General features: G+C 38.3%; 1 protein-coding gene, 1 long non-coding RNA gene, 1 other non-coding gene and 1 pseudogene across 3 annotated transcripts; 1 reads left to right on the top strand and 3 right to left on the bottom strand.

Annotated features, from left to right (window-relative positions):
* On the bottom strand, positions 205097-205168 carry TRNAC-ACA. Its single transcript has one exon. It is a non-coding gene; the product is annotated as a tRNA-Cys (tRNA).
* LOC102173995 lies at positions 347454-348354 on the bottom strand (annotated as a pseudogene).
* On the top strand, positions 369296-851069 carry THSD7A (thrombospondin type 1 domain containing 7A). The gene is made up of 28 exons (XM_013963159.2): positions 369296-369571; positions 573531-574362; positions 639631-639879; positions 642570-642751; positions 682290-682445; positions 684216-684428; positions 746656-746850; positions 758390-758624; positions 763256-763371; positions 775751-775883; positions 777288-777391; positions 789332-789526; positions 790956-791219; positions 806827-807005; positions 809272-809277; positions 811469-811602; positions 816381-816534; positions 819545-819689; positions 821253-821368; positions 824791-824908; positions 825156-825301; positions 825721-825895; positions 839345-839518; positions 843059-843154; positions 845992-846074; positions 846413-846623; positions 849034-849121; positions 849801-851069. Exons 1-28 carry the CDS (start codon positions 369412-369414, stop codon positions 849883-849885), a joined length of 4944 nt encoding a protein of 1647 aa, XP_013818613.2. The 5' UTR covers positions 369296-369411; the 3' UTR covers positions 849886-851069.
* On the bottom strand, positions 968140-993642 carry LOC108635920. Its single transcript, XR_001918015.1, has 4 exons — positions 993585-993642; positions 974541-974615; positions 969339-969423; positions 968140-968254 (listed from the first exon to the last, which is right to left on the bottom strand). It is a non-coding gene; the product is annotated as an uncharacterized LOC108635920 (long non-coding RNA).

The following is a 1094922-nucleotide window of genomic DNA, read 5'->3' on the forward strand; positions in this document are numbered from 1 at the left end:
ACCATGAACCCTCTTTCCTAGAGGCATGTGTTGCTGTTGTTGTGTGTTGTTGTTGTATTCGACTCTTTGCAACCCCATGGACTGCAGTATGCCAGGCTTCCCTGTCCTTCACCATCTCCTGGAGTTTTCTCAAGCTCATGTTCATTGAGTCAGTGATGCCATCCAGCCATCTAATCCTCTGGCCCCTTCTCCTCCTGCCTGGGGCATGTGCTCCCCAGTTTTTCTAAAAATATCTGCAAAGGAAGGCTTACAACATTTTGCTGAAAGTTGACTGTCATTATTTTCCATGCTCTGCTCCTGGCTGAAGTCTTGATCACTTTGTGGTGTCTTGTCACTACTTCTGGATTCTTCATTGCACTCTCTGAATCCTTTTGCCATGCATTTAAACATGGTTCCTTTCTGTCAGACCACGAGTCCTCATAAACAGAAAGCTGTATGTATAATAGCTAAAGTGTTTTAAGCATACAAAAAGCAAACAACTTAAAACTGTATCCAACACTGGTTTTTATTAAAGTTCAAAGTTCATTTTCTGCCACGAGTCATATTGTAGTGATCCTCCTTGCGTCTGAGCCCAGTCCATCAGTTACCCAGGAGCCCATTCTGATTCTCCAGCAAGATTTTTCCCAAATGCTTTCCTGTCAGTCCAGGGGCCCAGCCTCTCCTTTTCTCAAGATACTGCAGTGAAAATAGAAAATTCCTCTTATAGAGGCCAGTTTGGCTATACCTTTACCTTAATGTCCCAATTCATCCCACCTCCATTTACCTCTCATCTTAATGCCTATTTAGACTTGTGCTAACTTCAAACTTTCTTTTAATTTTCATTATATTTGTTCTCTCTTCCTGTTGACTAGAAAATATATCTTCAAGAATTTTACATTAATGAAATCAAACATTATGTACTCTTCTTTGTCTGGCTTTTTTCATTCAGCCTACTTGATTCATCCATCTTGTAAGTATTCACAGTCCATCCCTTTTTCCTGTTGAGGAGTTTTCTCTTATAAGGAAAGAGCACATGGATGTGGGTCATGGTCCTGTAGCACAATCTATATTGTCTCTATGGTTTTAATCCTGAACGTATAAATGGAACCACATGGGGGAAAAAGCTTGGTATGGTCATTCTTTTTCATTTTAGCCACTAAATAGATGAGTAGTGGCCTATTCCTGTGGTTTCAATTGGCATTTCCCTAATAGTTACTGATGTTGAACATTTTTTCAAATCCATATTAGCCATTCTCATAGACTGTTGGGTGAAGTGTCTGTTCAAAACTTTGCCCAGTTTTTCTTATTATTTTGTTTTCTTTTTATTGAATTTTGGGAGGGTTTTAAAAATATATTCGGGATACAAGCATTTATCAGATATATGATGTGCAGAATTTTTTCCCTTCAATCCCATTCTTTTAACTTTGTCTTTCAAAGAGCAGAAGTTCTTAATTTCGATAAATTTGAATCTATCAACATTACCTAAAGCCAAGTAGGTAAGAGAGTTAAGTAAATCAACAATTACAATATAATATGATAAGTCCTATGATAAGGATTTGCACAGGATGCATGAAGAGATGGTGTTTGACTCAGACTTAAGATTAATAAGGGATTCCCTGGTGGTTCAGATGATAAAGCATCTGCCTGCAATGCTGGAGACCCGGGTTCGATCCCTGGGTCAGGAAAATCCAAAGACTTTGTGAAGGAGGAGATACCTGAGGAGGAGCTAATTGAGTACAGCTGGAAATGGAGTTCCAGGCAAGATAAGAACACGGGCACAGAAAATTATATATATATTTTTAAATGTTTTATTTTTTATTTATTTATTTTTAATCTGTAAAAGTGGAGCATAGTATATATATGAGGGCAAAATAGAAAATGAAATTAGGCTGAAAACTGATAAAATAGTCATGAAGGATCGTGTGCATTAAGGGGTTATGACTTTATGCTAATAATTATGGTCATATGTGCATTTTTAAAAGATCTTTCAGTAGTTGTTGCTGAAAATGCACAGGGAATGGATGGGATGAATATTGGGGGCTGAGAGATCAAATAAAGTGTGAGAAGGACCTAGGACAAAAGTAATGATTCCTGGGGGACAGAGAAGGTTCAGTTCAGTCATTCAGTCATGTCCAACTCTTTGTGATCCCATGGACTGCAGCACATCAGGCCTCCCTGTCCATCACCAACTCCAGGAGTTTATTCAAACTCGTGTCCATTGAGTTGGTGATGGCATCCAACTATCTCATACTCTGTTGTCTCCTTTTCCTCCTGCCTTCAATCTTTCCTAGCACTAGGGTCTTTTCAAAAGTGTCAATTCTTTGCATCAGGTGGCTGAAGTATTGGAGGTTCAGCTTCCAAATCAGTCCTTCCAATGAATATTCAGGGCTGATCTCCTTTAGGATAGACTGGTTGGATCTCCTTGCAGTTCAAGGGCCTCTCAGGAGTCTTCTCCAACACCACAGTTCAAAAACATCAATTCTTCAGTGCTCAGCTTTCTTTATAGTCCAACGCTCACATCCATACATGACTACTGGAAAAACCACAGCTTTGACTAGACAGACCCTTGTTGGCAAAGGAATGTCTTTGCTTTTTAATATGCTGTCTAGGTTGGTCATAACTTTTCTTCCAAGGAGCAAGTGTATTTTAATTTCATGGCTGCAGTCACTATCTATAGTGATTTTGGAGCCCCCCCAAAAGAAGTGTGTCACTGTTTCCACTATTTCCCCATCTATTTGCCATGAAGTGATGGGACCAGATGCCATGATCTTAGTTTCTGAACGTTGAGTTTTAAGCCAGAGAAGATGGACAACTATAAATAATTGGAAGATAGACTAAGAAAGATTTGACTATCGCTGAATATTTCCTATGAGACTGTGGAAGGAGCTAAATGTGAAATTTGAAAAGAACATTTTTAAGCATAAATGACCTAAATGGTGTAGCCAAGAAACAGAGATGCATAATTTGAAATTTCATTATTTGTTTTATATATTTTGTTCTCTGAGAAACTAGTGGAATGGGATTGATGAGATGGCTGGTAGATCAACACGGTCATTAGCTTAGTAATGGACACTAGTAGTCAAGTAATAGGTGGAGCCACATACTCAAGGGCTTCCCTGGTGACTCAGAGATAAAAAGAATCTGCCTGTAGTGCAATAGCCTCAGAAGACATGGGTTCAATCCCTGGGTGGGGAACATCCCTTGGAGGAAGGCATGGCAACCCACTCTGGTATTCTTGCCTGGAGAATCCCATTGACAGAGGAGACTGGCAGGCTTCAATTTGTAGGGTTGCAAAGAGTTGGACATGACTGAAGTGACTTAGCACACAAACATTATATTCAAAATACATCCCCATATGTTTTGCAAATTGAAGATTATTTGGGATTCAAATCTTTATAGGAGAATAATCAAATCTTTCCAGGGGAATAATATAATTAATACCCCCATGTTTGTATTTTAAGATTAATTATTAAATAATCAGAAAATCTCAGATGAGACAACAAATTTGCTAAGTGACTTGAGAGACAATTAGACTATTCAGGTTGGAGTTCAAGTGAACGGCAGGAAGTGGAACTGACAGATTTTTTTTTTTTTTCTGTTCAGAGTTCATAACTATAGAGATCAGTGAAGTCAGAGAATGATAGGCAAGTTTTATGTGTTTGGTTGGGCAACTGACCAAATCCAAAAGGTCAGCCCAGATTGGAAGTAGTACTTTCCTGTTCCAGGCTAAGACAAGTTGGTTAGTATTAAAGAAACAAGAGCTTTCGGGACAAGGCTATCCTTATACAGTGGAAGAATCCTGAGCAAAGAGCCAACCAATGCAAATTAATGATTCAGGCAAAATGTCTGAGCAGTGATACATCTGTGGTGGAAACCAAGCTAAGAATATAGCTTAATAGTAAACCAAGGCCTGTAGCTTCCCTGGTGGCTCAGTTGTAAAGGATCAGCCTGCCAATCCTGATCTGAGAAGATCCCACATGCCATGGAACAACTAAGTCTGAGTGCCACAACTATTGAGTCTGTGCTTTAGAGCCCAGGAGCACAACTACTGAGCCCGTATGCCTCAACTACTGAAGCCCATACTCCCTAGAGCCCGTGCTCTGCAACAGAAGAAACCACTTCAATGAGAAGCCCACACACTGCAATGAAGAATAACCCCCTCTTGCTGCAACTAGAGAAAAGCCCACACAGCAATGAAGACCCAGTACAGCCAAAAAAAAAAAAAAAAAAACTAGAAAACCGAGGTCTGAATTGTTCTCAACATATTGGAAGGTCCAACCATGCACAGGTAGAGAAGGAAATGTGGCCAGAGTCAGAGACTCAGGGAATGAGAAACATGGTCAGATAATAACAGTCACAAGGGGATCGAATCAAGTACTTTTAAACTACATGAACAAGTACAGTTAAGTGGTTAGGAGAGGAAGAAGGAAGCATGTCACTTTTGCTAGTGATCATCACTGCTGCTGAAAGAAGAACTCTTGAGGCAGTGTTTTGAAAGTGTTGTAAAATAGAATTACAGAATCCACTCAAATTACAAAGTAGGACTTCCCTGGTTGAGACTCTGCTTGCAGATGCAGGGCACATAGATTTAAACCCTGGTTCAGGAGGATCCCACATGCCTCAGGGCAACTGAGCCCATGTGCCACAACTCCCAACTTGTGCTCTGGAGCCCACGAGCTGCAATTACTCAAGTCCAAGCTCCTAGAGTCCATGCTTCACAACAAGAGAAGCCACCACGAGAAGTCTGAGCGCTGCATTGAAGAGTAGCCCCTGCTCACTAAAGCTAGAGAAAAGCCTGTGCAGCAGCAAAGACCTTGTGCTGCCAAAAAAAAAAAAAAAAAAAAGCCAGTGTATTTTAAAATATTACAAAGTACTAAAAGATTTATACCACTTCACAAAAATTCAGTTATGTACCATAAACTTATGCTTCCCCCCACCCCCCGCAAAGAAAAGCACAAGCCAGAGAAGGTTAAAAACAAACAAAAAAGTTAAAAAAACAACAACAACAACTTAGAGAGCTGAGGACACAGGTAAACTTTAATAAACTGAAATCCAAAAGGTAATGACTTCTGAGAGGGAATGACAACTGCTTTCCTTTCTTACAGAACAGTTAATGGTGTTTATGTGCCTCAAGTAGCTTTTACTACATGAGTGCACTAAAAACAGGAGTAAAGGGAGGCCAGCCAAATGTTTAATGGCTGTGTGTGGGCTGCAATTATATAATAGATCATAATCTCATAGCACTTCAATCATCAGGGGCGTCTGTGCCCACCCTCTAACTCTTTCCCAAGGCCTGAACTAAATACTCAAAAGTAATATGTGAAAGGCCATGAGTAAGGCAGGATTACTGGGAAAAATCCCTTTAAGGCTGCTAAGCTGTCTTCAAATGCACTGCAGCAATGCTCTGAAGACTAGGGGCAGGCAGCAAGATGGAGGAAGTTCAGCTCAGGCAGCAAAAGGCAGGCAAGACTGGGGTAGTAAAGAGAACAACCCACAGACATACTGGAAGCTAAGCTTCTGAGCCAAGAGTTAATTCAGTGGATGGGCTGTCAGGTACAAAGTCATCTCTAGAGTTTTGCCAGTGCTTAACACCCAAGCACTTTTAAAGGACATAGTGAGCTGAATCGAATTAATTTCAAAAAGCCCAGACTCAGCAAATTTAAAGATTCAGTTTATGCAGGCTTCCAAACAAGAAGCCTAATAAAAATAAATGTGGTAAGATACTTTTTAGGGTAAATATTACTTATTGTTCTGTTTTATATAATATCTAGCACATAATAAAAATTGTGAAATAAGTGAAGGCACAAGAAAATGTGAGCCATAGTCAAAAGAGAAAATAGTTAAGAGAGGCACAAACAGAAATGGCCCACATATCCGAAAGGGAAAGGAACTTTAAAATCACTATAATAAATGTTAGAATCTGTAAGAAAAGTGAACAACATGAATTAATAGGATATTATGATGAAGCAAAGGGAACTGTTTAAAAAAGCAAATGAAAATGATAGAAATAAAATAGATAAAATATCAAGCATAAAAAGTCCACTTGGTAGGATTATTAGCAAACTGGATACAGCAGAAAAAGAATTCATAAATTTGAGACAGTTCAATAGAAATTATACAAATATAAAAAGCAAAAAAAAAAAAATGGGGTGGAGGGGGACAGATGGAAGTGTCTGACGTTTGCAAGACAGTATCAAATGGTCTAGCATACATGTAGCTTAGAATTCAAGGAGAAGAAAAAAGAGGCCAGAAGAAGTATTTGAAGAGCGAAAAACTAAGAAATCTCCAAAACAAATGAAGATATCAATCCAGAAATCTCGTTGTAATCCTAAAAAGCATAAAATTGAAAGAAAAGCAAACTTAAGAGATCATAGCAAAAAAAATCTTAAAACCAGTCACAGAAAAATGATATGCCATACATGCAGGGAAAAAAATGTTTTTAAAAATCATTAGTGATTTTTTAATGTCAAAAACAACAGGTGCCATAGAAAATGAAATGGAATTTTTGAAGTGTCTTAAGACTCTAAAAAACATACATCAATTTAAATTTTATGTCTAGCAAAAAAAAAAAGCCCCAAATATTTCAGCCAAAGCAAAGCTTTTTTCAGACAGATAAAAGCTGAGCAAATTCATCTCCAGAACATTTCCAGCAGAAATTCCAGAAGTTCTTCAGGCTAATGTGAAATGATATCAGATGAAAGTTTTGATATATAACAAATATATAGAGAAATTTACTTTTTCTAAAGCTACGCATACCTTTAAAAGATTATTGACTAAAATAGAACAAAGTGGTGGAGGAGTACGTGACGTGGAGTACGTCCCTCTCCATGGATACATCAGGAATACACCTTCAGACTCAGAAAACCAGCTGAGAGCAGACAAGAATACCTGATCTGAACCATGCAAAACTCAGTAGGAGGAAGGAACTAGGAGGGAAAACAGGAGTGTTAGTAGGACTGGACCTGCTTTTGGCAGGTGGGGGAACTGAAACAGGGGTCCGAGCTCCACACTGTGGCAATTGTCTGAATCAGAGGAGAAATGTTTAAGGCTGAGAGTGAAACAGCTGATCTGTGGCAGCCTAAATGGAATGAGAATCAGACAGTCCTTGCTGCAGCCATACCTACCTGGCACAGGGACATGGATCAGCTAGAAGGCGCAGCAGCTGCGAGCTGGAGTTTGGGGACTGTGGAGCGATCCCAGGGTGAGGGCTGCTGTTGACGGTGGAGAGACAGATCGAGAGGAGGTGAGGAGGGAGATTGTGATGGGAAATGCCTGTGGAGGAAAGCTGAGCAGCCATGGAAGCAAGGTGATACTTCTGGGTCATGCATAGGGGGTTGAGCCGGTACCATAGCCCCTCTCTCCCCACATGCCAGCATCAGCAGCTGAACAGTAGAGAGGCTGGTCCACCAAATGCCTGATGCACTGAACTACAGAGCAGGACCCCACCCAGGGTGCCCCTTTAAATGCCTTGATGTGCCAATACACAGAGTAGGACCCCAGCCAAGGGGGCCCCTCTATGTGCCTGACTCGCTGAACAACAGAGAAGAACCCCAGGTAAGGGAGCGCTCTAAGTGCCTTATATCAACTACAAGGAAAAAAACTAAGAGATGCAAACACATGGAGATTAAATAACAGGTTTATAAATAATCAACAGGATACTGAATAAATCAAAAAGGAAAACAAAAAAATTCTAGAAATAGATGACAGTGAAAACACTGTTTTGAAAACTCAAAACTTTGGGGATGCAACAAAAGGAGTCCTAAGAGGGACGTTTATAGCAATACAATCCTACCTCAAGAAAGAAGAAAAACATCGAATAGACAACCTAAATTTACTCCTAAAACAACTGGAAAAAGAAGAACAAAACACCCCCAAAATTAGTAGAAGGAAAGAAATCATAAAGATCTGAGCAAAAATAAATGAAAAGGAAATGAAAGAAACAATAGTAAAGATAAATAAAACTGACAAGCCTTTAGCCAGACTCATCAAGAAAAAAAGAGAAGAATCAAATCAACAAAATTAGAAATGAAAGGAGAGGTTACAACAGACAGTGCAGAAATACAAAGGATTATGAGACTATTGTGAACAACTGCTGCTGCTGCTGCTGCTGCTGCTAAGTCGCTTCAGTCGTGTCCGACTCTGTGCGACCCCATAGACGGCAGCTCACCAGGCTCCCCCGTCCCTGGGATTCTCCAGGCAAGAACACTGGAGTGGGTTGCCATTGCCTTCTCCATTATGAACAACTGTATGGCAATAAAATGGATAACCTGGAAGAAATGGACAGATTCTTAGAAAAATGCAATCTTTCCAAGCCTGCCAGGCTCCTCAGTCCCTGGGATTCTCCAGGCAAGAACACTGGAGTGGGTTGCCATTGCCTTCCCCAGTGCATGAAAGTGAAAAGTGAAAGGGAAGTAGCCCAGTCGTGTTGGACTCTTAGCGACCCCATGGACTGCAGCCCACCGCGCTCCTCCGACCATAAGCTGTTACTATTGTGTAAACTGTTGTACATAGGACTCTGTCCTGTGGTGAACATGTGAAGCAACTAAAATGCTCATAAATTGCTAATGAAAATTGAAAAGTAAATTCTTTGGAGAACCATCTGGCAGCTTCTTATTAAGTTAAACATACATCTATACTATGACCCACATATCTGAAGGAATGTCAAACATGCCCATAAAAAGGCTTATACAGGAATATTCATGTCAGTCTTATTCTTCCTACATCAACCAACAAATATCCATCAACAGGGTAAAGCAAATGATATACATTTGTACATTCAGATAATAGATTACTACTCAGTAATTTTTAAAAAATAAAATTACTGATAAAAACAGCGTGAAAGACTCCCAAGAATATTTTGATGTGCAAAATAATCTAGATTTTTTTTTTTGAGTCTGTCATAAATGGCTTTTATTAGGTTGAGGAGGGTCTCCTCTACACTGACTCTGTTAAAAGGTTCTATCATAAATAGATGTTGAATTTTGCCAAAAGTTATTCTTTTGTCCTCTTAACTTGTGATTTATTATTTTTACTGTTATGTTTGGAATTTTTAAAAGTTTATTTATTTTTAACTGAAGGATAATTGCTTTACAGAATTTAGTTGTTTTCTGTCAAACCTCAATATGTGTGTATATATATATATATATCCCCTCCCTTTGGAAACTCCCTTCCATTTCCCTCCTCATCCCACCCTTCTTGGTTGTCACAGAGCCCCTGTTTGAGTTTCCTGAGCCATACAGCAAATCCTCATTGGCTACCTATTTTACATATGGTAATGTAAGTTTCCATGTTACTCTTTCCATACATCTCACCCTCTTCTCCTTCACCCCATGTCCATAAGCATGTTCTGTATATCTGTTTCTCGATTGCTGCCCTTTAAATAAATTCTTCAGTACCATTTTTCTAGATTCCATATATATGTTAGAATATGACATTTATCTTTCTCTTTCTGACTTACTTCACTCCGTATAATAGGTTCTAGGTTCATCCACATCATTAGAACTGACTCAAATCCATTCCTTTTTATGGCTGAGTAATATTCCATTGAGTATATGTACCACAACTTCTTTAGCCAGTCATCTGTTGATGGACATCTAGGTTGCTTCCATGTTCTAGTTATTGAAAATAGTGCAGCAATTAACAGTTGGATACATGCGTCTTTTTCAGTTTTGGTTTCCTCAGGGTATATGCTTTGGAGTGGAATTGTGGGGTCATATGGTGGTTTTATTCCTAAGTTTTTAAGGACTCTCCATACTGTCCTCCATAGTGGCTGCATCAATTTACATTCCCACCAACAGCGCAAGAGGGTTCCCTTTTCTCCACACCCTCTCCAGCATGTATTGTTTGTAGTTTTTGATGATGGCCATTCTGACCCGTGTGAGGTGATACCTCATTGTAGTTTTAACTTGCATTTCTCTAATAATGAGTGATGTTGAGCATCTTTTCATGTGTTTGTTCATCATCTATATGTCTTCTTTGGATAAATGTGTGTTTAGGTCGTTTCCCACTTTTTGATTGGGTTGTTTGTTTTTCTGGCATTGAGTTGTATGAGCTGCTTATATATTTTGGACATTAATCCTTTGTCAGTTGTTTCGCTTGCTATTATTTTCTCCCATTCTGAAGGTTTTCTTGTCGCATTGCTTATGGTGTCCTTTGCTGTGCAAAAGCTTTGAAGTTTAATCAGGTCCCACTTGTTTACTTTTGTTTTTATTTCCATTACTCTAGGAGGTGGGTCATAGAGGATCTTGCTTTGATTTATGCCATTGAGTGTTCTGCCTATGTTTTCCTCTAAGAGTTTTATAGTTTCTGGTCTTACATTTAGGTCTTTAATCCATTTTGAGTTTATCTTTGTGTGTGGTGTTAGGAAGTGTTCTAATTTCATTCTTTTACATGTAGCTGTCCAGCTTCCCCAGCATCATCTATTAAAGAGGCTGTCTTTGCCCCCATTGTATATTCTTGCCTCCTTTGTCAAAAAATAAGCTACCCATAGGTGCATGGGTTTATTTCTGGGCTTTCTATCTTGTTCCATTGGTCTATATTTCTGTTTTTGTGCCAGTACCATACTGTCTTGATGACTGTAGCTTTATAGCATAATCTGAAGTCGGGAAGGTTGATTCCTCCAGCTCCATTCTTCTTTCTCAAGACTGCTTTGGCTATTTGGGGTCTTTTGTGTTTCCAAATGAATTATGAAATATTTTGTTCTAGTTCTGTGAAAAATGCCATTAGTAATTTAATAGGGATCGCATTGAACCTGTAGATTGTGTTTGGTAGTACAGTCATTTTCACAATCAATAATTCTTCCTACCCAGGGACATGGACTATCTCTCCATCTGTTTATGTCATCTTTGATTTCTTTCATCAGTGTCTTATAATTTTCTGTGTACAGTTCTTTTGTCTCCTTCAGTTCAGTTCAGTTCAGTTCAGTCGCTCAGTCGTGTCCAACTCTTTGCGACCTCATGAATCGCAGCACGCCAGGCCTCCCTGTCCATCACCAACTCCCAGAGTTCACTCAGACTCACGTCCATTGAATCAGTGAGGCCATCCAGCCATCTCATCTTCTGTCATCCCCTTCTCCTCCTGCCCCCAATCCCTCCCAGCATCAAAGTCCTTTCCAATGAGTCAACTCTTCTCATGAGGTGGCCAAAGTACTGGAGTTTCAGCTTTAGCATCATTCCTTCCAAAGAAATCCCAGGACTGATCTCTTTCAGAATGGACTGGTTGGATATCCTTGCATGCAGTCCAAGGGACTCTCAAGAGTCTTCTCCAACACCACAGTTCAAAAGCATCAATTCTTCGGCACTCAGCCTTCTTCACAGTCCAACTCTCACATCCATACATGACCACTGGAAAAACCATAGCCTTGACTAGATGGACCTTAATTGACAAAGTAATGTCTCTGCTTTTGAATATGCTATCTAGGTTTGTCTCCTTAGGTAAGTTAATTCCTAGATATTTAATTCTTTTTGTTACAGTGGTGAATGGGATTGGTTCCTTAATTCCTATTTCTGATTTTTCAGTTAGTATGTAGAAATGCAAGTGATTTCTGTGTATTAATTTTGTATCCTGCAACTTTGCTAAATTCACTGATTAGCTCTAGTAATTTTCTGATGCTATCTTAGGGTTTTCTATGTACAGTTTCATGTCATCTGCAAACAGTGAGCACTTTACTTCTTATTTTCTGATCTGGATGCCTTTTATTTCTTTTTTTTTCTCTGATTGCTGTAGCTAAGACTTCCAGAACTATGTTGAATAATAGTGGTGAAAGTGGACACCCCTGTCTTGTTCCTGATCTTAGGGAGAACGCTTTCAGTTTTTCGCCGTTGAGAATGATGTTTGCTGTAGGCTTATCATATATGGCCATTACTTTGTTGGTAGGTTCTTTCTATGGCCACTTTCTGAAGAGTTTTAATCATAAATGGGTGCTGAATTTTGTCAAAGGCTTTTTCTGCATCTATTGAGATGATCAAATAGTTTTTATCTTTCAATTTGTTAATATGTTGTATCACATTGATTGATTTGCATATATTGAAGAATCCTTTCATTCCTGGAATAAACCCAACTTGATTATGGTGTATGAGCTTTCTGATGTGTTGCTGAATTCTGTTTGCTAAAATTCTGTTGAGGATTTTTGCATCTATGTTCATCAGTGATATTGGCCTGTAGTTTACTTTTATTGTGTTGTTTTTTCTGGTTTTGGTATCAGGGTGATGGTGGTCTCATAAAATGAGTTTGGAAGTGTTCCTCCCTCTTCAATTTTTTGAAGGAGTTTTAGAAGGATAGGCATTTGCTATTCTCTACATGTTTGATAGAATTCTCCCATGAAGCCATCTAGTCCTGGGCTTTTGCTTTTGGGGGGATTTTTGATCACAGCTTCGATTTCAGTGCTTGTAATTGGGTTGTTCATAATTTCTGTTCTTCCTGGTTCAGACTTGACAGATTGACTTTTTCTAAGAATCTGTCCATTTCTTCCAGGTTATCCATTTTATTGCCGTATAGTTGTTCATAATAGTCTCTTATAATCCTTTGTATTTCTGCATTGTCTGTTGTAACCTCTCCCTTTTGATTTCTAAATTTGTTGATTTGATTCTTCTCTTTTTTCTTGATGAGTCTAGCTAAAGGCTTGTCAATATTGTTTATCTTTTCAAAGAACTAGGTTTTAGTTTTATTTATTTTTACTATTGTTTCTTTCATTTTTTTTCCATTTATTTCTGCTTGGATCTTTATGGTTTATTTCCTTCTACTGATTTTGGGTTTGTTTTTTTTGTTGTTGTTGTTGTTCTTTTTCCAGTTGTTTTAGAAGTAAAGTTAGGTTGTCTATTCGATGTTTTTCTTATTTCTTGAGGTAGGATTGTATTGCTATAAACTTCCCTCTTAGAATCTCTTTTGCTGCATCACATAGGTCTTGAGTTGTGTGTGTTCATTGTCATCTGTTTCCAGAAATTTTTTGATTTCCCTTTTGATTTCTTTAGTAAGCTGTTAGTTATTTTGAAACATGTTTAATCTCTATATCCTTGTGTTTCTTACCTTTTTTTTCTTGTAGTTGATATCTAGTCTCATAGTGTTGTGGTCACAGAAGATGGTTGATGTGATTTCAGTTTTCTTAAATTTACTGAGGTTTGATTTGTGACCGAAGATGTGGTCTATTCTGGACAGTGTTCCATGTGCACTTGAGGATAAGGTGTATTCTTTTGCGTTTGGATGGAATGTCCTGAAGATATCAATGAAATCCATCTTATCTAATGTATCATTTAAGACTTGTGTTTCCTTATGCATTTTCTGCTTTGATGATCTGTCCAATGGTGTAAGTGGGGTGTTATCATCTTCTACTATTATTGTGTTATTGTCAATTTCTCCTTTTATGTCTGTTAGTGTTTGGCTTATGTATTGAGGTGCTCCTGTATTGGGTGCATAGATACTTACAATTGTTATATCTTCCTCTTGGATTGATCATTATGTAATGTCCTTCCTTATCTCTTGAAATTTCCTTTATTTTAAGGTCTCTTTGGTTTAATATGAGGATTGCTACCCCAGATTTCTTTTGCTTCCCATTTGCATGGAATATATTTTCCCATCCTCTCACTTTCAGTCTATATGTGTTTTTAGGTCTAAAGTGGGTTTCTTGTAGACAGCATGTATATGGATCTTGGTTTTGTATCCATTCAGCCAGTCTTTGTCTTTTGTTGGATAATTTAATCCATTTACATTTAAAGTAATTATTGATATATATGTTCCTATTGCCATTTTCTTAATTGTTTGGGGTTGATTTTTCTTAATTGTTTGGGGTAGATCTTCTTCTCTTGTATTTCTTGGCTACGTAAGTCCCTATAACATTTGTTGTAAAGCTGGGTTGATGGTTCTGAGTTGTCTTAATTTTTGCTTGTCTGAAAAGCTTTTTATTTCTCCATCAATTTTGAATGAGATCCTTGCCGGGTACTGTAATCTTAGTTGCAGATTTTTTCCTTTCAATACTTTAAGTGTATGCTGCCATTCCCTTCTGGTCTGCTGAAAGATCAGCTGTTAAGCATATGGGGTTTCCCTTGTATGTTACTTGTTGCTTCTCCCTTGCTACTTTTAGTATTCTTTCTTTGCGTTTAGTCTTTGTTAGTTTGATTAGTATGTGTCTTGCTGTGTTTCTCCTTGGGTTTATCCTGTATGGGACTCTTTGTGCCTCTGGATTTGATTGACTTATTTCCTTTTCCATGTTGGGGAAGTTTTCAACTATAATCTCTTTAAAAATTTTCTCATACCCTTTCTTTTTCTCTTCTTCTTCTGTGACCCCTATAGTTCAAATGTTTGTGCATTTGATATTGTCCCAGTGGTCTCTGAGACTATCCTCAGGTCTATTCATTCTTTTTACTTTATTCTACTCTTCAGATGTTATTTCCCCCATTTTTTCTTCCAGCTCACTGTTTCGTTCTTTTGCTTCAGATATTCTGCTATTGATTCCTTCTAGAGTATTTTTAATTTCAGTAATTGTGTTGTTTGTCTCTGTATGTTTATTCCTTAATTCTTCTAGGTCTTTGTTAATTGCTACTTGCATTTTCTCCATTTTATTTTCAAGGTTTTTGATCATCTTTACTATCATTATTCTGAATTCTTTTTCAGGTAGTTTTCCTATTTCCTCTTTGTTTATTTGGACTTCTGTGTTTCTAGTTTGTCCCTTCATTTGTATGGTATTTTTCTGCCTTTTCATTATTTTTTGTAACTTAGTTTTGTTTGAGGTCTCCTTTTCCCAGTCTTCAAGGTTGAATCTTTCTTCCTTTTGATTTCTGCCCTCCTAAGGTTGGTCCAATGGTTTCCTTAACCTTCGTATAGGGTGAGATTTGTGCTGAGTTTTTGTTTGTTTGTTTGTTTTTCTTCTGATGGGCAAGGCTGAGTGAGGTGGTAATTCTGTCTGTTGATATTTGGGCTTGTATTTTTGTTTTTCGTTTAGATGAGGCTTCCTGCACAGGGTACTACTGGTGGTTGGGTGATGCCAGGTCTTGTATTCAGTAAGCTTCCTTTGTGTGAGTTCTCAATTTTTAATACTCCCTAGGGTTAGTTCTCCTGCAGTCTAGGGTCTTGGGGTCAGTGCTCCCACTCCAAAGGCTCAGAACCTGATCTCTGCACCACCATGCACCAGCCCGGCTCCCAGATCCTAGTCCCGGCCAAAATAATCTAGATTTTAAAAAATGTATACAGTGTACTTCTGTTTACATGCATCTCAAGAAAAGGCAAAGCTAATATATGATTATAGAGGTTAGAAAGTGATTGTCTCGGGTAGAGGTAGAAATGGATAAAAGTGGCATAAGGAAACTTTCTGGGATTATATAAATGTTCTTTTATTTTAATTTTGAGAAAAAAGTGTTGCATGCAATTACACAAACTCTTTGAACTGAACACTGTAGATCTTTCTTGTATTATATGAAAATTATACTTCAATTAAAAAATTTTTAATTTATACCTTAGGTGTACTTTTCTTTATCTTACTTCGTCTTCCATCCTGGAGGTTTCTGTTTGTCTTGACGTTTCATTGTAGAGGCTTAATATTGCATACTTTTTCCCCATAAGACAATAAGGTCATATTCATTAGTTTGGAGCTCTATTTGATGTTTATATCTTGTTACTCTCATTAATATTTAGTTGGGCTCTAAATTCCTGTTGTATAGAGGGTGTGCCTTTGTCTGGCCTGTGTTGCCCAGTCTTTTTGCTGCTTTATTTCCTTACCTTGAATTTTTCTTGAATTTTGAACTTATTACCAATTCTGACCTTCAATACCTGTATAAACTTTAAAGTTCCTCCTTGTGTCTGTGTTTTGTTTTCATTCATTGCACTATCTCTATAATGCTGTTCCATGAATTGGAGGAATTAAATACTTTTTTTGAAATAAATGTTAACATTGCATACAGTACATTTGAAATTACTTTTAAGAAAAGTAAATTAAAATAATGAAACTGAGCAATAAATGAGTTGATGCTTTGATTGTATTTGAATAGATGTATTTTCTTCTGTATATCTAGCCTGATTTGATCATAAATAATTTGGATAAAATTTTAAAATTCAATACATGTATTGTGTCATGGAAATCACTGTGTATTATATATCTTAAATTATTTTTTAATATTTGCTATTAAATAATTGTTTTGTGCTTTATTTTTAAGGCTTTTCTGGTCAAAAACTAGGAAGAAAGTGAAGATAGGCACAATTAATTATATGTATTGATTATTAATAATAAATCTTGTTAAATAATTAATTAAGTAATGAATACTATTCAGAATTTTGAAATGGACAATAGATACAGACTGAATACTCTAAACCAAAGAGGCAAAGTTGACAGTAGCTTTGAAGAGCTGTTATCAGATAATAATAGTGAAATGCTATTTGCATTTTAATCTAGAGAAAGAGGGAAGGTTGTCAGATACTGGAAAAAAGAAATGAAAATTGTGTCCTGCAGAACTGGCTCATTAATTCCACTCAAGTGTGCCCTTTTGTACATCTAGTCACATTTGAGCAGCTTAGCCCCTCCATGTCTGACCCCAGACGTGGGCTTGAGTATTTGATAGGATGGCTGTTGAACAGGATACTGGTGCCTTCTGCAAGGGAATTCAAGTGTAAACACTGCCAGGAGTCTGCAGTCAGTCCTTGGTCTTCTGCCTTTCCTGTCGTGTTCTTTCGGTCACCTTGATTTCATTCCTGCTCTGCTTCTAATGTACTCATCACCTTGCAATCGAAATTTTATATGTTTTTACGGCTTAATCATTATTTCCCAGCTAATGTTAAATGCTTAGTATATCATCAGTGCCTTACTTTTATTATTCTCATTATATTAAGAATTAATGATCTACATGGAAGTACTTCCCCCTACCCCAACTCCCCAACAGATGTATTTAACCTTTTCCCCTAATATAATCATTCCTATGACATTTGCCAACCTATTTTCATTGAATTATTTTGGAGAGTTCATATAATACTTGGCAGCAATACTTTGAGTCACAAATACAAAACTAAACAGCAAACAGGGAACATTTGAACAGGCTTTGGCACCAGCTAAATAAACCAGTTGGAAGACACAATCTGTTGCTTGAATCTAGTACCTGATGACTAATGGAAAATTACAGAGCCTCACTTCTAACCTTGACATTGTTATAGGATGTGTTTCACAAGAGATCAGGCATGTATATGCAATAAGTAGAACACCCAAAGACAAGCTCTGTTAAAGACAGCATCTATGAGAACATTCTACTTATTTTGCTTCTCCTATCATGGCACTAGAACTTGACTAGTATAATTACGTAGAGGTCACTGTCGCAAATATGCCTGCAATAATTCTTTTATTAGGACTCTAAATTATTATGTGCTTGTCTAGAATCACTGAACTCACTATGGAGTGAGAACTATATGAACTTTACTATTCAGTCAACTGGAAACATAATTATGTGTAACAAACAGTGGATTTCCATATTCCTTTTTCACTGAGAAATTGCCATAAAATTTATCCTGAAGTATGAAACGACATCACCTTCTTTTAAATCAAGCTTTGGTTCATTTCTTCTGTTCTCTAATTATGGTAGGTATGCTGTTGTGTCTCTATGCTTATGTTTCCTGTTTGTTTTGTAAATTTTTCTAATTCTTACTCCAAGTCTTCAAAGTTTAATTGTCTTTAATAGTTATATTTTTTAAAGGTTGACATCTTTCTTATCTTTTTCATAAAATACGTAATGCCAGTTTTATATTTCCAGGTACAGTGTGTTTTTCTTTTTAGAGAGAATGTGAGAATGTGTTGCACCTCTTTTTTTTTTTTTTTTTTTTTTAGGGATGTCCATGTTCTTTGGGTAGCTGACTAAGTGGTTTCTTCAAAAGAGAGGAGTGGGGTGGGATACAGAATTCTGATTTTGAAGAGAAGAATCCAAGTTGGAAAGAGCAGAAATATGCATATGTTTTTGTGTAATGCCAAAGAATAGCTTCTTAAATATTCACTGTAAACTATTTTATACTGATAATGTAAATTTTATACAAGTAATTTTAAGCATAGTAATACAGATTGTTGAACCTCAGCATTTTTGTCTACAGTGTCTGAAAACAGGGGGTCTTAAAAAAACAGGTCTTAAAAAACAAACCAAAACTGCTGAGGGATTTCTTCTTAACTATTAAGACCCATGTGCCAACAGATGATATGGTTGATGATAATTGTTGGCATACTTAATTATATAATTTTTGCAGTGAAAGTGACCTTTTCTTCTTGATACAAATCATTGTAAACTTCCACTGATCCTTTTTCCACATGGGAACCTCACATAGAACATAGACGAGAAATTACAATACATACACAACAACTTTCCAATTGATATTTTTTTCACAAAAAAGTAAAAATTAATTTCATTTTCACAAATTACCTCAGGAAAGAATTTTTGATCACCGTGGTGGTTATCAGTTCAGTCCCTCAGTCGTGTCCGACTCTTTGCAACCCCATGAACCAGGGCACGCCAGGCCTCCCTGTCCATCACCAACTCCTGGAGTTCACCCAAACTCATGTTATTGAGTCAGTGATGCCACCCAACCATCTCATCTTCTATCGTCCCCTTCTCCTCCTGCCCTCAATCTTTCCCAGCATCAGAGTCTTTTCCAATGAGTCAGCTCTTCACATCAGGTGGCCAAAGTATTGGAGCTTCAGCTTCAACATCAGTCCTTCCAATGAACACCCAGGACTGATCTCCTTTAGGGTGGACTGGTTGGGTCTCCTTGCAGTCCAAGGGACTCTCAAGAGTCTTCTCCAACACCACAGTTCAAAAGCATCAATTCTCCAGCACTCAGCTTTCTTTATAGTCCAACTCTCACATCTATACATGACCACTGGAAAAATCATAGCCTTGACTAGACGGACCTTTCTTGACAAAGTAATGTCTCTGCTTTTCAATATGCTGTCTATGTTGGTCAAAACTTGCCTTCCAAGAAGTAAACGTCTTTTAATTTCATGGCTGCAGTCGTCATCTGCAGTGATTTTGGAGCCCCCAAAAATAAAGTCAGCCACTTTTTCCACTGTTTCCCCATCTATTTGTCGTGAAGTGATTTATAGACCTATGAAATTGCTAACAACAACATAGCCTAGACCTCTCTTGGGTGTGGCAAATGGGTCAACAAACAATGTGTTTTTCCAAAGTGAAAAATGTAACCTTGTAAGCATAAATCTGCTTTCAAAATTAATGTTTTAATTAAGATTTTATTCATATATTTTAAGGGATATGAATGTTCTTTTGTTAGAGTTGTAAACTTAAAAAAATGCACAGTGTGAGAGTTGCAAGTTAAGTTTTATTTGGGGCAAAATGAGGACTGCAGCCTGCAAAACAGCACCTCAGATGGCTCTGAGAGACTGCACCAAAGAGGTAGGGGTGGGAGAAAAGTCAATATATATGTGATTTTGGTGTAGGGGGATGCAATCAAGCATTTATCTTTGCAAGGTTTTCTGCTAGTCACAAGGAGCTGATGTCACCATGAAGGGATTCAGTACTTTTCTCGATATGAGAAGATTCAAGGATTGGGTTAATAAAATCAGTTCCTGAAAATATCTAACTATCTGAACATCTGTTCTGCCAGTTTTCCCAGAGCATGGAGTGCCTCCTTCTTGATACTCACCATGAACTCTCTTCTTGGGGAGTTGAAGGTCAGCTCCTGCAGCAGTATTTGTCATTGGCACAGTGTTTTATTCACCTTTCAAAAGTTTTTCACAAGTTGAAGTCAGAAGGTACTTATCTTGTATAAGTTCAAAAGGCAAGGACCTAAAATTCATTTTTATCATGACATTTAAAAAAATTATTTTATCTCCAGACACCATTGCCAGAAATATCACAAGTAGACAGTAAATAGTTGTTGAGTGCATAAAGGAATATCAAGGGAGGAACAATACTTTACTGTAATTTGAACCATATATATTTTATCCAGTTAAATGGTGCTAAAGCCTGAGATACAGAAAACAAGCCAGCTTCACTCATCATTATTATTTAGCCTTTCGTTATTACTAGTTATCCCCATTTGTGTTGGCTCCTATATTGTGTACTCCCTCCCCACCAGTATCAATTCTTTGCCTCCCACAAAACATTTTACTGCCCTGAGCTCTTGTAAGCATTTGAACTTCTTAAGACTTGAAAGATACTCTGAAAAAAATGAAGAAACTAAGGAACCAATTATAAACTATAGAATGATAATAAGACATTATATAGTAACATGCTAATTAATAGGCACTCAGGAGGACTCATTAAAGTGGACCACCTGGTCTGACTGTAGCACTTTATTGATTGCATGTGTACTATAGAGGCAGGAAAACAAGGATCTATCTGACCCTCCTTATTTGGAACACACAACATCTGGCAAACATTTTCCTCCTCTGTTTCCTCCACCTCCCAGAGGAAAAGGGACTATTTATTTCAGAGATTGATTTTAAGATTGAAAACTCATGTGATTGCAATTTAGATTTCTTACTATTCTCCTGCTCTCCGCCTCTGTGTCCTGCGGCCCCACAAGCCTCTTCTTTCTAAAGCCTCATCTTCTTGTTCTAAAGCTCACTGACTATAAATCTATCTCTGTCTATGTAGATTGAACTGAAATACTCTCTCAAAACATACACATTTACATTCACAATTTTATTTACATCAAAAAATTTAAAATTTGCACTAGCAAAACTCAGACCATTTTGGTGCAGTTAGAAATGCCTTGAAAGTGCCCTCCCTGCACTCACCTTGGAAATTTACAAACACTATGTTCAGTAGTGATGATAGTATAGCAAGATAACATTTCCTTACTCATATTAACATCAGTATGAAGTAAAATTTATATCAGTGGTAGGCAAAAAGTATACAAAGTCAGAGATAAAAAATTTTTTAAGGACAATGCAAAATATAAACATGAAACATCATGGCATATGTTTTTTAAAATTTATTTTTAGAGTATAGTTGCTTTACACTGTTTCTATGTTTCAATTTTGAGGAGAGAAATGTAAAAATATCAGTCTTTTAACGTGACATTGTGTACTTGAAACATTGCTCTTTCCATGTTTGTCTCACAGAATAGGTATTCTAGTGTGAACAAATGTAGGTTTATTGATGACAGTTCTAGAAAGAAATCTCCTTTAACAGGATCATAATTCTTCTGAGAAGCCCAATTCATGCTGTTTCACTGTTCTGTCTGAGCTTCCCCTATGGATTTAATTTACCTATCATATTTGGTTTTCTAAACATCTTCAGAAGGGAAGAGAGTATTTTGTTTTACTACAGCTGTTGTATTGCTTAGGTGTATGATACTTTTGTAATATAATATAATAAGATGTATTACAGTTTAATGAGTGTTGTTTTTTTGAGTTAGGAGATCACATGTAATTGAATCAGGCTGAATTGAACCAGGTTGGTTTAATTCCTGGAATCAGTAGTGCTAGATCTGCTGGGAAAGCCCACCGAAATTATTTTATCAATTATAGAATTGCACATGAAATAATGGAGACCATAATAGACTCCAGATTCAGAGGATGTTATAACTTAATGACCAAGCAGTACAGTTAAATGTCATTTTCAAATAAATAATACTATTGATCCAATGTCAGCAGCATGTATACTTATAGCTTTTCTTCCTGATATCCAGATCATTTACATTAATCTGTATTCCCTCTCTCTCTCTCACTCTTTCTGTCTTTCATATACAAACACATACACAGTCTTCACAGGCTTAGCATTTAAGAGGTACGAAAGATCCTGAAATTAACTAATGTTATAGAGGAACCAAAGTCTCATTATCACACCGCTCTTATCAACTGGTTAGTCCATCACTTATATCCTAAAATCTTTCCAACAATTGTTTAAAAGCCTAAATAATTTTCAGTCAGAATGTTTCATATTCCAAGTATCATCCATATTTTATATGGATATTAAGTAGTTTATGTATTTTAAAGTAAATGGTAAATATATTTTCATTGTAACCTTCAGATTAAATGTGCCATGTCTCATTTAAAGTGTCATGCAGAAAAAGAATTTCTTTATCACTTATGAGAGACTACATCAGCCTACAAGTGTTGTCACTTTAGGTTTACTTCAGAATATTGTGGGTTTTCTTACAATGACATATTTGCACACAGGTACAGACTATAACTTGGTCATTACTTTCATTAATGAGGATTTTGAATAATTAATTATTGCCTCTTAGATGTAGTATATATAATAGTTTGAAAACAAGAAAAATAAAAAGTGATTATTTTCATGCTTTAGCCATTCCATATGCAGAGAAAACAGAGTGGCTGGAAAACACAGGGCTGAAGATTCAGACAAATGAGTCTGAATCCAGATTTGTGGATTTATGTATGTATGTGTGCAGGAATATATTAGCATAAACATTATAATATTTTACTTTTTCAAAAATATTGTTTTTGTGTTTTGATTTTTTTTTTAAGTTTTTAATTATTTTTCACTGTGCTGGGTCTTAATTGGTTTGTGGGCTTTTCTCTAATTGTGGCAAGGGGGGTTGCTACTCTCTAGTTGCTGTGTGCGGCCTTCTTATTGCAGTGGATTTTCTTGTTGCAGAGCACAGACTCTAGAGTGTTCGGGTTTCAATAGTTGTGGCTCCCAGGCTCTAGAGCCCAACCTCAAAAGTTGTGGCTCATGGGCTTAGTTGCTCCATAGCGTGTGGGATCTTCCCAGACCCCACCCCAGATCCCCACTGGGATCAAACAATGTCTCTTGCATTGGCAGGCAGATTCTCTATCACTGACCCACCAGGGAAACCCTAATTCCCATTTTAAATTTAATTTTTAGCCTGTTAATGAAAATTTATTTTGTCAAATAATAATTATGTTGTTTACTAATGATTAGAAGGTTTGGATTAGCACACTGGTCGAAGAGACATAGAAATCATTTCAAGAGTGTCATAGCATTCCTAGAAAAATGGATAGTTTCTTTCTGAAAACAGGAATTAGAACCTAGAGGCGTAATTTATAAATTTGTCCTCAGTACAGTGGCCAGTGGAAGAATTTTTTACCATGTTGGAGTAGCCTTTTCCAAAACTTTGCTATACCCACAGACCCAGTTAATGTATCAGAAGCCCAGTTTCTAGACAGTGCTTTCCCATAGAACTTTCTGCAGTGATGAAAATGTCCTTTATCTGTACCATCAAATAGGACAGTCATTAGTAGCCACATTTGGGTACTTAAAAGGAGATGAATTTTACATTTTCTGTAATTTTTTTTAAATTTAAATAATCACGTGTGCCCAGTGAGTATTCTGTTGGACAGCACCCTAACACTTAATCTTTATTGTGGTGTTCATTTTAGGAGACATTTTTAATAATTGCATTTTGACCCTTACTCTGATAAGCTGTGTTACTGTGGTTCATTGTGTCACAAGCAACAGAAGTCAACTTTAAATAAATTAAGAGGGGAATTTATTAGAAACATATTAAGTTAACTCATGAATTAAAATATGAATTGATCAACTAAGCTTCAAAAAGACAGACAGAAAGCCAGCTCCAAGGACCTGAGTATCAGGAGCCTGAGACTTCTAGAGGGGCTACTACTAAAGTGACTTTAGTTTTAATAATCATCCAGAAAGAATCTTACTGTCTTAATGGATCAGGTGTCTAATTGGATCAATTTATCCTTGATCTGAGCTCAACTGGTAAAGAATCCTCCTGCAGTGAAGGAGACACAGGAGGCGCAGTTTACATCCCTATGTCATGAAGATCCCTTGGAGAAGGAAATGGCAATCCACTCCAGTATTCTTGACCAGGAAATCCCATGGACAGAGGAGTCTGGTGGGCTACAGTCCATGGGGTCGCAAAGAGTCAAATACAACTGAGTGACTAAGCACAGCACAGGGGTGGAGGTAGATAGGAAATTATCTTGGTACTAAAGTCAGTCAAAAGATCAGTGTAAGCTGGGTAGTCACTCCAACTTGTGCCTAGCATAAGTACTAATTTAGATCAATATTCAGGAGGTTGGGATGACCTATAGGAAAAGACTATATACAATAGTTAAACTATAGTGTGTGAAGTATTTCCTAAAATCTTCCCTTGCTACTCAGGGTGTTGCATATAGGTCTCTAAGCACTGGCATCGCTGGACATTATTAGAAATGCACAATCTCAGAGTGCAACCTAGGGCTACTGAATCAGCATGTGCATTTATTAATAAGACATTCTAAGTGATTCGTATGCACATTAGGTTGGAGGAGACCACATAAAATGTTTGTCAGGTCAGCTTAATGAAAGCTTTCATGTGATAATTTTTAATAAGATAGTACATATTTATTCTATAAGTATATATGGATATGGATAAGGGCCACATGGCAGGCCACTGAAGGTACCTCTGGGGCCCGAGAGTGGCCTCCGTCTGACAGCAGCTAGAAGCTGGGCCCTAAGTCAGCTGCAAGGAAATTAACTCTGCCGAAAACCTGGAGGAGTTCGAGAAGAAAAGTGTTTCTTACCTGAGTTACAGGTCAAGAGCTCAGCTGTGAACAGAGTGAGCCTAGGTGACATGGTGATTGCCGTCTTTTGAGAAATCAGGAGACCCAGCTAAGCTATGTCTGAATTGCTGGCACACAGAAACTGCTAAGCTACTAGGTTTGTGGTAACTTATTATGTAGTAGTAGATAACTGATAAAATTCTCATGAACCATAGATGCTGTTTGGTATGTAGAATTGGATGAAATCACTTAAAATATAATGCCCAACAACTGTCAAACCAATACTGTTTTATAGGTCACTTTTTAGTCAACTTTTAAAAGCATCTAAGTGCTGTGCTAAGTCCCTTCAGTCGTGTCCAACTCTTTGCAACCTCATCGACTGTAGCCTGCCAGGCTCCTCTCGCCATGGGATTCTCCAGGCAAGAATACTGGAGTGGGTTGCCATGCCCTTCTCCAGGGGATCTTCCTGAACCAAAGATTGAACCCTGTCTCTTAAGTCTCCTGCATTGGCGGGCAGGTTCTTTACTGCCAGTGCCACCTGGGAAGCTGTCTAAGTGCTATGTCTAAGCCTAAATCCAAGTTTTCAGGAAAGAAACTGTTATTTGGCATGCTTAGATGAAGTGTCTAATCCATGAACTAAATCACACTATCTAGGAAGAAATCAGGGCACCTAGAAAGAATACTGGCCAAGGCCTCCATCTCTGTGAGTAGGGGGAAGGAAAGTGCAGTTGTCAGAGAAGAAAGCCACAGGCTTGGCAAACACTTTCACATTTGTCTGCAAATCTGTCCCCTTGAAAGACTGTAGAATGGTACATTTTAATTTTCATTTCTTGGCTACTGCATTTAGGGTCTGTACCAATCAGAATTCTGCATAACAGTTTTGCTGTTTCAAGACCTATTTGTTAAGGAGCTTAGATTCATTTCTAAAAACCACATTTGTCTTAGTATTATGTATCAAGGGAGACTTTGTACTGATGTTTTTAAAAGCATGTCTGACATTCTCTGACATGTAGTGTTTTTATTTTACTTAATTTTAAAAACAAACGACTGAGCACACACAAGCACACACACACAAAGTGCATATACCAGATTGGGAGCTGGCCATGCTTCTTTCTCCTTGACCTATAAACAAAATGATCAGGCTGCCTTCATAAGATGCACTTGATCTTCCAAATTCATAGAATGCAGTAATACTGAATTTCTAAAGAGGTCAAAGAAAGGATAATCTATTTAGCAGGAGGACTGGCTGATACCACAGCCCATCCTTTAGAAGATTACTGTCACTCTATATAAGGTTTACTAGAGATGTTATTGGCTCTCTGCTCTCATCTTCTATGAGACTTTTCGCTTTGTCTTCAGTCTAGGAAGGGGCAGGTGTATATGACTAAGAAATCCTTGCCTCCTGATGTCAGTGATATGTTCCTGAGGTATGTTTGTTACTCTGGCTAGATCATTCCAGTTTTCTCTTGTGCCAGTGAGTGGGGGAAAGTTTTGGAATTGTAATATGCAGGAACTATTGGTTTAGTTAACTGTGGATATCAGAGAGGGACACTCTAAAGAACTGGTGCTGAGGTTATTCTTTTGACATGGCCTCACAGAATTTTATGATGAAGGAGATGATACTGGTTTTTGGAGAAGGCTGATGTACTGGTTAAATGGAGGTGTTGGTGGTAAAGCATAGATCAAAATTACTTTTGTTTCAGAGAAAGGGAACAGCTCTTGGCCAAAGAGAAATATCCCCGGAGGATACAAGGGTTGATGGTCTAATCATTCTTCATCTTATGAAACAGAAACATCTAAAAAATTAAACTGTCATATACCTTAAAGAATGGAGTAGGGAATGGCAACCCACTTCAGTATTCTTGCCTGGAAAACCTCATGGACTGAGGAGCCTGGGAGGCTACAGTCCATGGGGTCACAAAGAGTCGGACATGGCTGAGCATGCACACACGTACCTTAAAGAATAGGTCAAAAATTATTTTAGTGTCTTTAGAATAAAGGAGGATTGCCTCAAATTTTGTCCACCTGCAAATTATTCAAAATAAAAGCAGTACATTAACTATTTTTACAAATAGTTTTCTTTCGTGTGTGTGAAATTCTCATCAATTAATTTAAATGTTCCTTTGAAAATGCTTATGAAGTATGTGGTAATTAATCCTAAAGTTGAATATTCTTAGCTTTTCTTTCTAAGTAATGAGATGTTTTGTGTCTATAGAATTCTTCATTTTATTTTGTTATAGTTTAGAAATCTCAGAAATAATGAAGTCATAACCAGAAATATAGAATAATCTTTAGTTTGAAATATTCCTAAACAAGGAAGAGACATAAGCAAAATGGCCATATAGGAATTCCTAGGAACTGTTTTTATCCAGAAACTTCAGTTTGTGTAACTATCCACACAGGAAAGTGTAACTATCCCCACTTCATAAGTGCTAAGGATTCCAGGTAAGGGATTTCAGGCCTCTGACTTATTCTAGCAGCTGCTCTTTCCAGGAAATCAAAGAGATATCTGCACTCCCACATTCATGGTAGATTGTACTCACAGTAGCCAAGACACAGAAACAGCCTTAGTGTGTGTTCATGATGACTTCATATCTATGATGAATGGGTAAAGCAAACGTGGTTTATATACCACATATGAAATATTATTCAGCCATTTTTTTAAAAAGTAAACCTTAACTTTTGTTGACAATATGGATGGACCTTGAGGGCATTACAGTAAGTGAAATAAGCCAGAAAAAGAAAGGCAAATAACCATATGTTGTCACTTAACACATGGAATCTGAAAAAGCTGAACTTGCAGAGATGGAGAGTAGAATGGTATTTGTTAAAGACTGAAGCGGCTGGGAGGGGATGGGAGATGTTGGTTAGAGTATATATTGAATACTGCCAGCTGGATACTGCCAATACTGGAGAATGAAATGGCAACGCACTCCAGTATTCTTGCCTGGAGAATCCTGTGGATGGAAGACCCTTGTGGGCTGCCGTCTATGGGGTTGCACAGAGTCGGACATGACTGAAGCGACTTAGCATGCATGCATGCCAGCTATAAGATGAATAAATTGTGAGGATTTAAAGTACATCACAGTGGCTATAATTACCAATGTGTATTATGTGGCAACCGAAATGTGATAGTACTGGGAAAAGCAATAAACCACTGAATCATTTTCTCAACCAAAATTACCAGGCGATTCTGCCCTTTAGAGGAATACTCAAAATTCAATGCTCAGAAAGAGTGGTCAATGATGTTTGTGTTGAATAATACCTTACACCCTACATTGAGGGCTTTGAATTCTTTTCAGTTTTGCACTATGTCCTAACAGTGTTATTGCCAAAGTGCCTGATTACACTCACTTGGTTTGGATATTATGCCAGCTTTATAAGTTATCACACTGAAGCTGAGATGAATGATATTTTCATCCTTGTACTTCTCAAGTTAGTGCTAATATCCGAAATGATCTTAGATAATTGCCTTTTATATCCTTCAAAATATATCTATTATATGGGTAATTCACAACCTAGAATTCATTATAGATGTTCATTTTCTTAATAAGGGCTTTGCTGGTAGCTCAGACGATGAATCCACCTTCAATGCAGAAGATGTGAGTTTGATCCCTGGGTCAGGAAGATCCTCTGGAGAAGGGAATGGCAACCCACTCCAGTGTTCTTGCCTGGAGAATTTCATGGACAGAGGAACCTGGTGGGCTACAGTCCATGGGGTCGCAAAGAGCTGGACATGACTGAGCGACTAACACTTTCACTTTCAGTTTCTTAATAAACCTATGCCAGATCACTCCCTAGGCTTCAGCTAGAATAGATTCAGGTGTAAGATATCACAGATGATCTTAGTCCCTACAGTATACTTTTGAAATCAACATCATAAAAGGGTGATACTATCCTGTCATTTGCAACTTTTAAAGAAAAATAAAGGATTTCTTCTTTTGCAAATGCATTATTAACTTTTGTAAATTATAATCAGAATTATGCATTCACTGTGCTTAACTATGCAGTGTTGAGTAGAATATTTCAATTAATTATTATTTAAAAATTTATTTTACAGAAGTAAGCACATTGATTTACATTGTTGTGCTAATTTCTACGTTATAGCAAAGTAATTTAGTTATACATGACTTCTCTTTCATATTCTTTTCCATTATGGCTTATCACAGAATGTTGAGTATAGTTCCCTGTGCTATACAGTAGGACCTTATTGTTTACCCAATCTGTATAAAATACTTTGCATCTGCTAATGCCAGATTCCCAATCCATCCCTTCTCCATACCCTTACCCCTTGGCAACCACATGACTGTTCTTTATGTCTGAGCGTCTGTTTCTGTTTCATGGAAAAGTTCATTTGTATCATAGTTTAGATTCTACGTGTAAGCGATAATCATGTATTATTTGTCTTTCTCTTTCTGATTTACTTCACTTAATATAATCTCTAGGTCCATCCATGTTGCTGCAAATGGCATTATTTCATTGTTTTTTTATGACTGAGTAGCGTATCATTGTACATTTGTACTACATCTTCTTTAGCCATTCCTCTGTTGATAGGCATTTAGGTTTTATCCATGTCTTGGCTATTGTAAGTAGTGCCACAGTGAACACTGGGATGCATGTATCCTTTGAATTTTAGTTTTTTCTTGATATGAATGTTTTATTAATCTCTTATTCATTAGATGACTATTTATGACACCAAGTTAAAGTGTAAAATTCACAAGTCACATGTGAATTGATTGTGTAAACCTGATAATGCTTTCTTTATATGTAAATTTAAAAAAATGAAAGACCTATCTGGATGTTAATTTTTTATTCTATTATTCCTAAGTTGTTTTGTTGAATATAACACATTAAAGAGCACTGTCTACCTTTACTAAGCCAGTATTCTTTATATTTTCTTTCCTTTCCTTATTTCAGTTTTTTAGTTTTCTTGCTCATACAATTAGGTTGAACCGTATGAAATTACAATTTCTGCCTTTTCTTTTATTTGGCTCAACATAAGAGAAATTGCAATAGAAAATGAATAAATTTTTATGATGCCAAGAGCATTTGGCTTTGAAGATTCAATGAATAATACCATAAGTCATAATTTTTTCTTGGGAAAAAAGATAACCTGGAATTTCCAGACAAAAATTACATTTAACTGCATCAAAATAAACATTATACTTAGTTCCATTATGATTCTAAGAACAATTCATCTGGGGTTAATCATGTTGTAGACATTATTGTCTATGAAATAACATTTATCTTACAGAGACGATGAATATTTCTACCTGAAAGCACACAGAGCATATTCCTTCTTGATTAATTATCTTGTCTTCAAAACTTGATATATGACCAGTCATTCAAACTACTGAATTGTGGATTTTGCGTAAATTCTATTTATTATTACAAGTAACCTACCTTAGTAGGAGGAGCAGTTTTCTCAGAACTACAGAGATGCGTCTCCCATTATTAAATCCTAGAGTGCTTTCATTGTAAACAAATGTTTTGTTGGTACCTATAAAACAAAAGTCAAATTAACCTAAGAACTTCTTTGAACAAGAAAAAGCAGTTTTGGAAGCTTCATTGAGGCCTTCTCAATGGGCCTTACCAATGCTAATAAGAGCAATTAAGAATATAAACAAAAAACTTGGAAAAAAACCCAAAAAACTTCTAGCTATTATTTCAGTGAGATAAAATTCTTTTTTAAAAAAAGGAGTTGCCACTAAAGAATTTAAAAATATTCTGTGGATGGTTATTTAGCATGGGATAACAAAAATAGACATGTATGTAATTAAAATAAGATTTGATACTACACACCTAAAGCTGGCTTCCCTGTTGGGTCAGACTGTAAAGAATCTGCCTGCCAATGCAGGAGACCCAGGTTTGATCCTTGGGTTGGAAAGATCCCCTGGAGGAGAGAATGGCAACTCACTCCAGTATTATTGCCTGGAGAATTCCATGGGCAGAGGAACCTGGCAGGCTGCAGTCCATGGGGTCACAAAGAGTCGGACACAACTGACTAACACTTTCACTTTCACCTTGGCAGGATGATTCTGCAATGTCTTTTTCTTGTTTTACAGTGAAGCTGTAAAACTGGTAGCCTTGTAAATAAATAAATAATGATAATAATATGCTACAGTTATATTCTGTCTTAATATAAAATAATAAACAACTAGGTACCTCACTGTTTGCTCATGTTTTGTTCTAACATGATGGACTATTATACAGCGATGATGCAAACAAAATAGAGTCAGTATTAAAAACAGTATCTACTGTTAATATTATTTTGTACTCTAGTCACATTAAGATCAAGTGAAATCTTTTTTAACTGAAAATGACTTTAGTTCTGTTTTTAAGTATTGGAACTGTTGGTAGATGTATCAAGCTGTTTGGGATTTGGTGGCAAATCCTTAGATATCAGGACAGATAAGAAAAAGCAATATAAATATAGAATAAAAGAAATATAAATTTTTGGTTTTTTAAGAATATTGTTTGAAGTTAGAAGGACAACAGAAGGTTTGTCTATAGTGATCCTTTATAATACTTTAAAAAAATTATGGACATTGACTGAATATAATTATTAATATCTAACTAAGTGTCTTAAGTATTTTTCAAAATGGGCCTTTCAGATATTGGCTAAATTGTGTTTTGGTGAAATTAAAGGAAAAGAAGGTACAAGATTGGCCAGTAGTTTAGTTTTTATCTTGTAGACTAGAGGTCAATGTGAATATTATTCTATCACGGAAAAATTATGTTCCATTCCTCCTCTGCTAACCTTTTTCCTTTCTTGCCTCCCTTCCTTCCAGCCTCCCACCTTCCTTCATTTTTTATTTTCTGTCTTCTTCTCTCAGTGAAATTAAGACAAGGGGGAAAAATGAGTTGAGAGGAGAGATGGGAAATGCTCTTAATACCACAAAGAATTTCATTGACAAAACAACAATCTTAAAGACAAGGAATGATCTGTTAATTCCTTTGTCCATGTGCTTTGGAGGCCTTTTCTCCCCAGTAATGCTGTTTGTGAGATGATGATCTATTTTAGATATCCTTAGTGTTACTCTGGCCATCATGCCCACTGTAAGGCTCTTTATCCAATTTCACAGAAGCTAATTTCTAGTTTGTAAACCATTGGTTATCAGTTAAAAGAAATCATGCAGAACTAATGCTTTGGCTACTGTAATTAATCTTTATACAGTTTAATCCCTGTTTGATGAATTGATCTGAATCAAAGGATGGAGTATTTATTCCAAATCATATCCTTGGTGTACTGATAATCAATTTTTACTATCATCATAGTCATCTAGAAGAAAGGAGGAAGAAAATGATATATCTTGCATATAGACCATTAGTCATCATGTTGCATATCATAATGTTTTACTAAATGAGGAATTCTGAATTCTTTGCCTTCCTACACAAGGTCAACTCTGGATATGAAATAACAAGGAACAATTAAGAATAATAAATGAGTAATGACAGAAGTTGAGCTTCCCAGGTGACTCAGAATCTGCCTGCCAATGCAGGAGACAGTTTGGGTTCTATCTCTGGGTCAGGAAGATCCTCTGGAGTAGGAAATGGCTATCCACTTCAATATTCTTGCCTGGTAAATCTCATAGACAGAGGAGACAGGTGAGTTACAGTCTGTGGGGTTGCAAAAGAGTCAGACACGACTCCACGATTAAACGACAACAATGACAAACGTATTAAAGATTTAGCTCTTGTTTAGTTTACAATCTATCACATATTACATTCTAACTCTTAATTCACTTATTTGGCCAAATTTTTATATGTAGTAAAAAATATAATTAGTAAATCTTGCTTTGAAATCTTTTAAAATTCTGTAGCTACTCCAGGATTGGATATGTTATTGTTTTAACCCAGTGGCTCTCAAATGGGGATGATTCATTCTCTTGGGGGGACATTTGGCAATGTTTAGAGATATTTTGTTTGTCATGATTTAGCGTTTACTCTTGGCATCTAGTAGGAGGCCAAAGTTACTGCTAAATATCCTGCAATGCACAGAAAAGCCCCCTTTAACAAAAAATTATCTGGTCCAAAATATCAGTAGTGCTGAGGTTATGAAATCCTGAGTTAAATATACATTGAACACTTCCTGAGTCCTTGATATTGTGCTTAGGAATATCTGGGATACAAAATAGGCTAAGTAATTGATACACTCAAGATGCTTGAAATTGCAGAGAAGAATTGAGTTGAAAGTGCAAATAATTATAACAATGATAAATTGATTAATATATCACAAAAAGACAAAATAAAGTCATAACGACTCAGTAGAGTCAACTCACACTTATTTGGGAACTTATTTTTACAAAGAGTGCATATCTGGAAGATTGGCTAGAAGTTAAACTTTGGTTCCAGAATTTCTATGAAATTGTTATTTTTAAAAGTATTTTCCAAGTTTTCCCCCTTGTTGTAGCCAGTCTCCAAGATGATCCCCAGTTATCCTTTTGTCCTGAATGATGTGCTTCTGTGTAGCCCCCTCCCACACTGAATGGTGCTGACCTATGTGACCAATAAGATATGGAGAAGGTGATATGTAAACTCCAGGGTCCAGTCATAAAAGGTATCGCAGCTCCTACCTTGCTTTCTTTTGGATCTCTAACTGTAGAGGAATCCAGGTGCCGTGTCATGAGGACATGCAAGCAGCCTTGGGAGAGGCATATATGCAGAAGAACTGAGGATTCCGACCAACAATCAGCACCAAATTGCTAGCCAGGTATGTGAGTGGATCACTCAGCTATCATCAGGCCTCAAAATGACCGCAGTCCTGACAAACATCCTGGTTGCAGCCTCCTAAGGGACACTGAACCAGGACTGCCCAATATAAGCAGCTCCCAAATTTCTAATGCAGAGAAACTCAGAGAAAATAAATGTTTATTGTCATTTTTAAGCCTCCACGTTTTGGGGTAGTTTGTTATGTAGCAATATATACCTAATATATTCTTAATGAAAGTTGTCTCATTTTATGCTTCTAATAACAGTGTATGAGAGCGCCTGATGTCCTCTGTCTACACTTTCTAACACAGTGTGGTGTCATTTTTTTTTTCTTTACAATGAAATAGGTGAGTTGGATTGCATTTTCTTGGTGTGGTTAAACATATTTTCACATATTTAAGAATTATTTAATTCAATATGGTATCTATTCACATACTTTACTCATTTTCTACCAGGTATCTTGTTTTCCTATTTATGTTTAGGGACTTGTCATATATTGAGAAAATTTGCAATTTGTGTTTGATACAAGTTGCAGATTTTTTCCTCTGGGTTTTTAAAAATGATTTTTCAATAAAAACATTTAAATATTTTGTGGTAAAAATTTTCAACATTAAAAAAATTACTTTTAGACTTTGTCCTACAATTATAAAACTCATCCCATTTCTGAGGTGACTCAAAATCCTACCATGGATTTTTTAGCATTGCTTGGTATCCTTTTTATATTTAAATATTTAATTCATCTGGAGTTTATTTTATATTTAGGTATAAAGTAAAGATTCAGCTTCGTTGATTTTCTTGTTCCAAATAGTTACTCAAGTCAAAACAACAATCATTCTGAACCAATCTTTCTCCTAATTTCAAATATTTTCTTTCTTTTATACTAAATTGTGTTTATATGTGGGTAAATTTCAGGTTTTAAATCTATCTAGTATATTCTATTGGTTGAGCTCTCTGCCTATGTTATGTTACTATAGAGTTACATTATTTTTATGATATACTACTTTGCAGAATGATTCTATGTACTAACTCAATTCAATATTTTTTGAGCACTTGCTGTATGTCAGATATTGTTTTACGTGTTCAGGAAAAAGAGTGAAAATATCTTTCCGAAAATATACTTCTCAGTGGAGGAAATAGACAATCCTAAACCAAATAAGTTTATGATATGAAAAAAGCAAATTGGTATAAATACTATATTTTATATAGGATTTTCACTGGCAGTTTCTCTGAGAAGGTGACATTTCATGTGGAAGTAAAATGAAAATGATTTAATAGAGTAAAAGCACTGCTGGCAGAAGGAAGAATGAGTGCAAAGCTGATAGGCAGTAGAAATGCACATTTGAGGATTATTACTGGAGCAAAGTAGGCTTCCCAGGTGGTGCTAATAGTAAAGAACTTGCCTGCCAGTGCAGGGGACAAAAGAGATGCAGATTCGATCCCTGGGTGGGGAAGATCCCATGAAAGGGCATGGCAACCCACTCCAGTATTCTTGCCTAGAGAATCCTGTGGACAGAGGAGCCTGGTGGGCTGCTGCCCATAGGGTCGCTAAGAGTCGGACGCGACTGAAGCTACTTAGCATGCATACATGCACTGGAGAAGGCAGTGGCAACCCACTCCAGTATTCTTGCCTGGAGAATCCCAGGGATGGATCCCAGAGTTGGACACGACTGAAGAGGCTTAGCAGCACCAGCAGCACCAGAAACAACTGAGGTGCTCATCAATGGATGAATGGATAAAGATGTAATACTAAGTCAACCATAATAAAGAAGAAAATTTTGCAATTTTTTACTATATGGGTGGATTTTGAAGGCACAATGCTAAGTGAAATTAGACAGAAAAAAGACACACTGCTTGGTATCATTTATATATGCAATCCAAAAACAACACAAAGAGTACATATAAACAGAGAGTAGAAAAGTGGTTCCAGGGGCTGGGGAGTGGGGGAAATATCGAGAGGTTGGTAGAGGGGTACAAACTTTCAGCTCTAAGATGAATAAGGTCTGCTAGTGCTTCTGCTAAGTCACTTCAGTTGTGTCCAACTCTGTGCAACCCCACAGACGGCAGCCCACCAGGCTCCCCCATCCCTGGGATACTCCAGGCAAGAACACTGGAGTGGGTTGCCATTTCCTTCTCCAGTGCATGAAAGTGAAAAGTGAAAGTGAAGTCTCTCAGTTGTATCCGACTCTTAGCGACCCCATGAACTGCAGCCTACCAGGCTCCTCCATCCATGGGATTTTCCAGACCTAATATAAAACATGTGGGTTGCAGTTGATAATACTATACTATACAATTGAAATTTTCTAAGAGAGTAGGACTTTAGTGGTCTCATATTTTAAAAAGAAAGAACAAAGAAAGGAATTGCCAGGCACCTGGAGTGGAGGACTCCTATACTGAACTATCCTGTTCTCAAGAAGGTCACAGTATGCAGAGAGCAGTAGTCACTAGGATTTGATGAAGTCATGAGTGATCATGAGGCTCAATTTAGCAGTTTTATGTTTATTTGCTTACTATTCATATTTTTTCTTTTGGTGAAATATATGTTCCAATATTTCATTCATTTTCAATGAGATTGATTTATTTTTATAGCATTTTAAGTATTATGTATTCACGAAATATTCATTTATAAAAAACATATTTCTCCTCTAGTGTCCTCTTTTTATTTCTGGATGTAATCCAAGATTTTGCAATGTATTTAAGCATCGCATCTCCTAGTTTCCTCTAGTTTGTGGAATTTTCTCTGTACTTTCTTGAAAGTTTTAAAGATTACTGGTTAAATGTTTTATAGAATATTGCTCAGTTTGGGTATAGACGATATTTTCTCATGATTTCCCTGAGATTGTGGGTCTTGAGGAAAAATATCACATAGATGAAATGCCCTTCTCATTGCATCCTATCAGAGGCACAGAATAGAAACATGTATTCACTGGTGAGCTTAACCTTAATCACTTGTTTGACAGTGTATCTGCAAAGCTTCTCCCCTGTAAAGTCATTATTTTTCCCTTTACATAGTCTATTCTTTACAAGTGAGTCATTAAGTCTAGCCCAGAGAAGGAGAACTGAGCTCAGTTTTCTGGAGTGAAGAGTATGAAGATGTTTGTGTAGGTGTTTAAATGACTGTAATAATACATATCTTTTGAGGGGATACTTTGACACTATGCAACTATCCTGTTTCTCCTCAAAGTTTTGTCCACTAATTTTAACATCAGCATATCTTGTCTGCAGCAGTTGTTACTGTTGTGTTGTAGTGGTGATTTTCTGTTTCTCACACTTGTATATTTAATCTTTGGGATTCTTCTGTAAGAAGGATTTGTTCTTTCTCTCCTATTTGTTTCTTTAATTCTAGGGTTTGAAAGATTTTTCCTGATAAGGTCCAGATAGTAAATGTTTTAGACTCTGAAGGCTGGATTTTGAAGGCAAAATCCAAAATATCTATTACTCTAATAGTTGCTCTAAGACATTGTTCCAAACTTTGCAGTCACTTTTAACTAAGTTGTGTCTGAACCCATGGACTGTAGCCACCAGGCTCCTCTGTCCATAGGATTTCCCAGGCAAGAATACTGGAGCGAGTTGCCATTTCCTTCTCCAGGGGATCTGTAGTCTACTGTTAATTGTGTATGTGTAAAAGAGTGTTTCATAATGAGACAAATATTTTAAAAAACTGAGACATTTGGACATTGTCTTCTGGATACATTTTAATTAATGGAACATAAAATATGCTCTTGAGAGAACTTGGAGCTGTTTAAAGATTTGACAATTGGAAGATACTTTTTCTTAGTGGAAATACACTCTCTTAAAACTTCAGCCAACTTCAGACATAGGTTGCTATATTTTATAGATGATAAAACTGATGCTTAGAGGACTTAAATTTTGTGAGGTCCTATATAGGGCTGAGACCAGAGTCTAGACTCTAATACTAGTGAGTGGTTTTTTCCCATTATCCTTTGCTGCCATGTACAAGGAGATATGAATATGTCAGATAAAAAAAATGTAGAGTTAAACTAGTCTTTTAAAAAGTTTTACAACTATAATGATTTAAGAGTGACCATTACCTGTAATATTGGAAAAAGAAAATCCTTGTCTATTTGGTGTTTATGACTGCTCACTGCCGGGGAAGGTGGCAAGCAATAAAAGAAGTGCACAAACATAAAACAAGTGCTCTGGCTACCATTTGTTTCAGCAATTGTCAGGGAAGATAAATTAGTCAGCACAAATTCCCCAGAGGTGGCATGATGTGTAAGACTAATAAAACCATACCTGATGATTCCCTCGGAGAACGAAAGAATAACCTCAAAGAAGAATCAGAATTAACAAGAAATGAGACCAATCTTTCACAGCACCATGAAGGTTAGAAAGATAAAGCTATAGTACTCCAAAAGCCATGAAATTACTTCTAAAGGCAATAATCGATTTAGTGGGAAACATTAGAAAACTACAAGTCAAAAGCAACATCAACAAGAATGGTAAGCCCTGGAGGTCACAACCATCCAACAAAATGCCAGCTAAGCCCTGTTTCCCTCCGCCTGCTACTCAGTTAAGATAGATTCTGTCCTGAATCCTGAGCCTGAAACAACTGTTTCCTGGGGAGAATTCTTTTCACTTACTAAGGATTACATTTCCTTCACTGCTTTTACAAAAGGGAAGTAAGGAGGGAAGATGGAAGGAATGGAGGGAAAGGGGAAAAAGAAGAGCAGAAAAAGTCTTGCATTTGTCCATTTTCTTCCTTGATTATTTGCTTTACTTGACTGGTTGATCAGAAGACTTCAAGGAGATAGATTAGTTCACCATTTTTTATGTTTCTCACAATAATATGAGTTTATTATAATTAAGTAATGATTTTCTTGATCATTTCAAGTCTTTTCTGAGTAATATGCATTGCTCTGTGCTCTGATAGGGCTTCCCAGGTGGTACCTGTCAATGCAGGAGACACAGGTTCAATCCCTGAGTCAGGAAGATCCCCTGGAGAAGGGAATGGCAACCTGCTCCAGTATTCTTGCCTGGGACATCCCAGTGACAGAGGAGCCTGGCAGTCCATGGAGTCACAAAAGAGTCGAACATGACTTAGCAACTAACAACAACAATAATTTTACTTATACATTTAGTTTTTGTCAAATAGCTATACTTTCTTGAAGAAACAATTGATGCTTTCACATATTTTTCCTGTTTACTCTCAAGTGCCATTACCTAGAGACAAGCACTTCCAATCACTTAATTCATTGTTCTAGTCTTTAGCTCATACTTCTAAATAACAGGCACATGCTGATACTCCCTGATTTTCAGTTACGGATATCTGTTGAATTCCTTGGATGAGGTTTTACTTCTCTTTGCCTCCTCCCTTCCCATCACAAATACTTTCCCTCTTCCTGTATTTCCATTGTACATATTCATAACTGTTGGCTAAATCAACATTTAGCATCTGTAATATTTATACATACCTAAATATTAATCACAACAAAGGCTGTATATTTTTCTAGCCACATAAAATATACTTTTGATTTTCTGGGAAAAGTTATGTTGACTGTCTCCCATCGGTAGCTTCTGGTTTCTCTCTATAATAACATGGAATTTTTTTTCCAGTCTCCCAAAGAAAATACACTCTACAGTGAAGCAGTTAGTGAAAAAGATTTTTCTAAGACCTGTTAAAAGAGGAGACTTCAGAAGAACATGGATCATATATTGTATGCCACATAATATTTTTACATCTTTAAAAATCTCCCTGAAGAATCATTCCCATGTCTTTTTTTCTCAGTTGCCTGATAGTGAAGGGCAACTTTTCTCCGTTGCCCTCCCTCCTAATAATTTATGTAATTCCCTATGCATAGAGCTCTCTCTAACTCCCATCTTTCGATTTGCCTGAATCTTTCTTTTTTTTCTTTTTACTTTATGGCTGTGCTGCAGGACATGCAGCATTGCTCTGCAACCAGGGATCAAATCCACATCTTCCGCATTGGAAGGCAGAGTCTCAACCACTGGACTTCTGGAAAAGTCCTGCCTGAATCCTTTCTGATGCCATGTATTGTAGTCCTCCTCAGGCTCTTCATCCTCAAAAACAACATATGACATCAGTGGTATGTCTGTGAAAGACCTTTGTGTCAGACAGATTAGTCGGTTATTTCCTGGTGATGTTGTTGTTAGTCACTAAGCTGTGCCTGATTCTTTGTGACCACATGGACTGCAGCATGCCAGTCTTTCCTGTGCTTCACTGTCTCCTGGAGTTTGCTCAAACTCATGTCCATTGAATTGGCTGGATAGAGTTTGCTCAAACTCTATCCAACCAGCTCATCCTCTGTTGCCCCCTTCTCCTCCTGCCCTCAATCTTTCCCAGCATCCGGGTCTTTTCTAATGAGTGGGCTCTTTCCATCAGGTGGCCAAAGTATTGGAGATTCAATAGCAAACGAAGCAACTGACAAACAACTAATCTCAAAAATATACAAGCAAATCCTGCAGCTCAATTCCAGAAAAATAAACGACCCAATCAAAAAATGGGCCAAAGAACTAAACAGACATTTCTCCAAAGAAGACATATAGATGGCTAACAAACAGATGAAAAGATGCTCAACATCACTCATTATCAGAGAAATGCAAATCAAAACCACAATGAGGTACCATTTCACGCCAGTCAGAATGGCTGTGATCCAAAAGTCTATAAGCAATACATGCTGGAGAGGGTGTAGAGAAAAGGGAACCCTCTTACACTCTTGGTGGGAATACAAACTAGTACAGCCACTATGGAGAACAGTGTGCAGATTCCTTAAAAAACTGGAAATAGAACTGCCATACAACCTGGCAATCCCACTCTGGGCATACACGCCGAGGAAACCAGAATTGAAAGAGACACGTGTACCCCAGTGTTCATCACAGCACTGTTTATAATAGCCAGGACATGGAAGCAACCTAGATGTCCATCAGCAGATGAATGGATAAGAAAGCTGTGGTACATATACACAATGGAGTATTACTCAGGCATTAAAGAGAATACTTTTGAATCAGTTCTAATGAGGTGGATGAAACTGGAGCCGATTATACAGAGTGAAGTAAGCCAGAAAGAAAAACACCAATACAGTATACTAATGCATGTATATGGAATTTAGAAAGATGGTAATGTTAACCCTGTATGCAAGATAGCAAAAGAGACACAGATGTATTGAACAGTCTTTTGGACTCTGTGGGAGAGGGAGAGGGTGGGATGATTTGAGAGAATGGCATTGGAACATATATATTATCACATCTGAAACGAATTGCCAATTCAGGTTTGATGCATGAGACTGGGTGCTCGGGGATGACCCAGAGGGATGGGATGGGGAGGGTGGTGGAAGGGGGGTTCAGGATGGGGAACACATGTACACCCATGGCAGATTCATGTCAATGTGTGGCAAAACTACTACAATATTGTAAAGCAATTAGCCTTCGATTAAATAAATTTATATTAAAAACCCAAAGTATTGGAGATTCAGCATCAGTCCTTCCAATGAATATTCAGGATTGATTTCCTTTAGGATTAGCTAGTTTGATCTCCTTGCTGTACACAGGACTCTCATAAGTCTTTTCCAGCACCACAATTCGAAAGCATCCGTAGCTCCTAAACATAAAGTGGTGGTGGTGCTGGTTTAGTCACTAAGTCACTGACTCTTTGCAACCCCATGGACTATAGCCTACCAGGATTCTCTGTCCATGGGATTTCCCGGGCAAGAATACTAGAATGGGTTGCTACTTCCTTCTGCAGGGTATCTTTTGAACCCAGGGGTTGAACTTGCATCTCCTGCATTGCAGGTGGGTTCTTTACTGCTGAGCCACCAGGGAAGACCAAACATCAGGTACTTAATATAAAAAGATTTCTTGTTTACAACACATGCCCAGTGCAAGTTGGTGGGAGGGGGTCTGCACCAGGTTGATTTATGCTTCCATAATCATGGTCATAACACATTATTTTCACTTACAATTTTAGGAAAAGCAAGTCACATGTATATACTTAACTGTAATGGTTACCCTACTGTGTGCCAGGAAGGACAAACAGTATTTTAAAATAGCTCTAATGATAATTTTAACCATTATAGTAACTATGTGTACATGCATGCTAAGTCACTTCAGTCATGTCTGACTCTTTGAGACCCTATGGACTTGAGCCTGCCAGACCCCTCTGTCCATAGGACTCTCCAGGCAAGAATACTGGAGTGGGTTGCTGTGCCCTCCTCTAGGGGATCTTCCTGACCCAGGAATTGAACCCACATCTCTTACATCTCCTACCTTGGCGGGCAGGTTCATTAATATTAGCGCCACCTGAGAAGCCCTTAGTAAGTATGAGTGAGTGATAGTCACTAAGTCTTGTCCAATTCTTTGTGACCCCATGGACTGTAGCCTGCCAGGACCTCTGTCCATGGGATTCTCCAGGCAAGAATACTGGAGTGCATTGCCATTTCATTCTCTAGGGTATGGTAAGTATAGGGACTCCCTATACTGCAAACAAAGGAGACTCTTACAAATAACATATATATATCTATATCTATCTATCTATCTATCTATCTATCTATCTATCTATCTATCTATAGTTACTGTTATATGTACTTATCCTAGAAAAATCTTGACAAAATGCAACAGAAGTCCATGGTTTCTCTTATGTTTACATTTCCTAGGTGTTGTTGATCTTCTTAAATCATTAAGCTTATGTTCTCCTAAAAACTTATGAAATGTTTGCCATTTGCTGCAAATATTTTACTGCACAAGTTTCCTTCCACTTTGCTTCAGAGAGTCCAGTTATTATATTTGATATTGTCCCACAGGTCACTGCAACTCTGTTCATTATTTTTCAGTTTCTTTTACTCTTCCTTTTGCATAATTTCTATTAATCAGTCTTCACATTCTTCAAGAATTTCTTCCATTATCTCCAGCAACTTTTCATTTAAGTTATTGACCTTTCAGTTCAACTTTAGCATTTTTTTAAATTGTTTTCACTTCCCTGCTGTATTCGCTTTCTACTTACTCGTTATTGTTGTCGTCCTTGTTGTTGTTCAGTCGCTAAGTCGTGTGCAGCTCTTTGCGGCTCCATGGACTACAGCACAGCAGCCCTCCTTGTCCCTCACTATCTCCTGGAGTTTGACCAAATTCACATCCATTATTTACTTATTATTACAATGAAATAAACATTTTATTTTTCTGCTTTAAACATATTTATTATTTTATTTTATTATTATTATTTATTTATTTTACTTTACAATATTGTATTGGTTTTGCCATACTTCAACATGAATCTGCCATGGGTGTACACGTGTTCCCAATCCTGAACCCCCCTTCCACCTCCCTCCTTGTACCATCCCTCTGGGTCATCCCAATGCACCAGCCCCGAGCATCCTGTATCCTGCATCGAACCTAGACTGGCGATTCGTTTCTTATATGATATTATACATGTTTCAATGCCATTCTCCCAAATCATCCCACCCTCTCCTTCTCCCACAGAGTCCAAAAGACTGTTCGATACATCTGTGTCTCTTTAGCTGTCTCACATACAGGGTTATCATTACCATCTTTCTAAATTCCATATATAGGCGTTAATATACTGTATTGGTGTTTTTCTTTCTGGCTTACTTCACTCTGTATAATCGGCTCCAGTTTCATCCACCTCATTAGAACTGATTCAAATGTATTCTTTTTAATGCCTGGGTAATACTCCATTGTGTATATGTACCACAGCTTTCTTATCCATTCATCTGCTGATGGACATCTAGGTTGCTTCCATGTCCTGGCTATTATAAACAGTGCTGCGATGAACATTGGGGTACACGTGTCTCTTTCAATTCTGGTTTCCTCAGTGTGTATGCCCAGCAGTGGGATTGCCGGGTCATAAGGCAGTTCTATTTCCAGTTTTTCCACACTGATCTCCATAGTGGCTGTACTAGTTTGTATTCCCACCAACAGTGTAAGAGGGTTCCCTTTTCTCTACACTCTCTCCAGCATTTTTGCTTGTAGACTTTTGGATCGCAGCCATTCTGACTGGCGTGAAATGGTACCTCATTGTGGTGTTGATGTGCATTTCTCTGATAATGAGTGATGTTGAGCATCTTTTCATGTGTTTGTTAGCCATCTATATGTCTTCTTTGGAGAAATGTCTATTTAGTTCTTTGGCCCATTTTTTGATTGGGTCGTTTATTTTTCTGGAATTGAGCTGCAGGATTTGCTTGTATATTTTTCAGATTAGTTGTTTGTCAGTTTCTTCATTAGCTATTATTTTCTCCCATTCCAAAGGTTGTCTTTTCACCTTGCTTATAGTTTCCTTTGTTGTGCAGAAGCTTTTAATTTTAATTAGATCCCATTTGTTTATTTTTACTTTTATTTCCAGTATTCTGGGAGGTGGGTCATAGAGGATCCTGTTGTGATTTATGTCGGAGAGTGTTTAGCCTATGTTCTCCTCTAGGAGTTTTATAGTTTCTGGTCTTACTTTTAGATCTTTAATCCATTTTGAGTTTGTTTTTGTCTGTGGTGTTAGAAAGCGATCTAGTTTCATTCTTTTACAAGTGGTTGGCTAGTTTTCCCAGAAACACTTGTTAAAGAGATTGTCTTTAATCCATTGTATATTCTTGCCTCCTTTGTCGAAGATAAGGTGTCCATAGGTGTGTGGATTTATCTCTGGGCTTTCTATTTTGTTCCATTGATCTATATTTCTGTCTTTGTGCCGGTACCATACTGTCTTGATGACTATGGCTTTGTAATAGAGCCTGAAGTCAGGCAGGTTGATTCCTCCAGTTCCATTCTTCTTTCTCAAGATTGCTTTGGCTATGCAAGGTTTTTTGTATTTCCATACAAATTGTGAAATTATTTGTTCTAGCTCTGTGAAAAATACCGCTGGTAGCTTGATAGGGATTGCATTAATCTATAGATTGCTTTGGGTAGTATACTCATTTTCACTATATTGATTCTTCCAATCCATGAACATGGTATATTTCTCCATCTATGTGTCCTGTTTGATTAAAATAGCTTCCTTAACGTCTTTGTTAAATCCAACATAGGTACCTGGTCATCACTGATGTGTTTTAGGGATTGGCGCTCATCCCTCAATACCCAGGCACCTTTAATACTGATAATTCCACTTGGACCTCAAATGTCTGATCACTCACAGCAATGGTGGAACCACAGATTTAACCCTGGCAGAAGACAGCCCTTAATGGACGACCACCCCAGGAAAAGTCTAAAGCACCATGATCTGTACTCAGCCTGAAGTACTGTTGCTTTTTCTGGGGCCTACTAATACATCTGCCCAAATTGTACTGCCAAGAAATGACTATTAGGACTTGGAGGAAACGAACTTACGGTTCTCAGGGGGAAAGGGTTGTGGGGAAAGAAGACATACTTAGGGAGTCTGGGATAACATGTACACACTGGTATATTTAAAATGGATCACCAGCAAGGACCTGCTGTGTAGCTCAAGGAATTCTACTTAATGTTATGCATCAGTCTGGGGGAGAATGGATACATGCATATGTATGACTGAATCCCTTTGCTGTTCACTTGAAACTATCACAACATTGTTAATTGTCTATATCCCAATACAAAATAAAATGTTTAAAATGAAAAATGAAAGAAAGAGATGACTGTTAGGGCACTGGTGACTCCTTTTACATGCCATCAGATTGAGCTAGTCTCTTTCTGGAGTGCCAGCCTGTTACTCTAAAGTCTCCTCTTTAGTCAGGGATCTTAGTTGGATTATGGGGCCAGGAGAGGACTCTGCAACTTCCCTTATGTAGTTAAATATTAACTGTGAGGCCTAAGAACCAAAGTAAAGTACCACTCATTTGGGAAGTATTTACATAATGTGCTAAAAAAGTTTCATCTTTCGTGTAGATAATTCATCAAATATTTTATCACCCCTTAGTGTCTAGGGTCTGTCTCCATGTTACCAGTTTTATAGCATATATTTTAAAATTATCTTTTAAAAAAGATATGTATATTTTTAAAAGTAAAAATAACATTTCCCATTTTATATATTTTGATAGCTTCTAGGAAAAAGGAGGGCCCAATTAGCCTGACTCAGTTCTAACTCATCCATTCTGACTCACTTCTAACTCATCCATTATGGAATGGAGTTAGATCCATTCCATCTCATAGAGGAAAATGTAACCTCCCTTATCTTAAAATGTCTAAAGAAAAACATTCTTCTGTGAGTTTGCTTCTAAATTCATTCATTATTACATTAATTTAAAATATTGTAAAAGCTATTTAAATTTTCCAAAAGGTGACATACGAACTTATGAGAAGTGAAAATAAACCTAAGGCAAAACCTTAATTATTACATGCATATTTGATTTGTTATTTTAATACATTTTAGTTTTAATTATTAAAGTCTAAAATAAAAATTATTTAATGCTGAGCACATTGAAAACACTAATGTAAATTTATCTCAAAGAATAAAATTCTAGTGAGAAACTGAATATCAACGATTAAATATTAACTTATAGTGTCTTGAGAAAAGGATATTAGCATAATGACAATCTAGGCATTTACTTACAGCAGAATATATTTCTGATTAAGAGTATTATTTCAGGCCCAGTAAGCCAACTGAGAGCACCCATTCATTTCATGCAAACCTCTGACTAGCTGCCTATGGAAACAAATGTTTCTTGTTGCTCCACTAGGCTGGGTTCAAACTGGTGACATGGAGGTGAAAGGTTGTGGATTCTGTTATCAATCATCTAAGTGACCCATTCCTCTAACAGCAAAGCACTGGCTCAGACAAGGGAGGGGAGAATTATTTGATTCAACTCATCAACACATTATGCCAGTCTGTTAGCAAATATCATCTTGTATAAAATATGAACAGCATAAAAAGTAGCTTCCTTTTATTGGAACATATGGAACATATGTGAGGAAAATGTGCCAAATCCAATATTCTGCAGATTGCTATGAATTGTTAGTGAGAAGATTCATTTGCAGTTCCAAGGTATTTCTTGCCTGTGACTGTCAAACAATGCCAGTATGATGGATTGAGTTACCCCAAGCAGATCTCCTGTGAATAGTCTCTGGCCTCTGTCAAATAACATTACAGACATGACTTTTACACTCACTGTTAACATATGTGGGGAATAAGTTATTTCACTTTTCTATCACACTATTTTTTATTTCTTTGTATTAGATAACACAATAGAGAGTTAAAAAATGATTGTGGATATATAGCTAGCAGAGAAGTCAAGAACTACAGTCTGGAATACCCATTGCTTCATAAAGATCACTCACATACATAATTTCTGAAAACAGAATATAAAAAAGTGGAGACAGAATGTTGTCTTATGATTACTTAGCGATAAATAGTCAATGCAAATATGAAATGTACTCTTGTGCTTTTGTCTGAGATAACCTGACTCCTAAAACACTGTAGCAGAATGTCTTTTCTGAAAGGATTCCAAAATGGTTTCAGCTGTAATTTTATGGCCAATTCATCAACGGCTTACTTTGTGCCACATAGTGTTCTAGAATACAGAAATGGACAAAGCCAACAAGTTACCTAGCATTGTGTGAGCATAACGGATGCCCTACTGAGAAGAGATAATACACAGAGAGAAACAAATGATAATGGCAGTTTTAGTAAGTAATAGTTTAAAGAACCCAAAGCAAGGTAAGTGAAATGGGAGTCATGTAGTTTTATATCATTAGATAAGTTATTCATAAAAGGTCTGTGTGAGCAGATAACATGTGGGAAGAAGTATGAATAAAAAAGAAAGCAAGTTTAAGGTAAAATTCATTTCAGGCAGAAAGGACAATTAAAGGGCCATGGTAAGGAATTTGCATGGAATGCTCAAGAACTGACAAGAAGATCAGTGTGTCTGGAGAAAATTGGATGAAGGAAGGAAAGGCAGACTAGGGGATGAGAGTTATCCATGGGCTAGATCATTTGGGACCAGAAGTTATATAAATGCTTTGGGATTTTTTCCAAGTGTCATAAGTATGTTCGGAGGGCTTAAATGCAGGGATAGGTTATTTACCTGTTAAAGAACTTCTCTGGCTGGGTATGGAAATAGACTCTAGAGGGTTAAGAAGTGAAGAAAACAGTTCATTGCAGTAGCCCAGGCAAGAATTCCTGATGGATGGAACCAAACGATTATAAGTAGTACTCCTACTCTGGACATAATTAATGCTAATAGGATTTTGAGTCTGAGAGAACCAAAGCCATGAAGAGTACTTACAAGAGGTTTACCTGATAAGCTGAGTGAATGGCTGGGCCATTACCTTAGATATGGAACATTAGAAGAGATGCCATTTTGAATGGCAAAGGGATCAACACTCTATTTTGGACAGGATAAATGTATGAGAAAATTCCTGTTGGATAGCTGTATTTATTTTCTATGCTGCCTCACAAATCATCACAAACTTAGTGATTTAAAACAACACAAGTTTATTATTTCACAGTTTCTGTGGGGTTGGAGTCTGGCTGTGGCTTAGCTGGATTCTCTACAAGCCTGGAAGCAAGCTACCAGCCATCTGGGTTCTCATCTGGCAGTTTGATTGGGGAAGGATCAGCTTCCAAGCTCATTCAGATTGTTGGCAGACTTCTTTTCCTTGGAGCCATTGGATTTACGTAGTCTTGCTTCTTTAACATCAGCAAGGAAAGCAAATGCAAGGAAAGCAAGACTCTAGAATAATCAGCTAGCAGGATGGAGACTTATATAATACCAGAGTTGGAGAGATAAGTTTTAGAGTTGTCAAAACATTGATATTTCACAGTCTTGGGTCTGGAGGAAAATATAGTCAATGGTGACATGGAAATGGTAGTTTATTTCAGTGGACATATAGAGGGAATATTCCAGTCAACTAGAGTTTATTAAAAGGTGCAGAAAATAATCCTAAGATCAATTTTGCTACTTAATGGGTCAGTTCTTGTCTGCCTTCACATGGCTATTACTCTTAACTAATTGTTGGCTGCGATAAGAGTTGTGTGCTTAGTTGCTCAGTCATGTCCAACTCTTTGTGACCCATGGACTGTAGCCCGTCAGGTCCCCTGTCCATGGGGGTTCTCCAGGTGAGAATACTGGAGTTGGTTGCCATACCCTCCTCCAGGGAATCTTCCCAACCCAGGGACTGAACCCATGTCTCCTGCATTGCAGGCAGATTCGTCACCATTTGAACAAGCCCATCAAAGATTTAGGATGTACTTCCCAGGTGGCTCAGTGGTATGAATCTGCCTGTCAGTGCAGGAGACATAAACAACACAGATTTGATCCCTGCATCAAGAAGACCCCCTGGAGTAGGAAATGGCAACCTGCTCCAGCATTCTTGCCTGGAAAATTCCATGGATAGAGGAGCCTGACAGGAGCAAAGGGGAGCTCCTCCTTTGCTCCCCATGGGGTTGCAAAGAGTTGGACATGACTGAGTAACTGAGCATGCACACATACACACACACGACAAATCCCAACACAAATACTGTTCTAAGAGCTTTTAAAAGGTCATCTAATTTTATCCTTATAATAAACTAATGAGATAGACAATATTGCTATTTTAATTGATGAGAAAGCTAATGCTCAAGATCATACAGTTACTAAGTTCAGTTCAGTTCAGTCGCTCAGTTGTGTCCGACTCTTTGCGACCTCATGAATTGCAGCACACCAGGCCTCCCTGTCTATCACCAACTCCCAGAGTTCACTCAAACTCATGTCCATCAAGTCGGTGATGCCATCCAGCCAGGAGGTATAACTAATGGATGTATTGTGACTTCATAATCTACACATTTAGCCACATCCTTCATAGTGTCTCCCATTGTGTCCAAATTGCCTGGGTCCCAATTCCAATTCTCCACTTCTGATCACTGACTGGTATTCTTTATGCCTGCATAAATTTTTTTGATTTGTTTTCTCTCATCCTCCATCCAGATAGTGTCTAGTTACTTCCTCCTTCCCTTAAGAGCTCTCTACATATACTTTGTAGACTGCAGTTGATTCAATATTGTGTAATAGAGGTTATCTTTCACAAACTTTAGTCTCATCACTAAAGACTGTTATCTAACGAATTCAAATCTGAATTAAAGTAGTGCACAAGAACAAATTAGTTAAATCTGTTAGTTTGAACCTAAAGAAAGAGGAAATCCAAGAGAAAGGAGGAAGATGATTTTGAGTAGGAGAGAAAGAAGTAAACACATTCATCATTCTTACAATTATTATGCAAGTCGGCTATATGCATTATACATAAGAATAAACCAGGAATTATGACTTGAGAAATAACTTAAATATTTTAAAAGAGATGGTGCAAAACATGTCTCTCAATCATAATGGAATACATTATAGTAGAAATTTTAGTTGATTCCTTTTTGTCTTACTGTACTTAGCTCCTGGTGAATGATTATAGCTAATACATCTTATACAGCACATTCACTTATTTTTGTTCAAATTATATAGAGGATATGGTTTAGTATATCTTTTTCACTCTAAGCATTTTTATCCTTGATCCAGTATTAGCATTAATGTATATTTCTATTGCATATTCAAATCGAGGGGTGCAACAATATAGAAGATCCTTTTTCTTACTGAAAAACAGTCCAAGATAAATTATTACTTTAAAAGATCTGATATTTATAATAGTTTTTACTATGGAAAACCCCAATCTAATTTTCCTGGATAGATGTTTTAAAGAATACAACTTAAATGATTCTCAGTTCAGTTCAGTCACTCAATCGTGTCCGATTCTTTGTGACCCCATGAATCGCAGCATGCCAGGCCTCCTTGTCCATCACCATATCCTGGAGTTCACTCAAACTCACATCCATCAAGTCACTGATGCCATCCAACCAGCTCATCCTCTGTCATCCCCTTCTCCTCCTGTCTTCAATCTTTCCTGTCATCAGAGTCTTTTCCAATGAGTCAGCTCTTCGCATGAGGTGGCCTAAGTATTGGAGTTTCAGCTTTAGCATCATTCTTTCCAAAGAAATCCCAGGGCTGATCTCCTTCAGAATGGACTGGTTGGATCTCCTTGCAGTCCAAGAGACTCTCAAGAGTCTTCTCCAACACCACAGTTCAAAAGCATCAATTCTTCGGCGCTCAGTTTTCTTCACAGTCCAACTCTCACATTCGTATATGACCACTGGAAAAACCATAGCCTTGACTAGACGGACCTTTGTTGGCAAAGTAATGTCTCTGCTTTTGAATATGCTATCTAGGTTGGTCATAACTTTTCTTCCAAAGAGTAAGCATCTTTTAATTTCATGGCTGCAGTCACCATCTGCAGTGATTTTGGAGCCCCCCAAAATAAAATCTGACACTGTTTCCACTGTTTCCCTGTCTATTTCCCATGAAGTGATGGGACCAGATGCCATGATCTTCGTTTTCTGAATGTTGAGCTTTAAGCCAACTTTTTCACTCTCCTCTTTCACTTTCATCAAGAGGCTTTTAGTTCCTCTTCACTTTCTGCCATAAGGGTGATATCATCTGCATATCTGAGGTTATTGATATTTCTCCCAGCAATCTTGATTCCAGCTTGTGTTTCTTCCAGCCCAGCGTTTCACATGATATACTCTGCATATAAGTTAAATAAACAAGGTGACAATATACAGCTTTGATGTTTTCCTTTTCCTATTTGGAACCAGTCTGTTGGTCCATGTCCAGTTGTAACTGTTGCTTCCTGACCTGCATATAGGTTTCTCAAGAGGCAGGTCAGGTGGTTTGGTATTCCCATCTCTTTTAGAATTTTCCACAGTTGATTGTGATCCACACAGTCAAAGGCTTTGGCATAGTCAATAAAGCAGAAATAGATGTTTTTCTGGAACTCTCTTGCTTTTTCCATGATCCAGCGGATGTTGGCAATTTGATCTCTGGTTCCTCTGCCTTTTCTAAAACCAGCTTGAAGATCAGGAAGTTCACGGTTCACATATTGCTGAAGCCTGGCTTGGAGAATTTTGAGCATTACTTTACTAGCATGTGAGATGAGTGCAATTGTGTGGTAGTTTGAGCATTCTTTGGCATTGCCTTTCTTTGGGATTGGAATGAAAACTGACCCTTTCTAGTCCTGTGGCCACTACTGAGTTTTCCAAATGATTCTAGATATAAACAAATCACTTTTCATATCAGAAGTATAGAGTATGTGCCTATATAAAATTGCATGTTCATAAAGTCATTGTTGATCCTCTTAAACTTGTTCATCATAGTAATCTGATCTAAAGACTTAGGTATAATGTGTAAGGTTGACTGTTCCTGAGAGGGCTTCTGAATAGCAAGCCTAGTTCCAATAATAAGTATTATTGATAGAATATATTCCCAACAAAACTACGTCTTTATTTTACTCATTCTTTATATAATAGAATCTGCTGTCATTAAGGGGAGAAAAATTATAGTCTCTAAATGCAAGTTATCTCAGTTTGTATGATATCTACCTATGCTAATTAATTCTAATATTTTACAGTGTTTACTTGGAGTTTCTTTTACATTTTATTATGAAAAAAACAAAGTTGAATATCTAGCCTTATTTTTAAAAAATTAGAGTCATCTTTTCCTCATTATTTCTACTTATAGTACTTATATAGAATTTTTAAAAATGTTAACTCAGAACTATGCATTTGCGAGCTGACCCCTCAAAATACATAGGGAATAATCCTCCATAAGTTCGCACTGCACTGGGCAAGGATGTGGTTGGCTGTTACTCACTTTGCTCACCTTCCAGTTCCCTGAAAGAGCAGAATGAAGCCAAATACTACTTGCTCACACTTTCATGTTTCCTGTGAATCAAATTGTAGGTACTTTCTAACAGTTTATTGAGAACATAGAAGCAATAACAAATCTATCAATAGTGAATGAAACAATGACCAGTCGTCTCATATTTTTGTGTTCTGTAGGAAAACATCAGTGCAAGGAACCCAGGCTTGCTTCTCTGGACTCATGATTTTTTTTTTTTTCCCCCTGAAAGGAATTATAATTTGTGCTTTGAAAAGAAAATGTCAGTGGCTTGAAGAGATTTCACCTTTCTTGGACTTAGTTATGCAGCCTGAAGGAAAATTGAATTTAGACTGCAGGTAAAACTTGATCTAAACTGTTTGGCCGGCCAGATGGGCTTCCTACTGTTTATACTTCACTTCATATTGAAGACAGCCTACATTTAGTAACAGTATTCTACAGAGTTTTCCTTAATCTTCCTGCTCGCGTGCTAAGTTGCTTCAGTTGTGTCCAACTCTGCGCGACCCTACGGACTGTAGCCCTCCAGGTTCCTCTGTCCGTGGGATTCTCCAGGCAGCGGGTTGTCAGGCCCCATGTGTCTTTTTGTGGGAACTTTGAAGATTCTTTGTATTCATTTCTAGTACCTATGGAAACATAAACAACCTCAAAAGTGTTAACCAAACTGACATTAAATTAATGCACTATATTATCTATGTGAAATTAAAATATGTGATGTATTCTGATTTCATTCTGGATTTACTGCTTAGACAGTGATGATGATGTTTAACCATTATGACTAAAGAAGTTGTTTCAGTCTGTTCTGGCATATCTCCTTTGAATCTCCTTTTCGCTTGATCTATGTATCTATCCTGAGTCCTTGGTCACTAAAATGACTTCACGCTATAACTACTAAGTTTTTGTACACAAGATTTCAATGTTAATTTTTTTATTAATACACTTTACTTTGTGAAATAGTTTATTTCTGGAAAACAATTTGACATTTTATGAAGTTAAATATACAGTTGCTGTATGACCTGCCAGTTCTACTCCTGGGCCACTCTTGAGAAATAAAAATTTAAGTTCACACAAAAACCCATACATGAATATTTATAGCAGCTCTGTCCAGTGAATGGATAAGCAGATCGCTGCACAATCACTCTGTGAAAGACTACTCAGTACCAAAAGGAATGAACTTCATACATGCATCAACTTGGATGAATCTCCAAAACATTATGCCAAATGAGAAAAAGCCAAGAGTTTAAACATTGTGTGGTTCCTTTGATGTGGCACTCTAAACAAAGACAAAGCTATATTGACAGATCAGTGGTGGCCAAGGGGAGAGGAGGGGGTATGACTGTGAAGGGAGAGCACAAGGGAGATATTCTGGGGGTGATGAAGCTGTTCCATGGGGTTTCCAGGATGGCTCAATGGGTAAAGTGTCTGCCTGCAATGTAGGAGATGCAGGTTTAATTCCTGGATTGGGAAGACCCCCCTGGAGAAGAAGATGGCTACCCACTCCAGTATTCTCTCCAAGAGAATCCTATGGACAGAGAAGCCTGGCAGACTACAGCCCATGGGGTTCCAAAGAGTTGGACATGACTGAGCACGTACCCACACAGAAGCTGTTCCTTATTCTGATTGTGATGGTGGTTATACAAATCTGTCTCTATATGTATAAACATCATTGAATTGTATACTGTCTGCTGTGTGCTTAATCACTCTGATGTGTCCAACTCTTTGCAACCCCATGCACTATAGCCCACCAGGTTCCTCTGTCCATTGGGATTCTCCAGGCAAGGATACTGGAATGGGTTGCCATGCCCTCCTCAAGGGGATTTTCCCAACCCAGGGACTGACTCCCGGTCTCCCACATTGCAGGCAGATTCTTCACCGTCTGAGTCACCAGGGAAGCCCAAGAATACTGGGGTGGGATCTTCCCAACCCAGGAATCAAACTGGGGTCTCCTGCATTGCAGGCGAATTCTTTACCAGCTGAGCTACCAGGGAAGCCATGAATTGTACACTAATAACAGTTAATTTACTGCATGTTAATTTGAAAATGCAATAAAAACAACGTCATCACACACTCACTAGAATGGCTAAAATTTAAAAACCTATTTGGAGTCAGGTATTTGGATAATTGTTCTTCAATTTAGGTTCGTCTGCCTGGAGAGCTGCAGTCCGTGGAGTCGGAAAGAGTCAGACATGACTGAAGCAACTGAGCGAGCGAGTTTTTCTCATGCTTAGACTGAGATTACAGGTTTTGGGGATGAATGTCCAGAGGTGAAATGTACTTTTCATCACATTTTATCAGGGATTACATCAGATCAACATGATTTGTCACTAGTGATGTTAACCTTGATCACGTGGCCAAGGTAGTGTTGGCTTTTCCCATACAGGGCTTGGAATTTATACACAGGTTGGCTAGGCAGGTGGAAGGAGTGGTCCAGAGCTTAGCCTTGACACAGTTATAAAGCAAGCAGACCAGATTCAGTCCCGCCTCATCTCAGAGAATACTACTGCAAAGGTCAGAGCTGGGGTCACCCCTCTGACATCTGCTCCGCTCACCCCTACCCTGGACTTCTACTTTAGGAGGGTTTGAGATTCATGGCAAATCAAGAACCTGCTGCCTGCTGCTCTCCGTTCTGCTCAGGGCAGCCAGAGCTTCTCCACAATCAAAATCACTGGACAACTCTCTCAAATTCATATCCTTCAGCATGTTCCCATGGTTTTTGAGATGAAATCCATATCTCTCACTCAGATGTCTGATCTGCTTCTGCTCCCCTCACACCCTCCCCTCATGCCTCCCTGACTCCAGCCACAGTACCCTCATTTCTGCGCCAGGAGTACACAGACCCCACTCCCAACTCGGGGCCTTTGCACTTACTCATCCCCTTCCTGGAACTCTCATTTTCCTTAGATTTCCTGATGGCTAACTCATCCTGCACATCTCAGCTGAAGTGGCCCCTCTGCAGAGAGCTTTCTCTTTCTCCACTTCTCCTGGGTGACTCTCTTTCCTTCTAGTACCCTGCTTCATAGTCATTGGTCCACTCTGAAATAACCTAGTTTATTTGGTTGTTGATGCCCATCTCCCCTGTGAACTGTGAACTCCAAGAGACCAACAGCCTCATCTGCCTTGGTCACCACTGTTCCCTGGGGGCTAAACACAGGGCCTGGCACGCAGTAAGTTCATAAACTCACAAATGTTCTATGAATTAATAAATCTTGTCTTTTTCTGAATTCTTGAAATCAATCAGAGGTTTAAACAGGAATATACTTGTGACTTAACATCATATATTCTATATGTTGAACCAATCAGGAGTTCAAACTGGAGGATAAATGCCAGTAACTGAAACCCCACCCAGTTCATTCAGAAGAAATTTCCTAGGTGACAGAGCCCTATATTCCTCAAATGGAGCAGAAATCTCAATGAAACATTTGGGACTCTGCCCTTTATATACACGCAAGAATATTGGAGTGGATTGCCATGCCCTCCTCCAGGGGATCTTCCTGACCCAAGGATCAAACCCACGTCTCTTTATATCTCCTGTACTGGCAGGTGGGTTCTTTACCACTACCGTCACCTAGGAAGCCCATATACATATATATGGTGGCTCAGTGGAGTTCAAACCGGAGGATAAATAACTGGGAAACCCCCAGTTATTTACTGGGTGGGTTTCAGGGTGTAGGGAGGGGGAATGGGGGAATATGCATGTGTGTGCTAAGTCGCTTCAGCTGTGTTCAACTCTTTGTGACCCCATGGACTGTTGCTTGCCAGGCTTCTCTGTCCATGGGGATTCTCCAGGCACAAATACTGGAGTGGGTTTCTGTGCCCCACTCCAGGGGATCTTCCCGACCCATATATCCATATATATAAATATTTTTATTGTGGTAAAAGTCACATAATATAAACATACTATTTTAACCACATCTACTATATGGTTATAGTGGCATTAAGTACATTCACGTTGTTGTGTAACTCTCAACACCATCCAATCTCCCAAGTTTTTCACCTTCCTAAACTGAAATTCTATCCTCATTAGACACTAACTTGTCATTTCCTCTCCTCCGGCCACCTACCCCACAGCCCCTGGCGTCTACCAGTATACTTTCTAACCCTATGAATTTGACTATTCTAGGTTCCTCGTATAAGTAGACTCAGTATTTATCTGCACCTACTGTATATTGGAATGCATTTTTAAGTTTAACTTAATATGTCCTATAAACAGATTGCACCTTATTTTTTTCTACCTGTGCTATACAGTAGGTTCTCAAAAGTTATCTATTTTATACACACTCTATATATGTCAGCCTCAATCTCCCAATTTATCCCACTCTCCCTTTCCCCGCTTGGTCACCATACATTTGTTCTCTATGTTTCTGTCTCTATTTCTGCTTTACAAATAGGTTAATCTATACTATTTTTCTAGATTCCACATATATGCATTAGTTTACAATATATTTTTTCTCTTTCTGACTTAATTCACCCTGTATGACAGTCTCTAGATCCATCCACACCTCTGCAAATGGCATAATTTTGTTCCTTTTTTATGGCTGAGTTATTCCACTACATACACGGACCACATCTCAATCCATTCCTCTGTTGATAGACATTTAGGTTGCTTCCAAGTCCTAACCATTGTAAACAGTGCAGCAGTAAACATTGCAATACATGTGTCTTCTGGCATTACGGTTTTCTCCAGATATATGCCCAGGAGTGGGACTACTGGGTCATACGGTAAGTTTTTTTTATTTTTTTATTTTTTTAAGGAACCTCCATACTGTTCTTTATAGTGGCTATATGAATTTACATTCCAACCAATAATGTAAGAAGTTTCCCTTTTCTTCACACCTTTTCCAGCATTTATTGTTGTAGGTGTTTTGATGATGACCATTCTAATCACTGTGAGGTGGTACTTCATTGTAGTTTGATTTGCTTTTCTCTAATAATTAGTGATGTTGAGCATGTTTTTCATGTGCCTCTTGGCCATCTGTATGTCTCCTTAGGGGAAGTGAATATTTAGGTATTCCACCTATTTTTGATTGTGTTGTTTATTTATTTTGGTGTTGAGCTGCAAGAGCTTTTTGTATATTTTGGTGATTAATCCCTTGTCAGTTGCTTCATTGCAAATATTTTCTCCCATTCAGAGAGCTCTTTACATCTTATTTATGGTTTTTTTTTTTTTTTGTCTGTGCAAAAGCCTTTAAGTTGAACTATGGTCCCATTTGTTTACTTTTGTTTTTATTTTCATTACTCTAGAGATGGTCAAATATTTTAGATTTGTTAAAATGTTAAAAAGAATGTACAGAGAGTTCCTGAATGCCCTTCACCTATTTCCCCTTTATATTGACATTGTACATAACCAAGGCACATTTGTCAAAATGAACAATTAGCAGTATGGCATCACCGACTCGATGGACATGAGTTTGGGTAAACTCCGGGAACTGATGATGGACAGGGAGGCCAGGCATGCTGCGATTCATGGGGCCACAAAGAGTCGGACACGACTGAGCGACTGAACTGAACCTCACTATTACAAAACAAAACCAAAAACAAACTATAGACTTTATTCAGATTCTTCAGTTTGTTTTCTAGGATCAAATTTCCATTTCAGGATACACAGTGGTGATAGTCAATGTTTGCAAGCACCAGGCTTTTATCCATTGTCTTCCTCCGTCATACTCTAGTCGGCTTGCTTAATGGTCCTGAGAATGTCTTCCTCTTCTTGATGTTCCAGTTAACAGTATACTCATTTGAATTTGCTGACCTTAGTGACTCCTGTGTCCATTTTGTTGAATTTCTCTTCATGGTGGAATCCATAGCCATCAATGACTATAATAATGCTAGGAGGAAGATGATGATGGCATAAGGAATATAGAGAAAGAGGTTTAGTTTAACTGTTTTTGGTAGAAAGACCATTTTTATTTGTGAAATCTCAGCTTACAATGTAGCTTCATTACTACAGTGACATGAAAAGACCTAGGACATGTTAAACATTCAAAGGCAACAAGAATCAGGACAACTAATAGCACACACATTAAGCCTTTGAAACTGAATGTATCAGTTTAGTTTTCCTAACCGATCAAAAGAAGAGGTCATTATTATACAAAATTTGTTGTTTAAAGTTATTAGATTAAAAATCTTAAGAATTATACTTTAATATATATTTTAACTTTTATTTTATATTGCAGTATTAACAATGGTTAACAATGTTGTGTTAGTTTCAGGTATACAGCGAAGTGATTCAATTATACATATACATGTATCTATTCTTTTTCAAATTCTTTTCCCAGTTAGATTGTTATGTAATGTTGAGCAGAGTTCCCTGTGCTATGCAATAGATCCTTATTGGTTAGCAGTGTATACATGTCAATCTCAGACTCCCTAAGTATCCCACCTCTCCTTTTTGCCCTGATAACCATAGATTCTTTCTCTATATCTGTGAGTCTATTTCTGTTTTGTAAATAAATTCATTTGTAACATTTTTGGAATCTGCATATAAGGGATATCATACTAAATATTTTTAAAATATATCTAATTTATGTATTATATATAGATGTCTACATAATACCTATACATATGTACACATAATACATGGCCATATATACATTATATATATATATATATAATTTAGATGCACTTTAAAATATTTTAAAGTGTGATACTTAAGATCTTTAATCTGCTAAATTTCTAAACAATTATATATGTGACATACACACACACAAATACATACACATTCAGTGTCAGGAATTTTATTCTCGGCACTACTTTAGCTGTCTTCTTAAAATTTTGATGTTTTATTTGCATTTTTAGAGTACCATTTATAATAGATTTTTCTGTGCTGTTTTGAGTGTATTCTATATAACTCTTTTATGATTGCTCTATTATATTATACATACATATTTTGTATGTGCATATTTGTGGTAAATCTATATTGTTGTTGTAGAATCATATGTTTCTGTGTTGTTGTAGAAGCAGAAAAACATCTACTTCTGCTTTATTGACTATGCCAGAGCCTTTGACTATGTGGATCACAACAAACTGGAAAATTCTTAAAGAGATGGGAATACCAGACTGCCTTAACTGCCTCCTGAGAAATCTGTATGCAGGTCAAGAAGCAACAGTTAGAACCAGACATGGAAAAACAGACTGGTTCCAAATTGGGAAAGGAGTATGTCAAGGGAAAGGAGTACATCAAGGCTGCATATGGTCACCCTACTTACTTAACTAATATACAGAGTATATCATGCAAGATGCCAGGCTAGATGAAGCACAAGTTGGAATCAAGAGAAATATCAGGATGCCAGGAGAAATATCAATAACCTCAGATATACAGATGACACCACCCTTACAGCAGAAAGCAAAGAAAAAATAAAGAGCCTCTTGATGAAAGTGAAAGAGGAGAGTGAAAAAGTTGGCTTAAAACTCAACATTCAGAAAACTAAGATCATGTAATTTGGTCCCATCAGTTCATGGCAAATAGATGGGGAAATAGTGGAAACAGTGATAGACTTTATTTTTGGGGGTTCCAAAATCACTGCAGATGGTGACTGCAGCCATGAAATTAAAAGACACTTACTCCTTGGAAGGAAAGTTATGACCAACCTAGACAGCATATTAAAAACAGAGACATTACTTTGCCAACAAAGGTCCATCTAGTCAAAGCTATGGTTTTTGCAGTAGTCATGTATGGATGTGAAAGTTGAGCTATAAAGAAAGCTGAGCACTGAAGAATCGAGGCTTTTGAACTGTGGTCTTGGAGAAGACTCTTGAGAGTCCCTTGGACTGCAAGGAGATCCAACCACCAATGGTAAAGGAAATCAGTCCTGAATATTCATTGGAAGGACTGATGTTGAAGCTGAAGCTCCCATACTTTGGCCACTTGATGCGAAGAACTGACTCACTGGAAAAGACTCTGATGCTGGGAAAGATTGAAGGTGGGAGGAGAAGGGAATGACAGACGATGAGATGGTTGGATGGCATCATCCACTCAATGGACATGAGTTTGAGCAAGCTCCAGGAGGTGGTGATGGACAGGGAAGCCTGGTGTGTCACAGTCCATGGGGCTGCAAAGAGTGAGACAGGACTGAGTGACTGAACTGATAGTTAACTATGTTGTTTTTGTTGTTTAGTCACTTGGTCCTGTCTGATTCTTTGCAACGCTATGGACTGCAGCCTACCATGCTCCTCTGTCCATAGCATTTTCCAGGCAAAAATGCTGGAGTGGGTTGCCATTTCATCCTCCAGGGGATCTTCCCCACTCAAAGATCGAACCGTGTCTCTTGCTTGGCAGATGTATTCTTTACTACTGAATCACCAGGGAAGCCTGTGATATATCTACATATTTGTATTATACCTATATATCAATATCTGTGTCTATACTATGATATTTCTTTTTTTCATTGTTAATCTTTTTATTTTTTTAATTAAATTTTATTTTTACTTTATTTTACTTTGCAATTTCTAACCCCAACATTTTTGTCTTTTCCTGGGACCCTGATGACAAGAAAGTGAATCTTCTGTTACAGTCCTGCAAATCTACAAGGGTGTGTTTGTCTGTTCATCTGTCTGTCTATTTATTTATGGATATGTAGCTTTCTCTTTGTTGTTTGAACTGGTTAAAGAGTTAGATATGAAAGTCTTTTGAATGTTCTCTCTATGAAGTGCAAATAGAAAAGGATATAATAATAGAATATAATATGTCTATGTAATGAACAAATATTTATATAGTTATAATGAGATAAATGCTGTTATGGGCTATAAACTTTATAATTAACCAATATTCCAAAGACAGGAAATTTTATTATTATTATTGAATGGGACATAAATATTACCAATCTTGCAGTAAAAATACAATGTATGGGTGGCAAAAATTGGATGATAGGCTGAGGAGAGGTGGGAGAATTATAATACTGTCATCGTCCAAAGTAGGCCATCAAAAAATCATATATGTAAATAATGGAGTAAAAAATAAGATTTTAAACTGTTACTATTCCACAGTGACTGTGTAATATATAAACTAGATGCTCGTCAAACTTTTAAAATACAACTAATCTAAATTTCTGGTTATTACTACAGCTTCCTAAAACTGAATTATGGCCAGTAAATTGGAAAAAGAACTAATATACACTGATTACTGATTTCTGAAAATCAGAACATGTTTTGTTTTTCTACATTCTCCCCCATATGTTTCTTATGCAGCTTTATTTTCTCCGGAAAATGTATTGTCTTTCATTTTTCTTTATGGAAGAAAAAGTGTTTCCCTTCCTCACTATATTTTTATTATTTCTTTATGGAAGAAAAAGTGTTTCCCTTCCTCACTATATTTTTATTATTTTCAGCATCTCATTCATTCATTCAATTTCTTGGTATCCAATCTGTTATTCTTCCTCAGTCTTGCTGACTTCTTATTTTGGTTTGAACACTCACTTCATACTTGGACTACAAACTTTCCTATATAGCTTTTTAATTTTTTTCCACAAGATTCTGGTTTAGTTTGTTCTGACATTCTATGCTTTTCTAAAATCTACAAGATGTTCTAACTTATGAGTAAGAAGAGGTATTACTGTGCCAAATTTTTCATCTTAAACCAGAAGTTCATGATAGCATTATAAATTAGTCATGATTCAAATTCATAGCAAACACCAGGACAGGAAATAAATCATAGAAGCAATAGGTATATATGATCCATGAATGCATCTAAAGATTCTGCCCCATTTTTATGTTTGAAAAGGTAACAGTTTTAAAATAATATTTATGTAGATTTAGTATAATTTTCCTAAAATCTGAACAGAATTGAATAATCACTGGAAAACAACTTTCAAATTTGAGCAAGACAGAGAGATATTTTCATTTAGAATTGTTAATATTTTTCTTTCTCACAGTTTCTAGCTTAACTCTAATGCATTTTAATTGCATCTTAACTCTACTGATCACTCAAGGCTAGTAAGAAGTGAATGTGATGATGGTGAGGAGACATTTTAATGTAACTGATAGATTAATTAACATTTAAGTATTTGAGTGTACATAAATCTTGTGATCAGGTTCTGTATCAAATTAGTTAAAATTTTCAATGTTATTACTAAATTAAGATGCTGAAGTCTCTTAGGCTTTATTTTATCATTTGCTCCTTTATTACTGGAAAAGGCAATTGTGATAGCCTGTAAATTTTTGTAAGCTAATATTAGAAATGTTTAATAATAGCATATCATTTAGTTAATTTAAAACTTGGTGCTAATAATTTTATACTTGTCAAGTCTTCCCAAAACTATATGAAGTGTTCTGCTATCAATTTAGCAAAATTTAAATCATTGTGAGATATAACAAGCTAATATTTGTATGTTGCAGTTCAGTACTTAGCAGACTGCTTTGCTCAAAATAGGTGTTACACTAAGCTTGAATGAATGAGTAATTTTGGGATTACTGAACCAAAACCTGTGGTTGCAGAATGAAAATATCTTGAGATAATAGAACTGGCTTTGTTTTATAGAAAGAATACTCAAAGCAGCTTTGGATAATCATTTGACAGCTTTGGAGTTTGTGTGTCTGGGAAAGAGATAAATCGCGGCCTGTTACGTAGAGAACATAGAACTATAAGCCCAAATTGAAATGTTCAGTGGCAGAGGGATAGATGAGAAAAAAATGGTTTAAAGTTCTTACTCCTTCCTGATGGTATTACTTCAACCACTAGAAATTCCTCTTATAATTTTGAGTACAGCAAGAAGTGAGACATAGTTTTCAACCCTTCCTTTAAGCATGGCTTCTTTTCCTTCATGAGAAATAAGTTACTGGGCACACCCATACTTGAAAATAATTGTGATATTTATTTTAAGTACCTAGATTTTCATGGAAAATTGGAAATGTTTTAGTAAGAAATGGACTATTCAAATCATATACCCAGAACCCTTATAATCCCTAATAAGGGCAATTATTAATACAATTATTGATAATTAAATATTTAATATTCACTTAGCAGTTAAGTTTTAGGTCAGCTTTGTGATCCAAAGCTATATTCATATAGCCCATCTAAGAAATGTTTTCCTAACTTCATTTTCCCCAGTTAAGTAAAACTCTCTACTATCTGTCATCGGTTCAGTTCACTCACTCAGTCGTGTCCGACTCTTTGCGACCGCATGAACCACAGAACGCCAGGCCTCCCTGTCCATCACCAACTCCCAGAGTTTATCCAAACTCATGTCCACTGAGTCAGTGATGCCTTCCAACCATCTCATCCTCTGTCATACTCTTCTCCTCCTGCCCTCAGTCTTTCCCAGCATCAGGGTCTTTTCAAATGAGTCAGCTCTTCACATCAGGTGGCCAAAGTACTGGCGTTTCAGCTTCAACATCAGTCCTTCCAATGAACACTCAGGACTGATCTCCTTCAGAATGGACTGGTTGGATCTCCTTGCAGTCCAGGGGACTCTCAAGAGTCTTCTCCAACACCACAGTTCAAAAGCATCCATTCTTCAGTGCTCAGCTTTCTTTATAGTCTAACTCTCACATCCATACATGACTACTGGAAAAACCATAGCCTTGACTAGACGGGCCTCTGTTGGCAAAGTAATGTCTCTGCTTTTTAATATGCTGTCTAGTTTGGTCATAACTTTCCTTCCAAGGAGTAAGCGTCTTTTAATTTCATGGCTGCAGTTACCATCTGCAGTGATTTTGGAGCCCCCTCAAATATATGACTATCTGTCATACATTTAATTTTAAAAAAGTAATGTCAGATTCTTTTCTCCTACTCCCCAGTTTAATCCATTGTACCACCTAAGTAACTCTCCTAATTAGTTTGCGTCTCTCTATGCTTATTGTCAGAATCCTCAACTGGGCTGTAGTCGCTACAGCCAGATTCCCTCTGCTCTTCCTCTCCGTTCTCCAAACAGCAGCCAGGATATGTTCTTTTTAAACCGTCTCCTTCCCACTGCTTATTTCCACCCTTCCCTGGGATCCTTAGGAACTCTTGGAACACAGTAGTCAAATGAGTATTTTTAGGAATAGATAAGCTAAAATATATAAACACCAACTTTCCTAGCTCTTCGAATAAGGTTGGTTTAATTAACTTTTTGTTGTTGTTTAGTTGCTAAGTTGTGTCTGACTCTTTGAGATGCCACGAACTGTAGCTGACCGGGCTCCTCTGTCTATGGAATTCTCCAGGCAAGAATACTGGAGTGGGTTGCCATTTCTTTCTGCAGGGGATCTTCCCAACCCAGGGGTTGAACCCTAGTCTCCCTCATTGCAGGTGGATTCTTTACTGAGCCACAAGGGAAGCCCCTCCAAGCTCATATGTATGCACAGTTCTACTGTGTGCTCACTTCATGTATGCCACTCTGATTTTCTATTTCAGCATACAATGGTTTCTCCTGCCACACAGATTTTACATATATTGTCCCCTCTTCCTGGAATGTTCTACCCCTTCTCTTTGCCTTATCTAAATGGTGATCCTCTTTCAAATCACAATATGGATATTGCCATGCAGGTAAACATTTTTTAACTCAAATAAGCCCCATCCCCAAATTATGTATTTCCTTAGCACTAGATAGTGAAAGACAGGGAAGCCTGACCTGCTGTGTTCCATGGGGTCTCAAAGAGTCAGACACAACTTAGCAACTGAACAATAGCAAAAACCTAGGCTCATAGTTTACTGTGAAAAGCTAGGTTCTAACGCACAACCTCAATTTTGCACATAAGAGCTTCTTGATAGTTAGTAAATATTGGTTTAATACTTTCTTCTCAATTAATTACTGAATGTGAACTCTACAAAAAAAGAAACTATTTTGTTAATTGTGTCCAACATCTGAATGTATGATATTGTCTGGTAGGTAGTAGGCATACAAAAAATATTTGTTAGCTGACTGACAAATAAAATGATTTAGAATTTACTATATAGTTTCGTATACCTAAAATATTTTTTTCTAAATCTATTTGCACCTCTTATTATGTTGAACTTTGTCAGGCTAGTAGGTAAGGTGAAGAGAGGAGAAAGTGGGAAAAAAGATTGTCTGAAGAACTAGAGGGGAAATTGAAGAGAAGGTAAAAGGCAAACACGGACAGTAGAGAATAACATCAAATCTTAGAACATAACAGAGCATATCCAGAAGTCTTTCCTGTTTTTTTTTTTCTTTTTCTTTCAACACAAGTTTTGCTATTTAGAGGCTAATTAACTAGAATGGTGTCTCTGTATCTTTACCACTGTTAACTTTTGACAATTATACAGGCCATTAACGCTTCCTCTAAAGTGACCATGTGAAGGGAGTGGGGTGAAATTTAAGCCAGGCAATTTGCTTCCTGTTGACAGAGTTTGTAATATGATTGATGGGGGCAGAAGGTGAAACTATCTGGTAAAATGAGTTTTTTTGCATTATCTGTGTATTTCATATATCAATGCCAGTATTTCTCAAACTGTAGGTCAAGACTCTAGAGAGAAGGGTTACAATATAATTTAAGGGGTTTCATGTATGGGAACTATTTGGAGGTGGAAATTGTGGCTTATATTGAGAGTAAGAGTCATCTTTTTATTCCTCAGTGCTCCACAATTCCTCCTTCCTAACCTGTTAAAATTTAACAATATTCTGCCAATTAGAGGATATAAATCTTTAAGTTGCGTTATTCATAGTGTAAGCACTTTAAAAGAAAACATTAGAGAGTGCTGAAATCACCTGTCTGTGCAATTCTGCCTGCAGCGCCTTGCATAGTGCCTTAAAACCAATTTATGTCTATAAGTTGATTTGCTTTCCATTTACTCAGAGGAAGAAAAAAATGATTATTATTAGAGAAAATAACCAAAATATGGAATCGATAGGTACCACCCATCATATTGAATATCATAGAGAAGAAAAAATAGAATGTGCAGAAAATGTTTGTTCTTTATAAATTTGTTTTGAGCTCCTGATACATTAATAATATTAAACCCTGCTTAACTATATTTCCCAAGGCCTCTTTTATATATTTCATGTTTGATTTCAGGCCTTGGTTACGCTTTTGTGTCCCATCTGTCCATTTTCTTTTACATCGCCTTTCTCTATTTTACCCAAGAAAAGGGTCCTTTTACTTGTGGACCATGAAGATTTCTATTAGTACCTAAAATTTTACTGCCAAATTACATTCATATTGATTCAAACAATTTTGGTTGAATATTCAGTTCAGTTCAGTTCAGTTCAGTCGCTCAGTCGTGTCTGACTCTTTGCGACCCCATGAATTGCAGCACCCTGTCCATCACCAACTCCCAGAGTTCACTCAGACTCACGTCCATCGAGTCAGTGATGCCATCCAGCCATCTCATCCTCGGTCGTCCCCTTCTCCTCCTGCCCCCAATCCCGCCCAGCGTCAGAGTCTTTTCCAATGAGTCAACTCTTCTCACAAGGTGGCCAAAGTACTGGAGTTTCAGCTTTAGCATCATTCCTTCCAAAGAAATCCCAGGGCTGATCTTCAGAATGGACTGGTTGGATCTCCTTGCAGTCCAAGGGACTCTCAAGAGTCTTCTCCAACACCACAGTTCAAACGCATCAATTCTTTGGCGCTCAGCCTTCTTCACAGTCCAACTCTCACATCCATACATGCCCACAGGAAAAACCATAGCCTTGACTAGACTGACCTTTGCTGGCAAAATAATGTCTCTGCTTTTGAATATGCCATCTAGGTTGGTCATAACTTTTCTTCCAAGGATTAAGCGTCTTTTAATTTCATGGCTGCAGTCACCATCTGCAGTGATTTTGGAGCCCCCCAAAATAAAGTCTGACACTGTTTCCACTGTTTCCCCATCTATTTCCCATGAAATAGATTGAATATTAATATTAATAATGAATAGGTTGAATATTAAGCCCCTGTAAACATTTTTTTTTAATTTTCAGTATATGAACATGGAAAATAATGAAAGTAAATTGTGTACCTTATCTAAACAATTGCCAGAAGAAATAAGGATTACAATGATAACACTTTATATTAGAGTTGCTTGTTATAGATGATTTTATTGTAACTGACCATCCAACTTAGAGTCATAAATAAGTAAACTGATATCTGCAGTCTTATATTTTATTTTTCTATTTGTTGTTGTTGTTTAGTTACTAAGTCATGTCCAGCTCTTTGAGACCCATGGACTGTAGCCCACCAGGCTCCTCTGTTCATGCGATTTCCCAGTCAAGAATACTGGAGTTGGTTGCCGTTTCTTTTTTCAGGGAATCTTCCCAACCCAGGAATCAAACCCACATCTCCTGAATTGAAGGCAGATTCTTTACCACTGTGCCACTGAAGAAGCCCTGTTTTTTTATTAGTTATCATTAAAATTAAATAAAAGAATTCTTCATTTTCCAGTAAGATATTCCTCTAAAAATACATTGCAATACTTTAATGTCAATATTTAAGAACAGTTTTTGACTGCAAGTAACAGACACAAATTATCTTAAGCATAGCGGGCATTCATTAGTTAATATAATTTCTAAGGGCCTGGGTGTATCTGAAGATGACTGACAGTTGGAAGCTGTGAGGAGCACCAAGGCATTTTTTCAGTTTACCTTCTAGTATCATTTTACTTATCAGATATTGCTTTCTTCATAAAACCAAAGCCATGATATACGATATCACTTCTCTTACAGTTTTGCAAGAAAGAAAAGCAAGAACCCTCTTTTTCCACACCTTGGGAGAGATTCTCGCTAACATGAAAGAATTAATATCCATAGCTTGACATGTAAGGAAGTGGTTGCATTATACTGGCCCTGTTTGCATTTCCTGCCCATCTAAAATAACTGAAGATGACAATGTAGCATACAATGGAGATATTATTGTGAACCCAGCATGTCACCCAAATGTGCATAGGCAAAGTATTAATATGCACTTAAGCCAAGTTATATAATATGCACACACATGCAAACACATACAATATAACTGTGCATACTAAAATCTTAAAATAGATTATCTGAAGTTATTTAATTGTATATTTGATAACTGTTCATTTAATTGAGATTAATTTAAAAAAAAAGAAAGGCTTCTTATGATTGCCAAGAGTGGAGGTTGTGGGAGAGATGAACATGAACTGGGAATTTGGATTGGGTAGATGCAAACTATTACAGTTACAAAGGGTAAAAAACAAGGTCCTACTGTGCAGCTCGTGGAACTATATTGACTATTTTGTGATAAGCCATAAAGGAAAAGAATATAAAAAGAATGTATATATGAGTATAACTGAGTCACTTTGCTGTACAACAGAAATTGGCACATTAGAAATCACCTATCAGTTCAGATCAGTCGCTCAGTTGTGTCCAACACTTTGTAACCCCATGGACTGCAGCACACGAGTCCTCCCTGTCCATAACCAACTCCCGGAGTTGATTCAAACTCATGTCCATTGAGTCGGCGATGCCATCCAACCATCTCATCCTCTGTCATCCCCTTCTCTCCTGTGTTCAATCTTTCCCATCATCAGAGTCTTTTCCAATGAGTCAGTTCTTCGCATCAGGTGGCCAAAGTATTGGAGTTTTAGCTTCAACATCAGTCCTTCCAATGAACATTCAGGACTGATTTCCTTTAGGATGGACTGGTTGGATCTCCTTGCAATCCAAGGGACTCTCAAGAGTCTTCTCCAACACCACAGTTCAAAAGCATCATTCTTCAGTGCTCAGCTTTCTTTATAGTCCAACTCTCACATCCATAAATGACTACTGGAAAAACCATAGCCTTAACTAGATGGACCTTTGTTGGCAAAGTAATGTGTCTGCTTTATAATATGCTCTCTAGATTGGTCGTAACTTTTCTTCCAAGGAATAAGCATCTTTTAATTGCATGGCTGCAATCACCATCTGCAGACTTGGGAGCCCAAAAAAATAGAATCTGTCACTGTGTCCACTGTTTCCCCATCTATTTGCCATGAAGTGATGGGACCAGATGCCACGATCTTTGTTTTCTGAATGTTGAGTTTTAAGCAAAATTTTTCACTCTCAAAGCTCTTTCACTTTCATTAAGAGGCTCTTTAGTTCTTCACTTTCTGCCATAAGGATGGTGGCATCTGCATATCTGTGGTCATTGATATTTCTCCCAGCAATCTTGATTCCAGCTTGTGCTTATCCAGCCCAGCGTTTCTCATGATGTACTCTGCATATAAGTTAAATAAGCAGGGTGACAATATACAGCCTTGACGTACTCCTTTTCCTATTTGGAACCAGCCAACATCTGCCGGATCATTGAAAATGCAAGAGAGTTCCAGAAAAACATCTATTTATACTTTATTGAGTATACCAAAGCCTTTGACTGTGTGGATCACAATAAACTGTGGAAAATCTTGGAAGAGATGGGAATACCAGACCACCTGACCTGCCTCTTGAAAAATCTGTATGCAGGTCAGGAAGCAACAGTTAGAACTGGACATGGAACAACAGACTGGTTCCAAATAGAAAAAGGAGTGCATAAAAAAAATCAACTATACTTCAATAAAAAAAGAAAGCCTACTACTAGCTTGTAAATTTGGTCATTAATTTTTCACATGTAAGTAAATATACTTTTAATCAAAAGAAGAGTCGGAAAATATAATTTATTTTTATAAAATATTTTTAAGATCCTTATGTAAGACTAAACACTTAGAAAGTGTTAAGACAACATCTAAACAACATGTGAGTCAAAGAAAAAGATCAAAGGAGGACTTAGAAGTTATTTTCATTTGAACAAAAAATGAAAATTCAGTGTATTAGAATTTGTGTGATGCTACATGCTACTAAAGCAGTAGTAAAGGGGAAATTTGTAACAGTAAATGCCTAAATTAGGAAAGGAAAAAAAGGTCTTAAATCAGTGACTTTAGTGTCCACCATAAGAGACAAGAAAAAGAAGAACAAAATAAAACCAAGTGGGAAAATGAAATAAGATCAGAGCAGAAATCAGTGAGAATAAGAGCAAGATGGCAGAATAAGTAGACCCAGCCCTTGTCCCCAAAGACATTGACTTAACAATCAGTTCAGTTCAGCTCAGTTCCGTCCAGTCCAGTCGCTCAATTGTGTCCAGCTCTTTGTGACCCCATGAACCGCAGCACGCCAGGCCTCCCTGTCCATCACCAACTCCCGGAGTTTATGCAAACTCATGTCCATCGAGTCAGTGATGCCATCCAACCATCTCATCCTCTGTCGTCGCCTTCTTCTCCTGCCCTCAGTCTTTCCCAGCATCAGGGAAAGATTTCAAATGAGTCAGCTCTTCACATCGGGTTGCCAAAGTATTGGAGTTTCAGCTTCAACATCAGTCCTTCCAATGGACTTAACAATATATGGGCCAAAATATGGGTACTCCAGAAATCAAGAAGTTGTGGAACCCTATGCAGGTGAAAAGTTGAGAACAGCCACACTGAAATTAATGATAAGAACTAGTTCACTTTATTCCCAGTTGCCTCACCCTTAAGTCAGCAGAACTCATTGCTGTTAAAGAGAACTTCAACTGGTGGCTTCTTGGTGGTAAAGAGAAAACTGGAATAAGTGTCCAACATGCAAGATTTTCAGAGGACTGCCTGGAGAACTTTATTTCCTTCTTATATGACTTGGAACATTGCCATGGTTGGAAACAGCAGAGTTTGGATTCCTCGGGCCACTGAAAGTAAGAGAGAATAGGAATACCTTGCTTTTATACGGAGGATCTGCAATGCGATAGACAGGGGCCAGTGTGAGTTGGCACTATCAGAATGTACCCAATTTATGGCTTCTTGGGTGGGAGAGATAAGAGTAGGGCATTCATCCAGGTATATCAGGGATTGCCAGAGGGAGTGGTTTCTGACTGGCCTGACTTCTAGCACTGACAGAGAACCAGGATACTTTGGATGCCTGCAGGCCACAGAATAAAAAGGAGCTGGACAACTTCATGGTGTAGTACCACAGAACCTGCGGTATTGCAGATAGACACTAGAGGGAGTAAGAGATTATGAGCTACTGAAAGAGAAACTATTAATAGCAAATCTCTCCAGTCGGGAAATTACAGGTACAAGAACAGAGAAATTGCATCCCCCCGAAAAAGGTTTCAGGGGGCCCCAGAATCTCTAGCTGTGTTAATTGGTGAAAATCTTCCCCTGTAAAAAGCCAGCCTAAAAGTACTGAGGGAAATGCTATTTTTTTCAAATGAAAAATAGCACACACATACACAAAATCATGGACACACAGAGACAGGAAACTGTACAATCAAAGGAACAAAATAAATCTAAACAAACAAAGATCTATGAATTAGCTGGCATATAATTCAAGGTAATTGTCTTAAAGAAGATCAGTGGTCTATAAGAGAACACAGATAGACAACTAAACAAAATCATGAAAATACATGAGCAAAAAGAGACTATCAATGAAGAGACAAAAACTACAAAAAAGAACCAAATAGGAGTTCTGGAGCTGAACAATACAATAACTAAATTGAAAAGCTCACATGAAGGGTTTAACAATAGATTTGATCAAGCAGAAGAGAAAAATCAGCAAACTCAATAATAGTTCATTTGAAATTACTGAATCAAAGGAGCAAAGAAAGAAGAATATAGAAAACTGAAGAAAGCTTAAGGGGCTTAGGGATATGATTAAGCAGCCATTACATACATTATAGGAGTTCTAGAAGGGGGGAGATTTAAAAAAAAGGGCGGGGAGAAAGAAAGGGATAGAGAATGTATATGGAGACATAAAACTGAGAATTTCCCAAGCCTGAGAAAGCCTCTTGATAAAAGTGAGAAGGGAGAGGAAAATGTTGGCTTAAAGCTCAACATTCAAAAAACGAAGATCATGGCATCTGGTCCCATCACATCATGGAAAATAGATGGGGAAACAGTGGAAACAGTGGCAGACTTTATTTTGGGGGGCTCCCAAATCACTGCAGATGGTGACTGCAGCCATGAAATTAAAAGACGCTTACTCCTTGGCAGGAAAGTTATGACCAACCTAGACAACACATTGAAAAGCAGAGACATTACTTTGCCAACAAAGGTCCGTCTAGTCTAGGCTATGGTTTTTCCAGTAGTCACATATGAATGTGAGAGTTGGCCTATAAAGAAAGCTGAGCACCGAAGTATTGATGCTTTTGAACTGTGGTGTTGGAGAAGACTCTTGAGAGTCCCTTGGACTGCAAGGAGATCCAACCAGTACATCCTAAAGGGGATCAGTCCTGGGTGTTCATTGGAAGGACTGATGTTGAAGCTGAAACTCCAATACTTGGCCACCTGATGTGAAGAGCTGACTCATTGGAAAAGACCCTGATGCTGGGAAAGATTGAAGGCACGAGAAGAAGGGGATGACAGAGGATGAGCTGGTTGGATGGCATCACTGACTCAATGGACATGAGTCAGGGTAAACTCCAGGAGTTGGTGATGGACAGGGAGGCCTGGCATGCTGCAGTCCATGGGGTTGCAAAGAGTCGGATATGACTGAACGACTGAACTGAACTGAACTGAGAAAGGAAATGGGCACACAAGTCCGGAAAGCTTAAGGAACTCCAGGTAAAATAAGTCAAAAGAGGTCCACACTAAGAGACACAGTATTAAACCATCAAAAGAGAAAATCTTGAAATCAGTAAGAAAAGCAGCTTGTCATGTGCCAGGGAACTCGCGTAAGCTTATCAGTAGATTTTCTGGCAGAAACCTTTCAGTCTGTAAAAGAGTGGGATGACATATTCAAAGTGCTAATAGGAAAAGAAAACTACAAACTAAGAATAGTGTATCCAGCAAAACTGTCCTGAAAAGATGAAGGATAAATAAAGACTTTCCCAGATAAACAACAGCTGAGAGAATTTATCACCATTAGACCTACCCTACAAGAAATTTTATAGGGAGTCCTTCAAGTTGAAATGAAAGGATACTATACAGCAATGTAAAAGTATATGAAAATATAGCTTGCTGGTAAAGGCAAATGTATAGCTTAATACAGAATGCTGTAACACTGTATTCGTAGATTAGAAAGCTTTTAATTTTGATACAAAATTTAAATGATAAAAAGCATAAAAATTAACTATAACTACAAAATTATGTTAATGCATCCACAATATATAAAGATTAATTTGTGACTTTAATAATAAAAGTGGGGGTGTGGATATGTTAAAGAGTAGTTTTACATATGATTGAAGTTGTTATCAATATAAAATAGATTTTTATAGCTATAAGATGTTTTCTATACACCTCATGGTAGCCACAAAGAAAATATCTATAGAGGATATATAAAAGAAAATGAGAAAGAAATCAAAGCATGTCAGTACAAAAAAAAAAAATAGCGAAAGCTTCAGATCTTTCACAGCAAGTACTGCCAAAAAACTGTGGAAAAGTGAAATGGAGAGGTACATCTACTCTTTATTCCATCATAAATAGGAATTTTATCAAATCATAAATTTTTGGAATTTTGAATCAATCATAAATTGTTTTAAGACTTTAAGAGGAGTTTTAGGTTCACAGCGAAACTGAGAGGATGGTATAACAATTTCCCATATACCATTTGTACACATGCATAACCTCCTCTTATCACCATCCCCCAAGGGGATGCTGCAATTGTTACAATTGATGAACCATCATATCATTATCACCCACAGTGCATAGTTTACATAGGGTTCACTCTTGGTGCTGTGCAATCTAGAAATACCATACACAAATATATTCATGTATATAATACAAATGTTTAATAATATGTATCCATAACTATATCATCATTAATCATCAGAGGATTTTCACTACACTAAGGCAATGGCACCCCACTCCAGTACTCTTGCCTGGCAAATCCCATGGACGGAGGAGCCTGGTGGGCTGCCATCCGTGGGGTCGCACAGAGTCGGACACGACTGAAGCGACTTAGCAGCAGCAGCAGCAAGAACTTTTTACTTATTCGTCACTGTCCTTCCAGCTCTAGCAACCACTGTTTCTCCTGTCTCTATTTCTTTGTCTTTTTCAGAACGTCACTGTTGAAATCATACAATGTGGCCATTTCAAATCGGCTCATTTCACACATTTAAGTTTCCTCCATGTCTTTTGTGATAGATCATTTGTTTTAGTATTGAAAAATGTTCCCTTGTCTGGATGTCCCACACTTTATTTATCTTTCCACCTACTGTTGGACATCTTGGTTGCTTTCAAATTTTGGCAATAATGAATAAAGCTGTCTACATATAGCTTTATTATAAACAATTATAAACATTTGTGTGGAAGTTTTTGTGTGAACATGCTTCCAGCTCCTTTGGGTCAATATCAAGGAGCTTGATTGCTATATCATATGGTATGAGTGTGTTTAGTTTTGTAAGAAACTGTGGAAATAAGTGGCTGTAGCATTTTGCACTTCTGCCAGCAATGTATGAGAGTTCCTGTTGCTCCATGTTCTCTTTGGCGTTGTCAGTGTTTTGAATTTTAGCCATTCTAATAGTGTGCAGTTGTATCTCATTGTTATTTGAATTTGAATTTTTAATGGCATACGATGTCGAACATCTTTTTGTATAGCTTATTTGGCATCTTTATACCTTTTCTGGCGAAATGTCTTTAAGGGTACGGGCCCACACAAATTGATTTTAAGAGATGGTTAGATAGCATCATTGACTCAGTAGACATGGATTTGAGCGAACTCCAGGAGATAGTAAAGGACAGGCAAGCCTGGAGTCCTGCAGTCTATGGGGTTGCAAAGAGTTGGACACAACTTAGCAACTGAACAACAGCAACTTTTTTATTTAAAAAAATTTAGTCTAAACTTAAAGTCCTCAAAATATGTGCTTTTTACCATTAAATATAATGTTAGTCAGTTGAATATACTTTCTAGCCATTCAAAATGCTTTCTAAGATATATCGCTCAGTCGTGTCTGACTCTTTGCCATCCCATGGACTCTATAGTCTGTGGAATTCTCCAGGCCAGAATACTGGAGTGGGTAGCCTTTCCCTTTTCCAGGAGATCTTCCCAACCCTGGTATCGAACCCAGGTCTCCCGCATTGCAGGTGGATTCTTTACCAGCTGAGTCACTAGGAAAGCCCAAGAATACTGGAGTGGGTAGCCTAGCCCTTCTCCAGGAATCTTCCCGACCCAGGAATCAAGCCGGGGTCTCCTGCATTGCAGGCGGATTCTTTATCAGCTGAGCCACAAGGGAAGCCCTCTATGTATAAAAAAATACATTTAAGTAAATATTTTAATAATTATTAACTTTGAAAATTTATACTTTCAGTTATAAAAATTATCATGGTTCACAATTAATATAGTTTTCGGTGCAAAAAAATCTGAATGGTGTATATAAGCCTAAGGCTTTTGAAATTGTATGCACTTTAACATATGAGGTGCTGCTTGCTGCTGCTGCTGCTGCTGCTAAGTCGCTTCAGCTGTGTCTGACTCTATGTGACCCCGGAGATGGCAGGCCCCTCTCTCCCTGGGATTCTCTGCCATTTCCTTCTCCAATGCATGCATGCATGCATGCTAAGTTGCTTCAGTCGTGTCCGACTCTGTGTGACCCTATGGACAGCAGTCCACCAGACTCCACCGTTCACAGGATTCTCTAGGCAAGAATACTGGAGTGGGTTGCCATTTCCTTAATTATATGATGGTAAATTATCCCAGGAAAATAAAAGACAATTATTAGGAAAAAATAGGGTAAAGAGTAAAAATAGATTTCATACCTCTGTTGCAAAGATATAAGGAACTCACCACTGTTTTATGAAAGTACATCAATAATAGGATCTCTATATGCATTGTGCTTATTATAGATTGTCTACAAAAGAGAGTAGCATCTTAGTGATTGAAAATATAATCTTTAAATATGTCACAATAAAGTTTTTAATAGGCAATAATCATTTTTCTAAGTTGTTAACTTACTATATGGAATTAGTAATTTTAGTTTTCAATAAACATAACATTTGATATCCAATCAATATTTAACTTTATTTTAATGAAAATTATAAACTTGGTGACCTAAATTAATCTTGCATTGCCTGTATTTGAAAAACACTGTGGAAATTGTATAATTAGGAGAGACAAATTTGTTTTCCTGTTAGTAGTGATACATCCATTGCCGGGGTCCAGCCGCGGTGGATCCAGGGTGATTCGAAGGTGGGGAGATGGCGTCGGCGTCTTTGGAAAATACATATTTAATTACAGATATAGAGGGAGATTAGAAACGGATGGAGTAGTAGGAGATAGTGTAGTGGAGAAAAGGAGGCTGAATCCAGATGGGAATTCAGCCAGAGAAACGGGAGCAAGAAAGAAGCGACATGGGGGAATCAGTCTTTCCAGAAACTGATCTGATTTCTTTATTTTGGGGTTTGCTTATATACCTTTTGTTACACATAGGGATGAATACAGAGTCACGGGGGGGTCAGAAGTCCTGACCTTTATCAAAATCAGGTGCTTCACATAAAAAGGTCTTAGGGATTTTATGATCCTTTCTTTCTGATAACCAAAAAACTTATTTCTTCCAAAGGTGTTTTTTCTTAAACCAGGCACCACCCTCCAAATAATGTTACATTCCTATAGGGTGAGGGTGTAGTGAGTTACAATCAAGAAAGGAATTTATTTAACCCAAGGTTAACATGATTAATCTTAAAGGTTAATACTTATTTCTCCTATATGCTTAAAGGTTAATACTTACTTCTTCCTATATGCTAGTTATATTCATTATAAGGGTAGGGAACATGGAGATTTAGCAGCAAACATCAGCCCAACAAATGAAAATCCTTTCACCAATGTTTCCCTTAAGATCTATTTAGTCTTAAAATAGTGATAAAGTTACATTTTTACATAACAAGGACACAGTGATTTATAACAAAGCACAGTGATCTATTACAAAAGAAAAAATCCATTAACTCAAAAAGTCTAGTATTGCTAACATAAAAAACGACTATATTTCCTTTTTCTATATTCCAAATACATTGATTAATATATTCCCAGGTGCCTAAGGATATGGAGGCCTGGCGGCAATCATTGACTCAACGAGAAGAAAAAGCCCTATGCTAATTAAGACTCTCAAAATACTCCAAAGCTCTCTGTGCTGTTCATGGTGGAGAGGTAGTGAACAATCATGTGGCAGGAGTATGGATAATCCTGTCACACAAGCTAGTCTGTCAGCAGAGAGGTTTGACCTGAGACATCCTTGTCCCACCCAGGGGAGGGAATTAGCAGCAATTATTGACACAACAAATGAAAATCCCTTCACCAACATAATTCCTAACCAACCCAGTATACTAATAATTTCTAACTCCCCAAAAGAATTTGCCTTTAGTAAGTCGAAAACATCTCGTGCCTCTCAGGTTGGGAGGCTGTAAACAATCACATGTGGCCGGATGAACCTATACAGGCGGGCTAGATAACCTTCAGAGGGGTCCGTAAGCTGAAACACTCTTGTCACGCCCAGGAATTTTTATTGCCTTGAAGCTGCACGTTTACTCCTTCTCCGAGAGAAACGGTTATGGGGGAGAGCCCCCGGTAAAGTCAGAGGTGTAGGTGAGAGCATAAAACAGACTCTGGTTTTGGGGTTAGATGCTCGGGAACAGGCGGTTTCCTGAGGCTTGGTCACGCCTTGGCGTATGCCAAGCCTCCTTCCTCATGACCTTTGCCATGGGCGGAGTTCCTCACGCTGGCCCCCGACAATCCATATTTTCCAGAAAGCGAAAGAACTGTAAAACTATTTGAAGGGTTCGGGTCCAGGTTCAAGGAAAAAAAAAAAATTTCCTAGATGTTAGAAAGTTCATATGTCCCTCATAGTGAAATCTGGAGAAGGAAATGGCAACCCACTCCAGTATTCTTGCATGGAGAATCCCAGGGACAGAGGAGCCTGGTGGGCTGCTGTCTATGGGGTCTCACAGGGTCGGACATGACTGAAGCGACTTAGTAGCAGCAGCAGCGTAGTGAAATCTTGCATATGAGAATAAGCCAGTTACTGCAGGCTATTATTACCTATGACATGGGAGAACTGGTACTACCCGTTATGTATCCCAACACTGTAGAAAGGTCTTCCGCCTTCCTGCTTCCTCTCTTGTCTGAGCACTCATATCCCTGGATCTCCTTATTCTGTATTACAGAATCAGTGGTGCATGGGTGTCATTATTGCCAAATATGGGTCCTTTATGACATGACAATGCAGTCAAGCCTTGAACAACATGGGCTTGAACTGCACAAGTCCACAAATACCCAGAATCTTTCCCAATATATACATGCAGTAGTATACAGTCTGGAGGCTGTTTGAATCTGTGAATGCAGAAAGGCAGTTGTGGAGAGCTGACTCAGTGACTTGAGCATCCACAGAGTTTGACGTATGTGGTAGTTCCTGAAACCAATCCTCTGCATATACCGAGGGACAACTGTATCACTGTTGAATATCCAGAAAAAATACGTTGGTGGTCACCACTAATGTACAACCCACAATTTTCCAAATGTGTTTCATTTTTTTTACATGAAGTTTGCTCTTCTACAGGCAATATCTTAAAGCTCTACTCATGTGATATGTAAATACATATAGGCATACCTCGGAGAGCTTATGGTTCTGTTCCAGATGACTGCAGTAAGGCAGATAAAGCAAATCTCACACAGGTTTAGGTTTTAGAGTGCATTTAAAGGTATGTCTATATGATACTGTAATCTACTAAGTGTAGGATAGCATTATGTCTAATAAAAAGCAATGTACATACCTTAATTTAAAAATTGTTTACTAATTTAGAAAATGCTACCATCATCTGAGCTTTCAGTGACTTGTAATTTTTTTGCTACTGAAGGGTCTTACCTCAGTGCTGATGGCTGCTGACTGATCATGGTGGTGGTTGCTGAAGACTGGGGTGGCTATGGTAATTTTTAAAAATAATACAGCTATGGAGTTTGCCACATCGATTGACTCTTCCTTTCATCAATGGTTTCTCTTTAACATGCAACTGTTTGATAGTATTTTATCCACAGATCTTATTTCACAGTCAGAGTCAGTCTTTCAAATCCTGCCACTGTTTTATCAACTAAGTTTATGTAATATTTTAATTATTTGCTGTCATTTTGTCAGTCTTCACGACATCTTCACCAGGAGTAGTTTCCATCTTAAGAAACCATTTTCTTTGTTCATTCATAAGAAATGACTCTGTGTCTGTGGAAGTTTTATCATGAGATTGTAGCAATTAGTTACATCTTCAGGTTCCATTTCTAATTCAAGTTCTCTTGTTAATTCTACCGCATCTGCGGTTACCCCCTCCATTAGAAATCTTGAAACCCTCAAAGTCATCCATGAGGGTTGGATCAACTTCCAAGCTCCTGTTAATGTTGATATTTTGACCTCTTTCATGAATTTCCTTAATGTCATCTAAAATGGTAAATCCTTTCAAGAAGCATTTCAATTTACTTTGCCCAGATCCATCAGAGGAGTTAGTATCTATAGCAGTGATAGTCTTAAGAAATGTATTTATTAAAGAATGAGACTTGACAGTTGAAATTACTCATTGGTCCATGAGTTACAGAATGGATGCTGTGTTAGTAGGCATGAAACAATATTAATCTCATTGTACATCGCCATCAGAGCCCTTGGTGATTAGGTGCATTGCCAATGAGCAGTAATGTTCCGAAAGAAGTCTTTTTTTCTGAGTATAGATCTCAACAGTGGACTTAAAATATTCAATAAATTATGTTCAAAGTAGATGTGCTGTCTTGCAGGCTTTATTGTTTCATTTACAGAGCACAGGCAGAGTAGATTTAGCATAATTCTTAGGGGCCTTAGGATTTTGGGAATGGTAAATGAGCACTGACTTCAACTGAAAGTCACCTGCTGCATTAACCCTTAACAAGAGAGTCAGCTTATTTTTTGAAACCAGATGCCATGCACTAACTATGACTATCTAGCTTATGAAAGTCCTAGATGGCATCACCTTCCAAGATAGGCTGTTCTACCTATCGAATAAGCTGTCCCATCTACATTGAAAATCTGTTGTTTAGTATAACCACCTTCATGAATTATTTTAGGTAGATCTTCTGGATAACTCATTGCAGCTTCTACATCAGCAGGGGCAGATTCACTTTGCACTTTTTTTTTCATGGAGATGGCTTCTTTGCTTCAACATCATGAATCAACCTCAGTTCAAAATTTCCTTTTGCAGCTTCTTCACCTCTCAGACTTCATAAAATTAAAGAGAGTTATGGCCTTGCTCTGGATTAGGCTTTGGCTTAAGGGAACATTGTGCTTAGTTTGATCTTCTACCCAGACCACTAAAACTTTCTCCATATCAGCAATAAGTTTGTTTTGCTTTCTTATCATTTGTGTGTTCATTGGAGTAGCATTTTCAAATTCCTTCGACAACTTTACACTCACAGTTTGGCTAACTGGTGCCAGAGGCTTAGCTCTTGACCTGTTTTGGTTTTCAGCATGCCTTCTTCACTAAACTTAATCATTTATAGTTTTTGATGCAAAGTGAAAAGTGTATAACTCTTTCATTCACTTGAACATTTTGAAGTCATTCTGGTTGTTAAGTGGCCTAATTTCAATATTGTTGTATCTCAGGGAATAGGGAGGTGTGAGGAGATGAAAACATTTGAAACACTGTGAGAATTACCAAAATGTGACACGGAGACATGAAGTTGAAAAATACTTTTGGAAGAATGGTGCGAATGGACTTGCTCAATTGTGAAAAATGTAATAGCTACAAAGTGAAGCAGAATAAAGCTAGGTATGCCTATACCTGGGGCTTCCCTGGTGGCTCACATGGTAAAGAGTTTGCCTGCAATGTGGGAGACCCAGGTTTGCTCCCTGGGTTGGGGAGATCCCCTGGAGAAGGAAATGGTAACCCATTCTGGTACTTTTGCCTGGAGAATCCCATGTACAGAGGAGCCTGGCGGGCTACCAGTCCATGGGGTCACAGAGAGTTGGACACGACTGAGCAACTAACACTTTCACTTTATGCCTATACTTGTCTTCTTTCCTCTTTGAAAATGTTATATTAAAGTATATTAGATAACATACAGTTACAGGTACTAGTTATAGTTCTAGGTAACTGTACAGTTCAGTGACTTTTTCACAAGATGAATACACTGATGGTACAACATGTGCGTGTGTGCTCAGGCATGTCCAGCTCTATGGACGGTCATCCACCAGGCTCCTTTGTCCATGGAATTCTCCAGGCAAGACTACTGGAGCAGATTGCCATTCCCTCCTCCAGAGGAACTTCCTGACCCAAGGATCAAACCAGTGTCTCTTACATCTGGCAGTACAGATACTAGCAGGCAGATTCTTTACCACTGAGCCACCTGGGAAACCCGTGCTTATGGTAACCATCACCGAAATCCAAATATAGAACACTGTCCATCAGCCAAGAGGACTTTTTCACCTTCCTATCAGTCATTAACTCTGTCTATTAAAAAGTCACTGGTATGCTAGCTTCTACTATCACCGTTTGGCCATTTTAAGTTTATGTAAGTAAAATCACACAGAGTGCACACTTTTCTCTGGCTTATTTCCCTCTAGACATTATGTCTGAGAAATCTGTCCATGTTGCTACATATAGCAGTAATTTGTTATTTATATTGCTGTATAGTATTCTATTGCATGGACATGTGACTGTGTAATTACTATACAGTGGAAGGATATTTTTACCATTTTGCCTATTTTGAATAATGCTATATTTACTAGTTGTGTGTGTGTGTGTGTGTGTGTGAGCATCATTTTGGGGATGGTACCTAAGGGTAAAATTGCCAACAGCTCATAAGAATGTATACATTCAGTTATGCTCAGCTTTTTTAGAAACTGAAGTAGTTTTCCAAAGTGTTTTTGTGTAAGTATGAGCAGTGTAAGAGAATGTTAGTTCTGAATTTGCTTGCCACCACTTTTTGTGGTCACACTGTCAATCTTCTCAATGTGTAGTAGTGTCTTATTGTTGTGCATATTTGCATGCCCTTATAACTCATGATATTGCCTATCCCTTGATTTTATCATTGGTCATTTAGGTAAGTGAACTATCATTAATGAAATGCTTGTTCAAGTCCTTTGCACATTAAGAAAAAAATTCTTCCACTTTCTTGCTAATTGGTAGGAGTTTTGTTACATCATAGACGAGTACTTTGCCAAGTATATATGTTTAAAATATCTTCTTCCAATTTTGTCTTTTGATGAACATTAGTTCTTCATTTAAATCCAGTCTAAATTGAACACATGTTTTCATTTATAGCTATTGCTTTTTGTGTCCTATTTAAAAACTACCTTTCATTTGGTTACAAAATTATTCTATGTTATCTTCTGAGTTGGGGCTAAAAGTAAAGATGATTAAAATGGAGAAAGAAGAGAGGGATTAGAGTATTAGACAGATTATCTGCATCATTAGTTTTCCAACTTTGCTGTACACTGAGACAGGTGGAAAGTTTTCAAGCCCCCGATGCCCCTGCTGTGCCCCAAATCGACTAATAAAGAATCTCTTGGTTTGGTACCTAGGCACTGGTATATTTTAACTGGATTAGAGAGCATTTAGGTGGGGAAAAATTGAGCAAAGAAAGAACTGCATGGGAGCAAGTACTGTGAATGTCAATCTGAGCTAGACTGTGGGTGCCACAGAGTGAAGTAATGGTGACTATCATGGGAATTAAAGCCATGGCTTGTAGAATTTTGAGTCCAGAATAAAGATTCATATTGAATTCAGCAAATAGCAGGGCTGAACAAGTTATTTGAGGAAATTAATATGATTCACTAATCCATTAAGAGATTAAAGTGGCATGGGATAGAGGTGGATTGTAAGTGAGGGAAACAAGAAAATTTTCAAATTAGTACCTGTGTTCTGGCTCTTATAACTCTGGTAATTATCAGAAACTGTGTGGTGAATTTCACATGTATGGGATTTTTCTGACAAGAGGATCTAAACTACCATCAGATTTTCGAAGGAACCTGAAATTCCCAAAGGCTAACAGCAAGTAAGTTAGGGAAGGAAATCAGTTAGTAGTTATCATGTTTTGCCACTTAAAAAGTTATTGAACACCCAAACCATGAAAAGGGAAGACTGATGGCAGAGATGTTTATGGGTGGACTAAGAGGTGTCAGAGGCTGAGTGTGTGTGAGAGAGAGAGAGAGAAAAGGGAACAGGCAGAGGGGAGGGGAAAAGAACAGTGAAAACACAACATGAATTAAAAGATAAGACAACAGGAAGAGTAGATACATGATTAAGAGGAAAATAATGAGTAATGGAAGAGGTATTAAGATTTTATAATGTTATTTATTTTTTAAATTTATTATTATTATTGTTTACTTTACAATGTTGCATCAGTTTTGTCACACATCAACATGAGTCTGCCACGGGTGTGCACGTGTTCCCAATCCCGAAACCCCCTCCCACCCCCACCCCCCCCTCCCCCCCCGCCACCAACAAACCATCCCTCGGGGTCATCCCAGTGCAACAGCCCCAAGCATCCTGCACGCTGCATCCAATGGCTGTGCCAGGTCTCTGTTGCTGTGGCGGGCTTTTCTCTAGTTGCAGCGAGGGATGCCTACTCTCTAGTTGGCGGAGCACAGGCTCTTCGTTGCGGTGGCTTCTCTTGCTGTTGAGCATGGGTTCTAGGGCATGCGGGCTTCAGTAGTTGAAGTTCCCAGGCTCTAGAGCACAGGCTCAATAGTTGTGGCACACAGGCTTAGTTGCTCCACAACAAGTGGGATCTTCCCAGACCAGGGATTGAGCCCATGTCTCCTGCACTGGCAGGCAGATTCCTTACCATTGAGCCCCAGGGAAGCCCCCTGAGGTTAAGATTTTAAACCTTGAGTTTGACAGACAATTAGATATATAGACTTGAACTTCTAAATAAATTGTATTGAAATGATCAGAAAGAAAAATCAATAATCAGTTCATGAACGTGAAAGTGAAAGTTGCTCAGTTGTTTCTGACTCTTTGCGACCCCATGGACTATACAGTCCATGGAATTCTCCAGGCCAGAATACTAGAGTGGGTAGCCTTTCCCTTCTGCAGGGGATATTCCCAACCCAGGGATTGAACCCAGGTCTCCCGCATTGCAGATAAAGACCAGCTGAACCACAAGGGAAGCCCAATCAATCTATGGTCCTTATATTTTTACTGTAACTATTCAATGGGTATAATTTTCATTTTAGCCGTTTGTTCTTTCTATCAAAAACTTGTTCTTTTATTTTCTGCTTGGTGATCTACACATTAAATAAATTTAAAAATAGGTATTGAAAACAGAATAAGATCCTTTAACAGATTTTTAAAAGTAATTATTTTAAGTGATAAAATTCTGTGCTAAAAAGTTTAGATTTAGATGCAACTGTCAAAAGAGCTTAGGAATTCATTATAATTATGAAGGAATACATTTTTAAAACTCATTTTCTCACATAGAGGTAGGAAAGAATTATTGCACAAAGAGCTGATAGATGAGCTGAATCATATCACTACTTCACAGGTAAGGCTAGTGTGAATGAAATAATGTGTTTGATGGGAAAAAGTTGACAGGTTCCTAACTTTAAACATATTACATACGTGTAGAGACAGAATAATGGCATTTGGTACCCTTGGGTTAAATAAAAAAATCCATGAGAAAAATCATAGACTTGGTTTTTGGCAGGTTGTGTTTGTAAGGTAAAACCACATTCATTTTATAGTAATAAAATAAGCTGAGCATTGCTTGAGTGTAGTCTTTGCAAATAGCCATCATTTCAGAGACTGGGTCATCGTAAAGTCCAGCAGTGTTTATCATTATCTTACCACTGATAGCTTGATAGCTACAGCTCCAATAAGTCTTTTGTGATAAAATTAAATTTTTATTTTCTAAGACTTGACAAACTTCCATAGGGCTAAATATACTAGGTGATAAAAGCTTAGTTTTCTATATCCTCTGTCCTCCTAAGTTTTTGATGTTATGCCTTCAGATTATCTACTGGGCATTCTTGAAATTATTGAAATTGGAAAACTTTAATTTGCTTCCTGCCAGGGGCCAGCGTGAGGAACTCCGCCCATGGCAAAGGTCATGAGGAAGGAGGCTTGGCATACGCAAAGGTGTGATCAAGCCTCAGGAAACCCCCTGTTCCCGAGCATCTAACCCCAAAACCAGAGTCTGTTTTATGCTCTCACCTACACCTCTGACTTTACGGGGGGCTCTCCCCCATAACCGTTTCTCTCGGAGAAGGAGTAAACGTGCAGCTCCAAGGCAATAAAAATTCCTGGGCGTGACAAGAGTGTTTCAGCTTACGGACCCCTCTGAAGGTTATCTAGGCCACCTGCATAGGTTCATCCGGCCACATGTGATTGTTTACAGCCTCCCAATCTGAGAGGCACGAGATGTTTTAGACTTACTAAAGGCAAATTCTTTTGGGGAGTTAGAAATTATTAGTATAGTGTGTTGGTTAGGAATTATATTGGTGAAGGGGTTTTTCATTTGTTGTGTCAATAATTGCTGCTAATTCCCTCCCCTGGGTGGGACAAGGATGTCTCAGGTCAAACCTCTCTGCTGACAGACTAGCTTGTGTGACAGGATTATCCATACTCCTGCCACATGATTGTTTACTACCTCTCAAGCATAAACAGCACAGAGAGTTTTGGAGTATTTTGAGAGTCTTAATTAGCATAGGGCTTTTTCTTCTCGTTGAGTCAATGATTGCCGCCAGGCCTCCATATCCTTAGGCACCTGGGAATATATTACTCAATGCATCTGGAATATAGAAAAGGAAATATAGTAGTTTTTGATGTTAGCAATACTAGACTTTTTGAGTTAATGGATTTTTTCTTTTGTAATAGATCACTGTGCTTTGTTATAAATCACTGTGTCCTTGTTATGTAAATATGTAACTTTATCACTATCTTAAGACTAAATAGATCTTAAGGGGAGCATTGGTGAAAGGATTTTCACTTGTTAGGCTGATGTTTGCTGCTAAACCTCCATATTCCCTGCCCTTATAACGAATATAACTAACATATAGGAGAAATAAGCATTAACCTTTAAGCATATAGGAGAAATAAGGATTCACCTTTAAGATTAATCATGTTAACCTTGGGTTAAATAAATTCCTTTCTTGATTGTAACTCACTACACCCTCACCCTATAGGAATGTAACTTTATTTGGAGGGTGGTGCCTGGTTTAAGAAAAAACACCCTTGGAAAAAATTTGGTTATCAGAAAGAAAGGATCATAAAATCCCTAAGACATTTTTATGTGAAGCACTTCATTTTGATAAATGTCAGGACTGCTGACCCCCCTGTGACTCTGTATTCATCCCTATATGTAACAAAAGGTATATAAGCAAACCCAAAAATAAAGAAATCGGATCAGTTTCCGGAAAGACTGATTCCCCCATGTCGCTTCTTTCTTGCTCCCATTTCTCTGGCTGAATTCCCATCTGGATTCAGCCTCCTTTTCTCCACTACACTATCTCCTACTACACTATCTGTTTCTAATCTCTCTCTTTATCTGTAATTAAATATGTATTTTTCCAAAGACGGAGCCGTCCCCACCTTCGAATTCCCTGGATCCACCGGGGCTGGACCCCGGCAGCATCCCTATTGTTGGCTATTTTTCCTAGCAGATTTCCGCAACCGGGAAGCAAGCTCAGAAATGGTAGATAATTGTTAGGATTTTCGTAGATGAGTGCGTGGGAAAACCAAAGAGGAAGGCAGGGAAAGATATTGAGTGTATTTGAATTGATAGGTAATGGGATCTGAGCTGAATAAGAAAGTTAGTAAACATAGGATGAGGTCACCAAGCAGCAAAGAGGTAAAGAAAGACCTGCCCATCTCAGATGTGTTGTAGAACCTTGAGAGTGGGAATAATTAAACAGGATAATAAAAATATAGTATTTATATTTAGAGTATATGGATTTTTATACAGTTGATAGTCAATAAGTACTCTTTCTAGTGCCCACTATCTCCTCCTTACTCTGAGGATAAAGGGAATTTTATGTGTGATATTATTTAACTTTGTTGATTTATAAAAATAAAAAAATACATTGTGCTTTAAAGTAATTCTTAATGATAAAAATAGATACACAATGGCTATATCATGTTAGGAAATGAATGTAATAGAAGATAGTGACTTTTAAATGATGAAGAAATATTATTTTTACTTTAGTATTCATATTTAGAGTCTTTGTAATGATTCACTGTATTTATAGTGTTCATATTTTTGCAATGTACTGGCTAAGCCCAGTTGAAATTAGAGGATATGAAGTACTAAACCACTGTAAAAGAAATAATATCACATTAATAAGTTTGGTATTCCATGTAGATTAAGCAAGCTAAGGTGTTAAATTATAGATATCCAAATTATCTTTATTATCATTTTATAAGAAAACCTACTTAAAGGTAGTGTACAAATATACCTACAAATGTAAATACAATGTGCTATAGTAAATTAGCTTATGATACCAAACCTTCTTATATAATGTATTCTATTATTTTTAATAATATTCTATTATTAATATAAAAGTAATAATAAAGAACTAATATATCATGATGGCTTTTGTAAACATAACTACAACTGCTTTTGTAAAATGCAGGATGATAGGATAAAAACATTAAAATGCACATCATTAATTTATGATGAATTATAATGCCTGGTATGTTCCAATTAATCCTTGGTAAAATCTATTTTTAGCTTTGTTAAAAATTACTTAAACTTTGTCAATTTTGATATCTTTATTTCCCCTTACCCACCCATAGTGTGGTTGCCTACCTTTTAATGAAGAAGAGAGAAGGGCAAATATTGAACAAATAGACGTGAAGAGAGGTTTGCTCTATCATTTACTTCTACCATTGACAAGAGTGTCAGAATTTGTGCATGGATTTTGTGTCAGAATTTGTACATGGATTTTGGTCAATAAGAATAGACTGAAATTTGTGGCAAAGTAAAATGTGCTGAAACTCAGATGGAGTGTCTGCATGAAACTGATGCCCATGCGTGTGTAGGACTCTTGAAATTACTAAGCTTTTTAATCTTCATCTTTACTCAGAAAAGAAATTGATAGTTCCTACCCTCAAGGACCTTATTATCTAGAAGAATAAGGCAAGGCAAATGTGTGTTCAATAAGTAAAATGATATTCAGGTTGTATGAAGCTGAGAATGTTTTCCTCAGACTAGGGAATTCAAGGGAGCTTCGTAAGAAAGATAATACTTCAATGGAAGCTAGGTGGGCAAGTTGGACTGAATTCATTTGGGGAGGGTGTGTGGACCAGTGTGAATAGAGACAAGAGTTGTAGGTGGGGCCAGGATAGTCCAGATAGATCAGATCCTGCAAAGGTCTGGAGGTGTGAGGGAATATATCACATATTCAATATTAAATATTATTAAGTATGGCCGGGAGTGTAAGAGAATTATGAGAGATGATGCTAGAAGGTTGGGTAGGGGCATATTGTGCAGGGATTTTTATGCGAAGGCAAAGAGTTAGATTTTATTGTTCCACTGGAGAAGAGCCATTGAAGAAAAAACAGTGGAAAGATTTTTAAAAAGGCTCCTCTGGTGGCAAAGTGAAAATGGATAGGGCAGTGTATGTGGATGAAAAAGAAAAATTTAGAGACTTAATAACCACGTGCAAACTGAAAGGGCCAGTGTAATAGAAAATGATGTTTTCAAATACCTTATTGCAACAGAGGAAAGAATCTTTTTCCTCTCATCTTGTCCTCATGATCTTTCTTATTTTTTTTTAATGGTAAGCTTTTATTTATTTTTTTAAAATATAAATTTATTTATTTTATTTTATTATTTTTTCTCTCTTAGTAGAGCAGTTTATTTTATTTTATTTTTTTAATTTAAATTTTTATTTTTACTTTATTTTACTTTACAATAATTGGAGGTTAATTACTTTATACTATTGTATTGGTTTTGACATACATCAACATGAATCCGCCACAGGTATACACGTGTTCCCCATTCTGAAACCCCCTCCATGCTCCCTCCCCATACCATCCCTCTGGGTTGTCCCAGTGAACCAGCCCTAAGCATCCAGTATCATGCATTGAACCTGGACTGGCGATTCGTTTCATATATAATTTTATACATGTTTCAATGCCATTCTCCCAAATCATCCCACCCTCTCCCTCTCCCACAGAGTCCAAAAGACTGTTCTATATATCTGTGTCTCTTTTGTTGTCTCACATGCAAATGATGTATGTGAATTTGTATATGTGAAATCCGTGTTTCCTCTAGAGACTCCACCAGGAAGGAATCCACTTAGAGGGTCTTTCAGGTTGTAGGCAGGATCCATTTCCTTGGGCAAGAAGGATTTGCATGGCTGCTAAGTTGCTTTAGTCGTGTCCAACTCTTTGTGACCCCATGGACTGTAGCATGCCAGGCTCCTCTATTGATGGGATTCTCCAGGCAAGAATACTAGAGTGGGTTGCCATGCCCTCCTCCAGGGTATCTCCCACACCCAGATATCGAACCCATGTCTCTTATATCTTCTGCATTGGCAGGCCAGTTCTTTACCACTAGCGCCTCTACTGAGGACATCAGGTTCTTACTGGCTGTAGGCTAAAAGTTGTTCTCAAATCCCAGTGGCTGCCTGTAGTTCCCTGCGCTGTGCTGGGTACATGACAGTTTGCATATTGAAGTCCAGCAAGAGAGCCTCTCTCCCATCTGTGGACTAATGTAATCCAACTGTATATAATTTAAGGTAATTATGAGAGCCTTTGACTGCGTGGATCACAACAAACTGTGGAAAATTCTTAAAGAGATGGGAATACCAGACCACCTTACCTACCTCCTGAGAAATCTGTATGCAGGTCAAGAAGCAACAGTTAGAATTGGACATGCAATAAAAGACTGGTTCCAAATCAGGAAAGGAGTATGTCAAGGCTGTATATTGTCACCCTGCTTATTTAACTTATATGTAGAATATATCATGCAAAACGTCCAGCTGGATGAAGCACAAGCTGGAATCAAGATTGCCAGGAGAAATATCAATAATCTCAGATATGCATATGACACCACCCTTATGGCAGAAAGTGAAGAAGAACTAAAGAGCCTCTTGATGAAAATGAAAGAAGAGAGTGAAAAAGTTGGCTTGAAACTCAACATTCAGAAAACTAAGATCATGGCATCTGGTCCCGTCACTTCATGGCAAATAGATGGGGAAACAGTGACAGACTTTATTTTGGGGGGCTCCAAAATCACTGCAGATGCTGACTGCAGCCATGAAATTAGAACATGCTTACTCCTTGGTAGGAAAGTTGTGACCAAACTAGATAGCATATTCAAAAGCAGAGACATTACTTTGCCAACAAAGGTTCATCTAGCCAAAGCTATGATTTTTCCAGTAGTCATGTATGGATGTGAGAGTTGAACTATAAAGAAAGCTGAGTGCCAAAGAATTGATGTTTTTGAAATATAGTGTTGGAGAAGACCGTTGAGAGTCCCTCGGACTGCAAGGAGATCCAACCAGTCAATGGTAAAGAAAATCAGTCCTGAATATTCATTGGAAGGACTGATGCTGAAGCTGAAACTCCAGTACTTTGGCCACCTGATGCAGAGAACCGACTCCTTGGAAAAGACCCTGATGGGGATGACAGAGGATGAGATGGTTGGATGGCATCACCGACTCCATGGACATGAGTTTGAGCAAGCTCCAGGAATTGGTGATGGATAGGGAAGCCTGGCGTGCTGCAGTCCATGGGGTCGAAAAGAGTAGGACCTAATTGAGTAACTGAACTGAACTGAATCATGAGAAGGATATCCTATCATCTTTGCCACTTTTCTATTGGTTTTTATTAGTTGGGAGGAAGCCACAAATTCTGCTTGTATCCAAAAGAATGGGATTATAGAAGGATATGCCTCAAGAGGCCATCTTATACTGTATCCTCCATACATACATTCATGAAACTTTCAATCAAAAGTGAGAATCTAATAAGTAATCCTGTTAAAATGGAACAATCTGTTATGCTTCGGGGGCTTTCCTAGTGGCTCAGATCATAAAAAAATCTGTCTGCAGTGGAGGAGACCTGGTTTCAATCCCTGGGTTGGGAAACTCCCTGGAGAAGAAAATAACTACCCACTCCAGTATTCTTGCCTGGAGAGTTCCATGGACAGTGGAGCCTGGCAGGCTACAGTCCATGGGGTCACAGAGTCAGACACAGCTGAATGAGACACATGCACATACAGACACATATACACACACACATACACACACATACACACACACATACACACACACATATCTTATGTTTCAGAGAGTGAACTTTTAAAAATACAATTGGAATCATCGTCTGTAACTGTACACTAATTTCCTCCTGCTTATAACATTCTGTAATTTTCTAACACACTTGGAGTAAAGGCCAAAGTTCTCATCAAGGTTTATAGACAAACTTGAATTGGCCCCTATTAAATCATTTCCTGTGATTTCCCCCTTTGCCCTTGTGCTCTAGTCATATTCCGAATTTTCCTAGATGTGTGCTTTTGAAATAATTAGTCCCTTTCTCTCCTTACCTTCTCCTTGTCAGTGAGAACTCAAAGTCAATGTAACTTTTCCAGAAAAGCTATAATCTAGAATTTTACCAGTCATCGTTGAGTATAACCTGGTTTCTGTTGTCTTTTGGAATCAATAATTTATGGTATTTTCTTCTGGTCTATACTGGTTTTGCTGGTTAGCCTCCACCTACTCAACATACAAGAACAAAGTCTTAATGTGTGCAGTTCATCTTATTATTGCTGGCACCCAGAGAAGTTTGTCTCATTGGTGGGGATCAATATTTATTTGTTGAATGAATGAAAATCCCCCATAAATCTTCTCTGGAAACAGCTTTTGTCATTAGATTTGAATTATAAAAAATGCTTATTTTACTTCATGTGTTTTTGGTTTGACTCTCTACATAAATTGTCAAAATCTTAGCAAATATTGTAACTTGCATTTATTTAGTAATCACCATAAAAACTGCATGTTCTGAGAATATCATTTTTAATGCTGAATATATGTTGGATGTTTGTCTGGACATAACCATTCTTTTCATTGTGTTGTAATTGTGAATTAACTATTTGCCTTATTTACTGATTAGCAAGTCATATTGTTGCTAACTAAATGTATTTCAACCATGTACATGATTTCTTATTCCAATAAAAAATAAGGAAGAAACTGATTGCAGCTATGATTCACTTGCATTCTTAAAGAAATCCGTTAATGGTAATGCTATAAGATTTAGTTAGTCAGTTCAGTCGCTCAGTCGTGTCTGACTCTTTGCGACCCCATGAATCAAAGCACGCCAGGCCTCCCTGTCCATCACAAACTTCCGGAGTTCACTCAGACTCACGTCCATCGAGTCAGTGATGCCATCTAGCCATCTCATCCTCTGTCGTCCCCTTCTCCTCCTGCCCCCAATCCCTCTCAGCATCAGAGTCTTTTCCAATGAGTCAACTCTTCGCATGAGGTGGCCAAAGTACTGGAGTTTCAGCTTTAGCATCATTCCTTCCAAAGAAATCCCAGGGCTGATCTCCTTCAGAGTGGACTAGTTGGATCTCCTTGCAGTCCAGGGGACTCTCAAGAGTCTTCTCCACCACCACAGTTCAAAAGCATCAATTCTTCGGCGCTCAGCCTTCTTCACAGTCCAACTCCCACATCCATACATGACCACTGGAAACACCATAGCCTTGACTAGACAGACCTTTGTTGGCAAAGCAATGTCTCTGCTTTTGAATATACTATCTAGGTTGCTCATAACTTTTCTTCCAAGGAGTAAGCGTCTTTTAATTTCATGGCTGCAGTGGTTTTGGAGCCCCAAAAAATAGTCTGACCCTGTTTCCACTGTTTTCTCATCTATTTCCCATGAAGTGATGGGACCGGATGCCATGATCTTCGTTTTCTGAATGTTGAGCTTTAAGCCAACTTTTTCACTCTCCACTTTCACTTTCATCAAGAGGCTTTTTAGTACCTCTTTACTTTCTGCCATAAGGGTGGTATCATCTGCATATCTGAGGTTATTGATGTTTCTCCCAGCAATCTTGATTCCAGCTTGTATTTCTTCCAGTCCAGCATTTCTCATGATGTACTCTGCATAGAAGTTAAATAAGCAGGGTGACAATATACAGCCTTGATGTACTCCTTTTCCTATTTGAAACCAGTCTGTTGTTCCATGTCCAGTTCTAACTGTTGCTTCCTGACCTGCATACAGAATTCTCAAGAGGCAGGTCAGGTGGTCTGGTATTTCCATCTCTTTCAGAATTTTCTTAGCTATAAGACTAAGACTATCCAAATGTACTTTACTACAAATACCCCAGAAATTTTAGTGATTTTAGGAGTATACTACTACCTTTGAAAGGGATGTGATAATGCCATTACCAATAAAAAGAAAAACTCTTGATCAAGTAAATATATTCTGGGACTGCTTCTAGCTTGTGCAGTGCTGCCTGGTGATGAGCTTGATTAAGAGGTTGGTTTGTGTTTGGAGTGTAATCTATACTACTGATGATGTGGACTGGAGAATGTAGAAATCTGGAGAGGAACTGGATGAATAATGAATTGCACAAAGCTTTTATCAGGGAAGCTATCCAACACTGAAAAATGTGGTTAAATTTTTTTAATATCAAGAAATTAGCTTTAATCAATTCCTCTAAGATTAAGAATAAAACAAGGCATGTTTTCTTTTCAGGAGACAAGACTGAAGCTTGAACTTACAAAGCATACTTAAATATGCAGAGATTCACAGGCACACTCGTTTTAATACCTTGTAACACAGTAGCTTGAAAAAAAGTATCCAAAAATTTATATATAATTAAGATCAAGGTATAAAAATGCTGGCAGTGGACTCTCCAGTAAATGCCTATTATCAGGAACTCACCTGAAGGAGCAAAGCTAGAGGCAGGTAATTAATCTTCAAGATTGAAAGTGTTATAATAGCAATTGTCCTTTTTGAGATATATAATTGAATTTTCAAGAACATAGAATCATCTACTTTTAAAGGTGAAAACAAAGAATGTGTATGGATTTATGACATTTCCTAAGCATCATTTTTATTTTTTAATGAAGAGATTCAAACTATTAATCTAGGTGAGATGTGTATAATGACCGATCAAATTGTATCTTGGAACAGGCTGTCTAAATAGCTTATGATCACACACAGTGACAAAGAGTTTTAATAGGTTTCGTCAGCAAGGACTTCATGAATGAAAGGAAGGATAATTTCTCTTCCTATATGAGATAGGTTCTTTTCTTTCTGATGCTACCACCTCAAAAAATCTTTTCATGAATTATACAAAGCTTACAGTACTACTTGCAGTCAGATAGTACTTGCATGCCCTTCAGTGATAAAGTTTCAAAGAAAGTCCTTCTTCTTGGTGAAAAAGGAGGGAGGGGAAAGACAGCTTCATTCAGTGTTCAGCACAGTATACAGGGCCGAGCATTGTGATGCATTGTAGGTTTTGTGTGCGTGCTCAGCCACTCAGTCGTGTCTGACTCTTTGAGACTCCATGGACTGCAGCCCACCAGGCTCCTCTGTCCATGGGATTTTCCGAAAAAAGAATACTGGAGTGGGTTGCCATTTCCTATTCCAGGGGATCCTCCTTACCCAGGAATTGAACTTGAGCCTCTTTCATCTCCTGCATTGGCAGGTAGAGTCTTTACCACTGAGCCACCTAGGTAGGAAGCCCACTATAGGTTTATATGGATAATAAAATACAAAGTTTTCTTGCACTTTGGTGTTTTCCATCTGTTGAATAAACAAACAGGTTTTTTGTTTTTGTCATTTTAAAACAACTTGTGCCAAGTCTCTAAATGAACAGTGTTCTCGATGTAAAGCAATGGAAAACTTGTTTAGAGAGAATGTTTTGAGAGGGCTTCTTTTGAGGGTGGGTGGGTTGGCTTTTAAGCTAAGATTTAAAAGACATGGCAGAGAAATCACTGGGTGAAAACAAGTGAATATGTCTTTATATGACACAAGAGAAAAAAGAAGGAAGGTCACTAGAGGGATGAGTCACCCCCTGCAGATGAGTCAGTTAAGAACAATGACACATAGTCATTAGATTAGGAACAGGAAGGGTTATAAGTTGCTTTGGCAAGAGCAGTTTCAGTTGAGGGTAGAGAATGAAATGCAAATTGCTCAGAATTGAGGAATGAATTAGGGCAAGGCTGGTGGTAGTAAAAGGAAAGCCATGAATACAACCAATGCCAAAAGCAACTTATATAGCCAATTTCATGTTGTTGTATGATCTCAACACTTGACAACACAAGTTGTAAGTTAGTAGCATTATTCCATGGTAGGTTATCATAAGAGAGTATTGCATAACCATTAGATGTAATGTGAGAGGATATTTAACAATATATGAAAAAGCTCACTCATTTATAAACTGAAAAGTGGAATGCAATATTGGCTATGCAGAAATCTTTTAAATATATGACTCTAACACATCTGCCTATGAATATGTAGATATAAAAATAGATGGAACTTTCATGGTGGTCCAGTGGTTAAGACTGATGATGGTGGTGGCTCAGTTGCTAAGTGGTGTCCGACTCTTGTGACCTCATGAACTATAGCCCACCAGGCTCCTCTGTCCATGGGATTTCCCAGGGAAGAATATGAATGGGTTGCCATGCCCTCCTCCGGGGGATCTTCCCCACCAGGGATTGAACCTAATTGTCTTGCATTGCAGGTGAATTCTTTACCCACCAGCCACCAGGAACTCCCCATGGTTAAGACTGCTGCTGCTGCTGCTAAGTCGCTTGGGGTGTCTGACTCTGTGTGACCCCAGGGACGGCAGCCCACCAGGTTCCCCCGTCCCTGGGATTCTCCAGGCAAGAACACTGGAGTGGGTTGCCATTTCCTTCTCCAATGCATGAAAGTGAAAAGTGAAAGAGAAGTCTCTCAGTCGTGTCTGACTCTTCGCGACCCCATGGACTGCAGCCTACCCGGCTCCTCCGTCCATGGGAGTTTCCAGGCAAGAGTGCTGGAGTGGGGTGCCATCGCCTTCTCTGATGGTTAAGACTATGCACTGCTAATGCCAAGGGGAACTTGGATTTGATTTCTGATCAGGAAACTAAGATCCCACATGCCATACAGTGCAGCCAAAATGTAAAATAAAAGAAATAGAGAAAGATGTCAATATTGGATACCATTACTTTATATTATGTTCTATATGTGTGTGTGTATAAATGTAACTATAAGAGTTCATATTCATTGACTATAAACAGGTGTTATATAAGTATAAACAGTTGTCATCTCTGTGTGATTGTTTTATTGACAATTTTTAACAATGAATGTATCTTATAATCACAAATTAAAGATTAAGCATCATTAAAAAAATGTAACAAGCTCTAAACTCACATAGACTTGCTTCAAATCTATGCTCTGGTAGTCACTAATTTATCTTCCCCAAGTTACTCTTTAATCCTCTGTGAAAGCAGAATTAAAGTAGATGCCTTGTAAGATTTGCAAGATCATATTTACAATATATTAAAAGTTCTAGCACTTTAAAAATGATTATGCTGTCAATAATTTACTGCTACAGGCTGAATGTTTGTGTTCCTTCCAAATTCATATGTTGAAATTTAATCTTCAATGTGATGGTAATTGGAAGAGGGACTTTTGGGAGGTGATTAAATTTTGAGTGTTGAGCTCTCAAGAATGGGATTAGTGCCTCCAGAGAGCTTCCTGCCCACTCTGCCATGCGAAGACATAACAAAAATATATCTGCCCATGAATTAGGAAGCGGGCTGTCACTAGATGCCAGATCTTCCAGCATGGTGATTTTGGACTTTACAGCCTCTAGAACTATGAGTAATAATTGTTTTTAAATGACCTGATTTGTGCTGTTTTTGTTGTAGCAGTCCCAACAAACTAGGGCACTTCCACAGATTTTTTTTAAAGTTATATATTCTTATATGTATATATGGGCTTCCCTGGAAGCTCAGTTGGTAAAGAATTCCCCTGCAGTGCAGAAGACCTTGGTTTGATTCCTGGGTCAGGACGATTCTCTGGAGAGGGATGGGTTACCCACTCCTGTATTCTTGGGCTTCCCTGATGGCTTAGATGGTAAAGAATTTGCCTGCAATGGGGGAGACCTTCATTCGATCCCTGGGTTGGGAAAATCCCCTGGAGGAGAGCATGGCAACCCACTCCAGTATTCTTGCCTGGAGAATCCCCATGGACAGAGGGAGCCTGCAGGCTACAGTCCATGGGGTTGCAAAGAGTCGGACATGACTAAGCAACTAAACACAGAACAGCACATATGTATTTATACTACAATATGTATATATAATTTTAATATGTATGGAAAAGTGAAATTGAAAGTGTTAGTCACTCAGTCTTCTCTGACTGTTTTTGACCCCATGGACTGTAGCCCACCAGGGTCCTATATCCATGGAATTCCCCAGGCAAGAATACTGGGGAGGGTAGCTATTCCCTTCTCCAGGGGATCTTCCCAACCCAGGGATTGAACCTGGGCCTCCTGCATTGCAGGCAGATTCTTTACCACCTGAGTCACTAGGGAAGCATGTATCATATATATCATATACCTTCAGTAGGATATATTAAAAAGAACAGTGGTGCAATAAACTAGGGAAAGAAGAGAATTTTAAGTAAACTAATGGAATTATTAGGTAAGCTAGTTGGTACAATTCTATATGGTCTTATACTTTTAGAATAAAAATAGTAATTTTTACTTTTTAATAGGAGAAAGGTTTTATCACCCATAATATATATCCTTCAAGGATTTTTGTATTTTTAGGTATATTCAGGAAGTATCCTGTCATCATTGACTATGTGCATACATAGTCTACAAAACCCAAATGTGATTCATTGAGGTGTTAAAGGTATAATTATGCTTCTGGAAGTTGGAGTGTAGAAGGATCTAAAAGTGAAATGAAAAGACCCATTATAAATTGGGCCCACAAAAATGAAAAGCAGTGATTTTTCTGCACTACTTTATAAAAATCGGAATCAGGTCATTCGGTTATTTTTACTCTAAGGTTAGGTTAAAAGATTAACTCCTTTTCTTCTTGTGATTAAGTTTGTGCAGGTTTTATAGTAAAATTTATGTCTTCTTTAAAAGTTATAGCAAAAGAGAATAAAGTTTTCCTCACCTAAGGCTACTATGAAATTGCAACTCAGAGGGAATTTCTCTTTCATATACCTTCTGTCATCAATGCAGGTTCATAAATTTCAGCTCTTTGTTTGAGTGTTCTATAAAAATGGAAATCTAAGTTGAGTTTGGTAGATGCCTATTTATTTATATAAAAAGCTCTGTATACCACATATGTCCATTAATGATCTTTTCCTCTGTTTATTACTGCTAAGCAAGTCTGATATTTTGGCACATAGATGAATGTGTTGGCAGACACATTCCCTTCCATTAAGGTAGTTGTAATCTGTGATAACATGGATGAAAACAGCCACATAAAGTGTATTCAGACAAAAATATGATACCAACTTTGAATAAGAAAAAAAAGTAATGAACTGAGGGTTTATTTGGTTTATTGGTGCATTTTGGAAGAAATCAGCAAAGTAGTAATAGATGCGTATATAAATAAGCTCAGAAAAAGATTGTTATCTTCTCCTGTGTTCCTGGGAAGAAATTCAGGGAAATTATGGGACTTCAATGATTGTTTGAACAGTAAAAGGAAATACATCAGAGAGAGCTTTGGGGTAGATACTGTTGATATCACATAGATTTCCCACTGTACAGTGATGAGTTTCATTCACTGAGGATAAAATTGGATTATATATCAACTCTCAAAGTACAGTTATATGATGGAGTTATTATCACCAACAATTAAGAGTCCCATTGCTGGATTTGCTAAGACAGCAGGGAGCAATATGGACAAAACATCTGGTATTATTTAAAAGCACATCCTTTGCTGTCAGGAGATTCCATTACTGGCTTGGCCACTCCATCATAACAATCTCTAAGCCTTCTTTTTCTTATCTGCAAAACAGATAGAGTAAATAGTCCTCGCAAACTCTCCTGTACTGGTTTATGGTTTATGGTAATGGTTTATGGTTTATGGTAATGGTTTATGGTTCAGATTCACCATCAAACCCATGAGACACAGTATCTTTTAACCAGTGCCAATTTTTTTTTTTTTTTTGGTTTGTTTGTTTAGCTTTATGGAAACTTCACACATAGCAACAATATGGCAGAGGCTATGGATTCCGCATGACTACTTTTTTTTTTTTTTGCATGTACTACATATATTTATACATATATTTCCTTGTACCAGGTCTTAGTTGCAGCACATGGGGTCTTTGATCTTCTTTGATGCATGCAGGGTTTTTTTTTTTCTTTCTATTTTGGCATGTAGTATTTTTAGTTGCAGCATGCAAACTCTTAGTTCCGGCATGTGAGGTCTAGTTCCCTCTCCAGGGATCACACTCAGACCTCCTGAATTGGGAGTGCAGACTCTTAGCCACTGGACCACCAGGGAAGTCCATAACATATACTGCTTTTGATGTCCCAGTCATTTCACACTTGGGACAGTGTGATCATAAGATGCTGGTCAACCTAGGCTTAGAGAGTAATCAGTGCTGCAACCCCTGTAGCTTTTTCCTTGGTCACAGTCACCTCAGGTGCTCATAATTAGCTCAATCTTCGGAAAACTTGCTTCTTATCAATAGAGATTATTCATTACTTGCTGTGGAAAACAAAGCAAGTGTTTGGTTCAATACGTACTTCTTGACTGGATTCTCACTTGTTTTCTATGTGGCATCCAATTTTTCTCTAAATCTTATGAAATATATTGCTAGGAGAATTGACTCAGTCAAATTCTCAGGCATCCCTGATAAGTATCAGTCAACAATTACCCTTATTAATAAGATTCAAGATATGAGATTGATATTTGGTTTTCAGGTGTTTTCTGACCAGATTCTATTTAGGAAATGATATCTATAACTGTACTGCTGCTACTACTAGACACACACACCTTTAAAGCTTTTCTTAGTATCACACCTGGAAGCAATTTTTATATTGCTTTCTAATCAAGAGTTGAAGGTAAATAAACATTTAGACATATACTTAAGAAGCTATTATAGAGAAGTGATCCCGTTTTGGTATCAAAACTGTTTTTTCCACAGCATTGGATTTAATTCTAAGTCTCTACTCAAGCAAAGTTGCTAAAGATCTCTTGCTATTTTGAGCATATTACTGGAATTGTAAATTTTAGTGAAATTTACAAATATAAATGAATGTTCCATAATGTTTATTTATATACTCATGAACATGTGCTCAATTGTATCTGACTCTTTGTGAGTCCACCAGGCTACTGTCCATCGGATTTCTCAAGCAAGAATACTAGAGCAGTTTGCTATTTCCTTCTCCCAGGGGATCTTCCTGATGCAGGGATTGAACCCGGGTTTTCTGCATTGCAGGTGGATTCTTTACTGCTGAGCCATTAGGGAAACCCGATTTATGTACATTCTTATCCTTCAGTGTTACAGCTCAGAGGTGAAGCAGATGGACAGATGACTGTATTTTGCACTGTTAGTCTTCAGAGGACCATATAAGTAGAGCAAGGAAGGGAAGCGAATCACGTTGCTTTGTCTGCTTTTTTCAGGGCTGCTTTTCTTCCATTACTTTTTGAAATCCATTAAATAGAGAAATATCTTATTTTTAGTATCTTGGGGTCCTTTGGTCCACGGTTCTCTTAGTTTTCAGATTTTAAAGTTTTCAGATTTTAAACCTTTTGGAGAAAGTTGTGAAGAAAAAACGTACTTTTTATTATGACATTGTTTCTTGTCTCTCTTCCATTTCTGCCACTTCTCTTCTCTCCTCTTGTTTCCAACTTAGTCTGATAGTATGACAGCTTGAACCAACCAGTTCAATTTTGAAAAAAAAAAAAATACAAGGAAGGTATAATATTAAAAAGTACAAAATAACACTAACCAACCAAAATCAAGCAAAAACAGAACAACTTCCCTTGCATTGTCCATCAGTTCCTAAATGTGTCTCTTCTTAGAAAGGCTGTTTCTTTCCCTACAAGGAGAATCTCTTCTCTGTGCTTTATTTGTTTTGGTAAATGGTGTAAGAGTTTCTGTGTTAGGAGAATAAATATTTTTTAATGTACAGGCAAAAACTACCTTTCAAAGGAAATGTGCCAGGAGATCAACAGGGGCATCTCTTCTGTCTTCAGTGATTTGGGGCTTAAATGATGTGACTGTTTATTTCCCAGCAAGAGTTAGGACTTTCAGACTCTCAGTAACAGACAATGCATTAGTTTCCCAGTTAGCTCATGACTTAGTCAGGACTTATTTCCATCCTAGCTCATGCAGACATGATAGTAACGTATGCTGAGGCCCTTGCATCCTAGTTTGATAAAAAGAGGAGGAAGTTATGATCCAGCTTTATGGGAGCAAGAACATGAATACAGCTACAGAGCTGTATCTTGCAATGAATAATTATCTGTATATTATCTGAATGGTTTAGAGAGAAAAGTCATGGATATGTCAGTGGTGGCTAAATGATAGAGCTGTATGCTTCACTTGGGTACAGCAACAGGAGAAGTCTAACTGACACAATATAAAATTCAGTGGCATTCTGGTCCAGGTAATCTGCCCACCATGAAAGAATCCTGGCCAATGATTGATATTGGGAAAGGGGTTACAGATAGTACTGTTCCCATCATAATGTGACAGCAAGATTTAAGACAAGACAGGATATCAGAACCCCGGCAAAGAAGGTGTGATTCAGAGACACGTTCCTTCCCTATTTGAAAGTTGGTACTCAAGTTCTGAGATGGAGTTAGAGTCACAGATTTAATATATTAGGCGATGCCTGCTGAGAAGTTGATATAAACTGTGGCTGTACAGGGCTGGACATCACATACTGTGTGTATGACTGAGAAATCAGTTATCATCCCTATAGAACTGTAGGCAGAGGAGATTGGCGATAAGCCAGTTCAACATCTCATTTATAAGCTCATTCCCACCCTTCCCTGGGATCTTTAAAATATCTTGGAACACAGTCTCAAAAGGAGTAATTTTAGGATTAGATAAGCTAAAATATATAAACACCAACTTTCCTAGCTCTTCAAATAAGCTTGGTTTAATTAATTTTTTTTGTTGTTTAGTTGCTAAATTGTGTCCGACTCTTTGCGACCCCAGGAATTGCAGCACGCCAGGCCTCCCTGTCCATCACCAACTCCCAGAGTTCACCCAGACTCACGTCCATTGAGTCAGTGATGCCATCTAGCCATCTCATCCTTGGTCGTCCCCTTCTCCTCCTGCCCCCAATCCCTCCCAGCATCAGTCTTTTCCAGTGAGTCAACTCTTCTCATGAGGTGGCCAAAGTACTGGAGTTTCAGCTTTAGCATCATTCCTTCCAAAGAAATCCCAGGGTTAATCTCCTTCAGAATGGACTGGTTGGATCTCCTTGCAGTCCAAGGGACTCTCAAGAGTCTTCTCCAACACCACAGTTCAAAAACATCAATTCTTCGGTGCTCAGCCTTCCTCACAGTCCAACTCTCACATCCATACATGACCACTGGAAAAACCATAGCCTTGACTAGACGGACCTTAGTTGGCAAAGTAATGTCTCTGCTTTTGAATATGCTATCCAGGTTGGTCATAACTTTCTTTCCAAGGAGTAAGCGTCTTTTAATTTCATGGCTGCAATCACCATCTGCAGTGATTTTGGAGCCCCCCCAAAAATAAAGTCTGACACTGTTTCCACTGTTTCCCCATCTATTTTCCATGAAGTGATGGGACAAGATGCCATGATCTTCATTTTCTGAATGCTGAGCTTTAAGCCAACATTTTCACTCTCCTCTTTCACTTTCATCAAGAGGCTTTTTAGTTCCTCGTCACTTTCTGCCATAAGGGTGGTGTCATCTGCATATCTGAGGTTATTGATATTTCTCCCGGCAATCTTGATTCCAGCTTGTGTTTCTTCCAGTCCAGCATTTTTCATGATGTACTCTGCATGTAAGTTAAATAAGTAGGGTGGCAATATACAGCCTTGACGCACTCCTTTTCCTATTTGGAACCAGTCTGTTGTTCCATGTCCAGTTCTAACTGTTGCTTCCTAGCCTGTATACAGATTTCTCAAGAGGCAGGTTAGGTGGTCTGGTATTCCCATCTCTTTCAGAATTTTCCGCAGTTTATTGTGATTCACATAGTCAAAGGCTTTGGCTTAGTCAATAAAGCAGAAAGAGATGTTTTTCTTAAACTCTCTTGCTTTTTCCATGATCCAGGAGATGTTGGCAATTTGATCTCTGGTTCTTCTGCTTTTTCTAAAACCAGCTTGAACATCAGGAAGTTCACGGTTCATATATTGTTGAAGCCTGGCTTGGAGAATTTTGAGCATTACTTTACTAGTGTGTGAGATGAGTACAATTGTTTGGTAGTTTGAGCATTTTTTTGGCATTGCCTTTCTTTGGGATTGGCACGAAAACTGACCTTTTCCAGTCCTGTGGCCACTGCTGAGTTTCCCAAATTTGCTGGCATATTGATTAGATAAGCTAAAATATATAAACACCAACTTTCCTAGCTCTTCAAATAAGCTTGGTTTAATTAATTTTTTGTTGTTGTTTAGTTGCTAAGTTGGAGAAGGCAATGGCCCCCCACTCCAGTACTCTTGCCTGGAAAATCCCATGGACGGAGGAGCCTGGTAGTCTACAGTCCATGGGGTTGCTAAGAGTCGGACATGGCTGAGCAACTTCACTTTCACGCATTGGAGGAGGAAATGGCAGCCCACTCCAGTGTTCTTGCCTGGAGAATCCCAGGGACGGCGGAGCCTGGTGGGCTGCCATCTATGGGGTCACACAGAATCAGACACGACTGAAGCAACTTAGCAGCAGCAGTTGCTAAGTTGTGTCCTACTCTTTGCGACCCCATGGACTGTACCCTGCCAGGCTCCTCTGTCCGTGGGATTTCCCAAGCAAGAATACTGCAGCGGTTTGCCATTTCCTCCTCCATGGATCTTCTGGACCCAGGGATTGAACCCACATCTCCTGCATTGGTAGGTAGATTCTTTACCACTGAAGCACTAGAAAAACCCTGGTTTAATTAATTTTTTCAAAATTTGAAATATCACCAATAATTCTGCCAGGGTTTATTTCTCAAGCAGCAAAGACTTTAGTCCATGATAGAAGCACTACAGCAGTTTTCAATATCTGACACTCAGACAGTAAACACTTCTACCTGATTTCTTTCAAAACATAGAATTCTAGGGTTCTCACTACAGGAATTCTAGGGTTCCTTGGCCTGACAGGTTTGGATGCTATAAGGATATTATGGATACTCTTATGACTTTAAGAAAATGGATCATGCTATTTAATTGAGATTTTAAGTTTATAACTTGGTCAGTTAGCATCACTGACTCATTGGATATGAATTTGAGAAAACTCTGGGATATTGTGGAGGATAGAGGAGCCTGGTGTGCTGGTCTATGGAGTTGCAAAGAGTTGGACATGGTTTAGCGACTGAACAATAACAACTTGCTCCCCCACATGTTACAAATACCATTAAAACTGTAGATGTTACATTTTAAACTTGATGGTAAGCTTTTATACTTTATTTTGCTGTATTTACATAAAGTTAATTATATATAAGTTATTTTGTGGAAAATATATCCAGTTTTATATTATTCCTCTACTTGCCCACTTTTTTTTCCTATTAGAAACTCTTCGGTAGTCTGTCTCAGTTCCCAAACTTTGCTGTCAAAATCATCTTCAATACTTACTTAAAAAGCTGGTATCTTTGTCCAACTTCAGACCTACTTCACTAGATGACTTTAATCTAATGCAAAATTTAAGAAGCAGTTAATTGTAGATCCGTTTCTCACCCTGCCACTTCTTCACTCTATAATTGAAGAAGTTCATTCAAAATTCAGCAAACATTTGTTGATTGCCGTCAAAGTGCTGGAGACTGTGCTAGGTACCAGTGGTCCAAAATAAGCAAGAGATATTTCTGTCTTCAAGAAGTAATCATACACCAGAGAGTTCTAAAGCACAACACAATGTCATACATAGCACAATAGTTAAGTGAAAAGTGCAATAGTAGCAAAGAAAAAGAGCTACCTCCCTTTGTACAGAAAAGGAGCTACCTCCCTTTGTACAGAAAAGGAGGGTACATTATTTCACAAAAGATATGACTTGTGAGCTGGGTTGAAGTAAGTTTCTGAAGAAGTAGACAGACACCCTAGGGAAAGAAAAAATAAATATCCCTAAATGCTCAGAGAGAATGAAAATTTCTGGTGGTTGGGGCCTACCATGCATAGGAAGAAATCTAGGGGCTTGAGAAGGGCCCTGTGAATTACAGTAAGCACACTCTTTTAGTCTACAGGTGATGAGAAATACTGAAAGATTTTAAGGAAAATGATATGACCAGGTGAAGGTCTGCAGCTGCTTCTGTATTACAAGGCAAATCATCTCTTAAAAGGAAGATTGTACCTTAATATCTCCACTGCACCAAAACAGCAAAATAGCATTGGTTATTATGAATGAATGTACAATGTAAAATAATCAGCTTTGATTTTTAAAATGGAATTGATTGGATTACTTTCATCCAGGGCACATAATAATCAAAGATTCTAGTGATCTTGCTATGGGCAATGTTCCAAAGGAAAAAAATCTCTGTATTTTTATATAAAGTTTAAAAAGCAGTTATTAAGTTTGTAAACATCTGAAATGAAATGGTGTTATTTTTTAATTCCCCTCTTTCCTATTGAAACTTTTTGCTTGTGTAAAGAATTCTTAAATGCAGTAAAGCTGTGACAGTCACAAGTACTGTCACAAACCAGAGTCCTTCATCAGCTCAGAAAGTTCTTATTCAATCTTCAGGGACAAAGGAGAAATGAAAAAAAGTCTCAGGACAGGCCAAGGAGATTCACTTACTATTTATAGAATAACCTTATGTTGGAGAGGATCAGCTTTTCAAAGAGAGGGAACTAAAGCTTTCAGTGTATGTTTAATAGGAATGACATCATTGTGAAATATAAAGAAATAACTCCAAGATGAAAGGAATCATTTGTAATTCTAAAAGAAGAATGTAAAGAATAAATATAAAATTATCAATGAGCTAAACTTAATGATTCTGTCATCTATTGTTTCATTTATTATTCTCTCTGGATGTTTATCTTGAGAATATTTTCTTAGGCAAGTTTTGCTATCCCCTCAAGACGTGTCCTAACAGTAAGATATTACGAAGTTAGCATCACCTTTGCACCCTGAATATCAGCTCTACACCCATGTTGAGTTTTTGCAACTGTAAAAATTGATGTGTTAATGTGTAGTGGCTTTAAAGTAATTATTCTAAGTAATATTTAAAATAATTTTTAAAAATTCTACTCTTGTGGATCATTAATCCTGCCTAGTTTAAACTCTAGAAGTGTGAGAGATACCCTGTTCCTTTTTTGTTTGAAACCAATTTCATGGAGCTGTAGTTTTTTGCAGCGCTTTTATTATATAACTGGGCCCAGAAGATCCCCATCCCCCATCTGTTCACTATAATGTTTTCTTCCCATTTTATTCCAGAAGATGCCAAGACAGCCTCCTGGTGGGTTACCTTGGCAACCTCATGTGTCATGTTTTAGAATGTCCTGGGGCTGCAGTTTTATTTCCATTTGCATGCACTTCAGTCAGCTAACTGTAAATTATAAAGGTCTTTTGTAGTATCAACCTCTTTTATTCTTACAGAGTAGAAAACAGATAATTAAGATTACTGTTCAGTAAAATCTATTTATATTTAGGACTATATATAGGAACACTTAGGTTACTCTTACCTAAAGTCATGGTATTTTTCACAAGCATGTCATAAACTGATGCTGTAACGGCATATAATATAATACGCACTGTATTATACACATAATATAATACCCAGTGTGACTGCTTGATCTCATCTTTGAAAAGCATGTCACTTTACAATCTTTTGATGACAACCTAGTTTTATTATATCAAGCTACAGATTTCCAATCAAGCAAATATTGAAAGTGTATCATTTAGTGTTTCTCATCTGAATAGTCCCATCTCTTTAGCTATATCTTTTTAAGTGTCATAATTTTTTTCTGTAAGCTTAAAATACTTTTAAGATATTTTTGCAGAAAATAGCATACAATTTTTGTTAATCTTTCAAAGGTAGACTTTTGCATTTTTATAAAAAGCAAGAGACATAGGTCTATAATTTGAGCAAAGTTATATATAAAATTGATAACAAAGCTAAAATGAAAAGTAGTTCTCTTTGAAACTCCAGCATTTGTTAGGTATCAAAGTGAGGGCAATGAATCAATGTTTTCAGTTCAGGAAGAAAGCTACAGTCCTGCATGCTCCACCGTCTGCAAAATAGTTTTTGCTTCCTTGTGAAGAGTTTAGGCATTCCATGACTGATAACATTCCAAGAAAACATTATGCTATGAAATTGTTACATTTATTGTTTGACTCAGCCTCAATGTTACTTTGAAATTAGTTACCATCTCTTTCAAAGAAAGGACCTCTGAAGAGCTTTTCTAGGTAATTTGGAGGACCATCATAAACTGGGCTAGCTATATTTTCTCCTTTCCTTTGTTAGGGGGATATACTGAATATGCATCAACATGTGCAGGGTGATTCAGTTTGTATTCTCTTTTATAGTGCTTCCTTTTAGGCTTCATTATTCTTAGTACGTCATATATTAGCTTTGAATTTGATGAAGATGGTCGAAATAGATCGATTATCTTTGTTCATAAACTTTTCATTTTCCAAAATCCTCCCCATCCTAAAAGTATTAGGAGAATCTTCTAATATGGTGCATCCATTAAGTATGTCTGTATCTGAATATCATTTTTTTGGTCAATATCCTTAAAGCAATATGGTTTCTTTAAATATGAATTTGTATTGGACAATTCAATACCTAATAAGGGCCTGGAGTAAAAGATGATTTTTTTTAACTCCAAAGAGGAATAAAATTAGCTTGATATTTTATTTATTGGTTTGGAAATCCTTTGGAGATAAGAAGGAGACAGAAGGACTGGTGCCCAGACTAACTTTGACAGTGTCATTCAGCTTGTTCATTTTAGATCAACTACCAATAAACAAGTCTTGTTCTTGTAACACTATTAAAATCTTCTCCAGACTTTAGCTGTTTGTGATACCAATGATTGCTTCCAATATTTTTTTAGGTGAATAGTTTTAATGTTTGCATATCAAAGGCAGATTGTTTCTCCTATAGCCACAGTAAGGTTGCATGAGGGTGTATATATGCTCAGTTGTGTCTGACTCTTTGTGACTCCATGAACTGCAGCCCATCAGGCTCCTCTGTCCATGGGATTTCCCAGGCAAGACTACTGGAGTGGGTTGCCATTTCCATCTCCAGAGGACTCTTCCTGACCCAAGGATTGAACCTGCATCTCCTGCATTGTAGGTAGATTTCTTACAACTGATCTTCCTGGGAACCCCACAGTAAGGTTCAGTTCAGTTCAGTTCAGTCGCTCAGTCATGTCCGACTCTTTGTGACCCCATGTTAACTAGCACTAAATGACAGGTCCAATAATTATCTCTGGTTCTAAGCAGCCATGATTGAGATCATTGAGCAGATCTTCTAGTCAATGAAATGGTTTTTCATTTTAAATATTTTCAGATGAATTTATGTGCCGATGGATGAGGTAAACATCTTTTTCAGTTCATGGCATATTGTCAGTCAACACTGTTCCATGCAAAGCTTCTTTCTTGTTTTCATTCTTTCTCTTAATTTTTTATAATTTCATTGTGGTATAATTTACATATGAGAAACTGAACCCATTTAGATTGTATGATTTATAAGTTTTGACATGTGGAAACATCTATGAAATTACCATAGATGTAGTTTTAAAGTTCATAACAGAAGAGCCTCTTCGTGCATTTTGATCCTCAAAGTTTTTTTTTTTTTTGACAATAAAGACTCCTGAGGTGCCCAGAGTCACACAGTGAATTGTCTCTAGCCTGAATCTTAAATTCAAGTTTATCAATTTCTGGTCTTCAGGTCTCAACATGGAATATAGAGTTTCTTTATTAAGTGTCTTGAGTCTAACTGTGTATTCTAGAGAGGTCATAAACCATCATCAGCTCTGATCCAGGTGAGTGAAGTAGAGAAAGGCATACCAATTATGAGTCAAGTTGGATGGCTGGAAAGAATATAAGCCTCCAAACAAACAAGTCTTTACTCTTGTTTATTTGTGGCTGTTGAGGAAGGACTTTATGTTTTCAGAGCTTCAGCATCCCTTTCTTTAAGCTGGAAGGTCAATTCTTTGCCACGTATTTCAGACACCTATGAGTAATAAATAAGGTGATAGATATGAAAATTCTTTGAAATTTGCAAAGTGTAAGACACATGAAGAATTTATGGACGGTAAAGTGAAGTCTCTGGGAGGAAAGTAAGTGTTTTTGTGGGGTGCCTATAGAAGTAAGTCAGAACTAGGGCTCTTACATAGTCTAGTTAATAATGATAATCCACGATCTTCATTGAATATTTTTGTTTTAGTTACTTAGTAACTTTGTCTCATGACAACATTGCTTCGCATTGCTACAGATAGCATTAATCTCTGAAGTAACATGAATACATTTAACATAATTGTTTTAGTGTAGTTTTTCCTCCATGGTCAGGAAACTAAAGGCTGGAATTAGAACTTTTATCAGAAAATAAGATATATGCATGCTAATTCAGTATATAACATCTTTTCATTAAATTGATTTTGTAAACAAAAATTTGTCTAACAGTTATGTCATATTTGTTTTCCATTTTTGTCAGATTCAATCTATAAATTTTTCATACATTTACATTTCAGGCAATTTATAATTCTCTTGATTAGTGTATCTATCCATTTCCCCATGTACAGGACAACTAATTTTATTTTTTCCCTGGGGTCTATTTTTAATATTTGTTCGAGAAAAGAAGTAGAACATGAAATGCCAGTAAAGAAATTAACATGTGTGTCATTTGCTTTCAGTTTTATATAATATAGGTGAAGTATGTTAGCCCCAGGAAAACCATAAATGTCTTCTTACTACTTAAAGCATATGAGGACTAACTTATAATGTAAAGAAGTAGATTTTTTTTCCAAGTTACTTTTATAATAAAACTCACTTCTTGAATAATTCAGAGCAGTAGTTCTTCAGGGGGAAGAGAGATGGTTTTGCTCCAAAGGAAGTGAAAGTATTAGCCCCTCAGTCCTGTCTGACTCTTTGTGACCCCCATGGACTGTAGCTGGCTAGCCTCCTCTGTCCATGGGATTCTCCAGTCCAGAACCCTGGAGTAGGTTGCCATTCTCTTCTCCAGGTGATCTTCCCAACCCAGGGTTGGAACCCTGGCCTCCTGCATTGCAGGTAGATTCTTTACCATATGAGCCACCCAGAAGCCCTTTGCTCCAAAGGAACCTTTGGTAATATCTGGAGATGTTTTGGTTTTAACAAGTGAAGGGGTGCCGCTAGTATCTAGTCAGTAGAGGCCAAGGATTAGGCTAAACATCCTACAATGCACAGGACTGCCCCCAAAACAAAGAATTGTCCTGCCCCAAATGTCAATAGAGCTGATATTGAGAATCCTGGCTTAGATTCAGTGGGTGACAAAATCTCATAATTGGTTGAAAGACTCACTGAGGGTTGGGAAAGGGAGAAATTTTACAGAGGCGGATTGAATAGGCATAAAAGAAAGTCATGATTTCAGCATCCAGTGCTATGGTTTTCACATTAGTTTAAAAAATTAGAGACTTTCAAACGTTAGAGAAACAACCCACATAGACTTAAAAATAAATCACACCTGAAAGCTGTTCTAGCAAGGGTGTTGGGAGATAAGCTTGGTTGGTCGTTTTGCCCTTCATAGATCACTAGGGTGGCCAGGAAGAAGGAGAAAAAAATGGAAGGGAAAATGTAGTAAGAGCAAAATCCAAAAAGGTAAGCCTGTGAAGGGAATAGCAATACTGTGGTGTTCTTTGTTATTGATTTTTTGTGTGTAGTTTATTGGGTGGGTGGGGGGAAAGAGCGAGTGAGTGGGAAAGTATTCGCCAGTCTCTCAACTTTAGACGGTGCGGTGGACCCCGTCACAGGATCGGTAAGGGGGCTGGGACCCAGGGTTTGGGTTCTGAGCATGGCCACTGGTTGCAGGATGTATACCTCCGGGCTCCGGCGGACGGGCCAGGAGCTGTGGCTGCGGCCGGGTGCGCACCAGCCCTCTCTGAAGGCAGGGATGTGTTGGGCGCACGGAGAGAGGAGCGCAGCCCCAGTCTCACTCCTGGGGAGCGCGGGTCTTGAGCGCGTCCTCTGCCAGACTCCGGCCTCCACGCCGCGCCCTCCCGGGGTCTGCCTGTTCCCAGCCGCTGCGCCCGCAGGCTGAATGAGTATCTGTTGCTCCTGTCCGTCGCGTCTTTCAGGACCCCACGGGAAGCTCCCTGTGCCGGCTCCGGATAGTTCACGGAGAGGGCGGCCCGCAAGGCCTTCGCCCTGTGAGTTTTCCGCCAAGAAGCATGCAACAGTGTTGCTTCGAAGTTTTTTCCTGTTTAGACAACATCCCAAGAACTGAAAGTTCCAAAATAGTTCTCCTTACACCTTATTATGGCACTCCGCTACAGTACTCTTGCCTGGAACATCCGGAGGAGCCTGGTGGGCTGCAGTCCATGGGGTCGCTAAGAGTCGGGCACGACGACTTCACTTTCACTTTTCACCTTCATGCATTGGAGAAGGAAATGGCAACCCACTCCTGTGTTCTTGCCTGGAGAGTCCCAGGGATGGGGGAGCCTGGTGGGCTGCCATCTATGGGGTCGCACAGAGTCGGACATGACTAAAGCGACTTAGCAGCAGCAGCAGCAGCAGCACACCTTATTACTATTATTATTATTTTTTGGAGGAGAGGTGGGGAAAGGTGGACTAGGACATGGAGAAACTGGGGGAAATTTGACCCAATGAAAACAGTAAATATTTTAACTAGCGTATTTATCCTTTACTTTCCTCATTCCAAGCTGTTATCTTTTATTCCTTTGAACAAATATGACCTAAAGTTAGACTCAGTGAAAACTCGGGCAATCTTGATTCCAGCTTGAGCTTCATTCACCCGTTTCTCATGAGATACACTGCATATAAGTTAAATAGGCAGGGTGACAATATACAGCCTTGACATACTCCCTTCCCAGTTTGGAACCAGTCTATTGTTCCATGTCCAGTTCTAACTGTTGCTTCCTGACCTGCATACAGATTTCTCAAGAGGCAGGTCAGGTGGTCTGGTATTCCCATCTCTTTCAGAATTTTCCACAGTTTGTTGTCATCCACACAGTCAAAGGCTTTGGCGTAGTCAATAAAGCAGAAATAGATGTTTTTCTGGAACTCTCTTGCTTTTTCCATGATCCAGCGGATGTTGGCAATTTGATCTCTGGTTCCTCTGCCTTTTCTAAATCCAGCTTGGACATCTGGAAGTTCACCGTTCACGTACTGTTGAAGCCTGGCTTGGAGAATTTTTAGCATTACTTTAACTAACATGTGAGACGAGTGCAACTGAGCATTTTTTGGCATTGCCTTTCTTTGGGATCGGAATGAAAACTGACCTTTTCCAGTCCTGTGGCCACTGCTGAGTTTTCCAAATTTGCTGGCATATTGAGTGCAGCACATTCACAGCATCATCTTTCAGGATTTGAAATAACTCAACTGGAATTCCATCACCTCCACTAGCTTTGTTCATAGTGATGCTTTCTAAGGCCCACTTGACTTTGCATTCCAGGACATCTGGCTCTAGGTGATTATCTGGGTCATGAAAATATTTTTTTGTCTCCTTCTTGTGTGTATTCTGGGTTTCCCTGGTGACTCATATGGTAAAGCGTCTGCTTGCAGTGTGGGAGACCTGGATTTGATTCCTGCATTGGGAAGATCCCCTGGAGAAGGAAATAGCAACCCACTCCAATACTCTTGCCTGGAAAAATCTCATGGACTGAAGAGTCTGGTAGGCTACAGTCCATGGGGTTGCAAAGAGTCAGACACAACTGAGCAACTTTACTTTCACTTTCTGTGTAATCTTACCACGTCTTCTTAATATCTTATGCTTCTGTTAGGTCCATGCCATTTCTGTCCTTTATTGTGCCCATCTTTGCATGAATTGTTCCCTGGGTATCTCTAATTTTCTGGAAGAGATCTCTAGTCTTTCCCATTCTATGGTTTTCCTCTATTTATTTGCACTGATCACTGAGGAAGGCTTTCTTATCTCTCCTTGCTATTCTTTGACTCTGCATTCAAATGGATATATCTTTCCTTTTCTCTTTTGCTTTTGGCTTCTCTTCTTTTCACAGCTATTTGTAAGGCCTCCTCAGACAGCCATTGTGCTTTTTTTGCATTTCTTGGAGATGGTCTTGATCCCTGTCTCCTGTACAATGTCAAGAACCTCCATCCATAGTTAATCAGGCACTCTGTCTATCAGATCTAATCCCTTGATCTAATCCCTTGAATTACTGTCAAATTCAGACTTGAGTTGAAGAAAGTAGGGAAACTCACTAGAGCATTCAGATATGACAAAGACCTTATAGAGGGTAAAATACAGAGGAGTCTAATTAGACAAGTGAACCTAGTTTAATGGAATAATCCTGTTAGCTGAAACTAGGACTTGGTAACAAAATGGTAAAGTTGTTTCAAAAAATTTAAAAATGAATTCCCATTGTCTCTTACCTGCATCTAGAGTTACTGTTGATGTTATATGAAAATAAAGTTTAAGGTTAATTTTGCTAATTGTTTTTAAACCCTCCCTGGCACTGTGCTTATCTTACTGAGAGATACTTAGGAAGAGTTCTGTGAATGTAACTTATTTGAAAGAGGAGAATTTGTAGGGTGGGGGGAGCAGAGTGGGGAGCATAAGGCCACTTATTATTTCATTATTGAAATAAACTAATGCCAAATCTGTAAGCTAAGCTACTTTGAAAAAAACTTCAGTTTCATGTATGGTAGGGTAAAAGGAGGCTGAAAATTTTTGTTGGAGTTTTGCTAACTAATTGTGTAGTCTAAGACCAGTAACTTAACAGTTTGGGGGCAGTTTCTTCAACCTTAAAAGATTGTCAGTGGTTTGATTAGTGGGAATATATAACTGTTTTTCAGGCTATAACATGAATAATCATCTTCCTCACTCCTAACAGCCTTAGATGGACCCGAGGAAGGTGGGATGATGTTTCCCAGGTGCTTCTCATCATGATCTTTTCCCCCACCCACCCTATCAGGAGATTCTTGAATCCTCATAGACTAAAGACTGGGTAAGTTGTCTAACTTTACAAACTGCTGAGTATTTGACTATTCTGCCAAATATTTTCTTTAGTCATAATTTTTTCTTAAGCAAAAGTAGTAACAACATAGGTTTAAATTGGGTTGAGTGGTGAATGATTTACCTTAGAGTTGTATATGAAATGTTGTTGTTAAGTTGAAATATGTCTAAACATGAGTGTGGCACATACGTGTTTTAAAGGTACTGTGTGTAGGCCTAGACATTCAAGAATGAATACTGTTGAGGTCTTTCTGGGCTACATAAAAATACCTTTATAAGTTAATTAAACCTTTAATTTCTAATTTGGTTCACTTGTATCTCCGACCTCCTGGATAAGGTCCTGTTTAAATTGGGCTCATTTGAGCCCCTTCTTGGCCTTAAGATGTGCACTGTTTTCACTAAAATTTACCTTGAATCATTATTTGCAATGAATTTTTATTTTGAGTACATGAGATTTTTTATGATTGATATGCCATGCAAAGAAATTAATCTAATTTATTTGTATGGATTGCTATAGTATTGAATGTAGACATGTTAATATATGTGAAGGTGAGTATAATATTAAATTTGCTGTCTGATTAGATCATGAATATATATATGTGTGTGTATGTATATATATAATTTTGAAGGTTTGGGGATTTGGTGCTGCATTTCCTGGTAGATATTAATAATTTGAGTCAAAAAAGACCTCAGCCATTGATGAGGTGTTACTCGGAATTCCTTAGGTGGGACGAATAATCTACACAGATGAGATTCTATAAACCTGTTCATCAGATATTTCCAAGGTTATATTTGGGTAAATTCTCCTTAATGTCTTTAATCTCTAAGATATAACAAGTGTTAACATTGGGGAATTTGAACTAAGGAATACAAGAATTGTGCCAGTGTGTTGGGCACATTTCAAGTCAGATCTGTACCATTCACATAAGACTTGGAAACAAGATAATTAAAGTGTAGTTTTCAACCGAGTTTATCAGTTACTAGGAAGATAAATTAGGGGTAGCTAGAGGTTTGATGAAAATGTTAAGATCTATGGAGAGGCTTGTTTGGGTCAAATTAACAGTGCTTCACCCATTTTCTATGGAGGAATGGAATGAAAGCGTTTTTGAAGAAGGGAATGTTTTCCCATCACCTGAAATTAAGTTGGGGAAAGTTCACAGTATCCGTTCATAGGGTTTGGTAATGTTTGTTGGCATTTGGAGGTTCATAATTGCATGTATTTAAAAAGATGACACGAATGTCCCTGCCTGAGCAGAGTTAGGAAGCTGTGTTAGGAGTAAACTGCAGTGACATCTTTCCTGGTAGCTCAGACGGTAAAGCATTTGCCTGCAATGTGGGAGACCTGGGTTCAATCCCCAGGTTGGGAAGATCCCCTGTAGAAGGAAATGGCAACCCACTCCAGTACTCTTGCCTGGAAAATTCCATGAATGGAGGAGCCTGGTAGAGCAAAGCCTGGTAGATTGCAAAGAGTCAGACATGATGGAGCAACGTCGCTGGCAGTGACATCTGTCGTGGGAGAAGGCTGTGTACATTTGACTGATTCTTGGGAAGAAGTTGGCCTGAAAACATTTAGAAAGTTTTTCTAACCAGAAACCCCAAAGGTGGACCTCTGGAAGTGAATAGAAGCCACCAGCAGCGAGGAATATTTAATGTCAGAACAAGTTGAGTGTTCTGTTGGGTGTCCTTGGAGAAATGGACAGATGTGTTCCTTCTCACCCCAGTCAGGATTTGTCCTCTGTTGCCCAGAAGACTCAGCCTCCATATGACATTGGTGCCTGCCCCTTCCTCCATGTGACCCCTAAGGGTGACTGTCTAGTGAAGGGGGAAGGACTCAGAGAAGAAAGCACCTAACCTGGTCACTGCTACAGGCTTATTAGCCTGAAATGGGCTCAAGATGGGAAAAGCAGAGGTTTCACCTTTATGAAGTTTGAAATTTGATTATTACATTAGGTGGACATTTTAGCTAGTGAAATGGGATGATCCCTTTGATTAAAGGGAATTGGAAAACTGTGGATACATCTTAAGGTTTTATCTAGGAACAGGAAAAGAATTATCCCAGAGAAGAAGGTTGAAAGACAGTGGGAGAAAGCTTTTTATGTTTACTAGGGAGTCTAACTTCTTTAAAGAAATGATTATTCTGTGATTCCTTTGTCTTTGGCTCAGCTGTGGGATCTTGGCCAATGTGCTTAATTTGTCCAAAGCTTTGGTTTCTATAGCAGTACACGGGCATAATATTCATACCTATCTCAAATCTTATTGTGAGAAGCAAATGTTACTAACACAGTGCCTGACACAATGCAGAAAGTGAAGGTGAAAATCTCTCAGTCGTGTCTGACTCTTTGCAACCCCATGAACTGTACTGTCTATGGAATTCTCCAGGCCAGAATACTAGAGTGGGTAACCTATCCCATTACCAGGGGATCTTCCTGTCCCAGGAATTGAACTGTGGTCTCCTGCATTACAGGTGGATTCTTTACCAACTGAGCTATCAGGGAAGCCTGATGGTTCAGTTTAGGCTCAGTTAGGTGCTAATTTATCTGTTTAGGTGAATTATTAGAATGACTTGGCTGAGGCAATAGAAATCAACAGATTTCGAGCCTGGGCTGAAGAAAGTAGTGACCAAAGGCACAAACTTGTCTGATGCCTTGCTTCTGGCTACTACTCCCAGATGTGAGGAAGGAAGCATCAACTTGCCTAACCAGGTTTCTCCACCACCTTAAAAAGTGAACACAGTAGAACAGCTTCTTAAAGATGCAACTGAATATATATCTGTCAAAACAGGGGCACAAACCAGGGCTTCTCTGGGCCATTTATATAAAATAGTTTTAGGGGAAAAATAAAGATTCAGGTGAAGTTGAAAATGGAGTCCAGTTGTTGAAGGCAAAGGTAATACTTGATAGATCACGTAGAAGTCTAAATCCAAATGCCAGTGAATTATTTTCAGATAATACCACATTAAAGGCACTTGTGGCTGTGGATAATATGTAAACATTTGAAATCTCAGAACCACTACTTTGGCTTCAAACACCAGGAAGGTGTTTAAATGGTGACCAAGGAGTAGCATCACTTTTGCTTTCTTTGAGTTTATATGTTCCAGTTGTTTGTGAAAAATAAACCAATGTATTATGAAATTAAAGACATACACTAAACTCCAGAGGAGTGACATGGGGTTAGGAAGGCACTAAAAATATGCAGATGGATTTTGCTATTCTCATAAACATAAAGGCTCGATTTGGTTTTGGCCTTTTTGTTAACTTTTAGTAAAATTACACAAGTAAGTATCTGCCTACCAGGGAAAAGAATCTCAATTAAAACATCCAAAAGAGAAGGCGTCCACTCACTGTGACTTGTTCAACCACACAAATTGAGGTATAATATGTATAGATGTATAAAAGAATACCTATGGTGCATTTTTCTGTTCTTTAAAAGAAGTAGAAGTACCTGGCTCTTTGATCGTGTGTCTAGTCTCTTGCCTTTTTAAACATGGTTCCAAGGACACTTATTTCTCCATAAATATGTAATCAGTAGGAGCTGACAAAATAACTTTGTGCAACTCCTTGTTCATTTTCCCTCCACAGCTTCGTAGCTCTTAAATTAGAGATTAAAAATATTCGAAGTGTGGGAGGCAGAGGATCAGTGCAAATCCATCTGAGCTTGAAAGAATCTTTTGATATTTTTAACAAAGTGTCCATATTGGGATGAACAGTATCATTATCTTCTCATGGAATAAACTACTGTTTTTAGAAACGAACCCAAGTTATGAAGATCAGTAAATATTATAGTTTTAGTGACAATGTTGTTATAAATATAGAGTTGTGTATTTTAAAACTTATTTCATTTCTATCTTGTCTTCTGAAAGCAAGGGTTTAAAACAAGCTTGGAGTGTAATTTTGAGTCAACACTGTGCTCGCAGGTCCTTCTCCCTCATTTTATAACTGAATCTTAGATTGAGATTCTACATCGATTAGTAGGACTTGGACTGGAACATAAACCTTGCTGTACATCTTTATGATAAAAAGAAGTCCAGGAGAATTAAGATTCTGTGACAGTGACTTGTTTTTTTTTTAAAGGTTTGGATTTTGGGGGACAGGTTTAGGTAAGTGAGAATAGCTTAATTTGATATATTAGTCTTATTTAATAAAGGAATAGGAAATAATAGTTTTAAATCATTTATCTAAATTATTTTAGTTTAGAGATGTAAACCATAGTTTGAAAATGTCAAAGAATATTTGAGAGAACATTTACCTGGATAAAGCCACAGGAATTACTGTTTATCATTCTTTCCTTCTTTAGTAGGATATGGCAATGTTTCTTAAAATTCTCAATATTTTTCAACATTTTCTAGATTGTAACTTTTGTTGAATTAAAGCACAATTCTTAAGGAATTTGAACCAGCTTTTTCATTTCAGTTATTTAGTTATTTTTAATAGTACTCATTTTATAACATTAATTTCAGTGCTTGATGTGTTGAATATTTTATTATGTACTGCTGTATGTACTTGAATGTTCAAATTCTGGTAAACTCTAGTAGTTCTGAGCAACATCATGTTTGTCAAGTTTACTAACTGCTTGGCATACCATTTTTCTTAAATAGCCTTATAGGCATTTACTGAACTGCGCACTAAAAATAGTTTATTCATTTGTAATCCGTATGATACTATATTGGAAAAGGGAATGGCAACCCACTCCAGTATTCTTGCCTGGAAAGTTCTATGGACAGAGGAGCCGGGCAGGCTACAGTCCATGGGGTCACAAAGAGTTGGACACAACTGAAGCGATTTAGCATGCACACACACGTAACACTATATATGTATAGAAATTTATTTGCCAATAAAAATCCCACCTATCTGATAATTTTTATAGATAGAATAATAATTGTTTAATAAATAACATAATTGGCACTCTGAAAGGAATCAAACTGTGGATGAATTAAATCATTTGTTATTTTTAGTCTAGGCTATCTTTAAACTTTAATTAAAGAGGATGTTAAACTTGTTAACTTAAATGATTTGTAAGGCAAATGATTGTGTTGCCACTTGTTATGAAATCAGTAGATTTTGATATAAAGCAATGAATTAAATAACCACTCCATTTTCTTTAAAAGCACTTGACTTTCTATAAGTTTTTGAATTGCGTCTACTCTTCAAACTCCTTTTCATTAAATTTCTCTTCAACCACCATGATTGAAGGTAGAATACCTTTTGTAGTGGGTAAGAAGTGATGCCCTTAATTTAACCAACCATGTGACAGACGTGATGTGAAAATAGTTAAGTAACAGTGAAAGCTATTCCTAGAGACAAGTCAAACACACTGCATAGTTTCACAGGAATTTTCATCTGTTTAATGTATAGTGACGTTTGAATCATTGGGAGTATTTGAAGAAAGGTTTGGGTCATTAAATAAAGGGTAGATGGTAGTTCATCCATGTTGGTTTCTGAAATTGGCTATAAAATGTATCATGAAATAAATTCCTCCCACTTGCTATTTTGTCCCCCGTATGTTTGATACTGTGCATATGAATATCAGGCTGAAATAGTGGGACTTAAGTACTTAATTAGGTGACTCAGAATTTGATATTAAGCATAGGAGTATGGGTCATCTCTAAATATTTTAAACCTTGTGGCTAATATATCATAATATATTTAAGGCATGGTTGAAACTGGATTGTCTTCTAGTAAAAGTTCAAGAATCCAGAGTTGGATTTGACTGTTTTAAAATTACATGCTCCTTAACTTGTAATCAGTGCTGTTGGTTTATCACAAAACAGTATTCTTGTTAGCAGAAATCATTGTCACCGTGAGAGTACTTTCAATCACAAGCACTAGAGATTTGATACTGACACATGTTGAGAGGATGTCGCATTCAATTAAAACAAAACTAGCCCATTAATGGTGAAAAATGTGTTTTCTGGAGCCAGACTGACTCTGTGCAGATCTTGGCTTCACCATTTCCTAGCCATGTGATTTTTGAACAAATGGCTGGCTATCCTTAGCTGTCCTCCCATGAGGCTGAGTTTGTGAAATGACATATTTATACATTCTTCAAAGTCTTGCTCTAAGGGTTGAATGACTTAGTATATATCAAGTGCTTAGAATGTTGCCTAGCACATTTGAATTATCAACAAATATTAGCTATTAGTTAGTTCTCCCCTGCCCACCCTCCCACATTTTTTGTCCAGCTGCAGTGCGTTTCAGACTACTTTGTGCTAAATTCTCACCTCTTGCTTTCTCCTGCTAGATTCGTATCTTTTTGGTTTATGGAAGAAAGTAACTTCTCTAAAGTGCCCATTATCATATACATTGAAAGGATCCCCCCTAGTTAATTATCACACATTTGCCTCAGAGATTTATCGTTTGGTGTGTGACAACATTTCAGTTTTCCTCTTAGCAAATTTCAGTTAATAGTATCACACAGTAGTGTTATCAGCTGTAGTTGCCATGCTGTTTGTTAGACCCTCAGATCTTGTAACTGAAAGTTTATACCCTTTTGCCAACATTGTCTTATTTCCCCCAACCCTTAGCAGCCACTTTTCTACTGTTTCTGTGAGTTTGATGTTTTATTTATTCCACATAAGTAATGCCATGTAGTCTTTGCCTTTCTGGCTCTGATTTGCTTCACTTAGCATAATGTTTTAAGGTTCCGTGCAAATTGCTGCGAATTTCAAGATTTCCTTCTTTCTCATGGCTGAATGATATTTCACTGTCTATATACACCACATCTTGTTATCCCTTCCTCTGTTGATGGGCACTTAGGTTGTTTCCATAGTTTTCTGGCCATTTAAAACGTCTCTAAGTGAAGTGAGTTGCTCAGTTGTGTCTGACTCTTTGCGACCCCATGGACTATTCAGTCCATGGCATTCTCCAGGCCAGAATACTGCAGTGGGTAGCCTTTCCCTTCTCCAGGGAATCTTCCCAACCCAGGAGAAGGGAACCCAGGACTCCTGCATTGCAGGTGGATTCTTTACCAGCTGCGCCACAAGGGAAGCCCTAGAATACTGGAGTGGGTAGCCTGTCCCTTCTCCAGGGGATTGTCCTGACCCAGGAATAGAACCAGGGCCTCCTGCATTGCAGGCAGATTGTTTACCAACTTAGCTATCAGGGAATATTAAGTTTCTGCCTCTTCGATGATGTCCTTTAAATTTTTTTCTTCTGCAGCCCTCACCCATTTCACTAATTAAATTATGGATAATTAAAGTTAAAGAATGAAATGATTATTCTCTATGAGTACATTTTGTGATTTATTATCATAAAAGAACTCCAACGAGAATGCATGTCTCAGGCATGGACGCTGTTTTCCACTCTTTTTTCAGTGCCCATAATAGTGACAGACACAGCATTGGAAATAGAGATGAGGATCAAACAGTGAGAAATTATGCTAAAATACTACACTGTAGTTGTTGTTAAGCTGCCCCGTCATGTCCAACTCTGTGATCCCATGGACTACAGCATGCCAGGCCTCCCTGTCCCTCACCATCACCTGGAGTTTGCCCAAGTTCATGTTCATTGCATCGGTGATGTTGTCCAGCTATCTCATCCTCTGATGCCCTCTTCTCCTTCTGCCATCAATCTATCCCAGCACGAGGGACTTTCCCAATGAGTCATCTGACCAAAATACTGGAGTTTCAGCATCAGTCCTTCCAGTGAACATTCAGGGTTGATCTCAATTAAGATTGACTGGTTTGATCTCCTTGCTGTCCAAGGGACTTGCAGGAGTCTTCTCCAACACCACAGTTCAAAGGCATCAATTCTTTGGCATTCTGCCTTCTTTAAGGTACAGCTGTCATAATCATATGTGACTACTGGGAAGACCATAGCCTTGACCAAACAGACCTTTGTTGGCAGAGTAATGTCTCTGCTTTTCAACACACTGTCTAGGTTTGTCGTTGCTTTCCTGCCAGGAAGCAGTCATCTTCTGATCTCATAGCTGCAGTCTCTGTTTGCAATGGCTTACTAATTAACTGTTTTTAAATATGAAGGTACTCAAGACTTAAAGGTAGGGAGAAACCAGTGGAAGGTGATTATTAATAGGTTTCCTTGAAATATTTCCTTGAAATTTATGAATATGACAGGTGTTCACAAGAATAGGGGTGATTATGGGAATCTTATCAAACTATAATAATAATCAGAAAAAGTTCATTGTGCATACATTAAAAGAATCAAAATGTCATGGTAGGTAGTGGAGAGGTGGACATAGGACGTTATCTTAAAAATGAAAGAAGAACTTACGGAGGTATTTTCCTCTTACTTTTTTAGGGTATTTTCTTATGATTTTCCAAACAAAATGACAGGATGTTATGATGTGATCCTTTAACTTTGAATCCTACATTGCAGTCAGTACAAGAATATCTTTTAGAAATAGGCACTACCCATTTTCCCAAAGATTTTTTAAATTTATGCTTTGATATTAAAATTAATCTTTTCTGAAACTTACCATGGTGGATTCTTTCTTCAGCTTTTAATTTGTTTAACTCTGGTATATCACCATTTGTCTATGGCTTTCCGATTTATTGTAAACAATAGACTACTTTTAACATTTTACTTTGTAAATGATTTAAATATTGTTATCACAGTATTTTCAAATATTATAAATATTTGAAATATTCACAGTATTTCACAGTATTTCTTTCAAATATTTCACAGTATTTTTAAATATTGTTATCACACTCTAATTGACAGTGAGGGACTGAACAGTAAGACTGAGCAATGAAGATGTTAAACAAATAGTAAATTGGGGGAGCTATGACTGCTAACCTGCTTCACAGGTCATCAGTTCACTTATAAATTAGTTTGGGCAGTGATATTTTGCTTTTCTATCCTATTTTATAAGTTCACAGTGTTTTGGAAAATGAATGTTAGAGTAATGGGAAATCCTGATAAATATTTGAAGCTAGAGGTATATCAGTTCAGTTGCTCAGTCATGTCCGACTCCTTGTGACCCCATGAATCGCAGCACGCCAGGCGTCCCTGTCCATCACCAACTCCCGGAGTTCACTCAAACTCACGTCCATTGAGTCAGTGATGCCATCCAGCCATCTTATCCTCTGTCATCCCCTTCTCCTCCTGCCCCCAATCCCTCCCAGCATCAGAGTCTTTTCCAATGAGTCAACTCTTCGCATGAGGTGGCCAAAGTACTGGAGTTTCAGCTTTAGCATCATTCCTTCCAAAGAAATCCCAGGGCTGATCTCCTTCAGAATGGACTGGTTGGATCTCCTTGTAGTCCAAGGGACTCTCAAGAGTCTTCTCCAACACCACAGTTCAAAAGCATCAATTCTTTGGCAATCAGCTTTCTTCACAGTCCAACTCTCACATCCATACATGACCACTGGAAAAACCATAGCCTTGACTAGATGGATCTTTGTTGGCAAAGTAATGTCTCTGCTTTTGAATATGCTATCTAGGTTGCTCATAACTTTTCTTCCAAGGAGTAAGCGTCTTTTAATTTCATGGCTGCAATCACCATCTGCAGTGATTTTGGAGCCCCCCAAAATAAAGTCAGCCACTGTTTCCCCATCTATTTCCCATGAAGTGATGGGACCGGATGCCATGATCTTCGTTTTCTGAATGTTGAGCTTTAAGCCAACTTTTTCACTCTCCTCTTTCACTTTCATCAAGAGGTGTATAGAAAGTATTCTTAAGGGCAAATTGTGACTTGACTAAGGATCAGGTGTGTCGTTCGTGGAAGCTTTCTATCCACCAGTGTCAGACTTCTCTGCCATTGGCAAGGTGGACGATCAGGTCTCTGAAGGTATTCGTCTGTGGGTGCATACCAATCATGTTTCATATAATTTCACCCTGTTTCACACGTCACACACTATTCATTCCCTCTTCTTTTCTCCCATTCTCTTCCCTCTCCCCCTTTCATGATTGGTGCTGTCTTTTAAAACAGTTTCTAGCTGCTTTCTTTTTGAGATATCTTTATTTTTATTTCAAGATAGACTTTTTCCCTTAACTTTTAATTTTGTATTGAGGTGTAGCTGTGATAGTTTCAGGTAAACAGGAAAGGGACTGAACCACGCACACACATGTATCCATTCTCCCAGTCTGCCACATAATATTGAGAAGAGTTGGATGTGCTATATAGCAGGTCCTTGTTGGTTATCCTTTTTGAATACAGCACTGTGTGTACATGTGTACATGTCCATCCCAAACTCCCTTTCCCCTTTCTTCCACCCAGAAACCATAAGATCTTTCTCTAAATCTGTGAGTTTCCTTCTGTTCTGTAAGATCATTTGTATCATTTCTTTAGATTTCCCATATAAGGGATGTCATATGGTATTTCCTCTTCTCTGACTTACTTCACTCAGTAGGACAATTTCTAGCTCCCTCCATGTTGCTGCAAATGGCATTATCTCATTCTTTCTAATGACTGAGGAATATTCCACTATATGTATGTACCACGTCTTCTTTACCTGCTCCTCGATTGATGGACATTAAGCTGCTTCCATGTCTTGGCTCTTGTAAACAGTGCTGCAGTGAACTTTGGGGTGCATGTATCCTTTGGATTCTGTTTTTTCTCTGGATGTATGCCCAGGAGTGGGATTGCAGAGTTAGACAAACAATTTTGAGTAACTTATGCTTATAGAAAAATCAATTAGAATGTACGAGATTTCCATATATCCCGACCTCCACCTTCCTGCAGTTTTCCCTATTAACATCTTGCATTGGTATAGTACATTTGTTAAAACTGATAAATGAATGTTAATACACTAACTTTATTCCACTGTTTATGTTAGGATTTGCTCTTTTGGACCTTCTGTGGGTTTCACAAATGTATAATCATGTATTGGCAATGAGACTGTTGTGCAGAGTAGTTTTATGCCCTAGGAGTTGGCTGTGCTCTAGTCATCCCTCCCTATCTTCCAATCCCTGGAAACCACTAATCCTTTTGCTGTTTTCATACTTATTTCTTTTCTAGAATGTCGATAGGTGGCATTATAAAGTATATAGCCTTTTTACTTGGGCTTACTCATCAGTTTTTTTGGTGAATCTCCATTCTGATTGTTTGGCTGAGGTCTTCACACCTCTTCCAGTGTTCTTCATGGAAAGGATCTTAAATGATCCCATACATGCTCTCTCATTTATGTGGCCTTGATCGTGTCTATGGAAAATTCTGATAAATACATTTTCTTTACAGCTGAGTACCAGCTGGCCAGTGGGGATTAGTTCTTCACTGTGCTTTTTATCAAAAAGGTAGCTGTTGTTTGACCTTAGCCTGGAAGATGGAAAGATGACAGGCACTCATTCAGGGATCTCCTTCCCTTACAGAAGCTCCTCTTTGCTGATATGGAGTTGGCAGATAGTGCTTCCCATCCTTCCATTCTTCAAAAAGACTCTACTGTAAACCCTCATTAGTGTAACTGAGGGGTTTAAGAGTCGTTTTACTGACTGTTGATCCCCATAAAAAATTCTTGTCTGGAACTTTACTTTGAAAGCTCAGTTTAACATCATACAGCAGAAGCAACTCAGAATATATTTTTTTCTTCAAATATTCAGAAATTTATCACGAATCCTATTTTTTCCTTTGTATGCCGAAATGACACTCAAGGAGTGACTTTCCCAGACCCCTTAATGTCATTTTTCCTGTTTTCACCTGGATACCATCTAATTGATAGTTCTAAAATATGTGGAATAAAGCAAAACTACCAGATCAGCAAATACTACAAGAGAAGGTACATGTTTGTGACATATATACATCAAATGAAAATAATATAAACTTAACAATTTTAACATTTTACCTATGAGAAGAATGGATCATGGGATTCTTGAATAAAAATAGTTATGAACCAAGAATTCTTTGACTCCCCCAAGGAAGTAGTCTTCTATAAAATATCAGAAGAAAATAATTTACAAATTATTATATATATATAAACAACTTTTTAGGTTTCTATACTGTTTTCCTCTTGCTAAATATGAGAGCATGACCTACTTTTCTCCAACTTGTGCCTCATTGGGTATTTGGTCTATTTTATACACAGCTATTTTCTCTTTGAGTTACTCTTCTACAGAAAGCACTTCCCAAAATGACTCATTAAAAACAGTTCTGTGAATCTTAATCAGAGATTCGTAGTTTGTATTCATCTAGTTCACAGCTCTGTGAATTGCCAATTTTTGTTGAATTATTTACATAGAAATGAGTACACTTTAACTGTTCATTAATTGGCAGTATCTAATATTATCTTCTATTTGCTACTTGTCTTGTGGACATTAGGAAAATGATTTTGAAATTCAGTTGGCATTTTGGGAGTTTGGCCTAGATAATCCTATTTCTGGAAAATCACTGATTTATTGCAGAACATATCTAAAAAAAAAAATCTCTTCTTAAAGGTATATCACTCTTTTCTTTAATATCCTTAATACAGTCAGTGGACTCTTTTTGTTTTAAATTGTTTCCCTTCTAACAACTGACTATCTGGAGAAACAGGCTAACATTAGCCAACAGAAGGAAGTGAAATAAAGTCGCTCAGTTATATCCAACTCTTTGCGACCCCATGGGCTGCAGCCTACCAGGCTCCTCCGTCCGTGGGATTTTCCAGGCAAGAGTACTGGAGTGGGGTGCCATTGCCTTCTCCAGAGGATCTTCCCCACCCAGGGATCGAATCCAGGTCTCGCGCATTGTAGGCAGACGCTTACTGTCTGAACCACCAGCGAAGTAAACGTGACATGACATAGCAGATAAGAACGTGGAACTGGGAAGCCAAACTGAGGGGATGTGAGTCCTTCTTTGTCATCTCCTGAGTTACTTTGAGTATGTTTCTTGACCTGTCTGTAACTTAGTTTTTTAATGTATGAAAACCAAACAAAAGTGAAAGTGAAGTCGCTCAGTCGTGTCTGACTCTTTGCAACCCCAAGGACTGTAGCTTACTAGGCTCCTCGGTCCCTGGGATTTTCCAGGCAAGGCTACTGGAGAGGGTTGCTATTTCCTTCTCCAGGGGATCTTCCCAACCCAGGTATCTAAGCCGGGTCTCCTGCATTGCAGGCAGATGCTTTACCATATGAGCCACCAGGGAAGCCATGAAAACCAAATAATAGCACACATCTCATAGGGTAAAAATGAAGATTAAATGAATTAATACATGGAAAGGGCTTCTCAGTGTCTGGGACGTTTAAAACACTCAGTGAATGTATGCATTTTAGTATTTGTAAAGTCATGAGGGGAAAAAAAGCCAAATCCTATTCTTTGTCTAACAGTATGAGGAAATGTCATATTTTCAGTTTTTTCCCCTACATAAAGAACAGAGGAAAGTTAATCAACTCAAATTCTGTGATTACCCTTCCCACCAACCTGGCTTGAGAAACTATTGGCTTAAGAAAGCTAAAAATATTAAAAATCCAACACAGGACACTAGAATTTGAATTGACAAGGTCTTTTAAGAGGTATTGGCCATGGTTTAAACCATGCGGAAAGGGGTTCAGAAATCTCCTTTGCTCATCAGAATGTTTAATCTTCTACCTTAGGGAAAGAAACAATAGTCCTCAGTAAGTGTACATTCTATTCTGAAAAGAACTTTTTCCAGGAGGAAATAGTGTGTCAGCTTCTGATGGGTTTCTGGAGTTTGCCTCCTTCACTTGCCTCTCCAGAGGGGCCTCTGTTTGAACCCCTAACAATGAGGAGGTTCTTTGCAGTCCCAGAATCTATAGCTAAGAACTGGTGCCCTTGATCTTCTGTTAGCTTAAATTACCGTCTTTGATTTTATAACAAGTTAATCTGAAGGATTACTCACATTCTGGCATTCTATCTACTCTTCTTTTACATGTTTTCTTTTCCCTGGTTTGCACTTCTTACAAACCTAGAGATGGAAAGCACAGGGAGCATGGGTTCCCCAGAGCATTGCAGTGAGGGAGAAGCTGAAGTGTTTTCCAAGCTCTCTACAACCAACCCCTGCAGGCCTCCTGCCGATACTCATGCTATATAGAAAGGTTTCAGGATAAAAATTCAAAGTGATATCCAGAAATTGTTTAAAATCTCAAGTGACTAAGTCGATAGTTACTTGTTCTATATCAGTGTAACTTTAAAATGGCGAATGGTTTCTCCTCATAGGTATCTTTTTCTAACAATATATATTTAATAAACAATATCCTATAAGGTCAATAATATTACACATTTAGAAACTAACTGACCCTCAGATTTCAATACTGGTCATAGTTCTACATGAATCAATACTACATCTCAAGTTAGTCTTTACATTGACCAGAACAGTCGCCATATGCATAGTAGTTAGGTGTCACAAAATAAATCAAATTAAGGAGTGAGTGAAGAATGTACAGCTTTTTATATAACGTGATATGTGATACTTCCAGTCTTAGTTCTCTATCACGTTTTGACTTTTATCAAATTATTCCAATAGCTAAACCATTAGCCACCTGCTTGTTAGGTGAAATAAAACAAATAAAATGCCTTGTACAGTGTCTGGTATATAAAGGCATTCATTAAATATTATAATCTTACCTTCTTCAATTTCTGTCTTTCAGAATAGAGGTATTAAGAATTTAATCAGTTCCTTTATGTATGTATAATACTAGCAAATTTGATGTTGGAACCAAGTACTAAAAAGCTATTTTATGATGTAGCTGGTTTATTCATTGAGTGGGGAGTTGAATGGAGGTTACAAATTGGGAAAGTCCTGAAATATTCTACAAGAGCATTTTATTAAAAAAAAAAAAAAGTCCCTCCCTCTTCTGCCCTCCTCTAGGGCACTGCCCATATAATTCTGGAGGTGTGAATGTGGGAAGTTTCCTTTCCCAAGTTTCCAAGTTTACCTTAAGACTTAATCACAAAAGGGATCCTGGTGACTCAGATGGTAAAGAATCTACCTGTAGTGTGGGAGAACTGGGTTCAATCCCTAGGTCAGGAAGATCCCCTGGAAAAAGAAATGGCAACCCACTGTAGTATTCTTGCCTGGGAAATCCCATGGACAGAGGAGCCTGGTGGGCTACAGTCCATGGAGTTGCAAAGAGTTGGACACAACTGAGCAACTAACATTTGCAGTCACAAAAGGAAAAGTACAAGTGAAAGTTGCTCAGTCATGTCTCACTCTTTGCGACCCCATGGACTATACAGTCCATGGAATTCTCCAGGCCACAAAAGGAGATCTCACTTTATTTTTCAGGACGTCCAATATCCTTGAAAAAGGTTTGGGATTAGCTGGGAAAGTAGACAAGTTTGGACAGGGTAGTGCCAAGAATGATGATGCATCTGTAGTTTTTGAACTCAAATCCCTTACTTCTCCTTCTCTCTGTCCTTGCTTCATTATTCTTAGAAAAACTTCCTTTTTAGCTGAAATTGTCAGAAATTGCCCTTCAATGATTTTGTCATTGCTTTAAGGCCTAAAGCTATTATCCTCCAAAAGAACTCATAATTATATCATGCATATGTTCTCAGTTGCTGAGCCAACTCTTTGTGACCCCGTGGACTGTAACCTGTCCATGGAGTTTTCCAGGCAAGAAAACTAGTGTGTGCGTGTTCAGTCACTTCAGTCGTGTCCGACTCTTTACGACACCATGTACTGTAGCCCTCCAGGGTCCTCTGTCCATGGGATTCTCTAGGCAAGAATACTAGAGTGGGTTGCTATTTCCTCCTCCAGGTGGTCTTCCTGATCCAGGGATCAAACTTGCATCTTCTTTTCTCCTCCATTAGCAGGCAGATTCTTTACCACTGAGCCACCTGGGAAGCCCTTATAATTATATATAAGGGTTGATTATAACTTCATGAACTTTAATATAAGGGACCCAACATCTATTCCTGCTTTATTGATTATGCCAAAGCCTTTGACTGTGAGGATCACAATAAACTGTGGAAAGTTCTGAAAGAGATGGGAATACCAGACCACCTGACCAGCCTCTTGAGAAACCTGTATGCAGGTCAGGAAGCAACAGTTAGAACTGGACATGGAACAACATATTGGTTCCAAATCGGAAAAGGAGTACGTCAAGGCTGTATATTGTCACCCTGCTTATTTAACTTCTATGCAGAGTACATCATGAGAAACACTGGGCTTGAGGAAGCACAAGCTGGAATCAAGATTGCTGGGAGAAATATCAATAACCTCAGATATGCAGATGACACCACCCTTATGGCAGAAAGTGAAGAACTAAAGAGCTTCTTGATGAAAGTGAAAGAGGAGAGTGAAAAAGCTGGCTTAAAGCTCAACATTCAGAACATGAAGATCATGGCATCTGGTCCCATCACTTCATGGCAAATAGATGGGGAAACAGTGGAAAAAGTGGCTGACTTTATTTTTCTGGGCTCCGAAATCACTGCAGATGGTGATAGCAGCCATGAAATTAAAAGACGCTTACTCGTTGGAAGGAAAGTTATGACCAACCTAGACAACATATTAAAAAGCAGACACATTACTTTGCCAACAAAGGTCCATGTAGTCAAGGCTATGGTTTTTCCAGTGGTCATGTATGGATGTGAGAGTTGGACTGTGAAGAAAGCTGAGTGCCGAAGAATTGATGCTTTTGAAATGTGGTTTTGGAGAAGACTCTTGAGAGTCCCTTGAACTGCAAGGAGATCCAACCAGTCCATCTTAAAGGAGATCAGTCCTGGGTGTTCATTGGAAGGACTGATGTTGAAGCTGAAACTGCAATATTTTGGCCACCTGATGCGAAGAGCTGACTCAATTGAGAAGACCCTGATGCTGGGAAAGATTGAGGACAGGAGGAGAAGGGGACGCCAGAGGATGAGATGATTGGATGGCATCACCGACTCAATGGACATGGATTTGGGTGAACTCTGGGAGCTGGTGATGGACAGGGAGGCCTGGCGTGCTGTGGTTCACAGGGTTGTAGAGTCGGACACAACTGAGTGACTGAACTGAACCGAACTGAAGAGTTAAGAATTCTTTTTTTTTCTAATATTTGAATTTATGGGTTCTCTTTCTGAAAAGCCTCATCATTTTTTTTGGGGGGGGGACTAGATTTGCTTTAAAATTAATCATCTGCAATAAGTACTAAGCTGCTTCAATCATGTCTGACTCTTTGTGACTCTGTGGACTGAGACCCACCAGGCTCCTCTGTCCATGGGGATTCTCCAGGCAAGAATACTGATGTGGATAGTCTTTCCCTTCTCCAGGGGAGATTGGGATCTTCCCAACTGAGGGATCAAACCCAGCTCTTGCGCACTGCAGGCAAATTCATTACCATCTGCGCCACCAGGGAAACCCAGGAAAACTGGAGTGAGTAGCGTGCCTCTTCTCCAGGGGAGCTTCCTGACCCAGGAATTAAAACCTGGGCCTTCTGCATTGCAGGTGTTTCTTTATCAGCTGAGGAACCAGGCATACTTGCTAGTCTGGGATTTTGCGCTAGGTTTCTCGGAAGTCGTGTTACTGTCTGGTTTTATCCTCACCTACCTCAGTTTCCTTTCCCTACCACTGCCAATGTGATTATAGTCATACCATTATCCTGGTTCAAAATTCTAGAAACCAGCTGGGTATTTTAGTCATTAAGGAATTCTTTTTTTTTTTTTTTTAGTTTGCCATTGGTATTGTGATCATATTATAAAAAAAGGAATTCTTATTTTGTATTTATCATAAAAATGAAATAAAAATTAATGTTGATCTTCTTAAGAAAGATATGTGATTTTTATTTGCTTTGGCTTTTTTTTTTTTTTTTAGTATTAGATGTATTTTAAAAATATTCATTACTTTATGAAAATCCTTCATGGTACCCCAGTTTTGTTTATAATATTTTGTAACTTTTTACCAATGTTAAAAACTCTACTTACTTTTCAGATTCATTGTTTTATGTTTGCTCACAGCTCTGTTTCCAGATGTATTGAGGTATTTGCTATTCAGGTTTTTGATTCATATTCCTTTTTTGCCTCTGCATATTTGTACTGTTCTAAATTGAATACCTTTTTCCTTCTTTGATGCTAACTCCTGTTCTTCCTTAACGGCCAGTGCATGTATATGTTACTGAACTTTGTATCATACCTCATGATACATTTTCTGGCCTGCCCCACCCCCCCTTTTAGATAGTGAGCTACTTGACAGCAGATACTGGAAACTAGCTTCATCTGGAACTAGTAGGTGCTAGTCAATGAATGAATAAATTTGTAGCCCCAGAGCATTTTTTCCTGCAAAGTGGGCCTCCTTTACCATATTTTACTCTTCGAAGACCAAAGTTTCTAACTAGGAACAAAATCTCCATACTTGAAACTGAGGCAGGTGCTTTCCTCTATTCCTTTTCCTCCTTCCTTGCCAAGATGTTCCTTCCCCACTTCCTCTGAAAAAATTCAAAGCTGGAGGTTGGGACGAATAAACATGAATGTATTTATAGATGCTCGGTTAAGAAAACAAAACAAAAAACCCCAATGCCCTCCGAGACTTTTCGGCGCTAATGATGTTCCTTCTGTCATTTCTTATTGTAGGCTAGAGTAGAGTGTAATGTGAAATCTGTAATTTAAACAGATTTCCCTATTCAGAGGAATAGCTGGAATATTGTTTTAGATGAAGTTAATATCATGTATTGTGCCTATCAGTTTTGACATAATCTAAGAAATATTAAAAAGGTATAACTTGTCTGTGTTTAATGTAGATTATAATCTTACAACACAGAATAGTAACATAGTCTCACAAGGGGGCTCTTAACTGTATGCATTGCTGCATTGGAAGTTTATTAGAAGAAATGGGAGAATTTGATCACTCTTTGGAAAGCAGTTCAACTGTTTTGCATGACCAGGTTTCCCTTACTTAGAAAGAAAGCCCTTATTTTCCTTCAAAACAATGCCATTTTGTCTCCTATTTTATCTAACTAAGGAACATTTTATTTGTGAACCAAAAAATAATTCCCTATACAACAAGTGCAGATTCATTAGTGTGAATTTAGTTAATTCTTGTCAACTATGAGTTTGAAATATGAAAATAAGTGGCTATAGAATAATGAAAAGGCATGTTTTTCCTCAGGTGGTTTTTTTCTGCTACACTTAGAAAATGGGGAAGAGGAAAGAGAGAAAAATGAGAATGAGGGGGAGAATGAGAGGGGGTGGAGAGGAAAGGGGGGCGGGAAGTACCTCATTCAGTTGTGACACATCAGAAGGTGAGAAGGCAAACATGCGTTTCTGAGCTCTAAATAATATCAGCATCTGATGGGAATTCTGATATGGCAGTAATAGCTTCACTAAGTCATTGTGATAACATAGTGCTTGGGATTTGATTTCAAGGACTTCAAGATGTTTCATGTTCTTGTATCTGAATTTTTATATAGTTTATTTTCCTTCATAATACCAACCATTATACGAAATGAAGCCAATTTTGGTAACAAGTGTTTTAGTCATAAAACAAAAACCCCACAAATGTTAGTAGTAAGCTACTTGAATGACCTGTGTTGGTTGACCAAGCAAGGAGACAGTTTTCTTTCACTGATTCATTTCATGTTCTGTTGACTTGGGCACTTATATTTTTCCATCATAGTACAATATTATAAAAAATTAGCATAAATATTATGTAGGGGTGGAAAATGTTTCCCTTCTAGTTTCTTTGATTGATCTAATAATTAAATTGATATAAGACAGACTAAGAGAAGAAACAAATTTAGTTATATACATATGAGAATCTCGTAAAGACATGAGACTTGAAGGCAGTCAGACAGTTTAGGCTGACATGCTGGCCTGAGCTAAGGGCAGAGGTAGGGGCTTGGGGCTTCAAAGGAGAGGGCTGATTCATAGAAGGAGGATGAAAGCAGATGTTTGGTAACCAGGTATTTATGCCGCTGTGTAGGTAAGTCTTTCAGATAAAGTTTTCTTTGGTAACATATCTCTTCCTGGCCATTTTCTCTATTGTTGATGTTTGCTCGCTAAGTCGTGGTCGACTCTTTGTGACCCCATGATTTGCAGCACGCCAGGCTTCCCTGTCCTTCACTATCTCCCAGAGTTTGCTCAACTCCTGTCCATTGAGTTGGTGATGCCATCCAACCCTCTTATCCTCTGTTGCCCCCTTCTCCTCCTGCCCATGGTTGAGCTACCTATTATACCTTGGAAAGAAACAACAAAAAAAAATGTGTCATGTCACAAGAATGGAGATACTCAAAGTCCTGATATTTGAGCCCGATGTCTTCTAGTGTTAGTCGCTCAGTCGTGTCCAGCTGTTAGTGACCCCATGGACTGTACCCACCAGGCTCCTCTGTCCATGGGATTCTCCAGGGAAGAATACTGGAGTGAGTAGCTATTCCCTTCTCCAGAGGATCTTCCCAACCCAGGAATTGAACCCAGGTCTCTTGAATTGCAGTTGGATTCTTTACCATCTGAGCCACCAGAGAACCCAATGTCTTCTAGAATTAAGCTAACTAATCCCTAGGATTTTTCATTTACTTGAGCCAGTCCATTATCTCTTCTGTTAAAATATTATTCATTTATTATTTGGCTGTGTTAGGTCTTCGTTGCGTCATGGGAGATCTTTTGTTGTAGCACAGGAACTCTCTACTTGTGGTGTAGGCTTCAGTAGTCATATGTGGGATCTTAGTTCCTAACTCGGGACTGAAACCACCAGGGAAGTCCCTTATTACCTTTTCCTTTAATCACTTTTGTTTTCGTACTTACATCATCCATTCCTAATGGATGGTATCTGTAATCTTGATTTTAAATCTCATTGTCAGACCATAACTTTATCTTTCCAGTTTTCTGCCACATTACTTCACTTCTTCAACTTCTCTGAAATTGCTGTTTCCTTGACTCTTTGATGCCTAACTAGATATTTGCACATAGTAGGTCTTGATAGCTATCTCAAGTGAATGAGTGAATTGAAGAAGTTAGTGATGTGACTTCTGTTTAGCTCTCTCTTCTCTTTAGATTTATTTAATTTCATTTATATATGTCATAACCATTTTCCTGGCAGTACCCTCTACTTCATTATCTACCATTTTCATCTCGTGTCCTTGGTAAAACATTAGTGTTTCATCAGTCTAACTGTCCCGTCTTCATGATTCCACATAGGACCATGCTGCCTGCTATTGTAGGAAATGAACTCTATCACAAAGGAGCTCTCTTAATTCTCACCTACACACCTAAAATTTAACTTCACACAATACTTTCTTTTTACCTTCTGATACAATGAAAAGACCCATGTGGGCTCTGGGTTCCTTGTCTTCCCAGCTGGTTTGAGATCTTTTATTTATCAGTTATTCCTTTGTCATACTATATCTTTAACCTCAGCCTTCCTATTTTTAGTTTTTGATACATATTTGTTTTCTTATTGTTCCTCCTTCAAACTCATATTCCCTTCTAGTTATTTCTCCCCTCTCCCTCCTCATATACAGACTTCTTGGAAGAGTTGTCAGCATATCTTACCTGAATTTTTTTTCACCTGCCATTTTATTCAGTTCAGTGAATTCTAGTTTATTCCTGTGTTCTTACCTGATAATCCCTTTGACAAGAAAACCTAATAACTTTTCTCCACCACTTAATAGATCTTACAGATGAAATACTGGACAGTTTTCATTTTACTTTTTTATTCTCAGTTTGATATTATAGGCCTTAGTTGATCTTCCTCTGTTAAACTGTACAAGTTTTCTGCACTTTAAATTCAGTTTCTTGATCTGGATAATAAGTTTCCTATTATACTTATGCAAATAATTGCATATTTGCTCGATTGACTAATGTCATTCTCTTCTACCAGCTTGTGTGTACTATTTTGTTCATCCTTATAGCTACAGCATCTCGTGTTTTTCTTGCTGTATAGAATGGATTAAAATAGATATTTTTAAATGAGAGTAGAGTGATTATCTAACTCAATATGGTAGGCAGAATAGTGGCCTCCATAGATATTGGTGTCCTCATCCTTAGAACTTGTGAGCATGGCATTTTTCATGGCAAAAGGAATTTTGCAGGTGCAGTTAAATTAAGGATGTTCAGATGGGGAAATTAATCCTGGATGATCTGGGTGGGGAAAATGTAACAAGAAATAATCCTTCTAAGGGAAAGAGCAAAGCAGGAGAATCTGAAAACATGACAAAGATGGTGGAGTGATATAGCTACAAGCCAGGTAATGCAGGTAGCCTCTAGAAGTTAGAAAGTCAAGGAATGATTTTTCCCTTACAGCCTTCAGACAAAAATGCACTGGACACCTTGATTTTAGCTTTCTGAGACTCATTTCAGACCTCTGCCTCCAGAGTTGTAGGATAATAGATTTGTATTTTTACCACTAAATCTGTGGTAATTTGTCATGATGGCAGTGAGAAACTAATACATGGACCAATTTGATCTGCCTAATACTGTCAGAGACTTGTGTTCTCCTAAAGATAATGACCAGATTCTTTACATGAATGACATATAGCATCTAAAATTGGCTTTTAAAAATTGCATCAGCTTTATTTTGATCATATACTAATAACCTTAATAGAATTTTACAATTCTAAAAAACTTCCAGTTCCCTAAATAATTACATTCTCCTTTGCTTTGCCCATTCTGATCCTTGGCCTCAAAATTCCTCCCATCAGACCATTTCCTCTAAAATCAAGTATATATGTATAGTATAACTATAGGAAATATTACATGGTCATTTCACGTATTATTTACAAGATGCATATAATTTAAAATAATTTTTATATCTGTATATCTGTTGAATATCCATCTTATTGTTGTTCAGTCAATAAGTTGTGTCTGACTCTTTGCAACCCCATGGACTACAGCATGCCCAGCTTCCCTGTCCTCTACTATCTCTCAGAATTGTTTGAACTCATGTTCATTGAATTGGTGATGTCATCCAAACATCTCATCCTCTGTCGCCCGCTTCTTCCGCTGCCCTCAGTCTTTCCCAGCATCAGGGTCTTTTCCAGTGAATTGGCTTTTTGCATCAGATGGCCAAAGTATTGGAGCTTCAGCTTCAGCATCAGTCCTTCCAGTGAATATTCAGGGTTGATTTCCTTTAGGATTGACTGGTTTGATCTCCCTGCAGTCCAAGGGACTCCCAAGAATCTTCTCTAGCACCACAGTTCGAAAGCATTATTTCTTTGGTACTCAGCCTTCTTTACGGCCAGCTCTCACATCTGTACGTAACTACTGGAAAAACCATAGCTTTAACTATACAGGCCTTAGTTGGCAAAGTGATGTCTGATTTTTAGCATTCTGTCTAGGTTTGTTGTAGCTTTTCTTCCAAGGAGCAAGCATCTTTTAATTTCACGGTTGCAGTCATTGTCCGTAGTGATTTTGGAGTTCAAGGAAATAAAATCTGTCACTGTTCCCACTGAATATCCTAAACTGGTTAATATGAGGTTTAACCATAGTAAGTAAACGCCAGAAGGACTTGGAGTTTATCCATTCCTACCTTATTCATATAAGACAGCTGAAGCTGAGGAGTCATCAATAATGTGACCAATATATTTTATCTGATTGAGGATAGTAAAGTGAGGGAGATGATAAACCAGCTATTGTAACCTCCTTCATTACTTTTGAAAGAACAGACAGAGAGGCATAAACTTTCCTATGAAATACACATATTCCAATAATTCTGACAGCTCAAATATTATGATAGATGTTAAAAGGGATAGAAAAAAAATGGGGATTGGAGTTTTTTCAATGGTCTTTCTTTCTTAATTCTGCCTTGACTGTATTGGAGACGGTGATGATACAGATGATGAATGATGATGGTGGAGGTCTTGATTCTGGGATGGATCTAAATTTTGTGTGACCTAAATTAACTCTGGAGCAATTTGGGGAGTTCTCTATAAAAAATGTCTGTGTCTGTAATCACAAATGCAGGTTTACTTGTAAGATGATTATTTAGACTGAGAAAAGATATCAGAGTTATGTCTTCAGAAGCTGATAGATACCATGATCATTGCAGTATCCTAAAAATAATGTAATGTTATCAATTAACTGTCTAAAATACTTTTAGAATATATTTTTCTATGTTTTGAGTACATATTCTGACCACTTATTCATATGACAATAATTTCATATCTTTTTCTATAAAAAGAACAAAACACCAAAGTATTTTCTCTACTATGATTGTCTGAATTTTTATTTAAAATTGACTGTATAGAAGAGTTTCTTTCAGCCCCACAACTTTTTATTGATGTCATGTAAAATTTTAGGATTGTCAGAGTTGAAAGAACCTCTTTATGAGTAATTTTCCAACAGCCGTTTTGTGACTACATTTAAACATGCTTCTCTTCTAATACCCACATAATTTTAGTCCTGGGCTCTGCAGGGAACATTTGAAATAACTGTGATCTCTGTCCGTGTACATCCATGAGAGAATCATTCACCGAGTGGTCACTAGGAACATGCTTGAAAGTCATTCCTAGGGCTAGATGGTTAGCAGTTACATAATGTATGAATGACTGAAACTCACGTATGCTTGTCATATTTGTTCCCAAATCAATTGTCCCTTAGCTGAATATCAAAACAATGCTTGTAGCCAGTTCAGTGGCACCCAAACTATGGGAAGAATCATGGAGCAGAAGCAAAATGAAAGAAACAGTGGTCTTAATGAAAGTGGGTAAAATCTAATTTGTAAAATATTTTGCACACCACACGACCATGTGAACATACTTTTTGACATCTGCAGAATTTGGGGAGAGTTTGATGTCACAGAGAGCCTAGACTGTTTATCTCATTAGCCCTGTTGCACATTTACCTTCGATAATATTTTCAGTAGTGTTTTAGAATTTGCATGGGTCATGGCCAAAGATAACAAAATTACTTTCTTGGGAGGAAACATTTCAGAATTCTCAAGAGTGGAAGCTACTTTTGAATTTTGAGGAAATAAGGTAGGTGATAGAGTTAAAAATGGAATAAGTCGCAGATGTTGGCTTCCAAATTATTGCTGAATAATTAAACACATGATGCTTGCTTCTTTTTACACTTTGTCTATGCTCTTTTTCATCATGAGTTTGAGTACTACTTTTATATTAGTTTAGATAAAAATGTGGAAAAACACTAAACAGAATGCAGTGCTGTGATTTCCCACTAGGCAGCTCTTCCAATCTAACACCATGTAAAAATATTATTTGAATATCTGATTCTTAAAAGCTATTCTGCTCTAATGAGATTTTAATAGTGTTTTCTTTGATTGTGTATGCTTGATAACCTAATACAATACTGCTGAGTTTGCTGTAAAATAAACAAAAAACTATGTATATTTCCATTACATACCTAGACCTAGAGTGCTATATTAGAACTCAAGATACTTCACAGAGATGGAGTCCAGTCATCATTCAATAAGAAATAGGGAAATGCAAGTTTAAGTATCTTGTAGTAGGAAAACTTAAAGATATCTTTAAAGCTTGGAGAACAGCTACCTCTGAGCTTATGAACGGTAGGAGTTTCATAAGTGTTGATTGATTGTATCAGTGTACTGAGCGTAATTATGAGTCGCGTATGCCGAAAGTAGTCTCATTTCAAACTATTTGATTTAGGAAAACTATAATTAAAAGAAATAATTTAAAAAGTAATGTCTTTTTGGTATGAGATCTTTTTCCTGACATTTTCAACTAAATAATAATTTTACAATAATCTTTTGGGAGAAGAAAATAAGAAATTGAAGATGAAAGACTTTGAGGAATAGTTTTGATGATATATATTCTTAAATTGAAAAACTATACTTCTGTGTCTATAGCATGGATGCCTGCAGTAACTACTGCCATGCTTGGCATGTATTTGACCATTATTTTGATGATTAGTGCTGTTCACCGAATGTTGTCGACTCCCTGCTTTCTGGGCATTTCATAGGACTGATGTTCTCCATAAGCTGAAGCAGTCAGATGTCATGCTGTTTGCTTTGGCCAATGGAAAGTGAGCAGAAGGAGAAACCTGAGAGCTGGCAAGTGGTACAGAACTGTCTGCTCTCCTTCCTTCTCCCCTCTCTCCTCTGTCTTGGCAATTGTCATAACATGGAATTGAAGCCTTCCTCAGCCTGAGTCCCTGAAACAATGGGGAATTGTTTGTAACTGAAGCATAACCTAGCCTATTCAGACTACTGTAACTATAGAAACAGATAAAGATTCTGTTTTACTTTGTATCATATTCCTGTTAGTTCACATCATCAATGTTGTTTGGTTTTAAAACGTACATAGACCATTCAGGCCTTGGGGTTGAATTTGAGCAGTCTTCTCTGAATTAATAAATTACCCAATAATGTAAACCATATTACCCAAATAGTCTATATTGTATAAATATTAGTAGCTAAGATAAACTTTGTATGTCTGTTTTCTCCCCTATGCCAAGCATGAATAGAAATATTTAAAATAATTATAAAAGTTATGCACATATGTACATACAATTTTAATCTGTAAAGTTAGGCAGAAGTTCAGTTAAATAGCATAGCAGAACCTTTACTGTATTAATGATGCACCGACTACCCTGATAGCTTTATGACTGATTTAATAGAAATTTTTATCAACTGATTGATAAATCTTAGGCTACACATGGAGATACTGTGATGTCATTTAAGATAAAATATATTTAAGCTATGAGCTTTGCAAATTCAGTGGTTAAGAATCCACCTGCCAATCCAGTAGAGGTGGGTTCAGTCCCTGGTTGGAAGATCCCGTGGAGAAGGAAATGGCAACCCCCTGCAGTATCCTTCCCTGGGAAATCCCATGGACAGAGGACCCTGGTGGCCTGTTGGACATGACTTAGTGACCGAACAACAGTATTTAAGCTAGTGGTTAGTACTTTTGGAGATAGAATTTTTAGGAGATGACCTTTTAAAAAATTCTGTGCTTTTAATAATGCATAACAGTAAAACAAAACTGCTAGTTATGAGTGGTCATTTATTCATATATTTTCTTCATGTTTATACAAATTTGTCTCTTTCATATGGATACTGAATTCAGTCATGTTTTTGTAAGAAAGTGAAAGTGAAAGTCGCTCAGTCGTGTCTGACTCTGGGATCCCATGGACTGTCCATGGAATTCTCCAGGCCAGAATACTGGAGTGGGTAGCCTTTCCCTTCTCCAGGGAATCTTCCCAACCCAGGGATTGAACTGAGGTCTCCTGCATTGCAGGTGGATTCTTTACCAACTGAGCTAATAGGGAAGCCCTTTGTAAGAAAGGTGTTATTCAAAACTTAGCTGTAATTTCAGATGATCTACAGCTGTTGCTGCTGCTGCTGCTAAGTCGCTTCAGTCCTGTCCGACTCTATGAGACCCCCTAGACGGCAGCCCACCAGGCTCCCCTGTCCCTGGGATTCTCCAAGGCAAGAACACTGGAGTGGGTTGCCATTTCCTTCTCCAATGCATAAAAGTGAAAAGTGAAAGTGAAGTGGCTCAGTTGTGTCCAACTCTTAGCAACCCCATGGACTGCAGCCCACCAGGCTCCTCCGTCCATGGGATTTTCCAGGTAAGAGTACTGGGGTGGGGTGCCATTGCCTTCTCTGGATCTACAGCTAATCAAGAATAATTTTCTACATTCTGATTTTCTTTATCCCAATATTTAATACTTTCAAAGAAGACAAACTTCAAAGAGCTCAATTTTATATAAAGCCTTGTAAGAGTGGGAGTGTGCAAGTTATTAAATCATTTATGATTGTCAGAGTTACTCAATATTTCCTAGTAAGTTAATTGGACCAGGATAAGAAGATATATTTTACTAAATCCATACAGATAAGCTTATCGCTTCTTTCAAAAACAATTATTTATTTGCGTTTCTCAGTGCTGTCTTTCAAATATAGTGAACTGTATTCTTTTGGAACTTGGAATAATTCCTTCTCAGTTCCCCAGTGCTTCCAGATTACTATCTGGGGCCCAGATTCTTCAAGTCATCTCTTTAGATGGACTGCAGACCTCTAGTTCAGTGAATCCTAATTTGCTTTGAAAGTAGACTCCAGTGGAAATCTGTTGGAAGCTGTGCATCTTCTCTCTCCCCCTTCCTGCCTAACCTCCTTTAAAATCCCTGCTCCCACCTAGGCTCCCAGTCAGCTGTCTTACTTTGTGGTGGGCTCAGGGTAAGGCTTCAGTCCCACTGTTGGTAATGAGGTTGGCCCACAGGCCAAACCCAGCTTTCATATTTGATTCCAACTCATAGGTTTCTATCCTGGTTTCAGGATTTGATTTGTATACTTGCTTCCCTCCTGCCCCCTCCAGAAAGGTGTATCTCCCTTAATTTCTGAAAACCAAGAAAAAACAAAGCTTGCTTTCTATCTAATTCAGTTGTTTCGTAGCAGTAAGACTCTTTATGAGCTTCCCTGGTGGCTCATCGGTAAAGAATCTGTCTGCAATGGAGATGCGGGTTCAATCCCTGGGTTGTTGATCTTCAGTTGCTTAGTCATGTCCGACTCTTTGTCACTCCATGGACTGCGTTTTTGCCAGACTTCCTTGTTCTTCACTATCACACTGAGTTTGCGCAAACTCATGTCCATTGAGTCAGTGATGCTATTAAACCATCTCATCCTCTGTTGCCCACTTCTCCTCCTGCCCCCAATCATTTCCCAGCATTGGGTCTTTCCCAGTGAGTTGGCTTTTCTCAACAGGTGGCCAAAGTATTAGAGTTTCAGCTTTGGCATCTGTCTTTCCAATGAGTATTCAGGACTGATTTCCTTTAGGATGGACTGGTTGGATCTCCTTGCAGTCCAAGGGACTCTCAAGAGTCTTCTCCAGCATCACAGTTTGAAAGCATCATTTCTTCAGTGCTTAGCCTTCTTTATGGTCCAGCTCTCACATCTATACATGACTACTGGAATAACCATAGCTTTGACTTGATGAACCTTTGTTGGCAAAGTGATATCTCAGCTTTTTAGTACGCTGTCTAGGTTTGCCATAGCTTTTCTTCTAAGGAGCAAGCATCTTTTAATTTCATGGCTGCAGTCACCATCCACAGTGACTTTGGAGCCAAGAAAATGAATCTCTCAAGCTTTCACCTTTTCCCCATCTATTGCCATGAAGTGATGGAACTGGATTCAATAATCTTAGTTTTTTGAATGTTGAGATTTAAGCCAACTGTTCCACGCTTCTCTTTCCCTTCATCACAAGGCTCTTTAAATTCCTCTTCGCTTGGTGCCATCTGCATATCTGAGGTTATTGATATTTCTCCCAACAATCTTGACTCCAGCTTGTGCTTCATCCAGCCCAGCATTTCTCATGATGGACTCTGCAGTAAAGTTAAATAAGCAGGGAGACAGTATACAGCCTTGACATACTCCTTTCCCAATTTTGAACCAGTCCATTGTTCCATGTCTGGTTCTGTTGCTTCTTGACCTGCATACAGATGTCTCAGAAGGCAGGTAAGGTGGTCTGGTATTCCCGTCCCTTTAATAATTTTCTACAGTTGTTGTGACACACAGTCAAAGGCTTCAGCATAGTCAATGAAGCAGAAGGAGATGTTTTTCTGGAATTTTCTTGCTTTTTCTATGATCCAACAGATGTTGACAATTTGATCTCTTGTTCCTCAGCCTTTTCTAAATCCAGGTTGTACATCTGGATTTTCTTGGTTCATGTACTGTTGAAGCCTAGCTTGAAGGATTTTGAGCATTACTTTGCTAGTAGGTGAAATGAGTGCAATTTTGCAGTAATTTGAACATTCTTTGGCAATGCCCTTCTCTGGGATTGGAATGAAAATTGACCCTTTCTAGTCCTGTGCGCACTGCAGAGTTTCCCAAATTTGTTGGCATACTGAATGAAGCACTTTAACAGCATCATCCTTTAGGATTTGAAATAGCTCAGCTGAAATTCTATCACTACCACTAGCTTTGATGGTACTAATGCTTCCTAAGGCCCACTTGACTTCACACTCCAGGATGTCTGGCTCTAGGTGAGTGACCACACCTTCGTGGTTCTCCAGGTCATTAAGACCTTTATTTCTGTACAGTTCTTCTATGTATTCTTGCTACGTCTTCTTAATATCTTCTCCTTCTTTTAGGCCCATACTATTTCTGTCCTTCATTGTGCCCATCTTTGCGTGAGATTATCCCTGGGTGGGGAATACTTTTCAGAATATGTTAACTAACATACTGTCCAAAGCTGAACCACAAATGTAATTTTGGACATTGGTTGACACTTTATGAAATGTATTTTAATTGAAACAATTATTTGATTCCTGAGAATATTGAAATATTTAATTACATAAAATTGATTTTTATTCCTGTCAGTATTGCTATAATTGTATGTGTATATATATACTGTGTACAGCTAGTTCTACATATTTCTTTATACGGCTGACTTTCATACCTGATTTCATCCATTTGATACCAGTGTATCTTGAAGACCTAGTACAATACATATTGCAGTGTATATAGAAAAATGCTTAAGATGAATGTGTTCATTGTTAGCTGGTATTATGGTTGCATTATAAGTTATGAGATTTGACCAGTTGGGTTTATTTTGCTGTTAACATTGTTTCATTGGGTAGCTTAATTCAGTCCAGGTTACACAAATAGTTACTGATTAAATTTTATGTGTTAGGCTCTTGGGCAGGAAAAAAAAGTCTTTCTTGCAAGACTGGACCTTGACTGACATTTGGGGACTTAATTATAAAATAGTTCCTTACAGTGATATGAAACTTTAGCTAAATGAGAAAAGGGGCTCACTTTGCCTAGACTGTATAAACAGTGTGATTTATGTGGAATATCTGTTTTTCTTTTGTGAGTCTGGGATTTTGCTATTAGTCCCGTGGACAGAGGAGCCTGGTAGACTGCAGTGCATGGGGTCACTAAGAGTCTGACACAACTGAGCGACTTCACTTTCACTTTTCAGTTTCATGCATTGGAGAAGGAAATGGCAACCCACTCCAGTGTTCTTGCCTGGAGAATCCCAAGGATGGAGCCTGGTGGGCTGCCGTCTATGGGGTCGCACAGAGTTGGACACGACTGAAGTGACTTAGCAGCAGCAGCAGCAGGCAGAGAGTACCTTATGTGATGAACCCCCTGTATAGACTATTCAGCCCTGAAGTTCTAATGAGCTGCCCTGGTAGACAGTATTTTGCCTGTGTTATCACAATTTCATGCTCGAGGGAAAAAAAAAAGCATGTCCTGTGACTCCAAAGGAAGAGTACTCTTTTTTTTTTTTTCCTTGCCACCCTGCACACTGTGTGGCATGTGGGATCTTAGTTCTCCATCCAGGGATCAAGCTCATGCCCCTGCACTGGAAGCGAGGAGTCTTGACCACCGCGCTGCCAGGGCAGCCTGAGCAGAGTCAACATCTTAACTTGGTTTCCTCTGGCCTTTGCCCCATACACCTTTTCCCTTTGCTATTCTGCTTTGTCTGTTTTCTCTGTGATAAATCAAAGCCATGACTCAACTGTATGCTGAGTCCTGCGAGTCCTCTAGTGAACTACTGACCACGAGGGTGTCCTTGGGGATCCGTGATACATAAGTTGTGCATCAGTTCTAGGGAACAAATAGCGAAGGGACACTTGTTCTTCAGGAACTTAGTGGGAGGAAGGAGGCAAGTTTGTATGGGTATATGACATTCAGATAGATAATATCAGTATAATTTTGTTAATAAGTATAGATATCAATATTGTTATGGTAGCATTGAAAAAGGACATTGTTTTAAAGGTTCAGGATAGGTTTTTTTGAGTTAGATTTTGAAAAATGAGAAGTATTTTGCCAAAGAAGGAAGAAAGAAAATAATCCTGAGCAGAGGGATTAGAATATGTAAATAGCAATGGTAGAATAATGGTCACAAAAATAACAGTAAACACACAGTGCTTACCAAAACCTGTTTTAAACCCTTTATGTATGTTATTTAATCGTAACAGTAATCATGTGAAGCAGGTGATAACTGCTTTATAGAGGAGGAAACTTTAGCACAGAGGTATTAAGCACATTGTACAGACTCATAGCTGGTGTGGGAGAAGGCAATGGCACCCCACTCCAGTACTCTTGCCTGGAAAATCCCCTGGATGGAGGAGCCTGGAAGGCTGCAGTCCAGGGGTTGCTAAGAGTCGAACACGACTGAGTAACTTCACTTTCACTTTCATGCATTGGAGAAGGAAATGGCAACCCACTCCAGTGTTCTTGCCTGGAGAATCCCAGGGACGGGGAAGCCTGGTGGGCTGCTGTCTATGGGGTCACACAGAGTCGGACACGACTGAAGCGATTTAGCAGTAGCAGCATAGCTGGTGTACAGTACTCTAGAATTTAATCTCAAGCAGTCTGCCTCTTACTCCATGCTATTGTTCTAAGGAAGGAAAGCAAGTGGCTATATTTAATACATTTTTTTTTTCAGTTCCAAGCTTTAGACATAGAAAAGGCTTTCTGAATTATAACACTTCTTTGAATTGAGAGTTTCGCAGCATAAACTTCTAATTTCAATAGAGAAGTACAATTGGAATCGTAAAATAATAGAAAATAATATAGAAAAGCATGTTTAAATACGTAATGCAATCTGAAAGAGGCAATGTAGATATTTAGCATTACTTCCTTTGTGCATGTGTGGCCCAGTGATATCCTCATGTTGTCTAGATCAATGATAAAAGCCTGTTTGTGGCTCAGTAATTGCTTTAGTAAATAACGTCTATCCTCCCTTTGGATAATCTTTAGGACATTCTTTATTGTTATAGCTGACAATATTTTCAATGGTGAATGACTTATTTTTTTATCTTTGTTTTTATCTGTGTGTGCATACATATATATGCCTTCAGACTTGTTAAATAAAAAGTGGTGAATATAGCATTTTATCCAATTTTTTCCCAATTGATGAATAATTTCTTGAAGTTTTAGAAAAAAATGAAGAGAATTAACATTGCTACTTTTGGTGTAAGCAGTATCTTTTTTTATATTCGAAATTTGTTTATTACACTTCCTTTTTAGTTTTAGTTTTAATTGGAGGATAGTTGCTTTACAATGTTGTGTTGGTTTCTAGAACATATCAACATGTAGACAATATGTCTCCTAAGTAGGTGACAGCTCTCAGGAATCTCTCCATGTAGATGAGAAATATTTTAAAGCAGTAGACAAAAATGGAGAACAGAGAATAAGGGAAAAAGCAATATGACTGACACTTAAGTTTGGGGGAAAACTGTTCTTAATTTAAAAGAATAGAAGTTTTTCATAAAATCATTCTCTGAAAGCTTTAGAAAATAAAGTGCTACCTTTTAACTTATTCTCTCTCAAAACCGTAACAAGGCTTAGAGATACATATCAAAAAGATAGGCATATTGCATGCCAAAGACCTAAATATCTCTAGATACATTTTGTATTTCAGCATTCTTTGCTTAATTTGACTGCAGTATAATCCTGACTCGTTTAAAATTGCATTTCATTTTATCTATTATTGAATTATATTTAATCTACATATATTTCTTGTGTACAGCATAGTTATCCAACTCTTATATATGTTAAGATCACCATGATGAGTTGTTATACTCTGTCACTGTTTAAGCTTATTACAGTATCATTTACTGTATTTTCTATGATGCATATTGCATCTCTATGACTTATTTTATTACTGACAGTTTGTGTCTCAATCCTCTTCACCTCTCTGGCAACCGGCAGTTTGTTCTCTGTCTCCATGAGTCTGTTTTTCTTTATTCTCTTTTGTTTTGTTGGTTCATTGTTTTGATTTTAGATTCCAAATATAAGTAAAATCACAGAGTAATTGCCTTGGACTTATTTCACTAAGCATAATAGCCTCTAGACCCATTTATGTTATGGCAAATGGCATATTTCATTCTTATGGCTGAGTAACATTTCACTGTATAATATATACCACATCTTCATTCATTTATCATTGGACACTTCAGTTGCCTCCATTATCATTGGATGCTTACAGTTGCTGCTATAAATAATAATGCTGACAAAGGAGTGCATATATATTTTTAACTTAGTGTTTTCATTTCTTTGGATATATAGCCATGGATGGAATTTCTGGATCATATTGTAGTTCTATTTTTAATTTTTTGAGGTGCTTCCATACTGTTTTCCATAGTAACTGCACCAATTTGCACTCCCAGCAACAAGGAGTTTTTTCCTCCACATACTGACACTTGTTACTTTTGTCTTTTTAAAATGGCCTTTTTGACATCGTGCTTTAAATTTGCATTTCCTTTTTTTTCAATGACTTTATCATTTTTGACTGTGCTGGGTCTTGGTTGGTGCACAGGCTTTTCTGTAGTTGTGGCGAGTGGTGCACAGACTTCTCCTTCCGGTGGCTTTTCTGGTTGTGGGCTGTAGGGCATGCGGGCTTCCATAGTTGTGGCACATGGACTCAGAAGTTGTGGCTTCTGGGCTCTAGGGCAGAAGCTCATAGTTGTGGCATGCAGGCCTAGTTGCTCTGCAGCACGGGGCATCTTCCCAGATCAGGGATTGAACCCACGTATCCTGCATTGGCAGGTGGATTCTTTATCACTGATCCACTGGGGAAAGTCCTGCATTTCCTTTAAACATTTTTTAAAAATTATTTTTGGCTGCACTGGGCCTTCCTTGCTGCCATTTTTCTCTAGTTGCGGCAAGTGGGGGCTGCTCTTTGTTGCAGTGCAAGGGCTTCTCATTACAATGGTTTCTCTTGTTGCAGAGCACAGGCTCTAGGTCAAGTGAGCTTCAGTAGTGGCAGCACACAGGCTCAGCAGTTGCAGCACGTGGGCTTAGTTGCTCCACAGCATGTGGAATCTTCCTGGACCCATGTCCCCTGCATTGGCAGGCAAATTCTTATCCACGGTGCCACCAGGGAAATTCCCTGCATTTCCCTTTTGATTAGTGATGTTGAGCATCTTTTCATGTACCTGTTGGCCATCTATGTCTTTTTTTGGAAAAATATCTGTTCAGGTTCTCCACTTATTTTTTCAGTTGGATTGTTTGTTTGATATTAAGTTATGTTATTTAAGTGTTCTGGGTATTACCCCTTAGTGGATGTAGGATTTGCAAACATTTTCTCCCGCTTTGTTTTTTGCCTTTTCAGTTCTCTGCTGCTTTTCTTTGCTGTGCAAAAGATTTTAAATTTGTAGTCTTGCTTGTTTTTGCTTTTGTTGTACTTACCTGAGGATATATATCTAAAAATATATTGCCAACACTGGTGTCAAGTAGCTGACTGCCTGTGCTTTCTTCTGCAGGTTTTATGGTTTCAGGGTTTGCATTCAGGTATTAATACATTTGCGTCCATCTTTGTTTATGGTATAAAAAAAGCGGTTTAGACTTATTTTTGCACATGTTCAGTTCAGTTGCGCAGTCATGTCCAATTCTTTGTGACCCCATGGACTGCTGCACGCCAGGCTCCCCTGTCCATCACCAACTCCCAGAGCTCGCTTAAACTCACGTCCATTGAGTCGGTGATGCCATCCAACCATCTCATCCTCTGTCGTCCCCTTCTCCTCCTGCCCTCAGTCTTTCCCAGCATCAGGGTCTTTTCCAAGGAGTCAGTTCGTCGCATCAGGTGGTCAGAGTATTGGAGTTTCAGCTTCAGCATCAGTCCTTCCAGTGAATATTCAGGACTGATCCCCTGAACTGAGCACTGAGCTAGATAGGTAGAGGGAGAGTTTGAAAAATGGCACCCTCTACTGCTTCAGTCCCTGGAGAAAGTTCCAGCAGATCATCATCTCTTTGGCACTTTGCCTACAGTTCGTTTGTCAGTCCTTTTCTTGTGTGGCCCTAGTACTTTTTAAACTCCTGCCTTCTGTGCCAGGTCTCAGAGCAAGTGGGTTTGTGCACAAGCCCTTTAAGAGTGATGTCTGTTTTCCCCCAGCACTTAGGCTCTCCTGAAAGTAGGTCCTTCTGGTTGTCAAAGGCAAATGTTAACAGGGCTCATCTTCCTGATGCTGGTCCCCAGAGCTGGGGTGCATGATGTGGGGCTTGAACTCCTGCTCCTTTAGAGGGGACTCTGCCCTTATACCTCCCTTTTGCTTGTGGGTTGCTACACTGGGGATATGGGTCCTGACTTGACTTCATCTCTGTTCCTTCCACCCATCTTGATTATTTTCTTTTTTCATTATGTCCTTAGTTGTAGAAGAGCTTTTCTGCTAATCTTAAGGTCATTCTCAGAGTTTCTCTAGAAGTAGTAGTAGTTTTGGTGTGTGTCTGTGGGAAGAGGTGGCGTCAGAATCTTCCTGCTTCACCATCTTGATCCTGCCTCAGAATTCATTTTTAATATACCTGGGAAAATGAAATTTTCAAGTGACCTGACACATATGTATGAAAAATGACACTTTCATAGATAGAGAATGAAAACCACCACCTACATTTGAGCATAAGGATGAAATTCATTTACCAGTAGAGTAATTTTTAGGAAAATGTGCTTAATTTATAGTTATTAAAAATTTATACTTATGTATAAAAAGGATGGTATTAGTTTCATTTGGTCTAATTATTGAGTCTAATACTCAATATAATTATATGCCTGGAGTCACAGTGTATTTTTTAAATTTCAGTCACTGTTAAATTTTTATTCCTAGAATGATCATTTGGTTAATTTTTATAGATTACACCTCTCAACTGAAGACCTCCAGCTCGTTGTGTAATCACATGACAATACTCAAAATATTTATTTTAATAGTTATATCTTTTTCTACCATGGGTTTGTTTCCGTTGTCTTTTTCCCATTTGGCCTTGAGTAATTTGTTCTTTTTTCTTGATGTGCCTGAAAAATGTCATGAAATGTTCTCTTTCCATAATGTATGAAAAATTTAGGGGTAATTTTCGTCTCTGAATATTTCTTTTTTTGAGTGAATTCACTTTTGCTTCAGGTAGAGAGAACGGATTAATTATATTAATTCAATTCAACACAATTGTAGAATTTCAGTTCAGTCTTAGAGGTACTGATCTGTGTCAGCTCTGAAGTAAGTACATTGCTTATGTGTGTGCATGTACACACAAATATCAATTTAAGTGTTTGATATATAGTCTTGTTTGGTTGTGTGATTGATATCAGCATTCATGGGTCCTAACTGGGGTGTTTATCAGGACCACTTCTCCTTGATGTCTTTGACTCCAATTTGTTGCCCCAGTCCCAGTAGAAGCTCTGTTCAAGTTTTCAGCCCCTACCCTTTGCTTCCCAGGTGGCTCAGTGATAAAGAATCCACCTGCCAGTGTAGGAGACACAAGAGAAATGGGTTATATCCTGGATCTGGATGATCCCCTTGGAGAAGGAAATGGCAACCCACTCCAATATTTCATGGACAGAGGAGCCTGGCAGGCTACAATCCACGGTGTCGCAAACAATCAGACACTACTGTACACAACACCACCACGCTTTGCTTACAAATTGGCAAATGATTTTAAAGGGAAAAGCAGTAATGAGTGGTGGGCTCTGTCCTTTGTACTTCATTCTCTCTGAGACTAGGACCTCTCAAGCCCACAGCCTTGGTAATTCTTAAGTGCTTTCGAAATGATGTCATTTGGATTTTAGACAGTTCTCCCAAAATCCGTGCTCAGGAACTTTGTTCGGCAAGCTTTTCTGCAGAGAGAGCGCTATACGTTAGAGAAAAGGAAAAATATAAAGCATGCTTAAGTGTGTTATTTTTTGTAGAATTAGTGATAATTTGAAACACTTGACTATTAAACATACTGTGCAGTAATACCATATTAATCTGTGAGTGAATAAGCTATTGTGCTTAACAGATACTTAACATAGAATGGATAATTTCATTCAGTAATTGCTTTAATCTGGATTTCCTAGCCTAGATTATAGTTTATATTTTAAAGTACAGTATCATTCCATTCAGAGAGTTAAATGCATAACCTGTGCTTCAAGCTCCCTGCTATAGCTAGAATCAGATGTCAACAGGATTTCTATTGTGAGTCATGCCTGAAATTAATCTTTTTCTCTTTTCATTATTGCATTGTTTGTTTCTTTCTTGTAATGAAGTGGTAATAAGTAAAATGCTTGGGGTTGAGTGATAGTGAATGTAATGATGACAAATATAAAAAAACCCCGAAAATATATATGTGTATTCCTTGCACTTGACTGTTAGTCTCAGTGCAAGTTCACATTTTTTATGAGAATGTCATTTATTTCAGTTCCTAATGAGTCCTCTGTCCTTCAGTGAATTAGAGAAAATGCTGTTTTATTATTTCACTTAACTCAGCACAGTGAATTACCATAAATGCACATTAGTGTACCGTTTCCCTGCAAGCCTATTTCACATAGCTTGGCAAACAAATGAGAAAGACACATGAAAGGAATTACATAGTATTTTAATCATTCAGGAGCACTTTTGACTTACAACTCTGACATAACATTTTAGCGAAACAATGAGGTAATGATTGAAGAAAAATAAACTACAAATTACTCTTTGAAATATTTGATTCCAGAATTTCAGATGTGGTTATTTTTACCATAATCTGTAGGCCTTGATGCTTTTTATAGATGGTGTGTGTGTGTCAGTTTAAAAGGAAATACATTCCTCCTCATGACCACCTGCAAACCACAACCATCAGGGTTCAGGGACCATTCACAGCAGGAAGGGCTGGAAGGCCAGTTAACACCAGTAGCATGTATGCATACTAGAATAACAGAACATTGCTTAAGCCTGAACAGTCAGTAGTGGCCCAGCTTTCACTTGTAACATATATAACGACTAGTGCCGTCTATGGGGTCGCACAGAGTCGAACACGACTGAAGCAACTTAGCAGTAGCAGCAGCAGCAGCAGCAGCAGCAGCATTCTACATGAATAATTTGTTGAGGCTATTTGTCTTTGACAGGTAGCCCTTTTTTAATAAATAAATTAATATTACCATTCTTTATTTCCCCATACTGATCATCATCCCCCAGAGCTGAAGAATTAAAACATGCAGTTCTGTATAAATCTCCTTGTTTTATTATTTGCTTTTGCATTTATTCATATACTGAGTAAATTCTAAAAAATGCAGCACATTCTTATTAAAATGGATTTTTGGTTTTCATCTTTTAGTACTAAGTAGCTTTCAGTTATATAGAATTTCTTACAGGCATGTGAACACATTTGGTGCTTTGAATACACTGATTACTTTAACCATGCTTTGCGTTCTGTTCTTTACACATGTTCATAGTTACATGCATACAGTATGCATCAATTGTTGAATTAAGATTTATAGAAATAGATGCAAGCCACCAAGAAGCTCTGCATCCAGAAAAGAAAGATAAACATTTTAAACAGGATAATTATGATCATCACTGTTGTAATTAACTAAGACATATTGAATATACAGAAATATGTTGAATACACTGAGATATATCAAATACCCTGAGATACACTGAATACACTGAGATATATTTGTATGCAATAAAGTGCTTAGAGTTCCTGCCATCTTAGCTTTACAAGATGAAGGTCGTAAAGAACAGGGGTGAAAAAAAGTTCTTTACAGTGTTGGTCCAAGAGTATTTTATAATATGTGACCCCCAAGTCCTTACATTTAAGCAATTTGTATTCATAGCTTTTTAAAATGATTTTATTTATAAGATTAATTATCTATTGGGAATTAAGGTACTTTGACCTTATATATGTCAAAATATATGGGCTTCCCTCATAGCTCAGTTGGTAAAGAATCTGCCTGCAATGCAGGAGACCCCGGTTCAATTCCTGGGTCAGGAAGATCCCCTGGAGAAGGGATAGGCTACCCACTCCAGTATTCTTGGGCTTCCCTTGTGGCTCAGCTGGTAAAGAATCCACCTATAATGTGGGAGACCTGGGTTTGAACCCTGGGTTAGGAAGATCCCTTGGAGAAGGGAGAGGCTACCCACTTCAGTATTCTGGCCTGGAGAATTCCTGGGGCTATACAATCCATGGAGTTGCAAAGAGATGGACATGACTGAGTGACATTCACTTTCACTTCAAAATATATTTATAATATACTTGGTTCTTATTTCCACATGCCAAATGCGGGAGGCGACACCTGCTGGCAAAGGAGCTTCCATTCATCTCTTCCACTTTGAGATGTTCTGAGTAAATTTTTCAAATATCTTAATTACCTACCCTGAACGAAGCAACTAACGAACAGATGGAAACATACTGAGAGTTAGGCACCATAAGGCTGTACTAATCAATAATATGTGATTTCTGTCTTCTGAAACCTTACAACATGAAACTAAATAACTTTGCTAAATTGCAGTTAGAGAGAATAGAAAGGGTAGAGGTGAGGTTTCCCTCAGAGAGCTTTTGCTCCTAGAACAGAGAAGGTACTGAATTTCAAGGACATCCAAGAATTAATCTGTCCTCAAGGAGACCCTCGAGAGAATGAACTTCTGTCTTCTTTCACATTTCAGAATCATCCAGTGATCTCTTATCTTTCACCCTAGACTGGACACACACCAGACCCAGACTTTAACATTGCTTTCTCCCTGTGAGCTCCAATATGTTATCTGCTCCTTTTTTCTTCCCCTGTTGCGCAGAATTGACCTCTTCAAGTTACATATTTAAGGTAAGAAAATAGTTTATTTACCAAGTAAACGTTGTCTTTTCCAGACTTAATCGATGTTTCAAAAATAAACCCTTCTTTGGCTTTAAGTTTTTCAGCTTCCTCTGACAGGAAAAAAGTGGGGGCAGGTGGGGAGCTGCACCAGTGTATCCACATTTGGGGAAAGGGCTTCGTGCTTACTCTGAAGTCGACTTGTATGCTGATGTATGCCAATCAGTACAGTAGAATTCTCTAATAACAGAATTATTATGCTGACTCAGGTTAAATTGTTAGCTCCTGTGGTATGTTTATCTTGTCCTCCAGCACCGGTGGTATAAAGGGGTTGATTTCACCATACCGCTAGTGAATATGATCAATGTTAAAAACCAGTTTATTGTTTTGGTCCAAGCCCAAATATCTTTATAAAAAAGGAAAACATTGCTAAAAGTGGGCTTGAGGTTGAATTCCCATAGGGTTTACATAAATAACATGAGTAGACCAATAATTAAAATATGAGGACGTAAATGCCCTCAAGCACTGTTTTAATGATAGACACATTCCAAGAGGGCTCTTACCTCCTCAGGGTAAAGACTGGAAGCCCCTTTTCTGACTCTCAGACAGAGGAGGGCATGGCATCTCATTTCAGTTGTCAAGTGCACATTTTAGGAGGAAAAACATCTAGAAATACACAGAAGCCTACTACTTTTCAGGGTGGAAAAATAGTGCAGCCATAAGGATCAGCTGCTTAGATTTTTTGGTTTTACTTTGTTTTTGCATGAAATGAACTTGTGAACATTTTGGCCAGTAGTGGCTTTTAGAAATTAAATGCTTTTGATGAATTTTAGGCAGAAGGCCTATATTATGCCTTGGATTGAAGCTGTAAAGAATTTAGGGCATATCTCATTGTTTGCTTTTCATAGGCACTTATATGTGCTATTAAGTCACAACCGTTTTGTGATAATTCGTTTTGGGATATACTTCATTGTAGCCATCAAGTTATGAACAAGTTGATGCCGTCTTTTTCTGCTATGCAGTGCTAAGCCTCTCCTCTGAACTGGCTTAGTGCCTAGGCAGCTCCCTCCTGACATGGCTGCTGGTGACCTTACCAGCTTTGTGCACATGCCCCTGGGAAGGTTTGGTTGCAGGGAATTCCTTGTAAGAACCTACATTTCACCATCAGCATTTCCCTGAGTTAGATAATTCTTGCTAGTAAAATTAGTAGTTCTAAATGCTTGTGTTTCTTGAACCCCTAGCATGCATGCATGCTCAGTTGCTTGCTGCTGCTGAGTCACTTCAGTCGTGTCCAACTCTGTGCGACCCCATAGACGGCAGCCCACCAGGCTCCCCCGTCCCTGGGATTCTCCAGGCAAGAACACTGAGTGGGTTGCCATTTCCTTCTCCAATGCATGAAAGTGAAAAGTGAAAGTGAAGCTTAGTCATGTCCAGCTCTTTGTGACCCTGTGCACTGTAGCCCACCAGGCTTCTCTGTCTATGGCATTCTCCAGGCAGGAACACTTGAGTGGGTTGCCATTTCCTCCTTCAGGGGGTCTGTCCAAGCCAGGGATCAAACCCATGTCTCCTGTCTCTCATGCATTGCAGATGGATCCTTTACTGCTTGAGCCATTGGGGAAGCCCCCTTTGAACCCCTAGAGATTCTGACTAAATTGGTCTCGAGTGAATTGAATGTATTAGTATTTTTTTTTTCAAAGTTCCTGAGGTGGGGAACCCAGCATTAGGTGATTTAGGGAGAAACCCCAAATCAGTTCCCTCAGAGGAGGGAAGCATGGTGCCCTCTAACTTTTCCGTGGACTTGGCCATTCCACTTACTGCTTTCTGTCCAGAGGTATTTGCCAAGTTCCGCCTTTTGACTAAGCCTTGCTTAATTTTGGGTATTGAATCTTGCTTTTGCGTGTTTTGTAGTTGTTCAGATTTCTTCTGGTTTCCTAGGCTGTGGCAGTGCAAGCTTTAAGACAATTCACTTGGGCTTCACATCCTGCAACTGGAGGCCAGCCTGATCTTGGGTGAAGTCAGCCTGCAGTGGCCTGAAGCTCAATTTCAGTTTCGCAACCAGAGACTGAAGTCAGGCCACAGCAGTGAGAGTGCTGAATCCTAGCCGCAAGACCACAAGGGCCTGTGACAACACCTTGATCCATCGCTTCTACAAAGAGATGGAAAGTAGTGAAACAAGTTAAGTGTTTATCATGAGGGAAGAGTATGTGTCAATAGACTCACAGGGGCTGGCTCAGAGACAGTGAGTTGCACCCTCAGGGTAGTATGAATCACTTTTGTGGGGCACTTTCCCAGGCTTCTTCTGGCCAGTCATCTGGCTTTGCCTGTGGGTGGGTTGACATCACCTTCTATAGGTGGCACCCCCCACCCCCCACCTTTTTGGTCCCTGAGGAGCCTTTCTGTTCATGTGTAGTTGGTAAGGTTTCCTTGACCTTGAGAATGAGAAATATGTGATCTCTTTATCTTTTATGTGGACAAGTCTTAGCTCCTCCTGGCTCCTGCTATTATCTTCATCTTGGAGTATCAGTCCACAGGGTCCAAAATCCAGCTGCTCAACCTGGGGCCCACCTATCCCCTGCCTCAAGCCTACTCTCTCAGCCAAGAGACAAGGCTGGACTGTAATCCATACTGTTGCTAGATAGACAGGCTCATGAAAGCAGTGTGTGCATTCTACCCCCCAATTCAAAGTGTTTGAATCCCCTCTGCCCACCATCCTCTTCACTAATCCAGTGAATGTATATTAGCATTTTAGTGTACGTGCTCTGCTGTGCTGAGTCACTTCAGTCGTGTGTGGTCATTAAAACAATAAAAATGTATATTGTGGCATTAACCTTCCTTTTGGATTTTTTCAATTATTCTCATCGAAACAAACCAACAACTAAAATATAAGGATTAAAAAAAATTAATGCATTGCTTACTTGGCAAACAATGTAAAAAAATATGTGTGTATGTATTTACAAGTTTCCAATAATCTGGACTTTAACACTGCATGGTGTGACTCCCAATGATACTAAGATTGCTCAGGATATTTTAGTGGATTTTCAGATGGCTCAAGTTATTTGAAATCAGAGTTGTGATACTGTTATCTCTATAAAGTAGTACTGACGCACATATAAACCTTTAATGACTTAAGTTAACACTCTTGTAGTTATAATACTTTCTGCCCATTACTCACTATTCAAGAGGAAGTTTTGGTAATATTTTCAAAATGAGCTAGAGTGTAATCATCGAGGCAAAAATCCACGATTCAGTAGCAGAGGTTACGTGATTAAGCTGTTTGAATTATTTGATTTGAAGTAAGGAAAACCAACTTGAGATCCTTCTAATAGTGAGGGCGTGGGGCCATAGCCATTACTTTACATAAACAGGAAAAACCATTGTGACTTTCCATCCTTCCTTTTTATTCCTCCATGGATGTCTTATTTCACTGTGTATTTTTGCAAACAAGGTCTCTCTTCTGCTACATCCACTTGGTGGGATATGGTTACTCCTCTTTACTTATGTCACATGTGGTAGATTGAACCATATTCGAAGTGTAAGTGGCTCTGGAGAAGATAATCTGTTTCAGTTTTGCTCGAGTCCACTAGTCACCAGTGACGACTTGGTTTTAGTGTACTGAGCACTGACTTCTGGGGGCTTGGACTATCACGAGAAAGGGGTGTGAACTAGGACACACAACCAGCTAGTGTCAATTCCCATTTTGGGAATGTACAAAACGGTCAGATTTTATTTGTGTGTGAGGTTTAGCATTATTATTTGCAGCTAGATTTTCCTTGGCCTAGGGATCAAGACCCTTGTCATCCAGCTCACCAATTATACACAGGGACCCCGTTCACCTTCTTTTCCTGTATTTACATAGCTGAAAACCAGTCTGCTACTTCCTATTTTGTCCCACAAGAACATGACTTGGTATCTTCCATAACCCAGGTCTGGGCCAGCTCGTGATGTACCTTGGTTTAAAAAAAAAAAAAACACGACAGAATAAGATAGCATAGGTTGTTCCTTTTCCCTCTGCCTTTCCCTCAACTATGACCTATGTTACTTTAGCATCAGGTCCAGCATAGTCATCAGTCATCATTGTAACTTTGATAATATTTAATGTTACTGAATGTTCATTACATGTGCAAGACTAGGCAGGTACTTTGTCCCATTTAATACTGATGACAGCTATATAGTGAGACACACATCTCCATCCTCCAGACTGGTAAACTGGATCTTTGAGAAATTCTAGACAAAGTATGAGGTGATCGTTCTGTATTCCAACCCTGGACAGTCTGACTTCCAGTCCAGTTTTCTTTACATAAGGATTGTGAAATCCTGCAGTGTACAGGCCAGTATCCCTTGCCTCCACATTCTTTATCCCAGATACATGTCTCAAGACCCTGTTGGCCTGCATAATGTTCCTCGAGGATAGTCCACTTGGTCCCAGAGTTAAAAGATTCATTTCATGAAACACTGACTTTGCTAAGGAGGGTATAATGATTGAGTATTTATCCTCTGCTATGGGCTGAATGTTTGTGTAATACCCCATTTATATGTTGAAATCATAAGCCCCAGTGTGATGTTACTTGGAGGTAGGGCCCTTGGGAGGTAATTAAGTCATGAAGGTGGCGCCCTCTTGAATAGAATCAGTGCCCCTATGAAAAAGACATGGGAGCTTTCTCTCTCTGCTCTCTACCACGGGAGGTTACAGTGAGAAGTTCACCATCTGTAAGCATCTCAGAAATACTTCTCTCTAGTTTGTAAAGAAACTGCTTAAACCTCTTTGTAATCCCATATTTTGCCCAGTTCATGTTCCTGTTTGTACTTGAAATATTTCCATTACAAATCTTGAAAATAAAAAAGATCCTGGTTGTTTGCAGTCCTAGCAAAACACAGTATCAATATAATATATTTCAATTTCTTTTCGAAACTATTAGGATCTATTTCCACTGGTAAAGCAATTGGGTGCATTTTTTTTTTTTTTAATCAAGAAGCTCATGGTTCATTCCTTACATATTTTCTTACAATGTAGGCAAACACGAACGAGGCAAACACAAATCCTCCAGGCACTTTCAAAAAACTCATTGTTCCACTATGCTAATTTCTGATTTCTCCCTAGGGGAACATAATGGTAAGTATAGCTCTGTATTTTGGTGGCTAGGGCAGCTAAGACTCTGTATTCAACTTTTGCAAAAGACAGAGAAGAAACATTCTTCTCAAAAGCAAAGTGGAAAGTTCAAAGGCCCAGGTTCATTCCCAAATGGTGATTTGACTGTTTTCTTAAGATGAGTTACTCTCTGATTCAGTGAAAGGAGGGTACATAATGCTTACCTCTAGTAACTACCTTGCCAATGTTTTTTAAATGATGCTTCTGGAATGCAGCTGGATGTCAGTGGTCCTTTTATGCTTATACGTGGGGCGCACCCTGGTTTTACATCTTAAAGTAGCTTAAGAGAGAATAAATATAGGAATATTAGTTTCCCACTACTGCCATAGAAAAGTAATAACTTTAGTGGCTTAAAATAACACAAATTTATTATCTTACATTTCTGAAGGTACAAAGTACAACCTGAGTGTCACTGGTATAAAATCAAGTTGTGAATGGGGCTGTAGTCTTTTTAGGAGGCTTTAGGGAAATATTTATTTTGTTGCCTTTTCTAGCCTCTAGAGGCTGCCTTTATTCTCTGACTCATGACCCTCTTCCTTCATTTGCTCTGTCCGTCTCAAAGTCCTTAAGCATATCTGCCAAGTCGCTTCTGCAGTGTCAGGTAATGCATCACAAATCTGGGTGTTACCATGTGGATAATTTTACGGAAGGGTGGACATTCTTCTTGCCACAGAATAGTTTAAGACAGCAGTGAAAGTGAAAGTCAATCAGTTGTGTCCAACTTTTTGCAATCCTTTGGACTATACAGTCCATGGAATTCTCCAGGCCAGAATGCTGGAGTGGGTAGCCTTTCCCTTTGCCAGGGAATCTTCCCAACCCAGGGACTGAACCCAGGTCTCCCGCATTGCAGGCGGATTCTTTACCAGCTGAGCCACAGGGGAAGCCCAAGAATACTGGAGTGGGTAGCCTATCCGTTCTCCAGTGGATCTTCCTGACCCAGGAATTGAACCAGGGTCTCCTGCATTGCAGGCAGATTCTTTACCAACTGAGCTATCAGGGAAGCCCTGAGACAGCCAACCACAGAACTGTTAGGTTAAATGTGCAGATTAATTTTGGGTAGGATTTTTCTCCCTCACATAAATGGTCTTTCAGTTATCACCATGTGAAGTATTTTTATTTCATTTTACTTTATTATTTCTACTTTATGTGAAAATTGAGACTCATAAAATTGTCATATCTTGCTTCTAGTTATAGGAGAAGCCAAAAACTTAGTTGAGCCCTCTAATTTAAGATTTCTTCCTCTTATGGCTATTCTAGGTTGTTCATAAGGTAACAGAAAATGGATGTCCTGGAAAATTATAGGTTCATTTTTGGTTCAGAACACCTCTGGGAATGTGGACTGTCTACACAAGTACTTCAGATTCCTTTTAATGAGACTGATAACAAATGTTCCCTCTAACTTTTAAAACTATGAGTAAAATATGCAGTCAGGCCAAGGCAGAATGTATTTGAATAAATACTCAGGACAAAGACAATTGAATCTGAAAATCTTAATGGTATACCGATCATAGGACTACCCACCAGTTCAGGAAAAAATGAGTGAATAGGTCACATCATCCAGTGCTTCTCAAACTTTGAGCTATATGTCAAAATCATCTGGAGGGTTTGTTAGAATGATGATGGGCAAGCTCGACACTCAGGGTTTCCGATTCAGTAGCTCTGGAGTTAATTTGCATTTCTGAAATATTCTCGGTTGATCTTAAAGATGCTGGTCTGGGACCACACTTTCAGAACCTGCAGTGGTGACTTTTAATTTAAGAGAGAAGTTTGTATTTCAAGAATGAAATCAAGATGCTTCTGAAGGGCTCCTTTGCAATCTGCTAATCTTCTTGGCTTCTTGAGTTAGGAACTCTCTTTTTTTATGCTGGATGTAAGTCCGGACCTGAAGTGGGAAGGGAAAGAAACATTTATGCCTGCCAGTTCCTGAAAGGGAAAAGGAATGGGGCTTTGATATAAACAGATATAAACTGCCAATCTTTTTGAAAAACTTACCTCCCTATCTTAAAGGAAACTGCTTAACATCCGTTCCTCAAATAATTTTCCCATCAGTGATTCAAGGACACAGCAATATTTGAAAACCAAGGGACTAAGGAATTCTTTTGTGGTATATGATTTTATACCTTTATTATCATATTTATCTTTAAATCTTAGGTTTGATTCTCATCTTTACTTCTCTGGAGTTATACCGTGAACTATGATCATTATCTTCATAAGTTGAGCCTCCAGACTGACTCCAGCCATATGTCTGCAGGTCTCTGGTGTTGACCTTTTGCTCCCTAAATTGACTGTGATTAGAGGGCATTGGGCTTAGGCACTATCAGCTACCCTGGGCTAGTTCCTTCCTGGCTTTCTGGACCACAGTCTCAGGCAAGCTATTGTCAGGCAAGCTAAAGCGTACTCTGTTCTCTCTCCAAAATACTTTTAATTGTGCCGTTCAGAATAGCATCTGGAAAATAATGCCTGATCATCTAGGCAAGATTTACTTAAGTGATTTAGTATAAATTTTGTTATTTTAGCCAAGGTGTCCAGTACTGAGAGTTGCTACTAATACTAATGTTTAAAGAAGTACTGATGGCATTTGCAATAGGGTGAGTTCAGATGAAATAGTAATAGTTACAGAAAAGAAATGGAATTAGTCATATAATTTGAGTGGTTCTGACTTCCACTAGAAGTGGATGTCAGGATGTCATGAAACAAGGCAACATGATGGACAATTCACAAAGTTGTGCAGATCAGACTAAACTGCACACACAGTGCGCTTAATTCCAGAGCCATGTTTTTAGAGACCTTCTTGAATTCCTATTGTTATCAAGAAAATAATCACATGGTTGATCCACATCTGCATTTCTGACCACCAGTCTAGCTAATCAGTACACTTGGCACCACGCAGCTATTTTATGACAGTTTCAAAGCTTCTTTCTTAAAGACATAAATGAAAACTCAAATGTTGGAAACCTGGTGGCCATTTTGAAAACTTAGCACTGACTATTTATTTTCACTACAAAAATGGGAAAAATGCAGTCCTAATGGAAAAACTTACATATATTATTAATTCTTATAAAACTGACCTGGATATGAAATAGGATTTTGCTTTTTCTGATGTGATCTTTAATAAGAGCAGAGTAGCAGAAGGTCTGAGCATAATTCTAGAGCACCATATGATCCAACAAGTAAAATGTCATAAAATTTTCAGTACTGGGTAGAATTCTCACCACTCATTAAACTGAAAAATGAGAGAAGCAAGACTTCTGTTGCCACACACTTTGATAATGAGCCTAGTTTTCTTGATACAGAAATAAAATACCCATTCTATTCTCTTTTGAGCAATATCTTTGAAATATTACTAACCTCCATGGCAGAGGTTGCTTAATCTGCAAATATATCAGCTAGCAAACCATTATTATTGCTAATAACCTTTATTCACATTACTCAGAGAACTGCTACTTATACCATTCTTTAACAAATGGAGTTACAGCATAGTAGCCGTAGTGAAGCTTATAAAATTTTTATACATCACTAGTCCCACCTCCCTTAAGGTTTAGCTTGTATTTTTTCTCTTGTCTTTTTATCCATGAAGGCATTTTCTTTCTACTAATGACAAATATTAAGTGAAAATTTGATGTTGTTTAGTAATTCTTATCTGTCATTTTATTTAGAAAGTCATTAAAGCATGAATTCAAAGTGGATATGTGAAAATATGGTGACTCTGTTAACAATATTTTAAAAGTGCAAATTGTTTTGGTTGTATGAAAGTTGCCAAACTCACTATATAGTATATAACTTAAAAATAGCAACCCTCCCCCAATCCTTTAGCTTGACCTGCATGGTTCTTCATAACTATATCACAACAAATTCTTTTCAACATGGTTATTTTTCAAAGTTGAGTTTAGAAAACATTGATTTTTTAATCCTCTTCCATTCATTAGTTTTTCAAGGTCATTTCTTTAGCTTTTGCTATGCAGTGTTTTGGGCTTCCCTGAGGGCTCAGTGGTAAAGAATTTGCCTGCCAATGTACGAGATGCAGATTCAATCCCTGGGCCAGGAAGTTCCCCTGGAGAAGTAAGTGGCGACCCACTCCAGTATTCTTACCTGGGAAATCCCGTGGACAGAGGAGCCTCTTAGGCTACAGTCCCGGGGTCACAAAAAAGTTGGAAACCACTTAGTGACTAAATAGCAGCAACAATGCAGTGTTTTGGTATTTTCTACCAAAATTTCTGCCAAATAGTATAAAAGTACTTTCAGGGAATGACATATAAGTAAAACAGAACTACTTTCAACTTCTAATAATTTGCCATTTCTTTCATAAATTTCTAGAGGGAAAGCAACCTTTCAGTTAGCAGTAACTATTTGGCCTTTGGCCAAATATGGTAAAAGAGACTTGCTAATCACATTCATAGTAAAATAATTTACTTATAATTCATATGCTAGTGAAGATCAGGTGTGTCTCAAGTCACAGATAGACCTTTTAGGATCAAGGCTTGAATCAGAAGTCAGGATGTATATTGTGAAGATCAGGAGAACCAGTTCTGTTTTCCAGCAGGTCAGGAAAATAAAGTCTTCATGTTTTCACAGTAGCTGAAATAACTGGTGACTGATGGGCAGGAAAAAGCAAAAGAGTTCCAGAAAAACATCTATTTCTGCTTTATTGACTATGCCAAAGCCTTTGACTGTGTGGATCACAATAAACTGTGGAAAATTCTGAAAGAGATGGGAATACCAGACCACCTGACCTGCCTCTTGAGAAATCTGTATGCAGGTCAGGAAGCAACAGTTAGAACTGGACATGGAACAACAGACTGGTTCCAAATAGGAAAAGGAGTATGTCCAGGCTGTATATTGTCACCCTGTTTATTTAACTTCTATGCAGAGTACATCGTGAGAAACGCTGGACTGGAAGAAACACAAGCTGGAATCAAGATTGCCGGGAGAAATATCAATAACCTCAGATATACCGATGACACCACCCTTATGGCAGAAAGTGAAGAGGAACTAAAAAGCCTCTTGATGAAAGTGAAAGAGGAGAGTGAAAAAGTTGGCTTAAAGCTCAACATTCAGAAAATGAAGGTCATGGCATCTGATCCCATCACTTCATGGGAAATAGATGGGGACACAGTGGAAACAGTGTCAGACTTTATTTTTTGGAGCTCCAAAATCACTGCAGATGGTGATTGCAGCCATGAAATTAAAAGACACTTACTCCTTGGAAGAAAGCATATTCAAAAGCAGAGACGTTACTTTGCCGACTAAGGTCCGTCTAGTCAAGGCTATGGTTTGTCCTGTGGTCATGTATGGATGTGAGAGTTGGACTGTGATGAAGGCTGAGCGCCAAAGAATTGATGCTTTTGAGCTGTAGTGTTGGAGAAGACTCTTGAGAGTCCCTTGGACTGCAAGGAGATCCAACCAGTCCATTCTGAAGGAGATCAGCCCTGGGATTTCTTTGGAAGGAATAATGCTAAAGCTGAAACTCCAGTACTTTGGCCACCTCATGTGAAGAGTTCACTCATTGGAAAAGACTCTGATGCTGGGAGGGATTGGGGGCAGGAGGAGAAGGAGATGACAGAGGATGAGATGGCTGGATGGCATCATGGACTCGATGGATGTGAGTCTGAGTGAACTGCGGGAGTTGGTGATGGACAGGGAGGCCTGGCGTGCTGCGATTCATGGGGTTGCAAAGAGTCGGACACGACTGAGCAACTGAAACTGAAACTGATAGGCTTATGTCCCTGAATAGTCAGATTTTTAATGATTAAAGAATATTAAGTACTTAAAAGCAAATGAGGATGAATAATTTGGTAAAGTAGCATTTATAAAGCCAGGTTCAACATGTAAAGAGCTTTGAGGTTGTAACTCCCATCCCTTTAACAAAAGCTGAACAAATTGAAAGTTAATAACTCTATAGATTCATCAAAGCATTGGAACCACAGGGCAAACTGCTGCTCCCAAACTATAAACACGTATGGGAAGCAGAATCTCTTTCTGTACCTTGGTTGGAACACTTAAAGTGTAATTAATTATGGGAGACTAGCTTGACAGAGAGAACATTTTGTGAGCTTAACCTTAGGAAAGCCTCCACACTTCCCCAAGTTTTATCACCAGGAGCCCACCAGTTTCTCAGGTAGAAATTAAAGTAAAATTCCCTCCATGCTTTCAAAAAGGAGAAGGGGGAACTAACCATTTTGAAATAAACTGAGGCTTCTACTCATTGAAAACTATTTTACCAGAGTCTAATTCACTTGAGTTTTACCAGAACTAAGTTCCTGGAGGAAGGGAAATATCTACATCTGGCCCCCTCTAGCCTTCCTGTCACCTAAAGGGATAGGAAAAGATAAAAACTGACAAGCACTTGTGAAGGTCATTGACCAGGGACACAACCTCAATTAAAAAGACTGAAGCTTAATCAGAGGAATATAGAATGCCTGTCCCTATCTGCCACATACCTAACCACCACATCAATAGGGCTTCTGTAAAACAGTGAAAGAACTGTAAGCATCAGGCCCTATTTAAGAAGGAATCTCTAGGGAAACCAGTAGACAACAAGGGATACAAGAACAAGGACACCAGAGGAAATTTTTGCCTCTGCAATTGCACGCAGCAGAGAATAAAGAAAACTCTTAGCCACACACTGAAGAATTATTTACCTCCTTTTACCTGATACATCATATCTGGCTTTCAACAGAAAATTGAAATTTATGCTAAAAAGCAAAACATAGTCTGAACAGACAAAGCAAGAGTCAGAACCAGACTGAAGGATAACAGATTTGGAAATTATCAGACTGGGAATTTAACTTTCATTAATATGCTAAGGGCCCAAATAGAAACAGTGGGCAGTATACAAGAACAGCTAAAATAATCAGATTAAAACTTAGAGATTCAAAAGGAAGGGCTAGAAATCACAGACGTTTAGTCAAGGAAAAAATTACGTTTAGTAGGCTGATCAGCAAGCTGGAAAGAATCAGTGAACTTAAAGGCATGTCAGTAGAAAGTTGAACTAAAAGGCAAACAGAAAAAATGGAACTGAGGGAGAGTAAATGTTTCTTAAGCTACAAAAATAATGTCCATTGAAATTGTGTGATTGGTGGCAGGGTATATGTGTATACTTGTGTGAGTTAATTTTTAAAAAAAAACAATCATGATGTCCATACAGTTTTGGAGCTTCATTTATCCAGAATGGTGTTTTGTGGGAAATTTTGCATGCCACTATATAATACATTATTTTATTAAAGTCTGCTATTTCCTACCTCCAGCCTCCTATGCCTTCTTAGTCTCTCAACTGTATTTGTTTATATTTTTTTCTTTCATATAGAGAATGCATTATCATCTAGTATGGAAATGTGTCTATGAGTTTGGTAGGGGGAAATTGTGAATCTCACCAAAATGTTTAATACGAATGTGCATCTCCTAAGACAATCTGCTTTACATATGTAGGGTTTTTTGTCTGATGATTTCCTCAAGACAACTAAAAAGGGACTTTGGAGGAAGTTTAGAGGTTACTTTTTAAGGAAAGAAGAAAAACAAAAGAAGAAAAGTGGAAAGGGATATATTAGGGTAACGGAAGTAAAAGAAAGTTCCAGGATGAGTGTTTTAGGGAGAAAAGGACAGAAAAAATAAGGAAATAATAAGGAAAATGATACTTTCAAAGGCATAAACCCAGGTTCTCATGACTTTTTGTCTCTTTCCTAATTGTATGGTATTGTCACTGGATTCTTAATAGGCCAGGAAAAACTTAACTTGGGAAAAAATGGAGGGAACATGTTAGGACATGTTCTCAGTTCCTTTTTTACTTTCATTGGTATTAATTTTCCTATCTTGTTCCACTTGGCCTTTGCAAGACAGAGGGGATACAGACATAGCTCTGAAGTTAGTATGTATGACAATGCTGAAATTAATCACATTTTCTGAGGCAGTAAAAATTTATTTTGAAATAGTGGACTGCAGTGTGCAGTATATCATAGTGGACTGCTTCCTTATTTTTTACATTACCTGGGTTTTAAGTTGTTCTTTTTGTTAGTTTCTGTTTACTTTCAAATTATGTTTCTATGACAACAACTTATAGATATAAAATTAAACTTGATTTTTTAAACTGGTATGCCTTAAAAATAAAACCTTTCAACTTTTCATCTTCTTCATCTCTTTTATTCAGTAGAAAGAACATTCCAACACTATCATAGCCCGAGGCATATTATTCATGAATTCCAACGGCTTGAGCTCATGATTAACAAAGAGAAACCTTAACACTGAGTTTTTGCTATGATTTCTTTTTGCTGAGATGTTAAAATATAGATCTAAATTAAATTTGATTACATACATACATGTGTGTGCATTCTATGTAAATGTTTTATATAGTCTACACATGACATGAAGAGTGAGTCTATAGATGGTAATTGTCAAAAAATTTAAAAACTTATATTGCTATCTTCTCCAGTATGCACTTGCATCCCTACTAACTTGAGTGGAGTTCTATGAAATTGGTTCAAATTTAAAAAAATTTGCTAGTCTCTCATTTATTTCATACTCCATTCATTCTAGGTTCTTCTTCTTTTTTTTTTTTTTTTCAGTTCAGTTCAGTTGCTCAGTTGTGTCCAACTCTTTGCGACCGCATGGACTACTGCATGCCAGGCACCCTGTCCATCACCAATTATTGGAGTTTACTCAAACTCATGTCCATTGAGTCGGTGATTCCATCCAACCACCTCATCCTCTGTTGTCCCCTTCTCCTCCCGACTTCAATCTTTCCCAGTCTCAGGGTCTTTTCAAATGTCAGTTCTTCGCATCAGGTGGCCAAAGTATTGGAGTTTCAGCTTCAGCATCAGTCTTTCCAATGAATATTCAGGACTAATTTCCTATAGGATGGTCTGGTTGGATCTCCTTTCAGTCTAAGGGACTCTCAAGAGTGTCCTCCAACACCACAGTTCAAAAACATCAATTCTTTGGTGCTCAGCTTTCGTTATAGTCCAACTCTCACATCCATGCATGACTACTGGAAAAACCATAGCCTTAACTAGACAGACCTTTGTTGGTAAAGTAATGTCTCTGCTTTTTAATATGCTATCTTGGTTGGTCATAACTTTTCTTTCAAGAAGCAAGAGTCTTTTAATTTCATGGCTGCAGTCACCATCTACAGTGATTTTGGAGCCCCCCAAAATAAAAATCTGTCACTATTTCCCCATCTATTTGCCATGAAGTGATGGGACCAGGTGCCATGATCTTAGTTTTCTGAAAGTTGAGTTTTAAGCCAACTTTTTCACTCTCCTCTTTCACTTTCATCAAGAAGCTTTTTAGTTCTTCTTTGCTTTCTGCCATAAGGGTGGTGTCATCTGTGTATTTGAGGTCATTGATATTTCTCCTGGCAATGTTGATTCCAGCTTGTGCTTCATCCAGCCCAGCATTTCTCATGATGTACTCTGCATATAGGTTAAATAAGCAGGGTGACAATATATAGCCTTGACGTACTCCTTTTCCTATTTGGAACCAGTCTGTTGTTCCACGTCCAGTTCTAACTCTAGCTTCTTTACCTGCATACAGATTTCTCAAGAGGCAGGTCAGGTGGTCTGGTATTCCCATCTCTTGAAGAATTTTGCACAGTTTGTTGTGATCCACACAGTCAAAGGCTTTGGCATAGTCAATAAAGCAGAAGTAGACGTTTTTCTGGAACTCTCTTGCTTTTTCGATGATCCAGCGGATGTTGGCAATTTGATCTCTGGTTCTTCTGCCTTTTTTAAATCCAACTTGAACATCTGGATGTTCACAGTTCATGGCCTGGCTTGGAGAATTTTTAGCATTACTTTACTAGCATGTGAGATGAGTGCAATTGTGTGGTAGTTTGAGCATTCTTTGGTATTGCCTTTCTTTTGGATTGGAATGAAAACTGACCTTTTCCAGTCCTGTGGCCACTGCTGAGTTTTCCAAATTTGCTGGCATGTTGAGTGTAGCACTTTCACAGCATCATCTTTTAGGATTTGAAATAGCTCAACTGGAATTTCATCACATCCACTAGCTTTTTTTTTTTTTTTTTAATTGATTGGATGTAAAAAATACACACTGTGCTAAAATATGTCACCTAAAGTCTTTGCCTTGGAGCAACTGACTCTGGGTATAACCTCTCATGGAATATTAACAGCATATAAGAATACACTGAAAAAGTGTTAAACTTCCTGAAAACCTAGAGAGTGTTATAGTTTTCAGTTTTGATCTTGTATTTTTCTTATTATATACATTTATATTTCTTCTATTTGCTCTTAATCCTGAGGAATCTTTCCTACTTAAGGTTTTATGGTAATTTTATCGATTTTAATCTCTCAATGTAGATTCCACTTGCAACATTGTAATTGTGATATTTTGAAAGCCATAGACAGAGAAGAAATCTTTCTGGTGATTCCCATTTTACATTTTAGGAATCTAATATTGTTGAGAGCCATATTTCAAGAGAAATAAAATGGTTTGTAATCCATGAGGTGCTCTGTGCTTTACTTGCCCATCTACATACCTCTGTCACCTCAAGTCAATTTTGAGGAAAAATATGAAACTAGGGAGGCCTGACCCTTGTGACTTGGCCTTGTGGGTATTTCCCACTCATTTTTAGTACATCACATTTAGAATGCTGTTGAAATTTGCCATTGACTGTGGCATGGGGGTGGGACTATACCTTCTCTTGGCTAGATTCTATTATAATATTTTGTTCCCAAAGTGAGTATATAGACTATTAAGGGAAATTTAATGAATTTACTGTAGGCTTCAGGTAGCTGACCCAACGTTCCCATTGCTTGGTTTGATAGATTGAAGTTGAGGTGGCTTAGCTAGCTGACTGCTGCTTGTCACATCCTCATTGGTAACTTGAGGTAGGTGTGTGTTGTGGGGAGATGTCATAACTGAACATTTTAAACTTCAGTCTTCATTTCTGCACCTTTCTCTAGTGCTCTCAGTCTAACCCCTTTGGGAGGCCCTCCTCGCAACCACACACATGCACAAATACACAGAATTTCCCAACCCCTCTTTCCAGTTTTCCCATGTGTCTTTCAAATTTTGTAGCCTAAAGCACATACTAAAGTCTTTTCTCATCTTGTTTTTAATCTGCTGGCCTTGAATAAGTGGATGCTTTGTACTAGTGTTTGTCTTCTGACTGTTAGAGGAGAATAATGAAGACTTTTGTCTCCCATTTAGAGGAAATAGATGTTGTTGTGGGTAAAGGGTTTTAATTCCAGGCTGAAGCTCATTCTCACCCAAAGTATTTGAAATCAACACACTCCCCACTGTGACGACTCATTTATTTCTAAAGGTCCCCATCTGGTCTCTGTGAGAAATTCATATTCTTCCTATTAACATAACTTTGACCTTACTTGTAACAAACAAATAGCTAATAACTCTGGACTTACCAGAATGCAAGAGCACCCGCCTTTCCCTGCCCTGGGCTATGTTAAAAAATTGTCTTATATTAATAGGCGGTGAAAGGTGGTATGCATATTTGCCTGTCTTCAGTTTCTATATTTCTTCATGAATATTAGGGATGAGAAATAAATTCAATCCAGCAAGTCAGTTCTTAAGAAATAATTGGTCCAGTGTTGTTCTAAAATTAGTAAGCTAGGAAACATAACCTCTAAGACTCATTTTCTTCATTCCCACTGTCATCAGTATAGATTTTATATCCTCTGTCCAATATAGGAATATTTCCAGATGGCTTTATGGAACTTTCATTTTATTTTATTCAAAATTTCATGATAAACTAGAATAAAATTATAAATGCTTTTGTTTATGCAGGAAGAATAACAGGATAATCTAAGAAATCTAATTTAAGCATCTATGCTATGTGTTTTTCTGAGGATAATTAAGATTATCATTTCAGTTACTTAGATCTCTGTATCTTTTGGGAACTGTTTTTGGTTAATGTTGAAAAAAATACAAAAGCATTCATGACAGTCATCCTCAAAGAATCAATATTTTCACAAATACTATGTTTTGTAAATAGCCACCAGATACTGGAGTTTCTTAAGAAAATGAACTTCATGTAAAACTTTCAGACTTTTATATTATTTGTAATATTTTGATAAGTAATGTATATGAGAACTTTAATTTTTCCAAATGTTCTCATATCTTGTCTTTTACCTGTGCTGTGATATCTGCTTCTTTCTCTGGTTAGCTGAAGCTTTTTATTTCAGTCCTAATCTTTCACTAATGTGTTACTGTGAGATGTAGCAGGTAGAACCTACTCCTCACCCTGGTATCTACAATTTGTTTCGCTCCCTTTCACTTCATCTGTGTATTTCTAGATAGCTTTTTTCTTTTCTTCTTTGCCTTTTGTCTTGACTCTGTCATTACCAAATATCTTCCTCTTTCTTTCTATTTTTCTAAAATTATCTACTCTAGCTATATTTTCATCATTTTATTGCTGAACTTTACCTCTTTTCCAAGGGTCTTATAATAGGAAGGAGAATGATCTACTGATACTATGTAGAGTAAGAAGAATCACATCTTGTCCCTTCCCTGTTCAAGTGAAATACCTATATCCATTTTATGAGTTTATTGATTACCTACAATGTCATGTGCCAGACACTGCCAGGGGCCCTAGGACACAAAGATAAGCACGCTGTTGTTCTTAAAGTCAAGAACCTTTTAAAATAAATGCCAGAGAAATGTCTGGTTCAGGTATTGCTTGTTTTTTGATGACAGATAATTCAAAGCCTTCAGACAATTATGATGGCAAATTATTGTAGATCTCCATATCCAGATTTAAATCATATATGCTAACCAGTTCTTTTGCATTACTGCAGTGTGAATGTAGTCTGAACTACTGTTTCTAAATAATTGAAAATTTTCCAGATTTTTGACCTGTCTTATTTTGGAGTAGGAAAATATCTTAAGTAAATCACATTTTCTCTTCTTAGTCTTTTATGATTGATTTGATTTAGGATATCGGAAACAGTGGGGAATATGATTATCATGTTACAGCAGTTGGAGGGTAACATTACAAAATAGTGGCCAAAGTTAAAAGTCATTTTTATATGAAATAATAGAGTGAATATTATGGTCACATTTTTTCAAATTGTGTTTATTTGGGAAATGCAATTAATGATGACTTAAGAGACACAGATTCGATCCCTGAGTCAGGAAGATCCCCTGGAGTAGGCAGTGGCAACTCACTCCAGTATTCTTGCCTGGAAAATTCCATGGACAGAGGAGCCTAGCGGGCTGCCATCCATGAGGTCTCAAAAAGTTGGATCTGACTGAGTAACTGAGCACACAATTAATGACATTTTTATATTATCAGGGAAAAACTTAGTTGACATTAATTTTTTACTACATGACAGTTGCTCTGCCTCACATGTGTTACCCTATTTAATATTCTAGCTGAGCTACTACTTTGATATCAAATACCTCACCATTTTATTCTACTATGTTCCATATGATGTCAGTAACTTGTGTTAAAAATAGTTCAGTTCAGTTCAGTTCAGTCGCTTAGTCGTGTCCGACTCTTTGCGACCCCATGAATTGCAGCACACCAGGCCTCCCTGTCCATCACCAACTCCCGGAGTTCACTCAGACTCACGGCCATCGACTCAGTGATGCCATCCAGCTATCTCATCCTCTGTCGTCCCCTTCTCCTCCTGCCCCTAATCCCTCCCAGCATCAGAGTCCTTTCCAATGAGTCAACTCTTCACGTGAGGTGGCCAAAGTACTGCAGTTTCAGCTTCAGCATCATTCCCTTCAAAGAAATCCCAGGGCTGATCTCCTTCAGAATGGACTGGTTGGATCTCCTTGCAGTCCAAGGGACTCTCAGGAGTCTTCTCCAACACCACACTTCAAAAGCATCAATTCTTCAGTGCTCAGCCTTCTTCACAGTCCAACTCTCACATCCATACATGACCACAGGAAAAACCATAGCCTTGACTAGACGGACCTTTGCTGGCAAAATAATGTCTCTGCTTTTGAATATGCTATCTAGGTTGGTCATAACTTTCCTTCCAAGGAGTAAGCGTCTTTTAATTTCATGGCTGCAGTCACCATCTGCAGTGATTTTGGAGCCAAAAAAAATAAAGTCTAACACTGTTTCCACTGTTTCCCTATTTCCCATGAAGTGATGGGACCAGATGCCATGATCTTCGTTTTCTGAATATTGAGCTTTAAGCCAACTTTTTCACTCTCCTCTTTCACTTTCATCAAGAGGCTTTTTAGTTCCTCTTCACTTTCTGCCATAAGGGTTGTGTCATCTGCATATCTGAGCTTATTGATATTTCTCCTGGCAATCTTGATTCCAGCTTGTGCTTCTTCCAGCCCAGCGTTTCTCATGAAATAGTTAACACCAATAAAATTTTGTATTATCTAAGTAATTTTGTGCATAGATAGTCTTTTCTTTGTGATTAATTTATGTGCATATCTTAAAATAAAATTTCTTTAGAAGTAATTGATTCAGCCAAGTGTCTTCTCAAATTCTTCCCATCTTCTAGATGCTGCAATTTATAATATGCTTTCCTATTCCTTTTCTGTTATTGCAAGTCTTTGTTCAAACTGTGGTCCTCATGTTAACATTTTTTTTCCCACAATATCAATACCTGCTTAAGAATATAATATTAGGACTGGAAATCATAAGAGTTCATGGAGAGTAGTAAGAGAATACTGCCGTTTCCCACTCTGCTGTTCTCTGGTATATTTTACTTGGACCTTATCCTTCTGTCCTGCTCCTGTGATTCTCAAAGTCCTTGTTTTTCTCTCAGTTTGCTTGAGAGCCTGCTGAGATGACAGGTTCTAAAATAAGGTTTAAATTTACTTCCATCTCTTATGTTTTCAAGAACTCTTCATTATATCCTCTATGTTTTCCTTGTAAGTGGAGATGAGATGGAATGTGAAGTGAGTGACATAGCTGTTGGTAGTAACCAATCTTAGAAAACACCCAGAAAAGGTTTTCATTTAGGGAAAGGATTATACAGGAAAAAAAAATATGTAAAAATATACAGATGCAGTAGACCAAGAAGGAAATTCTAAGTAAAAAATAATCCAGTATCTAGGCCAAGGGGGAATAAAACTGATAACCTAATTGCTTGGATACATAGAAGAGGGTGGTAGATAATCAGTAAATTCAGACATGTTCCACACGTCTTTATAAATTATTTTCCTCTAAACTCCCCAAAATGTACTCCTTGTCCTTTACTCTGTCCACTTGTTACAGCTGCCTTGCTGGATCCCTTGCCTTAAGACTTGGAATCCATCAACATGAAATTGGCTTGGTTTTCCTTTCAGGAGTATCAGGAAGGGGTCAGATTATTTCCAGCTTTAAAAGTATATCAGGAGCTAGCTGGCTTTGTTGCCCTGTTTGTTACCAGATTCTTTTTCTGAAACATAGTCTATTACATAACACCATGCCAATGTGTTCACAACTAGAAAATTATTTCTTAGAGGTTTTCTGGGTTTCTTTCACATTTCATTAGAAGGAAAATTTCCCCAGGCTTATTAGCATATACGAGTGATTGTGACATACCTAAAAACAGATTCCCAAGCCGTATTATAAGATGTGTGACCAGAGAATTCATGTCAACTCCCAGCTCTAACAACTTGACTGATTTTAGTAAATTTATCTTTTTTACACAATTTGTAACAAGTTTATTTGTTATAAGTATAAACTATGTCCTGACTACTAATACTGGTGTCTGTTTAAACATAAAAATAGAACAGTATTTAGGCATGACCTTAATTCCCTGAGGGCTTCCCTGGTTGTTCAGATGGTAAAGCGTCTGCCTGCAATGCAGGAGGCCCAGGTTTGATCCCTGGGTCAGGAAGATCCCTGGAGAAGGAAACGGCAACCCACTCCAGTATCCTTGCCTGGAGAATCCCATGGACAGAGGAGCCTGGTAGGCTACAGTCCACAGGGTTGCAAAGAGTTGGACATGACTGATTGACTTCACTCACTTTAATTCCCTGAAAAAATTTCAAATATTACCTAATACTTTATACAGCTCAGTTTTCCTTAATGAATTAACTGTGGTCTATTTCTAGTGTGATCTGTTATCAATTGTTTTTCTTTTATCATGAGAATTTGTAACCATTCATTCACTTACTTGATAAAAATTGGATACTTACTTTGTTGCAGGTAATCTGTTATAACATAGCTTTGAACAATACATATCCAGGCTCTGCCTTCCACAAAACCAGGGAGTTAGAGATTCTTTTTTTTTTTTTTTAATTTTTGACTACTTGTTAATAACTACATCCTTATCCTGATAATTTTTCTTTGTAGCTAGATAAAATTGCTGCAATAATTTTTATTAAAATGTCTCTTGTTTAGGGAATGTACCACAGTATAATAAAGGCTGTATATGATAAGCCCACATTGAACATCATACTCCCTGGTAAAAAGCTGAAAGCTTTTCCTCTATGATCAAAAACAAGATAAAAATGCCCACACTTGCCATTTTTATTCAACATGGCATTGCAAGTCCTAGCCAGAGCAGTTAGTCAGGGAAAATAAATTAAAGGTATCCACATTGGAAAGGAAGAACTAAAACTCACTGTTTATAGATGACATGACAGTACATATAGAAAACTCAAAATTTTACCAAAATTGGAACTAAAAAAAGGGCTCAGTGAAGTTGCAGGATGCAAAAGAGCATACTGAAATCTGTTGCATTTATATACTCCAATAATGAACGAACAGAGAAATTAAGAAAACAGTTGTGTTTACAATTGCATCAGAAAAAATAAAATACTTAGGAGTAAGCTTAGCAGAGGAAATGAAAGCCCTGTACGCTGAAAGGTATAAGACACTGATGAAAACAATTGAAGTCACAAATAGAAAGGTATTCTGTGCTCATGGATTAGAAGAATTAGTATCCGTACCACCTAAGGAAATCAACAGATTCAGTGCAATTCCTATCAAAATTTCAATATCATTTCTCACAGAAATAGAACAATCCTATTATAGAGCAATCCTAAAATTTTTACAGATCCACAAAAGACCCTAAATAGTCTTAAATAAATAAAAACAGACACATAGATCATTGTAACAGAACAGAGAGCCCAGAAATAACCTCACGTGTAAATAGTCAATAATTTACAGCAAAGGAGACAAGAATATACAATGGGGAGAGGTGAATGTGGATTAAAGGCTTGGGCCTCAGTCTGAAGCCACAAGATTCCTAAAAGAAAACATAGCCAATAAACTCCTTGACATTGTTTTTGGCAATGTTTTCTTTTGATCTGACAACAAAAACAAAGGAAACAAAAGTAAAGATAAAAATGTGAGAATACATCACACTAAAAATTCTGCACAGGAAATCAATAAAATGAAAAGGCAATTATCTGAGTGGGAGAAAATGTTTGCAAATCATATTTCTAATAAGACACTGATAGCCAAAACAGGGGGCTTCCCAGGTGGTACCAGTGGTAAAGAATCCACCTGCCAGTACAGGAGATGTGAGAGTTGCAGGTTTGATCCCTGGGTTAAGAAGATCCCTTGGAGTAGGAAATGGCAACCCACTCCAGGACTCTTGCTTGGAAAATTCCATGGATAAAGGTGGGCTACAGTCCATGGGGCTGCAAAGATTCAGATGCAAGTGAGCATACATCCAAAATATGCAGAAAGCACACATAGCTCATAGGGCCCACCTGCAAAAAAAAATCTAATTTAAAAAATGGAGAAGGAGGATCTGCAGAGATATTTTTCCAAAGAAGACATAGAGATGTATCCACCAGGTACATGAAGAGATGCTCAGTGTCACTAATCGTCAGAGAAATGTTGATCAAAGCCTCCATAAGATATCACCTCACTCCTGTTAGAATGGCTATTTACAAAGAGAGAAAAGACAGCAAGTGTATGGAAGGATGTGGAAAAGAGAACCTTTGTGTGCTGTTTTGGGGAATGTAGATTAGTGCAACCACTATGGAAAATAGTATGAAAGTTCCTAAAAAAATTAAAAATATAACTACTGTATGATCTAGTGATTTTACTTGTGGGTATTTATCCAAAGAAAATTAAAATACTATCTTGAAAAGATATCTGCACCACATGTTTATTGCAACATTATTTACAACAGCCAAGTTATGGAAACAACCTGTGTCCCTCAGTGGATATATGAAGACAATATGGTATGTATGTATAAAATGGAATGCTATTTGACTGTAAGAATAAAATTTTTCTGTTTAAAACATCATGGATGTATTTTGAGAGCATTGTTGTTGTGCAGTTGCTAAGTTGTGTCCAACTTTTTTGCTATCTCACTGACTGTATAACCAGCCAGGCTCCTTTGTCCATGGAATTTCCCAGGCAAGAATACTAGAGTGGCTTGCCATTTTCTACTTCAGGGGATCTTCCCAACCGAGGGATCAAACCTGCATTGGCAGATGGATTCTTTACCACTGAGCTGCCAGGGAAGCTCTCTTGAGGACATTAGGCTAAGTAAGTCAGAGGAAGACAAATGTGTTATCTCACTTGTATGTGGAATAAAAAGAAAACCAAAACAACAAAAATGAACCTCATGGATACAGAGGACATATTGGTGGTTGCCAGAAGCATGGGTGTGGGGCTTGGGTGAAATGGGTGAAAGGAGTTAAAAGGTATAAGCTTCTAATTATAAAATAAGGTATGCAGATGTGATTTTTATCATGGCAACTATATGTTGCAACAATATATTGCATATTTGAAAGGTACTGAGAGAATAGATCTTAAAAGTTCTCACCACAAGAGAAAAAAGTCTATAAATATGTATGGTGATGGATCTTAACAGACCTTATTGTGGTGGTCATTTCACAGTGTGTAGAAATGTTGAATTATTTTGTTGTAAACCTGAAACTTGTATGATATATGCCAATTATACCTAAATAGAAAATGTAATAATATCTCTTTATATTATAAAAATATATATTAATAAATAAGTCATACCAACTCAATGGTATACATATATCCTTCTAAGTTTCCTATGCATTAAAGTTATATTTTACATACAAGTGATCATACTGGCTTTCCTGTTCTACAGTTTTTCTCTCAAAAGTATGTTAGATATTTTAAAAATTTCAATCTACTTCATTTCTTTCAATTACAGTATTTTCATTTTCATTGGTTGGCTAATGTCCCATTGATTGGATTAATCATGCTCCAGGAGGTGAATATTTGCATTTTTTCTCAATTTTCACTGTTTTAGACAATAATGAAAAACAACACCAAATTTCATTGCTATTTTAAATCTTTGTCAACAAAGGTCCATCTAGTCAAGGCTATGGTTTTTCCAGTGGTCATGTATGGATGTGAGAGTTGGACTGTGAAAAAAGCTGAGCACTGAAGAATTGATGCTTTTGAACTGTTGTGTTGGAGAATCTTAAGAGTCCCTTGGACTGCAACAAGATCCAACCAGTCCATCCTAAAGGAGATCAGTCCTGGGTGTTCACTGGTATAACTTATTTGTCTTCCTCTGACTTACTTAGCCTAATGTCCTCAAGAGAGCTGAAACTCCAATACTTTGGCTACCTTATGCAAAGAGTTGACTCATTGGAAAAGACCCTGATGCTGGGAGGGATTGGGGGCAGGAGGAGAAGGGGACGACAGAGGATGAGATGGTTGGATGGCATCACCAACTCAATGGACATGAGTTTGGGTAAACTCCGAGAGCTGGTGATGGACAGGGAGGCCTGGTGTGCTGCGATTCATGGGGTCACAAAGAGTCGGACATGAGTGAGTGAGTGAACTGAACTGAACTGAACATTTGATATTCTTTGATTATGAATAAAGCAGAGCAATTTTTCTCGTAGATCAAATGCTTTATTTTCCCATATGTAGACTAGCACTTCATCTGATAGGTTTCTGTTATAAATTTGGAATCCTTCATACTCACTTCTACATTTTCCCTGTATTCTCCAAAAGAATTATAATAACAAATTGCCCAGGATCCTTTTTCCCTAACTGTTCTCAATTGTATCAACGAGAGACACTGAGAAGATATTAGTTTTTAGAGAACTAAAATCAGAATTGAAAGCTGGACCATTTTCGATTGACTTGTGCTAAACTCTGAGAGTTGGTGATGGACAGGGAGGCCTGGTGTGCTGCAGTCTGTTGGGTCACAAAGAGTCAGACATGAAAGAGACTGAACTGGACTGAACTGAAACTAATCTGTTGTACAGATTTGGTTTTGGTGAACTAACTGACTTGATTTGGTTGGTTTAGGTCAATGGATTACCACTAAATATTTGCAACTGTTCTACTGAACTCAGTCCATATGAACGTTATGCAAATAATTTTCAAGCAGCAAGCAGCTGCCATAAACATGAGAAGAAGTGATTCAAATGTATAAGTGACTCAGTATCATTCAGGAACAAAACAGCAGTTTCTGTAGTTTCTCTTTGGTGGTCACATTTCTGCTGGTGCCTGTACGAGTTGTGCTTTATCAGTTGATAGAGTAACTGAGCATGGAGCCCGGATGCATGCTGCCTTTTAATATTGATCTCCTGTTTTGAAGTGTAGTGAATTTGATCATTCTGAACTTCAGACAGCAAAGACCAATAACAGAAGAGTTGATGGAAACCAGTCTGGGTGATATTATCAAAAAGGCAAAGGATTTCATCAGAGATGGTAACTAGGTCTTTAAACTAGCCAAGAGAACAGTTTAGAAATGTGAATCCTAGAAATGTATTGGTTTAGGACAATTGATATATAGATTTTTAGTATATTAAAGTTTTATGAAGATGATTCTTTATCTTCTTGATAAATATAACCCCCTTGCTAAGAGGACACTGTCATAATGATAGAAGAGTTTGCATAAGGGTATGTAGAAGAATTCATGCTGCATATATCAACATATTCAGTCCTAGGTGGATATCTTGATCATTTAAACACATGGTAAAAAATGAAATGTCTATGTAAATATGACTTGAGTGATTTTCAGGATACGTATTAACCAGAAATCTCATCTGGAATGGTATATGTGTGTGTGTGACATGGGGTTTTCAGAATTTTTGAGAAACTTCTTTGGTGAATGTTTCTTAAGATGATGAATATATTATAGTTGGGATTTTGTATCTGACTTACATAGTCTTCACCTGCTTATCTGTGAAGCAGAGTGAATAATCAAAGTCTGTCTTAGAAGTGTCAATCCTTTTTGCATCAGGGATCAAAAAGTCTAGAGGTAAGCAAAATACCAGGATAGTGATTGTTTCTAAAGATTGCTTAGCCAGTCTAAAGAGAGTCATGGATGGAGAAACACAGAATAATGTAAATATAATTCTTTTTCCAATTTCAGATTCCATTTTTGTGCTATTTCTGTTTTATTCTGGATATTTCAGGATAGCCTGTGCAGTCAGATATTGTATTTAAGAATTGAAGAAGCATTAGCTATCTTTAAGTGAATAGAACACTTTTCATAAATAGAAGTATATTTTATTTTTTTTTCTTCTAATGAAAATAATTCAGATCATAGCTGACTCTAAATACCAGAATATTATGACATTTTAAAAGAATCACTTCATTGAGTATTAGAAGCAATTAAGTATAGTCTTGGTTTTGGTCAAGTCAGATGAATTATCTTTTTATCTTGGTATTCTTGGTGAGCGGAATTTTAAAGTGAAATTAAAAGTGATCATTCTATGAACTCTACCGAGTCTTCATATTTTATTAACCTTATCATAGATAACTAGTCCTTATATTAACCCTTCAAATAAGAATTATTAGCAGTGTTCCATATGTAGGAAAATTCAAGCTTTGAAAGACACAGTTTGTATGAGCTACTAGGTGTCTGAGAGTTTCAGGATTTGAACCCAGTCCTTAAACCATCCAAAGCTTATGCTCAGGAATAATAGTCATTACCATTACCCATTTTGTAAGAGTATTCATAATTTTGGGACTCTCTTTTCTTAGCATTGTTTTTTCCTACCATCCACGTAGATGTTTGTTAGAATAAAAGAAATAAATGTTATCAATTGAGTTTTTTGTTACTTTTGATTTTAAAAATACTATTTTTGATTTTTCTTACAGTAATGTGAAATCCAAGAACCAGTAGTGATTGGACTGAAAAGTGTCCCCCATCGTTCCTTCCTCATTTCAAATAACCAACAAATATCATTCTTTGAAAATTTACCTTAGTTCCATTGATAGCACTTGGAAGCAAAGGTGGAAATCACTAAATAGGACTTTTATTTGAATAGCACATTGACTAAAAGATGGAGTCGAGATGTTAAGTAACTTATCCTTGATTAACACTAAAATTTAACATTTAAATGTTTCTTGTGAGGGCAGCATTGGGGGACAGCAGAAGTTTTTATCTACTTCCGTGGTATTAAATACCACCGCCACGCTTGAATCTCACCACTTATGCTCTAATATAGCCCAGACTAATCGATCCAGTTGCCTAATTGATGTTTCCACTGAGATTTATCAATATTTTAAAACTTCTTAACGTGAGTAAATACACGTATGGAAGAGTGTGCTCCACCCCAGTAACTATTATCTTAATGTTTAACTGCTGCCCTAACACTTTATAGTAGTCATCAAGATTTTAAATACACATTTATATATTAGTGATGGATTATTAGCTTAATGCCTGTTGGCATAAGCTCTGTGTTCCATCACTACAAGGTTTTATTCAGCATATGTATCAATCACCTAGCAGACTGCCTGATACTTAGTCTAAATAATACATTGAGTAATGAAGGGACTATGTAAAATACAGCCAATTTGTATTATGTACACAGACCAGTTTGCTGATACATATAGAATTTTCTGATTAATTCAAGGGATAAGGAGAAAGGGAGAGTTAATTCTTACTGGTTATTGTACCCACTTTTTTTGAATGTGGGGCTGTTAGCTCCCCAAGCAGGGATCGAACCCATGCCGCCAGCATTGGAAGCATGTAGTCTTAACCACTGGATCTCTGGGGAAGTCCCTCTGCCCACATTTTCTAATAACAGGGTTTAGTTAAATGTCTACATTTTCTTCTGGTCTTTCTGCTATTATTCAGCAAAATGAAAAATAGTATTTTATTTATGTGTAACAGATAAAAAGTCCATGTACAAAGCCTACAGTATTTTTATTTACTTTCTCTTGAATAAAGGATGGAGAGATTTGTAGTTTTAATTTATGTAACAGCCAGCCAGGCGTGAGCATTTTTATAAAAACGCCATCAGGCTGGCATCGGAAAATCATTCTTTCAGCATGTGTCATTAGTTGGATCTCTCATCCTTTCCAGTTTATTTTTCTTTCCTGCTTAACACTTTTGTTCCCTCTCTCCTTTCTACCTGCCCTTCTTTCTTTCTTTTTGATGTCTACCAAGTCTCTAGGTCTTTCGGGAGTACCCTTGGGGCTTGCTCAGCACTGGTGGCCCTTGGGGCTGATGAGAAATAGAGCAGCATATAGTTGATCAAGACCATGCTGTAACTACTGGCAGATATCCTATGTGTATAATTACTGTTTAGGGCTTTTTTGGTTTTTCTGTTGAATGGTCCCTGTTGTGCCTGATTTATTAGTTACTGGTTTGAACACTTACACAGTAAGCTGCAGTTCTGTAATTTAGAGGAAATAACCCTCATGTGCCTATTTGCAAGTTTTTGTAGTTGAAGACTTCCCTTCAAAAAGGATACTGTAGATAAGTCTTTGAAAAAACACACAAAGTATTCTATGATACTATTACCCAGGCTAAATGTCACTAAAGCAAATTAACAATAAAACAGCAAAAGCAAGCCATACCTTCTGTTCTTTCTGCCTATAGAATCTCTTTACTGAAGAGTGAATCATTATGACATACTCTATAGTAACATGACTTTGTGTGTTTGATTCTGTTCTGTGAATGACCCACAATTGTATGTGAAACCATAGAGAGTAAAATGATTTTTGATATTAATGCTTGAATCTAATAATTCATCAAGAAAATGTACTATAAACTATATTTTATAAACAAATGCTTAAATTTCATCCTTCAGTTTAGTTCAGTTCAGTCGCTCAGTCGTGTCTGACTCTTTGCAACCCCATGAATTGCAGCACGCAAGGCCTCCCTGTCCATCACCATCTCCCGGAGTTCATTCAAACTCATGTCCATCGAGTCCGTGATGCCATCCAGCCGTCTCATCCTCTGTCGTCCCGTTCTCCTCCTGCCCCCAATCCCTCCCAGCATCAGAGTCTTTTCCAATGAGTCAGCTCTTTGCATGAGGTAGCCAAAGTACTGGAGTTTCAGCTTTAGCATCATTCCTTCCAAAGAAATCCCAGGGCTGATCTCCTTCAGAATGGACTGGTTGGATGTCCTTGCAGTCCAAGGGACTCTCAAGAGTCTTCTCCAACACCACAGTTCAAAAGCATCAATTCTTCAGCGCTCAGCCTTCATCACAGTCCAACTCTCACATCCATACATGACCACAGGAAAAACCATAGCCTTGACTAGATGGACCTTGTTGGCAAAATAATGTCTCTACTTTTCAATATGCTATCTAGGTTGGTCATAACTTTCCTTCCAAGGAGTAAGCATCTTTTAATTTCATGGCTGCAGTCACCATCTGCAGTGATTTTGTAGCCCCCCCAAATAATGTCTGACACTGTTTCCACTGTTTCCCCATCTATTTCCCATGAAGTGATGGCACTCATCTCACATGCTAGCAAAGTAATGCTCAAAATTCTCCAAGCCAGGCTTCAGCAATACGTGAACCGTGAACTTCCAGACGTTTAAGCTGGTTTTAGGAAAGGCAGAGGAACCAGAGATCAAATTGCCAACATCCGCTGGATCATGGAAAAAGCAAGAGAGTTCCAGAAAAACATCTATTTCTGCTTTATTGACTATGCCAAAGCCTTTGACTATGTGGATCACAATAAACTGTGGAAAATTCTGAAAGAGATGGGAATACCAGACCACCTGACCTGCCTCTTGAGAAACCTATATGCAGGTCAGGAAGCAACAGTTAGAACTGGACATGGAACAACAGACTGGTTCCAAATAGGAAAAGGAGTCCATCAAGGCTGTATATTGTCACCCTGCTTATTTAACTTGTATACAGATTACATCATGAGAAATGCTGGGCTGAAAGAAGCACAAGCTGAAATCAAGATTGCCGGGAGAAATATCAATTACCTCAGATATGCAGATGACACCACCCTTATGGCAGAAGTGAAGACAAACTAAGAAGCCTCTTGATGAAAGTGAAAGAGGAGAGTGAAAAAGTTGGCTTAAAGCTCAACATTCATAAATTCATCCTTAGTCATCCATTATTTTAAAAATAAATGCTAAGTGAACGACAGTAGCTATTTTGATGATCCATGTGTCTTCTGATTGCACACATTAATTTTTTTAAAGAATCAGTAACATTATTGAAGTATCTTTTCTGTAACCTTCAAATTTAACAGTCAGATTGATAGTCTACTGTAAGTTAATATAACTACAAAGTACTTATTTAATATTATTGCTCTAGTTTAAATGTATGCATGTGTACAAGTGCCTGTGTATGCTTATACTATATAACCTGAAGTTCTTAGGTTTTGATTATGACTCTTCTAATTTAAATAGCAAAGATGGTAAAAGCAGAGCATCATAAATCTGTCAATGGCTTTACTTGAGATTATTTTTACTTGAAGCTTCAGCAATGTTTTTTCGAAATGAACATTTAAAGAAGATGGCCTTCCATACACTTTGTACCTGACCCAGTGTAATTTCTGCACCTGTTGCCCAGGGATAACTTTGGTTGTGGATGCTGTGGGAGTGATGGACAGCGACATGATGAGTTCAGGACATGCTGAATAGCTATCTCTGTAATACAGTGTCAGTGTGAATGAGAGAACAGTTCCCTGACTTCTATGTGACTGCTCTTTTTAAATAAGTTTGACTTTAATTTAAAAAAAAATGAAAGTGGGAATGTAGGGAAAGTATGGTCTACTACTCAGGGGGGTAAAGCATTTTCTCTTTTGCATTATTTATTTTCTAAACTGTTTAATGCTAGGTACTAAGTGGTGTGGGAAAGTTACTAAGGGGAAATCCTGAGGCTTGGCAGTACAACTCAGTTTAGAGGGAAAAAATTTTAGTTCCTTAAAAATATTTTTTGGTAAATAGTAATTGGTAAGTTAATGTTTTTAAAGCACTCACAACTGCTAAACTGACATTTTTTTTACAGTCCATCATATGACTCCCAGGATTAGTACATGCCAAACATTTATGCAACTGATTATAGGAAGAGAGCTATGTTGGCATCAGAGAAAGATTATTGGGGAAAGAATGGCTAGGTTAGTTACATAACTGATTAATGTCCTGTAGGGTGTACATGCTCATTTGTCCAGTCATGTCCAACTCTGTGCAACCCCATGGACTGTAACTGCCAGTCTCCTCTGTCCAAGGAATTTTCCAGGCAACAATCCTGAAGAGGGTTGCCATTCCCTTCTCCAGGGGATCTTCCTGACCCTGGGATCAAATGCATTTCCTGCACCAGCAGGCAGATTCTTTACTAAGCCACCTGGGCAGTGGCCCATAATCTTGGGAATTCCTTTTTCTACCAGGCAAGTCATTGGCATCACTATCAGATGAAAATCTACCAGTTACCTGGTAACTTTACCTCCTCTGGGCTTTTAATTAATGAATATGTCAAATACATATTCTCCTTAGGCTGGTTAAAGAATGCTGTAGTGTGATGCTCAAAAACCCCTTGACTGTTTTCCCTTTGCCTTATTTCCAAGTGTGAATATTTTTTTCTCAGTGGCAGTCATTGATGTATAAAAAGCAACCTATGAATGTTTAAAAACAAGGGAAAATGTATTATGTTTAGGGTGAAATTTAGAGACTAAAACTCCTCTGCATAAAATAGAAATTTATTTTATTCCCAAGAGTTGGGTGTGGGGAGGAGATGAAATAACAGAGAAGGGACCAGAAATTTAAAAAAAAAAAACATAAAGAAAAAAGGAGATTGAGCACTGCATAAGGGAAGGCTAAGGAAAACCTATAGTTGTGGCACTACCAAAAGGGATTTTGAGAATGAAGATAGCTAGGATTTGAAGTTACTTGTACTGTTCAGTGGATGATATAATTTACCTCTTTGTCTTCCATTCTTTAGTAAATTCTGTGCTCATGAATGTTGTGTGTAAGCTTTAATTTGTAAATTGGTGAATGATTTTCTGTATTGTATTAAGTTGCTTCTTTGGTGTCTGACTCTTTGGGACCCTGTGGACTGTAGCTCACCAGGCTCCTCTGCCCATGTAATTTTCCAAGCAAGAATACTGGAGTGGGTTGCCATTTCCTACTCCACGGGATCTTCCTGACCCAGGAATCAAACCAGCATCTCTCATATCTCTTGCATTGGCAGGATTCTTTACCACTAGTGCCACCTGGGAAGCCTGAATGATTTTATAAAGAGATTATTTATAAATAATATTTATGATAATAGATTATTTATAAATAAACAAATTTATGAATATATTTGTGTATTCAACAACGGCTTTTGAACCCAACTATGTGCTGGCCATGTATGAGTTGCTGGACATACTGAATGTAATTGAACAAAGAAAATAAAAATGAGCCTTTATAGAATTTATAGTTTAGTGTGAAAGTCAGACAGTAGTAGATGAACACATCAGTATGTAATTGTAAATTTTGGTGAAGGCTATAAAAATAGGATACAGTGATAGAGATTGATAGGTTTAGAGATCTATTTGAATGGTTTGGCCTAAGAAAGCTCTTCCTCTGAGGAGGCCTTCAGGCAGACCTGAAGTACGGATCATTGATGAGGAGGGAAGACATGTCCCTGGGTGTTAGTTGCTTAGGGCTGCCATAACAACCACAGACTTGGCTTAAAACTACAGTATTTACTCTCTCCCAGTTCTGGAGGCTCTAAGTCCAGAACTGAGGTGTCAGCAGGGATGCTTCCTTCTGCAGGCTCTAACAAAGATCCAGTCCCTGCCTGTTTCCTGGCTCCCCATAGCACCTGATCAGCCTTGATGTTGCTTTGCTGGTAAACGCAGTCCTCCAGTTTCCACCTCTGTCTTCACAGTGCCTTCTTGAGAGTGGCTGTGTTAAATCTCCCTCAGCCTTTTTCTTAGAAAGAGACAGTCACTGCATTTAGGGATACCCTAAATCCAGGATGAACCCATTTGAGATTCTTAATTGCCTCTGTTCAGCACGAGGCAGAGTCTAGTTTCTCCTGTGCCGAGACAAGCATGTGCTAAAGAGTTCAAGGAAAGAGGATGTTTTGGGGGAGAGGGAGAATGGGTCATTATCCAGTTGACGTGGTGGGTGATGCTGTCATGTTGCCAGCTATGAAAGTAAGTAGAGCTGGAGAATAAGCCTCATGTGAATTTTCAAAAGCATGAGGAATAATTTGGGCTTTACAGGGCCTAAACAGGGATTGAAGTTGTCTGTGAAATCCATCTGATGTTCAGCTCATTGTTAACTTTTCTCACAGTATTGTCAAAAGTCTTGTGACTTGATGAGCTTATTCTAAGTGGGTATGCTCTTCTGCCTTATGTATAAATTGTCTGCATAATTACTGCTTGTGATTTTCTTGTCTCTTCCAAAAGGGTCATTTTTCATGGTCCTTTCCTCTCTTGTTTTGTTACCACATTCCATTTCTGAAATCATCAATGCCTCATGATCTATTTTCCATATCACATCTTTGACAGAGTGAATCAAAGCCATAGTGCAGTGGTATTATACAGGTTGTCCAGACCGGCTGAGTCTTCTCCTATGATGTCTAAGTGTACAATATGCATATATCACCACTTTGAAAAGCAGTTTTAGGTTCCTTCCCTAAGATATGCCAATAGAATTCAGCTTGGAGTATAAGATAACTGGTTTTGAAATACTGAATCTGAAGAAATCTTGTTCAAGTAGACCGGTTCCACTAGTGTCGATTTTGTCTCATGTTAAGGGAATGGGTTTAAACTCTACTCCATGAGCATCATTTTATATAATTGAAGACAACTTATAAAAAGGTTGCACTGTGAAACCTTAGATTACAGCTGCTGGCTTCCTTAGATACAAATAATAAAGAGACTTCCTTTAACCTCTCTTTTTTTTTACTGGTCATTTTGTAAAACTTATTTTTGGTTGCGCTGGGTCTTCATTGCTGCATGTGGGCTTTCTCTAGTTGTGGTAAGTGGGGGCTACTCTTCGTTGCGGTGCAGGGACTTCTCACTTTGCTGGCTTCTCTCGTTGTGGAGCCTCGGCTCTGGATGCGCAGGCTGCAGGGGTTGCAGCACACAGGCACAGTGATTGCAGCTCCCGGGCTGCATGGGCTCAGCAGCTGTGGCGCATGGGCTTCCCTGAGGGGTGACGAGTCTTCCCAGACCAGGGATTGAACTTGTGTCCCCTGCATTGGCAGGAGGATTCTTGTCCACTGCACCACCAGAAAAGTTCCTTTCTTTAACCTCTTACATGTGACTTTCCAACTTCCTTTCCAAATAATGTGAATGTCCCAGTAGCATACTGGCCAGTAGGTAGGGTTATATAATCATTGTTAATCATTCTTCAGCATCTTAAGGTGGATGCCTTTAACATTGTCAGCCACTAACCTGAATGCTGAAATAGTAACATTAATAAGACCCCGTTTAGGAAAACTTTTGATCAAATGAATTTTTTGCATTTCTGATTAGTTTCTCCTGCTTATAGTTTCCTCAAAGTAATTTAACAGCTGCATCCCTGTAAAGGAAACCAATTGATTACTGGTGTAAGTGTGGGGACTGTAACACTGAGAAAATAATTGAGAAGGACAGAACAAAGTCAATTCACTCATACATATCCTGCGTACCTTCCTTCTGCAAGGCAAAAGGAAATAAACATTAGAAAGGTTTAAGTTGGTCTTTCTGTCAAGCAATTGAAGGACATACTTATATAAAAAAAAATGTGAAATAGCAATTTGTGCTTTGAGAATGTTCCCCAAATGTGTGCTTGGATCCAATGTGGAATATACACTGAAGGACTTTGGGGAGCATACAATAATTTTCAGTAGTTTAACTGGAAAACTATGTTAGATAGCAACTTAAAATTTAAAAGCAAAGCAGATGAATTAGGGTTATAGATAAATGAAGAGAGCAAAAATACAGCTTTTCATGCGGGACCAAATGAGATGTGCCTCACTGCTAAAATGAAATGTGACCCAAAAAAGCAGTTTGGAAAATAAGATTGTTTGTTGGGATTGCATTTAAATATGCTTAAGAAAATAGCTATGCCTTGTGACAAATGTGAGGTGGTGTAGAATAATTTACTGAATACTGTTTTGTGGGAACATTTTGTAAATCATCATGTTAGATTTATTTTTCCCATTAAAATATAAAAAGCTCCTCACAATTTATATCCCTTAAGAGAATTATAAGTTATTGGTTTATTGCATTTCTTATATTTAACTTGAAGTTTGTTTGGTTGTTGTATTTGACCTTGAATAATGAGAAAATAAACCTAAGATTAGAGTACTATTTTCTTTGTTTTATTGCTTTTATTTTTTTCCCCCTTTTGGGTAAATTAATGTATGTTTCTAGTGTGGGGACAAAATTTAGAGCAGGGGAATAAATCAACAGAAGGGAGACTGTCTTTTTTTTTTCTGTAAATAAGGGTGTTTTTAGATAAATTCTAGCAGTATGAGGACTAAATGACTAATTTTTGATAAGAGAAAAAAAAATCAAGACCAGAAGTCTTTATTTTTTATTAATTAATATCCTTCGTATAAAAGTTTTAAAGATGTTTCTTTTTCAGATAATTATATATTAAAATTCATCTAATGTTAAAATTAGGACAGTAGGTATTATTCGATTTTAAATAATAGACGATATAAAGTGTATTCTTATAGAGTTTCCTTCTAAGCCCTAAGTAAAGTTATCTGGTCCACCTTTCTGGCAGAATTGGTTGCTTAGCTTAGCCTGTTCCTCAGAGTGAGGGAGAAAACCTCAGCTCAGACTTTCATCAGCTCCGCTCTCATTTTTGTAGCCTCACTTTCCTCTTGGTAAAAATGTATGAGTTTTCATACTTCTGATGATAGCTATAAAATGTGCTCTCAGTAAGATAAGACTGTAGGATTTACCATAATTTGTATATCTTATGGATTTTGTCCATACTTTTGTTCAGAACAGTGAAGGAAAATTGGACTGAACGATTTGACAGGGAAGATTTAGTTGAAGACTCTTGCAGTGGCCAGGGGAGGGAGATGGAACTCAACTCTGCTCAAACAAAAGTCTGGAGGAAATTGTAAGCCGTGTAGTGAGCTAGTGAAAAACGAGTGAGAGATGTATAGAGTAGTTGGAGGAGGTTGGTCAGAGTGACTAGGCCAATTATTTGCAATTTGGTGATTATGGCTTCTAACTGGATCACTGTCTTTCTGGCTGAAAATAGTTCAAAGGGATGGCTTCCACGTCTTCCAGAGAGGCATTCTGGGTCATCAGAATGGCAAGAGGCTGGGAGAAGATTTATATCTCAAAGGGGCAGAGAAAGAATACAAAATAGCAAGAAAGAGAACTCATGTCACTTTTCTAAAGTGAAAAGAGAAGTCAGAGGCTTGTGAAAATGAGTGTAAGTCACTCAGTCATGTCCAACTCTTTGCCACTCCATTGACTGTAGACCCTAGGTGACTCTATCCATGAAATTCTCCAGGCAAGAATACTGGAGTAGGGTGCCATTCCCTTCTCTAGGGGATCTTCCCGACCCAGGGATTGACCGCGTCTCCTGCATTGCCAGCAGATTCTTTACTGTCTGAGGCACCTTATAGTCAGAAGGAAACCTGTCTCAAGTTGAGTCAAATTTGGAAAACTCAGCAGTGGCCACAGGACTGGAAAAGGTCAGTTTTCATTCCAATCCCAAAGAAAGGCAATGCCAAAGAATACTCAAACTACCGCACAATTGCACTCATCTCACACGCTAGTAAAGTAATGCTCAAAATTATCCAAGCCAGGCTTCGGCAATATGTGAACTGTGAAATTCCAGATGTTCAAGCTGGTTTTAGAAAAGGCAGAGGAACCAGAGATCAAATTGCCAACATCTGCTGGATCATGGAAAAAGCAAGAGAGTTCCAGAAAAACATCTATTTCTGCTTTATTGACTATACCAAAGCCTTTGACTATGTGGATCACAATAAACTGCAGAAAATTCTGAAAGAGATGGGAATACCAGACCACCTGACCTGCCTCTTGGGAAACCTATATGCAGGTCAGGAAGCAACAGTGAGAACTGGACATGGAACAACAGATTGTTCCAAATAGGAAAAGGAATACATCAAGGCTGTATATTGTCACCCTGCTTATTTAACTTCTATGCAGAGTACATCATGAGAAATGCTGGACTGGAAGAAGCACAAGCTGGAATCAAGATTGCCAGGAGAAATATCAATAACCTCAGATATGCAGATGACACCACCCCTATGGCAGAAAGTGAAGAGGAGCTAAAGAGCTTCTTGATGAAAGTGAAAGAGGAGAGTGAAAAAGTTGGCTTAAAGCTCAACATTCAGAAAACAAAGATCATGGCATCTGATCCCATCACTTCATGGGAAATAGATGGGGACACAGTGGAAACAGTGTCAGACTTTATTTTTTTGGGCTCCAAAATCACTTCAGATGGTGATTACAGCCATGAAATTAAAAGAAACTTACTCCTTGGAAGAAAAGTTATGACCAATCTAGATAGCATATTGAAAAGTAGAAACATTCTTTTGCCAACAAAGATCTGTCTAGTTAAGGCTATGGTTTTTCCAGTGGTCATGTATGGATGTGAGAGTTGGACTGTGAAGAAAGCTGAGCGCTGAAGAATTGATGCTTTTGAACTGTGGTGTTGGAGAAGACTCTTGTGAGTCCCTTGGACTACAAGAAGTTCCAACCATTCCATTCTAAAGGAGATCAGCCCTTGGGGTTCTTTGGAAGGAATGACGCTAAAGCTGAAACTCCAGTACTTTGGCCACCTCATGCGAAGAGGTGACTCATTGGAAAAGACTCTGATGCTGGGAGGGATTGGGGGCAGGAGGAGAAGGGGACGACAGAGGATGAGATGGCTGGATGGCGTCACCGACTCGATGGACATGAGTTTGAGTGAACTCCGGGAGTTGGTGATGGACAGGGAGGCCTGGCGTGCTGCGATTCATCAGGACGCAGAGTCAGACAAGACTAAGCGACTGAACTGAACTGAACTGAGGGATGCTTAAACCAAAACTAAAGTCAAGATCAGTTCATTGGCTATGCCTCCAGAGGTCATCAAAGAAAGTATTCTTTTTATGAAGACTGTTTCATTTCCAAGTACAGTTAGCCCTCGAACAACACAGGTTTGAGCTGTTCAGGGCCACTTCTATGCAGATATTTTTCAATAAACTAAAGTACTACACAGTTCATGGTCGAATCTGTGGATGTAAAAGTGTGAGTACAGAAGACTGTGTGCTAATCCCCTAACACTTAGGCCTATTAGCATCTTAAAACATGAAAATAGCCATATTGCTGCCATCACGGGTTCCTGGGCTTTTTCTGTATATTCTAAACATATAAAATAAAAGTCCTGTGGATGGAACTGTGCACTGCTCCCAACCCCAATTCATATATTGAAGTTCTAACTCATATTGTGTCTAATGCTAATAATACTGTATGTGGAGAAAGGGCTTGTAGAAGGTAATTAAAGTTAAATGAGGTCATGATGGTGCAATCTTAAACCTGTATACTTGGTGTCCTTAATAAGAGAGATTTCTCTCTCTCTGTGTACTAAAGTACTACACAGTCCATGTGGGGACATAGTGGGCAGCCATTTGCAAGCCAGGAAGAGAAGGACGTGTAGAATCTGACCATGCTGGCACTCTGATGTTGGACTGCCAGCCTCCAGAATTGTGAGAAAATAAGTGTCTATTGTTTAAGCCACCCAGATCCTGATACTTTGTTACAACATGCTGAATGACTAGTACAACAATGACTATAATGAGGTAGAGATAGTTAGACATATTCTGAAGCTTGGTCTTAGGGGAAATTTACCTAATACCTTCAGGTTCAAAATAACTTTTCTTTGCAGGAGGATTGATAGGGATTTTCAGTGACTGAGGGCTATAACCCACCTGCTAATTTTTCAGTTTTCTGCATGTATTTGTTAGACAGTGCATCATTTTTTTGGCACCACACATCACACCTGGGAATTAATTTAAAGTAAGGATAAAGGCAGCTAACAGTGGCTTTTGAATCAGGACCTACAAGAGAATCATTGGAATCCAGTCCTGCTTCTCGAATACCTCCATGTGGTAGAACTGGGATATTTCATACAAGTTCTGAATAACTTTGACTACCTTGGCTACCTTGTAACAGCTTCTCTCCCTTCTTAAATTTACCATGTTTAACACATGTATTAGTTAGAATCAGTTTCAGCTGCATATAGCATAACAAAAGCATCTTCTAAATTTTTTCCACTAGCCATGAGTAAGTGGTGGTGGGGCTAGGGTTGAGAGATGAGAATGTAGACCCCATGTATTTAGTTTCTTCTTATTATCAATAAATTTCCATTAGATTGTGATCCCACTGGATGAAGGGACTGTGCCTCTCATTTACCTCTGTAGAGATTAACTTCTAAAATGTTGCCTGGGACATAATCTCAATATGCGAATGAATGAAATCATGAGTAAAAAGATTTGAATTTTGAAAGACAAATGAAGTTCCATTTTGTGTACAATTTTTTAAAAGTCACAAAAAAGAAAAAGCCCACAAGCCTTCCCATCTAGGTAATAGAGAACTATTGAATGTTTTCAAGATAAAACATGATAAACATTTTTCATACTTATCACATATCTTGTTATAAATGCTGAAAGATATAATTAGTAGAGAATGATTACTTAAAATTTTTTGATTTTAGAAACTTTTAAACTTTCATAGATTTTAAAACTTAGTTTTATTAAGAAAAAATAGATTATTTTTATAGAAATGGCTAAGAATAAGGTAAAAATACTTAGGTTAATAATAAAAGATATACAGCTATATGCATTGTTATTTTATTTTTTGGTTTTGAACAAAACTGAAGCCCCTTTCATGCATCAGTAACCATATTCTTACTTCTAACACATAAATTAGTTTAGCCTTGTGTGCCTGCATGCTAAGTCACTTCAGTCGTGTCCTACTTTTTGCGATCTGATGGACTGTAGCCCTCCAGGCTCCTCTGTCCATGGGATTCTCCAGGCAAGAGTACTGGAGTGAGTTGCCATGCCCTCCTGCAAGAGATCTTCCCCATCCAGAGATCGAACCAGTATCTCCTGCATTGATAGGTGGCTTCTTTACCATTAGTGCCACCTGGGAAGCCTCATATAGGCACGATCAGTTATTTTTAAATTTGCAGCCCCTGCCCCTCTCTGGAGGCTGATGGGTGGGACTCAAAAATCCCAAGCTTTTAATCAGAGCTTGGTCTTTCTGGTGACCGCCATCCATTCAGGAGTCATCCAGGACCCTATTCAGAGTTGTGTCAATAGAACAAAGGATACTCTGAATACTCTTATCACGTAAAATTTTTACAAGGGTTTTAGAGCCCTGTGTGAAGAATGGATTCAAAGACAATATTAGAACAAGAGATTGTCCTAGTATTCTTTTCACTTAAGATGTTACAAGGGTTTCAGGGATTCTGTGCCAGGAACCAAAGGCGAAAATCAATACATATATATTTTCTATTACCTCATAACCTGGAAAATATTTATTATGTATAAGACAGGTTCACTACCACCCCCCACCCATGTCCTTTCAAATCTTACCTTAGAGAAATAAGGGAAAGCATTTTATTGGAATGCTCTCACCTTCTCCAACCCGTATACACTTGCTTTGGGCCCGTATCTCCCATGTTTCCTCTTTATAGGAGGGAAAGGAGAGGCTCTCTTTATGGAGTCAGTTCCTTCTCCTGTGCTCCAAATCCCAACACATCATTCAGTGTCTGAGACCTTAAGCATGGATTTTTCCTTTTCTATAATCGTACCTTCAGTTTTTCCCTTTCTGCCGGATTCTTGCTCATCAGCATGTGTACGTATGTTAAAATCTCTCTCATCTTTAAAAACTCTTCACAGATCCATATCCTCATCAGGTTAGCACTGCTAACAAACTCAAGAAACAAGGTTCTTCTTTTAGTCTCAATTACCCACTTATTTATACTGTTTCTGATGTAATATCAGTAGCTCTCAAACTTTGCTGACTGTTAGAATCATCTTAGGAGCTTTAGAAGAATTACTAATGACCAAATATCTCCCTCAGAGATTCTGATTTAATACATGTGTAAGGAGTCTGATTCTACAGTTTTTTAAAGTCATAAAGTGATTCTGATGTTCAGCCAGGTCTGAGATTCAATACTTTAAATTCCATCTTCAGTTAATTTTCATCCACAGCTGTAGCTTTATTTTCTTTGTAACTAATATACGTCTATATTTTAGACTTGGGGAACTTTTGGCATATAGTTATTGGAGTTTTTAGGAAATCTGAAATCTTGAACTTGACCGTGAAACACTTGGCATGGTTCAGTGTAGATAAATGAGGAGTGTTTTAGCTGGAGAGATGGGTCTAGCTGTTTTCTTCATGGATCATGTCCCAAGAGGCCAAACTTGGGCAGTGTTTGGAGTTCTACAATATGGAATACAGCTTGAAAAATTGTGACCTTAGAAGGAAGGAGCCTAAGAGGAAGGGAGAGCTCTAAGAAAGGAAAGAAACAAGATTTCAAGAGAGGAAATTACAGAGAAGAAAAAATTTTAAATATTTTTTCCTCTAAAAGCTTGTTGCCTTTCTCCCTCAGTCCCTTAATGTTTCTTAGGCTACCACATTATGAAAGGTTGGCAACCACAGAAGTAAAATGAGGCTGGTATAAACCTTTCTTGGAGCTTTAATCTGATTTCAGCAAGAAATCTGACGGGTTTATAGAGGGAAAATGAATTAAGTGAATGTGTCTGATACAGTGCTCGACAGAAAGTATGGGTTTGCCTTTCTTGAAGAAATATCTATGGGCAACTTCTTCTGATGCTCTGGACAGTAAATTTTAAAATTCATAACATGTATGTCTTCTATACATACCATAGAACAATATACTTTCCTTTTCCTTTTCCGTATTCTTGTGAAGGATTCTTTGTCTTAAAGATTTTCACAGAATAAATAATGGAAGACAGGTAAAGGATTTTCAAAAATATGCATTAGATAACTTCTTTTACTTTAATGCAGTTTAATTACTATATTATGTTTGCAACATTGTTTTTCATAAGGCTGACCTTAGTGTCTTGAGAATGCCAGCTAATTAAATATGTTTACCCTAGTCACATGTTCTCCCTTAAACAGTATGAAACAAAGTCTTCCATGCTGTCTTGTCATTATGACACAAAATAATTCTGTTTTTTCAAAATCCAAAATCCTTTTTATTTTAAGAAGTATAGTTACTAAAAAAACAAAAATCAGAATTTTTTTTAGGTAAATGTTCTTCCACTAAAAGTTTTTTCTGGAGAATTATTTTAGACTAAGGACAATGTTTTACTTAAACAGTAAGAGAGATTTTTAACAGTTTTAATTTCTTTTTTAATGGTGTCAACTTCATTCTATAAATGGTAATGTAACATGATGTTTACCTGTGATACAAAGTTTAATGTATAGATTATTTGACCTTAAATTCAATTGTAGTTAAAATTAATGATTATATATCTTAAAAATTGTGTTCAATTTGAACTTTTCATGTATTCATTTACATTAAAATGCACTTCAAATGTTAAAGTAAATGATTTAGAGTGAATCTCAATAGTCTTAGGAACAGTAAGTGCTCTTCCTTGAAAATACTCCTGAAAAATTTCATGTCATTCTAGTGTTTAATTTTAGTTTGCTTGTCTAACCCCATCTTAACTAAACAAGGAGTCTAATTTGCTTATTTAATTGTTTAATTATGACTTTGCTGGCAGTTTCTGTGTTGACATGTCTTATAAAATTCTGACTACCAACTGAATTGAAATACATGCCCCCATATATTTTAATGTTCTCATATATTTCTCTGTATTAATGTTTTCTTCAGTTCTTAGCATTTAACTATAAAACATTTAATAAGATTTAGAGGAGAGACCATAATCCTGAGAACACAGTTTTCTCTGTTATTACTCTTGAGTAGGCAGCTGCATGTCAACACTCCTGACCTCAGAAGGCCTCAGCCGTCCTCCTCCTGCTCTATTTCCCTTCTCTTGCTACCCCCCACCCCCACATTTTCTTCTAAATTAAACTGTCATGAGTATTATTACAACCTTTGAGTCCTTCATGGCTTTTTCCACAACACTTTTAATAATATGAATTCCTCCTTTGTCAGCAAAATTTTCACAATTAAGACACAGATATTTTGAAAGCTCTCTAAGCAAAATTCTAAAACAAAGCCTGACTTTAAAGCAGTTTATGTTTGCACACACTGGATATAAATATATTTGTTGTAAGCCAGATTTGCCCAAATGCTGTTCTCATTTCTCAGTATGTAACTCCATTTTGCACAGAATAGACAATTTCTAGTAATTTAGGGATCATTAATATGATTTTGAATATAATATGTAGCTATGACTGTTTTTCAAATCTGTTGTTTTAGTTTATGATGGTTGCCTATCAACTAATTGAATAAGTGCCTGAGGGCATCCTTCTCCAACAAACACAAGGGAGAAAAAAAAGATGAAATAAAAAAGAGGATGTTGACGTTTTATGAACAAGTTATGAATACATGATTTCAGTACAACTGTGTATAGTAAAACTTGAATAGATGCTAAGAATAATTTTATTGTTGTTTTTTATGTTACTGTGTTTTTAAAAGAAATCTGCAGGAACAAGCTAAGGTTATTGTGTGTCTAGTTATAGATCTTTTCTAGTTGTCCTGTTTGCTGATTTTAGGAAGACAAAACCTCTCTAAGCTTTATCTTCATAACATTTTTGTGACCTATGTGCACCAAACTGAATACTTTCTGCTTATTTTCTAGCTCTCAAGTCACTCTGGTTTCAATAATAAAATCAAAACTTGAAGCAGAAAACTTATTGGTAGCTTCTTACAAATCTTGGTTGTAAGTTTGACTCAGGTTGTTGTTGCCTTTATTGCTCATGATCCATGGAAAATCTTTTAAAATGATATATAATATACTTTATTATTGTATATTTGAGTCAATCTCTTCTTTCATGCTAATAGTTTACCATTTTGTTTTATCATATGTTAATCCAGAGTATGTTAATAATTTTAATAAAAATTAAAGTGATGGAAAAATTAGATGAAAAGTCACTGATAGCATTCATACTAAATTTCATCTTAAGTTTATTTTTTAAACTGGAAATTTACATCAAGCATTTAAAACTTTGGTTACATTATACTGAGAAATATTTTGTCCCATACTGAAATGAGAAAGAATGAGAATATTTAACTTCAAAAATAAAGTGTTTTACTTCTTTTATTTCAGTATTTCTTGTGTTCCACCTCAAAAATATATTTTTACTATTTATTTAGAAGATCAGAAAAAGCATCTTAGACAAATATTTACAAGTGTTTTGCATTTAAATTAGTAAAAATTAAATTTCACGATTTTTAAAAAGGAAATTCTAGTTATATTCATTTGGGAAAAAAATGCATGAAGACTAATGATTTTAAGGTATATCTAATTATAATCTGGGCAGGGAATTAGAATTCTTTTTGTGATGTAATAAATCACTTATTTTTATAATCTTCAATATAAAGGAGAATTTTTCTCCTGATATTTATTGTGGGCCTAAAAATACCAGTTCTTAGAATGTGACATCACTTGGCTAATTAAAAATGTCAACCATACTTAGCTGTGAGAGTACTATATTTATAATTTGTTTTAATTGAGTATAGTTGATTTATTGTATTAGTTGTGTCCAGTTCTATGCAACCCCATGGACTATGGTCTGCCAGGCTCATCTGTCTATGAAATTCTCCAGGCAAGAATACTGTAGTGGGTTGCCATTCCCTTCTCAAGGGATCTTCCCAATCCAAGGATAGAACCCAGGTCTCCTGCATTGTAGACAGATTCTTTACTGTCTGAGACACAAGTTTCAGGCGTACAACATTATGCTACCTTATAGAAACTTATTATAAAATATTGACTATATTCCCTGTGCTGTAATATATCTTTTAGCTTATTTTATACTCGTTTGTTCAGCTTAATCCTCTACCCCTATCTTGCTCCCATCCTTCCTCTCCCCCTGGTAACTGCTAGCTCATTTTCTGTATCTGTGAGTCAGTTTTATTATATTCATTCATTTTATTTTTCAGATTCCATATATAAGTGTTCAGTTCAGTTCAGTTCAGTTCAGTCGCTCAGTCGTGTCTGACTCTTTGTGACCCCATGAATCGCAGCATGCCAGGTCTCCCTGTCCATCACCATCTCCCGGAGTTTACTCAGACTCACGTCCATCGAGTCAGTGATGCCATCCAGCCATCTCATCCTCTGTCGTCCCCTTCTCCTCCTGCCCCCAATCCCTCCCAGCATCAGAGTATTTTCCAATGAGTCAACTCTTTGCATGAGGTGGCCAAAGTACTGGAATTCAGCTTTAGCATCATTCCTTCCAAAGAAATCCCAGGATTGATCTCCTTCAGAATGGATTGGTTGATCTCCTTGCAGTGTTAATGTATAGTATTTATCTTTGTCTGATTTATTTCACTAAGCATAGTACCTTCTAGGTCCACTCATGCCGTCACCAACGGCAAAATGCAATTTCTTTTTTATGACTGAGTAGTATTCCATTGTGTGTGTGTATACCACATCATCTTTGTCCATTCATCTGTTGATGAACACTTAGGTTGTTTCCATATCTTGGCTATTGAAAATAATGTTGCTATGAACATCAGGGTGCATGTGTCTTTCCAAATTAGTGTTTTTTGTTTTCTTCAGATATATGCCCAGGAGTGGAATTGCTGGATCAGATGGTAGTTCTATTTTTAGTTTTTGAGGAGCTCCTATACTATTTTCCACAGTGGCTGCACACACCAATTTACATTCCCACCAACTATATTTATAAAATCATATGCAAAGAAATATAACTGTACTCTTCTTTTTGGATCTCCCAGAGGAAAACATGAGGCCAGAAACCATACTACACTTGACTGTAAATGACTGGGTGTAAGACCAACTTTCCTTAATAACTGTAAGAATTCAGATTTGCATTTGATGACACAGAAGAATCTCTATGTTAGAAGGTACTGTACTTCTGCTACAGCAGAAATTCATACTCTGTGATAGGCAGTTGTCTTATTGCATTGTTCCCATAAGAATTCTACTGTGTGTCATTTAGTAACAAGAAAGATAAATTAAGAGTTGTGTTTTTTTTTTTAAATGGAATGGTGGGACATGTGAGAAAGTATATGGAAACTTTGATATCATTTCCTGTAGCTTTATTCCTAAGATGTTTTGCAGTTTTTTACTTGTAGCCTTAGGAGAGTCCCGTCTTTAAGCATTCCTGCCTTATCACTGAGGGAGAAAAGCATATATTAAGCAACCTTGTTCCCACTCTTTAGACATTTTTGTTGATTATCAGATGTTTTATTTCACGTTAATATACGAATGCATACAGCTCTGTGGTTCACAGTATTCTCAAGAGGAGCAAAGATGAAGTTAAAAAAACAAAAAAACAGCAACAAGCATGGCTTCTTCCTGAGATACTTATAGGTAAGATGTTCAGTTTTGCAGTTCCTTTCTGTCCCCAAATGCCTTTTTCTTTACTCCATAAAAATATGGACATTCTAACTGAAACACAGTGTATCAAGTGATATCATCAGTCTCAGACAGAAAACAATTAGCCTGGCATAACTTTTGAAGAAGGAAATGGCAACCCACTCCAGTATTCTTGCCTAGAGAATCCCAGGGACGGGGGAGCCTGGTGGGCTGCCGTCTATAGGGTCGCACAGAGTTGGACACGACTGAAGCGACTTAGCAGCAGTAACAGCAACTTTTGAAGAAGAGAAAGCATTTGAAGTCCACAGTAGTACTTTGTACTCACAAGCAGCATTCGAATTATAAAAGCCTGGGGTGAGCATGGCTGCATGTTACTGATGAGCTCAGCATCACTTTTTTAAGATTCACTGTAATCAGGTAGATTTGACCGTTTTGCAATTACAGATTAAATGCTCATCTCACTCCTTCCCCATCCTCACCAACAGAGAAATCTAGAGAGTGAAATATATCAGCTCAAGTCCAGCAACCCTGCTGAGAGAAATATCTTGCAGTTCTCACTGTGAATTAGTAGCATATTTGTACAGAGAAGACAGCATGCTTTATCACACAAGATGGGTACTCATTCTATTTCTGATTAACTTGAGTGTTTCTGCGTTATTAGGTACAAATCATCAGTAATTTAAATTGTCCCACAAACTAACAAGGAAATGAGATCTCTGTGCCTGTAGAAACATCACAATGGCTTATGAAGTTAGATAAGTAAGATTTTAGCAGAGATTCCTGAATATTTTAAACTCTGAGTGCTGCATTTGCTGTTTTTTATGTGGTGAATGCGTAAGTACAGACTGTGCATTTACTTAAACATTCAGAATTTATAGAATCTCTTACAGGCAGTCAGGGTTGTGTTAGGTATTAAGGATATAGCTCTTTGTCACGATAAGATCAGTTTCTTCAACAAAAAAGTAAAATACAGTTGAATGAAAATTAAAAACAAGTAAAAATATTTACTTTTTATTTAATGGAAAAGAAAGAACTTAGGACTGACAAAATAGCCAAGAAAAGCAGCTGCAAAAACATTGTCATCAGGGAGAAGGAAAAGTATTACTCACTCTCCCACTTCAGGAAAAAACAGCACTCGGCAGGTGTCAGGGTATTCAATCTGGCCAGACAGTGAGTGCAAAGAGAAAATAAATGGGAACTGTTTAAGTCAAGTTTAAAAAAACTCCAAGAGAATATTTAATTGGAGGCCAAAAGCCTACAGTTCTACATGCTTGTAAACAGTGTGTTCAAGCAAACTCCTTCTAATTAACGTATATTTTGAAGACTCACCACTCTTTTGATTTATAGAGAGAGTAGCTTAATGTATTTCTCTCTGATGGTTGAAATAGCTAACTTTACTTTAGCTATGACATACTTTATTTCTGTATCTTAACTGAATACCAGAAGGTACTTATAAAGTAATCATCTAGCAATCATCAGTAATGAGGTAGTAAGTATGCTTGTGTGAATGGTGTAACTGGAAGTTCTTTGTCTTTTCCATTATGTCTGTTAACATTCATAGAGATTATTTTTTTATTACTGAAAAATTAATTGGTCATTTATTATTGGCAGTTTATTTCAAAATGAACGTTTTGCAGCCAAGTAAGGCAGATACAGCAGTTAGAAGTTATAATTTTAAAAATTAACCGTTAATGTAGTTTTATATACTGTACATTTGTTTTATTTCTCCTGTGAAATAAAAATCTGCACAATTGTTTAAGTGTGATAAAATATAGAGACATACAAAAGTGAAATTAAAGGCCAATTTGGATTCTAGGACGTAGGGTCATTGCGAATTTTTTGGAGAGCTTCCTTGCAGATTTAATCCAACACATACAAGCACTAAAATACTTAAAAACATACTTGGCATCCATTAGCATATGTAAGATTCATCTGTGAACAGCTTATCCTGGAAGTCTTAGCTCTCTTTACTTTTCTATTTCCCCATTACCACTGGCAATATTGTGATAGCCCAGGCAAGCATTTTTGAAATAGTGTTTTCATATTGTTTTTGTTTTACCTTGTGTGTGTAACACACTATTGTTTGTCACTTTTTCTTTACACTTAGAAATTTTCAAGCATCTAAATAATGGAGGAATGGAATACCTTTGTGTATGTATGTGTGAATATTGTAAAGAACACCTTAGATGTTTTTGTACCCATAAACACTGATACCTCATATAAATATCTCTACCAGAGGATTTTGAAAATATAACCCTTATATATAACAATAAAATAATTTCTTAAAGTTAAATCCATACTTTTCCCTAGTCATCTCAGAAATGGCTCTTTATTGTTGGTTTGTTCCAATTTAGGTCCAGAGTCCAAACAATACATTCAGTTGGTGTGACCTTCCCTTTTTTCTTGCCATTTATTTGCGCGTAAACTGTGAGAGAGAGTTCCAACAGTGACTTGTCCCACTTCTGAATGGGAATCATAGCTGGAAGTGCCATAAACTTCAGTCATTCACCAAGTTGAGAACACTGTGTGACTGACTATATAGTTAAAACCCATGCACTGCAACTACTTAGAGCTCTGGAGCCCAGGAGCCACAACTGCTGAGCCCACACGCTGCAACTACTGACGGCCGTGTAGCTAGAGCCCATGCTCTGCGACAAGAGGGACCACCATGAGAAGCCCACACACTGCAGCGAAGAGCAGCCCCACTCACTGCACTGAGAGAAAGCCCGCGCAGCAGTGAAGACCCAGTGCAACCAAGTAAATGAACAGAAATTCTGAAAAAGACATAGAAGATTGTGACTTTGCAGTGGGGAAAGACTTCCTAATAGAACCATAGAAGCACAAACTATAATGAGGAAAAATACTAACACATTTGATTGCATCAGTCATGGTTTTATTCAAGCCCAAAAAAGTTAAATTGGGAGAAGATACCTGCAGCATCCAAGCCAATAAGAGATTGTTATGGAATGTTCTCTCCAATTTATTTTGAAATTGACATTCCCAGTGTGATAGCATTTGGAAGGCAATGGTGGTTAGATTAGGTCTTGAAGCAGGGGGCGCTGCTGATGGGGTTAGTGTTCTCATAAGAAGAGGAAGAGAAGCCAGAAGTGCTCTTGCTACCATGTGAGGACTGAGGGAGAAGGGCTTCACCAGAACTGGGTCTTACTGGCACCCTGATCTTGGACTTGAAAACCTCTAGCGCTATGAGACATGTCTGTTGCTTAAGACACCCAGTCTATGGTATATTGTAATAGTAGTCCATACTGAGTAAGACATGGATAAATCTGAAAAAGTTTTGAGGGCACTAATTTACATTAGCAAGAGAAAACAGGTAACACAGAAGAAAGCGAGGTATATAAATAGGTAGTACACAGAAAATGGCTAACAAATATGTAATGGTTGGTGAATGTAAGCTAATCAGTAATGAAAAAATTACAAATTAAAGTAACGGATATACTACTCTATATGGAATATATTTTTAAACATTAGAAAATTGAATTATTAGACTGTTTAGGAAATAGGGGATACAAGTTTTCGTGTAGTTTCGATTGATATATAAACTAACAATAGGCTCTCTGGAAGGTAATTTGAAGGTTTTGTGAAATTAAGCATGCTAAAATTCCAGAATATCGCAATTGTATTCTTAGTGCTTAGAGGGTGGAGAATTTCTCAATAGATCTATAGGGGAGCTAGTATAAATACATTTAGAGCATTGTTTGTGCTGTCAGTTCAGCCGCTCAGACATGCCTGACTTGTTGCGACATCATGAACCGCAGCACACCAGGCATCCTTGTCTGTCACCTCCCGGAGACCACCCAAACCCATCTCCATTGAGTCGGTGATGCCATCCAACCATCTCATCCTCTGTCATCCCCTTCTCCTCCTGCCCTCAATCTTTCCCAGCATCAGGCTCTTTTCCAATGAGTCAGCTCTTTGCATCAGGTGGCCAAAGTACTGGAGTTTCAGCGTCAACATCAGTCCTTCCAATGAACACCCAGGACTGATCTCCTTTAGGATGGACTGGTTGGATCTCCTTGCAGTCCAAGGGACTCTCAAGAGTCTTCTCCAACACCACAGTTCAAAAGCATCAATTCTTCTGTGCTCAGCTTTCTTTACAGTCCAACTCTCACATCCATACATGACACTGGAAAAACCATAGCCTTGACTAGATGGACCTTTGTGGCAATGTAATGTCTCTGCTTTTCAATATGCTGTCTAGATTGTTCATAACTTTCCTTCCAAGGAGTAAGTGTCTTTTAATTTCATGGCTGCAATCACCATCTGCAGTGATTTTGGAGCCCAGAAAAATAAAGTCAGCCATTGTTTCCACTGTTTCCCCATCTATTTGCCATGAAGTGTTGGGACTAGATGCCATGATATTAGTTTTCTGAATGTTGAGCTTTAAGCCAACTTTTTCACTTTCCTCTTTCACTTTCATCAAGAGGCTCTTTAGTTCTTCTTCACTTTCTGCCTTAACAGTGACAGTGTCAGTGAAGTCGCTTAGTCGTGCCCGACTCTTTGCGACCCCATAGACTGTAGCTTACCAGGCTCCTCTGTCCATGGGATTTTCCAGGCAGTAGTACTGGAGTGGGCTGCAATTTTTGTCTCCAGGGGATCTTCCCAAGCCAGGGCTCGAACCCGGGTCTCCTGCATTGTAGACAGACGCTTTACCGTCTGAGCCACTAGGGAAGTCCACAAGCTCCTTAGACATTGCTAAGTCTGGTCTTGGACCATATTTTCTACCACATTCAGCCAAGGTGAATTCATGTGATAAGGTGCACACAGCTCATCAAGAAATGGCTAGAAAAAGGTGAAACTTTTCATGTTCCCATCAGTAAAAAGCTCTGTAACACAACAAGCACTGTACTTAAAAGTTTTGACTCAGTCGAAAACTAATACACAATTTTGATGCTGTAGAAAAATTAACCTGGGATGTAATCATTGATTCAGTTTTCTTTTTATTCTGAAAAAATTAAAAGAAGAAAAAAAAATCACTGCTTTTCCTTAATTAAGCAGATACTTTGCGGATAAGGGTAGTGTCATCTGCATATCTGAGGTTATTGATATTTCTCCCGGCAATCCTGATTCCCACTTGTGCCTCCTCCAGCCCAGTGTTTCTAATGATTTACTCTGCATAGAAGTTAAATAAGCAGGGTGACTAAATACAGCCTTGACGTACTCCTTTTCCTTTTTGGAACCACTGTGCTGTTCCACGTCCAGTTCTAACTGTTGCTTCCTGACCTGCATATAGGTTTCTCAAGAGGCAGGTCAGGTGGTCTAGTATTCCCATCTCTTTCAGAATATTCCACAATTTGTCGTGATCCACACAGTCAAAGGCTTTGGCATAGTCAATAAAGCAGAAATAGATGTTTTTCTGGAACTCTCTTGCTTTTTTGATGATCCAGTGGATGTTGGCAATTTGATCTCTGGTTCCCCTGCCTTTTCTAAAACCAGCTTGAACATCTGGAAGTTCATGGTTCATGTATTGCTGAAGTCTGGCTTGGAGAATTTTAAGCATTACTTTACTAGTGTGTGAGATGAGTGCAATTGTGCAGTAGTTTGAGCATTCTTTGGCATTGCCTTTCTTTGGGATTGGAATGAAAACTGACCTTTTCCAGTCCTGTGGCCACTGCTGAATTTCCATATTTGCTGGCATATTGAGTGCAGCACTTTGACAGCATCATCTTTCAGGATTTGAAACAGCTCAACTGCAATTCCATCACCTCCACTAGCTTTGTTCGTAGTGATGCTTCCTAAGGCCCACTTGACTTCACATTCCAGGATGTCTGGCTCTAGGTGAGTGATCACACCATCATGATTATCTGGGTCATGAAGATCTTTTTTGTACAGTTCTTCTGTGTGTTCTTGCCACCTCTTTGTGATATCTTCTGCTTCTGTTAAGTCCGTATCATTTCTGTCCTTTATTGAGCCCATTTTTGCATAAAATATTCCCTTTGTATCTCTAATTTTCATGAAGAGATCTCTAGGCTTTCCCATTCTATTGTTTTCTTCTATTTGTTTGCACTGATAGCTGAGGAAGGCTTTCTTATCTCTGCTTGCTCTTCTTTCGAACTCTGCATTCAGATGCTTATATCCTTCCTTTCCCGCTTTGCTTTTTGCTTCCCTTCTTTTCACAGCTATTTGTTAGGCCTCCTCAGACAGCCATTTTGCTTTTTTATGTTTCTTATTCTTGGGGATGGTCTTGATTCCTGTCTCCTGTACAATGTCATGAACCTCCATCCATAGATCATCAGGTACTCTGTCTATCAGATCTAGTCCCTTAAATCTATTTCTCACTTCCACTGTGTAATCATAAGGGATTTGATTTAGGTCATACCTGAATGGTCTAGTGGTTTTCTCCACCTTCTTCAATTTAAGTCTGAATTTGACAATAAGGAGTTCATGATCTGAGCCACAGTCAGCTCCTGGTCTTGTTTTTGCTGACTGTATAGAGCTTCTCTATCTTTGGCTGCAAAGAATATAATAAATCTGATTTCAGTGTTGACCATCTGGCGATGTCCATGTGTAGAGTCTTCTCTTGTGTTGTTGGAAGAGGGTGTTTGCTATGACCAGTGCGTTCTCTTGGCAGAGCTCTATAAGCCTTTGCCCTGCTTCATTGTGTACTCCAAGGCCAAATTTGCCTATTACTCCAGGTGTTTCTTGGCTTCCTACTTTTGCATTCTAGTCCACTATAATGAAAAGGACATCTTTTGGGGGTGCTAGTTCTAGAAGGTCTTGTTCAACCTCAGCTTCTTCAGCATTACTGGTGGGGTATAGACTTGGATGACTGTGATATTGAATGGTTTGCCCTGGAAATGAACAGAGATCATTCTGTTGTTTTTAAGATTGCATCCAAGTACTGCATTTCGGACTCTTTTGTTGACCATGATGGCTACTCCATTTCTTCTAAGGGATTCCTGCCCACAATAGTAGATATAATGGTCATCTGAGTTAAATTCACCCATTCCAGGCCATCTTAGTTCGCTGATTCCTAGAATGTCAATGTTCACTCTTGCCATCTCCTGTTTGACCATTTCCAATTTGCCTTGATTCATGGACTTAACATTCCAGGTTTCTATGCAATATTGCTCTTTACGGCATTGAACCTTGCTTCTATCATCAGTCCCATCCACAACTGGGTGTTGTTTTTGCTTTGGTCCATCCTTTCATTCTTTCTGGAGTGATTTCTCCACTGATCTCCAGTAGCATATTGGGTACCTACCACCTGGGGAGTTCATCTTTCAGTGTCCTATCTTTTTGCCTTTTCGTACTGTTCATGGGGTTCTCAAGGCAAGAATACTGAAGTGGTTTGCCATTCCCTTCTCCAGTGGACCACATTCTGTCAGACTTCTCTACCATGACCCATCCATCTTTGGTGGCCCCACATGGCATGGCTTAGTTTCATTGAGTTAGACAAGGCTGTGGTCCATGTGATCAGATTGGCTAGTTATCTGTGATTGTGGTTTCAGTCTGTCTGCCCTCTAATGCTGGAGAAGGAAATGGCAACCCACTCCATTACTCTTGCCTGGAAAATCCCATGGATGGAGGAGCCTGGTGGGTTACAGTCCATGGGGTCACGAAGAGTCAGACATGACTGAGCGACTTCACTTTCTCTTTTCACTTTCATGCATTGGAAAAGGAAATGGCAAGCCACTCCAGTGTTCTTGCCTGGAGAGTCCTGGGGACGGGGAGCCTTGTGGGCTGTCATCTATGGGGTCGCACAGAGTTGGACACAACCGAAGTGACTTAGCAGCAGCAGCACCTCTCTGATGCCCTCTCTCAGTGCCTACTGTCTTACTTGGGTTTCTCTTACCTTGGATGTGGGGTATCTCTTCATGGCTGTTTCAGCAAAGCATAGCCATTGCTCCTTTGGACGTGGGGTAGCTCCTCTCAGCGGTGCTTGTGTGCCGTCTCAGCCGCGCTTGTGCGCCATCGCAGCTGCCTGCACTTGTGTGCTGTCAGGAAGAGACAAAATAGGTATCATCACTACGAGAATAGATAAGAAGTGACAGAAGTAACTGTGCAGAAGAGAGTTGTAAAGAACTAGATGCATCCTGATTTTATGAGTTGATTTTTAAACATCAGTCTTGAATGGAGCAGAGGGAAGAGCGGAACCATCCCTTATATATATATATATAAATGCTTACATGCACCAAATAATATATGTTTTTTAAAAGACAAATACTTCTCAAAATACGCATAATAAATATTAAAGTGACTGCTTATGGTAGATAGTGAGATAAGAAAAAGAACTAGAACTGGAAATTTAAATGGGAAGGACCTTGGGTTGCAAAGAGTCGGACACGACTGAGCAACTTCACTTTTCCCTTACTTTCATACCAACTGATGATTAACATAACATGACACGACATAAAGAGTATGAGTCATTCATTTATATGCTTCTGAAATTCAAAGAAAAGTCACAGCATCTCAGAGGCAATAACATAGGACCCTGGAAGGGGAGAAATTTGAGTGCTAATTATTTAGCCCAAAAGAGCCTCTCACATTCCAATAAATTAGTGACATCAAAGCAATAAAAAGAAATACAAACCTGGATCTATCTTGTCAAGATTGTTTTTAAGTTAAAAGAAAGTGTGGGGGAGATTAATAGTTTTATTGGGTGGGGGGTGGTATTTATGTGTGTATAAAGATGCTTAATATTATGTACAGTGTCAAAAGTGTGTTATAATCTGTTTCTGTTGGAAAAGGGAATGGGAGTTGGAATTGGAGATAAAAACACAAAATCTTTCATTTCAAGTACATTTAAGGAGGTGTACTAAAATGCAGCCAGGCATCATTTCTAAGAGGTTGAAATAGTTCAGTTCAGTCACTCAGCCATGTCCAACTACTTTGCCATCCCATGGACTGCAGCACACCAGCCTTCCCTGTCTATCACCAGTTCCAGGAGATTGCTCAAACTCTTGTCCATCGAGTCGGTGATGTCATTCAACCATCTCATCCTCTGTCATCACCTTCTCCTCCTGCCTTCAGTCTTTCCCAGCATCAGGATCTTTTCCAGTGAGTTCATTCTTCACAGGAGGTGGCCAAAGTACTGGAGTTTCAGCTTCAGCATCAGTCTTTCCAGTGAATATTCAGGACTGATTTCCTTTAGGATGTCCTGGTTGGATCTCCTTGCAGTCCAAGGGACTCTCAACAGTCTTCTCCAACACCACAGTTCAAAAGCGTCAACTCTTTGGTGCTCAGCTTTCTTTGGAGCTCAGCTTTCTTTGGAGAAGGTGATGGCAGCCCACTCCAGTACTCTTGCCTGGCAAATCCCATGGACGGAAGAGCCTGGTAGGCTGCAGTCCATGGGGTTGCGAAGAGTCAGACACAACTGAGTGACTTCCCTTTCACTTTTCACTTTCATGCATTGGAAAAGGAAATGGCAACCCACTCCAGTGTTCTTGCCTGGAGAATCCCAGGGACGGGGGAGCCTGGTGGGCTGCTGTCTGTGGGGTCACACAGAGTCGGACACGACTGAAGTGACTTAGCAGGCAGGCAGGCAGCTTTCTTTACAGTCCAACTCTCACATCCATACATAACTACTGGAAAAACCATAGCTTTGACTAGACGGACCTTTGTTGGCAAAGTAATGTCTCTGCTTTTTAATATGCTATCTAAATTGGCCATAGCTTTTCTTCCAAGGAACAAGAGTCTTTTAATTTCATGGCTGCAGTCACCATCTGCAGTGATTTTAGAGCCCCCCCCCCCCAAAAATAAAGTCTCTCACTGTTTCCCCATCCATTTGCCATGGAGTGATGGGACTAGATGCCTTGATCTTAGTTCTCTGAATGTTGAATTTTAAGCCAACTTTATCACTCTCCTCTTTCACTTTCATCAAGAGGCTCTTTAGTTCTTCTTCACTTTCTGCCATAAGGGTGCTATCATCTGCATATCTGAGGTTATTGATATTTCTCCTAGCAGTTTTGATTCCAGCTAGTCTTCATCCAGCCTGGCATATTACATGATGTACTGTGCGTATAAGGTAAATAAGCAGGTTGGCAATATACAGCCTTGAAGTACTCCTTTCCCAGTTTGGAACCAGTCTCTTGTTCCATATCCAGTTCTAACTGTTGCTTCCTGACCTGCATACAAATTTCTCAGAAGGCAGGTTAGGTGGTCTGGTATTCCCATCTCTTTACGAATTTTCCACAGTTTTTTGTGATCCACACAGTCAAAGGCTTTGGCATAGTCAATAAACCAGAAATACATGTTTTTCTGGAACTCTCTTGCTTTTTCGATGATGCAGTTTGATCTCTGGTTCCTCTGCCTTTTCTAAATCCAGCTTGAACATGTGGAAGTTCATAGTTCATGTACTGTTGAAGCCTGGCTTGGAGAATTTTGAGAATTACTTTGCTAGCAAGGGAGAGTGCAATTGTGCAGTAGTTTGAACATTCTTTGACATTGCCTTTCTTTGGGATTGGAATGAAAACTGACCTTTTCCAGTCCTGTGGCCACTGCTGAGTTTTCAAAATATGCTGGCATATTGAATGCAGCACTTTCACAGCATCATCTTTTAGAATTTGAAATAGCTCTACTGGAATTCCATACCTTTACTAGCTTTGTTCGTAGTGATGCTTTCTAAGGCTTACTTGAGTTTGCATTCCAGGATGTCTGGCTCTAGGTGAGTGACCACACCATCCTGGTTATCTGGATCATGAAGATCTTTTTTGTCTAGTTCTTCTGTGTATTCCTACCAACTCTTCTTAATACCTTCTGCTTCTGTTAGGTCCCTACCATTTTTGTCCTTTATTGCACTCATCTTTGCATGAAAAATTCCCTTAGTATATCTGTTTTTCTTGAAGAGATCTCTAGTCTTCCCCATTCTTTTGTTTTCCTCTATTTCTTTGCATTGATTACTGAGGAAGACTTTCTTGTCTCTGCTTGCTATACTTTGGTACTCTGCATTCAAATGGGTATCTTTCCTTTTCTCCTTTGCTTTTTGCTTCCCTTCTTTTCACAGTGACTTGTAAGGCCTCCTCAGATAACCATTTAGCCTTTTTACATTTCTTTTTCTTGGGGATGGTCTTGATCACTGCCTCCTATACAATGTCATGAACTTCCATCCATATTTCTTCAGGCACTTTGTCTATCATATCTAATCCCTTGAATCTATTTATCACTTCCACTGTATAATCATAAGGGATTTGATTTAGGTTATACCTGAATGGTCTAGTGGATTTCCATACTTTCTTCAGCTTATGCCTGAATTTTGCAGTAAGGAGTTCATGACTGAGCCACAGTCAGGTCCTGATCTTATTTTTGCTGATTGTATAGAGCTTCTCCATCTTTGGCTGCAAGGAATATAATCAGTCTGATTTTGATATTCACCATCTGGTGATGTTCATGTGTAGATTGTTCTCTTGGGTTGTTAGAAGAGAGTGTTTGCTATGATCAGTGCGTTCTCTTGGCAAAATTCTATTAGCCATTGCCCTGCTTATTTCATTTATTTTTATATAGATATTTTCATCTTCCAAATTTCTCACAATGTGTACATACTTCTTTTAAAACTAGAAGAAATACCTAATTTATAATATTAATTTCTTCTTTGTTTAATGACTCAGTCATGTCCAATTCTTGCCACCCCATGGACTGTATACAGCCATGCTTCTCTGTCCATGCAATTTCCCAGGCAAGAATACTGGAGTGGGTTGCCATTTCCTTCTCAATTAAATACTTAGTCATAACCTAAATAACAGTTTGTGAGATTCCTTGCTCAGGTAGGTAAAGCTAGTACAGTTAGAAAAATGACAGAAGAAATATGAAAATTACCCTAAGTATAGAACTGATGCTGCTGCTGCTAAGTCTCTTCAGTTGTGTCCGACTCTGTGTGACCCCATAGACGGCAGCCCACCAGGCTCCCCCATCCCTGGGATTCTCCAGGCAAGAATACTGGAGTGGGTTGCCATTCCCTTCTCCAAAGCATGAAAGTGAAAAGTCAAAGTGAAGTCACTCAATCGTGTCCGACTCTTCGCGACCCCATGCACTGCAGCCCACCAGGCTCCTCCATCCGTGGGATTTTCCAGGCAAGAGTACTGGAGTGGGGTGCCATTGCCTTCTGATATTGAGAGCCAATTCTTGCTAATTATATGGCCCAAGTGTATACAGATATCACCAGACCAAGTGAAAGGAACTTAGGACAGTGGTTTCTCTTGGAGATTTAGATTTATGAAGGGTTATTTTTCCTGTTACGGCACATAGTAGTTCTGACACACAGATTATTTTTAACATACTAAAGCTTGTGTTTCAATACCATGAGTGAACGGAACATCAAATTATACATTCTCGGCACCAGATCTCTTAAGGAATTTTCTTGAGTTCTGCTTTCTAAAACTGCTTTTAGAAGTTTTTATCTTATTAATTGCTCTTTTGAAGAGAGTACAATGCCATATTAATTAATATGAAATTAATCATTTGAGCCTCAACATATACATCACTACTCCTGGGTTTTGTATTCTCTCTCCATTAATATCCACCGTACCTTTTGTGGTTATACTCCAATTCAGTTCAGTTCAGTCACTCAGTTGTGTCCAACTCTTGGTGACTCCATGAACTGCAGCACACCAGGCCTTCCTGTCGATCACCAACTCCCACAGTTTACTCAAACTCATGTCCACTGAGTTGGTGATGCCATCCAACCATCTTATCCTCTTTCGTCCCCCTTCTCCTTCTGCCCTCAATCTTTCCCAGTCAGAGTCTTTTCAAATGAGTCATTTCTTCACATCAGGTGGCCAAAGTATTGGAATTTCAGCTTCAGCATCAGTCTAATTAGATGGGAAAATTCTTTATTTGTGTTACTGTTGTTGCTGGGGCAGCTGACATTACCAGAAACCTCTGAAGCCTAGGATTTTTCTTTCTTTCCTGGAGGTGCCTCAGGTCTGTGATGAACTGAGGTGATTCTGAGGGACTTAATATCAATGAATACATCTATATGGACAAACTATTTAATATCTCTTTTTGGAAACACTTTTTCTCCATTCCAAAGAGTCCTTCCATGTTTGGTTCTACTTCACATTTATAACTTTAAGAGAATCAGAGGTATCAGAAGAAAACTGTGACAGTAATGGTTAAGTATACACATGAATTCTGGTTTCAAAAAACAAGAAGTAAAAAAGGATTGAATTCAGTGTGGTCAAGTGGTCTACTGAATTTTTGAGGATTATCGATTGTTGAAATTGAGGATGTTACTATTAACCACATAGGTATCTAGTATTTCTCAGAATTGAAGCAAACTATAAAAGCAGGGTGATCTCTTAAAATGACCTCTCCTACCCTGGGGCTTGACATTCTTTTAAAAAGCTTAATTGCTAGAGTTTCACAATGACTTTTTCTGTCTCCAGATGTTTCTTTAGAATATTTTCTTCTACATTCTGCATTATTATTCAGCTCCTTTGCTGTTGGCTTTGTCTGCCTTAGCTAACAAATGAACCCAAGAATGAAACTGATACTGTGAGCAAGAGCCTACTAATTAAATGGCCCAAGCATTTGCAGACCAAGAGAGAACTTAGGATAATGGTTTTTCTAAGAGGATTAGATTTACAAAGTGCTGTTTTCTTAGCACATTTGAGAATTAGGGCATTAGTGATTCTAATGCACAAATTATTTTTAAAATACTAGAGTTTGTATTTCAATACCATGAAAAATATCTTGCAAAAGATTTTTGTTGCATAAATGCTGCATACTGGGAAGGGTATACTAAAAAAAATTGTATGGTCCATGGACTCTTACTTGTTAACACTGAAACAGTGTTCTTTGAGTGTGTAAAACTGTTAATTGAGAGTAAATGTTCAGACATTTTCATGGCAATTTGACATTGTCATGATGTCTGATCATGTGGTCAGTGATGGTCATGTTGAACAAGGTATAAACCATTTAGGGCACTGTTGAGCTTGAATGTTTAGTCACAGAGAACAGAAATTATATTCCAGTCACATTAGGGCATGTAATAGTTTAAGATTATTGACAAATACCACCTAGTAAAGTACAAAATTTGGAATCCAGTCACAACTGTTATTTAAAGATGTAAATTTAATTAAAATGCAAGCTAAACTGTTGAAACTGGCTTCTGATGAAATTTTGAAGATTAATTTGGAAAATAAACAGTATTATTTTAGATAGAAGTTAATAACCTAAGCTTGCTGAACTTGCTTTAAATGTTGTTCACTCCTTGCTATCAGCATGCCTGTGTGAGAATGCTTTCAAATGCAAATGATATTTAACACTTAAAAGTATTTTATATATACATTACTGCACACAAATAGCTTTTTGGCAATTCAATGCAGATTAGAAAAATAAGCAAAAAGCAAGGTTGTCACATAAAATATTTAAATATTTTTATATATGCTGTTTATTCAAATTGTGTGTATAGGTATTTAGTATGGGGAATTACTGTTTCCTGTTAACTTCTAAATGCCAAAAAATGTTTTAAGAGTCAGATGATTTTTTACATTAATGACCCATATGTATTAATATGTTTTATTTCTATTTTTTAAAATTGGAGTATAGTTCCTTTACTCCAGTTTATAGCCAAGGCTGTGTATTGTCACCCTGCTTATTTAACTTACATACAGAATATGTCATGAGAAATGCTAGGCTAGATGAAGCACAAGCTGAAATCAAGATTGCTGGGAGAAATATCAATAACCTCAGACACGCAGATGACACCACCCTTATGGCAGAAAGCAAAGAAGAACTAAAGAGCCTCTTGATGAAAGAAGAGAGTGAAAAAGTTGGCTTAAAACTCAACATTCAAAAAACTAAGATCATGGCATCCAGTCCCATCACTTCATGGCAAATAGATGGGGAAACAGTGGAAACAGTGACAGACTTTACTTTGGGGGGCTCCAAAATCACTGCAGATGGTGACTGCAGCCATGATATTAAACGACTCTTCCTCCTTGAAAGAAAAGCTATGATCAACCTAGACAGCATATTGAAAAGCAGAGACATGTTACCTGAGATCTTCTAACCTGGAGTGGACGCCACTGGGACCCTAAGCTGTTTGGAATCTGGGAACCATCTTATCACTACGTCTGGGGAAACTGTCCATGAGCCAGGCAGAAGGGTAGTTGAAGATGTTTAACATCAAATTCAAGGCAACCAAAGCCTAGTTTTACCATCCTACTTCATCTCTCTCCATCATCTCCAGAGGAATGAAGCAATCTGTCAGTTGTAGTCTTTATCATCATATCGACTCTCCTTATCATTGATTCACTTTGTGTTTTTCTTCAGGTCACTGTCCTAGTGAACCTCTCTGGGTATCCCCTCAGTGTAGAGAAACTTTTCACCTTTAACCTAGATGTTTTATCATCGGTGCTGTATAGATGGAGAAGTCTTGAGGCTACTGTAAAAGTAAAACTGAAAACAAGAAGCAGGAGGCTTAGGTCCAAATCCTGAGAACATCAGAGAACTCCTGAATCCAGGGAACATTAATCAATAGGAGCTCATCAAACACCTCCATACCTACACTGAAACCAAGCACCACCCAAAGACCAACAAGTTCCAGAGCAAGACACACCACGCAAATTCTTCAGCAACACAGGAACACACCCCTGAGCTTCAATATACAGGCAGCTCAAAGTTACTCCAAAACCATTGATGTCTCATAACCCAGTACTGGTCACTCCTTTGCACTCCAGAGAGAAGAAATCCAGCTCCACCCACCAGAACTCCAACACAAGCCTCCCTAACCAAGAAACATTGACAAGCCACTGATACAACCCCACCCACAGTGAGGAAGCTCCATAATAAAGAGAACTCCACAAATTCTCAGAATATAGAAAGGCTACCCTAAATGCAGCAATATAACCAAGATGAAGAGACAGAGGAATACCCAGCAGGTAAAGGAACAGGAGAAATGCCCACCAAACCAAACAAAAGAGGAAGAGATAGGGAATCTACCTGAGAAAGAATTCCAAATATTGATAGTGAAAATGATCCAAAATCTTGAAATAAAAATGGAATCGCAGATAAATAGCCTGGAGACAAGGATTGAGAAGATGCGAGAAAGGTTTAACAAGGACCTAGAAGAAATAAAAAAGAGTCAATATATAATGAATAACGCAGTAAATGAGATCAGAAACACTCTGGAGGCAACAAACAGTAGAATAACGGAGGCAGAAGATAGGATTAGTGAAATAGAAGATAGAATGGTAGACATAAATGAATCAGAGAGGAAAAAAAGAAAAACGAATTAAAAGAAATGAGGACAATCTCAGAGACCTCCAGGACAATATGAAATGCTCCAACATTCGAATTATAGGAGTCCCAGAAGAAGAAGACAGAAAGAAAGACCATGAGAAAATCCTTGAGGAGATAATAGTTGAAAACTTCCCTAAAATGGGGAAGGAAATAATCACCCAAGTCCAAGAAACCCAGAGAGTTCCAAATAGGATAAACCCAAGGTGAAACACCCCAAGACACATATTAATCAAATTAACAAAGATCAAACACAAAGAACAAATATTAAAAGCAGCAAGGGAAAAACAACAAATAACACACAAGGGGATTCCCATAAGGATAACCGCTGATCTTTCAATAGAAACTCTTCAGGCCAGGAGGGAATGTCAAGACATACTTAAAGTAATGAAAGAAAATAACCTACAGCCCAGATTATTGTACCCAGCAAGGATCTCATTCAAATACGAAGGAGAAATCAAAAGCTTTACAGACAAGCAAAAGCTGAGAGAATTCAGCACCACCAAACCAGCTCTCCAACAAATGCTAAAGGATATTCTCTAGACAGGAAACACAAAAAGGGTGTATAAACCTGAACCCAAAACAATAAAGTAAATGGCAACGGGATCATACTTATCAATAATTACCTTAAACGTAAGTGGGTTGAATGCCCCAACCAAAAGGCAAAGACTGGCTGAATGGATAAAAAAACAAGACCCCTATATATGCTGCCTACAAGAGACCCACCTCAAAATAAGGGACACATACAGACTGAAAGTGAAGGGCTGGAAAAAGATATATCACACAAATAGAGACCAAAAGAAAGCAGGAGTAGCAATACTCATATCCGATAAAATAGACTTTAAAACAAAGGCTGTGAAAAGACACAAAGAAGGCCACTACATAATGATCAAAGGATCAATCCAAGAAGAAGACATAACAACTATAAATATATATGCACCCAACATAGGAGCACCGCAATAAGTAAGACAAATGCTAACAAGTATGAAAGGGGAAATTAACAATAACACAATAATAGCGGAAGACTTTAATACCCCACTCACACCTATGGACAGATCAACTAAACAGAAAATTAACAAAGAAACGCAAACTTTAAATGATACAATAGACCAGTTAGACCTAATTGATATCTATAAGACATTTCACCCCAAAACAATGAATTTCACCTATTTCTCAAGTGCTCATGGAACCTTCTCTAGGATAGATCACATCCTGGGCCATAAATCTAATCTTGATAAATTTAAAAAAATCAAAATCATTCCAAGCATCTTTTCTGACCATAATGCAGTAAGATTAGATCTCAATTACAGGAGAAAAACTATTAAAAATTCCAAGATATGGAGGCTGAACAACACACTTCTATATAACCAACAAATCACAGAAGAAATCAAAAAAGAAATCAAAATATGCATAGAAACAAATGAAAATGAAAACACAACAACCCAAAACCTGTGGGACACTATAAAAGCAGTGCTAAGAGGAAAGTTCATAGCAATACAGGCATACCTCAAGAAACAAGAAAAAAGTCAAATAAATAACCTAACTCTACACCTAAAGCAACTAGAAAAGGAAGAAATGGAGAACCCCAGAGTTAGTAGAAGGAAAGAAATCTTAAAAATTAGGGTAGAAATAAATATAAAAGAAACAAGAGACCATAGCAAAAATCAACAAAGCCAAAAGCTGGTTCTTTGAAAGGATAAATAAAATTGACAAACCATTAGCCAGACTCATCAAGAAACAAAGAGAGAAAAATCAAATCAATAAAATTAGAAATGAAAATGGAGAGATCACAACAGAAAGCACAGAAATACAAAGGATCATAAGAGACTACTATCAGCAATTATATGCCAATAAAATGGACAACGTGGAAGAAATGGACAAATTCTTAGAAAAGTACAACTTTCCAAAACAGAACCAGGAAGAAATAGAAAATCTCAACAGACCGTCCATCACAAGCACGGAAATTGAAGCTGTAATCAGAAATCTTCCAGCAAACAAAAGCCCAGGTCCAGATGGCTTCACAGCTGAATTCTACCAAAAATTTAGAGAAGAGCTAACACTTATCCTCCTCAAACTCTTCCAGAAAATTGCAGAGAAAGGTAAACTTCCAAACTCATTCTATGAGGCCACCATCACCCTAATACCAAAACCTGACAAAGATGCTGCAAAAAAACAAAACTACAGGCCAATATCATTGACGAACATAGATGCAAAAATCCTCAACAAAATTCTAGCAATCAGAATCCAACAACACATTAAAAAGATCATACACCATGACCAAGTGGGCTTTATCCCAGGGATGTGAGGATTCTTCAATATCTGCAAATCAATCAATGTAATTCACCACATTAACAAAGTGAAAAATAAAAGCCATATGATTATCTCAATAGATGCAGAGAAGGCCTTTGACAAAATTCAACATCCATTCATGATAAAAACTCTCCAGAAAGCAGGAATAGAAGGAACATACCTCAACATAATAAAAGCTATATACGACAAACCCACAGCAAACATTATCCTCAATGGTGAAAAATTGAAAGCATTTCCCCTAAAGTCAGGAACAAGACAAGGGTGCCCACTTTCACCGCTACTATTCAACATAGTTCTAGAAGTTTTGGCCACAGCTATCAGAGCAGAAAAAGAAATAAAAGGAATCCAAACTGGAAAAGAAGAAGTAAAACTCTCACTGTTTGCGGATGACATGATCTTCTACATAGAAAACCCTAAAGACTCCACCAGAAAATTACTAGAGCTAATCAATAAATATAGTAAAGTTGCAGGATATAAAATCAACACACAGAAATCCCTTGCATTCCTATACACTAATAATGAGAAAGTAGAAAAAGAAATTAAGGAAACAATTCCATTCACCATTGCAACGAAAAGAATAAAATACTTAGGAATATATCTACCTAAAGAAACTAAAGACCTATATATAGAAAACTATAAAACACTGATGAAAGAAATCAAAGAGGACACTAATAGATGGAGAAATATACCATGTTCATGGATTGAAAGAATCAATATAGTGAAATGAGTATACTACCCAAAGCAATCTACAGATTCAATGCAATCCCTATCAAGCTACCAGCCACATTTTTTACAGAACTAGAACAAATAATTTCAAGATTTGTATGGAAATACAAAAAACCTCGAATAGCCAAAGCAATCTTGAGAAAGAAGAATGGAACTGGAGGAATCAACTTGCCTGACTTCAGGCTCTACTACAAAGCCACAGTCATCAAGACAGTATGGTACTGGCACAAAGACAGAAATATAGATCAATGGAACAAAATAGAAAGCCCAGAGATAAATCCACACACATATGGACACCTTATCTTTGACAAAGGAGACAAGAATATACAATGGAGTAAAGACAATCTCTTTAACAAGTGGTGCTGGGCAAACTGGTCAACCACTTGTAAAAGAATGAAACTAGATCATTTTCTAACACCACACACAAAAATAAACTCAAAATTGATTAAAGATCTAAACGTAAGACCAGAAACTATAAAACTCCTAGAGGAGTACATAGGCAAAACACTCTCTGACATAAATCACAGCAGGATCCTCTATGATCCACCTCCCAGAATTCTGGAAATAAAAGTAAAAATAAACAAATGGGATCTAATTAAAGTTAAAAGCTTCTGCACAACAAAGGAAACTATAAGCAAGGTGAAAAGACAGCCTTCTGAATGGGAGAAAATAATAGCAAATGAAGCAACTGACAAACAACTAATCTCAAAAATATACAAGCAACTTATGCAACTCAATTCCAGAAAAATAAACAACCCAATCAAAAAACGGGCCAAAGAACTAAATAGACATTTCTCCAAAGAAGACATACTAATGGCTAACAAACACATGAAAAGATGCTCAACATCACTCATTATTAGAGAAATGCAAATCAAGACCACAATGAGGTACCACTTCACACCGGTCAGAATGTCTGCAATCCAAAAATCTGCAAGCAATAAATGCTGGAGAGGGTGTGGAGAAAAGGGAACCCTCTTACACTGTTGGTGGGAATACAAACTAGTACAGCCACTATGGAGAACAGTGTGGAGATTCCTTAAAAAATTGCAAATAGAACTGCCTTATGACCCCCAATCCCACTGCTGGGCATACACACTGAGGAAACCAGAACTGAAAGAGACACGTGTACCCCAATGTTCATCACAGCACTGTTTATAATAGCCAGGACATGGAAGCAACCTAGATGTCCATCATCAGATGAATGGATAAGAAAGCTGTGTTACATACACACAATGGAGTATTACTCAGGCATTGAAAAGAATACATTTGAATCAGTTGTAATAAGATGGATGAAACTGGAGCCGATTATACAGAGTGAAGTAAGTCAGAAAGAAAAACACCAATACAGTATACTAACACATATATATGGAATTTAGAAAGATGGTAATGATAACCCTGTATGCGAGACAGGAAAAGAGACACAGATGTGTAGAGTGGACTTTTGGACTCTGAAGGAGAGGGAGAGGGAGAGGGTGGGATGATTTGGGAGAATGGCATTGAAACATGTATACTATCATGTAAGAAACGAATCACCAGTCTATGTTCAATGCAGGATACAGGATGCTTGGGGCTGGTGCACGGGGATGATCCAGAGAGATGATATGGGGTGGGAGGTGGGAGGGGGGTTCATGTTTGGGAACTCATGTACACCCGTGGTGGATTCATGTCAATGTATGGCAAAACCAATATAGTATTGTAAAGTAAAATAAAGTAAAAATAAAAATTAAAAAAAAAAAGGCAGAGACATTACTTTGCCAACAAAGGTCCATCTAGTCACAGCTATGGTTTTTCTAGTACTCATGTATGGATGTGAGAGTCGGACTGTAAAGTAAGCTGAGCGCTGAAGAATTGATGCTTTTGAACTGTGGAGTTGGAAAAGACTCTTGAGAGTCCCTTGGACAGCAAGGAGGTTCAACCAGAATATCCTAAAAGAAAATCAATCTTGAGTATTCATTGGAAGGACTGATGCTGAAGTTGGAACTCCCATACTTTGGCCACCTGATGTGAACGGACTTATTGGAAAAGACCCTGATGCTGGGGAAGATTGAAGGCGGCGGAGAAGGGGACAACAGAGGATGAGAAGGTTGGATGGCATCACCGACTCAATGGACTTGAGTTTGAGTAAACTCAGGAAGTTGGTGATGGACAGGGAACCCTGGGGTGCTGCAGTCCATAGGGTCACAAAGACTGATGACTGAACTGAATTAAACTGAGTATTACAAAAATGATCAGTTTCTAAAATTTCCCAGAAAACTAGTTTTCATTTGCTGCTTGTGTTCTTTTTGAAAGTGTAAATTTTAGGATTAAATTTTAAGTTTGGCTAAGGTAAAATGAAACTTTAAGTCACCTTGTGATTTTTCTTTTAAAAGAGTTCAGTGAGTAAACTTTATTTTAGCCCCAGACTGGTTATTTTAATTGTAACAGAAATGACTGTGATGCTGTAAAGGATTTGGCTTTTTAAATAAAGATGACAACAATCAACAAATGGCATCTTGAATGCTCTTCTGGGCTGAGTGTGCTGAATTTCAATGATGTAAAGTAAAGGCATAACTCCACTCCCAGATTAGTGGGATTTCAGCCTTAGATGAAGCACAGAGAGAACTGTGGATAAAATGTCATGGTCAGAGGATAATTAGGGAAATCTGGGATGGAAATACCCAAGGTGAAGTGGAAAAGCACAGTTGTGCTAAGAATCCAGTGTTGAAGGCAGGAAAGGTATAACTTGCATAGATATAATGGGTAAGTCAAGAACAGGAATGGTTCAAAAGGAAATAACATAGCACTGTAAATTTGAAATATGATGTAAGCCTCAAGTGTGAGCTACACACATACTTTTATTTTTATTTTTTTTTTTTCTCAGTATTTTTTTTTATAGTTTTTTATTTTTTAAATTTTAAAATCTTTAATTCTTACATGCGTTCCCAAACATGAACCCCCCTCCCACCTCCCTCCCCATAACATCTCCCTGGGTCATCCCCATGCACCAGCCCTAAGTATGCTGTATCCTGCGTCAAACATAGACTGGTGATTCAATTCTTACATGATAGTATACATGTTAGAATGCCATTCTCCCAAATCATCCCACCCTCTCCCTCTCCCTCTGAGTCCAAAAGTCCGTTATACACATCTGTGTCTTTTTTCCTGTCTTGCATACAGGGTCGTCATTGCCATCTTCCTAAATTCCATATATATGTGTTAGTATACTGTATTGGTGTTTTTCTTTCTGGCTTACTTCACTCTGTATAATCGGCTCCAGTTTCGTCCATCTCATCAGAACTGATTCAAATGAATTCTTTTTAACGGCTGAGTAATACTCCATTGTGTATATGTACCACAGCTTTCTTATCCATTCATCTGCTGATGGACATCTAGGTTGTTTTCATGTCCTGGCTATTATAAACAGTGCTGCGATGAACATTGGGGTACATGTGTCTCTTTCAATTCTGGTTTCCTTGGTGTGTATGCCCAGCAGTGGGATTGCTGGGTCATAAGGTAGTTCTATTTGCAATTTTTTAAGGAATCTCCACACTGTTCTCCATAGTGGCTGTACTAGTTTGCATTCCCACCAAGAGTGTAGGAGGGTTCCCTTTAAATTTTCTAGTATCTATTTTAAAGAGTAAAAAAAGGTGAAATTCATTAAACATTTTTACCAATATATCCCGAATGTTATTATTTTGTAATTATACAAAAATTACAAGTGAGATACTTTATATTTTTCACCAGTCTAAGTCTTCAAAATTTGGTGTGTATTTTTTTAATCAGTGTGTATTTTTGACTTTGTATCTCATTTCATAGTAGCTGCATTTCATGTGTCTACTGACCATTGTATTAGGTTGTTTCTTTGGAAGTGAACAATGAAATTATTTAACTTGTAATTTTAACAAACTAGAAATTTTGAAGTAGAATGATTTTGGTGTATCAAATATGCCACATCACAAAATTTAAATTTTGCCTATATTGACCTGTTAGGGTAAAGATGGGAATTTCTAGCGCTCATTAAATTCTGAGTAGTCCGTGTTTATAGGTGTGTTTATGTTTGTCTGTATAAATAATGGTGTAGAATGATATATGAAAACCAATTTCCTCAATGAAGTAAGGTTTTTAGTGTGACAGGGAATAGAAGCTATTTTTCTTCATACATTTTTGGATTATTTAATTTGTTATAATTATTGTGTTTTGAGTGCTTACAAGGATTGGTCACATAAGCTAAATTCTTTACTAGTTTTCATTAGTTTCGATCTGAAAACAAGACAGGAATTTAAATACAAAAATTAGGGACTTCACAAAAGTCGCACAATACTTGGCTGACTGGGCTTTAAAATAGCTTGTTTTGTTTGATCTTTATTCCAGTCATTTAAAAAAGGATTGAATGAACAATATTATTGTAATAGAATCAACTTGCTTAATTTAGTCACTGTAACTCATTATATATTTTTGCAATGGGTTTCAATTCCGTTGTAGAATGAAGTGAATTTTGTTCCTAGCTCACATTAAATGCCAGTGAGAATAAAACCAACCAAAAATTTCCGTGAAACTCTTCTTTGAACAATAGGTAAAGAACCAAGGGAAATCAGTGCATTGGTTTTTTGGGACTTGAGAATACCTTTCAGTGTATTCTCTCATTTGATAAATAGTTAATGTGACTTTTTACCTACTGCGTGGGACTGACAGACACTAAGGAGTTATAAACCCCACCCTACTCCTACGTTTTTTCCTGAAACATCCTTTATGGTCCTTGAATAAAAGATAATCTGCAAAATGCTGAAAGCTTTTGTTTACGAATTGACTATACTCTGGAGATAAATGTCTATAGTAAGTTCTACCATCTGGTACACCTGTTTAAAACAAGAAAGCGTCTTATATACAATGGTTTGGACAGACACTCATTTTTTAATGGGCAAGTCAGGTTATCCTCAAAGGTACTGAATAGGGAAAGCAGTCATGTATTCAAGGACTTGAATTTTCCTTCTTTTAATTTCCCATTTCTCCATAACTGCTTACAATTAGCATTCATCTCTTTCCTAATGCTTTGGAAATTAGACTGTTCGTTATACTCTACAGTTATTAGATTGCCTAAGACAGAGTGAATTTTAACTTTAAATAATTTCAATAAAATTATCACTAAAATGCTAGCATTTATAGTTCTTTGTGCATTTTTACTTGGTAGAATCTATATTCCTTGAAGGAGATTCTGATATACTTAGAATATAATGGAAACTCTTGTCTCAACTTAGCTCTTAATTATATTAATTTTTATGATTTTTTAATGTATGCTCTACTCTAGACCTTTTGGAAATAGTGTACATTGTAGATTAAAAATTGATTATGGAAATTTTCTACAGTAAGGACAGTAAAGAAACACATATTTAAGAAAAATTAGGAGACAGGAAGATCTGAGTTTCAATTTGTATTAATCCCACAAAGTAATACTGAGCTTGTGAAATTTTATTACCATCATGTGATAAATATGCAGAAGGTATAAAATAACTTGATTGAAACTTTCTTTTTACATATTTGCCACAGGGCTCAGGTTGGTATTTAAAAACATTAAAATCTCTGTGTGACCATTTCAGGCATGTTCACAAGTATTCTTCTGAAAATAAACCTCACTTCTGGACAAAAGAGAAAAACTGAAAGGTATCATAGAATATTATTACCTGAATTGATTGATTTTCAAATCATGTATTAAAATATTAATGGCTCTATTGACCTAACAAATTTACACTTACAGATTCAGATGACTTTAAAAATAGAGTTTTAAAGGTAGATTCTCTCATTTTTGCTTTATTTTACTCAACCACAATATCATATTTTTGCCATATAAATCTTTGAATACATTAAAGAAAGAATTTTGTCTTAACACAGATTTTTAAAAAATACTTGAAATATTTCATCATTTTAACTAAATAGAATAAAATTCTGAAACACTTTAAGTGAATTGAAAGTTGCTCAGTCGTGTCCAACTCGTTGTTACCCCACGGACTATAGCCTGCCAGCTCCTCTGTCCATGGAATTCTCCAGGTCAGAATACTGGAGTGGGTTGCCATTCCCTTCTCCAGGAGATCTTCCCAACCCAGGAATCAAACCCAGGTCTCCCACATTACAGATTCTTTTACCATCTGAGTCACCAGGGAAGCCCCACAATGCATTAAAATATATTCTAAGTTAATAATTTTATGTAACTTTTTATTAATAAATAATTTGATCTCTAGAACAATGCTCTGAACTAAGGAAAATAAGTGCATGGTTATTTTCATTTTGTAAATGAAGAAATTTAGGCCCAGGCAGATTAAGTGAATTTTTTAAGGTCTGAATGGGTCCTCAACTGTTCTGAATATTATATATTATAAAACATTGGTCAAAAATAAATATAAAATTATAGAATGAATAATCCTATACTTAAAGCATGCGATTAGAGTTTTATATGTGTAGGCATTTTTTCCTAGCAGTGTAAGATTTTTTAGACTGCACACAATGAAAGAGATATATGATACCAGGAAGATATACATTTGAACAAATGTAACAAAGTTTCATAAGTTAAAATGGTAATAAAAAGCCTTCTAAAATAAAAGCAAAATAATTATGTTCTAACTAATACATAGCATAAAATTGCATGTAGATGATTGACTGGTTTAATCATTCTTTCATGGCAAAGATATTTATTGAGTGCCTACTGTACATTAAAGACCTGTAGTAAAAGCTTGGAACACTAGAGTGAATGTCTTCTAGAAAGTCTTAGAAAGTTGTCTTGTATAGTTATATACAAGTTGTATAGTCAACTTGTATAGTCTCATAGATCCTGTCAATATATAATGAGGATACGTACTGACCATTTAAGGGCTTCTCTGGTGGCTCAGACAGAAATGAATCTGCCTGCAATGCAGCTGAGACCCAGGTTTGATCATAGGGTGGGGAAGAATCCCTGGAGAAGAGAATGGAAACCTACTCCTGTATTCTTACCTGGAGAATACCATAGACAGAGGAGCCTGGTGGGCTACAGTCCATGGTGTTGCAAAGAGTCAGCCACGACTGAGTGACCAACACACACCCACCATTTAAATGCTATGTAGTTCCTTCATAATAAAATTTTTTCAACATAATATAAATGTGAATTATGAACAGGGGCATAGTAATGATTACAACTGCTATAGTTTAATGTAAAACAAATTGAGTATGTTTGGTGACATGAAAGAAAAAACCCTGCCACAACATCAACAAAATATAAACTGGCAAATAATCTACAGAATGATGAGAAAGAGAAGTTGGAATGAAGATACTTTGTCAGTTCTAATTATCCTAATTTGAAGAACCAAATAGGCTCACCAGATGTTACTACATGAGTTAATTCTGTCTTCAACATTAAAAGTAATTAACTTACATGCTTACACTTGTGCAATTTCTTAGACTGGAATTAAATTCACATGTTATGACTTTGTATAATGCTGTCTTAAAACAAAGCTCTTATTAGAATAATGTAAATTCCTTGTAAATGAGAAAATTCTGGTTATCTGCTCATAGGCTGCCCTCTGAGGAGACGGTCCAGGGCAGAGTTCACCTCTCCCAACGTTTGTAGCAGAGGGTGGGGCTTAAACCTTGCCATCCTGCTTCTGTTTGTGGCAAAGTGGCTGCTGCTCATTGGTTCCCTTTGACATGCTTTCTTTGTCTTATCAATGCCTCCAGAACCTCATAAAGAGAAAGCACCATAAACTGAGGTGGTGATGTTGTAGCTGTATCTTCTACCCGCTGGTCATCTTATTGACTGTAATAATAGCAGCTAACCCTTATTGAAAGTCAGGAAATTGCCTTAGTGCTACACATGTTTACCCAGCTTTTTAATCCTTACTTCAAGACTTTTTGTGAAGTTTATTCAAGACCTGTATTTTACAGATAAGCATCCTGAGGCCCAGGGTGGTCAATGGGCCAGTAAACACCCAGTGATCTGAGATTTGCACCCAGGCTATCCAGATCAGAAGCTATGCTTATAACAAGTCATGACTGTGGGGCAAAAATATTTTATGATATCAGGTTTCCTATACTCATGTTCATGTTTTTGACCTAATCTTCCTTAACCCGGACTTTTTAATTCATAAAATATGAAAATGAGTCTGTGTCCTGCTTCTGTTAGGTAGTTAGAGTAGGAAAAAGGAGTCCAAAGTAAATAGAACTGAGCTGTAACTGAGCTGTAACACTGGTCCACCATTTCAAATTTTTGCTGTGGTAAGACAGAACTGAGGAAATCACACACTCCCCCGACATATCTGGTGCCGTTTCTCAGATTTAACCTGGCTGAAACAACCTTGTCTTGGCTCCTGTGAGGCAGAGGCCAGGCACAGCAGAAGCCCAAATCGGCGAAAGCCCCTGTGGTGGAAGCTGAATGAGAATGAGAAGAAAACCCAGCACAGTGGAAGTGACAAGAAGCCCAGAGTGCCGGAAACCCGGGCAGCAAAAACAAACTTGGCAGAAAGCTCATGCGGCTCTGTCTCAGATTCCAGGAGACCTCCGGGTAAGGTAGGAGGTCCTCACTCCTATGGCTGGAAGGACACATGGCTAACAAAATCTTAATTCCTTTACAGTCTCTTGTTTCTTGTTTCAACTTCAAATTGGCATTTACCGAGAGCATTGCCAATGCCTGAACAACAAAGGCATTTGCCATCTGCCTCTATAGAGACTGAACCCCATGCTGCTGTAGCTATTGACCTTCCACAAACCCTGAGGGAATTCAGGGTGGAGTGAGGCACTCTTGCTCCAAGGAATCTGGTGGGAGAGGTCTTTAGGTAGTTGGATGTTTTTAGGAACAGATTTTATTATCTCAGTCCTTACATCTCCTCATTTCTAGAGAAACACTAAATCCCTTCCTGATGACATCAGATCCTCAAAACTAACAAAAAACTTTTGTAAAATGAGTGCTTCATGGTATTGAACTGCCCCTTCACCAAAACTTCATATATTAACTTTCCCCCACTGCCACTTTGGAGCAGTCTCTCAGAGCTATCTGAGATGCTGCCTCCTGGGCTGCAGTCCTCGTTTTGCCCCAGATAAAACTGAACTCGCAACTCTCAAGATGTACATCTTTTTTTTAGTTGACACTTGTTTCCTCAGACTCCCTGCAAACAGTTGTGCAGCAGTGGGCACAATTGAGAAACTCTGGCAGGGGCTACTTGCTAGCTGTTTCCCAAGGGGGTGGGGGTTGTTTTGTCCTTAATTTCCTTTGTGCCAAGGATCAGGCCAAAGGAAACTGAGCACAGGCCAGGTATTCAGCAGATTTTCCAGAAGGTTATGAAGGGGATTCCTTGGCATGTTTTTCCCACTGCTTTTTCCTCCCATCCTCCAGCTCCTCTCTCAATCTATGCCACTGCTTACAAAGTATTAGGCAGGTCATCATCTTTTCATTTCTGAATGTTGTACTTGAGATAATTTACCCAAGATTGTGACTCAAACCCACGTGGCAGGGAGTCTGCGCTATGCTTACTCAGTCATATCTGACTGAGATTTGAGCCCAGCTACAATCCACAGTGCCTGGTTTTAGGATCTAATGAAGCTCAGGTTCTTGATGTCTCATTGCAGAAAATTCAGTGAGAGACACAGCGATATGTAAGAGGTGGATTTGTTCCAGTTCAGAGAGAAGCACATTCTACAGGGTGTGGCCATCTCAGAGGGCAAGTGCAGTGGCCATGGAATGTGGTGTGGTTAGTTTGGGCAAGCTGGGTGATTTCCTATGCTAATGAGTGGGAGGATCATTCCAACAATTGGCGAAGCACCCACTCCTTGGTCTTTTGACAATGCCTTGGAACTATCCTGCCACCTCAGGGTGTGTCATGTAGCTTGCAGATTGAGGATCAGGGTTTAGTTGAATTTGACTTGTCATCTTGGACCCATTTGATTTTAATCTGTTTATCTTGTGCCCTTGGACTATGTCATTCTTTCAAAAGTTGTGCCCTGCCCCCTTCCTTCCTGTTTCATGCTCTTTTCCTGAGCCCCTTTCAGTCCCACAGTGTTGCCTCTACAATCTACTGGAGGGACAACCAGAAAATAGTTGGCCTTTGGGAGGGAAATACTGTATAATATCCAAACCCTCTAGATATTCAGGGCTTCATCTTCTATGTTTCCTATAACATGTGCAACAACAGCATCGCTCAGTGGACCCACTAGGGCAGGTGACAGGCACACAGTGCCTGCTAGAAGTCCATCTGTTGGTGGCATCCCTTCTAGGGCAGTTGGGCTTCCAGGGATAATGTTTGCCACTTTGGAAGTTAGCTCTGAAGGCCACTTGGGCCCCAAACCTTGTCACCCTTCTCCTAAAGTTACAAACATAACCCCAGATCAAATCTACACTCCACTTTTATGAAACATCTGGTCTGTTGCCTCTAATCAGTTTGTTCTTAGTTCAGTTCAGTCACTCAGTCATGTCCTAATCTTTGTGACCCCATGATCACATGCCAGGCCTCCCTGTCCATCACCGACTCCCAGAGTTTACTCAAACTCATGTCTATTGACTCACTGATGCCATCCAACCATCTCATCCTCTGTCTTCCCCTTCTCCTTCCACCTTCAATCTTTCCCAGAATCAGGGACTTTTCCAATGAATCTGTTTTTCCCATCAGGTGGCCAAAGTATTGGAGTTTCAGCTTTAGCATCAGTCCTTGCAATGAATATTCAGGACTGATTTCCTTTAGGCTTGACTGGTTTGATCTCAGTCCAAGGGACATTTAAGAGTCTTTTCCAACACCACAGTTTGAAAGCATCAATTCTTCAATGCTCAGCTTTCTTTATAGTCCTACTCTCACACCCGTACATGACTACTGGAAAAACAATAGCTTTAACTAGATGGACCTTTGTTGGCAAAGTAATGTCTCTGCTTTTGAATGTGCCATCTAGGTTGGTCATAATTTTTCTTCCAAGGAGCAAGAGTCTTTTAATTTCATGGCTGCAGTTACAATCTGCAGTGATTTTGGAGCCCCCCAAAATAAAGTCTTTCAATGTTTCCATTGTTTCCCCATCTATTTGCCATGAAGTGATGGGACTGGATGCCATGATCTTAGTTTTCTGAATGTTGAGTTTTAAGCCAAGATTTTCACTCTCCTCTTTTACTTTCATCAGGAGATTCTTTAGTTCTTCTTCGCTTTCTGCCATAAGGGAGGTGTCATCTGCATATCTGAGGTTATTTATATTTTTCCTGGCAATCTTGATTCAAGCTTGTGCTTCATCCAGGCCAGTATTTTGCATGATGTACTCTGCATGTAAGTTAAATAAGCAGGGTGACAATAAACAACCTTGACGTACTCCTTTCCCTATTTGGAACCAGTCTATTGCTCCATGTCTGGTTTTAACTTTTGCTTCTTGACTTGCATATAGATTTCTCAGGAGGCAGGTCAGGTGGTCTGGTATTACCATCTCTTTATGGATTTTCCACAATTTGTTATGATCCACACAGTCAAAGGCTTTGGCATAGTCAATAAAGCAGAAGTAGATGTTTTTCTGGAACTCTCTTGCTTTTTCAGTGATCCAAGGATGTTGGCAATTTGATTTCTGGTTTCTCTGCCTTGTCTGCATCCAGCTTGAACATCTGGAAGTTTCTCTTTATGTACCATTGAAGCCTGGCTTGGAGGATTTTGAGCATTACTTTGCTAACATGTGAGATGAGTGCAATTGTGCGGTAGTTTGAGCATTCTTTGGCATTGCCCTTCTTTGGGATTGGAATGAAAACTGATCTTTTCCAGTCCTGTGGCCACTGCTGAGTTTTCCAAATTTGCTGGCATATCGAGTGTAGCACTTTCACAGTATCATCTTTTAGGATTTGAAATAGCTCAACCGGAATTCCATCACCTCCACTAGCTTTGTTCTTAGTGATGCTTCCTAAGGTCCACTTGACTTCGCATTCCAGGATCTCTGGCTCTAGGTGAGTGATCATACCATTGTGATTATCTGGGTCGTGAAGATCTTTTTTGTACAGTTCTTCTGTGTATTCTTGCCACCTCTTCTTAATATCTTTTACTTCTCTTAGGTCCCTACCATTTCTGTCTTTATTTTGCCCATATTTGCATGAAATGGCCCATGAAGATCTTTTTTGTACTTACTAACTCCTACAACCAATGTTGTTCCCTTGTAGGCAACATTGTTCCACCCCTCTTGTTATTAAAATACTCTTAATGCTCCTAACAGGACCAGATAACCCATTTTCTTTTTCATTACTTCTGTTACTATCTGAAGTTGTTCTATGACAATGAAATGTTTACCATTGGAAACACTCTATACTGCTCTTATTGAGGACTAGGGGAAGAAATCAGTGACTTACATTCCCTCTGAGTGAGAAGAAAATAAGGCTTATGGCTGTTTCACCAGGTTCCCAGTCTCAGGGCACAAGCTTGGATTGGTTTACATCATGATATCTATTCCCATCCGTGGTGGGCAACCCAGCAATGAGTTGATTACAACCCCTTAATCCTACCCAGCACTGGTTATGCTTCAGACCTTAGAGACACGCAACTCCAGCCTGGGGGTCCCAGGAGATCGACCTGCCTTGACCTACCTAGGGATCTGGTCCACGGAAGGTTGTCACGCCTCAACCTGCTCAGGGATCTTCTAGTCCAGGGGTCCCAGGAGGTCAACATATCTCGACCTGCCCAGAGACCCAATTCACAGGAGGCTGACCTGCTTCGACCTGCCCAGGGATTCGATCTACAAGAGGCTGTCATGCCTTAACCTTCCTGGAGATCTGCACCCTGACCCAGGGATGCCTGACTCTCAGGTTGCAGCAATACTGGGTAGGTTAAGCTTCAGAAAGACTCACGTCCAAGGAAGTCCACCCATAAAAATGGAAGGAGGCGTATTGGTTTGTTTTTTGTTTTCATTTTTTCCCCTCCCTTTCATCACTGTCTTTCAGGTGGGAAATAACCAATCCATTTCCTGACAGATGCCCTTGAGATGCATCCTTGATAACTGGAGGATGTTTGATCCTCCAACTCTAAGGAGAAGTCACTTAAAATTCTTTTGTGCCACTGCATGGCCATGGTTGGATGGGAGTTTAAAGTACAATACCAGCTATACTTATTCTTCAAAACACAAGGGAAATGGACAGAGATCCCCTATGTCCAAATTTTCTTCCAACTAAGAGATATAAAGGAACTCTCTCTTAAGTATGGGATTGGAGTATGCCCTAAAAGTGAGCCTACTATACAAATAGTGTTAGACACAGACAACCAAGAGAAGGAAGCCCCCTGAGAAGGCTCACTTCCCATGGCTCCAAGTCGCCTGGTGCTCCTTCCTTGTACCCAAGTGTACCCCCATATCTGGAGCACCCCCTCCACAAGTGCCAACTCAGGTATGTCCCTTAGTTGGAACTGGAGGAGAAATCGGACAAACTTGGATCCATAAGCCCTTCTCCCTCTTAGAACTAAGATCAAACAAGACCTAGGAAGCTATTCAGGTGACCCAGGCAAATATACAGATGCATTTCAACACATTGCCTTGGCCTTTGACTTGACGTGGAAGGACATCATGGTCATATTTAGTCAAACTTAATCTGACCCTTAGTATGCTAGGGTCTTAAAGGAAGCTCAAAGGTATGCTATGGGGCTTCAAATGTCAAGTGATAAATACCTAGTGGTGGAAACTGCGGTCCCCTCCTCAGATCCTAATTGGAATTATAATGACCCTGAGCACATCTGGGAAAGGGATCATTTTCTGATCTGTGTAAAGGAAGGACTAAAAGCAGCCCAGCAAAAAGTAATCAGCTGTGCCCAGGTCTCAGCAATAACTCAGCAGCTCAGTGAGAACCCCATTGCCTTTCTGGAAAGGCTACAAGGGGCCTCCAAAAGTTTACCAATGTGGACTTAGACTCTTATGAGGGGACAGGTGATTTTAAAGGACAAGTTCCTGTCCCAGTGTGCATCAGACATCAGGATAAAGTTACAACAGCTATAGCAACAGGGCCCTGCTGCCTCTTAAGGTGGTCCAGACAGCCACCAATACCTTTTATAACAGAACAGGAGAGGGAGGCCAAGGCCCAGGAAAGAGAGAAAAGGAAATAGACAAGTATGCCCAGATGCTGGGTGCTCTCCAGGGAAGCCCTATGGCAAACCCTGAGTCCTTGAAGGACAAGGCACGAGGCAGATGCCTAATCTGTAGATGGGCGGGACATTGGGCCAAAGAGTGTCCAAACCATGACAAGTCTCCTGAAACTGCTTGCTACAAATGCCATCAATTTGGACATTGGGTGGCACTCTGCCTAGGGACCCAAGAGCCTCAGGGTCAAGCACCAAGCCTTCCCTCACGATTGTTCAACAAGTGGTCATCTCTTGTCTCACTTGCCAATTAAATAGCCAGATGACACCACCCTTATGGCAGAAAGTGAAGAGGAACTAAAAAGTCTCTTGATGAAAGTGAAAGAGGAGAGTGAAAAAGTTGGCTTAAAGCTCAACATTCAGAAAATGAAGATCACACATCTAGTCCCAACACTTCATGGGAAATAGATGGGGAAACAGTGAAAACAGTGTCAGACTTTATTTTGGTTGGTGGGGGCGGGGGGCCTCCAAAATCACTGCAGATGGTGATTGCAGCCATGAAATTAAAAGATGCTTACTCCTTGGAAGGAAAGTTATGACCAACCTAGATAGCATATTCAAAAGCAGAGACATTACTTTGCCAACTAAGGTCTATCTAGTCAAGGCTATGGTTTTTCCAGTGGTCATGTATGGATGTGAGAGTTGGACTGTGAAGAAAGCTGAGCACCAAAGAATTGATGCTTTTGAACTGTGGTGTTGGGGGACTCTTGAGAGTCCCTTGGACTGCAAGGAGATCCAACCAGTCCATTCTAAAGGAGATCTGGGTGTTTTTTGGAAGGACTGAAGCTAAAGCTGAAACTCCAATACTTTGGCCACCTCATGTGAAGAGCTGACGCATTGGAAAAGACTCTGATGCTGGGAGGGATTGGGGGAAGGAGAAGGGGACGACAGAGGATGAGATGGCTGGATGGCATCACCAACTTGATGAACGTTAGTTTGAATGAACTCCAGGAGTTGGGGATGGACAGGGAGGCCTGGCGTGCTGCAATTCATGGGGTCAGAGAGTCGGACACGACTGAGCAACTGAATTGAACTGAACTAAACTGAACTGAAGGAGCTCAAAGATCCCACCTGGCCCAGCCCACCCAAAATGGTGGGAACTACCCAGTAGAGGACTGGCAGATGGATTTTATCCAGATGCCAGTTTCTCAAGGGTATAAATACGTATTGGCCATGATAGTTACATTCACAGGATGGACTGAAGGCTTTCCCACCTGGACTGAGAAGGCTGAGAAGGTAGTAAAAAAACTGCTCCATAAAATCATTCCGAGATTTGCTCTGCTCAGGTCATTACAAAGTGACAATGGGACATCATTTACTTCTAAGGTCACCCAAGGGGTCTCTAAAGCATTGGTCTTAACTTATTATCTCCATTGTGCCTGGAGGCCTGTCTTCAGGAAAAGTAGAAAAGCCAACCAATTCTTAAAACCAGTGATAGAAAAGATAACCCAAGAGACCTTCCTGGGATGGAAGGAGGCTTTACCAATAGCTCTCCTCTGCACCCGCATTGCCCCTAAGGAACAGGTTGGTCTTAGTCCTTATGAGATGCTACATGGGAGGCCTTTTGTTCATGTCAATGACCTCTTCCTAGATCCAGAGGCTCAGACTGTCTGGTCTTATACCATGGCCACTGAGCAATTCCAGCAAGATTCCACACTTGTGGGGTGTCAACCAGGACCCAGAAGATTCTAAAGAGCCACCACTGTATGCTCCAGGGACTCAAGTTCTAACTCAAGTCTGGAAAGATGGGTCCCCTAAAGCTCAACTCCAGCCCACATGGAAGGACCCCTACCCTATAATACTTTCTACCCCCACAGCAGTCAAGGTACCAGGACATGACTCCTGGATTCACTACTCACGGGTCAAGCTGTGTAAGAAAACAGAAGAGGACACTCAATACCCCTGTGAGCCCCTGGAAGAACTCAGATACCTATTTAGGACTACAAATAAGTGCCATTCTAGTGAACACCCCCAAAATTAAGTTTCTGGGGATAAGATTTCTCAGAATAGCTCTAAAGATCCAACACAGCTTGGCAGGGGTTGTACTCCAAAATAGACAGAAGGTAGAGATCCTCATCCCTGAACACGGAGGGACCTGAGGCATTTAAATTAGACATGTTGTTTCTGGGTAAATACCTACAGCTAAGTTAAAGAAAGTCTCACAGTCCTAAACATTCAGATCCTTTGTGATCTCAAACAACAATCTGGAGAGTCCTCAGGGTGGCTACAATCTCTCTTTGGGGGAATCCTTCTCCTGGTAAGGGAATTTGGAGTTGCCTAATGCCCCTCCTAATCCCTGTTATCACCATATTGATGCTGCTTATACATGTATTGCTGCTGCTGCTGCTGCTAAGTCACTTCAGTCATGTCCGACTCTGTGTAACCCCACAGACGGCAGCCCAGCAGGCTCCCCTGTCCTCTTATCCATGTATAATCCATGCATTATCAATTGTTTAACTGGTTTTTTCTCTGCCCATGTCAACAAGCTACAACATGCAGTGCCAGTTCAACAAGGATTTATAAAACTACCACCAACCATGGAAAATGTCTCTCACCCTTAGTTTGATCCCACTGTAGGGACTCTGAGTCTTGAGACTAGCCAGACAGGGAGGCCCAGTGCCCCACGCCATCCCAGTTCAGCCAGGAAGTAGCCAAAGAGAACTTGACGCCCATATTCCCAAAGAATTGGGCCTCCTGTCTCTTTAGGGAGGAATGTTAGGTAGTTAGAATAGGAAAAAGGAGTCCAAAATAGTGGTGGCCAAAAGACAAAGAAGGGAAAAGCCCATGAAAATAGAAAAAGGAATGTCCAAGGATCAGAGTGAGAATCTTGGGAGAAACAAACAGCCCTCCTGGCTAGCCCAGTTTACGTAGGTCAGGCTCAGGGGGAGGAGGAAAAACATATAAAAAGAGGAGCCAAAATTGAGCTGCTGACTTCTCTTCACTTTTTTGGGGTCAGCCCACCCTCATGCCTCAAGGATGTATTTTCCTTTGCTTGCCAAATAAAACTGAGCTGTAACACTGGTCTGTCCGTTGCTTCAAATTTTTGCTGTGGCAAGACAGAACTGAAAAAATTACACACTCTCCCAACACTTCCATCAGAGTTTTCATTGGTGACAAATTTTAATGTATGAAAAAATACTTGGAATACTTGGATACTATACTAGTGTAAAGATTATTACCATTTGGACTGTTGAAAACCTTCTTTATTCAGCTGTTTTCTTTTTGGCCTTGTGACAGTGATCTTTTTCAGCTTTTCTAACTGTTCCTTTTCTTTGTCTTTTTCTGGCACCATTTTAAAACCCACAGGAAGGTGTAAAAGCCAGGGTCTTATCCTTGACTCTGAGAAATTGAGATGTCACCTACTCTGACTTCTATTTCTTTTTTTTAAATTACTAATGAGGTGTATCCAATTAACAATGTGATAACTTCAGGTGAACAGCAAAGGGACTCAGCCATACTTATAATTGTATCCATTCTCCCCCCAAACTACTCCATCTTCTAGGCTGCCACATAACACTGAGCAGGGTTCCAGGTGCTATGCAGTAGGTCCTTATTGGTTATGCAGATTAAATGTAGCAGTGAGTACATGTCCATCCCAACTTCCCTAACTATCCCTTCCCCTTATTCTTCCTCCTGGCAACCATAAGTTCTTTCTTGAATGAGTCTTTTTCTGTTTTGTAAGTAAGTTCATTTGTATCATTTCTTTTTAGATTCCATATATAAGGGATATCAAGATATTTCTCTTTTTCTGACTTACTTCACTCAGTATGAGAATCTCCTGGGTCCACCCATGTTGCTGCATATGGCATTATTTCATTCTTTTTAATGGCTGAGTAATAGTCCACTTGCTCTGACTTCTTAATCTTGCAGATAAAGAAACAAGTTTTCAGAGTAGTTATCTGATGCCACAGGTTAATTTTATCAGAAATGGCATTTATTCCTGTATTTTATTATCTTATCCAAAGTCCTTCCAGAACAACGCTGGGCTGATTCTGTGGCAGGGGTGGGGCCACATCTTGCTTTCACATCAAAGGATACTAAGTTTGAAAGTTTGTAGTTAAAACATAATTTCAAGTTTAAATGTTTTAAAACTAGTTCTGTATAAGATTGCAAGTAGTAGTATCAGTTAAGAGCAGAAAATGGAAATCGAATTGATTCCATAATAAAAAGATATGTAGTATCAGGGGAGAATAACAGGAACATCTGTTTTTACATCTTTTGGGAAAGGGGGGAAAACAAACTGATTAGTTTGGGACTGATCCAGATAGATGTCATTTTAAATTGCTTTCTTCTGTTTACCAAAATAATGCAATTAGTTGGAGTAACTAGAATAAAGATAGATTCAGAACAGATGTCTGGCAATAGACATTCACACTATTAAAAACTGTATATGAAACTTCCTGCTAGGCACATTCATGCAGAAGTAAACGCTGGGTCATTCTCAAGAAAAATGAGCCTTGATTGAAGTGCACAGATCTAGCCACACATTTCATTTTTAATCAATAGAGAACATCACTTGCTTCAGCTAGGCAGAATAATGTGGTTTGGACTTGGAGGGAGAATAGGCAGAATTACTCTAGAGATTGACACAAATCTTTCTTTTTTCAGTTTTAAAGATTTTGTTGTTGTTGTTATTTGCTTTATCTTCCTTTCAGTTTGGATTGTGAATATACATCTCTCGACTTCTGTATATGTATTTACACACAGATATACATCCCCTCATAGAGTTAAGCTATAATATATATAGTAGGTCTAATTTAGAGATATTTTCACTAAAAACTTAATCCATTTTTTTTGTCTAGATTTTTTGAGTAAGGAAAGGAGAGTGGTTGTTTTTATCAAGTCCAAGCTGTGTTCATTGCACTACAGGCCATTAAATTGGAGACTAGGTGTTGAGACAAGGATTAATGACTTTATTTGGAAAGCTGGCAGACCGAGAAGATGACAGACTAATGTCTCAAAATAACCATCTTGTCAGAATCTGGATGCCAGGTTCTTTCATAAAACACAGAGTAGGAGGAAGTAGTAAAGTAAAAAGGTCTTGAGTCTTGCAGAGGTCTCCTGGAATGGCCAGCCTCAGAGAGGGAATGTGTTAATTTCATCCTCCAGTAGCCATTCACAGTGGACAGGATCAGACTATTTCTCTGAACAAAGGCACTTTGATTTAACATTCAGGCAGATGGGCACAGTTCCCTGAGGCAGGCCATTATGTATAGACAGTATCCTTTTAGTAAACAAAAGTAACTGGAAGCAGAGGTTAAAATAAAAGAAACAGATTCAACAAAGAGTCAGATTTTGTAACAGTTACTAGTTAGTCTGAAATGGCAGCAACGGATTCTAACCAAAACATAAAGGGATTTTTATTTGAATTAACAGAGTAATATAAAAGCAAAGTGCTAGATTTAAACTCAGTTAACTATCTGAGGACCTTTGGGCATTTTCTTAGTAATATGACTTCATTCATAACCTGCAAAGAATAAATATTATAGAAATTATATTCTGTAACTAAGTACTAGTTTTTCTTTCCCTGAAGACTATAAGTACTCCTTAAATATTCATTCATTCTTTTAAAATATTTCCTGTATGTCTCTACAGTGTATGGGTCAAGCATTGTAAAGAATGAATATAATCTCATCTTGCAGAATTTGAGTTTTAAAGGATGCAGATTTATAACTTAAAAATCCAGGTGATTTGGGCCTGTGGGCAGGAAACTTTTAGTTTGCTCTATGAAGACAGAATCTATTCAGTGAATCCACTCTAGTGTGGGTGAGGATCTGGGCAATATATAGGGGTTAAGGGAGGTATTATGTGGCTACAATTTGAAAAGCTTGGAAGGTCAGCAGAACCAAGTTATGAATTGTCTAATGAATTATGCTAAGAATTTTGAAACTCATCTCATTGACAGTGGCAAGCTGTAAAATGGTTTTGATATGGAAATGAATGAACAGATTTGCATTTTAGAACATTGTTTGAATTGATTTGTCAATTAGGATTCTTTTAAGACAGGATTTATTCCCTTTAAATCTTGATAAAGCTCCATGTCAATAAAGTCTAATTAGATACTGCAAAAAAAAAAAAAAGGGGGGGGGTGGGATTCGGTCTTGTTCATTTCTGTTTGAGAGTTATTTATTTTGTACCTAATTAGCTATATTGCAGCTTGCTAGTTTCTGTGAAATGTAAGACTCCTTGAGACCACACTGAAGATTTCTGAGTTTTTAAAGTGATAACACTTTGAAGAAGAATAATTAAAGAGTAACCCCAGGGTTAGCACAAGTTTGCCCGATATACAGTGAGGCCAAACAACCAAAATGTCAGAGTTTGGGGCAGAGGAAGGTTTTATTGCAGGGCCATGCAAGGAGATGGGCAACTCATGCTCTGAAAATCCCAAGCTCCCTAAAGGGTTTCAGGCAAAGCATTTTTGAAAGCCAGGTCAGGGAGTGGAAGGTTGCAAGGTACTGTTATGCTCAAGGTCCCAATCCCCAGAACTGAGAGAACAAGACATCCACAGCAATGCAAACGCAAAAAGGGAATTTATTGCTAGCTCGAGCCAGGGCCCAAGTTACATCCAACGCAGTGGAGTGGAACAAGGGCCCCAAGCCCTGAATTACAGCAGTATTTATAGGCTTAAGACAAAGACAGGGAGTTGGCAGGGGCAGATTGGTTGCAAGGGTTCCTTAGCATCTACTAATTGCCTAGATTTTTGCACATGCGGGCTTTCTCAGGGGGTTTTCATCCTTGTCCTGATAAGCTTGAACCAGGCTACAGGGAGTATACTGATTGGTCGAGTCCTGGTGCCGGCGGAGGATGATCTCAGCTCCTCCGTGGCAATAACTTAGCCCCTCTGTAAAGGAGACTTAGGCCTACCTTGGCCCCCTGAAGCCTGTCATGGCACCTGTTTGGTCCTAACAGGTACATGATCAAATCTTGCACAGTTCTTTTGTTGGCTGATGGTGAGGTAACAGGGTGGTGTCACAGGGTTTAACTTTATCAGTCCTTAGGCTCCAGGAGGCCTGGGGCTCTGTGCTCACAGTCATTAAATAGTTAACATCTTCCATCTGGGGTGTGTGTGTGTGTGTGTGTGTGTGCGCGCGAAAGAGAATGAGAGAGAGAGAATCTGTAAAACAACTCAAGAAAAATCTGCATCAAAACTATCCTTTAGGTACTTCAGAAAAGAGCTTAAGCAGAGGATATCGGGAAAAACCCCTATGGGCCTGCTTGATTAAAACCATATTCTCTTGATTTATAGGATTTTTGATCATTTGTTGATTTATAGGATTGTATGATCATTGGTTGACTGTTTTCTTCCATTTCCTTTTTAACCAATGCAAATCTTCTTACAAAAGTGCCTTGAAACCATCCTCTTGATCTCTCTTTCTCCTATGGAGTTTAATCTCCTGACAACCTTGGGTTTCTCCAAAAAAATTCTGTTTTGTGCAGCTGTCTTTTGAATTTATGTCTACAACACCCAGTTGCCTTGGATCTTCAGTCTAAATAGCATCTAGAAGACAAATATATTTCTTTCTAGAAATCAAAGATGACATAAACAGATGGAGAGATATTCCATGTTCCTGGGTAGGAAGAATCAATATTGTGAAAATGACTATACTACCAAATGCAGTCTACAGATTAAATGCAATCCCTATCAAATTACCAATGGCATTTTTCACAGAATGAGAACAAAAAAATTAACAATTCATATGGAAACACAAAAGACCCTGAATAGCCAAAGCACTCTTGAAAAAGAAGAATGGAGCTGGAAGAATCAAACTTCCTGACTTCAGGTCATACTACAGAGCTATAGTCATCAAAACAGTATGGTACTGGCACAAAAACAGAAATATAGATCAATGCAACAAGATAGGAAGCCCAGAAATAAACCCATGCACCTATGGGTACCTTATTTTTGACAAAGGAGGCAAGAATATACAATGGGGCAAAGACAGCCTCTTTAATAAATGATGCTGGGAAAACTGGATAGCTACATGTAAAAGAATAAAATTAGAATACTTTGTAACACCATACACAAAGATAAACTCAAAATGGATTAAAGACCTAAATGTAAGACTGGAAGCTATAAATCTCTTAGAGGAAAACATAGGCAGAACACTCAATGACAGAAATCAAAGCAAGATCCTCTATGACCCACCTCCTAGAGTAATGGAAATGAAAACAAAAGTAAACAAGTGGGACCTGATTAACCTTAAAAGCTTTTGCACAGCAAAGGAAACTATAAACAGGTGAAAAGAGAACCCTCAGAATGGGAGAAAATAATAGCAAATGAAACAACTGACAAAGGATTAATTTCCAAAATATACAAGCATCTTATACAACTCAATGCCAGAAAAACAAACAACCCAATCAAAAAGTGGGAAAAAGACATAAATAGACATTTCTTCAAAGAAGACATAGAGATGGCTAACATATGAAAAGATGCTCAACATTGCTCATTACTAGAGAAATGCAAATCAAAACTACCATAATATATCACCTCACACTGGTCAGAATGGGCCTCATCAAAAAGTCTACAAACAGTTAATGCTGGAGAGTGTGGAGAAAAGGGAACACTCTTGCACTGTTGGTGGGAATGTAAATTGATACAGCCACTATGGAAGATGGTATGGAGATTCCTTTAAAAAACTAGGATTAAAACCACCGTATGACCCAGCAATCCCACTCCTAGGGATATACACGAAGGAAACAGGAATTGAAAGAGACACATGTATCCCATTGTTAATTGCTGCACTATTTTCATTGGCTAGAGCATGGAAGCAACCTAGAGCATGGAAGCATGTCCATCAACAGATGAATGGATAAAGAAGTTGTGGTATATATACACAATTTTAGTCATTAAAATGAATGGATTTGAGTCAGTTCTAATGAGGTGGATGAACCTAGAACCTATTATACAGAGTGAAGTGAATCAGTAAAAGAAAGATGAATACCATATTCTAACACATATATACGGAATCTAGAAAAATGGTATTGAAGAATTTATTTACAGGGCAACAATGGAGAAACAGACATAGAGAATAGACTTATGGGCATGAGGAGAGAGTGAGATGTGTGGAAAGAGTAACATGGAAACTTACATAACCATTTGTTAAATAGATAGCCAACAGGAATTTGCTGTATGGCTCAGGAAACTCACACAGGGGCTCTGTGTCAAGCTAGAGGGGGTGGGATAGGGATGGAATGGGAGGGAGGTTCAAAACGGAGGGGATATATGCATACCTATGGCTTACTCATGTTGAGGTTTGACAGAAAACAGCAAAATTCTGTAAAGCAACTATCCTTCAATAAAAAATAAATTTTAAAAATGTATTTCTAAATATTACTGATTGGTTTTCATTGCATTACTTTGATATATCATCACACTAAAACTGGCTGTACTGATAAATGTTTAACAACTGACTCTTAAGAGGGAAAGCATGCCTTGATTTGTAGCTCCTGTCCCTGGTGCAAATAATTCCATCATTGCAGATTCCACACTTCCAACTTGACATCACTGTGAAGTGATGTTCAGAAAGAGATATTCACAGTGGATGGTTTTAAGTTGGTATGAGCCAGCTCTGGCAGATTGCTGAAACATTTCCTTCCCGCAACACAAGGTGATTGAGTGGGACAAAAAACGTAGAGGGCAGAGAACTCTGAAACCCCATCATGCCTCAGATGCATTAAACAAGAATAAAATGACCCAAGAGAAAATGAATTCGAAAAAATTGTTCCAATTTTAAAATATTAACAATGTTCCTTCACTTCTGGGCTTAGAAGCTAAGAATATAGTAGTAGTTATCTCTTAGTCTATTAACTTGCTTTCAGTTTTGAAATCTAGTCCATAAATCTAGCCATTAGAGAGCTATTTCTAAAATACTAGTGTGGAGAGAAAAAATAATCTTCCCTCTATCCATCTAAGTTCTTGGCTGGGACCCACCTCTTCACTCCACCTTATAAAAAACGGATTAACAGTACAAGAACAGAAGTTTAATAAAATGTATATGTCCTGTATATGTGGGAGTTACCCAGAAAAAGTAGCTCCTTCTATGGCCCAAGCCTTTATCTTGAATACTATTGCAAGGAGAAGGAAGTGTTGAGATTGGGGTGAGGGGAGATTCAGTTATGGGAGATGAGTATGCAAACCAGGATAAGCACAGGTATGATTGTCATGAAGACTTAAGTCCCTGCCCTCTTTATTGATAAAAGAGTTTCTACAGTTTTGCTAATCCCCTTCTTCCTGAGATAATGAGGAAGACATTCTCTTTCTTTGGAAGACATTCTTACAAAGGGAAATTTCCCTCATAAATGTAAATTTTTCTTACAAAAGGGTAATGTCTCAGTTTTCAGAGTTTTTGCCAGATCCGCTGTTGATTAAAAATAATTTCATGCCAGAGAAGCATATTTTGGAGTGACAAATTCTGCTTCCCTTCACTATCATAATGTGTTCTGCTCTTCTGCCCACTTTTTAAATTGGTCTGTTTAATTGGTATTGTGTTTATTTTACTTTTTCTTGACGTGCTTACGTTATATTTGAAAATTAGAAATACATAAAAATAAATATAGAAGTGTCACAGTTCTCTAACGAGTAGGTCAATACTGCAAATATTTTTGAGTTTCCTTCAAATCTATCTGGTCTCTGATTCTGTGTGTCCATTTGTATATGCATGAAATGTATTTGCAGATCAGATTATACTGTGTACAATGTTCGTTTTTTCGTAAAAACAAATGGGTATTTTCTATATGAAAAATTTCTAGCAAACCATCTTGGTAGTAGTTAGATCATATTTTGTGGTAAGTATCATGTTAGATAGAATAGGATAAAGGAGTCCAAAATGGCAGTGGCTAAAAGAAGGAGAAAGGGAGAAGCTTGAGAAAACAGAACAAAAGAAAATCCAGGGACCAGAGTGAGAACTTCAGGTGAGACAAACACGCCCCCTTCTTGACCAGCCCAGTTGGCTTAGGGCAGGCTCAAGTAGGGGAGGAGACAAACATATAAAAAGAGGAAACCAAGACGGATTGAGGCCTCTCCTTTGGGGTCAGCCTGCCCTCACACCTCGAGGGTATACTAACCTTTGTTTTTTGAATAAAATTGAGCTATAACCGAGCTGTAACAATGGTCTACTGTTTCAAATCTTTGCTGCAGTGAGACAGAATTGAGGAAATGAAAAGTTATGACCAACCTAGATAGTATATTCAAAAGCAGAGATGTTACTTTGCCGAGTAAGGTCCACCTAGTCAAGGCTATGGTTTTTCCTGTGGTCATGTATGGATGTGAGAGTTGGACTATGAAGAAGGCTGAGCGCCAAAGAATTGATGCTTTTGAACTGTGGTGTTGGAGAAGCCTCTTGAGAGTTCCTTGGACTGCAAGGAGATCCAACCAGTCCATTCTAAAGGAGATCAACCCCGGGATTTCTTTGGAAGGAATGATACTAAAGCTGAAGCTCCAGTACTTTGGCCACCTCATGTGAAGAGTTGACTCATTGGAAAAGACTCTGATGCAGGGAGGGATTGGAGGCAGGAGGAGAAGGGGACAACCGAGGAAGAGATGGCTGGATGGCATCACGGACTCGATGGACGTGGGTCTGAGTGAACTCCAGGAGTTGGTGATGGACAGGGAGGCCTGGCGTGCCATAATTCGCAAAGAGTTGGACACGACTGAGCGACTGAACTGAACTGAACTGAGACACTCTCCTGACAATCAGAATAAATTATTTGTGTATTTTTGAAATTTAAGAAAGGAGTCTGCAGTTATTCAGTATTATGAATAATGCTTCTGAAACTATATACCTCAGATCGGGACTAAACCCACACAGCCCAGACTCACACCTGGCCAAAACCCGTGTTTTCCAACTGAGATCACATACTTTGTTTTAGGACTTAATGAAGCTCAAGTTCTTGATGTCTCATTGCAGAAAGAATTCAGTGACAGATAAAGTTGTTAGGGGAAGCACACTGACTGAAACTGCCCACCCTGGTCAGGCACCATAGTAACCATTTGCATGAGTTGTTTTATAGCAGGAGGTCCTAGTAAGGAACATAGAACTAATAAGCCTCCACCAACAGGGAGAGTTTCGGAAAGGTCAAAAATGACACTACGTGTCCAACCATGTGACAGAATCCTCACTGCCATCCGTCTTGGCTGAACAAGGCATGCACCACCAGGAAGGACTCCAAGTCAGAACAATTGGCTAAAAGACAACTGGAAAATTTAATCCCATCACCATAAAAGCCAGGGTTGGGAGACGAGGTGGCAGAGCAGTTCTCCTGGGTTCCATTACCCTACTGCTGTCTGCCCAGGCAACCCTTCCCAATAAATCCCTTGCTTTGTCAGCATATGTGTCTTCTTGGACAATTTATTTCCGAGTGTTAGACAAGAGCCCACTTTTGGGCCCTGGTAGATTTATTTGCAGAGAAGCATATGCCACAGTAGATTGTGGGCCATCTCAGAAGGTGAGAGCAGGCTCAAATATGGGGTGGTTAAGCTTTATGGGCTGGCTAATTTTATAGGCTAAAGAATGGGAGGATTATTTCAACTATTTCAGTGAAGGGGCAGGGAATTCCAGGAATTGGTCCACCACCCACTTCTTGGTCTTTGAAGATTGGCCTCAGAACTGTCATGGTGCTGGTGAGTGTGTCATTTCGGTTGCTGATGTGTTAAGAGTGTGTTCTCGGGCTCAAGGTCTAGTAGAATTTGTCTTGTCTGCCATCTTGGACCTCATTGGTTCTAATCAGTTTATGTCATGTCTTTGGGCAATGTTGTTCTTTTAAAGTTTATGTCCTGACCCCTTCTCTCCTGTTTCACCTTGAAAATACAATTCTTTATATGCTTTTAAATTATTCCCCCCCTGGCATAGCATTTCACAAGTTAAATGAATGTTTCAAAAGAAATCAGTTGACAAGAACTTAGATACAGCTTTCAAAATGCTCAGAAGAAAGTAAAGTAACCCCCCACCACCACTCCCCACTAAGCTGGGCTTTACCTTTTCCTCAGACTCCTTAAACTGTAGACAGTCTTCTTCCTGACCCTGGATCCTTGAATTACCTTTTCTTAGAGTGTTTACTATAGAAAATTTGTAATTGTTCGTTCTTTCTTTTCGCATTGAGATGTAAATCTTCTTAAAGATCTTTGCCAGTTTTTTCTTTCAGGGCTGTGTTTCTCAAAGGCTTGGGGGCTATCCCTCTAAAATATAATCATCATGGAAAATAGGTGCTCTGTCTCCTGTCATAAAAATAACTGAAGATATTTTTCCTTTGGGTGAAGCCAGTTAGTAGACAAAGGTGGCCTAAGATCCTCTTGCTCCAGCTCTTAAAATTCTCTAGCACTTCCTTTCGGAGGAGTTGAGTTCAGACTAAACTGTGGCCTCTATTCTGTTATGAAAGCCTTGATCACAGTTTTCCTTGGCCAGTGTAATTTTTACTTTGACACAACATATAAGCTGAATTGTGCCTCCATCCCCTAATTCATACACTGAAATCTTAACCCCAAGTATCTCAGAATGTGATTATATTTGGAGATTGGACATGTAAACTGGTCAATAGGAAAGATGAGGTCATATGAGTGGCCCATGTTAAGATACAGACATATAGCAGGAAGACCATTTGAAAGCACATAGAAATGATGGCCATTATAAGCCAAACCTGCTAATACCTTGATTTCTGATGTTCACTTTTCAAAACTGAGAGATTATAAACATCTGTAGTTTAAGTCATTCATGCTTGGTAACCATAATAAAATAATAATACCTCACTAGTTGAATATGAGAGGAACTGTCTTGTTACATCATCAGTGTTTAGTGCTAAATATTTTAAGTGAAAGTTGCTCAGTCATGTCTGACTCTTTGAGACCCCATAGACAAAACAGTCCATGGAGTTCTTTAGGCCAGAATACTGGAGTGGGTAGCCTTTCCCTTCTCCAGGGATCTTCCCAACGCAAGGATCGAATCCAGGTCTCGTGCATTGCAGGTGGGTTCTTTATCAGCTGAGCCACAAGGGAAGTCCAAGAATACAAGAGTGGGCAGCCTATCCCTTCAACAGAGGATCTCCCTCACCCAAGAATCAAACCAGGGTCAGATGCATTACAGGCAGATTCTTAACCAACTAAGCTATCAGTTCAGTTCATTTCAGTCGTTCAGTTGTGCCCGACTCCCTGCAACCCCATGAATCGCAGCATGCCAGGCCTCCCTGTCCATCACCATCTCCCGGAGTTCACTCAAACTCACGTCCATCGAGTTGGTGATGCCATCCAGCCATCTCATCCTCTGTCGTTCCCTTTTCCTCCTGTCCCCAATCCCTCCCAGCATCAGAGTCTTTTCCAATGAGTCAACTCTTCACATGAGGTGGCCAAAGTACTGGAGTTTCAGCTTTAGCATCATTCCTTCCAAAGAACACACAGGGTTGATCTCCTTCAGAATGGACTGGTTGGATCTCCTTGCAGTCCAAGGGACTCTCAGGAGTCTTCTCCAACACCACAGTTCAAAAGCATCAATCCTTCGGCATTCAGCTTTCTTCATAGTCCAACTCTCACATCCATACATGACCACTGGAAAAACCATAGTCTTGACTAGACGGACCTTTGTTGGCAAAGTAATGTCTCTGCTTTTGAATATGCTATCTAGGTTGGTCATAACTTTTCTTCCAAGGAGTAAGCATATTTTAATTTCATGGCTGCAATTACCATCTGCAGGAAGCTATCAGGGAAGCCCAAACATTTTAAACTATTTACTAAATTAGTAAATTCAAAATTTTTTTTGATCGACTTTCTTTGTATTTGCATTAGTTAGCAGTAAGGTTTTCTTTTTCCTGTGTTTATTATTATATTTATCCTTGTATACATTAATTTTTAAACATTATACATTTTATACATTAATCAGTATAATTAATGACTGACCCATTTTTCTTTTGTGCTTCTAAAGTTATTGTCCCTAAAAATCTTTCTGAATGATTGTTTGTATTTGAGTGTCAAATGATTCCTCAGTTTGTCATTTTTGCTATTTTCTTTAAACATAGATTTCTGTGATTTACTGGTTCCAAATAGGAAAAAGAGTACATCAAGGCTGTATATTGTCACCCTGCTTATTTAACTTATACCCAGAGTACATCATGAGAAATGCTGGGCTGGAGGAAGCACAAGCTGGAATCAGGATTGCTGGGAGAAATAGCAATAACCTCAGATATGCAGATGACACCACCCTTGTGGCAGAAAGTGAAGAGGAACTAAAAAGCCTCTTGATGAAAGTGAAAGAGAAGAGTGAAAAAGTTGGCTGAAAGCTCAACATTTAGAAAACTAAGATCACACATCTAGTCCCAACACTTCATGGGAAATAGATGGGGAAACAGTGGAAACAGTGTCAGACTTCATTTTTTTGGGCTCCAAAATCACTGCAGATGATGACTGCAGCCATGAAATTAAAAGACGCTTACTCCTTGGAAGAAAAGTTATGACCAACCTAGATAGCATATTCAAAAGCAGAGATATTACTTTGCCAACAAAGGTCCGTCTAGTCAAGGCTATGGTTTTTCCAGTGGTCATGTATGGTTGCGAGATTTGGACTGTGAAGAAGGCTGAGCAGTGAAGAATTGATGCTTTTGAACTGTGGTGTTGGAGAAGACTCTTGAGGGTCCCTTGGACTGTAAGGAGATCCAACCAGTCCATTCTGAAGGAGATCAGCCCTGGGATTTCTTTGGAAGGACTGATGCTAAAGCTGAAACTCCAGTACTTTGGCCACCTCATGCGAAGAGTTGACTCATTGGAAGACTCTGATGCTGGGAGGGATTGGGGGCAGGAGGAGAAGGGGACAACAGAGGATGAGATGGCTGGATGGCATCACCGAGTTGATGGACGTGAGTTTGGGTGAACTCCGGGAGTTGGTGATGGACAAGGAGGCCCGGCGTGCTGGCTTCATGGGGTCACAAACAGTCGGACACAGCTGAGTGATTGAACTGAACTGAACTGAAGCAATACACTCTGTTTATTGACTTGGTGGTTTATCAACTAGCAAATGTTATATAGTGTGTGTTCAGATGTTTCTGACTCCTGTGACCCCATGGACTGTAGCCTGCCAGAGTCCTCTGTCCATGGAATTTCCCAGGCAAGAATACTGGAGTGAGTTGCTATTTCCTACTCCAGAGGATCTTCCCAACCCATGGATTGAACCCACATCTCCTGAATCTTTTGTATTGACAGGTAGATTCTTTACCACTAGCGCCACCTGGGAAGTCCAAATTTATATTAAAAACATATCTCTAATTTATGTCTTGCTCTCTATGTTTATATAAATAGCATGCATATAGCATGCATGCTGCTATACTATAATAAAGCTTTTTTATTACTTAAATATGATAATGCAAATACTTTCTCAAGACTTTTTATAAAAATTCTTGGCTCATTGTTAATTTTCTACTTGAACTTCTTTATCATTTCATTAAATTTATTTTCAATTCCCAGCCCCATTGGAGTCTTATTTTGGGAAGAATACAACCTTTTAATAAATAATTTTTTTCCCTTTCAATTAACAAGGTATTTTTTTTTGTCTCTGATAATTTAGTTATTTTGCATGTATTTCTATAAAAATGTAGTTTATTTAAAAGCATATTGCAAGTTAGTCATTCTTTTCTTTCTTTACTGTTGTTAATGATTTGGTTAATGGTTCCCATATCCATTAAATAATCCATTCATTTGGTGCCTGAGAACAGTCATTTAACAAACAATAATGTAAATATTTTTCAGTTGGTTGTTCTCTTCTACTTTTGTTTTTTTAAGTGAATATTTTTGAAATGTGAATTTCTAAAAAATGATAGTTTTTTTTTTTGCTTCATCACTTCTCTGCTTTAGGACTTGAAGAATGAAATTATTACTGATGCTATGAAACATAGTGTTCCCACCTTTAGCAATGAATTTCTAATGTTTTGTTTTTCAGTATACAGCTGAACAGTAATTATCTCTGCAAGTTTTTTTTTTAACTAAGGAATGGTATTGAATTTTATCAAGATTATTTGAGAATGGTATTGAATTTTATTAAAATCATTTGAATTAGATCACATTGGTACTCTTCCTTTGTTCACAGTTATACCTATGACATGATACTGACACCTACTGCTAAGATATTAATCTATTCCTCTAATCAATAACTGTTCTACTATACACTTGAATTCCATTGATTTGCTAGTAGCTTGTTTAGCATTATGACATTCAGGTTAGATCATTGGTTGTATTATTTTATGTGGCTTTATTACTTTATTAACAGGCACTAGAAGTTTGACTCTTTTGAACAACTCAAGTTGTATACATTTATTACAAGTTAATAATGAGGTTCTTAAAAATCTCAACTTGACCTTATAGGAAAAAACTGAAAAACTTTTAAAGCTGTATAGAGAAAAACTAGGCTTAAAATACGTTTGTTTTTTTCCAAAAAGAAATATCTGAGTAAAAATAACTCTGTGTTGCATAAATAATTTTTGTATCAAAATCCTATTGGCTAGTCATATTGATAGTATTGTCTACATTAAATGATTTTCTGACTTTCCATATTTCTTACCTGCTGCTGCTGCTGCTGCTGCTGCTAAGTCGCTTCAGTCGTATCTGACTCTGTGCGACCCCATAGATGGCAGCCCACCAGGCTCCCCCGTCCCTGGGATTCTCCAGGCAAGAACCCTGGAGTGGCTTGCCATTTCCTTCTCCAGGGCGTGAAAGTAAAAAGTGAAAGTCAGGTCGGTCAGTTCTGTCCGACACTTAGCGACCCCGTGGACTGCAGACTACCAGGTTCCTCCATCCATGGATTTTCCAGGCAAGAGTACTTATGGATGAGTGAATATTTCTTGAATGTTTTATATAGCATTGTAATTATACCTTTTTTCAGTACTGTCAGTTTATAATGTGACACATATTCTTAAAAATCACCTACTATGAAAAATGATTCAATAAAACACTGTAAAGATTATGGGGAAAAGTTGAAACTTCATAAAAATGGAAGCATAGTTTTATATAAAATATATGAATACTGCAATAAATATTGCATTTACACATTTGAAGAAAAGACTTGAGGCTTTGCTTATGGCATGGAAGTTAGAAGGACTGCACAAAATTCCGGATATGCTAAATTTTTCTCCTTAGTATTTCAATCATGTTGGAACAAATTCACTGTTTAAAACAAGTGTTACAGCAAAACTGACTTTATGTGGTAAACTCAAGTACCTAGTCTGGTAATTCTTTTGGAACAAATCCTTTTGTGTAATTTTTTTTTCCCTTTTTTGGATCTGTTCAGGTTATCTGCTTTTGGAATTATTTTTGGTCATCTCATTGATTTTTATCTGCAGTCTGAGTGTGCTTCTGCTTCTGCGGTCTGATTTTAGTCTTTGCCTTGGCCCGATGCCCAGCTCAAATCTTTGTATATGAGTCAATTGGGAAAAATAGGATGAAACCAACAGTTCCCAAAGGAAATTTTTATAACACCTTCTTCCTCATTTCTCTGCTGTGCTCGAAGTCATGCCTGCTTTGAAGCAATTTTTTTTTTTTGTTTTTTTTGCCAAAACATGCAGTGTAGAGTTTGTATAGCTACTGTTTTCTGTGAAGCATGACCATGATAGTCTATAAAATGAGGATTCTTCTCTTGCTGCCATTAGGAGTGTATTCTGTAATAGGACAAAAGTTTTTACAAGAGCTTCAAGTAAAACAAATCATTTAGTATTGTTATTTTACCAAATGTCTCAAAAATGAAATGTAAATATAGGGAGTTACTTTACAGCCTCAAAAATTTTATTTGCATGTTGAACAATTAGATCCATCAGTTATTCAAAATCATGTTAAAATGTGAAACATGCTTGCTTGAAAATGCTGAAAGTACCTTTCAAAATAACCACAATTGCTGGACCGAGAAATACAAGCAACTCGCTGAGGTATATAATTCCTTGAAAAGACTAGAAAAAAGATTTGAGTGCACTTCACAGCTAAATAGTATTGCTTGTGTATTGCTTATTCTTATTCAACCACGGACTTTGGTAAATGGTTGCTCACTTCTCATGGTAATGATAAGAGTTATTAATAATGTTATTAATTCCTATTGACAGTTGTATCAATGGTAATAATTCAAACTAGTATAATATAGTAAATTGTAATTTACAAAATATTCTCACTTATTTATTTTAAGAAGCAGGCTTATTGATGACAAATTCTTCCATATAACCATCCTTCCTACAGAACCAGTGTCTATTTCTCAATTAATATGGTAGAAAATGAAAGGGAAGTCGCTCAGTTGTGTCTGACTCTGAAACCATGTTAATTTGTTCAACTGTAGTAGTTGACAGTGGTTATACAACATAATTCCTTAGAAAATCAGATTCCTTGGTTATTTGTCAAAATATCTGGGGTTGCAAAGCAATTTTAAAACTATAAAGTTAGTAGATTTTCAAGAAAAGAAAGCTTAACTTAATAATATAGGCAACTTGAATCTTAATCCATAGCAGCTGGATGTGATGTTAGCAAGGTAATGAAATAAGAGGTCCCCTACTTGTATTCCGCCATACGAACAGTAACTTGGTAGTCATCTGTGGACAAAAGTGCCTTTCTGGGAACTTTGGGATCCACTGGGAGGTAGGAGGCTGTGAAAGCCTAGCAGAACTGAAGACTGAAAACGGTCATTTTGAGAGGCCAAGTCTGCATCCAGGTGGCAGGCTTGCTGACCATGGTCCCAGTTACTAGCCTGATGTAGTCTTGTCACCTTGTAGACTCAACTATAGCCCCATTTGGGCTGGATACTCCCACCAGCACCATCTCCCAAATTTTTGTTTCAATATACTTTTTAAATTTCACTTTTGATTTCTTTTTGACTCATGGTTGTTCAGGAGTATGTTATTTAATTTGCACATATTTCTGAATTTTCCATTTTCCCTTTGGCTGTTGATTTTGTTTCATACCAGTGTGTTTGGAAAGGAAACTTGGTACGATATTTTAATTGTCTTATTTACTAAGACTTGTTTTGTGATCTTACATATGATCTATCCTGGAGAATATTTTGTGTGTGTTTGAAAATAATGTGTGTTCAGGTCCTGTTGTGTGGAATGTCACAGACATGTCTGTTAGGAATATTTGGTTTAAAGTATAGCTCAAGTCCAAAGTTTGCTTAGGCATATTGTTTTGAAATTATCTATCTGTTGTTGAAAGTAGGGTATTAAACTTGTCTACTACTGTTGTATTATTTATTTCTCCTTTCACATGTGTTAGTATTTGCTTACTAAATTTAGGTGTGCTGATGTGGTACATGTCTATTTATAGTTGTTATATGCTCTGGGTGAATGAATCCCTTTATTATTATACTGCTTTGAGTAATTGAAATTTGGCAAGAGACTCTATCTTGGGAGTTCCCCAGTGGTCTTATGGTTAGGATTCAATGCTTTCACTCTGTAGTCTGGATTTGATTCCTGGTTGGGGAACTGGGATCCTGGGAGCGGCAGAGCATGGGCAAACAAAGAAAAAGAATAGATCTTAGCAAACACACACAGTCGTTATGTGAGCTGATGGTTGTGTTAATTAGCTTGATTGTGGTACTCTTTATAAATATATGCATATATTAAATCATGTTCTACATCTGATATATAATATATACATCTTTAATTTGTCAGTTATACTTTAATAAAACTGAGAAAAATCATTATCACCTAATTTAAGAGTTCTAAATTTGGAAAACTTAGCAGTGGCCACAGGACTAGAAAAGGTCAGTTTTCATTCCAATCCCAAAGAAAGGCAATGCCAAAGAATGCTCAAACTACTGCACAAATGCACTCATCTCACATGCTAGTAAAGTAATGCTCAAAATTCTCCAAGCCAGGCTTCAGCAATACATGAACCGTGAACTTCCAGATGTTCAAGCTGGTTTTAGAAAAGGCAGAGGAACCAGATATCAAATTGTCAACATCCGCTGGATCATTGAAAAAGCAAGAGAGTTCCAGAAAAACATCTATTTCTGCTTTATTGACTATGCCAAAGCCTTTGACTGTGTGGATCACAAGAAACTGTGCAAAATTCTGAAAGAGATGGGAATACCAGATCACTTGACCTGCTTCTTGAGAAACCTATATGCAGGTCAGAAAGCAACAGTTAGAACTGGACATGGAACAGCAGACTGGTTCCAAATAGGAAAAGGAGTGCGTCAAGGCTGTATATTGTCACCCTGCTTATTTAATTTATATGCAGAGTACATCATGAGAAACGCTAGACTGGATGAAGCACAAGCTGGAATCAAGTTTGCCAGGAGAAATATCAATAACCTCAGATATGCAGATGACACCACCCTCGTGGCAGAAAGTGAAGAGGAACTAAAAAGCCTCTTGATGAAAGTGAAAGAGGAGAGTGAAAAAGTTGGCTTAAAGCTCAACATTCAGAAAATGAAGATCATGGCATCTGGTCCCATCCCTTCATGGGAAGTAGATGGGGAAACAGTGGAAACAGTGTCAGACTTTATTTTTTTGGTCTCCAAAATCACTGCAGATGGTGACGGCAGCCATGAAATTAAAAGACGCTTACTCCTTGGAAGAAAAGTTATGACCAACCTAGATAGCATATTCAATAGCAGAGATATTACTTTGCCAACAAAGGTCTGTTTAGTCAATGCTATGGTTTTTCCAGTGGTCCTGTATAGTTGCGAGAGTTGAACTGTGAAGAAAGCTGAGTGCCGAAGAATTGCTGCTTTTGAACTGTGGAGAAGTATGTTGGAGAAGACTCCTGAAAGTCCCTTGGACTGCAAGGAGATCCAACCAGTCCATTCTAAAGGAGATCAGTCCTCGGATTTCTTTGGAAGGACTGATGCTAAAGCTGAAACTCCAGTACTTTGGCCACCTCATGCAAAGAGTTGACTCATTGGAAAAGACTCTGATGGTGGGAGGGGTTAGGGGCAGGAGGAGAAGGGGACGACAGAGGATGAGATGCTGGATGGCATCACCGACTCGATGGATGTGAGTCTGAGTGAACTCCGGGAGTTGGTGATGGACAGGGAGGCCTGGTGTGCTGCGATTCATGAGGTCGCAAAGCGTCGGACACGACTGAGCGACTGAACTGAACTGAAAGGAATAAAAACCACAGCAATGACCGTAGCTTTCTCTCGACTATAACAAAAGTGATCTATAGGAGCAATAAGTACAGTATCAAGTTGATTTTGTCTTCATTTGCAGATGGTCATGTAGTTTTTTTAAAAAAAAAAAAAAGCTTTTTATTTTGTATTGGGGCATAACTGTTATGATTTTCAGGTGAACAGCAAAGGAACTGAGCCATATATGTACATGTATCCATTTTCCCCCAAACTCCCTGCCCATCCTTGCTGCCAGGTAAAATTGAGCAGTTTCCTGTGCTAAACAGTAGGTCCTTGTAACCAACAGGGTTATGTAGTTTTTATGCCATGCTTTCTCTCTGGTGGCTGAAGAGTGTATGTATAGAAAGACATGCCTTTTGACAATTCATTTTAGCTAAAGAGAAGGCTAGGGAAATAATACATTGTCTAAAATAGCTATTTTTTTTCCTGAAGTTAGTTAAGTTTCAGTCGTTGAACATGTGATGTTTAAAAATATTTTAGACAATAAATTTTAGGAGTACTTTATTGTGGTACACTTACCAGTTTATGATGTCTCTCTTTCTCTCTCTAGTCCCTCATTCATGTCTGACTCTTTGCAACCCCATGGACTATAGCCTGACAGGCTCCTTTGTCCATGGAATTCTCCAGGCAAGAGTATTGGAATGGCTTGCCATTCCCTCCTCCAGAGGATCTTCCTAACCCAGGGATCAAACCCTGGTCTCCTTCATTGCAGGTGGATTCTTTACTGTTTGAGCCACCAGGGAAGCTCTTAATGATGTCTACTCTTACGATGTACCAGAAAAAGTATATTATAACCTTGACACTGACATAGATGTCTCATGGAAAGAGTTCTGATGCCCTCATGCCAGAAGGAGAGGGAGGAGTCAGTCTGGAGGGGAGAAGAAATACATTGAGCCAAAACAGCTTGCTTGATCCCAGAAGCCAGAGTGTACTTAACTGATGAGATCAAGACTTGAACGTGTTCCAAGTGTACCTGTATGGTACTCACATGTAATGACTTCAAGGTCATTTGAGCTTATGGTTGTAACTAGTCCTGAATAGTCATCTTAATATCTGAGTTTCCATAGTTGATAAACATAATTTTTTCAGAATATATTTTTAATGTTTATATGGCTTGAAATTGTGAAACTGGATAGAATTAAAAGCAGCTTGCAGAATAGTGTCACTAAATATTATTGCCTAATGTTATTAACAGATCTTTCCACTAGTCCCTAGGCATATGAAGTGAGGGGGAATTAAACCTATTTATTTTATTTTCAATGTGTGATATCGTTATTTGTGTAAGTTAGTCATTGTGATTATTGTGATTACTGAGATTAATGTATCACTTTAGTGCCTAACTGAAGGGAGTTAGACACTGCTGTGATTTAAAGCCCATAGTGGGTTCAGTACCTATTCTCAATTCTAAAGAAGCTAAATTTAGATGAAGGTGAAGAGGTCTGCCTGGCTTTCCCAGTGGGTAGAGCAGAGGAAACCTTGGAGAAGATTAACTGAAAGAAAATTGAAAGGCATTTTTCTTCTTATTTTATATGTACCATCAGTTCAGTTCAGTTCAGTTGCTCAGTCGTGTCCAGCACTTCACGACCCCATGGACGTAGCATGCCAGGCTTCCCTGTCCATCACCATCTCCTGGAGCTCACTCAAACTCATGTCCATTGAGTCAGTGATACCATCCAACCATCTCATCCTCTGTCGTCCCCTTCTCCTCCTGCCTTCAGTCTTTCCCAGCAGCAGGGTCTTTCTCAGTGAGTCAGTTCTTTGCATCAGGTGGCCAAAGTATTGGAGTTTCAGCTTCAGCATCAGTCCTTCTAATGAATATTCAGGACTGATTTCCTTTAGGATAGACTGGTTTGATCTCCTTGCAGTCCAAGGGACTGCCAAGAGTCTTCCAACACCACAGTTCATTTCCAAATTTTGGTGAGTTTTACTGCTAGTGATTAATATGTATATACTTGCATGTGTTTTGATTAAAAAGTCAAGATTCCTTTTATTAGTATCTTGAAAGTGAAAATGGCATTTGCTCTGTTGTGTCTGACACTTTAGGTGACCCCATGGACTATAGCCCTCTAGGGTCCTCTGTCTATGGGATTCTCCAGGCAAGAATACTGGAGTGGGTTGCCATGCCCTCCTCCAGGGGATTTTCCCAACCCAGGGCTTGAACCCAGGTCTCCTGCATTGCAGGCAAATTTTTTACCATCTAAGCCACCAGGGAACTGTGGTCAAAGCACTTTGGGCTTTTAAGGTTTCATTGTTTCATATGTTAAATAAGGATTAAAATATTTTTGTGTACTATGAAAGATTGTGAGAATAAAATGAAATAATGTAATAAAAGTATTTTGTAAGCTGATAGGCATCAATAATGTGTTAAGTAATAGTACTGTGTGTCCATGTGTCCATATAATGCTGAAAGAACTTAAGCATACTATACTTTTTCCCACTTATTTACTTATTTTTTTCAAGACTTTTTCTTTTCAGAGCACTTTTATTTCACAGGAAATTGAGGGGAAAGTACAGAGATTTCCGATATGCTCCCTGCCCGCCATGCACATGTACCTGTTAGTCGCTCAGTCATGTCTGACTCTTTGCGACTCTATGGACTGTAGCCCTCTGGTCTTCTCTGTCCATGGGATTCTCCATGCAAGACTACTGGTGTGGGTAGCCATTCCCTTCTCCAGGGGGTCTTCCTGACCCAGGGATCAGTCCTGGATCTCTCACATTGCAGGCAGATTCTTTACTGTCTGAGCCACTGGGAAGCCATGCATTCATAGCCTCCTCCATTTTTGACATCCTCCACAAGGGTGGTGCATTTGTTATAACTGATGAACTTGCAGTGAGATATTATTGACAGCCAAGATACACATATTACCAGAGGGGTCGCACTTTATGTTGTACATTCTATAGGTTTGGACAAATACATAAGGATATGTGTCTGTCGTTACGGTATCACACACAGTATATTCACTGCCCTAAAAAATTATCTCCACTCTGTCTATTCATCCTTCCCTACCTCCTAACCCCTTGCAACTTCTGTTTCCTTACTTTTGTGTATTCCAGAATGTCATACATAAGGAATGAAACAGTACATTGCCTTTTTGAATTGGCTTCTTTCACTTAGTTATATTCCTTAAATTTTCTCCATGTCTTTTCATGGTTTGATAGCTCATTTCTTTACTATGTTCAATATGTTTTAATAACCTATAAGGGAAAAGAATCTGAAAAAATATATATGTATGTTCAACTGAATCACTTTTCTATATACATGAAACTAACACAGCTTTGTAAATCAACTCCTTTCCTCACTGGAAAGGAGTCATGAGATGGTAGATAATGTAATAATAGCTTTATGAAAAATAACAACAACAAAAACTGTATGCCAACATATTGAGTGGTCCCACCTAATTCAGGTATAGGGGCAAGGCTTGAGTGGTAGAATGCTCAGAAAAATCCGGTAAAGAACAAGACTTCAGAGATAATAAAGAGGATTATTCCATAGCAAAGGCCTTTTTGAACGGTTGGGGTATAATGTCCTTGAAAGGTACTCTCTCTGACAATGTCTCATCATCATTGGTATATTGTGAATATATTTGTTGTTAGGCCGAGCATTAGTAAGTTTGTTGAATTGAAGTGAAATCATATGATTAAGCCGGATGTTATTAAGAGGGCAGATAAGGCCCCTGTAAGGGGTCAGGGGCGTTTACTATGTGATAAGCATGGGTTTGGTGTGTCATTATGTGTTGTCATGCAAGTATAGGCTAACTAGAAGGGTAAATACGTAGGCTTGAATATAGCTACTGCAAATTCAAGAACTGTTAGTAGAACTGGAATAATAAATGTAATAAGAGCTGTTGTAGTGCTATTTATTAGTGTGAGTGTGGCTCCTCCAATTAAGTGAATCAATAAGTGTCCTGCAGTAATGTTAGCTGTTAATCGTATGGCAAGGGCAACTGGTTGAACGAAGAGACTAATGGTTTCAATAATAACTAGCATTGGAATTAGTGGGGTTGGTGTTCCTTGTGGTAAGAAATGGGCAAGTGATGCTTTAGTTTTGTTGCGAAAGCCTGTAGTTACAGCTCCTGCTCAGAGAGGGATGGTCATGCCTAAATTTATTGATAGTTGTGTGGCTGGTGTAAATGAGTGAGGTGGTAGACCTAGTAGATTTGCTGATCCAATAAATAGGATTAAGGATATTAGCATTAATGTCCATGTTTGTCCTTTGGAATTGTGGATACCCACCATTTGTTTTGATACAAGTTGAAGCATTCATTGTTGAAGGGAGACGAGGCGGTTATTTACTAGTCAATTTGATGTTGGAAATAATAGACTAGGAAACAGGACAATAAGAGTGACAAGGGGGAGGCCTAGGATTATAGGGGTAATGAAAGAGGCAAATAGATTTTCATTCATTTTGTTTCTCAGGGAGTGTTTTGTTTTGGCATTTTAATTGATGTTAATTCTGGGTTATAGTAAAAATTATGTTTTGAAATTTTTAGTTGAAAGATAATGAAAAGGACTAGGAACATTGATAGAATTATTGTAAGTCATGTTGATGTATCTAGTTGGGGCATATCACCAAGGAGATATTATGCTCTCAGTCTCTAACTTAAAAGGTTAGTGCTGTTATAGCTTCTTGGTGATTTTATAGTATTGACGCAGATCATTTTTCAAAGTATTTTAGTGGGACTAGTTCAAGAACAATGGGCATGAAGCTATGATTTGACCCGCAGATCTCTGAGCATTGGCCGTAATATAAGCCTGGTCGGGTTGATATAAGGGTTGTTTGATTTAGACGACCTGGGATTGCATCTGTTTTTAGTCCCTAAGAGGGATTGCCAGGTGGGTCAATGGTAAAGAATCTTCCTGCCAATGCAGGAGATGCGGGTTCAATCCCTGGGTTGGGAAGATCCCTGCAGAAAGAAATGGCAACCCACACCAGTGTTCTTGCCTGGAAAATTCCATGGTCAGAGGAGCCTGGCAAGCTATGGTCCATGGGGTCGCAAAAGAGTTAGGCACGACTGAGCAGCTGAACATGCATAGCATAAACAAGGTGCACAACCCAAGTGTTGGAAGAAAGCGATAAAGGAGAAAAGAAGAAAGAAGGGAAGGAGCAAAAAAGAAAAGGGTGGTTAGATTTTGGTTATACAGGTTGGTCATTGTTTGCTACTGTTCGCTATTAATAGTAAGCTAATGTATTGCTTGAATATTTGGAACTGATTTTCAAAGCATCTAAGGCTTTACTGAATGCTTTGTGATTTCTGAGACTGTCTTATGTATTCCATGTATTTAAATGGATATGGATATATATTTCTAATATATCTAATTACCTATATTTTTTCTGTTATTCAGGGGCTTTCCTGGTAACTCAGCTGATAAAGAAACCACCTGCAATGCAAAAGACCCCAGTTTGATTCTTGGGTCAGGAAGATCCACTGGAGAAGGGATAGGGTACCCACTCCAGTATTCTTGGGCTTCTCTGGTGGTTCAGCTGGTAAAGAATCTGCCTGTGATGTGGGAGACTTGGGTTAGATCCCTGGGTTGGGAAGATCTGCTGGAGAAGGGAAAGGCTACCCACTCTAGTATTTTGGTCTGGAGAATTCCATGGACTGTATAGTCCATGGGGTCCCAATAAGTTGGACGTGTTGAATGACTTTCACTTTCTGTTATGCATGCCTTCCTGTGTGTGGGTTGTCTTTCATTTCACTACATTAAAACTGAGCAAATTGCTGCTGTATATTTTCCTTGTATATCAAAAAAGAATAAAAAGTTGTCAACAGTGCAACAAAAAGTTTTACTGTGGTAGGCATTTCTCCTTTAATAAATATGAGTGAAAGGTGATTTTTATTGTTGGTGTTGTCGCTAGTTTACTTATGCTTCAGAGAGACTAGCAGGCAGCATTATTATTATAGCTGTCCACAAAAGCTGATTGTGGTATTGATGGTAATATGTACCGTAGTAAAATAATGGAATTCAATATGCATAAAATTTACTGGCTATATATTCTATTGTAGATATATTTTCATAGTTAATGACTTGACAGTTAATAGATAGATCATAAACATTGCTATTTAGGTTTATAATAATTACCGTGGAGACCACATTGGTAATTATTGCCATCCAATGCTCTTATAGCTCTGTTCTTCTCTAGAGATACAGACTTCATTGTGAGAATCAATCACGAGGTTTCCCTACTGTGGTCTAATGCAATAGATATTAAATCATTATATTTCTCCATTCACTAAGGTTGAGGGTGAGTTTGGACTTGAAAATAGTTCCTATTCTGTAATAAGCTATTGGTCTCAATTATAGGTAGATTTAGAATCTCATCATCCCTCTACTGCAGAGAGGGAACCACTTCTGAGCGTTTACTCTGCGTTTTATATGGCATATGTTAACAAGCTATACATGTTGTTTTGTGTATCATGATTCTTCCCTCTTAATATTCCTTTGAATCACATTGTTAGAGAAGAAAAAACCTCTTTTCTAGATATTTTGCCAATATAAAAAATGCTTGTTAATCAGTTTTAAAACTTGAAAACAAATATAATCAGTCTCAGATTGTTAGCTCTTTACTGTTAAAAGACAATTCCGAGAGCTTTACATGGTAATGAATATTTTATTGAGTGAGAAACAAACTTTTCAAGAGTAGGGTTCCTTCAAGTCTTAACCTGACATGTTGCTCATAATGTTACAAGATGACTTATAAAGTGAAAATCAAAGTTTTTTAAATTTTACAAGGATTAGTTATTACTGTGGGGGTTTCCTCCAGAGAGCAGGGGGTTGGAAAAAATGATTAACTTGGAAGATGTCTTAAGTTTCTTTTATGATTATCAGAGGCATTTATAAGAAATGAGCTAAAGTAACTTTCCATTATATCTATGAAATTAGATAGACTTAGTTTTCCTTATGTGGCTTAAGTGATCTTTTGTCTGCTTGTGAGTTTTTAAGCTTGATCTCTATTTTATTTTAATACTACTATATATCATATAGTTTTAAAAAAATTTAATTTTTTAATTGAGGGATAATTGCTTTATAGAAATTTGTTGTTTTCTGTTAAATCTCAGCATGAATCAGCCATAGGTATACATATATCCCCTCCCTTTTGAAACTCCCTCCCACCTTCCTCCCCATCCCACCCCTCTAGGTTGATACAGAGCACCTGTTTGGGTTTCCTGAGACATACAGCTAATTCCCATTGGCTATCTATCTTACATATGATAATGTAAGTTTCCATGTTATGCTCTCCATACATCTCACCCTCTCCTCCCCTCTTCCCATGTCTGTAAGCCTATTTTCTATGTCTGTTTTTCCATTCAGTTCAGTTCATTTCAGTCGCTCAGTCATGTCCGACTCTTTGTGACCCCATGAATCACAGCACGCCAGGCCTCCCTGTCCACCACCAACTCCCGGAGTTCACTCAGACTCACGTCCATCGAGTCAGTGATGCCATCACTTCCCTGCAAATAAATTCTTCAGTACCATTTTTATAGATTCCATATAAATGTGTTAGTATACCGTACTTATCTTTCTCTTTCTGACTTACTTCATATCACGTACATTTTGTTGCCTCACTTAAACCTGTAAGATCTAAATTAAAACAATTTTCAGTAAATTAAATGAGATAGCCTTTCCTAATTATATTGTTTAAAAGATCAAAACAATACTCAGAATTACTATGCAAACTAATTTTTGTTAGATATAAAATTTTAAGCATTAAATTGCATAGTTCATTAAAGGATCTATTTTTATTGAATGCTAAGATGTTGATACTTCTCTGTGTTTTTTTTCCAGGAAAATAATTTCTTATGGATATTTCCTAACACTAGCGATAACATTTTATCTGCAAACTTTCAAATTTACCAAGAAGCATTTGAAGTACTAGTTAGTATTTTTATTTTGTGCCATAGTAGTATAGTATGATCCACATGTGAAGATATTTAAAAGTTTTCTCAACTTTTAAATTAGAGCCTAAACTTATTATGCTGTCTTCCACAGAAATATTACTGAAGTAAATCTATAGAATTATATAATATTGAAATATGGATAACTGACAGAAAGCAACAATATTTTTACCTGAAACTCCATTTCAATTTATGAGAACGGGCCATTTTAATATTCTTTCTACTTCTCCTTAAATGTGCTTTCTGTTTCATCCCAGTATAACATTTGCTGAGAGCAAAGGCAATGAATTCCACCTATACTGGAGGAAATTTATGTGCCCATGGATTTCATCAGCCTTGTGAAGAATATCATGACTCCACAAAATGTAAAAGCTAGTACTCTAGATGGTATACAGAATTTTGTGTATGATTTAGGGGTTCACTGATTTACCAGAGCCCATTTATATTTAAGTATATTTTTATTTTGTCACATGAAATATTCCAGCATTCAGTAGTCCATATAAAACCCAAGATTATAACATTTTTCTTGCAGACTCAAAAGAAGGCTGCGCTTAACCTTCAGTTTAGAATCCTACCTTCAGTCTTGACAGCTATTGCTTATACACAGCTCATCACTCCTCCAAAGACAGCAGGGCCACTACTGGACAGTGAGAAACTTCTTGTATTTCTGAGGTCATCAGCTGTGGGTGTTTTTCTAGAATACCTGAAAATAGTATAGTAAAATGTGAGTTGTCAACAAGATGATCATATTAACAGAATATTAATAGTCAAACACTTCAGTATGAAGGTTTTTAAAAGCATGTTCCCTTGATATCAGGCCTCTACTCTGGGAGAAATTAATTTTAACTAACTTCTGTATATTTTAATTTTGCTAAGCTATGGTACATAAATATTTTTGATTCCTCTGTCCTTATGGTCTCAGTGGAAGAGAAACTCTTGTCTACCCTTAAAAATTTACTCTATCCCCAGTACTCTGACTTTTGCTCAGAGACTTTGTTTCCATGATTATTCCTACAAATCTCTATATGATATCCCTCTCATTTTCCTTCAGATTATAAAATGTTTTTCTTATATTGTAAAAACTTATATTTAGTTTCTAATCCTGCAGGCTTTCTAGTTCCAGTGTCTTTATCCTTTCAAACCTGAGCTCCTTGAAGAGGTAATTTATTATCTTTGTCTCCAACTTATCTCAATTTACTCTTCAAATTAGTTGATCAAGTCAACTTTAAAAATCTCCTCATCTTGACTAAACTTTAGAAAGGCTTCTTCTTAATTCTAGGCCCTTAACTTACCTTTTCTTAGAGTATTTACTTTAGAAAAAATGGAACTTTCTGTTCTTCCTCTCCCCTTTGAAATATAAATCTTTTGAGACCTCTCGACAGTTCGGGCTTCCCAGGTGCACTAGTGTTAAAGCACCTGCCTGCCAATGCAGGAGACATGAGAGGCAGGTTCAATTCCTGGGTCGGGAATATCCCCTGGATAAGGAAATGGCAACCCACTCCAGGATTCTTGCCTGTAGAATCCCATGGACGGAAGAGGCTGGCAGACTGCAGTCCATAGAGTCACACAGAGTCAGACGGTTTTACTGATAAAACAAGAAATGTCTTTTTCAAAACCTGGGAGCCATGCTTCAATCATTAAGGAAGATAGGGCCCCTGACTGCCAGTTTCTAGGTAAGAGTAGAAAACCTACATTGGGGAGGCACTTGGCTCCAGATTGCAAAACTATCACCTGTCATGAAGATGGGAGAAAATTTATCTGTAAGGCCAGGTAGCAAACACAGATGACCCAAGATGCCTCCACTCCATCTCTTAAAACTCTCCAGTCCTTTGTCTCAGTGGAATTGATCTCAGGCTGAGTCTGGCCTTTCTTCCCTCTGGTAATAGCCATGAATAAAGTATTCCTTGTCTTTTTAACTTTGTCCAGTACAATTTTTGCTTCGGCGCAGTACAATCTCTTCTTCCCTAGACACTCCTCTTTATCTTCTTCCACTAAGATCACAACAATTCTCTTAAATTAACTCACTTTTGAAAAACATTTCATTAATTGACAACCTCTAAGACTATTCCATAGTGATAACTATGACTTTTTTCTTAAAATTAGATTAGAGCTCTTTGACTTTTTCTGATATTGTTCCTGATCTCACAATTCTTTAGCCATAACTGTTGGTAATCCCTATGTAGTCTTCCTTCATTCTTTACCTATATATCTCTACTTGGTTAATTTCAAATATATTTGAATTCCCAAGTACATATTTATGGCTTTGAAATATTCTTCAGGCCATACTTCTCTTGAGTTGCTAGGCCATGTTTCCAGCTTCTTCCATGTATCTTTACCTTATGCCTCATAAGCATTTCAGAACTTCTATTTATTTAGAAGCTCACCTTGCAGCTTTTTCAATATCCTTTTACTGCATGAGTGCACATCTATCCACACAGCTGGCCAAGCCAATAACTTGGGCCTTGAGCTAGAGCAGATTCATTAATTTACTTTTTCTGATACAAACGAAGTGCCTAATAAATTTTGTTGAGTAAAACAATATACGGATAATATTTTACAGAATCTTATTTTTTAACCTGACTTTTTATCTTCTCTCTGGATGATGGCCAGGGATTGCGATGTAATCAGAATGAGTAACAGCTTACAAAACTTAATCTGAGGGCAGGGAGGCTGATAACGTGGTGATGATTGGTTGCATTTTGAGATGATAAAAGCCTAGCTCAAAGCATGACAATAATTAGTTTATAACAACATTTCTGCATATGAGTGCTGCTGCTGCTGCTCCTAAGTCGCTTCAGTCGTGTCCGACTCTGTGTGACCCCATAGATGGCAGCCCACCAGGCTCCTCTGTCCACAGGATTCTCCAGGCAACAATACCGGAGTGGGTTGCCATTTCCTTCTCCAATGCATGCATGCATGCTAAGCTGCTTCAGTCATGTCCGACTCTGTGCGACCCCATGGACAGCAGCACACTAGGTTCCTCTGTCCACAGGACGCTCCAGGCAAGAATACTGGAGAGGGTGTATATGAGTGCGGTATAATCAATACCAGGACAAACTTTCTGTAAATTGTCATGTAAAGACAGTTTAAACTTTGTGTGCCAAGAAGGAAAACTAACTGTTATGTAGGTCCTTATATCATCTATTAAAATGTGATCATATAAAATTGTGAAAAAAACATTCTAATCTCTCCACTGATTTAAAACCAGTTAGAAGGCAGATTTAGCCCACAGGCCATAGTTTGTCGATTGATACTCAGTAACATATTATAAATGATAGTATCAAATTCATGATGCAATGAGCCTGACTAAAGCTTTTTAAAAAATTAATTCCAAATCCGCCAGCAGTTATACTGTGTGGTGTGGATGCATGTGTGTGTGTGTGCGTGTGCATATGTAGTTTTTGCTGTGTTCAGGGTTTTTTATCGGGACACAGCCTTTCACACCTTGGGCTTAATTTTTATTCCTCTGTGTTATAGTTTCTTGGTAGATATAATTGCTAAAGAACTAAATAAATTATTTAATTAAATTTTTATTGTGGTTGTATGTGAACAACTAATCTGTGGCTCAGCTGGTATAGAAGCTACCTGCTATGCAGGAGACCCAGGTTCTATCCGTGGGTCTGAAAGATCCCCTGAGAAGGGAATGGCAACCCACTCCAGTACCCTTGCCTAGAAAATTCCATGGACAGAGGAACCTGGAGTGCTCCAGTCTGTGGGATCGCAAAGAGCTGGACATGACTGTGCAATTAACACTTCCACTTCCAATCATTAGATGGAAATGAGATGAATTATAGTCATTTCTTGTCATAAAGTGTGAAACTAGTATTAATCTAATTGGCAAGTGCTAGGAGAAATGGTAATATTTGTATTTTTCACAAGATTAACTTATTCATGATGTTAATTTCATTGAGAAGAGGTATTTGTAAGTTAGTTTCTTTCTAGTTTTATGAGACTCAGACATGCTGGTTGTTGTTTTCTTTCACTTAAGGGGAGCTGATTGTGAGCATACCTTGCAGACCCAGGGAGCTCAGAGGCTCTTACATCTGTCAGCACTTCTGGTAACCCAGTGGGAGTCTTGAGTTCTGTCTTGGTTTGGCTCCCTCCTGTCTGCTTGCCTCCTGTGCTACCGACTTCCTCCTGCATTGCCTTCCTCTCTAAACTCTCCGATCAGTGTTGTGACTTCTATTCCGTGTAGATTTTGCTTACTTTCTTCTTAATGCATGTGTGTGTTTGGCTTTTTTATTGTTGTTTTTTAATTAGTAACATTGGCAGCTTCTAAAGGAATCCCTAATCAAGAAGGTAAGCATATTTCCCTGGTTTCATAAAACTGAGGTTTACTTTGAGGGTGTGATCCATTTCTTCTCCCCCAAAATGTGTATTGTGTGGGATTTTCCTTTTTATTTATTAAAATTGTTTTAATTAAAAAAATTTTTGGCTCTTCATTTTTAAAGGTGTTCAAAATCAAAGTTTTCAGTCTAAAACACTGTCATTTAAACAAGAGGCTAGTCAATACTTCAAATAAAAGGACACATTGTGATTTGAATGCTGTTTCCACAAAGGGAAAACGAAATCTGATTTATGAGCTTGACAGATGATAATAAATTTTTTTAGAAAGGCTGTTTTTCTTTTACTGCTTTTTGGCTGTTCTGTGCCTGCCATGTAGTTAAAGGGAAATAAGGCTTGTAGTTCCTAAATCTATGAATTCAACCAGTTTATTTAGATCCATCTTATTATTTTGAATAGTTGCTCTAAGTGGCTTTGACCGCTTAATAGTCCAGTCTGCACGTATCACATGCTTGATCCAATAATCACTTATACATAAAAGAAAGATGGCTGAGCTCAAGGCAGCCGTGAAAGACTAGTTTTAACTACTGCCATTCAGTGGAGGCACCAGGGCTTCCCTGGTCTCTCAGACAGCAAAGAATCTGCCTGCGATGCAAGAGGCCTGGGTTCAATCCCTGGGTTGGGAAGATCCCCGGGAGGAGGAAAAGACAACCCACTCTGGTATTCTTGCCTGGAGAATTCCATGGACTGAGAAGCCTGGCTGGCTGCAGTGCATAGGGTCACAAAGAGGTGGACACAACTGAGTGACCTACACTTTCACACTTTTGACACTAGTGGTACAGGAAGGTAACTGTTCTCATATTACTCAAAGAACAGAAAATCCTCAAATAGTCATTGATATTCATAAATTTACAGTTGACAAGTAGTAACCAGAGATTAAGAAATTAAGAGACGAAGACAACAGATAGAAGAGAGCAGAGCATGCAGGAGAGAGCAGTTACAGTTTAACTCGTGCTGACGGAGGCTTTGTAGGAATGCAAGCTCACGGCTGTCAATTCCTAGGATGTCCTTCTTTCAATTAAAGCTAAAAATCTGGAATTTATTATTAGAGTGTTTTGGGTTGAGTAGTGTTTCCCCACTGCCAACTTAAAATTCATATGTTGAGTCCTCACACCCAGTACCTCAGAACGTGACTTATTTAGAGTTAGGATCATTACAGAGAAAATCAAGTTAAAATGACTTTGTTAGTTTGGGTCATAATGGAATGTGACAGGTGTCCTTATGAAAATCTAGGCATAGACACACACAGAGAAAATGATGTGAAAAGACCTAGGACAAGGAGGCCATCTGTAAGACACAAGAGAGAGGCCTGGAACAAAACCTTCCCTCACAGGTCTCAGATAAAACCAACTCTGCCAACTCCTTGATTTTGGATTTCTAGTCTTTTTGTGACATAGTAAATTTCTATCGTTTAAGTCATCCAGTTTGTGATACTTTATTGTGGCAGTCATAGTACGCTAACACATAAAGTCTTCCTGGGTTTCAGATATTGGTAACCTACTGAATTCAAGTTGAAACTAAAACATTATCTTCATCCTTTTCCCTTTTGACTCAGAATTATAGCTGATTTCAACAATTTTATCATCAGAGGCAAAGGCAAGTGTACCTGCCTATCTAAGGCTGTTGAGTGATGATTGAACATTTAGTAGTATATTTGGGATTTGTTTCAGTCATTGTCGTTGGGTAATAATTTGGTTATTAGGTTATGTTATTAGGAAATAGGGCTTCCCAGGTGGCAGCAGTGGTAAAGAACTCACCTCCCGGTGCAGGAGACGTAAGAGACGTGGGTTTGATCCCTGGGTAGGGAAGATCCCCTGGAGAAGGACATAGCAATCCACTTCAATATTTTTGCCTTAAAAAATCCCATGGACAGAGGAGCCTGGTGGGTTATAGTCCATAGGGTCACAAAGAATCAGACATGACTGAAGCGACTTAACACACACAACAATAATTGCTTGCTAATTATTACTTATTTTTCCTTTATAAAGGCCTCAAATTCAATTTATCCAAGAGAGAGGATTCAGTTGGTTGAAATCACATTGGATCAAATACTTTTATTTAGCAATGTTCAGTTACTTTTATTTTTCTTAAAGCAGATTGTCTAAATGGTTGAATACCATTTAGGCTAGCATTTATAGATGAGGGAGCAGGTCATGAGCACTCACCTATGGTTGTAGGTATAGAAGGTAATCAGTCTTTCATAGACTGCTTTCCACAATAGTTCAGTTCATTGACAAATGCATGTAAGGTTTTGATCACATAAAATTTGTCCAGAAATTTATAATATTCACTCACTGAGTTATTGAAGAGAGAAAAGTTAAGCTCAAATATCTTTATGGTTGGTTAAGTCTTATGGCATCTGTGTTCATCAAACATTTATCCAAATCCAGAACAATATATAGTCATAGTTGCAGGCAGAGAATAGGATGCTTTAAAAGATAATTTAGCTTTCAAACATAGTATCATTCTCAGCTATATTTAAATCCCATATTATAACAGTATAGTCTTGTTGGTTCTGCTAGTTAAATGACAGTTGAAATCAACTGATACACATTGCTAGCAGTTCTAAATAGTTCATAATCACAAACAAGTCTATTGTTAAACTATTTTCTTTCACTATTTTATACTAAACCAGATCTTAAATCAGTGTCAGTCAGTCAGTTTAGTCGCTCAGTCACTCTTTGTGATCCCATGAATCGCAACATGCCAGGCCTCCCTGTCCGTCACCAACTCCTGGAGTTCACTCAGAGTCACGTCCATAGAGTCGGTGATGCCATCCAGCCATCTTATCCTCTGTCGTTCCCTTTTCCTCCTGCCCCCAATCCCTCCCAGCACCAGTCTTTTCCAGTGAGTCAACTCTTCAATCAGTGTATGCTATGATAATAAAATTCAAGAAAGAGATAAATATGTATTTCAATAAGCTAAGACTTTTTTGCATAGTAAACATTAAAGAGATATGACTAAGTCAGTTAGATACAACATTACTTTATGTGTCTCATTTTCTCAATCTTTGAAATTAAGTTAAAAGAAATGAATTATAAGGGCCATTTTAGGACCAAGAGATAAAAGCAGAAGGGTAGGTAGTTTTGTCTCCGTTAGTTGTGGAAAATGCGTTTTTTTGATGGTTAGAAGAATATTATGAAAAAGTAATATTCATGTAAATATTAAGTTCTTTGGTATAATTTTTTTCTTTACATCCATTTGTAATGGCCCAAATGGGCTAGAGCATACATTCGAAGAAGTTACAGCCTGTTTCTTCCCCTATTTTAAATTAATGAGCATTTATCGAAGAAAATTTTTTTTAAAGAGAGAACTGCCCACAGACTTTAGCATATACCTTAGAAGGCACTGGTGTCAGAACAAGGCCATGTCACTTGCAAAAGAAAGTCTGCTAACTGTAACTACTATTTTTACCTGCTTAATGAGCAGCAGACCTCCTGAGTGCATATAAGTAAGCTCATTGTTTAGGCATTAAGAGAACTTAGGAGGGGAACTGTGAGGACCAGTGAATAATACAGACTCTATTCTCCTTTGAAGATTCTATAACTCAAAAAATGCACGAGGGAAATATGATTTTGGGAAGACAAACATAGATTTTTAGTAACATTTAGCTACACTGGAAAAGCTGATATTTGAAGAGTAGAGCCCTATACTTTCTCTGGAGAGCTTGTGCAACTGTCTGCCAAATCATGGCATCCTACGGAGCGTTTATGCTCTGTTTGGTAAAACCCCTGGTGACGGACTTGTTGTTTCTCTCCCAGTGCTGTGTGCTGATGACCCTAAATAATATATAACCCCAAATTCTAAACTGTGTATTTGCCATTAACTTTATAGGAGGGACATATATCAGAGTAAGGAAAAAGAGCAGGGTTTAGACAGCATGATTTGTTTTTGAGTTATAGGACTCAATTGTGATTGATATATGTGTAGCAGCTGGCTTTTGATATGAAATACAATTTAAACCTTAGGGATCTGTTAACCAAAGGGTCATCGTTGACATTAAACAAAGTTACTCCATACAGGGAAGTAAACTCACAGAATATGGCATCATTTCTGAAAGTATATTGTAAACATCTGGGCAACATATTAAAATGTTATGCCCCATTTTAATAGGCTGATGTGATACACAGTGCATGGTACTTTTTTCTTTAGGTGATATGAAGATATATAGAAACTCTTGCATAATTGCTTTCTTTCATTTACCAAGTACCCTTAACTCAGTTTTTAAAAACCCAAGCTATTCTCACTGTAGGGCAGGTTAAAAGCCTGGTAGCATCCTGAGTCATGGCAGCATTCTGTTCAGTTCAGTTGCTCAGTCGTGTACGACTCTTTGCAACCCCATGGACTGCAGCACGCCAGGCCTCCCTGTCCATCACCAGCTCCTGGAGTTTACTAAAGCTCATGTCCATTGAGTCAGGGATGCCATCCAACCATCTCATCCTCTGTCATCGCCTTCTCCCTCCTTCAATCTTTCCCAGCATCAGGGTCTTTTCAAGTGAGTCAGCTCTTCACATCAGGTAGCCAAATTATTGGAGTTTCAGCTTCAACATCAACCCTTCCAATGAATATTCAGGACTGATTTCCTTTAGGATGGACTAGTTGGATCTCCTTGCAGTCCAAGAGACTCTCAAGAGTCTTCTCCAGCACCATATTCAAAAACATCAATTCTTTGGTGCTCAGCTTGCTTTAAAGTCCAACTCTCACATCCATACATGACTATTGGAAAAACCATAGCCTTGTCTATATGGACCTTTGTTAGCATAATATGTAGTCTAGATGAAAATATATAAGTGGAAAGTGTGCAACTGTTAGTCACTCAGTCGTGTCCAACTCTTAGCAACCCTTTGGATTGTAGCCTGCGAGGCTTTTCTGTCCACGGAATTTTCCAGGCAAGAATGGGTTGCCATTCCCTTCTCCAGGGGATCTTTCTGACCCAGGGATCAAACCCAAGTCTCCTGCATTGCGGGCAGATGTTTCACCGTCTGATTCACCTTTGCTTTCAGATAAATGATGAGTGAGTTTGATTGTAATTTATAATACATATTGATATTGTAAAGTCAGTTTTATCATATTAACATTTGTTAACCTATTTCATTTTCTTTTATGTGTTACTAAAGATGATGTCAACTATGCTATTTTTTCTTTGAAATACACAGATAAACACAACAAAAATTAGCAGGAGACTGCAGGAAAAGTAATTTATTACTGTGCTTTTTAAAAAACTGGACTGCCAAATGTCCATCTCATTTATGAGACCTTTTGCTTCTATGGCTCAGACAGTAAAATGTGGTGAGAAAGGAAATTTTCTGGAATTAGTATATTTTTTATCTTCCCAGGTGCCTGGGCTTCCCAGGAGGCACTAGTGGTAAAGAACCCACCTGCCAATGCAGGAGACATAAGAGACACAGGTTTGATCCCTGAGTTGGGAAGATCCCCTGGAGAAGGAAATAGCAACCTACTCCAGTTGCCTGGAGAATTCCATGGACAAGGGAGCCTGAGGGACTACCGTCTACAGGGTCACAGATAGTTGGACACAACTGAAGGGACTTAGAATGCACTCAATAAATCTTAAGTACAGAAATCTCATATGTTTTCAAATTAGAGTATTCTCAGAAGCTTTTAAAATGACAGACTTGGAAACCCCATCTGCAGCTCCTCTGCTAGATCTTGCTGAAGTCAAACCCAAGTTGCTGACTAGTTAACAGCCCCTGTCTCATAGTGGTTTTAATGAAATGCTCCTGAGAGAGGAAGATACTAAAGCAGCAATAGTTGATCTAATCACATGAATCAATTATTATTTTTTCTTACATCATTAATTGATATTTATTCAATATGTATGATTAGTGGTTCAGTATAAGTTTATATAATATTTCTATTGGAAGAGAGCAAACAGTTCAGTCTACTTATTTATTGATTTTGTTGTCATTGAGGTCATTTGTTTAGGACACTAACATTTTTCAAAAAACATTAAAGTGAAAGCCACTTAGTTGTGTCCAACTCTTTGCAACCCCAGGGACTGTACAGTCCATGGAATTCTCCAGGTAAGAATACTGGTGTGGGTAGCCATTCCCTTTTCCAGGGAATCTTCCCAACCCAGGAATTGAATCCAGGTCTCCCGAATTGCAGGTGGATTCTTTACCAGTGGAGCTATAGGGAAGCCCAGTTAGGTTTTCCACTAATACATTTGAATTTTGTTCGAAAAGGAAACATCAGGACTGTAGAGGAGTGCTATAGTTGATTTCACTTTTTTGGTGTCAGATTGTTTGAAATCTGATATTTATCCCTAAAACCTATGTCACAGAGCTTATCAGCTGTTTTCTTCTAGAAGTGTTGTGGCTTCAGAGCTTAATCCATTTCGATTTGATTTTTGTGTGCATTGTAATATAGTGGCTGAGTCTTATTCTTTATCAAGTGTTTGTCCAGTTTTCTCAGCACCATTTGTTGAAGACATTGTCCTTACTCTGTCGAAGAGATTACTAAGGACAATCTTCTTTGTCATAAGTTAATTGATATATATGTGTGGATTTGTTTCTGGACTTATTTTTTCTGTTCCATTTATCTGTGTATCTGTTTTATTTCTAACAATATTTTGTTTCAATACTATAGCATTGTAAGATAGAGGGAGCACAGTGCCTCCAGCTTTGTTTTTTCTTTGGATTTCTTTGGCTATTCAGAGTCTTTTGTGTTTCTGCACAAACTGTAGGATTGTCTTTTCTAGTTTTGTGAAAAATGCATTGAAATCTTGATAGAGATTGCATTAAATCTGGAATTTCCTTGGGTAGTATGAACATTTTAAAAAATTTGTTTTTTCCCATCTTGTCTTTCTGTGTATTTGTGTCTTGTTCAGTTTCTCCAATGTTTTATCATTTAAAATGTACAGATCTTTCACCTCCCTGGTTAAGTTTATTCTCAGGTATTTTATTTTTTCTGATAGGATTGTTTTCTTGAATTTTCTTTCTGATACTTCATTATTAATGTATAGAAATACAGCAGAGTTTGACATAATGATTTTGTATCCTGTAACTTTTTTTTTTTTTTGGTAGAAACTTTATGGTTTTCTTTATATAACGTCCTCTGAAAATAGTGACAGTCTTACTTCTCCCTTTTTAATTTGGCTACCTTTTATTTCTTTTTCTTGCCTAACTGCTCTTTAGCTAGAATGTCCAACACTATGTGGAATAAAGATGCTGATCGTGGACATACTTACTGTATTCCTGATGTTAGAGGAATAGCTTCTAGCTTTTCACCATGGAGTATAGGATTAAATGTTGGCTTGTCATATGTAGCCTTTTTTATATTGAGGAACATTCCCTCTATACCCACTTTGTTGAGAGTTTTTATCACAAATGAATGTTAACTTTTGCCTCTCTGTGTCTGTTGAAATCATCATAAAATATTTATTTTTCATTTTGTTAATATTGAGGGTCATATTGAATGATTTGTGGATGTTAAATAATCTTTTCATCCTTGGAATAAATTCCAGTTGATCATGGTGGGAATTTTTACATTTTTTCTTATATATTGTTGAATTTTCTTTGCTAATATTTTATTAAGAATTTTGAGTTATTGACTTGTAATTTTCTTACAGTGTCTTTGTTTGAAATCAAACATCAGGGTAATAATAGCCTCTTAAAATGAGTTTGAGTTTTTTTCTGTTTTTTTTTTTTTTTTTTTTTGCATTTGAGAGGATCAGCATTAACTCTGTTTTGAATGTTTGGTAGAGTTCACTAGTGAAGCCGTTTGGTCCTGGATGTTTGTTTGTTGGGAGGTTTTTGCCTAGTGAATCTGTCTCCTTACTATTAATTGATATGCTAATACTTTCTATTTCTTCCTAGTTAAGTCTTAGAAGGTTGGGTTTCCAGGAGTTCATTCATTCTTTTTCCTAGGTTGTCCAGTTTGTTGGCTTGTAATTGTTCATAGTAATTGCTTATAATCCATTATATGTCTGTGGTGTCACCTGTAACATCTCCTTTTTTATTTCTGATTTTGTGTATTTGCAGTCCCTCTTACCTTTCAGTTTAGTTAGAGGCTTGTCAATTTTATTTATCTTTTCAGAGAACTGTTAGTTTTATTGATAATTTCTATTGTCTTTTTATTCTTTATTTCTGCTCTAATCTTTATTTCTTTCCTTCTACTAATGTTGGGATTTGTTTGTTCTGCTTTTTCTAGTTCCTTGAGGTGTAAAGTTAGGTTGTTTGTGTGAGACTTGTTCTGTGAGATAGGTATTTATTGTTATGAACTTCCCTCTTAAAACTGCTTTTTTTATTGCATCACCCAAATTTTGGTATGTTATATTTTCATTTTTGTCACAAGGTATTTTCTAATATCTCTTTATTTCTTCTTTGATCCGATTGGTCATTCATTGTCATGTTTTCAATCTCCACATTTTGTGAATTTTGCAGTTATTTTAATTATTTTATAGTTTCATACTATTGTGGTTAGAAAAGATGCTTGACATGATTTCAGTGCTTTAAATTTATTAAGGATTTGATTTATTCCTTGACTAAAACTTAGAGGTGAGATGAACTTACCAAAAATAATACTGCTGCTGCTGCTGCTGCTGCTGCTGCTAAGTCACTTCAATCATGTCTGACCCTGTGCAACCCCATAGCCTGTGCAGCCCACAGGCTCCTCTGTCCCTGGGATTCTCCAGGCAAGAATACTGGAGTGGGTTGCCATTTCCTTCCCCAATGCATGCATGCATGCAAAGTTGCCTCAGTCGTGTTCGACTCTGTGTGACCCTATGGACAGCAGGCCACCAGGCTCTTCCGTCCACAGGACTCTCCAGGCAAGAATACTGGAGTGGGTTGCCATTTCCTTCTCCAAAATAATTCTAGTTGTCTCTAAACCCCTCAATTATAATATATTGCTTTCACCTCAGACTTAATTAAAATAGTTTTCTTTCTTCTGTATCCATAGATATAAATTAAGGCTTAGAATATTAAATGAAGTACAGGCTCAATAAATCTTGAAGATCCTTACTTGGCATCGGCATGAGACATAGTTCTCTTTATTTAAAAAAACCTTCCATCAGTCAAGAAAACAGACAGGAACCATCAGAGATTTGCTATTATAGTTGACTCTTCAGTGTTTTGTGTGTGTGTGTGTGTGTTTTTAAACAAACTAAATTTTCATAGATTAGAACATTTAATATAATTTTCTAGGGATGAGCAGAATAATACCTTATAGAACTAAGGAGAAGCATTTTAGTACTACTTTTGCAGGTAAGCAAGCAAACAATTAAAAAAATTACATAAAGTCGAAAGAACAGAAACTTACTAAATTTTTATATCTTTTTCCAGCTATTTTTAAAGAAAAAGACCAAGGAAATGTATTAATATTTTAATAAAATTCTGCTTTATAATTCTAGTCACAAAAGCATATGCAAATACTCATTTAACTGTCATTTTAAGTGAGCGTAGTTTTCTCTCACCTGGTAACATTCAGCAAACTATTTGGACATATATACCAAGGAGCTATCTCTGGTAAGTTGTATTTTTTGTTCCTGTTACCATAAGAACTTTCTGGTCTCAAGCTGGCTGATTTTGTTTTTTAAGTAACAAAGTTAACACATTATCTTGTCAGAGGATTAGGAAAAATATATCTCTGCAGATATAGGAAATCATCTAAATTATGGTGTTTATCAAGGATATGGAAACATTGGTGGGAGCTAGTTGAGTCCATTCTGAGTAATTGTCAGTAGAAATGAGTGTGGCCATTTTCTTTTTGCACTAGGAAAGTTAACTAATATTGGTGAGTAAATATTGATACTGCATTTCTGCATTCATTAAAATGGAAAAGCTTCTCATTTTGAATTCCATGGGTGTGGATTAGAAGAAGGAAAGGATTAGATGGAATACCCTGCAGTGTAAACATATTCATGGGATACATAATTTCGATCTAAGTAGAGCTGGATTTGCACAGGAATCCCCATATACTCCTAGTGGACTTTGAGATGATACACCATTTGGGGAGAAGAGAATTCCTGGTTGACCATGATTAGAAACATCAGCGAATACTTTTTTCATAAACAATTGTTTCATGCCATAATTTATATGATAACTTGTTAATTGATTATTTGCCCTTTCAGTTCAGTTCAGTTCAGTTGCTCAGTTGTGTCCGACTCTTTGCGACCCCATGAATCACAGCATGCCAGGCCTCCCTGTCCATCACCAACTCCCGGAGTTCACTCAGATTCAGGTCCATCGAGTCGGTGATGCCATCCAGCCATCTCATCCTCGATCGTCCCCTTCTCCTCCTGCCCCCAATCCCTCCCAACAACAGTCTTTTCCAATGAGTCAACTCTTCGCATGAGGTGGCCAAAGTACTGGAGTTTCAGCTTTAGCATCATTCCTTCCAAAGAAATCCCAGGGCTGATCTCCTTCAGAATGGACTGGTTGGATCTCCTTGCAGTCCAAGGGACTCTCAAGAGTCTTCTCCCACACCACAGTTCAAAAGCATCAATTCTTTAGATAGCTGTAATAATGAATGACCCATCCTTATTTTAACAGCCTTCATGAGTTTTCCTCTGGGTCTTAAAAATGATTTCTTTTCACATTAAAAACCATAGCATTAAAGTTACTTTTTCAAATGTTGCTGTCTACCAGCACCAAATTTTATAATATGTTGTTAATATTGTATAGACATAGCTTCATTTATTTTAAGGTATGTTTAGAGATATAATGTACACTATGCATTTCTTTTTAGACAAAAATGTACAGGTACCACCAAAAAATTGTCAAATACCACTTATTCAGAAATTGCCTTGGATTACATGAAAAAGAAAATGTGTAATTAGGAAAGCTATGTGTTTAGAATAATATATTCTAAACCTAATGCTACCTTCAGAAGGGGTGGGACTGCAGAGGTGGCAGTGTCTTTCTCTGTCAATAGGGCCCAAAGGAGATATTTTAATATTTTTGTGCTGAACTCAGGTGCCATGAGAGTAATAGCGTGGCTACTGTGTATGTGCTTGCTTGCTTACTTAACAGTCGTGCACTAGCTTGGGCCCTGGTAACAGCCATGCTTCTCCATGCTAGATTTTGTCTCTGCCTGTGCTATATGGATAAACAAGGCAACTGTTCAGAGTTTCCTCAGTTAAATTCACCAAACATTTATTGAAACTGTACCATGTGGAAGATATTGTTCTAGGCATTATAAGGGATAAAACTGAAGTGATCTGAAAGGCATCAAAGAAGAGCTGTAATTTACTGCTGAATAAGGATGCCTTTAGGAGACACATGAGTGCAGAACGCTTGGTTTCATTTTGGAACACTGATCCAGTGTACTGATATGGAGTTGGTAGGGGAATATAGTCAGGATAGGTTAAAAGTTAAAATGAAGATTGGTTCAAATTTACGGGAAACTTAATTCTCTTACCAAGAGTTTGGGTCTTAGGTCAGTAAGGAAGCATACTTTGGTTCTAATAGGTGACCTCCATTCTCACTGCGTAAATTCAGAGTATCATCTTTTCTTATGTGATGGCTTCAGTGTTTTTCCATCTACACCTCCTGTGTATGAACCCTCGATTTCACTCTGCTGCTGCTACTGCTAAGTCGCTTCAGTCGTGTCCGACTCAGTGCGATCCCATAGACGGCCACCCACCAGGCTCCGCAGTCCCTGCTATTCTCCAGGCAAGAACACTGGAGTGATTGCCATTTCCTTCTCCAATGCATGAAAGTGGAAAGTGAAAGTGAAGTCACTGAGTCATGTCCAACTCTCAGCGACCCCATGGACTGCAGCCCACCAGGCTCCTCCATCCATGGGAGTTCCCGGGCAAGAGTACTGGAGTGGGGTGCCATTGCCTTCTCCGCGATTTCAGTCTAAGTACAGTGAAATGAGGGCTTCCTAGGTGGCGCAGTGACAAAGAATCTGTCCGCCAGTGCCGGAGATGCAGGAGGCATGGATTCTATCCCTGCTTCGGGAAGACTGCCCCTGGAGAAGGGAATGGCAACCCACCCTAGTGTTCTTGTCTGGAAAAATCCATGGAAAGAGGAGTCTGGCAGGCTACAGTGCATGGAGTTGCAAAGAGTCAGACATGACAGAGTAACTGAGTGTGCGCATCCACGTACACAGACACACACTCTGAAATGAAGGAACTTTCCCTTCGTATTGTGAAAAATCCAATACATGTTGTTTTACCTCTCAAGATAATTTAAGTCGATTTCCATTGCTTATAGGATAAATTCTAATCTCTGAGTATAAGTTGATTTCCATTGCTTATAGGATAAATTCTAATCTCTGAGTATAGCCTACAGTATCATTTATGACTTCTCCTTTTTTCCTTCCTTGGTTGTTGCTTTTGCTTTCTACTTTGTCTTTCCAAACCTGTTTACTATGCTAATTCAGATACACCTGATCTTACACAAATTATTCCTTTTGCCTAGAATACTTTCCCTTTCATTATGTTGCTTACTCAGGGAGTGTCTATACAGACTTCAAATCAACTTAGTAATCATCTTCTCTATGAGAACCTCTGTGGCCTCCTCTCTTGCTCATCGTGGCATTGCTCATGATGAGTATGGCATCACGGCATTACTGGGCTACTGTTGTTTCATGTGCCCCCTCCACTTGTTGGACCTGAAATACTGTTATTTGTTCAAATCTCTTTTCCCCATTATGTGGTCATTCTTGAGAACAGGAATTTTATTGTATTTTAACATTTTTCATTTTTTGGTTTGAGATTTTTCATCTTGATATTACTTTTTGAGCAGTTCTGGGCTCAAAGAGGTCCTCTATAAATAAGTGACAAAGTATCACTGTAGACAGATCCATGTTAATTGTCTCAATTACTGTCACTCTAGGTTCTAAACACATTTCTAAATGGAAAAAAACACATTAACTTGCATAGCTTAGGGGGGAAAGAACTTATCTAAAACAAACAAAAAATCAGCGTAAAGATTAGTTCACTCTTTTGGAGGCTTTAGAATATTTTTATATCTTTTAGTTAAAAAGCATTTTACTCTGTTTATAGGAATTTTTAGAAACTATATATTGAATCATTTTTATAGTCAGATGCACACTTGTAGGTTTGCATCACCGTTTGTTTCCATCACAATTTAGGACCTTCTTCTACTAGCTCATTTATAGAACTGGGACATCTGCTACTCTTGGACATTCAAGCTCATGTAAGAGCCAGCTGCAGCATACATTATTTATTTGAACAGCTGGTTGATTTGTAAGTTTGTAAAAATTCTTCCTCTAAAAGCATCAATGTATGATTTATTTATTTGGTATTTTCCTTTTTTGCTCAGTGATTTTCAATATCTACAAGATTCTATGAACAGGATCTGGGTAATTAAATTAATAACAGTAAGAAATCTCTGAAACAGTGGCATCCATCCCTTAAATAAGGGAAAAGGATACATTGGATAAATGAAAGAGATGGCATTATTTTATGTCCTGGGAGGTACTTATTAATGTATCCAACTTATATATTGAAAAACTATTTTTGTTTATATAAGTACTTATGAGTGGATCAGTCAGTAAAATTTATGCATATATATGCAAAAGTTTAACAGGTGAGCTTTAAAGATTTATTTTCTAGTTGGTTGCTGCAAACTTTATCAAATTATTGAATTAAGTAGTGACTGAATTACTTGTAAATCCTAAGATTTCAATAATTAAAATTACAGAAAAATATTTTTGAAACTTACTATATACTTTTCTTCCTAAAATGATAATGTCATTTGTGTTTGTTGTTGTTATAAAAGTATAAGGCTGATACTGTCAAAAACAAACTGATGTTACAGTGGACTATATACATATTTATCCTGTGTATTTTTTTGGAATGTTCACTGAAGCACAGAGGATGAAAAAAGACTTAAATACCACACAAAGAACACTTGAGAAGAAGTGTGTTGTATGAATGCTTACTTATTTGTGACACATTCACTTGTATTCTTAATTAGCTGAAGCTTAGATCCTAAAACAGTAACTTTGATGGCTAATTCATGTTGATCACAACACTACATTATGGGTTATTTCATTACAATGAGTACCATATTATGTGAGTTTTGATGTTTTTAAACCACGGATTTTTGATTGTATGTGAAAATTAGCATTAGTATTTTTTGTGCAGTGAATATGATGTTATATAGTCAAATTATAGATTCGTTTGTCATTATCTCATTACATAGTTACAATACATAACTATTATAGAAGATTTGGAAAGTAGAAAATTCTTAAGAACATATAAAGAGTCACTTTTTGCCTTGTGTCACTGGTGGTGTATCATGTAGTATACATACTCTTAGGAAATTTTCATTTAATGTGTATTAAACATTTCCCATGCAATTGAAAATCTTCTATGATACATTATTTTTAAAACATTTATTGTATTCATTCATTAAGAAAATCTATAGTTTATTTGACCAGTTCCTGTATTTGAACATCCCTATATGTTGAAGAAACCACCTCTTGTGTTGTGTTCTGATTGTTAGAAGGGGGCCAGCAGAATAGAGTGTGTAATGAGGAATATTGTTAAAAGATATTTGCTATTTGTAAGTCAGGAACCATTTAAAAAGTGAATCTTTTGTGCTGTATGATAAAATTATAATTAAACATTGCTGTAAAGAACAAGGGGAACCTCCATTTTGAGTGATATTGATACTGTTGATGTACTCACCAGAAATTTTACACCTGTTAATCCTCTTAGCTATAGCTACAAAACAATTTGTTGTATATTTTTATAATTTCTTGAGTAAACAAGTGTGTTAAATGTATGAAAAATTTTAAAGTATCTCAAAGAGTAGAAATTCACCCAAACATAATATAAAAATCAGAGCTTTCCCAGTCTCATTTCTTGGGTATACAAAGTTCAAAACAATTAATGGACACACCAGAGGTGTAAGATGATACTTTGTCCCAACCTCACTGGATATCTTGGAGGGTTTTTGTGTGTGTGTATCTTACACAGTTGTGGTTTTTATCTATTGAATATATTTTCCCATCCATTCCAGTTTATTTCCTTAACTAACTTTGAAGGTGCACACTTTTTTTTTTTTCCATTTTTTTCAGTTCAGTTCAGTTCAGTTGCTCAGTCATGTCCGACTCTTTGCGACCCCATGAATCGCAGCATGCCAGGCCTCCCTGTCCATCACCAACTCCTGGAGTTCACGCAAACTCACGACCATCGAGTCAGTGATGCCATCCAGCCATCTCATCCTCTGTCATCCCCTTCTCCTCCTGCCCCCAATCCCTCCCAGCATCAGAGTCTTTTCCAATGAGTAAACTCTTCACATGAGGTGGCCAAAGTACTGGAGTTTCAGCTTTAGCATCATTCCTTCCAAAGAAATCCCAGGACTGATCTTCAGAATGGACTGGTTGGATCTCCTTGCAGTCCAAAGGACTCTCAAGAGTCTTCTCCCACACCACAATTCAAAAGCATCAATTCTTCAGCGCTCGACTTTCTTCACAGTCCAACTCTCACATCCATACATGACCACTGGAAAAACCATAGCCTTGACTAGGCGGACCTTTATTGGCAAAGTAATGTCTCTGCTTTTGAATATGCTATCTAGGTTGGTCATAACTTTCCTTCCAAGGAGTAAGCATCTTTTAATTTCATGGCTGCAGTCACCATCTGCAGCGATTTTAGATTTTCATTCTTTTAGAAGTTAGTATTAAAACAGGTGTTACTAGCTAGGTTTACATTCAGTCAGTATGTTTCCTGTTTCTCAAAGAATCCAAGTGCTACAGTGTGCCAACACTGGTCTCTCTTCTGATACAAATGCTCTTGTTCAGTATAATCATTGTCCCATAAAACAATCATTGATTTAGATTTACATATATACTTACCACTTTCTCAGCTTAATATTTTTCTTGCATCTCCAACATTTCTTTTCCTCATTCCTGAAATGTCCATGTCAAATATGTGCGTATACTGTATCTTCCATGTACTAGTCTTGAGGCCTTTTATTCTGCAAGTATTTCAGGGTTTCCATTTGGATTTTTTTGATAGCTGTATCATCATTTATAAGGTAAGAACTGTACAGACACAGTGTTTCTCAGAAAGTGTGGTTAATTAATTGTCATTGTTTTCCAATTTCAGCCTTCTTTTGTGCAGGTCACTATACAGTGGAGATCAGCTTCATTTACATAGCTGCCAGTGATATTCTGGCTTTAAATAGGATTCTCCTTGGTCTGTACCCTCTCAATCAAAATCACATTTCTTAATTCTTTGCTCTTCAACCTCAGTCTTGTTTGGGGGAGTAGGTTAGGTAATGGAATACATGCAAAATGAAAATATCTAGAGTTTAATTCTATCAAAATTCTTCATTTATATGAAGAATTCATTTATTCTTCATTTGTAATTCTTCATTTATTTTCTTCATTTATATATCAACCTATTTTAGGCAATAAATAGCATCCTTCATTTGTTTTAAAATCATAAAACCAGATTCAGAATGTAACAGTATGAAATATCTTTGTACATTTTCCAGTTTGAAAAATTTTTTTTCATTGAATATTCTCATTATTTTGCGATGGTATGTAGCAGCGGAGGGGGAAAGTCGCTTACTTTACCATGTTCCTTGAAAGTCTCCAGACTTGAGAATTTGTGAATAACCTCTGAGGCATCATAGTAGCATAGCTTCCAAGATAAACTGCATTTTAATGTTTATCTCTGTGCTCTGTCTCTTCCTATCTTCTAATCGTGGAGACTTTTGCATGTGAAATTCTTCATGGTTCTACTGGATTTTTCCCTTCAGCGTCTTATCTCTCATTTGTCTCATCAACTTTCATAATTCTAACATCTCCTGTTAACTGTACAATTGTCAGTTCTGTGGTCTAGTCATGATATTAATGTTCTGAAATATACTATTGAAGGTCACATCCACTTATTTTTCTGTTTCTCAATTTAATCTGAACTCTTTTTCTCTTATGCATGTCTTATTTCATTATTTTTTTTCATTAAATTTCTTTCAGAAATTTGCCATTTCTGACTTTTTTGGTGACCTTATTTTCCTGACTTTACAGGTTGATATATCAGAATCACTTTGGTAGTAAACTTTTGCTTGGACTCCAAGGACCTGCTATTCTGTAGGTTCAACACTGGTCCCCCGCACCCCCACCCCGTACACACTTTTTTTTTGCCCAGACACCAGTGCTGCTATTCAGTTCACTTATTAAGGAATTAGAGCCTTCAAGCTAGCTTCTATAGACTTGACTATCCTAAAGTCACCTCCAGGGACACCAGAAATACCCTTTTAGCCCCTAACAAATCCAGCTTCTTACATAATTTGCTGTTAAAACTGTGGCTAGATAGATACTAGTCACGGCAGAGCAACTTTAATCATCAAGAACTATCCTTGGTAGTCCAGATGGAAACTTTCTACCTTTTCTGAGTTCCAGGAGCACCTTAGAGATATTGGCATATTAATGATATGTTTTTGTACATGTCTGGCTTTCTCTGTAGTCTAGTGTGGTGTGATTCCTGTAGTGGCAGTTAGTCAAGTGTGGCTGCTGAACACTTGAAATATGCTTAGTCTGAATTGATGTGCTGTATGTATAAAATGCATGCCAGATTTTCATGACACAGTATGAATAAAAAATGTAAAATATCTTATTATTTTATCATGAACCGTAACAGCTACAGGCATGTTGTGACTTGTAGCACACATACACAAATGTTTGCAGAAATCTTTACTATGTTAATATGAAATCAGTTCTGAAATCACGTAGTTTCCAGAAAAATATCCTGGTTAAAAGGAAACCTGGATCATCTGGCCTGTAGACTTACCATTTTTCCTTTCAGTTCTGTGTATTAAAAGGAAATACACAGAACAAGAAGCCTACTGAATCATCTTCCCAAGCTAGAGCTCACTTCTAGTTTTTCACACCCCTCTGTGGCCTTGAGGTAGAGCAGTAATAAAGAGCAATAACTAGTTAAATCATGCCTTTGAGGGCTGAACTGTGCAGCTTCCTGTGTGATAGGGATTAACGGAAAGCCTGAGATTACTTAGGTAAATACGTGTTATCTGATAATGATCCATTCTGGTTGCTTTGTGTCACTTGAAGTCATGACTTTGGCTTATGGTGCAAAGACTGCTGATGATCTGACATAGACTTGCTTTTAAATTGGCCTTGTGTCTTTCCAGTATAAAATGACCTTGCAGCACTTGATGGACTTCCCCCATCCCACCTCTAAAGCTGGGAGCACAGCAGTGTCCACTTGAATGGCAAATTGTGATAAAGTAGCAGGAGCGAAATTGCATAGCATAATCACTGCAATTTTTTATTGAATTGAGCCCTTTGCTCTTTTTCTTGACAGAACAGTTTATTGAATGTGCGTGTGGAAAACAAAGAAAGGCAGTAAAGAAACGTATCTTTTTTTTTTTTTTTTTTTTTTTCTGCCTGAGAATAGAGCAGAGAGAAAATGTCTGCTTTCAGAGTGCACTTCTTAAGTGGAAGAACATTTTCAGGTGCAAACAGACTCTTTAGAAATATTATAAAACTGTGCCGCTCAAGGGCAATTCAGTGACTGATGAGGTTTGTCTGGCAGCCCTATCAACTTGAACAATGGAAGTTTCTTATGTCCTTTATTCCTGGGAAATAGAGAAATTCTACCGACTAATAAAAATTTTTCATTAAAAGGTAGAAAGAAAATTTTAACAAATGGCTAATGTTTTATTTTGTACATTCAGTAATCGAAGGTCTGTCAGCTGCAGGTTGAAGTTTTATAATGAGCATGATTTAATGGAAAATCGTTTCTTCAGAATTTCAGGTGGAAATTCACAATGGAAATTTCTAGTTTGACTCATAGGGTGAGCGTGGGTCCATTTGACATATTTCAGAAGCTTCCCAGCTTTCCTTAGCACTCTTGAACTTAATAACCTTTGAAAATAAAATACTGAAATTGTTTAATTTCACAGATTCTTCAGTTCAAAATGGATACAATGGTGTTGTCACAAAATGTTTTGGTGAAACATTAATAAACTTAAAGGCTCAAATTCAGATACTGGATTTTATTATTTTTTTACTGCACGTACCAATGGGCTTCCCAGGTGCCTCAGTGATCAAGAATACCCCTGCCAGTATAAGAGATGCCGGAGATGAGGGTTCTATCCCTGGGTCACAAAGCTCTCTTGGAGGAGGAGATGGCAACCTGCTCCAGTATTCTCGCCTGAAAAGCTCCATGGACAGAGGAGCCTGGCAAGTTACAGTCCATAGGACCACAAGGGATTGAACGCGGCTGAGTGTGCGCGCGCACACACACACAAACACATACAGCGATAGATGACTTTGCTAGAATATTTTCATTGATACTGTAATCTCAGCACATTATAGTTATGAAGTGTAGGCTTTTGTCATATATTTTAAATATTCTTGAAAAAAGTAAAAAATTGAAGTGAATATCAAGGGTCTTGGGACTTTCACCCTTTTGTTAAGTTTTATTTACTCTTAATAGGATTTTTTGTTAAGAAAATTAGAAACATTTTTTGCAGTTAAAAAAACCTCTCATTTAATACTAAATGGGAGTTTCCCTGGTGGCTTATATGATAAAGAATCCACTGCAATGCAGGACACCTGGGTTTATTCCCTGGGTCAAGAAGATCCCCTGGAGAAGAAAATGGCAGCTCACTCCAATATTCTTGCCTGGAGAATCCCATAGAAAGAGGAGCCTGGTGGTCTCAGTCCATGGGGTCACAGAGTCAGACATGACTGAGTGACTAACATTTAATACTAAATACCATGATCATGATATTGTTTTTCTAAAAGTTACTTAGCATGAATACCATGTTATTAAGTGTTTTGCTTTGGAATTCTTCCAAGGCAAGGAATATTATACTTAAAACTTGGAAAAGTTTTAGTAAATATACTGTAGAGAAAAGGTCCTTATTTAGCAGAATGGCTGAAAAAAGCTGGCAGATATTTTTTTGTTCTCTGGAAATTCCCTACTATCCATATGAACTTCCATTATTACTGATAAATCTTAAATGCAAAATTGATGATGGACAGGGAGGCCTGGCATGCTGTGATTCATGGGGTTGCAAAGAGTCAGACACAACTGAGCAACTGAACTGAACTGAACTGAATAAGGTCTTACTTCAAAAAGAGTTGTACTTACAGCAATAGTAGTGGCTAAAACACCGAAGTTTTGTCGCTCTTGAAAACCCCTCAGCTGGTTTTCCCATTTCTTTTACATTGGCTTTCCAGTGTACATATTTGCTAACTGAATGAAACAGATTATTATTAAGCATTAGTGTAAAATTAAGAATTTAAATGAATTTAAAATTTAAGAATTTTAAACAGCAGAAGATAAGAATTTCATCCCCCTCCCACCCCGCCATCAAAGGCCTTCCCTTATGGCTCAGCTGGTAAAGAATCCACCTGCAATGCAAGAGACCTGGTTTTGATCCCTGGGTTGGGAAGATCCCCTGGAGAAGGGAAAGGCTACCCACTTTGGAATTCTGGCCTGGAGAATTCCATAATCCAGGGCTTTGCAAAGAGTCGGACACAGCTGAGCGACTGTCATTTTCACTTTCCCCATCAAAGTCTTTGGTTTTAGACATTTATATGATTTTGACAATTTTATTTTTCAGTCTTCAGAACTATTCTTACTTGAAGGTAGGAATGCTATAATGAATTACACTCTTCGAGATGATCTCTTTTAGCACTCTGGGTCTTCAGTTAAGTAACACGTATGTAGAAAAGAATTGAATGGTGTTCAAAAAGGAGTTGTGATAAAAAATAATGTTATATTTGTCTAACTGTTGATATAATGATTCACAATGTATAAAGAAAACAAGATACTAAAGTATATTTTATTTGATTTAGCAATTCATATATTATATCAGCTTTATTAGAAATTACAGTTTGTTTTCTGGACCCAGGTTTTATTAAGATACGTATTACACAAATAAAATGGAAAACACTTCCTCACGCAGTGTAAAAATGACCTAAATCTCTGAATGGCTTATTAAACAACAAAAATGTGAAATTAATTTTATCATTTTAGTTAGTACATGTAGCAATCATCTTGTACCTGACTTTATACCATCTGCTTGGTATTTTAAAACTCCATACTGGTTTACAAGTTCTAATTTGAAGAATAAGTAGTACTAGATAATTTTCTTATCATTCCTTTTCTCTTGTAAATCAGTGTGAATGAACAGAAAACCATGATTTATTGCCACTCCTGTGGCTTTTATATCAGAGGTGCTGGTTCCTGGTGGCCCAGATTGTGTAGGATGCTTCTTCTGGCGCAATGTTCCTCAGATCGTGTCCTTAGGCTGGCTTCCTCTCTGAAGTGAGTTTCTTTCCCTGGTAGCTCAGTTCCCTTCTCAGCCTGGAAGCCTACAGTTGCTGTGGTGCCCCTGCAGCTACTGTTTTGGCACTGATGGGCTCCTGCTGTTTTGGCATAAATGTTGCATTTACACACTGAGAATAGTTTTCTTGGCATTTGGGATCATGAACATGATGAATTCATGAACCAGAGTGTTTTTGCACTCTCTATTCTATTTTTCATATATTTAGTATCACTTGTTATGGTGCTTCAAATAAGCATTCATGATTTATTTTCACAGTTTTACTAGGAACACAGTGTACAGTCAGATATGCATCCCAACAGATTTTGTTTTCCTATGAGGTTATGATTTATCTAATTTATATTTTTCACTTAAAAACCATTTTCATATACGTTTAGATTTTTTTTTAGAAGATATATATGTAGTTGAAAAGTTCACACTTTGGGAGAAGACATAGTTGAGTTTTACACTGAGCTCCATTTCTTACTCTGTGATTTTGGAAAAGTTATTCTATACCTAAAGACCTAGTTTCACTTTCTGTAAATGAGAATAGTACCTTCTTTATAAAGTTGTTATGATTAAATTTAATAACGCATCTAAAATATACAGCACAAGGAAGATGTTGAGCAAATTATACCATCTCTATACCAGAAGGAAATAAATCTGCAAATTACATTTCTGACAAGGAATTTGTATTCAGGTGTATAAAGAAACTCTCAAACCCAGCAAAAAACTAATATTAACTTAGTTTCAAAATAAGCAAAATGATTTATGCTTCTGGAAAGGCAAAGTTGATAATACATTCCCTTATTCTTCTTATGCAGCAAAGCAAAAAACCCTGGACATTATGAATGATGTGCATGTGTGTATATATCATATGTGTGTGTGTTTGTGTGTGTGTGTGTATATATATATATATCTCATATGATAACTTTTAATGGTGGAGAGAACATAGACCCTCTAGGGGCCTTGGGACCCAAGAAGCATGATGGTGAATTTCTTGAGTTTTTATTTTGCTGTGTATTCCAGACTAGGCCCTAAATTTGGAAACCTAGAAACACCACTAGGCACAGACAAAAAAAAAAAAGAAAGTCCTAACAGAAAGCTTGCCCTCTGCAGCCCAAGGACTAGACAAGCAAAGATAATCTATCAAGATAGACAGTAATCACTCTACAGAAGCCAGACACTAAAGAAGACAACCTTGATCCCCTCTCTCCCACTTTCCACTCTGACCAAGGTATAACAGAATGCCTCAATCCTCCCACAGGATAGGTGTCAAGCAAGGCCCAATAGGGAGCCAGGACTTCTCATCTCCAACAGCCAGCTATCTCTAAAACCCCCATTATGTCAGTGGAGATCACCTAAAGAGCTTGGACTTTCATCCTTACCAAGAAGTAATGAAGAGTCCCTCCCCACCTTCCTGGGACCTTTTCAGAGAAGGCACAGTGGAGAAGGAAATAGAGTTGTGCGATTAGAGGAATACACAATTATCTCCATAAGATAGGTCCATGGATAGATGTTAGGACTAGTAGGTATCAAACAGACAGGCGCAAATTATCTACATCATCTCCAGTGTCCTCCTCCTCCAAATGTATTTGGTTATCAAATAAGGACAATAGTTGCTATAGAGTGCAGAGTCCTGGCAAACACCACTTTAACCAGGTCTTTGAGTTTAACATCTCAGTAATACTGATACCTACCGACCTCATATATTCCCTGATACAATGCACTGTGAAGGACATGGCGTCTCTGTATGACTTTTCCCAGTAATGTAAAGTCTGAGCCTAATTATAAGAGAATATCAAACACTCTAAATTGGAAGAGGACATTCTAAAAAAGTAACCAATCAGTAATCTTCAAAAGTGTCAAGAAAGACAAGGGAGGGCTGAAGAAATCACAGATAGGTGGAGACTAATGAACCCTGCTCATAAAATGCTGTGTGAAATCCTGAATTGGATCCTGAAACATAAACAAAACATTAGAGGAAAAGTTAATAAAGTGTGAGCAAGTTTAATATATTAGTTAAAATAGCAAAATACCACACCAAGATGAATTTCTTACTTTTGATAAATACCCTGTGGTTAAAACGTTAACATAAGGAGAAGCTGAGTGAAAGGCTCTTCTTGGGGTGTAAGCTGTACTGTTTTCAAAACCTTTAAATATGAGTCTGAAATTACCACAGAATAAATTTTAAAAATTTGGATGTTTGCATCTGAAGTGAGTGAAGCAGAACATATTGATTGTGGTCAATAAATTACTTTCTGTAACCATGTCACAATTCACTGTTTAGTCCCCTTTTCACACTGTTTTTCCAGCCTGCTTAACTGACATTTCCTAGAAATAGCTTTGCTTCGCAGTGCAAGTGTTATCAGTGTAGACTGGCCTCCTGAAGTTTACAGAGAAATATTTGAGTAACATGATTCCCAAGGACGATATGGTTTTTCTGTGTGTTTAAGAAATATAAAAGATATATCATATAATTTTAAGGTTATTCAAAAGCATTTATTTTTAAGGAAAATTAAAATGATAAAAAAGAGTGCTTGTCTGAAAGATGGTATTTTGAGTGTCAATTTGAATTTTTTTAGTTTTTGCTTCGAAGAAATATTTATGTCTTGTATTTGTGTGACTCTGAGGTAATGTTGTATAGACATTTAGGATAAAATTTAAAAACCATTAAGGGCTGGATTACATTATATTAACATAGAAAGTGAGAAGATAGCATTTTCCATGTTCTGTAAGAAGTTGTGTTTGTAATATCTGATAGATTATTTTTTTAATTTTAAGCAGATCCAGAAATTTGTCAGAGCTCTTCTTGCACAGTAAGAAATGCTGGAGGTACATCTAATGGTGAGTGATAATCCTGCAGTAACATTTGGTGGTTTACCTAATGCTTTCATATACATCTCATTTAATTCTCATTAACAATTTCTGAGTAGCTTAAAAGTATGAAAAATCAACCCCACTATCATATTGGAGTAAAGGAGTTGGGGAAGATGCTACCTTTTTGCTAGAAAAAGAGCTCTTCTGACCAGTCAGTATCAAAATGAGTAAAGTGAATCATGTGCAAGGAGCTAAGGTGATTTTCCTTTGAACTGTTTCTTTGTAATAAAGACAAAGAGTTTAGTATGGATAGAACCTAACTTTTTATGGCTTATACATGTTTGTTGGTTTACCTCTTTTTTTCCTCAGCATTGTGTCTGTCATTTTGTATTTTTGTCTGAGCTTTCTACTATGTTGCGTAGAACAACCAGTACAATAATATAAGCCTCAAAAAATATACGTCAGTTTTGAGTTTTGTTAAATTAGCTTAAGAAGTTTGTTTCATTTTATCACGGTCCAGCTGAGATAAAAATTTACAAGGAATTTTAGAGTCTTTCTGCTGCTGCTGCTGCTGCTAAGTCGCTTCAGTCGTGTCTGACTCTGTGTGACCCTGTAGACGGCAGGCCACCAGGCTCCCCCGTCCCTGGGATTTTCCAGGCAAGAACACTGGAGTGTGTTGCCATTTCCTTCTCCAGTGCATGAAAATAAAAAGTGAAAGGGAAGTCGCTCAGTCGTGTCCAACTCTTAGTGACCCCATGGACTACAGCCCACCAGGCTCCTCCGTCCATGGGATTTTCCAGGCAAGAGCACTGGAGTGGGGTGCCATTGCCTTCTCCTAGAGTCTTTCTATGTAATGGATCTCATTTGGGGTTTAATTTGCATTTCTCTGATGACCAGTGATATTGAACTAATTTTCATGTGCTTATTTGTCATTTTTGTCTCTTGTATAAGGTCTGGTCCAATCGTTTGTCTCTTTTAATTTGGGTGTATTATTATTATTGAGTTCTGAGTTATTATTCTATCTACTTGTTCTTTGGCAGAAAGTGCATTAAGAATATTTTCTGTTATGTGTGATTTGCCATATTTTCTAAATAGCCTTTCAAAGAGCAGAGTTTTAAATTTTAACATCCAGCTTATCACTTTTCTTGTCTTTAGTTTGTATTTCTTATAAACTCTCTTAGAAGTCTTTGCCTGCTCCTGGGGGGCAAATGCATCTGTTGAACTTAGGAATGTGCATAATTTTAGTTTTTACATTTAGTTCTATAATTCATACTGAGTGAATTTGTGGACATGGTAAAATTAAGATTCAATATTTACATTTTCCTATGGATAATTAGTTCTTGCACTACTTGTTGAAAAGGGTATCTGCCACTGAATTGCTTTGGTACTTCTTTTGGAAATCAAATGGCCATGCATATGTGTGTTCATTCTTTTACCAGCTGAGGTACAAGGGAAACCATTTTTTTTAACCCCATGGACTATACAATTCATGGAATTCTCCAGGCCAGAATACTGGAGTGGGTAGCCTTTCCCTTCTCCAGGGAATCTTTCCAACCCAGGGAATGAACCCAGGTCTCCCACATTGCAGGCAGATTCTTGGGTTCATTTTTGAACTCTCTGTTTGGTATCACTGAACTTCAGCCTTTTTTCAGTCCCAGGCAATGGAGATTACTGTAGATTTATAGAAATTTTTTTCAATCAAGTATTATTAATATAAGATTTCTTTTTTTAATGAACTGGTTTATCTTTTCCAGATTCTTTATTTCCTTATGTATTTTAGAATAAGCTTGACAATTAAAAGAATAAAAGCCTGCTGCATTTTGGATAGGATTTTCTTAAACTTACAAATCCATTTGGGGAGATTTTGCAATTTAACAATATTAAGCCTTTCTATTAGTAAATATTATGTGTGTTTGTATGTGCGTATAATATAGTATATAACTATATAAGAGGATCTAATGTATATAATCGCTATTTAGAACTTCTTAAAATGTGTTTTTGAGAAAATATCTGAGTAGATTTGAGAGAAATTCAATATAAAGCAAATTGGTAAGCTGTGTTCCCCGGAGGAGGCAATGGCACCCCATTCCAGTGTTCTTGCCTGGAAAATCCCAGGGACGGGGGAGCCTGGTGGGCTGCCGTCTATGGGGTCGCACAGAGTCGGACACGACTGAAGCGACTTAGCAGCAGCAGCAGCAGCAGCAAGCTGGGTTCCCATGTCTTCAGCTTTTCATATCTGAAAAAAGTTGCATTGAGGTGTCTAATCTCAGTGAGTAAATGTTTCAAAAATAGGACAAAATGGGTAAAATTGGCTCCTTATGGGGAGTTAAAGAACTAGGGCACAAGAAAGATCATATTCTCAGAACCTGATCCTAAACTATTACTACATTTTGACTTTTCACCCCAAGAACTTTCCTATTTAAATCTTTTTCCACACACTGGTTTGCTCAGTCTCTCTGAAATTTTTTTTTGTTTTCCTCCCTTCATATATTTTTATTGCTTTGTGACATATATGGAATACCCGACTTTTTTCAATCTATTTAAACAGGGCCTCCAGGTCCATCCTGTGCTTACTCTTCCCTGCCCTTTCTAGTCTCCAGTTGATATTTATGTATTCATAATCACAATTCTGTGTCATTACAGTAGAATATGATTTGTTTGGCTGAGACCTACGTGTTCATTCATATTAGCTTGACTATTCCATTATACCTTTTCACTTAAGCGAGTTTGTTATATGCTGTCATGTACATGTGTTTAATTGTAAAGACAGGAAAAAATAAGACTTGAATAGGTCTTTTTATTCTTTTCATAGTTTTTCATTTCTCTGTGTGGCAGACTGGTTTTAATGTCAACACTGATCAATTACAAGTGATTGTCTGCCGTGCTGCATGGCAAAAAGACTGAAGCTACACCTCTACTTACTGGTTAAAAAGTAGCATAATCAATTAGCAATGTCTACCAGTGTTTTGGGTGGGAGCTGCCAGTGGGTCAAACCTGCATTGTATTAGTCGCCCTGAATGTGGGCCTATCCCTTTGCTAGTCCTCACATCATAAGTGTGGTTTGGAAAGCAATTGTACTGTTATTATCTCATTTTAGGTGTAGATTTCTAATATTCTTAGAGCATATGATGATGTTGTAGTCATTTATTTTGTATTTTTTTAATCACTGCATTTCCATTTCAAACCAAGCTTATTGTTTCTCTTTCCTCTGTTTGTCTGTCAGTCTATCTCCTATTTATATTTCTTTCTGTAATCGATAGAAAAAAAATCAGTCCTTCATCACAGATAGCTTGTGAAGACCTGGGCCAAAGAGCATTGATTAACTTAAATGGCACCCTGCATTTGGAAAAGGATTATAATCCAAGTATGAAATCTTTGAAAAGTGCTTTGTAGTTAACCTCAATTATTTCATGTTAAAAATTTGATGTTATGTGGAAGTAATTGTTAGGGACTGTTTTTCCCCTTACCTTCTTGGTACCCACATTGTTTCAAGTCTATAGACTGCGTGCTTTGGCTTTGGTTTGCTGTTTATGTGCATGGATACCCCAGTAAGTTTAAGGCTTGACTACAGATTTTAAGTGTGTTGTTAAAAGAAAATACTGGAGCAAAGACTTTAATCATCAATATTCACACATAAGTTTTTACTGAATTGCTTGGTTCTAGGGATAAGAGTAAACAATAATGGCACTCTTTAATGGCCAGTTTACTTTATACTTAATACTTGTCTAATTAAAAACATTTTATCTATCTGAATGATTTTTCTGACAAGTAAATTATGTGACAGAGGTCTATGGACAATTATTTATTTCTTTGCCTTATCTTATAATTAATGATTACTTGCTTCAAATCTTATATATTTATTTATTATTAAGACAAAAATTAAATATATTTAAGCAACCTTGGGAAGTATATTTTTTCATTATTATTATTCAATACAGTTTTGTATTAAACATTTGATTTTAAGTTAAATCATTGCTCTGATTTCCTGTTCAAATAAGTGAGAAAAAAGGATATTCTGTGTAGGCCTTTCTTACTGTCACTTCCATATTAAATTCAGCAAACTGCTGTACAGAAACTGCCTTTCCTTATGAACTAAATTTATTAGGAGCAATGTTCTTTTTAATTGTGAAGTGCTTAGATAGAAGTTAGCTTCATTAAAATTTCAATTTTCTGTATTTCTCACTAAGAGAGTAAAAACATGTTGTCAAATAATTTAGTTCATTTTAAATCTCAGCTGGAAGAAAGCTGGGCAGATTGGTCCCAATGTTATTATTCCTTCTTTAAATCGTTATTTAGTGTGATTTAGCTCGTCCTAGTATGATTTCTTTTTCTCTTTAGTAAATCTGGTATTTCAGTCACATTTTCTCATGTAGTATACAGAACTGACATGTTTATTGGTCTCTTTTTGTATCTATTATGATACTTCTATTGAATTTTTAGGTAACATGAAGTTCATGTATCACTTGACTATATATTGATCTACTTTTAAAATCCATTACATATAATATTTTAAATTATATAAATACTTTTAAATATCTGAATCATTTACAGTTGTTACCATATATTATAAAGTTTTAGTTTTTTTAGGATTTATGATGGGAAAATTCTTTCTCATATTTACTTGTGTGTATCCTTTCCCTTATATTCTATTTTATTTTATGTATATTGTTAAAGGAGATGAGGGTAATCATTGATAGCTATAGTTTGTTTTTTATTTTTATTGAACAGTAATTAAGATCAATTATCAGCATCATTACCCATGGGATGAACTCTGGAGAGACATGGGTGGGGGAGAGGTAGACCTGAGTGTTATCAGCCGACAGGTGCTAAAAGAAAACTTGAAAATGAACATATTCTTCCACAGATAAAAGGCAGAATAAGTTGAGGGCTGAGGTATTCTCTCTACCACTCAAAGGGCAGATTGCTTCTTGAATAGCAGATCTAATTCTTATATTGACTGTAGGGTAAATCTAATCAGACTTTTGCAGAATAACTATAAAGCAGTTTGCTAATTTAACCTACTATCTGTGTTGAACAGTCCAGCCCAATTTTTAACTGATGTCCAGAGGCCAGAGAATAAGATTTCATAATAGAAAGATTTCAATTTTCAAAATAATTACTTGTTAGACCCTTCTGAGAAAGACATCTATTCTTTCAAATTTTATATGTACTTGACTGAACATGATTGCTATTTTCTTTTTTCTCAGATTTCAAATAGCTTATTGTAAACTTTGGAACCCATAATAAACTTGTATTGGCACTACCTCTTTTATTACTTGTATTTTATGTATGTAAAATATTGTTCATTCACTCAGTCATGTCCGACTCTTAGCAACCCTATGGATTGCAGCAGGCTAGGCTTCCTTGTCCATCTCTATCTCCTGGAGTTTGCTCAAACTCATGTCCATTGAGTCGGTGATACCATCCCACTATCTCATCCTCTGCCATCCCTTTCTCCCCTTGTCCTCAATCTTTCTGAGCATCAGGGTCTTTTCCAATAAGTTGACTCTTCACATCAGGTGGCCAAAGTACTGGAGCTTCAGCTTCAGCATCAGTCCTTTAAATGAATATTCAGGACTGATTTTCTTTAGGATTGACTGTCTTTATCTCCTTGCAGTACAAGGGACTCTCAAGAGTCTTCTCCAGCAACACAGTTTGAAAGCATCTGTTCTTTAGTGATCAGCCTTCTTTATGGTCCAACTCTCACATCTGTACATAACAGTGGAAAAACCACAGCTTTGACTATACAGACCTTTGTAGACAAAATAATATCTCTGATTTTTTAATATGCTGTCTAGGTTTGTTATAAGTTTTCTTCCAAGGAGCAAGTGTCTTTTAATTTCATGGCTGCAGTCACTATCCACAGTGATTTTGGAGCCCAAGAAAATAATCTGTCACTGTTTCCATTGTTTCCCCATCTATTTGCCATGAAGTGATGGGACCAGATTCCATGATCTTTATTTTTTGAATGTTGAGTTTTCAGCTAGCTTCTTCATTCTCTCCCTTCACTCTCATCAAGAGGCTCTTTAGTTCCTCATTGCTGTCTGCCATTACAGAGGTATCCTCTGTATATCTGAGGTTATTGATATCTCTCCTGGCAGTCTTGATTCCAGCTGTGCTTCATCCAGCCTGGAATTTCGCATGCTGTTTAGCATATTAGTTGAATAAATAGGGTGACAATATACAGCCTTGATGTACTCCTTTCCCAGTTTAGAACCAGTCCCTTGTTCCATGTCCAGTTATAACTTACTTCTTGACCTGCATACAGGTTTCTCAAGAGGAAGGTCAGGTGGTCTGGTATTCCCGTCTCTTTAAGAATTTTCCAGTTTTTTGTGATCCACATAGTCAAAGGCTTTCAAGTAGTCAATGAAGCAGAAGTAGATGTTTTTCTGGAACTCTCTTGCTTTTTTTATGACCCAACAGATGTTGGCAATTTGATCTCTGTCTTTTCTAAATCCAGCTTGTACATCTGGAAGTTCTCTTATTATGAAGTCTAGCTTAAAGGATTTTGAACATTACCTTGGTAGCATGTGAAAAGAGTGCAATTGTGTAGTAGTTTGAACATTCTTTGGCATTCCCCTTCTTGGAATGAAAACTGACCTTTTCCAGTCCTGTGGCCACTGCTGAGTTTTACAAATTTGGTAGCATATTGAGTGCAGCTCTCTAATCAGCATCATCTTTCAGGATTTGAAATGTTTCAGCTGGAATTCCATCACTGCCACTAGCTTTGTTCATAATAATACTTTCTATGGCCCACTTGACTTCACACTCCAGGATATCTGGCTCTAGGTGAGTGACCACACCTTCGTGGTTATCTGGGTGATTAAGACCTTTTATTTGGTACAATTATTTTGTGTATTCTTGCCACTTCTTAGTATCTTTTGCTTCTGTTAGGTGCATACTGTTTCTTTCCTTTATTGTGCATGAAATATTCCCTTCAGTTCAGTTCAGTTCAGTTCAGTCGCTCAGTCATGTCCGACTCATTGCGACCTCATGAATTGCAGCACTCCAAGCCTCCCTGTCCATCACCAACTCCCGGAGTTCACTCAGACTCACGTCCATCGAGTCAGTGATGCCATCTAGCCATCTCATCCTCTGTCATCCCCTGTTATCTCTAATTTTCTTGAAGATATCTCTAGTCTTTCCCATTGTGTTGCTTTTTGCTGTTTCTTTGCATTGTTCACATGAGAAGGCTTTTTTAAATCTGTCCTCACTATTTGGAACTCTGCACTCAGATGGGATAGCTCTCATTTTCTTCTCTGCCTTTTGCTTGTCTTCTTTTTCAGCTGGTTGTAAGGCCTTCTCAGATGGCTGTTTTGCCTTGTAATTGACCATTCCAATTTATTTCTATTAAATCTTCCTCCCATAATGTACTCTTATTCAGAAAGCCAGTGACACTAGTCAAAGAAGTGAAAGACAGGTGCAAAGTGTAATCCAAAACACTCATTCGTCAGTCACCCTATTGATTTCCATCTAAGGGTATGTTACCTACCAGAGCCCACTTCTTGAAGTAATGGACTTTATGTCCCGAATTTGGTGATTAAAATTTCTAAGTACATAGGAACTTCAGGCCATGTGTTTGTCCCTTTGTTTCCCTTTACCTCTGCTCAGTGTGTGTGAGAAAATATTGTAGAATTCAAAAAGCTGTCCAAATTGCCGCTGGGGGCCCGTTTCCAAAGATTTTTCCTGGAGCGAAGGAAGACTTTGCACATGCCCTTCACTCCAGGGATCTATGCCTTGGCGAATGAAGTGTCAAAAGTGAAACTAGGTGAGAGGATATAGTGTGGTGAACTTCAGTAGTGCCAGGTAAATAGAAATCACAGCACGCTTTTGGGTAAATTTCTTTTTTTTTTCCAAATTTTGTGTAGTCTAAAGTTAGTTTCAGAAATCCTAAATTTAAAAACAGAATTTTTTTCTTGAAGCTATTATACTATTTTCACTTGCACTCCACTTATTTCACATTTGCAAAGTTGATACATCCCACAGTAATATTGCATTATAGCACTAACTGCTTACTCTTTAGATATTTGTAGCCATTACAGTGATTGCTTTAAATACAAACTTAGGAAAAGTAAATTTTTTGATATTGAATAAACTCAAATTTTATCAAATTGTTTAAAATAATTTATTTGTAATAACCAAATTTATTATGCAAATCTAAAAAATCATCATTTCAGTGCTGCCAACATCCAGTTTCTTTTTACCTTATTAGCTGGCTTTATGGCATTTTTCTGTTTTTTTTTTTGTTGTTGTTGTTTTGTTTTTGTTTTTCTGCAGACCTCATTATTGCAACTTTTAAAATGCAACTTTTATATAAAAATTATATAAAATATTTAATCTAGATTAAAAGTCAACATGACTGATACTATAGAAGTAAAATATACGGCAATAACTGACTGGTTTCAGCAGTGAATTATTGAAGACTGTTATTGTTCTAGGATTTCACCTCTGGGTACTTGGTCATAGTTCTATCCAGACAGCAGTGTTTTCAAGCTTTCTAGGCCAGATGGTAAAACAAATAATTTTAGGGAGGAGAAAGAAACAATTAACAACAAACACAGAAACTTTTATTTAAAAATTTTCTTATTTGTTCATTTAATTAGAATAACTATTAAGTCCTGATTAGATTTATGTAATCACAGATTGCCAGTTTCTTTTTTTTATTTCAGTATAGTGGTTCAATTAGGTTGAAAGATCCCAGAAAAATGAAAGAACTCATGATTATCTTTAAATTAAATTGTTTTTTATTTATAGGTATGGAAATTAACAACATTTAAATGACTTTTAGGAATATATATAGTATTTTGAAAGAAATGAAATCTAGGTATACATGATAGCTGAGTAAATTGAATCTTGTTTTTTTGAGATTTCACTTGTCTTCTAGTCTAGTATAAAGAGTGTCCTAAACTGAGCTTCAGATAACCACAGTTTTACTCCTAATTCTGCTTCCAAATAAAATCCCTCCTTTACCAAGTATATTATCAAGTTATTCAACACAAAGATATTGTCTCGCCCAAATTTTGTAAAGTTGATACAATATAATGCAAAGGATAGGAAGCCAAGGCTCTATCTAACATCTTAATTTTGAATATTTAGTACTGGAATATACGACAGGTACTTTGTTTAAATAAAACCAGTGTAGTTTGTTTTACTTTTAATAATAAATAATATTTTAAGCATATTAGTGATAAAATGATTTTTGGAAGGCAAGATATAAGAAATGTATTTAATCACAGTAGGCTTTTATTTTAAATTTCTTTAGTAAATTTAATTGTGCTTTTATCTAACCTTTATATTTTGAGTAAATACAAATGCAAAAGCAAATTGGTTACTTTTATTAAAATTTTGAGATCCTGAAGATGAAGTAATATGAAAATAGAAGCTGACACTACTGGCATAAATTTTCAGTGCTAATTAAGTTGTGGTCTACTGGTTCCTATATGTTTTGCTTGGTTGCTATGATCAGTGTTTTGAGCCATGAAAATAAGTGGAGGTCCATGTGCCCATGGCCTAAGGAGGGCAGTTAGCTAAAGTGAAAATTTAGCACTTTTTCTATTTTCCTTTGTCATTATTTTTATTCTGCCTTGGTATTACATCAAACTTTCTCCTTTAAGCAAATGTCTTTGCCTATTGATAAAAATAAACTCAAGAAATATTAATAACAATCTGTTATACATAATGTGGTATGCAAGGTTGTGGGGAAACCACTAAAATGGTCCTTGTTCTCAAGGATGTTCTAGTAATATAGAAAGTATAGGTATGTAAACAATCATTTTATATACTAGATCATTGTTTTCAAAGTGAGTGTAATCATGTTTGCCTTGGCGAGTCAAGTAATAAATGGAATGATATTAATACACATTTAAATTCACATCCACATCTCTTATAAATTACTAGTTCATTGCTGATATACTGTCAATATTTTGCACTTGTGAAAATGCCTTAGAAAATGGTTGGAAAATGCATAAAAATGGGGAAACTGAATTTTGCATGAGAGTCAAATAGGAATGTTATACCTTCCTTATTTTAATACTATTTTCCTAAACCCATTATATCAAAGATAGTTATTTTAGAAATGCAGCATAAAGACAATATCACACAACTCAGACAAAAAATAATAATCACTCATATTTAAATTTTAAGTTATAAAACCTATGAGGTATTTGCTTCATATTGCTTATTTTTTAAAAGATGCTACATTCCTATAGAGAATATTCTATATTCATAATTATTTTATTCAATCTGCATGTTAATGAGAGGTATGAATTAGTTGTATGTTACTGATTTTTAAATATGTATTTTGTCTTATATCACTTACTGCTTTTGATTTATGAATGTTAGTATCATAATGTCACATTCATACAGATATTTGTCTGTTATATTAATTTATACTAGGAAGTCAAAATAAATTATAAATGCTGTTTTCTTTGTAGAATATTCAAATGCTCTACTATATAGGTCTAATGATAAAGTATGCTCTTTCTACTTCACTTCCTTTGGCATATATCTCCCTTTAATCAATTATATTTTTTATTAGAATTTACTTATATACTATTTAATAAGCTACTGAGTTCTTGAGTTCTAGGCTTTAAAATATGCTTATTGATATAATATGCACATAAGAGATAAAACTACTACATTTGCATTCTCTTCATCTTTTTACATTCTTCCCTTTTTAGGTGTTTGTATGTGATACACCCTGTTTCGCTCTTTGCGTGTGTCATCATAGTGCATTCCCTTCAGGTGTGTTATGGGAACACGATGTTGGTATAAAGATTTAGACTTTATTGCTGCACCAGTTAGTTGACTCGATTGTTAAGGAAGAGTTTATGGGACCATTATTCCCAATACTTTTACATGTTTAAAACTTTTACATATTACTTGGGTATGCATTTTTGGGTTATACTAGGTTTCACTTAGGAATTTGTGGAAATTGTCCAGTGTCTTTGGATATTAAAATTTGATATGAAGAATTCTAAGACCGTTCCAGAAATTTCTCCATGTACTTCTCCATTTATATTTTGGTCTTTAATCTAGCTGGACAAATGACAGTTTCTTTGATTTCAGTTACTGGTAACTTTAGTAGGGTATGTTCACATGTTGTCTAATTTGGCCATTTTTTTCCAGTTGTATTACATGTTTCTACCAAAGTTTAGATTCAAATATACTTGTATTTTAATGCTTTACTTATTTGTATATCTGTAACTATTAATTTTGTTCCACTGTTTACTTTCTTCTTTAATAATATTCTATTTTCATGTTCTTTAGTTTGTTTCTGTCAGGCTCATTTTATTTTTGCTTTAATTTTTGTGATATTTAATTTTAATGTCATATCTTCCCTGAACTCTTTACCTTTCCATTACATCTATTTCTGTTTTCTCGCCATCTCATCTCTAAATTCTTATATTTTTGTTTGCTATGCTTGATCACAAAAGCAGCAACTTTATTCATTTTGTAAATTCATAAGAGAAGTTTTTGGACTAAATGTTCATGTATTCCATGGTATACCAGGTTGAATAGTGTCCCTTCAAAATTTATGTTCCTTCATAAGGTGGATATTTGGAAATAGGGTCTTTGCATACATAAGTTGGTAAAAAGAGGTTTTGGGATTTAGGGTGGTCCTTAAATCCTGCAACTGATGTCCTTGTAAGAAGGCCATGTGGAGACATAGACAATCTGGGAAAATCCATGTGACAGTGGAGGCAAAAGTTGCAGTAATGCCGCTGAAAGCAAGGGAATGCAAAAGAAAGCTAGCAACCATCGTAAGTAAGGAAGAGACAAGGAAAGATTCAAAGAGCATGGCTTTAGAGAGAGCATGGCTTCAGAGAGAGCATGGCTCTGCTCACACCTTGATTTTGGACTTCAAGCTTTTAGATCTAGGAGAGAATATATTTCTTCTGTATTAAGCCAACCGCTTTCTGGTAATTTGTTATTAGGAAGCTAATATAATTGGTAAACTTGCTCTAATGAGTTTTCTTCATCTGCCACTTTTCTTTTTGTGTCTTACAGTGTTTTTGTGTGCTTGTTATATGCTCTATACTAATCAGTCCCTTAAAGAGGTGGTGTTTCTGTTTCTTTCATTTTTTTAATCGTGGAGGACCAGGGGTGTTTTCTAGCCAAACGGATTCTTGCTAACGACCTAGGGATTTGTGTTTATGTTTATTTATCTATATTCTAAGCCAGTGGAGATGTGTAATTGTAATTTTGCACACAGTAAAAGATGTCTCTTCTGCCAGAATAATTTTTTTTTTATGGTTTGTATATGTGCTCTCATCTTTAGCATATGCATCTCATTAGTGCCACTGAAGACTTGAATTTTTGATTTTACATCATGGTTTGTTTCCTTTGATCTATTCTGTGGTTTCCAGTTATAAAGCTAGTATCTACTTTTCTGTATAATCTTTCATTGACTTTAAGGTATTTGTCGAAAGACAAAAGGTGATGCCAATATCCTACTACCATTTTCATGCAGAAAGTTCTTTAACTAATTATATAAATCGCAGTCCAAATTTAATTTGCTTTAAATTATCCTAGTAGGAGACAGTTTAATATTTTGAGTTGAGTATATGGGATCCAGAACCCAGTAGCTCAGATGCAAGTCCCAGCTCTGCCATTTTTTATATCTTTGGGGAAATTACTTTTATCTATTTCAGTTTGCTTGTCTATAAAATATAGTAATAAATAGGTGTCTTTTAAAGTTTCTGAGAACACAAAGTTATCTCTGTAAAGTGTCACATATGTAAAATTTTTAGTACTTGTTAGTATAATTTCCTGTTCTATTTCATTCTTGTTCACAGATAGGTTTGCCCAGATAAGCAAAAGATCTTATTCTTGAAACCATCCAGATATTTGCAAGTAATTTTTATAGTTTAATTCTGTCTTAGTCTTTACTCAGTAAAAAATACCTATTTTGATATCATTGAGATTACTTTATCAATCCCTAATTTATTCTTAGTGTTCATTTCTGAACTTCCATAATTATCTTAATCTTTCCTTTAAGGATTGTGAAATGGCTGATTTCTGTCAGAATCATGAACCATCCTAGCAATATGTAATTAACTGGAAAAAAAATCTTGGAAAATATTTCGTTTTTCTGAAATTTGCTGGAAGAATAGCTAACAGTGTAACTCAATTTTTTACTAAAAGTAAAGGGGGCTTTTAGGTTTGAATACTTTCTATAATATTTAAAAATCCATTGTCCTCCTGGTAAAATTGTCTCATCTCATCATCTGAGATCATCTTTTCTGATCCTTTTAACATTCTTTTAGCATAAAATTCTAGCTTTTAAGCATCAGATATTCTTGGTACTAGGTGGGAAAAAACTACTACTGAATGTCTTTGAAGGAAAAGTGAATTCCCAACATGAAATAAACTGAGTAGAACTGGGAATTTTTCTCTGTTAATTTCTATGGCTGATGTTATGGTGAATGTGAAATCAGGGCAGGTCATCCTTCCAAATCAGAATCTGAGAAACATGGGCTGCATTACAGACTAAGAACTTTTCTGCTTCTTAGGTATTCATTTTCCTTTCAAGTAAATGAAGGGATAATGTCAGTCTTGAGTCCTTTCACTAAATCCATTTACTTTTGACTCGATGAAGACTAGTTTAATTATGGTTAGTTTAATGTGAGTGAAGAATGTGTTATGATGATTGAGTAATATGCTCTATATGATGCTAATATTGTAGAAATGTGAGCACTCTGACATTATGGCCTACTTCTTGTAAATCAGCGTATATGAAATAAGGAGAAAATTAGCTAGCTTATTGATTTTCTTCAACTTGTATGTAATTCCTAAACAATACATATCCATGTTTAAATGCTTCTGCAGTAGTAAGATTTAAATCTTCTTTTTAATTGATTAGATTTCAGATATTTAGGAGAATGCCTTCAAACTTTGCATTTAATTGAAATGTCTTCTTGAAAAGTCACATTTGTAGATGTCCAAAATGTAAGACCTTAAGTGAAAAACTTGGATTTTTTTTAAACTTGAATTTTTATTTTCTGTTTCAAGAATATATTTTTGAAAAATATATTAAAGAAGATTAATAGAATAAATGACATACTTGTCTCTTTGTCTTAGCTGGCAAGAAAATCTAGAGATAAACTCAGGACCTAGTTTTAACACTGTCCTTAAATAAATATCTTGTGGTCCTTTTACTCACTTAGGTGGCCTGTGATTTAATACATCCATATATCCATTCATTTTACATTGCTTTTGAGCTTCTAACCTTCTTAAATTTCCTTGAAAGGAGACTGAATATTTGTTAAGGATAAAGGATACTCTCCATAACCATGTGTATTTAAAATATCTCATTTAAATTTTCCTTTAGAAGTATTCTCAATACTTCTTATGTACTTACCATTCTTAAACTTATGATGATGCAGTGTTTGTTTATACATGTAAATGTAACTGGTAACAGAGCTTTTATGTTGACATATTTGAATTGAATTTTAGTCTCAAAATGAAACTCACCCAGGAAGCTATTTGAAGAAACATGATTAATCTTTGAGTAAATGAGAGTGGACCAGGTAGCTACTATCAAAGACGTCACAAATATGGTAGCTTACAAAGAAAGAAGCCTCTTTCTATTTCACATATAGCCCTAGGTAGGTAAGTTCTACTCCACTGAGTTACCCAAGGGCCCAAGCTAGAATGGGGGCTCTGACATCTCACTATACACAGGGCTTCCTACCTAGGTCATAAGGTGGCTGCTTGGTGGTCAGTCTGCACTGCCTAAGGAGGTGGACCAGAATGTCCACTGAAAATGTGCTGTACTTTTATAGCCAGGCTGGTGAGCCAGGTTGGTAATGCAGTTTCAGTCTTCATTGTACCTTTTGATGTTACCTGTATCCACACTCCCATCTCCAGCTCATTTATCCAGCCTTCTCAGTTGCTACTTCAATCAAATCACATTCTACCCACAAGAAGCAAATCATGGTTCCCAAATGCACAATGCCATGTTCATAATATTTATACATCATTTTCCATGTTTTTTTCCTGTACCTCTGACACCTTTTCTTTTTCTCAGAATGCTTTATCAGTCTTCAGTACACAAATCTCTGTGCCCTTTGTTCAAAATACATTATATATCCCAGTTGTATTGTAAACTCTTTGTAGGCAGCTACCATGACTCGCAATCATAGTTATGCCATTTCTGAGCTGTGTGACCATGGGCAAGTTATTTAAAGCTTCCATACCTCATTTTCCTTATATGAAGTTGTGATATGTCCTTGGACAGAGAAGCCTGGTGGGCTACAGCCCATGAGATCACAGAGTTGAACATGACTGAGCCACTAATACCTAGGGGTTAGGTAAAGATTGAATGAAATAGGCTAGGCAGAGCTCTTTAAAGAATAGCTCTTTCATCAAAAATAGTATAAGCACTCAACAGATGTTAGTTATTCATAGTTATCACTGTCTTTTGTGCCTCTAAGATACATAACTTCCCCATAGGTTTCAAGGACATTTGTTACTTGATTTTATTTGAAAATCGCAACTTACGTAGTTTATTTCATAAGTTCACAAAAGACACACAAGTTGGTTTGTGACTGAGGCTATAATGAGAATTAGAAAGTGAAGTGACTATGATGGCCTGGAAGGAAGGATAAACCAGGACCAGTGCAATAAAACATAACGGCTTATATTCATCAAGAGTATTTTTCAGCTGATTCATGTCAATGTATGGCAAAAACCGCTACAGTATTGTAAAGTCATTAGCCTCCAACTAAAATAAATAAATTAATTTAAAGAAAAGAGTATTTCTCTCTTAGGCAGGCAAAAATACCATTCTAATTGCATTTTGTGTGCATGGCTTAAGAATGGAATTTATTTCTGTAATGAATGTCACCACAAATTGTATTTTCTGTGTTTTGTACTATTCCACCAATAGCTTAGACAACTTGAGTTAAGAATTCATTGTTCAGTGCATTCATACATGTACAACTGTGCAAATGGGTACATACAAAGATGTCTACTAAGTATTATTTGTAATTTTAAAATAAAAGAAATAACATAAGTGCCTAAAAATAGAATATTGAGTAAATCACCCCTGTTTAATGAAATATTACATAGCTATTAAAAAGAATAGAAAAATCCATATTTATAAGCATAGAACAATATGTTGAACTGTTACATGACAATATAATATAATCATGCTGCTGCTGCTGTTGCTAATTCGCTTCAGTCGTGTCCGACTCTGCAACCCCATAGATGGCAACCCATAACATAATATTAATAATATTCAATATAATAATTTATGATTTCCATGTCATTTCCTAAATGTTTTTAAAAATTATATATATTTTAAAATTTATATGTACATTTTTACATCTAGAGGGATACCTATTTGAGCTGTAAATAGTTCTGGACAACAGTTTCAAATTTGTATGTTTTTTTTACTATTTGAACTGTTTAAGTGGCATATATTGTTTTCTAATAAAACAGTAATTTCCACCTAGGAATATTTTCCTCTCAAGTATCAGGAATGCAACTTACAGTTCATCTTTGAAAAAGGAAAGGATGAAAAAGAAAAGGTATAGGTTTATGGGACCATCCACAGATTTGCAGCTTGGCTAGACACACATACCAAAGGAACATTATCTTCTTATCCATTGCTTAATTTACTGGTTATCTTCTGGGTTGACCTTATTCTTAATTCTGAGTCACTTGTCAGCTCAAGAGTTCTCTGATCCTTTAATTGGCAATGCTGTTAAGAAGAAAATGCTTTTGTTTTTTACAGTTTTAATAGTGATCTTAGAGCTGAGTTTTACTCTTCTGGCTTTCTTTGTGAGCCCATCCCTGAATCAATCATTGTGATTTATTGGAAGAGTACTTCATCTATGTCAGGCCAGACATGCTATATTAGAAAATTTGCAACATAATTAAAATCTTCTATTATATAAGGTAGTTTTATATTTTACCTTAATACTTTCCTTTTGTATTATATGTAGAAACAAATGCCCATTTTACAAAAAAGATTTTCATAAATGTTTGTTTATATTTTGTTTCAGTATGCTGATGGTCTCTTGGTGTTTAGCTCTTCACCTATTTGGTATTATATTGCGAGAAAATAATAAACAGTTATTCCAGAATGATTACTTTCCTTCTTTCCCCATCAATTTAAGTTGGCATTTTTATACCTCTCTCACTCACTTGCATGCAAGTATTTCTAGACATGCACACATAATCTAGAAATACTTTTGTTTTTGAGAGTTTTGCCATTTGTTATAGAACGTTGGCTCTCTCGCATATTTTTTCTGGTCATAACAATATAACTTATTTTACATTCGATTTCTATTTGTATATGTGTTTTGCTGTGTATATGTGTTGCACTGTGCTAAGATGCTTCTGTCATGTCCAGCTTTTTGCAACCCTGTGGACTATAGCCCACCAGGCTCCCCTGTCCATGGGATTCTCCAATAAAGAATTCTAAAGTGGCCATGCCCTCTTACAGGGGGTCTTCCTGACCCAGGGATCAAACCTGTGTTTCTTATCAAACATTGCACTGGCAGGTAGGTTCTTTATCAATATCATCACCTCGGTAGCTCTTTGTCTTTTTCTCTCTTGTGGTCTCCTTTTGTAGCCTTTGTTATTGTTAGATGACATTATTCCTTTATATTTTGTATCTATGTTAAAAGATTTTTTTTGTTATTCTGAGGCTTACATGAAATAACATGTATTTATAATAGCATTTTAAACTGATAATGTTGCATTTAATTTCAAACAAACACTCTACACTTTTATTTCTCTTCCCTCCACTTTTTGTCAATTGATATCATACTTTTATTGGCTTCTCAGGTGTAGGAGGGTCCTGTGATGGTAAATTCCTGAGCTTTAATTTTTGTCGTGCAGTGCCTTTCTTTCATTTCTGGAAAACACTTTTTCTGGGTATAGTATTCTTGGCTGGCAAGTTATTTTTTTTTTTTTTTCTTTCAGCACTTTAATGTATAAAACCACTGCTTTGCCTTGGTGTTGCCGTGTTTTCTTTTTTTTTGTCATCCACGTAGCCTTTTGTTGGTATCTGTGCATCTGAATGAGCAGACCTTTCCTCTACTCTTTACAGACTGGTTTCAGCAAGGAATGACATTCTTCTGTTGGTTCCCCAGGCTGATGGAATTATCTCCGAACTTGCAATCAGCCTAGGTTGGAGCTGGGTCATATGACTCTTGCTGAGTCTGCAGTGGGTTCCACAATTGGTGAACCTGTTACCAGGGGTTTGGGCAGACTGATCACTCGGTGAAGGAGACTGACTCCAACACCTTGTTCAGTAGGGTTTGACACTGAGTACAAGGCTGCTTTAGGGCTCATTCATATTTGGATACAGAGAAACTGGGTCACAGATATATAAGCAAGGTATACAGATGGCCTTGACTCCCACCAAGTCCTTGAGAGAGCTCCTTTCAGATCATTTGGGGAGTCGGTGGTCAGTCAGGACTGTCCTCTGACTAGCTGAGAGAGGAAGGAACCATTGCTGTTTAAGTGTCCACAACCAGGACGAAGTCCTCCAGACCTCTTCTCTGAGTTATGTATAGATAGGACTCCTCCTGGGTCACTTACTATATATGATGCCAGTGGTAGACTCAAAGGCCACTGGGGCTGTAGCCAAGTCCATAGGGGTCAGGGTTTTACTAAGTCTGTAGCTAGGAGTCATCCATTTTGGCATTGGGTTGTTTTCCCAAAACACTCCTCCTCAGTTTTAGACTCCACTGGGGTTTCATAGTTTTCCATCTGGATCCCAAAGTTCCCACAAAAATCACTGTTGTCTAGATAGATAGCTGCAAAATTATTATGTTGAGGAGGGATATAAGCAGGGGACCTTCTAGTCTATCATTTTGTGGCTCATTGTTTTGTTTTTCTTAATCAATGTCTTTCTTATTTTGTGAACTTTGCAAAAAGTCCTCTGTATTTTCTTTCTTTTTCTTGGTTATTGTTTTCTTCCTTTCCTCTCTTGTGCCTCTGAAATTTCTACTGCAGATGGAAGGAACTTTTTTGAAATAATTGACATAACTTGTATGATTTCACATCTTTCTATTTTAATTTTAATATGAGGGAGAATTGCTTAAACTTCATTTAACTTCATATATTAGGGTTTATAAAAGTTGATTTAATGCAGTCTGATGTTCATTCTCTCTCCTGCAGCTTTTTATTCAACTGTATTTAAATCCCCATTTCTTGATCTCAGATTTGTTCCTTTCACTGAGTTCCAATTCTGTTTGAATAGAGGCAGAATATTTTTGAATCCTATCATGATAATAAGTTAGACGTGTTTGAAAAATTCCTTTTTTTCCCCAGTAGTTTTATTTCCTTGACAACACATATGCTCTAACTTCCACTCCACACTTCTTTAAATATTGTAGCACATTTTCACATGTTTTGTAATGGTGCTCCTTTTTGTTGGTATTTACGGGTAAAGCCATGTACTATTGAAGCCTGGCTTGGGGAAGTTTGAGCATTACTTTGCTAGCATGTGAGATGAGTGCATTTGTGCAGTAGTTTGAACATTCTTTGGCATTGCCTTTCTTTGGGATTGGAATGAAAACTGGCCTTTTCCAATCCGGTGGCCACTGCTGAGTTTTCCAAATTTGCTGTCATATTGAGTGCAGCACTTTCACAGCATCATCTTTTAGGATTTGAAATAGCTCAATTGGATTCCATCCAACAGAACATGAACCATGAATTTCCACATGTTCAAGCTGGACTTAGAAAAGGCAGAAGAACCAGAGATCAAATTGCCAATATCCATTGGATCATTGAAAAAGCAAGAGAGCTCCTAAAAATATCTACTTCTGCTTTGTTGACTACATCAAAGCCTTTGACTCTGTGGATCACATCAAACTGTGAAAAATTCTTAAAAAGATGGAATATCAGACCACTTTACCTGCTTCCTTAGAAATTTGTATGCAGGTCAAGAAGCAATTAGAACTGGACATGGAACAACAGACTGGTTCTAAATCAGGAAAAGAGTACGTCAAGGCTGTATATTGTCACACTGCTTATTTAACTTATATGCAGAGTACATCATGTGAAACGCTTGGCTGGATAAACACAAGCTGGGATCAAGATTGCCAGGAGAAATATCAATTACTTCAGATATATGGATGACACCACCATTTCGGCAGAAAGCAAAGAAGAACTAAAAAGCCTCTTGATGAAAGTGAAAGAGGAGAGTGAAAAAGCTGCTTAAAACTTAACATACAGAAAACTAAGATCATGGCATCCAGTCCTATCACTTCATGGCAAATAGATGGGGAAATAGTGGAAACAGTGAGAGACTTTCTTTTCTTGGGCTCCAAAATCACTGCAGATGGTGACTACAACCATGAAATTAAAGATACTTGCTCCTTGGAAGAAAAGTTATGACCAACCTAGAGAGCATATTAAAAAGAAGAGACATGACTTTGCCAACAAAGGTTCATCTAGACAAAGCTATGGTTTTTCCATAACATCTCTCTGGGTCATCCCCATGCACCAGCCCCAAGCATGCTGTATCCTGCATCAGACATAGACTGGCGATTCAATTCTTACATGACAGTATACATGTTAGAATGTTCAGTAGTCATGTATGGATTTGAGTGTTGGACTACAAAGAAAACTGAGCACCAAAGAATTGATGCTTTTGAACTGTGGTGTTGGAGAAGACTCTTGAGAGTCCCTTGGACTGCAAGGAGATCCTACCAGTCCATCCTAAAGGAAACCAGTCCTGAATATTCATTGGAAGGACTGATGCTGAATCTGAAACTCCAATACTTTGGCCACCTGATGCAAAGGATGGACTCACTGGAAAATATCCTGATACTGGGAAAGATTTAAGGAGAGAGGAGAAGGGAAAGACAGAGGGTGAGATGGTTGAATGGTATCACCAACTTGACATGAATTTGACCAAGCTCCAGGAGCTGGTAATGGATAGGGAAGCCTTGCATGCTGCAGTCCGTGGGGGTGCAAAGAGTTGAACACGACTGAGTGACTGAACTGAACTGATGGGTAAAACCACAAGTTTTAATCATACCTGGTAACTTAGATGAATCCTATTAATATCTCATTTGCATGTTCTTCAAAGTTTAGTTCCAGATGAGAGAACACACATAATTTTTTCTATGTTGGATTTACTTTGTCAGATTAGTGGTCCAGCAACCTGGACAAAGTAGGAAGGTAGGACTCATCCAAAACGACTATGGCAGGAGAGAGCACCACTTCCTATGTGACAAGTAGAACAAGAGGCCCCATGCATTTTCCGTGCAGTGTGTTAGTAGAAAGTAAGCACAGTTCAGTGGTACTTCCATTTGTGGTGACTTCTGACAATACATCTGTTCCTCAGGGCTTTGAAAAAGATATAAGGGTGTTTCCCCAGGGCCTTATCTCCCCTGGGTTAGGGAATATCAATGTGGTTCAGCAGTGATTTCTTTTTTATTTTTCTTTCTCTCCTTCCTTCCTTCTTTTTCTTCCTTCCGCTCTCTCTTTTTTTCTTTCTACCTAGTAGCATCTTTAAGTCTGGCCTTCCTTCAGTTTCTATCATAACTCCTTTTTGTGGAGGATACATTCCTTAAACTTTCAAGTACGTCCCTATCAGCCCTCTCTAGTTTCCAGGCCTCATGCCAAAAATTAAGTTCATTTATCCCTTCAGGTAAAATTTAGGGAAAGGGGAAGAGTTGGAAATGTTTAATAAAATTTGCTTTCTCATTCAGAAGTAGATTTGATTTTTCAATCTATCAAAAAACCTCACTTTTCTCCATTAATTATATCTTATTACACACAACATATCATTTAAGTCTTTCCATATAAAGTGCTTAGATATATTTTTGTCTGCAGTCTGATGTATTTGATATCTCTGCAGTTTAATTAATGTGATGAACATCTATCCCATGTATTCATCCAGATTTTTAATGAAAGAATGAAAAGGAATTAGTGTGTTGTTTGTCTCGAGAACTTACTTGCAGTTGTCAGCTCTCATATTATGATCACTAATATCCTTAATTGTCACTGTTCTCAATTTAATATTTTACCATATTGTTCTTAAGAACAGGTTGTGTTGTGTTAGTTGCTCAGTCATGTCATACTGTTTGTGACCCCATGGACTGTAGCCTGCCAGCCTCCTCTGTCCATGGGAATCTCCAGGCAAGAATACTGGAGTGACTTGTCATTCCTTTCTGCAGGGAATCTTCCCAACCCAGAGATTAAAGCCAGGCCTCCTGTATTGCAGGCAGATTCTTTACCATCAGAGCTACTAGGGAAGCCCAGGTTCAGTCAGTCAGTCAGTTCAGTCTCTTAGTCATGTCTGAATCTTTGCGACCCCATGGACTACAGCACCCCAGGCCTCCCTGTCCATCACCAACTCGGAGTTTACTCAAACTCATTTCAGGTCATGATTAAGTATGACCTAAATCAAATCCCATACGATTATACATGGAAGTGAGAAACAGATTTAAGGAACCAGATCTTATAGACAGAGTGCCGGATGAACTATGAACGGAGATTCATGACATTGTACAGGAGACAGGGATCAAGACCATCCCCAAGAAAAAGAAATGCAAACAAGCAAAACGGCTGTCTTAGAAGACCTTACAAATAGCTGTGAAAAGAAGAGAAGCGAAAGCAAAGGAGAAAAGGAAAGATATACCCATTTGAATGCAGAGTTCCAAAGAATAGCAAGGAAAAATAGGAAGGCCTTTCTCAGTGATCCATGCAAATAAATAGAAGAAAACAACAGAATTGGAAAGACTAGAGATCTCTTCAAGAAAATTAGAGATACCAAGGGAACATTTCATGCAAAGATGGGCTCAATAAAGGACAGAAATGGTATGGACCTAACAGAAGCAGAAGATATTAAGAGATGACAAGATTACACCAAACTGTACAAAAAAGATCTTCGTGACCCAGATAATCATGATGGTGTGATCACTCTCCTAGAACAAGACATCCTGGAATATGAAGTCAAGTGAGCCTTTGGAAGCATCACTACAAACAAAGCTAGTGGAGACGACAGGATTCCAATTGAGCTATTGCAAATCCTGAAAGATGATGCTATGAAAGTGCTGCACTCAATATGCCAACAAATTTGAAAACACAGCAGTGGCTACAGGACTGGAAAAGGTCAGTTTTCATTCCAATCTCAAAGAAAGGCAATGCCAAGGAACGCTCAGACTACCTCACAATTGCACACATTTCACATGCTAGCAACGTAAATCTCAAAATTCTCCAAGCCAGGCTTGAACAGTACGTGAACTGTGAACTTTCAGATGTTCAAGCTGGTTTTAGAAAAGGCAGAGGAACCAGGGATCAAATTGCCTACATCCACTGAATCATCAAAAAAAGCAAGAGAGTTCCAGAAAAATATCAATTTATGCCTTATTGACTATGCCAAAGTCTTTGACTGTGTGGATCACATCAAACTGTGGAACATTCTGAAAGAGATGGGAATACCAGACTACCTGACCTGCCTCTTGAGAAACCTGTATGCAGGTCAGGAAGCAACAGTTAGAACTGGACATGGAACAACAGACTGGATCCAAATAGGAAAAGGAGCATGTCAAGGCTGTATATTGTCACCATGCTTATTTAACTTCTATGCATCATGAGGAACGCTGGGCTGGAGAAAGCACAATCTGGAATAAAGATTGCTGGGAGAAATATCAATAACCTCAGATATGCAGATGACACCACCCTATGACAGAAAGTGAAGAAGAACTAAGGAGCCTCTTGATGAAGGTAAAAGAGGAGAGTGAAAAAGTTGGCTTAAACTCAACATTCAGAAAGCTAAGATCATGGCATCTGGTCCCATCACTTCATGGGAAATATGTGGGGAAACAGTGGAAACAGTGATAGATTTTATTTTTGGAGGGCTTCAAAATCACTGCAGATAGTGACTGCAGACATGAAAGCCCAGGTTGAGAGATAGTACTCAAAAAACCTAATTTGCTTAAGATTTAATACATTTTATTAATATATTCCACCTTTTCTAAATTTATAAGATTAAAAGTTTTACAAAGAAAATGAGGATAGTCTATGTTATTATTTGCTAATGAATTTTGCTGTCTGTAGTTATCATTGCTTGCTTTTTAAGAAAGTGCTCACAAACCATGCCCTTATGTCAGGCAGACCTCAGAAATATTGTAGGTTTTGTTCCAGACCACTGGAATAAAGTAAGTTACATAAATTGTTTTGTTACCCAGCTCATATTAAGGTTATGTTTATACTATAGTTTGTTAAGTATTTAATAATGTTTTGCCTTAAACAATGTGCATACCTTAATTTAAAAATACCTTATGGCTAAAACTGTCTAAGCATCATCTGAACCTTCAACAAGTTTTAACTTTTTGCAGTAGTGACACGAAAGATCACAGATCACCATGACAAATGCAATAATAATTAAAAAGTTTGAAATTTAGCCTCATATTACCAAAATATGACACAGAGACATGAAGTGAGGTGTTGGAAAAAGTGGCGCTGATAGGCTAGCTCCAAGCAGGGCTGGCACAAACCTTCATTTTGTAAGAAATGCTGAATCTGTAAGGTGCAATAAAAGGAAGTATGCCTATAATTTATTTTAGGTTCTCAAGTAAAATTGACGTTAGGTTCTCTTTCTAGACTGTTCAGTATCAAATTATCTCCCTTATGAAAATGCACCCAATTGCTTACACTAAATTGAAAATGGAAAAAGTCTGAGACGCAAATGATCTGTAAAATGTAAATAATTTTAGCCCCATCTGCTTCAGATATTCTTGGAAAATGGGATTTTGAAGCACTAAAAGTGAAATACCATTTTCATATTTTCAGAACGTATTACTGTAATGTTGCAGACACTGTAAAATCTTATACCTATTTTTGTGTTAGGATTCTGAGACCACTTTACTAAGAGTTTCCTTGTATGTAGAAAAAGCCATGTGAAGATACAAGTACCTACATGCCAATAACTTGGAAAGAGGCATTAGAATGAAAGAGGACAAATAATTTGGTAACATAATTTTTAGGATGTATGAAATTGAATTTGATTTAGCCATTCATTCTTTTGTCTTTAACAGTCAAGTCACTCAAACAGTGAAATGGATAAGTAGAATTAATAGTCAATAAATTCCTAATATGCTTCAACTCTGAAAATTCTTCAGGTTTCTGTTTCTACCTTTGTGGTGATAGCTGTCCGGATGTTTTGTTACTCAGGAGCCATTTTGTTTGTTTACATTTCAAATGCTCTGCTTAGGATTATCTTGCTAAATAATTAAGCCTGAATACCATTTGGAGCCTCCATGAAGATCCTCAGTCAAATGACTGTCACATGATTATTGCTCTGCTTGAACAAATCAGTGTCTAAAAAAGAGATCTATGACTAATCTGGGGAAGTAACACTGTTCCCTTTAACTGCTTGCTTTGCTGTTTGCTGTTGTTTTCTGTTGTGACTGTCTGATGCTACAAAGATGTAACCTTATAGGTTCTAGTGTCACTATATATGTGAATTAGTTTTTTTTTGTAAAAACATTTTAAAATTATGGAACTCAGGAGTTACAGAAAATAAATCCATTGAAAATTTAAAATCTCAGTTTACTTGAATTATTTAAATAAAAAGTCATACAAAAATATTGGAGACTTTGGAAATAACTGAAGAATAGATGGGTTTTCTGGGCAATTTGGGTTTAGTGATTAAAAAGCCCATCTCTCTCACTTTAGGGAAAAATGCTAACCACCCTCCCCTCCCCCAATAGTGCATACTAATGCATGTTTTGTTGGCCCTTGATGCCTGGAAGAATCATTTTATTCAGTAACTGAAGTCTCATACACCCTTGCGCCTGTTTACCCCGCCTTGTAACACAGATGGACTAAATGGGCCTGCAATTCCTCAGGGTTTTAAAAAATTCACTGTCGTGGTTTAGAAATTGGGGCTGCACCATTGACTTCCTACTAAAACAGCCTATCTCAGTATGACATTCTAGATGTAAAGCCTGCATAAGATGAAACCATATCCTTAACATCTCTTTATGGACTGTTAATCACCAAAGCAGATAATATAATGGATTACAAATATTTACTAGATTTTCACTTCTATATTTAGCTGAGACTAGATAATGTAGTTAAGGTTTGCAAGACAGTTTCTTCTGAAGAGTGTTGTAATTCTGAATTTAATAAGGAACAATTCCAAGAAAAATACTATGCATTATAGTGATTTTGATTGTTGGCCATGAAATAAAAATATGCTTTCATTTCTGACATATTATGTAAAAACAATAAAACAGACATAGTATTATCTATTAACGATATACAATTGCATCCTTAGGTTTAAAAAAATATGGCTCCATAAAAGCTCATTGAGATTTTCCCCATGGGAAAGCAGAAAACAGACAATTCTGTTCGAAGGGCAGAAAAACAGAATAAAATTAATATAAATCTTAGGGAAAAGGATATCAGTTTCATTGATGCTTTACTGATGAACAGTATTCATTTCAAATGCTTAAATAAAAACCTGTCTCACAGATAATCTCCTTCTCCCCAAATGGACATTGCTTTATTCTATATTTTAAAATTTCCTGGTGAGAATCTTTACAGGGGAATATTCAGGCCCTGATTTATTTGTCATTTTATTAAGTTTGCTTCCTTCTTTAGCCCATATCTGTTTTGAAAATGCATAGCCTCAAACACAAGCCAGCTGTGTAAGCAAATCATATAGGAAAACCCATATGAGGAAACAAAAGGCAGTAACAATAAGTCATATGTAAAAACATTTATCAGTGATGATGAAAATGAATTCTGCAAGGAGATATTTCATTGAAACTCATTAAGATAAAAATCAGTGTTGGGATATATTTGTTAGAATAGACTCTAAAATCATCACAAAGAAAAAGAAACTTTGTACTTGAAAAGATAATAAAGCCCTGTGATTTTCAGACTGAAAACCACACTGTTTAGGAACTAAGCAGTGTAAGTGAAAGATTCAAAGATTAAGTGAGAATAAATTTAAAACTGTGCAAACTGCTCTAGGAGGCCTGTGAGACACAGGCTAAATATTTAATGATCCTGTTTCTATACTATAGAGAGATCTAAAATGCCAAGTTGAAAGTCTTTATAATGGGCATATCTTGAATAAAATGTAAGAATCAATTACCACAACTTTGTGGCACATTCAGCAATAAATGTGCTAAATCAAGAAGAACAAGTCAGGTTAATTTGTGTTAATCTGTTCTTACACTCTGGCCATTTATTTAAAGTATGCTGCAGAATAATATAGGAATTATAACTATTTTACAAAGATTCTTCATATGGAAATAAAAAAGAGACTGTGTAATTAAGGCCTAGGGACACTCTATTAGGGCCTTGAGGGATGAGATAATCATGGGAGCAGGGAGGCTTTTATGCCACTTCCAAGGGAAACAGCACGTGGTGTGGTAAACCCCTGAGGTGGCTGATGATGACTACAGAATTAAGCCTCTGGGACATTTTGAGGGAAGGGTAGGAAATTGTATGGGGGCTGTTGGAGGCTTGTCTAATACTGCACATCCTTAACCCTAGCTTAATTTTATCATCTCTAACCTCTAAAGCTGTAACACCAGGTGTGCGTAAAACCAATTTGCTTTAAAGTTCGGTCTATGGAAAACAAAAGCTTCAAAATGCGAACAAACAAAGCTTAGGGATGGATGGAATATTTTTAAATGTAGTATAACGTGATTGAAACACTATTGGATTGACTCTTTCTGATGGGAGTGAATGGGGCAAACTATAGTCTAACACTGAAAGGATTAAGGATCATATTTACTCTCGAATGGCTCTATTTAAGTTTGTGAGTACTTTCCATTTTTCATACAATCTATTGATTTCTCTTTGAATTAACTCATATCTTAGTTTTTACCTTGTTTTTAAGGCTGAAGAAACTGTTGAAGATGGAACTAAAATAATCTTGGCGAAAACATACTGTTGTTCTCTGGAAAAAAATAACACAGTAATTTGAAAAGATGAACACAACCCAGTGTTCATAACAGCATGGTTTACAATATCCAAGATATGGAAGCAATCAAAGTGCCCATAAGCAGAGGACTGAATTAAGAAGATGAGGTATATATTTTAAAATGGAATATTACTCAGCCATGTAAAAGAACAAAATGCTGGCGACGGAATGAAACACCAGCACTGCAGAGTGGTTTGAATCTTTGTATTTTAACACTTGCTTCTTACAGCTGCTTTATTTTATATCCCTTGCACAACAACCTACAGGGCAAGTTGCCAAGCACTATGATTCAGAGACTATACAGTGCGCAGGGCGAGATAACCTTTACCTTGACTTATTTACTGCAGCTAAGACTTTGTTTTGGGGAACTTCCTTATCAACTTAGAATCCATTTTGTCCCTGGGTCTGTTCCTTTTGAGGAATCAGAGAAACATCCTTGTGTGCAAGAAATGTTCTTTTCCCACGGGAACAAACAGAGGATTCTTAGCTGAACATCTCGTTTGCAAGAATGTTCAGCCCTGGTTGAGAGTCTCGTTTGCAAGCACTTCTCAACCTTCCTTATACCTAGTTCCCTACACTGGGCAGAACATCTCATTTGCAAGAATGTTCAGCCCTGGTTGAGAGTCTCGTTTGCAAGCACTTCTCAACCTTCCTTATACCTAGTTCCCTACACTGGGCAGAACATCTCATTTGCAAGAATGTTCAGCCCTGGTTGAGAGTCTCGTTTGCAAGCACTTCTCAACCTTCCTTATACCTTGTTCCCTACAACAAAATACTGCCATATTCAGGAATATGGAAGAACTTAGAGAATATTATGCTTAGTGAAATAAGTCTGAGGAAAACAAATAGTTTGATATCACTTACATGTGTAATCTAAAAAATAATACCATATGAATGTGTAGAGAGAACAGAAACAGAGATACAGAAAAGCACACTTCTGGTTATCAAAAGAGAGACGGAAGTGGAGATGGTATGGGATTAACAGATACAAACTACTGTATAGAACAAAGTTACAAAGATGTATTGTATAGCACAGGGAATTATACCCATTATTTTACAGTAGTCTACAATGGAAAATAACCTACAAATATACTGAATCACTATATTGTATACTTGAAACTAATACAATTTGTAAATCAATTATGCCTCATTAAAAACAAAATAATAGCGAAATAAAGTCAGGAGTACAAGCACAGACATGCTAATATACTGTATCTGTATTCTCAGAAAAATAAAAAGTAAGAAATGTTGGCTTTTTTCCAGGATTGGGAAGTTGGGAGGGATTGTTGTAGAGGCTAAAGAGGCATGATGAGCCTTGACTGGCTCCAACTTAAAAAAAAAAACAAACAAAACAAAATGAAACAAAAGCCACTAAAGTTGCTGCTGCTGCTGCTAAGTTACTTCAGTCGTGTCTGACTCTGTGCGACCCCATAGACGGCAGCCCACCAGGCTCCTCTGTCCCCGGGATTCTCCAGGCAAGAATACTGGAGTGGGTTGCCATTCCCTTCTCCAATGCATGAAAGTGAAAAGTAAAACTGAAGTCACTCAGTCGTGCCCCTTAGCGACCCCATGGACTGGAGCCTACCAGGCTCCTCCATCCATGGGATTTTCCAGGCAAGAGTACTGGAGTGGGATACCATTAGTTAGTTATTGCTAAAGTTATTAGGATAGTTATTATTGTTGTTGTTGAGTTGCTAAGTCATGTCCAACTCTTTGTGAACCCATGGACTATAGCCTGCCAGCCTCCTCTCCATGGGATTTTCCAGGAAGAATACTGGAGTGGGTTGCCATTTCTGTCTCCAAGAGATCTTCCTGACCCAGGAATTGAACTCATGTCTCTTGCATTAGCAGGTGGATTCTTTACCACTGAGCCACCAGCAAAGCCTTTGAGTAACAGACCTTACATTTAATTGCCCATTTAAATTGTTTCCCCACATGTTTACATATTATACTTGTCAAAATGGAACTCTTGGTCATTGTTTTCATACCACATTATCCATCTTGGATAGCATGAAAAATGAGTATGATTGTGGATCAACAGGAAAAATAATACCAGTTTTAGAATAGAAATTTCATCGCATCTTATTGACTGAATGGAACATAGTCTTTTAAAAATTCTTTCCATGTAGACATGATATTAATAGAGATATTAGTAGACCTGATATAGAAGCATTAATGTGAGGGGATTTATACAATTTATTTCTCCTACTTAGAAGTTAGTATCTATGAAAATCGCAAAAAATCATTAATGTGATGTGGCTATTGACTTACCTGATGATGAGAGAAATGTTTCTCTAAAAATATGACTTACAGATAGATCTTAACCCAATAGTCTCTTTTTAAAATGATTTTTCAGAGCTAATTATCCAAATTGATAAAACTTTAGTTGAGTATGTAACATCTTTTTGTAAAGATATATTGTTAATTGAAAACCTTGGCTCTCATTCCAAAATTTAGCTTTCCATCAGACTCATCAATAAAAATATATTTGACATAAAATAATGTAATTCTTTCTTTTCTTCCAAGGACTCTTTTTGTCTGTTCCTCTAAATTATGTCATATGTTAGCAGTTAATTACCACTTGATATTTCCCCCCTTTTGTATAGAGAATGACTTCCATAATATATTTGTCTTTTCTTAATAAACTAATTTGAGAGTTCGACATATAAAGTGTAGTTTAAAAGTGAAAGCGAACAATGGGTAGGCTAAAATGTGGTGAGTGTTAAAGTGGACTATAGAGGGATGTTTTTATTAGATTTGAAATACTATATCTTACAACTGAAAATGCAAATTAGGCTGTACCATAATGTTCCTTTCAAGCACGCAAGATAAAATTTGCATATCTAAATTGAATCAGGCTGAATGGGTTTCCCTAGTCTCTTTCCCTTTAGCAGCAGTCAGCCTGGAAACCCTTGCAAGTGGTCCCAATAGTGAGTTTTTAAAGTCCACATTCCAGAGTCTTCTTGTGTGTGTATGTCTTTTGAGGTGTATCTACATTATCTGTGATGTATAAATATCAATACATTCGTACTCTATTTTTATTTTAATTTCTTAGGGATTTACAGCAAAACTTTTCTACCTTCTGATAATTAAATGCTTTACATTTTATGTTATTTTGGTATATTTTTCAAAATCTTTCTGCCCAGTGTCCATATTGCATTTTTATTTTACTGATATTATTGTTAGTTGATGTTTTAGAGCGTGATAAATACCTGAAACTTTGAGTTTTAAATGAAATTAATAAAGTATGTTCTCTGCTCCATTCATCTTTAAGGAAATACCTTAAATATTTAATGAAAAAGAATAAAGTTTTATGGGGCTATTTGTTATCTGAATATGTCCTACATTTTATTTTTTAAGTACAAAGTCTCATTCAAATTACTTTTTTCAGTCTCTTTTATTTATAGGTATATACTGTAACTAAATTTTGCACACAGTCAACTGTTCAACAGATAAAAAGTTCACTCAACAATAGAAGTTACTTAAATTTTAATATTTACATATTTGCTAGTTTATTTTAACTTTCTTCAGTGGAATTAAAAATGTGGTTCAAGTACTTTGAAATATTGTTATGGTTAATTACCTTAATACTTTTATGTGTGTATGTGTGTTTACATGTTGAGTCATCCATGGACTGTCCACATGGACTGTAGCCTGCCATGGAATTTTCCAGACAAGAATACTGGAGTGGGTTGCCATTTCCTCCTCCCGAGGATTTTCCCAATCCAGGGACTGAACCTTTGTCTCTTGTATCACCAGCATCTCCTGCAGGTGGATTCTTCACCACTGGACCGATAAGTTTAGATAAAATGAATATAATGTGGAAATTTTGGATGTAATGGACAACTACATCATTGTCAAGACTTCAGCATTCCAGATCAAACCCCCTGGCTCTAGATGCTATTAATAAAAATCAACTTTCAGTCAGTTCAGTTGCTTAGTCGTCGCGACTCTTTGTGACCCCATGAATTGCAGCACTCCAGGCCTCCCTGTTCATCACCATCTCCCGGAGTTCACTCAGACTCACGTCCATCGAGTCTGTGATGCCATCCAGCCATCTCATCCTCTGTTGTCCCCTTCTCCTCCTGCCCCCAATCCCTCCCAGCATCAGAGTCTTTTCCAATGAGTCAACTCTTCGTATGAGGTGGCCAGAGTACTGGAGTTTCAGCTTTAGCATCATTCCTTCCAAAGAAATCCCAGGGTTGATCTCCTTCAGAATGGACTGGTTGGATCTCCTTGCAGTCCAAGGGACTCGCAAGAGTCTTCAACACCACAGTTCAAAAGCATCGATTCTTCGGTGCGCAGCCTTCTTCTCAGTCCAACTCTTATATCCAAACATGACCACAGGAAAAACCATAGCCTTGACTAGACGGACCTTAGTCGGCAAAGTAATGTCTCTGCTTTTGAATATGCTATCTAGGTTGGTCATAACTTTTCTTCCAAGGAGTAAGCATCTTTTAATTTCATGGCTGCAGTCACCATCTGCAGTGATTTTGGAGCCCAAAAAAATAAAGTCTGACGCTGTTTCCACTGTTTCCCCATTTATTTCCCATGAAGTGATGGGACCGGATGCCATGATCTTGATTTTCTGAATGTTGAGCTTTAAGCCAACTTTTTCGCTCTCTTCTTTCACTTTCATCAAGAGGCTTTTTAGCTCCTCTTCACTTTCTGCCATAAGGGTGGTGTCATCTGCATATCTGGAGAAATCTGTATGCAGATCAGGAAGCAACAGTTAGAACTGGATATGGAACAACAGACTGGTTCCAAATCGGAAAAGGAGTACGTCAAGGCTGTATATTGTCACCCTGCTTATTTAACTTCTATGCAGAATACATCATGAGAAATGCTGGGCTGGATGAAGCACAAGCTGGAATCAAGATTGCTGGGAGAAATATCAGTAACCTCAGATATGCAGATGACACCACCTTTATGGCAGAAAATAAAGAGAAACTAAAAAGCCTCTTGATGAAAGTGAAAGAGGAGAGTGAAAAAGTTGGCTTAAAGCTCAACATTCAGAAAACGAAGATCATGGCATCCAGTCCCATCACTTCATGGCAAATAGATGGGGAAACAGTGGAAACAGTGTCAGACTTTATTTTGGGGGGCCCCAAAGTCACTGCAGATGGTGATTGCAGCCATGAAATTAAAAGACGCTTACTCCTTGGAAGGAAAGTTATGACCAACCTAGATAGCATATTCATAAGCAGAGACATTACTTTGCCAACAAAGGTTCATCTAGTCAAGGCTATGGTCTTTCCAGTTGTTATGTATGGATGTGAGAGTTGGACTATAAAGAAAGCTGAGTGCCAAAGAATTGATGCTTTTGAACTGTGGTGTTGGAGAAGACTCTTGAGAGTCCCTTGGACTGCAAGGAGATCCAACCAGTCCATCCTAAAGGAAATTAGTCCTGAATATTCATTGGAAGCACTGATGCTGAAGCTGAAATTCCAATACTTTGGTCACCTGATGCAAAGAGTTGACTCTGGAAAAGACCCTAATGCTGAGAAGGATTGGCAGCAGGAGGAGAAGGGGACGATAGAGGATGAGATGGCTGGCTGGTGTCACCGACTCGATGGACATGGATTTGGGTGGACTCTGGGAGTTGTGAGACAGGGAGGCCTGGCGTGCTGTGATTTATGGGGTCACAAAGAGTTGGACACCACTGAGCAACTCAACTGATGTCTGTCAATCTCTAACTTATCCTCCCCACTTCCCCTTATGTAACCATATGTTTGTTTTCCATATCTGTGAGTCTGTTTCTGGTTTTTTGAGCTGTATGACCTGTTTGTGTTTTTCAGAAATTAGCACTTGCTGCTTGGACCCTTTGCAAGTATTTTCTGCCAATCAGTAGGATTTTTTTCTTTTGTTTATAGTTTCCTTTGCTGTACACAAGCTTATAAGTTTAATTATGTCCCATTTGTTTATTTTTGCCTTTGTTTCCAGTACTCTAGGAGATAGATCCAAAAAAATATTACCACAATTTATGTCAAAGGGTGTTCTGCCTGTATTTTTTCCTTTATGATTTCTACAGTATACTGTCTTATATTTTAGTCTTTAAACTGTTTTATTTTTGTATATGGTATTAGAGAATATTCTCATTTCACACATGGACTTGTAGCTGTCCAGTTTCCCTAGCATCATATTTTGAAGAGAAGGTTTTCTGACTTGTCTATTATTGCCTCTTTTGTCATAGATTAATTGACTAAAAGTGTGGATTTATCTCTGGATTTCTATCCTGTTCTGTTGATACATGTGTCTATTTTTGTACCAGTACTCATACTGAGTTGACTACTCTAGCTTTGGAGAAGGAAATGGCAACCCACTCCAGTGTTCTTGCCTGGAGAATCCCAGGGACGGAGGAGCCTGGTGGGCTGCCATCTATGGCATCACACAGAGTCAGACACAACTGAAGCAACTTAGCTGCAGCAGCAGCTTTGTAGTATAGTCTGAAATCAGGGTGTGTAATACCTCCAGGTCCATTCTTCTTTATCCAGATTGCTTTGGCTATTCAGAATCTTTATTTTTTCCATACAAAATAAAAAAAAATTTCTTCTATTTCTGTGAAATATGCCATTGGAAATTTGATAAGAGATTACATTGAGTCTATAAATTGTCTTGGGTAATGATTCTTCTAGTTCAAAAACATTTCTCTTTTCCATGTGTTTTCATCAACTTCAGTTTTTGTTTTTTTTAATCAGCATCTTCTAATAATAATTGTTCAGAGTACAGGTCTTTATCCTCTTCAGGTAGGTTTATTGCTGGGTGTTTTATTCTTTTTGATGGATAGTAAATAGGATTGTTTCCTTGATTTCTCTTATATGTCATTATTAGTGTTTTGAATTGCATTCAATTTCTTTATATAAATTTTGTATCCTGCAACTTTTCCGAATTCACTGATGGGCTCTAGTGGCTTTCTTGTGATGTTTTTAGTATTTTTTATGCATAGTATCATTTCATCTGTAAACAGTGACAGTTTTACTTCTTCCTTTCTAATTTGGGTTCCTTTTATTTCTTTATTTTCCTCTGCTGTAGTAGCAAGAAACAGTTAACAAAATGGCAGCAATAACATACATATTAATAATTACCTTAAATATAAGTGTACTAAATGCTCCAACAAACAGGATAGACTAGCTGATTTGATGAAAAAAAAAAAAAAAAGACCTGTATAAATGCTGCCTACAAGATACTCACATACTGACAGTGAAGGAATGAAATAGGTATTCCATACAAATGGAAATCAGAAAAAAGCCAGAGTAAAAATACTTATATCAGACAAAATAGCCTTTAAAGACTGTTGCAAGAGACAAAGACAAAGACAAATTACTACATAATTATAAAGGGATTAATCCAAGAGCTATAACAATTGTTCATATATATGCACCCAACATAGGATCATCTCAATATATAAGGCAGGTATCAACAGACGTAAAAGGAGAAATTGACAGTAATAGAATAGTAGTAGGGAAATTTAACACCTCATATCAATTGGCAGATCATCTGGACAGACAATTAATAAGGAAACACAGGCCTTAAATAACACACTAAACCAAATCAACTTAATTCATATTTATAGAGCATTCCATCTAAAAGTAGCATAATACACATTCTTTTCAAATACACTTGGAACATTCTCCAGGATAGATCACATCAGTTCAGTTCAGTCATTCAGTCATGTCTGACTGTTTGCAACCCCATGAATTGCAGCACGCCAGGCCTACCTATCCATCACCAATTCCTGGAGTTCACTCAAACTCATATCCATCAAGTCGGTGTTGCCATCCAGCCATCTCATCCTCTGTTGCCCCCTTCTCCTCTTCCCTCAATCCCTCCCAGCATCAGAGTCTTTTCCAATGAGTCAACTCTTCTCATGAGGTGGCCAAAGTACTGGAGTTTCAGCTTTAGCATCATTCCTTCCAAAGAAATCCCAGGGCTGATCTTCTTCAGAATGGACTGGTTGGATCTCCTTGCAGTCCAAGGGACTCTCAAGAGTCTTCTCCAACACCACAGTTCAAAACCATCGATTCTTCAGCATTCAGCCTTCTTCACAGTCCAACTCTCACATCCATACATGACCACTGGTAGAGTTTTCTCTTGTGTTGTTGGGAGAGGGTGTTTGCTATGATAGATCACATGTTAGGCCACAAAATGAGCCTCAGTACATTTAGGAAAGTTGAAATATCTTTTCAGTCATTCTTTTCTCAGATTCAGTTTTATCTAGAATTTCACTGGAGTATATGAATGTTAAGACAGTTTAATAGTTTGAAAAAACATCCTAGAAAATAAAAAGATGAAATGCAAGAATACACCACCAGTACTAGTTTTATGCCAGTAAAGTCATGCTCAAAATTCTGCAAGCCAGGCTTCAGCAATACGTGAACTGTGAACTTGCAGGTGTTCAAGCTGCTTTTAGAAAAGGCAGAGGAACCAGAGGTCAAATTGCCATAATCTGCTGGATCATCGAAAAACCAAGAGTGTTCCAGCAAAACATCTATTTCTGCTTTATTGACTATGCCAAAGCCTTTACTGTGTGGATCACAATAAACTATGGAAAATTCTTAAAGAGATGGGAATACCAGACCACCTGACCTGCCTCTTGAGAAACCTATATGCAGGTCAGGAAGCAACAGTTAGAACTGGACATGGAACAACAGCCTGGTTCCAAATAGGAAAAGGAGTACGTCAAGGCTGTATATTGTCACCCTGCTTATTTAACTTCTATGCAGAGCACATCATGAGAAACGTTGGGCTGGATGAAGCACAAGCTGGAATCAAGATTGTCAGGAGAAATATCAAAAACCTCAGATATGCAGATGTCACCACCCTTATGGCAGAAATGAAGAGGAGCTAAAAAGCCTCTTGATGAAAGTGAAAGAGGAAAGTGAAAAAGTTGGCTTAAAGCTCAACATTCAGAAAACTAAGATCATGGCATCTGATCCCATCACTTCATGGCAAATAGATGGGGAAATAGTGGAAACAGTGTCAGACTTTATTTTGGGGGGCTCCAAAGTCACAGATGGTGATTTCAGCCACGAAATTAAAAGACGCTTACTACTTGGAAGGAAAGTTATGACCAACCTAGCTAACATATTCAAAAGCAGAGACATTACTTTGCCAACAAGGTCCATCTAGTCAAGACTATGGTTTTTCCAGTAGTCATGTATGGATGTGAGAGTTGCACTGTGCAGAAAGCTGAGCGCCGAAGAATTTATGGTTTTGAACTGTGGTGTTGGAGAAGACTCTTGCAAGTCCCTTGGACTGCAAGGAGATCCAACCAGTCCATTCTAAAGGAGATCAGTCCTGGGTGTTCTTTGGAAGGAATGATGCTAAAACTGAAACTCCAGTACTTTGGCCACCTCATGCGAAGAGTTGACTCATTGGAAAAGACTCTGATGCTGGGAGGGATTGGGGGCAGGAGGAGAAGGGGACGACAGAGGATGAGATGGCTGGATGGCATCACGGACTCGATGGACGTGAGTCTGAGTGAACTCTGGGAGTTGGTGATGGACAGGGAGACTTGGCGTGCTACGATTCATGGGGTCGCAAAATTCGGACATGACTGACCAACTGAACTGACTGACTGACTGACTAGTTTTACGATGGAATTGACCATGACAAAGTTGCACATTTTATTGCATTTACCGCTATGTTGTAACCATGACTTCTAAAATTTTGGCTTTTAGTGATTCCTACTATGATCTCTCTCTCTCATGTTCCCTAGTTTTAGTTCGTCTCTATTTGCACTTCTTTTCTTCTAGGTAATGAGAGGTCTTAACAGAGTAAGCAATCACTATTTGAAGATATTTGGGCCATTAAGAGGGAACTATTTTATGAATATGGCAATTTTCCATGATATCCTATAATTTTAGATTCTGTGTAAGGGCTATATACTTGATGTATATTATTCATGATAAAGATATATATATAGGTATGTATATATATTTGTACAGTGTATTGATTTATAGATATGTGCACATATTCATACATTTATATTGCCTAGTTGGAGAACATATACTAGTACTTGTATGGTGGTGATGGTTTAAGTCACTAAGTCATATCTGGCTCTTGTATAGTTGTATCCGACTCTTTTTTAGTATGCTGCTGGGGCTACTAAGTCGCTTCAGTCATGTCCAACTCTGTGCGACTCCACAGACAGCAGCCCACCAGGCTTTCCCATCCCTGGGATTCTCCAGGCAAGATTATTGGAGTGGGTTGCCATTTCCTTCTCCAATGCATGAAAGTAAAACGTGAAGTCCTTCAGTTGTGTCCAACTCTTAGCAACCCCATGGACTACAGCCTACTAGGATCCTCCGTCCATGGATTTTCCAGGCAAGAGTACTGGAGTGGGATGCCATTGCCTTCTCCGCTTTTTTAGTATAAGCAAATGTATTTTTATATATAAACATTTTCCTCACATGTATTTATATCTGTTGAGTTGCTTCTAATTCATGTGAGTACTAACTTTTAGCTTGGTTGTAGTTTCTTGGACACATAGAATTCTCTCTTTTTTTCCCACTTTCTCCATTGGAATAAATGGTTAATTCTATTTGTTGATTCTTTGAAGAAATATGTAGGAAAAAAATGAGATTGATAAAATTTTTTAAACTTATGAAATCAGTTTTTGCTCTAATAAAATTTTATTAAATATTTTGAAGTATAATTTGGTAGTATCTGAGTAAGTGAAGACATATATGCTTATGATGAAGCAATAGTATCACATGGGGTGTTTAAAGGAGAGAAACTTGCCTGTGTGCCCAAAGATGGTATACAAAGATGTTCATGGCAGCCTAATTTTTAATAGCAAAATAGTGAAATCAATCTAAATGATCACCAAAAGAGGAATACATAAATAAAATAAAATATGGTATGTTTATTCATTAGATTTTAAAGTGAACAAGCAGTATTTGTCATCTGTGTTAACACAGATTGGGAGATACAATAGTTTGAGTTGCACTGAAGCATATCCTGAGACAAGACTTTAAGTGCAGATAGTTTATTTGGGACAGCGTGCATGCTAAGTCACTTTAGTAATGTCTGTCTCTTTGCGGCCCCATGGAGAGTAGCCTGCAGGATTCCTCTGTCCATGAGATTCTCCAGGCAAGAATACTGGAGTGGGCTCTCATGTCCTTCTCCAGGGGATCTTCCCGACCCGTGGATCAAACCTGAGTCTCTTAAGTCTCCTTTATTGGGAAACAGGTTCTTTACTGCTAGCACCATCTTGGAAGCCCTATTTTGGAGATAATCACAAAGGAAACCAATAGGTGGTGGAGAAATGAAACAGAAAAGAGAAGGAATCCAATAAAGGATGTGTTATCAAGTGATTCACAACTGTGAATAACTGGGACAAGTACAGTCCTGCTGGAGAACTCTGGAAGGCTGAATAGGCTCACTTCAGGGATGAGGGGTATCAGCATCCATCAGTTGCTTGTTAAGGGCTGCTGTGAAGGAGGAGAGGAGCTTGTTTTGATCCTTCTGGCCTGATGTGCTGGGATGGGTGGACTTTAGTGGTCAAAAATAGGGATAGGCAAAGAGATGCAGGTGCTTAGCTGTATCTGAGTGAGTGAAGACATATATGCTTCTGATGAAGCAACAGTCACATGGACTATTGTGATACTAGTGCACTGTATTAGTACCAGTCTATTGTACTAGTCTGTACTAGTCTACTCTACTAGTCTGTTGTGAAAGTCAGGACTATTGGTAAGTGCCTGGGGAAGACCTTGGTCCCTACCAGAATGATGACTGTGCTTGTTGGTGAGGATTAGTAGGAGGGTAAGGAATAAAGTTGAGGATGCAGGACAAATTCCATTTACATGATTTCCTTTCTGCCTCTACTAAGTAAAAATATTTCATGTAAATATTATAATATATTAATGTCTTTCAGTTCTGATATGAGTGCAAAGATGTTTGGGATGGCATTTTTATAGTTTCCTAAAATTAAAAACAAACTAAAAATAATGTATAATGAAAAAGCCAATTAGCCTTTTATTAGCACACACTGATTCAGTTCTGAGAGTAAAGATACATATTATGAACTCCTTGAGATCAGGTATCATAAAATTTCATTTACCAGAAGATATACAAAGAATCTTGGAGGAAATTTGTAAAACAAATGCCAGAATTAATTAATTCTGGATTTTAGTTTACGAAGTCGTATCTCTACAGGTATTCTAGGCCAGTTGTGAGTTAGCCTGTTTGGCTTTAACCATTATAAACATAATTGTCTCATACTTCTCTGATGTACTTTGGTGTTGGCTAGGCAAGAAATTTAATGTCCATCTTACCTGATCTTAGTTTATGATGTAAGCGCTCAGCCGTGTTTGACTCTTGTGACCCCGTGGACTGTAGCCTGCCAGGCTCCTCTGTCCATAGAATTTTCTAGGCAAGAATACTGGAGTTGGTTGCCATTTCCTCCTCCGGGGGATCATCCCTTTCCAGGGATTGAACCCACACCTCTTGAGTCTCCTGTATTGATCAATAAGTGTATTCTTTACCAACTGTACCACCTGGCAAGCCCCTTGTATAGAATACTGGCATCAAGAGAGGTAAGGCCCTGGGTATTAAAGGCATCTTCCAGTGGATGTGAATAACCAAGACAACAGAAAATTTAAGAAGCTGGTCATTTGAGAGTCTTGATACTCCTCTATGTAGATCATAGTAAGCCTGTGTAGATGGGTTTTCCATTTTTTTAGTATCTTGAGAAAATCGTCTTAGATGCAGTTGTGAAGACAGTAAATCTCAATCCTTGTGTAGAATCAACAAAGAACAGTAAGATATGAGTTTTCTTCCCTTTATTATGATTACAAAGGTACTGATACCACCAGACGTTCCCTGTGGATGTTAAGAAACATGTTGGGAAATAAGTGAAGTGTGTATAACCCCGTTCCAAAATATATCAGCTCATGAGGCAAAAACTTACTTGTGATGAGCCAGTTAAAGGCTGTGTTGTCTAAACATCATGAAATGAATTTTATCAGCCTTACAAATAGCTGCTTTCTTAGTAACCAAAGGCTGTTAACAGTGTTTGGTGAGTAAGAAAGTGTGTGCCTAATTTGTTCTTTTGCCGGTTGTAAGAACTAATAAAACTAAAATGAAAAGGCAGAAGATGGAAATGGTTAAAGTCATACAGATAACTATACTTCACAGAAAATATCACTTGAACTAAAATTATGAAATATTGATTGAAAAAGAAACTTGCCTTCTGTTCCTAACATAATTATAATGTGAAAAAAATAGAACTCTTCTTTGAAAATGAAAAGTCCTTTGTGATACCAACACTGAGTAATTTTATTTTATTTTTTTAACATTTATTTATTTTTTTTTAATTTTTTAGTTTTTTTTTTTTTTAATTTTAAAATCTTTAATTCTTACATGCGTTCCCAAACATGAACCCCCCTCCCACCTCCCTCCCCATAACATCTCTCTGGGTCATCCCCATGCACCAGCCCCAAGCATGCTGTATCCTGCGTCAGACATAGACTGGCGATTCAATTCTTACATGATAGTATACATGTTAGAATGCCATTCTCCCAAATCATCCCACGCTCTCCTTCTCCCTCTGAGTCCAAAGTCTGTTATACACATCTGTGTCTTTTTTCCTGTCTTGCATACAGGGTCGTCACTGCCATCTTTCTAAATTCCATATATATGTGTTAGTATACTGTATTGGTGTTTTTCTTTCTGGCTTACTTCGCTCTGTATAATTGGCTCCAGTTTCATCCATCTCATCAGAATTGATTCAAATGAATTCTTTTTAACGGCTGAGTAATACTCCATTGTGTATATGTACCACAGCTTTCTTATCCATTCATCTGCTGATGGACATCTAGGTTGTTTCCTGTCCTGGCTATTATAAACAGTGCTGCGATGAACATTGGGGTACATGTGTCTCTTTCAATTCTGGTTTCCTTGGTGTGTATGCCCAGCAGTGGGATTGCTGGGTCATAAGGTAGTTCTATTTGCAATTTTTTAAGGAATCTCCACACTGTTCTCCATAGTGGCTGTACTAGTTTGCATTCCCACCAACAGTGTAGGAGGGTTCCCTTTTCTCCACACCCTCTCCAGCATTTATTGCCACTTCACACCAGTCAGAACGGCTGTGATCCAGATATCTGAGTAATTTTAAGAGTTGTAAGGATGTAGTACTTTTCAAGCTACTGTCCAAAAAATAAAGTATGGCAAAATAAAATCTCTAAAGTCCACAAGGCATATAGCATTTTGTTGTTGTATATAATTTATAGGTCTGAAAGTCACTGCTTGGTTTGCTTAAATCCTAGACAAGATAATCTTGCAAAAGTATAGGACCAAATACTAACCCCAGATTTAATACTGATTCTGCTTCTGCCTTAGGCAGTATGTATTGCCAGTATGTTTCAGGTTTTGTTTCTGAAGCTTGATGTCTAAGTACCAGCATTTTTCAATTGCTTGTTTTGTGAGCTCTAACCAGATAGAGCCTGCTAAGCATCCTGAAACAAACTGCTGTGTTTGTGTATCATGCACTCCTTTGCCTTCATGTTTGTCAACTGGAAAGGCTTAGTTTCTCCTACTTTCTGGTAGGGTCGCAGCATATGGTTTAAAGTTGCCAAAGTATTAGAATTGAAAGTGTGGATAGATAATCTTTTAAAAGTAGATACTCATGGTTCACATTCTGTTTGTGTTTTCACCTTGGTTTTAAGTGAAATTACCTGTTATGAAAGGCTTCCCAGATGAAGCTAGTGGTAAAGAACTCGCCTGCTGGTACAGATAGATGTAAGAGACGCGGGTTCGATCCCTGGGTCAGAAGATATCCTAGAGGGGAGGGCACAGCAGCCCACTGCAGTGTTCTTGTCTGGGGAATCCTGTGGACAGAGGAGCCTAGTGGGCTGTAGCCCAGAGGGTCACACAGAGTGGGACACAACTGAAGCGACTTAGCACACACGCCCCTATTATAAAGTGTGAATTTTATCTTGTGAAAAAAATTTTAACCTAATAACACCCACCCATTCCTTGAAGAAAGAAGTTTAGAGAAGACAGCTTTGACTGCTATGAATGAACTACAAAGCATGCAGACGAAGAGTCCGAGAAGCTTGTCAAAGCAAAATCTAAATTTTCTTTAAAAGATTATTGAGGAGAATCTGTATGATCCTTCATTAAAATTTTTCATCAAAAGTAAAGTTCAATTTTCACAATATTTATCAGTATTATTATTTTTCTTCTTAATCTTACAGTGTATTATTTCTTTGAATGGATCATCATTTCACTAACTATACGAAAAAATTCGAATAAGACTTTCAAAATGCAGACTCCTTATTTGAATTGTAGGAGATTCCCTTTTTCTTTCTAAGGTTAATTAGTTATTTTGTTCCAGTTATCTGTTTTCTCCTCAAGAGAGCTGTGCTGGTACTGTATCACTGAGATACCATACTTACCATGACTTTGGTTATTATATTTCAGGATCTTTCTTGTGATATTCTTTGTATGTTAGACTGTTAATTTTGTTCTGCACATTTATATTTCTGCTTACTGCTCCAATATGAATTTTTAATTCTCTTGTTATTGATTTAATCTTATATGTTTTTAAATAGATTAAAAAGAATTCATACAAACAGTACTTACTTATTTTGAAACAAAAGTCAACTATCCCTGGAGGACAAAAACCAAAGGGAAATGTCTCCTGTATCTTATATCTTTTATATCTTATATATTGAAGATGAATTTCTAAAAAGTTCAACAGTTCAAAGGATATATTACCCTTTAAATTTTAATGAATATTGCCAAACTGCTAAGCGGTTGTACCTAAAATCTCACTGTACAGTGTGAGAGAGCAGGCTTATCCACAGTATCATTTAGAGCAGCCTAGAACTGGGGGATGACGGGGCTGTTAACCATCTTGTGGGAAATAAATAAGTGCATCACTGTATGGTGGTTTTCCTTCACTAGAAGAACTGCTGGATGCATAAAATGTAGGTGTCTACTAAATGCTGTTAAACATACTTTAATCTTACTAATACTAATATAACAGGTAAAAAATTGGCTTCTCATTGCTATTTTGAATTTAATTTTTTAAATTATAAGATTGAATACTTTTTTCTTGTTTCCTGGCCAGTTGTATATCGCTTTCATGAACTGCCTATTGATAAACTTCATCTGCTTTCTTATAGTATTGTTAAATATTTGTCATGCTAGGGATTTTATATGTTAAAAAAAAACTGAAGGAAAGTATAGAAAAATCTTCTTTCCAGTTTTTCTTGGTCTTGGGATCTTACTCTTGATGTGTTATTTTAATTAACTATTTTAGTTAAAGTATTAGTAATTTAATAATTTTTGAATTATAATTACTAATTTAGTAAGTAATTATTAAATTATTTTAATTAATTATGATGAAGCCACAAGTCAACTTTCGGCTGCTGAGTTTTTGACCATGTTCAGTTCAGTTCAGTCGTTCAGTTGTGTGCGACTCTTTGCGACCCCATGAATCGCAGCATGCCAGGCCTCCCTGTCCATCACCAACTCCCGGAGTTCACTCAGACTCACGTCCATCAAGTCAGTGATGCCATCCAGCCATCTCATCCTCTGTCGTCCCCTTCTCCTCCTGCCCCCAATCCCTCCCAGCATCAGGGTCTTTTCCAGTGAGTCAACTCTTCGCATGAGGTGGCCAAAGTACTGGAGTTTTAGCTTTAGCATCATTCCTTCCAAAGAAACCCCAAGGCTGATCTCCTTTAGAATGGACTGGTTGGATCTCCTTGCAGTCTAAGGGACTCTCAAGAGTCTTCTCCAACACCACAGTTCAAAAGCATCAATTCTTTGGCGCTCAGCCTTCTTCACAGTCCAACTCTCACATCCATACATGACCACAGGAAAAACCATAGTCTTGACTAGATGGACCTTAGTCAGCAAAGTAATGTCTCTGCTTTTGAATATGCTATCTAGGTTGGTCATAACTTTTCTTCCAAGTAGTAAGCATCTTTTAATTTCATGGCTGCAGTCACCATCTGCAGTGATTTGGGAGCTCCAAAAAATAAAGTCTGACACTGTTTCCACTCTGTCCCCATCTATTTCCCATGAAGTGATGGGACCAGATGCCATGATCTTCATTTTCTGAATGTTGAGCTTTAAGCCCACTTTTTCACTCTCCTCTTTCACTTTCATCAAGAGGCTTTTTAGTTCCTCTTCACTTTCTGCCATAAGGGTGGTGTCATCTGCATATCTGAGGTTATTGATATTTCTCCTGGTAATCTTGATTCCAGCTTGTGTTTCTTCCAGTCCAGCATTTCTCATGATGTACTCTGCATAGAAGTTAAATAAGCAGGGTGACAATATACAGCCTTGACGTACTCCTTTTCCTGTTTGGAACCAGTCTGTTGTTCCATGTCCAGTTCTAACTGTTGCTTCCTGACCTGCATACAGATTTCTCAAGAGGCAGGTCAGGTAGTCTAGTATTTCCATCTCTCTCAGAATTTTCCACAATTTATTGTGATCCACACAGTCAAAGGCTTTGGCATAGTCAATGAAGCAGAAGTAGATGTTTTTCTGGAACTCTCTTGCTTTTTCCATGATCCAGCCATGTTGGCAATTTGGTCTCTGGTTCCTCTGCCTTTTCTAAAACCAGCTTGAACATCTAGAAGTTCACTTATTGCTGAAGCCTGGCTTGGAGAATTTTGAGCATTACTTTACTAGCCTGTGAGATGAGTGCAATTGTGTGGTAGTTTGAGCATTCTCTGGCATTGCCTTTCTTTGGGATTGGAATGAAAACTGACTTTTTCCAGTCCTGTGGCCACTGCTGAGTTTTCCAAATGTTCTGGCATATTGAGTGCAGCACTTTCACAGCATCACCTTTCAGGATTTGAAATAGCTCAACTGGAATTCCATCACCTCCACTAGCTTTGTTCTTAGTGTTGCTTACTAACACCCACTTGACTTCACATTCCAGATTGTCTGGCTCTAGATTGACTATGTTAGCCCTCAGAGAAGGCAATGGAAACCCACTCCAGTACTCTTGCCTGGAAAATCCCATGGACAGAGGAGCCGGGTAGGCTGCCATCCCCGGGGTCACTGCAAGTTGGACACGACTGAGCGGCTTCACTTTCCCTTTTCACTTTCATGCATTGGAGAAGGAAATGGCAACCCACTCCAGTGTTCTTGCCTGGGGAATCCCAGGGACAGGGGAGCCTGGTGGGCTGCCATCTATGGGGTTGCACAAAATCAGATACAACTGAAGCGACTTAGCAGCACCAGTAGCAGCAGCAGCCCTCCTCACTCCAAATTTATCAAAATATTCTCCCACATTTTGTATTAGTACTTGTACAGTTTTGTTTTTATTCATGATTCATTCATCTGTAATTTATTTTAAATTTTGAGGAGAGATGCATTATTCCTGACTTCCAAATGGCTGGCAGTTTGTCCAAACAACATTTTTTCTTCATTTTTCTTTGCTGATTTGAAATGTCACTTTTGATCTGTTCTAAACTGTCACAGACACTTTTTTTTTGTTTGGAAACGTCTATTTATTGATTGGCGGGTGGGTGCACGGTTGTGCACACCTCCAGTTGTGCGACTCTCATGTTGTTTTTAACATGGTGAGTTTATCTTGTAGAATGAGAGGCCAAGGCTGTTTCCATAGCTGTATATTTCCACTTAAGTACTAGAATCCATTTATCTGATTTAATATTTTATTATCACTTATTCATATGGAATAATGTGAGGAAAATATGTATGAAGTAGATTGCATGAAATCCAGTTGAGCTATTTCAGATCCTGAAAGATGATGCTATGACAGTGCTGCTCTCAATATGCCAGCAAATTTGGAAAACTCACCAGTGGCCGCAGGACTGGACAAGGTCAGTTTTCATTCCAATCCCAAAGAAAGGCAATGCCAGAGAATGCTCAAACTACCACACAATTGCACTCATCTCACACACTAGTAAAGTAATGCTCAAAATTCTCCAAGCCAGGCTTCAACAATACGTGAACTGTGAAATTCCAGGAGTTCAAGCTGCTTTTAGGAAAGGAAGAGGAACCAGAGATCAAATTGCCAACACCCACTGGATCATTGAAAATGCAAGAGAGTTCCAGAAAAAACTTCTATTTCTGCTTTATTGACTATGCCAGAGCCTTTGACTGTGTGGATCACAATAAACTGTGGAAAATTCTGAAAGAGATGGGAATACCAGACCACCTGACTGGCCTCTTGAGAAACCTGTATGCAGGTCAGGAAGCAACAGTTCAAAGTGAACATGGAACAACAGACTGGTTCCAAATAGGAGAACAAGTATGTCAAGGCTGCATATTGTCACCCTGCTTATTTAACTTATATGCAGTGCACATCATGAGAAACACTGGGCTGGATGAAGCACAAGCAGGAATCAAGATTGCTGGGAGAAATATCAATAACCTCAGATACTTGGATGACACCACCCTTATAGCAGAAAGTGAAGAAGAACTAAAGAGCCTCTTGATGACAGTGAAAGAGGAGAGTGAGAAAGTTATCTTCAAATTCAACATTCTGAAAACGAAGATCATGGTATCCGCCCCATAGCTTCATGGCAAATAGATGGGGAAACAGAGGCTCACTTTATTTTTTGGGGCTCCAAAATCGCTGCAGAAGGTTATTGCAGCCATGAAATTAAAAGACACTTATTTGTTGGAAGGAAAGTTATGAGAAACCTAGACAGCATATTAAAAAGCAGACACATTACTTTGTCAACAAAGGTCCATCTAGTCAAGGCTATGGTTTTTCCAGTAGTCATGTAAAGATATGAGAGTTGGACTATAAAGCTGAACACAGAAGAACTGATGTTTTTGAACGGTGGTGTTGGAGAAGTCTCTTGAGAATCCCTTGGGCTGCAAGGAGATCCAACCAGTTCAACCTAAAGGAGATCAGTCCTTGGTGTTCATTGGAAGGAATGACGTTGAAGCTGAAACTCCAATACTTTGGCCACCTGATGCGAAGAGCTGACTCATTTGAAAAGACCCTGATGCTGGGAAAGATTGAGGGCAGGAGAAGTGGATAACAGAGAATAAGATAGTTGGATAGCATCACCGACTCAATGGGCATGAGTTTGGGTGAACTCCGGGAGTTGGTGATGGATGGGGAGGCCTGGCATGCTGTGGTTCATGCGGTCGCAGAGTCGGACACAGCTGAGCGACTGAACTGAACTGAAAGTCACTTAGGGAAAAACTTGCCCTTTATATTTAAATTTAAACATAGTTTTTTCCTTATTTTGGAAAATCCCCTGAGAAAAATTTAAATTTTCTTTTCCTGTCTTATACAACTCTTGTTAATTCCGAACTTCTTTAGCTTAGTTTATTTATACATAGGAATTCCGTTTACCATGTTTTCCAACTGATTATTCTTAGTTTAGGAAATTAATGATCATTTTACATACTAAAAATTTAATTTTTTGACTTCTCAGTCATTTAAAAGGCTTTTCTGTTGATATCTTTGGTTTTCTTGCTATTGCTATTGCTAAGTCACTTCAGTTGTGTCCGACTCTGTGCAACCCCATAGACAGCAGCCCACCAGGCTCTCCCATCCCTGGGATTCTCCAGGAAAATACACTGGAGTGGGTTGCCATTTCCTTCTCCAATGCATGAAAGCGAAAGGTGAAAGTGAAGTCACTCAGTCATGTCCGACTTAGCGACCCCATGGACTGCAGCCTACCAGACTCCTCCATCCATGGGATTTTCCAGGCAAGAGTACTGGAGTGGAGTGCCATTGCCTTCTCTGTTGGTTTTCTTAGATATATGATATTATAAATTTAGTTACTGATGGTTTTCACTCCAATAGTTGTTTATTCTTTCTTTTTTCCAATTATATTTTTGTACTATTAGAATAACTGAAAACGTAATTAGCAACATTTGTATTTGTATCTTGTTCACTAATTTAGTGAGAATATATTGAAATGTTTTGTGGAGATTGCAATTACTTTGTGGTAAGGGACATATATCTTTTATCATTATGAAAATATCAGTGTATCTTTTATTAAGAAACTTTATCTAATTTCTCTTTGGTGTATTATAATGATCACGGAATGTGTCTCTCTCTCCCTAGGGAATATGAGGAAATGTATAAGTCCTGATATTTAACTATTTGTATTCTGGGCATAACTCTAAATAATGTTTTGTAGTATTTTATTTTTCTACCAAGTAACTCAGTTCAGTTCAGTTGCTCAGTTGTGTCCAACTCTTTGTGACCCCATGAATTGCAGCACGCCAGGCCTCCCTGTCCATCACCACCTCCCGGAGTTCACTCAGACTCACGTCCGTTGAGTCAGTGTTGCCATCCAGCCATCTCATCCTCTGTCGTCCCCTTCTCCTCCTGCCCCCAATCCCTCCCAGCATCAGAGTCTTTTCCAATGAGTCAACTCTTTGCATGAGGTGGCCAAAGTACTGGAGTTTCAGCTTTAGCATTATTCCTTCCAAAGAAACCCCAAGGCTGATCTCCTTTAGAATGGACTGGTTGGATCTCCTTGCAGTCCAAGGGACTCTCAAGAATCTTCTCCAACACCACAGTTCAAAAGCATCAATTCTTCGGTGCTCAGCCTTCTTCACAGTCCAACTCTCACATCCATACATGACCACAGGAAAAACCATAGCCTTGACTAGATGGACCTTAGTTGGCCAAGTAATGTCTCTGCTTTTGAATATGCTATCTAGGTTGGTCATAACTTTTCTTCCAAGGAGTAAGCGTCTTTTAATTTCATGGCTGCAGTCACCGTCTGCAGTGATTTTGGAGCCCCCCAAAATAAAGTCTGACACTGTTTCCACGGTTTCCCCATCTATTTCCCATGAAATGATGGGACCGGATGCCATGATCTTCTTTTTCTGAATGTTGAGCTTTCAGCCAACTTTTTCACTCTCCTCTTTCACTTTCATCAAGAGACTTTTTAGTTCCTCTTCACTTTCTGCCATAAGGGTGGTGTCATCCAAGTATCTGAGGTTATTGATATTTCTCCCTGCAGTTTTGATTCCAGCTTGTGTTTCTTCCAGTCCAGCGTTTCTCATGATGTACTCTGCATAGAAGTTAAATAAGCAGGGTGACAATATACAGCCTTGACATACTCCTTTTCCTATTTGGAACCAGTCTGTTGTTCCATGTCCAGTTCTAACTGTTGCTTCCTGACCTGCATACAGATTTCTCAAGAGGCAGGTCAGGTGGTCTGGTATTCCCATCTCTTTCAGGATTTTCCACAGTTTGTTGTGATCCACACAGTCAAAGGCTTTGGCATAGTCAATAAAGCAGAAATAGATGTTTTTCTGGAATTCTCTTGCTTTTCCATGATCCAGCGGATGTTGGCAATTTGATCTCTGGTTCCTCTGCCTTCTCTAAAACCAACTTGAACATCAGGAAGTTCATGGTTCATGTATTGCTGAAGCCTGGCTTGGAGAATTTTGAGCATTACTTTACTACCAAGTAACTCAATTTGCCGATATTTTATTTCAAAATTTTGCATCCATATTTCTAATGAAATCTTCTTTAACATTGAAGTATAGTTGATTTACAACATTGTGTTAGCTTCTGGTGTGCAACAAAATGACCCAGTTTTATATATATGTATACTTTTGCAGATTCTTTTCTATTATAGGTTATTAGGTTATTGCACAGTATTAGCTATAATTTAGGACCTTGTTGTTTGTATGTTTCTTATCTAGTAGTGCATATTTATTAATCTCAAGCTTCTACTTTCGCCCCCTCCCGCCCCACTTTCCTCTGTGTGACTGTTTCTGTTTTATAAATACATTTATTTGTATCTTTTTTTTTTTAGATTCCACATGTAAGTGATATACTGAATTTGTTTTTCTCTGACTTATTTTACTTAGTATGGTAATGTCTAGGTCCATCCAAGTTGCTGCAAAAAGAATTATTTCATTCTTTTTTGTGACTAAGTATAAGATCCTCTAGAGTGGGAAATGGCAACCCACTTCAGTATTCTTGCTTGGAAAGTTCCATGGACACAGGAGCTTTGTGGGCTACAGTCCATGGGGCCATAGAGAGTCAGACACAGCTGAGCAACTAAGCACATGCATACACTGGATATACACCAGAGCTTCTTTATCATTTATCTGTCGATGGCCATTTAGGTTGTTCCCATAGCTTAGCTGTTATAAATAGTGCTGCTCTGAACATTAGGGTGCATATATGTTTTAAATTAGTTTTCTTTGAATATCTGCCCAGGAGTAGAATTAATGGATCATATAATATCTCTATTCTTAGTTTTCTAAGGAACTTCTATCACATTCTCCATAGTGACTGCATCAATTTATATTTCCACCAACAGTGTAGAAGTGTTCCCTTTATCCACACCTTCTCCAGCATTTATTATTTGTAAACTTGTTGATGATGACCATTCTGACAAGTGTGAGATCATACCTTGTAGTTTTGATTTGCGTGTCTCTACTATTTAGTGATGTTAAGCATCTTCTCATGTATATACATGCCATCTGTAGGTCTTCTTTGGATAATTATATCTATTTAGATCTTCTACCCATTTTCTGATTGGGCCGAAAATTTGTTGTTTGTTTGTTTGTTTGTTTGTTTATGTATATGAAGTGCTATATGTGATATTTGTATGGGGCTTGTATATTTTGAAAATTAATTCCATGTCGGTGACACCTTTTGCAAATATTCTCTCCCACTTATCTTTACATTTTGTTTATGGTTTCTTTTGCGGTGCAAAAACTTAAAAATTTAATAAGTCCAGTTTGCTTGTTGTTGCTTTTATTTCTTTTGCCTTGAGAGACTGACTTAAGAAAACAGTGCTTAGATTTATGTCAGAGAATGTTTTGCATATATTCTCTTCTAGGAGTTTGGCATCATGGCTTATATTTAAGTCTTAAATGATTTTGAGTTTATTTTTGTGTATGGTTGAGGGAGTGTTCTAACTTCATTGATTTACATGTGACTGTCCAGTTTTCCCAACACCACTTGCAGAAGAGCTTATCCTTTCTCTATTATGTATTCTTGCCTCCTTTGTCAAAGATTAATTGACCATAGGATGTAGATTTACTTCTGGACATTCCATTCTTTTCTATTTATCTATATGTCTGCTTTTGTGCCAATATCATGCTTTTAAAATTACTGTAGCTCTGTAGCATATTGTCTGAAATCTGGGAGGATAATGCCACCAGTGTTGTCTGGCATAAGAAGAACTTATACGGACCTTTCTGAAATTCTTCCAAAAGACTGCAGAGAAAGGAACACTGCCAAAGTTATTCCATGAAGCCATCATCACTCTGATATCAAAACCAGATAAAGACATTACCAAAAAAGAAAGTTAAAAGGCAGTATCACTGATAAATATAGATGCAGAACTCCTCAACAAAATATTCACAAAATGAATCTAGCAATATGTAAAAAGGATCATTCATCATGATCAAGTTGGATTTATTCTGGGTTCACAAGGATGGTTTCTGCATACTCAATCAGTGTGACACACCATATCAGCAGCAGAAAAGACATAAATCACATGATCACCTCAGTAGATATGGAGAAAGCTTTTGATATAATATTCAGTATCCATTCATGATAAAACTCTTACCAAAGTGGGTATACAGGGAGCATATCTCAGCAAATAAAAGCTGTTTATGACAAACCTACAGCCAGCATAATACTCAACAGTGGAAAACTGAGTGCCTTCCTGCCAAAATCTGGAACAAGATAAGGATGCCCACTTTTACCACTTCTATTCAACATAGTGTTATAAATCCTAGCCACTGCAATCAGACAGAAAAAGGAAATTAAAAGGTATCCAAATTAGAAGAGATGTGGTAAAATTGATGACAGGATACTCTGTATGGAAAACGCTAAAGACTCCACACAAAAACTATCAGCTCTAATAAACTAATTCATCAAGGTAGCAGGATACAAGATTAACATACAGAAATCGATCGCATTTCTTTGTAAATATAGACCATCAAGTTTAAAATGTTTAAGAGGATGGATCTGTTTGTAGTGAGTTTGGAGTGGTTGAAGGAGTCTTGCATGCAATTAGATGTGTCAAGCCAGTGATATATGGAACTATAAGATGTTCAGTGTCTCTATGTAATTCAATGGCAACTTAAGTTTCCTGCAATTGTGTAGGGAAATTAAAGTCAAGTTTAATTTCAGAGCAGTATGTATTCATGACCTTTCTGCTGTGCAGTGAACTCTGTTTAATGTTTCCGCTCAAGGTGCTGCAGTAATTGTTAACTCAACAAGAATCTTAACTAAAATATAAACAGTTGAATGAAGCCTTCATGCAGATTTTACTGGTTTAAAGATTAGCCTCTTAATTGTAAGAAATTATAATGATTTTTCTGTTGCTATTACTCAATGACTTCTCTTTCATATAAATTGACTTGTGGGATTTAATTACCACATTTATATTTTCTCACCAAAATTAAGTAGAAAATTCGATGAATCTTTCTGTTTTTAAGTGCTTTGCTATTAGATTAATAAAAGATTTTTAGACTATCAGGGTGAATTGGGCAGGAGAGATAGCCTATTACCATTCCAATAGCCACAGCCAATAATGAACTTTGGCATGAATTATGACTAGATCTAAATAATATTAATAAATGATATTTTATATAAATATTTTAATGAAAACTGACAAATCAAATGAACTATATCAGTGTCTCCTCACCTCCAGATTTCAAAAGCAACACTTTATGATAATCTCTGGGTCACATAGTTATTAGGGAATTAAGATTATAAAAAATATTAATTAAACTCAAAGTAACCAGTATCCTGGAAATGCCAAGATAGCTTGGCGCTCTGAAGTTATCTTTGTTGAAACACAAACTTGGTGTTTTGCAAAGAAATCATTTGTTCTGCCTTAGTGAAGCCAATTATTCTCAGCATGCAACCACTGTTTCAAAAAGGCACATCAGCCTTTGCTATATGTTGCAGGAATTAAAATGCAATCAAATGAGATAATGAAGTGCATACAAAGAATATGATCTCACTTTTGCAATGCAATAAAAATGAAACCCATTAAAAATCTTGCAAAAATCATAATTTAGAGAGGAAAAACATGCTATAAAGCAAATGTTTACTGTTTATTTTAATTACCTATTGCTTAGAGGTAGGCATTAGGTTTATTTATGGTGTGGTTAAGACTCTTCTTTTCAATGACTTAGGAATATGGTGGCTAACAGTCCAATATGAAGCAGCATAATGCAGGAGCTTTTTAAATTTCATGGAAAACTAAAAGGATATAGTGCATATTATTCAAGGATAAAGCTATATACTTGTAGGAATTTCATGATAAAATACTAAGAAAGTGGTTATAGTAGATAGTAATAGGCCAATATTGGTGCTCCTTTGTACCTGTTTGACCTGAAAGAACAAAATATATTAGTGCTCCTATTCATTAAAAAAATTATAATAACATCTATGTTAATATCAGCAACATATTACCTATTTAAAAATCTATATTTCCTCTCTTTTTCCTGTGAAACTTACCTTTTTCCTAAGAATATATAAATCATTAGTATCAGTTCAGTCAGTTCAGTCGCTCAGTCGTGTCCGACTCTTTGCGACCCCATGAATCGCAGCACGCCAGGCCTCCCTGTCCATCACCAACTCCCGGAGTTCACTTAGACTCACGTCCATCAAGTCAGTGATGCCATCCAGCCATCTCATCCTCGGTCGTCCCCTTCTCCTCCTGCCCCCAATCCCTCCCAGCATCAGAGTCTTTTCCAATGAGTCAACACTTCTCATGAGGTGGCCAAGTACTGGAGTTTCAGCTTTAGCATCATTCCTTCCAAAGAAATCCCAGGGCTGATCTCCTTCAGAATGGACTGGTTGGATCTCCTTGCAGTCCAAGGGACTCGCAAGAGTCTTCTCCAACACCACAGTTCAAAAGCATCAATTCTTCAGCATTCAGCCTTCTTCACAGTCCAACTCTCACATCCATACATGCCCACAGGAAAAACCATAGCCTTGACTAGACAGACCTTAGTCAGCAAAGTAATGTCTCTGCTTTTGAATATGCTATCTAGGTTGGTCATAACTTCTCTTCCAAGGAGTAAGCATTTTTTTAATTTCATGGCTACAATCACCATCTGCAGTGATTTTGGAGCCCAGAAAAATAAAGTCTGCCACCGTTTCCACTGTTTCCCCATCTATTTCCCATGAAGTGATGGGACTGGATGCCATGATCTTCATTTTCTGAATGTTGAGCTTTAAGCCCACTTTTTCACTCTCCTCTTTCACTTTCATCAAGAGGCTTTTTAGTTCCTCTTCACTTTCTGCCATAAGGGTGGTGTCATCTGCATATTGATATTGAGGTTATTGATATTTCTCCAGGCAGTTTTGATTCCAGCTTGTGTTTCTTCCAGTCCAGCATTTCTTTCTTTCTTTCTTTTTTTTTTTTTTTTTGCTTGTTCAATAAGTTTATTATTGTCTTATCTGAAAAATCTTGGTAGAAAATTGTGGTTTGGTTTAACTCTCAGCAGCTCGTTTCTGAGCTCTAAGGAAGCTTGCCTTCTTCTGAGCTACCTGATCTTTCTTCTGGCCAAGTGACATTTTGGGACAGTTCCACCTCTTCTTTTTAACTTCTTTCTTAGGCTTCTTCTCATGCACTGGATTCTCTCGTATTACAGCATGAGCTGTCTTATACATCTCCTCCATCATGTCTGGAGTTACGTTGTTCTTTATGTACTGAGAGAATTGTTTCTTGTAAGCATCTTCATCTTCTTCAATCAGGTAACCCATGTAATCTGCAACGTTTTGCCCCATGATGTGCTTTCGGTGTACCTCAGCACTGAATTCTTTGCTTTCTGAATCATAACCAGGGAACCGTTTGGTACTGTGAGGGATAGACAAGCCTCCATCGACAGCTCCCTTTAGGGCCCCAAAATTTTATTCCCGGTGGTAGTTCTGGCAAGTCCTGCATCCAAGTAACAGGTGAAGGCACCAGGTTGACCATCAATGCTTTCCACATTGTATTCATCGCCAGTCACCTCGACTTGGCCTTCATAAATTTTGTCCATACCAAACCTATTAAGAAGCCTGCGGGCCAGCAGCAGGCCAGTACAATATGCGGCAGCATAATGTGTCAGGCCAACCTTCACACCATATTTTGGGAGTTCGTGAGCATAAGCAACGAACCTTCTATACGGGCATAAGCAATCTGACAAATGATATCTCTGTTCATTACACGAACAATCATTCTGTATTTAGGTGTGTTGTACTTATTTTTATCTTGGATTACCAATCATTTCCAAGCATAGTAGTCAGTTTTGCCCTCTCGCCGCCTTCTGAATTTCACTTGGTATCTCTTGAAGTAGGCCTTGTTCTTGACAACTTTAACAAACCCCATCCTGCGGAACAGAACTCCGACTCCGCAGCTTGCCACAGAGCTCCAGTCCAGCATTTCTCATGATGTACTCTGCATATAAGTTAAATAAGCAGGGTGACAATATACAGCCTTGACGTACTCCTTTTCCTATTTGGAACCAGTCTCTTGTTCCATGTCCAGTTCTAACTGCTGCTTCCTGACCTGCATATAGGTTTCTCAAGAGGCAGGTCAGGTGGTCTGGTATTCCCATCTCTTTAAGAATTTTCCACAGTTTATTGTGATCGACACAGTCAAAGGCTTTAGCATAGTCAATAAAGCAGAAATAGACATTTTTCTGGAACTCTCTTGCTTTTTCCATGATCCAGTGGATGTTGACAATTTGATCTCTGGTTCCTCTGCCTTTTCTAAAACCAGCTTGAACATCAGGGAGTTCACGGTTCATGTATTGCTGAAGCCTGGCTTGGAGAATTTTGAGCATTGCTTTACTAGCCTGTGAGATGAGTGCAATTGTGTGGTAGTTTGAGCATTCTTTGGCATTGCCTTTCTTTGGGATTGGAATGAAAACTGACCTTTTCCAGTCCTGTGGCCACTGGTGAGTTTTCCAAATGTGCTGGCATATTGAGTGCAGCACTTTCACAGCATCATCTTTCAGGATTTGAAATAGCTCAACTGGAATTCCATCACCTCCACTAGCTTTGTTCGTAGTGATGCTTTCCAAGGCCCACTTGACTTCACATTCCAGGATGTCTGGCTCTAGGTTAGTGATCACACTATCATGATTACCTGGGTCATGAAGATCTTTTTTGTACAGTTCTTCTGTGTATTCTTGCCACCTCTTCTTAATATCTTCTGCTTCTGTTAGGTCCATACCATTTCTGTCCTTTATCGAGCCCATCTTTGCATGAAATGTTCCCTTGGTATCTCTAATTTTCTTGAAGAGATCTCTAGTCTTTCCCATTCTGTTGTTTTCCTCTATTTCTTTGGATTGATCGCTGAAGAAGGCTTTCTTATCTCTCCTTGCTATTCTTTGGAACTCTGCATTCAGATGCTTATATCTTTCCTTTTCTCCTTTGCTTTTCACTTCTCTTCTTTTCACAGCTCTTTGTAAGGCCTCCCCAGACAGCCATTTTGCTTTTTGCATTTCTTTTCCATGGGGATGGTCTTGATCCCTGTCTCCTGTACAATGTCACGAACCTCATTCCATTGTTCATCAGGCACTCTATCTATCAGATCTAGGCCCTTAAATCTATTTCTCACTTCCATTGTATAATCATAAGGGATTTGATTTAGCCCCCCCATAATTGCATAATGAGAGCAGAACACGATAGGGTGTGGGTCTGTCATTTGATTTTACTGATGAGAAATCTCTTGTGATTTATACCCATTGAGTTAGTACTTTTTTCAATTGATTGTTTTGATGTTTGTTTTCTTCCACACTCACCATTGTCAGTGATTCTTCCTGCTCCCACCAACACTACCTTTTTAGTTACCGAAGGCAATGGCACCCCACTCCAGTACTCTTGACTGGAAAACCCCATGGACGGAGGAGCCTGGTAGGCTGCAGTCCATGGAGTCACTAAGAGTCGGGCACGACTTGAGCGACTTCACTTTCACTTTTCACTTTCATGCATTGGAGAAGGAAATGGCAACCCAATCCAGTGTTCTTGCCTGGAGAATCCCAGGGACAGAGGAGCCTGGTGGGCTGCCGCTCATGGGGTCGCACAGAGTCGGATACGACTGAAGCAACTTAGCAGCAGCAGCAACAGGGGTGAAATTAGAATGAATTCTAGGTTTTGTCCCTCGCTTATTATGGGAGAGACCAGAGTAAGCTTTCCTTTCAGCTGCCAACACGGTACAGTCATTGCAGCAGCCCAGAATGTGAAAGCAGCAGGATCCAGACATCAGCAATGACAACACTGGGAGCCTGAAGTTTCTGCTCATTACACACTATGGGGGCTACCTGTCTCGAGCAGTTTACCCTGCAGAGTATTGATTGAGGATAATGCCCACTGTTAGTTATTTACATGTCTAACAATACCTGGGGTATCAATATGTTCGCGGACTTTTCTCTTGATTCTGCGTTCTGTCTTCATTTTACACTTTATCTTGGTTTACATGATGCTGCCTTATGTATTATTTTGTCCTAGGGTTGAGGAACATGGCAGTTTGGTAGCAGGTACACTTCCAAGCTCATTAACATGCACACAGGAAGACTCTGAATGATATGTGGCGTATATGTGCGTCACTCTATCTCCAGAGCTTCACAGTGCTTGGCACGTAGTAGGCACTTAGTAAATATTTTCCCATTGGTTGAATGAATGGGTCAGTTTTCATCAGAGGTTTGATTTGGCAGACATAGTGGAGATCACATTAGAACTGTGATGAAATTAACTTTCCACAGGCACATCTGGGTTACAATTTAGCAAGCCCTGGGAAGAGCCTTGGTCTAGGTGCTTGGCTTGTGTGATGTTGACAGTGTTGTACTTGTCAGTATTTATATTCTTATTTTGGGCTAAAAATGGAACGATTTCAGAATATTCAAACAGCTTCAAAATGTGGTTTCTGTCACTTTTAAGTTAAAGACACATGTGTTTATAAGGGCATTTTGTCCACACTCTCAAAAAGCCTTAAAACACCTGGAAATGAGATATGTTGTAGATTAAATAGTCATGTTTGCTAAGACACTTTTGCAGTACTGCATTTGTTCACATCCCAGTTTAGATGCTTATGTGCATTTCTTTTCAGTTGAGGAAAGTAAAATTGGATAGTGAGCTGTTGTTCAGCCACAACTTGGCTGTTCTTAGCCCGTTATTCAACTTAGAAAGGAAAACAGGTTTTGAGTACCTTTTTGTCCCCTTTATCATCTGCTGGGATCTGCAACATTTTTTTGTGTCACAGATTAGCAAATGAAAGAAAAATTATTTTCATTGTAAATTGCAGAAGGATGCTATTGTCATAAACTGAGACAGGTTAGCATCTGCATCTCAAGGGAAAAACTTTTGGAAGTAGCAGGTCTGCCAGTAGCAATTAATTAGAAAGCTTTTCATACTGTTTTCAGCTACAGACGTGTACTAGCAGCTAGAGAAAATTGATAGTGATGTCCGCTGTCACCACAGGATAGTACAAAGGATGGAGCTCATTTACTGACATTTGCTTTTTTTCTTAAAGTATCCTGTCTTCATCTTTTGTTGAGCTTGATTTTCATTTTCAAATGCTGAATTCAACCTAACTATAGATTTTTTAATTGCTATGTAATGTACAGTGTGTAAGATGTAAGCATATCTGTCTCCATAAGAATGAATACATCTTACATTTGTGAATGCCAAGAATCGGTATTGAACAGTTGATCTCTATCACCACCTACTAAGCTGAAGTATAAAGAAAGGCCACCCTTTTAGTAAACAAAGATATATCAGCTTAAAATACCAATAGCAAGATTGTCAAAAATTGTCATTAAAAAAATAGACATGACTTTTATATAACAAATTGTTTTATCTCAAGGACAAGCTTGAGTTTTTAAGTTCCTTTATGGATAATCATGTATACCAAGATTCATTTTCCTTAGGCAAATATTGTCATTGAATTCATTCTGTACATCTGGTCCTAGGACATTTGAGTACAGTTGTTTATCTCCAAGTCTAATTAATAAAAAAAAAAGTTAATTTGAAATTTTAAGCACGTGAATTATTTAAATTATTTTCCTTTTTTTCATAAGCACTTTTCATGCATTTATTTCATGGACCTTGTACTACTTAAATAAATTCAAGTCATACAAAAAGGGGCTTCCCCAGTGACTCAGCAGGTAAAGCATCTGCCTGCGATGCAGGAGACACAGGAAATGCAGGTTCGATCCCTGGGTCGGGAAGATCCCCTGGAGGAAGAAATGGCAACCTACTCCAATATTCGTGTCTGAAAAATCTCACGGACAGAGGAGCCTTGTGGGCTACAGTCCATGGGGTCCTGAAGAGTCAGACATGACTGAACGACTAACACTTTCACTTTGTGTTTGTTGTATTTTTAGTGGAGATATTCTCTACAAAATCATTGATTTTCAGAAAGTTGTCTCTAATTCGGCAAGATAATGTATAGGGAGATCATGGTATCTTACTACTGTTTTTTTGGCCATACTGCATTCATGGGGAACTTCCCCGATGAAGTTCCACAACTCTTGACATGGAAACTAGCAGTTTTAGCATTGGACCACCAGGGAAGCCTGATATGCTACTACTTTCAAAACCATCACTAAGCTCATGGGCAATTGTTAAAAATCTGTGTTTCTTTTCTTTTTCTTTTTTTTTTCTGTTGTCACATAATGATGCGATTTCCATTTCTGATGTGAAAGGTTTAATGGACATTTAACGTATGAAAGTAATGAACATCAATTAGTCTTCATAGTTGATTCAAAATATAAAAGAAAAATGAAACTAGAAAATGAAATTATTGACTCCCAGTTAAACATTATGGGTTGAACATAAGAGATCTCTGTGCTTCATCTTCAAACGCTGCTAAAACAACAGTAGCAGAATTTTAAATGTATTAAGACAGGGCTGTCTGGTGATGAAAGTAAAATCCAATGCTGCAAAGAACAATATTGCATAGGAGCCTGGAATGTTAGGTCCATGAGTCAAGGCAAATTGGATATGGTCAAACAGGAGATGGTAAAGAATAAACATTGACATCTTAGGAATCAGTGAACTAAAATGGATGGGAATGGGTAAATTTAATTCAGATGACCATTGTATCTACTATCGAGGGCAAGAATCCCATAGAAGAAATGGAGTAGCCCTCATAATCAACAGAAGAGTCTGAAATGCAGTACTTGGGTACAGTCTCAAAAATGACAGAATGATCTTGGTTTGTTGCCAAGGAAAGCCATTCAACATCACAATTATCTAAGTCTATGCCCCTGCCACTGATGCCAAAGAAACTGAAGTTGATCAGTTCTATGAAGACCTAGAACACCCCCTAAAACTAACAACAACAACAAAAAAAGAGATGTTCCATTCATCATTGGGGATTGGCATGCAAAAGTAGGAAGTCAAGAGATACCTGGACTAACAGGCAAGATTGGCCTTGGAAAAACAAATTGAAGCAGGGCAAAGGCTAACTAAATTCTGCCAAGAGAGTACATTCATCATAACAAATACTCTTTTTCAACAACACGAGAGACGACTTTACACATCAGTTCAGTTCAGTTCAATTCAGTTGCTCAGTCATGTCCGACTCTTTGAGACCCCATGGACTGCAGCACGCCAGGCCTCCCTGTCCATCACCAATTCCTGGAGTTTACTCAGACTCATGTCCATTGAGTTGGTGATGCCATCCAACCATTTCATCCTCTGTTGTCCCCTTCTCCTTCCGCCTTCAATCTTTCCCCACATCAGGGTCTTTTCAAATAAGTCAGTTTTTCACATCAGGTGGCCAAAGTATTGGAGTATCAGCTTCAGCATCAGTCCTTCCAATGAATATTCAGGACTGATTTCCTTTAGGATGGACTGGTTGTATCCCTTGCAGTCCAAAGGACTCTCAAGAGTCTTCTCCAACACCACAGTTCAAAAGCATCATTCTTTGGTGCTCAGTATTCTTTATAGTCCAGCTTTCACATCCATACATGACTACTAGAAAAACCTTATCTTTGACTAGATGGACCTTTGTTGGCAAAGTAATGTCTCTGCTTTTTAATATGCTTTCTGGGTTGGTCATAATTTTTCTTCCAAGGAGCAGGGCCTTTTAGTTTCACGGGTGCAGTCACCATCTGCAGTGATTTTGGAGCCCAGAAAAATAAAGTCTGTCACTGTTTCCACTGTTTCTCCATCTATTTCCCATGAAGTGATGGGCCTAGATGCCTTGATCTTAGTTTTCTGAATGTTGAGTTTTAAGCCAATTTTTTCACTCTCCTCTTTCACTTTCATCAAGAGACTCTTTAATTCTTCTTCGCTTCTGCCATAAGGGTGGTGTCATCTGTATATCTGAGATTATTGATATTTTTTCTGGCAATCTTGATTCCAGCTTGTGCTTCATCCAGCCCAATGTTTCTCATGATGTACTCTGCATATAAGTTAAATAAGCATGGTGACAATATACAGCCTTGGTGTACTCCTTTCCCTATTTGGAACCAGTCAGTTGTTCCATGTCCAGTTCTAACTGTTGCTTCCTGACCTGCATACATATTTCTCAAGAGGCAAGCCAGGTGGTCTGGTATTCCTGTCCCTTTACAAATTTTTCACAGTTTATTGTGATCGACACAGTCAGAGTCTTTGGCATAGTCAACAAAACAGAGGTAAATGTTTTTCTGGAACTCTGTTGTTTTTTCAGTGATCCAAGGATATTGGCAATTTGCTCTCTGGTTCCTCTACATTTTCTAAATCCAGCTTGAACATCTGGAAGTTCATGGTTCATGTACTGTTGAAGCTTGACTTGGAGAGTTTTGAGCATTACCTTACTAGCATGTGAGATGAGTGCAATTGTGCGGTAGTTTGAACATTCTTTGGCATTGCCTTTCTTTGGCATTGGAATAAAAACTGACCTTTTCCAGTCCTGTGGCCACTGCTGAGTTTTCCAAATTTGCTGGCATATTGAGTGCAGCACTTTCACAGCATCATCTTTCAAGATTTGAAATAGCTCCACTGGAATCCCGTCACCTCCACTAGCTTTTGTTTGTAGTGATGCTGAGGCCCATTTGACTTCACATTCCATGATGTCTGGCTCTAGGTGAGTGATCACACCATTGTGGTTATCTGGGTAATGAAGATCTTTTTTGTACAGTTCTTCTGTGTATTCTTGCCACCTCTTCTTAATATCTTTTGCTTCTGTTAAGTCCATATCATTTCTGTTCTTTATTGTGCCCATCTTTGCATGGAATGTTCCCTTGGGATCTCTAATTTTCTTGAAGAGATCTCTAGTCATTCCAATGCTATTGTTTCCCTCTATTTCTTTGCACTGATCACTGAGGAAAGCCTTCTTATCTCTCCTGGCTATTCTTTGGAACTCTGCATTCAAATGGGTATGTCTTTCCTTTTCTCCTTTGCCTTTCGCTTCTCTTCTTTTCACAGCTTTACACATGGACATCACCAAATGGCCAATACCAAAATCAAAGTAATTACATTCTTTGTAGATGATATGAATAAGCTGTGTACTGTCAGCAAAAACAAGACCTGAAGCTGACTATCGCTCAGATCATCAGCTTCTCACAGTAAAATTCAGGCTTAAACTAAAGAAAGTGGGAAAGACCACTAGGCCAGCCAGCTACAACTTAAAATCTCCTATGAAAATGCAGTGGAGAAAACGAGTAGATTTAAGGAATTGGAACTTGTAAACAGTGTGTCTGAAGAACTGTGGATGGACATCCATAATATTGTACAGCAGGCAGCGAACAGAACTATCCCAAAGAAAAAGAAAAGCAAATGTACAAAGTTCTTATCTGAGGGGGGTTTACAAAGAGCTAAAAAAGAAAAGTGTAAAACAAGGGAGAAAGGGAAAGGCATATCCAACTAAGCACAGATTTCCAAAGAACAACACGGTGAACAATGTATAAAACTAGAAGAAAACACCAGAAGGGTAAAAACTAGATATCTCTTCAGGAAAATTGGAGATATCAAGGGAACATTTTGCCCAAAGACGGGCACAATAAAGGACACAAAAGGTAGGTACTAGCCACCTAGTCGGAGAAGGCAATGGCACCCCACTCCAGTACTCTTGCCTGGAAAATCCCATGGATGGAGGAGCCTGGTAGGCTGCAGTCCATGGGGTCGCTAAGAGTTGGATATGACTGAATGACTTCACTTTCACTTTTCACTTTCATGCATTGGAGAAGGAAATGGCAACCCACTCCAGTGTTCTTGCCTGGAGAATCCCAGGCATGGGGGAGCCTGGAGAATCCCAGGGACGGAGGAGCCTGGTGGGCTGCCGTCTATGGGGTTGCACAGAGTCGGACATGACTGAAGTGACTTAGCAGTAGCAGCAGCCACCTAGTAGATGGCTGAACAGATCAAGAAGAGATGGAAAAAATACATGAAAGAACTATATAAAAAAGATACAGATGAACCAGATGACTATGATGGTGTGGTGGGCCACCCAGAGCCAGACATTCTGGAGAGCAAAGTCAAGTGGGCCTGAAGAAGCACTGCTGTTAACAAAGCTGGTGGATGTGAAGGAATTCCAGCAGAGGCATTCGGAACCCTAGAGGATGATGCCATCAAGGTGTTGCATTCATTATGGTCAGCAAATCTAGAAGACTTAGCAGTGGCAACAGGACTGGAAAAGGTGAGTCCTCATCCCAGTTCCTAAGAAGGGTAGTCCTAAAGAATGTGCTAACCATCAGACAATCGCACTTATCTTCCTTGCTAGTAAGGTCATGCTTAAAACCGTGCATGCTAGGCTTCAGTACTATGCAAACCAAGAACTTCCAGATGTCCAAGCTGGATTTAGACAAGGAAGAGGAACCATAGATCAAACTGCAGATATTTGCTGGATCATGGAGAAAGCTAGGGAATTCCAAAAGAAACATCTACATCTGTTTCATTGACTATGCAAAAGCCTTTGACTGTGTGGATCATAATAAACTGTGGAAAGCTCTTAAAGAGACGGGAATACCAGATCATCTTACCTGTCTGTTGAGAAATCTGTATGTGGGTCAAGAAGCAGCGATTAGAACCATATATGGAACAAGTGATTGGTTCAAGATTGAGAAAGGAGTAAGACAGGGCTGTCTGTTATCATCATGTTTGTTTAATCTATATGCTGAATGCTGGGCTGGATGAGTTACAAGCAGTAATCAAGATAGGCAGGAGAAACATCAGAAACCTCAGATGTGAGGATGATACTACTCTAGTGGCAAAGTGAAGAGAAACTAAAGAGCCTCTTGATGACGGTGAAGGAGAAGCGTGGAAGAGCCAACTTAAAACTAAACATTAAAAAACTTAGATCATGGCATCTGGTCCCATTCAGTTCAGTTCAGTCACTCAGTCATGTCCGACTCTTTGCAACCCCATGAATCACAGCATGCCAGGCCTCCCTGTCCATCACCAACTCCCGGAGTTCACTCAGATTCACGTCCATCAAATCAGTGATGCTGTCCAGCCATCTCATCCTCGGTCGTCCCCTTCTCCTCCTGCCCCCAATCCCTCTCAGCATCAGAGTCTTTTCCAATGAGTCAACTCTTCCCATGAGGTGGCCAAAGTACTGGAGTTTCAGCTTTAGCATCATTCCTTCCAAAGAACACCCAGGGCTGATCTCCTTCAGAATGGACTAGTTGGATCTCCTTGCAGTCCAAGGGACTCTCAAGAGTCTTCTCCAACACCGCAGTTCAAAAGCATCAATTCTTCGGTGCTCAGCCTTCTTCACAGTCCAACTCTCACATCCATACATGACCACAGGAAAAACCATAGCCTTGACTAGATGGACCTTAGTCAGCAAAGTAATGTCTCTGCTTTTGAATATGCTATCTAGGTTGGTCATAACTTTCCTTCCAAGGAGTAAGCATCTTTTAATTTCATGGCTGCAATCACCATCTGCAGTGGTTTTGGAGCCCAAAAAAATAGTCTGACACTGTTTCCACTGTTTCCTCATCTATTTCCCATGGAGTGATGGGACCGGATGCCATGATCTTTGTTTTCTAAATGTTGAGCTTTAAGCCAACTTTTTCACTCTCCTCTTTCACTTTCATCAAGAGGCTTTTTAGTTCCTCTTCACTTTCTGCCATAAGGGTGGTGTCATCTGCATATCTGAAGTTATTGATATTTCTCCCGGCAATCTTGATTCCAGCTTGTGTTTCTTCCAGTCCAGCACTTCTCATAATGTACTCTGCATATAAGTTAAATAAGCAGGGTGACAATATACAGCCTTGACATATTCCTTTTCCTATTTGGATCCAGTCTGTTGTTCCATGTCCAGTTCTAACAGTTCTAACTGTTGCTTCCTGACCTGCATGGAAAAGGCAGAAGTAGTGACAGATTTCCTCTTCTTGGGCTCGAAATCACTAATAGTGACTGCAGCCATGATATCAGAAGATGTTTGCTTCTTGACAGGAAAGCTATGACAAACCTAGACAGCATGCTGAGAAGCAGAGACATTACTCTGCTGACAAAATTCTGTATAGTCAAGGCTATGGTCTCAGTGGTCAAGTATGGTTGTGAGAGCTGGACCATAAGGAAGGTGGAGCGTGAAAGAGCTGATGCCTTCAAACTATGATGCTGGAGAAAACTGCTGAGAGTCCCTTGGACAGCAAGATCAAATCAGTCAATCTGAAGGGAAATCAACCCTGAATACTCATTGGCAGAACTGATGCTAAAGTTTAAACTCCAGTATTTTGGTCATCTGATGCAAACAACTGACTCACTGGAACAGTTCCTGATGCTGGCAAAGATTGATGGCAGAAGGAGAAGAGAGAGCATCAGAGGATGGGATGGCTGGATGGCATCACCAGTGCAGTGGACAGGAGCTTGGGCAAACTTCGTGAGATGGTGAAGGACAGAGAGGCTTGACGTGCTGCAGTCCATGCGGTTGCAGAGTCAGACACGACCGGGTGACCAAACAACAGCAATACAGGGCTTCCCTGGTGGTTCAGTGTTAAAGAATCCACCTGCCAATGTAGGAGACATGGGTTCAGTCCCTGGTACAGGAAGATCCCACATGCTGTGGATCACCTAATCCCATGCACCACACTACTGAGCCTATGTTCTAGAGCCTGGGAGCCTCAACTGCTAGACCCCATGTTCGGCAGCAAAAGAAGCCTCCACAATGAGAAGTCCAAGCTTGGCAACCAGAGAGTATCCCCTGCTTGCCACAACTAGAGCAAAGCCTGTGCAGTAACAAAGACCCAGCACAGCCAAAAGTAAATAAATAAAAATGTTTAAAAATGTATAAATGCGTGAGAGGAAAAGAGGAGTTAGTACAAATAGTGTTGCATCTCCAAACTTGCATCTCCTGCTTGTTGTTTTAAATTTTTTCCCACCAATGAGAGCTACCTGGGAAGCCCATAGCTCCCTAGAGAGCTGAAAACATGTAAGAGGGTTATATCATCTAGGTAATCAGACAAAGAAAAATCATAAGGCTTTTGGGTGACACAGTTGTCTGAATGCAGTAATTTATGGTTGAGATATTACTATTTATTTATTAAATCTATTCCATTTTCTTCATCTTGAGCCTACAGGGAGATAAATTTCCCAGCTTCCCTTGCAATCAGATTGTGATTATATAATATATTTTTGTACGATGGTATACAGAGATAACTAATGTAGACATCTCATAGAACTGCAGCACTCTCTTGCCCTCTCCTTTCTTTCAGAGGCAACCATGTAGAACACATGTTGAAATACTGAGTCAAAAGATGGAAGCACTCTAGGTCCCTGGAAAGTAGAAGAGTTGAATCAGTAAACTTGAATATAGATCAATTGAAGTGATCTAATATGATGAATATTGAGGGGAAAAAAAGATAACATGAGCAGTGCCTCAAAGATCTGTGAGACAGCATTAAACATGCCAACAAATAGGTCATGGAAATTCCAGAAGTAAAGGAAGTAGAAGGGAACCCGAAAAAAAATGTATGAAGAACTGGCCCTCAAATTTGACAATAAACATTAACCAAATACCTAAGGAACTCAACAAAGCCTGAATAGAGTGAGAAATCTACATCAAATACAAAAAGAATTTATTATAAAACAAGAGAAAAAAAGATTCATCAAGTCCAAGGGAACCACAATTAAAACATGGGTTAAATCCATCTCATCTTTCTTCACTAATCAGAGACATTTTAAGATTTACATGTCCTCCAAGCAGCATGTAACCTGGACAGTAAGCCATTTGACTGAGTTATTTTCTAGGAACTTGGAGTAAGCTGCTTCTAGTTCCAGCTGAGCTGGTTGAGATGGGATAGACCCACTGATCCTTTTACTAGACAAGTCTGAGTATCCTCTCCATGACATTTTGAACATGCATAGTCCTGTAGCTTAGCTATGTATTTCCAGAATAACAATTACCACAACTTTTTTTCCAGTCAGCTTTTCCTATGCTCCCCATGCCTCAAACTGCCCTGCTCCATTATTCATTATCCCATAAATACCTGGAGCTCCTTGCCTTTAGGGAGGCAGATTTGAGATTTGGAAATTAACAAATATATGTAAAAATGACTCACAGAACAAGGAATTCATCCTAAGGGAAATTAAAAATATATTTTGAACTGAATGAAGATGAAACAACATGTCAGACTGTATGTAATGCAGAAGAGCAGTACTTAAGGAAATGTTTTGGTTTTAAGGCCTGTGTCAAAAAATAAGAAAGGCCTATGTCAAAAAACAAGAAAGGCTCACATAACTTCAGTAAGTAAGTAACCTAAGTACCTAAGTAACTTAAGGCCTCAGTAACCTAAGTTTCCACCTTAAGAAGCCAGAAAAAAAAAAAAAAAAAAAAGGCAATTAAGCCTTTGGCAAAAGAAAAGAAATTATAGAGTATAAACCAATGAATTTAAAGAAAGAAAATCAATATTGAAAAATTGGAGAAATCAGAAGTTCTACAGAAAGACTGAAGAAAAGGACAAACTTTTAACTAGGATGATTAAGAAAAAAGAAAGCAGATGAATAACCAAAATCAGGAATGAGAGAGGAGAACTCAGTATCAACTTTATATAATACTTTTTGGCTTAGAAAACAGAAAGTATTTTAATTAAGATATGTATGCTTTTTTTTTTTCTTAAGACATGCTGTTTCATACTTAATACACATTATAGTATGAAAATAACTCTTATGCCCTGGGAAAGCAGAACATTCCATGACCCCCTTTATGGTGACATTTGTTTTATTACGATAGTCTGAAACCGAACCACAGTCTCTCTGAGATAGACTTCAGAGTGGAACAAAAGTAAACCATCTGATATATGGTCAGTTGATTCTTGATTACAAAATGCTGAGACTTTTCAGTGAGAAAAATGACAACCTTTTACAATTGAGTGTCCACATGCCACGTAATGAGTTTAGAACTTTACTATCATACCATGCATAAAAATTAGCTCAAATGGATCAGACTTAAACCTATGTGACCACTGCACCTGTTGGTGGTGTGCAAAGACCCACCATGGAACTCAATGATGCTGGTGTCTTTTTAGCCTGTACATATCTGAAGGCCTTGGTGATTCGTGTGGTCTCTGTGTGTTCACTTGGACATAATCTTTTCTTTCGTCTTCCTTTCCCTTACACAATGTATCTAATCCAGCAGTGTCTCTTCCTCCCCTGTCTTCCTTCCCTGTCATTTCAGTTTTCATAAGTGTTTGTTCAGGCATCTAGGAACCATCAGTTTGCACCACCCGTTTCAGTCTTTGGCAGAGTATTAAAATTTGTAACCTTGGTATGTTTCTCCAAGTTAATAAATCTCTTATCCCCATGGGTTCTGAACCCTAATCAAATATGCTCAAAAGCAAGCCTCTTGAATCATCTTCAGGCTCCTACCAGTAGTTGCTAGCTAATTCTCATAGCTACTTTGCTATTTCAGATTTTTATTCTCTTAACAAACTCAGCATGCCTAGGCTGAATTAATGCTGCAATTGGGTTTCCCTGGTAGCTCAGCTGGTAAAGAATCCATCTGCAGTGCAGGAGACCCAGTTCAATTCCTGGGTTGGGAAGCTCCCCTGGAGAAGGGATAGGCTGCCTATTCTGGCATTCTGGCCTGAAGAATTCCATGGAGTCCCAAAGAGTTGGACATGACTGAGTGACTTTCACTTTCACTTTCTGGATTTTGAGCATTACCTTGATAGCATGTGAAATGAGTGCAGTTGTGAGGTAGTTTGAACATTCTTTGGCATTGCCTTCTTTGGGATTGGAGTGAAAACTGACCTTTGCCAGTCCTGTGGCCACTGCTGAAATTTCAAATTTTGCTGACATACTGAGTGCAACACTTTTACAGCATCATCTTTTAGGATTTGAAGTAGCTCTGCTGGAATTCCATCACCTGCACAAGCTTTGTTTGTGGTAATTCTTCCTAAGGCCTACTTGACTCCAGGATGTCTTGCTTTAGGTGAGTGACCACACCATCCTGACTATCCAGGTCATTAAGACCTTTTTCATATAGTTCTTTTGTATATTCTTGCCACCTTTTCTTAATATCTTCTGCTTCTTGTTAGGTCCATACCATTTCTGTCCTTTATTGTGCCTATCTTTACCTGAATTGTTCCCTTAATATCTCCAATTTTATTGAAGAGATCTCTAGTCTTTCCCATTCTATTGTTTTCCTCTATTTCTTTGCATTGTTCACTTACAAAGGCTTTCTTTTCTCTCCTTGCTATTCTCTGGAACTCTGCATTCAGTTGGGTATTTCTTTTCTTTCCTTTTTGCCTCTTGCTTCTCTTCTTTTCTCAGCTATTTGTCGGTCATCCTTAGCCAACCACTTTTCCTCGTTTCATTTATTTTTCTTTGGGATGGTTTTGGTCACCACCTCCTGTACAATGTTACAAATCTCTGTCCATAGTTCTTCAGGCACTCTACCACATCTAATCCCTTGCATCTATTTGTCACTTCCACTGTATAATCATAAGGGATTTGATTCAGGTCATACCTGAATGCCCTGGTGGTTTTCCCTACTTTATTCAATGTAAGCCTGAATTTTGCAATAAGAAGCTGATGGTCTGAGCTACAGTCAGCTCCAGGTCTTGTTTTGGCTGACTGTATAGAGCTTTTCCATCTTCAGCTGCAGAGAATATAATCAGTCTGATTTTGGTATTGACCATCTGATGATGTCCATGTGTAGAGTCATCTCTTGGGTTGTTGGAGGAGGGTGTTTGCTATGACCAGAGCATCGTTCCCTTGGCAAAAGTCTTAAACACTGCCCTGCTTCATTTTGTACTCCAAGGCCTAACTTACTTGTTACTCCAGGTATCCCTTGACTTCCTGTTTTTGCATTCTAATCTTCTATGATGAAAAGGACATCTTTTTTTGGTGTTCTAGAAGATCTTGGAGGTCTTCATGGAACCGTTCAACTTCAGCTTCTTCAGCGTCAGTGGTTGGGGCATGTACTTGGATTACTGTGATGTTGAATAGTTTGCCTTAGAAACGAACCGAGATCATGCTGTTGTTTTTGAAATTGCACCCAAGTACTGCTCTTTGGACTCTCTTGTTGTCTATGAGGCCTACTCCATTTTGTGAAGGGATTCTTGTCCACAGTAGTACATATAATGGTCATCAGAATTAAATTTCCCCATACCTGTCTCCATTTTAATTCACTGATTCCTAAAATGTTGATATTCACTCTTGCTGTCTCCTGCTTGACCACGTCCAGCTTACCTCAATTCATGGACCTAACATTCCAGGTTTGTATGCAGTATTGTTCCTTACAGCATTGGCTTCCAGATTTAGATTCACTACCAGACACATCCACAACTGAGCATCTTTTGCACTTGGGCTCAGCCTCTTCATTTTTTCCAGAGCTATTTCCCTGCTCTTCCCCAGTAGCATATTGGACACCACTTGACCTGGGAGGCTCCATATTCTGACATCATATCTTTTTATCTTTTCATACTGTTCATGGGTTTTTTGAGGCAAGAATACTGGAGCAGTTTGCCATTCCCTTCTCTAGTAGACCACGGTTTGTCAACTAGGCTGACTTAGTGCTTACTCCTAGCTATCAAACCAAACACTAGGAGTGGTGGTATATGGCATCTCTTAACAGGGAGAGGTGGGCTGCCTCTCAGCGCTTTAAGAGGAGTCTGGGGAACCAGACATGGGGGCATTGACTCATATATCAGGTTCCAGGTTTTTCCAACCAGATCCTAATGTTAGATTAACACATGGGTCTCAGTTGACCATTCAGTTATCTTTGAAGCTGTCAGCTCTTAATGATTAAGTTTTCAGTTTGATCTTCAGCTTTGTTTCCACTCTGCCACTGTAGGAGATAAAGAGTCTCTTTCTCAGGGCTCCTGGCTTTCATATTTAGTTTTCAATTGTTTGTTAAAGTGCAGTACATTTTCATTATCCACCTGTAGGCCACCAGCATGCTAGTGATAACTAATCAATTCTGTTGCCTCTGTATACATTATTCTTATGTACTTTTGAACATCTGAATCATTGCATTGGCCTGAGTGTTGTGTATGGAAGCATTCTCCCAAGTTAGGTGAGGTGAAGTCGCTCAGTCGTGTCCGACTCTTTGCGACCCCGTGGACTGTAACCTACTAGACTTCTCCGTCCGTGGGATTCTCTAGGCACGAATACTGGAGTGGATTGCCATTTCCTTCTCCAGGGGATCTTCCCGACCCAGGGATCGAACCCAGGTCTCCCGCATTGGAGGCAGACGCTTTAACCTCTGAGCCATCAGGGAAGCCCTCTCCCAAGTTAACCCCTGGTGAAATGTTTTAATGATTGGGGTACTAAGTTGTATTAGGACTATTGATGCCTCACATACTACCCAGTTTAGGGTCCTTATTGTAAGGTTTACAGTGAGTGATCCATTCTCCAAACCTGGAAGGATCTGAACCAAAATACTGTACATTTTTACCTGATACTCAAAACAAGGAGCCTGAAATATCATAGCAGATCTTTATTGTTTCCAGAGTTCGTTTTGAGTAAAATGGAGAAATTCTGATGTTTATTTTCTTTGTGTAAAACTGTTTAAAATTTAGAATCTCCTCTCCTTTCAGCATATATACTGACAAGCCAGCAAACTAATCAACTAACCAACCAACCAACAGACAAAGTAGTTATAAAGAAAAAGGAATTAGAAAGAAAATAGATGGTGAAGGAAAATAGATGATTAATATTAGAGACAGAATTGGGGAAGTAAAATTCATTGTTACTTATTGCAAAGATAAAAAGTGAAATATTTCATTTTTTAATAGCTTGGTGGGTGTGGCAAGAAGGCGGAAATAGAAAGAAGCCCAAAATTATTTTTTTCTACCCCAAATGTTAGTCAAGTATGACACCTAGAGGCCACACAAACAGAATTCTTTTGGGTAACTTTTTTTTATAAGGCAAGATGTGTTTATGTAGAGAATTTCTTTAAAGTTATTTCAAAATGGATATTCTTAGATAGTTTGCCTTGTAGTCCTGAATAACAGGTATATTCCTTCATTTACTCATTATTTTTCTTCATAAAAACTCATGATATTAAAAGTTATTTCCCTTTCTGTCAAGTAAATGAATTTTTGATTGATTTTAAGTGCTGATCCTAATCACTGAAAGTCATTGTCTGTATGTCTTTTGGGTCATCAAGTATGGCTATATACTTATTTATGTTCTACTGAAAGAGAAAACACATGTATACATCTGTACACACCCACCCTCCTGGAATTTGGAAATAAGAGCAAAAATAATAAAGACAGATACAAGAGTAACACATGAGAAGTGATAGGGTCAGAACTGTCTTCTTTCTAAAAACTAAAAACACCATAAATTCTTTGCATATTTTCATCCATAGCTTTGAATACTTTTATTGCCTGGCTCATTAATACTTGAATAGTTCTTCGTGAAAAATGAGGAGTGATTGACTTCAAGGCAGGCTGTGCAGATGGTCAGTTTGATCTGCATCTTTGAGACTTCTCATGACTAAATTTTGACATCATGTCATTAAAACATTTGTGTGTTATTTATGTCATTTGCTAGAAAACAAAGATTCCCATGTCTTGCTATCTCTTGCTGTTTATCAGTTTTATTGATAGGATTTATCTAACTGGATACTAGAGCTTTCACAAAGGAACATGTATCTGAATATATATATCCTTTATCTGTCCTCAGAGACCCATACATTTTTGTCTTCAAGTGCAATAATGACATTGTTATAGAACACATATGTGACAGTGGTGGAGACAAATGTTTCTACGACTTAGTTTCTGTAACCTTGTCCAGAGGTATCTATTACTAATTGTGCATGTGCATGTATCTGAAGTAATTTTTTAAAACCCTTTAAAATTAAAAAAAAAACTTAATTGAAATATAGTTGATTTACAAACATTTCTGGTGTCCAGAAAAGTGATTCAGTCATACACATACATATATATCTATTCTTTTTCAAATTCTTTTCCGGTATAGGTTATTACATAATAGTGAATATAGTCCCCTGTGCTATACAACTGGCCCTTGTTATTTATCTATTTTATGGATAGTAGGGCTTCCCTGCTGGCTCGGACGGTAAAGAATACGCCTGTGATGTGGGAGACTTGGGTTCAATCCCTGGATTGGAAAGATCCCCTGGATCAGGGCATGGCAACCATTCCAGTATTCTTGTCTGGAGACTCCCCATCGGCAGAGGAGCTTGGCAGGTTATAGTCCATAGGGTCATAAAGATTCAGACACGACTGAGCAACTAAGTACAGTGTATATCTGTTAATCCCAAATTCCTAATTTATCCCCCCTTTCCTCTTTGATAACCATAAGTTTGTTTTCTATCTATGATTCTATTTCTGTTTTGTAAATAACTTCATTTGTGTAATTTCTGTGGATTCCACATATAAATGGTATCATGTGATGCTTGTCTTTGTCTGACTTACTTAATATGATAATCTCTAGGTCCATCCATGTTGCTGTAAATGGTATTATTTCATTCATTTTTATGGCTGAATAATATTATTTGAAGTAATCTTTAAGCTTTGTGTAAATGGAAATTAAAAGAAGGAAACCAATTGTTGGCTGGTTTCAAACATTACAGCAGAATATGAGCTCTAGTCATGTATTTTAAGTGGCAGCAAATTTGGAATTGGCACCAATCCCTTGTTCTTCTGTATAATGCTTGAAATTGTAGCCATGATGTTTTAACTCTCGACCAGTTGAGGAATTATTATACAACTATGGATAAATATAAAAACCCTTAAATTTTCTTTTGACATTAAGCTATTAAGTATAGCATCTGATGGCTTTTCAAAGGGTTAGGTCATTAGCCTGTACATCAAATTGTCCTAGCTTGAATCCTTAGATTCTCTGTCTTCTGTTATTTAATGACTTTCTACTTGGTGGATTGGTTTGGGAATTCCCAAGATTGCTTAGAATGGGCTGATTAACTGAGTACTTTGTTTTAAAGGCTGTTTGTGCCAGAAGTAAAGGATTTTAGGGTTTATCACCCCAACATCTGAGAAATGAAAACAGGATAGGAAAACACTGCCTTTGTAGAATGGTATTAGAGGGTGTTCTCTAAGAAGACAGACCCAAGGAAGCTATAGCAAATCCTATTCTCTTCTTTGGTCTAACTGTTGAAACAAGTGCTCTTCCAGGCAGCCACACACAAGTTGGAATCAGGCTTTTTAGAATCCTTTATCAATCTCTAATCTCTTGATGGTTGCCTACTATTTTTCACCAGTGAAGAAATAGTAATCCACACTAGCTTATCTCTCCTAATCACAGACTCACAGAGCGAAGGCTCTCTGAGCTTTTAATTCCCTCTTAGAGGCCTAACAGAGTGGAAAGTAAACAAAGACCAAATTTGCAACCTTCAACATTGCTAATTTCCTCTGATGTCAGAATGCTTAAATAGGCAGGACCTAGAAATTATTTGATCAAACCTGCTTTTAATCTAATGCATGCAGCAGGGCTGTGTCTGGAATGATCTGCAAAACGACAGGCGTCCCAAGAGAGCTTTATGGAAGGTTTCCTCTTTCAGGAACAGTAGCTTCCTCATTTTAAACTCTGCTTGGCTATGCTGATGGAGTAAATTCATGAAGAGTAGTTTTCCTGCTCTTTAGATTTTGTTTTATTTGGCCAAATATTGCTGACTGGATGTTAATAGTTTTCTTTGGCTTTCTTTTTAGCCTGGTTTTTAATTGGCTAAATGCCTTGATATTATTTTAGCTTTACTAGGAAATGAATTAGTAGAGGTTATTATTGTGGAGAAGAGAGAAAGGGCAAAGCATTATCAGACTTCACACACATTTCTTTATTACTACTGGTTTAAGAAAGAGAAAACAAAGAACAAAAGGTCCAAACCCATTAAATTATATAAAGACACTTTTCCTACAGTGTTATGAGAAATCAGTGTCAAATATTTTTAAGCAAAGAATTTACTAATTTGGAGATACACAAATAAGGAAAACTCAATTTGTCCTTTAATTTTACTCAGAACTGTGTGAATCCTTAAAAGTAACATAATTTTGACAGAGAATAAAGGGATAGCACTTTTATATTTATTGTTATATAAATATATACTATTTTATAAAATATAATTTTATATGTGAAATATAATTTTACAATTAGTTTTTGTAAAATGTTATCCATATAATTAGGTATCACTGTGGATACTTATTAAAACTAATTCAGTTTTAAAGGCTGTTAGAAGACAATGTACTTTGATTTCTAACAGATCAGTACTGCTCATATTTTTACTGAGGATAGAATTAAGTTAAAAAAGAAAGATTTTTAAAAGTTTAAGGGCCTTTCAACAGCAAGTAAATATTTCTGCTTTTTTTCTATGTTTTTCACTTCTGATGATAAATACTGCTCCCCACATAAAGTAATTCAGAGGCACTGATGCTTTGTGTAAATAAATATATAATAAGAACATGCCACTGGATCTAGCATTTGACTCCTTGGGTGACGATGAATTTCAATGCCTGTTATTTGTCATGCCGAAGCCTGTCGGGTGATGATTCTTTTTATTGGTGTATCCCTCCAAACATATTTCATCACGCCATGTGCACTGGAGTTCCTTGGGTGTGTTGGATCCGGGTGTCCCCTCTCCGGCGCACTCGCCTCCTTTCTCGCCCTGGCGCTCTAGCCGCCCCCTGCCTCCTGCGCCCCCGGTGCCGGGTCGGCTCACGCCCCCTCCTCTCTCTCCAGCTGGCTGAGGCGGGGGCGCGCTGCCTCCCGGACTGCAGGACCTGCTCAGTCAGCTGGGGCCCCCTGCGGACGGCTGCCTCCCTCGCCGCCGGGACCTGCCACTCTGCGCGCAATGGCAGCGGCAGCAGCATCCCCGCCAGCGGCGGCGGCGGCGGCAGCCACGGCCACCGCAGACGCTATTGTTCCCCGGTGTTAAACGCGCTTTCCCTCCTCTTCATCTGACACGAAAACGAACAATAGCGGGAAAGAGCTTTGCGTTGTGTACTTGGGAAGACATTCCGAGGGCGAAGGAAAATTCCCTGCCCGCCGCGTCCCCTTCAGGGAGCTGGACCCTGGAGCGGCTGCGGGCGGCATGGGGCTGCCAGCGGGGCGCTCGGCGTCCCGGAGCCGGGGCACTGCGGGCCGGCGCCCGGCCGTCCTGCCGCTCCTGCTGCTGCTGCTGTGCCCGGGCGCCTACGGGGCTGCGGCGCCTGGCGAGGCGGAGGCACCCATCCTCTATCTGTGGAAGACTGGTAAGTGGAAGGGAGTCCCCCAGTGCTTCCCATCTTCACATCTGGGTCCACATCACGAAACTGCTGGGCTTCAGGAGGGACCCCTGTGCTTCTTGATGACCTGGGTGTGCTGGGATCCTAAGGTAAAAAGTATGATTCCTAGGAGGCAAATTAGGTCGTGTCCGAGGCTGTTAGGAAAGGAGAACCTAATAACTAAAAGGCATCAGTGAGTCACTGGAATGATATTTCCCTCACAGCTTCATAGTTAATGAGGGCAACCAACGCTGCACTTTCATAATTAAGTGCATTATTTTTAACCTCTGTGTTCTCATTCTTTTCGGACTTTCTTAAATATATTTCTGGCAAAGAGCAAGCAAACATTTAGCCCCGGTTTTTATTCTGTGTTAAGGCGAACAGTTCACTCCATGCCATGATGTATACGGATACAGACTTAAATTTGTTAAGTGTAGCTTATGTGGGACACGTGGAAACAAGCCAAGTGAGGGCATGTCTAACAGTTAAAGGCAAATGGGGCGCCAATGAGCTGGCTGAGACCTTGTAAAGCTCAATTCTTAATGAGTGAATTGCGGGGTTCTTAAAGTGTGTTATTGTTAGGATGTTTAGGTTTAAACTTTTCCTGTCCTGAAAAAAATTTTTTGCTTTGTTTTCAACCAGCCAACAAAAGCAAGCAGCTAATTGCCCCTTGGAATCTCCCAGCAAAGTGCTGACTAGAGGTCCTGGTGGGGCAGTGACAGGCAGGAAAACAATACCAAATGAGGAATTACCACTCCTCTCCTGGGGCTCCTCTCTCCTCTAAAGGACGCTGAGAATTCTTCAGCTGACCTGAAACTTCTTGTTTATAGGAAGAAAGTGGGAAGCATTATGCTTAGTGCTTCTGGCTAGGGATGAATTAAGAGTTTCTTGGCAGTGCCTAAACATTAAGAGAAGGATGCACTAGATATGAGGAGGGAAGGTATATTATTGGTCATGGGATCACAAATGAGTTGCGGAGAGTGTCTCTGACCTGACTTCAGCTGTTTTTAGAGCTCTAAGGCAGAGACAAATTAGTCTGTGCTACAATAACATTGATATCCTGATTTTTTATTAAAAAATTGTTGCATCTGTGTAGCAACTTAGTGAAGAGATTGAATAGAAACTTATCTGAAGCCAAAGTACATAATTTGCCTCAGAATGTTGCATGAAATAACACACATGTACACATGTTTGTTTAGAAAAGCCTTTTGGATATTAGTGTGAGTCATTCTTGTTACCACTTGAAGTTTAAAGATCAACAGATTAGTTGATAAAGATGAAATCAAATTAATTTTTTTCCATTTAAAGAGTTGAAGATCTCTGATTTAGCTAAAGCCAGGGTTCAAATTTATACTTTTAAAGTGCCAAGAGCCGAGCAGTAATTCAGATCAAAGATGAGTCTAAGAAGCATTCACTGTACAGAATCTGAGGTGCCAATATGTGTCAATATCAATGTCATGATGGAAATATAAGCCAATAAACTAGTGGAAAGCTCAGAAGAGCAAGGATATGGAGACCTTGATTCCAGTGTCTGTTCCAGCTCTTGCTCCCTTCAGGAACGTTGGAATGTCACTTAACTTTTGATCTCCAGCTTACCCATCTGCCTGTAAATATGACCTTCTCCTGACTATTCCTCGTATTATGAAGATGAAATGAGTGAGTGATGAGAATGTGATCTTTAAACTTTAGAGTTATATGCATGGGAAAATATAAGCTAGTATAATGAGGATAATGTAATCTCTTTTATGGTGAGCCTTGGTTTGGTGAAAAAAAAATGGTGAATTAAATAGGAGAGCAAGATAAGAACCTTTTAATTTTTTTTCTGGAGGGAAAGTAGACTTTACTATATCTGTGAAGGAACTGAGAGTAGTTATCAGAGGAAATAGGGAATATTTAAAGAAGAGGGATACACTGTAAATGAAAATATAGAGATGATAGAATCATAATTGTTCTTCATTTGATGGCAGTAAGGAGACAGGCAGGGATTTGGGAGAGAAAATGAGGTGAGATAGTCTTAAGATTCTGGTGGGATAAGCTTGATCTTGATAGAACAGATTGTTTAGAATCACATTATTGGTGAGATCATTGAATTAAAGTGATTTAGTGAAAAGTACACTGGATGAAGAGGTGAGAGAGGAACTCAACACTGTGTTTGTCACTATCAAGTTTTAGAATGTTGGCAAGGTCATTCAATGACTTTGGTTCTTGGTTTCCTATTTTGTGATATTTACTGATTAGGAAAGATGATACTGAAAGGCTTTTTCAACCCTAAAGTATGTGCACATGCTGCTGCTGCTGCAGCTGCCAAGTCGCTTCAGTCGTGTCCGACTCTGTGCAACCTCAGAGACAGCAGCCATACATACACCATAAACACAGCTATATGCATATATATACACATATATTAATGAATCTATACATATAGGGTATATATATACATAATGTGTAAGGTTTAGGATACATAGTATATATATATAAAGTTTTATCTATAAGGCATTTTTAATTAATTTTTTAAAGTCAGTTCACAACAAAGAGTGGTTGAGGACTCACTGTGTGACTTACATGAAGTCATTATGGTGGAAGATTAAGATCCTGTTTTCCCTGCCCTCAACAAAGTCCAGTTGAATAATATGCAACAGCTGCAACAGGGCATACCATACTCATGAACGGAACACTATGAGAGCAAAGAAGTTGTGCAGCTGATAGAAGGAAACAACAAAAATATAAGGCATGAGATACAATATTCATAGGTCTTAAAAGTATTGGAGCTCAAGTCTGGAATATTTGGTGGGAATGAATGGATTTAGTGCTAATGAGAAGAGTTGGGCCAGATTGTAACAAAACTTTCAACCTATGATAAAGACGTTAGAATCTAACCTATAAGCTGGTGGAATCCATTATAACTTAGAGCAGAGTAGCTGTTCCCGGTAAATTTTAAGTTCTTGCCTCATGGCCACAGAATTTAATGAGATACAGTTGATAGGTAAGAAGTGGATTTGTTTAGAGAAAAACACGCTCCACAGACCAGAGTGTGGGCCATCTCAGAAGGCAAGAGGCCCTAAAACATGACTTGGTTAGTTTTTATGGACTGTGCAATTTTATAGGCTAATGGGTGGGAGGGGGTTTCCCTGGTGACTTCAGCAATAAAGAATCATCCTGCCAGTACAGGAGACTCTGGTTTAGCGCCTGGGTTGGGAATATCCTCTGGAAAAGGAAATGGCAACCCACTCCAGTATTCTTGCCTGGGAAATCCCATGGATACAGGATGCCTGGTGGGCTATTGTCTATGGGGTCGAAAAAAAGGAGGACATGACTTAACTACAACAACATCAATGAGAGAGAAACTGTTGAAAGAGCCTGACAAAGTGTGGTCAGAACAGGTCCAAAGAAAATGCCAGTAGGTGCTAAATGAAGAAGATATCTTCGGAAGGGGATGGGGGCACAAAGTATAAGACATTTCTGAGAGTCTGAAAAGGGATTATGAAATATTTCAGAAAAGATTAGTGGAAGGAGGAACTAATAAGATAATTCTTTTGGGAAAATACATTTTAAGTAGAATAGTGGAGATAGAATCTTGGTTGAATAATAAACCAGATAGTGGGAAAGTTATATTGATACAGTGAGTAACCAACTGGTATTTAAGTCTCTCTACAACGTTGTTGCTTTTCAACAGAGAAAAAACCCGAAATATAAGATATTAAATTATAAAAGTAAATGTTTCAACAGTTTTATGTACAGTTAAAAGGTAACTTTTAATACTTGAAAAACATATTTCATACATGCAGAGTTAGAGAACTTACATTATTCAGTTGAGCTCAGTTCAGTCACTCAGTTGTGTCTGACAATTTGCGACCCCATGAATCACAGCACACCAGGCCTCCCTGTCCATCACCAACTCCTGGAGTTCATTCAGACTCACGTTCATCGAGTCAGTGATGCCATCCAGCCATCTCATCCTCTGTCGTCCCCTTCACCTCCTGCCCCCAATCCCTCCCAGCATCAGAGTCTTTTCCAATGAATCAACTCTTCGCATGAGGTGGCCAAAGTATTGGAGTTTCAGCTTTAGCATCATTCCTTCCAAAGAAATCCCAGGGCTGATCTCCTTCAGAATGGACTGGTTGGATCTCCTTGCAGTCCAAGGGACTCTCAAGAGTCTTCTCCAACACCACAGTTCAAAAGCATCAGTTCTTCGGTGCTCAGCCTTCTTCACAGTCCATCTCTCACATCCATACACGACCACAGGAAAAACCATAGCTTTGACTAGCCGGACCTTAGTCGGCAAAGTAATGTCTCTGCTTTTGAATATGCTATCTAGGTTGGTCATAAATTTTCTTCCAAGGAGTAAGCATCTTGGAAGGTGAATAATTTACTGTTATTTATAAGTGTTAGACAGTTTTTCTTTTTAATATTCTTGAGTATGGAATTGTTTCAGTAATAATTATGGCTAATTATATTTACCTAGCAATTCCAAATGAAATGCATTAAACAAAGTATGATTGACTTAACATGAGTCAGACAAAAAATGGTAAATACATCCAACTTTAATCAATTCAGGCTGCAGATATATATTTTCAAAAAAGTTTTAATGAAATAATTGAATTTATTTTTTATTTTTTTTCTTTTTGAAATATATATTTATTTTTTTAATTTTTTTATTTTTTTAATTTTAAAACCTTTAATTCTTACATGCATTCCCAAACATGAACCCCCCTCCCACCTCCCTCCCCATAACATCTCTCTGGGTCATCCCCATGCAGTAAAATCCAAGAAATAGATACACACTTCAGTTCAGCTGTTCAGTCATGTCTGACTCTTTGTGACCCCATGGACTGCAGCATGCCAGGCTTCCCTGTCCGTTACCAACTCCCAGAGATTATTCAAACTCATTTCCATTGAGTCAGTGATGCCACCCAGACATCTCATCCTCTGTCGTCTGCTGCCTTCAATCTTTCCCAGCATCAGGGTCTTTTACAGTGAGTCACTTCTTTGCATCAGGTGGCCAAAGTATTGCAGCTTCAGCTACACCCTAGCTACCCAGCTTCAGATACACACTAGCCATTTTTCAGAATCAGGTGATGAAGATGTATATATAACTAGTTCTGAGTTTTTCTTCAAGGAAATTCTCACATTAAGCACTTTTGACCTGGGTTCATCCAATGCAAGACAGTGCTATTAATGACTCACTATGTGCTTTATACAGTTAATTGCACATAAAAAAACTGTTTCATCAGTTTAAAATAAAAAAAAGGTATTATCTTTTTTTCTTTCTGTGCTAATGTAAAATATTCTGCAATGTATATGAAAAAATAGGCATCTTAGTCTTAGAAAGAAAGAAAGAGAAGTTGCTCAGTCACGTCCAACTCTTTGCGACCCCATGAACTGTAGCCCACCAGGCTCCTCCATGCATGGAATTTTCTAGGCAAGAGTACTGGAGTGGGTTGCCATTTCCTTCTCCAGGGGATCTTCCCAACCCAGGGGATCGAACCTGGGTCTCCTGCATTATGGGCAGACGCTTTACTGTCTGAGCCACCAGGGAATAACATAGGCGAGAGGAATGTTATTCCAGGTAGTGGGAACATAACGTTGATATTATCTTTAAAAAAAAAGTTTTGCGTTTCAGTTGTGATTATAATTTGTCTTAATTTGGAATGTGACACAGTTTGCTTATTAAATGAAGAATAGAGAAGGAGCAGAGGGAGGGATGGACACAGTGTCCAGGGATGGACAGGATGGACAGATGATCAACACCAATTAATTTGGAATAATATAGATCAACACGTTTTTTTCATGGTACCTATGGAATTATTTCATCACCCTGAATATTTTTTTTCATCCCCAGTATGAATAAACACCTTGTATTCTGTAGGAGTTTTCTGAGGATTAAGTATAATAACAAATGTATATACTTGTAGAATACTTCATACATATTGAGACTTCAATAAATGTTAAGGTATATTATTGCTATTGTTCTATTATAAAATAGAATGGTTACTTAATTTTATGACCTGTAGTAAGTCTAATAAAGTGCCATAGCTTTCTGTAAAGGATCTGTTTTTTGTAAATGCACTAGAAATTGCACATTGATACAATTATAGTGCTAGATATTCCAGCAAATTATAAGAGAAGCATCATTGTGGAATGGAAAGATCATGGATTTTGAAATCCAACAAATCATTTTAAATCTTGCCTCTTCCTTCTTGTTGAAATTACTTAAACCCTGACTTTTTTTCTTACCTTGGACTGGTGACAGAGGTTCTGAAATTAGAGGGCATTTGTAGAGTTTTAAAAGGTAGTAACTAGTGTTTAGCACAGTACCTAAAATATAGTGACTATACTTAAAAAAAGGTTAGTTCTTTTCCCATTCTTTACCTTTTTCTCTCCTAAAAATGTCATAACTTGAAGGAGTATTACTGATCCAACACATTCATCCATTTTCTCCAACTAAGAAACACCAGGACAAACAAACCAAATCTAGAAAGAAATGTTTTATTGTAGACTTGTCTTTTTTTGTTGTTATTTAATTACTTTGGCTTTTACATGTAGACAGCGTGGACCAAAGACCATCAAAATATTCTGAGCTGCAAATTCAGGGTGAATTATATAAATATAATTTCTATACTTTATTTTGTATAGTGTCTTAAGATTTCTACAGAATCTGAACTTTCACATTCTTGCAGTTATCATTGTCACCAGTGCTTTCCAAATTATTCACAGTAGAATTGCTTGTGGTTTATGATTTGTTTAACATCCTAGGTGATTATTTAAATAAAAAAAAATCTACAGTTTGTGTCCTATTTTCCTGCTCGTCTTTCTCAGCATACATAGCACAGTTAGTGTTCCAATTTTATTACGAGCTTATTGATTATCTGGTCCAAAAATCATATGCTCAGGATGTGTGAAGGTTTAATAGCTCAATGGACTGTGGTAACACTGATCACTCCTAAAAACACATACTAGTAAAGTAATGCTCAAAATTCTCCAAGCCAGGATTCAGCAATACGTGAACCGTGAACTTCCTGATGTTCAAGCTGGTTTTAGAAAAGGCAGAGGAACCAGAGATTAAACTGCTAATATCTTCTGGATCATCGAAAAAGCAAGAGAGTTCCAGAAAAACATCTATTTCTGCTTTATCGACTATGACAAAGCCTTTGACTGTGTGGATCACAATAAACTGTGGAAAATTCTTAAAGAGATGGGAATACCAGACCACCTAACCTGCCTCTTGAGAAATCTGTATGCAGGTCAGGAAGCAACAGTTAGAACTGGAAATGGAACAACAGACTGGTTTCAAATAGGAAAAGTAGTACATCAAGGCTGTATATTGTCACCCTGCTTATTTATCTTATATGCAGAGTATATTATGAGAAACGCTGGACTGGAAGAAACACAAGCTGGAATCAAGATCGGAGAAATATCAATCACCTCAGATATGCAGATGACACCACCCTTATGGCAGAAAGTGAAGAGGAACCAAAAAGCCTCTTGGTGAAAGTAAAAGAGGAGAATGAAACAGTTGGCTTGAAGCTCAACATTCAGAAAGCTAAGATCATGGCATCCGGTCCCATCACTCCATGGGAAATAGGTGGAGAAACAGTGGAAACAGTGTCAGACTTTATTTTTTGGGGCTCCAAAATCACTGCAGATGGTGATTGCAGCCATGAAATTAAAAGACGCTTACTCCTTGGAAGAAAAATTATGACCAACCTAGATAGCATATTCAAAAGCAGAGACATTACTTGGCCAACTAAGGTCCATCTAGTCAAGGCTATGGTTTTTCCAGTAGTCATGTATGGATGTGAGAGTTGGACTGTGAAGAAGGCTGAGCGCCAAAGAATTGATACTTTTGAACTGTGGTGTTGGAGAAGACTCTTGAGAGTCCCTTGGACTGCAGTGAGATCCAACCAGTCCATTCTGAAGGAGATCAGCCCTGGGATTTCTTTGGAAGGAATGATGCTAAAGCTGAAACTCCAGTACTTTGGCCACCTCATGCGAAGAGTTGATTCATTGGAAAAGACTCTGATGCTGGGAGGGATTGGGGGCAGGAGGAGAAGGGGACAACGGAGGATGAGATGGCTGGATGGCATCACTGACTTGATGGACACAAGTCTGAGTGAACTCCGGGAGATGGTGATGAACAGGGAGGCCTGGCGTGCTGCGATTCATGGGGTCGCAAGGAGTCGTACAGGACTGAGCGACTGAACTGAACTGAACCCTGGAGAAGGAAATGGGAACCTACTCCACTATTCTTGCCTGGATAATCCCATGAACTAGAGGAGCCTGGAGGGCTACACTCCATAGGGTCACAAAGAATTGGACACAAATGAGCGACTGAACATGCATCTGGTTTGCAAAATAATAAAAGACCCAGTGCGAACTGAGGTTAAGAGTTCTGTGGAGCAGCACATACTGAGGTCTTTTTCTGCTTTTTGTTGTTATATAAGAAAAGGTGGGAAGAGACGGATAGGGTGAGGTGCTGGTGTTCTGATTAGGTTATTGGGGAAGTGTGATATGCTTTGAATCCTTTTAGGAGGAAATGAAGCCTCTCAATCTCTGATTTAAGTTTGAATGAGGACACTGGACAGTGGGTCCTTCTGGAATGGGAGAGTGGAAGCCTTCAGGCTTCCTAATATAAAGGCACATTAGCGAGTTCTTTAATAACAGAAGCGCTGGGGAAGTGGCATCCAGGAAAATACATCTTTCCTATCACAAGCGTATCATGGGGTGTGAGTTAGAGGTGCCAGTGAGTCATAACGTAGGGATTTTTTTCTACTTTTCTTCATTGGAACTTTACACTTGACACTTTAGAATGAATTAAAATGATGAAAAATAAAGGAATTTGCATTTAATCCCCAAATACCTAAGCAATAAGAAAAGTACTTTATTTAAAGGAAGAGATATTCCCTGGTAGCTCAGCTGGTAAAGAATCCACCTGCAATGCAGGAGACCCCAGTTCGATTCCTGGGTCAGGAAGATCCCCTGAAGAAGGGATATTCTTGGCCTTCTCTGGTGGCACAGACAATAAAGAATACGCCTGCAATGCAGGAGATTCGGATTCTGTCCCTGGGTTGAGAAGATCCCCTGAAAAAGGGAACAGCTACCTATTCCAGTCTTCTTGCCTGGAGAATTCCATGGACAGAGGAGCCTGGCAGGCTACAGTCCATGGAGTCGCAAAGAGTTGGATATGACCAAGCCACTTTCACTTCCCTTTGCTTATAACAATTAAAAATAACTCAGTAAGGAGAGCGGAGAAAACATGAATACTTAAAACAGTGATACCAAAAGTAATGTCTGTTGCTTCTGATATGTCCTTGCACCTAACCAAATGGATGTCTTCTCATCTTCTAGAAGAACTGTTGAGCTAATTGGTATTTTGCATAATTTAACGTGTGAAATCATCATCTTTGGGAAATCATTTTTATTGGCTCTATATTATTGAATCAGCTGTACTATGAGAAAAGAAATAAGGGCAGATGGAGAAAATCATAAATGAAAACAATATAAAGATAACCATTTTCAAATGGCACATATAATCGAGTAGTGTTCAGATGGGCTCTTGTTCCAGGAGCCATCAGAGAGAGAGATGGTTCACATAGCAGGTGTGACATCCATTAATTCAGGAGAAGCTATGAATGACTGCTAAAACTTGGAAAGAAAATTAGATGCAAGCGAGGACAACAAAACAAGGAGAGAAAAAACAGGCAAATCATTTGCATTCTTTTAAAAGCTATTTTTAATAGGCTTTATTTTTGAGCAGTTGAGATTTATAAAAAATTAAGTGGAAGTTCAGAGTTCTCATATACCCGCCTCATCCTCTCTCCAATTCTCCCTATTACTAACATCTTACATTAGTGTGGTACATTTGTTACAATTGATAAGCCAATATTGATGCATTATTATTAATTAAAGTCCAGAGTTTGTATTATAGTTCATTTTATATGAGGATTCACTCTAATTTACTTTGGGTGATTTTAAACAAATACATAATGACATGTATTCTCTAAAGTAGGTATGGACTATTACAGTGTCATCCAAAGTAGTTTCACTGCCCTAAAATATCCTTTGTGCTTCACATGTTCATCTCTACATCTGTCCGTCTCTCCTCCCAAATTGCTGGTAACCAATGATCTTTTTGCTGTATCCATACATAGGCATTTTCAAGACTGTCATGCAGTTGGAAGCTTACAGTATGTGGCCCTTTCAGATTCTGTCTCACTCAATAATGTGATCTAAGTTCCTCCTTTCTTTTCATGGTTTGATAACTCATTTATTTTTTAAATTTGTATTTAATTGAATGATCATTGTTTTCTAATGTGGTGCTGGCTCCTGCCATACAACAGCGTGAATCATCCATAAGTATACATAGGTCCCCTCTCTCTTGAACCTCCCCCCACCAACCATCCCCACTTCTAGGTTGTCACCGAGCACCAGGTTGAGCTCCCTGTATTTTACAACAGTTTTCATTAGCAATCTATTTGACGTATGGGAATATACATGTTTCAATGCTATTCTCTCAATTCATCCCATCCTCTCCTTACCCCTTTGTGTCCCAAGTATGTTCTTTATGCCTGAATCTCTATTCCTGCCCTACAAATTCATTCATCAGTACCATTTTTCTAGATTCCATGTATATGTATTAATATACAATACTTTTTTCAATATTCCATTGTGTGGATATAGCACGGTTTATCCGTTTACCTATTGAATGACATCTTGATTGCTTCCAAGTTTTAGAAATTATGAATAAAGCTGCTTTATCCATCTATATCCATATGCAGATTTTGTGTGGACCTGATTTTTTAGCTCTTTTGGGTAAATACCAGGGAGTGTGATTGCTGGATCATATGTTAAGAGTATGTTTAGTTTTCTAAGGAACTGCCAAACTGTCTTCCAAATGGTATCATTTTGCATTCTTGCCAGCAGTGAATGAAAATCCCTCTTGCTCTGCATCCTAGCCCTGTTGTCAATGTTTTGAGTTTTAGCTATTTAAACAGGCATGCAGTTGTACCTTCTTGTTATTTAAATAGGCGTGCAGTTGTCTTTTCTTCTTATTTTCACTTGCCATTCCTTAATGAGAGATGTGATGTTGAGCATTATCTTTTCATCTTGTCATCCGCATGTCTTCTCTGGTAAGGGATCTGCAGTCTTTTCATCACATAAATGAAAATAGTACAAGTTGGTAGAACTCTTATTTAATGGAGTTCAAAGCCTCAATCCAGCCTGTGCTGCACGTACTCCATTCTTCTTGTTGCTCTGATGATGTGTCTCACAGGGAAACACAGTTGTTCATATAAACAGAAAACATATATAGGAATTAAATAAAGAATTAATGGAGATGTGTGTACACTTGGTCGAGTTCTGCCTTGAATGGGAAACTTTGGGAGAGAGGTTGACAGCGACGGACAATACCTTGAAAGAGAAGCAAATGGCCTGATATAGCAGCCTGCAAGCTTGTGAGATTTTTAAGTGTACTGTGAATGTCTTATATCTCTAGCTCACTCTGGTCTGGTTCATAAATTACATACATAGCTACCTATCCACTCGTTCTTGTGTGGAGGAAGCCAGGAGCTGGCAGAAAGTCGAGGTGTAATATCCTTCTGAACTTCTGGGGAACAGTGGAGGTCCACTGTCCTGAAGCCCTGGGGAAGCTGACCTGAAAACCAGGTTGTCAAGGTTGGTCTGCCAGTCAGATTACTCCCACAGACCTTCCCATGAGCACAAAGTGCTGAGCACCACCAGAATGGGGGTAGCAGGGTGATGACTCAGAAGTGGGTAGTTTGTGTGCACAAGGGTAGAAATATAGCCACCAAATTGCTCTGGTGAGACAGCCTGATAGAAAATTAGCTTTTCCAAACAAATGTATCAGGCACAGGTGTGGATTATGTAGTTGGAATGATTTAATCTATGGTATATGGCCAATGCGGGGCTATCTAATTGTGGCACAGCCTGGATAAGAAGTTACCCCTTAGATTATTACAGCAGTAGCAATAGCTGGTGACTGCAGCTGTGAAATTAAAAGACACTTACTCCTTGGAAGGAAAATTATGACCAACCTAGACAGCATATTAAAAAGCAGAGACATTACTTTGCCAGTAAAGGTCTGTCTCATCAAGGCTATGGTTTTTCCAGTAGTCATGTATGGTTGCAAGATTCAGACTATAAAGAAAGCTGAGTGTCAAAGAATTAATGCTTTTGAACTGTGGTGTTGGAGAATACTCTTGAGAGTTCCTTGGACGGCAAGGAGATCCAACCAGTCCATCCTGAAGGAGATCAGTCCTGGGTGTTCATCGGAAGGACTGATGCTAAAGCTGAAACTCCAATAGTCTGGCCATTTGATGCAAAGAGCTGACTCATTTGAAAAGACCCTGATTCTGGGAAAGATTGAAGCCAGGAGGAGAAGGGGATGACAAACGATGAGATGGTTGGATGGCATCACCGGCTCAATGGACATGAGTTTGAGTAAATTCTGGGAGTTGGTGATGGACAGGGAGGCTTGGCGTGCTGTGGTCCATGGGGTCATGAAGAGCTGGACACAACTGAGTGAACTGAACTGAGCCATAGCTGGGCATTCTGAGTATTGCAGATGGATAGGTTTGCAAGTATGTTCTATAGCATGCCTGCTAAAAAATGGCATCAGAGCACAAATGGTGCCTGTTTGGGTTCCACTATGTAAAAATTATTTTTAGTTTTCTCTACCAAAATCAAAGAGTGTGCCTATAAATGTCAAAGGGACCCTCTGTATTCAGTACTTCCCTTTGACAATGAACGAGAGTGGTTGCAGAGAATTGAACCTATATCTTTTTATTTTAATTGGTTCATTTTGTTTCTTTGTATTTATATATTTTTAATCGAGTTAGAGTTGATGTGCAATATTATGAAGTTCAGGGATACAGCATAGTGATTCACAATTTTAAAAATTATACTCCATTTATAGTTATGAAATATTGCTATATTCCATGTGCTGCACGATATGTCCTTGAAGCTTATTTATTTCATATATAGTAGTTTGTTACCTATCAATCCATTACTCCGATCTTGTTCTTCCCCACTTTGTCTCCCCACTGGTAATCACTAGTTTGTTCTCTATATTGGTGAGTTTAGTTTCTTTCTTTGGGTCATATTCACAAGCTTGTTTTATTTTTTAGGTTCCACATACAAGTGATATCATACAGTGTTTGTCTTTCTCTGACTTATTTCACCAAATATAATACTCTCCAAGTCCATCCATGTTGTTGTAAATGACCAGATTTCCTTCATTTTATAGCTGAGTAGTATTCCATTGTGTGTCTATATATATATATATTTCATCTCGAAATGAAATAAACACTGATTGCTCAGCAGTTAAATAAATATATGTGTGTGCGTTTGCATGTGTATGTAATACATAGAAGGAGATGTTCCTGAGGAGACTTTTGAGCTGGATAGACGTGAATCTTGACCTAATTTTGTTGTTTATTAAGAATGTGATCTCTGATCTCTCTGTCTCTTGTTCCTCAGACATACCATATGTATGAGGTTGGTATCTTCCCCTCCAGGTTATTTTAAGGGTAACTTGAGAGAAACCTGTAGTGCACTTAGGTGATGCCTGGCACACATCACTGCTCATACACGTTCTCTCTTACTTGGCATGATCCTGCTGTGAGCTATGAATGCCTCCTCTCTGGGACGGAGTTTGTTTCCTGGATCTCTCTGCATTCTTTCCTTCATTTTGATTCTTCTTTCTTCTTGCATCTGCCTTTCAAGATTCTCTGCAACCGATGTTGCTCCCCTTTCTCCCTGCTGTCAGAGCCACACACGTAGTTGCAAAAGCCTCTGTTTTGCTCTTTGCAGAGTTTTCAAAGTAGTTTTAAAACAGAGTCATTCTACCTTAGTGTTTTATTTTTACTGTGATGGTGCATATCTTTGCCATGCAAAGAGTGCTGGAGGTGTGACTCTTTAACTGGGGTGGTGTGTTCCAAAATTCCATTGTGTGAAAACACCTAAGAATATTCTTGGCAAGACTTTCCTGGTCTGTGATGCTGTGAGTGAAAGGGTGTAGGAAATGCACAGTCAATGCTGAGGCTTCCTTTCTCAAGGTTCTCTTTCCTCTCCTATAGTACGTTGTCTCTTTCGTTCCCTCCTTTTGTCCCTCCCTCTGTATGTAAATGGAAGTGTCGTGTATATGCTCTGTGTATCTTGTGTATATATAAATATCCTACTTACACACCTCAGTGTATGTGGTTCAAAATCTTCTTAAGGAAATTAAATGGTTTCTCAGTTTGGAGGAGAGATGGTTATTCTACAGTTTTATGCCAATTACAGCCTGTTTAGCTGTATATTCCCTAAATTTTTATAGCATTTATAAAATTATGATAGAATTACAATAAAAATTTAATGTACCATTACAAGCATACATATGCATGCACGCACATACCTAGATACATAAATGCATGCAACATAACATACACATCCTAATAGCACAATCATTTATGGTTAAATGCACAGAACTTCACCTGTTATCTGATATCACGGAAATTATTATACCTCCTCACATGTGTTTTATATCTAGTATTTATAGAGGTGAGTTTTTAAAATGTATGCAAAGAGAAATACTTTTCACTAAAATATTAATTACAAAATTTATATTAAAACTTTATTTTAGAAAATTTTGCCAATTTAATATTCGTCGAGAGCCAACTCATGTATAAGATCTCATTACATGAGTCCTTGCATTACTTCCCACTAACTTATAGCTTTTATTTTAAGATTCTTTTATGTCTCACCATCTTCCTGTGTTTGCCTCTCTGGTGCCTGAGCAGGCTTCAAACTGCAATCCCTGTGCAGATTTCCAAGAAGTACTTTTCTTCTAATAGCACTGCTGTTCAGAATGTCCAGTCACATTGTTTATATGAAGTATTTCTTATAGATAGTTTACACTGATTGGGCTATCATTAAGGCAGTACACGTCACAACCTCAGGTGGAATGATGCAGATTAATTATTGTTTTATTCTACATGTGTATATGTAAAATGTGTATATCCAATGTATTTTTTCTATGGGAAATATAGTTTACTCACAGCCACTATATTACACAACTCCAGGTGACTCTTTTCTTCATCAATTTGTGTTGATCAGGTTCAATTAAGTAAAACTGGCAACTGCCTAGAGCCTGTCTTATGCCAAGCTCTGTGCTAGGTGCTGGAGCTCAAACATACACAGCACATAAACCCATTTCTTCTGAAGTCCCCTATCATGGATGTGCTTGTGCTGAGTTGCTCAGTCATGTCAAACTCTTTGCGACCCCATGGTCTGTAGCCCACCAGACTCCTGTGTCCATGGGGACTCTCCAGGCAAGAATACTGGAGTGGGTTGCTATGCCCTTCTCTAGGAGATCTTCCCCACCCAGGGATCAAACCCAGGTTCCTGCATTGCAGGCTATTTCTTTACCATCTGAGCCACCAGGTAAGCCCCCTTATTGTGGATAAATAAGTAATTAATTCTTAGTGAACTTATTGTAAAAACAGAAGCATATAAAAATATAGAATGAGAAAGGGGTGATTATCTTAGAGGAGACAGGGAAAGGAAGATTCACATAATATACAAATTGAAAAATAAACAATTTACAAAGTGAACAAGGCTATAGAGGGAAGTCCAGGTCAAGAGGAACAATTGTGAAGAAAGTATATGACGCACATGTCCAGGGGCAGCAGGAAGTTCGGAGGCATGAGGAGAAAGAAGGGAGTGCGGGGACCACAGCAAACAGCCTGTCATATGGGGCTTAGCTGCCGTTTTTAATTCTTTGGAATCTAGAAGCCCAGCTCAATTTGGATGGATAAAATATTGCTAAGAATAAAGATATATTTGCAAATATGTCATATGTGAATTTATGGAGTTTGGAAGATTGTTGATCGTATGACTTAACTGTTCTAGTTCTTATTGCAAACTTGCTATGAGCGTTGCTGTCTTTACTAAGTAATGTTGATTAAACACAGTTACTTCAAGAGTGGAGTATCCTTTCAGGTTCATATATTAGGGTGATTTAATATTTTATCTTTTCCTCTAAAGTTTTGATTCAGTTCAATTCAGTTCAGTCGCTCAGTCATGTCCGACTCTTTGTGACCCCATGAATCGCAGCACGCCAGGCCTCCCTGTCCATCACGAACTCCCGGAGTTCACTCAGACTCATGTCCATTGAGTCGGTGATGCCATCCAGCCATCTCATCCTCTGTCGTCCCTTTCCCCTCCTGCCCCCAATCCCTCCCAGCATCAGAGTCTTTTCCAATGAGTCAACTCTTCACATGAGGTGGCCAAAGTACTGGAGTTTCAGCTTTGCATCATTCCTTCCAAAGAACACCCAGGGCTGATCGCCTTTAGAATGGACTGGTTGGATCTCCTTGCAGTTTTGATTAGACCAATGTTGAAATGAATAAACCTGAAATCTATGTATTTTTGTCTGAGAAGTCAGTAACAGAGAATATAAATGACTGAAGTGGACCAGCCATGGTGTAAAGGCTGGTTAAGCTCACTCTTCTCTATGGAGACTTGGTTAATTAAAGAAGCTACACAGCTTCTCACTCTGCTGTGGGTCTATCTGTTGAGGTCCATCATTTAGAGATGGGGTTCAGCTGAAAAAGTTCTCGTAAGGGACAATTTCCAATTAAGTCATGTCCAACTCTTTATTGACCCTATGGACTATAACCTGTAGACTCCTGTCCATGAGATTTCCCAGGCAAGAATGCTAGAGTGGGTTGCCATTTCCTTCTCCAGGGAATCCTCTTGACCCTGGGATTGAACCCATGTCTCCCGCATTGGCAGGCAGATTCTTAACTACTGACCCACCAGGGAAGCCCATAACAGACAATACTGTATGCCAGATACAGTGTCTAGTGAGCCAGAATTGGATTATGGGGCACTAGTTCACAGTCTTTGTTTGACCATCATATCAAGTCTTTAAACATGTGAGGTTTAACCATAGGATGGAAAAGATATTAAACAAAATTGTTTTTGAGTTTGAGAATGACTAAGATGAGAATATACGAAACTCCAAAATCAGAGTATCTGAACAGTCCTGTTTCCAGTGAGCATCAACATTTCCCTCCACTCAACATGCTGTGCGTCATTCATTCTTATTAATGAACATGCCTCATGGAATGAAAGAGACTAGTAGGAGCAAGGCATTTGCTGCCTTGCGCTGGTGTGTATAATCACAAAAATGCAGCGGAGATCATAGAGTTCAATCTCACTATAAAACAGCTTCTTCTGACAGCTTGCAGTGGTGACTGTACACCTCTAATTGGTGCGCCATCAGACTGCATTTGGATTTATGGAATCACATAATTTATAGGGAAAGCTTTGAGTGCTGCTAAGATACATTTCTCTCCCTGTCTCGTACTGCAAGATTTAATATAACTTCCTTAGTTCTGTTGGCTTGTTTTGTACAAGCACTGGCTTTAGACTGCTTGAGCTGTGGAAAGTCCACTGTAAGAGAATAAATATTAAAGAGCAGATAACGTGGTCTTTCAAACATGGTGATCAAGCTCTCCACACCGTGGGCATCATGATGTCCCAAATCATGTCCGAAATCTCAGAGCTCTCAAGATCATTCTTCTCAAAGTAATTTTGTCTCTTAATAGAATCATGTACAAGCTGAATCAATTTGATGACTTAATGAAAAATGTGAATATTAGAGGAAAGAATGATTCTTGTACTCGTCACTGTAGATAAGACGAATCACTTTTATTGGCCATATGCTGAGTATTAGAATTGCTGTCACAGAGCCATTTTTAACAGTTGTTTTTGGACATAATTCAGATGCCATACAGTTCACCCATTTAATGTGTGCAATTCAATAGCTTTTGGTATATTCACAGAGTTGTGTATCCTTCACCACAAACAGCTATAGAATATTTTCATTTCTCCCAGAAGAAATCCTGTACCCCTCAGCCCTTGCTCCCAAACTCCCATTCTATTCTGTCACACCCAGCCCCAGGCAAGTACTAATATAGTTTCCATCTCTTTCTGTTTACCTCCTCTGGACATTTTATATAAGTAGTCATACTTGATGTGATCTTTTGTGACTGGATTCTCTCACTTAACATATTTTAAGGGTTCGTCCGTGTTGTAGTATGCAGTAGTACTTCATTTTTAATATTCCATTTATATGGATATACCACATTTTTAAAATCCATTCGTCAGTTGATGGATATTTGAGTTGCATCCACTTTTGGTCTATAGTGCTGCTATGAACATTCATGTACAGGTTTTGGTGTGGCATGTATTTCTGTTTCTCTTGAATATATACTCAGGAGTGAAATTGTTGGGTTTTATGATAAATATATTTAATCATTTGAGGAACTGCCGCTGCTGCTACTGCTGCTAAGTCGCTTCAGTTGTGTCCGACTCTGTGCGACCCCAGAGACGGCAGCCCACCAGGCTCCCCCGTCCCTGGGATTCTCCAGGCAAGAACACTGGAGTGGGTTGCCATTTCCTTCTCCAATGCATGAAAGTGAAAAGTGAAAGGGAAGTTGCTCAGTCATGTCCGACTCTTTGCGACCCCATGGACTGCAGCCCACCAGGCTCCTCCGTCCATGGGATTTTCCAGGCAAGAGTACTGGAGTGGGGTGCCATTGCCTTCTCTGTGAGGAACTGCTAGACTGAGCCATATTATTTGTAAAATTATTTTTAACTGTTTGTTTTATATTGGAGTATAGTTGAGCAGTGTTGTGATGAACAGTCCAAGTGTACATACACATGCATCTATTCCTTTTCAAATTCTTTTCCCATTTAAGTTACTACCCAATATTGAGTAGAGTCCCCTGTTCTATACAGTAGGTGCTTGTTAATTATCCATTTTAAATATAGCAGTGTGTATATGTTAATCCCATACTCCCAAACTCTCCCTTCCCCAACCTTTCCTCACTGGTAACCATAAGTTCATTCTCTATGAGTCCGTTTTTATTTTGTACATAAGTTCATTTATATCATTCTTTTCAGATTCCATATATAAGCAATATCATATGATATTTCTCTTTCTCTGAATTTCTTCACTCAGTATGACAGTCTCCAGGTCCATCCATGTTGCTGCAAATGGCATTATTTCATTTTTTTAATGACTGGTATTCCACTGTATGTATGTACCATGTCTTCTTTATCCACCCCTCTGTTGATGGACATTGAGGTTGCTTCCGTGTCTTACCTATTGTAAACAGTGCTGCAGTGAACGCTGGGATGCATATATTCTTTTGGACCATGTTTTTCTCTGGATATATGCCCAAGAGTGGGATTTCTGGAACATATGATAGCTCTATTTTTAGTTCTTTAAGGACCCTCCAAACTGTTCTCCATAGTGGGCTGTACCAATGTACATTCCCACCACAGTGTAGGAGGGTTTCCTTGTCTCCACATCCTCTCCAGCATTTGTTGTCTGTGGATTTTTCAATGATAGCCACTTTGACTGGTGTGAGGTGATATCTCATTGTAGTTTTGATTTGCATTTCTCTAATGATTAATGATGTTGAACATCTTTTCATGTGCTTCTTGGCTATTTATATGTCTTCTTTGGAGAAATGGCTATTTGGGTCTAATGCCCATTTTCTGATTAGGTGTTTGTTTTGATATTAATCCACATAAGCTGTAAATTTTGGAGACTAATCCCTTGTCAGTCACATCATTTGCAAATATTGTCTTCCATTGTTTGTGTTGTCTTTTTCTTTTTATTTTTTTTTTTTTTGAAAATTTAAAGTTATATTTCTATCTCTTTCAATTTTCTTCTCTTTCAATGATCTTTCTTTTTTTTTAATTTTTTATTTTTTTTTAATTTTAAAATCTTTAATTTTTACATGCGTTCCCAAACATGAACCCCCCTCCCACCTCCCTCCCCACAACATCTCTCTGGGTCATCCCCATGCACCAGCCCCAAGCAAGCTGCACCCTACGTCAGACATGGACTGGCGATTCAATTCTTACATGACAATATACATGTTAGAATTCCCATTCTCCCAAATCATCCCACCCTCTCCCTCTCCCTCTGAGTCCAAAAGTCCATTATACACATCTGTGTCTCTTTCCCTGTCTTGCATACAGGGTCGTCATTGCCATCTTCCTAAATTCCATATATATGTGTTAGTATACTGTATTGGTGTTTTTCTTTCTGGCTTACTTCACTCTGTATAATTGGCTCCAGTTTCACCCATCTCATCAGAACTGATTCAAATGAATTCTTTTTAATGGCTGAGTAATACTCCATTGTGTATATGTACCACAGCTTTCTTATCCATTCATCTGCTGATGGACATCTAGGTTGTTTCCATGTCCTGGCTATTATAAACAGTGCTGCGATGAACATTGGGGTACATGTGTCTCTTTCAATTCTGGTTTCCTCGGTGTGTATGCCCAGAAGTGGGATTGCTGGGTCATAAGGTAGTTCTATTTGCAATTTTTTAAGGAATCTCCACACTGTTCTCCATAGTGGCTGTACTAGTTTGCATTCCCACCAACAGTGTAGGAGGGTTCCCTTTTCTCCACACCCTCTCCAGCATTTATTGCTTGCAGATTTTTGGATCGCAGCCATTCTGACTGGTGTGAAGTGGTACCTCATTGTGGTTTTGATTTGCATTTCTCTAATAATGAGTGATGTTGAGCATCTTTTCATGTGTTTGTTAGCCATCCGTATGTCTTCTTTGGAGAAATGTCTATTTAGTTCTTTGGCCCATTTTTTGATTGGGTCGTTTATTTTTCTGGAATTGAGCTGCAGAAGTTGCTTGTATATTTTTGAGATTAGTTGTTTGTCAGTTGTTTCATTTGCTATTATTTTCTCCCATTCAGAAGGCTGTCTTTTCACCTTGCTTATATTTTCCTTTGTTGTACAGAAGCTTTTAATTTTAATTAGATCCCATTTGTTTATTTTTGCTTTTATTTCCAGAATTCTGGGAGGTGGATCATAGAGGATCCTGCTGTGATTTATGTCTGAGAGTGTTTTGCCTATGTTCTCCTCTAGGAGTTTTATAGTTTCTGATCTTACATTTAGATCTTTAATCCATTTTGAGTTTATTTTTGTGTGCGGTGATAGAAAGTGATCTAGTTTCATTCTTTTACAAGTGGTTGACCAGTTTTCCCAGCACCACTTGTTAAAGAGATTGTCTTTACTCCATTGTATATTCTTGCCTCCTTTGTCAAAGATAAGGTGTCCATATGTGTGTGGATTTATCTCTGGGCTTTCTATTTTGTTCCATTGATCTATATGTCTGTCTTTGTGCCAGTACCATACTGTCTTGATGACTGTGGCTTTGTAGTAGAGCCTGAAGTCAGGCAAGTTGATTCCTCCAGTTCCATTCTTCTTTCTCAAGATTGCTTTGGCAATTCGAGGTTTTTTGTATTTCCATACAAATCTTGAAATTATTTGTTCTAGTTCTGTGAAAAATGTGGCTGGTAGCTTGATAGGGATTGCATTGAATTTGTAAATTGCTTTGGGTAGTATACTCATTTTCACTATATTGATTCTTCCGATCCATGAACATGGTATATTTCTCCATCTATTAGTGTCCTCTTTGATTTCTTTCATCAGTGTTTTATAGTTTTCTATATATAGGTCTTCAGTTTCTTTAGGTAGATATATTTCTAAGTATTTTATTCTTTTCGTTGCAATGGTGAATGGAATTGTTTCCTTAATTTCTTTTTCTACTTTCTCATTATTCGTGTATAGGAATGCAAGGGATTTCTGTGTGTTGATTTTATATCCTGCAACTTTACTATATTCATTGATTAGCTCTAGTAATTTTCTGGTGGAGTCTTTAGGGTTTTCCATGTAGAGGATCATGTCATCTGCAAACAGTGAGAGTTTTACTTCTTCTTTTCCAATTTGGATTCCTTTTATTTCTTTTTCTGCTCTGATTGCTGTGGCCAAAACTTCCAGAACTATGTTGAATAGTAGCGGTGAAAGTGGACACCCTTGTCTTGTTCCTGACTTTAGGGGAAATGCTTTCAATTTTTCACCATTGAGGATAATGTTTGCTGTGGGTTTGTCATATATAGCTTTTATTATGTTGAGGTATGTTCCTTCTATTCCTGCTTTCTGGAGAGTTTTTATCATAAATGGATGTTGAATTTTGTCAAAGGCCTTCTCTGCATCTATTGAGATAATCATATGGTTTTTATTTTTCAATTTGTTAATGTGGTGAATTACATTGATTGATTTGCGGATATTGAGGAATCCTTGCATCCCTGGGATAAAGCCCACTTGGTCATGGTGTATGATCTTTTTAATGTGTTGTTGGATTCTGATTGCTAGAATTTTGTTGAGGATTTTTGCATCTATGTTCATCAGTGATATTGGCCTGTAGTTTTCCTTTTTTGTGACATCTTTGTCAGGTTTTGGTATTAGGGTGATGGTGGCCTCATAGAATGAGTTTGGAAGTTTACCTTCCTCTGCAATTTTCTGGAAGAGTTTGAGGAGAATAGGTGTTAGCTCTTCTCGAAATTTTTGGTAGAATTCAGCTGTGAAGCCGTCTGGACCTGGGCTTTTGTTTGCTGGAAGATTTCTGATTACCATTTCAATTTCCGTGCTGGTGATGGGTCTGTTAAGATTTTCTATTTCTTCCTGGTTCAGTTTTGGAAAATTGTACTTTTCTAAGAATTTGTCCATTTCTTCCACGTTGTCCATTTTATTGGCATACAACTGCTGATAGTAGTCTCTTATGATCCTTTGTATTTCTTTGTTGTCTGTTGTGATCTCTCCATTTTCATTTCTAATTTTATTGATTTGATTTTTCTCTCTTTGCTTCTTGATGAGTCTGGCTAATGGTTTGTCAATTTTATTTATCCTTTCAAAGAACCAGCTTTTGGCTTTGTTGATTTTTGCTATGGTCTCTTTTGTTTCTTTTGCATTTATTTCTGCCCTAATTTTTAAGATTTCTTTCCTTCTACTAACTCTGGGGTTCTCCAACTCTTCCTTTTCTAGTTGCTTTAGGTGTAGAGTTAGGTTATTTATTTGACTTTTTTCTTGTTTCTTGAGGTATGCCTGTATTGCTATGAACTTTCCTCTTAGCACTACTTTTATAGTGTCCCACAGGTTTTGGGTTGTTGTGTTTTCATTTTCATTAGTTTCTATGCATATTTTGATTTCTTTTTTGATTTCTTCTGTGATTTGTTGGTTATTCAGAAGTGTGTTGTTCAACCTCCATATGTTGGAATTTTTAATAGTTTTTCTCCTGTAATTGAGATCTAATCTTAATGCATTATGGTCAGAAAAGATGCTTGGAATGATTTCGATTTTTTTGAATTTATCAAGTTTAGATTTATGGCCCAGGATGTGATCTATCCTGGAGAAGGTTCCATGAGCACTTGAAAAAAAAGTGAAATTCATTGTTTTGGGGTGAAATGTCCTATAGATATCAATTAGGTCTAACTGATCTAATGTATCATTTAAAGTTTGCGTTTCTTTGTTAATTTTCTGTTTAGTTGATCTGTCCATAGGTGTGAGTGGGGTATTAAAGTCCAAACTTCACTATCCCAGTTTACCTGAGAGCGAGATTACTGGCTTGACCACTCTCTCCTCCTCTGGACTCTCCTTTTTCTCAGGTGGCCTCTGTCTCTTTTCTCCCCCATCTCTCCTCTATCCAATAGAGGAGAATCTCTGTGTGTTCCAGACGGTGGAGAACACCTAAGGAACAGGTTACTGGCAGGATTTGTCTCTCTCCTACTCATTCCTCTCTCTGATCCTCCTGGTCACCTCTGTCTACTTCCTCCCTCTCCTCTTCCCCGTATAACTCTGTAAATACCTCTGAGCGGTCCAGACTATAGAGCGCACATAAGGAAGTGACTACTGGCTAGCTTGCTCTCTTCTCTTTTGATCTCACCGCATCTCATTCCAGTTACCTCTAACTACCCCCTCCATCTTCTCTTCTCCTTATAACTCAGTGAACCTCTCTGAGTGTCCCTCAATGTGGAGAAACTTTTCATCTTTAACCTAGATGTTTTATCATTGGTGCTGTATAGATGGAGAAGTCTAGAGGCTACTGTAATAATAAAACTGAAAACCAGAAGCAGGAGGCTTAAATCCAAAGCCTGAAAACATTAGAGAACTCTTGAATTCAGGGAACATTAAGCAATAGGAGCCCATCTAATGCCTTCATACCTACACCGAAACCAAGTTCCACCCAAGGGCCAACAAATTCCAAAACAAGACATACCACGCAAATTCTCCAGCAACACAGGAACACTCCCCTGAGCTTCAATATACAGGCAGCTCAAAATTATCCCAAAACATTTGATGTCTCATAACCCATTACGGGTCACTCCATTGCACTCCAGAGAGAAGAAACCCAGCTCCACCCACCAAAACTCCAACACAAGCCTCCCTAACCAGGAAACCTTGACAAGCCACTGATAGAACCCCACCCAAAGTGAGGAAGCTCCATAATAAAGAGAACTCCACAAATTCCCAGAATATAAAAAGGCCACCCCAAACACAGCAATATAACCAAGATGAAGAGACAGAAGAATACACAGCAGGTAAAGGAACAGGAGAGTTGCCCACCAAACCAAACAAAAGTGGAAGAAGTAGGGAATCTACCGGAGAAGGAATTCCGAATATTGATAGTGAAAATGATCCAAAATCTTGAAATCAAAATGGAATCACAGATAAATAGGCTAGAGACAAGGTTTGAGAAGATGCAAGAAAGGTTTAACAAGGACCTAGAAGAAATAAAAAAGAGTCAAAATATAATGAATAATGCAATAAATGAGATCAGAAACACTCTGGAGGCAACAATTAGTAGAATAATGGAGGCAGAAGATAGGATTAGTGAAATAGAAGATAGAATGGTAGAAATAAATGAATCAGAGAGGAAACAAGAACAACGAATTAAAAGAAATGAGGACAATCTCAGAGACCTCCAGGACAATATGAAACGCTTCAACATTCGAATTATAAGAGTCCCAGAAGAAGAAGACAGAAAGAAAGATCATGAGAAAATCCTTGAGGAGATAATAGTTGAAAACTTCCCTAAAATGGGGAAGGAAATAATCACCCAAGTCCAAGAAACACAGAGAGTTCCAAATAGGATAAACCCAAGGCGAAACACCCCAAGACACATATTAATCAAATTAACAAAGATCAAACACAAAGAACAAATATTAAAAGCAGCAAGGGAAAAACAACAAATAACACACAAGGGGATTCCCATTAGGATAACAGCTGATCTTTCAATAGAAACTCTTCAGGCCAGGAGGGAATGGCAGGACATACTTAAAGTGATGAAAGACAATAACCTACAGCCCAGAATACTGTACCCAGCAAGGATCTCATTCAAATATGAAGGAGAAATCAAAAGCTTTACAGACAAGCAAAAGCTGAGAGAATTCAGCACCACCAAACCAGCTCTCCAACAAATTCTAAAGGATATTCTCTAGACAGGAAACACGAAAAGGGTGTATAAACTCGAACCCAAAACAATAAAGTAAATGGTAACGGGATCACACTTATCAATAATTACCTTAAACGTAAATGGGTTGAACGCCCCAACCAAAAGACAAAGACTGGCCGAATGGATACAAAAACAAGACCCCTCTATATGCTGCTTACAAGAGACCCACCTCAAAACAAGGGACACATACAGACTGAAAGTGAAGGGCTGGAAAAAGATATACCACGCAAATAGAGACCAAAAGAAAGCAGGAGTGGCAATACTCATATCCGATAAAATAGACTTTAAAACAAAGGCTGTGAAAAGAGACAAAGAAGGCCACTACATAATGATCAAAGGAACAATCCAAGAAGAAGATATAACAATTATAAACATATATGCCCCCAATATAGGAGCCCCGCAATATGTAAGACAAATGCTAACAAGTATGAAAGGGGAAATCAACAATAACACAATAATAGTGGGAGTCTTTTTCTTTTGTTTATGGTTTTCTTTTCTCTGAAAGAGCTTTTGAGTTTAATTAGGTCCCATTTGTTTGTTTTAGTTATTTTCATTATTTTCATAGACGGATCAAAAAAATATTGCTGCAATTTATGTCAGAGAGTGTTTTGCCTATGTTCCCCTCTGAGAGTTTTGTAGTGTTTAGCCTCACATTTAGGTGTTAAATCCATTTTGAATTTATTTTTGTGAATGGTGTTAAAACATATTCTGATTTCACTTTTTTACATGTAGCTGTTCAGTTTTCCCAGCATCGTTTATTAAAGAGACTGTCCTTCCTCCCTTATATAGTGTTGCCTCCTTTGTCATAGATTAATTGACCCTAGGTATGTGGGTTTATTTCTAGACTTTCTATCCTGTTGCACTGATGTATGTTTCTGTTTTTTGCCTTTACTATACTGTTTTAATGACTGTAGCTCTGAAGTATATAGTCTGACATCAGGGAGCCTCATTTTACTAGCTCCATTTTTCTTTTTCATGCTTGCTTTGACTGTTTGGGGTCTTCTGCGTTTCCATACACATTTTAAGATTTTTTTGTTCTAGTTATATGAAAAATACCATTGGTAATTTGATAGGGATTGCATTGAATCTGTATCTGTAGATTTCCTTGGGTAGTACAGTCTTTGACAATATTGATTCTTCCAATCCATGAACATGGTATATGTCTTTTCATCTGTGTTGTAAAACTTTAATCCAGTTGTCTTCTGATTGGTGAGGCCGTGTTCCCTCACTGTTGACTGTTTGACCTGAGGTGACGCAGCACTGGAATCTGTGGGCTGTTTGGTAGGGCTTATGGTGGCTTCCAGAAGGCCTCTCTCCAGTGAGTGCGTCCCAGACCTGCTCTTGGCAGGCTTCTGTCCCCACCTTGTGTCGCAGCTACCCCAGCAGCTCTGCAAGAGACCCACCAGTGCCAGCAGGCAGATCTGGCCCAGTCACTGATGGCATGACTACTCTTTTCTCCTGTGTCCTGTTGCACACAAGATCCCGTGTGTGTCCTCAAAGAGTGGAGTTTCTTTTTCCCCAGGCCTGTGAAAGCCCTGCAGTCAGATCTCTCTGACCGTCAAAATCAGATTCTTTGCAGACTCCTCTTGTTGCCCAACCTGCAGGCTGGGAAGGCTGCTGTGAGGCTCAGCACTTTCTCTCCAGTGGGAGAACTTATGTGTGCAGTTGTTTCCCATTCTGTGTGTCACCCAGTCAGTGGGCGTGGGACTCGATTGTATCATGGTTGCACTTCTCTTACCATCTTGCCCTGGCTTCCCCGTTGTCCTTGGACGTAGAATATCTTTTTTGGTAGGTTCCAGCATTTCTTTGTCAGTGGTTGTTCAGCAGATAATTGTGATTCCAGTGTGCTCCAGTGAGCACAAGTCCTTCTTCTCTGCAATCTTGAGCTAATCTCCTGAGCTATATTATCTTTAACTTAGCACAGCACAATATGTATTATGTTTTCCAGGAGCTTAAATTATGATATAATTATCATTTGAGAAAATACATTAAAATTCCAATAAAAATGTATTATGTAATTAGAATGTAAGTAGTTGAGAAATACAAGAAAGTGCTTTAGGGAACCGATTTCATGAAAATAAAATCACATTTAGGAGAAAAATCTTGAGTACACTTGATAGGATGCCTTGGAAGAAGCTTCTCTTGGGGTTTTAATCTGATCATATAGTGAATCTTCAGTAAAGGAAAAGTACTTGGGATGGGAAAGCTGCGATGAGTTAAAGAATGAGTGGATAACTTAATCATATGTATTTAAAATGCACAGGAAAACCTAAGTGATGCTAATGAAAAATTTTAATGTTAATGAATTTTAGAAGTTGCCCCTTTGGTGGTTTTTGCAACTTAGTGGGTGTAATAACAATCCCTGCTTGTATTCTCATGGTACTCTACAGTTCTCTAAGCACTCATACTCAACATGTCCTTTTGCTAAATTCTTATGATTTCTTCATTAGTGTTGGGCAGGACATAATGTTCTTCTGTTTTAATGAAAGAATAAACCCATGTTCCTAAGGTCAAGTGATTTTCCCCAAACTGTACTCTTAGTATAATACTAGCAGTCAGGATAAATATCTTACTCTTTGATATTATGACATAAACAAAAATAAAAATTTTATACAAAATACTTTAAATTATATGCCCTAATATTTTAATTGAATAAGAGATAGGGAAAATATTCTTGAGTATGTTAAGAGTAAGCTTTAAATATTTAAAGTAGCATTATGTAGGATAACATGTAGCATTAGGTAGAAGGAAGTGGCAACCTGCTCCTTTATTCTTGCCTAGAAAATCCCACGGACAGAGGAGCCTGGCGGGCTGTAGTTCATGGTGTCGCAGAGAGTCAGACACGACTGAGCAACTGAGAACACATGTAGTATAAATATGAGACAATAACAGACGTTTAGTTTGAATACTTTCAGACAAGCATAGGGAGATGCAGTAAATGATTACAGACTTGGATATTAATAACTATTTTGTCTATTTTGTATCTTGATTGAGCATTTGACAGTTTCCTTGAGATTTTAACATTTACTCTTAATAATTTTCTTCCATTTTGTAACAGAAAATAATGACAAGTTTTTTTCTAAATAATTCATTATCCTGTAATCAAATGGAAACATATTGTCATATTGTTCCACAATGCAAAGAATCTTAACATTGTAAAGTTTAACTACTGCTTCAAGTCATAACTCAATATTTAATTTCAGTGTATTGGTGGTATCCTTTTTTATTCCTCTTTTTTTAGAGTCTTATATGGATTTTGACTGTAGGTTTCCTTGACAGTGTAACACAGGAGTTTATACTGAATACCATTAAACAAAATATCCCAAATCTTCCTTGCTGCTGCTGCTAAGTCGCTCCAGTTGTGTCCGACTCTGTGCGACCCCATAGACGGAAGCCCACCACTCCTCTGTCCCTGGGATTCTCCAGGCAAGAACACTGGAGTGGGTTGTTATTTCCTTCTCCAATGCATGAAAGTGAAAAGTGAAAGTGAAGTTGCTCAGTCGTCTCCGATTCTTCGCGACCCCATGGACTGCAGCCTACCAGGCTCCTCCATCCATGGGATTTTCCAGGCAAGAGTACTGGAGTGGGGTGCCATTGCCTTACATCTCCCCAAATGTCCCACAGAACTTCTCTCTCTGTGTTGTAGTCTCTCACAAACATACGCACACACATGCAGGCACTTGCTGACACAGTCTCCTTTCCCTCTCCTAAGTAGTCTCAGGTTGCTTTCATTCTCTTTTTAAGCTTTTCTTTACTGCTGGACTCTTTGTAGCCCTTCTCTTCTATTAATTTCCACCCATTCTGTGGTTCCTTATAGCTTAAGGAACAAAATATATAGATATATTAGTGATTTGATTTATAATATGTGAAATATAATGATGTATTATAGAAGTATCACAGTTTGTAGTCTTCCTTAAGGAGTGAAGATTTGCCTTTAAATTTAACTGGATTTTTTTTTTTTTTTTTTTTTTTTTTTGGCCATAGTTTAATACAATAGAAAACAGTAAAAGTAGTCAGACCATCTGTGTTGTGTTTTGGTACAATATTACACTCTACCTTTAATTTCAGGGAATGGTTTTCCAAATATATAAACTGATGCAATTTCTTGAATAGGCTTATTATTGACAATAGAACTGCTGACTTGCAGTGTCCTGTACAGGGAGACTGTCTTTCCAGCTGTAGAGTTCCTTTCCTTTTCTTCCCATAAAGAGACAAAGTGAAAACCTGCCAGCATCATTATATTTGCCTGCAGGCTGTGAAACTATGATACATTCATTGTGGACTACTGTAAGGGATACAGCTGTGAAATGAGCTATAATTTAATACTGAAAGTAAAAGAACTAGTGTAAATTTATTCAAATGAAATTCGTTGCAAACATTACAGTAAATAGACTTGGAAACATTCTCATTCTGTCTCTTGTACTTCAAAAATAACTTTTCTGAAGATACTATATTTTATGACGTGATGAAAGAGATGAAAATTAGGGCTGTAAGTGTTCATTAATTTATGTGGTAGGTTTCTCCTACTAGTATAGTAGGTTTTAAAATTCAAATTTAGATCTATGCTTCAGTTCAGTTCAGTCACTCAGGTATGTCTGACTCTTTGTGACACCATAGACTGCAGCACGCCAGGCTTCCTTGTCCATCACCAACTTGCGGAGCTTACTCAAACTCATGTCCATCGAGTCAGTGATGCCATTCAACCATCTCACCCTCTGTTGTCCCCTTCTCCTTCCGCCTTCAATCTTCTCCAGCATCAGAGTCTTTTCCAATGAGTCAGTTCTTCGCATCATATGGCCAAAGTATTGGAGTTTCAGCTTCAGCATCATTCCTTCCAATGAATATTCAGGACTGATCTCCTTTAGGATGGACTGGTTGGATCTCCTTGCAGTCCAAGGGACTCTCAAGAGTCTTCTCCAACACCACAGTTCAAAAGCATCAGTTCTTCGGTGCTCATTTTTCTTTACAGTCCAGCTCTCACACCCATACATGACTACTGGAGAAACAATAGCTTTGACTAGACAGGTCTTTGTTGGCAAAGTAATGTCTCTGCTTTTTAGGTTAGTCATAGCTTTTCTTCCAAGGAGCAAGCATCTTTTGATTTCCTAAATATAGAACCAATGTCAAAAGTCTCTCTTGACAGAGTGGATGGTTAACTCCTAAATGGATCATGAGCACATTGAAGGATCGTTTTAATCCTCAAGTATGCAGCCAGATAGAAGTTTTTCTTGGAGGAAAATGTGGAATATTCTAGAATGTTCTATTTTGAAGGTCTATACTAACTTCTGTACAGTACATGTCCTTATTTTAAGTTGTGTTGTGTGTGTGAGTGTGTGTGTATTTGATAATTCTCTTGGTTAATGTGCACAGGAAATTTGGTATCTTAATCAAAATCTGCTTAATGGATAGAAGAGACATTATACACAAATCACCAAGTTTTAAAATATTATAATCCAATAAGATGTACTTAACAATAACATCATAGTGCACATAATTTAATCTGCAGTTTATCGTGATGCATAAATGTCTTCAGAAGGTTGAAGTGCACCAGAGTCTTCATTATGAAAAAAACTTTATTGCTGAATAGAACTATGAGGAAGTTCTATGAGAAATGTTTCATTGGTAGAATGCTGATATTTTAGTAGTCTTTTAGTCTTTCTGATTTAGTGGTTTTTTACATTCAAATATTTACAGAGACTTATATCATTCTACTCACATCGAAAACTTTGAGAGTTGAAGTCATTCTAGGTCTGTGCTAATACTGTCAACGAGTATGCCTACATGTACATGTGTATGTTTCTGTTATTATATGTTGCATCATATTAATGCATCTAGAATGGACAGATGAATTCAAGTGGTAGACAGACTGTTGTTATTTCATCTTCTAAACAAAGCTATTCTCCCCTGTTCCATTTTAATCTATTACAAACATGTTAGTGATATCAGCATGAGCTATGGTGCCCTCTGAGCCCCAATATTTACTGCACAAACATTTTCCTCTACTCCTGTCTAGATCCTTGTCTAACAGTGGGGAAGTATAGACTCATAGGACTGATCCTTTGGTCACAGAGCTCATGAGAGGCAGACACAGGGCAACCATAAATCAGTGTAACTGGGGCTACGGAGAAGGCGTGTTTGAAGTGCTCTAAGAACACTGAAGAGGCAGTGATCAATTTGTCTGGGCTGGAGAAGGGCGAGGACGAAGAGGGAAAGGCTTGACAGAAGCGGATGACTAAAAAGCTGAGAGTTGAGATGATGGGAGAGCATGCATACTAAAGGCAGAAAGATATGAATTAACAATCTAAATGGATTTTATATTGTGAGTAGCTTTCTCTCTGCCTGTGAAACTTGTAACAACTCCCTGTTGGTATCTTCAGCAACCTCAGTGATTCCCTTCAATTTTATTTCTTCTTTCATAAACCTGCCAGCTTTATGCAATAGCTATGACTTCTACCTTGTTTCTGATTCCTTGTTTGGTCTCTTATAATGTCTACTTGAAGTCCAAATTTTGACCCTAATCCTAGCTAGTTACTTTTTCACATTCTTCGCTTCACAGTTTAACCAAACATTCAGTTTAGATCAGCTTCTTTGTCAAGCCCACTGTTCCATAAACCCCAACTTCAAAATGAACCCAGAAATATCAAATGAATGTAATTGGTTGTTATATCCAACTTCCAGCCGTATTTACCTTGAACCATGTGTTATAGCATTTACGCTTTGGTACAAATAAACTTTCTTTGGGGCTTTAGTGGGAAAGCCAATGAAAATTTGTGTATAAGAGTGTGTTGCATATCCATTAGATCCAGGAATTAAGCAAGTGAGCAAGTTCAAGATTTACATTAAGTAGTTCATTTGTATTTAAAAGTGTCCTAGCTCTATCTTACTTGATGATATAGACTGGTGCTTACTTTAAATATTCAGTTGGTTAAGTCTTAGGGCTCCTTTTCATGTAAAATACAATTTGATACATTTGTAACTCTATAGTGATAAGGTTGTGAAAATCCTGCTATAGTAAGTGAGCTACTCTTAAGCAACCACTCAGAAAGAGAAGGATAGTGCTATGTAGTAAAATGTAATATTTGAAGTTCTTGGTATATAAGCAACAGATAGCCGTAACTCTAAGCGTAAAAGATTATGGGATCCAAAATTTGGTCTCCTGTGAAGACCCAGCTCAAATACCACTTCCTTGTGAAGCTTCTGTGATTTTTTCTTCCTGATGGGTGGTAGTACTTTAAAAGACAATATTTCCTCTTCTTTGCACCCTGCTGAGGAGGTGCCTTCCTCAAATACCTATAACTTTCTTTTTGATACTTTATGTGTCTCTTACTCTTGAAATGTGAACTTCTTTGCTGCTGCTGCTAAGTCACTTCAGTCCTGTCCAACTCTGTGTGACCCCATAGACGGCAGCCCACCAGGCTCCCCCGTCCCTGGGATTCTCCAGGCAAGAACACTGGAGTGGGCTGCCATTTCCTTCTGCAATGCATGAAAGTGAAAAGTGAAAGTGAAGTCGCTCAGTCATGTCCGACTCTTCGCGACCCCATGGGCTGCAGCCCACCAGGCTCCTCCATCCATGGGATTTTCCAGGCAAGAGTACTGGAGTGGGGTGCCATTGCCTTAGTCAGGGGTTATTTTAATCACCTTTGTTACTCAGTATCTATTACATTCGTGATATCAGTATATGGCTGATGAATGAATAAATTACCTTATTTTAGATCACATAATTTTTATATCACTTTTGTTTTACTTCATAACATTCATGAACAATTTTCTTATTTTATTAAATAACTTTAGAAAAGTTGAAATTTTTAGTGGAGTATTTTTCTATTATGTTGGCCATTTAGGGTGTTTTATTATGGAAAAGATGCTGAGAATTAAATTCTTGTAGGTATGTCTCTTTTGCACACTCTGAGTACTTCTTCATGATGCAGTCTTGGAAAGAAAGTCATTCGGTTAGAAGGATGAATTCTTTTAAGAGTCTTGGTACAGATTGTCAGATTATTCTAACTACTAGTAGAGAAAGGATGGTGCCTCTGTCACGTAACAAACTGGGCATAAAAGTTTTACAAACTTTTGCCAGTATAACAAATCTCTTCTTCTATCTCAATATTATCGTTATTTGAATCAATAAATTTAAAATATGTTAAAATCTATTTTTCCATTTTAATATATAATTGTTTTTGTTAGTTTTGGTTTCTTTTGAAACTGCCCTGAAGATGCTGGAGCTGGCTGGAGGTGTTTCAGCCTGGCATAATCAGAACATCTCACAAGAGGGAAGGAAGGTTCTGTGGAGCTGTGCATGGATAGACAGGTAGATAGATAGCGGAGGGTCAGTGAGAGGCCCTCCAGGGTGCTTCGGCAGGAGAACAATGAGGCATATAGGAGATGCATATGGGGGTGGGAATCAGTATTGTTCTGACAATTTATTGTTTGTCAGTTTTTTAATTTGGAATTATTGATCTTAGCTGAGATTTGGGAAAATAGGCTTAAAAAGTTAGCTTTATAAGGGGCAACTCTTTTTTTCGTTAAAAAAAATTATAAAGAATACAGGCTTGTGTATTATAGTTGTAGTGAAATATTCATTGATTTAAAAGTCATGTCAGGTGAATTTTTACAAGATCATGTCAACATGATCATAACTATGTCTTTTACTATTCATGTCATGAATTTTTAAAATCTATTCTTTTTCAGATTCTCTTCCCATATAGTTATTACAGAATATTATGTAGAATTCTCTGTGCTATACAATATGTCCTTGTTGATAACCTATTTTTAAGATAATCATTCATAAATGGTTTTGAATGTAACATTTTATCACCACTTCTGAATAAAATTATTGTGGTTTTTAATATTTCAAATGTTTAAAATTGCATATGATTATGAATTATCTTAAAGCTGAAATCACTATGATTTATTTTACATTATGTTAACTAGCTGACATTTCCAAGCCATAAAAACAGATGTGGATCAATAAAATTTATCATCAAATCTTTGCATCTGTTCATGATGCAAGGGAATTATGTTCTCTAAAGAAGTTTTAGAGTAGTGTTAACGATTTCCATGATTATTATTAGGGATAATTAGAAATCTGTGGTGGAAAACGCAATGGCAACCCATCCTGGACTCTTGCCTGGAAAATCCCATGGACAAAGGAGCCTGGTAGGCTGCAGTCCATGGGGTCACGAAGAGTCAGACACGACTGAGCAACTTCACTTTCACTTTTCACTTTCGTGCTCTGGAGAAGGAAATGGCAACCCTCTCCAGTGTTCTTGCCTGGAGAATCCCAGGGACAGCGGAGCCTGGGGGACTGCCATCTATGGGGTCACACAGAGTCGGACATGACTGAAGCAACTTAGCAGCAGCAGCAGAGGTCTGTGGAGATTTTTGTTTATATATATATGATATTTATATATGTCTGAATGCATTGCATTAATAAGCTAAAAAACCATAGCCACAAGTGAAATAGCAACTATATATACTTTTATTTAGTAAGCAAAAGTAATATTATATAATCACATTATTGTGCTTCTTCTTTAAGTACTAACAATAATAAATACAATGTAGTATTTCAGTTAATATTTTGATGACTATAAGATCAATCATTGGAGTGTAGAAAAGAGACAGTCTCCAATTCCTCCAAATTCCTTTGGGAATGAGAAAAAATATTGCAGAGGAAGCATGAACCAGAATGAATGGAGGAAGTCTGGATGTCTGAACTAAAAGTTTAGAGACTTGCTGTGAATAGAAGTGTAGGTAGGTAATAGGCTGAGATGGAGTGGCTATGAGGTAGGTGCTGGCTTAATGACAGTCCCTGGAAGGAAACCAGCGCAAGGATTCAACTTGTTACTCAATTCCCATAACTGGGAGGGATCCTGAGGGTTTGAGGATAGTGAATAAGAGAAAATATTTATTATCAGGCTTAATTATCAAAATTAACAAAATTAATGTTGTTTCCTTATGGAGTCACCAAATTTGTGTAAAATCTCTCTGACTTTTCCACCGTCTCAGTCAAATGATCCTAGAACCAGGGTGGGTGGGCTCAGCCTGCAGATGGGGCCTCTCAGGCCCCAGGTGTGGGGACTGAGCACCACCAGGCAGTCCATTAAACAAACAATGGAAGTGTTCAAAATGAAGTCACAATAGTTAAAGCATTAAAGGTGGTATCAGCCAGGTTTCCATTTCCTCTGTGAAAGGAAGGAGAAATTAGCCTTAACCATTAGCTAGGAATTGACAGTCACGTGATAGTATAAACTTATAATTTATCAGCCATAAGCACTGTCTTGGCCAGTGTAATTCATGTACATTGAAAAACTGTGAATAGCATTTTGTGTAGCACACTGAACACATCTCCAAAAGCCTCCTAAGTAACTGTCAGTGTTGAGTTGGAAGTTGATATGTATCTCTGGAATTTTCTGTTTATTTTTACATCATGTATGTCAGGAAATCTGTTCTTCATGTCAGTGTTTATCAGTTCAGTTCAGTCGCTCAGTCATGTCCGACTCTTTGCGACCCGATGAATCGCAGCACGCCAGGCCTCCCTGTCCATCACCAACTCCCGGAGTTCACTCAGACTCACGTCCATCGAGTCAGTGATGCCATCCAGCCATCTCATCCTCTGTCGTCCCCTTCTCCTCCTGCCCCCAATCCCTCCCAGCATCAGAGTCTTTTCCAATGAGTCAACTCTTCGCATGAAGTGGCCAAAGTACTGGAGTTTCAGCTTTAGCATCATTCCTTCCAAAGAAATCCCAGGGCTGATCTCCTTCAGAATGGACTGGTTGGATCTCCTTGCAGTCCAAAGGACTCTCAAGAGTCTTCTCCAACACCACAGTTCAAAAGCATCAATTCTTCAGCACTCAGCTTTCTTCACAGTCCAACTCTCACATCCATACATGACCACAGGAAAAACCATAGCCTTGACTAGACGGACCTTTGTTGGCAAAGTAATGTCAGTGTTTATAGGAAACTAATAATTTTGAAACATCTTCACAAATCTAGCTGAGCATATGTTTTCTGGATAATAGTCAAGAAATCTGCTATTTTTCTTTTCATATATAGAATAAATCCAAGAACCCACAAAAAGAGAACTTTAATCATGTAACCAATACTGTACATAAATATCTTGCTTAGAAGGAAAGAATACCTAAATGTATATTTCTAAAATCTAATTTTACTAATTTGGAATAAAAATGAATGATAATTACAAATAAGTTCTATTTAATAACAGAATAGTCTTCAGTAGCAGAGAAGGAGATAGGTTGGAAAAATGATTGAATATTTATTTAAATTTCTGAAATAGAAATTGTAAACCAAAATAATTTTAATAACATTCCAATTGCCTTCTGAACAAGAAAATTTAATAATGACACATTTACTATCCACGCAGTGTCTCTAAACTGAATCTGTTGTCTTCTAGCAATGATACTTATGAGACAAATTCCTCTTTACCATTTCTCCTCCTTGTCTCCTCACTCCTGCTGTTAGAGACCTAGTTGCTTCCTGATATCTAACTCATATTCTGGAGAAGCTTTTAGTTTTACACTTTGAAACACATTCGTACTCAAATGGAGTAAGAAATCATAGACTTTGAACTGACTGAAATTTCTACTTTTAGGTCTCTTTTTACACTTTATGTGACTTGCTTAACTTTTTCTAAGTTTTCCACTCAACTAAAAGTATATTGATTGTAGCTCCTAGTGTAAAAAACTACAATGACTTAAGATAAAACCCCCAGCCAAGTATGGTCACTCAAACTGAGGCATTTATAGTAGCCACAAGGCCCAGCACTTGCTGTTCTCTGTCCCAAAGATACCATTTGTCCCTGCTGTCTTCATGCCTGCTCTTCCTTCAGATTTTTCAGGAAAACATTTACGTTATCTTATCATATTATATGGAGAAGGGAATGGCAACCCACTCCAGTGTTCTTGCCTGGAGAATCCCAGGGACGGGGAAGCCCGGTGGGCTGCCATCTATGGGGTCGCACAGAGTCGGACACAACTGAAGCGACTTAGCAGCAGCAGCGGTAGCATCATATTATATAGCCTGTAAGCTCCATCTGTCTTTTTTTAGATACAGGCACATTTTTTAAATATCTGAGCAGTTATTTGATTAATATATGTCTTCTCACAATATTTTAAGCTTTCTGAATGGAAAGGTGCTATGTCTAGATTTTCTCATCTTTGTATTTTGATAACATAGCACAGAGCTTGGCACATTTTATGAGGCAGGTGCTAGTTAAATGGATCGATGCATGGGTGAAAGAATGAATAAATATATGGCAGTGGAAATTAATGAACATTTAATATGTCAGATATTGCACATCAGACAACACATGCATACATAAAAATCTACTAGGTACTTTTATATCCTCAATTTAACCACAGAAAGTGTGACTAACTTAACAATGATACACAGATGGGAAAGAGCAGAACTGGAAAAATAATTTATTTCCCATCCGGCTTGAAACTCAGCCTCTCTCCATCCTTCCCTTTTATTTTTTCCATTTACTTCCTAATGCATATAAGGTGTCCCAGTATTAGTACACACACAGGATCCAGAGATTTTTTCACTCTGTCCTTCCCTGGCTTCTCCCACCATGTGGTGATCACACATTTACAATTTCAGATTCAACAGTCTCAGGCCTTTAACACAAAGTCGATGTTTCTTAAACTTTGTTCTGGATCAGAAGCATGGGAGGAGATGTTCATAACGCACATACCGTTTCCCCACTCCCGGACTGTTAATTGAATAATGCAGTCTCCAGGTGATGATATGGCAGTTGCCAAGCTACATCAATGTTGAGGAACTTAAGCCTGAGGAAGTCTGATTTGGGAACAGAAACAGATTGTGTGGGTTAGGTATAGTGCAAGAGAGTAATACAGTCAAAAAGATTCCTCTGCTCTAAAAACAAAAAGTTTCACCTTGGGAACATGCACTCCGTATTGGAGACTAAAAAGTTTTGTAAAGAACATAGATGTGTCTTTATGGTTAAGAGATAGTGATATTATACATAATAGGCAGAAAACCCATCAATATTAAATGGCTTTAAAAACCAGATGGAAATACTGCCTGTGAGATGAGAAATTTTCATTTTGTAAAAATAATAGTGGAACAGTAGAAGCACTTACATGAACTGATTTAAATGTGTTCCTAATAACCATGCCATGTGAGATTGCATATATATATTCTTAAATATGTATCGCTATAATTTTATAGAAAGTTTGCTTAATTAGAATAATACACTATGTACTACAGACTTAAAAAATTTTTGCTCTTAAACAAGTCAGAAAAACATGATCATAACTTAGAGATTTATTGTGTTTGTTTTTGTCACTGTTCTGTATTTTTGTATTTTTATTATTGGTTTTATTGTTGTTCAGCTTTTTTTCCTCCCCCTCTTGCACAAAAGAAAACGCATGTAGCCACTCACTTCTCCAAATATGAACAGAGCTTACTTATTTTTCTGATTCTTTAGAAAAATATTTTACAAATTGGAAGTAATATGTGTTAAAAGTTTATAAGGTTAGGTTTGAGTAGTTAAAATTAAAACTCACATAGATTACATTAATTTGGAATTCATAATATTTTGAGGAGTGATGAAAGTTCTAAACTCAGACGTACCTGCTTTTTTGTTTTAATTGAAATACAGCTGATTTACAATGTTATGTTAGTTTCAGGTGTACCACACAGTAATTTATTTGTATACATTGTGAAATGATCACTGTATCAGTCTGTCTGCATACTATTAAAATATTATTGATGACATTCCTTATTTTATGTACTACATTTCATGACTTGTTTACTCAGTTCAGTTCAGTTGCTCAGTTGTGTCTGACTCTTTGCGACCCCATCGACTGCAGCATACCAGTCTTCCTGTCCATCACCAACTTCCGGAGCTTACTCGAACTCATGTCCATTGAGTCGGTGATGCCATCCAACCATCTCATCCTCTGTCATCCGCTTCTCCTCCCGCCTTCAATCTTTCCCAGCATCAGGGTCTTCTCCAAAGAGTCTGTTCTTCGCATCAGGTGGCCAAAGTATTGGAGTTTCGGCTTCAGCCTCAGTCCTTCCAATGGATATTCAGGACTGATTTCCTTTAGGATGGACTGGTTGGATCTCCTTGCAGTCCAAGGGACTCTCAAGAGTCTTCTCCAACACCACAGTTCAAAAGCATCAATTCTTCAGTGCTCTGTTTTCTTTATAGTCCAGCTCTCACATCCATACATGCCTACTGGAAAAACCATAATCTTGACAAGATAGACCTTTGTTGGCAAAGTAATGTCTCTGCTTTTTAATACACTCTCTAGGTTGGTCATATCTTTTCTCCTAAGGAGCAAGTGTCTTTGAATTTCATGGCTTCAGTCACTATCTGCAGTGATTTTGGAGCCCCCCAAAATAAAGTCTCTCACTGTTTCCATTGTTTCCCCACCTATTTGCCAATAAGTGTTATGTAACTGTAATTTTGTATCTCTTAGTCCTTTTCAGCTCTTTCACAACTGCCCCCGCACCCACCCCCAGCCTTTCGGCAACCATCCATTTGTTTTCTTTGTCTTTGTTTTCATTTTATTATTTAAATTTTACATATGTGTAAGATTATATGGTATTTGTGTTTCTCTTTGACTTACTTCACTTAGTATAAAGCCCTCTAGATCTGTCTGTGTTGTCACAAGTGGCAATTTTTTTTTATGGCTAGTGCTGGGGGTCGCAAAGAGTCGGACACGACTGAGGACACGACTGAGCGACTGAACTGAACTGAACTGAATGTTCCATTGTCTGTATCTTGTTTATTCACTCGTGTATCAGTGGATACTTAGATTTCTTGCATATCTTGGCTACTGTGAATATGCTGCAGTGAATGTTGGAGTGCACATATCTTTTCAAATTAGGGATTTTGTTTTCTAATGTACCTGGTGTAAAATACTGTTTCTGGCACTTTGTATTATTATTTTGGACATGTTGCTTAAGCACTTTATCCTCAATTCAGCCATCTGCACATCACAAATTTTCTATCAGCATTAGTAATTGGTATACATTAGTGATGTATGTTAAAGACTTAGCATGGTACTTCCTGTACTTAAAATAATGCAGTGAGTCAGTGTTGACTCTCAGTACCACATCCAGCAACTGAACTTTCTGAGCTGCTGTAGGAGCCTCTTGAGAATCCTGCAGTCCTTACCTTTAGACCACTCATACATACTCCTCATTGTGCTCTACCTGGGATCCTGGATCTACTGCATGAGTTCTAGACACATATAGTGGAGCCAATGGCTAATATGCCTGTTGAGTCAGTGTACCATCTTCACGGGTTTTCATACGTCAAAGTCAGCACAACTGTTTCATTCTATATAATTTTATATATGTCTACTGTAGTATCAAATTCTGTAATTTTGCTGCTAAATAATCTTCAGCTTCAACAATGGTAGCACGTGGATTGGATTTTTCTTTATACTCACTTTTAGCTGTTAAAATCTCTGGCATAATCCCTCAAGTAACACTCTTCCTATCCCATAACAATTTGGGTCTGGTTTTGCTTATTAAACAATTATTAAATAAAAGACAATTTTTTCAATATTCATAGGAACTTTCCGTATGAGAGATAAAACCCTAAATAATTCTTTTTTCTTTTGCTACCAATAAATAATACAGATAAATGTTTTAGAATGACAACCAGAAATACTGTCTAAGGTGTGAGTGCATTTACACTGTGGGTGTGCCTGTGTGCTAAGTCACTTTAGTTGTGTCCAACTTGTTGCAACACCATGGACTGCAGCACACCAGTCCTATAGGCATACTTTTATTTAAGAAGATTGATGAAGCTTCTTAGAATAAAAAAAGTCTTTATTTTCTAATGAAATATGTTCTTAGTTCCTCTTGTTATACAAAATGGAATAGTTTTATTAACTATTAATGTTTTCCTGATGCAATTATGAAGTAATTTAACTTGGGGTATGATGTAGTCTAAAAATTAGTATAATTGAAAACAGTGTATCATATTAAGTCCATAAAAATAAAAAGGTCCTAAGTGCTGAAGATTTCTTCACTGGACACTTAAGAATTTATTTGTCAAACATTTCCCTATTTTAACCATTCTGATAACAAAAACAAAGTAGGAGACAATGTACGGGACATAACTAGATGCAAGTTCAATTCCTGAGTGGGGAAGATCCCCTGGAGGAGGGCATGGCAGCCCACTCCAGTATTCTTTCCTGGAGAATCCGCATGGACAGAGGAACCTGGTGGGCTACAATCCATAGGGTGGCAAAGACTCGGATGTGACTGAAGCAACTTAGCACACATGCGTGCAAAGTGCTTTTTATATTATTTGCTAATATGTTTCATATTATTTCTTTACTACATCACTATTTTACCAAAATTATGAATGTTACTGCTAATATATATGCATGTGTAATTCTTGATTTTTCAAAATGAGCAAAATGATTTAAAGAGGATTGTCTGATTTATCAGTTATATATTGACTTCATGCATTAATAACATATGTTCATATTTTTATTTCCATCTTTGTGGATACTTAAAAAACATGAAAATGTTACTCCAATCACCTAAATAATGGTTACACAAAATGCTCAATTTATGAATACTCATCAAGAATACATGATTTATATATGAGTGCATTTTTGTGTGTTTTATTTTTTTAAAAAGTAAGAAAAAAGAACATAATTCTATTATAGAAGTAAGAAGATAGTATGAATAGTTATACCTTTACCTGTTCATCTTAATAGAGCATAGATGGTTAGATGAATCCTATACAAACTTTTTGTCTTAACTGTGCATTAATTCAGATTGATGCTTTGGCCTTTGCCTCTGCCTGTGTGTTGCTCACACTATTTGTATGTCATATATTTTATTTTAAGATGAAGGTCTAGGTGACTGAGTTAAGTTTCTCTTATCAATTATTAAAAATATTATCAGTTTCTCAAGCAATAATTTAAATTGAATGCAAGTAACTTTAATAACTATTTTGAGGTCATTCAGAGTAATGCATCATTGATTATCTATTGAAGTGATGTCTTAACATGTGAAAGTGACATTCAATGAGCCTTTACACTTAGAGTAAAGCAGAAAGCAAATGAGTGATGTAGGAATTTAAATTGCCACAAAGAACACTGACTTAAATGTGTTATTTCAGTGTTATGAAATATAAATCGTTAATCAGTTAAATATAAAAGCAAATTTTTACATTTTTACTAGAGGTAAAAGGTAAGAAAATAAGCATAAAAGCATAGAAAGTATAAATATTTATTCAGAGTCACTTTGATTTACACAGTTTCCGACTGACAAGTTTTCTATATTGTGGAGTCTAGCTAGAATTTACCTCAAATAATATTATCTATTAGTGACTTCCTTTAGAGAGCTTTCATCAGGCTTAGAAGTGAAAGCAAAATTTTTTTTAAAAGACTCTGTGTCATATTCAATTTGTTATTCACATTTGAGCAGTATCTTAGATGGTGGCTCAAATGGTAAAGCATCTGCCTACAGTGTAGGAGACCTGGGTTTTTTCCCTGGGTTGGGAAGATCCTCTGGAGAAGGAAATGGCAACCCACTTCAGTACTCTTGCCTGGAAAATTCCATGAACAGAGAACATGGTAAGCTACAGTCCGTGGGGTTGCAAAGAGTTGGACAGGACTGAGCCACTTCACTTCACTTTTGGATGAAATGTTATTTTAGTATGCATACATTTGAACCATATTACACATGCTGTGACTGTATACCTACGGTCACATAGTATAGCAAACATAATATAGCAAACTATTACCATTAATGGGAAAGTTTGCTAAGTGACTGGATGCAAGAAAAATATACCCAAATTAGTAGTTATATTTAAAGTAACTAACCAAACCACTGGACATGGAACAACTTCCAGATCAGAAGAGGAGTACATCAAGGTTATGTATTTCACCCTGCTTATTTAACTTATATGCAGAGTGCATCATGAGAAATGCTGGACTAGATGAAGCACAAGCTGGAATCAAGATTGCTGGGAGAAATGTCAATAACCTCAGATATGCAGATGACACCACCCTTATGGCAGAAAGCGAAGAACTGAACAGCCTTTTGATGAAAGTGAAAGAGAGTGAAAAAGTTGGCGTACAGCTCAACATTAAGAATACTAAGATGGCATCCAGTCCCATCACTTCATGGCAAATAGATGGGGAAACAATGGAAATAGTGACAGATTTAATTTTGGGAGGCTCCAAAATCACTGCAGATGGTGACTGCAGCCATGAAATTAAAAGACGCTTGCTCCTGAGAAGAAAAGCTATGACCAATTTAGACAGCATATTAAAAAGCAGAGACATTACTTGGCCAACAAAGGTCCATCTAGTCAAAGCTATGGTTTTTCCAGTAGTCATGTATAAATGTGAGAGTGGGACTATAAAGAAAGCTGAGCACCGAAGAATTGATGCTGTTGCACTGTGGTGTTGGAGAAGACTCTTAAGAGTCCCTTGGACGGCAAGGAGATCCAACCAGTCAATCCTAAAGGAAATAAGTCCTGAATATACATTGGAAGGACTGATGCTGAAGCTGAAACTCCAATACTTTGGCCACCTGATTCAAAGAACTGACTCCTTGGAAAAGACCCTGATGGTGGAAAAGATTGAAGCCAGGAGGAGAAGGGGACGACAGAGGATGAGATGGTTGGATGGCATCACTGACTCGATGGACGTGAGTTTGAGCAAGTTTCAGGAGTTGGTGATGGACAGGGAAGCCTGGTGTGCTGCAGTCCATGAGGTCGCAAAGAGTTGGACATGACTGAGTGACTGAATTGAGGCATATTCTAAATGGGAAAAGTATCATAAAAATTATAACAACTTCCAGTTTAATATATGTGTGACATAACAACATTACCAATGGATTTCTGTAGAATTCTATGCAAAATTATCTTAAAGATGATCATAAAAGCTAATGAATGCATGCTAAATGTTGACTTCTAGGTGTCATTCCATTTTAAGAAAACATGAAAGTTGCTCAGTCCTGTCCACCTCTTTGTGACCCCATGGACTGTAGCCCTCCAGGTTCCTCTGTCCTTGGAATTCTCCAGGCAGGAATACTGGAATGGGTTGTCATTCCCTTCTCCAGGGGATCTTCCTGACCCAAGGATCAAACTCAGGTCTCCTGAGTTGCAGGCAGATTCTTTACATCAGGGAAACTTGCTTAAAAAAAAAAAAAAAAGGTATCCTGTATTTAAATCCAAAAAAATACCCGACACATATTTTAGCACAGTTCTAGGAAACAGTCAAGGTATAATTATGAGTATTATAATTTATAATGATCAAAAATATTTTGAAAATAGTTGATGGGATTGACCTTATAAAAAATGTTGAACTAGGTGAAGTTTTATTTACTTGTGTTCTGACTCTTCTTTTGTGTTTCTTGAGCCCATATTTTTACTCCTCTCTACTCAAATATCTTTCATGTTTCGTAGGGCTTTTCATTCCAGCAATTCTTTACACACTAAGATTCATTGGTTCCAAAATTTTTGGTCTCTATCCTGGTCAGGAAGCAGAAAAAAAGGGGTTCAAAGAACAATTCAACAAATGTGTATTTATTTATAAATTAGTACAAGTCTTCTGTAGTAGTATATATTTATTGATATGTATTTGAAATATAAGTAAGTATTCTGTTTCAATCATATAAAAACTTAAATCTATGGGCTAGTGAAGTGAATTATAATGATTGAGACTACAAATTGTATTCGATTTTAACAGTCTTTGTTTTTTTTTTTTTCTTTTTTAATCAAGCCATTATCAGAAAAGTAATTGAAGGCCATCTGCTATTTGTAAAGCCTGGTTTCCTGTATGTAGAGGGCATCATTTTCTGATAAATCATAAATGGCTTGTAAATGCTACTAGGGATCGAGTTTAGGATTATTAGGATATCATGTGACTCTTGAGTTTCTAAAATCATTTTTCTTTCCTCTCCAAAAAGACAAAAAAGTTTTATTTGTGCTTGTATGTGTGCTTGTGTGTGCATTTGTGTGTGTATATTCACATATATTTTTAAAATTTAGAATATAGCTAATTCTCGAATGCTGTAATTCATTAAAATGATTATCCATCTAATTTTGTGCAAAATCCAAAGTTGGGTATTGCTGTAGTAAAAATAGAAACAAAAACCCCTTACAAGTGTTCATTAGATATAATCTGTTTAAAAAAACAGCAGCTACTAAATTCTCTAACTTCTAGGTGTAACAGCATTCAGAATTAACATGTATAACAACATTATACATATTAGAAACTGTTCTAGAGGACAAAAAACCTTCAAGGCCAATGCTAGTATTTATGTGGCGGATACTTTGTTTTGTTGCTCTTGATACTTCGAAAATGAAAGGCCTATTTCTACTCTGTTGCTGTATCGGCCCTAAATATGGCACAGGTTAAATAAGTTACCTTCTGGGGCCTAGTGCTCTGCCATACATAATTTGCTTCTGTTTTGAAGAAGACAAAGATGGCATGAGTGCTTTTGTATGATAGACGAGTGGGTGGGAGGGATGTTGAAAAATGTTTCACTGTCAAAGAGACTTATATTTTAAGTGACCTTATGAAGTTGAGCTTATCATTATTGATTCTTAGGTCTTAGGTGACGATATTAAAGCTTCCTGGAAAATTAAGCAAGCTTAATGCTGGTACAGACCCCTTAGCTATGCTGCTTTCTCATTCACGCTGTGGATTAGCAAGAGATTGACCTGAATTAAATCCTTATATCATATTGCTTGTTAGAAAAGAAGCAGAGGGGGAGAGAAGGAATTCGATGTATAGAAGAGAAGAGATTTCCATTTTCTTTTATATTTGGTCTGAAGGACATCACTAATGAACATTAATTCCTGAGCATAAGCTTGGTATGGATATAATTCTAGACCAGAGGGATGCTATTCAGTTTGACTTAATAAGAAATTCTCAATTGAATTATGCAGAGAAACAGTAATGAGTGACTGGATAAGCTCTGAAGTACTGACTATAATTTTTCAAGTTATGAGTAAAAATGTTTTTTATGTTTTTGTTCTTTCTAAAAGTCATGTGGAAATGCTATACTTTTCAAGTAAAAATAAATAAAATGTTATAAGCAGCCAATTTCAAACTTTAAAAAATAGCTGAATAAAACAAAATGAAAATACTCATGCTTAATGTTAACTAGGCTGCCTTGGACTTCTAGTATAATACTTTTCTGTCTATGTATTCCTTGCCTTTTCCAAAAATTTTTAGGAAGAACACGTAAAAAAACAAATAAAAACTAAATGTGCAGATGTTTTTTCTTCAATCTGGTGATCAGATTATTCAACATAAAAACATACAAAATTGTGGAAAGTTTAGGAAGAAAAACAGAATGAATCTTAGATGATGTTTTCAAAAATAAATGTGATATAGTGAGGAAAAAGGTAGAGAAGAATCAGGAAAGCGGGAATTTTTAAGGGCATAAAGATTTTCTAAATTATATTTTCATTTATGTAATTATATTCTAATATATTTCACTTACATTAGAGCCAGTAAAACACAGAGGGTATAAGATAAGTAAGTTTGTGAGATCAAGATACATGAGCTTTACCTCCTATCACATCTTTCTTCAGTAGTAAAATAAAGAATATGCTACACAGATATGTCCCATTTTGATGACCTGAAACACTTACGACCTCCTCAGTCTCTCCTTTTACCCTTATTACTGTCTTACCATTTCAGCCTGTTAGCTTCATTTCTCCTGTGGTTGTCCCTTTCTCTTGCATAGAGACTATACGATTCTTTCATTCTTTCAGTAATACCAAACGGTTTAATGTAACTTTTTTCCTTTCCAGTAATAACTCATTAAACACACAACAACAAAATTTTAATTGATGCATACGTACCTAATTTAGAAATTATGGTGCTCTGGTACAATGCGGAGATTGAGAAACTGCAGCCCACAGGCCAGATCTTGCTGCAAACCTTTGGAAAGTAAAATTTTATTGGCACAGAGACTTGTCCATCCGTTTACACGTTGTCTATGGCTGCCTCGGTACTGCAATGCAGAGGTGAGTAGTCACGGTAAAGACTATGTGAATCAAAAGCTCTCAACTGTTTACTAGCTCGCCCTTTATAGAAGATGTTGCTCATTTATAACATAGCAGATTTTTTAAAAAAAGTTTTGTTATGTTTGCTTTAGGCTACCCATGTATTTCCCCTCTCTATCTTTCATTGAAATCACAGAAACTTTATTAGATACAATTTGGAGCTATTATATTTACTCGATGCAGAACATATAACCTTGGCTAGTTTATTCACATGTACTTCTCCTGGAATTTGTATTTGAATAGATTGCATTTTGTGGTGAAGTTCTGATTAAACTGTCCCCACTACAGGACTGCTGCAGATACACTGTGGGAGAGGAGAGTTGATAATAAACTCACGAAGACAAGAGTTTGGGGTTAGGAGTCAGGTTGTTAAGGATACATATACCATGAAGAGTAGTTTGCAATGGGCAGCAGCCATTAAGGACTTTTCATCAGGAGAATGACATTCTGATTTATGCTTTAGAACAAGCAGATTGCCCTGCTCCTGCAGAAAAGCTTTACTGTAAAGTAGAAGAGCTTTTCCATTATCAGCAGAATGATCCAAGCCAGAAAGGGTAAGAAACTTCAGTCAAGCAGTGATGATGAAGAGGTAATGGAGTGATGTTTAGAGAGTAAAAGCAATGACACATAAGATGGAAAGAGTGAAATGGGGGAAGTGGGAAAGACAGTTCCAAGGGTTCTAGTCTGCATTACTGCTAATGGCAGGAAATGCACAGAGAAGAGAGGTACAGACTAATGGTTTACTTTTCAGACATATGAAGGTGAAGGTGTTTCTGGGAAATTTAGGTGAACTTATAAGGTGAATTGGAGAAGGCAGTGGCACCCCACTCCAGTAGTCTTGCCTGGAAAATTCCATGGGCGGAGGAGCCTGGTAGGCTGCAGTCCATGGGGTCGCTGAGGGTTGGACACAACTGAGCGACTTCACTTTCACTTTTCACTTTCATGCATTGGAGAAGGCAATGGCAACCCACTGCAGTGTTCTTGCCTGGAGAATCCCAGGGACGGGGGAGCCTGGTGGGCTGCCGTCTCTGGGGTTGCACAGAGTCGGACATGACTGAAGCAACTTAGCAGCAGCAGCAGCAACATAAGGTGAATAGACTACCAATAAACAAGAATAAAATTAGGAAAAAGCTTCCAGGGATAGCACCAGAAAATGTCCCAAAGCAAGGGATAGGCAAGGAAGAGGAGGAAGCAAACAGGAGGAAGCATGAAGCATCCACAGAAAGGAAATGGTGCTATGCATCATTCATTTACACACTTTACTCATTTTATGCAATTCCTCTGTGGCTTTACAATGTAGAATTTATTTTTCATTTGCTCATATGAAAGAACAAATAACCATCAGTACCAAAATTTGAGATTTAAAGAACTAGACTATATAGGTTTTGTGTCCTTTGTGCTTGATCAGTCACTCAGTAGTGTTTGATTCTCTGTGACCCCATGGCAAAGAGCACCAGGCTTCTCTGTCCATGGAATTCCCCAGGCAAGAATACTGGAATGGGTTGTCATTTCCTCCTTCAAGGGATTTTCCCCGCCCAGGGCTTGAACCCTTATCTTCTGCGTCTCCCGCATCACAGGCAGATTCTTCACCGCTAAGTCGCTGAGCCCTGTGTTCTCTTTATGACTAAATATTTTCTTAAAAGGGAGACAACAGTAAATACCTAGGCTGCCATAATTTGCTAAGGAATTTTCTTTATGAAACTTTTGTTCATGTTTGCAGACAAAGGTTCACCATGAAATATACTTTACAAAATTTACTCAACTGTCAAAATCAATTCAGCTTTGAGAAACTACAGTTGTTCCCCAGTTCTTAATAGAAGGTAAATATATCTGATCTAACTGCTTATATTCCACAATTTCCTAAGAAAAGGAGATAATGATGTGGGGGGAATAATGTGTTTACTGGTAGGAGAGCAATCCCAATGAAGTTGCCAGAACTATCTAAATAAGAGATAACAAAAGCCAGTTGCCAAGTGAATTGGATGGAGGACACTTGGTGGTAATCAGAACAAACTGCTTGAGACATACAAACCGAAAGGTTTTAGGCTGTTAATGTCAAACTATACTTGTTTATATACTAGTTATTATAGTTATGATTACTTTGAATTGTATGTTACTATATATTTTTTTATCCAGGGTATCTTCCCAACCCAGGGATCGAACCCAGGTCTCCTGCATTGTGGGCAGATTCTTTACCAGCTGAGCCACAAGGGAAGCCCATATATTTATTTATACTATATTAATTAGTATTGACTAGCCTGTGTCCCACCAGGATAAGTACTAATTGTTAAAGTTGTCTGCAGAAGTAAAAGTTTCAAATATAGTTTTATTTTGATCTTGTAAATTTATAGTAGACCAGAAAATTATGCATGGTTAAATTTTCAGCCCTCCTAACTATTTTTTATTCTTTACAATACTAAAAACTTCATAGCATATTACAATAGAATACAGGGGGATATCTAGAATGGGTTTTTTCCTTTAAAAACATTGTAAAGGCAGTAAGATTTGTGAGTAGTCAACCTGGTGGAAAAAAACATGTCGATTTAAAACTTTATCTCTTGAAGAAAATTGATAGAAATTAAAATAAAATCATCTAATGTCTCACTGATTTGAGGGAATGACTATGGTCTTTCAGTCTTCATATTTTATTTTTATAAGTTTGTAATAATAGATATTTTTGGCATTTATATGTATCTACATATATGTGTGTACTTGAATCTAAAAAATCTTAAAAATCATTTGGGAAAAGCTTTTCTAGGCATTAGATAACCATATTTTTATCAGTGTTGATCAGCATAGTATTCTTCAAAATTTTTACAGTATTAGGAAATTTCAAGTGAAAAAAATTCCTTGTTTTTAATGTAATTTTAAATTTCATCAGGCAGAAATGCTCCTACTATCTCCTGCTAGGAAGATCTTACTTCACAAATTTAAATTTTTTGTTGTTGTTATTGTACCAAAGCAGACAACGAACCAACATAGAGGAATTTGAAGGACTGTGTATGAAGTCATTCTATTGCAAAGTAGGGAACTGATTGTTCTTTACTTAATCACCCCCAGATCTCTGTATAGTTGCTCTTATTGTTCCTTCTGTGTAAATGTTGCCAATCTGAAGATATGTTACAGCTTAGCTCCCTAATATCAGTTCAATTCAGTCGCTCAGTCGTGTCCAACTCTTTGCAACCCCACGGACTGCAGCACGCCAGGTTTCCCTGTCCATCATCAACTCCCAAAACTTGCTCAAACTCATGTCCATCAAGTCACTGATGTCATCCAACCATCTCATCTTCTGTAGTACCCGTCTTCTCCCACCTTCGATCTTTCCCAGCATCAGGATCTTTTCCAAGGAGTCAGTTCTTTGAATCAGGTGGCCAAAGTATTAGAGTTTCAGCTTCAGCATCAGTCCTTCCAATGAATATTCAGGACTGATTTCCTTTAGGATGGACTGATTGAATCTCCTTGCAGTCCAAGGGACTCTCAAGAGTCTTCTCCAACACCACAGTTCAAAAGCATCGATTCTTTAGCACTCAGCTTTCTCTATAGTTCAGCTCTCACATCCATACATGACTGCTAGAAAAACCATAGTTTGACAGACAGACCTTTGTCGGCCAAGTAATGTCTCTGCTTTTTAATATGCTGTCTAAATTGGTCAGAGCTTTTCTTCCAAGAAGTAAGCATCTTTGAATTTCATGGCTTCAGTCACTATCTGCAGTGATTTTGGAGCCCCAAAAAATAAAGTCTGACACTGTTTCCACTGTTTCCCCATCTATTTGCCATGAAGTGATAGGACCGGATGCCATGATCTTAACTTTCTTAATGTTGAATTTCAAACCATCTTTTTCACTCTCCTCTTTCACTTTCATCAAGAGGCGTTTTAGTTCCTCTTTGCTTTCTACCATAAGTGTGGTGTCATCTGCATATCTGAGGTTATTGATATTTCTCCTGGCAATCTTGATTCCAGTTTGTGCTTCATCCAGCCCACCATTTTGCATGATGTACCACCGGGGTCAGTATGTACTCTGCATATAAGATAAATAAGCAGGGTGGCAATATACAGCCTTCATGTACTCTTTTCCCAATTTTTGAACCAGTCTGTTGTTCCATGCCTGGTTCTAACTGCTACCTGTTGACCCGCATACAGATTTCTCAGGAGGCAGGTGAAGTGGCCTGGTATTCCTATCTCTTTAAGAATTTTCCACAATTTGTTGTGATCCACACAGTCAAAGGCTTTGATGTAGTCAATAAAGCAGAAGTAGATGTTTTCTGGAATTCTCTTGCTTTTTCTATGATCCAGTGGATGCTGGCAATTTGATCTCTGGTTCCTCTGCCTTTTCTAAATCCAGCTTGAACATCTGGAAATTTACTCAGCAGTATTGGTTGTCATACAGTTAGCACTGTTTTAATACAGTCAGCACCATTCCTTTTCTATTTATTTATTTTTAATTTCTGTATAGTTTAGCAGTATTTGAGGTGCTTAATTTGGTTTTCAACCACAATAATTTGGTTGCCCTCATTATAGAACACTGAGAAGTTTTAGCCTAGTCATGTAGGCTTTTATTTTCACTTTGATTGAGAAGTCCATGAATACTTAATTTGCCCATTCTAGACTTCAAAAAGTATCTTTATTTCACTTAAAATCTCTATTTCAGTACACTTCTTGTATCTCCTTGCCTCCAATCTTATCTCCATGGATTTAGTTTTAAATAAATATTGGAAGTAAAGTATCAGTGCAGAACAAAGATTTTGTTATTCATATTCTATAAAATTTTAATACTGATTCTAGATATGCTAAATTGCATGTGCAAATTTACTTTCTCCAACAAATAATTATGACAACAAATTGGACTCCCAAAAGTCTGTATCACATAAATCGCCCATAAGGAGCTTAGAAGATGCTTAGGAAGAAGTGCACCCTATGAGTAATTATTCACGAACTGCCATTAGGGAAGTACAGATAAATTGCAATTTAACAGACGATCAAGAGAGTTTGTAAAACAAAAGTATTTTTTGTGTTGGGTTTTAAAAGACAAGGATTTATCTACTTGGAAAAGACAGTTGTTGGGTCCACAATTTGCCTGTAGACTAGAATGGCCTCCTAACCGGTCTTCTCACTTCCATTCTTGTCCTCCATACAGCAGTCCAGGTGATCATGCCTTCTCTTAAAAATACCCCTAGGGCTTCCCTTTCCCCTTGAAATAAATCATAGCCGTTTATAGTGACCTGCAGTCCCCTACATGATTGGTTAATCCATCTTTCTGATCTAATCATTTGTGTCTTTCTACTTTGCTTAACAAAGTTCCAGGCACCAAAGACATCACTTCAGGCTCTGTACTTTGTTATTCCCCTTCCTTAGAAAGCCTCTCTGCATCTGTAGGGACTGGGTGCATTGGAGGATTCCAGGCAATGCTGCAACATCACCTCTTCATTGAGCCTTTCCCTGACCATGCACTCTGTCTCCTCGCCCTGAAATGCTATTTGACAAACCACTCAGTTAATATTCCTCATAGCGCTTATTGATATAAAGCTTCTTAATTCTTGTAGATTTTACTCACTAGACTGTAGTAACAGCAGCTAACATTAAAGTGACAACTTATTTTCTGGTACTTAGTCTGTTACTACTCAGTGATAAGTATTAACTCATTTAGTCTTAGAACAATGCTAGTGGTTCGTTAGTGGTTTGTTATCAGAGAAGGTGATGGCACCCCACTCCAGTACTCTTGCCTGGAAAATCCCATGGATGGAGGGGCCTGTTAAGCTGCAGTCCATGGGGTCTTGAAGAGTTAGACGCAACTGAGTGACTTCACTTTCACTTTTCACTTTCCTGCATTGGAGAAGGAAATGGCAACCCACTCCAGTGTTCTTGCCTGGAGAATCCCAGGGACGGGGAAGCCTGGTGGGCTGCTGTCTATGGGGTCGCACAGAGTCGGACACGACTGAAGTGACTTAGCAGCAGCAGTGGTTCGTTTTAGTGTTATCTGAATTCTATGAATAATGAAATTCAGTCACAAAAGACATAAAAACTCCAGGTGAATAATAGAATTGAGATATGAATAAAGGAGTCTTAACTCCAGAGATGTGAGTTTACCTACATTTCTGTGTTACCCTCCTGCCTCCACACTAAGTGTTCTTTGTTAGTATCTAAGAAAAAGCATTATTTGTACTCAAAGAGTTGTTGAAAATTTAAAAAGACAGGCTATAACTTGAATAGTATATATATATGGACCTACATGGCTTGTATAGAAGCTGAAGGGAAAACAGTTCCCCAGCAGTGAATAATGCCAAGAGTCTCTCAGTTAAAAAAAAAAAAAAAAAAAGAAAAGAAAACAACAGAGGGCTACACAGGGACTATTGAATACCTTAGAAATATAATTCCGGTCAGTAGATTTGGACCAGACTACAGAAGATCACATGCCAGATAAAATTAAGCAGTTGAAAAGCAGTTGACTTATTTCAGTAGGAGAGTAAGTATCAAATTTGTGTTTTTAAAAGTAGCAGAATCATCGAGAAAGAACAGTAGAATGGCTATACAATGACTGCAGTAACAGAGGCAAAAGATACTGACATCAATAAGGTGGGCTTATAGAAATGATCGGGATGGATTAGAGGCAAAAGATTGCTCAGAGGCTGAATGAAAACTTGTAAGATGGTGGTGTCATTCAAAAAGAGAAGAAACAGAGAGAAAAACCTGCGCCATAGAGAAGATGATGAGTTTGGATTTGGATGTGTGGACTTCGCGGTGACTGTGGGACATTCAGCTGGACATTTCAGCAGGCACTGGCAACCTGGAACTGGTGCTTCAAAGTGGTCATGAGTAGTGAGAATGGAAATTATGTGTGTGGAAACACCGTTCCACGCGGAGTCATTCTCTAGTACAGCAAATTGAGAATGAGTAGAGAAAAGACAGATGAAAGATCCTAGGGCAGCATCTTTGGAGGAAAGGCAGAAACAGAAATCAGAGAAGATCCCGAAGGATACAGCCTTAGGGAAGACTGAGGAGGAGAGCGCATGCAACAGAAGATAGGGGTGCTCAGGAGTGACATTGTTCCTAAAGAAACCAATAAGATTAAGAGCTAAGAACAGTCTATTAAGATTGGTTGATCAGTGAGGACAGTATCCAGACTGTAAGTGGTAAATGCCCAAGGAGGGCAGGCATGTGATTTAAGTGGACAAAGCTGACTCGACAAGCACGGTAACGACCTGGAGAAAACTGCTCACTTTAATATTTTTTTCACAGATTTGTCTTTTTTTTTCCCCCCCAAAGACGTGTCTTTTGCTAGGTTCACAGCAAAATAGAGTGGAAAATACAAAGAGTTCCCAAGTACCCCCTGACTCTCAGGGATACATAGCCTCTCCCATATCAACATCTCCCTGCGGGAGTGGTTACATTTGTTACAGTTGATGAACTGACATTGGCCCATCATAATCACTTGAAGTGCATAATTCATGTAGGATTATGTTAGAGTTTACTCTTTTTGTAAAGTCTATGTATTTTGATAAATGTATAATGACGTGTGTATAGTATTATATAGAGTATTTTCACTGCCCTAAATATCCTGTGCTCCACCTGTTTACCTAACCTGTGGCAACCACTGATCTTTTTACTGTCTCCGTAGTTTTGCCTTTCCCAGAATGGCATATAATTGGAATCATACAGATGGTCCTTTTTCAGACTGGCTTCGTTACATTAATGAACATTTAAATTTCCTCCATGGCTTAATAGGTCATTTCTTTTTAACACCGAGTAATATTCCATCATCTGGATGTACCACATGCTATTTATGTATCCACCTACTGAAAGAAATCTGGGCTGCCTCCAAGTTTTGGCAATTATACATTAAGATGCCATAAACATTCACCTGTGGGTTTTTGTGTGGGCCTAAGTTTTCAACTGCTTTGGGTGAAAGTACCAAGGGGTATGATTAACGGATCATATGCTAAGAGTGTGTTTAGTTTTGTAAGAAACTGCCAGACTATCTTACAAAATGAGTGAATCGTTTTTCATTCCCATCAGCAATGAGAGTTACTCTTGTTCCACATTCTCACTAGAAATTGGCATTGTCTTTGTCAGTGTTTTGGATTTCAGCCATTCAAATAGGTGTGTAGTGGTATTTGGTTGGAATTTCAATTTGCCGTTTTCCTAAGGACATATGATGTGGAGCATCTTTTCATATGCTTATTTGCCATCTGTACATTTTTGGTGAGGTATTTGGCTCATTTTTTAATCAGGTTTTTAATTCTTAATGCTGAGTGTTAAGAGTTATTTGCATATTTTGGATAATAGTTCTTTATCAGCAGTGTCTTTTGAAAATTTTCTCCCTGTCTGTGGCTTGTATTCTTTTCCCTTGTCATTGTCTTTCACAAAGCAGACATTTTAAATTTTAATTAAGTTCAGCTTATCAATTATTTCTTTCATGGATTGTGCCTCTGATGTTTTATCTAAGAAATCATCACTGTACGCAGGGTTGTCTACACTTTCTCCTATGTTATCGTCTAGGAATTTTATAGTTTTGTGTTTTGCATTTATTTCTGTGATCCATTTTCTGTTCATTTTGGGGAAGGGTATAAGGTCTGTATCTAGATTCATTTTTTTTTCCCCTGTCAATATCCCAGCAACATTTGTTGAAAAGACTGTCTTTTCTCCATTGTATCGCTTGCTTCAGTTTCAAAAGCAGCTGTTATACAACTGCATGTGTTTTGCCCTCAGGAAGTCCTGGTCAGTCCAGTGTTCCCTAATCATTTTATGGCTCAATAAATCCAGAAATCCCGAAAGTTAACATTTTCTAATACTTAAGTGTTGGTGATTAATTTAAAATTTATGTAAACTATTGGGAGCCATGCAGGTTTAGTGGCAACTCTCGCCACTAATGTGCCCTGAGGGCCACTAGTTTGTAGCCACTGTGTTATGTGAATGGTTGGTTATAAAAGAGAGATTAGCAAGCATAATTAGTTGTTTCATGTTTTAATTTTTGTCAGCTGGGTGTGGAGGGAGATATCAAAAGTCAAACTACATTTTTTGTTTGTATGTTTTTAATGAGCATTTTTTGAGAACTCTGGCAACAGAGTTCTGTGGTTAAAAAATAAATCAAGGTCTCAGGTGCCTTTTGCTGTTTTTTGCTTTACCTTTCTTAGCATTTTTTGTAAGGTCACAGCAATTGCAAGACAGCTAGCTGATGTACCTCTAGACTTAACCACACTCCAGGCAGAAAGTGGGGGAGGCAAAGAAAAGTTACTTCTTGGAAGGGTTACCCTTTTTAATAAGAGAAGCTCTCCTCCAGGGTTTTCTAGCTATATTTGTTGTTTGGCCACAGCCCTGTAGCTTGGCTTTTCATGACTGCAAGGGAAAATGCACAGTTGGTAATTTCGCTTGCTTCTCTCTATTATAGAGGAAGGTAAGACAGAAGAGGGTTAATGATGGCTCTTGTATGATTGGTCCAGTGTCTATCACAGTGTAGAGGAGGGAAAGAGTGAATATAAGTAGAAAACAAAACATTCTAGAATGTGATAAAGGATCTGCTGGAGAAGGAACAATTGAGCATTCAAAATAACAGGAAATAATAAGTAAAGCAGATTTTTTTTTGAGAAGAGAGAAAGAAATTAACTAATATGCAGGGCTACCCCATAATGGATAAACTGGGTTAAAGGAAATTATTTCAGGTTGAAATTGGAAATGAGATTGAGGGGAAAGCATAAAAATGTCTCCAGGATTTAGTGAAAGGTGAATTAAAGATTGCAAGTTAACTCATTTGAGTTTTGAGAATGGGTTTTTGGTGTTATTTTTGGCTATTTTCTTCATTAAGTATTACTTTCTTCACTAAGTACTACTTTTTTCATTAAGGCTTAGCAAACTGCAACTGTATGTTGAGGGCAGGATATATTAAATGTTTGGGATATGATATAAAATATTAAAACTAGGTGAATGAATTTAAAGTATTTGAATTTAAAGTATTTATTAGAACATGATTTTAATAATCACAAAAGTGGAAGAAATAAAAGCATAGTGGGACAAATACTGTGCCAAAAGAAACATGAGATGTTTTAGGGACAGGATTAAAACAGTACAGATAAAGAGTCGGTAAAAATGGGAATGAACAGATGAATCAGAGATAATATTTCACACACTGTGAAATACTGCATATCGTGAAAGACCTCCTTATACCGAATGTTAATGCTCAATAAAATGTACTTTCCAATACTGAAAGTAGGAGTGAGCTTACAATAATAGAAAGGAAATTTGAAGGATCAAATATAGTAATATTAAATCCAGAGTCATAAACCCCACAGTGAAGCCAAGGCTGACCTGGAATGTGTACAAATTATCAGGGAGCTGGGATTTTTCTAAGCTGAAGACAGGAAAAAAGATTGTGGAACTAGAAGAGAGAGAGAGGTAGGCAGTTGGAATTGAGATTCCCACATAAAGTTCAGACATGTGAAGAGCCATGCACCCTTGCAAAAAAAAAAAAAAAAAAGAAAGAGGACTATAATCATAGGTCTCCATTTGTTTAAAGTTTAAAAGTGTCCTATCTAAATAAGGGACCATAGTGGTCCCTTTTGGTTTCCTTGAAGTACTTGGCAAAAATTACCACAAACCCACAATTTACAATATTCCTAGAGTCTGAATATTTGCTCACAATATCCTATTTGTAATACACACACACACACACACATTGACTAAGGCTCAAGAGAAACTATAGACCTTATTTTACTACATGAAATTATTGCCCCCAGTCTGTATAAGTATGTTTAGAATGACTGAAAAATTCAATATGGAGTGGAAACTTCTGAGAACAGAAAAAGTTACTATCTAAGAAAAGGAGGAATATTTGAAAGGGAAAAAAGTAAGCTAGAAACAATAATAATTGATCTTAAGAATTCAGTGGATTAGGTATGGATGAATAAAGAATTAGTTACCTGGAAGATGAAGAAATTAAATTTAATGGAACAAAAAATTGCAAATTATGGAAGAAGTTAAGGGGCATTGGAAAGAAAAATGATATTATTTAACTGATGTCCCGTTGGAATTTCAAATGATAATATTTGAAGAAATGTTCGTTAGGAATTTTTCAAAAATGGTGAAAATATCTCCTAAAATTATCTCTAAAAATTCTCCTAAAATTCAGGAAGCATTAAAAAAACTCATTCAGAATCATATATATATATATATCTATTGATTTCTAGAAAGAATAACAAGCAAGTATTAACTATAGCAAGATTAGGGAGAGAGCCCGGTTTCAGAGGAGAAGGTATTAACTTTTATTTTGTAACTTTCTGTGCAATTTGAATTTGTTAATGCTGTAGTTTTCAGTCAACAGGGATTTTTTAAACTTTATCTTAAGAATAATTAAATTTTATAAACAGATAATAAGTGAGTAGTTATGATTTATATCAATTAATTGATCAACCAAAGGGGAATTGTTTTTCATTTTTTAAATTTCATTTGGATTCTCCTAAAAGGACATTTTTATCACATCTTTAATATGGAGAGACAGATATTTCCTGTTTGCTAATATGCAAGAATATCTAATTAGGAAGGCAGTGTTGCTTTGACATTTCTGTACTATGATATTTATATTGTAATACAGACATTGTGAATACAGATTCAGACAGTACCCTACCTCTTTCTTCTCTACTTTATTAGCTATTTGACTTCTAACTGCTCAACTTTGTGTTTATTTGTTTGAGGGCCTTCTATGGCCATTAAAGCCTGCTTTCTCTGCCTGGGAAATTAAAATGTTGTTGCAGTAGCCCCCAAGAAAATAGCAGGTGAGAGTTTGAGTATAAATGCCCCAGCTCCCTTGCCCCTCAGCACTGTGATAATGAATTGTCAACTGCATATTGGCTCTCAGAGTTTAAGCTTCTGTTGCTTTCTGTGACAGCTTTTAACCATGTGCCCTTTATTGACTCCCCCCTTCTTCTGGGTCTCACTTTCTTATCCCTCTGGCAATGTTTCCTTTCAAGGAAGTAAACTATACACACTCAAAGCATTGTGTTAGACTTTGCTTCTGCAGGAATTTTAACTAAAACAAAAGTAGTTATCTTTGTTTATTTTCATAATTGAGATTTCAATAAAATAGATGTTCCTCAGTCATTAAAGTGGAAAAATTTACGTAATTTGATCATTCCTTATGGAAGAGTATTTCAGAAACCTAACAAAGAAGTCCCTGTTACTGCAGAAATAATTCCATCTCCTTTTTAGAATAGCCACATGTGCCACAGCAAAGCATTTCATGGCAGAAAGGTCTATAAATCCAAAAAGTAGGAGAGAATCACAAACACAGTTTTACATATTACATGTGTATTTTATTTTGCATGTGTACTCCTTTTTCAAGGCCATTATTAAAGTTTCTCGCCTCAAATTTATTTAAGACCTTTGACTTGTTTAGGTGATGAATATTGCTTACTCAACTCTGAAAGTTTCAACAAAAGAGACCTGAATTGTGATTTCTGTCATCCCTATTGCCTAAAGGTCGTTACTTTTCTTTTTTCCTAAATAATGGTTAAAATTCATTTGGGAAACTACTAAAAGTACAAGGAATGAAAGATTACTTTTTTGCTGAGTACATGTGTGTATGTGTGTGTGCGCTTAGTTAAAAGCTGTCTTTGTCTCCTGCAATAAAGACATCATAGCCCCATCTCTAAAAATATATTTCTCATGTTGATTCCTAACATCGGGCTGATCATTTGTGACAGTCTGGCAGATTATTATAACCATGGCAGATGGCCTTAAACTTTAATCAGAAAATCCAAACTGAAGGTCCTGGATTTCCTTTATATTTTGTCCTAAAGTAGGAAGTGCTACAGAACAGATGGGAACATTCCTACTTGTTGAAAAAAATTTTACAGTAAATGGTTATAAATTACCTTCCATCCTAGAGACTAAAACTATGGTCATTAGCCAAGGGTGATTTTGCCCTCTTGGAAACACTTGTCGATATGTCTGCAAACATTTTTTATTATCTTGATTTGAAGCAGTGGAGAGAATGGTGCTACTGGCATTTGGTGGACTGAGGCCAAGGGGGTGCTGAGCATCCTACAGCGCAGAGGAAAGCCCTCTTAACAAACCATGTAGAGCCTGGGAAATCCTGGTCTGTATGTTGGAAGAATTTGCACATGTTTCTTTTAATTTACAGCTTCTTGAGACACTCAGGTATTATTTTCTCCTTAAAGTTTTGAAGATAGAACTCTTTAACAACTGGATTTCAAAATAGAGAAGAGGGATTGTTTTGTTATCAATATAGAGCCAAATCATTTTTGTTAGTATCTCAAACAGATGTTCAATAAATATACAAGAGGAACATGTGACTTGCAGATCTTACTTATTTAAGATCCACCCAGATTTTGATAATAGCTCTTTCACTTGTAGCAAACACATTAACCATGTGTGGAATAAAACAGACTCTGAGAAATTGTTAAAGTGGGTTTGTACATGGAAATGCAGGTTGCAGAAGGGTCATCTCTATCTCCTGACCTCGTAGAGTACTTGCTGCAGCATATGCTTCTATTCTCTCATACCTAGCACCCATGTTTTATTTCTCTATCCAGGATATCTTTTTACTACCTAGTGCTCCCTATGAAATTAAAGCTCTTATTGTATTAATTATCCATTGCTGTGTAAAAAAAAAAAATTCTAGAAAACCTAGTGGCTTAAAATAGGCATTTATTATTTCACACAGTTGTTGTCAGATCAGAAATTTGGGGAGTAAATTACCTGGCTGATTCTGGGATAGGATCTCTCATAAGATTGAAGTCAAGATGTTTGTAGAACTACAACCATCTGAAGGCTTGACTGATGCAAGAGAATCCACTTCTGAGATGGCTCATTTGCATTCCGAGCCTGGTAGACCTGGCTCTTGACTGGAGACCTCAATTTCTTACCATGTAGACCTCTGTGTAGGGCTGCTTGAATATCCTCAAAACATGGCAGCCAGCTTCCACTGGAACTAGTAATCTCGGGGAAAGCAAGGCAGAAACCAGAATATTTTTATGACCTCATACCTAAAGTCATTTGCTATCATTTCCACAATATCTGGTTGGTTACAAAGATCAGCCTTATTCACTGTGGGAGGAACCTGTATAAGACACAGAACCCAGGGGGTGCAAACTGTTGGGGGGCACCTGTGATTCTGGTTCCCACACCTTTGATATATTCAATCAAGTATTCTACTAAGATTAGCCAAAGTTTTTTCTTCCTTCTGCATGTTATAGAGTATGTTCATAAATGATTTAGCTGTATTTTATATTAATTCTGCAGCCCATTGATTGACTTGAAAAAGAAAGAGACTAGAAGGAGAGAAATCAATAAGCAAGTTAATATAATGGTTCATTCAAAGTAGGATGAGGACTAGCCTTGTGAAAGCATAAGTGAAGAATGGTGGGAAAAGAATGGGGAGATGTCAGGTTGGGTACATAAACATTAGATGTCAGAGACCTAGACTGCAGATGATTCGGAGAAATTTTACCTCCGCTTGTAGATAGAACATGACCTTAAGTAAGATAGCAAAACAAACAGGTAAAGAGTACTTTTAGATAATGAATCTAGTTTTGATCTTTTGGGCCTTGATATGTCAGACAAAGAAATTCACATACAAATATCCAGGAAGGAGTTGGAAACTTGGATTTGTTTTATGGGAGAGGGTACCTAATTAGAGCTGTTGTCAGGGAATTAACTGCTAAAAGGTATAGTTAACATGGATGAAGTTGAGATGGGTGTGTGGGGGGCTGGAAGATTAACATTGAATGGAAGTGGATCGTCCTTAAAGATCGATGAAATACTTCTTGATGCCTGCATGCTAAGTTGCTTCAGTCATATCTGACTCTTTGCTACCTTATGAACTGTAGCCTGCCAGGCTCCTCTGTTCATGGGATTCTCCAGACAAGAGTACTAGAGTGGGTTGCCATGCTCTCCTCCAGGGGATCTTCCTGACCAGGGATTGAATCCACCTCTCACTTCTCCTGTATTGGCAGTCAGGTTCTCTGCCCACCAGCACTGCCTGCTGCTGCTGCTAAGTCGCTTCAGTCATGTCTGACTCTGTGCGACCCCAGAGACGGCAGCCCACCAGGCTCCCCCGTCCCTGGGATTCTCCAGGCAAGAACACTGGAGTGGATTGCCATTCCTAGGAAGCTCCAAATACTATTTTCTAATTTAACTAACTTGGTATAATGAAAAGAACATCACATTGTGTTGAATCTCTCTCTGGCACTAACTAGTAAATTGATCTTTGACAAATCATTTAAAATCCTTACTTTTCACATCTATTTAAGACTTAACTTTATAGTACATATATATACATATAGTACATATATAGTACTATATAGGTATCTCTATAGTACTCTATAGTACTATATCTCTATAGTCCTATATAGAAATCTATATAGTACATATATAGTACATCTCGGTCAAAAACTTAATGACGCATATATTCACATTTGTTTTATGTGAATATTAATATTCTTATTCATAGGACTGGAATAGGAACAAAATAAGATGATGTATGTAAAAGTACTTTAAATTATTGTTCATGTAGAATCTGCATGATGTTTAAAAATAATGATATTATAATTTTGTTTGTGCATATAGTTGGTAGAATCATTGGGTATATTTCTTAGTATATGATTTCAGTGGTGACAGTTTCTGTTCTCAGGAGAGTAGTTTCTAAAAAAATCAGTGTGCAGTTACTCTCTTTTAATTGTCCATCTAGGTATAAAGCTTGAATTGTGATCTCTGAATATAAATATCATTCTTCATAATTAAAAGTATTTATTTAGTTTCTAAAAGTACTTTCCATTTATTTTGATCTCTTCAAAAATAAGAACTTGGTTACATTGAGCTTTATTTTTGTTGACACAATTAACTACATTCAAATCTTTAAAAATGGAGAGATTAACATGGAAACATATACACTATCATATGTAAAATCAATAGCCAGTGGGAATTTGCTGTATGACTTAGGGAATTCAGAGTTTGAGTTTGTTACTCAAACTCTGTAACAACCCAGGGAGGTGGGATGATGTGGAATGGGGTGGGAAGTGGGAGGGAATTTCAAGAGGGAGGGGACATACTTATACCTATGGCTGATTCATGTTGATGTAAGGCAGAAACCAACAGAGTATTGAAAAGCAATTATCTTTCAAATAAAAATAAAGAAATAGGTGTGGAACCCCAGCTACCCATTAAATAAGTGTTACAACTTGGCTAGTCATAGTTAAAGCATTATCTAGAGAGGAATAATGAATGGCTTTATCTTTGAATCAAGTGTTAAAATGTGTGACAAAGATGTTTTTATCTTTTAGGAACTCCTAGGAATCTGTTTAGTGGTTTATCATTTCCAAAGCCCTATGTAGAAAATAATACCCAAACTCTGTTAATGTGTTTACTGCATAGAGAAGGGTTTTGTTATTGTTGGAGAAGATACAATTTTAATAGTTTTCATCATGGGATATGTTAAAGATTATCATAGAAAAAAAACTACCAGACTTAAAAGGAAACCAAGCCATAATTCCCATATCGGCTGTTTCATTCCTATTCAGTTTAGTTTAGTTCAGTTCAGTCACTCAGTCATGTCCAACTCTTTGCGACCCCATGAACCACAGCACACCAGGCCTCCCTGTCCATCACCAACTCCCAGAGCCTATCCAAACTCATGTCCATTGAGTCGGTGATGCCATCCAACCATCTCATCCTCTCTTCTCCCCTTCTCCTCCTGCCCTCAATCTTTCCCAGCATCAGGGTCTTTTCCAGTGAGTCACCTCTTCGCATCAGGTGGCCAAAGTATTGGAGTTTCAGCTTCAACATCAGTCCTTCCAATGAACATCCAGGGCTGATCTCTTTTAGGATGGACTGGCTGGATCTCCTTGCCATCCAAGGACTCTCAAGAGTCTTCTCCAACACCACAGTTCAAAAGCATCAATTCTTCAGCACTCAGCTTTCTTTATAGTCCAACTCTCACATCCATACATGACTATTGGAAAACCATAGCCTTTACTCGAGGGACCTTTGTTGGCAAAGTGATGTTTCTGCCTTTTAATATTCTGTCTAGGTTGGTCATAACTTTCCTTCCAAGGAGTAAGCGTCTTTTAGTTTCATGGCTGCAATCACCATCTGCAGTGATTTTGGAGCCCAAAAAATAAAGTCAGCCACTTTTCATTGTTTCCCAGTCTAGACCAGATGCCATGATCTTAGTTTGCTGAATGTTGAGCTTTAAGCTAGCTTTTTCACTCTCCTCTTTCACTTTCATCAAGAGGCTCTTTAGTTCTTCTTCACTTTCTGCCTTAAGGGTGGTGTCATCTGCATATCTGAGGTTATTGATATTTCTCCAGGCAATCTTGATTCCAGCTTGTGCTTCCTCCAGCCCAGCGTTTCTCATGATGTACTCTGCATAGAAGTTAAATAAGCAGGGTGACAATATACAGCCTTGATGTACTCCTTTTCCTATTTGGAACCAGTCTGTTGTTCCATGTCCAGTTCTAACTGTTGCTTCCTGACCTGCATATAAGTTTCTCAAGAGGCAGGTCAGGTGGTCTGGTATTCCCATCTCTCTCAGAATTTTCCACAGTTATTGTGATCCACATAGTCAAAGGCTTTGACATAGTCAATAAAGCAAATAGGTTTTTTTTCTGGAACTCCCTTGCTTTCTTGATGATCCAGTGGATGTTGGCAATTTGATCTCTGGTTCCTCTGCCTTTTCTAAAACTAGCTTGAACATCTGGAAGTTCATGGTTCATGTTGCTGAAGTCTGGTTTGGAGAATTTTGAGCACTACTTTACTAGCATGTGAGATGAATGCAATTATGCGGTAGTTTGAGCATTCTTTGGCATTGCCTTTCTTTGGGATTGGAATGAAAACTGACCTTTTCCAGCCCTGTGCCCACTGCTGAGTTTTCCAAATTTGCTGACATTTTGAGTGCAGCACTTTCACAGCATCATCTTTCAGGATTTGAAAGAGCTCAACTGGGATTCCATCACCTCCACTAACTTTTTCATAGTGAAACTTCCTGAGGCCCACTTGACTTTACATTCACATTCCTGTTAAAAGTTGTTAATTTAATATGGATCTGCTGAATTTGACTTCATTAATGCCTTCCTTTACATCTGTGGACTTCAAGTGCTAGGGAATTCTATAGGATTGTTACTGCAGAGGGACATTGGAAATTTGGAAGACACAGAAATAGGTAAGATCTAGGAGCCATCTTCATTCTCTACTCTAGGTCCTCAGTAATGGGGATGATCTACCCACATAGGTAGACTTTGAATCATATTAGAGCACACTGTATGGTGGTTAATAGCCACAGCTGGCTTAAGTCTACAAGTTAGTGTGTGTGTGGGGTGGGGGGGGGGAGTGAAATTAATTTACATTTGTAACTGGTTTTGTTGCACCATTATGGCAAAATGATGGCCTTATGAGTTTTATTGGGTCTACCGGCTTTAACATTCTCTCTGTTGTTGAACCTGTTATCATTACTGAATTTTGGCCCTCTTGTGGAGTGAAAAGTGTAATAAATCTTTTGAAAATGTTATCAAATGCCACAAAGTGTCCCCTTCTGCTGAGAAGAGACAGCTGTAACTTTGCATTCTCTCAAGGAAATGGGCTTTTCAGAAACTGAGCTGAGCCATTTATATTGCTCTTTGTGTTTTTCCCATTGCACATTATCTCTGGTGATGTGCTGTCATGCAAAATAAGCATCGCTCTCCATTCTGTTCTCAAAAATGAGAAGTTATATCTTGTAATGCTTTTATAACATCTAGGAAGATCCACATAATGAATGCCTAGATGAACAAATGTAGTATGGTTAGACTTCTTCATATTAAATCAACTGGAATATCTATAGCAGTGTTTTAAAAGTGATAGCCGTTGCAACACTGATGGCTGAAATACCTTAAATTTCAATTGGGCCTGATGAGAGATGACCACTAATAGTGGAATTTCACTTTTTTCTTTAAGCTACGGAATACTTTCAAGCTCTCCAATGTTAGGACTTTTAAATGAAAACAATTTTATTAATTTATTAATTTGGCTCCTTTAGAACACTTCTATAATGTTTCATCAGTTCATTCAGTAGATATAATGCCCACATTTTCAGAGGCTGATTTTTTAAAAAACTTTTACAAATTGGGTATGACGAATGGAATAATATAATCCCATGTCTTATGAAACGTCACAGACATTAAAACAGAAGAATCCAAAAGGGACAATCATGATATAATTCTTCACCTACCATAATATGCATTCAAAGTAAATTCTGTATAAAGTCGTGAAACAGAAAATGAGATCTGATCATAGTGGACCACCCACTCTATTAAGGTTGTGAATAGTGACCAGATAATAAAGGGAAGGTTTTTTATTTTTATTTTTTAATTTTCTTTTTCTCTCTAGGGACTTCTGAAAAAATATAAAGCCTTCAACATTTTCCTTCCAGGCATTGTAGTCTCAGAAGCTTGATGTGTTTCATTATTGGAACTGATTTTTCATATGCAGATTCAGTCTCTGGGGCAGAATTTCATATGTGAGCTTAGAACAGCTTCTTCTACAAATTTGTTAGCTGCCCTGGGGGAGAAGATGAAACATATGCCCTAACGGTCATGTTTCTGATCATTGGTGGTCTGGAAAGATGCAATTTCCCCCCCAGGAGAACCTATCCAGAGAATCATTTTCAGTTTGCTTCACTGAAATTGCAATTCCCTTGGGCCAATTGCGCCTTAGGGAACATCTGCTTCACCATCAAAAGAGGTCTACAGAGGGAAACTACTCTCCTTAACTTACCTTTTGAAAGAATACCAGATCTCATTTATTTTACTTGCCAAATGTGCCCAACAGTGGGGACATTTGGGGAGAATATTAGAGAATATGTAAATATTTCATTATATGAATGTTCATGGTTATTAATTTATAGAAAGTAATTTTATCCTTTTTTGTTTTTTAAAATTGTTACATACATAACAAAATTTACCATTTTCACCATTTTTAAGTGTACATTTCTGTGGCGTAAGTACGTTCACATTATTGTGTAGCTAGTACCATCATCCATCTCTGGAATATTTTTCATCTTGTTACCCTGAAACACTGTACTCACCGAATAACTCCTCATTACCTCTTCCCCCCAGGCCCTGAAAACTACCATTCTACTTTCTGTCTCTATGAACTTCCTACTCTAGGTACTTCATATAAGCTGAATCATACAGTATTTGTCCTTTTGTAGCTAAACTTGTTTCACTTAGCGTGTCTTCAACATTGTATCAGGTGTCAACATTGCCTTCTTTTTTGAGATTGAATGACATTCTGTTCTATGTCTATACCATATTTTATTTATTCACTCATCCATCAATAAACACTTAGGTTACTTCTACTTTTTTGTTTGTTATGAATAATGCTGCTATGAACCTGAGCATACAACTATCTCTTCAAAACTCTACTTTCATTTCTTTTTAAAAAAATTTTTATTGGAGTGTAGTTCAGGTGTAAGGCAAAGTGAATTAGTTAGACACATACATATTCCATTCTTTATTAGATTATTTTTCCATATAGGCCATTACAGATCATTGATTAGAGTGTTCTGTGTACTATCAGCTCAGTCGCTCAGTCATGTCCAACTCTTTGCAACCCCATGAATTGCAGCACGCCAGGCCTCCCTGTCCATCACCAACTCCCAGAGTTCACTCAGACTCACGTGCATCGAGTCCGTGATGCCATCCAGCCATCTTATCCTCGGTCGTCTCCTTCTCCTCCTGCCCCCAATTCCTCCCAGCATCAAAGTCTTTTCCAATGAGTCAACTCTTCGCATGAGGTGGCCAAAGTATTGGAGTTTCAGCTTTAGCATCATTCCCTCCAAAGAAAACCCAGGGCTGATCTCCTTCAGAATGGACTGGTTGGATCTCCTTGCAGTCCAAGGGACTCACAAGAGTCTTCTCCAACACCACAGTTCAAAAGCATCACTTCTTCAGCGCTCAGCCTTCTTCACAGTCCAATTCTCACATCCATACATGACCACAGGAAAAACCATAGCCTTGACTAGATGGACCTTAGTCGGCAAAGTAATGTCTCTGCTTTTGAGTATGCTATCTAGGTTGGTTATAACTTTTCTTCCAAGGAGTAAGCGTCTTTTAATTTCATGGCTGCATTCACCATCTGCAGTGATTTTGGAGCCCAGAAAAATAAAGTCTGCCACTGTTTCCACTGTTTCCCCATCTATTTCCCATGAAGTGATGGGACTGGATGCCATGATCTTCATTAGGTCCTTATTAGTTATATATTTTATATATAGTTGTGTGTAAACAAATGGACTTAGTTACTTTCACTTCTTTGATGTATATACCCACTTGGAATTGCTGCTCATATGGTAATTCTATTTTTAGATTTTTGAGGAACCACCATACTATTTTTCACAGCAACTGTACCATTTTACATTCCCATCAAGACCCAGAGAGATGTTGGGGGGAGGGAGGTGGGAGGGGGGTTCATGTTTGGGAACGCATGTAAGAATTAAAGATTTTAAAATTTAAAAAAGATAAAAAATTTAAAAAAAAAAAAAAGACTACACAAGGGTTCCATGGATGGACCTGGAGATTATAATACCAAGTGAAGTAATTCAGACAGAAAAAGACAAATATAATAATGTGATATCGCTTATATGTGGAATCTAAAAAATTATACAGTTGGACTTATTTACAAAAATAGAAACGGGCTCACAGACTTAGAGAAGGAATTTACGGTTACCAGAGGGGAAGCGTGAAGGTGAGGAATAGATTGGGAGCTGGGGATTGACATATACATACCACTGTAGTATTTAAAATTGAAAACTGACAAGGATCTACTTTATAGCCCAGGAAAATGCTCAATATTCCATAATAACATAAATGGGAAAATAATTTGAAAAAGAATAAATGCATGTATGTGTATAACTGAATCTTTTTGCTGTACATCTGGAACTTATACAAGATTGTTAATCAACCATACTCCAATATAAATTTTTTTTTAATGCCAAAATTTTTGAAAAGTGAAAGGTTGGCAAACACATACACACACATATATACATATACTTATAATGAGTGATCCAAAAGTTTTGTATAATATTTGGTGGTGATGTTTTATGTAATATTTCTGTGTTTCCAAATATTAAATGGAAATATAAAAAATAATCCTAGTACCACAGGTTATCATTCCTAAAAAGATTCTAAATCTAGAGTACTAGAAAAGTATATGTGTGTATGTTTCAAGTTAAAAAAAAATAGAACAGCACACAAAGGGTTCAATTTTTCCACATACTCATGAATACTTGCCATTTTCTGTTTCTATTTTAAGTTAATAGTCATCCTAATGGATGTGTTGACTTCACTTTTTATTACAAGTAATAGTGTATTAAACAGTCTTTTTATTTCCTTAGACTACATTTCTAGATAAAGATTTATTGGCATAGAGGCAAGGCTAATTGTATGATTCTTGTAAATTGCCTTGCAAATTATTATTCTCATTTATATTTCAGCTATTGGTATTGTGCCACTTTCAACAGAGACTTACCACTACTGGTTATTATTATTATTTAAGATTGAATAATTTCTTATTGAAACTTTTTTTAAAAATAGTGAAGTTTCATAACACTATATTCATTAAAATATTGTTTATTTACAATATTTCAGGTATATAACAAACAGGGTCTTTATACATTATATATTCTTTTCAAATTCTTTTCCCTTATAGGTTGTTACAAGATATTGGATATTGTTTCCTGTGCTACCTAGTAGGCCCTCATTGTTTTATTTTATACATGATAGCGTGTGTCTGTTCATCCCAAATCCCTAATTTATTCCTCCGTTGCTCCTTCCTCTTTGCTAACCAAGTTTGTTTTCTATACCTGTGGATCTGTTTCTGTTATGTAAATAAGTTCGTTTGTATCACTTTGTAAGATTCCACATATAAGCGATAAATATTTGTCTTACTCTGACTTGCTTATTAGCATTATTTTTCTTTTAAGATGCTTGAGTTAATAATTGCTATATGCGTGCCAGCACGCTCAGTCATTTCAGTCTCGTCCCACTCTTTGTGACCCTGTGGACTGCAGCCGCCAGGCTCCTCTGTCCGTGGGATTCTCCAGGCAAGAATACTGGAGTGGGTTGCCATGCCCTCCTCCAGGGGATCCTCCCCACCCAAGGGTGGAACCGTCATCTCCTGTGTCTCCTGCATTGCACGTGGATTCTTTACCCCTGAGCCACCAGGGAAATCCAATGATTGCTATATACTGCAAGTAGTCATAAAACTGTTTTTAGGTTAAAGTTAGAAAGACTCATTGAAATATTTCTCATTTAGAATTAAACTACTGGTGAACAAAATTAAATTTATAACTATTTCTTGGATATAAGTAAGTGAACTGGCTATAAATAAATAAACAGAAATGTTCATTTGCTATGTGTATATTGAAAAACTACATGTAGTACTTTATAAGTAGTACAAACTCAAGAACTATTTGCCAAAACTAATAAGTAAGTTATTTAGAATTACATGGGGAATGGTAAAGACCTTAGATATAATTACCAGAAGTGTTTCTAACTAAACATACTAAAAAAAATTTTGCTTAGAAAAGTGTTTCCCTAATGGCTATATTTTTGGAGAATAGATCCTGCAAAAGAAAGATAATGTCCAGTTAAACTGATTTACATCACACACTAATGTTAAATGGCAACCCAGTGATAACCTTACAAACTCTCTTAAGTCCCAATCAAGGGACCACCTGAACAGATTCTTTAATAATTAATGCTTGTTTGGTTACAGATATCTTAAAAGTGAATTTTATGGAATAACTTGCTCTGCAAGTGATTATTTTAAAGTCCATTAAATGTACTATAGTAGGTCATGTGGTTGAGAGCGTAAAGGATTGTGATGCTTGTGATGTTGAGGTTGATTGTGTTCTAGAAAACTTGTAAGCCAAGTGATTATAAGTCAAAATATATTTTTTCATTTAAACATTATGTTTTTAGATAAAGCTTCAAAGATGAAGTGTTCTGTATTGTAATTTAAGAATGGCTCATAAGTTGTCAATCTTTTCTTTTAAAGAACTGAGATGTATATTAAACACTTGGAAAATCTCCCAGCACTTTTGAAATAAAATCGTGGTCTCACTGTTGTTGTTCAAGAAGTCTATTCCTGTGCTCAGAATTTCTAAGGTAGAGTTGGAGATCACTTTTGATCATATGCATCACTAATTTCCTAAATAATACCACTTAAATACCCAGGAATAGAAGAGTGACTAGGTAATGCATATCCTGAAAAGAAGTTTGAGTGCCATGCCCTGCAACCTGAAGATTCCTATTCACCTCTCCACTCTCAGAGAGCGGATTCCATAATTCCATGTTGCCACAGTATGAATTACATGCCATTGGTTGTTTGTTTTCTTTGGTATTAAGGTAGTTTGTGATTACATTGCTGATGTTAGAATTTGAAATATGAAAACCTTACCAGGTGGTTTTGCCTCCTGACAGGCATATGCTTTCATTCGCTATTGTCCTTAAAGTAGTAGGGGCTTCTCAGGTGGCTCAGCAGTGAAAAATCTACCTGACAATACAGGAGACCCAGGTTTGATTCCTGGGTCGGGAAGATCCACTGGATAAGGAAATGGCAACTTACCCCCGTATTCTTGCCTGAGAAATCCCATGAACTGAGGATCCTGGTGGCTACCGTGTGTTGAGGTCTCAAAGAGTCAGGCATGACTGAACATGCATGCATGCCTTTAAATGTATTATAGGACAACAACCACCATTGGTAGTAACCCAGTCAGGTCATAGTCTCAGCATGTCGTCGTTAGGATACTATATAGTTTGACAAGTATAGTGTTCTTACTCCAATTCTGATTAAATACTTCTTGTACGTTACTAATCAAATACTTCATGAGCATCTGACTGGATTATATTTATTCTGAATCATTTGATTGTAAATGAGCTTTCTCATATTACAAGGTATCTAGAGGGTAGTCAATATATTTATTTTATTTTCCTTTCAGTTCCTTGTTCAATTTGTAAAAGTGAGCAAATATCTCAGTTGCCTTGAGGTCCTTTCTCATTCTACCTCTTTATCGCTTTGTTCTCCTCCCAGATTTCTGTGTCTCTATGCAGAATTGTTTCTTCCTTGCAGTTTTATTTTCCACAACCCATTGTGTTCTACCACAAAACTGCACTAAAATCTTTCATTTTCAAAGTAAAAAGAATGCCATAAAGTGTTTTTTTCTTTCATTAAACTTTCAACAGGGTTAGTTAGGAATCTTTTATATGCTTTTATATGCTATGAACTCTCCCAGGTCCTTCAGTGAACATAAAACCCTACAGTCCAATCATCTTGGAGCTTACTTTGGGGTAATGCATGCAATAAAAGTGAAAATACTATGTAATCAGATATGTAACAATTTGAGAAGTGATTTAAAAAGAAAATGTACACATTAACAATGTGTTGCAGCCAAGTTACAATTTAAATAAGGGGGTTACACTAGATCTCCTTGAAGTGCCTTTAGATAAGGAATTAATACATCTAGAGGAATGGCGTTTCAGGCTGAGGCAACAGGCCAGTACAAAGGCGTGCCTGGTATGTTTGAGAAGCATCAAAATTTCCAGAGTGGCTGAAATGAATTAACAAAACAGGGAGAATTATAGGCAAAGAGATCAGAGAGATTATGAAGAATTAAATCATGTTGGGCTTTGTAGGTCACTCTGAAGAATGGCCTAATTCTGAATAAAATGGCATACCAGTACAGATTTTTAAGCAGATGAATAACGTGATCTGATTTTTTTAAAAAAACTAAAATGTCTTAAATCCACATAAAAGTTGCAATAATATGCAATGTATCTATGTACACTTTTTTCCTGAATTCATGAACTCCTTACCTCTTCCCACAGTTGCTCAGTATACACACACAGACGCACACTCTTCCACTTTGGGAGTCATCACATGTTGTCTCCAGACATCATGACACTTCCCCCTAAACATTTGGTTTGCCTTTCCCAGAAGCAAAGACCTTCTCCTACAGAGCTCCATGACCATTATCATACTGAGTGCAATAAGCAGTAGTTGCGAATTTCCCCAGTTTCTCTCAAATATCCTTTCCACTACCTGGCTATTCTGTAATCCTGGACAAGCTAATAAGGCTCACTCATTGCATTTGCTGAGCTCATTATTATTCCCTGTTTCTGAGTTCTCCTTCCTGTCTTCTTCATGGCAGCTAATTTCTGGTTAGCTTTGTTTTTTTTTTTTAAATTTTTATTTTTACTCTATTTTACTTTACAATACTGTATTGGTTTTGCCATACATTGACATGAATCCACCACGGGTGTACATGCGTTCCCAAACATGAACCCCTCTCCCACCTCCCTCCCCACAACATCCCTCTGGGTCATCCCCGTGCACCAGCCCCAAGCATGCTGTATCCTGCATCGGACATAGACTGGTGATTCGATTCTTACATGATAGTATACAAGTTTCAATGCCATTCTCCCAAATCATCCCACCCTCTCCCTCTCCCTCTGAGTCCAAAAGTCTGCTATACACATCTGTGTCTTTTTTGCTGTCTTGCATACAGGGTCATCATTGCCATCTTTCTAAATTCCATATATATGTGTTAGTATACTGTATTGGTGTTTTTCTTTCTGGCTTACTTCACTCTGTATAATTGGCTCCAGTTTCATCCATCTCATCAGAACTGATTCAAATGTATTCTTTTTAACAGCTGAGTAATACTCCATTGTGTATATGTACCACAGCTTTCTTATCCATTCATCTGCTGATGGACATCTAGGCTGCTTCCATGTCCTGGCTATTATAAACAGTGCTGCGATGAACATTGGGGTACATGTGTCTCTTTCAATTCTGGTTTCCTCGGTGTGTGTGCCCAGCAGTGGGATTGCTGGGTCATATGGCAGTTCTATTTGCAATTTTTTAAGGAATCTCCACACTGTTCTCCATAGTGGTTGTACTAGTTTGCATTCCCACCAACAGTGAGCAAAAATAAACAAATGGGATCTAATTAAAATTAAAAGCTTCTGCACAACAAAGGAAAATATAAGCAAGGTGAAAAGACAGCCTTCTGAATGGGAGAAAATAATAGCAAATGAAACAACTGACAAACAACTAATCTCAAAAATATACAAGCAACTTATGCAACTCAATTCCAGAAAAATAAATGACCCAATCAAAAAATGGGCCAAAGAACTAAATAGACATGTCTCCAAAGAAGACATATGGATGGCTAACAAACACATGAAAATATGCTCAACATCACTCATTATTAGAGAAATACAAATCAAAACCACAATGAGGTACCACTTCACACCAGTCAGAATGTCTGCGATCCAAAAATCTGCAAGCAATAAATGCTGGAGAGGGTATGGAGAAAAGGCAGCTAATTTCTGAAAGAATTCAGCTCTCTTATCCTGCAGATCACCCCTCATTCTGTATCTGTGTGACAGGCTCCTGATTATATTAGATTTCGGTTATAGTATCATACTATACTTTGCTTCTTTCTATATTCATTGGCTAGTTTGGCAGAGTAAGTCAGTCTTATATTTACAAAGTTCACATGACATTCACTTGTGTAATCTCTAGAAGGACAAACATTGAACCAGTAGCGTTATTTCTGTAAGTCATATTCATTTTAAATGATAAATGAGACTCCTGGTGAGATAAATGATCTTGGGATCAATACCTTTGAGTTTGCCTTGAAAAGTTGTGTCTTATTTACCTACTTTGTTTTTTTCTCATAGGGCAGACAGTTGATTTCTAAAATTTGGGAATTTCTGGTTAGATGTGTTATTGATGAAATTGCTGTTCAGGTCTGATGACATTTTAATATAGAACAAAACTGGATTAAATGACCTTTGCTGCAGTCGATGTTGGCCTTTCTTCTTGTTAAGTGACTGGGCAATTTATCTGAGTTAAGGGAAATGTTGTGATTGCTAAATCAACTGTCATAGATAAAGATATACACCATTCATCTTAAAAAGGTTCGCCAGGCAATAGTAATAAGAGAAGGTCAAGGGGCATGGCACTTCATAAACCTTCTTTTAAAATTCATTGTCCTTCCACACTTAAGTAGTCGTATTTTTTTTCACTCTTAATTCTGTATTCAGGGTTTAGTATCACTGAATAGACACTGTACACACCCAGTAGTTAGACCAGATTTTGCTGGATCATTGCAAAGTCAAACTGTTAGATTTTGGTCCAGGATAAAAAGTAATCTGTTTATTTTTCTTGATGGGAAAGCAAGCCCGAATAATTTTGACTTTAAGTTGCTTAGGTTCTGGCCTATTTCTAAGAAAAGTGGGATTTATTTCCTTATAGTGTTGTACATGTTCATGGTATATAGATTAGAAAGGACAGAACCATAGATTCATAACCAACTTGGGTATAAAATGGAAGACTGCTGCTGTGTACTCGGCACGAAACTATTCAAGAGAATTAGACCTTCTTCAGGAGAACTGGAGCAGGTGAAGTGTTTAATATTCTCACTTCGTGACAGAATGTGTGACTAAAATAAACCAAGAAAATGTGGTTGAAAAACAAAATTTCAGTTGGCAATAGCTGAAGTTCTTTCTCTAGAAATGACTATACTAACCATGTATATTTTAATCACTCATTGGCCTAAGCAACTTTTAAGTAGTGAAAGCATTTATTAGTTCTGATATTATTTGCAGATCTTCATAGGTAGCTGGTTACCTGTAGGACTAATGACAAGTGATATTCATATTGTTGTTCACTGGTATATCTAACTAACACATGCCAAGGCTGGGCAAGTTTATATATGGTTATGCATTTTCAAATAATTTCTCCCTGTGTTACAATGTGACTTATTAGCCTCTTGAAATCCTTGTCTTACATTTTTATGGCTTTTCCTACCTTAACATTTAACTATATAAGCAGAGAAACTGACTTAAATTTTCTGAAATTTAGTTGCTTCATTAGAAATACCATATTTGCCAAAAGGCTGGAATTGAATAAATTAAATTCCTAAAGTCCCTTCGAAGTACTATGATCTATTAGTTTACTATATTTGTTTACCCATAATTACTCAAAATTATGAAATCAATATTTAGATTTTAATAACATTTCAGGATATTGATCTGACTCTCTTTGTGATCTTTACATGACAATCTACATAAGATCATTATAATTTCATTCCCTTCCTTTTATTTTCTTATTTATCTATTTATAGTAGAGATAATTTATAAATATTGTTTAATTTCAATTTCTCTTTAATATCAGAGGCATCTGTGCTGTCAAACACTGATATAACCTTTTTACTGTCGTGTGAATCATTCAGCTTTTGAGATTTAAGTTGAGATAGAATAATCGTGTTGGACTGAATTAAATCTTTTGGAACAATAGATTAGTACTAATATATTTTCAATGAAGGATTGCAGGATTTATTTCTGTTCTTTCTCTGATTCTTAATTGGAAAGAAGAAATTAAAAATGGTAAAGGGAGGAAAATATTCAACAATATAATGAATAACTAACGGATCGTAAAGTTTAAATTCTTTTAAGAATTTTGCAAAATCTGACTGATCTCCTTTTTATACTAATCATAGTCTATGGTAACTATTCCACAAAGCAAATTTTACATTATCTTTCCAACTGACATTAAAAAAAAAATCTTTAAATTCTGATAAAATGAGCAGTAGAGAAGAGCTTTGAAGAAGAACTAAAGCAATTACTGAAATATGTTTTCTTCTGAAAAGTCAGAAACAATATTTAATGACCAGGCAAAATAGTGCTATAATCATTAAGGGAAATTATGTTCCAAGGATAAGGTGATAAAAACTGATTTTTCTTTGATAAACTAAATTAGAAGAGCTGACAAGCTTTATTAGTACATCTATTTGACTTTTTTTAGTAAGACTATTTTCAGATACCATGCTCTATGTTAGGTGTATTTATATAAAAAGTATTCATATGCATATATTAATATAGATATCTGTGTTTATATGTGTATATACAGGTACATATATATCTGTCCAAATATCTGTCCAGGTACAGGTATATCTGTGCATATATGTATATGTATACATACATATGCATATACACATTACAAATAAAACAATATATAGTAAAAATAGTTTTAATTTCTGTGAGCACAAAAGGAGAAAGCATCTCACTCAACCTAATGGAGATCTAGGCAACCAAAAATTAACCCAAAGAATAATGTTCTAGCTGAGGCCTGAAAGTCAAATAGAGTTGCTAAGGTGGAGGAGGACAGGATGGGAGAAGGCATCTGAGACAGAGAGAACAGCATGACTGTGTTTCTGGCTGTGAGATGAAGTGGGCACCAGTAGGGTCCATGGGGTCGCTAAGTCGCTCACAGCTGAGCGGCTTCGCTTTCACTTTTCACTTTCATGCATTGGAGAAGGAAAATGCAACCCACTCCAGTGTTCTTGCCTGGAGAATCCCAGGGATGGGGGAGCCTGGTGGGCTGCCGTCTATGGGGTCACACAGAGTCAGACACGACTGAAGCGACTTAGCAGCAGCAGCAGCAGCAGCAGCAGCAGCAGCAGCAGCAGCAGCAGGGTGTGTGTGTATGCTGAGTTGCTCAGTTGTGTCTGACTCTTTGCAACTCTAAGGACTGTAGCTCACCAAGCTCCTCTGTCCATGGGATTCTCCAGGCAAGAATAGGAAAAGGTGACTGGAGTCACCTGAGTTGGCTGGCAGATTCTTTATCACTGAGCCACCTGGAAAGCGAGTAGGAGCATAGTTTGTTTGGGGAAAAAAAAAGATAGTTGTAAAGGGAAGTATTAAAACAATTCAGAATGGCTTTATCTGTCATAAAAAAACTGTTATTTTCATTTTATTCTGTGATCAGTGCTAGGGACACAAGTATTTCGAACAAGTATTTGGGATGACTTTAGTTAGAAGACTATTATGATATCAAAGGGGGAAATGGTTTGAAGGCTGTTTGTAAAAAAAGTTTTTGTTGTTGTTTATAGTTGCTCAGTCATGAACTGCATCCTTCCAGGCTCCTCTGTTCATGGAATTTTCCAGGCAAGAATACTGGATTGGGTTGCCATTTTCTTATCCAGTAGATCTTCCTGACCCAGGGATCGATCTCGTGTTCCCTGCACAGGTGGATTCTTTATCACTGAGCCACCAGAGAAACCGCCTGTAAAAACAGCAACAACAAAATAATACAGGATTTTAAACTTTGTCAACTTTCAGCTCTTTCATAGTATATTGGACTTCCCACGTGGCACAGTGATAATCTGCCTGCCAATGCAGGAAACTTAAGACTCTAGTTCAGTTCAATACCTGGATCGGGAAGATCCCCTGGAGTAGAAAATGGCAACTGCTGCAGTATTCTTGCCTGGAAAATTCCATGGACGGAGGAGCCTGGCAGGCTGCAGTCCATGGAATCACAGAGAACTGGACAAGACTGAGCAAACATAATGAATTACTGCTCATTCACATGTTAATACAGTCTTTTCAATGGTGTACTTTTATATACAAGGAGATAATGCCCCCTCTTCTAAAAAACATTCATTCTAAAAGCATCTTTGGGAAATAAGCTCTAAGAAAGTGTTTCTAATAAGTCATTCTATCTGCAAATGTGTGATATATTGACCAAAATTGTGATGGTCAAAAGTATTATTTCTTTTTCAACAGATTTTTAAAACAGATTTTAGATTTCCCTTTTCCATGAAAAAAAAAATACTGATTGTTAAATATCTTGTTTAACCAATAATTAAATATGTTTTATTAATGAACACCAAAGACAATTTTTGGATTTAGAAATACTTTTTTAAAACTGAGTATAAAACTCTTACATAGTGTTTGATGTGATTGAAGTCTTCCTCTGGTTTCACAAACAGCAATTAAACTTTCAAGGTCTGCCAGCAGAGTTTTTGTTTGTTTGACATGTTTGTAATTTTGCATTACACATTTGTATTTTATCACAATCTTAACAGCATGACAAGTTTGTATTAGAATAATAAGTTAGGATAGTATAGTTGAGTAGTTTTTGTTTTCCAAAATATGTGAAGTCAGTGGATAATTAGTTTTTGAATACATAAAAAATGATTAGTATCACATTAAAACAAGTTGAATGTCATAAATTGTTTCCAGTTGAAAGTATTAATTTTGATTATCTGGTTTTTAATTGGTTATTTGCTGATATTATTAGCACAGTATGTGCTAAACCTTCTGGTACAACGTGAAAGCAGTAATAAAATCTGTAAGCCATCTATGAAGGGGACTCTTGCAAATGTTGAGATTATGTGAGCCTGCAGGCTACATGGCTGTAATTGACCTTCTGTGAGGCTAGAATTCTGCAATCCTTCCTGTATGCTCAGCAAACAAGATTGGATTTCTCAATGTTTATATTTGTTGACTGATACTTTTAAGTTAGCAATGTTCCTGCTTGTATCATTGTTCTTTGGATATGAAATGCAAAATTACATCTTAGTTTCTATCTTTTTTTTTTTTCTGCTAGGGATTTAGCTACAAAGATATTTTTGAAATGACTACCCAGTAAATATTGCTGAATGTTCTTAGTTTCAACACGTTTATTCCTTCCTCTGTGAAAATATACTTAACTCTACTTGTGGTCCTGTGAATGCAAATTTAATTCAGTTAATTTTTTTCACCTTCTAGTTTGGTAGTTTTACACTTCTTAGCTAGTTAATGGTTATAATAGATATCTTATCAGAAATATTTAAATTTATAAATCCTGAATTTAATTGCTGTCTCTTCCTTCTGTAAAATACAAGTGCCTTAGACTGTTTTGATTTGGGAGAATGGCATTCTAACATGTATACTATCATGTAAGAATCGAATCGCCACTCTATGTCTGACGCAGGATACAGCATGCTTGGGGCTGGTTCATGGGGATGACCCAGAGAGATGTTATGGGGAGGGAAGTGGGAGGGGGGTTCATGTTTGGGAACGCATGTAAGAATTAAAGATTTTAAAATTTAAAAAAATAAATAAATTAAATCACATATTGATTTCTAACCTAATTCCACAGTGAAAAGTGAACAGACTCTGGTATGATTTCAACAATATTAGACTATGAACATTTTGCACCTTGTTTTATGTTCCTAGATATGTTCCAGCTCCAGTGTTCCCTGGTTCATAGTCTATGGGAACTTGAATAGAATTTGTATCCTATTGTGTGAAAATTCCGGAGAAGGCAATGGCACCCCACTCCAGTACTCTTGCCTGGAAAATCCCATGGGCGGAGGAGCCTGGTAGGCTGCAGTCCATGGGGTCGCGAAGAGTCAGACATGACTGAGTGACTTCACTTTCACTTTTCACTTTCATGCATTGGAGAAGGAAATGGCAACCCACTCCAGTGTTCTTGCCTGGAGAATCCCAGGGACGGGGGAGCCTGGTGGGCTGCTGTCTCGAGGACTGCACAGAGTCAGACACTACTGAAGCGACTTAGCAGCAGCAGCAGCAGTGTGAAAATTGCGTAAATCTTTATTATGTTGAATTGGTTGAATTGGTTCATGGTGCTTTTCAGATCTACTATATCATTCTACTTTTCTGTCTGTTCATTCTGTTAATTTTGGGGAGTGTGATATTGAAACTCCAGCTAAAATTCTTTATTTATCCACTTAAAAACATTGTGATATACACACACACATAGTGGAACTATAATCAACTATGTTCTGTATTTTCCAAGTCTCCTGTAAATGGGTTATCATAGTTTTGTAATTTAAAAAATAAAAAAGAAGAAAAAATCGAGTCATACCTTTCCAACTTATCTAAAAAGGTGTGATTTGATTTATCATATTTAATTTTTGCATTTTTATTTCCTAAATATTAGATATTCTTACTAATTCTTTATACACGCATATGCTGTTTTGATATTACAAGTTCAGTTCTGGATTGCCAAAGTAAGGCAAACATTGAAATAAAGCTAGTCACAGAATTTTTTGGCTTCCCAGGACATATAAAAGTTATGTTTATACTATACTGTAGTTTTAAGTGCAGTAGCGTTATATCTATAAAATAATGTACACAACTTAATTAAAAAGTAACACTATTGGAAAAAATGGTACCAGTGGACTTGCTCACTGCAAGGTTGCAACAAATCTTCGTTTTGTAAAAAATGCAGTGCCTGTGAAGTGTGGCAAAGCAAAGCACAATAAACTGAGAGGTATGCTTATACAGTTAATTATACCTTAAATCCATCCACATCTATGGATGTTTTCTCAGATTTTGAAGCTCAATAACTTCTTTATGAAGTATGTTCTTAAATTTTACTTGTGAGACTATGTAGTTGGTCAGCTGTCTCAAATTTTGAGTATCTGAAAATGTTCTTAATTCATCATTGTTATGAAAAATAATGCTTTTCCTAGTGTATGGTTGGTTGGAAGATGCCAAATACTTCATCTTAGCACTTTGAGAAAATTTAATATATTCCTTTGTTTTATGTTATGCTTCTAGATGTGAGTTTTGAAAAAATTCTACTTCTAAAAATTCGCTAGAATCCTAAATCTGAGAACTGATATTTTTGATCAATTGTGAAAAAAATTTAGCCATTCCTCTTCTGAAACTACTTTCTCTAATTCTCAGAATACTAATTGAAGATATTAGAACTTGCTATTTGTTTTCTCCTTGTCTTGATGTCTGTGTCACACTATGAATGATTTCTACAGACCAGTATTTCAATTCATTAATGTTCTTGTGTGCTGTATCAAATCAGCTGTTTAACATCCTCACTGAATTTATATCCATAATTTGAATTTTATCTTTTATCTGTTATTATTTTAATCTTTTTCAAACTATTACTTAGTTCTTTTATAGCCTGTTTTTATTTCAGCATACTTTTATTACATGCATATTCTTTTCAGTAAGTGAACATTCTTACATTATAATTCTGTTATCTGCTCTTTTTACACATATTAGTTGCAGTGTGATAGTTATTGTTGACTTTTGCTCCTGGTTGTTCCTTTCCTAGTCATTGACATGGCTCAGACAGTAAAGACTCTCTCTGCAATGCAGGAGATCTGGGTTTGATCCCTGGGTCAGGAAGATCCCCTTGAAAAGGGAATGGCCACCCACACCAGTATTCCTGCCTGGAGAATTCCATGGACAGAGGAGACTGGCAGGCTACAGTCCATGGGGTCGCAAAGAGTTGGACACAACTGAGCGACTAACACTTTCTTTTTCTATTGAACTCGTGTTCCTCAGAACATTACTGATGGGAATTCTTTGAAGTTTGGGTTTGAAGTATTTTCTTCAAAAATGATTTGTGTTTTTTTCCTGCCAAGTCCCTGTATCATAACCAGCATGGTGTCTCTTAAAGCTGATACTTTCCCTTGAGGTACTTTTGGCCAAGAATCAGCACACTACAGCCTTAAGAACAAATTCAGCCTGCCTGCTGCCTGCTTTTATGATTAAAGTTTTATTGGAAATACAACCACAGTTATATTTTGTTCTTGGCTGCTTTTACTACTGTAATGGCAGAATTGAGTGGCTCCACAAAAACCATATGATTCACAAACTCTCAAATATTTACTGTCAGGCCATTTGCAAGAAAACTTTGTCAACTATGATTTTAGGGCATAGAGGTAGTATGAATTCCAGCCCCAACCCTAGAGGAAGATTTGTGGTTATGAATTATCACAGTATTTAGAGTACTGACTAATGAGCACTGACAGTATTTAGAGTACTGACCTGGTGGCAGTCTTAACATCCTGCACTGGTCTTTCAAAAAAAAAATCTTGATTTATTTTTTAGTAGGAGGAAAATTGCTTTACAATGTTGTATTGGTTTCGGCCACTGTACAATAGCACAATGTGTACTGGTCTTTAATTTGACTTCTCATTTTGAGCTGGTTTAAGACTTTGTCATATGTCCAGTATATCTTTAACCATTAAATCTAAACCCTGTACCATCAAAGATGAATGAAAAGATACCTCTGGCAAATACAGATTTTAACATCTTGTCTCACTGAATTAATGTGAGAATAAGAGAATAAGAATGTTAATATTCTGGAGAATCAACAGTCAGCTTCTATTTGGTCAGTAACAAAAAAGTACCTCTAATCTCAGCCCATCAGTCTACTCACTCTGGCAAGTTTTATTTAATGCAAAAGACAAGGAAGTGAGAGTTTAGATTCCTGTGACACCACTCTTACTCTTCCCCAAAGTGTATTATCAACAAAGAAACAAGGGTGTTTTTTTAAGAAAAAAGTGTAATTAAATTATCCTTTAGAACTTCCAGTGGCTTCCTATCTCTCATGGAATAAAATCCATATTCTTTATCATGATTATCTAAGCCCTGCATCACTTTACCTGCATGACTTAACTCTCTGATCTCATCTGCCATTTTCTTATCTATTTTATAGTCTACAGTCACACCTGCTCTTTTGATATTCCTTGGTATAAGAAGGATATGTCCATCTCAGTGGGTTTACAACTCCTGTGCCTAAGTATTTTGGTCACTTAATGTTACCCTTTCAGAAAGGATACTGCATATCCTACTCAAAATAGTACCTTCACCCATCACTTGCTGCACAATGAGCCTGCTTTATATTTCTTCCTCTTCCCTACAGATGTTACTATATTATTTATTTGATACTGGTTTCAATTATCTACTAAATTATCTACTATCTTTCTCTCGCTACTAAAGTATGTTTCATGAGATTTGTTGTTGTTCAGTCGCTCAGTCGTGTCCGACTCTTTGTGACCCTAGGCTCTTTGCAGCACTCCAGGCTCCCTTGTCCTCCACTATCTCCCAGAGTTTGCTAAAGCTCATGTCCACTGAGCAGATGATGCCATCCAAACATCTCATCCTCTGTCTCCCCCTTCTCCTCCTGGTCTTAGTCTTTCCTAGCATCAGGGTCTTTTCCATTGAGTTGGCTCTTCACTTCAGGTGGTCAAAGAATTGGAGCTTCAGCATCAGTTCTTCCAATGAATATTCAGGGTTGATTTCCTTTTAGGATTGACTGGTTTAATCTCCTTGCTGTCCAAGGGACTCTCAGGAGTCTTCTCCAGCACCACACTTTGAAAGAATCTGTTCTTCAGCTCTCAGCCTTCTTTATGGTCCAACTCTCACATCTCTACATGACTACTGAAAAAACCATAGCTTTGGCTATAAGGACCTTTGTTGGTAAAGTGATGTCTCTGCTTTGAAATATGCTGTGTAGGTTTGTCATAGTTTTTCTTCCAAGGAGCAAGTGTCTTTTAATTTCATGGTGGCAGTCACCATTCCCAGTGATTTTGGAGCCCAAGAAAATAAAGTCTGTCACTGTTTCCATTGTTTTCCCATCTATTTGCTGTGAAGTGATGGGACCGGATGCCGTGATCTTCGTTTTATGAATGTTAAGTTTTAAGCCAGCTTTTCACTCTCCTCTTTCACATTCATCAAGAAGCTCTTTAGTTCTTCTTTGTTTTCTGCCATAAGGGTGGTGTCATGTGCATATCTGAGGTTATTGATATTTCTCCCATCAATCTTGATTCCACCTTGTTTCATCCAGTCAGGCATTTCACATGATGTATTCTGCATATAAGTTAAATAAGCAGGGTGACAATATACAGCCTTGACATACTCCTTTCCCAATTTTGATCCAGTCCATTGCTCCATGTCCAGTTCTAGATATTGTCCAGTTCTTCTTGACCTGCATACAAGTTTCTCAGGAGGCAGATAAAGTGGTGTGATATTCACCATCACTTTAAGAATTGTCCACAGTTTGTTGTGATCCACACAGTCAAAAGTTTCATTGTGGTCAATGAAGCAGAAATAGATGTTCTTCTGAAATGTCTTTGCTTTTTCTATGATCCAACCTCTATGATTCCTGAGGTTAGGGACATTGTACTTGTTCATTATTGTATACAAGTACATGGTCAAGTTCTTGGCATACAAAGGGGGTTCAGTTAATGTTATTTGAATAAGAAGATGCATTCAAACTCAAACTTACACAGACTGCAAAATAAAAGTTTACCCTTTCCACTGTACCACACTCTTCTTATTCCTAACTTCTGCTTAAAGCCTTTCCTCACTTTTCAACTGATGCTTGATATTCATATTATTTATGTTCTTTTCTCCACTGACATGATTTTGGATTTCATCATTGACTATTACTCAACAACACAGCCTAATAGCACCCTTCCTCTACCCCTCATAGCTTTTTTTCTGGATTCATGAGTGAGATCTAGATACTCAGTGTGTATCAGAATTAGTCTAAACTTCTGAAACTTCCGTGAGCACTCCATAGGCTTCAGCCTCTAGTACTAAGGTGGTGAAATCTGGGAGCTGGGTGTCATAGACTGGGATGGAGGTTGGCAAGTTAGGGGAGAAGCTGACAGCAAGTTGACAAGTAGGAAATAACCTGCCTAGTTTGAAGGACAATAAATACTTTAAAAGTTGTGTTTACATTGTTTTCTCTATGGACTTTTCCTCAGACTCTAATATAAGCTGCAGAAGGACATGGACCTTTGACTCTGTGTCCGATACACGTAAAATGATATCTGCTACATAGTGAGGGCTTAATACATATTTTTGAGTGTATAAAGTTGATATTTTTTCAAGGTAAATTCAATAGCATTAGCTTATGGACTAGATGTGATAAAATGAGAAGAAAGAGAAGTCAGTAATTTAAAGAATGAAGTTTTCATTTATGAAGGAGAGGGAGGACTATGGGAACAGATTTGTGGGTGATAGGAAGGGTTTATTTAGGATATATGAAGTTAGGGATGTATATTATGTATCAAAGTGGAGATGCCAAGTAGGTAGTTAACGTGTGATTCAGAAATTCAGGGAAAAGACTACAGTTGGAGATATCAATTTGGAATTTGTCCATGTTGGGCTGTCAAATGGCTGTACTGGACAGCAAAGGATTCTCTGAAGGGTACTTATAAGGGATGGCTTATGCATTCAAAAGATTATTTTGGCAACAGTGCAAAGAATGAAGGAGAAATGTAGAAGAAACTGTTAATATTTGAAGTGGGAAATTAATATTTTATGCAATATAAATGAAAAAGATAAATCCTTAACAAGAATAGAAACAAGAGGAAAAGGAAGGCAGTAATGGCTTTATGTGCATTTAAGGAGGTGGGATGTTTAGGTTTCATTAACATGGTGAATATGGAGGGAAGAAAAAGAAAGGAATCACAGGGGCCTGAATGAATAACTGAGTGCTTTGACTATGTAAGAAACTGGAATATAGGGACATTCAGAATCATATGCAACTATAATGAGTTTGAGATAGGTTGAGTGAAGTAGACCATTCAGGTATGGCCTCAATCAAATCCCTTATGATTATACAGTGGAAGTGACAAACAGATTCAAGGGATGAGATCTGATAGACAGAGTGCCTGAAGAACTATGGATGGAGGTTCATGACCTTTTACCGGAGGCAGTAATTAAGACCATCCCCAAGAAAAAGAAATGCAAAAAGGCAAAGTTGTTGTCAGAGGAGGCCTTACAAGTAGCTGAGAAAAGAAGAGAAGCTAAAGGCAAAGGAGAATAGGAAAGATATACCCATTTGAATGCAGAGTTCCAAAGAATTGCAAGGAGAGATAAGAAAGCCTTCCTCAGTGGTCAGTGCAAAGAAACAGAGGAAAACAATAGAATAGGAAAGACTAGAAATCTCTTCAAGAAAATTAGAAGTACCAAGGGAAATTTTCATGCAAAGATGGACACAATAAAGGACAGAAATGGTATGGACCTAACAGAAGCAGAATATATTAAGAAGAGGTGGAAAAAATAAACAGAACTATACCAAAAAGATCTTCATGACCCAGATAATCATGATGGTGTGATCACTCACCTAGAGCCAGACATCCTGGAATGAAAAGTCAAGTGGGCCTTAAGAAGCATCACTACGAGCAAAGCTAGTGGAGCTGAGGGAATTCCTGTTGAGCTATTTCAAATTCTAACAGATGATGCTGTGAAAGTGCTACACTCAATATGCCAGCAAATTTGGAAAATTCAGCCGTGGCCACAGGACTGGAAAAGTTTAGATTTCATTCCAATCACAAATAAATGCAATTCCAAAGAATGATCACACTACCCCACAATAGCACTTATCTCACATGCTAGTAAAGTAATGCTCAAAATTCTCCAAGCCAGGCTTCAATAGTATGTGAACCACAAACTTCCAGATGTTCAAGCTGGATTTAGAAAAGACAGAGGAACCAAAGATCAAATTACAAACATCCGATGGATCATTGAAAAAGAAAGTTCTAGAAAATCATCTATTTCTGCTTTGTTGACTAAGCCAAAGCCTTTGACTATGTAGATCACAAAAAAACTAGAAAATTCTGAAAGAGATGGGAATACCAGACCACCTGACCTGCCTCCTGAGAAACCTGTATGAAGGTCATGAAGCAACAGTTAGAACTGGATATGGAACAACAGACTGGTTCCAAATCAGGAAAAGAGAATGTCAAGGCTGTATATTGTCACACTGCTTATTTAACTTATATACAGAGTACATTGTGCGAAATGTCAGGTTGGATGAAGCACAAGCTGAAATCAAGATTGCCAAGAGAAATATCAATAACCTCAGATACTCAGATGACACCACCCTTATGGCAGAAAGTGAACAAGAACGAAAGAACCTCTTGATGAAAGCAAAAAAGGAAAGTGAAAAAGTTGGCCTAAAACTCAGCATTCAGAAAAAAAAAAGATCATGGCATCTGTCCCATCACTTCATGGCCAATAGATGGAGAAACAATGGAAACAATGAGAGACTTTATATTTTTGGGCTCCAAAATCACTGCAGATGGTAACTGCAGCCATGAAATGAAAAGACGCTTTTTCCTTGGAAGAAAAGCGATGACCAACCTAGGCAGCATACTAAAAGCAGACATTTCTTTGCTGACAAAGGTCCATCTAGTCAAAGCTCTGGTTTTTCCAGTAGTCATGTATAGATGTGAGAGTTGAACCATAAAGAAAGCTGAGCGCTGAAGAACTGGTGCTTTTGAAATGTGGTGTTGGAGAAGACTCTTGAGAATCCCTTCGACTGCATGCGATCCAAGCAGTCAGTCTTAAAGGAAATCAGTCCTGAATATTCATTGGAAGGACTGATGCTGAAGCTGAAACTCCATGACTTTGGTCCCCTGATGTGAAGAACTGACTCATTGGTTAAGACCCTTATGCTGGTAAAGCTTGAACGCAGGAGGAAAAGGGGACAACAGAGGATGAGATGGTTGGATGGCATCACCGACTCGATGGACTTGAGTTTGAGTAAACTCTGGGAGTTGGTGATGGACAGGGAAGCCTGGCTTGCTTCAGTCCATGGGGTCACAAAGAGTTGGACCTGACTGAGTGACTGAATGGACTGAACTGAGTGAAGTATCTTTTAATCATCATTAAGTCATTTTTTAGGTGAAACATGAAAATGTAGGTGTATATCCAGATTTTTGAATGTCATTTTTTTCAGACTTGTTTAAAAATGTATCTGTGGCCTATTTTTATCTTTATTTGCCTAAAGAAAGTGAAAGTGCAATTTGCTCAGTTGCCTCTAACTGTTTACGACCCCATGGAGTGTACCCTGCTAGGCTCCTCTGTCCACGGAATTCTCCAGGCCAGAATACTGGGGTGGGTAGCCGTTTCCTTCTCCAAGGGATGTTTTGACCCCTGGTCTCCTGCATTGCAGGCAGATTCTTTACAATCTCAGCCATTAGGGAAGCTCAAGAATACTAGAGTGGGTAGCCTGTCCCTTCCAAAGCACATGTTCCCAACCCAGGAATCGAACCAAGGTCTCCTATATTGCAGACGGATTCTTTACCAGCTGACATAAGAGGGAAGCCCTTCTATTTATCTAAAGGTTGTTATAAATATATAATTACACAGCATTTTTTTCCCTTTATTTCAAGTTATTTAACTGAAAACACCTATATGTTTTAAAGGAGTATTTCTTTGAAACTTAAACATACTGATGCAGGATACAGCATGCTTGGAGCTGGTGCATGGGGATGACCCAGAGAGATGTTATGGGGAGGGAGGTGGGAGGGGGGTTCATGTTTGGGAATGCATGTAAGAATTAAAGATTTTAAAATTTAAAAAAATTTAAAAAAAAATTGCATATGTAACTCCCATTTAAAAAAAAATAAAAAAAAATAAAAAGTTTAACTTCTTTTTATAACAAGTGAACTGCACAATTCGTATGCCTGTAATAGATGCATTTGTTAACTCAGATATGTGATTACATTGAAATCTCAATCCCAAAAGTGAATGACACAGATGGTTTCCTTAATATAACATCCTCTTTTTATCTAGCCTATAGATAATATTCCCTTAACTGTGTTATTTAAGCGAGTAGACAAGTCAAAAGAAAAGGATTTCATATTAAATTGTTTCAAATAACTTTGGTGGTGCTCATGAGCTATATTGCTCAGTTATCTGAGAAAACCTAGTATTAGAAGCATACTTCCCTGACGGTCTCCAGGAGCCACACCTTTAGCCCCACTAGTAGTGGGTAGTGGTGGTGCTGATGCCAGGACCGTGCTTTCCCTGGGCTGTTCCCAGCCGTTGGCTGCCCCACAGCAGGGGTACCAGAGCTAAGACAGTCTGCTCAACAAGAGATCTCATTTGTATTTTTGGTCCAATCACTTCCCATCAGCCTGAGACTTCCCAGAATTGTACCGCCATCGGAGGCTTTGTCCTCCCCATCCTTTCTTCCCTATCTCTGTCATAGGCAAGACACCGCATAAGGGGCTGAAAGGCTCCGCGTTACTTCTGCCCCTTCCCTTTCAGTCATTAAAAAAAAATGTTTATTTCTTTCTGGCTGTGCTCAGTCTTCATTGCTGAACCGGCTTTCTCTAGTTGCTGTGAGTGGGGTCTCCTGGTGTGAGGGTTTCTCATTGCAGTGGCTTCTCTTGTTGCAAAGTATGGGCTCCAGTTATTGTGTGTGGGCTCAGCAGTAGTGGCTCAGAGGTTCCAAAGATCAATCTCATTTGTTGTGGCCCATGGACTCAGTTACCCCACAGCATGTAGGATCTTCCCAGACCAGGGATCGAACCAGTGTCCCCTGCATTGCAAGGTTGATTCTAGCCACTGGACCACCAGGGAAGCCCCCCTTCCCACCCCTGCTTCCACCCCCCCTCCGCCTACACATACACACACTTTTAGTCTTAATTAGCATTTTCTCCATAAATATCTTACATGTCCAATCCCATTGTGGCATCTGCTTCATGGAGGACATAAGCTGTCATTCGTATATTATGGTGTTCTTGGGTTTAAGATTTTTCATATGACCTTATTATTTTCATATTCATACTTTTAGTTGGAATTACAATAATTCAGTGTGGACACTTGCTATTTGGAGAAATGCTTTATTGAAGATTTCTGTGAAGTGTTCACCTGTTTTATAGCATGTACCTAAACCAGAGTTTGTCAGCGTTGCCACTAATGAAATTTTTGGATGTCTCTTTGTTTTGACAGCTGTCTTATTCATTGTATGAAGTTCAGCAGCATCTGTGGCCCCTCTACCCACAAGCTGTCAGTAGTGCCATCTTCCATGCTGCAGACATTGTCAGATGTCTCCACTCTTTGCCAGTGGCCTTTCATAGGCAAAATCATTCCCAGATGTAGAAATACAATATCTGATGGAATCAATTATACCCTAGGAAACAAGCGAAGATTTGATCATTACAGCTGAAACAGTAGGAAAGGTTTTTAGGAGATGGCACTGAGACAGATTTTGAAGAAGGGCTAGGATTTCCTTACCTTCTAGGCAATTTTAATTGCATGACTTAAAACATAATAGCAGAAATAAAAGCACATAAAAGAAAACCCTTTCCAAGGAGACTGTCTTGATATAATCAGAAGAAATGTCCTTTACTGGCAGTGGCACAGTAATAGATATGTAACTTCTCCAGTAGTAATATTCCATAAGGTAAAAGCTATATTTCTTGTTTCATTCCCTTTATTCTATCAGTTGGTAGCTAAATGCTGCGTGTGGCCTCATCATGTGACTTCAGTGTATCTTTTCTCCATTGTAGTGCAGGCTCCTAAACCCACGAACTTTGTGCCACCATAACGTTTCCTTACGTGAAGCTCCTACTCCCAGCTCTTTCTTACATTTTATTATTTCAGTCTCTTTATTGCTGTTCTGTATTTTGTGTGACATTATTCTCATATTTTCCTTTAGTTCTTTAGACATGTTTTTTTTTCATTTCTTTGAACATATCTATAATATTTGATTGAAATCTTTGTCTACTAAGTCCAGTATTAGGGCTTGAGGTAGCTGCTGCTGACTTCTTTTGTCTATAAATGGGTCAAAGTTTAAAGTTTCTTTTATGCCTTACAATTATTTTTGTTAAAAAGTAGAAATTTAATATAATGTGATAGCTCTGAAAATTATACTCCTCCCCCTGTTTGTTGCTGTTGTTATAGTTGTTTATATCATTCTATATCTGTTCAGTGACATTCATGAACCAAGTCTGTAAAGTTAAGATCTAATTCTCTTAAAATCTGTACTAATGCCCCTTCTTTATTCTAGATATTGATAATTTATGTTCTCTCTCCCTCTCATCCTTCTCTCTCATCAGTTTTGCTGGAAGTTTATAAGCATATGAGTGTTTTCAAAGAGAACTTTCTTGAGTGTTTTTCCCACTTGTGATCTCAAACCTCAGAACAGTTTTAAGGAGGGATCCAGTTCTAAGGTGGGTTCTAAGTTTTAAAATGGGTCCATCCTTAATCTGGAAACTGGGCCCGGATGACCCATGGTGATAGTGGCAGCTACAGCTGAAACAGTGATGGTGACAATGACTGCAGCCATGAGAGGGAGAAATGTTGTTACATTTTTAATTTCCCGAACTCCACTTTTCCATTATTGTTACATTGGAAAGTAATTGATTTTTATATATTGCAACTTTGTATCCTGCAACTTTGCTATAATTGCTCATTAATTTCAGGATATTATTGCTCATTCTTTCAGATTGCCTTCATAGATGATCGTGTCATTTGCCGACAAAGACAGTTTTAAGTCTTACTTCCTGATCTGCATACCTTTTCTTTCCTTACTGCATTAGCAAGGACTTCTGATGCAGTGTTGAAAAGAAGTGGTGATAGGGAACATCCTTGCCTGGTGTCTGATCTCAGAGGGAGCACTTAGTTTCTCACCATTAAGTGTGACCCTAACTGTAGGTTTGTTGTAATGTTCCTTAAGAATGTTCCCCCATATACCTAGGTTACAGAGAGTTTTTACTATGAATGAGTATTGGATTTTGTCAGACACTTTTTTATCTCTATTGATTTGATCATGCAGTTTTTTTAATAGTGGTTATTTTAATTGATTTACCAGTGTTGAACCAGCCTTGAATACTTGGGATAAATCCTGCTTGGCTGTGGTATATCTTTTAAAATATTTTTTAGATCTGATTTGCTAACATTTGTTGAACAATTTTGTGTCTATGATCATAAGCAATACTGATTAGTAGTTTTCTTATAATGCCTTTTATCTGGTATTTAGGTTAATTTCCTATAATGAGTTATGACTACTTCTGCTTCTGTCTCCTGAAAGAGATGGTAGGAAATTGACATAACCCCTTTCTTAAATGTTTGGTAGCATTCACCAGTCAACTCATGACTCACTTGGGCCTGGTAATTTCTGTTGTGGAAGTTATTAACTATTGACTCATTTTCTTTTGTAGATATAGGCCTATTCACATTGTTTGTTTCTTCTTGTGTGTGTTTCAAAAGATTGTGTTTTTCAGAGAACTGGTCCATTTCATCTAAGTTATAAAATATGCGGACACAAGGGTTGTTCATAGTACTCCCTTATTGTCCTTTTAATTTTTGTGGGATATATGGTCATGTTCCCACTTTCATTTATTATGTTAGTACTTAATCCTTGGTTTTTTAAAAGGGGCCCTGAATTTTTATTTTTCAAATTATGTGTTAATCCTTAACTCTTAAGGGTGTACATAGTTTGGAAATTTATACTTTAATAATCTAGTATATCATTTGCTTACCTTTAGATGATTACTTTTGGCTTTGTGCTGAGTTTTATTTTGGACAGGGAGAGAATTAAAGATTAAATTACAGAAATATCAAGAATATGTGTTTGCTTTTCTGTTCAACTATTTGCATGTTAACAATTTATATGGCAAATGCTTTTAAAAATTTCTTCTGACATTTTGTCCTAGAAATGTTTTCAAGAGAAAATGACCTTTCACAAATTAGGAAACAGCTTCATTTCCAATAACCTGCTAAGTCATATTATCTGAAAGCTCCATTATCTGAAACAACCTTGATCTCATTCTCCTCCTATTGATGCTTTTCCCAGAAAGAAAACTGTTCTTCACTCCTGAGATTTAGTCAGTTCACCAAGTCTTACCAGTTTTGTCTTCTAAACAATTTAGCTCACTTCCCTCCATTTCCACTTCTATAATCAGATCCTGTGTACTTCAGTTCCATTCTACCAGACCTTTCTGTCTTGACACTGTGCCAGGCTGCTCTTAAAATTAGTAATCATATTGTATCAGTTCAGTTCAGTTCAGTCACTCAGTCATGTCCTATTCTTTGCGACCCTATGAACCACAGCATGCCAGGCCTCCCTGTCCATCACCAACTCCTGGAGTTCACCCAAACCCATGTCCATCGAGGCAATGATGCCATCCAACCATCTCATCCTCTGTCGTCCCCTTCTTCTCCTGCCCTCAATCTTTCCCAGCATCAGGGTCTTTTCCAATGAATCAGCTCTTCACATCAGGTGGCCAAAGTATGGAGTATCAGCTTCAGCATCAGTCCTTCCAATGAACACCCAGGACTGATCTCCTTTAGGATGGACTGGTTGGATCTCCTTTCAGTCCAAGGGACTCTAAAGAGCCTTCTCCAACATCACAAAGAATCAATTCTTCGGCGCTCAGCTTTCTTCACTGTCCAACTCTCACATCCATACATGACCACTGGAAAAACCATAGCCTTGACTAGACGGACCTCTGTTGGCAAAGTAATGTCTCTGCTTTTTAATATGCTGTCTAGGTTGGTCATAACTTTCCTTCCAAGGAGTAAGCATCTTTTAATTTCATTGCTGCAATCACCATCTAAACATATTAGGTAATCATTTTCTTACAGATAGAGGCTGTCTTCTCTATATGCATCTCCAGCACCTAGAACAGGGCTTGACATAAGCTAGACTTAAAACTTATGGAAAGAAAGAATTAATGAATGAACTCAAGAAGCTAAATTGATAAAACTAGTTTAGATTATGTTATAAGTGTGTTTGTAGCCATTCAGTAACTTAGTATGGACTAGGAAAGATAGTCACTTTCTGATGGAGAATCCTGGTAAACACTACCTTAGCCAAATGATTAGGGTTAACATCCCTAATGAAGATCAAGATTAACAAGCCTGATGATGTCAAATTGAAACAATGTATACCTTACATATTAGGATGAGAAAGCACTCCATCTCTGAGGAATTTTTTCATAAAACCAATAACTACAAGCTTATCATGAGAAAAACATCGGATAAACCCCAATGAAGGAACATTTTATAAAATATGTGACTAGTCCTCCTCAAAACTGTCAAAGTTATTAAAAAAATGAAAATCTGAAAAATGTCATAGTATAGAAAATCCTAAAAAGACATGACAACTACATGCAAGGAATCTTCAATTAGATCTTGAAACAGTAAAAGATATTAGGGAAAAAATACTGATGAAATACAAAGTCTGGGATTCAGGTAGAAGTAGTTTACCAAAGTCTGTTTCTTGGTTTTGACAAATGTACTTTCTTTCATTTCTTTGAGTATAAGATGTTAACATTAGGGAAGGTTGTAAAGGCTATATTTAAACTCTTTATACTATCTGCAGCTTTTCTGTAATTTTGTAGGTATACCAATATAAATGTTCATACACAAAATATAAGGATGAATGCCACGATCGAAAATACTAACAAGTGAATAGAGTTTCCAGTTAATGGTTAGTTAAACACGGTATGAAAATTTATATCAACACTATTAATCTACATATTTTAATTGAAAACAAATGTACATTCATTAGTCAGTCTTTTGATGTCAGGAAAAGGCTTGCCCTACAAGTTTATTGCCCCATGTGTTGGTACATTAGTCAGTATGAATATAGGGCTTAATTTTAATTCAATAAGTGAGTTATATTAAGGTCAAAAAAGATATCTCCTTCTAAGAACTTTTTTTTAACCATAAGAGATTATTAATAATAGGACAGTGATTGTATTAAAGACCTTTATCTGCAGTACCCAACCTACTATGTGAGAAATCATGAGATGTTAAATTTCTGTGAAAGCTGTGGATTCGTTTTGTGTTCTTCAACAATAAGGGGATCTCTAGAAGGAAGGTGCAAGACCCTTCAAAGAGCTATGTAGTGTCAGGCCATGTCAGCTTTGTCCGTATTAAATGTCTGACAACATTCTGAGTGGTTGTGCTGAGAACAAGTGGTAGGAGCCTTCAAAAGTTAACAAAGTGAAAGTCACACAGTCGTGTCCAACTCTTGTGACCCCATGGATTGTACAGTCCATGGAATTCTCCAGCCCAGAATACTGGAGTGGGTAGCCTTTCCCTTCTCCAAGGGATCGTCCCAACCCAGGGATTGAACCCAGGTCTCCTGCATTGCAGGCAGATTCTTTACCAGCTGAGCCACAGGGAAGCCCCCAAAGTTAACAAGATTATAGTTTATTTTTGTTGTTGTTTAGTCCCTAAGTTGTGTCCGACTTTTTGAGACCCCATGGAATATAGCCTGCCAGGCTCCTCTGACCATGGGATTTCTAAGGCAAGAATGCTAGAGTGGGTTGTCATTTCCTTCTCCAGAAGTTTATTTAATGATTGGATATTCAACTATTCATTACTTTTACCTAAAACTTGAATTTTTAAAAATCAAGATCTTTGTAATTCTTTATAGACCATTTGAATATCACATAAAATAGGCAAGAAGTGCTTTTTGGAAAGATGTCTAAGTGCACTATAGAATTATTGGTTGGTGACCATACCGTGGGATTGGGCAGTCAGATCTCTATTAATTCAGCTCTGAGTGTTTTATAGACGATAATAAAAATTAGTGAGTTTTCACACTATTTTGTACTTAATCTTCATGTGACTGTGGTGTAGTCTTTCTCGGGAGTGAAAAAGCAGTTTTCAAGAGGAACTATATCACTGAGAAAATACATTATATACTAAGAGGAACTAAAATTCAGTAACTGAAAATAATATCTGAAACTAGAATGGATAGGTTTAGATTACAAAAGAGAGTGCAGTGTTTATTCTTAATTATTTAATATTCTCACAGAAATACTGCTCTCCATTGAACTCATCACCAAATTGATGAGACATTTGAACATGCAGAATATAAATTTGATCTCTCAGACTTAGATGAGTATCCCCAGTGGATGATAAATTTATTTCCAGTTGCCATAAATTTCAGGTCTAAGAAATAAGGAAATAGAATACCATAAAAGTAGGTTCAGTGTTACATTCTAAACACCTTCACTGTGTATTATTGAGCTGATTTGTAAAGATAACCAAAGTCAATAAAGCATTGCTTTGTATCTTATCTATTAGGGCTATAAAATATTTGTGTGCTTTCATAAATGTTAATGAAAGAGACTAGGTAAGCAAATGTCACTGACTGCAAATTAGAGTTTGGAAAGACAGTAATATGTAGCACAGTAGTTTAAATCATAAATTTTCTTGATCTTTACCCTTTGAATAAAGGAGAAGACCACCTTGATGTAGCTGAAGTCTTCAGTAAGGAAAAGGAGTCAGGTCTCTTGATTGCAGGCACACTTCTAACCTTAATGGTAATATTTTTGAAGAATTGTATCAGAAAGTAGCAGATGGTATTGCGAACCTCAATGAACAAAACCATAATGACACAAAAGACAGCCATTAATTAGGTATGAATTACTGTGTTTTAAAGTGCTGGCTGTGGAAGGAGAAATGCCACCTTTGAATGAATAGCTTCCTCTGTCTGACCTGACCTCCTCCCACTTAGATGGGAAGGTGATAAATCACAAAGTGCAGCAACAGCAGGGATCCTCATTAATAGCCACATCCCAGTCATCTGGCAATCACTGCGAGTGCCAGTGACATGCACAGAGGTTTTCCTTCCTGGCTGAAAAGATGTGAATTTTCTGTGAGAATCTGTTAGGAGTGAATGGGATGTGGAATTCTCTGGGTTGTGCATCTGAGCACTTCATCTACTAGACAAGGTAGAAATTCTTAGATCGTGCTGTATCAACACACGAAGGCATTATCACAGTGATTTGAATTGAAAATTTTATATTATTAAAGTAGGTATGTTCTTGAAACAAAAAAATGACTATTCAGTTTCTCTTTAATGAAAATAAAATTGAAGCAATGAGCAAAGTATTTGATTTTTTACCAATCATCTGAAAGAGGAATCAAGTTTTTAAATGACAACTTAAAACAGCAACCGGATTTAGTTGTTTCCCCTCTCCCAGCCTAATTGTTACAGAAACAATTGAATCTGATCATTTCTTTTTAAAATATGTTTTTCAAGTTTTCTTAAATTCAGTCATTCTGGTACTGCCTCTGAGTTTGACAGTTTTTACTGAAAACCATAACCAGATGACAAGTAAGAAGCAGTGAGGTTTAATTTTGATTTTACAAGTTTTCAGTACTCCCAAAGTTAAAAGTTAAAGACTTGCTTGAAGGACTAGAAGGAGTTTGAATTTAAGAAGCCTGAATGTAAGCCCCAAATTAACCCTTGTGTGACTTTGGACACATTACTTATCCTTGAGACTTAGCACTCATATCTATAAAGTAAAAATTAGCATGCCAGCATTATCTAGCAAAAGGATTTTGGGGTGAGTACCATATTAAAAAATGTATACATGTGAGCTTTAGAAATAGTAAACTTATATATAATTTAGAAGTAATATGAGAACTTTCTTCAACTATATTCTTTGTTTCTATCATCAATATAGTTATTAAAAATTGATTTATATAGACACTGTATACCTTTGCCTTTCATTTTCCTTTTGCCTTCCTAGAAGTGTTAGGTTTATAATTTAAAAATATTTATTATCTCAGATTTACTTTAACCAGTGAATACTCAAGTTTTCATTTATCTATCCAGTATTTTATCTGTTATAAAGATAATAATACAACATTAGATGAGATCAAGTACATTCAGGGTGGTGTGGCCATAGACAAAGATAATATAATATTAGACAATTTGACTGAACAATTGCTCATGAGTTTATTTCCAGTGTTCATTATATATATATATATATATATATATATATATACATACACATATATACCCACTCCAGTGTTCTTGCCTGGAGAATCCTAGGGATGGGGGAGCCTGGTGGGATTGCGTCCATGTGGTCGCACAGAGTGGGACGTGCTTGAAGCATCTTAGCAGCAGCAGCAGCACACACATATACACACACACACACGCACAAATATATATGTACAAAATATATAGCATATCTATCCCTGCAAAATTTATCATTAAGTGTTTTAATACTTTAGATACAGAGATTGGGCACAGGACAAAGAATAAACATTCACTCAGAAGTTGGTATCACATGAATGCTTTAGATGAAGAGACATTTGGGTTCCCTTTGTATCTGTTAAGCAGGGACTAACTTTCCTGCTAGAGATTAATTGAAATAGTCTTTCTTATAAAAATATTGAATCCCTATATTGTATACCTGAATAAGTCAACTATACTTTAATTTTAGGTCTTCCCAGGGGGCACTAATGGTAAAGAATCTGCCTGCCAGTCAGTATATATAAGAGTCATGGGTTTGATTCCTGGATCGGAAAGATTCCCCTGAAGCAGGAAATGACAGCCCACTCTAGTATTCTTGGTGGCAGAATCCCCGGACAGAAGAACCTGGAGGGCTACAGTCTATGGGGTTGCAAAGAGTTAGACATGACTGAGCTTGAGTACATACTTCAATTAGAAAAAAAAATCTTTCCTATGTCATGAGTGCAAAGCAGGGTGATGTTATAGAGAGTCAGACATTTTATATATCAGAGGGGAAAGCCATAATACATTTAAACACCTAGCAGATTTCCTTGGACACAAAGGCAACCATGCCTGCTATTCTGGTGTAATTATTAATAGCATCTGTCTGTTTGGACAAAGGATTATATAATCATTTACATAATAGGTACTCAGAAAATGTTAATATTCTCTTCAGTATCCTAATTTGAATAATAATGTGTATGCGCTCATGCATGCTCAGTCATGTCTGATTCTGTGCGACCCCATGGACTGTAGCCCACCAGTCTCCTCTCTCCATGGAATTCTCCAGACAAGAATACTGGAGTGGGTTGCCATTCCTTTCTCAAGAGGATCTTCCAACCCAGGGATCGAACCTGGATCTCCTGCATTGCAGGCCGATTCTTTACCGTCTGAGCCACCAGGGAAGCCTGATAATGTATATGGTCACCATTTAATAAATGGTAATTTCTTTTTTTTAACAGAAACAGTATTATGGTAAAACTAAATTCATCTATTTATTTATTCATTCATTCAGTTATTTGAGTGCTTGCTGTGTTCTGGGTACTGGTAACATTATAGGGAACAAGATAAGTAAACTTCATGACCTCAGGGAATGTGTATTTTAGTGAAAAAGCAGACTCTAGAGTAGTAAATAAATATACAGTATACTTTTAGGTACTGACACGTACTTAACATAAGCTAAAGATAGGTAATTGAAAATAAAATGTTGTGGGAGAATGTAGGTACATTGAGATAGAGAAGACATCTTTCAGAGGATGCCACTTAGGAAAACATCAAATGACCTGAGGGAGAGTGCCATGTAGATATCTTAAAGAAGAGTTTTTCCAGGAGAGAAAACACCTTCCTTAAGTGTTCAGCCACAGACTTCCCTGGTGGTCCAGGGGCGAAGACTCTGTGCTCCTAATGCAGGGGGCCCAGGTTTCCTACACGCTGCAACTAGAACCTGCTGCAGTCATAGTGTTCAGCCATTGAGTTGGAAAAGATACTTGGCATATTTGACTAGCAACAAGACCAGCATAGCTGGTACAAGAGAATGGATGGGGTTGGAGGGAGGTTGAGCGTCATGGTAAAGGGTCTGAATTGTCTTCAAAATGCACTGGGAAGTTACTGGAGGTGGACACAATCTCAATTTAGCTTCTAAAATGATCATCCTGTGTGCTCTGTGAAGAAAAGTCTGCAGAGAAGTGTATCACATTCCTCAAATGCACATCATCAGGTGTTGTCAGCTGCACACCTATCTCTGAGCTCATTGATCCTCATTTCACCCACTCACCATGGTTTCCAATTAGTGTGAGCATGACCTGAGATTACACTTTCTCATGCCCCTCTCCTTCCATCATAGGGCCTCACTAAGGTGTGAGATGCATGAGGTCTTGCTAGTCAGTGTCCACGCAAGTACAATCTGGAATTATAAGGGAATTAACTCTAGAAGAGAGAATGTGGACAGATTTTTTTCTCTCTTCCTCAGAATTGCCTTGAGTTAGAGTAGCTCTTGTGGTCTGTTAAACATTTGTCTTGAAAGAGTGAGCAATGCGTTATTCTTGGTGCCAATCCATGGGCAGCATTGTAGTGTACTCTGCTATTGGCTCAGTTCTCTATCTCACCTATCATTTCCATTATTCTGTATCCTTTGGGAGTACACTTCCTAACACAAGAGAAACATAAATTCTTTCCCTTCCTCTACTATCTGGGGAGAGCAGGCTAAGATATGAAGAAGAGGACAAGTATAAAGACCAGCTGACAATATATTGAAGCCATCTAGGCAGGAGATGCTGGTGGACTTGGAATCCAGTGTTTGCTACTTGTCTGGTAATCAAGAATGTGATTTAATTATATTTTTTCGATTTCTTCTTTCTTCATCACCATATTAGCTACCTGATATTTTATCCTTGCAAGAAAGAAATGCTGTTGAAGATGGTTTTATTTTTATCTTTATCCTCCTCCAGCAACTTTTTTCATTTTTATGTCATTCTAGTACTTGAAGGCCTTTGTCCTTCAGTTTATCACCATATTAAATTTTAATTCTTTTGTTTATGTTTCATGCTCTTCCATTAGTTGCCTCATTAAAACTATCCAAATTTATGTTCAGTTCAGTTCAGTTCAGTCACTCAGTCGGGTCCGACTCTTTGCGACCCCATGAATCGCAGCACGCCAGGCCTCCCTGTCCATCACCACCTCCCGGAGTTCACTCAGACTCACGTGCATCGAGTCAGTGATGCCATCCAGCCATCTCATCCTCTGTCATCCCCTTCTCCTCCTGCCCCCAATCCCTCCCAGCATCAGAGTCTTTTCCAATGAGTCAACTCTCCGCATGAGGTGGCCAAAGTAATGGAGTTTGAGCTTTAGCATCATTCCTTCCAAAGAAATCCCAGGGCTGATCTCCTTCTACTTCTTAAAATATAGTAATCTCCTTACTGCTCAAAGTGTGTTCCTATTCCTAGGATTTTCTATATGTTACCTTCTCCATAGCCAAACAATATCAAATAATGACAGTTTTACTTCCTCCCCTTCAAGTTGGATACTTTTTCTCTTTCTTTCTTGTCGTTTTTTTTTTTTTTTTTTCCTTTTGGTCTGATTGCTATGGCTAGGCCTTCCAATACTGTGTTAAATAGAAGTGGCAAGAGTGGGCAGTCATGTCTTGTTCCTGAAAACTAGAAGAAAACTTCTTAGATTTCCACTGCTGAGTGTGGTGTTAGTTGTGGATTTGTCATCATCATGTGTGTGTGTAGTCGATCAGGCATGTCAGACTCTTTGCGACCCCAGGGACTGTAGCCTGCCAGGCTCCTCTGTCCATGAGGATTCTCCAGGCAAGAATCCTGGAGTGGGTTTCCATGTCCTCCTCCAGGGGAATCTTCCCAACCCAGAGATTGAACCCAGGTCTCCCACACTGCAGGTGGATTCTTCACCATCTCCACAAGGCAAGCCCATGTGGGTTTGTCATACTACTACTACTACTACTACTACTAAGTCGCTTCAGTCGTGTCCGACTCTGTGCGACCCCATAGACGGCAGCCCACCAGGCTCCCCAGTCCCAGGGATTCTCCAGGCAAGAACACTGGAGTGGGTTGCCATTTCCTTCTCCAGTTTTCCTTTAAAATTGGAGGAAGTTACAGTTCAGTACACACAGGCAAAGTCGTATCCGACTCTTTGTGACCCCATGGACTGTAGCCCACCAGGCTCCTCTGTCCATGGAATTCTCTAGGCAAGAATACTGGAGTAGGTTGCCATTCCCTTCTCCAGGATTTGTCATAAATGTCCCTTATTATGTTAAGATATTTACTTTCTATATCCAGTATGTGAAAGTTTTTATCATGGATGAATGTTGAATTATTGAATGCTTTTCTGTATCTCTTGAAATGATAGTGTGATCTTTATCCTTTTGTTAATGTGATATATCACATTGATTAATTTGCAAATATTGAACTATTTTTACATCCTTGATATAAATCTCACTTGATCATATAGTTATTCCTCTTTATATATTGCTGGATATAAGTTACTGATCTTTGTTGAGGACTTCTGAATGTATACTCACCAAAGATATTGCCCTGTTATTTACTTTCTGCCCTGTTGTATCTTTGTCTAGTGTCAATACCAAGGTAGTGATGGCCTTGTAGAATGAATTGGGGAAATGTTCCATATTCTTCAATATTTTGAGTAGTTTGGGAAGAATAACTCTTCTTTATATGTTTGACAGAATTATCCTGTGATGTTATGTGGCCCTAGACTTTTGTTTTCTGAGATTTTTTAAACTACAAATTCAGTTTCACTACTAGTGATCAGTCTGTTCAAACTGCCGATTTCTTCTTGATTCAGTTTTGGCAGGTTGTATGTTTTTAGAAATTTCTTCATTTTTTTCTTAGTTGTACAGTTTGTTGGCATGTAACCATTTATAGCATTTCCTTATGATTATTTTATATCTTTGAGGTTTTCAGTTGTTATTTCTCCTCTTTCATATCTTATTTTGTTTAGTTGGGTCCTCTCTTTGGGTGAGCCTGGCTAAAGTTTTATCAATTTTGTTTTTATCTTTTCAAAAAAACTCGCTCTTGGTTTCATTGATCTTTTCTCTTGTTTCCATGGTCTATGTTTTATTTATCGCCTCTCTGATCTTTATTATATCTTTCTTTCTGCTGACTTTGGGCTTTTTATTTCTTTTCCTAATTCTTTCAGCTGGTATGTTAGGTTGTTTGAGACCTTTCTTGTTTCACAAGGAAGGCCTTTATCACTGCAAACTTTCCTCCTAGAACTGCTCTTACTGCATACCATTGGTTTTAGAAAGTTTCATCTGCATTTTCTGATTGCATCTTTGGTTTCATCATTGACTCACTGGTCTTTCCATATGTTGTTCCAGTTGCTATATACATTTAGGTACTCCCTGTATTGGGTGAGTCTATATTAATGGGTGCAATGCCCTCTTATTGTATTGGTCCCTTAATCACTATGCAATAACCTTCTTTGTCCTTTTTTGTAGTCTTTGCTTTGAAGTCTGTTTTGTCTGATATGAGTATGGCTACCCCTGGTTTTTTGTTGTTACTGTTTGCATGAAATATCTTTTTCCATCCCCTCACTTTGTCTATGTGTGTCTTTAGTCCTGAAATGAGTCTCTTGTAGGCGGTATATTGAAGAGTTTTGTTTTGTTTTTCTCATTCAGCCACCCTATGTCTTTTGATCGGGGCATTTAATCCACTGACATTTAAATAATTATTGATAGCTATGTACTTATACAGACTTCCTTGGTGACTCGGTGGTTAAAACAAAACAAAACAAAACAAAACACCTGCCAGTGCGGGAGATTCTATCCTGGGCCAGGAAGATTCCCTGCAGAAAGAAATGGCAACCCGCTCCAGTATTCTTGTCTGGAGAATTCCATGGAATTCTTCTGACTGGCTACCAAAGAATCAAATGCAATTTAGCAACTAAACAACAATAGCAATGTACTTGCATGTCATTTTATTACTTGTTTTCCAGTTATTCTATAGTTCTTTTACATTTATTTCTAATTCTTTTTTTTTTCTTATGGTTTGATACTTTTCTTTAGTAGTGTGTTTAAATTATTTTCTTTTTGGTTTTTGCTTATCTATTGTAGGTTTTTTTTTTTAATTTATTTATTTTTTAAAATTTTAAAATCTTTAATTCTTACATGCATTCCCAAACATGAGTTTATGGTTACCATAGGGTTCATATGTTGACCTGTAATTATATCCACTTGCTCTCAATGGTAGTCTTTTAAGTTAGGATACATTCTAAAAGAGCTACATTTTTAAATCTTCTCCCTAGGAGAGGATTTTTGTATTTTTGTTGACATGTTTTATGTCTTTGTGCTTATCCCTTAGCAGTTTATTATGGTACTTATAGTGATTTTTACAGTATTTTGTCTTTTAATCTATATACTGGCCTATTTAAGTAATCATCAATCCTTACTACATATTTGTCTGTCTTTCCTAGTGGGATTTTCTCTTTCCTGTAGATTCTATTTTTCCATTTAGAGAAGACCCTTCAACATTTATTTTAGGGTAGGTTTAGTATTGATGAAGTCTTTTAGTTTTGCTAATCTAAGTTCTTCATCTTTCCTTCTGTTCTAAATTATAGCCTTTCTTGGTAGAGTATCCTAGGTTGCAATTTTTTTCCCTTTCAGCACTTTGCATATATCATGCAACTCCCTTCTGACCTTCAAAGTTTATGCAGAGAAATCAGCTGATAGCCTTATGGGGATTCCCTTGTTTAAGACTCCCTGTTTTACTCTTGCTGCCTTTAGAATTCTCTGTATAATTTTGACTTTTACCATTTTGATTATGATGTTTTGGTTTGGGTCTTTTGGGGTTCATTTTGTCTGAGTCCCTCTGTGTTTTCCATACCTGAGTACTGTGTCTGTTTCCTTCTTCAGGCCTGGAAAGTTTTCAAGCATAGTTTTCTCAAACACATTTTCAATCCCCGTCCTCTCTTCTCCCTCTGAGACACTTACAAGGTGAACGTTGGTGTACCCAATTTACCTCAGATATCTTTTTGAAAATCAGTTTATTATTTTGACTACGCTGGGTCTTTGTTGCTCTGCAGGCTTTTCTCCAGTTGTGGTGAGTAGAAGCTACTCTCTAGTGGTGCATCGTCTTCTCATTGTGATGGTTTCTCCCGTGGAGCGCGGGTGCAGCATGTCCAGCCTATGCGGCATGTGGGCTCAGTAGTTGCGGTTCCCAGGCTCTGGAGCACAGGCTCCATAGTTCTGGCACGTGGGCTTAGTTGCTCTGCAACAGGCGGGATCTTCCTGGATCAGAGATCAAACCAGTGTCTCCTGCATTGGCAGCCAGATTCTTTACCACTGAGCCACCAGGAAAGCCTCCCAGAGATCTCTTAAAGTATATTAATTTTTAAAAGTTTGTTTTTCTTTTTGCTTTTATGAGTGGATTGGTTCAATTATCTAATCTTCCAAATAACTTATATATTCTCCAGTATCAGTCTGTTAGTCCCTCTAATGTATTTTTTATTTCCTTCTAATATGAAAAGACTCTGATGCTGGGAAGGATTGGGGGCAGGAGGCAAAGGGGACGACAGAGGATGAGATGGCTGGATGGCAGCACTGACTGGATGCACGTGAGTCTGAGTGAACTCCGGGAGTTGTGATGGACAGGGAGGCCTGGCGTGCTGCGATTCATGGGGTCGCAAAGAGTCGGACATGACTGAGCAACTGAACTGAACTGAACTGAATGTGTTTTTTCATTTGAAACTTCATTTCTGATTGAGTCTTTTTTACATTTCCTAGTTCCTTGTTAAATTTTTCACTGTGCTAATTTATTCATTTCCCTAATTTAGTTAGCATTTTTATCTTCAAAGCTTTGAATTCTTTATCTGATAAGTTATTTCTGAGGATTTTTAGGGACTTTTTTTTGCTCTTTCCATTGAGAGCACTTCCTCTGCCTCTTCATTTTGCTTAACTTTCTCTCCCTCTCTGAATTTAGGTTAAACAGTTACCCACTGAGATCTCAAAGGGGTGTTCTTACATGGGAGCATCATTATACAAATTGTGTGTGCCCAGTGCATTTGGTGGAAAAGCTGGATTTGACATGGATGCAAAGTGCATCTTTCCTCGGGGTGTACTGGCGGTTACCGCTTTGGTACAGGGTGTGACTGGAGATGGAGGGAGACAGGTTTGAGCTGGGACTTTCCCTCTGCTCAGTGGCCTCTGTCAGGTGTGGGATCTGCTCCCAAGCTGTTGTAGCAGAAGCCCTGGGGGTTGAGCGCAAGCTGGCTCTGTTCCCTTGATGTGTGTGTTTTCTTCTGTCCCCACACTGGGACCCTTGCGCTGGAGTCAGGGGAGTACTAAAGCAGAAGGGGGCTCGTGTAGGCTCTCGGCTCGTGTTAGCCACAGAGAATTGTCCAGGCTGTCTGCAGCGCACTGCCTGTTTAGACGCTCACAACTGTTCTCTCATTTTGCACAGGTGCAGCTTTGTGTGCAAGTTCCCTTTGTCACTTACAGCGGGTCACTCACCCCAGCTGTTGCCGCCCCTGCCCTCTTGTGGATCCACACTGCAGGACGGGCAGGGCCCACATGGGCTTTTTGCCTGTATTGGGGCAGAAGCAGCTGCTGCCAGGGCTGCAGGCTGCTTCCAATGTTCTACTCCAGAAAGTGCCAATGATCGCCACCCTGCCCCACCCGAACTCCGCCTGAGATATGGGCACCTCTCCATCTATCGGCTGATCTTCACATTCTGGCATATAAAATATTCTTCTCATTATGTCAGCAAAATGAAATAAATGTCAGTATCCTTTTTTGAAGGTCAAAACTGTCTTTTAAAGTCATTTAGTTCTTAGTTTTCCATTTGCGTATATAAGTATCATAGGTGTACTTAGCCCGTTCCTGTAAGTATCAAGAAAAATGATGGCTTTCTTTTACGATTTTGGTTCCAGAAGAATAAAAGCAATATTGAGGTTTCTGATGGCAGCTTTAAAATAGCTTTGAACAGCCCTAGGTATTAGAAAAGAAGGAGAAATTTGTTCTGTTATCATGTAGACCTAGTTTAGTGTTATTATTCAGAACACCTTAGATGCATCTATGATATTAGCCAAGTGATATCTGTATTTCCTCTATGTGCTCACCATTAGAAAATAATTCATTCAGTGTCTATAAACACTGTATTTGCTGCTTCTTTGCCTTGATATTAATATGAAAATTTAGTTATAAATTAGATATATTAGAAAAAGGATTATTGAACTTTAAGTACTGTGTATTTACCATGTGTATGTTTAGAACGTAATAAATTTAATTATGTTTAACACTTGAAGTAATATGCTGCCATTTGAGTATAAGAAACCAGGTCATATTGGTTCCATTTTTCTGGTCATAAATTTTTCACTTTAATATAGAATATTTTATATATACATCCATTTTACATCCATAGTTAAGAATATAAAAACTAGATATTTATAGTTATAAACAAAGTACTTGGTTTTGCTTTCCCATGATTCAAAAGTGTTTTTATCCATCCAGGAATGAATACTTAACAATTTTAGCATCATGTTACACTATGGCAACATGAATACCAGCATCAACATGGAGATGCATTAGTCACTGTATGTAAATCAATATATAATTTCTGACTTTTGGAACTATCAGTCAAAATTCAGCAATGGAGGTAACATGGCTGATACTGACATAGTGTGAATGAAGTACCTCATATCTATAGTGCATGGATATCTCATTTATGTTTTTCTGTTACTCCTGTGTTCATTATTCCCATAGAAAATACAATTCTCCAAGGGATTTTTTTTTTTTAGAGGACAAAACGTGGCATGGAAAGCTCTTGTCGAGAAGTTGAGATGGGATTGGTTTGTTCGGTTGGTGACAATAGAACTGTCATCAGAAATTGTCAGTAATTTTTCTCATACAAGTATATTTAATTACAATTCTGGATAATCAACAGTAGCCTATGCTTTTTGAATATTTATGTTCCAAGGGTTATGTTTACTAAAAGTTCATAGTTATAAAAGGTAGCTCAGTGTCACTAAATATGTTCAAGGTCATCCCAACGTACATGTGGTCTTTGAAATTACATTCTTTGAAGGCATTTAGAAAAAATCTGTGTGAGGTAAATAGGTTACAAACTTTGAAAAGGATTCATCTGAAGAAATAGGCCTTCAATCATGGTTCATATGCCCTCACCTCCATTTGATAATCTTACAGTAAGGTCACTGCCATGGGCCTCTTACATGTACTTTCAAAGCTATAAAGATAATTAACTCTGGATCAAGGTTAGGCAGAGTTGAATAGATGGAGTTGAAACCACATTTACTGTTGTTGTTTTTTTGTTGTTGCCTTGTAAATAACTGAAAGGTCTTCATGCATGAGTAAATGTGTTGTTTTGTGTAAACTATATACTCTAGGTACAGGGTAAAATATATTTGACTTTATAATGTGCTGAAAACATTTTGAAAGATGAAAGGACATTGATACTTAAGGTTGGAAGAGTAATCCCTTAGGATTAAGCTCATGAATAAGAATTAATTTCATGTTTAACGTGGTTTCACTCACTTTGCTCTCTGTGTTCTGCAGTATGCCACATGGCTGACTGCACTTGGTTTTCAAAATTTTATTTTATGTTTCTGAATTGTGGCTTATCTATTTAATGATTGCGTATTATCATACTTGAAGCAGTACATGGTCAATTTTTCAAAATCTTACTGTCAGGGTATTACCAAAGGGTGTTATGTGAATCTCTATCAAAGTAAAAATGTGTTCATGTTTTGAATGATCAAATATGTGCCCATGTATTTGATGCTTACTTAAAAAAAAAAAAAAACACCCTCTCGTGCAGATAAAATCATACCTCTGCTGTGAGGATTTTTCTAGAGAAATACTTTTTAAAATCCTTAAGTAATGAATGGTATTGGTCTTAACATATGTGTGATTGTGTGAATATTCACTTACTACTTTTGCTGAAATGCGTGAAATGCATAATAACATACAGAAACATTAGTATATTCATTTAAATTTTAGTGTCACACTAAAATAAGCTGGACTTAGGGCACCATTATTCATGGTAATGATTAGGATGATCAAATATATAAGGCTTTTTAATAGCATTTTTAAAGGAGAGGACTGGAAGGCCATGTGTCAAAATACTTCTTATATCAACAAGATTTCTCTGTTTCCATGGCACAAATTAGATTCTTTTGTAAAAGTTATCTGAGATTTAGTCTATACTTTGATTTCCTTTGTCATTTCAACCACATTACATTTCTGTTTTACATGTGGATTGATTTCTGTCTGGCTTCTTGCTTTTATTATTTATTTAGATCAGGCAGTTGAACTTTAACTCCACAAATGAAATAAAGGAGATAATAATGAAATAATAAAAGAAAAAATGATCTTGAGATAACAGAACTAGACCAGTTTTGACCCAATAATTGACCTTAAGAATTCACCATAAACATGTAATTTCTATTCATCTCTCCAGGGCATAATGAAAGTACTTAGGACTCTTAATTTAATGAGTCAAACATCTGCATTATACATGGTTGATGAATCTTTCCTGTCAGGCTTCCCTGGTAGCTCAGCTGGTAAAATCCACCTGTGATACAGGAGACCCGGTTTGGTTCCTGGGTTGGGAAGATCTCCTGGAAAAGGGACAGGTTACCCACCCCAGTATTCTTGGGCTTCCCTGGTAGCTCAGCTGTTGTATTAAGAAGCACTTATTCTCTGTTAGCAACAGGGTAGGCACTCTTACACGGTAATCAGAGGTTATCTTCCCTCCAGGGTTTTCAGAATTCATAGATACAAAGCTTATTTTTATGAAAGGTAGCTAAATAATTAAATAGAAAAATACTTCATTGTATATAATGGAACATCAATACAATATTATGTGACATTGTATATAGTACAAGACAAATAATCAGCATAGTTAATAAGATTACAGGATTTCAAGAAGAAAAATAGATTCAGTTTATTGAAAAGGGACAAAGTTAAATATGAACTGTCTTGAAGGGAGTTAATTAGCTTGCAGAGAGGCCCCAAAGAGCATTTTTAAGCATATAGTAATCAAAGCAAATTGCAAAGTGAGAGCATGTATGTGTGGTATGTCCCGGGGAAGGTGGAGAAGCTGTTTTAACTGTAGTAGAGAGTTGGTGACGGAGAAGGCAATGGCACCCGCTCTAGTACTCTTGCCTAGAAAATGCCATGGATGGAGGAGCCTGGTGGGCTGCAGTCCATGGGGTTGCAAAGACTCGGACACAACTGAGTGACTTCACTTTCACTTTTCACTTTCATGCCTTGGAGAAGGAAATGGCAACCCACTCCAGTGTTCTTGTCTGGAGAATCCCAGGAACAGGGGAGCCTGGTGGGCTGCCATCTATGGGATGGCACAGAGTTGGACACGACTGAAGTGACTTAGTAGCAGAGAGTTGGCGTAGGAGAAAGAAATATGAATGAAAAGATCAGCCAAGATTGCCTTGTGGAGGGTGAATGAGTGCACTACCAGATAAACATCTGAGGAGCTATCAGTGGATTGAGAGAGACCAGGAGACAGAAAAGAAAATATAAAAGGGAAATTCAGTGAAAGAGATGACTTAGAAATGGGTGGGCAGCAGACTACAATAAATGAATAGTATTGCTCCAAAGATAAAAGAACTGGACATAGAGTTATAACTACTGACCAGTGTTCAGGAGGATAAACATTTACTTAGCTGAAATGTTTGGGTGAAGAAGAGAAGTTGTGGACAAAAATAACCTGTATTTAGTTGTTTTTGAAAAAGGTGAGGAAGATAAAAACATGGTAGTCAAGAAGTAACTTTAAAATATTTATTTTATAATAATATACTATAATGTATGATATAGATGAAGAGTTTGTGCTTTAAAACATTATATTTGTATAAGACAAAAATATAAATTGAAAAGAAGGGAAAGTAAGATTAAAGAATTTAGAGTACCTTTAATGTCCTCCAGAAGCTCCATTTGTTTTTATTTTATATATTTTAAGATAAACACAAAAATGTAGAAAATATTTCTCAGTTTAATTAATCACTAACATAATTATTATCCACTAGTATTGTTTTTAAAAATGCTTATTAATGTTTTAAATATCCTTATTTAAAAGCATATTAAATATATAATTCCAAGTTCTGATTCTAAGCTCAGTAAGATTTAATTATGCAACAAAAATAGGTGAATCAAAAAAAAGAGACTGTATTAATATTCGTGCTTACTAAGTCATAAGTCATTTCAAATCTGCTTACTAATGAGAGAAATTAGGCTACTGTTGTTGAATACTTCAACATTAATTATTGACTGGTTATATCTGTGTCTTCACTAATGTCAATCAGTTGTTTGGCAGACTAATTGAAAGTCTTTTTTCCCTATGCCATCAATAAATAGGTCTAAAACCTACTGAAGTTCTTTATTTCAAATATTTGAATAAGTGAGCAAATTTTGAGTCCAAATATAAATGTGCATCGTGCCCATGGGTAATTCATTTGCTTAAAATACTACCTTGAAAAGACAGACAAATGTATTTATGTTTTCCAAACCATCTACTTGGCAGAATTCTTCTCAGTTCAGTTCAGTTGCTCAGTTGTGTCCAACTCTTTGCAACTCCATGGACTGTAGCACGCCAGGTTTCCCTGTCCATCACCAACTCCTGGAGCTTGATCAAACTCATGCCTATCGAGTCGGTGATGCCATCCAACCATCTCATCCTCTGTCGTCCCCTTCTCCTCCTGCCTTCAATCTTTTCCAGCATCAGGGTCTTTCCCAATGAGTCAGTTCTTCGCATCAGGTGGCCAAAGTATTGGAACTTCAGCTTTAGCATCAGTCCTTCCAATGAATATTCAGGACTGATTTCCTTTAGGATTGACTGGTTTGATCTCCTTGCAGTCCAAAGAGAATTCTTGTAGAATTCTTCTAGAAGGCAGTAAATTTGGATTTCATTTTTTAATAAAAGAAAACTGTTCAAGTACTTTAAATCTGATTCTTCTTGGAAGTGTTTTACCTGAGCAAACCAGCACAACATTTGGTAGTATAAATGATATTCAAGATACGTGTCCATATATCATTACAGAGTATTGTTAAGAATTTACTGTAGATCTTGGTCTTGTATTTGCTTATGTGCTTGCCTGCTTGCTTCTAAAACTAGTATAGAATATGTGGTCCTTCATGCTTCTACTTCTTTCTTGCATTGCACTAGGAAGAATGCAGTGAAAGAAATTCACATGACATATTATCTGTTCATAACCTTACTCTAGAATCTGCTTGATCAGTTATTACTCTTACAGAGCGTGGTTCCTCCTCACAAAACACCACTTTTGCTAAATGTCATCTAACCATGCACAACATATTTTTATCCATACATATTCTTATATACTGTCTCAAACTAAACTTTTCATGAGCTATGACAGAATACTTCCATGTTTGTATCTGTCTATGAGCAACATCACCAAATTACAGAATTTGACATCCCTCTTCTATCAAGTCATTAGCCGTTTTCTCTGTGTGATTCTTCCTGAAGGTTTGCTGATGAAGCAGTTCATTTCAGTTGTCACCTTTTTTGTTTAACATGTATTATTTCAGTCATTTTCTTTGACCAGGGCAGAAGAAAGCTATAGTCTTCTAATAGTACAGTTTCATTTCATTATCAAGTTAGAAATTTCAAGATACTTCAAAATGCTGTTTAATTGAGAACATTTCTATTAAGTGATAATTCATAACTCAATATTGCTGGAAAAGAGAAGTTTGTCATTATTAACAGAATCTTTCGTTTTAAAATATCTTATTCACCATGAAGCCTGAAGGTACTGGAAAATAAACACATTGTACTGGTATTTAGTGTACATATTGATACGGGCAATCTTTGATACTGATACTGAGTACCTGTAATATTTTGAGGGAAGTTTAGGATTTGATCAATGCAAATCTCAAAATATAGAGTGCAGTTATGCTAGTTAGTAAGTGCTTTGTGAATTATAATTCAAATAATATTCTCAGTCATTCCATAGGCCAGTTTCTTATCAGATATGACTATATTGTCATTCTACCCTGAATAATGCAGTGGGTATTCAGGGTAATATCTTCTCCAGCAGATTTTTCCAACCCAGGAATTGAACCAGGGTCTCCTGCATTGCAGGTGGATTTTTTTTACCAGCTGAGCTACCAGGGAAGGCCATACCCCCTGCAAACTCCCAAATGACTGAAAAAGAGTCTGTAACAGGAAAAGGAAAATCATCATTGTCAGTTTCTTGTTCATTCATGTTTGCATACTTTGTCCTATCTTTAATTCATGTTCACACTTTCATGCCGTATATTTATTTTGGGAAAATTGATTTATGCTACTCTGGATTGTGTAATGGACTTCCCTGGGGACTCAGTGGTAAAGAATCTGCCTACCAAAGCAGGAGACACGGGTTCAGTTCCTGGGTCAGAAAGATCCTTTGGAGAAGGAGATAGCAACCCACTCCAGTATTCCCTGCCTGAGAAATCCCATGGACAGAGGAGCCTCTTCTTTTATAGTTCATGGGGTTGCAAAAGAATCAGAAATGACTTGGCGACTAAGCAGCAAGATTATATAATACTTCAATCAATGTATTAATGTACTAGGAAACTCCAATATGTTAAACAAGTGAAAATGTAAGAGAAAAATTAAATATGCCTTTGCTTGATCTAATTCTGACTTTCAGAATAGCATAGGTAGCTAGTGAAGTAAGTAAGGCACCAGTATTGATTGGTACATGAAATATTAGCAATTCTTAATGTGTTCTTTATTTTATAGATAAAATATAATTTGACTAAAAATTAATAAAGTACCTGGAGAACTTTTTGTAGATTCAGATAAAGCAAGTCTGGAGTAGAATCTGAGAGTTTGCATTTTTAACAGGCTTCTGGTAACTCAAGCTTCTGGTCCTGGACCGCACTTGGAATAACAAGATTCTACAACATTTTAATGCATCTTCTCACAAACACCTTTAGGACAATAGGGTGTCATTTAAGGGTTTTGTAAGAGAAAATAAGATCAGGTTTATTTTAAGAACAGAATAGCGAATCAGGTTAGTAAGTTATTACAGCTGTTCAGTCACTCAGTCGTGTCTGACTCATTGCAACCCCATGGACTGCAGCACACCAGGCTTCCCTGTCCTTCATCTCCCAGAGCTTACTCAGACGTGTCCAATGAGTTGGTGATGCCATCCAACCATCTTGTCCTCTGTTGTCGCCTTTTCCTCTTGCCTTCAGTCTTTCCCAGCATCGCAGGTATCAAATTATTGCAGTAATCAGGTAAGAAGGGCTAGCATTGTTAATGGAAATGAAAAATACTGGCTGTATCCTAAGGGGAAAGAAAATCTCAGTCATATGAATGACCAAACCCTATTGATATTGGAATAACTTAAAATGTTGAGATGCTTTTCTGTCATCAGTATAAAACAGGAATAGCAAATCTCCTTCTAGGTAAACAGGAAAATATAAAGAACGCAATGTTATCTTTCATTTTTTAAAAGCATGAAACCCTCATTGGTGTTCCACATCTATTCATTGTGCTTGATTTGGTAACTGTGTATTTCAGTTCTTTCAATATTTTGATCTCAAAATAAATTTAGAGAAATGTAGTATATAAAGTATATACTATATAAAATGTAGTATATAAATGCAGTATATAAAGTAAAAACACCTTGTCATAGGAGTTTGTAGAGATGATATATTTATTGACTTACTGCACCACTGGATCACTGTTTTAAATTGCTCCTTCCCCTTATTTAGGGTATTAACCATTTCGGATTTTACACTTTCTTTGTAGGGAGTAACAGAACAGGAAGGGAATCGCTGCAATTAGAGAATGAAAATATGATAGCCTAGAAAAAAATGTCAGTGAAAGGAAAGACTAAGAGATGGTAGGGGAGAAATGAATGAGGAGTTCAAGAGAGTTGAAAATGAGTATCTGATGATATTGGTAAGAACCTCGAGGTAAGAGCTTCACAAATATGTATCCATTGCCTGCTGCATTCCTGGTAAAATGGCAGAATATGGTCAACTGCAGCCTACATTTTCATTAGCAAGACAGTACCTATCATGTAATAGAATATCACACTGGGGTTCAAGATTAAAATAAAAAATAGTTTGGTGCCTTTAACAGGAATCTCAGAACCAGCTCCTGGTGGGTGTATCATGCAGCTCTCATCCGAATTACAACAACCTTGTCAAGAAGTATTCCCCAAACCTCTGGTTTTCATTATAAGACAGGCAAGATAGATATGAGAAATTACTCTTCGGTGACTGAAAAGTAATTTAGAAAACATGCAACCAACTAGGTATGATGTATTTATGTTTTATGATTCCCAAGTCAGTGTTCTTTCTTCAGACTATGGGAAACGGTGTAAAGAGAAAATAAGTTAATTTCGGCATTACTCACACACTGGTCAGAATTCATGTGGTACTCACAGATGAAATAGCCAATGTGAAAAAAATATTGGTCCAAACTGTATTTCTCCTTGATTCAGGTATCTCATGGGGGAGTCACAATCTGTTTAGGATATCAGCACAGTCATTGTCCACCTCAATCAATTTAATGCAAAGAGGGGAAGGTGAGTCATTAGGATGCAAAAAAAAAAAAAAAAAAGAAAAAAGAAAATCAATTCTAAGCATCTGTCTGCATGCAGACCTCAGGCCAAAACAGATTGAGTACCAAAAAGTAGACAAAGGGAAATCCCAGATTTCACTGTGCAGTTCTTTGGTGCTGCTCCTGTTATGTGACTAATAGACCTTTCGTTTTGAATCACTGTATTTTACAGCTGCGTGCAATCATTACTCCTAAGACTAAAACTATGATGTGTGGCAGAAGCTTTAGATGAGGTGAGGCATGATGTATTGTCATGGTCAAATTATTCATAGAAAGGTTCATTTTCTAATAGAAGTATAAAATATGGCATTTTATTTACATCTCTCTTTTGAGCTCTGGTTCTAGCTGCCAAAATGAACTGTATCACTCAAGACTACACAACTTTGCCAAAAGATCCAGGGCATTTGGCAGAACATCTATCAAATTTTATTTTACTCTGAAAGTGAAAAGTGAAGTCGCTCAGTCGTGTCTGACTCTTTGTGACCCCATGGACTGTAGTCTACCAGGCTCCTCCCTCCATGGGATTCTCCAGGCAAGAGTACTGGAGTGGGTTGCCATTTCCTTCTCCAGGGGATCTTCCCAACCCAGGGATCGAACCCTGGTCTCCTGCATTCCAGGCAGACACTTTAACCTCTGAGCCACCAGGGAAGTCTATTTTTTTTTTTTTTAATTTGACTCTAGTTCTTATGAAGACTGTTTCACATCACCTTGTTTCTCTATAAAGCAGTTTTTTCTAAATACTGTTAAATCATGATCAGACCACAGTGTGATAACCGCAATGAAAGAACAGTGCAAATTAGTGTGCTAATTGAATTATTTCTGTTGAAACATTAAGATTTTATGTCACTTTCAATATATTTATACTATAAATGTAAATTTTCATATTGAAACACTATTCAATTATTGTCTCTTTTTTATAGATTAAAAAAAAGAGAGAGACATACAGGATAAAGTCATTCAGGAAGGACACCTAGCAAATAATTATTGAACATACTGTTTGAACCAAATTATGAATCTAATTGGGCTTCCCTGGTGGCTCAGTTGGTAAAGAATCTGCCTGTGATGAAGGAGACCCAGATTCAATCCCTGGGTCAGGAAGATCCCCTGGAGAAGGAAACGGCCGATTACTCTAGTATTCTTGCCTGGAGAATCCCATGGACAGAGATGCCTGGCAGGCTACAATCCATGGGGTCAGACACGACTGAGCAGCTACACCACTACATGAATCTAGACCTAGCACTCTTGATAATTAAGGTTCAGAAGAAGTGAGATAGGTTTACAGTAGAAGTCATGCAAATATTTTCAGATGTTCAAGTAAATGTAATATGGATGTCCACATCTATTTCATGCACATATATAAACATGGAAAAATAAAATGAACATCACCACATGTACAAATAAAAGTCTATATCAAATGCATACATAGATTATTTTAAAAAACTCATTAACCACATAATAGTCAGTCATTAAAAAGACAAATAATTTTCCATTTTTATGGCCCTATTGACGTTTTGCTTTCCAATCTGGGTTCTAAACTAATGGACAATAGTAGAATAATACAGTATGCATCTTAGTAAATCTAGTACCATTCAAAGCCAAACAAGCTAAACCTTTCATAACTTTAATAACAAAAATGTTTTAAAGAACAATATATCTGAAAATGTTTGATACAAGTTTTTAATCATAGAAAATGTGTGTGATGCTTAAGCAACCTCAGTTCTTATATACAGCTTCTGTTAAGAACATCTCAAATTTAAGAATACAACTATAATCTTGTTAATCCTGTTTCATTACATATGTAGTCAAGTTAACAAGTGTTACCAAGGCATCCTGGGAATTAGAAAGTAGGATTTATTTTAAATTAATGCTTCTACTGGTTAAAACTTCAGCATTTTTTCAAATAAAAGTAAGAAAGATTGAAATTAAAGCTTAAAGCATGTTTTGCATTGAATCATGTTTGAGTAGGATTTTAAATTTTACCAAGAAAGTATTGATGAGTTAAATGGCTTTTCTGCTGTTCTTTGTTCTTAATGTTGAGACGTTTCTTTAATTTATTCATTGTTCTTATCCTAGGCCCTATAGTGAACGGTTGTATTTAGGAGTTTTTAAAAATTCTATTTCCCTGATTTGGTCTGGGAGGAACATCTCAACATTTCCTTTTTTGATTACTGCACTTACAGCTTACACAGCAGGCTTGATCAGTAGTTTTTAGCTGTTATGTGTACCTATGCATATGTATATCCTTATGTTCATGCACTGATTTGGGTATTCAGATATATATATACACACACACACACACATATATATAGGTATATAAGAAAGGAGAGAACTGTTTTTCTGTAACTTTTTTTTCCTTTTTAAAAATTTAGCTTCCTTAAATGTTCACAATAAATTGAAAACTGCATTTAATATACCAAGTATCAAAATATCAAAACAGACTTAAATAATGCATTGCTGGAATTCCCCGGTGGTTCAGTGGTAAGGAATCCACCTGCAATGCAGGACACTCAGGTTCAGTTCCTGGGTCAGGAAGATCCCTGGAGAAGGAAATGGCAACCCACACCAGTATTCTTTCATGGAAAATCCCATGGACAGAGGAGCCTGCTGGGCTACAGTCCATGAGGTCACAAAGAGTTAAACATGATTAAGTGACTAAACAATAGCAATACATTGCTATGGTGGGGAAAAATACATACACACATATATGTATATATTGTTACACATTTTTTTCATTAAATTTTGCCTAGATTTTGATCCATACTAATATTCCATGTGACCTGTTGTAAACAGTCAAATTAGTATAGAGGGAAGCTGTCTATGCCAGAGAATAAGATCAGGGGAGTGTTACTTGAAAATGTTTAATAAAAATGTATCTGTTGCAAATACCAAAAATAGAGCCATCCTGGCTTGATTTCAGGGATACTTTGCACTCTATAGAATTCTTTACTAAAAATTATTATAGTTTGGCTCTAGAACTTTCAAATTGTGGTGCTAGAAAAAACCGTTATGAGTCCCTTGGACTGAAAGGATATCAAACCAGTCAATCCTAAATGAAATCAACCCTGGATATTCATTACAAGGACTGATGCTGAAGCTCCAATACTTAGGCGACGTAATGCAAAGGGCCCAATCATTGGAAAAGACCCTGATGCTGGGAAAAATTGAGGGGAAATGGAGAAGGGGGCCGCAGAGGATGAGATGGTTAGATAGCATCACCAACTCAATGGACATGAGCTTGAGCAAACTCTGGGAGATAGTGAGGGATAGGGAAGCCTGGCTTGCTGAAGTTCATGCAGTTGCAAAGAGTCAGACAAAAGTTAGTGACTGAACAACAACAAATTATCCAGTGTATCATTTCATTTACTTATTTATTGGTTTATTTTTCTATCTCCTCAACAGAACCAAGCTCTAAAATGCCAGGGCCTTTTTTCTTTCCTTCATTGCCCTGTACAGCATACTTTGAACAGTGCCTAAAACCTAGTAGGTAATCAGTAAATATTTGTTGAAAGAATGAATGAATTTATTTCAAAAAGATAATTCTTGGGGATGGAAAATACACAGGTTTTATTTCTGCATTTATTTTTGTACACAATCAAAACTCTTACCATGATGTTTCAGAGAAGTGATAAAAATAACAATTGCATGGATATTAGAAGAAAAGTTTGGCATATGTAAGACATTTTAAAGACATATGTTTGTTTCTCCAGACCAGTATTTTAAATTCAGATTATCTGTATATCCAAATATCAAATGAATAGCAACTTCATGTTTTCAAAGTCTTAAGAAAAAAAGCACATCAACATGATTAACATAAAAAAAATGAAGCAAAGAGAGAGCAATGTACTACCTAGAAATGTAAACTGGCAAGAAAGCAAATTAATTCTATTACCTCAGGTAAATTACAGACTTTGCATCAAGTCTTTCACATTTTAAAAGTGAGAATGATAAAATAGATTACTGCTTGGATCCCTTATAGCTCAAAGATCTTTCATTAATGTATATGGCATATAAATGTGTTCTTATTTAAGGCATATAAAGTTTTTACCACTTCACACAGTTTTATCAAAAAATGTTTATTGATACAAACTGAGAACAGAGAAGGCGATGGCACTCCACTCCAGTACTCTTGCCTGGAAAATCCCATGGATGGAGGAGCCTGGTAGGCTGCAGTTCATGGGGTCGCGAAGAGTCAGATATGACTGAGTGACTTCACTTTCGCTTTTCAGTTTCATGCATTGGAGAAGGAAATGGCAACCCACTCCAGTGTTCTTGCCTGGAGAATCCCAGAGATGAGGAACCTGGTGGGCTGTCGTCTATGGGGTTGCACAGTCGGACATGACTGAGGCGACTTAGCAGCAGCAGCATGAACTGAGAATCATGAACAAAATCTATGAAGACAGGCATATTATATGACCCCAATGAGTTTACAATTTGATTAAGAAGACAAAGTAGTATGGAGAAAAAAATGCAAATGAACCTGATCAGTGGTATGATGAGAGTATATGGTGCCATGGTGTGTGCCCTCTGGGGGAGGACCTAACTGGGTTGTGAGAGACAAATAGGACTTTTTTGGAACAAAATGTAGATTAAGCCATTAGTGTAAATAAGAGGACAAACTAACCAGGCAAAGAAGATGGGAAACTGTTTGAAGCTGGGAAGAATTAAAGAATAATATTAAGGAATCTTAGGGGTAAAAAATAATAAGAGTTCAGTATATTCGGAGCACAGAGAACAAAAGAGAGACTCCAAATGAAATTGAAATGGTAGAGTGGGGCAGGGTAATAGAAAGTCTGAAACAGCACATGAATTTTGCATTTTGACCAAAGGCTATTGTGGAATGATTGAAGAATTTAAAATAAAAATGTAAAAATCAGTTTTCCAGTTAAAGATCACTAGGGCAGTAACTTGGAGAATGAATTAAAGAGGAAGAAGACTCAGGGTAAAAAAGGTTTCACTGACTCTCAGTAATCAACATGAGAGATGCCCATGGCTGCTTTAGGACAGGAAGTATAAATGGAGTTTGTTGTTCAGTAGCTCAGTTGTATCCAATTCTTTGCGACCCCATGGACTGCAGCACACCAGGCTTCCCTGTCCTTCACCATCTCCCAGAGTTTGCTCACACTCGTGTCCATTGATTCGGTGATGCCATCCAACCATCTCATCCTCTGTCATCCGCCTCTCCTCCTGCCTTCAGTCTTTCCCAGCATCAGGGTCTTTACTAAGGAGTCAGCTCTTCACACCAGGTGGCCCAAGTATTGGAGCTTCAGCTTCAGCATCAGCATCAATGAATATTCAAGGTTGATTTCCTTCAGGATTGACTGATTTGATCTCCTTGCTGTCCAAGGAACTCTCAATAATCTTCTCCAGCACCACAGTTCGAAGGCATCAATTCTTTGACACACAGCCTTTTTTATTGTCCAGCTCTCACATCCATACATGACTACTGGTAAAACCACAGCTTTGACTATATGGACCCGTAAGGTTCTTTAGGGTTATTTAAGGAAAAATGTATTTGGGGCATGAGGTTTGTTTTGTTTTGTACATGTGGATTATAGAAGTAGAAAGTGGAGTGAGGTGCCGTTTCCTTCTCCAGTGGATGTTCCCGACCCAGGGATCTAACCCGGGTCTCTTGTATTGCAGGCAAATTCTTTACTAATGAGCCATCTGGGAGCGAATCCTGCTAATTTAGGTTTTATATAGGTAACCAAAAGGTTTACCTTTTCTTGAAAATGAAAGATGTGACACTTGGCTGTGTATGAACTTTAGAAAGAACGTATTGGCACTCACACAAAGATAATATGTTTGTACAGGAAAAAATAAAGTCCAGCTCTTCTTTGTGCAGTAACAGTTACAAATTCCTCAATGACTGTAAAGTGATAAATTCGTCGACCCTTCTTTGATATCCTTTTTGCTTTCAATCATTTCCCCATTTCAACATTGGTGTCTATGTTTAAAGCCTATTGAGACAAAAAAGAAAATTTACAATCAAATCCAAAGTTTTACATGTCCAAACTTACTTTGTCTTAAATTATTTGAACAAAAATAGGACCAAACTATGCCTCTGAATATGTTGTTTTGCTTTCTGTGTTTTTAAGTTTGCTTTAGAGCTTTATAAATTACTCTTTAAGAAGATTCTAATTGTGTGAAGATTTCTTAAGTTTTCTGGATATTTTTAATTTTAATTTTTATTTCATATTGGAGTATAGTTGATTTACAGTGTTTTGTTAGTTTCAGGTGAATAGCAAAGTGACTCAGTAGTATATATACATATATCCATTCTTCTCAGATTTTTTCCCCTATACGATATTACAGAATATTGAGTAGAGTTCTTATGCTAAAAGTGGGTCCTTGTTGATTATTTTATATGTAATAATGTGTGAATGTTAATCTCAAACTCCCAATTTATCCCTCCTTCCCACCTTTTTCCTTGGGTAACCATTAATTTGTTTCTGAAGTCTGTGAGTGTATTTCTGTTGTGTAAATAAGTTCATTTGCATCATCATTTTTAGATTCCACATAGAAGTGATATCGTGATATTTGTCTCTCTGTGACTTATTTCACTTGGTGAGATAATCTATGGGTTCATTCACATTGCTGCTAATTATGTCATTTCTTACTTTTTTGTGACTAATACTCTGTTGTATGCCAGTTCTCTGTTGATAGACATTTAGGTTCCTTCCATTTCTTGGCTATTGTAAATAGTGCTGCACTGAACATTGGGGTGCATGCATCTTTTTGAATTGCAGGTTTTCTCAGGATATATGCCAAGGAGTGGCATATATCTGGATCGTACGGTAGCTCTATTTTTAGTGTTTTAAGGAACCTCTATTCTGTTCTTCACAGTGGCTGTACCAATTTACATTCCACCAACACTGTAAAGGGTTCCCTTTTCTCCATACCCTCTCTAGCATTTATTGTTTGTAGACTTTAGGATGATGGCCATTCATCCTAATGAATGTGTGATGATGTGTTAGGTGATATCTCATTGTAGTTTGATTTGCATTTCTGTAATAATTAGCAAAGTTGGGCTTATTTTCATGGATTCTTTGGCCATCAATTTGTCTTCTGCAGAGAAATGACTATTCAGATCTTCTATCCATTTTTTGATTTTTTTTTATACTGAGCTACATGAGCCATTTGTGTATTTTGTAAAGTAATCGCTTGTCAGTTGCTTCCTTTGCAAATATTTTCTAGCATTCTGTGGGCTGTCTTTTCATTTTCTTTATGGTTTTCTTTGCTATGTGAGAACTTTTAATTAGATCCCATTTATTTTTGTTTTTATTTTCATTACCCTATGAATTGGATATTACTGCAATTTATGTCAGTGTTCTGTCAATGTTTCAGGTGAAGATTTCTTACTAGCTAATTCTTTAGTCAATTTCTTATCCTCGATAGGGTTGGCTGATGCTGTATTAGGACCTACTGATTAGAGCAATTTAGGCACAGATTGATGATTCACTTAAAGGAAAAAATGTGAATACTTATCACAGTTGTACTCATTGTTTCATAGTAGACCCTAGCTTGAATGTACTAGCCACTAGTTCCACACAACATGATCTTTTAATTATCTGTAAAAACTGTAGAATGTGCCAGTGTTCAAACTGAAGATATTTTAATAGGTCAATATGAATGTGAAAATATTCTTAATAATTTATCAGAATAGACATAGTAAACAAAACAACCATTGTTCAAATTGTATATACGTATATACTTAGGTTGGAGAAGGCAATGGCACCCCACTCCAGTACTCTTGCCTGGAAAATCCCATGGACAGAGGAGCCTGGTAGGCCGCAGTCCATGGGGTCGCTAAGAGTGGGACACAACTGAGCGACTTCACTTTCACTTTTCACTTTCATGCATTGGAGAAGGAAATGGCAACCCACTCTAGTGTTCTTGCCTGGAGAATCCCAGGGATGGGGAAGCCTGGTGGACTGCTGTCTATGGGGTCGCACAGAGTTGGACATGACAGCAGCATATACTTAGGTATGGTAAGCAGTTTGGTAGAAAGAATGAAGTCTAAATATATAAAGTTGTTGAGAGCATCTCTTTCCAGGTGGCACTAGTGGTAAAGAACTGGTCTACCAATGTAGGAGACACAAGAGATGAGAGTTCGATCCCTGGGTTAAGAAGATCCCCTGGAAGAGGGCACAGCAATCCACTCCAGTATTCTTGCCTGGAGAATCCCATAGACAGAGGAGCCTGGAGGCTATAGTTCATGAGGTCACAAAGAGTTGGACACAACTGAAGTGACTTAGCATGCACACACACATGATCAAAAAAGCCCCCATATAGAGAGACATACAAACAGTATGGCAAAATACAAGCTTGCAAATCCTTGTGTAATTTTACATCTCTTGTGCTATAAATATATATCAGAGAAAATTAAAGTACTCTCATGAGGATGCAGAGTGTTCTTCACAAACTTGTGTTTAGGCTCTGGTCCAAAAAAAGTGTGTATATCCTCTTATGTTGATTACTTTAGTAACAATTGCAGATATATTGTTGACTCTGTTTTACAGTACATACGGTTTTTTGTTTTAAAACTTATTTTTAAGTAGAGGATAATTGCTTTACTATATTGTGTTGGTTTCTGCCGTAGAGGATAAAGTTTTGAGAACATGGTTGTCTTAAATTTCATAGAGTCAATTTTGGATTTTGGAAGGTGCAGATGGGTAAAGATCTTGGAAGAGATTATATAGAAGGCACTCTGAAGGCTCTACATGAAATAAATATCATAGGGCCCACATGAAGATATGTATGTGGGACTATAGGCACAAAAGTACTGGTTATAGACCAGCCAGGAGACCAACAAGTAACACTTGATATCCACATAGTTAGTTTGAAATCAAATAAGAGACAGATTGAATAATGCCCGTCCACATTGGAGAGGGCAGTCTTTGCTAAGTTCTCCAGTTCAGAGGCTAACCTCATCAAGATAGCCCTTTACATTCACTCCCGGAAATAATGTTTAACCTGGGAGCTCCATGGCCCAGTTAAGCTGGTGCATAACATTGACCACCAGATTTAAAAGCCAATTTGGGTAATACTGTAGGCAATAGTGATGTAAACATAAATATGATTCATGACAATAAGAGCAAGATACATTGAATAATACAAGGCATATATTGAGTTAGAATATCCCTACTGAATAATCTATTGAGTTTTGTGATTTTTGTTGTTGTTTTCATTGTTGAAGAACTTAGTGATAGAAAGTTTACAGGGTCACTGTTAAGTTTCAAGATTTCAAAGCCTATAATCTGAGCAAGGAAAGCAGGAATCTGTGGCTTAAGGGAGAGCATGGGTGTCTGTGGGAGGGGTCAGGCAGCTTTAGTCACCTTTGTGCTCTTCCCATAGGATTCTGTGTTTCTGTATCCTCCTCCTTGAATTCTTAATCTCTTAATTTTGTAATTTCTCTTAATGTTGTAATTCTCTTAATCTCTGCTTGTTGTAATTTCTCTTGATTGTAATTTGTAATTTTTCTTAATCTCTGCTTCATTATTATTGTCTGCTGTGTGCTGGCTGCTGAGATGAATTAGATGTGTCTATTCAGAACTGAAGAGTCACAAAGGATTGAAGAGGACCAGGGTTCAATCCCTGGGTTGGGGAGATCCCCTGGAGAAGGCAGTGGCTACCTGCTCCCATATTCTTGCCTGGAGAATCCCATGGACAGAGGAGCCTGGTGGACTACAGTCCATAGCATCGCAAGAGTCAGTCACACTGAGCGATTAACACTTTCACATGAGGAAAAATAAGAATAGCGTGCTTGCCTGGGTCCCCTTCTTAACGTGATTGTTCTTGGGTTTGTTCAGCTAACTTGCATACTCCTCTTTCAGTGGTCATGCTAAACAATCTGTTGTAGTTTGCAAGCTTAGAATTCTTTGAACCTGACTGAGGAGATCCATGTAGGCACAGGGGCATCAAAGAGAAAGAATAATGATGCAGAGTACTCTGCGTACACTGTTTGCTGACAAATTTAGTCAAATGGTATCTGTTGGCTCCAAATATTCCTATAGTTAAACTGTTATTCTGGAAAAGCTCCTTCCTCATCCCCAGCACCCCACCCCACCCCCACCTGTGGCATATATAAGAAAATACTTTCATGTATTTGCTAAAAAACTAAAAATAATGTAGGGTAAAAAAGATGTCTTTAATGGTACCATCAGTGTGTTCTGATAGATGAAGAGTCACAACCATTTATTCACTTATGAAAAAATGCATTACTTAATGCTAATTCAATCAAAATGTTATTGCGAGAGTCTCGAATAAATGTCCCAATAGCTCAGTTTATACAATGTGGAAGATAAAAATGTCCACCTTGCAGGGTTAATGCAAGGACTAATATTAAAAATGCACATACACCACTATGAATGTCATCTGGCGCAGAGCACACACTTTAAAATATTGTTATACAATTATTTTTTAACACATTTGGATATGTCAGTACTGCAGGATTTATTAAATCTATGCTTTCTGAAATTTTTTTTACTGTGACCTTCATTTAAAAATATTTTAAAAATTGAAACTCAGTATACACACACATATTGGTAAAGAATCTGCCACCTGGTTCGATCCCTAGGTTGGGAAGATCCCCTGGACCAGGGCATGACAACCCATTCCAGGATTCTTGTCTGGAGAATCCCCGTGGACAGAGGAGCCTGGCAGGCTACAGTCCATGGGGTCACAAAGAGTTGGACATGACTGAGCAACTAATCACACACACACATATATACACAACTTTAAAATTTTGAGAAATAATACCTTTGTCATATGTGATGCACTCTGATATTTTTCCTCTTTTCCTTTTCTAATCTATTATCTTCTACTCTATTCTGTTCTATTTACTTTTTTTAAAAGGATTGATACTGATTCATCTATTGGTTGTCACCATTTGGGAAAAAAACTGTGTGGCCATTTTTTTCCATTTAATAAAATCTGAATCATGTTAAATACTCAGGACCTGTTAGTAAGAGTCACAGAGTTTAAGTAACATAGAAATGTTCGTCATCAGCATACCTGTTGCACTTGTAGAGATTTGCCACTAGACTGAGAAATAATGATCATCTGACCTCTCTAATATAGGTTGAGGGATGGGTGTGTGTTTTTCTTACTCCTTAGAAAAAGAATTTCACACATAAGACATGTTTAAAATTGCTTCCTGATGTGTGTATAAAGAGCTTCTGTCAATTACTCTGTCTAGGAAGTTTCCCTGTTTAGTACATGAGTAATCTGCTAAAGGGGCAGAATGACAGTAAATTCATACCTTATGGTTAGGGCTTAAATGAGCAGAGAGTCTTATTTATGACAAAGAGATGAGCAATCAGTTCATTTATTTTTAAGCTGTTGGCCACCACTGTAACATGGCATGTTTTATAAGCCAAGCTGAAAGAGGCATTTAGAGAGGAAAGGATTATAAGAATAAACTTGAACCCTGTAATGTAGGTTCATCTTTCTTTTCTTTCTTTGGCCAATTTTGTAGTTTCTTCTAGTCCTTCCTTGATTTGAGGAAGAGAAGTGAAATGTAAAATACCAGTCTCAAGAGTTGAGTTTTGCATAACTTCACCTGGCTATTAACTGGTTCAGCAGCAGTGTGCTATGCAGAACTGCTAATTGATGAGCCATAGCATTGGAGCTATAGGTAGATTACCACATCTGTGTTTGGAAGAGTTAAGAGAGATTATCTGTCCTATCAATCACTCTTTACATGGACACACAAAGATGGGCAAATAGAGATGGAATACTTTGGAAGTTCAAAGGAAGGGGAAATTTGACACTTATTCCTGGACTTAGAATGTTCACATTGGAAGGAATTTAAGTTTATCTGGTTCTCGGATTACTGTCTGCTCTGTGTTCTGAAGTATGCCCTTTTAAGAAGCCTTTTTAGAAAATTGATGATTTCTGAGTGGGAAACAGAACAGCTTGACTCCTATAATAGCTTACAACCAGCCACTTATTACCTGATACTTGGACATGAGGCTTGATGTTAGGATTAAAGAGAAGACTCTTGTAAGTAAATAAATGCAGCCTGAATTTGTGGCAGCAAATTTGACATTCTGCCTAGGTTACTAGGGCATGAGGTTCATCTGGATCATGGATACCTAAGATCTGGCCAGTAACTGTGCCCATTGGAAGGGAAAATGACTTCTAATATTTGAAGGTGAGGGGGATACTTAAAACCTAGCACCTAGATTAGTAATTATATTTGTGCTATATCAAAGTGTTGACTATTTCCAAAAAGCAAATGACTATAGTAGAGGTTAGGTGATATCTGTATGATCTGCATACTCCAAAGCTAAATGGCATTTTATATGATAAGAGGAAAAAAGTTATCTGTTCCTTTCACTGGTTTATTATTACTTATTTATGACTTAGAAGCCCAAGCACAAACCAGTAATGAATAATATTTAGCTACTGTAGTAGACTGTGACAGGGATATTAGAGTTTAATATATAGGGTCAGCCCTTCACCCAGGAGGTCATTTTGTATGATGCTGTCATCATTCTCTTGGAGTAAATTCACTCTTTATAGCAACCCCAGTAAATAGCTGCAATATAATCTGGAAACATGAGGTCTTCCCTGGTGGCTCAGTGAGAAAAGAAACTGCCTGCCAGTGCAGGAAACACAGGTTCAATCCCTGGATTGGGAAGATCCCTGGAGAAGGAAATGGCAACCCACTCCAGTATGCTTGCCTGGGAAATCCTGTGGGCAGGGGAGGCTGGCGGGCTATCGTCCAAGGGGTCAGACATGACTCAGCAACTAAATAACAGCAGTCTGGAAACAGACACCATAAACACAAATTCTGTGGTTTTTTCCCTTCATATTATGTGGTTTCTTGCAAGAAGGTTGCTTTTCAGCATTTCTCTTCATGTGTTACTTGTAAGAAGATTTCAGCTGAGCATTTTTATTTGTTTGTGGGGACAAAAAGAGAAATCCAAATAAGTGAGCCCCTGAAAGATAGTCTTAAGGTTTTTGTTGATAAGAAGACAAAGATGGTAAGTATTTTTTTTATCTCAACTGGGATATTGCCATATTAATTGGAATTTGACCACATCTCTCTTGTTCAGAATGGTTACCCTAACAATGAAATTAGAGCACAGGTGAATTGTCTGTTATTGGGATCACAGACTTATATCAATTCTCACTGAGGTCCAACCAGTTAGCCTTTTTTTTTTTCCTTAAAAAGATTACTACATTTAGTACCTACATTGTTCCATGTCTTATAGCTTCACATTTATTATTTCACATAATCCTTATAGTCTTATCTGGTAGCTAATTAAAATGCCACTTGCCTGATGAGGAAATTGAGGATATTAAAGCATGAAAGTACAAGTGTGAATTTATATGTAGAGGAGGAGAAACATAGGAATGAAGATATTAATTGGTTTTATAAGAAATAATTGTCTGATTGAAGATTGAAGTTATATTTCAAAACCTTCATTTGGATCTGAGAATGTCACGTTCACCTGGAGGAATTGACACAACTCATCAGTAGGACAGAGATTTGAACTCTGGGCTGTGTGGCTCAGGAGTAGGCAGTTTCTGCTCTTCTGTAAAATCTTTCATGTATATAACATGGAGTGGAGGACAGAACCATGGGTGCAAATTCTGGAGGCACAAAATCATCAAAGCTTTCTTGTCTGTGTGTTCAATTAAATACTTTGATTTATTTGTATTCCTTCAACTTTCTAAGACTTTTTAGCAGTCCTTGGAAAGTAAATAAGACAGCATTAGAAATATTCCTGAAGCTTTTTCTTCAAGAAAAGTAAGCCAAAGATTTTTTGCTGAATTAAAACTCTAGACATTTCTCCAAAGAAGACATACAGATGGCTAACAAACACATGAAAAGATGCTCAACATCACTCATTATTAGAGAAATGCAAATCAAAACCACAATGAGGTACCACTTCACACCAGTCAGAATGGCTGCGATCCAAAAATCTGCAAGCAATAAATGCTGGAGAGGGTGTGGAGAAAAGGGAACCCTCCTACACTGTTGGTGGGAATGCAAACTAGTACAGCCACTATGGAGAACAGTGTGGAGATTCCTTAAAAAATTGCAAATAGAACTACCTTATGACCCAGCAATCCCACTTCTGGGCATACACACCGAGGAAACCAGAATTGAAAGAGACACATGTACCCCAATGTTCATCGCAGCACTGTTTATAATAGCTAGGACATGGAAACAACCTAGATGTCCATCAGCAGATGAATGGATAAGAAAGCTTTGGTACATATACACAATGGAGTATTACTCAGCCGTTAAAAAGAATTCATTTGAATCAGTTCTGATGAGATGGATGAAACTGGAGCCGATTATACAGAGTGAAGTAAGCCAGAAAGAAAAACACCAATACAGTATACTAACACATATATATGGAATTTAGGAAGATGGCAATGACGACCCTGTATGCAAGACAGGGAAAGAGACACAGATGTGTATAATGGACTTTTGGACTCAGAGGGAGAGGGAGAGGGTGGGATGATTTGGGAGAATGACATTCTAACATGTATACTATCATGTAAGAATTGAATTGCCAGTCTATGTCTGATGCAGGATACAGCATGCTTGGAGCTGGTGCATGGGGATGACCCAGAGAGATGTTATGGGGAGGGAGGTGGGAGGGGGGTTCATGTTTGGGAACACATGTAAGAATTAAAGATTTTAAAATTTAAAAAAATTAAAAAAAAAAAGTAGTATATATATAGATGAACCTTGAAAATATTATGCTAAGTGAAATAAACCAGGCACAAAAAGATAAATACTGTCTGGCTCCACTTACATAAGGTAATTAGAATAGTTAAATTCATAGAGACAGGAAGTGGAAGGGGTGAGGGGGAGTGGGGAATGACTGTTTAGTGGGGTATGGAGTTTCACTGGGGGGGTGATAAAAATTCTGGAAATGAAGAGTGGTGATGATTGTACAACATTGCAAATGTACTTAATGTCACTGAACTGTACACTTAAACATGGTTAAAATGATCAACTTTATGCTATGTCTATTTTGCTACAATAAAACTCTCACCAAACTGAAAAAAAGAAAAAAACAAAAACACTCTTTTATACACATGTTATTTAGAAACATCTTAAGGTCATTTAATACATAAGTCTTTTTTGCTCTCTTCAAACAATCTGAGCTATACGTTATATTATCATATTAGGTAATAATCACAATCATCACTTGAATAGCAAAAATATGAGGTAATTAGATCCTAGAACTTACTTATTTCAGCTGTCTATTGTTCTGTTCTCACTTTTTATATAACCTGCATAATACTGTGATCATCTAAAGCAGATGATAGTCTTTAAATAGGGACTTGTAATGTAGACCTTTTTTAAAATCAATTTATTTATTTTAGTTGGAGGATAATTGCTTTACAATATTGTGGTGGTTTTTGCCGTACATCAACATGAATCAGCCACGGGTACACACTGTGTTGTTGTTTTTTTTTTTTAAATCTTAGGTCAAATAATAAAGCACTTATCCTCCTCAGAGCATTATGCAAACTTGATCAATCATGCTTTCTTGAGAAGTAGGTCAGCACACAGATTCTCTCTGCCTTAGAACTAAAGAAGAGCTTTTTAATTCTGCAGGCAAGAATTTAGCAGGGGCTATCCACTCTGGATTTTATGGCTACCCTCAAATGATTCTAGCCTCCACTCACTTGGGACTTCATGGTTAAAGTTTTCTTGTATATTATTTTAGGTGAAAACTTATACTACCTGTTGTTGAATTTCATATCTGAGACTTAGCCTTGATGAGTCGATGGAACAAAATCAAAGTTACTGAGAAGCTAATTCCTGTTCCCCAAGTGATCTGAAAGAAATATGTGTTTTAGGAAGTACATGTATTTGCAATTAGAAAAGTCACTGAGCAATAACTGGCAAAGTTTTTTTTTTTTTTCCTCTGTGTGTGCATGCATATAAAACATATTTAACTGATCCTTGGTACACTGGTTCTAGAGGCTTTTTCCATGGTCCACCAGCATCAGTGTGAACTGGGAATTTGTAAGAAATGCAAACTCTTGGGCCTCACCCCAGACCTACTGTGGCAGAAACTCTTGGGGTATGGCTGTACGATCTTTGTTTTAATAAGCTTCCATGGGATTCTGATGCTTGTTAAGGCTTTGAAACTACCACTTTAATGCATACAACAGATCCCTCAATTTTCTTGAATAATTGAATAAGTGTTTTCAGTAAAGTGACACTGTAAAGCAGTTGTACTGGATATTCACAAGCTTTTTAACTACAGTGGCATTAAAGAAGTTATAGATAGCATGTATAGTTTACTTGCCCTTCTGAGAATTCGCAGTCAGTCAGATGAGTATTTGCATCGATCCTGTACAGAATTCAGAGTACCTTCAGCTTTTCTCCCAGGGGAAGGCTTTAACTGGCAGGAAATGCTACATTTCTTGTCAAACTTGCTATGTGGCTTCCTAGTCATGTTACCTTCTAAAAAATCTTTCATTTTTCTGTTTATAAAGGACTATTTTTTTTTTTTTTGCAGTGTCCAAGTACTGGTTCCTTCCGGAAATTTGATGTAACATTATCAAAGTTAAGTTAAACTACTTGTTATATGTCTGTAAAAAGCCTTACTATATTAAAAACATATATATCAGGTGCAGACTGAAATATAGACCAAAGGAAACAGCAGCTGAAGATGGGTAGAGAAGAGATTCCTTCAGGTTCCTTCCATCCTAGCTATGAGTTATGGCCATAAAATCAAATCTGAGTCACAAGGGATTCAACTGCCCGTAACTCATTTACCAGGCCAAATCATGAGACTGATAAGTCAGAAAGCACAGCAGCCGTGACACTCAGGTGGTATGTAAATCACATCAGCAGATTTTTATTATCTCAGGCTGATCTGGCTGTTGTAGGGTATTTGTGAGCATAAATTCATGTGGTTAAGAGAATCAATCATTTATGAGGTTTCATTGGGTGTGCCTACTGTGCACAAGACACTCCGGGGACTATAAAGATGCATGTCACATTGAACTTGTCCTGCTTGAGCAGAGAGCCTACATAAAGTAGGAAATTAAATATTCTGAGTAAATGATTCAGAAACCCTCCAGCTTTGTCTTCTTCATAGACTAGCTTGGGTTTTACTAGTGATTTTCACGAAAGCAGGGGTCTTATCTTACTCATTTTTACTTTCCCAGGGCTTAATACAGAGTTTAGTGCACAATCATTTCCAAGTAAATCAAGGTTATTAAATTTCTTTCTTTTCTGAATTTTCCTTGTAATAATTTTCTCAACCACTCATGCAGTATCTGGCAAATATTGCTTAGATTTCCATTATGTTTCCTATGTTGATCTACTTCGTTTGCCCACATATTATACAATGTCTAGACATGCATCAGTCACATTAAATGAAATTCCATATACCTAAATACCTAAAGATTATGCTTAGTTGATCCACAGTGACTATTTGTTAATGATTGTGGACATAGCATATTGAGGTACAGCATATTAGACCACAATACAAGAGATGACAATATAATACTGCCAACTGAGTGAGTGGTCCAAAACTTGAATTCAGAGGAAACATAAATCCCTGGACTAGAGTAAAAGGAGAAAATGTTAATGGTACAACAGTTTGGAGCTAAGGTGGGATTTAAAGGTATTCTACTCAAAAGTCTCCATGTTACAGCTGAGAGAATCTAGCTACTGAAAGAGTAAATGATTCATTTTAAAGGTCCTATGGTTTTATGTTTATATGGACTTTGTTATCTTGAGTTGTTGATAAGATCTTATTAGTTATCGATTTTATTATAAATTTTGTGCACCCTCAGTAGAATGTAATACAGTTGTACCAAATATATTAGAAAGCAAACAGTAAGCATTTATAATTTCTGTCTATGATTGCTTATTTTATTTTTAGACCTATGGAAACACTTTCAAACCTGTGAGAAGCATGAGCAAAATCCATTGAATTTTTCTAAATTAAATATGTTTTAATAGCATCTATAATTATGAAATATTGCTAATTTATGACAAGTATTTCAACATGACTTGAAGGAATAAGTATAAATGTTTAACACTGAACACTAACTTATGACATTGTCCCTGTATTATCTCTATAATATGTAAAGTATCAGTTTAACTAGTTTTAATTCTAGGCTTTGAGCCAGGCATTTTGAAAATTAATAAGTTGTGATTAGGCAAAGAAATTGGAATTCACTTCCAGGTTAAAAGGAATGAGGAGAAAAAGAATTTAAAGTGGGGGAAATTGCTAGAAATGTTTGAGGAACCTCTTGACATCCCTCAGCCTGATTCAGCTATGTGCTGTTTTCATAGGTTTAAGAAATCATGAAGGAAAAAGATAAAATGTGCATATTCAAACTTATGACAGTCTGTTAGAAAACAAACGAGAAAACAGAAAGTGATCCTTGAATAAAATATTTTATTTGTATGAGCATCTTTCACTTTCAAGAGTTATTTTGGCCCAAGCCAAATGTATTTCAAAGGAATATCAAATAAGCATTGAAAAATGCAGACATGGAAATGAGAATATACTAGAGAATGCTGAAGGCTTTAGAACAGATTCCTTTGGGTCTCTCAGCCCCTGGTTTCTGTGTGCATTTTATATTAATTAAAAATAAAAATAAGATTTCTCTACTGCAGGGGAAGATCTTAGTCTCTCTGATGGTTTTGCCTGCCAGGCATACACATCTGTGGTTTTGCAGAGATTATAATGATAGAATGTATTGATTCTAGCTAACAAATAGCAAAACAAAAAATCATTTGGGGCTCCCCTTAATAATAAATGCCCAGACTTTTCTGTGACTTCTGAACCCAACAGAATTATATGAACTGGGTCAGGAAGCAACCAAAGTACTTGGTGTATGAGACAGGGTGTGGTGGTAAACAGAAGGTCTGTAAAAAATTAATAGCTCCATAACAGAGAAGCAAAACCAGGAGGCCAAAGAACTTTTGCAAAGACAAACACTGTGCTTACCTTCCCACTGTGCTTCACTGAGATTTAAAGCTGCTTGGGCATGAATTCAAAGAAAAGCAGTGGAAGGAATCAGAAATATTCATGGTGTCATGGCTAGAGACGGGAATTCAGAGGTCTGTTTTAAAGTGGTTGTTCTGCCTCATGGACAGAGAGGATGATCTCATTTCCTAAACTCAGTGTGACCCCGTTAGTTCTAATGGCTAAATCATTTTGAAAATTCATTCCATTTTATATTTAAGCCAGTTGCATGTTCTATGGAGAAAGTTTTCTCAGCTTCACCTTTGTCTTCCTCTTCAGTTTGTTTTAAAAAATAAAGAATATAACATCAAGGAGACTCTCTTCTTGATTCTGCAAAGAATCAAGCAAAGAACAAGAACAGGCTGAGAAACCCTCAATCAGAGTTGAGTGGATTCCTTAGTATCTGTTCTGTTCAGATAATGACAAGAAGATGACTGATCACTCATTTACCAATAACTCATTGGTTCTTTAGGCTCTGATAAATGGATCTTAATGATTTTCTGTTAAGCTTAGGCCTAATCTTTGAAAGTGATTAGAACATATTTCTTCTGTTTTGTATTATTTAACCTGGTTTATAGATAGAGCTTGTTTTAAGAAGCAAATGTGTTCCGGCCAAGTAGTTGATATGTTTGTTTTTAAATAATATCCTTTTAAGATCTTTAGACAATTTTCAAAACTCAAGTGATGGAAACTTTTAAAAAGAAAGATAAATCTAAATTTATAGGATTTAAATGGATGTTAGTATACTACTGAACACAAGTGAAACACATGTCCTGTCTTAATAGATGTGTCTTATGATTAAAAGTACATTGTATAGCTGCTAAAATATAAAGGATATTTTTGCAGACTAACGGCATTTTCTTTATGTTGCGAGGAATTTTAGCCTCTGAAATTCCATTGTGTTCTTTCCCACTTGCAAGTGTAACGTGCAGTCCCTGCTTGAAAAGTCATTTGCATCTCAATGAAAGTAACAGTTTGATAAATATTTAGTGTGCATTCATACTCAAGACTATAGCCTTTAGATTGACGCTGGAGCATTATACATGTAGCTAACTATTACGAAGAGAGAGATGTGTACAACTCGCAGTGTGGTACCTTTTTAGTAGCACATTTTAATATATATAAGGTGGATGACAATATTGCATTTATGTATGATGTACATGGAATAACAAACCTTATATAAATTTTCAAGTGTAAAATTACAGTAATTCTGAGAATTGTGTATGAAACAGATCAATGTGGCTTCAAAGTATATTAAGAAGTATAAGAAGTATAACCTGGATTATTTATATAGCATGGAGACTGTATAATAGAAATGTTATTCTTGATAACTGTGTGCATTTATATGTTATACGATATTATGTGCTCACTCATTTTATTCAAACAGTTTATATTATAGACTATCGAGAAGCCTTATTATGTGATAGGTATTCTTAGAGACACTGAATAATGATAAAATTGGAATACAGAAGATGAGGTTTTTGAACCATGAAAGACAATGAGTTATTTTGGTAACCCCTAATATGTTCAGATAAATTTATAGAAACTAATATGTGATGGGTTCTGTTATTCCAAAAACATTTTCCCATAAAAAGGGAATCCTTTGCCCACTGAACCAACTTAGTTTAAATGTGCTTAAAATATAGTGCAAATCTTATTGTAAAACCTGATTTAAAAAAAACACGTAAAGGTTAAAAATCCTCCTGTATCCCTCAATTCCCTGTTTGAGGGCATATCTCCTTCTGTCCTTTTTTTGTAAAAGGAATTTTTTAAAAAGTGGGAGTACAGTGTAAACCCAAGTGCAATAGTCTGATTGAAAGGGAAATGAGGAGGAAATGAAAGTCCCAAGTGCCTGTGAAAAGAACCCAGGCCTCCTGGAATCACTGTAACACTGAATCAAATCCAATGTCCCTGGGTCATCATCTTCTGGAAGCAGACCTTGTAGCTAGGCCTGGCTCATTTAAATTTGGAAACACTTTTATATCAGATTACCAAAATGTATAATGGGTACTTTAAAGCTTTGTATATATTTCCTCACCTCAGTAGCTTAAACATGTTTTTAGAATGTTAAATTATTTCTCTTAATTCTGTTAGGCAAATATAATCATGATGAGGCTTTATATTTTACTTAGGATGCCATCCCTATAGGTTTGAGTCAATTTCCCATTATTTGATAATATTATCTCAAATTGTCAGTGTAACAATGACAAATACTTTTAAATTGCATACAGTAACCCAACAGTGCCTTTATTCTTCCCCTCTGCATGGGGAATTAATCACTTCCTTAAATCAGTCATAGTACTTTGAATGTATTTTTTAAAGTCACTTAGTTGTGAAGTGTCAATTAATGATTAGCATTTCAAATATGGTGCAGCCATTAAACTTATCTTGGGTGAAGCACCCACTGACAGTGTTTTCTCTTTGGAGAGCCATTTCAAATGAGGCATGTTAAATGATTTTATTTTCTTTATGGTGCCCCATAATATAGTTCCCAAGCCACCACTTAATATGGCAAATTATGCCTCCAAATGTCTCAAAAGCTATAGAGCAATTGTTTCTTAACCTTTTCTTGGTCATGAACCATGACTAGACTATAAGCTAGGCATATTCTCCTCAGGAAGTGAGTGAGAGGAGAAGCAGCACGTCCGTGAATTCACATATAATTCCTGGACCCCTGGCTAGCCTCAGGTTAGAAATCCCACTCTGGGGAACAGGATTGGTGTAAATGTTTCCCAAGGGTTGTAAGAACTGCGCTTTATGAAGCCCTTCCACAGCTTCTGTTTGACCCCGAGCACTGTTGACAAATGGGGGAGGAAGCGCAGAAGGATTCAAAAGCTGTGTGAAAGTGCTGGCCTTTGGGAGGAGAAAATTTTGTCTGTTGAAACAGAAGGGAAGGTAAGAGAGAGAAAGCAGTTCCATAAAGTAATAGTAATAACAATAACAAAAATAATAATGATACAGTAATAGTTATTATTTATTTAAGCCTATCATGTGGCAGACTCCATTATAAAGCACTTTACATGCATAATTTAATTTGATCCTTGCAACAACTCAATAAAATAGAGACTATTAAAATTTCAATTTTGCAGATGAAGGAACTGATGAACTATTTTTCAGAGGATAACTAGCAGGTCAATGCCACCATTAGCAAAGTGTTGTAGATGACCCCGGTTCCAAAGCTCAGTATCTTAATCACTATGCAATATTTATTTTTTTTTAATTTTTACTTTATTTTACTTTACAATACTGTATTGGTTTTGCCATACATTGACATGAATCCACCACCGGTGTATACAAGCTCCCAATCCTGAATCCCCCTCCCACTTCCCCCCCCATATCATACTATGCAATGTTTAAAACAATGGCAGCTTTGTTGGTTTGGTAGCAGAAAGTTGAAACTCGTGCTGATGTTCTTTCTGATCTGAAGTGTGAGATAAGTTTATATCTGGGAACTAAGGGGTAAGTTTGGTTTGGGAATATTTAAAATGCTTTTATTTTTTGATAGAATATGTGTTTCAGAATTGACTAGGGAAAGTGATATGATTTGCAGAATTTATATGAAGATAAGGATCATGGATTTATAATGAAAATCATGTGGCTGATGAATAGATTTTTTTTCCGGTAATTCTGGGAAACTTCGGTGTAGGTATGGAGAAAGTGAAAGTCACTCTGTCATGTCCAACTCTTTGCGACCCCTGTGTAGCCTGCCAGGCTCCTTGTGCATGGAATTATCCAGGCAAGAATACTGAAGTGAGTAGCCATTAGCTTTTTCAAGGGATATTCCCAACCTAGAGATCGAGTCCAGGTCTCCTGTATTGCAGGCAGATTCATCTTCTGAGCCACCTGGGAAGAGAAAGCGTGCAACAAAAAGATGTTAGGGTACTGGTAGGACCACTAATGAAATTATAGGGTACCGTGTCAAAGACAAATAAGGGAAAATGTGACAAAATCAAAGAAGTAATATACTCATGATGCCAGTGAAATTGAAAAAAAAAAATGTAGTGGGAATAGTTGAATAATCTAGTTGTTCAGAAAGCACAATCTCACAATAGAATTGATGATTTTATATGAGGATTGCTTTCTTACTACAGTGTGACTTTGGGGTGATTGGATGAAGGAGATGAAATTCTTTTAGGTGCAGGTGACAGAAAGTATACCTCAACTGATTTAAGCAAAATTAGCACAGATGTGGAGGGTGACAAACTATACATAGTAGGCTAGAGGTCGAACCAGCCATGTGTAACCTTTTGAGGCTCCAAATACCACTGACATGCCCAAGGATCCCTATCTCCTCCCTGCTTTGCCATCAAAGAAATTCAGTCAGAAAGAAACTATACCAAAACAGATATTATATTGATTGCCTGTAATCCATAGTCCCTACGAGGTTAAGTCATTTAAATCATATCTTGTGCATGAATGAGAAGAAAATCTTGTAATTCTGTTAGCAGCAAGACATATTTAGGTATACTAAGGTATGCTGTTATCTGCTCACTATTAACTTACTATGTCTTTAAAATACTGTATTTCTTATATATCCTTATGTTCAGTTTGAAAATGCTGAGGATTTTGTATTTCAGGCAGCCTAGTGTTATTAAGAGTTTGATTAAATCAAACTTATTTAAAGTTTGATTAAAAGTTCAAATAACTTGTTGTAGGTAGAAACTATCTTTTCCCCACTTGTATTAGGGGATCCTAATGAAGATTTCCAGTGCTTTGTTCCTCTCAATTAAATACTTGTTCTGTATGTAGAATTAGTGTAAAGATTGGTTTATGGTTCAAAGATGCCACTAATTAAGTGATAATCTAATGTATTCTGAAACCTGTTGTGTTTCCAGCTCAAGTCTATGTTTGTTGCCAATTATACTTCCAATTAATTCCAGCTTCAGTGTGTGAAATGTTTTTTGCTTCACTGCACTGAGTAGAGGGGATGCCTTTAACTGAATCTTCTCTGATCTTCCAACTTTGCTCTTCTTTCAGAAAAGATAGGCTTTATGAAGCATGTTAACTTGTTCAGTGCATTTCAGTAGGTCCTTTTGTCCATCAGTGTCCATTCAGTTACGGCATTAGGAAGATAGAATAGGTATATGTGAGGTCAAAGGTAAACAGAAGGTCAAAGCATAGTCAGACACCACTATATTTAATTTTAATATTCTCTGAACAAAAATCATTTTAATGAACAATTCATATAAGATATCATGCCTGGCACTTTGCTGGCACAGAGTAGTTAATTTTTGTAAACATTTAAGACTACAGATACCTTCAGATAATGGCAAGTATTAATTCCAGAAGAATAGCAAGTTTTCAACCGTGATTAATGAGGGAGGCAGTACAATAGCTGAAAAAACTATGGACATTGGATATGCACTGGCACAGTTTTAATCCTGGTGCTGTCACTTATTAGGTGTGGTGAAATTAATTTTATTTAGTAAAATAAATTATATTTATTTTGAAATGAGATTTATCTGATCCTGTTATTTCTGATTTACAAAGCAGGAATAATAACTAATAAGCGCAGGTGTGTGTGTGTGTGTGTGTGTGCGAGAACTTGAAGCTATTTCTCATAGTTTACAGATGGGCTCCTTTGTCTGTAATTAGCAATTTAACCAGAGAAGGCAATGGCACCCCACTCCAGCACTCTTGCCTGGAAAATCCCATGGACGGAGGAGCCTGGTGGGCTGCAGTCCATGGGGTCGCTAAGAGTCGGACGCGACCGAGCGACTTCACTTTCACTTTTCCCTTTCATGAATTGGAGAGGAAATGGCAACCCACTCCAGTGTTCTTGCCTGGAGAATCCCAGGGACGGGGGAGCCTGCTGGGTTGCCATCTATGGGGTCGCACAGAGTCAGACACGACTGAAGCGACTTAGCAGCAGAAGCAGCAGCAGCAGCAGCAGCAGCAGCAGCAGCAATTTAATACAATTTGGGGAAGGGTTTTCTAACTTTTTTGACATGCAAGCTTTGAACACTGCCAGTAAATTTGAATATGTGCAATAGATGGGGAAAAAATGGAAACAGTGTCAGACTTTATTTTGCAGGGCTCCAAAGTCACTGCAGATGGTGACTGTAACCATGAAACTAAAAGACGCTTACTCCTTGGAAGGAAAGTTATGACCAACCTAGATAGCATATTAAAAAGCAGAGACATTACTTTGCCAGCAAAGGTCCGTCTAGTCAAGGCTATGGTTTTTCCAGTGGTCATGTATGGATGTGAGAGTTGGACTGTGAAGAAGGCTGAGCGCCAAAGAATGGATGCTTTTGAACTGTGGTGTTGGAGAAAACTCTTGAGAGTCCCTTGGACTGCAAGGAGATCCAACCAGTCCATTCTGAAGGAGATCAGTGCTGGGTGTTCATTGGAAGGACTGATGCTAAAGCTTAAACTCCAATACTTTGGCTACCTCATGTGAAGAATTGACTCATTGGAAAAGACCCTGATGCTGGGAGGGATTGGGCGCAGAAGAAGAAGGGGACGACAGAGGATGAGATGGCTGGATGGCATCACCGACTCAATGGACATGAGTTTGAGTGAACTCCGGGAGTTGGTGATGGACAGGGAGGCCTGGCGTGCTGCAATTCATGGGGTCACAAAGAGTTGGACACAACTGAGCGACTGAACTGAACTGAACAGTATACATTAGGTTACTAGGGAGGAGTGAAACCAATGAGACAACCATTCAGAGTTTACCTAGAGAAAGGCGATAGCTGAGAGTGCTGTGCATGTCTTCCCTGAGCAGGAATTCTCAGCTTTGAGTATGTCCACTCAAAGAGTTGTTTGCTTGTTTGGATTATTTTTTGTTTAAATGTAGTTGATTTACAATGTTGTATTAGGTTCAGGTGTACAGCAAAGTGATTCAGTTATACACACACACACACACACACACACACATATACACTTATGCTATATGGTCTTTTTTTCAGATTTCATTGTAGGTTATTGCAAGATATTGAATAGACTTCCCCATGCTATATAATAGGTCCTTATTTATCTATTATATATAGGACTGTATATATGTTAATTTCACATGTCTAATTTATCTCTCCCCTCACCTTCCCCTTTGGTAACTTTAAGCTTGTTTTCTATGTCTAAGAGTCTATTTATGTTTTGTAAAGTTCATTTGTATCTTTTTTAGATGTAAAAAAATGTAGGTATTATCCTATATTGTCTTGATTTATTTCATTTAGTATAATAGTCTCTAGGTCCATCCATGTTGCTGCAAATGGCATTTTGGTTTCTTTTTTTATGACTGATATTCCATTGTAGGTATATACTGCATCTTCTTTATCCATTCCCCTGTCAGTGGACATTTAGGTTGCTTCCATGTCTTGGCTATTGTAAATAGGCTGCTGTGAACACTGCGGTGCATGTATCTTTTTAAATTATGATTTTCTCCAGATAAATGCCCAGAAGTGGGATTTCTGGATCACATGGTAGGTCTATCTTTAGTTTTTTAAGGAACCTCCATACTGTTCTCCTGTATATAACTGTATGTTACAGGAGTTACATATATAACTTCTATATGTAAGAGGATGTAACTATTTACATTCCCACCAAAAGTCCAGGAAGATTTCCTTTCTTCCACACCCTTCTCCAGCATGTATTATCTATAGACTTTGCGATGGTGACCATTCTCACTGGCATGAGATGATACCTCATTATAGTTTTGATTCACATTTCTTTCCTAGTTAGTGACACTGAGCATCTTTTAATGTGCCCGTTGCCTATCTGTATGTTCAAAGAGTTGTTTAATGGAGTGTCTTCTTTGGAGAGTTTCTAGAGGGCTGAGCAGACATGACTGTATTTTTCTGTCTAGAGAAACTAAGAAGAATTACACTGAGCTAGCCTAGTCCCAGAGCAGAAATAAGTTTGAAGGGAAAAAAAAGATGTCACTGACCATAATATTGATAGTAATAATTGTAGCTAATAGGTTCTGAATGCCTAGCCTGAGACAGATGGTGTTCCAAATGCTTCACATATACTGTAATATTTAAGTGCCAAAAAGATCTTATGAGATAGATATTTACATCATACTCATTTACAAATGAAGGAGCTGAAACATAAAGAATTATTTAATTTGCTCGGGCACAATTTTAAGATGACTCCCCATGATTCTCAGCTCCTAGTTATTCAATCAAACACTAATCTAGACATTGCTATGAAGATATTTTGCAGATGTGATTAAAATTCAAATTCAATTGACATTAAGATATGGAGATTTATCCAGGTGGGCCTGACTGACTGAATCACATGAGCCATTTAAAACAGAGAGTTTTCTTAAACTGATGGCAGAAGTCAGAGATTCAAGACACAAAAAGGTCTTGAGGTGCCATCACTCCGTTAGTGATGGAGGAAAAGATGGGAAAAGACCTGAGAATGACCCCTACCTATAGCTGGCAAGAAAACAGGGACCACAGTTTTGCTCTCTAACTCTAAATGTGACATGAAGAGCAACATCACCTGAGAGCTTGTTCAGTTCAGTTCAGTTCAGTCGCTCAGTTGTGTCCAACTCTTTGCGACCCCATGAATCGCAGCATGCCAGGCCTCCCTGTTCATCACCAACTCCCAGAGTTCACTCAGACTCACGTCCATCGAGCCAGTGATGCCATCCAGCCATCTCATCCTCTGGTGTCCCCTTCTCCTCCTGCCCCCAATCCCTTCCAGCATCAGAGTCTTTTCCAATGAGTCAACTCTTTGCATGAGGTGGCCAAAGTCCTGGAGTTTCAGCTCTAGCATCAGTCCTTCCAAAGAAATCCCAGGACCGATCTCCTTTAGAATGGACTGGTTGGATCTCCTTGCAGTCCAAGGGACTCTCAAGAGTCTTCTCCAACACCACAGTTCAAAAGCATCAATTCTTTGGCACTCAGCCTTCTTCACAGTCCAAGTCTCACATCTGTACATGACCCCAGGAAAAACCATAGTCTTGACTAGACGGACCTTAGTCGGCAAAGTAATGTCTCTGCTTTTGAATATGCTTTCTTGTTAGAAATGCTGAATATTGTTCCTACCCAAAACCTGGCAAGTCAGAATCTGCATTTTGATGAAGTAGCTTATTTACACAGTCATGTTTTTGAAACACTGCACTAGGGAAAAAGAAAAACACAATAGTTTCTGTATTTCAGTTCCTGTCATTTTCCAAGTAGAGAGTAGCTGAGAAAGATATTAAGGGAATTTGAAATACTTTTCTTCATTTTCTAGTTTTTAGTATCCTTCTAGTGAAGGCTTCCCAGGTGGCTCAGTGGTAAAAAGAAATCTGCCTGCCAATGCAGGAGACGCAGGAGACATGAGTTCAATCCCTGGGATGGGAAAATGCCCTGGAGGAGGAAATGGCAACCCATTCTAGTATTCTTGCCTGGAGAATCCTATGAACAGAGGAACCTGGCAGGCTACAATCCATGGGGTTGTGAAAGAATCAGACACGATTGAGTGACAGAGCACGCATAACACACACACACACACACATAGAGTGAACTGTAGTGATCTGTATGGCTTAGAAAACACTGTTCAGAATATTCAACGGATGAAACAGATTGCTAAACTAAGAAGGAAAATAAAAACTCACATCCGTGAGTCTTCAGATGGTTTACATACATCTTCAAAGAAAGATCTGCGGTATTAGCAATCTGTGTGCATTGTTTATGAAATCCTGATAAGATATTTACTACCTGCTGCTTGCCTTGTCTGATTCATCTGGATATGCAGCATCCTTCATGAAGAAAAGAACCCAAACATTGCATTTATTACCAGTTTGAGTGGTGTGCACGTATTGAAACATACAAGTGGAGTCCTAAAATATTTTACTGAATGTTCAAATTTTAAAGCAAGCATCACTGTTTTAAATCACGCATGCCCCCTTTTTAAGTAGTAAGAATAACAAAAATAATTTTTAAATACCACTATATGAAAGCTATGTTGCTTTTTGTGTTCTTGTAGAATAAAATTAATAATCAAACTAAAGATTGCATCACTAGAGAGGACAGTGCAAACAACCTTGGCATATGGAGTGGATAGCCTAGCCCTCTCCAGCGGATCTTCCCGACCCAGAAATCGACCTGGGGTCTCCTGCATTGCAGGCAGATTCTTTACCAACTGAGCTATCAGGGAAGCCCATAAATTTACATAGAGTTGTTTTAATGTTGCCATTTTTTTTTCCAGTGTGAAGCTGGAATTACTTGTAGATGAAGTCTGTTCTTTTTCCCTGGGTTATGAAGCAATCATGAATACAGAGATACTTTATTAGGTAGATAAGGTCGTGAGAGCAAACAGGCATGAAATCCAGGGCACTATAGTCTCAACGGGAGATTGCCATTAAGATCAAAGTAAATTATTACATTTCCTAGAAATGTTTGTGAGAGATAATTTAGTCTCTCACCTGCTTTCAGGAAGAACCACATGTAAACAGGCAAAACATAAAAACACTCCAACTACAGTTTTAGCAATAAGATGATTTTTAGTAGAGGCTTTATATGTGAAATTCTTGCCACTTGGTTATACATCGAACTGTTGATTTTTTCTACTGAAGCCAATATATGTACTGTTAATTTGCATTAGTAATCTATGTTAGACTTGAATTTTTTTCCTTTTAAGTGGATTTGTTTTTTCAGTTGAGAAAAATAGAATTACATAAAACCCAACTACTTTCCAAAAGTCGTGAGAAATTTCCAATAACGTATGGTTGGTTGGTATTTGAAGTGAGTGCCCTTTACTATGTTTTGCACTACTGTTGTAGAAAAGGAGACTACATTATTGAATCAGTTTCCCTTTAATTATCCCATGAGTTGAAAAGTCTGCCAGAAATTGATCCAGCAAGTACTACCCGTTTAACATGATCTACAATCAGGAGAACGTCTGTAAAAGAGTTCACATCTTTTAGCACAGTGTATTCCTTGTGGTTTTCAGAAAATAATAATTAAAATAGTGAACCTCCGATAATTATAATTTTAATATGGACTTCTCAGTATGGCTCTACTAGTAAAGAATCCACCTGGCAGTGCAGGTGCCTCCAAAGATGCAGGTCAATTCCTGGGTCAGGAAGATCACCAGGAGAAGGAAATGGCAACCCACTCCAGTGTTCTTGCTTGGAGAATCCCATGGACAGAGGAGCCTGGCAGGCTGCAGTCCCTGGGGTCACAAACGTCAGACACGACTGAGCAAGTAAGTACAGCACAGCAAAATACTTAGAACCTTATAAAATTTTAAAGAAATAAATACTATTTCCATATACTTTTAAGAATATTCTTCTTACACAGTGTTCTAACTCAGCTTCTAAGTAAGTGAGCAGATTTTGTTTAAGATTTTGTTTAGAGCCACCAGAGACGTATTGGGACAAAGTAACTGTCTGGGTGTACATTTTCGGTGCCCTTTTTTGATATTTCCGTCAATACAAACTATAATCACTTTTATAACACATTTTGTTTACGTGAGATCCAACAAATCATTTATGTGAGACTGTCACACTTAAATTACACAGGTGGAGAAGTGCTGTCATCAAGCAGCAAACCTAGCTTGTTCGGAAATTAAGTGTGAGTTTGAAGGAAAATAACAATTTTTAACAATTTTAACAATTTTTAAAATGTTATATGCAACATTTATTTATTTGGGATACTTTTTTATCACCATAACTAACTTTGAAGGTAACACACTTGCTCAAATTTACAGAATTCTGTCTGCACTGTGCCTAATTTACTTATAATTCATATATTATTTTTATGCATAATTTAAGTGTGCTGAACTCAGTAATTGTAGTCATAAAATCAGAGAATTTGCAAACTGATGAGAAAATTAAGGCCCAGTGATAATAAATAGCTAGACATCTGAAATATACAGTTTACATTATTACTTTTTACTAGGAAGACATTTCTAGTGGGATTTCTCTTTTCTCTTTCCCAGGGAAAAGGCATTAAAAGGATCATCTAAGTAGAGCAGTATTATTACAGTATGGGTTTAATTTTACTTAAAGTATATTCAAGTACTTCATTTTCTCTATGGCAAAAGGACATTAAAAAAAAAGATGTGTTTTAAAGAGTGAGACTGCATAAAAGTAATTAAATAATTACATCTTCAGCTACATGGACAGACCTAGAGATTATCAAACTAAGTGAAAGTCAGAGAAAGAAAAATATATGATAGCTCTTATATGTGGAATCTAAAAAATGTTACAAATAAACTTATTTACAAAACAGAAACAGACTTAGATAATAAACTTATGGTTGCCAAAGGGGAAAGGTGAGAGGAAGTATAAATTAGGAGTTTGGCATTAACATATACATTCACTACTATGTATATAATAACATATAGATACAGTAAAATAGGTAATTGACAAAGACCTTCTGTAAAGCACAGGGAACTATGCTCAATATTCTATAATAACCTATATGGGAAAACAGCTTGAAAAAGAATGGATACGTATGTGTGTGTGTATATATATATAACTCAATCACTTTGCTATGCACCTGAAATCAACATGGTGTTATAAATAATGTAAAATAAAACTTAAATGAAAAAAAAAAGAGGCTGCAGTGCTTAGATAGAATATGAAATTCCATCCCTCAAGGTCAGCCTCAAACTAACCTGAAGTCACACTGTCTTATCAGTATGACAGAAGTTCATTTATTTTCTTGCTGCAAATTTGCTGTATTGGGCTTTTCTGTCTCTTAATTAGTTATCTGCCTCTTAGCAATGTTAAGGAACCTTGACATTGTAAATGCAAAAGCAAAACAATCAGTAACATTTCAAGGCACCTATGTATAGATATGTTTATTTTTTAATCCCTTTATATAAGAAATAAACTTGAGTTACATAGCTGACTCAAAACCTGGTCTGATTCTCTAATTTTAGGTACCTATTTAAAATGATTACAGCTGTTAGTTTCTATAATTAATGTTTCTCTCTCTTGACATTACTATTTCTGAAACTAGCGAATTCCTTAATCTTTGTACTTCCTTTCAATGTTGGATGATTTCCAAGCTGAAGTGTTGTTTTGAACCTAAATAAAATCAGTTCAGAACAGCTCAATGATACATTGAGAAATAAAGGCGTCTTTGGAGAGAGAACTTCAAGTGCAAATTAACTTGAAATGATTTAAACTGAGTGTGGAATAATTTGCAGTCTTTCTTCTGTGCAGCTATGGGAACTGCTTGTATAGTCCTGGTTGGGGGAGTTACCCAACTACTTGGAATTTTATCACATCTGTCAGCTGTAGCTAAATGGAAAATATAGTAAAAGCTAACATTACATAGATTTGGAAGGTTCCCTAGAGGGTCTTGTCTCCTTGCAGTGGTGAATAAATTATGTGAGAGCTGAAATGAAATACAATGTTGTTGATTTGCAATTTGAAAGATTGAAAGAGAAATCATTTCTTGGATTCACTGTGTAAATTCTTCACAGTCAGAAGCTCCTGTCTATTACGATCACATCTAATCCCCAAATCAGCCCAGGATTATCTAGGAAGGTTTTGGTTTTCTTCTGGTTTGTAAATTTTTTATGAAAATATTTTACAGAGAAATAATCATTAGATCATATTTGGATATATACAGTCAGCAAATTTCCATTTTTTGAAAAAAAATTTACATGAAATCAGACATGCCGGCAGACCTTACAATATTAAGTGTCAGATACCATCAAAGCTAATTTAATATGATTATGCAGTTAAGAAAAACAGTAGCTTTCCAGATCAAGTGGTGGCACTCGTACAATGAATATATTAGTTGAAACCCCAGGTTTCAGCAGTAGTCTATTAGAAATTGGCACTGTGAAGTGATTATTTACATGCATTTAATTGGTATTAATTTTAGTGGAGAAACTTTGTGATTTTCAATTCCTAGGAAGGCTCTTAAGTATAGAAACTAGATGACCTTCAGTTTGGTCTTCTTACTATACATGTTACTACATTCCTACACAGAGATCTTTAACTAGATAGGAAATTGATAACAAAAACTTTCTGCATCATCTTGAAGAGTTCTTGTGAAGGTTAATGAGAAGACATTTGAAAGCTAGTTATAAACTGTAAAGGATCAATAATGATTATTATTATCTTTTGGGGTTCAATAAGCAGCTGAAGAAAAAGAATTGTGCACTTCTCTTACCTGTGTATTCACATAAAATGTTTAACTCATTACATAATCTCAAGATTTGCCTTGATCATGCAGAAATATTTACTACACATTAAATTTATACCGAATACCACATGAGCTATAAAACTGTGAATCATAAGCATCCTGAAGGGGGTTGTTGTCCAAAAATATGACAACATGTAACAAACATAAAGAGAAAACTGTTAGCTGAATTACGGAAAAATAATATTTTGTTTATATTATATTATATAATATTTTGGACAGGGATGCCTGGCGTGCTGCAATTCATGGGATCACAAAGAGTCGGACATGACTGAGCAACTGAACTGAACTGAACTGAATATTTTGTTCTTCCTGAAGGAACCTGTGAGGACTTTTGCACTTAAGTTAGACCTTAAAGAATTAATGAGCAGTCAATGGTCTGAGTAAAGTGGGGATGTTATTGTAGGTATAGGGATGTCCTGGAATGCAGGATGCAGAAAGGTTTTGGAAGAGTCAAGGCAAAAGATAGATTGGTCAGTGACAATACAGTTAGACCCAAGAATAGGAAAACATTAAACTATTATATTTTAGAACACTGGAAATTGCAATATTTATTTGGAGTTGTTGTTTAGGTGCTGTTGTGTCCAACTCTTGCAACCTCATGTCAGCAGCCCCTGGTGGGCTACAATAACAACTCCAAATAAATATTGCAGTTTCCAGTGTTTTAATGTATAATAGTATATTGGACTTTAAAGTTATAAATCTTTCATCATAGAATTGTTTTCCTGTTCATCTCTTACTGATCATAATATACTTTAAAGGAGATACTAGCAAAACAGAGCAGTCAGGATAATGAATCATCTTAGAAAATATGACAACGTAAAGATGATTAACGTAGAAGTAGTCATTGATTCATTTATTCAATTAACATTTACTGAGTGCCAAGTGTGTGACTCTCTGCTAGATGTTACAGTTCTAGGAAATTATGAAGATATTGTCTGTATCCTCAGTAGACTACTTAGTATTAGAGAGAGAAAAAAAAAGAGAAAATACTGATTACCATATAGTGCTAACTACATGCATTAAGGTACTATGGAAATATAAAACTAAGTACCCAATTTGTCTCAAACATGATAGAGCAGAATGGCCTAACCAGGGAGATTTTAACTGAACTCATATTACAGGACCCAAGAGAGTCAGGCTGTCAAATGAGATGGGAAAGGAGGAGTTATTTGATAGATAATATGGGAAACTAACTGTTGGTGTGACAGTATGTTAGAACATAGTAGTAAATAATACTGGAAAGTAAATGGAAACAGATTCAGAAAAGCAAGCTAATAGTTTGAACTTCATTTGAATATGGTGGTACTCCAAGGCATTTCTTTTTTTAATTAGAGGAATAACCACACAAATCCATGTTTTGGAGACACTTTGTGACATCACTGCAAAGAATACACTGAAGGTGAGCATAACTGCGAACAACGGGACTAGAAGGCTATCGGATGGTCCGCAGTCTTGACAAAAGGCTGAACTAAGTTTCAGTGCAGTTTGGTACATGTTGAACAGATATAGACGTGAAGTAATGCAAGGAGTTTAGGAAGACTATAGTTTCTAGCCTGTGTCATTGATGAATACTGGGGTCTGTTACTAAACTAGAGAATATAAAGAAGTAGAACCTGGTTTGGTAGGGAAGATGATAAATTCAGCCTCAGTTCAGCCATGTTTTGAACTTCTGTGTGAGACAAAGATGATATTCCATGCTCAAGAAATTGGAATAATTAATGTTAAATTATCCGTACTACCCAAAGCAAGATACAGAAGTCCCTATAAAATTTCCAGTGGTATTTTTCACAGAAATAGAACAATTCAAAAATTTGTATGGAATCGCAAAAGACCCCATATAACCAAAGCAATATTGAGAAAGAATAATGGAAATATCACATTCCTTGATTTCAAACTGTATTGCAGTTTTATAATAACCTAAGTAGTATGATATTGGCATGAAAGCAAACACATAGAATACAGAGCCCAGAAATAAACCTACGAATATATGGTCAATTAATTTACAACATAGGAATCAAGAATGTAAGAAGGGGAAAAGACAGTCTCTCCAATAAATGTTGCTGAGAACTGACCAGCCACAGGTGAAATAATGAAACTGGACAACTATCTTATACCATACACAAAAGTTAATTCAAAAGGGATTAAAGATGTGAACATAAGGCCCAATACTGTAAAACTCTGAGAAAAGACTATAGACAGCAAGCTCCTTGAGAGGTATTGGTGATGATTTTTTTAAATCTGACACCAAAAGTAAAAGCAACAAAAGAAAAAATTAAAAAATGGGGCTGTATTAAACTAAAAAGCTTCTGTGCAGCAAGAAAAATCATCAACAAAATGACACAATCTATGGAAAGTGGGAGAAAATTTACAAATCGTATATCTAATAAGGGGTTAATATATAAAACATAGAAACTCATATAACTCAATAGTAAAACAGCAATCTCAGTTAAAAATTGGCAGAAAATCTAAGTACAGTTTTTTCAGAGAAGACATAAAGAATGCCAGCAGGTACATGAAAAGCTGTTCAACACCATTAATCATCAGGGAAGCCAAATCGTAATAAAGTATATCACCTCACACTTGTTAGAATGGCTATTATCAATAAAACAAAGGATGACAAGTGTTAGTGAGGATGTGAAGGAAAGGAAGCCCTTGTACCCTGTTGATGGGAACCTAAACTGATGTAGCCGCTATGGAAAACAACCAGGAAGCTCCTCAAAGTTTAAAAATATAACTACCATGTGATCCAGTAATCCCACTACTGGGTAAATAGCTAAAGGAAATGAAAACAAGATACTTGAGATATCCATATCCCCCATATTCATTGCAGCATTATCTGCAATAGGTTACACATTGAAACAACCTAAGTATCCACTGATGGATGGATAGATAATAATATTGTAGTGTGTAAATATACACAATAAAATATTATTCAGCCAAAAATGAGTGAAATCTTGCTATTTGCAGCATCATTCAGGTTCCTTCAGGGCATTAAACTTGTAAGTCAGAGAAAGACAAATATGATATGATCTCTCTTACATGTGGAATATAAGATAAAAAAGGTTAAAGATACAAAGAACAGATTGGTAGCTGTCAGAGGCAGGATATGGGGGTTAGGAAAAAAGAGTGAAGGAAGGCAAAAGTAAAATATGCGGTTTAACATTTTTAGAATAGTCACAGTTTTCAACTTACGGCAAAAGCTGTTTAACAAAATAGAATGAGTCTAGTGAGCTGTCATGAAACATGGCCAAAAGCATTAACTAAATGTAGTGTGACTTCACTTTCACTTTTCACTTTCATGCATTGGAGAAGGAAATGGCAACCCACTCCAGTGTTCTTGCCTGGAGAATCCCGGGGACGGGGGAGCCTGGTGGGCGGCCATCTATGGGGTCGCACAGAGTCAGACACAACTGAAGCGACTCAGCAGCAGCAGCAGCAGTGTGAACTCATTAATACATATATACTTGTTCCCATGCAAATAAATAGCTTTAAAAGATACATATCATTGTTAACTATGGTCACCTCTTAGAACAAGTAGATACATTTTTAAAACAAAAAAAAATCATTTCTCTACATTAGGTTTATATTCCAGAATACATCACATCACCACAATATATCAGTTCAGTTCACTTCCGTTCAGTCGCTCAGTCGTGTCCTACTCTTTGAGACCCCATGAGCCGCAGCACGCCAGGCCTCCCGGTCCATCACCAACTCCCGGAGTCCACTCAAACTCATGTCCATTGAGGCGGTGATGACATCCAACCATCTCATCCTCTGTCGTCCCCTTCTCCTCCTGCCCTCAATCTTTCCCAGCATCAGGGTCTTTTCCAATGAGTCAGCTCTTCGCATCAGGTGGCCAAAGTATTGGAATTTCAGCTTCAACATCAGTCCTTCCAATGAACACCCAGGACTGATCTCCTTTAGGCAAACTAAAATTTTTGCCAAATAATCCCCTAGAAGTAGACTTTGAACTCCCATTCGTACTCCATTATTGATAGGACATTCTCTCCATATTATATTACTGCTGACTCTTCAATTATTGTGCTTCTTATCAAGTTCCTTTAGGTATGTGAGTTTGCAAACCCTTATCTACTAGATCAGGAAATCCCTGTTTGACATTCAGAGCAGTTATACTTATGGAGCCACAAAGATAGCAGTTTAATCTTCTTTCCTGTGGTAAATATTTAAAACAATATGTTATATCTTGATAATTTCATCCTTATTTATGGATTTAATTACCAACCATGTTGCCAACTCATTATTTTCAGCTGCCTACGAAACACTTCTCAATCTTTGTCTCTTTTGCTAGATAAATAAATGAATTTATATTTCTAAGAAATGAAATACAACAGTTTAATGCATTTAGGTTGAAAAATTGGAGTAGAAAGCCTATTGCATATTTCAGTTCAAATATTGTGGCTATGTTCAGAGTAACACTGCTTAAATAGAAACCACTTGGGCCTTTTCTGGTTACTATAGACTGTGTTTAACAAACTTCCTGAGCAGTGAGATGAACAAGCCCCACACTTGTGAAAGCTTTACCACCTCATATTCAGTAGTTGGGCTCACAGTCAGCTGCTCTGTCTGCAAACCAGCATCTGTCATTTCAGCTCTTTCATTGGTATTCTGCCCTGTATCTGAAAATGCTCAGTATTCAGCGTAACTAGAAAACTCCACAATGGTAATGTAGTAGAGCTTGAAATTTTGATTTGGAATAGACATAAAAATGCAGGATATTATCTCTGAATCTAATTCTTTGCCAGTGAATATTGGTCCAACTCTGGTTTCTGGTGGCCTGGGAAGAGCCTAGAGTTGGTCTAGTTTTCGCCTTTATTTAAAATGTATGGAAGTACATGTGAATCCCAAACTCCCTAACTATCCCTCTCCTGTCCCCACAGGTAACCATAAGTTCCTTTTGTAAGTCTGCGAGTCTGTTTCATAAATAAGTTTATTTGTGTTATTTCTTTTTAGATTCTACCTATAAGTGATATCATGTACACAGTGCTATATTTAAAATGGATAGCCAACAGGGACCTACTGTACAATGCAGGGAACTGTGTTCAATGTTATGTGGCAGTCTGGATGGGAGAGGAGTTTGAGGGAGAGTGGATACATGTATATGGATGGCTGGGTCTCGTCGCTGTGCACCTGAAACTGTCACAGCACTGTTAATAAGCTGTACTCCAATATCAAATAAAAAGTTTTTAAAAAGTTTGGAGGTAATTGCAGTAACTGAAAATGACATATCTAGAGTGACATTGTAAGAATTCCAAAATGAAGTCACTAATCGTATATAGAGTCAGGCTTAGAAAGATAGCCAAGAGGTTCAGCCAAATGAGATTCTGGGAATCAATGAGAAATGAAGTAAGCACTTTAGAGTGGCGAAACTTAGCTATGCTAACTTACATCTTTATCAGTTCAGTTCAGTTCAGTCGCTCAGTTGTGTCTGACTCTTTGAGAACCCGTGAATCACAGCACGCCAGGCCTGCCTGTCCATCACCAACTCCGGGAGTTCACCCAAACTCATGTCCATCGAGTCGTCTTATCCTCTGTCGTCCCCTTCTCCTCCTGCCTCCAGTCCCTCCCAGCATCAGCGTCTTTTCCAGAGAGTCAACTCTTTGCATGAGATGGCCAAAGTATTGGAGTTTCAGCTTTAGCATCATTCCTTCCAATGAACACCCAGGACTGATCTCCTTTAGAATGGACTGGTTGGATCTCCTTGCAGTCCAAGGGACTCTCAAGAGTCTTCTCCAACACCACAGTTCAAAAACATCAATTCTTTGGCACTCAGCTTTCTTCACAATCCAACTCTCACATCCATACATGCCCACAGGAAAAACCATAGCCTTGACTAGACGGACCTTGGTTGGCAAAGTAATGTCTCTGCTTTTGAATATGCTATCTAGGTTGGTCATAACTTTTCTTCCAAGGAGTAAGCGTCTTTTAATTTCATGGCTGCAGTCACCATCTGCAGTGATTTTGGAGCCCCCCAAAAATATAAAGTCTGACACTGTTTCCACTGTTTCCCCATCTATTTCCCATGAAGTGATGGGACCAGATTCCATGATCTTTGTTTTCTGAATGTTGAGCTTTAAGCCAAATTTTTAACTCTCCTCTTTCACTTTCATCAAGAGGCTCTTTAGTTCCTCTTCACTTTCTGCCATAAGGGTGGTGTCATCCAAGTATCTGAGGTTATTGATATTTCTCCCGGCAATCTTGATTCCGGCTTCTGCTTCTTCCAGTCCAGCGTTTCTCATGATGTACTCTGCGTATAAGTTAAGTAAGCAGGGTGACAATATACAGCCTTGATGTACCCCTTTTCCTATTTGGAACCAGTCTGTTGTTCCATGTCCAGTTCTAACTGTTGCTTCCTGACCTTCATATAGGTTTCTCAAGAGGCAGGTCAGGTGGTCTGATATTCCCATCTTTTTCAGAATTTTCCACAGTTTATTATGATCCACACAGTCAAAGGCTTTGGCATAGTCAATAAAGCAGAAATAGATGTTTTTCTGGAACTCTCCTGCTTTTTCGATGATCCAGCGAATGTTGGCAATTTGATCTCTGGTTCCTCTGCCTTTTCTAAAACCAGCTTAAACATCTGGAATTTCATGGTTCACATATTGCTGAAGCCTGGCTTGGAGAATTTTGAGCATTACTTTACTAGTGTGTGAGATGAGTGCATAAACCTGCATATTTAAAATATCAAACACAAAACTTATTTGAGTGCTCTTGTAAACCTAATTACTGAGATGTTTGGGAAAAATAAGGGAAATTTTTCCTCTGAGTTTTATGAAATAAATTACTCCAAAAATAGATATATTGAGCTTTCATGAGATAAGCAAAATCTAGAGGCCTTAATGAGTTGCAAATCTGATGTATTTCAGACTGTTTTTTCAAAAATATGCATGTAATAAAAATAATGTGAGCTATATATAAGCAGCTACCATTTATCATGGTACCTGAATGAGTACATAGAGTTTCCGTGCACAGGAAGTGAAGTTGCTCAGTTGTGTCCCACTCTTTGTGACCCCATGGACTGTTGCCTTCCAGGCTCCTCCATCTGTGGGATTTTCCAGGCAAGAGCACTGGAGTGGGTTACCATTTCCTTCTACAGGGTATCTTCCCATCTCAGGGATCGAACCTAGGTCTCCTGCATTGTAGGCAGATGCTTTACCTTCTGAGCCACCAGGGAAGATCTTCTATGCACATATATTTTCTAATTTGTTCCCCTGGAAATATTATTTTCCTTATTTTCAAGATAAGGAAGACAGAAAATAAAGCTAGCCAGTAGCAAAGGTATTCCTCTTCGTGGATCACAGCCTCGTCATGGCACAGGGGGTTGCATAACTCAATAAAGCTATGAGCCATGCTGTGCAGGGCCACCGAAGATGAACGGGTCATAGTGAAGAGTTCTGATAAAACATGGTCTACTGGAGGGGGCAGGGAATGGCAAACCACTCTCTTGCATCGACAACCCTGTGGACAGTAAGAAAGCACAAAAAGATGTGACACCAAAAGATGAGCCCCCCAGGTTGGAAGGTGTTCACTATACTACTGGAGAAGAGAGGAGGGCAATTACTAATGGCTCCAGAAAGAATGAAGTGGCTGGTGCAAAGTGGAAATGATGTGCAGTTGTGAATGTTTCTGATGGTGACAGTAAAGTCTGTTGCTGTAAAGAACAGTACTGCATAGGAACCTGCAATGTTAGGTCCATGAATCAAGGTAAGCTGGGTGTGGTCAAGCAGGAGATGGCAAGACTGAATGTCGACATCCGTCTTAGGAATCAGTGAATTAAAGTGGACAGTAATGGGAGAATTTAATACAAATGATCAATATAATACAAATGATCATTATGTATATTTTTTCCCTAAGGGATATAATGATCCCTTAGAAGAAATGGCGTAGTCTTCATAGTCAACAAAAGAATCTGAAATATAATACTTGAATGCACCTTCAAAAATGACAGAATGACCTCAGTTTGTTTCCAAAACCAACCATTCAACATCATAGTAATCCATGTCTGTGCCCAACCACTGACACTGAAGAAGCTGAAGTTGAATGGTTCTATGAAGACCTATAAGACCTTCTAGAACTGACACCAAAAAAAAAAAAAATGTCCTTTTTCATCAGAGGAGATTGGAATATAAAATTAAAAAGTCAAGAGATACCTGGCATAACAGGCAAGTCTGGCCGTGGAGTACAAAATGAAGCAGGGCAAAGGCTAACAGAGTTTTTTTATGAGAACACACTGATCATTACACATATGCTTTTCCAACAACCCAAGAGGTGACTCTACACATGGAAATCACCATATGGTCAATACTGAAATCAGATTGATTATATTATTTACAGCCAAAGATGGAGAAGCTCTGTAGAGTCAGCAAAAAACAAGAACTGGAGCTGAGCTGACTGTGGCTCAGATCATGAGCTCCTTATTGCAAAATTCAGGCTTACATTGAAGAAAGTAGGGAAAACCACTGGACCATTCAGATATGACCTAATCAGATCCCTTATGATTACATAGTAGAAGTGATGAATAGATCCAAGAGATTAAAACTGGTCAACAGAGTGCATGAAAAACTATGGAAGGAAGTTCCTAACACTATACAGGAGGCAATAATCTGTATAGAAAATGTGAGAAGGCAAAGTGGATTTCTGAGGAAGCTTTACAAATAGCTGAGGAAATAAGAGACGCAAAAGGAAAGGGGAAAGGGAAAGATAAACCCTACTGAATGCAGAGTTTCAGAGAATAGCAAAGAGAGATAAAAAAGCCTTCTTAAGTGAGCAATGCAAAGAAATAGAAGGAAACAGTAGAAAGGGAAAGCCAGAGTACTCTTCAAGAATATTGGAGATATCAAGGGAACATTTTATGCAATGATGGGCACAATAAAGGGCAGAAATGGTAAGGACTAGAAGAGAATAAGAAGAGGTGGCAAGAATACACAGAAGAACTATGTAAAAAAGATCTTAATGACTGGATAAACAAATGGTGTGGTCACTCACTTAGAGCCAGATGCTGGGGATATAAAGTCAATTGAGTCTTACTAAGTTGGCCTAAAGCTCAACATTCAGAAAACGAAGATCCTGGCATCTGGTCCCATCACCTCATGGAAAATAGATGGAGAAACAGTGGAAACAGTGTCAGACTTTATTTTTTTGGGCTCCAAAATCACTGCAGAAGGTGATTGCAGCCATGAAATTAAAAGACGCTTACTCCTTGGAAGGAAAGTTATGACCAACCTAGATAGTATATTCAAAAGCAGAGACATTACTTTGCCGACTAAGGTCTGTCTAGTCAAGGCTATGGTTTGTCCTGTGGTCATGTATGGATGTGAGAGTTGGACTGTGAAGACGGCTGAGTGCCGAAGAATTGATGCTTTTGAACTGTGGTGTTGGAGAAGACTCTTGAGAGTCCCTTGGACTACAAGGAGATCCAACCAGTCCATTCTGAAGGAGATCAGTCCTCGGATTTCTTTGGAAGGAATGATGCTAAAGCTGAAACTCCAGTACTTTGGCCACCTCATGCAAAGAGTTGACTCATTGGAAAAGACTGTGATGCTGGGGGGGATTGGGGGCAGGACGAGAAGGGGACGACAGAGGATGAGATGGCTAGATGGCATCACTGACTCGATGGACATGAGTCTGAGTGAACTCCGGGAGATGGTGATGGACAGGGAGGCCTGGCGTGCTGTGATTCATGGGGTTGCAAAGAGTCAGACATGACTGAGCGACTGAACTGAACTGAACTGAAGCATTATTATGAACAAACCTAGTGGAGGTGATGAAATTCCAGCTAAGCTATTTAAAATCCTAAAAGATTATGCTGTTAAAGTGCTGCACTCAGTATGTCAGCAAATTTGGGAAACTCAACAGTGGCCACAAGACTGGAAAATGTCCGTTTTTATTCCAATCCCAGTGAAGTACAATGCCAAAGAATGTTCACTACCCTACCATTGAGCTCATTTCACATGCTAGCAAGGTAATGCTCAAAATTCTTCAAGCTAGGCTTCAGCAGTGTGTGAACTGACAATTTCCAGATGTACAAGCTGGGTTTAGAAAAGGCAGAGGAACCAGAGGTCAAATTGCTAATTTTCATCAGATCAGAGAGAAAACAAGTGAGTTCCAGAGTTTCAGAAAAACATCTACTTCTGCTTCATTGACTATGCTAAGACTTTTGGCTGTATGGCTCACAAGAATGTATGGAAATTTTGAAAGAGATGGGAATATCAGACCACCTTGCCTGTCTCCTAAGAAACCTGTATTCGGATCAAGAAACAGTTAGAATCAGCCATGGACCAACTGACTAGTTCAAAATTAGGGAAGGAGTATGCAAAGGCTGTACATAGTTACCCTGGCTATTCAAAGTACATCGGCAAAATGCCGGGCTAGGTGAATCACAAGCTGAAATCAAGGTTTCAGGGAGAAATGTCAGTAACCTCAGATATGCAGATGATCCCCCTGTAATAGCAAAAAGTGAAGAGAAACTAAAGAGCTTCTTAATGAGTGTGAAAGAGGAGAGTGAAATAGCTGGATTGAAACTCAACATTCAAAAGACTAAGATCATGACATTCGGTCCCATCACTTCATGGCAAATAGAGAGTAAAGTGTGGAAGCAGTAACAGATGTTATTTCATGCACTCCAAAGTCACTGCAGACAGTGACTGTGGGCATGAAATTAAAAGATTCTTTCTCCTTGGAAGGAAAGCTGTGAGAAACCTAGATAGTGTGTTAAAAAGCAGAGACATCACTTTGTTGACAAAGGTCCATCTAGTCAAAGCTATCATTTTTCCAGTAGTCATGTACAGATGTAAGAGCTGGACTATAAAGAAGGCTGGGTGCCAAATAATTGATGCCTTCTAACTGTGGTGTTGGAGAAGACTCTTGAGAGTCTCTTGGACAGCAAGGAGATGAAACCAGTCAGTCCAAAATAAAATCAATTCTGAATACTCACTGGAAGGACTGATGCTGAAAATGAAACTCCAGTACTGTGGCCACATGATGGGAAGAGCTGACTCACTGGAAAAGACCCTGATGCTGGGGAAAATGGAAAGCAATAGGAGAAGAGGGTGGAAGAAGATGATATGGTTAGATGGCATCCCTGACCCAATGGACTTGAATTTGAGCAAATGCTAGGAGATAGTCAAGGACAGGGGAGCCTGTCATGCTGCAGTCCATGGGGTTGCAAAGAACTGAACATGACTTAATGAATTAACAACACCAGCAGCATCATTAGAAAAGGTACTTTTTAATTATGGAAACATTGCATCTAACTCATTAATCTTCTCTTATGAAAATGAAATAATATTGTATCTAAATATGGTTGACCTTTTCATTAATATTCTGACCAGACAGCTCAATGATGCTAATCTTGAACTCAAGATTAAATGTTAGTCTCATTTGATCACCTTCTAACTAACTTGGAGCAATCATTTTAAACTCTCTGAGTTTACTTGAAAATTACAATATGTAATGATTACATGTTACTACTAACTATCCTAGGTTATGAGACTCTGTCTAGTTAGTACATCAATTACTCTGAGAGTTGTCAAATGGTATACTTACTTCTGATAGTGTTCTAGATCAGAAAGTTTACTAGATTATAATATTCATCTAGTTTACTAGATTATAAAATTCATCTAGATTTCACATTTCACAAGGCTCTATATATCCTTTGTTAGAAATGTTTCTTATATGGAAAATTTAAATGTACGACTAAAATAGTTAAAGTCCATTCTCTTTTTCCTACTCTAAATTTTCATGAATATGTTTCCTACAAATTTTGATTTGTTTATAGTCTCAAAAGTTCACTAGTTTACAGTTGGCTTAAGGACAGAGGCCAAAATCATGAGGAATACATTTAATATTTTAACAGCATACTCTCAGAAAAATTGTGATAGCGTGAGATTCCATTTAGTTAGCAAGATATAAGTTAGTACTTGAGAACATGACTCAAATAAAAGCTTAAGGGCTAATCTGGGAGCCATAGACATGATCATAGCTTCTTTTCCTGAAGGAGTAAATGATTAGGCTTAAATCATTGTTTACAGTATAATATTATTTTTAGTAAAATATTATATAGTACGTGAACTGTGAACTTCCAGGTGTTCAAGCTGGATTTAGAAAAGGCAGAGGAACCAAATAACAGATTGGTGACATCCTCTGGATCATTGAAAAAGCAAGACAATTTAAGAAAAACATATATTTTTGCTTTATTGACTATGCCAAAGCCTTTGACTGTGTGGATCACAAACTGTGGAAAATTCTGAAAGAGATGGGAGTACCAGACCACGTGACCTGCCTCCTGAGAAATCTGTATCCAGGTCAGGAAGCAGCAGTTAGAACTGGACACGGAACAAAAGAGTGGTTCCAAATCGGGAAAGGAGTACATCAAGATTGTATATTGTCACCCTACTTATTTAACTTATATGCAGAGTACAACATCTGAAAAGCTGGGCTGGATTAAGCACAAGCTGGAATCAAGATTGCAGGGAGAAATATCAATAACCTCAGATATGCAGATAACACCACCATTATGGCAGAAATCAAAGAACTTAAAAAGCCTCTTGATGAAAGTGAAAGAGGAGAGTGAAAAAGTTGCTTTAAAGCTCAATATTCAGAAAACTAAGATCATGGCATCTGGTCCCATCACTTCATGGCAAATAGATGGGGAAACAGTGACAAACTTTATTTTTGGGGGCTCCAAAATCATTGCAAATGGTGACTGCAGCCATGAAATTCAAAGATGCCTGCTCCTTGGAAGAAAAGCTATGACCAACCTAGACAGCATGTTAAAAAGCAGAGACATTACTTTACCAACAAAGGTTCCTGTAGTCAAGGCTATGGTTTTTCCAGTAGTTATGTATGGATGTGAGACTTTGGACTATAAGGAAAGCTGAGTGCTGAAGAATTGATGTTTTTGAACTGTGGTGTTGGAGAAGACTCGAGAGTCCCTTGGACTACAAGGAGATCCAACCAGTCCATCCTAAAGGAGATCAGTCCTGAATACTCATTGGAAGGACTGATGTTGAAGCTGAAACTCCAATACTTTGGCCACCTCATGCAAAGAGCTGACTCATTGGAAAAGACCCTGATGCTGGGAAAGTTTGAAGGCAGGAGGAGAATGGGATGACAGAGGATGAGATGCTTGGATGGCATCACCGATGCAATGGACATGAGTTTGAGTAGGCTCTGGGAGTTGGTGACGGACCGAGAAGCCTGGGATGCTGTAGTCCATGGGGTTGCAAAGAGTCAGACACGACTGAGTGACTGAACTGAGAGTGACTGATACATCTTACAAGATCCTTTGTTTTCAGAGTTCACCTAGACCTAAATATGTCTAGAAATTCATATTGAAAAATTAATTCCAGGGTTCACATTTCACATGTTCAAAGGTTTACCTCAAGACTATTTCCTAAAATGTTCTTGTAATTTTAAGGGAAGTTGTTTCCCTTAAACTGATTTAAAGCCATCTTGTTTAAACTGTTTTGCAAGGATAGCTGAGATACTTGCGTGGAATGGAAGGATAGAGAGGCAGGCAAGAGAGTTTGAGCTAACTGAACTCCAGCATCTTTTTCAAGCTAGTTCAGCTTTATCCTTATTTTTTATGTACATGGTGTGGGTGTGTGCTCTGTTGTTCAGTTGTGTCCAACTCTTTGCGACCCTACGGACTGTAACCTGCAAGCTCCTCTCCCCACGGGATTTCCCAGGCACGAATACTCAAGTAGGTGGCCATTCCCTTCTCCAGGGGATCTTCCCATATCAGGGATTGAACTCGTGACAATGCATCTCTTGCACTGGCATGTGGATTCTTTACCACTGAGCCATTTGCTAAGCCTTTATGTACACTGAGCATCTGCCTAATATTTTAGCCATTTTAAAAAAGAAATACTCAGCTACTAAATCTGAAGAGCCGAATTTCAAAACCAATGGCCTAAAGTTGTCCTGTTTTCCCATGGTAGGTAGAGAATTACTTTTGAAATAATGCACCCATCATATAGTTATGGGGATTGATCACCTTATTCATTTTATTTATGTAAATTATGATCTTCTTATTTACATATATCAGAACCACTGTAAGCACACACTTCAGTAGGAACTACATGAAAGGTATTGCACAATAGATAGGATTATGCCCAATCCAAGTACGCATTATTTTCAGATTTCAAATTTTGTAATTATCATTTCTACTCCTACCTTACTGCCACATATTTTGGTTGTTATTCCAAATATCATCATATTTTATTAAGCTAGAATCTTTGGATCCATTTTTCTCAACTCAAGCCTCTCACATGCTACTCCCCTTGACATTGGTAACTCCATCATCAACACAGGCGTTTCTGTGAATTGGGTTTTGTTAACAGAATTTGTTTTTAGTTTCTCTGCCTGCTGAATGACAGAATATTTCTCTAATGCTACGTGTGATTTTTAAATATTCAGTTTCAGTTAAATTATTCTTTTATGTCTGAATATCATATATTTTGAGAATAGCCTTTAAGCTTAGGAGAAATGTAAACGTTTTCTAATATCATTTATATGTTTATATAATATCCCACAGGAAACTATATATAGGAAATTATATCATTTATGGATCACTCTTGCAAAAGGACCTAAAGAGTATGAATTTTGGAAGAGTTTCAAAGGCAGCTGTAACCTAATGGGAAGGGAGATCTCTTTCTGCCAAATTATCCTCTCTTCAGACTTTCTGGCAGCTTGTCCTCTCATTCCATTACGAAGCCTCCACTGACCACCTGGGTCAGATTAAAGACCTCTGTTTTACTCTCTTATTATCATGTACTTTGCTGGTATTTATTACACATGCAATTTCCATGCATTTTTCTATGAACATGTGATTAATGTCTGTTTCCCCATTGGACTGTGAGTTGCTTGAGGGCCAAGGGAATCAATCTTTTTGTTCATCATTGTACCTTCAGTGCCCACCCTACTATTGGACCTAGCAGGCTCAAAAAATAAGTGCTGAATAAATTTAAATAAATTCATCCATGTGAATCATTTCCTTCATATGGAACTAGTTTCACCCTAAACTTTAAAGGATATGAAAGTTTAACACATGCACATTTTGTTCATATGTAAATCATTTCTCCCCAACATATAAAAATTTTCTTTTTTCCCACTTTTTTAAAGTGAAGAATTGCCTAAATTTTATGACTCTATGACTTCAATATTCCACTTAAATTTATCACTGATACCTATCTACCTTAGGTAACATTTTATTACTTAGAAAATACCACTAAGAATGTAAAGGAAAACTGAAGACTGATTGAGTAAATATCATCTAGATATCCCAATATTTGAACACTTGTGTTCAACCCAGCTTGCATTTTAAAAGGGAATATTTCAGCTAAGGAAGGAGGTTTGGTGTATCAGTACGAAAATGCGTATAGCTTTAGTCTCCCCCATACATATATATATATATATGAATATATATATACACATACACACACACACACACACACACACATATAAAGGATTCTTATAGGGAAATTGTTGCCTTGTTTTTCCCCTGGGGAAAATTTGAGAAAGCATGAGTTGCTTGGGGAGTGGCATGAATTTGCCTTCAGGGAGCTAATATCTCCCCAAAGGGCACTCAGGGTGGATCAGCCTATCTATCATGGAGCAGGAACCTCAGAAAAACAAATATGTCTCAAACTCCCATCTTCTGAAATACTGGGGAAACTTCCTTAAATAATATAGCTAAAGGGAAAATACAAACACCAGCCTCAGCACAAATTTCATGATAGATCACTAAGAATTTCAGGAGGATATGGAATGCTGTTTGTTTTCTCCATTCTTAGAAGAATATGTGGTAATATTGACAATTTAGGTTCATATTTGGTATTTAATATGAATTCTTTATTTGCTAGAAGCTAAACAAGTCTCATAATATTCTCCTTGAAATAAAATGAAATGTATAATTGGCAGTATTTTATTAACAGCTGAAGCTTTAAATTTAATGCAGGCAGGTAGAAAACTCTGGAGCCTGGCTTGGCAGCAATGCTCAGTGGTCTTTGTACAAAGCTAAACTTTTTTCTTATTCATTCCAAATGGGTGAGAGATTTCTTAGTTGGAGTAGGTTCCATACATGAAAAGCTATCTTTACTCCATTTGCTACTGATTTCTAAAGGTTTGACCTCTTATATTTTTTGAAATTGTGGGTTAACCTTCTTGCTTCAAGGAAAATGGCACCTGGGAATGACATTTCCATTTTCTAAAGTAATATGAACATAGAGGCAGGACTAAAATGGCTCATGAAATTAACCTGTGACTCTTAAGGGGATAGCATCATTTACCTGGTTTGGTAAAAGAAAAAAGAAAACCATGATTTCGTGTTCAATTGACCAAAAGAAAGAAATGAGCATAGACACTGCTTTTCAAAAAGATCCTCAAAACGTTTTCTCAGTAGGATGTGTCAAGGTCAAGGTTACAGAAGTCATGTCTACTCTCTGCACTGTCAGTTACTCAAGTCATAAGCCTATTCCAGTAAAAGTTACTTCTTTATTCCTATCAAATTAGGGAAAATAACAGTTAAGATAGAAGTATTTTATTGCATACTGAGATATAGAAAGCAGTCATTGAACCGGCAAGTACTTTGACCTGACATAATAGTTTTCATTTTAGCAGCTTTAACCTATTTGGCCATAATTATTGGCCAATAGCTTGTCAAATAAAGAATTTCACAGCTCAGACTCTGTAGCTTAATCTTTTACGACATAGCCCTACCATGGCCAGAGCTTACGTTGTTGTATCTTGAATGATTTCTCCATATTGTATAGAAATTCTTATCCATATTTTAATCTTAGAAAGAAGGAAAGCCTACAAAAACTGATTTCTACTTGAGGGAACAAATAGAGGAGAAAGAGACAAAGATCATGGAGGGGTGGGTACTACTTTTAAAAATACTTCTCCTTTCTATGTACATGGCTTCAGTGAATTCTGTCTTTCCTAAATTTCTCTTTGTAGTGGAGCCATTACATATTACTTACTATAGACCTCAAAGTGCTGTTATGTGAATTAACTGGGGTAATGCAAACCAAGCGTGGAGTGGTCAACTTGATGAAGCGTAGGCACCCGAAACTATTGTCTCCTGGCCACTTTCCTTCTCCAGCACCCCCATTTCATACCCGCCTGACTTCCCATCTTGTCCGTCTCCCATCACTGCTCTGTAATCCTACACAGGCGCTCCTCCTTTCCCGTGAAGGGTATTTGCTCATGTTTCTGGCTGCCTGAAACGTCCTCTCCTTGCCTGCTTACATGGCTGCCGCCTCATCATCTGTCTGTGTTTAGGTTTTACCTCTCAGGGAGGTCTGTCTGTTGCATCCCGTGCAGTAGTCCCTCTGCTTTGCTAAAGCAGGATCCCTTTGTTCTCTAATGGCATCTTGTCATTTTCAATGTACGGGTGAGTGATCGTGTGCAATGCTTGTATTCTCGCCATTAGACTGTGTGCCAGTGAGTTTCAATTCAGTTGCCCGTTAACGTGTCTGGGGAGCAATGGAAACAGTGTTGGTGCTTGGGCTTCATCTTCTTGAAATTTCCAGTAATTGATCTTGAGTAAGACCCAAGTATCAGTATTGTTTAGACGTTCCCCAGATGATTCTAACCCACAGCAGAGGTAAGGAGATCTGCCCTGCACTGCAGAAAAGCACTGGTTAACGTCACTGGTCACTAGATGAGACCCGTTCTGACCAACTATAGAAAGACATCTTAGAATTAATGTCTGGCTATCACTGGCATTCTAGTTCTCTTTGTCTGTCAGAATATTCTTTGGAGATGATAAAAATATTCTCAAGCAGTGATATTCTAAAAGTTGAAAAGAAAAAGATATCTGCAAGTATAAGAAACTCTTCTGAACTTCAGAATAATAATTAATCCTGTTTTCCCTTCCAGTGATGAAAAGGAAATGTTTTCCTTCAGTTTTTTTTTCACACTGAGAAGAATGTTTTAAGAAAGTCTGCTATAAAATGTGACGATAAGCTGTGTGTATGTATATTTAATTTTTCTTTCTTTTGAGAATCTATCCATAGATCTCTAAAGCCATAAACCAGTATCTTTATCACAGGACAGTCATTCTGACTTATTTTGATAAAAATGATTAAATTTTAAATGTATAGACTTCTTTGAATTACTGCTTATTAGGAAAATTCATTTTGTTTTTAAACTATTATCTGTATTTTACTGCACATTTTATTCACAGATGATGATTTCCTTATATAATCAAAGCCAGAAATGGAGTGAGGCAAGTGAGGCATTTTTCTCAGTGCAAAATTTAAGTGAGGGAGTCCCACTCAGTAATCAAAATAGTAACATTTTAATGTAATACATTTAGAAATGCAAATTAATGCAAAAAATTTATCATGAAGAAAATATCAAAATTGTAAACGAAGATTACTGCCATATTGAGCCATAACACAATTTGAGGCAAAAGGAAAAATGTGCAGCTCTAGATATATAGTTTGATGTATTTTTAAATAGATAATTTTTTCAGAACATTATAATTGAAAAATGTTTAAATGATATTTATGCTAAATATTTGATATAAAATTATTATAATTTTAATTCAGCTGAAGCTAAAATCATTTTAGGTTGTCTTTTGGTCAAGAGAAATTGTCAAATGTGACAATGTTATCGATTCAGTAAAAGCTAGAGTTGACATATTTCCTTTTGCTTCCTATATGTCTCCTCCACCCTGCATAGTGACTCATATAATAACTTTTCATTTATAAAATAATTTAACTGTCCACCAAAGGTAAATATGTGGCACTATTAAACCAAATTAAAATTGTTACAAAAGTTAAAAGTCAAACGAAGATGATTGTTTTGTATTAATAATGAAGATTTAACATTTATGCCCTTTGAAATGTAACAATATGGTACAAGCATAAATATGCAATATTGGTTCAAAATGGAAGGGTAATAGAACCATTTATAATTTTAGCATTAACACTTAATTTAATCTAAGATAGTACAAAATACAGAGAGAGAATTTTAATAATAGAGTATAAGGTACGTTTACTGGCTAGATATCAGCTTGACCATTTTATTTAAAACAGGGCATCTTAAATAACAGTTGTACTTGCTATCAGTTCAGTTCAGTTCAGTCGGTCAGTCGTGTCCAGTTCTTTGCAACCCCATGGACTGCAGCATGCCAGGCATCCCTGTCCATCACCAACTCCCAGAGCCTACCCAAACTCATGTCCATCGAGTCGGTGATGCCATCCAACCATCTCATCCTCTGTCGTCCCCTTCTCCTCCTGCCTTCCATCTTTCTCAGCATCAGGGTCTTTTCAAATGAGTCAGCTCTTCGCATCAAGTGGCCAGAGTATGGGAGTTTCAGCTTCAGCATCAGTCCTGCCAATGAACACTCAGGTCTGATGGACGGTTGGATCTCCTTGCAGTCCAAGGGACTCTCAAGAGTCTTCTCCAACACCACAGTTCAAAAGCACCAATTCTTCAGCACTCAGCTTTCTTTATGGTCCAACTGTCACATCCATACATGACTACTGGAAAAACCATAGCCTTGACTAGACGGACCTTTGTTGGTAAAGTAATGTCTCTGCTTTTTAGCATGCTGTCTAGGTTGGTCATAGCTTTTCTTCCAAGGAGTAAGCGTCTTTTAATTTCATGGCTGCAGTCACCATCTGCAGTGATTTTGGAGCCCCAAAATAAAGTTTGTCACTGTTTCCATTGTTTCCCCATCTATTTGCCGTGAAGTGATGGGAATGGATGCCATGATCTTAGTTTTCTCAATGTTGAGCTTTCAGCCAACTTTTTCACTCTCCTCTTTTACTTTCATCAAGAGGCTTTTTAGTTCTTCTTCTCTTTCTGCCATAAGGGTGGTGTCATTTGCAAACCTGAGGTTATTGATATTTCTCCCGGCAATCTTGATTCCAGCTTGTGTTTCTTCTAGCCCAGTGTTTCTCATGATGTACTCTGCATAGAAGTTAAATAAGCAGGGTGACAATATACAGCTTTGATGTACTCCTTTTCCTATTTGGAACCAGTCTGTTGGTCCATGTCCAGTTCTAACTGTTGCTTCCTGACCTGGATACAGATTTATCAAGAGGCAGGTCAGGTGGTCTGGTATTCCCATCTCTTTCAGAATTTTCCACAGTTTACTGTGATCCACGCAGTCAAAGGTTTTGGCATGTTCCCTTTAGGAATCTGTTAAATATACAACCACAGAATGAAAAAGATTAAATTGCTATAGAAATTTCTGATCAGCCTTACTTGGATTACATGTGTTAAGATGAAATGAGTATTTTGTGTTTCATTGACCCAGTAAGATTTCATGATAATCCAAAATACGTTCTTAATTGAACCTTTTCCTTGTTTGTTTTTTAATGTTATATGCATTATATATATCTGGTCATTTCCCTGCAAAGCTAAGCATCGCAATTTAGAAAATTTAAAGCAACAACAACAAAAAAGATTTTATGTGATCATCTTTTGAAAGGTTGTTTAAAACTGTAAATGGGTTTTGCAGCTATTCAGCACATTGGAAATTACAGTGAATAATAAATGAACGTAAGGTGGCTCTATGGGATTATTTCTAAACATGAGAGATGTTTTCTAAGCTTCAAAAACTCATGCCTATAAAATCATTTTACTGTTGTTTTTACAGTTTAAATAGTCAGGTATTTGATTATTACTAATAAACTGTTTATAGCTCAGAATTGCATCTGGAACCAAAAAGTAAACTGTTTTATCCTATGAGTTTGTAATGTCTTGTAAATAAAAGCATTTCGTGCTACGGGCACAACCAGAGGCTATCAGTGGAGCTGGTTTCCTTCTCACTTTGAAAACTGATTTCACTAGTACTGGAGGCATCAGAAAAGCAACTAAAAGCATTTGCTACTTTCCCTTCCCACTGTTTACCACTGAAGGTCCATTAATGTTCCTTTGTAGCCTTTAGATATTCCATAGACAGGACAGAAGAACTCTTCATTATCTGCTGCTGCTGCTAAGTTGCTTCATGTGACCCCATAGACGGCAACCCACCAGACTCCTCTGTCCCTGGGATTCTCCAGGCAAGAATACTGGAGTAGGTTGCCATTTCCTTCTCCATTCATTAATCTGCTGTTAACCTATATAGCTGCACACATGAAAATCACCTATCAAACATCTTAGGAAACTTGTTAAATCTTATGAAAAGTAGCATTATTTTTATAGAAGTCAGGGAGTCTTACCATCTAAGACCAGTTGTGTGCAGTGTGTTGGACTATTAGGAAAATGTGAGCATTTAAGAAGAGATATCAGTTTAACATCATTGCAGTAAACAGGGAGAATTATTGAAGAGGGGGTAATTTTGAGTATTAGGACCCAGTTTTCTTAAGATATTCTGAAAGCATCATGTTCTTCAAAAAGATAGGATTGAATCCCTGTGAAAAATAAATTTCTACAAAGGCCTTTGAAATATATGAGTCCTGTGCTTTTTCTGAATAAGTTAAGGCTTCCCTGGTCGCTCAGATGGTAAAGAATCTGACAGCAGTCCAAGGGATTCTCAAGAGTCTTCTCCAACACCACAGTTCAAAAGCATCAATTCTTTGGCACTCTTTATAGTCCAACTCTCACATCCATACATGACTACTGGAAAACACATAGCCTTGACTAGATGGACCTTTGTTGACAAAGTAATGTCTCTGCTTTTTAATATGCTGTCTAAGTTGGTCATAACTTTCCTTCCAAGGAGTAAGCATCTTTTAATTTCATGACTGCAATCACCATCTGCAGTGATTTGGGAGCCCAATAAAATAAAGTCAGACACTGTTTCCACTGTTTCCCCATCTATTTCCCATGAAGTGATGGGACCAGATGCCATGATCTTCATTTTCTGACTGTTGAGCTTTAAGCCAACTTTTTCACTCTCCTCTTTCACTTGCATCAAGAGGCTCTTTAGTTCACAGTCAAAGGCTTTGGCATAGTCAATAAAGCAATGTCTGTTTACTAATTTCTGGGAAACTGTACTGATAATAGATAAGTTTAGAGGTAGTGTATCTCTGAAGGGAGATCATAGATTCTGGTTATGACTTGTTTACTTATATTAATTTATATTCATAAATCTTCAGCTATAATAAGCCTTTTTAAAAGTCAAACGTTTTACTTCTTTTTAAAGAACCAATAGTTTATCTAGAATAATGACAATTACAACCAACAATAAAGTGGTCTGATCATTAATTTCCTGAAGAATTTTGACTATTCATTTATTTGGGGATCGTGTAACACTTTGTATATTTAAGTTACAGTATTCCAGTTTCAAAGTGTCTGTTTGAAAGAGTTCTCTCACATTGGTTATTGTATTACTCAAGGAAAGGCCAAGCATCTTATTATTTTGTGTCTCTACACATGGTATAGCTAAAAGAAAAAGAAATCTTTAATTACTTAAAATACGGATTTTTGAAAACCACCTTTTAAGTGTTATATTTTTATCACACAAGTATTTCTAGTTGGTCAGAGGAAAAGAGGTATTTCTTCTCTAGTGAGATAGGTTGGGTGTGCATATTAACGATAATTAATTATTTATGTTATAAATCAATGAATTGATATTTTATTCTGTTCTTTCATATTCCATGTGGGATTTCTACAGCAGAGACCCTCTATGTACATAATGGCTTGTGGATTAGTGAAATGGAAATATTAATTGATAAATAGCTTGAACTGGGAAAAATGTTAAACGCTGACTCTAGGGGAAATGCTGGGGCGTCCCAGGTGGCACTAGTGGTAAAGAACCTGCTGCTAATGCGGGAGGTGTGAGAGATGTGGGTTTGATCCCTGAGTTGGGAAGATTCCCTGGACTCACGCACATGCCATAGACATAGAGGAGAACTACTCATCTAAATTACTGCTTTTGAACTGTGTTGGAGAAGACTTCTGAGAGTCCCTTGGACTGCAAGGAAGTCTAACCAGTCCATCCTAAAGGAGATCAGTCCTGAATATTCACTGGAAGGACTGATGTTGAAGCTGAAACTCCAGTACTTTGGCCACCTGATGTGAAGAACTGACTCATTTGAAAAGACCCTGATGTTGGGAAAGATTCAAGACAGGAGGAAAAGGGGACAACAGAGGGTTAGGTGGTTGGATGACATCACTGACTCAAAGGACATGAGTTTGAATAAACTCCAGGAGCTCATGGTGGACAGGGAGGCCTGGCGTGCTTTAGTCCATGATGTTGCAAAGAGTCGGCCACAACTGAGTGACTGAACTGAACTGATGTCATCTAAAAATACTATCCCAGCCCACTTTTCTTAAAACTTGGATTTAATTAGATGGAGAATTCAGAACAGTGGGGAAAATATGCATACTTACACCATATATATAATAACCAGTCATACCCAGGCTCTGATTTAACTTGAGATATAAATGTTTATCTTAATGAAATAATTGGACCATTCAGGACAGAAGGCTGAATTACATGTGCCTTGCTCTGTGTTCCACTTTCCTCCATCTGTGCCTCTGTTTTAAGACTTGACATTTATAGACATCATAAAATTGTGGGGCTTCCTGATAGCTCAGTTGGTAAAGAATCTACCTGCAATGCAGGAGACTGTGGTTTGATTCCTGGGTCAGGAAGATCCGCTGGAGTAGGGATAGGCCACCTACTCCAGAATTCTTGGGCTTTCCTTGTGGCTCAGCTGGTAAAGAATCTGCCCACAATGCGGGAAACCTGGGTTTGATCCCTGGGTTGGGAAGATCCCCTGGAGAAGGGAAAGGCTACCCACTCCAGTATTCTGGCCTGGAGAATTCCATGGACTGTATAGTCCATGGGGTCACAAAGAGTTGGACATGACTGAGTGACTTTCACTTTCTTGGGCAGCTCTTTAACTCTTAGTTGTGTCTTCTAAAGATATACTGTTTGTTTGATTCATTTATTCTTGTTTAATTATGCTGGTGTATTGTGAGGTTAAAAGCAATACTTCCATTTCTTATGGGGAAGAATGGACTTCACATCCAGAATAGAACACTGCACTGAATTCAAAGACCTATACTTCTTGGTCCAATTTGCTATCATGACTTCCACCTTAATCTTGGAAATACCACTTCAGCATTCTAATTTTACTATACTCAAAGTGAAGCATTTGAGTTCAGTGGTCTCTGAAGCCTCTTTTAACTTTAAAAGAATATGCATTTATTTAGCTCTTAATATTAAAATTATACATATTGTTTTCTCTTAATTCACATACTTTTATTTAATGTATGTCTTGAAAAGTTTTTCTGAATGCTTTTAATAAAGCAAATGAACAATTCCTTTCATATTTTTTTCAAGGTTGTTTTATGTAATTCTGTTAAAGTAATTCATAGAGAATTATTTTTAAAAATCAGAGTAGATTACTCTGTGTCATACATTGATTTATGAATGAGTTACTGGTAACAAAATATTTGTTTAATCATTTATATTTTTTGGCATTTACACTTTGCCCTGCTTTTAGTATTAATTTAAAACATTAGTATATAACTGGTCCTATTTGGAAGCTAAGTTTTTGATAAAAAATGGTCCATGATTAATAATGACTATTAAGAAGAAAGGGGAAGCATAAGAAACACTACAAATGTTCATGTTTGTCGGTTAAAACAATATTGATTTCATAGCAAAATGTAAACAGAATTGTTAGCAAAGCTGAGAATACCTCCTATATTGTTCAATCACTAGACCTATATCAATTCAGACAATTAACACTTAATATAAAACCTGCTTTTTAAAGTAAGAGTACCATTTAGATTCTATAGTATATTAGTATTTTAGTTTTTCTGACTTATTATGCTTGTATTAAAGTAGATACCATTTTTAAATGAAGCAACCAGTAATGAAATTTCAAATGTTTTAATTCCTCCTTTTCCTGAATTGTTAGCTAATTCCTCCTATAAAATAGTGTAATTTTTCATAGTTTTGAAAAGAAAACTTTATTTTATATTCTTTTTGATATACTTTGTAAGACATAACTTTAAGTATTTTTAGCAGAACGTTGCACTATAGATTAGCGTGATATTTAAAGGAATAAAGTTTCATCACTACTGGACAGCCAAATGTACTATGTGTTCCTTGATAATAACTTCATAAAAATAATATTCAATAAAATTGTTTGATCTCTAATATATACTAGTTGTTGTGATAGGCAGTATGTAATAGGCAGAATATAAATTATAATAATATTAATTATTTCCTGCTATCCATTTGAACACCCACAAGAACTACCCAGGATAATTTATAAGTGTGTGTGTGTGTGTGTGTGTGTGTTTTACCCATTCCTTGCAGCCTTTTGAGGTCCAAATAATTAATTAAGAATCAATGAGGTAAATAACCTGGTCATCTTAGCTGGTTAATTAGAGGAGGGTTTACTTTGAAGAGAATAAAGCCTTTCAGTTGCAAAAGACCTCCTAAAGCCCTAGATAGTCAAGTAATTTTTAACATTTGTTGTCTGCTTTCTCATTCTGTATAAAAATTTACTCTTGGGGCTAATTTTGTGCCTGTAATTTTGTATTCTTTTTCTTTAGCAAGGGTTCCCAAATTGTACAAGCTTCATATCCCACAAAACCTGGATCTGTTCCTGCAGCTATAAGTGTCTGAAGTGGGTTGCTTGTCTTTAAGACTCTCGAGACTGCTTTTTTAAATTGGACCCCATTATCCAATTTACTGGACCTTACCCCTCTAGTAAAGTAAAATTCCCTTTACACAGGGAGTTTTATCTGCAAACAGCTAGAGATTACAAAAGGAGGTGAGGTCTCCAAACCCCTACATCCCAATATTTTGAGGAGGGGGATTGTAATGGCACATTACAGAAAGTTTTGTTGAAAAGAGATGAGAACAGCTTTTAAATGTGGGATATGTGTAGCTGACCAAGAAAGGTTCAATTGAGGACACAATAGAAACCCAACTCACATTTGCCTTATTTTCCTCTGAGGTTTTAGGTCTCAACCTTAGCACTTACTGGTTCTCGTCATACCATATTTATTGAATTTATATGCCTGCAAAGCTGTTCTAGCTGGCAGGGTCTGAAAATTATTGGTAATTAACATTAATGGGCAGGAACAATTTCAGTGGAAATTGGCATCATAGCATAATAACTAGTTCAGAGGGTTGGCCCTTCCACTATTCACATTTCCTCCTTAGAAATAAGCTTTGTTGCATCATCTTATATATGCAGAGACAACTGGGGATTTTTCCTTCCTTTTATTTGAAATCTAAACGTGCTTATGCATCAACGAGCAGTCAAGTAAACTCTGCTTGACATCACAGACAAAGCCTTTGATGCTACTTTACCTGTGGATCAGTATTGATGGCTCCTGAATTGTGAAATTCTGCTACAAGTAATAGACCCGTCAATTTGATGCCTAAGTCACCCTTTTCCTTTTCTTTGATTTGCATCCATCTTATTAGAAAGTGACACTCTTATTGATTCTATTCAACCCTTGAGAGAGGAGATAAGAAAAACGAAAATGTGACAGAGATAAGAGGCCGTCAAGGTGATCCATGGGTAGAGTCTAAAGGGAAGAATTGTTCCTGAGGAAAATTGGGATCTTAGTAAATGCTATTAAGGGTACAATATTTAGAAGTTAGAAAAAGCCCTTTAAAGGTTACCATCATGTACTAAAGAGTCAGTTCTGCTCTTCTATCCTTGGTTGTAATGTAAGTACATCAGAAAGTGTGTATCTCTTTTATGTTTCTACATGCAAAGGTGTTTAAAAGGTACATTGATAGCCATATGCAACCAGGCATCAGGTTCAGTGGCTATTTGCTACTCATTGCTGAGTAACCAAAATGTCAAAATATGTCTCTGAAACTTAGACAAATATAATTTCTGATCTCTAGGTTTATACTTCTCAGTAATAATAATGCTAAGTGATCAATTTAATACTCATAGCATCCCAGTGAGTTGTATCTTCTTACTGTCCTCTGTATAAAAATGAGGAAACAGATGCTGACAGATTAAGTAATACAAAAGAAATATAAGACAAGCATCTACACAAACACAAATTAAACTGAAACCATGTGTACTATTAGCACTCAGTTCTTCTGATTGTCACAGATTGTATTTGGTTATAAATAGGGATAATATATGCTTTGAGGTACTTCAAACTACTACGACTCCAAAACTCTATTGTCTTAGCTAATTTCTTTACCTTAAATTAGAAAAAAATTTGAGTCTCTTCTCAAATTTTCTTATCATTTGAATTCTCTTGAATTCAATGTTAATTATTTATTTTTATTCATTTATTTTTGTTATATATATATATCTTAATGTCAGTTGTGATACATTTTGTGTTTTTCTAGGAATTCAGTTCAGTTCAGTCGCTTAGTAGTGTCCAACTCTTTGAGACCCCATGAACCACAGCACGCCAGGTCTCCCTGTCCATCACCAACTCCCGGAACCTACCCAAACTCATGTCCATCAAGTCGGTGATACCATCCAACCATCTCATTCTCTGTCGCCCCCTTCTCCTCCTGTCTTCAATCTTTCCCAGCATCAGAGTCTTTTCAAAAGAGTCAGCTCTTCTCATCAGGTGCCCAAAGTATTGGAGTTTCAGCTTCAACATCAGTCCTTCCAATGAACACCCAGGACTGATCTCCTTTAGGATGGACTATTTGGATCTCCTTGAAGTCCAAGGGACTCTCAAGAGTCTTCTCCAACACCACAGTTCAAAAGCAGCAATTCTTCAGTGCTCAGCTTTCTTTATAGTCCAACTCTCACATCCATACATGATTACTGGAAAAACCATAGGTTTTACTAGATAGACCTTTGCTACTTTATTCTTTTCTGATTTCTACAGATTAGTACTTAGATCATACTTTCTACAGTTGTTTTCTTTAAGTACTTTTAATTTAAACATTTAAAATTATAAAAATTTCTCTAAGAATTAGTTTAGCTTTATCTCACAAATTTTGACATCACATTTTTATTCTCATCTGCCATGAAATAGTTTTTAATATATGTTGTGATTCCTTATTTGATTCATATTTAAATGCATATCGCTAATTTTCAAGCACTCAAGGAAATTCTCTTCGTCTTTTTGTTACTGATTTATAGCTTAATTCCACTGTGGTCAGAGAATATACACTATTTGATATTAATCCTTTGAAATTTGTTGAGATTTGCTTTGAAATCTGCATGTGGTCAATCTTAGCTCTCATTTTGTGTATATTCAAAAGAATGTATTTATTGTACAACTCTGGATGCAAGGTTATGTATATATATAAATTATGTTGTGTTTTCTTAATCATGTTGTTCAAATACGAATTGCTAGTGGTGTTGTCTATAATTCTTCTACTATCAGTTAAATAAGAGATGTTTGTTAATGTCTTGACATTTGTCTGTTTCTCCTAATTTTATCAATTTTAGCTTTATATTTTTTGAGCCTGGATATTACTTAGGTACATGGAAATATTTTATTATTCTGGTAGATCAGTATCTTATTATTGTTAACTATCTTTGTGTCTTTTCTTAAAACACTTTCTCTGGCATTAATATATCTGTTCCAGCTTTCTTTTTGTTAGTGTTTACACTGGCTTCATCTTTTGACTATAACTCAATCTGCTTATATCTTAGGTATTACTCTTAAAAGCAAGAGTTGGACTTCAGTTTTATATACAGTCCGACCACCTTTGTTTTTTGCTGAGAATATTTATTTAATTTACATATACTATCTTATTGTTTTTCCATTTTTCAATTTCTTCTGCATATATTTTTCTCTCCTTTATTTCAGTAATTATTTTTACTATCGCTATTTCTTTTCTGACAGCTCATTAAGTATATGTTGTTTGGATATTCTTTCAGTGGCTTAACTTTATATTCATTAAAACTCAACTCTAAATTAGTAGTTCTATCTAATCCCAGAAAATTTAATGACCTTAAAACTCTTTGCCTCTGTTTACCCCATGTTCTATTGTAAACACTCACCTGGATCTAGCTTTTCAGTCTTTATTACTTCCTGAAGGATTTCTTCTTGGATGTTTTTTTCTCCTGTTAACTTGTTTGAATTTTAAAGATTTTTTCATGTCCCATATGTTCTTACTTTTTTTTTCAATCTTTGCATCACTTTAGACATTTTAATTGAATATCTTCTATCTCATCAATCCTCTTGCTGCTAAATCTGTTAAGTTTTAATTGCTGCTGCTGCTAAATCACTTCAGTTGTGCCTGACTCTATGCGACCCCATAGATGGCAGCCCACCAGGAGACCCTGTCCCTGGGATTCTCCAGGCAACAACACTGGAGTGGGTTGCCATTTCCTTCTCCAATGCATGAAAGTGAAAAGGCAAAGTGAAGTCGCTCGGTTGCGTCCCATTCTTCGCGATCCCATGGACTGCAGCCTACCAGGCTCTTCCATCCATGGGATTTTCCAGTCAAGAGTACTGGAGTGGGGTGCCATTGCCTTCTCCATTTTAATTAGATTGTTATATTTTTCACTTCTACATTTTGTATTTGATTGTTTTAAAAATAGATTTCTGCTCTCTGCAGATATTGTTCGTCATGTTTTCCACATTCTGAAAAACATTTATCGTAGTTAAACATGAAGGCTTGATAACCTTGATAATACAGATCTCCTATATTTTGATATCCAAAGAAATTTTTGGCTGAACCCCTGCCATTGCAAATCTTTAAATTTGTGTGTGGGGGGGGGGCGGGGGGGATGGTGACTCTGTATATTTGATGCAGTCTTCCAGATAGGATCTTTGTGTGTCTCTGGTGTTAGGCTATGAAAATATCACCTTAATCTAGCCTGAAATTCAGCTGGTTAGAAGCTGAATTTCAGCCTTCTTAAGAGCTTATTTTTCCCCTTTATCCACAAGTATACCCTTTAGAAATTATAACTGACAGCTGAGGTTTTGTTGTTTCTTTTTTCTTCCTGGTCAGTCCTGGATATAGTATTTTTTTCCCAGGTCCATAAAACTACTAAAAGTTCTAATCTGCTTCACCTTTGGGCCATAGTTTAAGAAATGGAAACTGCCTCAAGCTGAGACAAATCTCCAACTACCTATTCTGCGCTTCATTTTTGTCTGGGATATTAGTCCTTTAGGCTCTTGCTGCATTCATATTTTTTGATGACATCAAACAGATTTGTTTTTTAAATTAGCTTTTTTAATTGTTCTCATTGGAAAGATTGGTCAGACAGAAGCAAATATGTAAGGGTCAGTGACAGAAGATGTATTTCTTTGTTTCAACAATTTGCACATATTTTTCTCAATTCTGTTTATAACGGTTTTCTTATTTTTATACTGAACTCTGAGATTTAGCTTCTTTTGTCAAGAGTTCAATGTTACTTATTATTTATTTTTATTCATGTTTTTATTATGTACTATTAATGTAAAATGCCCCTTCATTATATTTTATTTGCATATATTTGCTTCTGAATATTATACTATGTTCGGCTGAACTATTCTTCAGTTCTCACTTGTCTGTCATTTATTTGTTTTTACATCATGTTGTGACAGTATAAAAGCAGACAAGTCCCAGTAGCATTGCTTGTATTCATGTGTATTTTACACAGAGTTGATTATTTACAACAATATGAAGTTTGGAATCATTTTCTCTTTCAAAATTGTTTCGTTAGTGTTTTTATTTGACATATGTTAACCTGAATATCCTGTTAGCCTTTGCTCTACTTGTAAATGCATGATAGTTTCTGTGTGCTTTGTATAAGCTGATCTTCTGAGTAGATGCAGTGCTACATGAGGGCAGGAAATGCATTACTTGGAAGCATCATGGTATATCCAGATCTGGCACGCAACTTAGCAGATGGTTGCTACTCATTATCTCTTCATTGAAAGCATGAGTGAATTTATGAATTATTCTTGGAAAAAAACCTGACTTTTTTCCATATTAATTCTTCATACCTAGGAGCACATGCCTCTCTGCCTTGACTAATATAAAGTTCTCTTTTATAAATTGGTATAAAATAATTAGTGATCTGTACCTTCCAAATCTTAATATACATACAAATTATCTAAGCATCTCCTAAAAATGTAGATTCTGAGTAAGTAGGTTTTGGTTTGGGTTTGCCCATTTTGAATTTAGATGGGTAAACAGTGGAAACAATGGCTGATTTTATTTTTGGGCGCTCCAAAATCACTGCAGATGGTGACTGCAGCCATGAAATTAAAAGATGCTTACTCCTTGGAAGGAAAGTTATGACCAACCTAGACAGCATATTCAAAAGCAGAGACATTACTTTGTCAACAAAGGTCCGTGTAGTCAAGGCTATGGTTTTTGCAGTGGTCATGTATGGATGTGAGAGTTGGACTATAAAGAAAGCTGAGTGCTGAAGAATTGTTCCTTTTGAACTATGGTGTTGGAGAAGACTCTTGAGAGTCCCCTGGACTACAAGGAGATCCAACCAGTCCATCCTAAAGGAGATAAGTCCTGGGGTGTTCATTGGAAGGACTGATGTTGAAGCTGAAACTCCAATACTTGAGCCACCTCATGCGAAGAGTTGACTCATTGGAAAAGACCCTGAAGCTAGGAAAGATTGAGGGCAGGAGGAGAAGGGGACAACAGAGGATGAGATGGTTGGATGGCATCACCGACTCAATGGACATGGGTTTGGGTGGACTCTGGGAGTTGGTGATGGAAAGGGAGGCCTGGCGTGCAGGGGTCACAGAGTCGGACATGATTGAGTGACTGAACTAAACCCAGGCATTACTGATATTCCCGTATCCTAGGTCACATACTCTAAGTAGAAAGGGTCTAAACTCTTAAATATGACTTATGTGAAAATTTGTATTTTAACTGAATTAAGGTGTTGTGCTCATTAGGATAAGTTTCTCCTCACTAAAGTATAAATAGTAATAAATCTTTCTAATTAGGCAGCTGAAATTTTATTCATTAGTACGTATTCATTATACAAGTATTCATATAGTAGCAATTAATGTGATATGCATTATCTGAAGCATCGGGGATAAAAGAATAAAAAAGAGAACAGTTAGAAGTGTTCCAAGTAGACTTTTAGAATTCCAGGTGTGACTGTAGGTTGCTTCAGTGTCTTTAAGTACACTATAAGCCCCTCTAATGTAATGGACGTATGCAAATTGTGACTACAGCCATGAAATTAAAAGACGCTTACTCCTTGGAAGAAAAGTTATGACCAGCCTAGATAGCATATTCAAAAGCAGAGACGTTATTTTGCCAACTAAGATCCGTCTAGTCAAGGCTATGGTTTTTCCAGTGGGCATGTATGGATGTGAGAGTTGGACTGTGAAGAAGGCTGTGTGCCGAAGAATTGATGCTTTTGAACTGTGGTGTTGGAGAAGACTCTTGAGAGTCCCTTGGACTGCAAGGAGATCCAACCAGTCCATTCTGAAGGAGATCGGTCCTGGGTGTTCTTTGGAAGGAATGATGCTGAAGCTGAAACTCCAATACTTTGGCCACCTCATGGGAAGAGTTGACTCATTGGAAAAGACTCTGATGCTGGGAGGGATTGGGGGCAGTTGGAGAAGGGGACGACCGAGGATGAGACGGCTGGATGGCATCACAGACTCGATGGACGTGAGTCTGAGTGAACTCCGGGAATTGGTGATGGACAGGGAGGCCTGGCGTGCTGCGATTCATGGGGTCACAAAGAGTAGGACACAACTGAGCGACTGAACTGAACTGAATGTAATGGATAGCTACTGTAATAAGTGGGATCTAAGTTACTCATATCCAGTCATTTACACAGTAAGGGAATCAACAACAAATGACCAGAAGAAAAGTCAAAGTGTTAGTCACTGAGTCATGTTGAACTCTTTGCCGGCCATATGGACTGTAGCCTGCCAGGCTCCCCTGCCCATGGAATTCTCCAGGAAAGAATCTGGAGTGGGTAGCCATTCCCTTCTCCAGGGGATCTTCCCGACTCAGGGATTGAACTCAGGTCTCTCACATTGCAGGCAGATTCTATACTGTCTGAGCCACCAGGGAAACCAAACCAGAAGAGCTAGAGGTAAATGAAAGACACGTTTTCTGTTGTTATTGTTTTTCAATTTGAGTAAATTCAAAACCCCAAATATGTCAAATATTTTTCCTTTGGAATACTTTCAAAAAGTGCAGTTGAAGTCCTAAGAAATATACCTTTTCTTGATCAAATTCCCATTTTTTTTTTCCCCACTCATCCTCTTAGGCAGCTAACATTCTATGGAACTCTGCCGAGAATCTTAAAATATTTTCCAGCGCATCTTACATGCGTTCATTTTCTTTTCAAAACAAGCAAAAATTATCATGTTTTTCAAGAGCTACCAAGAAGTCAGAGATAAAGGAATTCCCTCACCGGTATAATTCCTTATGTCATGGAAACTGCAAGATATCAAATAACAATTCAATTTTTATGGCATAAAATTCTGAAAACTGCTTACGTACAGTTAAAAAAATTCAGCCATTGGCAAATGAGTTTAAAAAAACCTCTACAAGATGGATATTTCTTGTGAGAACTGTGACTCTCAAATCTAAGGGGTAGTGTTTGTCACATTGAGAAATCAGAATGCTTGGGGAAGACAGCAATTATGAAAATGTAACAGATCCTCAGAGAGACTTCTGACATTGAAGAAAATGCCATTGAAATAATGAGTCAACTATTAACACCATCAGGGTGGAAGCAAGCCTATATGAAGAAAATAATTTGAATTCCATCACTTCTTGTCCTTATTTTCACAAGCATATTAGCAAGTGACAAATAAGACTAAAATAAAATACACGTGATACACATGCATCTTTCTGATGGCAGTCTCAGGGGAAAAAAATAGAAAAGAAGGCAGAAGGTTAATAATGGTCAAGTTTACTGAGTAAAATCTCATTTTCAACAATCCTGGGTGGCTCTTTCTTAAAAAGAAATAGTCATGCTTTACAATTTAACTGTCTAATGTTCTTGAGGCTTGAGTCAGCTTTTAGGCACAAATTTTCTTAAGCTATGTTTATTTTACTCACCTATTAGGCCTGCAATTAATGAATTTTTGATGTTGAAATGACAGACTGCAGGTCCCCTGTTGATGCCGGCAGGGTGGCTATCCCATCTAGTGCTTGACTTTCATTACTGTCACTTTCTGAGGGTAAGATAACCTTGACCTCCATAGTCAGGGTAGTCTATTTTCTAGCCTCTTGATAATTCACACAGGATGTCAAACTATTTATTTTAATTCAGAATCTTTTCCTTTGAGGATTTCTAGAAACAGCCATCCTCTGCTAGCTCTTACAGCTCACCAAGCATATATTTAGGAGGAAACCCAGTTATGTCTTAAGTAAATGTGTGCTGAAAAAAACTTTCGTATCAATTTTTATTGCCATTCTTGCATTATAGTGGGAACTACAAAATGAGTGGGCTTCCTAGGTGGGGAAAAAAAAAAAATTCACCTACCAATGCAGGAGACGCAAGTTTGATCCCTGGATCGGGAAGATCCTTAGGGGAGGAAATGGCAACCCATTTCAATATTTCTTTCCCGGAACATTCCATGGACAGAGGAGCCTGGCAGGCTGAACTCCATAGAGTCGCAGAGTCAAACACGACTGAGCACACTCACAAAAGTAACATGACGAAGCTCCTGTCCTTGAGTAGTTTAAAATCTTATTGGAGAAGTAGTTGTACATAGGCAAAATGCTTTGTAAGTAAAATAGGACAGAATGTAACAATAGGTCAGGACATGTGAGACAGATAATGTAAGAAATTCATGCAATTAAAGCATATTTTTGAAAGGAAGTTGAGATTCATTAATACCTTTAGTAAAGTTTTGTAAGCTATATTAAGCTAGGATACACTTATGCAAAAGTTGCCCGTGACTCCCCAACCTGGCCCCAAGCTCCCCTTCCTTTTCAGACCTATGTCCCATGTGCTTATTTATTTATACAGTCTTCATTTCCTGGTTTTGTTCATGCTGTCCCCTATTCCTGGCACTCGCTTCTCCCACACTAGTATCTGTCCAACCTTATGTCCTGTGATTGCCATTTCTATCTCTCCAACTGAAATATCACTGTTTCCGTCAAACTTCGTGTTCCCCAATAGGAGTAGAATATCCTTCTTTAGGCCCCCGGTGAACTCATTTTCCTCTCGATTGTAATAATAAAATTCACTCTACTATTTAAAAGAATTCAGTGTTAACTTATGATATATGACAAGGAACTGTGATTTAAAGCCTGTCATTAAGGCTATTTTGCTAACGTGTGTGTCTCCACAACCCCACTCTTTGAAATAATACCAGCAGATTACATAAATTTATTGCATGGTGGTTTTAACAATTGTGTCATATTGAACTTCAGAATTTGTTACAAAAAGTCAATAGTTGACTCTTTTTTCTCCATCATATTTTAAAAAGAAGATAATAATGTTCATTTATGTTTTTCTACATTAAAAACTATTTTGAATTTTCCAATAATGACTTTCCAATAATGTGAAAGAAAATTCCTGAATATCCATCAATATGTGAATTAATAAACAAAATGTGATTCACAATGGACTTGTCTAAAATATTTAAACTCATAGAAGCAGGCTGTAAAAATGCTGGTTTCCAGAGGCTGGGAGGGGGGAAAATATTAATCCAAGGGCATGTTTTAAAAAGTTCTAAATGTAAGATCAGAAACTATAAAACTCCTAGAGGAGAACATAGGCAAAACACTCTCAGACATAAATCACAGCAGGATCCTCTATGATCCACCTCCCAGAATTCTGGAAATAAAAGCAAAAATAAACAAATGGGATCTAATTAAAATTAAAAGCTTCTGCACAACAAAGGAAAATATAAGCAAGGTGAAAAGACAGCCTTCTGAATGGGAGAAAATAATAGCAAATGAAGCAACTGACAAACAACTAATCTCAAAAATATACAAGCAACTTCTGCAGCTCAATTCCAGAAAAATAAATGACCCAATCAAAAAATGGGCCAAAGAACTAAATAGACATTTCTCCAAAGAAGACATACGGATGGCTAACAAACACATGAAAAGATGCTCAACATCACTCATTATTAGAGAAATGCAAATCAAAACCACAATGAGGTACCACTTCACACCAGTCAGAATGGCTGCGATCCAAAAATCTGCAAGCAATAAATACTGGAGAGGGTGTGGAGAAAAGGGAACCCTCCTACACTGTTGGTGGGAATGCAAACTAGTACAGCCGCTATGGAGAACAGTGTGGAGATTCCTTAAAAAATTGCAAATAGAACTACCTTATGACCCAGCAATCCCACTGCTGGGCATACACACTGAGGAAACCAGAATTGAAAGAGGCACATGTACCCCAATGTTCATCGCAGCACTGTTTATAATAGCTAGGACATGGAAACAACCTAGATGTCCATCAGCAGATGAATGGATAAGAAAGCTGTGGTACATATACACAATGGAGTATTACTCAGCCGTTAAAAAGAATTCATTTGAATCAGTTCTGATGAGATGGATGAAACTGGAGCCGATTATACAGAGTGAAGTAAGCCAGAAAGAAAAACACCAATACAGTATATTAACACATATATATGGAATTTAGGAAGATGGCAATGACGACCCTGTATGCAAGACAGGAAAAAAGACACAGATGTGTATAACGGACTTTTGGACTCAGAGGAAGAGGGAGAGGGTGGGATGATTTGGGAGAATGGGAATTCTAACATGTATACTGTCATGTAAGAATTGAATCGCCAGTCCATGTCTGACGTAGGGTGCAGCTTGCTTGGGGCTGGTGCATGGGGATGACCCAGAGAGATGTTGTGGGGAGGGAGGTGGGAGGGGGGTTCATGTTTGGGAACGCATGTAAGAATTAAAGATTTTAAAATTTAAAAAATAAAAATAAAGAAAAAAAAAATAAAGAAAAAAAAAAAGTTCTAATGATCTCCTATACAACATTATACCTATAGTCAATAACGTACGCTTAAAACTTTGAGTGTATATCTCATGATAAGTGCCCCTACCACAGAAAACCGAAATTTAAAAAATTAAAGATTAAACCCTGCTAAGGAGGAACACAGTCTAAGTAATCTGAAAGCAAGTTTCCTCTATCCTGCTGGTGTGTCCTATTTAGCCTGGAGACCATCTGTGATCTGTGAGCCCCTGTGACCTTTGTACTCTAGCAAATAATGAGCATTCAGTATAGAATGCTCAGAACATTTTTAGCACTGGAATTGCTTCCTATAATGAGAATTTCATTTATGAGTGTAATTTCTATTTAAATAAACCTTATTTTTTCCACCAAAAGAATACTAAATTGATGCAGATAGATGTGTGAAGTGTTTGCCTGGTAATTAGTCTTTATTTCTTTGTAGCATTATATGTACACCATATCAAAGCATGCAGACATATATTATGAACACTAACCTTCAAATGTAAACTAAAAGGTTACCAGTTCTGGGTAATGCAGGGGAATTACAGCCTTCTGAGGGTAACCTCTCATGCATAACTGCATGCATGGCACCTCAAGAACCTGGATCAGAGTTGCTGATCAAGGAATCTGGAAGAGCTCAGAGGTAAAACGTACCTCTAGTTCCTTGAGTCAGCCTCTGGGTAAGTCTTCACTGAATAAATAGGTGTTCAGGGACAGGAGTTTCAATGTGCATCTGTCTTAATGGGGCTGAGTTAGCCAAGCAATTACCAAAGGAATAGCCATAGTGAGTAAATTCATTACATAGCATGGTATAAACTGAAAAAGTCTAAATGTTGACAGACCGTGTGTGAGATGAGTTAGCAGAGTTAAGAGGCTTGGTAAAGACTCATCATGTTGAAATGGATATGAGGTTATTATTTTTCATCTCAATTAAAATAAAAGATATGTGGATGTTGTCAGATATTTTATTTGTCTAGTCTGTTTTGTTTTCTTTACTAGTTTCCAGATTGCTCTATTGTATTATGGCACAATCTAACAATGCCACCAAAAAGCTACAAGCCTAGTGACCAGACCAAATGTCTTATTAGGAATAAGGAGGGGAAAGCAAGCAGATTAATATTTAGTTTGGAGTCTTAGAATATTTGGAAAGTCATCAGGGAGAGTTTAGCTTAGAATTCTTAGATTATTTTATAGAAATATTGGGAAGAAATCTCTAATAAGTAAAGCTCTCTACCAGCAGAATGGGTGGCATTGCTAAACGATGAGCTCTTGTCACCAGAAGTATTCCACCTGAGGCTAAAAGAACCAAAAAAAGATTATATTACAGGATCTCCATGGATCCTTCCAAGCCACAGATTCCAAGATAATGATACTTTTTGTTTGTAAATTAATGAATTATTTCTGAAGCCTGAAGTCACTTTGATAATTTACTAAATAGAGTTTAAGAAATAGAGTCCCACTGTGAGCTGTTCATCTGAGATGCAGTCTCCCATGGTAGAGTGTGAGAGTAGAAAGTCAGGGAATGTGAGCTGGGAAGTCAGGACACCTGGGTTCTGACCCAGGCTTGGATGATAGCTGTGTAAGCTACACTTAACTACTGATGGTTTGAAGATCCCTGGTTACAAAATGCTGCGCTGTTTATCACCGCGGTGTCCTCAGTTTGAAATTTTACGATTTCCATGAATGCGCAGCTGTCAGCTCTCGTATTCCTCATCTAATCATCTGCCTTAGTTGATTCACTATCATCCTCTTGGAACCAATTAATCAGGGAAGCCATGTGAAATTATGCCCTGAGTTAATTTCAATTGATACATATATTTTTAAATGCATCCTTACTGTGATTTTTAATCAAGCAAAAGAAGTATCACATCTACATGTGTCTTCAAGAAGACTAATGATGTGTCTTAAAGTATAGATTGGCCTGATAACACTGGTATTAATGTAATAGATTTTTAAATTATAGTTATTTAATACTTATGGAATTTGTCAGCCATGGAAATTTAATAATCAAAGAGAAATGTATACCCAAACACAAAAATGTGCATAGAAACAAAAATCAGAAAATGGATGTTTATTTCTGACTCCCTAATTCTGAATAAGATCTTAATGTTTTAGGGTAAAATTAACACTTCCTAAAGATGTAATGTTCACAGTTATTAAAAAACAATTAATGGAACTATATGCATCTTCAACACTGCCTTATTGGTCATATTTCTTTGAAGATAAAACTGAATATCTGATTTTTTTAGGAAATGACATGAATTGTGTGTGTGTGTGAATCGCTCAGTAGTGTCCAACTCTTTGTGACCCCATGGACTGGAGCCTGCCAGGCTCCTCTTTCCTTGGAATTCTCCAGGCAAGAATACTGGAGTGGGTTGCCACTTCCTTCTCCAGGGGATCTTCCCGGCCCAGGGTTTGACCCTGGCTCTCCTGCATTGCAGACGGATGCTTTACTGTCTGAGCTATTAGATAATTAGAAATACTCAACATTGATCAAATCCTGTTATGGCTCTGCTTTATAGCTTAATTTGGGGCTGTCTTACATGTGCTGTATTTTACAAAATGAAATTATTATGTGAAAGATACTGATCAACTCTAATTTTTGAGAAATTTGTGCATGTTTATGGATAATGTTTTATTGTCAGAGTTGGGAAGATCCTTCTAAAAAATCAAGATATTCTTCATTTCTTTTTTGGGAAACTTAAGCTTTTACATTCAAATCTTTAATTACATACTGATTATTTTTCACTGCATCTTATAATTTTGGACTCGTGCTTAACTTGATAAATTCACTTGACTTTATCCATTATGGAAATAATAATAGGTCTCCTAGACATTTCCAAGTCACTGATATTGCAAATTACTGCCCTAAACTATAAACTCAAGTTCATTGTTTATATAGGGTTTGGAAAGATTAACTTGGCTTCAGAGGAAATATTCTGGTAGCAAAAATTTGATGTTTCAGGTACTTGAATTGCTTACTTTTCTTAATTACAACATTTAGTGCAATGGCAATTATGTGGAAATTATGAAAATATACAGCAATGCATATGGACATTGATTAAAAGGTAACCATGAAGGAAAGCTTCAAGTCTCTTTTAAAAAGTCATACTTCCCAGTTTCCTAAATGTATAACATTTTAAGTAAGAAGATAAAAACTGAATTTATTGTTATCCTTAATAATTGCTTGTAATTAGTCCTGCCCCAGTGAGCAAGAGAAAGAAATTAATACTTATTGTGTGTGAGCCTTATTAATTGCTATATTATATTGAAGGGAAAATCTACTTTGGTCTTGTTTTCCTAGAGTGGTTTATTATATGCAGAAGAATAGTAAACTGTAAAGTAAACCTAAAATATGCTTTACAAGAAAGTAACAGACATGCCGTCTAAGGGGTCGCACAGAGTCGGACACAACTGACGCAACTTAGCAGCAGCAGCAGCAGCAACAGACATGCATATATTTGTTAATCAAAGTAGGGGCAAAACATATCCTAAATAATCAAAGAATAAAATGTTTCTAGATGAATAATGAAAACAGCTCTGATGCCAAAAGGTTATTACTTCCATTCATTTTGATCTTTACATTTTGTGAAGATCATATCCATAATCTCACATGAATGGCTAAAACTGTATTGTAATTATTGTATGTAGTTAATAGTGTAACATCATCAGAAGAATGTGAAATATATTTTAATGATAGCTATGTATTTAATATGCTAGGCACTAGACCTAAGATAATAATGGTGGCGTTTGTGAGCTACTGTCTTTTTTTGGTGTTTAATAAAACAAGGAAAAGTCAAAAAAAAAAAAAAAAAACAAGGAAAAGTCTATTCAATCTAAAATTACCTCTTCCCTTTTTGCTTGACGGTTTCAAATAAATTGCCTCTAGGCCCAAGGAATTTAAGAATTCCCCAGTGCTTTGAACTGGACAGTAACTTCCTAGAAACTTGACACTATGCTGCTATATCCAGAAGTGTCTTGAAGTTTCATAAGATTATAGATTAAATATAAAAAGTGTGGGCTGAAGTTTGCTGTAACATTTTATCTTTTTGAGGCAAAATGTACATAATATAAAATTTGCCATTTTGCCATTTTCAATTAACAGTTCAGTGACCCTAAGTATATTCATATTGTTATGCAATTATTACCAGTGACCATCCCCACATTTTCCTTATCCCAAAGAGAATGCACGCATCTCTGCATGCATCAAACAATAATTCCCCATTCGCTCCTCCCTTTAGTCTCTGGTAACATAATTTGGCTACCCCAGTGCCTCATATAAGTGAAGGCATACAACATTTGTCTTTTGTGTCTGACCTACCTCACTTAGCCTATTTTCAAGGCTCATATATCTTGTAGCACATATCACAATTCCATTCTTTTTTAAAGATGAATACTATTCCATTCTATTTATATGCCATATTTTCTTTACTCTTCCATTTCTGATGTTTCCACCTTTTGTAGTGCTTTCTTAATGAATGTCTACTTTCTCGCCTATCACAGCACCTAGCACATTGTAGGCCCACTAAACACTAAATATTTATTGAATGAATAAACATGATAAAAGTTCAGGTATCTTCAGACTTCAGCAATTTTGTCCTGAAGGTATACTGTTCTTAGACAGATGTTTTTCATTTGCCATCTTTAGAAGAAAAACAACACAGCCAAAAAAATCCCCATCAGTTGCTAAGCATGAGATGCCACTTATATGCCATCTGAAATCCCCGTGGCTCCACCTCCACCTCTAGTTACTCCTGTGACTTCAAATGATGCACAACTTTAACTAGATTTGTGTGACTTCAGCTCCCCAACATCTGAGCAGCCTGATTTCCCAGAGCTTCTCTGAGAATGCGTGTAGAAACCCACTTGGCACTCACTCATGAACAACTTGACACTGGGAGAGAGTTACCAATCATGGGGTCATTCTTGACCAGTTGGGAAAAGGGGCAAGAGAATATTTATTTTGTGATATCAAAATATCACCTGCTTTGTGATATCATCTGCTAGGCTGACATACAGTAGCTTACTACTGAGAGTTACTAAGACTCTGACTATCTGAAAGATTGAGATGAACTGTAGATAGGAAGCGAAGCATTTTATGTTATCTAACATCCTTGGAGAAATTAGGACCACATTAAACATTCAAAAGACACTGGAGACATGGCTCACATCATATTCCTGTCTAATTGGTCGGTTGTGTTTCTAAAAAAAGGTGGAACTTAATGGATTGTAGAAGATGACAGCAAGTTGCTCTAAACTAAACCACGTTAGACCCATTTGCAGATGGTATGAGATATGTGGTATTTAAACTACAACAAATCAACAGGATCTTGGTAGTCAGATACTGATCTAAAAAAGGTGTTTTCCTCAATTCTTATTAGTAAAATGAATCAAAAGATCTTTGCTTTTACCTGAGTCTATATAACAGACACAATCACTCCCTCATCCTGGAGACAACATTTATGCCTTTAAGAAAATCCCACTCAGTTTAGTTCAGTCGCTCAGTCATGTCCGACTCTTTGTGACACCAGGCTTCCCTGTCCATCACCAACTCCTGGACCTTACTAAAACTCATGTCCATTGAGTTGGTGATGCCATCCAACCATCTCATTCTCTGTCATCCCCTTCTCCTCCTTCCTTCAATCTTTCCCATCATCAGGGTCTTTTCCAATGAGTCAGTTCTTTGTATCAGATGGCCAAAGTATTGGAATTTCAGTTTCAGTATCAGTCCTTCCAATGAATATTCAGGACTGATTTCCTTTAGGATAGACTGGTTGGATCTCCTTGCTGTCCAAGGGACTCTCAAGGGTCTTCTCCAACACCACAGTTCAAAAGCAGCAATTCTTCAGTGCTCAACTTTCATTATAGTCCAACTCTCACATCCATATATGACTGCTGGAAAAACCATAGCTTTGACTAAATGGACTTTTGTTGGCAAAATAATGTCTCTGCTTTTTAATATGCTGTCTAGTTTGGTCATAGCTTTTCTTCCAAGGAGCAAGTATCTTTTAATTTCATGGCTGCAGTCGCCATCTGCAGTGACTTTGGAGCCCCCAAAAATAAAGTCTCTCACTGTTTCCATTATTTCCCCATTTGTTTCCCATGAAGTGAATACCACTGTATTCATGACATTGCTAGTTGGATTTGGTGACTAGGAAGTGACAATTAGATATATCCTAATTTAAAAAAAAACAAAAACAAAAACAGGTGGCATCCTCAAAACTCTGACTGGGAATCGTAGATTACCGAGTTCATAAGGTGTATTTTCTACTTTACATTACTGCAGGTGACAGTATTGCTTAAACTCTCTGTCATGATATAAGAATCCCCTTTCGTCAATCTCCATAAGATTCTCACTTCTTTTTTTTTTTTTTTAATCTTTACTGGAGTATAGTTGCTTTATAACGTTGTTGGTTTCTCCTGTAGAGCAAAGTAAATCCATTATACATACACGTGTATCCACTCTTTATAGATTCTTGTCCTATTATAGGCCATTCCAGAATATTGAGCAGAGTACAGAGTTGGACACGACTGAAGTGACTTAGCAGCAGCAGCAGCAGTGTGCATATGTCTAACCCAATCTCCCAATTTATCCCTTCCTCCACTTTCTCCCTTGGTAAACGTTAAGTTTTCTATATCTGTGATTCTATTTTGTAAATAAGTTCATTTGAACCATTTTTTTAGATCCCACATTTAAGTGATACCATATGATATTCTTCTTTCCTCTTTCTGACCTACTTCACTCAGCATGGCAGTCTCTAAGTCCATCATGTTGTTGCCTTAGTTCATTTTTTTATAGTTGAATAGTATTCCATTGCATATATTACCACATCTTTACTGTTCCTCTGTTGATGAACATTTAGATTGCTTCCAGGTTCTGGCTATTATAAAGAGTACTGCAATGAACATCAGTTCAGTTCAGTTCAGTTGCTCAGTCGTGTCCGACTCTTTGCGACGCCATGAATCGCAGCATGCCAGGCCTCCCTGTCTGTCACCAACTCCTAGAGTTGGTACTTATATCTGTTTAAAATTATAGTTTTCTCCAGGTATATGCCTGGTAGTGGAATTGCTAGGTCATATGGGATTTCTGCTTTATTGACTATGCCAAAGCCTTTGACTGTGTGCATCACAATAAACTGTGGAAAATTCTGAAAGAGATGGGAATACCAGACCATCTGACCTGCCTCTTGAGAAACCTATATGCAGGTCAGGAAGCAACAGTTAGAACTGGACATGGAACAACAGACTGGTTCCAAACAGGAAAAGGAGTACGTCAAGGCTGTGTATTGTCACCCTGCTTATTTAACTTATATGCAGAGTACATCATGAGAAATGCTGGGCTGGAAGAAACACAAGCTGGAATCAAGATTTCCGTGAGAAATTTCAATAACCTCAGATATGCAGATGACACCACCCTTATGGCAGAAAGTGAAGAGGAACTAAAAAGCTTCTTGATGAAAGTGAAAGAGGAGAGTGAAAAAGTTGGCTTAAAGCTTAACATTCAGAAAACGAAGATCATGGCATCTGGTCCCATCAGTTCATAGGAAATAGATGGGGAAACAGTGTCAGACTTTATTTTTTGGGGGCTCCCAAATCACTGCAGATGGTGACTGCAGCCATGAAATTCAAAGACACTTACTCCTTGGAAGGAAAGTTATGACCAACCTAGATAGCATATTCAAAAGCTGAGACATTCCTTTGCCAACAAAGGTCTGTCTAGTGAAGGTGATGGTTTTTCCAGTGATCATGTATGGATGTGAGAGCTGGACTGTGAAGAAAGCTGAGTGCTGAAGAATTGATGCTTTTGAACTGTGGTGTTGGAGAAGACTCTTGAAAGTCCCTTGGACTGCAAGGAGATCCAACCAGTCCATCCTAAAGATCAGTCCTGGGTGTTCATTGGAAGGACTGATGCTAAAGCTGAAATTCCGATACTTTGGCCACCTGATGCGAAGAGTTGACTCATTGGAAAAGACTCTGATGCTGGGAGGGATTGGGGGCAGGAGGAAAGGGGATGACAGAGGATGAGATGGCTGGATGGCATCACCGACTTGATGGACATGAGTTTGAGTGAACTCCTGGAGTTGGTTATGGACAGGGAGGCCTGGCATTCTGAGATTCATGGGATCACAAATAGTCGGACACGACTAAGCGACTGAACTGAACTGAGCTGATGGTAGTTCTATTTTTAGCTTTTTAAGGAGGGTCCACACTATTCTCCATAGTAACAGAACAAGTTTACATTCAGTTGTAGGAGGGTTCCCTTTTCTCCACACTCTCTCCCGCATTTATTGTTTGCGGATATTTTTGGTGATGGCTGTTCCTATTGCTGTGAGATGCTATCTCATTATAGTTTTGATTTGCATTACTCTAATAATTAGTATGTTGCACATTTCTCCATGTGCATCTTGGCCATCTGTATATTCTTTTAAGATCTTCTCACTTCTTTTTCTTACTGGCAGCTGCCATTAGGCTTCTTCCAACAGCCTTTTTTAAAAAGCACCTTTGGCTTTTACTAACACTTTCCTCATTGCCCTTTTAACTCTGGCCACTGCCTGGTCCCAGCATTCCATTCCCATGTTTTGGCTTTTTGGTTTTGGAGCATACGACTTTCAGGACCATAGTCTGTGTTAGATATCTATTACTACATAACTAATTGCCTCAAAATTTAGCTGATTATAATCAATAAAATTATCTTAGTTTCCATGTTTCAAATTCCAGTTTCAAATTTCCATGAAATCTGGAAGCAGCTTAGCTGGGTAGCTCTGACTGAGTCTCTTATGTGGCTGTGGTCAACACTGGCCAGGCCTGCAATTTTCTAAATATTGACTGGTGCTGAAGAGACTGCTTCCAGGGAGATCATGGGTCAATGGCCTTTCAAGGAGTCTAGCCTAAAGAAATCATCTCTGATGCATGCAGAATTTAAAAGATTGTCACACAAAAATGAAATCTTTCTGTGTGAGAAAAAAGCATTTCACAACTTTATTACAAATTTTCCTCATAATGTTGGTTCTTAGCTTATTATTTCCAATAGTGATATGAGATGATGGAAGTTAATGACATGGTACATATTATATTATGTTTTACAAAGGGAAGAAATCAAGATTCAAAGAGGTTAAGTAATTTTCATAAGAGAGATCAAATTGATAGGGCCTGAAAATAGATTGCTATATTTGGTAACTGTGAAATCAGCTTTCCTAGTCACTGATTCATCATTCATTGTCTCATCAGATTTAAAGAGCTTGTTCTAATTTTTGTACACTTAATTTGATACTCTTATATAACTTCTTATTAAAGTTTAATTACTTATTGAAGATGAAAGCTCAGCTTGACTTCACAGTGATCTTTCCTTATCCACCAAACTGATTTGTCATTAGAGAGTTATATTTTAAATTACAATGAAATTAAAACTCAAATCAAAAAAGTTATGAGCGCTCCTATTTTTTTCCTTTAAAAGGGAAATTTAATCAGTTTTAGGTCAATAAATATTCAAAATTTAATTGTTTATGCTCATAAATGCACACAAAGGGGTCCTCTTGACAGAGTGCATACTTATAATTAAGTCAATTAATATAATATAGAGTGGCACGATATGCCAGGCATTTGAATTACCAATCTATGAGATTATTTCAAGACAGACATTTAAGATCACATGTTGGCTTCTATCCACGGAAAAAAAAATCCCTTGAAATGACCAAATCAATACAAAATAAGCAAAATTATTTTTCAGTGTTGGAAAAAAGGAAAGACACTAGAATTCTTCAAAAGCTTTGAGGTCTTTCATTGACCACAGTACACAAAGGATTGGATTTAAGGGAATAAAGACTATCTGCATGTTAAAATAGTCAAAGGATGGACTCTGAGGAAATAAGCACATAACATTCCCCTAGTAGGAGCCCAGATTTAAAAACAATAGCAGTCTGTAAATTATCAGGAAAGTGTGTATATTCGTAAATGGCTGTCTGGAGGACAAACTGGTATATTTGGATGGACACATCTGCAATACTGATGTATCAAAAGCTTGAAATTTTGAAAAGCTTTTGACTAAATTACCTGACCAATATAAAACAGTGAGTAGGATCAGTCTTTGTATTTCTGTGTGTGTGTATGTGTATGTGTGTGTGTGCCTGAGCCTGCCCACCATCAATTGAAATGGAGTGACTTTTATAGCAGATTGTAAAGTAAAAATAGCAGATTATAAAACAACTTATAGCATGACCTTAAATTTATTTAAATATATTTTTAATTGCCTAATAGAATGATAGCAAAATACGAACACTAGTTACCTTTAGTTTATGGGAGTTATAAAGAATTTTCTGATAGTTGGCAGTCATTTCTAGTTATTTTTTCCCTATGTATTTACTCAAGTATAAACAAATAGAATTTTTTTAAATTCTGTGACTTGTATATTTCAAAAATAAAATATAGTGCAGCAATCACGAGACAGAATACAGTGTATTACAAAGCTGTGCACTCCTTGATCTTGATAAACGAGGACACGCTGTTCCATAACCAAATCCAGGAGGGAAAATGCACCATCTCATCTGAAGGATACAAACATATTTAGTCAAACAAGAAACTGGCTCATTTGAGAGTTTTATAGCAAACAAGGACAGAAAGTAGTTTGCATAATTTTCTTATGCTCCTTTTATAGTGTTTATCTTTTATAAGACTCTTTGGAACAGTTGCTAGCCACCTGTCAATAATGTGGCCTTTTATAGACTCAACCTTTTATTGTTCTCATGCCCTTGACATATTAAAAAAAAAACAACCTTAGAAGGAATCCGTGTTGAATATGGTGGGCAACATACTAATTTTAAATTTAAAAGACTGTCTTTTGTAGACTGAAATAAAGAGAGAGTTTTGAATGGCATGAAGAGAATAGGCATGCTATGAAATCCTCTTTAGCAGGAATAAAAATAAATTCATTATTTTATAAACATTTTTTGAAAGTTAGTTAAGAATCATATTTAAAGCACTAGCCAGTGGAAAACTAAGCCACATAGAATTCATTTAAAGTTGTTGTAACAAATTTTGCATAATTTTGCATCAGTTCCAAGTGAAAATATTTGGATTGTGAATCCAACAATTACATAAATATTTTGTATATGTAAACAGTTGTTGAAACTTCTTTTTGCTGGAATAAGACATCCAGTGTTTTTTCTCAATTTACATAAAATCTGTCAAGCTAAATTTTCTACATATATTTATTGACTTGCATCCTAAAAGCACTTTGCATGATACTGAATGAACACAGTCCTATAAATCTGTATGCAGGAATACATTTCCATTCATAAAGGAATATTATCCAAGCCCTTAAGTAAAAAGCTACCTACTTTTTATTTTGTACAATTAGATTCCTAGTTCTCTGATTATAATCATGAACAAGAGCAATAAATGAAGCAAGTTTCAAACCAATGTAAATTCTTTCTACTCTTGTTAAAAAATAAAAAACCAAACATCCTGATACACAAACACAACATTTCCAATACCACCATTTCCCACTCTTAGTAATATAAGATGTGGGGCTACAATTTAATACTTATGCAGAGACATATGAATTAAAAATATCACATTCTCATATTGTATTTGGGAGACAACTTCATGTTCTCCTGGATAGAATTTGAATGTCGTGCTTTCAAATTGCACTTCAAAATATTTGTAGTTCTTAAAACAGGATAGCTAACTGGGCTGACAGTTCTTAGCTGCCAAGAACAATTTTAGATGTGGTCCCCTTTCTGTTCAATGTGTGATTATTTTAATAGTACATGGAGGACAGAGGTAGATAGCTCTTTATCAGGTATACATTGGTGAAGATCTGGTTTTTCAATTGGACTCAAGTGTAATACCCAAGGTGCAATGAGAAGATAAGAAAACAGGTAAGATAGCCTGCAAAGTGAATGAGCTTTATTTAAGTTCAATTGTGATTACATCACCACCTCTACTTTCACTGGTACCCTCATGCATTTATTTTCCTTTAACCTAGTGAGTATTTTTATAGATCTTTAGAATTTTCTTTGGGTACCTCCTGGTTCTCAGTGTAAATATACGTGGAATAAAAGAAACCCAACAATGTTATCTATAACTAAATGATTAATAGGAATCTATGATACTATTTTTGAAATAAAAATTGAATTTATATATAGAATATATGCTTTTTCTAGTTATCTAAGTAAACTTTAGAAATACTTGAGCATGTCCGACCCTTAGCATGGACTGCAGCCTACCAGGCTTCTCCATCCATGGGATTTTCCAGGCAAGAGTACTGGAGTGGGGTGCCATCGCCTTCTCCTTATAGTTAACTAGTAGTGTATATTTCTGCTTCCTAAGTTCAGATGGTTTGTTTTTTAGTATGTGTGTTTGCTTACTCAATAATCACATACAAACTTAAAGCTGGTTAACATTTTGTATAACAGATGTCTGTAATAAAATATTTTCATCAATTAGTTGAAGCATACCTATTACTAGTAGTGCAACCTACCTAAGGAGTACAATTAAATATTCCTAAGTGGCAAATCTGAAACTTCTACATTTACTTGGAGGATAAAAGACTAACTTCTTAATAGTCTTAATCTGATTTGGTCTATTCAGTCTAATTTCATATTTATATCAAGAATTAGAAAACAATGACTTATTAAGAAGTTCTCCTGAATTATACCTGGGTTTTATACTTTGAGTTAGTTCAAGACTCTTACATTTTGAAATTTAGATTTAATGAATGGTATATAACTCATTTTGACTGTGCGGATCACAATAAACTGTGGAAAATTCTGAAAAAGATTGGAATACCAGACCACCTGACCTGCCTCTTGAGAAACCTATATGAAGGTCAGGAAGCAACAGTTAGAAATGGACATGGAACAACAGACTAGTTCCAAATAGGAAAAGGAGTACGTCAAGGCTGTATATTGTCATCCTGCTTATTTAACTTCTATGCAGAGTACATCATGAGAAACACTGGGCTGGAAGAAGCACAAGCTGGAATCAAGATTGCAGGGAGAAATATCAATAACCTCAGATATGCAGATGACACCACCCTTATGGCAGAAAGTGAAGAGGAACTAAAAAGCCTCTTGATGAAAGTGAAAGAGGAGATTGAAAAAGTTGGCTTAAAGCTCAACATTCAGAAAACAAAGATCACGGTATCTAGTCCCATCACTTCATGGCAAATAGATGGGAAAACAGTGTCAGACTTTATTTTTTTGGGCTCCCAAATCACTGCAGATGGTGACTGTAGCCATGAAATTAAAAGATGCTTACTCCTTGGAAGGAAAGTTATGACCAACCTAGATAGCATATTCAAAAGCAGAGACATTACTTTGCCAACCAAGGTCCGTCTAGTCAAGGTTATGGTTTTTCCAGTGGTCATATAAGGATGTAAGAGTTGGACTGTGAAGAAAGCTGAGTGCCAAAGAATTGATGCTTTTGAACTGTGGTGCTGGAGAAGACTCTTGAGAGTCCTTTGGACTGCAAGGAGGTCCAACCAGTCTATCCTAAAGGAGATCAGTCCTGGGTGTTCATTGGAAGGACTGATGCTAAAGCTGAAACTCCAAAACTTTGGCCACCTCATGCGAAGAGTTGACTCATTGGAAAAGACCCTGTTTCTGGGAGGGATTGGGGGCAGGAGAAGAAGGGGATGACAGAGCATGAGATGGCTGGATGGCATCACTGACTCGATAGACATGAGTTTGAGTAGACTTCGGGAGTTGGTAATGGACAGGGAAGCCTGGCGTGCTGCGATTCATGGGGTCGCAAAGAGTCAGACATGACTGAGCGACTGAACTGAATTGGAATGAACTCATAACCTGATGGTCCAACATAAATGTGTCTTTATGTGCTGTGTTTAGGTTGAGAAATAAAGATTACTGTTGTTCAGCTATAATAAGGACTTCCCTGGTGGCTCAGACAGTAAAGCGTCTGTCTACCATGCAGGAGACCCGGGGTCAGGAAGATCCCCTGGAGAAGGAAATGGCAATCCACTCCAGTACTATTGCCTGGTAAATCCCATGGACAGAGGAGCCTGGTAGGCTACAGTCCATAGGGTCACAAAGAGTTGGACATGACTGAGTGACTTCACTTCTACTTCAGGTACAATAAAGAAAATGAGTAGATAGCAAAGATGTATGTAAGTAACTAAAATTATATATATATACACACACACATATATATATATCACTATGTCCCCTTGAGAGAGTCTCAGATTCTGATTCTCAAACTGGTTATTTAGAAAATCTCTAAGTGAGCATCAACAGGTTTCTAAATACATATTTTCCTTTGATAAGTTGAAAGTAATATTAAAACACTATCAGGTAGTCTGTGTTTAAAAATGTAATAAATTCATTGACCTTCTTGGCTCATAAAGTTTTGACATCAGTGCTGTGGAAGGACTGTTTCCATAAATGCATTTTAAGCCCCTTATGACTTATTACATATGCATATAAAGTTCATAAAGTAATGAATGGGTATGCCACAGATCAAATTCTTATTTTCATGCCACTGTGATTAGTTAGCATAATATTTTCAGTCAATCTCTTCTCTATTTACAACTCCACTATTCCATTTGTAATGAAGTTAACGTCTTCCCAAGTTGTAAACATCTTCCTTGTTAAAAAAATTAAACATTTAAATAGAAGCACATTCTTCATATCTCATTCTTTGTAGATTGATTTTGTACAGGAGTATTTAAGTCTCAAGCTCTAAAATCTAGGATGAATCATAAAAATAAAAGTCAGAACTGGAATCTGAAATCCAAGATGGTTTACTCATTCATTTAAGATGTGAACTTGGCAAGTGACTTCTCCTTGGCACTGTTTTCTTCATCCATAGAGTGAACCTGCTGGCCTAGCTTAGTGGTCTTTCACTTTTCAGACAGAAGTCTCTTTTCAAACAATATATATATATATAACTTCAACATGCATAAAAATGAATGATAATAGTGGAGCTTTTCTTAGGGAAGAAGCCATGAGGAAGGAGGACAGTGGGGTGGGGCTGAGTGACCCGAGTCCAGCCCTGTATGCTGCCTGTCCCCTTCCCATATAACCTATTGAAGATGCTCTCAGTTCAGTTCAGTTCAGTTGCTCAGTCATGTCCAACTCTTTCTGACCCCATGAATCACAGCACGCCAGGCCTCTCTGTCCATCACTAACTCCCAGAGTCCACCCAAACCCATATCCATTGAGGCGGTGATGCCATCCAACCATCTCATGCTCTGTCGTCCCCTTCTCCTCCTGCCCTCAATCTTTCCCAGCATCAGAGTCTTTTCAAATAAGTCAGCTCTCTGCATCAGGTGGCCAAAGTACTGGAGTTTCAGCTTTAGCATCATTCCTTCCAAAGAAATCCCAGGGCTGATCTCCTTCAGAATGGACTGGTTGGATCTCCTTGCAGTCCAAGGGACTCTCAAGAGTCTTCTCCAACACCACAGTTCAAAAGCATCAATTCTTTGGCACTCAGCTTTCTTTATAGTCTAACTCTCACATCCATACATGACCACTGGAAAAACCATAGCCTTGACTAGACGGACTTTGGTGGCAAAGTAATGTCTCTCCTTCTTAATATGCTGTCCTGGTTGGTTATAACTTTCCTCCAAGAAGCAAGTGTCTTTTAATTTCATGGCTGCAATCACCATCTGCAGTGATTTTGGAGTCCCCCCAAAATAAAGTCAGCCACTGTTTCCACTGTCTCCCCATCTATTTGCCAAGAAGTGATGGGACCGGATGCCATGATCTTAGTTTTTTGAATGTTGAGCTTTAAGCCAACTTTTTCAATCCCCTCTTTCACTTTCATCAAGAGGCTCTTTAGTTCTTCTCTTTCTGCCATAAGGGTGGTATCATCTGCATATCTGAGGTTATTGATACTTCTCCCTGCAATCTTGATTCCAGCTTGTGTTTCTTCCAGCCCAGTGTTTCTCATAATGTACTCTGCATAGAAGTTAAATAAGCAGGGTGACAATACACAGCCTTGATGTAGACCTTTTGCTATTTGGAACCAGTCTGTTGTTCCATGTCCAGTTCTAACTGTTGCTTCCTGACCTGCATATAGGTTTCTCAAAAGGCAGGTCAGGTGGTCTGGTATTCCCATCTCTCTCAGAATTTTCCACAATTTATTGTGATCCACACAAGCTTTGGCATAGTCAATAAAGCAGAAATAGATGTTTTTTCTGGAACTCTCTTCCTTTTTCGATGACCAGCAGGTGTTGGCAATTTGATCTCTGGTTCCTCTGCCTTTTCAAAAACCAGCTTGAACATCAGGAAGTTCACAATTGATGTATTGCTGAAGCCTGGCTTGTAGAATTTTGAGCATTACTTTACTAGTGTATGAGATGAGTGCAACTGTGTGGTAGTTTGAGCATTCTTTGGCATTGCCTTTCTTTGGGATTGGAATGAAAACTGACCTTTTCCAGTCCTGTGACCACTGCTGAGTTTTCCAAATGTGCTGGCATATTGAGTGCAGCACTTTGACAGCATCATCTTTCAGGATTTGAAATAGCTCCACTGGAATGCCATCACCTCCACTAGCTTTGTTCGTAGTGATGCTTCCTAAGGCCCACCTGACTTCACATTCCAGGATGTCTGGCTCTAGGTTAGTGTGAGTGATCATACCTTTGTAATTATCTGGGTCATGAAGATCTTTTTTGTACAGTTCTTCTGTGAATTCTTGCCACCTCTTCTTAATATCTTCCGCTTCTGTTAGGTCCGTACAATTTCTGTCCTTTATTGAGCCCATCTTTGCATGAAATGTTCCCTTGGTATCTCTGATTTTCTTGAAGAGATCTCTAGTCTTTCCCATTTTGTTGTTTTCCTGTATTTATTTGCATTGATCACTGAGGAAGGCTTTCTTATCTCTCCTTGCTATTCTTTGGAACTCTGCATTCAAATGGGTATATCTTTCCTTTTCTCCTTTGCTTTCGCTTCTCTACTTTTCACAGCTATTTGTAAGGCATCTTCAGACAGCCATTTTGCTTTTTTGCATTTCTTTTCCATGGGGATAATCTTGGTCCCTTTCTCCTGTACAATGTCATGAACCTCCGTCCATAGTTCATCAGTCATTCTCTCTATCAGATCTAGTCCCTTAAATCTATTCTCACTTCCACTGTATAGTCATAAGGAATTTGATTTAGGTCATATATGAATGGTCTAGTCTACATCAAATAGTTCCTCAGATGCCATGGATGGATTTTGAAAATAATGTGATTGTATGATTTTTACATTTCTTTAAAATTCCTAAATAATATAATCTCAATTACATAAATTGATATTTGTCTGTTAAAGCCCTGAGAATCCTGTCTTTAAAAAACAAATGATATATGCAAATATAAGTTGGTTTTAATCTATGATAAGAAGGATTTTAAGGTTAAGAGCCCACATTTCTTATTAAATCCTCTGACTTATATATTCCATAAAATTGCTCCATAATGTCACCACATAGTTCATATTTAAGAAATGAATACATTGATAAAATGCAAAGTAACCCTTTAAGATGCAGAAAATTACAAAAGTCTTTTAGTTAAATTTTTATTTTTTTGTCCATCTGTACATTTTACTGTGAAGATGAGAAAGAAAATTTTTTTTGGTAAACTTAAGGGCAGATTGTGCTATAAAATGAAGAAGATTCTTCACTCCCCAGCTTTGGTCACCAGAAAGAGAACACTTCTGTCAACACATGTGTACAACTAATAGATTCTTGAGGTCATAGGAGGCAGAGCAATGAATGAGGGAGAAGAGAGCACATTGTACAAAATAGTTACTTGCTCAGGAAAAAAAAAGCCTGCAGGGACAGAGTTCTTCACAAGATGTCATTTTCTTTGCCAGTTTGTGAAATGAATGTGATGGATGTAAGGCAAGGGGAACAGGTTTTCACTGTGACTAATTTCTGGTGACCTTTATGAGCAAGGGTTCTCTTCTACCTCACATTAAGACAATTCATAAAATTAAGTTTTCAGTAATCCCAAAAGGACTCAAAGTTAACCTGTCCCAGCAGTTACCTTACATAAATTCTGTGGCACAGTTCACCTTCCGCAAGAATAGAGTTTAGATCATTACTTTCCATCAGCCCTGTAAGGAGACCTACTTTACCACACTTCAGGGAAGTTAACATTCTAGATCTTGAAGTGTCTTTCTGAAACATGAAATAATTTGTGGTTTTCTTCTAGCAGCGCTGTTAACTCTTGTATTTTTTTTAGGTCCGTGGGGCCGATGCATGGGAGACGGATGTGGCCCAGGAGGCATTCAGACCCGAGCTGTGTGGTGTGCACATGTGGAAGGATGGACAACGTTGCATACAAACTGCAAGCCGGCCGAGAGACCCAGTAACCAGCAGAATTGTTTCAAAGTCTGTGACTGGCACAAAGAGTTGTACGACTGGAGGCTGGGGCCGTGGAATCAGTGTCAGCCGGTGATTTCAAAAAGCCTGGAGAAACCCCTGGAGTGCGTTAAGGGAGAGGAAGGCATTCAGGTGCGGGAGATAACGTGCATCGAAAAAGAGAAAGATGTCCCTGCGGAGGATATCATCTGTGAGTACTTCGAGCCCAAGCCGCTCCTGGAGCAGGCCTGCCTCATCCCCTGCCGGCAGGACTGCATCGTGTCCGAGTTTTCCGCCTGGTCTGAATGCTCCAAGACGTGCGGCAGCGGGCTCCAGCACCGGACGCGTCACGTGGTGGCGCCCCCCCAGTTCGGTGGCTCGGGGTGCCCGAACCTGACGGAGTTTCAGGTGTGCCAGTCCGGCCCCTGCGAGGCCGAGGAGCGCATGTACAGCTTGCAGGTGGGGCCCTGGAGCACGTGCTCGATGCCCCACTCGAGACAAGTGAGACAGGCCAGGAGACGGGGGAAGAGTAAAGAGCGGGACAAGGAGCGAGGGAAAGGGGTAAAGGATCCAGAGGCCCGTGAACTGATCAAGAAGAAGAGAAACAGAAACAGGCAGAACCGCCAAGAGAACAAATACTGGGACATCCAGATTGGATACCAGACCAGAGAGGTTATGTGCGTGAACAAGACGGGGAAAGCTGCTGATTTGAGGTAAGGTATCTCTCTGTCAAGACCACGCGTTAGAGAGTATTTAAGACCTGTGGTTGGAAGTCCTGAAATTCATATATGTGTCCATCCAGGGTGAGCCACCCCCAAGGGGGGCATTTTTCATTTTAAAGCACTTAAATGTTTGTGGGTTTCCTGAAGTTATTTTTGGTTTGTTCATACTTAGGCACTCTACCACTAGAGTTCATTTAAATTTTCCTGTCAAAATCTAAAGCTTAAGAGATTCTCTATGAGATGATACTGCTGCTTTAAGTCAGCAATGCTGTTTTCCACCTATAAGAAGGGTGGAAAAAAAAGACTTACATAAAGGGCTGGAATTTAGGAATGTTCAATTCAGGTACTTATTTTAGTGAGACTAAGGCACACTTGCAATTTCTAAGTTCATAGCATTTTCAGAGTTACCCTATAAACAAAATCTAAACCACCACCCAGGGAGCTATTTGTAAGAATAATTCCTTTCACATTTTATAAAATGGAATAACTTTCCCCAGAGAAGAAAAGGGGGAACCAGCAGAAAATAAGGTAAGTAAAAGTTATTTAATCCTGAGTAGCTTAGTTTAGAAAACATGTAATTAATTGGCTGCATTGTCTAGACAGAAATTATTTGTCAAATTATCTCTGGGTAAACAAGTACTGTATTATGAAATACTTTCTCATGTGTGATTTATTTCTTGTGAAAATATTCATTGAGGATTATCTGAAGGATATGAGGTTCTCTGGATATTCTAAATTTTACTCTTGGATAAGCCAGACCATCTGGGAGTGGCTTATCTGAATCATTTGCATAATTGCTTCTTCTGAAATATTTACGAAGCTATGATTTGGAGTGAACTGAAAGAAATTACGGTAACATCACTCAGAATTTTATATCATATTTATTGTAGAAATGACATTGAAAGTGTCATCTCCATCACACAGTCTGTTCTCTTGATTAAAAACACATAAGATAAATTTCACAGAAGTCTCAATCCATGTGCTTCTGGTGAGCATCTGGATCATTTTCCTTATGGCCCCTGGAAATCTTGTAATAGATCACGTTTTCCTGTTTACTTTGGCTCTTGAGAATATAAATAGAACTGTGTGCATGCCTATTATTTACTAACCGCTGCCCCCGCCCCCGCCACTGGCTTCTTTTTCTTCTCATCCTGATTATTTTCCTTCATTCATTCCTGTCTAATGATTTTACTGTCTATGGATTTTGAAAGCTGACTGAAAGCCTTTTTGAAGCAGGATACAATTGCAATAAGTGAGAAAACAGACAACTGATATATCTGCCTAAGACAATTTCTTTCATCATGGTGTTGCTCTGGTTGCTATTTTTAGCATATTGGTACTCCCTTTTTTTACTTACACAGCACAGTTGTATTTTCTTTCAGCCATATAGTAATTTGCTCTTTCTGTCTATTCAGAAGTTGTTTGTCCAACTATTTTTCTGGTCTTGCTAAAGTATACTTCTCTTGCCTTCATAACTCAGGTTCCCTATACCCCCGTGTGTGTGTGTGTGTGTGTGTTCACCTCTGATGCTGTGTCATGTACATTTTCAGTTCAGCCTCTGTTTTTTCTTTTCTGACTGACCTTTTCCTGGTGATTTCCTGATCGCTTTTCCTAAAGTATTAGTTATATTAGTTATTTGGCTCCCACCATTTAACTGAATGAGCCTCCAAGGCAACTTGAGTTTTCACCTGCTGTCACTGGGCTAATATACTATAGACATTTGATTTCATGTTGACTACTGAGTTAAAAGTATAATTAGAATAGTAGCTAGCACTGCATGGAACCTGATATTCCCAACCAGTTATTTGGAAGTAAATAGATTAAAAATCTGTAGATCTGTCAGGTTCTTATTTCATTAGACATATCATATCTATTCCAATAAAATGACAGCTGCATGTATGCTACAACTTACTTAGTTTATACTAGGGTATAAATTAAACTTTATGTTAAAATAAATTGCTTCATAATGTTTCTCTTTTGAAGACATATACAGACCATATGAATATCTCTGGTTAAGAGAGTTAGTTTTAGTAAAGAACAGACAACAATTAGACATTTTGCCTCCATTTTTCTCAAGTATTACACAATATCAGTGAAGCTAATAAAGTGTAAAGAGTAGATAGATAACCAACAAAGAACAAGGCCACAGGTGCAAGACTTGATGATTAAAGTGATTCATTTTATATCAAATTCAGAAACAGTTTTATTATGTAAGAGAATAAAAAGTTATTTAGTAAAGCTAAAAAGACCTATTATAAAACCTAAATAAACTTAGCTAAGTAAATCTAAGAATCTTGGGTAAGCAGTTGATAGTGCAAATAAAAATTTTAGTAGAATTGCTGCTAGAAATTCAAAGCTAAAGAAGATAGATTTGCTTTCTGCTTCAAACAGATTAAAATTAATAAGGATGAAAAAAGGAATGAAAGTACATTTTTTATGACAATAGGAAATAATCACAGTCCCAAACGATAATTGATAGAGAAGATTTGGCCAATGCAGAGAAATTAGATCTAATTGACAGAGGACTTTCCAGGCCCCTATCATGAAAAGGACATCTTTTTTGGGTATTAGTTCTAAAACATCTTGTAGATCTTCATAGAACCGTTCAACTTCAGCTTCTTCAGCATGATTAGTTGTGGCGTAGGCTTGGATTACCATGATATTGCAAAAGTAGGAAGTCAAGAAACACCTGGAGTAACAGGCAAATTTGGCCTTGGAGTATGGAATGAAGCAGGGCAAAGGCTAATAGAGCTTTGCCAAGAGAATGCACTGGTCATAGCAAACACCCTCTTCCAACAACACAAGAGGAGACTCAACAGATGGACATCACAAGATGGTCAACACCATATCAGATTGATTATATTCTTTACAACCAAAGATGGAGAAGCTCTATACAGTCAGCAAAAACAGGACCAGGGGCTGACAGTGGCTCAGATCATGAACTCCTTATTGCCAAATTAAGACCTAAATTGAAAAAAGTAGGGAAAACCACTAGACCATTCAGGTATGACCTAAATCAAATCCCTTGTGATTTTACACTGGAAGTGAGAAATAGATTTAAGGGACTAGATCTGATAGACAGAGTGCCTGATGAAGTATGGATGGAAGTTCGTGACATTGTACAGGAGACAGGGATCAAGACCATCCCCATGAAAAAGAAATGCAAAAAAGCAAAATGGCTGTCTGAGGAGGCATTACAAATAGCTGTGAAAAGAAGAGAAGTGAAAGCAAAGGAGAAAAGGAAAGATATACCCATTTGAATGCAGAGTTCCAAAGAATAGCAAGGAGAGATAAGAAAGCCATCTTCAGCGATCAATGCAAAGAAATAGAGGAAAACAATAGAATGGGAAAGACTAGAGATCTCTTCAAGAAAATTAGAGATACCAAGGGAACATTTCATGCAAAGATGGGCTCGATAAAGGACAGAAATGGTATGGACCAAACAGAAGCGGAAGATATTAAGAAGAGGTGGCAAGAATACACAGAAGTACTGTCCAGAAAAGATCTTCATGACCCAGATAATCACAATGGTGTGATCACTCACCTAGAGCCAGACACCCTGGAATGTGAAGTCCAGCGGGCCTCAGAAAGCATCACTATGAGCAAAGCTAGTGGAGGTGATGGCATTCCAGTGGAGCTATTTGAAATCCTGAAAGATGATGCTGTCAAAGTGCTGCACTCAATATGCCAGCACATTTGGAAAACTCAGCAGTGGCCACAGGACTGGAAAAGGTCCGTTTTCATTCCAATCCCAAAGAAAGGCAATGCCAAAGAATGCTCAAACTACCATGCAGTTGCACTCATCTCACAGGCTAGTAAAGTAATGCTCAAAATTCTCCAAGCCAGGCTTCAGCAGTACGTGAACCGTGAACTTCCTGATGTTCAAGGTGGTTTTAGAAAAGGCAGAGGAACTAGAAATCAAATTGCCAACATCTGCTGGATCATCGAAAAAGGAAGAGAGTTCCAGAAAAACATCTATTTCTGCTTTATTGACTATGCCAAAGCCTTTGACTGTGTGGATCACAATAAACTGTGGAAAATTCTGAGAGAGATGGGAATACCAGACCACCTGACCTGCCTCTTGAGAAATTTGTATGCAGGTCAGGAAGCAACAGTTAGAACTGGACATGGAACAACAGACTGGTTCCAAATAGGAAAAGGAGTACTTCAAGGCTGTATATTGTCACCCTGCTCATTTAACTTCTATGCAGAGTACATCATGAGAAATGCTGGGCTGGAAGAAGCAGAAGCTGGAATCAAGATTGCCGAGAGAAATATCAATAACCTCAGATATGCAGATGACACCACCCTTATGCCAGAAAGTGAAGAGGAACTAGAGAGCCTCTTGATGAAAGTGAAAAAGGAGATTGAAAAAGTTGGCTTAAAGCTCAACATTCAAAAAACTAAGATCATGGCATCTGGTCCCACCACTTCATGGGAAATAGATGGGGAAACAGTGGAAACAATGTCAGACTTTAACTTTTTGGGCTCCAAAATCACTGCAGATGGTGATTGCAGCCATGAAATTAAAAGACGCTTACTCCTTGGAAGGAAAGTTATGACCAACCTAGATAGCATATTGAAAAGCAGAGACATTACTTTGCCACCAAACTCCGTCCAGTCAAGACTATGGCTTTTCCAGTAGTCATGTATGGATGTGAGAGTTGGACTGTGAAGAAAGCTGAGTGCCAAAGAATTGATGCTTTTGAACTGTGGTGTTGGAGAAGACTCTTGAGAGTCCCTTGGACTTCAAGGAGATCCAGTCAGTCCATCCTAAAGGAGATCAATCCTGGGTGTTCGTTGGAAGGACTGATGCTGCAGCTGAAACTCCAGTACTTTGGCCACCTCATGCAAAGAGTTGACTCACTGGAAAAGATCCTGATTCTTGGAGGGATTGGGGACAAGAGGAGAAGGGGATGACAGAGGATGAGATGGCTGGATGGGATCACCAACTCGATGGACATGAGTTTGGGTGGACTGCGGGAGTTGGTGATGGACAGAGAGGCCTAGCATGCTGTGATTCATGGGGTTGGAAAGAGTCAGACACAACTGTGCAACTGAACTGAACTGAACTGGGAGAGGACAATAAGAGGGACGTCATGTTTTTTACATCTTGCATATGCACTTGAAATCTCCAAGAGTAGCTTGAAATTTCTGAGGTGCCAAGTCAATGGCACATCTTACAATGGCATGAACTGTGTTGGTGAAAGGGCTGCTGGGACATCCTTGGGTTCTGCTTGAAAACAGAATGACATAATAGAAGAACTGGAGGAAACTCAGTATGCTATTAGTTTGATGGACTAGGGGATTAAAATTTTGATGACCAGTAGGCAATGGCACCCCCCTCCAGTACTCTTGCCTGGAAAATCCCATGGACGGAGGAGCCTGGTGGGCTGCAGTCCATGGGGTCGCGAAGAGTCGCACACGACTGAGCAACTTCACTTTCCCTTTTCACTTTCAGGCATTGGAGAAGGAAATGGTGACCCACCCCAGTGTTCTTGCCTGCAGAATCCCAGGGATGGCAGAGCCTGGTGGTCTACCATCTATGGGGTCGCACAGAGTCAGACATGACTGAAGCAACTTAGCAGCAGCAGCAGAAGGGAGTTATAAAGCATTACACACACTATGACATAAGGGGCTTTCCTTGTGAACCTGTGATTTCCAGCCAGACTTGAATAGAGTCTTAACCTAGGTAAAGAATTGTTAGGAAAGTATTGACAAACAGCTCTTCAAGAAACCAAACATATTAAAGGAAATACGGTCTTCTGAATCAAAACCAGAGTTTAGTGATCAAAGAAGAGTCAAGAAAATAGAATTTTAAAACTGATTTGTCAGAGCTCAGAAAAGAATTATAAAACAAGAAAGTCAAGTTTATATTGCATACATCAGTAAGTAGAAGATATTCCATGGTACAAGGTGTCAGTGAGATGGGAAACAGTTTTAAGACCATCAAGTAAGCTGCAATTAAAAAAAAAAAAAATGATGGATCTGGAAACAAAAGAGATCCCTATATGAAATACTTGGATTCCTCAAGATAAAACCAGAAAAAAAAATAGATCAGAAAAAAGGGCAGCAAAAGAAGATAAAACCCCCAAAATATAATCGAAGACTTTCCTGAGCTTGAAAGGCTTTAATCCATAGATTGAAATTGCAAAGGGTCAATATTCTGCTAGAGGAGACTGAAATAATGTTCTTGTGGAAGAAGTAATACAGAACTATTTTATGAAGAGAGATAGATAACGAGAAACTAAACCAAAGAGAATAAAACCCAATTCTGAAAGACTAGAAGCATTTCCTTTGTAGTGAAAAATAAGATAAGGCAGCACATTATCTCCACTGCTAACATTGATCTGTTGGTACTAGTCAATGTAGTTGAAAGAGCAAGAAGTGAAAACTGGAAAGCAGGTGGAAATATTAAGATTTTTTTCTAGATGTTTCAGAAAACTCAAAATATTCAACTGAAAAAACAGTATAAACAAAAAAAAATACCTCAATAGGTTGGATGGACACAAAGATAATATCCCCAAATCAATATCTCTCATAGATGCAAACTGCAATTAGCTAAATATGATAGAAACAAAGTACTAGAATATCCCATTTACAATAGTAAGTTCAGTTCTGTAAATAAACCTACTTATAAAATTTCTGCACAGAGTACCAGACTTGGAAAGGTACAAAAGTAGATGTGTGCCTGTCCAGAACATCTAGTAAATATATCAACTATTCCTACAGTGTTACTGTAAAACAAACAAGAGAAAAGTAGAAGCCAGGAAAATTCTGAAAAATCAAAGTAGAGAGCAAAGACTAATGTCACAAGATAATTAAATGCATTTTATTCATTGAATAATAATAACAATTTTATGTTAGTGCATGAACAGTCAGGTCAGAAAACAGTCTAGAAAAAAAGATCCTCAAAACCCTACAACATGGTGAAGGAGCATTTCCAAGCTGGAGGAAAAGATACAATGTAATGTTTGTTTTGTTTGTGGGCAATTGCCGCCCCATGTAAAGAAGAAGTGGAACAGGGCAGAAAAATCCTATCCCCTTTTCAGTTGTATACCAAACAAAGTCCAGATTCATTTAATACTTAAAATGTTGTCTTTTTAAATACTTGAAGAAAGGATGGAATTTTAAAATCTTAAAATAAGGAAGGATGCCTTAGGCCACAGAATCCAGAGGGCGTACAGGAAAAGATTGATCTATTCTTTTTATTAGAATAAAGAAAACTTTGCTTAGGAAAAATTGTTATCAATTAATATCCAAATAGATAAACCAAAAAAAAAATATTTGTGATATGTAAAACTGACACAGAACTAGTTTTCTTAATGGTAAAGAACTCCTACAAATCATTAGGGGAAAAGTCCAAAATCTAGTGTGGAAATCGACAAAAGTTCAAGAGAACAAAAAGACAAACCACACTGAGGACAACATCTGCAAGACACATTTGATAAAGGGCTGCTATCCAAAGTATATGAAGAACTCTTAACACTCAGCAGTAAGAAAACAAATTACTGCATTAAAAAATGCACTGGAAACCTTTAAGAAACACCTCACCAAAGAAGATATACAAATGGCAGATAAGCGTATGAAAGATGCTGTATGTCATGTGTCATCCAGGAGATGCAAGTGAAAGCAGTAATGTGATACCACCACAGACGGATTAGAATGGCCAAAGCCCAACACATGGACACAACCAAAAGCCGGTGAAGATGTGCGGCAACAGGAACTTTCCTACATTGCTGGCAGGAATACAGAGTGGCACAGCCATGTTGGAAGACAGATTGGCAGTTTCTTACAAAACTAAGTCTACTCTTACCAAATGATTATGCTTCTTGGTATTTACCCAAAGGAACTGAAAACATATGTCTACACAGAAATCTACACATGGATGTGTATAACAGCTTTATTCATAATTAGCAAAATCTGCAGGCATCCAAGATGTCCTTCAGTAGGTGAATGGCTAAAGAAACTGTGTTACAGTCAGACGACAGAGTATTTTTCAGTGCTTAAAAAGAAATACACTATCAAGCCTTGAAAACACATGGAGGAAACTTAAATGCATATATTACTTTGTGAAAGAAGCCAATCTGAAGAGGCTGCATAGTGTATGTTTCCAACCATGTGGCATCCTGGAAATAGCAAAACTACAGAGACAATAAAGAGATCAGTGTTGCAGGGGTTAGATGGAAGGGTAGGGTATATAGGCAGGTCACAGAGAATTTTTAGGGCAATAAAACTACTCATTGGTATCATGTAATCCTGTGATGACTGACAAATGTCCAAACCCATCGAATGTACAACACCAAGAGTGAGCCATAATATAAACTACAGGTTGTGGGTGATAATGATGTCTCAAGTAGGTTCATCAGTACCACTGTGATGGGGGATGATGATAATGGGTGAGGGTATGCATGTGTCGAGGCAGAGGGTATATGGCAACCCTTTGTGTTTTTCACTCAGTTTTACTGTGAACTTAAAACTGCTCTTAAAATCATGTCTATTAAATTCAGCAGAGGACAGGATCAGGTCAGAGAAAATATGCTAATCCTCAATCATAATTAAGAAGTATAAAACATTGTTCCATCTCATTTTCACCTGTCAGATTAGCAAATAAAAATGTTTGGTAGTGTATCAGGAATTATAGCCTCCAGGTTTGGTGATTCATTAAAAGGACTCACAGGAATCAGCATATAACTGCATTCGTGGGTAAGATTTATTACAGTGAAAGGATACAGAGCAAAATTAGCCAAGGAAAATGTGCATGCAGAGAAGGTGAGAGGAAACCAGAGGCAAGCTTCCAGGGTCCACTCTCTGAGGAGTTTCAGCCTGTGCCCCTCCAGCACAGAACTGCAACAACACGGGCAAGGTGGTGTCCCCTGGGGACGCTCACTAGAGACTCAGGGCCCCCAAGTTTTAATTGGAGTTGATCACATAGGCGCTCTCTACCTAGCATGTACAAAACTTGCAAACTCCCAGAGGGAAAACAGTGTTCTCCATAAATCAAATTGTAGACAAACAAATTAGTCACTGAGAGCCACTTTATAATTTAGAGCAGTTTTATCATTTAGAGGAAATTTGATATCAGTGTAGGGAACTGCTTACAAGTTAAGTTACCAGATGCCCGCTAATGGCCAGTCCTGCAAACAAGGCCTTTGTTTGGATAGAAGCCTGAGACTTGCTGTTGTATCACCAGTAGTATTTAATTAGGGAAAGAAACCCTCTTATACACTGTTGGTGGGGGAAAAAATTGGTAAAAAGTATCTGAAAATAATTTATAAAATGTGTCAAAATTTAAAATACATGTTCCCTTTGGCAGCGATTTTATTTCTAGAATTTAAAAAAAAAATGCGTCTGTGTGTAAATATATGTATAACTCATTATACCATGATTTGTTACAGAAAAACAATCTAAAACCCACCAGTAAAGGGCTACTTAAATCATGGTGCTTCCACATGTAGAGGGTTTCCAAGGTGGCATCTGTGGTAAAGAACCCGCTTGCAAATGCAAGAGACACAGGAGATACGGGTTCGATCTGCTGGGTTGGAAAGGTCCCTTGGAGGAGGGCACCACAATCTACTCCAGTCCTCTTGCCTGGAGAATCCCCTGGACAGAGGAGCCTGGTGGGCTATACCCCGTAGGGTCTCAAAGAGTCAAACATGGCTAAAGCAACTTAGCAGGAATGCCTCATACGGAATGCCATTGCCGTTATTACCAAGTGAGGTTATGTATCTCAACGCAGACTGCTATAACAAAGTATCATAGACTAGGTGCCTTATGAATAACAGAAAAGATTTTTTTCTCACAGTTCTGGAGGCTGAGAAGTCCAGGATCAAAGCATCAGCAAATCTGGTGTATGATGAGTCCTCTTCCTGTGTGCAGGTTCCTGACTTCTCACTGTATCTCCTCATGGCAGAATCGGGGAGAGAGCTCTCTCTAGGGTTCCTTTATGAGGGCACTAATGCCATTCATGAGAGCTCCATCTTCATGATTATCTCCCAAGGTGCCAACTCATACAATCACATGGAGGGTTAAGGTTTTCATCATCTGAATTTTAGGGGGACACAAGCATTCGGTCCATTGCAGTATGTGACTTCTCTTTAAACTTAAATAAGAGAGTAAGGGGTTAGGGTTTTAATTTCCTGCCTTGAAATTAGCCAGAAACACCAATAAAAGAAATAATCACTTTTATTTATAATATTAAATAAAAGGAAGTTGAAAAAATATCCGCATGAAAATTCTAGATGTAAAGGAAGGAGGAATCTAGGACTTAGAGGTGGGTAGGAGATTCCTTTAATTAGAACCCCATCCAGGAAGATCCGCTCAAGAATATTTTCCTCTGGAGTATCTCAGTCCTGCTAGGTGGGCATGGCCCGTCCACAGAGGAGAGGGGGAAAGTCCTTTAGGAGCCAATTCCACATCCATGTACCACAGGCGAAGAGTAACCCTAACCCCTCATCTCCTGGCTGAGTTAAGTTGTCAAAAGTTAAGTGGAGAAGAAGGGGGTATAGGAGGCAGACATTTCTAGATTGTTGCAAGCATAGTGTTAAAGCTCTTAAGATTTAAGCCTTGGCTGTAGGTCACGCTCACCTCTGGAAATCTTTTAGCTGTCCCAGTTCACCAGTTCCTGGGTCTGCATTTCAAAGGCATATATTTCGGGAAGAACTATGAAATCTTCTATGTGTAATACAAAGCATTTAGTCAAAGTGGGACCTACTTTTGAAAATATCTTCCATCTGAGCATGGCTTGTTTCATTGTGTTGTCCAACAAAGGCGATTGGTTGCAAGTATAAATCCAATAGAAGCAATGCGAAGAAGTGTGGGAAATTCAGCCCAGTAAATTCCTGAGGAAATAAGATTTAGGGTTTAAAACAAATTTCTGTTGGCTAAGCCAAGAAAAAGTAGATTTATCAAGCTTCTAGATAACTCCATATATCAGACATTTTAGGCACAAATATAGAGGATTTAAAAAAAAAAAACTCAATCCATAAATATAGTCAACTCATTTCTGACAAAGCAGCAGCAGCAAAAGCAATACACTGGAGTAAGGATAGTCTCTTCAACAAATGGTGCTGGAACAACTGAATATCCAAGTGAAAAAAAAAAATTCTAGACATAGACTTTACACTCTTCACAAAAATTAACTCAGCCTCCAACAAACAAGATTCCCTTTCATAGGTGAATGGATGAGCAAATTTGTTTACATTCAGACAATGGAACATTATTCAGTGCTAAAAAGAAATGAGCTATCAAGTCATGAAAATACGTGGAGGAAACTTAAATGCATATTACTAAGTGAAGGAAGCCCATCTGAAAAGGCTACATACTATGTGATTTTAACTGCATATGTCATATTCTGGAAAAGGCAAAACTGGAGACAAGGAAAAGATCAGTGTTGCCAGGAGTTAGATGGGAGAAAGAGATGAAAAGGGAAGGCTTTTAGGGCAGTGAAAATACTGTGCGTAATATTATAGTGATGAACAGATGCCATTATGCTTTCATTCAGACCCATAGAATGTACACCACCATGAGTGAACCGTAATGTAAACTATGGACTTTGAGTGATAATGATGTGTCAAAGTAGGTTCATCCTTGGTTAAAAAATAATGTACCTTTCTAGTGAGTGATTTGATAATGGGAGAGGCCTTGCATGTGTGGGGGCAGGGAGTACATAAGAAATTTCTGTGACTTCCTCTCAATTTGTGGTAAATTTAAAACTGCTCTAAAATAAGTAATCTTTTTTAAAAAGAAAAACTGCCTAATACATGAAGAAGAAAATAGTAACTCCCAGAAATACTGACACATTGGAGTATTTTTCTCTGAGTTTGTTACCAATTTTCTTTTTTTTAGTCTCTGTATAAATGCATCTTAGCATTTCAGTAGTGATGAATCATGCTCAAATGACTGATTTTTTTTCTAAACTCATGCTTTTTTTTACATACCCTCTCAACTTCAAAATTAAATCTTATTGAGGAGGAAATTGTATTTCTTCTCAACACAGTCTCTTTCTGCGTTGTTTCCTGTTTTACGTTAGAATATTTGTTAACTACTCCATCCTTCTCTTTTAGGCTTGCTGTCTAGAATGGTCATATAAAAGCTACTGGCTTTACAACAGTCTGAACATTGCAAAATTTAAGTAATGGATAATTAAGAGAAATATGTACTTAATAAGAATAGGGAAAACTATGCCCTCATGGCTACACACCATTGCACAAGTCATTTAAACTTTGTGGGACTTAAATTTTTTCCCCCATAAACCATATGTGTGGACATTGTTAGGCAGTGATGAGTGAAAGAAGGAGGGATATTAAAAATTCTCCAATAGCCTTCCAAGTTTTGTGATGGCAATGAACCTTGAACCAAAATCATGCCTAAATTGTGGGTGTAAAACCGTATATATTTTTCTTAGCAGAAAGTTAATTTTCAACATGTTCCACAAATCACTTGATCGTGAAACATGGAAATGAGTATCTATGCAGGGCTTGTGGAATAAGACAGCTGTCCTGGTCTTGAAAGTATCTGTGTGGCTTTTACTTGGTTGGTGTGCTATATGGTTCCTGAGGCCTGTTCCCAAGCTGTGAATCAGTGAAATTGAAAATCTTATCCTAAGCTTACCAAAAAGGAGGTAGTAAATTGCCCACTTTTAAAAAGTAATACTGACTATTTTTAGGTTACTCAGAATCCATTTATAAAATTACTACTTTTCATGCATAAATATCAGGCTTTTAGATTAAAAAACTTTCTGTAATATCCCATGTTGATTTGCCTGCCAGATACTCACCAGTATTTCTCTCCATCTTGCCTCAGCTGCATTCTGGCCACATCTTACTAAAGAAATAGTTGATGTGTCCACATTCTTTTGTAGATAATATATGGCTAACCAGAAAACCTTGACTTTTCTCAAGCCGACCGGGTATAGATTATATTTACTCTCAGAGAGTCACTCTTAACCCTTGCAGATCCCACTTAGGTGCCTGGAGATTCATCTCTGAGCAGCATATTAATAAGACTTCCCAGTTTTCTTCTTCCTGGTTGAACTCGACCCACAGGAGTAAGTGAGGTCTATCAGAAAGTGGGAAGAGAGGACGATTGGGGTATTCATTCGGCCTTCTTGGGTCAGCAGTGGCTGAGTTTTTCTAAAAAAATACTTCAGCCTTTGCCTAGCAGCCCTTTCCTATGGCTCTCCATCTGTCTCAGTGCTGCTAAAATCCTTTTCTTGGTCTCTTGATAAACCTTGGGATGATAAATTTCTTCGTTGTTTAAGCCCCAGGGTGCTTCACCATGCCTTGACAATATAACACTGCCATGCTGTTGTTAATAATCCTTGTATTGAACTCTTATTAACTCCTTTAAGTCTGCAGTTTGCTTTCTTGCTACCCCTGAATACACTGAAATATAGTATCAGAGCCAGAGAACTACTTCTGTGTCTTTGCTGATTTACTTGTTAATTAACTTGGTCTTTATTTACTCCCATTCAACTAAGTGCCTGGCCAATAATCAGCCTCCAATACATGTTTGTCAAATATTAAAATTTAAGTAAGTATTCAGTCTTAGAACATGAGCCTTTTAGTGAATAGTAGGGAGTCAAGTAAGGCCAATAGGAAAATGGAAACCTCTGCAGATTGTTGAAGAAAATAACCAAAATATTCAACTAAGAGAATATAGAATATATATAATGTAGAATATAGATATTAGGCCATTCAGGTGACATCCTTTAGGATATATTTCAATATCATAGTGCCTGTTTAACAGCAAAGAATTACTGTTGCATAGTTAGATAAAATATATTTCTTTAAAAGTTTTAAAATGGACCATTCTTAATACTGTAAATGTATTCCTATAGGTTATAGGCATTAGTATATTTAGCTTAATCTTTAGTCCACTTATTAGCATCTTTACTTATACTATAAGCATATTATTTCTGTTTACATCTTGAAGCCACTAAGCTATTTAAACTTATTCTTACCTATCAATTAGTTGGTGTTGATATTAACTATAGTCAATATCTGCATATATCAGATTCAAAAATAGCAATGTGGCCCTTAGGGTCACTTCTCATATCCTAAGGTACCACTGTCTCATCGTGCCTGGGTATCTTCACCTCTTGTACACCTATCTTTGTTGCCTCCCAGGAGTGTTTTTTGATTTAAATGATGATCCTATCATGGGAAAAAAAAAAATTTTTTTAAGGCAACTCTTAGGTAGCTTTTGAAATATGTTTAACTTAAAGGAAAGCATTTAACGCCAGGGGCTAACCTTAAGCCACATTGTAGACATCACTGCCTCATGCTCCTTCATATAAACTTTACATAAAGTTCATTCCAAATGCCTTTCCTCAGAGCTTTGTTAATATCTCTCATTTGATTGTTCTAAGTTTAGCTTTCTCCCTTGAGCTGGTGTGAGAGCTTGTTTCCTTGTGAAACTTCCTGGAGCGGGCACTTCCTAAGCAGCATGGCCACGGATTGGCAGTGACCTTGTGTCTCCTTGGCAGCAATTTTGATTTCAACCATTGTTCTCTTTTATTTGCTGGAATTCTACCAGCTTTATATGGGTAGTACTGAATCTCTCTCTGACTGGAATATAACAAGAATTTCAATGGGAGGAAATAACTTTCAAAGGAAAAAAAATCCTGTGGGATGAAGATTTTAGCAAACCATTAACGCCATTATTTGAATAACCTAATTAAGAATATGCTCACTCTTAGAATCTACTAACACATTGTGTTAGTAACTTCATGTTTATATCTTATTTCCTCCTTAAAATTGTTGCTTACATACTGGGCATTATTTTAGGCCTCTTATCACACTTTCACCTTGCTATGTTCTTTATTGTTCTAATTTTATATTATTTTATTATAGTGCAGCTATCCAATTTTACCCCAAAGATTTTTTGACAACTGTTTTTTTCTCTATGTAGTATAAGTATCTGGTTATTGATATTACATTTTGAAAGAATGTCATCATGGAAAATTTGTTTGGGTACTGTTTACCAGCATAGCGATTGAATTGTAAATGAACAAAATCACTGCACTGTGCTTAATACAAATAGCCATTGTAGTCTGAAGATCTTGAAATGTTGGTACAATTATATTCAGTATAAAGAGCTGGAACAAAGAAACATGTTTTTGATTTTAAAAAATCAATCTTGACCACTGATAGACAAGAATGCATTAAATTTTGCTTTGATATTACCAAAAAAAGTAATAAATAAAGCTTTAAAAAGGCCTCTAATATCTTAAAGTCAGATTACTAATTGACGTATATCATATATGTGGTGTTGTTCAATTGCTAAGTCATGTCCAACTCTTTGCTGTGCCATGAACTGCAGCTTCCCTGTCCTTCGCTATCTCCCTAAGTTTGCTCAGACTCATGTCCATTGAGTCAGTGATGCCATCCAACCATCTCATCCTCTGCAACCCCCTTCTCCTCTTGCCCTCAGTCTTTCCCAGCATCAAGGTCTTTTCCAGTGAGTCAGCTCTTTGCATCAGATGGCCAAATGTGTGTGTGTATATAGACAGATAGATAGATAGCACTCCTCTTGACAGATGGATATAGAGATCAAGAATAATTATTAATTTATCAGAAATTTTTTCAGTAGTACAAAATTTGTATACTTTCAGATTTCATACAAGAAATGATATACTGATACATTTTGGATTTTACATAGAATTTTAGAAAGCTCATCTCTAGCAATTTTAGAAAGCTGTTCTCTAGCAAGTTCACATCAATCAAGGATCCTATAGAGTAAAAATTTAAAAAGAAATAGGTGAACTAAAATATGGTAGACACTATATAGTTCCAACTCTACGTAAAGCATTGTCCCTTTACTTGATATCTGGACTTCACGCATGAGAAACAAGAAAAAAGTAAAAAACTAAGCAAAATTATTTTAAGTTACTATAACTCAATAAAGACTCGAGACATTTCTGTCCTTTATGAGTTGTATAATATATAGATCATAGTGGCTAAAAAAAACACCTGATGAAAAGATAAATCTGAGATAAAATGACTATAGTTTTCAAGAGAAAGCTGCATCTATATTGACTAGAATAATTTGATAAGACAACAAAATTTAACAAAGTTCCCCAAAATGAATTGTGTTTATCTAGGTTTGGTGTGATGAGAAAAGTGAGCATTCTAAGTAAAGCATAGTTTTTTGAAAAAAAAAAATCTCAGAACTGGGAAGGAACAGATCATCTCTAGAGGGTGGTGAAGATAGTAAGACAAAAAATTTGAAGGGCTTTTTTAGTAAGCAGGAGCAGAATTATATTCACAGACATAAGTGGCATGCAGAATGGATTGGAGGGCCCAGGTGTTAGTCTATAGGAGGCCTTGACTAGGTCATATTAATAATCCAAGAAGGGGTGAGGAATGTCTGAATCATGGTATCAGTGCGGGTGATACGGAGGTCAAACAGATAGCACAGAATCGATTTAGGAGGAATTCAGTCCTGGCAGTTTCAACTGAAAAGTCTGATTGTATCTTCGACCTCTGCCTTCTATGAGCCTCTGATTTCCACAACTCTGAACAATAAATAACAACATGCTAGAATAGCTAGGTTAGCTAAAATGAAACACTGGCAAGTAGTAGAAACAGGAAGAAAAGAAATTGCCTTTACTGTTTTGGTGGTCAGCCATTTCATGCTCCTCAAATAATATATGGAGAAGGCAATGGCACCCCATTCCAGTTCTCTTGCCTGGAAAATCCCATAGACGGAGGAGCCTGGTAGGCTCCATGCAGTCCATGGAGTCAATAAGAGATGGACATGACTGAGCGACTTCACTTTCACTTTTCATTTTCCTGCATTGGAGCAGAAAATGGCAACCCACTCCACTGTTCTTGCCTGGAGAATTCCAGGGATGGGGGAGCCTGGTGGGCTGCCGTCTATGGGGGTCTCACAGAGTCAGACACGACTGCAGCGACTTAGCAGCAGCAGCAGCAAATAATATATAGGCTTTAAACTGGCCATAGTATTTGGGGTACCACCTACAAAATAGATCATAGCCAAGAATGCTATGGTTGATGCCAAACCACTGAAGCTGATCCCTAACTATCCCTGTGCATAAATTTTCATGATGATGATAAGTAAGGTTTTCCTCCACTTAACTTTGTTCAATATGTCCATGTCAACATGTCACTTTGATCCTTATAATTATGTATGCTAGCCAAATTCTACCTTCTGCAGGCTCAGTCCTTTCAGAAAGGAAGAGAAAGGGATGCAAAGAGATTCCTTTTAAATAATTACTTCATTCTACTTATTCAGTTCAGTTCAGTCACTCAGTTCGACTCTTTGCAACCCTGTGGACTGCAGCACACCAGGCTTCACTGTCATTCACCAACTCCTGGAGCTTGCTCAAACTCATGTCCATCGAGTCAGTGATGCCATCCAACTATCTTATCCTCTGTCGTCCCCTTCTCCTGCCTTCAGTCTTTCCCAGCATCAGGGTCTTGTCAAATGAGTCAGTTCTTTGTATCAGGTGGCCAAAGTATCGGAGTTTCAGTTTTAGCATCAGTCCTTCCAATGAATTTTCAGGACTGATTTCCTTTAGGATGAACTGGTTGGATCTCCTTGCAGTCCAAGGGACTCTCAAGAGTTTTCTCCAACACCACAGTTCAAAAGCATCAATTCTTCGGTGCTTAGCTTTCTTTATACTCCAGCTCTCACATCCATACATGACCACTGGAAAAACCATAACTTTGACTAGACAGACTTTTGTTGGCAAAGTAATGTCTCTGCTTTTAATGTGCTGTCTAATTTGGTCACAGCTTTTCTTCCAAGGAGCAAGCGTCTTTTAATTTCATGGCTGCAGTCACCATCTACAGTGATTTTGGAACCCAAGAAAATCAAGTCTGTCACTGTTTCCATTGTTTCTCCAATTATTTGCCATGGAGTGATGGTACCAGATGCCATGATCTTAGTTTTCTGAATGTTGTTTTAAGCCAGCTTTTCCACTCTCTTCTTTCACTTTCATCAAGAGGCTTTTTAGTTCTTCTTTGCTTTCTGCCATAAAGATGGTGTCATCTGCATATGTGAGGTTATTGATATTTCTTCCGGCAATCCTGATTCGAGCTTGTGCTTCATCTAGCCTGGCATTTCCCATGATATACTCTGCATATAAGTTAAATAAGCAGGGTGACAAACACAGCCTTGACTTATTCTTTTCTCAGTTTGGAACCAGTCTGTTGTTCCGTGTCTGACTCTAATTGTTGCTTCTTGGCCTGCGCACAGGTTTCTCAGGAGGCAGCTAAAGTGGTCTCGTATTCCCATGTTTTTACAAATTTTCTGCAGTTTGTTGTGATCCACATAGTCAAAGGCTTTGGTGTAATCAATAAAACAGAAGTAGATGTTTTTCTGGAATTCTCTTGCTTTTTCTATGATCCAACGGATGTTGCTAATTTGATCTCTGGTTCTTCTGCCTTTTCTAATTCCAGCTTGAACATCTGGAAGTTCATGGTTCACATACTGTTGAAGATAGTTTGGAGAATTTTGAGCATTACTTTACTAGCATGTGAGATGAGTGCAATTGTGCGGTAGTTTGAGCATTCTTTGGCATTGCCTTTCTTTTGGATTGGAATGAAAGCTGACCTTTTCCAGTCCTGTGACCACTGCTGAGTTTTCCAAATTTGCTGGCATATTGAGTGCAGCACTTTCACAGTATCATCCTTTAGGATTTGAAATAGCTGAACCGAAATTCCATCACCTCCACTAGCTTTTTCATAGTGAGTCTTCCTAAGGCCCACCTGACTTCACATTCCAGGATGTCTGGCTCTAGATGAGTGATCACACCATCGTGGTTATCTGAGTCATAAAGATCTTTTTTATATAGTTCTTTTGTGTATTCTTGCCACCTTTCCTTAATATTTTCTGCTTCTGTTAGGTCCATACAGAAGGACCATTTCCTTTATTGTGCCCATCTTTGCATGAAATGTTCCCTGGGTATCTCTAATTTTCTTGAGGAGATCTCGAGTCTTTTCCATTCTATTGTTTTCCTCTATTTTTTTGCACTGATTGCTGAGGAAGGCTTTCTTATCTCTCCTTGCTATTCTTTGGAACTCTGCATTCAGATGGGTATATCTTTCCTTTTCTCCTTTCCCTTTATCTTCAACTGATTCCCCATGCTAAGTCTGCCAAAGAGTGTGACTTGGCTATTTTTATGAGTAAGAATGAAGGGCTTCAATCAAGGCATAATAGACTAGTGGGAATGGAGACAGGACCAAGCCAGCAGGAGGCAAGAGAGACTCCTGAGGCACAAAATTTGAGGATACCCTCACTGCCAGAGTCCTGCCAGTGTCCTTCAGTTTTGCTCCATAGGTCCTCAGCCTGACCTTGCCTCACCCTTCATGAGTCGGGGATGAATTGACTAATGGACCAACTGCTCTCTTCCAAAGGCTGATCATCATCTGTATCTGTATATTTATTCAGCACATGAGTCCCTATTATGGGCTTGGTTTTCCCTGGTGGCTCAGCAGTAAAGAATCTGCCTGCCGATGCAGGAGATGTGGGTTCGATCCTTGGGTTGGAAAGATCCCCTGGAGAAGGAAATGGCAACCTACTCCAGTGTTCTTGCCTGGAGAATCCCATGGACAGAGGAACCTGGCGGTTTAGATTCCATAGGGTTGCAATAGCCTATAAGGTCACAAAAGAGTTGGGCACAACTTAGTGGCTAAACAACAATTATGTGCTTAATCTTTTTATTTGAAAAGTAGTTTTACTAGCTTTGACCTTGGGTATCCCTCCCTTATATCTTAGCTGTTGTAGAAATCTAGCAGAATTTTAGGAAGGTGCAAGACACTGTGGAATAAAGTTTGAACTGATGCAAAATTATGAATTACTTTTTATTTGAGCCAAAGGGTCTTCCTTTGTGAGAGGCCTTTTTGAGTCTATTTTTCATTTGTGTCTTTCTTCTCTTCTGTAATTAAGTGCATATATCTAAAGCCTTTCTAAACAGATCCATGTGACGGCATTTTGGAGACTTTCTCTACTCAGTCTCATTTCATCTGGCTTTGATTTTGTTCCTCTACAGATACTGATTATTTAACGTAACATACAACTCATATAAGCTGTTCATAATAACACATGGCTCTTCACTCTGTTATTAGAAAAGAATAGTGAGGGGAAAAATTTTAGGTATTCAGACAGGTTATTAAGAGAGAGAAGTTAAGGTAGATAAGTCTTTGGTAGACCTTTTAAAGGAAACACCTTTCTCTTTTGGTTAGTTTGAAAAAAGGAGGTAGTGTCACCATCTGCTAGGAGCGTACAAACTAACTAGTGTTATACAGTCAATGAATAGTTTAATGGGGGAAAAAGAAATCATTTTATGCAACTGATGTAACTGACAGAACACCAGCATCAAACTTAGACTGCCTGGATATAAGTCAGAATTCTATCATTTATTTTCTGATTCCGAAATGGGGATAATATTCCTGCATTATATATGTATAAGGATTTTTGTGAATATATTAAAAGCTATCTGTCTAAAGTTGCAGTGTAAATTGAAGTGGCTGAGCAAAATCTGAATTTTTATGAATAGTTAAGTATGGCTTAAAAATAATCAGATGGCAAAGATCACTGAAAACAAAACAAAAAAAAAAAAATGAAAAGAACCACAGCTCTTTCCTTCTTAGATTCTTAAAATCCCTTTCAAAAGGGCAGAGTTATATTACATATGAAGAAAGAAATCAATAAACAATGATTTACAAAATAAACACCTTTTAACGTTTATTTGTCTTTAGTATGGTAGGATAAGACCAATATTCATGGTAATATTTACTTTGTAAATTACACACATTTTACTGTGAATATGTTTTTCTGATAAACTCACGGAATCTTGGGTTCTACTTACATAAGACGAAAAAACTAATTTAAAATCTAGAAGGATCCAAAATATAGTTAGTAAGATATTACCTTTAGCTATATCCTGCTAAGCATGAAATAAAACTATTTTTGTAAAAATTATAAGATTATGGATAGCCATACTACAAAGGATATTTAAAGATAATTTTTGTATGATTTGTGATATTTAACAAATGTTTTATATATATATATATGATAGCTAATGTCATTGACTATTTTGGTCTTCAAATAAATCCATGATTTCTGGATTTACTGCATCACAGATTTCCACTGAAAAATATTTTAGTGACCCACCATTTCTTAATTATTTTGTCTTTGTTTCCTAAGACACTGCATTCAACATAAAGCTAGATATAAAAAAGATACTACATTTATGTATTGTATTGCTAAATGTCAGGGGTTAATGTCTTCAGCAACCTGTCCATAGAGACAAAGTCTGGGTATTAGTTCAGAACGCTGTGGGATTTTTCTACATAATACAGATAAATCAAGGAAAGCAAATTAAAATAAATCTGCAATTAAAAATTAAAATATGAAAGTAAGGATTGTGTTAGAAAATTGTGAAGAAACAGTTACTAAAGCAATGTCATAATTAGAATCATATAAAGTTTATATCTTAGCAGGAGGAAAGGAAGGGGTAGTAAAGAACTGAAAGAAATAGAAGCATTAAAGTGAATCAAAACTAGTTTTAACTGAATTTGTCATGATTTGGATGAGACAGTATTGAGTGAAACACATAATAGATCATGTCATGTAATGTTAATTTTGACAACTGTAAATCAAACTGAGAAATACTGTGAAATCATCATGAATGATGCATATACTCTGCTGTGGCATCTCAGTTTTAGACTTGCAAATTTGATTTCTGGAACTGTTTGCATTTGAACAACCAAAGCAGAGTGTTGTGAAATAAATCCATTTGAAAAGAAAACATTTCCTAATGTGATTTGCGGAGTTTCTTGGTAAGAGTACACTGCTGACATATTTTGCATAGCTTCATTCTCTCTTTCTTTCATTATGAAGCTGACAGCCTGGAGTCCAGGGGAGCCAGAGGAACAGGAGAAGCTGAGAATGAGTTGGGAGTAGGATCAGGGTTGGGGAGTAGGTCCTATTTTGTTGCTAGGGTCAGGGCTGTATAATCCACAGTGAGCATTTATTGCTTGTCAGGGACATTTGTGGAGAATGGAAAGATGGAAAGGTGTAGGTTGTATGAACAGTAATGACGAAAAAGGTCTGGTTCTCTCTTCTTGAGTCTAAATGAAGTGCCTCAGTTGTGCTGTACGTTAATTTGCCTTTGATGATAAGAGCGTGTTTTGTATCATTCACGTGCTGTGTTTTGTCAGCTGTAATGTGGACTACTTGAGAGTGTCACTCTGATTGTTGTCCCCTATCCCTCTACTGTGAGAGAGCTTTGAGGAGGTGCTTAGCACTTGACAGCTTCCAAAAGATGAGGGAGTGTAATCATTAACCTAGTAAATGCAGCCCCTGAAACTGCGTCCATTGTTCTGCATGGATCCTCTCTATTAGAAATGACCACGTTGGCAACATCAGTTTTAAAAGTTGAAATTTAAGATATGTTTTATGCCTGTAATCGCTTTATATGCATTATATTTATTGTATTAGTATGCAAATGCATGATAATACTTATGTAAATTAAATACATTAATCTAGGACAGTAACCGTAATACCATAGGTATACCATTGATTTAAAAAATGTTTCTGGTGAATAAAGTCCAGAAACTTTTTAAAAGGGAAGATGAAATTTTAAAAATTTTAGACATCTTAAAAACACAATATTATAACTATCCTACAATTAAAAATAAAATAGTAGAAAAACTTTTAAAAAGTACCATTAATAATTTTATAACATACTTCAATAAAAGAAAATGTTGAGCACTTATTGGAATTACGATTTTAAGGTATGCATGGAATAAGAAAGGCATGAAGTACAAATAGAATCGTTTTGCTTAGATAACTAGTTTTCATTGAGAAAAATCATCACATAATTGATCAGAGGTTTCTCATCCCCATGGTTTGCTGTTACCAACTTATTCTCTTATTGCAGTCCATGGGGTAGCAAAGAGTCGGACATGACTGAGCGCCTTCACAACTTCACACACCTTCATTACCTAATTGGGATGTGCTGTGTCAGTAACTCTAGCTTATACAAAGGTGCAAATAATGTGAGATCAGCACAAATAGAGTATTATAAAATTGTCACATTATTCTAGGCAGACAACAGAGATAAATATTATATAATCAGAAATTCATAAATATTTAAACTGGACAAATTAGGATCACTTGATACTCCTATTTCCCTGTGCCATTCTCCGTATCCCCTATGTCCTTGAGAATACAAAGACTGTAAAATAAAGAAACAAAATTCTTCTTTATTCACATGGCTATTTTAATTTAAAAATCTAGATATTCTGTATTATATAAATATTCAATATTATATAAATCATATCAAAATTTATCTTTGAAACTTAGTTGTTAATGCCTAGATATGGCATTCAGTTCAGTTCAGTCGCTCAGTCGTGTCCGACTCTTTGCGACCCCATGGATCGCAGCACGCCAGGCCTCCCTGTCCATCACCAACTCCCGGAGTTCACTCAGACTCACATCCATCGAGTCAGTGATGCCATCCAGCCATCTCATCCTCTGTCATCCCCTTCTCCTTCTGCCCCCAATCCCTCCCAGCATCATGGTCTTTTCCAATGAGTCAGCTCTTTGCATGAGGTGGCCAAAGTACTGGAGTTTCAGCTTTAGCACATTCCTTCCAAAGAAATCCCAGGGCTGATCTCCTTCAGAATGGACTGGCTGGATCTCCTTGCAGTCCAAGGGACTCTCAAGAATCTTCTCCAACACCACAGTTTAAAAGCATCAATTCTTCGGCGCTCAGCTTTCTTCACAGTCCAACTCTCACATCCATACATGACCACAGGAAAAACCACAGCCTTGACTAGATGGACCTTAGTCGGCAAAGTAACGTCTCTGCTTTTGAATATGCTATCTAGGTTGGTCATAACTTTCCTTCCAAGGAGTAAGCGTCTTTTAATTTCATGGCTGCAATCACCATCTGCAGTGATTTTGGAGCCCCCCAAAATAAAGTCTGACACTGTTTCCACTGTTTCCCCATCTATTTCCCATGAAGTGATGGGACCGGATGCCATGATCTTCGTTTTCTGAATGTTGAGCTTTAAGCCAACTTTCTCACTCTCCTCTTTCACTTTCATCAAGAGGCTTTTTAGCTCCTCTTCACTTTCTGCCATAAGGGTGGTGTCATCTGCATATCTGAGGTTATTGATACTTCTCCCTGCAGTCTTGATTCCAGCTTGTGCTTCTTCCAGCCCAGCGTTTCTCATGATGTACTCTACATAGAAGTTAAGTAAGCAGGGTGACAGTATACACCCTTGACGTACTCCTTTTCCTGTTTAGAACCAGTCTGTTGTTCCATGTCCAGTTCTAACTGTTGCTTCCTGACCTGCATACAGATTTCTCAAGAGGCAGGTCAGGTGGTCTGGTATTCCCATCTCCTTCAAAATTTTCCACAGTTTATTGTGATCCACCCAGTCAAAGGCTTTGACGTGGTCAATAAAGCAGAAATAGATGTTTTTCTGGAACTCTCTTGCTTTTTCCATGATCCAGCAGATATTGGCAATTTGATCTCTGGTTCCTCTGCCTTTTCTAAAACCAGCTTGAACATCTGGAAGTACATGGTTCACCTATTGCTGAAGCCTGGCTTGTAGAATTTTGAGCATTACTTTGCTAGCGTGTGAGATGAGTGCAATTGTGCGGTAGGTAATTGGCATTGCCTTTCTTTGGGATTGAAATGAAAACTGACCTTTTCCAGTCCTGTGGCCACTGCTGAGTTTTCCAAATTTGCTGGCAAATTGAGTGCAGCACTTTCACAGCATCATCCTTCAGGATTTTAAATAGCTCCACTGGAATTCCTTCACCTCCACTAGCTTTGTTCGTAGTGATGCTTTCTAAGGCCCACTTGACTTCACATTCCACATGTCTGGCTCTAGGTAAGTGATCACACCATCATGATTTTCTGGGTCATGAAGATCTTTTTTGTACAGTTCTTCTGTGTATTCTTGCCACCTCTTCTTAATATCTTTTGCTTCTGTTAGTGAACTAAAATTGAGTGGAATGGGTGAATTTAACTCAGATGACCATTATATCTACTACTGCGAGCAGCAATCCCTCAGAAGAAATGGAGTAACCATCATGGTCAAAGAAAGAGTCTGAAATGCAGTACCTGGATGCAATATCAAAAATGACAGAATGATCTCTGTTCATTTCCAAGACAAACCATTCAATATCACAGTAATCCAAGTCTATGCCCCAACCAGTAACACTGAAGAAACTGAAGCTGAATATGAAGACCTACAAGACCTTTTAGAACTAACTCCCAAAAAAGATGTCCTTTTCATTATAGGGGACTGGAATGCAAAAGTAGGAAGTCAAGAAACACCTGGAGTAACAGGCAAATTTGGCCTTGGAATGTGGAATGAAGCAGGGCAAAGACTAATAGAGTTTTGCCAAGAAAATGCACTGGTCATAGCAAACACCCTCTTCCAACAACACAAAAGAAGACTCTACACACGGACATCACCAGATGGTCAACACCAAAATCAGATTGATTATATTCTTTGCAGCCAAAGATGGAGAAGCTCTATACAGTCAACAGAAACAAGACCAGGAGCTGACTGTGGCTCAGACCATGAACTCCTTATTACCAAATTCAGACTCAAATTGAAGAAAGTAGGGAAAACTGCTAGACCATTCAGGTATGACCTAAATCAAATCCCTTATGATTATACAGTGGAAGTGAGAAATAGATTTAAGGGCCTAGATCTGATAGATAGAGTGCCTGCTGAACTATGGAATAAGGTTCGTGACATTGTACAGGAGACAAGGATCAAGACCATCTCTATGGAAAAGAAATGCGAAAAAGCAAAATGACTGTCTGGGGAGGCCTTACAAATAGCTGTGAAAAGAAGAGAGGTGAAAAACAAAGGAGAAAAGGAAAGATATAAGCATCTGAATGCAGATACAGCATTAACAACTGGTCAAAAAAACATAGTTTAATGGCAAAAATCATAGTTTATGGCAAAAAAAAAAACCATAGTTTAATCACTTGTAAGCATGTTTTTCAGATGTCAGAATTATAAAATTACATTGAAGTTTATATCTCAAAGTTTTCAAAATCTAATATATTTCAGTAACAGTAAATAGAACCATCTTTTTGTTTCTTATTTGCTGATCATGTTCCCTTGCTTAGTGTCCTCTTACTTACATATTAATATTGCATAATGTGATTACTTTAAAAAAATTATTTTTATTACTCTTCATACACAATTCAGTTCAGTTCAGTCATTCAATCGTGTCTGACTTTTTGCGACCCCATGGACTGCAGCTTGCCAGGCTTCCCTGTCCATCACCAATTCCTGGAGCTTGCTAAACTCATGTCCTTTGAGTTGCTGATGCCATCCAACCATCTCATCTTCTGTCATCCCCTTCTCCTCCTGCCTTCAGTATTTCCCAGCATCAGGGTCTTTTCTAATGTCAGTTCTTCACGTCAGATGGCCAAAGTATTGGATGTTCAGCTTTACCATCAGTCCTTCCAATGAATATTCAGGACTGATTTCCTTCAGGATGGACTATTTGAATCTCCTTGCAGTCCAAGGGACTCTCAAGAGTTTTCTCCGATACCACAGTTCAAAAGCATCAGTTCTTCAGTGGTCACCTTTCATTATGGTCCAACTCTCACATCCATAGCTGACTACTGGAAAAACCATAGCTTTGACTAGACGGACTTTAGTCAGCAAAATAATATCTCTTGTTTTTAATATGCTGTCTAGGTTGGTCATAGCTTTTCTTCCAAGGAGCAAACAGCTTTTGATTTCATGGCTGCAGTCACCATCTGCAGTGATTTTGCAACCCAAGAAAATCAAGTCTGTCACTATTTCCGTTGTTTCCCATCTACTTGCCATAAAATGGAACCAGATGCCATGAAATTCATTTTTTGAATGTTGAGTTTTAAGCCAGCTTTTTCACTCTCTTCTTTCACTTTCATCAAGAGGCTCTTTAGTTCCTTTTTGCTTTCTGCCATAAGGATGGTGTCATCTGCATATCTACTGCTGCTGCTGAGTCGCTTCAGTCGTGTCCGACTCTGTGCGACCCCAGAGACGGCAGCCCACCAGGCTCCCCCGTCCATGGGATTTTCCAGGCAGGAGTACTGGAGTGGGGTGCTACATATCTAAGGTTATTGGTATTTCTCCTGGCAATCTTGATTCCAGCTTGTGCTTCATCCTGCCTGGCATTTCTCATGATGTACTCTGCATATAAGTTAAGTAAGCAGGGTGACAATATACAGCCTTGACGTACTCCTTTCCCAATTTGGAACCAGTCCATCGTTTCATGTCCAGTTCTAACTGTTGCCCCTTGACCTGCATACAGATTTCTCAGGAGGTAGGGAAGGTGGTCTGGTATTCCCATTTCTAAGAATTTTCCATCATACACAATGGAAACAGACTTATTTTTCTGTTAATGTAAACAATAATACCTTTAAACGGAGAACAATATATTAAAATATAAAGAAAAAGTAAAAGCCACCTAGAATCTAACCACCCTGAAATAATCACCATTAATATTCTGGTGTCTCTGCATGACATTATGTATGTATTGTGTATCCTGTAATTGTGCTTACACTGTATTGTATCATACATATTAAATGTATTGTTATTTCCATCCTTGCTCCCTATTAAAACATCATGCACATCCCCATTCCTCCATGGAGTGTTGTTTTAACAAGCTATATTCATATGCACCTACACGTATTGGTCTTACATATGCATACAGATGCACAATTAACTTATTTTCACATTTAAAAAAATACATCATATTGTATACATTTTTCCATTTCCAATTTTTTGCTAAATAAAATCCCATAGAAACCCTTCCTACATATATATAGAAGAGCTCTAAACCATTCTAAGCTCTTAAATTCCCTGTTGATACTACTAACTTTATTTCTGGTTTATGACTACCAGGAACCAACATGCAATAAATATCCTCATATATATGTCCTTTTAAATTAGTGTTTTTATTTCTATAGGGCATATTCCCAGGTGGAAAATTTCTGGGTCAATTTTTACTTGAAACTATTTATAGATGATTTCTGAAAAGATGGTAACATCTAACATTTCCATTACAAGTGTTTAAGATTACTCTTTTCCTCACATTCCTCTAAATAAAAGCCCTGAATTATTGACTGTTCCGTGCATATGGATAGTATTATTATTTGAATTTTCAATTCCCTGGCTACCAAACCTGAGCATTTTATCATTCGTTTCCTCTTCTCTGCATTTGTGTATATAATAAACAAAAGATATGTATTTCTTCTCTTTTATGTGTGTTGTTCTTAGTAGTTTATAGTAACTCTTGTTATTTTATGGTAACTAAGTCTTCATAACATTCATTAATTTTTTTTTCAAATTTGTTATCTACTGACTAGCACAAGGTTTAAATTTTGAAAACATCAGGTTTTTTTTTTTTTTCTTTTAAAAGTTCCCCATTTTCAGTTGAGGTTAAGATGGCTTTTCTAGTTAAAAGTTACATATTTAGTCTCCAAGATTTTCTCATAAGACTTGTATTAATTTTCCCTTTACATCTTTTCTATAAGCTTTCATTTATAAATTTTCCTTCCTTTGGACATCTATCTTTGTTGGCACCATTTTAAAAGGTCTTATTTTTCTCATTTCCTTGGGCTTTCAATACCTCAGATTTTTCAGATTCTAAATCTGGATTCTCCACTCTATACGACTAACCTGTTTATCTTCTCCTGTTCAGCACCCTGTACGTTTTTCTAAAGGGAATATATAGTGTATTTTTCCATATTTGGAATGAAAAGTGTGCTCCTTCCTACTTTTAAAATGATTTTCTAGCTATTTTAACACTGAGATCTTTAATTATAGGACAAACTGTGTTGTGATTTTAACTGGAATAATTTATATCTGAATATAATTATAAACTATCAGCAAGGCTGTATTATAGTTTTCTGTTTCTTGTGCTCTTCTGTTGTGTATCATCCTTTGAAATAATACATTATAATTTGTATACCAATTCTGAATATTTCTAGCTGTCTTTAGTCCTAAATATTTTATAGGTGATTTTTTTCTTACTGATATAAATAGAATTTTTAATATTTCCATTTCTAGGTGGATAAAGCTGGTGATATTTATGTCTTTAATTTATATTCATCCACAATGCCAATTGTCTTTTAATTCTAAAAATGTTATATTAGAATCTCTTGATTTTTCATAATATACAACGGAACCATTAACAGAAGAAATATTTCTCTAATCTCTTCCAGTGTTTATGTCAGTTATTTCACTTGAATGGTATTTTTACTTTGGTAAAAAAAGAGTTTCAACTATAATAGTGATCAGTAAAATTTTTCCCTGGGGAATTTATTTATGTTCACTGAAATAATTATTTTTAATTATTAGTACAGAAGAAGAAAATGTGATTTAGAGGCATTAACTAGTAATGTGGTATTTGAGTTCTCTTTTATCTTCAGAAGTCTTGCAAATAGAAAACCTCAAATTTATTCTGTACTTTAGATTGGAATTAATATATGGTAAAAATAATTAGAGATGATTGGCCTTATAACCCTGATCGTGCTATACAGTCCATGCACATTGAATAGTGTCTAAGGAAGTGCACAGTTTTATTAGTTAAGAGCTCTTGTTCCAGTAATTCCCGCTGGAGCTGGAGCAGGTAGTGAGACCTGTGGTCTTCAAATACAGTAATATGTGTTCTACCTCAATAATTGAAGAGAGACTCTTGATAATGGTAATTTTCAATTAACTGTATGTCTTAAGTTGCCTCTTACTTAAGGAAGAGTAGTTAAGTATTGAAACAAAGCATTGTGGTTAATTTACCTTTATCCTAGTTCACTCTCTAATTAGACCAGAGATTAACATCTAAGGTAAATTTAATATAACAACAAAGGAATTGGTGATTGTTGATATTTGTGATAAATAAAATACTAAATAGTGTGAGCTATCAATGTCATTTGCCAACCATGAAAGCATTAGAAATTCATTTCATGTCTCTTTTAGCATTCATATAATGTAGTTATAATGTATCTACTTCCAATAAGAATTTGAGGGTGGTTTACAATAATAAAGCAAAGTGAATTAAAAAGTGAATGAATTATATGTATATAATGTATATCAGAGAATATATATATGTCAGAGAATCAAAACCCATCTTTGAGAATTTGCAACCATCTACTCATTTCATTATTTAATACTTTCCTCTTTGCCTGTTGTTGTTGAGTTGCTAAGTTGTGTCCGACTCTTTTGCAGCCCCATTGACTATCAACTGCCAGGTTCCTCTGTCCATGGGATTTCCTAGGCAAGAATGCTGGAATGGGCTGCCATTATCTTCCCAATGCAGGGATCGAACCCGTATTTCCTGCATTGACAGATGGGTTCTTCCCCACAGAGCCACCACAGAAACCCTCCCCTTTGCTTATTTTCCCTTAAAATAAAAAGGGAAAGAAGCTGCAGAGTTGTATTCTCTCGAGAAAAGTAATTACAGCAACAGAGGAGCGAGATTTTCCAGAGCCCTGTGGGCTACGGTGAAGCAGACCTTGGGGAGAGCTAAGAAGGGAATGGCTCAAGTGAGAATGAGAGAGAGGAAGCAAGAGGGAAGGGCTAAAGCAATTTAACAGTGAGCCACTTCCTAGGATTTAAGTGAGTAAAAGACAACAAGCAATTTAATCACTGCTGCTGGGAAACAGCAGTTTTACAGACTCCTTTTAATGCGTGAGAGAAATTAAGGAAAGACTGAATTTCAACTTTGATTTTTAAACATCATATTTGGATGAGATGAGGCAGTGCCCTCCAGAAATTTATTTCTGCCTCTCCTGATAGCCTTGGATCAAAATTGTCAGACCATATGGCTGTTTACGGGACCTATGCCTTAATCTGTTACTGGCATTTTCACATATGTCATCTTGACTTATAATAAAATTTATATGTCCAATTTAGTGGGAAGATTTGAGACAGAAATCTGAACACCACTCTGAACAAATTCCAGGTGCATTTTGTAATGATGCATTTTTCCTCTTAAAAGTAGAGAAAGTGAGAACTAGGGCAACTTCATGAAGGTGGGAGCAGTGAATGTGTCAAAATTTATAGTGAGTAGTAACTATGTTAAAAGTGTGCTTGCACTGGCTCAGGGATATACATATAAAAAGTAAACTGTTAAGAGGTTTTAATCCAGATTTACTGTGTAGCACAGGGAATTATATTTGATATCTTATAATAACCTATAATGGAATATAATCTGAAAAAAAGGTTTTGTCTATTAAAAATTTTTGTATATAATGATGGAAGTATCACAAGTAAGGAAAATTTATTCAATAAATGGTACATTGACATTAGTTATAGATAATAATTTAGTAACAAAAGATCATTTAAAAAAATAGATTTAAAACCTACTGTATGCCATACAGAAAAATGAATACTAATGAGATATTTTTAAAATGTTAAATAATGGAGGAAAGTAGAAGAAAACAAATATTATCTAATTTATGGATGGTTTCCTCCATTAAAGTAATTAAAATAATGGAGGAAATCACAGAGGTCAAAATTATATAATGTGGTAGATAAAGTACACTGTGTGAGACCAGACAAATCTGGATTAAATCAATGTTCTTCTACTTACTTCAGACAGACTACATTGACCATAATTGCACATTACAATTAGAAACTGGCAACTGAAAGATAGCTAAAAGAAAAATATATACTCTCCAGCTAAAGAGGGGATGAAGTTAAAAAATTGAAAGCCACTTATAAATAATAGAAATTGAGTACATTATAAATGAAAATATATAATTTGGTATTTGGCCAAAAGTGTAATTACAGACCTAAGTGAATTTATTAGAAAGCTAGTACTGTATACTGGCCAGTTATCTTATCTGCAAATAATTGAGTCCATAATAGCTAGTTTAAAAGCAGAAAGAGGTTTATTATTGACAATGGACAGAGCACAGATTTCCAGGGAGAGCCAGGGAAATAAGGTTTGATGCCACATGGCCAGAAGTACCCAGGCCCACAAGGGAGAGCACCAGCAGAGATCAGTGCCTTATTCGTTACTCCCTACTCAGCATCCCAGAAGCCAGAGTCTGCATTGTAGCTGGTGAAGAATAACCAGACATCTCTGTGACTACTTGCCTTTCTCTCAGGATGATCTCGTTTCTTATGCTGCCTGTGTGGGGGGGGGGGGGGGAGGGGGGAGGAGGGGTGAGCGTGCACTCACGTGTGTGTGCACACTCAGTTGTGTCCAACTCTTTGAGACCTCATGGACTATAGTCCACCAGGCTCCTCTGTCCATGGGATTTTTCTGGCAAGAGTACAGGAGTGGTTGCCATTTCCTACTCCAGGGGAATCTTCCCAATCCAGGGATCGAACCCACATCTCTTGCATCTCCTGCATTGGCAGGAGGATTCTTTACCACTGTACCACCTAACTTGCCTACAGTTGTGTTCATAATCCTACCACGCTGCACACAGTTTTTTTTTTTTGTGAACTCTAGTTCATATGTGTTAAGACAAGCTGCAAGGGAACCAGAGATATGTGGTCTTTATCCTTCCAGTCTCTGATGTACATGAGATATGCTCCAAGGAGACTGGAATCAAGTGAAGTAAGACAGTCTGTGCTATTTGCCTTAGTAAGTCATCCTCTTTTTCGGATGCTAAATATTTATAATAATTTTATTCCATTCTGATGTTTCATATATCAGTATGGCAACAACATGCTACTGAAATTGAACTAGCCCTCTGACAAAGGAAAATAGATTTGCCTTTTCTCCAAATTCTAAAAAGTACTTAATTCTATCCCTTGTAATATTTATTTCTCTAAATCAACTATAGTCCAAAATTTAGGTAAATGTGTATTGTGATATTATCCACCACCAACATGCCATATATAAAATGGAAAGGACAATAGGTAGGGAAAATTAATATGATTACTATAAATGAATACACATATAAATAATAAAACAAGAAAGAAAAGTGAGCCCAAAGTTTCTGTAATTGTTACAAGGCTCTAGTTGTGATATGTAAGTTAATTCTTTCAGTGTGTATTCAGTTTTCCTTGCACTTTCACCTAGAATTGCAGCTGTTGGGGATCCTTTGCTTGGAGAAATGACACTAACCTTGGATGCCCTGTTGGTTTGAGATTAGTAGATCTGCCTATAGAACACTAGACATTTCAGTACCAAGTGTCCAACTCTTTGCGACCCTATGGACTGTAGCCCACCAGGCTCCTCTGTCCATGGGATTCTCCAGACAAGAATACTGGAATGGGTTGCCATGCCCTTCTCCAGGGGATCTTCCCAACCCAGGGACTGAACCCAGCTCTCCTGCATTGCAGGCAGATTCTTTAATGTCTGAGCCACCATAAGCACCTCCATTCTGAAGCTGCTTTTCCAGCTGTCTGTGTTGAATACAGGATCAATTATCACAACCAATTAAGTAAGCCTTCCTTTTTATGCTGATTGATTTAGTGGCACAAAGAACCAAAACAGCCTATTGTTTACTCAGTTTCCAAACCACTAAGAATAACCTCCTAGTGGAAGAATTCATGATTTGTAAGCTAAAACCTCTTTAGCAGGATGTCCAAAGTCCTGCAAATGAAAATTTTTTCAAGTGGATCACTAAGTGTAGCTCCTTATTCTACCCTTTGGTTCACAGAAACATATACATTGCCGCTGGGGAAAATAGCACCATATATTTGCTGCTGGTTCAGGTAAAATATCCCAACTTCACCAACCGTTATTTCCCAGGTGGTACCTTAACTGAAACATCCTTTGACCATTTTGTCTTTCCATAGGGCGAGTTACTTCTGAATGGTGGGGCTACATGTTAAGACCAGTGGATTCCACTATGTTCATTTCATTACTTTCATTCATTTGCTATAAAATAGGTTCCCTGTTCAGAAGCAATAGGGTGCCATGACTGAATAAGGCATTTAAATAAGTCCTAGAGGGCAGTGCTGGCAGAAGCATGGTGAACAATGAAGGCAGATTCACAGACCAAGGACTTGTCTGTTCCCTTGAGATCAAACTGCACCCTGCTTCTAAGATCGAAGACTTTATCTGCAGCCAATCACAGAATTGTTTTTGCAGAATATGATGCTGTACCAGAGTCCAGGGTTGTCCACTGCTGCTGGCAGAATAAACATTCAGAACAGTGGTGTCATTTATCTTTGATGAAGCGAAGTACGTATTTTGAGCTTATGCAAAACCTTCATCCTCACCAGCCTGTCCACCTCTTCCATGAATAAGCACTGAGGTAACTGAAGAAACTGCCTGACATCATGGAGCTTAGGTTCAGATAAAAAGAGCAAGCATGACTTTGTGCAAAACTGAGATTCTCTTTTTTATTAACTTATTTTTAATAGGAGGATTAATAAGTATTTAATAGGTATTACTAGGATTTAATAGATAAATTTGTTCCTAAGTATATTATGCTTTTTGTTGCAGCAGTGAATGGGATTTTTTTCCCTAGTTGTCTATATAAAGTATTATGTTATGAGATCCTCTTTGGCTCCACCACTATTCTTTCTACTGAACCATAACAGCCAGGTTCAGAGTACTTGGGGCAAAAGTCTGAATGAGCTGGAAGAGCTTAATTTCTTTGTTTGCTTATGTGCTCACTTGTTTTGCTCTTGGCCTCACTCGCAACTATGCATTAACTTACTTTACTTCATAAATGGATCAGATTAAAAGCACTGCATGTTGTGTATATTTCCTCTATTATCCAGAGGTTTGCTTTGCACTTTGGGTGCCATATGCCCAAGACTATTGAACACCTAGAAACCTCTCTATGGTGGGAGTCCTTGAATTTTTTATCATATTCGTTTGCCACTTCTAATGGCTATATATTTCACAAGAGAATCTCGAGTACTTGTCACTGTCTGATGACAAGATTTTATGGGCATAGTCATCCGAATAGCTGTCCTGTGGGATGATATGGGAAAAATTCCTGCAGATTAAACTATGACTTGGAGAGTGATGCAGCCCTAAGTTGTAAGATACTGAAAATGCCCTGTTGCCCTTACCACGTGACGGCAGAGAGGACAAGCAAACGGTCAACTGCTTTATAAACAGATATTCATCCTCACTAAAAATTGGAGAAATACAAAGTAAGACAACAAAGAGTTAACTACTATCATCTTTCAGACTTAAAAAACTACTGAAAACTTTGATAATACCAAGTTTTGGTTCAGATATGATGAAACAGGACTCATCCACTGCAGATCAGACTATGAATTAGGATTTTGACCTTGGAAGATGATGATCTTGGAATACCGTCAAAATGTGCAATTAAAATGTACGACCCATAAAGTCACTTTTGATGCTTTTCCAACTGCTACACTGCATACATGTATTTAAGTACATGTAAATGTCCATTGAAGGATATTTGTGTTTGCAGATATGCAGTGTATCTTTAGGCACGTATATGATTAAAAAGTAAATATCTGGATACTTGTTTGACAGATTTTGACCCTGACACCCACTTCAAGAATATAAAAAGAAATTAAAGTACTGAGCAAGAAGGATTTATCAACTGATTTCTTGGGAAAAAAAAAAAAAAACAAACTACTGCTGTTCTTTACCTCATACCTAATGAGGGGCCTTTCCTCAGGACGTTTCAATTACCTGTGTTGTAGCCACGTGTTCCCGGGAAACAAACTCACTCAGAAGGATAATGCAGATAGTGGAGTGCAGTTTATTACACCGGCAGGCCCAGGGCAGAGTCTCCTCTTAAGGACCCGGACCAATTTTTGTGAAAACCTTATATACCCTAAGTGTACTTGCTCAAACCCACCTCCCCAAATTCCTTCAGACTAGTCTGGACAAGGTAAAAGAGGGATACGATCAAAGTTAACCCATGATTCATGTGTCACAAGCCTAGATAAACAGTGGACATTTATCAATAGGACTGTGGTCATATCCCTATAAACATAATGGAATTTACAGCTTTGTTCTGTTACAGAGATAATTAGCATATTCTTTTAGGCAACGGAGAGTCCAAGTCCTGAGGCTCTTTTATCCGGGGGGTCTGGTTTCCCAGTGGTATGCCACTTCTACAGACACCGGGCACAAAGTTCAGAGTCCACTGGGAGGGTGACCATGTGTGTAGCCTAATGTTCGCAGCCTGGCCTAAGACGGAGTCCAGCTCTGTCTGTTTCCTCCTTCATTCCCCCCTCTTGATGCTCTTAACTCATATTATGAGATCATTTATAGGGCTATATCGCATCCTGGCTCTCCAACCACCAATTTGGGAGAATGACATCAACCTTCGGGTTACAAAGTTAGTAATACATTGTAAAATTCAGGGTCCACAAAGCAGAACTATCAAGGCAACTATAACAGTGGTGAATATAGTTTTCCACCATTCGCCTTTCACCCAAGATAGGACCGAAGTCCAGAAAGGAATGTTTTCATTTGACATTGCTTTTACCTGGTTTTTCATGTCATCTAAAGCATTCGATATATTGCCAGATAAGTCAGGAATGTATACACAACATTCAACCTTAATTATAGCACAGGTCCCTCCTTGAGCAGCTGTGAGTATGTCCAAAGCCATTCTATTATGAATTACTGCTTTTCTCATTTGGATTTGCTCTTCATTTAAGGCTTGGATGGCTTTTGTTCTATCTAGGAGGGCCTGTTGTGTGAAATTAGTCAAGGCCTCTACTTTAATCATGATATCTGTTATTCCTATAGAGGGTACGAATAAGGCAGCAATATACTCATACCATTGAAACACAGATCTTGTCCATCTAGCGTGTAAATAAGGTAGATTTACCAGGGCTTGTTGTAGGTTTGGCTTTTGTTACACTGGCATTTATATCAAATGTAACCCCATGCCCCGAGTCTATTGACTGCAGGTCTTACACCAAGAGAGCAAGGGGAGGTTATGATTGACAAGAGAGAGGAAAGTCTCTTTTTGTCATCCCAGAAAAGAGCAGAGTGGTTTAAAATCTCCTTGGCAGAGTGGTGACACCCACCGAGGAAATCTATCCATCACTGACAGAGGCATAGCCCCACATACACAGCTATTGGAAGTGCTGTGGAAGTCTGCGTAGGAATGTGCCCATGAGATGAAAACATTGTCCTGAGTTGAAACAGATGTTAAATTCAAAATCAAGTCGATGAGGCCAAGCAGCAGGAGTTGATTGTGCGGCTTCATCCTGAAGGGGCTCATCCGGGATCTTCTTTTCCTTCTTCTTAAGGATGGTCTTAGTCTCTTGAGGGTCAGCGGGGTCCCTCTGTGCAGTCCACTGAGTGTTTTGGGGGTCTGTGTGGTATGTTCTCTTCACCCTCATATGATGGATCCAAGGGACAATACCTGCAACTTTAACTGCAGTAGGGGTAGTTAGAATAACATAAGGGCGCTTTCACCAAGGGGCTAGCAAATCATGTTTCTGATCGTTGACCCATATTTGGTCACCAAGCGTAAACTCATGAATCTGTTCCCCAAGGGGGAACGGCACCCTTTCTTGTACAAACTTAGTTACCCGATTTATTACCTTACCCCGTTCCATCTGCTGTGAAATCCTACCCCCCCTTACCTGAGGCAAATTTGTTGACACCTGTTTTATTATGGGAGGCGGTCTCCCATTCACAATTTCGTATGGAGAATAGCCTTGGGACTGTGGGGTCATCCTGAGTCTGAGCAGAGCTGTTGGAAGCAAGTCCACCCAGGAGCAGTCAGTCTCCATGATCCACTTGGAGAGTCTCTTTAATGTCCGGTTGGTTCATTCCACCATCTCAGAACCCTGGGCCTATATGCAGTGTGCAGTTTCCATTTGATGTTTAAAGTTTTGCTTACTTGTTGTACTAAATCAGCTACAAAAGCCAGGCCGTTGTCTGAACAAATGTTGGTAGGAAGTCCACATCTGGGAACTATTTCCCTAAGCAGGCACCGGGCTACTTCTGATGCTCTCTCAGTCCAGGTAGGAAAAGCTTCTACCCATCTCGAGAACGTACATACCATGACCAGCAGGTAACAGTAGTGTCGGTGAGGTTTCATTTCAGTGAAGTCCACTCCCAGGTGTTCAAAGGGCAGCGTGCCTTTCTGCTAAATACCCGGAGGTTTTTTTCTGAATACCCGAGAGGCAGCATTAACCTGTGAGCGGGCAGCATGGCCTAGGTGGGTCGCTTGATGTGTTTGGCTTACCAGATTGTGTGCCAGCTCCTCTGGCACCAATAATTTGCCCCTTGGCAATTCCCACCATCCCCTTTCAGTCTTGATGGCCCCTTCCGCTTTGGCTAACCTGACAGCTGTTGTCCTTGTTTTATCAGGTTAGTGCCATCAGTACACAGGACCCAACTAGGGTCTGAACCTTGTGTCCTTCTTTAAAACAAACCCCAGATACCTTACCTCCTCCTTGCAGATCTGTGCCTTCTTCTTCGACCCCCAGTAACCTGCTTCCATCAGCAGCTGGAGCAGTGCTTTTGTCCCTTCCCAACATTTTTCCTTGGTCTCAGAAACCAGCAGCAGATAATCCACGTATTGTAGGAGCCAACATCCATACTCTTTCAGATGGAATGAGTCCAGGTCAGAAGCCAAGGCTTCCCCAAAGATGGTTGGGGAATTCTTAAACCCTTGTGGGGGAGTCCAGGTGAGCTGTTGCTTGGTGCCCCCAACTGAATCTTCCCATTCAAAGACAAAGATGGGCTGTGACGCTGGGGCGAGGCATACGCAGAAGAAGGCATCCTTGAGATCTAGGCAAGTATAAACTTTAGTCCTCAGCAGGAGGAGTTTAAGTAAGGTATAGGGGCTTGGAACAGTGGGGTGTAAAGTTACAGTAGCCTAGTTGACTAGCCTGAGATCTTGTACAGGCCTATAGTCCTGTCCTTCTTCCTTTTTGACTGGCAAGATCGGCATATTTCAAGCTGAATGGCACTCTACTAGAATGCCCGCTTGTTTCAATCTATTGATGTGGGGCAGTATGCTGGCCCAGGCCTCTTTTGGTAGTGGGTACTGGTGCTTTCTAACCGGGATGGTGCCTTGTTTGGGTTCTATTATCACTGGGGCTTGATGTTTAGCCAGCCTGAGGGGAAGGGGAGGTTGTCTTCTACCCAGACCTCAGGGAATAATTGAGTTAGCTCTCTCTCATGCTCTTCTGGCCCACCCATTTCTTCCTTCGGAGGCCTTCTGACCGCCACTCATCTTGGGGTGGTATTGAGAGAGAGAGCTAATAAGTCATAGTGTCCATCCGGAAGGTGGGCCTCTCCTCGGGGGGGAAAGTCACTTGTGCTCCGAGTTTGGAGAGCAGGTCTCTTCCCAGCAGGGGTACTGGGTGCTCAGGAATGTAGAGGCATTCATGAGTCACTTGGTGCCCCCCCATCTGACATTTTCTGGGCTGGCAAAACAATTTAATCATCTTTTCTCCCAATACCCCAGTTACAGCAGTAGTCTTTTTGAACAGTGGTGGAACAGGTTTTGTTGCTACCGACAGTTCCGCTCCTGTATCCACCATGAAGTCAATGGTTTGGTCCCCCACTTTTAAGGTTACTATGGGCTCTCGGGGACCTGATATCTCTGAGCCCCAGCAGCCCTATTTAATTTCCAAGTCAGCAAGCCCCACAACTGCGGGAGCTTCCTCTTCCTTCCTTGCTTTAGGGCATTCATTCTTCCAGTGGCCAAAAGCTTGGCACCAGCCACACTGGTTTGGCTGTAATGGGGCCCTGGGACCAGTTGAAGGACCGTTCTGTCCCTGGGGCAGAGGAGCTTTTCCGGAGGCCCCGAGATAGACTTTCCCAGAGCAGCAGCTAGCATTGCAAGTGTCTTATCTGTTCTCTTTCATTCATTCCGGCTCTCTGGAAGAGCATAGTCTCTGCTTAATTCCAGCGTCTCCCTCCCCTTCTTGTCAGTACTCACCAGGAAAGGCAGGTATAGCTTGGGCGGTTCGGCTAGAGCCGGATCCTGGAAGTGTTGGCCAGAGGCTTCTGTGACCGGGATCATAGCCTACCAAAACGCGGCTCTACGAACTCTGGGAGAGCTGGCAGAGGAGCAGCGGCTGCTGCAGGAACTTCACCTGGCCCTGGATTGGGCATTAAGGCGGCCTCCAGTCCTGGTGGAGCACTGGGAGGCAAGCACTTCATTATACAGTATGAGGGAGGGGTCAGGTCATCCCCATCCAAATCCTGTAGAATTCCTCTTTTATCATCAGTCAATTTTTGTGCCATTAATATTTTCCCCTTTCCCTTCCGGATACAGAACCTTGCCCAAGTAGGAGGCTCTTGAGCTAACCCTAGCCATGAGTCAATATATGGCTATTGAGCCAGGTGTCCTGGCTCTCCTGTGACTACTGTATAGACTGCTTCCTCTATTTTTAAGTTCATGGTGTTCTCTGGTGGCCATCCTACTCCCAAAGGGGGCCATTCGACCTCACAGAGTATGTGGAGGCGGTTAGGCTTCATCTTCACCCCATAGTCCCCTCCATATCCCTTCTTTAAATTTTTAATCATGCACTCCAATACGCTTGCCTTAGATTCACTTCCCCTCATCTTGCTTACCTTCTCGGACCTTCTACTTTTCCTTTTCGTTCTGTCTACGAAGTTTTCAGTACCCTATGTACTTCTGATATTTCCACTCAATGACACTTAAATTGCCATTCTGCCTCCTTCCTAATTGGGGTGAGAGGAGCCTTACCTGCCAGATCCCAGAGGGAGAAGGGGGATCGGCATGTCTTCACCTGCTGGTCAGCACAGCTGAACCAGAAACCACATGGTCCAAGACTGTTTCTCCCTTAAAGTCCATTCTTCCTTGGTGGGCTTGATCAGGTGCGGATGAAAACACAGATGGGTTAAATATCCCATGTCCCAGGCTATCTCTGGAAAAGCCAGTTCATACTCACTTATGTATCCCCTTCCTTCTAGCCTAACAATTCCAAAGGGGTCAAGAATTTCACAGCAGACAGGACACCTCCTGGGAGAGGGCAGAATACAAACATACAAGGACCAGTTTCCTATCCTAAAAATCCCCTGGCGATCGCTGGTAATAATATTCCCTGAGACTGCATGGACATACCTCCTAAATGACCTTCACAAATTCCCTTCCTAAGCCCTAGCATGCTTGTCAACCTGTGTACCAAGCAATCACTGCTGCCTGCCTATTCCAGGCTCCTGTGGGTCGGTGCCCCTTGTAGTCCCTCCCAGGGGGGTGATCAGGCCCCCTCTCTTCCACCCTGCTGGGTGGGTTCCTCCTCACCTGAGTGCTCAGTTCCCCTGCTGCCGTCCACTTCCTGCTAATGTGAAAGGTCCAGGTGTTGAGAAGCAGAATCCGTCCAGAAGGGTGAGGCGCCTTCCCCCCCTAGAAGATTCAAGCTGCAAGGCCTCGGAGTAGTCCCAAATGGAACTTGTCTCCTCAAAATGAGGAGTTTCCCAGCCAGTGCACCAAATGTTGTAGCCACGCATTCCGGGAAACAAACTCACTCAGAAGGACAGAGCAGGTAGTAGAGTGTAGTTTATTACACCGGCGGGCCCAAGGCAGAGTCTCCTCTTAGCCAAGGATCCTGACCAGTTTTTGTGAAAACCTTATATAGGGTGTACTTGCTCAAGCCCACCTCCTTAAATTCCTTGAAACTAGTCTGGACAAGGTAAAAGAGAGATACGATCAAAGTTAACCCATGATTCATGTGTTACAAGACTAGATAAACAGTGGACATTTATCAATAGGACTGTGGTCATATCCCGATAAGCATAATGGAATTTACGGCTTTGTTCTGTTACAGAGATAATTAGCCTATTCTTTTAGGCAATGGAGAGTCCAAGTACAAGTCCTGAGGCTCTTTTATCTGGGGGGTCTGGTTTCCCAGTGGTATGCCACTTCTATAGACCCTGGGCACAAAGTTCAGAGTCCATTGGGAGGGTAACCATGTGTGTAGCCTAATGTTCACAGCCTGGCCTAAGAAGGAGTCCAGCTGTGTCTGTTTTCTCCTTCACCTGGGGTTTGGGAATCTAGTTAGACCGGGTTGATTGATGACTCGGGGCTGTGCCCTGGGAGCCTGCAGTGTGGGCATGCACTCTGAGATGATTATGGCAGAGGTTGCCTCCTGCAGACTCCATGAAGACCATGCTATGATGGGGGAAGACTGCATGGGGTCATCTTGGGTGCTGGAGGGGCATGGAACCCCAGCAGCAAGAGTGTGCTACCTTTCCCTTAGGCAATTCAGATGTGAGAGCTTGGGGCTGGAGAGCTAGCATGAAGCTTTTGGGCTTCCCAGTAGAAACGCTGATAGCAGCATTTAACAGAACTAGAAAGCCAATGGCGGCAACTCTATGTATTTGAAAAATTGTCTAAAATTTCAGGGTTGCAGTTACCTTATCTATAAATGGAAGAGTTAGTTGGGGGTGTATTATCTTGGGTTCCTGTCAAAGAAAAAAAAATGCCTTATGGTATTTTTATGATACTTATGGCTAATTGTAGCACTGCATTCTGGATTATCCTATCACCTTCATCACCCTCCTGTGTTTTTATATATTGCTTTGATTCAGGAAGTGTAAAGCTCAGTAAATAATGTTATAATATTATTAAATCTACCCATGTATTATGTTTGATTAAAAAATACAGTCTGTATAGTAGCTTTTCTGAACTAATAAGGAGACTCAATGCCTAGCAAACCATTAAATAGATGTTATGGTTAGTATTAATGAAATTATCATTAATATTTATTACTGTGTAAACATTTAATATACAGTTATTTTCAGAAGTAATATAATAGATCTCCCCTGACTGAGTACACAGTTATACATTTATGTTAGAATTGCTTTACTCTAAAGAATAGTCTTAGTAATTAGTTATCATAGAATATATGTGTGATAAAATAACATATTGTAGTCAACTCACCCTGCTAAAATTAAAATCTATATATTTAAAAGTGCCATCTGCATATATTTAAATCGTTTCCTTCATCCTATAAAATAAAAATTGGATTCATTTCTTTTTATTGCTCATTAGATGTTGTTTTAGATAGATCTTCCCTAACACTTGAGTTGCAGTAAAACAAAACTGTATTTTCACTGAAAAAAAAAAAATCTTTCCAAATTCTGGTAGTTTTGGCAAATATATGCAAGTTATTGTTGTCCTGATCAGATTTCCATTTATAACTCAAAGCCCTGTATGTCATAATATGCAGATAGGTATATAAACAGAGGCTCTACCCTCTTCCTTTTCTTAATCTTCCTTAAACAGCCTCATCCATGTAACTCTGTAATTCAACAAAAGAACTTTCTAGCATTAAAGAGAAATAACTTTGAGATTACGAGTACATCTTTTGCAATATAGTGAAGAAGTGATGCAATGAAAATACAGTCAATAACAGGTACTTTTCCATTAAGTTTAACAAATACTCTAGCAGGAATCCCCATATAGTCAGAGTGACTTTTCATTTTTCACTTTTATTTCATTTTATCTAAAGATGTTGATTTTAAAGTCTGTTTCTGAATGTCTTGATTTCTTCCCTGAGTCTTGTGAAGAATGCATTATGGAAAAGCAAATAGAATTATCTTCTTTTAAAAGACTTAGCTTTCCCATTTTTCTCAGTGTAGAAATAACTAGGCAAACTGTTTTTCATTCCACAGAGTGCACATTTCAAGACTTTATTAAAGAGTTTTTGAGTAGTGGTTGTGAGATTTTATTATAAAGTAACTGTGTCTCAAGAAGTTTTTATATCTTCTGATTAAAAGTCCCTTCTCCAGTTTTATCACATATAGAACACCCTTTACTACTTGTATGCTATGTTGACAGTGATTTTTATCGTGCTGTGTTGTCTGCATCATATTGTTTATTAATTGAGTATAGTTATCTATTTCTTGCCCAATACTGAGACATAAATAAACAAATGAATAAATAAGATAACATTACAGTATTTGAGAAAGAATAAAGTCCAGTAGGGGAGAAAATAGCATCACACATACAGAAACTATGGGCTTCCTGGGTAGCTCAGCTGGTAAAGAATCCACCTGCAATGCAGGAGACCCTGGTTCGATTCCTGAATCAGAAAGATTCCCTGGAGAAGGGATAGGCTACCCACACCAGCCTCTTGGGCTTCCATCGTAGCTCAGATGGTAAAGAATCCACCTGCAATGCAGGAGAGCTGGGTTTGATCCCTGGGTTGGGAAGATCCCCTGGAGGAGGGCATGGCAACCCACTCCAGTATTCTTGCCTGGAGAATCCCCATAGACAGAAGAGACCCCTTAAAATCCATGGGGTCGCAAAGAGTCTGACACAACTGAACAACTGAACACACACAAACTTTAACCCTTGATATAAAAAAAAAAAACTAATAAGCTTCTCTGCATAAGCTGTAAGTGAGAACCTAGGATTCCCTTTCACTAAAGTCCCTTTGGCCCCCCTTCCTAAGGCCACACCACCCTGTCCTCATGAATGTTCCGCTAGAGCCTGCTTCAGCACTGCCATACTTGGTCTCCTTTCAGGCAGCTCTTTCTGAATGAGTAGCAATAATATTTAGGAAATGTCCCTCTCAGGAGGCAGAATTTCTGCCCCCATTTAAGCTTTACCTGATCTGAACCAGCTTACCACTCTTTGTCGATCCTGGTGATTCTTAGAGACCAGCTCTGCCACTTTGTCAGAGTGGCTATTTAAAGCAAGGTTCCTCGAATCTGGGTATGTCATTTGCTAATCTAAATTGATATTTTAAATTCCCCACTCTTAAATTCAGTATTGAATAAGAATGTCACAAGCTTGAGCAGGTCTTTGAAGTAGTAAACTAGCCAGAGAGAACCAGAGGCTGAAAAGCAGTGCAAGAGTGCCGTTGGTTTTCTGTGTTTCCACATTCGTGAGACTGGGGATCGCATGGAAAACTTAACAGTCAGGAGAAAGGAGCAACTGGACTCCAAGGCAACCATTGCATGCTTTTGAGCAGATGATAAATTGAATGAATAAAAATGTATCAGGTCATTCTGACAGGGGAGTACAGGACTCTGGATACAGGGGCAGGTTAAAGAAAAATGGTGGTTTAGCCTTTTACTCCTGTCATGGGGCAGGGAATACTTGCCTCAGAATGATAAGAATGGAAATGGAGATCAAAGGATGATCTGAAAAGATGTCCTGTTTAAGGATTTGTGTTAGCTTGTTGCTAATTAGCATAAGAGAGAGTGGACAGTGAAGAATCAGGAGGCTTGGAGAAGACAACGCAGCAAGCCAGTTAGAGGGGAAGATGGTGAGCTCTGTTTGAGAGCTCTTATATTTGAGGTAGATAGAAATAGGTCCATAGTTATTTTAGTTGAACATGGTTATGGATGCTCACCTAAGAGAATGAAAGTTCAGAGAAAATAGAAAAAGACCAGAGACATATCAAATAAATGGTCATCAAAAGCAGGAAAGTGATATTATTTTAGAATAACTGCATTATTTTTCTTATAGTTTTATGAATTAGATTCCATCATCATGTTCTATACTACTTTAAATAGTCACTAGGAACTTTGGATTGTCCAGGCACTGGGGTGTTGACCAGGTCAGGCAAATGTTAATTAATCCAGTGTCTATATAGAAAAGAATTTCCAATCATTATTACTGCCCCAAAGCTTTCTTGCCTTTAACTTCTATTCCTTACCTGAGATATATTAGATTAATTTTCTCACTCTCTTTCATATGTTATAAAAGTTATGACAGTCAGTGTTTGATTTGATGCTTAGTAAGTCTCCTTTTAAATAATTGATATGTTCTTGTGATTTATAAAAGAATATATATTTGGTTATTCAGATGACAGAATATATTTCTCAAGTATATTTGGTCTTCATCATCCATAGTTTCTGGCTCAGTCGTGTCCTACTTTTTGCCACCTCATGAATCGCAGCACACCAGGCCTCCCTGTCCATCACCAACTCCCGGAGTTCACTCAGACTCACGTGCATCGAGTCAGTGATGCCATCCAGCCATGTTATCCTCTGTCGTCCCCTTCTCCTCCTGCCCCCAATCCCTCCCAGCATCAGAGTCTTTTCCAATGAGTCAACTCTTCGCATGAGGTGGCCAAAGTATTGGAGTTTCAGCTTCAGCATCATTCCTTCCAAAGAACACCCAGGACTGATCTCCTTCAGAATGGACTGGTTGGATGTCTTTGCAGTCCAAGGGACTCTCAAGAGTCTTCTCCAACACCACAGTTCAAAAGCATCAATTCTTCGGCGCTCAGCCTTCTTCACAGTCCAACTCTCACATCCATGCATGACTACTGGAAAAGCATGGCTTGACTAGATGGACCTTTGCTGGCAAAGTAATGTCTCTGCTTTTGAATATGCTATCTAGGTTGGTCATAACTTTCCTTCCAAGGAGTAAGCATCTTTTAATTTCATGGCTGCAATCACCATCTACAGTGATTTTGGAGCCCAAAAAATAAAGTCTGCCACTGTTTCCCCATCTATTTCCTATGAAGTGATGGGACCAGATGCCATCTGGCTCAGAGTTCCCCAAACCATAGAAATTCTTCAGGGTAGATAGTGATAAAAGTGTCTTTGTTATGTCAATAGGTGATTTTTGAAAAGCACCGAAGGGTAGGGGCTAGTTGTTGGTGGAGCCAGCTTGTGATGGAAGGGTTGGAACTTTCAATCCCATCTTCCCTCTCTCCACCTTCCAGCAGAGGAGAGGGGCTTGAGGTTGAAGCAGTTGCCAGTGGCTAATGATTTAGCCAGTCTTGCTTCCTTAAAAACCCCCATAAAGATGGGTTTGGAGTGTTTCCAGACTGGTGAAGAAGTGCAGGTGCGGATGGAATGACAGGCCTGGAGAGAGCCTGGAAGCTTCGCCCCCTCTCCATACCTTGTCCTGTGCATCTCCTCTGTCTCTCTCTTCCTGAGTTATATCCTTTTATCAAAACCACTATTCTGGTAAGGAAAATGCTTTTAACTCTGGGTTCTGCAAGCTGTTCTAGCAAATTATTCAAACTCGAGAAGCAGAGTCTTGGGAATCTGTGGCTACAGTCAGTCAGTACAGGAAGCAACCTGGCATCTGAAGTGAGAGGGTGGGGACAGTCTTGTAGGACTGAACCTGTCGCCTTTGAAATCTGACACTGTCTCTGGGTAGATACTGTCAGAAGTAAGTTGACCTCCTGAACATCCAGCGAGTGTCCAAGAATTGCTTATTGATGCTGCACACCCCCTCCCCTGCCACACACACACATTAGAAATTAGATGCAGAATTCAAAATAATAGCTAAAATATTTCTGTGGCTAGGTTTCCCTTCTCTTTTCCTTTAGTCTGAGTTTTGAAAAAAGAGGCAAACATTCCTTAATGCTGAAAAGGGCTCTTTAATGAAAGGAATTGCCCAAATCAGTCATGCCAGGTAACACCATTTGAGAAGGCTGGTAGGTAGTTCTCACCCCGGCTCAGAAAGCTATCCACAGAGTTTACACTGGGGGCGGCTTTGGGACTGTGCCATGAAACTCCACTGTGGTTCTCCTGTTGGAACAGCGTGGGTGATAAGGAAGCAGCTGCGCACAAGCATTCGCTGTTTGAAAGGATAGAAAATGTATGTACTGGCCCTTCCAGGGAGGCCTCACTGCTGTAGCAGTTTAGCCCACTACTCAGTACATGCAGTGCTGGTAGTCCCACATTCAGCTGCTGACCAGCAGCATGGCCCTCGGCTCTAATAGGGAGCATATGATCCCTCCAGCTGGCAGGTGACACCATTTGGCAGCGTTCCCAGCAGCTCAACAAAAGGTTTTCAAATATCGAAGCAAGGGGAAAGACCCCTGCCTTTATAAGGAAAGTAATTTGACTGTGCATGCATTTTGCTTCCATAAGAATTATTGCTTCTAACTCACTGAATTCTGTGAAGGAAAGGGCACACTTAGAGAATGAAATTAGAAAATATGCAAACTTCATTCAAATGGGTAAATAGGTGTATGATTAGAGGAAATCGAAGTTTGTACTTAGAAAAGGAATGCTATTTGAACATAATTAAAGGCGGGAAAAGTATTTTTTAAATTCTAGATTCTTAATTTATGATTGTCACATTTAAAATAAATGGCTTGAAAACCATTTTAGAGCATAATTAAGAAATATTTTCTGAATATATATGTGTGCTCTGATTTTTTACTAATTTTTTCCAGTTCCCAGTTCTGAAAAATTCAAGTCAGAAATAAGACAGTCTTGCAGATAGGGTCTTGAATAATGTTCTGTGTTATGAGTGCAGCCATAATTTATGTATTTAACCTTCCCATTATTTATAGCCATTTATGTTGTTTCCATATGTTTATAAATGTGATAAATGTCCTTATATTAATACTGTATCATTGTGAGAAAAAAGGAAATACCATTTGAACGTAGTTAGAGGTGGGAAAGGTATTCTTTTTAAAAATTCAATATGAAAATGCAAGCCAGTAAGAATTTAGATTGGTTAGATTATGAAGACTTACAGTTTTTATTGAAGAAAGGGACTTTAGAGGTCTTTTCAGAAAATGTAATTTCATCATATTGAAAAGTTATGTGGTAGAAGAGTCACCTGATCAGAGTCATGCAACCCCAGAGTGGCAGTTTAGAATGACTTGGATCTCGACTGTGAATACAGCATTCATCAACTTCTATCTTGATACAAACTGGAGACTCAGAAAACTAGGCAGTCCTATCGGTCAACTCATTTATTCAGTTGAAAAAAAGGAAACAGTAGATCAGTAGGGAAAATACACACATATTTGAGTACTATATTCTTATATTAATCTCTGAATATGATTTTAAAATTAAATCATTTGTGTGTAAGCATAAGAAATGGAACTGCAGACATAACTGTCAGTTGGTTGATGGCTATCTTGTATATGTGAAAAATACATCTGCCTCCAAAAGTGTGTAATTTTTTTTCTCAAATAGTCAGTAGAGTTATAGTAAAACTCTGTATATGTTTTAAGTTCCACACCCTTATATTTTCTTTGTCATTTTTTAAAAATTGAAGTATAGTTAATTTACAATGTGGTTTCAGGTGTACATAAAACTGATCAAGTTTATATATATATACACATATATATACACATATATATATACACATACATATATATAATTTTTCAGATTCTTTTACATTAAAGGTTGTTAGAAGATAATATAGTTCGATACTCTATACAGTAAGACAGTGCAGATTATATATTTTATATATAATTGTGTGTATATGTTAATCCCAAACTCCTAGTTTCTCTCTCACCCCACTCCCTGCTGTCCCCTTTGGTAAACATAAGTTTGTTCTTGAAGTCTGAATCTGTTCCTGTCTTATAAATAAATTCTTTTTTTTTTTTACATTTCACATTTAAGTGATATCATATGATATTTGTCTTTCTGTGTATGACTTAGTATGATAATCTCTAGGGCCATTCATGTTGCTGCAAATGGCATTACCTATTCTTTTTAAGGCTGACTAATACTCTTTTGTGTGTGTGTGTGTGTGTGTGTGTGTGTGTGTGTGTACCACATCCTCTTTATCCATTCACCTGTCAGTGGACATTTAGATTGCTCCTAGAAGGCAATGGCACCCCACTCCAGTACTCTTGCCTGGAAAATCCCATGGATGGAGGAGCCTGGTGGGCTGCAGTCCATGGGGCGCTAAGAGTCAGACATGACTGAGCGACTTCACTTTCACTTTTCACTTTCATGCATTGGAGAAGGAAATGGCAACCCACTCCAGTGTTCTTGCCTGGAGAATCCCAGGGATGGTGGAGCTTGGTGGGCTGCCGTCTATGGGTTCACACAGAGTCGGACACGACTGAAGTGACTTAGCAGTATGTCTTGACTATTGTAAATAGAGCTGCTGTGAACATTGTGCATAACCTTGTATTTTGCAGGTCAGGATAAGGACACCCACTTTCATTAACAGCACAATTTATGTAATCCAATAAAACATGGGACGATGATGCCTAACAGAGTATACAAGCTACAAATGTATTTTGCTTTTTACCAACAAAATGAATTTTTAATCTACTCTGAACATGAAATTGTGTTTGTTCTCTTTGCAGAACTTGGAGATGCTTATTAATATTATGAAAAGATTTATGGCATTACCCTTTATATAGAAAATTCTCCTGTAATGTTAATAATGTTACTGAATTTATTTGCATCTTTGCAGGATGAAAACATGCCTTTTAAACAACCTAATATTTGATAATAAATCCCATTTTGTGTGATCCACTCAGTTTCTGTTTTCTGTAGGAAGAAAGGCTATACTGTTAAAGATTCCTTTGCTGACTGTAAATAGTGAACGATTCTATTTTAGGGATAGTTGAGAGAGTTAGCTGTAGATCAGTGTTCTCAAACTTCAGCATGCTTATGGATCACTTTGGAATGTAGTTACAATACTGATTCTGACTCAGTAGTGAAGCCTGAGAATTTAAGATCCTGCATGTCTAACTAGCTTTCAGTTAATTGTCAAGGTATTTGTCTGCAGACCACCTTTAATACCAAAATTCTAGATTATATGAAACCTTCAGGAATAACTTCTGCCTCCAGAGCCCCTAACTGCAGGTGTTAGACTTCAGTAAGACAATGAAAAACTATTCTGATCCATTTCATTACTGTCCCTGGATTAGAAACAGTATGTCTAGGGTGATTTCCAAACATAACTACTATGATATCATTTTCTTTTTTGCCTTGTTAGGAACAAAAAAATTTTTTTCATATATTGATACCTATCTATCTATTGATTGATCAAGAGGAGAGGTGAGAGAGAAAGGATTAAACAAGTGATTCTAAGCAAGAAAGTGAAGTCGCTCAGTCGTGTCTGACTCTTTGCGACCCCGTGGACTGTAGCCCACCAGGCTCCTCTATCCATGGGATTCTCCAGGCAAGAATACTGGAGTGGGTTGCCATTTCCTTCTCCAGGGGATCTTCCCAACCCAGGGATCGAACCCAGGTCTCCTGCATTGCAGGCAGACGCTTTAACCTCTGAGCTACCAGATTCTAAGCAAAGAAACGTTAAATAGGGGATTTACAGATGTCACATTTTCACCACCTCAGTGCAAATGTTCAGCCTACCTATCTTTAAGGGACACACATTTCTTGCTTATAGCTTATGACATTTTGTTTTCATTCTGTTATTTCATATTTTCCCTGTGAGAAGGAAAAATTGTCACATGGTGCTACTTGGGGAGGGATGTTTCAGGCCACATTTCAAGACTTTTCTTGAGCATGGGCTATAACACCTAGGTCCTGAGAGATACAGAAGATACAGAGAGATACAGAAGACAGATGAGACTCCAAACGACAAGCGGTGTAGACAAAAGTGGGTAGATAGAAGCGGGCTAGTGTTATATGGAGACAGTAAGGAGACTGAACAGAATTGCAGGATACCAGGGAGGAAGACTGAACATTAATTTTGCTTAAGTGATGACCAGAGTGTGTGGGGTAGTGACAGATTACAGAGAGCTTTGATTACGAGAAATGAAAGTTTGGACTTGGTCTTGAAAAAAATGAGAGATGTGGAAAGTTTCTTTTGAAGAACCTAAAGAATGATCATAGCATTTTGGGAGGTTAATTAGGCTACCTTCAGAAAGAAGGTATATTTTGACAGATATTATGATTATTAAATGGGCTACAGAAATAATTTGCATACAAAATATTTGAAATTGCATTTTATTTTGTGTAGTACAATTTGAAATATCAAAAATGAAATAAAAAGTGACCTACAGTTTATCCATTTTAACCTTGCCCTGAAATAAAAAGTGTTAAATATACTGGATGATCAAGTTTAAAAGTAACTGTCGGAAATATCTGTGCTCTTTCATTTTTTAATGAAGTCTCTTTGAAGGCAAAAATTAAACTTTGCCTTCTCGACTTTTTCTTTTTTTCAATCTGATTCTTCTCTATGTGCTACAAGGTGATTAAGCAATACCTGTTTTTGTCTCAAAACCAAACTTTTGTTCTGTTCAGCCTTAGCCATCAGGGCTATCCTGAATATACCGCATAAACAAAAAGGAAACTTTCATAGTTTCTACATACATATCTTCTACCATGCTACTCTACAGAGGCATAGCCTTTGTCTTTGATGCCCAGAGGTGTATGTTCTCATGACAACCATAATGAACCAAAATATGTGGTTCCCCTAAGCTCTCTCATGTCATCTTTTGCATGACCAGAACAAAGGAGAGAATGGTAAACGATGGTAGCTGAACAATTTAGTGTCAATTTGGTGACTCTATTTAGTCTCAATAGCAATTGCAAAGTGAAATTAATAAGCACCACAGTGCTCACACACCTATCAAGGTCCAAGGTAAGATCATGTGTGAATTATTCAGGCCTAAAATGAGCCCCAGATTTTATTTTCCTGTGCTCCAAAATCACTATGGATGGTGACTGCAGCTGTGAAATTAAAAGATGATTGCTCCTTGGAAGGAAGGCTATGACAAACCTGGATAGTGTATTAAAAAGCAGAGATATCTCTGTGCTGAGAAAGATCTGCAGAGTTGAAGCCATGGTTTTGCCCGTGGTCATGTATGGATGTGAGTTAGACCATAAAGGAGGCTGAGTGCCAAAGAACTGATGCTTTCAAACTGTGATGCTGGAGAAGACTCATAAGAGTCCCCAGGACTGCAAGATCAAATCAGTCAATCCTAAAGGAAATCAACCCTGACTGTTAAAAGGACTGTTGATGAAGCTGAGGTTCCAGTACTTTGGCCACCTGATACGAAGAGCCAACTCATTGGAAAAGACCTTGATGCTGGGAAGGACTGAAGGCAAAAGGAGAAGGAGGCCAACAGAGGATGAGATGTTTCGATAGTATCATGTACTCAATGGACCTGAATTTGAGCAAACTCCAGGAGATGGTGGAAGACAGAGAAGCCGAGCATGCTGCAGTCCATAGGGTCACAAAATGTCAGAGATGACTTAGCGACTGAACAACCAAATGAACCCCAGTGTGTGAACAGCCCTGTGGCCTTGGCTGTGAACTCTAATATGCTCATGATTGTTATATGTATACAAGTCATCCAGAACTTTAAACTGTGATCCTTAATTCTGGATCAGTCTACTGGAAATTTCTGCATGTTGGATATGTATGAACTATGTCCATATAAAATTAAGATACTAATGTTAAACTCAATTATCAACTGCCAGAAACTTGCTTTTTTACTCCATGTTCTCCATTTCAAAGTATCGTAGTGGTGCTCCCCAGATCGCCAAAGCTAGAAACCTCCAAGTTATTTAGTGACTCCCTCTCTTTTAACACCTTCAGCTGTCCATCAGTTTATATGGTTTCTAACTCCCCTTTTGATAGTTTCTGACTCCTTTTAATTTCTCCTGTCATTCCTTTTGTTACACTTTCATATGCCTTTATTATAAGCAGAAATATCTGGTTAGAATTCCATTTCTGCTACTTTATCCAGACTTTCGTGAGACATTTGGATTCCATTTTTGTGGCAACAGAGAACCCGCCTGCCAATGGAGGAAATGTAAGAGACATGGGTTCAATACCTGGGTCAGGAAGATTCTCTGTAGTAGGAAACAGCAACCCACTGCCGTATTCTTGCCTAAAAAATTCCGTGGATAGAGGAGCCTGGCAGGCTACAGTCCATGGGATAGCAAAGAGTCAGACACGACTGAAGCAACATAGCATGCATCTTAAAATTAAAGAGAGATAGAGCTTCATCTTACAGAATAGTTTTAAGGATTTCATGAGATAGAGATATTTTCGGTAAAACAATATAGTATGTGGCTCACAGTAGGGATTCAATGAAGATCAATCTCCCGTTCACAATCATACCCCGTTCCCTCAGTTTGACCAGCGTCTAGCACACAGAAAGCACTCAGTCTGTGTATTTTATAAATATCAATGACGTAATCATCATCATAGTCTCTCTGTTTCTAATCTTTTACCCTATTATTCCAACCTCCACTCTGCCACTGGAATTTACATGAAATGCAAATATCATGTCCTTTATGCTCCAAAACTTTGAATGGTTCTCTCATCCACAGAAGATGCTTTTCTGGATCTACTTAACCACCCTTGATCTGACCTAGGCTTCAATTCCACTCTTTTTTCACTGCTCAACAAAGCCTCTTTACAATGAGGCCAAGAAAAAAAAGCTGTATTTTCCCCACACACCAACAAACAAAAGACGGTTTTTCATGTTTCCATCAATTACCTTCACTTGTTCTGAAATAATAATGTACTACTTCATATATCCTTCTGTGCCACCCCAAGCAGAATTGTATGATTTCAGTTTAATTACTATAATCTCATCTTTGTACTCCTGAAGTCCAGTATGTAGAGTTACTTGATTTCACATTTACTGAAATAATGGTATTAGAAAATTAAAGGAAAAATAAAGTATAAATAGTTAAATAGGTATGTTACATGTCTCATATGTTACGAACTATATAATCATATATTACTTAATACTATTCTCATGTTTATGCTGCCGATTTCTATTTAGGACTTGCATTAAAAGTTGTTAACATGGATCAGGAAAATTCATGTGGTTTGACTTTTCCCTAATTACTAAGTCCTCCTTAAAACAAGTAGCACATTTTCGAAGTGCTAGGATGGTACAAGGAGAAGGCTATGGCACCCCACTCCAGTACTCTTGCCTGGAAAATCCCATGGATGGAGGAGCCTGGTGGGCTGCAGTCCATGGAGTTGCTAAGAGTCGGACACGACTGAGCAACTTCACTTTCACTTTTCAGTTTCATGCATTGGAGAAGGAAATGGCAACCCACTCCAGTGTTCTTGCCTTGAGAATCCCAGGAATGGTGGAGCCTGATGGCCTGCCATCTATGGGGTCGCACAGAGTCAGACATGACTGAAGCGACTTAGCAGCAGCAGGATGGTACAAGGAGAAGGCTATGGCACCCTACTCCAGTACTCTTGCCTGGAAAATCCCATGGACAGAGAAGACTGTTGGGCTGCAGTCCATGGGGTCGCTAGGAGTTGGATATGACTGAGCGACTTCACTTTCACTTTTCACTTTCATGCATTGGAGAAGGAAATGGCAACCCACTCCAGTGTTCTTGCCTGGAGAATCCCAGGGACGGCAGAGCCTGGTGGGCTCCCATCTCTGGGGTCGCACAGAGTCGGACACGACTGAAGTGACTTAGCAGCAGCAGGATGTTACAAATCCTGGGACTGTGAAAGAGTGAAACTAGTGGATTCACAATGTGCCAGTAACCCTGGGATTGGTCTCAGCTACAGCAGTTTGCTCTAACAGAGATTTACAATCAGTTTAAACTGTGAGAAGAAGGGCAGAGTGACTAAGAAAATAGACTCTGATTTTAGAAAATCCAAGTTCAAATTTCGGTTCCCTTCTTACAAATTCCCATATGATCTTGAACACATTGCCTAACCTTTCAGAAACTCTTTCTCTACAAAACAGAAATAATAATGGTACCCACACAAAAGGATTATTGGTTGTTCAGTCTCTCAGTTCTATCTGACTCTTTGGACACCATGGACTGCAGAACGCCAGGCTTCCCTGTCCTTCTACATTCCCTGTCCTTGCTCAGCCTCATGTCCATCGAGTTAGTGATGCCATCTAACCATCTCATCCTCTGTCATCTCTTTCTCCTCCCACCTTCAGTCTTTCCCAGCATCAGGGTCTTTTCCAATGTCGGCTCTTCTCAACAGGTGGCCGGAGTATTAGAGCTTCAGCCTCAGCATCAGTCTCTCCAGTCAATATTCAGGACTGATTTCCTTTAGGATTTCCAAGGGACTTTCAAGAGTCTTGTCCCAAATCATAGTTCAAAAGCATCAGTTCTTCAGCACTCAGCCTTCCTTATGGTCCAACTCACACATCTATACATGACTACTGGAAAAACCATAGCTTTGACTGTACGGACCTTTGTCAGCAAAATAATGTCTCTGCTTTTTAATATGCTGTCTAGGTTGGTCATAGCTTTTCTTCCAAGGAGGAGGTGGCTTTGAATTTCATGGCTGCAGTCACCATCTGCAGTGATTTTGGAGCCCCCAAAAATAAAGTCTGTCACTGTTTCCATTGTTTCCCCATCTATTTGCCATGAAGTGATGGGACCAGATGCCATGATCTTAGTTTATTGAATGTTGAGTTTTAAGCCAGCTTTTTTACTCTCCTTTTCACTCACCTTCGTGAAGAGGCTCTTTAGTTCTTCTCTTTCTGCCATAAGGGTGGTGTCATCTGCATATCTGAGGTTATTTATATTTCTCCCGGCAATCTCAATTCTAGCTTGTGAGTGATCCAGTCCAGCATTTTTCATGCATGAGGTAATATGAATTAAGTTTTAATCTTATACTGTCAAGACTTTCAGATACACAAGACTCACAAGACTACCATCTGGCATTAGTCTGCTTAGAAAGATATAGAGCTTGTCATCATTGTAGCCATAGTCATTCCTCATCTAATGGGAATTCTTCTAGAAATTCATGCAACATGTTTCAGGGGGAAGAAGGATAATTCTACATCCAGCAGGTCAAAGAGCAGCCTTGCCTTAAAAGTATCAACCCTACAGGCGCTGGTATCTCTGGAAGTGATATATTTGTAATAGCCTATAGAGTCTCCGTAAAAATAAATCCTAGTCCAAGAGTTTAGGGAGGCACAAAGCTGTAGCTTCCTACCAGGTAGTTTTAGTTTCTCCACAGCAAATTGAATTTATTAACTTGATCATTCTATCATAAATAATATTATCTAGTAACATAGCTGATATTTCAACTTTCATCAGGTTACCAGGTAACTGTAAGAGGAGGTATTTAACTGATGGTCAAATTCTCCACAAAAGATTAAAAGGGATTGTTAATTCTCTGCCTATACATAGAATATAAAGTTTGTAAGTATTACATGTGTGTTTGTGTGTGTTCAGTTGCTCATTCATGTCCAATTCTTTGCAACCCTATGGACTGTCACCTGCCAGGCTCTTCTGTCCATGAAATTTTCCAAGTAAGAATACTGGAGCAGATTGCCATTTCCTCCTCCAGGGATCTTCCCAACCCAGGGATCAAACCCACATCTCCTGCATCTCCGGCATTGGCTGGCAGATTCTTTACCATGAGCACCACCTGGGGAGCCCCATATATGCATATATGTATATGATAACAATCTGATGAAGTGTTGTAAACGTAAGAGGAAATTAAACATGGAGGGCTTTGTATGAAATGAATTGTAAAGATCATCATTTGGTCATTATTTTGCCTGATTCTCATGAAGTAACTTGTGTTGTTCATCACAGAGAAAGTTTTGCTCTTAAGTTAGTGTTGTTACCTAATGCATCATTAATAGTCAATACATGGCATATGAGTAAAAATGGGATTCTGGCCCTCTCTGTTGTTATAAAGAGCAACAGAGCTGACTCATAGGACCATTTTACTGACACTCTCAGATGATTCTTCTGCCCAGACCTCCCAGCTCGGACAAATTGACTTTGACATTTTAAGCTCTAATTGTTTCCTAGGAATGCAATTTTCATACACATGCCAGTAGATTTAAAAAGATTGAATGTGAGTTGTTATATTAAAATGGACCTGCCTCTCGTTATGGTTGATTATCATAGTTAAATATAGCACCTGAATGATGAGACAGAATTATCAGTGAACTCTCCCATTGGAACAGATGCTCTATTGTGGCAACAGGCCTCCTCTGTCTTGTAAACATGAGCTGCTAGTTATTGATAATGTGCAAGAGTTCAACTAAGAATCAGCACAAGGCAATATAATTCCAGGAAAACCCTTCACAGTGCATAAACCCGAGGTTGATGACATTCTCTAACATCATCTTCATCTTTGTATGTAGACATTAGGATTAAGAATTCAACATCTCTTCTGGAAGGAGGGTGGGGGAGAGTCTTCTCTGACACCACAGTTTGAAAGTGTCAGTTCTTCAGTGCTCAGCCTTCTTTATGGTCGAACTCTTACATTGATTCCAACTGCAGGATGGAGAGCCTTCATCAATCTTTGGGAAACTTAGGACTTCATTTATAGTAGGCCCATCTCTCAAGGCAGGCCTCTCACCAAAATTCCTCAGATTAGTGTCTGGTCGCAGTTTCCTAAAATAATAAAGGCGCATCTTCAACAGCTCTTGCATTGCCTTGGTGTGGACCCAAAGTGCAAGCATACACAAAGAGCAGACACTGACTTCACACTTCTGATAGGTTGCAGTTTGCTAAAATAATAAAAGGGTGTGATCAATAGCTCATACATTAACTTGGTGTGGACCCAGAGTGCAAGCACAGGAGAAGAGTAAACATTGATTTCACACTTCTGATAGAGATCAAGCCCTGAGCCTTTGGAGTGGGAACACTGACTCCAAAACCTTAGACTACCAGAGAACTAATCCTAGAGGGTACCAAATAGTGATAATTCTCACAAAGGAAACCACTGTAACACAAGACCCAGTGTCACCCAACCACCAATAGTACCCTGTGCAAGATGCCTCATCTAAACAACAAATAAAACAAAAATTCCAACCCAATCATCAGACAGGATTACCACCTCACTCAGTGTCGCCCATCAGAGGAAAAGCAAACAAACAAAAACTCAACACAAATCTCACCCTATAAGAAATTTACACAAACCACTGGACCAACTTTAGGGGCAGAAATCAAAAGGAAGAAAGAATTCAACCTTGAAGTCTTGGAAAAGCAGACCTCAAACACAGTAAGTTTAAAAAGAAATAATGAAAAAGCAGAGAAATACTACACAAATGAAGGAACAAATTAGAAACACAGTGGCCCAAATAAATGAAGAGGAAATAGGAAAACTACCTGAAAAAGAATTCAGAATAATGATAGTAAAGATGATCAAAAACCTTGAAAACAGAAAGGGGAAAATGCAAGAATCAATTAACAAAGACCTGGAAGAATTGAAGAATAAACATGAAGACAAACAACACAATTACTGAAATTTAAAATACTCTAGAAGGAATCAGTGGCAGAATATTTGAAGCAAAAGAATGAATCAGTGATCTGGAAGATAAAATGGTGGAAATAACTTCTGAAGAGTAGAATAAAGTAAAAAGAATGAAAAGAAATGAGGATTGTCCTCTGGGATAATATCAAATGCATCAACATTCGAATAATAGGGGTCCTAGAAGAAGAAGAGAAAAAGAAAAGATATGAGAAAATTTTTGAAGAGATTATAGTTGAGAATTTCCCTAACATGGAAAAGGAAATAGTCAATCAAGTCCAAGAGGCACAAAGAATCCCATACAGGATAAATCCAAGGAGAAACACGCCAAGACACATACTAATCAAACTAAAAAAAAACTAAACACAAAGAAAGAATATTAAAAGCATCAAGGGAGAAACAACAAGTAACATACAAGGGAAACCCCATAAGCTTAACAGCTGATCTTTCAGCAGAAACTCTGCAGGCCAGAAAGAAATGGCAGGATATATTTAAATTACTGAAAGGGAAAAATCTACAACCAAGATTACTGTACCCGGCAAAGATCTCATCCAAACTTGATGGAGAAATCAAAAGCTTTTCAGACAAGCGGAAGCTAAGACAACTCAGTAGCACCAAACAAGCTTTACAACAAATGTTAAATAGACTTACATAGTCAAGAAATACAAGAGAAGAAAAAGGATCTACAAAATCACCCCCAAACAATTAAGAAAATGGAATGGGAACATATATATCAACAATTACTTTAAATGTAAATAGATTAAATGCTTCAACCAAAAGATGCAGACTGGCTGAATGGATACAAAAACATGACCCATGTATATGCTATCTACAAGAAACCCACTTTAGACCTCAAGACACATATAGACTGAAAGTGAGAGGATGAAAAAATATATTCCATGCAAATAGGAAGCAAAATAAAGCTGGGAGTAGCAATCTTCATATCAGACAAAATAGACCTTAAAATAAAGAAGTTTACAAGAGATAAGGTGTAAAATTAGGCTATTTGAAGCTTTTCTTGTTTCTTGAGGTAAGATTCTATTGCTATATTTACATAATAAATAAGGTGCATATTTACATAATAATCAAGGGCTCAATCCGAGAGGAAGACATAACAATTGTAAATAATATGCACTCAATATAGGAGCACCTCAGTACATAAGACAAACACTAACAGACATAAAAGGAGAAACTGACAGGAACACAATAATAGTAGGAGACTGTAACACCCCACTCACACCAATGGACAGATCATCAAAACAGAAAACTAATAAGGAAACACAAGTCTTAAATGATACATTAGATGAGATGGATGTTATTGATATCTTCAGGACATCTCACCCAAATGCAGAAGACTACATCTTCTCATGAGCACATGGAACATTCTCCAGGATAGACTACATCTTGGGTCACAAATCAAACCTCAGTGAATTTAAGAAAATAGAAATCATATCCTGCATCTTCTCTGACCACAATGCTATGAGATTAGATATCAATTACAAGAAAAAAACTGTAAGAAACAGAAACACATGGAGATTAAACAACACATTTCTAAATAACAAACAGGTTACAAAAGAAATAAAAACGGAAATCAAAAAATTTCTAGAAACAAATGATAATGAAAACATAACAACTCAAAGCCTATGGAATGCAGCAAAAGCAGTTCTAAGAGGGAAGTTTATTTATAGCAATAGACTCCTACCTCAAGAAACGAGAAAAGCTTCAAATAGACAGCCTAACTTTACACCTAAAACAACTGGAAAAAGAAAAACAAAAAAATCCCAAAGTTAGTAGAAGGAAAGAAATCCTAAAGATCTGAGCAGAAATAAATGAAAAGGAAATGAAAGAAACAATACTAAAGATTAATAAAACTAAAAGCTTGTTCTTTGAGATGAAAAGCAAAATTGACTAATATTTAGCCAGGCTCATCAGGGAAAAAGGAGAAAAGAATAAAATCAACAAAATTAGAAATGAAAAAGGAGAGGTTACAACAGACAGTGCAGAAATACAAAGGATTATAAGAGACTGTTCTGAACAACTAGATGGCAATAAAATGGATAACCTGGAAGAAGTGGGCAGATTCTTAGAAAAGCTCAATCTTCCAAGAATGAACAAGGAAGAAATAGAAATTATGAATTACCTAATTACAGGCACTGAAATGGAAGCTGTGATCAAAAATCTCCCAAAAAAGAAAAGCCCAGGACCAGATGGCTTCACAGGAGAATTCTGTCAAACATTTAGAGATGAGCTAATGCCTATCTTTCTAAAATGCTTTCAAAAATTGCAGAGGAAGGAACACTTCCAAACTCATTCTACAAGGCCACCATCACCCTGATACCAAAGCCAGACAAAAACAACACAAGAAAGAAAACTACAGGCCAATATCACTGATGAACATAGATACAAAAATCCTCAACAAAATTTTAACAAACAGAATTCAACAACACATCAAAAAGCTCATACACCATGATCAAGTTTGGTTTATTCCAGGAATGCAAGGATTCTTCAATGCATGCAAATCAATGATAGACCATATCAACAAATTGAAAGATAAAATCCATATGATAATATCAGTAGATGCAGAAAAAGCCTTTGACAAAATTCAGCACCCATTTATGAATAAAACTCTTCAAAAAATGGGCATAGAAGGAACCTACCTCAACATAGTAAAGGCCATATATGATAAGCCTACAGGAAACATTATTCTCAGTGGTGAAAAACTGAAAGCATTCCCCCTAAGATCAGGAACAAGACAAGGATGCCCACTTTCACCACTCTTATTCAACATAGTTCTGGAAGTCCTAGCTACAACAATCAGAGAAGAAAAAGAAATAAAAGGAATCCAGATCAGGAAAGAAGAAGTAATGCTCTCACTGTTTGCAGATGACATGAAACCATACATAGAAAACCCTAAAGATAGTATCAGAAAATTACTAGAGCTAATCAGTGAATTTAGCAAAATTGCAGGATATAAAATCAATACACAGAAATCACTTGCATTTCTATATACTAACATAAAAGAATCAGGAAGAGAAATTAAGGAATCAATCCCATTCACCATTGCAACAAAAAAATTAAATCTCTAGGAATAAACTGACTTATTGAGATGAAAGAACTGTACACAGAAAATTATGAGACACTAATGAAAGAAATCAAAGGTAACATAAACAGATGCGGAGATATTCCATGTTCCTGGGTAGGAAGAATCAATATTGTGAAAATGACTATACTACCAAACGCAATCTACAGATTCAACGCAATCCCTATCAAATTACCAATGGCATTTTTCACAAAACTAAAACCAAAAATTTCACAATCATATGGAAACACGAAAGACCCCAAATAGCCAAAGCAGTCTTAAGAAAGAAGAATGGAGCTGGAGGAATCAACCTTCCTGACTTCAGATTATACTACAAAGCTACAGTCATCAAGACAGTATGGTACTGGCACAAAACAGAAATATAGACCAATGGAACAAGATACAAAGCCCAGAAACAAACCCATGCACCTATGGGTACCTTATTTTTGACAAAGGAGTCAAAGAATATATAATGGGGCAAAGACAGCCTCTTCAATAAATGATGCTGGGAAAACTGGACAGCTACATGTAAAAGAATGAAATTAGAACACTTCCTAACACCATACACAAAAATAAACTCAAAATGGATTAAAGACCTAAACGTAAGACCAGAAACTATAAAACTCTTAGAGGAAAACATAGGCAGAACACTCAATGACATAAATCAAAGCAAGATCCTCTATGATCCATCTCCTAGAGTAATAGAAATAAAAACAAAAGTAAACAAGTGGGACCTGATTAAACTTAAAAGCTTTTACACACCAAAGAAAACTATAAGCAAGGTAACAAGACCACCCTCAGAATGGGAGAAAATAATAGCAAATGAAACAACTGACAAAGGATTAATTTCCAACATATACAAGCAGCTCATACAACTCAATACCAGGAAAAAAAACAATCTGCTCAAAAAGTGGGAAAAAGACCTAAATAGACATTTCTCCAAAGAAGACATACAGATAACAAATACGTGAAAAGATGCTCGACATTGCTCATTATTAGAGAAATGCAAATCAAAACTACAATGAGATATCACCTCACACCGGTCAGAATGGCCATCATCAAACAGTCTACAAACAATAAATGCTGGAGAGGGTATGGAGAAAAGGGAACACTCTTGCACTGTTGGTGGGAATGTAAATTGATACAGCCACTGTGGAAGACGGTATGGAGATTCCTTGAAAAAACTAGGACTAAAACCACCATCAGTTCAGTTCGGTTCAGTCGCTCAGTCATGTCCGACTCTTTGCGACCCCATGAATTGCAGCATGCCAGGCCTCCCTGTCCATCACCAACTCCCGGAGTTCATTCAGACCCATGTCCATCGAGTCAGTGATGCCATCCAGCCATCTCATCCTCTGTCGTCCCCTTCTTCTCCTGCCCCCAATCCCTCCCAGCATCAAAGTCTTTTCCAATGAGTCAACTCTTTGCAAGAGGTGGCCAAAGTACTGGAGTTTCAGCTTTAGCATCATTCCTTCCAAAGAAATCCCAGGGCTGATCTTCAGAATGGACTGGTTGGATCTCCTTGTAATCCAAGGGACTCTCAAGAGTCTTCTCCAACACCACAGTTCAAAAGCATCAATTCTTCGGCGCTCAGCCTTCTTCACAGTCCAACTCTCACATCATACATGACTACTGGAAAAACCAAAACCACCATATGACCCAGGAATCCCACTCCTAGGCATATACCCTGAGGAAACCAGGGTTGAAAAAGACACATGTATCCCATTGTTCATTGTACACTATTTACAATAGCTAGAACATGGAAGGAACCTAGATGTCCATCAATAGATGGATGAAGAAGTTGTTTACATATACACAATGGAATATTACTCATCCATAAAAAGGAACACATTTGAGTCAGTTCTGATAAGGTGGATGAACCTAGAACATATTATACAGAGTGAAGTGAGTCAGAAAAAGAAAAACATTGTATTCTAATGCATATATATGGAATCTATAAAAATGGTTCTGAAGAATTTATTTACAGGGCAGCAATGGAGAAATAGATATAGAGAATAGACTTATGGACATGGGGAGAGGGGAGGAGAGGGTGAGATGTATGGAAAGAGTAACATGGAAACTCACATTACCACCTGTAAAATAGCCAACGAGAATTTGCTGTATGGCTCAGGAAACTCAAACAGGGGCTCTGTATCAACCTAGAGGGATGGGATGGAGAGGGAGATGGGAGGGAGGTTCAAAAGGGAGGAGATATATGTATACCTGTGACTGATTCGTGTTGAGGTTTGACAGAAAACAACAAAATTCTGTAAAGCAATTATCCTTCAGTAAAAAATTAATTAAAAAAAAAGAATTCAACTTCCTTCTAATTCAAGGAGGAAACGTTAGATAAGAATTTGAACATAAATACTTTACTGGTGACTAAATATTCTAGATCTATTTAGAGGGTATCTCTACAGCAGTATAGCCTAATAAATTTATATTTCTAATGCTTGTTGTTCAGTCACTCACTCGAGTCTGAACTCTTTGTGACCCCATGAACTGCAGAACACAAGGCTTCTCTGTCCTTCACTGTCTCCCAGAGTTTGCTCAAACTCATGTCCATTGAGTCGATGATGCTATCCAACCATCTCATCCTCTGTCACCCTTCTAATGCTTAAAGAAAGTGAAAGTAAAGTCGCTCAGTCGTGTCCGACTCTTTGCAACCCCATGAACTGCAGCCTACCAGGCTCCTCCGTCCATGAGATTTTCCAGGCAAGGGTACTGGAGTGGGCTGCCATTTCCTATTCCACGGGATTTTCCCAACCCAGGGATCAAACCCAGGTCTCCTGCATTGCAGACAGACACTTTACTGTCTGAGCCACCAGGGAAGCCTCTAATCCTTAAGAAGTGTTTAATTAATATACTCATATATGTAGACCTTGCATTAAAGTGTGAACTGGAAAAAGTTGATATATTTGAATAAGCCTACATTACAATTGTAATTGACAGCTAAAATTTCAAATGATATTAAAAATAATTGTAAGCATAAATTAAATTACTTTTTTCTATTCAAAATAATATATTAGTAGTTATCCAGGCATGTTTATTTAAATCACTAAACAGAGTGAAAATTGTCTTATGTTAACAGTTCATTTTCTAAGTTAAAACAAATCTGGAGTGAGTAAAATGAACAATATGGTAAACTTAATTTCAGCTAATTTTGCTTCATCCTTTTATTTTCTATTTCCTGTGAATGGTTTAACAACTATTACAAACTAAGAGGAAATGCAAATGTTATCTTGGAGTCTAACAGCTTTTACACGTCATAAATGTTGGTACGTTTTCAATGAAATTGGAATTGTACTTCCAAGTAGAAATAAAAATGTCCAAGCTGATTTTGCTCTGGAATGTTCATGCCTGCCTACAAGTTCATGCCTGCCTACAAGTTCGTGCCTGCCTACAAGTCTGTGATGAGAATATTAATTCTCTTTTGCAGCTTCTGCCAGCAAGAGAAGCTGCCAATGACCTTCCAGGCCTGCGTGATGACCAAGGAGTGCCAGGTGTCCGAGTGGTCAGAGTGGAGCCCCTGCTCAAAAACATGCCATGACACGGCATCCCCTAAAGGCACCCGCATGAGAACTCGGCTCATCAGGCAGTTTCCTATTGGCAGCGAGAAGAAGTGTCCAGAACTTGAGGAAAAAGAGCCCTGTGTGTCTCAAGGAGATGGAGTTGCCCCCTGTGCTACGTGAGTTAATAAGGACAGCGGTCTCTGCTGCCCCATCTGCCCAAACTGCATATCCCTTTAGCTGTTTGATTTCAACTGGATGGTGTGTTGAGAAATACTGATTTTTACAAATTCTAAGTAGAAATGTATCTCTTTACAAACACTATCTTATAAAAACAAAAAATACCAGTTTTACTAAATAAGTGTCAGTAACAAGCTATGTTTCCCAATCTCCACAAAAGCTGGATTTTTAGCAGTAGTTCTTTGCGCATTTTCTATAATGAGTATTGACAAGCTTTTCCTGAAGTGGAGAAGATAGTAAATATGTTAGTCTTTATGAGCCACATGTGTCTCTGTCACGATGATTCAACTCTGCTGTTGAAGCTGTAAGCAATATGTAAAGAAATGAGTGTGGATATGTTTCCATAAAATTTATTTATAGAAACGGTACGGGTTGAATTTAGCCATAGTTTGTCAACTAGTCTGTAAGGTAAAATAATCTTTCAAAATATAGGTTCCTTTTGCCTATTGAGCAAGCCCTATTAAAATTCAGTACTGTGTATAACAAATCCTATTAAATAGAGTAGAATACTACATCAAAATAATAAGACTTTAAGCTCTCTCAGGACCAAGATTGCTTATTAACGTTGGTGTGGAGATTGTTTCTCCTTTAATCACTCATATATGTCATAGGACCAGGCACATGGTAAGAGCCCAATAAATGTTCATTGAATTCAGATGAAATAAGACTGTTTTGAAATATTTGGGACTATAACTATATTCTTTTTATCCTTAAAAATCATTTCTAAGACATTTCTGTGAATTAACTTGGTGATAAATATGTTTCAGGTTGGTCTGAATGTAGAGAGTATTTACAAAAAAACTTACAGCATCTTAGTTTATCAGTAGATACCCACAAGCTTCATTGAAAGGTTCCCTGGAATATTTGAACCATTTAGAGAACAGGCTTACAGCTTGCACTTGATGAACCAGTGAAGAGGAAAATTACCACTACCATTGCTGCTGCTGCTCCTCCTCCCATTTCTAAGAGTAATAATAATAATAACAAAGCATAGTAATGATTCGTACAAGATCTTCAGTTAGGCAGCCCTATGGAATCCTCCCTTCTCCCCTAACATAACCAGTAACTGAACACTGAAGGGTTTCCTTCCTAACTTCTCTGCCTGCCCCACTGACCTGTGTGTTCCCCTTGACGTAACAGTTTCAGGGAAGTTGCCAGGTTCTCGAGTCAGAGTGTTTCATCTCCTGCGAGATTCTTCCATTTTTTAATCTCAAGCTAGGATATCTTTATCTTCTCAGTTATTCAAACATCATTAACTATTAATTAAAATAAATCCCTATTCTAAATCTCTGTCTTCTAACCCTTTGTGGATGGTAGCATTTTTTTTTTTAAGAATGTGTCATCAATTTACATTACTAAAAAATTTATTTCTCTCACAGGACTCCTTAGGATGACCTATGTTGGGATGCTGCTCTATAAAAAAAAATAAAATTTTTGTTTTAACTCCCCTAATGAATGGCTTGTTTAGTTTTCTTTTCCTTCACACCTCCCTGTCTCTCCTCTCAAGGCATCAATTATCAATGATTTTATAGTTGACCTGAATGCTGCACTTCCTTTATAAATATATGTCAAGAGCATTGTTCCTTGATGCCCCAGACCTGTACCTCTGTTAAGCCATGAATCCCCACTTACAAAAATTGAAAAATGGGCATGAAGTTCACCTTTACTGACATGAAGCCTTACCACTGACAAAGCAAAGCATCTGGATCAGACATCCAAGAGCCCATTTAACCTTTTTGTCTAACTGAGATGAGCATTAGCACATCCATTTGTACCTGTGTTGGCTGTTAATCTGATTACTAAGGAAGCATCTTGGTAAAAGTGACATAAAGTACTCCAAGAGCCATTTTCTTTGCGCTTTTAGAATATCCATTTTCCTTGAGGTGGAGAAATGCCATCACTGTCTATCTGCAGTGACATCAAGACCCTAGCTATCTCCTTAAAGCATGTGTTGGGCTGATAATCCCCCAACATTTTTTTCACATGATAATCTTGATTGGAGCATTAATTTAGAAGCATAGATCATCTTTCCTGTGTTCCACTGATTAGAAATGTCAGCTCTTTTCATCATTCATCAGTACTCATCAGGGATGCTCAAATGTTACAGGAGAAAAAAAAAAAACACTCATTCTCAGAGATAAAGAGAAAACTCTGAATTATGTTATATTTTTGTTACTAACACACAATTATAATTTTGACCTGTACGAAGAAGGAATTTTCATTATTAAAGAAAAAACAAACGTTTGGGTTCATCATCATTTAGAATGTTCTCCATTCTCAGGTTCAATCTTTCTTTGTTTATAAACATGAAAAAAGGGCAAACCTGAGTTCAGCTTAATTAAACATAAAATGTCATATATTCAGCATTATGCTCTCTTTGCATAAAATATTTATAAGTAAGTTGCAATTAAAAGTGAATCATCTTAAATTTAACCCCTCTTTAAACGGAGCAGGGTAAGGATGTAGAAGAAGGGATTGAAACTGAACCTGTGCCAGAGGTGTGGTCTGAGATTGATTCAAGGGGAAGGAATTGTTCAGATTAATTTTCTTGAGGGGAAAAAACAAATAGGGTTGAAGAAAAGTTTTATTTACTAAACACATGGCCACTGCCGGCATTTTCTTTATCTAGATACAGCTGGAAGACCACAGAGTGGACCGAGTGTCGGGTGGACCCTCTTCTCAGTCAGCAGGACAAGAGGCGAGGCAACCAGACTGCCCTCTGCGGAGGAGGGGTCCAGACCCGAGAGGTGTACTGCGTGCAGGCCAATGAGAACCTCCTCTCGCAATTGAACACACACAAGGACAAAGAAGGTAATCTTGTTTTCTTCTCAAGTGTTTCTGCTCACCTATGGAGAGCAGGCTTGGGATCATCCTGCAGGGGTATATATGCAGCCATTTAGGGGCATGAAGAGCCGTATATTTGTTCACATTATGGCAGATATTAACTATGGTGAATGGTAGTCTAAATAATGGTTGTAAAAATAATTAATCAAGTTCCATCTTTGGTTGGTTCTGGTTTGCTGACAAGCCTCTTTTTAAATTTTGACTTCAGATTCTGAGTCAGAATTTAGCAAGAGCAATCAATTATAAAAATAGAATAAATATGTCTTATAAGGATACATATAGAATGCAAATATGTGTTCCAAAGCCCCAATTTCTTTTCTTCACATAAGTAAAACCTGTATGTTAAAAAAGAAACCTTGTTTTGCTGTTTTATAATGATGTTGAAAAATAAATTAGTTATGGTATTGAGAGAAAATTCACTTTGAATTTAAAAGAAATAGAGAATAAAACTACAGGAAAAGATCTTTAACCCAAAGGCATAACTTCTTAAAAAAAAAAAAAAAAACCTTTGATTAAATGCTTTGATTTGGTAGACATATCTTAGAATTTTTTTGGTCTAACTGTCAGTTTGGGGACCAAATGTGATAAGTGTACAAAAGAATAAGTGAGTCCAAGATGGCCAAGACTAAAAGTACATATTGTTAAATATTAATATTACTCTAAAAATCTGATCATCGTTGGATTGAGCCTCTTAAGAGCCTCTTAACATTTTACTACCTGAGGGACTGCAGGACTTGTATCACTAATACATTCAGCACATATTGATTAGTTGCCAGAAGAGTTCCAAAAATTGTCTATGGTGATGAGGACAGAAATATTAATATAAATTTCATGTCAGGAAAATGCTCATGGCCATCATGAGGGCACACAGACCAACAGTCATCATGCAGTATGAAAGTGAAAGTGTTGGTCGCTCAGTTGCATCTGACTTTTTGCAGCCCCATGGACTGTAGCCTGCCAAGCCCCTCTGCTCATGGGATTTCCCAGGCAAGAATACTGGAGTGGGTTGCCAGTTCCTTCTCCAGGGGATCTTCCCCACCCAGGGTTCAAACCCAAGTCTCCCGCATTGCAGGCAGATTCTTTACCATCTGAGCCACTATAATTGAGTTTTAGAATAGCTGTCGTGAGAAAATAGAGGAACCTTCATAAAGAAAGTGGAAATTGAACTGAGTTATGATGCATATACTCCATATAGTTAAGCAGGTCAGGCATGCAAGACAGAGTTTATTCTAAGCAGAAGGAACAGCATGTATTAAAGGTTAAAAAAAAAAGAACAGAATAAAAAAATAAATATTCAGAGAAGGAATATGACCAAGAAGAATCAGAAAAACAAGGAAAGAACCAAGAGAAAAAGACAATTCATAAAACAAAAGAAGAGAGAGTTCTTTCGCCTCTCACCAAAAAGGAGTGGCTAGTAATTCTTGGGAAATAAGGACTAAAGTTTTGCATTTGCAGCTTGTGGAATTTAATTGTTTTGTATCCACTGGCTTTACACAGCATGTTAACTCATTTAGTAATCTAGCCTAGGGATACCTTTTACTACTAATATGTCTTGCAATTTTAAGGAAGTAGCATAAAACATGTAATGTTAGTACATTAATATTTTCTTAGTCACTTTAATGGCTACATTTTTAATACCCTTTGGTGAATTTATTATGGCAGTCCTTTCAGAGTAGTATAATTTCATTGCTAGAGGTAGATCAGATTTTAGTTTCTGAATGTCAATTATATCCTGTAGGTTATTACTTTCAAAAGATCCTTCAGAATTTTGAATTGTAATTGGATACTTTTAAAAATTATTTTGTCGTAGAGTTCCCTGACTACTGCTGTCAAAGCACTGCAGAGCAATAAAAATAAAAGTCACAGGAAAAAAAGATAAGATGCAAAGAATATTATTATTAAGATGTATCTGTTGGACTAATGCAAAAACCAAAGCAGAGATTCATAGATATGGAAGCAGTCAATTCACCTAAAATTAATATTCAATCTTGAAAGTATATAACATAAATAATTTAAGAATCTGTGTCCTTTCATGTCAAATATCAAGAGTATTAATAAGCCTCTTATAGTCTTTGCAAAAACAGTTGATTCTTACTAAAGGTTGCAGTTATTTTTTCCTCAGAACTTAGATTATGTGAGTTCTCCCTGCTGCTGCTAAGTCGCTTCAGTCATGTCCGACTCTGTGCGACCCCATAGACGGCCTCCTACCAGGCTCCTCTGTCCCTGGGATTCTCCAGGCAAGAACACTGGAGTGGGGTGCCATTGCCTTCTCCGACCAGACTCCCAGTAGTACTCAATTTTCCCCAGTAGGAAACTTGTTAGATATACCAGCATCCCAAGGGTAACACATGTGAATACTACAGATATGTGTGCATGGAGAACAATTAGACTGTGGGCTGTGAAGATTGTTCATAGTCTTATCTTTTTCAATAAATATGAAAGAATGAAAGCTTACTTTATAAAAGCAGGGAAACCTCTCAGAATAACTTGCTTATTCAATCCTAACAAGAAGGTACTGATCTCAAGAAATCCTGACTGTTTAACCATGAACAGCCTATCCTAAAAGCAATTCATATTGCACTTAATTTGAAGAACAAGGATTGAACTGTTGTTTTTGTAGATTCTCTCTCTGAGATCTCTAAATGTCTTTTCACACATAACCAAACTATTAAAAATACTTTAACTCAAAATACTTCAGCCCCAACATAAAATTTCTTTATACAGAAATACTGAAAACAAGTGATATGACATCAACTTCCTTTGTTATCTTGTTATATCATGTTACATAGAAGATTGATAATAACCACCATAGCACAAAAGCCAGATCCCTTTAAATTACTTTATTCATTGATGTATTTTCTGCTATTAACTGACTCTCACACCACACAAGGCCATAATTCTTTTCCTTGGAGCTAATATATTTAATTTTCAGGAAGTTTAAATGTTTATTATTAAAGTACTCACAAAGTATAAATTATGATATTCAAAACTTGGTATGAGTTGAATTATCAGGATAGTTATTAAGTTGGTAATGGCATCTACAGACAATAGGAAAAATATTTCTTCTTGATATTGAGAATATCCACATTTTATTCATGGAACTCTCACAGTTCTAACAGAATATGAGGTGATCAAAATTTCCATTATCACTTATTTAGAAGAAAGGCTTGACAGGTTCTCTGCTGAGAAGAGTCAGTAGTAAAATCTTTGACAGTTTCTATGAGCTGGCTGTTCAGAATTCCAGTAGTCTTGAAAAATGTCCAGTTTGTCCTGGCATGAAATCTATCCTCAAAATATGACAGGAAGAGGCCTTGCCCATGAGGAGGTTATCAGCATAATTCCTAGAAAGCTGATGGAAGTGTTACTGATCTTTAGATGCATAACGTGAATTGACTCTTGTAAGAGTTCTTAGTGAAATGAAAGTAGATTCTAGCTATAGTAACTGAAAACATCCTTCCAGTTGATACAGATTGAACATGTTTTCAATAGAGGGAAGCCAAAGGTATCAGTTATAAAGCACCATAAAGCTTACTGGGATTTATATCATAGAAAATTTTAGAATATGCTTTTATACAAAACATACCAAATAATCCACACTTATATCTGCATAAGGTCTGTGAGATTTGTGATTATTAAGAAAGACAGTCTGGATAATAAGCCTGTATGATGGCATTGAATGAGACAAACCAGCAGAAAGGTTTGGAGGATCAATGGAAAGATGGATTGAGGGCAGGATGATTGTACTGTGAATGGGTAGACAGAAGGATGAATAAAGAGCTCATGTTTTCACATGTTTTGCCCCCAAAAATGTGAATAAAATAGTCACTATCCCTATGAAGTACAAATTATTTGTAATTGTAGTCTTCTTACTATAGTTCCACAGACTACCCTGCTTCAGTCAACACTGTTTTGCAGGGGAAAAATAGCTATGCTTATATATATGCTGCTCTTTCCCTGTTATTTCAGAAACTAAATATCAGAGTACATTGAAGCCTAGTGCTGCACCTTCCCTGTCCATCACTTTTGAAATAACAGATGGGTGAGGCTGTTTTACATAACATTTCAATCAGAAATGTGTGTCAAGAGTCTCTGTACCTGCCCTGATATAATTCTTAAACCCTCTAGGAAAGACAGTAGTTTAGTTTTACTTTCTACTGTCCTTGAAATAGACAAAGCTGGGGCTTCCCTGGTAGCTCAGATGGTAAAGAATCAGCCTGCAACTCAGGAGACCCGGGTTTGATTCCTTAGTCAGGAAGATCCCCAGAAGAAGGGATAGGCTATGCACTCCAGTATTCTTGGGCTTCCCTGGTGGCTCAGGTCGTAAACAATCTGCCTGCAATGCAGGAGACCAGGGTTTGATCCCTGGGTTGGGACGATCCCCCAGAGAAGGGCGTGGCAACCCACTCCAGTGTTCTTGCCTGGAGAATCCCCATGGACAGAGGAGCCTGGTGGGCTACAGTTCGTGGGGTCCCAAAGAGTTGGACATGACTGAGTGACTAAACACACATGAAATAGAAATGATTTTTTTGTCTCTTGGCTTTCTATAACATCATCATACAGATATAAATATTGTAGAAAACATAAAAGGATTTTTGAATTTACTGACTTTATAATGTCTCAGATATCATAATTATATAAACGTGTAAAGTTTGGTTATGAACAATTTTGTTGTAGTAAATTCATGAACATGTGAACAGTTTTCATAATTTATCATTTTTTTAAACATACCACTTTGTGCTCTCCTAATCTTCATATGGTAAATAAAGAAGGAAGTAAGTCACATAATTGTTGTGTTTGAGAAATATACCCTACCTACACTGATACAGTGGGATGTAAAAAGCACTGTGATATAGAATAATTAAAACATAAGAAATCCCTGCAGAAATCAGGCCTTCCTCAGAAATTGGTCCTCTGGATATTTTGTGGAAGAGAAGGAATATTTCTCTACTCCCCTACAGTAATTTCTTTGTGATAGTAGATTATAAAACGGAAAGTGAGATGAAAGAAGTTTCAGGCACTGGGATGGAAGTTAATCAAAACTTATATGCTGGGAATTAGAGTAAGCTGGTCAGTGGTCTACACTGGGAGTGACTTGGAATTTTTAGTAGAGGAAGAGCTTACTAATGATGTGTCAGGGAAAATTCAACCAAAAAGGTAATCAAAGAAAAATATAAGGAGACAGCTAGGAAGTCATCTAATCATGAAAACAATGCTTATAATACCTTTGACTTAGTCAATGTTTAATAAACATTTGTTGTTTGACATGTTTACTCTCTCCTTTGTTAAAGTGGTGCAATTTTAAAAATTTGTCTGAAAATTGTCTCTTTAATGCTTCAGTTGCAATTAAACATTGTCTCTTTCAGGTAGGGACTCTAGTCACACACATCATCCTTCACCCCTGAAGAATTACTATTCACACCTCTGACTTTGAATGCAGGAAACATGATCTAGTTGTTAGATCAAATGATGAGAATAAAAATTTATGCATTTTGTGTCAGGTGGGCCCCGCATATAAGAGACTATTTTTATTTGTCTGTTTTTTTTCTCTTCTCTAATTATATAGATAGCTTAAAAATCTTTTGAATATTCATACTAAGGCTACCTTCATGAGAATCCCAGACAGATAATCAGGAAATATTGTTTTCATTTCTGCTTGGCCTTATATCCTGATGCGCATTGCTTATTTACCTGAAAATATTTAATGACATTTATGCTATGTTTAAGCAATATGGTAGACTAGCTGAAAATCATATTTTTTAAAAAGATTTATTGATGGATTTATTTTTGTCTGTGCTGGGTCTTCATTGCTGTATGTGGGCTTTCTCTAGTTGCAGTAAGCAGTCTTCTCCTTGCAGTGGCTTCTCTTGTTGCAGAGCATGGGCTTTAGACATGCAGGCTTCAGTAATTGCCTGGAGAGTCCCATGGATGGAGGAGCCTGGTGGGCTGCAGTCCATGGGGTCGCTGGGAGTCAGACACGACTGAGTGACTTCACTTTCACTTTTCACTTTCATGCACTGGAGAAGGAAATGGCAACCCACTCCAGTGTTCTTGCCTGGAGGATCCCAGGGACGGGGGAGCCTGGTGGGCTGCTGTCCATGGGGTTGCACAGAGTCAGACACGACTGGAGCGACTTAGCAGCAGCAGCAGCAGCAGACTCAGGAATTGTGTCTCACTGGCTCAGAAGTGCTAGCTCAGTAGTTTTGGTGCACAGGCCTAGTTGCCATGTGGCATGTGGGAACCCATGTCACCTGCATTGGCAAGCAGAGGATTCCTAACCACTGGACCACCAGGGAAGGCTCTGAAAATCATACTTTAAAAAATATTTGGACATTCAGGATGCAATAATTTTTTAAAATACTTTTAAGAGCAGAACTGAGGTCTTGATAAACTAAATAATTTCCCAGTAATGAAAGCTGAGTTGATAGCTTCTGTGATTGCCCTTGGGAGGGGATGGTACGGAAGACGGGTTTGCATTCTGGGGACTTGGGAGAGTGGAACCAGTAAGGGGAATGACATTAACTTCTGCTCAGAGAAAGAGAGCATAAGCAGAAATACTGCATTACTTCATCGACCTCAAAGGTTATAGGATCAATGATTAAGCAGAAAAATTCAACATACTTATAGCCGGAGATAAAAAAGAATCAGATCAGCTTTAGCCTTGGATCAGGGCAAAAACAAACCTTCCTAAACATTCCAGCTATGGCCTATATTCATATGAGTTTAAGTCTCAAATTTATGGTACTTCCATAAATCCTGAGACCACAAAGCTGGAAATTAAAGTAAGAAATGGTGTTGGGCAATTGTATCACCAAAGTGCCTGATATAGCAAAAGTAAAAAGTCTAAAGAGAGAGACATTTTAACCTAAGTTGCAAGATTTTCCTGGATAAATGACACCACTCAAAATTGTGAGGTACATGAGGAAAAACAATTCATTGTAAACAGGATTTAAAATGCCTAACAAACAGTAAAATTTGACTTTCAAGTTTGGAAATATTTTAAAAAGCAGATACAGACTATAAAATACATATGTTAAAACTTATTTAAGATGTAAAGGAAAATTAGAACATTAAATATAATGAGGCACAGTTTAAAAGACCACATTTTTAAAAAGAAAAGAAATGGAAGTTCTAGGACTAAAAAATACTTTAACTGGAAATAAACAAATGGATAGATTACACATATTGAGATAAATGATTATCAGTACATTAAAGACAAATATAAGCAGATTATCTAAAATGTAACATTGAAAATAGAAATTAAAAATAAAAACAAGGATAACAGTCACACAGAATTAAACAAGAAGATTCAGAGTAAGAGAATCAAGAGAAAAGATGAGAGAATTATCTAGAATTGATGTAAGACAAGAATGTGCAGAATCAAGAAAATCTGCTAGCAAGATAAGAATATTTGTATAAATTATATACAGTATAGTGGGTTTTCAGCTAATGAACTCCAAAGACATATTAAAAGGAATAGAGAGAAGGAAAAAAATTAATTACAAAATAATTAACAAATTAACAGTGAAGTTCTCGACAGCTACAAGAAATCAAAATGATATATTCAGAGTCAAAGTTTATTATAGAAAATCAAAATAATATATTCAGAGTCAAAGGTTATTATAGAAAATCATTTTGTTTTAATTATTATGATACCAATCAAATGTATTGCATGTGTTTTACTGTGATCAAACTTAAGACTGTGGATTATTCAGTCCAAGCAGGTACCACTGGTGAAAAGTATATAAACACACAGATTCATACATTTTACTTCCCAGGCAATAATGCCATCTTTATATACAAAGTGCAGATGAAATTTTTATTTTATCAAGGAAATAACATGACTTTTAAATTATACATATATATATGTGCAATGTTAACATTATCCTGAAGATTGAGTGGCTGGATTGTTTAAATGACATTTGATAGAACATTTTCTTGGGTAATCAAAATTCCCAGAATTTTCTCCAGAATTTTTAGAGTAAAGGATAAGCTTCACAAATGTAAAACTCAATACAAATTATATTGCTAACTTGATATTGTTCAATGAAACATGAAAATTATAACAAATTTTTAAAACTTAAGGAAACATCTGAAAATTCGTATCTCAAACCTATCTCCCTTTGTATCATTCTCATTTTTTCCCCTAGTTTCTTCATGGTAAAGGTGAGTGACACTGGCTTGATTACCTAGACAAAAGTAATCATGACAAAGGAATTATTACCCAGAAAAGGTAACAAAATTCATTATATATGTTGGTGTCTTTGATAAAGTTTAGTGTCTTTGACAAAGTCATAGATGGTACAGTGTTAAATATGTGAGTTATATTGAGCTAATAAGGATAAAACATTCTGGATAATAATGTTATGACACAAAAAGATATTAATGTGCTAGACCCACTGAAACTTTCTCAACTTATAAAGTCCAATGAAATACTTAGGTACCTATACTTAAGACCCAAACACTCATGCTAATAGGAAGTTAATACCATAATGATGATGATGATGATGATGATGATGATATGAAAACAAGGTATTGATTGTGTTTATTAAGGGTCACAAGAGTCAGACATAACTTAATCACTAACAACATTAAGACACTATGTTAATTACTTGGTTTCTGTGATGACTAAATGTTTAATGTGGGGAAGGAACAGTTGGCATCAATTGCTTAATATTATTTTCTTTTCATTAAAGTAGACTTGATTTATAATGTTGGGTTAGTTTCAGGTGTGCAACAAGGTGATTGAGTTTTTCATATTCTTTTCTATTATAACTTATTATGAGATACTGAATATAGTTCCCTGTAATATACAGTAGGATTTGTTGTTACCTACTTTTAAATTTTTATTGGAGTATAATTGATTTACAATGTTATGTTAGTTTCATGTGTAAACTAGATCAGATACACATATACGTATGTCCACACATTTTTAGATTTTTTCCTCATACAGACTTCCCTGATAGCTCAGTTGGTAAAGAATCCACCTGCAAAGCAGGAGATCCCAGTTCCATTCCTAGGTTGGGAAGAGCAGCTGGAGAAGGGATAGGCTACCTTCTCCAGAATTCTTGGGCTTCCCTTGTGGCTCAGCTGGTAAAGAACCTGCCTGCAAAGTGGGAGACTGGGTTTGATCCCTGGGTCAGGAAGATCCCCTGGAGAAGGGAAAGACTACCCACTCCAGTATTCTGGCGTAGAGAATTTCATGGATTGTATAGTCCATGGGGGTCACAAAGAGTCGGACATGACTGACGGACTTTCACTTCCACTTTTCTTTTTCCTCATACAGATCATTGCAGAATATTGAATAGAGTTCCCTGTGCTATATACTAGGTGCTTATTAGTTATCTATTTTATATACAGTAGTGTGTATATGTTAATCCTAATCTCCCAGTTTATCCTCTGTTTTTCCCCCTGGTAACCATAAATTTGATTTCTGTATTGTGACTCTGTTTCTCTTTTGTAAATAAATTCATTTGTATCATTTTTTTAGGTTCCATATATAAGTGATACAATATGGTATTTGTCTTTCTCTGACTTACTTTACTCCATATGACAATCTCTGAATCCATCCATGTGGCTGCAGGTGGCATTATTTTGGTTTTTTATGGCTGAATAATATTCCATTGTATTATGGAATCTTCCTTATCCACTACTTATTTATCCACTCCTCTGTCAATAGACATTTAGGTTGCTTCCATGTCTTGGCCCTTGTAAATAGTACTGCTGTGAACTTTGGGGTGCATGTATCTTTTTGAATTATGGTTTTCTTCAGACACATGCCCAGGAGTAGGATTGCTGGATCATATAGTAGTTATATTTTTAGTTCTTTAAGAAACCTCTATAGTGTTCTCCATAGTGGCTGTACCAATGTTACATTCATACCAAAAAGGGGGTTCCCTTTTCTCCATAGCCTCTCCAGCATTTATTATTTATACACTTTTTTGATGATGGCCATTCTGACTGGTGTGAGGAGATACATTATTGTAGTTTTGATTTGCATTTCTCTAACAATTAATGATGTTGAGCATCTTATGTGTTGGCCATCTCTATGTCTTTTATGGGGAAATGTCTATTTAGGTTTCCTGCCCAGTTTTTGATTGGTTGTTTGTTTTGTTTTTTGCTTTTTTAAAAATTAATTTATTCATTTTAATTGGAGGCTAATTACTTTACAACATTGTGGTGGGTTTTGCCATACACTGACATGAATCATCCATGGGTGTACATGTGTCCCCCATCCCGAACTCCCCTCCCACCTCGCTCCCCACCCCATCCCTCTGGGTTGTTCCAGTGCACTGGCTTTGAGTGCTCTGTTTCATTAATCACACTTGGACTGGTGATCTGTTTCACATATGGTAATATACATGTTTCAGTTGAGCTGTTTGTATATTTTGAATATTAATCAGTTGTCAGTCACTTTGTTTGCAAGTTTTATATAGTAGTTTGTATCTGCTAATCTCAAACTCCTAATTTATCCCTTCCCCCCTTCCAGTTTGGTAATCATAGATTTGTTTTCTACATTTGTGTTTGTTTTTCTTTGGTAAATAAGTTCAGTTGTATCGTATGTTTTTAGATTCCACATATAAATAGTATCACATGATGTATGTCTTTCTCTGTCTGACTTCACTTAGTATGATAACCTCTAGATCCATCCATATTGCTTCAAATGATATTTTTTCCTTGTCTTTTTATGGCTCAGTAATATACCATTCTATGTGTATATACCACATCTTCTTTACCCATTCTTCTGTTGATGGATATTTAGATTGCTTCCATGTCTTGGCTATTGTAAATAGTGTTGGTCTGAAATTGGGGTGCATGCAGCTTTTAAAATTAGAGTTTTATCAGGGCATATGCCCAAGTGTGGGATTGCTGGATCATATGGTAATTCTAATTTAGTTCTTTAAGGAACCTCCATACTGTTCTCCATAGTGGCTGCACTAATTTACATTCACACCAACAATGTAGGATGGTTCCTTTTTCTCTATACCCTCTCCAACATTTATTTGTAGACTTTTTGATGATGGTTTTTTCAACCAGTGTGAGGTGGTATCTTATTATAGTTTTGATTTTTGCTTTTTTTTAAAATTAATTTAATCATTTTAATTGGAGGCTAATTACTTTACAATATTGTGGTGGGTTTTGATTTGCAGTTCTTTAACAATTAATGATACTGAGCATCTTTTCATGTCAGAAAAGGTGCTCATGTCACATGTTTCATGTCACAACACTCAGAGGAGTGTCGTATTAGTTGCTCAAGTTGTGTCTGACTCTGTGACCCACCAGGCTGACTATAGCCCACCAGGCTCCTCTGTCCATGGGATATTTCCAAGCAAGAATACTGGAGTGGGTTGACATTTCTTTCTCCAGGGGATCTTCCCAACCCAAGGATCAAACCGGGTCTCCTGCATTGCAGGCAGACTCTTTAGCATCTGAACCACCAGAGAAGCTTGTGTCAGAGGGTTATTGTTAAACTCATCCTGTGTCTGTTCTCCCAAGTGTTACTTTTCTGAACATCAATCACAGTCTGATTAATGAAGTGCTACAATTTGGGTACCTCACTTGGTATTTCTTCATTCACTTAATATATACTTATTGAGCAACTGTTACATTGCACCATTGATTTATATGTTGAAGATAGAATGTTTTGAAAAGCAGGCTTGATCACTGCCCTCTGTATTTAACGCTACTAGTAGCCTTGTGAAAAGTGAAAGTGAAGTTGTTCAGTCATGTCCGACTCTTCACGACCACTCCAGTGTTCTTGCCTGGAGAATCCCAGGGACTGCAGGGCCTGGTGGGCTGCCGTCTATGGGGTTGCCCAGAGTCAGACATGACTGAAGCGACTTAGCAGCAGCAGTAGCCTTGTATTTAAGGCCTGCTCACTGGAGGTTCAGAGTTGCCCCTTCACAAGGCTGACATGGAGAGGCTTCTACACACTGGAGAGCCACATTGGTGGTCCTTAGTTAAAACATGAAAATACAATACATTATATAAACGTGGTCCATGTTTAACAAAGAACATTTACCCTTATCCACTGGGCATATTATTTTTCTGGAAATCACATGTTTTCAAAATGTGGCTTAAGAATCACCTGTATGCTTTAAGAAAATGCAAAAAAATCCCTGAGTATTATCTGCTGGGATTGTGATTCTGTAGGTCTGAAATGGATGCAGAAACCTCTTTTTTTTTTTTTTTTTTGAGGCCCAAAACATAAATAATTTATGCATTTGTGAAAAAGCAAAATCGCAAATACATAATCTCTAAGCTCTCTATCATGGTTTCAGAAGGGTCTTGTGTATGTGAAGGGCCCTGACCTTAAGCTGCATGAGTTTCTTAATGAATCTGTTCTAAATTCTAACACAAGATTTTTTTGTTCTCTGCCAAAGAGGATCAGTATATTAGGATGAGAAACAGAAATACAGGCATTCGTGTCCTGAAAACAGGTTCCCCAGCGTTCTGGATGTAAAACTGGGGAGAATGGAGGGACTGGAAATAGTCAGTTTGTCTTCAGAAGTGAAGTAGAACTTTCAGTTCTGGTATTGGTCTTATTTATGTTCATCGAGCCCTAGTTTTAGGTCCCTGAGCTGCTGATCTTTAGAAGACCATGATACGTTGCTAGTAGTTAGGTTAGGAAATTGGAGGGGAAGAACACTTTACACTGAGATGCTGTTTCATCTTACTTTATACCTGTAACCCAAGATGGGAAGAAGCCAGAGCTGTTAGTAAAAGAGCTTCCATTAATGAAAGAAAAAGGGTGTATGAAATGTCACATAACCTGACGCTATCAAGTGACTGTACTGTGTATGCTTTTTGTAACCCTTAAGCACTTATTTCATCGAGTCAGTTGCAGATGAGTGATAGCACCAGAAGGAATTTTGAAATGAGTACTCAGAGACCTGCACTGGCGAATGAATAGAGTTTTTTTCTTTTTTCTTTTCTGAAGCACACTGCTGCCATCTAAGAATGTAAAAGAAATGGTTTGTGGCAGGCTGTTCCCTGCCTTGCTGATGATTGCTCAATAGGGAGTAGCTACTCTCACCAGTGTTAACAGAGGAGTACAAACTACATTGTGGAACTCATTAATATTTATTCCTGCTAAAAGCAATGGGCAATAAAAAGGGAAATAAACCGGGGAGAATAGCAATGGGAAAAGGAAGCCATGACAACAGATTCATCTTGAAAAGCTCCACCATTTATTGCACACACAAAATACACTTGAAGTACAAGAATCCATATTATTAGTTCAGAACCCACTCAAAACGCCTCTTATGGGTCAACTAATATTATGATAAAAATTGTATGCTGAGCACAATTTAAGAATTTAAAATAGCTGTCCATACTCTTGTAATTATGTGATTTTGAGTTATCACTTTACACGAAGCTACATTTTCTCAGCATCAGAGTCAATTCTCCTGTCTGTAGACAAGAACTTCCTCTAAGCCAAGGATTCCCTGTCTGTTGCAGCAGAGACCAGTGACATTCCTCTTCCTTTTCTCATGCTGCTCCTTTATTATCTGACTTGAAATGCCTTCAGCCATTGTCACAGCTATCCAAATATCTGCTGTTTCAAATCATCTTTGTTATGCTGTTAAGATTTCATTGATCTTCCTTCATCCAAAGCCTATGCCTTTCTTATACTACATTGTACAAGTTCCCGTTTGATTACACAGAATTCTATGCTTTGATAATTGTGCCATGAGTATTATGCCAACTTCCCAAGGTTATAAGCTTAGAAGGAGGGAATGGTGATTTTCCCCTCCTAAATTTTAATTTATCCACCATTCTTACCAGAAGTCTGGGTGGTTTGCTAACTGCATCGTTTAGAAATATCTTTAAGAAAGATTAAAAAGCCCTTCAGTGAAAGGATGTTGACTTCCTAGACATCTAATTTATAGTGTTTCATTTTGGACTAATATTTATGTCTCACTAACTTCATTTGTTTCTCCCTTTGTTTTCCTTTCCTCTGCAAAGGCTTAATGAGATAACATATGTAAAGCGCATCCTAGCATAAGGCCTTGTGCTTATTATATGCCAAATGAGTATTAACTGCTTTTGTTTATGTGTTTACTTTTCTGCTTAAATTGAGAAAAAGAAAGGAATTTTTTTTAAATGATAGTTTTACTCTAAGCATTTTGCATGTAATAAAGGCTTAATTGTATCCTGGCCTTGCTAGTTGAGAAACAACACAGAGAATGTATAATTCATGGAGTCTCTTTTCAGTATGTCTCAAAATCCTTTCATATGCTTACATTATATATGAAATTGCTCCTTTCTTGGAAAAAATAATCTTCCTTTGTATTATTTCAGAGTAAAAAGAAACAGAACTATTTTACTTCTGTATTTATAGGGGACAGAATAATTACCGCTTCCCTTACTTTGTGACGCTGAATCCTTGAGAAATTTAAGCAGCGCTCTGTTGCTAAAGGAGTCTGATGGAAATACTTGCAATAATCCTGGGATTGTGTGGTTGCTCTGAAAGCACATTTACCTCATTGCTCAGCCTATCCCACATTGGTTCATCTGCCCTTTATGGCACACAGGATTCTTGAGTATCTAAAATCATACTTGTTAGGCCTTGGTGTTGTTCAGTGACTCAGTTGTGTCTGATTATTTGTGACCCAATGGACTGCAGCACACCAGGATTCTGTGTTTTTCACTATTTCCTGGAGTTTGCTCAGATTCGTGTCCATTGAATTGATGCCATCCAACCGTCTCATTCTCTGTTACTCCCTTCTTCTCTTGCCTTCAATCTTTCCCAGCATCAAGGTCTTTTCCAATGAGTCTGCTCTTCGCATCAGGTGGCAAAAGTATTGGAGCTTCAGCATCAGCCCTTCAAACGAATATTCAGGATTGATTTCATTTAAGGTTGACTAGTTTAATCTCCTTGTTGTCCGAGGGACTCTCAAGAGTCTTCTTCAGCATCACAGTTCAAAAGAATCCATTTTTCGGTGCTCAGCCTTCTTTATGATCCAACTCTCAAATCTGTACATGACTACTGGAAAAACCATAGTTTTGACTATGTGGACCTTTGTTGGCAAAGTGATGCCTGCTTTTTAATATGTTGTGTAGCTTTGTCATAGCTTTTCTTCCAAGGAGCAAGCATCTTTTAATTTCATGGCTGCTGTCACCATCTACAGTGATTTTGGAGCCCCCCAAAATAAAGTCTGTCACTATTTTCATTTTTCCCTATCTATTTGCCATGAAGTGGTGGGACTGGATGCTTTGATCTTAGTGTCTTGAATGTTGAATTTTAAGCCAGCTTTTTGACACTTCTTTTCACTCACCTTCATGAAGAGGCTCTTTAGTTCTTCTTTGCTTTCTGCCTTAGGGTGGTGTCATCTGCATATCTGAGGTTATTGATATTTTTCCCAGAAATCTTGATTAGTTAGGCCTGGGAGACCTTAACTTTTTTGTCAAAATAATGTTAATAAATACATGTGAAAAATTACAAAATAGGCTTGCTGTTTTACATGTCCTCAGCTAGGTCTGGTTAGAAAGGCTTGGGTCAATTAAGTTCCTACTGCATTAGGAATTTCCAGAAGTATTTTGAGACTAAAAAGTCAGGTTTTCACTAAGAAAGCTATTGATCCATTGCTCACTGTCTTTCAAAAATTCATAGCAGAAGGACTAAGCAAGAAACTAACATATTGTAATAGTGTTTTCCCATTAATGCATGACTACATTTTCACAGACATATCAAGACAGTAAGTGACAAGAGAACAGACTCAAACCAGTTTTTTGACTCCAAGTCTAAGTTCTGTCTAGTCCACCCCTGCCCTATGAATTTGCTTCAGAATAAAAAACTGGATACAGCAGCTACCCACAACCTTATCAAAATCATCAAAACTAGTTGTAGTGTATTAAATGATCTGTCCTCAGAAATGTCACAAACTGATGATATTTCTGTTGCAAAAACAAACAAAAATGGTCCTTATAACAGAAAATTGAAAAAAAGTAAGGATAATTTCATTGCCTTTTAAGATTCAACACCATTAAGAGATTTATTCCTCAGTATGGTTCTATGAGAGGTCAACATGAAGTCTTGCCCATGTCAAGTCTTGTGAAGTCTTGAAGTCTTGTCAGGCTCTTGACGTTTGAACCAATATTGTGTTGAATCATATGAAATTGTTAGTTTTGTAGGTCAAGAGCTGTTGATTAGTGGCAGTTTCCTGTATGTCACCTGAAAAGGTACCTTTACTGTATATGTCAAGTCATCTAGTGTCTATAGATTTTCCACTGTCAGTTCAAGCCTGCAGCGAGTGGCTATGAGTTGTAGTCATTGTTTCCACATGAACAATATATAATTGTGCTGTATGCAGTGTGCTTTAGAGAGGGTAATGTTTGACTTCTGTAAAATTATGTAAATTTCCCCAGAGTAGATTTTGTTTATGGGAAGATAACTTATATTGATGGCTTGAGAGTGACTTGAATTTTTCAAGCAACTCTTATTCTATGTGCAGTTAGAAATATGCATTCAATTATGTGATTTTTAATACTTATCTGTGCCCCATTTTGTTTGATGTAGCATATAAAATAAAGGGTGATACTGTCATTTTAAGAATAAATGGGTGAAGAATGTGGGACAAAGGAAAAATACTCGTAGAAACAGATTATCAACTCAATGATGAATATAATAATATACAAAATGGATGCCATAAGATCCTAGAAATTTCTTGAAATGGGACTAATAGTTTTAGCTCTAAGCTTGTAGTAGCCAAGCAATGAGGAATACTATGTTAATTATGAAATTCACAGCATCCATTAGACAGTAGAAACCAGTTGTAAAGGAAAAGCACAATTTCTGGTTTTAAGAAAAAGAAAATTCACCAGTAGGCCTTAATAAAGAGGACACTATAACTGTATTGCTTTACAGCCTCATTAACATCTTTAGTATCAATACCACAATGAATTTTATAAGGAAGTTTTCTCTTTAAGTGGTTTTCCTCAATGTAGGGCACTCACATAAATATGAAAGTGTAACTCAGTCAGGAAAGGCAAATCAGTAGGGATTAATGTGATATGGTACAGATTTATAGGTCTCTGCTAAGCAGGATAACCCAGGGATAGAGTTCAGAGTATCTATGAATGGATGTGGAGCTATTCCCTTAGGCAGCCCTCCTCAGAGCTTTGATAGATATTGAGAGACAGAGTTTCCTTACATCCCCTGACACAGGGATCTGGAGCACTGTTGTTCTAAGTTCTGTTTAGTTGCACTTAAATGCAGAGACACATATTCCAGCCATCATCTAGGTGAAAAGAGGATTAGCATCCTTAAAAGAAAATCGAAAGGCTTGACAAAGACATAAGCTTGAATAAAATATGATGCCGCTTTGAACAGTGAGAAAAGTTCAGCCCTAACGAGATGTAGGACAAGGAAGAACTTTAGACACAGATAAAGGAAAGTCAAAGCTCCTTGAATCTATTCCAGCATACAACCCATGGTAAAAATCTGGACATAGGTGCAAGGGAGACCGAGCTTCAACATTAATGCCATGTCTTAGAAGAAGCAGTTTCATTTTCTGGTGTCTTCATCAAGATAAAATTATTTAGAATGGAAATCTATAGACCTAAATGAGTTAATCTGAAGTAATTAATGTTACCGATGAGGAGGATCGAGAAGGCAATAGACACTATATGTGAGATGCTGTTCTGTTTTACCATTAGTGGCTCATTGGGCCTTCACCAAAAGCCTAATAAGTACCATTGTTATATAATACTGAGGTACAGAAAAATTAAATATTTCTACCAAGGCATATATAGCTAGTAAATATAATAACCTGGATAGTGAATCAAAAAGCCAGCTTTTTGAGCCTGTGCTCTTAACTAGTATGCCATAGAGTTAGGGATTTTAGTTATAAGACAGTTTGATACTGGGAAAAATTTAAACTCCTCTCTTAAGTGACATTTGTTTTAAAATACATTGTTCAGTTGCCCTGTCATGTCCAACTATTTGCAACCCCAGGGACTGCAGCACGCCGGGCCGCCCTGTCCTTTACCATCTCCCAGAGCTTACTGAGTTCATGTCCATTGCATTGGTTTCTTTTAAATTATGTCTCAGAGCCAAAGGTTTATAATGTTATTCCTGTTTAATAGCAGAAAAACTGCATATATGAAAATGTCCATGTTTCTATTAGTCATTCTTTCATTTATTCAACCAATATTTTCTGAGTGCCTTCTATGTCTAGGTAATATTCTAAATGGTGAAAATAGAGAAGTAAACACAGGCAAAATACTTGCTGTGCATTTTAAGAGACAGGTTAAAAGCAAAGAGATAAAATCAACAAGCAGTCATCAGATGGCAATAAGTACTATGCGGAGGATCAAAGTAGGGGGAATGTGAGAGAGAATGACGGGGCAGTAATGTTTTTTTGGATCTTCAGGGTATTGTTTGGCTTCCCAAATTTGTATAGCTAGCCTAAAATTCTCATCTGAGAAACAAAAAGTATATAATGACCTTTCTGTTTGACATCTCCAGTCAGAACACTCAAGTATATTTGTCTCCCTTCCACACATTCTTATAATAGCAGAATAAATGAAAGTTTTAAAACAATATTAGAGTACAGTATACTTGAATAGTGCAAGTTTCATTATCTACTTGGTACACATGTCAAAATAAATCCTTTTAAGCTATTTGGGGGTGAAAAAATCACCCCTAAATATCAGAAGAGGCAACACATAATAGTTGTTTGGTAAATATTTACTGAGTAAATCAATGAGTGGACTTAATAAATGACCCCTAAGGGTTGATAGATATGATTTCTAATAATCATTATTTTGGCAAAATTTCTTCTTCTGATAGCTAAAGAGATGAAAGTTCTAAGATATGCATATTTAGAAATATATTTATAAAAACCTTGTAAGTAAATGTTTTAAATCATGAGAAAATCAAGCATACTGTTAGGCTTCAGCTTCCAACTATAATTAAGTAAACTTCTCAGTAAGAATAATTGTAAAATTGAACAAAATGACAAAGCAGCTAGTTTTAGGTATTAAACAACAAGCAGCAGAAAATTGTGGTCATAATTGTGAGGTGATCAATCACCTCAGTCTTCTACTTGAGACTCTTTCCTAACACAGAGTAGAAAAAATGAAGACAAGCATAGCTTCAGGTCTTGCTAAATTAAGAAGTCAGAAACCTGAGTTCCAGGATGCTAAAATGCCTAGAAATTTCAGTGCAGCATACAGAAAGAGCAGCTGCACTGAGGGAAGTGGGATGGAGTCCAGGAGTCTATGTGGGATACTCCATGGAGCCTTGACCAGGGCATTGTGCTGACTGAGACTCTGTGAAGTCTAGCAGAGATCCTGTGCAGCAAGGCTGATAGAACAGATAGTGCAGTACTAGGAGATGTCACGGAGAAGGCGATGGCACCCCACTCCAGTACTCTTGCCTGGAAAATCCCATGGGCGGAGGAGCCTGGTGGGCTGCAGTCCATGGGGTTGCAAAGAGTCAGACACGACTGAGTGACTTCCCTTTCACTTTTCACTTTCATGCATTGGAGAAGGAAATGGCAACCCACTCCAGTGTTCTTGCCTGGAGGATCCCAGGGACGGGGGAGCCTGGTGGGCTGCCGTCTATGGGGTCACACAGTCGGACACGACTGAAGCGACTTAGCAGCAGCAGCAGCAGGAGATGTCAAAGTTCCAGCCCTGGAAGGAGGAGAATACTCACTGAGCACCTCAGCCCTCATGGCTTAGGAGCAGGACCGTACATACTGTCACAACCAAATTCAAATCTGAGCCAGACAAGCCTGAATCCAAATGAAACCAAGTCTGAGAAGATCAAAAGGATCTACTGGCGATTTAACTGTTTAACAGAACAAAATTCATAAAGGAAGACGATGCAGTTCAGATTTCCTGCAACATATTATTCACAAAGTCTGGAAAGTGTGATAAACCATTACTCCAGGGAATTTCCTGGCAGTCCAGTGGCTAGTGTTAGTCGCTTAATTGTGTCCAGCTCTTTGCAACCCCATGGACTGTAGCTTGCCAGGCTCCTCTGTCCGTGGAATTCTCCAGACAAGAATAGACTGAGTCGAGCCCTGTCTATGGAACTAAATCCTGTAAGGCACGTGTGGTGCAGCCAAAAAAATTAGTCATAATAAATTAGTCTACGTGCAAAATTAAAGAGATCTGTTATCAAGAAAAAAGTCAATAGAAGTATATCTGAGAAGACCCAGATATTACAGTTAGCAGACAAGGACTTTAGGGAACTTATTACTGTACATATTTTCAAAGGTTTTGAAGGAAAAGATTGTCTTGGAGAGTGAAGAGCTGGGAGTATAAAGAGAAAGTTACACATTTATAAGAATATGGAAATTCAAAAATGTAACAGGTCTGCAATTTAAAAAATACATTCAGTGTGCTTAACTCTTAGTGCTACCAAAAGAAGGATTAAGTGATCTTGAAAATAGATCAATGGAAATTGTTGGATCTGAGTAGGAGAAAGGGTTATTGATCTTAAAGACAATCGATAGAAATGATCAGATCTGAAGAATAGAGAGAAGAAGAGGTGAGGGTGGGGGAAGTGAAGAGAGACTCAATAATTGGTGAAGTCATATCAAAGCATTAATGATACTACAGGAAAGAGAGAGAGTGATCTGATAAGAAAGATATTTGACGAAATAAAGGCCAAAATATTCTCAAATTTGTTGAAAAAGAAACCATCAACTTTCATATCTAATAAGCTCAGCAAACCCCAAACAGGACAAATATAAAGACAACAATGGCAACAACAACAACAATAACAACATATTAAACTTGAATTTCTGGACACTGAAGATAAAGAGAAAATTCTCAAAGCACCCAGAGGAAAAGCCACATGATATATACATGTGAATAAAGATAACAAAGGATTGAAATCTCATCAGAGACAGTTAAGCAATGTTTCTGCTGGGGGAAAAAAAAAAAAATTGCCATCTTAGACCCTGGGAATTGAGTAAGTGCCTTCAGGGCCCAGTTTTCTCCCTTCCCCAGAATAACATCCTAATTTACTTTGGCGGGGCAGCTAAAGAATCTGAGGGGCTTCCATCCTTTCTTTAGTTTCAGAGGCCTTTATCTGGCAGAGTCAAAACCCAGAGTCCTGAGGAAAGGACCAGCTTTTCTTCTCATATCTATGGTTCTCAGGTTTATTTGGTGCCAGCTGATCATTGTGAGTCTTTACAAAATGAACATGGCTGTCCAGCTTAAATCCTGCTGAGCTAATTGGCAAACTCCTCTAACCTGAGGATAGAGCTGAGAAACACCACCGCCAGGAGGGTTCTTTGATGAATTCATCAAGACTGGAGACAGAAATCATCTTGACAGAACACAGGAACCAAGCAAAATACATAGGGGGCAGGATCCCGAGTTTTGGATCCTCTTCTAAATATCCTCCCAAGAGCCCTTTTCAGGTTGTATGCCACCTGGTCCTTCATCAAGATGGAACCAGAAGCTTAAAGCCTCTCTCCACCTCCTTGTCTGTAGTCTCTCCTTTCTTGGGCTGTAATGCTGACGTTTTCTTTTTTCCTCCACGTTCAGGGGTTCCTTGAGTAAGGTTTGAAAGTGAAAGTCGCTCCATTGTGTCCAGCTCTTTACAACCCCATGGACTGTAGTCCATGGAATTCTCCAAGCCCAAGTACTGGAGTGGGTAGCGATTCCCTTCTCCAGGGGATCTTCCCAACCCAGGTCCTCCTGCATTGCAGTGTATTCTTTACCATCTGAGCCACCAGGCTAGCTCTGTGTCAGGTTTAGTGGCTTTTAAAACAAGTAGTTCTTCATGTAAACTTTGAATGATGTGTAATGTTAAAAACCAAGACCATTCCATTTTTTTAAGCTATATTTTAAAACACTCAGAGACACTTGAGGTTAATCAGGAGGAGGTCAGCAGAGTAAAAGGAGAATTCCTCACCCATATACCTGTACATTCATTGCTGAAGTTTCTCTCATTTTTGCTTTCAGATAAAAAATTCTGAACTATCTGAGAACAGGGAATTTAAAAATAATAGGAGAAATTAGGAGTAAAGTCTTTAAATTACAAAAAAAGATTTAAAGAAAAAGTAATAGTAAAAATATGATACGTAAAATACCATTAAAAGAAAAAATGAAAATGAAAAAGATAATAAGATTTTGATTATCACAATAGGCTGGAAGTCAAGAGGATCATAAGTATGAGAAAAAGCTGAGATTAAAGAGTTAAAAATCTGTGAGATAAAATATAAGGGAGATTCATTAATAATTAATAGAAATTCAGTTAAAATTGATTGATGATTTGAATGTAAGACCTGACACCATTAAATGCCAAGAAGAAAACATAAGGGGTGAGCTCCTGACATTGGCCTTGGCAATGCTTTTTAGATTTGACACTAAAAGCAAATGCAATGAAAGCAAAAATAAACAGTGATGTAGTGGAGCTACATCAAACTAACAAGCTTCTACTCAGCAAAGGAAAGCATCAACAGAACGGAAAGGCAACCTGATGAAAGGGAGAAAATATTTGCAAAGCACCTATGTGAAAAGGGATTAATAACCAAAATATACAAGTCAGTCTGCTTTAGGGATCTCCCACTTTCTCCCACAGTTTTATTCATTTTCCCTAAAATGATTTTGAGTTAGTTGCTGTCTGTCCCACTCTTTGTGACCCCATGGACTGTAGCGCATCAGGCTCCTCCAGGCAAGAATGCTGGAGTGGGTTGCCATTTCCTTCTCCAAAATGATTTTATCAGCACACATAAGTGAGTCAAGGAGATCACTGGTATCAAAGCTCCAGAAACATTTCCTAATGAGCTTTGAAATCTATAACTCCAGAAACATTTCCTAATGAGCTTTGAAATCTATAACGGCAGATGTTTTTGAATCTCCAATTTCACCTTCCAAGCAGTTTTATTTAAAAGAATATACTATAAACTCAGGGAATGTATTCAAACTCAGTTCACATGCTACCCTGAATTAAAATGTGGACTTAGGCTTACAAGAATTTTATTCAGGAAGAAATACATCACTGATAGGAAAGAGTATACCCCTGAGGAAATGGTTCTTAATATTCTTATGGCCAAAGACAACAGCAAGCAGTTCTTTACCAGAGTGTGCACATCTCTGTTCTGGAATATGAATGAAACTTTCTGAAAGATAAGTATTTAGTGCCACAGAGATTTAACATCTTATGATTAGCTTCAGCTCCAGTCCTGTATAGTTATGTTTCTCAAAAGGTAGTCTGAGCATTACTTGCATCAGAATCAACTGAAGTGCTTGTTATAAATCCATATTCTGAGCTTTTTCTTAGGTTTCAGTCCAAATGCAGTGCCCACAAATTTCTGGGCACAGCACCCAGAAGTCTGCATCTTTAAAACAAGCTCTCTCCTCACTCCCACCTTCCAGTAATTGTTGCATGCACTGATAATTGAGAAGGCTCTGTTCTAAGGTTAAACATGGATCCTGAAAAACCATAATTCTACTCCCCAGACCCAGAAATCACTAACTTTGCATGTTCCAAAAAGTTCTAATCCTACATGATGATGTTTTCCAACAAGTGATGTTGTGACTCAGTCACCTTTGACCTTTTGTTTGCTATTTTAGAAACACATGCTAGAGTTAATGCTAGATTAGCGCTTTTTTTTTTTTTTCACATATCTTTCCATGAATGGGCTGAACCTTAGCAGCGCTCATGTGAGAGCCTAATATAGCTCATGTTATAGCCTTTTGGAATAATCTAGACATCTTGGAAACTTTGTTTAAATGTCAAACTCAGCAATTTCATATAGACCTGCCAATTCAGCTGGCAGCTGCAGGAATGAGTGAACTAAATTGTGTGCAGCTTAACAGGTCAGGAGTAGACATACAGAGAAGAGGAATTGGGATTCCTGTCATTTGTAATGTTGTATGGAGCATAGGACCCTGATCTTCTGAAAGGCACCGTGAGGGAAAAAAAAAAAAACAAACTCATCACAGTCTGAAAGGTAAAGAACAATGAGAAATGATGCAGTGGTGACCAAAAGTTCCGTATGCTTGGACCAAAATCTTTGGTGTCACTCTTGATTTCTCTCTTTCTTACCGTCAGTTCCTTGGGAAATTCCTCCAGCTCTGCCTTCATTATTTGTCTGACCACTTCATGTCCACTATCAGCCCGGGTCTGAAGCACTGTCTTCTTTTGCCTTTATTGTTAGAATAGCACACTAACAGGTGTCACTATGTCCCTTGCCCCCACAATCCATTCTTGGCACAGCAGCAAAGCAGTCATTTAAAATCGCAGTCAGGCTGCGTCACTCCTCCACTCAAAGCTGTGCCTCTGCTGAGGCTCACTCCAAGTAAAATCCATCCCCTTCCCCTGTGCCTTGTATCCGAACCCACTCCCCATGCCTCTGTCTCCTGCTCCTTTTTCTCCAGTTCCTTGAGCCTCCTCTGCAGGTCCGGGACCACACCTTCTGCCGGGAATGTTCTTCCCCCAGACAAGTGCTTGGCAAACTCCATCCTCTCCCTCAGCCTTGCTTCAAATATCTCTTTCTTGAAGAGGCTAGATGTGATCACCCTACTTTAAATTGCCCGCCTCTCCCCCTCACACTCCCGGACCCCTTCCTCTGCTCTTTTTTCTTTCTTTGTGGCTCTTTTTGCCGTATACCATGCTATGCCAGTTAGTAGCTGATTAAACTTCCTGTTACTTTTAGGTTTCTCCACTCCTTCAGTGAAAATTCCCACTGCAAGAAACCTGGCACCTTTATCTGTTTTGTTCTCTCCTAAATCCTGAGCATCCTTGTGTCCCAGTATGTGCCTAGTACACAGTAGGTTTTGAGCTAACATTCGCTGAGTGACTTATTTAAGTAAATATTCACAAACACTGGCCCTGACCAAGTGTAAGGGCAAATGTAAAGATAGTTACAAAGGATTAAGTGGAGAAAATTAATTAGAAGAATCAGATCTGAGATATGCAAAAATAGCTAGGTGGGTCAGAAAATCTGAGCGGGCATGGATCCAATAGACTCATCATGACAATAGCTTATTTGTAGGTGGTAAGTAGTTTTGAGGTTAGAGGTCAAGGCTGCCCATAAATCATGCTTTCGGCCTTTGACTCAGTGTTTCAAGCTTTCTTTTATTTTTAATAATGACATTATAAGCCAAAATATTATAAGGAAATGCCATAAAACTTCTCTAAGCTTTTTGGCAGGTACATCCTCTGTCTATGCAGTGATCAGGAAATGAGAGTTTGCACCTGGAGTTCCATAGATAGAGGTTTTGAGAAAAAAATGAATAATTTCAGGAAAAACAGAAAATCTGATACTGGAGGTATTATAGTCACCTCTGTTTCCTTCTGAATAAGGTGTAGCTGGGCTTCCTTAGTGACTCAGATAGTAAAGAATCGGCCTGCAATGCAGGAGACCTGGGTTTGATCCCTGGGTTGGGAAGATCCCCTGGAGAAAGGAATGGCTACCCACTCCAGTATTCTTGCCTGGAGAATCCCACAGCCTGGCAGGCTATAGTCCATGAGTTCACAAACAGTCAGACACAGCTAAGCCACTAACACTTTCACAAAGTGTAGTCAATAACAGTGGCAGCAACCTGCTATGGAGAAACTTGAGTTAGTGCAAATTTAGCATAGATTTTTTTTTTTTTTCCCCAGAAGAACAGGGAAAAGTTGATCAATTATGCCAGTGAATGTGACTATGCTTAAGTCATTATCCCAAATTATTTTTTCCTTCAGTATCCCATTAAGCTTGGTATTATGGACTGAATTGTATCCCCTTCCCCAAATTCATTTGTTAAAGCTGTAACCCTAATGTGACTTTTCTTGGAGATAAAGAAATAAGTCTTTAAAGAAATAATTTTGGTTAAATGAGATCAAAAGGGTGGGGCCCTAATCCACTAGGACTGGCATCCTGAGAAGAAGAGGAAGACACCAGTGATGAGCACACAGGGAAAAGATGGTGTGCGGGCAGTGAGAAGGCCACCAGAAGAAAGGCCTCAGGGACCCTGCCTGCACCCCTGTCCAGGACTTGCAGTCTCCGGAACTGTGAGCAAATACGCTGCTGTTGTTCTAGACACCTCCTCTGTGGTGTCTTGTTATGGCAACCCTTGCAGACTATCACCCTTGGTCATCAGAACAGTTCTATTTGGAGCAGCTCAGCTCTGCAGAGCTGTTTGCAGGCCTTCTTTGATTAGATGTCCTGACTTTTTAATAGCTGTGTTTGAAACAATAGTTGCAGTTCTTTGAAATTCTAACTGCTAAGGTTCTCTGTCATTATATTGTGGATAACAATACAGGCTCCAAACATCTGCTTATTTTAATTTACAATATTTGTTAATGTTTTCATTAGGTTAGGGGCATTGTAAATGGGAATTTGAGTCAATAATACTGTGGAAGATTTTAGAGTAACTTTTATATAGATTATTCTACAACAGGTCCCGTTTGAAAAAAAAGCAGGTGGGGGGAGAAAAAAACCTTCTGTATCTGTAGTTACAACAGATGGTACATCCTCATGGTAGGAGAGTGATGTCCTCATTAAGCTGTTGATAAAGTTTGTGAAATTTAAATCCTAACATGATTGGCATTGCCATGAAGATATATATTTTGAACAGTCCCCTGTATTTTTAAATGTCCTTGTTTTGTAGGAATAAGGGTCACCAAGAGAAATTACCTGACATATGTTTGTGCCTATAAATACTTATCAGTGTTTTATTTGAGTCAAGACACAAGGATAGTTGTTCTCTAGGCAGTCTGGCATTGTGAGCATAGGCATATGGAGCTCTCTCTGCAGTTCCCTAAATTGACCACTCGGAGTCCCTAAATAGAGAGCAACCTGCATCAGTCAGCCCGTGAAACCAGGAGAGAGCTCATTCGGAGGCTAGATGCTTAAAGCAGTTTCTGTGTGCTAAGATGACAATGATATAGGATTCAAGGAACAGAGGCACCAGGGCAAAGGAACAACCCCTGTGAGATGGAGTAAAAATTCCTAAGAGAAGTAGGAAGGGACCTGGCAGTCCTGTCCCTGGTACCAACAGAGCAGAGTGAAGGCTGGAGGTAAAACCAGTAATAAGCCCATCACTTGGTGCCCCCCTTACTCTCCTGACAGGCAGCACTCAAACAGCGCACCAGCTGGAGGGTGGCTGGAGCCCTTTATAGAGGGAAGATGGCTTTCTTAGAAGTCTGCCCAATCTGTTCAGTTGACAGCGCCAATGGTGTTCATGGGCTAGCTCTTTTCGCCACCATCAGTCTCCTCAACACCCATAACTGAAAAGTTAAAACTAGAATATACAGCTGAGAGGAAAAGAAAGAAAAATGGTCTTTTCTTGTTTTAATCTGGACCTAGGTATTCTTTACAGGAATATTTGGGAACACCCTTATCTAAATGTATGAAATGTATTCAGTGTACCTTTTACTTGACTGTTAAACCAAGATGCAAACTAGTACAATCACTATGGAAAACAGTGTGGAGATTCCTTCAAAAACTGCCATACGACCCAGCAATCCCACTGCTGGGCATACACACCGAGGAAGCCAGAATTGAAAGAGATACGTGTACCCCAATGTTCTTCGCAGCACTATTTATAATAGCCAGGACATGGAAGCAACCTAGATGTCCATTAACAGATGAATGGATAAGAAAGCTGTGGTACCTATACACAATGGAGTATTACTCAGCCATTAAAAAGAATACATGTACACCCGTGGCAGATTCATGTCAATATATGGCAAAACCAATACAGGAAAGTAAAATAAAGCAAAATTAAAAATAAATAAATAAAATTTAAAAAAAGAATACATTTGAATCATTTCCAATGGGGTGGATAAAACTGGAGTCTATTATACAGAGTGAAGTAAGCCAGAAAGAAAAACACCAATACAGTATTCTAATGCATATATATGGAATTTAGAAAGATGGTAATGATAACCCTCTATGCGAGACAGCAAAAGAGACACAGATGTATAGAAGAGTCTTTTGGACTCTTTGGAAGAGGGCGAGGGTGGGATGATTTAGGAGAATGGCATTGAAACATGTATATTATCATATGTGAAATGAATCGCCAGTCCAGGTTCAATGCATGAGACAGGGTGCTCAGGGCTGGTGCACTGGAAGGGCCCAGAGGGATGGGATGGGGAGGGAGGTGGGAGGGGAGTTCAGGATGTGGAACACATGTACACCCGTGGCGGATTCATGTCAATGTATGGCAAAACCAGTACAATATTGTAAAGTAATTAGCCTTCAATTAAAATTTAAAAATTAAAATTAAAAAAAAAAACAAAAACAAGATAGAGTGAGTCTAGAGGAGCTTCCCTGGTGATTCAGTAGTAAAGAATTTACCTGCCTATGTAGGATATGCGGGTTTGATCCCTGGATCAGGAAGATCCCCTGAAGAAGGGAAATGGCAACCCTCTTAAGTATTTTTTTCCTGGAAATCCCATGGACAGAGGAGCCTGGTGGGCTACCGTCCATGGGGTCGCAAAAGAATTGGACGCGACTAAGCAACTAAACAACAACAATAACAGAGCAAGCCTAGACTTTAAGCCCCAAAGATTAAACAGATAAATTAGATAAATGTAAATATACCACAATTTCAAACACAGGGACCATACAAGCAGCTTTGTTCTGAAATTGTCTAATATAAGAAAAAAAAAAACTGGATAATGTTTCGTGACCTCAGTCAAATGTTTTGATTTGATTCAAGAGGTTATCCAAATGGCAAAGATAAACAAGCACAAAGAGGAGGTGAGTTAGGTCAAACAGGATGGGCTGGAGATGAAAATCATGGTTATCAGTGCATAAACTTCATAGAAGCAGTGATCGGTCCATCAGATACTGAAAATATGAATTATGGTATAGAAAATGAACTCAAGACATGTGTGTTTTGTGAATAAAGTATATGTCTTGTGTTAATTTAAGAAATGATTAATCGAAAACAGTAGCTCTATAATGAATTAATCATAGCCAGAAAGGACTAGCAGTGAGCTTCAAAGTACATTAAATACTGAGAGATAATTCTCAACCATCATTTTAAATATGGTTGCAAAATTGATTAAAGTGTAAGTACATTATCTTACAAACAATGCCTTCTATTATTAAAAAGAAAATAGGTTTCATGTCCTCATTAACTGTAGCAGCCTGTGAAAGATAAAAGAAATTTTCTGTGATAAAGTTTAGTAACAAGAACATCTTCAAAAAGCTTTAAGCAATCTCTGATACAAGTAGAATTTGATTAATTTTCAGAATAAAGACTTTATTTGCTTGACATAAGTTCTTTATTGTGCCTCTAGCTGTCATGTAAGTGGATGTTGAGTAAACCATCAGTAGAACCTTCATGGAATTAAAACTACTTTGGATACATAGACCCTAAATTACTAACAGATAATAAGAAAAACATATCATCATTGCCACTGCCATTGACCCTCTAGCACCCTTGGGCAAAAGGTTCCCAATACAATGGCAGCGCTTTTGGCATCTAGTTGGCATCTAGTACAAATTTTAATACATTGAACAAAATAAGAACAAAGGAAAGGAAAGCCATTTGTAACTGATTTTATGTGTAGATCTTTGGAATCTCTTTCATTATCAGGCACCTTTGTATTTAATAATGGTGTTTGGTCAGTTCCTACACAGAAACTAAGACTTAAACCCAAGAGAATTTCCTTATAATTGTGAATTTGCAATCAAATAAGCTTGTTTGAGGAAACAATGCTGTTTTAAGAAAAAGATAAGATTTTCAAGGAAGGCAATGGATAATGAATACAGTATCAGGAGACTTTATGTAAAATGCTTAGCCATTTTGCTAAATGGATGAATGAATTATTAAACCTATTGCATTTTTTCAACCTTTGAACCTTAATATATCTTTTGAATGACTCAGAGAAGGCATATCATTGTACATACAGATGTGAAGTATGCTGGGTGTGAAATCTGTCATTTAAAATGTTTTGAGATTCAAAATATATATTTTCATAATAAAAAGTTTAAAATAACATATTTGGTATATTTTTAGGAATCAGAACAAAACTTATTTAGCTTTAAAAATTTTGTATTAAAAAATAGATGAGAATCTAAAATGTTTCTTATTAAAATACTGAGGACATGTTTGCCAGATGAATATCACTCCCAATTTCTTCTGTCACCCCCACAGCAGTAACTAAATAGACTGTTTAAAAGATACATTATGTCTCCTAGTCAAGCCACACTTCATATTATAGACTTCCAGGAGTTTGGGGTGAAAAATGGGGGAAGAACATGTCTTAATTGTCATATCATAGTATATAGCAAAATGGGTAAGGGCATGGTTGCTAAAGTCAGATATTGGCTGCCACTAATTAGCCTGTGACCTTAGGCAAATTACTTAAACTCTGTGTGCCTCAGTTTCCTCATCTTCAAACTTGGGGTTACTACAGTTGTACCTACTTCATGAGATTGCTGTGATTTATTTAGTGAATTCAATATAAGTATTTACTATTATTTACTATTATAATTATTATCAATATAAGCACAGAACATCCCATGTTAATAGTAATTTATTAATAATTGGATAGCCAGTTCTTGATACCTTGTAGAATGAAAATTTAGTTTCATTCCCAACTGATGTTTGAAAGTTACATTAATTTTCACTTACTGGCCACAAAGCCTGATGTTGGATTATCTTGATAGCCTCATTTTACTGTTATGACTTCCCTGGTGCCTCAGTTGGTAAAGAATCCACCTGCAATCCAGGAGAACCATTTTCAGTCCTTGGGTTGGGAACATCCCCTGAAGAAGGGAATGGCTACCCACTCCAGGATTCTTGCCTGGAGAATCCCATGGACAGAGGAGCTGGTGGGCCACAGGGATCAGGAAGAGTTGGACTTGACTGAGCAACTGTTACTTTCACTGTTATGACATATAGACATAATATTAATAATCCGCATCAACTGTATTTTAATACATTATGGCCTATTTCAGATGTATTCACCTGTGTGTGTGTGTGTGTGTGTGTGTGTGTGTGTGTTTACTGAAACTTCCTCATTTATCCTTCCAAGATCACAAGGGGTAGTACTTAGAGGTACACACTGAAGATCATGGAGCCAGACTGCCCAAATGTGGATCTAACTCTGTTTCCTAGATATTTGACTTTGGGAAAGTTATTTAACCTTTCCATACTCAGTTTCCCCATTTGGGAATAATTATCCACCACCACCACCCCAAAGGGGGATAACTGAAATACCGATCCCATGGGGTTTTGTGAAAATTATATGACTTAATATTTGTTAAGTACTTGGGGAACCATAACATTGCCTAGCACATTGTAAATGCCAGTAAGCATTTGTTATTAAATAAGTCACATGTACTCCATCCGCAGGTGGGGCTCCTATTCTGAATTTGATGTTTGACATTCCTTGCTTTTTCTTATATATTTTACATGTCCACGCTTTTCAGCCAGAGACCACCAGGAACACACTTGTGTTTGAACAAGTTGGATTTATTACTTTTTACAGCAAGGGTGCACTCACACCTGGACAAAACCGTAGGCATCTCAGTAGGAGTGTCAGAAAGCACTTATATTAGCATTTGGGCTTCAGTTAAGTAAGTATTTTAGGAGAGTTTAAATAAGTGGACTTTGCTGTGGATTGAATGCTATAAGGAGGCAAGTGTGATTCTGTAACCAGGTTTATCTTAATAAACCTCACTGGAAAGTAGCAAAGACTGCTGCTGCTAAGTCACTTCAATCGGGTCTAGAAGGAGACCAAAACTGTAATAGATAAAGAGGCAGACCTCACACTTAATTAGCCGGGAGATGGGAATAGTTGATATTTTGGTGGTTCCTACGGTGACCTTGTTTTCACTTAGACAGTGAAGTAGTCTTATTTTTTGTCTTACTCCATCAGAGCCTAGCTGAAAAGACCAAGCCAGTTCACAGACAGTGGTGGCCACTCCCTCCTTTTCAGATACATATTTATCCCCAAACATGATGATAATGCTTGCTTTTTAAAACTTTAAATGAACAGTATCATTTCGTATATTCTTCTTTGGTTTGCTTTCTTCGCTCTGCTTTCTTCACTCTGATACACTGGTGCATTTCATCTTAGTGGTGATTGTACTATAGTTTTATTTGCACCTCCGTATAACATTGAATTGACACAGTAGTATTGACACCATAATTTAAAATCCATTCCCTTTTTGTTGGACACCTGAGTGTTATTCCTAGATATTTTCAGTTATAAACAATGCTGCAATGACAATTCTTATCAATATTTCCTGAAGTAAATCATGTCTGATGACTTTTTCCAAGGTATATACCTGGGAGTAAGCCTGTCTTCAAACATCTGAGAAGAATATTTCAAGTTATTTTCCCAAATGTTGAAAACAACCTAGTTTTCTAGAAGCGGTGTTTAACTGTTGTGGCTGCTTCGCATCTTCTTCAGCGCTTGGTTTGTCAAACGTATGAGTTTTGGGGTAAACTAGTATATATGAAGTGTCATTTCAGATTTTATTTTTCTATTAACTCTCATAGTCTTTGGCTTTTAATGGACTATCCGCTTGTATTCATTTCTTCCATCTTATTCTCTTTGTTTCATTTTTTTCTGTTTCTTTGTTTCCTCTTTCTTGCCTTCCTTTAAATTTATTACAACAGTTTTATTATTGTTATGTTGTTTCCTTTGGTTTAAAGTTATATATTCTTATCCTATTTATATAAAGAGATTACCTTCAAATAATAAAGTCCAGACCCAGATGAATATAATCTATAATTAATATGCTAACCTTGCCAAGGGCTGTAAACTATCTTATCTCTGAGTACCCTTCACCAGCTTACATATTTTATAGTCTTGTATTTTGGATCTATATTGCTATTTATAACTGTCTGTATTAGATTTCTATAACTACTATAACAAATGACAACAAACTGAATGTTTTATCTTCTAGTTCTGTAGGTCAGAAGTCTGACATGGGTCTCACTTGGCTAAAATCAGGGCTTTGGTAGAGCCATATTCCTTTCTAAAGGCTTTGATGAAACATTTGTTTCCTTGCTCATCCGGGTTGGCAGAATTCAGTTTTATGTAGTTGGAGAATCAAGATCTCTGTTTCCTTGTTAGTTGTTAATTGGGGACTGTCCCCAGCTTCTAGAAACCATATTCTTTGGCCTTTACCCCTTTCCTCCAAAGCCAAAAATGGCAAATCCTCTCATGCTTTGAATCTCCCCTCTTCCTTATCCCATCTCTCCTTTCTGACCAGCTGGGAAAGGTTGTCTGCTTTTCAGGACTCATGTGGTTAGATCAGGCTGATTTAGATAACCCAGGACACTTTCCTCATCTCAGGGCTTGAACCCTGAATCATATCTGTAAAGTCCTTTTTCCCATTAAGATAATGTATCCACAGATTCCCAGGATTAGGCATGCGATCTTTAGGAGACCACTGTTGTGCCTACCACACTCCCTGTTTAAACATCAATTATGCTTTTACAGTTAGTGTTTGCTCTTTCTCACGTTTAATATTTTGTTTGGTCACTGTTCCCTGTGCCATCTTAGTCCCTGCTTTCCTGTTCACTTCCCTTTGTATGAGAAAAAGTCCTTTAGAAATGTCCTTAATGATGGCCTGTTGAGTTAAACTCGCATGTTCAGACTGAAAATGCCCTCCTTTGTCCCTGGTAATTAAAGAACTCTAGATATGCGGGCTCTATGACCTGGGATCAGTAATGCCCCAAAGGAAAGGCCAGCTTTAGGATTCTGGTACTATATGGGATTTGTGGTCTGGATCTGGGGAATCATTTGAGGATTTTCCTTTCTTGTGATCCCAGTTATAAATTTGAAAAGTTTTATTTTTAAAATAACATATAGGCTTCTGCTTCCAGGAGGATAGAGAAGATGTAATTTTTCCTAATTCTCTCACTAAATTTAAAAAAAAAAATCCTTTAGTAAAAAGAGCATCAGATGACTCTGAAAGATGGAAACGGAGGCAGACAAGCTAGAGATTTTAAAACTCAAGAAAAGACAAATGCTGAGTTCCCTTGGTGTATCTTTTCCTTCCATGTCTCAGAGTTGGGGTGAGAGAAGAAAACCACCCAGAAACACCAATGGGAGCAGATTTTGAAAGGATCTAACAGATACCTATTCAGGCAATGTTAGTATTTGCTTCCAACACCATATGAAAATTAAAATGTATTTTCTATCTATAAAAAATTAAACATGTAAGAAGGAGTGGTTGGTAGAGTGGGTTAGAAAATATGACCCAACTATACACATTCAACAAGAAACCTCAAATATAGCAATATCCCAGGTTGAAAGTAAATAATGAAAAACAATAAATCATGAAAATATTATTCAAAGAAAAGCAGGAATGGGGTATATTACGACCGGACAAATTAGATGTCAAAGCAAAGAAAATTACCAGAAACCTACTGTAACTCACTGAATATGGAATAGGAAACTTTTATCCAGACAGCAGTAAAAGAAGGAACAAAGAGCAAGCTAGTAGGGCCAAAAGGAAACTGCAGCCCCAAACCCTTCATAAACACAGATACAGAAACCCATAGCAAAATATTAGCAAACAGAATTCAGTTATACATTCTAAGAATTGAAGACTAGGACCAAGTACAGTTTACTCAGGGAAACATGGCCAGTTCAGTATTGGAAAAATCAGTTCATATAATCCACCACATTAACAGGCTAATGAGCTAAAGTTCACATGATAGTAGTATCAGTCAGTGGAGAAAAAGCACTGGGCAAAAATCACCACCCATTTATCATAAAAACTCTCAGAAAAATAGGACTAGAAAGAAACATCCTCAACTTGGTAAAGATCATATACAAAAACCTGTAGCTAATGTTATACTTAATGGCGGAAGGCTGAATTGTTTCCCTGTAAGATTACGGACAAAGTGGATGTAGGCAGTCTTTGTAGCTACATCACTCTAATCTCTCTCTATGGTATAGCAGTTCCTTTTTTTCTTTGTGTCGTCACATGGCCTTCTCATAAGGACAACAGTATTGGATTTAAGACTTACCTGAGTCCAGTAGGACCTCACTAGCTAATTATCGCGGTGACCTTATATCCAAATAAGGTCATGTTCTGAGCTTCTAGAAGACACAAATTTGAGGCAGGGTGGAGAGGGGAATACTATTCAACCCAGTATATGTATCCTAGTTGTATCAATATCAATATCAATACTCTGGTTGTGGTATTATACTATAGTTTTGTGAGGTCTAATGGGAGAAACTGGGTAAAGGATATGCAGGATCTCTGTGAAATTACAATTTCATGTGAATCTATAGTTATCTCAGAATAAGGCATTTAATTTGAAAAAAATTACATATTCACTATTCTTAGGGATTATACAGAGCGTATATTTTCACAATACCATATTGGCCTCATTACTGGAAACAAATGATCAAGTTTATCTCCTGTAAGGAATTTTTGTCTGTTGTAATACTCTATACAAATGCAAAATGTTTCAGACCTACAAAAATTGCTTTATTAAGTCTAGAAAATAAAATTTTTTATGACCATGTGAAGCATATAGAGTACATATAATTAAAAACCCTTTAAGTCATATGAGAACAATAAAATATCTCCTTTATTTTCAAGAGATCAACAATAAGACTTAAAAAAATCTTATGTATACTTCTTTGGACCTTATACTGGAAGAACAGTTTCTTAATAATTTCTAATAAAATTATATAAGAATGATGACTGAGCCATGCTAAAAAATTTAGTTCTCAATGTTTGAGAATAAGGGATCAGCAATAAATACTATATTATGTAATATAAAACTGTAGGAATTATATCTCACAGATAAATCCAGAACCTAATAAGATCTTCTGTCTGTTCTTTACAGATAAATCTTGGGCCCTGCAAAAAATTTTAAAAAGACAGCTTTTGAAGAGTTCAGCTCATAACTGTGATTTACATTAATCAGCATATACTGTTTAAAGGCATAGAGTTGACTCTGCTGAATCTATGCTCTCACTACCCAAACCTCCTCTTACTTTCCCTGATGGTTTCATCCTGGTTACCTCCACCCGTCAGTCTGTATACTGGGCATGAGGCTTGAAGTGGTAGCCCCAATTTGCCACCTCTTTGTATGCCAGGGAAGGTCTAAGACAGAACCCAATCAGTTAGATCAACAATTGTGTGATTCATATTTGTATAAAACTGGCTGAATGCATTTATTTACAGTATCTTTTCTTAAATAAAAAAATTGAAAATGGAAAAATAAACATCAGCATATACCGGATAAGAAAATCTACAATGAAAATCACCAAAGGAATAGAATCATACACAAATACATATTCTCGCCCTGTGTTTATTTGGTTAATGAAAGATAGATAGAAAGTTTTCTATGAAATTGAGGCTTTTATCAACTGAAAAAAATGCACAGTGTGAAAGTTGTGAATTAAGTTTTATTTGGGGTAAATGAGGACTATAGCCCAGGAGACAGCATTTTAGATAGCTCTGAGAAACCTCCAAAGAGGCAGGGGAAAAGGTCAGTATATATTTTTTGGCACACACGGTAGGTTGCTGCTAATCATAAGGAGCAGATGTCACTATAAAGGATTTTAGTGTTTTTCTGGATATGAGGAGATGCAAGAAGTGGACTCATAAAATCTTCTGAAAATATCTATCTGAAAGCCTGTTCTGTTAGTTTTACCCAGAGCACAGAGTGCCTCCTTCTGGGTCTCCACACTGAACCCCTTTCAGAGTGTGTTGAAGGTCAGCTGTCACAGCAGCTTGTGTTTAATCCTTGAAGAGGCAGATGGCAAGTGCCAATTTTTAGTTGGCACTGTTTTTCAAGAACTGTATTATCTCTGTGTTGAGTTGGCCAGCTTAGCAGAAGATTGTTAAGCATATTTTGCTTCAAGCAATGCTTCCTAAAGCCTTTATTCATCATATTTCTTTCTTAGTAGTTAAAGAATTGTGAGCAATTATTCTTCTTTGTTTACTCAAAACACACCAAGTTAAAATTAAACTTTAGAAAAATGGCCAGGAATTAATGTTTTTCTCTGTTTCCTTAATTAAAAAAAAAAAAAAAAAAACTAGTTTCCTCCTAAAGTTTTCAACTTTCTATGTAAAATAAATTTCTTCAGGCTCTAATAGTGCTCACTATTGTATACTTTCCATCTCTAATTTCCAAAACTGTATAACACCGAACCATAAAGTTACTTTTAGTTCACTGAAAGTAAAACACCGAGACTTTTCAGGTAAGTATACATATAAGCACTAATTTAAATCTGCCTGCAATGCAGGAGACCAGGATTCGATCCCTGAGTCATGAAGATCCCTGGAGAAAGGGAATGGGCATCAACTCCAGTATTCTTGCCTGGAGAATCCCATGGACAGAGGAGCCTGGTGGGCTACAGTCCATGGGGTCACAAAGAGTCAGACAGGATTGAGTGACTAACACTTTCACTGAAAGATTCCACAAATGAAGGAATTACTTACGTTAACTTGAAGTTATAGGAGTTTTTCTATGTATTATAGACTTAGTTAGTCAAGGTTCTCTGGAGAAACAGAACCAATAGGTTGTATATAAGTACATTATAGGAATCAGCTCCCAGAATCCTGGGAAGAAGGCCACTGGTATACTTTCTGGTTTCCCAGAACCAGGAATTCTGATGTCCAAGAGCAGAAGATAGATATCCCAGATGAGGAAGAGAGAAAATGGACCTTCCTTCACTTTTTTTGTTCTATTCAGACCTCAGTGGATTGAATGATGCCCCACCCACAGTGGTGAGGAAAGTCTACTTTAGTCTACTGATTCAAATGCCAGTCTCTTCCAGAAATGACCTCACAGACACACCCAGAAACAGTGCTTCACCCTCCCTTAGCCCAGGCCAGTTGCCACATGAAATCAACCATCCCAAGATTCTTATGCCTGTAAGAATATTAAAAACAAATCATTTTATATGAGATACATATTATTGGTATCATTTTTTTTTATATTCAGACAAATGAAGCCTTTATTTCTGTATTTTCTGTCATTACTGAACCAAGTGCTTTCACTGTTAGAAAGCAATCCAGTTAATCATTTTTGGCTTTGGCAAATGTTACAATACAAATTAGTAGCAATTCTGATAAACCTAAGTGAGAATGCTCATGGTGCTCATGTTAAGCAAGTCTGGGATGCCCAGTCATTTATTTTCAGTTCACTGTGTATGGGAGGGGAGGCGGGGAGGGCTGTGACTGAGAAGGGAGGGAAATAAGGACTTCTTGGAGGAAAGCTCTGTAGAATATTTTTCAGAACTGAAAACTGTGGCAGAAAGAGGAGTTAATATACTAGCCTTTATGATTGTGTGTGTTTCTGTATGTAGAAAGTTGAGGGATATGCACGTACCTACAGTTTGCTTTAATGTTTAAACTACAAGTAGATATATTGAATATTTTTATTTAAAAGTTGGGATATTATGAGCATCTATATGCGATCCCATGTAATTAGAATTTGATAGTCCTTTACAATGGGCTTCCCTGCTGGCTTAGCTGCCTGCAATAGGGAAGACCTAGGTTCAATCCTTGGGTTGGGAAGATCCCCTGGAGAAGGGAAAGGCTACCCACTCCAGTATTCTGGCCTGAAGAATTCCATGGATTGTATTGTCCATGGGGTCACAAAGAGTTGGACACTACTGAGTGATTTTCACTTCACTTTTACATAAAGAACCTAAGAGTTAAATCTCTTATTATGTCAGGCTTTTTGTGCTATGCGGATGGGCTTTTCAGAGTATCAGACTATAACAGAAGCTAGCTGTCATTAAAGGAAATGTGTGTCTAAGACATTTGCTTCTTTAAATTTTTATGACAGTAGTAAACTTGATTCTCTTCTAATGTCTTTATAGCTTCAAGTATCTTTCTCACTTAGTCATTTTTAACCACAACTATGGACCCTGTCTGACATTAACTGTCAGATGTATGTGTTGTACAAAATAGCCAAATTGCAGTCATCAAAGGAAGAAAGAAGCATGGGCTAGCAGTATTTATCCACAGTTCATTGATCAACTCATGAACATACATGGACATTTATAAATTAGTCCCTTTAGCAGTTCTGAGCTTTGGATCACATATGCAGGTGGTGTACTCTTGAAAGTTCTGGAAAGGACCTGGTGAGTCATGCAGTTGGAGGTAGAGATGCCCCTTTTGGTCCTTCGTCATATCCACCAGGTACCTTTCTGTGGGCCGAAAGGGAACAGAGACTATTGTGCCACAAGGCACTCAGTGGAGATTTTCCATAGACATTTACTTCCCTTCCTACTCTGTTTAGTCCTCCAAAGTAAATTCTACATTTTTAGGATCTGACTATAAAATTTTAGAAATAAAATTGTCCATAAGTATTGTTTTATTGGCTGGGAATATTAGACTCAGCACTATTGTGGTGAAGCTGGAGATTAAACAATTTTAGGACTTCTAGCCCAGTTTCCTTTGACGACACTACATTGCTTCCTTTTCCCCCTTCTTCTCCTTTTATTCTTAGGATGGAGCTGAGAAGCATTGAAGTAATGTCTTGGTGACACTTCTCTAAGCATTTTTCCTTCTTCATACACAGAGAAGAATCATATTATTGACCAGTACTACGTTTAATGCTTAAGGGATCTCTCTTTGTCTCCAAACAGCCCCCAAACCAGTGGACTTGAAATCATGCACTGGGCCTGTCCCTAACACGACTCAGCTGTGCCACATTCCCTGTCCTATTGAATGTGAGGTTTCACCTTGGACAGCTTGGGGACCTTGCACTTACGAAAACTGTAATGACCAGCAAGGCAAAAAAGGTATGTAATACTAAAATGGCATGCTTGAAACTCCCATCAATGGAGTCAAACCATGAATTATTAACAAATGCTTCTGCATGCTCCTGTGATCATTTGTTGACAGTATTTTCTAGAATGGCTAAAGAGTACTAATTACAAAAGAAGTATAAACCCACTCTGGTGATAATACCGGAAGATAAAAACTGCAGAATGTAAGCAAGATGCTTATTATTTTAGACAACAGATGGAGAACATCTAAGGCAGTTGGTGCAGTGGTTAAGATGAGCTATGGTGTCATACTGACCAGAACTGGAAAACCTGTTCTGTCCTCTACTGTTTAGATAAGTTAATTAGTGTAAGTCTTTATCTCCTTATCTGTAAAAGTGATGTAATCTGATCCAGCACCCATGTTTTCTTTAAAGATCCGAGGAGAGCAGCTTGCTTGGGGCTGGTGCATGGGGATGACCCAGAGAGATGTTGTGGGGAGGGAGGTGGGAGGGGGGTTCATGTTTGGGAACGCATGTAAGAATTAAAGATTTTAAAATTAAAAAAAAATTAAAAATTTAAAAAAAAATGGAAAAAAAAAAAAGATCCGAGGAGATAAAACATAAAGCATTTATTTCATAGTTAGTAGCTGCTGCTGCTGTTGCTGCTAAGTCGCTTCAGTCGTGTCCGAGTCTGTGCAACCCCATAGACGACAGTTCACCAGGCTCCCCCGTCCCTGGGATCCTCCAGGCAAGAACACTGGAGTGGGTTGCCATTTCCTTCTCCAATGCATGAAAGTGAGAAATGAAAGTGAAGTCATTCAGTCGTGTCTGACTCTTAGCGACCCCATGGACTGCAGCCCACCAGGCTGCTCCGTCCATGGGATTTTCCAGGCAAGAGTACTGGAGTGGGGTGCCATTGCCTTCTCCGAGCTAGTAGCTAGTACCTAATAAATAGAACTCCTTATTATTTTAAGATAAACAAATAATGACTATTACTTTTATGTTGCAAATGTTATATCTGAAAGTAGAATAAATGCAGTTGTTTCCCATGCGGTAGGCATGGTAGAGTGATTTTCCCATGATCTAGTAATTGAAAACACTTTTCTATTTTGTTTCAAAGGACAGCTTTCTAGTGATTCTAGTATGTTCACTTAGTAATAGACAGACTTACTAATTTTGTCATACAATGTCAGACAAGGCAACACTTAGGTGCTATTATAGCACAGAGCAGGTCTTTGAATACTCCTCATTAGAACCCGGATGGATTATATCCCTAATTCAAATTTCTGGGGAGTCTAAAATCAACTAAGGCTCAAAAAGATAATTTTCTGAGATCATCCAACTTCTCAGAGGTTCCTTTTCAAGTTTAACCACATAAGCCTGTTGAGGAATTCAAAGTAATACCACTTTTGTCTGGTCATGAATATTTCTGAATAGCTTGAGATTTTATGATGTCTTTGGAGATTTTATTGTCTTTGAACATTTTATAACTACAGACTTTCCAAATTAACCAAAAGCAAAATCTCCTCTTTTTCTCGCTCTGCCGCTCTTTTCTTGCTTTATTTTTACTATAGTAAGCAAATATCAAAAGTCCCTCTTTGGCCATTTGTTCATTCATTTATTCATCTAATAAATTATTAATGAGCTCCTATTAAACTAGAGCTTGGGGATACACTAGTGAATAAAGCACATATGAATTTTACCCTTTACCCTCATCGTGCTTTCACCTAGGATTTCATTCAGCCTTCTGAAATATTCAACCCATGATGGTAACAAAGAATATTTTCCTTCCCCAACAATTCAGGTTTCAAACTGAGGAAGCGGCGCATCACCAATGAGCCCACTGGAGGCTCTGGAGGCTCTGGGAACTGCCCTCACTTACTGGAAGCCATTCCCTGTGAGGAGCCATCCTGCTACGACTGGAAAGCGGTGAGGCTCGGCGACTGTGAACCAGACAATGGCAAGGAGTGCGGTCCAGGCACGCAAGTTCAAGAGGTCGTGTGCATCAACAGTGACGGTAAGAAAGATGATCTGTCCTCCTTTCATTTTATGGTTGTCTGTTTGACCCTGGAAAAATACTTTTCCTTAGGTTAAAATATTATGTCTTCTCACGTCATAGCTGGTTCTGTTTACCAACACAGAAACAGCTGCCCCTTCCGTTCTTCCTTCTTTCCTTCCTCTTGCTTCTCTTTCTCTCTTTCACTTTTTTCTGATGGCGGCTGTGGAGAGGGTCTTTAAGCAATCACAGGGTATTTTCACTTTTAAAACAAGTAACATGCAATAAGAAGCCATCATCAAGACAAGGTGTAAAAACAATGAGAGGTAACATTTTTCTAAGATTTTTTAATTTGCCGTAGAAAGTGATATGTAAATAAAGAAGAAGGGTTGTTAGCTTTGGTTGCCTTAATTTCAGAAGCCTTCATCTCCCACCCTGGTAATGTGTCTTAGTAATGATTACCAAGCCGTGAGTCCTATTGCAGCCTCGAGTTCCTCCTGAATCAACCTTCTGAACTCTAGGACTCTCCCTTCCAGGAATGTCATAGAGCCCCCTGGGTGAGGATTTTCCACAAAGTTCTCTTCTTGAACCACAAGAATTACCCAGGACTTTTACAACTGATTTTTGTTTGATAAAATATACTGTCTTGCTCTCAGCCTTAACTGAAGATTTTTGCATCCTTTCCAAGCATGATGCTACTGTTTCAGGGAGATTCCCCCTGACTCTTTAGCAATCCCTGAATTACACTTAGGAAACACAGACGTCCCTCAGACGTAGTATAAACCTCTGGCTAAAATTGTCTCTAAGGTCCCTTCCAAATCTGGAATCCTATGACTCTGCACATCAGAGCAGCGTGAGCACCGCCCCCCAGGGCCCCATGGTTGACAGTTGCTGCTGTTTACAGCGTACGCAGAAATGTTCTGGTGCCCCCGCAGGGCCACTGGAACATCTGGTAACCGTCATGATTCCTTCTATCCTATTTTTTTCCAGCAAACAGAATCTTTTCCTCCCGTGACTCAATCACTGCTCAGTAGAGAAAGATACTCTCTGGGGTAAGAGACTGACAAACACTGCCAGTACTGAGAAATGAGCCTTTCAACTTTGAAACGTGCAATGTTGTCTTTGTCTGGTGTCTCAGGTAGTCGTGCAGGACCGCATCAGGTAAAATCTGCACCAGCACTGGAGGCTGGAAGGTGAATGTGAAGAAGGGGATTAGAGCTCCAGATACTTGACAGTGAATGTTGCTCTTTTCTCTGTAGATATAATTAGTTATGATACATCCTCTCTTTAGCTTGTACCCAGTTCTACTCTAGAAGGAAAGGAAAGAGGATTAACATCTAGGAGAAAGGACGCAAATGGAACGCATCCTGTTGTGTTTATATACCCACTTCAAATCCTAATTTGAATTAAATGACAGTACATTACCATGTGAGTTGCTGGAAAAGCAGTAAGGGTCATATTTATTTTAGCATCATTAGTAACTCCCTTAATGATACTGCTTCTTGATTCCTTTTCCTCAATTTAAATAATTTTTCTTTACCTCCTAGAGACCTAGGGAGAAACTGGGATCCCAAGTATTATTAAAAGTATATTTGTGTGGGCTAGGATGAAAACAGCTCTAAATGAAAAGTTAACTGTGCATGGAACTTCTGGCTAAATGTTATAAAATGAAAAATCAGACCTTACATATTGCAGTGGTCTTCCTGGATGTCTGTACAAATTGAAAATGTTTGAAATATACTAGAAGAGCTGACTATTTTAAAAATATTAGTGATTAATTTTGTCAGGTAAGAAACATTTTGTAGGACAATCACTTCCCAGATTTTCTTATGGAACATTGAGACAAGCAGACAAATGAGTTAGGTATGTCTAGTTACATTGAAAAATAATGTATGTCATAATCTAAAATACAAGTTGATAACTCAGTATACATAAGCAGATTTCACTTTGTCCACCAAACAAAGACAATGAATTTTAAAAGGTAAGAAATGTGTTACTGAAATTCAGTTTGTTATTATTGGTCTTTATCAGGACATCTCCTCTGTCATTATGTTTTACTTCCTGACATATATGAGTTGTAGGGCAACTCAATACTTTAGCTGGCTCAACTACAGAAATGTATAAAATCAAGAGAATCTTTTATTATAAATCCTAGAGCTGTTCAAATTTATTATACCTGAAACACAATTGCACTGCTAAAATCAGCTCAAAAGCTGGGGACCTGTAAGTACTCTACGAGTATTATCATGTGGTCATCTGGTAAAGTGTTTAGCAGCTGCACCGAATGTCATTTTGTAATTAAATCGAGCCCAGGGAATTAGTTGATTAGTTGTACAGACTGTACCTCTAAGCCTGTCTGTGGCTATAGATTTTGTTTTATAATTAAGTTACAGCTCAACTAGGGAGATGAGGAATTAGAGCCTGTGAATCTAACAAATAATTTTTTAAAAAATCTTTTTTCTCCCACCTTCCTCACAAATTTCACAACTTTGTTAATGATCACAAGGTGTCTAAAGTCTCTTTCCTTCTGAATTATTCTTTCCCAGGCTTTTGAAATCAATAGGATTTGCTGCTTGCTGTTATTGTTCATTTTCCCAGTTGACTTCTAAGGAGCAGGATTGGGAAAGAGTTGGAAGAACCCCCAAGAGAAGTTTTGTGTAGATTCTCTGACAGAGGGGTATAACAAAAATGAGAGACAAAGGAGAACTCAAAGAGGCAATTAGCCTCTCCAGAAAGAGAGGAATGTTTTATGTGTAACAACAACAAAAAAAAATATTACTCATAATTAAAAGACCTTCAGAAAAGCAGTGCCAGATCGCTGAGCACAAAGGCAGGAACTCTGCACCAAAGGTCTGGTGTGATGGCGCAGGGGGCAAGTGGGATCCTCAAGGATGCTGAACCTGTGAGCAAACCCAGAATCTGCCTTCTTCCAGGTTTGGCAGGATCTGTTTGTGTTTTATTTAAAGGTGTAAATTGATGAGGCAAGTGTACTTTGTTTCCCAAATTGGTTCCTTAGAGACAGAAGGAAAGCAAGGCTATTAGGCTGAAAGTGAAAAATAGTCTCTAATCTTACTCTGTAAGGATACTGTAAATCACATATTATTTCCATATAAGATGATATAAAATCATACTATCCATATAAAATGATGCTATCCATATTTCATTATCATGTGTTCTATTCCAGGAATCTGAGTACTGATACCTTTCTGTGTGAATTTCAAAGCTACTGTTTTCCTGAAGTTTCTATGCTACCTTTCTCATTTTTATCCACATGAGGAGCAGTTAACATCTAACCAGTGACACTGACATGCATGAGTCATATTCACACTTGAGTCCAAATTCACAGAGGTTTTTATGACACCCTAAGATAATATTTTTATAGAAGTGAATCAATACAATCCCTGATTACACAGCTACTAATAGTAACAGTACAGTAGTAAGAGCAAGATCCAGCCATGACCTCCAAGTGTATTATACTGTTCTTGAAGCTCAATTCCTTCCTCTTCTATTAGGTAAAGTGTGTCAAAACTCAACTAACTGGGAATGTCGTGATTATATAGGTAACCTTAAATTATTGCAATTCATTTGTTAAGAGTAACTGACTTACTCTAAGTGTCATTAGCAACAAATGTTTAACATACACCTGAACCCTGATTGTAGCACACCATTGCATCATGCCACTGTGGTTAAAAACTATTGGATTTCTAAGAATGCCAACAGATTTTTCATGTACAATTTTTAAAAATGTATACATAATTTTAGGGCTTTCCAGGTGGCTCAGTGGTAAAGAATCTGCCTGTCAGTGCAGGAGACACAAGAGATGCAGGTTCAGTCCCTGAGTTGGGAAGATCCCCTTGATTAGGAAAAGGCAACCCATTCTAGTATTCTTGCCTGGAAAATCCCATGGACAAAGGAGGCTGGCAGGCTATAGTCCATAGGGTCACAAAGAGTCCCACATGACTGAGCGACTGAGCATACGCAGAAATAACATTAGATGTTTTAAGTCATCTATAAATAGATATGAGATATATGTACATATGTGTGTTTTCATTATATGCAAGTATTTTTTCAAATTACCCTGTAAGATGCTAGATCTGCTTTGGCAAAGGGTATCCTGGATCCCCCAGTATCAAAATCTCCTTAAGTGTGCTATAAAACCAGATTTCTGTCTTATCTACAGACTCACTTAATTACAATATATGGAGGCAAGTCCCAGAAAGCTGCATTTTTATGGAGATTTCTGGATAATTCTGATGCATGCACAATGAAGTTTGTGAACCTCTGTACTAAAATGAGAAAAGGATTGTTTTGGTGGAACCTAGGAACTGACTCTTTTATCCAAAGACTCCCAGCACCAAAGCAAACTGGCTGGATTTGGGTAATGCTGAAGAAGACGTAAGGTTAAGACCACTAAGAGAGTAGTACTGAAGCAGGTCTTTAAAGTAAATTTTTCTGCCTGTTTTGGGAACCATTTCTGTATATTGGCAGAAGTTCCAAAAGAACAAACTATGAAAGATGGTCGAAGATGGCTCTAATATCCCAAGCACTGGCTTGTCATATGACTTCTTAGTCTTTCTTAATTTTTACCACCAATTTCTTCCTCTCCCTCATGGAACGAGATATGTGTCTGCATATGAGTAGAAGGAAGTAGAGACTTGAATACTATTTCTTTCCCAAGCAGTTCATGTTGTACTTATTTTTCCCAGGTATTCAGTATTAAGAGGAATGTAAAACCTGGTATCCTGAGGTAAATCAGGAATTAGCACCTAAAAAGTATGGAAAATTTTTGTCTCTGGGAAACAGTACTCAGTACAGGGAGAAATGGGGCAAGCGTGTTCTATTTTAAGCCTTGTAGTACATACAATGTATATGCAATTTGCAAATCATGTAAATGCTGAATTAATTGGTCCAAATATATATTTATTAGAGAACAACAGTTTGGAGGGGGGTAGAGGTATTTGGAAAAGAGTATAAGCGGTAAGGAGGAAATCATCCCAGGAATAGAGATTACGAAGCTTCTAGTTGAAACTAATATTTGGTCTGATTGAGAATACTCATAAGCTGCCCTAGAGACATAGACGATGTCAAGGATTGGGATGCCAACAGTTGATTAAGGATGTGCTCTCAGGGAAAGCCAGTAAGAAAATGGGGAATGAAGAAGGAAAATAATGAAAGGAGAGTGTGTCTTGGGTACCCAAGACTACCCCCAGGTTCTTTAATTAAGGAGAGGAACTTATAGAACTCAGTAAGTGATTTATTTTGTCAAAAGGACACGAAGCAAAATCAGCAAAAGAAAAAAGGCACATGGGGCAAAGTCTGGAGAAAACCAGGCGCAAGCTTCTGAGAGTCCTCTCCCAACAAAATCACATAGGATGTGCATCATTTTTCCATCAGTGAATTGTGGCATGTGTGAAGTGTTGTCTACCAGGAAAGCTCATCTGAGCCTAGGAGTCCAGAGTTTGTATTGACAGCCATGCAGTCACCTTCTGTTTGTGTGCTGTGCTCAGTTTTGTCTGACTCTTTGCTACCCCAAGGTCTAGCACACCAGACTCATCTGTCCATGTGATTTCCCAGACAAAAATACTGGAATGGGTTGCCATTTCCTCCTCCCAGTGGATCTTCCTGACCCAGGGATCAAACCCCGTCTCCTGCATTGGCGGGTGGATTCTTTATCACTTAGCCACCAGGGGAAGCCTCACCTGTTAAGTAGCACCTACCAAAATTGCAGACTCCCACGAGGAAAGCAGTCTTTCAGTCTAAGCAGCAATTATTTGTAAAAGTGCTTTATGCACAGTGAGCAAAACTTTAATTATTTAGAGAACATGGAAAGTGAAAGTCGCTCAGTCGTATCCGACCCTTTGCAACTCCATGGACTGTCCATGGAATTCTCCAGGCCAGAATACTGGAGTGGGTAGCCTTTCCCTTCTCCAGGGGATCTTCCCAACCCAGGAATCAAACCAGGGTCTCCCATATTGCAGGCAGATTCTTTATCTGAGCTATCAGGGAAGCCCAGAGAATGTAGAGCCCTGCAGATATTCAAGTTTCCAGATGCAAGCCACGGGCCAGCTGAGTGATCAAGAGTGTCTAAGGGTAACAGTCTCAGGCCTGCTAAGTGAACTCCTTTCTGCACAGAGAAACACCAAAGTTTCAGACACAGTCTAAGCAGATGAGACACTCTGGAGTGTAAATTAAATCCCAAAGCTTATAGTTTTAAAAATAAAGGAGCTGGGATTGTATACTCTCAAACCAGTCAACCACTGGCTCACAGATGCTACCTGGAAGGAGGAAGGTGGGTCCAGGAAACTTTCAGCTATTATGACATAATTGTTTGTGAATTCTCCAGTGAAATTTAAATAATTCTATTTTAAGTTAAATGGAAAGTGGAATTTCAGAAGGCTCAGAAACTTAAAAATACCCAAGTAGCAGGCATTGAGGTTGTTCAATAGTTGAAAATGTTGACATATCTTTTCAAGAACTTGAAATTGAAAAACCTATTCTTAAATATTTTTGCATTTTTCCATCAGGATAATACCCTTTGTGCTGTATCTTTTCATAATTATTATCAATAATGTACAAGAATCTCATAATACAGAAGGAACAGTGATGAAAATGTCAGTTAAAATTTGTGTAAGTTTAGAAGGGAAGCTAACCTATGATTTGCTCCTAAAACTTTGACAAGAACTTGGGTTCAGATCAATTGAAATATCTGTAGAATACAATTTCAAAACCATGATCACTCTTTGGAATTGGAATCTACTTCTTAACACAAATTACATAGCCATTACGTGGAAAAGCTGATCTTTTTAAATGCACGAATATGTCCTATAACTGAATTGTTTTTCCATAATGTAGGCAATAAATCAACTAAGGAGTTTCCTTCCTGTAGAATGCTATGTCATTTAATGTGTTTGGAATATAATTAGGTTGGATATTATGCTTAAATCTAAGCTCTCTTACTTTACAATTAGGATCATCTAACACTGTTGGTAAGATTTGTTTCCTATAATTCGGTTGAGATTCTCTATTCAATTTGTTGTAAAGATGAAAGTCATTATAGCCTTTTAAGAAAGTTTAAGACAACAAGCTATTCTTCAGTGTTGCTTTGTAGTAATCACAATTTTATTCTGGTCTTAAAAAATCTGGCATCAGATGTCCTGATCTAGCCTTGTGCATTTGTATATGTGAGTGTGTGTGGTGTGTATGGATCTTCCTGGTGGCTCTGTGGTAAAGAATCCACCTGCAATGCAGGAGACACAGGTTGTATCCCTGGATCAGGAAGATCCCCTGGATGAGGAAATGGCAATCCACTCCAGTATTCTTGCCTGGGAAATTCCATGGAGGAGCCTGGCAGGTCTCAAGAGTCAGACACAACTGAGCATGCATGTATGTGTGATATGTATATTATGTTTTGATGTGATATAAATAAAAAATATTTTTTATTTGTAAGGAAGTCATCAGGATTGAGCCAGTGTTCTGTTACCTAGCAGTATCTTAGCAAAGAGCAGAGTTTTATAAGGAAGTTTCTTCTGTAAAGTAAGATAGTTATAGCAGAAACCTCGAATGAAAGTTAAGTGAACAGTAGTTTGCTAACCACTTAACTGGATGATATAAATCTCTCACTGAGTGTTATTTACCACTTGAAATGGCAAATGCAAGAGAAAGAAAATAGCTTTTCACTTTATCATAAGTGGTCAAGTGCCTTAACATAACCCAGGGCAGCCAGTTTTCTCATAGCTGGGCGAGTAGAAGCCAGTGTGATAGAAGACACATCTTTCAGTATTTGAGACTGGAGTTTGACTGTTAAAGCTAAGAGATTCTCCTAACAGATTCTCATCCCTTACACTGTCTCTCTCTCTTGTTTGCTTCTGTGACTTTGTTTTTCTCTTAATCTCCTCTAGCTGACTTTGTTTCCCCTGATTTCGTTGATTCTCCATCCCTCTGATTTCTTTCCTACCTCTCAGGTCATGTGTCATGTAACTATTGCCGGGTAGTAAACCACCTTGAAACTCACTAGCTGAAACAAAACCAGTTAGGATTTCTCATGACTCTGCCGAGTTCCTGTTCAGGTTTGACTGTGCTCACTTGCAGAGGTTTAGCTGTGCCTGGAGCCAGATGCAAGATGGACCCCCTCACATAATTTCCAGCTGATGTGAACTGCCTGCTGGGGTGTGTTGGTACTTCTTGACAGGGGCTCTCATTCTCACTTAGGCTAGACCAGCTTCCTTACATGGTGGATGTAGGGCACTGCTTTAAAAGGACGGAGACAGAAGCTGACAAGACTCTTGAGCTTGTCCGATGTCACTTCTGCCGAATTCTTTTGGTCAAAAGAAGTCCCGATGACAACTCAGATTTAATGAAGAGAGAAACAGGCTCTACTGCTTGATGAGAGACATTACAAAGAATTATGGCAAAGGATTTAATTTACCGCAGTCCACCATCTGGTCACAGTTGTTTTCATTCCTCTTAAATGCAAGGTACGCCCCCATTTCACCTGAGACTATCAAAATTCTCAGGCAGTTACGTCATCAGGCTTAAAGTTTGCTGTCTCATGATCTGCATCTAGTTCAGATGTAGAAGAGGTATCTCAGGGACAACAGTTCAGGTGCAGCGACTCTTTTTTTGGCTTCCTGGATGGCTTAGGGTTTGAAGAATCTGCCTGCAATGCAGGAGACACAGGAGATGTCTGTTTGGTACCTGAGTGGGGAAGATTTCCTGGAGAAGGAAAATGGCAACCCACTGCAGTATTCTTGCCTGGGAAATCCCATGGACATAGAAGTCTGGCGGGCTACATTCCACAGGGTCACAAAAGTCAGACCAAGCACTCACACATACACTCTCTTTTATTTGTATTCTTTTTTACATATATGCTTTGAGCTCTTATTTTTAAATGAGCTATTTTTCCCCTGGAGGCAATTTGTCAAATTCTTTCCTGTGCATTTCAAAGTGCTATTAGTGCTATTCTTTAATTATAGACTTTTTTTTTTTTGAGGAGAAAAAATAAACCTTAAAATATATAAATAAATATATAACCTTCTTATTGAAGTGAAGTGAAAGTCCCTCAGTCATGTCCAACTTTTGTGACCCCATAGACTCTATAGTCCATGGAATTCTACAGGCCAGAATACTGGAGTGAGTAGCCATTCCCTTCTCCAGGGGATATTCCCAACCCAGGAATCAAACCCAGCTCTCTAGCACTGCAAAAATAAAATGACAGTCTCATCTGATCAAATTAAGATTATATAACTTGACATCTTAAACAGAACTGTGCTTTGTATCTTCCACATAATACCCCCTCCACAAACACAAAATTATTTTCTATGATAGGATTAGAGTGTTTATTTTTAAAAATTGTAAATGTTCAAGTGCTTTTGTCTCTAACTTGTGTATCGTTATTCCTTTCTTTTTTCTGTGAATTTAGAAAGTACTCAGTCCTACAGAATCTCTCAGTTTATCTGAATGAATTATTTAAGGTGTCAAGACATGGAAACATAACCCTCATATTGAAAGATATTTCAATTTCTAGATATAATAAAAAGTTTAATCATTCAGATAATTTCCCCCCAAAATGAAACCCTTTCTTCCCTCGCCTGACACACATATTTCTTCAAGGTCTTACTCTACACTAGTGCATGCTTTTCACAGAGTGATTGTGAAAAATGGTTTTCCTTAAGATAAAGACTTCATATAATCCTTGTTTTATGTTACTTGTAGCAAAGAACCTGATTTCAGATTGAAATCGAAATTTATGGTTTCTAGGTGTGGCTATTCTCAAGTCAGAGGAATCTGAACAAAAAAGACAAGATACCTTCTCCACACATACAACATACAATGATGTAACAGGGAGAGAAAATCAGAATAGACTCAAAGATGAGAAAAATAGGTAGTGTTTGACAGTCCGTGGTCTACACCAGTTCTGAAACCCAGCCTGTCTCCCCTATATCAGGGGAGGAAAATTCCTTGATCTAAGCCAGTTTTTGTTCCTTGAGAGTGGTTCCCTAGTCCATTTTACTCCTTGGCTGTTTGTTCTTCACTTCTGAACTTCTGGATTTTCCATAAGATGTCTCGCCTTTTCCGTAAGAAATACACATTTATAGCTGAGGAACTTCCTTAGTCTGCCTCCTCCTCATGTGAACCAGACAGCCTGGAATCCTTTTATTCATTTTGAAACTTTTCAATTTCTCGAAGACCAAGGTGACAGTGTTTTTATCAATACAGCCCTGTTAAAATGTGGGTTTCTTAAGAATCTCATTGGAGTTCACTCTGTGGTACCAAAGCCATATCCATAATGTGGATAATTTGCTTTATGAAAAAAACCTCTCTTTATTTTGGGCCATGTATGAGGCTGCTGTGGAAACTGCCTTTAAGAATTTTAGAGGCCTTTGAAAAGACAGAGAGTCTTCTAAATACCACTAAATTTTTCTGAGGTCTTATTAAAGAACTTTTAGCTGCATCCTTGAATTGGTTTTTATCTTAGGCCATTTATTACTCTGAAAATCTTTCTCTTTTCTAACTAGAAGAAAGAAACAATTTTGTTTTCTATTTCAGCACATCATGGCATCATCATAATTCTAACTGCACATTGAGTTATTCTTTTAGTAGTTTATTTCTCTCTATAGCATATGATTCTCAGTGGAAAAAAGTTAAATTGACATTTTTTAACATCTTTCCCGGAAACATCTGGATACATATGTTCATTTAATATTTTCTATCTTGCAAGTTTCTATAAGCAACAGTTCTGCCAATTTTTCCAAAGTATGTAATGTGAGACTCTGACTCCATCCTTTGTTAACAATCTTCTTACCTACTTTTCAGCCTTTACTACATTTTGGCCATGCTACCTGTTTTTTGTTGTTGTTATTGTTGTTGTTGTTGTTGTTATTGTTCAGTCACTAAGTTGTGTCTGACTCTTTGCGACCCTATGGACTGTAGCATGTCAGCTGATGTTAGTAACAGACTCCTCTGTCCTCTGCCAACTCCTCGAGTTTGCTCAAGTTCATGTCCATTGAGGTAATATTTTAGGTTTATGTTTCAGAAGACCCCATTTCTAGGTACCGAGTTCTGTACCAGATCTGTAGGCTGCATAGCAAACCACCCTTAAACTTAACAAAATTTTTTTCTCAGTTCCATTGGTTGGCTGGGCCTCTTTGGTTCTCTTGGGTTCCTCCTAGGCTCACTGCTCAGGTATACTCCACTGGAGGGCTGGTGTGGATGGTGTCTAAATTGGCCTCAATAATATCAGAGAAGGACCCTTGTTTTTCCTCTTGTGTCTTCTCATCGCCCAGTGGACTAGACTGGCTTAGTCTCAAGGTGATCACAGAGCAGTGTTCCAAAAGGGCGAAACGAGTGAAAGACCTTATAATGCCTGGATTCTGGGGCAGCCCTAAGGTTACTTCTACCACTTTCTTTGGGTCAAAGCCAGACACTAGGCTAGCCATATTCAAGGGATACTGGACTCAGTTATACTTTTTGATGGGAGGTACTTGTCAGAATTTGTCTACCACGGCTACTTCTGTTTCCAGTATGCTGTATTCCTTCTGTGCTTCTTCCTTAAATGTTAAGATTACCAGTCAACCTTCTGTTTTTGAGTTCTACCTGACAGCTCCAGCTAAACCCTACTGGCGTTTCCAAATGAGTATGTACCAAAGTGAAGTTTATGGCTTCCCTGGTGGCTCAGAGGTTAAAGCATCTGCCTGCAATGCGGGAGACCTGGGTTCGATCCCTGGGTCGGGAAGATCCCCTGGAGAAGGAAATGGCAACCCACTCCAGTATTCTTGCCTTGAGAATCCCATGGATGGAGGATCCTGGTGGGCTGCAGTCCATGGGGTCACAAAGAGTCGGACACGACTGAGCGAACAGTTCATTTTCAGTTCAGTTCAAAGTGAAATTCATCATCTTCCCTCCAAAATTGGTTTTTCCTCCTGGTTTCCTCGTCTCACTCATAGCACCAAAATTTACTCAGTCCTGTTGATAGAGTCAAAACTGTGAGGAGACATAAAGGAGGTGAAGAAGTCACTCCATGAGAATTTGGGGAGATAATATTCTAGGCAGTTGTTCAATTGCTCAGTCATGTCTGACTCTGAAACACCATGAACTGCAGCATGCAAGGCTTTCCTGTCCTTCACTATCTCCTGGAGTTTGCTCAGACTCATGTCTATAGAGTCGATGATGCCATCCAGCCCTCTCATCCTCTGTTGCCCGCTTCTCCTCCTGCCTTCAGTCGTTCCACGCATTAGGGTTTTTTCCAGTGAGTCGGCTTTCATAGCAGGTGAACAAAGTATTGGAGCTTCAGCTTCAGCATCAGTCCTTCCATTGAAAATTCAAGATTGATTTTCTTTAGGATTGACTGGTTTGATCTCCTTACTGTCCAAGGGACTCTCAATAGTCTTCTCCAGCACCACATTTCGAAACACATTTCTTTGGTACTAAGCCTTCTTTATGCTCCAGCTCACATCCATATATGACTACTGGAAAAACCATAGCTTTGACTAAATGGACCTTTGTCAACAAAGTGATGTCTCTGCTTTTTAATATGCTGTCTAGGTTTGTAGTAGCTTTTCTTCCAAGGAGCAAGTGTCCTTTAATTTCATGTCTACAGTCACCATCCACAGTGATTTTGGAGCCCAAGAACATAATATCTGTCACTATTTCCACTTTTGACCCCATCTATTTGTCATGGATGATGGAGTCAGATGCTATGATCTTAGTTTTTTGAATGTTGAGTTTTAAGCCAGCTTTTCACTCTCCTCTTCCACCTTCATTAAGAGGCTCTTTAGTTCCTTTTCACTTTCTGCCTTTAAAGTGGTACCATCTGCATATCTGAGGTGGTCGATATTTCTCCTGGAATCTTGATTCCAGCTTGTGCTTCATCCAGCGTGGCATTTCACCTGATGTACTCTGCATATAAGTTAAACAAGCAGACGACAATAGAGCCTTGATATATTCCTTTCCCGATTTTGAACCAGGCTATTGTTCCATGTCTGATTCTAACTGTTGCTTGTTGACCTGCATACAGTTTTCTCAGGAGGCAGGTAAGGTGGTCTGGTATTCTTGTCTCTTTAAGAATTTCCCAGTTTGTTGTGATCCACACAGTCAAAGGCTTTGGCGTAATCAATAAAACAGAAGTAGATGTTTTCCTGGAATTTTCTTGTTTCTACTATGATCCAAACGGATGTTGGCAATTTGATCTCTGGTTCCTCTGCCTTTTCTAAGTCCAGCTTGTATATCTGGAAGTTCTCAGTTTGTATTCTGTTGAACACTAGCTTGAAGCATTTAAGCATGAACTTGCTACCATGTGAAATGAGTGCAATTGTATGGTAGTTTGAACATTCTTTGGCATTGCCTTTCTTTGGGATTGGAATGAAAACTGACCTTTTCCAGTCCAGTGGCCACTGCTGAGTTTTCCAAATTTGCTGGCATATTGCGTGTAGCACTTTCACAGCATCATCTTTGAGGATCTCAAATAGCTCAGCTGGAAATCCATCACCTCCACTAGCTCTGTTCATAATGATGCTTCCTAAGGCCCACTTGACTTCAAATTCCATGATGTCTGGCTCTAGGTGAGTGATCACACCATCATGGTTATCTGGGTCATTATGACATTTTCCGTACAATTCTTCTGTGTATTCTTGCCACCTCTTCTTAATCTCTTCCGCTTGGGTTAGGTCCATACCATTTCTGTCCTTTATTGTATACATCTTTGCATGAAATGTTCCCTTGGTATCTCTAATTCTCTGTAAGATAACTCTGGTCTTTCCCATTCTGTTGTTTTCCTCTCTTTCTCTGCATTATTCACTTAAGGCTTTCTTATCTTTCCTTGCTATTCTTTGCAACTCTGCTTTCAGATGAGTATATCTTTCCTTTTCTCCTTTGCTCTTTACTTCTCTTCTTTTCTCAGATATTTGCAAGGCCTCCTCAGACAACCATTCTGCCTTGTGGCATTTCTTTTTCTTGGGGATAGCTTTGGTCACTACCTCCTATACAATGTTATAAACCTCCGTCCATAGTTCTTCAGGCACTCTGTCTATCGGGTCTAATATCTTGAATCGATTTGTCACTTCCACTGTATAATCATAAGGGATTTGATTTAGGTCATACCTGAAGGGCCAAGTGGTTTCCCCTACTTTCTTCAATTTAAACCTGTTTCAACAAGGAGCTGTTGATGTGAACCATAGTTAGCTCCTGGTCTTGTGTTTGCTGACAGTGTAGAACTTCATCTTTGGCTGCAAAGAATATAATCAATATGATTTTGACCATCTGGTGATGTCCATGTGTACAGTTTTGTCTTGTGTTATTGGAAGAGGGTGTTTGCTATGACCAGTGCGTTCTCTTAAGAAAACGCTGCTAAAAAGGAACATCAGATGCAAGACCCAGAGGTGGGAACTGCTTTGAATCTGAGGCACAACACAGTGGCCAGTGTGGTTGGAGCAGAGCATCTTAGGGGCTGAATAATGAGGGATGAGCTGAGAGAGGTTATGGAGGAGGAAGACAGCACCAAGGCTTTGATCTTCACTCTAAGACGAAATCTGTTGGCGGGTTTGAGTAGACAAGTAACCGGAACTTTGACTTTTGGTTTTAAAGAATCATTCTTGTTGCTTTGTTGAGAATGAACTTTGAAAGCATGAGTAAGGAGCAGTGAAGAGGCTGCGGCAGTAATTCAGGTGAGAGAGAGTGGTGAGGCTTAGGTAAGGGTGGCAACAATGGAAAGGGTGGCGCTAGTTTAAAGGAGACAGACCGATTGGGAATCACTGAGGCAGTTAATAGATTCGGTGGGGTCCCGTGAGCAGATTCTCCTTATTTGAGGATCACAGGGATCTCCAAATATCCCTTCTTGATTGAGTGATTTAGCTGCTTAAAAATCTTTTGCTGGCTTTCTGTTGCCTCCTGCATAATGTTCAGAGCTACTTAGGAATCACAGTATGTCTTCCCTGATCTCATCTGGCCCTTTTATCACTCATCTTTCTGTCCTCTTTCTTGCATCATGGTACATTTTAGAGAATTTGGTTATTGCCAATTTACGCATTATCCCCTCTATACTATTTGTCACTCTGGGGGTAGGGATCATGTCTTATTTATTTTAGTGTACTTATTTCCAAGCACTGTGCTCCACATAACAGTTGTCAATAAGATTCATCACTAATTTCTTTCTTTTATTCCTGAACCTTTCATCTTTTCAGGAAATGACTCTCAATTTCTCCTTAAGTAAACTTTTGTTACTGCTCTCGCTGCAAATTCAGGCTTTGCCTACTAGAGGTCAAATTAGACAGGACACCAAATTGCACACTCTATTAGCATCTCAATGTGTCTTCCAATTCCATTACTCTCACGAGCCAGTACATCAGAAAACAGCCACTGTATTTGCATAAAGAGGAAGAAAGTAAACAATGTTTATAAAAACCTACAATCTGAAGGATTCGTCTCACAGCATGTTATCATTAATCTGATTTTTGCTGAGATTCAGTTTTCTGGAACCCAGTCATTGAAGCACTAAGTATGGGCTCAGATGCTGACATTACCATTTTCTTTGGCAAGTTTCTTAAATCCTCTGTGACTAAATTTCCTCATCTATGAAATAAGGATAGTGCAGTTACCTACTCATAATATTGTCATGGAGTGTAAATGAGTTAAAATATGTTAAGTGGTAAGAATTGTGCCTTACACATAATAAATACTGTTTAAATATTTGTGGTTACTTTCATTCATCTGAAGTGAATTTAAAATATAGTGAAAAAGGGAACTAAGCACAAAAACCATTCTTTTTTGTTTTTTTAGCTAAAGATAATAATTTTATTAATTACCCATTCTGATCAAATTATTTATAGCCTATCATTTATTTTTATAACACTAGTAGTTATAACTATTATGTGTATATTTTTGTATATATTCAAAACCATATGTATATACATATATCCTTAAAAAATGAATGCCTGCTTTTCTATTCTATTAGCTATCAGAAAATAATAAGTACGTAGTAGTAACATTCCATCATAGAAAATCCTTTCTCATGTTACACAAGGAAGTAGATCTCTGAATTGACATTTCTTTTTTTCCACTGAACACATGCTATTGATTCAAATTAGTATTGAGCTAATAAATTATTCATTTATTAAATGAAGAGAACTGAGATCATTTGAATGAACTGATTTGAATTTGACCAAATTTTGAAAATTCATTCTCATAACATTTTGCTATTATTTTAAAATTAGATTTTGAGTACATTTTTCATTCATATGATGTAAGGATTGTACTCTGGCATGCACAGAAAATTTTTGTTTTCTTTCTTTCCTTGGAAAGATAACGTTAGTGGCTATAGTCAGAAATTGGACTTCACTTGTCTTAGATCAGGGAGTTTTTTGTGGAATGGCAATTAAATATCTGAGAAAATAAATCTATAGTAATCTTTGAACTCTTAAGACTGCTAGTCTCCCACAATACTCAAAAATCCATATTAGGAGGTAAGAGTAGATGCTGCTTAGCTGTGATCCTCAGTCTAAGATTTCTTACTTCAGTAGCACCTGGTATTGAAATGGGGAATGAGGTATGAAAAGCTGTAAGATTAATACAGGGCATTTTCTTGGTTTTGAGTTTTACCAGTAAGCTAAAAGGGGATAAAGAATTTAAGTAAATTAACTGTTAGAAATTTTAAATCTTTGATCTTATATCTTAAAGTCTTAAATCCTTAATTAAAAGAATTTGTAAATTGATATGAAATTTTTAGATACCTGTTCATCATATGTTGCTTGCCTACTCAACATTCATTCATTCCCTCTCTCATTGACTATACCTCTGACTTTTCTTTGAGGAATTTATCCATCCTCCCAACCTATTCACAAAGCTTGCTGGGATTGTACTAGCCAAAGCTGTATTCCATCTACCTGCCATAGAGATTGCTTTAAGGATGAGCGTATGACCCAGTCTGGACTAGCAGGAGAGAATACACCCAAGAACTTGTGTGGAAATAACCAAAAAGACACTGTAACTATCTAGTCTCTACATAATGTTTATAATATAAAAGACAGAGACAGGTATTTGTTGGTACCATTTGAGCCATTGAATATATCCTGACCTGAAGTCATTATTTAAATCAGCAAAGTGTTTTCTTATTTCTGTCCCAGAATGGATCTAACTGATACAAAAAGAGAGTAGAAAGTTAGTTCCCACTTTGAATCAGTGACTGTCTGGGCTCATACTCCCACGTGTATTCAATAATAGCCTCTAAGCAATGATTCAATCTCTGTTTTTCTTAAGAATATGTCTATGAAACATTTTCAAAACCTTTCAATTATTTAAAGAAGGGTCAGATATGGCTTTCTGAATCAACTAATTTTGCTAGGAGATTTCTCAGTAGAAGCAATGCAAGGTGACAATTTGATGGAAGAAGAAGGACTTGTTTTATACCCTTAAAGCATTTGATGTTAGATTAAGAAAACATTAGTTGTCCTTACCAAAGCAGAAGTAGGCCAACAGAAATGGAGTAGTGTCTAAAGTTCTTCAAGGCATCTGTGTTTTCTTTCCCACTGTTGTTATAAGATGCTCTTTATCCTTCCTGTTCTCTTCTACTCTTTTGCCATTGAACCATTCCATTGCTGGACATCATCGTAGAGATCATAGAAATGACATGATGTCACAGAATTTCTTCCTGTATTTTTAATATTAAGATTCCAAAACGACAGCTTTGATTCAGAGCTATATCAGAAGTTTTAAATAAGAAAAGTATACAGTGAACCTTCTGAATATTTAGTTTGGGCTTTTCTAGGCTGCACAACACAGAAGATGGCCATATGCCATGAGAGAGCTGGAACCCTGCAGAGAAGCTCTGATTGCATCAACATTTAGAATTGGTTTGAACATTGGTTAGATCACCAAGAGTCTGCTACTTAGACTCACTCATTCATCCATTCCACAGCATGTATTTAATGCTGGATTTCAGGCATTTTGTATTAGGTTGGTACAAAAGTCATGGCGTTTTTGCATTGTTGGGCTTTGCCATTCGATATTGGAATACATTCTTAAGTAAATGTGGTTATGTTATACATCATTTTAAGGCACACTTCTTGTTTTATGTTTTTTGCTAAAGACTTATTACTTGCCGTTTATTTTATATTTTAGACTATAGAAATGATGTTAGACAAAAAGCCAATTTGAGTGATTTTTTAATTCGAGTTCAAAATGGGTTTTAAAGAAGTAGAGACAACTCACAAGATCAACAATGCATTTGGCGCAGGAACTGCTAATGAACATACAATGCAGTGTGGTTCAGGAAGTTTTGCAAAGGAGACCAGAGCCTTGACAATGAGGAAAGTAGTGGCCAACCATCAGAAGTCCACAGTGACCAATTGAGAGCAATCACCAAAGCTGAGCCTCTTAAAACTACATGATAAGTTGCCGAAGAACTCAATGTCAGTCCTTCTATAGTCATTTGACATTTGAAGCAAAAAGGAAAGTTGAAAAATCTCCACAAGTGGGTGCCCCATGAGCTGACCAGAAATCAAAAAATCATTGTTTTTAAGTGTCATCTTCTCTTATTCTGAGCAGCAGCAAACCATTTCTCATTCAGGTTCTGATGTGGGAGGGAAAGTCGATTTTATATGAAAATGAGTGATGACCATCTCAGTGGTTGGAACAAGAAGAAGCTCTAAAGCACTTCCCAAAGCCAGATTTGCACCAGAGAAAGTCACGGTCACTATTTGGTGGTCTGCCAGTCTGATCCACTATAGTTTTCTGAACCCCCGTGAAACCATTACATCTGAGAAGTATGCTCAGCAAATTGGTGAGATGCAGTGAAAACTGCAGCACCTGCAGTCACCATTTTTGGTCGACAGAAAAGACCCAATTCTCCATGACAGTGGAAAACTGCCCATTGCGCAACCAATGAGTGCTTCAAAAGATGAACAAATTTGGCTATGAATGTTTGCCTCATCTGCCATATTCACCTGACTTCTCACTACCACTTCCTCAAGCATCTCGACAACTTTTTACAGGGAAGATGCTTCCACAACCAGCAGAAGGCAGAAGATGCTTTCCAAGAGTTCATGGAATCCTGTAACACGGATTTTTATGCTAAGGAATAAACAAACTTATTTCCTGTTGGCAAAAATGTGTTGATTGTAATCATTCAGATTTTGATTAATAAATATGTGTTTGAGCCTAGTTACAAAGATTTAAAATTCACAGCTCAAAACTGCAATTACTTTTGTACCAACCTGATAGCATGTAACCCAGATCTGACTGCTTATTGCTCAGAAAAGAGGCCAGGCTGGTGGAAAGGAAAGTTTGCTTTATTTTGGATGTTGGCGACTGGGGCCGAGGGTACACTTGTCCAAAGGCCACCTCCCCCTCTGAGAGTCAGTGGGCAATAGCTTTTATAGTCTGAGGGAGGGTGGCTACATGCAGAAACATCGCAGTCAGCTCTGACAGTCATCTTGAAATTGGTCCTCAGTGGTCTGACCAACATCATCTTGGTTGTTTAAATCTTTAGGTCCAGAGGTAGTTGTTTCCATTTCTTGAGACCAGTCTTCAGAATTGTGGCTGCTATATCATGGCTACAGTCTGCTCATCGTGCAGTTAACTTCTTCCACCGAGTAGGCTTTCGGTGTCTACCAGACAGCTCACAGAATATGGATCAGAATATTACCGATAGACTTTGAGAAGGAACTAAAGGTCTTTGGCTCTGCTTAATGACTAACCTATTATTATTTGGTTTCCTTTAGCTGTTTTCCTTTGTTTCTGCATGTTCTCACTTCCTCTGATTAAACTTACTCTTTGGCTACACTTTTTCCATAGACAAAAGGCAGGCTGAAATTGTTGGCAAGGATGTAGAGAGAAGAGGACCCTTGTACACTGTTGGTGGGATTGTAAATTGTTTCAGCCACTGTTGAAAAGTGTATGGAAGTTCCTCAGAAAACTAAAGATAGAGCTACCATATAAACTAGCAACCTCACTCCTGGGTATACGTCTGGAAAAAACACTGTTTCAAAAAATATATGCATCCCAGTGTTCTTAGGAGCATCATTTACAATTGCCAAGATATGGAAGCAAACTAATTGTCCATCAACTATTGAATGGATAAAGAAACTGTGGTATATACACATACACACACACTCACAATGGAATACTAGTCAGCCATAAAAATGAAAAAAATTCTGCCATTTGCAACATGTTTGGACTTGGAGGATATTATGCTAAGTGAAATGTCAGAGAAAGACAAATGCTATATGATATCATTTATATGTGGAATATAAAAAGTACAGTGAACTAATGAATATAGCAAAAAGAACAGACTCACAGATTCAGGAAACAAAGTAGCGGTTACCTGTGGGAAGGGGATGGAAGGAGCAATATAGGGCTGGAGGAATGGGAGGTAACTGCTATTGAGCATAGGATAGGCTCAAGGATGTGTTGTCCAACACGGGAAGTATAGCTAGTATTTTATATTAACTGTAAATAAATGGGAAGGAACCTTTAAAACTGCATAAAAATATTTTTAAATAAAAAATTTTTTAAGTATTCTGCTATGGAGGTGGTATAATCAGATAATGTAGAAATAGAACTCCAACTACAGCAGGGAGGAAAGGAGGTTGAAACAGATGCTCTTATTCTTCTTTAAACTAAACTAAGTATATTTGTCTTTAAAACCAAATTTGGCCTAGGAATAATCCTGAGGATTTTATTGTAGTGGAATTTGGGTTTCATCAGTGTTGCTATTGCTCTTGTTCCCCTCACATGTTAAATTTAGAAAGTGAGAGTCCGTATGTTTTAGAATTTTTATTTCATATATTTCATCAATCCTGAAAGATTTTTATAGGTTGTCATAATGCTAATGAAAAATATGAATATTCCAAATTAGTATGATGTAGCAAGTAAAGAAAGAAGTTATACTGAACACTTTATTTTTTATTTATTTTAAAGAGCCTCTGATAATGTAGCTATAAGGATGTTTTTCATAATTACTGGAGAAGTTCATATCCAAATCTTACATATACGTACCTCTGACCTCTACATAAAAGTATAAAATATTGATAGATTATTATAATATCAATGAGAGTTGTAATTTTTAAATATCATGTTTTAATATGCTAGGAATACTTGGGAAAAAGTTGTAGTAGTTGTATTAATTCTGTTACTCAGAAGTGGTAGGGTTGTTTAAGTTTTATATTCCTGGAATTGATCTAATCATTTAGATTGTGACAGTGATTAAATTGTAACCATATCAATAATTAAAATGTTGATTATTCTTATGTGTTTAATTTAAAATTTTATTTTCTTCTGTTTTCAATTTAGTATGAAGAATATTATATTATGTATTTTAGGGTACTTTAATGGAGAAGGCAATGGCAACCCACTCCAGTATTCTTGCCTGGAGAATCCCATGGACGGAGGAGCCTGGTGGACTGCGGTCCATAGGGTCGCTAAGAGTCAGGCACCACTGAGCGACTTCACTTTCACTTTTCACTTTCATGCATTGGAAAAGGAAATGACGCCCCACTCCAGTGTTCTTGCCTGGAGAATCTCAGGGACGGGGGAGCCTGGTGGGTTTCCGTCTATGGGGTCGCACAGAGTTGGACATGACTGAAGCGACTTAGCAGCAGCAGCAGCAGCAGCAGGGTACTTTAATACATTCATCTATAATGCAGTTTCTTAGCAGGGTGGAATTAAATTAAATAATAACTTAATTCTGTTTAGATGGACTGTACTCAGGTATGGTTGATTGATTACAGTCAGGGGAAAACACCACACCAGAGTTGCATTTGAGTCATAAAAGAATCCTTTACCTTTGTTTACAAAGTCAAATCCTCTTCTTATAATTTGATAAAAGCATTTCAAAGCGGATTTACTGAAGGCTTAAAATGTAGCTTTGGTCAATAAAAAGGTTAGTATTAAATGTGAAAAACATGATAATATGTATGAAGAATGTGCCTTTCATCCCCAGAGAAATGAAAGTGTTTATCTCTTTCTAAAATTAAGACAGGCAAAACTGGTCCCCTACTGTTTCTTTTTAAAGATACCGTAATTATTTAGTCAAATTCAGGGGAAAAAATATTTGTTGAACTTTTCTTTTACGAAATTGTACTTTATGTGGGTTTGGGGGTACGCATTAACCATACGTTCTGAATTAAGTATATCTTGATTTCTTAACAACTTTACTCTTTCTCATAGAAGAATGGCATTAATTCGACTGAAGCCTAGTGGTCCATATTATTCTAATTTGACTGCCCACATGCATAAGAGGAGGAAAATAGAGCTCTGGGGCCATTCAGAGTACCTAGGAGAGCTCAGATGTGTGCTGCGCTTCTGCCTGGCTAGGCACATATGATGTACAAAGACTGAAAATGTTTTTACAACCAAATCACCACTCTACTTATATAAAATATTTCTTTGTCTTTTAAAGTTTCTACATCCATAAAAAGATTGCTCATCTGAAGCAACTTAGTTTCAATTTCAGTTTCACTGAAACACTCAAAAGTATTACTCTAAATAAGTGGGGTTTGTACTTTCTGTAAAATGGCACAAGTCTTAAACCGGCTGGAGCTGAACCAGTCAAGCAGATCATGAGCCCTGTTGTATCAGGAATGGACCACATGGCACAAACCTTTGGAGCTTCATGCCGTTCTGGGAAGTTGTGCAGCAAGACTGTTGTTCATCTAGAATGTAGGATACTTTCATTTGGAATGTGCCCTCTGAAGTTCTCCACGATGCTGACTTTCAGCCCTTCTTAGAGCTAAATTCTGAGAGCCACCACAGAACCAGGATCCAGTTCATATTTTAAAAAATACGGGGAGTTACCAAACATATGAAAACATTGCAACAGCAACAAAAGTGAAAAATCGGTGAAACAACAGTACAGTCAATAAAAAGAGCACCCATGCCATGAAATAGAAGCTCTTACACAAAAGGGGAAGAGTCATAAATTATTCTGATCTTTAGAATGTAAGCAGTATATATTATAATTTTCAAGTATGTTCATTTGGGCCTTCCCAGATGCCTCAGTGGTAAAGAATCCACCTGCCAAGCAGGAGCCTGGTCTATAGAGGCACAAAGAGTCAGACACCACTTTGTAACTAAACAACAATAACAGTGTTCATCTACACAACCTCTAGTAAGCTACTCTGAGGAATAATACCCAAAATGTGGATTCTTAAAGAAAAAAAATTATCTACAGCCTATACTAAAGGGAGTAAGAATGAAGTATGCAATAAAGGAGACCTAAAAGGAACAGCAAGAAACAGAATCAAAAGAATGTCTTTTTGTAGGGAAGCATATCAGTGTTAATAATTACTGTGATGGAGGGCTGTGCAATATATTCCAGCCTATTGATCTCCCTGTCATTCTTTTCTAAACTTTCAATTATTCACTGCTGAGTCATTTTTTGAAGTTATAAATTCACTTTTTTGATCATTTTTTTTGACTGGGAATATACAAATTTCTTTTTTCTTATTTTTTCAGAAACGGTTGTTTGATTTTGTCAAATAACTTTCCTATATATGTTGAAATACTCCTATGATTTTTCTTTCTTAGTGTGGTGATGGGATAGAGTTCATTCATTGAGTTTTGAATGTTAAACCAGATCTATCTGGGATAAATCCCACTTGTCATAATGCATACTTCCTTTTATACATTGTTGGATTTGGTTTATTATTATTTTGCTGAGAACTTTTCCATCTATATTCCTGAAAGATATTGGTCTGTATTTTTCTTTTCTTGTAATGTTCTTGCCTGGCTTTGTTACTAGGGCAATATTGACCTCATGTTTAGGAAGCACTCTCTCTGCTTCTGCCTTCTGTAAGAGATCACAAAGAATTGGTATAATTTCTTCCTTAAATGTTTGATAGAATTCCTCAGGGTACCCATCAGGACCTTACACTTTCTGTTTTTAAAGGTTATTAAATATTGATTCATTTCTATAATAGATATAGGCCTAATCAGATTGTCTGTTTCTTCTTATGTGACTTTTGGCAAATTGCGCCTTTCAGGGAGCTGCTTCCTGTTTTTGTTTTTTTTTTCAGGGGTTGTGGATATACAGACACAGGATCAGAGAGAAGATAGATCAGTGAAAATGACAAGAATCATTATGTAGAAAGACAGAGAATAATAAATGTCCACATAACTTAAGAGTATGTTTATTTGGAGGATATACATAATTTACAAAGAAAAACCTCTCTTTTTATATTATGTGTATATATTTTAAAGCATTGTTATTATTAATCCCTTTAAAATTTTTAAAGAATACAGCAGTTTGTTTATAAGCAGTGTGTGGCTAGATAAAGACACAGTCAGAGGAGTAGCTGAATACAGGGTTGGAACTTCAGTTCGCCTGCCTCTGCTCCAGACTCAAGCTCATCTCCTTCTGCTCAGAATGTGGCCCTTATACCAGCTGCATAGCATCTCCCAGGATCTTGTTAGAAAGGCAGTATCTTGAATCCCAGTCCAGACCTTCTGAATCTAAATCAGAATTTTTTTTTTAATTGAGGTATAGTTTTTAAATTTTTTAATTGAAATATAGTTGACCTGCATAGTTATATTAGTTTAGGTACACAGCGTAGTGATTCAGTTATACATATATATATTCTTTTTTAGATTCTTTTCTATATGCTTTATTATAAGATATTGAATATAGTTCCCTGTGCTGTATAGTAGGTCCTTGCTGTTCATCTGTTCTATATATAGTAGTGTGTATGTTTTAATCCCAAACTCCTAATTTATCCTTCCCTTCCTTAGCCCTTTGGTAACCATAAATTTGTTTTCCATGTCCTTGAGTCTAAATCTGTTTGGTAAATAAGTTCATTTGTATAATTATTTTAGATTCCACATATAAATGATATCATGTGGTATTTGTCATTCTCTGTCTGGCTTTCTTATTATGATAATCTCTAGGTCCATCCATGTTACTGCAAATGGCATTATTTCATTCTTTTTTGTAATTGAGTAATATTCCATTGTGTGTGTAAGCCACATATTCTTTATCTGTTTATCTGTCTATGGATACCTAGGTTGCTCCCATGTCTTGGCTATCGTAAACAGTGCTGCTATGGATATTGGGGTGCATATATATTTTGAATTATGGTTTTCTCTGGATACCTGCCCAGGCGTGGGATTGGAGAATCATATGGTAGCTCTATTTTTAGTTTTTTAAGGAACTTCCATATAGATCTCCATATGGCTGCACCAATTTATATTCCCACCAACAGAGTAGGAAGGTGGATTATGCAAATCTTAAATGAATTTAGACAAAACTGATATTTTTACTGTCTATAACATCTCCATCTAGGAGCTTGATGTATTTCTCCATTATTTGTCAAGTTTTCCTTTATTTTCCTCAGTAGAGATTTGAAAATTACTTTGTATGTTGAGGAAAAATACTCTTAGAGAAAGAGATGGAGTGATGTGATTACTGCTGTTACTTTCATTTTCTAATGCCTGTAACTCTCATTTGGTAATCATTTTCTAAAAGCAAAAGTCAAATTAGCCATGTTCTTAGAGGGATCAGAAAGCTCAGTTTTTACTTATGATTCTGTTTCTGAGTAGTTTTTGTAAGATGCATCAAGCTTCTTACAATGAAACTTCCATTCAGTTCAGTTCATTTCAGTTCAGTTCATTTCAGTTCAGTCACTCAGTCTTGTCTGACTCTGCAACCCCATGGACTGCAGCACGCAGGGCCATCACCAACTCCCAGAGTTTACTAAAACTCATGTCCATCGAGTCGGTGATGCCATCCAACCATCTCATCCTCTGTCGTCCCCTTCTCCTCCTGCCTTCAATCTTTCTCAGCATAAGGATCTTTTCCAAGGAATCAGTTCTTCACATCAGGTGGCCAAAGTATTGGAGTTTCAGCTTCAGCATCAGTCCTTCCAATGCATATTCAGGACTGATCTCCTTTAGGATGGACTGGTTTGATCTCCTTGTTGTCCAAGGGACTCTCAAGAGTCTTCTCCAGTACCACAATTCAAAAGTATCAATTCTTAGGCACTCAGCTTTCTTTATAGTCCAACTCTCACATCCATACATGACTACTGGATAAACCATAGCTTTGACTAGATGGACCTTTGTTGGCAAAGTAATGTCTCTGCTTTTTAATATGTTGTCTAGGTCAGTCATAACTTTTCTTTCAAGGAGCAAGCATCTTTTAATGTCATGGTTGCAGTCACCATCTGCAGTGATTTTTGGAGCCCCCCCAAAAAATAAAGTTTGTCACTGTTTCCACTGTTTCCCCATCTACTGCCGTGAAGTGATGGGGCTAGATGCCAAGATCTTAGTTTTCTGAATGTTGAGTTTTAAGCCAACTTTTTCACTCTCCTCTTTCACTTTCATCAAGAGGCTCTTTAGTTCTTCCTTTTTGTCATAAGGGTGGTGTCATCTGCATATCTGAGGTTATCGATATTTCTGCTGGCAATCTTGATTCCAGCTTCTGCTTCTTCCAGCCCAGCATTTCTCATTATATAGTCTGTATATAAGTTAAATAAGCAGGGTGACAATATACAGACAATAGACTTCCATTCATCAACATGCAAAATCAACACAGAAGTGAATGTGGTGTGATATATATTTGGGGTCTTATATGCTACCCCTAATAAAGTACCATTTTCTAGTAACTTTTCTTTGTAGTTTGTGCATTGAGAGAGTTGATCTGAGTTTGTCAACCATAATAATCCTTTTATTTCTTTGGCATTGAGATTCTACAGAAATATTTCAAATGTCTCAAAACACCTAGTGCAGGTTATCATGAAAGGGACATTAAATGTTTAACAAAGGAAAAATATTATATGTACCTGTTGATAGTTTTAATTAAATGTGTGCTGTGCACTGATATTTTAATTTCCATAGTATTTTCATTTTATAGTAGACACCAAACAATCATTACCACAATAAATATTTTCCATAACAAAAGTGAAAGCAATGAGCTGATAGAAACTTTTTAAAAATTCTATTATAATTTCTATAGCCTTGATGTAATCTGGTTCCTATATTTAGTGTTTTAACATTAAACGGATCATCATTTTATCTTTTATCTATAGTAATTTATCTGTAATAATGTAGGATGCCCTAAAAATAATAGATAGTCTTCAGCTGTCAATAACAGTTTTTATCTCACATTATCTCTTATAGTAGCAACCAGAAATAAAAGAAACAATCCAAAAAGCAAAGCCCAAGGATAAAAGAGAAAAATACTTTAAACCCGTATGTAAGTGTGAACTCTCATCCATAAACATGAGAGTGCAAGAAAACTGTTATAAATCAATGTGTTAAAATATTTACCCAAAGAACATTTTAAATAATATTGATTTCTACTAGTTCTCTTTAGGCAAAGTGACCTACTTCAGTTGGGCATTTGCCTAGTGGCCTGTGGGGAAGCATGCACTTTTAAAAGGAAATGGGGGAAGCAGGCTCTGACTCTTGGACTGCCAGCTAGGAAATCTGTCCTCTGGATAACAGCGATAAATGTCCTCACTCTGTCAAACAGTGCCTCTTCCTTACCACTCTCCACCACTTTAGTTTTTCCCTGATAGTATCATGAATATCCTTACTATCAAGGTCTTTATCAGGCTTTAATTCTTTTTTCCCTAGCTCTGGTCACAGCTTTCCTGGGTTTAGGACCTAAAAAGTTTAGAGACTGTTAAAGTTTTAGGACTGGCATGACTGAAGCGACGCAGCAGCAGCAGATCAGTCCTTTGTCAGGAAAGGCTTATGAAATCTTTCTAGAAAATAGTGATTAGGTATAATATGTTTCCATATGAAAGTAAAGATAGTCTGTTTCTCTGTACAATTGCCCTCTCACTGAATTGTTTACTTAATGTGCCCATGTTGAAGACACCATCACAAAGGCGTGTGGAAGGAAGTTGTTGTGGTAACACTTATGCATTAATTATATAATATCTCCTTTGTGAAAATCACGGGAAGAAATTTACTATTTTTTTTTAAATCAAGAACAATTATACCTCCCCTGAAAATTGTCCTAAAAGATTCATTCTTGGATAACTTTGATAATCAATCCCCCTTTATGTTGACTGCTAAGAAGCTAAGAACTATGATTATGAGGAACCTGTAACGAGTATATGGGATTTTATATGCATAACTGCTTGCGTTAACTTCATTTCTCCAATATCTCTACTTAAAATAAATATATTACTCAACTTTTTAATTACTGTTAGCAATACATTAAACCTTTTTTGGAACAATATGACGTAGGAATTAATATATGAAATTCCCACTTCCAGACTTGTGCCTGGAATTTGGAAATCGACCAGTTAGATGGTTGTGATTGCCTGTACCTGGTATGTGCCAATCCTCTTTTCCTCTCACTCCCCAATCAGTCATATGAAGGAAAAAGTCATACAATGGAAACATTGTACTATGAAAACTCCATTTTTTACATTTTTACTGGAGTATAGCTGGTTTACAATGTTGTTTTAGTTCCTGCCGTACAGCAAAGTAAGTCACTTATATGTATAAATATATCCACTCTTTTTTATAGTCTTCGTACATATAGATCAGTTCAGAGTACTGAGTAGAGTTCCCTGTAAGGTCTCCTTAGTTATCTGTTTTATATAGTGTAGTGTGTATGTGTTCATCCATCTCCCAATTTATCCCTCCCCCACCCTTCCCCTTGGTAACCATAAGTTTGTTTTCTTTAAACATGTGGTTCTATCCCAGAGTCCTAAGCTTGTGACTCAGTGTGTCTAGAGAGTTCTGTCTCAGAGATAACATTTGCCAAATCAACAAATAAATTTTTTTAATTAGTAATTATGTAAAAAGTTCTTTGAAAATGCAAGGCTATATAAATGGACTTGGCATGTTTCATTATTTAAAGGTATAAGAGAATGGAAGGTGACCTAGATGACATTCTGTAATTGGAAAGTAGTATACTCACTTCACTTCACTACTAACAGAGCAATTCAAATGGAGCACTCTTTTGTTATTTTTGTGTGTGTGCAGATGTGTTCTGATATATGAAATGTCTGAGTGTGTAGCATGTTTATTATCACAGTCTAACTTAAAATGATCACCACTTATCTGATAAAAGCACAAACATTTTAGAAGATTACATTTTGGAGAGCAGTATTTGTGGGCTTTCCTTTCAAATAGCACAGTCAGCATTCTGATTTCCTCTCAGACCCTTCAGTATATTTGTAGACTGGTGGTCTCCATATCGATCCCTCTTGTTTCCATGACTAAAATTGATTCCTCCCGCCTGACACTGAGACCTTTGCCTGTCATCAAGCTTACTTTTTCTCTTATGCCAAAATGACATTTGATTGGATTATTCAACAGAAGAAGGCTTCTGTCATTGAGCACAATCAATATCCTTGTGTTCACTGATTTTATAGACCTTTCAGTGACTACCTTCATAAATGAAAGCTGGAATGGTTCAGGTTGTAGTCAGATTATACCAAAACTTGAAGTTTTTTAACTGTTGTGAAAAGCTCTTTTATCAACCTAAATTTTCATCAAGTCTATTTCTAAAAATGTTATGTACTCATATGCAAATATATCAGTCAACAGATATTTTCAAGCATTCAAGATTTGCAAAAGTACATATATACATGGTTCATATTCTATATATGGACATATATAGAATAACAGTAATATATATGGGATATTTACATAAAAGATAGTTACAATAAAAATAGGACACAATTAAATGAGTCACACTATTAATAATGTAGAAGTAATATCTGTCACTTACTATAACAACTCTTTTGTACCAGGCTCTTTATACTGTGTTCAGCTTTTATATCTCTCATATCTAATCTTTATAAAAGTCCATCAAAAGAGTTAGTGTTAAATCCATTTCACAAACAGGGAACTTTGGTAACCTACTCAAGATTGTGCAGCCAAGACATAGTTTTAAGTTCAGCTCCATTTGAAAATGTCTACAGTTTGTCAAAGTATCATGTTGCATCTCTATAGACTTCACAGATTTTCAGAGGTTATGGATTGCCTCCAGCTATAGGAGAATTTGACAGAGGACAGGTTGAATTAGCATTTCTTAGTGTGATGGAATTTCAGAAGGGTTTCTGAGTTGGGGAGAAAGGCACAAGTTGGTGAGCAAAGACAAAGGGAGGAAGTGCACATGCGTCCTGGAGAATTGAATATGCTGATATGTACAGAGCTTAAGTTTCATCTGAAAGTAGTTTGGAGATAAACTCAGTCACTAACATAAGGTTATAGAAGGGTGTGTGTGCCATCTAATGTCTTGGTACTTATTACTGAACAGACCACATGTACTTGACAACTTTTGGGGGAAAGTAAAATACTATCAAATGCTGGATTAAGACTACTGTATTATCCTGACAAAACTGGAGGATAGAGCCTGAGTGTCTGGAAGTAGAACAATTAGGAGACATTTAAATTAGCCCAAAGATATGGAGCTAAATTTCACAACAGGATTCTCGCAGTAGAACTAAAAGGCTAATGACATTTTTAAGGACAAATCAGATCTTTGCAATTGAATAAATAGTAATTGAAAGTTGATTCAAACATTCCTTCAAAATTTGGGGGCCAACTAGAAAAGCAAAGTTACCACAAAAACATTTATCTACAGTTTATAGGAGCAAGTGACCTTGAGAAGAAAGGTTATTTTGATGAATTAGTTATATTTGAGATATTAAGCAGCATAAGCAAGTGCTGTGTGATGAGTAGGAGATAGAACATCAAAAGAGAGGTTAGGAATGAAGTATGACTTATCAAATATAAGATAAAACCACCAGACTGGATCAGATCTCTAAGTAAAGAAAGCATCAATTCAGTTCACTCACTCAGTCATGTCCAATTCTTTGTGACCCCATGAACTGCAACACACCAGGCTTCCCTGTCCTTGAACAAATCTGAGTTTGCTCAAACTCATGTCCATTGAGTCAGTGATGCCATCCAACCATCTCATCCTCTGTTGTCCCCTTCTCCTCCTGCCTCCAGTCTTTACCAGCATCGGGGTCTTTTCCAAGGAATCAGTTCTTTGAATCAAGTAGTCAAAGTATTGGAGTTTCAGCTTCACCATCAGTCCTTCCAGTGAATATCACAGTTGAAATAAAATTGCATTTTTGTCTGAGTTACTACTATATGCAGAGTATGCACTAGAAACTTTTAAAAGTAATAATTTTATTTCTATTTTATAGTCAAATGAACTGAGACTCAGATTAAGTAACCTGAGTATAATAACTCATTATTAAACTCATAGCTATTAAATACTTTTGCTGTTGATAATGAAGAGTAATAATTATGACTGATTCTAAGAACAATTTTAACAGCCAGAAAAGAAATATTTTTTGAGGACACTAGAGAGCTAACAAGACAGTGAAGAATTATACGGAAAAGATCTGAGAGGAGAATGGCAAAAAAAAAAAAAAAAGTTTGTTATTTGTATAGTCTTAGCTGTATGGATATCTACAACTCTAGAATGGGAGGCTGTGTGGCTAAGAAGATTAACAGCTTTTAATAGCCAAATAGTGCTATGTAGACAAAATTAGAGTTCAGGATCAGCCAAGAAGGGGACTGTAGTGAGTATATCAGTATTTACGATGAGATCTCAAAGAACCCTAACCTAGGATAAATCAAAAGAATAAATAAATGACCAATACACAGAGAGTCTCAAGACCAGCTTCAGATTACTTTAATCATGAAAACTGGGTTAAGTTGTCCAGGATTGCAAGAGACAAGTACAGATTAATAAATAAAAACACAAAAACCAATAAGAATAACAAAGGTTTGAAAAGTACAATTAACAAATTTGAACTAGAAGAATATTATATCCAATAATCACAGAGTTGTCTTCTCAGTAAATACAAAATCTTTTAAATATTAGGGGACATAAAGCAAGTGTCAATATATGTAAAAGGTTTCAAATCTTCCAGAATGTATTTTCTAATCATAGTACTATTAACCTTGACATCAATATTAAAACAATAGGTACATTCTTCATGTGTGGAAATTAAGAAATAATTTTCCAGTCAGTGAATGAATCAAAGAAAAAAAAAAGAAAAGTAAAATATATTTTTAACTGATTTCGTATAAATACTATGTATCCAAACTTACGAAATGCAGCTAAATCTATATGTGAAGAGAAATTTATAATCTTAAAGACATATTAGACACAAGGTAAACTACAAAAAAAAAAACCAAATAGCTGAGTATCCCTGTACTTTAAAAAGTATGCTAGAAATAGAAGCATAAATAATAGGAAGAAAATATTTGAGTGAAAAAATGTATGGAATAGAAAATAAAGCATGCACTAGATAATGATAAAGGCACACAAATTTGTCTTTTTAATAGACTCATTAAAGATTTATAAATCCACATAGAGACAAATGAGGAAAAAAAAGATAGTAAATATACATTACCAATTTAAAAGTGAAAGGGGGAATATCATTAGATATCATAAAAACATGAAAAAATAGTAAAATAATAAGATTAACTGATTGATGCCAGTTTAAAAATTTAAGTGAAAAGAACAGATATCCAGAAAAAAGCAATTCACTAAAATTGAATCCAAAATAAATATCTCCCATAAAGAAAAGTACAAATCCGGATGGCTTTATTAGCAAATGCTGCCAAAATATTAAGGAAAAGGCACTGTCAGTCTTATACAAATTTTTGAGAGAATAAAAAATGAGAAATAATCCCAACTTATTTAATGAGACCAATCATAACATTAATACCAAAGTTAAAGTTGAAACTGGATATCAAAATTAGAAGCAAAAATTATAAGTAAATGTTAGCAAATAATACCCAATTATATATAAAATGAGTAATAGATAGCAAGTAGTTACGGTTTTTTCCAGGAATGTGAGGTCAGTTTATCATTCAAAAGTCAAACAGTTGATTCAATTAACCATATAAAAGAAAAAATACAACTTTCTCAGTAGATTCAGGAAGGATATTTGGTAAAATTTAACCTCTATTCAGGATATAAACTTACAACATTCCAGTAATGAAAGGAAACTTACTTTATATTGATAAGTATTTAATAACATTGCCAAATCATGTATGATATTTAGTGATAAAGCAGAGACATTACTTTGCCAACAAAGGTCCGTCTAGTCAAAGCTAGTGTTTTTCCAGTGGTCATGCATGGATGTGAGAGTTGGACTATAAAGAAAGCTGAGCACCGAAGAACTGACACTTTTGAACTGTGGTGCTGGAGAAGACTCTTGAGAGTCCCCTGGACTGCAAGGAGATCCAACCAGTCCATCCTAAAGGAAATCAATCCTGAATACTCATTGGAAGGACTGATGCTGAAGCTGAACCTCCAATACTTTGGCCACCTGATTCAAAGAACTGACTCCATGGAAAAGACCCGATGCTGGGAACGATTGAAAGCAGGAGGAGAAGGGGATGACAGAGGATGAGATGGTTGGATGGCATCACCGACTCAATGGACATGAGTTTGAGTAAACTCTGGGAGTTGGTGATGGACAGGGAGGCCTGGCATGCTGCAGTCCATGGGCTCACAAAGAGTCAGACATGACTAAGCGACTGAACTGAACTGATGCAAACTTTCCTTCTGATGTATTCGGAATGTATAAAAAACTGCTAAAACTCAATAGGAAAAACAGGTATTCCTATGGAAAAAAATCATTAGGAGACCTGAACAGACTTTTCCAAAAAGACATTGCAAGATTATATATATATTAAAACATACTCATTAGTAACTAGAAAATGCCAATTAAAACCAAAATGCTATACCTCTACACATATATGAGGATGGCTAAAAGTTCAAAAGTTAGACAGTACCAAAAGTTAGTGAGGATGTAGAGCAAGGGAGCTCTCAAACACTGCTGCAGAAAAAGTGATGGTTTACCATTGTCTAGCAAAAATGAACATACTCATCACCAATGACTTATGAATCTCATTCCTAAGTATATGCTGAAAGGAAATGCAAAATAATAGTTACAGTGGGGAAGAGGGAGGGAGAAATCGTTGGAAGGATCATGACAAGTCACCAGGGATTCAAAAGCGCAAAAAAGTGTTCTATTTTGCACTCTTTGATAAGTGATTACCCAGGTGTGTTTTCTGACAATTACTAAACCATACATTTTTTTTAGAACATTGCCCTGTGTATATTATATACTTCCAAAAAATGTAGGTAAAACCAAATACTAAAAATAAGAAAAAAGTCCTCTGTCAAGAAAATGAAAGTAAGAGGTTCAAATTCAGGTCTATCTAACTTCAAAGCCTATGAATGATTTATCCTCATTCAGTAATATAATTGCGAGGAGTAAAACTTTGGTTCCTATTCATATTTGGTGAGCAAATTTCTCAGGAAGTCTATATTAATGAACAGTGACAGTGGAAACATTAGAAAAAGCCATGTGGATGTGATATGTTCCTGCACTATCTCCAGTTCTTAGCTCTGATTTCATTTACAGTCAGTGCCGCAGAATGTGATTATAATTTCACATGAGTTCATTTTGTCCACTGGACGAAATTATAAATTTTTGGAAACCATAAGTCATATTTAATTGGGTTTTAATCAGAATGGCTGCCATCAAAAAGTCTACAAACAGTATATGCTGGAGAGGGTGTGGAGAAAAGGGAACCCTCTTATACTGTCGGTGAGAATGCAAACTGGTACCGTCACTAGGGAGCACAGCATGGAAATTCCTTAAAAAACTGGGAACAGAACTGCCATACGACCCGGCAATCCCACTACTGAGAATACACACCAAGGGAACCAGAAATGAAAAAGACACATGTACCCCAGTGTTCATTGCAGCACTGTTTACAATAGCCGGACATGGAAGCACCCTTGACGTCCATCAGCAGACAAATGGATAAGGAAGTTGTGGTACATATACACAATGGAATAAAACTCAGCTATAAAAAGGATCACATTTGAGTCAGTTCTAATGAGGTGGATGAAACTGGAGCCTATTATACAGAGTGAAGTAAGTCAGAAAGAGAAACACCAATCCAGTATATTAATGCATAAAAATGGAATTTAGAAAGACAGTAACAACGATCCTATATGCGGGACAGCAAAAGAGACACAGATGTAAAGAACAGACTTTTGGACTCTGTGGGAGAAGGCGAGGGTGGGATGATTTGAGAGAATAGCATTGAAACATGTATATTACCATATGTGAAACAGATGATCAGTGCAAGTTCAACACATGAAGCAGGGCACTCGAAGCTGGTGGTTTTGTGGGACAACCCAGAGAGACAGTGTGGGGAGGGCAGTGCGAGGGGATTCACGATGAGGGGATATATGTGCACCTGTGGCTGATTCATGACTATGTGTGGCAAAAACCATCACAATATTGTAAAGTAATTATCCTCTGATTAAAATTAATTAATTAAAAAATAAAATTATAGACATATTTAATTGGACTTTAATTACCCATAGCACCTAGTTCTGAACACATAGCACATACATGGCTATGAAATTTCTCTTCCATGTATCTCATTATATGCATCTTTAAAACATAATTTCTATACAGGACATTTATGACGTTGTGTTTAAAATACTGCAGTTGTCTTCTTACAGCTCAGAACAGTAGAAGGCCCTAAAAAAAGACTTGAGGTAAAATGGCAATCAGAAGCTCACACTAAAATATTATAATGTGTTGGAATTTTCATCCTTTTATCTGATTCCCTTGTGCTTTTTCTTTATAGCTTGCACTTTGTTATACTCAATGCAACTGTTTTTAATGACATAGACGTGTTTCAGGAAGGAAAACATATTTTTTGCAATCTCAGTATAGTAGGGTTTGTAGATTTTGTAGTATGGTAGGTTTTGAAACATAGCCTTTGATTTTTTTAATTATATGGAAATATTTCTACCATCTCTTGTCTTGACTGTTGACTCTATTACTGTGACAAATGGCAATTCATTTTACATATGAAAATAATTACTGGTATGGGAAGAATATTGTTGCTTTCTTTTCTTTTATCATTTTGTATCTTATAAAGATACAGGATACTTTACTTTATGTGATCATGACTGCAGTTCTAATAGATAACAGCTGTATAAATAGAGACACCTATGCCCTCTTAGGGGAAGGCAATGGTACCCCACTCCAGTACTCTTGCCTGGAAAATCCCATGGACGGAGGAGCCTGGAAGGCTGCAGTCCATGGGGTTGCAGAGGGTCAGACACAACTGAACGACTTCACTTTCACTTTTCACTTTCATGCATTGGAGAAGGAAATGGCAACCCACTCCAGTAATCTTGCCTGGAAAATTCCATGCACAGAGAAACCTGGTGGACTATGGTCCAGCGGGTCACAAACAGTTGGACACACAGACCATGCCCTCTTAATACCAAATAGAAGTGCTAATGAAATTACAGATCAATTGGCATCATATCCCCAAATGCACATTCATTATTAAACACATAGTGTCTCCTAACTAATTAAGTATATGTAGATTTTCAATTAATATTTAATCTTTCAAAAATGCAATTTAAATTCTGCTTGCCTATTTCTCTTAAAAAGTTGTTGTGTGAGGTTTTCTGTTATCAATAAATAGCTTACTTTTTCCTCCAGAAAAATATAGGGTTAAGAGTTTAGCAGATAATTAAGTATTTATAACCAAAATATTGTTCACAGCATTTTATACTAAAGCCAGACAGTGGCCTTAGTACATATACAAACAAGCCCACCTCTGCATGCAGACAAGGTTAGTTGGCTTGTAAAAGCCTTGTTTTATCTTATAATGGGAGTGAGTGACTATATCAGTGAAGTGTGCTTTCATAATTTCTATTCTGGAAAAACTAACAAGTCTGTACTAGGTCACTTAGAGTCATGAAACAATTCTCAGAGTCATTCTCAGGGTACAAGGGCATTCAGTTCTGTTCACTCACTCAGTCATGTCTGACTCTTTTCGACACCATGGACTGCAGCACACCAGGCTTCCCTGTCCGTCACCAACACCCAGAGTTTGCTCAAACTCAAGTCCATCGAGTCAATGATGCCATCCAACCATCTCATCCTCTGTCATCCCCTTCTCCTCCTGCCTTCAATCTTTCCCAGCATCAGAGTCTTTTCCAATGAGTCAGTTCTTTTTGAACTGACTAAGTTCATGCTCTAACTCATGTCCATCGAGTTGTGATGCCATCCAACCATCTCATCCTCATTCTCCTGCCCGAAGACATTAGCTAGGTTTAATCAACTCTACTTATCTTCCATTCTGCCTTTCCTATTTCAAGAAATGGATCAATGCCGTAGTTTAAAACTTTTGATTTTATATTTCATGTATTTGTGTGTTTTATAAGTGTAGTTACCTTAACCTTGGAGGTGGAAATGGCAACCCACTCCAGTATTCTTGCCTGGAAAGTGATATGGACAAAGGAGCCTGGCAGGCTATAGTCCATGGAGTCGCAAAAAAACTCAAATGAGACTTAGCAAGTAAACAACAACCTTAACCTTTGGTGTAGAATTTACTTTCAGTAAGTTCATTAAATTACTAATTAGGCATTATACTTGATTATAGCTAAAATACAGCTTAAATATACATGTATAATACAAATAGCAGCTCTTATTAATTAATAGGAAGGGGGATTGGCAAATACAATTTTAAAAATGATCACAGCCAAAAGTTTTCAGATTTATATAAACAAATTACATTCACTACTTCTACTTAAAGTCACAGTATATTCTAAATCATGATTGATACTGCTACTTGGAATATTTTGTCAGGCTCTTACTGTGATTTGGCCAGTCACAATTATGAAATCCCAACTCATTTAGCCAAAGCAGTGCTCCACTGTTTTCAGCAACCTTAGAGATTATATCCCTGGATAGCACAACTAGTATTATGTATACAAATCATCTCCAGAGGAATACTGGAAAGACTACTAAATATGAATAAAGAGACAGGAATTCTAATCCTAGTTCTGTCACTTCCTGTAAAACGTTGGACAAATCTTTTCTACTATCACCAGTTCAGTTTATTCATCTCTAAAAAAAAAAATGAAAAGCTCTCTTAAGCTTTAGTTTTCCATGATGATAAATCAGTATCTGGCAATGAATCCAGCCATTTTAAACACAAAGACATTAAGTTGTTTTCATGATCAGTAGGTAAGTGAAATTTCCGTATTAAGTAAATACATTATATTTGATTATTGGTACTTGTGTTTATTTATGGCAATCTGGATTACTAAATTGCCTGTCTTGAAGATTTGCTGGCTCAGAGAGGAATTATTTTCTCTCAACAAAAAGATAGAAGTGCGTGGTCAAGTTAACAGCTGTCAGAAGTCAGCCAGGGGTATATCAACAAGTAGAAAAATAGGGTCAGTTTTGAGGGTTTGATGCCAATCTTGTTGGAATTGTGACTATTAAGTTAAAATACTACATACTGAACAACTGATTATACTGTTCTGAGGCCAATAGGATAAATACAGAGTTCAACAAATAAAGTTCACTGTTAGAACAGAAACCAGAATCAGAGCAGAATTTTTCCATTTTCAGTTGAAGGCATGTATTTTAATATTTTCTAATGGAATATTAATCAAGTTTTCCAAGAACAGAGACATGTTTGAGGCAAGAGAAATGTGTTTGGAGGGGATTTGTTAAGACTGCAGCCCAGGAGACGCAGATCTAAGCACTTGAATTGTGTTCTGCCACATTGCAAAATGGGAGAAACTTACAAAGGAAAAAAACCCTAAGGATTTATAAATTGTCAAGATTTAGGATTGGAGCTGGCAAGAAGTAAGGGTGCTCGGTAAGCAAGTATTGGACATGAGGGAGCAATGAAGTGAATATCAGAGAAATACGACAGCCAGAAGGAAGAGTCCAGACACCACGCCTCAAGTGTTCCAGGAGTGTCACATGGGCCGGTGGGGCTGGAACAGAATATGAAAGCAGCGAAAGATTGATGTGACAAGAACCACACCATAGAGAGCCCTTTAGGACTTGGGAAGCCACTCCACATTAATGGGAAGCTCTTGGAAGATTTCAGGAGAGGAATGATGTGATCAGAATTAGCAGTTTAAACTGGCTGATGAGTGGAGAAGAGTAGGCGTGGAAGCTGGAACGTACAAGGTGACTGAATGAGTAATAAAATGATCAGGATACAAATGAACCAAATATAATAGTAACCATATAAATCAAGGAGCATCCTCATGCTTAGTAGTAAAGTGCATTCTCTGTGCTATGAAAATATTAAATTAACAGAGAAACTTAAAAATGAAAACATCAAAACAGATGTATTTTTTGCAGTGTCCCTCAGTGAGATTGCCTGTACCTGCTGGTAACTCTGCTTTAGTCTTGCTTCAGGAACACTGTTGTTGCTGTAGGATCTCTTTATCCCTGTGTGGTTCTCATAGAATTTTATATAATTTGCTTCAAAAGTACTTTTCAAAACAGGTACTATTTTTAAAGCACTCTTAGCGCCTCCATCCCTTAATTCCAAATGCTTACCATGCCAAGTCACTACCAAAAGGACAAGAAAATAAGCACTGAACACCACAGATACATAAATCTCAACCTGCGATGCGCGACCCAGTAATGCAATAACTGCACAAATGCCATTCAGCCAGCTTGCTTCATTTCCTCATTATACTGACTCCTCTGTCAGTTTTAACCAACTACAATTTCCCGTGACCCTGTTCACCAAACAAACATGCCAATGTTATATGCATTTCTTTTTCACTCTAATGGAAAGGAGTCTCTCCCTGAGTTCACCTAAATCTTTTTATTATATAAATTCTCCAGTGTATTCAAATATTTTTTACCTTAAATATATGTTCTGCTTTTAATAAAATTTGATGTTTCTGTCTGTGGCACCTCTTTTATTCCCAACTGCACTATAAAACTGATTTGCCTTTATCTTCAAAGTCTTCTGCTTTGATCATTTGAATTCAAAAAAGAGTCCCACAGATGCATGGATAAAAAAGGATGTGGGGTGTGTGTGTGTGTGTGTGTGTGTGTGTGTGTGTGTGTGTGTGTGTGTGTGTAGTTGTTCAGTCGCTCAGTCATGTCTGACTCTTTGTGACCCCTTGGACTGCAGCATACCAGGCTTCCTGTCCTTCATTCTCTCCCAGAGTTTCCTCACATTCATGTCCATTGAGTCGATGATGACATCCAACTATCTCATCCTCTGTCGCCCCCTTCTCCTCCTACCCTCAGTCTTTCCCAGCATCAGGGTCTTTCCCAATGAGTTGGCTCTTCGCATCAGGTGGCCAAAGTATTAAAGCTTCAGCTTCAGCATCAGTCCTTCCAATGAATATTCAGAGTTGATTTCCCTTAGGATTGACTGGTTGGATCTCCTTGCAGTCCAAGGGACTCTCAAGAGTCTTCTTCAATACCGCAGATCAAAAGCATCAATTCTTCAGTGTTCAGCCTTCTTTATGGTCCAGCTCTCACATCCAGACATGACTGTATATAATTGAGTGTTATTCTGTCATGAAAAGGGAAATAGTCTGCCATTTGCTTTGGACCTTGAGCATATTGTGCTGGTAGGATTAATCAGACAGAAAAAAAAATAAAAATAAACTGTAAAAATAAAAACAGAGTAGAATGGTGGTTACCAAAGAATGAGGAAGGATAAGTTTGATTGCATTTAAGAGTACAGACTTGTTACTCTTACCATGGTAAATAAGCTGTGGAGATCCAAGTACAGTATGATGAATATAGTGAATAATACTATGCTATAATTATATAATGTGATAATATTACTTCAGTGACAGTCATATTATATATGTATCAAAGTTAACATGTTTTGCATCCTGAATTTATAAATCTTAACATGTCAATTTCATCAAATAGAAGTAATTCCTTTACAATGTAATATTCTTGGAAGCATAGATTATAGCTGTGCTAAGTCCCTTCAGTCATGTCCAACTCTTTGCGACCCAATGGACTATAGCTGTCCAGGTTCCTCTGTCCTTGGGATTCTCCAGACAAGAATACTGAAGTGGGTTGCCATTCCCTTCTCCAGGGAATCTTCCTGACCCAGGGATTGAATCTGAGTCTCCTGCATTGCAGGTGGATTCTTTACAGTCTGAGCCACCAGAAAAGCCCATTTCGGTTGTAGCTGAGTTCTTTTGAAATACTTAAATCATTCCTACTTTAAGTTGAAAAGGCAAAAGGAATTACTCTCTCACATCAAATATTGGAAATGGATGTTTGCGGTTAGTGATCATTTGTTTGTAAGACATTTTAGAGAGAAGAATTAGAACAGCTGATGAAATGCAGTGGACTATACTGCAAAATATGTTTACCAACTGGGTAATCAGTGATTTCCATGCTCTCTTTGAAGCAGTGCTGGATTGGGGATTGGCTTTGTTTGAATTGCTTTCTCAAGAGCTACTTCATTTCTAATGTGTCCCGAAGAAATGGAATGGGGTGAATTTCTATCAATACCATTTACTGGAAGGTGTACCAGAACATCTTGCTTATCTCATCAGATATATGTCTATTAAAATTACCTTATTGATTTATGTTGATTAGCTTAATTTCTGGATTCATGGCATCTGTGTGGTCTTCTGTAATGAAGTCTCACAGTTACTTAACTTCACACTTCCTTTATTTACATAGATTCAGTTGCTCTTATCAAACCCATAACTTTTTCTTGTCTTTCCTACTCCAAAGTTGTTGACTTTGGTTCTACTCTTCATTGGCTGAATTTCTTCGCTATTTCTTTTGTTTTGTTTCAAGAAAATTCTGTGTTTTTAACCCCATGTGTGCTCCAGTGAGATTTACTGTTTCTATATTTCATTCAGAGTTTCCTCATTTGCAAAAGCAAGATAGTATTTTCTGCTTCTGAAGATTATTTTAAGCAGTTTACATAGCACAAGTATCTTGGACTTGGAAGAAGTGGAATTTGTGTTTCTTGGTGCATCAGATAATTGAACACAGTGTGGTGAAGGGGTATCTATAATCTCTGTAATGGCCTCGTACATAAGAAAATAACAGATATTTCTTCCCTGAACCCTTAACTTCATATGCTCACTGAATGAATAGTAGAAATCCAGCTATATCATTAACAATGTGGTGTGACCCTGGGCAAGTCTTTCCTTTTTTATGGCCCCCAGTCTTTAAACCGAATCACTTCCATATCTTTTCTTTCCACACTTTTCTACGTGAACAACAGTCTTTAATTGGAGAATTACAAGATGTCAATCACATATTATTCAACTTCCACACCTTAATTTCCTTTTCTGTAATACAGATACAGTAATCATATGTGCTTTGTTGGATTGTTAGAGAAGTGCAATTAGCTAAAACCTGTAACACACTTGCCTAACACATAGCAATGTTCAAGTGTCAGCAATTATCATTTCCAGAATGTGATTTTATGTTCATGTCCTTTTGAGTAGAAAGAGAAGTGTAGTGTTCTCATATGATTATAGCATTTGTTTATACTTCTGACTATAGAATTTATCACTTGAAAAATTTATGATCTTGAAATATTACTGACAAGTTTCCTCTGTAGGTCTTTATTGTTATTCTAGGCATTGACTTGCCAGTAACTTGCCTAAAAAATCTCAACTCTCCAAATCCCCTGTTATTTTGAATCTGTGTATTTCATCTCATGCATTCCCCCAAGGCTTTGTAAGTCCATCCAAACCCAAGCGGAGTAGCTTATTATTCATGCCCTCGGGGTAAAGACTTCAAAAGTCTTAGCACATTAGCTATGGAACTCATTCTGCCTGCATCTTCTCTCCTTGTTTGATCACATAGGCAGCCTCTAGTCCATCTTTTGGATGTACACATAAGCTGAATACTTTTTAAGATTTCTCTAGTTCAATAGTGGTTTTGATTTTTTTAATGGCTTCTGGAGAGCATTATCTTGGCATACAATGCTAAAAGATATAGTTTTACAATAGAAAGTATTCACACTGTTTTTTTCTTTTTTTTTATCTTCATTGATACTCTAGCAGCTACTTATGGAACTGGGGGATAAAAGTGCTGTCAGTTTGTAAGTGAATGTAATCATGGTTTCCTTAGTATTTAGGCTGATTTTTAGTAAAAGAGTTAGACATAAACTGTTGTTTATTTGCTTACTCAATTATTATTTTTAACATTTATCCTCATTAAGCATTAGGACCAATGCTCCTTAAAGCTTTGTTGCCTGGTTACTGCATGTGTTCTGAACCTCAGATTATGAAAGTACAATGTAAAATAGCATATGCATGCAGGGTGTTAAAAATAAATCAAAAGGTGAGATTATAAATCAAATAAAATTTTATCTGAAAAAGCATTGCTTTGTAAGCCAATTATTTTTATTCTTTTGCTTTTTTTAACTCTCCTCCTGAATGTTTTGTTTTTGAAAAATTATCAGGCTCCATGCTTGTAAAAAGAGATGTGTCAAAGGTCAAGTTGCTTATAAAAGCATAACTGAAATGTCAGAAACAGTTACGCTGCATAGAAAAATAAACCTCCAAAGAAATTAAGCCTCCATTTGTTAAAAGTTGTGACTTTACTGTGGTTCCATTTCTCAAAGTTATACTGTTTTCAGATTGTAATATGCTACATGGAATTGGTCTAATATAAGGGTAGATTATACTCTGAAAGAAAAAGAAAATATATTTTGAAAAATGCATTAGTATATAGATTTAGGTAAAATAGAAACTCATTTCTTTTACCAGTTTTTAATCGTGTCTGTAAGATACTTATGCCTGGAATTTGTCATGTTATGATGGAGAAAATATGAGCGTTGGAGTCCAGGAATGTGGGCTTGAAATCCTGCCTCTGCTTTAAATAGCTGATGAATTGGGGCAGAGTTGAAAAAAAAAAAAAAAACACTTTCTGGTTTTCAAATATTGTAAAATGTGACTAACAAAATATTTACCTGTTGTCATGATGGTGATCATTTGCTAGACATTTACAGGTACTCAGAAATGTTATTTCATCTCCCTTAATTTAGAATGTAATAATCAGTGCAAAGCTATTATAGATTTCTAAACAGAAAAGAAACACGAGAGATTATCTTACCTTGAATTGCAGTGGTAGATAGATTTAGATTTAGACTGAGGAGAACTTTAAGGCTCTTGAGCTCAAATGCATAATGTTTTTTGTTTCTTTCCTTTTTTCTTTTAAAACTATCATGGAAACACTAGGAATTAAAAGAACAGAACTTGTAAATAAATTATTGCTTATACTCAAGCCTTTCCTTTGTAATACTTAACAAAGTATTCATTGACCAAGACACAAACTCAGACCAATTTGAAAAGATGCCTTAATCTGTCAGTCTGTTTTTAGAAATCAGTGTGCTTTTTTTGTGTACAAGCCAGCACACACCAACTGAATATTAGCATCATATTTACCTGATAAAACTGTGTAATATCTTTAGCCTAATCTAGTTATGTTTCAATTTTAGAAAATATTTACTCTTTCCTGTAAGAGCAGAGTTTCCACTAATGTATACCAATGCTTGCTTTTACATTTCGGATCAAATTATATTACATATATATTGGTATAAATGTGTGTATGTGTTCCTTCAGAGCAGCAATTGTATTTTATTGATTTATGAATAAATAGCCCACCTACACTCATCAAAGTATCTTATAAACAAAATATTACCCCCAAATGTCTTTATTAGGAAACCACTACCTTAGAACTTCATTACTTAATCTGTTTATAGAAGATGAAGTAAAAAAAAAAAGAGCCCACTCTGATTTACTTATGTCTGCTTAAAATACCTAAATTATCTCTTTAGCTTGGGGCTTGAGATGAACAACAACAAAAGTTATTTAAGAGAAATTAAGGTGATGCAATGGGCCAGTGTTATTGACTTTTAATTAAATAAGTACACATAAATGTTCCTCCCAAATATGACTATGAGAATTTGGTTTGAACTATTAGTCCATTCTTCCTTCTATCTGTCCTTCCTCAGAAATAAGTAAACAGAATAGCTCCTGAACACTGGTGTACCAGAATCACTTAGGGATTTTCCCCCAAAAATGTATTGAAATGTAATTGACATATAACATTATATAACTTTGAGAAGTACAAGATGTTTATCTGATACGCTTATATACTACCGTTTGGTGTTAGCATCATGCTAAGTGAAATATCAGAGAAAGACATGTACAATATGATCTCACTTATATGTAGAATCTGAAAAAGCTGTAATTTCCAAGGGCTTGGGTAAGCAGTAATGAGGAGACATTAGACAAAAAGTACAAACTTCAAGTTAGAAGATGCATGAGTTCTGGGGATCTAAGGCACAATGTTATGGTTATAAATAACAACACTATGTCATATATGTGAAAACTGCTAAGAGAGTAGATCCTAAATGTTCTCTCCACCGGAAAAAAAAAAATGATAATGTTGTGATGTGATGGTAGTGTCAGGGATCTTCTTAAATAAATGCTTCTGAGATGTTGTGTAGATCCAACCGAGTAGTTGTGTAATGGGACCTGAAAACGAGAATATTTAGAACTGTTGCCACTCCCCACCTTCCCCCAGGTTCAGAAAACTGTGAACTAGAGTAATTTTTCTATCTTTGCTCTGATTCTTGTTCTCGTTGGCCTTTAATTTTGACTTGTGTTGACTGGTTCCTGAGTTCCATTCCGGCTCATCTTTAACCAACCAACTCTTGTTTTATTGGTACAGATATTAATTTTTTATAGCACTCTCAGGTTTACTTCCTACAAATATTCATTAATCATGGCTTGGCTTTGTTTGATCTTAACAGAGGCTTTCTGTTTCAGTTGTTGAACTCTTTTTCTACCAACTGTAGCTATGCTTTATTATTATTATTATTATTGTTACAAACTCGTGATTGTTTTTAGGTCTGAGATGGTCCTGAGCAACATTTTATGAATGTTTACTCTTGAGGAAATGGGCTGGTAGTTTCCAACAATCTGTGATTTTCAGTGTGGAAGTGAACAGCTTTTGGATCAATTAATAGGATCACATTTCTCCCATCAGTTCAGTTCAGTTCAGTCGCTTTCAGTTCAGTTCAGTTCAGTCGCTCAGTCGTGTCCGACTCTTTGCGACCCCATGAATTGCAGCACTCCAGGCCTCCCTGTCCATCACCAACTCCTGGAGTTCACTCAGACTCACATCCATCAAATCAGTGATGCCATCCAGCCATCTCATCCTCTGTCGTCTCCTTCTCCTCCTGCCCCCAATCCCTCCCAGCATCAGAGTCTTTTCCAAGGAGTCAACTCTTCACATGAGGTGGCCAAATTACCAGAGTTTCAGCTTTAGCATCAGTCCTTCCAATGAACACCCAGGACTGATCTCCTTTAGAATGGACTGGTTGGATCTCCTTGCAGTCCAAGGGACTCTTAAGAGTCTTCTCCAACACCAAAGTTCAAAAGCATCAATTCTTCGGCGCTCAGCTTTTTTCACAGTCCAACTCTCACATACATACATGACCACTGGAGAAACCATAGCCTTCAGTCGCTTAGTCATGTCCAACTCTGCGACCCGATGGACTGCAGCATGCCAGGCTTCCTGGTCCGTCACCAACTCCCAGAGCCTACTCAAACTCATGCCCATCGCATCGAAGATGCCATCCAACCATCTCATCCTCTGTTGTCCCCTTCTCCCCCCACTTTCAATCTTTCCCAGCATTGGGGTCTTTTCAAATGAGTCAGTTCTTTGCATCAGGGGGCCAAAGTATTGGAGTTTCACCTTCAGCATCAGTCCTTCCAGTGAATATTCAGGACCGATTTCCTTTAGTTTTGAGTGGTTGGATCTCCTTGCAGTCCAAGAGACTCTCAAGAGTCTTCTCCAGTACCACAGTTCAAAAGCAATTTCTTCCATCAGTGAAGCTTTATTTTCCCTAGGATTCTTTTCTGTGATTTACTAGCAGATACTCCACTGGAGTTATCCATGTTAAAGAGACAGACTGTGACTTAGCTGTAACTCTGAGCCCAGAGTTTTCATGGTTCAAACTCTATTTCTACATTTCTAGTGTGCAAAATGGAAGATCTTGGAAAAATTTAATGGTGATGGTTAATTATTTGAGTTAATTTCTGCTTCAGACCCTTCTGTATAGAACAGTCTCCTATATTTTACTGTTCTTTCTTCCTGATTTCCAGTCAGTTAGCTTTCATTCCCTCAAAACTGTGTTCAAATTTCAGAATGTCTCCCTTTGAAAACTGTGTGATCTCTGATCACTGATCAATTCTATCAGTGAGCCAAATTTCACACTATATTTATTTCGTATTTATTTTTATTATAGATTACTTTTATTAATTTTTATTGAAGTATAGTTACTTTACAATGTTGTGTTAGTTTCTTCTGTACAGCGAAGTGTATAAATAACATGTATACATATATGCTCTCTTTTTTGGATTTCCTTCTCTTTTAGGTTGCCACAGAGCACTGAGTTCCCTGTGCTATACAGTAGATTCTCATTAGTTGTCTATTTTATACATAGTATCAATACTGTATATATGTCAGTCTCAATTTCCCAATTCATCCCACCCACCCACACATCCCCACAGATAGCTCAATTGATTATGAATCTGTCTGCAATGCAGGAGACCCCATTCGATTCCTGGGTTGGGGAGATCTGCTGGAGAGGGGATAGGCTAACCACTCCAGTATTCTTTAGCTTCCCTGGTGGCTCAGCTGGTAAAGAATGTGCCTGCAGTGTGGGAGACCTGGGTTCGATCCATGCATTGGGAAGACCCCCTGGAGAAGGGAAAGGCTACCCACTCTAGTATTCTGAACTGGAGAATTCCAGTCCATGGGGAATTAGTTCTTGGGGAAATAGTCCAGGGGGTCGCAAAGTGTCAGACACGAATGGGTGACTTTCACTTTCACTTTCACCCATCCCCCCTTGGTGTCCATGCATTTATTCTCTACATCTCCACTTCTGCTTTGCAAATAAGATCATCTCTACCATTTTTCTAGATTCCACGTATATGTGTTAATGTGCAATATTTATTTTCTGTTTCTGACTTACTTCACTTTGTATGCCAGTCTCTAGCTCCATCCACATCTCTGCAAATGGTACGGTTTTGTTCCTTTTCATGGGTGAGCAATATTCCATTATATATACATATACCTCATACTCTTTATCCATTCATCTGTTGATTGACATTTAGGTTGCTTCCATGTCCTAACTTTTGTAAATAGTGCTGCAGTGAAGACTGGGTTACATGTGTCTTTTGGAATTATTTTCTCTGAGTATATGCCCAGTAGTGGGATTCCTGGGTCATATAGTAGTTCAAAGGACTTCCCTGTTGGTTCAGACAATAATCTGCCCACAATGTGGGAGACCCAGGTTCAGTCCCTGGGTTGGGAAGATCCCCTGGAGAAGGGAATGACAACCCACTCCAATATTCTTGCCTGGAGAATTCCATGGACAGAGAAGCCTGGTGGGTTACAGTCCATGAGGTTACAGAGTCAGACGCGATTGAGTGACTAACACTTCACATCATGGTAGTTCTATTTGTAGTTTTTTGTTTGTTTGTTTGTTTAAGAAACCTCCATACTGTTCTCCATAGTGGCTGTATCAATTTACATTCCCATCAGTAGTGCAAGAAGGCTCTCTTTTCTCCACACCCTCTACAGCATTTATTGTTTGTAGATTTTTTTTTAATAGTCGCCATTCTGATGGGTGTGAGGTGATACCTCATTGTAGTTTTGATTAGCATTTCTCTAGTGAAGAAAGCTGAGCTCCGAAGAATTGATGCTTTTGAACTGTGGTGTTGGAGAAGACTCTTGAGAGTCCCTTGGACTGCAAGGAGATCCAACCAATCCATTCTAAAGGAGATCAGTCCTGGGTGTTCTTTGGAAGGACTGATGCTAAAGCTGAAACTCCAATACTTTGGCCACCTCAAGCAAAGAGTTGACTCCTTGGAAAAGACTCTGATGCTGGAAAGGATTGGGGGCAGGAGGAGAAGGGGACAACAGAGGATGAGATGGCTGGATGGCATCACCAACTCGATGGACATGAGTTTGGGTAGGCTCCAGGAGTTGGTGATGGACAGGGAGGCCTGGCGTACTGCAATTCATGGGGTCGCAAAGAGTCGGACACGACTGAGTGACTGAAGTGAACTGAACTGAACTGAACGATTAGTAATGTTAAGCATCTTTTCATATGTTTGTGGGCCATCTGTTTACCTTCTATGGAGAAATGTCTAGTTCTTCCACTTTTTTTGAATTGGGTTATTTGCTTTTTGATATTGAGCTGTGTGAGCTGTTTGTATATTTGGAGACTAATCCCTTGTCAGTCACTTCATTTGCAAATATTTTCTCCCATTCTATGGATTATCTTTTCATTTTTATTGATGAACATTTTATGTGATAAATATAGTATCTCTAAATCATTTGGTCTCCTTAATCCTGGCAAGATTTCAAAGTCAAATATAGGTCTGCGTAATATTTTTCTGTAATTTTTCCATTACTCCATAGACTTGTTTGTGCATTGTGATCTTCTAATAGCTACTTGTAGAGTAACTATACTTTTTATTTTTGTGAATATAAAAGAGATCCCAAAATGTAAGGATGCTTGAAGATGGTAAAACAAGAAAATTTACAAATTGCCATTGTTTTTTAATGTAGTCCTAAATGGCTTCCCTGAGAGCTCAGCAGGTAGAGAATCCACCTGCAGTACAGGAGATGCAGGTTTGATCCCTGGGTCAGGAAGCTCCACTGGAGAAGGGTGTGCATCCTGCTCCAGTGATCTTGCCAGGAAAATCCCCTGGACAGAGGAGCCTGGTAGGCTACAGTCCATGGGAGTCACAAAAAGTCACACATGACTGAAGCATTGGAGCACAGCATGTCCAAAGAGTTGATAAAGGCTTGGAGTCATCTTTTTCCAAGCAGTGTGGTCTCCTGAGCCTAATCTTGTTGAAAGCATACCCAGAGCATTGGAAATGGATTTGTTGGACAAGGTATGTCAAGTGGTGACAGATGGCGGAATGTCTTAAAACACAACAGACAGGAACGCACGCTTGATCTGGAAAACTACAGGGAATCATTAGAGGGTGTAATACAATCACAGCAATGTGGCTGGCTGACTGGTGGATAATCTGCAGGACAGATTGGAAATGTGAAACTCTCTCAGAGAAAGAATGAGAGGTAACCAAGACCTGAAAAAGGAAAAACAGAAGTTTGAAAAGAGCAAAACAAAAGGGAAAGCCACTCCCAGTGCCCTCATCCTCAAAGAGCCTTGCAGAGTTGTAAGAGGGACTAACTGGGATACAGCCTGTCAGATGCCTTAGTGGGACAGAGGATGAGTCTGAAGAGATCAACACAGGAGTTGTATTTCATTTCCAAGTACATGGGATTCTATGGAAATGCTTGATATGGAACTGTGTATTCACATAAGCTTTTAAAGTTAATTAAACCAGTAGGTGATAATAAATAGGACTGTTCTGTTGGTGGTATTGATAATGCTTCAAAATGACCCTAAGGTATAGTTGCTTTTATTTAGTAACATAATTTCTCTCATTTAGTACTGTAAAACAGTTCAGTGTAACTGTATCACTGCACCTCCAAAGAAGCTGTCTCTTCCCTTGTCTAGAAGATGCCTGTGAGGCTTAATGACTAAAAGTAGTTGTGTGCAGCTATTTAATGTACAGTTTTTAGAAGTTGCATAGGGAAGGGACTGAAGGAAGATTATAGGATGCCACAGGTCTTGGTACTTCTGCTTATCACTATGATCTAAATATTCTCTAATATAACCTTAGATTTTTAAATTTTTGATTGAGGCCCAGAATACATTTATAATACAACTCTAGATAATTTTCGGAATATGAGATTTAACATCTAATGGTCATAATTACATAAATTGGCTTTTCCAAAGGTTTCTGTATTTTCCCACAACCTTAGCACTTTAACAAAAAGAAAAATACAAAATTACTGAATGGTGAAGTTTATGATGTGAGTCTAGTTGAATGATATTTGCTAATACCTTTCTACAAGCCCACTTATAACCAGAATTAGGAGGGAGATGATTAAGCATGTTAATGCAAGTGCATTGAAAAACACGGTGTTTTGAATGGAATAGATCCATTTCCACAAGGGTGAAGGGAGGGATGTTCAACTCCTCCACTGACAGAAGGAGATAAAATAGGCGTGATATTGCTATAATATGTAACTTTTTTCATCTGTGCACCAGACATTGAGCTAGGCACAATTAAAACATTTTTCTCATTTAATATGCACACCAGCACCATAAACAAGTTTCTCATTTAATATGCACACCAGTACCATAAATATTTTGGCCTTTCCTGGTGGCTCAGTCAGTAAAGAATCTGCCTGCAATGCAAGAGACCCGGGTTCAACCCCTGGGTTGGGAAGATTTGGAGAAGGAAATGGCAACCGGCTCCACTATTTGTGCCTGGAAAATCCCATGGACAGAGAAGCCTGGCAGGCCACAGGCAATGGGGTCACAAGAGTCGGATACAACTTAATGACTAAACCACCACCACCATAAATATTTAACTTCCATTTTGCAGATTAGGAAACTGAATCTCACAGCAATTAAATAATTTTCCCAAGAACACATAGTAGTTAAGTGATAGAGGCAGTATTTGCACCAGGGCTATTTCACTTCTAGTTAACTAAAAATGTAAATTTGGAAGAGATGATGTTAACATTATAGATAATTTCAAACTCAGAAACAAGGAGACTGAAGTCACAAGAAGGAGCAAATCAAGAATGAAAATATGAAATTAAAACGAACTGAGGAACTAAGAATGAATTAAGCTTTCTTTAATCTTGAATAATGCCAAAGGTAAAATCATTTGATTTGTCTAGAGTTTCCATGGAGTGAAATGTTAGTTGCTCAGTCATGTCCGACTTTTTGCAACCCCATGGACCGTAGCCCACTAGGCTCCTCTGTCCATGGAATTCTTCAGGCAAGATTACTGGAGTGGATAGCCATTCCCTTCTTCAGGCGATCTTCCTGAGCCAGAGCTCAAACCCGAGTCTTTTACATTGCAGGCAGATCCTTTATTATCTGAGCCACAAAGGCTTCAGAGAATTTCTGTAGTGCTTTTATAAACGTGAGTCAGTTCACCTTCTAGTTACTAAAAATGAGCAAAGCACGGTTTTGTTCAGACAGATGAACAAAAGTTATAACTGGAAAGAGCATAAAATGAAGTATTAATTTCAGTTAAGAAATACATTTCACACCTTTATTGCAAAACACATGTACCTTCAGTTTTACCAGTAGCATATTTTACATATAGAGAATATGAGTTTAAAAATTCAACATGATAGTTGACATTCAACAGAGGCAGAAGTCATGGACCTGATAACCATCTTTACTGTTTACTTATTTTTCTGCCTAACCCCAAGTGAAATCCTTAACTAGAGTTATTAGGAAAGTATGTCATTGATGGAGTAACAAAGAGTTGTTTGCCTAACACCCTATTCACTAAATGGGCAATTTGCACTACAAGTGTGCTAAAGTCAATGAAGCAAGAAATGCAAAGTTATGGTTATATTTAGTACTAAATTTTTATCATTTATTTATAACAAACCAGTCTACTTACTACACCTTGTTAGGTTTCTTCTCAAAAATGAAATTAAAGCTTGTATTACTTTTTATTTTATTTTATAGTTGATTTACAATGTGTTAGTTTCAAATGTATAGCAAAGTGATTCAATTCTACACACACACACATATGTATATATATACATACATACATATAAATATATATCTCCAGACTTCCCTGGTAGCTCAGCTGGTAAAGAATCCACCTGTAATGAAGGAACCCCTGGTTTGATTCCTGGGTCGGGAAGATCCCCAGGAGGATAATAGGGTACCCATTCCAGTATTCTTGGACTTCCCTGATAGCTCAGGTGATAAAGATTCTGCCTGCAATGTGGGAGATACGGGTTCGAACCCTAGGTTAGGAAGATCCCCTGGAGGAGAGCATGACAACCCACTCTAGTATTCTTGCCTGGAGAACCCCTATGAACAGAGTAGCCTGGCAGGCTACGGTCCATGGGATTGCAAACAGTCAGACATGACTGAGCTACTAAGCATAGCACAGCACATACATATATCAGTCCTTTTCTTGTGTAGGTTACTGTAGAATATTGAGAAATTTCCTATGTTATACAGTAGGTCTCTGTTGATTATCTGTTTTATATATAGTGGTATGTGTATGTTAATACCAACCTCCTAATTTTTCCTTCCCTCCACCTTTCCCTATTGATAATTGTTACTTTGTTTTTAAAGTCTGTGAGTCTATTTTGTGAAAAAGTTTATTTGTATCACTTTTTTAGATTCCACATATAAATGATAATATATGACATTTGTCTCTGTGTGTCTGACTTCAGTTAGTATGATAATCTCTAGGCCCATCTATGTTGCTGTAAATGGCAGTATTTCATTCTTTTGACAGCTGAATAATATTCCACTATATATATATATATGTACAGCATTTTCTTTATCCATTCCTTTGTTGATGGGCATTACAGTTTCTTTCATGTACTGACTATTGTAAACAGTACTGCAGTGAACATTGAGTTGCATGTATCTTTTCAAATTATTATTTTCTCCAGGTATATGCCGAGGAAGGAGTAGGATCGTTGGGTCATATGGTAATTCTATTTTTAATTTTTAAGGAACCCCCACACTACTCTCCATAGTGGTTGTACCAATTTACATTCCATCCAATAGTGTAGGAGGGTTCCCTTCTCTCCACAGCTTCTCTAGCATTTATTGTTTGCGGACTTTTTGACAATGGCCATTCCGATCAGTGTGACCTGGTTTTTTGATTTGCGTTTCTCTAATAAGTGATGTTGAGCATCTGGTGCTTTTCGGCCATCTGTACATCTTCTTTGGAGAAATGTCTATTTAGATCTTCCACCCATTTTTTAATTGTTTTTTTTTAATATATTGAGTTTCATGAGCTCTTTGTATAATTTGAAGATTAATCTGTTGTCAGTGGCTTCCTTTGCAACTACTTTCTCCCATTCTATGGGTAATCCTTGTTTTGCTACGGTTTCCTTTGCTGTACAAAAGCTTTTGAGTTTAATGAGATCCAGTTTATTTATTTTTGTTTTTCATCTATGAATTGTATCCAAAAAGATATTGCTGCGGTTTGTGTCAAAGAGTGTTCTATGTTTTTCTCTAAGAGTGTTATAGTATCAGGTCTTACATTTAGGTCTTTAATCCATTGTGTTTATTTTTGTATATGATGTTAGTGTTCTAATTTCATTATTTTGCCTGTAGCTGTACCGTTTTTCCAGCACAAATTATTGAAGAGACTGCTTTTTCCCCGTTGTATATTCCTGTTTCCTTTGTCTTAGATTAGTTGACCATAGGTGCATGGGTTTATTTCTGGGCTTTCTAACCTATTCTATTGTATTTCTCTTTTTGTGCCATTACCATACTATTTTGATAACTGTAATGTTGTAATATCATCTGAAGTCAGACAGCCAGTTCTTCCATCTTTGTTTTTCTCTCTCAAGATTGTCTTGTCTATTCTGGGTTTTTTACATCCCCATACAAAGTTAAAAAAAAAAAAGTTTGTTCTAGTTCTATTTAAAATGTTGTTGGTAATTCGATTGGAATTGCATTGAGTCTGTAGATTTCCTAGGGTAGTATTTTGACAGCATTGGTTCTTTCTATCTGAGAACATGATACATCTTTCCACCTACTATTTGATGATTTCTTTCATCAGCATCTTGTAGTTTTTAGGATACAAGTTTTTGTCTCCTTAGGTAAGTTTATTACTTTTGATGCAGAGGTAAATAGGATTAGTTCCCTTAATTTCTCTTTCTGATCTTTTGTTGATAGTGTATAGAAATGCAACAAATTTCTGTGTATTGATTTTGTATCCTACAACTTTACTGAATTCATTGATAAGTCCCAGTAGTTTTCTGGTTAAAGCCTGTATTACTCACCACATCAGAGCCTAGATTTGCAATATGGCTGCTGTCAGGGAAGGAAGACGTTTTTTATCTTAGGGTCACTTGTTACAGTTTTGCCTGGAATGTGAAAACAGGCTGGAGATAACAAAACAACGGTGGCAATGAAAAGAATGGAGTGTGGACATAAAAGATAAGCTTATTAAGGATGGAAGGAGTTTAAAAAAGATGATGAAAATGAAGGAAAATCCTGAAAAAAATGTATAGTACGAAGACCCTAATTTGATTAAAGATATTTAAAAGTCAGTAGGTAATATATATATAGGAAGAGTAGGTGAAGCTAAAGATAACATTCTTATGAATTACATATAAATTGGTCGAAATAAAAACTGCACCAAATTTAAACAGTGAGTCAGTCCTTATTCTAGACTGTTACACTGGAGAGAAGCTAAAATCAACTATGCAGAAACACAAGGCATTTCTAAGCACTGGGGTGAGCTAGTGGGAAAACACTGGAGCATGTTAGAGGAGATTGATCAATGGGATGTTTTGAGCACATAGAGTTACTCCTGAGTCTGCAGATGTTTTTGTGTTTGTGTGATTAGATCACCTGTGTTTGCTACTTGGTACCCAGTGAAGAAAATAAGCACCTACCAACCTACAGAGACTGGGAAATCAGGACACTATCTTTGATGTTTCCATGACAGAGATGGTTCCCAACTCTTGAGAAAGACATTTGCTGGGTTGTAAAACACTGACAAGAGGCTAGGAAAAGATTTACACTGATTTCAAAGAGGCAGAAAGATAATTTACAATTAAAATTTTTCCAAAATAAATTATCTAAGAGAAGGGAGGTCAAGGGCCAGAGTCAGGAAGAAATCTGTCTAAAATTTAGTCAAGCTGAGGGTAATGTTAAGGCTGTCTTAGTTACATTTTATTAATAGTAATCTGACAATTGGAAATGTATAATACTAGTGGCTTTTTCAGGAAAACGACAAATGTTCTGGGCTTTCCAATTCATTTTTTCCCCTTATCCAACAAATATTTACTGCAAAACTCTTTTAAGTCTTAACAATAACTGAAAGAAGGGATCCAGATATAAAGATGTTGAATAAGAAGAGATCTCTGGTCAGAAAGTTCTCATAGGCTAATGGGGGAAAGGTGAGTAAACAGATAATTGTAAACAGTTTTCAACAATGTTATGTTTACAAAACTGCGAACAGAGAGGATAGAGCGTAACTCCACCTGGACAGTTGAAGAAAGTTAGAGGAGGTTCGTAGAGGAAGGAAATCCAGTCCTAAAGGACGACTTAGCAAGACGTGGGGCAGTGAGGCATGGAGAACCATGTACACGAAATGACAGAGGAGCAAGAAAGCAGCGTGTCGGTTCCTAGAAAAGCAAATGGCTCTTGTGGTGAGAATTCAGGGAAACCATGAGGCAGTGATGGGGAAGGAGGATGTTTTGTTTTCTGCCCTAGTGAGAATTTGGCCTTCAGCTGATAGGTATTGGGAAGACTGTGATGCTCATATTTGCATTTTAGAAATACCCCCTTGGGGTCAGGGTGGGTGATGGGCTGCGAAGGGAATGCCATGCTGCGGGGGACCAGAGCAAAGTGGGCAGTGATCTGGAAGAGAACATGGGGTCAGGCAATACTGAGCACATCAAATAAATCAGACCTGCTACTGAATGTGATCACAGAGGGAGTGCAGAGATTAAAACTGATTTAGAAACTTCCCTTTGAAGTAGAAGAGATGTGTAGCATCTCTTCAAGAAGGGGAATGAAAAAGAGTTACATAAATTATGGGTCTTTTACTTCAATAAGTAGAGAGTGATTCTGAACCTACATATCTTACAGCTGTTTTAAAGTTCAGATAAGATGGTTATTTTAAAATGTTTTCTAGGAGATGTAGGCAAATAGGATCCTCCATTCTTTTCCTATCTCAATTCCCATCTCAATTCTTTATTACATTTATATTGATTGTCAATATATAAGTAAGTATATAAATAATAGCTTTCACTTTCAAAAGTCCATATGAATTTTTAAGACAATTTCTGAAGAATACATAAGACATCAACAACTCAATAATAATTCTTACGGTGGCTCTAGAGTTTGTATATGTCTGGCAAGAGGAATCTGATCCCAAAGTTACAATATTAGAGACTTTCTAACTAGTGTGATTTAAAGTATATATATATTGACTGTATATCTGGTTTTCCTCTACTTTGATTTCTCCATTCTGCTTACCCCCATCTCAGTTTCATTGCACTGATGAATTCTGATTTTACAATGCCTTCTGGAGGTGTATTGCACACAGTACTACTGGGACTGTTAAAAATCAACTATAACAATCTCCATATTTCTATGATTAAAAAATAATCAGGGTGATGCAAGTGACATTTATGGAATAGGACTAAATATATTTTTACAATAAAATATAGGTTATTATAATTTAATGTATCATATACATTCAAAATGTATTTAATGTATTAGTGTTGTGTTCTTAGTGACTCAGCTCCTAAACTATAAAAACCTTGACTCCATAAAAACCTTCATAAACCAAGGTTTGTCTTTTATATTATATTTACGCTTCACCACAATGAGTACAATAAACTTTTAGTATATACTTTTTCCAAGCAAAGAAAAAGTCTCAACTTCTGACCTCAGTTCTCATCGTGTTTTATTTCTCTGGAAATCTTAATAAATTTTTAGTTTAATTACTTCAAGCAGATGTTCAGTTCTCTTATAATATACTAAGAAACAGCAGAATGAAAGGAGATACTTTAGAAGAGTTAGATTTTGGTGGTATCTATGAAAATAGATTAAACAAGGGGACATTTGGGAGTTACTTCAAAGATGAAAAATACATGTTTAAATGGATTGAAATGGCAAATTATTAAGAATATTCTTAGGATTATATTTGTGAAGAAAAATGTTAAATGGGTGTCACCAACTTAAATATTTAATACATTTTTGAGTTCATAAAAATAAACTCAGGCATTTTCATCTTATTCCTCAACTTCTTGTTATGGGTTTCACAAACAAGGTTGAACAAAATATGCTTCAGTTAAGGCATCAGAGCAAGACTAAATTGTAATACGTAGACGATGATTCATTCCTTTGTTTCTGTGTTATACATTTCATGTAAAATATGCATATTTTTAAGATTTGGTTAAAATGTCTAGAGCTTGATGTGGACTGAGGGGATGAGTATGTTATCTAAAAGCAATGCAGTCCTTCCAAATTTTTCATGTTGGAAATGCCAAAAAAATAGCATATTTAATACAGAAAGGCAAGCATGAGGAGGATTCTAAATGTTGGCATCACATTCAGAATAACAAGAAATTAACCTCAGAAAAGGCTTCCCTGGTGGCTCAGACAAAAGAATCTGCCTGCGATGCCGGAGACCCAGGTTTGATCCCTGGGTTGGGAAGAGCCCCTGGAGAGGGAAATGGCAACCCACTCCAGTATTCTTGCCTGGAGAATTCTGTGGACAGAGGAGCCTGGTAGGCTCCAGTCCACAGGACTGCAAAGAGTCAGGACACAACTGAGCGAGTAGCACTTTACTTCAACTTCAGAAAGATTAAAGAAAAAAAAAAAAAAAATTCTGTGCCTGAATGAGTCATAGAACAATGCTAGTCGCCGTAATGATAATCAGATGTGCCTGCCTGGAGTTATGGGGATGCACATTCAGATAATCAGAGTCTCAGATGGTTCTATAATGGAGACATATGGTGGTTGAAAGGGTCCTAATAATAGGGGGGTTGATATGGAAAAAATGGAATTTCCATTTCTATGGAAAGATTATAAATTAACCTGATATTTTATATCTTTATGTTTGATTCACTGCTATATTTTCTCTGGTAGTGTCATGCAAACAGTTTTTATCTCCTTAAAATAATGTTTATGTATATGTAATCATATGGAAATGTTAATTGGACTTACTGTGATGACTGTATATACCTAAAAGTAATGTAGCATCGTATGTCAAGTATACCTAAAAAAAAAAAAAAGATTGTTGTCACAATTAGCTGGGATGATGTGTATAATATTCGTGGCACAGTGCCTGACCAAGGATGGGCAATCAGTAACTATTCATTGAATGACTGTTTTCACCCAGATATAGAGGCTTAAAAGGGTGTCTGACAGAGAAATGAATGATGTTAGGTATGAAATCTGGATGAATTTGTTTTATATGCTTCTCTTTCACAAGGCAATTTGGTTCTAATCAAACCACAAGAGAATAAGGGCTGAAAAATCTTAAAGCAATCCTTTTCTAGTTTTACCTGCATACAGATCACCCAGGAATCATTTGAAAATGAAAGTCACAATTTATGAGTGGGAACTGAGAGACTGCATTTCTGGCAAACTCTGGATTGTGCTACTGGCCGTCCTCTGCATACACCTTAGCACAGTCCTCAAGCAGTGGAATACATGGCCATTGAAGAAATACTGTGCTTAAACCCATATGCGTCTAGTCCAGCCTTCTGTTCCCTAGAACAGTAACTTCAGGTTAATTAATTTATCTGTTTACATAGCAGAAGATTATTTCATGCCTACTAGGTGACTGGTGCTCTTTGGGTTCTAAGTATAAAATAATGAGCAAGGCAGATAAGAATCATGCCCTTATCAAACTCATACTCTAGTAGCAGGATCAGATACTAGACATGTAAACAATTCATTACAATAGTTTCTAGTGAAACTAGAAAATAGGCTTTAAATTATTAGACTTGCTCACTAGTGAGTACGACTCACTAAAATGAAAATAAAATGAAGCTACTATGAAATTGCATCTGGTCAGTCTCTGATAGCTCAGTTGGTAAAGAATCCTCCTGCAATGCAGAAGACCCCATTTCAATTCCTGGGTTGGAAAGATCCCCTGGAGAAGGGAAAGGGTACCCACTCCAGTATTCTGGCCTGGAGAATTCCATGGACTGTATTCCATGGGAACACAAAGAGTCGGACACAACTAAGCGACTTTCACTTTCAAAGCTCCCCTCACAGGGAGACAACTGAACTGAAACCTGCATGGTGAGAAGCAATCTACTGTGTGAGGATCTGAAAGATTCCTGAAAAGTGAAGAGCAACGAGGCAACAGTGAGATTGGTCTGTAGGAGGAAAGGGGAAAAAGCCACTGTGGCTAGGACATAGTACTGGTATTTGGATGCAAGACCAAGATGGGCAATCAGGAGCCGTTAGGGGACAAACAGGCAAGGTCACATGTGACAGAGCTCAGGGGGCAGGGGAGGAGTAAACTAAACGCTGAAATCTTGGAGGTCAGATCCAAAGTGGATCTTCAGAGCTCCACAGCGGGTTAAGGAGACTCTAGAAGGAATGCAACTACAGGAAAATATATTAACACGTAACTAAACCAAAAATGATGAGTGAAAAAGAGCTGACATCAGATGTGGGACACAAGTTGAAAAAAAAAATTCAGAAAGCAAAAAAGGTTAAAACTGTATATCTCTTAGGCTTAAACTATGAGAGAAAGTGAAGTCAAAGTGTCGGTTACTCAGTCGTGTCCTTCTTTGCGACCTCATAGTCTGTAGCCCACCAGGCTCCTCTGTCCATGGGATTTCCCAGGCAAGAGTACTGGAATGGGTTGCCATTTCCTTCTCCATGGGATCTTCCCGACCCAGAGATCAAACCTGGGTCTCCTGCATTGTAGGCAAATTCTTTACTGCTTGAGCCACGAGGGAACTCAGATTTATGCTATGTGCAACAGAAATATATTACTTATGTCATCCAAATTAATGTAATAACACACAGGTAGCAGTCTTTCCTCAAATGCTACAGAATGAATTAAATTTTTCTGAGTAAAAATGATTAGGTAACTATTATAGAAAACAAAACTGTAGCCCCAAACTTGCCTTACATTTTACAGACTATTGGAAACAAAAGTGGGTGAAAGTAGATGAAACAATAAAAGATAACAACAAAGGAAATAAAACATATGCAAGTCACTCTTTGCACTAACAAAAAAAATCTAGGAAACACAAGAGTCATCATTGTTATTTAAATGATAAAATATTACATGCCTTGTATTATAATGATTTTTGTACTCTATCCTATAATCTATCATGTCATTTATGGGATATAAGGCAAACTCAAAAGAGATCTCGCTGGTCAGAGTAACTAAAGGAGAATGAATGATGTAATGATGACTCAGCTTCATTTTAGAGAGTCTTACTAGTGAGCAAGTCTAATACTTTAAATCCTTGCAAACTAGTGATTGTTAACATGTAAGTGCATTATAATTGACTTTTGATTTTGCCTGATGATTTAAAGCCCTACAAACTAGTAGCTATTTAAAATGTTAGAGCATTTCCAATTGACTTCTGATTTTTTGTCTTGTTTTTAAAATATATGAATAAACGACTGTCCATTAAAATGATCCTTCTAACCCTCCATCAGTGACAAAGCTGAGGTGTTTGCTTATAACAATGAACAAACGCAAGATTAGTCACCTTTTCTCATCTGAATGCATAATGCCTTAAAGCACACATTTCTGATAATACTCATCCAGAATTATGGATATAGCCTATGGAAAAATGGCAAATTAATTTTGCTTGTTTGTATTTTGTGTTACTCTGTTTGAATGACCTCATTAGCTCCTACGCTTACCAGCTATCCAACAGAGTTCAGACTTTTTTCATACTGTATTTTGATCACTTATTTGTAATTATTCTAGGTTTCTTTGGCATTTATTAACAGCAACAAAATTTTCTTTCTCATTGGCCTTTTGTATATCTCACTTCATTCACTCAAAAAACACCAAATAAGTGCCAGACTCTAGGGCTTTGGGGTAACAGGAAGACTGAAGTGAGATGAAGCCAGAAACGGAAGCAAGAGCCATGGGGTTTGAAGTCTCATAAACTTTTGAGAAATCTAGCCTTATCTTAAGAGCAGAAGGAAACTGCTGAAGAGCTTTAAGCACTGGAGTGACAACATCTTGCTTCTGCTATTTGTGTACCTTGTTCTTTTCTCCCCTTTCAAAATGGGATCGCTATAGCCAGTGGTTTTATAATACTGTCCTATTTATGCTTCCTGTTTATTTCCAGCTAACAAAGTCATTTTTAAATGAAAGAAAAAGGTTGCCAGTTGTACAAAAATAAATTCCCTGGGAGACACAGGAGTTTACAAATAGCGACTATGAGTTGGTTTCATGAACACAAATGGTACATGCTATGGATAGAATCATTTGTGAATGATGGCTCATCTCCAACAATTAAATAAAGGGGGTAGACATAGTTCACTGATGTTCTTTATTGCAGAGATTAATATCTATAAACATCATTTCCTGGGCAGGTATTACAGCATAAAATACTTGAAGCAATGCGTTTTGTCTATATACCTAAACATTGATAATAAAAAAGCTTCATTTGGGGATCTGTTTATTCATTCCTGGTATTTTTTTAACATCTGGCTGTAGTAGACAGTGACTCTTTTTTGTTGTTGTTGGCTTTTAACAGAGAACAAAAGGAAAGTAAGCTAATTTATTCTGGTGCCCGTCTGGTTTCAGTAGCTCATTTTACATTATTTTAAAATGATGGACTGTTGGTGATGATGTCTTTCCCAGGAGAAGAAGTTGACAGACAGCTGTGCAGAGACGCCATCTTCCCCATCCCCGTTGCCTGCGATGTGCCCTGTCCCAAGGACTGTGTGCTCAGCATGTGGTCAACGTGGTCCTCCTGCTCTCACACCTGCTCAGGAAAAACCACAGAAGGAAAACAGATACGAGCACGGTCCATCCTGGCCTATGCAGGAGAGGAAGGTAAGGTTACCAGCTTCAGAAGGGACTCAGATCTCTTCCAGAAGCTGGTATGCCTTTCACTGTGTGTACAGCCTGGATACAGTGATAGTTCCACAAAAATCAGCTTCCTGAAACCCAGGAAACCAAGGAGCTGTAATATCTGTTGACATATTAGGCAGCTTGCTCCTGTTCCTTAATATTAACCTTGAACATAGATCTTTAGTAAAAGAGAAAAGACTTTGAAAAATGAATTCACTTTTCCTTCCCTCCCTCTTAATAACTCAGGTTCTTTCTACTTCAAAGTGTTAAGCTTGTGGAGAAATCTGAAAATGACTCCTTAAATTCAAAATGACAGGTTTCATTGTTTTCTCATTTTAGTAGTCAATTTTTCCCAGTTAAATCCTATTCTACCTTCTCATAACTACTAAACTTTATTTAAAATAATCACCACCATGACTGTTGCTTGACTGAAAATGACATGGATTTTCTACCATTCAGGTTTCTGAACATAGGCTCTGAGTCTCACATGTAGATTGTGTTCACTTTTAAAATATGTTGCTCCTTAATCACTTCATGCTATTGGGTGAATAAAGCACAAGTTTTTCATATATTCATACCATGCAAGCTCCATTGTCAAGAAATACAAGGCTCTTGGTAATGGTCTCTCAAGTTTGTATCTGAATGCTAATTTGGCCTCTGTGTGACTGGGTGAGATGTCATACTTAATCTTGTCATTCTGGAAAATAACACAGGAGTAAGGAAAACACAGAAATAAGTCAAGATCTGTCACGTGTCACGTGTTCTGTCTCAAGAATATAGGCATATGTTATTTAATATAGGCTGAATGACTATTTTCATTCACATTTAACACTAGTTAACGATTTCTATTTGTAGTAAGCACATGTTTCTTTATGTATACCCCTAGTTAATCAATTTTGGAAGAGTTTTCACATTGCCTATTTCATTTTCCTGTTTATGAAACATTTTATTGATAGAAATCTGCTCATGTTCTTTTTTAATCAAATTTGCTTTCTTTGTATGTTATTCTGTGAAAAATCATAAGGCCAAAAATATGTTGGCCTTAAGGCATAGGAGAAAATGTAACGTATTTAAAATAGTCAACCTGTGAGAAAATTTAAAATTTTTGAAGTGTCCAAACACTTTTTTCTTGTCATCTCAATATAAACATAATTTTTTGCTGCCAAAATAAGAATGTATTTGTGGAACCTAATAGAAAACATAGAACCTTTCCAAGAAAAAATTATATTCCTTATGTTGTCAGACAATAACTCTACCCTTGTATAGATTATATTCAGACTTCACACTCTATCAGCTCAAATTATGTCTTGGGCTTCATTAAAATTAGATCTGTGGTCACCCTGCTTCCTATAAATCCATTATACTCTGCAGACACTTGCTGTGTGACTAGTAATGAGTGACTTTTCGCCCTATGAGTCACATGGCTGAGATTTTGCCATGCTTGCAGAACTCACCAGATCATTATTTCTGTAGACATGATGCTTCACACTGAAAGGTCATGAAATGCTTTAAAGGCAGGAATTTATGATTGCTCTTTGGTATGTATCATCTGCTTAGTTTGAAAGGATGGGACTTGGATAATTTTTAATGAAGGCTAACAGCTGCATCATAAGAAACACATGCTGGAGAATTATAAATGTATAAATAATTAATCATAAAGGTCAGGTGAATGTCACTCAGTTGTGTCCGACTCCTTGAGACCCCGTGGACTATGAAATTCCCCAGATCAGAATACTGGAGAGGTAGCCTTTCTCTTCTCCAGGGGATCTCCCCAACCCAGGGATCCAACCCAGGTATCCCACATTGCAGGCGGATTCTTTACCAGCTGAGCTACAAGGGAAGCCCGTGAACTCAAAACATTATTTTAAGTGGAAACTGTAGAGGAGATTCAGTCAATGGAGAATCTGCTGTTATTTGTCTCTGTTAATAACAGCTACAGAAACTAGTATCATTATGTGAAATATTTGATGAAGAATTTGCCCTTCAAAGACAATTTAATACCTGTTATTTACTTGACACTGAAACACATTTTCTTTCCTTCAAAATAAGTATTTTCTAATTCTGAAGCTATTTTTTACATGATTTAGAAACTAATTTGCAAGAAGTTTAAGATACATTTCCCTGCCAATTAGATAACCTTTTTATAATTCTGCACAAAATCTATTTTTTCTATTATTCCCCGAGAATTAATACTTGTACGTGTCATGTGTGCATGTATCTAAGTTGCTTCAGTTGTTTCTGACTCTGCAACACGGTGGACCATAGCCCACCAGGCAAGAATACTGGAGTGGGTTGCCATACCCGCCCCCAAGAGATCTTTCCAACCCAAGAATCGAACGTCTCCATCATTAACAGATGGGTTCTTTACCACTAGCGCTATCTGGGAAGCCTGATCTTCTTAATTATCTGTGGATCAGAATATGACTATGATAACCTTAAGGGTAAAGATTACATTAATAAAATTATGTATTGATTGTTTAGACATGAAATTAAATGATTTTCTGATGAAATAACTTACAAGTTCATGTGCAAAGCATTATCTGGATTTACAAAATAAATGCTATAACCTATTCATTTGTACTTTCATCTCAGTAAAAATGTCACCATTATACATTATACTGGAGATTATATAACCTCTGTATTGATGAAGTCAAAGTTGTACTTCAGTAAGCCCATAAATTCAGTAACTTAATAGAACAATTTTTTTTTCCCTCTTGGGAATTTTGCTACAGTGATAGGTAACTCTCCATGACAGTTTGTCCCCCATGAAATGTCTCAGCATTGCACCTCCGTATGAAGGCCTACCTCAGAATCTTCATGCGATAGGAAGAAGATAGCTGGGGACTCTTATCTGTTTTAAGAGAGTCAGCAACTAAATTCTTTCATCCAGAGTGATTTATATCATTCCAATTGACATTTCATTATCAAAGCAGGTCACATACTCATGACTTGAATTTGAACCTAATTTCAGCAGGGGCAGGGGAAATACATTCCTACTGTGTGCTGGAAAGAAAGGAGTGCTGGCTATTGATCTTACCGCTGGTTTATCAGTCTTCTTTTGTATATGTGTCTGTGTATCTACCTCTATTTCTGTGTGCATTTATATCCATGTGTGTATATATAAGTGTGTGAGATACAGGAGTATTCCATATGATCCCGATGAACTAGACACACTCTCCATTGTTAAAATGTTATGACTCATTATTTTCTTATTCCTATTAAAAGAATGGTAAAATAATAGAATAGCACTTCCCTTTACCTCGTGCTATACTTTCTTTTCCCTTTCCTTCCTGTCCTTTCTAGGCTCTTTAGCTCCCTTCGTGAACAGTTTTATCTGCAAAGTTATTAAGTGGAGCCAAACAGTTGAGCATCTGTGCAGCAGGTGGGCAGGAGGGGGTGGTCTGTAGTGATCCAGGGTGGGTTGTCAGAGCCCAGCCTGAGTGAGATGGGCATCCCCAGTGAGAAAAGGATGGCCTGACCTGAAATGTCAGAGACACTGAGAAGTCTAAAGGGAGGGGCACATGGATTGCACAAGAGAGTGAAAGCACAAGCAGGATGAAGAGGGAATCTTAGCGTTGAGGAAACCAACCCGGGGGAGGTGTCGGAGCCACGCAGGGTTGAGGAGGGTTTCAATAAAGTGGAGTGGTTGAATGCAGGGTGTCAGAGTATGAGCAGAGTGATGAAGGTGGCCCATGGGGGGAGCAGTGAAGATGGCAGTGGGAGATTGGTGAGGGCAGTTGGTTGACCAAATAGGTACATGTATTAAACATAATAGTTGGGTTTCTTATTGCTAAAGAAGGGAGTTTTGAATATGTTAAGAAAGCAAACTAGAGTAAACCTTGTTGTATTATATTGGAATTTGAAGTTATCAGTGTGAATTCATGGTGTTCAATTTGTAAATCTATACATGAAAGTGAAAGTGTAGTCACTCAGTTGTGTCCAACTCTTTGCAACCCCATGGACTATACAGCCCATGGAATTCTCTAGGCCACAATACTAGAGTGGGTAGCCTTTCCCTTCTCCAGAAGATCTTCCCAACTCAGGGATCAAACCCAGGTCTCCTGCCTTGTGGGCAGATTCTTTACCATCTGAGCCACCAAGGAAACCCAAGAATTCTGGAGTGAGTAGCCTTCTCCAGGGGATCTTCCCAACCCAGAAATTGAACCAGGGTCTCCTACATTGCAGCCGAATTCTTTATCAATAGAGCTATCAGGGAAGTCCTAGACATAAAAATACATAAAATTCAAGTATAAGTAAGATATATATTCATATTATAGATGTATACATGTGTTAGCTCTGTTCCCTGAAATGACATGGGAGCAGTGGGACCCTATGAGCAGTTAGTGCGTTCAGCACTGAGATCTTGGCATCTAATACCATTCTCCAATGAAAGGAGCCAGGGCTTCTTGGAGAAATAGCTGATTCTAGGGCTGGGATAGCAAAAGTACAAGATGTGCCTGGAGGATCTTGTGCCAGAAAGAAAAGAAGAGGAAAATATTTCAAAAGGTCACACTATTGTATATATAAAATAGAGAACTAATAAGGACCTACCGTTTAGCATAGAGAACTCTACTCAATATTCTGTAATAAGCTATATGTGAAAAGAATCTGAAAAAAAGTGGACATACACACACATATATGTAACTGAATCACTTTGCTTTATGCCTGAAGCTAACACAACATTGTAAACCAACTCTACTCTAGTATAAAATCAAAGTGAAATTAAAAAAAGGTCAGAGAAGCTAGCTTGAAGAGTCTCCCACTGGCCACATACAGGAGCAATGTGAATGCAAATTAACAATAATAGCTATTTCTATACATTAACTAAGGAAGCCATGAATCCATACTTGATATAAATAAATTAATTGGAAGTCTGATGAAGAGCATTATATTTTACAGTCTTAAGTACCCTTCTAATGAAGAAGTTTGACAGACACTATGTTAACCCAATAATCAAAGTTTACATCATCAGTAATGGGGCAGATACAAAGGATGTGTTCCTGGCGTGGTACGGTGAGAGCATGATGTCATGTCCGTACCGTCCCTGTCAAAGATGCATATTGTAGGGTCTGATCATGAGGGAACATCTGACAGCCCCTGCCTGGAAGAGAGTCTACAAAATAACTGGCCCCTGATCTTCAGAAGTGTCTAAGTTATGAAAATTAAGGAAAGATTGAGAAAGATTGAAGGAAACTAGCCGGACATAAGCTCTAAATGTAATAGTTGATTCTGAACCAGGTCCTTTTATTATAAAAAACGTTCTGAGATAATTGGCAAGTTTAAATGGGTCTGAGGACTGGATGGAAATAATGCATCAGTATTAATTGCCTAATCCTGAATATTGCATATGCTTATGTATAGGAAAATGCCCTTGATTGCAGGAAATACGTACTGAAGTATTTCGGGTAATGGAGCATCATTTCAATAACTTCTTCCATATGATCGAGGGGAAAAAATTATTGGTAACATTTTAAATATCCCTATAGTTTTGGGGTTAGTTCAAAGTTAAACATAAAAAATAATAGAATAAAAATAATTTGAATACAATTGCTTTTCATATAATCTTTGAGTAACAATATGTAACCTGTTATTTTGTGTATCGGCAGTAAACCAAAATGTCATAAAATGCCTCTTACTGAAATATTGTCATTTGTAAACCAAATCACAAATGGCATAATGGAAGATAGTTAATACAAAAATATTTCTTTTCAACTTGAAAATAAACTTGTGTGTATGTGTCTTACTTCAAAAGCCTTGACTTTTGGTTAAATAAGATTAATAATTTGCTTTTAGATTTGTTTGACACTTTGATGTAAAAATCTTCTTTGTATAGTGTGAAAATACAGGATGGGTCCCAAGAGCTACTTTAGAATTATTTCAGGAATTCTAAAAGAATTCAATCCTTTAACACTTAAGTTTGACATATTTTTTATATAAATAGTAGTATATTGATTTTTTTAAAAAATTAAAAATTGATGTTATATTTATGACCTTCTCCATTCTTTAGCTCATGTTGCAGGTTCTTAACAAACTTGGTTTAAAAGGAAAAATAAGATTTTCAAAGTGTTTTCCATAAGTATAACAACTTCTCTTCTCATTATAGTCAATTATCTTTAAAAAGCAAGCTATAAGAGAATATTATTTTTGCAGAGTTCAGAGTGACCTGATATTATAACTTGAGCCAAGTGTTAATGTGTCTTTACACCTTCTTTGTACTTGCAGAAAATAGATGCAAATTGAAATAAAATTATGCCAGTTTTTCCTCAAATAATTAGTAGTCCTCAGAAGTTTTACTTTGCAGTATAAAACATTGAGGGGATAAATATTTCTGTTTTACCTTGTATCATTTTTACAGTGGTATGATGTTAGTTCTGAAAACCAGGAAGTACCTCTATTTCCTATAGAGGAATTTGAAGAGATCAGGATCTATTTTAAGTGTACATACACACATAACTCTGACTTCTAAGTAAATACTGCCACTTCCCCATCTTCCTGCTACTGACTTTGAAAGAGCAGTTCTGCTTCAGTCTGTTCCTACATGACCACCACTTCAGTCTGTTCCTACAGTCTTGCAGGACTTATACAGACTCTACTGTGGGATATCTTTTGTCCCTTACTACAAGGGGAAAAAAAATGGAGCGGGCGGTGGCTGCCCCAATGTCTCTTGAGGTTCTCTGTGACTAACGCACTTCCAGTTAAACTCCCTGAAATCATGCCATTGCTTTTCACCCACCAGTAGTCTGCTGTCAAAGGTATTATTGCTGCAATAGCAGGCAAAGCTACAAGTATCTTAAAATTGTAATTCACAGTACACTGTAACAGCCTCTTCTTACCCTGAGCCTAGTCCATTTTTTTAGCCTTATCGTCAGTTACTTCCCTGTGTGAACTCTGCACTCCAGTTGACTGCATCAATATTGCTAATTCCCAGGGTCATACCTGCCTGAGTGCCTCAGCTTTTATTTAGTTTCTCTTCTGCTTAAATTAAATTTTCTCTTCCTTGTCTCTCTTCCCAGAACTCTGCTTATCGAACTCCTATTTCTTCAAAAGTCATCTCAATGCCTCATCTCAACAACCTTAGTCATTTTTAGTATCCCCCAAACTAATGTAATTTTAAACTTTTGAATCTCAGTTATACTAAATACCTCTTTTAACATAATTGTCATATTCTTTATCATTATATTATTGCATTCACCTAGAATTGTACTCAAGTCTTTGCATATATTATCACTCCTATACTTCTCTCCACTGCACTGTAAGATCCTTGAGATTAGCAAGAATTATTTCTATTTCTAACCCCTCTAGACTATCCCTTAAAGCATAGGTAACCATTGCATATTGCAGTCAGTTCATAGGTATTCAATTAATGTTTTGAGAAGGTCTTTTTTTAAAAACCACTTATTTATTTTATTTATTTCTTTGGCTGTGCCAGGGTCTTAGTTGTGATATACAGGATCTTTAGTGGCAGCATGTGGGACTAGTTCCCTGACCAGGGATCGAACACTGGCCTCCTGCACTAGAAGCTCAGAGTCTTAGCCAGTGAACCACAGGGGAAGTCCCTGAAAAGATTCTCTTTTGTTTCCTCTCCAGTCTGTCATCTAAAATGTAAGGACTTCAATGCCATACTCAAAAACAACAGCTCTGTTAAATGTCTCCCAACCAAGGTCTTTTGGGCTTGATGGTAGGGAGGAAAAGTCATATTTAGTTTCTGAGAGAAGTTTTGCATATTATAATTGGCATTTTTGTATGCACATGAAAGTTTATTTATATAGCAGAAGTTCATCAAAGTATTATAAAATCTTTCCTTTTGGTGAAATGATAGAAAGCCAAAATAGTCACATTAATATGAAGCATATATTTTTATGTATAAGAGGATTTTAAAAAATACACTTGTCACTAATTTTATCACAGGTGACATTTTATAATCTCAGTACTACAGGAATGGGAATATTCCCAGATGTCTGGAATTAAATCTTCCTATAAATAATAAATAAATTCAGTATCATAACTATCAATTTTTCAACCATAAAAGTATTCCCCAAACAACATGACAGTGCTGCAGTGACTGATTATCCAAGCCATGCTTTCCAAATTGCCACATAGTTATTATAATTAAGACCACACAGGGACTTATCTGTGCAAATATCTTGACACCACACCGAAAATGCTGATGTGGCTTTAATGTAGATTGGGGCAAGAAAATAAATAGTCTTTATGTTTGTAAACTTAATAGTTATCTTGCAGTTCCTGGACGCATTATGCTGATGTTGTAGAAGCTCTTTTCTTATTATTTTTTTCAAAACCAACCAGTCAATTCCAATGTCAAAAATAATTCAGAGTTTTAAAATCACAACTTACATAGCATACATATATTCAAAGTAAAAATGGGGTAAGTAAAAACATTATTCAATTGAGGAGGGGTAATTTCACTATTAAATAAGAAGATATAGTTTTAAATGGTTATGTAACAATGAACATATTTTTCTACAGTTAGCATGTGTTTTCCTGAGAAATACCATTGGATAAATCTAGAGCCTCAGGGAAGTCGGTAATAAGAGTGCTCATTTACTTCTCTCCAATCCAGTTAGCAGGTTTAGGAGTTGTCCCTATTCAGATACTAACCTCCTTGCTCCCCGGGTTGCTGAGCTGTGTGATGGGAGATAGGATATGAGCTGTGACAGATGTTTTCACCTTCATGAAGCAGGGGACAAGTAATGAAATGCTGTTTAAGACAGGTTATTCTGATGTTGATCCCATGTTCAACATTGCATAAGTGACTATAAATTACAGTTAAATTATCACATGAATTGCCTGCTGATTTACATGCTGAATAGAGGGATGTCCTTAGTCACAAATGAAATGATACCTAAAGATCAGCTCAGGGTGTGATTTTGCTTATTACTTTTACCCAGATCTCAAACTTTAGGAGCCATCCCCCATATTAATGTTAGTTGCTCAGTTGTGTCTGACTCTGTGACCCCATGGACTGTAGCCTGCCAGGTTCCTCTGTCCACGGGATTCTCCAGGCAAGAATACTGGAGTGGGTTGCCATTCCCTTCTCCATGAGATCTTCCCAACCCAGGGATCGAACTCAGGTCTCCTGCCAAATTAGGGTCACTAGCTATTGAATCACTCTTCTTAACATTTCATACTTTTTAAAACTTGCTTTCCTAATATCTAAAGCCCACCTCTTATTATGTTCAGTATTCCTCCATTTACTATCACAGATATGTATGATGAACACCCAGGGTTCCACTGTTCCATGTGAACAACCAGTTATTTTCTATTCTTAAAATGAAATCCAGAGACTACATAAGTGTGACTAGATCAAATTGTCAATAAAGTAAACAATAAATTCCTCCAAATACTCTGTTTTTAACAGGATAAAGCTTTTTATTTTCAGAGCTGGCATCACAAATAGCATTTAGGTAAAAACAAAAAAACACCAGACTCCATAAATTCCCAACTGCTCCTGTGACTGCATCATTTAAGCTATCTGGACTCATCCACTTCATAATTTTTAATTTGTTCAGCAGCTGTGGATATAAAATGAGATCCCACCTATAAAGTACTTATAATGGGCCCAGCATGTTAAAAAAGAGTTCCATATTGACAACTCCGTACCACATTCTATTGATTAAAGGACACATGTGTTTAACCCTTTATCATCTCTGTAATTACTGCATCTTATATTAGGTTCATTTTAAAATCACTGTGGCCAAGCAACAGTTATAGTTGTCATTGCTAGTACTTGGGAATTTCATTGTTATTCCTCAGAGCAATCAGTTCAGTTCAGTTCAGTCGCTCAGTCGTGTCCGACTCTCTGTGACCCCATGAATCGCAGCACGCCAGGCCTCCCTGTCCATCACCAACTCCCGGAGTTCACTCAGACTCACGTCCATCCAGTCAGTGATGCCCTCCAGCCATCTCATCCTCGGTCGTCCCCTTCTTCTCCTGCCCCCAATCCCTCCCAGCATCAGAGTCTTTTCCAATGAGTCAACTCTTCGCATGAGGTGGCCAAAGTACTGGAGTTTCAGCAACCCCATAATATTTCTACCAAAAACAAGGAAATAAAAACAGGTAAGGGCCATTTAAGGAAGGAAAATAAACCCTCCCTTGGTTGCTTGCTTAAATCTTTCATTGACAAACATCTTCTGGTACAATTAAAAATGGAGCCACATTAGAACTTAGAAATAGGTACCAGTATCCTGGAAAAAAAAAAAACTCTGGAGACAACAGGGAATACTCTTTAAGAAATCCTGGATAACCAATGCATGTGATGCCACAGAGATGATATATGTAGGAGAACACAAACTTTGATGAGTGTCAACTAATAAGCTACTTGAGAGATTTGGATTCTGAATGTAAAGAAGTTTTAGGAATATCTTCCCTTTTAATTTATGTAAAAGTGGTACATTTTTTTAAAAGTATTTAAATAAGTCATACAAAGCTATTTGGGTGAGCATACAGTAAAAATTAGAGTTGATAAAAAAGTATTGCAGTATCATGTAAGAATCGAATCACCAGTCTATGTCCAATGCAGGATACAGCATGCTTGGGGCTGGTGCATGGGGATGACCCAGAGGGATGTTGTGGGGAGGGAGGTGGGAGGGGGGTTCATGTTTGGGATCGCATGTACACCTGTGGTGGATTCATGTCAATGTATGGTGAAACCAATACAGTATTGTGAAGTAAAATAAAGTAAAAATAAAAATTAAAAAATAAAATAAAATAAAATGTTTCATTCAGTAAAAAAAAAAAAAGTATTGTAGTTTAATTTGATGCCATTTTACTCTCTCTGGGACACATAAAATGATGGTCTGTCTCAGTCATTCACACATTTTAGATTTGAAGAAATATGGTGTATTATCATTCATACATGTATAGTGTATTCTTCAGTGATGACATGGAGGGTCAGAAAGCATCTATTGATTTTAAATCAGCCTAAATCCTAATTCACTGAAATGAGCACCACTTTGAAACCTATAATTAAGACTTTCAATTTGATGGATATCATTTGTGAACATGCTGGGTTTTCCCATCTATAGAATTTATTCTATGTTTACTCCCAAGAGAGAGCCTTAGGATAGAATGAGGGTTAGAATAAGCCAAAAAAGCACCAGTGTCTCACTGTAGTTAACAAGTAGTGTGATAACACAGCAAAGTTTGCTAGAGAACCTGAGAGTTGACATATTGTATGTGCCTTGTGAGAAATTAATTCTCAGTGTCCACGTTTCCTCCAGTTAGGAATTACATAGGCTTCATTTGTTCCTCCTTCTCATCTTCTCTAGAGAAGAATGGCCTGTCTTTGAGGTCCTCCTGAGTCCCCCAAACCGAATATCAAATATACCACAAAGTTTTAAGCCAGACAATGCCATTCATGCGATTTGCCTTCCCAGCAGTGTGTGGCCACATGTGCTAGTAAGTGGCCAGTATCATTCTTATTGTTAATTCCAAGGCACAGAGGATGATAAGGTTTCTGTTGGCACCATATCTAATCTGCTAATACTGTCTGTTTTTGTAGGTGGTGTTCAGTGCCCAAACAGCAGTGCTCTGCAAGAGGTACGCAGCTGTAACGAGCATCCCTGTACTGTGTACCACTGGCAAACTGGACCCTGGGGCCAGTGCATCGAGGACACTTCAGTTTCGTCCTTCAACACAACTGCAGCTTGGAACGGGGAGGCCTCTTGCTCCGTTGGCATGCAGACAAGAAAAGTCATCTGTGTACGGGTCAATGTTGGTCAAGTGGGACCCAAAAAGTAAGGACTTGAAAACGACAGTAGTTAACTCCTGTGATCAACCATGTAGGGATGGGCCCAGGCTTCACTTGCTTCATGAAATGGAATGTTTGATGCTCATCATACCTGACCTCAAGAGTAAGACTTCTCTGTTTTGAAGGCAGCCACTGATAAAGTTATAACAGCTTGTACCTGGGATCCATAAATTCTGTAGAAGTCTCTCCATGTGGTACCTACTTTCAGTGTTATAGTAGCACTTTCTGCTTTTATTGAGCTAGTGAGGCAGTGAAAGAAGTGCTCACTCTAGGCCTGGCTGATCAATAGTGACAGTATCCAAAGTCCTAGCCGTGGAGGTCATCAATGACCTCCTGTGTACCCGTAGGCTGTGGAGGCTGCCCATCTAGTTGAATTGGGCAATAGCCTCCTATGATCTGCCTTTCATTTCCCTTGGAAGGTACTATATCAAAAATACTGAGGCCAAATGTACTACATCTTTTAATGGTTAAATGAATAAACCATTTACTCCCAAGACAGAGCCTTAGGATAGGATGAGGGTTAGAATAAGCAGAAAAAAGCACCAGTGTCTCACTGTAGTTAACAAGTAGTGTGATAACACAGCAAACAGTTTGCTAGAGAACCTGAGAGTTGACATATTGTATGTGCCTTGTGAGAAATTAAAAAAAAAATAAAAACATATCAGCATAAACTGGGCTAATCATTTCTTGGAGAAAATTAATAAATCAGTTATAAAAACATATGCAAAGAGGGAGAAAACTCTTATCATTTGCGATTTAGACAGCATCCATCTTTTAAAGTTCGTATCACCTTAGCCATGTGAAACATGAAAAGTAAAACCCATCAGTTTTTCACTGGTAGAAAAATGGCTTATTTTCAGTGGTATAAAAATTTCTGAAAACTTGGTTGAGTACTTAGGTTTCGTGTGTGGTCTTAAACATACTGCTTAAGTCAGATTCTGGCTTCAGTTTTCAAAAATATTTGCAGAAATTTAATGAAAACAAAAAGTAGTAATGTAAGCACTCAATGAATCTTAGAAATTATTTTCTCTTGGAAAATTGAAAATACTTCTTAGTGTTTCAGAGAAATGATAATAATGTAACTGATATATGACAAACTCCAGGGGACAAATAAGAATTTCATGATGACTTGTTTTTTTCTAATGGCCAGAGTTCTGGACTTTAGCAATATTTTGCCCCATCATTTAGTTAGAAATTAGGAAACATGCAAAACTGATGGATTTACTTTTCATGTTTCACATGGCTAAGATGATACGAACTTTAAAAGATGGATGCTGTCTAAATCAGCAATGATAAGAGTTTTCTTCCTCTTTGCATGTATTTTTATAACTGATTTGTTAATTTTCTCCAACAAATGATTAGCCCAGTTATGCTGATATGTTTTTTTTTGTTTGTTTCTCACAAGGCACATACAATATGTCAACTCTGGGTTCTCTAGAAAACAATTATGTAGTTAGAAAATATATGCCAAAAGATTTGAATAAATTGAGAAACTATTCCATATGTTTCATAGGTAGCCCCAAACCAATATTTCAGTAAAAATGATGCTAAATTTGTGATGAGTGTAACAAAGGATATTAACGTGCAGTATATTAAAAGTCAATATCAGTAACAGCAGAAGCAGAAGTCCCAAGTGCTGAGGGATTGTGGGACTTGCTGGGACAAGCAAAGAAGCAGAAATATTTGCTGCAGGGAGTTATCACCTGACCAGCTTGTCATGGTTCAGATTGGAGGGTTATTGTTCTGAGCTTCTACTGGTAAGCTCACTCTGGTCCTCTTTTGCCGTTTCATTTACCTTTTAGATGTTACTGTCATATTTTCCTCCCTTATGCAAACTACAGAGTGTTTTCCTCAGCAGTGGATGTACATGCACGCAAGCCTATGTGTGGTAAAGCCTGGTGGATTAATGTCATTAAAGCATTCAATAGAAAGGATATCCTGAAGCCCCATGTCAGAGCACCACAATAATCCATTAAAAATGTGCTTTACCCTTGCTGCCTTTATTCAATGACCTGGATACAAGTATAGATTTGTTAAATCAAATGAGTTTCCTTTGCCCTAAAAGTTCTAAAAAGTAAAGCAAATACTGTGAATTCCAAAGAAAATATTACTACCCTTATGCCTAAATATGCTAGGTTGAATTCAGTGACTGCTTTTCGGTACTAGACATTTGAAACAAAAATGCAAATAGAAACCTTGTTTTAAACTCCTCTTAATAAAACAGATTACTGTGCAATGGCAAAATCAATGTTATTGATCTTATCTATCCTCCGAGTAACAAACTTCAACTCCTATCGCATCTGTTTAATTTGACCTTGAATAAGATTTGGGGGGAAATCAATTCCTTGATTTAAACCACAAACACTAAATACAAACAGTACAAAGGAGAAAAGAAGCATGTTGACTGAACCAATTGCCTCACCAAAGGAAGTCTGAATTCATTTCATTGGATGTGATCTAGGCTGTATAATTTATATCGGTCTGTTCATTTAACAGCTTTGTTGTTGGTCATTTTGTTCTCCGCAGCTAACCAAATATCTTTCTGAGGAAATTTCTAAACTAAAATAGAATTTTTGAGGTTGTCAAAGATAGCATTGTAAATTCCATTGATTTATTTACAGCTAAAATTTGAAAAGGATGTAATTGAGTAATGCTGTCCCATTGTTAGAGTTCTAAAATTACCTCATTGAGAAGGAATGCTTCCAATAATACTTACTAATAATTCCATAGTTTCAATAACAATTAACAGGATGATTATATGTGAGGTTTTGCCATATAATGTTTCCTGGTTAAGAATGTAGGTTAACATAATTCTAGTGATTTATAATCTCAGTTATAACAAAACATTAACTTCTAATGATTCTTATCTAAATTTCTTTTCTGTTCATGACTTTGATTAGGCATAGCAGTTAGGAAAGTCCAAGCGTATATTCAACATAAACCAGAGAGAATATTTCATTTTGAAATGCTGAATCCAATGTATTTTTTAAAATCCACTTTCAAATAAAGCCTGCTGTTACGGAGTAAGCAAAAAAAAAAAATGTATCTGTATAGTTGAATAGAATATAATACTTATGGATGAGATAGGACACATAAATAAAAACTTATATCAAAAATGAAGTGTCAGCAGAGTGCTATATAGAAATTACGGGAAGGAGATTAATGATGTTGATTTATTCACTCATAGTTCAGTTCTGAAAACCTGATTAACTTACTTGTTGAAAGACAATTTATCTTGACGTACAAGAAATTTGACTTCTCCTATGGGGAGTATTTTTAAATCCCATTTTTCACTAATTTGCCAAGTTATTCCAGCAACAGTTATATTGGTTGATTCATTTCTTCACTGCCTCTTAACTTACTTGTCAGAGATGATATGATGCCACCTCAAAAGAAATTTCTTAGGAATCAGAACATTACTTTTAGTTACATGAATTATGTTATTATGTTTTGTTGTCCTTATATGCATCTTCTAGTATTGATAACATTTGATTGCTAATGATAGTAGAATCAGATTGTGAAGATGTAGAAAAGAATTGGGAAATTTAAAAATCATGTAATAAGTACACAATAAACAAAAGAGTATATTTAAAACTCATCCATCAGCTTCCTGAAATTCTTCTAGGAAGTGAAACCTTATAAAGTATAAGGCATTTCAGTGTTTTGTCATTATTTTTCTCTCGTGTCCCTAATAATATATTTTATATTTTGGTGTCTTTAAAAAATTATAATTAAGCTAATTTTACTATAATTTATGTCAAAAACACAGTGTTTTGTTTTTCTTTAAATTACTTATTGACTCTTTTTATTTATATTCATTCACTCATTATAATTTATTAAAATACCTAAAATATTTTAAATCCAGTAAATTAAAACTTGGAATAAAATGGAAGAAAAAATAAGAATACAGTGAATGAAACCAGGAACAGAACAAAAATTATTTATCTTAATTAGCTGTATACTTTATTGTCTTATTACTTATTTTTTATGACATTTATAGCTATAAATACAATATTGGTTTTTGAGCATGTACTATGTATAGAATATGCCATTATAAATTTACTTTTTACTAAACATATTTTGTAAAAATAAAGTACAGAGTAACCTGGAAATTTATGATTGACAATAAGCCTATTTAGTTATACAAAGGTTTAGAATTGGTTCCTTAAATTGGTAATTTGAACTTTCATAAATTTACCAATTTAAGGAACCAATTCTAAACCTTTGTATAACTAAATAGGCTTATTGTCAATCATAAATTTCCAGGTTACTCTGTACTTTATTTTTACAAAATATGTTTTGGCATGTTAGAAAATGCAGTTTTATTAATAGATTGTTACACATGGATAAAGAATAATTATATATTTTCTCTTACATAGCACAATTACTATAATTAAATTTTCACTTCCTGACTTGAGAAGCTTTATTGAGGTTCAGTTCAGAAGAATTATTTTAGTTGCATAGATAGTTCTTGTCAAAAAATAAAAAGAATCCTGGAGGATGAATACTACAGATGTATGACTGTTTAGCAATTTTAGAAGTAAAAATTCTAAAGATATAAATTACCTGGTTCTGGGTTAGTACAGAGGTCTAGTAACCTCCCTTTGCTCTTCCTAGGTGTCCTGAAAGCCTTCGACCTGAAACAGTACGACCCTGTCTGCTTCCTTGTAGGAAGGACTGTATCGTGACACCATATAGCGACTGGACATCATGCCCTTCCTCCTGTAAAGAAGGTATGCCCTGAAGAGTTCTGAAGGCAGTTCACCCAGGATCCCTCTTCTAGGCCTCCAAGTTCCTCCGACTGAGCAATGTTTTGATTCTTACATGGGGCTGACTCTATGATCCTGGATTAGGACGAATGCCATGAAATTTGGATTACTTTCTAGAAAATAATACAGGTTTTAGAGTACCAAATAAATAAGTCAAGTGAGTTTTATGCCAAAACTGACTTAAATAACTGTGTGATAGAGATCTAAGTGAAAATATTCTAGATTTTATTATATTCATAATGTTTCCTTAAGCATTGATTCTACAAGAATGTGTAGTGGCCTTGTGTATTTCAAAAAGAATACAAAGTGATCTTCTGAGTACTCCTGGTTTTCAACCTACTTAGCTGCAAGAATTAGCCATGGGACGGGATTCACTACAGATTCAATTATGTGACCCAAAGGATGGGAATAAAGGAAAGAGGGAAATGATCAAAGTGTAACTTTGCCAACACTTAACATGCCATGAGGCATTTATAAGATGAGGATTTGTTCCCAGTTTGGTTTGGTTTTTTCTTGGTATAATTGTCCTGCAGTTTGTGGCTCATCTGCTTGGCGGCTCTATAGTAGGGCTAATGGCAACCGCCTCCAAGAGGGCTTATGCCATGTGCATAAGGTCCTTTCTCACTGCTGCTGAGAAAGATGTCCTCATCCTCTAGGAGCCTGTACAGAAAGTGAGCACCTTTCTCTCAGTGTCACAGATGACCTTGTCTCCGGCTTTTTATTTTACTCTCCTGACAAATAGAGGTCGTTTATCTTGTTTTTTCTCTGCTTCTACTTATGCTTCTTGACTCTTACTATAGGGATTAATGTAAGAATCAACTTCTGGTTTAACAACTGCTTTAAATTACCAGAATATTTTTTTTTAATCCTGAAGATATTACATAAGATTATAAACTTCATAATTGATTGTTTTTGCTGTGTGGTTATTTTATATAGTTCAAATATGGGCTCCTTTTTATACTTTTTCTATTTTAAATACCATTGATATATAAAATAAATCACAAAGTAATAGAAATTTTTTCTCTATTATTTCATTTTTTAACATCTTATTTATCTATTTATTTTTGGCTGTGCCCAGTCTTCATTGCTGGGCTTTCTGTCGTTGCTGCAAACAAGGGCCCCTGTTCTTTCCATGCTGGGACTTCTCATTGAGATGTCTTCTTTTCTTGTGGAGCACAGGTTTCAGTAGTTGTGACATTCAGGCTCAGTTGCTCTGTGGCATGTGGGATCTTCCTGAACCAGGGATCAAACTCATGTCCAGTGCTTTGGCAAGTAGGTTCTTTTTTTTTTTTTTTTTTTTTAACTGGAGGATAATCAGTTTACAACATTGTCTTGATTTCTGTCATACATCAACATGTATCGATCATAGATATACATATATCCCCTCCCTCTTGAACCTCCCTCCCACCTCCCACCCCATTCCACCCCCTTAGGTTGTCACAGAGCACCAGCTTGAGCTCCCTGTGTCCTACAGCAAATTCCCACTGGCTATCTGTTTTACATACAGTAATGTATATGTTTCCATGCTACTCTCTCAATTCCTCTGGATTCTTAACCTCTGGATCAAAAGTCTTTTAAGGCATTTTAAAGGCTTTGGGACAAAAAGAGTTATCATTAAATCTTCAAAAATGTTAATGACTTTAATTTTATTGCTATAGTAATGTCTTTGTCATTTTTATTCAGATTTTCTTCTTTTATCCCCTTACTTTATTTTTTTAAATTTATTTTTGATTGATGGATATTTGCTTAACTATTGCATTGGTTTCTTCCAAACATCAACATTAATCAGCCATAGGTTTACCCATGTCCCTTCCCACTTAAACATCCCTCCCACCTCCCTCCCCATCCCACCCCCTAGGGTGTTTTCCCCTGAGTCGTACAGCAAGTTTCCATTTGCTATCTATTTTACATATGATAATGTACGTTTCCATGTTACTTTCTCCATACCTCTCACCCTCTTCTACCTACCCAACCTTGTCCATAAGTCTGTTGTCAGTGTCTGTGTCTCCATTGCTGCTTTTGAAATAGGTACATCAGTACCAGCTTTCTAGAGTCCATATATATGCATTAGTACATGATAATTGTTTTTCTGAGTTACTTCACTCTGTGTAATAGGTTCTACGTTCATCCACCTCATTAGAACTGACTCGGTCTCCTTACTTTCTTAAAAACTAAATAGCATATGATATCCTTTAGTTTGGTCACAATCAGCAATAGAGTTGTAGTTTCCCGTAGATTGATATTTCTGTGATAATTGTTGGTTATTCATCATTACCATGAAAAAGGTTGTTTATTACATGAAATTTATGTGCTTGAAAATTTTATTCTGGATACTTTTATACTTAATATTTTATATTGATGTAAGCCATTTGCTAATAATTCCAAAACATGCAGTTACATTGGTAGTACCATGATTAATAACCTCACAGAACTTTAACATTTGTAAGGAAAATTTTTGAAAGTAGAGAAAAACTTTGCCTCTTCTTTATATTGGACATTTTTCCATTTTGCATAAAATATTTTGAAATAACAATTCTCTTGGTCTTAAGTGTTTTAAAGAAATAAAGTAGGGACTTCCCTGATGGTCAAGTGGTTAAGACTGTGTTTCCACTGAGAGGGCATAGGTTGGTCAGGGAACTAAAATCCTATATGCTCTGTGGTGTAGCTAAAAAAAAAAAAAAAAAAAAAGCCTGGTGTGATTATATTAAAAAAATTTTAAGAAATAAACCAGAAATATTCCATTAAATTGATGCTAGACTAGCCCTCCTAAAAATAAGGAATCAGATAAATATATCTTATTTCATTATACCTTCATTTGAAAGTAATTTGGGATATTGAAATGTGTCCAAGAATTAGGTAATAGTTTAGTAGCCTATGAATTTGTTATTTTATTATGCATTATCTGTGTCTGGAAAAGGAAGAAAATAGATATAACTTGTTAAAAACCTATAATTGGAAAGTAAATAACATGATTTTTAATTTGATCTCTGCTGATACTTTTTATAGCATTAAAGCTGTTTTACTCTTCTCTGACCATTTATAAAATATAAAATTTTTATATGACAAACTGTAATAACTTATATAAGGCACTTAAAAAATTTTACAGATGAGGGAACAAATAAATTGTAAATGCTCTGCATGTATTAATTAAATTAATACTCATCTGTACTATATGTATAAATACATATTGCATTTCTAGTTTATTGATTACTGTATTTAACTAACACTTTGATGGCCCTATGGAGAAAAGCTTCAAAGAAGCTTTTGATCTCATTTGAAATATAGAACTATTCTATATAGATCAGATAATGTAAGACTTAAATGACTCAGTAACAAGATTTAGTGGTAAAGCAGAAAGAGCTCTAGGGAAGAAACAGGGAAAATCCACTGTGGGAGCAAATATCAGGGGAAATCTTGCTGAAAAGAAGGGAGAAGAGACCTTTTTGAAAGAGAGAATGCATAAAAGAACCCCAGGTGATCAAAAGCATCAGGAAAAGTCTTAGTAACCATGTTAAAGATGGACCATTCAAAAGAAAGTGGGATCCAACCCACTGGAGCTTGGAATGTCCGGGGGAAAGTCAGAATGTGAAGTTGGAAAATTGAGGCCGGTTATAGAAGATTGAATTAGGCTTAGGTGGCGCTAGTGGTAAAGAACCTTCTGGCCAATGGAGGAGATGTAAGAGATGCCAGTTCCATCCTCGGGTTGGAAAGATCCCCTGGAGAAGGAAATCATAACCCACTCCAGTAGGCTTGCCTGGGAAACCCCATGGACTGAAAAGCCTGGTGGGCTACAGTCTATAGGGTTGCAGAGTTAGACATGACTGAAGCAACTGAGCCTGCATGCATAGCAGGACACAATTTCTAGTTTTCGATTGAACATAAAAATGAGTAGTGAGTTTCATGATGTGTGTGTGTATGTGTGTGTGTGTGTATGTATATATACACACACATATGTATGCATCAGTAAACAGGGAAACCAATTTTCCTGACATCAGGAAGCTTATTTTCTGGTAGTATAAGAAAGAAAGCAGAGGACACCACCCTTATGGCAGAAAGTGAAGAGGAACTAAAAAGCCTCTTGATGAAAGTGAAAGAGGAGAGTGAAAAAGTTGGCTTAAAACTCAACATTCAGGAATTTAAGATCATGGCATCTGGCCCCATCACTTCATGGGAAATAGATGGAAAAACAGTGGAAACGGTGTCAGACTTTATTTTGGGGGGCTCCAAAATCACTGCAGATGGTGATTGCAGCCATGAAATTAAAAGATGCTTACTCCTTGGAAGAAAAGTTATGACCAACCTAGATAGCATATTCAAAAGCAGAGACATTACTTTGCCAACAAAGGTCTGTCTAGTCAAGGCTATGGTTTTTTCTGTGGTCATGTATGGATGTGAGAGTTGGACTGTGAAGAAAGCTGAGCACTGAAGAATTGATGTTTTTAAACTGTGGTGTTGGAAAAGACTCTTGAGAGTCCCTTGGACTGCAAGGAGATCCAACCAGTCCATTCTAAAGGAGATCAGCCCTGGGTGTTCTTTGGAAGGACTGATGCTAAAGCTGAAACTCCAGTACTTTGGCCACCTCATGGGAAGAGTTGACTCATTGGAAAAGACTCTGATTCTGGGAGGGATTAGGGGCAGTAGGAGAAGGGGACGACCGAGGATGAGATGGCTGGATGGCATCACTGACTCGATGGACGTGAATCTGAGTGAACTCCGGGAGTTGGTGATGGACAGGGAGGCCTGGCGTGCTGCGATTCATGGGGTCACAAGGAGTCGGACACGACTGAGCGACTGAACTGAACTGAACTGAACTGATGAGAAAAGGCATTTAACGATCGTTCTAATGTCTTGATGCTTGTGAAGGATCAAGTGAAGGATGCAGGGTAGGTAAGAAAAAAGATGTGAGATCATTTTGAAGAATGCAAAAGTGGCTGAGTAACATGTAATAGAATTTGTAATAGGCAACATGGAATAGCCATGTAGTTGTTCATTTTAAAATCAGTTGCTCAACACAGTTGCCACTGTTTCTTCAGCCATGTTCAGCTGCCTGAATGAAGGCAAGGTGTAGGAAAATAATTAGCATCGATTAAGGTCAGGGCTCTTCTAGAAGAGCACAAGAAAGGGAGAGTGGAACAGAAAGTCAAGAGTGTTTTCAATGGAATACTTTTAATAATAATGGACACACAACTGAAGTGACTTAGCAGCAGCAGCAGCATGGAATCTAAGGTGGTTTAGGATGGAAGTGAGGTCATGAAGGGGATGATATAGAGAAAAAACTGATTGGGAGAATGGATTGGCAACCTTTAGAAGTAAGTGCAAAGCATTTTAGTAAAATTAGCGTTTACTTTTAGTATAGTAGGTAAAGTGGTAGGTTAGGTGGAATGACCAGAAATTAAGGTGTTTAAAAATGAGAATGTACAAATATTGATGAAGATGTCATCAGGGGATGACAGAAGAGCTAGTAATTGATGCAAGATGCACAAAAAAAGTCACTGGAGCTGAGGAGGTACAGCATTCAGAGCCTCCGGTGCCTTGAATAGAAGAACTGTGTGGATGCCCAAACCAACAGAGTGGTGGCAGGGGTAGGAAGAGAAAGGATTACAGTGAGGGATATTCAAAAACCATTACGTAATGAAATGTTAGTTGATGACTGCCACAGGGTAAATAGATGATGGTAAAATTAATGACAGGAGCTTCAGAGGAGTTAGATATTATTGAATTAGTTAGTATCACCCACTTAATGAACCTGAACTTGACCAAACTCCAGGAGACAGGGTTAGACAAAGGAGCCTGATGTGCTATCCAGTCCATGGGATCGCAAAGAGTTAAACGTGACTTCGCGACTGAACTACAATGGCGTTAAAGCGAGGAGAAAAGACTGGGAAATGGCTAGGTAGAAACTGCCTCCACTGGCAAAGAATGTGAAGGGAAATTCCTAAGAAAAGATTGAAGCTGATAGACAATGTGCTCCTTTGGGTTGTTGTTGTTCATTAGCTCAGTCATGTCCAACTCTTTGCAACCTCGTAGACTGAAGCACGCCAGGCTTTCCTGTCCTCCACTATTTCAAAGAGTTTGTTCAAACTCATGTCTATTGAGTCGATGATGCCATCCAACCATTTCATCCTCTGTCGTCCCCTTCTCTGCCTGCCTTCAATCTTTTCTAGCATCAGGGTCTTTTCCAGTGAGTCAGCTCTTCACATCAGGTGGCCAAAGTATTGGAGCTTCAGCTTCAGCATGAGTCCTTCAAAGGAATGACTGGTTGGATCTCCTTGTAGTTCACCAGACTCTCAAGAGTCTTCTCCAGCACCACGGTTGGAAAGAATCAGTTTTCAGTGCTCAGCCATTTTTATTGTCCAGGTCTTAGATCCATATATGACTACTGGAAAAAACATAATTTTGACTATATGGACCTTTGTCGGCAAAGTAATGTCTCTGCTTTTTATTTGATATGCTGTCTAGGTTGGTCATAGTTTTTTTTTCCAAGTAGCAAATGTCTTTTAATTTCATGGCTGCAGTCACCATCTGCAGTGATTTTGGAACCCAAGAAAATAAAGCCCATTACTCTTTCCATTATTTCCCCATCTGTTTGCCATGAAGTCATGGGACTGGATGCCATGATCTTCATTTTTTGAATGTTGAGTTTTAAGCCAACCTTTTCACTCTCCTCTCTCACCCTCATCAAGAGGCTCTTTAGTTCCTCTTCACTTTTTGTTATTAGGGTGGTATCATGTGCATATCTGAGGTTATTGATATTTCTCCCAGAAATCTTGATTCCAGCTTGTGCCTCATCCAGTCTGGCATTTCACATGATATACTCTGCATATAAGTTAAAGAAGCAGGTGACAATATACAGCCTTGACGTGCTCCTTTCCCAATTTGAAACCAGTCCATTGTTCCATGTCCTGTTCTCACCTTTGGGTACAATGGTGGAAAGATTAGAAGATAGAAAAGACTGACAAATTCACTTAGGTTGTGCACAGCATGTATGCTGTGATCCAGGTGATGATGGAAGACATGCAGGGGGAATCGGAACTGCTAGTTTGTCAGGGCAAGTGAAGGTATGTGAGATGTTTGGGATGGTGTCTCAGCAAAAGGTACTAACTGCTGTAAATTAAAATGCGTGGAACCACTAGGATCCTGGTCTCCTCTGGAGCTCCTAGGTGGTAGAGGCCAAGGAGTGCAAGAATGCCAGTTCAGGAATCTGCTATCCTGTGAGTAAGAGGTTCCAAGAGGTGGGGCTGTGTTTGGCCAAGCTCAGACCATCTCACCACCAGCAGGGGAGCTCTGCCCCTCCTGTTTGGCAGCTCTCTGTTGAGTCTCCAAGAACAAAAGCCTTTCAGAAATCTAAACCTAGACACTCAGACTTAAAAAGAATAACTATAATTGTGTATTGAGGGAAAAACAAAAGACCAGGGGGTGGCAATGGAGGTTGCGACTGAACAACAGTGCCAAGATGCTTTGTGCACTGGGAGAAGCCTTTTCTGTTTTGCCTGTAGACTGCTGTAACTGAGAATAAAGATACAATGGTTTTATAGAAAACTTGTCTTTTGTTGCAGAGAAAATAAAGCAATGACATGTCGTTAACTTTTCATTATTTGATATGAAATAGGAATGAGGCAAGCTCCACTGAAATTACTCTGACTTCCACACACAATTTAAAAACGTTTAAAAAGTTTAATGTTCGAGGATAGATAATAGCAAAAGAAAAGTAATTTAGGAATGGGGTTGTTCTTTGAAATTTAATTCTATAGGTAAAATTTACATTTTATAAGAGTCTTGAACTTATGAAAATGGGGCGCTATCCTCCTTTATAAATCACTTTAGATAGGTAACATTATAGTATAAAATTGCAGATAGAAAGAGCAGAGTAGCTTAGGGTTCCAGAAAGAACAGAGTAATTTGAAATTATTTCTCTCATGGTGTATGTGTGTGGGGGGTGTGTCTTAGTCACTCAGTAGTATCTGATTCTTGTGACCCCAAGGACTGTAGCCTCTGTCCATGGAATTCTTCCGGCAAGAACACTAGAATGGGTTCCCTTCTCTGGGGGATCTTCCCAATCCAGAGATCAAACCCAAGTCTTCCACATTGCAGGCAGATTCTTTACCACCTGAGCCACCAAGGAAGCCCCTCTCTAATGATAACGTCTTGAAAAATCAATGCTGGTAAACATCAGTATTGAGGAGAGAATAGTTTAATCCTCAAACCAGTGTACTAGTTAACTTTTCCAAATTTTCTTTACAAAGGGCTTTATTAAAGATGGAAAACATTTATGTATATATTTGTAACTCATCTTAAAAAATCAATACTTTTGATCAAATAATACACTTGACTGCTCACAATCTGTTTACTTCTTTTTTTTTTTTTTCTTACTACATTTATTGACGTGAGGACTGGAAGGGATATTGGAGAGGCACCTTTTCTGCTTTGATGCTCTCAAGCTGTACTCTTCTAGAATTACCCCTGATGGGCTCAAAACTGCTTTAAATTTTACTTTTTGCATGAAATGTTTCCCTTTCCATTTCTTAGCACTATGCTGCCCCACCTGTCATCTACCTCACTTCCCGCTTAACCCATCTTAGTTTTGCCTGCCCTTTAAATCCTTCTATCCAGAAACTTCTCCAGTGAAGTTTACCTTGAATGTCTTAAGATAACTGAAAAGTGTGTAACTGAGAAAGAGATTATATATCCTCTGAGTCTCTGTGGCCCATTACCACATAAATATGTTATCCCTTTTTTCTCTACCTATCCTAGGTAGGTATTTTCAAGTATAAACACTACAGGAATATACCTGTTTTTTCCATGCTCATTATTTCCGATGAAAGTGATACCTTGTTTGTTTGTTTTTTAATTAAAACTAAAGAACAGACTTAGTACCCATGTGAATAATTCTATAAGGAAATGGATAAAAAAGAACAGAAGATGTTAGTTTATAATCCAGTTGAAAAGTGAAGTTAATGTGTTTGCTCATTCAGCAAACATTTATTAAGACATTACTCTGTGTGACCATTGCTCTCAGTGCTAAAATACAAAGATAAATGGAAACTGTGTATGTATCCCCACCACATGCAATAAGTGATATAAATACATACAGGTAACTATGAACTTTTCAAGTTCCACATTTACTAACTCAGGTTACTGGTGAGGAAGCTTCCATTTTTGTTTATTAACTTCTTTTAAACATGTGCTATAGCTCTCCCCTTGCACTCTGATCTGAGGGCTGTGTAACTGGCCTGAGCTCTACAGTGCTGTTTTGTTGCGTGTATAAGTAATTCATTAACTGAGAGCTGAGAAGAAATGAACCTCCTAGTTCATGGGAACGTGGATGTCATGACACTTTCTGTGTAACTCCATTAAACTTCCTCTCTAGGTGTTATGGCTTTGGAATGTTCCTTTTTAATCAGGTCACAATCTCTACCCTGTGGCTTGCACAAGGTTAAGGTATTTGAACTTTTTATAAGAATAAATGGATTCCCATTGTGGAATCAATTATGGAAGTGAAAAAGACTTATCAGAGTCTTATATATATCTAGTACAAGCTTGTGGAGATGGAGATAAGGCACTAGAATGTTTCAGAGCTTTATATTAGGAGGCTTTTTGCTTTCAAGTCAGTAAACAAAGTAGAATTGAAATACTAACATTTGTTTGCTGCTTCCTATCTGAACACCCTGGGTACATACCAGGTGATATCTAGGTAATCTATATGGTACCACTGATGCTAAACTCGTTGTCCCCTCCAGTCTCCAGATCCCTTGACCTAAATTCTGTGTCTGTTTTTTATCAGCCAGTTAAAAAAAGTTACTGACTCAAGAATTTCAACCACCCAGGAAACGAAGACCCCTCTGTGCTCTTTCCCTCTTTTTCCCTATTAAAAAACAAGCACATGTCTTCCTCCTTCCCTCAATGCTAAACAAATGATATGAATGCTCATTTAATATTTTAAAAAGATTAAAGACACATCATAAATATAAAACATAAGGAAAGTAACAGATAATAGTGTAAAAAATAAAAGCATGGAGTCAGGTAGTAAATAGGGTAGAGGGAAGGGAGAAGAGAATTTATAATGTAAAATCAAAGTTAAGGTAAGCTTCTGTACTTGAGAAAATTAACTCTGAGATTCTGGTGAATAAAGCAAGAAATTGAAGCACAGTGGGTTCTTAACAGATTTTGAAGGGAAACAATATTTTTCCTAGCTCTTAATTATTAGAGGAATTTATCACCTGGGTCTAAAAATAGCAGTCAGTGAACAATTAATAAATGAAGATAACATTGCCAATTTTATTGAGTCCTATTGGCACTACTTAGATCTTTCTTAGATAAATTATGCTTAATATGTAAAAGTTGCAGTTGACATTCGGACTATGATTGCTATAATTTTTAAAAGCCTATGATAATATTTTCAAATGTGCTAATACTCTGCTACCCACTACCTCCACCTCCTAGTTCCCTACATCATTACCTATAGTGTTCCAGCTGTTCACTAAAATAGTTAAAACAGTCATTAATAGTACACGTTTCCCCCACTATAGGAAAAATTCTAAAAAGCTACATGCAAACCCTAGAATCTTAAATTGGGACATACAGGGTTAATTATTCCAATAGATCTCAAACTAAGGTGTTTATCACCATTTCCCAGCAAGCTTTGTCAAAATCAGATTCCCACATCCAGTGTCACACATTCAGATCCCTAAAATTCTCATTTATTAGTTCTAGGTACTTGCCAAGAAATCTGTTTTTAGTTTGTTTGTTTGTTTGTTTTTTCAAAGAAATTCTCCTGTGTCATCAGACATTTAGGATTCCCTAATCTGACCCATTCTCCTATCTAATACAGGCATCTCCAATTCACATTTCTGGGAATCAGTGGCGAGACCATGTTGAGGGGTAACCCTGACTTCATGTAAAATGTTGTTCCATTTATTGGAAACTTCTAATCATAAAATCATATTTTTCTACAAACAATGACTTTAAGGATATTTCATTTCTGGAAAAGGAAATGGCAACCCACTCCAGTGTTTTTGCCTCAAGAATCCCAGGGATGGGGAAGCCTGGTGGGCTGCCGTCTATGGGGTCGCACAGAGTCAGACACAACTCAAGCGATTTAGCAGCAGCAGCAGCAGTATTTTATTTCTGATTAAACTTTCATTGTGTTAAGGGCTACTAACTCCAGTGCTCTTGCCTGGAAAATCCAATGGATGGAGGAGCCTGGTAGGCTGCAGTCCATGGGGTCACTAAGGGTCGGACACGACTGAAGTAACTTAGCAGCAGCAGCAGCAACCCTTCTAAATATCTCTGTTTTTGTAGTCTACATCTCAAATATTTAATTGTCTTATGAAAAAATGTAAATGCATCAGGGGAACTCTATTAAATGACACATGACTATTCATCCTTAAAATGTATATAAGTTGAGATATATTTTATCAAAGCTGTCAGTCTTCTTTGTCACCTGTTTCTCATACTAAAAAATTCTGAACAACTTTATATCAGTAACACTGTTAAGTTGATATCTTCATCTAAGGTAAACCTTAATTAGATACATTGTTTTTTAACATAATTTGGAGCAATTTACTTACAATAATTATTACTATTTTGAATGCTTCTCTAAAAATTCTGCCTCTAAGAAATTACAGCTCAGATGTTTAGGATGTGACCTGAATTAAAGATCTTAAATTGTTTGACATGAATAATGAATGACCAGAATAATTTATGAGTTATACATTTCAAATTAAATGAATAGCCAAGAAATAAAATTTCACATAAAACATTGAATATATTCTTGTAAGAAAGATTCATTAGATGTGTATGAGTCCCATGTGGTAAACAGGGCTATATATGAAATGGCATGAAAATAAACTTAAGGGAGAGAAAAATTAATTAATTAGATCTGTCATATTTCTCAAGAGGAAAGAAACATACAACAGAGCAGTCACGTTGTAACTGAGCCTTAGGAAGGCTAGCTGACTATGGAACTATTTTCTCCATTCTTCACATTTTTAATATAAATTGACTGGGTTTCCAACATAAGCAGTTTTTGGGAGAATTGAGGAAACAACTCAATGAGGCCTCTCATTCAGGGATTTCAAAGCCGTTTCCTTCTCCAATGCATGAAAGTGAAAAGTGAAAGTGAAGTCGCTCAGTCGCTTCTGACTCTTCAAGACCCCATGGACTGTGGCCCACCAGGCCCCTCCAACCATGGGATTTTCCAGGCAAGAGTACAGGAGTAGGTTGCTATTTCCTTCTCCATAAAGCACATGTAGCTGGAGGCAATGTAATTTCTTCACACAGCCTGGTATTCAGAGATTTCTTTATCAGTGCAGAGAACAAAGGTTAAAAGGCTGCTTCATTCCAGGGGACTCCGGAATCAAGAAACAGACTCGGCACCGGGTCATCATTCAGCTGCCAGCCAATGGAGGCAGGGACTGCGCGGATCCACTCTATGAAGAAAAGGCCTGCGAGGCCCCTCAAGTGTGCCAAAGCTACAGGTAATGGGTGAAAGAAAAGCCTTGTGAGCAAGGCACTGAGCGAAACACTTCAGGTCCGACTCTTTCCGATGTTAAGAAAAGGAAGCTAACACTATACGCAGATTCAGTGGAGCTGAGGATGTTTATTACAGTGGGCGCCGTCTCTTGCCTTTTTCAAAGAGCTGCTTTGCTGCCAAAATCATCTCCAGGGACACAGATACTTGTGTAAACTTCCAAGTTCTATTTTTAGCTTCGGGAGCTTGAGGAAAATTCTTTTGTTGATATAAACTATAGGAAAATGCAGAAAAGTGATTAATAATTATGAAACATGTGCTTTCAAGAATAGCCAAAGCAGCCCTTCCTGAGCTCCAGAGGGCACATGTTCTTCATGAACGCTGGCATTCTGGCTCACAAAATGACATCTTCATATCAGTGATATTAATAAGATGTCTATTCTCTTCATTTCTGGTCACCTCAAGGAACTTAAAGCTATTGAAGCTATACATATCATCATCGTGATAATTATTAGAGAAGGAGTATTTTTTCATAACTATTTTTAAAATATACCTAATTAAAGCTCGATGTAGTGAAAATTTGTAGTCCTGACATAACTTTCAGTGCCAACAAATGAAATATTATGGCATCAACTGATGGAATGTGTGATCACAAAATAATAATTTAAGATGAAATTGATGGCAAATTTGTCATCTTAATTTATCTGTATTTAATTCTTAGATGACAGACAATATAATTGTAAGGTTACATGATGGACATTAACTATTAGCCCAGACTTATTTATTTGAGGGATTTGTTTTTGTGAAGTGTATTATAAATTGCACCTTCTGAGTTACCCCTACAATGCTAATCAAAAGAGCATTATACAAAAGGCTCATGGCTTGAATGTAGTTGTACTACTTGATTATAAAATAAATATACCTTTTTAAAATGAAACACATCACTTCTGATACTATCTGCTACATTTGCTGGCAATCCTAATCATTAAAAAAGCTAAATATGGCACTTTCCTGGTGGTCCAGTGGTTAAGGATCTGCTTCCACTGCACGGGGTCACAGGTTTGATCCCTGGTTGGGAAACTAAGATCCCACATTCTTCATGATGTAGCTTAAAAAAAAATTTTTTTTAATAATTGGAAATTTTTAAATGCTAAATACTATCAATAGAGTTCATTCCTTAAGGAATTGACAGGGATGGACCCTTGTCTCCACTGCCATAGAAAGTGCTTTTATACTTAGGGCTGCTTTTTATAATTCCTTGATGAAGATTTAAATTGAATTTGGATAGGACCGAAGCATTGTCAAATTCCTGTCTGTAGTGGTCAAAGTCATGGCTCCTTGGCATTGTATCACTATGATTTCTCTGGCATGTCTTCTTCTTCTTGATGTGGCTTCTGTCCTTTCCATGTAGGTGGAAGACTCACAAATGGCGCCGGTGCCAGCTTGTCCCTTGGAGTGTGCAACAGGACAGCCCCGGAGCGCAGGAGGGCTGTGGGCCTGGACGGCAGGCAAGAGGTGGGAGGCCCCATTCCACAGTTGATTTGCTTCACATTTCTCCAGCATCACTAATTTAACCTCTAGCTAGCCTGTAGAGGTTGTTATTCTGATGCCACACTAGGCAAGCAGAGCAGAGCCCGTAAAAATCTGCTACTCTTCATTCTACCACACACCAGAACACAGAGACCTGTCTTTTTAAGTTGTGACCTTTGTTCTTTGACATTAGGAGTTCATTTGTCATTGTTGTTGTTTTAGTTGCTCAGTTGTGTCCAACTCTTTGCGACCCCATGGACTGTAGCCCACCAGGTCCCTCTGTCCATGGCATTCTCCAGGAAGGAATACTGGAGTGGGTTGCCATTCCCTTCTCCAGGGGATCTTCCCAACCCAGGGATCGAACATAGCTCTTCTCATTGCACTTCCATTCATGCTTATCTGAAAGGTGATCAGAATGTACAGTGCAGCTTGTTTTTGTTGTTGTTCTTGTAATTAGGTTTTGGCTCATGGTATTCCGTAACACTTTGCTTGTCACCTTAACAATAAGATTCTTGCATCTTTGCCCATATGCATTATGTGTGTGCATGCGTATGATGTAATATAATTGGTTAACTTTCCCAGAAATTCTCAGCAATGACTTTCTTGTCATTGTCATGGCTACCCCATATTCGGTTCGTATTTGGTACTGATTTTTAAATGGCAAATTTATGTACTCAAAGCCTGCCATATGTGGACTGCAATCTGTTGAAACTGCTAGAGAACATGGTATCTTGCAGAAATGAAATATGGAACTATTTCCAGCTTTCCATGATTATTTACTAGATATTATGGATAATACTTTCATTCCAAGCTTTGAAAAGTGTTCTTTATACATGTAGCAAATTCATTCTGTAACGAGTACACGATTCTTTTCACTCATGCTGCTTATACATTTAATTCCAGACACATAATTAAAATGTATTTTGAATATGTAATTGAATACACAGCCACTTTTCTTTAATTCATAAAAACATATTTGGCACCCTCATTTGTAGTTACATATTTGATGATATTGCAAAAGTGTGAACATACAGAATTGGATTCCAGTTTTTGCTGATTTCATCTGGGACCCCTTTTCTTTACAGAGTAAAGGTTGCTTTTTTAAAATTTGAAAAAAAAATAGCATCATTTTTGGTAAAAATTTTCTATTTCGAAAGTCATTTTAGAAATCTTCATTTGAAACATTTAGTTTACAATTAACATTAACTGTTTAGTGATTGTCAGGATTTTGTTTTAATGCTTATTTTTCATTCTGTATCCTCTACCATCAGCATTGACTGAAGAAATAACTCTCTCTCTTCACAGTTTCAGAGACTTAGGTATTTAGAGTTGAAAGTCTCTCTCTCCATTTCAAACCATTCATGAGAAATTGAGTGATATAAGGATTTCTTGTCATGCCCTACTAATTCCTCCTTGAATCAAGCATACATTTGCATGCAGTCTGGACCCTGCACAGAGTTAATAATGAAAACAGGCATGCGTTTAGGAGTCAAGAAACCGAAATTTTAGTCCCAGTTCTTTCACTCACACAGTGTGAGTTTCGTTCATCCCTTTGCCTTTCTAGGTCTCAGCTTATTTAGATGGGAAAGGGAAAGAGGGCTGGACCAAAGGAGCTGTTAACGATTTTTTCATATCCTGCAATCTATGCACAGATAATATCCTGCCATCAAAGTGTGACCTGAATTTAGGTAAAACAGGTGAAAACTGTACTTTTGTAGGCACTGAGGGAATTCTAAGATGTGAAAACTGCACAGGGTGAAAACAGCTTTAGTTTTGAACACTTCTACTTGACTGCACAACCTTGGTTTATTCATTTCCTCTCTCTGAGGCTGAGAAAGTAATGATCCTTACAGTGCTTTGCACACAGTGAAAGTGAAAGTCACTCAGTCATGTCCGACTCTTTGCGACCCCATGGACTATACAGTCCATGGAATTCTCCAGGCCAGAATGCTGGAGTGGGTGGCCTTTCCCTTCTCCAGGGGCTCTCCCCATCCCAGGGATCCAACCCAGGTCTCCCACATTGCAGGCGGATTCTTTACCATCTGAGCCACATGGGAAGCCCTTGCACATAGTAAATCTTCATTAAATGCAAATTCCTTCCCCCTTCCTGTTAGATCATGGCCTAATGAATGTGTGCATAGATCGTTGTAGGCATAAAAGCAACAGTATTAACATGGTTTTTAGTTTTTTATTGACACAGTCTGTATAAAACATTTATTTTGGTGATTACCGGTGATCTTTTCATTTCCGAATCTGAAAACCTCTGCTTATTCCTCTTCGTAGTTGACTATTCATTATAACAAGTGATGTCTGCATAAATATACTCAAAGAACCCCTTTAAATTCTGTATGAAGATAAGCTTTTTCTTTGTTGCCTTGATAAAGATTTTATTTTCCCTCAGAGCCTATATACCTACAGAAGCATGAAATGGAGAGAGTTAAGAGTGTAGAAATATCTTGTATTATTGGCAGAAAGGCAAAGAATCCTTTTGTTGATGGTCATGGCTGTTTTCAGCACTCTGCCGAATTGGCCTGTCAGACTGTTGTTTTATTTTCATCTTTGTCCTTATCCAGAGACTTTTTAAAATGACAAATTGTGCTATTTTGAATAATTAAAATAAGAATATATTAGTATCTTACTAAATTGTAAGGTGATGTAGTGAAAATTATTATCAGTGAGCAAAGACTATGGAGAAGCTATTCCTCCTTCCCCTGTAATACTTCAGACTTTCTAATTCCAGTCACTCTTGTGACTCTGATTGCATTCAGAAGACTGTGTAGAAAGAGTCCTGAGTGTTAAGAAGGGATGAAGATGTTCAGCCCAGGGAGCTTAATTGTTTAGGGAAATGAGATCACTGGTAACATCGCCTAATAAGGAGGAGATAAAGACGGAAACCAATCCATTGCAAAAGTAGTCATTTGAACATAAAGAGCTTAAGAAAGATCTAAAGGATGAGCCAGGACTTGACTTGTACCATAATATTAGATTAAACAGAAAGGAGAAAAGAATAGAAAATGAGAGCAAGTCTATTATTTAAGCATCGGAGGTAAGGAAAACACAAAAAATTAAATGTGTTCACAGAAAAGTGGGTAGATTACAGCTCTGAAGATGTGAGCTGGAGCCCGGGGTAATTTTGTAGAGGGCCATAAATGTCAGGATCAGTATTTTAGACCTTGTTCGATAAGTGGTGCAAGCAAGGACCTGATGAAAGCAGTGTTTTATCTGTCAGCGTGTACAGAGTAAGTTAGAAAGATAAGACACATGAGTCTGGATGCCAGCCAGGGCATTGTTGTAGCAATGCAACGTTGAAGAGCTCAGACTGAATCCACTGTAGTCAAAATGGGTAAAAATAAATGGATTTTCAACATGTAATAGAAGAAAATAACTTTAGGACATGGTAGCAGACAGTAGCAGCAGAGATGGACCTAAGTCAAAGAAGATCGTATAGTTTTTAGCTGTAATATTTTCAGTGTGTATAGCATAGGGGATTATTTTTTAAAGAGAGTTAAATACTGTGTGTGAATCTTCTAACTAAAAATCTTATGAAATCTCAGATCAAATTTAGGTTTTGATCTAAACTAATTGTAAAACACTACATTTCAAGACTCAAAAAGAAGAACAGGATTTATCTTGTCCTTCATTCTGATGTGAACTACATTTTGAAGTGCTAATTTAAATTTCTTCAGTTAAATAAAAATGTTGTATAAACCAAAAGAAGGTTTAATTTACTAAGTATGAACAGAAAGGAAATAATGTGTGTGTCTCATATACTACACATCACTCAGAAGAACACTTAGAAAGTCACCATTCATTTTTTCTAAAATGACTTGAGCCTTTCCTATTAGTAGAAAAAATATAACTCTTAATTCTTTTACCAGCTTCTAGCAAGCTGCCCTCGTCGTCCTCATATTAAGTCACCTGTACCTACCGTTAGCCACCTGCTAACAACAAAAATCATTACCCAGTGCAGGAGACTTAAGAGATGAGGGTTTGATCCCAATATGGGGAACATCCCCTGGAGAAGGAAATGGCAACCCACTCCAGTATTCTTGCCTGGAGAATCCCATGGACAGAGAAGCCTGGCAGACTACTGTCCATAGTGTTTGCAAAGAGTTAGACATGACTGAAGGGACTTAGCACAGCATGGCCATTATAGACAGATAACTTTACTCTTCAATTTTACTCTTAATCCTGTTATCAGCATAATTCCAGCTGTAGGAACTCTCAGCTACGGTGATGTGCGTTGCAAAGGAGCTGGAGAGCAGTTGTGTTCCCAGAGTCTCTTTAATGAGTCACCAACAGTAGCTGCTTATCTTCCCAGTGCTGGCACTCCTTGTAAAGCAAAGCAATGAGAATCAGCCTTCCCCACAAACGAGTTAGAATAACACAGGTATAAGAAGATCGGAAGATTCTACTCCAGTCAGGTAAATGCAGTCATGACCAAGTCTATATTCTGTGTATTTCAAACCTATGTGAAAGTACTCTCTATGGAAATGCTTTGCATTAGAACACAATAGGGAGTTTGGAGTCATAAGGAACTTCAGCGAGGCTTTGGATATTGAGAATGCTGCTTCCAGAAAATTTCATCTAATGGTAGTGGTGGTTGTTTAGCCACTAAATCACATCCAACTCTTTCGTGACCCCATGGACTGTAACCCACCAGGCTCCTCTGTCCATGGGATTTCCCAACAAGGATACTGGAGTGGGTTACCATTTCCTTCTCTAGGGGATCTTCCTGACTCATGGATCAAACCTCCATCTCCCACATTGCAGACAGATTCTTCACTGCTGAGCCACCAGGGAATCCCTTATCTAGTGATATAAGCACTAAAAAGAGAGAGGAGAAAAAGGTATTTTAAAGAAGGAAAAATATCATAGATTAGATCCTTGGATTTCATAAATTCAAATGTATTCTTTCTCAATCTCTGTGTTGATCTTGATGCTACCTCCTGCCAAGTGTATTTTCTGTAATTTAGATGGAACTAGAGTTAATAATCCCCAGGGTCAGCCCTGCCTGATCTCCCACACACTCTGTATCCTTGCATGCCAAGGAATGTCCACTATGATGTTGCCCCATCACTAAGATCTGACATCAGCCTTTACATGGAAGCCAGCCTGATTCAGATGTATTCTCAAGTCCAGACCACAGAAAAGAAAAAAACTTCAATTGTATGCCTCACATGGCCCTGGGAGTCCTTACCCTGTATCACATATTGGTTAAAAAGGTTATAAAAGGAAAGTCTAGGAATAAAAAGGAAGGTTCTAATTTTCCTCCCAACAAAATTAAATCTAAATGAATTTGTAGAAGGTGAGATGTAAGTATTTAACTATAATTCATGCTGTTATTTTTTGTGAGCAAATAGTGGCTTAAACCGTATTGCCACCCTTGGTATCTCTCTTTCAGTTAATTTCTAAAAGATTATACCTTAGAGGCATTGTTGGGGTTAGGCCCAGAAGATCTGGGCCAATTTATCTCAGAAACTCACATTAATCTGTTAATTTTCAGAGACTGTTTTATAATAGGAATGAAAATAATGGTGTAGAAAGAGAACTAGGTAGAAAAGAGCCAACGAGTTTGATGTAAAGAAATTTTGTGCAGACATGGTTTTTATACTCTTCTCTGGGCTAATATATAATATTGTGTGTGTATGTGTATGTGTGAGTTGCTCAGTTGTGTCCGACTCTTCACGACTCCATGGACTGTAGCCTGCCAGGCTCCTCTGTCCTCCAGGCAAGAATACTGGAGGGGGTTGCCATTTCCTTCTCCAGGGGATCTTCCCGACCCACGGATTGAACCTGGGTCTCTTGCATTGCAGGCAGAAGCTTTACCATCTGAGCTACTAGGGAAGCTCATGATATTTAGTATTAATTATATTAATATAACTATTAATACATACTATTTTATATACTATTATATATACTATTAATACTAATTACTATACAATATCTTCATACTCTTCACTGATGTAAGTTGTTATTTAAAACTTGTAGAATTATTTCTGCTTTTAAATTACTTCCTCTAGTTTTCTATGAATATCAGCATTCTAGTTGATTTGGGGATTTTGGTTTGGTTTTAGATCTCTCAGAGCTCTGTCATAAAATAATGAGTAGCATTTGCTGTTTTTTAAATAGCTGATAGAATACGCTTGACACGGGGGTGTCTTTGTGATGGTTCCTCAGTGCCCTGTTGGTTGTGATGCAGTCAGTTAACCCTTCCCAGCTCCCAGTCAAGGATCCAGCTGACCTTGGTCTGTGCTGCTCCACGGGGAGCTGATTATTATTTCCTAGTAAGTCTCTACACAAGGACTTTTGCATGTATTAAGAGCATCAGTGAGACTAGAGATCACTGGTAACTATTTAGGATCGATAATTTTTTTTAAAAAAAGGTGCATTTCTTTCCATTCAGCCAGAATTCCAGTCACAAATTGTAATTAGGAAGTGTAATTTGGCAGACTTGTCTGTGAAAAATCTCTTTCACACAGAGAAAGACCAAGATCATTAAATCCACATAGTAAACAACTGGAGCCCTCTTGCATTATTTATAGGTTTGGTCTTTTTTCTAAGCACAATTAGGTCTCTTGGTAACTAGCTCCCACTCACATTAAGCTTTTTCTCTTTTATTTCTACATGATCCATTTTCACTATTGTCTTTGTTTTTTTTCTTTTGTAATACCATAGGAAAAAAACCTCACTCTTCTAATTGCTCAGTCAGCCCATCATATTCTGTCTGCAGGGCTATCCAGACATGGTTGCTGTGGGAAAAGCCATATTAATATGGCTCAATTTAATAAATAAGGCCTCAGAGCTCCTTGAACTCTTCGTTACATAGAAGCTAACAGCTTTCACTCCACTCAGGCATTGATCTTATTCTGTTTCCTGTAATGAACTTCTGTGTACAAATTTTCAATCTAGTCATTTATTTCACTCTGATTATTCAAACGAAATGACAACTTGGCCTTACATGCTGAAGGGCAATCCATAGACCAATAGAATACCTTCTTTCGGTGCATCTTGAATAGTAAGGGCATTTCATTCCTCTTCAAAAAAAATGAAGATGAGCAACTCCATTCTGAACTCTTATTAGATTTATTTCAGAGCTGCATCAGTAGCCTTCCATGTACATACTCATAGATGCATAATTAGATACCCATGTCCTTTTAGCTCAAACCAATGTTATCTGTTCCCTTTCATTTCAGAAACCTTTATTATTCTCCTCTTTAAAACATAACTCAACATTCAACTTACATGGAAACACTCTGGAATTGGCTCTACTGATTCCACTTATTAATCTTTTTATTTAAATGTATGGGATGTTTCAAAGATGCACAAAAATATAGAGACTGATGTAATGAATACTAGCAGTGTAGTCATCACTGACATAAACTTGAACAGATTGTAACATGTTGTCACTCCTGGTCATCAGCTACTCCTCACACAGGTGAAGATATTATGCTGGAGTATTTTAAAACAACTCCCAGTTTAGATATAAATCTAGTTTTTTAAACATAACAAAAGTATTATTATAACACTAAACAAAATTAAGTGTAATTCATACCACGTCTAATATTCATACCACATTTAACTGTCCCCCATTGTCTCAATATTGTCTGCTTACAATCAGTTTGTTCCAATTTGGATTCATGAATGTCTCCACATTGCATTTGGTTAGAACATTTCTTCAGTCATCTTTAATATAACAATTTGAGCTCCTTTCTTCAGAGCATTTACTTGTTGAAGAAACTGACTTTCTTGCTTACCTTTCCAACATTTCCTCAGTATTGTTGGGCTGAGCTTGCCTTGCTTAATTTACAAGTAACCCCCCAGGTAGTCACATGGATATCTTCTAGGCTTTCAGCCTCCTAGAAGCTGCCCATCCATGACACTTAAATAACTTCTGTGCTTCATATAAATAAGCTAACATTGTAAATCAGATTGATATAATCAGCATAAAGAAGGAATTTTGCTTTAAAATAATTGTTTTTACATATGCTGACCTCACTAAGAAGCTTTCATGCCCATTTTCATGGTAATTTATCCATAGGGCAACATGGGTTTGGGCCATCTTCCTAACAAGGCCTCAGCCCAAAGGAAAACTTGCGTAGTCATTATACACAAGATACACACCCTGCACCTGTAAACACACTTGTCTGTGTATATGTAGCTTTCTCATGTGCTAGGAAACCATGCTTGGGATGACGCATCTTTTCTGCAGTTAAAACCACCCTATTTTCAGTGTCTTAAAGATGATTTCTAAGATTTATAAAGTTGAGAATTCAGATGGTTCCCTTTCCAAACATTTATATTTTCTTCACCCTAATAGCAGGAAGTTCATTTCAGATTACATTCCTGTTTGAATTGTTGTATTTCCTCCAAGTCAGAATAGAAACAAGTTGAGATGTATGATAAGTTTCAATATATTGTACAAATGGTACTGTTGCTGCTTGTTTGGATAACATTGCATAAGTAATCCATTCAAAATACACTGCCTAAACTCTCAGATAAAGGGAGTGGAGTGCTGAGTGGGTTTCTGAGAACAAATATGGGAATTTTACACATTTTTTCTTTTGAGCTACTTGAAATACTTTTTGAGATTTTGCGTACTACAGGAATATAGACTCTAGATTTATGTAAATGGTATAGATTTGCACAGAAGAAATTAGTTTCTAGAATCATATTGATAGTAGTTTTACTTTATTTTGGTTTTTCATGTCCCTTAATGTGATGATGGTTGGAACAATTGTGAAATGAAATTTATAAGAGAGATCCTTAGAAAACCTTAATGGAGAACCCAAGGCAATTGCATCTAGTTTAAAAGATTTATACAAGTCTGTATTTCAGAGAGCAAAATTGGATGCTTAGATAAAACTCATCTTTTTTCTAAGAATATAAATTTAGTTTTATAGATTATTTTTTCTTTTAGTTATAAACAGTGTGACTCTATTCACAGCTTAGAACTCTATGGTTAAATTTCTTATTTTCCAAAATAATCATTTTTGAGGTTGCTACATATCCTGATGAGTAAAGATCTAATATTTTCCTCTTTATCAATCCTTCCTCTTAAGCATCCTTGGGGCAACTTTGGCCACAAACCGTCAGACCTTCCTTTGTATAAAGTGTTCAAGGAGGTGTAGAGAGAATTGCAAAATGCCATGAGCTTATCGATATACTGCGTTTTGTAGATTCCTCCTATACCAATTCACACGTAACAGTCTTCCCACCTACCTGGATGCTCGTTTGGTCTACTCCTTGTACTCCAAGTTTAAGTTCCCCTTAGCTCATTCCCATGTGCTCAGCCTTTGTTTCCCAAAGCTTGGCACAGTGCCAAGCTTTGGGAAATTGGGCACCAGAGGACCTTCAGTTTTAGTCACAAGTCTCAGGCAAACATATCCTAGTGACTTGAATACTCAGGCTTGTAGGCCTTAAGCTTGAACGGGCATGAGGACTATCCGAGCAACTTGAAAATAAATGCATATTCCATGACCCCACACACAGAGCTCTCATGCAGGAGCTTTGGACTGAACCCAGAAATCTTCAATTCGAATAGCATTCCAGAAGTATCTGATGCCCCTGGAAATACACTGCCTACTAGAGCAGTGGTCTCATTTCACTGATACATGTTTGAATCACCAGGGAGCTTTAAAAATGATATTAATGCCTGGACCCTGCCCTCAACCAGTTAACTCAGAATGTTGGACTTTAGCAAGGGTGTGCACATGTTCCCAAAACTATCAAGGTGATCAGCTGCAGCTTGATGTGAGAGCCTCTACCTGGCACTGGTCTGATGACTACAGTCCACCGGACAACTCTTCTTCCGAGAAGTGAGAGTCTCTTGGAGCACTTAATGTTTTTTCCTGCCACATCAGCTTCCTAAAGTCTACCCCTCTCCCCTCAACCAGGTTTTCATATCTTTAAAATTCACGGACCTCTGTTCATTTCATACAGATTGACTCTTCCAGTGCTGTGCATATCAAATGAAGAGAGATCTGGAGCTAAGAAATAAGTGTTTTCACCTGCATTTGCCCAATTAATGTAACTTTTCCTACAGCAGTACCAACAAGTTGTGTTCACCGTACACAGAGAAAGTCTCCTTTGGATAAAACTGTTAAATCTTTTTACACACCCCATCACACACTCCTGTACTACAGGGTAGTTTAGTTTTAGCGTACAGATCCAGAGGGTCCTGTTTAACCTGGGGCCCTGTGTGCCCTAATGGTAATTTAGGATCAAAATGTCAGGCTCCTTCACCTTCGTTTCATGAAGATAGAGAATTCTGAGCAGAGCAGAGACCAGCTGCAGAGTCGGCCTAGACCAAAAACCTGACAGGCCCACATAAATCAGGCTGACTGGGCCATTTAAGCTGGTTCAATGAAGACTTAACTTTAGGACCAAGGTCTAAATGTTTCTTCTGCTTCCTCAATAAAAAACGAATTCTTTCAAAAACCAGTAGGGGGGAAATGGCTGCGGGAAGAAAGAGGACTTAGATATCACTTGCTCTTTTTCTTTAAGACATTTTACCTTAAAGCAATTTTGCATCTATGATCAATAGGTAAAAAAAAAAAAAAAAAATGACTTGGTTTTAAAAATTCAGTCGAACAATATCTTGGGAAAACTAAAATATATAAACCAAAATTTTTTCACCCTTTTTTGAGACTCCATATGTAATTATTGGAAATGTCAACTACGATGTGATAGATTGATTGCTAAAAGTTTTGTCTTAATTTTTTTAATTGGAGGATAATTGCTTTACACTGTTGTGTTGGTTTCTGCTGTATACCAACATGAATTAGCCATAAGTATGTATACGTGTGTTCCCTCCCTCTTGAACCTCCTTCCCCCCTACCACTCCATCCCACCCCTCTAGGTTGCCACAACCTTAACCTCTAGGTTGAGCTCCCCGTGTTATACAGCAACTTTCCATTAACTATCTGTTTTACATGTGGTAATATATATATTTCAGTGCTACTATCTCAATTCATCCCACCCTTATCTTCATTTTAAGCTCATGGTTGTTATTTGTGCATGTGAAGAACTTGTACACAGAGGGAAGTAGGGAAGGACTTTGAAACTGCCCTCTCCCATTAATCATTAATCACTTCAAAGCCATCACAAGAAGCTTTCAATGTAATTTTTAAAAGAAACATACTTCGTTTATGCAAATAGAGCTCAGTGACAAGTTTCATAAGCATTCTCCCCCACCCAAACCTTCCAAAGATTTGACTGCCACTAAGACCTTTCTAGGGGCTTCCCAGGTGGCACAGTGGTAAAGAATCTGCCTGCTAATGCAGGAGATGTGGGTTGGATCCCTGGATCGGGACTATCCCCTGGAGTAGGAAATGGCAACCCACTCCAGTATTCTTGCCTGGAAATTTCCATGCACAGCAGAGCCTGTCTGTTTTCTCTTTTAAATAATTCATTTCTAAATATAATCCACATGTGACTTAATATCTTTGAAAGTGAAAGTATTAGTTGCTCAATTATGTCCAACTCTTTGCAGTCCCATGGACTATAGCCCGCCAGGTTCCTTTGTCCTTGAAATTCTCCAGGCAAGAATCTTGGAATGGATACCCTTCTCCAGGAGATCTTCCTGACCCAGGGATAGAACCCAGGCCTCCCGCATTGCAGGCAGATTCTTTACCATCTGAACCACCAGGGAAGCCCTAAAATCCTTAATAACATCTAATAAAACCTGCTGTGTGCGTGTGTTTGCTTCTGTTGTGTCTGACGGATATGTTATTTTTAAAATGCTATAGGATCAATTTAATGACCGCTGTGATTACTAGAAACACTCCTACCAGATTTCTGCTGCAAATAAAAAGTCAGAAGAGGATTTCTCCACCTAAGTAAAACAACGTTAGGTTAATTCCTGATTAAGGGTAATTACAGACATTCAGATTCATGATAAATAGCCCTTTGCTTTTCCTTTAGCCATTACTTGTCGAAGGCAAGATGGAGGCCAGGCTAGCATCCATGAATGCCTCCGGTATGCAGGCCCTGTGCCAGCCCTCACCCAAGCCTGCCAGATGCCTTGCCAAGATGACTGTCAGCTCACCAGCTGGTCCAGGTTTTCTTCATGCAATGGAGACTGCGGCGCAGTTAGGACCAGAAAGCGTGCTATCGTTGGTAAGAATAATTGGGATGCCAAAGCCAACACTTGCCAAGGCAGAAAAACATAATAAAAAGTCAGAACAAGATAGTTCTGACAATGTATTTGGAAAATGCACGGATATGCCTTATTCTGTCTGTCGTAACACTTAATGTGGTAGTGGAGTCAGAGCTGTATTTTAACATAAGGTGGCGTGACAGATGCATTGTGTACTTTTAGTAGAAAAAGTAGCCTTGAAAATTGAACTCTGTCTGCCTAAATGATCTGCGCTAGATTACTTTTTGTTTTAAACATGTACCTTTGTTGAATTACCAATAGACTGTGAGGTGCTTAGAAAAGTTTTTTAGGAACCCAGGGAGAGGTTGTGACTTGATTTTCTTAAGTCATCCTCCTTGTCACAACCTCAGATTATCCTTCATCATCTAGAAGAAAAATACGACATTAATTCTGTTTCTGAAAGCTTTATTTTTAAAAGGTAGTCACAGTGGCAAAAAGCATAATGAGCAGAAACAGGAGCCGTCATGCTGAACTAAACTCTGATGCATTCAAAAATACTCAATGGCCAAAGAAACCTAAAAATATTCATGCTAGTAGAGTATTCAGAATTTGAAGCGGTAAAATAGACCAGCTGTCATAATGAAGACTTTTGAAAACTGTATAAGGCAGCTTATGAAAGTTGAATATATATATGACATATATAACTAGTTATGTGCAATATAATTAGTATATATGACATAAATATATGTAATCTAATTAAAATAATGGTTTTATTCAGGCGCATATTACTATTATACTTAAGTTTTTATCTTACAAGGGAATTTATTTAGGTTTACACACAAACTATTTCTAATATTTTTATTTAATATTAAACATTTTCATTTTTACTATCATTATTCCCTGCATTAATCATCAAGTATGTCAAAATGATTGTTCTTCAGAACTATTGAAAGATGTGAAATCACAATCAGAAAAGTAAATGTAAAAGTCTCATTTTATGAACTATAACCCCTTATATAACTATACCATCTATTTGGACTTAACAGAAAGTTAACTATGTGGACCCATGCAGTGACTGTCTCTCTCTTCATGTCATGTTTTTGCACAGATTATAAAGGAGATATTTATGCAGTTACCTCAGACTCCCCAGTCAGTGAAAGCACATGATCATCTGAGAGGATTTTAATCCTTTCGAGGAGTTAACATTCAGCACAACAGTTAGTGCCTTATTCAAAATGGGCTGTTTTTAATTGAGAACAAAAAGAAAATTTTCACTATGCAAAGCACCCAGTATAACAAAAACCTACATAAAAAGCACTGCGGAGGGAGAAAGTGGCATTTATTTATAGGCTACAGTTGAATACAGTTAAAAATAAAGGAAGATAGGAAAGGAAAAAAAGGGATGCTTGGTATTAATAACGGTATTTTCCAACTTAATTTTCTCCACAGGAAAAAGTAAGAAGAAGGAAAAATGTAAAAATTCTCATCTGTACCCCCTGATTGAGACGCAGTACTGTCCCTGTGACAAGTATAACGCACAGCCTGTGGGAAACTGGTCCGACTGCATTTTGCCCGAGGGGAAGGCGGAAGTGTTGCTGGGAATGAAGGTCCAAGGAGATGTCAAGGAATGTGGTCAAGGATATCGCTACCAGGCGATGGCGTGCTATGACCAGAATGGCAGGCTGGTGGAGACGTCCAGGTGCAACAGCCACGGTAGTCCAGTTTTTCCTCACTGTTGTACATTCGTTATCTTTGTGGTTGAAACACACCTCTTTCAGGATGGAGGGAAATGAAAGTTTACCGAAGTGAGTTCTACACTGAACATCAGGGGCACCACCGCACTGTATGTCTATCATTAACATATAACAGGACATTCAGTGGCACTTGTCTCATTGTCCAGAAGTTGGCAACCAAGCCCCAAAGCTGGTGACAGGGAAGCCTTGCTGTGCAGTGCTTAGTCATTCCGTCTTGTCTAACTCTTTGTGACCGTATGGACTGCAGCCCGCCAGGCTCCTCTGTCCATGAGATTCTCCAGGCAAGAATACTGGAGTGGGTTGCCATGCCCTCCTCCAAGGGATGTTGCTAACCCAGGGATTGAACCCAGGTCCCCCGCATTGCAGGCAGATTCTTTACCAACTGAGCCACCAGGGAGCCTTACATGTAGGCAAATGGTGCCAGAGACCTCCTCTGAGGCTGAGTAGGCTTGACAATCCCCAGCAAGTCTGGGTACAGAGAGTGGGGAGGAGTAGAGAAGATGTGAACATAATTTGAGAATAAAGTTTTGAACTAGACAGACTTTTAAGAACTGAACTGGCAAGATTCGTGATGTGCCTAAGGTACATTCAGTGGCAGAGGAGAAAGATTGAAAGCCATAATTTGCGCAAACTTGAGCATCTCTTGTTTATTCATCATTAAGTTGAGACTGGCCCAAACAAACAAAACCAGAAAAAGGTACGTAGAGTTAGGAAACTTTTGTTTTCCAAGGAAACAAAAAGTATATCAAAAAAAAGAAGCTAAGATACTGTGTTAATGCGTTGCCAAAAGTTTGTAAAGAGTGGTTTTGACCTAAGTATGTAGTGAACTCTGGTTCTACATCATAATATAGTTAGCTTTAAGCAATATTTCTTCATTCTTTCAATGTATCTGTTGTTTTATTATGGAATGAGATGTTTCCTATGGGTCAGCCTGAATCACGGATGTCACTTGAGGATGTCACGAATGTCACAAAATATTGTTTATACCAGTATTTGCACACATTGGACAGTGATCTTCCTCCCTTCATGGAGGTGACTTGAGAAAGATGAATTAAACTACTAGGAGAGAGGTACATGGTAGTTACCCTCCAACCTTGCTGCTAACTTCTGCCATTGGAACGGGACTCCTCCAGTTTTATTATATAGTTCAGAAGACAACATGAGCTAATAGGATCATCTCACATGTATAAACCATTATGGGGTATCGTGGTGACACACTTATGGAATCTCTTAAATCTGTCCCCAAAATGAGGTTTCCAAAAACCCTGACTTTTTTTTACCTTATCTAATAATTATTGTTATATCAAAGTCTAGTAATAGGAGCCCCCATTATAAGACTCCATTATGTTGAAGCTCTGGATATAAGAATTTTGTATATGTGCATTTCTAAATTTAAGGTTATTCTATGCATTTAGAACAATATTAAGTTTAGTATGCCTTGAAAAGCTTCGGTAAGAGTAATTGCGTTTTTATTCTCTGTATCAAATAATATTTTTGTTATTCGGTCGCTAAGTCAGTGTATCCGACTCTGCGACCCCATCAACTGCAGCACACCAGGCTCCTCTGTCCTCCACTATCTCCCAGACTTTGCTCAAGTTCATTGAGTCAGTGATGCTATCTAACCATCTCATCCTGTGCCACTCCCTTCTCTTTTAGCCTTCAATCTTTCCCAGTATCAGGGTCTTTTCCAAAGAGTCAGCTCTTTGCATCATGTGGGCAAAGTATTGGATCTTCAGCATTAGTCCTTCCAGTGAATATTCAGGACTGATTTCCTTTAGGATTGACTGGTTTGATATCCTTGTTGTCCAAGGGAGTCTCAAGAGTCTTATCCAGCACCACTGTTCAAAAGCATTAATTCTTCAGCACTCAGCCTTCTTTATGGCCCAACTCTAATAGTTGTATGTGACTACTAGAAAAACCGTAGCTTTGACTATACAGATCTTTGTTGGCAAAGTGATGTCTCTGCTTTTGAATATGCTGTCTAGGTTTGTCATAGCTTTCCTTCCAAAGAGCATGCGTCTTTTCATATCATGGCTGCAATCACTGTCTGCAGTGATTTCGGAGCCCAAGAAAATAAAATCTATCACTGCTTCCACATTTTCCCCTTCTATTTGCCATGGAGTGATGGGACCAGAGGCCATGATGTTAGTTTTTTGAATGTTGAGTTTCCAAGCCAGCTTTTTCACTCTCTTCTTTTCACCCTCATCAAGAGGCTCTTTAGTTCCTTTTCACTTTCTACCATTAGAGTGGTATCATCTGCATATCTGAGATTGTTGATATTTCTCCTGGCCGTCTTGATTCCAGCTTGTGCTTCATCCAGCCTGGCATTTCACGTGATGTACTCTCCGTAAGTTAAATAACATAGGTGCCATAAATAGCAGGAAAAATGTAAATGCACCTGCCATTCTGAGGTGATATGATGATAATGTAGAAGATCCATAGTGAGTCATTAAAACGTAAAACTAAAGATCACTTAAAAATGTTTCTCCTGACTTGTAGCATGTAAGTGTTTGCTCACATTTTAAATTGTTGCTCGTAGTGAATCACCAAGATAATCATTTGTTTTTAATATAGCCTGTAAGCTTTCAGAATGACTCTCATCTGTTCTCTTTTACCCTGATCTGCTAATTAGATGCATGAGTGCTTCAGTAAACTACTTAACAGTCAATCTTATTTTTAGAAAAAAAAAAAAAGAAAAAGAAAACTTTAAAAATATCTTGTGACTCTCATGAAAATGTTTCAGTTCAGTTCAGTCACTCAGTCATGTCCAACTCTTTGTGACCCCATGGACTCCAGCACACCACGCTTCCCTGTCCATCACCAACTCCTGGAGCTTGCTCAAACTCATGTTCATGGAGTCAGTGATGCCATCCAACCATCTCATCCTCTGTCATCCTCTTCTCCTCCTGCCTTCAATCTTTCCCAGCATCAGGGTCTTTTCCAGTGAGTTAGCTCTTCGCATCAGGAGGCCAAAGTATTGAAGTTTCAGCTTCAGCATCAGTCCTTCCAATGAATATTCAGCACTGATTTCCTTTAGGATTGACTGCTTTGACCTCCTTGCAGTCCAAGGGACTCTCAAGAGTCTTCTCCAAAAAAAATGTCTGATCCCTTGAAAAAAGTCTAACTACAGAAAAAACTGAAATTGACCAAAAGCAGTAGACTTCCTGCCTAAGCACTGTCGATTCAAAGCGTGAAGAATTCAGTTCTGTATTTTAAAAGAAGAGCATATCTAGGAAAAAGATGGGTCCCTGGAAGCACTGAAGTTCATGGAAATTGTGAAAGGATCAAAGATCTTCGAGTGAACTGTTCCAATTTAGTTTTTTGTGTCTATCCAGCATCACTCCTTTCTCAGTAAATCTGATCTATGATGCGTATCCAGTGGGATATTTTAGTGTTTGCTAACAGTTTTACTCAAAGTCTGAGGAAATTGACTCTCTATTGCCTGATTTCTTTGGAATTACTACTGATGTTCTGTCAATCCTGATAGTGGAATGCTATCACTTTGGTACTCTATCCTAGGTGTTCTCTAAATTGCAGTTTCTATGACCCCTGCCTTTGCTCAGCCAAATCAGCTTTCCAGATGTATGGTGGAAATGGGATTTTAAAGTGGCTTTCAAGAAAAGTCTCTTACAGCTTTCAGTTTAAACATAAAATTGATCCCCAAGTGTGTGCAGTGCAAAGACACTAATCCCCTGTCCTGTTCAATAGTGGCCTTATGGCATTTCTGTTTAATCTGTGTTATCCATCTGTGGGTCATATTATCAGTTATTATACTGATAAACAGTTTGACTGTCATCAGTTTAAGTATATTACTTTAGGTCATTTCCCATGTGGTTACCATTTAAAAAAAAAAAATATCTGTAACTCAAGGCACAATTCTGTCTGGAATTTCTCACAGTGACAGACTCTGTACTGAAAAGCAATACCAATACTCCAAAAATCAGATCTTAAAGTATACCTGGGAGCCAAATAAATGTTCACCCTTCCAGATACATGGTATTAAATATAGTTCCCATGCAAATGTTAATATATGAATAGATTTTTGGCTATTATCTCTTCTGACCTCACAATACAAACTAGATATATTTACTTTTGCTATGAAATCTTGGACAGTGTCACTATTGGCAACAGACTGTAAATCACTCAAAAACCGAATTACACATTTTCTCCTCACTGCTAGAATCCTCCAAGACCTTGATTGTTGTTGTTCTTCGCTAACCCGTGTCCAACTCTTTGCCCCCATGGACTGCAGCACGCCAGGCTTTCCTGTCCTTCACTATCTCCCACAGTTTACACAAACTCATGTCCATTGATTCAGTGATGCCATCCAACCATTTCATTCTCTGTTGCCTCCTTCTCCTCCTGCCCTCAGTATGTCCCAGCATCAGGGTCTGTTCCAAAGAACTTGATTGGTTTACTAGAAATTGATTGTCTATGCACATAGTACTAGGTACTTCTCCAGTTAATCACTCTTAAAATTTCACATAACAAGAGGTAGAACATCTGGAATTATGATATCATTTAACCTCTATATTTTGAAGAATCATAGAGGTAACCTAGCTTATGCAAGGTACATGTATACAAGATTCTTATTGAAATGTGACAGATTTTATTATGCTATCCCTCAACCCAACCCAGATCACCCAAAACCCCTTTTTCTGCTCAACATTTTGTATTTCAAAAACATCTATCACTCTATAACATGCCATGTAATTTATTTATTATATTTTTATCTATGTTGTATCTCCTGTACAAAAATGTAGATTGACTAAGTTATCTTTGACTACTCTATTCAGTCATGTATCCCAAGCACTAGAACAGTAGGTGCTCAGTAAGTGTTTGTAGAATGAATGAATGAGTGAAGAGTTGGAGAGAATTTTTATTGCTATGTTTGATCTACAATCAGGCTTGGACACTTTTTTCAAACAGTGTCCTTCCCCCTGTGTCACAGTTCTGGGATATAATCAAACAGATCACTGAGAACTAAGATCTTTGGAATAAACATATACATGCCACAAACTTTCTGTATGCTCTTCATCAAGTATGCGTGCTTCTCTCTGCCTACTAAATTGTAGGTAGGTTCAGAATCGCCTGATTTGTACAATACCAGATTTGGACAACAGCTTATCACTTGGTTTATATTAGCAAACTGTGACAACTTGCTTTTTCCCAGCCTATGTTTACAGCTTCAGTTGGGAATATTGAATTTTTATTTAATTCTCTTTGTGTCCACTCAACTTCCCTTGAGAAAATAAGGAATAACATTTCTATTAGATTTATCTCAAAACAACACTTTCAAGGTGAATGAGATAAATTGTAAAAGTGCCAGATACTCAAGTCTTGAGCTCTTTGAATTATGTAATTTCTTCCAGACGCTTCTCTTCAATCTTTACTCTCAGTGTATTTGTCTTTGATGTTCTTCATATCGAGTTTAAGCCACAATGCACCATCAACAGATATTCTAAAATTGAACTCATTTTTATTTGTGATGTTTTATCATCTGTTAATGTCAAAGAAGCAGAAAAGCCTATCTCATAGGACTGTTTTTCTTGAGCCCATGCTGTTATGTATACATAGGTCTCCTATCACCTAAAAGTAATTTTATATATTGCTATTGATACCTCGCAAATACTTACCAGCTTGGACAGACTCTGAGGAAACTTGAGAATCAGCTTTTAGGTTAAGTTGTGTGTACACTCAGTTGCTTCATTCATGTCTGACTCTTTACAACCCCGTGGACTGTAGCCTACCAGGCTCCACTGTCCATGGTTAAATTACTTGTTATCAAATGTTTTCCTAAAGGGCCAAAAGCAAATATTTCAGGATCTGCAGGCCAAAAGGTATCTGTAACCACTACCCAATTCTGCAGTTATAGCCTGAAAGCAGCCAGAGACAAGATGTGAGTGAATTGCACAGGTATGTTCCCATAAAACTTTATTTACAAAAATAGGCTGTCAGCCTAGGCTATCATTTGCCAACTGGGATTTGAACCCTTCTTACTCAGACCAGCAGCATAGACATTCCAGAAAAGCCACTGGAAATTCAGCCCACATTGCAGAGCTGCTGAGTCAGAATCTGCACTCTGACAAGATGGCGGGGAGGTGGGGGTGTGCAGAGGGTGTCAAAATAATCAACACCAAATGGATGATAGTTCACTTGCTTACCAGTTGTGGGGAGGAGCACAAACATTAGGAAGTTTTTAAAATTTGTAAATATGGATCTTTATAAAGTGAATGCCTATTTAGGTATAATTTTGAAAACAGAATGAGTTCTGTGGGATCTTCAGTGAAAGGATATTGGCAAGTTAACGATTGCCCTGAGGATGAGGAAAGTCCTGTTTTGGCTCAGACAGGGAAATAGGAGAGAGCTCTGTGTTTATTTACTGCTCTGTTCATAAACAGAGTACGGTATTGTGTTAAAGTGTTGTGTGTGCTTTTGACTTTGTGCACTCAGTATTCAAAATCCAGTGACTGAATTCTAGGACTTTATACTGCCTTTTGACCATCATGCTGGAATTCAGATAGCTATACTACTTACTCCAGGACACATTACACTCTTTTAATTATTTCAGTCTTTTAACTAGAGTTGCTATTGAATTGTTCAGCATAGTTTGTCTAATGTCTCAGTGGTATTAGATTAGTTTCCCTTTAACATTAATTCTAAAATATAATGATCTATATTGATTCTTTCATGCTTTCTCTCTTTGCCTAGCATGTTTATGAATGGTATCACAGAGAACCTTCTGGAAAGTAATTAATGGCTTTAGCAGTTAATTTTGGAAGCATCAGTGGGGTTCAGAGTATGCCCATTAAAATTTGATATTTTGCAAAACCCTTTCTGGCACCCACAGTCATTCTTACAGGTTGCTTCATAGGGGGTTTGTACTGCAATACTAATTATTTTAATAAAAAGAAAGCTCTGCAAACTTTACAAGTGAAACAAAGGCCTTTTAGTAAGATATTTTCATTTTATAATGATGGCTCACCCTATGGCAACATTTAATATTATTGCATAATAACCTAAATGATCTCCATCTTTATTTCACCAGTTTCCTGCAGTTATGATGTGGATGATTTGAAGACAGGTATCATGTTTGAATGATCGTCCCTCAATGTTATAAGGAACTGTAAATGCTGGATGCTGCCTTACCAGTCAGAAATTCTTGTATACATGCCACCAAGTGTGGGGTTTTTTAACCTATTAGAATTTATGGGAACAATAAAAAGACCATCAACAAAACTTAGAAAAGGAATGCATCCTAAGTGTATTTCTTGTACAAGTACCCAACTGAAATTTTTTAAATTCAGAGAGTACTCAATTTATTTTTTTTTTAATTTATTTATTTATTTTTTAAAAATTTTAAAATCTTAAATTCTTACATGCGTTCCCAAACATGAACCCCCCTCCCACCTCCCTCCCCACAACATCTCTCTGGGTCATCCCCATGCACCTGCCCCAAGCAAGCTGCACCCTACGTCAGACATGGACTGGCGATTCAATTCTTACATGACAGTATACATGTTAGAATTCCCATTCTCCCAAATCGTCCCACCCTCTCCCTCTCCCTCTGAGTCCAAAAGTCCGTTATACACATCTGTGTCTTTTTTCCTGTCTTGCATACTGGAAACTGGAGCCAATTATACAGAGTGAAGTAAGCCAGAAAGAAAAACACCAATACAGTATACTAACACATATATATGGAATTTAGGAAGATGGCAATGACGAGAGTACTCAATTTACAAGTAAATTTTAGATCAAGAACATGTACTTTTAAGACATTGTAAAGCTCAGAGTACATCTGAGAAAATTAATTATGGATATGAAGAAAGTAGATTCTGAAATAACCTACATGACCACTGAACCATAATATACCTGGAATGTTTTCCTTTTTATAATGAAATTCTATACAAGATGATATAAGTTTAACATTAAAGGTTAATTAGAAACAAAATGGAGTGAGAAATTATTCCTTATTGTAGTAGATGCCTGTATTTGAGGAAGAGCATGTTTCATTAAACCAGGAAAAAGGGCAATTTTTTAACTTTTAATTTTTTAAATGAGCTGAAATGGCATGCTGATTTCTCTAAGAAACTTTTTCAGTTGGTAGTATTTTTCTAATGTCTTAATTCATTTTAAAATGTAACCCTTTCATTTGATAACACAGATAAAGCTAGTGTTGCTTTTACAGTCATCTTTCACAATTGGAATCTTTTTCCCTTCAAATGTAAAACGACAGGCAGAGAGTGGGAGACTTTTCCTGAGGTAGAAGATGCAAGTTTAAAGAACCAGGGAAATGAAGAAGGGGCTTCTGTGGATATGTGGGCACAAAAAGAAACCAGGTGCCTAGGGTGGAGTATAAATAAAGTGTGGTACCAGCATTATTTCCTAACAGGCTCCCTGAAGGAGGACCGTAAAGGTTGAGGGTGACTTTCCTTGGCAGTTTCCCTGCAGCTACCATTCATGCTATATGAGATGGGAATACTTCTGGTGTTATCCCTTAGTTCTGTGTGCTCCATGTCACAGAGACCTCAACTTAACTAGTACTTATAAGGTTTTAAGCTGGGCTCCATGGAGCCCCTCAGGCCAGGCTGTCAAACATAGCCTCCAGAATACTCCATACATGTACTGGGCTTTCTACCTTTTAGGAATAAAGTGTTTCACTGCTTAAAATAAAATTTAACTACCAAGGACAATTCATTATTTGCAACAGCAGCAGAGAAAAATCTATTTACCTTTGTCTTTATCAACAATATCTGCTATTATGTTTTATTCCACATCCTTTCTTTTGGACTCTGACCCCTCCCACTCCCCAATGCCTTAGAGGAAAGATAACACTGAGTGAGTGAGGGAAAGTCACTCAGTCGTGTCGACCCTTTAAGACAACCCCATAGTCTATACAGCCCATGGAATTCTCCAGGCCAGAATACTGGAGTGGGTAGCCTTTGCTTCTCCAGGGGATCTTCCCAGCCCAGGGATTGAACCCAGGTCTCCTGCATTGCAGGCTGGTTTCTTTACCAGCTGAGCCACAATGGAAGCCCTAAGGTAACACTAACTTAAGGGAAATGATTAGGTGTGGTAATCTTGCTAATAAAAATGAGAATTTGATTGATAAAACCACAAAGTTGTTCATTACTCATGTTGTGTTATGCTATTGTTGAGGGTGTTGTAGTTGTTCAGTCACTAAGTCTCGTCCGACTCTTTTGCTACCCCAGGGACTATAACCTTCCAGGCTCCTGTCTGTGGGAGAACACTGGAGTGGGCTGTCAGTTTTTCCTCCAGGGGATCTTCCCGACCCAGGAATGGAACCAGCACCTCCTGCATCGCAGGCAGCTTCTTTACCACTGAGCCACCAGGGAAGCCTATTGTATTATAAGGTTTAATAATTCTTAGAGATACTAACTGACCCTCATATAGAATCCTGTTATATTAATGCCCTGCAAGGCCAAAGTAACTGTAATACCCATTAGTTGAATATAGTCTAATACCCTTTAGTTGAATGTGTTCTCATTTCAGAACTCCCCCTGTCCTCAGTGGGTAAAGAATCCATCTGCAATGCAGGTGACACAGGAAACTAAAGTTCGATCCCTGGTCTTTTTCTACTTCAAAGCATCATCACAATGGTTATGTAGTGAGCAAGGCTTATACATAGGAATTTTTTTGTAAATGCATGAAGAATTAGACATAAACCATATGGTTTTTATTAGACATAAACCATATCAATGGGCTCAAAAAGTAACCTGAGAGCACTCCAACATATTTGTGGGCATTTTAAAGTTAAATTTAAAAGGAACATCTTCACTTGCGTTTACTCTCCAGTGTTTAGCCATTTTTTCATTGTTACATTGAAAGCCAGTTTAGCCCTGACAAGAAAGTGTAGTTAATCTGAATAAACACACAATGGTCGTTTAAAATAGTCATAAAAAAATATTCAAGAAGTTTATCTGCATAACTGTTCCCTCTCTCTTTGCCATAAGTTTCACCTTTACTTCTTTAAAACTTTAAAGTATAAACTAAGAAGAAATTTTCTCAAGTTTAGGGGTTTTGTTTTTGTTTGTTAGCGTTTGCATTTTTTCCCTTATCTAGAAATGGACATAAAAAGGTCTAATTAAACACTAAAATTCTGTACAGCTCAAAACATGAACCCAGTTTGCATTATAATTACAACCTATCGGAATGATCTGTTTCTCATTGGTCCAGTGAGATGCTGTAGGGAAAAGTTAAGAAGCATATAATGCAGTGTGTGAGTCATTCGCCTAGAGATGCATAGTTCATGTTAGCAAAGAAACGACACATAAAAAAAAGAAAGCCCAGGGTAAAAAGACCTGTTTAACCTAGTTTAATGCAACAATTTTCCAACTTGTTTGACCATGTAATTTATAAAAAATCATGTTTAACAATTATTAGGATCTTCCCAACCCAGGACTCAAACCCGGGTCTCCCACACTGCAGGCAGATTCTTTACTGTCTGAGCCACCAGGGATGCCAAGAATCCAACAAACTAATGTATAAAGATCATCCTTTGGAAATACTTCATGTCATTGTGTGATTCTTGTTGACTACAAGAACAGTGCCCTGAAGGATCCAGTTAAAAATAAATCACTCTACTGTTTCAAAGTGAATTTGTTTCCTATTACTTCATAATCTGAACACTCTATCAAATATGTTTATATTGCTGACAAAGCCCTATTTCCAAAATGGGTTCTTAGAACTTTTTTCTAATTTTTCATATAATATTAGTTAAAATTATAAATGGTAGATTTGGGGAGAAAAAGTCCATAAATGCCTTCATGTATGTAATTATTCTCAAAGTTTTTATTTTGGTTGAATAAGTAAACTTTGGACATGGGCTTTTGCATAAATAAGTTTATTTCCTTTTTAAATAAAATTTACATCTGAAAGTAGAATTCATTTCTGTCACTAACTACCTGGACTTGGGCTAAGCTTCACAGGTTAAGGGTTCAGTCCTCTGCAAGACTGCTCTCGCTTCAGACATGAGCTGTGCATGTTCGGGGATCCCAGGTGAGCCTTGCTTCTGACCAACTGGCCACAGATTTTGGGGTCCCCACTACTCCCTCAGGTTCATTAATTCACTGGGATGATTCAGAGAACTCGGAAAGCACCATACTTACAATTAGAGTTTTATTATAGCAAAAGGATAAAAATCAGAACCTGTCAATAGAAGGGACACACAGACGAGGGCTGGGAGGGTCCCAAACACAGGGCATCCATGCTGTCGCCCCATGGAACCAGGAGACATCACCGTCTTAGCCCATGGATGCCCTTTACCAGCCTGAGCTTTTGTGTCCAGTTTGCTAGTGGGGAAGGAGTTATTATGTAGGCATTATTAGTTGAATCATTGACCACAGAGTTAAACTCAATCTCCTCTCCCCAGAGGTTGGGAGGATATCAAGAGGCTGAAAGCCCCAAGCTTTTTAAATACATGGTTGGTCTTCGTGGTATAGTCATCCCCCTTCCTTAGACATCTTCGCATCAACTCACATATAGTCTAAGAGGCCCACCATGAATAACAAAGATACGCCTGTCACTCAGGAAATTTCAGAGCTTAGAAGCTGTCTGCCAGGAATCAGGGAAACGGAACAGCCAAAGTCATCATTATACAGCAGCGTTTTAGAGTTTGCTATTAGAAATGGCCTTGATCATGAACTACAATAGGTATACTGCCTGAATCTGAATGCTCCTAGTCATTGGGTAAGCTATCAGTATTGGAAGAGCAACAGCTACAAAATCTGACAGCAATTAAAACTAATGTTGAACTTTTCTGAGAAAGTCTATAAGTACCTAGTAGATATGAAGAGATATGTCTTCACATGTATATGAAACAAAAATATAAAAATAAAAATAACTGTTTATTGCAGTTACATAAACTTACCTGAATACTTCATTATGAGCATTTTAATTGCCCAGTGTTGATTCATAACCTTTCATACACTGAATATAAGAATTTTATAGGTAGAACAGTTGATTATAGGAGTTTGGATATATACATGGTAGTTTAGTTTCCCCAGCTTTTCAAGTTATCTGTTCTTAATATATAATTACAAAAGAATATTCTATTCATTTTGAAACTTCTTTACAGTGACCTTTTTCAGTATTTTCAAATCCATGAGGACCATAGTAGATAAACTTCTAGCTAAATGTTCTCATTTGCAATTGCAGTCATGTGCATATAACACACATTTAAGCAAGATAGATTTTTCAGGTCACTTTTGAGATTAATCGAGATGTTTCCAATGGAGTGCCAGCAGAACTCATTCACACAGCTGTAAATCAGAACCAACCAATATGTTCCACGTGCTTTCAAAATGAATTCTTTAATCTATCAACAGTACACCTTTCAACAGCACAATATCATAATTGGGAAAGTTGTTGAAAGCTACTTTATCTGCACATTCATAATTCAAATGAATGAGGTGACTGGATGTATCTCAAAGGTCCTCTGGTTGCCACTCAAAGCCTGCTGATTCTGTATTCATTTCAACCTGAAAGCAGCCATCAGAACAGATATAGACAGAAAAACTACAATCAAAATTCAGGAGTTTGATTTTTTCATGTGTCATATTCTGTGTTGAGCTACCAAGTTTTAACACCCTCATTGTGAAGTCATTTATTTATTCCAGCATTCTCGGGAACCATAAATTGCTTCAAGATGCCAGCAGTTTATTTAGCCTTAAAACGCTTCCGATGTTTCTGTCTTTCTATCCCCCATGATCGTTTGGTGTTAATTGCCCTCAAAAATGATCCTAGTGGAGAAGGCAGGGCAATGCTTATCTGGCAGTTCACTAGTAGCATTAAGGATTTTAATTGTACGCGATAAACATGACAGGCAATTATTGAATGTTGTTACACATTAGAAAATTAAAATGGAATGCTAAGCATTATACTCTTTCGCAGTTGTGTCTTTATCTTAGTGCCTAATTTGTATCTTTCAGCAATGTAATAGATTGAGTTTTATTGGAGAGACATTTTCTGGAATACTCTATTGGAAGATCAAACATAAAACTTTTATATCTGCTTGCTTAATAATACAATGTGAATCAAACTGAAGTCAGACATGACACATTTCACCAATGCCGTTGTACTTCAGCAGATAAAAATGGAAAGAGTTTCCATTTATCTGTTACTCTGAAGTAGTGACATAAAAATCATGTGAGTCTGCTGTCAGTTATAATTACTGAATGACAAAGGTTAGAGGTTTGTTTTTGCCGTTATTTTATCTTTTGCAAGCCAGGAAAGGGGGCGCTAGCAGTAAAGAATCTGCTTGCCACTGCAGATGACATAAGAGATGCGGGTTTGATCCCTGGGTCAGGATGATCCCCTGGAGGAGGGCTTGGCAACCCACTCCAGTATTCTTGCCTGGAGAATCCCATGGACAGAGAATCCTGGCAAGCTGCAGTTCATAGGGTTGCAAAAAGTCAGATACAACTTAGCACACACACACGCACAAGGTAGGAAATGAAATTCTAGAAATATTTCAATAATTTATTATATATGAAATACTAGTGTTCTTTTACTAAAGCGGTTTTGATAATATTTGGAACTAGTTGGGTTTTGTTGATTAACTGTCTTTTATAAACATTAAATAATTTGGTTACTGATGACATGGATTTGTAAGTGACTTTAGACATTTTTAGCTTAACTCAAAATGAATTATATGCCTCAATATAAGAACTAAAACTATAAAACGCTTGGGAAAAAATGGGTGTTTTTTACCTTTATGACCTTGGATTAGATAATTGTTTCCTAGATAGGATATCAAAGCACAGCAATAAAAATAGATAAATTGGACTTCATTATCATTTAAACTTTTGTTCTTCAAAGGACACTAAAATAAAAGAGACATAATAAACGAGTTTTGACAAATGTATAAAGTGGAGCACTCATATCCTGCTGGTGGTGTCGTCAAATGGTACAGTCACTTTGGAAAACAGTTTGGCATTTCAGTAAAAAGTTAAATAAAGAATTATCATATGATCAGGTAATTCCATTCCTAGATACATACCCAAGGGAACTGAAAACTCATATGTACAGAAACTTGTACACAAATATTCATAGCATTATTTGTAATGCACAAAACATGAAAACAACTAAAATGTCCATCAATTGAGGAAAGGATTGAAAAATATGATATGTCCATACAATGGAATACTATTTAGTTATAAAAAGGAATGAGGTACTGACAAATGTCACAACATAGAAGAATCCTGAAAACACTGCAGTAAGTAAAAGAAGCCGATCATAAAACATAATGTTTGATTTCATTTTATAAAATGTTCAGAATAGGTGCATTCTTAGAGATACAGACTAGATTAGTGGTTGCTTGAGTGCGGGAGGGGAAAATGGGAAATGGCTGCTAATAGGTAGAGCAGTGCTAATGAAAATGTTCTAAAAGCAGATGGCGGTGATGGTTGCATAAAGACCAAAACATGAGCTGACCTTTATGATATATAAATTATGTCTCAATAAAATTTTTAAAAGTCTACCTAGAGTTCTTAAGAGAAACTGTTTACATTATAGTCATTTCCAAAATGGGCTCTTTGGCGTTGATGTAAAATGGTGAGAGCAGAGTGCTCTCTTGCTTCTAGAACAACCGCTCTCACCGGCAGAGTGCGACAGAAGGTACCATCTGACTCTTGACCAGGGGAATTTTGCTTTTTCCACTTGTTTGTCTTGAGAAAAATAGGGATAAATTGATAACTGTGGAATGCCAAGTTGGTACTAAGGGAATGGTTAAGGAAAATGCTCCCATTTCTCAGGACAAATCTGTAGGCTCTTAAATTAATTGACTGTGTGATTTGATAGAATGAGTGCTAGACTAGACTCAGATCCTAGCCTCATCTCTGACTGTGCGACCGACCTTGGCCTTTTCAGTTCTCTCTCTGTACTTGTTTTCTTATCCGTCCAGTAGAGCATCAGCACATGCCCACTACATTTATGCTATTTTCAAGAGAATCAAATGAATACAGTATGTGAAGGTGCTTTGAAATTGACAGCACTCTAATAATATGAGGCATTATTTATTTAAAATCCTTCATTTTTCTTCATCAGACTTGATTTTCAGTGAAAGCGAAACATAAGGTGCTAAGTTAAATGGCTCCTTTTGAATATTGCTTCAGAGGGTCTGGCTTTCTTCTTGAGGAAGAATGTTGCATGGACTCAGACACTTGAACTTATATGACATTAGCAGATAGGATTTTATAGAAAACTGTTATAATTTTTTTAATGTATTATTCTGGCAGCATGAGAATGACATGGCAGCAGACAGGTTATTGTCAATTAAACATGAGCTGTCAGAAAGTCAGAAATGTTGAAATATGGTGAGCATGAATCCTAAGCAGATCATATGGCAGCTGCTTAGCTGTTATTTTAACAGAGTCGCTGTGTTATGTGTCATTTTCCTGCAGGATTTAATTTGAGTCCCTAATGACAGAGACACCTCTACATTTGCATGTTGCTGCCAAGTCCTTCTAAACGGGCTGGAATGGTGGGTGGTAATAGCCGAGTGACATGCGGAGGAGACAGCGCTTGTCTCATTTTTGTCCGCTCAGGTTACATTGAAGAGGCCTGCATCATCCCCTGCCCCTCAGACTGCAAGCTTAGTGAGTGGTCCAACTGGTCGCGCTGCAGCAAGTCCTGTGGGAGTGGTGTGAAGGTTCGGTCTAAATGGCTGCGTGAAAAACCCTACAATGGAGGGAGGCCATGCCCCAAACTGGACCATGTCAACCAGGTATCTTCTGCTCTTGGGAATTTTGTAAAATACTTCTTAGATGCACATTGATTTCTTTTTTTTAAAATCCAAAATAGAGAATAATAACCCCTGAATAAGATATTTGACCCACTTTATCTTTACAATGCTTGAGTAAATTATTAAAATTACAAGTCAGATGGATGATCTCTGTATTCTCAAGAGATTTAATATACTATATGTGTATATATGTGCATATTAATATAATGGAAATAAAAAATGAAATCTACCTTTGAAATACTGTCAAGGTATTTGATCTGTTGTTATACAATAATTTGAGTGTTGGGAGCAAGAGTGTCTTATCTGATAAATCCATTAGACTCAGAAAAAAAATCTCAATTGCCAACCATACAAATTAAAATCAAGGAAGGTATGTAGAGTGTGGGTCCAAAATTGGGAAATATATTCTGTTGATATGAAATATGATAAGATGAAAGAGATACGAAGATGGTGTCAAAGTAACTCTGTGTTATCTATCAATTTGGTGATTGGCCTTTTCAGTATAATTTGGAACTTTCTTTGACTTTGAATACACACTTTGTTAGCAGCTACTCATAGTTATCACTTGTGCTCCATTGGAAATAAAGAGTGAAATATCTAATGGGGGAATTGTTTAATATAAGATTGCTAGTTTAATGTAACGTAAGATTCATCAGACAGTTATTGCCATGTTTGGCCTACATGAGGATTAACAAAGAGTGAATTTCACACTAGATATGAAGATATGTACGTGGATATTAAGATGTATGTTCAAGTCACAAAAGGACAAAGTTATATGTATGAACCAAATTTAAATATGTAGGTATGCTTCATACACACATAGATTGTCTAATTTTAATCTTCAAATACACTGCTCGCCCATATGCATTTGCCTTCCCAAAATAACCTTTGTTCATCACAATAAAATTATAGAGAAATAAAAATAACTTTTCAATAAAGCAATTAAGGGGCCAGGAAAGTGGAGAATTAAATTGCATAGAAAGTCTTCTAAAAGAATGTTGATTTTTCCCAAGTAAAATTGCTAAACTTGCCTTTAAAGAAATGCAACTAAAGGTGACTAATATACTGCACTGCTGCCACCTACTGGTAGTCGAGTGTCTCTACCCCAGGAACGATTTCTAAAGAAGAAAATGCATGATCCTGATGCACTTTTCTGAAATGCAGAATGTAATGTTCTGCATTTCTGAAATGTAATGTTTGTAATACAAAAGAATATTTTTCTAGAAGTTTTGAAGTATTGAATTTCCAGTAGTGAACTTAAATTTCAATAATTTTTATTCATGTTTTGAATAAATTCTACACATTTTCTTACCTTCAGTGTGTATGTGCACAGCCAGACAGAATTTAAGTTTTGTTTGCCTCAGCGTCTTTTATGTAGTGAATTTAGAAAAGCTCAAAATGGCTTTGCCAAGTTGTCTTTGCTACTAAAACTTTTACCTAAGCCACTTCTGTGTCACTCAGAAAATCTAATGCAGAGCATGATATCTGAGTATGTGTTACCAGACTACTGGTGGTATATTGAGACAGGTACAATGGAAAAATCAAAACTGAAACAGGAAATAATAGATTTCTGAATCTTTGCGCATAAATGTTCTACATTAAAAGTAGAAACTTCTAAGGATTCATTTGTTAGTAAAATGTAAGAAAAGTAAAGAATATGCAAAGGTTTGTGTAACTGAAAATTGGGGGAGGGTTGGTATAAATTTGTGAAAATTATAAGTCGTATAGATTTTTACTGCAGCCATGCATTCCTCAATAAGTAACCTGTGGTAGTTTTTGCCTTGAAAATGGTTTCTAAGGTTCCGTTTTCCATGTGAGGAAGCAAATACTCATTTCCTCAGAATTATGGGCGAGTGAATTAAGATCAACCAGTCTATAAATAGTCCACTCACAGTTTGGTCCACCAGATATTTGCAGTCATATATTAATTCCCTGTGATACATATTTTGAGGTCTACTCGGTTTTCTAAAATTTCTTCATCCTGCCTTTCAAATCCTTTCCTGGACTGTGCTGTTTGCAATTCGTTTGTGTATCTTAATTTTAAATAATAATAAGGAGGTGGCTTTTCTATTTCAAGGTCTAAAATAAATGTTCGAGTCATTTACCAAAAAAGAAAAAAAAACACCCACCTTTTTTATATGGATAATACTTGAAACTTAGAACGTGAGATCTTCTTGCCAAATACACCAACATTTTAACCTGTCTCTGTTTCTTCCCTTTGCTTCATTCCTGGTGAACCCTGCTCCAGGCCCAGGTAAGAACTGCTAAACCTCATGGTTCATGACAGACTGCTGTTGGTTTCCATTTTACTCCTGGCATCAGAGAAATGTATTCTTTTTATCTTTCACACAAACGAAGTCATATTTTTTATAAAACTTTTCTTCTGCAGCTGTTCCCTTTTTTTCCCCTAACGTGTTACATGCGTTTTCTCGTTTTAAAATCAGGGCCTAAGGTACGGGGATGGGGAGAACAAGCTTAAATCTCTCTCCTTGAAAAGGCAGCGACACCTCCTGTCTCATGCTTCTTGGGTGAGGGAGAGGAGTAGGTGGGCTCCAAGTGGTCGCAGGAGGCTGCTCTGAACTGATTTGTATTCTCTCCAGCGCAGGAGATTAAAATGAAAGCTGTCACAGGACTAGAAAAGATGGCATTTCCCCTTCAATCGTTCCCTTCTGCACAGCATGTAGGGTAGTGTTTTACTAAATACTAAAACAGTATTTCAGAGAAGGCAATGGCAACCCACTCCAGTACTCTTGCCTAGAAAATCCCATGGGCGGATGAGCCTGGTAGGTTGCAGTCCATGGGGTTGCGAAGAGTCGGACACGACTGAAGCGACTTAGCAGCAGTAGCAGCAGCAGAGAAATAGTATTTAGTCCTATTTTAATACAGCACACAATGTGAAGGTGACCACTTGTGACAGTCATTACAGATTCTTACTCCAACAGTGCATACTTTTTTTCCTATGTGTGGTAGGTCAACTTTATTCACTTTCCAGGGATGTTTAGTAAAACAAAAATTTGCACAAAGAATGTTCCAGTGGACTATTTAAATCTGTATTTTCTGGAATTGAATAACTATATAAAATATTCACGTAGTATTGTGTATGGGTGGGTATTATAAAGTGGGAAATAGAGTTGAATTATCATAGATTTTGAAATAATTTTAAGAGGCATTTTTCTTTAATGACTGAGTCAGCTCTGTTGCAGTGGATTAAAGTCCTTTTTTTTTTCTTATTAATTTACTCCATTCTTCTCTCTCACTGAGAAAAGACTATAGTTGGTTCATTGTGCTAAAAATCCTGAAACCCACCACCGACACCACCACAAACCTGGACCTGCAAGCCTTAATGGGCACCAGAGCACAGACAATTTGCTTTATGCCATGTGGCCCTCACTGCTTTGCAGCTGTGTAATATGAGACCAACTTCAGACCTTACTTCTAAACCCTAAATGATTTAAGATAACTTTATTTAAGATAGCTGTATTTCATATTATTTGTCTTTTAATTTCCTATATGGAACATGAAAAAAATTTTATTGGTATACATACTTATTTGGAAAATGGGCCAAATTATATTTATCTGAAAATAACTACTTTTATATGCTGTGTTCTTACTGTTGTTCAGTTGCTAAGTCACATCCAACTCTTTGTGACCCCATGGACTGCCCCATGCCAGGCTCCTCTGTCCTCCATTATCTCACAGAGTTTGCTCAGATTCATGTCCACTGAGTCAGTGATGCTATCTAACCATCTCATCCTCTGCTGCCTTCTTCTCCTGTTGCCTTTCAGTCTCTCCCACAGCATCAGGGTCTTTTCCAATGAGTCAGTTCTTTGCATCAGATGGCCAAAATATTGGAGCTTCAGGTTCAGCATCAGTCCTTCTAATGAATATTCAGGGTTGATTTCCTTTAGGGTTGACTGGTTTGATCTCCTTGCAGTCCAAGGGACTCTCAAGAGTCTTCTCCCAAACCACAGTTTCAAAAGTGTTGTTATATGCTTCCTTAATTACTTAAAAATTAATGATAATTCTTCTATTCATTTATTCATCTTACTTAACAAGTCTCTGTAGAATGCCTCACATATGAACACCCTGGGCTAAGTACTGAAGACACAGGAAACTGTGACCAGGAGGGATACCCCAGGAAGTTGTAATACCGTGTGGTAAGGGTCAGTCCAGGAAAGCACGGAGTGTGTCTGATGTGGTCCGTGAGATCTCCAGCTACAGTGTGATCGCAGATCGGCAGAACACAACAGGGCTAGCCCTGCCTGCCCTTCACTGCCGTAACTCGAAGTCTCACAAGGGCCTCCATGTTCCTGTTTTAGGACAATGAACAGTAAAAGAGAGGCTGGTGTAAAAGTGAAATATCATGATCACTGAAATGTGAGGTGTCCCCTCTCACCTTCTCAGGCTCCGTGCAGTGAGGTCACTGAGAACCATGTGTGTTTCAGGTGTATGAGGTCGTCCCTTGCCACAGTGACTGCAGCCAGTACATATGGGTCACAGAGCCGTGGAGCATCTGCAAGGTGACCTTTGTGAACACGCGGGACAACTGCGGAGAGGGTGTGCAAACCCGAAAAGTGAGGTAAGGTCAAGCACGGGGAAGCAAAGGCGCCGCCACCTCCCGAGTTCTCGTGTGCCAACCTGACCTTGGCCTCCCCCCAGGTCTCCTGAGTGAAGTTGTCTTCAGTTTTACTTTTAGGGTCTTGTGTTCATGGAAAGCTCTGAGAAGATCTGCTTCCAGCAGCAGTTTGTCACCCTCCGCCTTCTGACTTTTGGAGGCTTTGCTTCATGGTGCTCTTGCCGGGAAAAGGCTGCATGGTGAATGTGAGCTGGACTAAATGCAGATTTTCCAACCCCAATCAGTTCTTCCTTAAAGGTCAACTGTGTTTCCAACCATAGCTCAGTGATAATCGTTTATAAACTTTTTATCCTTAGCATCGAACTGTCCACCTTTTGAATACTCCCATTGCCCTGGGAAGCCTTCACTAAAAGCCCTGGCTGGCTAGTGCCACTCATGTGTTATCAGTGGCCAGTGGCCAGTAGGGTAGCCACTCACTACGTGTGGCTATTTCACTTGAAATCTAGACTAGTGAAAATTAAATAAAATGCATTTCCTCAGCCACACTAGACCCATTCTAAATGCTCCTTAGTCGGAGGGGGCTAGCGGCTGTTCTTTGAGACAGCACAGTATTTTTCCATTGTCGTAGAAAGTATGAGAGCCTTGTCAGACTTCTGAGCAGCCTTGTTCTATAATGCCCCACATACCCCTTAGTGTTTCAAAAGATCCATCTATATGTCTGTCCCCTTTATTAAACGCTATCTCTCCAAACTGAGACCCTGTCGTAGTCATAGAAATTCTCTAAAACCCAATACGATTGAAATATTGTAATAAATATGGTTTAGTTGCTAAGTTGTCTCTGACTCTTGTGGCCCCATGGACGCAGCCCCCCAGGCTCCTCTGTCCATGAGATTTTCCAGGCAAGAGTACAGGAGTGGGTAGCCATTCCCTTCTCCAGGGGATCTTCCTAACCCAGGAATTGAACCCAGGTCTCCTGCATTGCAGGCAGATTCTATTGACTGAGCTACAAGGGAAGCCTGTAATAAGGGTAATACAATTAAATTAACTCATTAAATTGTACCTAAAGCATCTGCATATGATTCTTAAGGGTCTCAAACCTGGGAAATCAGTATATGAGGCTTTATTGTCTCCACTTTAAGAGAAGATTCAAAAGTACTAAGTAATTAATGTGCCTAAGCAGACAGTGACTGAAGTGACAGAGTTGCATTGAAACGCAAATGTCACTCTTTAGCCAGTTTATCCTAACTCTACTGAGTGATACACGGTAAAGAAAAATATAAAACATCCAAAGATTTACACCTTCCAACTGTGAAGAATTCCATTCTTACTCATGACATAACTCTTCGTAAATTTAAGATGACTGTTTCTTTATCTGTTTCAGTAAGAAAGTAGAGCAAATTAATGTTAATATCATAAAACTTTGGGACTCTGTGTAAAACATTGGCTCTGATAAAAATAATCTCTCTCTTTTTTTTTAAACCTCACTCAACTCTCAATTTATTTTCTGAATATTAAAAAGTGGGTGAAGTGGAGGGTGGAGAAAATGAGTTAATAGGGAAACAGGGAAGAAAAAGATATTCTGTTTTCTACTACTCTTCTGCCAAATTTAAATTTTATCTTTAAAATATAAAAGTATTTTCTTTATATTAAAAATTTGATAAAGTTGGGGTTTTTGTTAATATAAAAATCACAATAGCTTCTTTCAGCTTTCCCTCCAGCTCCCTATTCATATATGTTGCTTCTTTTTGCTTTCCAAATGGCTATTGTCAATGTTTTCAAACACATTGTAAACAAAGTAACTTTTAAGGTCAACCTATTTTTTCAGTAAACATTTTTAACACAAACAGAGAATTGATGAAAATTTCTTATCATGTAATAATGTTCCTTAAGGTTAAATGTTGTGTTAGACGCAACCATTGGGTGACATTTCAGGACAAATACATCTATAAGGAAGGTTGAAAGTGAAAGTCACTCAGTCGTGTCTGACTCTTTGTGACCCCACAGACTATACAGCCCATGGAATTCTCCAGGCCAAAATACTGGAGTGGGTAGCATTTCCCTTCTCCAGGGGATCTTCCCAACCCAGGGATTGAAGCCAGGTCTCCCACATTGCAGGCAGATTCTTTACCAGCTGAACCACAAGGGGAGCCCAGGAATGCTGGAGTGGGTAGCCTATCCCTTCTCCAGCGGATCTTTCGGACCCAGGTATCAAATTGGGGTCTCCTGCGTTGCAGGCAGATTCTGTACCAGCTGAGCTGCTACGGAAGCCCTTTTAGGGTGGTGTGACATATCAAAGGCTGAATAATAGTAGTGTTTTGCCCTGGTGAGACAGAATATTTTTTCATTGACATTTTTCTAAAATTTCCAGCACATGTTGATAATAAAAACCGGTCAGGTTTGGTTATTTCTGTTGCTTCTGAACTCTCTGCAGGCAAGCTACCCCCTTACTGCCACAACTGTGGTGGGTGCCTGGCTCCACCCGTGGCCCCAGTTTGGTTCTATGCTCTGTTTTCTAAAACAGTTTGATATTCTCACAGCATAATCCCTTCTCTTATGGAATGGAAAAAGTCCAGGCATTTGAAGAAAGCAAATGAACTTAAATTGCCTTCCTTTGGGCTTGAGACTTGATCCAAATAGTTTTTCTGTATTCTGCAGTGCTAAATAGGGTGGTGAGACTATACCACTATCCCCATTCTACAGTGATTAAAATATCATTAATACAAAATCAAATAAATAAAACTTACAAATAATCTGAATGTCAACAGAAGGGTTTTTTTTTTTTTTTGCATTTGTGGCACATTTAAATGATGAAATTGCAAAATTCAAATGTAATCATTAAAAAGTATGTTTTAGGAAAATAGCTAGTAACACAAGATATTTATCATATATTATTAATGTTTTTCCTAAATGGTGCAAATAGTAGGTAAAGTTTATTCCTATTTAATGAAATGAAAATATATGTTTAAATACAGTAGTTGGCTAAGAGTGATTCTCTCTGATATAATGTAGTGAATTTTTTATTATTTCTTCTGATTTTCCTAAAATGAATTTATTACTTGTATAATAAAAACTGAAGGAAAAGAAAAGCCTTTGAAAATAAAAAGTTTTATGTACATAAGTACTTAATAGAGTATTGAACATCTGTCCCTAACTCTGGATCAATAGGTAATTTTGCAAGTTAATCCTTGTACATCATGTCAGAGCCTAACATGAATGCAATCTTTTCTTAGCAGCAAATCCAACTTTGGAGATTGAACTGTCCTGTCTGTTCCATGTCCTCTCAGAGCTGCTGTCAACAGAGCATTTTTAAAATGCCAGTGAAGCTAGAAATTTTTTCCTAGGACACTAAAATTCTCCCCCCAAAATGTATAATTTACTTTTTTCCTTCAACAGGGATATTGCAAAAAAAGTCTACATTTGCAGGTTTTTGTGATTACTTTTTAGTTTTTAATTTATCTTTAATTGAAGGATAATTGCTTTATAGTATTGTGGTGTTTTCTGCCAAACATCAACATGAGTGATTACTTTTTATATTTATATTCAGCATACAAAAAATGGAGAGCTGGGTATCTGCATGGATATTTTTTCAGGTTACAAACCCAGTTAAGACGAAGCCAACAGCATAGTTTTCCAGTTTTTGATGCATCCCACAGGAAACCCACATTTCTCTTAAAATCAGCAGCACGGTATGGAAAGGTGATTCTGCAGAGATCTGTCAAGATGCAATCTCCCTACTGATTGTAAATCCCTGAGAAAAGTTGAGATTCCAGGTATAATTGGTAATATAATGCAACCAACAGTTTAAAACATTGCAGTGGGTTTGAGGCTTAAGAGCCCAAGCCTTCCTCTTCATCTCCTGCAATACAGTTCTCTTCCCAAACTTAATAATTTGGTTGACCTTCTCTGAGTCACAAATGAGAGATAAAGTTTTTGTCTTCTATTAGAAAAGTGCCTGGAGAGATTAACTATGGTAAAAAGCAAAGTCCAATATACTAGCCACTTTAATTAGATTCCCAAGAGATGAGTTAAAGAGCCCTTTATGACTGCTCACAACACAATGAAATGTAATAAAATGTTTGGATTTACTCTGTTAAAAGAAAACTAACAAAAAAAAAAGGTCAAGATAGAGGAAGACCCCAGCAACCCCATTTAGAGAAGTCGTGCTATTACCCTAACGATTGTCTCTCACTTCTGGCTTTCTTTTAAGGTTATCAGCAAATGGGAAGCGAAAATTACTTGTTAAATGACAAAATAACTTGATAAATGTCATCAGTTACTTTCAAAAGCAGTTAATGAGACCTCTGCCTAGGAGATTTCAATGTGCCTTGTCCGCCATCATATATGAATCTAACTTCTCTGTGGAATCCACTATTTTTCTTGAAAGAAAAAAAATGCATTATATTCCAAAATTGCAACCCATCTCTGAATATCTTTGGCCAATGCTTTAGTTTCATCATGATAATTTAGGTGTAAATAAATGACTCTCTCCTTTCAGAGGAAGACACATAGAGTTTGCATAAACAGAGTATACACATAGTGGCTACAGTTTAAAAGATGATAATGATACATGCAAGTAGAGATTTTTAAGTCACACTGAATGGCTCCAACTATTTATGGGAGGCAGAGATCTTCTGTGTCTTTATGTTTGGAGAATTTTATTCATTAAATGCCAAGCTCCCCATACCCTGCCTCCATGGTGATGTCTTAAGAGAAACCTTGAACCTTGTGGGTTGGCCATTGTTTGTCCAAATTCCTTCACTGATAGACGTGTTTTCTTCTAGATGCATGCAGAACACAGCAGATGGCCCCTCTGACCACGTAGAGGATTACCTCTGTGACCCAGAAGAGATGCCCCTGGGTTCTCGAGAGTGCAAACTGCCATGTCCTGAGGATTGTGTGGTATCCGAATGGGGTCCGTGGACCCGATGCTCTTTGGTGAGACAATTAACCATTTGTTGATGTAGAATTTGCTAAATTCCTTACCACTAAAGCTTTCAAACTACCATTAAGAAAAGAAAACTTGGTTACTGAATTAGTTACCAAAGCAAGGTGTGCTGTCGGCTACTTCATTCTTACAAATGCGCCATTTAAAATCAGCAGTGTTTAGACTCATCCCGGCACAGCTTAGCCTCTTGCAAACTTTATACTCCTTCACCATCCTCCTAATCCTAGCACAGAAATGCCTTTAGATTGATTTATGAATACACAGCATATTAAAAACTGCAGTGGTGATAATGATTCCCTCCAGGTAAAGAGATAAAGAATGAGACTCTAGTAAAAGTACTTTCATGGTGTCAAGGTGTTATCATCCCTTGCTTTTTGCCTAGGCCATTTTATTTAAATCGTAGGAATAATCTTTCACACTGTGGGGATATGGCAGCAGCAGTATTGACACTAAAACTCAAAAGATTCTGGTAAAAAAGGGAGTAGAAAAAAGAAAGCTGGGCATCAATGAATCTCTTTCCAGGCACTGACTGAGCATCTTTGGACCTGGAAAGCCAGCTGAGAGTTTCAAATCGCACCGAGCTTCTAGATTTCAGCAGCCCATGGGGGCACTTCCATGGGCCCTGGGGAGGAGAGTCACTGAAACAGGACTGGCCGATGATGTAGGAAATTTGGCTTACCCCGGGCACATTTGTAAAGCTGCACACTCAATGTGGCATCAAAAGCATGGAAAAAATATTTAATGTGTAATTTATTTGCTGAAATATAATATGGGACAGATACATGTTTTTCAAGGAGGGATTAATTTTCTGTTCCAGTGTTAACATTGTTAAAGACGCTGATTAGCAGCCAACTGATAGAGCACGAGCGAAACGGGGGGCATTTGACTTGGATACAGAATAAACGGCAATAAAGAATCAATCAGCTGTTTCACAAGGGCATGCAAATAATTTTGTGTTCTAATTTCATAGCATCAGGTTTGAAGTTACTGTCTCTGCTCTTAATAACCAAACGTTTCCAAAACAAGACTGTAGCAGTAGGAGAATGGCAGCCGGTTTTTTAAAATTAGTGCTACCTTATATTTGTGTCCGTGTATGTGTGCACATTCAGTTCAGTTCAGTCGCTCAGTTGTGTCCAACTCTTTGCGACCCCATGAATCGCAGCACGCCAGGCCTCCCTGTCCATCACCATCTCCCGGAGTTCACCCAGACTCACGTCCATCGAGTCCGTGATGCCATCCAGCCATCTCATCCTCAGTTGTCCCCTTCTCCTTCTGCCCCCAATCCCTCCCAGCATCAGAGTCTTTTCCAATGAGTCAACTCTTCGCATGAGATGGACAAAGTACTGGAGCTTCAGCTTTAGCATCATTCTTTCCAAAGAAATCCCAGGGTTAGGAAAATATTAATAGCTGTTTTTCCAGGGACAGAGGAGCCTGGTGGGCTGCAGTCCATGGCATCGCAGAGTCGAGCACAACAGATCAACTAACTCATACACATACACACAACCTTAATTTTTTGGGTCCAAGAAAATAGATTATAAGTTCTGTGACCTACAGTAAAATTTGTGACCTACAGTAATTAGTATGAACATATATTTTTGTGTATGGATGATGTGATGTATCTATGAATATTTGACACATAGACTCTTTTTAATCCCAGTTTTATTGAGAGATAATCAACAGACATGTTTAAGGCATACAGCATGATGGTTTGATTACGTATATTGTGAAACGATTACCACAATAGTTTCAGCTAGCATCCATCTTCTCAAATAAGTATGATAAAAAGAAGAAAAGAATAAAGGGGGGGACAATGTTCTGCTTGTGATGAGCACTGTTAAGATTAACTCTGTTAACAACTTTGCTATATAACATATGGCAGTGTTAGCTACAGTCATCATGCTGAACTTGATGTATTAGTAGGCATGTGTCCCTACTACTTCCTGTCTTATAACTGGAAATTTGTACCTTTGACCACTTTCCTCCAGTTCTCCCTCTCCCCTACTCCTACTTCTGTTAACTGCAAGTCTGATCTTTTCCTAAGAGTTTTGTTTTTTCATTTTAGATGCCCCATGTTAGTGAGAGCATGCGGTATTTGTCTGTCTCTGTCTGACACCTCACTTAGCAGAATGCCTTTGAGATCCATCCATGTTGTCATAAATTGTAGGCATCCTCATTTTTTATGGCTGAATAATATTCTGTTGTATGATCATTCTATAGCTTATTTATCCATCAATGGACATTTTGGGCTTTTTCTGTATCTTGGTTATTGTAAATACTGCTGCAGTAAACATAGGGGAACAGATATATTTTCAGGTTAGACACATAGACTCTTAAGTATTGTCAACTCCAGAGAAAGACACAGCCTGAAAGTTGCCAGTTAAGTTTCATTTGGGGTTCATTGTTCTGAGGACAGTGGCCTGGGAGACGGCCTTTTAGATAGCTCTGAGGAACTGCTCCAAAGAGGTGGAGGAGGAGACTGAATAAGCAGGAGTTTTTGCTGGGGGGCAAAAACACATAGTCAAATATCAAAAGAGTACTGCTAATCAGTGAAATAGAAATCTCTAGTTAATAATGTTAGTGCTTTCCTGTGTATAGAAATATGCAGGACTCTGGGCTCATTGAAATTATTCCTTAGACATGTATCTTAACCATCTCAGGTCAGTATCCAAAGCATGGAACAGTGCCTCTTTTTCTCGATCCTGTTTGCTCAGGGCACATCACCTGCAGCAGCTGCAGTGGTGATGGTTTGGTGCTTGTGGAACCAGGACAGTGGGACCATTCTCTGTCTGCTGGAACGGCAGGCAGCATTCCCTGTCCACAGCATCTTAGAGCCAGATGGCACATCAGAAACTCATCCAGCACCTGGACTTACAGATGAGATTGCTGAAGTTAGCCAGTGGCCCAAAGGTTCTAACTCGTGCTCCAGTGCTTGCCTTAATACATTTGCTCTTGTGTGGCCAAGTACTCACCTTTCTGAGGAGTTATGTTATTCTCTGTCAGCCTTGCAATCAAAGCAATTTCCGGCAAAGGTCAGCTGATCCCATCAGACAACCAGCTGAGGAAGGAAGAGCCTGCCCTGATGCTGTGGAGAAGGAACCCTGCAACCTGAACAAAAACTGCTTCCACTATGATTATAATGTAACAGGTACGTGAGTAGCCTTCACCTCATAAAGGCCAAATTCCATGTCTGTCAGCTTAGCAGCATTCCCAGAAGTATGGTTCACCTCCATCCACATGTCTTTTGGACATGGTACTTGGTGATTTAGTCACTGAGTCGTGTCTGACTCGTGACCCCATGGACTGTAGCCCACCAGGCTCTTCTGTCCATGGGATTTTCCAGGCAAGAGTACTGGAGTGGGCTGCCATTTCCTTCTCCAGGGGATCTTCCCAACCCAGGGATCAAACCCACATCTCCTGCATTACAGGCAGATTCTTTACCGCCTGAGTCACCAGGAAAGCCTACTGCTTAGTCTCCCAGCAGTAATTCTGTATTAAATGAAATAAATATTTATCTGTCTCATTTTTAATAAACATCAAGATAGAGAATGAAAATATCACACAAACATTAGCTCTTAAGGCAGATTGTGAATAGTCTAAGGGTTCCTATGTAAGACATCCTCCCACTTTCAGAAGGTAGAAATAAATATCTTTCCCAAGGATATCAGTTTATTGAAAGATGTTTTTCTTCTTCAAAATATGTTTAATCATTATGAGTACTGGGACAGCAATTCTTTTCATGGGGGCAGTTCATATGCATGATTAGTCTGACGTAAAAAGCATTAGCAAGCTTATGTGTATGTGTATACACCTTCCAAATAGTGTATGAAGAGAATTTTTTAGTGTTATCAAAGGTCTAGGTAGAAAAAGATAATTTTTTTTTAGAAGAAAAAAAGGCTTATCATAAATTCTGTTTTTCCCCCAAACCCTCGTCTCATATGTCATCAAGGCATATTCTCTAGGAAAGAAGAGGTTTTGGGGGGCTTATATGTCTTGGGGCAACCAAAGCTTATTTTGGAATTTTCCCCCATGTAATTTTCATGCTGAAATAAACCCCAGAAACTGTACTAAGACACATAGCAGTCAGCTTGATTTTTTGTTTCTTTTGGTTTTTCTCTTCAATTTGCTTTCGTGACACAATGAATTCACAGTTCTCTGGGACAGGCTACATTTCCCTGGGAAGAAAGATAAAACAATTACCTTGCAAAAGATACTTAATAAGAGAAAAAATATGGCCAAGCTGGTTTTGAAATAAATAATACATTTTACAATATCCTAAGTATGGACAGCAAGTGAAATAGTTTTATTTGGATATAACTACACAAAATGCCAGGCATTAAAATTATGATTATTTTGCTAAAACAAAAATGTTGACATTTACATTTTTACTTTCATTAGGATAAACAGTTTCTAAGTGACATTTCACCTGCAGGCCACAGCCATTTTTACAGCATCACCAAACGACTAGCCATCAAGATGGTCAAGAGACAGCTGCCTCAGGAATAATCCCCGTAGCTGTGTGCAGCCCCAGCAATTCCATTTGACTCCTGATACGTTCAAAGCTGGGACCCATATGCTCTGCATGTGGGATGATTGATGGTGGGGCTTAGGAAGCAGTTGTGAATTAAATACGGGATTCAGGTCATCCGAGTTTCATTTGAAATCTGTTCCGTACATAGCCTTCTGTTCTGATGCCCTCCTTCCCTTTCAGACTGGAGCACGTGCCAGCTGAGCGAGAAGGCAGTATGTGGGAATGGCATTAAAACAAGGATGTTGGATTGTGTTCGAAGTGACGGCAAGTCAGTTAACCTGAAATACTGTGAAGAGGTGAGGGGAGGCTGTGTTATATCTTTGTGAGTAAATTCTTCCCCAATAGTCTCAATTCATGCTGAGCCAAGTGACCGGTGCTTCATGCAGCTCTTTGCCAGCAGATGTTTTCTGCTAAACACGCTCTTGAAAAGAGATTCTTTCCAGCATTACTGATTTCTACACATAATTTCCTGTATTTTGTTCTGCTGGGAGCCCAAAGGTATGCTAATTAGCCCATTCCGAAAGAAATGCTTGGGTAACAATAAGTAATCAAGGTGAATAAAGGCAATAAATCTTAATCAGACTACTCATCATCTTTTGTAATTTCATATGAATTTTGTGTTGCCTGGGACACCTGCCAAGAGCCGCCATTTATTCTCTCTGTTGCAAAACATTGACCGCATGTGGTTTGGTAACAGATTTTGATATTAGGATCTAATACCCAGCTGTGAGACTCTGAGTCAGGTCTGGGTGGGAGAGAGCTTGAAATCTAAACAAAGGAATGGAGTCTACCATTACTGTCTTTTGTTAACTCTCCAGTTTACAAAAGTGATGTGATCTTTTCTAATATGACCTTATGAAATGTGAGAAGACGTAGTCGTAGTTTTCATGAAGCTGTACTTCAGGTTACAATTATTCCGTCTAATTTCCAGACGAAAAGGGTACTCATCTTCCTGACAGGTTTTGACTCCTCCTGAACTAAGGCCCAGTGGGTTCAACATGAACCAAGACAGCTAGAGCCTCCGTAGACCTGGAACACCCAGGGAGGGACTTGAAACCTCAGTAGGGCTCAGTGGACATGTGACCACAATCTCTGTCTGCCTGTCCTAGAGGTTATTATAAGCCTGTGGTAAATTATTCCAAATCTTAAGGGAAAACTCAAGATGGAAATATTTTAATCCATTTGATATCTTCAATATTATCATATAGACCTAATTTAACTTTCTATATATCTGTCCATAGGAATGGAGCTCCCAAATGCAATGAAAACAAATTTAGTTAATAAATTCCTCCATCTTACCACATAATTCAGTCAATTATGGCCTTAGCTTTAATCAGAAATTTCATACCTGAATCAATTTGGCTTTGAAACTAATAACATCAAAGTAATGTGACCACTATAAAAATGCAAAAATAATATTAATAGTGAATTTTTTTTATAGTTATACACACAGGCTGGAGAGCATCCTGTGATCTGCCTCTCACATGAGTCTTTTTTTTGTTTTTGCAAATGCACAGGCAAACGCCCTTCTAGGCCAGAATAAAATAACAATGAATAGCTCTGAGAGCTTTTAGAAAGCTTCACCCAAAGCATCTAAGTTGTGTCACTAACTCGTGTCCGACCTTCTTACATTATCACATAAGACCAGAGTTGAAGTATCTCATATGACTCTGGAAAAAAAGATATAAATAAAGCCTTTATTTCTTCAATGAAATATGAGTAAAAGTTTGAGAAATAATTTTTGTTATCCAGAAGTCTGGATAAATTTACTTTTATGTACAAATATTATCATGTTTGAATACTATGATGGCAATTAGGGAGTCAAATCATTAACACTGTAGCACACACTGTATTCAGGGAGAACAGTGTTCCTCTCGCAGGAATTGAATTAAACAATTCTTATCCCATTTTATCCACCCTATGGAAGCAGTAGAATTAAATAATAGCCCTGAGAAAAGCTGGCTGTCTTTTCTAACACTGGATTGGTTGCCTACCTACTAATACATGTGCAAACCCTTCATTCCGTGCAGCAGCAGTAGCTAACTCGTGCTGTTCCTCTAACAGCCAAAAAGGAAGATGGCACTGCTCTCCAGCAAAGAGGAAAATTAGGGTTAAACCCAGCCAGCATTTATATAGCACTTCTGTCTTTGATGTTTCTCAGACATTAATTTACCTAATACCTAATAATTTGGTTTCTCCTTTCCTATTCTTTGATCCCTGAACATATGTTTAGATAAATGATAGATTAGACAGATGATAGAGGAGAAAAGAAGATACAATAAATTTAAGGAAGACTACATTGTAAAGCAACTGTACTCCAATAAAAATGAAGTAATAAAAACATTTAAGAGAATAAGTAGTACAGGGTTAAAATATCTTACTGTTAGATATCGAAAATGTCTGTAAACAGACATCCTTTTTAATCCCCTAGTGAAGTAAATAAGCCAATAGTAATTGAATTCTGTGATTTAAACCCTTTCTCCATGAAATCATCATGTACCTTAAAAAGCAAAACATAATTTTTATCATATCACCTTAGGGTTTCCATCTCTAATCTCTCGTGACTTCAAGTGATTTTATGAGACTTAAGTTGATATGGTAAAAGTTTTCATACCAAATGCTCAGCTTTGTCAAGTATTACTGGTGGAGAATATAATGGGAGTGCCTGCTGAGGGTTCTGGGGCATAGATCACCGATCTGATCCTCTCGCAGTGCATAACTCGGAGCCAGGAGCGCTACTTGAATCACAACATAACATTTCAGAAAATTTTTCTTTTGCCATTTTCTGCTATATAGATTAGACACTGTAAGCTTATCTTTCATGCAGAAATAAAAAAGGTCTTAAAAATCCCCAAGGATTACCAGTTTTAAAAATTGCACTTTCCTAACCTGCTCTTAATTTTTTCTATCTCAATGCTACTTTGCACCTTAGACTTTTAACATGTGTGCATACACAGTGGATAAAATCTCTTCCTGTATTATAAAGGTAGAATACTTAAGCAATGCAACCAAATGTAATAAAATACACATTATCATGAGATGAGAGACTAATGGCAAAATAACAATTACACCACCGTTGGCTGCTGAATTTTAAAAGAGAAAATCTCTGTAAAAAAATTAATAAATATATATAAAATATTTGTAATAAAAATTCTAAAGGCCCACTCTTCCTTTTGAGAGAGGTAGCTTATTCAAAACTGTTTTATATTATGTTAGTACATTATATTTTGGGGTTTGAGTGGCAAGTGGTCTTTAACTTTTCTCCTTTGCTTTTCAGTTTGACATCCACATGCAAAAATAATATCCCCCCAATGCAAGTATATGTCTGTATATTGATGATAGTCTTGGTGTTTAACTAGTAGAAAATATTTGTGCTTACACCTATTTATTCCTCCTTTAGGGAAATTCAACCCATATGGAGATTAAATCTTCCTTTTTTCATTTTTTATTTAAAAAGGTCCATAATATATATTACATAAATTTGCTTCTCCATTCGTCCTATTCCTTTTGCCCCACCTCTCCTGGAGTGAACCACTTTATATTTTTAATAGTTTGGGTCTTTGTCCTGCAGACTTGTTTTTACTTTATTATGCATCTTGCTTATTCCTCCTCTCCTCCCTACTCCTGTCTTGCCCTTCCTCCTGCCCTCCTTCCTTCAGCACTATACCATGGTCTTGCCTCAGCATCAGTACAAACAGATCTGCTTCTGTCCTTTCAGCTTGGCTTGGAGAAAACCTGGCAGATGAACACGTCCTGCATGGTGGAATGTCCTGTGAACTGTCAGCTTTCTGACTGGTCTCCGTGGTCAGAATGTTCTCAAACGTGTGGCCTCACAGGTTTGTTTGTGCCTTATTTGGCATTTGATTAATGGTCAAGGAGTACAAAATAAAATGTCCCTCTTACTTTAAGTCATATCAGACAATCTTCAGAAAGGTTGAATCGGGGTAGATTTCTTTCCAAAACACCTAAACCTTTCTTGTTCCTCAAACCTCAGGAGAAATGTCTTTGACCCCTTCTCCGAGAAAGATACATGCTTGATAATATAGCATATTACTAACAGTGCATCACGTTGTATCTTTTAAGGAAAAATGATCCGAAGACGAACAGTGACCCAGCCCTTTCAGGGTGATGGAAGACCATGCCCTGCTTTGATGGAACAGTCCAAGCCTTGCCCAGTGAAGCCTTGTTATCAGTGGCGGTATGGCCCATGGTCTGCATGCCAAGTGCAGGTAATCAGTCTCAAGAAGTGGTATGGAAATGTGTGTTTTTTATCTGCAGAGACTTGGTTTCAGAAATCTCTCTCAGAGCTTAGAGATGGCATGTTTCTTGTTAAAGATTTTAGTACCTTGCCATTTCATAGCTGTTTAATTAGTTTTGATAACAAGCACTTCCTGTCCCATATTTTAAAACCATTTGGAGACTGATCCATTTTAATGAAAATTTATTTGCCTGTCTTTGGCTAGAAAACAAATAAATTGTTCATTGTATGCTTTATAGCTAGTGCCCTACAGAACTTCTTCCCTAGGGTTTCAGATGCTCCTTAAACTGCTCGTAAATCATAATCAGTGGTGCAGAGATGACTGTTGAACGATAAGCTAACTAGTGAATTATTTTCTTTCCTGATTAGTCATGTCTTCCTCCATTTCAGGATGCACAGTGTGGCGAAGGGACCAGAACAAGGAATATTTCTTGTGTAGTGAGTGATGGGTCAGCTGACGATTTCAGCAAAGTGGTGGATGAAGAATTCTGCACTGACATTGAACCCACTATAGATGGTAATAAAAACGTGGTTCTCGAGGAAACCTGCACCCAGCCTTGCCCAGGTAACAACAGCAAAACAGAATTCATACTTTTGGCCATTCCTTACCAGGACCACGGTGAAGGGGTTGCATGTGTAAGCCCAAGGTAAGAGATGCCAACAGTCTTCTCATTCAGTAATACCTGTGCAAACAGCTAGAGGCTGTAGTGCGGATGAAGTGGGCACTGCCTCCTTATTGCCAGCTGGGGGTGAAGTCCAGTTCCACATGAGCCTCTATTGACACTCACCCCCTTGGAGTTTTAACATCTGCAAAGAATGGCAGAACATACATATATTCAGGATTTCCAGAAAGAGAAGACGGAGAATGAGAGGCAGCCTGTGTTTATATACATAACGCATAGAGAAGGATTTAAGTCATAATGGAAGCTTCTTGTGGGTCCTGGGTACAGTGTACAACAAATTCACACCTAGATACGCTGTAGTGAAAACATAAAATGTAGGAAAATAGAGAATTTATGAAGCATTCAGAAACAAAAAAGCAGATCACCCACAACTGGAAGACAATCGGAATTATCACAGATTCGTCTTAGCTAGATGGAAGCCAAAGATAATGGAATATATTCAGAGCGCGATACAAAATAATCAACAACCTAAAATTCTACTGCCAGCTAAATTATCATTCAAGAGAAAACTTTCAAAGAAATCAGTGGCTCAGTGTTGGACACAGGAGTGCAAGCAAGTAAAATGTGGAAGGAAAATGCTGTGTATCAAGTGGTGTAGAAATAACTAGCAGGAAGTGATACGTTAATGATGAGGAATTTGGGCTTCATGCAGAACACCCAAAGGCAGATAGAGTCAAAATAATCCCATTGTCAAGCATGACCTTGGGCCTTCAGATCAAGGGGCAGGAATATATTTGTGGGCTAGAAAAGAACAAGACTGAGTGTAAATTAACTATCTTTTTACATTTAATTGCTATTTTATATTTGAGTTTAATTGATTTACAATAATGTGTTAAGTATCAGGTGTAAAGCCAAGTGATTCAGTTATGTACATACACTCTTTCAGATATTTCTCCCATATAGATTATTTGAAAATGATGAGTAGATTTCCCTGTGTTATAGGGAAATTGGTCCTTGTCACCTGCCTGTTTTATAGATAGTAGTGTATATATGTTAATCTCAATCTCCTAATTTATCCCTCCCTCTCACCTTTTTCCTTTGATAACCACAAGTTTATTTTTGAAGTTTATGAGTCCATGTTTTAGAAGTAAGTTCACTTGTGTTATTGGTTTAGATTCCACATGTAAATGACAGCATGCGATATTTATCTTTCTCTGTCAGGCTGACTTCAGTTAGTACCGTGATCTCCAGGTCCTTCCGTGTTGCGGCAGATGGCATTATTTCATTCTGTTTTATAGCTGAGTATCATTCCGTTGTATGTATGTACGTGTGTTTTTGCGCATTTCTCTCTTCCTGGACGTTTAGCTTCCATGTCTTGGCTATTGTAAATAGTGATGCCGTGAACTCTGGGGTGGGTGTGTCTTTTCCAGTCATGCTTTTCTCTGGATACAGGCCCAAGAGTGGGATTTCCAGACCATTCAGTATCTGTGTCTTTAGGGTCTTAAGGAACCTCCATGCTCTTCTCCACGTGGTTGTTAGCAATTTAGGTTTCAGCAGCAGTGTGGGAAGGTTCCCTTTTTTCCAGGCCCTTCCTAGCATTTGCTCTTTGTAGACTTTTTGATGATGGTCATTTTGACAGGTGAGAGGTGATGCCTCAGTGTAGATGTGCAGATTGTATTTTATTTTTTTGATATTTGTTTGTTTCTGGGTTTCTTTTCTTGCCCATGCTAGTTCTTTGTTGCTGTATGCAGGCTTTCTCTAGTTGCGGTGTGCGGGCTTCTCATTGCGGTGGCTTCTCTTGTTGTGGAGCATGGGTTCTAGATGCCCAGGCTTCAGTAGTTGAACATCTCATGAGCTCCAGCTGTGGTGCACAGGCTTAGTTGCTCCCTGGCATGTGGGATCTTCCCAGACCAGGAATCGAACTTGTACAAGGCACACTCTGAACCACCAGGAAAGTCCTTAATTTGCTTTTCTCTAACAATAGGCTATAGGGAAGACCTTTGTAGATGCTTTTTTTCTTTTAAAGAGTGTGAGTAAAAATTCCCTGTTGAAATTGACTTTTTGAAAGCCTGCCCTGTTTTGAATTGTTATTTGATTATGTACCCCAGGCCATTGTCTTAAAGCAGGAGTCACTTACAGCCCTACAGTCGTATTGAGTTTTTAGTACCCCTGAGCACATCGATTTCAATTTGCTGTTACTAGAAATGGCCACAAGGCGGCAACATTTACTCTTTCCAAACTGGTTATAGGGGCACCAGAGTCTTAGAGAAAGTCCTGTTCCTGGGTTGTAAATGACAGTGGAATGTAACAGAAAAAAAGACTCAAGGGTTGTGTCTCATTATTTCCTGCCTATGTTCTTCACCCCTACCTGGATAAATCCCAAACCCTTCAAATCTGCCCTGCCAATGGTGCCGTCATCTTTAAGTTGGGCACCTCAAAGGGAGGAAACTGGAGGTAGGAACCCTACCAACAGGGGCTATGGAGACCTGATGACTTTTCAAAGCTTTTCCAGCCCCAAGGGTCCACCATCCTTTGGGTGCAGTAGGCACACCTGTGGAGGGCTGGCCCCTAGCATGGACACTGTGCTTTCACCCAAGGGGACAAACATTACAGGTCCAACAGGGGCTCACTTGCGGGCACATTGCTGTCACCTCCTCGGCACCAAGGACAGTCCCGTTGGGGGACCCAGGTTGCTCAGGCTCCAGGGTGTAACAGCAGCCAGGGTCACCAAGCCCTATGGGGAATATAGGAGAGAACTCATTTTACTTGTAAAATTAGTACTTATTTTCTTTTTGAGTGTAGTTGCGTCCCAAGGTTGAGTTTGTTGTAGGTGGACAGCAACTACATGTAGATAGACATAGATGAGTATCTAGTCTTTTGAGGAAGCTTTGCCCTCCTGGGGTATGAGAGTGGAGAATAGGGTTTTCTGTGGTGTACCATACATAGCTCCTTGTTGATGCTCTTTTTTGAGATATTTGAGTGTGTATAAGAAGGTCACCTGGAGAAAGAAATGGCAATCCACTCCAGTATTCTTGCCTGGACAATCCCATGGACAGAGGAGCCTGGCCGGTCTGTGGGGCTGCAAGAGTCGGACATGACTTAGCAACTAAACCACTACCACCATGTTAATAGAAGATGAGATGGCTGGAAGGCATCACCAGTGCAGTGGACATGAACATGGGCAAATTTCAGGAGATGGTGAGGGTCCATGGGGTCACAAAGAGTCAGACACGACTGGGTGACTGAACAACAATGTTATCTCCAAAGCTTCCCTGTTGGCTCAGTGGTAAAGAACCCTACTGTCAATGCAGGACCCACAGGTTCAATCCCTGGGTCAGGAAGATCCCCTGGAGAAGGGAATGACAACCCACTCAGTAGTCTTGCCTGGGAAATCCCATGGACAGAGGAGCCTGATGGACTACATGAGGTCTCCAGATGGAGACACCACTTAGCAATTAAATCACCACCACCACAGGTTAATCCCAACGTCCTGATGTAAGACTGCCCCTGCTCTTCCCCTAACAAAATCCTAGGTGCATTTTCTAGGGCTGTGACTCTTTGTCTTCTGTAGATGAATTCCTTTGTCTCCATTTTTAGATTCCATCTAAAAGTGATACTGTATGATATTTGTCTTCCTCTGTCAGACGTACTTCACCTAGAATGATCAGCAGTAAGTCCTTCAATGTTGCTGCAAATGGTATTAGTTTATTCACTGAGATGGCTGAATGAACTTGTACATAAATGCGTCTTTTTCTGTTCATCTCTGGAAGGACACAGGATTGCCTTCACGTCTTGGCTATTGTAAATAGTGCTGCAGTGGACATTGGGGTGGTTTGTTTTTTCCAGTTATACTTTTCTCCAGATATACACCCAAGAGTGGATTTCCAGACCATAATGTATCTGTGTCTTTAGGGTTTCAGGGAAACTCCATGCTGTTCTCTACAGTGGCTGTTAGCAATTTTTATTTTCAGCAGCAGTGCAGAAGGGTTGCCTTTTCTGAAGCCCCTTTCCAGCACTTACTGTCTGTAGACTTTTTGATGATAGCCATTCCGGCGGATAAGAGGTGATACTTCTGTGGAGATATGATTTGCTTTGTCTGACAGTGGGCACTGGTAAGGATCTTTGTTGGTGCTTTTTTTCTTTTAAGAGTGTGAGTAATATTTACCTGTTAAAATGGGCTTCTTGAATGCCTGCCCTGTTTCAAATTGTTACGTGATTATGTCTTGAGGGCAGGAGACATTTAGAGCCCCAGAGGTGTTGTGAATTTTAAGAGCCCCTGGCCAGTTTTCAAAGTTGTTGTTCCTGGAAATGGCCACGAGGCGGCAGCACCTCTTCTTTCCTCATCTCTGGTTATTGGAGCACCAGAGAATGGCACCCCACTCCAGTACTCTTGACTGGAAAATCCCATGGATGGAGGAGCCTGGTAGGCTAGAGTCCATGGGGTCGCTAAGAGTCAGACACAACTGAGTGACTTCACTTTCTCATGCATTGGAAAAGGAAATGGCAACCCACTCCAGTGATCTTGCCTGGAGAATCCCAGGGACGGGGGAGCCTGGTGGGCTGCCGTCTATGGGGTCGCACAGAGTCGGACACGACTGAAGCGACTTAGCAGCAGCAGCAGCAGTAGCAGAGTCTTAGAGAGGAGAAGGCAATGGCACCCCACTCCAGTGCTCTTGCCTGGAAAATCCCATGGATTCAGGAGCCTGGTAGGCTGCAGTCCATGGGGTCGCTAAGAGTCGGACAGGACTGAGTGACTTCACTTTCACTTTTCACTTTCATGCATTGGAGAAGGAAATGGCAACCCACTCCAGTGTTCTTGCCTGGAGAATCCCAGGGATGGGGGAGCCTGGTGCGCTGCTGTCTATGGGGTCGCACAGAGTCGGACACGCCTGAAGCGACTTAGCAGCAGTAGCAGTATCAGAGTCTTAGAGAAAATTGTGTCCTGGGTTGTAAATGAGAGTGGAATGTGCCAGAACAATGACCCAAGGGCCTGTGTCTCATTACTTCTTGCCCATCATTCTTCACCCACACCTCTGGGCAAATCCCAAACTCTTCAGTTCTGCCCTTCGGAAGGTGCTATCGTCATATTTAAGCAAGGCAGCTCTAAGTATGGAATCTGGAGGTAAGAACCCCACCACTGGGAGCCCTAGATACCAGATGACTTTTAAGAGCTCTTCCAGCCCAAAAGATCCAACCTCCTTTGGGTACCCTCAGCTTGGTGTGGCTGTGGAGGGCCAGCCCGGGTGAAAGATTGTGCTTTCACCCAGAGGGGACAAACACTACAGGTCTTATGGGGGCCCACGTGTTGGCATATCCGAAGACCGTCCAGCCTTTCACCCAAGGCTGCTCAGACTCCAGGGATGTGGCAGCAGCCTGGCTCACAAAGGCCTGAGGGGAATATAGGAGGCAATTCATTTTATTCTTAAAATTAAAATTTTTATTTGAAATGTTGATTTCCAATGTTGAGTTTGTTGTAGGTGTGCAGCAACTTGATAAGACAGATGAATATCTCATCTTTGGGGGGTGTTTTTCCCCTTAAGGTATTAGAGTGCTGAGTAGGGTCCCCTGTGCTGTAACGCAGGCCCTTGTGGATGCTCTTAGAGATATTTGAGTGTGTATATATGTTAATCCCAATGTCCTGATTAAACCCTCCCCACCCTAGCCCCGATCTTTCCCCTTCAGTAACCCTGAGTGGTGTTTCCAAGACTGTGTCTTTGTCTTTTGTGAAGGTGTTCTTTTGTATCAGTTTATACAGGCCATCTATAACTGATAACCTACGACCTTTGTCTTCCTGTGTCTGATGTACTTCATCTAGAACGATCATTGGTAGGTCCTTCTGTGTTCCTTCAAATGGCATTAGTTCACTCACTGGGAGGGCTGAGTAACATCCTCTTATATGTCTGTGTATATATATATATGGGCTTCCCTGGTGGCTCAGAGGGTAAAGCGTCTGCCTGCAATGCGGGAGACCCGGGTTCGATCCCTGGGTCGGGAAGATCCCCTGGAGAAGGAAATGGCAATCCACTCCAGGATTCTTGCCTGGAGAATCCCATGGATGGAGGAGCCTAGTAGGTTACAGTCCACGGGGTCACAAAGAGTCGGACGACTTCACCTTCATATATATATACACACACACACACCCCCATTCATCTCTGGCTTCATGTCTTGGCTATTGTAAATAGTGCTGCAATGAATGTTGGGGTGCATGGGTCTTTTCCAGTCATACTTTGCTCCAAATGTACACCCAAGAGTGGGATTTCCGGACCATATTGTACTTGTGTCTGGGTTTTAAGGAATCTCCATGTTGGTATCCAGGGAGGCTGTTAGCGCTTTGTTTTCAGCAGCATTGTAGGAGGGTTGCCTTTCCTCTAGAGCCTCTCTAGAACTTACTCTTTGTAGCCTTTTTGGTGATGGCCATTCTGATGGGTCAGAGTCGATGGTGATGCCTCTGTGTAGATTCGGTTGTACTTCTCTTAGTGGGCACTGGTAAGGATCTTTGTAGATTTGTTTTTTTCTTTTAAAGAGTGTGATTAACATTTACCTATTGAAATTGGCTTTTTTAAAGCATGCCCTGTTTCTAAGTGTTAGTTGGTTATGTACCCCAGGCCATGACTGCAGGATCAGTTCAGTTCAGTTCAGTTCAGTCGCTCAGTCCTGTCCGACTCTTTGCGACCCCATGAATCGCAGCACGCCAGGCCTCCCTGTCCATCACCAACTCCCGGAGTTCACTCAGACTCACGTCCATTGAGTCAGTGATGCTGTCCAGCCATCTCATCCTCGGTCGTCCCCTTCTCCTCCTGCCCCCAGTCCCTCCCAGCATAAGTCTTTTCCAATGAGTCAACTCTTCGCATGAGGTGGCCAAAGTACTGGAGCTTCAGCTTTAGCATCATTCCTTCCAAAGAAATCCCAGGGTTGATCTCCTTCAGAATATACTGGTTGGATCTCCTTGCAGTCCAAGGGACTCTCAAGAGTCTTCTCCAACACCACAGTTCAAAAGCATCAATTATTTGGCACTCAGCCTTCTTCATAGTCCAACTCTCACATCCATACATGACCACAGGAAAAACCATAGCCTTGACTAGACGGACCTTAGTCGGTAAAGTAATGTCTCTGCTTTTGAATATACTATCTAGGTTGGTCATAACTTTTCTTCCAAGGAGTAAGCGTCTTTTAATTTCCTACGACCTTTGTCTTCCTGTGTCTGATGTACTTCATCTAGAATGATCATTGGTAGGTCCTTCTGTGTTCCTTCAAATGGCATTAGTTCACTCACTGGGAGGGCTGAGTAACATCCTCTTATATGTCTGTGTGTATATATATATATACACATCCTGCAGTGACTGCAGGATAGAGGATACTTAAAGCCCTGCAGGCCTTTGGAGTTTAATGTGCCCCGAGCACTGGTCTTAAAGTTGCTGTTACTAGAAACAGCCGCAGTGTGGCAGCACTTCTGGTTATTGCTGCCCCAGCCTCAGAGAGAAGGCCTGTTTGGGGTTGTGAATGAGTGTGGAATGTGCCAGAACACCCACAGGCTTGTGTCTCATTACTCCTTGCCCATCATTTTTCACCCCTGCTGCTGCTGCTAAGTTGCTTCAGTCGTGTCCAACTCTGTGCGGCCCCATAGACGGCAGCGCACCAGTCTCCCCTGGGATTCTCCAGGCAAGAACACTGGAGTGGGTTGCCATTTCCTTCTCCAATGCATGAAAGTGAAAAGTGAAAGTGAAGTCGCTCAGTCATGTCTGACTCTTAGCGACCCCATGGACTGCAGCCCACCAGGCTCCTCTGTCCATTGGATCTTCCAGGCAGGAGTACTGGGGTGGGGTGCCACTGCCTTCCCCTACCACCTGACAAAACCCCAAACCTTCAATTCTTCCCTGCAGAGAGTGTTATTATTAAGTTGGACGCCTCTAAGGAAAGAATCTGGAGGTAGGAACCCCACCACCGGGAGCCCTGGAGACCAGATATCTTTTCAAAGCTCCTCCGACCCAAAGGGTCCACCATCCTTGGGGTGCCTTAGGCGTGGTGTGGCTGTGGAGGGCCGGTCTGGGTCCCGAGACTGTGCTTTCATCCAGCGGGGACAAACACTACAGGTCCTGCGGTGCAGTGCTCAGTCGCTCGGTCATGGAGGACTCTGCGACCCCATGGACTGTAGCCCGCCAGGCTCCTCTGTCCATGGGGGTGCTCCAGGCAAGGATACTAGAGTGAGTTGTCATGCCCTCCTCCAGGGGATCTTCCTGACCCAGGGGTTGAACCCAGGTCTTCCGCATTGCGGGTAGATTCTTTACCATCTGAGCCACCAGGGAAGCCCAGGAATACTGGAGTGGGTAGCCTATCCCTTCTCCAGGATATCGTCCCAAGCCAGGAATCCAGCAGGGGTCTCCTGCATTGCAGGTGGATCCTTTACCAGCTGAGCCACCAAGGAAGCCCCGCTACAGGGGCTCAGTTGCTGGCATATCCTTCTGAGACCCAGGACAGCCCATCCTTGCCCCCAAGGCTGCTCAGTCTCCAGGGATGTGGCAGCAGCCCAGGTCACTGAGCCCTGAGGGGAATATAGGAGGCAATTCATTTATCACATTAATGTCTACGTTCTACTGAAGTGTAGTTGCTTTCCAGTGTTGAGCTGGTTGTAGGGTACAGCAACTTGAAGAGGTATACAGTGATGAATATCTGGTCTCTGGGGGTGCTTTGCTTCTCTCGTGTACACTGAAGGGTTAACTAGGTTTCCCTGCACTGTGGTCCCTTGGTGATGCTCTTTAAGATACTTGAGTGTGTATATATTAATCCCAACATCCTGATCAAATCCTGCCTTCGCTCTTTCCCCTTCAGTAATCCTGAGTGGCTCTTCCAAGACTGTGAGTCTCTTTGTAAATGAACTTTTTGTATCCGTTTTTTAGATTCCACCTATAAGCGATACTGTATGATATTTGTCTTCCTGTGTCTGACATAATGCTCACTGGTAGGTCCTTCTCTGTGTATATATCCCTGTGTAAATATCCCAGACCATGTGGTATCTGTGTCTATAGGTTTTTAAGGAAACTCCATGCTGTTCTCCACAGTGGCTGCTGGCAGTTTACCTTTTCAGCAGCACCGAGGAGAGTTCCCTTTCTCCAGGCCTGTTACAGCACTTACTGTTTTTAGACTTTTTGATGATTGCCTTACTGACAGGTGAGAGGTGATCCCCTCAGTATAGATTTGATTTGCATTCCTCTAACGATGGGGCTTCCCTGGTGGCTCAGAGGTTAAAGCATCTACCTCCAATGCAGGAGACCCGGGTTGGATCCCTGGGTCGGAAAGATCCCCTGGAGGAGGAAATGGTAACCCACTCCAGTATTCTTGCCTGGAGAATCCCATGATGGGGTAGCCCTACCAGGCTTCCCCATCCATGGGGTCGCAAAGAGTCGGACACGACTGAGCGACTTCACAGAACAGAACAGAATAATGGACAATGTTAAGGATCTTTGTTAAGTCCTTTTTTATTTTAAACAGTGAGTAAAGTTACCTGTTGAAATTTTCTTCTTAAGAGCCTGGCCCTGTTTGCATTGTTATTCTATTATGTACCCCAGGCCATTTCTTAAAGGAAGGAGTCTTACAGTCCCACAGACCTTGTGAGTTTCAAGTGCCCCGTGCACCGGTTTTAAAGTTGGTTTTACTCAAAATGGCCACAAGGAGGCAGCATTTCTTCATTCCCAACTCTGCTTACTGAGGCACCATAGGAATTGGCAACCCACTGCAGTGTTCTTGCCTGGAGAATCCCAGGGATGGGGGGGCCTGGTGGGCTGCTGTCCATGGGGTCGCACAGAGTCGGACACGACTAAAGCGACTTAGCAGCAGTAGCAGCAGACTTACAGAAAGTGCTGTTCTGGGTTCTAAATGAGAGTGGAATGTGCCAGAACAAACACCCAAGGGTTTGTGTGTCATTACTTCTTGCCCATTTCCCTTCACCAGCCAAACCTCCACCTCTGACAAATCCCAAGTTCTCAAATCTGTTCTGCTGAGGCTTCTGTCAGTGTTTGAGAAGTGCAGATTAATTCAAGGAGGTATCGCCTCCCACCTGGCAGAATGCTGCTGCTGCTGCTGCTGCTGCTGCTAAGTCGCTTCAGTTGTGTCCGACTCTGTGCGACCCCATAGACAGCAGCCCACCAGGCTCCGCCGTCCCTGGGATTCTCCAGGCAAGAACACTGGAGTGGGTCCTGGCAGAATGACCACCATGTAAAGTTGCCATCAGTAAATGCTGTAGAGACTGGAGAGATGGGGGCCCTCCCACACTGTTTGTGGAAATATAATTTGGTGCAACTGTTTAGGAGTGCATTATGGAAGCTGCTTAAAAAACTAAAAATAGAACTACCATATGATCTAGCAATCCCACTCCTGGGCATAATTAGAAAAAGATTCATGCCTGACTGTGTTCTTTGTGGTGGGGTTTCCAATCGCCAAGACCTGGATAAAATCTAAGTGTCGATGTAATTGACAGAGGATGGACAAAGAAGATGTGTTACATATATACAAGGGAAGATTACTCAGCCGTTAATAAGACTGAAGCGGTGCCATCTGCAGCAACAGCGACGGACCTGGAGATTAGTATAAGTGAAGGAGGTCAGAGAAGCACAAACACCATATGATGGTGCTGACATGCGGAATCTAAAAGAAAGATACAAATAAACTATTTACAGAACAGATGCAGACTCACAAGAGCACGAACTTGGTTACCAGGGGGGAAGGGGTTGGGAAGTGGATTGAGAGTTTGCAATTGACATATACACACTTCTACAGATAATTGACAAGGTTTGCGGTATAGCACGGGGAACTTGACTTAATATTCTGTAACAGTTTAAATGGGAAAAGAAGTTGAAAACTAATGGATACTTGTATAGGTACAGTGAATCACTTTGCTGTACACTTATAGCTAACACATCATTGTTAATCAACTGTACTCCAATATAAAATCTGTTGTAAACAACTTGAAGAAAAATTTCAAGATCTCATAGTAACATAGAACAGGGCAATTCACCATTTTAATTAAAGCAAATTAGAAATCCAGTGGGAGGCTCCTGTTGTAAATTACAATCTATTCATTTCCACTCCCCTCTTGCTAATTTTTTCCAATGATGGGTTTTAAAAGCTAGCAACATATGAGCTAGTGAACATAAAGAGTAGAATACTGAGGTAGCAAATGCATTTCAAACAGTTGTAATTATCTTTGGCAGACAGAGTGTAGTTTTATTATTACAGTGGTTTATATGGCAAAATATAAAAATATATTTTATGCAAGTCAGTGCCTCACACTCATTTACTGCTATTAAATCTTGGAAGCTTGACATAGATTATTTTGGAGTGCTAATTGTATAATTCACAGACTAACATGAAAAGATTGAATTTTGTGTCAAAAAACACTATGTCAAGTGATATGAGAAGAGAGCTAAAGCCTAGTAATAAAAAGGTATATTTTACTTCCATGGAGTTCGCAGTCTCTGAGATGAAGTTATACTACACTCATATTGACAGGAGTTCCTCTATGTCATTTTTAATAGTTTCTCCTGAATAATTAAAAGCTGAGTGACCCAAAAGTAGCATTTCCTAAGGGATATAAATATTTCTAAAACTTTCTTTGACTGCTTAAAAATTCTTACTAGTTTTTTTCTCCCTAGCAATTCCAAAATTTACTAGAATTTCCTTCATTTTAGGATGACATTACATAGGGTAATAATGACGGACTATAATAAAGGCCTACAAAAATCACTCCACTTTAGTATCATACATGGATCTGTTTGTCAATAATTCACGTCTTTCCAGAACTTCTTAATCCTGCCACAAGTCTTTTTCATTAATCAGATCTGCAGGCAACTTTGTGCTAACGTTAGACATCTTCAGCATAATATAAGGCAATATAAATTAGGTGATATGGCTGAAATAATTAAAGTGATAAGAACTTCTTATGGATCTGTATTTATCAAAATGTACTGTACCCTCTGAACAGTATCGTCAAGCAGTGTCCTAAAGAATGAATTAGTGTATGGGAAAGGTGTATTGCATTAAGTCTTCCCTGTTCTGAAAATGGTTGAAGATGAACACATACTATGACCCAACAATTCCTACAGAACTGTAACTAATTTCTAGTTACATACCCAAAAGAAATACATATGTAAGTTCACCAAAAGACTCATACTGAAATGTCCACAACAGCAATATTCATAATGAGAAAAATCTACAACTCTATACACACCCATCAGTAGTATAATGGATATGTAAATGGTGGCATGTTTATATAATAAAGAACAGCAGTAACAATGAGCAAATTGTGATGGATCTCACAAACGTAAATGAGTGGAAGAAACCAAACTTTAGAAAGCGCATGTGGCTACTCCATGCATAACATGGGGAGGGTTACTGAGATTCTGAGAATACTTGGTCGCTTGATTTCAAGGTTGCTTACGTGGGTATTTAATCAGATTGTGAAAATTCAGCTGTCTGTGCACTTATGATGTGTCATCATTTTGCATATATATTATTCTTCAGTATATAATTGAAGAAAGTGGCGGAAGTAGACTGAAGATACAGGTCAGAGGAAATTGTGTGCGTTACTGCCACGCCAGGGCAGATTGGTTGGCTGTCTCACCACCACAACTTTGAGAAGAAATAGGAACCAAGCCTTGGACTTCAAGTTCTTCAAAATTTTGAATACCTAGATAACAAGACCTATGTCTATTTATATTTTCTTTTAATAGTACCAAGTGCTTAGTAAACCTCTTTATGATGATAATGACAAGAGTTGCAGTAGTTGGTGTTAATTCAGTATCATTGTCATTTAATATAAGGGGAATCATGACAGACAAGCTGCTTTAAACATAGTTTACATTTGATATCATTAAGCAACACATAACCTATACTCAGTAACATCCACTCAGAAAATGACACTATTAGCACAAATGTATAAATAGACTCTTGAGAGTCCCTTGGACTGCAAGGAGATCCAATCAGTCCATCCTAAAGCAGAGCAGTCCTGGGTGTTCATTGGAAGGACTGATGTTGAAGCTGAAACTCCAATACTTTGGCCACCTGATGCGAAGAGCTGACTCATTTCTGATGCTGAGAAAGATTGAGGATGGGAGGAGAAGGGGACGACAGAGGATGAAATGGCTGGGTGGCATCACCAACTCGAAGGACATGGGTTTGGGTGGACTCCGGGAGTTGGTGATGGACAGGGAGGCCTGGCGTGCTGAGGTTCATGGGGTCACAAAGAGTCAGACACGAACTGAACTGAATATATGTCTTACCAATGTCATGAATAACTGGCATACCTAAAAACCATGCTTAATTGGCTTAAACATAAAATGATGATCTGGGTGGCTGTTATTTATGGGTAAGGTTATAAACTACCAACCTGTGCTTTACAGGTGACTGTTATTTGAAAGACTGGTCTTCCTGGAGCCTGTGTCAGCTGACCTGTGTGAATGGCGAGGACCTCGGTTTTGGTGGAATACAGGTCCGTTCCAGAGCGGTGATTATACAAGAACTAGAAAACCAACATCTGTGCCCAGAGCAGAAGCTGGAAACAAAATCATGTGATGGTGAGTGCGACCATTCATAACACCTATTTATTTTAGTATTAAGTTGATAAGCAAAAAAAAAAAGTGTAAATTTTTCTGTTAGATAAGGAAATTTGCTAAGATCTCACTTTTAAAAAGTTGAGAATTAGGCTAAGGGTATGATTCTGAATTCTAAAGATTTAGAGTCTTGCCACCCTTCATAAGTTAGGTATGAAATACTTAATAGTATCTCTAAGTTTTATGAGTTAAAGAAAGCTAAGATCATTCGGAGCATGTCATTTGTACATACCTATTACAATCTTGATCCTATGTGAATCTAAAAATATCCTCAATTTATTTAAATCGAAAGAAAAATTGCAAAGAAATAGCAAAATGAGACATTTTACTATAGTCTAAGAAATTGATAAAGCATTGGTAAGGACTGGTCTGAATTTTATATACAGAATATATAAAAATATATGCTTATATGTCTGTGTGTATATGTATATACACGCAGAGCTACGCATCCAGGATAAGCAATACGTTACATTTACAAAACCTCAAAGCATCATTGTTCCCTAGCAGAGAATGTCTTGCTCAACAAAGAACCTTCTCATTCTTGCTTATGTTCTGAAATAATTAAGGAGCATGACATGTATTAGCAAAGAAGGGCCAAAATAACATCTATATTACTGAAAAGTTGAGGAAAGCTTAGAATGTTGGAGAACAGTGCTTAGAGTAAAAGCCACCTGAGCTAGATGACTTAACCGAGGAATTATTGAATTATCCACCTTATTGATTACATTTTCTCAAATTTACCGTCCATATTCTGGGGACAGGGTAACTGAAGAAGGAGAGAGAGGACAGCAGTTATAATAAGTGAGTTAATTCCCAAGAAAAGAAAGAGCATCGTTTACCCCATAATGACAATTAGGAATCAGCAAGAACAATCGCAAAGAAATTCTCTCATGCACCCACAGACTAAAAACTGAAAGCTACATTTCTAGAGCATTACATATCAAATGTTATGCAGGGTGCAGCCCCAAAGTATTTAGAAGGGGATTTAAAGCCTTACATGGTTATACAAGAGAGGGAAAAGTGTAATATAAACTCACTTTCAACTCAGTTTAAAAAAAAAAAAGGAAAGAAAATGGAGATAACATATAATACAGATAAATATAAATTCAGTGAAACAGAAAATAACCAAGATAATCAATAAAACCAATAGCTTGTTTTTTGATCAAACAAAGTAGACCACCTCATGGAAAACTCAATGAAACCAAAAAAGAGAACAAAGTTATAATACTGATAGTGTTTAAAAACTATAATTTCTGTGAATACATTTTGCTAATAAATGTAAAAACCTGACAGCTGTTTAGAATGTTATTTATCAAGAGTGATGGAGACGCAAACCATAGATTCCGTAGCCATTAAAACCCACGTGCATCAGATAGGCTCACAAATGCACACACACTAAAACCTAGATGGCTTTAATTATGAGTCTTACTAAAAATTTAAACAGACAACTCCCATTTATGTGAAATCGTAAGAAATAAAGTTGGGTAGAAAAAAAAAAATCTCCCCAGTACAACACCAAGATCACAAACAAAAATGTTAAACAATAAAAATACTTTCAAATCAAAATTTAAATCTTCTACATAGTAACACAGGAAGAGGGCATGGCAACCCACTCCAGCAGCCTTGCCTGGAGAATCCCATGGACAGAGGCGCCTGGCGGGCTGCGGTCCACGGGCTCGCAGACAGTCGGATGCGACTGAGCATGCACACATCGTAAAGCAGAGCATAAACTAGGTTACCAGACAAGCCACAGACACAGAAAAGATATCTGTGGCCAATTTGAAGGAATTAGTGTCCAGAACAACTATCCTAAAGCTTTTCAGCATTCCAAGACAATTTCACAGTTGTAAAATTGTGGAGGACCCCAAATGGTTTTTCTTTGATGTATACATATCAAAGTTTGGCACACTGAAAAATGAAAACTGTTAAGTTTTTAAATATTTGGTAACTTATTTGAAACAATCACAAATCAATTGTATCTTATCATATTTCCCGAAAAATAACTATTTTCCGAAGCAGAAAGAAAATAACTTTTATGACAGGCATGGTCTTCTTTTACACTCTTTCACATCTCTGTAACGTCTGGCTTAACAGAAGACAGTTGGATTCTCTCATCTGCCTCTGCATTTAGTCTATTGCCATCTTAGTTTAGTTTCCGTATGTGAAGGAGGTCCAGGCTGACTTACCCAGGTGTGCAGTTAGAAGGGAAACTCCTCACACACATACTCTGAAGGAATGCCAAAGGCATCCCTGGTCCCTGGATCATCATCTGAGAACTGTTATTCTAGAATAAAAAAATTCCCACAACTCAGAAAAGGCATAGATTTCAGTAGAAGGGCTGAGGAGAACCAAAAGAGATACATGAGCAGTTCACAAGAGGAAATCTGAACACTGCGAAACGCTTTCCTTACTGTTTGATAGCTTTGGTAATAGCTGCAGTTTAAAATGACAAGATAGCTTTCCACACCCGCAAGACTGACAAGAAATTTAAATCTGGAACTTACAAATGTTTTTGAGGGTTTAGAGTAATAGTAACTCTTATTCACTGCTGCGGGGTATGTAAACTGTCACCATTTAAAGAAAAAAAAAGTGAGCTGTGTTTAGTAAAGTTTCAGCTATCCCTACAGTAATGCGCAGAAATTTCCCTTCCAAATATTTACCTTAAAGAAACACTAGGAGGCTTGACAAGGCTGGCCACTGGAGGCACTGTTGTAATAGCATAAATTGAACACAACGTAAAAGCCCATCCATAGAGGAAATAAATTGTAGTTAGCATCATGGAATTCTGTGCAGCAGTTAAAATTAATTGACTGTGTCTCTGTTAAAAAATCCCATAGAAATATTTCATCTATAACATTGGCTATTAAGTTTCAAAAAGATATATGTATCATGTATCAATATAATGCTTTTAAAATTTTAAAACTGCCTAAAAATAATGCTGTAAGTCATTTATGGATTACATATATTTATATTATAGTTATAGTCAAAGAATAAAAAGCCTGTCACAGAAATGCTTGTGTCTACTTCAAAATAATGCATATTGCAGGGCAGACACAGAGGGAGAGCAGGAAGAACTATAATAGGCCATCAAGTTTGTTAGTATTTTTTACTCATCAACAAACAAAACTAAAGCAAGTATGACTAAACAGTAATATTTGTTAAAATGGAATGATGGGTAGTTGAATAAATTTTTTCAGTTATTCTCTGTCCTTATTTGTATGTCTGATATAATGCTTTAAATAAAACATAAATTTAAATTGGAAATCTGGGTTCACATCAGACAGTATGGTAGCCGACTTGGAAAATTAGTTGGCATTTAGGCACGCATCTGGGATTTTGTAACATCTATATGGCAACTTCAGAAGGTAACTTCACGTTTGAATCATTCAGGATGGACTTCTCATCCCTTTCCAATTGTTTATAAACATTGCACTAATACCTGTCTCCGTGATTGTCCCCCTGGCCTGCAGAATGCCCCTGTTAATGTGTATTGTGCCCCTGCAGATGGACAGTGTTACGAGTATAAGTGGATGGCCAGTGCTTGGAAGGGCTCTTCCCGAACAGTCTGGTGTCAAAGATCAGATGGTGTCAATGTAACAGGTAAACCTTCCATTCCTCTTTGTTCTTTGAAAGTCTTCCTATAACACACATGTAAGTGGTTAAAGAAAATAATTAAGAAAACAGAGATATTTTTTCAGTATTCCACATGTGGTTGAGTTCACAACACCTGAGCTGTGTACCTGATGACCAGGGATAAATTATTTTACTTTTAAATATTTCAATTAGATTCCCCCTCACCCAGCCAATTTAGATATTGCTAATTCTAATAAATTGCTATTATAAGTTAATCTGATTGTTTTCTTAAAAATCTTATATATTAATAACTTACTACATGCTAAAAAGTCAGTGTTTTGTTGACTATATCTGTTTCTGTGCCTTAGAGGCAATATATGCAGTCCAAAAATATTGCCAAGAGAATATGATTATACAAATCCAAATATTTTGTTTAAATTCAGAAACCTATGACCTCTAGTTTTTTTTTAATTAACTAAGATACAAGACCTATTGGTAAAATAAGCTCAGAGCATCTGAGTAGTCACAGTACCTACTCTGTCCCCATTCAAAACTTATTATACATTGAAAGGAGACATCCAAATGAAGAGCTTTTTTTTTTTTAATTCCCTTTGACCCAAACAGACCCCATAGAATTAATCTACAGTTACTAAAAGTTTCCTTATCTGAGTCCAGTAAATGCAAGGGATCCCAAAGACCCTTGAAGAGGGAAGAAAATTGGCTCCCGAGATAGAGTGAGCCACCCTGCAAAAATTTCCTATCAAAGAACTAAGGTCAGAAGAAGAACCTCAGCATCAAGACATTTGTAAATTTAATTGTAACATCTACAGTAAGATGACAGGATCAGGGATCAATATGCTTTTTGGAAAGCATAAATTTTTATATTGAGTTTTAAATTACTTGGAGTTACTGAAACCTAATTATGCATTTCCAGCCTATGAAAGCTAGAGCAGGATGTCAAACTGTATTCTTGTGAAGACAAGATTTTATACATGAGCTGGGTTAAGAAACACTTGATAATAGCAACTCTCAGTGGACACATCTATAATAAAGACAAGACACCTACCAGGAAACCCTTTGCTCTCTGACAGTGTCATTTTCTGGGAAAAAAAAATCCAAGCAAGCCACTCTCAGAGGCAACAGGGGGAGACAGAGCTTTGGGGAGAGGAGCACAGGCTTTCTGACCCTGAAGACATGAGGGATGTGGTCCTTCCCAGGTGGCAGTCCTGGTAAAGAACCCGCCTGCCAGTGCAGGAGATGTAAGGGATACAGGTTCAACCCCTGGGTCAGGAAGATCCCCTGGAGGAGGGCATGCCAACTCCAGTATTGCCTGGAGAATCCCCATGGACAGAGGAGTCTGGTGGACTATAGTCCATGGGGTCACAGAGAGTCGGACACAAGTGAAGTGAATTAGCATGCATGGACACCACTCAACTCAGGTGTTGAAAACGAATGTCTACCTTCTTTAAACTAATCAGTTTTACAGCTTTCCCAGTGAATCCTGTTAGTTTTCAGTGTTTTCTTTTTTTTTCTCCCCAAATATGGATGCAAATAATCATTGTCTGACTTTTATTCTACACATTACAAGTTCTTTGCACACTGAAATTGGGGCTATTTCCCAATATAAGATAAGTCAAATTTTAAAAGACTTACCTGTAGAAATCATATTTTCAATTTCTTTTCCATAGAGTATCCCATGTATTTATCCCCGTCTAAAGCTGTTTCATAGCAAAAAAAAAAAAAAAAAAAAAATTGTGTAAATGATTTGTGATAAAACACTATATGCATTCTTCTCCCATCTTCTAGGAGAGGTGAGACTATTTATGGGAAATAGTCAAGCATGTAAAGAATATCACCTACCTTGATTGATTGTTCCAATTTTATGAATAGCTGTCCTTACAGGGAACTCTCAATGATTTCCTTTGTCTTCATGTGTTTAATGCTAATAACTTCAGTAGAGCCATGTCACTCCAGCTGCCTTGCAATGACTAACTGCTTTTCCATAACAATTTTTCTGTGAATATTTTATTTATAATGGTAAGTGATAAGGCAAAGAATTAATACCTTTAATTCGATTCCAGAGGATCATCAGTTCCATAAATAAAGGAAAATTTTTGCTGTGCTAAAATTCTGTGAAATTGATCAAGTGTGGTTTGAAGCTATGAGTTCTTTACATGCTACCAGTTCTGTTTCTTAATGACATCTAGTCTCATCTTGAAAACTTCATTGTAACTGTGGCATACCTGGTACTAAACTCGAGAAGGAGGAGGAAATAAGAGTAGTCGCTAGAGAACTGCAGTGTCAAGTTTAAACAATAGTGTAGACATACCACTTAGAAGCTGCATTTGTTTTCTTTTATACCAAAAAAAAAAAAATTCTGAATTAGTGACTTTCTCCAAAAGAAATACGTATTATAAAAAAATGCATTTACAAAGTTGTCACATAAACCAGAAAGGTATCTTAAGTTGAAGACTGTTCATTTGAAAAACAAGGAAAGTATTTTAACTTTAAAAGAGAATTAAATCTGCTTTTTAATGTTGGACTTGGTCTCAGAAGCTATGACATTAGCTTGCAAACAATTAATGTTTTCAAAGTATCGACTATAAAATCATCTAATCAACAGGTACTTACTGAGCACCTGCTGGGGTGGCAGGTACTATGTCCTCTGAATGAGAAGGGTCTCAAAGTTCCTAAATAAAGTGGTCAAGGTTAACCAGGTATTCCAGTCAGCTGCCCTCAGAAGTGTATGAGACTCCCAAGGCGGTTCAGGATTCAAAGATCAGTCTACAACAATGGTGTTGTTTTTTTTTTTTTAATCACTGCAAGAGATGCTACTTGCCAAAATATGATTTTCTGTTCTGCAGGGGGCTGCTTGGTGGTACGCCAGCCTGATGCTGACAGGTCTTGTAACCCACCGTGTAGTCAACCCCACTCATACTGTAGCGAGGTATGTGTGAATTCATTAGAGCAGACAAGCCAGCTTCATCATTAGTCATCACCCTGCTTCTGGTACAATCCATCCCCCCCACCCTGAAAAATGTCTTGAGGCATAAAAATTCTATTTTGGGACTACTTCTTTTTATCAGTGTAAATAATTCTGAATGCACTTCCTTCTACCATTAGAATAAATTTGTATAAGGTACCAAAAAAGTGTGTTATTTTTTACATAGTGGTGACAGAAATTACGTGGAGTAAATTCCCAGAACAGTACTTCTTTAAAGCCTGCCCTTCGGGTCAGGTGTGGTATCACCTTGCATGTACAGTGTAAGTCTCGTTCTCCTGCAGACAAGGACATGCAGTTGTGAAGAAGGGTACACTGAAGTCATGTCTTCCAATGGTACACTTGAGCAGTGCACACTGATCCCCGTGATGGTGATACCCACCGTGGAGGACAAAAGAGGAGATGTGAAAACCAGTCGGGCAGTGCATCCAACCCAGCCCTCCAGTAACCCAGTGGGACGGGGAAGGACCTGGTTTCTGCAGCCATTTGGGCCAGGTGAAGCGACCAGACAGTGCTGATGCTGCATTCCTTGGCTGTATATTTAACCAATAATGAGCAAGCATTTTCTTAAGAGAGAATTATTTCATCTATAGTCATTTCTTTTGATACTGTCTTATATTCGTATAATTTTTACAATTACTGTGGAAAAGGCAATCATACTCAAAATTCAGAGATATGAATCTGCTCTCTTCTGAGAAAAATTATAGGATTGATAAATTTCAGTTGTAAATTTAGAATTATTTTCACATTGATTAGAGTAATCTCACAGTGAAAATATTAGGGGGAAAGTGTGTTGTCATGCAGAACTAGAACAAATCAAAACTATGAAAAGACGTTCAAGAATTTTCCATTTGACCACAGAGTGTTAAATATTTGAACCCTAAATGGGAAGGTCAGTAATGCAGGGGATGCTTGGCAGCCAGACCAGTTTCTGTCAGTGCTTGGAGCTGGCACACTCAAATACGCACAATCTGTACTAGACCAGATACATGGGGACAGGCGTGGAGCCTTCCTGTCTCGATGGGACAGTCTAAACTTGGAGATTGACCAGACCCATGTCATTAAACAGACAGCTCATAATGCATCCAGTAATGGACTTGAAGCCTGGAGGCTGATCACATTCTATCCTTACTCTGCGCATTCAGTCTCCCCAGTTGATTCAGCCATATACTCATTCTCGGAACTAAGCTGGTGCTTGAAAATGTGCTGTGAGAGCTACATGTAACTCAGCTCATGCCACTTCTCACACCATAGAGGGATTACCACTTCATGACCAAAGGAAATTGCCAGGCAAAGCAAAGCATAAACTACTTCCTAACACCAGTAGAAACTTGAGAAAGGAAAGAAAGAATCTGCATAGCTAGCACAACTGTATTTTCAATGCATGGAGTCAAAACAATTTACCTTACTGCTGAATCACTATTGGGATTTTTTAAAAGTATTTTCACCACTTGGGTGATTAATATATAACCACATCATCCCTGACTTTATTAGATTTTGATCTGAAGATAAAATTTATTTTGTAAAGCCGACCTGTCTGTGTAAGCAGGGGAAGCTCTTCTTCTCAGTATCCAAGATGGCGGACCAACAAATGGCCATTTGCAATCTTGACCTTGACCAAGAATCCAAGCAGATCTCCTCATATCAAAACTGCTTCTTAAACATAATTGTCGTTTTACATTTTATAGTTCTCCTAAAATGAACATTTTAATATATTAAAAAGGTATACATTATAAAAATATACAATTAGATCATGCTCTTGTTTTCTGAAAAACCCAAAAATATTTGTTGAATTTCTCTCAGAATAGATAAACCCAACAGTAGAACAGTTCTTTTGATTTTGAACTCACTCAAGTTTTTTTTAGAATTGAAAAAAATAATGTCTAGAATATTAACTTGGTTTGTTCCCAGCATATGAATGAGCTTCTAAGTTGATCCAGCTCTAGTCAAAAATCATCATCATCGTCATCACAGTACTGATTTGCTTTTGACGTCTTTCAAATGTTGGATAAACCAGAGTCTCTGTGGTGTCAGTTTGCCCAATCTATAATTTCAATATTAAAATTAATGTTTAGCTGGTTGGGTATAACAGAAAATTAAATGTTGGTGTGAGGAACAAGTTAGGCAAAATCATTCATACTATCATCCATTTGAAGTTTATTCAGAGTATAAAACAGAAATTCAAAGAGAATGAGACCAGAAAACCAAATTTTGAAAGTTCCTGTCATAGAACTAGAAAAAAAATTCCTGTCTTGTCTGATTCCATAAATAGAAAAGATAGAAAAAATGTTATTTCGAGATTCTTTCATGTGTTAATCAAACTTGGTTATTTTTACAAATGATATTGTCAAATTAATTTTAAAGCACACTCTGAAGTATAAACTAGATAAAGGATTATTAATCCCAAAAATGTTAAATATATTTACTTTCATCTGAAAAAAATATTTAAATGACAAAATTTACATTGAGATACCTGTCAGCATCAAAAAAGTTGTAGGAATTACTTGAAATTGCATTGTTTTCTTCTTTTCTCACAATTGCCATTCTGAAGATAGAATGAAAATCAGAAGAAAACATTTATATAGTGTAGCACATATGTTGAGTTTAAAGTAAAATCCATATAGGAAGTAGCAGAAATTTAGACATATTAACTTGAAATCTGAACTCAAATTGCACCATTATTTATCATTTTTCAATTCAGTTTTCATTGAGAATTTATCTTTAATGAAAGAGCATCTAACACGTAATAGTAGCTTTGCATTAATCATTAACTCAGCCTAAGCAATAATTCATTTTGAGTTTTCAAAGAACTTGGTCATATGTGACTGGTCATTGGTCATAGTTAAAGACTGTAATATATATAGCGGACTAATGTAAGTTAATGACCAATGTCTATTCTTCTTAGATGGGAGACTGAAGACCTGGGTTTATGGTGTAGCAGCTGGGGCATTTGTGTTACTCATCTTCATTGTCTCCATGATCTATCTAGCTTGGTGAGTGTTTAAATATTTAAAAATCTAAGGAGATCTATTTCAGAGGAAATACTTTCAATTGGCCATAACCAGGAACAGCAATCTAATGTCTCAAATAAGCATGCCACATTTATTTAGTGTTCTGAGTTTCTGAATAAGCATAGATGGATAATCTAAAAGCAACTGAATCCGAACCATTTAATTTCAGAATATGAGCCAGAACTGCCCTAGGTCATCTTCTCAAGTTGTTCTCCCTGGTTATGTAAGCACCATATATTACTTTGTATACTTATGGTGAACTGTACATTTTTTATTAAGTTACTACTGAGGAAGAGATTATGATAATACCTAATTCAACTGTCTTTTAAAACATATTATAAGTTGTGTTATTTATAAAAGTTTGTGGACAAATATAAATGACTATAACATTATTCCATTATTAGTACCAGAGAAATTATATCTAGATAATTTATCTTTTACAGGATAATAATATACTTGAAGGGTTCTGGTTTATGTTTATTCAGAGCATAAAATGGAGGAATTAAAAAACCAGAAAATCAGATCTGGGGATTGAATTCAGAAAGTGTAGACAATTAAGCAATTTTTAGGTTTATCACTGTTTCAGTTTTTTTCATTTAAAGCAATAAAAATTACAATTGAAGATTTTCTTTCTCACAGTTTTATTAATTTTTTTTAACAGCAAGAAGCCAAAGAAACCCCAAAGAAGGCAAAACAACCGGCTGAAACCTTTGACCTTAGCCTATGATGGAGATGCTGACATGTAAGTCGTAACTTACCCTGCAGCTTCCGATTTCAGCTTTCTGCCTTTGCTGTAGGTATCCAGAGGCCACAAAGCTATTCAAACTGTGTGGATTAAACTACAGTGTTACTTCTTAAAAGATCATCATTAAGGAAGGAGTGAAAATCACAGTGCCATTGGATATACCAAGACAGTACTGCTTACATCGAAACCATCAGCCCTGAGAATTCTAGGAGATTTAGTTGATACATGATGCATTCTGAGAGTTTTATGTGATCTTTTCTGAAACCTACCAACTGATAATTCACTTTCATCTCTAAAAACATGATGGTGGGATTGACCAGTTTAGGATGCCTGATGCAAGCCTCTGTCTGCAGTTAACCCCTAGTAACATTTTCGCATGAAGAGTTTAATACCAAAATCTCTACACTGCTATATTCAAACATAACAACATGCCTACTCAATTGAATGATATACATTATTATGTCAGATTATATACTTGTTAACAAGCAATTTTAATGGTGGCTAAAACTAAGCTCTAAACTGAGCAGAAAACCCATTGAGTAAATTCAGCATCTTGGTGGTTGATAATAGTTTCACTGAGCTGCATTTCCGAGGCAAAGACCCTTTTATAAGACTTCTTGTCTCTCTCCAAAGTACGAATGCTGGACATGTACTAGAACCTTAGAAGAGTCCTCAAGTTCAGTACTTTACAATGGTTGTTGTCTGGAAAACTAATTTGCTTGTGTTAATACAGTACATTTCTACTTTCCCTAATTTTCAAACTGGTTGCCTGGATCTTTTTTGCTATACGGAAGGCACATTTTTGCACTATATTAGTGCAGCATGATAGGCGCTTAACCAGTATTGCCATAGAAACTGCCTCTTTTCATATGGGATGAAGACATCTGTGCTCAAAGTGTCGTGGAGACATTTACAAGTTCTTGTGTCCTGAAGAGAGTACAAGTTCAGCTGGGATGGCGACAGGATGGAGTTAGCTGTTACATCTGTATACATACTTCCTCATCGCTGCAGCCATTGTGATATCAACAGCATGGCGATAACTTCAGTGTTTAAGTCCCGAACTCACTAACCCTCCAAAAGATGGGTCCCTCTAGCCGGTTTCTAATTGTACTTTGAAGGCTGTTTATGACTAGATTTTTATATTTGTTATCTTTGTTAAAAAAAGAAAAGAAAAGAAAAAAAGGAGCTGGTTGTCTTTTTAATTTTGAGCAGATGGAAAAAATAATTTATTGGTGATTTTTTGTAATTAAAAGAAATCAAAATGGTCTGATTTTTTTTTTCTCCCAGATTTGTTTTCCTACTTCCAGATGAAATGTATTTCAAAACCCATAGTTTAGTCTTTCTCAGTGGTAAAATTTGAAGCAAGTCTTTTTAATGTATGATATCAAAAACTAGAATTTTCAAAAGAGAAAAATAAATATTTTGTCCAGGACCTCATTAAATATCTAGACCAAGGGTGGCACTTTTTTTTTTTTTTTTTGGTAAAAGGTCAGATGGTAAATATTCCAGCCAGGTCTATGTTGCAGCTTGTCCATTCTTCCATTGTGAGAAGACAGCCATAGGCAATACACAATACAGTGCATAGAGAATGGGCATGGCTGTTTTTCAATAAAACTTCCTATAAAGTCAGCAGGCCACATTTGCAAGCTGTGATTTGCTGGTCTGGAGGTTTTTTCCAGTGCTGATTCTCCATCATGTCATCTTGAGTTTTCCCTTATGTACCCTCTGACTGTGATCAGTGTTTAATTTCAAAACCGAAAAACAGTCATTAAACATCTTAATGTATTGCAAGCAGTTATATTTTTCACAGATGTAGCCCTGGGAATGGCACAGTAAAATGATATCTAGCTTGGCTGCTTTCTTTCATATGAAAAGAAAATCTAAAAGGTGCCATTAAAAAGCAATACCATTTTTCAGGCAACAGTTTTGCAACTACCTTTGGGAGAGGGGAGGACATCAGATGTTCAGGTCTTTAAAAAAAAAAAAAGTATCACAAGCCATTTTATCTTAAACATAGCTGTGTTGCTGTACAAGTGGTTAGGACTAGAAAGTATTTCACCTTCGTACTAGAGTTTGAATTCACCCTACTGTTTATTCTAGAGTATCTGCAAAGATTACAAAAGATAGATTAGAAAGTCATTGTCCCTCAAATAAGCAGATTTCTACATATTTCAATAAGCATTAAAGGTGGTATGCACTAATAACCTTGATCAGTATTTCCTGTGTTAAGCAATGTGTAAATCATTTCTGAGCAAACAGGTTATCAGGAAAATGAGAATTTTGCCTTATACCAAGGATTTCAACAAGGAAAGGCATAAAAAAAAATTCCATCTCATCTGTCTTACTAAAAGAGGAAGACAAAAATAATATTGTCACCCTGAAACTGTGATTGTCAATAAAAGTACTCAGGGGTCTCCCAGATAATCCTCAAGCTGATTTATTTGAGTAAAATGAGCTCCCATTTGTCCAAAATGGTTGAGAAAGAATCTATTACCATTACTTGAAGAATCTTGCTAAGTCTTATGCAATGCATGCCACACCTAATACCCTTGAAATTGTTGAGTGGAATAAATTGTTACTATTAATGCTATACTTGTAATACTGTACAATGGCACTCATTCAGAAAGCAGATAAGTGTCCTCCTACCTATATTGTTGAAATGAATCCATAGGTCAAAATTATGTTATGAAAATCCAAGGTGACCTTATTCATAAATTGATTACCTTTTACAATGTTACATGTATGAAGTAATCTAGATTCGGCGTGACCTAACACTAGGGAGCATATTGGACGTTGGCCTCTTGTTAGGAGAGGTACAGGGAGGCTATTTTGGACAAATGAAGGTTACTATATTCATGTTTATAACATGAAAATAGCCTTATTTTTGCTCTTGGCACAAGTCAATAATGAGTTAAATACTTTACTGGGATTTCATCAAAACAATATTCCTCCTGTTCATTCTAAGAATTCAGGAGGCGAATATGGTAGTAACTTGTCTATTGACACTTTTGCCTTACCAAAATGGTCTGTGAGCCCACAAAGATTAAGAACCACTGTTCTGTAAGTACGAAGGTCTGCTTAGTTGGGAAAAAAAAAAAAAAGAAATGAAAAATATTGACACAGTATTATTTTGTTGGACTGTTTCCATTTAAACGACATAGAAGTGACAGAACTGATCTTGAAAGGGGGTGATTTGCTCATTCATCAATACCTAATCTAGGAAACTGACTATAATCCTTATTTCAAAGCCTTTTCGAGGACACTGCAGTGTAGCTTAAAGCTAATTTGAAAAGGGGTTCATAAAAGCATGTTCTTAATTATAGCAAAGCACAAAGTACCTGTAATAAGACTAATATTTATTGAATTATCACACGTAAGACAGTCTGCTAGATATTGTAAAATATTAGTAATGGCTTTTGTTTCCATGCATATCTAAGACATTCAAAAGAAGGGGGAAAGCTTAACGAGTGAAAACGACACACGCATCACCCTTCACTCTAGACTTGGTGTTCAAACTTGGTGAACATTTTTCCTCATGGAATGTCTGTGTGTCAGGCCATGCTCTCAGGCTTGGGCTATATGTCTGCTCCACCCTCAGGCAGGTGGCAGTGGTCCCAGCAGCTTAATCTGAACCCTCTTAAGTTCCTAGACATTTCAAGACAAAGTCAGTTATTTAAAACTTCTCACAGGAAGCAAGTTAACGCCTCTCAATTTTTCTTAACCTCCAACTCACTGTATACCCTTGCTCCTTTACAATGATCAATGCCTGGTCTCTTGTCCAGTCGGATCCCTTAGCAACAACTAGTCTTGTCTGCTTCCCTAAAACCATCTTCTGCTAAAGATGCCTACATTTTTAATAAGAAAAGAGGTGACTTTTAATAGAAAAGAGGTGACTACCTATGTCTCTTTTCTCTTGGAGTCAAAGTGTCACTTAGAGTATGAACAGTTTGGTTTAAACAGAATTGTACCAGTCAAAGACATGGATAAAGAAAGGAAAGCTGTGCAGGACATCCTCCCCACCCCCACCCCACAAAAAGACCTTTTCTGTAAAACTGTCAATTCTTACCTTAGATTTAGTCCTACCCAGTACTCCCCCCTCCACCATCCTTCCCCTGTGTCTCTGTACATGTCCTACCCTATGAGACAGCAAGGGAGGCCTGCAGCTCTCGAAACTGACAAAAGAAGAGCCTGTCCTTAGGCTGAATCAAGGTTTGAATAGACTTGCAAGAATCAGGCTTTCCAAATGGCCCAGGATCTCACTATCTGTAAATATATTATCAAATTAAAATGTGTTTCTTGTTCTGTTTCCCCTCTAAGCGTGAGGGTGTTGAAAGAGCGGTCTGTGAACACATCTGTGAAGAATCAGGTCAAACAATGATCTTCCCTGGGTCTGTTGCGATGTGAGAACTGAAATTGCTGCCCTCTGATGGCGGGAGCTAACAGAGCAGGATTTCAGGGTCTGAAACAGGAGTGTGGGCCCCGCAGACGGGACTGTAAAAAGGATATTATGCAGTGTGATACGATAATTCTGGATCTAGCAGGGACACTGAAAAATGGGTATGTCTACATTGTTAAATGAGCAAAACAAATGCTAAATGGATAGCGTTAATTTTGTAGCTTTATGTTTTTGTGCTTCTACCAAGCCTGATCTTAAAATGGGCAATTTTATGAAGACACTTGGTTGTGAGAGTCATGTTTCCAGCGATCAAAAATCTCTAGTCTATTAGACTGTCCTTGCGTGTCAGTCTTCCCGTGTTTTGTAGATTTTTTTTAAGCAATAGTTTCTAGATTACCTGCTTTGAATGCTCACTGAGCTTCTCTCAACTATTTTTCAGGACTCTAAGTTTTTTTTTTTTTTAATAAATATTAAGATTTCCTTTCTGGTACTTTTTTCTTGCCTATTTTTAGCACAGAGATTTTGAAGCGATCAGTATCTGTCATTGTAAAATATAACTTTATTAAATTTGCAATGTCTTTCTGTAAATTATAACCCCCTAAATGTGTTTTCTTTTTGGTTAATTTAATTACTTGAGTATTTATTTTGTTTAAATAAGAAGGCAGCTGTCTAAGAAGTTTTTGTTAATATTACTTTGTAAATTGTGTAATGTAATTTATTTTAAATTATGTACATTTCTTTTTTAATGCACAAGAGGTCTGTGTACAATTTACTACAGATTTGCAAATACTGTCACTAAGCTTTACTCAGTTAATACAGATGGCATGTGAAGATGTAATATGCTTTTTTACATTTTCATATGGGTTATTTGTAAATAACTGTTGCTGATAAACATAAACACGGAGATCATTTTCATTCTACTTGTGTGCATCTGTGTTTTAATTTCCATCATTTGCTGCTGAAGTGTGGGTTAACATTTATTTTCAGTGAAAAAAACATCTTTTTACTACCATATCGCCCTATCTTGGGTCTTTTTGTTTACAATCCCAATTTAGAAAGTTTGAGAGATGCAAACCTTTAAGTGTCTGCAGAAGCCACAGTTTAATCATCCTGGACAAAGGACCTCTTGGTTTCCAGTACATTACAAGGCAGGAAGCAGCAGAGGACACTGAGACACGCTGGAACACTGCGGTACAGCGCTTCTTCCCTTCAGTCAGAAGGCAAGCTGCTCCCTGTCCCTTTTCCCTGTGTCTACCAGCAGGAGACTAACCCTCAGAAACAAGGTGGAAGCTCATACGTGAATAAACTAAAATTCCTTCACTCTCCAAATTAAGATGCACACATTACAAATTCTGAAAGGGATGCACAAATTAGATGAATCATTGCAATTACTGTTAGGGTAGCTTGCAACTAAAACATTTTTTGAAATCGTTATTTGCTAAAATATAACTAATAAGGAAGGAACCTGTTATATATAGTATATAAAGCTCAAAATATACAGCTAGACTCAAATGCTTGATGAAAACACAGTGATTTGCAGTCTCCTTATTTTCTATCTGGTTCATTACAACTGATTCAAGAAGAGAATTTTTAAAATAACTGACATATCTCTAGGTATTTGGACATTCATAGTCAAATCACTAACTTCATTTTTTATTTTGCAACTCTAATTTATGCCCTGCAAACACAAATATGAACATGACTGGTCTACATTTTGCTGGTTGGTTTGCTAGTGATTCCTTTCATTACACACCAAACGTACTCCAAAGAGAAGCCACCACACACTACAATTTACAGGTCTTGTCAGTGTCCATTACTCTGAAAACAGTATGTCCATACAGAAGTGCTTACATGCAGTCAGGCTTTCTGATGTTGCATCTTTTTTTTTTTTTTTTTCCTTTTCTTTCAAGGATCACCCCCTCTCCCACTTTCCACCTTCTGCCATAGCATCTCCCTGCCAAGGGAACTCAAGTTACTAATCTGATATGTGTTCAGCCATGTTTTTCTCCCTGATCGTATAATCTTGTGAATATGTTGGTGACAGGGGTGGAAAAAGAGAAGGCAGAAAAATGAGTTAAATTTAGTAGCTACAATTGGAAAACAGCCTCACTTCTTTTCCCATTACTATTTCAGAGGGAAATGTCCTTTGTCCTCCCCTTGGCAACACCCAAGGCAAATCCCATAGCTTTTTGGTCACAATTTGAGTTATGGAAAAAACTCAGTCCAGGCCAGAACAAAATATCAGTCTGTCTCATTGTTTTTCATTTCTTCGGTGACCAGAAGAAATTTGAACAATGTCTGTCTTTCCTGTCTGTGTTGGCTATTGGGTTCGGTCCTCTATTACATATCATGTTTAAATGGCAATTTTGGCTCTACCAAAGTAGTTGTTAATTTTAGGCCATCAGTGAAATTTAAACCTTTGGGTAAAGAAAAATTTCTGAATTTTATTTCTCCACAAGCTAGTTTTCTATCCCAGGCAGAGATGATCTTAATGGGGGCCCATGCCTCTTCATTGTCCCCAGCTCCCTGCTCTTTCCTGAGCATGCTCACTGTCCTCTCTCGATGGCCCTTGAGGCCAGTGTCACATGGAAGTGATGAAGTTGGACCCAAATTGTCTCTTAAAACCACACACTTTCCTTAGAGCTCTGCCCTTACTGTCCTCTCTACCTGGAACACGCTTCCCCTTGATATAAGCCTGGCAGCTTGCTCACTTCATGCAGGTCTCTGCTCAAATGCCACCTCCTGTGAGAAGTCTTCCTTGACTACCTTTATCCCTTGTATTTCCTCTTGCCCTTTTTTAGTTTTCTCTGTGGTCCTGATTTTATATATCTTTTTGGCCTGTGGCTGTATTTTTACTCTCTCTCAGATACACATGAGAGAAGCCAAGTCTTTATCTGTTTTCTTCCTCACCTGGAATCAAGTCCAAAACATAGAACAAATTCTTGTTGGATGAATAAATGAACTGAAGAATTAGCAAACTGTGAGGTTAATGGACAAAGAATCATTAAGGTTAATTAGCAGATCAGTTATAAAGAGACCACTAAGGTTAATTGACCAGCTAATTCATTCAAAGCTTCAAGTTGTCAGTTCTCCGTCATGAATCATTTTATATCATTTCACTTGCCACAAATATGTTCACCTAAACTACTCAGAAAACACAATATTGTGACATGGGAAGAGCAGTAAAGGGCAGGCAAACAAATTATATCAGTAATGATGAGCCGGGCATCAGAGTAGTGACAGCTGGGGGCATGCCAGCAAGATGTGGGTGATGGGATTTGGAAACCTATCTTGAGAATGGAGTCTGTAAAAGAATTCTTTCATAGCTTTCTCTTATTTTCACTTCATTGCATGGAAAATTCCAGTGGGAGACGTGAGTGAGCAGGGAATACTGGAAAATAAAGGAGGCAGGCAATCACAAATTTCTTAAACAAAAAAAACAAAAAAAAAACCCCCCTTGTTCCAGGATCCAAAAGCAACCTGACTCTCCTACTAAGTCTTACACTGTATTAATTTGCTTTATGGTAGAATATAATACCAATAATATCTTGAGTGTCCCTTGGATTGCAAGGAGATCAAACCAGTCAATCCTAAAGGAAATCAACCCTGAATATTCATTGGAAGGACTGATGCTGAAGCTGAAGCTCCAATACTCTGGCCACTTGATGCAGAGAGCCGACTCATGAGGAAAGACCCTGATGCTGGGAAAGATGAGGGCAGGAGGAGAAAGGGATGATGGAGGATGAGATGGTTGGATGGCATCATCAGCTCAATGGACATGAATCTGAGTAAACTCCAGGAGATGGTGAAGGACGGGGAGACCTGGCATGCTTCAGTCCATGGGGTCACAAATAATCAGACACAACTTAGCAACTGAACAAGAATACCACCAAGTGATACACTATTTGCTTGCTTTAAAGCAGAAATACAGCAATAAGAACAGAATAAAATTGCAGTTCAGTGTTTCCCAAATCCCCATTACCTATTTTGGAGGAATGGAGGTGGACATTCAGCAAACGTGTAAATATGTGAATTAAGCATTTAAAATCCATTCCTTCTAGAATACAATGTCTTGATTTCCTGGAAAAGTGAAAAGAATTTCAAGATCAGAGTCAGTTGGTGAGTCTAGGACTATGTTCCCCACAACCCACTGTCTTTCATAAACATAGTGATGAAAACCCAGTCAAATCACATCTAGTTTGACAGCTGATGTATAACTATACCCTTTCACAATTTATCTTTATAAAAGGCTCCCTCATTTGTAGTATTTTGGTGTTTATCACTTTTTACTATCTTTGCCAGAAGGCTACATGTCTTCTGATTACACTACCTTGCTACCTACTGGAAAAATAATTTAAAAAATAAATCAAGAAGTATCCTAACTGTAGAAGGTGTCATAATGGATAGGATTTTTATCTGATATCTGCTTAAATGATCTTTAAAAGTTACAAGAAAATTCTTTTTTGTATGTTCATTCTAGTGTCTACATGTAAGAATCCACAGCAAAATCAAATTAAAATGTCTCCTATAATGAAGTAGATAATGATGTTCTGAAGCTATGTCTAGTAGTAATTATGATATAATGGCATGTTGCAAGAAGATTATGGCAACATTTGTTCAGCAATAGAAACTAAAGAGGACTTTGATACAATTCTCTTCGGAATAGGCATCATATTTGCCTTCAAAAATTAATAATCCCTAGTCAAAAATATTTCAGTGTAATTATGGATCCATGCCAAGGCAGATGTAGCAGTAAATTAGTACATTTCTTGGATAACAGCGCCATGCCTAGACACAGTCCATAAGTTTTAAAAGCAGTACCTTCCACTGGCAGTTACCGGATCCTGCCTATTATACAAAGCTCGTTTTAAAAAACAAAACAAAGCAAAACTAAGGAGGGATCAAAAAAAATCACTGAATGAAAGATCCTTCTTACTTTTTGGTAGGATATAAGAACAGTGTCAGAAGAAAAAGAAAATGTAAGTGACTTTTACACTTACAAAAAAAGATTCTTACGAACATTCATAAAGAAGTGCCGTTTAAAACAAAAACCCTGTGGATGAAGGAAAATGTGACAATACATGATCTTATCAAGTATGAGGCAAAGTAGATTTCTGTTTATACTAATGAGGAAAATATTAAGTCAATGAAGGGCAATGTAGCATTTTCTTAAATTAAAAATAAACACATCTTTGACTTAGTAATTCCATAGGGTAGGAAGGAAGGATAGATAATAGATACCAAATGTGGTATGTGTGCACACTATGTGTGCGTGTGCATGTGTGACAAAGATGGTAGGTAGATAATTGATACAAAGCCTGTGCACAGTGATAGAGTATACGGATATGTATCACATGTGCGGTTATAAACATATGGAAGCAACATAATGTAAAAGTTTAAATAAATGATGGTGCATGCATAACACAAAATACTATGCAATATTCTGTAAGATCCTCTTATTTCTGTCTTTAATTTTTCAGAACTGAAGACGGGCAAAAAATTAGTGAAAAAATCATAGTACACACTTATTCACAAAGTATTTCTAAGTTATGCTCTAGAAGTAGTCTTCAAACCATATACTTTCAGTGTTATAAATGACTGGAAATTGAGAGTCCAGATTTTTGCTACAGAATGAAACTCAAAAATATTTCATGGGGATCATGTACATATAAAGCCAACCTAGAAAATGGTTACAATTGAGGACACTTCAATATAAATAAAAGGAAAGATAATGCTAAATATGTGCCATTTGGAATGAATGTGTTTTTCTAAGTCCCTATCTTCCAAAATAACTACCAAACAACAACCACCCTGTGGCTGGTTGCTGCTAATGTGAGACTAGATGTGGGAGTGCCAAAGAAATAAGAAAAGAACTAGCCTGCAGTTTGGTAATTGCCTGGAGTTAAATTTAATGAGCTGAAAAGGAAGGTTTCTGCAACATTAGGGGGAGCAGCTGGAGAAAGAACCCTGTTCCTATCTGTGATGGTCGATGCTTACCAGCTAATGAGCAGGACATTTGCAGCTCATCATATTTTAAAAAAACAACACTAACATGGAAGCTCAGAGGACTGATAATTGTCTTTCTGATTAGATACCCAGCCTCAATTTTTGAAGCTATAAGTGGGGGGGGGGGGGAAATCTCCAAAAATCTGCATTAGATGGCTCTGGGGGAAAAAAGCAGAACAAATGTTTATCTAATTGTATCCTCACTATATATCTTCTGAAACACTCTGTTAGAACTTGGTCGTGAAGACCAAACACAAGAAGCCTGTAAGAAACTTTTATCTTCCATTCAGAAGTAAAATACTGGGAATTAAACATCAATGGCCAATACAAAGGTAGCTGAAATGGAAAGCCAAATGGTACGTGAAAATATTCAGTTCTAATATACTGAGATTCCTGCAATAACATAACTGCTGGAAAACTGGGTTTTATTTTTAATTACTTTATAGAAGAAATTACAGTTATCACTGTGAGTCTGAGAAGACCACTTGGTTAGTGAGATGTCTTAAACCTTCTCAATCAGACTGAGAAGCAGTGTTCACTGAACACAGGCAGGGGCGGCTGGTGTCTCTCTCATTCATTTATTTACAGTTGAGGAGAATCTACTGGGTGCCAGGTTCCAGTCTAGGCCTGAATGGTGGGAGGTGAGAAAGAAAAAAGCTGAAACTGCCCTTGCTGATAATATGATCTAATGAGGGGAAAGCCAGTAAAGAAATAAGGAACACATCATTGTAAATCAACTATTGTCGGGGTCCAGCCCCAGTGGATCCAGGGTATTCGAAGCGGAGACGGCGTCAGCGTCTGAGGAATTAATTGCTTAATTAAGATATGGAGGGAGATTGGAAAGAAATAGTGTAGTAGGAAAATAAGGGGAGAAAAGAGGCTGAATAACTTGGTTTACGTGGAAAACCAATAAAGTTCCAAGACAAGGAACTTGCACCGTCTATGTAGGCCATTGGCGCCCACTTGAATAGCGGAGGGTGCCCCGCCTTGGGCTCCCTCTCACGTGGATCTTAGAAGCCAGGGCAAATAGGTAGACACGGTGAGCCTCCACACTCTAGACGGGAATTCAGCCAGAAAAGGGAGAAAAGAATGACATGGGGGAGCCAAGCATCAGTGCCAAACCCACAACTTTATTTTCAAAAGCAGCTTATATATGCCAAGTTGTACATAAAGAAATAATGGAATATACAGAGTTACGCAGGGGCAGCAGTCCTGACCCTTATTGAGACCAGGCTTTCTTTTTGCATACCTTCCCATATACAAAAGGTCCCAGGTGGTTTTACATCATCTTCTGGCCAGGGGGCCTGTTAACATTTTTATGGCTCTTTTCCTAGATAAATGTCTATCAACCAGAAAACTCTTTTTCCCTAGAAGTGTTTTTTCTTTAATCTGCATCACCCTCAAAGTACTAAATAAAGTTCCATTCCTATAGAACAAAGGTGCAGTGGGTTATAACAAAGAAAGTACTTAACTCAGAGATCTAATGTTGCTAATACCAGGTCTACTACCTTTTTTTCCTACATGCCAACTATATCTACAAATAAAAGATATGAAAATTTGGCAGCAAGTATTGGCTCAACGAATGAAACCCTTAATCAGTCCTATTCTAATGATTTTGACTCCTCGGAAGCCCCTACATTCCTAGGATGTTTTAAGCTTCCTGTGCCTCTTGTGGCTGGTCAGGAGGCCACAAACTATCACATGCACAGCTGTAAGAGTCCAGCAGGCAGGCTAGAAAGCCATCAGAGGGGGTTGCCCAGGAGACTTATTATCTAAAAGCTCTAAATTAACTTTTTCCAGAAAAAGGTGGTGGGGGCACAGCCCCCTGTTAATGTCAGAAGAGTAGGTGGAAAGCATAACACAGTAAAGCAGGCAGACTCTGGTTTTGGGGGTAGATGCTCGAGAATTTCCAGGGGGACCCCTGAAGCTCGATCCCGCCTTTGTGTATGCCGAGCTTCCTTTGTCATGACTTTTGCCATGAGTGGGATCCCTCACGCTGGCTCCCGGCAAACTATATTCCAATAAAAATTAAAAAAAAAAAAAAGGAAATGTGGTTGTTGATGGAAATGGCCATGGAGAAAATAAAGTAGGATATGGTGAGAGCGAATGTTAGAGCACAGTCGTGGAGACTCCCAGTTCCACTGGGCAGGGTGGGGGGGATGAGTGAGGATCCACCATGCCACCAGCAAGCAATTCCTTGGGAGAATCCTACTCCGAGCAGATGCTGCCTCCCTAGAGGAAGCATCCATTCTCCAGGCTGCCAGTTCAGCACCACAAGAAGGACCTGCACCCAACCTGGGTGCTGGTTCCAAGTCTAGGCTAACACCAGATTGGCTATAAACCAGAGGTTCCTGTGATCCAAACTCAGGATAAATCCACTGGCTAGAACAGCTCAACCATCAACAACAACAAATGCTACAACCTAGCAAAAAGATATCCTTCATCAAAAGAAAGCAGCAGCCCCCAGGCAGCAGTAGGAGGGGCTCCAACATGATAACATCAACTCCCATAAACCCACGCAGTGGCAGGCTGCAAACTGGAGAACACTTGTCCAGTTCCGCACAAGTTCTGCCACAGGCGTGAGAGTGCTCAGCCCGTGTCAGGATTCCCAGCCTGAGGGGCATGGCGCCGGGAGGAGGAGTCTCCCAGAGAATCTGATTTGAAGGCAAGCTCAGGGGGCGCAGTGGTAAAGAACCTGCCTGTCAATACAGGAGACACGGGTTCAGTCCCTGGGTTGGGAAGATCCCCTGGAGGAGGGCAGAGCAACCCACTCCAGGAGAAGCCTGGTGGGCTACAGCCCATGGGGTGGCAAGGAGTCAGACATGACTAAGCACACACACACACACACACACACACACACACACACACACACACACACACACACACACGAGGTTTGGTTGCAAGACTCCACGGGACTGAGAAAAAGAGCCACTCCACTCAGGACACAGAAAGGCTCCTGTGAACCAGGACTCAGGGGGAAAGCAGTTACACCCTAAGACTCTCAGCTGAACCTGCCTGCCTAGAGTTGAGGGATCACCCACAGAGACGGCCGGTGTCGGCAGGGACCCACTGGAGGGAGAAACACTGGCAGCAGCAACTGCGGGAATGGCTTACTGGAGCAAGCCCCACTGGAAGCTGCCAGCACCGCACCAAATAGCTTGCAGGTCCTGACCTCAAGAAACACCCTGGGGTAGGTGAAGGAGTAAAAATGACTGTGCAGGCTTTCAAAGAGTCAGTTATGAAAGTTAATTTAATTCACACTGATTACAAAAGAAACAAAGCAAATACAAAGATCCTCACCACTTCACATTATCAGTTCAGTTCAGTCACTCAGTCGTGTCTGACTCTTTGCGACCCCATGAATCGCAGCACACCAGGCCTCCCTGTCAATCACCATCTCCCGGAGTTCACTCAGACTCACGTTCATCAAGTCCGTGATGCCATCCAACCATCTCATCCTCTGCCGTCCCCTTCTCCTCCTGCCCCCAATCCCTCCCAGCATCAGAGTCTGTTCCAATGAGTCAACTCTTCGCATGAGGTGGCCAGAGTACTGGAGTTTCAGCTTTAGCATCATTCCTTCCAAAGAAATCCCAGGGCTGATTTTCTTCAGAATGGACTGGTTGGATCTCCTTGCAGTCCAAGGGACCTTCAAGAGCCTTCTTCACATTATCACAGAAGTGCAAATCAGAACTTCAGAGAGGTACCACATCCCACCAATCAGAATAGACATCCTCAAAAAGTCTATAAGCACCAAAAACTGGAAGGTGCTTGGGGAAAACGGAACCCTCCTAAGCTGACACTGGGCATGTAAATTGCTAAAAAGTCACTGGGAGAACAGCATTGGGGTTCCTTAAAATCCTCAAGAAACACATACCATGAGATTCAGGAAAACTATTCTTGGATGTGTATCCCAAGAAAACTAATTGGAAAATAACTTGCAGCCCAATATTCCTGGCAGCATGGTTTATAGCAGCTACCATACAGGAACAGCCACAATGTCCGTCAGTGGCTGAATCCATAAATACGGTGTTCTACAGACATACCAGGGAATGTTATTCAGCCATCGAAAAAGAAAAAAAATGAAATCATGCCACCGGCAGCAACCTACAAGGAACTAGCAACGATCACACTCAGTGACGTAAGTCTGACAGAGGAAGACACACATCGCGGTAGCCCTCATGGGTAGAATCTGAAACTTGATAAAAAGTGCCTCAATTACAAAGCAAAAACAGACCCGCAGACTTTGAAAACCCAACCAGTGTCACTGAAGGCCAATCAGAGCTGAGAGTTTTCAATCAGGATGTTTGGAGTTACATATAAACACATGTGTAAAAACTGGTCATTAACAAGGACTTACGACAGAGCACACGGCACCTCAACAATCCCCTATGATACCCTAAAGGGACAGAAACTCAAAAAAAAAAGGCCAACATATATATCCATCTATACCTGAATCAACTTGTTTCACACCTGAAACAAATACAACCTGAAAATCAGCTACACTCCAGTAGAGAACAGTCCTTGACAATGGCTACGATATTCCCTCAGGAGACCACTTGCAATGCAAAAGACCCGAGATTGACCTCTGGGTCAGGAAGATACCCTGGAGGAGGAAATGGCAATCCATTCCAGCATTCTTGCCTGGAGAATTCCATGGACAGAGGAGCCTGGCAGGCTACCATCCTTGGGTCCCAAGAGTCTGAACCAGCTTAGCAACTAAGCCACCAACAAAACCACCATTATATTCAGCAGGCCTCCATGACCCAGGTTACAGTCACATCCCTGGATCCTTGGAGCCTTGGGTCCCAAGGAGAAACTGTCCTTGGGCTGAGGGAACTAAGAAAAATGTACCCACTTAGATGTGTAGTGATTGTCCTGTTGGGAAAAAATCAAAATCTCCAGGTCAGGGCTGGCTGCTCACAGTGAAACCGAGCCTAGGAATCCAAAGGGAGTTGTACCTTTATTTCAAAATATGAAAAATGGTGCAGTCTTTACCTCTCCAGTATGAGTTTCTCTCTGAAAAGTTGTTCTCCAGAGTTCACTCACAGAAAGAGCAACCGCAGGCAGAGAAGGGCAGGTTTGACAGGGTTGATATTTGAATCGAGCGGACATTGAATGGGATTGTGGAAAAATTGATGAGACCCAGGCCTTGGGCATATTTCACTCTTTGTCATCTCCAGAACAGGACTTGACTGAGGCACTGGCATCCCAATAATCAGGCCGTTCCTTGTAACAACAACTTTACCAGTGCTCAGGTAAACTAAAAACTCACAGGACCACAGGGGCTCTAAATGAGTCTTCTCAACACATCGCCTGGGTAGGTAAAAGAATAAGGATTATAAAAAGGCAGACTGTTGAGAAACAGGTTCTTAAAGTTAATTTTAACTACATGGCCACCCTATGTTATTCAGATTTGAAGTCGATATCTAAGAGGTATCCCCTACCATCTATCAGAATGGACATCTTCAAAAGGTATACAAAAAAATAAACAATGGGCGGGACCGGAAGAAGAAAAAACCCTCCTGGTCCATCGTAGGTATAAAAGTAGATAAGACCTTCATAGAGAACACCATTGTGCTATTGAAGGATTTCAAAACATTTCTAGAATAAGACCTGGAAATCGCAAGACGGATCTATATCTCCACAAACTCTAATTGGAAAAGAGAGGTGGAGCACTATTTACAGTAGCCAAGATTTGGAAGCCACCATAATATCCATCAACAGATGGACGCATAAACACGATGTGGTATGTACAAAGAAGGGACAGATACTCAGCCATCAGATACAGTGAAATCAGGCCGGTGGCAGCAAGCTACAAGGACCTAGGGATCCTCATACTCAGGTAATAGTGACAGGCAGAAAGCGATCATACGGTACACCTGGAGGGTGAAATTCCAAAACTGGTACAAAGTCAGTCAGCTGGAAGACAGGAACACACCTATGGCCTTGGAAAAATCAATCAGGAAGTATTCCTGAAGACCAAATAGCCGGGTAGGATTAAATCAAGATGTTTCCATTGTCATACACACACTTACAGGTGCAAAAAAGATAATCAGAAAGACCTGGTCTAGAGAAAAAGGGACCCCAGACAATTGTCTACACTGCCCTAAAGGGACAAAGAGTGGGGAAAAAAAGAAATAAGATACTAGCGACATGGAGCAGAATAAAAATGCTGTGCACCCTAAAAAAGTACAACATTCAAAATCGACTAAAAATGATTAGAAAAACAAGTTCCTTTTCAAAAGAAAGGAAATGTCATTGTGTCCAGGCAGGCCTCAGAGAACAGAGCTGCGGTCACATCCCTGAGGCATGAACAACCCTGGAACCAGAGAATGGATTGCTTTAGGTCTGAGGGGGTTCTTGAAAATACGTGAACCAATTTTCCCCAGTTCTAGGTATATGGTTTGTTGAAGCCAACATCACCCCATCAGACATTCACAGCTAATGCAAGCCTCTGTTGTTCAGTTGCTCAGTCATGTCAGACTCTTTCAACCCATGGACTGCAGCTCACCAGGCTTCACCATCCTTCACCATCTCCTGGAGCCTGCTCAAGCTTATGTCCATCAAATCAGTGATGCCATCCAGCCATCTCATCCTCTGTCGTGCCCCTCTCCGCCTGCCTTCAATCTTTCCCAGTATCAGGGTCTTTTCTGATGAGTCAGTTCTTCACATTATGTGGCCAAAGTATTGGAGCTTCAGCACCAGTCCTTCCAATGAATATTCAGGGCTGATTTCCTTTGGATTGACTGATTTCTTCTCCTTGCAGTCCAAGGGACTCTAAAGGGTCTTCTCCAACACCACAGTTCAAAAGCATCAATTCTTTGATGCCAGGGCTTCTTTATGTTCCTTTTCTCAAATCCATTCATGGCTACTGGAAAAACCATAGTTTTTGACAGAGTTTTGACTATATGGACTTTGGTCGCCAAAGTAATGTCTTTGCTTTTCAATACACTGTATAGGTTTGTCAGACATTTTCTTCCAATGAGAAAGCACCGTTCAATTTCGTGGTTACAGTCACCATTTGCAGTGATTTCAAAGCCCAAGAAAATAAAATCAGTCACTGTTTCCATTGTTTTCCCATCTATTTCCCATGAGGTGATGGGACCAGATGCCATGATCTTTGTTTTTTGAATGCTGAGTTTTAAGCCAGCTTTTTCAATCTCTTTCACCTCTATCAAGAGGCTGTTTTTAGTTCCACTTTGCTTTCAGTCGTAAGGGTAGTATCATCTGCATATCTGAGGTTTTTGATATTTCTCCTGGCAATCTTGATTCCAGCTTATGCTTCATCCAGCCCAGCATTTCACATGATATACTCTGCAAGTTAAATAAGCAGGGAAACAATATACAGCCTTGTCATACTCCATTCTGAATTTTAAACCAGTCCATTGCTCCATGTCTGGTTCTAACTGTGCTTCTTGACTTGCATACAGGTTTCTCAGGAGGCAGGGAAGGTGGTCTGGTATTCTCATCTGTTTAAGATTTTTCCACAATTTGTTGTGATCCACATAGTCAAAGGCTTAATGTAGTCTATGAAGCAGAAGTAGATGTTTTTCTGTAATTCTCTTGCTTTTTCTATAATTCAAGGGATGTTGGTGATTTGATCTATCTCTTTTCTAAATTCAGCTTGAACATCTGGAAATTCTCAGTTCACGTACTGTTGAGACTAGCTTGCAGAATTTTGAGCATTACTTTGCTAGCCTATGAGATGAGAGCAACTGTGCAAAAGCGTGAACATTCATTGGAATTGTCTTTCTTTGGGACTGGAATGAAAACTGACCTTTTCCAGCCCTGTGGCCCCTGCTGAGTTTTCCAAATTTGCTGGCATGTTGGGTGTAGCACTTTGACAGCATCATCTTTTAGGATTTGAAATAGTTCAGCTGGAATTTCATCACCTCCACTAACTTTATTCAGAGTGATGCTTCCAAACGCTCACTTGACTTCTCATTCCAGGATGTCTGGCCCTAGGTGAGTAACTACTCCCAAAAGTACGCCCTTTAGGCTTGAAGTTTGAAAAGTCATCTGGTCTCTATAAGACCTGGTGGGAGGTTTTTCACCTGCTACTCTTTCGTTAGAACACCTCACAGGCAGAAGACAGCATCAGGCCAAAGTAGATTTGAAGGGGTTGATAATGCAAAGGTAGGGAAGAGCTGCATGGGATGGGGAACCTTTAAAGAGACACAATTCAGCCTTTAGGGATTGTTTTGCCACCTTTCACTCTCATTTGGAACTCAGCATGAACATGAGGACTCTGGTGCCCTAACAATCAAGGGAGGAATGCAGTGCTGCCACCTAGTGGCCATAAGTTGTAACAGCCGTCATAACATGAGTGCTCAGGGAAATTGAAAATTCCCAAGCCTGACGGGCTCTAAAGGACTTTAGCCCTCAAGACATCACCTGGTTAGGTGTTCGAATAAGGTTACTAATCCGGGCAGACATTGAAGAGGATGTGAATTTTTGCTGACATGATTTAAAATTTTTTAAACAAAGGAATACTGATTCCCTCGCAGCCTACATTATTTGAGAAAAGCTTCATAACATTTTCTAAGCGGTAAGCCCTTCTATCAGCCAGAAGAGCCATTTTCAAAAAAGTGGACAAAGAGTATCACCTGGGCAGGGCCTGCAGGAAAAAAGACCCCTTGGACCACATTGGCCATAAAAACAGGAAATGAAATGGAGAAAAAATCGGTTTATTGAAAATCTTCCAAACACTCTTACCACAAGACCTAGAAATCACAAGTTGGATCTATATCTCGACAAACTCTAATTGAAAAGGAGCCTTGAAGCACAATGTTCATAGCAGCACTATTTACAGTAGCCAAGATTTTGAGGCTACCATAATATCCATCGACAGATGAATGCATAAACACGATGTGGCATGTGCAAAGAAGCGAAGGATGCTCAGCTGTGAAAGACGACAAAATCGTGTCGGTAGCCGCCGACGACCAGGACCTGGGGAGCCTCATCCACAGCGAGCTAATTCTGGCAGAGGAAGAAAGAGACCGTGTGGTATCCCTGGTGCATGGAATCTCAAAACTGGCACAAAGCACCTCCACGGGAAGAGAGAACCAGATCCATAGTCTTGGGAAACCCAGCCGGTTTTCCTGAAGACCAAACAGCTGGACTAACAGGTGTTAGCCTGTGACAAACAGGCTTCAATCAAGACGTTTCCATTGACATATACACCCTCGTAGGTGTAAGCATCGATCATCAACTGGACCTAGTCTAGAGTAAAAGGGACCCCAGTCAATCCTCTACACTATCCTAAAGGAACAGGAAAGTCCAGGAGAAAAAAGGAACAAGATATCTGTGGATATGGAGTGGAATCAAAATGCTGTCTGTACACCCTACGTGAATGCAAGATTCAAAATCGACTAACATAGATTCAGGAAAAAAAAAAGTTCATTTTCAAATGCAAGGAAATGCCTTCTGTATTCCAGGCAGGCCTCGCAGAACAGAGATGTGGTCACATCTCTGCAGCATGAACAGTCCTGGAACCAGAGAATGGAGTGTTTCAGGGCTGAAGGAGATCAGAAAAATATGGGAACAAATTCTCTTGGGTGGCAGCTCTATTGTTTGTCTTCTCAGGATGAAATAAACATCTCCACACTCGAGCCTGCCTAGCACAGCTAATCCAAGCCTAGTGAACCCCGAAAAAGTCCGCGCTTTAGGCTTGAAGTTTGAAAAGCCCTCTGGTGTCTGTAAGTCCCGTTGGGAAGCTTTTCACTTGCTAGTCTTTCTTTAGAATGACTCACAGGGAGAGGACAGCATCCGGCTAGGGTAGATTTGAAGGTGTTGATAATGCAGATATGGCGGAGTGCTGCCTGGGATGGGGAGCCTTGAAGGAGACACAATTCCGCCTGTAGGGATTGTTCTGCCACATTTCACTCTCGTTTGGAACCCAGGAGGAACCTCTGGACTTCGGCTCTGATGCCCCCAGCATCAAGGGAGGAATGAAGAAGTGCTTCCCCCTTGTGGCCACTGCTTGTAAGAACAGCTTTAACAACAGGGCTCAAGGAAATTAAAAACTCCCAAGCCTGAAAGGCTCTAAAGGACCTTTGCCCTCAAGACCTCCTCAGGTTAGGCGTTTGAATAAGGTTACTAATCGGGGCAGGTGGTGTACAGGCTGATTTCAAAATGAATTTCAGTTACAAAATTTAGAATTTTTCAGACCAAGGACATACTGATTCCTCCGCACCCTACATTTTTCCAGAAATGCAAATCAGATCTTCAAAGTGGTAAGCCCTCCCACAAGCCAGAAGTGTGCCATCCTCAAAAAGTAGACACACAGAATCACCTGGGAGGGGCCTGGCGGGAAAAGGACCCTCTTTGGTCCATGTTGTCCAAAAATAGAAATTGAACAGGAGAACACACTGGACTCTAGAGAAATTTCAAGCCACTTGAACCATAAGACCTGGAAATCAATGTGGATGTGTATCTAGACAAACTCTAACTGGAAAAGACACCAGCTGCACAACATTCATAGCAGCAGTATTTACAGTAGCCAAGATTTGGAAACCACTATAATATCCATAGACGGATGGATGCGTACACACGATGTGGTATGTACAAAGATATAGGTACTCATCCATCACATACAATGAAATCATGTCAGTGGTGGCAAGCTACAAGGACCTGGGGATTCTCATATTCAATGAGCTAATTCTGACAGAGGAAGAAAGAGGCCATATGGTATCCCTGGTGCATGGAATCTCAAAAGTGGCACAAAGCAACTCAGTCTCAAGACACACACAAAAACATAGGCTTGAAGACTCAACCAGAATTCCTGAAGACCAAGCAGCTAGGGAGGGATAAACCAGGGCGTTTCCATGGCCATATACTCCCTCATAGGTGTAAACACTGATCAGCACCTGGACCTAGTCTGGAGGAAGGAGACCCAGTCAATCGTCTATACTGCCCTAAAGAGACAAAAACATCAAAAAGAGAAGCAACAAGATGTTAGTGGACACGGAGCAGAATCAAAATGCTGTACACCCAGCACAAGTACAACACTGAAAACTGACTAAGACTGATTCGAAAGAGAAAGTTCCTTTTCAAATACAAGGAAATAACTTCTGTGTTCCAGGCAGGCCTTGGAGACCAGAGCTTCTGCCACATCCCTGAAACAGGAACAGCCCTGGAACCAACAAATGGCTTGCCTGTAGGGTTGAGGGAGGTGAGAAAAATACGTGGGCAAATTTTCCTGAGTGGCAGCCATATGGTTTGTCTTCTCAGGATGAATTCAACATCTCCACTCTCTGGCTAGCCCTTCACAGCGAATCCAAGCCTAGTGACCCCCAACAAAGTTCTCCCTTTAGCTTGGAGACTGTTATCCGGTTTCCATAAATCTCGGTGGGGAGCTTTCCGCCTGTTATTCTTTGTTTAGAATGGCTCACAGGGGGAGGACAGCATCCAGCCAAGGTGATTGAAGGGGTTGATACTGCAGAGGTGGTGGAGTGCCGCAGGGGATGGGGAACCTTCAGCCCTTAGGGATTGCTCTGGCCTGTTTCACGGTCCTTTGGAATGCAGCGTGAACACGTGGACTTTGTCCCCAGGATCAAGCAGAGGAATGAAGACATGCTGCCTCCTAGTGGCCACTTGTAGCAATAGCTTTAACGTCCATGCTCGGGGAAATTAAAAACTCAGGAGCCTGAGGGGCTCTAAAGAACCTTTGTCTTTAAAATCTCAGCTAGTTAGGTGTTTGAATGAGGGGTAGAGGCTGATTTCAAAATGAATTTCAGTTACAAAACTGAAAAATTTTAAACAAAGGACATACAGATTCCTCACTACCCCACATTATTCCAGAAATGCAAATCAAATCTTCAAAATGGTAAGCTCTCCCACGGAAGTGTGCCATCCTCAAAAAGCGGACACACAGAATCACCTGGGTGGGGCCTGGCGGGAAAAGGACCCTCCTTGGACCATGTTGTTCATTAAAACAGAAACTGAACAGGAGAACACATTGGAGCTTTCGAGAAACTTCAAACCACTTTAACCAAAAGGCCTGGAAATCGCAAGTCAGATCTGTATCTCCACAAACTCTAATTGGAAAAGAGACTTGCAGCGCCATGTTGGTAGCAGCAATAGGCCTATAGGCTTGGACGACCCAACCAGCATTCCTGAAGACCAAGCAGCCAGGCAGGGTGAAATCAAGATGACTCCACTGCCATACACACCCTCATAGATGTGAAACTCAACCATCAGTTTGATCTTGGACTAGAGAAAATCAACCAATGTCAATCATCTGTATTGCCCTAAAGGGACAGAAATGTTGAAAAACACAAACTAGGTATTAGTGGACACGGAGCAGAATCAAAATGCTGTACGCCCTACACAAGTACAATGTTAAAAATTGAATAAAATGGATTCAAAAAAGAAAGCTTCTTTTCAAATGCAAGGAAATGACTTCTGTGATCTGAGCAGGCCTCAGAGACTGGAGCTGCTGCCATACTCCTGAAGCCTGAACAGCCCTGGAACCAGAGAATGGGATGCCTTAGGGTTGAGGGAGCTCAGAAAAATATGCGAGCAAATTTTCCTGGGTTCCAGCTATATGGTTTGTCCTCTCTGGGTAAATTCAACATCTCTCCACCCTGGCCGCCCTTTCACAGCTAATCCACGCCTAGGGACCTCCAACAAAGCCCTCCCTTTAGACCTGAAGTTTGAACAGTTATCTGGTCTTTATAAATCTCGGTGGGAATCTTTCCTCCTCCTACCGTTTCTTTACAATGCCTCACGGGCAGAGGACAGCATCCGGCTAGCATAAATCTGAAGGCATTGACAATGCAAAGGTGCTGGAGTGCTGGATGGGTTGGAGAACCTTTAAGGAGACACAATTTGGCCACTAGGGATTGTTCTGCCATACTCTGATGTCATTTGCAACATAGCATCCGTAGGTAGATGTAGTCTCTGGTGCTTCCAGAAACAAGTTGATGAATGAGGTGCTGCCATCTTGTGGCCACTGCTTTAACAGCAGTTTTAAAACCAGCACTCCTGAAAATTGAAAACTCTCAATCCTGAAGGGGCTCTAAAGGGGCTCTAAAGGACTTTTGCCCTCAAGACCTCACGTGGATAACTGTTTGAATAAGGTTACTAATCTGCGCAGGCATTTTAGAGGCTTATTTCAAAATGAATTTTACTAAAAATAGAAACATTTTTTAAAAGTTCAGTTCAGTTCAGTCGCTCAGTCGTGTCCGATTCTTTGCAACCCCATGAATCGCAGCACGCCAGGCCTCCCTGTCCATCACCAGCTCCCGCAGTTCACTCAGACTCACATCCATCGAGTCGGTGATGCCATCCAGCCATCTCATCCTCTGTCGTCCCCTTCTCCTCCTGCCCCCAATCCCTCCCAGCATCAGAGTCTTTTCCAATGAGTCAACTCTTTGCATGAGGTGGCCAAAGTACTGGAGTTTCAGCTTTAGCATCATTCCTTCCAAAGAAATCCCAGGGCCTATCTCCTTCAGAATGGACTGGTTGGATCTCCTTGCAATCCAAGGGACTCTCAAGAGTCTTCTCCAACACCACAGTTCAAAAGCATCAATTCTTCGGTGCTCAGCCTCCTTCACACATATCTATTCCTTCCCAGCCTACATTATTGGAGTAATGCAAATCACATCCTTGAAGTTGGGTGCACTCCCACCAACCAGAAGAGTCATTCTCAAAAAAGTGGACCAACAGTAGCACCTGGGCAGGGCCTGGAGGGAAACGTACCATCCGTCCTTGGACCATGTTGGCCATAAAAACAGAAAATGAAATGGAGAACAAATCGGTTTATTGAAAATCTTCCAAACAGTCTTACCACAAGAGCTGGAAATCACAAGATGGATCTATACCTCGACAAACTCCAACTGGAAAAGAGACTTACAGTGCAACATTTGTGGCAGCACTGTTTACAAGAGCCAAGATTTGGAGGCCACCATAATACCCAGGGACAGATGAATGCACACACACGATGTGGATTAGACAAAGAAAGGAAAGATACTGCGCATCAAACACGATGAAGACATGTCAGTGGGGGCAAACTCCAAGGACCCGGAGATCCTCCTCCTCAGTGAGCTAATTCTGACAGAGGAAGAAAGAGACCATATGGTATCCCTGGTGCGTGGAATCTCAAAAGTGACACAAAGCAACTCAGTCTCAAGACAGACACAGACCCATAGGCTTGGACGACCCAACCAGCATTCCTGCAGACCAAACAGCCAGGTAGGGTGAAATCAAGATGCTTCCATTGCCATATACACCCTCATAGGTGTAAACATCAATCATTTTTTGGACCTAGTCTAAAGAGACTCCATTCAATCATCTACACTGCCCTAAAGGGACAACAGAGTTGAAAAAAAGAAACAAGATGTTAGTGGACATGCAGCTGAATCCAAATGCTGTATACCCTACACAAGTACAACACTGAAAATCGACTGAAATCGATTCAAAGCAGAAAGTTCCTTTTAAATTGCAAGGAAATGACTTCTGTGATCCAGGCAGGCCTCGGAGATCGGATGTGCAGCCACATTCCTGAAGCGTAAACAGCCCTGGAATCAGAGAATGGGTTGCCTTAGGGTTGTGAGACGTCAGAACAATATGTGAGCAAATGTTCCTGGGTTCCAGCTATCTGCTTTGTCCTCTGTGGATGAATTCAACATCTCCCCACCCTGGCCACCCTTTCACAGCTAATCCAAGCCTAGTAATGCCCAACAAAGTCCTCCCTTTAGACCTGAAGTTTGAACAGTTATCTGATCTCTGTAAATCCCAGTGGGAATCTTTCCTCCTGCTCCTCTTTCTTTAGACTGCCTCACAGGCAGAGGACAGCGTCCAGCTACAGTACATATGAAAGAGTTGATAATGCAAAGGTGCTGGAGAGCTGCACGGGTGGGGAACCCTTAAGGGAACGCAATTCAGCCTTTAGTGATTGTTCCTCAATTTCGCTCTCATTTGGAACCCAGCATCGAAGCGTGGACTTCAGCTTGGATTCCCCCAGAATCAAGGGGAGGAATGAAGAATTGCTGTTGCCTTGTGGCCACTGCAAGGAACCCTAGCTTCACCAGCATTGCTCAGGAAAATTGAAAACTCCCAAGCCTGAGGGGCTCTATGGACTTTTGCCCTCAAACCTTCACCCGCTTTAGTGTTGGAATAAGCTTACTAATCCGGGCAGGCGTCATAGAGGCTGATTTCAAAAGAAATTTTACAAACTATATTTAAATTTTTTTAAACAAAGAACATACCGATTCCTTCCCAGCCTACATTATTTGAAAAAACTTCATCACATCTTCTAAGCGGTAAGCCCTCCCACCAGCCAGAAGAGCCATTTTCAAAAAGGTGGACAAAGAGTATCATCTGGGCAGGGCCTGGAGGGAAAAGAACCCCTTGGACCGCATTGGCCATAAAAACAGGAAATGAAATGGAGAAAAAATTGGTTTATTGAAAATCTTCCAAACACTCTTACCATAAGACCTGGAAATCACAAGTTGGATCTATATCTCGACAAACTTAATTGAAAAGGAGCCTTGAAGCGCAATGTTCATAGCAGCACTATCTACAGTAGCCAAGATTTGGAGGCCACCATAATATCCATCAACAGATGAACGCATAAACACGATGTGGTGTGCGCAAAGAAGCAAAGGATGCTCAGCTGTAAAAGACGACGAAATCGTGTCGGTAGCAGCCAACGACCAGGACCTGGGGAGCCTCATCCACAGCGAGCTAATTCTGACAGAGGAAGAAAGACACCGTGTAGTACCCCCGGTGCATGGAATCTCAAAAGTGACGCAAAGCAACTCAGTCCGAAGACAGACACAGACCCATAGGCTTGGACGAGCCAACCAGCATTCCTGCAGACCAAACAGCCAGGTAGGGTTCACTCAAGACGTTCCCATAGCGATATACACCCCCTTGGTGTAAACATCGACCATCAGTTGGAGTCAGCCTAGAATGAGAGAGTACCCAGTCAATCGTCCATACTGCTGACAAGTAGAAATTGGCGCTTACCAAGGGCATTGCCAGTGAGTGAACAACAAAGGCATTTGCATCCGCCTTTACGGAGACTGAACCCCATGTTACTACAGCTGTTGATCTTCAACAACCCCGCAGGGAGTTCAGGGTGGAGTGAGGCATTCTGTGCTCCAGGGAATCTGATGGGACAGGTCTTCAGATAATTGGATGTTTTTAGGAACAGATTCTATGATTTCAATCCGTACATCTCCTCATTACTAGAGAAGCACTAAATCCCTTCATGGTGATGTCAGATCCTCATGACTAACAAAAAACCTTTTGTAAAATGAGTGCTTCGTGATGTTAAACTCCCCCTTCACCAAAACCTTATATACTGACCTTCCCCCACTGCCCTTTTGGAGCAGTCTCTCAGAGCTATCTGAGCCTCCCAGGCTGTCGTCTTCATTTTCCCCCAAATATAAAACATAACTCATAACTCTGAAGTTGTGCGTCTTTTTAGTCCACACTGCCCTAATGGGACAAAGAAGTCGAAAGAAAGAAACAAGATATTAGTGGACATGGAGCAGAATCAAAGTGCTGTACACCCTGCACAAGCACAACGCTGAAAATTGAATCAAATGGATTCAAAAAAGAAAGCTTCTTTTCAAATGCAAGGAAATGACTTCTGTGATCTGGGCAGGCCTCAGAGTCTGGAGCTGCTGCCATATTCCTGAAGCCTGAACAGCCCTGGAACCAGAGAATGGGATGCCTTAGGGTTGAGGGAGCTTTCAACATCCCCCCACCCTGGCCGCCCTTTCACAGCTAATCCACGCCTAGAGACCCTCCCAACCAAGTCCTCCCTTTAGACCTGAAGTCTGAACAGTTACCTGGCCTCTGCGCTACTCGGTGGGAAGCTTTTCACCAGCTACTCTGATTAGAATGCCTGTTTTAGAATCCTGCTAGCATTGGAAGGGGTTGAAAATGCAGAGGTGGTGGAGTGCTGCATGGGATGCGGAACGTTTAAGGAGACACAATTTGGCCCTTAGGGACTGTTCCGCCACATTTCCGCTCTCCTTTGGAGCCCATCATCAATACACGGACAGACGCCCTGGTGGCCCCGGAAAAATGGGAGGAATGAGGCAGTGCTGCCTCCTTGTGGCCACTGTTTGTAACAGCAGTTTTGGAGCTCAGGGAAATCGAGACCTCTCGAGCCTGATGGGCCCTAAAGGACTTTTACCCTCAAAACCTCACCTGGTTGAGTGTTGGAATAAGGTTTCTAATCTGGGCAGGTGTTGTAGCAACTGATTTCAAAATAGTTTACTAACATTATATATATATATATATATATATATATATATTTTTTTTTAAAGAGGACATACTGATTCCTCCCCAGCCTACAATATTGGAGAAATGTTAATCACATCTTCAAAGTGGTAAGCCATCCCACCAGCCAGATGAACCATTTTCCAAAAAGAGGACAAACAGTATCACCTGGGCAGGCCCACAGGGAAAAGGACCCTCCTTGGACTATGTTGGCCATAAAAACAGAAAATGAAATGGAAAATAAAATCAATTTATTGAAAATCTTCCAAATACTCTTACCACAAGAGCTGGAAATCCCACGTTGGAGCTATATCTCGACAAACGCTAATTGAAAAGGAGCCTTGAAACACAACATTCATAGCAGCACTATTTACAGTAGCCAAGATTTGGAGGCCACCATACTATCCATCGACAGATGAATCCATAAGCACGATGTGGTATGTGCAAAGAAGGGAAAGATACTCAGCCATCGGCCACGATGAAATCACGTGGCTGACAGCAAGCTACAAGGAGCTATGGATCATCATATTCAACAAGCTAATTCGGACAGAGGAAGAAAGAAACCATGTGGTATCCCTGGTGTGTGGAATCTCAAAACTGACACAAAGCAACTCCATGGGAAGACAGAACCAGCCCCACAGTCTTGGACAACCAAACCAGTTTTTCTGAAGTCCAAATAGCCGTGTAGGGTTCAATTAAGACATTTCAATTGACATACACACCCTCACAGGTGTAAGCATCGTTCATCAACTGGACTGAGTCTAGGGTAAAGGACCCCGGTTACACCTTATACTACCGTAGATGGACAGAAAAGTCGAAAAATAAGACGTTTGTGTATATGTAGTATACGGCAAATGCTCTACACTCTATATAGATGCAACATTCAAAATCGAGTAAAATCAATTTGAAAAATAAAAGTTCCTTTTGAAATGAAAGGGATTTCCTTCCGTGTTCCAGGCAGGCCAAAGAGACCCAAACTGGGGGTCACATCCCTGCAGCATGACAGCCCTGGAACCAGAGAATGGAGTGCTTTAGTGCCGATGGTCAGACAAATATTCGAGCAAATTTTCATTGGTTGCAGCTCTACTGTTTGGCTTTTCTGGATGAAACCAACACCTCCACAACCCCGCCTGCCTTTCAAAGCTAATCCAAGCCTCGTTACCCAAAATAAGTACGCCCTTTAAGCTTGAAGTCTGAAAAGTCTTCTGGGCTCTACAAGTCCCATGGGAGGTTTTTCACCTGCTACTCTTTCTTTAGAATGCTTCACAGGCAGAGGACACCATCCAGGTAGCATAGATTTGAAGGGGATAATAATGCAAGGTAGGGGAGTGCTGCATGGGATGGGGAACCTTTCAGGAGACACGAAATGGCCCTTAGGGATTGTTCTGCCACATTTCACTCTTATTTGGTACCCAGCATGAACACATGGACTTCGCCCCTAGAATCAAGTGAAAGTATGAGGAAGTGCTGCCGCCTTGCGGCCACTTCTTATAACAACAGCTTTAACACCTGTGCTCAGGGAAATTGAAAACTGCTATTCATGGGGTCGCAAAGAGTCGGACAGGACTGAACGACTGAACTGAACTGAACTGAAGCCTGAGCGGTTCTAAAGGACCTTTGTTTGCTCTGAACACCTCACCTGGTAAGGTGTTTGAAGATTACTAATCCGGGCAGGCAGTGTAGAGGCTGATTTCAGAATGAATTTTAGTTAAAATATTTTAAAAGAAAACATAATATTTCCGCTCTACTCTACATCTCTACATTATTCAGTTTAGTTTAGTTCAGTCGCTCAGTCGTGTCCGACTCTTTGCGACCCCATGAATCGCAGCACGCCAGGCCTCCCTGTCCATCACCATCTCCCGGAGCTCACTCAGACTCAGTCCATCGAGTCCGTGATGCCATCCAGCCATCTCATCCTCTGTCGTCCCCTTCTCCTCTTGCCCCTAATCCCTCCCAGCATCAGAGTATTTTCCAATGAGGCAACTCTTTGCATGACATGGCCAAAGTACTGGAGTTTCAGCTTTAGCATCATTCCTTCCAAAGAACATCCAGGGCTGATCTCCTTCAGAATGGACTGGTTGGATCTCCTTGCAGTCCAAGGGACTCTCAAGAGTCTTCTCCAACACCACAGTTCAAAAGCGTCAATTCTTCGGCGCTCAGCTTTCTTCACAGTCCAACTCTCACATCCATACATGACCACAGGAAAAACCATAGCCTTGACTAGACAGACCTTTGTTGGCAAAGCAATGTCTCTGCTTTTCAATATGCTATCTCGGTTGCTCATAACTTTTCTTCCAAGGAGTAAGCGTCTTTTAATTTCATGGCTGCATTATTGGAGAAATGCAAATCATATCTTCAAAGTGGTAAGCCCCACCCCCACCACCAGCCACAAGAGTCATCCTCACATAGTGAAGAAACAGTATCACCTGGAGGGGCCTGGAGGGAAAAATACCATCCTTGAACCATGTTGAATACAAAAATAACTGTTTGGGGTAAAAAAAAAAATAACCATCTTGTGTATAAAAATAGAAAACAGCATGGAGATCACTATATGCTATTGAAAAACTTCAAAACACTTTTACCATAAGACCTGGAAATCTGTATCTCTACAAACTCTAATTGGAAAAGACTTGCAGCATCATGTTTATTGAAGCACTATTTATAGTAGCCAAGATTTGGAAGCCACTGTAATATCCTCAAATATGCAGATGACACCACCCTTATGGCAGAAAGTGAAGAGAACTAAAAAGCCTCTTAATGAAAGTAAAAGAGGAGAGTGAAAAAGTTGGCTTAAAGGTCAACATTCAGAAAACGAAGATCATGGCATCTGGTCCCATCACTTCATGGGAAATAGATGGGGAAACAGTGGAAACAGTGTCAGACTTTATTTTGGGGGGCTCCAAAATCACTGCAGATGGTGACTGCAGCCATGAAATTAAAAGACGCTTACTCCTTGGAAGAAAAGTTATGACCAACCTAGATAGTATATTCAAAAGCAGAGACATTACTTTGCCGACTAAGGTCCATCTAAGTCAAGGCTATGGTTTTTCCAGTGGTCATGTGTGGATGTGAGAGTTGGACTGTGAAGAAGGCTGAGCGCCGAAGAATTGATGCTTTTGAACTGTGGTGTTGGAGAAGACTCTTGAGAGTCCCTTGGACTGCAAGGAGATCCAACCAGTCCATTCTAAAGGAGATCAGCCCTGGGATTTCTTTGGAAGGAATGATGCTAAAGCTGAAACTCCAGTACTTTGGCCACCTCATGGGAAGAGTTGACTCATTGGAAAAGACTCTGATGCTGGGAGGGATTGGAGGTAGCAGGAGAAGGGGACAACAGAGGATGAGATGGCTGGATGGCATCACGGACTCGATGGATGTGAGTCTGAGTGAACTCTGGGAGTTGGTGATGGACAGGGAGGCCTGGCGTGCTGCGATTCATGGGGTCGCAGAGTCGGACAGGACTGAGCGACTGAACTGAACTGAACTGCAATATCCACCAACAGAAAAATGTACAAACACGGTGTAGTATGTACAAAGAAGGGATAGTTACTCAACCATCAAAAAGAAAAATAAATGAAATAATCTCCTGGCAGCAAGCTACAAGGACTAAGGTATCATCCTACCCAGGGAGGTAAGTCTGAAATAGACAGAAACACCTAATTTGGTATGTTTGTGCTTGGAATCTAAATATTGATGCCAAGCTACTCAATTCCAAGACATAAACACATCCACAGGCTTAGAAAACTTAACTAGTGTAACTGAAGGTTGCATAGCAGTTTAGGTTGTATCAAGTTGTTTGGATTTACATGTACACAATCATATATGTAAAGATCGATCAGAAAATGACTTAATGGCACGAGGGGTGCTGCTCATCCTCTGCCACAGGTGATTATGTAAAAAAGAACATAGAGAACTTAAAAGAACTTTTCATGTACCTGAGTCAAGTTTCTGTGCATCTGCAACAGACACATCATTGGCAATCAACCATCAGTTCAGCTCAGTCACGCAGTCGTGTCTGATTCGAGGTGACCCCATGGACTGCAGCACGCCGGGCTTCCCTGTCCACCACCAACTCCCAGAGTTTACTCAAACCCATGTCCATTGAGTCAGTGATGCCATCCAACCATCTCATCCTCTGCCGTCCCCTTCTCCTCCTGCCTTCAATCTTTCCCAGCATCAGGGTCTTTTCAAATGAGTCAGTTCTTTGCATCAGGTGGCCAATGTATTGGAGTTTCAGCTTCATCATCAGTCCTACCAACAAATATTCAGAAGAGATTTCTTTAGGGTGGACTGGTTGGATCTCCTTGCAGTCCAAGGGACTCTCAAAAGTCTTCTCCAACACCACAGTTCAAAAGTATCAACTCTTCGGTGCTCAGATTTCTTTATAGTTCAACTCTCACATCCATACATGACTACTGGAAAAACCATAGCTTTGACTAGACAGACCTTTGTTGGCAAAGTAATGTCTTTGCTTTTTAACATGCTGTCTAGGTTGGTCATAACTTTTCTTCCAAGAAGCAGGTGTCTTTTTATTTCATGGCTGCAGTCACCATCTGCAGTGATTTTGGAGCCCCCCAAAATAAAGTCTGTCACTGTTTCCACTGTTTCCCCATCTATTTGCCACGAAGTGGTGAGAGCAGACCCAACTTTTTCACTCTCCTCTTTCACTCTCCTAAAGAGGTTCTTTAGTTCTTCTTCATTTTCTGCCATAAGGGTGGTGTCATCTGCATATTTGAGGTTATTGATATTTCTCCTGGCAATCTTGATTCCAGCTTGTGCTTCTTCCAGCCCAGTGTTTCTCATGATGTACTCTGCATAGAAGTTAAATAAGCAGGGTGACAATATACAGCCTTGACATACTCCTTTCCCAATTTGGAACCAGTCTGTTGTTCCATGTCCAGTTCTAACTGTTGCTTCTTGACCTGCATACAGATTTCTCAGGAGGCAGGTAAGGTGGTCTCGTATTCCCATCTCTTGAAGAATTTTCCACACTTTGTTGTTATCCACACAGTCAAAGCCTTTGGCATAATCAACAAAGCAGAACTTTTTCTGGAACTCTCACTTTTTTGATGATCCAACAGATGTTGGCAATTTGATCTCTGGTTCCTCTGCCTTTTCTAAATCCAGCTTGAACATCTCGAAGTTCACAGTTCACATAATGCTGAAGCCTGGGCTTGGAGAATTTTGAGCATTACTTTGCTACTGTGTGAGATGAGTGCAATTGTGTGGTAGTCTGAGCATTCTCTGGCATTGCCTTTCTTTGGGATTGGAATGAAAACTGACCTTTTCCAGTCCTATGTCCACTGATGAGTATTCCAAATTTGCTGGTGTATTAAGTGCAGCACTTTCACAGCATCATCTTTCAGGATTTGAAATAGCTCATCTGGAATTCCATCACCTCCACTAGCTTTGTTCACAGTGATGCTTCCTAAGGCTCACTTGACTTTACATTCCAGGATGTCTGGCTCTAGGTGAGTGAGCACACCATTCTGATTATCTGGGTCATGAAGATCTTTTTTTGTACAGTTCTTCTTGGAGAAGGAAATGGCAACCCACTCCAGTATTCTTGCCTGGAGAATCCCATGGACGGAGGAGCCTGGTGGGCTACAGTCCATGGGGACGCAAAGAGTTGGACACGACTGAGCGACTTCACTTTCACTTTCACTTTCTGTGTATTCTTGCCACCTCTTCTTAGTATCTTCTGCTTCTGTTAGGTCCATACCATTTCTGTCCTTTACTGAGCCCATCTTTGCATGAAATGTTCCTTGGTATTTCTAATTTTCTTGAAGAGACCTCTAGTCTTTCCCATTCTATTGTTTTCCTTTATTTCTTTGCGTTGATCACTGAGGAAGGCTTTCTTATCTCTCCTTGCTCTTCTTTGGAACTCTGCATTCAAATGGGTATATCTCTCCTTTTCTCCTTTGCCCTTCACATCTCTTTTCTCAGCTATTTGTAAGGCCTCATCAGATAACCATTTTGCCTTTTTGCATTTCTTTTTCTTGGGGATGGTCTTGATCACTGCCTCTTCTACAATGTCACGAACCTCCGTCCATAGTTCTTCAGGCACTCTGTCTATCAAATCTAATCCCTTGAATCTATTTGTCACTTTCACTGTATAGTCATAAAGGATTTGATTTAGGTCATACCTCAATGGTCTAGTGGTTTTCCCTACTTTCTTCAATAAGTCTGAATTTGGCAATAGAAGTTCATGATCTGAGCCACAGTCAGCTCCCGCTCTTGTTTTTGCTGACTGTATAGAGCTTCTTCATCTTTGGCTGTGAATAATAGAATCAATCTGATTTTGGTATTGACCATCTGGTGATGTCCATGTGTAGAGTCTTCTCTTGTGTTGTTGAAAGAAGGTATTTGCTATGACCAGTGTGCTCTCTTAGCAAAACTCTATTAGCCTTTGCCCTGCTTCATTTTGTACTTCAAGACCAAATTTGCCTGTTACTCCAGGTATTTCTTGACTTCCTACTTTTGCATTCCATTCCCCTATAATGAAAAGGACATCTTTTGGGGGGGTTAGTTCTAGAAGGTTTTGGAGGTCTTCATAGAACCGTTCAAGTTCAGCTTCTTCAGCATTACTGGTAAGGGCACAGATTTGGATTACCGTGACATTGAATGGTTTGCCTTGGAAATGAACAGAGATTATTGTGTAATTTTTGAGATTGCACCCAAGTACTGCACTTCAGACTCTTTTGTTGACTATGATGGCTATTCCATTTCTTCTAAGGGATACTTGACAACAGTAGTAGATATAATGGTCATCTGAGTTAAATTCACCCATTCTAGTCCATTTCAGTTCACTGATTCCTAAAATGTCAATGTTCGCTCTTGCTATCTCCTGTTTCAGTTCAGTTCAGTTCAGTTCAGTTGCTCAGTTGTGTCTGACTCTTTGTGACCCCATGAATCGCAGCACGCCAGGCCTCCCTGTCCATCACCAACTTCCGGAGTTCACCCAAACTCATGTCCATTGAGTCGGTGATGCCATCCAGCCATCTCATCCTTTGTAGTCCCCTTCTCCTCCTGCCCCCAATCCCTCCCAGCATCAAAGTCTTTACCAATGAGTCAACTCTTCGCATGAGGTGGCCAAAGTACTGGAGTTACCTGTTTGACCACTTCCAATTTGCCTTGATTCATGGACCTAACATTCCAGGTTCATATGCAATATTGCTCTTAATAGCATAGGACTATACATCAGTAGCGGAGAAGGCAATGGCACCCCACTCCTGTACTCTTGCCTGGAAAATCCCACGGATGGAGGAGCCTGGTAGGCTGCAGTCCACGGGGTTGCTACTAGTCAGACATGACTGAGCGACTTCACTTTCACTTTTCACTTTCATGCATTGGAGAAGGAAATGGCAACCCACTCCAGTGTTCTTGCCTGGAGAATCCCAGGGACGGGGGAGCCTGGTGGGCTGCCGTCTATGGGGTCACACAGAGTTGGACACAACTGAAGCAACTTAGCAGCAGCATACATCAGTAGAAAATATACTCCTTTGACAAATAACAGGAAATTCCTACTACAACATAATACCCTCTGCAGGGCAGATTTGAAGGAGTTGATATTTTAAAGGGACAGGGTGCTGATTGCGAATGGAGAAGAATTAATGAAGTAAAAGCCCTTGCGGGTTTGTTTTGCCACATTCTACTCTCATTTCCCTCCCAAGTACAGGCCTTTCTCTTAATAACAACTTTAAAATCTGTGCTTAGGGTAACTTTTAACCCAGAAGGTCTGATGGACTAAAAATAACTTCTTCCCTCAAAAAATGCCTTAGGTATGTAATGGAGTATGAATTCAAAAAAGGCAGGCTCACAAGAAGTCAATTTCAAAATTTAGCTTTACTCACAGTTTAAAGAAAAGAAAGAGCGCATATCCCATCTTCCTCACCAGTGCACATGATTACAGACATGAAAATCAAAACTTCAATGAAGTATCACCTCCCATGGGTAGGAACAGCCATCCTCAAAATTTCTATAAGCAGTAAATGCTGGACAGATCCTGGAGTAAATGAAACGCCTCTACACTGTTGATGGGGATGTAAATTGTCCAGCCACTATGGAGAACATTATGGAGGTTCTCTAAAAACTACATGTAGGGTATCAGGTAACCCAGGAATCCCACTTCTCACCATATATTTGGACAAAACCTTCATTTGAAAAGATGCATGCACACAAATGTTCACTGCAGAGCGTTTACAGTAGCCAGGACAAGGAAGCAACCTCAGTATCCATCTACAGATTAACTGATAAAACAGATGTGGAGTATATAAACAGTGGAATATTACTCACCCATAAAAAGATAATACAGCCTTTTGCAGCAACATGGACAGACCCAGAGACTGTCATCCTGAGTTAAGTGAGTCAGACAGAGACAAATAGCTTATGCTATCTCAAAAGAAGTGTACAAATGAACTTATGTACAAAATTGAAATAGAATTTCAGCTTTAGAAAACAAATATACTGTTACCAGGGGGTAAGAGGGGCATGAATAAATTGGGAGACTGGTAGTACCATAGACACACTACTGTATTAAGAACAGATAACTAATAAGGACCTACTGTACAGCACAGGGAAGTGTGCTCAGTACTTTGTAATAAACTATGGGGAAAGTATCTAAAGAAAAAAGTGATAGCTTATGGTGAACGGTGTCGGATTTGTGATCTCCGAAGAGGAACATTTAACTTCGGGACTAGGAACCAGGCTTGATTACACAAGAGCTTTTGTATAGCAGAGTTTTATTAAAGTATAAAAGGGGACAAAGTTTCTGACATTGACATCAGAAAGGGGATGCAGCGTGCCCCCCTCACTAGTGTTAGCAAGGGAGTTATATACTTTTTAAATTAGATATTACAATAAATCAAAGGAATGTCTCAAGGTTGTGAAAATTTTACCAGACCCACTCCCACAATTTACATTTTAGGCTAACAGGATTAGAACTTAACAATAGAAAGATGCTACCAGACCGAAATGGGATAATCCTATCAGATAATCACACGGTGTGCTCACTCAGCTAGAGCCAGACATCCTGGAATGCGAAGTCAAGTGGGCCTTAGGAAGCATCACTAAGAATAAAGCTAGGGGAGGTGATGGAATTCCAGTTGAGCTCTTTCAAATCCTAAAAGATGATGCTGTGAAAGTGCTGCACTCAATATGCCAGCAAATTTGGGAAACTCAGCAGTGGACATAGGACTGGAAAAGGTCAGTTTTCATTCCAATCCCAAAGAAAGGCAAAGCCAAAGAATGCTCAAACTACCACACAATTGCACTCATCTCACATGCTAGCAAAGTAATGCTCAAAATTCTCCAAGCCAGGCTTCAATAGTACATGAACCATGAACTTCCAGATGTCAAGCTGGATTTAGAAAAGGCAGAGGAACCAGAGATCAAATTGCCAACATCAGTTGGATCATCAAAAAAGTGAGAGTTCCAGAAAAACTACTTCTGCTTTATTGACTATGCCAAAGCCTTCGACTGTGTGGATCACAATAAACTGTGGAAAATTCTTCAAGAGATGGGAATACCAGACCACCTTACCTGCCTCCTGAGAAATCTGAATGCAGGTCAAGAAGCAACAGCTAGAACTGGACATGGAAAACAGACTGGTTCCAAATTGAGAAAGGAGTATGTCAAGGCTGTATATTGTCACCCTGCTTATTTAACTTCTATGCAGAGTATATCATGCGAAATGCTGGACTGGATGAAGCACAAGCTGGAATCAAGATTGCCAGGAGAAATATCAATAACCTCAGATATGCAGATGATACCACCCTTATGGCAGAAAGTGAAGAGGAACTAAAGAGCCTCTTGATGAAAGTGAAAGAGGAGAGTGAAAAAGTTGGGTCTGCTCTCACCACTTCATGGCAAATACAGGGGGAAACAGTGACAGACTTTATTTTGGGGGGCTCCAAAATCACTGCAGATGGTGACTGCAGCCATGAAAAAAAAGACACCTGCTTTTTGGAAGAAAAGTTATGACTAACCTAGACAGCATATTGAAAAGCAGAGACATTATTTGCTGACAAAGCTCTGTCTAGTCAAGGCTATGGTGTTTCCAGTTGTCTTGTATGGATGTGAGAGTTGGACTATAAAGAAAGCTGAGTACCAAAGAGTTGATGCTTTTGAACTGTGGTGCTGGAGAAGACTTTTGAGAGTCCTTTGGACAGCAAGGAGATCCAACCAGTCCATCCTAAAGGAAATTCGTTCTGAATATTCGTTGGTAGGACTGATGATGAAGCTGGAACTCCAATACTTTGGCCACCTGATGCAAAGAGCTGACTCATTGGAAAAGACCTGGTGCTGGGAAAGGAGGAGAAGAGGATGAGATGGCTGGATGGCATCACTGAAACAATGGACATCAGTTTGAGTCGTCTCTGGGAGTCGGTGGTGGACAGGGAGGCCTGGTGTGCTGCAGTCCATGGGGTCACCAAGAGTCGGACAGGACTGAGCGACTGGTCTGAACTGAGCCAGACCCACTCCTATAATATACATTTTAAGAAATCAGAATTAGGCAGAATGTTTTCAGGAAGGAGAAACTGTCCTCAAGCAGGATACATTGTTGGTATAATCCCTAGTACAGAGTTTAAACTGAGTTGTTGTGTAATCATCAGTTTCTGGCTTAAAGAAAAAAACAGCTTTATGTGACTAAGACTAAAAACTGTAGAGAGAAAAAGAAACCAAACACTTGTCCTTTCCTCCTCCTTGAGAATTCCAGACCCCTATCTCCTCCTCGAGAATCCCAAACCCCTTTCTCCTCCTCAGGCACCCCAGATTTCTTATTAACCTGCCTAGGAATTGACTCTCTCACGTGGATATATGCATAACAGATTCAATTTGCTATATACTTGAAACTAACATAACAGTGTAAACTACACCCCTGTAAAAATTATAAAACTTATATGCTTCAATAAAAATTAATAACAATTTAAAAAATTTGTTTAATAATTTTTGCAGTTTATTACCCCATGACACTGGAGTAATAGTTAGGCTTCACTATTCAACTGCAGGTTTTCCTATATATGTCAAGACTTGCTTCTCTTTAGGCTTGACTGACCAACTTAAAATACCACATTGAACAAGTTGTAAAAAGTTTTCTTTGTCAAATTTTCTCATAAAAGTGTACTTGTAAACCAATAGGACTCTATAACAATGTGTGTTAAGTTGCTTCAGTCGTGTCTGATTTTTTGCAACCTCATGGGCTGTAAGCCTGCCAGGCTCCTCTGTCCATGGGATTCTCCAGGTAAGAATACTGGAGTGGGTTGCCATTTCCTCCTCCAGGGGATCTGAACCCTGTCTCTTATTTTTCCTGCATTGGCAGTTGTGTTCTTTACCAACTGTGCTACCTGGGACACCCTCTGTAATATACGGCCTACATTAAAACGTTAGCTCTACACTCACCCTGTGTGACCTTGAGGACCTTGTGGACTTTGTGACCTCTTTGTGTTTCCATTTGCTCCGTTTTTAAAACCTAGACAAGATACCTTGTTTTTGTTAAAGAGGGCTGCAAGTTCTTTGTTACTTTTGCTATATTCCACTCTTCAGAACTGCACAGAAGCTGTGACTGCTTGATCAACAGAACATAGTAGAAGTGATCTGTGCTTAAGAGACTGATAGCTGCTGCTTCTCAAACCATCTGTTCTTGGAACCCAGCGCCAGGCTGAGAAAAAGCTTAAGTATCTCTGCACAGTGGCCATTCTAGAAAGGAATCAAGCCTCCCACCACCACCAACACTGACTGGGCCCCTAGCCATTTGGTTCAGTCACTAGGTCGTGTCCGACTCATTGCAACCCCACGGACTGTAGCACGCCAGGCTTCCCAGTCCTTCACTATCTCCCAGAGTTTGCCCAAACTCATGTCCATTGAGTCAATGATGCCATCCAAACGTCTCATCCTCTGTCACCCCCTTCTCCTCCTGACCTCAATCTTTGCCAGCATCATGTTCTTTTCCAATGAGTAGGCTCTTTGCATCAGGTGGCCAAAGTATTGGAGCTTCAGCTTCAGTCTGTCCCATGAATATTCAGGGTTGATTTCCTTTAGAAATGACTGGTTTCCTGTCCAAAGGACTCTCACGAGTCTGACACACAAGATCAATTATCCTAAAGACATGTCCCCTGTCATCACTCTGCACACATGAGTTACCCCACCCAACGATGCCCACATCACAGGTTTGTGAGCCAAATAAATTATTACTGTTTTAGGCCACTAAGTTGTGTATAATTTCAACTCAGAAATAGGTAACAGAATTTGATCCCTGGAAGTTACAGAAATCTACAACATGTGATTGGGTTTACCACTGGAGAGCAGGTAGAAGACGGAGGACCTCCAAAGGATTGCTTTCAAAAGCTTTAAGGGCCTGCAGACCTAGAACAAATGTACTGCCAGTTATTTTTCTAGCAAAGGTGGATTTATTCTGGGTTGGGAGAGGATTTCAAGGTCTCCAACCATGACATGCAAGTCTCCGCAGGGAAAGGGAAGGAAGTGTTTTACTCAAGGGGGAGAAGGAAGTTGAAGACCTATAATAAACAAAGAGTGCAAGGATTTTCATTGGCGGAATCCTTGTCAGGAGAGAAAGGGGGTCTATCTTCTTGTTGGGCTTTGCTATTGTTGCAGGGCTTGAGACTTTCCCTTTCTGGTCTCCCAACTCTATTTCAAGTCTCTGTTTGCTAATTGTTTACAGGTCTTTCCTATCTCACAGCAATCATGGAGTTTGGAAGACATGTTAGACCAATTATTCCCTCCCAAGTTTTTGAAGCATAAAAGTTTTAAAGCATAATTTAAGAAAGAAAAAAAAAAAGAGATCAATTAGACTAGGATGTAATTAGCTGCTTTGGTTTCAATTTAAAGGGTTATAAAATAAGATCTATCAAGAAAGCCTTAAAGTTCCAGAGATTAATTAATACTGGAATAGAAGTAGCTGGGAAGATTTGCAAAAATAACGCTCAGTATATCACCTAGAGTTTTCTCCACTGACAGGACAATAAAACACGTGCTTAAACAACAGCAGGAAGGAGACGGGCTAAATTTAAAGCATGCTTGGCAAGAGTTAAGCTTGTAAATTCTGAAAAGGTCTGTGTTAGTTGCTCAGTCATGTTTGACTTTCTGCAACCCCATGGACTATGGCCCACCAGGCTCCTATGTCCATGAGATTCTCCAGGCAAGAATACTGGAGTGGGTTGCCATGCCCTTCTCCAGGGGATCTTCCCAATCCAGGGATTAAATCCAGGTCTCCTGCACTGCAGGCAAATTCTTTACCACCTGAGACACCAGATCTTTCCAAAAAGGTCTAAATCAATTGTATTCGCTCCAGATGAGAATTTGATGAGAAGCCCAGAGATGGACTAGTCGGCCTCCTCAGTATTCATTTGCATGCTTTCAGTTGCAAGTAACCCTGACTCAAAGTGCCGAAGCACTGAGACCATGTGCAGAGACCGACCAACCACTGCAGGACTGGCTGGGTCACCGGCTCTGTCACGCCGTCAAGGATCCAGGTTCTTGTACTGGTAGTATCACTCGTATCTAACCCATGAGAAACCAGGTAATGCCTAACACCCACAAGACATCTTCACATCCTTGCTTATGAATTAGCTAGCTTGCTTTCTTAGAGCCATGACGCTGCAAGTTGCTAGTTAGCCTTCCAATATCAAATAAAGCCCATTTTGGATTATTTATATATGGGATTGTGTGTACTGTTATTTCTTTCTAACTCCATGGTTGAGGGCAAAGTGTCTAATGCAACATGTTACCCACAGTCAGAAATTGTAACAGCCGTGAATCCAATGTCTGTTTTCCAAATGAAAAATTTAAACATAGAGCTTTAGATTTCCTATAGAAAATTAGGGCCATATATCCATTCACATCATCACAACCACCCCTCAAAGAACCAACCCTGGCACATCCTAATTGTTGACTTCTTGGCCTGGCCCTTCTCAAAGGCAATAGGATTGAGAAAGTCTTGCAAATTATATACACATTCACGATTATATCTTTGCTTGAATCCCAGGAAACAAAGCTTCCTTAAAACAAAGCTTATCTTGCTGTAACACACACACACACACACACCACATACACAAATTTTCACAGCTGTCTCATCTTTAGATAGGTCGACATCAAATGTCTTTTAAGACTATGGCAAACCCCTGAGACTTTTCATGCTAAAGTATGTGATAGCTAATGTCAGACAATCCTAAGCAAATTATTTCACAACACCAAACTCCAAATACCTGAATACACAGAGGTTAGATGGCAGGACAGCTGTACTGTACAACTCCAAGGAAGATCATGTACCTTATGGACCAGAACTGTTCAGAGCAAACCCTAGACAGCTGTACAAGGCAGCCCAGCAGGTGTTTTTCTTGCTGCCTCTAAACACAGAGCTCCACGTGACACAAGGATCTCCTATCACTGCTCTGGTGAACTTTCTAGTTGTAAAAGACAGGCCCTCCAGCTTCCAGAAGCCATCATGTTACCTTCCACCCCAAATGAATGCCCTTGAGCTGCCATCAACGTGTCACAAATCCAGCCCCCTTCATCACGAACTTCAGCTACTGCTGAGGCCCCCAGGCTGCTGTCTCATGTGCTTTAGAAACAGATCCCTCACAGTCTTTAGCTCCAGCTTCTTCACCATGCCACTCTGCTGACGCCTCTTCAGCTTATGACCACTGCTAGTTTGGGTTAGACAGTGTGAACCTGGGGCCAAGAAGTACCTCTGGACTGCCAATCACCCCTGCATTGCTCCACCCATGAGATGGAAGACAAGGTCAGTATCAGGGTAGTCATGTCCAGAGTCCCCTCTGCCTCTGTCTATTGGTTGAAGGGTCTGAAGAGGGGGATGGTGGTGGTGGTTTAGTCACGTCTGACTCTTCGCAACCCTATGGACTGTAGCCCATCAGGCTCCTCTGTCCATGGGATTTCCCAGGCAAGAATACTGGAGCGGGTTTCCATTTCCTTCTCCAGGGGATCTTCCTGACCCAGGGATCGAATCTGCATCTCCTGCAGTGGCAGGCGGGTTCTTTACCACTGAGACACTTGGGAAGCCAAGGAAGGAGGCAGTTTGTGTAGTCTCACAATAGGAAATTCAAGAAGGGAACATAGTTCAGTTCTCTAATCTGGGTATGGAAATCAAGGTAGCACCAGTCATTCTCCTACTGCATTTGCCTCTTTGCTATTATATCACACAAGCATCCAGGGCTAGACGGTCCCTGTGGTTCATATCTGGGGGACTCTGGACACTTGCCCTGGCAGGTGAGCGACTCCAAGGAGAGACTCGAGAGCTGGTGCCGCAGTGCCTGATGGGTAGAGGGACTTGGCGCTTCTGCCGCAGCCAGACAGAACTTCATGGTGTTAGGAGATGCCACCAAACACTAAGTGACTGCTTCTTTGACTGCTGGTTTTAACACCTAAGCTCCTGGGGAGAGGAGAGTACGCCAACTTCCATGAGTCCATCCCCAGAGGCAGAATTTCAATTAATTCTCTGCAGCAGAAGAGATGAATCCCCAAGTTTCACCAAGACCCTATGGAAGGATCTGGGGCAAGGGGAGAAAACGGGAGTGTGTAGGGAAAGCATTACTTGTGGCTATACATACACATACAGGGCCTAAGGGGCTTCCCAGGTGATGCAGCAAAACACAGGCAACCTTGTGGAGTTCTCCACACGCTAACAAAAACCCACCTGCCAATGCAGGAGACACAGAAGACGCAGGTTTTATCCCTGGGTTGGGAAGATCCCCTGGAAGGGGGAAATGGCAACCCACCCCACTTTTGTTGCCTGGAGAATCCCAGGGACAGAGAAGCCTGGCGGGCTCCAGGCCATGGGGTTGCAAAAGAGTCCAGCTTGACTGAGCATGCCCTCAAAGGGCCCAGCCTAAGTCTAGCTGTATCCTCAGGGTTCCTTGCCAGAGTCTGCTGTCCTAGCCCATGGCTCTCCAGGACAACTTGAGATATTTCTATCAGTCTAAACACCACACAGACCTGTGACATCTGTGAGAGCTGCTTCTTTCACTTCCCAAGCTCATCCTCTGGTCCAAAGCCCGACTCCAGAGCCCTCATTCTCTGACAGTCAACTGAGGAAGCACACACTGCTTTCAGGAGAACTCCACAAGGTTGCCTATATCTGCCAACTATGGTAGGATTACAGACAACTTTGACTTTCTTATTTATACCCTTTTATTTCCCAAAACTCAGAGAATAAATATTGTTTTCAAAACAAGGAAATAAATCATTTTCATTTAAAAAAAACAAGAAACCCACTTCTGAGTAATGTCTGTTCAGGGGAGACTTTTTCTCCAACAAAAATCAAATGTTCCTTGGAAAGATTCATTTCAGTTAAACAAAACTCAAAACTTCACCAGTAATTAAGATATCATATGTCTATATAAAACAATGTAATGGAAAAGAATGTTGCCTGTAATCTAGCAAAACAGATACTCTTCTACTTGACTAAGATGCTCTGAATCAAAGGGAAAAAAACCAAGATAAATTCCCACTATGTTATTTCTGTATTGCTGCAGTAATGATTACCACAGATTTTTTAGTATTTTGTAAACAGCAACAATGTATTCTCTTATGGTACTGGAGGTCAGAAATCTAAAATCAAGATGTCACTAAGGCTGCATTTCTTTTGGAGATTTCTGGGAAGAATCTTTTTTTTCTTTCTTTTTTTTTTTTTTTTGCCTCTTTTTTCAACTTCCAGAGGCCACTTGCCTTCCTTTCTTGGCTCACTCCAACTTCCCTACATCACTCCAAGCTTTTGCTTTCATCATCATTTCTAACTGACTCTCTTACTCCTCTCTTATAAGGACCCTTGTGTTTATACTGGGCCAACCTAGTTAATCCAAAATAAACTTCCCATCTCAAGATCCTTAACTTAATCCTGTCTGCAAAATCCCCCTTTCCACATAAAGCTAAATCTTCACAGATTCTAGGGGTTAGGGCCTGAGTATCTTTAGGTAAGACATTATCCAGCTTACCATATCCACCTTATATTTAAAACACATTCTTGTTAAGGCGCTCCATAGATGTTACCAATATACACAAAACTCCAAAATGGAAAATGCTACTGTAATCAAAAATAAAAACCTCTTGAAGTCTCTTGACTTTTACGTCTGAATTTTTTTTAGAAAATTAGCTGGATAATCTCAGATTTGAAGCCAGTTAAACTCTCAAGTCTTTTGACATGTAGACATAGTAAGAATACTTATAAACAGGTTTATGATAAAGTTTTGGAAATAAAACATTTTGCAATTATTTCCTCATATGAATCTTTATTTCAGACATTTTATAATGTTTCCAGTGAATATTTGGACCTGTTTGTTTTCTAAAAGGAAGAAAAAAAAGGAGAAAACAAAAGAAATCATTGCAGTTTGACAGAGGTAAAGCGTCAGAGTCTAGGTGAGAGTGCTGGTTTTGTCACTTATTAGCCATATGACTTTAGTCGCCTCAACATATCCCCCTATATAAAAGTGAAATAATACTTCCTGCCTTGCCTGTCTGACAGTTTGGGGCAAGGATAAAATGAGATAATTGCAAACATGGGCTATTATTATCATCCTACAGGGAGAGGCATTTGAACTGTCATCCCTTATTTTTAATTCAGATCACCAGGAGAAACACTTTAGTTTGGAGTTCCTTGAGCTATTTCCTAGAATTCAGACCAAGGAGAACTGAATCTGAAATTTCTTCTATTTTCACATACAGCCTCACAGGAAGAAGAAAAAGGATCAGCCTAAAAGTAAGAAGTAGGTTTGTCATATCTATGAACTCGATTTATTCAGTAAAGAGAACTCAGTACATTTGTCAGTAAAGCTGGCTTACTCGAACATTATTCCTTCCACCGCCAAAAATATTTTTGTCAGGTTTTCACAGAACAATGGAAAGTCACAGAAAAAAATAAATAAATAAATAAATAAATAAATAAATAAATGAAGGACAAACAAAAACTTGTCTTCCATATCTAGATGGCCTGTATTTTGATTTCCCTTCTGTTCTCTAGGATAAAAACCCCTGCACTGTAAAATGCTTTCATTCATACAATAAAAATCAATTGGCTTCCACAATCTTATACCTAGCTGCCTATCCTTCCACAAATTATGGCTTGAACATAAAACTTCAAGAGCTTCTTTAATAGATCACAGTCATAACTGGCGTTTTCTTCCCCCCAGTTTTGGTGTATACCTGCTCTAAATTTCATCCTCTTAAGACCTAGGTGATTTAGCATTTCCAAAAGAGCTCCTGAGAGTGAAGCTGGCAGTCAAATGTAGGAATCAAAGACAGCTTTGTGTAACTTAAAGAAAGCCTCCTTCAACATCTATTTAATGTTAGAGCCATCACGTTTCTCTTTGACAAGATTGTCTGCATCAGGGTTTCTCAAGAAAGCCGGGGGACTAATTTATCTCTGCCATCATGATTGACTGCAGAGCAGCTGTCAGGCAACTGAAGTGTCTCCAATCTCCAATACAAATTACTCTAAATGGCTTTTAAGATAAACTTGCCAAGCCTGTTATGCCTAGCAGCTCTGACTGGAAAATGGGCAATTGATTTACATGAAAAAACAAGAGATCTCTGGGATCTTCATAATAAAACTGCCATGGGGCTTTTGCTGATGGCCAAGAAGCCAGAGATGTATCATGTACATCTAGAAAATTAAGGAAGCTATTCTATGCACACCTCTATGTAGCTCATAATTTGGCAGCATAAAATTGAGCTTGTCTAAAGCAACAGACTGCAAAAGAAGGCTACCATGAGACTCTTAGAAAATGCTGACTAAAAAATTAATCAGGTCTGTGAACCTTTGTTTCCATCAATTGTTCTTAATGCAGATAAATTCCAAAGGAGGATAACGTATCTCTCCCCTCACTTTTTCAAAGAGGTAAGATGTGTTCTTGCAGTAAGGAAATAAGTGAGTTAACTATGGTGGACATTGTGTTACCTGGATCATGAGGAGGTTGTATAAAAAGCAATTTGAATGAAGGACAAAGGGCCTAGGTTTTGAAGGGAAAAAACATCTATGAGAAATCTATTTATATTGATTTTAGCCTTTTTATTTTTAGAGGCTTCCCTGGTGGCTCAGACGGTAAAGAATCTACATACAATGCAGGAGACCCAGGTTCAATCCAGGTTCAGTAGGATATATCCAGATAATTTTATCAGACCAGCTTAAATTAATATGAAAGTCTGAGAATAACAGTGAAAGTAAAGTTGAAGATTAATATCAATATCCCTCATGATACATATAAATATTATCTTAAAATCTGCAAATTAAACACAGAAATAGATAAAAGGATAAATGACAAAATCAGGTTTATCATCACACGTGAATGTAAGGTGTTAAGCAGTGTCCATTAATCAATATTTGTTAATAAATGTAATTCACCAAATTAAATTAAAAAGGAAAACATACAGGATCATCTCAATAAATGCCGAAAAATGTTAAAATTCAAAACCTGTTGTTGATAAAAACTCTCATTAAACCAAGAATATGAGAAAACTTCCTCCAACTGATAAAAAGCATCTATGAATAGCCTACATTTAACCTCATGCTTAATGGTGAATAGTTTTCCCCTAAGATGAGGTACTATGCAAGGGTGTCTGGGTTCATCACTTCTGTTCAACAATACACTGAATCCGATGTTCCTATAAGGCCATAAAAAAAGAAAGCATATAAAGTTCAAAAAGAAAAAAGTAAAAATTTTCTGTTTTCAGATAATACAATTATTTACATAGAAATTCCCAAGGAATTTAGGAAAACAACTACAAGACTGGATAGATGAATTTAAAAGATCACAAATGCAATTATAAAATTTAACTGTATTTCTGTACACAGTGAAGCTACTGTCGTGTCTGACTCTTTGCGACCCCATGGACTGTAGCCTACCAGGCTTCTCAATCCATGGGATTCTCCGGGCAAGAATACTGGAGTGGGTTTCCATTTCCTTCTCCAATTCCTGTATACAAGCAACCAACAAATGGAAGATTAAATTTAGAAAACTATCACTAATAATAGCATTCAAAAATAAAATATTTAGGGATACATGTAATTAAAGATGTGCAATATCTTTATACTGAAAACATCAAAACATTGCTGAGGGAAATTTTAAAAATCAAATATGTGAAGAGACATACCATTCACAAATGTGAATTGGGAAAAAAATCAGTATTAGCCATTAAGATCTCAACTGTCTCCAAATTGATTTGTGAAAGGAGGGAAAGGGGCAGGATAGAAACTCTAGATGATGAAGAAGGGACTCAGCTGCTGGGATGTGACAGCGACCAGCTGAAACCAAGGTGGCTTGGAGAATAATCCGGTCATTAACCTTTGTCTCATTGTACCTTCATTTGAATACTAAATATCACTTGCCCTTATGCCACGGTAGTTCTAAGACAGACCATAAAAGGCCCAAACATGAGCAGTCACCCAATTCCTGGAAAATCCCCACCCTTCCCTAACATAGCAAGAATATTCCTCCCACTTGCTGGCCTATGAAATTACTTAGCCCATAAAAACCAAAGACCTCATGCCCTGGCCCACTCTCACTTTCTGAGAGGTTTCACATTGTGTCTGTGGAGAGTGTACCCTTCTAAATAAGCTTGCTTGTTCTTTTCTTTGGCTTGCTCTTAAATTTTTCCCTGCCCAACACTGAAAACTCTCACTTGGCAGTCCATCTTAAGGACTCTTGTGGGTTCCAGGACATGACACGTCCACTCTGCGGCAATGATTTATAAAATCAAAGCAAGATCAATTAAAGTCCCAACAGATTTTCTGGAAGAAATGGACAAGCTGATTCTAAAACTTATTTGGAAATGTAAAGACACTAGAATCATCAAGACAATACTGAAAAACAAAAATTTCAAGACCCACACTACTTCAAGACTTACTATGAGAATTTCTAAGTAAACAATCTTCTCACCTGAAAAGAGACAGTCATACTTCTTTTCTGATCTTTATGTCACAAATTTCTGGCTTATAAAATATATAAATAATTGCTACAATTCAATATGAAAAAGAAAACAATCTAAATAACCGTAAACAGGTGATAGATGGGAATAAACCTTCCCAAAGGAAGACAGAAAAACACCAATGAGCTCATGAAAAGGCCTCAAGGTAACTTATTACAGAAATGCAAATTTAAAAAGCAATGACATTCCATTACACAAACACTAAAGGCTAGAATTACAAATCTGTTTCAAACTGACCGCCTCAAATATGGGTGAGGATGGAGAGCAACTGGAACTCACATGTATTGTCGATCAGATTGCGAAATGGTTGTTGGGCTGCACCCCACAGGCCTGCAAGCCCTGTACCTGCCCAGCTTCAAGATCAGAGAAAGAGCTTGGAGTTGGCGGTGACAAGCATCATCGGTTTAATCCAGGGATCCCCAATCTTTTTGACAACAGGGACAGGTTTTGTGGAATATTTTTCCATGGACTCAGGGGTAGAGGGATATTTTGGGATGATCCAAGTGCGTGATATTTAATATGCACTTTATTTCTATTATTTATTGTTATTATATCAGCTCCACTTCAGATCATCAAGCATAGTAACCTGGAGTTTGGGGACCCCTGGTTTAATGATAGATGATCTTACTTACATTCCTGAAGCAAAGTCCTGGAGCAACACCTGCTGGTGTGTGACTGCTGAGCAGAACGCGGCGGCACTTCACGCTCCCGGGGGAGGGGAGGTCACTGCTTATGGAGGCATCAGCGTCAGGAGGCTCATTGGTTACCAGGGAAGCTAGCAAAGGGGCACGCCCCTTACAGCTCCTATGAGTGGCTAACAGGTGGAGATGTTCTGATTTAAAGGTTAGAACAGTTACTGACAGGGGCAGGTTTGTAGTTAGGTGAGTGGTGTGAGTAGGTGTTAGATGAGGCAGACACAGGTGGAGCAGGGAATATACAGAGAACAAACAAGAGCCACCTCGTGTGGCCCGATCGTACAGTGGTTCATCCACTTTGAACGCTGTCTGCGCCTTCTTCTGTTATACGTCTACCCTGGGTGCGTGCGTGCAGTCATATCCGGCTCTTTGCGACCCTGTGACTGCAGCCTGCCAGGCTCCTCTGTCCATGGGACTTTCCAGGCAAGAATACTGGAGTGGGTTGCCATTTCCTCCTCCAAGGGATCTTCCTGACCAAGTGATTGAACTCTTTTCTCCTGCTTCTCTTGCATTGGCAGATAGATTCTTTACCTGCCACCACTGAGCCACCTGGGAAGCCCATAGGTCTATCCTATGACCCGGCAACTATTTCCCTAGGATTTACTCACAGAAACAAAAATACCAGCCCTGAAAAAGAACCGTACAAGAAAGTTCACGGTAGCTTTCTTTACACTTGCCAAAAACCACAGACAACCCAAATGTCCATCAACAGGAGAAAGAATAAACAAACACTGGTACATTTGTGCAAGCGAATGCTACTCAGAAGTTTTTTTAAAAGGAATAATCTATTAATGCATGCACCAACATGGATGAGTCAAAAACATTATTCTAAGCCAAAGAATCCAAACAGTATGATTTTATTTACATAAACTTCTAAGACAACTAATAATTCTGATAAAATAATTTTGGTGGAATTCAAAAATGCCTCTGGGGGTTTGGGACTACTGTTAACTGGGAAGGGGTATAAGAGAGCTGCTAGAGTAATGGAAAAACACTTTTTTTGGCCACATGTCATGTGGGATCTTAGTTTCCAAACCAGAAATTGAACCAGTACCCCCTGCACTCGAAGAGCAGAGTCTTAATCAAAAAAAGCAGAGAAGTTCCAAAAAGCACTATTTCTTGATAGCAATGTGGTTACATGAAAGAGTGTATTTGACAAACCTAATTTGAGATACGTACATTACTCTGCATGTAAATTCAGACAGGTCTCAGGCAAAATGGTAAAATGTCAATATTGCTTATATCTAGCTGGTGAATACCAAAGTGTCTGTTTATTCATCTCTGTTTTTCTGCAAATTGAAATAATACAGAATGAACAAAACAGAAAGAAACCAACATTTTCAACAATTATTCTGCAAAACTAGCTTTCTATGTCCTGACAGCCTTAATGAGGTACCAGAGAGCACTAGGTATCCGAAGGTTGGTGGATTGGAATGCATGCTTCAGAAAAAAATACAGTGTGCTATTTTATCGGTTTACAAGGGACAGGGAACTTCATACTCAGTTTTAGATCAGAGACTAGTCTCTGGCTGCAGTGAACACACAGCTTACTTAGGGTTTTCTAAATCTCACAGTCAATAGTTTCAGGATAAATTAAATCTATAGAAAGTCATTTGCTGAGTATCAGCTGCAAGGAGCACTGTTTTAGAAGAATTCAGTTCTAAATGTTACAGTTCCCCTCAAATAAATACAGATCTTAGGAATAGCTGAGTGTGAATACAGTTTAAAATAAACCATAGCTGCACTATTTTTGCTTTACTGATAGATGTGCCCCTGCCCCAGATTATTTGGTAAAATAAAATTTTGTACATCAATCACTTTCTGGTCTCAAAGTTTTGTGGACTCAATTCAGTTCAGTTCATTTCAGTCACTCAGTCATGTCCAACTCTTTGCAACCCATGGACTGCAGCATGCCAGGTGTCCCTGTCCATCATCAACTCCCGGAGTTTATCCAAACTCATGTCCATTGAGTCACTGAGGTCATCCAACCATCTCATCTTCTGTCTTCCCCTTCTCCTGCCTTCAATCTTTCCCAGCACCGGGGTCTTTTCAAATGAGTCAGCTCTTCGATTCAGATGGCTGAAGTACTGGAGTTCCAGCCAATGAATCAGTCCTACCAATGAATATTGAGGACGGATTTCCTTTAGGATTGACTGGTTGGATCTCCTTGCAAGTCCAAGGGACTCTCAAGAGTCTTCTCCAACACCACAGTTCAAAAGCATCAGTTCTTTGACTTTCAGCTTTCTTTATAGTCCAACTCTCACGTCCATACATGACCACTGGAAAAACCATAGCCTTGACTAGACGGACCTTTGTTGACAAAGTAACGTCTCTGCGTTTCAATATGCTGCCTAGGTTGGTCATAATTTTTCTTTCAAGGAGTAAGCATCTTTTTATTTCATGGCTGCAATCATTGTGGAGGGATTTTGGAGCCCCCAAAAATAAAGTCTGCCACTGTTTCCACTGTTTCTCCATCTATTTGCCATGAAGTGATGGGACTGGATGCCATGATCTTTGTTTTCTGAATGTTGAGCTTTAAGCCAACTTTTTCACTCTCCTCTTTCATTTTCATCAAGACTTTAGTTATTCTTCACTTTCTGCCATCAGGGTGGTGTCATCTGCATATCTGAGGTTAGTGATATTTCTCCCGGCAATCTTGATTCCAGCTTGTGTCTCATCTAGCCCAGCTTTTTTCATGATGTACTCTGCATAAAAGTTAAATAAGCAGGGTGACAATATGCAGCCTTGACCTACTCCTTTCCTTATTTGGAACCAGTCTGTTGTTCCATGTCCAATTCTAACTGTTGCTTCCTGACCTGCATACAGATTTCTCAAGAGGCAGGTCAGGTGGTCTGGTATTCCCATCTCTTGAAGAATTTTCCACAGTTTATTGTGATCCACATAGTCAAAGGCTTTAGCTAGTCAATAAAGCAGAAATAGATGTTTTTCTGGAACTCTCTTCCTTTTTCGATGATCCAGCAGATGTTAGCAATTTGCTCTCTGGTTCCTCTTAGGACTCAAGATATAAAGTTTTCAGTCATAAATAAATGTTTGTTATTTCAGAGCTCTCATCATTTTCTCTAAATTGTCTTCATTATCTGTAATTTCTAGCATTTGTAGTTTCTCTGCCCCAACAGAGATTTAGAAATCATCATTTAGTGAACACTTTCTGTGTTAACGCCCAGCCCTCAGGAGCCACAGTTGAGGGAGGAGAAATGGGAAGCATACTCATACATCATAGAAGGGGCCTCACTCTATTGGTCTGAGAGATGAGTGGAGCTAGAATTGGAATGCAGCATTGCTTCATTCTGTGGCTCTGGTGGCTGAAGCATTAATAACAAACTCGCAATTGTTGAAAGCAATGTTTTTGACCCTGGGACCTGGGAAGCAGAGAGAGCCAGGTGACAGTGAGAAGGAAGAGAAAAGCAAGACAAGCAAGAAGGAAGTCCTGAGAGAGCAGTTCTAGCTCCTTTTCAGCTGGAACTCTCCTAATTCCCCATTTTCCAGTATGCTCGTTCAAAGAAGTTGGTGTAATGGCAAACCCCAAACATATAGACTTCTGTTATTATTAGGGAGAAAGTGTATGTATCTCTGACCTCAAAGTATCTGTTATATCTAACAGTCAAATTTCTGCTCCGTGAAAACTAACATTTGAATACAGTTATAGAGGGGTTTCCCTGGTGGCTCAGTGGTAAAGAATCTACCTGCAATGCAGGAGACCCAGGTTCGATTCTTGGGTTGGGACGGTCCCCTGGAGAAGGAAATGATGACCCACTCCAGTATTCTCACCTGGGAAATCCCATGGACAGAGGAGCCTGGCAAACTAGTCCATGGGGTCACAGAGTTATATACAGCTCAGTTTAGTTCAGTTGCTTAGTCGTGTCCGACTCTTTGTGACCCCATGAATCACAGCACTCCAAGCCTCCCTGTCCATCACCAACTCCCGGAGTTCACTCAAACTCATATCCATCGAGTCGGTGATGCCATCCAGCCATCTCATCTTCTGTTGTCCCTTTCTCCTCCTGCCCTCAATCCCTCCCAGCATCAGAGTCTTTTCCAATGAGTCAACTCTTCGCATGAGGTGGCCAAAATATTGGAGTTTCAGCTACAGCATCAGTCCTTCCAATGAACACCCAGGACTGATCTCTTTTAGAATGGACTGGTTGGATCTCCTTGCAGTCCAAGGGACTCTCAAGAGTCTTCTCCAACAGCACAGTTCAAAAGCATCAATTCTTTGGTGCTCAGCTTTCTTCACAGTCCAACTCTCACATCCATACATGACCACTGGAAAAACCATAGCCTTGACTAGACAGACCTTTGTTGGCAAAGTAATATCTCTGCTTTTCAATATGCTATCTAGGTTGGTCATAACTTTCCTTTCAAGGAGTAAGCATCTTTTAATTTCATGGCTGCAATCACCATCTGCAGTGATTTTGGAGCCCCAAAAAATAAAGTCTGACACTGTTTCCACTGTTTCCCCGTCTATTTCCCATGAAGTGATGAGTTAGACACAACTGAGCAACTAAACAACAACAATAATAATGTGGAGACTCCTGGTGCAAGAGTCTAAAATTACTTCCCTCAGATCATCCTTGCTGGGATGAAGCTCCCACTTGGACATATTGAGTGTTCTGTTTAAGGGTGGTCAACTCTACATAACATCCAATAATATTCTAGAGCTCTTACTGTGTCAGACCCTCTTCTAAATGTGCCAGTTGGGTTATCTCAGTTTATCCTCATAACCACTCCATGAAGATGGTAGAATTGTAACCACACTAAGAGTGAGAAAGGAGAGTCATAGTAAGAGTTTAGTGACTTGCCCACAGGTAGGAACAGCACTCAAGCCAAGTGGGCTGATCTAGGTCTGGCTCTTAACCATTTACCACTGCATGGAGGCACCATAAATTATTGTTTAACTTCATATGCATTTAAACTCTAGATTATGGTATTGTTATAGTTGAAGCTGGAGGAGGAGAAGAAGGAAAGAATTGAGCAAAAGATAATTGATGGGCATTCCCTTCATTTGCCTTCATCTAGGATTACAAGGTAGAGAAGGCAATGGCACCCCACTCTAGTACTCTTGCCTGGAAAATCCCATGGACAGAGGAGCCTAGAAGGCTGCAGTCCATGGGGTCGCTAAGAGTCGGACACCACTGAGCGACTTCCCTTTCAGTTTTCACTTTCTTGCATTGGAGAAGGAAATGGCAACCCACTCCAGTGTTCTTGCCTGGAGAATCCCAGGGACGGGGGAGCCTGGTGGGCTGCCGTCTACGGGGTCGCACAGAGTCGGACACGACTAAAGCGACTTAGCAGCAGCAGCAGCAGCAGCAGGATTACAAGGTAAAACCACTAATGAGTGTGCAGGGCTGCATTGTCACTGAAGGTGCCTTCCCCCCACCAAAGGTCTGAAAGCTCAGGTTATCAGATGGACTTCAGGGGAAGCGTATGCTGTGGCTTGGAATGTCATACTCCTCCATTTCACTAGCCTTTCACATCAACGAGTAGGAAAGGGAGAGAAATGAGATGCTGCAGTTCAGCAATGGCTGAGCCAATGCAGGAGATGCAAAGTTCGATCCTCGGGGTCAGGAAGATCCCCCGGAGGAGGAAATGGCAACTCCAGTATTCTTGCCTGGGAAATCCCATGGACAGAGGAGCCTGGCGGGCTTCACTCCATGGGGTCTCACAGAGTTGGACAAGACTGAGTGACTGAGCACATGTGAGCAAGGTGGAGGAGGGAGAAATATTTAAAGGATCAAAACTCCAGCCATTCTGACTGCCTCAGATTCCTGTTTGAGTTATCAAAGGAGTTAACCTGATGCACACTCGCAGTAAAAAGGCAAATACATCTGTGTTGTCGGTGTCAGACATGAATCAGTATTACAAAATTAATAAACAGAAAGCTAATTAAACAGAGTTGGGTGATCAGAAGAGGGCACTTTCGTGCTCTGTCATGATAGCAGAGCCCAACAGGAAGAATAAAGACTCCTCCTCCCTCCTGGCCAGTACTGCGTCACTGAAAAGGCTCAATTCTTGGTTTATTGTAGCCCTCCCAACTTTCTTTCCCTCTGTAAAGTATGCTGTTCCCCTTGCTGTGGGGGGATTTTCATACAGCTCTCCATCATTGTAAACTCTGAATTACAATTCTCTGTTTATCTGGAATGAACCCATCTTTGCTGGAGAAATAGTTGGCAGCCTATTTGTTTCAGGCAAAAGTATCATTTAGAATTATCATTACTTCCAACCTTTGCTCATTTCTCTCTCTGTCCTAATGTTTACTAAATAAAAGATATTAAATAGATGTACTGTTCAGGATGACAAGGAATTCATGACCCAGTGTCTCCCAGTATCCTATTAAAATTCTAATTTTAAAAAAGGAAAACCTCCTAACAATAATGAAACTTAACTCTAATAATTAAAAACTTTTCTATACATGCAGAGAAATTTATGCTAATTATAACCTACAGAAGATGCTTCTTCATTTATCCCAAAGACTAATGGGAAAATTACATTGGAAAATGGTTTAATAAAGAACCAAATGAAAATAATTTTTATTTCTAAAGGATATCTTCAAAAAGATACAAAAAGACATGGCCTCTAAGACATGCAAATGGTAAAGTATAAGCAAAAGAGAGATAAGATAGAAAATGAAAAGGATATCTCTGAACATAAAAGCTAAAAATGGAGCAAAAAGGAAAAATTTGGTGAATTTTATTCCACACAAAATGTTAAACTTCACAAATCAAGTAAAATACACATGACAAGTTGGGGAAATGATTGGCAGCATATATGATGAAAACCAATTAATAGCTTCTTTGTAAATAGCTCTAACAAGAAAAATGCCATGTGAGGGGAAAAAGTACAAATAATGATGTAAGAAATGCACTTTCTGCTAAACTTAAAAGCATCAGTCTAATAATCAAAGAAATGCAAATTGTCATTCAGTGAGACATTCTTTTTACATTTATTTAATCAAATGAAAAAGATGTTACAAGACTGAGATGAAAGGGATCCTGTCATACAATGCTAGCCTGAAAAAAATTATTACAACTTTATGAAAGGTAACTTTGCTCTTTAAAGCACAAGTCTTAAAATATTTCATAATTCTGAACCCTTCAACTCCAAGGGAATTTGTACTCAAGGAAATAATCAAATTCTCACCAATGTGTACATGTTATGAGTTCAAGGTGGCAGTATTTCAAAGAGGAAAATATTTGAAAACCACCTATGCTTTTAATAATTAGAATTGGTTAAATAACTTTTGTACATAATAATGAAAATTATTTCATGGCTATTGAGAGTGGTATTTTTAGGGGGACTTTCCTGGCAAGAATCTGCCTTGCAATGCAGGGGACTCAAATTTGATCCCTGGTCAGCGAACTAAGGTTGCTTATGCCATGTGGTGTGGCAAAAAAAAAGAAAGAAAGAAACTGTATTCTTGAATCACCTGATAAAAATGTTCATCTTGTAATGCTAATTAAGAAAAGCAGAACCAAACTGATTAAAATTTTGTCAAAGAAATGTTATAAATCTATTATATCTATGAAGAGACAAAAAGCTGAATGGAAATACATCAAAATGATATAATGGTTATGGTGTTTTGAAGAGGAAAATTACAGGTTTTTTTTTTTTGTAATATTTCTGAATTTTCTAAGTTATCTGTAAGGAAACTGTGTCACTTGTATAATCAGAGAATATATTTGAAAAGTCATGGACTGATGATAAAAATAATATATTCTTCACTCATATATGCAGAAAAATCAGTAAACAATGCAAGTAAAACCATCTACTAGTATATTGTCCCACGGAAACATCTTTGTGTTCCCTTTGTTTTTCAAAGACAACCCATAACAGCGTTCATACTTCATGGCATACAGTTAACAAGGTCAATGACCTAATTTTCTTTTTCTAGGACAACATGGCTGTGATCTTTGATGATCTTCAAAAAAGACATCTCCTGGTATTTCGCCTTTCTCCCCCCAAATTGCTTCTGTCATTAGTTTCACCATCACGCTTTTCACAGCAAATATAACAGGGCTACCTTTGTTTACACAACTCTTCAAAAGCTCTGCAAAATTTAATAAGACAGCAAACACATATATCCAGAAACCATGTCAGAAAATTAAATGCAATTTTCAGTTTCACTACACAAATCTGGTAAATTGGAGTCCAGGCACTGCTTTGAACTCTGATGAAAGGAGTAATGGCTATTCTCAGCACTGTGCCTAATTTAAACTTTGCATCACCTTAAAAGTTGTCTTAAACACTTTAGTCCACTAGATGGCAGACATGGAACGCTACCTGCAAGAAACTGAGTAACTTCTTAACAATAACCCTTGAGAAAAGTAAGACCACAGAAGGTAAAATGAGGTTGAAAATGCGAACATGAGGGAGTATAAACAAGCAAAGGGGACATCTTTAATAATCACAGGTAATACTAATAATGTAAAATAAAAAATGATGACTCCTATCTGAACAGTACGTACTTTCAGTGTATAACTCAATCCTTTTCATAGTTTGCTTTCTTTGATTAAGAAACATTAAAAAAAAATCTTCCCTAAAGAAAGAGAGGTAACTAGCCAACCTTGAAAAAGTAACGCTGAAATGTCTTAGGATATGACAAGTCAATTAAAAGTAAATAATTCTTGTATATCAATAGTTATATTAATACCATTATCTTTGTTCCTAATAGTAATGATCTATTCACATTTTTATTCAACACACATTGGTGATGTCTCTGGATGGGCACTACATGACCTAGATTTGCGTCCCTGGTGGCTCAGTGGTAAAGAACCCACTTGCAATGCAGGAGATGGGGGATTGATCTCTGGGTCAGGAAGATTCCCCTGGAGAAGGGAATGGCAGCCCAACATCCTTGCTTGGAAAATCCCATGGACAGAGGAGCCTGGCAGGCTACAGTCCATGGGATTGCAAAAGAGACACAACTTAGCACTAAACAATAGCAACAACGATGACAAAACTGGTGTGTTCCACAATCCTATTCCATAATGATTAACTGAGCTGTCGCACCCACAACTAAAGCTGGCATCATGTGTCAGATGCATGACACACTAGGTTACCCAGCAAGTCAGTAAGTGAGAGCTCATTCCTGAGCTCTTTGAAATTTCTCTCCCACCATCACTCCACCACAGTCTCCCTGGCTGATGCAACGGAGAACAAGCTGGTCCCCGTCTGCCATTTACTAATTCCCACCATCGATGTACCTTCCCTCACCCAGCAGTGTTTAGAGGACGAACATACTCATTAGTTAAAAGTTCACTTCTCACCATTACTATTTCATTCCTTTTTACAAATATTTCTTGAATTTCTGCTCTGTTCCAGGCACTCAATTTGGTTAAGATAAAAAGTTAGTCACTGTTATCCAGAGCCATAACCTGGCAAAAGGAGAAGCAGGGGGAGGTGGATAAGGGGGTGACCTGTAGCACCTGGAGAGCATCCCATGTCATGATCTTAAAATCATAATCCGGGACCCATAATCAGGGGGTGGGTGTGAGAGACCACAAAGCCCTCCGGCACAGGTGAAGAGGAGCAGTCAGACAGCAAATCGAGGTTAACCCCCCTGCAAAATCCACGGCTGTAAGCTCCAGGGTATTTTACACATACTCTGAGAAGGCAGTGTGTTAACAGTATGCTATGCTTCTAGGATCACTCATTCTAATAAAAAATATGTCTTTTCATATGAAGCAATAATTATAAGATATATATAATTACATATAATATCATTTAGAAAGTGCTTTCTAAATTTAAAAAAAATGATGCAAATGAACTTATATACAAAACAGAAATAGACACAGAAAACAAATGTGATTTCCAGGTGGTACAGTGGTAAGTGGTAAAGAATCAGCCTGCTAGTGCAGGAGACATGGGTTCGATCCCTGGGTAGGGAAGATTCCCTGGAGGAGGAAATGGCAACCCACTCCAGTATTCTTGCCTGGAGAATCCCACAGATAGAGGAGCCTGGCAGGCTGCAGTCCATGGGGTCGCAAAGAGGCAGACATGACTGAGCATGCATACAACAACATGATTACCAAAGGGAAAAGTTAGAGGGAGGAATAGATGGGATTAGCACACACACACCATTACATGTATAGGACCAACATATATGCTGCTGCTGCTAAGTCGCTTCAGTCGTGTCCGACTCTGTGTGACCCCATAGATGGCAGCCCACCAGGCTCCTCCGTCCCTGGGATTCTCCAGGCAAGAACACTGGAGTGGGCTGCCATTTCCTTCTCCAATGCATGAAAGTGAAAAGTGAAAGGGAAATTGCTCTGCCGTGTCTGACTCCGCGACCCCATGGACTGCAGCCCACCAGGCTTGCCTATCCACGGGATTTTCCAGGCAAGAGTGCTGGAGTGGGGTGCCATTGCCTTCTCTGACCAACATATACAGGACCTACTGTATAGCACAGGGAGGAACTATACTCAGTATTTTGTAATAACCCATAAGGGAAAAGAACTTGGAAAAAAATAGATAGACATGTATGTATAACTGTATCATTCTACTGTATGCCTGAAACACAACATTGTAAATCAACTATATACTCCCATTTAAAAAAAAGAAAGTGCTCTTTATAAATGTCTTAGGGAGGCCAGAGAGGTGATGTTATTTATAACTGGGGAGAATCAACAGAGTCTGTGCATGAGTTGACACTGAGCAGGCCTCAAAGGGTATTTAGGATTTGGACTTGTGATAATGGGCCGAAGCAGCAGCCTAGGAATCACGGACTAGGCAGAGGGAACCGTGGACTGTTCAGAGTGATCAGAGTGAATTTTTTACTCATTAATTTAAAATAAGCATTTATTGAGCATCTACTATATTCCTGGTACTTTTCCAGACCAAGAATTCAGCAGCAAAAAAACTACTCAGTCTGTTTTTTTTAAATCCCTGCTTCTCTGGCATATCATAAGTGAGTAAAATAGACAGTATGCCAAAGGATGAGTAAATGAGTAAAAACTGTCTAACTAAAGAAGGATATGGGCCGGAGGAGACCAGTGACCTGGAGGAGGAGAAGGATATGCATTCCAGTAGAGAGGACAGAAAGTGCATAGGTCCTGAGGCAAGGACACACAAAGAAATGGGGGGGAAAGAGAAACTGGCACAAAATAGAGAGAGGCCATCATATTGGCATCCCTCACGATATCCTGCTGACAGCTAAGACAGCTCCCAGATTCCACTGTGGCTTAAAGCCAGGGAGTGCTTCTCCTAAAGGTTTTCAAACTCAGACACCTGCCTGAAAAGCGGACTGTCTTGTGCACATTCCATTCTGACAATAAAAGGGTAACGCTCCTCCTCAGGGGGATCTATGCCAGCATCCTACATTGGGGTAGAGAAGCAGCTTAATTCTTGGGTACATTCACTGGAAGGAGGAAATGGAGCTCATGAAATGTGAGGGTAGGTGGTTCACACTGTGGACGAGATGACCCTATGGGCTTCCGAGATGGAGCTAGTGGTAAAGAACTTGTCTGCCAATGCAGGGGACGCAGGAGACCCGGATTGGGAAGATCCCCTGGAGGAGCGCATGGCAACCCACTCGAGTATTCTCACCTTGAGAATCCCATGGACAGAGGAGTCTGGTGGGCTACAGTCCATGGGGTCGCAAAGTGTCAGACACGACTGAAGCAATTCAGCTCACACATATGAGTGAGATGACCCTGGTTTTCTATCCAGACTGTGAGGAAAAGTTCTGGAAAGCTCCTATCACTGTGCTTGGTGATAATCAGGCAACAGATCAGAGTCAACAATGACTGTGCTTCATCGGCCTCCTTATCCCAGTAGTCAGTACTCAATGCTGTGAAAGTGTCTGCATTTGCCAGCACTCACGTCCACGTCTGCCTCGTGCTGGTGACGTGCCTGCACAGTGTGCCTCATGTCACAGGGAGGGCCTCAGTGAGCCAATCCTCACCCATGAGCAGACCAGACTCAGTGCGGCCTTGCTGTCTTCTCTGGCTTCTAAATCATCTTCACCATGATGGCACACAGTCATGGTAAGAAGAAATGGAAAGTAGGGAGGATAAACAATGACACAGATTTGCAATTCAAGATGGTAGACTGGTCACGTACCTTTTGTCTCTCCTCGCCTTTCAAGACTCCACTTTAAATTCATGCTAATTGAATAATTCACCTTATTATTCCAAAGAAAATTACTCTGAATTTAAATTAGGCCACTTCTAAAACTGTGGAAAATTCTTCAACAGAAGGGAATACCAGACCACCTGACCTGCCTTCTGAGAAATCTGTATGCAGGTCAAGAAGCAACAGTTAGAACTGGACACGGAATAACAGACTGGTTCCAAATTGGGAAAGGAGTACATCAAGGCCGTATATATTGTCATCCTGCTTATTTAACTTATATGCAGAATGCATCATGCGAAATGCTGGGCTGGATGAAGCACTGGATGAAGCTGGAATCAAGATTGCCGGGAGAAACATCAATGACCTCAGATATGCAGATGACACCACCCTTATGGCAGAAAGTGAAGAGGAACTAAAAAGCCTCTTGATGAAAGTGAAAGAGGAGAGTGAAGAAGCTGGGTCTGCTCCCATTACTTCATGGCAAGTAGAGGGGGAAACAATGGAAACAGTGACAGACTTTATTTTGGGGGGCTCCAAAATCACTGCAGATGGTGATTGCAGCCATAAAATTAAAAGACACTTACTCCTTGGAAGGAAAGTTATGACCAACTTAGACCACATATTAAAAAGCAGAGACATTACTTTGCCAACAAAGGCCCATCTAGTCAAAGCTATGGTGTTTCCAGCAGTCATGTATAGATATGAGAGTTGGACTATAAAGAAAGCTGAGCACTGAAGAATTAATGCTTTTGAACTGTGGTGTTGGAGAAGACTCTTGAGAGTCCCTTAGACTGCAAGGAGATCCAACCAGTCAATCCTAAAGGGAATCAGTCCTGAATATTCATTGGAAGAATTGATGCTGAAGCTGAAACTCCAATACTTTGACCACCTGATGTGAAGAACTGACTCACTGGAAAAGACTCTGATGCTGGGAAAGACTGAAGGCAGGAGAAGAAGCAAATGACAGAGGATGAGATGGTTGGATGGCACCACTGACTTGATGGACATGAGTTTGAGCAAGCTCTGTGAGTTGGTGATGGACAGGGAAGCCTGGCATGCTGCAGTCCATGGGGTCACAAAGAGTTGGACACGACTGAGCAACTCAACTGAATTGAATTGATTTCTGAACCCCAACAGGTGAGACAATGTCAGTGATTCCTTTTGGCTGCAATAATAGCTGGAGGCAAAGTGGAGCCCTGCAAGGCCTTAAAATTAGTTTTGAGGTTTTTTTAATCATTTATTTTGGTTGAAGGCAAGCTGCTTTACAATGTTGTATTGGTTTCTGCTACACATCAACATGAATCAGCCATAGGTATACATATGCTTCCTCCCTCTTGAAGCTGTCTCCCACCTTCCTTCCCATCCTACAAGGCTGTAACATTGGGAAACACTTTTTTTTCAGAAGGGAGAGAATCTGCAGCAGAATGCCCATGCCAGTGGTCAGGCCTTGGGCTGGCAGGTCACGGTCTCATGTGGCTTTCTATGCTTTTCCTCTTAGGACCATTATTCTTTTCAGTGCTGGTTTGGGAATGAAATTAAGGTCCAGTTGTTTCATGAATGCCATTGACAAACTCATCAGCAGCATTAAACCACCTGAGCACCCAAGGACAAAGACCTCTCCATGAGTCTCCGTCACTGGTTCTTATCTTTGCATGGAAATCACTAATTGCATCTGAATTGCTGATGTAAAAACTCAGCAGAAATCAACTAATGGCATTCATGTGCTGGGTCAAGAAAGTAGTGACTATTTTATGCGTCTATGAAATAGCATAATCCTTTTAGTCTGCCTGTTCCAGAATTCACTTAATATTTGTCTATAATTCTTATTAGTAAAACAGGGTTTTCATGAATACAGGAAGAGAATGACATCAGGTAAAGCAACATTTTCCTGAGTGCTGGACTGAATTTCAGGACATGAGTTTTAAATTCTAACAAATAGACAATTAGAAAAATCAAAATTTAGATAGATCTCAACTGCCTAAATTAAAAAAAAATGCTACTGAATAACATATTACCAATAATGCAGAATAGGATAATACAAGCATTATCATCTAGTCCATTACAAAATTTTGTTTACTAGGTATCTTTTTACCTAACTATCTAGTCTTCATTTCAAAGGAAAGTATGTATTTTTTTTTGGTCATCCAAACTGTCCTTCTATACTGTACCCAGCTATGTACCTGAAAGTATCCTCTTCAAGAATCTCTATGTATCATGTTTTAAAATTAACTGTAAATAAGTCTGTAAAATACTTATGTACTTGAACAGAGGTGCCAATACAAGTAGATGCTGAGATAATATCAAAGGATTGAAGTAACATGTTGAATTAAGAAGTCTGTAACAAACTAGAAGGGTGGAGTTGGGGTTGGGAGGGAGGTTCAAGAGATAGGGGATATACGAATACCTATAGCTGATTCATGTGGATGTCTAGCAGAAACCAACACAATATTGTAAAGCAATTATCCTTAAAATAAATATAATTATAAAAAAATTTGATACAGAAAATATAAGACAAAGGCATTTTTTTTTCCTTGAGCAAAGAGAAGCTCTTGTTAAAAGGTATGGAGGAAAATTTTTACAATGCTAGACTTTTAAACATTGTGAAGAGGAAATTTTTTTTAAAGTGTCGCAAAAAAGCATTACAAAAATTAAACTGTAAGTAACAAATTGAGTGAAAATATTTCCATTTTACATAAGAGAGATCAGAATCCAGAATATATATAAAGAATAAAAACTTCCCTCCTAAAAAAGAGCCAATAATATATACAGCAACTCTCACATAAGGGGGAAGTATAAATATACATTTGCCCCTAACTTGCTAAAGTTCAGAGAATTAAAATTAGACATTATATCTCAATAATACATCATTTCTTACACAGCAAATTTTTTAGAAAATTTGATAGTATCAAGATTTGACACTTGTGTGAGGAAACAGTTGCATATTCCATTGGCTTTACAAATAGGTACAGCCACACAGGAGGACAATTTGTCTGAATTTGCCTAGTCATTCAGCCGCGAAGTTGTGCCTGACTCTCTTCAACCCTATGGACTGCAGCCTGCCAGGTTCCTCTGTCCTCCACTGTCTTCCAGAGTTTGCTCAAATTCATGTCCATTGAGTTGGTAATACCATCCGACCATCTCATCCTCTGCTGCCCTCTTCTCCTTTTGCCCTCAATCTTTTCCTGCATCAGGGTCTTTTCCAAAGAGTTGTCTCTTCGCATCAGGTGGCCAAAGTATTGGAGCTTCAGCATCAGTCCTTCCAATGAATATTCAGAATAATCTGAATCTGCCTAAGACTCGGTAAATCCCTCCTCTGAATCTATCCCCTGAAAAGATTTGCCTGTGCCCACAAGCAGAAGGATTCAAGGATAAGTGAAGAATTGCTTGTACAGCAAAACATTCAGTGAAACACTCTTTCTTCAGGTGCTTAATAGGTATTAAGCAAAAAAGGATTTCTCAATCCGTTATGTGGAGGAAGCTCTAAGTTAAATGGATCAGACCTCGTTCTTGTGGGACTTCTTAGTGCAGCAGATACCTTACTCTACGCCGAGTTTCTGGGGGCCTGTAGCAGACAGCATTTCCCACAATTACTGAACCACTAAAACCTTCTTTCAGGGACACAAGGAACTAGTGGTTTAGGAAATGAGCTGAGGAGATGCTGAACTACTTGATGGTGCAAAGCACTCTTTCCACAGAAGGGCCAGTGGAATGGGAGGCTCTGAACTTAGACAGGCAGACTGAGCAACGAGCCGGCAAGGACGAAATAAGACACTGAAGACTTTTCTTCAGGAATGTCCACAGCAGCAGCACTGGAGACAGAGGGTAGTGCAGGATGTAGGGTGGGTATGTTGTTTTGTTCTGTTTTGTTTGTGGGCTGTTTTGTTTCTCTTTTTGTTTGTAGCATGGAAGACACGTGTGTTGGTAGATAACGGGGAATAATCCAGCAGACAGGCGGGAAGCCCCAGTGGCACGGTAGGTAAAGAATCCTCCTGCAAAGCAGGATCAGCAGGAGACAAGGGTTTGATCTCTGGGTTGGGAAGACACCCTGGAGAAAGAAATGGCACCCCACACCTGTATTCATGCCTGAAAACTCCCATGGACAGAGGAGCCTGGCAGGCTACAGTCCATAGGGTCACAAAGAGTTCGACACGACTGAGCTACTAAGCATGCCAGCACCAGCAGAGGGGCAGAATTTCAAGCTACAAATACACCAGAGAAGATGCACATTTCTGAGACAGGAAGACATTAGCCTTGCTGGGACGCTGTGCCCTTCTGGCAGTGGGTGGAAGGGTTTGGAATGTGGACCCAGGTAGATTGGTAAATGAAAGAGGGAAATGATAACTTGAATACAGATTAATGGACTATTTCCTACTTTTTTCAATAAAGTAGGAGGTAAGGCGATCTTCTGTGAGGGAAGGAAACATCAATGTGCCGGGGTTAAGGTAAGAGAGGTCAGTTGGAAACAGCACTCGCAGGCAGGTGCTGTGTTCAACTTCGGTTTTCATTCATCTCTTTGGCTTGGTGCTGATATTTTCCTCAGTTTTCACTCATTTACCATTTGTGCATGAATTGCCTGGTATTAAAAATAATCAAAAAACAAAATGGAAATGTCCAGATTTCTTTAGTTTTTTTACAGAGAAAGCAGTGCAATCAATAGACAGTGGAGAGGGGCAAGAGGAGACAGTTGGAAGAAAGGGAAGGATGTTTTCTTTCGGGAGAAGGTACAGCAAAGATTTTCTTTTTTTAAAGAGGAATAGTAAAAGTAGGAAAATAGTAAATAATAGTGAAAATAGTGAACAACAGAGGGTCTTGATGACCTCTGCATCCAGAAGGTGGGTTAAACAACAAATGAGGATGCTGCTAGAATTCTCAAACACTGTTCTGAGAGCCTAATCATGCAGGCCACTCAAGACCCATTCTTTAGGAAAATAAAAGCACTCGGTTCAGGATGCACATTGTAAGGACCGCAGCTCTCCACAAGAGGGGAGCATGTCCTCAGTTTTGAATGTCTTTGGAGCCCTTTCTCTTCTCGAGATTCTTTTTTGCCTTTCACGGAGACAGAGGCTATACTCGACCTGTTTGTTGAGTCTGGGAACATTGATGTGAGCATAACACATTCCTCCCCCATGCAGGCGCAGGTGAGATTTTACTGGACACATGCTCCCCATTTGCAGGAACACAGACCTGACACGCGTAAAGAGCACGTTACATGACAATGGGGAGAGTGGTGAAGCTGTTTGAGATTATGTAATTTTATTCTTCATAAGCTGGCAGAATTTTTCTCTTTAGCAAGCACTGTATTCCTTCAGAAAATCTACCTTCCTCTCTTCGGTGAGTATATATTAGCCAAAACCAAAGAGCAACATATATTGCTTATGTAAAAACATGACGGATGCGAATACTGTTTTTCCAGCTTAAAAAATACATGTATGATTTATTTGAGAGCTTGCTTCCAATACAAATATTTCATTACAATGTTTTAATCTTCATTAAGTACTGAAGACGTGCTAGGTTCTATAATTCATACCAGAAATAAAGTGGAGGGTACTAGTAATATAAGAACCCAGGTTTCATTATTTTTAAAATTTAATTCATAAGAAGAACAATACAGTGTTGCAGTGGGCATGTTTCCCAAGTTGGTAGAAATTGTTCAGACCCCACAAAATTAATGTGATAAAAATAGGGAAGTCTTATTGACTCTATAGCCTACTTGGGCACTTTGCAATTTAAGTAATTATGATTTAATGAAACATCTAAGAACCTAGAAGTAAAACCCTCTGGTTTATCTTACCCTCTTTAACTTTGAAGCAGATTTGTTTTGTTGGGTTTTGTTTTTGCTTTAAATTCCCTGGAGCTTGGGTTGCTTTCCCAGAGTAAATTATTGACTAATACATATCATCCTCAAAGTAGAATATCTCCCACCAAATGATTGGCATCCACTAAACACTAATAACCTATGGATTCAGCTATGCAGAAAAGCAGTCTGAAGTGTCTGGAATGGACTGCTTGTTTCACAGATAATCCCGCCTCTGCACCAAAGAAACTGGGGTGAGAGAGCCACATTGTTCTTTTGATAAGAAGAGCCCCTGCCCGTGGAGCCCCTCCCTGGCTGTCTCCTTTCCCTGCTCTGCTCCGAAATGAAGTTGGGACTGTAACTCAAAGTGTCTTGCTTTCTGCTCATTACGATTCTGTAAAGTCCTGGCGTTTAGGAAATGTGTCTCCATTTCCGTGGAGATGAAGCAGGAAGGTCAGACTGAGCTTTAATCAAAGGTATCTCTCATGCCAGGGTCGGAGGCTTCTCTCCCTTACATGAGTGCCTTTGATTTCGTTGCTTTTTTTTTAAAGATGCCGAAAACCATGTCAGGGGCCTGGCCGTGGCTGTTGTCACTTAATTCAGATGCCTGGGGAAGACAGTGATGTTGTCGTTGACAATTTACTCTTGCAGTATTTCTCTGCTGAACTCAGAGGGATGTTGTCACTGGTGCGTTATCAAAAATACATGAAGTTCTCGCCCCTTATTAAGAGATGTCATGTCAGCTGAGCTAACGTTTAAAATATAACCCTGGTGGTGAGCAGGCCCCATCTCTTGCAGGAAACAAGCCTGTGCGCTGTGTTGCCAGGGGGACTGTCTCCTCCTGGGGAGGGTGTATTGTGCTATGGCCCCATTTACTTCAGAGATTTTCCTCTTCTCTCTGAACACTCTGTCAATCCCTCTCCCTCCCACCCGCCGCTGCCCCACCAGCATCCCTGTTGCCACTGGTATATTTCTCTCTGTCCCCTATCGCCTGCCCCTATCTTCTTTGGCTGGGAGTGCCCTTGCTAAGCTCCAACCCCTTTCTTTCATAGGAGAGAGAACCCCTTTTACTTTTCCAGTGTTGCGGATGCCATAATTCATTCTGCTTTAGGTAGGCATTTCTTTTTATTACCTGAGGAACCCGAGTCATTAGATGCATTGCTAACTCAACTAGTTCTTGGGCTGAGAAGGGTGTCATCACACTACGTGGGGCAAGAGCGGGGCTCCCTCTCCTCCCAGACTTGACCCTTGGATCCCCCATCTGTTTTCCTTCTCAATTTTGAAGGCTCTCAACTTTCACTCAAGTTCAGAACTGTATGCGCCATACACAAAATTTGGTTTCTGTTCCAGTTTGAAAAAAAATATGGATTTCCATCCTTGTACTTCAGACATGTGAGGCGGTCATGAGGGCAGAGTCAACCCTGGGCGAAACTGTCCGCCCCACCCCCACTCCCCTTACCAGCCTCCCTTCCCCAGGCTCCTTTTCTTCCCCATTTTTCCTTCTGGCTGGCTATCTGCTACTGGCTAACAGATCTCTAATACCAGCTTAGGTTGGGGCCATTTCCAGGGAGGTTTACAACAGAAAAATGAGAAGTATGAGAGACCTGCTGTATGACCTTGGAAGGCTGCTTTCTCATGTTCTCAATAAAAGTCTCTAAAGTGACTCCAAGGATGTTGTCTAGGATTAGGGACTTTCAAGAGGGCTAGGATAATCTCCATGTCCTCTTCCTTCACTGTAATAGCTTTTCCTAATGAAGTGCTTGTCCTTTTGCTAATACACCTTGAACTATAGAATCTTCAAGAGATTAAGTAACAGTGCTCCAGGGAATAAAAAGAGCTATTCTTTTAAAGCCACAAATATTTCCCTCCTTACTTTTGGTTGCAATTATCACAAGCTTTCCCTGCACAACATCCAGACATTCAAAAACCATGTACCAGACCCAGAATATTACACCGACAAGCAAGAGCTAGTCAGTTATCAAGAGCTAGTTATCAAGAGTTATCAAGAGCTCTCTTTTTCACAGCACACCTAACATCAACTGAATCAAATTCTTATCCACAGGTCTTACCCTCTCTACCCCATTACCAGCCACATTCTTTCTCTGTCTCTACATTCTTGTAATTGTTAGGACTCTTAGCTGAGGATGGCAAAATCAGACTAAGGGGAAAGAAAAGGAGTTTGTTGTTTAGATATGAAGGTATCCTATAGAAAGCAAGAAAGGGTCAACCAGCAGACCAGGATAAGGGTAGGGACTCAGATGAGCCTCAAGAGTGGAAGCAAGGCCATGGGATCATGGCAGGGCTCCCCAACTTTGCTGTCTGTCCTTCAGTCATATTCCCTCCCCCGTCTCTATCTGCCTCTCTGGCGCATGTCATTTCTCTCTCAACTGCTGCCATGATCTCTGCTCCTGTGACAGGAAAACCACCAAACGGTCTGAGTTTTACACAGCATAGCTCCTGCTGTCTGCACAAACACAGAATCACCTTTCTCAGAACAAATTTTAGGGTGCAGGATCATATTTCAATCGGCCTGTGTAGCACCCTCCCGTGGGGCCACACAAGGTCCAGAAGGTGTTCAGAAGGTGCACTCACTCACATGTCAGCACCCGTTGTCTCCAGATGGCCAAGTAGAGGTCAAAAGCGGGAGAGGTTGCTGTAGTGACCTGAATAATGGCCCCCAAAGATACCCGGGTTCTAACCTCTGGAAACTGTGAGTGTTACCTACGTGGCCAAAGTGACTTTGCAGATGGACTAACTTAAGAATCTTTAGACAGGAAGGTTATCTAGGATTATCCAGTGAACCCTAAGTGGAATCACGAGTGTCCTTTCTGCAACCAGGCAGAGGGAGATACAACTTTAGAGGAGATGGAAGCAGAGAGTGGAGTGATGTGCTTTGAAGCTGGAGGAAGGGGCCACAAGCCAAGGAGTCCAGGCAGCCACTGGGGACTGGAAAAGGCAAGGAAGTGGATGTCCTTCTAGATTCTTGGGAAGGTGCACATTCATGCTGATGCCTTGATTTCAGCCCAGTGAAAACCATTCTGCATTTCTGGCTTCCAGAACCATAAGAGAATAAACTTGTTTTAAGCCAGCAACTTTGGGTGTTTTATTACAGCAACCATAGGAAACTAATATAGAGGTTCTTAAAATACAAGGAAGGGAGGCAATGCCTAGGAAAGGGGTTTTTGGTGAGGCTCTGAGCTGTCAGTGCAAAAGATGCGTGCAGAAGACTGTTGTTAGGGCCTCAGCAGGGGGTATCGCAGTGATAGTCGGATTCTGACTTCAGATTAAAGACCTCAGATACGTGCAAAGCAAACGCGTCATGATTGAACAATTAGATGCAAAGCTTTCTGGTTTAAGTGGGAAAGTTCAAAAGAAGTAGGATTGGATATAAATGGTCACATGGGGGAAGTTTCAAGAGAAAGCAAATAAAGGGGGAAAGGATCTGAAAAGAGAAGGAAGGAGATAGGAAAGGTCCAAGAAAGACAGAAAAAGAGAGAGAAAGAAAAAGGAAGAGAGAAAGTGTTAGTTCAGTCATGTCCGACTCTTTGTGACCCTGTGGACTGCAGCCTGCCAGGCTCCTCTGTCCATGGGATTCTCCAGGCAAGAATTCTGGAAGGGATGCCATTTCTTCTTCCAGAGGATCTTTCCAAATGAGGGATCAAACCCAGGTTTGATCCTGCATTACCAGCAGATTCCTTATCATCTGAATGACCAGGGAAGCCCATGGGAAGGTCCTAGAAAGAGCACTAAATGGGCAGTGAGGGCCCTGTTCCCAGCTCCCTGGTGCTAGTTCCAAAGTGAGGGCCCTGTTCCCAGCTCCCTGGTGCTAGTTCCAAAGTAGAGAGAGTTCTCTACCTTCATAGCCTTGGTCCAGGCAATTCTGAGGGGAGGGCTTGAAGGACCTGATCCTGCATACCCACTCTAGCTCAAGGACACTGCTTGTGTGTCTGATGGCTCAGACTTGGGTCTGATGTTGGCCTGGATGTTGCCTTGTTAGCTCCTGGGGCTTCTGAAGTTTATATCACACACTTTGGGACATGGTAGCTATATCGACACAAAATCCTGTACAGCTAAAATGGAAAACCCCCAGCTGGCCATGCACAAAATCTCCAAGACTCCTTGGAAAGAAACAGAACAAGAGAAACCAAAAGACATGACCCTTGTGTCAGCCCTGGAAAATACCTTCACTGTAGACTAAGTGCTTATTGAGGCAAAATGTGAGTATTCCTCAAGGAAATCTGGAGACAGTTCTGCAGAGCTAAAGGTAAAACACAAACCCATCAGCACTAGTAGAGGCAAGAACACATTCTCTGGTAATGGCAAATTTGGCCTTGGAATGTGGAATGAAGCAGGGCAAAGACTAAGAGAGTTTTGCCAAGAAAATGCACTGGTCATAGCAAACACCCTCTTCCAACAACACAAGAGAAGACTCTACACATGGACATCACAGATGGTCAACACCGAAATCAGACTGATTATATTCTATGCAGCCAAAGATGGAGAAGCTCTATACAGTCAACAAAAACAAGAGCAGGAGCTGACTGTGGCTCAGATCATGAACTCCTTACTACCAAATTCAGACTTAAATTGAAGAAAGTAGGGAAAACCGCTAGACTATTCGGGTATGACCTAAATCAAATCCCTTATGATTATACAGTGGAAGTAAGAAATAGATTTAAGGGCCTAGATCTGATAGATAGAGTGCCTAATGAACTATGGAATGAGGTTCGTGACATTGTACAGGAGACAGGGATCAAGACCATCCCCATGGAAAAGAAATGCAAAAAAGAAAAATGGCTGTCTGGGGAGGCCTTACAAATAGCTGTGAAAAGAAGAGAGGTGAAAAGCAAAGGAGAAAAGGAAAGATATAAGCATCTGAATGCAGAGTTCCAAAGAATAGCAAGAAGAGATAAGAAAGCCTTCTTCAGCGATCAATGCAAAGAAATAGAGGAAAAGAACAGAATGGGAAAGACTAGAGATCTCTTCAAGAAAATTAGAGATACCAAGGGAACATTTCATGCAAAGATGGGCTCGATAAAGGACAGAAATAGTACGGACCTGACAGAAGCAGAAGATATTAAGAAGAGGTGGCAAGAATACACAGAAGAACTGTACAAAAAAGATCTTCACGACCCAGATAATCATGATGATGTGATCACTAATCTAGAGCCAGACATCTTGGAATGTGAAGTCAAGTCGGCCTTAGAAAGTATCACTATGAATGAAGCTAGCGGAGGTGATGGAATTCCAGTTGAGCTGTTTCAAATCCTGAAAGATGATGCTATGAAAGTGCTGCACTCAATATGCCAGCAAATTTGGAAAACTCAGCAGTGGCCACAGGACTGGAAAAGGTCAGTTTTCATTCCAATCCCAAAGAAAGGCCATGCCAAATAATGCTCAAACTACCACACAATTGCACTCATCTCACATGCTAGTAAAGTAATGCTCAAAATTCTCCAAGCCAGGCTTCAGCCATACGTGAACTGTGAACTCCCTGATGTTCAAGCTGGTTTTAGAAAAGGCAGAGGAACCAGAGATCAAACTGCCAACATCTGCTGGATCATGGAAAAAGCAAGAGAGTTCCAGAAAAACATCTATTTTTGCTTTATTGACTATGCTAAAGCCTTTGACTGTGTGGATCACAATAAACTGTGGAAAATTCTGAAAGAGATGGGAATACCAGACCACCTGACCTGCCTTCTGAGAAATCTGTATGCAGGTCAGGAAGCAACAGTTAGAACTGGACATGGAACAAGACTGGTTCCAAATAGGAAAAGGATTACTTGAATGCTATATATTGTCACCCTGCTTATTTAACTTCTATGCAGAGTACATCATGAGAAACGCTGGACTGGAAGAAACACAAGCTGGAATCAAGATTGCCGGGAGAAATATCAATAACCTCAGATATGCAGATGACACCACCCTTATGGCAGAAAGTGAAGAGGAGCTAAAAAGCCTCTTGATGAAAGTGAAAGAGGAGAGTGAAAAAGTTGGCTTAAAGCTCAACATTCAGAAAACGAAGATCATGGCATCTGGTCCCATCACTTCATGGGAAATAGATGGGCAAACAGTGGAAACAGTGTCAGACTTTATTTTTTGGGCTCCAAAATCACTGCAGATGGTGATTGCAGCCATGAAATTAAAAGATGCTTACTCCTTGGAAGAAAAGTTATGACCAACTAGATAACATATTCAAAAGCAGAGACATTACTTTGCCAACTAAGGTCCGTCTAGTCAAGGCTATGGTTTTTCCTGTGGTCATGTATGGATGTGAGAGTTGGACTGTGAAGAAGGCTGAGCGCCGAAGAATTGATGCTTTTGAACTGTGGGGTTGGAGAAGACTCTTGAGAGTCCCTTGGACTGCAAGGAGATCCAGCCAGTACATTCTGAAGGAGATCAACCCTCGGATTTCTTTGGAAGGAATGATGCTAAAGCTGAAACTCCAGTACTTTGGCCACCTCATGCGAAGAGTTGACTCATTGGAAAAGACTCTGATGCTGGCAGGGATTGGAGGCAGGAGGAGAAGGGGACGACAGAGGATGAGATGGCTGGATGGCATCACGGACTCGATGGACGTGGGTCTGAGTGAACTCCGGGAGTTGGTGATGGACAGGGAGGCTTGGCGTGCTGTGATTCATGGGGTTGCAAAGAGTCAGACATGACTGAGAGAGTGAACTGAACTGAACTGAAAAGATGGCACTTTTAACAAAAAAATAAGGAAGTGCCTATATTTGGGGAAAATAAACTAAAGATAAACAAATGTGCCTGAAATCACATCAAAACTTACTTTCTCCTAAAGTCCCAGTCTGTGTTCTTTTTTGTCGACTAAAATTATAACAATCCTAACAGAAGTTATTAGTTATTTGAATCCATATAATTTTAAAAATATAGCTATAAATTGTACTTTCAGTAGCTTCAAATCATCTGAATAGCTCTGTCACCTATATGAAAATAGAAAGATTTTTGTTGTTGTTCAATCCTGGGACTGTAGTAAAAAGAGAAAATGCGTCTGCCTGTTCAATATTGCGTTCAGTTAAATGTACAGATCCCGAAATATAATGGTTTAATCTAAGAGGGTCCAGATCTTCTCTTATTAGCATAATTCCTGAGGCAGGTGGTCCAGGATTAGTCTACACTCTCCACAAAGACACCCTACTCTCCTTCTGCTCTGTCACCCTCAGCAGGCAGCTTTGCTTTACTTTCGTCATCTATACATACAAGAGAGCTTCAGTGTCAGCTCACTCTGCATTCCAGGCAAGCAAAAGCAGGGGATGGGAAGGGTCAAGGGGAAATGGTAGAAGGTTTTCTTGAAAGCAGCATCTACTTGTCATACATTACCAGAGCTATGGCCCTCTTTATTCATCCCATGCTGCAGATTCTTTTTAAAGCTGGGTACTTTGCTTTCTTAAAGAACATCAGGGGACTTCTCTGGTAGTCCAGTGGTTAGGAGTCTGCCTTCCAATGCACACAGATTTGATCCCTGGTTGGGGAACTAAGATCCCGCATGCTGCAAGCAACTAAGCCTGTGTGCTGCAACTAGGGATACCCACATGCCACAACAAAAATTTTGTGTGTCCAACTAAGACCCTGCATAGCCAAACAGATACTTAAAGAAACAGAGTATCAGAAGTCTTTCAGAAATAAGTTAAGGAGAGTGGATATGGAGTATACAACTACCATGTCTACCATACTCTTGAAAAATGGTCAACCATTATATTTGCCAAGATAAAAATAATCATTAGAGCTTCTCTTACCGCTATTTTAAAAATCAAGAAAAATGCTTTAGTAATAGGCTGTATTCATTAAGAATATTTTGGTTGTAAGGAACTGAACCAACTGACAAACCAAAGCTAAAAGGAGGGGCTGTTAGAGGTACACTAGGTTATGTCATACAAGTGAAGAAAAGTCTGATTAACCTACTTTCAGAAAGAAAAGCAGATAGGAATTCTCCAGGGATGTCTTGGATTTTTTTTTTTCTCTGTATAAATCTGCCAATAACAGATACAGACCACATACTGCTTCTTACAAAATAGCACCCTAAAATTGCACGGTGATAACTACCAGCTCATGTCACAGCTGGGTTTCTATAGGTCATTGAATCATACAATAAGGCCAGTATTTTCTGAATGACAGGGCATATGATAGTATCCATTAATCCCTTGGATATCATCTCATTGCTGGCCCGTTTTTGCTGTGAAGTGGATCTGGTGATAATCTTTACTGACAGTGCATATGACCTTCAATAAACTCATAGACAATGTGCATGGGTGTGAAGGGAAGACAAAGTCCAAATCCAGAGCATGTGTATCTCTTCTGATAGTTAAAAAAAAAAAGAATCCCCAATTTATTCACTGATGGCAGGGGCCCAGTTTAGTTGATCTAATTACCAAGTGCCCAGAAAGCATCCTTGAGGCTTGGTAGTGGTTCAACATTGGATGCCCCTGCTTGAAAAACCAGGTACTCAGCAATGATCCTAGACAGGAAAGTCAGATCTAGTGAAGGGGAGTTCATGCAGTTGAGCCTATAGCAAGATTGGTATCTATCTCTGCCACCATGCCTGCCTTATTCATAAACCCGATTATTAAATAACACATTGACTAATAAAGGAAAATGACATCTATGGACCATCCTGCCCACCTGATTACCATGAAGAAAGTCTATGAAGACAGTCTTCTGAAAGGGATGTGTGAGATACAATTGTTTTCACACTTTAAGCCCATCCTGAAAGACCCAACCACACTGCCCATTCCTTAACCTTCTTGTCATGAATAATCTAATCTTCCTCCTCTCCAGTGAGGGACAGACAATAACAATGGCCTAGACATCAATAATGATCCTGATTTTAGGCCAAATTTCCTTTTAGGTAAAGTAGATAGCCAGTTGGTATGCTTACTGCTCTGGCCACTGCTGAGAGTTTTGATTTCTGCCACTGTCTTTCAGGCCACTCCTGTCTGGAGCACTGCTGTCATACTACAGACATTCCAGTTCATGTCAGCGTTTCTCCAAGAATCAAGCGTGACAGTTTCATCTTTAGTCAAGTGGTCACAGGAAACCACCCATGAGACCATTCATAGGTATGCCCTAAGAAATTCATGGGAATGTGAACGATGGCAGTGTGTATGATCTGATTGTGTAAATGACTTGTGCCTTCAGGATCCGATTTGATAATGGAATATTACTAGCCATACCCAGTTTTAAAGCTACATATATCAAATGGTATTAGTCACTTTATATCAAATGGTATTAGTTGCTCATGAGTAGTTCAAACTCTATAGCTTTATGTTGTTGCTGCGGCTGCAGCTAAGTCACTTCAGTTGTGTCCAACTCCGTGTGACTCCATAGACAGCAGCCCATCAGGTTCCCCCGTCCCTGGGATCCTCCAGGCAAGAATACTGGAGTGGGTTGCCATTTCCTTCTCCAATGCACGGAAGTGAAAAGTGAAAGTTAAGTTACTCAGTTGTGTCCGACTCCTAGCGACCCCATGGACTGCAGTACATCAGGCTTCTCTGTCCAAGGGATTTGCCAGGCAAGAGTACTGGAGTGGGGTGCCATTGCCTTCTCCATAGCTTTCTATGGGACAGGTATTCTGTATTCACCAGAGTCCATTTAAAAACTGGAAGCTCATTCTAAAGAAAGAGTCACCTGGGGAATCTCATTCTAAAGGGAAGAGTCAAGGGAAGAGGATACCTCTGCTTTCAGACTCTAGAGACCACCACTAGATTGTCCCATTAGGGCTCATCACAGACTCCATTGTGCAACCCCATCTGCAAACAACACCACTGCACTTGCTGGGTTACAAAAGCTGAGGGAAAAGTAGCCTGAACTTTGCTGCTGTTGTTTAATCGCTAAATTGTGCCTGACTCTTTTGTGACCCCATGGACTGTAGCTTGCCAGGTTCCTTTGTCCATGAGATTTCCCAGGCAAGAATACTGGAATGGGTTGCCATTTCCTTCTCCAGGGGATCTTCCTGACCCAGGGATTGAACTCACATCTCCTGCTTTGCAGGTAGATTCTTTACCTCTGAGCCACCAGAGAAGCATGAACTTTGCTCTGAGAGAGTTAAATGTGTTTCTCCCATGCTGGCAGATTCTCAGGTATCTGGAGAGGATATATGCACAATGATTTCTTTCCTTTTTCTTGCCATGGTTCACTGTGGATAAAGTATCCTTGTCTGACAGACTTTGGGGTTCCCCACCAAATGACTTAGTTTCAACAATGGAATGTACATGGACATGACGGTATTCCAGCTCCTAGAAGAGACTGTAAGGTGTGATGTCTGTTACCAATTGCTCTCTTGTACCCCTGCCCTGCACCGAGAGAACAGCCCTCTTCAATTTTGGCCCTAGAAAGAGCATGGCACGTGGCGCATTACCTGCAGCCTGGATTAGCATTCCCGTGGCAATGCATGATGCAAGTGAAGGAGGGAGAAATGCTTAGTTGTGGAAACCACTGAGATTCTCAAGGTTATTTGTGACATGTGCTGTGCTCAGATGCTCAGTCATGTCCAACTCTTTGCAAACCCATGGACTGCAGCCCACCAGGCTCTTCTGCCCATAGGATTTCCCAAGCAAGAATACTGGAGTGGGCTAGCATTTCCTCCTCCAGGGGACTGAACCCTCATCTCTTACATCTTCTGCATTGGCAGATGGATTTTTTTACCTCTAGCCCCACATGGGCTTCCCATTTGTGATGCAGTAAAACTAAATGAAAGCAGACTAAGATGCCAAGTAAACAGGTCAAAAACCATGTACAACATACTTCTTTTGAATATGAAGCAAACTGTCATCAAAATCTGAAAAGGACAATCATCCCATGCGTTGTTTCCTTCTCCATGCCAGAATAAAGGGATAAACTTGTATTTTAGAAGGTTATGTGGCAGCCTGGATGGGAGGGGAGTCCGGGGGAAAACAGATACACGTATTTGTATGGCTGAGCCCCTTTGCTGTTTACCTGAAACTGTCACAACATCACTAATCAGCTATGGTTTAGTCACTAAGTCTTGTCCGCGATCCCATGGACTGTAGCCCGCCAGGCTCTTCTGTCCATGGGATTCTCCAGGCAAGAATACTGGAGTGGCTGCAATACAAAATAAAAAGTTTGAGAAACATATTTTTTTTTTTTGAGAAACATATTTTAGCTTGGAAATAATATCCCAGCATACTCTAAAGTATCAGTGCCATAGATATGCCATAGCATTAACTCCCAGAACTTTTGCATGTACTATCTCCTATCCTTGAATCAAAACATCTGGGGTGTTTTCCTTTTCTTGTTTCCTCAGACTCATCACCTTGACATCGTTGATGTAATGAACACAGATAGTACCCATTCTTGATGGCCTGCTGGGATCCCCTTGTCCAGGCGGGCCTATCAGTGTCCCAGTGCTTTGAGTGTTACCTGCTAATGACTTGCAGCTGCCAACTTTTGCCTAACAGTTACAGCAAGATACTTTCTGAGTAGGTTTCTTAATGGCTGAATGTAGGTTTGCAGGCTGTTAGTTTTCCAAACTGTGGAGAAGGCAATGGCACCCAACTCCAGTTGGGTGGAAAATCCCATGGATGGAGGAGCCTGGAAGGCTGCAGTCCATGGGGTCACTGAGGGTTGGACACAACTGAGCAACTTCACTTTCACTTTTCACTTTCTTGCATTGGAGAAGGAAATGGCAACCCACTCCGGTGTTCTTGCCCGGAGAATCCCAGGGACGGGGGAGCCTGGTGGGCTGCTGTCTATGGGGTCGCACAGAGCTGGACACGACTGAAGTGACTTAGCAGCAGTTTTCCAAACTGAAATATGTAAGGTACCTGAACATACACACAATCCAGTGACCAATTCCAAATACCTTCTCTTATTCATCTCCTGAGAGTCTGCTCAGGATTCAACTGAAATCAGATTGATTACATTTTTTGCAGCCAAAGATAGAGAAGCTCTATACAGTCAGTGGGTGTTCTTTGGAAGGAATGATGCTGAAGCTGAAACTCCAGTACTTTGGCCACCTCATGCGAAGAGTTGACTCATTGGAAAAGACTCTGATGCTGAGAGAGATTGGGGGCAGGAGGAGAAGGGGACGACAGAGGATGAGATGGCTGGATGGCATCACCGACTCGATGGACATGAGTTTGGGTGAACTCCAGGAGTTGGTGATGGACAGGGAGGCCTGGCGTGCTGCAATTCATGGGGTCGCAAAGAGTCGGACACGACTGAGCAACTGAACTGAACTGAACTGAGAGTCTGCTGCCTGCAATCTCTCTCCTGGACAATGACTGTGTTGGTTGAGGTTATTAGCATTGTTATCACCAGAAATGGACTCTGGCTAGCTTAATTTAAAAACCTTATTAGGGAGGAGTATAGCGAGGGGCTCACAAATTAAAACAAGAATTGAGCAAGGGTGATTAGAGAGGTGAAGAAACTATAGAATCTCCAGGGACATTTGCAGCAGAGATTAAAGACCCTGTCTCTTTGGCGGTGGTTCTCAAGTTCGTCTGCATATTCCAGTGATATGGGAATATCACTAGTGCTGATACTCAATCCACACCCAAAATGAACTGAAATCAAAATCTTTTGGAATGGGACCCAGGCATCAGTATCTTTTATAACCTAAGAGTTGATTCCAGTCGGCAGCCATGGTTCAAACTTCAGCTGCATCAAAATTACCTGGACGGCTTATTAAAACACAGACTGCCAGGCTCCAGTCCCAGAATTTCTGATCTACATAAAATCCATTAGAAATGATTTGTATTTACAACAAATTCCCAGGTGATGCTGAACGTGGGTCTAGGGTGAGCCTGAGATTCTATATTCTTAACAAGTCCTCATGTGATCTGAGGCTGCAGATCCTCAAACCATATTTAGGGTAGCAAAGATCTAGAGCATGGGTTCCAAAACATCTTTTCTCAGTTCTTAATGTGTGAGCCACCTGTTTGGTCCTCCCTAATCAGGTTTAAAATTATGCTAGCCAGAGTCCATTTCTACTGGAAACAAGACTAATAACCTCAACCAATATAGTCACTGTACAAGAGAGTGAGTTAGCAAATATCAAAGGCATTGCAAACCTTGTGAAAACACATATACTTGGACCCCACCACCAGATTTTGATTCAGTAGTTCTGAGGTGAGGCCCAATAATTTCTAAGTTGTTCTCAGGTGACACTGTTCCCACCAGTCCACAGACCACACTTTTTATAGCACTGGTCTCGAGGTGGTTCTGACCATGGTGACTGTCCCCCACGCCCCCCAACAAAAGGGCATTTGGCAAGATCTGATTACAGCTTTGATGGTGGCACTGCAGCAGACGGGGAGAAGGTGGGAGAGGAAGGAACGCTGCTGGTGTCTAGTGGGTAAAGGCCAGGGATGTAGCTAAGCATCACACGATGCATAGAAAAAAAGCCTCTCTCGCTGCTTTTTCTGATTTTGTAATTCCAGTGAGAAAGAAGAATATTTTCCCAGTTTGGGTCAGGTGCCCACCTGTGTGGATCAGTCAACTATGCCATGGTGGCAAGGCTTTGTACACATGAAAGGGGACAGCCAATCCTCAGAGCAAATCAATAGAAGGCAGACAGTGAGCTCTTCTGAAAGTCAAGAGAAGTGGGGAAAGGTGTAACTTTAGCCAAGACAATTGTGCTCACTAGAGCAGGGTGGTGGTGGGTAATAGGCATCTCTGAGGAGTGACAAATGAGTGAGTCTTCGCATACACAGCAGTTGCTGGAGCTGCTTCTGTAATCGGAACAGCTGGGAGCCTCATTCCAGTCTCTTGAAGCCCAGGGCAGCCGCAGACAGACAGCTCCCTATGTTTCCTCACTTCCCACGTGTCCCCTCTCTCAGGTAGCTGAGCCTATTTCTTTTCCTTTCAAACTGAAGCATACACACGCAGGCAGGCACACACATGGGAACGAGCATGCACAATGCTCAATGTTGATTCAGTTTGAATTTTCAGTCTGTCCTCCACAAGAACTGGCAAAACACACAACCAGCTGGAGATAAAGAAAATAACTCTGCCCTAGTCTTTATCAGATCACCACTCACTTTGGTTGATCAATCCTGTTTCAGGTACTTTTTTGTTCTACCTAAGTCTGCCTTGGAATCGTTATTGACACTGGTTCATATAGGAGTAGTAATAGCTAACTTCCACTAATATTCATTCAGGCTCTGTGTTCAGATATATACATACATATACATATGTTATATATAATATATATGCACATATACACATATCTAATTTTAATCCTCACAACATTCTTATGAGTAGGATTATTATCAATGGAGAAAATTAGTTTTAGAGATCTTAGATACTAGTCCAATCTTATGCATTTCTCAAGTATGTAGTAGAACAGGAATACAAACCCAGGTCTGTCAGTCACCAGAATCTTTTGCTTAACCATGGTCTTCTCCTGTCCTCCCCTATTCTGGACTTTCCCCTACTTCCCAATCCCAAGCATGAGCCAAAATATATCCCAATATCCTCAGGAGCTAAAACAGTCGAATGAGATCTTACAGAACTGTCGTGGGAAACCAATTTAAATACAAAATGCTAATCAAAGTAGAACACACAGTACTCAAGGCTTAATGAAGACAATCTGAAAACATAGCTGAGGTACATATCACCAGTTAGAATTTCCATGTCACTCAAGAAAGCACAGAGCACACAAATGATTTCAGTGTGAGTGTTAGGCGCTCAGTTGTATCAGACTCTCTGAGATCCCATGGACAGCAACCCCATGGCTCCTGTCTATGGGATACTCCAGGCAAGAATACTGGAGTGGGGAGCCATTTCCTTTTGCACAGAATCTTCAAAACCCAGGGATCAAACCCAGGTCTCCTGCATTGCAGGCAGATTCTTTACTGTCTGAGCCACTAGGGAAGCCCAAAATGATTTCAGACCAGATGGCAAAGTAAACAGAATGAGAGAGCCTTCACTGAAGCCACTATCTCAACAGAGACACCACGTATGAGGCTGTAGTGGCAGCCATCTCCCTGCAGATCACCCAGCAACGTGCCGTCAGATCAGCTGCGCTGGAAGGAACCCTGGGTGTTAAAGAAAGTACCAAGGACTCCCCGATGCTTTGTGGATTTCAGACGCGGCGTTTCACTGGCTTTTACCACAGAGGGTAAACGAGTGGAGTGTGCCTGTGCCATGCCAGCTCCCCAGAAGGTTGGGTCTCATTTATATCATCAAAGCCACTGGCCAGACAGTCTTCCTCCCCTGCGCGTTGTGGAATGCCAAGCATTCTGCAGGTGGTCCCCCAAGTGCTAAATAATAACAGTGCCTAGCTTTCATGGGCTATTTGAGGTAGTCATTCTTCATACTCATTCTATTAACTGCCTCTGTCTCTACTCTTGGTGAGAAACACTGTTATGAGTGACAAGATGGACACCTGGTTAAAAGACATCTTCAGAAATAGAACTCCTTGCTCCCAATCATTTCAAATTCTTACAGCATTTGACTGAAGTAAAGCACACACACACACAAATTTAGTGGCTTGTCCTTTGTGCTAGTTGCATGATTTATAGTCACCCTTCCACCTGTATCTTCTCTGAGATCCTATCTGCCTTTGAGGCCTAACACAACATAATTCTACTCCACTATATAATGTAATGGTGAAGAGGAATTTTCTGCTTGGAACAGACCATCTCATTTCAATATGCTGTGACATCTTTTGGAAACCAATATCCTCTATAATGGGGAATGGCTGCAGATCAAGGGCAATCATTTCTCTGATTTATGAGCAGTGCAAGCAGATGGTTTTTTGAATATCTGGCCTTTTCCCAAAAACCTCATGCAAGCTAAGCTGTTGTATCTCATTGAGTGAAAAGCTTTTTGCTTCCAGGTAAAGGGTTGGGATGACTCAGAATCTGACTTTGTACTTGAAAACAGAAACAGAAGATACTGCTCAAGAAAGCCAATGAACTATTTTTTTTTCCATACAGCTAGCAGCAATCATAACTACAGACCAAGTTGTGTCAGCCTTAAAAAAAAAAAGAAAGAGAGAGAGAGCCAAATACCTGGTCTGGAAGGTGATGATGTCTCATTTTGCTATGGTTATTAGATTATCAATTTTCTCCCCTCAAGACCTGTGTGATTCACAGGGAACACTATTAGTCTGGCAAGAATTAATTACAGCCCTGACAAAGGTGACTTTCCAAACAAAAGCAAAAAGGCAAACTAGTCTCTATGTGAAATACCTGTGAAGTTAGGTTTGGCTAGGATTGTAAGCAGGATCGTGGGAAATTCTCTGATTAAAAGGAGTATGTTGGGCTCTTTTAAGTGAAAGACCAGGTAGGTGGGACTTAATCCTGAGCTATGACCAAAAAGTTGTGATTATCAGCATTATTTCAATATTTCAAAAAATTAAGGCTTTCATTTCAACTTGATTGATCCCCTCACAGGTCAAAAAAAGTGAGAATTTTTTGAGGACTAGGGGTTGACAGTGATAAAGATTTATTTCATCTCAGCATCAGAAGACTTGGGGATGTTGTACACACAAATGAAGGAAGCGAGTCTGAGTGACTTGAAACAAAGATGAACCACAAAAGTGACTCTCTCTACAGTCAATATATTCAACGATGTGTCATTAATTTGAGATCCTACTTGTTTCTCTTTCTGGAGAATTAATGTTGGGAAAATGTTTGAAGCTATCAAATGAGTCTTTAATGATCCAGCATTCTTTCCCATAGCAATGAAAACCCTCCCTTCTCCTCAGTTCCTTAGCCCTCAGCAGTGCAGCAACCTTCTATTTCAAACTGTGCATTCAGGAAACATTTTTGCTAACAGCAAGAAGCATCAAAGTAAGCCTCAAGCACTTCTGTTATTGCATGGGTTTTATTTCCGGGTTGAAATGGAAGTCTTCGGCACCTGTTCAAAGGATTTCGAGGGTAAGCAGTAAGAGAGGGCTTTTGCCTCGTGCAGCGCACTAAACTGCCACGATGTCCCTCTTCCCAGAGGCAAGTCTCCCGTCCGTGACAGATTTTTATCCCACAACAGGTACCAAACATTCCAGAAATGAACACTGAGGCCTCTGGTGCGCTCCACCTGTGCGTCTAAGACCACACTTGGCTCAGCTTGTCGTTTTGCCCTGAGAATAGACATCAGGAAAATCTTACATTTTTCAGTTCTGTTAATTGTCTTTATTCCATAAACTGTTTTCATTCATTCACTTTTGGAATCACTCATTCGCATAGCAATTTAACAAACATTTAGCAGTTGCCTGAACTGGGTTCAGGATGTTGGTGGGCTCCCAGCCCCAAACAGAAAAGAAGAGGTCCATGTCCTCATGAGGCTTATATAAACTTAGGTATCTGGTTAACTTCATGTTACTTGGTTTTAGCTTTAATAGTTTAAGCAATTTTTTCTTGTTTAATAATGAAAAAATTTAAACTATGAATTTGCCTTTGAATACAGCTTTGATAGTATGCAATTAATATTCTTATTTAATGTCATCCTTGCTATTATTTTTGCTAACAACTGATTTGAGCTTTTCTTTAACTTAGTTTACAGGAGGATAGTTTGCCATGATGCTTGTTTAATCTCAAACAGGGATATTTTTGCTTCCTTATTATTAATTTCTGGTTTATTTTGCATTAAGGCCAAAGAATATATCCATTATAATTCCATTTCTAGAACTTACTATGATTTCTTTGTGGACTAGTAGTTCTGACTTTTATAAATGTTTTATTGTGGGTTGACAAAAATATATATTCTGTTTATAAAAACAGAAATATGACAATGAAATGTGTTATATTTTATTTAGATGCTATTATTTTATATACTTCATAGTATACCTATAATATAAATATACATGTCATTATATGATACTACTAGGTACTATTATAAATTGTTTCATAAAACAATATACTGCTAATAATATACTAATACATTTTTATAATAATATACTTTTTCATGTTTGACTTTTTGATCTGTTAAAAACTGAAAGAGGTATGTCTAAAATCTCCTGATATTTTTAGCTTGCTTTACATATTTTGATGGTATTTTATTCACTATGGAAAAATTAATTACTATTAAATTTATGCGAGAACTTCCTGGTCACTTTTAGTAGGTTTTGCTTTCAGTTCTATTTTCTTTGATATTAATATTGCTATTTGTGCTTTTTATGTGTTATGAAATGGTCCTTCCTTGTGGATCTCTTAGATAGCATTTAGGTTAAATTTTTAGATTTTATTTTGTTCTTTTTGTTTATACAGGCTTGTTACTGATACCTGAACTACTTCATTTTATTTAAAACATTAACCCACTTAAATGTATCATAATTCATTTATTTGGGCTTGTTCTGTTCCCTTTTGCAATATGTTTTAGGCTTACCACTTGGTAGGCACACTCTTGCATGCCAACTTTTTTTTTAACCCTGTTTTTTGCTATGTTGATCATACTTTTTGTTTTGCTTTTACAAAACCAAAGTAGATTGATTTGGGCTTTCCAAAGGTATATCTCTCTGGTTGTTGATTGATGTCTACTTGTTCCAGCACCATTTGTTGAAAAAGCTGATTTTCTTCCATTGGATTACATCTTTGTCAAAAATCAATTGGGCATTTTTGTGTGGGTCCATTTCTCAGTTCTCTATTCTGTTCATTGACTCACGTGTCTGTCCTTCTGCCAATAACATACAGTCTTAATACTGTAGAAATTGGGTAGATTGATTTCTCCCAATTTATCATTTTTCAAATTGTTATAGTATTCTAGTTCCTTTCATTTAACCATTTAAATATTAGAATAACCTTGTGTGCATCAACAACAATAAAAATTCTAGGTTTATCTTTGAGCAAACTTCTTCACCAGGAAAAATGTGGAATATATTTTCTAAAGCTTATAACAAACATATCAATATATGCTAAACAAAAATTCTGTCTTTACACATGAAAGATACCGTAACTAAATAAGAAATTCCTGGTTAGAGCTCAAATTCTTCCTACTCCAAAATTCTATCAACATTGCTCCACTGGTACCTAATGTTCACTGTTATGCTGGAAAAGATCAAAACCAGTCATCTCTCTCCATTTTTTTCCCTCTGGATGTGAAGAAGACACTTTACTTACTATTTAAATTCAAAAATTTCACCAGGATATGTTTAGGTGTTGTTTTCCTTTTGCCCAATTTGCCTTATGTGCTGTTTCAGGATATTCTTCATCTCAGAAAGTTCTTACACTGTTATTTCCTGATGTTTGCTGGGTTCAGTTTTTTCTCTTTTCTTGGAAGACCAATATTATGTAGGTTGAACACGTGCCTTTCATACCTGTGCTCTTCATTCTTGTTAATTCCCTTTCTTTATTCTTATCCTGTGAATCCTGGGAGAATTTTTAAAAGCTGTCTTCCAAGTCACTGGTTACTTCTCTGAAAGATAATTCTTATCTGTATTGCTTCTAACATACACTTGAAATTTTCTCATTATTTTTTAATTTCTTTACAATTTAAACTTTTCTTGTCAGTTCCCTTTATACTTACAACTGTGTAGAAATCCCTTTTCTACTTTTTAAATATCAACTTTCTTCTCTCATTTCTGAGAATCTGTATCTTTTTAAAGTTAATTGAGTGCATAATAAAGATGAGATTGTGCCCCCTCTAGTAAATCTTTAGTTGAATAAATAATATGTGAACAGGAAAACAATCAAACATTACAAAATGTATGTAATTAAGAGGTCGTCTCCATCTTATCCCAAATATCTATCCCTTTCCTATAATCAAATATTGCTAATAATTTCTCATTTCCTTCTGGAAATGTTTTATGTATATACAAGCATGTAGATGTATATGTTTTTAATATAGATGAGATTACTTTCTGTAAGCCTTGCTTTTTTTCCCTCAACATATTTTGAAGATCATTTCATATTAGCATGTAATATTTTACTTCATTCCACTAACAATGCTGTTTTCAAAGTAGTGCACAAATAACAAACATCTTTCTACATGTTTAAATGTATCACAGAATGGTTATCACATTCATTCACTGAAGTGACACTGTTCATGAAGTAGAGCAGGTAGCGCTGAGTCCACCATAACTCACTCATCTGCTACCCGTGATGGACATTTAAGTTGTCACAAGTATTTAACCATGGAAAATGTGGGTTTTTTTAAAGCTTGGTTTTCCTTTGATTCTTGAATTGTGGGGTTGTTTTTTTGGAGTGGGTTGTAAATATTTGTTTTTTCTGTTTTCTTTTTTTATTTCCTTTTTTCTTGTTTATACATCATTGAATAATAACAGATACATCCAAACTTGATGCTTACCCAGAAACAAGGTGATTTAATTCTCCTTCTTTCCTCTCACCCCATTCCACTTTTCACAGTGTCCTCCTTCAAAACATAAAATGGAGGTTCCCATTTATTTTATAGACCCACTTAAGAGAGTCTGAAGGAATAACACCAATATGTTAATATTTATCTATGGGTGGTTGAGTTATAGGAGATTTTCACTTTCATTTTTATGCCTTTTATATTGTTTAAATTCTTTACATTGGAAAAATATCAATATTACAAGAAGAAAAAATAATGCCATGAAAATTTAAAATACAGTATTGTAAAGTAAAATAAAGTAAAAATGAAAATTTAATAAAAAAATAAAAAAATTAATTATGCAACTTAAAAAATAATAATAATAAAATAAAATAAAATACACCATTCCCAGTTCAACAGCCCACAGTATGGAAATAGGGACCACTGAATGTGAAAGTTGTGTCATAAGAGGGATTTCATCTCTATGCCATTTTTCAAAGTGTTTCGAAGCCAGTAATACAATGGCAAGCTTTCTGTTGGTTTTGGCCCTTGTACAAGGAATTATGGAGTGTCTTTTCAATGCCAACCCAAAAGATGTTTCCCCTTCTTTACCGCTAACAAAATCTCGATTTTGTTTAGACAGCAAATGAAGAAAAGGATTAAACAGATGAGAGTTCAGTGAAAGGATTACTTAGAGTGGTTTGAGCAGGTTCCAAGGATCAGCGACAGTAGAGAGATAAAACCTACTTCAGGCCTGAAGGAAAAGAGGGACAAGAGGTTATGGAACCCAAGGGAAAGCTATAGCTACAGGAGAAGGTCTTCTGGAAGGAGCTGTGGCCTTTGGAATAAAGAGAATGGTATTACCAAAACCCAGAGAGAGCTGGAGCCACAGAAGCTGGACTACCTACCCAGGAGGAATTGCGCCAGCGGCAGCCCAAACAGGGAGGAAGCTGGAGAGAATAATACTTCACCACTTTTTTTTCCTCCTGCCTTCAGATTTCCTCTCATGTCTCCTGGTACCAAGACTCAATGAGAAGCCAGATAGCAAAGGAGATTAGGTGATCTAGGTTATAGATAGCAGCCCTTGAGGTAGGTGGCAACTTAAGAAAAGCAAAGAAATATACATGTTTTATGTTCTGTATCGCATTCCCTTGGCCCACCATTTTGTCCTGGCCTTTGCTAGGTCACCCAGCTGCAGCAATAGCCCCTGGACTCAGCTTCATAATATGTCTCTTGTTTCTCCAGAATCCTTTGCCTTCATCGTCTGAGACCCCTACACGAGACTAGCCTGCTTACCCAAATGTAGCGTATTCAAGCTGTACATGTAAGGAGGTTAGTGGCCTCTGGGGCAACTGTTGATGGATTGGGTTTGGGAACCAATAGAAAAACAATTTTTTTTCATGTCTTGAGCAGACAATTCTGAGATGAAAAAATATTCACAGAACAGACACAGTTCTTCAAAGGTTCTCAGACTGAGCCCTGAGTACCCATAACGGTAACCAGTATTTAACTTTAATAGCTCAACTCTTGAATTAACTTTACCTCCTTCTCTGTTTTCCTACTCCCAGTCCCTTGGCTCCTATTGCCTGATATCATTTCCCCAAATGACTACCTTCATGTATCCCTTTCTCAAATTCTGCTCTAGGGAGCCTAAGATAAAATAGATGGAAAAGGGTAGTTTTGGAGGAGCGGGTATCCACTCTTTTCCCAAGTGATGCAGGGGTAAGTGACCCTATTCCAAAATGCAGGTGCAGATTCTGATTAGTCCACAGTGATAGTTTGGAAAAGGGTGTGTGATTAGTTTGAGCTAACAGTAAAAGAAATAAGTTGCTCTAGTTTTATAATGTAAGTACAGACTGTAGCACAGGGTCAGTTCTAAACAGGCAGTCTAAAATACGACACCACTGAAAAACACATAACGTCTCCATCAGGTTCAAAACATTTTCAAGGGTTTAGGCAAAAATACATATCAATAATGCAACAATTTCTGGTGCCACAGTCATAGACAAGAGTTGGGACTCCACTGGAGAGATGAAGGTTGCTTGTTGTTTCCACAAATGTCTATCCAGAGTACAAGGGATGGGAAAGAATGAGATTTAACTCTGTCAAATATGTGGTTTGATTTTCCCATAGTTTTGAGGATGTACACATTCTGCTCTGATTCCACAAGAAAAGTTAATAGTGTAAACCACAGGTTGGCATATTTTTTTCTAGAAAGGGTCAGATAATAGATATTTTAAGCCTTATAAGCCATGCGGTCTTTTAAAAAGGAGACGTAGAAGGAGCTTATATAAATGGACATGGCCACGCTCCAGTGAAACTTTGTTTACAAAAGTAGGTGGTGTCCTCGACTGGCCTCTAGGTTTTAGTTTGCTGACACTAGTATAAACCAAGCAGCCCTTTGTTGTCACCTCACAAAGAATCCAATTAATACTGCACCTCAGTGAATACTGTCTTCAAAATGTGAACGGTTTCATCAGTAAATTTAAAAAATTAGACTATCCAGCAGCTTTCATCCAAAAAATTTCATTTTCTCTTAAGAATATTTGCCTTCTACTGTTGCTATTTGCAGGAAAAATAATCAAATCAGCAAAATGAGTCTAATTGATCAACTCTATTAGAGTTGTCAGTTGTCTAATTGATCAACTTATTTTTCAACTCAAAGCAGTTGAAAATATCTCCCAGAACATCTCATTCTGAAACTTTTACCCCTCCAAAAAATAAAACTGCAAGTACAAGATCTGAGAACCTATCATAAAAGTCCATTAATGTAAAAACCACTAAGTAGAACTAAAGAAAAATACATTTGTTCAAAAGCAATCACATAACTAAACCAAAAAGTAGTCTCCTGGAGATAACCTTATGTTAAAAGAGTTTCATGTTTTCTTGAGAGCCTTTCATGCTGAAAATTCTAAAAGCCCACTGGCTGCACACAGTGGCAGAATGCAACAGTGATTTCACAACCCCAGGCAAAATTATATAACAAAGTAAGGATATGACGGAGTCTATTTCTTATCCAGTAGTAAATAATCTGCAATTGCACAAATTAAAATTTGGTCCAGCCTCAGATGCTAATTGCAATACCAGGCAGAGTGTACTCAAGGTTTAATTTATATCAAATAGAGAAGAGCCTTCCAGTACCAGGCATTGAACCCCGTGTTGGAATGCTGTAGCTTTTTCTAAAGCAAAATAACACACTCCCAACATCATTGTTCAGCTGCACCACAGACATCTCTGTGGGAGTTTTCTAACATATTACTGACAAGAGTTGGCCCTATTTAATCTATAATCATGAATGCCATCAGTGCCTATGGTTAGAGGACCATAAAGCCAAAGAATAGCATACACTCGGGTCTTGTTCAGACTAAATTACTACAGAACAAGGGCCAAATAACATAGTAACTGTGACTGCATCATTAGGTAGACCTCTCAAAATAGTTATTTCTTTGTCCTGAGTATTTAATGGAAAAATTAGCAATTCCTTTGCAGTTAAGAATTTATTTTTTTTCTAATAAGCATATGTTTAACTTTCCCACCAAACAATGACTTTTGTTTACTTGTCAACACACACATTTTCTATCAAAGAGCACAGAGTTTTCTTTGGTATCTTCTCTAGATATTCCGTAAACCGGATTGATTTATCATGTGTAGATTTTGATGTTGAGCAACTTAAAGCTACATAGCATAATTTAGTCATATTCAAACAGATTCATTAAAAACATCAAAATCACTAAGTAAGCACTGAGATCTTTTAGCAACATGTGTATTCAGGTATAAGTGTGAGGGGCAGGACTTCCATTCACTTCTATTTTATCAAAAAAGACCTCCTAAGAGAGAGTATTGTAAAAAACACAGAAGTTCAAGTCCAGGACTTGGTGAGCTGGGAAATGGATCAAGCATGAAAGATGAAAATAGAAAAAAAAAATCTATTTAGAACATGTCTATGCCACTTACATGAATGGGAACTAGAGTAAGTTTGCCTAAACAGAGGTAGGAGAACTAGTCTGATTAGGAAAAGTTACAATGGTCCCTAAAGAGACCCTACGGGGGTCACATGAAGGTTGTGTTTAAGTAATGGATGAGACACTTCCATTAAGTAATGGAAGTCAAAAGAAATACATCATACTTGATGTTCATAAGGCTTTGCAAAGGATATCAGGTACATTGATTACATCCTGATAACAAGTCTGAGGTAGATGTACTATCCCCAATTTCCTCACAAGGAAGTAAAGGAAATAGCTGGTGCTGGTGGTAAAGAATCCACCTGCCAATAGAGGAAACTCAAGAGGTGCAGGTTGAATTCCTGGGTTGAGAAGATCCCTTGGAGAAGAAAATGACAACCCACTCTAGTATTCTTGCCTGGAAAATCCCATGGGCAGAGGAGCCTGGTGGGCTACAGTCCATGGATTCCCAAAGAGCTGGACACGACTGAGCACACGCACATAAGACTGTTTAGCTGGTAAATGGTAGAATAAAACAATGAACAAAGAAAAATCCTCTTTTCATGGTCTAGAAGCGTTATTTCCATTCCACCACAGCATCCTGTGTATGAGGGACAGAGAAGCAGCATGGCACATGCACTCCTGGACTAAAGGATGCCCTAAGTTCCAAGGTGAGCTGAAAAGGTTTTACTTCAGTAGTCTAGTATTTCCCAGGCCTTGCCATTGTTGGCTATCTGTGGGACCTCATTAATAGCAATAACCCAAATTGCACTGGTCTTTCCTCTCCCTACATTACACATACTCTCACTTCATTACACATACTCTCACTTCTTTGCAAACCCCTCCATATACTTCTGGGAGTTCCAGGGAAGCCTCACAAATCCCCCAACCCTGTCTTTTCGTGATGCCCACTCCCTTGACACCACTTGAGGGCAGTGCCTCATAGTGCTACTACTACAGCTGCATTCCATGAGAATACTGTTGTCTGACCAAGACGGCCTTAATGTTTGCTCAACTTGACTAACCAAGCTTCATGTGGGCTTCTTCCTCACTCTAGTGTCCTGGTCTCCCTTTTCTTAGAGCCTTTAATGAGGAAAACTTGCATCTGTACATTTTATTCTCTGCCCCTTTAAGTTGTAAATCTTCTCCCAGTCTCTTGCAAGTTTTACAACCCAGAAATATCTTTCTCAAGGACTTGGGAGTCATACCTGTGAAATACAATCACAGGGAAAGACAGGGCACCTATCTCTTTATCTCTGTAGGAGGTAGGAGCCTGACTTCAGTAAGTGCCAAGTAGCAAACACAGAAGGACTAAACACATGGCCCAACCTCCTCACTAATAACCTCTAGTTACTTTCCATTAGCTCATCCCACTACTTAAAAACTCTCCGACCTTTTGTCCTATTGAAGTTGAGTTCATTCTCTCTCCCTATCATAATAATCTGGAATAATGTCTTATTTAACTCTACCCAGTGCAATTTATCCAGACCAAGATGCCAACACTGGAAACCTCTCAAAGTAGTAAATCCTCAGCAACTCAAAGAGGTGCAAAGATACACCTTTATAACTTGGGTCACACTTTGTAAGTGGTGAGAAAGCCAAAGGACCCTCACTCTTTCCATATTTCATGGAGTCCTTCATGCAAACATATCCTCCACCTTCTTGCTGTAGCTGTACAGGCTGATGTAGAGACAGTATGACAGGCAAACACCATGCTTCTCTCTACATCTCAATTCTTTGGTTAGGTGCTCAAATAAAACAAACCATTTTCTTCCTACCCACCCCCCTCACTCATCCACCATTATTTTTTACTACAAATGGATCTGCTCACTAGATACCAATCACGCCCACAGATAATTGAATTCCAGGGCATCTCTGGTGGCTTAGATGGTAAAAAAAAATCTGCCTGCAATGAGGGGACCTGGGTCCAATCCCTGGGTCAGGAAGGTCCCTGGAGAAGGAAATGGCTACCCATTCCAGTATTCTTGCCTGGAGAATTCCATGGACTAAGGAGCCTGGTGGGCTATAGTCCATGGGTTTGCAAAAAGTTGGATACCACTGGGCAACTCATACTTTCATTTCATTTTCACTTTAGTCCAAAGATCCCAATTTCACTTAGATGAGTGAAATAGTGTGATAGGAGGCTTTAAAATAGAACAAATTAGAAAAAAATGAAGCATTCTCAAATTTTCTTTGTCCCTTTTATAGTCTTTGAAGGATCCAGTTCAAACAACCATTCATAAAGCATATTTAAACACTCATATGCTTTGTACCACCCATTGATTTTTCAAGTTAAGTTTAAAGGCCAGCCCAGCATGCTTAGAGACATTGTACTCCCAAGAAGGGAAGGAAAAAAAAAATTTAAGAGATTAGCAGCATGGGTAGAATCCAGAGGAAATAGATTTAAGTTCAGTATTAGAAAGGGCGGTAACAATTACAGGAATCCAGCACTCTAATCAACTGTTTTAAGAAAATGGTTTTGTCCATGTTGGAACCTGGGAAGAGGCTGGAGATAGCATTCAGGATGTTGTAGAGGAAATTCATGCATCAGGTAAGATACCTGACTTCTCCAAGGACACTTCCAACACTTAGATGATGCTGTGTGATGTATTTACTACTTGCAAAATATTATTCTTGTGGGTTCATTAATGAGATCTTAATTTCTTTAATATATATTCAGTACAGTTCAGTCACTCAGTCATGCGCGACCCCATGAATCGCAGCACGCCAGGCCTCCCTGTCCATCACCAACTCCTGGAGTTCACTCAAACTCATGTCCATCGAGTCAGTGATGCCATCCAGCCATCTCATTCTCTGTCGTCCCCTTCTCCTCCTACCCCCAATCCCTCCCAGCATCAGGGTCTTTTCCAATGAGTCAACTCTTCGCATGAGGTGGTCAAAATTGGAGTTTCAGCTTCAGCATCAGTGCTTCCAATGAACACCCAGGAATGATCTCCTTTAGGATGGACTGGTTGGATCTCCTTGCAGTCCAAGGGACTCTCAAGAGTCTTCTCCAACACCACAGTTCAAAAGCATCAATTCTTCGGTGCTCAGCTTTCTTCACAGTCCAACTCTCACATCCATAGATGACCACTGGAAAATTATATGTATTAGTACTTCATTAATGAGATAGAAAAATCTCTCTTAAATATAGAATATTTCTTTCTAAAATGAACATCTAATAACAAAAGTCATTTTTTATCAACTTCATGGCAGAGAAGGTAATGGCACTGAATATCCAGGTGCATTTAACTGGTTACTATATAGCTGCCATCAGCTTTGTACTCTGACATCAAATGTGAGTTGATTTAGTTATTCCTTACAGCAATCTCCATGCAATTAGGCATTGCTCACTCACAACTAAGTGATCTGAGCACTACAGAGATAAGTAAAGTGCTCTTTATCTTTTTCTACAAGTGTTTCATTAGAGAGCTTTCCAGAGCTCTGTGCCAGACATCAAACTACCCCAGAAGACAGAATCCCTACTCTCAAATAGCCAAAGCTGTAGGAGAGAGGGAGTGAGCTCAGGACAGGAATCAGATGTTTCTCTTTCAGTTCATCTTCCCCTCCTCCAGGTTGGTGAGTGAACAGCTGGGCTCAACCAATGCTGGAAGTCAAGCCAATTGGCCCAGTTACATTTCTGGAGGTCATCCAATCTTGCTGGCATGGAAAGCCACAAAATGTTGACAGCAAGAAGAGACTCCAGACTTTAGGACACTCCAGTCTTATCTTTAGGATGTTCTAGGCATGATAAGTCACCTTACCTTTTCAGGTCTTAAGATCTCACACACATCTGCAAAATGGGAATGATATCACATACTCTGATGCCTACAAGGCATTGTAAGAATTAAAAGACAAAAATGCTATGTATGTATTATTTAAAAGTGATTATTATTTTTGGAAAAAAAATGAATAAATGAAGAAAAGAGCCTCTTCACTGTGAATCAGGAAGGCCCTAGACTTACGTCCATATATGCCTGGTGCCCAAGTCACAGTAGAAAAAGGTAACAGGCTGGGTAAGCATTTCCTAACAGGTCATAGAAAATTAAAGTAGAATTTATGAGATTCTAAAATCTTCACTAATAATGTCAACTGCTAACCAAGGCCCTAGATATAAAAATCCAAAGAATTTTGCTTGTGCTAGACACAAAATATTTCTTCCTTTATTTACCACTTAGCATATGTTTAAAGCTTTTGAATATATGCTTAATAGAAAATTTATCTTCTCAAAGATACCATCATTTGTTAGGAGAATTTTAAATTTGTCTTTAAAAACCATTTATTCTAAAGCCTTTAGCTGTAGTGGGGAAGAATGCTAACAGTGATAGTGGGCTCTCCCTTTAGCTACATGGCTTCACTTTGCTCTAACTGCTATTATTTACCTCTGTGATTATGTTACCAAGAGTAAAAGCCTATTATATAAGAAAAGCCATTTAAAGAATTTATTGGTATTGTGTGTACTACTCTGCTCATCAAAACACATGGAGGGAAGAGTTGTCTGTGATTGTTGGAATCTAGTACTCTTGGAATTGTGTCAAGAATATAAACAGGGAGACTCCCCATCCACTAAAAGCCCATATATACTGTTGACTCTAATGAGGTTCTTAGATTTTAAAACTTACAGTAGCCAATCAGAATCATAGAATTCTGATTCCAGGCAAAAAATAAAATATCTGACAACACTTTCTGCAAGGATAATGCTATTTTTCTGAAGGGGGGAGAAATATTTTTAATAGCGAGAAGGAAAAGATTAATCATTTTTTCCCCAAAAACACAACTCTGGAAGAGAGCAATTCTGGTTTTTGTTTGTTTTTGTTTGTTTGCATCTTCATCACTGTCTTCTCTTTACTTTTACCAACAATATATAAGATAAGCTTCTCTTTATCAAATTTTACTTTGAAAAACTAGGAGTTTAAATGCGGTTGGTATTCTCTGCTGCTCAGAGCACAGAGAATTATGGCCAAGTATGTCTTTAAAGTCAGCGTGTTGGCTTAGACACAGGCCAGCTTTCGTACAAAGGTGCTTTATGAATCATGAATCAAATGGATAGCATAATAAAAGTGCACACCTCTGGAAGTATCCATCTAATGCATTTTGGGTGGAGAAAGAATATCTAGTCTCTCACTTCAGAAACTATGGAAGTGAAATAAAAATGGCTTGTATTTATCAAAATCTACACATTCTTTTTTCCCTTCCTGTTTTTAGGAGGCATTACTTATTTACAATGTGTTCTCTCTGGGATAGTCTGTGAGAGGAAACATCTTGTTTGCCCAACACTCTTTAAAAAAAGGGTGAGCCCATGAACATCCATTACGGCAAGTCCCTGCAATAGAAGTGTTAACAACTTTGATGACAATATAAATCAACCAGAGGTAATGGGAAGCATACACACAGACACAAAGGTTAAAAGCAATGATGAAGGTCATTCCCAAAAGTTGTCCAAGAATATTTCTAAGTGCTTTTGTAGTGTGAATAGTTGGTGAAAGTCTCTTGAATTTATTGCAGTATTAAACTCAGGCACAGCTTTATTTGAAAGTTCCTCTTTTGTCCCATTCCTTCTCCACATTTTTCCATCCCAGAAATTTTCTCAGAACTGACATTTGAGCGATAGAGTTTAAGAAGACATGTTAAATCACAAAAGAAATAGACTATAATATTTATTCATAGGGGTGAGTGGGAGGAAATTTTGTCCCCATCAAGTCCTGATGAAAAGAAGAGCAATTTTCCTTTCTCCCCTGGCCTGTGTCTTGTCTTTGTGTGACAGGTTGTTATTGAAAAATTGTTTTGAAACTTTTAGTCACCCAGTCGTGTCCAACTCTTTGTGACCCCATGGACTGCAGCTTGCCAGCCTCCTCTGTCCACAGAATTCTCCAGGCAAGAATATGGGAGAGGGTTGCCATTCCTTCTTCCAGGGAATTTTCCTGATCCAGGGAGTAAACCTGCGTCTCCTGCACTGGCAGGGAGATTCTTTACCACTGAGCCACCAGGTAAGCCCCTATGTCATTAAACCCACTCTCTATTTCTGAGGCTATGAATTTCTAACCATTGAAAAGCCAGTTCCAAAGGGAGCAGTTCAAATACATCTTATGAAAGCTTCAGGCAGACCTCAATGGAAAGTTCTCCCTGGCCCCCTCCCTTCTTAAAATTAATGAGGATTCTTTGCACAGATTACCTACAGCTCAAAGCATTGACATACTGATATCCACTCAGCTTCTCTCCATGTGAAACCCTTGGAGAAGCCTCTCAACACCCTCATAAAGTATTTCCCACCCACTCTTCACTTTTTTATCCCCAGCCCAATATGACTTTTCTTTGGGGAAACGCCACTTAAAAAAAACACACACACACACAAAAACGGACATTTCCCAGACTCCTTTGCAACTAACCGTAGAAGAACCAACTTTGGCCTTTAATACCTAATCGTACTTCTCAGAGTTTTGCTTTCTGTGTCCTCTTCATTTTCTGTCTACCTAGGACACCAATATGGGGCTGGAGAAGGCATATTGTGACCATGAAATCACCATGTAAATGAGAGCCATACAGAGATAACTGGGTAACAGAGCAGAAGGATAGAGCTCTGATACTGATATTAAGGAACTGCTGTGCCAGCCTGGAATGCCTTTTCTGGATTTCCTTTTAAATAAACCAATGCTTGGTTAAGGCAACTTTGGGTGATTTCTATTACATGCAGGCAAACACAGTTCCTAACTGATATGCTAGTCGCAGTTCATCCAGTGTCCTAGAAGGTGGGGTAGTTGAACTCTTCTCTGTTCTCTTTTCTGTTTGTTGTCATTGTCCTAATATCTGTATCTTCTTCCTTCAGAGTCTTCCCTTTTGATTCTCAAGAGACTGTTTGTCCTTCAATCAAACTCAGTTTTTGTTATGCAGTCTTTGGCTTTTGAAAATACTGATTTTGATGTGAGTTTCAAAAGCCTATTTTAGAGTCAAAGACTGAGCATCCACTGATTTTTCTTCTTGTTGTTGCATTCCAGTTACAACAATCTTAACTCTCCTCAAGGAAATGTGAAAATCTCTGATCACTGAGGAAATGATCATACACTGGGAATTGTGGACAAGAAAATACAAATTTGTTTAAGGTATTACATCAAGTAACAGAAAAAAACAGGCTTATAAATTTATTAAAGCCCTTTTAAATGTCCAAGTTACTCATTACAGTCAGTAAGGTAAGTTTTCTTACTATATGGTATCCCTGCCTAGCTTTAACATGCTCAGAATACTTATATTAGCTTACAATGGGGCAAAATTATCTAACGCAAGTCTATTATATAATAAAATGGTAAATGTATCATGTAACTTACTTCACACCACTGCAAAGTTTAAAATTCTTAAGTTGAACTATCATAATGCAGGGACCATCTATACACACCACAAAGATTTCTCAAGCAGATTTCCAAACTCTTGTCTAAATTATCATTAGCAACAACCATGAAAAACATATGGCATGTATTATCTACCAGCAAATGCAAGTGTTTCATATGGAAAATATAGGTCATTAATAGCTTAAAAAATTGTTAAGAGAACTTAATGAAACTAAAGTATATTAAAGAATATAATTTATTTGCCTGATGGGATACCAGAAAATAAATATGAATTTCAGAACTTGCTTACCTAAAAGTTCCTCAAAGTTTAGCCATGGTTTATTGGTCTCCCTAGATCTGGCAATATTTATGGTAATATCTTTTCCCCATAATTTTTAGAAAGAAGATAATTTCTTGAAGAATATCTTAAAATATTATTTAACCCATACTTATCACTATGTTTTTAGAATAATGGAAGCTTTACATATACTATGTGTCACAAAGTCCTTATGATTATCATGAGTTTTGTGACCTCTTCACCAAATATTTAAACATGCTGCTGCTGCTGCTGTAGGACTATTCACTAGTTTCAGATATTTGGTAAAACATAAAAGAAAAGTTATGACCAACCTAGATAGCATATTGAAAAGCAGAGACATTACTTTGCCAACTAAGGTCCATCTAGTCAAGGCTATGGTTTTTCCTGTGGTCATGTATGGATGTGAGAGTTGGACTGTGAAGAAGGCTGAGCGCCGAAGAATTGATGCTTTTGAACTGTGGTGTTGGAGAAGACTCTTGAGAGTCCCTTGGACTGCAAGGAGATCCAACCAGTCCATCCTAAAGGAAATCAGTCCTGGGTGTTCATTGGAAGGAATGATGCTAAAGCTGAAACTCCAGTACTTTGGCCACCTCATGCGAAGAGTTGACTCATTGGAAAAAACTCTGATGCTGGGAGGGATTGGGGGCAGGAGGAGAAGGGGATGACAGGGAATGAGATGGCTGGATGGCATCACTGACTCGATAGATGTGAGTCTGAGTGAACTCCAGGAGTTGGTGATGGACAGGGAGGCCTGGCGTGCTGCGATTCATGGGGTCACAAACAGTCGTACACAACTGAGTGACTGAACTGAACTGGAAAGAAATATACTGTATTAAACATTTTTACTTGAATAAATGGCCCATAATATATTTTTATAAACTTTTAAATTGAAGCATACCATATACACAGAACACAAATGCGAAATGAAATTACTACCCAGATTAAGATCTAGAATGTAACTGTCAGGATTAAAATGAGAAATAGACAAATCCACAATCATAATTACTTGTCAATTTTTATACATTTTGAAGCTGTTTTATTAAGTGCATACATGTTTAGAATTGTTTTTGGCTTCTGGCTTAACTTATCCTTTCAGTATGAAATATTTTCATGCCTTTCAATATTTCTTACAGTCTTCATTGCCTGATATTATTGTAAAGTGAAAGTGAAAGTGAAGTCGCTCAGTTGTGTCCGACTCTTTGCGACCCGGTGGACTGTAGCCCACCAGGCTCCTCCGTCCATGGGATTCTCCAGGCAAGAATACTGGAGTGGGTTGCCATTCCCTTCTCCAGATATTATTATAGCCATGTTGAATTTTTGCTATTGTTTATTTGGTGTATCTTCTTTCATCCTTTTATTTTCAATCTATATATTTAAATGGATCTCTGTAGAAAGCATATAATTGAATTTCATTTTTATAATCTCTGTGTTTTAAATAGCACTTACTCCATTATACATAATAACCAATGCAGCTGCATTTAACAGTATCTCAATAACTGTTTCTCTTTGTTCCATCTGGTCTTTATTTCTTTTTATCTTTTCCTCCCTTCTTTAGAATTCAATACATTTCCAATAAATTCAATAAAGCTTCCTTTTATTTCTTCTTTAGCTTGTTTATTTTACATTTCTATTATTTTTAGAAGTTAGAGATTATAATATTCTCTTTGCCATCATATAATCCTCTTAATACTAGTACGTTTATCATTTTTAAATAATGCAATAACTTTGTAACAATTTAACTTGATTTACATGCCACTTGACGTTTATGACATTACAGTCATATATTTTACACTCATATATTATCAATATAAAAATATTAGTATAAACCACACCTATATCCTTTGATATTTACTCATATATTTATACTTTCCACAGCTTTTTATTTCTTTCTCTAGTTTTATGCATCCATCTGGAATTGTTAATACTTTCCTTTGGTCTCAAGAATTTCTGTTACCATATCTTACAGTCTACTACTTCTGACAAATACTCTCAGATTTTATCTAATTTCTTTATTTCATCTGTATTTTTGAATCATTTTAGATTTATATACATCTATTTCTGCTTTATTGACTATGCCAAAACCTTTGACTGTGTGGAACATAATAAACTGTGGAAAATTCTGAAAGAGACAGGAATACCAGACCACCCGACCTGCCTCTTGAGAAACCTGTATGCAGGTCAGTAAGCAACAGTTAGAAGGACATGGAACAAGAGACTGGTTCCAAATAGGAAAAGGAGTATGTCAAGCCTGCATATTGTCACCCTGCTTATTTAACTTATATGCAGAGTACATCATGAGAAACACTGGGCTGGAGGAAGCACAAGCTGGAATCAAGATTGCTGGGAGAAATATCAATAACCGCAGATATGCAGATGACACCACCCTTATGGCAGAAAGCAAAGAAGAACTAAGAGTCTCTTGATGACAGTGAAAGAGAAGAGTGAAAAAGTTGGCTGAAAGCTCAACATTCAGAAAACTAAGATCATGGCATCTGGTCCCATCACTTCATGGCAAATAGATGGGAAACAGTGGAAACAGTGTCAGACTTTATTTTTCTGGGCTCCAAAATCACTGCAGATGGTGATTGCAGCTATGAAATTAAAAGACGCTTACTCCTTGGACGGAAAGTTATGACCAACCTAGATAGCATATTCAAAAGCAGAAACATTTTGTCAACAAAGGTCCGTCTAGTCAAGGCTATGGTTTTTCCAGTGGTCATGTACGGATGTGAGAGTTGGACTATAAAGAAAGCTGAGTGCAGAAGAACTGATGCTTTTGAACTGTGGTGTTGGAGAAGACTCCTGAGAGTCCCTTGGACTGCAAGGAGATCCAACCAGTCCATCCTAAAGGAGATCAGTCTGGGGTGTTCATTGGAAGGACTGATGTTGAAGCGGAAACTCCAGTACTTTGGCCACCTGATGCAAAGACCTGACTCATTTGAAGAGACCCTGATGCTGGGAGGGATTGAGGGCAGGAGAAGGGGATGAAAGAGCATGAGATGGCTAGATGGCGTCACCGACTCAAAGGACATGGGTTTGGGTGGACTCCAGGAGTTGGTGATGGACAGGGAGGCCTGGCGTGCTGCGGTTCATGGGGTCGCAAAGAGTCGGACATGACTGAGCAACTGAACTGAACTGAGATTTATATAAAAGCTGAAAAGATGGTTCTGAGAGTTTCTCTATAGCTTTCACTCAGAACTCCCTAATGTCAGCATTTGAAATACTTCAAAACTAAAACATTAACACTCATTACCTAAACTTTATTCATATTCTACCATATTTTCCACTAATGTCCTTTTTCTCTCCCAAAGTACATAATAAGATAATAGATAGCATCTAGTAACTTTATTTTTTGTAGAATATTTTACTGTGTATAAAACTCTCTATTGGTCACTGCTTTCCTCCCATCTCTTTTAAAAATGGCATTCTACCACTGATAGCACACCTCTAACAGTCATGTGCCACCGGGTCACACATTCTGCTGTGCTGCTGGCTTACCCTACCCACCAGCATGGCCATAGCAGTCAAACACCAGTGGCCTTACAGCCAGCTGCAGTGGAGCTCTGTTCTACCCACCAATGCACCTGCAGCAGTTGGCCCCAACACAACAGAAAGGTTCCTACAGCCCACATAGGGAAAACCCTGAAGTATATCACTGTAATGGCCGGAGGTCAGTGTGCTGCTGGGTCCTAGAAAACGTCTCCTATATAAGGTCATGTCTCCAAGAGCAGGAGATATAACGAACCTAACTAATACAAAGAAATAAGCAGGACTATGTAAAATGAGGAGATGGATAGTTATGTTCCAAGAGAGAAAACAAAACAAACCCTCAGAAAAAGAACTAAGCAAAAGAGAGATAAGCAATCTACCTAATAAAGAGTTTGAGGTAATGATCATAAAAATGCTCCCGTATGTCTGCCAGCTTGCTTTTCAGCAGAAACTTCGCAGGTCAGAGAGGACTGACACAGTATGCTCAAAATGCTGAAAGGAAAAAATCTACAGGCAAGAATGATCTACAAGCAAAATTATCATTTCAAATTGAAGGAGAAATAAAGAGTTTTATAGACAAGCAAAAGCTAAAGGTGTTCATTACCCCTAAACAGGCCTTACAAGAAATGTTAGAGGTCTGCATTTACTGATTATTTTTGCTCTTTCTTCTTGGTTGTATTATCCTATCTTTTCATAGTCTCATGACTTTTATTGTATATTTTACATTGTATAAAAAATAATTGTAGCACCTGAGAATGTTATTTTCACCAAAGAAATATTATTGTTTTTTTCTCTCAAGTAGATAAATAAAAAAGTTGATTATTTGAATCTAATCAGAGATTTAACTGGGTCAGATCTAGGTTGCAATTTCAGTCAAATGAAGTTTCCATTCATTTAAAAATGTTCCTTAGTCATGGGCATTCTAGACTTTTGCTTTAGGCTCTGGAAGGTCTTTGTCTCTTTAATCCTGAAAAACTATAGGAGATTCTATTCTGTCTTTTATGGATACTGAGCTGAACTCCATAGTTTCCTACTCCACACTATTTCAAACATATATCAAACACATGCCAAGTATTTTGATGTGGAGACTGGCCATGACAAGCCTTCTCTCTCGAGCAGTACCTATCTCTGTTGTTTAGTTGCCAAGTTGTGTCAGACTTTTTGTGACCCCATGGACTGTAGCCCATCAGGCTCCTCTGTCCATGGGATTTCCCAGGCAAGGACACTGGAGTGCCATGCCATTCCCTTCTCCAGGGGACCCTTTACCTCTGAGCCAGCAAGGAAGCAATAAAATTGCTAGAAATTTCACCTTTTACAGGTGGTGACTCCATCTCTAAGCAATGTCTCATGGGAAAAAGGAACTATGCTTTTGAGTCCCCTCTGAATTCAATCAATCATACTATCTTGTACAATTTTTAAAAGAAGTAACCAAACAAGAAAGAACCAAACTTGGGGAAAAAAATGGTAGTTACCAGAAGCTGGAGCAGTTGGGGGAAGGGATAAGAATAAGAGTATGTACTTGCAAACAAGGTCCTATTGTGTAGCATAGGGAACTATATTCAACATCCTGTGATAAACTTTCATGGAAAAGAATATGAAAAGAATACACACACACACATAACTGGGTCACTTTGCTGTATAGCAGAAATTAAACGCATTGTAAATCAATTATATTTCACTAAATTACAAGAATATATAGTTGAAACTAGTAGATAAAGTCATGGATATCTAATACATAGTACATGATTATAGACAACAAAAGCTGTATTATAAACATTAAGCTTGCTGAAAGACTAGATCTTAATGATTCCTACCTCTAGAAGATATGATAATTATGTGGCATGACAGTGCTGCAGTGGCAATCTTACTATGATATAAATGCATCAGTTCAATACATTGCACACCTAAAACTTACGTAGTAAATTTATACTGTGTCAATTATACCTCAACTTTTTAAAAAGCTCCAGTTTATGTTATATGTCATAAAAGCTTTTTTAAAAGCTCTAGTTTCTCCCTCAGCAGAATTCCTCTGTTTAGATTAAGACCAATCTTGTTCCTGGACCAGGTAAGAAATGCCCCTAGAGAAGAAAATGGCTGGCAATTATGAACCTATCTAGGAAAGGCTCTTCCCTGTCTGGAATTTTATTTCATCTATTCTCCTTACTAATAAAGCAGTGCAATTTCTTAAAAAAAATAATTCTGTATTTTATTTTTTTTTAATTTGCTATTTTAGTGGGACTATTGCCTTTCCATGGTCTATTACATCATACTTGTAAGCAGAAATTCAATCCCATTACACCTAAACAAACAAATGTATGTTTAATTATTTGAGATATATGCTAAGAAACAGAATTGTAAATGGTCTTAAAAACAAGCCTTTTCCTCTACTGTTGTCTGAAAACAGTAATGATACTGTAGACAATACAGAATCACTGGCCTTACCCCCTCACCAGTGTCTAAAGTAGCCAGGGTATAACCAGTCTCCAAAATACGCCAGTCAAACAGCAGTTGACTCATTCATTACAACACTAGTCATATACACTTAGGATGATTATATATCCCAATTTTCCCTGGACAGTTTTATGTTGTAACTACAATCAGTGCCTCTTTTACTCACAAACACATCCCTGGTAAAATGATAAATTGTATGTCCCATCTTGGTTTATGTATGGATATGAGGCCTGAAGAAAGATAACCTTTTCATTTTCACCATACCTCCTGCACCTCAAGCTTATGTATGTCATTAGACTTACTGTCAATATATTGGCATGTTGGTTCTGAACCATGACCCTGTTACAGCATCATTTTCCAAAAGCCAATATAAATGGATTCATAATTTTTTTCTATTATGTTCATATACTGCTGCTTTAAGAAAAGCCATAATAAAATTTCAGTATTAATACAACTTTATGTTCCCATAGGTAAAATGAAGTTTACTCCTATTAAAATACTTTTATATTTTAATATATACTATTTAATGTTTTAAAACACTTAGATATGTACTCCCCCTGCCCCACCACCTCTTCTTTTAACCATAATATAGTAGATACTTAAAAAACAAAGCCAGAAAACAACTTTGGAATTTTTGTCATTTTTATAGGTATCATATAAAGCAGGTTGCATTTAATTCTCCATGGAGTAAAGTTTGGAAATGAGGCTGAATTATTCGCAGATGACAAATTTTAGACCTAAAACATGCTTGGTACATTGGAGAAAATTAAATCACTTGAGCCATCAAGTTTTTCTTAAAGCATCTCGATATGCTTTTGACTGATACCATCTGTTATCTCCTGAAAAAATTATTTTCCGTTGGAAGGTATTCATCAAATTATAGGTGACATATTTGTTTGAGAATATAGTAGACCATCTGGTTCTACAAAAACGTGTCTTTAAAAAATATTGCCATCCTATCTCAGCTACACCATCCATATTTTTCAGAAGCTTTTTGTTGTTGTTGTTACAGTCCCAAAACAGAAACACATGATATTTTTGGCTCCTGGTTAAAGAAGCAAAGAAAAACATTTACAAAAAGATTTTTCTAAGCACCGTGTTATTCTACAGCTCTTCACTAAAAGAATAAGTAGGGGACCAGAGAATAGAGTGTTGAGAAGAAAGGAAGAAGGCATGGTGAGCTCAGTGAATACTTCATATCCTGAACAGAAAGCCACTAAAACAAAGAGCTGCACAACCTTCTCCCTGCATATATGAGCTCTGTAGAATACCGAGGTGTATTACCTTAGTTGCAATCGAGAAAATGAATATTGAGTTTACAGACATATTCTCATTCCTATGACTACCCTGCAATCGCAACTCAGTGACAGAAAAAATTATTTTCTTTTCCTAAGGATGCCTTTCTACTTGTTAAAATAAGAGATGAGAAACCTAAGAAAATAACTTCATTTCTGATTCCCTGTTTGGGCTCAGTAAACTTTGTGCTTGTGCTTAGTCACTCAGTTGTGTCCGACTCTTTGCAACCCCATGAACTAGCCCACCAGGCTTCTCTGTCCATGGGAGTCTCCAGGCAAGAATACTGGAGTGGGTTGCCATGCCCTCCTCCAGGGGATCTTCCCAACCCAGGGATTGAAACCAGGTCTCCCACATTACAGGCAGATTCATTACCATCTGAGCCACCAGGGAAGCCCCTCAGTAAACTTAGAAAAACCAAATTTTCTCCAACTATAAAATGGGTCACTTCCTTACCATAACAAAGCTTATCAATATCAAGCCCCCCCCTTTTTTTTAAACACTGTGAACTACATCAATTGTTCTCAGACATTCAACCATACGTTTCACTGGCTCTTTCAAGTGGTGGTAAAACACTGTGAAAGAAAGTAGCAAGATGTTCCTATTAAGGATATTCATGTATTTCACCACATTTAAGTGGTATCATACTCATTTCTTCATTTAAAAACATTTACTGAGCCCTTATTATGTGGCCAGCACTACCAAACACTGGAGGATCTAATATTGAACAAAAACAGTTATAGCCCCTGGTCCTGGGAGTTTAAAATCGAGTAAATTAAAGAAGCATTATTTAAAGGATCAAGAGGGGACTTCCCTGGTGGTCCAGTGGTCAAGATTCTACACTGCTAATACAGGGGTTCAATCCCTGGTCAGGGAACTAAGATGCCACATGACACACAGTACAGCCAGAAAAAAAAAAAAAAAAACCAACACGTGTAAAATCAGAAGTGTAAAAAGGGTTATGGAGACAGAGACATGAAGTACATTGTGTTGTGAGTATGTGTGTGTGTGTGTGGTTAGTCATTCAGTCATGTCTGACTCTTTGAGACCCCATGAACTGTAGACCACCAGGCTCTTCTGTCCAGGGAATTCTCCTCCATGGAATTCTCCAGGCAAGAATACTGGAGTAGGTAGCCATTGCCTTCTCCAGGAGATCATCCCAACATAGGGATCAAGCTAGGAGCTTGAAAGGTCACAGTGTCTGTGAGGAAGTAATACATGATATGAGATACTGAGTGTGAGGAGGCGTTAATTCAGTAAGGAGGGGAGGAAAGAGCCTTGCCAAAAAGAAGGCGTAAAAAGCAACAACAAAATTGTCTCACCTTTGACTTGAACTAAAGACCCTCTTAATGAAGTGAAAGAGAAGAGTGGGAAAAGCTGGCTTAAAACGCATCATTCAAAAAATGAAGATTATGGCATCTGGTCCCATCACTTCATGGCAAATAGTTGGGGAAACAATGGAAACAGTGACAAACTTTATTTTCTTGGGGTTCAAAATCACTACAGAAGGTGACTGCAGCCATGAAACTAAAAGATGCTTACTCCTTGAAAGAAAAGCTATGACAAACCTAGATAGCATATTAAAATAGAAGAGACATTAGTTTGCTGACAAAGGTCTTTCTGGTCAAAGCTATGGTTTTTCCAGTAGTTATGTATGGTTGTGAGAGTTGGACCATAAAAAAAGCTGAATGCCAAAGAACTGATGCTTTTAAATTGTAGTAATGGAGAAGACTTTGAGACTGCATGGAGTCTTCCCTTAGGCTGCATGGAGATCAAACCAGTCAATCCTAAAGGAAATCAGTCCTGAATATTCATTCAAAGGACTGATGCTGAGGCTGAAGCTCGAATACTTTGACCACCTGATGCAAAGAACTGACTCATTAGAAAGACCCTGATGCTGGGAAAGATTGAAGGCAAGAAGAGAAGGGGAAGACAGAGGATGAGATGGTTGGACGGCATTGACTTGATGAACATGAGTTTGAGCAAGCGCTGCGAGTTGGTAATGGACAGGGAAGCCTGGTGTCCATTGAGTTGCCAAGAGTCGGACACGACTGAATGCCAACTGAACTGGACTTGATCATTGTAATATAATTCACATTTTATATCTGGGAAGGAATTAACATATCTGATAAAATGCTTAAGCAATATTCTGATGGATATTAACTGGTTTTAGGAGTCTGGGAACTATTAACCCTGCTGTCAGTTGACCTGTGACTAGATACTCATTTTCCTTTCTGTCTGGTCCATCCGTGATTATGATTATTGAAGCCGACTTATTTTTTTCTATACATATCACTACCAAGAGAAATCCCTAAATTATCTACTGGAGATCTTTTCAATTGTAATAAAATTGTAACAATATGCTCATACAAGCTCATAATTATTGTCAGAAAAGTATTTATTACAGTTTTGGAGGACCCACCAAGATGAGCTTCTCTCACAAAGACCCACCAGAGTGAAGGGGCTCAAAGAACAGCACAGCATGCTGATGAGATTGCATTGTGCTGCCCTAACCTTCCTGTGCCTGGATTTTGACTGGAAGTTTTTGCTAATATGTCAAAACTTGAACTCACTCTCGTGTTCACATGTCAAAGTTCAATGGCCATTGTATCGGTCTTTTATTATTATTACAAGTTACCATACATTAGCATCTTGAAACAACAGAAGTCTCTTATCTCATGATTCTTTGGATCAGAAGTCTAGAAACAGGGCAGCTCAGTTGGTTCCTCTGCCTTAGAGTCTCAGACTGAAATCATGGTGTCGGCTGGACTATGTTCCTTTCGAGGTGTTCTGGGGATACATATTCTGAACTCGTTCAAGTTGAAGAACAAATTCAGTTCATGCGGTTATAGGACTGATGTATCCGTTTCTTTGCTGGCTATCAACTGTTCACCTTTCTTGGCTCTTTTAAATCTGCTTTGTTCCCTTGTCTTCCATCTTTAAACCAGCAACAGTACATCAGGTCCTTCTCACACTTCAAATCTTTCTGACTTCCCTTTCAACCCCATCTCTATTTCCAGCTGGAGGAAGTCTCTACTTTTACAGGTCCAAATGTAGTGGCTCAGACAGTAAAGAATCTACCTGCAATGTGGGAGACCCAGGTTCGATCCCTGGGTCAGAAAGATCCTTGGGAGAAGGGAACGGCTACCCACTCCAGAATTCTTGCTTAGAGAATTCCATGGACAGAGGAGCCTGGCAGGTTACAGTCAATAGGGTTATAAAGAGTCAAACACAACTGAGTGACTAACATTTTCACATGATTCTTAACACCCAGATAATCTAGGATAATCTCTCTTTTAATGTTTATAATCTTAATTGCACCTGCAAAGTCCCTTTCGCCATGTAACATAGGTTCCATGGGATTCAGTTTTCAGGGATAAGGGCATTGGCATATTTGGGGGGGGGAGGTCTATTATTTAGCCATTTTAGAGGATGACTGTCTATCAGCCATCTTAAAAGATGACTATTTTTGACACATTTTGCCATCCGAGGTGATAACTTTTTAAGTTAGTTTAGGTTTGCAGTTTGGGTCCTATCACTGACCTCCTTCACAGTAGGACTGTGTGATTTGACATGTAAGGGATATCAATTTCCCTCAGGAAGGGGAACTAGATATGATATCCCAAGGTTTTGGTAAATGCATTTGCCAGTTCTCTGGTAAATGTTGAGAACTTCTAGAGATGTTTGAGGAATTCATGGGTATATATTGTCTTCTTCCTGCAGGGCTTATTTTTGGACACATTTGTGTCTGCTTTCTGGCTAGAATATTGTATTTGACTCAGGATTCTCTATATGTTTGTCTATGTATTTTAGAAGCTGCTTGTAGCTGCTGTAAGCTCCTTGCGCTTACAGTCAGTAGAAATTCTCTGGGAATCTTTTAGATACGCAGCTTCCCATTTGCTGTGAGCAGCCGTTCTCTAACTTTTGGTTTTAGGATTCCTTTATACTCTTAAAAAGAATTGAGGATGCCAAATAGCTTTTTAGTGGGAGTTCTATCCATGGATTTTTAATATATTGCAAATTAAAAGCCAAGGAAAAATGAACATATTTCTTATTTCTTAATTCTGTTATAAACGTAACAATTTCATATAGCATAAATACCATATTTCTATGAAGAGCTAAAAATTACTCAGGACAAAAACACATTTAGTTATAAGACAAGTGTTGTGCTACTGTTTTGCAAAACTCTTTAATATCTGGCTTAAAAGAAGATAAGCTGTGTTCTCACATCCACTTCTATATTCGGTCTGTTGTAATATGTTGTTTTGGTTTGAGTAATGAAGCAACCTGGATTTTCACAGGTAAATATTTGGAAAAGGGAGAAATAGTTAACAGCCTTTCGAATAATTGTGAACTCTTTGATACTACAAGTCTATAAATGGTAGTTTTTGAAAAGGTTAGTTGGCATGTGGAATTTGATACCATATGAACAAACTTTTTGTATCTCATTATATTAAAATCCATGGTTTTAATGTGCTTGAACGGATCTTTTTGGCACATATATAATTTTGCAACATTATGTATTTGTCATTTGGAAAATACAGATTCCCTGAGTTATGAGGATCTTCCAAATACTGACAAAATTTTCATTATAAAATAGCCAAAATATCACTTTAGTTGGTATCATCACCAATATCAAAAGACTGTTATGAAGCTGTGAAGCTTCTTGTGGCAGAAATAAGTTTTCCAAAATGAAAATTTTGTACTTGACAGTTCAAATTTTATGACTGGCAACAAATACTATGAAATTTTTTCTTGATATGACACTAACCTCATTCGTTTTCAGAAATGGTCTGCCAACTACCAAGACTGAATAACCCAGTTTTTCCTTCACATAAAAGCAGTATTAAATGAAGAAAAAAAATGCTGCTAGTTGCATTTACGTCACAGTGGGGCTATCGGATTCAAGTCAAATAGACCTTCCAGCCAACGGGATCCCAAAGAACTTTTGGCCTGTTTTTGAGTTATTGAGAAAAGTTCTAAAATACTTTAAAACATGGAATTATTAAATTACAGATAATTTGAATTTATGATGGTATATTTATTGCTGAGTAACAATTCCAATATTTAAAGCATTAAAAGAAAAGATTTATCATTCTTCATAATACTATGATTTAAACAAATGATTCTGCTGGTTTTGCCTGAGCTCATTCATACAGCCCGTTCAGCTGGAAAGTCAACCATGTGAGAAGATCTAAGATGGTCTCACTCACATGTCAGACAGTTAATGACTGTGATCTCTGGGAACCCCGGTTTTTCTCTAGGTGTCTTTTCATCCTCCGGTAGGCTAGATTGGCCTCCAAATATGGTGATCTCAGGGCAAAAGTTCCAAAAGTTGAAAGTAGAACTTGCCACACTCCATTAGCCTAAGAATGTCACAAAGTTTGATGGAAGGGCCTGCAAAGACTCTATGGCCATATTTAATATCATAAGTGGCCACTGAAGGTCTCTTTTAATGTAATTAAAACAAGTCACCTTAGAGAAATGTTCAAATCAAATAGCCACAAAATTTCTTATTGTTAGTGTCTGCCTCAGATGATGGGGATTAACGTATTCCCAAAAAGACAACACAAATCTCAAGTGTGAGTTCTTTAAAATATTGCTCAATTGCTTTTTAAGGACATGTTCAAAGAAGGATGGGGACCTGGCAAAAGGTCATAAAAGTTCCCACTGGCCAAATAAAAGACAATTTCAGTATCAAAATAAGAAACAATAATAGATTATTTCACTTTAAATAAAAGAAGACCCCATGAATCCATACTGATACAAATTAACAGAAAAGACTGCTTTCCTTATAGTGGAATGCCAAATAATAAATGTAGAAGGAATACTGGAATTAGAAAAATCACCATTTGACAACCACTGATTAATAATTGCTTCAGGCAAAAGTCATTCAAGACACTAAAGCTGGTAGGCATAAGGTTGAGCAGAATGTAATAGGGAAACACAAATCTAACTCGACATTGGATCTGGGTTTGTTTGTTTGTTTTCTTTAACTTTGGCCTCTGTATGCTGTTGCTTTTTGCTATAAGTTAAGAATTTTTGGCTATAACCTGAAATATACAGGACAGTTCATTCTCAAGACCCTGATCTTTAGAGGTATAACACTTTTCCATTCATATAGAGATAAAAAAGTTGCAGAACAGAGAATAACATTTGTTTTGCTGGAGGTTTATAGGAACATCGTGACTGGACCCAGTTGAACAACTGCAAGAACAAAGGAGTCTGGCACCAAAAAGTGTTCAGCAACCAACCATACACCCCGACCTTTTCATAAAAAAGAAGCCTGAATTCTTACTTGGATAAGATGACTCTTTGATCTCCTAGTCTACCATCTTCTCGGTCTGCTGGCTTTCTAAATAAAGTTGCTATTCCTTGACTCTAACAACTCATCTCTCCCTTTACCAGCCTATCCTGTACTACTGAGTACTATTACTGAGCAGTACAAGCCTGGACTCAGTAACAAGAAGAGGAATAATTTACAAGATCTCAACGTAATTTCCTACAGAAGACATTTTAATTAGAGAGAAGTCTAGCGAATATGACCTTAACCAAATGATCAAAGTTAGCTTCACCAGTAATAAAAAAAATAAATGTGACAGGCTCCTGATAATGTACACTGAGAAGAACACAACTTTTGTAACATTCTTGCAAAATTGCATTGTCCAAATTTAATCAAAATGAAATCTCAGACAATCATGAATTGAGGAAGATTCCACCTCAATAAGTGAACTACACTCTTCAAAAATGTTGGGTATGAAAGAAAAAGAATGATTTAGGAGTTAGTCCAGATTGAAGGAAAGTAAAATGATAGGAGAGCTATGCAATGTGTCTTTCTAGATTGGATTTTATACTCTAAAGTGTTCTTTAATGTCCATTAGCAGGGCAATTAGTGAAATTTGAATCAGGTCTTGGGATTAGATAATAGTATTGTACTGGTGTTAATTTCCTGATTTTGTAATTGTGCCATGGTTATAAAAATAATATACTCATTAACAGGAAATATACACTGAAGTGTTTATGGTGTTATGAAGTGTTACGGGGTTTCCCAGGTGACTCAGTGGTAAAAGATCTGCCTGCCAATACAGGGGAAGTGTTTTCCACCCCTGGGTCGGGAAGATACCCGGCAGTAGGAAATGGCAACCCACTCCAGTATTCTTGCCTGGAAAGTTGCATGGACAGAGGGGCCTGGAGGGCTACAGTCCATGGCGTCACAAAGAGTCGGACAAGACTGAACAACTGAGCCTGCGTGCAAAGTGTTACAAACCTGCAGCTTATTCACAAATGATTCAAAAATTATAAAATTTTTTACATATTTACCTAATACAAGAGAAAACATAAGGTAAGTGTGTTTAAAGTGTTAACGTTTGAAGCATCAATATGAAAGGTAATTTACACAGTTTTTCATAGTTTTTTTTTTACTTTTTCTGAAATAATTTATTAAATTTAATAAACTTTTAAATTTACAATAAAAAATTAAATAAAACTGTAACTGAGCAGAACCTCATGGGGCCTTCCTAAAGCAGATCCTACCATTTTCCGCTGGCCTGTCTCTTGTCTGCAGGAAAATTTTGGACTCCTAGGCCTTCCCTAAACTACAAAGAATTCATTTAATTCTTCCAAAGAGAAGTGAGAAAATGCAGTAACAAAAGAAAATAGTCAAGCAAGACAAAATAATAAGTTTATCCACTAAAAAAGGCAAGAACCTTTAGTTCCTTCTCAAGGGCTGTAGAGAATATTCTGAGCCAAATCCTTTCAGCTTTTTTTGCAGACACTGAAACCTCCACCAGATGGAAGAAGTTAACTGAATGCCATCCACAAGCATGTAGACCCCAGACCAATCGGAAGCAGAAGGTTGATGATGTTGACTCCTGATTATCTCATCACCAATCAGAAGAATTTCCACTAGCTGATCACGTACCCTAAACCCTCTTCCTCACCCTGTCTTTAAACCCTTTCCCTGGAAACCATCAGGGAGTTCAGGCCTTTTCCTTTGTACAGGCAAGGTCGGGGACCCCTTGTTCAATGGATAGGGGATCTTACTTACATTTCTGAGGCAAGGTCCTGGAGGAACACTGCGTACTGTGCAACTGGTGGGCAGAACATGGCGGCAGCCCATGCTCCCAGGGGAGGAGAGGTTACTATTTATGGAGTAATTAGTGTCAGGTGGCTCATTGGTTACCAGGAACTAGCAAAAGGGCACGTCTCTCATGGTCCCTTTGATTAGCTAACAGTTGGAGATGAGCTGATTTAAAGGTTAGAACAATTGCTAATGGGCTTCCACAATTGCTCAGCAGTAAAGAATCTGCCTGCAATGCAGGAGACACAGGAAAAGCAGGTTCGATCCCTGGGTCAGGAAGATCCCCTATGGGAGGAAATGACAACCAACCCCAGTATTCTTTCCTGGAGAATCCCATGGACAGAGAAGCCTGGTGGGCCACAGCTTGCCAGAGGGCTACAGCTTGCAAAGCTTCGCACATGACTGAACACAAGCGCAGGTGGACGATCACTAGCTGGGATGGGGACAAGTCTGTAGTTGGGTGAGCTATGTGAGTGTAGGTGTAGGTGAAGCAGGCACTGGTTGAGCGATGTACAGAGAAGGTAAGACAGCAGTCAGTTAGGTGGTCCAATCATACAGTTCTAAAAATAACTGTGTTCTAATTACAGAAAGACACAAAATTCTCCAAAACAGGAAATGAATATATTTCATTTAATTGTTAGAGTCCCTGGTGACTAAGATTAAAGAAAAAAACAAAATAAAAGGTAAACAGATAGGCATCAGGCCAATCTTAAGAAAACTTTCTGTATTGAGATTTTACCTTTACTCAAAAAATTTTAAACATTGGTATAAAAATGTTTTAATTATTGATAAATGCTTATAAATAAATATCTTATAAAAAAAGTTACAATATTCAGTACTCCTAATCATGGTAATACTTGGATGGATTAAATATTTTCATAATGTGGGATAAAATGCAAACAATATTTTTGTTCATGCCTGATCCTCATTTCTTTTCTGACAGGGAGTCAATTTATTGGAAATAACTTATATCTGTCTTATAGATGAACAAATAATCAGTAACTGCACTCACTGAAGTTCATGGCTCATGTATTGCTGAAACCCGGCTTGGAGAATTTTGAGCATTACTTTACTAGCATGTGCGATGAGTGCAATTGTGCAGTAGATTGAGCATTCTTTGGCATTGCCTTTCTTTAGGATTGGAATGAAAACACCTTTTCCAGTCCTGTGGCCACTGCTGCATTTTCCAAATTTGCTGGCATATTGAGTGCAGCACTTTCACAGCATCATCTTTCAGGATTTGAAATAGCTCAACTGGAATGCCATCACCTCCACTAGCTTTGTTCATAGTGATGCTTTCTAAGGCCCACTTGACTTCACATTCCAGGATGTCTGGCTCTAGGTGAGTGAGCACACCATCGTGATTATCTGGGTCGTGAAGATCTTTTTTGTACAGTTCTTCTGTGTATTCTTGCCACCTCTTTTAATATCTTCTGCTTCTGTTAGGTCCGTACCATTACTGTCCTTTATCGAGCCCATCTTTGCATGAAATGTTCCCTTGGTATCTCTAATTTTCTTGAAGAGATCTCTAGTCTTTCCCATTCTGATGTTTTCCTCTATTTCCTTGCATTGATCGCTGAGGAAGACTTTCTTATCTCTCCTTGTTATTCTTTGGAACTCTTTATGGCAGAAAGTGAAGGAGAACTAAAAAACCTCTTGATGAAAGTGAAAGAGGAGAGTGAAAAAGTTGGCTTAAAGCTCAACATTCAGAAAACTTAGATCATGGCATCTAGTCCCATCACTTCATGGCAAACAGATGGGGAAACAGTGGAAACAGTGTCAGATTTTATTTTGGGGGGCTCCAAAATCACTGCAGATGGTGATTGCAGCAATGAAATAAAAAGATGCTTACTCCTTGGAAGGAAAGTTATGACCAACCTAGACAGCATATTCAAAAGCAGAGACATTACTTTGCCCCGACTAAGGTCCATCTAGTCAAGGCTATGGTTTTTCCGGTGGTCATGTATGGATGTGAGAGTTGGACTATAAAGAAAGCTGAGCACTGAAGAATCGATGCTTTTGAACTATGGTGTTGGAGAAGACTCTTGAGAGTCCCTTGGACTGCAAGGAGATCCAACCAGTCCATTCTGAAGGAGATCAGCCCTGGTTGTTCATTGGAAGGACTGATGCTGAGGCTGAAACTCCAGTACTTTGGCCACCTCATGCAAAGAGTTGACTCATTGGAAAAGACCCTGATGCTGGGAGGAATTGGGGTCAGGAGGAAAAGGGGACGACAGAGGATGAGATGGCTGGATGACATCACCGACTCGATGGACATGAGTTTGGGTAAACTCCAGGAGTTGGTTATGGATAGGGAGGCCTGGCGTGCTGTGATTCACGGGGTCTCAAAGAGTCGGACATGACTGAACGACTGAACTGAACTGAACTGAACTGCACTGAGCTTTCAAGATTGCAGAGATGTAGATATGTATCTCAAACTACACTCAAAATTATGAACATCTGACCACTGTTCTTGTAAACTTCAAGCAACGCTATATATTACCTAAATCCACACAGTTACCTTGTTTGTATTATCTGAAAAAAATTTGGGGTATAAATGCTCAATACCAAGTAAATTTAGCATTCTTTAATGTCAACTTTAATTGTAAGTCTAAGGCCCTTAATTAAATTTATGACTTCAGACTTAATTAACTTTAAGACCTAAGGCTTAGAAAAACTTAAGTAATTAAAATAAATAGAAATCTCTCCTTGTGACAGAGGATATGGTACTTGGCAAGTAGAAACACAAGCAGTAGTATCAAGCAAAAACACTGGGTGACTGCACAGTAATTTTTACGTATGTGCTGTTATTCATTCACACATTTGTTCTTCTTAATACTCATTTTAAGAGGGTAAAATTAGCAGAGTGAAATATTGTCTTAAAATGTGCTTGAGTGCTTCCTTCCCTAGTGGCTCAGTGGTGAAGAATCTGCCTGCCAACACAGGGGACACAGGTTCTATCCCTGGTCCCAGAAGATCCCACATGCTGAGAGACTACTAAGCCTCTGTGCCCAACTACTAAGCCAGCTCTCTAGAGCCCAGATGCCTAGACCCCATACTCCACAACAAGAGAAGCTACTGCAATGAGAAACCTGTGCACTGCAGCTACAGAGTACAGCTGGAGAAGGCCCTCACACAGCAAAGAAGACCAAGAACAGCCACAGATAAACAAATCTTTAAAAAATGTGCATTTAAAAACTAATGGTTTATTTAAGCAGTATCATCTCATTATGTAGTACATATATATTTTAAATAAAAACATTTGGAGGTAATAAGATTAAATTTTAAAAGAAGTTATGTATAATAGAGAAAGCAAGCTCTGGTAGCTCACAAATAAAATTGGTCTTTGTAGGCTGTACAAAAATATTTTTGTTTTCTTCATGTTCTACCCAGATGTCAGGATTTTTCCTTTGGGAAGGGTTTATTGAGAATTGAGCTGTTCTGGCATATTTCACAAATATAAACAATCATAAGCAAATCTACCAGAAAAATAAGAGATTTCTCACTTGTGTAAAGTTAACATTCCTTTGGTAGTTGTAATGTATTAACTACATTAATACATTAATATATATTAATTACTAATACATTAATGTATATTAACTACTCTGGTTAATAATTTAGGCAAATAAGTGGATATTTATTTTTCTTAGAAACTTATGATTTTACTCAACCATAATTCCATTGACGATCTATCCAGGATAAGTCTGCAAACACCATAATAAACTGACCAGGTGTTTTTCATACTCCATCATCTGTTACTCCCCTGAAGCACAGACCCTCTCTGTTTGGAACCAAGGGTTGGCCCCTGGAAAGGAAGTACACTATCAATAGTGAGTTAGGATAGATAGGCTCCACATTTTCTTAGTTAAGTGTAAAAGAGAAGCTCAGCCAAACCTAAATTATTAATATGAATATAATGTAGTAATTGCATTACCTTTGAAGATGGATAGAAGTATATTCATGTTCATGAACTTGGCCTGATATGGTCATTTCCAACAAATTGACCCCTAAGAAAATTTTATTTATGGGTTTCAAATACCTGGGTCAACAACTCTGGTTCTGGCCCAAATGAAGAATTTTGGATTTTCTCTCTTGCCTGAAAAAAGAACCAACCAAACAAAATATGTGATAATTTTCAAGATACTGAACATCAAACAATGGAAGACAGCGATCCTTGAGATATGAACAATGAATAAAGTAAGCCCTATGATTGTCCCAACCAAGTACTTTGGTAAAGTTTCAGACCAGAGTATGGAGGAAAGGACCAATAAACTGAACAAGTTCAATGACAGAATTCCTTGAAAGGCATAAACTACCAAAACTCACTCAAGAATAACTAAATAACCTGGATAGCCCTATATGTACTGAATATTGTATAGTATATTAAATAAAGACATTGAATTTTTAGGTAGAAACCTTCTGACAAAGGAAATTCCAAGCCCTGGAAGCTTCAATGGTAAATTCTACCAAATATCTAGAGAGAAATGGTATCACTTTTTCAGAAACACTTTCAAAAAATTGAAAAGGAGGGCATACTTCGCAATCCATTATAAAAGAAAAGGCATTGTTGTATTACTAAAACCAGACAAAGATACTACAAGAAGACCAATTATCAGTATCCCTCATTAATATACATGCCAAAATTTGAAATAAAATTTTTGCAAACCAAATATAACAATATATAAAATGTATAATACACCATGAATGGGGCTTCCCTATTGGCTCAGACAGTAAAGAATCTGCCTGTAATGTGGGAGACCAGAATTTGATCCCTGGGTCAGGATGACCCCTGGAGAAGGGAATGTCTACCCACTCCAGTATTCTTGTCTGGAGAATTCCATGAACAGAGGATTCTGGCAGGCTATAGTCCATGGGGTCATAAGTAGTTGATCAACTAGCACTTTGAACTTTTTAATATGTTAGTTTTATTCCACGAATGTAAGATCAGCTTATAATTTGAAAATCAATAAATATAATTCACCACATTAAACAACTAGAAAAGGAGAAAAAGGCATATGATATGTCAATAGACACAGGAAAGGATTTAACAAAATCCAACACCCTTTCCTAATAAAAAATTTCTCAATGAACTGAAAATAGGAAAGAACTTCCTCAACCTGATAAAGGGCATTTATGAAAAATGTATAAGTAACATTAGACTTTATGATGAATGTTTTCACCTTAATTTCAGGAACAAGACAAGGATGTCTGCTTCCACTATTTCAGTTCAATACTGTACCAGGAGTTTTAGCCAGATGAATAGAGCTAGAACAAAAAATAAAAGAAATTCATATAGGAAAGGAAGAAGTGAAACTGTCATTATTCACATATGATATCATTGTCTATGTAGAAGATCCAATGGAATCCACACACACAAAAAAGCTTTGAGTTTATGAATTCTTAATATAAGGACTGTAAATGTAATTAGTGGACTCTCAAAAGAATTTAAGTGTATAGACTCTAATATTTGGAATTCAGGAGTGTTTTAAAATGAGTTGAGCTTGGGGAAAAAAGTCACAATTATTTTAGATAAAAGATGTTGTTACAAAGTTCACTAACATTCAGAAAACTAAGATCATGGCATCTAGTCCCATCACTTCATGGCAAATAGATGGGGAAACAGGGGAAACAGTGGAAACAGTGTCAGATTTTATTTTTGGGGGCTCCAAAATCACTGCAGATGGTGATTGCAGCCATGAAATTAAAAGATGCTTACTCCTTGGAAGGAAAGTTATGACCAACTTAGATAGCATATTGAAAAGCAGAGATATTACTTTGCCAACAAAAGTCTGTCTAGTCAAGGCTATGGTTTTTCCAGTGGTCATGTATGGATGTCAGAGTTGGGCTGTGAAGAAAGCTGAGCGCCGAAGAATTGATGCTTTTGAACTGTGGTATTGCAGAAGACTCTTGAGAGTCCCTTGGACTGCAAGGAGATCCAACCAGTCCATCCTAAAGGAGATCAGCCCTGGGTATTCTTTGGAAGGACTGATGCTGAAGATGAAACTCCAGTACTTTGGCCACCTCATGTGAAGAGTTGACTCACTGGAAAAGACTTTGATGCTGGGAGGGATTGGGGGCAGGAGAAGAAGGGGACGTCAGAGGATGAGATGGCTGGATGGCATCACTGACTCAATGGACATGAGTCTGAGTGAACTCTGGGATTTGGTGATGGACAGGGAGGCCTGGCATGCTGCGATTCATGGGGTCACAAAGAGTCGGACACGACTGAGCGACTAAACTGAACTGAATTCTAACCACATAATATCTGTAAATCAAACCGCTGATAGTACTTATAATGATTTTGTAAAAAATAGTACATATATGAATTGCCCTTGCTATAAAGCTACTTGTTAAATAGGTCGAATATTATATGAGCACAGTGTCTTTACTGATACCCTGTACACCACTCATGGCAATGTAGTTGTTTGCATGGTTTCAACATAATTTGAAAAAATAAATTTATGATCATAACTGTACCAGAAATGTCACACTTGAAGGCAAAATGGATTTCATTAAGTGGATAAGCCCACTCTAAAAGAATTAGAACTGCACTTCATGCATGGGATTCGGTTTGGTACCCATTCTATGACTAATAGGATTCCAGCCTTACAAGAATGTATATTATCACTCCTGGCAAGTCACATACAATCATGAATTTGAGTTCTTAGAGCTGAAAAATGATTTTTGTTGTTGTTCAGTTGCTAAGTTGTGTCTGCCTCTTTGTGATCCCATAGGCTGCAGCACGCCAGGCTCCTCTGTCCTCGACTATTAAGTAGAGTTTGTTCTGATTCATGTCCCTTGAGTCAGTGATACTATCCAACCATCTCATCTTCTGTTGCCCGATTCTCCTTTTGCCTTCAATCTTTCCCAGAATCAGGGTCTTTTCCAATGAGTTGGCCCTTCACATCAGGTGGCCAAAGTATTGGAGCTTCAGCATCAGTCTTACACTTTTAGGGATGGTGGTTAATCCTAGGAAAAAACAGCCACTTTTTCTTTGATTCCTTGCTTCAGAGTAGACAAGGTGACACCAGCGGATACAAGTAAGGAGGTTTGGAAAGAAAGATGGAAAACTTAAAGAAAAAAAAGGAAGGGAAGGGAACTGGAAAGTAGAGAATTGAGGAGAGGAAGGAGAGAAAAAGTTGAGCAAAGAAGGAGATGAATAAGGGGGAGAGAGAAGAGAAGAAAAGACATGGATGGGAGGAGAGAAAAGGAAATTCTGGAACAATAATGGAGCCTGGATTTTTTTTTTAAATCCCTGAATAGAAATTAATTATCTGTCTTTAAAATGGAGTAGTTCTAGTTTTGTTAAGCTAACAGCAAAGGCATTAATCAACACTTTTAGTTGAACTTAGGTAAATAAAATAGGCCATGTTGAAAAGAACATAGATAATATAAAAGCTTTAGTCCATAGACTATACAAAACAGCTAATATTGATCTTGAGTTGCCACAAGATTTTGTTTGGAAATTTTCCTATTACACTGGGAGAGGAATATCAGTATACGATGAAACACCATTGCAAGCATGATTCCATATATAGTGCACAGATTGAACCTATGTCTAATTTTTGCCATTTATTAAAAAATGTAAAAGAGACTGACTGGGCTAAAAACATCCAGTGAGTGATCTTAGCACAAATATGCAATGAAAATCTTTTTTTTTTTTTTGGTCTGAGAGAGATCTTTGAAGATTTTCTGAGTCAAAAGGAGGACTTTAAAAAACTGTCCAAATCTGCTCTGAGACAGAATCTTTTTCTGGTAATATAATGTACAACCTCATCTCAAGAAAAGATTGGTAGTCCTGATGAACAGTTTAAGCAGTTTCTGATTAATGTAAAATGGATTAAAACCTGTTTGAAGAAACTAGTAACACCCCCAACCCAGATGACTGTCATTAGACCTGAAACTAAATTTACCTTTTAATCTCACTTCTCTTTTCCCCATAAATGTCTCTACCAAGAAAGAAATCCTTGAAATGGCCTGCTATTTTACAAGTCTGTAAAATCCTTGACGTGTGTACATAGCTCAATGTTATTTAATGGCACTTTGTGTAAAAGGAATAGTAAATTGTAACTTACTAATGGACTTTTAAAAATGACAATGTTAAAGACAAATTATATTGCTCTTGCTTAAGAAAAAACACACCAAAATCATCACTACATTAGACACTGTTTTGAGGGGGAAATAATTCCAGAATTGTCAGTAACAACATGTCGTGTGACATGACAACCACTTCTGGGGTGATGTCGGACATATGCCTAAACACAGGGAATAAGAACAGTTACAAGACTTATCAGGAAAACCAGCCAATATCTAAGGTTCTGAGCAGGATTAAACATCACAAATGGATTATGGGTATCAGGTAAAGTAGTCACGAGATAGCACGTCTCATAAGCACAGCGATTGCTAAGGAAGAACTGCTACTAAGTCGCTTCAGTTGTGTCCGACTCTGTGCGACCCCAGAGACGGCGGCCCACCAGGCTCCCCCGTCCCTGGGATTCTCCAGGCAAGAACACTGGAGTGGGTTGCCATTTCCTTCTCTAATGCATGAAAGAGAAAAGTGAAAGTGAAGCCGCTCAGTCGTGTCCGACTCTTAGCGACCCCATGGATTGCAGCCCACCAGGCTCCTCCGTCCATGGGATTTTCCAGGCAAGAGTACTGGAGTGGGGTGCGAAATAATTCTTAGTAAAACAGAATGAAAGTAGTATGACTGCTCCACTCACTCTTCTACAGCAGAGATTATGGGTTGCCTGAAAGTACTAAATCACATGTGCAGATATCTATGAAGTATTCAGTAATCCTGATCCTACTTAGGGGAGATCAAAATCTACTCAGACTGTCAGTTTCTAATATTATCCAAAATTTATTTTCAGTTACAACAAACCAAACAAATGTTTGATATAAGCACCAGACATTGCCCCTGCAGGATTTTTTTTTTTTTTTAATCCTAGGCTGTACAAAATCAGACTGCCGGGGGCCATCATGGGGAATCCCACCCGTGACAAGGTCATGCGGAAGGAAGCCTGACAAAACACAAAGATGTGATCAGGCTTCAGGGGTTCCCCCTGGAATTTCCTGAGCATCCACCCACCAAGACCAGAGTCTGCCTGCTTTACTGTGTTATGCTTTCCACCTACTCTTCTGACATTAACAGGGGGCTGTCCCCCCCACCACCTTTTTCTGGAAAAAATTAGAGCTTTTAGATGATAAATCTCCTGGGCATAATACGAGTGTTTCAATCCAAAAACCCCTCTGATGGCTTTCTAGCCTGCCTGCAGGACAAGTACAGCTGCGCATGTGATTGTTTGAGGCCTCCTGACTGCAGGAGGCACAGGAAGCTTAAAACATGCTAGGAATGTAGGGGTTTCCGAGGTGTCAAAATTATTAGAATAGGACTGATTAAAGGTTTCATTTGTTGAGCCAATACTTGCTGGCAAATTTTTATATCTTTTATTTTTAGGTATAGTTGGTATATAGAAAAACAGGTAGTAGACTTGGTATTAGCAACATTAGATCTTTGAGTTAAATACTTTCTTTGTTATAACCCACTGTACCTTTGTTCTACAGGAATGGAACTTTGTTTAGTACTTTGAGGGTGATGCAGAGTAAAGAAAAAACACTTCTAGGGAAAAGGAGTTTTCTGGTTTGATAGTTATCCAGAAAGAGAGCCATAAAAATGTTAACAGGCCTCTTGGCCAGAAGATAATGTAAACCACCTGAGACCTTTTGTATACAGGAGGGTATGCAAAAAAGAAAGCCTGGTCTCAATGAGAGTCAGGACTGCTGCCCCTGCATAACTCTGCATATTCCACTATTTGTTTATGTACAACTTGGGGTATATAAGCTGATTTTGAAAAAAAGTTTTTGGAGTCTTGCACCGATGCTGGGCTTCCCCATGTTGTTCTTTTCTCCCCTTTTTCGGCTGAATTCCCATCTGGGGCGTGGAGGCTCACCATGTATACTTACTTGTCCCGGCTTCTGAGATCCGTGAGAGAGAGAGCCCAAGGTGGGGCACTCTCCGATACTCAAATGGACGCCGGTGGCCTAACATAGATGGTGCAAGTTCCTTGTCTGAAACTTTATTGGCTTTCCACGTATACCAAGTTATTCACACTCTTTTCTCCACTTAATTTTCCTACTACACTATTTCTTCCTAATCTAATCTTATATCTCTAAATACATAAGTTTTCCTCGCCTATCCGTCTCCCCTTCGAATCACCCTGGTTCCACCGGGGCTGGACCCCGGCATCAGACAACTAATACCATGCGAAAAAATTAGAGAATGTAAATTAAACAATAGAATGTTTAACTTCAAAGTATAAAAAATAAGCCAGGTGCTAGTTAAGAGTATGGACGAGAAAATGGTACAAAAGAAGAAATCTTACCTCCACACCCAAGAGGGTCAAGTATGGTTTTCCCAACATGTGTGCCATGTCTGTATTCTCTGTTTCTTGCAAGCCCTGGAGGAGAGCAGCAGAGAGGTCTTTATAGACATTTTGGGGAGCCAGGTGATGAAGTGAGGGTCAAAACAGCAGGAAAAGATGATAAATCTGACTTTTCCTACTAATCTACATACCCAAAGTGCAGCTGTTTGTAACCTCAGTAACAGGGTAAAAAAAATTACCTCTTGGTTGCCAACCCTAGATCATATATCATGTAACCCTTTCATTGTAATAGTTGTTCTTAGAGTGGTTCCACTAAATCAAAAAAGACCTTGCCTATTGAAAGGGGAGGGAGAAATATCCAATGAAGTTTAAGTAAGCAGCTGGTTTGGACTTTTAGGTGATACTGAAGAGATATAACTTAATTCTAAGAGCATGGAGAAGCCACCAACTGTTTTGAGCATACGTGGCAAGATCTATTGTATTCTTTAAATATTAGTTTGTAAAGAAGGAATTATGGAGAGGCTAGTCAGGATACTTTTGCTGCACTCTAGGTAAGAAATATTAGGGCTTAGAATATAGTGAAGAATAGAAGTAGACAGATTTAAGATATATTTCAGAGGAACTAAGAATACTTTTTTGTGGTTTGTGAATGGGGGATGAGAGAAAGGGGGAAATGAAAGCGATTCCCTGACTTTCTATTTGAGTCACTGCGGAAATAACTGATCTGAGGACAGACTAAGAGATTAACAGGTTTGGGAGTGAAGTCAGGAGTTCAGATTTTAATGTGTAGAGTTTAAAAACCTTAGCAGACCTCCAAATAAAGGTGTCAATTAAACATTTGTCTATATGACATTCTCAGAGAAAATGTCAGGGTTAGATAAATACATTTGATAATCATCAGCATGTAAGCTGTATTATAAAAATGCATTTAGATGAACTTCACTGTGGAGAGAGTGAAATAAGCAGAAGAAGATATATCAAAAGCAAGCTCTAAAGCAAGAGCTTCAATGAGTGTTCCATTGAATTTAGGGAAATGGAGGTCACTGGTGACTGACAAGAATAGTTTCATTGAAGTGATAAAGCAAGATTAAGAGTAAGTGGGAAGAATTCCCTGGTGGCACAGTGGTTAAGAGTTTGCCAGATAATGCAGGGGACATGGGTTCAATCCTTGGACCAGGAAGATTCCACGTGCTGCAGAGCAATAAAGCGCAAGTACCACAACTCCTGAGCACACACACCTAGAGCATGCGTTTTGCAACAAGAAAAGCATCACGATGAGAAACCTGAGCCCCGTAAAGAAGAATAGCCCTTGCTCACTACAACTAGAGAAAGCCTGCGGACAGAAATGAATACCCTGCGTGGTCAAAAATAAAATTAAATAAATAAAGATTATTTTAAAAAGAGCAAGTGGGAAGTGCGAAGTTTGAGCAAACTCTGGGAGATGGTGGAGGACAGGGAAGCCTGAAGTGCTGCAGTCCATGGGGTAGCAAAGAGCTGGACATGACTTAGTGAATGAACAACAACAGGAAGTATGAAAATGAAGACAAGCTGTGGAAACAGAATGGTAGCCAGAATGGGATGATGGATCAAGACACTCTGCTTTTGTTATTGCTTTTTTAATAGGAAGAAGGCCCTAGGGTGTGTATACATACTCAGAGAAATGGCCTAGTCAATAATGAGAAATCAATGATAGAGGACAACATTGGAGAGCCTAAGTATGAACTGATGGTGGTGGTTGCCCAGTCACTCAATCGTGTCCGACTACTTGTGACCCCATAGACTGCAGCACACCAGGCTTCCCCGTCCTTCACCAACTCTGGGAATTTGCTCAAACTCATGTCCATTGAGTCGATGATGCCATCCAACCATCTCGTCCTCTGTTGTCCCCTTCTCCTCCTGCCTTCAATCTTTCCCAGCATCAGAGTCTTTTCCAATGAGTCGGCTTTTTGCATCAGGTGGCCAAAGTATTGGAGCTTCAGCTTCAGCATCAGGCCTTCCAGTGAATATTCAGGACTAATTTCCTTTAAGATTGACTGATTTCTTCTCCTTGCAATCCAAGGGACTCTCAAAAGACTTCTTCAGCACCTCCATTCAAAGTCATCAGTTCTTTGGTGCTCAGCCTATTTTTATTGTCCAGCTCTCACATCTGTACATGACTACTGGGAAAACATAGCTTTGACGACATGGACTTTTGTAGGCAAAGTAATGTCTCTGCTTTCCAATACACTGTCTAGGTTTGTCATTGCTTTTCTTCCAAGCAGCAGACATCTTTTAATTTCATGGCTGCAGTCACCATCTGCAGTGATTTTGGAGCCTAAGAAAATAAAGTCCCTCACTGTTTCCATTGTTTCCCCATCTGTTTGCCATGCAGTGATAGGACGAGATGCCATGATCTTAGTTTTCTGAATGTTGAGTTTTAAGCCAGGTTTTCCCACTCTCTTCTTTCATCTTTCACTATTTAGTTCCTCTTTGCTTTCTGCCATAAGGGTGATATACTGGCATATCTGAGGTTATTGATATTTCTCCCAGCAATCTTGATTCCAGCTTGTGCTTCAACCAGCCCAGCATTTTGCATGATGTACTCTGCATAGAAATTACATAAGCAGGGTGACAATATACAACCTTGATGTACTCCTTTCCCAATTTTGAACCAGTCCATTGTTCTATATCTGGTTCTTATTGTTGCTTCTTGACCTGCATACAGGTTTCTCAGGAGGCAGGTAATGTGATCTGGTATCCTCACCTCTTTAAGAATCTTACGGTTTGTTGTGGTCTACACAGTCAAAGGCTTTAGTGTAGTTATTGAAAAAGAAGTAAATGTTTTTCTGAATTCCCTAGCTTTTACTATGATCCAACAGATGTTGGCAATTGGGTCTCTGATTCCTCTGCATTTTCTAAATCCAGCTTGAACATTTCTCAGCTCACATACTGTTGAAGCCTAACTTAAAAGATGTCGAGCATTACTTTGCTAGCATGTGAAATGAGTGCAATTGTGCAGCAGTTCGAACATTCTTAGGCATTGCCCTCCTTTTGGGATTGGAATGAAAACTGACTTTTTCCATTCCTGTGGCCACTGCTGAGTTTACCAAATTTGCTGGCAGATTGAGTGTAAGCACTTTCACAACATATCTTTTAGGATTTGAAATAGCTCAGCTGGAATTCCATCACCTCCGCTAGCTTTGTTTGTAGTGATGCTTCCTATGATCCATTTGACATCACACTTCAGGATGTCTGGCTCTAGGTGAGTGAACATATCATTGTGGTTATCCTGGTCATTAAGATCTTTTTTGTATAGTTCTGTTTATTTTTGCCACCTCTTGTATTTCTGCTTTTGTTAGGTATTACCATTTCTGTCCTTTATTGTACCTATCTTTCCATGAAATGTTCCCTCGGTATCTGTATTTTCTTGAAGAGATCTCTAGTCTTTTCAGTTCTATTGTTTTCTCTATTTCTTTGCATTGTTTACTTAAAAATGCTTTCTTATCTTTCCTTGCTACTCTTTGGAGCTCTGCATTGAGATGGATGTATCTTTCCTTTTCTCCTTTGGCTTTTGCTTCTCTTTTTTTCTCAGCTATTTGAAAGGCCTCCTCAGACAACCACTTTGCTTTTTGTATTTCTTTTTCTCGGTGATGCTTCTGATCACTTCTTCCTGTACAGTGTTACAAACCTCTGTCCATAGTTCTTCAGGCATTCTTTCAGATTGAATCCCTTGAATCTATTTGTCACTTCCGCTGTACAAACAGATTCAAGGGATTAGATCTGAGAGAGTGCCTCAAGGTGGGAGAAAGCAGTTCTGTGCTTAGGTAGGACAAGTGTCTGCAGAAAAAGGACATATATGAAAACCCGGTGTGAGGAAAGAGTGAGATCCATATTTTGAAATTAATTAGGGACCACAGGATGCCAGCACTTCCCTCAAAAATAGCTCACAGAGTCAGTGAATTGAGGCAGCAATGGGAAATGGCCACAGGGCAATGTGAAGAAGACTGATTAGAGAACTACAGTCAGAGCAGCTGGACCAGTTGATCCCAATGCAGCTTGTGCCAAGGAGCACATGTCTGCAGTGTTTCCAGTGGCATGCTGGTAAACTGGCTCTCCAGAAAAAGAAGAAAGGAAGGAAAGGAGGAAGGGGAAGAGGGGGGAATAAAAGAAGGAAGAGGGGAGGGAGGGAGGAAAGGAGGGAGGGAGGAAGAAAAAAATGAAAATGGCAGATTAGAGAGCACCAGGAACCTATCTCCTCACCAAGAAAAAACTCTACTGGCACAATCTGTCTGATATAACTATTTTAGAATGCTGGAGTCTGTTGAAGCCTTGGACGTATGGACAGTAAACTGCAGTTAATTTTGGTCAGTTTCAGCTCTTAGTACAGTAGCAGCTGCCCATCTCCCAACACCAACTCCATGGCAGGCAGCTGTGCACGTGATCCTGGAGCAATCTGCACAGAGCCTAGAGGAGACAGGGTGGACAAAAATGACCCTGACCTCCAAATATCAGAGGCTGTGTTCTGATTGCTGATTGCTGCTTCTGATCACAAAGTGCAGACATAGAGGTGGGTGGCCACCATTGTTGTGCCTCCTTCTATTATTGACAAGCCCCACCCTCCGGGACTGAAGTGGGACCTTTTTTCTTTTCCCTCTTTTGGAAGCCAGAAGGTAAAGATTAGGACATCCTAAAGCAACCGCTTATATAGGGAAAATTAGAAAGTGACCATACATGCCCAGGAAAAGGTGCAGACTCAGAATGTCTGAAAGGAGCAAGGGTTTCCCTGGTGGCTTGGATGGTAAAGAATCTTGGCGCGATGCAGGAGACCTGGGTTTAATCCTTCAGGGGAAGATCTCCTGGAGAAGGAAACGGCTACCCGCTCCAGTATTCTTGCCTGGAGAATTCCATGGACAGAGAGGCTGGCAGACTACAGTCAATGGGGCCACAAAGAATCAGATACAACTGAGCAACTAACACTAAGTGTACACTTCAGGCTGTTTCCTTTCTAATTGTTTCATTTCTCTGATGGAAATAAACCATTTCTTTTTGTCTTAGAGTCATTCTGTTCAAAAAATATGAAAAATCTTTTAAAAAGTAAGTCTATACTCAATATTCAGCACAATACAAAAGATGAAGTAGATCTTAAGCTACCAATAAAATTGACTGCAACTGTTAAGAGGCTGAATTGTACAGCATGGAGCAAAAGATGACTATGAAATGAGAGCAAAAATCATTTTTTAAGTGTGTAAAATGCCACATTATATACCCTATTCTTAAACTATTCATACTGAATAAATATAATGTAGAAACCAAATTTCACAAACAGCAAATAGTAACAAAAGAATTGAAACTATTTTTTTGTTATCATACAAATCTACAACAGATTCAAAAAGTATTGGGCAAGCTGAATAGAGTTTTGAGAATGCTATGCACATTTGCAGAACAATCAAAACACTTCCCACAGAGAGGGGGGGAAAAAGCAGATTCTATTGAAAAACATTTTCATGACACAGAATCACTGAATTAAGTGACTTTCAAAGAAAGGTGCGAACCCTACAGTAATTTCAAGTCACATTCAATATGAAGCAAAGATTTACATGAAAGAAGTACTTTTAGATGTATGAGCATTCAGAGGTAAGAAATGTACTCAGTGAAGTAGAGAACCCGCAAGGCTTTGCAATAGCCTGCCCATTGTTCAAGAATGATGACTTCAAAAGGGATTGCGGAAAGAAAGGAAAAATTGGAATAAATACAGATCAAGTAATGAAAGAGCTCAATAAAAGTGAGCTCCTATACCCATATACCTGAGTCCAGATGCTACTTCTGTATGGATGATCCAGACATGATTAAGTTACAGCATATCAAAACCTCAATCTTGACTGCTATCAGATTTTCCTTCTCCAAATCCTGTTTGATGATAGCCCAGCTATCCAGTTACACAACATACCTCAGAGTCATCTTTGAATCCTCACTTGCTCCCATTTCCCCTCATCTTTTACTAATTCTATTGCTTTTATTGCTAGTGTCTAGACACTCCTTTCATTCTGTTTGTTAATGGCTGAATCCGAGCCCCATTAATCTCTTGCCTAGGTCACTGTAACAGTATCTTAATTGATCTCCGATGTCCCCCGTGTTTTGCCTTTCAATTTTTCTCCACATTGCTGCCAAAATAATCATCCTAAAATGCAAATCTGATAATATCACTTCCTTGATAAATATCCTCCAGGATTTCCTTGGTACCAACTGGGATAAAATCCAGACTCTCAGCATGAGATTAAAAGCCCTGATAAGGACTTGTGTTAGTGCTCAGTCGTGTCTGACTCTTTGCGACCCTATAGACTGTAGCCTGCCAGGCTCCTCCATCCATGGAATTCTCCAGGCAAGAATACTGGAGTGGATGGCCATTCCTTTCTCCAGGGGATCTTTCCAACCCAGGGACTGAACCCAGGTCTCCTTGCAGGAGGAGGATTTTCATCATCTGAGTCACTAGGGAAGACTTCTTCCCTACCCATTATTTCCCTCATATCCCCTGCTAATCCTTCCAAATCCAACTCAATTATCCCCTGTGAATATTCATTCATAGCCTCCTTATCTGAATCAGGCTTCCTAGTCACAGCTCCTTGCTGTTCCCTTTGTCTTCAAATTTATCTCAGTTTCTCATAATTGACTGACCATGTTTCTTTATTCATACTATTCTGTGAGGACATTAAGAAAAAGTACCATTGTTCTTCACTTTTGTATCTCCAGCAAGGTTCATGAATACATAATAAGCAGTTCAAGTATTTGAGAAAGAGAAAATAGGGAAGGAAAAAAGAAGGGGTTAATAGATAATGCTAGGAACCTTTTAGCTCTAAAATTCTGTCTTCATGATTCCTTTAATTTGGGCCAGACTCTCATGTCATACACTTGTAATCTACAGGCAGTAAGAGGATAGCTATCAAAACCAATAAACTATTCTTCTGTTGTCCAGCTCCAAGAGAAAACGTTCCCTTAAACTCACCACATAAAGGCACAAAGCTTCAAGCCAAGAGAAATACGTAGTAGTAGGATAAATTCTTAGAAGTATCCCAGGTGGTATACTAGAGAGCCAATTTTTACCTCCAAAGCAACAGTGCTTAGAATATACAAACAGATCATGCAGGTCAATATAAAAAATACAAATAACCTAATCAAAATATAGGCAGAAGATCTAATAGACATTTTACCAGAGAAGACATATAGTCAAAAAAACATTATTAAGTTCTGGAGCAACAAACAAATCAAAACCATAACAACGCATCATCTTACACCAATCAGAATGTCCATCATCAAAAATCCATGAACAATAAATGTTGGAGAGGGTGTGGAGAAAAGGGAATACCCCTACACTGTTGGTGGGAATATAATTGGTACAACCTCTATGAAGAAAGTATGGAGGTTCATTAAAAGATGAAAACCAGGACTACTATACGATCCAGCAATCCCACTCCTGGTGAAACCCATAATTTGAAAAGATACACACATTCCTATTTACAATAGCCAGGACATGGAAGCAACTGATGTCTATCTACAGAGGAGCAGATAAAGAAAATGTGACATATATATATTTATGAGAAGGAAATGGCAATCAACTCCAGTATTCTTGCCTGGAAAATTCCATGGACAGAGGAGGCTACAGGCTACAGTCCATGGGGTCACAAAGAGACAGCCATGACTTAGGGCCTGAAGATATGTATGTGTGTGAATATATATATATATATAAATACAGTAGAAAATTACTCAGCCATTAAAAAAGAATGAAATTAGCAACAACATGGATGGACCTAAAGATTATCATACTAAGTGAAATGTCAGACAAAGATGACTGTCATATGATATCACTTATATGTGGAATCTAAAAACAATGATACAAATAAACTTATTTACAAAACAGATTCACAGACGTTGAAAACAAACATTGTTGCCAAAGGGAAAAAGTGTGGAGAGGGAGGGATAAATTAGGAGTTTGGGATTAACATATGCACACTACTATATATAAAATAGATAATCAACAAGGATTTATTCTACAGCACAGGGAACTCTACTCAATATTCTGTAATAACCTATACAGGAAAAAACCTGAAAAGGGGCCTTCCCTGGCAGTCCAGTGGTTAAGGCTTAGCACTTCCACTTCAGGGAGTGTGGGTTTGATCCCTGGTTGGTGAACTAAGACCTCACATGCCCTGTGGTACAGCCAAAAATTAAAAAAAAAAAAAAAAGAATCTGGAAAGAGATGGATAAATATATATGCATAATTGAATTACTTTGCCTTTACTGTATACCTGAGCTAATGCAACATAATACACACACTCCAATATAAAATAAAAATAAAGTTTAAAAAAACAGAAAAACAAACAAAAAACATTGTTCAGAATTGCACAGGTCATCTTCCCATCCTGCACAGACATCAAAGTCAAATGTCAGGGAGGTGAAGCCTTTTCACACACTAGAGGGCAGTCTTGGAGCAGCAGTAAGTGGTTTCATGCTTATGAAATTTTTTGTCTGGGTTTTTCTTCCCTTATCAGGTTAAAATGTATCTCTCTTTATTCCTAGACTCTAGGAGTCAGACTTGGTTGTGCCCTTCTCTGTGGCATACTCATAACTCTTCTACAGCATTCATCACACTGTTGTTATTGTTTCTAGATAACCGGTGAGAAAAAATTTTCCATAGGGCTCTTGCCTTTTTGCCCATTTGAGCAAAGATATTGACAGCTTTTGCTTCCAATTATCTTTTCAAGGATGTTTGTTTGGCAAACTGTCTTTCAAGACAGAGATAATGTCTTCCTTCTAGGAGGAAAAAGGCAGGTTTTTTCCCTAACATGTGTTGATACCAAAGAAGATGACTTATACCAAGTTGAGGTTAGGCAAGTTCACTAGCAGCCTCCTTTTCAACACTGGGAGTTTCCTAAGCTTAGGGTTCCTCAGCTTTGATATCAACCTCCTATATACACACCTACCTGGGCACTTTACATTGCCGCCATGGAATGTGGTGGGGGTCGGGAAGGATTCCATGAGAGTATGAGGTTTGTGCCACCTGCTGTGCACGAGTTGTTGTAGTTGTTGTTGTTCAATCACTGAGTCATGTCCGACTCTTTGCTACCCCATGGACTGCAGCATGCCAGGAATCCCTGTCCTTCACTAACTCCTGGATTTGCTCAAACTCATGTCCATTGACCCAGTGAAGCCATCCAACCATCTTTCTCTGTGGCCCCCTTCTCCCCTTGCCCTCAATCTTTCCCAGCCTCAGGGTCTTTTCCAATGTGTTCACTCTTCACATCAGGTGGCCCAAGTATTGGAGCTTCAGCATCAGTCCTTCCAATTAATATTCAGGGTTGACTTCCTTTAGGATGGACTGGTTGGATCTCCTTGCTGTACAAGAGACTCTCAAGAGTGTTCTCCAACACCACAGTTAAAAGCATCAATTCTTCACCACTCAGCCTTCTTTATGGTCCAACTCTCACATCTGTACATGACTACTGGGAAAACCATAGCTTTGACTAGATTGACCTTGTCCTTTTCTCTGAGCCAGGTATCTCATGTATCTTGCCAGTCAACTCTTTGTGACCCTAAAGACTGTAGACCACCAGGTTCCTCTGTCCAAGGAATTTTTCAGGCAAGAATACTGTAGTATGTTGCCAATTCCTCCTCCAGGGAATCTTCCCAACCTAGGGATTTAACCCATATCCCCTGTATCTCCTGCATTGGCAAGCTGACTTTTACCACTGAGCCATGTAAGAAGCCCTGGTAAGCATTTAAATAGAGTGAAATCTCAGACCTTTTTTGAGTTTCTGATAAAGTGCAAAGTGTATGTGTATGTGTGTGTTTAACCTAAAGCCCTCCCTCAATACCTACATTTGATGACACATATTTATGTAGAGGAATAGGAATCTCATGGAAGATAAAAACTTGGACTACGATTCCTCTTTTTTCCCACTCAGCAATCCAACATCAACATTAAAGTTCAAAATTTAAAGTATATTTTATATATAAAGACATAAAATCATGTGTTTTTTCAATAAAGGAAAATGAGGGCTTCTGACTGAAAATGTAACATAAGGAAGAAGAGGTTTGGACCTCCATTTAGATGGAAATGTTGCTTCTGGATTCTGTTTTTGGTTGACTTTGGAACCCATGCTTATTCAGTCATTCTTGCACTGTGGGTATGTCTGGTAAAATGACTCTGTATGTGCAGCCAAAAAATTGAAGCAGCATAACTAATAAAAATTGGAACCCAAGTAGTTTAGTTGTGAGCAGCTTCCTTCAGAGAGGGATACCAAGGAAAGTAATGTCTTCTTCCTCAATGCAAGAAGATTTGAAGGCTGAACAAAACCTCCAAAGAGATGAGAGATTCAGTGGTAATAGCAATGGGATCAGCAAATGAGGCATCAGAACCAGGAGGAATGGAGAATTTCACTGAATCATAGTTCTGTGAATCTCCTGGGGCCCTTAAGCCTGCTCTCATTGGCTTAAGGAGATGGGGCTCCAGTGACCCTGGAGCCACCTGATGACAGGCTGGATGTACCTGACAGATAAAGTTATCCAGATGTCAGTCTCAGTGGGGTCCAGACAAAAGGTCTGAATTTCTATTTATTCTGAGATAACTGATTCATGGTCATGAGTAAGCATCCCTGGGGAGTCTTACAAAAATTAGGGAAGGGGAACCTTGCTAGTAAACTGGGAGAGGTTTTAAAGCCATTGAAATGTGGGTCGTAAATACAAATGCAATTTCATTTTATCCACAAGCTTGTGAAGCACAGGGGACATTTGGTAACAAAAATATCAAAGTACAAAAGATACATTTCACAGGAAAAGTTTACAGCTTGTCCTCTGCAGGACAGACTATCTGTGCTGCTCTTTCATCACAGTTAGTTAAATGAGGGCTCTGGCAGTGCAATGACTCAGAGACAGCAAAATAAAGTCGTAACATCAATATCCTCAAATGTTTGGGGATATATTTGAGAACATAAATATTAAATGTTGAAAAAGGGATTCAACCTGCCCTTCACGTCCAGCCAGCTGGCTTTTCTCCATCACGCTGTGTCCTCTAAGATTATCCAAGTGAGAAAAACAAAACTTTCAAGGAGCAATGGTCTATAGCGCTTTGTAAAGAGGTCATGAATTAGTGGTTTTGTCGTTGCTGCTGTTGTATTTCATTTTTATAAATAAAAATTTAATTGTTCTGACTCCACAGTCATAACAGATATCTCATTTGAGGGCAGCTGTTTCAGTGTAAGGGACTGTGAGCACTTCCAACCAAATAAAATTTCCCAATATTTATCCAATGTTACCATTGATAGGTAAATTTCAACAAATCATTTCTTTGAAAGAAGACTTTGCTGACATTCAAGGTCTGTTGGTTAATAATGCATTAAGTTTGTTGATTACTCTTTCCAATATGGCTGCTAAGGAGAGCCATTGGGAATAATAAAAAAATGAGAGGAATAAATTAAGAACATGGCATATAAACTTCATGGTTACCCAAGATTTTCATAAAAGATGAAGAAAAAAAGGAGAAAACAAGTAAAGCAGGAGGTGAGACAGCTCCAGAAGCAAACGTCACAGATTTTACCCATGACTTGACAATAAGAGCCACGGAAAAATCTAAATTCCTTTCTGAGACTTGGAACTTTATACCTTTTCTCTGAAGTGCACCTCCCAAAGTATGTTAAGTGACTACCACTTAGGGAAAGTTCTGAACCCTATTTGGTTGCATACTATTTAATAGAAGCCCAATGTCATCTCACCTTAATACACTAGAATGAAAATCCCACCAAGAAGAAAAAGGATGATAGAGAGAGGTAAATATTCCCCTACCATGTATGATTAGCACCTCTGATGATTTTTCTTGAGCTCGAAGAGCTGTTATTAGAAAATTGTAACTCTGGGTAGTTAAGTGAGGCAGATGGCATATAGGAGTGAGTGGTGTGCAATTTACAGTAAACAAATTCTTTATCTTTGACGGGTCATGGGGAGAGCTAAAACGGTCTCCAATTCAATCAGGGAATACACTAAAAAACACTGACATGCAGATCCACTAATTATAGTGAAATGTGTTAAAAAGCTACAATTATCCCAATGGATGGAATCTTTTCCCATGAAGACGAGAGAACACCACCCAGAGTCAGGGGCTGACAGCAGGATCCCATTTGTAAATGTGCCCCCAGGTTGGCTGACACCTGTTCAGAGAAGATATTCAAGTCTTCAGGACTTTCCACTTGGTCTTCTCTCAAGACAGGTACACTTTCTGATAGTATATATGAGTGTGATTTCATCAGCTGTTCTTGTATTAAACATAAAAGCAAAATCTGTAGCTGTTTCTTTCTGTCTTAAAGGGAGAGGATCATAAGTTAGTGGGAGTGTTTCTTATAATACCCCTTAGTTATCATTAAAATGTTTCAAATATCCCAGAGCTTGATTTCTACCTCCACAGAAAGAAGAAAGAAAACATAACACAAATTTGAATGTGTTTCTTAATAAAAGTTATTTGATCATATATTGAACTGTGGCCATGAAAATTTGTCAGACTGAGAGATAAAGGCACAGAATGTGCAATCATATAATTTTTAGGAACCACCTGTATGATGTAGACTGTCGCCTACACTGGAGTACTCCATGGGATTTACTGGTGGCTTGGAGCATATGAACCTTATACAGGTGCGATGGGGTGCTCTCAAATGATGCCATGTGGGTTGTTGCTGTTCAGTTGCTAAGTTGTGTCTGACCCTTTGTGACACAGGACTTCAATCCAAAGGAGTGAGACCATTGCATTGGAGGACTTGACTTGGATAATCCCTTAAATTCAGTGGTAAATGGGTGTTTGCACTCAGTCATGTCTGACTCTTTGTGACCCCATGGACTGTAGCCTGTCAGGCTCCTCTGTCAGGCAAGAATCCTGGAGTGGATTGTCATTTCCTTCTCCAGGGGCTCTTTCTAACCTAAGGATTAAACCCAAATCTACCACATTGAAGGCAGATTCTTTACCCACTGAGCCATCGGTGGGGGAAGCCCCTCAATGGTAGTACTAGAATGTAAAAAAGAACAGCTATGACTTGAGGAAAGATTTTATCAAACACCCTCCAGATATCTGGAGACCTGGGAAATTTTGCTGGGTTTATACTATTTTTTGTGTGTGTGCATCCGTGTTATTATTTGTAACATAACCATTACCTAAGGAAGTTCAGGCTAGAATTTCAAGTGTGCCAGTTGTACTGTGAATGACATAAGCATCCTTGGTGTGCCAGGCAATTCTGAAGGAAAAAACTACAGACACTGTCCTGGAATTGTGGCACCCTCATTTTTTTGATGAGAGATTGATTCCTCATTCTAACTGGGAAAAAAAATGTGACAACGTGTGATCTTTAAAAACTTATCTAATAGGTGTGACTGGTGGCTGTTTGACCACTTACTGTTTATCATGTCACTGGCCCAGATTTCTTCCTGAAGGGGATACATGACTTTTTGTTGGAAGTGTATTATAGGCTAATGTTTCTGGACTCAGGACAGATATATAAAGAGACAGTGACTAAGTGAGCCTCAGGGTCTTTTTTTTTTTTTAATCCTATTATATAGGAAGTGGTAATTTCTTGGGGCTCCAAAATCACTGCAGATGGTGACTGCAGACATGCAATTAAAAGACGCTTACTCCTTGGAAGAAAAGTTATGACCAACCTAGATAGTATATTCAAAAGCAGAGACATTACTTTGCTGACTAAGGTCCGTCTAGTCAAGGCTATGGTTTTCCCAGTGGTCATGTATGGATGTGAGAGTTGGACTGTGAAGAAGGCTGAGCACCGAAGAATTGATGCGTTTGAACTGTGGTGTTGGAGAAGACTCTTGAGAGTCCCTTGGACTGCAAGGAGACCCAACCAGTCCATTCTGAAGGAGATCAGCCCTGGGATTTCTTTGGAGGGAGTGATGCTAAAGCTGAAACTCCAGTACTTTGGCCACCTCATGCAAAGAGTTGACTCATTGGAAAAGACTCTGATGCTGGGAGGGATTGGGGGCAGGAGGAGAAGGGGATGACAGAGGATGAGATGGCTGGATGGCATCACGGACTCGATGGATGTGAGTCTGAGTGAACTCCGGGAGATGGTGATGGACAGGGAGGCTTGGCATGCTGCGATTCATGGGGTTGCAAAGAGTTGGACACGACTGAGCGACTGAACTGAACTGAAAGGAAAAAAATTACACTTTAATTCATTGGATCTATAACTCACAAGGATAAGAGAATATGATTTGGGACTTTGCTTTGGAATTTAACTTGAGAATTCTGAATTTAATTTCTTTGTGTTTTCAGTCTTTGAGCTTTAATTTTCCCCTGGCAATATGATGATAGCATTGAGCAGATATTCAAGTATGAGGGCCTCCTATATTGGAGGCATTGTGTTTTCGGAATATATGTTGTTGTTTAATCTCACTGCATGCCCTCTACTAGGCCGTGTGTCTAGAAATAATGTGGGAGGAGAAAGAGAATGAGGTGACCTCTAAGCGCTGGGTAGAGCAAGGATCTAGGATTAATTGAAATAATGTACTGTTCTCATTCATTTTTAGAGCCTTCTAAGCCAAAGTCTACACTGCTCACCAGTGGTCCAGGTTGCACAGCAGAGCCCTGTTGGAATTCAGAGAATGGCTTCATGAAGCTCAGAGTATAGCTCTGTAGGAAGTGATCTCCTCTGGGACCCATAGACACATTCTGGGAAACCACAGGCTCATTGCCAAGCCAACTGGTTTAGAGGAACAAACAGTTGGAGATGTTATGGAAAATATTCATCCCTCACTCTTTGTGATGCTTCTCTACAGAGAGAAATTTTAAGTTAAGGTTTCCAAGCCTTTGCACTACCACTTCCTCACTTCTCATGGCCACGGTTCACCTACTATTTTTGTGGGAAGAAATTAGTAAATCAGGTTTCCAAATTAGGTGGAGTCTTCTATTACACCTCTGAAATATCAAGAATTTAGTTTCCTTTTCCCTAGCCACCCAAAGCAATGAATGGGAAGCAGTGATACTGGGTAGGTCTCCATCTGGAAAGTGTTAGCAACCTAATTTGTTTTTATTTAAGCCACATTCTTCACACTAGCAATAAAAGTAATGACATTTTCATCTTCATCTGCCTGTAACTATATCTCCAACAGTTCTACATTCAAGCAGAGAATAAGGGTTTTATTAGCCAATTCAGCGGAGAAGGCAATGGCATCCCACTCCAGTACTCTTGCCTGGAAAATCACATGGACAGAGGAGCCTGGTAGGCTGCAGTCCATGAGGTCGCTGAGTCAGATACGGCTGAGCGACTTCACTTTCACTTTTCACTTTCCTGCACTGGAGAAGGAAATGGCAACCCACTCCAGTGTTCTTGCCTGGAGAATCCCAGGGACGGGGGAGCCTGGTAGGCTGCCATCTATGGGGTCGCACAGAGTCGGACACGACTGAAGCGACTTAGCAGCAGCAGCAGCAGCAGCAGCAGCAGCCAATTCAGATTCCTATACATTCTAGTTGTCTTAAGTATTTAAATTACCTTCAATATCAAAATAAGAACATTCACTTCTATGTATCTACTCCAGTTTCTAAAGCTATGTGAGAACTCACCTTCCAGAAAAAAATGAAGATTAAGTAAACATACTTTCATAGCTTTTAAAAATCCTCTCACATTATAGTTTTGACATGAAATAGTCATAAATTTCATGAATATTACATTTATATTGGAAATAAAAGATGTCATATATATAATATTTTAATATTAATTAAAAAATCGAATCTTCTTCATGAGCCCTTATCTTATCCTACTCAGTAACTAGAAAACCCAAGCTTCTTAGGTGGACATTGTCTTTCTTTGGACTATAGCAATCGCCCTACTCCCACCCAATTCTATTCATGAGGAATCTCCTACTCCAAGACTCTTGATAAGAGGAAGTTACTACTGCTCACTCTGGGAACCGAATTTTTTCTCCCAGCTTTCACATGACCTAGCTTCTACCAATAATATACACACATTAGATCTTGGCTTAGAGTCTGGGATACACAGAAGCAGGGAGTGTGCAAAATCAATTCTTTCAATATTGCCAGTAAGATCAACAGTTGCATCCATCTCCCAAAGCTGGTAGCAATAGAAAGAGTTCCAGCATTATCTCTATTGTCCAGCAATGATCATGGAGGCACTTTCAATGGAGATACTCATTCTCAGCAGTGTTGTCTTGATGGATGCATTCTGCAGAATGATTTGGACTTTGACTAGGTAGCCTCCAAGTCTAGTTTTCAAGCAGTCACAGCAATTGTTAACCAACTAATAGCTTAGGAAGAAGAGTTGGCAGGAAAACACAGAAGAACTATACAAAAAAGATCTTCATGACCCAGATAATCACGGTGATGTGATGACTCACCTAGAGCCAGACATCCTGGAATGTGAAGTCAAATGGGATTTAGGAAGCATCACTATGTACAAAGCTAGTGGAAGTGATGGATTTCCACTTGAGCTACTTCAAATCCTAAAAGATGATGCTGTGAAAGTGCTGCACTCAATATGCAGCAAATTTGGAAAACTCAGCAGTGGCCACAGGAATGGAAAAGGTCAGTTTTCATTCCAATCCCAAAGAAAGGCAATGCCAAGGAATGTTCAAACTGCTGCACAATTGCACTCATCTCACACACTAACAAAGTAATGCTCAAAATTCTCCAAGTCAGACTTCAACAGTACATGAACTGTGAACTTCCAGATGTTCAAACTGGATTTAGAAAAGGCAGAAGAACCAGAGATCAAACTGCCAACATCCATTGGATCATCAAAAAAGCAAGAGTTCCAGAAAAACATCTACTTTTGTTTTATTGACTACACCAAAGCCTTTGACTGTGTGGATCACAACAAACTGTGGAAAATCCTTCAAGAAATGGGAATACCAGACCACCTGACCTGCCTTCTGAGAAATCTGCACGCAGGTCAAGAAGCAACAGTTAGAAAGGGACATGGAACAACAGACTGATTCCAAGTCAGAAAAGGAGTCTGTCAAGGCTGTATATTGTCATCTTGCTTATTTAACTTATATCCAGAGTACATCATGAGAAACGCTGGGCTGGATGAAGAACAAGCTGGAATCAAGACTGCCAGGAGAAATATCAATAACCTCAGATGTGCAGATGACTGTACCTTTATGGCAGAAAGCTAAGAAAAGCTAAAGAGCTCTTGATGAAAGTGAAAGAAGAGATGGAAAAAGGTGGCTTAAAACTCAGCATTCAGAAAACTAAGATCATGGCATCCAGCCCTATCACTTCATGGGAAATAGATGGGACACAGTGGAAACAGTGGCTGACTTTAATTTTGGGGCTCCAAAATCACTGCAGATGGTGAGTGCAGCCATGAAATTAAAAGACGCTTACTCCTTGGAAGGAAAGTTATGACCAACCTAGACAGCATATTAAAAAGCAGAGACCCTTTGCCAACAAAGGTCCATCTAGTCAAAACTGTGGTTTTTCCAGTAATCATGTATGGGTGTGAGAGTTGGACTATAAAGAAAGCTGAATGGCAAAGAATTGATGTTTTTGAACTGTGGTGTTGGAGAAGACTCTTGAGAGTCCCTTGGAATGCAAGAAGATCCAACCAGTCCATCCTAAAGGAAATCAGTCCTGAATATTCATTGGAAGGACTGATGCAGAAGCTGAAACTCCAATACTTTGGCCACCTGATGCAAAGAACTGACTCACTGGAAAAGACCCTGATGCTGGGAGAGATTGAAGGTGGGAGGAGAAGGGGACGACAGAGAATGAGATGGTTGGATGGTATCACCAACTCAATGGACATGAGTTTGAGTAAACTCCGGGAGCTGGTGATGGACAGGGAAGCCTGGTGTGCTGCAGTCCATGGGGTCACAAAGAGTCAGACACATCTGAATGACTGAACTGAACTGAACTGAACTGAGCCTTAGTAAATCTGATTCTCTGCTTAAATTAACCAGAAATGGTTCTGTCACTTGAAAGTAAAAGTCCTGATGGATACCCTGTTCAGGTAACATTATCAGTTTCTACCAGTATGAACAGTTTCCCATCTGTTTAAAACAATCTCTTTCGAAGTAAGTCCTCAGTTGTACAGACTGATGTCCTCTTTCCTTTTTCTTCCACAAAAAGTACCTAGGTCTGCATTGTCCAGTAAAGCAGCCATTAGTCACAGGGGCTATTGAGCACCTGAGGTAACGTTATTCTGAGTTGAGATGTTCTGTAAGTGTAAAAACAACTGAATTTCAAAGACTTATTACAAAAGAGATGTAGAATATCTCCTTAACAATGTTTCATATTAATTACATATTGAAATTATATTCTGAAAATATTAGGTTAAATAAAATATATTGAAATTAACTTCCTTTGTTTCTTTCTACTTTTAAAAATACAGCTACTAGAAAAATTTTAGTTACATATGTGGCTCACATTATATTTTTATTGGATAGGCATATGGGAGAGCAAATGCTTATACATTTATATATTATATTGTTATTCTGTTAACTGTAATCTAATGCCTAGTCCTTAAAAACAATAAAAATCATTTCTTCCACAATATTATTTGAAATCTAAATTATTTTTATTAAGGAAGGGCAAGGGGCTAATGTAATAAAAGTGCCCAGGTGCCTGACACAGTGCTATGTAATTTGTTTTTATTATTTTAATGAACCTTCATTATCAGTGTGTGAAGGAGATATTATTATAAACGGAGATATATACTAAGAAGTTAGATAGTTTTCCCATGGATATTTATCTATTACATGGCAGAGCCAGTTCTGAAACATAGATCAGTTTGTCTTCCAAGAACTATTTGCATTATCCCAAGGGTTACACTCTTTCCTTCCCACTTTCACCTCATTAACTATTCACAAGAAAGCTTCCAAAATAAATCTACAGCCTATGGATCAACAGAAACTCTTTGCTTTAATCTATACATTTAAACCCCCTCAATTTTTCTATTTTAGAAAACTATAGTATTAATATTTCCACTAAGCTATATTATGACTGTGTTTCAAATTGTCAAATTCAGTAACTAATGCAAAATTAAACTTACTGAAAGACATTCTTACCCAATAAAATTTATGAACCAAAAGCACTTCTCTATTTCTTCTGTCTTCTAGGTCTAGGTTCTTAGGTCTAGCTGAACTTAGAACTATTTTAAACATAAACTATTTTTAAATTTTCTATTTTAATCAACTGTCTATCTGATCCACTTGGAGCCCTTGAACCAATATGAACGACTCCATACATAGGTACAGGTGGTCAAATTACTTTCTGTGTGCAAGAGGTTGTCTAGGAGATATATTTTTAAGTTCTGAAATATTAAAAACTGGGGAATATTTTGATAATTTATAGAGACATCAGTAAATACTATTTTTTAATTATGAGGTACCAGGATATTAGGACTTCCCCAGCGACTCAGTGGCAAAGAATCTGCCTGCAATGCAGGAGCCATAGGAGACACGGGTTCGATTCCTGGGTTGGAAAGACCCTCTGGAGGAGGGCATGGCAACCCACTCCATTATTCTTGCCTGGAGAATCGCATGGACAGAGAAGCTTGGCGGGCTACAGTCCATAGGGTCACACAGAGTCGAACATAACTGAAGTGACTTAGCACACATCAGGATATTAGGAGCATTTGAAACCATACATAAAAGTCCAGGAAAAAAATAATGCCACTATTTATAGGTTCAAAATAAATGCCAAAATAAGGTCATGTATTGCTCTTCATCTTGTTCATGTGGCCAGTTGTCTTGTTGTTCACACTGTTCACACTATTCGCTGAATACAGGGTAGGCAAGGCATGACATAAGAGGCTGGAAGAAGACGCAGACACATTTATTCTCTCCTGGCTGGCACAGAAGCCATAACACTGCCTTTCTCTTGGCTGACTTAGCAGCCATAGCAGCAGCCATAACATAACCATAAGGTAGCCATAACATAACCTCATATAACATAACCATGATGTCACTCCAATGTAGGCCCAATGCAGCAGCAGCCAGGGGTTTCATGGTTAAGTTCATACAGGTGTACCATACCACTCTGGGCTTTTCCAGGTGAAGCTTATATACCAAAAGTAGCCCATGTCCAAGCGATTATCTTGTGACACACATCTGCAGCAGTATAAGTGATCTCAGCTGTTACATAATCATTATTTACAAAATGTTCAGCAAGAGCAAGAAGCTGTGGGGCAAGTTAGCCTGACCACACCATCTTGGTTAATTTGCTCTTTCCTTACAGTTCACTAATTCAGACTTTAGACTAATTTTCACCAAAACTTGGTATTTTTTTAACCTTTGAACTTTGTAGATTAAGTCTGTCCCACATACGTGTTCAACCAAAACAGTACTATCTTTGCTATTTATTCTGTGGTGAGCATAGAAGCAATATGTGCCTATAGAATCAAGGGCCTTGTTGAAAATTAACAAAAATCCTCAACCTCTGTGTGTCATAATTCAGTCTAAGTGATACACCTCTGTACTGGTAGGGGACTGGGGTCTGAGAAAGTTAGAAGGGGTGTCGCAGCATGTCTTCTGGAATAATAAAATTCAGTGTACTGTATTCTCCTAAGTAGCTTCATTTGAACACTAAAGATTTTTGATATTTAAAGGGCCATAAAATATGCTCAAAGGAGAGACTAATGAAATATATGTATGGCCCTGTGCTAAAGAAGAGCACAGAGTAACAGTGAAGTTGAGAATAACATTCTTTGACTTCAAATACAGGAATGATTGTTATAAATGGAAATGATCTGAGGAAGTTATGAGGTCTTTGGAAGGACAGACAAAGAGAATCTGAGTACCAAAATAGATAAAAAATAAAGTTAGCTGGAATAGAATGTAAAAGAAATGAAAGGGAAGTCAGAAAGAACTTTTTTGCTTTAGTTTGTAAATATCTTGACTGGCAGGCTAGAGATTTTGGATATTATCCCATATGTTACAGGGTTATGATGAAAACATGGTTTGATTAAATTCTGAACTAATGAGATCAAAATGTGGAAAATGGGGTGTGAGACACATGATAAACAAAGCATTGACAAAACTGTGGCTGTATTACATAATAATAGTGGGAGACTTTAATACCCCCCTCACACCTATGGATAAATCAACTAAACAGAAAATTAGCAAGGAAACACAAACTTTAAATGATACAATGGACCAGTTAGACCTCATTGATATCTATAGGACATATCACCCCAAAACAATGAATTTCACCTTTTTCTCAAGTGCACACAGAACCTTCTCCAGGATAGATCACATCCTGGGCCATAAATCTAGCCTTAGTAAATTCAAAAAAGTTGAAATCATCTCAAGCATCTTTTCTGATCACAATGCAGTAAGATTAGATGTCAACTACAGGGGAAAAAACTATTAAAAATACAAACATATTGAGGCTAAACAACATGCTTCTGAATAACCAACAAATCACAGAAAAAATCAAAAAAGAAATCAAAATATGCATAGAAAATGAATGAAAAGGAAAACACAACAACCCAAAACCTATGGGATTCAGTAAAAGCAGTGCTAAGGGAAAGGTTCATAGCAATATAAGCTTTCCTCAAGAAACAAGAGAAAAATCAAATAAATAACCTAACTCTACACCTAAAGCAACTAGAAAAGGAAGAAATGAAGAACCCCAGGGTTACTAGAAGGAAAGAAATCATAAAAATTAGGGAAGAAATAAATTGAAAAAGAAACAAAGGAGACCATAGCAAAAATCAACAAACCTAAAAGCTGGTTCTTTGAGAAGATAAATAAAATAGACAAACCATTAGCCAGACTCATCAAGAAAAAAGGGAGAATAATCAAATCAACAAAATTAGAAATGAAAATGGAGAAATCACAGCAGACAATACAGAAATACAAAGGATCATAAAAGACTATTATCAGCAACTATATGCCAATAAAATGGAAAACTTGGAAGAAATGGACAAATTCTTAGAAAAGAATAACTTTCTAAAACTGAACCAGGAAGAAATAGAAAAACTTATAGACCCTTCACAAGAAATCAAAACTGTAATCAGAAATCTTCCAACAAACAAAAAACAGACAAAAAGAAAAAAAAAAAAAAAGCCAGACCAAAACCAGACAGCTTCACAGATGAATTCTACCAAAAATTAAGAGAAGAGTGAACACCTATCCTACTCAAACTCTTCCAGAAAATTGCAGAGGAAGGTAAACTTCCAAATTCTTTCTATGAGGCCACCATCACCCTAGCACCAAACCCAGACAAAGATGCCACACACACACACACACACAAAAAACAAACAAAAAAAAAACCACAGGCCAATATCACTGACGAACATAGATGCAAAAATCCTTAACAAAATTCTAGCAAACAGAATCCAACAACATATTAAAAAGATCATATATCATAACCAAGTAGGCTTTATCCTAGGGATGCAAGGATTCTTCAATATTCACAAATCAATTAATGTGATATACCACATTAACAAATTGAAAGATAAAACCCACATGATTATCTCAATAGATGCAGAGAAAGCCTTTGACAGAATTCAACATCCATTTATGATTAAAAAAACCTTCAGAAAGCAGGCATAGAAGGAAAGTACCTCAACATAATAAAAGCCATATATGATAAACTCACAGCAAACGTTATCCTCAGTGGTGAAAAATTGAAAGCATTTCCCCTAAAGTCAGGAACAAGACAAGGGTGCCCACTCTCACCACTACTATTCAACATAGTTTTGGAAGTTTTAGCCACAGCAATCAGAGAAGAAAAAGAAATAAAAGGAATCCAGATTGGAAAAGAAGTAAAACTCTCACTGTTGGCAGATGACCTGATCCTCTACATAGAAAACCCTAAAGACTCCACCAGAAAATTACTAGAGCTAATCAATGAATATAGTAAAGTTGCAAGATATAAAATTAATACATAGAAATCCCTTGCATTCTTATACACTAACAATAAGAAAACAGACAGAGAAATTAAGGAAGCAATTCCATTCACCATTGCAACAAAAAGAATAAAATACTTAGGAATAAATCTACCTAAAGAAACAAAAGGCCTATATATAGAAAACTATAAAACACTGATGAAAGAAATCAAAGATGATGCTAATCGATGGAGAAATAGACTATGTTCATGGGTCGGAAGAATCTATATAGTGAAAATGAGTATACTACCCAAAGCAATCTATAGATTCAATGCAATCCCTATCAAGCTACCAATGGTATTTCTCAGAAACCTAGAACAAATAATTTCACAATTTGTAATGGAAATACAAAAAGCCTCGAATAGCCAAAGCAATCTTGAGAAAGAAGAATGGACCTGGAGGAATCAACCTGCCTGACTTCAGGCTCTACTAGAGAGTTACAGTCATCAAGACAGTATGGTACTGGCACAAAGACAGACATATAGATCAATGGAACAAAATAGAAAGCCCAAAGATAAATCCATGCACCTATGGTCATCTTATCTTTGACAAAGAAGGCAAGAATATACAATGGAGAAAAGACAGTCTCTTTAACAAGCGGTGCTGGGAAAACTGGTCAACCACTTGTAAAAGAATGAAACTAGAACACTTTCTAACACCATACACAAAAATAAACTCAAAATGGATTAAAGATCTAAATTTAAGACCAGAAACTATAAAACTCCTAGAGGAAAATATAGGCAAAACACTCTCTGACATAAGTCACAGCAGGATCCTCTATGACCCACCTCCCAGAATACTGGAAATAAAAGCAAAAATAAACAAGTGGGAACTAATTAAACTTAAAAGCTTCTGCACAACAAAGGAAACTATAAGCAAGGTGAAAAGACAGCCTTCAGAATGGGATAAAATAATAACAAATGAAGCAACTGACAAAGAATTAATCTCAAAAATATACAAGCAGTTCCTGCAGCTCAATTCCAGAAAAATAAATGACTCAATAAAAAAATGGGCCAAATAACTAAACAGACATTTCTCCAAAGAAGACATACAGATGGCTAACAAACACATAAAAAGATGCCCAACATCACTCATTATCAGAGAAATGCAAATCAAAACCACAATGAGGTACCATCTCACGCCTGTCAGAATGGCTGCTATCAAAAAGTCTACAAACAATAAATGCTGGAGAGAGTGTGGAGAAAAGGGAACCCTCTTACACTGTTGGTGGGAATGCGAACTAGTACAGCCACTATGGAGAACAGTGTGGAGATTCCTTAAAAAACTGGAAATAGAACTGCCATACGACAAAGCAATCCCACTGCTGGGCATACACACTGAGGGAACCAGAATAGAAAGAAACACGTGTACCCCAATGTTCATCACAGCACTGTTTACAATAGGCAGGACATGGAAGCAACCTAGACGTCCATCAGCAGATGAATGGATAAGAAAGCTATGGTACATATACACAATGGATTATTACTCAGCTATTAAAAAGAATGCATCTGAATCAGTTCTAATGAGATGAATGAAACTGGAGTCTATTATACAGAGTGAAGTAAGTCAGAAAGAAAAACACTAATACAGTGTATTAACACATATATATGGAATTTAGAAAGACAGTAACAATGACCCTATATGCGAGACAGCAAAAGAGACATAGATCTAAAGAACAGACTTTTGGACTCTGTGGGAGAAGACGAGTGAGGGATGATTTGAGAGAATAGCACTGAAACATGCATATTATTAAGAGAGTCAATTCCTAGGCAAATTGATAAGAAGTCCAGGGTCCCCAAGAAGAAGGGGTCTGGACCTCTCGAAGTGGAGATAGGGGTCTGGAATTCTCAAGGAGGAGGAAAGGACAAATTTTTTTGTCTACATTCCCTAGTCTTAGTCAATTACACAACTCAGTTTAAACTCTGTACTAGGGATTATACAACAACAATGTATCCTGCTTGAGGACAGTTTTTCCTTCCTGAAAACCTTCTGATTAATCCTGATATCTTAGAATGTGTATTACGGGAGTGGGTCTGGTAGGCTCTTTCTATTGTTAAATTCTGATCTTGTTATCCTAAGATGTAAATTGTGGGAGTGGGTCTGGTAAAATTTTCACAAACTTGAGACATTCTTTTGATTCATTGTAATAACTAATTAAAAGGTATATAACTCCATTGCTAACACTAGCAAGGGGGTATTCTTTCTGCCCCCTTCTGATGTCTATGTCAGGGCTTTCTCTATCTCTTTTATACTTTAATAAGACTTTATTACATCAAAACTCTGAGCGATCAAGCCTTGTCTCTGGCCCCAGATTGAATTCCTCTCCTCCGGAGGACAAGAGTCCCAGCATCTTTTACGGTTCAGCAACAACCTTTCGTTATCATATGTGAAACAGATCACCAGTCCAGGTTCGATGCATGAGACAGGGTGCTCAGGGCTGGTGCACTGGGATGATCCTGAGCGATGGGATGGGGAGGGAGGTGGGAGGGAGGTTCAGGATGGGGGTTCATGTACACCCATGGCTGACTCATGCCAATGTATGGCAAAAATCACCACAATATTGTAAAGTAATTAGCCTCCAATTGAAAATAAGTTAAATTAAAAAAAAAAAAACCTGTTGCTGTAGGTGGGAACAAGGATGAAGGGTTAATTCAAACTGAAACTAAGGTATCAAGCCTGGGAGCTTAGGATAGGGCCTTAAATATGAATAAAAAATAGAAGTGATATGGATATTGCAAAAGTTGACTAAGTTGGAAGGATACATTGGTTAATTTGATTGATTCTGAGTTGATAATACACATTATTAGCAAGACACATAAGACTCTCAAGACTGTGTAAAGGCTGGTGGGGTGTGAAACTTTTGATTTGCTAACTTTGCCAAATTGAGTGTACTACAGCAATATGAAGCAAAATTCATATACAGCAAAATCACTCAAAAGTGGTTTATTATTTATAGAATTATTTTCCTACTCCCTTGAATTACTGCCTGACTTTAGTTGAAATAATATAACACCAAGTGATTATTCAAGTGTCACAAGTAATGGAAATGGGCAAATGAACATATGCATGTACAGGCAAAGAGACTGTTAAAGGCATTTATCATTGGAAGATATACAGCACCTAAATTAGTAGCTGTTTTACTATTTTTTCATTCATTGGAATGCATCCTTTGATTTGACATTCCTATTTCACATTACTTCTATATTGTGCATCCAAACATAAAAATTGAGAGAATTAATGATGTTGTGACTGGTGCTGAATTTGTTGATTTCTTTAATACATTTTATACATTGAACCACGATTAATTTTGAATTTTCTCTGAATTATTTCAAGCACATGATTCTACAAGAGAGACTTGTTTGGGGGAGGATAGCTTTGGGAGGACTGGTTTTTATTTGACCACATATGCAAAAGAAATTGGAGTCTATTTATCTTGCTACTCTTTGTAATCTACAGTTTGTTATCTCAAAGTCATTGTTCTAAATCAAACAAGTTCAGAAAGAATAGAGATTTGAGAACTTTAAGAGCATTATAGTGACATACTTGATGACTTTATAGTATATTTCAATAGTAAAGAAAATTACTTAGGAAGAAATTTTTTTTTCTTCCTAATCTACCTTTACACTACAACTATAATAGAGACACTATAAACTTTATTCTATCTTGGTTCACTTGGAAAAATAAAAGTATATTAAAAAAAAAAAGGTTCTAAGACAAATGTACTACTATTACTGCAGCCACAGCTATTAGTATTATTTATAATTGCTGCTCCCTTCAAGAAGGAGCCCTTTGCCAAAGGAATCATAAAAGCTACCGATTTTCACTTCTGTAGAGAAGGATTTGTGGATATTAACGTCTCCTTTTGTCACGTCTTTTTTATTTTATCCAGCAAAGTAGAGAGAACAGCTAAACTAGGCAGAACAAATAGAAGTTCTTTGACTTGTATGACAGAAAATTCCCCCAGGTGGAAGCTTCAAACAGCTATAATAAATCTTGATTTAGAGAAGTGTATTTCATAATAGAAGATATTCATTTCCCTAAACCACTCTATTGCACATGCCTATGAGAGACAAGCAAGAAACATGCGATTTTTATTGACTGATGAAAATAGGACTGATAGTTACTTAGAATTTGAAAAAAAAAGTGTGCTAATTTTTGAAATTAAAATAAGATATAAATTATTGGATGGTATTAGTACCTACATTATAGGGTGTTTTAGAGATCAAATTCTACAAAAGAGAATTTGTATCAGGTTCTCATCACCATCAGTGTCTCACTGTAGGTATTCCATCAAACTGCCACCAGTGTTACTTCCATTACTACTCACGTAGCTCAAGCAACATAATATACTAACTAAAAGTATTTATATTGACATTTAAATGACTTTCATTATAGTAGAAGTCATTATTTAATCAGGGGGCAGTAAGACAGAACTGAGCCCGCATGCACACATTCAATTAGAAATCATTTTTTCCTACTCATTTTCACACGTGAAGGTGATTTACCATACATTAGAACTAGTGGTACAGTTATCATAAACCTGGGGCTTCCCTGGTGGCTCACTGGTAAAGAAACCACCTGCCAGTGCAGGAGACAGGTTCGATTCCTGGATTAGGAAGATCACCTGGAGAAGGAAAATGGCTACCCACTCCAGTATTCTTGCCTGGGAAATCCCATGGAGAGAGGAGCCTGGCGAGATACCAGGGGGCCCACGAAAGAGTCAGACACGACTTAGCAACTAAAAATCAACAACATCATAAACCTATTTGATAATTTCTAACAGATAAAACCCAACTGTAATTAGCTGTGTCTTCATTCTAAACTTTCCATTCTAGTTTATTTGAACAAACTATATTTAATCCCAGGAAGAGTTCTCAGTTTATTTCATGAAGATATGCCATCATCAAGTTAGACAATAATGTAGGTGGGGATTTGGAGAAGCTCTTCACGTAGCCATAGAGGGGCTGGACTGGAGAGAATTCAGTGTGAACAGAAAGAATAGAAGCTTGCTGGAGTTATCCAGGAATAAAATGAGGAAGAACGTGTTCATATTTACAAATAATGTGAAATGAAATGAAAAAGAGAATAATACCCAACTTAGGTGGAAATGAATTTTTGGCTGTCCTAGTCATTCAAAACAAAGTTGTAAATCTGTACCTTTTGAAAAAAAAAAATCCATAAGCATATGCAATGTAAAACAACCCTCAACCATTACTCAGGGTCTATCTATTTTTCCTTTGTATACAAATTATACAATTTACCCCAGGTTGTTAAAAAAAAAAAAGTGTTTTAAGATGAAGGAGAATAAAAAATATATCAAAGCAGAAAAGCTAGTAGAAAAGCAACAATTTAATATCCTGAATGTGGGGAAAATATGACCCAAAGCATGGCAATACCTCTAGGGACTATCTTAATCTCACATCATCATTAAGATGCGTTTGGTTATATTTATAACTCAACAAGAGGGAAAACGTGTTTTCTCCAGAATTCTTAAGAGCTACAGATGGTCAATAGCAAAGCGAGGCTGAATCCCAAGAGCAAAGCAGGATAGGGGTAGGGAGAGAAAACAGCCATGTTTCCTAGTGGACTGCCAGGAATAGGGAGGCAGCATCAGGAGGACTTGGGAGGAGACAGAGGGAACCAGAGGGCTAGGAGTTGAAATAATGCCATGGACACCACCTGAACAGTCATCCCTTCCTAGCTATAACCAGGATCAAGGTTCAGAACAATGTCCATCTATATTTCTGAAAGGCAGAGGAGTTTTCAATGACATCAATATTCTGACTAATGAGAAAAACCTGTTTTGAATATGCATTAATGTTTAAAACTTCTGTCACTGTAGAGAGAATAGCTTAACAGTTCTAAGAACCAACTTTGGAGCCAGGTGGATCTATGTTTAAGTCCCTATTTCATCTGGGTTGTATTTTTTACAACATAGTTAATTAACCTCTCAGAGTCTTTCTTCATACTAGCAATAGCAATACCCATTTCATTTAGCTTGTTAGAAAGATGAAATAACATATCTAAAGTTGTATTAGTTATTGATTGCTGTGCAATGAATTACCTGAAAACTTAGTGGCTAAAATCAACAAACATTTATCGTGTCACAGTGACTAAATCCAGCCTACCCTTGAAAGAAGAGATTATACAAGGCAAGAATTCCAGAAGATAGGATCACTGGACCTTATCTTGGAAGCTGTCTGTCACACTTGTGTTTAGCAAAGTGCTAGCACATAATGGGGAAGGAAATGGCAACTCACTCCAGTATTCTTGTCTGGAGAATCCCAGGGACAGAGGAGTCTAGTGGGCTGCTGTCTATGGGGTCACACAGAGTCAGACACAACTGAAGCGACTTAGCAGCAGCAGCACATAATATATGCTTAATATATGCTGCTGCTGCTGCTGCTTCAGTCGTGTCCGACTCTGTGCGACCCCATAGACGGCAGCCCACCAGGCTCCCCCATCCCTGGGATTCTCTAGGCAAGAATACTGGAGTGGGTTGCCATTTCCTTCTCCAATGCATGAAGTGAAAATTGAAAGTGAAGTCACTCAGTCATGTCCAACTCTTCATTACCCCATGGACTGCAGCTCACCAGACTCCTCCATCCATGGGATTTTCCAGGCAAGAGTACTGGAGTGGGATGCCATTGCCTTCTCCTTAATATATGCTAGTGCCTATTAGTATCTTTTGGAAAACTCACAAAATAGCTCTTTATTTATGGTTAGTGGATAAAAGAGGTACTATTTGTGCTCAATCTTCAAAAATATCCTAAAGAACAAATAAAATGGGATATGCCCAAATATGAAACTCAAGTCACCAAGTCCTTAATCTAGGACTGAACACATATCTGAACACACTATATTAAAAATATATATATCAGGCAAATGGGGAGATAGTTAGAAGCAAAAGACCATGAGGAAGGTTAGCCTCATCTATCCACTCTGAAGACTTGTGAAAGCGGTGACTTGCTTTCACCATGACCACCAGAGTCTTCTATTCTGCAACTGAGGACACTGGAATTAAGTAGTCTTGCTATACCTCACTACAGTAAGTCAAAGGGTGATGTGGGGAAAAGAAAAATAAGTACCCATCACCTCAGAAATTAGCAGGATAGCTAGACAATGATTGTTCTAAGTGGAATCAGTTTTCCTTCAAGTATGTGAATACGAGTAGCAGGAAAAGAAAGAGGAATTAAAAGAATTTGATGGGCTAAATTCTTCACTGAAAGAACTGTCTCTCTAGCTTTTGCCAAGAAAATACGAAAGATGTCAAAACAGGTCATGACCACTGCTATAAACAGGAGCAGCCCTCAGACGAGCACAATCTTGGATACTGTGGTGAGCCTAAAACTGACAAGCTCAAATCCATTGCACTTGAATGAATGAATCTTCACCCCTAACCCACCCACCAGCAAACTGTCCTAAGACAGCTGCTAATTTAAAGGCAGAATTAATTATAAGTGACTTTGTGACAAATGCCCTGCATTTGGACTCCAGCTGAAAAAGCCGCTCTCTGTTCTGGGCACGATGCTGCTGTTCTACTCTACAGATTTCGCTACAACCATGCAATGCTACTTGGTGGGTGGCTTGCTTGCAACCTGTCTGGCAAACCACTGTGACTTAGCCTAGTTTTCTGACTTCCCCAGCTTGCTGTCCCTCTTGTTGGCCTTATCCCGTGTTTCCTGTGGCTAAAACACAGTTTTATTTGTCACAGTCTGTCAAGACACACAGGAGAAAGGGAGATCCATTCCAGAGAAATTTTCCTGCCCTTCCTTTCATTTGTAAGCCAGACAAGGTACTTTGGATAGAAAGCACTGACCCTACAAAGAGAGTACTTGCACTCTGGAACTAGTCTCTGCCTCAGTAATTCACAGCTACCATGTCAGTCACTACTCCCAGTTCCCTGCAAACCATCTGATTCCTTATGCTGGAGGAGAAACCTAGAATGCTTTAAGTATTTATTTTTGAAGTAATACTTTTTCATTTAAAAAAAGTTGAAAACACATTACATTTTTAAGAAAAAAAAAAAAAACAGGAATACACTTTCTAGTCTTTTAGATGAATTATTTTAAAGGATCTCCATGTCCTATATTTGGGAAGTCCTTGATATATATCAGACATAGAGAAAAAATGTTTTCCTTATTTTTATACCTTGTCTGCTGCGGTAAATGTTGGCCAATGATATTTATTTATATTTTTTATTTTGATTAGCATATTCTGAAGTTCAAACCAGCTATTTTGAACCCTGAATTCCAATATGCCATACAAGATAAGATAATTTTATTTTTTTCTTTATAGAAATTAAGCTTCACCCATTGACAAATTTGGAAATTATTAGGGTGCTTGAGAAAACCTGCCTCCTTTTTTACGTACTTAAATCAGAATTTTTAGATATGCTTGACACTATAAATGTTACCCTTATACCATATGTTTTGTCCACCAAACTTCCTGAACCTTATCAATTTTCTTTCATAGATTTTGTGTTTCAGATTGCCAGAGTAACTGTGTAATCATTACATTCAATAATCATGATTTACAATATATAACGCAAAGATAGTTATTTCTAACTATCTCTTAAAGTACTTGCCATGGGCTAGATCTTTCCTGGCAGACCCACTGACATTTTCTGGTGCTTCTTAGATAATGAAAACTCTATGGTCAAGTCTCCCAATACAGTTGCAGGAGAGTCATTATTTATGCTTACAGAATGGTCAAAATTCAGTGTTGCCTTAAAGTTAGAATAATACTTCCTTTGAAATTTTTGCATCATAATTTTGTACTTCACTGTAAAATATGACATTTTCTCAGTGGTTTGACCAAAACTTCAATGACAACATCCTTGTCATACATATTCCTTTCTCTTCTTTTTCTTAGAACTTTTAGCAGTTATATTAGAATCCCCCAATATTATCTATTAGTATAATTTATAGCACCTGCTCTTTATGTCAAATGCAAAATAAATCAAATCTCATGTGTCTACAGACATGAGACACAAAATAAATCAAATCTCATGTGTCTACAGACACGTTTTTATTTTGTTTGATTTTCAGGAAAAAAAAAAAAAAAACCACCCCATTTTTGTTTTACCTTCTACTTACCATGAAGGGTCATAGACTTTTCCCAATGGAGATAACCAAAGACCTAAATTCCACCTGCAGGGCCCCCATGGAGACCCAGAGAAGACCATGTTGTCTTAGTAAAGCCCTACCGTGTTAATATTAAGACTGTTAGAGCTACCCCAGTCCACCAGTTTTGCTTCTCTATCCCTTCAGTATTCTTGTTATCCTACTGTCTACATTACCTCACCCTGATAAGACACCCTGATTTTCCATCACTCCGCTCCTCAGCTCCTATCCTCTGCTATGAATGTATTCTCCCTGCCAGTTTCCCACCACTGTTCTATTCATCCTCGTTCAGCTCATCAGTACACCTGGCACCAAAATCCATGAGCTTTATATAAATGAAAGTTAATCCAAATCTACATTCTAATGTGTGAAAACTCCTTTGCTCCCCATTTTTTTGCTCATATTCTAACAGAAATTAAATAATGCATAGAAATCATACACCTTACTGGCCATTCTGGTATAAATTTAACTCTCTCTGACTCTTTCAATTCTGAGCAGACAAGACAATAAAAGCTATCAGCCATTTCTGAACTTTTCATCTCAATTGGATCACTAGTGACACTTTCCACATTGATACTCAGAGGACAATTATAGGTCATGCATGTCATAACCATGCTTTGGGGCATAGCTCTCCTACGTGTTATTCACACCCATGGAATCTATTCCCTGTCTTCATGAAACCCAGCCTTAAATCATTCATCTCCTTAACTTACGATATGTTGTTTTTTTCTTTAACTTGTGCTCCAAAGTAGAGATATAGGAATTTTCTAGGCAATCAGGAAGATCTGATTTGTCCTCTATCCCAGCAGACCAATATCATTTTTATTCTGCTAAAATGCAACTCTTTTTATGTAACCCCTTGCCTAAGTACCTTTAATGGCTTACCTTTATCTACAAGAGCAGAATGACAGTTTGGAGTTGAGCTCCTGAACCATAGAGACCAGAAAATACTGAAGATAAGACTACCGGATTTGGCAAATAAAAATAGAGGACTTTATCTGGCAACTTTAATTGAAGGGTAACCAGCTGCAACAGTGAGAACACACTACATCCATATCATACAAATACCATGGCTATTACTCTTTACAATTCTAAACAAGGAGTACAGAATGGACACTGACCAATCAGAATGGCTGCAGATGATTACCAAGTGATAAGGCTGAATCAATGCATCTTTATAACACATCTGCCTCACATACATACTATGTTCCTCAGAAGAAGTACCAGTCCTTTTCTTTATCCTTCCAAATATTTCCCATGTTTTAAAGATTTCTAAATGTTAACTTTCTCTCTAAAGTCTTTCTGAACTTAAACAGTTTGAATTTGATATCAAAGATCAAATTCATAGCTTCCTTCTCTGAATTTCTCTAGCAAGCACTGCTTATGTAACTCATTTAGAGATATGCTCCTGGTCCCTCTATAGACCTTTTGCATTTATGCCTATCTTATAAGAAGAGACACTGACTGGTCTTTGCTTCTGGACTATCCTTTCAAAGATGATTATACAGCAAACAGCTTTGGAAAATAGGGTGTCTCTCTCTGAAGCAAACAGCAAGCGTGCTTACAGCCTCTTATATAAAAGAAAACTCAGGTTGCCTAAACATATGTTTCTTTCCTATATCAAAATACAATGAGTGTGCAAACATTCAGCTGGCCCATTTGTATCACTTCTTTGGGACTTAGAGGCAAGGGGGAACTGATTCAAATATGCCCATGTAACTTTGATACCCATGTAACTTTCTGTTCTGTAAGTAACGAAATCTTGTTCTCTGACCTAAGGGTTTTGTGTCTTCTGCCAGTATCCAGGAAACTAACTGTGCCAGGGCAACTTGTAAGCTTTTAAGTACGGAAAAGTCTCAAACCCTTCACAGCTGTTGACACTACTTTGTTATTTAAATATTTCACACAGGTAAATCTAATATCTCCACCCAGATCATGCTTAGTAGATTCCATCTTTCTTTCAGTACCTAGCTCTTCACGTAGCGACAGCTCCACACAAGATCTCATTGAATGATACTTCCACAAATTTTGAGAGACAAAAATTTTAAGGGGAGATATTATAGAAGATGTTTAGCAAAGATTATAAACAAGGAAGGATATCTTATTGAGAAATTGGACATTGGCTTAAAGTTAAGGATAAAGTTAAACTCAGAATGCTAGGGCCTTCCCAGGTGACTCAGCAGTAAAGTATCTGCCTGCAATGCAGGAGACACAAAAGAATGTGGGCTCAGTCCTTGGGTCAGGAAGATCCTCTGAAGGAGGAAATGGCAACCCACTCCAGTATTCTTGCCTAGAAAATTCCATGGACAGAGAAGCCTGAGGGGTTGCAAAGAGTCGGACTCCTGGGCAACTGAGCAGAATGCTAGGGAAAGATTCAGGCAAAGAGAAAAACCGATTTCTAAATCTGTGTTGCATATTAACTACTGCCTAATTTGCAAAGAGCCTACATCATAGTCTGACTTTTCTTCTATGCCTACTTGATGGCATTAAGGATGCCACTGCCACAGTGATTGTTCAGATGGACTGCAGGAGTTAGGAAAGCACCAACAGTGAGCTCCTTTAAGCCTTGAACTGAGGCAGCGGGGATGGGGGGTTAGCAGTCATCTGGCTGTGGACCTCCAAATAGCTATAGACCATTCTGGCTTTAGCAATAAGCCTGTGTAATGACCCTGCCCAGGAGCTACAGTGCAACATTGCTGTCAAGTCGACGGTCATGCACCAGAGCATGGTGCTACATGAAAACAGAAATATTCATTTGAAAATCTGCACATTTTACAATAGCCTGACATTAGACTGGCCTCAAGCTACCTGTATTTATCTAGAAAGAGAAATTTGTAGTGTTGCTCATCTTAGAAACTCAGGTAAAATTGTTTATATTATAACCAAATTGACCTCTCCAGCATTCCATAGGTGATATGTGGTAAAATATATAATCTCTGTCATTAAAGAAGGCCAATGAAATAATATTTGATTTTGAAGCAGTAATTTAGAAAATCAAAACCTTTCTTGACCTGAAGTATTAAATTCCAAATAGACGATAATTATGAACTAAATGTCAAAATTTTTCTAGCCTCTTTTCACTGACTTTTAAAATTTTCACAGGACAATTTTGGACGCCCTCATGCTGAGTCTCATCACCCATCAGAAGACTTGAATTGAAAACATCTGAAAGATTGAGCTGGCTGATAAATTCATTTTAATCATGTTCAAATATTCATCTCAAGGCTCTGAGCCTGATAAGTGGGCTTTTTAAATAAGCATATTATAAACCAGCAGGAGTCATCTTTCTAGTTACATTTTCATGCAAGAATTAGACATTAGGAGATTCTTAGGTCAGTGTAATCAATGGCAATTTAAACTTTTTCTTAAGAATTACCAGCTTCTAGAAATGGGCTATTAGGACTTCTAAATGGGGTAGAAAATGGCAGGAACAAAAAGCATTGTATTATGATGTTTTTCTGATATTCTCAAGCCTCTTATCCTAATGCCTAAAACTAAAGGATAAATATCCATAAATAAAAGGTAGTTAAGTAACAGGTTTATAAAACACATATTCTACAAGTTTTCTACAAGCTTTTTTTTCCCTGCAAGTTTTTTTTTTCCTACAGCTTTTCTTTTTTTTTCCTTTCCCTTCAACAAGACCTAAACTTGGATATCAACAAAGTTTATCTTGCCCACTTCCTCCCTAGCCTAAGTCAGATGTTCAACCCCAAGCTTCTTGCTGGCTGTCAAGGCTCCACAAGTTACTCTTGGTGCCACGGTCCAGGTCTCTCTGCTCTCTGCTCCTCAGCCTCAAGCTTCTAGAGCGCATGTGTGCGCTCTGTTGTGTCTGACTCTTGCAACCCCAAGGACTGTAGCCCACCAGGCTCCTCTGTCCATGGGATTTCCCAGGCAAGAATACTGGAGCAGGCTGCCATTTCCTTCTCCAGAGGATCTTCCTGACCCAGGGATCAAACCTGCATCTCTCAAGTCTCCTGCATTGGCAAGCAGATTCTTTACCACTAGCGCCACGTGTAGCCACACCCAATGACTTACGGCGCCATGGGAAAGGGAAATGTCAACCATTTCACACCTTATTCTTGAGTCAAAAAAAGTGCACCTCATCCCAGGCTTCCTGAGAATGATTTCCTTAACACCAGAAGGTTATTCTAAAAGTCACCTAATACAGTCAATCAATGGTTTTTTTAAATTGAATTGAACTAATTGTGACAATATTTGGCAGAGTGGGGGAGAGAAGGCATTCTGGTTCTCACACATTATTATACTATACCCAGACATAGGGCCTGATCACAACTGACTGATCAATCTTGAATAGAGACAGAGATATCATATATGGCTGAGTACAAATATCAGCTGAAAAAAATGACTTAATAATTCATTGTGCAAGTGAATTTGAACCACTTGATATTCATTATCAGTCCCTCAACTCAGATACAAAGCATAATGATAAGCATAAAACCAGACAACTTCAAGCACTTACTACACACTATATATTATGGCCACCATGTTATATAGGCTGCATCTGCACTGGGTTGTACAACATGTATCAGTTAGGGCATTTTAATTATTACTGTGGAATAAATGGCCCTGAAATACCAGTGATTTATAACAGCAAAGATCTGCTGTTGTGTCACAATGTAGCCAACTGAGGCTTACAGAGCACTATGTCAAGACTTGCTTCCATGATTCCCAAAAGAGTGCAAGGTTTACAGCAACTTAGGGTTTGTAAAGGTGTCTTCTTGGAAAACACACACATCACTTAGACTCACATTTTATTGGCAAGCAGATATTGACTTCAAATATGTCCGGAAGAAGAACCTAGGGTATTATTAACAACCTTAATGATACCAACTTAATATCTGAGCCTCAAGAGACTTTGGAGTTTATCTTGTAATATTCTGTCATTTCACAGATGTGGGATGGAGACCCAGAGAGATGAAAGTCACATAGTCATTCAATGGCATAGCCAGAAGACAGATCCTGGAATCCTAAGACTTCTTGTTACACACACACACACACACACAATCACACACACACAAACACACACACAATTTTCTATTTCTTTAATTTTATTTTTTAATTTATTTTTTAATTGAAGATAATTGCTTTACAGAATTTTGCTCAGTTCAGTCAGTCATGTCCAACTCTTTGTGACCCCATGGACTACAGCATGCCAGGCCTCCCTATCTATCACCAACTCCCAGAGCTTACTCAAACTCATGTCCATAGAGTCAGTGTTACCATCCAACCATCTCATCCTCTGTCATCCCCTTCTCTTCAAGCCTGCAATCTTTCCCAGCATCAGTCTTTTACAGTGAGTTATTTCTTCACATCAGGTGGCCAAAGTATTGGAGTTTTAGCTTCTGCATCAGTCCTTCCAATGAATATTCACAACTGATTTCCTTTAGGATGGACTGGTTGGATCTCCTTGCAGTCCAAGGGACTCTCAAGAGGCTTCTCCAACATCACAGTTCAAAAGCATCAATTCTTCAGCGCTCAGCTTTCTTGATAGTCCAACTCTTCCATCCATACATGACTACTGGAAAAACCATAGCTTTGACTAGACGGACGTTTGTCAGCCAAGTAATGTCTCTGCTTTTTAATATGTTATCTAGGTTGATCATAGCTCTTCTTCCAAGGAGCAAGTATTTTTTAATTTTATGGCTGCAGTCACCATCTGCAGTGATTTTGGAGCCCAAGAAAAGAAAGCCTCTCACTGTTTCCATTATTTCCCCATTTATTTGCCATGAAGTGATGGGATAGGATGCCATGATCATAGTTTCCTGAATGTTGAGTTTTAAGCCAACTTTTTCACTCTCCTCTTTCACTTTCAAGAGGCTCTTTAGTTCTTCTTCATTTTCTGCCATAAGAGTGGTGTCATCTGCATATCTGAGGTTATTGATATTTCTCCCAGCAATCTTGATTCCAGCTTATGCTTCATCCAGTGTGGCATTTCCTATGATGTACTCTGCATATAAGTTAAATAAGCAGGGTAACAGTATATAGCCTTGATATACTCCTTTCCAGATTTGGAACCAGTCTGTTGTTCCATGTCCATATCTAACTGTTGATCTTCACCTGCATATAGATTTCTCAGGAGGTAGGTCAAGTGGTCTGGTATTCCCATCTCTTTCAGTATTTTCTACTGAAAGTTTGTTGTGATCCACACAGTCAAAGACTTTGGCATAGTCAATAAAGCAGAAGTAGATGTTTTTCTGGAAGTCTCTTGCTTTTTCAATGATCCAATGAATGTTGGCAATTTGATCTCTGGTTCTTCTGCCTTTTCTAAATGCAGCTTGAACATCTGAAAGTTCATTATTCACGTACTATTTAAGCCTGGCTGGGAGAATTTTGAGCATCAGGAAGCTTCCGTAAGCCTCTTGCCCTTTTCCATCAGAGGGCAGACAGAACAAAAACCACAGTCACAGAAAACTAACCAAACTGATCACATAGACCAGTCTTGTCTGACTCAATGAAACTATGAGCTATGCCATGTAGGCCCACCCAAGATGGACAGGTCATGGTGGAAAGTTCTGACAAAACATGGTCTACTGGAGAAGGGACTGGCAAACCGCTTCAGTATCCTTGCCCTTGGGAACCCCATGAACAGCATGAACAGGCAAAAAGATAGGACACTGAAAGATGAACTGCCCAGGTCAGTAGGTGCCCAATATACTACTGGAGATCAGTGGAGAAACAACTCCAGAAAGAATGAAGGGATGGAGCCAAAGCAAAAACAATACCAAGTTGTGGATGTGACTGGTGATAGAAGTAAAGTCTGATGATGTAAAAAGTAATATTACATAGGAACCTGGAATATTAGGTCCATGAGTCAAGGTTAATTGAAAGTGGTCAAATAGGAGTTGGCAAGAGTGAACATTGACATTTTAGGAATCAGTGAACTAAAATGGACTGGAATGGTTGAATTTAACTCAGATGACCATTATATCTACTACTATGGGCAAGAATCCCTTAGAAGAAATGGAGTAGCCATCGTAGTCAACAAAAGAGTGTGAAATGCAGAACTCGGATGCAGTCTCAAAAATGACAGAATAGGCAAATCATTCAATATCACAGTAATCCAAGTCTGTGCCCCAAGCAGTAATGCTGAAGAAGATGAAGTTGAATGGTGCTAAGAAGACCTACAAGACCTTCTAGAACTAACACCCCAAAAAGATGTCCTTTTCATTAGAGGGGACTGGAATGCAAAAGTAGGAAGTCAAGAAACACCTGGAGTAACGGGCAAATTGGGCCCTGGAGTACAAAACAAAGCAGGTCAAAGGCTAATAGAGTTTTGCCAAGAGAATGCACTGGTCATAGCAAACACCCTCCTCCAAGAACACAAGAGAAAAAACTCTATACGTGTACATCACCAGATGGTCAATACTGAAATCAAATCGATTATATATTCTTCACAGCCAAAGTTAGAGATGCTCTATACAGTCAGCAAAAACAATACCAGGAGCTGCCTGTGGCTCACTCATGAACTCCTTATTGCAAAATTTAGACTTATATTGAAGAAAGTAGGGAAAACCACTAGACCATTCAGGTATGACCTAAATCAAATCTCTTACAATTATACAGTGCAAGTGAGAAATAGATTCAAGGGATTAGATCTGATAGACAGAGAGCCTGAAGAACTATGGATGGAGGTTCATGACACTGTACAGGAGGAAGTGATAAGACCATCCCCAAGAAAAAGAAATGCAAAAAGGCAAAATGGTTGTCTGAGGAGGCCTTACAAATAGCTGAGAAAAGAAGAGACGCTAAAGGCAAAGGAGAAAAGGAAAGATGTACCCATTTGAATGCAGAGTTCCAAATATAGCAAGGAGAGATAAGAAAGCCTTCCTCGGTGATCAATGCAAAGAAATAGAGGAAGACAATAGAATGGGAAAGACTAGAGATCTCTTCAAGAAAATTAGAGATACCAAAGGAACATTTCATGCAAAGATATGGACGGAAATGGTATAGATCTAAGAGAACCAAAAGATATTAAGAGGATGTGGCAGGAACACACAGAAGAACTATACAAAAAAAGATCTTCATGACCAAGTAACCACGATGGTGTGATTACTCACCTAGAGCCAGATATCCTGGAATGCGAAGTCAAGTGGGCCTTAGGAAGCAGCACTATGAACGAAGCTAGTGGAGGCAATGGAATTCCAGTTGAGCTATTTCAAATTCTGAAAGATGATGCTGCGAAAGTGCTGCACTCAATATGCCAGCAAATTTGGAAAACTCAGCAGTGGTTACAGGATTGGAAAAGGTACGTTTTCATTCCAATCTCAAAGAGAGGCAATGCCAAAGAATGCTCAAACTACCACGCAATTGTACTCATCTCATGTTAGCAAAGTAATGCTCAAAATTCTCCAAGCCAGGTTTCAACAGAATTTTGTTGGTTTCTGTCAACATGAATCAGACATATGTATACGTATGTCCCCTCCCTCTTGAACCTCCCTTCTTAGTTCTTTAATTTTGTATCTGTATGAGATGATGGATGTTTACCAAACTTATTGTGGTTATCATTTCATGATATATCATTTCATACATCATTTCATATATATAAGTCAAATCATTATGCTGTATCCCTTAAACTTGTATAGTGTCAATTATATATCACTAAAACTGGAGGAATAAAAAGAGAGTGAGAGAGAAAGAAATAAAAAGAAAAAAAAAGCTTAGACTCAGATACAGGATTTTCACACTAAAGCAATCAAACTATTGTAGGAAATTTGTCTTTGCAAAGAAACAGATAAGGCAGCACTTGGTAAAAGGGTTGTTTTGCTATTTCATTTAGTTCAAAGAAAGTTGTATTGTACTGTATGCTTTAGTTTAGTTCTTTCTTCCCAGATATTTACTCATGATAGCATCTAGAAAGGTCTTTAAAGAAAGTTCTTAAAATGACAACAAAGAACTAATTGAAAGTAACTGGACTGCCTGAGAGCTAATACAATAAGTTAAAACTATAATGATAGCAACATATATTGCACACTGTCTAGGTATCAGGCACCATTCTGACATTTAATACATACTAGTTCCTATAATCCCCAGAACAGCCTCTTGGGGTATGCACTAATACTTTCCTCATTTGACCGGGGTACCTGAGGAACCAAGAGGTTAAATAACTTGCCCAAGGCCACACAGATATTAAACAGCAGATCTGAGATTTGAACTTGGACATTCCGGCTACGTAGTCTGCACTCAGTCTCTGCCATCCTAAACCACGGCACTACACGTGAGGACTTCATTTATCTGTTGAGCTAGCATGAAACAATACCCACAACAAGCTATAGTTAGTATACAGTGTCTGTCTAATTTTAATTTCTAGCTCTTTCAGTAGTGTATGGCAGAAGGAGATGTCCCTGGTCTATCTAGCTTATTCCATTCTGTCTGCTGTACTCTGTAAATTCCTTGAGGGAAAAGATCAAGCCAACACTCAGCATCATGCCAGCAACATAATTAATGCATAATAAATATTTGTGGGACAGATCAGTGAATTAATGTTCTCTATTGCTTCTAATTTATCATTGTCACCCATAATATCTAAACTAGAAAATCTTTTCATTAGAAGGTTAAAAACTTTTAATACACATTTCCAAAACTGTTAAATTGTTGGTCTGAAAATTCAAATTTGTTAACTGTTAATTTCTACCAATGTGCTTTGAAAACATTTGGCTGTGCATTTTTTCCAAAAAATAGCTTTTTGGTGTCTACTGCACTACATACTCTTCAGACCTCCCCCATTCTGTTTAGCCACTTGGTACCATGTACTGAAGGCTCATATGTACCCTTCAGCATCCTGAGAAGAAGCTCTCCCTGAGTTCACTGGAAGAAATCAGTTGTCTACTTGTCCTATTACATATGAATTCCCCATTGCCCCCTAGTGTCTTCCCCTCTTTCCAGAATCCATTCTCAGAGATTATAGAAACAGGTCAGAAAAATCGGATACCAAACATAAGATTCACAAAGCTCAGTGTTTTGTGTAGACATGTACACTGAAAATTTATTTTTCGCCTTTGATATATTGATCACCAAGTGCAAAAAAAAAAAAAAAAAGAAAGAAACAGACAGAAGTTAGGCACAAGGAGGGAACAATACAGGGAAAAAAAGAAATGTCACGATTGACTCAGTTCAGTCACTCAGTCATGTCCAACTCTTTGTGACCCCATGAATCACAGCACCCCAGGCTTCCCTGTCCATCACCAACTCCCGGAGCTTACTCAAATTCATGTCCATAGAGTCAGTGATGCCATCCAACCATCTCATCCTCTGTGTCCCCTTTTCTTCCTGCCTTCAATTTTTTCCAACATAATGGTCTTTTCAAATGAGTCACTTCTTCACATCAGGTGGCCAAAGTATTGGTTTTAGTTTCAACATCAGTCCTTCCAATGAACACCCAGGATTGATCTCCTTTAGGATGGATTGGTTGGATCTCCTTGCAGTGCAAGGGACTCTCAAGAGTCTTCTCAGCCACCACAGTTCAAAAGCATCAATTCTTCGGCACTCAGCTTTCTTTATAGTCCAACTCTCACATCCATACGTGACTACTGGAAAAACCATAGCTTTGACTAGACAGACCTTTGTCAGCAAAGTAATGTCTCTACTTTTTAATATGCTGTCTGAGTTGGTCATAGTTTTTCTTCCAAGGAGCAAGTGTCTTTTAATTTCATGGCAGCAGTCACCACCTGCAGTGATTTTGGAGCCCAAGATTGACTATTATATCCTAAACTAGTGGTGCATTTCAGGAGAGAGACCTTCCCTAACTCCTTTCTGGTCATTATAGTAAGGACCTAGTTTCCTGTTTGAACTTGGCTTTATGTAACGAATAGGAAGTTCTTAAGGAATTTGAAAAAGAGCCATTATCCTAGAGCAGGGGTCCCCAACCTCCAGGATTGAACACCTGATGATCTGAGGTGGGAGTTATAATAATAGAAATAAAGTGTACAATAAATGTAAAGTACTGAAAACATCCTGAAACAATCCCCATTTCCCCAGGTTCATGGAAGGATTGTCTTCCACGAAGCTGGTCCCTGGTGACAAAAGTTTAGAGACTGCTGTCCTAGAGTGTAATTCCTCAAATTGTGCTCCCTTGACTTGTTTTTTCTAAAAATGCTACACACGCTCCCTGCTAAATGGGTTCTTTAATCAAATAGACAAGGGAAAAAAGGGACAATTAAATGGGTTTCTTTGTATAGACTATTTCGATACTTTTCAATGCATGTAGTCAGATGCTCATTCATGTCCAACTCTTTGCAGCCTCATGGACTGTAGCCCACTAGGCTCCTCTGTCCATGGGATTCTCCTGGCAAGAATACTGGAGTGGGTTGCCATTTCCTTATATTTCAATGCATGCTGCTGCTGCTGCTAAGTCGCTTCAGTCATGTCCGACTCTGTGCAACCCCATAGGCGGAAGCCCACCAGGCTACCCCGTCCCTGGGATTCTCCAGGCAAGAACACTGGAGTGGGTTGCCATTTCCTTCTCCAATGCATGAAGTGAAAAGTGAAAGTGAAGTCACTCAGTCATGTCCGACTCTTCGCAACCCCATAGACTGCAGCCTACCAGGCTCTATGTCCATGGGACTTTCCAGGCAAGAGTACTGGAGTGGGGTACCATCGCCTTCTCCGATTTCAATGCATACAACTTTATAAATAGAAATTTCCAGGGGACCTTCAGTTCATTATATTTTCCTATTCTTTTATACCAGCATGTTGAAATAAAGCTATGCTTTCAAATGTCCATTTTTCTATGGAAAGTGTATCTTTGTAGAACTACACTTAACAAGTAATTTCTTTCTTTCAGCTCCAAAGCTGAGGACTTACAGCTTCCAAAGCCCTGTTGTTGAGAATCTATGTATTAAGTGAATATACTATTTTAGTATACTCCTTCTGACTAACACACCGCATCCACACACACACACACACACACACACACACACACACACAATCAGTAAACTTCTTTTCAATAGAGCGACTGAACAACAACAACAAATCTAGTTTGGAGAATTAATCATTCAGCATTTTTCAGTTCCTTACTTGGCAGGATCATTCCATGAGTTGTTTGCTCACCTACCACCTAATTAATACGCCAAGAATGAATACCAGGACCATTTATCAGCTCTGTAGGATCCAGCAATGTACTTAAAACTCATGATCTCTTTCATCACCCTTTTTTATCTTTGAGGATTCAAGCCAGAAGAATTAAGTACAACTTATATCATTATCGCTATTTGTTGTTGTTGTTGCTAAGTCATGTCCAGCTCTTTGTGACTTCATGGACTGCAGCAGGCAAGGCTTCCCTGTCCTTCACTATCTCCTGGAGTTTGCTCAAATTCATAACCCACTGAGTTGATGATGCTATCTATCCATCTCATCCTCTGCCACCTTCTTCTCCTTTAGCCTTCAATCCTTCCCAGCATCAGGATCTTTTCCAATGAGTTGTCTCTTTGCATCAGGTGGCCAAAGTATTGGAGCTTCAGCTTAAGCATCAGTCCTTTCATTGAATATTCAGGTTTGATTTCCTTTAGGACTGACTGGTTTGATCTCCTTGCAAGGGACCCTTAAGGTCTCTACTGAGCTAGTTATAAATAGAAGCTGCTTCTTATTCTGAATACAGTTACTTGCCTGAAGAGACTCATTTTGCTTCCTCTCTGTTATGGATTCTCCTTTTGGAGTTTGACTTGTTTTCACTCAACTTCCCAATCTGCTTCAGATAATTTTATCATCACAACATCTGCTAGTTTCATTAAAGTAAAGTGGCACACTGCTTGCCTGGACCAATTAGAGAGCTCTTGGCTTGCTCTAGAAGCTTTGAGTCATAGAATACAAGCAGATGTAAAATGCACATTACCTCTAAAGCACACCCACACACACACAAATGTCAAAGAATCATACCTCTTTCTTAGTGATAACAGGCTCAACCAATAACTGTTTGTTTTTCACTTTGAAGAAATCTTGATATTCCTCAGGTACTTCAAAGACGTGGCAGTATGCTATATTAGGAAGAGTTTAATCCTCCCCTCTGGCACTTGAAAAGACATCTTACCAACACTTTCAGGGTTTCTTCTACTTCCCTTTCTCCTCATCGTATAGAGTGTGATAAATGCGGTGAATCAACAAAATATTCAATGGGGGCAATGATATACACCCATTTCTTTTAGACAAAACTGTAGCAAAAAACTGGAAAACTGATCAAACCCTGAGAAAAACAGTAAAGTACTGGAGTTTCAGATTCAACATCAGTCCTTCCAATGAACACCCAGGACTAACCTGCTTTAGGACAGACTGGTTGGCTCTCCTTGCAGTCCAAGGGACTCTCAAGAGTCTTCTCCAACATCACAGTTCAAAAGCATCAATTCTTTGGCACTCAGCTTTCTTTATAGTCCAACTCTCACATCCATACATAACTACTGGAAAAACCTTGACTAGACAGACCTTTGTTGGCAAAGTAATGTCTCTGCTTTTGAATATGCTGTCTAGGTTGGTCATAAATTTCCTTCCAAGGGGTAAGTGTCTTTTAATTTCATGGCTGCAATCACCCCAAAAAATAAAGTCAGCCACTGTTTCCACTCTTTCCCCACCTATTTGCCATGAAGTGATGGGACTACATGCCATGATCTTTGTTTCCTAAATGTTGAGCTTTAAGCCAACTTTTTCACTCTCCTCTTTCACTTTCATCAAGAAGCTTTGTAGTTCCTCTTCACTTTCTGCCATAAGGGTGGTGTCATCTGCATATCTCAGGTGATTGATATTTCTCCCGACAATCTTGATTTCAGCTTGTGCTTCATCCAGCCCAGCATTTCTCATGATGTACTCTGCATATAAGTTAAACAAGCAGGGTGACAATATACAGCCTTGACGTACTCCTTTTCCTATTTAGAACCAGTCTGTTGTTCCATGTCCAGTTCAAACTGTTGCTTCCTGACCTGCATACAGGTTTCTCAAGAGGCAGGTCAGGTGGTCTGGTATGCCCATATCTTTCAGAATTTTCCACAGTTTATTGTGATCCACAAAGTCAAAGGCTTTGGCATAGTCAATAAAGCAGAAATAGATGTTTTTTTCTGGAACTCTCTTGCTTTTTCGATGATCCAATGGGTGATGGGAATTTGATCTCTGGTTCCTCTGCCTTTTCTAAATCCAGCTTGAACATCTGGAAGTTCATGGTTCACGTATTGCTGAAGCCTGGCATGGAGAATTTTGAGCATTACTTTACTAGCATGTGAGATGAGTGCAATTGTGCGGTAGTTTGAGCATTCTTTGGCATTGCCTTTCTTTGGAATTGGAATGAAAACTTACCTTTTCCAGTCCCATGGTCACTGCTGAGTTCTCTAAATTTGCTGGCATATTGAGTGCAGCACTTTCACAGCATCATCTTTTAGGATTTGAAATAGCTCAACTGGAGTTCCATCACCTCCACTAGCTTTGTTCATAGTGATGCTTCTTAAGGCCCACTTGACTTTGCATTCCAGGACTTCTGGCTCTAGGTGAGTGATCACACCATCGTGATTATCTGGGTCGTGAAGATCTTTTTTGTACAGTTCTTCTGTGTATTCTTGCTACCTCTTCTTAATATTTTCTGCTTCTGTTTCTGTCCTTTATTGAGCCCATCTTTGCATGAAATGTTCCCTTGGTATCTCTAATTTTCTTGAAGAGATCTCTACTCTTTCCCATTCTATTGTTTTCCAATTAAGTTTATAATAATCCGCTATCATCCTCTTTGAGACACCTGTTTTCTGCATTAATCTAACTAGGGATGTGATAAGAATCATCAGTCTTTATCTTTCGACACTTTAGAAGCGGCACTCACATCTATGGTTTCTCCAGAGATACAGAATTGACTTTGTTTTTTTGTTTTTTTTTTGTTTTTTTTCAGAATTGACTTTGATTTACTCTTTTGGAAGAGAATGAGAATTCTAGATGCTTCCACATTGCCATTTCTACCACAGTGGAATTCATACCCATTGGATCTCAACCCACAAGAAAACTTTGATGCAGGAAAGCATCTTTATATTCCTCTTTTCTTTCCCTTGTACTTCCAACTTTATACATTTAATGCTTGTTTTCTAACACTCTTTTGTAAGCAAAGCCTGAGAAGATGTTACGGTCATTTTTCCTTTGAAAAATATTCACGTTCAAATGAAAAAGAAAAATCATAAGCTACAACAGAACCAATTGGATTTCTAATTGTAAACCCATCACCTGCTAAATCATGTGCGACTTTGCTCACATTAGTTAACCTCAGTTTTATAATCTATAAAAGGGTGTAAGTCTAAAGAGTTATGAAGCAAATCACTGAACACAAGCATTTATAACAACCACAGGTGTGTAAAACAATGCTGACCTGTTTGCCAAAAATAGTCCAATTCTCCACCCTTCTATTCTTCCTTTGGATTTCCTTGGGAAACATACTCTGTTCCCTTTGTCTGTTTAGGTCAAATTCTCTCTTTTGTATACTCCTTTAACACCCTCTTTCCCCTTTCTAGTGTCTGTCTCAATTTCTATCTCATATTTGTTTTTGTATTTATTTAATTATTGTTTATTTTTACCAACAGTTTATATACCCCCTTGAGGGTTTTGTTTTGCTCATATTTATAAAAGTCTCAGTCTCAGCATTTAAAAATTAGTTGAATGAATGAATTAATATCAGGAGGCAACAACTAATGAACACTTAATATGGGTAATTCTCTGTGCCATGTGCTTTATGTCTGCCACACATAAAATACTCAAATATCTCTCACATTTTTTCATTACAAATTGCAGAAAGATTTAGAAAAGCTAATACTGAGATTTTTCTATTTCCCTCAGTAGTCTGGGTGTCTTCTTCTCCCACAATATCTTGATTATACATGCAAACATCTCATGTCCATGATATAATTTGCCTGCACTTTCAAGACCTCCACAACAACACGGATGATTTGGGAACTCTAGTCTGCCTGAGGTACATCTGAAAGCTTGTTTTAAGTACTTCCCTCATGCATAGAGACTCTAACTCTGTAAATCAGGAGTGAGAACTGAATATATGTGATTTTATAAAACAATACTGATAACTAATGCACATACATTTCAGAAATTTTGAGATCTAGGAAACTGGAGTTAGAGAATGAAACAGATGTAGAGCTGGAATGTTCAGTGGTAGACCACAGAGAACTTTAATGTTAGGGAAAAGAAATTCTCACTCTTGGAAGCTGAACTCCAGTGTTCTGAAATAATAAGAGTTCTGGGTGGCCAGAGATTATTAGTTAGTACTGTGATATGTGATATAGGCTACCCTGGTGGCTAAGACAGTAATGAATATGCCTGCAATGCAGGAGACCCAGGTTCAATCCCTGGGTTGGGAAGATACCCTCAAGAAGGGAAGGGCTACCCACTCCAGTATCCTTTCCTGGAGAATCCCATGGACAGAGGAGCCTGGCAGGCTATAGTTCATGGGGTCACAAGGAGTCTCACAGGAGTGAGTGACTAACTACTGTGATATGCAAAGAAACCATCAACACTAACAAGGTAAAGCATATATACTGGAAAACTGACCTCATAGGCTGAGAAATCTTGATATGCTTGAAAAAGAAGTAGAATTATTTACATAAACTGTTTTACATTTATGCCTAATTGCCATGCAGTCTAACAATAATTATGTATATCCCCTAAATGTGTGTCAGATGGCTCTTGTGTATTTGAAACAGTGATCTCTGTAGATATGTGTTTTTATATTACTTTTCTGAACCACAGACATTTGATCACAACCTTAAAACAAATAGTAAAAGTCTGATTAAAATGTACAGCTTTATTTTGAGTGATTTCTTTGAACTGTCTTATATCCTGGAAAGAGAAAACCTGGTATTTACTTTCTAGAGGGACAGTTGGCATCTCTGAAAATGACAATGGGGATTTTTGAGGTGGACACAAAATGACCTGTGCTTTTCTAACCACTCCATGGGCTATCTCTAAGCAGTAGACAAAGGAGTCTTCTATTAAAACTTCCCCCTGAAACACACACTTCAAATGCTAACATAGGAAAGTAACATGTATAGGAACGGACATTTTCACTCTATGAGTTAAATGATATGCGTTGTCTTTGTCACAGAAATTCTCAGATTATTTTTCCCTAAAATGTTTGCTAAGGTCCCTAAAGAAAACAAATAGGATTTTCCACTTGCACATTCAACTCATGCATCTCCTTAATATAATTCTCTTGATTCTCCAAATATTAACATTTTAGGCAGGTACAATGAAATTCAACAAACTAAGCTAAAATAAATATATTACCAAATCAAAGAAAACTCAAACCTAATCCTTTAAATTTCAAGTTTCAGGCAAACCTTCTTCTTTAAAGTAATATATTTCTCTACATAATTGTTTAGCTAAGACTAAGATAAGATTGACCATAGTTTGAGTATCAACTCTGCCATTTACTAGCTCTGCAATCAGAGGTGGGCTTCCCAGGTGGCCCCAGTGGTAAAGAACCCATCTGCCAACACAGGAGATGCAAGAGACATGGGTTCAGTCCCTGGGTCGGGAGATCCCCTGGAGGCGGGCTCAGCAACCCATTCCATTGCCTGGAGAACCCCATGGACAGAGGAGCCTGGCGGGCTATGGTCCATAGGGTCATAGAGAGTTAGACAAGACTGAAGAGACTAAGCATGTAATCAAAGGCAAAGTTTTTTAACTTCTCCAAGACCCGGCCCATTCAGCAATAAAATGGGGACATCTCTCACATAGGTTTCATGTAAGAATTAAAGGAAAGCATGTTTTAAGAATACATTAAGATGGGCCCAACACAAGGTAAATATCACGAGTTTTATTTTTTTTGCTTTGAAAGAATACAAGCGCCACAATGCTCACTGAAGCGTTGTTTACAATAGCCAAGACATGGAATCAACCTAAATATCCATTGACAGAAGAATGGATAAAGATGTGGTACATATATACAATGGAATATTACTCATCCATAAAAACTAATAAAATAATGCCATTTGTAGCAACATGGATGGAGATTATTATGCTAAGTGAAGTAAGTCAGAGAAAGACAAATATCACATGATATCACTTATATGCAATACCTAAAAAAAAAAAATGACGCAAATGGACTTATTTACAAACAGAAACAGGTACACAGACTCAGAGAACTTACAGCTACCAAGAGGGAAGGGTGTGAAGGAGGGATAGATTGGGAGTTTGGGACAGGTGTATACACACTGCTATTTCTATAAATAGATAACCAGGACTTCTCTGTTGGCCTAGCAGATAAGAATCCGCCTGCCGTTGCAGGGAACATGGCAAAGATTCTTTCTCTGGTCCAGGAAAGATTCTACATGCTGAGGAGCAACTAAGCCCATGAGCCACAACTACTAAGTCTGTGCTCTAGAGCTGGCAAGCCTAAAAGAATGAAATAATGCCATCAGCAGCAATATGGATGGACCTAGAGATGATGATACTAACTGAAGTAAGTCAGAGACGAATATCATATGATATCATTTACATGCGTAATCTTTAAAAATGACACAAGTGAACTTTTTGCAAAACAGAAACAGATTCAGACTTTGAAAACAAGCTTATGGTTACCAAAAGGGAAAGGTTGGGGGTGATACAGTAGGAGTTTGAAATTAATAATAAACACATTATATATAAAATAGATAATCGATAAGGACTTCCTACTGTATAGTAAAGGGAACTCTACTCATTATTCTGCAATAAGCTATTCAGAAAAGAATCTTAAAAAAGAATGGACAAATGAGTATGGATAACTAAACCACTTTGCTGTACATCTGAAACCAATATAACATTGCAAATCAACTATAATATAAATAAAAATTAAATTTAAAAAATAAACTAAAAAAAAACTCCACTATGCTATACACTTGAAACTAATAATATTGTGGTCAACTATACTTTCAATAAAAACAAAAACAAAGAATTATTACCTCTTATTATTACTACTCATCATTGATAAAGCACACTGAGAACAATCAGGATAATGATTATCATGGGGATATGAGAAAAAAGACCTGCAAGTCTTTCACAAACCTCAAATCTCTAAGTACTTGAGATTGTCACTATGGTTGTTTATAAACTCTGACTCCATTTTCAATGATGCCTCTTGGACTCAGATGGTTTCCATCCTCAAATTGTTAAAAATAAAAAATACTTATTAATTTGGGATTAACCTAACTATTAAGCAAAATGACCAAGGTTTCTTTGGTTTCCAGCTTTCAAGTTTCATGCTTGATTTGTTTTCTTGGAGGAGGGAAACTTGTGATGCACGAATGGTAGCAGCATTTTTATCAGATGGTCCAATAATCAGTTTTCTTAAAGTGAAAAGTGAATTTCATCAACACAGCTGTCGTTTAGCATTCTCATCCATGAAAAGAAAAATTAAAAAAAGATGGAAACTTGCTATTTTTCTGTTTCAAAAATAAAACAAGGCCAATGAAACTGTCATCTGGTCAACTTTACTCAGAAAAGAACTGGCTGTCTTCCCAAAGGCGAATTGAATCGTGGAAAATGTTTCTACTGGTTTTCACAGGAAAAGCAGAATAACTGGGGACAAAGCAGGCAAGAAGTTGACAATTAGGAAAGGAACTAAAATGTAAATAAGAAATAATGTATGATTTGATTTTACTGTTTAATATCCAGCTAAAGTTTGGTTAACAATAAAAGTATTTAGTTCAGGGCACTTCAGTTGAGATGAGGTGTACCTAACGTCCATGGATGTTAACTTTGGACTTACAGGTACAGGCAAATGAACAAGGAAGTGTTCTCTCAGTCAGAGTTGCAATATTAAAACTTGCTCCCTGGTGTGGCTTTGTTTCACATAATTCAAAATTTACATTATTTTGCATTTAAGTGGGAATAATGATTTGACTCACATCCTAGGACAAAAGAGAAAGGACAAGTGACAGTGCTCAGTACAAATAAAATCCTATCATATTACACTGAAACCTTTTAATTTGGTAAGACAACACTACAAATAATGGTGCTGTTATAAAAAGCTTTATCCTCAAATATAATACTTCAAAGACTGAGAAAGACATTATGTGATTGATTAAATAAACAATGTAATCATTCATGGGAATAAGAAAAGATTAAGAGTTATTTGCTGCTGCTTCTTTTATAGTATCTCTTCACTAGCTTTTATTAGAGGGAAATACTTCTGAATGAAATTCTTAATGAAAAATGCTTATATTTATATTGTTCCGAGCAATTTTTTTATGCTCAGTTAGATTCAAATTACAGAAACATCCTATTAGCATAGGTGTTCTAAAACAAAAACAAAATGGTGGGCAGGAATTCTAAGAGCAGCCAAAGTTAAAACTGTAATAAATTGTAATTAGATAATAAAGGGTAAGTTTACATGAATAATCAGGAGGGCAATTTTTCCTGAAACTTAAGATAGCCCTCCCCCAAAGTATTACTTTGGTTGCAAGGGAGAGCCAATCTGACTCCATGTTGGATCTGTTTCTTTGACTTGCTTTTCTTTGCTTTTGCTATTATAATCATACAATAGGAGCTTTCCTGGTGTCTCAGTCAGTAAAAAATCTGCCTGCAATGCAGGAGACCTGGGATCTACTGGGGAAGACAATGGCAACCCACTCGAGTATTCTTGCCTGGGAAATTCCGTGGACAGAGGAGACTGGCATGCTACCGTCCATGGGGTTGCAAAGAGTTGGACACAAGTGGGCAACTAAACCACTACCACCACCTCTAACCATACATAGTGGTTAGTGGTTCTCTGTCTCAGAGAACCCTGCCCCTCTGCCTGTCTGTTAAACTAAAGTGCCTTTAGTCAGCTCACAGAGAGGTCATCTGACCCTGTCCACCTGTGTATGGCTGCCAGACAAAGAGATGAACACATTCCTTCCCCATGTGGGCCTTTCCCAGAGATGTTTTCACAAGACTGATGGCCCTTTTTACTTTACTTCCTCATTGCCTCTCCCTCTCTATTCTGCCTTTTAACTTCAGTTCCTCACCGCTTCTCTCTTTCCTTCTATGAAAGGAATTGGCATCCAGACCCTGATAAGATGGCTATTTTGACACATTAGGCTGACTTCTTCTTGGTCAGTTGGCTTTCCGAATAAAACCACATTCCGCAACAACTCAAGTCTCAGATTTATTGGACTGTCATGCAGTGAGCAGAGAGAGCTTGGACTTGGTAACATTTTTGGATTATCAGTAAGGGATACTATACAAACTAAAGCCTAATTTCTGAAAATTTTGTGGGAACTTTTATAGATTTAATCATAAAGCATAAAGAGGCACACGAGTGAGAAAATTAATGCTGAAATTGAGGAAATAATTATCTTAGGACAAAAGGTTATGCAGTTTCATTAAAAGGTGAATAGAGTTAATATATAAGTGATGGGTAGCAAAACATGCCACTTTAGCATAAAGATAATATTAGCATGAATGTAGTTGAGAAGAAACAGATACATGGAAAGCTCTCTGCTTCCCTCATTTGCCTAAAAATAGGACATAAATTTGTAAAAGTGTTCTGACCCCTCTATTAGAAAGAAGTTAATCACCATTGACAGTTCTAGACCATGATTTCCCCAGAGATGCATCAGAGCAATCTTCAAATCAAACTTTACTAACTTGACTTTATTCACCATTAGTTCCCCGATACATTTACCCCCACAGTTGCCACCCTAGAAGTCCTTTTCTTTTGACTTGTCACTTCTCCAAAAACGTATTGTTATTTGCTAAGATGCTACATAAGACCGGTTTCTAACCACCTCAATGAATTACTAGACACTGAGTACAACCATGTACATGTGTGATGATCATGTTCAGTTCAGTGCAGTTGCTCAGTCATGTCCGACTCTTTGCGACCCCATGGATTGCAGCAGGCCAGCCCTCCCTGTCCATCACCAAATCCTGGAGTTCACCCAAACTCATGTCCATTGTGTTGGTGATGCCATCCAACCATCTCATCCTCTGTCAGCCCCTTCTCCTCCCGCCCTCAGTCTTTCTCAGCATCAGGGTCTTTTCCAATGAGTCAGCTCTTCTCATCAGGTGGCCAAAGTATTGGAGTTTCAGCTTCAACATCAGTCCTTCCAATGAATACTCAGGATGTACATGTTAATAAACTTCTATTTGCTTTTTCTTTTGTTAATCTGTCTTTGTTAGTCTAGTTTACAAGGCCCCAGCTAGAGAACCTGAAATGGGTAGAGTAAAAAAGAAAAATTTTCCTCCCCTACAAAAAATTACTTCAATAAACATCCTAAGTCATGAGAAGATTCAAATTCTAGAAATAAAAGCAAATATGATCACTCCACTTATTAATGACAATGAGGTTGGTAAACAGCATAAGATGAAGATGCCACATACTTTGCAGAAATAATGTGAATTATAAAGCTCAATAAATATTTCAGTGCTGAGAAAATTAATATAGAACTATAAGCATAAACCTATAAAAGTCTTATGTGGACTAATGAAAATATTTACCTGAAAGGAAATTATATTCCATTTTTAACTTATGTCTTTCACAAGGTCTTTGTCATTTGATAACACACTAAAACAACCCTCTAACCTTAGGTTTTGGGGTTTTTGTTGGTTTTTTTCTTGAGGTACCTTTTGACATATAATATTATATTAGTTTTAGGTATACAATGTAATGATTCAGTGTTTGTGTATATTGCAAAATGATAGCCACAGTAAGTCTAGTTATTCATCCATAATGAAATAAAAACTCACATTTTAAGGAAACATAAGAAGAACTTAAATGTAAGAATTTTCTCCACCCATCTGGGCTTCCTCCCTTTTCTCTTGTGTGCATTGTGCATCTGCATTACACGTTAACCAGACCTCCCCAATAGCAGAAATATCTGCTCAACTGTAAAGATCAATTTTTCTCCTTCTGGCCCCAGCCATGTAACTCCTTAGAAGACAACATGCCTTCCTCAGTCCTATAAGAGGACTAAGGAATCCTGCACCACTTGCCTTATACAGCTATCTTATGCAGAGATCTTCAGTGATTTTATGTATAATGCCAATATATCATTTTCCTTAAAGATAGTGATTAGTGCAGAACAGACTGGTCAGATGACCTGACGTGATATTGGAAGTTCTTAACTTCGTATTTACTTATGACCATATTAGGATTTCCCAGGTGGCTCAGTGGGTAAAGAATCCTCCTGCAATGCAGGAGATATGGGTTCAATCCCCAGGTTGGGAAGATCCCATGGAGTGGGAAATGGCAACCACTCCATTGGAATGGAATATCACTCCGATACTCTTGCCTGGAAAATTTCATGACAGAGGAGCCTGGTGGGCTACAGTCCAAGGGGCTGCAAAAAGTTGGACATGACTGACTGAGCACACACATTGTTAATTGCTGTCATCCTGCTGTGAATTACCTGCCCAGGACTCATTTATCTTATAACTAGAAGTCTATATCTTTTGGCCACCTCCCACCCACTTCTGGAAACCACTAATCTGTTCTCTAACTATGAGTTCATTTTTTCATTTTTGCTTTGTTTTTATATTCCACATAAAAGTGTTATTATATGGTATTTGTCTCACTTCGACTTATTTCACTTAGCATGATTCCCTCAAGGTCCATCCATGCTGTCACAAATGGTAAGATTCACTTCTATTCTTATGGCTGAATAATAATATTTCATTATATAAAATATTTTATTATATATACTACAATCTATTATATTATATATTATGTTTATTATGTAATATATAAATACTATAATTTCATTATATAATGAAATTATATATATATATATATCTATATATACACACACACACATATATATGTAACAACTTCTTCAGCCATTTAAAGTTAAGTTTGTTTCCATGTCTTGGCTATGGTGAATAGAGCTGCAATGAACATGAGAGTACCTGTTTTAACTTCCCTAGCTTGTTTTAATCTCCTTCGGATATATACACAGAAGTGGGAATACCAAATTATATGTCAGTCTTACTTATTTTTAATTTCTCTATACTGTTTTGCATAACGGCTGCATCACCACCAACAATGCATAAGGGTTCCCTTTTTTCCACATCCTCACTAACACTGTTCTTTCTTATCTTTTTGATAGATTGCTATTCTAACAGGTGTGAAGTGATATCTCATTATTTTGATTTTAATTTCCCTGATGACTAGTGATGTTAAGCATCTTTCATGCATCTGTTAGATATCCACATGTCTTCTTTGGAAAAATGTCCATTCAGTAAGCTCTTTGTTTATTCAAAACTTCTGCCTATTTTTAAATTGAATTTTTTTTTTCGTTTTTTGCTACTGAGTTGTATAAGTTCTTTATCAGCTACATTATTTATGATAATGCTCCCATTCAGTAAATGACCTTTCATTTTGTTGATGACTTCTTTTACCTTGCAGAAGCTCTTTAATTTGATGTACTCTTATTTGTACATCTTATTGTGCATCTGCATTACATGTTAATTAGACATCCCCAATAGCAGAAATATCTGCTCAACTGTAAAGATCAATTTTATGTATAATGCCAATATACATAATGTTTTTTTTTAAACGTTTGTTGCCTTTGCCTTTGGTGACAAATGCAAAATAAAAACAATAATTATTGTCAAGACTGATATCAAGAGTTTACTGCCTGTTATGTTCTAGGAGTTCTATGGTTTTAGGTCTTATATTCAGGTAATTAATCCGTTTTGAGTTGATTTTTGCATGTGGTGTAAGGTACAGGTCCAGTTTTCCCAAAACCATTTATTGAAGATTTTTGTTTATTTATTGTTTATTGTCTTTATTTATGTTTTCGATTTCTTTGTTGTAAATGAACTAACCATAAATGTGTGGGTTTATTTCTGGATTCTCTATCCTAGTCCCTTAATCTATGTGTCTGTTTTTATGCCAACACCAAACTGTTTTAGTTACTACAGCTTCATAATAGCATTTGCAATCATGGAGCTTGGTGCCTACAGCTTTTGCTTCTTTCCAAAGACTGTAATATTTGGAGTATTTTATAGTCCCACATAAATTTTAAGGCTGTTTGTTCTTTTTCTGTGAAAACTCTCTTTGGAATTTGACAGTGTTAGGTACTTAGAACAGGGAAAAAGGAGTCCAAAATGGCAGTGGCTAAGAGACAAAGAAAGGAAAAAGCTCGTGAAAATGGAAAAAAAGGAAATCTGCAGACGAGTGAGAACTTCAGGTGAAACAAACACTTCCCCTTCTTAGCTAGCCCAATTTGCACAGGGTAGCCTTGGAGGGAGGAGACAAATGTATAAAAGGAGGAAGCCTAGAAGGATTGATCCCTCTCCTTTGGGATTGGCCCACCCTCACACCTTGAGGGTATACTATCCTTTGCTTTTCCTAATAAAATTGAGCTGTAACCAAGCTATAACACTGGTCTGCCATTTCAACATTCAAATCTTTGCTGTGGTGAGACAGAACCAAGAAAATTACATACTCCCTCAACAATAGGATTTCCTAAATCCAGATGTCTGTTTCTTTCCCCAAGGTAGGGAAGTTTGTAGTCATTATTTCTTCCAATGAATTTTCTTACCCATTTATTGCTCTGTTCTACTTTGAGAATCCCTATAATTCAAATGTTAGCTTGATGTTGTCTCATAAATCTCCTAAGCTATCCTCACTTTTCAAAATCCTTTTTTTGCTGCTCTAATTTGGTGAGTTCCACTGCTCTGTCTTTGAGTTGACTGATCCTTTCTCTGTTTCATTTAGTCTTCTGTTGAAACTCTCTAGTGAATTTTTCAGTATAGTTATTATATTCTTTATCTCTGACTTCTATTTGATACTTTTTAAAATTTCTATCTCTTTGTTGAAATTCTCACTTAGTTTATTCATTCTGCTCCCAAATTTGGTGAACATTGCTATCATCATTAGTTTGAACTCTTTATTAGGTAAATTACTTATCTCTGTTTCATTAAGATTTTTTTCTGAGGTTTTATCTTCTTCTTTAGTTTGGAATATATTCCTCTGTATCTTCGTTTTTCTGGACTCTTTGTGTTGGTTTCTATACATTAGATAAAACAGACTCTCCAAATCTCAAAGGAGCAGTTCATACAGGAGATAAGCCTTATCTTTCAACATTTTCTGGCTCTTGGTTGTTTCTCAAAACTTTGTTATCCATACAAACTATTTTATTTTTAATGGCCCCTAGTAATTGAGACTGAACTGAACTGAACTGAGTAATTGAGAGTGTGCCAAGACCTGATAGTGTCCCAAAGGAAAGGATCTCCACCACTTAGATTCAGACTGTCTGGAATTCAAACCCTCAAGCAGTAGTTTCTAAAGTATGCAAATATATACAGTCCTGTAGGGTTGCTAGCATAAGCTCTGTTGACCACCAGTGATAGGTGATCTGGAGGTGTCCCCTGCCTGAGTGGCAGTCACAAAAATCTGGGCTCCAGGCAAGCTTCCACTCATGTCCAGGAGATATCAGTAAGATGTAGTGAGGCAGAGTGAAGCACAAAAACAGTGTGCACCACAACTACTTTCCCTGAGGGCATATCCACAGGCCCCTAGTGGTGCCCACGCTGAACCCTCCCCTTCAGGCTGAAGCTTCAGGACCTCTTTCACAGAAAGACTGACTGGCTTTTAGCTGGGTCTGTTCTCTGTGCAGTGTCCTGGGAATGGCAGCCAGCTAAGAACTGAGTCTCCGATTACTACAGTCTTGCAGGACCCAGACATGTGAGCTCCCTGGCTGCCAGAGCCAAGAGTATCAAGGGGCATTCCTTAGGCACAAAGATAGGGCACCCAAACTAAAAACCAAGGCACTGGACACATGTAGAAGCTCCCCCTACCCATTCAGGAATTACTGGCATTCTGGAGTGTTGTAAAGAGGGTGCGGCTATCACCCATCCTCTAAGGTCTCTGGAATACTTTCCAGTTGGCACTTAAATGTGTGTTTAGTAAGCCTGCCCTTCAAGCTGCAGTTGTAATGATAAGCTACTAGGCTTCTTTCACAGAAAGACTGAGCTCCTGGGTCTATTGCCTCTTGCTGTGCCCTGAAGATGGTAACATTTCAAGAACTCTTTCTGCATTGTTTATCACCCTGTGGTACCCAGAAGTGTAAGCCCCCATACAGACAACTGTTGTTGTCTGTGTGATTAGGACTGAGCACAGTGTATTTTATAAGTTCTCACTTAAAACACAATTGTGTTAAGCCATGACACCTAGCAATGTTTATTCTCTTACTATGAATGTTTATTAAATATGTACTATATGCCAGGAACTGTTTTAGATGCTGTAGATACAGCAGGAAACAAATTTCATGAACCAATGGACTGTACATTCTAAAGGGAAGAGAGTCAATAAATATACTTCAAAGAAAATACAAATTTCAAAGAAAAGTAAGATAAGGTAATGGAAAGAGTGTTGGCATGTTGTTTCCACTGGGGGACCAGAGAATTCCTCTCTGCGGAACAGACATTTGAATAAAGGAGAATAAAACTGAAGGAGAAAATCCAGTTAGAAGGCTGCGGCCATGGCCCTGGTAGAAATATCCAAGACTGCTGCTGTTTCATTGGCAGATGCAACGTTGTAAGATGCAGAGAATAGCTGAGTTCAACAGATTTACAGTGTAGAAAAAAAATATTAAAAGTATCATTCTACTGGTAGCATTTACCTCAGTTTTCTGTTTTAACACCTCCTGCAAATTTCAGAAGGGACAAAAGTAGGGATACTTTTTCATGCAAATCACACAATTTAAAGCTAAAGAACCATCATCAACATAACAGAAAAACCAAATCCCTAGGGCTCTAAAGACTGCTGCAAGAGAAAACTGTCTACTTCCCACTATCATCAACAAAAGGATAAATTCAGTAACATCATGATTAAAACACTTAATAAGAAAAAACTGTATAAAAGCCAGAGATAATTACAGCCATGTAAACCACTGCCACTGATGGTTATATTAATTGTTCTAGGCAGAGAATAGAGCTTTTGTTTACCTTACAATATGCAATACAAACTCTGTAAAACAAAAGATAGTATAATTTGCTTTATGGTGCCAACAACAGCAAGTAACAGCAGGGGTCTCAGAGTTTACTTGCACTAAATACATATTTTACTTAGAATGTTTCTTTACATTTATCCAGCTTGCATATAATCTCCTTGAAATGTTAAAATCCTGTATATCAAAAATAAACATACAATTTTCTTTACCTTCTGCCTAATGTAGTTAATAATAGCCCATGGATGCCCAATACAAACGGCTTGGAAATCTTCAAGGAATAATAAAACTGTAACGAAAATACTTAATAAATTTAGTTCATTATTTTGCCAGGATAAATGGATACTTGAAACCCAATTAGTACCCAAAGAGTAATCAGGAATTAGTTATTTTTTGTTTAATTCTCTAATTCTGGACTCCCTATATAAACTTGAGATACAGAAGAGGCAGGTAGCAACAAGACTAAGCTTTGAAAAATTATAATGCAAATACTTCAAAGAAAGTATGTCTCTTCTGGAACACTGCACAGTGCTTTTATATAAATGATTGGGCTTTTATATAAATTGATTTAAGTTGTTGATCTCATTTCAAACGCATTTTTAAAACTCTCCATTTGTACTCTCCTCCCCTTATGAGTACTCTTTTTGATATCATTTTATATCTAATCATTTTGTGTGTCCCTTTCCTGTTTATTGTGGATATAGATAATTTTACTACTTTTGTCTTTTAATTTCCCCACTAGCTTTCTGGGCAGATGATTTCTTAACTTTGCTATATGTTTGTGTTTTCTGGTTAGCTCCTTCATTTTGTAATTTTCTTGGTTCTAGTTGTGGCCTTTTCTTTTTTCACCTACAGAAAAATTCCTTTAGCATTTGTTGTAAAGTTGGTTTGGTAGTGCTGAACTCTTTTGTTATCATTGTATAGTCACTAAGTCATGCCCGACTCTTTTGTGACCCCATGGACTTTGAAGCCCGCCAGGCTCCTCTGTCTCTGGGATTTCCCAGGCAAGAATCCTGGAGTGGGTTGCCAATTCCTTCTCCAGGAGATCTTCCCAACCGAGGGATTGAACCCACATCTCCTGCATTGGCAGGCAGATTCTTTACTGCTGAGACACCAGGGAAGTCCTGCTGACATCTTTTAGCATTTGCTTATCTGTAAAGCTTTTTATTTCTTCATCAAACCTAGAGAGCTTTGCTAAGTAGGCTATTCCTGGTTGTGGATTTTTCTTTTTCATCACTCTGAATACACTGTGCCTCCCATCTGGTCTGCAGAATTTCTGCTGAAAATTCAGCTGATAACCTTATGGGAGTTCCCTTGTATGTTATTTGTTGTTTTTCCTTTGTTGCCTTTAATCTCTATAATTTGTGTTGTTTTATTTACAACTCGTCATGCTTACAATCTTTACTCTGAAGTCTTTGTTGGCTAGATTGCCTATCTCCACTTAGTCCTTCTAGGATTTAAACTTGTTCCTTTGTCTGGAACACTAGGAAGTCACTAGGCTTCCCTGGTGACTCAGATAGTAAAGAATCTACCTACAATGTGGGAGACCAGGATTCAGTACCTGGGTCGGGAAGATCCCCTGGAGAAGGGAATGGCAACCCACTCCAGTATTGTTGCCTGGAGAATTCCACTGACAGAGGAGCCTGGAGGGCTACAGTCCATGGGGTCTCAAAGAGTCGGACATGACTAAGCAACTAACACTTTCCCTTTCTTTTGTCTAGAATACATTCCTCTGCAGCCTTATTTTTGTCTAAGTTACTATAGGTATATTTAAAAATATATTTATTTATGTGGCTGCACCAGGTCTTAGTTGCAATATGTAGGATCTATTTCCCTGTCTAGGGATTAAACCTGGGTCCCCAGCATCGGGAGCATGGAGTCTTAGCCACTGGACCAGCAGGGAAGTCTACTATGGGTATTTTTATGTATTCAGCAGGTTAGTTAAGGGCTTTCCAGGTGGCGCTAGTGATAAAGAACCTACCTGTCAATGCAGGAGACATGAGAGATGTGAGTTCGATCCTTGAGTTGGGAAGATCCCCTGGAGGAGGAAAGGGCACCTCATTCCAGTATTCTTCCCTGGGAAATCCCATGGACAGAGGAACCTGGTGGGCTACAGTCCACAGGGTCACAATGAGTCAGACACAACTGAAGTGACTTGGCAGGCATGCACACAAAGGTTAGTTACCTTTCTCAACCCTGGACAAGTGGCCACTGTGGGAGGAGTCCTGTGTGTCCTGGCAGTGCACTCCACTCTCATCACCCAAGCTGTATGCTCTAGGGATTCCATAAGAGGGCTGCGTGGGTCCTTCTGTTGTTGCAGACTGACTATGTGGGTAATCTGGTGGGCTTGGTTGGCCCCAGCCCAGTTGGTTGTCAGGCTCTGCCTTATGCGGATGTTTCTGACTGCTGGTTAAGGGGTTCTGGTCACGAGGCAGCTGGCTTCAGAAACCTAGGGTCTCCCCGGCTAGTGCTGGCTCACTGGTGGGTGAGGTCAGGATCCAGAAGACTCTGGGACTATTGCCCCCACCCCAACCCACCCCCCACTGTTGGGTGAAGCCAGGTCCTGGAGTTAGTGCCAGACTCCTGGCAGGAAGAGCTGGGTCCTAGAGTCTCACTGCAGGTACAGGAATCCCAGAGCTGGTGTCAGGTTGCTGGAGGTGGAGGCTGGGGGACATTGGGGCGGGGGTTCTATTCCTGACACAGCTGGCTATATGGTCCAGGGTGTCCTGAAGCTTGTGCTGGCCTGCTAGTAAGAAGCGCCAGGGCCCAGCTGGTGCCACTGTAGGGTCTGACCTGCTGGAGGCTGTAGGAGCAGGCTTTTCTCAAGACTGGCGTTTGCCCACTGGTGGAAAGAGCTGGGTCTTAGCCCACTAGTAGTCTGGGCTGTATGGAGCAGCATCTGCAAATGTTGGTGGGCTCAAGAAGACTGGAGGCAGCCTGTCTGCTGATGAGGGGACTGTGCCTCGACACAGCTAGTTGTTTGGCCTGAAGAGTCCAAGTACCCGGTCCCTACAGGCTGTTGGGTGTGGCCAGGTCCTGGCGCTAATGAGAGAAGGAGGGTCCACCTGGCTCCACTACCACCACTTCCGGTTTCTGCACGTGTAAAAGGAGCTCCCAAATATGGCTGCAGCTGGTGCCTCTGTCTCCTGGGAGGTCCGCCTCTTCGGGAGATGCTTCAAGACCAGCAGGTAGGTCTGGCCCAGGCTCATCAAATCATTGCTTCCGCCATGGGTCTCGTTGTGTGTGTATTGAAGTCTGTGCCTTTAAGAGTGAAGTCCGTTTCCCTCAGTTGTTTGGGACTCCCAAAATTAAGTGGCACAGCCTTCAAAGCCAAGTGCTTTGCAGGCTCATCTTCCTGGACGTCTGGGCTGGGGAACTTGATGTGGGGCTCAGAACTCCCAGTCCTGTGGGAGAGACCTCTGCACAGTAATTATATTCCAGTTCGTGGGTCACCACCTGAGGGTATAGGACTTGGTTATATCACTAGTTTGGGCTTCCCAGGTGGAACAGTGGATGATTCTGCCTGCCTATGCAGGAGACACAGGTTGGATCCCTGGGTCAGGACGTTTCCCTGAAGGAGGAAATGGCAACCCGCTCTGGTATTCTTGCCTGGAGAATCCCACGGACAGAGGAGCCTGGCAGGCTGCAGTCCGTGGGATCACGAGTCCAACACAAGTTAGCGGCGGCACGCACACGCTAGTTTGCTCCTCCTGGCCATCTCTTTGTGGTTCCTCCTTTTTCCCCTTAGGGGTAGTAGCTCTGTCCTGGTAAGTTTTGGTTTCTTCCGTAGTTGGTTGTTGTGCAGATAGTTGTGCTTTGGGTATGCAACAGTGTTTAGCCGGCAAGTTGTGGGCAAACAAAAAGAAATTTAATGTTACCATTTGAAAACAGGAGCAACATGATAAAGAGGAATTTGGACTAAATAAAAGAGATGATCCTAAAATGCTTAAGAAAATTTGCAACAGCACTTTAAGACTGAAGCAGCCTTGCAGCATTTTTCTTTTCTAAGGACTGTTTGTTGCCAGCCTACTGAAATAAAAAAAACAGGCCCTGGTGTTATTAAAAGCTGAATGAGTGGAAGAAAAATAGAAAATCTCATTAAACCATGCCAACAGCTTCAACTCATTATGAATATCCCCATAGAGCAGCCAATAATCCATTATGTTTTAAATAATATGCCTAAATATACCTCATTACATATAATTGCGGCTTGACACTCTATAAATGTTCACAGAGCGAATTTTTTTAGTTCAGACTTCTTCGTTTTAGTAATATCTCATAAAATCTGACTATTAAATAAAATCAGTACCTTAAGAAACTGTACATTACAATATAAAATACCTGAAATGTTCGTTTTGTTCATTTTTTTAAAATCTATAGACTGCCCTCCAGTAGCCACTGTCAGTGTTGATAAACTAAGCTTTGCTTAGTTGTTCTGACTCACCTGGATTTACCTTGCTATTCCTCACAGATTTTTCTTATAGATTTGTTTTCTTTGTCACTTTCTTCTCTCAAGCACCCTCAACACATTTACGTGCCAATTTTTTAATCTGGAGTTTTGCTTGTTAGACCTCTTATATCAAATAAACTTAGACTCTTTGGCCTCTTCTAATAATCTCCCATCATTCACTGCCCAAAATATTTTTTTCCACTTTTTTCTTCTTAATTTCTCAGAAGACACCGCACAGGAAAATTTTAACTAGGTAAAAAATGAGAAGAATATGGAACATTTAGATGATAGCTCCATGTATAAAGAAATACAAATTTTAGAAAGATACATTTAGTATAAAATTTTAGAAAAATTTTAGGATGGGATGGGCAGTCCCATAAGGAGGTAAACTTGCCATGAGAAATTTGGGAAGAATGATGTGTTGTGATTCTGCTCTGTGGTAAAAGCAAAATGAATTAAATCAATAGAATTAAACAAATGTTGTTCAGAAGGCATAAGGCATTCATAATTAAATTAATAAAAGAGGTATGTATATGTTATATATACATACACACTATTGTGCCTTAAAAAAAAAAGTTCTTCAATGTGCAACAACATAGAATAACCTTAAGGATATTATGCCAAGTGAAATAAACCAGTCACAGAAAGACAAATGCTTCATGGCTCCACCTATATGAGGGGTCCATTCCTTTTCTTATCTGTGGAAAGGTAGATAATGATGATTCTCTAAACGCCCTGTAGAAAGATTATGTTTGCTTGCTGTTCTATTTTTTGAGTTTTTATGTGTGCCTGCAGGCTGAACCATTTTGTGGCTTCCTTTTCATTCCAATAGAACATGTGAATTTTTATTTATTTATTTTATATTCCCAGAAAAGTGAAAGACTGACTGCTTCTTCCTTGTCTTGATTAGAAAAGCACAAAAAGTCAAGGTAGGATACAGAATTCAGTGAGAAGGAAATCTCCAAGCTGTTTTCACCCAAGCCAGGACATTCTGTCAGATACGGTCCAAACCTGACAGTTTTCTTCTTCTTTCTATCAATCATATTATTAAAAAGTAAGAGACAAGCAAAACAAAAAATAAAAAAAGTCACTAAAACCTGAGATTGAAAGGGCAAAACATGAGTGGAAGACTATTCAAGCAAGATTTCCTTTCTCATTGAAGAGCATCTTATTAGTAGAATTTACTAGTAGAATTGTCACTTTAAAGTTAATTGGATAGAGAAAGAGAAATGTTAACTGTGATGGAAGGGTACAGTGCAACATGTCAGTGAATTCTCTTGATCAAGAGATGTGAGCTTCCTCAATTAAAAACATGATTTCCTGCCCTCCTTTTCCATCTTTCTTGTAAAAAATAACTTATTTGTTAGATTATGTTAACAGAAGCAAAGTGAAATGAACTAAAGATTAGTAAGTAAACTTAAGTATCATCAAAGAGTCTGTATGGAGATGAGAGATCATGCGAAAACACTTCGATATTAGAAATAGGAGGTTTTAGGAGAGGCAGAGAGAATTCAGATTTAAGAGAATCAGATTGGCTATTTAACCTCATGCAATCATTCTAAAGGTCAACTATACCCATGGACTATAGCCCTCCAGACTTCTCTGTCCATGAAATTCTCCAGGCAAGAATACTGGAGTGGGTTGCCATTACCTTCTCCAGGGGATCATCCCAATCCAGGGATCAAACCCAGGTCTTTCTTCTGCATTACAGGGAAATTCTTTACCATCTGAGCCACTAGGGAAGCCCTTTCACATCAGTTATTCTAAAGATCAACTATACTTTTGAAAATGTAGCTTTCAGTTCAGTAAGTATATTTTTAGTGCCTATCCTGCTCAGTCCATATATGATAGTGAAGAAATGTAGCACCTTATAACTGCAATCAAAGAGCTTTACACCAGCATTTTCCATGTCTGTAACCAGTGTTGTTCAAAAATTATATGATAAATACTACCTATGGGTGTTGGAGAGGGCAAATGAGGCATTAATGTTATCAGCTTTAATTAGTATAATATTTCTAGAGAACAGATTGTTAATACAAATCAAAAGCTTAAAATTTTGTGCATTTGATGCTCAACATCACTAATTACTAGGGAAATTCAAAAGGCACAATTAACACCATGATGAGATACCACCTCACACCCATTAGGATGACAATGGTCTTAATTTGCTACGGCTGCCATAATGGAACTCCACAGATTCAGTGCTTAAACAACAGAAATTTATTTTCTCATAATTTTGGAGGCTAGTAACCCAAGTCAAGAGTTTTGCAGATTTGGTTTCTTCTTAGATTTCACTTGCAGACGGCCGCTTTTTCACTGTGTCCTCAGTTGATCTTCCCTCTATGTATGCATGGAGAGAGAGAGATCGCTGACACTTCTACCTCTTCTTAAGGACACCAGTCCTACTTGGTGAGGGACCCAATCTTATAATCTTCACTACATCCTTAAAGCCCTAGTCTTCAAATATAGTCACACTGGAGGTTAGGACTTCAATACGTGAATGTGTTTGGAGGGTGAGGGGGGGATATAACAACTGCATTGTTTACAAAAGGCAGAAAGTAGAAATAATCCAAATATCCATGAATAGGAAATGAACTAAATACATGGTTGTACATTCATATAATGGACTGCTATGCAGTTATTAAATGAGATGATTTATATGTATATTTATTAACAAGAAAATATGCCATGATATTGTGAGATGTAAAAAGACATGTTAAAAGAAACATGTATAGTATGGTTTCATTTTATAAGTATAAAAAAATGCATAAACAAATACACTATTTTTGTTTTTCTGTCTTTATCTCTTTCTTTCTCTCTTTTCCCTCATCTCATTTCTCTCTCCAGCTCTCAAATATATATAATCATCTGGAAAGATATACATCATATAGTACAGGAGTAATTGTATTTGATAATGAGTTACAATTGATTTTTTTCCACTACAAAATAATTTTAATGCCTGAATATTTGAATGTATGCATATTTTATTCATGTATTTCCAAATATAAAGTTATTTTTGTTGAAAAAATTATTAGAATTGAAATTTCCACTTACAAAGAAATGAGAATCTTCAAGACTTAAGAGGTAACCTGAAATAAATAAGCTAAGGAATCTGTCGGTTTTTTCCAATATGCCCCTAGGTTAGGACTGAAACCCACATGCTATGAATTTTACTTAAGTTCTGCCACTGAGTTTTCAACACACACATATCTATTTCCTGCATGTTTTCATCTAGGCAGTATTCTTCAGAAAGTCTTATCCTTAATATTGAGAAGATGATTACCCCTGTGCCTGCTAGTAGGTAAAAATGACACAACCCTGGCCCTGTAACATCTGATGTTCAGTGGGCTTTCTTCAGCTACTTGAAAGAGAGGCATGCTATAGAACAGCTCTTTACCATTTCATTCCCTTTTTCCAGTCCAAGCCCTGCTAGAGTAGATTGTCCCCGATGGTGTAAACCCACTTACCATTTGATTCACCTACTGGCAACCACCCAAACCTATCTGGACAAGCAAGTCTCACTCCAAAGAGGACTTCAATATTTTTATTCTATGATATTTATTAGGTGTTTTCTGCCTTAACTTTCACATTCTAGAAGAAATGATTTAAGGGTTGATTATTTTGTAGAGTAAAAGTCATTAGTTTCTTTTCAGATATGCACAAGTAGATCAGAAACTTAATCTGGATGAAGGCCAAATTGTTTTGTATAATAAAGAAATCAGATGTACTCCCAGGCAGCTAGGGTGATAGGAAAAGGATCTTAGTCAAAAAGACTGGTAGCATGGCAGCAGCAGACCCTACAGACAAAAATGGCAGAAAGAAATCATTAATCTCCATGAGACCTGGGGATTTTGTTTAAAGAGCAATGTCATGTATTCAGATTGTGCTAGGTTGCTGGGCTTCCCCTTATGTTACTCACATCATCAGTAAACATCTGTCAGACACAGGGATTTTACATTAAGGATGCTCTGAGGTGTGAGGAAAGGGGTACCCAGTGCATGAAGCTTTCAGGAGATGACAGCAAGGAAAGCAATTGCGAGGAGACAGCAGAGAAGCAAGCTGTGGTATGGGCCAACTCAGGAGTACACAGAGCTCAAGTCCTACTTTTCCAAAGCCTACCAGAGAAAGGTTTGAGGAGGAAGGAGGTGGGCTCAATCCAGCCCTTATATAAACAGGGGTATCCAAGCGACAGCAATGTGGGTACTAATACTGTTTATGGAAAACTACATTGTACCACGTAGTTTTCATCATCTCTTCAAGATAAGCGTTTATTATGGTTCCCTGGGGCTTCCCAGGTGGCACTAGTGGTAAGGAACCCACCTGCCAAAGCAGGAGATGTCAGAGATGCAGGTTAGATCCCTGGGTCAGAAAGATCCCCTGGAGGAGGCATGGAGTTTTCAGATTTCTCCAGTTTTCTTGCCTGGAGAATCCCCATGGACAGAGGAGCCTGGAGGTGTACAGTCCATGGGGTCACAAAGAGTCAGACAGGACTGAGTACACACACCTAGAGATAAGAAAGACTAAGTAATTAGCCCAAGGTCACATGGGAATCACTGACAGAACCAGGATGGGAGCCCAGGTGGGACTGCCTCTCATCTCTGCATCTGTCCACCAGGCTCTCCCAGCTGACAGTTCAAGGATTCCTTCATGCTTGCCTAGCAAGTGTGCCATTTGGATCCTTCCAATGGCGAAACCACCACTTCCAGAGCAGAAAGTCAGACAAGGTCAAGTGCATTCAGGGTGGTATGGCCATAGGCTAGAGAAGAAAGGCAGCATTCTACTTTGCCAGAGTAACGAGAAATGAGCCACATGCTTCACAAGCATCTAGTGACAGCTCAGTAAACTCCATGAGCGTAGGGCCATATCCTCTTTTTTAGCCATGATTTCCTGTCACAAACCCTGTGTGCTAGATGGTCTGTTGAATAAAAGATTAGTGCATAAAGGAAAAGTTTGACCTGATAATTTTTAAATGAGTGTCTCTGCCTAATCTTTTCTCAGTCAGCTCTAGAAGGGGGAATTTCACACTGAATACAACTGATAAAGTTCACTTTCCTTGACTTGAAAAATTAATACAAGTAATTCATGTCCTTAAAGAAAAATTAGAAGTTATAGATAAGCAAAGTGTAAAAAGTGAAACTACCTATAATCCTAGTGCCTAGAGTTCCATTGTATTGATGCTCTGACATGGAGCACCCTTTGCAGTGAATAATGCTCTTCTCTTACTCCTTGCACCTTGCCTTCCATCCATTCTTTTGGTCTCTTCTAGAACTCCCAAGTGACTGATTTCAGAACTGCTTGACCTCTCCTACATGTTTGAATAATTACTTTTATACTCATGATGCCTTTATTTAGTAGCTACCTATTATGCCGTCTCTATGCTTCTCAAACTTTCATTCATATACAAATCACCTGGGGACCTCAGTAAAAAGGAAGATCCTGATTCAGCATTGTGGGTGGCACCTGAGATTCCGCATAGCCATCAAGTTCCCAGGAGACGTCAGCAATGCTGATCGGCAGCCTGTACTTTCTGTAGCAAGGTCTTAAGCAACATGCCTGGCATCACAGGTACTGAAATGTATACTGAAAGCACATGGACTCCACTGTCAGCCAGCGTGGGACTCCCCTCCCCTCCACTCACTAGCCATATGATCTTGGGAAAACTGACCTAGTCTCTTTGAGAATCTGCTTTCCCCCTACAAAATAAAGATACTTGTCCCCATGTTTCAGATTTCCTGCAGTGCTTAAAGTGTGATTATTTTTTAGCCTGCCCACACCATAGAGGGGCATGAAATAGGAAAGGGACAACCTTGGGCTTCTGCTGTCAGGGGTAGGCTTTAATGATGTCACACAGAAAGTATCCTGGTAGCCACATCTCTGCCCAGTGGGGAGGACATCATGCTCAGCTTGACCTCAGCCATGAAGCTGTTCTTTGAGTTGAAGGGATTAGAACAAAACACCACACCTGTTTCATGCTGCAGGATCAGCCACAAGAAAGTAAATCATTCTATGATTAATGGTGGATATTCAAAGAACAGACTTCTATTAAAAATATAAAGGCAGTACTTAGAGTGGAAACTGTGAAAATTTATGAGAGTGAGGATAAGAGACTAATGTTTGGGGGCGAAATCTTCTTGCCCTAAAGCTTGTTGACAGTAATGGGTTGCTCTGAGCAGAGTGAATGAAAAAGGGAGGAATGGCAGAGTAAATAAGGAAGGAAATCAACATTGATTAAGTATTTCATGCTAGGCATGTTGCAAATATTATCATGTAATGTGGGGTCCACCAAGGCTGAATTCAGCCCCCATCCGCACCAAGATATACTGGCCTGTGAAAAGAACGGGGAGAAAACAAAGAGGATAAGTAGCTTCAAGCAGCACAGGAGAGGAAGAATTGGCCCAGACCAATGCTAAAATATTTTTTAATGTTATAAATTTAGTTATAGATATGTGTTTCATTATAATCTTGGTGTTTATACATGCAATCAAATGTTTGGTTATAGTTTTGTTGTTAGGAGGCCAATTTAATCAGTAGGCTAATTTAAAGATTCAGTCTTAATAGTGACATCTTGGGGTTTCCCTGGTGGCTTAGATGGTAAAGAATCTGCCTGCAATCCCTGGGTTGGGATGATCCCCTGGAGAAGAGAATGGCTACCCACTCCTGTATTCTTGCCTAGAGAATTCCATGGACAGAGAAACTGGCAGGCTATAGTCCACAGGGTCAAAAAGAGTCAGACACGACTGGGTGACTAACATTTATACACTTACTTATATACAGTGACATTTTTAGAAACAGAAAAATGTTAAATAGTCTTCATCGGATTAAATACAAAAAGAAAAGAGCAAAAGATCACTAGACTCTTGAAAAAATGGTGGACAAGCTTTCCAAGAACAAATTTTAGTCCCATTAATTCCCGTAAATTTTTATCAGAAAATTGCTTAGCATTTTATTAGCCTTGCTACTATCTTCCCAGAAGGAAGTCATGAATTCAGTTCAGTTCAGTTCAGTTCAGTTCATTTCAGTCACTCAGTTGTGTCCCACTCTTTGCAACCCCATGAATCGCAGCACGCCAGGCCTCCCTGTCCATCACCAACTCCCGGAGTTCACACAGACTCACGTCCATCAAGTCGGTGATGCCATCTAGCCATCTCATCCTCTGTCATCCCCTTCTCCTCCTGCCCCTAATCCCTCCCAGCATCAGAGTCTTTTCCAATGAGTCAACTCTTCACATGAGGTGGCCAAAGTACTGAAGTTTCAGCTTTAGCATCATGAATTACCTAGCCTTAAAAATTTCTGTCCCAAATGAGGTTTGGGGAAACTTTTTCCTTGGCTAATATCAGTTTCCTTAGTAGAGAAAAACTAGAAATTTAAAAGTGAAATCCACTCAATGTAAGACATAGTTTGCTATAAAACAGTTAAAAGGACTTTTCCCCAAGAATTGTAAGTCATTTTCGCCTGGTAAGAAGGCTTGCAAGAGAAAGAACCCTTGACTATCTCAGCCAAGGTCCAACTTTTCAGAGTAGATTGTGATATTGTCATTTATAAGAAATACATATTTGGTCTTCATCCACAAATGGTCTCAGATTTGAGTTCTCAGACACCCTGCTGGTGTTGTAGAATTGCTTAGTATTATACGGGAAGCCCTCCACACACACACATACTGGAATTGGGTCCAGGAACTCAATCGAAGCTGAAAGGGGCACATTGTAACGTGTCTTCGGTAGGGCAGTCTCTGTCTAGGTGGGCTGCAAGGTACACCAGAACACATGTAGTGTCTAGCACTTAAAGTGAGCTCAAGTCTACATTTTGTTCTTTCCTTCCTTTAACCTACTGTCTTCCATTCTCTTTCCTTCCTGCACTGCAGAGCTAAACTGACTTATGACAGTATTTCAGGGCTCAAGAGGTTCTCTCCAGCCCTCACTATCTTCGTTTAGAGATAAGATTAAAATGCAAGCAGCTAGGATCAAGAGCACACAGTACTGATGAGTTTCTTTACCAAATAAATATTTCAAATCTCTTTTCTTGAGAAGGACTCAGAAATTAAAAAAAAAAAAAAAGTACTTGAAAGTAGGGGTAGTACACTTCACTGGAAAAAGAAATAGCAACATAAAGTAAGGGTGATTGCAAGGCTTCAGATCAACTTTTGCCAGTTTCACCACTGGGATTTCGGGCCAGTCCTGGTTAGGGTCATCTCTGCTGCTGCTGTTGCTAAGTTGCTTCAGTCGTTTCTGACTCTGTGCTACCCCAAAGACGGCAGCCCACCAGGCTCCGCAGCCCCTGGGATTCTCCAGGCAAGAACACTGGAGTGGGTTGCCATTGCCTTCTCCAAGGGTCATCTCTACTCAGGTCAAAAGCAGTAGTGGGTGGAGAGAAAAACTTCTTGTCTTAACCCCTAACAAAAGCAGGGGATCAGCAGGGTATGAGGAAGTGGGAGAAAATGATCAAACCTGAATTTTCTAAAACATTGAAAGTTATGGATAAGGTTAAAGCAAAAAGGTTTATAACCAGACAGGATCATCTCTACACTTACTGAACTTCTCTAAACTCCAATTTCCTGCAGAATGAAGCTAATTATAGCTTCATAAGGTTGATAAATGATGAAGTGCTCAGCTTGGTGCGTAGGATATAGAATTATATCAATTAGCTATTGATATGTAACAATTATACCCCAGATTCAGTGGCATGACAGCAGTGAGTTTTCATTCTCATAAGTCTGAAGTTGACTGAGGTGACACCTTGAAGCTGCAGGTGTGCGGGGAAGCTGATCCATCTCTGATCCACACGTCTCCTCCCTCCTGGAAACAGCAGGCTCCCTACGACATGCTCTTCTTATGGCAGCGACAGAAGCACGGCCACACAAGCACATTACAAGCATTTGCTTGTGTAATCTGCACCAACATCATGCTGGCCAATGCAAAACCCATGGCCAAGCCTCGCATCAATCAGGCGGAGGGAGGGAGGGAGGAGTTTTTGCTGAACAATCACAGAGACTATTACTCTTAACTCTCTTTTTTATATTAATTCATATCCTTCCCATATAGAAAACACCTTAATCCACATCCCAAGACCCTCAAAAGTCTCATTTAGTCACAGCATCATGTTCAAAGTCCAGGACCTTGTGATCTGCATCAGGTCTAAACAGCTCTTCTTTGTTCAGAGACCTCATAATAAAAAGACAGGTTATCTGTCCAGCACACATCCAACGTACAGAGATAGAATGGCAATGGGAGAAAAATAATACTAAGAACTTGCACTAAAACAATGAGTACTTTTTGCAGACTGATTCCTGCCTGAGGAAATATGGGAGTTGCAAGACCTTTCTATGTCTTATGTGATTTCATCTTTTACTTTGGCTGGCAATGCTTTTTCCAACATGGCTCTTTTAAAAATGTTGTAAGTTCCAAACATTTTTGCACCAAAATATGTGACACCCGTGATTCTTTCTGAGACATGCCTCTCTCTGGAGACTCAATTACAGGTACTTCAGAGGTTCCTGGCTTCTACAGATCCAAGACCTTAATCTTTGTGGGAACTCTTTTGTCCATGTGAAAGGAGCTAGCAAGTTCGTTAATCATTTTAAAAGTCTCACAAAGGGACTTAACAACCACTGTTTCTACCCTGAAGCAATGTCTCACTGGCAGGCCCCTGAATTTGTGTTCTTCCTTGACGTTATGTCATGATGGCCATATGGCCTGTTGAAGAATAGCTTTATCTTCCATTTCCACTCCCACTGATGTTTATCTTTTAAATGTATTTAAAAAACAGGACCTGATTTCTCTATATGAGTAAGGGATGATCATCCATACCAACATACTTACAATGAGTATATTAGAAGTGCATGGAGTCCTCCAAATGGGGACCTTGCCCCTGTAAATATCATCTTAGACTGTGGTTAAATCTAAGACAATATAGGGAATTTACAAAGCAAGAATCAGAGCTACTCAACAAGAAGGACAAAATTAATGATTGCACTTTAGGCAAAAGATCTGTTCCTGGGGCTCATCTTCCTAACGCAATAAGAGAAACCTAATAGAGTTTTTCAGAAAATATTCATGGATGAATTCACTGCAATACAGTGAGCATTACTGATGAATGAGAGCAACCACCAGTGATCTGGGACCTTGGTGTGAAGAGAGCAATTAGCACCTACTCAATTAAAAATTTTGAAGGAAATGAATGTTCATAATGGATACCACGCAATTATGTGAAACTTTTCACAGTATCACTGGGGACCAGAAAATTTCAGTTATCATCAGTAAGCCTTCCTGGATTGACATATGAATTGAAAAATATAAAGTTAAGTAGAATTAGCCTAAAGTCATCCTATTTTTGCCATTCTTGGCATATAGAAGTGACTTCTGATTTTCTCTCAAGAAGGATGGAAAGTCTAGTGACAGATACCCCACATACCAGCCCCATAAACTACAGGCCGTTCCTGAATACATTTCGATTCCTTCTCTATTCCCTGTGGCCTCCTTTAGCCCTTCATTGTCTCTGACCTGGCTATGATAGTGGAGCTCTTCCATCAGCCGTAGTTTTTATTCCCTTGTCTTTTAAAGCCTTTCTCCAATGCCATCTCCTCCATAAAGTGTTTCCCAATTATTGTTAAGAATGATTACCTTTTATAGCACCCTGTTTATCCCTCATTTGGGGATAATCACCATGTAATGCATTTTACTAGAGTATGATCTATTGAAGTCAGTAGCCCATATTGGACAATAAGCTTCTTGAGGTAGTATGTTGGCTTTATCCCACTTTATCCTTTGCACACAGTGTTTATTGTTCTAAATTTTCTTTAATGCAAGACTCCTAACAATTGAATCATTTACAAATGATTCTCACTTTGCCAATATACTCAGACCCCGGTAGATTCCAGTTAGAGCCTGTTAGCCTTAATTCAGTTTCTTTTTCTGAGCCATAGTTCTGTAGTTAATCCCATGATCTCCAGGCCTTCAGAATAATTTTCCTATATGATTTCCAGGCAATTATTCCAGTTGAAATACTGCTAGCAGTAGTAGTCAGAAGGACTCTCTAAAGTATGCAATAGATCTTTTGAAAATAAGGAACAATGAATATACTCACATATGTACATGTGGGTAGAAGATTTTTTAGTTACTGAGGCTAGCTGCAGATGACTGACTAATGAGCCAGACTAGCAAAAACATAAAAACTTATTTATAAAACCAAAAAATAAATGAAAGAAGAGCAATTCGTAAGTATTTATTTGATTGCTATATGGCATCTTGAGCATTTATTTTATGAAGTCAAAGATGAATGAGACTGGCTTTAAAAAAATCACTGAACCTAAGACTTAATTGAGATACATATGCTTTGTGATGTGCTTCTCTGGTAGCTCAGATGGTAAAGAATCTGCCTGCAATGTGGGAGACCCGAGTTCAGTCCCTGGGTCGGGTTAGTCCTGGAGGAGGGAATGGCAACCCAGTCCAGTATTCTTGCCTGGAGAATTCCATAGATGAAGAAGCCTGGTGGGCTACAATCGATAGGGTCACAAAGAGTCAGGCAGGACTTTGTGAATGTCAAGTGAGATGAAAAAAGTTTTCTGAGAAAATGTGTATGCAAAAACTGAAGTTGAAGATTCCAGTCAGTTATCCTATAAGCTATGTTTGGCCACCCCAAAATGTAAGTAATAATTAACAGATGAACACTGGGTTTCTCAAGATTTTATTTGTGACATTCTACCTGGGGAAGTGAGAAAATTTGGGATCAGCCTAATTATGGAGAGTTAATTCACCATAAAAGGCAAGAAAAACCATACTGGATATATTATTTCTGGATTTTGAATTTGTTTTTGTTTAAAATTTATGGTGAATCTGAGATGCTTCTGAAATGAGTACAACCTAGCCATGAAAAATGATTGAGCACAGGGTGCCTAAGTCTTATTGAACTTTATCCTCATAAGTAAATCAGTTGAGTTCCCACTTTACTGAGTAGTTCTTAAGAGTGCATAATCATTGAGAGATAAACTCACACATCTGATACTCAGGAGCTGGGATAGGGAGGTTTTTATATCACACCTGGAGGTTGCCGTAGATGACATGCTATATATGTGTACCTAGAAGCCCAGCTTGGCTGTTCTGTGCCCCTCCTTTGCCTCATGAACAGGGGTCTTGTAAGAGGACCTGTCATCACCTAGGGTCAGTCCAGGAGGTACCATTTAGCCTGCCTTCTTCACCAGTCCGGTGGAACCCAGTGACAGGTGCCCAGATGAGAGCTTGTGGGTATGGGCAGTTGCTGCCACAATTTCCACTTGGCCCCTTGCTACTTACCAAACAAGTCTCTATTCCGTTTTCATTATTTTAAGTGCCTGGAAATGAGTGCTTAATTCTATTGCTATTTCTGAGTAAGTTATGAGAGAACCATAAAAACACTCTCTGGTAGGCTCAAAGCAGATATTTCTAACAATTATCTTAATGAAGGTGGAATAGGTGCATTGTTAGTTGGTATAAGCACATATTTAAATCAGTTTTTCCTGTTGGTTATTTATTTCAAGTCTCATTGTTTTCAAATTAATTATCTTCTGACATCTTCCTTTAAATCACTGCTCCGTATTCATTTTACTATACATCTTTCTCAGAGAAACCTACTAGGTATCTGAATAATTACAGCTCTTGTGGCAATAAATCCTAAATTGTGTGATGCATCATTGTCTGATTCATTAACAACTGGTTTTCTGTATTCTGTTTATTCCTCAAGACTAGGGACTATGGTTTTCCCTTTCTTTGATCATTCTGGAGTATTTTCTTACTTAGTAGGGTTCTATAGGGGCTTCCCTGGTGCCTCAGATGGTAAATAATCTGCCTGCAATGCAGGACACATGGGTTCAGTTCCTAAGCTGGGAAGATCCCCTGAAGAAGGGAATGGGAATCTACTCCAGTATTCTTGCCTAGAGTATTCCATGGACAGAGGAGACTGGTATGGTAACATGAGAAAAGAACTAAATCAAGTGAGATCTCTCACCAAACATATGAAGATCCAGGGAAGTGCAGGTGCAAAGACAATGTGGCAGAAATAGGTTTCCTTGTGCAAGGGCAAATTAGCAGACCCGTGCATACAGGGCAAAGTAAGGGAAGGGCAAGGGGTAAAAGAGGAGGCTATAGGTAAAGGCTAGAGGGAGCACTTTGGAGGGCCATGTAAGGGCTGATGGGTGAGCTGACTACACTGGGATTGTTCCTGTATGTCATCAAGAAGGAGAGCCTTGAAAATGTAAACATCATGATCCACGGCCAGACAGAGCAGACTGCAGCAGTTGGGGACTAAATGCAGCTTCATACCTACTCTTCGAGGCTTCCCAAAGATGAGCTCCAGAGTATCTATAATGACTCCCAAGAAGAGCACCTTGCAGTGTTTTATCTGTTTTCTGTCCCAGAGGTTCACAAATGGAGTAAACCCCAGACAATATGAGTGTTTACCTCCGAAATGAGGAAGAGGGAAAGTAAAAGGAGGCTATGCCCATGCTCCCATTTGACCACAGCCTGCCAGTGGGTAAGCATCTGCTTTTGGAGTGTAAGTCTGTGTTCTAAAATGTTTTAGTATAGGGATCACCTGGGAAGCTTGTTAAGAATATAGATTTCCATGTTCCCCAACATTCACAAATACAAAATAAATAATTAATGAGGGGCTACTGTACAAATCTAGTGAAGGAAGGGACAAATTTCCATTGCCATCATTTGCTGGTACAAATAAAGAGACCTCTAAGGAACCATGACTACATATTAAAAGTTGCAAATAGCTGTTTTCATAGTGATGATGAAATTTATTTCCTATACTTCTCTTGTCATTATTTTCCTAAATAAGTTAAGGGCTCTTGTAACAACAAATATCTTTTAGAATTGGCCTCATTAAGAGTTTTCAGTTATTCTTCTCAGTTATTCATGCATATTTTTTTTCTATTTCCCCCAAGTCTCGGAGGATTGACTTGGCTCAGAGATAAAGCAGTGCTTGGAAGACTTCTCTAATGGGACACAGTGCTGAGCGTAAATGAAGAGGGCAATGACAGAGGCTACCCTGAGATGCAAGGCTCTGTTTTGTTACAGTTGCCTTCCTTTTGTCATCTGCATCTGTTAGAGTGGCGAACCTCAGTGACAGACAAGAAGTAAATGTGAGATGCATCAGATCTGTTTTTGAGCAACTGATCTTGCATAACCAGACTGTAGCAAGCTGTCAGCTCTGTACGTCCCTCATGGCTAGACCTTTGCACTTCTCTATGCTGCAATCCTCTGACCTTTTATTCTCTATATAAAAGAATAAAATGCTGGCTTTCTATATGGCTCGGTGTTTTCTGTGAAACCCCACAGTTTGTAAGAGAAGGACTCGGTGTTTCAAATACACTTCTTTTCCTAACTTGTTGAAATAGGGTTGGTTGGCCAAATGGAAAGCATTATAGTTTTTTAGGTTTAAAGTACAGTTAGAAATACAGGTAACACCACTGCAAGCACCATAATGCATGCATAATGGCAAAAGGGTAAAGTAAGAAATGAAAAATCTTTACTACAAAAATAATGGCTATATTTTTTTCCCATGGGAATGCTCCAGCAATTTCAAAATCTAAAATACACCAAATAGTTAACCCATGATCAAAAAGGCCTCACAATGTTCATCCGATGAGAAAAAGTTCTTTGGGCATTTTTCTGCAGCTTTCCTTATTTGGTCTGGTTTGTTTGTAATAGTCTTTGAATTCATCCCACTCTGATAGAATTTCATAAGGTGTTTAGACAATGGTTTGACTTCAAAGTCAGTCAGTCATTCTAGAAAAATAAAGAAATTATCAACCCTAATTTCAAGTAATGATCTTTCCATAAACTGAGTATTTTAAATATCGATTATTTTATCAATTCCTTTTTTCTTTACCCTTGTTGTCATATTGCATAGACTTCTTATGTTAGAATAAATCTAATGTAGATATCTTTATAAGATATTTGATAGAATACCCAAAAATGAAATAAAATAAGGCGTTAGTAGATAAGATTATCTGACTATTTTTCTGCCCCTTGCTTGAGGACACAACCCCTCAAACAAGCATGTCATGGAGAGGATCAGGTCTCTGCTTTCACTTATTGTCCCTAAATCTCATCTGTTGGCAAAAGCCGTATTTTATGCATATCAGATTGGAAAATATAGGTGGAAATCACCTAATCTGTTCATTTTTCTTGGCAATGAAGATGGAAGATAAAATATATTCACAGGAAAAACACTATAGACCAGAAGATACTCTGCCTTGTTTGGTAGCACAAGAGACATTACATGAGAATCTGATGTTTCCAGGGCACATGCAAACCTTCATACCATCCAGCAGATGGCGCCAGGCAAAGTTCAAAGTCTTCTGGTAAGCACAGAAGAATTCACATTCTGCTGCTGCTGCTGCTGCTGCTGCTGCTGCTGCTGCTGCTGCTGCTGCTGCTGCTGCTGCTGCTGCTGCTGCTGCTGCTGCTGCTGCTGCTGCTGCTGCTGCTGCTGCTGCTGCTGCTGCTGCGTCGCTTCAGTCGTGTCCGACTCTGTGCGACCCCATAGACGGCAGCCCACCGGGCTCCCCTGTTCCTGGGATTCTCCAGGCAAGAACACTGGAGTGGGTTGCCATTCCCTTCTCCAATGCATGAAAGTGAAAAGTGAAGTCGCTCAGTCGTATCCGACTCTTAGCGATCCCATGGACTGCAGCCCACCAGGCTCCCCCGTCCATGGGATTTTCCAGGCAAGAGTACTGGAGTGGGGTGCCATTGCCTTTCTCTCACATTCTAGAGGGCCCCTAATATCAAATTAGAGAACAGAAAAATGTTTCGTAACTTCGGGGCTCTTTATTTTTAATTTCATAATTTGAACATAATCCTAGATTTACCTATGAAATTCCTTTTGCTCTCTTTTTATACTATTGCTAAAGTAAATCTGGCTAGTGTTTGTTAAAACAGTCAAAAAGAACGCACACTTATTTATTCTGTTCAGTTTAATCAGCTGGATCTATTTGTCTTTCAATAACATAATTAGCATACACAGATCTATTGTTTTTCCATTTGACTTATTCATGTGATGTAATTGAAAGTAAATGGAATTGACAAGTGTGGAAGACCTTAGGATAGAAAGGAAAAATCTACTGGCCCTTGAGGACATTAAGAGCTTTCCCTTTACTCATTGCTAGCTGCTATGTTTTGCTTCAAAATTTCCTAATATGTTTTTGTGAACAATCCAAACCTAATTTTTTCTTGTACTGTATACAGAAGGAATTTTTTTCTCAATGAACAGATTTGGAAAACTGATTTTTATTGCAATGTTAGTTGGAGAAGCAGAGAACCTCTGAGGAATGAATATAGGATGTGTTTCATAAATGGGCAGTCAAAAAATTCCATCATGATTTCTTTTCCCCTCCAGACCATTTTCCCCACAATTACTTTATGATTTTACAACATTGTTTAGCTTGTCCTGAGAAAAGCTTAGGATGATGTCTGTGTGGTAGATTCCTTCAGCTGAATTAAGAAGCTAAAAGTGGGCATGTATTTTTCGGTTTAGAAGTGTGTGTGTGTATTTCCTGGTAACTATACTTTAAATCTACTCTCTTCATTTGCAGTTGAGTGAGTGAGTGCAAATCGCTCAGTCATGTCTGACTTTTTGCAACCCTATGGACTATACAGTCCCTGGAATTCTCCAGGCCAGGATACTGGAGTGGGTAGCCTTTCCCTCCTCCAGGGGATCTTCCCAACCCAGGGATTGAACCCAGGCCTCCCTTATTGCAGGCGAATTCTTTACCAGCTGAGCCACTAGGGAAACCCTCATTGCAGTTAACATGCTGTATTATAGTTTCTGTGTCAGCTAGATTGTAAACTCTGTGAGAATATATGTACATTCATCTTTACACCCCCTAGTATCTGAAACGTAGAAAGTGCATAAAATGGTCATTTTATCAAAGTTCAGTTTAGTGAGTCATGTATAGGCTTTGTGCACAGATTTTCTTTGCCAATAATACCAAACAGCAGATGACACCTCAGGAGTGGTGGCCTCTCAGCTCAGATTCCTGCAGAGAACTGGAGATGCTCTCCCTCTGAGACACACTGGCTCCCCTCACCTGCAAGAGTTACACAGGAAAAACATTAAGGACTCCAGTCCCAACTTCTTGAGAGTTTAATGTTGAAATAGCCTTAAGTTTGTTCAAAACAGCATCATCAGTAGTCTGGTACAGAAACAGCCAGTCACAAAGGGTAGTGGAAAGCAGACAGAGCCTTCCTCTGGGCTGATGGCTGTCCATGAGGATTTTTTCCTACCATACTAGGTGTTTTCTCATAATTCCATACCACCGCTTTTACTCAATTTTTAGCCCTTTTCCTTGACATATTTTGCAGTTGCTAAAAATTATCTGAAATTGAAAAGAAGGAGGAGAAACCCCACTGAGGAGAGATATGTAAAATAAGATCACACAGCAGGGATGTACCTGGATTTGTCATTTGGGGTTCCCACCTATCTTGAGGCAGTTTGTGTTAAAAAATCCTTAAATTATATTTTCATTTGATTTTTTACTCTCAAGTGTGTTTAAAATTTGCATAAGTAAAAGATGCTGGTAATATAGTAATTTTTCTGTAACAGTATCTAAGTTCTACCTTTGCAAACACCTGTAAGTCACATTTTCCAGAATGATTGTTCAGAGTTTTCATTCCTTTTCAAATATGTTTTAGGCATATACAATCATATACACATACTTTTCAAATGGAATCATACCACACAAACTATTCTACAGCTGTTCATGGAATCATACTCCACAAACTATTCTACAACTATTTTCCAACACACAATAATCATTTTGCTACTGCTAAGTCGCTTCAGTCGTGTCCAACTCTGTGCGACCCCATAGACGGCAGCCCACTAGGCTCCCCCGTCCCTGGGATTCTCCAGGCAAGAACACTGGAGCGGGTTGCCATTTCCTTCTCCAATGCATGAAAGTGAAAAGTGAAAGTGAAGTTGCTCAGTCGTGTCCAACTCTTGGCGACCCCGTGGACTGCAGCCCACCAGGCTTCTCCGTCCATGGGATTTTCCAGGCAAGAGTGCTGGAGTGGGGTGCCATTGCCTTCTCCACAATAATCATTTTAGTGCTGAGTAATTTTCATCATGAGGTTGCACTGTGATTCATTTACTCGAATCTCTTCTGACCAACATTTAGGTTGTTTCCACTTTTTTTAACTTCCAAAGGGTGCTTCTCTGTTCATCTTTCAATCTTTTTTTTGCATATTTGCATATCTGTGGGGAAGTCTTTCTAGTAGTAAAATTGCAGGATCAAAGGAAATTAATGTTTCAACTGCCCCCCGGACAGTGCACCAAGTGACTTTGTTATCAAAAGTCACACCCCTCCACCTCATCAAGCTACTGCTCTCTTTTTATAAAAAAATTGAGATATAATTGACATATATTCACTTTAGGTATACAACATAATGATTTGATATTTGTACATATAGCAAAATGTTCACCACAGTAAGTCTAGTTAACATCCGTCACCACACAGAATTAAAGTTTTGCATTAAACACATAGCACAGTATTTTTTACTGTCGTCACCATGCTTACATGTGCTACATGTAACACCACATGTTATATGTCCAGGACTTATTTATCTTACAACTGGAAGCTTGTATCTTTTGACCACCTTCATTCATTTCATCCACACTCCACACCCCTTCTGGAAGCCACCTAGGAGTTTAGGAGGTTTTTTTTTTTAATGTTTTTTTCATTTTCTGATCCCACATATCAGTGAGATCATACAATATTATCTTTCTCTGTTTGACTTATGTCACTTAGCATAATGCCCTCAAGTCCATCCATGTTGTCACAATTGACTCTCTGCCTCTTTTAATCCTCAAAAAAGAGACCCAGGTTTATTTTATTATTCACCTACAATTATTTAAAAGGTTATAAATATTGGTAGACTATGTGTAAAAATACAGGAACAACAGAAAAGACAGGTGATAAAGATTAGTCATTATATATGATGTAGATAATGTTATTTTTATTCCATTATTGTTGTAACAACAGAAGTCAAACATACTGTAACAAAACTTGGAAGGATGGGGACATAATCAATGTATGTATAAATTCCAATTTGCTCTGTCTCTGAGCCTCCTGCTTGCTGAGATAAAGGAGGCAGTTTTTTGGCTTCCATCAGAAAAAACCCAAAAACCTATTACCCACAATTCCTTACACCTTCTCTGCTCGATGATGCACCAGTGACAATACAATAAATCTGCTTGTTCATGAGAGCACCACACTGCCCAGTTAGGAAGATAGCGCTCTGCGGCCCCTAGCATCATACATCACCTGGAGGTGCTGCTGGCTGTGTTCTAGAGAGTGACGCGCCTCTGAATTTTCTCCTTTTTGTCACTGACTCCTTCAGACATCACTGTCTCATCAACTGTAGCTGATTCCCAGCCATATTTCCCCTCTTTCTGCCTCCTTTCATTACTTGTACTCAGATAAATCTCTTCACTTTGACAGAGAGGGTTGAATATATGGCCTCTTTCCCTTGCAGGGATCAATACTTGCACGAGATAAGCCAGCCAACAAAGAGTGGATGGTGCAATAGGACTGGCTCTTATCATGATTGTGTCTCACACATAAGGTGCTTCTAACCTTCACATGTAATCAGTAATAATAATATACATTTTAGGGGAACATAACCGCAAGATGGGCACCATCACATCAGCACCATAAACACAGACCAGAGAGGCTTTCAGATGCAGCTAAAGGGCCTGAACCATGGCATCCAACCAGGCATACTCCTGGTCTCCCATTATTTATTTGTAACCCTGATCTTCCAGGCTCCTCCCCCTGTGGAAGCAAATGGTGCTCCCAATATCTATGTTCACATTAATTTCAATGGTTCTGACTCCATCCACTTACTCAGTCTGATCTAATTATTATGGGGACTCCTCAGAGGATCTCCCTAAAGTGCTCACATACTAGTGGTAAGTTCCAGCCAGGGTTATGTCCAGAATCTGCTCCAGCCTCCTCCTCTAGAACTACTGCCCGCAAAGGCACTTGGAGGTGCTGTCCTAGCAGCCATGTTTACCATAGCACCTTGAATGTCTCTGTCAAGGGGACAATCTCCCAATCTTCCCAAACCTCTGGGAGCTAGTGTGGGCCTGTGCTCCTGAGGAAGTATAAGAATGCTCTTCTCTCCAGCACCATAATGTCCTCTAGCCCCTGGATACCAAAGGAACTCTGCCCATGCCCCCCTTGCCTTACAATACCTCATGGAACAGCTCTGTCAAACTTGGCCTCTTGTCCTTCTTTATGGGACCTGACATAAGGCTTTAGAACTGGGCCACCAGAGGCAACGAATCTAACTTGAGCCCCCTCCTCTCCTGTGTTTCACTTCACTGAAGTCTATCTCCTCTCATGCTTATTAACTCTTCCAAGCAGATGCCTGAAGGATGACAATCCTAATCAGTCCTTCTAAGTTGCTTCTATTCCACATATTTAATGTCTAATGCAATTTCATGACCCCAAAAGAAGTTCCACACAAAGCTGCATTTTGAAAATCAAGTAAAAAGTATGCATTAGTGTCTTCACTCTTTTTGCGTGAGTGTCAGTCATGTCCGAGGCTTTGTGACCCCATGGACTGTAGCCAGTCAGGAGTTTTCCAGGCAAGAATACTGGAGTGGGTTACTGTTTCCTACCTCAAGAGTTTTCACTAACTAAATTGTAATGACCCCCTGGAGTTGCCTTCTTTAGAAAAGGCTATTTGTTGTTGTTATTGTTTTTTAATATTTATTTAGTTGCACCAGGTCTTAGCTGCTGCATGCAGTTGTGGCATGAAATCTAATTCCCTAACCAGGGGTTAAACCAGGTCCCCTACATTGACAGCATGGTATCTTAGCCACTGGATCACCAGGGAAGTCCCAGGTTATTTGTACATCTTAGTTGGTTTTTGTACATCTTAGTTTTGTATGCTCTAAAATTCACACTTTTGAACGTCTTTGAGCATCTGTGTTCCTGCCAGGAATGTTCCATGTAAAATCAGTTGTGAAGACAATATCTAATCTAACATACAAGGTCTCCATAAAGTGTCACTTCTTCTTTTTCCAACTCTGGCTTTAACACTTTACACCCACTAAACAGTCATACTGAATGACTTTCAGTTTCCTAAACAAATTTTCCATTTCATTCCTATAACGTTTGCTGCCAATATAAACCTTGCTTCCAATATAACTTAACATAAAATATGTTCTTCCCCTTCTAGTTACATTTCGAACCCAAGTCGAGCATCACTGCGTACATGAAGACTTTTCTCTTCCATTCTATCTTTTCCCTTACTACCTTGAAAGAATTAATTACTTCCTCTCTGTGACCCAACACCATATTGCATATAACATTCCACCATAGCACACAAAATAGTTTTCAAAACTTGATAAAGTCAAGTCAGAGTTATTTTATCAGCATCTACTCAATATCTGATGTTCAGTAGTTGTTGGTTTGGGGAATTAATTTCTTAGAAATAAAAGGTATTGGTACATCTTTGCATACGTAGATAAGAGTAAGCAAACCATTCTTTTCCCCAAAATTCTTAACTATATCTAGACTTAGATAGCTTTTTGTTTTTAGAAAATTCTCCTAAAGAATAACAAATTGAATAATACTACATGGGGAAAAATGAGGGGGAAAATATGGAAAAATTCATATTATGAGCTCTATCTCCTGGTGCCTACATCACATCCCCTGGGCCCACCTCTGACTGCGCTGCAGCTGGAGTGGACAGAAGCTAGGTGAGCCTCTTTGTTTGCTTGCCCTGGGCCTTCTCTCATGCTATACAAGCTCTAAGCCTATGCAAGCACAGCTGGAAGCAGAGTAGAGTTAATGTCCTACACGAAGCCATGGAATCTTGTCCTAGACAATTAGCCCACTCGAACACATTAGTGCATGGAAAGATGTACCAGACTAGATTGAAAAAGACCTAGAAGATATAACAGTTAAAGATAATATGTGGTTCTAGATAGGATTGTAGTTTGGGCAAACCAGATATAAAAGATCTTTTTAAGACAATTATAAAAATGTGAATATGGCCTTGTACTTCATGAGATGAAGATATACTGAAGTGGAAAAATAGATATTATTAGCTCAGATTGTGTGTGTGTATATTCCAAAAGCCAAAAAAAAAAAAAAAAAAAAAGAAAAGAAAAAAAAAGGATCTGGGAAGATATACACTAAGGTATTGACTGTTAAATCTCTAGATATTTGCAATATGATCCTATTATTCCCTTAGTTTTATTTATCTGTGTTTTCTAATATTTTACCACACACACATAAACTGCTCTGATATTTTAAAGGAAGCATTTTTAAAAAGCAAATACAGTGTCCAACTTTCAACCTGTTATTGTTATTCCAGGGCAATTTCTATACAGTTCAGAGATAAATGAGTCTGACAAACAAGGGAAAATGTAAATGGACTAAAGAGGGTCCCATAATGCATTGTGGCAGGATATGGATATCCAGGCCATGACCCAGCTCCTGGGCAGACAGGATCCCGTATATATCAGAGTCTGAGTCTTTGTGAGTTATAATCACTTCTCTCTGTAAACTTATTCACATGCACGCATTAACATACTCAGAGAACATAGACACATTCCTCAGCCCAGATGGAGGAAGATGCTTGTGTAACCAGCACTTCATAATTTATGATTTCAGGAATTAGGAGCCAGCCTCCCTGCTTACTAACTGCACCTGATGTGACTTGGCAGGAAACTTCCACCTCAACACACACATTCTCTGTAAACTGATGATCCTCCTATACACTTAATCTTTTCCCAACCAATCCCCCAAAAAGAAAACAAATATTTGTAGATTAAAGGAGAGCTGCCTTTTCATCCTTTACAGCTGCTGGCATGCAAGCCATAAAGCACAGGGTGTTTAATTAATGGAAAGATATCATTAGAGAGACAGCTGGACCTGCATTCAGATGAGTTTGGATTCAAGGTGCCAACAGATAAAGATCTGAAAATGGAGAAGCTGGACTGCAATTGGGTTCATTTATAAAAGAGACTATTAAAGGTCAACTGTGTTTTCTTGTGCTAGAGATAAAGAGATGCTATTAAAAACAATTGGAAAGTAAGTCATAAGAGAGCACTGAGTCACTTACGCTAAATTAATTTGTCTTTCTGATAGCGTGGCATTCATGATGGGAAAGTAAATTTACCTAAAAGCAAGATCTTTCACAAACAACCATTGGTCATGTCTTTTATGCAAATTCACTGAAATATGCTCTGGAAGCCAGAAGCACTGGTTCTGTCTGATCACTGCAGCCCCTTAGTTCACTGCAGCCTGTTCCCAGTCTGAGAATTCACTGCTTTCCCCTAGGGACAGTACTGTAGTGGCATTTCTATGGACATGCTAAGATGCCTGAGGCTGCTAACATCTTCCCACTACCCTTGATGAACTAATATCCAAGGATCAGGACTACCCATTGTGGGCATGTTCCCACTTTCCTGTCATTCAGCAATATATTAGAACAAACTAGCTTGCTGTATTTTACCTACAACCTCCCCCTCTTCCTGTGCTCACTCCAATATACCACGCATTCAAATATATGCAGACTGGAATGAAAATTGTTCATTTAACTGGAGGATATATCTACAATTATGACTGGTAGTTTATTTAGCTTCATATAGCGACATGATATGTTTTCTTTGTGCATCTCCCCCTCAGGGTGAATCCTTTCATTCAACTACTGCAAACTTCCCTTCTCCCCAACACATCTGACACCAGTCAGAAGTGTGACAAACAGCAATTTCTTCCAGTGCTCAGTGAACCCACTGAGCTCCCCTTCATCTTCCCCTGGGCAAGATGGAGGTTGTGTCTATTTGCTGCTGGACTTGGGGGTGGCAGGGACTAACACACTCCATAAGACTGTGACCTTCTACTGGTAACCTGGATCTAATTCTCTTCTACCCTTCTTGTTGCCAGAGGAAAACTGCTTGTTGCTCTTCTTCATTTCTTGGGCTTGGGAGTTAATTGGAGTGTTTATTTTCTGAAATCACAAGAATAATGAGCAATTTTCTGCAAAGGTCTATTTGTGAACATGCATTTCCAGACAAATTCCTGCTCAGCACCAGTTCCGTGTCAGCTGGGAGTGTTGACCAAGGACAGACACAGAAGTTAAGAGGCAGTCAATATCACACATTTACCACTGTGGATCATTTGCAGGTTTTAATAACAAATTTGCAATTCAGATTCTGTACTACAAAGGACTTCCAGAACAGATATCACAAGGTTTCTTCTGAGTCCATCACCTTTGAAAAACTAGGGAGGCAGACATCTTCATTATTAACTAAATTAGAATGAAGGCACCTTGCTCACGTTCACATCTCACCATATACCTGACCTTAATAGGATGTGCTTTAGGCTCCAGTCATTGGAGACAGCCCCAGAAATGAAGGGTTCCCCCTAGTCATGGAGGCTACTGAGAAATAGCACACCATGGAAGGAGCCAAGAGTAACAGCAGCCACAGTAGCTACCACTTGTGGAGTAGCTGCTGTAAGTCACGTACTCTACCACTTGTTTTACACACACTGTGCGTGCTACGTTGCTTCAGTCGTACCCAACTCTTTCCAACCCTGTGGACCATATCCCACCAGGCTCCTCTGTCCATGGGATTCTCCAGGCAAGAATACTGGCGTGGCTTGCCATGCCCTCCTCCAGGGGATCTTCCCAATCTAGGGATCAAACCCGTATCTCTTATGTCTCCTGCATTGGCAGGCAGGTTCTTTACCACTGGTGTCACTTGGGAAGCCCTAATGTCCTTTAATTCCTAAAGCCAGACTGGGAGATGGGAATTACTGTTTGCATTCTTAACTTAAGCTGAGTTAAACTAGTAATCCCTAAATATTTAGGTAAATAGAAGAGATAGCGTACACTCATGCACTTGTTCTGTGTCAGCTATCTGAAACCATCTCTTGTGATTCAGAGTTTGCCAATGAAACTATGGGTCTATAAATAACTACAACATACCAGGTGCATTTTTCCTGTGCTATCTGTCCCACCCACCTCCTATCTTTATGCGAAATCAGCATCAGTGTCCTCTGGAGGATGCTCCTTCCACTACATCAACTGTCTCATTGAATGAGCTGCTCACTCTCTTCTTACAGCCCCTCAGCCCCTCTGTCCACAGTAACTGGCCCAGGTAGGCACATGCCCAAGTCAGTCCAACCTCTTGGATGGACTCCTTCCCCCTCCCTGGCTATGATTGTTTGTTACAATGAGTATGTGAAACAGTAACAGTAATTCAAAATATATTAATGGTTTTTATGAGCCAGACATCTTATTTTTTACATATTCTTACAAGGATTCTATGATGTAGATACTGTTATTATCTCCATTTTTCAGAGGTGGAGAGTGAAATCCAGATGGTTAGGCATCTTGCCCAGAGTCCAATATCTAGAAAGTTGCAAAGCTGAGACTCATTTTGTATCAGTTAGCTATTGCCACGAAAATGCTGGGTAAACAATTTCATGTCTTTAAAACAACAATCATGTGTTCTCCCTGAGCTGGGGTCACACAAATATTAGCTGGTAGAGGCTGGGCTCAGACAGATGTGTCAAATGTGACCTTGGCTGAGCTGGTTCATGCAGTTGGGTCCATAGGGTCAGCAGATGCAGGCTGGGTGACTGAGCTCCATGTGTCTCCAGGGACCTGAGGGCTGGCCTGGGCATGCCCTTAGGGAATAACCAGAGAGCAAGAGCAGAGAGAGAAACAAAAGAGACTTCCTGAGGCCCGGACTAGGAGTCAGCACACTGCTGTTTTCACCTCATGCAGACACAGTCAAGAAGTGGGATGTGTGGTCTGTCTCTTGTGAGAGCTCCACAGTCAAAAGCAAAGCGGAAAGATTCAGGGAGAAGTGAAGCACTGGGACCAATGGCACAAGCTCCCACAAAGTCCCCTTCACTCCTTTAGAAACGTCCCATCTCAAGCCGGGGAATTTCAGTTTCTTGTTGGTCAGTGGCATCATGAGCTGTGGATCTTTAAGGTGGTCCAGCACCCACATGCCCCAGTGAGAGGAAGAAACTGGTCACAGTGGTATGTGGGAGAGATGCACAGACCGAAGATGGAGAGAAGTCTCCAGGGATGCACACTGCCTCGGGGACCACTTGTCTTCAAGCTTCAGCTGTGTTCCCACCCATCCTGTCATTTGGTTGTTCAAGCCTGTTTCTCAAGTCATTACCCCAAACCCCTTTAATTTAGATTTACTTTCTGTCAAATGTTACCCAAAATGTTCTGAGCAGTAAAACACCTTGTGAGTAAAACAAAAGCACAACTGCAGTAATTCGGGCTAACGTTCCTCACAATCAATGTATATTTTATGCATCTACTATTTGCAATGGGTTGTGTTAAAAACTGGGCATCTGAAAGAATGGGTCAGGTGGAATGCCCATCATCAAAGAAGTCATCATATAGAAGGAGACACAACAGAAACACAGCTCGTGACACTGCCAAATGAGAGTGCCTTCAAGGGAAATGCAGAGACATCACTTTGCCCACAAAGGGAGTCAAAGCTATTTTTTTTTCCCAGTAGTCATGTACAGATGTGAAAGTTGGACCATAAAGAAGGCTGAGCACTGGAGAATTGATGCTTTTGAACTGTGGTGTTGGAGAAGACTCTTGAGAGTCCCTTGGACAGCAAGGAAATCAAACCAGTCAATCCTAAAGGAAATCAACCCTGAATATTCACTGGGAGGACTGATGCTGAAGCTGAAACTCCAATATTTTGGCCACCTGATGTGAAGAGCCAACTGATTGGAAAAGACAGTGATGCTGGGAAAGATTGTGGAAAAAGAAGGGGGCAGCAGAGGATGAGATGGTTAGACTGCATCACTGACTCAATGGACAAGAGTTTGAGCAAACTCTGGGAGATAGTGAAGGACAGGGGAGCCTGGCCTGCTGCAGTCCATGTGGTCACAGAGAGTTGGACACGACTTAGAGATTGAACAACAACAAAGGGAAATGCAGGAAAGGATGGGATTAAAGTCTGATTTAGGCAAAAATAGGACTGTCTGACAGAGGACCTGATGTGTGCTGTCAGTTCCTAGAAGATTGAGGATTATTTCTACAGCCAGAGGAGAGAAAGGTGGGTGGCACTGAGGGGACTGCTGTTGGGGAGGGTAGCAAGGGCAAGGAGCAACATCATAGAACTATTTAAAACTACATGATATCAGATGGGAGATCAGAATCATTTAGTAATTGACAAGATCTTTTAAAGTGAAAAGTTAGAAAAATTTGCCAGTGTGCCTCTAAGAAATTGTGCTAGGCATGAGGCCATGTCTAGCTGGCAGAGTGGCTCTGCCCTACTTAGCAGACATTACATCCCTACAGGGCCAGGAATATAGAAAATGTCCCTTGAGATTGTTCTGCTTCTTTACATCCTGACATTGCACTTGCAAAGCAACCTTTATAACATCATTTGGTTTTCCACATAGACAGTCCTCTAGGGAAGAGAAGAGGCTAACCAGCCCACGGTAATATTCCAATCCACTTGGTAGTTACATTTCTTAGGATAAAATTTTAAATTGAAAACCTAGTTTATAGAGCAAATTCTTGGCAGTCTGGTGTGTAGTCAAGACTCTATTTTACAGAAACCCAACATAAGTTAAACAAAAGGGGTTGCCTGGAAAATCACCCATTTGGCTTACAAAGAAAGAGCTTCAGGCACCAGGGCTGCTTCAGGGCCTTAGGATGGAACTTGGAACTCCATATTCTCCTCTCATCATTGTTTGGGGATTTTCTACATCCAGGTAGACACCAACAGCTCTCAGATCATATTTTATAGTCCACAAGCAATAAAGAAGAAAGAAATGACTTTGCTAGTTCCAGCAGAAAATATTTTAAAATATTCCTCCTATTGTTCAGATTTGAATTAGCTGCTCATTTATGAGGGATATCAAAGGGATGGAATGAAATGATTGATCCAGTGTGGGATTATGTGCTCAGAGATGGGTGAGAGTACTATCCCAAAGTTTGGGCAGGGTGTTTCCTGGACAGACAAAGTCAGGGTCATCAAATTTATTTATCATGAGTTAATCATGCTTTATGTTCAATGGTCCTCAGACTAAACTAACCGATCAAATTGAAGGACTAGACCTGGACGCACTCCCACTTCCAAGAATAGAGCAACCAAACAACATTTACCCTGGCCCTGCATCTTTTTAAAGTCATGATTAGAGGTGATGCAGACTGAATAAGCTTTTGGACACATCATGGATTAAGTTTGCATAGGTTAACCCTGTGTCTTCTGCTGCTGCTGCTGCTGCGTCACTTCAGTCATGTCCAACTCTGTGCGACCCCATAGACAGCAGCCCACCAGGGTTCCCCATCCCTGGGATTCTCCAGGCAAGAACACTGGTGTGGGTTGCCATTTCCTTCTCCAATGCATGAAAGTGAAAAGTGAAAGTGAAGTCGCTCAATTGTGTCTGACTATAGTGACCCCATGGACTGCAGCCTACCAGGCTCCTCCATCCATGGGATTTTCCAGGCAAAAGTACTGGAGTGGGGTGCCATTGCCTTCTCCGAACCCTGTGTCTAGGATATTAAATTTTTACCGTGATGGAAAAAACTTACTGAGTGCCAAATGATAACAGAAAATGAGTGTCTTTGTCTGCTTTGGGGATGTATTCATGTGCCCTGAAATATAAACACAGAAGAACCAGCAGTCCAGATGCTCAGGGAAAAGGTTGAAAGAGAGTAATAGTGTGCCCAAGAGTCCCTGTAGCCATTCTCCAGATCTTAGAGCAGTTGTTCTTTCTTAATCCCCACCCCTACCCAAGAAGCTTGCCATTGCATTCAAAACATTGCATTTAGATCTCACAGTTGCAAAGGTCAACAATTTTTCATGATTCTTTTCGTCTTCTTTAAACAGGGACTACTTAGGCAGGTCAAACACAGTCCATGTTAAAAGCATGGCCAGTCATACAGTTTTGAAAGCAAGGCATAAAATGTAAAGAAGAAAAGTGATGGATCCCAGAAGACTAAATCTCTGTCACTCGTTCTTGCATGGACTCTTGAGCAATGTACATCCTCTTCGAAGTTGTTTCTTAATCTGTGAAAGCAGACTGTTGGTCAAGTTAATCTCTAAGGATCTTTCCACATGGAAAGATCTTTGATTTCACTAGAATTCCAATTTTCTAACCTTCTCCAAGACTGATGCCTTAATGTGTTCTCAGAGTCCTTTGTTGCTCTGAGGATGATGGGATCACTAATATGGGAACAGTGTCTACATACCAAACCATATACTGTAGAAGGGTGTTTGGAGCTCAGCATTGCAACCCAATGGACTGTAGCCTACCAGGCTCCTCTGTCCATGGGATTTTCCAGGCAATAGTACTGCAGTGGACTGCCATTTCCTCCTCCTTCAAATAGCACAGATCTCTTCAAACCACACCTCCTGTATGTTGCCTAGAGCGAGGGATATTGACAACAAAGAATCAGGAGGACTCAGCTCCTGCCTTTCAGGTGTAGAACACTTAACAATGGCTCTTTGACCTTGAATCTTGGAGGAATAGGAAGGTGAGCCTGCTGAGCCTGGTTTTAGACATCCAAGAGAAACTGAGGAGGCAGAGAGAAAAGTGAGAATGGGGGTCAAGAGCTACAGAATTTTTAATTGGAAAAAAATATTGGTATCCTTTTCGTCCTTTCAGCAATGAGGGGTAGAAGCTAAAAACTTGGCTTTGACTTGTAGATTAATGATGGCCTCAAAAATGGTGTTTCATAAGCAACAGGAGAAGGAGGCCCTTGGAGTACAAATACAGCTCTACTGGTCTGTTGATTCAGACAACACGCGGCAGACTCTGAATGAGGCCGCCATGCCTTTCTCCTGCCACCTGGTGTGCTGAGGGTAGTTTCACCCTCACTTTATCTGACTCTACCTGTGTGCATTATGTTGTTGGCTTAGTGAATAAATAAATAAATAAATTTGTCCAGGTGACAGACCCCCTAAAGAAAGTGTGGCAGTCTGTGGGCCTGTGGTCTGCAGTCAGCTAGGACGGGGCTTCAATCCTAGACTGACACTGATTTATTCCAGTCATATCACCTACCTTCAAGAGAATGGATTGACAAGTGTCCATCAGTAGATGACTGGTTACTCTATAGTAGCTGACCCAGTGGAATACTGTGCAACCATAGAAAGAGAGAGGAGGCTATTATGTAGTTCAGTGAAAAGATCATCAGGCTATTTCATTCTATGAAACAAGCAGGATGCAAGACAGTTTAAACACTATGTTACCTTTGGGCTAGGGAGGGAAGAAAAGAATATATTCATATATGTTATTTGTATGTACTTTAAAAAAATTTTATCAGAGTATAGTTGATTTACAATGTTATGTGGTTTCAGGTATACAGCAAATTGATTCAGTTATACGTATACATGTATTTATCCTTTTTCAGATTTTTTTTCTCATATAGGTTAGAATATTGAGTAGAATTCCCTGTACTATATAGTAGGTCTTTGTTGGTTATCTATCTTACACATAGTATGTGTGTATGCAATCCTAAAATCCTGATTTATTCCCCCTTCGCTGACATTTCCCTTTGATAACCATAAATTTGATTTTGAAGTCTGTGAGTCTGTTTCTGTTTTGTTAATAAGTTGATTTGTATAATTTTGAGATTAAATTCCACATATGAGCAATTTCAGATGATATGTGTTTTTTTCTCTCTGTAGCTTACTTCACTTACTCTGATAATTTTTGGGTCCATCCATGTTGAAACAAATGGCATTATTTCATTCTTTTTATGGCTGAGTAATATTCTAGTGTATATTTGTACTGATCTTCTTTATCAATTCCTCTATCAATGAACATTTAAGTTGCTTCCATGATTTGGCTATTGTAAATAGTGCTAGAGTGAACACTGAGGTGCATGTATTTTTTTGAATCGAGTTTCCTCTGGATATATGCCCAAGAGTGGTACTGGTAGACTACATGGCAGGTCTGCTTTTAATTTTTTAAGGAACCTCCATACTTTCCCATAGTGGTTGCACTAATTTACATTCCCATCAACAGTGTAGGATGGTTCCTTTTTCTCCACATCTTCTTTAGCATTTATTGCTTGTAGACTTTTTAAATAATGGCCATTCTGACTTGCTTGTTCAGTTCAGCTCAGTTGCTCAGTCATGTCCGACTCTTTGTGATCCCATGAACTGCAGCACGCCAGGCCTCACTGTTTATCACCAACTCCCAGAGCCTAGCCAAACTCATGTCCATTGAGGTGGTGATGCCATCCAACCATCTCATCCTCTGTCATCCCCTTCTCCTCCTGCCCTCAATCTTTCCCAATATCAGGGTTTTTTCAAATGAGTCAGCTCTTCACATGAGGTGGCCAAAGTATTGGAGTTTCAGCTTCAACATCAGTGCTTCCAACGAACACCCAGGACTGATCTCCTTTAGGATGAACTGATTGGGTCTCCTTGCAGTCCAAGGGACTCTCAAGAGTCTTCTCCAATACCATAGTTCAAAAGCATCAATTCTTTGGTGCTCAGCTTTCTTTGCAGCCCAACTCTCACATCCATACATGACTACTGGAAAAACCATAGCCTTGACTAGACAGACCTTTGTTGGCAAAATAATGTCTCTGCTTTTTAATATGCTGTCTAGAGTGGTCATAACTTTCCTTCTAAGGAGTAAGTGCTTTTTAATTTCATGGCTGCAATCACCATCTGCAGTGATTTTGGAGTCCCTAAAAAAAAAGTCAGCTACTGTTTCCACTGTTTCCCCATCTGACTTGCATGAGGTGATATGTATTCTGTTTATTTACATTCCTCTGATAATTAGTGATGCTGAGCATTTTTTTCATATGCTTTTTGGCCATCTGTATGTCTTCTTTGGAGAAATGTCTGTATGTTTTGTATATATGTATAAAGGAACACTGAAAGTATATACAAGAAACTATTAATTTACTAGAGGGCAGAAGTGAGGGGGTCATGAAACAGCCTGTATAGAAATGAAGATGGAGTGATACTGACATTGTGCACCTTTTATGTTTTGATTGTTAAACAATGTGAATATATTGCTTGTTTTAAAAATTTTAAATTTAAAAGAAATTTGGGATATGATTTTGTTAAGGTGGGCTTCCCAGGTGGCTCAGTGGTGAAGAGCCTGCCTGCCAATGCAGGAGATGCAGATTCAATCCCTGGGTCAGGAAGATTTCCTGGAGAAGGAAATAGCAACCCACTGCAGTATTCTCACCTGGGAAATCCCAAGGACAGAGGGGTGTGGTAGGCTATATAGTCCATGGGATCACAAAAGAGTCCACATGACTTAGTAATCACTGAGTGGACTTAGCAACTAAACAACAATAGAAATTTGTTAAGATAAAACTAGCTTTGTTGTTGTTGTTTAGTCTCTAAGGTGTGTCTGACTCTTTTGCAGCTCCATGGACTGTAGCCCACCAGGATCCTCATCAATGGAATTTCTCAGGCAAGAATACTGGAGTGGACTGCCATTTCCAACTGCTATTGCAAATAAATCATAAAACTCAAAGGCCGACTGTAGTGTTTATTTTTCGCTCACACGAAGTCCAAAAGCTCAAGGTCATTCAGGGACCCGAGTTTCTTTCAAAATAGGTCTCCTTTTCTCCTGTGTATCTCAGATTCCTCTGCATCCAGCTGGTGGAATTAGGGTGCTGGAGAGGAACCATGGGCCTGGAAGTGAGGCAATCATTGCTACCCTCATTGCTTTGTCAGAATTCAGCCAGACAGCCACCCACAACTGCAAAGAAAGCTGGGAAAACAGCCTAGCTGTGGGCCCTGGAGGAGGAGAAGATGAATTGGAGGAACAAAAATCATATTTTACCAGTGGAAAAACTTGGCAAAAGAAAAATTTTGATAAATCCTATTTATTTTCTGAGTATTTCAAGTTAGCTTTTACTAGAACATTGTTTTGAAATTGTGTCATTACATAACTGTTCCTACAAGACAGATTTGTTGATGTTGATGAGATCTGTGTGTTCACTAATCTGATCCATTTATCACGTCTTCGGTTTAAAGGAACCATTGAAAGTTCTGCTATTAGAGCAAATATTGAGGGTCCATTGAATGTGGCTCAGACGGTAAAGCGTCTGTCTGTAATGCAGGAGACCCGGGTTCAATCCCTGGGTTGGGAAGATCCCCTGGAGAAGGAAATGGCAGCCCACTCCAGTATTCTTGCCTGGAAAATCCCATGGATCTCAGAGCCTGGTAGGCTACAGTCTATGAGGTCGCAAAGAGTTGGGCACAACTGAGCGACTTCACTATTGAACAGTAGGATTCTGTTCAAGATCCCCTATTTCGTTCACTTCAAGTAAGATTCAAGGGCACTGTTCTATTTATGAATCCCAGGAAATAAGATAAACAGCATTACCTGCCTCAAAATGCCCCCAAATTCAGTGATGTTAGTATGAATGGGGTGTCCAGGATGGAGGTCATATTCACTTACCAGTGTCAGGAAATTCAGAATAAGCAACTAGATTACTAGTTGTCTCTAATGCAAAACTGTGCATTATTTCCAGGGTTTGTCTGATTCATTGTTTTTGAGCTATTTCACAATTGACAACAAAGCAAACCATTTGTGTCTATGGATATGCAAATAAATTCTGTCTGGTGGAGGGACCTATTCTTCTGCACAGAAAAGCTATGTATGGGTTCATCTGAAAATTCATTTCAGTATTCCCAATCTATAAATGTATATGTTCCTCGGATCCTCTTTTGAATTGAGTGTAACGTTACAATTTTATTCTCTTTTGAGATGAATCCTTTCACACTAGAAATTGCTGAAAAATGAGGATTTGTGTTTCTGGTTCTTGTCAAGCTTTGTTTTCCTTTTGGTTTATTTATTTGTTTTGCTGTCTCTTTATGTCATGCCTAGCATCGTTGCCAGAAAAGCTGTTGTGTAGTATGGCATAAAAATCAAGTGGTGAAAAAATTTTACTATCTTCCTCTTGCACCCCCACCCCAACTGCTAGGATGTTATGCCAACATAATATCATCAGAAAGCCTGTTCTGCTGACATTTCAAGCTCCCGCAGAAAACACTGTGAATCTTCTGAGAAGGCCTTATTTGCAAGATTTGTTCAACAAAGAGGCTGGATAAGCATCTTGGATTAAGCTTTCAAAGCAGCAGGCCCTTGGTTTCTCTTCCTGATTAACCTGGGGACTCTTTAAAACTCTCTTTCTTATCATAGCATGTTTTTTGAAACCATCAGTTTTCATAATGAGAAACACTTTGGTAAACACACTTCTTTATGCCTTTCCTTTCAATTAGTAAAACCTTTATTTCCCACAAAAATTTCCATGTTTGAACTTTATCTGCAAAGAATATTTAGTGTGAAGTATTAAAGAATTAGACAGCTAATAGAAAATACATTTTTCCTACTGATAACATATCAAAATCTGTTAGTCTGTTCATTAATTTCTGGCTGCTTAGCCTCCAGGAAGAACAGAGCCAAATTTGTGACTCAATTTAATAACTCAGTACAACCTACCTGCCTGCCTTCTACCTTCTTTCACTCTTAATCTTGGTTCCAAATTTATATTTTACCTGTTCCTGATTTTACTTATTTATGCTTATTTTCTTCTATTTTACCGCATGCATTTTATAAACCATGTCTACTTGTTTAGGGAATAGGCCAGACATAGGGTAAGAAATTTATACACATAAATTATACATGTCTCTGTGTACAATCCTGTACGAGAAATTCTTGTGCAGTTCGGTTCAGTTCAGTCACTCAATCATGTCTGACTTTTTGTGACACCATGGACTGCAGCACCGCAGGCCTCCCTGTCCATCACCAAGCCATGGAGCTTACTCAAACTCTTGTCCATTAAGGCAGTGATGCCATCTAACTACCTCATCCTCTGTCATCCCCTTCTCCTCCTGCCTTCAATCTTGCCCAACATCAGGGTCTTTTCAAATGAGTTAGTTCTTTGCATCAGGTGGCCAAAGTATTGGAGTCTCAGCTTCTGCATCAGTCCTTCCAATGAATACTCAGGATTGATCTCTTTCTGGATGGACTGGTTGGATCTCCTTGCAGTCCAAGAGACTCTCAAGAGTCTTCTCCAACACCACAGTTCAAAAGCATCAATTCTTCAGGGCTCTGCTTTCTTTATAGTCCAACTCTCATATCCATACATGACTACTGGAAAAATTATAGCTTTGACTAGACAGAACTTTATTGGCAAAGTAATGTCTCTGCTTTTTAATATGCTTTCTAGGCTGGTTATAACTTTTCTCCCAAGGAGTAAGCATCTTTTAATTCCATGGGTGCAGTCACCATCTGCAGTGATTTTGGAATCCAAAAAACTGAAGTCTGTCACTGTTTCTATTGTTTCCCCATCTATTTGCCATGAAATGATGGGACCAGATGCCATGATCTTTGTTTTCTGAATGTTGAGCTTTAAGCCAGATTTTTCAGTCTCCTCTTTCACTTTCATCAAGAGGCTCTTTAGTTCTTCTTTGCTTTCTGCCATAAGTATGGTGTCATCTGCATATCTGAGGTTGTTGATATTTCTCCTGCAATCTTGATTCCAGTTGTGCTTCATCCAGCCCGGCATTTCACATGATGTACTCTGCATATAAGTTAAATAAGCAGAGTGACAATATACAGCTTTGATGTACTCCTTTCCAGATTTGAAACCAGTCTGTTGTTCCATGTCCAGTTCTAACTGTTGCTTCTTGACCTGCACACAGATTTCTCAAGAGGCGGGTTAGGTGGTCTGGTATTCCCATCTCTTTCAGAATTTTCCACAGTTTATTGTGATCCACACAGTCAAAGTCTTTGGCATAGTCAATAAAGCAGAAGTAGATGTTTTTCTGGGGCTCTCTTGCCTTTTCAATGACCCAACAGATGTTGGCAATTTGATCTCTGGTTCCTCTGCCTTCTCTAAAACCAGCTTGAACATCTGGAAGTTTACTGCTCAGGTACTGTTGAAGCCTGACTTGGAGAATTTTGAGCATTACTTTGCTAGCATGTGAGATGAGTGCAACTTTGAGGACATACTCCACTTCCAAGGGCAAGGGAGAAGCCCCAAAATGGCATTAGAATCAAACCTCATATTCGCCAGAGATGCTCAGAGAGCTCAGACAAACCTTGTGTGCACCAGGACCCAGAGACCCCATAGAGTCTGAGCCAGCCTGTGTTTGAGTGTCTCCTGCAGAGGTACAGGTCAGCGGTGGACTGTTGCAGGGACAGGGGCTCTGAGTATAGCACACCCAGGTATGGCATAAGCCTTCTTGGAGGAAGTCGATTTTAACCCCACCATAGAGCCACTAGAACTTTCACAGGATTGGGGGTATAGACTCTTGGAGGGCACAAACAAAATATTGTGTGCACCAGGACCCAGGACAAAGGAGCAGGGAGCCCACGAGAGACTGACCCAGACTTGCCCGTGAGTGTCCAGGAGTCTCTGGAGGTGTGGGTTGGCAGTGCCTGCTACAGGGTTGGGGGCACTGAGTATAGCAGAGCATGCATGGATCCCTTTGAAGGAGGTTGCCATTATCTTCATTACCTCCACTATAGTTTGGCCTCAGGCCAAATAAAAGGGAGAGAACACAGCCCCACCCATCAACATAAAATTGGATTAAAAGTTTACTGAGCATAGATAGCATATTCAAAAGCAGAGACATTACTTTGCTGACTAAGGTCCATCTAGTCAAGGCTATGGTTTTTCCAGTGGTCATGTATGGATGTGAGAGTTGGACTGTGAAGAAGGCTGAGTGCTGGAGAATTGATGCTTTTGAACTGTGGGGATTGGGGGCAGGAGGAGAAGGGGACGACTAAGGATGAGATGGCTGGATGGCATCACCGACTCGATGGACATGAGTTTGAGTGAACTCTGGGAGTTGGTGATGGACAGGGAGGCCTGGTGTGCTGCAATTCATGGGGTCGCAAAGAGTCGGACACGACTGAGTGACTGAACTGAACTGAACTGAACTGAAATCATCTTGAGATCCAAATCTTTCCCAGTTTCCATAACAGTGGTGAAATCTCCTTAAAGGAACTAAAGAATTGCCTTCAAGGTGGAAACAAAAGTGTCAGTTAGCTACCTTCTCTCTGTAGTGAGGAAGATCCACTCGATGGCATGGTAGTAAAAGCGCACTGAAGTTTGGGCCCCAAATCTGGTTTCAACTCATTTTACAACTCACTAAAGTATGCTCTCCTGCATTTGTACAATGTTGGTAATAATTCCCCTTACCTTCAAGTGGTTGTGAGGACTTAAGGTGAACACGTTTGGCATTGAATAGGGTTTCCTCATTACCCACTCCCTCTCTACCTTGTGCTAAGAATTGACAGTGCAAATCAATCCCAGGGCTTTTTAAGTCTCTTTCTTTTCTGATAACTGGCTGCCATGCTCAGAGAGGCTCAGCTGCAGCTTCTCCTTTGTTGATTTTATTTGTCTCAGGGCTGTCCTAGTCTTAGCCTTGGGCATTTTTCATTTTGCTTTAATAACCTGGGAGGAGACTTTCATTTATGAATGTATCTGCCCTTTCGTGTCACATGAAAATTTCCAAAGATGTTCACATCAATGTCTCCCACCCCATTAGCTCTTCTGTGGTGTGATACCCAATCTTACCTGGAGGAGGGCTGTGGTTTTTCCATAGTCATGTATGGATGTGAGAGTTGGACTATAAAGAAAGCTGAGCACCGAAGAATTGATGCTTTTGAACTGTGGTGTTGCAGAAGACTCTTGACAGTCCCTTGGACTGCAAGGAGAGTCAACCAGTCCATCCTAAAGGAAATTAGTCCTGAATATTCATTGGAAGGACTGATGCTGAAACTGAAACTCCAATACTTTGGCTACCTGATGCAAAGAACTGACTCATTTGAAAAGACCCTGATGCTGGGAAAGATTGAAAGTGGGAAGAGAGGGGATGACAGAGGATGAGATGGTTGGATGGCATCACCTACTCGATGGACATGAGTTTGAGTAAACTCTGGGAGTTAGTGATGCACAGGGAGGCCTGGCATGCTGCAGTCCATGGGGTCACAAAGAGTTGGACACGACTGAGGGACTGAACTGAACTGAACTGATATGAGAATAGTGTCCAACTAAACACACTTTTGAAAGCACTGATGTATTCATATTAACTATCTATTGCTATGTAACAAATTACCTCAAATTTAGCTTAGAATAACACACATTTACTATCTGACAGTTTTTGTGGGTCAGGAGTCTGGGTACAGTTAATTTGCTTTGTACCTGTGACTAAGGTGTTATCCAGGAATAGTCTCATCTCAATGTTTGACTGTGAAAGGGTTCATTTCAAACAAGTTGTTGACTGAATTCATTTGCTTATTACTCCCAAGCCTGAACCTCCTGTCCAGCTCACCAAAGGTTAGATGTAATTCATGGATCAGGACTCACAAACCAGAAGGAAAAAACATTAAACAGGTGTTGAATGAGTACAGAGCAAGCGGGCTTTGTAGGTACTGTGTTCTGTTTTGTTTTTTAAGGGAAGCTCACAGCTTCTTTCACATTTTATAATATAAAGTGTGGACACTAAGAGCTGAGATCTCCTTTGACATTTGCCTGTTCAGTGAACTGCAGAAAATGCAAATCTTTACAAGCCAGAGAATGGTATCTTCCCTGTGTGTGCTTAGAATATTTAAAAATCAATCTGACTTTATTGTTCTTAGTTTTTGAAATGATGTTCCACTTGATTTTACCCTTTTAAAAAAGAGGGGAGAGCGGCAATGTTGCAAAGGTCTTTATAGCACCCGCCAGGCTCCTCTGTCCATGGAATTCTCTAGGCAAGAATTCTTAAGAGGGTTGCCATTTCCTACTCCAGGTAATCTTCCCATCCCAGGGATAGAACCCAATTCTCCCACATTGGAGGCAGATTCTTTACCATCTGAGCCACCAGGAAAGCCCTTTTAAGAAATGAATTGGTTCCAATTCTGTAAGAGTTCTTTAAATCAACAATTATTTCCCTAATTTTGTATTACCTTTAGTATTCCAAACTATGTTGTTTTCAAACTATGTCATCTTCTATCATCACAATACCTTTATACAAGTATCCTTGAAAATGTGATTTTTGGAAAAAGTAATATTCCTAAGCCACAATAGCTCTAAAATGAAATTAAATTCTATACGGATTTTTGCTTCCTCTTTTATATTTCATTTCCATTCCCTTGATATTTAGACCTACTTTCCAATAAAATTTTCTTCTCCTATGAACAGCTTCATTTATACTTTTAATCCATTAATGATTTGGTTCAGAAGTCTTCACTTTAATTTTTCTCTGGCCATGTTAAGTAGTTTCAGGCCTTGATCTGAGTGTTTGTCATTGAGCTGTAGATTCTGGCCTGGGATCTTGCACCTCAGCTACCTTCTCATTCAACACTTTTGTAGACAGTCATATTCTTCCTGATTTGCATCTTCATCACTAAGTGTAGCATCTCTGAGCCACTGGAATACTATGACTAGCATTCATTTTCTTTTCTTACTAGATTATAACACCTTTTAAGCTTATTTGGAAGTAAAATGGACCTAGAAGGATATTTGATGATAGGAAAAATAAAATTTGATTATTGTAATGGAGGAACAGCTAAATGCCTTAGTCATAGCTAGAGAAAGGCAATCAGAGACATTAAAAATAATTTTGGAAGCAAATAACCCAGTAGAAAGATGGGCAAAATATTTGAACAGACACTTCTGCAGAACTTACATACAGATGGCAAATAAGCACATAAAAAATGTTCAACATAATCAGTCATTAGAGAATTGCTGATTAAAACTCTGAATATTCATTGGAAGGTCTGTTTTTGAAGCTGAAGCACAAATACTTTGGCCACCTGATCTGAAGAGCCAACCCACTGGAAAAGTCCCTGATGATGACAAAGATTGAAGACAAAAGGAGAAGGGGGTGGCAGAGGATGAGATAGTTAGGTAGTATCACTGCTCAATGGACATGAATTTGAGCAAATTCGGGGAGATAGTGGAGGACAGAGAGGGCCTGGCAGGCTGCAGTTCATGGGGTCACAGAGTCAGACATGACTAAGGAATTGAACAACAACAAAAATTAAGCCACAATGAGATCCCCACTTGTATGGCTAATGCCAAAACAAAACAAAGCCAAAAATGACAAATACTGATGAGAATGTGATGTGGAACAACTGTGGCTATCATATATTGCTGATGGGAATGTGAAAATGTTAAAGTTACTTTGACAAATACTCTGATAGCATCTTAAAAAGTTTAGTATATACTTACCACATGACCCAGCAATCCCACTCTTATGCATTTACCCAAGAAAAATGAAAATTATGCCCTCACAAAAATCTGTACCTAGATCTTTATAGTAACTTTAACCATAATTGTCAAAACCAAAGAAAGTGAAGTTCCTCAGTCGTGTCCGACTCTTTGCAACCCCATGGACTGTAGTCTACCAGGCTCCTCTGTCCATGGGATTTTCCAGGCAAGAATACTGGAGTGGATTGCCATTTCCTTCTCCAGGAGATCTTCCTGACCCAGGGATTGAACCTGGGTCTCCTGCCTTGTAGACAGATGCTTTACCATCTGAGCCACTCAAATATCTCCTAACTGGTGAGTAGATAAGCAAACTGGGGTCCACCTATACAAAGAACACTACTTAGCAGTAAAAAGGAATGAAAACTCCTGATATGGGAAATCACATGAATGAACTATGTTAAGTGAAAGAAGCTCCAGTGTATGATATTGTGAAAAAGGCAAAACTGTAGAAACAGAAAGGAGAAGAGTGGCTGCCAGAGGGAGGTTGTGTTTAGGGAGAAGACATTGACAGTTGACTACAAATGGGCACATAGAAATTTGGGGGTATGTCAGAACTGTTTGTTCTCTGTCTTAACTGTGTTGGTGGTTACAAGGCTGTATGGTTTATCAAAACACGCAGGACTGTACATTAAAAGTGTGAATTTTATAACTCTTAAAAATGAAGGAAAAACCTAAGAGGTCTCTGGCTTGAGTGACAATTAGAGTGACATTGCTGAAATTAACAAGAAAGCTTGGCTGGGCAGCAGACAAGCCTGAAAGGAAATAAGGGCAGGTTCTGCCTTGGCAATTAGAGTTGGAGGCAGGCAGCAGAAATACAGAGTTAATATGGACAAGATGGGTTTTTTGTTTTGTTTTGCTAACTGGTATTCTATTATATTCTGCTGAGTTGGGAAGATCAGCTGGAGAAGGAATAGGCTACCCACTCCAGTATTCTTAGGCTTTCCTTGTGGCTCAGCTGGTAAAGAATCCGCCTGCAATGTGGGAGACCTGGGTTCAATCCACAGGTTGAGAAGATCTGCTGGAGAAGGGAAAGGCTATCCACTCCACTATTCTGACCTACAGAATTCCATGGACTGTACAGTCCATCGGGTCACAAAGAGTCAGACACAACTGAGCAACTTTCAACTGAGCAAAATTAACAGTGTTATATGAATATGCCATAGTTTATCCATTTGCCCGTTGAGGGACATTTGAGTTTTTTCCACGTTTGGGCTTTTATGAATGAAGTCTCTATACACATTTATGTGGCTACTGAAAGATCTCAGCAGAAAAATTAGGAATCTGTGTTCCTCAAAGGCAAATCTGATCATGTTATTCCCCTGATCAAAATTCTGCACCGATCTCTTACTGCCTACAGCAGTGATTCTGTATGGTGACTGCACAGTAGAGTCACCTGGAGCACTTTTCCAGCTGCTGGTTGCTGGACCTATCCTGAGAGGTTCTGATTTAATTGATCATTGGATGGGGCTCAAGTGTCAGTTTTCTTAAAAGCTCCTCATATGATTTTATTATTTTTTAAGTTTAACTTTCTTTAAACAAAACAGTCTTACTGAGAAATAATGTACCTAAAATACAGTTCATCCATTTAAACTGTATAAAACAATGGGTTTTGGTGTATTCCATTATTAACTTTCTAAGTTGAGGCAAAAAAAAGATGTATATATCATAAAATTTACCATTCAATGTATAAGTCAGTGACGTCAGTTAACATTCATAGCCATTAGTTACATTGTACAGTCATCACCATTAGTTTTTCCTCACCATTTGATAGTAATAAATGTCCAGTTCTATAAAGCTAAATCTAAGTGCTTTAGCAAAGACCCACAAAACAAGTATATTTTTTAAAATTTCGCTAAAATTATGGCTTGATGTACATGAAGCAAAGTATGGTTTCATCCAGTCTGCCATTACCATGTTACCCTATTGTCTCACATTATTAAAAAAGCAAAATGTGTATCTGTCATACAGAAATATGTAGACATTAAATACCTCAATCAGAAATGAATTGTTTAAAGGAGAGAAGTATATGCTAAAAAGTATTGCAGTCTGGGATCTGCTTTAAGACAATTTGATGAGAGAGAGGAAAAAGTATATACATAAAGCAGACATGGAAAAATCTTAATAATTATTGAATCTCAGTTATGAATATAGGGGGATTCATCATACTCTGCTCTCCACTCTGTATATCTGAAGTTGTTGATGATAATAAATAATATAGGGATCATAAACTTACAGATAAAATACCTTCTAACATTTGTCTGTCTAGTCAAGGCTATGGTTTTTCCAATGGTCATGTATGGATGTGAGAGTTGGACTGTGAAGAAAGCTGAGCGCCGAAGAATAAATGCTTTTGAACTGTAGTGTTGGAGAAGACTCTTGAGAGTCCATTGGACTGCAAGGAGATCCAACCAGTCCATTCTGAAGGAGATTAGCCCTGGGATTTCTTTGGAAGGAATGATGCTAAAACTGAAACTCCAGTACTTTGGCCACTTCATGCGAAGAGTTGACTCACTGGAAAAGACTTTGATGCTGGGAGGGATTGGGGGCAGGAGGAGAAGGGGACGACAGAGGATGAGATGGCTGGATGGCATCACGGACTCGATGGACATGAGTTTGAGTAAACTCCAGGAGATGGTGATGGACAGGGAGGCTGCAGTTCATGGGGTCGCAAAGAGTCAGACACGACTGAGCGACTGAACTGAACTGAACATTTGTACAAATTTAAGGATACAACTTAAATAATTAGGTTCTTTAGTCATTGAATTTTACTGGGTAATGTCAAATAATAATGATATTTTGGAATTAACATGTTAGATTCTTTCTTGAGAGCTCTTTCATTAGTGATATTTCATCTTGGAACATCAAATGATAGATTTCTACAGTGGCATTACCTTTTTCTGATATTGTTTAATAAGTGCATTTCTCATTGCCTTAAATCTGAACATCCTGAAAGAGTTCATTTATCTTGAAAAGCAACAATAATCTTGCATCATCTTTAAAATTACTCAATGTTAAAAATGATAATGTTGAAACTGAACACATCAGAACAATCCACATTTCCTGATCTTTATATGTTAACAAGAAAGGGTATTGCATTCAGACTTACACATGTAACATCTGATTCAATCAACTATGTATCGTTTTCTGGAAACCATATCTATTGATTGTGGCTTGAAACATGGATATGAAAATAGCAATATTTTTTACTCTTTTGACAGTTAATAAAAGTAGAGTGTATCTTATATTCTAGAGTGAGATGTTTAGCATGCCATAGGTATAAATAAAAGACATAAACTAAGAGAAAAAAGTGAACCTTTTAACATTAACGTGATGTTGGCCATTATTATGAGCTTAATGATATCAAATGCACATAAGAACACATAGGTATCATGCTGGGAAACCAATGATCTAGCTCTCATCTTGACTGCAGGCAAAGAATATCTCATTAAAGCCATAAATTTCATGAGTTTGTTCCTAAATTTAAAACCCTTAAGGAAAATGGTTTTCATGGTTCAATAGTTTTAAAGGGTTGTACTTAGTTGGCTTTGTAACGAGGAAATTAATCGTTTTTTTTTTTTAAAACAAATCAGAATTATGCCTTAGTTGCATGTGTTTTCATGCTGTTGCTGTTAGCACTTAACTTCCTCCCTAGACAACAAAACCCCAGACTCCACATTGAATTCACCATGGGGAGACATTTATTACCTGCTATGGTTGCTCAGGATAGTCTGGGAAAGATGAAATTTGCTCATTCATGGCTACATAAAAATTGTTTTCTTGAGGTAATGTGAAATGGAGAGGGTTTTAATCAACCCTCACTATTCAGAGTAAATATTATTCAGGCTCCACTCAGGAGATGTAAGTTTCTCTAGTTCCATACGGTGCTAGTACCCAACCAACAGAAATATCTGCAGGTCTCAGGGATCCAAGGCACCGGAATATGTCAAAGCAAATAATTGAACTTATTTCTTTTTTCTCAGTGAATTTTGGAATAAATCTTCCATAGCCATTGGAGAGATGCATTTATAGGAAACATTCTCCTTTGTTTCCTGCATGTTCAACTTAAAGAACAACAATTTTTTTGCATCTGGGAGAAACAAGACATTATAATGGTATAAGAGAGCATTTCAAATGCCTCCCAATGTTTAAGTTTAGAGGAGAGTCTAAGTGATTGTTTTACAGAAAGAATATGTACACATGCAAAAAGAATATAATTATTGACTTCTAAAAATTATCAGGGAAGCAAAAACTACCTAGACTGACCTCATTTCATCTGGATGATTAGAAAGCTACAAATGGGAAATACTATACCTTGGAAAGACCAGGTCCTATTTGATGTGTGCGGAAATAAAATTCAAAGAAGTTCATAGACACTTGAAACTCCAAGTAGCTCAGACATTTTCTAAATTAATTTATGTTTAATTGAAGGATAATTGCTAGTTTGCAGACATTTAAAGTTGGAGCAACTAGGAATACATCTTGCTTCTTCCTCACACAAGCTTTCTTTTAAAAAAAATAATTATTTTAATTGGAGGCTAATTATTTTACAATATTGTAGTGGTTTTTGCTATTCACTGACATGAATCAGCCATGAGTGTGCCCCCACATGTGCCTCCATCCTGAACCCCCCTCCCACCTTCCCTCCCCATCCCATCCCTCAGGGTCTTCCCAGTGCACCGGCCCTGAGAGCACTGTCTCATGCATCAAAGCACCTGACAAGGAATTAATCTCAAAAACATACAAGCAGCTCATGCAGCTCAATACCAGAAAAATAAATGACCCAATCAAAAAATGGGCCAAAGAACCAAACAGACATTTCTCACTCAAGCTTTCTAATCTCAGGGGAAATGGATAGAATTTATTGAGAAGATAAAGTTAAGATTTAAAAATTTTAAATTATGTTTAAATGTATTTTCTAATGCAGAGGTCATTTAAAAAATCATTTATTAAAACAGAGCTTGAAATCTGTTAAAAAGCTTTAACTACATTAAATGTTTTCAAATAAGGCATCACACGTTTTTGAATGCTGAATTTAAAAAAGTTGTTATTTATTTTTAAGCTTTCATTAGCGTCTTTTGTAGACAGCGATTACTTTTAACTTTCAAAGTGTTATAAACATCATTGCAGAATACATCCAATTTCCCTGAAAGAAAATTCAAGTATTAGACCCAAATTTAACCATGCTACATAGCTTAGTGTGACAGTTTCTGAAAAGAATAACCATTATGAAGTACAATTTCTACTTAAAAGAAAAAAAAAATGCCTCCAGTTTTTGGTTATTACAAAGTTATGAATAAAGTTACTTAAAATATTCATATATAATCTTTCTGTAGGCATATCTTTTTATTTCTCTTGTGTAAAAATCTATAGTGGAGTACCTGGTTTATGTATTAAGGGTATGCTTAATTTCATGTGAAATGTCCAAACTCTTTTCCAAAGGGGTGTACCATTTTACATTTGGACCAGTAATCAGGTGGGCAAGATGACAATTCCCATAGCTGTTAGTCTGCCTCTTTCTATCATTGCTTTTTTTAATAGGCTCTTGATAAAATAGACATTCAGCAGAGAGGAAGGCTGTGTATAGAAAATAACATTAGTGTTTACTTCTGAAGGCTGATTTGGTTACCACTGCTGAATGCCTAACTTTTCTGATAGTAGCAACCCTTCTTTAATCTTTTATGGAATATCTCCATTAGACTTCTAAAGCATTCTTGGTGCATAAAAATTACCATTAAATTAGCAGCTTATAACAATACAATTATTATTTCAGAGTTTCTATGGGCCGTGAGGCTGGATGTAGCTTTGTTGAATTCTTTGTGAGTTCTGGTTGCTTTATAACCTCATCAACATTTCATTACCAAGAGTTCAAATTATCACTTACACTTGGCCAGTAGAAATACAATGGAATTTATCCACACATATTTCAAGTTGCCTAGGAATCACATTAAAAAAGTGAAAATAGTTGAAGTTTTTTTAGTAATATATTTTATTTAACCAATCTATCCAAATATTATCATTTCATCAGGTAATCAAAAGTTAAGAAATTTTATATTTTTTCTCATGCTAAGTCAACAAAATTGTATTTTTATGTATTTTGTTCTTTAGCACATCTCAATTTAGACTAATTGTATTTCAAGGGCTTAGTAGCTACATGTGGCTAGTGGCTGCTGTATTGGACAACACAGTTAGATGCTTCCGTGAGTATAGTCACTCTCTGTGGTTTTAACTTGCATTTTTACCAATAACTAAATGATGTTTAACATGTTTTTGTATACTTATTGACCATATGTAGATCTTTTGTATAGTTTTTGTTCAAATGCCTAGCAACACGTGGTATATTCACATAGCAGTGATTCATAAATTGTGGTATATTGATACAGTGAATAAGTACTCAGTAATAAAAAGGAATAAATTAGAGTCATGAAATAACCTGGATGAATCTCAAAATATTATATTGAGGGGAGAAAGCTAGATACAAGAAAATACATGTGAAATGATTCTATTTGCATGAAACTTTAGAACAGGCAAACTAACCAAGAGAAAGAAGCAAGTCCATGGCTATAGTAGGAGTGTGTGAAAGACTATAAAACTGCACAAGAGAACTGTCTGTAGTGATGGAAATATTCTATATCTTGACTGGAGTGATGATTATGTAGAAATGTACATTTATCAAAACTTGCTGAATGGCAAATTTAAAATAGGTGCATGCATATATAAATTGTATTTCAACTTAAATGATTTAAAGTAAAAGCAATATATGATAGTACCTGCTATGTAATTTGCAGGCCCAGTGCAAAGTAAACCTGTAGGACCCCACATTCAAAAAGTATTAAGAATTTTAAGGTGGTGACAGCAAAGGGACTTTATCTGTTATAAATCCCCAGTGATAGTGAACAGGCTATATAGTATGTTCTAATAAAGTTTTGTTGGATGAATTTATGACCAACCTAGATAGCATATTGAAAAGCAGAGACATTACTTTGACAACAAAGGTCTGTCTAGTCAAGGCTATGGTTTTTCCAGTGGTCATGTATGGATGTGAGAGTTGGACTGTGAAGAGAGCTGAGCACCGAAGAATTGATGCTTTTGAACTGTGGTGTTGGAGAAGACTCTTGAGAGTCCCTTGGACTGCAAGGAGGTTTAATCAGTCCATTCTAAAGGAGATCAGTCCTGGGTGTTCTTTGGAAGGACCGATGCTGAAGCTGAAACTCCAGTACTGTGGCCACCTCATGTGAAGAGTTGACTCATTGGAAAAGACTCTGATGCTTGGAGGGATTGGGGGCAGGAGGAAAAGGGGACGACAGAGGATGAGATGGGTGGGTGGCATCACCGAGTCGATGGACATGAGTTTGAGTGAACTCCGGGATTTGGTGATGGACAGGGAGGTCTGGCGTGCTGCGATTCATGGGGTCGCAAAGAGTTGGACATGACTGAGCAACTGAACTGAACTGGATGAATTTAAGAACTTGGGCATATTGTTTAGTTGCTAAGTTGTGTCCAACACGTTGAGACCCCATGGACTGTAGCCCGTGAAGCTCCTCTGCCGCTGGGATTTCCCAGGCAAGAATACTGGAGTTGGTCACTATTTCCTTCTCCAGGGGATCTTTCTGACCCAGGGATTGAACCTGCATCTCCTGCATTGACAGGAGGATTCTTTACCACTGAGCCACCAGGGAAGCCAGGCACATTGATGCCAGCAACTTCCTTTCAAGGACAGCCTAACATCTCTTCCTACTTCTGCTATGTGCTCCACAGACCTAAGGAGAGAGTGGAATTCTAAATACAGCTTTTTAAAATTATTATTAAATGTTTATGATAGAGACAAATACTGATTAAAAGTTGTCTTATTTTTAAATTCTTTGAAAATGTGAAGAAATATAGCTCAATAACTAACATGAAGAAAATTTTGTCCTTCAGGTGTTCCATATTAGTTATAGGCTGATTTAGCATGGCAGTGTTACACCCAATGTGGGTCAGGAAACAAGTTAAGTAATGGGCATGTAGAGATAAAACAAGTAAAATACATATAATTGTTTTCTATAGAAATTCTTAGATCATATTCCAATTGTTAACATTTCTAAGGATCCTAAATATATACAATCTATATTGCCATAGACATTAACATTGGGACTTCACTCTAGTGTTCCCTAATATAACTAGAATTGTTATAACAGAGGTGTTTGGACTTATTTAAATACTGTGTTATGGACTGAATGTGCTCTTCCCACCCATCCCCCTCCAAGCGAACACTCACATGTTGAAGCTCTGGCCCTCACTATGGCTATAATGGCTGTATTTGGGGTAAGGAAATATTTAAGGTTAATGAGGTCATAAAGTTGGGAGTCCTGACCTGATAGGATTAGTATCCTGTTAAGAAGAGATTAGAGAGCTCATCTGCTCCCTTTCTGTGTGTACTCACCTAGGAAAAGACCATGTGAGGATGAAGCAAGGACACCATTTATAAGCGAGGAAGAGTCTTCAGCAGAACCCTAAACCTGGAGAATCCTGATCTGGGACTTCCAGCCTTCAGCACTGTGAAAAAATACATTTCTTGTTTTGAAGCCAATAAACCTGAGGTATGGTTGGCTAAGCCAACCTGCCTCCTGTGCAATGTAATGAACCTCCATCCATAGTTCTTCAGGCATTCTGTCTATCAGAGCTAATACCTTGAATCTACTGTCACTTCCACAGTATAATCGTAAGGGATTTGATTTAGGTCATATCTGAAAAAGCAAGAGAGTTCCAGAAAAACATCTATTTCTGCTTTATTGACTATGCCAAAGCCTTTGACTGTGTGGATCACAATAAATTGGAAAATTCTGAAAGAGATGGGAATACCAGACCACCTGACCTGCCTTTTTAGAAACCTATATGCAGGTCAGGAAGCAACAGTTAGAACTGGACATGGAACAACAGACTGGTTCCAAATGGGAAAAGAGGTACGTCAAGGCTGTATATTGTCACCCTGCTTATTTAACTTATATACAGATTACATCATGAGAAACGCTGGGCTGGAGGAAGCACAAGCTGGAATCAAGATTGCGGGAGAAATATCAATAATCTCAGATATGCAGATAACACCACCCTTATGGCAGAAATTGAAGAGGAACTCAAAAGCCTCTTGATGAAAGTGAAAAAGGAGAGTGAAAAAGTCGGCTTAAAGCTCAACATTCAGAAAACGAAGATCATGGCATCTGGTCCCATCACTTCATGGGAAATAGATGGGGAAACAGTGTCCCACTTTATTTTCGTGGGCTCCAAAATCACTGCAGATGTTGACTGCAGCCATGAAATTAAAAGACGCTTACTCCTTGGAGGAAAAGTTATGGCCAACCTACATAGCATATTGAAAAACAGAGACATTACTTTGCCAACAAAGGTCCGTCTAGTCAAAGCTATGGTTTTTCCAGTGGTCATGTATGGATGTGAGACTTGGACTGTGAAGAAAGCTGAGCTCCAAAGAATTGATGCTTTTGAACTGTGGTGTTGGAGAAGACTCTTGGGAGTCCCTTGGACTGCAAGGAGATCCAACTAGTCCATTCTGAAGGAGATCAACCCTGGGATTTCTTTGGAAGGAATGATGCTAAAGCTGAAACTCCAGTGCTTTGGGCACCTCATGTGAAGAGTTGATTCATTGGAAGTCTCTGATGCTGGGAGGGACTGGGGGCAGGAGGAGAAGGGGATGACAGAGGATGAGATGGCTGGATGGCATCACCGACTCGATGGATGTGTGTGAATGAACTCCGGGAGTTGGTGATGGACAGGGAGGCCTGGCGTGCTGCCATTCATGGGGTCACAAACAGTTGGATATGACTGAGCGACTGAACTGACTGACCTGACTGAATGGTCTAGTGGTTTTCCCTACTTTCTTCAACTGAAGTCTGAATTCAGCAATAAGGAGTTCATGATCTGAGCCACAGTCAGCTCCCGCTCTTGTTTTTGCTGACTGTATAGAGCTTCTCCATCTTTGGCTGCAATGAATATAATCTGATTTCAGTATTGACTGTCTGGTGATGTACATGTGTTGAGTCTTCTCTTGAGTTGTTGCAAGAGAGTGTTTGCTATGACCAGTGCGTTCTCTTGGCAAAACTCTGTTAGCCTTTGACCTGCTTCATTCTGTACTCCAAGACCAAATTTTCCCGTTACTGCAGGTATTTCTTGACTTCCTACTTTTGCATTCCAGTCCCCTCTAATGAAAAGGACATCTTTTTTGGGTGTTAGTTCTAAAAGGACTTGTAGGTCTTCATAAAACAGTTCAACTTCATCTTCTTTAGCATTACTGGTTGGGGCACAGACTCGGATTGCTGTGATATTGAACGGTTTGCCTTGGAAATGAACAGAGATTATTCTGTCGTTTTTGAGATTGCATTCAAGTACTGCATTTCAGACTCTTGTTGAGTATGATGTCTACTCCATTTCTTCTAAGGGATTCTTGCCCACGGTAGTAGATATAATGGTCATCTGAGTTAAATTCACCCATTCCAGTACATTTTAGTTTGCTGGTCCCTATAATGTCGATGTTCAATCTTGCCATCTCCTGTTTGACCATTTCCAATTTGCCTTGATTCATGGACCTAACATTCCAGGTTCTTTGCAATATTGCTATTTACATCATCAGATTTTACTTCCATCACCACTCACATCCACAACTGGGTGTTGTTTTTGCTTTGGCTCCATCTCTTCATTCTTTCTGGAGTTATGTCTCCACTGATCTCTACTAGCATACGAGGCACCTACTGACCTGGGCAGTTCATCTTTCAGTGTCCTATCCTTTTGCCTTTTCATACTGTTCATGGGGTCCTCAAGGCAAGAATACTGAAGTGGTTTGCCATTCCCTTCTCCAGTGGACTACGTTTTGTCAGAACTCTCCACCATGACCCATCCACCTTGGGTGGCCCTACACGACATGGCTCATAGTTTCATTGAGTTAGACCAGGCTGTGGTGCATGTGATCAGATTTGTTAGTTTTCTGTGATTGTGGTTTTCAGTCTGTTTGCCCTCTGATGAAGAAGGATAAGAGTCTTAGGGAAGCTTCCTGATGGGACAGACTGACTGAGGGGGAAACTGGGTCTTATTCTGATGGGTGGGGCCATGCTTAGTAAATCTTTAATCCAATTTTCCGTTGATGGGCAGGGGTGTGTCCCCTCCCTGTTCTTTGGCTGAACTGTGGTGGAGGTAATGAAGATAATGGCAACCTCCTTCAAAGGGATCCATGCATGCACTGCTACACTCAGTGCCCCCAACCCTGTAGCAGGCACTGCCAACCCACACCTCCAGACTCCTGGACACTCACGGGCAAGTCTGGGTCAGTCTCTCGTGGGGTCATTGCTCCTTTCTCCTGGGACCTGGTGCACACAAGGTTCTGTTTGTGCCCTTCCAGAGTCTGTTTCCCCAGTCCTGTGTAAGTTCTGGCAGCTCTACGGTGGATTAATGGTGAAACCTCCTGTAAGAGGGCTTATGCCATACCCAAGTCTACTACACTCAGAGCTGCTGCCCCTGCAGCAGTCCACTGCTGATCTGTACCTCCTCAGGAAAAACCCAAACACAGTTCTGTCTCAGTCTCTGTGGGGTCTCTGGGTCCTGGTGCACACAATGTATGTTTGAGCCCTCTGAACATCTCTGGTGGGTATGGGGTTTGATTCTAAATATGATTTTGCCCCTCCTACCATTTTGCTTGGGCTTCTCTCTTGCTGGGCAGTAATCAAGACCATCCCCAAGAAAAAGAAATGCAAAAAGGCAAAATGGTTGTCTGAGGAGGCCTTACAAACAGCTATGAAAAGAAGAGAAGCAGAAGGCAAAGGAGGAAAGCAAAGATATACCCATTTGAATGCAGAGTTCCAAAGAATAGCAAGGAAAGAAAAGAAAGCCTTCCTCAGTGATCAATGTAAAGAAACAGAGGAAAACAATAGAGTGGGAAAGACTAGAGGTCTTTTCAAGAAAATTAGGGACACTAAAGGAATTTTTCATGCTAAGATGGGCACAATAAAGGACAGAAATGGTATCGACCTAACAGAAGCAGAAGCTATTAAGAAGAGGTGGTAAGAATATGTAGAAGAACTATACAAAAAAGATCTTGATGACCCAGATAATCATGATGGTGTGGTCACTTACCATGAGCCAGACATCCTGGAATGTGAAGTGAAGGGGCCTCAGGAAACATCACTACAAACAAAGTTCGTGGAGGTAATGAAATTCCAGTTGAGTTATTTCAAATCCTGAAAAATGATGCTGGGAAAGTGTTGCACTCAATATGCCAGCAAATTTGGAAAACTCACCAGTGACTACAGGACTGGAAAATATCAGTTTTCATTCCAATCCCAAAGAACGGCAATGCCAAAGAATGCTCAAACTACCGCACAATTGCACTCATCTCACATGCTAGTAAAGTAATGCTGAAAATTCTCCAAGCCAGGCTTTAGCAATACGTGAACCGTGAACTTCCAGATGTTCAAGCTGGATTTAGAAAAGGCAGGAGGAACCAGAGATCAAATTGCCAACATCTGCTGGATCACTGAAAAAGCAAGAGAGTTCTAGAAAAACATCTATTTCTGCTTTATTGACTATGCCAAACCTTTGACTGTGTGGATCACAATAAACTGTGGAAAATTCTTCAAGAGATGGGAATACCAGGCCACCTGACCCACCTCCTAAAAAATCTGTAAGCAGGTCAAGTAGCAACAGTTAGAACTGGACATGGAACAACAGCCTGGTTCCAAATTGGGAAAGGATGTATATCAAGGCTGTATATTGTCACCCTGATTATTTAACTTATATGCAGAGTACATCATAAGAAACGCTGGGCTGGAGGAAGCACAAGCTGGAATCAAGATTGCCAGGAGAAATATCAATAACCTCAGATATGCAGATGACACCACCCTTATGGCAGAAAATGAAGAAGAACTAAAGAGCCTCTTGATAAAAGTGAAAGAGGAGAGTGAAAAAGTTGGCTTAAAACTCAACATTCAGAAAACTAAAGATCATGGCATCAGTTCTCATCACTTCATGGCAAATAGATGGGTGGAAACAGTGAGAGATTTTATTTTAGGGGGACTCCAAAATCACTGCAGATGGTGACTGCAGCCATGAAATTAAAAGATGTTTGCTCCTTAGAAGAAAAGCTATAATCAACCTGGACAGCATATTAAAAAGCAGAGACTTTACTTGCCAACAAAGATCCATTTTGTCAAAGCTATGGTTTTTCCAGTAGTCACATATGGGTCTGAGAGTTTTATTATAAAGAAAGCTGAGCTCCGAAGAGTTTATGCTTTTGAACTGTGGTGTTGGAGAAGACTCTTGAGAGTCCCATGGACTGCAAGGAAATCCAACCAGTCCATCCTAAAGGAAATCAGTCTTGAATATTCATTGGAAGGACTGATGCTGAAGATGAAACTCCAATACTTTGGCCTCCTGATGTGAAGAACTGACTCTTTTGAAAAGACCCTGATGTTGGCAAAGATTGAGGGCAGGTGGAGAAGGGGATGACAGAGGAGATGGTTGGATGGCATCACTGACTCTGGATATGAGTTTGAGTAAGCTCTGGGAGTTGGTGATGGACAGGGAAGCCTGGTGTGCAGCAGTCAGTCCATGGGGTAGCAGTCAGTCAGACATGACTGAGCGACTGAACTGAATTAAACTGAGCCTGAGGTATGTTATGGCAACCTGAGCTAGTACAAGTTATATGCTCTATGCAACAATATATAATATGTAAAATTTGATTTAAATACAATGACCAGGTTAATCAGTCATATAATGTGGGCAATCTTTTAGCATTATAACAAGATTTATGTGTATATATTTATGGCATAAATGTATAAACCCTAAAAATTTTGATAAAATTCATATGGCAAAATTTCCCTAAATAAATTTATAGTGATTTACTTTATTACACATTGTCCATAAGCCAAGGGGTATACAAATATTTCAGAATATTTCTATAATGGAAAATTGGAGTTTTAAATGGTTAAAGGTTTCACATAAATATATTTAATGTGCCTGTTGAATAGCTGAGTGTCCCTGAGATTCTCACACTCAACAACTTATTTTAGAAATGTAAGTATTATGAGATGACAGTACACTATTAACTAGTTTACTGAAAAAATATGGCCAAAAATTACTGAATAATTGGTGAGAAGCAGTAAGATGCTCTCATAGTTCTTGTTCCATCATAATTCAGTGTAGAAAATATAAAGCAGGTTTTTCATGTTTTAAGGGAAGTGGGCTGGTAGTTAATTATTTCACTTATTTTACTGAAGTCAAAGTTTGCAAACTGAATTAAGCACGGTTAAGAAGAAAAATAATTAAACCGGACATAGCAGGTGGTAAAGAAGATGCTAAAAAGAAAGACTGCATGTTTTGGGGGAATGATAGTGAATTGAAAGAGATATGATGTTAGTAGGTATTTCACAATGATTAAATGTGGTGTTCTGGGGTGAGACTGCTTGGGTTTGAAGTTTTCCTCTGCCAACTACAAGTAATATAACCTTGGTTAATTTATTGCCCTAGGCCTCAAACTTATCATTGGTAAAGCAAAAAAATAATAACTATCTTTTAATAGTGTTTATTAGTGGTATAAAAAAATACTGTTTAGCACAGTATCTATAGCACAATCAATGTAATAAATGATCATGATGATATGAATCATGTACTATTGCTTCTTTTCAAAAATGACACCACTAATGTAATTCCAATCTAAGTGAATATCGGTTATTTTGAGATAGACTAATATGTATTCCAAAAATAGAGAAAAAAAGGGAGGAGTCAAATTATCTTTATATTTGCTTATTCCAAAGGCCCTCTTCAGACTCTGACATGCCTTCTCAGTCTTTTCTTTGGCTCAAAGTCTGCTTCAGAATTCACCACCCAGGGAGTCGTCTGTGAGATAGAGCTGTTTTCCTGATACCCATTGTTTGAGGTTATATACATCAGTGAATTTTCTATCTTGCCTACTTGCAGTTTTCCGCCCTTTGGTCAGCTATAGCTGCCAGCCTGTCCCACTGTCACACCTTTACAGGGCTCCTCAGATGCTTGTGATAAAACCATTGCTCCAGGGTAAGTACAATACACAGACTCCATTCTCACAGGGAAGAAGTGTGTGCTGGCATGTTCTTATAAGCTTTCCAAAGTTTTGCCTCTCATTTTAAGAAACTCTGCTTTAAACAATCAGACAAAGGCATCTGCTAAAAACATCTGGGTCTGCAAATAGCAAGTAGATTTGTTCCTCCTGCTGAGGTTGGCAGATGATAGCTTAGGAATTAGAATCAAGAAAAGTAAAATGTCTGGTTACTGAGAACTCTGATAAAGATAGGAATGAAAGGAATTTTAGAAAACTCCTAAGCCAAAGAAACACAAGTAGGGAACAAATGTCCAGAAAAAATGTGTAGGGCCTAGAACATACTAAGTCCTTGCTGCTGCTACTAAGTCGCTTCAGTCGTGTCCTACTCTGTGCGACCTCATAGACAGCAGCCCACCAGGCTCCTCCGTCCCTGGGATTCTCCAGGCAAGAACACTCGAGTGGGTTGCCATTTCCTTCTCCAATGCATGAAAGTGAAAAGTGAAAGTGAAGTCGCTCAGTCATGTCAGACTCCTAGTGACCCCATGGACTGCAGCCTACCAGGCTCTTCCGTACATGGGACCCTCCAGGCAAGAGTACTGGAGTGGGTTGCCATTGCCTTCTCCAGATCCTTAGTAAATATCATATCAATTAAAAATCATAGTGCTACTTCTGTCACAGAGAATGTTAAATTACCATTTCTTTGCAGCCTTTACCTGCAATCCCAGAATATTATGTGATGTATAAGTTGATGAA

Source organism: Capra hircus, chromosome 4 (genome assembly GCF_001704415.2).
Source record: "Capra hircus breed San Clemente chromosome 4, ASM170441v1, whole genome shotgun sequence".
Classification (NCBI taxonomy): Eukaryota; Metazoa; Chordata; class Mammalia; order Artiodactyla; family Bovidae; genus Capra; species Capra hircus.

Coding starts and splice junctions, on each gene's coding strand:
- THSD7A (XM_013963159.2), top strand. CDS start 369,412: ATGGGGCTGCCAGCGGGGCGCTCGGCGTCCCGGAGCCGGGGCACTGCG. Junction 684,429..746,655: donor CGTGTGCATCAACAGTGACG/GTAAGAAAGATG, acceptor TGTCTTTCCCAG/GAGAAGAAGTTGACAGACAG. Junction 811,603..816,380: donor GTGCAAACCCGAAAAGTGAG/GTAAGGTCAAGC, acceptor GTTTTCTTCTAG/ATGCATGCAGAACACAGCAG.